The 1,068,489-nt window shown below is 35.9% G+C and overlaps 2 protein-coding genes and 11 long non-coding RNA genes across 22 annotated transcripts; 10 read left to right on the forward strand and 3 right to left on the reverse strand.

Moving 5' to 3' along the window:
* Positions 1 to 1,595: 1,595 nt before the first annotated feature.
* Positions 1,596 to 3,684, forward strand: LOC126816745 (uncharacterized). Its single transcript, XR_007678560.2, has 3 exons — positions 1,596 to 2,138; positions 2,622 to 2,772; positions 3,092 to 3,684. It is a non-coding gene; the product is annotated as an uncharacterized LOC126816745 (long non-coding RNA).
* Positions 3,685 to 64,028: 60,344 nt separating this feature from the next.
* LOC126816724 (uncharacterized) lies at positions 64,029 to 70,557 on the forward strand. Its single transcript, XM_050543476.2, has 5 exons — positions 64,029 to 64,345; positions 65,794 to 66,094; positions 66,431 to 66,620; positions 67,348 to 67,530; positions 68,025 to 70,557. The coding sequence occupies exons 2-5, from the start codon at positions 65,822 to 65,824 to the stop codon at positions 68,279 to 68,281; spliced, it is 903 nt and encodes a 300-aa protein (XP_050399433.1). The 5' UTR covers positions 64,029 to 64,345; positions 65,794 to 65,821; the 3' UTR covers positions 68,282 to 70,557.
* Positions 70,558 to 84,642: 14,085 nt separating this feature from the next.
* LOC126816708 (uncharacterized) lies at positions 84,643 to 424,453 on the forward strand. 3 transcript variants are annotated; one of them, XM_050543456.1, is made up of 15 exons: positions 84,643 to 84,795; positions 103,132 to 103,482; positions 169,928 to 170,010; positions 170,410 to 170,560; positions 183,649 to 183,699; positions 190,943 to 190,963; positions 194,793 to 194,975; positions 245,811 to 246,080; positions 247,871 to 247,963; positions 270,064 to 270,155; positions 316,364 to 316,400; positions 321,174 to 321,205; positions 346,590 to 346,682; positions 363,167 to 363,238; positions 423,167 to 424,453. In XM_050543456.1, the coding sequence occupies exons 2-15, from the start codon at positions 103,335 to 103,337 to the stop codon at positions 423,278 to 423,280; spliced, it is 1,440 nt and encodes a 479-aa protein (XP_050399413.1). In that variant the 5' UTR covers positions 84,643 to 84,795; positions 103,132 to 103,334; the 3' UTR covers positions 423,281 to 424,453. The 3 variants fall into 3 exon arrangements, with proteins under 3 accessions (XP_050399413.1, XP_050399411.1, XP_055955870.1); XM_050543454.2 differs by lacking the exon at positions 84,643 to 84,795 and adding an exon at positions 87,649 to 87,896; XM_056099895.1 differs by lacking the exon at positions 84,643 to 84,795 and adding an exon at positions 88,703 to 88,723.
* LOC130012300 (uncharacterized) lies at positions 401,137 to 406,357 on the forward strand. The gene is made up of 3 exons (XR_008787717.1): positions 401,137 to 402,891; positions 404,328 to 404,398; positions 405,852 to 406,357. It is a non-coding gene; the product is annotated as an uncharacterized LOC130012300 (long non-coding RNA).
* On the reverse strand, positions 406,911 to 573,234 carry LOC126816739 (uncharacterized). 4 transcript variants are annotated; one of them, XR_007678551.2, is made up of 6 exons: positions 501,553 to 501,771; positions 470,286 to 470,436; positions 446,967 to 447,042; positions 446,226 to 446,337; positions 445,728 to 445,866; positions 406,911 to 407,217 (listed from the first exon to the last, which is right to left on the reverse strand). It is a non-coding gene; the product is annotated as an uncharacterized LOC126816739 (long non-coding RNA). The 4 variants fall into 4 exon arrangements; XR_007678550.2 differs by lacking the exons at positions 406,911 to 407,217; positions 501,553 to 501,771 and adding exons at positions 425,840 to 427,794; positions 573,086 to 573,234; XR_008787715.1 differs by lacking the exons at positions 406,911 to 407,217; positions 501,553 to 501,771 and adding exons at positions 425,840 to 427,794; positions 519,976 to 520,049.
* On the forward strand, positions 502,801 to 505,786 carry LOC130012298 (uncharacterized). Of its 2 annotated transcripts, XR_008787714.1 has the most exons (3): positions 502,801 to 503,075; positions 505,220 to 505,259; positions 505,441 to 505,786. It is a non-coding gene; the product is annotated as an uncharacterized LOC130012298 (long non-coding RNA). The 2 variants fall into 2 exon arrangements; XR_008787713.1 differs by lacking the exon at positions 502,801 to 503,075 and having other exon boundaries at positions 503,399 to 505,259.
* Positions 506,672 to 515,820, reverse strand: LOC126816732 (uncharacterized). Of its 3 annotated transcripts, none has more exons than XR_007678531.2 (5): positions 515,681 to 515,820; positions 512,536 to 512,723; positions 510,497 to 511,778; positions 509,573 to 509,702; positions 506,672 to 507,354 (listed from the first exon to the last, which is right to left on the reverse strand). It is a non-coding gene; the product is annotated as an uncharacterized LOC126816732 (long non-coding RNA). The 3 variants fall into 3 exon arrangements; XR_007678532.2 differs by lacking the exon at positions 515,681 to 515,820 and adding an exon at positions 513,612 to 513,626; XR_007678533.2 differs by lacking the exon at positions 515,681 to 515,820 and adding an exon at positions 513,210 to 513,591.
* On the forward strand, positions 513,944 to 521,928 carry LOC126811280 (uncharacterized). Of its 2 annotated transcripts, XR_008787712.1 has the most exons (7): positions 513,944 to 513,958; positions 515,048 to 516,680; positions 517,973 to 518,032; positions 518,593 to 518,702; positions 519,410 to 519,623; positions 520,182 to 520,288; positions 521,440 to 521,928. It is a non-coding gene; the product is annotated as an uncharacterized LOC126811280 (long non-coding RNA). The 2 variants fall into 2 exon arrangements; XR_008787711.1 differs by lacking the exons at positions 513,944 to 513,958; positions 517,973 to 518,032 and having other exon boundaries at positions 515,851 to 516,680.
* LOC126816731 (uncharacterized) lies at positions 522,227 to 531,630 on the reverse strand. Its single transcript, XR_007678529.2, has 5 exons — positions 531,472 to 531,630; positions 528,830 to 528,957; positions 528,155 to 528,316; positions 523,326 to 523,367; positions 522,227 to 523,166 (listed from the first exon to the last, which is right to left on the reverse strand). It is a non-coding gene; the product is annotated as an uncharacterized LOC126816731 (long non-coding RNA).
* LOC130012299 (uncharacterized) lies at positions 568,086 to 569,971 on the forward strand. Its single transcript, XR_008787716.1, has 2 exons — positions 568,086 to 568,688; positions 569,621 to 569,971. It is a non-coding gene; the product is annotated as an uncharacterized LOC130012299 (long non-coding RNA).
* A 22,163-nt stretch (positions 573,235 to 595,397) lies between the features above and the next one.
* Positions 595,398 to 614,786, forward strand: LOC130012179 (uncharacterized). Its single transcript, XR_008787555.1, has 3 exons — positions 595,398 to 595,437; positions 612,863 to 612,959; positions 613,873 to 614,786. It is a non-coding gene; the product is annotated as an uncharacterized LOC130012179 (long non-coding RNA).
* Positions 614,787 to 842,034: 227,248 nt separating this feature from the next.
* Positions 842,035 to 894,400, forward strand: LOC126816754 (uncharacterized). Its single transcript, XR_007678571.2, has 3 exons — positions 842,035 to 842,479; positions 893,929 to 894,016; positions 894,277 to 894,400. It is a non-coding gene; the product is annotated as an uncharacterized LOC126816754 (long non-coding RNA).
* Positions 894,401 to 957,509: 63,109 nt separating this feature from the next.
* Positions 957,510 to 959,582, forward strand: LOC126816735 (uncharacterized). The gene is made up of 3 exons (XR_007678542.2): positions 957,510 to 958,012; positions 958,496 to 958,646; positions 958,966 to 959,582. It is a non-coding gene; the product is annotated as an uncharacterized LOC126816735 (long non-coding RNA).
* The last annotated feature ends 108,907 nt before the right edge of the window (positions 959,583 to 1,068,489 follow it).

Consider the following 1,068,489-nt stretch of genomic DNA (forward strand, 5'->3'; position numbering starts at 1 on the left):
TTATATAGAAGACATATGAATGAATAAACAAAAATATGGCAAAATGAACAACATGAGAATGATTGTAGAAGTATAAGAACAAAGCAATTGTTTAATATTAAAAATATTTGATTTTCTTCTATTTTAAAGTTACATCCTTTACATTTGTATTTATACATTGTATGCAAAACATAATTAGAGAGAAATGGGTTTAACGTCCACTCAACACAAACAAGGTCATTTCGGGACTAACATATGGTTTAATTTTATTTCAATAATTTGCTTGCGCGTAGGGGGGTTTAGCAGTGGGGGGAAACCAGAGTACCCGGAGAAAATCAGGAGTATGGACAGGTGACCCTACTCCTTGCCACGTACAACCAGGGATTCGAGACCACGCCAGTTGACTTAATGGCAGGCCGTATGATACAGCATGCACACACTAACCATTCGGCCATCCAACCCAATACAGCAAGGATGAACAAATATTAGCATGTTTTAATGTTCATTATTAAAATAGAATACAAACAATGTAAGAATAATTATAATATCATGTATCAAACCAAAACAAATAATTCAATTTCAATAACTATTGAGAGCTGGCTGAAAAATTCTAAACCCATCTGTGAAAGAACTGTATAGAATTGTATAAAGTCCATTGTTTCCATTTATTTTTCTATGTAGTCACTTTTGAAGTGTACACCCTCACTCTTTAGTTAATGATGTTGCATGGCCTTGATGTCTGCCAGGAAGAAATTATCTTCAGTTACCCTTAAAAAATTGATCACAGCTGACATGACGTAATCATAGAGGGAAAATGATATCACCCATTTATGAACAGAAGTATTGTCTGAATAGAACACCTTTATAATACTTCTATTGATAGTCTGGCTGTTTTTAAGGTAGTCAATCAGCAGAATAGTTTAGGAATCATAAACGAGTGAACCCATCACCTGTCCAGTCGAAAGAACTGACCTGGCTTGATTGGGGACTTGCGAGTCTGGATGCTTCCATTGTTTTTATTGAATTTTGCATTCTGGTTGAAACTGATGAATCCAGGTCTCCTCTATGTTTAAAAATCTGGCTAAAATTTTTTTAGGAAATATTGAAAACAGCAAAGATTGTCACTGGATGTCACTGGATCAAGTACCTCCTGCAACCATTTCTTTAGTGCAGAAAAGGAAGGGCCATTGTCTCCTATAGTGGAGACCGTATCCACATATTTCAATGTTTGGGTTAGGACTTTCAGTTGCAGATACTTGATGACTGCCATATCGATAGTTCTGTCCATTTTTGGTGATTTCAATGGGTAGGTTCACAAGATTGTCTGGTACAAATACAATAATAACACTTCAGCTGCAGGTCTTATGTCTATGATTCATTCAATGATTCTACTTGTGGTGGTAAAAGCCAATTAAATCTCTCCTCTTCAGATCTAGAACTTTTCAGCCAGCTGTTGTATTATAGTGTATCCACACAAAGAAAAATTAACACAGAGAAAAATCATTATTACATAATAAATATATAAAATGACAATAAATGATGTGGTATTCATATTTCAATCAGAAGACGGAGAAAAATGGGGTTTAAGTCCACTCGACAGAAACTATGTATTTTGGCATTAACACATGGTCCAATTTTATTTCAATAATTTGCTTGTGCGTATGGGTCATTAGCAATGGAAGGAAACTGGAGTTCGCAGAGAAAACCCTCGAAGGATGAACGTGCTACCCTACTCCTTGCCACGTACAACTGGGGATTTGAAACCACACCAGTTCACTAAATGGCAGACCTTATGATACAGCGCGCACATACTAACCATTCACCCCCCCCCCCTTATTTCAAACAACAAAATTAAATGTATTGATACAAATATATATCTATGGATACAAATATATCTGTACAAATGTATATAGATAGAATAATCGTATAGATAAAGAAAAATTAAAATCCCCGGCTACAATCCAACCAGGGAATAGCGGGAGTGTAGACGATCTGGGACCTAGCTCTCCAAACAAATTACGCTCCTGAAGCAAAAAGAAAGAGTAAATCGGTGCTGCCTGTTGTGTGTATTATATGTAAAAAACGTGACAGATTTGTCACTGTTGGAGAAAATAGGAAGAAGGGTGTATTAACACAGACTCAGACCCAAACAGGCTCAGGTAGGCCTAATGTTAATATTATGTTACTTACTAAATTTATAATTATTACTAATAAATATTAAATATATTCATCCTACAGTTTTTAATTATTGTGTTGTTGTTTTTGTTGTAAATGGAATCAGAAGTGCTACTGCAATCACTGTAAAATTGTTATGAAGCTAGCCAGTAAAGCCCTTTACCCCATTTGTTGATTTGGCACAGTCATTGGTTAAAGTGTTGCACATTTGCTTGCACAAGGGATGAAACATAGAGAAGTTAACTTGTTTTTTATTTTCTTGGCCCACTTGTAGGTGCCTTGCTAAGACGATCTGTCTCTAGACCATTTCCGCTCACACAAAGGATCTGAACTAAACCGCATGCCAGAGTTGACCAGCCAGGTACATGTACATGTAGGCCTCAAAGTGACATTCCCTCCCCCACCCTTGAGCACAAACAACATTCAACGCTATATGGTGTATAATTTGTTTGCAAATTTGTTTGTAGGCCAACTGTTGAAAGCTGCTGAATTGAAAGAGGATGAAGATATTTTAAGGCATATCAGAGGGCAAGATTGTGTGGCCATTGAGGTCAGATATCACCAAAAATGTTATAGGCAATATACATGTACTGAATTTCTTAGACAGTTATCAGAAAGGTAAATATTTGTGATGTTTTTTTTATTTGTATTCTCCGCCTTCTTGCCACTGGTATTATTCAAATAAAACTGAACCATGGGTGAGTCCTGAAATTACTATGTTTTTGTCCAGTGGACGTTAAACCGCAATTCTCCTCTCTATCTCTCCTTGTACTGCTAATGCCTTCCTGTCTTCATTAGCTGGTTTCTGCATGAAAATAAGATGTTAACCCCTGTGTAAGTGTCTTTTTCCTCTGTTGTACGAAATTAATGAGAGTAAACCAAGCTCCAGAATTTTGTTTTAATTGTGTACATGTATATGTTTATTTATATTTTTCAGCAAAGATGACTAGCCCTCCGTCGAATATTAAACCACATACAATATATTCTGTGAAGATGTCATAAGAGAAAGAATCATAAATGGCCAGCAAAGTTGTCTTGTACAGAGAGAGAGAGAAAGAGAAATGGGGTTTAACGTCCACTCAACACAAACTAGGTCATTTTGGGACTAACATACGGTTTCAATTTTATTTCAATAATTCGCTTGCGCGTATGGGTCTTTAGCAGTGAGAGGAAACCGGAGTGCCCGGAGGAAACCCACGAGGTTGAGAAAACGCCTCTATCTCCATGCCACATACGCTCACACCTGGGATCAAAGCCACAGCCACAAGCCAGAGGTGACCGACCAGCTAGAGGTCGAAGCGCGGCACTCTAGGCCATCCCAACCCCCCTTTCTTGTACAGACCTGTGCATGTGTAGTCAATGTGAAAATGAAAAAAAAACTGTTAAAGAGACCGAATTTGATGTTAATACATTTAGTGACAGTGATGATGATAATGAAGATTAACTTTGATGACATTTGATGTGCAGAGTAACTGTTTAATTTTGATTTTCAATGATTGTTTCACTTTAATAAATAATTTCACAACTGTTCATCCTGTTTTCTAACCTTTCCCTTCATTCCAGCCCAGATACACAATTATTTTTTTTAACTTATATCTACATGTATGTTTGTAATTTGACCATTAATCATATCCGAAATAGTAGTTCACAGCTACATGTACAGTTGTAAAAATACTGTAGTGGCTAATTGAAAGGGAACATGTATGTGGGTTTAGAATGTTTATCTTAGTGGAAAAAAATCATGTGGTTCAATGCTTATAAAGTGCTACTGATCTCCATTATTTCAAAAGCATATCACTCAACTACTGTCAAACATATCCCCTGGCTAGAATATGCTACAAATCGACTCTAGCATGTTCCATACAAGCGATAATTTCTGAGCAAACATCCAACAACCAACCCTAACAGGCCCTTGAGATCCAACAAACAAAATAATTATTGGGCTTGTTTGCCCACACCTGGTCTTATGATTCATACAAGACCTGATAGTCTATCAATTACAGGCATTTGACAGAAAGGGAGATAATTCTTTTTTACCGTTAATGGATTTCCACAATTCTTTATTCACCCATGACATTTGTGTTTTGAGCATTTTTATTTACATCAAAATCTGTCCAATAAACTGTTCATTGCCAAGGATGAAGGCATGAGGTGTTTTACCAACTATTTAATTTTATGTCAACTTCAGAATTGTTAGTACACAAATAGCATTTATTTGACAATTTTGACGAATTTCATCTGGCCCTAAATCAATAAATTGAAAACATTTTGCTTGGAACTCCCAGATTTTGTCTTCCTGGCATCATTAGCTTTCCAAAAATGTATAGTTTTTCTTTTATGGAAGACCGTGTAGCGGAGTTGTGTTTCTAAGCTAGCTAGAAATTTTGGCTGCAGGCCTACACCTCCCAAGCTAAATTTCCCTCATGTCATCCTGTATAGCAAAGGCATATGCCTGTCTTAATTAACCCAGTACTAAACACAATTTACTTGTTTAATTTTTCCAGCATTTTTCAGGATAGCTGATGGGATGCGGGTCAAGTTATGCCACTTGTCTATTTAATTATTTACAAGTGAAAAATCGAATTAACTTCACCAAATTTTTACTCATTATAATGATTTTTTTTTTTCTGTTCATATTATTTCTATGACATGTGACAGTGACTGTGAATATGAAAGCTTTAATATCTGCTTAGCAGATCTAGTTATTGTTATTTTTTTTGTGTGTTTTGTCCACAAATCGGATTTCTCAGAATCTAACCATAGGATCGTTCTGAAACTTTTACCTATCCCCCCAAAAATGGGTGGTGGCTGTTGATTAAATATATTTTCAAAACGTTTTACGAATCCGAAATCACCGAATTTTACGAAGGAATGCATTTGACCTACAATGCTGTAACTTTGTGACTATTTGACCTATTTTACTAATTCTTTTTTTGAGGGGTGCCTTGAAACATTTACTTAAAATCTGCAATTATAATGATTTTTTTTTTTCTGTTCATATTATTTCTATGACATGTGACAGTGACTGTGAATATGAAAGCTTTAATATCTGCTTAGCAGATCTAGTTATTGTTATTTTTTTTGTGTGTTTTGTCCACAAATCGGATTTCTCAGAATCTAACCATAGGATCGTTCTGAAACTTTTACCTATCCCCCCAAAAATGGGTGGTGGCTGTTGATTAAATATATTTTCAAAACGTTTTACGAATCCGAAATCACCGAATTTTACGAAGGAATGCATTTGACCTACAATGCTGTAACTTTGTGACTATTTGACCTATTTTACTAATTCTTTTTTCTTTGAGTATCTTGAAACATTTACTTCAAATCTGCAATTTCGGATTTTGGCATTTCGAAAATTCGTCGCTGTCATTTCGAACCGGAAGTTATTACCAATTTGACAACTTCTTTAATAGTTGTGCGATTTTCGTGAAATTTAGAATGTTAGTAGATCTTGCCAATGCGACTTCAATGATGTCCTTGGAAATTTTCTAAATTATCTCCCCTTGGTGAAATTAAGGATCAAAGTTTTCAAAAAAATCGTCGAAATATAGGTCAGAATGACCTAAAAAAAAAATTCGATACTAGACAAGTAATTACTGATTCGTACACAAAATATGGAGTTTGTCGATCGAACCGGAAGTGCCACCATCTTTAAACGTGAAAAATCAAAAAGGCTTTTTTGCTATTTTACTTACAGACTCGGGCGTCATATTTTCGGAATCCTGGAAGGAATGCCTAAAAATCTATCGGATCAGAATTTTGATTTCGGTCACGTGATGGTCACCATTTTGAATTGAAAATGAAAAATAGAAGCAATTTGAAGGGCCGGGACTTTGGAACACAAGAACTCTCCTTCTAATTAAGCTAGAATGTTCAAACTTGGTGTAGGCGTTCACTAGGTCAATGTCATGATTGAGTTCAAAGATGAGCATTTTTTGCCTAGGGTAAGCAGAGATAAGCAAGCTGATTTGTTGATTCTTTAGGGCACGATGACATTGGTTATAATGAATGGAGGGCGATGAAACTCTTGTCAATCGAGAGGCTAATAGCTGGCCTGTTGTGTGAAATCATTGTATCATTTTTTGAAAATGTCCAGGGTAGCCGAAAAAAGGAGATCGAAATCCAAAAAGTCGTATTTTTACGATTTGGGGCATTTTTAGAGGTCGTGTAAAGTAAAATAAAGCATGCATATACATATATTATTGATATTAAATATATCATATAAAAAACTAAACAATGAATCAGCTGTCATTGACAGATTTTATATTATAAGCATGGTCAGTGGAAGGTCAGCGTATTGTCTAACTTGAACTCACTGACTCCGTAACATTATTGTGGGTATGGTATAAGCTGAATTTGATGAGATGCACATATCTCGTATGACTATTTGGTACTTACAGTGTTAGACTTTGTCGTAACGTTACGGTCTCCATTCATCAAATCGTCGTTGGGGCTATAATACGATTTTGAATCAAGTTATTTATCACTGAGGGACTCAAAATTAGGTTTGATGTAGCTCTGCTCATTTTTCCTATTATTATTTTTTTTTTTGTGTCATTTCTACAAATCGGATTTCTCAGAATCTAACCATAGGATCAATCTGAAACTTTGACCTACCCCCCCAAAAATGGGGTGCGAATGTTGATTAAATATATTTCCAAATCGTTTTTCGAATCCGAAATTACCGAATTTTACGAACAAATTCATTTGACCTACATTACTGTAACTTTGTAACTATTTGACCTATTTTACTAATTCTTTTTTTGAGGGGTGCCTTGAAACATTTACTTAAAATCTGCAATTTCGAATATTCGAATTTCGAAAATTCGTCGCTGTGATTTTGAATTGGAATTTGAGATCAATTTGACAACTTCTTTAATAGTTGCACGATTTTCATGAAATTTAGAATGTAAGTAGATCTTATCAATGCGACTTCAAAAATATCATTAGAAATTTTCTAAATTATCTCCCCTTGATGAAATTAAGGATCAAAGTTTTCAAAAAAATGAGTTTGTAGCTCAAACCGGAAATGCCACCATCTTGAAATGTGAAAATTACATAAGGCTTTTTTGATATTTTACTTACAGACAAGGCAATTATATTTTCCGAATCCTTGAAGGAAACCCGAAAAACACTAGAGAACACAATTTTGATTTCCGGCAAATGATGGACGCCATTTTGAATTGAAAATGACAATTAGTGAAAAATCCACATTTATGGGCTTGAAAACATATACAATTGGTCGTGACCTAGAGAATATGTCTCCTATTACCGAAATTAATATATTTCAGGATAGCCTGGATCATGGTCGAACGTTTGATATTTGAATATTTCAAAAATTTGAATTTCTCCTTTGATGTTTTTCGTGCCGACAGGGTTGTTTTCGAGTTAATCTGGATTTGATTTCGCGCATGCGCTACGCTGGAACCAAAGGTACCATGAGTACTAAATTCCGGCGAGCAACTTTTCACGTTGGTACCTAGGTACCCTGAAAATTTCAAGGTGATACATGCATTCATTCAAGTCGTTTGTTCTTGTCACCTGCCTTTCGCCGTTAAATAAATATTGGTCACCGGGTGCAGCTGTACAACTTCAAGGACCCTGGCCTCAAGTCAATTTACGGCTTCCATGAGGGGAAAAAGTGGAATTTCGCCGTGACACCGGCACCGATTGTCCGAAAACCATGAAATTTGGACACAATACGCCCATTACCACCCCGGACTCTGTGCCTTACCCCCATTTTGATCCCATTAAAAAAAAGAGTTTTAGCAAAAAAACGATTTTCATAATTTAATATTGGTTTCAACCCTGTACCCAGACAAGATATACATATTATTATAATCCCTATGAAATATTTTAATTATTTACTGCTATAATATGAATTATCACTTATTCCCCGTTAAATAAATATCGGTCACCGGGTGCAGCTGTACAACTTCAAGGACCCTGGCTTCAAGTCAATTTACGGCTTCCATGAGGGGAAAAAAGTGGAATTTCGCCGTGACACCGACACCGATTGTCCGAAAACCATGAAATTTGGACATAATACGCCCATTACCACCCCGGACTTTGTGCCTTACTCCCATTTTGATCCGATTAAAAAAAAAGAGTTTTAGCAAAAAAACGATTTTCGGAATTTAATATTGGTTTTAATCAATTTTGAAATTGCAAATTCAAAGAGATTTTATCGCCTCTTCTGTATGTGATAGGTATTGGTACTATACACATTATCCTTAAAAGACAATTTTTTAAAATGACCGTAACGATGTATCGACACTAGAAACCGAAATCGCCTATTTTGACCTTTTTTGACTGCTGGGGCATCCTTCCGGTGGTCCAAATCTCTGGAATTTCTAGCGGTTGGCTGCGCCGCGATGATATTTATCACATAGTAAATTGAGAAAATCCTCAGATATCAAGAACAATAAAAATTCGATAAAATACGGCAATTTTTTAAGCAAAAAACCTTTGATTGTTGGGGGTGGGTTTTGAATTTATTTTGAACGTTCTCGGAATCCAACACTCTTCTATTTTTAATATGTGATAGCTAGAATCCCAAGGTACATTCTGTGCAAATTTGAAGGCAATCGGAGCACAGGAACGTTGCCTGGGCAGAGCAAATCAAAGGTTTCTTCGTCTTATGACCTTAAACACTGCGTATAAATTTAAAGTCAATCGGATATTAACAGCAAAAGGGGGGCGACGACAATATACGACCACATTTCAATGTGGGCCTATAAAAAGTAAATCATTGCCAATATAAAAGACCCACCTTTCCCCCAACAACAACCATGTAATGCAGTAGCTATAATGGGAATTTTTCTGGAACACAGCGAAATGGGTCTTTTAAAATGTTCACAAGTGTATCACAAGGAGGGTTTGCTTCTTCTCTATGGGACACCCGATACCACTTCTCAACGAGGAATTCAGTCACACAGCCAACACCATTTTGTATGTTTGTGTAATCTTTATTCAGTATAAATCAAGTAATACAAATAAAAAAATACTTGGATTGATGAAAACATAATTTTTGAGAGTTATTCATACATGTAGCATAATTGTTCTCATTTAAAAAATGTACATGATTACATGTTTGTCATTAACAACATTAAATAAACAATCATGTTTTCCTTTTTTTTTTATTTTTAGAAAGGCCACTTCCTTGGTTTAAAATATATCATAAATTGTAGTTATCTAACATATACTTCCATGTATGTTTATCTAACAGATTACCACGTCGTCTTATCTAACATACTCTGTATTTTTCCCCATCTTGTTCATAAGGTAAATGTTATTTTTCAGATACCTGATGACATTTATACTTATTGTTTCAATAGATTCTAATAACCCCCTTTGCAGTTAATATGAAAGCTTTCATATCTGCTATGCAGATCTAGTTCTTATTATTTTTTTTGGGGGGGAAGCTATATCTCAGGAACTATAAGAGATAGAGGTCTGAAGTTTGGTTTTCTTCAGTGAAAATGGGTGATGGTTAGTGCTTAAATGTGAAATGAAATTTGTGCGCATAGCGGAAATGCGTCAAATCTTTAACGTGCACGGAAATTGAAAATCGGCCCTTATTCTCTTAATTCTCAATGGATTCTTCAGATATTTACATTTTTGGGAATTTTGAAATTTCAGTTATATTTTTGGATAGCTGACATCAATCCGATTCCAATAATATAAGTTTTGTTCTGAAATGTTGATTTTGATTTTTCACTTTTTTTCGCATTTTGGTCAAATCGTAGAGTTCTTATTTTTTTAAAACGGCTCCAACAATTTTTCTAAAATTTATAGAATATGAAGTCGAAGGTTCAAACTAGTTCATGAACTATAAATAAAAATCCTCTAATCACCGGAAGTAGACAAGACATTTATCCAAACTTTGACAAAATTGTGAAAAATGGGTGCCTGTGCGGAAAATGCGATGTATCAATTGCGTTCATGTCGATTAGTTAAAGTTTTATATCGTTTAATAGCCAATTGAATTGTCTATCGGATGTTTCTATCAAACATTTAAAAAGTTATGTGACTTTGAAAAGTAACGTTTTTTACGATTTCGAGCAACTTTGGACGCATGTTTCTCGATCGAGAGGCTAATGGGTACTCTGTTTTGTGAAACCACTGTATCATTTTTTGAAATGTCAGGGGTAGCCGAAAAAAGAGATCGAAAATCGAAAACGTCGTATTTTTACGATTTGGAGCATTTTTAGAGGCCTATATCTCTACAGAGAAGCCTATCGGTAGTGTTATACATAAAACGATTGTACAGTAGTCCCAAATTTCAGGAGTAGCAGAACAAAGGGATCGAAAATTGAACACGGCACCTTTCATTGTTAAGCGAAACATAAGTGGGGGATACAATCTGTACGTTTTGTCAACGTATAGAGTCTATTCAAGAGTGCTTTTATCAGTGATGATATTTGAACTGAAATTATTACAACTATGAGTGTTTTCTTCTATCCAAAATATGGGTTTAGTGACCCTGTAACAGAAATAGTTGATTGCTGTTTGTAATAATTAGCCTTTGAATTAATATTGTTGCTTCCTTGTCAAAATTATCTTATACCGGTAATCATCTGGATAGAAATCGACGGCTCGCGCTGTTTATAAGAAAGTCCAATTTGTTAAGCGGTTGCTGTAGTATCGTACAGTAGTATCGAATATTGTACCTGTGATAAAAGGCATGACGCTGTTTGAGCATGGACTCTTATCTGTGATTAATATTAAAATTTTATTAGTGACGTCAAATCTTTAACGTGCACGAAACCAGAAAATTGGCGATATTTCATTGAATATTCAATCAATTTTTGAACCAGTTACATATTTGAGTAGCTGACATGAACGCGATTCCGAAGTCCCGTGTACACATTGGTGTGACCGTAAAAGATCCCTTGGCGGTTGGAATTATATATAAAAGAAGACTAGCGCCGCTGTACGAGCATGTTTAGAGTCATTTCAGGACTAACATACGGTTCATTATTTTTTATTTCAATAATTCGCTTGCACGTAAGGGTCATTAGCAGTGGGGGGAAACCGGAGGACAAGGAGAAAACCCACGAGGTTGGACAGGCGACCCTACTCCTTGTCACGTACAACCGGGAAATCGAAACCCCGCCAGTTGACTCAATGACAGACCGTATGATACAGCGCAGTCCCAAAGGCTAGCCTACCGTGCAAATTCCAGCCAGCATAATGAATCTATATAAGAAACATTTATTCCTACTGGCGATTTACAAACAGTCCCCAAGGCTAGCCTACCGTGTAATTTCCAGCCAGCATAATGTTTCTATATAAGAGACATTTATTCCTACTGGCGATTTACAAATATTGCATGAAGAAATTCAAATCATAAGAACAGAAACACGACTAATGCACAGTATCATATTGATTATAAAAGTACAATGTAGATATTGGTTACACTATATATGTCACAAAACAACAATCATTAGATAATAATAATTATTTACTAATTATATAAATCATTTTAAGAGGTAGGAGTTATCCGTTGTTTAATTTAACAGTTATATCATTACCCAAAGGTACGAACAATTCAGGTATTTAAACAAATGGTTACGAAAGAACATAACACTATAGACTTCTATGATAAGACATATAAACATGTTTAATATATATATATCAAATGATAAGACTTCTGTGATAAGACATATAATACATGTTTAATATATGTATAAATAAAAATGTCCTACGCTAACAAATAATGAAATATGATAGTATGAGTAAATATAAAAAAACAAAGTAGTTGCGAACATCCTGGCTCTTGACTGCTTCAGGTGTTTGATCCTGGACTCTATAATTAATAGTAAACTTTTACAAGTTAATGAGGTCAAATCTTTAACGTGCACGAAACCAGAAAATTGGCGATATTTAATTTTTGAACCAGTTACATATTTCAGTATCTGACATGAACGCGATTCCGAAGTCCCGCAAAAAAGTTCCCTTGGCAGTTGGAATTGTATATAAGAGTAGGCTAGCACCGCTGTACGTTCGAAACATTCCTCACGGTCCATTCCGAGCAGAATGTCGTTAAACCCCATTTCATTTTACGTTGATATTAATATCTATTGCGACATTGCTTTTCGTCCATTTCGCGAAACTGTTCTTTTTCCATTTCGCGTAGATCAACTTTATTTTTCGATTCTTTTCTAACGTAATGCGCATGCAAAGAACATGTCAATATCTGAGTTATGCAAATGTGCGTTTTTATTTGGGGGGTGGGGGAGTGTGTGTTTGTTTCGGGGGTGAGAGGTGGGGATAGTCTTATGTCATGCATCTGGCGATCCTGTAACGCCTTGGCACGGTGAAAGCCTTCAGTCTTGCAAGCAAGTCTAGTTCTTCTTCTTATTATTTTTTTTTTATTTCGGGGAAGCTAGATCTCAGCAACTATAAGAGATAGAGGTCTGAAGTTTGGTTTTCTCTAGGGAAAATGGGTGGTGGTTAGTGCGTAAATGTAAAAGGAAATTTGTGCACATAGCGGAAATGCCTCAAATCTTTAACGTGCACAAAAATTGTAAATCGGCCCTAATTCTGTTAATTCTCAATAGATTTTTCTGATATTTACATTTTTGGATAGCTGGAGACATTTCTGAGCAGATAGCAGTTCAAAATCGTCGAATTTATAAACTTTGTCGCTTTCATTTTTTGGGTGAAAACTGGTAAATTTTCAAAATTTTCTAAAAATTTTATTTCTTGGAATTTTTCAATTTTGATTACATTTTTGGATAGCTGATGTCTATCCGATTCCAACAATATAAGTTTTGTTTTGAAATTCTGATTTTGATTTTGATCCAACGATTTTTTTGAAACTTCAATACTATGAAGTCATAGGAGGAAACTAGTGCTTAAACTATATATGAAAATCCTCTAATCACCGGAAGTGGTCAAGAAAAGTACCCAAACTTTGACAAAATTCTGAAAAATGGGTGCCTGTGCGGAAAATGAGATGTCTCCATCGTGTTTTTGCCGATTAGTTAAAGTTTTGTATCTTTTAATAGCCCATGGAATTGTCTATCAGATGGTACTAAAGCGACAAGTTTCTATCAAAAATTGAAAAAGTTATAGGACTTTTTACGATTTCGATCAAATTTAGACGCCATTTTCTCGAAAAATAAGCCTATTTGGTTTTTTTAAACTTTGTCAATCGAGAGTCTAATTTGTAGTCTTTTGTGTGACACCATTATATCATTTTTTGAAATGTCAGGGGTAGCCGAAAAAAGAGATCGAAAATCGAAAACGTCGTATTTTTACGATTTGGAGCATTTTTAGGGGTCTATTTCTCGAAAAGTCAACATAATATTTTTTGGGAACTTCTTCTACAGAGAGGCCTATCAATAGTGTTATATATAAAACCATTGTACAACAGTTACAAGTTTCAGGAGCAGCAGAACAAAGGGATCGAAAATTGAACACGGCACCTTTCATTGTTAAGCGAAACATAAGAGGGGATACAATCTGTACGTTTTGTCAACGTATAGAGCCAATTCAAGAGTGCTTTTATCAGTGATGATATTTGAACTAAAATTATTTCAACTATGAGTGTCTTCTTCTATCCAAAATATGGGTTTAGTGACCCTGTAACAGATATAGTTGATAGCTGTGTGTAATAATTAGTCTTTGAATTAATATTGTTGCTTCTTTGTCAAAATTATCTTATACCGGTAATCAACTGGATAGAAATCGACGACTCGCGCTGTTTATAAGAAAGTCCAATTTATTAAGCGGTCGCAGTAGTATCGTACATAGTTTCGAATATTGTACCTGTGATAATAGGCGTGACGCTGTTTGAGCATGGACTCTATCTGTAATTAATATACTATTCAAAAAAAGTAGGGGATATTTGATTTTTAAGTGTTATTAAAGTCACCTAATGAAACTGACGAAGAAACAAATGACAAAATGAAATGAAGTTCACATTCATCGATTTATTCCAAATGATCGTTAGACTAAGTAAGGCACAGACTGACCATTATAAGGGTAAAATGATACCCGGGGTCAAACAGCAAAGTTACCACAGCATCACAACCAAGTCAGTAACGGGTAAATCCTCCTCTGTTTGCCAAACAAGCATTGATCCGACGTGGCATACTCCTAATGAGACGTCTAAGGTCATTTTGGTCCAGATTGTCCCATTCCTGTTGCAACGCAGCAGCAAGTTCTTGGACATTGGCAGGACGTTGTTGACGTTGACATGCTCGATGGGGGAGAGGTCGGGACTCAGTGCTGGCCAAGGTAATGTGGTGATGTTCTGTTGTTGGAGGTAACCTGTAACGATCCTGGCCCTGTGACATCTTGCGTTGTCATCCTGGAAGATGAAACGGCGGCCATGACGTCGTTCGAACAGCACAACATGGACTGCCAAGATGTTGTCCCGGTAGTACTGGCCTGTAACACGCCCTGCAACAACATGTAAAGCCGTTCTTCCAGCAACAGTGATGCCTCCCCACACCATAACAGAACCACCCCCAAATCGATCATGTCTGATGACGTTAACGTCTTGGAAGCGCTCGTTTCGACGACGCCACACCCTCCTACGTCTGTCCAAAAAATCAACAGTAAACCTTGACTCATCTGAAAACATCACATTGCTCCAGCGTCGATTATCCCAGTGTTGACGATCCCTACACCAACGACGTCTTGCCTGAATGTGATGATCTCTCAAACAAGGGATCACGCGAGGACGTCGGGCGCGAAGGTGACCCCTATGCAGTCGATTCCGAATCGTCTGGCCACTCACTCTCACACCAGTGTCTGTTTGAAGACGAGCGCTGATCTGATTTGCTGTGATGACACGATTTCTCAAGGCCAAGGTACGGATAAACGATCCTGGGCTTGAGTTGTCGCCCTTGGTCGACCTGAGCGTGGTCTGTCCTGTACAGATTGTGTATCACGGTATCTGGACCATAGCCTGCTTATGACAGACTGAGAAACATTCATCGTCCGCGCCACAACCGCCTGTGTTGTGCCGATTTGTAGCATGCCAAGGGCACGTAACCTTTCATTTTGGGTAAGCCGACGCATATCAAAATTTGTTTTCTGGTCACTAAAACAATTAAACTGATGTTTCCACCCTGGAATTCAATGCCACAATGTCTGTAACATTCAAAGTCAGAGTCGTGCAAATCTTGGGTTGGACCCCCATGATGATCCCAAGCATCACCTGCATTCCATGCGGTAGCTATTGGTGCGTTTGGGCGTCACATGTAACTGGAAATGTTTCTTCTGTTAGGGTCTATAGTGACTTTTTTCGTAGTCATTTGCATATTTTAGTATTATGCCCCCAAAATCAAATATCCCCTACTTTTTTTGAATAGTATATTAAAATTTTATTAGTGACGTCAAATCTTTAACGTGCACGAAACCAGAAAATTGGCGATATTTCATTGAATATTCAATCAATTTTTGAACCAGTTACATATTTGAGTAGCTGACATGAACGCGATTCCGAAGTCCCGTGTACACATTGGTGTGAGCGTAAAAGATCCCTTGGCGGTTGGAATTCTATATAAAAGAAGACTAGAGTCGCTGTACGAGCATGTTTAGAGAGATCATTTCGGGACTAACATATGGTTAATTTTTTTTTATTTCAATAATTCGATTGCGCGTAGGGGTCTTTAGCAGTGGAAGGAAACCGGGGAACCCGGAGAAAACCAAAGAGGTTGGACAGGCGACCCTACTCCTTGTCACGTACAACCAGGGAATCGAAACCCCGCCAGTTAACTCAATGACAGACCGTATGATACAGCGCAGTCCCAAAGGCTAGCCTACCGTGCAATGTAGATATTGGTTACACTATATATGTCACAAAACAACAATTATTAGATAATAATAATTATTTACTAATTATATAAATCATTTAAGAGGTAGGAGTTTAATTTAACAGTTATATAATTACCCTGGTTAGAGTAGGAGTCGCGGTGGCTATGTGGTTAAGACGCTTGCTCGCTAGCCTGGAGGTCGGGTGTTCGATCCCTGCATTCGATCCCTGCATTGGCCGAGAAAACTCATCTTGATTTTCCGACGTGGTTTCAGTGGTGCAGAACGGAGGGCCTGACAAGGACAGCTTTTTAGTCCTTCGGATGAGTCGAAAAACCGAGATCCCGTATACATTGGAATGCTGGTAAAAGATTCCTTGGCAGTTGGAATTCGATATAAGTGTAGGCGATAGTGCCGCTGCCCGGGCAAAATTTCCCTCGTAACACACTGTATGGCGTATGCCCGTCTTCATTAGCCCAGTATAGGAGCAGAACAGTAGGACGTAGAAAGGTACGAACAATTAAGGTATTTAAAGAGAGAGAGAGAGAGAAATGGGGTTTAACGTCCACTCGACACAAACTAGGTCATTTCGGGACTAACACATGGTTCAATTTTATTTACATAATTCGCTTGCGCGTAGGGGTCTTTAGCAGTGGGAGGAAACCGGAGGACCTGGAGAAAACCCACGAGGTTGGACAGGCGACCCTACTCCTTGTCACGTACAACCGGGGAATCGAAACCCCGCCAGTTGACTCAATGACAGACCGTATGATACAGCACGCACGTGCTAACAGCCATCCAACCCCCCTAAGGTATTTAAACAAATGATTACGAAAGAACATAACGCTATAGACTTCTATGATAAGACATATAATAAATGGTTAATCTATCTATCTATACTAATATTTGTGACTGTCGTTTGTCTGTCTGTCTGTCTGTCTGTTCGGGGTTGGTGGCTACACTAGGTCTGCCCCGAGTCTGAAATTTGGGGTATAGGGGTAGCTCGTACCGGTGAGTAAGGCCAGGTGGCGTTACTCTACCACTTCCGGTTTTGGAGTTATGACCCCCAAGCGAAGCCGATCTATTCGGAGTTGGCGGCTACACTAGGTCTGCCCCGAGTCTGAAATTTGGGGTATAGGGGTAACTCGGACCCGGGAGTAACATAGGTCAGGTGGCGTTAATCTACCACTTCCGGTTTGGGAGTTATGACCCCCCGAGCGAAGTCTGTCTGTTCGGGGTTGGCGGCTACATCTGTCCCGAGTCTGAAATTTCGGGTATAGGGGTAGCTCGGACCGGGGAGTAACATAGGCCAGGTGGCGTTAGTCTACCACTTCCGGTTTCGGAGTTATGACCCCCGAGCGAAGCCGGTCTGTTCGGGGTTGGCTGCTACACTAGGTCTGTCTCGAGCCTGAAATTTGGGGTATAGGGGTAGCTCGGACCAGGGAGTAACATACGTCAGGTGGCGTTAGTCTACCACTTCCGGTTTCGGATTTATGACCCCAGAGCGAAGTCTGTCTGTTCGGGGTTGGCGGCTACACTAGGTCTACCCCGAGTCTGAAATTTGGGGTATAGGGGTAGCTCAGACCGAGGAGTAACATAGGCCAGGCGGCATTAGTGTACTACTTCCGGTTTCGGAGTAATGACCCCCGAGCGAAGCCGGTCTGTTCGGGGTTGGCGGCTACACTAGGTCTGCCCCGAGTCTGAAATTTGGGGTATAGGGGTAGCTCGGACCGGGGAGTAACATAGGCCAGGTGGCGTTAGTCTACCACTTCCGGTTTCGGAGTTATGACCCCCAAGCGAAGCCGGGTATCCTGCTAGTATATATATAAATGACAATGTCCTACGCTAACAAATAATGAAATATAGTATCAGTAAATATAAAAAAAACAAAGTAGTCGCGAACATCCTGACTCTTGACTGCTTCAGTTGTTTGATCCTGGACTCTGTCTGTAATTAATAGTAAACTTTTACATGTTAGTAACGTCAAATCTTTAACGTGCACGATACCAGAAAATTGGCGATATATCATTGAATATTCAATCAATTTTTGAACCAGTTGCATTTTTGTGTAGCTGATATTGGTGTGACCGTAAAAGATCCGTTGGCGGTTGGAATTCTATATAAAAGAAGACTATAGCGCCGTTGTACGAGCATGTTTAGAGGTCATTTCGGGACTAACATATGGTTCATTATTTTTTATTTTAATAATTCGCTTCCGCGTAGGGGTCATGGGTCATTAGCAGTGGGAGGAAACTGGAGGACCCGGAGAAAACCCACGAGCTTGGACAGGCGACCCTACTCCTTGTCACGTACAACCGGGGAATCGAAACCCCGCCAGTTGACTCAATGACAGACCGTATGATACAGCGCAGTCCCAAAGGCTAGCCTACCGTGCAAAATCCAGCCAGCATAATGAATCTATATAAGAAACATTTATTCCTACTGACGATTTACAAACAGTCCCCAAGGCCAGCCTACCGTGTAATTTCCAGCAAGCATAATGTATCTATATACGAGACATTTATTCCTACTGGCGATTTACAAATATTGCATGAAGAAATTCAAATCATAAGAACAGAAACACGACTAATGCACAGTATCATATTGATTATAAAAGTACAGTGTATATTTTGGTTACACTATAAATGTCACAAAGCAACAATCATTAGATAATAATAATTATTTACTAATTATATAAATCATTTTAAGAGGTAGGAGTTATCCGTTGTTTAATTTAACAGTTATATAATTACTTTTCTCGGAAAAGCCGCCATTGATTTTTTTCAAACTTGCGCAATCGAGAGTCTACTGGGTAGTGTATTGCGTGAAACCCTTGTACAATTTTTCTAATTGTCATGGGTAGCCGAAAAAAGAGATCGAAAATTGAAAACAGCATATTTTTACGAGTTGGAGCATGTTTAGGGGTCAATATCTGAGTTCTGCTAGAGTGTGGGTTTTTTTGGGGGGTGGGGGAGTGGCGGGGATAGTCTTTTGTCATATATCTGGCGATCGTGTGACGCTTTTGCGACCGTGAAAGCCTTCAGCATTGCGCGCAATTCTAGTTAGGCTTTCACCTTCGGTGAAAGACTATTGTTATTACTAAGATTAATATTATTATTATATATTTTTTATTGGGGGAAGCTAGATCTCAGCAACTATAAGAGATAGAGGTCTGAAGTTTGGTTTTCTGTCGGGAAAATGGGTGTTGGTTAGTGCTTAAATGTAAAACGAAATTTGTGCACATAGCGGAAATGCCTCAAATCTTTAACGTGCACAAAAATTGTAAATCGGCCCTAATTCTGTTAATTCTCAACAGATTTTTCTGATATTTACATTTTTGGATACCTGGAGACATTTCTGAGCAGATAGCAGTTCAAAATCGTCGAATTTGAAAACTTTGTCGCTTTCATTTTTTGGGTGAAAACTGGTAAATTTTCAAAATTTTCTAAAATTTTTATTTCTTGCAATTTTTCAATTTTGATTACATTTTTGGATAGCTGGTGTCTATCCGATTCCAACAATATAAGTTTTGTTTTGAAATTCTAATTTTGATTTTGGTCGATTTTTTGCGATTTTTAGTCAAAATTTAATAACTCTAAAACGGCTCCAACGATTTTTTTTAAACTTCAATACTATGAAGTCATAGGAGGAAACTAGTGCTTAAACTATAAATGAAAATCCTCTAATCACCGGAAGTGGTCAAGAAAAGTACCCAAACTTTGACAAAATTCTGAAAAATGGGTGCCTGTGCGGAAAATGAGATGTATCCATTGTGTTTTTGCCGATTAGTTAATTTTATATCTTGTAATAGCCCATGGAATTGTCTATCAGATGGTACTAAAGCGACAAGTTTCTATCAAAAATTGAAAAAGTTATAGGACTTTGAAAAGTAAGATTTTTTACGATTTCGAGCAAATTTAGACGCCATTTCCTCGAAAAATAAGCCTATTTGGTTTTTTTAAACTTTGTCAATCGAGAGTCTAATTTGCAGTCTTTTGTGTGAAACCAATATATCATTTTTAGAAATGTCAGGGGTAGCCGAAAAAAGAGATCGAAAATCGAAAACGTCGTATTTTTACGATTTGGAGCATTTTTAGAGGCCTATTTCTCGAAAAGTCAACATAATTCTTTTTTGGAACTTCTTCTACAGAAAGGCCTATCGGTAGGGTTATACATAAAACGATTTTACAATAGTCCCAAATTTCAGGAATAGCAGAACAAAGGGATCGAAAATTGAACACGGCACCTTTCATGTTAAGCGAAACATAAGTGGGGGATACAATCTGTACGTTTTGTCAACGTATAGAGCCAATTCAAGAGTGCTTTTATCAGTGATGATATTTGAACTAAAATTATTTCAACTATGAGTGTTTTCTTCTATCCAAAATATGTGTTTAGTGACCCTGTAACAGAAATAGTTGATAGCTGTGTGTAATAATTAGTCTTTGAATTAATATTGTTGCTTCTTTGTCAAATTTATCTTATACCGGTAATCATCTGGACAGAAATCGACGGCTCGCGCTGTTTATAAGAAAGTCCAATTTGTTAAGCAGTTGCAGTAGTATCGTACAGTAGTATCGAATATTGCACCTATGATAAAAGGCATGACGTTGTTTGGGAATGGACTCTATCTGTATTAGTGACGTCAAATCTTTAACGTGCACGAAACCAGAAAATTTCGCGATATTTCATTGAATATTCAATCAATTTTTGAACCAGTTACATATTTGAGTAGCTGACATGAACGCGATTCCGAAGTTCTGTGTACACATTGGTGTGACCGTAAAAGATCCCTTGGCGGTTGGAATTCTGTATAAAAGAAGACTAGCGCCGCTGTACGAGCACGTTTAGAGGTCCTTTTTCTCAAAAAGGCAATCTAATATTTTGGGGGGAACTCCTTCTATAGAAAGCCTAATTGATATATACTATTCAAAAAAAGTAGGGGATATTTGATTTTGGGGGCATAATACTAAAATATGCAAATGACTACGAAAAAAGTCACTATAGAACCTAACAGAAGAAACATTTCCAGTTACATGTGACGCCCAAACGCACCAATAGCTACCGCATGGAATGCAGGTGATGCTTGGGATCATCATGGGGGTCCAACCCAAGATTTGCACGACTCTGACTTTGAATGTTACAGTCATTGTGGCATTGAATTCCAGGGTGGAAACATCAGTTTAATTGTTTTAGTGACCAGAAAACAAATTTTGATATGCGTCGGCTTACCCAAAATGAAAGGTTACGTGCCCTTGGCATGCTACAGATCGGCACAACACAGGCGGTTGTGGCGCGGACGATGAATGTTTCTCAGTCTGTCATAAGCAGGCTATGGTCCAGATACCGTGATACACAATCTGTACAGGACAGACCACGCTCAGGTCGACCAAGGGCGACAACTCAAGCCCAGGATCGATTTATCCGTACCTTGGCCTTGAGAAATCGTGTCATCACAGCAAATCAGATCAGCGCTCGTCTTCAAACAGACACTGGTGTGAGAGTGAGTGGCCAGACGATTCGGAATCGACTGCATAGGGGTCACCTTCGCGCCCGACGTCCTCGCGTGATCCCTTGTTTGAGAGATCATCACATTCAGGCAAGACGTCGTTGGTGTAGGGATCGTCAACACTGGGATAATCGACGCTGGAGCAATGTGATGTTTTCAGATGAGTCAAGGTTCACTGTTGATTTTTTGGACAGACGTAGGAGGGTGTGGCGTCGTCGAAACGAGCGCTTCCAAGACGTTAACGTCATCAGACATGATCGATTTGGGGGTGGTTCTGTTATGGTGTGGGGAGGCATCACTGTTGCTGGAAGAACGGCTTTACATGTTGTTGCAGGGCGTGTTACAGGCCAGTACTACCGGGACAACATCTTGGCAGTCCACGTTGTGCCGTTCGCACGACGTCATGGCCGCCGTTTCATCTTCCAGGATGACAACGCAAGATGTCACAGGGCCAGGATCGTTACAGGTTACCTCCAACAACAGAACATCACCACATTACCTTGGCCAGCACTGAGTCCCGACCTCTCCCCCATCGAGCATGTCTGGGACATGCTTGGACAGAGGTTACGTCAACGTCAACAACGTCCTGCCAATGTCCAAGAACTTGCTGCTGCGTTGCAACAGGAATGGGACAATCTGGACCAAAATGACCTTAGACGTCTCATTAGGAGTATGCCACGTCGGATCAATGCTTGTTTGGCAAACAGAGGAGGATTTACCCGTTGCTGACTTGGTTGTGATGCTGTGGTAACTTTGCTGTTTGACCCCGGGTATCATTTTACCCTTATAATGGTCAGTCTGTGCCTTACTTAGTCTAACGATCATTTGGAATAAATCGATGAATGTGAACTTCATTTCATTTTGTCATTTGTTTCTTCGTCAGTTTCATTAGGTGACTTTAATAACACTTAAAAATCAAATATCCCCTACTTTTTTTGAATAGTACTTTTATTTAAATCGTTTTGAAAGTTTGATATATTTGTGAACTTCAAGGAAAAGATTTGTATTCATCTCAATTTACAATTCTGAATTGCCACACAATAGGATATCTATATTTATCACAGAATAATTTGACAATGTATTTATTAGCTCGGCACGAATTGCATCATATAAGTGACATTGCAGAAAATAGTGTTCAGCATTTTCTTTAAATTTGCCACAAGAACATGTGGGATCATTTACAACGTTTATTTCATACAAATCATTTTGCAACGAACTACACCCATGCCGTATTCTAGTGTGAATAATATTTTCATGTCTATTACCTTTACAGTAGTAGATTGGCGCTTTATGTATTAAGGAACGTAATTTGTGTCTGTATAGATATTTGAAGGATTTAATGTTGGTCGATTGCTTTATGCGGTCCTCTAATAATTCCCAATCTCGAATTGTTGTGAGGAAGTACGAAGTTTGGTGTAATGTTGTTCTACTATAAGGATTACTATATTCGCTAATGTTTCTTAAATTGTATTTTTGTGGTGTTTGTTGATAATATTCTAGAATGTCATATAAATTTGCTGGGTTTCTCTGATTTTTAATTTGAAAAAATGTAGCTAGTCGGTTTTGTGTACGTCTGTCTGACAATTTATTCCACTCGGTTTCAAAATAAAGCGCTTCACGAGAACAAGTTTTAGTTAGTCCAGTGACAATCCTGGCAGCTTCTAGCTGTACCTTTTCAAGTTTTTCGGTATTGGAAACGTTACACCCATCCCACACTTCACAGGCGTATTCCAATTTTGGCCTTATGAATATCAAAAACACGTTATTTAGAGTTTGTCTATTAAAGGTGAATTTTAGTTTACGCAAAATATTTAATAATTTTGAGGTGGACGAAATAATAGTTTCTATATGGATGGTCATTTGAAAGGGTAATGCCCAAGTGTTTGTGACATTTAACCACTTCAAGTGCTTGATTATCGAAAATCAGATTCGGATAATTTTCTGTTTTTTTAGAACTAAATAAAATAGCCTTTGTTTTGTTTGTATTAAAGTTTGTAAGTCAATTATTCGCCCAAATGTTGAGATTTGTCAGATCGTAGTTTAGGGACTGTTCTATCTCTGCAACTGACTGTTTGTTACACCCAAGTGCCGTATCGTCTGCAAATAATCTAGCCACATTATGAAGTACATCTTGTACATCACTGATGTAAGTCAAAAACAAAAAGGGGCCCAAAACTGATCCCTGGGGAACTCCTGATTGAAGAGTAATTTCTGATGACACAGAGCCATTTACGAATACCCCATGAGTCCGGTCTTGGACATAACTAGACAACCACGTAATTAGCATGCCTGAAACTCCATATTGACTTAATTTGTGTATCAAACCAGGTAAAAATACGCGGTCAAACGCTTTAGATATATCGCAAAAAACATAGCAGGAATATAGTTGTTTATCTATTGCAAATGAGATATCATGATACACCTCTAAAAGTTGAAGAACGGTCGAGTAGTTCGGTCGAAACCCTGATTGATATTTGTACAAGAGATTGTTTTCATGAAAGTAGTTAAACAGGTGTTTGAAAACTACCTTTTCTAATAATTTACTCAAAGTACTTAATAGGCTTATAGGTCGGTAGTTTGAAACTAGAGAGCTGTCTCCTTTTTTATAGAAAGGTAGGACATTTGCTTTTTTCCAAATTGTTGGAAAAACGCCTGATTCTAGTGATTTATTAAAGATATATTTTAATGGTACACATATTGAGGTTTTGGTATATTTTAGTAACTTGTTACTAATATTATCAAATCCATTGGCTTTTTTCAATTTCAGTGTACTTATAAGATCTGCGATTTCCTTTTCTTCGACTAAAGGAATATCAAGTAGACAATTTGTTCGCTTATTAAATTTTGGTAATTCTCCTTGCGGAGTGTTATCTGAAATTGATCCAAAATAGTTGTTTAGTAATTCAGCTTTATCAAAATTTGAATGAGCAATTCTTCCGTTGGGGTCTAAAAGCGGAGGAATATCATTTGATACATTTTGGCCTAATACTTTCCTTAGATTATTCCAGTAATTCTGGCTATTTGTATCGTTAGAATTCAAAGAATTTGTGATTTCTTTGTATTTTGTTTTTAACGCTTTTTTAGAATTATTTACTTTATTTCTTTGAACTTTGTATTTTCTTAAATCGCACTTATGGTGCGTTTTCAAAGCTTTTTTGTGTAACCGGTTTCTGATTCTTATCACTCTACGTATTTCTTTATTGAACCATGGTTTGTCAGTTAGTCTTATAGTTATTGATTTCTTTGGTATGCACAATGTAATATAGCTATTTAGAATTTCATAAAATTTTGAACATATTAAGTTAATATCAGAATTTGCAAAGGTACTCTGCCATTCGTGTTCTTTGATAAGAGTATTTAACCTATTATAATTACCATCCTTATATACAAATATCTCCCGTTTAAAATTCCTGGGAGTTGACACTGGAAAATCTAATAATGCATAAACACCCTTATGATCAGATATGTCAGGAGTGACATTAATCGTTTCACTGGAACTAATCTGAATTTTATCATTTACTAAAATTACATCTAGTAAGGTTGATGACGTCAGAGTAACGCGTGTAGGTTCATCAATAACATTTCTGAGATTATTTAAAGATAAAACATCCCGTAGCTTGCAGCGTGGTGCTAGCAAGTCATCATTTAGATCATCTAAAATTACAACCTTAAGCGTGGTTTGATAGGCTAGTTCAATGGATCTTTCGAACAATGACCAGAATTCAATTTTGCTGTTTGGCGGGCGGTAAAATAAAGCAACAAGTAATACGGTGTTTGGAAATTTGCATTCCACCCAAATACTCTCTATACCTGTAACCTCAAGATCATCTCGCCGTTTGCAATAAATGGTTTTATATAATAATAATCCGCCACCATGCGACGTCCGGTATGGTCGAATGATAACCGTCCCATTATAGAGATGAATCTAACACATAGTATCCAGATGAGTCTCAGTGAAACTACAAATACGGTAATCATTGACATCGTCGTATATTGTTTCAAGTTTGTGTCTTATACTACGTGCATTTTAGTGATAGACTGATAGGTTTTCATTTGAATCGTGATTTGAAGGTCCAGGATTTTTATGAACGTCTCCTGATCTTAGAACTAATAAGGCTAAAACAGTACTTAACAGACATAAATTATCAAGTTCACATTGCGATTTCTCAGATGCCTCGGGCTTTACTTTGTAGTAAATGTCAACTATTACAATAGCGATGAAAATATAATGAGAGTTGCACTTGAGCCAGTATTGCACGAGGGGACTGAGAAATCATCAAACAGTTACATCTTAAATATTTAGTTGTTAGTTTGGGTGGATAAAGAGACATGAGAACATGATGTAAATAAATAGTAAACAAATAAAACATATATACAGACAAAAAAAAGAAAAGAAAAACGAATAACGCTGATCCCAAAAATACTAGGACTGAGATCAAGACACCAATACTACATTGTTTAGTTATATATCTTATTATAGTCAAAAAGTTTTATCATTATTATATTTAAGCTCCAATTCGTGTATGCCACTTTTAATATTTAAAAATCACCATTGATCCATACAATCCTATGATTTGTAACGTTCGTTTATAGGCCTATCGTTAAACTTAGTTCACGGTATAGTTATTACCATTCAGCAGTATGAACTGTGTTTAGTGAAGCAGGTGTAGTACGATGCACAATTGCTGGAGAGAGAGAGAGAGAGATGGGTTTTAACGTCCACTCGACACAAACTAGGTAATTTCGGGACTAACATATGGATTAATTTTATTTACATAATTCGCTTGCGTGTAGGGGTCTTTAGCAGTGGGAGGAAAACGGAGGCCCCGGAGAAAACCCACGAGGTTGGACCGGCGACCCTACTCCTTGCCATGTACAACCGGGGAATACAATTGCTGGAAATAGTGAACATAAACCATTAATTGATATAAATAATCTGCCGATTAAGAGGGAATATCCCAAATAACAATTGAAAAAAAAACAACCGTAGCCCCAATACACTCAACTGAAATCGTGTGATACGATTTCAAACAACAAAAACAGTCAGCTGTATCCTGCACTGGAAACTGTCTCTGTAAGAATAATTGTGTATGTTAACACCAGACTATATGTTACTGTATACTTATCCAAGATGTTTCACGTCATTTGCTAAAATATTTAACTGAATAAAAAGGCCATTAACCCATTCAAGTTCATTTGAAAGTTAATACAACATGGGCGTTAAAATTGCATATACCCAGATATGGTGTTAATTTTAGGCTCTCAATAATTATTTGGGACTACCCCTTCAAAAGCTTATTACAACTGAATCAGGAAACTAAAGTTATTATCACAATATTTTTAAAACATAATTTAAGGTTTCATTTTCTTATCTATGTCAGACACATCTTCAATTCTACATTTTATATTGTTAATTGTTTCTACAAACACTTTTCCATTTGTAAACCATGCACTTTTCACACTTTGATGTCGTTTGGCCTCTTCTAGCAGACGAATATTTGTTTTAGTCATATCATCTACAATGGCTATTCCAGAATTTTTTAATTTTTCCGTGCTAGGATGACTTTGCTGTTATCACTGCCAGAAAGTTGAAAATAATACAATTAAGCACATGCTAAAATGTGTGATAAGAGTTAATTCTAAAATTAACCCTTTAAACATTGTTATTGGTGATTATGTTTATTTAAATGTCTCTCCGAAAGGTCCTGGTCAGAAATTGCAAAATAAATATTAAGGCCCTTGTGTTATTTATAATATTTGTAGTGACCATTGGTTTATATCAGATCACCAAACCTTTCTTCTTATTTTCCTGTTATCACAAACATTAATCAGAATGTACCAGAGCAATCAGGCTCTGATTTACCTACTGTCTGAACCATCGTAAATTTTAAACGGATTTCTTCAATTATGAACAAACTACTTGACATTGGTTAATATAAACTTACCCGTGTGTTTGAAATTACCTCCCGTTAAATAAAATCCATTGTACAACTTAATATCCCAACGAATAAAAAAGTTCTCTCTTGTAAAATTGAACTCCTCACAAACTTTGACATCGAGAAATCAAAAATGGAAGCTAATTACGTCACTTATCGGGGCAGATCATTTCGTAAATCCGTAAATGCCGATGTATTTTACATTTGCCTCGGCAAAATTAATAGCCGAGGCCATCGAATCATTGAATAGTTATATAACGTTATTATTTCTTTTTTTTATATATAAATACTAAAAATTATTATCAACAACAAATCATAGCGCACATCGGTTTAATTATCGGCGGATATAGTTCCATGTCTTTCTATTTCTCTTCGAATATTATTTCCGTTGTGTAAAAACTGTTTAGAATATTGCGTCTCGATAATTTCCGAAAACCCAGGCTTCGTTTTGAAATTCACAGGGCAATGTATCCATACGATTGTACTCTCAGTTATTAACTCCATTTTGAAATCTACAGAGAATGGAATTTTCGGATGGCATTCCGTAGATCGCGATCATGCCTCAGCCAGTCAACGCTTTGAATTCTATTACCGTAAAAGGTACCATGCCATATGAGTTACTGTATACCACACAGATGCAGTGAAAATGGTTAAATTTAGCGCGAAATTTGCATGAGTTTTTCCCACGGTCTGCATAATTAACCCACAAGACCCAATAATACATGCAATCTGCGATACCTCTTTTGACAAGTGACTTTTTGTTTTAAATACATTTTTATAAAGACGATAAACGATGTTTAGAGATCCCGAACTGTTCTTATCAACAATGTTTCGATTTCAGTATTTGTCGAATAAAACAAAAAAAAGTAATTTAATCAGGAATATTATGGACGTGAACAGTCGGAACGTGAATTAAATATGGAAATTATTGAGAAGCGGTGGTCTTTTTTCATAGTTTTTGTGGTAATCATAAAACTTTGAAACTGGACTAATAACCACAGAGCATTGGGATTAGATTCCGCGTTATGAAATATTATCAATTAAAATTATGAAATAAAGTATGTTTATTTATCAATATTAGCCACAGAGTTGCATATAATCGACAGGGATGTGGGACCTAATATAATTTATTAAAATATATATAATACAAACTAACACAGGGTATTTACAATTATGAGGTGATGATGATGTGAAAAGCAATATTTACGTGTATTCGTGTAATCGGTTATATATTCATTGTGAATAAAAATTTAGTAGACTGACAATCAATTGTTTCCAAATTAATTTTATTGTCTTCAGTTGCCATTTTTGTTGCCCAAACTCAAACGATCGGAAAGGTCACGCGTTGTTGTGATCGAAGCACACGTGATTGTCAAAATTTTATTTCGTTGGGATATTCAATTGTGCAATGGATTTTATTCAACCGGAGGTGATTTCAAACACATAGGCAAGTTTTTAATAACAATTATTCAGCAGTTTGTTCACAATCGACGAAATCCGTTTATAATTTACCACGGTTCAGACAGTGTTGAGGGTATTTTACAACCCCACCAAACTTTCAGTCAGCCCTATACTACAGATGGGTTACCTGCACCTCGTAAAGGCTCTCATAATATATATTTAAAGGGACTCTTCAAGTATCACTTTTCGTAAATCACGAATCCCTGTTCCAAGAAAAGACATTCAACCCCCTTGGAAGTGGTGTTCGTCGAAGTGTGCGCTCCATACGTAAACCTATTAGATTTTATGATTTATCAGTGGACTGTAATAGTATTTCGCATGATAGTGACTCTGATATAGTTTTCATAAAATTTAACGTGTGTTCGGTCCATACCTTAAAGGGGCGAAACTAGAATATCTTGTTCATATACGTGGTGAACCATCAGATCAGGCTTTTTGGGTCTCAGGCTCTAATAGTAAGTGCAGGCGAACCGCACTACACGCAAAACAAAAATATACAAGATAAATCTGCGGACAAGACAGAAAATAGACATTGCAAAAAAGAAACAAATATCAAATCAAGTGAATGGATCCGGGGGCCAGCCGTAAGCGTCCACTGCGCTGTACAGTCCCGGGCCTGTTACCATCGTGCCAAATTATCTATTCAAATGAAAACAGCATCATTCATTTAGTGTGTATAATTATTCGTATTGTTTTACTTCTGTGTGTATATCATATGCACGACTAAAATATATATATATAGGTTGCCTGGCAACCTATTTTCCTTTAATTATTTTCCCTAGTTCCATATACATGTATATATAATGTGCATGTAAGACACTATTACTAATATACCAGTTGAATATGTTTGCAGATACTAATAGTCTCAACACAAATCTTTTATCCTCGGATTTTAAACAAAATTAATTTGGTATTTTTATTTTTTTGCCGACGGGGAGTTAATGTGTTCACATACATGTTATTATGTGTTGGCCTATTAAAGTGGCATGGCTTTATGAATACGAAATCGGGGTTGAGGAAAGATAACTCCCCGGTCTGAATTCTATTGTCGGGGTCGTTGAATCGCGCGAATAATATGTGATTGTTATTTGCTGTAAGTACACAATACCGATACGCAGCTATAATAAATACAAATCTGTCAATTATTATACGTCCACGTTATAATGTTGACGTATATTGCCGTCGCCCCTGTCTGTGTGTGTCTGTGTGTCGCCTACAGGCCACAATTCTTAAGTGATAATCTTGGAACTTTACATATTTATTCCTTATTTATACCCTAAGGATGACCCCTATTGGTTATGGTGCATGCCCTACCCCCAGGGATAGAGCAACGTCCATTTCTTGTATTTGTTTGTTTGTCGTCTACAGGCCGCATTTCTTAACGTATCATCTTGAAACTTTGCACACTAAGGAACATCCATATCGTTTGGGGTGTATGCCCAACCCCCAGGGGAAGTGCCACGCCCATTTTCTTTTTTATGTCTGTGTGTCGCCTACAGGCCACAATTCTTAATCGATCGTTTTGAAAAAATTTCATAGGAATTCCTTATATCCTAAGAATGATATCTATTGTTTTTGGTGCATACCCGACCCCCTGGGACAGAGCCACGCCCATTTCTTGTATTTATTTGTTTGTCATCTACAGATCGCATTTCTTAACGTATCCCCTTGAAACTTTGCATACTTATTCCTTCTATCCTAAGGAACATTTTCTTTTTGTGTGTCTGTGTGTCACTTACAGCCACACGTGGGACAGAGCCACGCTCAATGTTTGTGTGTCTTGTGTTTCGCCTGCAGAGCGAGAGAGAGAGGGAGGGAGAGGGGGGGGGAGAGAGAAATGGTGTTTAACGTCCACTCGACACAAACTAGGTCATTTCGGGACTATTACATGGTTCAATTTTATTTATATACTTCGCTTGCGCGTAGGGGTCTTTAGCATAAGGTGGACAACTGCATTTTCCGACCCCCTGGGGCAGAGCCACGCCCATTTTTTGTGTTTATCGTTTACAGGCGCAATTCTGAACCGATCAACATGGTACTTGGCATATGCATTCCTTATATCCTGAGGGCGTCAACTATTGATTTTGGTGAATGCCGGGGGATCACGTGGCTAAGTGGGTAAGACGCTGGCTCGCTGGCCTGGAGGTCGGGTGTTCGATCCCTGCATTGGCCGAGAAAGTTCATCCAGATTTTCCGGCGTGGTTTCCCCTTGTCAGGCCCTCCGTTCTGCATCATTGACAGCTGTCTAGCCGTTCGGATGGGACGAAAAACCGAGGTCCCGTGTACATATTGGCGTGTACGTAAAAAAATCCCTTGGCAGTTGGAATTCGATATAAGAGTAGGCCGTAGCGCCGCTGCCCGGGCAAAATTTCCCTCATAGCACACTGTATGGCGTATGCCCGTCTTCATTAGCCCAGTTTAGGAGCAGAACAGTAGGACATTAAACCCCATTTCATTTCATTTGGTGAATGCCCCGACCCCAGGGGCAGAGTCACGCCCAATTTTTGCCTTTAGCGCCCGAAGGCCACAGTTCTGAATGGATTATCTTGGAACTTGGTATACTTATTCCTTATACCCGAAGGACGGCAACTATTGATGTTTGTGTATTTATCGTCTACAGGCTGCAATTCTGAATGGATCATCTTGGAACTTTTCATATTTATTCCTTATACCGTAAAGACAGCAACTATTTATTTTGGTACATGCCCGACCCCTTGGGGCAGTGACACAACAACCTTTTTGTTAATATTTTGTCTGTAAATTTGGCAAAACAAACGCCTAGCCTTCTTTGCCTCTTGTATATTACAGCCATTTCATATTTCATTCTCTTCATTTTAAAAAGTACCATATCAATCAAAGCAGGAATGTGGGCGTATATTGCAGCGTTAGCGATGCTCTTGTGTAATATTTTCTATGATCTCAGTTTCACATTAATGTTTGCCCGTTTTAGATTTTGAGAATCAAAAGAACTTGGTTGAATTCAATTATTTTGGTACAACTGCTTGGGTTATGGCCTTCCATACACAAAGCGTAATAAAGTTTGCTTGATAAAGACGGGAGAACCCTCGTCGAAACGTCACTGAAATAAACTCTTCAAGTAACTTGTATTCCATATAATTGTGTCATGTGTTATTTCTAGTTATTTCGAAACAGCATTGGGGTTATGAGTCGACAAATCCTATCGATATTCAGCGTTCGTGACCTTCCGTTCTTGAGATACTAAACAATGAGAGGGCGAGCCCTATCGATTTTCCCTGTTCCCTGTCTCTTACAAAATTTGGACGTATCGTGTATGGCAACCGCTTGTTTGGTTATAAAAGTGTAAGCGTGGTGATAATTCGGGAGGTTTTTATTTCACTTCTGGTGAGCCTTTGTTTTGGTCACGACTAATTGGTCACGATTTCAGAAGTTTATTTTCTGGTATAGTAGAGCTGATAAAGGTGATGGAAGAAGGTAAACTGAGACTATCAAGTTCTGTGTGGGATTTTATAAGTCAACTTTTGGAAATTTTGTCGGAACCCAAGGGGGGAAGTACCCATCGAAAAACCTCCATCTCCGGAAACCGTGCTTCGTCAATAAAACCTTAAAATAGGCCCCGTGGTCGACTGTCTTCCTCTAATTTTTTTCAAGGGCTAAGTGAAGATGACGATCCTGTCTATTGTAATATTAAATGAAATGAAATGGGGGGTTAACGTCCTACTGTTCTTCTCCGACTGGGCTACTGAAGACGTTTTATATTAACAACACCGGTGTTATACATGTTTTACTTATCAGAAGTCGTACTTTAATCATAGACTTTAATTAACTCAATGATTTAAGGGCCAGTTGTAAATCTGGGCCCTGTTTCACAAAAACTTAAATCTCCTTAAAATCGTCTTAAACTAAAATTCCATCCTAACTTAAGATAGATGCGTTTCACAAAACGATTTTAAGCATTTTAGATAAAAATCCACTAAAACAATATTGTAAGTTAAAATTGTATCTTAACTTAAAATAGTGGCGTTTCACAAAACTATTTTAGGGACAATTTTAACTAAAATCAATTTTAATTTAGGACAGCCGTCACCCTCTCCTAACTTAAAATCACGACATTAACAACATTGATTAGAGCTACGTTGTGAGATCTATTGCGACATATAGATATATTTGGAATAATGATAATATTGCCAATGGCCCGGGTCATATAATTTAAACATACTTTCATTCACAAACATAATTTTCAGTGCATGGGAAATATAGCTGCGGCCCACCCGTTTATTTTATTGTAAGGCAATATAAGCAATAAGATGACGCCCCAAGAACAAAAAAAAAAAAAAAATCCTTCAAAACCCCAGTAAACAAAACTCTTTGTTACTATTTTATATATTACCATGATTCAAGTATAAATTATACTATTTTCAAATAATTAATAGACCAAAAAAAACATCTCTAAAAAAAAATCTAAACCCACTTCATATCTAATGTCTAAAAAAATATCTTTGTAGGCCTACATTAAAACCCCAAGAACAAAAAAAAAACCCTCAAAACCCCAGTAAACAAAACTCTTTGTTACTATTTTATATATTATACTATTCAAAAAAAGTAGGGGATATTTGATTTTGGGGGCATAATACTAAAATATGCAAATGACTACGAAAAAATTCACTATAGAACCTAACAGAAGAAACATTTCCAGTTACATGTGACGCCCAAACGCACCAATAGCTACCGCATGGAATGCAGGTGATGCTTGGGATCATCATGGGGGTCCAACCCAAGATTTGCACGACTCTGACTTTGAATGTTACAGTCATTGTGGCATTGAATTCCAGGGTGGAAACATCAGTTTAATTGTTTTAGTGACCAGAAAACAAATTTTGATATGCGTCGGCTTACCCAAAATGAAAGGTTACGTGCCCTTGGCATGCTACAGATCGGCACAACACAGGCGGTTGTGGCGCGGACGATGAATGTTTCTCAGTCTGTCATAAGCAGGCTATGGTCCAGATACCGTGATACACAATCTGTACAGGACAGACCACGCTCAGGTCGACCAAGGGCGACAACTCAAGCCCAGGATCGATTTATCCGTACCTTGGCCTTGAGAAATCGTGTCATCACAGCAAATCAGATCAGCGCTCGTCTTCAAACAGACACTGGTGTGAGAGTGAGTGGCCAGACGATTCGGAATCGACTGCATAGGGGTCACCTTCGCGCCCGACGTCCTCGCGTGATCCCTTGTTTGAGAGATCATCACATTCAGGCAAGACGTCGTTCGTGTAGGGATCGTCAACACTGGGATAATCGACGCTGGAGCAATGTGATGTTTTCAGATGAGTCAAGGTTCACTGTTGATTTTTTTGACAGACGTAGGAGGGTGTGGCGTCGTCGAAACGAGCGCTTCCAAGACGTTAACGTCATCAGACATGATCGATTTGGGGGTGGTTCTGTTATGGTGTGGGGAGGCATCACTGTTGCTGGAAGAACGGCTTTACATGTTGTTGCAGGGCGTGTTACAGGCCAGTACTACCGGGACAACATCTTGGCAGTCCATGTTGTGCCGTTCGCACGACGTCATGGCCGCCGTTTCATCTTCCAGGATGACAACGCAAGATGTCACAGGGCCAGGATCGTTACAGGTTACCTCTAACAACAGAACATCACCACATTACCTTGGCCAGCACTGAGTCCCGACCTCTCCCCCATCGAGCATGTCTGGGACATGCTTGGACAGAGGTTACGTCAACGTCAACAACGTCCTGCCAATGTCCAAGAACTTGCTGCTGCGTTGCAACAGGAATGGGACAATCTGGACCAAAATGACCTTAGACGTCTCATTAGGAGTATGCCACGTCGGATCAATGCTTGTTTGGCAAACAGAGGAGGATTTACCCGTTACTGACTTGGTTGTGATGCTGTGGTAACTTTGCTGTTTGACCCCGGGTATCATTTTACCCTTATAATGGTCAGTCTGTGCCTTACTTAGTCTAACGATCATTTGGAATAAATCGATGAATGTGAACTTCATTTCATTTTGTCATTTGTTTCTTCGTCAGTTTCATTAGGTGACTTTAATAACACTTAAAAATCAAATATCCCCTACTTTTTTTGAATAGTATACCATGATTCAAGTATAAATTATACTATTTTCAAATAATTAATAGACCAAAAAAAAAAAACATCCCTAAAAAGAAATCTAAACCCACTTCATATCTAATGTCTTTATAGGCCTATAGAGAGAGAGAGAGAGAGAGAGATGGGGTTTAACGTCAACTAGACACAAACTAGCTCATTTCGGCACTAAGACATGGTTCAAATCTAGGCATCGGAACATTGGTTATTTCGTGTATTAGTTTAAAAGTTATTAAAAATACTTTTAAAAATCGACAATACTTTAGTCTCGATTAGTCGTTTGAGTCAGAAATATCACATTGTTTGTTATCCAAAATACCATAAAACTACGAAATTCAAGCGATTTAGTTTATCGATACGCATTATTTCCATTGAAGTCTGCGATTAAATCAAATGCCAAGGTCACGAAAGCGACATGCAAGTTCAAGGTCAATCAACTGATACATTTCAAAACGAATAACGCGCAATAAACTTATTTATTTCATCTCTCTACGACTGTCTGACCATGTGCAGACATTGCTACAACGTATGAAACCCTCCTTATTGGTATTGTAACGGTTAGTTCAATCTGGCAACAGTTTTCAGTTCCGAAGCGTGTATGCTTACACCCTAAGTGCCCTCACCGGAATTGTGCACTGCGCGAGCGCAAGCAATTTTAACTAAAATCTATTAAAATTGCATTTTAAGTTACAATCGATCTTCGTGAAACGCATAAAATTTAAAATTTCAGTTTGATTTTAGTTAAAATCTATTTTAGTGATTTTAGTTTAAGTTTTTTGTGAAACAGGGCCCTGATCTTACGTTTTTTCTGCGACCAAACAGGGCTATAATTCGGTATTTTACAGTCAGAATAATACTTTAGAGCTGAGGTGAGAATTTGTAGAAAGTCATGTAAAACATATCTAACATATTACCGTAATATACATGTATGTATTCAACTACAGCCTGACCTGTGTTCAATAAGAACTGTAGTATTACGATAGTGTAGAAGTTGGCGTGTTTATAATAATATAGTCAGGTGTTGGAATTTAATATTCATCTTATTACTTACTATATTACAGCCTCATCAAATCTGCCATTGTTCTATATCTCATCCCATACCTACTAAATCAGCTATTGAAACGTGTAGGAATTTAAATGTGCATAGTTGGGCTTTTTAAAACTCTCTGAAAATTAAATATGGTCTTTCAAAGTGATATTTTTATAGCCGTTGGAACGTGTGATACGCGGTATCATAACAGTTTTTTTTAAATAATGATTTAGAGCTAAACCATACAGCAATTGTTTATTCTATCTGTATGATTGTATTTATTCTATTTACTTTGTGTGTTAACGTTTAATTGAAATTGATGGGGAAATACTGCATATTAGAAATATGCTGACAAGTTCACTGCCCACAAGATGTTTTATATGAACCTGCAGGTTTCTGATATGCAAGGCCAGCCTAATGCATTAGTTTATATTTGGTATCGTCCATTGTGCCCAGAGGGAGGGGGGTCGCAAAAGGGACAATATTTAAACAGGATCTAGGTATTGCAAGCTCATATTGCGTATTCGGACGCCCATTAAGGTCAATTCATTAATATTCTTTGTTAACATTATTTTATTTATTGCAAAATTCAGTCTTTCTTAGATTCAATGACGCTAACAGGTCTCCGAAGTGACCTTGTCGTTTATCCTTACAATTGAAAATTATAATTGACCTTGATCTTTACATGAAATTAATTTACAACGAGTAGGGAGGTGGGGGATCTTATGAATCTATTGATCTCATTATGAATACATGTAGAGGAATTGAAGCTCAGTATAGCGACAAGTTTTAACAATGGTTGACAACTTAACCCTTCATTCTTCACTATTGACTATTGAAGTTTGCACAAAAAATGTATAGCTTAAACTATCAAGTGCACCGATAGCACTAATTTTATTAAATGTAATCTTGTGTTAAATCAATATCAAAGTATAATGTAAATATCCATATAAAAAAATGAAATAAAAATACTGAAACAAAATTTATGAACTTAAACAAAATTTGTGAACGTAATAATAAATAGTGCAGGCCTTATGCAAAGCTAAATACAGAGACTAATTCCAATCCGTCGGCTTTTCGGGGAGAAATCATTATTTTGTAGCTAATATTTTAAGGGTGGTCATTTTGCAATAATATTCCAACTTATTTATAATGTTATCAACAAAACAACTGTGATTTGGCACTGTATTAATTTCGACAGGGGTCATGACTATATTTAAGATATTTCCAAGATTGCCGCCATATTTGGCGGGAAAATTGAACGATGTGCCGTAGTAGTGTTTGGTGTCAATATAGGCTTTCCGAGCGCATATTCCATTGATTCAGTGACACCCGAAGGGAAAATCTCGATTTTCGCAAGTGTACGTATTTTTTACTGATTTTTTTTTCTTCAAAATATCGAATATTTTTTCGACTACATCCGGTTGACAGATCATTGTTGGGATATATTTAACAAGTGGTATGGGAACCTAACCTCCTGTACCAGAAGTTTCATAAACATCCGTTGAGCAGTTTTAAAAAAAATAGAATAGTATTTCCAGCAATTTAACGATTTTTCGACTTTTTTAAAGATTGGGGTCCTTTTTGGAACCTTTATATCTTATTGAGGCTTTTAAATTCGGATTCACACCCTAGATGATTGTGAGTAACAGAAGTTTAAGAAATGAAATAAGAGTAGTTTTCGTGATAAAGGCCTCAGAATAGGCCCCAAAAAAGAAAATACTAGGTTTTCAGCGTCCCAAAATATATTGCCTAATCTGGCGTAGTAATTACTTTTTTCGCAAGATCACCATTTTTTTTTATTTTTTTTTTACTTTTTACGTTTTTTTTTCAAAATATCGCACATTTTTTCGACTACATCCGGTATTTGGATCATTGGTGAGGTAGTTTTACTTTTTACGTTTTTTTTTTCAAAATATCGGATATTTTTTCGACTACATCCTGTACTTGGATCATTGGTGAGGTAGTTTTAACAAGTTGTTGGGATACTTAACTTTCTGTAGCAGAAGTCTCAGAAACATCCATTGAGCTGTTTTCAAAAAAAAAAAAAAAAATAATATAGAAGAGCATTTTCAGTAATTTAACTATTTTTCCACTTGTTTCACAGAGTGAGGCCTTTTTTGGACCACTTATATTATTTCTATGCGTTTATTTTGGGATTCACACCTTAGGCCACCCATAGGACTATGAGTAAGTAAAGTATAAGAAAAATCATAGGTGTCGTTTTCGAGAAAGGCTGGTCTCAAAAGGCTCCAAAACGGAAAATACTAGATTTTGGGCTTACCATAATTTATTTCCTAAACATCAAAATCATATCATTTAGATGTCACATGATAGTCCATTAATGGGACTATTCAACGACGGTTTAGTTGTTTTGGCCCACTAATATCTGACGGAGAAATCAAGTTTTTGACAAGAGCATCAACTGTTTTACCCTTTTTCATTGTTTGGACTACTTCCGATATACGAATTATTGTCTGGATAGTTTTAACAACCAGTTTGGGCACTTGGATGGTAGCAGGGCTCTATAATGATATACTACATTATCTGATCAGATGAAATCACCCTGAGAAATCCCATGTTCAAAAGTGCCATAAATGCAAAAATGTCAAAATATCGAAAATTAAATTTCCATAGCTCAATACATATTATATATCGTTAGAATTGTCATTAGATTAGTTATCTTAATATATAAGTGTTTTTTGAAAATCTGTAAAAATAAAAATAAAAATAATTGCGCTTTTTCCAAAATTTAACGATTTTTCGACTTTTTTCGATTTTCAGTCCCTTTTTTTACCTATTCCAGTTATTTCAAACTCCTATTAGTAGTCTTCATCCACAAAATTTCCGAAAGGACTCTCGATAGAGAAAATTTAAGAGAAAACGCTCTAAATCAGAAAATACTTGATTTTCAGCCTGCCATATTTTGCTGCCTGATGATCGTATCTTCATGAATTCGGTATACGACAGTTGGTTCATCGAGTCACCAAACCATACCTTAATCCATCGATATCAGAAGGATAAATCACGTTTTTCCCAATACCATCGCTTTTTCCCTTTTTTTTTTTAAAAAAATATCGGACAATATTTCGACTACTTCTGGTTTACGGATCCTTGTCGGGATAGCTTTATCAGTTGGATTGGGCGTGTGGCTTCATGTTCCAGAAGTTTCAGAAACCACCATTTGGCCGTAAAAACAAACCGAATCTTTGAAAAAGGACAGAAAATTCGAAAAAAATCGAAAAATAAAGGGCGATAACTCTGAATGAAACTTATATTACTGTGATCGGATTGACTTCAGCTATCCAAAAAAGTGGGTCAAATTTGAAAATTTTGAAAAATAACAATACTCGAACGATAGAATTTAACAAAAAAGTTTCGAAATTGCAACATGTGAGATTGCTTTTGTTTGGGAAAATGTACTGGGATTCCGAAAATGCCTTTTGCTTCAAAATAGAGAAAGAATTGACAAAACTACAGCCAATTTTCAATTTCGAGGCACCGTACAAAATTCGACCACCTTCTGTCTGCGCAGAAGTTGCAAAAATATCTTATCATGTAGACACCACCCAGTTTCCCATTAGAAAATTGGGTCCCAGATCGGTATCTGTTCTCGATCATGGAGAAAAAGGCTCCCGCGGTAAATAATAATAATAACTAGACCTGCAAGCAGCACTGAACCGGCTTTTAGGAAGTAGACAGAAAGATTGTCATACAATAGCCCCATACATCGAGCTACCAAACGATACTTAAGTTGTTTTGATCCGGTGACACCCGACGGAGAAATCGCGATTTTCGCAGAGTAACTATTTTTTTTTTTTTTTCAAATATCGAATATTTTTTCAACTACATCCGGTTTACAGATCATTGTTGGAATAGATTTAACAGGTGGTATGGGAACTTAACTTTCTGTACCAGAAGTTTCAGAAACATCCATCGAGCTGGGTTTTTTTTTAAAAAAAGAAAAATAGAAGAGTATTTTCAGCATGATAACGATTTTTAAACTTTTTTCAAAGATTGATGCCCTTTTTGGACCACTTATATTATTTCAATGATTTTATTTTTCGATTCACACCTTAGACCACCGATAGGACTATGAGTAAGAGAAGTTTAAGAAAAATCGTAGGTGTCGTTTCACATTAATGTTTGCCCGTTTTAGATGTTGAGGCTCAAAAGAACTTGGTTGAATTCAATTATTTTGGTGCAACTGCTTGAGTTATAGCCTTACATACACAAAGCGTAACAATGTTTGTGAGCTTTCTAGTGTGATGAATTGGGAACATGGGAGCACGAATCCTATCGATAATTAGCATTATGCGACTCTGTTCCGGAGTTACGCCCCCCCCCCTCAAAAACTTAGTGGAAGAGATATATTAACCGTGGGTTTTTTTCTGATTTTTTTATGAAGACAGCATTGGGGTCATGGGGACGACAAATCCCATCGATATTCAGCGTCCGTGACCTTCCGTTCTTGAGATACTAAACTTTTGAAAACACCTTGTGAACGTTATATAGGCTACAAGTTCATATTCGATGCGAGGCATTGGGACAATGAGAGGGTGGGCCCTATCGATTTTCCCTGTTCCCTGTCTTTTACATAATCTCGGCGTACCGTGTATGGCAAACGCTTGTTTGGTTATAAAAGTGTAAGCGTGGTAAAATTCAGGAAGTTTTTATTTCACTTCTGGTGAGTCTTTGTTTTGGACACGACTAATTGGTCACGATTTCCGAAGGTTTATTCTGGCATAGTAGAGCTGATAAAGGTGATGGGAGAAGGTAAACTGAGACTATTAAGTTCTGTGTGAGTAATTGTGAGTCACGTTTAGGAAATTTTGTCGGAACCCAAGGGGGGAAATACCCATCGAAAAACCTCCATCCCCGGAAACCGTGCTTTGTAAATTAAACCTTGAAATAGGCCCCGTGGTCGACTGTCTTTCCTTATCCTTTTTCAAGGGCTAAGTGAAGATGACGATCCTGTCTATTGTAATATTAACGGAAATGAAATGGGGGTTTAACGTCCTGCTGTTCTTCTCTGGCTGGGTTACTGAAAACGTATAATATTAACAACTCCGGTGTTATACATGTTTTACTTATCAGAGGTCGTACTTTAATCCTAGACTTTAATTAACCCAATGATTTAAGGGCCAGTTGTAAATCTGATCTTACTTTTTTTATGCGACCAAACATGGCTATAATTCGGTATTTTTCAGTCAGAATAATACTTTAGAGCTGAGGTAAGAATTTGTAGAAAGTCATGTAAAACATATCTAACATATTACCGTTATATACATGTATGTATTCAACTACAGCCTGACCTGTGTTCAATAAGAACTGTAGTATTACGATAGTGTAGAAGTTGGCGTGTTTATAATAATATATTTCATTTGCCTGTCATTTAGAAGTGTTTAAAATGATCACGTAATGTTCACCTATTTAGCAGATTTCCAAGATGGCTGCTATGTCTAGCCGGAAAGTGGGACGATGTGGTGATTTTAATTTAGTAGTCATGTTTTGTGTCAATATTCACGTTTTCGGGGGCGCAGATTTGATTTCAGCCATTTACAACTGCATAAAATATTTATATGTTCACCTATTTAGCTAATTTCCAAGATGGCGGCCAATTGTGGCGGGACGTTTCCTAAGCACACTACTGAAAATGCGCTACTGTTATTTATTATTATTATTTATTATATACTATTCAAAAAAAGTAGGGGATATTTGATTTTGGGGGCATATTACTAAAATATGCAAATGACTACGAACAAAGTCACTATAGAACCTAACAGAAGAAACATTTCCAGTTACATGTGACGCCCAAACGCACCAATAGCTACCGCATGGAATGCAGGTGATGCTTGGGATCATCATGGGGGTCCAACCCAAGATTTGCACGACTCTGACTTTGAATGTTACAGTCATTGTGGCATTGAATTCCAGGGTGGAAACATCAGTTTAATTGTTTTAGTGACCAGAAAACAAATTTTGATATGCGTCGGCTTACCCAAAATAAAAGGTTACGTGCCCTTGGCATGCTACAGATCGGCACAACACAGGCGGTTGTGGCGCGGACGATGAATGTTTCTCAGTCTGTCATAAGCAGGCTATGGTCCAGATACCGTGATACACAATCTGTACAGGACAGACCACGCTCAGGTCGACCAAGGGCGACAACTCAAGCCCAGGATCGATTTATCCGTACCTTGGCCTTGAGAAATCGTGTCATCACAGCAAATCAGATCAGCGCTCGTCTTCAAACAGACACTGGTGTGAGAGTGAGTGGCCAGACGATTCGGAATCGACTGCATAGGGGTCACCATCGCGCCCGACGTCCTCGCGTGATCCCTTGTTTGAGAGATCATCACATTCAGGCAAGACGTCGTTGGTGTAGGGATCGTCAACACTGGGATAATCGACGCTGGAGCAATGTGATGTTTTCAGATGAGTCAAGGTTTACTGTTGATTTTTTGGACAGACGTAGGAGGGTGTGGCGTCGTCGAAACGAGCGCTTCCAAGACGTTAACCTCATCAGACATGATCCATTTGGGGGTGGTTCTGTTATGGTGTGGGGAGGCATCACTGTTGCTGGAAGAACGGCTTTACATGTTGTTGCAGGGCGTGTTACAGGCCAGTACTACCGGGACAACATCTTGGCAGTCCATGTTGTGCCGTTCGCACGACGTCATGGCCGCCGTTTCATCTTCCAGGATGACAACGCAAGATGTCACAGGGCCAGGATCGTTACAGGTTACCTCCAACAACAGAACATCACCACATTACCTTGGCCAGCACTGAGTCCCGACCTCTCCCCCATCGAGCATGTCTGGGACATGCTTGGACAGAGGTTACGTCAACGTCAACAACGTCCTGCCAATGTCCAAGAACTTGCTGCTGCGTTGCAACAGGAATGGGACAATCTGGACCAAAATGACCTTAGACGTCTCATTAGGGGTATGCCACGTCGGATCAATGCTTGTTTGGCAAACAGAGGAGGATTTACCCGTTGGTTGTGATGCTGTGGTAACTTTGCTGTTTGACCCCGGGTATCATTTTACCCTTATAATGGTCAGTCTGTGCCTTACTTAGTCTAACGATCATTTGGAATAAATCGATGAATGTGAACTTCATTTCATTTTGTCATTTGTTTCTTCGTCAGTTTCATTAGGTGACTGTAATAACACTTAAAAATCAAATATCCCCTACTTTTTTTGAATAGTATATATTGACTTTTTGTTGTTAGTTACAGGTGTCTGAATCCACGTCTGATATGTATTAGATTGATGTATGTTCTTGGAAGCCAATACCATGACGTACCAATTTGGTATAATATCCAATGACAAAAATTCCTCTACCAACATAGCCTATTCGCTCGGTTGATCGCATCTAATTGGTGGAATCCGGTCTGAGGCTTCCGCGATCATGTTACAAGCTAATCCTTGCAGAATTGGATTCATAAACATGTAAATAACATTAACAGATAAATGATAATAATTAAAAGTAATAATAACTAGACCTACAAGCAGCACTGAACCGGATTTCAGAAATAAGACAGGAAGAGTGTCATACAATAGCCCATTCATCGAGCTACCAAACGATACTTTAGTTATTTTGATTCAGTAACACCCGACGGAAAAATCTCGATTTTCGCTAGAGTACCTATTTTTTACTGGGGTTTTTTCTCCGAAATATCGAATATTTTTCGACTACTTCCGGTAGACAGATCATTGTCGGGATATATTTAACAAGTGGTATGTTAACCTAACTTCCTGTATCAGAAGTTGCATAAACATCCGTTGAGCAGTGAAAAAAAATTAGAATAACATTTCAAGATTGGGGTCCTTTTTGGAACCTTTATATCATATTGAGGCTTTTCAATTCGGATCAACACCCTAGACCACCGATGGGACTGTGAGTAACAGAAGTTTAAGAAATGAAATAAGAGTAGTTTTCGAGATAAAGGCCTCTGAATAGGCCCCCCAAAAGAAAACACTAGATTTTCAGCGTCCCATAATATATTGCCTAATCTGGCGTAGTAACCACTTTTTTCGCAAGATCACCATTTCTTTTTTACTTTTTACGGTTTTTTTTTCAAAATATCGGATATTTTTTCGACTACTTCCGGTATTTGGATGATTGTTGAGATAATTTTAACAAGTTGTTTGGATACTTAACTTTCTGTATCAGAAGTTTCAGAAACATCCATTCAGCTGTTTTTAAAAACAAAAAAATAAAAATAAAATAGCATTTTCAGTAATTTAACGATTTTTCAACTTGTTTCACAGATCGAGGCCCTTTTTGGACCACTTATATTATTTCTATGCTTTTATTTTGGGATTCACACCTTAGACCAATGATAGGACTATGAGTAAGAAAAGTTTAAGAAAAATCGTAGGTGTCGTTTTCGAGAAAAGGGCGTCTCAAAAGGCTCCAAAACGGAAAATACTAAATTTTCGGCTTACCATAATTTATTTCCTAAACATCACAATCATATCATTTAGATGTCACACGATAGACAATTAATGAGAGTATCCAACCAACGACACTTTAGTTGTTTTGGTCCACTAATATCTGACGGAGAAATCAAGTTTTTGTCAAGAGCATCAACGTTTTTTTACCTTTTTTTCATTGTTTGGACTACTTCCGGTATACGAATTATTATCTGGAAAGTTTCAACAACCAGTTTGGGCACTTGAATGGTAGAAGGGCTCTATAATAATATACTACATTATTTGATCAGAAGAAATCACCCTGAGAAATCCCATGTTCAAAAGTGCCATAAATGCAAAAATGTCAAAATATCGAAAATTAAATTTCATTAGTTCAATACATATTATATATCGTTAGAATTGTCATTAGATTAGTTATCTAAATATATGTCTTTTTTTGAAAATCTGTAAAAATAAAAATAAAAATAATCGAGCATTTTCCAAAATTTAACGATTTTTCGACTTTTTTCGATTTTCAGTCCCTTTTTTTACCTATTCCAGTTATTTCAAACTCCTATTAGTAGTCTTCATCCACAAAATTTCCGAAAGGACTCTCGATAGAGAAAATTTAAGAGAAATTGATGGTGTAGTTTTCGAGATAAAGGCATCCAAAAATGCTCTAAATCAGAAAATACTTGATTTTCAGCCTGCCATATTTTGCTGCCCGATGATCGTATAAGCATGAATTGGATATCAAACGACAGTTGGTTCATCGAGTCACAAAACCATAATTTGTTTAATCCATCGATAACAGAAGGAGAAATCACGTTTTTCCCAATATCATCGTTTTTTCCCTTTTTTTAAAAATAAATATCGGATAATATTTTGATTACTTCTGGTTTACGGATCCTTGTCGAGATAGCTTTATCAGTTGGATTGGGCGTATGGCTTCATGTTCCATAAGTTTCAGAGACCACCATTGGGCCGTAAAAACAAACCGAATCTTACAAAATGGACAGAAAATTCGAAAAAAAAACGAAAATAAAAGGCGATAACTCTGAATGAAACTTATATTACTGTGATGAATTGACTTCAGCTATCCAAAAATGTAGGTCAAATTTGAAAATTTTGAAAAATAACAAAAATGGTCTCGTAAACAAAGTTTTTTCAATATTCGAACGATAGAAGTCAAGACAAAGTTTCGAAATTGCAACATGTGAGATTTCTATTATTTGGGAAAATATTCTGGGATTCCGAAAATGTCTTTTACTTGAAAATAAAGAAACAATTGACAAAACTACAGCCATTTTTCAATTTCGAGGCACCGTACAAAATTCGACCACTTCCGGTATGCGCAGAAGTTTCCCAATAAAAATTCGGTCCCAGATCGGTATCTGGTCTCGATCATGGAGAAATAGGTTCCCGCGGTAAATAATAATAATAATAACTAGAAATGCAAGCAGCACTGAACCGTCTTTCAGGAAGCAGACAGGAAGAGTGTCATACAATAGCCCATACATCGACCGACCAAAAGATACTTTAGTTGTTTTGATCCGGTGATTTTCGCAAGAGTATCTAATTTTTACTGGGTTTTTTTAAATATCGAATATTTTTTCAACTACATCCGGTTTAGAGATCATTTTCGGTATAAATTTAACAAGTGGTGTCAATATAGGCTTTCCGAGCGCATATTCCATTGATTCAGTGACACCCGAAGGGAAAATCTCGATTTTCGCAAGTGTACGTATTTTTTACTGATTTTTTTTTCTTCAAAATATCGAATATTTTTTCGACTACATCCGGTTGACAGATCATTGTTGGGATATATTTAACAAGTGGTATGGGAACCTAACCTCCTGTACCAGAAGTTTCAAAAACATCCATTGAGCAGTTTAAGAGAAAGAGAAAATTAATAAAGGATTTCCAGTAATTTAACGATTTTTCGACTTTTTTTTCAAAGATTGAGGCCCTTTTTGAACCCTTTATATCTTAGCGAGGCTTTCAAATTACATAGATCCAGTCTGTAGAATTCAGTTTTTTTGTCTTTGAACAAATTCATGTGATGCACTTATAATTGTAAATTTACATGATACATGATGTACTATCATCCATTTATAACTGGTTCATTTTCATTGTGTTAAAGTTTTTAATATATTTTGTATTTCAGATTTTCAAAGGCAGACATGTATAACATGAGGCGAAGAATAATTTTACTAGAATACTCGCCTTGTGCATAGTAAATATTGATGTCTTAACAAACAAATGTGTAGGAATAGTGCTTGTTCCTTGTGAAGCAAACAATAATGATGATTTTAACGGTAATGCCTTTAGGTCTCAAAAGAGTACATTTTTCAAAAAGATATTTCTCCCATTAAACTAGTTAAACAATTATTTTCAATCTTTAATTTTACCACAAACACCGAATTTCATCATTTGAGTACATTTAGTTCACCTTGTATTGGAAAGGGGGCAGCACGGTATTTTTCAGCATGGCAGCTCCCAGAATGTTTGGAGTCAGGTAGGTTTTCTTCAATATTTCAATCCAGTGCTTCCAAAATATATCTGATTAGTGTATAAGCTATTGTTTTAATAAAAAAAAGAACACTCTAAACAATATTTTGATACAATTTGAGCTATACTTTCTTTTCTATGTGTGGTTATATCAAATGTGCTCTTATGAGAACACTAGGCATTGAGTTGAACTTGAGGCTGGAATACAACGAAAAAGTCATGCCCTTTGCAACCCTGTCTATATTTAATTTTTTCAAGTTGTACTTATGATAAACTCTTATCTCTATTTATAGCTCATTTTATAGACGGAAGAGACGTCACGTAGATGTTGTACCAGCACTGATTCCTGATGTTGAAGGCGAAGATGACTTGGCTACAACAGATGATGAAGAAAATGTATCTGGCTCGGACTATGATTCAGATTATCAAGTTGAAGATGAAGCTTCAGAATCTGAAGATCATGGAGATGAGTCTTCAGATGGTGATATCCCACTTGCTCAGTTGGTAAATCATGGTACAGCTAATGCAACTGGTCCGGAACCAATCAAATGGACTAATGCTGCATGGACGGTCCCCGGGGATTCTCGTATTCAAGAAGAGAAGTTGAAACTCGTTCGAACATTGAGTGATAAGCTTTCTGCAACTAGTAGTGCGTATCAGTTCTTTTCTGCTCCATTTACTGATGAAATTGTAGATGGAATTTTATTCCAATCGAACTTGTACAATAATTGGCGCTCTCTGCAGGAGGGTGGAAGACAAAAAATTCCAAAAATCTCAAAAGAAGAACTCTTGAAAGCATTCGGCATAGTGCTATACATGGGGGTTGTAAAACTTCCAACTAGACGGATGTACTGGGCTCATTCTACTGGAATAAAGGTGATATATGAAACTTTGCCACGAAACCAATTTGATAAAAATCATGTCGACGCTTCATTTCAATGACAATAACCTTGCAAAAAAAACAGAAGAGACTGGATACACGAAGTATTCAAAGTGTTGCCACTTGTTGATCAGTTGCATCAAAGATTTGGGAGTATTGTACAAACTGAAACTTGTCTTGCTGTTGACGAGTCAATGAATCCTTTCAAAGGTCGAAGCTCCCTAAAAAAAATTCATGCCGAAAAAGCCGACCAAATGGGGATACAAGCTGTGGTGTTTAGCCGGGGTTTCCGGATATATCTATGACTTTGAAATCGCCGACACTAGTAAAAGATTTCCTGAGAGTGTCAACTTTGATCGGGCACTTGGAGAATACAGTGCAGTAATTGTCAGGCTAACTAACCATCTGCCCCCCAACAAACACAAAGTATTCTTTGATAATTTGTTCTCGTGCCCAGAGTTGCTAGTTTATTTGCGTCAAAATACATATTTGCGCTATCTACTATTCAGGAAAATCGCACCAGAAGCAGTAATATTGCCCCAGAAAAGAAGCTAAAAGAAACGGGCCGAGGTTCTATCGATGAAAAAACATTCAAAGATCAGGTTGTTATTTGTGCTTGGCTTGATTCGAAGAGAGTACTGACTACGTCTAACTTTGTTGGCAAAGAACCTGTAAGTGATTGCAAGCGCTATGACAGGAAAGAGAAGAAGACCATGACTGTTCCTCGTCCAGCTGCAGTGGAACATTACAACCGCTTTATGCGCGGGGTGGATAAAGCAGATATGCTACTTGCGCTCTATCATACCAAATTCCGAAGCCGTAAATGGTATCTTCGTATATTTACGCACCTTCTCAGCCTATGTGTTGTGAGCAGCTGGTGTATATACCGTCAGTTGGGTGGAAAAGGCACCTTGCTTGATTTCATGGTAGATATTTCACGTTCCCTTATGGCAGGGGTTCAGTGCGATGACAATGAAGACGATCGGCCTATTGCAAAGAAGCCAAAACGTTCATTCAAGGCTACCGATGTCCCTGAAGATGTGAGAAACGATGGGTATTTTCACCGGCCCTATCAGATGAATAATCAGAATAGATGTAAAATGCCTGAGTGCACACGCAAGTCTCGTTTTATGTATTCAAAATGTCAAGTAGTGCTTTGTGTTGTTGGTTCAAAATGTTTCTTGGAGTTTCACAATGCCGTTTGACAATGTGCTTGTAAAGAACTACAAATTGCTCTCTTCTGTGTAATAAATCATTGTGAAACTCCAAGAAACATTGTGAACCAACAACACAAAGCACTACTTGACATAAGTCCCGAAATGACCTAGTTTGTGTCGAGTGGACGTTAAACTCCATTTCTAAAAAAAAAGAAAAAAAAGTGTAATAAATTATAAACTGTTTTGTTTTTGTGTTTAATTCTTAGTGAACTATCATTGACTGCACTATGTGTTAAATGCCCGTTGTTGTCAAATGAGGACAAAATTTATTAAACTTATTATGGGTATAATTTGTGTAATCTTTGCAGAAATATGCTAAATAAAGTCCAAAATTAAGATATATGAGAGTAAAACTTAGAAATCTTCAGTAATCTTACCATGGGCATTATAGGGAGAATTTTATTTCACCTGTTAACCAGCGGCTGCCAGGCAGGGTACACCCACATTTTCGAGAGATGGATAGAGAACAAGCTAAAAAGAAAGTGATTTTCCCTATACTCAAGGGCCATAATTCAGGAAATTACAATTCGATATGCGCAAATATCAACAGGAACCAAGATCTTTGGGTTATAAACTTACATTTCAAGTTTCAACAAAATCGGATAAAAATTGTGACCTCTATAGGGTCCACAACCTTGATATACCATATTTTTACGCTATTTGAGAACGAAGGGCGGCCATTTTGTCAGTCAGTTTTGGGCCGATTTTCACGAAATTCGAACTCAGTCGTCCTTAGGGTGTGACGGTGATACAATAATACGTTTTTTCAAATTGGATAAAAATTTTGACCTCTATAGGGTCCACAAGCTAAAATCACGATTTTTCGTACAATCAGGGGCCATAATTCAGGAAGTTACGTTCCGAAATGAGCGAATATCGACAGGAACCGAGATCTTTGGGTTATAAACTTACATTTCAAAATAGGATTAACAGTGTGACCTCTATAGGGTTCACAACCTTGATATACCATATTTTTACGCTATTTGAGAACGAAGGGCGGCCATTTTGTCTGTCAGTTTTGGGCCGATTTTCACGAAATTTGAACTCAGCCGTCCTTAGGGTGTAACGGTGATATAATAATAGGGTTTTGTTTTTTAATCGGATAAAAATTATGACCTCTATAGGGTCCACAAGCTAAAAACGCGATTTTTCGTACAATCAGGGGCCATAAATCAGGAAGTTACAGTCCGATAAGCGCGAATATCGAAAGGAACCACGCTCTTTGGGTTATAAACTTACATTTCAAGTTTCAACAAAATCGGACAACAATTGTGACCTCTATAGGGTCCACAACCTTGATATACCATATTTTTTTTACGCTAATTGAGAACGAGGGGTGGCCATTTTGTCTGTCAGTTTTGGGCCGATTTTTACGAAATTCGAACTCAGCCGTCCTTAGGGTGTAACGGTGATATAATAATACGGCTTTTTAAATCGGATATAAATTATGACCTCTATAGGGTCCACAAGCTAAAAGCGCGATTTTTCGTAAAATCAGGGGCCATAATTCAGAAAGTTACAGTCCAATATGCGCTAATATCGAAATGAACCGAGATCTTTGGGTTATAAACTTATGTTTCAAGTTTCAACAAAATCGGATAAAAATTGTGACCTCTATAGGGTCCACAACCTTGATATACCATAATTTTACGCTATTTGAGAACGAAGGGCGGCCATTTTGTCTGTTAGTTTTGTGCCGATTTTCACGAAATTCGAACTCAGTCGTTCTTAGCGTGTAACGGTGATACAATAATACGTTTTTTTCAAATTGGATAAAAATTTTGACCTCTATAGGGTCCACAAGCTAAAATCGCGATTTTTCGTACAATCAGGGGCCATAATTCAGGAAGTTACGTTCCGAAATGCGCTAATATCGAAAAGAACCGGGATCTTTGGGTTATAAACTTACATTTCAAGTTTCAACAAAATCGGATAAAAATTGTGACCTCTATAGGGTCCACAACCTTGATATACCATATTTTTACGCTATTTGAGAACGAAGGGCGGCCATTTTGTCAGTCAGTTTTGGGCTGATTTTCATGAAATTCGAACTCAGTCGTCCTTAGGGTGTGACGGTGATACAATAATACGTTTTTTCAAATTGCATACAAATTTTGACCTCTATAGGGTCCACAAGCTAAAATCGCGATTTTTCGTACAATCAGGGGCCATAATTCAGGAAGTTACGTTCCGAAATGAGCGAATATCGACAGGAACCGAGATCTTTGGGTTATAAACTTACATTTCAAAATAGGATTAACATTGTGACCTCTATAGGGTTCACAACCTTGATATACCATATTTTTACGCTATTTGAGAACGAAGGGCGGCCATTTTGTCTGTCAGTTTTGGGCCGATTTTCACGAAATTTGAACTGAGCCGTCCTTAGGGTGTAACGGTGATATAATAATAGGGTTTTGTTTTTTAATCGGATAAAAATTATGACCTCTATAGGGTCCACAAGCTAAAAACGCGATTTTTCGTACAATCAGGGGCCATAAATCAGGACGTTACAGTCCGATAAGCGCGAATATCGAAAGGAACCACGCTCTTTGGGTTATAAACTTACATTTCAAGTTTCAACAAAATCGGACAAAAAAAGTGACCTCTATAGGGTCCACAACCTTGATATACCATATTTTTTTTACGCTATTTGAGAACGAGGGGTGGCCATTTTGTCTGTCAGTTTTGGGCCGATTTTTACGAAATTCGAACTCAGCCGTCCTTAGGGTTTAACGGTGATATAATAATACGGCTTTTTAAATCGGATATAAATTATGACCTCTATAGGGTCCACAAGCTAAAAACGCAATTTTTCGTACAATCAGGGGCCATAATTCAGGAAGTTACGTTCCGATATGCGCGAATATCAAAAGGAACCGAGATCTTAGGGTGATAAACTATGTTTCAAGTTTCATTGAAATCGGATAAAAATTGTGACCTGTAGACTGTTCACAAACAATTGTGAACGGGCGGACGTCCGGACGGACGGACGGACAGGGGCCAGATCTTTGGGTTATAAGCATACATTTCTAGTTTAAACCAAATCGGATAAAAATTGTGACCTCTACAGTGTTCACAAGCTAAAAACGTGATTTTTCGTACAATCAGGGGCCATAATCCACGAAGTTACAGTCTGATACATACCAATATCGAAAGGAACCGATATCTTAGGGTGACCTGTAGACTGTTCACAAACAATTGTGGACGGGCGGACGGACGGTCATGGGCGACGAAAATATACGTCCACATGAAAATGTGGGCGTTTAAAAATTTACTCATTTGCATATTGCAAATTTTATATTTTATCACTATTCCTAATTAGTTACTCAACCAAAAATTTTCATAGACATTTACATTTATAATTATGTACAATATCTGTATATTATTTTTTAACTGGTGTTATATATCTATTTCATGTAAATATCATTTAGAATTTTATTTTTCACCTGTAATAGTTTTATATTTTAGTCCAATAAAAAAAAACACAAGTGAGTGTCAACCGTTTAATACCACCTGTTTCGAGATAATTAGAGCTTACCAGATACCACCTGTCGCCAAATCACTAGTTTATCCGACCAGAGAGAAAAGCGTCAAACGAACGGAGTGAGTGAATCAAAGTGAATGAATATTTTCGCCACGATATTTTGAGAAATAAGACTGTCGGAAATGCAGCCTGGCAGTATTTCAGACACTGGTCGTCAAGATCAATAGAACTGACCAGATAATATTCGTCGCCAAATCACCGGCTTATCCGAACAGAGAGGAGGCGTCAAACGAACGGAGTGAGTGTATCAAGTGAATGCATATTCTCGCCGCATTGAACCTATGCCCAAAAACTTTGAGGATCGTAAAAAGCACTTCTCAAGTAGTTCACGTGTTACTGTTTATAGTAGGTTTACAGCAGGATGGACTTGGTAAGAAATCACTCAGACTCTACAACATGCAAGTCTATGAATGACTGGGGATGTGGGATTTAATCACCATAGAAGGTATTGATTACCGAAACGTATCACAAATACTTTTTTTTTCTAAAATTATTGGGGGGGGGGGGGCGCCACTGCCTAACACAGGGTACTTTAGTTGTTTTGATCCGGTGACACCCGACGAAGAAATCGCGATTTTCGCAAGAGTACCCATATTTTATTGTTTTGGTTTTTTTAACTAAATATCGGATATTTAACTTCCTGTACAAGAAGTTTCAGAAACATCCATTGAGCAGTTAAAAAAAAGAAATTTAACGATTTCTCGAATTTTTTTCAAAGATTGAGGCCCTCTTTGGACCCTTTATATCATATTGAGGCTTTTAAATTTGGATTCACACACTAGACCACCGATAGGACTCTAAGTAACCGAAGTTTATGAAATGGAATAAAAGACTTTTTCCAGAGAAAATCGCCTGAATAGGCTCGAAAAAGGAAAATACTAGATTTTCATCGTCACATAATCTATTGCATACCCATCGAATTTGTATCCAATGAGCCTTTAGTTGTTTTGATTCGGTAAAATCTGCCGTAGTAAGTTGTTTATTTTTTTCAAAAAGTTGTTTAGATACGTAACTTTCTGTACTAGAAGTTTCAGAAACATCCATTCAGCTGTTTTCAAAAACAAAAAGAAAGTAGAAGAGCATTGTCAGTAATTTAACGATTTTTTTTAACTTTTTTCAAACATTGACGCCCTTTTTCGACCACTTATATTATTTCAATGCTTTTATTTTTGGATTCACACCCTAGAGCACCGATAGGACTCTAGTAAAAAAGGTTTAAGAAAAATCGTAGGTGTCGTTGCTATCCAACGACACTTTAGTTCTTTTGGTCCACTAATATCTGACGGAGAAATCAACTTATTTTTAACCTTTTTGTTTCATTTTTTGAATACTTCCGGTATGGAGATTATTGTCGGGATAGTTTCAGTAATCGATTTGGGCAATTGAATGGTCGCAGGACTCTATAATGATATACTATATTATCTGATCAGATGAAATCACCATGAGGAATCCCACGTTCAAATGTGGCATAAATGCAAAAATGTCAAAATATCGAAAATTAAATTTCAATAACTGAATACATATTATACATTATTAGAATCGTCATTAGAAGTCTATCTTAATATATAAACCTTTTTTGAAAATCTGTAAAGATAAAAAAAATAATAGAGCATTTCCAAAAATTTAACGATTTTTCGACTTATTTCGATTTTTAGTCCATTTTGTCTCCTATTCCAGTTATTTCAAATCCCTATTTAATGTCTTCATGCACAACATTAGCGAAGGGTCTCTCGATAGAGAAACTTTAAGAAAAATCGTTAGAGCAGTTTCCGAGATACAGGCGTCCAAAAACGCTTCAAATCAGAAAATACTTGATTTTCAGCCTGCCATATGTTGCTGTTTGATCACCGTATCTGTATGAATTGGGTACCATACGACAGTCCGTTCATTGGGCCACCAAACCATACCTTAATTTGTTTAATCCATCGATATCCGAAGGAGAAATCACGTTTTTCCTAATAACAAAATATCAGACAATATTTCGACTACTTCCGGTTTACGGTTCCTTGTCGGGATAGCTTTATCAGTTGGATTGCGCTCGAAATCAGAAAATACTTGATTTTCAGCCTGTCATATGTTGCTGCCCGATGATCGTATCTACATGAATTGGATATCACACGATAGTCCATTCATCGGGCCACTCAACGCTACCTTAATATATTTACTCCGGTGATATCGGACGGAGAAACCGCATTTTCCCCAAAAGTATAAATTTTTTGCGTTGTTTTCAACATATCGGACATTATTTCGACTACTTCCGGTCTATGGATCATTGTTGAAATTGCTTTATCCCATGCTTTGGTCATATGACTTTATGCTCCAGAGGTTTCAGAAACATCGATTTGGTCGTAAAAAGAAAAAAGTAGGATACAAAATGGGCAAAAAATTCGAAAAAAGTCGCAAAGAAGGGCGATAACTCTGAATGAAACTTATATTACTGGAATTGGATTAACCTCAGATATCCAAAAATGTAGGTCACATTTTAATATTTTGAAAATTAACTAAAATTGTCTCATGAACGACATGTTTGCAATTTTCGAACGATATAAGTTAACGACAAAATTTCGAAATATTCAACTGCTATCGTCTCGGAAAAGACTCAGGGTTTCCGTTAATGTCATTTGTTTGAAAATTCGGAAATAATTGACAAAATTACCGTTTTTGAAAATCTACAAAAATAAAAAAAATAATAGAGGATTTTCCAAAATTTAACGATTTTTCGCCTTTTTCCGATTTTTAGTCCCTTTTTTCTCCTATGCCAGTTATTTCAAAGTCTTATTGAATGTATTCGTGCAGAACATTACCCAAGGGACTATCGATAGAGAAAGTTTTAGAAAAATCGCTTGAGCAGATTTCGAGATACAGGCGTCCAAAAACGATCCGAATTAGAAAATTCTTGAATTTCAGCGTACCATATTTTGCTGCCTAGTCATAGTCATACGACAGTCCAGTCCTCGTGTCACCCAACCATTCCTTAATTCGTCTTATCCGTTGATATCGATCGGAGAAATCACGTTTTTCCCCAAATCATGAATTTTTTGCGTTTTTTTTTAAATATCGGACATTATTTCGACAACTTCCGTTAACTGATCGTTGTTGGAATTGCTTTATCCAACGGTTTGACCACATGGCTTTATGTTCCATGAGTTTTAGAAACATAGATTCAAGCTTTCCCAAAAAAATATAAGGGTTATAAAATGGGCAGAACATTCGAAAAAATTCGAAAAATAAAGGGCGATAACTCTGAATCAAACTTAAATTTGTGGAATCGGGCGGACATCAGGTATCCAAAAATATAGGTCAAATTTGAAAATATTGAAAAAAAAAACAAAATAGTCCTATAAACAACGTGATTTCAATTTTTGAACGATGGAATTCAACCACGAAGTTTCGAAATTGCAAAATTTGAGATTGCTATTATCTCGGAAAAGACTCAGGGATTTCGAAAATGTCATTTGTTTCAAAACAGGTAAAGAATTGACGAAACTATGGCCGATTTTCAATTTCGGGACAATGTACAAAGTTCGGCCACTTCCGATATGCGCAGAATTTTCAAAAATTGTTTGTCAAGTAGCCACCACATGCTTTCCAAATAGAAAATTTGGTATCAGATCGATATCTGATTTTGATCATATCGAAATAGGCTCCCGCTCTAAATAATAATTATAACTAGACCTGCATGACAGTCCTGAATCGGCTTTCAGGCGACAGACCCGAAGGAAGCATATGAATATCGGATTTTAGCAAATAATTGGTAGCCGGACTCTATCTTGCTTAGGGCTAGTTACCTCCATTATATCATTAGAACCATATTTAGAAATATAACGGTTTTTCGACTTCTTTCACAGATTGTGACCCATTTTGGACCATTTATATATACTATATTTAGGCTTTTAAATTTGGAAATGAAATGAAATGGGGTTTAACGTCCTACTGTTTTGCTCCGAACTGGGCTAATGAAGACGGGCATACGTCATACAGTGTGCTATGAGGGAAATTTTGCCCAGACAGCGGCACTACGGTCTACTGTAATATCGAATTCCAACTGTCACGGGATCTTTTACGTGCACGCCAATGTGTACACGAGACCTTGGTTTTTCGTCCCATCCGAACGACTAGTTTTAGAAACATAGATTCAGGCTTTCCCCAAAAAATATAAGGGTTATAAAATGGGCAGAACATTCGAAAAAATTCGAAAAAATAAAGAGCGATAACTCTGAATCAAACTTAAATTTGTCAGCCCCCCCCCCCCGTCCTGCATCACTGACAAGGGAGAAACACGCCGGAAAATCTGGATGAACTTTATACCCACTTAGCCACCGTGATCCCCCTTTTAAATTTGGATTCACACTCTAGACAACCGTTAGGACTCTAAGTAACAGAAGTTTAAGAAATGAAATAATAGTAGTTTTCGAGATAAAAGCGTCTGAATAGGCTCCAAAAAGGAAAATACTAGATTTTCGTCGTCCCATAATATATTGCCTAACCAGCAAATTTTCATCATTTGGATGTCATAAGATCGTCCATTGTTCGGGCTATCCAAAGACACTTTAGTTGTTTTGATTCGGTGAAATCTGGCGTAGTAATCCCTTTTTTTCGCAAGATCACCTTTTTTTTTACTTTTTACGTTTTTTCCCAAAATATCGGATATTTTTTCGACTAGTTCCGTTTTTTGATCATTGTCGGGATACAAGTTGTGTCGATACATAACTTTGTGTACCAGAAGTTTCAGAAACATCCATTGAGCTGCATTCAAAAAAAAAGAAAGAAAAATAGTAGAGCATTTTCAGTAATTTAACGATTTTTCAACTTTTTTCAACGATTGAGGCCATTTTTGGACCACTTATATTATTTCAATGCTTTTTTTTGGGGGGGGGGATTCACACCCTAGAGCACCGATAGGACTATGAGTAAGAAAAGTTTAAGACAAATCGTAGCTGTCGTTTTCGATAAAAAAAAAAAGGGCGTCTTGAAAGGCTCCCAAACGGAAAAAAATAGATTTTCGGCTTACCATAATTTATTTCCTAAACATCAAAATCATATCATTTAGATATCACATGATAGTCCATTAATGGGACTATCTAACGACACTTTACTTGTTTTGGTCCGCTAATATCTGACGGAGAAATCAAGGTTTCGGCAAGAGCATCAACTTTTTTACCTTTTTTTTTTCATTTCTTGGACTACTTCCGGTATACGAATTAATGTCGGGATAGTTTTAACAACCAGTTTGGGCACTTGGATGGTAGCAGGGCTCTGTAATGATATACTAAATTATCTGATCGGATAAAATCAGCCTGAGAAATTCTATGTTCAAAAGTGCCATAAATGCAAAAATATCAAAATATCGAAAATTAAATTTCAATTGTTCAAAACATATTATATATCGTTAGAATCGTCATTAAATCAGTTATCTATATATATAAATCTTTTTTGAAAATCAGCACAAATAAAAAAATCAATTGAGCATTTTCCAAAATTTAATAATTTTTCGACTTTTTTCGATTTTCAGTCCCTTTTTTGATCTATTCCAGTTATTTCAAACTCCTATTAGATGTCTTCGTGCACAAGACACCGAAGGGACTCTCGATAGAGAGTAGTTTTCGAGATAAAGGTGTCCAAAAACGTTCCAAATAGGAAAATACTTGATTTTCAGCCTGCCCTATTTTGCTTCCTGGTGATCGTATCTGCATGAATTGGGTATCATACGACAGTCCGTTCATCGAGCCACCAAACAAGACACCGAAGGGACTCTCGATAGAGAAGGTTTAAGAAAAATCGCTGGAGTAGTTTTCGAGATAAAGGTGTCCAAAAAAGTCTCCAAATAGGAAAATAATGGACTTGATTTTCAGCCTGCCATATTTTGCTTCCTGGTGATCGTATCTGCATGAATTAGGTATCATACGACAGTCCGTTCATCGAGCCACCAAACCATACCCTAATTTGTTTCATCCATCGATATCAAAAGGAGAAATCACGTTTTTCCCAATACCATGGATTTTTTGCATTTTCTTTTCTCAGCTTACAAAACTGAAGCTTACAAAATGGACAGAAAATTCGACCCCAGCCCCCACACACACACACACACACAAAAAAAACTCACGAAAAAATAAAGGGCGATGCATTTTCTTTTCTCAGCTTACAAAACTGAAGCTTACAAAATGGACAGAAAATTCGACCCCACCCCCACCCCCACACACACACACACAAAAAACTCACGAAAAAATAAAGGGCGATGCTTTTGAATTATGCTTATATTACTGTGATCGGATTGACTTCAGCTATCCAAAAATGTAAGTCAAATTTGAAAATTTTGAAAAGTAAGAAAAATTGTCTCGTAAACAACGTTTTTTTTCAATATTCGAACGATATAAGTCAACGACGAAGTTTCGAAATTGCAACATGTGAGATTGCTATTGTTTGGGAAAAAGGTTCAGGGATTCCGAAAATGTCTTTTACTGGAAAATAGATAATTTTCAAAAATATTTTATCAGATCGGTATCTGTTCTCTATCATGGAGAAATAGGTTCCCGCGGTAAATAATAATAATAATAAATAACTAGATCTGCATAGCAGATATAAAAGCTTTATATTTACGGTCACGTCTGTTACATGGGGTTGTATAAAGAATCCCAACAACAAAAAATAATCATAAAAATCGGTCAAAAACTCGTGAAGTTATAAGCCTAAATATACCGAGAAACATTTCACCCCGGCGAAAAAATAGTCTGTAAAATAAAGGGAAATAACTGAGAATTGAATTGCTGCAATCGATTTGACTTATCGTTCCAGAAGTTTTAGAAAAATGGATCAAGCCGGTTAAAAACGGAACGGGGCAGTAAATAAAATGAAAATGCCGGACAAGAACTCAGATGTGGCCGGAACATATGGAAAAAAATAAATTAGATAAATATGTAGGACAAATTTGGAAATTTTTAAAATTAAGGAAATAAATTGTCCCGTAAAGAACTTTGAGGACACGATAAAGGTCAATGGCAAAATTAGAAATTTTGAAATTTGCAACTACCAAATATTCGACCCTAGTCTCGACTATCCAGAAATGTTCTCCAAACTACAGTATGATATGTCTATTTTCACTCCTTTAACGTTGATTTTTCACTTTTTTTTCATATTGAATTCAAAATGGTGACCATCAGTTGACGAAATCCAAATTCTGCTCAGATAGATTTTTAGGCATTACTTCAAGGATTGTACACATCAGTACTTTCTAAGCTAGAAAAGAACGTTATTTTTGAAAAATTTGATCCTTAATTTTATCAAGGGGAGATAAGTTAGAAAATTTCTAATGGCATCTGCCAAGTCGCATCGGTACGATCTACTTAAGTACTAAATTTCATAAAAATCGTGCAACTATCAAAGAAGTTGTCAAGTTGATCTCAACTTCCGGGTCGAAATCAGAGCGACGAATTTTCGAAATTCGAAAATCCGAAATTTCAGATGTTAATGAATTTTTTCAGGGCACTCAAAGTAAAACTTAGTAAAATCGGTAAAAAAAAAAACACACAGTTATAGTTATGTAGGTCAATTTCTTCGTTCGTAAAGTTCGGTACGTAAAACGGTTTGAAAATATATTTATTCAAAAGCTACCACCCATTTTCAGGGGGGGGGGGGGTAGGTCAAAGTTTCCGAACGATCCCATACTTATATTCTGAGAAATCCGATTTGCAGGAAGACACAAAATAATAATAACAATAATAATAATCTTAAGAGAAACAATAAGCTTTCATAAGTAAAATGAAAGCTTAATAATAATTTTAGTAATAACAACAGTCTTTCAGACGGTTATTAATATGAAATGAAATGGGCTTTAACGTCCTGCTGTTCTGCTTCTGCTGTGTTAAATAAGACAGGCATACGATATGCAGAATGCTAGGGGGAAATTTTGCCCGGGCAGCGGCACTACTCTTATATCGAATTCCAACTGCCAAGGGATCTTTTACGTGGACACCAATTTATAGACGGGTCCTCAGTTGATCGACTCATCCGAACGATTAGACAGCTGTTCTTGTCAGGGCCTCCATTCTGTATCACTGACATGGGGAAACGACGTTGGAAAATGCTGATATTTATGCGTATATATAGTGAGTAACATTGCACCCGGGCAAAAAAAATTGGAAAAAAGGGAAGTAACTGAGACTTGTATTGTTGTAATCGAATTCACTCCCCGTTCCAGAAGTTTAAAACACGGATCATTTCATTTTTTTATTTTAAACTTGAAAGATATTTCTATAGTTCAAAGAGATAGAATAAAGTCACCCACTGGGACAGAAGGTGTTTCCATATATCAGACAAAATCAAACCCATGCTATGGACAACATTGTGGAAACATGAAACCCCCAAAAAGGTAGGAAACTGTTCGAATATAACATATTGAATAGGTTTTATGTCGGAGAATTTACTTTTTTCCCGCAAGATTATGACACTTACGGAGTTCAGTCTAATATTCCCAGACCACTTGAATTAGTTTAAAAGGCGAATTATCAATATAATTAACGGCGATGGCTTTATGATCTGGATATCTGTCTACGTTTTAAATTTTAGGTTGCTAAGCTTTAACGTAGCAACTTTTGAAACGGGCTGAAGACTGAAGTCGAGTCAATTAATAGACTGCTAAAAAATAACGAGAACTATTGCCCCTGGCCAAAAGGTAATCTAAAAATAAAAAGATATTGCTGAGACCGTATTGCTGGAATCGGAAGTTTCTGAAAAATCGATCAAGTCGTTTAAAACCCAGAAAGATCAGAAAATGAGCTGATAATGGCTGGAAAAATGCCGAGAAATTATCGAACAATAAATTGAGATAACTTATATTGAATCATATATTTTTGGAATCGGATTGGCCTCAGCTATTCGAATATTAAGACTAAGTTTGTAAATTTTAAAAATGAATCAATCTACTTTCATTCCAAATATTATGAAAATCGTGCTTTGATTCCTCATTTCTACAAGGGGAGATAAGTTAGAAAATTTCTAAAGACATCGTTTCAGTTAAATGAATGAATCAGGTCTACTTTTATTCCAAATTTCATGAAAAACGTGCTAATATTAAAGAAGTTGTCAAATTCGTTTTTACTTCCGAAATAATATGTCAATGACTTAATTTTTGAAATTTGAAAATAGCAGATTTAAAATACCCAGAGAAATATGAATATCTAAAATGTGTCAAATATTCACAAAGTTACAGCTATGTAGGTTGATTCTTTCGTCAGTAACATTTGGTGATTTCGGATATGTAAAACGTTTCGAAAATATGTATTCTAACGCCAACATCCATTCTGGGAGATAGGTTAAAGATTTAGAAAGATCCAAAGATTAGATTCTTTGATATAAGCTTGACAGAATCTTAAGAAAGAAATTGTCCTGTAAACAACTTTGTCGGCACGAAAAACGTCAATGTGGAAATTCGAAATTTTGAAACACCTAAAATTCGTGCCTTAGCCGGGCTTTTCAGAAATGTAATAATTTAGGTAATAGGAGACGGATTTTCTAAACCACGACCTATTATGTATGTTTTCAAGCCCATTAACGTGGATTTTTCACTATTTTTTTTATTTTCAATTCAAAATGGCGTCCATCATTTGCCAGGAATCAAAATTCTAAGCACTACATTTTATGGGCATTCCTTCAGGGATTCAGAAAATATAATTCCCTTGTCTGTAAATAAAATTTCAAAAAAGTCTTAGGGATATTTCACATTTCAAGATGGTGGCACTTCCGGATTGAGCTACAAACTCCATTGTTTGTGTACGAATCAGTAGTGACGTAGCTAGTACATAAAAAATAATTCCAGGTAATCTGACCTATATTTCGTCGATTATTTTGAAAAGTTTGATCCTTTATTTCTCCAAGGGGAGGTAAGTTAGAAAATTTCTAATGATATCTTTCACGTCGCATCAGTAAGATCCACTTACACTCCAAAATTCAACAAAATCGTGCAAATATTAAAGAAGTTGGCAATTTGGTCTCAACTTCGGGATCGAAATCAAAGCGACGAATTTTCGAAATTCGATAATGTGAAATTGCAGATGAAAATAATTTTTTTCAAGGTACTCAAAAAAAAAAAGAATTATTAAAATAGGCCAAAATCCACAAAGTTACGACTATGCATTATCAGATTTTCGTTCGTAAAATTCGGTGATTTCGGATTCGTAAAACGTTTTGAAAATAATATTCATTCCAAAGCCACCACCCATTCTTGGGGGCGGGGGGGGGGGTCAAAGTTACAGAAAGATCCTATGGTTAGATTCTGAGATATAAGATTTGCAGGAAAAACACACACCCACCCCCCCACCCCACCCCCCACCCCCACACACACACACACAAATGATAATATTAATCTTAACAAAAACAATAAGCTTTCATTTGAAATATGAAAGCTTAATAATTTTAATAAAAACAATAGTCTTTCAGACGAAAGCCTAATACATAAATTTGTTTTATATTTCAAATAATCCTAAATAGGTGAACATATGATCCTAAATAGGTGAACATATGATAAATTTGCACAGTAAGTTGTGCATGGCAGAAATGGAGTCTGCGCCAAAAACGAACTCCATCTTTGAAATATCTTCATGACGTGATGGAAAAAGAACTATAATATAGTCATGACCCCTGCCTATATTAATACAGTGCCAAATCACAGTTTATGTGTCGATAACATTATAAATAAGTGGCTTACCGTGCTACGAAGACTTACTCAGAAAAAAATATCAATATTGTTTTTTTTTATTATTAAACGTCGAAACCTTCAAAATAAAGCTTATTCCACGATTTCTACCCGTATTTACAATACTACGTGGTCTATGAAGCCATTTTCAAATTTAAAAATTTGAAAACCACTAAAACATATCTATGTATCAGATGTGGTCTGGCAGATTTCCTTCAAATTTTATTATAATGGTCAAATAGTAAAAAAAAAAACAACATTTTTTGAGCAATCGAACAAAACCCCCCAAACACAGTAAAGCATCTTTAATCAGTATTTCTTTAATTACAGCAACAAAAAATACTAATGGCAAATTATTTTCACATTTAAATGTACATTTATATATACACAAGTAATCTAAAGGGGTATATTTGCACACGCTACCTTAAAGGGTGTCGGTTTTTGTTGGGTTTATTTTTTGTTTCAAATTCAGTGTTTGTATTGATTTTTTTCTTTAAAATCTTTACATTGTTATTAAATAGTGACCTATTTTTAATATGTAGACGTTATATAAAAAAAAGTGTTGTTATTGTTGAATAAAGCTTTCTGTCATGTTTTGCGTACGAATCCAATAACGACTTTTAACATCTAACTTGAATAGTTAAGAAACGGTTTATATGCTTACATTTTGAATGACTATGAGGTCCTTTTGACCAGAGAGACAGTGATGAGCAAGCCCTGTCAGTATTAAAAACGACTGCTGTCTATTCATCAAACGTTATTGTGTGAAATATATAGTGTACCATTATCAAATACATATACAGTCGTATTATACGCAAACACACGCCTTCTGGGAAAGACTGTTAATTTGACCTGTAAGGGTTCACCACCACCCTAACGGAGTATATGCTTGATTAACTAACTGTAGCGAACATCTAACGGTAATTTGGGCCATGTTTAAAGGTTTAGATGGCATGTACGAGACGGTATGAGCTACAACCCTAATCTCACTAGACTTTCAACACAGATGATTTACTTATAACCACTCAATCTGTATCATGATTTTATTCAAACAGTTATAACAGTACTAACGAGCTGGAAATACTGCACGGTTATTAGTAAAGGTAAGAATGACTAAAGTTTAGTTATTTTATAATTGTAATCAATTTTAATTTCAGTAACTATTTATTACTACATTTCATGTTTTTGAAATCTACAATAGAACGTGCGTTTTAGGGTGTACGATCTATAGTTAAATTACATTCTTCTTGTATGCATGGTGAAATTAGCAATTGTTATGGTTAATACGTTATGTACAGTTTATTTGCTAATATTCGGTTTTGCATAAATTGTGACAAAGAGCTATATATAATGTTCAATATATAAAGGGCGTGTGTTTATATTTACTGTATCACTGTATATTAAATACATTTATATTTTATGCATGTAGATGATAACTAGCACGTATTAATGCCGGATGTAAACTTAACTGTGCGACCCGCCAGCAGATAAGCCTAATGTTGCCGGGTTATTTGTTGTTTTTTAGGTGTTTTTTTTTTGTTTTATTAAAGATAGACTATGGGAGATTAGATAAAGAACTGGTAGTTTTCGCTATAATAGTTAAAATCTAGATTGATCCACTCTGAACTGAGAATTTAGCGATTGAATTTTAGACCTAGCCTCGATCAACATTACAAAATTCGATACGATAAAAACATAGTCTCGATTATCCATTTTTTTATTTAATCATCAATGAACATTGAGCAGCAGATCGGATTCCAATCTAGTAAATATCGCAGGCTATCTATGACATCGGGAGTTGATTATGGCCTTGATAAGTTAATTAATGTCTAATTAATAATTTAGATAACATTTCAGGCCTAAAGAAAGACCCGTAATAGGCAGATTTAGCTCTTGCATATTTAATATGGTTTTACTGATATCTGTATACAATTTCTGTTAGCGTTAATAACACATGTCTTAAACTTAGACATAAACATGGGATATATATTTTCAATGTTAAGTATAAAACAAATAGTGAAAATCCATCAGATTTTTTTCCCCACATTTCGAGTTGCAAATCGTGTAATCTGTATTCAGAGACAGTCTGGGATCCAATTAACTTGATTGGTTTCTCGGTTTGACTAGATATCATACGCATTGTATTCGAGTGAAAGGGAATCATTTTAAAACCTATTTTATAACAGCCTAGAATACATTTATCATACTGTTACACTTTTTTACATTCTCTTCTACACAGCTGAGGTGTTTTCAGGATATACTTTCATATTTAGTTCTGCAATATTCTGTCTCTGTTATGTACTGGAGTGTCGTGGGCGATATTATGAATTTTACCATATACTATCAATTTCTGTGTTATTATATCATATTGATTTTGGAGAGCTTTTGCTTTTGACAAAAATGTACTAAATGTGAAAAATTACATTTTGCTAATGGATACACCGTAACTCCTAACTCACAACACCCGACTTCTTTCCTGTGATGCCCTATAAGATGTTTGGCACTCTTTGTAGGGTTAGCTATGCAATATTAATACGTGTGTTTATTACAGGTAACAATAGTTAACAAACCTTTTGAAGATGGACTTCACTGATGATAATTCGAGAATCATGTATCTACCTTTAGAAGACTTAAATTCAGGTTTATTGTCCAAATTGGGAAATGTTCGTCTGCTCATGGTACCAAAAGATGACAGAACTGCTTATTCAAGCCTGTTGGGCGAGGATTCTGATTGGATGATGACTGAGAAAAATGAACCAAGAAGCCCTCCACATATTCAATGGCACCACCCTGCCTTTGATTTCAAACAACGATCAAATGATGAAACAGCAAAATATCGTCAAGAATTTAAGGTACCCGAAAACAGTTGCTATTGAATATTGGATACCATTCCCACGTTGAAACGTTTTGCATTACTGAAGTTGCTGCGAACTTTTGAGATCACCTGATTGTGGGGTTTTTTTTGTTTTGTTTTTTTCACCAATCACAGCCAAACCAATTTTCATCCGTGGTCTCTATCAATGTTGTTGGGTCCAATCAGGGGGAATATTACATGTTAAAGTTTTCATGATAATTGGTATTAAACAATGTGACAATCAGAAATATTTTATTTCCTATTTTCTCTTTTAAACTATAGTGACGGAATGTTTCTATTTTTATCAAATATATATATTTTTTTATTTAATTAGTATTCCCAAAGGGGGTCAGAGATAACTGAAATCCAGATGCCTCAACAGAGTCCCTCCTTCAGAACACCCTCTGATAATATATATGATCATATCCATCATAACATAGAGTCACCAAACATATTACCCGATACAGTATCACATGGTGTAAAACACCAGGCAGATAAAATAAAACGCCAGTTATTCTCTAAAGGTAAGTACAAAATTAATGTATTGCCCACACCCCACGTAATCCTTTTGGTGTTGCCTTCCATGTGTCCCAGTCTACATTGTGGTACTAAGCCATCGTTTTGTTGATTTACCGACAGCAGTCTACTAGCCTTTCAAATAGCTCCCTTTGGTCTGTGTCAGAGGTGCAGAACGGAGGTACTGGTAAGGAACAGTGTCTAGTCGTTAAGATAGGACGAAAAACGAGGTCGCGGTCCGGTAAAAAGGCATGGGGTATGCCCATATTAATTATCCCGGGTGGTTTAGAAAAGTAGGACCATTTTCATTTCCATTTTGATCTCTCAATATTTCTGTTGAATCAAAACCAGTGACGTATTTTGTCGCTATTATCACCCATGGGTATACTGTTATATAAACATATTTATTGCTCTGGTTAACCCCGTTTAGATTTGCTACGCGATTTGTTGTTGAAAGACTTGTTAACCAATCGTAATCAATCTAGCAAGACTTGTTGACGCTTGGTAGAAAAAGCAACCGAAGAATAGTATCCGACACAATTAACTAAAAATTAGAATAGAAATGAAAGCCACTACGCCCATCCCTCAACCACCTACCACCGACAGTATTAGCTTGTGCATATCTAGACCTCGGGTATTATTTAAGCTTTTCGTATTTGCCTTTATAGAAGAATCTTTTGTGTTTTAATAGATAAGATGGCACGATATAATATAGAGTTTATGTATTGTTTGTAGGAGAATCCAGCAATTCAGATGACTTCGACACGATGGATAATCTCTTGACGTTTATTGAATCAAGAACCACTCCTCTCCGTTCTCCGTCCACTGTAACGCCTAATCATCTCGCTAATTCATTTAGTCATGCTCATCACTGTGCTTGTGATGGATCGCACAGTAATTTGAAAAGACGAAAACTTGGTATATATTTATTATGATATTCATTATTTTTACTCCGTAATGCTAGCGCCATGCGGCTTCTAATAACCGCTGGCGTTCTCATGACTATCTCTATTCTTTTCTCTTTTTGTGGGCAGTTTGTTTGTGACCAGAATCGTCCGTTGACGTTGCTCGTTGGAAGCCACGGTGCTGTCCCAGACGAAATCAAACTTGTTTACTAATTTGTAGCACGTCGCATTTGTTGTTTTTGTATTAGATTTATTGACATGGAGCAGCGTCGTCATTCAAATATGGAAATTTCCCGATTTCTGTTGATAAGTCTATAATATTGGTGGTCTGTATCTCAATGTGGGAAGGGGGTTGTATCCCTTTAGTAGTAGGCTACTCAGTACATCGTCATTGATAACGGTCACTAAAACAAATTATGTTTCGAAAAAATGTACCTATAATATACAGACTCTACCTACATTAATGTGAAAGTTAAATGTATAACGGATATATTGTTTCTTTTTTAGATGAAGTTTGTTTGACGCAACAACCACACTTTCACTCCCAGACAAATCCAAATTGTACTTGTTCTGTGATGGCGGAACATTATCTACAAATGGCAGAAGCAGCATACAAAAATATACGACGTAAAGATTCATCGCCAGCTAGTTTTGAGCAGTTTAAACGAGAATTATGTCAAACTAACGACATATTGAAAGAATCTGTCGATATTCTTACAGATATGAAAAAGATGTGCAAGCACATGGTTACTGATAATTTGTGATCAGATTTTATATTCAAATCCTAATTATGTAGCCATGTTACTAGTTTTTGTCGGCAATTATTTGCTACACCACACAATACCTCATCTGGTTAAACCTACTAACAGTACCTGTTCTCCTTGACATATGCGCATACACCCACTGTCAATTCTATTGACTTTATTTTTCCTGTTCATAGTTTTAAAATAAGTTTCGAGGGTGCAATAGCCGAAGGTAAAACATACACAATAACTATTTTTGTCAGTTATTTTAATATTTTTGTCTTCTTGTCTATTGTAAAAAATAATCCTTACCGCTTGAAAAAAAAACTTGCTTCATGTTTTCTATACTAATTTCATATTTTCGTTCTATGTTGTCCTGATATATATTTTTAACACTAGTTACTTGGTAATTATTCACTTCTGATTGAGTTGAACATACATAATGCAAGAGCTAAATCTGAATATTGCAGGTCTTTCTTTAGGCCTGAAATGTTATATAAACTATTAATTAGACATTAATTAACTTATCCAAACCAAAATCAACTCTCGATGTCATCTTATGTGTCGGATTTTCACTGGATTGGAACCCAATCTGCTGCTCAATGCTCATTGATGATTAAATCCAAAAATGAATAATCGAGACTATGTTTTTAGGTAGGCTTAAAATTCAAAAGTTAATATCTCGGTTCATAGTGGAGCAATATGATTGAAATTTTCAAAATCTTCTATCTACGTTATCTATGTTTACCTCTTGATATAATCGCCCATAATGTATCTTTGATATTTATTATTTGATAACATGTAGGACTACAGATTCCCCTGAGGTTGAATGTTGGATATTAATTTAGTACTGCCAACATTCAACCTGTGAACTTTTCCCCCTTTTTAAGTATTTAATATTATTTAATTAGTATTTATTATCTTTATTATTATTATACAAGTGATATTAACATTGCCTTGGAGCATAATTAATAATTGCACAGTAAAAGAATAACAAACTGACATGAACTCGTTGGTTGAAGTAAGATTTTATGTTTAAAAATGTATACTATTTTTGATGTCAATGTAATTTTATATTAAAGATTCCTACAACCAACCAATGTAAAGTAAAGTAAAAGTCGGGTGATAAAAAGTGATTTATCGAAAATCATATTTGCATGGTGGAGAATTGTTTTTATGTAACTGTCTTTGCGTTTCCATCATGGTGGGCGTTCCCTCTGTCTCCAATTTTCAGTAATTGACATAATAATGGAGCGAGTGAAAGGCCAAGATAACTGTTGGGACTCAAAGTTCTTTTTATGTGTATTTATTTTCAATTTGTTTTCAGAAATTTTGTTATATTATTATTGTATATTTATTAGCATTTAGTTATGAAATATTGTATTATTTATTTATTTATTTATTTATTTTAGGATTGCCGTCCAAAAATACAAATTCATACATGATTAATGCCATAATGTCCGTCATATGATATGAATAAAATAATTTATGCCATTAACAATATATACTGTGTCTATAAGTGCTAGTGTTAATTTATTTAAAATGTGTTCACATAAAGGGTCAACAAGAAATATAGTTTAAGAATACACATGCAAATATAAGTAAAAAAATTGTAGAAAAATTATCAGATTTCAAATTCAGTAGTTCTAACTTAAGACATGACTATGTTCAGGTTTACGAACTTTTCTAGTGATATCAAGCCACCATCTTGACTGCCGCTGTTTGAAATATAGATTTCTTTTTGTCTCCCTGTCTAACCTTTAGCCCCAGACTAGATAAATTATAAAATACACATCCTCAGACTAGATAAATTATAGAACACATATTTACCATCGACGTCAAGATAGCGTATTCTGTCCTACATTTTATATTTTCAATGTCATATTTGTGTTCAATTTAAACAATGAATACAGTTTCTAACGTATTGTTTCTTTAATATAATATTATATTTGTTTTCTGGTATTATATATAAACATATACCTGTGTTATTTTTATACGAATGTGTTTACTTGTTATATTATATATTTTTCTGTTATTATAAATGAGCACTGTTAACCTGTATGTGTATTATATTGATAACGGCGTGTTCACTTATTATATTTTTTTCTGATTTCTGTTAGAAGTAATAAATACATATCATAAGTAAACCTTTGATAAAACGCGTGTGTGATACATTAAAAATTTGGTAATTTATAATATTAAAAATTGTCAAAATAAATGGATTGTGAGATAACATAAATTGTGTGCGGTTTGTAAGAGTAATTGTAAATGTTGATCATTGTTAAAGAATAACAAAATAAAGCGCCTAATCAGTAGCCAAGTGTAGGCCCAATGTCGAATCCTAAGTGCGTGAAATAGTGAATATTAGAAAATTTTCAAGTTACATAAAATACAACAGGCTTAGTCCTGATCTAATAAGTCAAGTTATCTCCAACTAAATGCTGGCTGCTTTTTAGCTATCAGTAGAAGCATTGTTTCTGTCAAAGGGTGGCAAGAAAAGTCGTTTTAATATCTCGATATAAAAATACAGGTTAAATGAAACATGAGCCAGCAGGTAGTTGCAATCGTAGCACAAATTAGAAATTTCCTCAATTCTGATTGGTCGAAAATTGTGGTCGAATGGACAATAAACCCCCTCTGAATTATCAAGGCGAATTATCGCGTATCAATATTACAGTGTACTTTTTTTTTCATTTTTCTGCTCAATAATCTTCCTCAACTCAAATCTTTATTGACAAATATCTTCAAGAAATTCTGCACACATGACTATCACACCATTGACAGTAAAACTTATACTTCACCTGATAATTGAATTTGTTTTTCAGATCACATCGATTATGTACATTGCTGAGACAGCTATACTGGGTCCTATGATTGAGAGAGAGCGTGTTTGTCAAGATGTGATATAGTTAGTTAATTTATAGCGATTCTCCCCAACCCTCACCCACTTCCAAACTTAATTTGCATGGCAATATTGGTATATACTATGATCTAGAATCGAGAAAGAATGTTTGAAATTGCAGGTATTGGAGGATATGTATGATTTTGAGACAGAAGGATCAGGAAAATCGCCAACGAAAATGTAGTAACGGCATATAGATGCCATTAACCTGGGTCAGAAACAAAATCGAAATGAATAACCGTATTTCAATCAATATTTTTATCAGATGATTGGGACATGTTGGGCTGTTTGTGGTTATAAAGATTAAGGTCATTGGAATGTTATAGGCCAAGGGCATCGATTCAACATTCAAGTCAAAGGAGTGAGGATTACTAGTCTAAAACCTTTATTTTTAATGTTGGTTATCTCCCTTGCATGCGTTGACACAATAACAGACCATTGACGAAAGGTTGTCTTTAACGTTGGAATGTTATAGGCCAAGGGCATCGATTCAACATTCAAGTCAAAGGAGTGAGGATTACTAGTCTAAAACCTTTATTTTATTGTTGGTTATCTATGGTGGCCCATGGTCGCAATAGCGTTTTTTGGGTTATTTTTTGTGTATCATTTAAAATAATAAAAAATATAAGTAAAAAAAAAAGAAACAATTTTTTTACAAAAAATTTTTTTAAATTTAAAATAAAAATAAATCTATAAAAAAAAAAATAATAATAAAATATTTAAGATTAAAAAAAATCTATAAAAAAAATAACATTTTAAATAAAAAAATAATAAGTGAAATAGAAAAAATCAAAATAGAATTCTGCATGTGGCCCATCGTCGTAATAGTGTCTTGATTATCCAGACTCAGTATAAAGTCAGCCTACGACATAGAGTTATATCTATGGCCTACGACAGCTATCAATAGACTCGAGTGACCAGAAATACCGCCTGGCCCATTGTTGGACACAGATCACTAAAGATTTTCCCCATTGACTCCAATGTTAATTCTCGTATCTTAGACCGGCTCTAACTTTTTCCCAAATTTTCGTTGGGTAGAACGCTTTCTACCACAGATGGAGCAACATGTGGCAACCACTTGCCCAAAAGCACGTATGAGGTTCTTCATGAAAAACTTGAGATACACAAGCTGGAAGTAGAGACAAGTAAACATGCAATTTCAGGCCCTACATTTCAACCTAACCAACCTCTCAACTCTTGTATCCTTCCGCATCAAAATTATGAATATTCACCAAAACCTGGCAGAAAATGTATTTTCAAACCCTCTTCCTCGATTCTACACCAAAAAGTCAACAAAAATCGCCATGCAAAAGGGGGAAAAAGGAAAAGGGAGAGGAAGACTAAAAATAGCTTTGGCCCTTGTTTCAAGATTTGGTGATCTGTGTCCTGTTGCTATAGTGTCTCGAAACGAGTTTGTAGTTATCACCCCTTCCGGAAAGAAAAAAAAGTAAACAGACATCAACACGGCACAATACTGGATCATCAGGACACAGCTCACAAATTATTTTTAGTCTTTCTCTCCCTTTCCCTTTTTCCCCCTTTTGGCGCATGGCGATTTTTGTTGACATTTTGGTGTAGAATCGAAGAAAAGGGTTTGAATTAACATTCAAGTCAATGGGCAAATGTGTGACAGGCTGAGACTGATATGCCTTAGTTTTGAAAATATGAAGATTAAACTCTCAGAAAATATGAATAAAATATTTTGACTACTGAAAAACTAAAAAAAGTTAAATTTCAAAAAAAATATTAAAATTTGGAGAAAAATTGTGATTTTACTGCAAATTTCTCAATTTTCAGTTTTTATTTAATTTCTAATAGTAAGAAAAATATTTTAATGCCCAATTTTGGATTATTCAACCTCAGAAAGCACAGATACAGTGAACAGTATTGTAATTTCACCAAATTTTGTCTAAAAATCAGGAATATTCACAGAAAATCTTTGGATTCCCCCCATTTCAATGTAGAAATCAATCCTTTCTTGACTACTCAAATGAATCAAAATGTCTAAAATGCATCTGATTTTCATTGCTAATGTAACTTAGATGGGATTTACAAGTTTATCAGGTTTAGAAATAGCATCAGCTTTCCTACAGAAAATTGAAAATTGGTAAATGGGTTTGTACAAAATGTTCAAAACAGGGGTTGGCTCAATTTTGCTACTGTTTTACCCAGAACAAGCATTTTTATACGCCCACATTTTCATGTGGACGTATTATGCCGTCGCCCCTGTCCGTCCGGACGTCCGTCCATCCGTCCACAATTGTTTGTGGACTCTCTACAGGTCACAATTCTTATCCAATTTTGACGAAACTTGAAATATAGGTTTATCCCAAAAAGATCTCGGCTGCTTTCGATATTGGCATGTATCGGACCGAAACTTCATGGATTATGGCCCCTGATTGTACGAAAAATCACGTTTTTAGCTTGTGGACCCTATAGAGGTCACAATTTTTATCCGATTTTTTTGAAACTTGAAATGTAAGTTTATAACCCAAAGATCTTGGTTCCTTTCGATATTCGCGCATATCGGACTGTAACTTCCTGAATTATGGCCCCTGATTGTACGAAAAATCACGTTTTTAGCTTGTGGACCCTATAGAGGTCATAATTTTTATCCGATTTAAAAAAACGTATTATTCTATCACCGTTACACCCTATGGAAGGTTGAGTTCGAATTTCGTGAAAATCGGCCCAAAATTGACAGACAAAATGGCCGCCGTTCGTTCTCAAATAGCGTAAAAATATGGTATATCAAGGTTGTGGACCCTATAAAGGTCACAATTTTTATCCCATTTTTTTTTTAAACTTGAAATGTAAGTTTATAACCCAAAGATCTCGGTTCCTTTCGATATTTGCGCATATCGGACCATAACTTCTTAAATTATGGCCCCTGATTGTACGAAAAATCGTGTTTTTAGCTTGTGGACCCTATAGAGGTCATAATCTTTATACGATTTAAAAAAAACGTATTATTATATCACCGTTACACCCTAAGGACGACTGAGTTTGAATTTCGTGAAAATCGGCCCAAATTTGACAGACAAAATGGCCGCCGTTCGTTCTCAAATAACGTAAAAATATGGTATATCAAGGTTGTGGACCCTATAGAGGTCACAATTTTTATCCGATTTTTTTGAAACTTGAAATTTAAGTTTATAACCCAAAGATCTCGGTTCCTTTCGATCTTCGCGCATATCGGACTGTAGCGTCCTGAATTATGGTCCCCGATTGTACGAAAAATCGCGGTTTTAGCTTGTGGACCCTATAGAGGTCATAATTTTTATCCGATTTAAAAAAACGTATTATTATATCACCGTTACACCCTAAGGAAGGTTGGGTTCGAATTTCGTGAAAATCGGCCCAAAATTGACAGACAAAATGGCCGCCGTTCGTTCTCAAATAGCGTAAAAATATGGTATATCAAGGTTGTGGACCCTATAGAGGTCACAATTTTTATCCGATTTTGTTGAAACTTGAAATGTAAGTTTATAACACAAAGATCTCAGTTCCTTTCGATATTCGCGCATATTGAATTGTAATTTCCTGAATTATGGCCCTTGATAGTAGGAAAAATCACTTTCTTGTTAGCTTGTCCTCTATCCATCTCTCGAAAATGTGGGCGTATCCTGCCTGGCAGCCGCTGGTTTTCTTCTTTGTAACATTAAATTCTTGCATTTCCTTCACGTAGAAAGCAATATTCCAGTCTTTCTAGCCATTTTTAACTCCACCGTTTCCTTAGGAGAGGCTATAAATGCCCCACCCCACCCTTTTTTATTAATGTGTTTTGAGAGATTTAATTGCACCTGTGTTGACAATAAAATGATAGTAATTGGAATTTGTGGTTGAATTACAGCTAGGAATGTTGTTTTTCACTAATAAATAGCTATTTTGTACATTTCAAAAATGTCTAAGCCTTTTTGTTTAAAGTCAAACTTAGAACCCAGAGACATGTCAGGCCACACCCTAATATAAAACTGGTGTAGATGTGTAAATGTCAGCTTAATGTTCAATATTTTCTTATCAAAGTCTAGGATTTGTGGTGATTCTTGCATTTATGTTACTTATAGAACAGTTAAATGTTAATATTGTTGAAGGGGGTCAAATGCCGGGGCTAAAGGGTTCATTTCCTTGAAAATACTTTATTAACTATAAAAAAGAAAACCCTGCAAATATACAAGTAATATAATAAATACAATGCATAAAAACAGTATTAAAGCATGGTTTAAAAGTAATAATAACGATAATATAAAATCATATGTATAATATACATATTAACTCTTCTCTTAAGTGACTTAAACTATGAAATACAGATATACTCGTAAAAGTATGAAATATACTTATTATCGCAGCGTAAATAATAATAATACTAATTAATACTAATAATTAGATCTTAAGAATAAAACTAATATTGCTTACTCTTAAGAGGGGTTTTATAATTACTACCAATTGGTATAAAGGTGAAATACCTTTAAACGTTGGAACACTGTAAATGAAATATAAATGTGATGTAAATGACTAAGTGTATATTTAAAGTGAAATACTTTAAATAATGTTTTAACTATATAATGATGTAATCTTTCCCCATTTCAAACTATCAACTTATACTTTAAAGAAATTCAGCACGGCTGCCACTTTAAAACAAAGACTAATTCCATAAATATAATTATAAACATACCTGATAAATAAACTGCCAAACCACTATTGAAGAAGCTTATATATTTACATCTAGCAACACTTGTATACTAATAAATACGCAATACCAGTTAACAACCTTTATATAACTAAGGAGAGGAAAAGTGTCTTCCTTTGCATATAAAAACTATAGGATGAATGTCTCCAAGGAAACTTTCATACAACAACTCACTAGACAAATAGGAAAGGTTAAAGTTGAAGATATTGTGAGTGGAACTCACTACAGACCAGGTACAGAGTGGATAGTATAGAATAGGTTTAAAGGGATTGTACAACCATTATTAGTTTATATTAAGTGCAGATTAAAATGACTAAAAACCAACTATATATATTAAAAATATCACTCTGTCACATACTCCCCTGCTAACTAAAAATGTTGTCCTCAACATTAATCAAAATAAAACTTATAACTATTTCGGAAATATTTCTGGAAAAATTCTCTGGCACAGTGTTGGTAACATCTCCAAAACTATACGTAGTCTGTCTGGTGGCAAAGACATGAAGTCAGCTGGAAGTAACGATCTTGCCAGCTCCGCACATCTTTGAAAATCTGGAACAAGCTGCTGTTGATGCGCCAGCACATATTCAGCCTGCCAACTTGGTGGTTTTCGTTGTCTCGTAGACCTACGTGATTCAGGAACAGATAGTATAATTAACGGTGGCAGTGGTTCTTCAACTGATGGATCATCACCCGAAACTGGTGTCACTTGGCCCTCTTCTACACCATCTTGAAGGACTTCTTCAAGCTCCGGAACGATAACATCTTCCCTTCCTGTGTCATCAGCTGTGGAGCTAGCCTGAGGCAGGAAGTCTGTCTCAACCACAAGATACACAGGTTCTTCATCTTCTTCACTGTCACTGATCCCTTTATCGTCTTCGTTGCTGGATTTAATTGAAACATTACCTCTGGTCTTCCTTGGTTTAGCTACTGGATGTTTCAATGATGCTGTTGGAGATATGCATTCTGGTATGGCGCTAATTAGTAAAAGATAGTTCCTGTGGAGAGTAGGTACACGCTTTCCACCATCTTCACTTTTAACCTTGTAAACAAGAATATCCAGATTCGGTTGGCTCAGCACTTTGTAGGCGATGTCTTCCCATTTATCCGAAATCTTGTGTCTTCCCTCTTTGAACGCTAATCGCCGTACCAACACACGATCACCAGGTTCTATCTTGATGTTTCTGGCTCTGTGGTTAAACTGCCGCTGTTGAGTTTCCTGGCCTTTGTTAACTTCTGCAGAAGCTGTCTTGTATGCATATTCAAGCTTATCTTTCAAGTCATCCACATAGGTGTTATAGGATTTACCCTCATCGTCATTATTGACAAGTTCAAGTATGACATCAATCGCTAGGGTTGGTTTACGGCCAAACATCAGTTCAAAAGGAGAGTATCCGGTAGCTGAATGCCTAGTGGAGTTGTACGCATGTACAAGTGGTGCAACATAGGTCTTCCAATCTCTCTTTTGTTCTGGTTGCAGCGTTCCTAGCATATTGAGTAGTGTTCTGTTGAATCTTTCACACTGTCCATTGCCTTGGGGATGATAGGGTGTGGTTCTTGATTTATCCATACCTGTTAGTTGACACAATTCTTTGATGAACTTTCCTTCGAATTGTTGACCTTGATCACTGAATTCTTTGGGGAATGCCATAGTGAACAATAAAACCATCAAAAAACGCTTTCGCTGTTGTTTTTGCTGTGGTGTTACGTACAGGAAAGGCTTGAACATATCTGGTAAAATGATCTGTAACTACTAAGATGTTGTCGTATCCTCCTTTGGACTCTTCAACACACACACATAGTCCATGCACACTAACTCTAATGGTTGACTGGATGTGATGTTCACTAGAGGACATGTTGTTGCTGTTGCCTTTCTCCTAAGACATCTTGGACACTGTTGGATGTATTCTTCAATGTCGGTTGTCATTCTAGGCCAATAAAATCTGTCTTTCGCCAAACTAACAGTACGATCTCTTCCTTGATGTCCAAGATGATCGTGTACTCCTTGGAGTGCTTCACCTCTGTATGCTCTGGGAAGAACAAGCTGCAGTCTCTATTGATCTTTGTTTACCGTCCGTCGAAAAAGAGTTCCGGATCTAAGGACGAAGTGTCCATATTCCCTCTGCAGACCTGCTTCTTCAGGACATGTACTCTTACGGCTTGGTCTTATATTCTTCTCTATGTCATTTAAAACAAACTTCAGCAAAGGATCTTCAAGCTGCTTTTGTCTCCAAGTCTTGGTGTCAACTATTGACGAAGAATTCTTGATGGCATCCGGAAGCACTTGTTGGGACATACTGATGGAATGAATGTACCCACTGGCAGTTTCGATATCTTTCAATGCTCCTATAATCTCTTCGTTCACCTCAATAAATCTATCTTTTTCCGCGCTGTTGGTATCTCCTAATCTACTTAGGGCGTCGACATCTCCACTTTTCTTGCCAGGTCTGTATTTGATGGAAAAATTGTAGTTGGTAAGTGCTGCTAACCCGCGATGGCCTGTGGCATCTAACTTAGCTGTGGTAAGAATGTAAGTTAAGGGGTTGTTATCTGTAAACACAGTAAAGCTGTTGCTGTAAAGATACTGATGGAATTTTTCTGTGACAGGCCACTTCAAACCAAAAACTCTAGTTTATGCGCAGGATAGTTCTTCTCGGCTCTAGATAGCCCTCTACTGGCGTAACAGATGACTCGTTGCTTATCGTCCTGCTCCTGATAAAGCACAGCTCCTAATCCTTTACCACTAGCATCAGTGTGCACTGTAAATGGCTTGGTAGAATCTGCATACCCTAGTATGGGTGGATTTACTAGGCAACTCTTCAGTTTCACAAAGGCTTCTTCTTGTTGTTGCTTCCAGGTCCATTCTCTCACAGAGTTCTTGTTCTGCACCTTTCTTTCACAAAACGCCTGTAGTATCCTACAAACCCAAGAAATCTCCTCAGCTCCTCCACATTAGTTGGTTTAGGCCAAGACTCCACCTTCTCTGTCTTCTGAGGATCTGTACTTATCCCCTCAGCAGACACAATATGTCCTAAATACCTCACTTGCTCTTGAAAGAACTTGCACTTTTTAGGAGCGAGTTTAATACCAAATGTTGAAGGGGGTCAAATGCCGGAAATGAAATGAAATGAAATGAAATGGGGTTTAACGTCCTACTGTTCTGCTCCTGTGCTGGGCTAATGAAGACGGGCATATATGCCATACAGTGTGCTATGAGGGAAATTTTGCCCGGGCAGCGGCACTATCGCCTACTCTTATATCGAATTCCAACTGCCAAGGGATCTTTTACGTGCATTCCAATGTATACACGGGACCTCGGTTTTTCGACTCATCCGAAGGACTAGACAGCTGTCCTTGTCAGGCCCTCCGTCCTGCATCACTGACAAGGGGGAACCACACCGGAAAATCTGGATGAATTTTCTCGGCCAATGCAGGGATCGAACACCCGACCTCCAGGCTAGTCAAATGCCGGGGCTAAAATGACCACACAAGGGTTCATTTCCTTGAAAATACTTTATTAACTATAAAAAAGAAAACCCTGCAAATATACAAGTAATATAATAAATACAATGCATAAAAACAGTATTAAAGCATGGTTTAAAAGTAATAATAACGATAATATAAAATCATATGTATAATATACATATTAACTCTTCTCTTAAGTGACTTAAACTATGAAATACAGATATACTCGTAAAAGTATGAAATATACTTATTATCGCAGCGTAAATAATAATAATACTAATTAATACTAATAATTAGATCTAAAGAATAAAACTAATATTGCTTACCCTTAAGAGGGGTTTTATAATTACTACCAATTGGTATAAAGGTGAAATACCTTTAAACGTTGGAACACTGTAAATGAAATATAAATGTGATGTAAATGACTAAGTGTATATCTAAAGTGAAATACTTTAAATAATGTTTTAACTATATAATGATGTAATCTTTCCCCATTTCAAACTATCAACTTATACTTTAAAGAAATTCAGCATGGCTGCCACTTTAAAACAAAGACTAATTCCATAAATATAATTATAAACATACCTGATAAATAAACTGCCAAACCACTATTGAAGAAGCTTCAATATTTACATCTAGCAACACTTGTATATTAATAAATACGCAATACCAGTTAACAACCTTTATATAACTAAGGAGAGGAAAAGTGTCTTCTTTTGCATATAAAAACTATAGGATGAATGTCTCCAAGGAAACTTTCATACAACAACTCACTAGACAAATAGGAAAGGTTAAAGTTGAAGATATTGTGAGTGGAACTCACTACAGACCAGGTACAGAGTGGATAGTATAGAATAGGTTTAAAGGGATAGTACAACCCTTATAAGTTTATATTAATTGCAGATTAAAATGACTAAAAACCAACTATATATATTAAAAATATCACTCTGTCACAATATTGCTCCTTTTCAGACCTCCTTCATCTTGTCAACTCTGTCATAATTACTTTTTGGACTTCATTTTTTCAGGCAATTGATGTAAAGGTCCAGACATCTTGCTTCAGCACAAGAATTGCAATAAAGATTTGTATGGTGCCTCTGAGCCTTGAGATGTTGAAAACATTGAAATTTTCCCAAATTTGTGAAAATTGTGTATTCTGTGACCCTTTTGTTAGAGAGGGGTGGTCATAGACCAAATATGGCATTTTTTTCTTTCATCAAGGCCGATTTTTAACCATAATTCATATTTATTGCACATATTTTAGTTTATATGTACATATGTTAGCCAGGGATGGTAAAACATAGCTATTAGACAGATTGCTTTGATGATGTTACTTCTGCAACCAAAGATTAGATTCATTCAGTAAGTGACATATTTAGGGGGTGGGGGTACATGTTTAAGTATAGATCTCTAATATTACAATCAATGCAGCTGATTTGTGATTTTTCTGTTTGTATATTGGCCAGGGTTTCTAAAAATATATCCCTTTTCGGTCTGGCTATCTAAAATGTGGAAAATAATTGGGGGGTTTTAAAGATGCTACATGTAAATTTTGTACATTTTTCATGACATGGCAGTAAAAAATTATATTTTTGAAAAAAAATCCAGCTTATGAGTGTTTTCTGTGTAATTTCACAGAACTCAAATACTGCCTTTAATAAGAAAGATTTTTAGATTTTAGCACAAAAGGCCCATGGACCTGAGATGCACTACTGTACATAAAGCGGCATGTATACTTAAAGGGCCATCATTTTTGCAGTTATTCTTTGATTTTGATTTCCTTTCACCGGTATGTTACCAGAACATATGGGAAGCATATAAAAAAGACTTTTTGGTGATACCTGAAGTTTCACCCCTATATAGGACACAGCTCACCAAATATTTCTACGCCGTCGCCCACGAATGTAGGGCAAAAGTTATTTTTAGTCTTTCTCTCCCTTTCCCTTTTTCCCCCTTTTGCATGGCGATTTTTGTTGACTTTTTGGTGTAGAATCGAAGAAAAGGGTTTGAAAATACATTTTCTACCAGGTTTTGGTGAATATTCATGATTTTGAGGCGGAAGGATACAAGAGTTGAGAGGTTGGTTAGGTTGAAATGTAGGGTCCAAAATTGCATGTTTTCTTGTCTCTACTTCTAGCTTGTGTATCTCAAGTTTTCCATGGTGAACCTCAGTCATACGTGCTTTTGGGCAAGAGGTTGCCACATGTTGCTCCATCTGTGGTAGAAAGCGTTCTACCCAACGAACATTTGGGAAAAAGTTAGAGCCGGTCTAAGAGACGAGAATTAACATTAAAGTCAATGGGCAAATGCGTACGTAACTAACGTACGAAAATTAATTGGTGGCTAGCTTTTTTTTCGCATGTATACAGTGAATGGCCATTTTGCTAAGTAATCCCAGCCAGAATTTGGCTATTTTCTAAATTTGCATTAAAGTTTAAAATATTTGTTTTAGAAGTGAAATAAATTAACTATTAGTCAATCCCAACGCTAAAAACATCAACAGAATTGATTGTGTGTATCTGAAATAGACACGACCGACGCACAAAATAGTGCCAAGATGGCAGCTACCATTTGCAGACGCTGTCATTGAAGACGACGTCAATTCTATGAGTTGTAGTGTTATTTTTGTGAAAAATCATTAGACGAAGAGAGAACATGTTGGGGCTGGACGAATTATATAGTCTTTATGGGTGCAAAGGAAACAATGCTGAAGATAAACCTATTTAACGTGTTGTTGACCTCATGACCCATTGACGTCAATGTCATGACCTGTGATGTGTAGATCACGTGATATGGATATCATGGCTATTAACTGTGTCTGAGATACTTCTTCGCAGGTAGCGTGTCTCAGATGTTCAGAATGTGGGCAAATGTTTAGTGATCTGTGGCCATCAATCGTTCCCGTTCTATTTTCATACTAACGATTATCCAGTACTTACTTAATTATGCACTTTTTCAATCAGAGTTATCTTTCCGTGACCCGCAAATTGTATTTTTAACTGGTTTGCTTCACGTCAACTATCTTTTAGGCTAATACTTTTTCTAACGGCGCCAGCTTCTTTAAAGCTTTATTGAGCTATACAATCAGTTGTCTTTTATTTTCTGAGGAGATTTTCTGACCTGGGTAATGTATAAAGTTTGATACTTTAGTAGGCTAGTAGTAGATGCATTCATTGCATGTCAAGAAATGTGTTATTTATTTTTTTCCAAAACAGAGTTGTGGTTCAGTATGTGTAGGCCTACCATCCGTTATAGTGGGAATAACCATACTTTTACTTCGACAAGATATTTTTAACCTTGCTTGATGCTTTTTTTTAATAAAAAGATGAATGAGCAATTAATATTATATTTTTAGTAACACTACGTCAAAACATGGCTGCCCACTACCTGTCTCCTATGCAAGTCAGAAAAGGAGTGACGTAGGAGCGAGTCTGACGTATTAGAGCAGGTTATCCAGTCTACGATTGATGATTCAGTATTGTGTCCAATCTCGCGCCAAATGGTCCGGGAAAGATAACTCACAATACCGAGTGAGAAAGACGAGATAGTACAGTCCCTTGTTAAGTGATCGGCTGTTGTTATCTACTGGTATAAGATATTATGGTACCGTACGGTACGGACGGCCTGCCGTTGTTACCAGTAGTATAAGGATTTTGTTACTAACATTCCTTATAGTAGTGGGTAACATTGCTGGATCGGGTGCAGCAGCATGCCACGACTCATGACAGCTCAGATAAACCAGGCGCATGGAAGACTTGACGCTGGCCACACTGCCCAAGTCGTTGCCAATCACTTCCAGGTCAATGTTCTGACCATCTACAGGCTTCAGCAACGCTTTCGGGCCACCAACACCACGGATGATCGCCCCCGAACTGGTAGACCAAGGGTTACCACAAGGCGACAAGACCGCCATGTTGTGCGACAGCACGTGCAGAATCCCTTCACAGAGGCATCTCAGACAGTGCGCAGACAGTGGGAACATACGGAAGACCCATCAGTACTGATACACCAGAGAGAACATCCATTGCCGTAGACCAATTAATCACTAATTAATGTGTCAACATACTGTTCACAAAAAATTGCTTTGATCCATTTAGTAAGTCGTTTTCTAGAATGATTTGAATAAAGTGCCTCTCTGATTTTGAAATCGTACTGACAGGGTTTTTTGGGGTTTTTTTTTTGTTTTTTTGCTGTTTAGTATATTTCACATTTATTACAAAACAATTTAACTAGAAATATTGATAATATGTACATATAACCCCACACACTCCCTGTTCAGAAAAGTAGGATGTTAAATCCCAGTTCTTATTCCTTTTAACCCAATTGGCAATGGACGTTCCCTGCTAATATTAAAAGGTTCAAACACGAAACCAGTGACCGGTAATTGACCACAATAAAACCAGATGGTAAATGTAGTCTATGGAGTGTTTGCAAGAAATTGTGGACAGGGATCTAAAGCGATCAGTTGTACATAAAAATAATTTTACATTGAGCCTGTGGATACCTTTAAAATATTTCAAATAACTTTTAAACTAATAATGCTAATTTAGAAGGTCTTGTAGCATTTTACACACTAGGCCTAATCATTCATGTTGTTTTAATTACAAACCAGTGGATTGAACAGGCTAGCGCTGGCGACTTTTCAGCTGTTCGACCTAGATAACTACTGACAAACTCGGTTCGGTTCCCATTATTAAAACAGACATTACTATTTTGTATAATGTATTTCATATTTTCATCTGTAACACTAATAAATGTTACTTTACACGGAAAATGGTGATTATAACTTGAAAGCCCCAACTCACACAAAATCTCCACCATTATGATTTTCTATACAAGAAGTAAAATGTAGCCATTGCGCATGTAACTAACTTTCAACTTTCGAGGCGAGAGTCGCCGTTAAGCCAGAGCGACGAAAAGGTCGCGGATTTTTTTGGGCGACTTTTTCGTAGCGCTGGCTTAACGGCGACTCTCGTGTTGTGAAAGTTGAGGGTCGCCGTGCCTTTTTCGTCGTACTGGGGGAGGGGAGGTTGTTGTTGTTTTTTTTTTTTGGGGGGGGGGGGGGGTATATCATTGTTTAAACGGCAAAATGTAAGAAAGGTCATTGGCTTAATTTTCAGCCCTTTTGAAATAAAGTAATTGTTATTATTATTATTATAACATTTAGGATATTATTGCCCTGCGTTGTATAATCCATACATTACGAGTTATGTAGAACCTAGATAGGCCTATAGACTGTACAATACATACATAATAAGTATGATTAAACTTCGAACTGTCCGTCTACTGGAAAATAACTCCGCTAGTATGTCATTCATGAATTAAACGCTGGGTTCCCATATAAAATTAAAACAAAACAAAAATCGTTGTAATGATCGTGCGAACACGTGACATACCGGCAATCAATAACGACTACATGATGACGTGACATTTTCTACTGTCTACTTGAAAGCAGACTAGAATATTCTGTATAATAAGGTACGTAGCCTATTTTGTGCTTCATATGATCTTTTGGTTACAAATGTACACATATTCGGTTATTAGTTATTCGACTTCATGTTGACCAGTCTAAATGTAAATGATTTATTAGGGGCTTTTTTTTTTTAAATGAACCTTTTAATTTATATGACATTGTGTTGTGTATAATGTTATGACTGTTGGGGGTTTAATCCTACCGTTATAAATATTATGCAAATCAATAATTATTGTGATTATTAAATATAATAAGCCTAGGGTTTGACAGTTACTGCCACTGGTAATATATTAATATAAATCGAAGATAAATGCAATACACCCAAGGAACATTGGGGATTAAGTTACGGACAAACAGTTTATAAAATGTAATAAATATTACAAAATTTCCTTTTAAATATACAATGTTTTATCTGTGCATAGGGAAACTTACAATCGTTCTCACAGTTATATCCTTCTTGGCATGAATTATTGATCCCAGATACCCCCCTGTTCCACCTAAAGCTTTTTATTATATGGGATACGCTAACTAATTATATTAACGACGTCCAAGCATGCAATATGGTCCAAAATTAGTAATCGTTGTGGCACAAGTACCTATTGGAATCATTGAGAATTTACTCCGAGTTAAAATGGTTCTTAAAATGATCTGAACTTGCACGGTTGCATTTGGTAATTATAGTATTTATGGGATGGAGTCCAAAACACACCTGATAACTGATTTAATAAATCAGAATAGTATTATTTTGGGGGTAGTTATTTTTCCATGTCTGGAGAGAGGATGGGACAGTAGGTTGGGGTGAGTGGGTGTTGGGGGTGGGGGGCTCCATACCTCCTATCCGATTAATATCAGCTGAAGTCTTTTAAAAGTACCTTTACTATGTAATTTTTTGAAAATCTTGTATTCACCACTCTTAACTGCACCGTGCTTATTTTATGGGCATTTGTTAAAACAAGGATAGTGACATTTGGTTTACTGTGATATATATATCGAACCATCAAACTAAACTCGTCAGACTAAACCAATTGAAAGATTATCTACTTCAACAAAATTATCCAATTAAACTGATTCTGGAGGCAAACAAAAAGCCCTTTCCCTTGATCAGACCAAATTAAGGGAACCTTAAATTTACCAAAATGTTCCAACTAATAGGGAAATAGCGTTAGTTGCAAACTTCAACCCATCACAAGAGATAGGTAAATAAATATATGACAAACACCGCCATATTCTTCAAAATAGTGTAAAAATTAGCCAAATTATTAATCAGACCTCAATAATTATTAACAGTCTTAACCGCATATTTTACGAACAATGTTGACATCTTCCAAATTTGATTTCATATCTTCGACCCCCACAGTTTCTCAGTGTAATGATAATCGATGTTTAACATGTAATGATGTTATCGAAGGGTCGTCATTTCACTGTCACAAATCATCAAATATTTACAGTCAAACAAAATATGAATTGTAAATCAAATAATGTAGTTTATTTGATGATATGTGCAGGTTGTAATGGTAGATACATAGGGATAACATAATTGCAATTAAGTAGACGAATGAACCTCCATTGTTCTCAAATTAAAAACGCAGAAAAGAGAACTATTCCTTTAAGCGAACATCTAGATCACTGTAGCGGAGGTAAATACACCGTTTTCCCTATGTATAAATTAAATGTAGCAAACCAAGCGCTATTAGAAATAAAAGAAGCATGTTTATACGAAAATATAATCCCGAACTTAATATTAAAGTCTAACTGTTGTCAGAGGCGTAGCCGTGAAATATTGGGGGGTGGTCCGCAACCCTAACCCTAACCCATTTTTTAAAACCCCTAAAAAATATAAACAAACACCATGTGGCCATGCTGTCTACCAAGACACCGCGTGCAAAAGCATTATGGTTACGTTGCTGGCTGAGCGGGCGATAAATATTTGGTTTAGGCGGTAATGTTTTTGGGTACCTACCTGCGATTCACTCTGATAAGTGGCAGAAAAAAATTAACAAAATATTACTGACAGGCTAATTAGACACAATTTTATGGAACACAGGTACTTTTCACGTCACACATGTTTCCAGGATGATTATCTCTGTGTTTTATTTTAGCAGTATAAACCATATTGGGATATGTACAGGTTTTATACAGATAGAATCTTAACTAATCCTAATAATTATTGTAAATAAATAGGAGTTTGGGCCTACAATGTAAATTTTTTTTTTTTTTTTTGGGGGGGGGGGGGTGCCCAAGTATATTAAGCCCCCCCCCCCCCAGAAAAACATATTTATTGTATAAAATATATTTCATTGCATGTGTATATTTTATTGTATATTTAATGATTTAATTTATGTCAGAATGAAGTAAAGTGGTGAATTTTTTACCTGGACGTATTTTCTATTTATTTATTTATGTATTTATCTACCGTAAACATAGAAGTACTTATACTTTATTTACTTTAACATAGATATATATATATATATATATATATATATATATATATATATATATGCGTAAATTTGATTTCAAGGAAGGTTATTTAATCTCCCTTTTAAAAATAATTTCTAAAACATTTATTGCTTGCTTTTAAAAAAGTATGTGTACTAGTACTACTCTTTACAAAATCATTATATATATGTTTAGACGTATGACTAATATAGTGCTGGACGGGCAATTTGTTAGTGCTTCGGAATCGATATAGTAAGTAGTGTAAGACGGGGCGCTAGCATTAAAAATGAAAACATTCATGTCCTTCAGTGAGAATAAATTCATTTCCCTAAACAATATCAGTATTATAATATTTGTATACTCATGTTATTTCCCCTTCGTGTGGGTGTCAATGATTATAATAGTAAACATCCTTTTGATATTTTGTGACCTATTAGAGGCACGGGTCTGTTAAATAGCAGAAGTAGAGCTTGATACAACCTAGAAAGACTTCATGTAATTCAGAGCCTGATAAGTCATCTAATACAACCTGTGGATAATTCACTTCAGATGGCGGGGATGGAGTAGATTTGGTGGGGCATCTATATGTCTGCTAAAGACAGTATTTTTATATATAAACGACTGATAACTGGGTGAAATTTTCACTCAGTGGAATTCATAGCTGCTATGGGTAAGTCTTTATTATCAGTGAGAAGGTTATCCCAGAATAATTCTCGGCATTTGTAATAGGATGACCTAGATATAATTTACAACTACGTGTGTTTTGTATATTTGATCAAGGATTATTCGAGTTTTCTGGAATGTATACAACAATGTTTTATTCAGCCATTATTTACAGGAAATGTGTAATTATACACCCTGTAATACAAACGGAACGTGAAATATTTACTGGGTTAGTGTTATAGTCTATAATTGGAAACTATGTTGCCTGTTCGTATAATTTATGCATTCAATATGGCGATAGATTCAGCTGGACTGGAAATAAAGAATGTTTTTAAATTTGTTTTTTTTTTCTATTTAATACATATAGTTTTAGAAATCTGTTAAAGTTCATGGTGGATGCCATAAAAAAGAAATTCACGTTATTAGATTTTAGGCTTTGCTCTTGAGTTGACATTTATTGACAAATTACTTTGCGTAAAATTGGTCAAGGGGAAGTAAGCTATATATAGTGTAAAAAGGTGTGAAAACATTTAATAGGTGTAAAAATATATACACCCCTTCATATCTCTTGTGAAGTATACCGGCATGGTTGTAACCAAATCTGAATTGTCTTTAATAATTAAAAGTTAATTGTCATCCATACTACGAGAGAGAGATACGTTGGCTCTGTGATGAAGGCTCTGACTAACTATAACTAGGTCACTTGTTTCGATCCTGGCAACGACCAAGAAATTTCCCCAGGAATTTTCAGCGTGGATTCTGATTTTCAGTGGTGCAGGACAGAGAGCCTATATCCTGTATGTCCGTCTGCAATAGCTCGGTTGGGACAGAAAAGTAGGACGTTAAACCTAATTTCATTTTGTTTGACGGGATGAAAAAACAAAGTCCTGTGTAGTTGTCGGTTGGTGCACGTAAAGGAACTCTTGGCAGTTTGTAGGTAGAAATACCGCTATCTGGTCTTTAAAACCCATTTCATTTCATGAAACATTTATTCAAATGACATAGATGATGAATACATACATTGTCAAAAAGCAAGGATTCCAAAACAAGCCAAGGGTTTATATTAATTTGTCTCCTTATTTAATAAATATACTACAAATACAATTATGATATGTACACTTCATATACAAAATAAATTTAGCAGTACAATATTTTATACTTGCTATTAATCGTGCATATAAGTAAATTTGATAATTTGTGTCATTTCTAATGCATTGCCATTTCATAACATGCTTGCATTGTATGATGTTTTGAAGACGTCAGATGTATATAGTTACCAAGAAAGTAATTGATTCAAGTAATATTTTACTATGTTTATTGGAGTCTTCAGTTTTGAATCCAAGGATTTGTGGGGGAACTAGGATAGACAAGTAACTTGGAGACATTTTATTCACCATTTTGTAAAACAGAGTGGAGTTGGTTTATGGCGATATGGTCTAATTCAAGCGAAATGAACCCAGGTTCTTTATATAATAGATTATGAGAAATAAATCTCACTAATCCAGTGATCGTTCTCAGGGCATCAAGATTTAAGTTTTCAAGTACATTGTACAGTACTTTTGTTTTTAGTACAGTTATTCCACGGTGTCTGTGATTCTCCTAAAACTGTGAATGGCGAACACAAAAAATAGGAATAATGACTTGATGATCGAGATTCCTCTATTCCTTGCATATTTTTTATTCTGCTGTAAATATTAGAACTTATGGAAACTCCACAACGAAACGAAGAAATGCCATTTGCTGATAATACCAGAAGGCATATGTTTTAAATGCCATTTAAAGACATGTCTTATATTCACTTAATTCATTAAATATTCGCGTATATGTGTTAATAATTCTACACTGATGAAATAATAATTATTGTCCCCCGCCTTTCGAAGAAAGCAGGGGACTATTAAAATGGGTTCGTCCGTCTGTCTGTCTGTCTGTCCGTCTGTCTGTCTGTCCGTCACACTTTTTGGGACACAATAACTCTCTTCCTAATTGAGCTAGAATGTTCAAACTTGGTGTATGTGTTTATTAGGTCAATGCCTTGATGGAGTTCGAAGATGAGCATTTTCCGCTTAGGGTAAGCAGAGATAAGCAATTTGATTGGTTGATGCTTTGGGACACGATAACTCTCTTCCTAATTGGGCTAGAATGTTCAAACTTGGTGTATGTGTTGATTAGGTCAATGCCTTGATGGAGTTCGAAGATGAGCATTTTCCGCTTAGGGTAAGCAGAGATAAGCAATTTGATTGGTTGATGCTTTGGGACACGATAACTTTTAATTGAGCTAGAATGTTCAAACTTGGTGTATGTGTTTATTAGGTCAATGCCTTGATGGAGTTCGAAGATGAGCATTTTCCGCTTAGGGTAAGCAGAGATAAGCAATTTGATTGGTTGATACTTTGGGGCACGATAACTCTCTTCCTAATTGAGCTAGAATGTTCAAACTTGGTGTATGTGTTGATTAGGTCAATGCCTTGATGGAGTTCGAAGATGAGCATTTTCCGCTTAGGGTAAGCAGAGATAAGTAATTTGATTGGTTGATGCTTTGGGACACGATAACTTTAGTTCTAATTAAGTGAGATTGATGAAACTTGGTGTATAGTTTCATTACAGTAATACCTTGACTAAGTTTGATAATGAGCATTTTCTGCTCAGGGTAAGCAGAGCGATACGCAATTTGATTTTTATATGTGTCCTCTAATTATTTTCCTATTTCGGCGGGGGACATCAGCCTCACTGTTGGCTTGTTATTTACAGTTTTTCGACTAAAATTAGATTTCAAGATAATTTAATCTCTCAGTTCTCTCTTAACTTAAATATGAATGGGCAGATTTGTCTGAATTATTGCATACTTTGTAATGTAGACATGATGATACGTCAGTTTGTGGGCCCCACTTTGGAGATCCTGCTGCAGTTACGCCAACGATACGTCGATTCATCAGTCATTCACCTTGCTGCCATGCTTTTTCTGGCTTCTCGAAATCGGTAGAATTCCCATTACACTTGGATAAAATCCCACAACATATTGTATGCAAAACTTTAGTATTGTGAACCAATCTTCAGAATTACTTTATTTCTTCCTGTAGTATTCTATAGCATTCTATAGAATCCAACAAAATTCTATAGGAATCTACACTATTTGTACAGAACTTGACTAAGGATTATACTGACGATGAGGTCACATTAATCATCATATATCACTTTGTCAGCCAGAAAAATTGGTTAAATGAAGATGCAATGCAGATGTGATACCCATTTCTCATGACAGCAGACATTTTGTCATCCATTTCCATGGCAAATTTGAATTCTTCAACATCAGAAACTACCAGAACCATGAAAATTGCAAAAAAACGACAGATTTTTGTCTACTTCTTGTAACAATATGATTATAGATGGGACTATTGCCGAACAAAAGTCCATCTTTCCTAGTTTGATTCATTAAGCATATTTTTAACTGAAAACAGATTAATGTGAAGGAAGATAAGATTTTCTAAAAAGGGTGTGCACGAAATAATAAAATTTCCAAAGACAGATTAATTATGATGCTGTTGTTTAACATTTTCATGTTATGAACTCTATGGGTTGTCAAATCTCTGTACAACCCCGGTAAGTGAGCTACCGACCCTGGTAATAAATTCGGCAATTTGTAACCATAGAATAACCGCCAAGGTATCAGGAGTAAAGTAAAAGCCCACCACATGAGTCCCATCAGTCTGAAGAGTTCAGTACAAACGAAACTATTCACTGACACCCGGGATAACCAAATCTTCATAGCCATTTTACATTAAGTTATAAAGAAGTAGTAATACTGTGTATATGTGTTTAGATATTTGTGTCAATTTCTACATGTAGGTCCCAAATATTAGCGATTTAGCTCCTTTAAGCACAGACATTCCAAATATATTGATATTTGGGATTGTTTGTTATAGGTACTGTTGTACAGTCATTCAATTAAAACTATAGTCCTTTTAGGATATTTAACCCTTTAGCACATGGTACATGTACATATTACATGTAACTACCCCAGTTCATTGAAGAAAATTAGAGAAAAGTGATCGATTAATACAGGTACATCACTAGACATACCGAAACAGTCTAAAGTTGCTGTTCCTTAAACCACCTCAAACCATCCAAGATATGTGAAAATATTTTTCAAATTGACTAGTAAATGTTTCTCCTTGTGGGCCCCTATGAGTGTTTTGATGAAAATTTATCTGTATAGAATAATCAGTTCATAGTTCATATAATAAATTAATGGACCTTGACATTTAATATTTAATTCTCTAGAGGAACTGCACCCTGCCTGAGTATTTCCGATAATTACTGCCAGAGTTATGGCCCTTGATCACTTTGAAAAGTCTTGTGGATGCTCTAGAGGCTGTAAAATACATGGGTAGAAATTTGTTTGCAATAGTTTGATTCCATTGGCCTGTACTGTGGCCCTTGATCACTTTGGAATATCTTGTAATCGCACTAGAAGCTAAAGTTAATATCCGATTGACTTTAAATTTATACACAGTGTTTAAGGTCATGAGACGAAGAATCCCATTGATTTTTCAATGTTTTCCGATAAGTTAATTTCTGATTGACTTTAAACTTATACACAGTGTTTAAGGTCATGAGACACAGAATTCTATTCATTTTCAACGATATCTGATAATTACTGCCAGTATTAAAGCCCTTCTGTGAAATATCTTGTGGACGCTCTAGAGGCTAAATTGTTTAAGGTCATGAGCCAAACAATCAAAACAAATTTTAATGTTTTCTAATAATTATTTCATGGGTTATTACTCGTAATCAGGTTTTCATGTGTTGTAAATGTTCTCGACAACACTTGTTGACTGCTCGGACGACTTAGCTGCTGTGGGCTTATGTTTCATTGCCTGGCAACCTATTTTTATCCCTATCTTTATTATATGACATCAGTTGTCTTGTCAATTTCTAATATCGTAATTCAAGCATGAATCAGGGCTGGCCACGAATAAATTGATGACGAGCAGATGACTGCTCACGCAAATTTAGGTTTATCCCTAAAAGATCTCGGCTGCTTTCGATATTGGCACATATCGGATCGAAACTTCATGGATTATGGCCCCTGTTTGTACAAAAAATCACATTTTTAGCTTGTGGACCTTATAGAGGTCACAATTTTTATCCGATTTTGTTGAAACTTGACATGTAAGTTTATAACGCAAAGATCTCAGTTCCTTTCGATATTCGCGCATATCGGACCGTAATTTCCTGAATTATGGCCCTTGATTGTACGAAAAATCTTGTTTTAAGCTTGTGGACCCTATAGAGGTCATAATTTTATACCGATTTAAAAAAACGTATTATTATATCCCCGTTACACCCTAAGGAAGGTTGAGTTCGAATTTCGTGAAAATCGGACGAAAATTGCTGGACAAAATGGCCGCCGTTTGTACGCGAATAGTGTAAAAATATGGTACATGTAAATAAAGGTTGTGGACCCTGTATAGGTCACAATATTAATTCGATTTTGATGAAACTTGAGAGGTATGTTTATAACCTAAAGATCATGGTTCCTTTCGATATTTGCGCATATCGGATAGTAACTTCCTGAATTATGGCCCCTGATTGTATGCAAAATCGCCTTCTTTCGCTTATGGTTATTATATCACAATTACACCCTAAGTAAGGTTGAGTTCGAATTTCGTGAAAATCGGCCCAAAATTGGCGGACAAAATGTCGCCGTTTGTACGCAAATAGTGTAAAAATATGGTAAATCAAGGTGGACCCTGTATGGGTCACAATTTTAATTCGATTTTGATGAAACTTGAAATGCATGTTTATAACCTAAAGATCTTCTTTTGATATTGTCGCATATCGGATTTTAACTTCCTGAATTATGGCCCCTGATTATACGAAAAATCGTGTTTTTAGCTTGTGGACCCTATAGAGGTCATAATTTTTATCCGATTTAAAAAAACGTATTATTATATCCCCGTTACACCCTAAGGAAGGTTGAATTCGAATTTCATGAAAATCGGACCAAAATTGCTGGACAAAATGGCCGCCGTTTGTAAGCGAATAGTGTAAAAATATGGTACATGTAAATAAAGGTTGTGGACCCTGTATAGGTCACAATGTTAATTCGATTTTGATGAAACTTGAGAGGCATGTTTATAACCTAAAGATCATGGTTCCTTTCGATATTTGCGCACAACGGATAGTAACTTCCTGAATTATGGCCCCTGATTGTACGCAAAATCGCCTTTTTTAGCTTGTGGTCCTTCTGGAGGTCACAATTATTATCCAATTTAAAAAGAACGTTTGATTATATCACCGTAATGAAGGTTGAGTTCGAATTTCGAGAAAATCGGGCCAAAATTGCCAGACAAAATGGCTGCCGCTTGTACGCGAACAGTGTAAAAATATGGTATATCAAGGTTGTGGGCCCTATAGACGTCGCAATTTTAATTCGATTTTGATGAAACTTGAAATGCATGTTTATAACCAAAAGATCTTGGTTCCTTTCGATATTGTCGCATATCGAATCGTAACTTCCTGAATTATGGCTCTGATTATACGCAAAATCGCCTTTTTTTAGCTTGTGGTCCCTCTGACGGTCACAGTTATTATCTGATTTTAAAAAACGTTTGAATATATCACTGTGACACCATAATAAAGGTTGAGTTCAAATTTCCTGAAAATCAAACCAAAACTGCCGGACTAAATGGCCGCCGCTTGTACGCAAAAGGTGTAAAAATATGGTATATCAAGGTTGTGGACCCTGTAGAGGTAACAATTTTAATCCGATTTTGATGAAACTTGAAATGCATGTTTATAACCCAAAGATCTTGGTTCCTTTCGATATTTGTGCATATTGAATTGTAACTTCATGAATTATGGCCCTTGATTGTAGGAAAAATCACTTTCTTTTTAGCTTGTTCTCTATCCATCTCTCAAAAATGTGGGTGTATCCTGCCTGGCAGTCGCTGGTTAAATAAATAATGACAAAGCTGTTTATAGTTTGTAATATATGTTTTTTCAATTCTTTATTACAAAACAACAAAATAAACGATTGAGCAACAATTCAACAATAAATACAGGACGGTTATTCTATCATTAATTGAATTCTTTAGTTAAATACTAAGAGTTGGCACTATAACAAAACATAATCAAAAACATATATTATAAAGCAAAAAAAGAATTACTAGAATCATAGACTGAGCAAGACAAAATAGTAATATTTAATACAGGACGGATATTCTAATTCTATTAATAACATAATGTACAGGACGGAAAATATATCCCATGCTCCATATTTCAGCAGAATATAGTAATGCAATTTTTATTTTTAATATGATTTGTCTAAGTGTAAATAAATTTACAAGTTTTTTTCTGATTTTAGTTTGATTCTCCATCAGAATCAGAAACTTCAGAAGAACTACAACTTAAAGAGTCAGAGTCGACATCTAAATCTTTTATGTTGTAGTCTTTATCAAGAAAAAGCTGATTTTTGGGACTACTACATTCTTTTCCAACAGAAGACCTATTGTCTAAAACACATACTTGTCGTTTCCTTTTCGGACATATTCCACCGTGCTGGATCTATAAACCCCATAGCAACGAAGATATCACTATCAAAAGATTCAAACCTCTTAATATATGCTTCATTCAGTTTTGTAATAACAATATGCTTAATTTTATTATAAGCATTTAATGCCTTATCTACATTTTCGTAACAGGTTATCAAAAAGAACCACATTTTGATTAGCTTTTTGAAACCTTCCCTGCGATTGTATTGAAACCTGGTTCCATGAATTTTGCTCAATTTATAATAGGGAAGATCGCTTGCTATACATGCAGTTTGAGCTCTCCTTTTAATTTACCAGAGTTTTTTAAAAGTTTATAGTTAGCTAAATAAAACTCATCCACCTCCTTGAGTTCTGCACTTTTCAAAAAGGCATCTTTAGCAGCTAGTTCAGCATGATGGGCAACACAGTGTATTGTCAATAGCCATGGCCTGTCATTGGTGAATCGTGTAAAAACACCATTGTATTTTCCTGTAATGCTGATACACTTATCCTGATATGTCGAGCCATCTAATTTTTATACGCCCACATTGAAATGTGGTCGTATATTGTTGTCGCCCCCGTCCGTCCGGCGTCCACAATTGCTTGTGGACGCTCTATAGGCTAAAGTTAATATCCGATTGACTTTAAATTTATACACAGTGTTCAGGGTCATGAGACGAAGAAGCCTATTGATTTTCAGCAATTTTCGATAATTACTGTTGGAGCTATGGCCCTTGATCACATCAAAAAATCTTGTGGACACTCTAGAGGTCAAAGTTAATATTCGATTAACTTTAAATTTATACACAGTGTTTAAGGTCATGAGACAAAGAAGCCTATTGATTTTCAACGATTTTCGATAATTACTGCCAGAGTTATAGCCCTTGATCACTGCAAAAAATCTTGTGGACACTCTAGAGGTCAAAGTTAATATCCGATTAACTTTAAATTTATACACAGTGTATAAGGTCATGAGACGAAGAAGCCTATAGATTTTCAGCGATTTCCGATAAATACTGCCAGAGTGATGGCCCTTGATAACTTTGAAAAATCTTGTGGACTCTCTAGAGGCTAAAGTTAATATCCGATTGACTTTAAATGTATACACAGTGTTTAAGGTCATGAGACGAAGAAACCTATTGATTTTCAGTGATTTCCGATAATTACTGCCTTGATCACTTTGAAAAATCGTGTGGACGCTCTAGAGGCCAAAGTTAATATCTGATTGGCTTTAAATTGATACAGTGTTTAAGGTCATGAGACGAAGAAGCCTATTGATTTTCAGCGATTTCTGATAATTTTTGCCAGAGTTATGGACCTTGATCACTTTGAAAATTCTTGTGGACGGTCTAGAGGCTAAAGTTAATATCCGATTGACTTTAAATTTATATACAGTGTTGAAGACCATGAGACGAAGAAGCCTAGTGATTTTCAGCGATTTCCGATAATTTTTGTCAGAGTTATGGCCCTTGATCACTTTGAAAAATCTTGTGGACACTCTAGAGGCTAAAGTTAATATCTGATTGACTTTAAATTTATACACAGTGTTTAAGATCTTGAGACGAACAAGTATATTGATTTTCAAGAATCTTTATGACTTGAACAGTCATGATGTTAACATGATGTTAAAAGTTTTGTATACTAAACGTAAGCATGGGGCAGAACTTGATAAAAACCAAACAAATTCTAATGATTTTCTGATAATTACTTAATGAGTTGTTACTCTTAATCATATTTTAATGTCTTATAAATGTTTCATTACCGAAAAAAGTAAAAATATGTGACAACTCTTGTTGACTGCCTGGACGATATAGCTGCTGTGGGCATATGTTTCGTTGCCTGGCAACCTATCTTATTTTTTGAAGAAATGTGTCATCGATGGCGGTTTTAATAGATTCAGCATCTCCTCTGCCATGCGCTGCCAATTCCTCAAGACCAACACAGTAATAGCAAGGAAGGCCTTCACTCCCTAGTACTAGTTCCAAATCACCTCCTGTTTTTTTGGGCAGGCTACCATCATTTAAAATGCTGAATGCACATGCACTAAGCCTGACAATTTCAGACACTTTGTCTTGAATACTTTCAGCTATAATTTGTGTCATAACAGCACATAGTTTATTGTTTTGTTTACCCTTCAAAAGTTGAACACCATTTTTATACGCCCACATTTAAATGTGGTCGTATATTGTCGTCGGCCATGTCTGTCCGTCCGTCCGTCCGTTCGGCTGTCCGGCGTCCACAAGCAATTGTGGACGCTCTAGAGGCTAAAGTTAATATCCGATTGACTTTAAATTTATACACAGTGTTTAAGATCATGAGACGAAGAATCCTATTGATTTTCACCGATTTTCGATAATTACTGCCAGAGTTATGGCCCTTAATCACTTTGAAAAATCTTGTGGATGCTCTAGAGGCCAAAGTTAATATCCGATTGACCTTAAATTTATACACAGTGTTTAGGATTATGAGACGGAGAATCCTATTGATTTTCAACAATTTCCGATAATTACTGCCAAAGTTATGGCCCTTGATCACTTTGCAAAATCTTGTGACGCTCTAAAGGCTAAAGTTATCATCCGATTGACTTCAGATTGATACACAGAGTTTAAGATCTTGAGAGGAACAAGTATATTGATTTTCAATGAATTTTTATGACTTGGAACAGCTAAATCCATGATATTAAAAGTTTTGTATACAAAACGTTAGCATGGGGTAGAAGTTTATAAAAACCAAACAAATTCTAATGGTTTTCTCAGTTGTTGCTCTTAATCAGATTTTAGTGTATTATAAATGTTTCATTACCGAAAAAAGTAAAATATGCGACAACTCTTGTTGACTGCCCGGACGATTTAGCTGCTGTGGGCATATGTTTCGTTGCCTGGCAACCTATCTTCTTTTTGTATGTTGACAATGTATGGAAAGTCAACAAAAGGTTTTCCATGCACAACTATATTATATGCTGTATTAAAAAGTTTTGAATAGGCTTCCACAGAAGAAGATTTCATTGTTGCATCTATTCTGGGTTGGTCACTTGACGTTGGCTTGGCACTATCACTTGTTGAACTTGTTTGCATTTTATCATAATCAGCTGCTAGTTTGTGTGCTCTACCAGAAAGATGCCTATTTAAATTGAATTTTTTAATGTAACTGGTTCCTATTACATAGTTCATGATATCATTCGACACCTGTCCTTTTGTTGCCATTGTTTTAAGAAAATTGCTATTCCTGGCACAGAGTTTGCAGTAAACATGTGTGACCATCGCTTTCTGTTTTTGACAGTCATACTCTTCTTTAAAACCAATTTCCGTATGGATTTCTTCACCCCACGACATAAATGTGGATAGGGCAATCGGGTTTCCTTTGGCCATTATTAGCTCAGATTGAAAATTATACGACTGCACAATAGAGAGAGAGAGAGAGAGAGAGAAATGGGGTTTAACGTCCACTTGACACAAACTAGGTCATTTCGGGACTAACATGGTTTAATTTTATTTCAATAATACGCTTGCGCATAGGGGTCTTTAGCAGTGGGAGGAAACCGGAGGACCCGGAGAAAACCCACGAGGTTGGACAGGTGACCCTACTCCTTGTCACGTACAACCGGGGAATCGAAACCACGCCAGTCGACTCAATGACACACTTTATGATACAGCGCGCACGCTAACCATTCAGCCATCCAACCCCCCGCACAATGGAATAGAAACCGAAGTTCTGATAAAATAAGAAATACCGATAAATATTAGTTTGAAATGTGTTCATTTAGCGTGAATGCCAAATGCCGGATGTAAACATTCTTTACTTTAGACTCGATTATCACACGTTTTTTACTGGTGTTCGTAGGAAAACCAGTTATGACGTTCAGGTCTAAAGTGTATTTTTAGTAACACGACTTGACCTGAGTGGGGAGTAACTTCATTAGCCAATCAAATTTATGGAGGAAATGCCGCGTGCAGCTGGGTGAATCTCAGTTTGACAAACAAATTTATGACAATATTGACATTGTTGGGTTAGTTTCGGCAATAAACTTGTCAATATTTTGATTATTTTTACAGCTTTTTCTTAAAGTTTGCGCGAGCAACGAACAGCTCGCGTAAATGTAGATTTACGCAAGCACAGCGCGAGCAACTGCTCGCGTCTCGTGGCAAGCCCTGATGAATCCAGGGTTCTGTGTGTATCGGGAGCGAGGCAGTGGCATAGCGTGAAGGGGACCTCCAGGGTGGTTGCCCTGCACACAAATTTTTAGAGGGCACCAATCTTCAAATAAAATTTCACATTGATCACATAGACAACCCACACAATTTTTTCAAACACAAAAAAAAATGTGAATGTGGAAAATCAGGATTTATGGTGCAGACATGATGCATGAAATGTGGCATTTAAAAAGGTAGGGTCAGTACAGCTCTGGCACGATGACATGCTACTAGCTTTCTGTACTGGTGTTACTCTGAGGGACCCATTTTGGATTGTCATTGCTGACACTGTTTGTCTCCAGGCTGTATACTTGATGTTGGACAATTACTGACTTTTGATTTTTATATGTCCACATTGAAATGTGGTCGTATATTGCCGTCGCCCCAGTCCGTCCGTCCGTCCGTCCAGTGTCCACCATTGCTTGTGGGCGCTCTAGAGGCTAAAGTTAATATCAGATTGACTTTAAATTAATACACATTGTTTAAGGTCATGAGACAAAGACGCCTATTGATTTTCAGCGATTTCCGATAATTACTGCCAGAGTTATGGCCCTTGATCACTTTGAAAAATCTTGTGGACGCTCTAGAGCGTAAAGTCAATAGATCTCCAGGCACACCTGTGTGCCGCGGCACACTTGTTGAGAATCACTGCTCTAGAGGCTAAAGTTAATATCCGATTGACCTTAAATTTAAACACAGTGTTTAAGGTCATGAGATGCAGAAGCCCAGTGACTTTCAATGATTTCCGATAATTACTAGCAGAGTTATGACTCGTGATCACTTTGAAAAATCTTGTAGATGCTCTAGAGACCAAAGTTATCATGTGGTTGACTTTAGATTGATACACAGAGTTTAAGGTCTTGAGATGAACAAAAATATTGATTTTCAATGATTTTTGATAATTTTAACGTCTAAATCCATGATATTAAATGTTTTGTATACTAAACGTTTGCATAGGGCAGAACTAAAAGCCAAACAAATTCCAATGATTCTCTGATAATTACTTAATGAGTTGTTACTCTTAATCAGATTTTTATACCCCCACATTTTCATGTGGACGTATATTGTCGTCGCCCCTGATTGTACGAAAACAATGTAAGTTTATAACCCAAAGATCTCGGTTTTGATATTCGTGCATATCGGAACGTAACTTCCTGAATTATCGCCCCTGATTGTACGAAAAATCGCGTTTTTAGCTTGTGGACCCTATAGAGGTCATAATTTTTGTCTGATTTAAAAAACCGTATTATTATATCACCGTTACACCCTAAGGACGACTGTGTTCGAAATTCGTGAAAATCAGCCCAAAACTGACAGACAAAATGGCCGCTCTTCGTTCTCAAATAGCATAAAAATATGGTATAACAAGGTTGTGGACTCGATAGAGGTCACAATTTTTATCTGATTTTGATGAAACTTGAAATGTAAGTTTATAACCCAAAGATCTCGGTTCCTTTCAATATTCGTACGTATCGAATTGTAATTTCCTTAAATATGTCCCTTGATTGCAGGAAAAATCACTTTCTTTCCATCTGTCGAAAATGTGGGCGTATCGTGCCTGGCAGCCGCTGGTAGAAAAAATATGCGACAACTCTTGTTGACTGCTCGGACGACTAAGCTGCTGTGGGCGTATGTTTCGTTGCCTGGCAACCAACTTTACACCTTGTGCAACTATGTTTCACTGTAATAAGTAAAGTTGTTATGGTCAATGTGGGTTGTTGTTAATTTACTTGTCAGTAAATGTTCAGCTGCGTCAAATCAGTGGTTTGTTTTCATTGAGCTTCATTACATATACTATTCAAAAAAAGTAGGGGATATTTGATTTTTAAGTGTTATTAAAGTCACCTAATGAAACTGACGAAGAAACAAATGACAAAATGAAATGAAGTTCACATTCATCGATTTATTGCAAATGATCGTTAGACTAAGTAAGGCACAGACTGACCATTATAAGTGTAAAATGATACCCGGGGTCAAACAGCAAAGTTACCACAGCATCACAACCAAGTCAGTAACGGGTAAATCCTCCTCTGTTTGCCAAACAAGCATTGATCCGACGTGGCATACTCCTAATGAGACGTCTAAGGTCATTTTGGTCCAGATTGTCCCATTCCTGTTGCAACGCAGCAGCAAGTTCTTGGACATTGGCAGGACGTTGTTGACGTTGACGTAACCTCTGTCCAAGCATGTCCCAGACATGCTCGATGGGGGAGAGGTCGGGACTCAGTGCTGGCCAAGGTAATGTGGTGATGTTCTGTTGTTGGAGGTAACCTGTAACGATCCTGGCCCTGTGACATCTTGCGTTGTCATCCAGGAAGATGAAACGGCGGCCATGACATCGTGCGAACGGCACAACATGGACTGCCAAGATGTTGTCCCGGTAGTACTGGCCTGTTACACGCCCTGCAACAACATGTAAAGCCGTTCTTCCAGCAACAGTGATGCCTCCCCACACCATAACAGAACCACCCCCAAATCGATCATGTCTGATGACGTTAACGTCTTGGAAGTGCTCGTTTCGACGACGCCACACCCTCCTATGTCTGTCCAAAAAATCAACAGTGAACCTTGACTCATCTGAAAACATCCCAGTGTTGACGATCCCTACACCAACGACGTCTTGCCTGAATGTGATGATCTCTCAAACAAGGGATCACGCGAGGACGTCGGGCGCGAAGATGACCCCTATGCAGTCGATTCCGAATCGTCTGGCCACTCACTCTCACACCAGTGTCTGTTTGAAGACGAGCGCTGATCTGATTTGCTGTGATGACCTGATTTCTCAAGGCCAAGGTACGGATAAATCGATCCTGGGCTTGAGTTGTCGCCCTTGGTCGACCTGAGCGTGGTCTGTCCTGTACAGATTGTGTATCACGGTATCTGGACCATAGCCTGCTTATGACAGACTGAGAAACATTCATCGTCCGCGCCACAACCGCCTGTGTTGTGCCGATCTGTAGCATGCCAAGGGCACGTAACCTTTCATTTTGGGTAAGCCGACGCATATCAAAATTTGTTTTCTGGTCACTAAAACAATTAAACTGATGTTTCCACCCTGGAATTCAATGCCACAATGACTGTAACATTCAAAGTCAGAGTCGTGCAAATCTTGGGTTGGACCCCCATGATGATCCCAAGCATCACCTGCATTCCATGCGGTAGCTATTGGTGCGTTTGGGCGTCACATGTAACTGGAAATGTTTCTTCTGTTAGGTTCTATAGTGACTTTTTTCGTAGTCATTTGCATATTTTAGTATTATGCCCCCAAAATCAAATATCCCCTACTTTTTTTGAATAGTATATATTCAAATTTTAATGGTTTAAAACCACAAATTTAGAAGTAACATGCATTGAAATAAGCATTTTAGCATACACTTTACAAGGTTAAGAGTTTTGAATTCCGATCCATATTCTGCCCTTTCTTTGATCTGCCCTTGCCCTAATTGTAACATTTGGTCACCCAGTCTGTAAAGTTGAAAGGTTAGCTGCCCATGTGACCATTTTTTTTTTGTATTTATAGGGCAGAAGAATGGTAAATTAGATATAAGAAATGGTCAGGATGGAAGAGAAACAGTGGATGTAGATCCTACTTCTGGAGAACCATTACCCTCCTCCTCATCACACCCAACAGATACAGTATCAACTGTAGAAGCTACTCCTAAATCATCTAAAACAATTCCTGCAAAGCAATCCAAACAGAAGTCTGGACCAGAAGAGGTAATAATGGAAAAGAAGACCAAGTCCAAATTGTCGACTTCACCTAAAGTTTCGGAAGAGACATTTACTCCAATGGCTAAAAATCTGCCTCATGCCACATCCACACCAGTAGCAAATGGAGTCTGTGAAACAAATGCTCCAACAAATTTATCAGGTGAGAAATTTTCCTTACGATGGTACAGGTACATGTAGATCTACCGCAGTGAGCCATGGTGTCTCGATGCGTTAGGTGCTAGCTCATCAACAATAATTTATGGGTGTTTAATCCTAGTGTTGGCTTTTGCCTGTCTTTATTATACTGGTTGGTGCAGAACATTAGGAAATTAAACCCCAATTTCCTACAGAAGATGTTTCCTTTGTAATGCCAAAGTGAAAAAAATGGAAATAAAAAATTGAAAACTTATCTATAAAGAATAAAAATCATATATCACAGAGCCGTGAACCAATGTTGTAATGAAGGCGCTCTATGAATTAATTATTACATAAATAACCTTTTTACTTACTAATCATTGAATATACATATAAACCACATCTTGTAATATGCACCTTTGTGTATATATATAAACCACATCTTGTACTATACACCAGTAAATATACATATAACTAGATTTGCATGGCAGTGCTGAATCGGCTTTCAGGCAACAGACCCGAAGGAAGCATACGGAAGTCCATTCACTGGGCTATCGAACGATACTTTAGCTCTTTTGATCTGGTAATATCCAACGGTGAAATCGTGTTTTTGTCAAAAATCTTCATCTTTTTGCATTTTTTTCAAAATATCAGATTTTTTTTCGACTACTTCCGTTTTTATACGCCCACATTTAAATGTGGTCGTATATTGTCGTCACCCCCGTCTGTCCGTTGGTCCGTCCGTCTGTCGGTCCGTAGTCCACAATTGCTTGTGGACGCTCTAGAGGCTAAAGTTAATATCCGATTGACTTTAAATTTATACACAGTGTTTCAGGTCTTGAGACGAAGAAGCCTATTGATTTTCAGCGATTTCTGATAATTACTGCCAGAGTTATGGCCCTTGATCACTTCAAAAAATCTTGTGGACGCTCTAGAAGCCAAAGTTAATATCCGATTGATCTTAAATTTATACACAGTGTTTAAGGTCATGAGACGAAGAAGCCTATTGATTTTCAGCGATTTCCGATAATTACTGCCAGAGTTATGGCCCTTCATCACTTCAAAAAATCTTGTGGACGCTCTAAAGGCCAAAGTTAATATCCGATTGATTTTAAATTTATACACAGTGTTTAAGGTCATGAGACGAAGAAGTTTATTCATTTACAGCGATTTTCGATAATTACTGCCAGAGTTATGGCCCATGATCACTTCAAAAAATCTTGTAAATGCTCCAGAGGCTAAAGTTAATATCCGATTGACTTTAAATTGATACAGAGTATTTGAGGTCATGAGACGAAGAATCCTATTGATTTTCAACGATTTCCGATAATTACTGCCAAAGTTATGACCCTTGATCACTTTTAAAAACCTTGTGACCCTCTAGAAGCTAAAGTTATCATCCGATTGACTTCAGATTCATACACAGAGTGTAAGGTCTTGAGACAAACAAGTATATTGATTTTCAATGAATTTTTATGACTTGAACAGCTAAATCCATGATGTTAAAAGTTTCCTATACTAAATGTTAGCATGGGGCAAAACTTTATAAAAACCAAACAAATTCTAATGGTTTTCTGATAATTACTTAATGAGTTGTTACTCTTAATCAGATTTTAATGTTTCATTACCGAAAAAAGTAAAAATATGTGACAACTCTTGTTGACTGCCTGGACGAGTTAGCTGCTGTGGGCGTATGTTTCGTTGCCTGGCAACCTATCTTTCAATTTATAACTTTTTTTTTGAAAATCTGTTAAAATAAACAAATAATAGAGCATTTTCCAAAATTTCACAATTTTTCGACTTTTTTTTTCAATTTTCAGTCCCTTTTTTTATCCTATTCCAGACATTTCTAATTCTTATTGGATGGTTTGATGCAAAAGACTACTGAAAGTACTCTCGATAGAGAAAGTTTAAGAAAAATCCTTGGAGCAGTTTTCGGGATAAAGGCGTCCAAAAACGCTCCAAATCAGAAAATACTTGATTTTCGGCATGCCATAGTTTGCTGCCTGGTCATAATATCCGTATGAATTGGGTATCATACGACAGTCCAATCATCGTGCCACCCAACGATACATTAGTTTGTTTAATCCGTTGAAATTGGACGGAGAAATCCTATTTTTCCCAAAAGCACCCATTTTTTGCTTTTTTTTCAAAATATCGAGCATTATTTCGACTACTTCCGGTTTAGGGATCATTGTTGAAATTGCTTTATCCAACGGTCTGATCATATGGCTTTGTGCTGCAGGGGTTTCAGAAAGATTGATTGATGCTTTCAAAAAAATATAAGGGTTGGAAAATGGGTGGAAAATTCGAAAACATTTGAAAAATAAAGGGCAATAACTCTGAATGAAACTTATATTACTGGAATCGGATGGACATCAGATATCCCAAAATGTAGGTCAAATTTGAAAATTTTGAAAAATAACAAAAATTGTTTCGAAAACAACGTGTTTTCAATTTTCGACTGACAGAAGTCATAGACGAATGTTTGAAATTGAAACATGTGAGATAGCCATTATCTCGGAAAAGATTCGGAGTTTCCGAAAATGTCATTTGTTTGAAAATAGGTAAAGAATGGACGAAATCACGGCCGATTTTCAATTCCGGGAAAAAGTACAAAGTTCGGTCACTTCCGGTATGCGCAGAAGTTTCAAAAATAGTTTATCCAGTGTAGCCACCACATGGTTTCCCGATAGAAAACTTGGTTCCAGATCAATATCTGTTTCAGATCATGGCAAAATAGGCTCCCGCGGAAAAAAATAAAAAATAACTAGATCTGCAAGCAGCACTGAACCGGCTTTCAGGAATCAGACAGGAAGTTTGTCATACAATAGCCCATTCATCGAGCTACCAAACGATACTTTGGATGTTTTGATGCGGTCACACCCGACAGTGAAATCACGATTTTTGCAAGAGCATCGATTTTTACTGGGTTTTTTTTTAAATATCGAATATTTTTTCGACTACTTCCTGTTTACGGATCATTGTACCAGAAGTTTCAGAAAGATCCATTCGACAGTTTTTAAAAGAAAGGAAAATTAGAAGATATTTAACAATATTTAGCAAATAATTGGTAGTCTGATACCAATGTGTTATCTACCTTATACCATTAGAAGAATATATAAGAAGATTGTGGCCCTTTTTGGACCATTTATACTATATATAGGCTTTTAAATTTGGATTCACACCCTAGACCACCGTTAGGACTCTATGTAACAGAAGTTTAAGAAAGAAAAAAGAGAAGTTTTCGGGATGAAAGCCTCTGAATAGTCCCCAAAAATGAAAATACTAGATTTTCAGCGTCCCATTATATATTGCCTAACCAGCCAATTTTTACCATTTAGATGTCATACGATCGTCCATTGTTCGGGCTATTCAATGACACTTTAGTTGTTTTGAAATCTTACGTAGTAATCACTTTTTTCGCAAGATCACCATTTTTTTTTACTTTTTATGTTTTTTTTTCTCAAAATATAGGATATTTTTTCGACTACTTCCGGTTTTTGGACCATTGTCGTTACCCTAAACATATGTCACTTCCGGTACCAATGAAACCATTAAACAGGTTTCCACATAAGCATTGCACACATAAAAAAAAATGGACGCCGAATCAACCAAATCCATCAATATCAATTCATTTTATACATTTGTTACATGCAAGTGTACTTCCGGTGATAATGAAAAGGTTCAATTAGTTTTATGAAATCAATATTGGCATAAGGCATCACATCATGAAACTTTTATGTAAATCAAATAATAATTGCCACTTTTATAGACCAAAAACCTTGAAAGTGACTTGTATAAAACCGTCTATTTCTCTGCAACTGTACAATGTTAGAAACCATTTTCTGGTATCTGTATAATCGTAGGGGTTCAATCGATTTGTTGATTGGAATCAAATATCATAATTTTAAAAACATTACAAATCAGACTCATTTGAATAAACTATCCGTTTTGAAGGCTAAAAATACAGTTTTTGCCAAAATGACGTTAAATCCGGTGATAATGAAAATCTTAAATTACTTGTATGAAATTGCAAATGGCATTAGGTATCCCACAGTGAAAATTGTATGAAAATTGAATAATAATTGACACTTTTATGGACCAAAAACCTTGAAAAGTGACCTGTTGAAAATCGCCTATTTCTCCGCAACTGAACAAGTTAGAAACAATTTTGTGAAATCTATATGACCATATGAATTTTATTAATATGTGAATGTAAACCAAAAGTTAAAATTATTAATAGATATTAAATAATTCTTGGTTGAAAAAAATATTGATTTTAAAAGTTAAAAATGCATTTTTTGACAAAATGGCATCTCTTCTGGTATCAATTTTAAATTGTAATCGATTTGATACGACGCATACTTGCTTTTTGAATCAAATGGTGTCACTTTTGTGAAAATCCAATAATAATTGACTATTTTACAGACAAAATAACGAAAACAGTGACTTATGCAAAATTGCCCATTTCTAGGTAACTGCTTATATTACAAACTAATTTTAACATATATTTTCCTCATATGGATTATAACTACAAGTTTTAAAAAGTTACGTAGAAATATTTTAAAATCTGAAAAGCCTTAATGGGTTGTAAATAGGTCAATTTTAACCTTTTTTCACCTCTTAATCGAATTTGCTCGAAAATGAAATCGAAATTAAAATAACCGAGCCCAACATTTTGTGCGCCTTTAAAGGGCACACTCTTTTAGTTAAACCAGATTTGAAAAAATTAAATTTGCTTTCGAAAAGTGGTACCTAACTGTCAAAATAGTAGTTTTTGGTAAAATTACGCCACTTCCAGTGCAGACAGATAACTCTATCGGTAACAATAAAAATGGCAATTGAGACAACGGAGCATATGAACTTTGTTTTATACAAATCGAACAATAAATAATTAATCTAGGACTGAAAAACTGAATTAGCCAATGGCGGCCAAGGAAAATTACCGAGACAAAAAAAAAAAATCAGATTTTTGCTCTAGTCAGATGACTCGTTAATTTTGTGTAAAACACGACTAAAAAATATTTATAAATTAAAAAGTTTTTTGTAAAAAATTTAATTTTCAAATTTCGAACGACAAAAGCCATAGATGAATTTTCGAAATTGAAAAATGTGAGATAGCCATTGTCTCGGAAAAGATTCAGGGTTTCCAAAAATGCGAATTATTTTAACACTAGGGACCGGGTAGACTGGACAACCTGCTCTAAATGACGTCAGGCTGGTTCCTACGTCACTGCGCAAGTCAGAAAAGGAGTGACGTAGGAGCGAGTCTGACGTATTAGAGCAGGTTATCCAGTCTACGGACCGGGTATCGTCCAGACTTGACGAAAAAAGGAAAGAAACTAAGCTTATCGTCAAGAATTTAATTACACGTATCCAGCTAATAGATTGCCGTCAAGAATGTGTTAAATGCCGTCAAGATTCACCAAAAACCGCCCAGTTTGTGCTACCGTGTAGATTAAGAAACACCGTTTACTTTTGACAACGATCGTCTGCTTTACGACCGTCCAGTTTCTCTGGATGTTTTTTTAGAAATGGACACTACCATTTAGATTTGAAAGGGGTTTAGTTTTTAGACAAGGCGTTTATTTTCCCGGACGTTGGCAAGAAATGAACAGAGTATTTAATTATTTAAGGCGTTTAGATTTTATGTCAAATTACCACTTTACTGAGAGCCGTCTAGTAATTACGGGTGAGTAGTAATGCAATGCCGTTTACTTTTAATTAGTTTGCCCAGTGTCATCTAGAAAACTTAAGGCGTTTGTTTTTGTGTGAAATATTTAATTTCTGTCTCCCAATTTTAGAAACTATGTTCAGATTTAGAATCTGAGTATAGTGTCTAAAATTCTCGAATGAATTGCATATTTGTTAAATATCATCCATTCTTCGGTATTGCCGACGTCCGTTGGGAAAAGTCGATTTACAATGAATTGACAATTTTCCCGGCGTAGATAAAACTCACATTTTATTTATTAAAAAATAACAAAACAATGGACGTATATCTTGTTACTTATAATCTTGCTTTCTGGGTTATTTACCCGCTTCCGCAATTAATACCAAATGTATTTGTGAATTTACAAATTAATGTGTGCAGTTCTCGTTTTGGCCACAAATGAAACATCATTTGGGGGACTATTTTCGCCAACATTTATTTTTGTATCCCCACCCCTTGGGAATGTTGAAGAAATACCGAAGGAGGGGAATTGCTAACAATTGTAGGTACAGTTTCCCTACATTGAAACGGGCAAGGACCGCAAATCGTATCTAGTTTATAATTAGTCTTGTCACAATAAAATCGAGTATTTCTAATCAAAAAACAAAAGCAAAACAAGCAGGGTCATTATAATATCTAATATCCAAATACATGGAAAGTTCCTCTACAAACTATATGCACATATATTGCACATATAACACTTATCAGTTTACACACTAACATTCGGGATACCTCACATCCAAGTCTAAAACCTAATCCGCGTATAGTTTACAAACACAAAATATAAAAACATATTTACACAAAAGTTCAAAATTTAATCGGCGATATCAGATTATATTCTTGAATGATCGTTGTTGTTATTGTTGTTAGTTAGTTGTATTTTACGTCCGCTTCCACCGAGGTGATATCGCAGACAATAACATGTTATGTATACAAGGTGCAATAATTTACAATGTGATTAGTGAAAAAGAGGATAATTAGGTTTATATATATATATGTACAGAAGACAATAGATAACAGCAAGAGACATGAGATAGCAGGTGCAAAGAATAAAGAGGTGCCAGTGGACGTTTACAAAACAGACGAATTTGTAACAAAACAGACATGAATGTGGACGAACATTTGGACAGAGACAAACATTTAGACATAGTATGTACATATATATATATATATATTTAGGTCATTTTCGTCGGTCTGGTCGATTTGTCCGGTTGAATGGCAGGGCGGTGCAACTCTTCCTTGGGGTTTGTTGGTGAGTGTAAGGCCTGGACCATTATTCCTTCCATTTGGTTTTGTTGTCCGGTATGGTGGTTGATTTCGTCATTATTTCTGTTGTTCATTCCTTTGTTGTTGGTTCTCTGAAGGAAGAATCCAACGCCTGAAAAGAGAAAGCTAGAGAAAAAAGAGTAACTGGTTTTGTGATGGTTTTGTTTTTATTTCGTCTAGTAGGGCTTCGGGGGGCTGGGGTTGGAGGAAAAAAAAAAAAAAAAAAAAATGATATGCATTTATGGCAAGTTAGTATGATATACATTCAATCAAAATTTATTAGAAGTTAATAAATACAATAATATAATACATATATGGTGGCTTAATATGATCTACAATCAATACTTATTTAGTCAAATAAATAAATGTGTAAAGAATATTTCAGGGTGTGTAGCGTTTTCCTCTTATGGGGACATTTTTGCGCTATCACCCTGATTTATTAATTAATAGTTTTATTTGTGGTGTAGGACAGGTGGCGATTCCCTCTAGGGGATGTTTTTTCGCTTCATCCTACATTGTATAATTTGATTTATTAATTTTATCAGAGTTTTATTAGTAGTGTAGGGCGGTTTACGCTTCCTTCTAGAGGACATTTTTACGTTCCGCCCTACTGTTAATTGATTAATTTTATTATTTTATGTATTTGGTCATGCCTATATTTATTATTAGTGTAGGGCAGTTTACGCTTCCTTCTAGAGGACATTTTTACGTTCCGCCCTACTGTTTAATTGATTAATTTTATTATTTTATATATTTGGTCATCCCTATATTCTCAATAAAATCCCAGACAGTGTAGGGCGGTTTACGCTTCCTTCTAGAGGACATTTTTACGTTCCGCCCTACTGTTTGATTGATTAATTTTATTATTTTATATATTTGGTCATCCCTATATTCTCAATAAAATCCCAGACAAGTTGTGATGTCCAGTATCTATCGTCAGGTTGTGGAGAAAGGAGAGATTTGAGACAGAGAGTTTTTCCCCTCTCTGCTAGATTCTTAATTACGGATTGACCTTCTTTGTTTAATTGATTACAGTTGATTAGCAGGTGTGACGTGGTTGCAATTTGTCCACATGGGCATTTAATTGGTGTAAAGGTGAAGTCTTTTATTACGTTTATCGTTTTAAGCCTCGTGATGAGTTTGCATATTTTAATTGAGGGATGATTGATGTAAACCTTGTCTACAAGATTGCTATCAATTTGATAGCGATGAGTATTCTCTTGTTTTAGACAGGTTTTCCATGCATTTTTAATTTTATCTTTAGCTATGCTTGTGAATTCCTGACTGCTGTATTCTAAATTTTCTATATCATTTAGTGACAACCCTTCCTTGGCTAGCTTGTCAGCTTGTTCATTGCCGAAAATATTGATGTGGGAGGGGGTCCATGCAAGGACTACCTCTCTTCCGTTATTCTTGATTGTTTGATTGATATCCCTAATTTGGTGGATTATGCCCTGTCTGCTTTTGGAATAATCTGATTCGATGGATTTGATGCTACTTAGGGAGTCTGATAGGATAACGGCTTTTTGGTGTGTTTGCGTGGCTAGCCATTCTATTGCAGTTTTAATGGCCATCAGTTCTGCGGTGTACACAGAACAATGTTCTGGTATCCTTTTCCTGATGTTTAGCTTTGCTTTGGGTATGAAATTGCCGTACCCTGTTAATCCCTGTGTATTATTTTTCGATCCATCTGTATAGATTTTGAGATAGTCTGCCCATTTGGTGTCTATTAGTTCTAATGCTAATGCTCTAGCCTCTATGGGATAAGCGTGTTTGTTTGTAACGTTAATTAGGTGGAGTGACAGGTTAGTTTTTGTTTCTATGATTGTTCCTTTTAGACCGTGCTTATTTAAGACATCGTTTGACATTTGCCCGAATGTTATGGGATGCGTATTTTTTCTATAGCCTATGCGTTTGAATTGTTTGAGGCACTTATATGTCGGACAGTTTTCTTTTAGCATTTGCAGTTTACCCCAGTTCCTGAGATCGAGCGGGAGTTCTCCCATCTCTTGTAGAAGGGCAACTGTTTTGGTTCCTATTGCTGCTCTTGTTACTAGTCTTAATGCTTTACCTTGTATTATGTTCAATTTATTTAGTTGTGTATCACTTGCATTTGCGTAAGCCAGACATCCGTAGTCGATTACCGAGCGGATGAGTGCTCTGTATATTAACATAAGAGTGCTTCTATTTGCTCCCCATTGCGTTCCTCTGATGTATTTCATTAAGTTGAGTGTTTTCGATGTGTGACTTACTATGCTGTCTATGTGTGGTTTCCAAGAAAGTTTGGAGTCAAATATCATTCCTAAAAATTTGGTTTCTGTTTTGAATTCTATTTTTGAGCCGCTAAGATTTAAGTCTATTTTCCTGTTAGTGTCAGTCGGATGAAACATTATTGCTACAGTTTTCCCTTCTGAAATTTTGAAACCCCAGTCGTCTGCCCACTTTGAGATTTGTTTTAGGGTATATTGAAGCGATTGTTTGATTATACCTATGTTATTTGAAGCTTTCCAGAACGAGCTGTCGTCAGCAAATAGTGCGGATTCTGTGCCCTTCCCCCCGTAGCTTGGAAGATCATTTATCATTATATTGAATAGTATTGGGCTGATAACGGATCCTTGCGGCTTTCCGTTTTCCATTTTGAATTTGTCACTTAAGCAATTACCTACGCGTACTCTGATATGCCTATCGTTCAGAAAGTCTTCAATCCATTTGTACATTCGGTCTTTGATTTTCTCGTTGTGGAGTTTGTGTAAAAGACCATCCACCCATACAAGGTCGAAGGCCTTTGTTAAGTCAACAAAGATTGCGCAGAGGTATTGTTTAGCTGTGAAGGCTTTGGAGATGTCATGTTGTAATCTAATGATATGATTTGCTGTCATCCTGTCGGAACGATAGCCACTTTGCTGTTTTGTGAAGATGTTGTTGCTTTCACAGTGAAATTTTAGTCTGTTTGTAATTATTGTTTCTAGTGCTTTACATAAAGTAGATGTGAGACTGACTGGGCGATACGACGTTGTTTCGTTTTTGTCTTTATTGTGCTTATGTAGGGGAATGACTGAGGCAGTCTTTCGTTCTTGTGGTGTTTTTCCGTTGGACCATGAGAGATTAAAGATATCAAGGACTAACGCCAGTGCTTTCTCGGGTAGATTTTTCAGCATTGTGTATTTCACACAGTCTAGCCCTTCTGCACTGTCGGATTTAGTCCGTAATGCTTTTTTTTTTCAACTCATCTATATTAATGGATTGCACACTGTATGGCGTATGCCCGTCTTCATTAGCCCAGGTTAGGAGCAGAACAGTAGGACGTTAAACTCCATTTCATTTCATTTCATTTCTATATTAATGGGACTATTTAGATCTGATTCATTATCTGCATCTTTGTGTATTATTGGAGGTTGTTTTTTTAAGAATTTACTTTAAATGGCCTTGAATGTTTCATTGTGTTGGTTGTTACTAGAGCCATCTGCATAGGTCTGTCCTAACAAGTTTGCTTTGTGCGTATTATTTAAGGCTGTTTCGGTTTTATAGGTTAATAGAGGTATATTTTGTCTTACTTTTTTACCGGTGATTCCTGATATTTTGTTCCATACTGTTTTTATATTTGTTCGATCATTGAGGGAGTTACAGAAGTTTTGCCAGTTTTCTTCCTTGGCCTTTTTGATTTCTGTCTCTGCGGAAAGTTTAGCTTCAAGGTAGTCAGTTCTAGTTTCCTCATTCGGCCTACGTTTGTATTTTCGTAGCGCTGATTTTCGGATGTTGACTAGAGTTTATAGATTATCTGACCACCAAGGTTTGGGGGATTTCCTGTTAGTTTCTTTTGTTCGGGTGATAGATTGCTCTGCTGAGCTAATTATAGCCTTAGTTAGATTTTTTGAAAATGTGTCTATATTATCATGTCTTATTGACTCAAAATCCCACCCATTGCACAAGTTTTTTATATAGTTTCCAGTTTGCCTTATCCATTTTCCATTTAGCCTGACATTTGGTGTTTTCTGTTTTAGTATTGCAAGATACGGAGATATGGATTGCTACGTGGTCACTTCCTAAGGTTTCGTTACCTATTTCCCAGTTGCAATGGGGGTATAGTTTTGTTGATACTAATGCCAGATCTATGTGGGTTCCTTGTTTACTAGTATTCCCGACGAAAGTTGGTTCGCTATTATTGTCTTCTATATACTCGTACAGTTCTTTCCCGTCTTTGTCGCTTGTTGGTGAGCCCAATGCCGTGTTGTGGCAGTTGAAGTCCCCACATATAATTAGATTGTCTCCCAGAATTTGTTTAAAAATCCTATCGTAATCTGTACTTTTTAATTTATTGACAGGGGGGTTGTAAACGTTTGTTATGCTTAGAGATTGATTATTTCCTATAGCAATATTAATCGCCATTAACTCTAATTTATTTGTTTGGTTTACTGTTAATCTACTGAATGGGATATTATTTTTGACATAAATCGCCAGTCCGCCTCCGTTTGATTGGCCCGGTCGATCGCGCCTTACCATTGTGTAACAGTCTAGATTGATATCATTGTTTTTGGGAGTTAACCGTGTCTCTTGTAGGCATAGTATGTCTGGATTGTTTTGATAGACATATTGTTTGAGTTCGATCAAACGAGACCGCAGCCCATTCACATTGAGTTGAAAAATTGTGATTGGCTTCTCCATTGTAAATGATAATGATTTGTTTATTTATGTTATTAGTGTGTTTAGTGCATCTTCCTTACTGCTTAAGGTCCGTTCAAACTACATCCGTATCCGTATCTGTAAATACGTGTGTGAATACATACTGGTATACTTTAGTTACTTTTAGAGAAAGGGTTCAATAGAATCCGGCACGTATTGCGCACAAAAAAAACTGCGTCCGTTAAGCCGGATTGATTGCTCCCAGAGCGTATTTTTGTAAAGTGCGTCTGGCATTTCGGCTAGTGAGTCGAGCTTTAGCCAATCAGCGAGTACTTTCCCCTTATTACATCATCTCCCCAAATAGAAACTCAATCCATTCCAAGAAAAGCCTGGCCTTGCGTGCTGTGGATTTGGTGTTGTCTTGTGAAGAACACAACATGGCCAAGACAGAGCAAATATTGTCTGAATTTGTGCGGATGAAAATACAATTCTTGCACCAGGTTGTGGTATTCTCCATATTTCTTTCTTCTTTGTAACAGTTCATGGACCCCTACTCTCTTTTTTCCCTTTCGTCTTTGGGTCCACAAATACAAAAGAAAGACTTCCTCTGTGTCACTGTCAGACTCCATGATTGCAAATGACAAGCCAGACGTTTTCGCGTTTTCTATTTGAATGGCAAAACGCCGATACGGATGCGGATACGGATGCGGATACGTTTATGGATACGGATGTAGTATGAACCGAGCTTTACACTGCAAGTACGTTTGTTTTGATTAGGTATTTCGGTCCCAGTGATCATGGGATTATCCCCATGTCTGAGTGAATTGTCTTCATCTTCTGTAACAACTAAGTTTATGTTTCTTTTTGCCGACAGCCTTGAGTGGCTTCGGCTTCTACTGCGATCCTTAGGTTTAGTTTCGGAGGGTGGGGGCATGACAGTGTTTACTGGGGTTTTCTCTGCTTGAGAAGATTTTCCCTTATTTTTGGGGGTTTGGGTGATTGTGTTTACTGGAGTGTTTACTGGGGTCTTCTCTGCGTGAGAAGATTTTCCCTTATTTTTGGGGGTTTGGGTGATTGTTATTGTCTTGGGTGTATTTATTACATTATTTAGTATGACTTTTCCTATTTCAATGTTTCTTTCCTCCTCATTTCTTATTGAACCTAGTTTTGCCAACTCTCTGCAGAAGCTGACAAACTCTTTTATTCCTTTAAATTGGGGCGTGAACGATTTATTTGAGTCAGTATTATTTAGTTTTTGGGGTTCTTCCCTAATATTAGTTGCTGATGCTGTTGGTTTGTTAGGAATTGTTTTATTTGCAACATGTGTCGTTGCTTCTTTGTGGCTGATGCCATGCGTGTATTGCATGTTTAATACTGTTTTGGTGCTTAAATAATTTGGACATTTCGGTGAGTCGGCACCGTGGTTGCCCCTACATTTTAATTGTGAGGCCCTGCAGTCGTTGGTGTTGTGGGAGTTCCCACATTTCCCGCATATGGCCTCACTCCTACAAAATTTCTCTACATGCCCTATCCTCTGGCACTTTGTACACCGTTTAACTTTAGGGATGTATGGGTGTACAACATGAATATTATTCCATGCGGTGTTTCATTTTCGTTAAAGGTGATCTGGATAGTTCTTATATTTTTTCCCTGTCTTACGGGGTATTGGTAAAGGGCTAGGGGATTATAGCCTCCTAGTTTTAAATTTTCTTTTATTTCCTCGTCGAAATAGTCCTTCGGAATGTTGTATACAATTACCCTATCCGTCTGATTATGCTCCGACATGGAGATCTTGACGTTAAGGTTCCCTGAGATTTTGATATTGGTGGCCAATTGGGCATCTTCCATATTTTGGAAGGCAATCCTGACATTTCCATTAGCAAGGATCCGTATGTCTGGAAGAGCTGCTGCCCCCCATTTCATACGGATTTCATCTCCTATTTTGGACACCTTTGTGCCCTTAAAAGATTTCCCATTTTTGGGAGTACACAATACAATAAATTTATACTCCGGCACCGATCTTGATGCGAGAGCTGGTTGGGGTTTTCTTGGTGAGTTAACCAAGGCATTGGCGAAGTTCATTGCCATGATGATGCAAATAGGTATAAAAAATAAAGGATTAAGTAAAATGGAGAATAAAACGGAGTGAAGAAAAAAGAAAAGACAAGTCAATTGCAAAATAAAAGGTGGGAGATTTGGGGAAGGAGTCGAAAAGGGACGAAAGTCTGAAGCCTAACTTTGTTGAACAACTAAGATTAGCCCGCCCGCTAACTTGGGTTGTTCAGATGACGAGTTTAGTTAGATAGTTTAAAACAAATATCAAATAAAAGCGAAGAAGGGAACAAGTATAACTTACAGTATGAGAGTAATCCTAATAATCCAATAATCCACTAAGCACAGTTAGATGTTAACAGGGCGAACGCTAATTAACGATGTCATGAGCTATGATCTACTGCTATTGTTTTATAAATGACAAATTCCAGCCACGTCCTAGCTGTCTCTGTTCCATCCGAAACCATAGCCTATGCCGTCGCTTGGAATATACAGTCATAAATGCTCGTCATTACAATTTAGATTATATTCTTTGAATGACCGCCTGCTTATATCACAAATTCTAGCCACCTGTCTCGGTTCCGTCTGAAACCATATCACTCACAGACGTGTAATTACACCACCATCGCATGGAATATACAACAGTCATAAATGTCTGTCGTTAGATTCTTTGAATGGCCGCTACCTATTGTTTAATTAACCCCCTAATCCAGACACATGGTTTTGTAGTGAAGTATATTCGTGTTAAGACAAGAGTGCTACGGGCAAATAAGACAATCATCTAAGGGAGTTATATATAAACAAATCATTGATACATTTTCCCTGCAATATTACCTAACAAAACAAATAAATATTAAATATCGTAAAGAAATAACTAAAATAAGATTATCAAGCCATAATCTCAATATCGAAAAGGGAAGATATAATAAAATTAAAAGATGCGATAGAATTTGCAAAAACTGCAATTTAGATGATATTGAAGATGAATATCATTTTATCTTAATCTGCCCATTATATACGGATCTTAGGATTAAATATATAAAAAAATACTTTTATACCAACCCCAGTACATATAAGTTAATCCAACTATTAAATACTGATAAAGCTAATGAATTAATTAATCTAGGGAAATTTCTATACTTGGCAAACAAACAACGTGAATAGAAAAACGTTTGCTCTCCTATATTTCTAATTATATATTTAAATATCTAACCCTGTTTGATATGTGTTGTATATATGTGTTTGATATTGTTTTTGTACATATTGTATTTATTTATTTATTTGTTTGTACTGTATGTTATACCTGATGAGTCTTTGACTTAAAGGAATAAAGAACTTGAACTTGAACTTGTGTTGTTATTTAATTGCCGTTATGATTTTAGATTTTTAGAATACTTCACTGATGTTTTTGTAATAAAGTATACTCCTATTGTTTGTTAATTGGTGTTATGATTTTAATGTTTAGACAACATTTAATTGACTTGATATGAAATCTGAATATAAATTATTAGATGGATAAATGGTACTGATAACACCTAGTACACCAGAGCTCCAAAGCTATTGCTGAGTTTATCATAGATAAAGTAGCCTAGCCCAGACCCCAAAAGACTCCTCAAACCCAGGACTACTGGATTCTGCAAAGATCCTCCAGTCCATAAGTAATTTTAAGGTTGTCTTTATTTTTATACCTTCACAAGGTATAAGCTGTTCTCATTTTTATACACCCACATTGAAATGTGGTCGTATATTGTCCTCGTCCCCGTCCGTCGGTCCGTCCATCCGTCCGGCGTCCACAATTGCTTGTGGACGCTCTAGAGGCTAAAGTTAATATCCGATTGACTTTAAATTTATATACAGTGTTTAAGGCCATGAGACGAAGAAGCCTATTGATTTTCAGCGATTTCCGATAATTACTGCCAGAGTTATGGCCCTTGATCACTTCAAAAAATCTTGTGGACGCTCTAGAGGTCAAAGTTAATATCCGATTGACTTTAAATTTATACACAGTGTTTAAGGTCATGGGACGAAGAAGCCTACTGATTTTCAGCGATTTCTGATAATTACTGCCAGAGTTATGGCTCTTGATCACTTCAAAAAAATCTTGTGGATTCTCTAGAGGCCAAAGTTAATATCCGATTGACTTTAAATTTATACACAGTGTTTAAGGTCATGAGACGAAGAAGCCTATTGATTTTCAGCATTTTCCGATAATTACTGCCAATGTTATGGCCCTTGATCACTGCAAAAAATCTTGTGGACGCTCTAGAGGCCAAAGTTAATATCCGATTGACTTTAAATTTATACAGAGTGTTAATGGTCATAAGACGAAGAAGCCTACTGATTTTCAGCGATTTCTGATAATTACTGCCAGAGTTATGGCTCTTGATCACTTCAAAAAATCTTGTGGACTCTCTAGAGGCCAAAGTTATTATATCCTATTGACTTTAAATTTATACACAGTGCTTAAGATCATGAGACGAAGAATCCTATTGATTTTCAGCAATTTACGATAATCACTGCCAGAGTTATGGCCCTTGATCACTTTGAAAAATCTTGTGGACGCTCTAGAGTCTAAAGTTAATATCCGATTGACTTTAAATTTTATACACAGTGTTTAAGGTCATGAGACGAAGAAGTCTATTCATTTTCAGTGATTTTCGATAATTACTGCCAGAGTTATGGCCCTTGATCACTTCAAAAAACCTTGTGGATGCTCTAAAGGCTAAAGTTAATATCTGATTGACTTTAAATTTATACACAGTGTTTGAGGTCACGAGGCGAAGAATCCTATTGATTTTCAATGATTTCTGATAATTACTGCCAAAGTTATGGCCCTTGATCACTTTGAAAAATCTTGTGGACGCTCTAAAGGCCAAAGTTAATATCCGATTGACTTCAGATTGATACACAGAGTTTAAGATCTTGAGACGAACAAGCATATTGATTTTCAATGAATTTTTATGATTTGGAACAGCTAAATCCACGATACAGTATTAAAAGTTTTGTATACAAAACGTTAGCATGGGGCAGAACTTTATAAAAACCAAACAAATTCTAATGGTTTTCCGAGTTGTTGCTCTAAATCAGATTTTAGTGTATTATAAATGTTTCATTACCGAAAAAAGTAAAAATATGCGACAACTCTTCTTGACTGCCCGGACGATTTAGCTGCTGTGGGCGTATGTTTCGTTGCCTGGCAACCTATCTTTTTCTTTTTTATCTACCTTATTTTATTTTATTTTGTTCTTCCACTTTTTTTTGCTTCTTTTCTCTCTGATTTATTGTTAGGATACTATTTTTTCTTTTTATATCAGATATAAGCTTATTTCCTTAATTCCTCCTTCTATTTTATTTTCTACATTTTTAATCTACTTTATTTAGTTACCTTCCCCTCACCCTTTTTTTACTTTTTGTTATTTGTTTTTTTATTCTCCCTATATACCAACTTCTTAACTCCATTTATTTATTTATTTTTCTTTCTCATCCTTTCCTTATTTCCATTATTTTCCTTATCAGACTCTTCATTTGTTTAACTATTCTACTCTTCTTTCTATCATCTAATAACCAAGAAGGTTAGTGTACAAGCCAATCAACTGATTGAACTCGTCACAAACCTCTTAAAACAACACCAACAAGCTAAATCTCTTTTATAATTACCAAACCTGATAACTGTTCAGTAAACTCATACAAGCAATAGGAACCCATAGTTAATTAGTTTTAATAACACTGATTGACTGGCGGCTTTTTTGTGGAAAGGGTTTTCAAACATTTTGAAAAAAACTAAACCCCCAACAAATAGCTGCATATAAAATGTTTTGTTGTAGGAGAAAAAAAAAAAAAAATGGCTGACGCTTTTAAAAGCAGCCCTGCACCAAAGTTCTTTCTTGCGACAAAAAGGAGAGAAGAACAGACCCACGTCGTACTTGTGAGGCCATTGGAAGGTAAGTCCTTCCAAGGAGCCAAACTTACGGCCGTGGGGAAGGAATTGAAGCTTAAGTGGGGTATTATCAACATACCCGACATAAAGATCACAGTGCCGGGACATGTTAGACTTGCCCTAAAAAGTAGGTCTGACATGGACCTAGCGCTGGCCCAGAACCTACTTCTCGGGATGACCGTGACGGTGTCCGAACCGTCCACCTTGTCAGTTGACAAGGTGAATGTTCATGGGATACCGGCCGAATATACCGGGGACGAAATTCTGGAGGATCTAATAGAGAGGGGGTACCAAGCAACCGAGGTATATCGGTTTAAAGTGGCCGAGGGGAAGGACCAGGAAAGCGTCGCCCTAACCTTCAAGAAAGGTACAGCGCCTGAGGCACTTAAAACCGTCTACCTCTACCGACGTACTCACCCCTATGTACAGAGGGTAAGGCAGTGCGCCAACTGTCAGAAGCTGGGGCACACAGTCAAGTACTGCAAAGGAAAGACTGTGTGCGCCCAGCGTGGGGGGGAGTCATGCGGCGACCGACTGCAGGGCGGGCATTCCAAAAAAAATGTTCGAACTGCAAAGGCGGTCACGCAGCGAACTCTCCCGAATGCCCGAAAATCCAGAACACCAATGAAACTCTAAAGATCCAGGTAAAAGAGAAAGTAAGTTTCAATGAAGCCTCATTGATGCTGAAAAAGAAGGAAGGGAAGACAAAAGATGTCAGGAATAGGGCTCCGGTTGCAAAACCAACTCCGGAGCCGATTCCATCGACATCCCAAACAACGCCGAAAAAACCCACCACGGCACCCAACCAAAAAGAAAAACCAACACCAAAGAACAAGACCAAATCCAAGAAGGAAGAGGAACTGAAAACGAATGTTCATGAATCACACTTCATTCCTAAATTTAAAACGGAAAGTGGCTTCATGAACTTCATGATCGAGATCCTCAGGGTGGCCGTGTCCAATGAGGACCAAACTACCAAGATGACAAACCTACTCGGCAAAATAAGGACACACATGGTCAACCCCGATGTCCTGTGTGTCATGATTAATTCAATCAACACGGTAAAAAAAAGATCAAGAGAAGAAGACGAAGAAAACACAAAAGGCGATTAAACGGCAAACCTCGCACTCCGTAGAAGGATATCTCATGTTCGTCACTACAGCACTGGCGATATGCCCAGTTGCTTGCCGGTTTTAACACCAAAGACGAACACTAATGAGGTACCTCCTATGGAATGTGAAACGCCAATTGACCAATAAATAGACAAGACAGAGAGGCATCCATCCGGACAGTCATCATGGCGGGCCAGGTAAAAGTTCTACAACTAAACGTTAATGGACTGGCCCCCAGATGTGCTGAGCTGAGAAAATACATCACCCGCAACCCCAAAGATGTAATATGCCTCCAAGAAACCAAGCTTCTACCAACCAAGAACGACATCTACTTGCCCGGATACACTTGTCAGAGAAGGGACAGACCGGGCAGCACGACACGTGGCGGCGGTCTTGCCATCTACGCCAGTGATAACTTAAATTATATTTCTGTTTCGCTGGACGTAGAGGACCCTCTAGAAGCAATGGGCATAGCGATCACATTGAGCAATAATACAAAATTGACAATAGTGAATGTCTATGTACCCCCAGATGTCACGAGAAAACCAGTTGACTTCCAGTCACTTCTCGACCAGCTTCCGCAGGGCGAATTTGTGTTTTGCGGGGATTTCAACGCAAAACACGTCCTGTGGGGGCCACCGAGGAATGACTGTCGGGGGATTAGCCTATGCTCAATAATAGAAGAGAACGACCTATGCGTACTGAACGACGAGAGCCCTACTTTTGTTGGAGGAAATGCCCCACCTTCACACCTGGATCTCGCGCTCTGTACGCTTGGTATGAAACACTTGGCAGCGACCATCTACTGATAGAACTCTGCATCCAATGTGAAATAACCAGGGAAGTCTATAACGGGAAACCCAATTGGAAAATAAAAGATGCTGATTGGGCTAACTTCCGTGTAGGCTGCCTTGGGTGGAAAGAAGAAGACATCATCGATGCCAACATCGACGTGTACGCAGCCAACATCACGAGTGCTATTATAGGTGCCGCAGACGACTCCATTCCCAAGACTTCTGGAGGGCAATCAAGGATTAGAAAACCTTGGTGGTCACCAGAATGTCAGAAGGCGGTTAACGAAAGAAAGAAGGCACTACGCCTACGGAAACGCGACTACAATGAAGTCAATCACCAAAACTACCTGAAGTTGAAATACGCCGCAAGAGACACCATCCGGAAGGCACAAAGCGGACACTGGATGACATTCTGTAATGCGTTGAATCAAAACACGCAAACAGGTGCCGCCTGGAAGAAGCTGAACGCCATAAACAGGAATGCTGATCATTCAACATACCAAACCTAAAGAATGGAGATGAGTACGTTACCAACGGCAATGAAAAGGCAGATCTACTTGCAAAAGCTTTCGCTGACGCAAGCAGGGGCGAAAACCAATCACCAGAGTTTCTGAAGAGAAAGGAAATCTTTTACTCACAGCACCCTTCATTAGAAATTGAACCTAATGAAGGGGCTAAACCAATCAATCTACCCTTCTCTGAGGAGGAGTTAAATAAGGCTCTTTCCCTCAAGAAGGATAGTGCGGCTGGTGAGGACAAAGTAAAGTACTCGATGCTCAAACATCTGCCTAGAAATACCAAAAGGATACTACTAAACTTCTTCAACACTTCTTCCAAAACCAGGTAAAGAGAGAACAAAGGCAGAGTCCTATCGACCAGTAAGTTTGACATCCACACTGTGCAAAACCTTGGAAACAATGGTTAACATACGACTACAGTTCTATCTGGAGAGCAACCGACTGATCGACGAAAATCAAAGCGGGTTCAGGAAAGGGCGTTCAACAACGGACCACTTGGTGAGACTACAGCAAGTCATGTCGCAGGCACTCCTCTCTGGGAACCTGTTATGTGTCGTGTTCGTAGATTTAACTAAGGCTTTCGATTTAGTCTGGCTAGACGGGCTGCTCTTCAAGTTAGGACGTATTGGTATAACGGGCATAATGTTTCGGTGGATCAAAAGCTTTCTGAGCGATAGAAGGATACAGGTGAATGTTGGCAGATTCCTGAGTGCCGGGCAAACATTAGAAAATGGCACGCCTCAGGGGTCGGTTATCAGTCCCACTCTCTTCAATATCATGATCAACGACATACAGAAATCTTCCTTTCTCGACGCCAAAACTGAGTTAGCTAAATTTGCTGATGACAGTACCATATGGAGGAAAGGGAGGAACTTCTGTGAACTACAAAAGAAAATGCAGAAGGCCTTAGACAAATTCATGGCATGGGCAAACGATTGGGGATTCAAAGTCTCGAAGAAGAAAACAGTCGGCATGCTTGTAAGCAGGGATAGAGGGATAAGCAGAATGACTCTGTGTATGAACGGGAAAACGATCGAGTTTAAAGACCAAACCAAGTTCCTTGGCGTAATCTTTGACCGAAGGCTGACCCGGAAACCGCACATTGACGAGACTGTAGATAGATGCACCAAAATCCTAAACTTAAAGAGGAAAATAACGGGCAGCACTGGGGGGGGGGGGCAACAGAGTCACACTAATGATGATGTATCGTGCTCTAATACGATCTGTATTAGACTACGGCTCTATGGCCTTCATGAACTGCGCGCCATTACTCTTAAGGAAGCTTGACACCATCCAATACAAAGCTCTGTGTATTGCGACTGGCGTAGGGCAAGGGACTGGGAGAGAGGCACTACTGCAGGAAGTCGGGGAGTTGCCCCTATCCCTAAGAAGAAAAGAACTAGCGACAAGGTACTGGGCTAAGATCTCGCAACTGGGCGAAAGATCCCCAACCATTGTCAGTCTACAAAATACAAGATATGTGAGAGATCCTAGAAAGAAAAGCTTCGGCCAGGGTATCAGGGAAACAATCAAGGAACTGCGACTGGGGGAGCTCGTGATAAATGAACACGACCCCCCAGTGATCGCCCCCTTGGACGCTCCCTATACCGCCGGTTAATCTAGATCTACTACAGAAAACCGACAAGAAAAACAACCCCACTGCTGCACGTGCTTTCTCTCTAGAACACCTGGAAGACAACTGGCCGTCTGATGATGTGTACACGGATGGCTCACTCAATCCTGAAAGGGGCACCAGCTCGTTTGGAATATATATGCCAAACGGGGAACAGGGAATAAGCAGGAAACTGCCCAATAAATGTTCGGTGTACACTGCAGAGCTTGTGGCATTTGTGACGCTATATCATGGATTTCCCATCAAAAGACTAGTAAGTTCGTCATTCCATGCGACTCTCTGAGCAGTCTGATTTCAATCCAAAATGACAACTCGGACTCAAGACCAGAAGTCATTTTGGAAATCAGGCAGCTGTACCAGAGAGTTTCTCGAGAATGTAATAGTCTTTGTGTTCTGCGGATTAAAGTTCATTTTCTAACTTTTTGACCAGTTACTAAGTTTCTTTATATCTTCATTTAGAAGGGATTGGCATCCTAGTTGATCATCGATTACCATATATAGGGACGTTAGGTTAATTGAGGTGCCAGGTAGTCTGAACAACTGAAGATAACACGTGTCGAAAAAGTGACTACGTGCAGTTTATTCTTTGATCTGTTATATCACAGGGCAATTCTGTAATGGTGAAACCAACCTGTAGGAAAGTGACTATATTACAAGTTGAAAGTTTTGCATTGAGGATCGCTTGATTGTAGGCGATGTAATTTTAGTGAAATTGGTGCCGAGAATTGGCGTGTTCGGAAAATGTAAAGATGTAAAGGAAGACGTTGGACACTATTCATAATAAAATATTTATAAAATGGGAATTATATGAAGTGGTGAGTCGTTTAGTGGCTGTGTAGTGACGTTTTGTATTAATCGATTTGTTATTGAATAAAGTGATTTATTTTGTTTGTTATTTATAAATGCGACCGCCCTAGATTGGCGAGTCTGCTACTTGGCGTAAAGCTCATATTATAGTGACTATGAATATTTCTGTGTCCCTAACATTGCACAATGTCATGTGGACGACCTATTCTACATCCCGAAAGTTGCGTGGACGAGTCGACGAATGCAGCGTGGATGACTTAACCAGATTTTTCGTGTGGACGACTTGACTAGCATATATCTGATATTGAAAAAAAAACCCATTGACGGTCAATATGAGAAAAAGTCAGTGCATTACTATGTTTTTATTTAGTATAGAATGAATAAAAACAAGGGAATGTACGGACAATTGTCAATTCATTGTAAATCGACTTTTCCCAACAGACGTCGGCAATACCGAAGAATGGACGATATTCAACAAATATGCAATTCATTCGAGAATTTTAGACACTATACTCAGATTCTAAATTTGAACAAAACTTCTAAAATTGGGAGACAGAAATTAAATATTTCACACAAAAACAAACGCCTTAAGTTTTCTAGATGACACTGGGCAAACTAATAACAAGACATGAAAAGTAAACGGCATTGCATTACTACTCACCCGTAAGTTACTAGACGGCTCTCGGTAAAGTAGTAATTTGGCGTAAAATCTAAACGCCTTAAACAATTAAACACTCTGTTCATTTCTTGACAACGTCCGGGAAATTAAACGCCTTGTCTAAAAACTAAACCCTTTTCAAATATAAATGGTAGTGTTCATTTCTAAAAAAAACATCCCGAGAAACAGGACGGTCGTAAAGCAGACGATTGTTGTCAAAAGTAAACGGTGTTTCTTAATCTACACGGTAGCACAAACTGGACGTTTTTGGTGAATCTTGACAGCATTTAACACATTCTTGACGGCAATCTGTTAGTTGGATACGTGTATTAAATTCTTGACGATAAGCTTAGTTTCTTTCCTTTTTTCGTCAAGTCTGGACGATACCCGGTCCCTAGTGTAAAATAGGTAAAGAATTGACGAAACCATGGCCGATTTTTGATTTGTTGCTACTGTTCAAAATTCGGCCACTTACGGTCTGCACAGAAGTTTCAAAAATACTTTATCAAGTAACCACCACATGGTTTCCCAAGAAAAAAATTGAACCCCAGATCGATATCTGTTTGCGATCATGGAGAAATAGGCTCCCGCGGTAAATAATAATAATAATAATAACTAGACCTGTAAGCAGCACTGAACCGGCTTTCAGGAATCAGACAGGAAGTGTGTCATACAATAGCCCATTTATCGAGCTACCAAACAATACTTTAGATGTTTTGATCCGGTCACACCCGACGGTGAAATCCCGATTGTTGCAAGAGCACCGATTTTTTTACTGTCCTTTTTTTTTAAATATCGAATACTTCCTGTTTACGGATCATTATCGGGATAGATTTAACAAGTGGTGTGGGAACTTAACTTCCTCTACCAGAAGTTTCAGAAAGATCCATTGGACAGTTTTACCTCCCTTATACCATTAGAAGCAGATTTACAGATATAACGATTTTTCGACTTTGTTTCAAAGATTGTGGCCCTTTTGGACCACTTATACTATATTGAGGCTTTTAAATTTGGATTCACACCATAGACCACCGTTAGTACTCTAAGTAACAGAAGTTTATGAAAGGAAATAAGAGAAGTTTTCGAAATAAAAGCGTCTGAATAGGCTCCAAAAAGGAAAATAATAGATTTTCAGCATTCCATTATATATTGCCTAACCCGCGAATTTTTACCATTTAGATGTCATAATATCTTCCATTGTTCGAACTATCCAATGGCACTTTAGTTGTTTTGATTCCGTGAAATCTGGCGTAGTAATCACTTTTTTGGCAAGATCACCATTTTTTTTTCACTTTTTCATTTTTTTTCCTCAAAATATCGGAATTTTTTTCGACTACTTCATGTTTTTGGATCATTGTCGGGATAGCTTTAACAAGTTGTTTGGTTACCTTACCTTTTGTACAAGAAGTTTCAGAATAATCCATTCAGCTGTTTTCCAAAGAAAGAAAATAAGATCATTTTCAGTAATCTAAGGATTTTTCAACTTTTTTCCAAGATTGAGGCTCTTTTTCGACAACTTATGTTATTTTAATGCTTTTATTTTTTGACTCACGCCATAGTCCACCCATAAAAAAAAGTTTAAGAAGAAACGTAGTTGTTGTGTTTGAAAAAAAGGCCTCTCACAATGCTCCAAATCGGAAAATACTAGATTTTCGGCGTACCATAATTTATTTTCTAGCCATCTAAATCGTATCATTCAGATGTCATATGATAGTCCATTAATGGGGCTATCCAGCGACACTTTAGTTCTTTTGGTCCGCTAAGATCTGATGGAGAAATCAAGTTTTTCGCAAGAGCGCTAATTTCTTTTCACCTTTTTCTTCCTTTTTTGAATACGCCGGTATGGAGATTATTGTTGGGGTAGTTTTAATAACCAATTTGGGCAATTAGATAGCCACAGGGCTCTGTAATAATATATTACATTATCTGATCAGATAAAATGGCCCTGAGAAATCTCATGTTCAAAAGTGCCAAAAATTCAAAAATGTCAAAATATCGAAAATTAAATTTCAATAACTCAATACATATTATACATCGTTAGAATCGTAATTAGGTCAGCTATCTGAATGTGTAACCTTTTCGTAAAAATCTGATTAAATAATAAAATAATATAGCATTTTCCAAAATTTCACGAATTTTCGACTTTATTCGATTTTCAGTCCCTTTTTTAACCTATTCCAGACTTTTCAAAGTCTTATTGGATGGTTTCATGCACAAGACTATCGAATGGACTCTCGATAGAGAAAGTTAAAAAAAAAAATGTAAGTTAAGTTTTTGAGATAAAGGCGTCCAAAAACGCTCCAAATCAAAAAATACTTGATTTTCAGCTTGTCATAATTTGCTGCCTGGTCATAGTATCCGTATAAATTGGGCATCATACGACAGTACATTCCTCGGGCCACTCAACGAAAGCTTAATTTGTTTAATCCATTGCGTTTTTTTCGAAATATTGGACATTATTTCGACTACTTCCGGTTTCCGGACCGTTGTTGAAATTGCTTTATCCAGCGGTCTGACTATATAGCTTTATGTTCCAGGACTTTCAGAAATATCGATTTATCCTTTCCCAAAAATATAAGGGTTGGGTAATGGGCAGAAAATTTTTAAAAAATCGAAAAATAAAGGGAGATAACTTGGAATGAAACTTATATTTCTGGAATCGGATGGTCTTCAGGTATCCAAAAATGTAGGTCAAATTTGAAAATTTTGAAAAATAACAAAAATTGTCTCTTAAACAACATTTTTCATTTTTCGAACGCTAGAAGTCAGCGACGAAGTTTCGAAATTTCGAAATTTTCAACTGCTATCGTCCGAGAAAAGAATCAGGGTTTCTGAAAATGTCATTTGTATGAAAATGGGTACAGAATTGACGAAGCTACGGACGTTTTTTAATTTTTATGCACCGCACGAAATTCGGCCACTTCCGGTCTGCGCAGAAGTCTCAAAAATAGTTTATCAAGTAGCCACCACATGGTTTCCCGATAGGAAATTAGTTCCCATATCGGTATCTGTTACAGGCACTGAGAAATAGGCTATGGCGAAAAAAAAAAAAATAGTAATAAATAACTAGAACTGCGATGCAGTAATGACGGGTTTCACCGGTGCCACGTTACCCTAAACATATGTCACTTCCGGTACCAATGAAACCATTAAACAGGTTTCCACCTCATCATTGCACACATCAAATAAAATGGACGCCGAATCAACCAAATCCAGCAATATCAATTCATTTTATATATTTGTTACATGTAAGTGTACAGTACTTCCGGTGATAATGAAAATATTCAATTAGTTTTATGAAATCAGAAATGGCATAAGGCATCACATGGTGAAAATTTTATGTAAATCGAATAATAATTGCCACTTTTTTAGACCAAAAACCTTAAAAAGTGACTTGTAGAAAACCGTCAATTGCTCTGCAACCATACAAGTTAGAAACCATTTTCTGGAATCTGTATGATCGTATGGGTTTATTCTATTTGTTGATTGGAATCAAATATCATAATTTTAAAAACATAACAACTCAGACTCATTTGAATAAAATATCTGTTTTGAAAGCTAAAAATACAGTTTTTGCCAAAATGACGTTACTTCCGGTGATAATGAAAATCTTAAATTACTTGTATGAAATCGTAAATGGCATTAGGTATCACATAGTGAAAATTTCATGAAAATCGAATAATAATTGACACTTTTATGGACAAAAAACCTTGAAAAGTGACCTGTTGAAAATTACCTATTTCTCTACAACTGAACAAGTTAGAAACCATTTTGTGATACCTATATGATCGTACGAGTTCATTCAAATACGACTCATTTCAATAAATTATTTGTTTCTAAGGCTATAAATACAGTTTTTACCCAAATTTCGTCATTTCCGGTGACATGGAAAATGTTAAATTGAGTTGAACTAGTCAAAATTGACATTACGCATCAAATGGCGTCACTTTTATGAAAATCCAATAATAATTGACTCTTTTACAGACACAATAGCGTAAAGAGTGACTCATGCAAAATTGACCATTTCTCGGCAACTGCTCATATTACAAACTAATTTTGAGATAGATTCTCTTCGTATGGATTAATGCTACAAGTTTATGAAAGTTGCGAAGAAATATTTTAAAATATGAAAAGCCTGAATGGGTTGTAAATAGCTCATTTTTTCACCTTTTTTCACCTTTAAATCAAAATGACCCGAAAACGAAATCGAAATTAAAAAAACTGAGCCCAATGTTTTCTGCGCCTTTACAGGGCACACACTTTCAGTCATACCAGATTTGAAAAAAATAATATTTGCTTTCAAAAAGTGGTACCGAACTGTCAAAATTGTAGTTTTTGCTAAATTTACGTCACTTCCGTTGCCGAAAGGTAACTTTACCGGTAACAAAAAAAATGACATTTTGGATTACGGAGCATATGAACTTTGTTTTATACAAATCGAGCAATAAATAATTAATCCAGGACTGAAAAACTGAATTAGCCAATGGGGGTCATGGAAATTTACGATGACAAAAAATGGTGCCATTTTTGGTCAAATCAGATGACTCTTTAACCCTGGGTAAAATACCACATTAAAATATTCATGAATAAAAAAGTTTTTTGTAAAAATTTAAATTTTCAAAATTTGGCGCATAATATCTCCGACGATTCGTGGAAAATCAAAAATCTAAAGAACCGTGGCTATGTGCCTTGTCTCTGGCTATGTCAAAATGTATCCAATGTTAAAATCCGACGATTATTGTTAATATTACGGCAATATTTCAAAAATCGACAAATTCGACGATTTCGGACATTTCGCATTGTCGCAGAACGTTCGAAATAGCTTTAATCTCTAAGTCACACCCACTTTTCCAGTAAAACCGAAGACATCGAATCAATCCGACAAGTAGTTTCTGAGATACAATCAAATTGGAAAAAAAAAAAAAATAATAAGAAGAAGAATAATAATAAGAATAATTTTAACAAAAACAATAGTTCCTTGAATGACATTTAGAAGTAGAGGTATAATATTCATAATAACACAACTTTATGGATTTACTACTTCTTGGTTTATTACATGCAACGTTTCAATACTCTTACAGGTATCTTTATCAAGCAATGATCAATAATGAATAACAACTCTACATTTATAGTACATCCATGAGTAAGAACCATTTAACAATAAAAACATAACATTAATTAAGACTATAACAACAAACATTTCCCTTTGAGTATGGCTTTACCATTTTTCTTCAATCTAAGGTGTTAAAAGTGGGGATTGAAGCCACCGCCTAAGCTAAAATGCAATCAAAACCCATTAACCACACCATCAAATATTTAATGTGACTAATTTCAATACATTATGCATAATTAGTTAGGTTGAACCCACCCCCTCTTGCTCATACATTTACCATATTATTATATAGAAATTTTTTTTAATTATTGTTCCAATAGAACAAATAAATAAGTTATAGTAGCCCTTATAAATAATAGTTCCACTGATAAATAAAATTTTAATTTCCACTCCACTGATACGAATAATAACTTATAGATCCACTCCACTGATAAAAATTATTTTAATTTTACTTCACTGAAAATTGATACTTATGGTATCCTATTGTATAATACTTATAAATAGTTCCAATAATAGATAATAACTTGCTTAACAAAATAATTCATTCCATACATTAGAAATGGCTCTTCCATTGTCTTTATTCATTTTTGGTTTTTGTCTTCGGATTTCTAATGCTTCCCACAAAACTCTTTTCTTCCATACTTTAATATTTTTGGTAAGCACATTGGTGTTGTCCCATTCTATGTTATGGGTAGGATTGTTTATAATATGTTCGGCTACTGCAGATTTGTTTGGTTCCATACGTCTAGTTGCTGCTTTGTGTTCTTTGAGTCTCACTGATAATGGTCGGCATGTTTCGCCTATGTAAATGGATTTGCAATGGAAGAGCCATTTCTAATGTATGGAATGAATTATTTTGTTAAGCAAGTTATTATCTATTATTGGAACTATTTATAAGTATTATACAATAGGATACCATAAGTATCAATTATCAGTGAAGTAAAATATTAAAGTATGGAAGAAAAGAGTTTTGTGGGAAGCATTAGAAATCCGAAGACAAAAACCAAAAATGAATAAAGACAATGGAAGAGCCATTTCTAATGTATGGAATGAATTATTTTGTTAAGCAAGTTATTATCTATTATTGGAACTATTTATAAGTATTATACAATAGGATACCATAAGTATCAATTATCAGTGAAGTAAAATTAAAATAATTTTTATCAGTGGAGTGGATCTATAAGTTATTATTCGTATCAGTGGAGTGGAAATTAAAATTTTATTTATCAGTGGAACTATTATTTATAAGGGCTACTATAACTTATTTATTTGTTCTATTGGAACAATAATTAAAAAAATTTTCTATATAATAATATGGTAAATGTATGAGCAAGAGGGGGTGGGTTCAACCTAACTAATTATGCATAATGTATTGAAATTAGTCACATTAAATATTTGATGGTGTGGTTAATGGGTTTTGATTGCATTTTAGCTTAGGCGGTGGCTTCAATCCCCACTTTTAACACCTTAGATTGAAGAAAAATGGTAAAGCCATACTCAAAGGGAAATGTTTGTTGTTATAGTCTTAATTAATGTTATGTTTTTATTGTTAAATGGTTCTTACTCATGGATGTACTATAAATGTAGAGTTGTTATTCATTATTGATCATTGCTTGATAAAGATACCTGTAAGAGTATTGAAACGTTGCATGTAATAAACCAAGAAGTAGTAAATCCATAAAGTTGTGTTATTATGAATAAAAAACAATAGTGTTTCACACAAGCTACGCAGTGTGAAACCCTAACTAGATCTGCTACTGTCCCATGCAGATATGAAAGCTTTCATATTCATCGTCACGTGACATGGATTATATCAAGTATCTTAAAAGAAATAATTATCAAAATCGGTGAAAAAGTCGTGAAGTTACAAGTCTAAATATAGTGAGAAACATTGCACCCGGGCAACAAAATAATCTGAAAACTAAAGGGAAATAACTGAGAGTTGGATTGCTGTAATCGGTATGACTTTCCCTTCCAGAAGTTTCAGAAAAATGGATCAAGCCGTTTAAAAACAGGACGGATGAGAACATGAAACGAAAATGGCGGGAAAGAACTAAAAAGGGGCAGGAAAATATCAAAAAAATAAATGAAATAACTTTGAACGGAACTAACATTGTTTGAATTAGATTGACCTTAGCTGTTCGAATATTTAGGTTAAATTTGTAAATTTTGAAAATTAAAGGCATAAATTGTCCTGTTAACAACTTTGTCGGCACGTAAAAGGTCAAAGGCGAAATACGAAATTTTGAAAATTTTCAAACACCAAAAAATCGATCTTGATCTCGGGCTATCGTGAAATGCATTAATTTCAGAAATAAGAGACGTATTGAACATATTACAGCCTATTGTGGTTCATTTTCACGTCTGTTCAAGTGGATTTTTCACTGTTCTTCATATTCAATTCCAAATGGAGACCATCAGTTGACCGAAAATCTTTTCTTTTTTTTTTTTGCTAAAACTCCTTTTTCTTAATCGGATCAAAATGGGAGTAAGGCACAAAGTCCGGGGTGGCAATGGGCGTATTGTGTCCAATTTTCATGGTTTTCGGACAATCGGTGTCGTGGCGATATTCCACTTTTTTCGCACTTACTGAAGCCATAAATGGCGGAAAAAGCCGAACGACAGGAACCGTGTGAAGAACAAACGACCTGAACGAATGCAGGTATCGCCTTGAATTTCTGAGGGCACCTAGGTACCAGCGTGAAAAGTTCCTCGTCGGAATTTGGTAGTCATCGTACCTTTGGTTCCAGCATGGCGCATGCGCGAAGTCAAAAGAAATTACGGTGGATTTGGGGTATATTTCGGAGTGGTTTGGTATGTGACGGTGGATCGGGGACCCGGATTGATTTATTATAATAAGCGTTGAAGAATGAGCAAATTTTCGCTACCGGGGTTGATTTGCTCTGCCCAGGCAACGTTCCGTTGGTGCGATTGCCTTCAAATTTGCACGGGATGTACCTTGGGATTCAAGCTATCACATATTAAAAATAGAAGTGTCTGGAATTCCGAGAACGTTGACAATAAATTCGAAACCCACCGATCAAAGTTTTTTTGCTTAAAAAATTGCCGTATTTTATCAAATTTTTATTGTTCTTGATATCTGAGCATTTTCTGCTTTTAATATGTGATAAATATCATCGCGGCGCAGCCAACCGCTAAAAATTCCAGAGATTTGGATCACCAGAAGGATGCCTCAGCAGTCAAAAAAGGTCAAAATAGGCGATTTCGGTTTCTAGTGTCGATACATCGTTGCAGTCATTTTAAAAAATTGTCTTTTAAGGATAATGTGTATAGTACTAATACCTATCACATACGGGAGAGGTGATAAAATCTCTTTGCATTTGCAATTTCAAAATTAATTAAAACCAATATTAAATTCCGAAAATCGTTTTTTTGCTAAAACTCTTTTTTTTTTTATGGGATCAAAATGGGAGTAACGCACAGAGTCCGGGGTGGTAATGGGCGTATTGTGTCCAAATTTCATGGTTTTCGGACAATCGGTGCCGGTTTCGCGGCGAAATTTCACCATTTTGCCCTTATAGAAGCCGTAAATTGACTTAAAAAAAAACAAAAACGACCTGGAGCCGTGCCAAGAACAAACGACTTGAATGAATGCAGGTATCACCTTGAAATTTTCAGGGTACCTAGGTACCAGCGTGAAAAGTTCCTCGCCGGAATGTGGTACTCATGGTACCTTTGGTTCCAGCGTAGCGCATGCGCGAAGTCAAAACCAGCTAAACTCAAAGCAACCTTGTCGGCACGGAAAACATCAAAGGCGAAATTCGAATTTTTGAAATATTCAAATACCAAACATTCGACCATGAGCCAGGCTATCCTGAAATGTATTAATTTTGGTAATAGGAGACAGATTCTTTAAGCCACGACCAATTGTGGATGTTTTTAACTTTTATTTTAAGCCCATTAATGTGGATTTTTCACTATTTTTCATTTTCAATTCAAAATAGCGTCCATCATTTGCCAAAAATCAAAATTCTAATTCCTACAATTTATGGGCTTTTCTTCAAGGATTCGGAAAATATAATTCCCCTTGTCTGTTAGTAAAATATCAAAAAAGCCTTTTGACATTTCACATTTCAAGATGGTGGCACTTCCGGAATGGGCAACAAACTCCATTTTTTGTGTACGGATCAGTAGTGTCGTAGCTAGTAAAGAAAAAACAATTCAAGGCAATCTGACCTATATTTCGTCGATTTTTTTTAAAACTTTGATCCTTAATTTCATCAAGGGGAGATAATTTAGCAAAGTTCTAATCATATTTTTGAAGTCGCATCGGTAAGATCTACTTGCATGCTAAATTTCATGAAAATCTATTAAAGAAGTGGTCAAATTGGTCATAAATACGGGTTTGAAATCACTGCGACGAATTTTCGAAATTCGAAAATCTGAATCTGCAGATTCGAAGTAATTGTCTCAAGGTACTCAAAGAAAAAAGATTTAGTAAAATAGGTCAAATAGTCACAAAGTTGCAGCATTGTAGGTCAAATGCATCCGTTCGTAAAATTCGGTGATTTCAGATTCGTAAAACGTTTTGAAAATATATTTAATCAACAGCCACCACCCATTTTTGTGGGGATAGGTAAAAGTTTCAGAAAGATCCTATGGTTAGATTTTGAGAAATCCGATTTGTTGATAAAACACAAAAAAAAAATAACTAGACTTGCTTGCAAGACTGAAGGCTTTCACCGTGCCAAGGCGTCACACGATCTCCAGATGCATGACAAAAGACTTTCCTCACCACTCCCCCACCCCCCACCCCCCAAAAAAACAACCCAATACACTAACATAACTCAGATATTGACACGTTCTTTGTATTCGCATTGCGATAGAGAAGGTAATGGAAAAATAGAGTTGAACAATTCACATCATGATAATCCTAGATCGGTAGAATCGAACAGACGCCGCCAATCAAAATATGTAAGCGAAAACTCAAAATTCCAAGAAATAACAATTTTAGTAAATTTTCAAATTTTGAAGAAAAAATGAGAACGACATGGTATTTCAATTCGGCCGTTATCGCATCCGCAATATCCCACAACTTTCGCAATAGTTATAAGTAATAATTGTTAAAAACAAGGGAAAAATCAATATTCAGAACACTATCTGTTAGTTTCAGAGATCTACACGAATTGTAAATGGAATAAAAAAAACAACAAAAAACAGTTTTCCGAATGGTACAAAAACAGTCTTTTAGTCTCAGATAAAAAATAAAACCCAAAATCATAATTATCAACCTCAACTTTCCTTTATATTAAGAATGGGGCGACTTTCTTATAAATAGCTGCAGCAGGGAGCTTTATTTTAAATGGTATAAAGAGATGACATCATGTACACAAAAAAACTGGGATATTAATTTCAGGAGCAACTGTTTTTTACTGATATGAAATATTTTCACTCTAGAAGCACCAGTGCCAGATATTGGTTAACAGTAGAACACCCTTAGTTCAAATATTGTCACTTAGAAAAATAGCTCTCCATATTATACGTATGCAGAACGTTCCGATTATGACCCTATCGGACTTTTGTCGATATACAGTGCCATTTGTTTGGCCACTCTTGATACTTTTGACCGTTGTACGGTGGTTTCATACCGGGGGGGGGGGGGGGGTAACACGCGCGCGCTGTATCATGAAGTCTGTCATTGAGTCGACTGGCGTGGTTTCGAATCCCCGGTTGTACGTGACAAGGAGTAGGGTCGCCTGTCCAACCTCGTGGGTTTTCTCCGGGTCCTCCGGTTTCCTCCCACCAACAAAGACCCCTACGCGCAAGGGAATTATTGAAATAAAATTAAACCATATGTTAGTCCCGAAATGACCTAGTTTATGTCAAGTGGACGTTAAACCCCATTTCTCTCTCTGTCTCTCTAATTGTTCATACCTTTCTAACCAGGGTGGGGGGGTGGATGGCTGAGTGGTTAGCGTGAGCGCGTTGTATCATAAAGTCTGTCATTGAGTCGACTGGCGTGGTTTCGAATCCCCGGTTGTACGTGACAAGGAGTAGGGTCGCCTGTCCAACCTCGTGGGTTTTTCTCCGGGTCCTCCGGTTTCCTCCCACTGCTAAAGACCCCTACGCGGAAGCGAATTATTGAAATAAAATTAAACCATATGTTAGTCCCGAAATGACCTAGTTTGTGTCGAGTGGACGTTAAACCCCATTTCTCTCTCTCTCTCTCTAACCAGGGTAATTATATAACTGTTAAATTAAACAATGGATAACTCCTACCTCTTAAATGATTTATATAATTAGTAAATAATTATTATTATCTAATGATTGTTGTTTTGTGACATTTATAGTATAACCAATATATACATTATACTTTTATAATCAATATGATACTGTGCATTAGTCGTGTTTATGTTCTTATGATTTGAATTTCTTCATGCAATATTTGTAAATCGCCAGTAGGAATAAATGTCTCTTATATAGATACGTTATGCTGGCTGGAATTTGCACGGTAGGCTATAGCCTTTGGGACTGCGCTGTATCATAGGGTCTGTCATTGAGTCAACTGGCTGGGTTTCGATTCCCCGGTTGAACGTGACAAGGAGTATGTCGCCTGTCTAAACTCGTGTGTTTTCTCCGGGTCCTCCGGTTTCCTCCAACTGCTAAAGACCCCTACGTGCAAGCTAATTGTTGAAATAAAAAAAAAATAAAGCATATGTTAGTCCCGAAATGATCTCTAAACATGCTCGTACAGCGGCGCTAGTCTTCTTTTATATAGAATTCCAACCGCCAAGGGATCTTTTACGGTCACACCAATGTGTACACGGGACTTCGGAATCGCGTTCATGTCAGCTACTCAAATATGTAACTGGTTCAAAAATTGATTGAATATTCAATGAAATATCGCCAATTTTCTGGTTTCGTGCACGGTAAAGATTTGACGTCACTAATAAGAATCTAATATTAATTACAAATAGAGTCCATGCTCAAACAACGTCATGCCTTTTATCACAGGTGCAATATTCGATACCACTGTACGATACTACTGCAACCGATTTATAAATTGGACTTTCTTATAAACAGCGCGAGCCGTCGATTTCTGTCCAGATGATTACCGGTATAAGATAATTTTGACACAGAAGCAACAATATTAATTCAAAGGCTAATTATTACACACAGCAATCAACTATTTCTGTTACAGGGTCACTAAACCCATATTTTGGAAAGAAGAAAACACTCATAGTTGAAATAATTTCAGTTCAAATATCATCAATCTTGAATAGGCTCTATACGTTGACAAAACGTACAGATTGTATCCCCCACTTATGTTTCGCTTAACAATGAAAGGTGCCGTGTTCAATTTTCGATCCCTTTGTTCTGCTACTCATGAAATTTGGGACTATTGTAAAATTGTTTTATGTATAACCCTACCGATAGGCCTCTCTGTAGAAGAAGTTCCAAAAAAAGAATTATGTTGACTTTTCGAGAAATAGGCCTCTAAAAATGCTCCAAATCGTAAATATACGACGTTTTCGATTTTCGATCTCTTTTTTCGGCTACCCCTGACATTTCAAAAAATGATACAGTGGTTTCACAAAACAGAGTACCCATTAGCCTCTCGATTGAGAAAGTTTTTAAAAAATCGTTGGAAGACTTTCCGAGAAACATGCGTCCAAAGTTGCTCGAAATCGTAAAAAACGTTACTTTTCAAAATCACATAACTTTTTAACTTTTTGATAGAAACATGCCGCTTTAGTACCATCCGATAGACAATTCAATTGGCTATTAAACGATATAAAACTTTAACTAATCGACAAGAACACAATTGATACATCGCATTTTCCGCACAGGCACCCATTTTTCACAATTTTGTCAAAGTTTGGATACCTTTCTTGACTACTTCCGGTGACTAGGGGATTTTCATTTATAGTTCATGGACTGGTCTGGTCCTTCGACTTAATATTCCTGAAGTTTCAGAAAAATCGTTGGAGCCGTTTTAAAAAAATAAGAACTCTACGATTTGACCAAAATGCGAAAAAAAAGTCAAAAATCAAAGTCAACATTTCAGAACAAAACTTATATTGTTGGAATCGGACTGATGTCAGCTATCCAAAAATATAACTGAAATTTCAAAATTCGAAAAAATAAAAATTTTAGAAAATTTTGTAAATTTTCCATTTTTCACCAAAAAAATGAGAGCGACAAAGTTTCTAAATTCCACAGTTTTGAACTGCTATCTGCTTGGAAATGTCTCCAGCTATCCAAAAATGTACATATCTGAGGAATTGATTGAGAATTAAGAGAATAATGGCCGATTTTCAATTTTCGTGCACGTTAAAGATTTCACGCATTTCTGCTATGCGCACAAATTTCATTTTACCTCTATGCACTAACCACCTCCCATTTTCACAGGAGAAAACCAAACTTCAGACCTCTATCTCTTATAGTTGCTGAGATCTAGCTTCCCCCAATAAAAAAAATAATAACTAGAATTGCGCGCAATGCTGAAGGCTTTCACGGTCGCAAAGGCGTCACACGATCGCCAGATATATGACAAAAGACTATCCCCACCACTCCCCACCCCCCCCCCCCCCCAAAAAAAAAACCACACTCAAGCATAACTCAGATATTGACCCCTAAACATGCTCCAACTCGTAAAAATACGCTGTTTTCAATTTTCGATCTCTTTTTTGGGCTACCCATGACAATTAGAAAAATTGTACAAGGGTTTCACACAATACACTACCCAGTAGAATCTCGATTGAGCAAGTTTGAAAGAAATCATTGGCGGCTTTTCCGAGAAAAGTAATTATATAACTGTTAAATTAAACAACGGATAACTCCTACCTCTTAAAATGATTTAATAATTAGTAATAATTATTATTATCTAATGATTGTTGTTTTGTGACATATATAGTGTAACCAATATATACATTGTACTTTTATAATCAATATGATACTGTGCATTAGTCGTGTTTCTGTTCTTATGAATTTAATTTCTTCATGCAAAATTTGTAAATCGCCAGTAGGAATAAATGTCTCTTATATAGATACATTATGCTGGCTGGAAATTACACGGTAGGCTAGCCTTGGGGACTGTTTGTAAATCGCCAGTAGAAATAAATGTTTCTTATATAGATACATTATGCTGGCTGGAATTTGCACGGTAGGCTACAGCCTTTGGGACTGCGCTGTATCATACGGTCTCTCATTGAGTCAACTGTCTGGGTTTCGATTCCCCAGTTGAACGTGACAAGGAGTATGTCGCATGTCTAAACTCGTGTGTTTTCTCCGGTTTCCTTCAACTGCTAAAGACCCCCACGCGGAAACGAATTGTTGAAATAAAAAAAAAATAAATCAATGAAATATCGCCAATTTTCTGGTTTCCTGCACGTAAAAGATTTGACGTCACTAATACAGATAGAGTTTTTTTCCCAAACAACGTCATGCCTTTTATCATAGGTGCAATATTCGATACTACTGCAACCGCTTAACAAATTGGACTTTCTTATAAACAGCGCGAACCGTCGATTTCTGTCCAGATGATTACCGGTATAAGATAAATTTGACAAAGAAGCAACAATATTAATTCAAAGACTAATTATTACACACAGCTATCAACTATTTCTATTACAGGGTCACTATACCCATATTTTGGATAGAAGAAAACACTCATAGTTGAAATAATTTTAGTTCAAATATCATCACTGATAGAAGCACTCTTGAATTGGCTCTATACGTTGACAAAACGTACAGATTGTATCCCCTCTTTATGTTTCGCTTAACAATGAAAGGTGCCGTGTTCAATTTTCGATCCCTTTGTTCTGCTACTCCTGAAATTTGGAACTGTTGTACAATGGTTTTATATATAACACTACTGATAGGCCTCTCTGTAGAAGAAGTTCCAAAAAAGAATTATTTTGACTTTTCGAGAAATAGGCCTCTAAAAATGCTCCAAATCGTAAAAATACGACGTTTTCGATTTTTGATCTCTGTTTTCGGCTACCCATGACAATTAGAGAAATTGTACAATGTGTTCAGAAGATACACTACTCATTAGACTCTCGACTGATAAAGTTTTAAAAAAATTGTAGGTGGCGTTTCCGAGAAACATGCGTCTAAATTTGCTCGAAATCGCAAAATACCTTACTTTTGAAAGTCACATAACTTTTTTAGTTTTTGATAGAAACTTGTCGCTGAAGAAACATCTGATAGACAATTCAATTGGCTATTAAACGATATAAAACTTTAACTAAACGACAAGAACCCTGTTGATACATCGCATTTTCCGCGCAGACACCCATTTTTCACAATTTTGTCAAAGTTTGGATACCTTTCTTGACTACTTCCGGTGATTAGGGGATTTTCATTTATAGTTCATGGACTGGTCTGGTCCTTCGACTTCATATTCCTGAAGTTTCAGAAAAATCGTTGGAGCCGTTTTAAAAAAATAAGAACTCTACGATTTGACCAAAATGCGAAAAAAAGTGAAAAATCAAAGTCAATATTTCAGAAAAAAATTTATATTGTTGGAATCGGATTGATGTCAGCTATCCAAAAATATAACTGAAATTTCAAAATTCCCAAAAATAAAAAAATTAGAAAATTTTGAAAATTTTCCATTTTTCACCAAAAAAATTAGAGCAACAAAGTTTCTAATTTCCACAGTTTTGAACTGCTATCTGCTCAGAAATGTCTCCAGCTATCCAAAAATATAAATATCTGAAGAATCCATTGAGAATTAAGAGAATAATGGCCGATTTTCAATTTTCGTGCACGTTAAAGATTTGACGCATTTCCGCTATGCGCACAAATTTGGAAATAGCTTTAAGCAGTAGCTGCACACCACTTTTCCGACAAAAAATCAAATTTCAAACCTCTATCTCTTATAGTTGCTGAGATCTAGCTTCCCCCAATAAAAAAAAAAATAATAATAATAACTAGATCTGCATAGCAGATATCAAAGCTTTCATATAAACTTCAAAAGGGGTTATTAGAATCTATGAATCATCAACCACTCTGACGGATGTAGAAAGGAATATATTGTTACTAAATCTGTTGTACTGTTTCTTGTTATGGTAAAGAAAACATGAATACAACTATGAGATTTGTATAGAATTGGCATTAATCAATATATTTATTGTTTAATACTACATGTATATTATAGATACAAAGTGAATTAAATGAACCCAATTACATGTACTTTATATAAGCAATGTTTTTTTATTCATCGTTACTTTGAAATCACATTATTTTCATTGATGATAAAAAGGTTGTATTTGTACCGAATCCAAAAAGTATGTTGTATGACATTGCATTATCTGTACCAATTATTTATTTACAAACCAATATACAATGTTTATTTCTACTCCAATATATTTGTTTCAACCCATGATAGTTTATTCACTCTTCTCACTTAAATACAAGAATAACACACGATTAAATTACTGAAACAAGTAATGCTGGTAGATTATAATTTGATATTGTATACCATTTACTCTCTGTTAGATAAGGCGACGTGGTAATCTGTTAGATAAACATACATGGAAGTATATGTTAGATAACTACAATTTATGATATATTTTAAACCAAGGAAGTGGCCTTTCTAAAAATAAAAAAAAATAAAGGAAAATATATTTCATACAATTGTTATACTGTTACTGTTATCGTGAAGAAACATGATTGTTTATTTAATGTTGTTTATGACAAACATGTAATCATGTACATTTTTTAAACAAGAACAATTATGCTACATGTATGAATAACTCTCAAAAATTATGTTTTCATCAATCCAAGTATTTTTTTATTTGTATTACTTGATTTATACTGAATAAAGATTACACAAACATACAAAATGGTGTTGGCTGTGTGACTGAATTCCTCGTTGAGAAGTGGTATCGGGTGTCCCATAGAGAAGAAGCAAACCCTCCTTGTGATACACTTGTGAACATTTTAAAAGACCCATTTCGCTGTGTTCCAGAAAAGTCCCCATTATAGCTAGTGCATTACATGGTTGTTGTTGGGGGAAAGGTGGGTCTTTTCTATTGGCAATGATTTACTTTTTATAGGCCCACATTGAAATGTGGTCGTATATTGTCGTCGCCCCCCTTTTGCTGTTAATATCCGATTGACTTTAAATTTATACGCAGTGTTTAAGGTCATAAGACGAAGAAGCCTTTGATTTGCTCTGCCCAGGCAACGTTCCTGTGCTCCGATTGCCTTCAAATATGCACAGAATGTACCTTGGGATTCTAGCTATCACATATTAAAAATAGAAGAGTGTTGGATTCCGAGAACGTTCAAAATAAATTCAAAACCCGCCCCCAACAATCAAAGGTTTTTTGCTTAAAAAATTGCCGTATTTTATCGAATTTTTATTGTTCTTGATATCTGAGGATTTTTCTCAATTTAGTATGTGATAAATATCATCGTGGCGCAGCCAACCGCTAGAAATTCCAGAGATTTGGACCACCGGAATGATGCCTCAGCAGTCAAAAAAGGTCAAAATAGGCGATTTCGGTTTCTAGTGTCGATACATCGTTACGGTCATTTTAAAAAATTGTCTTTTAAGGATAATGTGTATAGTACCAGTACCTATCACATACGGAAGAGGCGATAAAATCTCTTTGCATTTGCAATTTCAAAATTAATTAAAACCAATATTAAATTCCGAAAATCGGTTTTTTGCTAAAACTCTTTTTTTTTAATCGGATCAAAATGGGGGTAAGGCACAGAGTCCGGGGTGGTAATGGACGTATTGTGTCCAAATTTCATGGTTTTCGGACAATCGGTGCCGGTGTCACGGCGAAATTCCACTTTTTTCCCCTCATGGAAGCCGTAAATTGACTTAGAAAAAAAACGACGAAAGGCAGGTGACAAGAACAAACGACTTGAACGAATGCAGGTATCACCTTGAAATTTTCAGGGTACCTAGGTACCAACGTGAAAAGTTGCGCGCCGGAATTTAGTACTCATGGTACCTTTGGTTCCAGCGTAGCGCATGCACGAAGTCAAATCCAGCTAAACTCGAAAACAACCTTGTCGGCACGGAAAACATCAAAGGAGAAATTCGAATAAAAAATGATACAATGATTTCACACAACAGGCCAGCTATTAGCCTCTCGATTGACAAGAGTTTCATCGCCCTCCATTCATTATAACCAATGTCATCGTGCCCTGAAGAATCAACAAGTCAGCTTGCTTATCTCTGCTTACCCTAGGCAAAAAATGCTCATCTTTGAACTCAATCATGACATTGACCTAGTGAACGCCTACACCAAGTTTGAACATTCTAGCTTAATTAGAAAGAGAGTTCTTGTGTTCCAAAGTCCCGGCCCTTCAAATTGCTTCTATTTTTCATTTTCAATTCAAAATGGTGACCATCACGTGACCGAAATCAAAATTCTGATCCGATAGATTTTTAGATATTCCTTCCAGGATTCCGAAGATATGACGCCCGAGTCTGTAAGTAAAATAGCAAAAAAGCCTTTTTGATTTTTCACGTTTAAAGATGTTGGCACTTCCGGTTCGATCGACAAACTCCATATTTTGTGTACGAATCAGTAATTACTTGTCTAGTATCGAATTTTTTTTTTAGGTCATTCTGACCTATATTTCGACGATTTTTTTGAAAACTTTGATCCTTAATTTCACCAAGGGGAGATAATTTAGAAAATTTCCAAGGACATCATTGAAGTCGCATTGGCAAGATCTACTAACATTCTAAATTTCACGAAAATCGCACAACTATTAAAGAAGTTGTCAAATTGGTAATAACTTCCGGTTCGAAATGACAGCGACGAATTTTCGAAATGCCAAAATCCGAAATTGCAGATTTGAAGTAAATGTTTCAAGATACTCAAAGAAAAAAGAATTAGTAAAATAGGTCAAATAGTCACAAAGTTACAGCATTGTAGGTCAAATGCATTCCTTCGTAAAATTCGGTGATTTCGGATTCGTAAAACGTTTTGAAAATATATTTAATCAACAGCCACCACCCATTTTTGGGGGGATAGGTAAAAGTTTCAGAACGATCCTATGGTTAGATTCTGAGAAATCCGATTTGTGGACAAAACACAAAAAAAAAATAACAATAATAATCTTAACAGAAACAATAAGCTTTCATATGTAATATGAAAGCTTAATAATATTAATCTTAGTAATAACAATAGTCTTTCACCGAAGGTGAAAGCCTAACTAGATCTGCATAGCAGATATCAAAGCTTTCATATAAACTTCAAAAGGGGTTATTAGAATCTATGAATCAACAACCACTCTGACGGAAGATATTCTCTGGGCTAAAAAATCTTTTTTCTCTCAGCTACGAGAGATACGTAGAATTAAACCGGCCCAGAGCCGACCGTTTTGATACGAAGCCGCTTATTTGACATTGACACATAACTGAAGGTGAATAGGCCTACCCGTCCAGTTAATACAATGGGCAATCTCACATCGGTCCACTAAAGAGAGGCACATGCTAGTCGCCCCCTACTTCCCCAAGACATTTAGTCCAAACCTTGACTCTCATACATATAAACCATTTGGTACTACATGTACATGTATTTCGTACTTATATCATATTAAACCCCTCGGCCGCCATGTTGAATCACACAGTATTTAACGTTCTATATCCTAACATCTTTATGAAATCAACGACAAATCTAAACTTGGGCACTCCAACCATTTTTATTTTTACATCATTCAGTTTTTTTTAAAACAGTAATTCTATCACAAATTATAGTGAAGACTGGACCACTAAACTAGTTACCCATCAGTTTTTCTTTGTGTTAATGCGTTCTACATTTTCAAAGCAATGATTCTTATAATATGCGAGCCGCCATGACACCGGCGGATATTATAACTTCGATAGGCGAGAAACTTCAGGTAGCAGTTGGGTTTCATCAAATCATATAATTATGCGGTACGGCTTCACCTTTATTTCAATGGGAATTGGTTTATTATATGTGCAGTGCAGTTTTAGGTCAGTTTATGTGTAAATTAAGGGAGCTATACATAGGCCAGTAACCTTTTTGTAGTCATTTGACTAAAAAAAACTTGCGGAAAGGAACTCCGTAGGACAAGCCACTACTGTGGCAGGAGTAAGGCGGAAGACATCAGTAGTGGAACCATTTCTAAGTTAATCCCGAAGTGCGTTGCTATTGTAAGAATATATAAAATCGGGTTTCCGATCCGCTTTTTTTTTGTTGTAGTTTGAGTAATGAGTTAGAGCGTATATTTTGTAGTCAAAAAATCATTGCAAATAGAAGACCTCATCCCCACCACCACCAACCTGTAATACACTAGCTAGCTTGTGTATTTCCATATTCCATTTCCGAGAGATAGATAGAGAACACGCGAAATATAAAGTGATTTTTCTTACAATCAGGGACCATAATTCATGAAGTTACGATTCGATATGCGCAAATATCGAAAGGAACCATATCTTTGGGTTATAAACATGCATGTCAAGTTTCATCAAAATCTTTCACTGTGAAAAACCGGGGCTAAGTCATCTGAAATCAAACAAATTTTACAATGTAGGTAGTGAAAACAAAATGTTATGTTAAGCGTTGTTCGAGGGTGGGGTGGGTGCATAAAATTCCAAATGCAAAGGGTTATTTTTCGTGCACGCCAATATGCACACAGGATTTCGATTTTTCGTCCTACCTAAAAAACTGCACGCAAAGTTAGTTGTCGGGCCTTCGGTCAAGAACCACAGACAAAGGGAGAGAACGGGGACCTCTGTTTTGCATACCATCCAAGCGACTAGGCACTAATCCTTGTACCATGGACGAGGGGACGGGCGTTTTTCGTCCCATCGAAACGACTAGACACAGATCCTTGCTAGGCCTTCCATACTTCACCACTGCCAACGGGGAACCACTTTGACCTCGGGTTTTCGGACCATCCAAACGACTAGACACTAATCCTTGCAAGGCCTTCCGTTCTGCAGCAAATGAGCCACGCTGGCCTCGTTTTGTCGTAACATACAAACGACTAGACAATGTTTCATAATTTAGTCATGTTCGCGTGGGTGGGTTGGCAGCAGAATTGATATGTACATGATAGTGACACGAGGAGGGGGGGGGAGCGGGGTGTACACAAATCACACAAATCAGAGCTTTGTAATACACGCATATACTTGATATACTAAATACACAAATGGCTGAATTTCGAGACATAATGAGAACACTGCATTAATTTCTATATATCAATAAAATATGCCTCAGACCCATTGTTTATTTTTAAATTTGAATTAGACTCGTAACAAAATATATTTTCTGGCAACAAATAGCATATAAATAAAACTAGATTTACTTTCTGATTATTTTTTTTAAATGAAATCATTCCAGGGCTTTTATTGACATTTCAGAAAATGTAGAGTTGGTCCCATGCACTTGAGGCCAAGGTCCTTGAAGTTGTACAGCTGCACCCGGTGACCGATATTTATTTAACGGGGAATAAGTGATAATTCATATTATAACAGTAAATAATTAAAATATCCCATAGGGATTATAATAATATGTATATCATGTAGGTGTGCATGTAGGTTAAAATTGTGACCTCTGTAAATAGGCCCGTTCCTTGCATTTAGTTTTAGAGTTAGGAGTGCTAAAATTGAGAGAGCGAAATGGGGTTGATCGACCACTCGACACAAACTAGGTCATTTCGGGACTAACGTATGGTTCAATTTTATTTCAATAATTCGCTTGCGCGTAGGGGTCTAGCAGTGGGGGGAAACCGGGTGATCCTGAAAAAATACACAGGTTGGACGGGCGACCTACTCCTTGTCACGTACGGAAAGATACCCCAGCAGTCAAAATAGGTCAAAATAGGCGATTTCGGTTTCTAGTGTCGATTCATCGTTACGGTCAGTTTAAAAAATTGTCTTTTAAGGATAATGTGTATAGTACCAATACCTATCACATACGGAAGAGGCGATAAAATCTCTTTGCATTTCCAATTTCAAAATTAATTAAAACCAATATTAAATTCCGAAAATCGTTTTTTTGCTAAAACTCTTTTCTTTTTAATGTGATCAAAATGGGGGTAAAGCACAGAGTCAGGGGTGGTAATGGGCGTATTGTGTCCTAATTTCATGGTTTTCGGACAATCGGTGCCGGTGTCACGGCGAAATTCCACTTTTTTCCCCTCATGGAAGCCGTAAATTGACGCAAGGGATAGGGTCGCCTGTCCAACCTTGTGGATTTTCTCCGGGTCCTCCGGTTTCCTCCCACTGCTAAAGACCCCTACGCGCAAGCGAATTATTGAAATAAAATTAAACCATATGTTGGTCCCGAAATGACCTAGTTTGTGTCGAGTGGACGTTAAACCCCATTTCTCCTTTAAGTTGTACAGCGGCACCAGGTGACCGATATTTATTTAACGGGGAATAAGTGATAATTCATATTATAGCAGTAAATAATTAAAATATTTCATAGGGATTATAATAATATATCATGTCTGGGTATTACAGGGTTAAAACCAATATTAAATTCCGAAAATCGTTTTTTTGCTAAAACTCTTTTTTTTTAATGGGATCAAAATGGGGGTAAAGCACAGAGTCCGGGGTGGTAATGGGCGTATTGTGTCCAAATTTCATGGTTTTCGGACAATCGGTGCCGGTGTCACGGCGAAATTCCACTTTTTTCCCCTCATGGAAGCCGTAAATTGACTTAGAAAAAAAAACGACGAAAGGCAGGTGACAAGAACAAACGACTTGAACGAATGCAGGTATCACCTTGAAATTTTCAGGGTGCCTAGGTACCAACGTGAAAAGTTGCTCGCCGGAATTTAGTACTCATGGTACCGTTGGTTCCTGTGTAGCGCATGCGCGAAATCAAAACCAGCTAAACTCGAAAACAACCTTGTCGGCACGGAAAACATCAAAGGAGAAATTCGAATTTTTGAAATATTCAAATACCAAACATTCGACCATGATCCAGGCTATCCTCAAATGTATTAATTTCGGTAATAGGAGACAGATTCTCTAAGCCACGACCAATTGTGTATGTTTTCAAGCCCATAAATGTGGATTTTTCACTAATTTTCATTTTCATTTCAAAATGGCGTCCATCAGTTGACCTAAATCAAAATTCTAAACCGATAGATTTTTAGGCTTTCCTGCAAGCATTCAGAAAATGTAACTCTTATGTCTTTAAGTAAAATATTGCAAAAGCTGTATGGACTTTTCACATTTTGAGATGGTGGCACTTCCGGTTTGCTCGACAAACTCCATATTTTGTGTACTCATCAGTACTGTCTTAGCTAGTACAGAAAAAAAATTTCAAGGCAATCTGACCTATATTTCGTCGATTTTTTTGAAAACTTTGATCCTTAATTTCACCATGGGGAGATAATTTAGAAAATTTCCAAGGACATCATTGAAGTCGCATTGGCAAGATCTACTAACATTCTAAATTTCACGAAAATCGCACAACTATTAAAGAAGTTGTCAATTTGGTAATAACTTCCGGTTCGAAATGACAGCGACGAATTTTCGAAATGCCCAAATCCGAAATTGCAGATTTGAAGTCAATGTTTCAAGATACTCAAAGAAAAAAGAATTAGTAAAATAGGTCAAATAGTCACAGAGTTACAGCATTGTAGGTCAAATGCATTCCTTCGTAAAATTCGGTGATTTCGGATTCGTAAAACGTTTTGAAAATATATTTAATCAACAGCCACCACCCATTTCTGGGGGGATAGGTAAAAGTTTCAGAACGATCCTATGGTTAGATTCTGAGAAATCCGATTTGTGGACAAAACACAAAAAAAAAATAACAATAATAATCTTAACAGAAACAATAAGCTTTCATATGTAATATGAAAGCTTAATAACTAGATCTGCATAGCAGATATCAAAGCTTTCATATAAACTTCAAAAGGGGTTATTAGAATCTATGAATCAACAACCACTCTGACGGAAGATATTCTCTGGGCTAAAAAATCTTTTTTCTCTCAGCTACGAGAGATACGTAGAATTAAACCGGCCCAGAGCCGACCGTGTTGATACGAAGCCGCTTATTTGACATTGACACATAACTGAAGGTGAATAGGCCTACCCGTCCAGTTAATACAATGGGCAATCTCACATCGGTCCACTAAAGAGAGGCACATGCTAGTCGCCCCCTACTTCCCCAAGACATTTAGTCCAAACCTTGACTCTCATACATATAAACCATTTGGTACTACATGTACATGTATTTCGTACTTATATCATATTAAACCCCTCGGCCGCCATGTTGAATCACACAGTATTTAACGTTCTATATCCTAACATCTTTATGAAATCAACGACAAATCTAAACTTGGGCACTCCAACCATTTTTATTTTTACATCATTCAGTTTTTTTTAAATAAGTAATTCTATCACAAATTATAGTGAAGACTGGACCACTAAACTAGTTACCCATCAGTTTTTCTTTGTGTTAATGCGTTCTACATTTTCAAAGCAATGATTCTTATAATGTGCGAGCCGCCATGACACCGGCGGATATTATAACTTCGATAGGCGAGAAACTTCAGGTAGCAGTTGGGTTTCATCAAATCATATAATTATGCGGTACGGCTTCACCTTTATTTCAATGGGAATTGGTTTTTTATATGTGCAGTGCAGTTTTAGGTCAGTTTATGTGTAAATTAAGGGAGCTATACATAGGCCAGTAACCTTTTTGTAGTCATTTGACTAAAAAAAACTTGCGGAAAGGAACTCCGTAGGACAAGCCACTACTGTGGCAGGAGTAAGGCGGAAGACATCAGTAGTGGAACCATTTCTAAGTTAATCCCGAAGTGCGTTGCTATTGTAAGAATATATAAAATCGGGTTTCCGTTCCGCTTTTTTTTTGCTGTAGTTTGAGTAATGAGTTAGAGCGTATATTTTGTAGTCAAAAAATCATTGCAAATAGAAGACCTCATCCCCACCACCACCAACCTGTAATACACTAGCTAGCTTGTGTATTTCCATATTCCATTTCCGAGAGATAGATAGAGAACACGCGAAATATAAAGTGATTTTTCTTACAATCAGGGACCATAATTCATGAAGTTACGATTCGATATGCGCAAATATCGAAAGGAACCATATCTTTGGGTTATAAACATGCATGTCAAGTTTCATCAAAATCTTTCACTGTGAAAAACCGGGGCTAAGTCATCTGAAATCAAACAAATTTTACAATGTAGGTAGTGAAAACAAAATGTTATGTTAAGCGTTGTTCGAGGGTGGGGTGGGTGCATAAAATTCCAAATGCAAAGGGTTATTTTTCGTGCACGCCAATATGCACACAGGATTTCGATTTTTCGTCCTACCTAAAAAACTGCACGCAAAGTTAGTTGTCGGGCCTTCGGTCAAGAACCACAGACAAAGGGAGAGAACGGGGACCTCTGTTTTGCATACCATCCAAGCGACTAGGCACTAATCCTTGTACCATGGACGAGGGGACGGGCGTTTTTCGTCCCATCGAAACGACTAGACACAGATCCTTGCTAGGCCTTCCATACTTCACCACTGCCAACGGGGAACCACTTTGACCTCGGGTTTTCGGACCATCCAAACGACTAGACACTAATCCTTGCAAGGCCTTCCGTTCTGCAGCAAATGAGCCACGCTGGCCTCGTTTTGTCGTAACATACAAACGACTAGACAATGTTTCATAATTTAGTCATGTTCGCGTGGGTGGGTTGGCAGCAGAATTGATATGTACATGATAGTGACACGAGGAGGGGGGGGGGGGAGCGGGGTGAACACAAATCACATAAATCAGAGCTTTGTAATACACGCATATACTTGATATACTAAATACACAAATGGCTGAATTTCGAGACATTTCTGGCACTCTTTTATCACATAATGAGAACACTGCATTAATTTCTATATATCAATAAAATATGCCTCAGACCCATTGTTTATTTTTAAATTTGAATTAGACTCGTAACAAAATATATTTTCTGGCAACAAATAGCATATAAATAAAACTAGATTTACTTTCTGATTATTTTTGTCCCCCGCCTTTCGAAGAAAGCAGGGGACTATTAAAATGGGTTCGTCCGTCTGTCCGTCCGTCCGTCTGTCTGTCCGTCTGTCCGTCCGTCTGTCTGTCCGTCACACTTTTTGGGACACAATAACTCTCTTCCTAATTGAGCTAGAATGTTCAAACTTGGTGTATGTGTTTATTAGGTCAATGCCTTGAAGGAGTTCGAAGATGAGCATTTTCCGCTTAGGGTAAGCAGAGATAAGCAATTTGATTGGTTGATGCTTTGGGACACGATAACTTTAGTTCTAATTAAGTGAGATTGATGAAACTTGGTGTATAGTTTCATTACAGTAATACCTTGACTAAGTTTGATAATGAGCATTTTCTGCTCAGGGTAAGCAGATCGATACGCAATTTGATTGGTCGAGACTTTGGAAAACAATAACTCTCCTACTTTGATTGTTAGACTATAAGTAAAGATATACTGTTTGATTGTTCAATAATTTGTAAAAGATAATTTGTGATAAATTTATATGTGTCCTCTAATTATTTTCCTATTTCGGCGGGGGACATCAGCCTCACTGTTGGCTTGTTTTTAAATGAAATCATTCCAGGGCTTTTATTGACATTTCAGAAAATGTAGAGTTGGTCCCATGCACTTGAGGCCAAGGTCCTTGAAGTTGTACAGCTGCACCCGGTGACCGATATTTATTTAACGGGGAATAAGTGATAATTCATATTATAACAGTAAATAATTAAAATATCCCATAGGGATTATAATAATATGTATATCATGTAGGTGTGCATGTAGGTTAAAATTGTGACCTCTGTAAATAGGCCCGTTCCTTGCATTTAGTTTTAGAGTTAGGAGTGCTAAAATTGAGAGAGCGAAATGGGGTTGATCGACCACTCGACACAAACTAGGTCATTTCGGGACTAACGTATGGTTCAATTTTATTTCAATAATTCGCTTGCGCGTAGGGGTCTAGCAGTGGGGGGGAAACCGGGTGATCCTGAAAAAATACACAGGTTGGACGGGCGACCTACTCCTTGTCACGTACGGAAAGATACCCCAGCAGTCAAAATAGGTCAAAATAGGCCATTTCGGTTTCTAGTGTCGATGCATCGTTACGGTCAGTTTAAAAAATTGTCTTTTAAGGATAATGTGTATAGTACCAATACCTATCACATACGGAAGAGGCGATAAAATCTCTTTGCATTTCCAATTTCAAAATTAATTAAAACCAATATTAAATTCCGAAAATCGTTTTTTTGCTAAAACTCTTTTCTTTTTAATGTGATCAAAATGGGGGTAAAGCACCGAGTCAGGGGTGGTAACGGGCGTATTGTGTCCTAATTTCATGGTTTTCGGAAAATCGGTGCCGGTGTCACGGCGAAATTCCACTTTTTTCCCCTCATGGAAGCCGTAAATTGACGCAAGGAGTAGGGTCGCCTGTCCAACCTTGTGGGTTTTCTCCGGGTCCTCCCACTGCTAAAGACCCCTACGCGCAAGCGAATTATTGAAATAAAATTAAACCATATGTTGGTCCCGAAATGACCTAGTTTGTGTCGAGTGGACGTTAAACCCCATTTCTCTCTCTCTCTCTCTCTCCGTAAATTGACTTGAGGCCAGTGTCCTTTAAGTTGTACAGCGGCACCAGGTGACCGATATTTATTTAACGGGGAATAAGTGATAATTCATATTATAGCAGTAAATAATTAAAATATTTCATAGGCACTATAATAATATATCATGTCTGGGTATTTCAAAATGGGGGTAAAGCACAGAGTCCGGGGTGGTAATGGGCGTATTGTGTCCAAATTTCATGGTTTTCGGACAATCGGTGCCGGTGTCACGGCGAAATTCCACTTTTTTCCCCTCATGGAAGCCGTAAAAAACGACGAAAGGCAGGTGACAAGAACAAACGACTTGAACGAATGCAGGTATCACCTTGAAATTTTCAGGGTGCCTAGGTACCAACGTGAAAAGTTGCTCGCCGGAATTTAGTACTCATGGTACCGTTGGTTCCTGTGTAGCGCATGCGCGAAATCAAAACCAGCTAAACTCGAAAACAACCTTGTCGGCACGGAAAACATCAAAGGAGAAATTCGAATTTTTGAAATATTCAAATACCAAACATTCGACCATGATCCAGGCTATCCTCAAATGTATTAATTTCGGTAATAGGAGACAGATTCTCTAAGCCACGACCAATTGTGTATGTTTTCAAGCCCATAAATGTGGATTTTTCACTAATTTTCATTTTCATTTCAAAATGGCGTCCATCAGTTGACCTAAATCAAAATTCTAAACCGATAGATTTTTAGGCTTTCCTTCAAGCATTCAGAAAATGTAACTCTTATGTCTTTAAGTAAAATATTGCAAAAGCCGTATGGACTTTTCACATTTTGAGATGGTGGCACTTCCGGTTTGCTCGACAAACTCCATATTTTGTGTACTCATCAGTACTGTCTTAGCTAGTACAGAAAAAAATTTTCAAGGCAATTTGACCTATATTTCGTTGATTTTTTTGAAAACTTTGATCCTTAATTTCACCAAGGGGAGATAATTTAGAAAATTTCCGAGGACATCATTGAAGTCGCATTGGCAAGATCTACTAACATTCTAAATTTCACGAAAATCGCACAACTATTAAAGAAGTTGTCAAATTGGTAATAACTTCCGGTTCGAAATGACAGCGACGAATTTTCGAAATGCCAAAATCCGAAATTGCAGATTTGAAGTAAATGTTTCAAGATACTCAAAGAAAAAAGAATTAGTAAAATAGGTCAAATAGTCACAGAGTTACAGCATTGTAGGTCAAATGCATTCCTTCGTAAAATTCGGTGATTTCGGATTCGTAAAACGTTTTGAAAATATATTTAATCAACAGCCACCACCCATTTCTGGGGGGATAGGTAAAAGTTTCAGAACGATCCTATGGTTAGATTCTGAGAAATCCAATTTGTGGACAAAACACAAAAAAAAAATAACAATAATAATCTTAACAGAAACAATAAGCTTTCATATGTAATATGAAAGCTTAACTAGACTTGCTTGCAAGACTGAAAGCTTTCACCGTGCCAAGGCGTCACACGATCGCCAGATGCATGACAAAACACTTTCCTCACCACTCCCCCTCTCCCCCCCCAAAAAAAACCCAATACACTAACATAACTCAGATATTGACACGTTCTTTGTATTCGCATTGCGATAGAGAAGGTAATTGAAAAATAGAGTTGAACAATTCACATCATGATAATCCTAGATCGGTAGAATCGAACAGACGCCGCCAATCCAAATATGTTAGCGAAAACTTAAAATTCCAAGAAATAACAATTTTAGTAAATTTTCAAATTTTGAAGAAAAAATGAGAACGACATGGTATTTCAATTCGGCCGTTATCGCATCCGCAATAGCCCAAGCTGTACAAAAATATAACTTTTTCGAAAATCGGTTGGAATTCACATAATTAGGGCCGCTTTTCAATTTTCGTGCACGTTAAAGATTTACACAACTTACGGTCTGTCCACAACTTTCGCAATAGTTATACGTAATAATTGTTAAAAACAAGTGAAAAATCAATATTCAGAACACTATCTGTTAGTTTCAGAGATCTACACGAATTGTAAATGGAATAAAAAAAACAACAAAAAACAGTTTTCCGAATGGGACAAAAACAGTCTTTTAGTCTCAGATAACAAATAAAAACCGAAATCATAATTATCAACCTCAACTTTCCTTTAAACTAAGGGGCGACTTTCTTATAAATAGCTGCAGCAGGGAGCTTTATTTTAAATGGTATAAAGAGATGACGTCATGTACACAAAAAAACTGGGATATTAATTTCAGGAGCAACTGTTTTTTACTGATATGAAATATTTTCACTCTAGAAGCACCAGTGCCAGATATTGGTTAACAGTAGAACAACCTTAGTTCAAATATTGCCACTTAGAAAAATAGCTCTCCATATTATACGTATGCAGAACGTTCCGATTATGACCCTATCGGACTTTTGTCGATATACAGTGCCATTTGTTTGGCCACTCTTGATACTTTTGACCGTTGTACGGTGGTTTCATACCGGGGGAGGGAGGGGTTAACACGCGAGCGCGCTGTATCATAAAGTCTGTCATTGAGTCGACTGGCGTGGTTTCGAATCCCCGGTTGTATGTGACAGGGAGTAGGGTCGCCTGTCCAACCTCGTGGGTTTTCTCCGGGTCCTCCGGTTTCCTCCCACCAACCAAGACCCTTAAGCGCAAGGGAATTATTGAAATAAAATTAAACCATATGTTAGTCTAGAAATGATCTAGTTTATGTCAAGTGGACGTTAAACCCCATTTCTCTCTCTCTCTCTCTCTCTCTCTCTCATACCTTTCTAACCAGGGTGGGGGGTTGGATGGCTGAGTGGTTAGCGTGAGCGCGTTGTATCATAAAGTCGTTAAACCCTCTCTCTCTCTCTCTCTCTCTCTCTCTCTCTCTCTCTCTCTGCGGGGGTGGGGGGTGGATGGCTGAATGGTTAGCGTGCGCGCACTGTATCATAAAGTCTGTCATTGAGTCGACTGGCGTGGTTTCGAATCCCCGGTTGTACGTGACAAGGAGTAGGGTCGCCTGTCCAACCTTGTGGGTTTTTCTCCGGGTCCTCCGGTTTCCTCCCACTGCTAAAGACCCCTACGCGGAGGCGAATTATAGAAATAAAATTAAACCATATGTTAGTCCCGAAATGACCTAGTTTGTGTCGACTGGAGGTTAAACCCCATTTCTCTCTCTCTCTCTCTCTCTCTAACCATGGTAATTATATAACTGTTAAATTAAACAATGGATAAGTCCTACGTCTTAAAATGATTTATATAATTAGTAAATGATTATTATTATCTAATGATTGTTGTTTTGTGACATATATAGTATAACCAATATATACATTATACTTTTATAATCAATATGATACTGTGCATTAGTCGTGTTTATGTTGTTATGATTTGAATTTCTTCATGCAATATTTGTAAATCGCCAGTAGGAATAAATGTCACTTATATAGATACGTTATGCTGGCTGGAATTTGCACGGTAGGCTATAACCTTTGGGTCTGCGCTGAATCATACGGTCTGTCATTGAGTCAACTGGCTGGGTTTCGATTCCCCAGTTGAACGTGACAAGGAGTATGTCGCCTGTCTAAACTCGTGTGTTTTCTCCGGCTCCTCCGGTTTCCTCCAACTGCTAAAGACCCCTACGCGAAAGCGAATTGTTGAAATAAAAAAAAAATAAATCATATGTTAGTCCCGAAATGACCTCTAAACATGCTCGTACAGCGGCGCTAGTCTTCTTTTATAAAGAATTCCAACCGCCAAGGGATCTTTTACGGTCACACCAATGTGTACACGGGACTTCGGAATCGCGTTCATGTCAGCTACTCAAATATGTAACTGGTTCAAAAATTGATTGAATATTCAATGAAATATCGCCAATTTTCTGGTTTCGTGCACGGTAAAGATTTGACGTCACTAATACAGATGGAGTCCATTCCCAAACAACGTCATGCCTTTTATCATAGGTGCAATATACGATACTACTGTACGATACTACTGCAACCGCTTAACAAATTGGACTTTCTTATAAACAGCGCGAGCCGTCTATTTCTGTCCAGATGATTACCGGTATAAGATAAATTTGACAAAGAAGCAACAATATTAATTCAAAGACTAATTATTACACACAGCTATCAACTATTTCTGTTACAGGGTCACTAAACACATATTTTGGATAGAAGAAAACACTCATAGTTGAAATAATTTTAGTTCAAATATCATCACTGATAAAAGCACTCTTGAATTGGCTCTATACGTTGTCAAAACGTACAGATTGTATCCCCTCTTATGTTTCGCTTAACAATGAAAGGTGCCGTGTTCAATTTTCGATCCCTTTGTTCCGCTACTCCTGAAATTTGGAACTGTTGTACAATGGTTTTATATGTAACACTATTGATAGGCCTCTCTGTAGAAGAATTTCCAAAAAAGAATTATGTTGACTTTTCGAGAAATAGGCCTCTAAAAATGCTCCAAATCGTAAAAATACGACGTTTTCGATAATCGATCTCATTTTTCGGCTACCCCTGACATTTCAAAAAATGACACAGTGGTTTCACAAAACAGAGTACCCATTAGCCTCTCGATTGAGAAAGTTTTTAAAAAATCGTTGGGAGACTTTCCGAGAAACATGCGTCCAAAGTTGCTCGAAATCGTAAAAAACGTTACTTTTCAAAGTCACATAACTTTTTAAATTTTTGATAGAAACATGCCGCTTTAGTACCATCCGATAGACAATTCAATTGGCTATTAAACGATATAAAACTTTTACTAATCGACAAGAACACAATTGATACATCGCATTTTCCGCACAGGCACCCATTTTTCACAATTTTGTCAAAGTTTGGATACCTTTCTTGACTACTTCCGGTGATTAGGGGATTTTCATTTATAGTTCATGGACTGGTCTGGTCCTTCGACTTCATATTCCTGAAGTTTCAGAAAAATCGTTGGAGCCGTTTTAAAAAAATAAGAACTCTACGATTTGACCAAAATGCGAAAAAAAGTGAAATATCAAAGTCAACATTTCAGAAAATATAACTGAAATTTAAAAATTCCCAAAAATAAAAAAATAAGAAAATTTTGAAAATTTTCCATTTTTCACCCAAAAAATTAGAGCGACAAAGTTTCTAATTTCCACAGTTTTGAACTGCTATCTGCTTAGAAATGTCTCCAGCTATGCGCACAAATTTCGAAATAGCTTTAAGCAGTAGCTGCACACCACTTTTCCTGCAGAAAATCAAATTTCAAACCTCTATCTCTTATAGTTGCTGAGATCTAGCTTCCCCCAATAAAAAAAAAATAATAATAACTAGATCTGCATAGCAGATATGAAAGCTTTCATATTAACTGCAAAGGGGGTTATTAGAATCTATTGAAACAATAAGTATAAATGTCATCAGGTATCTGAAAAATTACATTTACCTTATGAACAAAATGGGAAAAATACAAAACAAAAATTGTCGACTTGTGGCTACCATCCAAGGCATATTTAGAAAACCGTATATTATATTTATAGAGTACGCAGGACAGGAATTAGTTGTGCTTCAATGTAAACCGGCCCGTTTCTTGCCTTTAGTTTTAGAGTTAGGTGTGATTTTCAAAAGATTCAATCGGAAATTGCTGAAAATCAATTGGCTTCTTCATCTCATGACCTTAAACACTGTATAAATTTAAGGTCAATCGGATATTGAATTTAGCTTCTAGAGCGTCTACAAGATTTTTTAAAGTGATCAAGGGCAATAACTCTCACGGTAATTATCGGAAATGGCAGTAAATATCAGATATCGCTGAAAATCAATACTGTAGGCATCTTCGTGTCATGACCATAAATTTAGAGTCAATCGGATATTAACTTTGGCCTCTAGAGCGTCCACAAGATATTTTGAAGTGATCAGGGGCCACAACACTGCGCATAAATTTAAAGTCAATCGGATATTAACTTTGGCCTCTAGAGCGTCCACAAGATATTTTGAAGTGATCAGGGGCCACAACTCTGGCAGTAAATATCAGATATCGCTGAAAATCAATCGCCTACTTCGTCTCATGACCTTAACCACTGTGTATAAATTTAAAGTCAATCGGACATTAACTTTGGCCTCTAGAGCATCCACAAGAATTTTTTTAAGTGATGAAGGGCCATAACTCTGACAGTAATTATCGGAAATCGCTGAAATTCAATTTCAATGTGGGCGTATAAAAATTAACCCATGGCATATAATATTTAATGTATGATAAAGACAAAATAGTCGATTTCGGTTTTTGGTGTTGCGCTCATTTAAAAAAAAAATGTCTTTTACGGATAATGTGTATAGTACTAATAGCAATCACATACGGAAGAGGCGATAAGATCCCTTTGCATTTGGAATTTCAAAATTAATTAAAACCAAATTTAAATTCCGAAAATCGGTTGTTTATTTTTTGCTGAAACTCCTTTTTTTAATCTGATCAAAATGGGAGTAAGTCACAGAGTGGTAATTGGCATATTGTGTCCAAATTTCATGGTTTTGGGACAATCGGTGCCGGTTTCGTGGCGAAATTCCACTTTTTTCGCCCTTACAGAAGCCGTAAATGGCGGAAAAAAACGAACGGCAGGAACCGTGTCAAGAACAAACGATCTGAACGAATGCAGGTATCGCCTTGAAGTTTTCAGTGCACCTAGGTACCAACGTGAAAAGTTCCTCGCCGGAATTTGGTAGTCAACGTACCTTTGGTTCCAGCGTGGCACATGCGCGAAGCAAAAAGAAATTACGGTCGATTTTGGGATTTTGGCTATATTTCGGAGTGGTTTGGTAGATGACGGTGGATCAGGGACTCAGATTGATCTAAAATGGCGATCATAACACAACATGATAATCACTTTGAAGTATAGGTAAATTTTCGCGACCGGGTTGTTTTGCTCTACCCAGGCAACGTTCCTGTGCTCCGATTGCCTTCAAATTTGCACAGAATGTACCTTGGGATTCTAGCTATCACATATTAAAAATAGAAGAGTGTTGGATTCCGATGGGATTCTAGCTATCACATATTAAAAATAGAAGAGAGTTGGATTCCGAGAACGTTCAAAATAAATTGATATCTGAGGATTTTCTCAATTTAATATGTGATAAATATCATCGCGGCGCAGCCAACCGCTAGAAATTCCAGAGATTTGGACCACCGGAAGGATGCCTCAGCAGTCAAAAAAGGTCAAAATAGGCGATTTCGGTTTCTAGTGTTGATACATCGTTACGGTCATTTTAAAAAATTGTCTTTTAAGGATAATGTGTATAGTACCAATACCTATCACATAAGGAAGAGGCGATAAAATCTCTTTGCATTTGCAATTTCAAAATTAATTAAAACCAATATTAAATTCCGAAAATCGTTTTTTTGCTAAAACTCTTTTTTTTTAATCGGATCAAAATGGGAGTAAGGCACAGAGTCCGGGGTGGTAATGGGCGTATTGTGTCCAAATTTCATGGTTTTCGGACAATCGGTGCCGGTGTCACGGCGAAATTCCACTTTTTTCCCCTCATGGAAGCCGTAAATTGACTTGAAGCCAGGGTCCTTGAAGTTGTACAGCTGCACCCGGTGACCGATATTTATTTAACGGGGAATAAGTGATAATTCATATTATAGCAGTAAATAATTAAAATATTTCATAGGGATTATAATAATATGTATATCTTGTCTGGGTACAGGGTTAAAACCAATATTAAATTCCGAAAATCGTTTTTTTGCTAAAACTCTTTTTTTTTTAATGGGATCGAAATGGGGGTAAGGCACAGAGTCCGGGGTGGTAATGGGCGTATTGTGTCCAAATTTCATGGTTTTCGGACAATCGGTGCCGGTGTCACGGCGAAATTCCACTTTTTTCCCCTCATGGAAGCCGTAAATTGACTTAGAAAAAAAACGACGAAAGGCAGGTGACAAGAACAAACAACTTGAACGAATGCAGGTATCACCTTGAAATTTTCAGGGTACCTAGGTACCAACGTGAAAAGTTGCTCGCCGGAATTTAGTACTCATGGTACCTTTGGTTCTAGCGTAGCGCATGCGCGAAGTCAAATCCAGCTAAACTCGAAAACAACCTTGTCGGCACGGAAAACATCAAAGGAGAAATTCGAATTTTTGAAATATTCAAATACCAAACGTTCGACCATGATCCAGGCTATCCTGGAGACATAGGTCACGACCAATTGTATATGTTTTCAAGCCCATAAATGTGGATTTTTCACTAATTGTCATTTTCAATTCAAAATGGCGTCCATCATTTGCCGGAAATCAAAATTGTGTTATCTACGGTTTTTCGGCTTTCCTTCAAGGATTCGGAAAATATAATTGCCTTGTCTGTAAGTAAAATATCAAAAAAGCCTTATGTAATTTTCACATTTCAAGATGGTGGCATTTCCGGTTTGAGCTACAAACTCAATTTTTTGTGTACGAATCAGTAGTGTCGTAGCTAGTAAAGAAAAAAAAATCAAGGCAATCTGACCTATATTTCGTCGTTTTTTTTGAAAACTTTGATCCTTAATTTCATCAAGGGGAGATAATTTAGAAAATTTCTAATGATATTTTTGAAGTCGCATTGATAAGATCTACTTACATTCTAAATTTCATGAAAATCGTGCAACTATTAAAAAAGTTTTCAAATTGATCTCAACTTCCGGTTCAAAACCACAGCGACGAATTTTCAAAATTCGAAAATTCGAAATTGCAGATTTTAAGTAAATGTTTCAAGGCACCCCTCAAAAAAAGAATTAGTAAAATAGGTCAAATAGTTACAAAGTTACAGTAATGTAGGTCAAATGAATTTGTTCGTAAAATTCGGTGATTTCGGATTCGAAAAACGATTTGAAAATATATTTAATCAACATTCGCACCCCATTTTTGGGGGGGTAGGTCAAAGTTTCAGATTGATCCTATGGTTAGATTCTGAGAAATCCGATTTGTAGAAATGACACACAAAAAAAAAAATAATAATAGGAACAAGTGGTATCAGATGCCTCAGAGAGAATATTCAAATGCTCCTTGTGATACGTTTGTAACACAATTATAACCTAATGTATTACACGGGAGTGGAGTGGGTGGGTCGGGGGGCTTTTCGATTGGCAGGGGACTATTAAAATGGGTAAGCAGAGATAAGCAATTTGATGAAACTTTGTGTATAGTTTCATTACATTAGTACCTTGACCATATTACCTTGACCAAGTTCGACAATGAGCATTCTCTTAGTCAGGATAAGCAAAGCAACTTGATTGGCCGGGACTTTGAATTGGTTGATGCTTTGGGGTATGATAACTTTGGTTATAATGAAGTACTGGAACATAACAACCCAGCTTTTAATTGAGCTAGAATGTTTAAACTTGGTGTAGATGTTCATCAGGTCTTGACTGAACATTTTGAGCTACAGCTTGGCAATTTCATTGGTCGATGCTTTGGGACAAGATAACCTTGATTTCTATCTGACAGAGAGTGATGAAATTTACAGTATAGTTTGATTGCTCGATACTTTTGAAAAAAATATGAAAGTGCGATTAATTAATGTGTCATCTTTTACTTTGGGGTTTTGGCGGGAGACATCAGCCATACTGTTTGCTTGTTTAATATCCCCTATACAATATACGCTCGACCTCATTACCCGAACTGGGGTAGAAAAGTGGGATCTTTGACAATGAGGCAATGAACTTGTACATTCTTTTGCAGCTGCACAAGAGGGAACATCAACGCCGGATTAACCATGGTGGTGGGGAGGGGGGCTGATACCGACCGTGAAGCCCCGCAAGGGGGTCGGGTCAGGGGGTTCTCCCGCTAAGAAATTTTAATTGGAGGCCGAAAACGTGATTTCATGGCATTTCAGGCACTTGTGTCGGAGCCATTTAGAAATACCTCCCCCAGAAAAATAAAATTCTGCCACAAAATTAGCCACAATCCATGCGGGTGCTGTGAAATTTCTAGAGGAGGGAGCTGGAACCCATGAGCCCGTTAAATTCGCCACTGTAAATGAGCAGAGCTACATCAAACCTAATTTTGAGTCCCTCAGTGATAAATAACTTGATTCAAAATCGTATAATAGCCCCAACGACGATTTGATGAATGGAGACCGTAACGTTACGACAAAGTCTAACACTGTAAGTACCAAATAGTCATACGAGATATGTGCATCTCATCAAATTCAGCTTATACCATACCCACAATAATGTTACGGAGTCAGTGAGTTCAAGTTAGACAATACGCTGACCTTCCACTGACCATGCTTATAATATAAAATCTGTCAATGACAGCTGATTCATTGTTTAGTTTTTTATATGATATATTTAATATCAATAATATATGTATATGCATGCTTTATTTTACTTTACACGACCACTAAAAATGTCCCAAATCGTAAAAATACGACTTTTTGGATTTCGATCTCCTTTTTTCGGCTACCCCGGACATTTTCAAAAAATGATACAATGATTTCACACAACAGGCCAGCTATTAGCCTCTCGATTGACAAGAGTTTCATCGCCCTCCATTCATTATAACCAATGTCATCGTGCCCTAAAGAATCAACAAATCAGCTTGCTTATCTCTGCTTACCCTAGGCAAAAAATGCTCATCTTTGAACTCAATCATGACATTGACCTAGTGAACGCCGACACCAAGTTTGAACATTCTAGCTTAATTAGAAGGAGAGTTCTTGTGTTCCAAAGTCCCGGCCCTTCAAATTGCTTCTATTTTTCATTTTCAATTCAAAATGGTGACCATCACGTGACCGAAATCAAAATTCTGATCCGATAGATTTTAAGGCATTCCTTCCAGGATTCCGAAAATATGACGCCCGAGTCTGTAAGTAAAATAGCAAAAAAGCCTTTTTGATTTTTCACGTTTAAAGATGGTGGCACTTCCGGTTCGATCGACAAACTCCATATTTTGTGTACGAATCAGTAATTACTTGTCTAGTATCGAATTTTTTTTTAGGTCATTCTGACCTATATTTCGACGATTTTTTTGAAAACTTTGATCCTTAATTTCACCAAGGGGAGATAATTTAGAAAATTTCCAAGGACATCATTGAAGTCGCATTGGCAAGATCTACTAACATTCTAAATTTCACGAAAATCGCACAACTATTAAAGAAGTTGTCAAATTGGTAATAACTTCCGGTTCGAAATGACAGCGACGAATTTTCGAAATGCCAAAATCCGAAATTGCAGATTTGAAGTAAATGTTTCAAGATACTCAAAGAAAAAAGAATTAGTAAAATAGGTCAAATAGTCACAAAGTTACAGCATTGTAGGTCAAATGCATTCCTTCGTAAAATTCGGTGATTTCGGATTCGTAAAACGTTTTGAAAATATATTTAATCAACAGCCACCACCCATTTTTGGGGGGATAGGTAAAAGTTTCAGAACGATCCTATGGTTAGATTCTGAGAAATCCGATTTGTGGACAAAACACAAAAAAAAAAATAACAATAATAATCTTAACAGAAACAATAAGCTTTCATATGTAATATGAAAGCTTAATAATAATCTTAACAGAAACAATAAGCTTTCATATGAAATCTTAATAATAATGATCTTAACAGAAACAATAAGCTTTCATATGAAATATGAAAGCTTAATAATCTTAACAGAAACAATAAGCTTTCATATGAAATATGAAAGCTTAATAATAATTTTAGTAAAAACAATAGTCTTTCAGACAGTCTGAAAGCCTAACTAGACCTGCAAGCAGCACTGAACCGTCTTTCAGGAATCAGACAGGAAGTGTGTCATACAATAGCCCATTTATCGAGCTACCAAAAGATACTTTAGATGTTTTGATCCGGTCTTTTTTTTTATATATCGAATATATTTTTGACTACTTCCTGTTTACGGATCATTATCAGGATAGATTTTCCAAACAAAGAAAAATAGAAGAGCATTTTCAGTAATTTAAGGATTTTTCAACTTTTTTCCAAGATTGAGGCTCTTTTTCGACCACTTATATTATTTCAATGCTTTTATTTTTGGACTGACGCTAGAGTCCATCGATAGGACTCTGAGTAAAAAAAGGTTTAAGAAAAATCTTAGTTTTCGTTATCGAGAAAATGCCGTCTCAAAATGCTTCAAAACGGAAAATACTAGATTTTCGGCGTACCATAATTTATTTTCTCGCCATCTAAATCGTATCATTCAGATGTCATATGATAGTCCATTAATGGGGCTATCCAGCGATACTTTAGTTCGTTTGGTCCGCTAACATCTGACGAAGAAATCAAGTTTTTCGCAAGAGCGCTATTTTTTTTAACCTTTTTTCTTCATTTTTTGAATACTTCCGGTATGGAGATAGTTTTAATAACCGGATTGGCTTATCAAATATCCACAGGGCTATGTAATGAAATATTACATTGTCTGATCAGATAAAATGCCCCTGGGAAATCCTATGTTCAAAAGTGTCAAAAATATCAAAATGTCAAAATATCGAAAATTAAATTTCAATAACTCAATACATATTATACACCGTTAGAATCGTAATTAGGACAGCTATATGAATGTATAACTTTTTATTGAAAATCTGTTAAAATAAAGAAATAATAGAGCATTTTCTAAAATTTGACGATTTTTCACCTTTTTTTGATTTTCAGTCCGTTATTTTACCTATTCCAGACAATTCAAAGTCTTATTGGATGGATTCATGCACACGACTTCCGGGGGGACTCTCGATAGGGAAAGTTTAAGAAAAATCCTTTAAGCAGTTTTCGAGATATAGGCTTCCAAAAACGCTCCAAATCAGAAAATACTTGATTTTCAGCATGTCATATTTTGCTGCCCTCTCATAGGATTCGTGTGAAATTGGTATCATATGATATTCAAATCCCCGGGCTACCCACCGATACCTTAATTTCTTTAATCCGTTGATATCGGGTGGAGAAATAATGTTTTTCCCAAAAGCACCCATTTTTTGCGTTTTCTTCAAAATATCGGACAATTTTTCGACCACTTCCGGTTTAAGGATCCTTGTCGAAATAGCTTTATCAGTTGAATTTGGACTATAACTTCCTGTTCCAGAAGTTTCAGAAACGTCGAATCGGCCATAAAAAGAAACTCGGGCTCACAAAATGGGCAGAAAATTCGAAAAAATCGAAAAATAAAGGGTGATAACTCTGAATGAAAGTTATATTACTGGAATCGGATTGCCTTCAAGTACCCAAAAATGTAGGTCAAATTTGAAAATTTAAAATCTCCATTATCGGGATAGATTTAACAAGTGGTATGGGAACTTAACTTCCTGTACCAGAAGTTTCATAAAGATCCATTGGACAGTTTTACCTCCCTTATACCATTAGAAGCAGATTTTTCGACTTTTTTCAAAGATTGTGGCCCTTTTGGACCATTTATACTATATTGAGGCTTTTAAATTGGGATTCACACCATAGACCACCGTTAGGACTCTAAGTAACAGAAGTTTAAGAAAGGAAATAAGAGAAGTTTTTGAAATAAAAGCGTCTGAATAGGCTCCAAAAAGGAAAATAATAGATGTTTAGCGTTCCATTATATATTGCCTAACCCGCGAATTTTTTACCATTTAGATGTCATAAGATCGTCCATTGTTCGAACTATCCAATGACACTTTAGTTGTTTTGATTCGGTGAAATCTGGCATAGTAATCACTTTTTTCGCAAGATCACCATTTTTTTACTTTTTACGTTTTTTTTCTCAAAATATCGGATATTTTTTCGACTACTTCCGGTTTTTGGATCATTGTCGGGATAGCTTTAACAAGTTGTTTGGTGACCTTACCTTCTGTGTAAGAAGTTTCAGAATAATCCATTCAGCTGTTTTCCAAAGAAAGAAAATTAGAAGATCATTTTCAGTAATTTAAGGATTTTTCAACTTTTTTCTAAGATTGAGGCTCTTTTTGGACAACTTATGTTATTTCAATGCTTTTATTTTTGGACTCACGCCATAGTCCACCCATAGGACTCTTGAGTAAAAAAAGTTTAAGAAAAAACATAGTTGTTGTGTTTGAGAAAAAGGCCTCTCAATTAATAATAATTGATAATAATTAATTTGGGCAATTAGATAGCCACAGGGCTCTGTAATGATATATAACATTATCTGATGAGATAAATGGCCCTGAGAAATCCTATGTTCAAAAATGCCAAAAATTCAAAAATGTCAAAATATCGAAAATTAAATTTCAATAACTCAATACATATTATACATTGTTAGAATCATAATTAGGTCAGCTCTCTGAATGTGTAACCTTTTCGTAAAAATCTGATTAAATAATAAAATAATATAGCATTTTCCAAAATTTCACGATTTTCGACTTTTTTCGATTTTCAGTCCCTTTTTTTATCCTATTCCAGACATTTCAAAGTCTTATTGGAGGACTTCATGCAAAAGACTACTGAAGGGACTCTCGATAGGGAAAGTTGAAGGAAAATCGCTTCAGCCGTTTTCGAGATACAGGCATCCAAAAACGCTCCAAATCAGAAAATACTTGATTTTCAGCGTGCCATATTTTGCTTCCTGCTCATCGTATCTGTATGAATTGTGTATCATTCAGTGGTCCAATCACCGCCCGACCCAATGATACCTTAATTTGTTTAATCCGTTAATGTCGGACGGAGAAATCGTGTTTTTACCCAACACACCCATTTTTCCATTTTATTTCGACTACTTCCGGTTTACGGATTGTGGTTGAAATTGCTTTATCCGATGGTCTGAATATATGGCTTTATGTTCCAGGAATTTCAGAAACATCGAGTAATCCTTTCAAAAAAATATAAGGGTTATAAAATGGGCAGAGTTCGAAAAAACTCTGAGTGAAACTTATATTATTGGAACCGGATGGACCTCAGGTCAAATTTAAAAAATTTGAATAATAACAAAAATTGTCTCATAAACAACCTATTTTCAATTTTCGAACGATAGAAGTCATAGACGAATATTCGAAATTGAAAAATGTGAGATAGCCATTGTCTCGGAAAAGATTCAGGGTTTCCGAAAATATCATTTGTTTAAGAATAGGTAAAGAATTGACGAAACTATGGCCGATTTTCAATTCCGATTCAAAGTACAAAGTTCGGTCACTTCCAGTATGCGCAGAAGTTTCAAAAGTAGTTTTCCTGATAGAAAATTTGGTTTCAGATCGATATCTGTTTCCGATCATGGAGAAATAGGCTCCCGCGTAAAAAAATAATAATAATAATAATTTTAGTAAAAATAATAGTAAAGTCTGAAAGCCTAATAATAAGAATAATAATTTTAACAAAATTGATGAATCTTGATGGTATTTAATACTTTTTGCATGGCAATCTATTAACTGATTATGTGTATTAGATTATAGATGGTAAGCTCAGTTTCTTTCCTTTTTTCATTAAATCTGAATGATACCCGGTCCCTAGTGATTTAATCCACATCATGTAATATACACAGTAAATGTACGTATTATAATCCACATCTTGTTATAGAGAAAGAGAAATGTTCCAAAGTAAATGACAGTTATTTGATCACTTGGTTTATAAGATCTAGACTGTCAGTAACGGAGGTTAAATAAAGCTATTTCACATACAGTAATTTTCTGCAATATCAACCAAGGTGGTAGCGGACGTAAAGCCTGAAGAACGTACAAACAAATAATTTTCATTTGTGTTCCTACTAATATAACTATTGTTTACTATGTGTTTCTTTGATTTAAATAATATTTTATACAGATTATTTAAGTGCATTATTTAAGTGCATACGTTGTGTTTTATTTATAGGTATTGATTCTGGATCAGGATCTGAAGATGAAACCGATGATGAAGATTACAATACAGATCAGGATCAGGATCAGGATCAACATGTAATATACTGTTAAATCTACATCAATCACTTCTCTGTGCTATAATTAATCTTATTCACTATTATCTATATTCTCTTATCATCCCAGATATACAAATTGTCTCTGAACAGATGGACTGTTGATTTTCATGTAAAGATATTTTTCACAGATGGTCGCAATCCTAAATACATAATCATCGATTGGAAACAAATGCAAACTGTCTTGAAAATATACTTCAAAGAGAGTTGGCATTACCTAACGTATGAGTAATGTACAGGCTAAGATGTCAATGCAAGGTTCAGTGGTTGATACTCAGGAATGAATAACATATCATGCTATTTGAGTCAATAATTTGATGTTGATGTGATTATTAATGGACGATAGCCTACATAAGATTTAATACTGATTATATACTTTCAGGATAATAGATCATTAGAAAGAAAAACTGAAGTGAATTTTGGTAGATTTTATAATAAAAGTTATCTTAGTAACAGTGATAAGGGTTATTTAAAACGATCATCACAAAATCTACAAGAAAAGAAAAGTCTTACTCCATCTTTCATAAAACCAGGTATATAGCTAACAACATCCTCATCATTTTCAAACACAATGACATTTTAACTTAAGGTCAATATATGTGACCATGTATATCAAAGTGAGTCGGAATACGCAAAATCTAATTTTGGACTAGAGACAAAATAAGTGAAAATATTGATTTTGATTGAAATTGAGATTTTCACAAAAATGAGTATAAATATACTATCTATCGACACAAAAGATCAAAATAGCAATAAAAGATTTTAGAACACCTTTATTTGAACGTTTTGTAAGAGTACCGTATTCTTAAATATGTCCTATTTCTTAAAATTCTCGGCGAAATTAGTTATTTTTCTTCGCTCGCTGCGGGACAACCGGTGATTCCTCTTGCATAATAATTGGCATCGTTGTAAAGCGGAGAATCTCTAGTTTACAAATATGATCAAATTAATGTCGATAAATTGATTTTGAACGGATACAATCGAGTTTTAAAACCCCTAACAAATATAAACCTCCTCCGCTTGTTGCTATGCTGTCTACACAACTTGTTTGCTTTTTGGCCCAGACACCGAGTGAATAGCATTATGGTTACGTGGCTGACTTGAGCGGGCGATAAATTTTTGGTTTTGGCAATAATGTTTTTGGGTACCTACATGCGATTCACTCTGATAAGTGACAGAAAAAAATTAATTCTGATCGTATATATAGATTGCCGTTGAGTGTTAATCCAAACCAAGTGGCTGATTATCTAAATTAATTGACATGCGGGTGGGTGTCATTGAGTAATACTAATCAACTGTCACGGGTCAATGATAAAGCCGTCGACAACTCCTTGGGGTGTTCTCACTTTCCCAGCAGCTATTGTTTTCCAGGTAAAATCATTGGACCAGTACTAATTAGGGTAACAATGGTGTTAAAACTATAGTCTTTTTCATATCAATATTAACCACTTTACATAAAAGTTTTTTTTATTAACAAATTTAGCATGTACATATATATTTATTAACAAATTTAGTATTGTACATGTATATTTAAAATCCGACTAAATGTGATATCGAATTTACATATTCATATAAAGTCTTCTTGATAAACTGCTGGAATTGGCTTAGAATCTGCTTGAACCGATTCTTTCATTGCTGATAAAAACATGTCAACTTTTAATTTGGTTGGATCAGCTTGATGATTATGGATGTTTCTGTGGTATTCCAAGTAGCAGGGCATTCACGAACAGTACACCTACAGTTAATGGGGGCTCTTCTTCTTGTCTTAACACTAAACTTATAATTATCATAAACTAGGCTTCGAGTACCTCTCGAGTTTGGAATGAACCTAACATTTACCTGTGCATTAGCCATTTTGGAATATTTAATACACAGTATAAAATTAAACTGACATATGAACGAAAAATCAGACTGTGATTTAGAGTTCACACATTTCATAGGTAAAATTGAACTGTTCATGCAATAATTAAAACAGAGTATAACTCACTAATCTATAGCTTATCCCTAATCCGCTTAATTAGTGGGGTTAATCTGCTGGGAAAATGAGAACAAACCAACTCCTTATTTACCCCAAATAATTAATCCAAGTGGTGATTATTTGATATCTCATATTATCTTTAAAAAAATAATTTATAGGCCTTAAATGGAAATAATCAAATTGGCCAATAATTTTCTTTTCGAAGAGAATTTTATTGATAGATGAATTCTCTTTATAGTCCAGGCATTTTAACTCAATTTCGCACCATTCCGGGCAGTTGCTGCAATAGAAATGCCGACCACGTTTTATGGTCGGTCTAGACGTATATTATCACCAAAAAAAAGTCCCAGTCCGAAATCCGTGCCCAAATGGGTCAAATTGGCAAAAATCCAAAATGGCCACGGGTTTTGACTGTAAAATGCCAATTTTTATCCACTTACCATAATATGATCGAGTTTAGTATCAAAATATATCCTTTCGGGGTAGCTGGATCTATTTCCATACACATTTGGTGATTTGTTATACCGCGGAGTCAATATTGGGAAATAATTCCAGATGGCGGTTAGTTTTGGCGGGAAAATTCGAATTTTACAAAATTACCACATTTGGTGTCAAAATATATGTTTTGGAGGCAGCTGATCTCATTTTCGACACACTTTGTCATCTTGGTAATTTAACTGGTTCCCCTGGGTCAAAATATGTGGAAATCCCATTGGAGATTTGGGGATTATGGGTGGTCGAGTCCGCCTCAGATATAATACGATGGCATTCATCAACCATCAACTAAATTTCATTTAGACGCTCTGGTCGACCACTGCTTACTATGGAAGCAGCGTAGCAGGCATGACGAAATGGGTCGCTCTCAGCCCACTGTGGACGCAGTGTCGTGGGCGTGTCCGATTTCAATCACCAACCTCGAAAATTGAGCCAAGATGGCCAAACCAATTGAAGCATGTGGCGAATTTATTTCACAAAATGATTCAAATGTTGAGACACAGATGGATACAATATCGCCTGTTTGTCAGATAATGTATGTAGTGAACTGCCCATCATCATTCCCAAAATGACGGAAAGATAACGGTATTGGAGGCCAACAATAATGAGCCGATTAAGATCCCTGGCTTACGTTCAATAACGAGCGGAGATACCAATTTCAATGGCAGAGAATTTAGGACAGAATAAAACTTACGTAAAGTCATGACTAAGTCATGGTAGGCAGACCAAAGTTAGGGCACTTTAGGGGGGAGGGGGTAGGATCGGGATAATTTGAGTTCTGTGGCACATGGTAGAAGCGATTTGACGTATATATCATGACATACCATACATTGACACTTGGTTAAGGGATTATGATTAAGTCACAAAGATCCGAACATGAACATAGTTAGCTACAGAACTAAACGACCTGTGAATAAAGAAAAACAAGCACCAAAAGGGACTGGTATTCCTTACAAAGGGTACCTGCCAAGTTTCATTCGATTGTTCTCTAATGAGGATAGGGGTAGGGAGGTAGAATTGAAAGTAGACTGACAACCCCAAGAACGAGACGACGATCAAAATACACTTTAAGCCAGGCTAAGGAAGTTACTGGTTACAGATTAAATGTCATTAGAGTTCGTTGTGACAGTTAGCGTATTGGCCCTGAGTATGCGAACCGGCAAAAACGTTCCCGTCGCCCGTGTTGCAATTTTCCTAAATTCATTTAAATAAATAAATAAAACTAAGACAAATTAGTTGATTCTGAATATTATGGAACTATTAATCCGTCTGTGAAATCTATTCTGGAAGTCATCCGTGGAAATCATGGTCTGATTGAGCTTGTATGGGGCCCTTACATCATCAATCGAAAAAGGACATTGGAGTATCTCTGGAGTTAGTTGGAACAAGGGAAGGGCAGCAGAAAAAGGGGGCACAATATTTGATGGCACATTTTCGGAAGAGAGGGCACATAGCCACCCCGCTCCCTCCCATATACCTTGTTAGAAAATCTCATCGGATTCGAGTTTCTTTTGTTTTTGCATTTATGAGGGCAGGGTAGGCAGTTGACTTCCTGGCTAGCATGCCTCTGCAATTAGATTTTTTGCTTAGGTTACACAGAGTGAAGAACAATTTCACTGCTAGATGTTTTATAAACAAGTTAGATGTGCAAGTAATTAATAAGTGTCATCTATTTAGGGACACCAGCCTCAATGCTGATTTATTAAATACAACTAGATTAATGTCCAGTCGTCATTTGTCCTGTCTTGGCTTGTCCAAAAATAGGCATTGCTAGTTTTACTGTTTACTGTTGTAACAGCGGTCACCGCAGGTTGTAATGGACCGTCTACTAGTCTTTCCTACAGACCATGTAAAAGACAACGGTCCGCAAAAATGAATTTTGGCACCGCGGACCCTCTAGACCTTGATACAGACTCCTCCACTTCATTAACCTTAAAACATTGACCAATAACTATGGGTTATTCATTATTAAATGGTTCACTGCATATCTGACAAACAGGCGATACTGTATCCATCTGTGTCTCAACATCTGAATCATTTTGTGCCACGTGTTTCAAAAGGCACGACCAGCTTCTGCAGTGACCTGACAGTGGCCCCAGTCGACATACGTCTATGCCGCTACAGCAGTGAACTGGAAGACACTCCAAATGAAATTTAGTTGATACTGGATGAAAGTCATTGTATTAGATCTAAGGTAGGAGTATCATTAATCTCCAATCCCTAATCGGAAATCTAAATCCCAAATTGGAATTTCTCCTATATTGACACATGGAATCACTTAATCACTAAAATATGTACAAAAATAGATTCAGCTACCTCGAAAACATATATTTTGACACCAAACTTGATCCTTAAGTAAAATTTGAATTTTCCCGCCAAAACTGACCACCATCTTGAATAACCCCCATTATTGACTCAGCGGTAACACTTATCACAAAAATGTTTATGGAAATGGATTCAGTTACCCCGAAAACGCATATTTTGATACCAAACTCGATCATATTGTGATAATTGGGTGAAAATTGGAATTTACAAGCCAAAAGCGGTGGCCATTTTGGATTTTGGCCAATTTGACCCATTTGGGCACGGATTTCGGACTGGGACTTTTTTTGGGTCATAATATACGTCTAAACTGACCATAAACCGTGGTCGGCATTTCTATTGCAGCAACTGCCCACACTTTTGCTATCTTGCCTGGACTATTACTGTCGCTTCTTCATACGGCATGCAAAGTAAGGAATGCATCTTGGATATTATTGTTTAAAATCCTCTTATCAACATGGGTCGAAAAAATGAGAACAACCAACGAGCCGAATTGCGGAGATTCTCGAGTCTGCCATTGTTTAATTACATCAAAGCCAGAATGCACGAAAGTGAACATAAGTATTTCTTGACTATGAAATTGACATTTCTATAGGGACTCATATTTTGATACCGTTACGGTACCTGAAAATAATAATAGACCTATCATACACGCAAAATCTTATTTTAATTCACGTGTTAGATGAACACGCGTACAGCTGTGCCGGCATCTTTGATAATTATCCAATCAACAATCTTAATCTCCTGACCACTAGCTGGCACTAGGGTGCTAATTAATTGATGAGATTAACTGTTAATCTCACCAAAGTTATAATATACAAAACAGACTACTATTGTATAGATTATTCTTCAGTATAACACTATCATATGAATATGCCACATGTGTTATGGATTTTCGTCACAAAAGGAGTGCATTTACTATGATTTTCTTCGTCAGAACCCTTGAAATCCTAAATAGAAAGGGGGGTTGGATGGCTGAATGGTTAGCGTGCGCGCGCTGTATCATAAAGTCTGTCATTGAGATGACTGGCGTGGTTTCGAATCCCCGGTTGTACGTGGCAAGGAGTAGGGTCGCCTGTCCAACCTCGTGGGTTTTCTCCGGGTCCTCCGGTTTCCTCCCACTGCTAAAGACCCCTACGGGCAAGCGAATTATGTAAATAAAATTAAACCATATGTTAGTCCCGAAATGACCCAGTTTGTGTCGAGTGGACGTTAAACCCCATTTCTCTCTCTCTCTCCTAAATAGAAAAAATATTAAACGACAAAATAGCAAATAAATGGCGGAAATCGTCGGATCAAATTTTTACTTCGATTTTAGTCTTCGGCACCCCTGAAAACCCATGGAAAGATATATTCAACGACAAAACAAAAATAAATGGCCTGGCTGCTATGGGATTTTGTTTTGGAACATACCAAATCTTTGACTTGCTTTTTCTGAAAACTTACTTTTGTGAGTTGGGTAGCTTCGAATGGACAGAGCTCAGTCAATTTGGACGGAGTACGAGTACAGCGGCACTAGTCTACTTTTATATACAATTTCAACTCCCAAGGTATCTTTTACGGTCATGCCAATGTGTACACAGGACTTCGGAATCACATTCATGTCAGCTACTAAAATATGTAACTGGTTCAAAAATTGATTGAATATTCAATGAATTATCTCCAAATTTCTGGTTTCGTGCACGTTAAAGATTTGACGTCGCTACCATATAAATATTTGATAATAATTATAGAGAACCCACGCTTAAACATCATCAGGTTTTCTGTAACAAGTACAATATTCGATACTACTGCAAATATGTATCAAATTGGACTTCATTATAAACACCGTGAGCCGTCGATTCGGTCTAGATGATTGCGGTTATGAGATAATTTTGACAAAGAAGCAACCATATTAATTCAAAGACTAATTATTACACACAGAAATCAAATATTTCTGTTATAGGGTCATTAAATTCATATTTTGGGTAGAAGTTAATACTCATAGTTGAAATAATTTTAGTTCAAATATCGTCACTGTGAAAGAAAAAGCACTCTTTACTTTTATATACAATTTCAACTGCCAAGGTATCTTTTACGGTCACGCCACTGTGTACACGGGACTTCGGAATCGCATTAATGTCAGCTACTAAAATATGTAACTGGTTCAAAAATTGATTGAATATTCAATGAATTATCACCAATATCATGGTTTCGTGCACGTTAAAGATTTGACGTCACTAACATGTAAATACTTGATAATAATTACAGATAGCCCATGTTTAAACATCATCGAGGTATCTGTAACAAGTACTATATTCGATACTACTGCAAACAAATGTCAACTTGGACTTGCTTATAAACAGATTGAGCCGCCGATTCGGTCAAGATGATTACGGTTATTAGATAATTTTGACAAAGAACCAACCATATTAATTCAAGGTCTAATTATTACACACAAATCAACTATTTCTGTCATAGGGTCATTAAACCCATATTTTGGCGAGACGTAAACACTCATAGTTGAAATAATTTTAGTTTAAATATCGTCACTGTGAAAGAAAAAGCCATCTTGAATATGCTCTATACGTTGACAAAACGTACAGGTTGTATCCACCCTTACTGCACGTTTCGTTTAACAATGAAAGGTGCCGTTTTCAATTTTTGATCCCTTTGTTCTCCTACTCCTGATATTTGGGACTGTTGTACAATGGTTTCATACATAAGACTAACGATTAGGCTCTCTGTGGAAGACGTTCCAAAAAAATATTACATTGACTTTTCGAGAAAAAGACCCCTAAACGGGCTCCAAATCGTAAAAATACGCCGTTTTCAATTTTCGATCTCTTTTTTCGGCTACCCATGAAAATTAGAAAAATTGTACATTGGTTTCACACAATGCACTACCCATTAGACTCTCAATTGAGAAAGTTTGGAAAAAATCGTTGGCGGCGTTTCCGAGAAACATGCTTTTAAACTTGATCGAAATCATAAATAACCTTACTTTTCAAAGTCCCATAATTTTTTTTAGTTTTCAATAGAAACTTGTCGCTATAGTACCTTCTTGTAGATAATTCACGTGACTGTCAAACGACATAATACGTTTACTACTCGGTAAACAAGCAATTGATACATCGCATTTTGCGCACAGGCACCTATTTTTCAGAATTTTGTCAGAGTTTGGATACTTTTATTGACCACTTCCAGTGATTAGAGGATTTTCATCTATAGTCTACGGGCTGGAGTAGACCTTTGTCTTTATATTCCTGAAGTTTCAGAAAAATCATAGCCGCCGTTTTAAAAAAATAAGAACTCTACGATTTGACCAAAATGCAAAAAAAAAGTGAAAAATCAAAGTTAACATTTTAGAATGAAACTTATATTGTTGGAATTGGATTGATGTCAGCTATCCCAAAATATATGTCAAATTTCAAAATTAAAAAAAATAACCATTTTAGAAAATTTTAAAAATTTTCCAATTTTCACCAAAAAAAATGAGAGCAACAAAGTTTCTAAACTCGACATTTTTTAACTGCTCAGAAATGTCTCAGCTATCCAAAAATGTAAATATCAGAAAAATCGGTTAAGAATTAACAGAGTTATGGCCAGTAATAACTTAGTAATAACTATAGCCTTTCCAATTTTCACCAAAAAAATGTGAGCGACAAAATTTCTAAACTCAACGTTTTTGAACTGTTATCTGCTCAGAAATGTCTCCAGCTATACAAAAATGTAAATATCAGAAAAATCAGTTAAGAATTAACAGAGTTATGTCCAGTAATAACTTAGTAAAAACTATAGCCTTTCACCGAAGGTGAAAGCCTAACAAGAATAATCTTAGTAATAACAATAGTCTTTCACCGAAGGTGAAAGCATAACTAGACTTGCTTGCAAGACTGAAAGCTTTCACCGTAGCCAAGGCGTCACACGGTCGCCAGATGTATGACAAAGACTATCCCCACCACTCACCACCCAAAAAAACACACACTTGCATAACTCAGATATTGACATGTTCTTTCAATCTGCATTACGATAGAAGGGAATTGAAAAATAAAGTTGGACAATTCACATCATAATAATCCTAGATCGGTAGAATTGGGCAGACGCCGGTAATCCGAATATGTAATCGAAAACTCAAAATTCCAAGAAATAACAATTTTTGTAAATTTTCAAATTCTCAAGAAAAAATCAGAACGACATGATATCTCAATTCGGCCGTTATCGCATTTGCAATATCCCCAGCTGTACAAAAATATAACTTTTTGGAAAATCGGTTGGGAATTGACATAATATTTACGTCACTTCGGGTCTGTTCATAACTTTCGCGATAAAGAATTAACGCATTTCCGCTATACGCACAAATTTCGTTTTACATTTAAGCACTAACCACCACCCATTTTTCCGACAGAAAATCAAACTTCAGACCTCTATCTCTTATAGTTGCTGAGAAAAATCGGTTAAGAATTAACAGAGTTATGGCCAATTTTCGTGCATGTTAAAGAATTAACGCATTTCCGCTATGCGCACAAATTTCGTTTTACATTTAAGCACTAACCACCACCCATTTTTCCGACGGAAAATAAAACTTCAGACCTCTATCTCTTATAGTTGCTGAGAAATAGACCCCCCCCCCCCCCAAAAAAAAATAAAATGATAATATTAATCTTAGTAATAACAATAGTCTATTGCGCGCAATGATGAAGGCTTTCACTTTGCGTAAAACGTTACACCGCGAGCGGACGCAAGACAAAGACTTGCCCAACACACACACTCGACACATACATGCATTACCCAGATATTTACATGTTCTTTGTGTGGGCATTTCAAGAGAAGGGAACTGAAAAATAAAGTTGAACAATTCACAACATGATCTTATGTAATTGAAGGAAACTCAAAATGCCAGGAAATGGCCTGGATAATACAGCAAGAATTATGGCCATGACACACATAAATGGAAAGGCTCAAAACTTGATGGGAAATTTGAAGTCAAAGTCAAGGTCACGGCGATATTCACACGTAAAGGCCAATCCAAGTGGTTAATTGACAAATAGTCATTTGTACAAAATGTCCTAGGTCAAAAATCAAAATATACGAAAATTATTAATATTATGAACTGCAGTGTTAGGCAGGAAGCGCATTGTGTCGGAATCCATATTAGTGTCTAGTTATTCGAGTCTAAATAGTCAACAAACAAGATAAGAGGACCTGAGGTTAAATGTTAAACAGATTAATTACCACCCGAGTAACTCATATATTCTTTGTATGCGCATTTCAAAAGAAGGGAATTTAAACAATTTACAAAATAATATTACATCGCTCGAATCGGATAGACATCAGCAATCGAAACTATGTAATTGAAGGAAATGATTTCGAGCAAATTTAGATGCCATTTTCTCGGAAACGCCGTCAACAATTTTTTAAAAACTTTCTCAATTGAGAGTTTAATGGGTAGTCTGTTGTGTGAAACCATTGTATCATTTTTTGAATCGAAAATCGAGATCGTCGTATTTTTACGATTTGGAGCATTTTTAGAGGTCTTTTTCTCGAAATGTCAACATAATATTTTTTTTGGAACTTCTTCTACGGAGAGTCTTATCGGTAGTCTTATGTATGAAACCATTGTACAACAGTCCCAAATATCAGGAGTAGGAGAACAAAGGGATCAAAAATTGAAAACGGCACCTTTCATTGTTAAACGAAACGTGCAGTAAGGGTGGATACAACCTGTACGTTTTGTCAACGTATAGAGCATATTCAAGATGGCTTTTTCTTTCACAGTGATGATATTTAAACTAAAATTATTTCAACTATGAGTGTTTACGTCTCGCCAAAATATGGGTTTAATGACCCTATGACAGAAATAGTTGATTTGTGTGTAATAATTAGACCTTGAATTAATATGGTTGGTTCTTTGTCAAAATTATCTAATAACCGTAATCATCTTGACCGAATCGGCAGCTCAATCTGTTTATAAGCAAGTCCAAGTTGACATTTTATTGCAGTAGTATCGAATATAGTACTTGTTACAGATACCTCGATGATGTTTAAACATGGGCTATCTGTAATTATTATCAAGTATTTACATGTTAGTGACGTCAAATCTTTAACGTGCACGAAACCATGATATTGGTGATAATTCATTGAATATTCAATCAATTTTTGAACCAGTTACATATTTTAGTAGCTGACATGAAGTGATTCCGAGGTCCCATGTACACATTGGTGTGAACGTAAAAGATACCTTGGCAGTTGAAATTCTATATAAGAGTAGACTAGCGTCGCTGTACGGGCATGTTTAGAGGTATTTTTCTCAAAAAGGCAATCTAATATTTTTGGGTGAACTTCTTCTATAGAGAGTCTAATCAATATTTTTGTCTATGAGACTACCTATATAGAGCATATATAGAGACCTTTTTTTTTCAAACTGGCAACATTTGATCTAAGGGTGTTTTACTGTCAACCAAAATATGGAATTGATGCTTCTAGGGTGAAAATAAGTTATTTCAGAAAATAAAATTTTGTCATAGAATTTATGTGCGAGTTCATTTGTCTACATGACGCCAACACTTGATACCATTGAAAATAAAGCTCTCCGCCGCGGCTATTTAGAAGGAAATCGCCTTCTTCTCATCAAAAATGAAAAACTAATGCTGGTAAGTATGTTTCAGGTTTTAATAGTTATCTTAGACCTAAGATTCATTTTTTTTGCCATTCGGAAAACTGTTTTGTTTATTCCTTTTCTAATTCGTGAAGATCTTTGAAACTGTGACAGGTAAACTGGTATAGTTCTGAATATCGATTTTCACATGTTTTAAACAGTTAGTACTTATAACTATCGCGAAAGTTATGAACAGACCCGAAGTGACGTAAATATTATGTCAATTCCCAACCGATTTTCCAAAAAGTTATATTTTTGTACAGCTGGGGATATTGCAAATGCGATAACGGCCGAATTGAGATATCATGTCGTTCTGATTTTTTCTTGAGAATTTGAAAATTTACAAAAATTGTTATTTCTTGGAATTTTGAGTTTTCGATTACATATTCGGATTGCCGGCGTCTGCCCAATTCTACCGATCTAGGATTATTATGATGTGAATTGTCCAACTTTATTTTTCAATTCCCTTCTATCGTAATGCAGATTGAAAGAACATGTCAATATCTGAGTTATGCAAGTGTGTGTTTTTTTGGGTGGTGAGTGGTGGGGATAGTCTTTGTCATACATCTGGCGACCGTGTGACGCCTTGGCTACGGTGAAAGCTTTCAGTCTTGCAAGCAAGTCTAGTTATGCTTTCACCTTCGGTGAAAGACTATTGTTATTACTAAGATTATTCTTGTTAGGCTTTCACCTTCGGTGAAAGGCTATAGTTTTTACTAAGTTATTACTGGACATAACTCTGTTAATTCTTAACTGATTTTTCTGATATTTACATTTTTGTATAGCTGGAGACATTTCTGAGCAGATAACAGTTCAAAAACGTTGAGTTTAGAAATTTTGTCGCTCACATTTTTTTGGTGAAAATTGGAAAATTTTCAAAATTTTATAAAATTGTTATTTTTGGAAATTTTGAAATTTGACTTATATTTTTGGATAGCTGACATCAATCCGATTCCAACAATATATGTTTTGTTCTGAAATGTTAACTTTTATTTTTCACTTTTTTTCGCATTTTGGTCAAATCGTAGATTTCTTATTTTTTTAAAACGGCGCCTATGATTTTTCTGAAACTTCAAGAATATGAAGACAAAGGTCTACTCCAGCCCTTAGTTTATAGATGAAAATCCTCTAATCACCGGAAGTGGTCAATAAATTCTGAAAATTAGGTGCCTGTGCTCAAAATGCGATTGGTTGTTTACTGAGTAGTTAACGTATTATGGCGTTTGACAGCGACATGAATTATCTACAAGATGGTAATATAGCGACAAGTTTCTATTGAAAACTAAAAAAATTATGGGACTTTGAAAAGTAAGGTTATTTACGATTTCGATCAAGTTTAAACGCATGTTTCTCGGAAACCCCGCCAACGATTTTTTTCACACTTTCTCAATCAAGAGTCTAATGGGTAGTGCATTTTTCTAATTTTCATGGGTAGCCGATAAAAGAGATCGAAAATTGAAAACGGCGTATTTTTACGATTTGGAGCATGTTTAGGGGTCTTTTTCTCGAAAAGTCAACGTAATATTTTTTGGGGAACATCTTCTACAGAGAGTCTAATCGGTAGTCTTGTATATGAAACCATTGCGCAACAGTCCAACATATCAGGAGTAGGAAAACAAAGGGATCGAAAATTGAAAACTTCACCTTTCACTGTTAAGCGAAACATGCACTAAGGGTGGATACAATCTATACCTTTTGTTAACGTATAGAGCATATTCAAGAGTGCTTTTTCTTTCACAGTGACGATATTTGGACTAAAATTATTTCAACTATGAGTGTTTACTTCTACCCAAAATATGGGTTTAATGACCCTATAACAGAAATACCGTAGTTGATTTCTGTGTGTAATGATTAGTCTTTGAATTAATATGGTTGCTTCTTGGTCAAAATTATCTCATAACTGCAATCATCTAGACCGAATCGACGGCTCAGTGTTTATAAGCAAGTCCAATTTGACCCTTATTTTCAGGAGTGTCGAATATTGTACTTGTTACAGAAAACCTGATGATGTTAAAGCATGGGCTATCTGTAATTATTATCAAGTATATCTTTTGTATTACTTATGCTCTCTGTTTTTCTTGCATAATTTTATTCTTGTTCTGGGTGTCTCAACCAAACATATCTCTTTTATTTATTTAACATGTTCATCTACCATATGTCTAAATATTTGTACTCTATTTTTTTTGCAGAAAAATTTTCTTACAGCCATGAAAAACCTGAATTTCTAAAAGCTAAAAAAGGTTTGTTATTATTTGTTGCCTATTGTTGAAATGAAATGGGGTTTAACGCCCTACTGTTCTGCTCCTATACTGGGATAATGAAGTCGGGCATGCAGTGTGCTATGAGGGAAATTTTGCCCGGGCAGCCGCACTATGGCCTACTCTTATATAAAATTCCAACTGCCAAAGGATCTTTTACGTGCAACCCAATGTATACACCCAATGTTATTTGAACGACAAGACAGCTGTCCTTGTCAGGCCCTCCGTCTTGCACCACTAACAAGGGGAAACCACATCTGAAAATCCTGATGAACTTTCTCGGCCAATGCAGGGATCAAACACGTGATCTCCAGGCTAGCAAGTCAGCCTCTTACCCACTTAGCCACCGTATCTCCCCTGCTTATTGTTGACTATGGCTACTATTTTAATAAAATTTTATATTATTTACTGTTGAATTATTTAGGGTTTCACACTGCATAGCTTGTGTGAAACACTATTGGTTTCGGTAAGATTATTAAGCTTTCATAGTTCATATTAAAGCTTATTGCTTCTGTTAAGATTATTGAAAGAAGTCATTAGAAATTTTCTAAATTATCTCCCCTTGCGGAAATTAAGGATCTAAATTTTCAAAAAAATCAACGAAATATAGGTCAGATTGCCTTGAAATTTTTTTTCTGTACTAGCTAAGAAAGTTCTGATGGGTACACAAAATATACTGATGTCCAAAACAAAGTATACACACTAAAAGTATGACTAAGTTTTGTTTAGATTAAAAACATTTGATAAAGCATTACTGAGTTTGTCTCTTGCGTCCAAACTCAACATTTCCAAGCAAAATAAAAATGTGAAACAAATTGACATTCTACCCAAATACCGTATACTGGCGTATACCATGGAAAACCGACTTTGGTTGATGCAGCACAAAATGCACAGTGTATACTTTCTTTTGGACATTAGTATATGAAGTCTGTCCGTTGAACCGGAAGTGCCACCATCTTGAAACGTGAAAAATCCATATGGGTTTTGCAATATTTTATTTACAGACATGGGAGTTACATTTTTTGAATCCTTGAAGGAATGTCTAAAACTTTATCGGATCAGAATTTTGATTTTGGTCAACTGATGTTCACCATTTTGAACTGAATATAGGGGGGGGGGGGGGATGGTCGAATGGTTAGCACGTGCGTGCTGTATCATACGACCTGTCATTGAGTCAACTGGCATGGTTTCGAGATTCCCCGGTTGTACGTGACAAGGAGTAGGGTCGCCTGTCCAACCTTGTGGGTTTTCTCCGGGTCCTCCGTTTTCCTCCCACTGCTAAAGACCCCTATGCGCAAGCGAATTATTGAAATAAAATTAAACCATATGTTAGTCCTGAAATGACCTGGTTTGTGTCGAGTGGACATTAAACCCCATTTCTCTCTCTCTCTCTTGAACTGAATATGAGAAAAAGTGAAAAATCCACGATAACGGATATGAAAATGAAAACAATAGGCCGTAGTTTGGAGAATAAAGTTATTATTAAGCTTTCATATTTCATATGAACGCTTATTGTTTCTGTTCAAATTATTAAGATTGCTATGGTAACCATAGTCCACCATAGTTCTCCTTCAGCAATTAATTTTCTTTTCTTGATAACCAGAAAGAAATTTGATATACTTAAGAGTAATTTTGGAAATTGATATTGAAACTATAATTATCCTTCATCCTCTTCTGTAGACGACCAGTTAAATATGCAGTATCTAGCACATGCGCAGATAGGACCACTTATTTAAAAATCAAAGTGTAGCCCCCTAATCCCCTCATAGTTATCTTAGTGCTGCGCTAAGAAGGACCGTTTTTAGTTTAATCAAGTAGCTCAGCACGTGTCTGAGTTTCCAGCCTTTTTCCTGTGCTGTATTACAGAGAGTAGCTATATGGTTCAGTCAGTAACTCTCGTACTGCAATAAATACAGTGGCTGAGTGCAGACGTTAAAGGTCATCTTTATAAGCCGGTGACATTGTCACCTACGACGGCATTGCCGACTTCAGACAAGCTACCATTTGCCAACAGTAAAGCTGTCCTGATTCCGGATAATGAAGTTTTTTGTTATGTTTTGGATGACAAGTGTGATGCTGAACAACAAAATATGTCCTTTACTTTGACTGAAGACCAGCATTTCAAGGCCTATCGTAATAGAGAGGCGGGTAGTCTTGGACATCCAGAGCATCCAGTACCTCAAGGTTCGCCTATTCGATGGCTTAGTTCTAGCAAACCAACTAGTACCGTCACTTCCTCCTCCATGGAAACGAGGCCCAAGATGGCAGCCTCCAGTGTTTGGTCGGAAGAAACCATTTTTTCCCTTCATTCGGCATTGGGGATAGGACAAATTATTAATTCTGTTCAAGAAATCAAATCAGCTCTTGGTAAGCGGACTGGAAACGATAGTTTTATTGATGATTGGGCACCGAAGGGGAAGTCAAGAAAACTTAACTCCAAAAACAATGTCGATGATGTTTACGATGACAGCCACAACGTCAACGTGATTCTTGTGATTATGATGATGAACGCAATGGTGTTGATACCCGTGTCAAGGAGGATATCGATTCTCCAGATCAGGAAAATGACAGATTCTCTGAGGCTTTTCAAAAGACCAAAACCACTAAACCAGTTTATGACACACTGACCTCTATGCTTACTAGGGCTGACCCTGATTTCCTTAAATCTGTCAAAGATAATACTGCGTTTGTCACTGTCCCTACCATTAACAGTGGAGTTTATAAGAAAATGTGTTGAGGTCAGAAAGAAAGAGACCACACTTTCCAATATTCACAGGGCTCCTTATGTAGTGGAATTTATGCAGTAGCAGGTTTGGCAGATTGTTTAAATTCCCTGAAGTTAGAAAACCCTGCTATTGAGGAGTTGGCCATCCTGTGTAACATGGCAGAAGATGCAAGTTTTATAATTGGACATTCATCTTTTTTTTTTTTTATCGTTAGCCAGAAGAGAGAATCTCAAACATTTATTTTCTGGAGATTATAAAGATCTGTGTAAGAAATCGCAAGATATCACTGATGAACTATTTGGCAGTGATCTTACTAAAACATGTAAACCTCAAGTGCCACTCACAGGATCATGAAAAGTTTTCCATCTTTTCAAGGGTCACCCCTGTACCGAAGAACTTGATAAAATCAAATATTTTCCAATTAGAAGTAGAAGCCCTTTTGAAGAAAAGAGCAATCATACCTGTTCAGCCAATAACAGGGGAATATCTGTCAACCTTGTTCCTTGTTCCCAAGAAAACTGGCGGAGTAGCCCAATTATAAACCTAAAGCCACTGAATATGTAATTTCAGCACACTTCAAAATGGAAACTTTTCAGAATGTTTTTAGTTTAATTCAACAGGGAGATTACCTTTAGATCTAAGATCTAAAAGATGCTTACTTCAGTATTCCAATATCTGTGCCTTCCATTCCGACTAAAATCAGCTCCCAGAATTTTCACCAAGGTCACCAAGCCTCTAGTAGCGTATCTGCGAACACGAAACAGGGGTGTAATTTATCTGGACGATTCCCTGTGGATGGCAAGGACTTCTCAATCTTCCAACAGTCTAATTCAGGAGGCAACCACCATTTTTCAGAAAGCAGGCTTCGTTATAAACGTAGAGAAATCTTCCCTGTACCCAAAACAGGAAATCATGTTCCTAGTTTTTCACATCAACACAATATTTATGATTATATCCCTACCTCGCGACAAAGAAACAATGATTCTAAGGGAGATTCACAACCTACTCAGCTGTATAAGTCCAACAATAAAACAAGCTGCAAGAGTAATTGGTGTCAATTTTTCCAGCAATCTACCAAGGCCCCCTTCATTATCGTCATTTAGAAAGAGACAAATCCAGGACACTTCTTCAGAAAGTCTCTTATCAGGCCATCATGTCGTTATCAGTCCAAACAGTTTTGGAATTAAGTTGGTGGACTCAGAATCTCTCTCTAGTGAATGGCAAACCAATACATTTTCCAGAACAGTCATCTTGACAACAGATGCTTCAAAGAAGGGGTGGGGAGGAGTGATGAACCAAACACGAGTATCAGGTCGATGGACAATAGAAGAGGCCAAGACTCACATAAACCTACTAGAATTGAAAGCAGTTCACTTTGCCTTGCTAACCCTTGCGCCTTCGATGTTCAATCTTCACATACAAGTACAGATCGACAGCAAGTCGGTGGTTGTCTACATCAATCACATGGGCGGGACGCACTCTGTAGAACTAGATTTAATGGCCAGAGAAATATGGACTTCGGCTTTATACAGGAAAATTCATCTGTCAGCTGTTCACATACCAGGATTGGACAACATCCAGGCAGATTTTCTGAGCAGACATTTTTTGGATCAAACAGAGTGGCAGTTAAACCAGAATGTCTTTATTCAGATAACAAGAATGACATTTCAACCAAAGATAGACCTATTTGCCAGCAGACTAAACTTTCAGGTGCCAGTGTAAATCTCCAATGGCCTGGGGAACAGATGCATTCTCAATACCTTGGAAACTGATGGCAGCCTATGCCTTTCCCCCCTTCAATCTAATCCTAGGTGTATTAAACAAGGTGCGTCTGGAAAATTCAAAAGTGCTGTTGATAACTCTGTACTGGACAGCTTAACCATGGTACCTCCAAGCTCTAGAACTGTCGTGCTATCAACCAATTTTAATACCAAAACAAAAGAACCTGCTCTCACTTCCGCATGATCGATCTCAAATCCATCCATTTGAGGACACCCTGCAATTAATCGCAGACTGGTCTAGAGAATCAACTTTTAATAAATTCTATAACCGACAAACTGTAAATGTTAATTTTGGAAAGACAGTTTTGAATTTCACAAATAATTAATGTTTTATTGTTCAAATTATGCCGTATGTTATTATTCCAATTAAATAAATTCTGAAGATTTTTATTAATATACTGCAATTTTTTTTTAAATCTACATATTTAACTGGTTGTCTACAGAAAAGGATAAAGGATAATTCTTAATTAGACTAGGGTATACTTACCTAAAGGATAATTGGAATTATCCGAATCCTCTTCATAGACGAACAGTTAAATTCCCCCCTTATTTTCCCTTCCCATGTTTTATGCCTACTTAGCTTGCAATGTTATAACTATGAGAGGATTAGGGGGCTACACTTTGATTTTTAAATCAGTGGTCCTATCTGCGCATGTGCTAGGTACTGCATATTTAACTGTTCCTCTACGAAGAGGATTCAGATAATTCCAATTATCCTTCAGGTAAGTATACCCTAGTCTAATTAAGAATTATCTCAAGTTACATGCTTTTCTCACTCAGTAGAAAATTTCATAAAGCCAACATGTATTTTATTTTGATTATATGACATTTAATACTTGTATCTTATGTAAAATATATGTTAATAAGTAATTATAGCGAGTGTATATATATAGCGAGTGTGTATATATATATATATATATCCAAAATTATTAGCACAACCGCAAAGCTGCACTACTTTGTTTCACGGTAAATGATGAAAAGATAAAAAAAGGTATGCCGACACAAACTGATTTCAACACTGGTTTAATAACATTTTAACATTTTAAAGTACTTTTCGTCCGTCTTGGGACTATTCATAAATTATATATATATATTATATATATATATATATATATATATATATATATATATATATATATACTATTCAAAAAAAGTAGGGGATATTTGATTTTTAAATGTGTTTTAAAGTCACCTAATGAAACTGACGAAGAAACAAATGACAAAATGAAATGAAGTTCACATTCATCGATTTATTCCAAATGATCGTTAGACTAAGTAAGGCACAGACTGACCATTATAAGGGTAAAATGATACCCGGGGTCAAACAGCAAAGTTACCACAGCATCACAACCAAGTCAGTAACGGGTAAATCCTCCTCTGTTTGCCAAACAAGCATTGATCCGACGTGGCATACTCCTAATGAGACGTCTAAGGTCATTTTGGTCCAGATTGTCCCATTCCTGTTGCAACGCAGCAGCAAGTTCTTGGACATTGGCAGGACGTTGTTGACGTTGACGTAACCTCTGTCCAAGCATGTCCCAGACATGCTAGATGGGGGAGAGGTCGGGACTCAGTGCTGGCCAAGGTAATGTGGTGATGTTCTGTTGTTGGAGGTAACCTGTAACGATCCTGGCCCTGTGACATCTTGCGTTGTCATCCTGGAAGATGAAACGGCGGCCATGACGTCGTGCGAACGGCACAACATGGACTGCCAAGATGTTGTCCCGGTAGTACTGGCCTGTAACACGCCCTGCAACAACATGTAAAGCCGTTCTTTCAGCAACAGTGATGCCTCCCCACACCATAACAGAACCACCCCCAAATCGATCATGTCTGATGACGTTAACGTCTTGGAAGCGCTCGTTTCGACGACGCCACACCCTCCTACGTCTGTCCAAAAAATCAACAGTGAACCTTGACTCATCTGAAAACATCACATTGCTCCAGCGTCGATTATCCCAGTGTTGACGATCCCTACACCAACGACGTCTTGCCTGAATGTGATGATCTCTCAAACAAGGGATCACGCGAGGACGTCGGGCGCGAAGGTGACCCCTATGCAGTCGATTCCGAATCGTCTGGCCACTCACTCTCACACCAGTGTCTGTTTGAAGACGAGCGCCGATCTGATTTGCTGTGATGACACGATTTCTCAAGGCCAAGGTACGGATAAATCGATCCTGGGCTTGAGTTGTCGCCCTTGGTCGACCTGAGCGTGGTCTGTCCTGTACAGATTGTGTATCTGCTTATGACAGACTGAGAAACATTCATCGTCCGCGCCACAACCGCCTGTGTTGTGCCGATCTGTAGCATGCCAAGGGCACGTAACCTTTCATTTTGGGTAAGCCGACGCATATCAAAATTTGTTTTCTGGTCACTAAAACAATTAAACTGATGTTTCCACCCTGGAATTCAATGCCACAATGACTGTAACATTCAAAGTCAGAGTCGTGCAAATCTTGGGTTGGACCCCCATGATGATCCCAAGCATCACCTGCATTCCATGCGGTAGCTATTGGTGCGTTTGGGCGTCACATGTAACTGGAAATGTTTCTTCTGTTAGGTTCTATAGTGACTTTTTTCGTAGTCATTTGCATATTTTAGTATTATGCCCCCAAAATCAAATATCCCCTACTTTTTTTGAATAGTATATATATATATATATATATATATATATATATATAATGATTATATTAACATATTATATTTATTTTACAGGAAGTGGTATGATGGCATTAGGTAATATATTATTATTATATGTTACACTCTATTTCTAAATATGTGACCGGCCACGGCAAAATGAGTCGGAATGCGCACGATCCAATAATGAGGTAAAGACAAAATTAGTGAAAACATTGAGTTTGATCGAAATTGAGATTTTCACAAAAATGGGTCTATAAATATACTATCTATCGACCCAATAGATCAAAAAAGCAACAAAACATTTTAAAACACCTTTATTTGGAGTACCGTATTCTTACATCTGTCTTTGTTTTGAATATTCTCAGCGAAATTAGATATTTTTCTCTGCTCTCACCGGGACGACCGGTCAATCCTCTTACAAAATCTTACAAAATATTGCCGATGAATTCATTTTGAAGGAATACAAAAGGGTTTTAACATCCCTAAAAATGTAAACAAACTCAGCTTGTTGCTAATCTGCCAACACAACTTGTTTGCTGATTGGCCCAGACAACGCGTGCAAAGCATTGTGGTTCTGTGGCTGCATCGAGGCTCAACCGGACGATAAAAATTAGATTTTGGCAATGTTATGGGGTATCTACATGCTATTCACCCTGAGAAGTGGTAGAAAACAATTTAATTCGGATCGTATATAGATAGCCGTTGAGTGTTAATCAAAACATTATAATTTAATCAACAAGATGTTTGTGTCATTGATTAATACTAATCTGTAATCACTTCTCACAGATTAATTAGTTGATTGATAATTAACAATGATTAGGTCGCTGACAACTCATTTTTTACACTGAATAATTAATCAAAGCGGTGATCGCGTTTATAGGCCTTAAATGGAAATAAACAAAATAGCCTGTAATTTTTTTCCGAAGAGAATTTTATTGATAGCTGAATTCCGTCTACTGTTGCTTCATATTGGATATTATTGTTTAAAATTCTATTATCACAATGGGTCGGAAAAATGAGAACGAGCAACGAGTCGAAACACAACGATAATCACGTAGGTAAAATAATCTGCCATTCTTTAATTACACTGCCTCCAAAATGCACTTAAGTGAACGTAAGCATTTCATGCCAATGAAATTGTTACGGTACCTGAAAATAACAATAGGCCTATTGTACACGCAAAATCTTAATTCTGTCGTACAGCTGTGGTGGCTTCTTTGATGATTAAGATAGACTACTAGACTTGATTACCCAATCAACAACCTTAATCTTCTGACCACTTGCACCAAGGTGCTAATTAATTGATGAGATTAAACGATGTTAATTTCACCAAAGTTATAGTATGCAATCTTAAACAACTAATGTATAGATTGTTCTCAATTATAACACTATCTTATAATGCAATTTTTTTTATGTAGCACTCCTAAAAGCCCATACAATGATATTAATAAACACATAACTTGTGAAAACTCGAAAATTTGCTATTTTGGCGTCCATTTTGAAAATAAAGATGGCGGAAATTGTCAGATCAAATTTTTACTACAATTTTCGTCTTCAGCACACCTGAAAACCTGTAGGAAATAATATTCAACGACAAAACAGCAAAAAAATGGTTGCTATGGGATTTTGTTTTGAAACATACCAAATCTTTGACTTGATTTTTCTCAAAACTTACTTTGGTGCGTTGGGTGGCTTCAAGCGAACACAGCTCAGTTAATTTTGCCCGACTCAAACAAACTATACATGAAATTAAAGGTATTGAGTTGGGGAACGTGCAAATAACAATAACTCAATTTTCAAAATTTCCTCATTGCGACTCTTTATGCCAAGACGGGTCACATATGCCGCATGTTGACAATCATAACTGAAGATTCACTATTATTGAATATGCAGTCATTCATTACATTACATTACATCAAATGTCCAGATCATATTTGATATTTTGGCCATTGATTGAGTTGTGTGCCAGGTAGAGTACATATATAGTTTAATACTCCTTCTTTGAGTGGCATTTAGCAATTGACATACGTAATACAAAAAACATAATATGGAACACAATTACTATTTTATTTAAAGCGACGTTTCGTTGAGGGTTCTCTTAAATAGGCTATAGGTTTAACAGGTGATATTGCTAGGGCTTTCTCTTGAAACGCAGTCATGAAAATTTCAGTTAGTAGAGGTGATAACGGGCTCCCCATTGGCAGGCCATGAATTTGTTGGTAAAAATCATCCCCCCAGGTGAAGTAGGTTGCTTGAATAGCCTATTTTCGCAGAGTGGATGACACGTTTGTAATCTTAAACAGCATAGAAGAACATACAACCTTACTACAACATCTTAACCAACAGAACGACCGTATCAAATTTACATCAGAAACTGAAATTAATGACACCCTTCCATTCCTTGATGTAAAAGTAGAGAGAGAAAACGGCACCCTAAAAACCAGTGTATATAGGAAACCAATGCACACAGACCAGTACGTACATTTTAAATCCAACCAACCAATCAGTATCAAAAGAGTAACTTTATCATCCTTAGTAAAACGAGCAAAAAGAATTTCAACACCTGAGAAACTAGATGCAGAGATGACCCACCTCAGAGAAGTTTTTACCACCTTTAATGACTACCCACCCAAATTAGTAGAAGATGTAATACAGAAAGCACTATCTGACAACAACGAATCCAAAGCACAAGATAAGCCACCTATCAGAATCACTATCCCCTTTAACGGCAAAATATCATACCAAATAAGAAGATTGTTGCAACAAGCTGGTATCCAGGTAATCTTCTCAGGCACAAACACCATCAAAGACATCCTCCAAGCTAATGGTAAATGCAAGTCAATCAAACCAACGTCACCCAAAGGCTGCGTTTACCAAGTCTTCTGCTTATGTAAAAGCAGCTACAGTCGAGAAAGTAGGCAACCATTAGATGTTAGACTTAACCAACACCTACCAAAACCATATAACCAGACCTCAGCTGTAGCAGACCACATCCATCAAAATCCAAAACACAAGATACTATGGGAAAAGACAAAGAAATTAGCAATCCACCAAAACCACACAAAGAAAAGGAAGATTTTGGAAGCCATCAATATAAAACGCCACAAACCAACATTAAATAGAGACGAAGGCATCTATCTACCACGTGCCTATGATGCATTAATCGCAGGAAATTGAATTATACTTATTATAATAACTGCAGTATAAACTCTGAATCGCAATAGTACCTGAGTATACCCTCTGTGTTTATGTGGTTACATATTAATTTATAATAATGAAGTATAATACGTGAATATAATAAGTGTTTCCTATCTTTTGTTTTCTCATCTACAAAATAATTAATATGTGGTTCCCCTTATAATTGTGTGCTATTATATAATTACTTTCAATATGTTTTTATAAGTTTCCTTCTGATCCGTTACTAGACTAGTGTTAAGATAAAATCTCCCCTGACCATTTTAGGCTAACCAGATGTATTTATTTTGTATGTTATTATAAGTTTCCCTTTGACCTGTAACTTTACTATTATCAGTGGTTTCCCAATATGGTTTATTGGCGATAATTAGTTGTTATATATTTTGTGTATATGGTTTCATAAGCTCTTATTCCTATATAGAAGATTGACTTAATATATTAATGGTTTCCCCTAATGATTTAATATAATAAATGGTTTCCCTATAGATTTAATATAATAAATGGTTTCCCTATTGATTTAATATGTTAAATGGTTTCTCTATTGATTAGATTATTAGTTGTTACTTGTTTTTGTATATAAACCCTCTGTAGATTATTTTCAATATCATTTGCTTGAAAACGTTGAGAGAACCCTCAACGAAACGTCGCTTTAAATAAAATAGTAATTGTGTTCTATATTATGTTTTTTGTATTAGTGTAATACTGTATATGATGTATTATATTTTATTAGCATCTGGTAAAAGGGTAGTACGAGTTCATCATAAACCATCAGTTGCTGATTTAAAGAATGAAGAAGCTGTTAAATTAAGTATGTATCCAGCAGGTAAACCTAGAGAAGCTAATGAACCAGAAAAAATAGAACGAGATGATTGGCCAGGTCCTGCTTCTCCAGCAGCCCTATTACCAGAAATTTGTAAGTTTACTAATTATCTCAGTCGGTCACTTGTCAATTAAAAAAAAAGTATGAGAGAAATTAAAGGAGCTAAGTCTCTAACTCAATATTTTCCATAATATTTGAAATTAAAAACACTAATTAGAATTCAATATTTGTCAGTTTCAATCAATATTTATGACGTAATAATATAGGATCCTAATATCCAATATTTACAACACAATTAACATTTTATAATCAGTACACAAGTCGTGTATTCCATGGTTTCGGTATCATTGTGTAATGAACAAATAAAACATATCATACAAGACAATGTGGAAGTATTTAGTAATGGTTGATTCACAAATGACAAAATAACTAAAAAAACATGTAGAATGGACTCTGCAGGCATAAACGATTGCTGTTTAATTTGAACTATTCACATACTTCACCGAACATATAAATTGTTTAGAAATTACAATATTTAAAAAAAAAATTGAATATAAATCACTTTACGTACATTCATATGACATTAATATTATGTTTTTTTAGAATCATTTTGTCTATTTCAAGTTTAAAAATGCCAACAGTGAGGCTGATGTTTCCTGCCGAAATCCCAAAATAAATAGATGACACATATTAATTAAGTGCACATTTATTTTTTTCAAAAGTATCAAGCAATCAAACTGATTATCAACTATACACTAAGTTTCATCACTCTCTATCAGATAGAATCAAGTTATCTGGTCCCAAAGCATCGACTAAATATTTTGCGCATACTGAAATATAAAATTAATATAATTTCACTTAATAAAATTTATCTTGCTCTTATTCGCCTGATTTTAGAATATGCTGATATTGTATGGGATAACTGTTCAAAGAAGAATTCTGATCTATTGGAAAATGTTCAAACTGAAGCAGGTAGAATAACAACTGGCCTTAGAAGAAATTCATCTAAAAACAATTTATACAAAGAGCTTGGGTGGGAATCGTTGTCTAATCGTAGAATAAAACACAAATTAATTTACTTATATAAAAACAAGAACAACCTAGGCCCAACTTATCTGACTGAAATCTTTAAAAAATTTGAATCTTTAGTACCAACTTATAATCTTCGTAATGAAAATCAGAACCTCAATCCACCATTTTGTAAAACCAAATCATACTCTAATAGTTTCTTTCCCTGCACCATAAACTTTGGAACAACTTACCGGAAAACATTAAAACCTCACAAACGTTAAGCACATTTAAATCGGGCCTTTCACGTGTATACCCATTACTTAGACTACCATTATATTAGGGGGGTTGGATGGCTGAATGGTTAGCACGTGTGTGCTGTATCATAAAGTCTGTTATTGAGTCAACTGGCGTGGTTTTGATTCCTCGGTTGTACGTGACAAGGAGTAGGGTCGCCTGTCCAACCTCGTAGGTTTTCTCCAGGTCCCCCAGTTTCCTTCCCACTACTAACGACCCCTACGCACAAGCGAATTATGGAAATAAAATTGAACCATATGTTAGTCCCGAAATGACCTAGTTTGTGTCGAGTGGACGTCAAACCCCTTTTCTCTCTCTCTCTCTCACCATTATATTATAATACTGGAAATAGGAAAGAAAATATTATTGCCAATTAAGAAATAAAGCTAATAATTTAAATAACCACTTATTCTACCATTTTATTAGTAAAAAAAAGGTGTGCCCCTAGATGTAATTCTACAGATGAAGATAATTACCTTTTTTTTTTCATATGTCCAGCTTACTCTGCCCAAAGAACAATTCTCCAAAATAATTTACATACCTCAAACAAAATGTTACAATTAACCTAATCTTATATGACAACGCCGACCTTTCAGATGATACCAATTTTAACAATATTTAACATTATGCAAAAATACATTAAAGATAGCAAGAGATTTTAACACTTTAACATTTAATATTTTATTTACATTATGCAATGCTTTATATCTTATATAAATTTCATAATCTAAAATGAAAATGTAATACCCTACGATTAGACTCCAAGAAATGTATATATGTTTGTAACTCACTGTCTATACATATGTCCACCATTGTCTATTGTAAACATAAGATATAACTGTTTTATATGTTTGGAGAGAACTTATATAGGCCTTTGCCTGTTGTTCAATCCAGTTCAGTTTATTGAATAAAATATTGTTTATCTAAAGCATCGACCAATGAAATTTCTTAGCTCTGCTTAGCTTTAGCTCGAAATGTTAATCATTGAACTCAATCAAGACATTCACCTAATGAACATCTACATCAAGTTTAAACAATCTACATTAATTAAAAGCAGAGTTGTTATGTTCCAAAGTTATGTTATGTTATGTTATCGCTCCTTAACCTAAGCAGAAAATGCTCATCATCGAACTTAGTCAATGTAATGATATAATGAATCTATACTCGGAGTTTCATCACTCTCACTTAATTAAAACCAAAGTTATTGTGCCTCAAAGCATCAACCAATCAGATTGCTTACCATAAGCAGACAATGTTTATTATGGTACTTCATCAAGGCATTCCACCTAATGAACGGCTACACCAAGTTTGAACAATCTACCTCAATTAGAAGGAAAGTAATTGTGTTTCAAAGTATTGACAAATCAAATTGCTTATCGCTCTGCTTACCCTGAGCAGAAAACGCTCACTATCGAACTTAGTCAAGGTACTGACGTGATAAAACTATTCACCAAGTGTCCTCAATCTCACTTAATTAGTAGGGTGTCCCACCATAAATAAATATCTCCAAATATCTCGACAATTACACCAAGCCTTAAATCAGCTTCAAACATTTATAATCACTAAATAAACGGTCATGCTCTACTTAATAAGCTATGACCATTTAATCATCCATAAATAATACACTGAAAGATGGTTCCGAGTGTCGGCCATGACAACCAAGCACATGTGAATAAAAAATAGGTTACGTGCCCTTGTTTTGAAAGTAGTCTCGCTTAACCCTTCTACCGACCATTCTACGTTTGATTAACAGGCCGGGATTATCAAGACTACTTTTTTACGAAACATAACAACAGATAGCTGAAACAATAAATTGAATTTAGAAACACGCACGTTTGGCAACTCAACAATTGTTTTAAGAACCTTGTAAAAGTAAAATGGAACTACTGCTAGTATCATGTTCTTGCCCAACGCAAGTATTTCAGAGATATTATTTGTTAATCAGCTTAAATTGGCTGTTATTCAATAAAACACATGTACTCTGTCAGCCATATTTATTTCACACTACCAAGGTTTCCTTCAACCGACAATGAGATGCGTCACTATAAACATGTATTTCCCATTTTTCTGGGTTAAGTGCAAATGACCTAAATGATATTTGTGTCTTTATATCTTTTAGTCTATTTATAGCTTTATTTGCACGGTTCAAATCACCAACTGTTGCTTGTTGTAATTTGGTGCTCAAATCAATTTGTTCAAAGGCCATATCAGGTCGTGAAACTTGTACAACCCAATTTAATTGGCCTATTGTTTTTCTGTATATTGTTTGTTCGTCATTTGTCAATATATCATCTTTGTTTCTGGCTCTTTGCTATGAAGAGGTGTACATCTCTAATTTCTCGATGAAATCTGAATGATCTAATACTGTACCATTTTGATTTTGGAGAAACCTGAATCCAATGTAACAAAACTCTGTATGCTATTCTTTACCAGCTCTAAATCTCGCTGTTAATTTTACCATCATTTTATTAAACACCTCTGTACCACCATGTAAAAAATCATCAATGTGACAGCATATACCAACAGTTTCATTCTTGATGCAATAAGAAAATAAAGCCGGTCTAAATCAGATTGTTTACAACCAAACTTCATCAGCTCTTCTTTAACGCTTAAATAAAATTGTCGAACTCCAACTTTCAAACCATACAGGCAGTGATTCAGTTTCCAAATCTTCCCCTCTGAAGGTCCACAATTGTTTGTGAACAGTCTACATGTCACAATTTTTATCCGATTTCAATGAAACTTGAAATATAGGTTTATCACCCTAAGATCTCGGTTCCTTTCGATATTGGCATGTATCGGACTGTAACTTCATGGATTATAGCCCCTGATTGTACGAAAAATCACGTTTTTAGCTTGTGGACACTGTAGAGCCCACAATTTTTATCCGATTTGGTTCTAACTTGAAATGTATGCTTATAACCCAAAGATCTCGGTTCCTGTCTATATTCCTGCATATCTGAACGTAACTTCCTGAATTATGGCCCCTGATTGTACGAAAAATCACGTTTTTAGCTTGTGGACCCTATAGAGGTCATAATTTTTATCCGATTTAAAAAAATCGTATTATTATATCACCGTTACACCCTAAGGACGACTGAGTTCGAATTTCGTGAAAATCGGCCCAAAACTGACGGACAAAATGGCCGCCCTTTGTTCTCAAATAGCGTAAAAATATGGTATATCAAGGTTGTGGACCCTATAGAGGTCACAATTTTTATCCGATTTTGTTGAAACTTGAAATGTAAGTTTATAACCCAAAGATCTCGGTTCCTTTCGATATTCGCGCATATCGGAATGTAACTTCCTGAATTATGGCCCCTGATTGTACGAAAAATCGCGTTTTTAGCTTGTGGACCCTATAGAGGTCATAATTTTTATCCCATTTAAAAAAACATATTATTATATCACCGTTACACCCTAAGGACGGCTGAGTTCGAATTTCGTGAAAATCGGCTCAAAACTGATCGACAAAATGGCCGCCCCTCGTTCTCAAATAGCATAAAAATATGGTATATCAAGGTTGTGGACCCTATAGATGTCACAATTTTTATCCGATTTTGTTGAAACTTGAAATTGTCGAACTCCAACTTTCAAACCATACAGGCAGTGATTCAGTTTCCAAATCTTCCCCTCTGAAGGTCCACAATTGTTTGTGAACAGTCTACAGGTCACAATTTTTATCCGATTTCAATGAAACTTGAAATATAGGTTTATCACCCTAAGATCTCGGTTCCTTTCGATATTGGCATGTATCGGACTGTAACTTCATGGATTATGGCCCCTGATTGTACGAAAAATCACGTTTTTAGCTTGTGAACACTGTAGAGGCCACAATTTTTATCCGATTTGGTTCTAACTTGAAATGTATGCCCCAAACGGTTCCTTTCGATATTCTCGCATATCGGAACATAACTTCCTGAATTATGGCCCCTGATTGTACGAAAAATCGCGTTTTTAGCTTGTGGACCCTATAGAGGTCATAATTTTTATCCGATTTAAAAAAACGTATTATTATATCACCGTTACACCCTAAGGACGACTGAGTTCGAATTTCGTGAAAATCGGCCCAAAACTGACGGACAAAATGGCCGCCCTTTGTTCTCAAATAGCGTAAAAAATGGTATATCAAGGTTGTGGACCCTATACAGGTCATAATTTTTATCCCATTTAAAAAAACGTATTATTATATCACCGTTACACCCTAAGGACGGCTGAGTTCAATTTTCATGAAAATCGGCTCAAAACTGACAGACAAAATGGCCGCCCCTCGTTCTCAAATAGCGTAAAAATATGGTATATCAAGGTTGTGGACCCTATAGAGGTCACAATTTTTATCCAATTTTGTTGAAACTTGAAATGTAAGTTTATAACCCAAAGATCTTGGTTCCTGTCGATATTTTCGCATATCGAATTGTAATTTTCTGAATTATGGCCCTTGATTGTAGGAAAAATAACTTCCTGTTTAGCTTATTCTCTATCCATCTCTCGAAAATGTGGGTGTATCCTGCCTGGCAGCCGCTGGTTCTTTCTTTAAGCTATGTTAAATAAACCTCTCTCTCTAAACACTTCCCTTGTAGGAATGCAGATTTAATGTCTGTTGTTTTTATTGTCCATTTTTTACCGGCACATATACATAAAAATAGTCGAATAGCTCCTTTTCCAACTGTAGGACTATCTGTCTTAAAATCAGTTTCTTTTTCGAAGCCCCGTGCTACAAGCCTAGCTTTAACTTGACCATTTTTATTACTTATCACCCAACGCGTCAATACTGTTGTTTGTCCACAGTCATCTACTTCTTGATATGTGTTAAATTTGTTTAGTTCTGCAGTTTTTGCCTCTTCTAATTCAACACTATTGACTTCTTCTTCTATTTGAGTATCTTCTTGGTGCCTCCATTCAACTTGCTCTAAATCAATACTTTTCTTTCCTGGTTTTCCTTCCAATTGTGTATCTTAAATGTTATACCAGTATTTATTAACCCCTGTTGGTTTTCCTGCTCTTCCTAATACCTCAGCACGGATAAATACGCCACCATGGCGAATAAATATGACTTTCCCATCTTGGAATACTACCTTTCCCGGTCCTAACCACCGATTTTTACCGTCCCTTTTATAAAATACTCGGTCACCATTTAAGTAACTCTGCAAATACTTCACTAGTAGTTGTTCCATGAAATGCAGGTTTCATTCATTATGTTTGGCAAGTTTGGACTAATTCCAAATACTAGCTGATGACTGCTATAACCGTTCCACATATTTAGTGAATTTCTGGCCATATTGGCCCAGCATAGCAATATATGAAGATCTGTTTTAGGATAATCTGCCTCTAATTTATCTAACATGGCATCAGTTATTAAATGAACTCTCTCACAAAGCCCATTCTGAAAAGGACTTTCAGCAGCTGTCGTTATTAGCCTAATATTTAAAATAGATGCCATCTCACGAATATCTTTATTACTAAACTCGCCTCCATTGTCACTCATTATGCCACCCATAATACCAAATACAGCAACCCAATTTTTTAGCAGATGATTTATAATGTCTCTAGGTTTTTATACGCCCACATTGAAATGTGGTCGTATATTGTCGTCGCCTCCGTCTGGCGGTCCGGCGCCCACAATTGCTTGTGAGCGCTCTAGAGGCTAAAGTTAATATCTGATTGACTTTAAATTTATACACAGTGTTTAAGGTCTTGAAACAAAGAAGCCTATTGATTTTCAGCGATTTCCGATAATTACTGCCAGAGTTATGGCCCTTGATCACTTTGAAAAATCTTGTGGGCGCTCTAGAGGCCAAAGTTAATATCCAATTGACCTTAAATTTATACACAGTGTTTGAGGTCATGAGAATCCTATTGATTTTCAACGATTTCCGATAATTACTGCCAGAGTTATGGCCCGTGATCACTTCAAAAAATCTTGTGGATGTTCTAGAGGCTAAAGTTAACATCCGATTGACATTAAATTTATACACAGTGTTTAAGGTCATAAGATGATGAAGCCTATTGGTTTTCAGCGATTTCTGATAATTACTGCCAGAGTTATGGCCCTTGATCACTTCAAAAAATCTTGTGGATGCTCTAGAAGCGAAAGTTAATATTCGATTGACTTTAAATTTATACACAGTGTTTACAGTCATGAGATGAAGAAGCCTATTGATTTTCAGCGATTTCCAATATTTGCTGCCAGAGTTATGGCCCTTGATCACTTTGAAAAATCTTGTGGACGCTCTAGAGGCCAAAGTTAATATCCGATTGACTTTCAATTTATACACAGTGTTTAAGGTCATGAGACAAAGAAGCCTATTGATTTTCAGCGATTCCCGATAATTACTGCCAGAGTTATGGCCCTTGATCACTTCAAAAAATCTTGTGGATGCTCTAGAGGCTAAACACAAATGTTATTATAAACGTCTGTCTTTAGAACTCTTAAATATTTGTCGGGCCTTTCCAAAATTAAACGGACGAGCTTCAGAATTGTGTGCGTGCATGTTCAGGGTCATTAGGTTATTCATACGGCGCTGCGATAAACGATTACACAGAGACGTGTGTATTAAATTTTGCAGACTAAAACCCCTCTCCGCTGGTACACTACTGACAGGAACTACCAAGGCTATAACAGCAAATGTTCCAAAGTCTGGAAATAGATCGGAAAAATCCGAAAAAATAGTTTGACAGGTGTCTTCAAGCGATTTTGTCCCCAGACCGAATAACACTCGCTTGAAATGGATGAAATCACGGGTTGGGCGCGCACGATCAATTATTACATCACCGTCATGAATATCTTTACAGAAAAAGTCCAATAATATATGAAGGGAATCCCCGCCAAACACATAAAGGTCGTTGCGGGCGTTAGGGTATCTTGCGGGATTTAAAACAATGTCCAGAGAATTCAATACGTTTAGGGAATCTTCGGGAAAGCGGGTTTTTAGTGACTTCACCAAATCTAAGATAAAATTACTGCGGACTGTTTCAAATGCAGTTCGCGAACGTTCATCAGCGTATGTCAGTATAACACCGCGAAAACCCTCTGTATTTAGTGCCGTTTCATTGAAAATTATCTCCCTTTGGAATCTCAGGTAAATAGCGTTATTATCTAATCTATGTAGAATTATTCATAAATATCATTGAATTTGGCCTAATAGCATTCAATTTGTCCTTGTATACAACTTAAATCTGAACGTGCAGTTTTGATTACCAAGCGTTAATTGACTAGTGTTTAGTTTGTCAACACGTGTGTAATTATAAGCGTCCCGCTTAATTTTGACGAATGTTCAATAATTAGTTGGACCGTTCAATTTCCTGAGTTGTGATTAAAATTAGTCAAGGTGTCCAATTACGCCAGGTATTCAATTCTGTTGCCGAACATCCAATTTCACATGCGTTGTTCAGATTTTAACGAAATGTTTATATTGAAGGAGTTGTAATATAGTAATGCTGCCGTGAAAACGTGTACATGTATAATGTACAGGCCGGTTTAAATAACAACAAAATGAGTTCGGTAATCTCGGGAAAACATTTACCGGCGTTCTGTATCGGTTAGGATTTTTTTCTAACGCACTGTACATGCATATAACGTCGGCCAAAATGTATGCAACAATGAACAACTTACAATTTTTTTACAACGTATCATTACATCTTCGTCTATAACTTAGATGTAATCCATCAATTATTGGCTGCTATAAAATCCAAACTTTAAATTATATACGTCATACGATGAGCTTGCAGCTTCAGTTAATCTAAATCAATCATTCATAGAGCACTTGATCCACTCCACGGGGCGCTTAACGGTAAGTCACGCGGTCAGAAACGCGCCAATATTGGGACTATTTTTGTAGTCTGTCTGTGTTAATCGGCGACGAATCTCCGCTATGACAATATACATCTACTTTAAATGTCGCCCAATTCATTTCGGTGGAAGCGGATATTGAATAAAGCCTTTTCACACACGTGTACATTACATGCGCATGTCATATATTTATACAATGTCCACGAGTGTGTAGACCTACATGTAATTCCCGCCTTCACTCCGTTATAATTTTCTTTTTTTGAGTACAATTTCTGAATGATTCCATTCTTTTGTACGTCCAACTTCCCGAATTCCTACTGCATATACATGTACCCCGTGTAACAGCAATCTATAAGTTTGTACATACATGTAAATGTTTACGTTTAAAATCTAGATATCAGAAGCTCGAAAGTTATACTAGAGGGTGAACACGCAAGTTTCTTGATAATAGATAATAACGCTATTTACCCGAGATTCCACAGTACCAGTCGTATAGTGATAGTTGAATTTACCATGGGTCGTATCATGGAGAGATTGAGAGTTTCTCTTTGAAAAACTGTTACTAATTTTTCCATGCATGGAAGAACATCCGAAAGCATGTATGTCGTGGTTATAAAAGAATATGTTTTTAAGATTTTCTGTAAATCAACAGCCACAGCATTTTTGCGGTCAGCGGCCTCTTCTTCGATCTCCATAACCAGAGCGGGCCAATTTAATTTTGTCGATTTAACAGCTCGACCAAGGGACAGCCATCTCACTGTCGATGGTTGTTTTACAGTCGAAAATTCAGTATCTGACAATTCCTTTGACAAATCGCGTAACCGATTATACCATGTGGCAGAATATTCATAAAGTTTATACACCTCATTTAGTGTTTTCCGGTAGTCCGCAATCTTTTTTGATAAATTGGCTGCATCCTGTGACGCAAGAGCCACGCGGTGAGCAATACAGTGAACGTGTATCAAAAACGGAGTGTCAGTTAGCAGTTTAACTCCTACACCATTCCGAATTCCTGTCATCACACTAGCTCTGTCACTACCCAAACCAATTACTTTATTTAAAGGAATTTCACATTCTTTAAAAACTTTCTTTATTTTGTCAACGATACATTCGGCCGTGCCACTATGAACTGAATAATTTCCTAAAAATATTGTCTCGGCTTTCGCAGTGTTATTTAAAATTCGCAAAATATTATTAGTTTTTTCTCTGTGACTACATTAACGGCTTCATCAACAATAAGACCAACAAATTTACTACTAGCTATTTTATCTTTCAATTCGTCAACCGTTGTTTGAACCAAGGCCGTTTCCATATCTTCAAAACTATCGGAATGGGTGTAAATGACACCAGTTAATGCAGGGCATCCATTTTGTTTCTGCAATTGCATAAGTCCATTAAATTTACTAGTAGAAATGTTCTCTTTGGCCATAAACAAAACCGTTCTCATCATTGCCGTTAAATTGTCATCATTTTTTTCTCGTGCTTGTGCCATGTGAGTTTGCATGTTAGATTTTGGGCAACGGATGAATAAGGCCTCCCGGTGACCGGCGCTATTTTTATGATCTTTTAATGCCGATTTCTGAAAATTAGATCCACCCTTAGTAAAGCCATTTTGTTTTCCAGCTGTCTCGCAGTATACGCAAAACATCAATCCACGATCGCCCCCTTCAAAACGAAGCCATTTGAATTCTTCAAGCCACTGTTGTTAGAACCGCCTTGCTTTAAGTGCTTGCACAGGGGCAGTTTTACTAGCTTTCGATGTGCTGGGGCAGGGAGCATCATTATTATCAGCGACGACAGACTCATCGTTGCCGATATTTCTTTTGCGTTTGTTATCACCGTCTCCGTTGAAAAAAGACGAAAGATTCGTCTGCTTTGACGCCATATTGTGAAGGTCAGGGCGACATTGAGCAGCGATTATCCAGACAGAAAAAAACGCATACTCAAGTTACTATAAATAGCACCGCTGTTTGACAGCCATTGCCACGAAGCTTTTGACACGAGAGATGAATGGAGAGATAAAGTAGAGCAGTTAATTTGTTGACGTTTATGTTTACCGGTCCCACGGACTGATGGAAAGATTATTTACCGGTACATGTTAAAATTTACCGGTATAAAACCGGAAAATACCGGTTATCGGAAACTCTGATATATTTTCATAACTATCTGGACACTCTGCAAGTGTATGTCTGGAGGAGCCACATGATCTACATGTAAGCAGATTACCATTGGGTCCTATTGAATTTAACTTCTTCGTCAATTTTGGTACACCACTATAATTTCCTCTAAATATCCCTCCTCTCTGGAAATTACCTCTAGCACTATTATAACCTCTATAAGCTCTAAAATTATTGCCTCTGTAACCACCTCTTCCAGAAAAATTATCACGCCTTACATGGCCTGATGAGTATAAAGCCTCTGGTTCTAATTTTACTGCAGGAATAGTGGAACTGGGCAAATTCGAACAACATTCACCCCCTTTAAATTTCTTTAAAAAAGTTTTCGTCTGTTCATATAGACTTTATCGTTTGGAATAATCCATCCCTGTTAAGACTAATAGCTCCTCGTCTTCAGCCAATTTTGCCCTTTAACAATTGAAAGGCAAGTACTTCTGAGGGAAGTGACATTTTTTTCTTTTTCACTCTTCTATATAATATATCAATTTCAGCAATATAACATTCTATGGATATAACATTCTTTGAACAGTTCGATAATTTTACTAAACTATCAACAAGATCATCTTTACCCAAATGTATATCCACAAAAGCTATGAGAATTTCTAACTCATTTTCTTTTTTCAAATCATCAATTGGAATCTGATCAAAAACTTGTCCTCTAATTTTAAACACTTCTGTCTTATTTTATCTGCTACTTGGTTCTTTAATTCTGGCAAAAGCAGTGCCACTGCTACACCTTCCTTGTTGTTATTTAAAGTAGCTAAGTCTCTAACTCAATATCATCTTACGGGGAAAAGATGGGCTTCTGATATCCAGTAATTAAGACAAAATAAACATTTTACCGTTGGTACACGAATCGTGTACCATGGTGCATTTCAGCGCCATATTTAACAAAGGACTCGTAGAAAGAAGCTAGATATATTCCACAATTCATGTCAAACGGTGACGTCATATTCTTATCTGGAGAGCATGCGCAATAAATATACTATTCAAAAAAAGTAGGGGATATTTGATTTTTAAGTGTTATTAAAGTCACCTAATGAAACTGACGAAGAAACAAATGACAAAATGAAATTAAATTCACATTCATCGATTTATTCCAAATGATCGTTAGACTAAGTAAGGCACAGACTGACCATTATAAGGGTAAAATGATACCCGGGGTCAAACAGCAAAGTTACCACAGCATCACAACCAAGTCAGTAACGGGTAAATCCTCCTCTGTTTGCCAAACAAGCATTGATCCGACGTGGCATACTCCTAATGAGACGTCTAAGGTCATTTTGGTCCAGATTGTCCCATTCCTGTTGCAACGCAGCAGCAAGTTCTTGGACATTGGCAGGACGTTGTTGACGTTGACGTAACCTCTGTCCAAGCATGTCCCAGACATGCTCGATGGGGGAGAGGTCGGGACTCAGTGCTGGCCAAGGTAATGTGGTGATGTTCTGTTGTTGGAGGTAACCTGTAACGATCCTGGCCCTGTGACATCTTGCGTTGTCATCCTGGAAGATGAAACGGCGGCCATGACGTCGTGCGAACGGCACAACATGGACTGCCAAGATGTTGTCCCGGTAGTACTGGCCTGTAACACGCCCTGCAACAACATGTAAAGCCGTTCTTCCAGCAACAGTGATGCCTCCCCACACCATAACAGAACCACCCCCAAATCGATCATGTCTGATGACGTTAACGTCTTGGAAGCGCTCGTTTCGACGACGCCACACCCTCCTACGTCTGTCCAAAAAATCAACAGTGAACCTTGACTCATCTGAAAACATCACATTGCTCCAGCGTCGATTATCCCAGTGTTGACGATCCCTACACCAACGACGTCTTGCCTGAATGTGATGATCTCTCAAACAAGGGATCACGCGAGGACGTCGGGCGCGAAGGTGACCCCTATGCAGTCGATTCCGAATCGTCTGGCCACTCACTCTCACACCAGTGTCTGTTTGAAGACGAGCGCTGATCTGATTTGCTGTGATGACACGATTTCTCAAGGCCAAGGTACGGATAAATTGATCCTGGGCTTGAGTTGTCGCCCTTGGTCGACCTGAGCGTGGTCTGTCCTGTACAGATTGTGTATCACGGTATCTGGACCATAGCCTGCTTATGACAGACTGAGAAACATTCATCGTCCGCGCCACAACCGTCTGTGTTGTGCCGATCTGTAGCATGCCAAGGGCACGTAACCTTTCATTTTGGGTAAGCCGACGCATATCAAAATTTGTTTTCTGGTCACTAAAACAATTAAACTGATGTTTCCACCCTGGAATTCAATGCCACAATGACTGTAACATTCAAAGTCAGAGTCGTGCAAATCTTTGGTTGGACCCCCATAATGATCCCAAGCATCACCTGCATTCCATGCGGTAGCTATTGGTGCGTTTGGGCGTCACATGTAACTGGAAATGTTTCTTCTGTTAGGTTCTATAGTGACTTTTTTCGTAGTCATTTGCATATTTTAGTATTATGCCCCCAAAATCAAATATCCCCTACTTTTTTTGAATAGTATACTATCGGTATAGACTGGAATAACCAGACGCTAGAGATTGCCATTGGATTGAGACTTCTGGCGTATTTCGACGAACTGATTAGAAATTGCAGTAAAAAAACAGAAACAATTGAATGTAAATCAGTTTACATACGTTGCGGCCCATATGTGTCAATTTCTAGATCCAAAATATTAGCGTTTTAGCTCCTTTAACTTAGTTTCTTCTGACCATGCTAAAAGTTCCTGCTTGTAGCATTCATAGCTTTTACCCATTAGGTCTGGTGGGTTAATTTTTGTGGTCATTTTGATTGTTCACTTAATATTTCAATATTACACTATAGTTTATTGTCCACGCTCTGCTACCACTGTTAATCAGCTAAAATTGGCTCTTTTTCAATAAAACACATGTACTCTGTCAGCCATATTTATTTCACACTACCACGGTTTCCTTCAGTGAAGAGTTCCACTTTCGGTATAAACAAAGTGAAAGTAAAGTGATAAAGGTAAAATAAAAGTAGAATTATAAAAAAGTGAAATAAAGAACATTAACATTATTTGTACTAAACCAAAAGATGCCGCTCCTAATGGTACAGTTAAGGGCAAGGTAAAGTGACACCATTTTGTCACAACACCTGAAATGGGAGGTTCTTAAAAAGGGATTTACATCAGCTTTAATGCAAATATGTTGGTATCTACATGTGCCTGAGATGATACAGAACAATAAAAAATGGATGGAAATCCAAAATAATGACTTTGAAATAAAACATTTACCAAATAATGAAGCAAATTCCTAAGTCAGGACTGCGCAGCTACAAGCTTTATAAAAAAGAACACAGGAAAATTAAACTGGCTAAAAGTTGCTCAGATAATCAAACTCCAACCATCAAGACTTGAAATCTGAAAAAAAAATATCAAAACTTAGTTATAGGACCTCAAAATTTTCAAATATTTTGTAAACAAAAGGCTATTTTGATTCACGCACTACTTTCACTGCAGATGTATGGTGTAGCCAACCACTAGTGGCACAGTGGACAACAATATTGCCCCTATGATATGAGGTACACATTGTACAAATAGTCTTCATATTCCGGATATGACATTTAATTACAATAATAGCAGCCTTTTTGCAGGGATTTTTCATGACTTGAATACAGGGCTATATTACAATGTATGTATGTCTGCTAAGGCTTATTACATGTAGCCTATATAGTTATACCATAATGATGAATGTATTATTTGTGTGAAAGGGAGAGACACATAGAGAGATGTTTAATGTCTTCTGGACGCAAACTAGGTCATTTCTTGACTAACACATGGTTCATATTTATTTCAATAATACGCTAGTGTGTAGAGGTCTTTAGCAGTGGGAGGACCTGGAAAAAAACCCTGAGGCTTGACAGGCAACCCTACTGCCTGTCAAATACAAGTGGACTGTGAATCAAGCATCCCCAGGTCGTCATCACACGGTTCGAAGAGATCCGTAGGGTGACCAAACTTATAAGTTATTCAGGTTCAATCGGCATGCGCAACGAATGTTTCCAACAGGTGCTAGGAATATTTTTACGGCTGTGAATTTGGGGGAAAATTCGTGGATATTCTTGAGTATTTGTCACAACTGTCGTACAAGAGATTAAAATTAGCGAGTTTTAATCTCACAGATAATTGATTGGTGATTGCTTGTTAATCTTTTGTGGCTTCACACCCATCCAGTTTTAATCTCACGGATAATTGATCGGTAAGTGTTTGCTTCACACCCACCGATTGAAGGCCGGATTATACGGTGTCGATTCAATGGAAATCGTATGACGGGACGGCTGATTGATGTCGTAATCCGGAACGTACAGAGGTCGAATTACCCAGTGATTTTTTGGCTGAAGTAATAAGGAAATAAATCGGGACATGAAAATGGTGTCGGATGTAACAGAGTGCCGGATTGATCAGAGGTCAGATGTGACAGAGTGCACTGTATTCACATATTTTATTTGACTCGGAATATTTAATGTTTTTGAGGTTTTTTTCATATAAATTGACAATACATACCATTTTAAAGTTTTTTTTATCATAAATGCCACATAATTTTTAATGCTTCTTTAAATTCCATAAAAATCATAATTTTCCTTGTTTATCTGTCAAATTACACAAGTCTCTAACTCAATATCATCCAAAGTCTTCCACCTTGAAAATACAAATTATTTGTCAGTTTAAATCAACATTGATGTTGTGATCTTACCGGGAAAAGATGGGCTTCTGATATCCGATATTTAAGACAAAATAATCATTTTACCATTGGTACACGTATCGTGTACCATAATGCGTTTCAGGACCTTTTGTAATAAGGTACTAGAAGAACGAGGCTAGACATATTCCACAAGTCATGTTAAGCGGTGATGCCATATTCTTATCTGGAGAGTATGCACAATAAATACTATTATTGTAGACTGGAATAACCAGACGCCAGAGATTGGCATTCAATTGAGACTTCTGACATATTTCGCCGAACATAATTGAATTGAAATTTGAGTAAAAACGGAAACGATTGAATGTAAATCAGTTACATTATTATATGCGTTGCTACCCATTTGTGTCAATTTCTAGGTCTCAAATATTAGCGATTTACCTCCTTTAACTTTAAAGCAACACGGCCACCAAAATCTGCGTAGATTATCTTGTCCAATTCTGTAAAATAAGAATAAAAATTACAAGGTATATCAGTGAAAAGTTTATATGAAACAAATCCTAAATAAACGACACATAATTATAATAGTATAATTATTATATAATAATTTTAAAAATGAAAAACCCAACAAACCATGTCTTAAATAAAGTAAGACACAAAACATAATTTAATAATTTAATAGTAATCAAGTACTCGAAGAACGAAGCTAGATATAGATGTTAAGCGGTGATGCCATATTCTTATCTGGAGAGTATGCACAATAAATACTATGTTTGTAGACTGGAATAACCAGACGCTAGAGATTGGCATTCAATTGAGACTTCTGACATATTTCGCCGAACATAATTGAATTGAAATTTGAGTAAAAACGGAAACGAATGAATTTAAATCAGTTACATTATTATATGCGTTGCTACCCATTTGTGTCAATTTCTAGGTCTCAAATATTAGCGATTTATCTCCTTTAACTTTAAAGCAACACGGCCACCAAAATCTGCGTAGATTATCTAGTCCAATTCTGTAAAATAAGAATAAAAATTACAAGGTATATCAGTGAAAAGTTTATATGAAACAAATCCTAAATAAACGACACATAATTATAATAGTATAATTATTATATAATAATTTTAAAAATGAAAAACCCAACAAACCATGTCTTAAATAAAGTAAGACACAAAACATAATTTAATAATATAGGCCTAGGCTAAAACTTATATATAAACCCATAAAATTTATCACTGAAGAAATTGAAAATATCCAACAATTAATTTTCAAGTTGATAATAATGCATTTTGGCAAGGTTTTAATTTTAAAAAGCCCAAATGATTAGGCAAATAAATTGAAGACTGTCGTCTTTGGCATTGTGCTACCTGTGGCGTTCCGTAGTCCCAAACAAAATACAGGATAAGCAATTAAAAACTTTTTTTTTTTCCAAATTGATGCCCCCACAACATAAGTTGCAATGCAAGAATGCAGTGTGTACTTACCAACATGAAAATAAAATTTATTCAACGAATTTGAGATCAATTGACGATGAAACCACATGTACCAACTTTTTTGACAGTTCGTCCCATCTTTCTAAAAAAAAAAAACACATCTCCAGATATCAGCTACGGTATCCGATCACAAATGACATCGATGCTACATAATGCCACAGTACCTTTCAAATTTTCTCCTTACAAAACATTTCTCTCAAAATATTCACGAAATAAAGTTTTTGCCAAATTTCTTAATTGTTGACATTTGGAGGCCGAATGACATCTTCTAGAAGTACTGCAGCGAATTTCAATAGTCCGGCAAAGCCAATTGAAATTCCATAAGTTACACTTCACCAACAAATTGTAATACAAGCAACATATTCTTACTGATATGGATTGTATATAATGGGTGATCACAAAGAAGCTGCAACGGTTAGGGTTTTTAAAAATATATAGGTATGTAAATAATTGATTTCCCACGATTTGTATTCTGTCAGTAGGTTCGATCAACCTGGCGATTTTGCGTGCTTCAGTGATATGTCAACAGAGGGTCACTGGAGAAGAAGGGCGAGACGAAATAACAAAATGGCTAAAGCACATGCGAGTATGTACCTAACGTAATGAAATACGTATTACATTAATAGAGAGAGGTTAATTGAAAAAGCGAGTCTCGACGGTTGTTGTACACACCATGGGACAATAGTTGAATGTGATAAGTAACGTCAGAAAGTTCAAATAATTCTTGTAGGTGTAACCGCGTTTGTTGGACTTTTTTGCGATATTTTCAAAATAAATTTACGCCTCAGTGATCACAAGATCAGTTTAAAGGGTCAGTGGTAGTAAAAAAAATGGTATGTGAGTAATGTTTTTTATTTTAGACTTTTGTATCCAACGGCCACTGTTAATGATAAAGTAATTTATAAAATAAAACGAACGTAATTTCTAAAGCTGCTGTAATAACCAGTAAGCTAAATATTACTGCTATTCAGAATCGTCAACAATAGATTTTTTACGGCTGTAATAGTTGATAGATGTGTAGAGAATTGCACGTGCGATGGCTATTTATAGTATCATAGACTCTTCCGCGTAGTGTATGCTAGAAATCTCTTCAAGATAAGCCACTGAAGCGTGTAGGCCTACATTCGCCGTGTCGAGACCAACTTTCTGTATGCTCTATAATTAGAACTAATGTTATCGTGTCCCAAAGCATCAACCAATCAAATTGCTTATCTCTGCTTACCCTAAGCAGAAAATTCTCATCTTCGAACTCCATCAAGGCATTCACCTAATAAACACCTATGCTCAATTAGAATGAGAGTTATTGTGTTCCAAATTCTCGATCAATCAAATTGCTTATCGCTCCGCTTACCCTGAGCAGAAAATGCTCAGTATCGAATTTAGTCAGTAAGGTATTGATGTAATAAAACTACACCAAATTTCATCACTCTCACTTAATTACAGGGGGGTCACGGTGGCTAAGTGGGTAAGCTTGGAGGTGTCGAGTGTTCGATCCCTGCATTGGCCGAGAAAGTTCATCCAGATTTTCCAGCGTGGTTCCTCCTTGCCATTGATGCCGGACACAGGGCCTGACAAGGACAGCTGTCTAGTCGTTTGGATGGGACAAAAAACCGATGTCCTGTGTACACATTGGCGTGCATGTAAAAGATCCCTTAACAGTTAGAATTCGATATAAGAGTAGGCCATAATGTCATATTATAGTAATGCCACCTTTCATGGAAGAGTTCCCTCCTCTTTGTTCTTTATTGAAGCCTTCGGGAGTTATCTCCCATATGTGGAATCTTTGATACTTAGAGAGGTTGAATAAAACATATGTGGTTTTTAGATTTAATACACTTTATTAATCCATGCCATCCATGGTGAACCAGAGAACTAACCCTGCAGAGCATGGTGGAGATGCCAAGCCAGAGATCCATCCACAATATTAGCTGATATTTGTTTAGAATATGGAGAATTCACCAGAAATGCAGCTAGATCTACCACAGTGGAAACTGACAATGAGTGACATTTTTCTTAAATCTTCAGTGTGAATTTTGAACTGATGATCAGCATCTGAGACTAAACTACAAATATTAGGCCTAGCCTATTATACTGAAATTATCAATATCCGATTGATTTTAAATTTATACACAGTGTTTAAGGCCATGAGACGAAGAAGCCTATTGAATTTCAACGATTTTGGATAATTGAGGCCATGAAATGAAGAATCATACTGATTTTCAACGATTTTGGATAATTACTGCCAAAGTTATAGCCCTTGATCACTTTGAAAAATCTTGTGACGCTCTAGAGGCTAAAGTTATCATCCGATTGACTTCAGATTGATACACAGAGTTTAAGGTCTTGAGACGAACAAGTATATTGATTTTCAATGAATCTTTATGACTTGAACAGCTAAATCCATGATGTTAAAAGTTTCGTATACTAAACGTTAGCATGGGCCCAAACTTTATAAAAACCAAACAAATTCTAATTGTTTTCTGATAATTACTTAATGAGTTGTTACTGTTAATCAGATTTTAATGTATTATAAATGTTTCATTACCGAAAAAAGTAAAAATTTGCGACAACTCTTGTTGACTGCCCGGACGATGTAGCTGCTGTGGGCGTATGTTTCGATGCCTGGCAACCTATCTTTTTACATATAAACATGTCGTTCACTTTTATTAGTACGTGGGATTTGACTCTATAGAAAGAGTTAACCAACAATTTTTCAAAGACCCAATATTAACTTAAGGACCAAAGTCTTACAACTTGTCTTCTATTCCTTCGACAAAGTCTTATACTGCGTGGCATATAGTCACGCTACTTATAGATAAAGTTGCATTTAATAAAATAAAGATATTGACTTTAATCTATCGCACGATACAGGCGTATCTGTTTTATGGAATAATCTACCATTTAGTTTAAGATGTTGTACCTATCTATATTCTTTAAAAAAAAAACTATTTAAAACACAGTTATTTAAACAGGCTTTTAACCGACGTACATGTCCATAATCTTGATTTTTTTAAGATTAAATTGTCGCTTTGTAAAGTGTCCCTAAGTAAGTCACATGGAAGGGCGCACTATAATAATATATAGTAACAAAATTTCGATTTATAGTATTATATTACTTTGTCCCCTTTATTTGCAAAACATCTCTCCGATGATAATAATATATTTGAATTACTTCTCCGTACCAGTTGGAAACGTAATTGTCTAAGGTCTAAATGAAATGTGAAGTTTAATCAAATATAAAATTCCAATGCTGTTTGTTTCAAAGCTGCGTTCGTTGGGGGGCACGATGGCTAAGTGGGTAAGATGCTGGCTCGTAGCCTGGAGGTCGGGTGTTAGATCCCTGCATTGGCCAGGAAAGTTTTTCCAGATATTCCTGCGTGATTCCCCCTTGTCAGTGATGCAGGACGGAGGATCTGACAAGGACAGCTGTCAATTCTATTTATGTAAAGGCGTGCACAAGCTTAATTGCACGTATTCGAAAACTGTTCGGTTGCTTTATTTGAGAAGATATAAGATTTGTCAAAAAGTCAAAAAATATTTTTTGAAAATTCTGATAAATTGGTAGCTCTTCGGGAAGCGTTGATCATATCGCCTACCCTGTTTGTGTATTGTACGTTTTTTTAATAGTTAGCAAATAATTTATGATATTCAAAGCTGCGTTGGGCTGTTCATCTAATTAATGTGATTTATATTTGATATCTGTGATTGATATCCGACTATCATTTTAAAAAAATGGCCTATAAGAAACTAACATCTAATAACGAGCTATATGTTCTTTCAGAAAGTATTTAAATATCATAAATTATTTGCTAGCTATTATAAAAATGTACAATACACAAACAGGGTAAGCGATATGATCAACCTTCCCGAAGAGCTACCAATTTGTCAGAATTTTCAAAGAAAAAATTGACAAATTTTATAGTGTAATATCAGTATCTTCTCAAATAAAGCAACTGAACAGTTTTCCAATACACGTGAATAAGCTTGTGCACGCCTTTACATGTGATAGAATTGTTACCGTACTTTGATCAAGGAGCTGTTATTGCTCTGCACGGACTATGCGTGAAACGGTTAGACGTGAAGTCTGAAATGGTTGGGTTGACATTTGAATGGTACAAAATTGAAGACACAAATAATAACTTGTCGGAAGACGAGAATATTTATATTTACGAGAATAAGTTTTTACGAGAATCAGTATATTTACATACGGCAAATTTGGCTTATTCGCTATATACACGGGGATATTTAAATTGGGGCCTACCCTTTCGATATTTATAAATGACGACATTGCATTTCGTGCGATAGATTAAGGTCAATATTTTTATTTTATTAAATGCAACTTTATAAGTAGCGTGACTATATGGTACGCAGTACAAACGCCAAGTATAGTCGTAAGAATAGAAGACATGTCTCGAAAAATGATTACGTGTCATATCGGGCGTATGTGCTTCTTTGATATGTTAGATCACGGGACAATTCTGTAATTGCATAAAAGTGGCTATTATAAATTACAAGTTCTGGAATGAGGATCGTTGGATTGTATGCGATGTAAATTTAGTGAAAAGCTAAAGTAATTTTAGTTTAAATATATTATAAATTACAAGTTCTGGAATGAGAATCGTTGGGTTGTATGCGATGTAAATTTAGTGAAAAGCTAAAGTAATTTTAGTTTAAATATATCATTTGTGTGGAAATTACCACTGTTCGGTTGGCTGTGCCGTATTATTTATCAATATGGAGATTTCTGTTTTATGGATATTGCTATTGAAGGTAAGATGCACAATTTACCCAACGTGGCACGTTTTTATAAATTTAATAAATGTCAAACAGTGAGTGCGTGTCTTTTTAGTAATAAAGCAGAAAAATATTTCTGTTGTTTTTGCTGGATTTACTCTCTATATTCCCGTGAATATTCAAATTGGGCGCTGACTGCTGGGTATTTATAAATGACGACATTACATTCTCCTTTCCTTATACGATAGATTAAGGTCCGTATTTTTATTTCATTAAATTCAACTTTATATATATGATACGCATACAAAAGACACATAAGAGAAACGTAAATCATAGCGAACACGCCTGTCAAAAGACCTGTCTTTAAGTATACAAAGACCTGCGTAAAACACACGGTCGAATGATAAATCGCACGGTAAAACAGTTTTACTTCCCAAGTTTTGATTTAATACGTATGTGTCAGATAAAGCCTGTTGGTCCTTCATTATACTCCTTTTGATGCAGTTATCGCAACTAGCGAGAAAACATTCCAGTTTAACAATACACAACATTGACATTCATTTTTTACTGGTCGGTTAATTAACACACCTCTACTGCAACGCACTGTTGCACAGTTTTTCACCCCTAGCTTTAATTAACTCACCTCTCAGACAGTTTTTCACCCTTGTTAATTAACACATCTTATTTACAGTTTTAACACGGTAATACTGAGTAATAGTCAGAAAATTAATTTTCTTTCGATACAAGTACAAATAACAACCATGACTGAGAATTATATGGTGGCTGTGCACAGATTCACCCTTTAGCAGTTCTCAGTGATAGCTGTGACTTTTTGATCTATTTTACTAATTCTTTTTTCCTTCAGTATTCGAAATTCGAATATTACGTCACTGAGATCTTGCCCCGGAATATTAGTACGATTTTCATGATATTAGGAATGTAAGTAGATCTGGTTAATTCAACTTCAACAATGTCATTACAAATTTTCTAAGTTATCTCTCCTTGGAGAAATTAAGGATCAAAGTTTTCAAAAATATCGACAAAAAGTAGATCAGATTGCCTTCAAAATTTATTTTTGTACTAGCTAAGTAATTACAGATGCGTACATATAATATGGAGTTTGTCGATCGAACCAGGAGCGCAACCATTTTGAAACGTTAAAAATTACAAGGCTTTTACGATATCTTACTTACAGACATGGGAGTTACATTATCTGAATGCTTAAAAGAATGCCTAAAAAACGTTCAGAGCAGAATTTTTCTTTCGGTCAATTGCTGTTCACTATTTGGAATTGAATATGGAAGACAGTGAAACATCCACCTTAACACAATAGGCCGTAGTTGGGTGAAGTCGTTTCCTATTTTCCAAAAGTATCTATTTCAGGATAGAATCAGTGTCGAATTTTTGGTGCTTGAAAATTTCAACATTCCCAATTTCGCCTTTGACCTTATACGTTCCGATGAAGTTGTTTACTGGAGAATTTATGTCCTTAATTTTCAAAATTTACAAATTTAACCTTAATATTCCAACAGATGAGGTCAATCTGATTCTAAAAATATTAGTTCCATTCAAATTTATCTCATTTAATTTTTATACGCCCACATTGAAATGTGGACGTATTTTGCCGTCGCCCCCGTCCGTCCGTCTGTCGGTCCGTCGGTCCGTCCATCGTCCACAATTTCTTGTGAACGCTCTAACGCCAAAAGTTATCATCCGATCTTTCTAAAATTTACATGCATTATTTAAATTAGTGAAACGAAGAAGCCTATTGAATTTCAGCAATTTCCATTGATTACGTCTAGAGTTGTGGCCCTTGTTTCACTTTATTGAACCTGGTGAACGCTCTAACGCCAAAAGTTATCATTCGATCTTTGTGAAATTTATATGCATTATTAAGATTACTGAAACAAAGAAGCCTATTAAATTTCGGCAATTTCCATTTATTACGTCTAGAGTTATGTCCCTTGTTTTACTTTATTGAACCTTGTGAACGCTCTAACGTCAAAAGTTATCATCCGATCTTTCTGAAATTTATATGCATTATTTAGGTTACTGAAACGAAGAAGCCTATTGAATTTTCGTTTATTACGTCTAGAGTTATGGCCCTTGTTTCACTTTATTGATCCTTGTGATTGCTCTAACGCAAAATTAGTGAAACGAAAAAGCCTATTGAATTTCAGCAATTTACAATAATTACTTCTAGAGTTATTGCTCTTGTTTCACTTTGTTAAACCTTGTTAATGCTCGATTGATAATAGTTATCATCCGATATGTTTGAAATTAATATGCATCATTTAAATTTGTGAAACAGGTCTATTGAATTTCAGCAATTTCCATCAATAATTTCTAGTGTTATGGCGATTGTGAACGTTTGAATGACAAATGTGATCTTTATGAAATTTATATGCATTATTTAAATTAATAAAACGAAAAAGCCTGTCAAATTTCAACAATTTCTGTAGATTACTTCCAGAGTTAAGACTCTTGTTTCAGTTTGTAGAACCTTGTAAACCCTCAAACGACAAAATTTATAATCTGATCTGTATGGAACTGTCTTGTAAAGGCTCCCAATTACCTACAAAGAAATAAATATGCGACAACCCTTGACGACCGCTCGAACGATTTAGCTGCTGTGGGCGTATGTTTTGTTGCCTGGCAACCTATCTTTCGATATTATCCTGCCTTTTTTTTAGTTCTTTCCCGCCATTTGAGTTTTATTTTCTCATCCGTCATGTTTATAAACGGCTGGATTCATTTTTTCTGAAACGGGATGTCATTCCGATTACAGCAATACAAGTCTCAGTTATTTCAGATTATATTATCGCCGGCTGCAAAATGTTTCTCAGTATATTTAGACCTGTAACTTTGCGAGTTTTTGACCGATTTTGATAATTATTTTTTCTAGTTCTTTTTATACGCCCACATGGAAATGTGGTCGTATATTGCCGTCGCCCCCGTCCGTCCATCTGTCCGTCCGTCTGTCCGTCTATCGTCCACAATTTCTTGTGAACACTCTACAGACTACATTTATCATCTGATTCTTTTGAAATTGATATATGTTGTTTGCATTAGTGAGTTGAAGAAGCCTTTTTAATTTCAATAACTTCCGTTAATTTCGTCTGGAGTTATGGCCCTTGTTTCACTTTGTTGCACCTTGTGAACGCTCTAACGACAAAATTTATCAACCGATCTGTATGAAATTTATATGCATAATTTTAATTAGTAAAACAAAGAAGCCTATTGAATTTCAGCAATTTCCGTTAATTACATCTAGAGTTATGGCCCTTGTTTCACTTTGTTGAATCTTCTGAACGCTCTAATGACAACAGTTATCATCCGATCTGTTTGAAATTGATATACATTATTTAAATTAGTGAAACGAAGAAGCCTATTGAATTTGAGCAATTTCCGTTAATTACGCCGTGAGTTATGGCCCTTGTTTCACTTTGTTGTACCTTGTGAATGCTCTAACAACAAAAGTTATTATCCGATCTGTATGAAATTTATATGCATCATTTAGATTAGTTAAACAAAGAAGCTTATTGAATTTCAGCAATTTCCGTTAATTACATCTAGAGTAATGGCCCTTGTTTCACTTTGTTGAATCTTGTGAACGCTCTAATGACAACAGTTATCATCCGATCTGTTTGGAATTGATCTGCATCATTTAAATTAGAGAAACGAAGAAGCCTATTGAATTTAAGCAATTTCCGTTAATTACGCCGTGAGTTATGGCCCTTGTTTCACTTTGTTGAATCTTGTGAGGCTAAAGTTAATATCTGATTGACTTTAAATTTATACACAGTGTTTAAGTTCTTGAGACGAAGAAGCCAATTGATTTTCAGCAATTTCCAATAAGTACTGCCAGAGTTATGGCCCTTGATCACTTTGAAAAATCTTGTTGACGCTCTAGAGGCCAACGTTAATATCCGATTGACCTTAAATTTATACACTGTGTTTAAGGTCATGAGACGATGAAGCCTATTGATTTTCAGCGATTTTCGATAATTACTGCCAGAGTTATGGCCCTTGATCACTTCAAAAGAACTTGTGGACACTCTAGAGGCCAAATTTAATATCCGATTGACTTTAAATTTATACACAGTGTTTAAGGTCATGAGACGAAGAAGCCTATTGATTTTCAGCCATTTCCAATAATTAATGCCAGAGTTATGGCCCTTGATCACCTTGAAAAATCTTGTGGACGCTCTAAAGGCCAAAGTTAATATCCGATTGACTTTAAAAATTTAAACACAGTGTTTAAGGTCATGAGACGAAGAACCCTTTAGATTTCAACGATTTCCGATAATTACTGCCAGAGTTATGGCCCTTGATAAATTCAAAAAATCTTATGGATGCTCTAGAGGATAAAGTTAAGATTCAATTGACTTTAAATTTATACACAGTGTTTAAGGTCATGAGCCGAAGAAGCCTATTGATTTTCAGCGATATCCGATAATTACTGCCAGAGTTATGGCCCTTGATCACTTTGAAAAATCTTGTGGAGTTAATATCTGATTAACTTTAAATTTATACACAGTGTTTAAAGCGAGAATTTCATATTTTCTAAGAAAGTCAAAACATAATTATTTCTATGTCTTTTGATCAATAGGTTAATAACTCACTATTATACGACCATGGGCATTATTTCCCACCCTTAAAAATCATTGATACAGGAAATAATAACACAATTACCTCCCTTGTTTTCCTATTGCCTCCATGCATTAGCTACCGTCAAACGTTGGAATTTGAAGTTGAAAATGATATTTTTGCCAATTTCTCAGCTGGCAATAGTGAATTATAGGATTAATGGGATTATTCTTTAACAAGGTAGGACGGTTTATGGATACCATCTATTTTAAGGCTTTATTTTAATAAATTTTAAAAATATAACTTAAAAATATGAAATTGTAGCTTTAAGATCATGAGACAAAGAATTCTTTTCATTTTCAGCGATTTTCAATAATTACTGCCAGAGTTATGGTCCTTGATCACTTCAAAATATCTTGTAAATGCTCTAGAGGCTAAAGTTAATATCAGATTGACTTTAAATTTATATACAGTGTTTGAGGTCATGAGACAAAGAATCATATTAATTTTCAACGATTTCTGATAATTACTGTCGAAGTCATGGCCCTTGATCACTTTGAAAAAGTTTGAGACGCTGTAGAGGCTAAAGTTATCATCCAATTGAAGTCAGATTGATACACAGAGTTTAAGGTGTTGAGGCGAACAAGTATATTGATTTTCACTGAATTTTTATGACTTGAACAGCTAAATCCATGATGTTCAAAGTTTCGTATACTAAACGTTAGCATGGGGCAGAACTTTATAAAAACCAAACAAATTCTAATGGTTTTCTGATAATTACCTAATGAGTTGTTACTCTTAATCAGATTTTAATGTATTATAAATGTTTCATTACCGAAAAAGTAAAAATATGCGACAACTCTTGTTGACTGCCCGGACGATTTAGCTGCTGTGGGTGTATGTTTTGCTGCCTGGCAACCTATCTTTAACTATTATAGTGAGAACTGTCAACTCGTTATTGAATCTCCCATAATGTATCTTTAATATCCGATTGACTTTAAATTTATACACAGTGTTTGAGGTCATGAGACGAAAAATCCTATTGATTTCCGATAATTACTGCCAAAGTTATGGCCCTTGTGACGCTCTAGAGGCTAAAGTTATCATCCGATTGACTTGAGATTAATACACAGAGTTTAAGATCTTGAGCTGAACAAGTATATTGATTTTCAATAAATTTTTATGACTTGAACAGCTAAATCCATGATATTAAAAGTTTCACATACTAAAGGTTGGCATGGGGCAGAACTTTATAAAAACCAAACAAATTCTAATGGTTTTCGGATAATTACTTCAGGAGTTGTTACCTTAATCCGATTATAGTGTATTATAAATGTTTCATTACCGAAAAAAGTTAAAATATGCGAAAACACTTGTTGACTACCTGGATGATTTAGCTGCTGTGGGCGTATGTTTCGTTGCCTGGCAACCTATCTTTTTATTTTAAAATATGTCTTGACAACTTTCATGAACCTGTAGCATTAATCCATACGATGACAATGTATGTCAAAATTGGTTTGTAATATTGGCTGTTGCCAAGAAATAGACTATTTTGCATGAGTCACATTTCACGTTATTTTGCCTGTAAACGAGGTAACTATAATCCGATTTTCTATTTTTTTTCACCATGTGATGCCTAATGCCATTTTTGATTGGACAGATCTAATTTTACATTATCACCATCACCGGACATGGTGTCATATGTGCAAAAACTGTATTTTTAGCCTTCAAAACAAATATTCATTTAACTGCGTCGTATTTGTAATTTATTTATAATTAAGATATTTGCTTCAGGGAAGTAATCAGCTGTTTTTTGTCGGCTTCGATTGATCTTTAATTTAGCCAATTGGTAAAACAATGAACCGGCCACTAAGGTATCACAAATCAATCTACTTTTGGCCGATTTACAATGAATTAATTATCAGGCCGATTGGTAAAACAATGAACCGGCCACTATGGTATCATAAATCAATCTACTTTTGGCCGATTACAAAGAGTTAATTATTACTCGTCGATGAAGAAACCCATCAAAGAGTCAATCATTACAATGAATACCTTCGGCTTATTTCATAAATAAACAACTTAATTGAGGTAATCATGCTAAGTACTCATGCCAAGTACTCGAACACCTCGCAGAATGACACCAGGAAACGTAAACGAGATTTAACTGAAGATAATGATGGCGGCATTGACCTTGAACTTCAAGCATGCACGTTGTCAATGGAAATTCCAAATTAACCAAATTAACAGCAATAAAAAACCAGGTCTTGTTTATTCAGAGTTTAGCATGTGTGTGCTGTACCATAAAGTCTGTCATTGCGTCAACTGGTGTGGTTTTGATTCCCCAGTTGTACGTGACAAGGAGTAGGGTCGCCTGTCCAACCTTGTGGGTTTTCTCTGGGCCCTCCGGTTTCCTTCCACTGCTAAAGACCCCTACGTGCAAGCGAATTATGGAAATAAAATTGAACCATATGTTAGTCCCGAAATGACCTAGTTTGTGTCGAGTGGACGTTAAACCCCATTTCTCTCTCTCTCTCTTTACATCAAGCTTATCGGAATTTCACATATGATATGCAAATTTCTGCTCAGGAAAACCTAGTAAATTTGCAAAAGTTATCCAACCATTTGAGTTTTAGGGATCAGCAAATCAGACATAATTATATTTCTAACTGAGCGCCATGGAAAACGCATCACTTTTTTTCCCCAAATATTTTATTACTAGGTGGTTTTGTATGTATAATATTATGCAATACTATGAACTATTGTTTCACACAATGCTCCCAAACGCAAAAAATATCGTCCCGTGTGCAAAAGAAAAAATTGCACGAGATGCACATGAAAACCCCAATATTCACGTGCAGCATTTTGTGTGAGCCCTTTAAAAGCATGTTTTCAACTTAATGTGCAGTACATGAACTGTGAAACGTCAATCTGTCGTAATTTGTTGTTGGACGTGTGAAGGAATCGAGCTAGAGATGCCGAGACTTACTGAAAATCAACGGAATGAAGCCATGGGAATGTCCAGGGCTGGCATGTCTACATGTGCTATTGCCAGACACTTCAATTGTCATCAGTCCACTATTGTAAGGTTGGTGGAACGTGTTCGAGTTACTGGATCAACACGTGATCGTCAACGTCCTGGTCCACAACGCGTAACAACCCAGACTCAAGACTGCTACATCCGGGTCACTCATCTGCGTGACAGATTCCGCCGAGCGACTCAAACAGGTGCAGCAGTCGTCGGAAGACAAGGACCAGTAAGTGCCAACACCGTAAGACTTCGTCTAAGAGAAGTAGGACTCCGTGCACGACGACCTTATGTTGGAGCTATCCTCAGGGATCATCACCGTCAGCGGCTCAAGGACACCAGACATGGAGAAGAGTAGACTGGCAAAGTGTGCTCTTCAGTGATGAGAGTCGCTTTCATCTTTATCAAGCTGATGGCAGTCAACGTGTGTGGAGACATCTTGGGGAACGTCTTGCAGACTGCTGCGTCTTCAAAACGAATCGATGGGTTGGGGGAAGTGTAATGGTGTGGGGAGGCTTCACATTTCATCACCAGACTGCCCTACACATTTGCAGGGGTCGCGTTAATGCTGTAGCCTACCGTGATGATGTCTTGCAACCAATTGTTGTTCCGATGTTTCGAGCGCACCCACAACTTCAGCACTTCCAACAGGATAATGCACGTCCGCATACCGCCTGTTTTAGTATGGACAACATCAATGTCTTGGACTGGCCAGCCATGTCTCCGGACATGGCACCGATAGAACATGTCTGGGATGAGATTGGACGCCGTCTGTATCGGAGACCACAGATGCACACCATTGCTGCTTTAGAAGCTGCTCTTGTCCAAGAATGGAACAATTTGCCCCAGGCCTTCTTTCAACCATTGGTAAATTCCATGCGACATCGCTGCACAGCGTGCGTAAGAGCCTGTGGAGGACACATGCGCTACTGACATCTGTGTCGTACTTTTGGTTTTGACCCCTCTGACTTTGTACCGTTGATTACAGATTAAACATCCATAAGTGTACAAATGTGTTGTTATTGATGTGTTCCCATTTGAATATTGTTCACAATAAGAAGCAAAATAAAGATATGTTTACAGGATCATTTTGTTATACGAAAAACTAAGTGATGCGTTTTCCATGGCGCTCAGTATATATTGCCAGAACAATGTCATCAAGCCTTGGTGATATCTTTAAATGACAATGTTCCGATTGATAGTATACCTCAAAAGGTTCAGTTATTTCATCGTTAGTTATTCATTCATCGCCTTATCTTAATAATTTGCCTGTAAAATAAGTTAAACAAGGCCCTAAAGTTTCGTATGGGTAATAGAAATTATTAAATTTGTTCGTATTTTATTATACGCCCACATTTTTGTGTGGACGTATATTGTCGTCGACCCTGTCCGTCCGTCCGTCCACAACTTGTTTGTGGACACTACAGGTCACAATTTTTATCTGATTTTGACGAAACTTGAAATATAGGTCTATCTCCCAAATATCTCGGTTCCTTTAGATATTGGCATGTATCGGACCATAACTTCATGGATTATGGCCCCTGATTTGTACGAAAAATCATGTTTTTAGCTTGTTGATACACTAGAGGTCACAATTTTGATGAAACTTGAAATGCTTGTTTATAACCCAACAATCTTCGTTCCTTTCAATATTCACTCATATCGGATTGTAACTTCCTGAATTATGGCCCCTGATTGTATGAAAAATCGCAATTTTAGGTTGTGGTTTAGAGGTCACAATTTTTATCCGATTTAAACAGACGTTTTAGTATATCACCTTGGCACCCTAATGATGGTTGTGTTTGAATTTCGTGAAAATCGAACCAAAACTACTGGACAAAATGGCCGCCCACTGTACGCAAATAGTGTAAAATATGGTATATCAAGGTTGTGGATACTCTGGAGGTCACAATTTTCATCCGAAACTTGGAATGCATGTTTATATCCCAAAGATCTTGGTTCCTTTCGATAATTTCACATTTCAGATTGTAACTTGCTGAATTATGGCCCCTGAATTTACGAAAAATCACGCTTTTAGCTTGTGTTCCCTGTAGAGGTTTGTCACGATTGCCACCTAAATATTGCCACTCGTGCAAACTAATTTCCCAGTTGCGTTTTCAAAAGCATAAAGAAAACCAAAATGGCATTAATAGTATGATTTTAATACGAGAAATACAATATCAGTAAATCAGCAATTAATTTCAGAGTTCAATATGTCCATGTGGTTTGAAGAATCAAACCATCAATTCACACAAACTCATTATTCGTACAGATTAGGTCCAACGAGAACATAACTAAATATAGGACTGCAATACCTATTCTGATTTAATAAGTTATTCGTAAAATTTTAATCATTGTACAATTCTCATTAGCAAGGTTGAGATATGTATAGGTCTGTATATCCTATTATGGGATCATCTCAAGTGCTCTATTCCATTAGTAGACTCTCACAATGTAGGCTACGACTAAACTTGGCCCCAACGTTGCTCCATATCAAACATTGCCCAATAAATAATCCAAACACATAAAAGTTTCAAATCTGGGCATTATCAAACATGGCCCAGTTCCAATATATCGGCCCTCCAATTTCAAATAAACATGGTCTGATATTCACTACAAGAATTCAAGACAAAAGGCTAAATTATCACCCGCATGATCAATCCAATTGAGCCTGAACGAACAAAACTAAACGACTGACCATGAGGTACTATCCACCCCTGCTTTTATACCTATATTGTGCACAAGCTGCATGCCTCAGATTGCAGTTGACAATTCAGGTGAGTTTGGGGGATACTACAGAGACCATTAAAAATGAGTTTAGGGGATCCAAATGAGACATTAACAATGAGTTTGGGGGATCCCAATGAGACAAATAAATTGTGAACAAATAAAATACAAATCATATGATTGTGACAAGGTAACAATTTTTATCTGATTTAAAAAAAAGTTTTAGTATATCACTGTTGCACCCTAATGATGGTTGAGTTTAAATTTCGTGAAAATGGGACCAAAACTGTCAGACAAAATGGCCGTCCCTTGTACGCAAATAGTGTGAACATTTGGTATATCAAGGTTGTGAACCTCCTAAAAGTCACAATTTTGATCTGATTTTGATGAAACTTGAAATGCATGTTTATAACCCAAAGATCTTGATTCCTTTTGATATTCGTGCATATCAGATCGTAACTTCCAGAATTATGGCCCTTGATTGTACGAAAAATCGCGTTTTGAGCGCGTGATCCCAATAGAGGTCACAATTTTTATCCGATTTAAAAAAAAAAATGTGTAAATATATCACAGTTATACACTAATGATGTTTGAGCTCGAATTTCATGAACATAAGACAAAAACTGACGGACATAATGGCAGCCCCTTGGTATATCAAGGTTGTGGACTCTCTAGAGGCCCCAGTTTTTATCCGATTTGGATGAAACTTTAAATATATGTTTTTATCATAAAGATCTTGGTTCCTTTTGATAATCACACATATCTGAACGTAACTTCCTGGATTATGGCCCTTGATTGGTCGCAAAATCGTATTTTTATACGCCCACATAGAAATGTGGACATATTTAGCTGTTGCCCCCTTCCGTCCATCCGTCCATCCGTCCGTCCGTCTGTCCGTCGTCTGTCTGTCCGTTACACTCTTTGGGACACAACAACTCTCTTTCTAATTGAGCTAGAATGTTCAAACTTGGTGTAGGTGTTTTTAGTTCAATGCCTTGATGGAGTTCGAGGATGATCATTTTCTGCGTAGGGTAAGCAGAGATAAGCAATTTGATTACTTTAGTGCTAATTAAGTGAGAGTGATGAATCTTGGTGTATAGTTTCAGTATATCAATACCTTGACTAAGTTCGATAATGAGCATTTTCTGGTCAGGGTAAGCAGAGCGATAAGCAATTTGATTGGCCGAGACTTTTGCAACACAATAACTCTCCTTCTAATTGAGCTAGATGTTCAAACTTGGTGTAGGTGTTTATTAGGTGAATACCTTGATGGAGTTCGAAGATGATCATTTTTTGCTGAGGGTAAGCAGAGATAAGCAATTTGATTGGTTGATGCTTTGGGACACGATAACTTTAGTTCTAATTAAGTCAGTGGTGAAACTTGGTGTATGGTTTCATTACATCAATACCTTGACTAAGTTCGATAATGAGCATTTTCTGCTCATGGTAAGCAGAGCAATAAGCAATTTGATTGGTCAAGACTTTGGAACACAATAAATCTCCTTCTAATTGAGGTAGAATGTTCAAACTTGGTGTAGGCATTCATTAGGTCAATGCCTTGATGGAGTTTGAAGATGAGCCCTTTCTGCTTAGTGTAAGCAGAGATAAGCAATCTGATTGGTTGATTCTTTGCGGCACGATAACTTTAGTTTTAATTAATTGAGAGTGATGAAACTCTGAGTGTAGATTCATTATATCATTACCTTGACTACGTTCGAGGATGAGAATTTTCTGCTTAGGCTAAGGAGCAACAAGCAATTTGATTGGTCAAGACTTTGAAACATAACAACTCTGCTTTTAATTGAGGTAGAATGTTTAAACTGATTAGGTGAATGTCTGAGTTCAATGATTAACATTTCGAGCTAAAGCTAAGCAGAGCTAAGCAATTTCATTGGTCGATGGTTGAATCGGTAATTCATCCGAGAAAACAACATTTCGCCATTGTGTGTTGTGCAGATACAACTGATTTGCGGCCCATTGCTGTCTGCCAAGTCGATGGCGATGCAAAAGGATTTGACCTTGGTAAGATCAACGGCAGCGTAACCCAAGAGCAGCCAGATGCCTTCTGGCAGTAGCGGTAGCTGACTGGAACCTGTTGTGCAGATGCTGTAGTCGGATGTGGCGATCTTGAGCAACGGTTGTTACAGTTGGCGCTCCAAGTTGGGGTCGATCGGCAACTCTTCCAGTGGCATGGAAGCCTTGTCTGAGGCGAGCAATGGTCGATGGGTGGACATTAAAGTGTCTGGCGATGGCTACCTGTGAAGCCCCCTGATCCAGCTTGCCAATAGACCTTTTCCTGTTTTCTTGTGTAAGGCGTGACATTTTTCCGAAGTGATGAATGTTGAAATTTTGATCTGTATTTAAAGGGCCAGAGTGCACGGAATGGACGTGCAAAATGTGTGACATGGGAATGCTTAAAATCGTGTAAAAAGACAAGTGTTACGTTTGCACGAACAAAGTTCATTACCAAGAACTGATATTGGGTTCAAACCCAGAACTCCACAAAGAGAGACCCATCACAAGTTTCACCCTAACCCTAACCCTAGATTGGAAAACCCAAGAAAATGTTTACCAGAAGTATTTCACGAATTAGGCATTGCGTTTTTATTGGCTTTGAGTGTATTTTCTTTTTCAAAGCAAATGGTACAGATCTTGCTTTACCAAACATTGGAGTAGCATTGTCTACAATGTCTAAATGAATTTTATAATCATTCAAAAGTACTACTTTGTCTGAAAATAACTCATCAAATTCATCCAATAAACTTGTCAAACTAGGAGAAGACTGAATTGTTGACAGTGTAATGATTTCATCCCAGTTTAGTTTAAGCTCTTGTAGCTATGATCTGCCGAACAAAGGTGGACCATTTCCGTCAACTACAATCAGTGGTAGGACAGTTTTCAGTCCATTAGTTTCAGCATTTACTATTTTCTCACCAAGAACGTTTATTTTATTTCCGGTATACGAACTAAGTTTAGTGTACGACTGAGACAATCAGGAATTTCCATATAATTCTTCAAAAACATGTTTGTTCATAACCGTTACACATGCACCGGTATCTAACTGAAAATTAATTGATTTACCGTCAATAACAACCTTAATGTTTAAAGGGCCAATACCAGTTCGAGAATTTAAAGTAAATAACACATCGGTGTCAGAGTCTGCACTAATCACATTCGCTTTAAAATTGGGATGTTTTCCAGATTTACGCGACTGTCTTATACATCTGGATAAGCAAACCTTCGCAATATGTCCTATCTTATGACAGAAATTACACTCAGCCTCTTTAAAATAGCATCTGTCAGACGTATGATTACTTCCACCACAACGAAAACAGGGTTTACGATGTGTGTTCTTTTGTCTTTAGAGAACGATTTATGTCCACCAAACCTATGTACAGATGATCCTGCGTCATTTGAGGAACTTGTACCTTGTAAAACACTAGCATCGCATGTAGCATGTTCTTGGGTTACGGCAATGGTGTATACTGTATGCATTTTCAAAAGTTAGCTTCCCGTTTCTAACAAAAGCTTTCTTTGTATCCGGTCATCTGCCACTCCATATACAAGTCTATCGCTAATGGTATTGTTCAGATTGTTACCAAAGTTACAATTTTCAGCAAGTCGACGTAATTCTGAAACGTAGTTGGCTATTGATTCTCCCTGTAGTCTGTGATACATATGGAATTTAAAAAGTTGCACAGTCTCAGAGGGGGTCGGAGAAAAATAATTTTTTAATATAATATATCAATTATTTCATCAAATGTCTTACTTACCATTTTTTGGGGTGATATTTGGTTACGTAGAACTGAGTAAATAGACTGCCCAATAACACTTAACAGATTAGCATGCCTTTTTTGTGTGTTGACTGCAGGTTCATTTGTTTCATCCCTATTCAGTTCAATTTCAGCAAGATTATTTGCCACCAAATACTGTTCAAGACGTTCAATATACTAGTCCCATTCATAAAAATTATTGTATATTGGAGTGGGGCTAAATATAAGACCAATGTAGTGTCTTACTTGCCGGTTTATTTGGTGATATTTGGTTACTTAGAACAGAATAGCACACCTTTTCTGGGTGTTGACTGCAGGTTCGTTTGTTTCATCCCTATTCAGTTCGATTTCAGCAAGATTATTTGCCACCAAATACTGTTCAAGACGTTCAATATACTGGTCCCTTTCATAAAAATTATTGTATATTGGAGTGGGGCTTAATATAAGACCAATGTAGTTTCAAAACAATCAATACATAGCATCAGTTTTCATGACAATATCTTTCAGTGCAAATCACGAAAAATTTGTTTTCCAATTTGTCACAGTATTCATATAAAACCTAACCATATATAGTCGTTTTGTTACTGTGTATGGTAAAGTTCCAGCAGTATTTAGGAATAGAGAAGTGTTACTTTATGTAACAAAACCATTTCAGATGCCTGCCCTTCGTTAGTTTTAGTAAAATTGAAGCGTAACAAGGCTACAATACCAAGTGATAAAACTTTGCATATTAATGCATCAACACCGATTTCTTTTATGTCATTAGATGACATTTTTGTTTGTGAAAATCCAAGCAGTCCAAGAGTATTTCAAATGAAGCAGTTCGCGATATTTTGAAGGAGAACTTTGATTTGTCTTCAAGTATTCTTCCTAATAATGAGATGGGTTTTATGAACTTTTATGTGAGTATAAAAGTGCTTTCAGTTTACATGGAGAGATTGGTCATTGTCCAAATATGTCAGTTGACATTAAAGTAGCGATGCTAACGAGTTTTGAAATACACAAAATGTCTCTAAATTTTGAAAAAATATTGAAAATTAAAAAAAGTTATGACATTTTTAAGATCGCGAATTGGAGACACTAAATTACAGCATTTTTTAAAAACGTAAAAAAACTGACCAAAGCTAATATCTCAGAGATTTTAAAAGGTAGATCTATAAAATTTGCTGAAATCGAAGTTCAAGATCTACCTGATCAAATCAAATTATCCCGAGACAGTTCAGTTATATAGTTTTTGTGATACAGACTCTCAAAGTTACGACCAAGACCATTTTCATTCAAGGTCACATCAAAAAATTGACACAACAGTTATTAACCAACCACTTCGAAATCCCAGAACTTTGAAATCTTTACCCAATCTATTTCTTGGTGTAATGAATACACACAGAATGTTTTCATATTGTTATCTTGTTTATTTATTTGGTGACAGCTACATTAAATGTCAAGGTAAAACAGGGAGGTAACAGGTCACTGCTGAAAAGAGGTTATGAAATTTTCAGTCTTGTATAGATGGTGACACATTAATAATAAATAAAATACATGATTATATGTATATATACACTCAAAAGACACACATAGTGTTCATTTTGTAGGTGACAGCTAATCAGTTGCCAAAGAATAGTTGTTTCAGAAATGGAAAACAACAATTACTATATGCCCAATAAAAATATATTTATTTCAATTAACATAAGCAATAACACTTAAAAATCTACAAAAATTAATAAAATATCTCTGGTTATTAAATTATTTTTAAAAAAGATCTACAAAAATACAATGGTATAAAATTGCTTACAATGCTAAATGTATCAATCTTAATGGAAAAGTTAGGAATTCAAATTCCTTCTGAAAAAAAAAGACTCACATTAACCCTGTCCTGTTTACATTACAAATTTTAAGCGTACCAGGCACGGTACCAGGTACGGCACGTTTGGCTTTTTTGTAGTGTAAACGGGTCAAACGTAAGCATGCTGCGCCTGGTACGGTGCCAATTTGGCCCACTGAAGTGAGGTGGTCTCGGAATGGTACCAGGACCGGCTCGCTTTAAATTTTCGTAGTGTAAATGCTAACTGGTCTGAGCATGGATTACTGTGCATGCGCCAAATGAACCTTGACCTTTTCCCCCCGCAAACTTTGACAGCTCTGTCATCAGTTCTGTCAAAATGGCTGCTCAAACTAAATCAACCATCATAATTGTTTTCATCTGGGTAATTTGTATAGGGACGGAGTTAACTTTTCTGTGAAGAGTTACGCATTTAGCGTTGTTGGCATGGTTCTGAGACCGGTTATTTTAGAGTAATGTAAACGGGTCAATTTCTTGAAATTTATCGCAGCCTGGTACCGTGCCAAGAACGGCACGCTTATCGCGGCCAAGTGTAAACCGGGCTATAAACACAATAATTCAATTATTAAGTACAAATTCAACATTCGAAATACGGAACCTGGCAAAATTTCTCATTTCTGCAGATAAGAAAAGAACCACTCTATTAAATAATAATTAAACTTGCCACATTACCTGACCTAACTAGAATGCCCCCCACCCCTTTGATTTGACTGTTACCTGGTTACTATACTATTCAAAAAAAGTAGGGGATATTTGATTTTTAAGTGTTATTAAAGTCACCTAATGAAACTGACGAAGAAACAAATGACAAAATGAAATGAAGTTCACATTCATCGATTTATTCCAAATGATCGTTAGACTAAGTAAGGCACAGACTGACCATTATAAGGGTAAAATGATACCCGGGGTCAAACAGCAAAGTTAACACAGCATCACAATCAAGTCAGTAACGGGTAAATCCTCCTCTGTTTGCCAAACAAGCATTGATCCGACGTGGCATACTCCTAATGAGACGTCTAAGGTCATTTTGGTCCAGATTGTCCCATTCCTGTTGCAACGCAGCAGCAAGTTCTTGGACATTGGCAGGACGTTGTTGACGTTGACGTAACCTCTGTCCAAGCATGTCCCAGACATGCTCGATGGGGGAGAGGTCGGGACTCAGTGCTGGCCAAGGTAATGTGGTGATGTTCTGTTGTTGGAGGTAACCTGTAACGATCCTGGCCCTGTGACATCTTGCGTTGTCATCCTGGAAGATGAAACGGCAGCCATGACGTCGTGCGAACGGCACAACATGGACTGCCAAGATGTTGTCCCGGTAGTACTGGCCTGTAACACGCCCTGCAACAACATGTAAAGCCGTTCTTCCAGCAACAGTGATGCCTCCCCACACCATAACAGAACCACCCCCAAATCGATCATGTCTGATGACGTTAACGTCTTGGAAGCGCTCGTTTCGACGACGCCACACCCTCCTACGTCTGTCCAAAAAATCAACAGTGAACCTTGACTCATCTGAAAACATCACATTGCTCCAGCGTCGATTATCCCAGTGTTGACGATCCCTACACCAACGACGTCTTGTCTGAATGTGATGATCTCTCAAACAAGGGATCACGCGAGGACGTCGGGCGCGAAGGTGACCCCTATGCAGTCGATTCCGAATCGTCTGGCCACTCACTCTCACACCAGTGTCTGTTTGAAGACGAGCGCTGATCTGATTTGCTGTGATGACCTGATTTCTCAAGGCCAAGGTACGGATAAATCGATCCTGGGCTTGAGTTGTCGCCCTTGGTCGACCTGAGCGTGGTCTGTCCTGTACAGATTGTGTATCACGGTATCTGGAACATAGCCTGCTTATGACAGACTGAGAAACATTCATCGTCCGCGCCACAACCGCCTGTGTTGTGCCGATCTGTAGCATGCCAAGGGCACGTAACCTTTCATTTTGGGTAAGCCGACGCATATCAAAATTTGTTTTCTGGTCACTAAAACAATTAAACTGATGTTTCCACCCTGGAATTCAATGCCACAATGACTGTAACATTCAAAGTCAGAGTCGTGCAAATCTTGGGTTGGACCCCCATGATGATCCCAAGCATCACCTGCATTCCATGCGGTAGCTATTGGTGCGTTTGGACGTCACATGTAACTGGAAATGTTTCTTCTGTTAGGTTCTATAGTGACTTTTTTCGTAGTCATTTGCATATTTTAGTATTATGCCCCCAAAATCAAATATCCCCTACTTTTTTTGAATAGTATATTATGGTAATGATCTAGCTTATTTTCCCAGATTCAAAGCCATTTTAGAAGATCGGAAAGAAAAATAAATTAATGGATGATTTTATGAAGTTTATAATATTTACTGATTCTTTCCGTCATGTTTAAATTAAATTTTTGTAGGCTAGCAATTTAATACAATGTATTTACCCCCCAACCCTATACTTTTTGTCTGTTTATACTTAATTGCCATGTATATATTGTGTTGGTGTGTATGTAATTATACCATGTTTGTATTTAATTGTCACGTATATTGTATATTGTGTGTATGTAACTATAATGTTTGTGTATATATTTTATCTGATGAGTCAGTAGACTTAAAGAAATAAAAGAATTGAATTGAATTGAATTTTTTAAAACTAATATTATTCTAAGCAAATAAACAAAACGTTTTGGCATTCATGTCTTGAGGTCATCAGTCATATGCAAATACAAAAAAATATAGACATGTGTATGAATAATCAAATGTTATGATACATTATCAAAGAACCAAAAACTCCACCCTCCCCCGCTACTAATGGAAACAGAATTATCAAGAAAACAAATATCTACATACAACCAATGAGCAATTTTTTTTTTTTAAAAAAACTGTTTACCACGATAAAAACAAATATCTGTGCTGAAGGGCATACATTGTAAAATTAGGAACTCAATGCACATAATTTGTAGCCAGAAAAACACAGTATTTGACCATTATAATAATACTTTATATAAATGTACCCTTTCCGGAACTTGTAAACTTCAGTCATCAGTTGAAGAATCTGTATTTTTGGAACTGAACTGAAGCATGGAGTGAAGGGGGGCAAGAATATTGGTGCTTGTATCAATGCTTGAAAAAAAAATTGTTTGGTACAAAGCAATATATTCCCATTCCTCTTCAGATTATTGTTATTTCTAAATTCTTCAAACTTACGTCGCATAGGCCTAATAAGAATGAAAAGGTAGACAAAAAATCCATTGTGGTCTGATCCCAGATAAGGTCCTACAAAGAGTTGTCTTTCATTGACTCCTACCCAGTTCAACTTTCTGCCGTATTACAGATTCCTACGGGGAATATTGACTTAACAAATATACCAAAATCTTGAGCGTTGAGGGCCTTTTTCGAAAAATTCTATTAACTATAAAATTTAAATAAACGAAAAATATCAGAAAATCTTACCTGAGCGCACAAAATTCCGCTCGACACCAAGTTCGTCTATTTTTCTCTATAGAAAACATCACGTGGTCAATGTTTGACACTCTAAATATTCATGAGAAGGCGTAACACGTATACTTTTCACGGTCAGCTTTTTGTGATGTCTGAAAATAGTACACCCAGCGCCTCTAGCGGCATTTAGCATCACTAATTGAAGTTTCAAATGAAGACTCATTCTATATAAGACCCTATCCTGCTACTGAAGCTGAGAAGCAAATCATTGATGCAGAGTTTTATAGATTGGTTAAACTTGGCATATTGGCTGTATGCAGTGATGGGATTTCAAAATTTTTCTTGTCATGCATTTTACTGAAAATAAAGGGGCATAACTCTTATTGTTATTTAAGCAGACGGATTCATACCACGATTAAAAATCATGTGTCAACAATATATAAAAATCCTGTACGTAATAAAAATAGGTGAAACTCGCTATTTTTCATATTTAATTCCTATACGGTATTCAAATTTATGTCTGTAACAATCCTACAAAATAACCCATTTTTGAAATACATTGAATGAAAGCTTGCTTATCCTGCTTCAGCATCAAATTCACAATAGTAGGCCTAATATTCCTGCAAAATTACGTGTCTTCGTTTATACAGCAGCAAATGAATGCAGATCTTCCTGAATAAGAATCGTTTTCTTCTTTATAAAATGTCAACAAAATATTCAAATCCGCGCATAATAAAAATAGGAACACCTCCCTATTTTTCATATTTAGTTCCTGTACGGTATTCAAATTTATGCCAGTAATATTCCTATAAATGTTAGTTGTTTGGTAATACAATAAATGAAAGCTTGCCGATCCGTAACTACTTGTAAAAAGGCAAAGCTTCCTTCAGCGTATGGCGTACGTGACTCATAGCACATAGCTTCATCGTAAGCACTGCCTTGTAAGCGGAAAAGTGTCACTGTTCATGAGAATTTCTTTTTGGAATCATAAAAGAAGTAAAAGATATCGCAGACAAAATGACTGTCCATTGATTTGGGGTGTTATATACTCTTACGATATGTGACATCTAAGACTAGTTTATACATGCTGTCGGTTGGTACATGCTGTGATTAAGATTTTCGACAAGTCAATGTAGAAACCACGAGGTAGATTAAAATTATAATCACGCTTATTGGATTAATGAATAGTCCGACAAAGGGGAAGCACTGACTTCTGTTTAAGATTAGATTGATGAATTGTCCGATAAAAGATTAAGTCGGTCAATCATGGCAGATTAAGCAGTTAATCAAGGTAGGTGTAAAGACTGTATAACACGATAAATACATTGATCTCTTGATTACCTAATCAGTCGAGCCTATTAATAATCTAGTAGGTGTATAGACGGTATAAAACGATAAATATGTTGATAGGTTAATTACCTAATCAATCCAGCCTATTATTAACGATAATCGGGTTGAGTGATAGTTATACACTCAGTACACTATATTAATTAGGTAATTTTAAATATTATTCACCATATCTTGATGTCCGATTGGGCATATTCCTGGTCGCTTAATTACCTAATCAATCCAGCCAATTATTAACGATAATCAGGTTGAGTGGTAGTTATACATTCAGTACACTATATTAATTTGGGAATTTTAAATATTATTCACCATATCTTGATGTTCGATTGGGCATATTCCTGGTCGGACAATTTTGGATGTTTGGAAAATAGCGTGTTGGAAATGTCCGGAATATACAGGCGAAATCCCATCACTGGCTGTAGGTCACCAATTGGACACTTCGCCAGTTCTTGTAATTCCAAAGAAAGGCACAAGTGAAATGAGAGTTGTGGATTTCCGATCCCTTAACTCAAGGAATAAACGATTAAATCATCCATTTCCTCTACTTTCTGATATTTTAAAGCGTATTGGTAATTCTAAACCCAAGGTTCTTAGTTGCATTGATTTAAAATCTGCATTCTTTACTTTACCTTTCTCTCCCAAATCTCAGAAGTATAATACAGGTATATTGTCATACTATGGTGGAAAACATTATTATTTCAAAAGACTAAGTCAAAGTCTTAGTGTCTCACCTGCTGTTTTCCAATCTAAGTATGATGAAGTGTTATCCGAAGTTAAAGATAATTATCATCATTGTCTTTAGTAAAGTCAGAATTCTTATAAACAACACTTGCCCCAAGTATTTCAAGCCTTAATAAATAATGGTCTAAAAATATCGCCAAAGAAATGTTCTTTTTTCTTAGTAATGTCGTTTATATGGGTCATCAACTCACAATTTGCAAAACGGATTGGCAACAATTTAGCCATTATCTGATAGATGTCGTGCTATTCAAAATTTGGCTCCCCCAAAATGAACTAAGGATGTTCGTAAATTCATTGTTGCTGTGAATTATGTATCTAATTTTCTCCCTAAACTACAGCTTGTATTACAACCGTTGCATAAGATATCCAATAAAAGAGTTGAGTTTCATTGAACAGATGAACATAAATCTACATTTAACGAAGTAAAGAAACTTCTAATTCAGCCACCTGTTCTATACATACCATCTGGTGATGGTAGATTCAAGTTATACAGTGATACATAAAGAACAGCAACCGGTTCATATCTAACTCAAGTGATTAATGGACAAGAAAGGTTATTAGGTTATTATTCTAAGCGACTTCCTAAGGCTTGTGAAAGATAGAGTGTAACCGAGTTAGAATTATTCAGTTTATTAATCAACATAACCAACTTTCAATATCTACTAAAACGTGTTGAATTCGATGCATATGTCGACCATTCTGCAATAGTCCAGCTATTCCAGTCTAAACGTGAACCATGTACTAACCGTTTAAAGAAGCTATTGGTCAAATTATCTCATTATGCATTAAAAATAGGATATAAGAAAGGTACCGAATTGGTCTTGGCTGATTTTCTTTATCAAAGTCCTTTAGAGGACGATTCAGAAATAGATGTTGTTGTCCCAACTGCATTTTCTACTGAAGAAATTAATCCTGCAAGTGAGCGACCAGTTACAAGACGATGGGCTAAACAACAGAACTTCCAGTTCCTGATGAAAACTAAACAGCAAAAATAACATCAGTACGATTTCAAAATCATACAGGCACTTTAATCAAACCATTCTAGAAAACGACTTATTAAATGGATCAAAGCAATTTTCTGTGAACATTCTAGAAAACGACTTATTAAATGGATCAAAGCAATTTTTTGTGAACAGTATCAGTATCTGGTGTATCCACCGCGTGTGTCAATAACAGCAGCGCAGCGTCTGTACATGGAGTGGACCAGACGATTGAAGAACGTCATTGGCACCTGAAACAACACTCTCAGAAAAGCCTGGTGCAATCCATCGGCTGTGTTTGGTCTCGGTACAACGTTATTAAGTCTCCTTTGAATTTCATCCCAATGATGTTCAATCGAGTTTAAGTCCGGACTAAGGACTGGCCAGTGCATAATGTTGACACCGTTCTGCTGTAGAAAGTCCTGTGTGACTCTGGCGGTGTGGGCATGGGCATTGTCATGCTGGAAAATGTTTTGATGACGTGCAAAATGTGGTATGACGTGGGGTCTGAGAGCTTCATCAATGTAGCGCACTGCTGTGATGACACCTTCTCTCCCTGGACCAAGATTTTCTAAAACCACAGGACCCACTGTCTGGTTCAGGCCGATTCATCCCCAAACCATTATGCTTGGACCTCCCCATGAGTTTTGTTCCATGACACATTGGTCAGAATACAGCTGGCCACGTCGACGCCATATTCTGGTCCTGCCATTTGCAGATGATTCGCAATACGGACTCTCATCTGTGAACAGAACAGTTCTCCATTGCCTGTCTTGCCAGTTATGGTGTTGTTGGGTGTAGACGTTCACCTCGATGGCAAGGATCGGTCCACGGTAAGATCTACGGCAATGGATGTTCAGCGCACTGTATCGGTACTGATGGGTCTTCCCTGTGCTCCCACTGTCTGACATGCTGTCTCAGATGCCTGTGTGAAGGGATTCTGCACGTGCTGTCACACAAAATGGCGGTCTTGTCGCCTTGTGGTAACCCTTGGTCCACCAGTTCAGGGGGCTATCATCTGTGGTGTTGGTGGCCCGAAAGTGTTGCTGAACCCTGTAGATGGTCCGAACATTGACCTGGAAGTGATTGGCAACGGCATGGGCAGTGTGGCCAGTGTCAAGTTTTCCAAGTTCCTCCGAGTTGTCGTGGGTAATGGCATGCTATTGACTTTGTAGTGTGAATGATTCAACCAGGTATGGGGGTGCATTGTATCGAGCTGGTCCCGGTGAACATCACGTGCTGCATGAGTTACATGAAAATCATGGAGAACACATTTCCAACTCAAAAGTCAGGTTGCATTTTTTAGAACATTTCCTGGGTTCAATTCTATGTTTGGGAAGGAGCCTTATTGCTCAAGTAAAGTTGGAGATGTGGTCACAAATATACAATAAAAACATTTGGCAAGTTTTATGCAATGCGTCTATTCGGAGTAACATACCAACCTGACGTTTCTTTTGCTGCTTAGTATACATCCAGTTATAATGCCCACTATTTCTTCTGTTTGACTGCTTATGTTCCTCCTATAATTAACAATGGTAACGACATTCCAGTTCGTATATCTAGTTCCCAGACAACAATGAGGTAATCGAAGTTCCTATCGAATTGTGTATTCCTCCACGACCCATTATTCATAACTGTGAGAATATTATTCAAAAGAATTTTTCAAAACAACAAGATTTAAACAAACTCCCAAACGTCATCAAATATTAGATAGGATACATTATATTCTATCTACCCTTGAAGGAAAGGTTTTACATTTTACAAGAGGTCTTTTCCATAAACAGACTCAAACCTTGTTTTGTGCGATCTCATGAACCTAATAAACACATAACTCATATAGATGCCTTAAGAAAGAGTTTAGGTAAATCAGATGAAAATGCTCATATTGTTAATTGTGACAATTTCTTAAACTGTACGGATGTAGTAGGTAATGTTTTGTCTACATTCAACGATAGCAATGTTGTATGTAATAGACTTACAATATTATTGAGAATAGAAACATTGCATCCTTAAGTAAGTTAAATTTAGGACAATTAGAGCAACAGTTCCATCACATAGTTGATCTTATTAATGAAGATTATTTGGAAATTAAGAAAGCCAGATTTAAATTTGGTTCCTTAGAACTATTAATAGAGATTACATGTCAAAAGAATAATGTATTTACATGGATTAATGTTGATAATTATCCTTATTTGCATCCAGTTGTTGAAAACTTACAACGTGATCCAACTTTCCATATTACAGGTAGTTTAAGAAACTACAATAAATATTATTGTTAAAGCAAGTTTATCATAAAATCAGTGCTTTGATGGTGTGATTTAAACCTTATTAATGCAATATCATCTTCCTATTGAAAAACTCTTTGAAGTTGTATTCAAATCGGTATTAATCACGTATTTGATGTTGGGAAATGTATTTACATGCATATAATTTGTGATATTAAGCATTGAGGTTGGAGCAATACTTATAAAATCAATTGGTAATCAAACATCTCATGAGAATTTCATACTTGCAGTCTATATTGATATTGTGGCAAACTTTTAGCTTGTTTAAACATGCTGTAGCTGTATATATGTTTTTGAAGATCGTTACTAATTACTTCTATGTCAGACTATTTTTCATTTCACAAATTTCCAAGTTTGATATGTTAATTGCTATTTCATTGCATGTGTGTTTGATTGTATCTGTGAGTGATTCACAATGAGTTTTATTTTATTTTATTTTTTGTCCTTTTTGTTCTTTTTCTTTCATTATGATGATGTAAACTCTAATTTATCAAAGTGAGTTCATGTCTTTCAATATAGTAATCCCACCTTTCATGGAAAAGTTCCCTCCCATTTGTTCTTTATTGGAGTCTTTAGGAGTTATCTCCCATTTGTGGAATCTTTGATACTTAGAGAGGTTGAATAAAAAATGTGGTTTTTAGATTTAATTAATACACTTTAATCTATGGTGAATCAGAGAACTACCCCCGCTGAGCAGTAGTACCGCTGTCCGTGAAAAATTGTGACCGGTGATAGCAAAATGAGTCTTAAGTCGCAGAAGTAGATTTCTAATTATACGCTAATTTGTGTCCGAGTGAAAAAAATTTCAAAATTTGGTTTTGACAATTTTCCAATAATTTATCATGTTAAAATTCAGCCCGTCACACTTTACTAGCAGGAAAATGTCGATAAAGGGTAGAAATGGAGCATTTAATAAATAGTAGGTCAGCTTACTTGAAACAAAGCCATAATTGACCAATTTCGCTTGAAAATGTAGCCATTTTGCCAAAGGAAGCCCCGCACTTAAGCTATACCAAAACAACCGGCAAAATCCCCTCTTTCTATTTATAGTACTCATTATAATATTCAACACACTACTCAGCCAATATCGGCGTTCAAAATAGTAAACAAACCAGCCTTGTTGCTATGTGACGTCGTGGAGGTCGTAACCCGGTCATAGGCGTACAGGCTCGATTACAGTTAGGGGGGCAGGACCCGAAGGGCCCAAAAAAATTTCGGCTGTACAGACAGCGGCGCCGATCTGCCTCGAGAGGTGAAGAAGCAGAGCTCCCCTTGTATTGTACACCCCCCCCCCCCAAGAAAATTCGTGAATATTTGACGGCTGCAAACATAATTTCCTGCTATTTCAGCCTGTCAACAAAGCAACTTCAAAGTGGTCTAATATAGCCTAATTAAGATGGCTGACTCGAATTCCAATCAAAAGATCAATCGTTTACAGTCCATGGAGACGGGACCGTTAGGAGAAAATTTTGAAAATTTAACAGCCACATACGCGTTTTCCTGCTATTCCAGTCTGTGAATACAGCAACTTCAATTTGGTCCAATATAGCCTACTTGGCTGACCCGAATTCCAAACAACCAATCAATCGTCGCGGGGTATGGGGAGCCTCACCCTCGGGGCCTCACCCTCCCGGAGAAAATTTTGAAAATCTAACCACCGCATATGCGTTTTCGGCTATTCTAGCCCGTGTAAGCAACTCCAGTTAATGGTTTTGTAACCGAAATCCCATTCTAAATTCCAACCATCCAATCAGACTGTTGCAGCTGCATTCACAAATAATAATCGATGCTCGAAAAATGTCGCACAAAGTAGAGTGGCTCCAGACAAAATGTTTTAATCCATAGTCAACTCAGTACAAATTTGTGGTATTCAATTAAAAGAAAAGTAAAATTAGTCTTTTATTTGGGGCTCAATGACAATTAGGGAAGAAAAACTAGAAATGCCTGAAAAAATTTCAGGTTTACAGACAACGGCGCCGGTTTTCTTCAAGAGGTGAAGAAGCAGAACTGACCTTATATGGACCCCCGAAGAAAATTTTGGAATATTTGACGGCCGCAAACGCGTTTTACTGCTATTCCAGCCCGTAAAATTAGTGTTTTATTAGATTTCGGGCACTTTATTTTGCCAAGTAGATGAAATAAAAAAATTTTTTCACTTTAGTGACTTTACCCTTCTGCCCGAAAAGTCATCTTGCCCGAAAGTTAGGGGGGCAGCTGCCCCCCCTGCCCCCCTGGCTCGTACGCCTATGCCCGGTGATGTCAATCACTAGGGACCGGGTATCATTCAGATTTGATGAAAAAAGGAAAGAAACTGAGCTTACCATCTAGAATCTAATACTCGTATCCAGTTAATAGATTGCCATCCAGAAAGTGTTAAATGCCGTTGTCAAGATTCATCAAAAAACGTCCAGTTTGTGCTACGTGCAGTTTAAGAAACACTGTTTAGTTTTGACATCGGTCGTCTAGTTTATGAAACTAAATGGTCATAAACCAGACGACCAATATCAAAACTAAACTAAATGGTCATAAACTAGACAACCAATGACAAAACAAAAGAGTGTTTCTTAAACTACATGGTAGCAGAAACTAGGCGTTATTTTTTGATGAATCTTGATGGCATTTAATATTTTCTGGATGGCAATCTATTGGATACGTGTATTAGATTCTAGATGGTAATCACTGTTTCTTTCCTTTTTTCATCAAATCTGAATGATACCCGGTCCCTAGTGAATGACGTCGCGACATCTGATTGGTTAAACTCGACTTTTCGTCAATAGGCATAAAGTTATGAATAAAACTGTAGTCAATTTTCAAAATATTTGGGTAGTTTTAGTACATAAACTTCCCTTGTTTAAATGGCAATTTTTCAAAAGAGCAAACCGTGACGAAATGTATGAACGGTTTGACATCTTTTAATTTGTCTGTATCGGCCAGTGTTCAACAATGAAACAATCTCGTTTTGAATTATTTTGTGACAACGTTAAATAGGAACATTCCCGAAAGCATGATTTTATTAAATTACGTGTGTTATGTTGAAACCTAATGTTCTTAACAATTGTGTCAAGTTTAGTGGCAGTTTGGTATTTTTAACCGTGACCTTTGTCATCAATAACATAAATTTTTAATATAATCTTTAAACAAAGTTTTCTCGAAATAGGCCTTTCTGGACTCCCAGACTTTGAGCTTGAATATCTTGACGATGGAGTAAGATAGAGCAATGATTTTGGTATCACTAGACAGCTTATGGCATTCTCTTTAAGATAACGTATGTAACTCATTTTTGAATTTTTGGTCACCAGTCACAATTTTCCTGACAGCACACTGTATGGCATATGCCCGTCTTCATTAGCCCAGTTCGGAACATAACAGTAGGACATTTTCACTTAATTAGAACTAAAGTTATAGTGTCCCAAAGCATCAACCAATCAAATTGCTTATCTCTGCTTACCCTTAGCAGAAAATGCTCATCTTCGAGCTCCATCAAGGCATTGACCTAATAAACACCTACATCAAGTTTGAACATTCTAGCTCAATTTGAAAGAGAGTTATTGTGTCCCAAAAAGTGTGAGCTAATAAACACCCACACCAAGTATGAACACTCTAGCTCAATTAGAAGGAGAGTTATTGTGTCCCAAAAAGTGTGACGGACAGACAGACAGACGGACGAACCCATTTTAATAGTCCCCAGCTTACTTCGAAAGGCGTGGGACACAGGAAAAAAGTTGAATATTTCCCAAAAGTTGTATCATATCAAATATGTGCTACAAGAAATATAAATGTAGGCACATTGAAGGAAAAACCTTTATAAATAACCATTTTTTTGTAAGGTAGTAAAAAGCCAAGTAAAATTAAATGCCTTTATACGTAGTAGTCTAAAATATGGATCAAAACATTATAAGCCTGTGAAAAATTTTTTACATCCATAGATAAAGCTAGTGATGAGATATAAATAAACAATATTGTATGTTGCCGTGTCGACACTGTGAGCCAATTTGAAACTCGCTCTTATATTTATACTACAGTAAGAGAAAGACGAAGAAGTCGTGGTGAAGAAGATGGAGAAGAAGATGAAGAAAATCAGAAAGCATTAGACAATCCAAAAATAAAGAGAGAATTAGAAGAAATGACCAAACTAAAAGATAAATCTGGAATAGGTTCGGTTATTTATAAAGAGTTAGAAGAAAGAAAGGCACTACCTATACAAGCCTTAAATCCGTGGAAATCATCCCGTGTACCTAGTGCGAAGTATGAACCAAGATATTGTACCAGATATCAGTCCCCTATGTTTGCATGTAAGTTTTGTTATGTTATATTATATTATACATCATATAGAGCCTTCGCCCCTGTCTGTTGGTCCGATGTCCACAATTGCTTGTTATACAATAATTAATAGAATACAATATCATAAAACCATCGTTTTGGTTAAAACGATGGTTTTTATACACCCACATTGAAATGTGGTTGTATATTGTTGTCGCCCCCGTCAGTCGGTCCGGCTCTAGAGGCTAAAGTTAATATCTGATTGACTTTAAATTTATACACAGTGTTTAAGGTCATGAGACGAAGAAGCCGATTGATTTTCAGAAATTCTATAATTACTGCCAGAGTTATGGCCCTTGATCACTTCAAAACATCTTGTGGATGCTCTAGAGGCTAAAGATAATATCCGATTGACTTTAAATTTATACTCAGTGTTTAAGGTCATGAGATAAAGAAACCTATTGATTTTCAGCAATTTCAGATAATTACTGCTAGAGTTATGGCCCTTGATCACTTTGAAAAATCTTGTGGACGCTCTAGAGGCTAAAGTTAAATTTATGCACAGTGTTTAAGGTCACAAGGCGAAGAAGACTATTCATTTTCAGTGATTTTCGATAATTACTGCCAGAGTTATGGCCCTTGATCACTTCAAAAAATCTTGTAGATGCTCTAGAGGCTAAAACTAATATCTGATTGGCCCTTGATCACTTTGAAAAATCTTGTGACGCCCTAGAGGCAAAAGTTATCATCCGATTGACTTCAGATTGATATACAGAATTTATTATAAGCTCTTGAGACAAACAAGTATATTGATTTTCAGTGAGTTTTGAACAGCTAAATCCATGATACTAAATGTTTCGTATACTAAACGTTAACATGGGGCAGAACTGTATAAAAACTGAACAAATTCTAATGATTTTCTGATAATTACTTAATGAGTTGTTACTCTTGATCACAGATTTTAGTGTATCATAAATGTTTCATTACCCAAAAAAGTAAATATATCTGACAACTCTCGTTGACTGCCCGGACAATTTAGCTGCTGTGGACGTATGTTTCGTTGCCTGGCAACCTATCTTTTGATATTGTATTCTATTAATTAATGTATATCAACATATCTGAATATCAAATGCATCATTTCTACTTAGTCAAAATTGAACCCATCAAACCGTCTGTAATTGGTTTATGTTACCTGTTTCTATTGATTGGAAGTTTCACAATTGCTTGTGGACGCTCTAGAGGCTAAAGTTAATATCTAGGATATTAAATGTTTTGCACAGAACTAGAAGCCAAACAAACTAATGATTTCTGATAATTACTTAATGGGTTGTTACTCTTAATCAGATTTTAGTTTATTGTAAGTGTTCCATTACCAACAAACAAAAAAATATGCGACAACCTTTGTTGACTGCCCATACGACTTAAATGTTGTGGGCGTATGTTTCGTTGCCTGACAACCTATCTTTTAGACTTATGCTCAAAATTTATATTCTGTAAAAGCCATGCCAGTTTTCTACAAAATAAACATGATATATTCTATATTAAATATTTTAAAAGTTTTGTGCAAATGTACAACAATAAGATGACCAGTAATACCAGACATGCATGGAAAAAAAACCTAGAATTTAAAATAGTACATGTAGATTTAATGTACCAGTAATTATTTGTGTGCAATTCCCAAGCAGAAAAGTCCTGTTCATATGGAAGAAATTGAAATTAATTCAAAAGTTGAAGAGAATTGTTAGCCATCTTAGTTAACTTGTAGATAAATTAATTTTATAAATAAGTATATGGATTGAAATAAGATGTAAATTTTTTTCAGCACCATCTCGTTTCTTGGATTATAGTAGAAGATCATGGGATGATAGTGATATTCGAGGTTATAGATCTCTTACAACATTAGCTAATTTACCAAGTAAGTTATCATTTTATTACTTTACTTGCAAAATATATTTATACATCATATTATATTTTAGTATTGACTATATAGTGTTTTAAAATGATATGTGACTGGTTTTATAATAATATGTGACCCCCCATGGCATAATGAGTCACAATGAGGAAATTTTAAAAATTGAGTCATTGTTATTGTCACACTCTTCAACTCATTAGCTTCAATTTGATGTATAGTTTGTTTGAATCAGACAAAAATTGACTAAGCTGTGTCCATTTGAAGCTACCCAAACTCACAAAAGTAAGTTTTGAGAAAAAGCAAGTCAAAGATTTGGTATGTTCCAAAACAGAATCCCATAGTAGCCGGGCCATTATTTGCTGTTTTGTCGTTGAATTTATCTTTCCATGGTTTTCAGGGGTGCTGAAAACGAAAATCTTAGTAAAAATTTGATCCAGCGATTTCCACCATTTATTTGCTATTTTGTTGTTTAATATTTTTTTATGTAGGATTTCAAGGGTGCTGAAGACGAAAATGGTGGTAAATGCACTCGTTTCATAACGAAACATTCATAACACATGCGGCATATTCATATTTTAGTGTTATACTGAAGAACAATCTATTCATTAGTAGTCTATGTTTTGTATATTATACTCTTCAAAAAAAGTATGGGATATTCAGAAACAGTACAAAACTGCGGAAATGCACGGCTGTTTTTATTAGAGGTAACCAATGTATGTTAATAACAGGCCAATTGCCTACACATGAACATAAACAGTTCATATGGGCGGCTTATCTGACGGCCCAATTTCACTCGCAAAGAGATACACCGTCAAAAATGAAAATGGACGTTTTTGATTTTTGTGTTAATAATGAGTAATTGCTCAACCAATCCTCAGACATTCAGCAATTCGTCGTGGCATGCTCCTAATCGACTGTCTTATCACGATTTGGGGCAATCTGACCCACTCCTATTGCAGTGCCATGGCCAATTCTTGCAGTGTTGTCGGTTGACGTTGACGTCAACGAACACGTCTCCCAATCAAATTAAACGTAACACACTAAAGCAAAGATACGCTAAACAGTAAATCTTATGCAAGAACCGATAGGAAAGCAAACGTGGATAGATAAACCAGCATGCACCAGTTTTCATCAACCCTTCTTTGAAGTGTCAAATTTGAGAATGAACCCCTCCCACATGTACGGCGCTATTGTGTGTCGCATGTGCAGCTCAGCGGTTCTGTTGGGGCGATAAGTTCTTCATCTGTGAACATACTCTCAAAGCATGTCAAATGTCCATGACTATTTATCATATCGCAAACTGCATAGGTATTTGCATTTCAATATCCCCTACCTTTTTTTGAAACGTATATAATTTTGGCGAGATTAACTTCAGTTAACCTCTTCAATTAATTAGCACCTTAGTGCCAGCTAGTGGTCAGGAGATTAAGATTGTTGATTGGGTAATCATCAAAGAAGCCGCCACAGCTGTACGCGTGTTCCTTTAACACGTGAATTAAAATAATGTTTTGCGTGTACGATAGGTCTATTATTATCTTCAGGTACCGTAACAGTATCAAAATATGAGTCCCTCTAGACATGTCAGTTTCATTGGCAAGAAATACTTACATTGACTTTCGTGCATTTTGGCGACGGTGTAATTAAACAATGGCAGACTGTTTTCCCACTCAATATCCCCTAACTTTTTTTGAAACGTATATAATTTTGGCGAGATTAACTTCAGTTAACCTCTTCAATTAATTAGCACCTTAGTGCCAGCTAGTGGTCAGGAGATTAAGGTTGTTGATTGGGTAATCATCAAAGAAGCCGCCACAGCTGTACGCGTGTTCCTTTAACACGTGAATTAAAATAATGTTTTGCGTGTACGATAGGTCTATTATTATCTTCAGGTACCGTAGCAGTATCAAAATATGAGTCCCTATAGACATGTCAGTTTCATTGGCAAGAAATACTTACATTGACTTTCGTGCATTTTGGCGACGGTGTAATTAAACAATGGCAGACTGTTTTCCCACTCAAGAATCGTCGCATTTCGGCACGTTGGTCGTTATTTCGACCCATGGTGATAAGAGAATTTTAAACAGTAAAATTGATCGACTAGATACAAGAAAATTTTCAATGGCAAATATACATTGGGGTTGATATTAAGAAGAAATATCCTTCATGTACACATTTAATTTTAAAAGGCCTTGCAAGATCCATTTTGGGCTCTGCAAATGATCATATGATGAAGTTGAATTTTTGACCCTATGCCTTATTATTTATTTGAAGAACTAACCTGGTTCTTTTTGACAGTCCATTTCCTCATTATCGGCAGCATAACATTTCCAGCATGTACCTAGAATAGAAGAAACAAATTCCAAAATTAACAAGAATTTTTTAATGCTGCCAAAGGTATTCCAGCTATATCAGATGCAATGCAGCGAGTTGAGGACTTCTGAAGCCCATGGCTTTATCCTGTCAACTCGGGCTTCACTGCACAACTCTTTTCTGCTAATTTGATTGTGGTTGAGAACTCGAGTATACCGCACACCCCGATGGTGAGATCGCCGTAGGGTCCATGAAATGTCGGTGAGACGAGGTCAATTTCCTGTCATACTATGTCCCAAATGATGTAAAAAAACACGAAAATTAAAATCATCTATAGACGCCATTTTGAGTAATTAGCGATTTCCGTTTTTGAAACCAAAATTTTCATAAAGCGACCGAAATTGATAAGTCGGACGTATCATTTGTCAAATGAGCGTTTATTAGTCAATCAAGAATACGAAGTACAAGTAAACAAAGTATTAGGTAGTGTAGTAGTGAAGCAAAATATAGATTAACGGTGTCTGGACGAGTAAGCAACAACGCAGGCTAAAAGTTTCGTGCCGTATTCTGAATGCTCAATCTCTCGTTTGTATCTACGCCACATGAGGCTGAAATCAGCATGGACAGACTCTGAGGCCTGTTCAGAAAATTAGCCAAAGCCTTTTTCACATCCCTGCCTGTCTATAAAAGCCTCCACATGGTCAAAAATCGTGTGTGCTTTGCTTGTCACTGGTATGTTTAAATCTTTATAGGCACTTTCAAAAGCTCGGATCGATTGATCGTACTCAGGAAGCAACTTCATGGAGAAACATTTCTGACTAACGTCTTCAAACATCTTGAATGTTTGAACTATTTTGTTTATGCTTTCGCAAGTACCATCCGATTCGGTTAGTCTCTCTAAAATGTGAATGTTTTGAAGGAGTTTCTTGCATTGTTCTCCATTAAACTCACCCCCGTGTTGAGGAGGTCGTTTGATACACAACTTATCTGACCAATCGATGGCTCGTAGGTCGCATCCCTCAATGCCGCGGAAAGTTGCGTCAAGATGATCATATAATCTGTTTACAATTCCCAACACCAGGTGAAGTTCCATCACTGGAATAACGTCAAGAACAACCGTGTCATCGGGTAGATTCTTTAGAAGCGGAACGTTCTGACAACTCTTCAAGTCGGCTGCAGAGAGTTTCGTCTTCCTGTTGTGATTTACCAAGGCAGCTTGATACATCATTGCATTGTCCCGGATGGACCCCAAGGTCCGCATCTCGATGACTCGGTCGGGATCAGAGAAAGAGGATTTCGGAACTTCACACCATGGGCATGGAAATGTGGACGAATGTGTTCCAATGCCCAAGAAGGCATTAGCTAATTTTAAATCAAATGCACAGACGAAATCAATCCTATCTAGTCCTATGAGATTCAGTACACATTCTAAATTATGATACGTTTCCTTGACTTGTTCGACTATTCCGATTAACAATAGTTTCTTGACTCCTCCATCCACAAAGTTTTCTGTGAACGCACCTTCTGAATACTTCATACGCTTGGAATCAGAAACCACCGTATCCTCTTTTATGACGTTCATAGTGAATTTCAGAAAATTACCTCCACCATCTATGCCGATTTTTATCATATAGTCAGTGACTGATCCACTACGGTGCTCTATCACATTATCAATCAATCCCCTCAGGTCATGACGAAAAACTACAGACCTCGAAACTTTTTCTTCCCCTTTCACAGATGAATCAAGCGAAAGTTCTGTGACGGAATAATACGATTCCAATTGTTTGTCGGCATCTCGCAAAGCACCCATAATGCCAGATTGAACCGAATCACGGCCTTTCCATGACCGAAAGAAAACCAACGCCTTCTCAGTTTGTTTTAATGATAGCCCTAAAGTAGACTGGAACCGATTTACTTCATCTGAGGATACAGATCTGGTAGAAAATATAGCTTTAGAGACGGACTTCAGTGGTCTCTTGATCTTCAAATCTTTTCCTCGGGTACGAATCTTTATCGAAGAACCGTCTGAAGTTTCAAATTTTTGTCTCAATACGTCAGACGTCGCTATTTCTGCGGCTTGTGGGACTAGCTTCAAATTTGCAACCAGGTTTTGCTGCGCATCTTTGACAGTACATGGGTTCGGATGCGGTATCCCCCGCCCGATCAGCTGCCGGGGGATGGAAGAACATCTTCACTGGATGCGGATGTGGACGGTTTCGGTTCATTTGGCCTTCCCCGTTGAGGTTTTACGAGTGCAGAATACCCTTTCCCTACCCCAAGTGTGAAGGGGTTACTTCGCGCAACTGAGCACAACTCGCAAGCGCAAAGTCTCGATGGGTCAGCCCTAGTTCTTGCGACCACAGGGGCAACTTTTGAAAAATCATATGGCTGTGGCAGACTTTCCACTGTACTCTCACCTTTTTCTATTCGAAGAAGAAGTTTCTCGCACCTTGCACATATACCGGCCGGAAGACGAACGTCCACAGTAGGATCGTAATTTTCGAGGAAATACTCTTTAATTCGACGAAAATTCTTACCTGTTACTTTGACGACGCGGGAGCCTTTTGTAAAACATACTACACAGACTTTCAATCGATTCTCTTCATGTGTTTTTGCGTTGGCAGGTATGGCGTCAAATGAGGAATGAGCGAGTGCGGTTGGAAGCTGGAGAGCCGTTTTTCCAGGAAAAGGCAACGTGGACGTGTGGGAATATCTACTTTCCCACGTTGCTTTTTCCCGGAAAAACGTCTCTCCAGCTTCCAACAGCATTCGCACCGTGCACGGTGACGCCTCTATGCACGTGTGCATCGAAAATGAGGGCCATAATATCGGCATCGCAATTTCGGTCGCTTTACGAAATCTTTTGGTTTCAAAAAGGGATATCGCTAATTACTCAAAATGGCGTCTATAGATGATTTTAATTTTCGTGTTTTTTTACATCATTTGGGACGTAGTATGACATGAAATTGACCTCGTCTCACCAACATTTCATGGACCCTACGGCGATCTCACCACAGGGGTGCGCACAACTCTTTTCTGCTAAATTGATTGTGGTCGAGCACACATAAAAGGTTTTCATTGATATTTCAAAGACACAATTTCTTCCTTCTTTTTTTTCAATAGTATTTTATTTCACTTACCCGATCCAATAGGAATAAGCTGATTCTAGGTGACACAACATAGTCTTTGTATGGATTCCCCTTAGGTGTGGTACCATGCAGTGGATGTTTAAGTCCTTTTGGAATATTCCGTTTGAGATCCAGGCGGTAGCGATGAGCAGCACATTATCACCTTTCCATATAGAATCGACGAATCAAGATAAAAAAAAAATACACTTTGTCAAGAAATCAGCTCCCATTCGGTTATCACATCACTTATTGCTATGTAATGTGCTAAAGGGTGGACCTTAATGTTTTTAGTACACTCTTTCAATTGTATGAAGTGATTTTCTGGCTCATATCCGGAATATGTACCACATTCTATGGTCAAAAATGAAGGGAAAACACAATTTTCTGCGGTCTCGGGTGCGCCATCTTGGATTGGATACCAAGCCTCATCAAAGAGACTAGTTTTGCGCGAGCCTGTTTACTGCTGCTACCAGCGAGCATGGGTGAATGATTTGGTGAAGATACGGAGAAAGCTGGCTTACCCTGAATGAAAGTAGTTGGCCATTTCATAGAGAATCCGAGATTTATAATAGGGAAAATTCACCAACTTTGACTTATGATTTCGCATTGAATAAAAAGAGGTGACAGAGATTTTATTTCTTATATCGATACAGGGTGTTGAGCTGTGCATAAAACCATTTCGATATTTTGACCTTCCCCCGCATCATAGAAACTAGGGCTAATCTTAGAAGGTGTATATTTTCTATTTTATTCGCATATGTTACAATTTTGCTGACCATTACTCCCAGTGAATAGATGCAACTTTATGGTCTTCACATTGGGGCATAGGAATACCCCCACTAACATCACCAACCACCACCATTTTCATCCAAACCCTAGACTCGCCAGAATAGGTGGCTGAAAATTGATCAAAAATGACTTGAAAAAGGGCAAAATTTGGACAAAAATCAGCCTGAGGCTGTATCTCAATAATGGTTAAATTTTGAGATTGGCTCTTCTAGCTGTGAAGTAGTCTGGAGGAATCCATAAAATCCCCCCCCCCCCCCGAGATGAACTCGGTCTGCCCCCCCCCCCCATCTACCCGATTCGGCATGATTCTGCATGGTTTTCTCATAGAATGACTCTTAATTTTCCCAAATCTGTGTAATATCAAAGAGACAGATATTTTGAATAAGAATTTAGTCTGTGTTAAGTGATTGAGTGATCTAGAACAATAGACCATAAGCTGTAGGCTTAAAACTAATTAGATAGGAATTTGGGAGCATTAATGTCCACATTATAATGTGGAGGTATATTACCGTCGCCCCTCTGTGTGTGTGTGTGTGTTTCGCCTACAGGTCGCAATTCTTAATTGATTGTCTTGAAACTTTACATACTTAATCCTTATACCCTAAGTCTGATCCCTATTGTTTTTGGTGCATACCCGACCCCCAGGGGCAAAGCCACACCCATATTTGGTATTTGTTTGTTTGTTGTTTACAGGTCGCATTTCTTAATGAATCCACTTCAAACTTTGCATACTTATTCCTTATACCCTAAGGATCATCACTATTGTTTTTGGTTCATGCCCAACCCTCATGGGCAGAGCCACGTCCATTTTCTTTTTGTGTATCTGTGTGTGTTTGTTGTCTACAGGTCGCATTTCTTAACGGATCCACTTCAAACATTGCATACTTATTCCTTATACCCTAAGGCTCATCACTATTGTTTTTGTTGCATGCCCAACCCCCAGGGACAGAGCCATGCCCATTTTCTTTTTGTGTGTTGCCTACAGGCCGCAATTCTTAACTGATCGTCTTGAAATTTTACATACTTATTCCTTATACCCTAAGGATGATCCCTATTATTTTTGGTGCATTGCCGACACCCAGGGGCAGAGGCACACCCATTTTTTGTATCTGTTTGTTTGTCGTCCACAGGCCGCATTTTTTAACGGATCCACTTCAAACTTTGCATACTTATTCCTTATACCCTAAGAATCATCACTATTATTTTTGGTGCATGCCCACCCCCAAGGGACAGAGCCACACCTATTTTCTTTTTGTGTGTCTGTGTGTTGCCTACAGGCCACAATTCTTTTATACTTATTCCTTATACCCTAAGGATGATCCATATTGTTTTTGGTGCATGCCCGTCCCTTCCCCTCCCAGTGGCTGAATCTCGCCTATTTCTTGTATTTGTTTGTTTGTCATCTACATTTCTAACATTTCTTGTATTTGCTTGTTTGTCATCTACATTTATTAACTTATCATCTTGAAACTTTGCATACTTATTCCTGATACCCTAAGGAACATCCCTATTGTTTCCGGTGTATGCCCAACCTCCAGGGGCAGAGCCATGGCCATTTTCTTTTTGTGTGCCTGTGCGTCACTTACAGGCCGCAATTCTTAATCCTTGTACCCTAAGGAAGACCTCTATTGTTTTGGTACATACCCGACCACCTGGGACAGAGCCACGCCCAGTTTTTGTGTGTGTCTTATGTTTCGCCTACAGACTGCAATTCTTAACAGATCTTTTTGAAACTTGAATAACGTATTTCTTATACCCTAAGGATGACCCATATTGTTTTTTGGTGATTGCCCGACCCCCAGGGGCAAAGCCACACCCATTTTATACGCCCACATTGAAATGTGGTCGTATATTGTTGTCGCCCCCGTCCGTCCGTCTGTCGGTCCGGCGTCCACAATTGCTTATGGACGCTCTAGAGGCTAAAGTTAATATCCGATTGACTTTAAATTTATATACAGTGTTTAGGGCCATGAGACGAAGAAGGCTATTGATTTTCAGAGATTTCCGATATTTAATGCCAGAGTTATGGCCCTAGATCACTTCAGAAAATCTTGTGGACGCTCTAGAGGCTAAAGTTAATATCCGATTGACTTTAAATTTATACACAGTGTTTAAGGTCATGAGACGAAGAATTCTATTCATTTTCAGTGATTTTCAGTAATTACTGCTAGAGTTATGGCCCTTGATCACTTCAAAATATCTTGTGGATGCTCTAGAGGCTAAAGTGAATACCGTATTTTTCGGTGTATTAGGTACACTTTTTTTACCAAATATTTTATTTTCTAGAAGGGTACGTCTAATACATAAGGTTAAGCGAATCCAGGCTTTTCCCGTGTGGACACCGAAGTTGGGAGTTCAAGAAATAACTGCCCTAGAATCAACACATGTCGACCGAGTGACGCTACCTCAAAAGTTTATGATAAATTACCACACAAATTAAACACAATACTGTTTCCTTTCGTGTCCATTTATATTTGTCAGTAATATTTTAGATAGTTTAAAATTCGTCCATATTTTTTAATAACCTTTAGATACGGTTAAAATATGTCAATAATTATCGCCCGTATTTCTGTTATTTCGTGCATAAAAATTAAAAAAGATGTCGACATTTTAGACTATCCCGTGTACAGTATAGTGTTTGTCATAACCGGCAATGCAAACACCATTGGTTGATAGCCGTTCAACGTTAACGATGTTTTAAAAAATAGCATACGTATCGTTAATATTTCTTGCTAATTCTACATCATATATTTCTGCTATTCCGTATACTTTTGGCCATTATCGGCAGTCCTCGCTCAAGGTCAGTGGTGCTGTCAGTCAAGTTGACGAATAGGGCGGGATATGCATTCATACAAGCATTTTCATTGGCTCAATATAAGTCATTGGTAGTAAGGGTGGGATTACAGTTAAAATGACATATATTGAAGGTGTTCTCTTGTCTACGATATCACCTCTGGTGGAAGTGGGCGGTAAACTTCAGAAACGACGATGACGAAGTTGTTCTGTCTAACCTGTTCTCGAAACGGCAAATCTTCACGGCGTCTATGATTGACAGTCAACCCATTCTTTCACAATTTGTGGATAACATGCGACGCTCCATCTATTCACTTTATCTATTACCGCACTCTTTAGTGGTTCATCTCGTAGTCATTCTGAATAAATAATTTTTCAAAAGTTTGATGGAAGGTTCGTTGGTATTTTCTATACATTACTGTAACTTATATATCTAGCCGTTTCAAGTTACCAATATGCAATTCAAAAAATGTATATAGAGTTTAATTTCCTGAAGAAATATATATATAAAGCTGGATACAGCTAAATATCGGTAATTATTATAATTGTAAACAGTAGAGTTTGGCCCAGTTACTGGAGATCGCAGGTGTATTTGAATCACGATGGTAACTATGGTATGGCACATGTTTCACAAGGGGCTGGAGAAGGGTGTGCCTAAACCATGCATTTTTATACGCCCACATTTTCATGTGGACGTATATTGTCGTCGCCCCTGTCCGTCCGTCCATCCACAATTGTTTGTGAACAGTCTACAGGTCACAATTTTTATCTGATTTCAATGAAACTTGTAATATAGGTTTATCACCCTAAGATCTCGGTTCCTTTCGATATTGGCATCTATAGGACCGTAACTTCCTGGATTATGGCCCCTGATTGTACGAAAAATCACGTTTTTGGCTTGTGAACACTGTAGAGGTCACAATTTTTATCCGATTTTGTTGAAACTTGAAATGTAATTTTATAACCCAAAGATCTCGGTTCCTTTCGTTATTTGCGCATATCGGACCGTAACTTCCTGAATTATGGCCCCTGATTGTACGTAAAAATGCGTGTTTTGGCTTGTGGACCCTATAGAGGTCATAATTTTTATCCAATTTATTATATCACCGTTAAACCCTAAGGACGGTTGAGTTTCGTGAAAATCGGCCCAAAACTGACAGACAAAATGGCCGCCGTTCGTTCTCAAATAGCGTAAAAATATGGTATATCAAGGTTGTTCACCCTATAGAGGTCACAATTTTTATCTGATTTTGTTGAAACTTGAAATGTAAGTTTATAACACAAAGATCTTGGTTCCTTTCGATATTCGCGCATATCGGACCGTAACTTCATGAATTATGGCACCTGATTGTACGCAAAAACGCGTTTTTTGGCTTGTGGACCCTATAGAGGTAATAATTTTTATCCGATTTAAAAAAACGTGTTAATATATCACTGTTACACCCTAAGGACGGCTGAGTTCGAATTTCGTGAAAATCGACCCAAAACTGACAGACAAAATGGCCGCCATTCATTCTCAAATAGCGTAAAAATATTTTATATCAAGGTTGTGGACCCTATAGAGGTCACAATTTTTATCCGATTTTGTTGAAACTTGAAATGTAAGTTTATAACCCAAAGATCTCGGTTCCTTTCGATATTCGCGCATATCGGACCGTAACTTCATGAATTATGGCCCCTGATTGTACGCAAAAACGCGTTTTTAGGCTTGTGGACCCTATAGAGGTCAAAATTTTTATCCGATTTAAAAAAACGTGTTAATATATCACCGTTACACTATAGGGACGGCTGAGTTCAAATAGCTTGAACCTTTAGAGGTCATAATTTTTATCCGATTTAAAAAAAACCTATTATTATATTACCGTTACACCCTAAGGACGGCTGAGTTCGAATTTCGTGAAAATCGACCCAAAACTGACAGACAAAATGGCCGCCGTTCGTTCTCAAATATGGTATATCAAGGTTGTGGACCCTATAGAGGTCATAATTTTTATCCGATTTTGTTGAAACTTGAAATGTAAGTTTATAACCCAAAGATCTCGGTTCCTTTCGATATTCGCGCATATCGGACCATAACTTCCTGAATTATTGCCCCTGATTGTACGAAAAATCACGTTTTTAGCTTGTGGACCCCATAGAGGTCATAATTATTATCCGATTTAAAAAATCATATTATTATATCACCGTTACACCCTAAGGACGACTGAGTTCGAATTTCGTGAAAATCGGCCAAAAACTGACTGATAAAATGGCCGCCCTTCGTTCTCAAATAGCGTAAAAAATATGGTATATCAGAGGTGACAATTTTTATCCGATTTTGTTGAAACTTGAAATGTAAGTTTATAACCCAAAGATATTGGTTCCTTTCGATATTCGCGCATATCGAACCGTAACTTACTGAATTATGGCCCCTGATTGTACGAAAAATCGCGTTTTTAGCTTGTGGACCCTATAGAGGTCATAATTTTTATCCGATTGAAAAAAGACGTATTATTATATCACCGTTACACCCAGGACGACTGAGTTCGAATTTCAAGAAAATCGGCCCAAAACTGACAGACAAAATGGCCGCCCCTCGTTCTCAAATTGCGTAAAAATATGGTATATCAAGGTTGTGGACCCTATAGAGGTCACAATTTTTATCCGATTTTGTTGAAACTTGAAATGTAAGATCTTGGTTCCTTTCGATATTTGCACATATAGAATTGTAATTTCCTGAATTATGGCCCTTGATTGTAGGAAAAATCACTTTCGTTTTAGCTTGTTTTCTATCCATCTCTCGAAAATGTGGGCGTATTCTGCCTGGCAGCCGCTGGTTATTTTTTCCTGAAACACCTCTGCCAAACTCGCCCTGCGCCTTATCTACGCATGCGCCTAATACACCGAAAAATACACAGTTTTTGAGGTCATAAGACGAAGTATCCTATTGATTTTCAACGGTTTCTGATAATTACTGTCAGAGTTGTGGCCCTTGATCACTTTGAAAAATCTTGTGGAAGCTCTAGAGGCTAAAGTTAATATCCGATTGACTTTAAATTTATACACAGTGTTTGAGGTCTTCATACAAAGTATACTATTGATTTTCAACGATTTCTGATAATTACTGCCAAAGTTATGGTCCTTGATCACTTTGAAAAACTTGTGGACGCTCTAGAGGCTAAAGTTAATATCTGATTGACTTTAGATTTATACACAGTGTTTAAGGTCATGAGACGAAGAAGGCTATTGATTTTCAGCTATTTCCGATAATTACTCTCAGAGTTATGGCAATTCTGAATGGATCAGCTTGAAACTTGGCATATGTATTCCTTCTAGCCTAAGGGCGGCAACTATTGAAATTGGAGCATGCCCCGACTCCCAGGGCCAGGGTCAGGCTTAATTTTTGCGTTTAGCACCCAAAGGCCACAATTCTGAATGGATCAGCTTGGAACTTGGTATACTTATTCCTTATACCCTAAGGATGGCAACTATTGATGTTGGTGCATGATCCCCACCCCCTCCGCCCTTTCGACGGTGCCACACTCACGTTTTGTTGATAATTTGTCTGTATATGATATACAGGTTGCAATTATTAACAGATTTGGATCCAATTTGGAATGATCCAGCATTGGGTTGTACCCATTTATTTTGATCCATGTCCAACCCCCAAGGACAGAGCGACGCCCAATTTTTATACGCCCATTTTAAAATGTGGTCGTATATTGTTTTCACCCGGTCCGTCCGTCCATCCGACGTCCACAATTGCTTGTGAAACTTCCAATCAATAGAAACAGGAAACACAAAACAAATACAGACGGTTTTATGGGATCAATTTTGACTAAGTCAAAATGATGCATTTGATATTCAGATAAGTTGATATAAAATAATTAATAGAATACAATATCAAAAAACCATCGTTTTATCCAACGTTTCCTCAGTAAAAATACTAACTTCTTCAGGGATGTATTTAGTTCTTGTTGAAGTAGAGGATCGTTTTGATCTATTAAAACGATCCTCTACTTCTACAAGTCTGTTGTAGTTTTCTGTTGAGCGGGGATTCTTTAATTTTATTTTCTACTTCACCCCGCCGGTATCATTTTTTGATCCAATCACCACACAGATGTATCAGCCTGTCCAGCTATAATTACTCTCTAAGGGAGTGTAATTGCCGTACCATTTCCCTGTTTCCATATCCTAAAGATCTCGGTTCCTTTCGATATTCGTGCATATCGGATCGTAACTTTCTGAATTATGGCCCCTGATAGTACAAAAAATCGCGCTTTTAGCTTGTGGTGCCTCTAGAGGTAACAATTTTTATCCGATTTAAAAAAACGTTTTAGTATATCATCGTTACACCCTAACTGTCGGACAAAATGGCTGCCCCTCGTACGCAAATTGTGTAAACATCTTTTATATCGGGATGTGAACCTCCTAGAGGTCACAATTTTGATCCGATTTTGATGAAACTTGAAATGCATGTTTGTAACCCAAAGATCTTAGTTCATTTTGATATTCGCGCATAACGGATCTTAACTTCCTGAATTAAGGCACCTGATTGTACGAAAAATCGCATTTTGAGCTTGTGGTCCCTATAAAGGTCGCAATTTTTATCCGTTTTAAAAAAACGTGTGAATATATCACAGTTATACACTAATGATGGTTGAGTTTGAATTTTGTGAAAATCAGAAAAAACTGATGAACATAATGGCCGCCTTTTGTACGGAAATAGTGTAAAAAATATGGTATATCAAGGTTTTTGGCCCTCTAGAGGCCACAGTTTTTATCTGATTTGGATGAAACTTTAAATATATGTTTTTATCATATAGATAACGTAACTTCCTGGATTCTCTAGAGGTCACAATTTTTTAAATAAATTAGATATATCACCATTCCACCATAATGAAGGTTGAATTGGAATTTCGGGAAAATCGAAATGAAACTGACCAACAAAATGGTCGTTCTTTGTACGCAAATTGTGTATAAGTATGTAATACAAAGGTTATGGACCCTGTAGAGGTCACAATTAAAACATATCTTTATATTTCAAAAATCTCCACTCTTTTGATATTTTTGCATTTCAGACCATAACTTTCTGGATTATGGCCCCTGATTGTTCAAAAAATCGTTTTTGTTTTTAACTTGTTCTCTATCCATCTCTTGCAAAATGTGGACGTATCCTGCCTGGTAGCCGCTGATTATATAAATTCCTGGTTATTAGACTTGGTAAGTAAACCCAGTAAGGGGGCAATGCCCAGGCCTATTAATTTTTGCACCTCCTGTATTGAATTATCCAGCGCTTGAGCAGGCCTGGGTAATACCTGCCAAATATCAGGTTCAACCAGAGGAGGTTGTAACCTCTTACAATTTTCAGGGATTGGATATTTTGTAACCAATTTGTTAACTTCTATTTTTTTTTTTTTGAAGTCCAACGGGCTTGCCATAAAAGTCATCACCCTGAAATATTTTAGGCACATCAAAGGAATCTGATTCAGACGGTTCCTCTTAGAATTCGTCATACATAGATTGCGGGTTAACAATATCTAATACTGGTTCTTTGGCATAATCATCATCATCATACGTCTCAGTTCCATTACAAGAAGTAGATGGACCTGTATCTGATTTATTGACAGAAACTCAGTGATGGGATTTCAAAACAATTCTTGTCGGACATTTTTTTCCGAAAATAAAGGGGCATAACTCTTATCGTAATTTAAGCAGACGTTTTCAAGACACAATTAAGAATCACGTGTCAACAAAATATATTCAAATTCATATGTAAAAAAAATAGGTGCACCTCGTTATATTTCATGTTTAAAACCCGTACGGTATTCAAATTTATGTCAATAATATTCCTACAAAATTACATGACATCGTAATACTATAGAATGGCAGCATGCCAACTGCTGCCGATCTTTTTCAAACTCCCCCAAAATTACCGTATTTTTCGGGTCATACGTCGGTACATCTTTCAGCAAATTCTGACATTCGTCTGATACTCCGTTTCGATTTATATACGGAAGGTAAAAAAATGACATCCCGAAATTTATTTGGCCGTAAACTATAGTTAACGACGCTCTAATGCAACGAGCTAAATAATTGCATTCGACTGTAGCACAAAACAAATAACTACTTACGTCATTCCAATCGAAATATTCGTCAACATTTCTTAGCGTGTTTATTTATTTATTTAAAGACGTAAACCCCCTTCAAAATATGATCATAAATCCGACAATATGCCATCAAAATAGAATCTTTTCCCGGACATCAGGCGTATTGGATTCGGCACTTATACATCTCTTAATTTCACGTGTCTCGCGAGATTTGTACTTTAATTTTAATTACTGAACTATAAAAGCGCCATATGCGATATCACCTCGGTGGAAGTGGACGTAAAATACAACTAACAAACAACAAGTGTGTGAAATATCTTTATTTAACTTCGGCTTCCACCGAAAATATATCACAGACAATTTATCGGATACAATGTATGTTGATTTGAGGTGTTATAAGCTATCAGGATATGTGATATATATGACTAATTTCTACATGTTATTGACCGACTCAAAATAGATTAAAACGTGAGACAATGGAGAAATCACGGGTTAATCAGATTAAGTTCATAATTACTCTTATTGGATTGATATATCGTCCGACAAAGGAGAAGCGATGACTTCTGTTCAGGATTGATTTGATGAATTGTCCGACAAAGGATTAAGTCAGCCAATCAAGGCAGTATAGTAGTTAATCAAGGTAGGTGTGTAGACGATGTGACACGATAAATAGTCGATCACTTAATTACCTAATCAATCCAGCCTATTATCAACGATAATCGGGTTGCACGGTAGTTATACACTCAGTGTATGCCACTATATTAATTTTGGAATTTGAATATTATTCACCATGTCTTGATGTCCGATTGGGCATATTCCCGGTCAGACAATTTTGGGTGTTTCGAAAAAAGATTCGGACAAGTCAGGAATATACGGGTAAAATCCCATCACTGCATAAACCTCTTGTTCCCCCATATTAAATTGTAAAAACTCATTTGCAGCTGCCAGACTCTGATTTAATTTATCAAATTCGGTCCTATCAATGACAACATTATTATTATTATTAGGTGCATCATAATTATAACCAAAACTATTATTAGAAATAGGTACAGGAATATCAATATGCTGATTAAGATTGCTTCTGACAGTAGCACTAGGTGCAGGCCTAAGACTATTCTTCTTAAAAGTAGAGCCCAAAATATTAGTATAACAACTACTAGTGTTAGATTGCTCATATTACGCTGAGCAACCTTAACAATATTTGCAGCTTTTTTAATAGTTATTCTGGGCACGATCTTCTCCCATGACTCGATCGATCACACTAACTAGATCACCCTCAATTTTGCAACTTTTGGGATTTTTGATCGTCTTTATAGATGTAATTTTACCTTCCTTTCGTTTTCTTGTATTAACCGGAATTTGTTTACATTCTTTCTTGGCAATTATACTACTTCCTGGGAAACCTATTGAAACATTGCTGATGACAGCCGTGTATTAATTGGACGATTGATGTTTAAGGTCATCACCAAAATCAAAATTATTAAGATGCAGAGGATCATAATCGATTATTAGACCGTTGTAATTAGATGGTATGTGACCATCTTCAAAATTCTCCATGTCTGCTGAATACAATGTAATTATCAACCCAACAGATTGATAGCGATAATAAAATAAAAAATAAGGGACAAATCAATGATTAGTCCACGATCGCTTACAACAATAATAAAGAGCTATGGATGATAAAAGGTAAACGAATCAGCGATTGTGAAATACAAACCAGCAAAACGTAGTCCAAAGGTCTAGGATCAACAAGAAAAAAGACATCGATGATGGCTATATTATTACTGTTTATATACCCTGATCTAGGGACACATGATTGTTATATACACACGCACGTGTGAGTTTTGTTTACTTTAAACGTTGAATTTAGTGCATATTTTAGTGACGTCACAAGAAAAAATGCAATCATAAATCGGAGAAGCCCAAAGGGCTATAGTGGAATATAATCAAGTGTAATCACTGACTGTCTTGTACAATTGGGAAATGAATCGTAATCATGGTATTCATAATTGTCCCCCGCCTTTCGAAGAAAGCAGGGGACTATTAAAATGGGTTCATCTGTCTGTCTATCAGTCCGTCTGTCTGTCTGTCCGTCTGTCTGTCTGTCCGTCACACTTTTTGGGACACAATAACTCTCTTTCTAATTGAGCTACAATGTTCAAACTTCGTGTAGGTGTTTATTAGGTCACTGCCTTGATGGAGTTCGAAGATAAGCATTTTGGGCTTAGAGTAAGCAGAGATAAGCAATTTGATTGGTTGATCGATGCTTTGGGACACGATAACATTAGTTCTAATTATAGAATGACCCGTGCACCGTACTGAAAGTTGGTCTCGACATGGTGAATGTACACGCTTCAGTGGCTTATCTTGAAGTGATTTCTCGCATACACTATGCACTATGATAACACTCAGCGGAAGAGTCTATGATACTATAAATAGCCATAGCACGTGCAATTCTCTATACATCTATCAACTATTACAGCTGTAAAAAATCTATTGTTGACGATTCTGAATAGCAGTAATATTTAGCTTACTGGTTATTACAGCAGCTTTAGAAATTACGTTCGTTTTATTTTATAAATTGCTTTATCATTAACTGTACCATTAGGAGCGGCATCTTTTGCTTTAGTACAAATAATGTTAATGTTCTTTATTTCACTTTTTATACGCCCACATAGAAATGTGGATGTATATTGCCGCGCGCCCGTCCATACGTCCGTCCATCGTCCACAATGTCATCCAATTGTTTTAAAATTGATATATGTTGTTTACATTAGTGAGATGAAGAAGCCTATTTAATTTCAATAATTTCCATTTATAACATCTAGAGTTATGGCCCTTATTTCACTTTGTTGAACCTTGTGAACGCTCTAATGCCAAAAGTTAACATCCGATCTTTGTGAAATTTATATGCAATATTAAAATTAGGGAAACGAAGAAGCCTATTGAATTTCAGCAATTTCCATTTATTACTTCTAGAGTTATGGCCCTTTTTTCACTTTGTTTAACCTTGTGAACGCTCTAACCCCAAAAGTTATCATCCTATATTTCTGAAATTTATATGCATTATTTTAATTAGTGAAATGAAGAAGCCTATTTAATTTCAATAATTTCCGTTTATAATAATAATAATAATATCTTTATTTTGAAAGGGTGAACAAACTAGGTCCGATATGTATGGACCTTTCTGACACGTTGTGCCCTTTATAACAAAAACAATAAAAATAACAATGGTTATCAATTGACATATTGAAATGAACATTAAACATAATGGCTTACATATCGATCTTGCACCAATTATGTACCGTGTGGTACATGTATTACCGGTAGTATTAGTAAGATGATGATTTAGGTTTGAAACATATTATTAGTAATAAGTCTTCGAAAAGAATGAACATTTCTGCAATTTGTTTTTATGGTTTCAGGTAAATCATTCCACAATTTTGCACCTTTATAACGCAAACTATTCTTAATAATAGCTAAATTCGGTCTGAAAAGGGTCAGTCGAGAGTTAATACTGCTATAAGGTGTCTTATAATTCAATAATAGATTAGATAAATAACTTGGACAAACATTGTTAAGTATTATATATATGAAAATAAGTTTGTTTAACTTATGTCTTGACTCTATATTCAGCAGCTTGCATTTCCTTAGAAAAGGGGGCAAGTCAGTAGAATGTTCTTGGCTTGTTTCACTTTGTTGTACCTTGTGAACGCTCTAATGCCAAAAGTTAACATGCGATCTTTGTGAAATTTATATGCAATATTTAAATTGGGGAAACAAAGAAGCCTATTGAATTTGAACAATTTCCGTTTATTACTTTTAGAGTTATGGCCCTTGTTTCACTTTGTTTAACCTTGTGAACGCTCCAACCCCAAAAATTATCATCCTATCTTTCTGAAATTTATATGCATTATTTAAAGATACATTATGGGAGATTTTAATAGAGAGTTGGCCATTCTTGCTATAACAGTTCAAAAATAAATGATGAAAGAAGAATTTATTGAAAATTTCAGTCAAATTACTTTATTCTGAACAAAGTTATCACTATTGTAATTTTTGACTAGAAATGGGAGTCAATTCTCTCTTCACCGTCTCCGAGAATAGACGATCGTTTGATTGACAGGCGTTAACTCCACCTACATAATCTCGATTATCAAGTAATATTTTCAATGGCTGTGGTTTGAGACGGGGTTGCAATTCAATTCGTATCACATTTATTTTTACTACAAATTAAAAATAAGACTTTTAATATATAGATAAGAAGCGAAAGTTTGAAAGGAATGGACCAAATCAATGAGCATATTGTTAGCCTGCGTGTACTCTTGTACTGTAACTGGTAGGCCTGCGTAACTCCCGAAGAACAGTGATCCAATGGAGCTGCAATTCAACTGGGGTGATGTTAATTAGCTGCGATGTTTATCAATTTCTATAATTTTTCTGTAAACGCAAGTGACAAAAGAGCGTAGCTTATAATACTGACACCCAAACTCTCATTTTAACCACAACTAAACATAATATCAAGGCCGTATACATATATATCGAACTTTCAATCAAATTGACTGACATGCGGCCTCGCTCAACAGTGGTCTCGCTTCGTACAATCTATCATTTAGCCTCGATCTAAAATTATTTCCGGGAGTATGACTTCAACGTAACGGTTAATCTCCGCTTACGACGCCATTTAAAAATTTAATCAATCAACGAAATCCTGTTTAAATCCAAGCCATCCATGGGTCTACAGAGTTGATTTTGTGCTTGTTGTGTAAAAAAAGATCTAATTTATAATTTCTATGACATCTGAAGCCTAAATAAAGACTTGCAATAATCAGATTTATCTCTTGCATAATGTATGTTTAAATTAGTGAAACGAAGAAGCCTATTGAATTTCAGCAATTTCTGTGTATTACGTCTAGAGTTATGGCCCTTGTTTCACTTTATTGAACCTTGTGAACGCTCTAACACCAAACGTTATCATCCGATCTTTCTGAAATTTATATGCATTATTTAAATAAGTGAAATGAAGAAGCTTATTGAATTTCAGCAATTTCTGTGTAATACATCTAGAGTTATGGCCCTTGTTTCACTTTATTGAACTTTGTGAATGCTCTAACATCAAAAGTCATCTGCCGATCTGTATGAAATTTACATGCGTCATTTAAATTAGTAAAGAGAAGAATCCTATTGAATTTCAGAAATTTCCGTTTATTACTTCTAGAGTTATTGCCCTTTTTTAACTTTGTTCAACCTTGTTAATGCTCGATTGATGAAAGTTATCATTCGATATGTATGAAATTTATATGCATCATTTAATTTTGAGAAACAAAAAAGCCTGTCAAATTTCAACAATTTCTGTAGATTACTTCCAGAGTTGAGACCCCTTGTTTCAATTTGTAGAACCTTGGGAATCCTCAAACGGCAAAAAATATAATCTGATCTGTATGGAACTGTCTTCTAAAGGCCCCCAATTACCTACAAACGGCAAAAAATATAATCTGATCTGTATGGAACTGTCTTCTAAAGGCCCCCAATTACCTACAAAGGAATAAATATGCGACAACCCTTGTCGACCGCTCGGACGATTTAGCTGCTGTGGCCGTATGTTTCGTTGCCTGGCAACCTATCTTTCATAATTCTACTTTCATTTTACCTTTATCATTTTACTTTCACTTTGTTTATTCTCGGCCAATGCAGGGATCGAACACCTGAAACCTCCAAGCTAGCGAGCAAGCGTCTTACCCACTTAGCCACCGTGACCCCCCTGTAATTAAGTGAGAGTGTTGAAATTTGGTGTATAGTTTTATTACATCAGTACCTTGACTAAGTTTGATAATGAGCATTTTCTGCTCAGGGTAAGCGGAGCGATAAGCAATTTCATTTATCGATAATTTGGAACACAATAACTCTCATTCTAATTGAGCTATAATGTTCACACTTGGCGTAGGTGCCTATTAGGTGAATGCCTTGATGGAGTTCGAAGATGAGAATTTTCGGCTTGAGGTAAGCAGAGGTAAGCAATTTGATTGGTTGATATACATGAGACACAATAACTTTTGTTATAATTAAGTGAGAGTGAGGACACTTGGTGTATAGCTTTATTACATCAATACCTTGACTAAGTTTGATTATGAATATTTACTGCTGAGGGTAAGCAGAGCGATAAGCAATTTGATTGGTCGAGACTTTGGAACACAATAACTGTCCTTCTAATTGAGGTAGAATGTTTAAACTTGGTGTAGGCGTTGATTAGGTGAATGCTTTGATGGAGTTCTATGATGAACATTGTCTGCTTACTGTAAGCAGAAATAAGTAATCTGATTGGTTGATGCTTTAAGGCACGATAACTTTGGTTATAATGAAGTGAGAGCGATGGAACTCCGAATATAGATTCATTATATCATTACCTTGACTAATTTCGATGGTGAGAATTTTCTGCTTAGGCTAATGAGCGATAAGCAATTTGATTGGTCAAGACTTTGCAACATAACAACTCTGCTTTTAATTGAGGTAGAATGTTTAGACTTGATGTAGATGTTCATTAGGTGAATGTCTTGACTGAGTTCATTGATTAACATTTCGAGCTGAAGCTAAGCAATGCTTTGGGAAAAGATAATCTTGATTCTATCTGATAGAGAGTGATGAAAATTAAATGTGCGATTAATAAATGTGTGTCATCTATTTATTTTGGGATTTCGGTGGAAGACATCAGGCTCACTGTTGGCTTGTTCGATCAGTAATAGATACATGGTAGGTGTATGGTTGATTATAATAATCATTGGAGCCAGCTCAAATTGTGCCACTGTGATGTGACACACAATTCAACTCAGATATGATGGTAATCAAGAAATTGAAAAATGTTTTAGTGTGTGTGACACATAAACGGTAATAATATATATAAAAAGTGTATATAGAGACTGGCTTCAATTACATACCTCTATGTTACTTCATTTTATGTTTAGGGGTTTGCTATGTATTTTGTAATTTATATTTTCAGTTCCAAAGCCAGGTTATGGACCGAGTTATGGGCTATCACCAAGAGCAACCACGCTTCCTCTTTCTGGTGTTTATGGTGCTAGAGTAGACTATGTATGTTAATTTCAATTTGTTTATTTCAATTGACTCATTATTAAAGACTTTATATCACATAGCATTTGATCTTACAACATCCTAGAGATCTTTAGACCATTAAATTCTAATTCTAACCTTGCAAGGGTTTAGTGTACAAAAAAATCATCCAATACGATAAAGGGGAATTAAAATAGTGTATATTGCATATATTAAGAAATACACTTCTGTACCGTTATAGATGTTCATGTGGACATATATTATTGTCGCCCCAGTCCGCCCGTCCACAATTTGTTGCGGACATTCTACAGGTCACAATTCTTATCCAATTGTGGCAAAACTTGAAATATAGGTTTATCTCTAAAAGATCTTGGTTTCTTTTGCTATTGGCATGTATCAGATCAAAACTTCATGGATTATGGCCCTTGATTGTACGAAAAATCACGTATTTAGCTTGTGGACACTCCAGAGGTCATAATTTTCATCTGAATTTGATGAAACTTAAAATACATGTTTATAATCCAAAGATCTTGGTTTCTTTTGGTGTTTGCGCATATCTGATCGTAACTTCCTGAACTATTACCCCTGATTGTACGAAAAATCGCATTTTTAGCTTGTTCTCCCTCTAGAGGTCACAATTATTATCAGATTTAAAAAAAAAACGTTTGAATATATCACTGTTATGCCATAATGATGGTTGAACTCGAATTTCGTGAAAATCAAATGTAAACTGCCGTACAAAATGGCCGCCCCTCGTACGCAAATAGTGTAAAAATATGGTACATCAAGGTTATGGACCCTCTACAGGTCATAATTTTGATTCAATTTTGATGAAACTTGAAATACATGTTTATAACCCAAGACTCTTGGTTCCTTTCGATATTAATGCATATCAGATTGTAACTTTTTGATGTATGGCCCTTGATTGTACGGAAAATTGCATTTCTAGCTCGTGGTCCCTCTAGAGGTCACAATTTTTATCCGATTTAAAAAAAACATTTGAATACATCACCGATACACCCTAATGATGGTCGAGTTCGAATTTCATGAAAATTGGACCAAAACTGCAAGACAAAATGGCCGCCCCTCGTACGCAAATACATGTAGTGTAAATATATGGTATATCAAGGTTGTGGACCCTCTAGAAGACAATTTTGATGGTACTTTAAATACATCTTTATAACCCAATGATCTTGGTTCCTTTCGATATTCGGATCTTACTTCCTGAATTATGGCCCTTAATTGTACAAAAAATCACGTTTTTAGCTTGTGGTACCTCTAGGCCTCTATAGGTAACAATTTTTATCCGATTTAAAAAAAATCATTTGAATATATCATCGATACACCCTAATGACGGATGACTTCGAATTTTGTGAAAATGGGACCAAAACTGCCGGACAAAATGTCCACCCCTCGTATGCAAATAGCGTAAATATATGGTATATCAAGGTTGTGGACCTTTTAGAAGGCACAATTTTGATCTGATATCGGATCATAACTTCCTGAATTATGGCCTTTGATTGTACGAAAAATCATGTTTTCAGCTTGTGGTCCCTCTAGATATCACAATTTTTATCCGACTGAAAAAAACGTTTGAATATATCACCGTTACACCCTAATGACGATTGACATCGAATTGTGTGAAAATGGGACCAAAACTGCTAGACAAAATTGCTGAAACTTTTACGCAAATAGTGTAAATGTATGATATATCAAGGTTGTGGATCCTTTAGAGGCCACAATTTTGATCCGATTTTGATGAAACTTGAAATACATGTTTATAATCCAAAGGGGGTTCCTTTTGATATTTACGCATATCAGATCGTAACTTATTGATTTATGGTCCTTAGCTTGTTCTCTATCCATCTCTTGCAAAATGTAGGTGTATCTTGTCTTGCAACCACTGGTGTTATCAGTGCTCCCTCTGGGTTTCATTTTTTTTCTGCTAAATTTTCATTTTAATTTATTAGCCATATATTTTCTCCGCCAAAATAAAGAACAAATATATCTATTAGTTTTTTTCAGTACTTTCTTTCTACATAAGTACATACAATATACATATGATATTACAATTTACAATATTCTACTTTGCTTTGCAGAAGCCCATTTTTTGAAAGATTTTTTTAACATCTTGGTTAACCACTTTTCTATTACTTAGTAACATTAAATTACACAGTGTATTTTTTTTTAATGAATATCTGTATATCTGAAAATTTCCATTCATCCTTAAAAGATCTACCTTTTCAGTATGCGCTTAAACAAAAATGGATAATCGAGACTATGTTTTTTTTATTGTAGTCTACCGACTTTAGTAATGATGATCGAGGCTAGGCCTAAAATCGCGGTTATTCTATTCACGTTATCTAGTTTTAACTATTATAGTGAGAACGGCCGGTTCTTTATCTAATCTCCCATAATGCCCCTTTAAGATTTTTCTTTTTCGAAATTTTTTTCTGTCGCGAACTTTTGAGGTAGCCTAATGCAGACCTATTGTAGAAGTTGATATAGCTTCAACATTCAAGGATGTAATAATATTAGATGGACGAGAGCTGATGATGTCAGTATCATCTGTAGACTTGGAGCATTTTGGTGGTGATATACTAAAATAATCTGACATTCTTCTATCGGACGTTGACAAAGGCTGTTCAATTTTTCGCTTACGACCCATGGCATGTGATTTGGTGATAACTGACTTTCGACAACCCAAAGAATATATACGCAAAGATAAACTGTAACAACAAACCTGGCTTCATTTATTAACAATACGGGCAACAGAAGTAAGAAAAAGATAAAACAGACGTCATAATTCAATAATACCAAACAAATCGAACGAGTATTATTCAAAATAGTCACCGATTCGTATTTGAAGACAAATAATTAAATCTTTTGTCTCTTAATTAGTTTATTTCTACTCTAATGAAATACTAATCAACACTAATCCGAGATTGATCAAGAGACAAAAGATATCTATATTATTGACACCTAATTGATTGATAACTGACTCAGTTAAGCACATAATAGACTGTAACGTGTATATATGCACGGCGTGGAAATCAAAGCTTTGTGGCAAGAAAAATTTATCGCCACAGTTAAAAAAGAATCGCCATACAGGAAAAAGTTATTTTGCCAAAAATTTCGCCAGATTGAATATTTTATCGCCAAAATTATATTTTTATTGCAATAGGTGGCGATGGCGATCGACAGCGTGAGCGCTGGGTGTTATAATGTTATAGGAACAATAATGTTGTGATTGACCAAATCATCGGCTTTTAAGTTCTCATATTTTCTCAAATTGTAGTGGGATCTTGGTATTTTTGGGGTTTGGGGGATTTAAGTAAGACTCCCCATGTGTTAATCATTTCAAAGATTAATAATAATATGTTATTATTTTTATACGCCCACATTGAAATGTGGTCGTATATTGTCGTCGCCCCCGTCGGTCCGACGTCCACAATTGCTTGTGGACGCTCTAGAGGCCAAAGTTAATATCCGATTGACCTTAAATTTATACACAGTGTTTAAGGTCTTGAGACGAAGAAGTCTATTGATTTTCAGCGATTTCCGATAATTACTGCCAAAGTTATGGCCCTTAATCACTTCAAAAAATCTTGTGGACGCTCTAGAGGCCAAAGTTAATATCCAATTGACCTTAAATTTATACACAGTGTTTAAGGTCATGAGACAAAGAAGCCTATTGATTTTCAGCGATTTCCAATAATTACTGCCAGAGTTATGGCCCTTGATCACTTTGAAAAATCTTGTGGATGCTCTAGAGGCCAAAGTTAATATCCGATTGACCTTAAATTTATACACAGTGTTTAAGGTCATGAGATGAAGAAGCCTATTGATTTTCAGTGATTTCCAATAATTACTGCCAGAGTTATGGCCCTTGATCACTTTAAAAAATCTAGTGGATGCTCTAGAGGCTAAAGTTAATATCCAATTTACTTTAAATTTATACACAGTGTTTGAGGTTATGAGATACTGCCAGAGTTATGGCCCTTGATCACTTCAAAAAATCTTGTGGACGCTCTATAGGCCAAAGTTAATATTTGATTGACTTTAAATTTATCACAGTGTTTAAGGTCATGAGACCAAGAAGCCTATTGGTTTTCAGCGATTTCCAATAATTACTGCCAGAGTTATGGCCCTTGATTTTCAACGATTTAAGCTCTAAAGGCTAAAGTTATCATCCGATTGACTTCAGATTGATACACAGAGTTTAAGATCTTGAGACGAACAAGTATATTGATTTTCAATGAATTTTTATGACTTGAACAAATCCATGATATTAAAAGTTTTGTATACAAAACGTTAGCATGGGGCAGAACTTTATAAAAACCAAACAAATTCTAATGGTTTTCTGATAATTACTTCATGAGTCGTTGCTCTTAATCAGATTTTAGTGTATTATAAATGTTTCATTACCGAAAAAAGTAAGAATATGCGACAACTCTTGTTGACTGCCCGGACGATTTAGCTGCTGTGGGCGTATGTTTCGTTGCCTGGCAACCTATCTTTTTGATCATTTAGAAATATAAACATAAAATGTATTAATATCAAGTTTAAAAGATGTTTAATAGTGTTTTATATACTAACTTTGCTCAACCTGTTAAAATATGCAATTAAATGTGGTTGTATATTGCTGTCGTCCCCGTCCATCCGCCGTCCACAATTACTTGTGATCACTCTACAGGCAAAAGTTATTATCAGATCTCTATGAAATTTAAATGCATCCTTCAATTTAGTGAAATTTACATTTATTACGTCTAAAGTTATCACCCTTGTTTCACTTTGTTGCACCCTGTGAACGTTCTTACGAAAAAGTTATCATCCGATCTGTATGAAATTTATATGAATCATTTAAATTAGTGAAACGAAGATGCCTATTAGATTTCAGCAATTTCCGTTCTATTACTTTTAGAGTTTCACTTTGTTGAACCATGTGAACACTCTAATGACAAAAGTTATAATCCGATCTGTAAGAAATTTATGTGCATCATTTGAATTCGTGAAATGAAGATGCCTATTAAATTTCAGCAATTTCTGTTAATTATGTCTAGAGTTATGACCAGGGCTTCCACTTCAAAATTTTCACTGCCGCACGAAAACTTTTCAAAGTAAATTCATATTTCATGGGGTTTTTTCATGGTAGGGTATTGTGAATTCACGTGTCTATACGACTTTGTCACCAAGGGGTGCACAAAAAAATATATTTTACTTAAAAATGAAATATTAGTAAGGCTCATGATAATTATTTAATAATTAAATATTCCGTTTTGGCTACTTAAATAACGAAATAGTTGAATTGGCCGGAGAAAAACCATTTCAGTAGCTCACATGTAATTAACACGTGCTCTATAGAAAACACACTGACCTGGATAATTTTGAGTTGTAATACAATAACTTTGAAATGAAGATAAATATATAATTATCCATGGCATATATCTCACATTAGACCATCTCTTACAGAATTACGGGCTGCAGAATTGTGACGTAAATCCTAATAATGTATAACTAAATGACTAACGGATAACTAACTTCACGGCTAGCGACACTAGCGCCCCCTAGAATATGGTCGTGTATAAGAGTAACCGTATATACACAACATTTCTTCTACACGTGGAATTATCAATATTGCTGCACAATTATAGAACTGGAATACGTATTTTTCTTAATTGTTCGGTAAGCAAGTTAACTAATCTCTAGATTTTATTTCAACAATTTCCACAAGGCCGTAATACCGCTATAAACATTTTTAAATGCATTTCTTACGTAATTTCTATGCTTTTTTTATTTTATATGACAGTTCATATCAATTGCCCTTTTTCGAAGATCATAATAACCTTGTTTACATTGTGCCTGACCGTAATAGCGGTAAACGGCTTTGTTGTTGAAAATTCTTATGACACGTGGGCAATACGTGAATGATTAACAATGGGCCGCTTCACGCCGTTGATTAGATTCCCACTTATCAAATTAACATTTATTGTTCTACTACCAGACACTCATTAATTATCAACACAACACTCAGTATAATCTGTTGACGACTATATATACAACTCTATATATAACACCAATCACGAGATTGGCTTCTAGACGACGTGCATTCTTGTATAGTTACACAGTGAAGGTCGATCGTAGCCATGTTTGAAATTTTTTTTTTTTTTTTTAAAAAAAAGACCCTCTTTCCGGCGTGCAAAATGACCGTTAGGTCAGATTTAGGAACGGTCATTTTCCATAGCCGTAGGTCTAGACCGGCATATACGGCCGATGTGGAACCCATGGTTATGACCCTTGTTTCACATTTTTGAACCCTGTGAACGCTCCAACTATGGCCTACTCTTATAATGAATTCCAACTGCCAAGGGATCTTTTACGTGCATGCCAATGTATACACGGTACCTCGGTTTTTGATCCCATCCGAATGACTAGACAGCTGTCATTGTCAGGCCATCCGTCCTGCACTACTGACATGGGGGAAACCACATCAGAAAATCCTGATGAACTTTCTCGGCCAATGCAAGGATCGAACACCCGACCTCCAGGCTAGCCAGTCAGGATCTTCCCCACTTAGCCACCGTGGCTCCACGATCGAACGACAAAAGTTATAATCTGATCTGTATGAAATTTATATGCATCATTTAAATTAGCGAAACAAAGAAGCCTATTGAATTTCAGCAATTTGCGTTTATTACGTCTAGAGTTATGGCCCTTGTTTCAGATTGTTGAACCTTGTGAGTGCTAGAACAACAAAATTTATTACTTGATCTGTATAAAATTTATGTGCGTTATTTAAATTAGTAAAACAAAAAAGTCTGTTGAATTTCAACAGTTTCTGTTAATTACTTCCAGAGTTAAGGCCCTTATTTCAGTTTGTAGAACCTTGTAAACACTCAAACGCTGAAAATTATAATCTGGGTCCGTATTCAAAGGTTTTCTTAAAGTTCAGTAAAAATACTTAATTTTCCCACTTAAGGCAGCAGTTAATTAATTGTCAGTTTTTCATGACCTGAGTTTGTGAAATATACATGCTACATGCGGTAATTATTAATTATTGAGATGAATTCAATTTTTTTTTATTTTAATGCTGTTTCTATTTCGGCAATAGCTAATGTCAGTTACTTGGTCGTTGAAAACCCAGCGGTAACCAGTGTCTACGATTTATTCACATTTATTAAATATTTATAGATTAAAATATCTGTTGCACAATATAGCTGGTCATCGGAAGACTTTATCATAATAAATAAGTTTAAATTATTAGTGATATGCTTCTTTAATTCATTCATTCTTGGCATTTCATTTCTTTTAATCCTTCTCTACTTTGACAGGTTACGAAATGACCTGTTTCAAACTGGTTGATAATTTGTTCTGACATAAATATTTAAAAGCATACCCTTGTATTTTTAAATACAAAATAAGTTAGATTATTTAACAGGTCAGACACAGAATTTACTACACACATGGTCGTTTCTCTAGCCGTGAGGGAAGATAATACCAATGCCATGGCAATAGCCCGTATGTTAATTGTCGTCAACTTTGAACCCATCATCGGCACATGGCATCATGATAATATAAGTACTTTTATTTTTTTGTCTATCTTAATCAAACTGTTTACATTTATTTGTATCTCAGTGTCGTTTTGAGACTGTTTATATAGTGTCGTTAATAAAATACTGTGAAAGGCGTGAAGCAGCGTCAACCAGTCGGTATCGCATGATCGAGGCTATCTCATGGTGGCAGTTCTGGGACTGTTGCTAGTTAGTAAATAAAATAATTTAGCAGGAATTGAAAGATAATTATATCTTTCTGTGAATTTTATTACAAATGAGAAGTGCCTTATAGAGTATATATGTGGTCTTTGGTGAATGTTGTAGCTACCATTCCTTGGTATGGATGACAGATATGATACGGCTTTATCACTTCCGGTTTTACGGATGGACTCTGTGTATTTTTTCACATTCTAGCCTACTTGACTTATCACCTACGGTGTCATGTTCATCGATAAATAGTGGATTTTCATGCATCAATTCATTGTTCATATTTAAAGGCAAACAAATATAGTTTTAAAGGACAAATTTTGGACCTCACTAAATTTGACCAGATAATTATGGAAGTGCGTAATTATTACAGATGGACATGCGGGCAGGTCATGACAAACAAACAATTAATTAACTGCGGCCTAACCAAGTGTCTTACCTTAAATCGGTATTCAAAAGCTCTATTTTACATATACTTGGCTATGTGAAAAACTTAACTGCACACTTAAAATATGGAATACCAACATTAGCCAAAAAGCATGAATTTTTATACGCCCACATTGAAATGTGGACATATATTGCCGTCACCCCTGTCCGTCCATCGTCCACAATTTCTTTTGAATGCTCTAATGGCATATGCCCAATCGGACATCAAGACATGGTGAATAATATTCAAAATTCCAAAATTAATATAGTGTACCGAGTCTATAACTACCACTCGACCTGATTATCATTGATAATAGGATGGATTGAGTAGATAATTAAGTGATCAACGTATTTATAGTGTTATACTGTCTATACACCTACCTTGATTAACTACTTAATCTGCCATGATTGACTGACTTAATCCTTTGACGGACAATTCATCAATCTAATCTTAAACAGAAACTATTGCTTCCCCTTTGTTGTACTATTCATCAATCCAATAAGAGTGATTATAATTTTATTCCACGTGTTTACCTCGTGGTTTCTCCATTGTCGAACATTTTAATCGCATTGATGTGAGCCGACAGCATCTATAAACTAGTCATAGATGTCACATATCATAAGAGTATATAACACCCTATCCGCTCTGATGACACCAAACATTAGTCAGCTGGACCTCCTTTATTATGACAAAGGGAGAAGATGACCCGCCCTCTCTTCTCACGACAGCGAAATTATAAGTGTATTTAGGAACTTTTAATATCCGAGGACTTTTTTATTTTGTGTTTTTAACAATTTTCAAGTGTAAATAATTTAATTAAATCAACCTTTTTTTGACAACAATTTTCAAGTGTAAATAATTTAATTAAATCAACATGTCCATTATATCATATTCATTGTATTGGACGTTAAATCTGTAATAAACAACAACAACATGGACAATCACTTGTCTACTATACCACCCTAGGTGGAAGTGGACGTAAAACTCTAGAAACGTACGTAATGGACAGGGATTTTGTCTGCGATATCTTTTACGTCTTTTAAGAAATTCTCATCCACAGTGGCACTTTCCCGTGATCTTGACTGCCGTACGAAAATTGCTTAGCATATAAGGCAGCACTGCGCTTACTATGAAGCTACGTACACCATATGCTGAAGTTAGCTATGCCTTTTCACAAGTGATTTAACTATCAATGTAATTTTAACTATCAATGTGTTTTGTCATCGCTACAAGTATTATTATTTCGAACGCCTTGCTTTCATTTGCTGCCGTATAAACCAAGACTTGGGAGGAATATTACTGGCCGCGGTTGAAGCAGGTACGGATCGGCAAACTTTCATTCTATCATATTACGAAAACACGTAATTTTGTAGGAATATTACTGACATACATTTGAATACCATAACCATACAGGAATAAAATATGAAAAATAGTGAGGTGTTTCTATTTCTATTACGCACGGATTTGAATATTTTATTGACTTTTAATAAAGAAAAAAACGATGTTCTGACATCACAAACTATTCTTATTTCGGAAGTTCTGCATTCATTTGCTGCCGTATAAACGGAGATGCCGAAGCAGGATCGGAAAGCTTTCATTCAATGTATTACGAAAATGCGTAATTTTGTAGGAATGTTACTGACATAAATTTGAATGCCATACAGGAATTAAATATGAAAATTAGCACGGTTCACCTGTTTTTATTACGTACGGGATTTGAATATTTTGTTGACATGTGATTTTTAATTGTGGTATGAATTAATATCCGATTGACTTTAAATTTATACACAGTGTTTAAGGTCATGAGACGAAGAAGCCTATTGATTTTCATCGATTTTCAATAATTACTACCAGAGTTATGGCCCTTGATCACTTCAAAAAATCTTGTGGATGCTTTAGAGGTCAAAGTTAATATCCAATTGACTTTAAATTTATACACAGTGTTTAAGGTCATGAGACGAAGAAGCTTTTTGATTTTCAGCGATTTCCGATAATTACTGTCAGAGTTATGGCCCTTGATCACTTTGAAAAATCTTGTGGATGCTCTAGGGGCTAAAGTTAATATCCGATTGGCTTTAAATTTATACACAGTGTTTAAGATCATGAGACGAAGAAGCCTATTGATTCTCAGCGATTTCCGATAATTACTGCCCTAGTTATGGCCCTTGATCACTTTGAAAAATCTTGTGGATGCTCTAGAGGCTAAAGTTAATATCCGATTGACTTTAAATTGATACACAGTGTTTAAGGTCATGAGACGAAGAATCCTATTGATTTTCAGCGATTTCTTATAATTTTTGCCAGAGTTATGGCCCTTGATCACTTCAAAAAATCTTGTGGACGCTCTAGAGGCTAAAGTTAATATCTGATTGACTTTAAATTTATACACAATGTTTATGGTCATGAACCGAAGAAGTCTATTGATTTTCAGCAATTTCCGATAATTACTGCCAGAGTTATGACCCTTGATCACTTTGAAAAATCTTCTGGACGCTCAAGAGGCTAGAGTTAATATCGATTGACTTTAAATTGATACACAGTGTTGAAGGTCATGAGACGAAGAAGCCTATAGATTTTCAGCGATTTCCGATAATTACTGCCAGAGTTATGGCCCTTGATCACTTTAAAAAATCTTGTGGACGCTCTAGAGGCTAAAGTTATCATCCGATTGACTTCAGATTGATACACAGAGTTTAAGGTCTTGAGACGAACAAGTATATTGATTATCAATGAAAATTTATGACTTGAACAGCTAAATCCATGATATTAAAAGTTTTGTATACTTAGCGTTAGCATGGGGCAGAACTTTATTAAAACCAAACAAATTCTAATGGTTTTCTGATATTTACTTAATGAGTTGTTACTCTTAATCAGATTTTAATGTATTATAAATGTTTCATTACCGAAAAAAGTAAAAATATGTGACAACTCTTGTTGACTGTCCGGAGGATATAGCTGCTGTAGGCATATGTTTCGTTGCCTGGCAAGCTATCTTTAATTGTGGTATGAATTCTTCTGTTTAAATAACGATAAGAGTTATGCTCCTTTATTTTTAAATCCCATCACTGGTTATGATAATTCATGAAAGGGGAATTTGTAATTCGACCAGAAGGGATTTATCAAAACAGCAGGCACGCTAATCTGCAGCAACATTGTTTGAAAACAAAATCCAGAAAAGTATTACCTCGACTAGAAACAATAAAGTTTTTGAGTGCATTGACAAATTTTGCATCAATTTTTCGGAAGAATACACAATCACTTTTAACTGTTTAAACGATCCTTTGGCATCAACCTATTTATCCGATTTGATTAAACAATATGTGCCTTCTCCTTCCTTACGTTCATCTCATAAAAACCAACTTGTATGTCCAGTACAGAGGTCAAAGTTTTGTGAGAGATCTTTTGCGTACGCAGCACCAAACGAATGGAACAAATTGCCTCTGGAAGTCCAAAATAGTCCAAACTTGGCTATATTTAAACGACGTCTAAAAACCTGTCTTTTACCCAAACTTTTGAACTATAAGTTTAAATGCTTCACTTTCCATTTGTATATTGAACTTGACTATTCCTTCATATTCTTTTGTTTATTTGTATATACATGTATATTTTTTATAATCATAGCTACGTTGTAAAGCGCCACAGAGCAGTCAGACTGACTGAATGTTCAGCGCTATAGAAAACGATTATTAAGGTAGGATCTTTCTGAAACTTTGACCTACCTCCCCCCCCCAAAAATGGGGTGCGAACGTTGATTAAATATATTTTCAACTCGTTTTTCGAATCCGAAATCACCAAATTTTACGAACAAATGCATTTGACGTACATTGCTGTAACTTTGTGACCATTTGAGCTATTTTACTAATTCTTTTTTTTTTTGAGGGGGGGGGGGGGGTACCTTGAAACATTTACTTCAAATGTGCAATTTCGGATTTTCGATTTTCGAAAATTCGTCGCTGTGATTTTGAACCGGAAGTTGAGATCAACTTGATAGCTTCTTTAATAGTTGCACGATTTTCATGAAATTTAGTATGTAAGTAGATCTTACTGATGCGACTTGAAAAATGTCATTAGAAATTTTCTAAATTATCTCCCCTTTATGAAATTAAGGATCAAAGTTTTCAAAAAAATCGACGAAATATAGGTCAGATTGTCTTGAATTTTTTTTTCTGTACTAGCTACGACACTACTGATTCGTACACAAAAAATGGAGTTTGTAGCCCAATCCGGAAGTGCCACAATCTTGAAATGTGAAATATTGGAAAGGCTTTTTGGATATTTTACTTACAGACAAAGGAATTATATTTTCCGAATCCTTGAAGGAAAGCCGATAAAATGTAGGAAGTAGAATTTTGATTTCTGGCAAATGATGGACGCCATTTTGAATTGAAAATATAGAGATGGAACTAGGATTTTAATTTTGAGACCATTTTTGGATGCACTGAGGTCGGAAATGGGGGGGGGGGGTGTAGCTGATGTTTCGAAGAGATAGGACCATTTTTTTTTATAAAAATCCACCATAACAACGTATTTAACTGGTTTTGACTTCGCGCATGCGCTACACTGGAACAAAAGTAGCATGAGTACCAAATTCCAGCGAGGAACTTTTCACATCGGTACCCAGGTGCCCTGAAAATTTCAAGGTGATACCTGCATTTGTTCAAGTTGTTTGTTCTTGTCACGGCTCCTGTCAATTTACGGCTTCTCCAAAGGGAAAAAAGTGGAATTTCACCACGACAGGGTTAATCCCGAGCTGCACTGTTATTGTTAGAATAAATAAAATGGATTTTAAGGTCTCACTTTTCTGCTCCAGTTTGGCTAAAGAGAGAGAAATTGGGTTTAACATCCACTCGACACGAACTAGGTCATTTCGGGACTAACATATGGTTTAATTTTATTTCAATAATTCGCTTGCGCGTAGGGGTCTATAGTAGTGTGAGGAAACCGGAGGACAGGGAAAAACCCACGAGGTTGGGCAGGCGACCCTACTCCTTGTTGCCTACAACATGGGAATCTAAACCACGCCAGTTGACTCAATGTCAGGGTTTATGATACAGCACACACATGCTAACCATTCGGCCATCCAACCCCTCTTTGGCTAATGAGTTTAAGTGTATATTTTGTAATCAAGGCATAATAAACAAAAATCATTGCCCCACCACCACCAGCCCATGTAATACATTAGCTTTTAATTTTGCCACAAGTAGTATGTGCATATTCTCTCTGGGGAATCTAATACCACTTCTCATTGAGATCTTAACTCAGCTAACACATTTTTGTATGTCTGTGTAATCTTTATTCAGTGGATTGAGGAAATTATTTTTTTTAAGAGTTGTTCTTAAAGATATAATTGCCCTTGGTTTCAAATATACTATTCAAAAAAAGTAGGGGATATTTGATTTTTAAGTGTTATTAAAGTCACCTAATGAAACTGACGAAGAAACAAATGACAAAATGAAATGAAGTTCACATTCATCGATTGATTCCAAATGATCGTTAGACTAAGTAAGGCACAGACTGACCATTATAAGGGTAAAATGATACCCGGGGTCAAACAGCAAAGTTACCACAGCATCACAACCAAGTCAGTAACGGGTAAATCCTCCTCTGTTTGCCAAACAAGCATTGATCCGACGTGGCATACTCCTAATGAGACGTCTAAGGTCATTTTGGTCCAGATTGTCCCATTCCTGTTGCAACGCAGCAGCAAGTTCTTGGACATTGGCAGGACGTTGTTGACGTTGACGTAACCTCTGTCCAAGCATGTCCCAGACATGCTCGATGGGGGAGAGGTCGGGACGCAGTGCTGGCCAAGGTAATGTGGTGATGTTCTGTGGTGATGTAAAGCCGTTCTTCCAGCAACAGTGATGCCTCCCCACACCATAACAGAACCACCCCCAAATCGATCATGTCTGATGATGTTAACGTCTTGGAAGCGCTCGTTTCGACGACGCCACACCCTCCTACGTCTGTCCAAAAAATCAACAGTGAACCTTGACTCATCTGAAAACATCACATTGCTCCAGCGTCGATTATCCCAGTGTTGACACCAACGACGTCTTGCCTGAATGTGATGATCTCTCAAACAAGGGATCACGCGAGGACATCGGGCGCGAAGGTGACCCCTATGCAGTCGATTCCGAATCGTCTGGCCACTCACTCTCACACCAGTGTCTGTTTGAAGACGAGCGCTGATCTGATTTGCTGTGATGACACGATTTCTCAAGGCCAAGGTACGGATAAATCGATCCTGGGCTTGAGTTGTCGCCCTTGGTCGACCTGAGCGTGGTCTGTCCAGTACAGATTGTGTATCACGGTATCTGGACCATAGCCTGCTTATGACAGACTGAGAAACATTCATCGTCCGCGCCACAACCGCCTGTGTTGTGCCGATCTGTAGCATGCCAAGGGCACGTAACCTTTCATTTTGGGTAAGCCAACGCATATCAAAATTTGTTTTCTGGTCACTAAAACAATTAAACTGATGTTTCCACCCTGGAATTCAATGCCACAATGACTGTAACATTCAAAGTCAGAGTCGTGCAAATCTTGGGTTGGACCCCCATGATGATCCCAAGCATCACCTGCATTCCATGCGGTAGCTATTGGTGCGTTTGGGCGTCACATGTAACTGGAAATGTTTCTTCTGTTAGGTTCTATAGTGACTTTTTTCGTAGTCATTTGCATATTTTAGTATTATGCCCCCAAAATCAAATATCCCCTACTTTTTTTGAATAGTATATGTACATGATTATGTGTATTTTAATTATCAAATAAAACAACCACTATTTCTTTACAATAAGATTAACAGTACATGAATTGTATTTATGATATTTAGGGTTTCACACTGCGTAGCTTGTGTGAAACACTATTGTTTTTGTTAAAATTATTATTAGGGTTTCACACTGCGTAGCTTGTGTGAAACACTATTGTTTTTGTTAAGATTATTATTCTTATTATTATTATTCAAATTCCATTTTGATTAGATCTCAGCAACTGCTTGTCGCATCGTTTCAATTTCTTCGGTTCTACTGGGAAAGTGGATGTGACTTAGAGGATAAAACTATTTTGAACGTTCTGCAACAATGCGAAATGTCCGAAATCACCGAAGCTATCATTTTTTAAAATATTGCAGTAATTTTAACAATAATTGTTGGATTTTAACTTTCGATACATTTTGGCATAGCCGGAGACAGGGCACATAGCTACGCTACTTTTGATTTTTGATTTTCGGCAAATCTTCGCAGATATTAGGCGCCAAATTTAGAAAATTTAAATTTTTTACAAAAAACTTTTTTATTTATTAATATTTTTTAGTCATGTTTTACACAGAATTAGAGAGTCATATGACTTGGTGAAAAATTTTTGTCTCCGTAATTTTCCTTTGCTGCCATTGGCTAATTCAATTTTTCAGTCCTAGATTAATTATTTATTGTTTGATTTGTATAAAACAAAGTTCATATGCTCCGTTGTCTCAATTGTCATTTTTTTTGTTACCGATAGAGTTATCTGTCGGCAGTGGAAGTGGCGTAATTTTACCAAAAACTACAATTTTTACAGTTAGGTACCATTTTTCGAAAGAAAATATTATTTTTTAAAAAACTGATATACGGTAACTAAAAGAGTGTGCCCTTTAAAGGCGCAAAAAAGTGTGGGCTCAGTTTTTTTAATTTCGATTTCATTTTTGAGCAAATTCGATAAAGAGGTGAATAAAGGTGTAAAATTGACCTATTTACAACCCATTCAGGCTTTTCAGATTTTAAAATATTTCTACGTAACTTTTATAAACTTGTAGCTATAATCCATACGAAGAAAATGTATGTTAAAATTAGTTTCTAATATAAGCAGTTGCCTAGAAATGGGCAATTTTGCATAAGTCACTGTTTTCGTTATTTTGCCTGTAGAATAGTGAATAATTATTGGATTTTCATAAAAGTGACACCATTTGATTCAAAAAGCAAGTATGCGTCATATCAAATTGATTACAATTTAAAATTGACACCGGAAGTGACGCCATTTTGTCAAAAACTGCATTTTTAACTTTTAAAATCAATATTTTTTTCAACCAAGAATTATTTAATATGTATTAATATTTTTAACTTTTGATTTAAATTAACATATTAATAAAATTCATACGGTCATATAGATATCATAAAATTGTTTCTAACTTGTTCGGTTGCGGAGAAATAGACGGTTTTCTACAAGTCACTTTTGGCGGTTTTTGGTCCATAAAAGTGTCAATTATTATTCGATTTTCATCAAATTTTCACCAGGTGATGCCCAATGTCATAGACGATGTTATAAAACTAATTTAACATTTTTAGTATCACCGGAAGTAATGTCATTTTGTCAAAAACTGTATTTTTAGACTTCAAAACAGAAATTTTATTCAAATGAGTCTGATTTGTAATGTTTTTAAAATTATGATATTTGATTCCAATCAACAAATAGAATGAACCCATATGAAACAGATACCACAAAATGGTGTCTAACTTGTACGGTTGCAGACAAATAGACGATTTTCTACAAGTCACTTTTCAAGGTTTTTGGTCTATAAAGGTGGCAATTATTATTCGATTTACATAAAATTTTCACCATGTGATGATGCTATTTCTGATTTCATAAACCAATTTAACATTTTCATTATCACCGGAAGTAATGTAATTTTGTCAGGATCACTGACATGTAACAAATGTATAAAATGAATTGATTGCTGGATTTGGTTGATTCTGCATCCATTTTTATACGCCCATTTTATACGCTTGTGGACGCTTTAGAGGCTAAAGTTAATATCCGATTGACTTAAAATTTATACACAGTGTTTAAGATTATAAGACGAAGAAACCAATTGATTTTCAGCGATTTCCGATAATTACTGTCATATGGCCCTTGATCACTTCAAAAAATCTTGTGGACACTCTAGAGGCCAAAGTTAATATCCGATTGATCTTAAATTTATACACAGTGTTTAAGGTCATGAGACGAAGAAGCCTATTGATTTTCAGCGATATCCGATAATTACTACAAGAGTTCTATCCCTTGACCACTTCAAAAAATCTTGTGGACGCTCTAGAGGCCAAAGTTAATATCCGATTGACTTTAAATTAATACACAGTGTTTAAGGTCATGAGACGAAGAAGCCTATTGATTTTTAGCAATTTCCGATAATTACTGCCAGAGTTATGGCCCTTGATAACTTCAAAAAAGCTTGTGGACGCTCTAGAGGCCAAAGTTAATATCCAATTGACTTTAAATTTATACACAGTGTTTCAGGTCATGAGACGAAGAAGCCTTTTGATTTTCAGCGATTTCTGATAATTACTGCCAGAGTTATGGCCCTTAATCATTTTGAAAAATCTTGTGGACGCTCTAGAGGCCAAAGTTAATATCCGATTGATCTTAAATTTATACACAGTGTTTAAGGTCATGAGACGAAAAAGCCTATTGATTTTCAGCGATTTCTGATAATTACTACCAAAATAATGGCCCTTGATCGCTTAAAAAAATCTTGGGGACGCTCTAGAGGCCAAAGTTAATATCCGATTGACTTTAAATTCATACACAGTGTTTAAGGTCATGAGACGAATAAGCCTATTGACTTTTAGCAATTTCCGATAATTACTGCCAGAGTTATGGCCCTTGATCACTTTGAAAAATCTTGTGGACGCTCTAGAGGCCAAAGTTAATATCCGATTGACTTTAAATTTATACACAGTGTTTAAGGTTATGAGATGAAGAAGCCTATTGATTTTCAGCGATTTACGATAATTAATGCCATGGTTATGGCCCTTGATCACTTTGAAAAATCTTGTGGACGCTCGAAAGGCCAAAATTAATATCCGATTGACTTTAAATTTATACACAGTGTTTAATGTCATGAGAAGAAGAATCCTATTGATTTTCACCAATTTTCGAAAATTACTGCCAGAGTTATGGCCCTTAATCACTTTGAAAAATCTTGTGGATGCTCTAGAGGCCAAAGTTAATATCCGATTGACCTTAAATTTATACACAGTGTTTAGGATCATGAGACGAAGAATCATATTGATTTTCAACGATTTCCGATAATTACTTCCAAAGTTATGGCCCTTGATCACTTTGCAAAATCTTGTGACGCTCTTAAGGCTAAAGTTATCATCTGATTGACTTCAGATTGATACACAGAGTTTAAGATCTTGAGAGGAACAAGTATATTGATTTTCAATGAATTTTTATGACTTGGAACAGCTAAATCCATGATATTAAAAGTTTTGTATACAAAACGTTAGCATGGGGTAGAAGTTTATAAAAAACAAACAAATTCTAATGGTTTTCTCAGTTGTTGCTCTTAATCAGATTTTAGTGTATTATAAATGTTTCATTACCGAAAAAAGTAAAAATATGCGACAACTCTTGTTGACTGCCCGGACGATTTAGCTGCTGTGGACGTATGTTTCATTGCCTGGCAACCTATCTTATTTCATGTGTGCAATGCTTATGTGGAAACCTGTTTAACTGTTTCATTGGTACCGGAAGTGACATAAGTTCAAGGGTAATGTGGCACCGGTGAAACCCGTCATTACTGCTTCGCAGTTCTAGTTAGGGTTTCACACTGCGTAGCTTGTGTGAAACAATATTGTTTTTGTTAAGATTATTATTAAGCTTTCATATGTATTACATATGAAAGCTTATTGTTTCTGTTAAGATTATTAAGCTTTCATATGTATTACATATGAAAGCTTATTGTTTCTGTTAAGATTATTATTATTATTATTATTATTATTATTTTTTTTTGGTGTTTTTCCTGCAAATCTTATATCTCAGAATCTAACCGTGGGATCTTTCTGAAACTTTGACCTACCCCCCCCAAGAATGGGTGGTGGCTTTGGAATAGGTATGTTTTCAAAATGTTTTACACATCAGAAATCACCGAATTTTACGAACGAATGAATTTGACCTACATTGCTGTAACTTTGTGACTTTTTGACCTATTTTACTAAAAAAAAAATTCTTTGAGTACCTTGAATCATTTACTTCAAATCTGCTATTTCGGATTTTCGAATTTCAAAAATTCGTTGGTGTGATTTCGAACCGGAAGTTAAAATCAACTTGACAACTTCTTTAATAGTTGCACAATTTTCATGAAATTCAGTATATAAGTAGATCTTACCGATACAACTTGAAAAAAGTCATTAGAAATTTTCTGTATTATCTCCCCTTGATGAAATTAAGGATCAAAGTTTTAAAAAAAATCAACGAAATATAGGTCCGATTGCCTTGAAATTGTATTTCTTTACTACTGATTCGTACACAAAAAATGGAGTTTGTAGCCCAAACCGGAAGTGCCACCATCTTGAAATGTGAAATATCGCTAAGGCTTTTTTGATATTTTACTTACAGACAAGGGGATGATTTAGGTCAACTGATGGACGCCATTTTGAATTGTAAATGAAAAGTAGTGAAAAATCCACATTAATGGGCTTGAAAACATACACAATTGGTCGTGACTTAGAGAATGTGTCTCCTATTACTGAAATTATTACATTTCAGGATAGCCTGGATCATGGTCGAGTGTTTGGTATTTGAATATTTCAAAAATTCGAATTTCTCCTTTGATGTTTTCCGTGCCGACAAGGTTGTTTTCGAGTTTAACTGGTTTTGAATTCGCGCATGCGCTACACAGGAACCAACGGTACCATGAGTACTAAATTCCGGCGAGCAACTTTTCACGTTGGTACCTAGGTACCCTGAAAATTTCAAGGTGATACCTGCATTCGTTCAAGTCGTTTGTTCTTGTCACCTGCCTTTCGTCGTTTCAATTTACGGCTTCCATGAGGGGAAAAAAGTGGAATTTCGCCGTGACACCAGCACCGATTGTCCGAAAACCATGAAATTTGGACACAATACGCCCATTACCACCCTGGACTCTTTGCTTTACCCCCATTTTGATCCCATTAAAAAAAAAAGAGTTTTAGCAAAAAAACAATTTTCGGAATTTAATATTGGTTTTAACCCTGTCATACCCAGACATGATATACATATTATTATAATCCCTATGAAATATTTTAATTATTTACTGCTATAATATGAATTATCACTTATTCCCCGTTAAATAAATATCGGTCACCGGGCGCAGCTGTACAACTTCAAGGACCCTGGCCTCAAGTGCATGGGACCAACTCTACATTTTCTGAAATGTCAATAAAAGCCCTGGAATGATTTCATTTTGAAAAAAATAATCAGAAAGTAAATCTATTTTTATTTATATGCTATTTGTTGCCAGAAAATATATTTTGTTACTAGTCTAATTCAAATTTAAAAATAAACAATATTTTTTCTGAAAATCAATGTCGAAATTTAGTGTATCATATATGATACAATGGGTCTGAGGCATATTTTATTGATATATAGAAATTAATGCAGTGTTCTCATTATGTGTTAAAAGAGTGCCAGAAATGTCTCAAAATTCGGCCATTTGTGTATTTAGTATATCAAGTATATGCGTGTATTACAAAGCCCTGATTTGTGTGATTTGTGTACACCCCGCTCCCCCCCCCCCTCCTACTCGTGTCACTATCATGTACATATCAATTCTGCTGCCAACCCACCCACGCGAACATGACTAAATTATGAAACGTCTAGTCGTTTGTATGTTACAACAAAACGAGGCCAGCGTGGCTCATTTGTGCAGAACAGAAGGCTCTGCAAGGATTAGTGTCTAGTCGTTCGGATGGTACGAAAACCCGAGGTCAAAGTGGTTCCCCGTTGGCAGTGGTGAAGTATGGAAGGCCTAGCAAGGATCTGTGTCTAGTCGTTTCGATGGGACGAAAAACGCCCGTCCCCTCGTCCATGGATTAGTGCCTAGTCGCTTGGATGGTATGCAAAACAGAGGTCCCCGTTCTCTCCCTTTGTCCGTGGTTCTTGACCGGAGTTTTTTGGGTAGGACGAAAAATTGAAATCCTGTGTGCATATTGGCGTGCACGAAAAATAACCCTTTGGATTTGGAATTTTATGCATCCACCCCACCCTCGAACAACGCTTAACATAACATTTTGTTTTCACTACCTACATTGTAAAATTTGTTTGATTTCAGATGACTTAGCCCCGGTTTTTCACAGTGAAAGATTTTGATGAAACTTGACATGCATGTTTATAACCCAAAGAAATGGTTCCTTTCGATATTTGCTCATATCGAATCGTAACTTCATGAATTATGGTCCCTGATTGTAAGAAAAATCACTTTATATTTCGCGTGTTCTCTATCTATCTCTCGGAAATGGAATATGGAAATACACAAGCTAGCTAGTGTATTACAGGGTGGTGGTGGTGGGGATGAGGTCTTCTATTAGCAATGATTTTTTGACTACAAAATATATGCTCTAACTCATTACTCAAACTACAGCAAAAAAGCGGTACCGTAAACCCGATTTTATATATTCTTACAATAGCAACGCACTTCGGGATTAACTTAGAAATGGTTCCACTACTGATGTCTTCCGCCTTACTCCTGCCACAGTAGTGGCTTGTCCTACGGAGTTCCTTTCCGCAAGTTTTTTTTCAGTCAAATGACTACAAAAAGGTTACTGGCCTATGTATAGCTCCCTTAATTTACACATAAACTGACCTAAAACTGCACTGCACATATAATAAACCAATTCCCTACCGCATAATTATATGATTTGATGAAACCCAACTGCTACCTGAAGTTTCATAAACATGTTAGGATATAGAACGTTAAATACTGTGTGATTCAACATGGCGGCCGAGGGGTTTAATATGATATAATTACGAAATACATGTACATGTAGTACCAAATGGTTTATATGTATGAGAGTCAAGGTTTGGACTAAATGTCTTGGGGAAGTAGGAGGCGACTAGTATGTGCCTCTCTTTAGTGGACTGATGTGAGATTGCCCATTGTATTAACTGGATGGGTAGGCCTATTCACCTTCGGTTATGTGTCAATGTCAAATAAGCGGCTTCTTATCAACACGATCGGCTCTGGGCCGGTTTAATTCTACGTATCTCTCGTAGCTGAGAGAAGAAAGAATTTTTAGCAGAGAGAATATCTTCCGTCAAAGTGATTGTTGATTCATAGATTCTAATAACCCCTTTTGCAGTTTATATGAAAGCTTTGATATCTGCTATGCAGATCTAGTTATTATTATTATTATTTTTTTGTGTTTTTCTTGCAAATCTTATATACTATTCAAAAAAAGTAGGGGATATTTGATTTTGGGGGCATAATACTAAAATATGCAAATGACTACGAAAAAAGTCACTATAGAACCTAACAGAAGAAACATTTCCAGTTACATGTGACGCCCAAACGCACCAATAGCTACCGCATGGAATGCAGGTGATGCTTGGGATCATCATGGGGGTCCAACCCAAGATTTGCACGAATCTGACTTTGAATGTTACAGTCATTGTGGCATTGAATTCCAGGGTGGAAACATCAGTTTAATTGTTTTAGTGACCAGAAAACAAATTTTGATATGCGTCGGCTTACCCAAAATGAAAGGTTACGTGCCCTTGGCATGCTACAGATCGGCACAACACAGGCGGTTGTGGCGCAGACGATGAATGTTTCTCAGTCTGTCATAAGCAGGCTATGGTCCAGATACCGTGATACACAATCTGTACAGAACAGACCACGCTCAGGTCGACCAAGGGCGACAACTCAAGCCCAGGATCGATTTATCCGTACCTTGGCCTTGAGAAATCGTGTCATCACAGCAAATCAGATCAGCGCTCGTCTTCAAACAGACACTGGTGTGAGAGTGAGTGGCCAGACGATTCGGAATCGACTGCATAGGGGTCACCTTCGCGCCCGATGTCCTCGCGTGATCCCTTGTTTGAGAGATCATCACATTCAGGCAAGACGTCGTTGGTGTAGGGATCGTCAGCACTGGGATAATCGACGCTGGAGCAATGTGATGTTTTCAGATGAGTCAAGGTTCACTGTTGATTTTTTGGACAGACGTAGGAGGGTGTGGCGTCGTCGAAACGAGCGCTTCCAAGACGTTAACGTCATCAGACATGATCGATTTGGGGGTGGTTCTGTTATGGTGTGGGGAGGCATCACTGTTGCTGGAAGAACGGCTTTACATGTTGTTGCAGGGCGTGTTACAGGCCAGTACTACCGGGACAACATCTTGGCAGTCCATGTTGTGCCGTTCGCACGACGTCATGGCCGCCGTTTCATCTTCCAGGACGACAACGCAAGATGTCACAGGGCCAGGATCGTTACAGGTTACCTCCAACAACAGAACATCACCACATTACCTTGGCCAGCACTGAGTCCCGACCTCTCCCCCATCGAGCATGTCTGGGACATGCTTGGACAGAGGTTACGTCAACGTCAACAACGTCCTGCCAATGTCCAAGAACTTGCTGCTGCGTTGCAACAGGAATGGGACAATCTGGACCAAAATGACCTTAGACGTCTCATTAGGAGTATGCCACGTCGGATCAATGCTTGTTTGGCAAACAGAGGAGGATTTACCCGTTACTGACTTGGTTGTGATGCTGTGGTAACTTTGCTGTTTGACCCCGGGTATCATTTTACCCTTATAATGGTCATTCTGTGCCTTACTTAGTCTAACGATCATTTGGAATAAATCGATGAATGTGAACTTCATTTCATTTTGTCATTTGTTTCTTCGTCAGTTTCATTAGGTGACTTTAATAACACTTAAAAATCAAATATCCCCTACTTTTTTTGAATAGTATATCTCAGAATTTAACCGTGGGATCTTTCTGAAACTTTGACCTACCCCCCCAAGAATGGGTGGTGGCTTTGGAATAGGTATGTTTTCAAAACGTTTTACACATCCGAAATCACCGAATTTTACGAACGAATGCATTTGACCTACATTGCTGTAACTTTGTGACTTTTTGACCTATTTTACTAAAAAAAAATTCTTTGAGTACCTTGAATCATTTAGTTATCAAGCACCTGTTTTATGGAATAATCTACCATTTAGTTTAAGATGCTGTACATCTCTGTATTCTTTTAAAAAACAACTTAAAACACATTTATTTAATCAGGCTTTTAACTGACTCTGTATACAATCGTTAACATGCCCATAATCTTGTTGTTTATGTGTGATTTACATTGTCACTTTGTAAAGTGCCCCTGAACATGTTATATGAAAGGGTGCACTATAAATATGCTGTAATAATAATAATAATAATAATAATTTCGGATTTTCGAATTTCCAAAATTCATCGCTGTGATTTCGAACAGGAAGTTAAAATCAACTTGACAACTTCTTTAATAGTTGCACGATTTTCATGAAATTCAGTATGTAAGTAGATCTTACCGATACAACTTGAAAAATGTCATTAGAAATTTTCTGTATTATCTCCCCTTGATGAAATTAAGGATCAAAGTTTTAAAAAAAATCAACGAAATATAGGTCCGATTGCCTTGAAATTGTATTTCTTTACTAGTTACGACACTATTGATTCGTACACAAAAAATGGAGTTTGTAGCCCAAACCGGAAGTGCCACCATCTTGAAATGTTAAATATCGCTAAGGCTTTTTTGATATTTTACTTACAGACAAGGGGATTATATTTTCTAAATCCTTGAAGGGGCAGTAAAATTTTGATTTAGGTCAACTGATGGACGCCATTTTGAATTGAAAATGAAAAATAGTGAAAAATCCACATTAATGGGCTTGAAAACATACACAATTGGTTGTGACTTACAGAATGTGTCTCCTATTACCGAAATTATTGCATTGCAGGATAGCCTGGATCATGGTCGAATGTTTGGTATTTGAATATTTCAAAAATTCGAATTTCTCCTTTGATGTTTTCCGTGCCGACAAGGTTGTTTTCGAGTTTAGCTGGTTTTGATTTCGCGCATGCGCTACACAGGAACCAACAGTACCATGAGTACTAAATTCCGGCGAGCAACTTTTCACGTTGGTACCTAGGTACCCTGAAAATTTCAAGGGGATACCTGCATTCGTTCAAGTCGTTTGTTCTTGTCACCTGCCTTTTGTCGTTTTTTTTCTAAGTCAATTTACGGCTTCCATGAGGGGAAAAAAGTGGAATTTCGCCGTGACACCGACACCAATTGTCCGAAAACCATGAAATTTGGACACAATACGCCCATTAGCAAAAAAATGATTTTCGGAATTTAATATTGGTTTTAACCCTGTAATACCCAGACATGATATACATATTATTATAATCCCTATGAAATATTTTAATTATTTACTGCTATAATATGAATTATCACTTATTCCCCGTTAAATAAATATCGGTCACCGGGTGCAGCTGTACAACTTCAAGGACCCTGGCCTCAAGTCAATTTACGGCTTCCATGAGGGGAAAAAAGTGGAATTTCGCCGTGACACCGGCACCGATTGTCCGAAAACCATGAAATTTGGACACAATACGCCCATTACCACTCTGTGACTTACTCCCATTTTGATCAGATTAAAAAAAGGAGTTTCAGCAAAAAAATGATTTTCGGAATTTAATATTGGTTTTAATTAATTTTGAAATTGCAAATGCAAAGAGATTTTATCGCCTCTTCCGTAAGTGATAGGTATTGGTACTATACACATTATCCTTAAAAGACAATTTTTTAAAATGACCGTAACGATGTATCGACACTAGAAACCGAAATCGCCTATTTTGACCTATTTTGACTGCTGGGGCATCTTTCCGTACGTGACAAGGAGTAGGTCGCCCGTCCAACCTGTGTGTTTTTTCAGGATCACCCGGTTTCCTCCCACTGCTAGACCCATACGCGCAAGCGAATTATTGAAATAAAATTGAACCATACGTTAGTCCCGAAATGACCTAGTTTGTGTCAAGTGGTCGATCAACCCCATTTCGCTCTCTCAATTTTAGCACTCCTAACTCTAAAACTAAATGCAAGGAACGGGCCTATTTACAGAGGTCACAATTTTAACCCTGTAATACCCAGCATATCAGATATGCACACCTACATGATATACATATTATTATAATCCCTATGGGATATTTTAATTATTTACTGTTATAATATGAATTATCACTTATTCCCCGTTAAATAAATATCGGTCAACGGGTGCAGCTGTACAACTTCAAGGACCTTGGCCTCAAGTGCACGGGACCAACTCTACATTTTCTGAAATGTCAATAAAAGCCCTGGAATGATTTCATTTAAAAAAAATAATCAGAAAGTAAATCTATTTTTATTTATATGCTATTTGTTGCCAGAAAATATATTTTTTTACTAGTCTAATTCAAATTTAAAAATAAACAATGGGTCTGAGGCATATTTTATTGATATATAGAAATTAATGCAGTGTTCTCATTATATGTTAAAAGAGGGCCAGAAATGTCTCGAAATTCAACCATTTGTGTATTTAGTATATCAAGTATATGCGTGTATTACAAAGCTCTGATTTGTGTGATTTGTGTACACCCCGCTCCCCCCCCTCCTCCTCGTGTCACTATCATGTACATATCAATTCTGCTGCCAACCCACCCACGCGAACATGACTAAATTATGAAACATTGTCTAGACGTTTGTATGTTACGACAAAACGAGGCCAGCGTGGCTCATTTGTGCAGAACGGAAGGCCTTGCAAGGATTAGTGTCTAGTCGTTCGGATGGTACAAAAACCCGAGGTCAAAGTGGTTCCCCGTTGGCAGTGGTGAAGTATGGAAGGCCTAGCAAGGATCTGTGTCTAGTCGTTTCGATGGGACGAAAAACGCCTGTCCCCTCGTCCATGGTACAAGGATTAGTGCCTAGTCGCTTGGATGGTATGCAAAACAGAGGTCCCTGTTCTCTCCCTTTGTCCGTGGTTCTTGACCGAAGGCCCGACAACTAACTTTGCTTGCAGTTTTTTGGGTAGGACGAAAAATCGAAATCCTGTGTGCATATTAGCGTGCACAAAAAATAACCCTTTGCATTTGGAATTTTATGCACCCACCCCACCCTCGAACAACGCTTAACATAACATTTTGTTTTCACTACCTACATTGTAAAATTTGTTTGATTTCAGATGACTTAGCCCCGGTTTTTCACAGTGAAAGATTTTGATGAAACTTGACATGCATGTTTATAACCCAAAGATATGGTTCCTTTCGATATTTGCGCATATCGAATCGTAACTTCATGAATTATGGTCCCTGATTGTAAGAAAAATCACTTTATATTTCGCGTGTTCTCTATCTATCTCTCGGAAATGGAATATGGAAATACACAAGCTAGCTAGTGTATTACAGGGTGGTGGTAGTGGTGATGAGGTCTTCTATTTGCAATGATTTTTTGACTACAAAATATACGCTCTAACTCATTACTCAAACTACAGCAAAAAAGCGGTACCGTAAACCCGATTTTATATATTCTTACAATAGCAACGCACTTCGGGATTAACTTAGAAATGGTTCCACTACTGATGTCTTCCGCCTTACTCCTGCCACAGTAGTGGCTTGTCTTACGGAGTTCCTTTCCGCAAGTTTTTTTTAGTCAAATGACTACAAAAAGGTTACTGGCCTATGAATATCTCCCTTAATTTACACATAAACTGACCTAAAACTGCACTGCACATATAATAAACCAATTCCCATTGAAATAAAGGTGAAGCCGTACCGCATAATTATATGATTTGATGAAACCCAACTGCTACCTGAAGTTTCTCGCCTATCGAAGTTATAATATCCGCTGGTGTCATGGCGGCTCGCACATTATAAGAATCATTGCTTTGAAAATGTAGAACGCATTAACACAAAGAAAAACTGATCGGTAACTAGTTCAGTGGTCCAGTCTTCACTATAATTTGTGATAGAATTACTTATTTAAAAAAAACTGAATGATGTAAAAAGAAAAATGGTTGGATGTTAAATACTGTGTGATTCAACATGGCGGCCGAGAGGTTTAATATGATATAAGTACGAAATACATGTACATGTAGTACCAAATGGTTTATATGTATGAGAGTCAAGGTTTGGACTAAATGTCTTGGGGGAGTAGGAGGTGACTAGTATGTGCCTCTCTTTAGTGGACCGATGTGAGATTGCCCATTGTATTAACTGGACAGGTAGGCCTATTCACCTTCGGTTATGTGTCAATGTCAAATAAGCGGCTTCTTATCAACACGGTCAACTCTGGACCGGTTTAATTCTACGTATCTCTCGTAGCTGAGAGAAAAAAGATTTTTTAGCCGAGAGAATATCTTCCGTCAAAGTGGTTGTTGATTCATAGATTCTAATAACCCCTTTTGCAGTTTATATGAAAGCTTTGATATCTGCTATGCAGATCTAGTTATTATTATTATTTTTTTTTTTGTGTTTTTCCTGCAAACTTATATCTCAGAATCTAACCGTGGGATCTTTCTGAAACTTTGACCTACCCCCCCCCCCAAGAATGGGTGGTGGCTTTGGAATAGGTATGTTTACAAAACGTTTTACACATCCGAAATCACCGAATTTTACGAACGAATGCATTTGACCTACATTGCTGTAACTTTGTGACTTTTTGACCTATTTTACTAAAAAAAAATTCTTTGAGTACCTTGAATCATTTACTTCAAATCTGCAATTTCGGATTTTCAAATTTCCAAAATTCGTCGCTGTGATTTCGAACCGGAAGTTAAAATCAACTTGACAACTTCTTTAACCCTTTCACTGCGTATACCCGGTAGTACCGGGTATTATAAAATGTCGGTAAAATGCGCGTACCCGGTATTACCGTGTACTCAATAAAGCCCTCGCTAAATCTAACGTCGTAACTGCAAGTGCCATCTATCGTTTTTTCTATACACTAGAACATATTTCCACGTGTTTCAAAGCGTCAAACCGTAAAATGGCGGGGTGCAGAGTCCCACGTAGACGATTCACGCTCGACGAAATCGTGGATGACATCTTCGCTGACCAAGACAGTGAAGACAATTTCGAGGTGGATGATACACGTAATTCATTTCCAGTTGATAATGATAGTAGTCAGGACAGTGATTGGGAGTATGACGTCGGTGATTTGTTACTCGACGTTCCGCCTATGTCTCCCGTGCATGATGAACAAGGCCAAGATGACCATGATAGCCCTATGTCTGCAGTAGATTCTGACGATAATACGGATGTTGATAATGATGCTGGGCTGCTAGATCGTAAAAGACGTAGGCAATCCCCGAGTCCCGAACGTGTACATAAATTGACTGACTATAGTGATAATGATATGGGAACGGGCGATAAAAGTGATGGTGAAAACGAAGTAGTGCAAGCCGCACGTGTTCTTGTCAGAAGCAGGCGTGGTCCGCGTGTTCGTGGTGGCATTGCTCATGGTCCGGTTCCTGGTAGGCCTTTATTGAATGACAATAGTGGTCTTGGTAGTGGTAGACGTGGCCCCACGTGTTCGTGGTGGCTCGGCTCGTGGACACCGTGTCCGTGTTCGTGGTGGCCATGGTGGTGACAGAGGTGGCCCTGTTAGGGATCAGCGGGGCCGACCGCGCGCTAGAGGACAGGGGCGGAGGCCTGCCAGAGCTCAGAACCCCAGGATAGTTTGGGACATTGATCAGAATGACAGTTATATGCCAAAACAAATTCCATTCGTCGGTGGCGAGAGACTCAAAGTTAGAATTGGTGACAATGCTACTATTGATGAATTCTTTGCCCAGTACTTCACTGACGATATCTTCAGCTATATTGCAGATGAAACAAATCGATATGCTCACCAGTTCATTCAGGAGAACCAGAACAACTTCAAAGAGTTTTCCAGGGTTCATTCTTGGAAAGACACTACTGTACCAGAAATGAAGACATTCTTTGGTTTACTTGGACTGATGGGTATTAGTCATAAACCAAGGCTGGAGATGTATTGGTCAAAGCTAGATCTGGTAGAAACCCCTATATTTGGGCAAATAATGACAAGGGATAGGTTCTTCCTTCTTCTGAAATTCCTGCATTTTGCAAATAATCAAGACCCGGCATATGACCCAAAAGACCCCAATAGGGACAGGCTTTACAAGGTAAGGCCACTGATTAGAAAGGTGAGGGACCGCATGAGGCGGGTATATGCCCCCGATAAAGATCTCTGCGTTGATGAGTCTCTTTTATTATTTAAGGACAGACTTCTATTCAAACAATGTATCCGAACTAAGAGGTCTCGCTTTGGAATAAAGTTCTATGAACTTACTACATCCGAGGGTATTTGTCTTGATTTTATAGTCTACTCCGGTGAAAACACATTTAGAGATCATGATGATCCAGAGCCTCAAATGCTGGTAACTGAGCGAATCCCTCTGAATCTGATCCAACCATATCTTGGCCTGGGCCACACGTTGTATCTTGATAACTACTACACATCTCCTGCTTTGGCTACCTACCTCCTTGATCACGATACATACCTCTGTGGGACCATCAACCCAAAGCGCGCAAATTATCCTGGTGACCTTGGCACTAGACGACTTGAGAAGGGGTCATCATGTTTCATGAAATCACAAACAGGGCACATGCTAGCTGTCAAGTTCAGGGCAAAAAAGGACAAATCAAATGGCAAACCTAAAGAAGTATGTATGTTGACCACAGAGGGAAGTGCTGCTATGTTTCCTACTGGAAAAGATGACAAAGATGGAAATCCTATTTCTAAACCTGCCTGCATCATTGCTTATAACCACAAGATGGGTGGGGTTGATATGGTAGATCAGCAACTCCACAGTGTCACCGTGGTGCAGAAGACATACAAATGGTACAAAAAGGTAGCTTTGAGGTTGTTCATGGCATGCGTATTGTGTGCGCATAAACTTCATCGCAAGTTCACTCCGTCTACCAAAGATTTCCTAGCGGACCTCAAGGACCTCCTGGCTATACTCATAAGTTCCAGTCCTAAACTGAACAAAGAAGTTATAAGGACAGACACAGTACACCGGCTTACAGGGCGACACTTTCCTCAGAAAAGAGAGGCAAAGGCTGGCAACACAGGGTACAGAAAGGACAAAATGTGTCGTGTGTGCTGGGCGCGTGGACTTCGCAGATTAGGATTGTTTCAAGGCCTATCACACACAATTTGATTACTCTGTAAGTTCTAATGGAGACAATGGAGATTCTTCCGATGGAGACGAGTAAATGTTCAACTTTCATGGTTATTCACGATTCTGGTATCTTTCATACATTCCTGTCTTCTTGTGAAGAAATCAAACAATAAATAATCAAAACTTGATATTTTTGTTCATTTTATATATATTTATCAAAATCAAGTGAAAAAAACAATATCCCATAAGTATTTCATGGAGAAAAAATTGTTTTTGCCATAGATTTAGTGAAAAAAGAAAAATCCAAAATGGCCGCCATGACGTCACGTGACTATATGATTATGCATATTTCCAAAATTCTATTTTTTCCTCTTAGTCCAACCTTATACCCATCCCAACACACAAAAAGAATTCCCCAAAAAGCTTTTATAAGTATTGTTTGGCATCTAGTTCAAAATCCCTCTTTTTCGTCAAAAACGGGTCTAGCACAGGCAGTGGATTTACGTCTAGCATTGAAAGGGTTAATAGTTGCACGATTTTCATGAAATTCAGTATGTAAGTAGATCTTACCGATACAACTTGAAAAATGTCATTAGAAATTTTCTGTATCATCTCCCCTTGATGAAATTAAGGATCAAAGTTTTAAAAAAAATCGACGAAATATAGGTCCGATTACCTTGAAATTGTATTTCTTTACTAGTTACGACACTACTGATTCGTACACAAAAAATGGAGTTTGTAGCCCAAACCGGAAGTGCCACCATCTTGAAATGTGAAATATCGCTAAGGCTTTTTTGATATTTTACTTACAGACAAGGGGATTATATTTTCCAAATCCTTGAAGGAAAGCCCATAAAATGTAGGCAGTAGAATTTTGATTTAGGTCAACTGATGGACGCCATTTTGAATTGAAAATGAAAAATAGTGAAAAATCCACATTAATGGGCTTGAAAACATACACAATTGTCTCCTATTACCGAAATTATTACATTGCAGGATAGCCTGGATCATGGTCGAATGTTTGGTATTTGAATATTTCAAAAATTCGAATTTCTCCTTTGATGTTTTCCGTGCCCACAAGGTTGTTTTCGAGTTTAGCTGGTTTTGATTTCGCGCATGCGCTACACAGGAACCAACGGTACCATGTGTACTAAATTCCGGCGAGCAACTTTTCACGTTGGTACCTAGGTACCCTGAAAATTTCAAGGGGATACCTGCATTCGTTCAAGTCGTTTGTTCTTGTCACCTGCCTTTTGTGGGTTTTTTTCCAAGTCAATTTACGGCTTCTATGAGGGGAAAAAAGTGGAATTTCGCCGTGACACCGGCACCGATTGTCCGAAAACCATGAAATTTGGACACAATACGCCCATTACCACCCCAGACTCTGTGCTTTACCCCCATTTTGATCCCATTGAAAAAAAAAAGTGTTTTAGCAAAAAAAACGATTTTTGGAATTTAATATTGGTTTTAATTAATTTTGAAATTGCAAATGCAAAGAGATTTTATCGCCTCTTAATTATGTGATAGGTATTGGTACTACACATTATCTTTAAAAGACAATTTTTTAAAATGACCATAACGATGTATCGACACTAGAAACCGAAATCGCCTATTTTGACCTTTTTTGACTGCTGAGGCATCCTTCCGGTGGTCCAAATATCTGGAATTTCTAACGGTTGGCTGCGCCGCGATGATATTTATCACATATTAAATTGAGAAAATCCTCAGATATCAAGAACAATAAAAATTCGATAAAATACGGCAATTTTTTAAGCAAAAAACCTTTGATTGTTGGGGGTGGGTTTTGAATTTATTTTGAACGTTCTCGGAATCCAACACTCTTCTATTTTTAATATGTGATAGCTAGAATCCCAAGGTACATTCTGCGCAAATTTGAAGGCAATCGGAGCACAGGAACATTGCCTGGGCAGAGCTAATCAACCCGGTCGCGAAAATTTGCTCATTCTTTTAAGTGATTATCATATTGTGTTGTGATCGCCATGTGAGATCAATCGGAGTCCCTGATCCACCGTCACCTACCAAACCACTCCGAAATATACCCAGAATCCCAAAATCGACCGTAATTTCTTTTTATTTTGCGCATGCTCCAAGCTGGAACCAAAGGTATGTTGACTACCAAATTCCGGCGAGGAACTTTTCACGTTGGTACCTAGGTGCACTGAAAACTTCAAGGCGATACCTGCATTCGTTCAGGTCGTTTGTTCTTGACACGGTTCCTGTCGATCGTTTTTTTCCACCATTTACGGCTTCTGTAAGGGCGAAAAAAGTGGAATTTCGCCACGACACCGGCACCGATTGTCCCAAAACCATGAAATTTGGACACAATACGCCCATTACCACTCTGTGACTTACTCCCATTTTGATCATATTAAAAAAAAAAGGAGTTTCAGCAAAAAATAAACAACCGATTTTCGGAATTTAAATTTGGTTTTAATTAATTTTAAAATTCCAAATGCAAAGGGATATTATCGCCTCTTCCGTATGTGATTGCTATTAGTACTATACACATTATCCGTAAAAGACATTTTTTTTTTAAAATGAACGCAACACCAAAAACTGAAATCGACTATTTTGACTTTATCATACATTAAATATTATATGCCATCGGTTAATTTTTATACGCCCACATTAAAATGTGGTCGTATATTGTCGTCGCCGCTGTCCGGACATCCGGCCGACTAAAGTTAATATCCGATTACTTTAAATTTATACACAGTGTTTAAGGTCATGAGACGAAGAAGCCTATTGATTTTCAGCGATTTCCAATAATTACTGTCAGAATTATGGTCCTTGACCACTTCAAAAAATCTTGTGCTCCCTTAGAGGCTAAATTCAATATCCGATTGATTGTAAATTTATACACAGTGTTTAAGGTCATGAGATGAAGAAGCCAATTGATTTTCAGCGATTTCCGATAATTACTGTCAGAGTTATGGCCCTTCATCACTTAAAAAATATCTTGTGGATGCTCTAGAGGCCAAAGTTAATGTCCGATTGACTAGAAAATTTATACACAGTGGTTAAGGTCATGAGACGAAGCAGCGATTGATTTTCAGCGATATGTGATATTTACTGCCAGAGTTGTGGCCCCTGATCACTTCAAAATATCTTGTGGATGCTCTAGAGGCCAAAGTTAATATCCGATTGACTTTAAATTTATGCGCAGTGTTTAAGGTCATGACACGAAGATGCCTACAGTATTGATTTTCAGCGATATGTGATATTTACTGCCATTTCCGATAATTACCGTCAGAGTTATTGCCCTTGATCACTTTAAAAAATCTTGTCAATATCCGATTGACTTTAAATTTATAGTGTTTAAGGTCATGAGATGAAGAAGCCAATTGATTTTCAGCGATTTCCGATTGAATCCTTTGAAAATCACACCTAACTCTAAAACTAAAGGCAAGAAACGGGCCGGTTTACATTGAAGCACAACTAATTCCTGTCCTTCGTACTCTGTATATAATATACGGTTTTCTAAATATGCCTTGGATGGTAGCCACAAGTCGACAATTTTTGTTTTGTATTTTTCCAATTTTGTTCATAAGGTAAATGTAATTATTCAGATACCTGATGACATTTATACTTATTGTTTCAATAGATTCTAATAACCCCCTTTGCAGTTAATATGAAAGCTTTCATATCTGCTATGCAGATCTAGTTCTTATTATTATTATTCCAAATTATTTTTGATTAGATCTCAGCAACTTCATGTCGGATCGTTACGATTTCTTCGGTTTTACTGGAAAAGTGGGTGTGATTTAGAGGATAAAGCTATTTTGAACGTTTTGCGACAATGCGAAATGTCCGAAATCACCAAAGCTATCGTTTTTAGAAATATTTCAGTAATTTTAACAATAATCAATAAACAATAAGTTTCGATACATTTTGGCATAGCCGGAGACGGGGCACATATCTCTGCTACTTTTGATTTTTGATTTTCGGCAAATCTTCGCAGATATTAGCCGCCAAATTCCGAAAATTAAAATTTTTACAAAAAACTTTTTTATTTATGAATATTTTTTAGTCGTGTTTTACGCAAAATTAACGAGTCATCTGACTTGAGCAAAAATCTGAATTTTTTTTGTCTCAGTAATTTTCCTTGGCCGCCATTGACTAATTCAGTTTTTCAGTCCTAGATTAATTATTTTTTGTTCGATTTGTATAAAACAAAGTTCATATGCTCTGTTGTCTCAATTGCCATTTTTTTTGTTACCGATAGAGTTATCTGTCTGCACCGGAAGTGGCATAATTTTACCAAAAACTACAATTTTGACAGTTAGGTACCACTTTTCGAAAGCAAATATTATTTTTTTCAAATCTGGTATAACTGAAACGGTGCGCCCTTTAAAGGCGCACAAAATGTTGGGCCCAGTTTTTTTAATTTTGATTCCGTTTTCGGGCTATTTCGATTAAAAGGTGATAAAAGGTGTAAAATTAAGCTATTTACAACCCATCCAGCGTTTTCATATTTTAAAATATTACTTCGTAACTTTCATAAACTCGTAGCAATAATCTATACAGAGAGAATGTATGTGAAAATTAATTTGTAATATGCGCAGTTGCCGAGAAATGGTCAATTTTGCATGAGTCACTCTTTTTTCGCTATTGAAACCATTTGATGCATAATGTCAATTGTGACTAGTTCAACTCAATTTAACATTTTCAATGTCACCGGAAATGACGAAATTTGGACAAAAACTGTATTTATAGCCTTCGAAACAAATAATTTATTCAAATGAGTTGTATTTGTTGTTTGTTTAAGATTTTGATATTTGATTCTAATCAACTAAACGAATGAACCCATACCATTGTTTCTAACTTGTTCAGTTGCAGAAAAATAGGCAATTTTCAACAGGTCACTTTTCAAGGTTTTTTTGTCCATAAAAGTGTCAATTATTATTCGATTTTCATGAAGTTTTCACTGTGTGATACCTAATGCCATTTACAATTTCATACAAGTAATTTACGATTTTCATTATCACCGAAAGTAACGTCATTTTGGCAAAAACTGTATTTTTAGCCTTCAAAACAGATATTTTATTCAAATGAGTCTGATTTGTAATGTTTTTAAAATTATGATATTTGATTCCAATCAGCAAATAGATTAAACCCATACGATCATACAGATACCAGAAAATGGTTTCTAACTTGTACGGTTGCCGAGAAATAGACGATTTTCTACAAGTCACTTTTCAAGGTTTTTGGTCTATAAAAGTGGCAATTATTATTCGATTTACATAAAATTTTCACCATGTGATGCCTTATGCCATTTCTGATTTCATAAAACTAATTGAACATTTTCATTATCACCGGACGTACTGTACACTTACATGTAACAAATGTATAAAATGAATTGATATTGCTGGATTTGGTTGATTCGGCATCCATTTTATTTGATGTGTGCAATGCTTATGTGGAAACCTGTTTAATGGTTTCATTGGTACCGGAAGTGACATGTTTAGGGTAACGTGGCACCGGTGAAACCCGTCATTACTGCATCGCAGTTCTAGTTTCCTTGTTGTTGTACCCAGTTGATCGTGATGGCTTAAAAGTGGCTTATCATTATACCATGTAGTCTTATCTAACAGATAGTACCATGACATACAATATCAATTTGTAATCATTTCCATTATTTGTTTCAATAAATTGACACTGTTATTCATGTATTTATACACACCATATGACAAGAGTGAATAAAGTTATTAGATTGAAACAAATATATTGTAGAAATAGGTATTGTATATTGGGTTATAGAGAAATAATTGGTACACATAATGTAACTTCATGCAACATACTATTTGCATTTTAATACAATTAAAAGTTATCTTAGATTGAAACAAATATCTCGTAGAAACAGGTATTGTATTTTGGGTTATAGAGAAATAATTGGTACACATAATGTAACTTTATACAACATACTATTTGCATTTTAATACAATTAAAGGAGATAGAACATAGTTAATATAAAGTACATTTGATTGGGTGAAATGGATTCAGTTTCTATTTATAATATACATGTAGTATTACCCAGTTAATTACTTTTTATAGTTTACATTAGTGCATTTTGTTTACATCTCTCGATAATACCAGGGCATGTACCACGTAAATTTATACAATTGATTTTCTACATTTTAATACAATTAATTTACAAAGCAATGGTAAACACTAAATATCACTCACTTGTTATTAATAATATAGTATTAAATGGGTTAATTATTGTATACAACATTAATTTAATTTCATAGCAACATTTTATACTGTTTTAAAAACACTTATATGGATATACTACTTCTGAATTTATTAACATTAACTTATATCCATATAAGTGTTTTTAATTTGTGAAATCTACCTCTAAATGTCTTATAAGGATTATTTTATACTGTTGTTATTATAGGTTTTTTTTTTGTCTTTATTTGCCCAGTTAGTGGAAAACAGTATATTGTTAAATCCCATTTCATTTTATTTATAATAGTATTCATCTAGAATACAATATGACTATTTATATTGGAATGTTACTACAAAGATATAACAATAACATTAGCAAAAGTATGTATAATTCATAAAGTTCTCTAGAGTATCTTATCTTTCATAAATAGTAAACTATTTATTAACATTATCTCTTCACCTCTTAAGGCCTTTTTACACGATCCTACTTTTGTTCAAGAACATCATCCAACATTTGTAGGATGATGTTCGCAGGAAAATGTCCTATCGTGTGTATGGGAATTTGAACAAGCTTGGACAAGCTTGAACATGTTGGATGGTGTTCGAGCATGCACATTAATTTGAACATGGTAGGAGAGTGTTCAAGGCCTTGAACCAATGAGAATGCTTCTCTGGGTCACGTGGTGTATTGGGTCACATGACAATTACTTTCTCATTTGTAGCAATGTAATTAATTACCATTACCCATTACTTTTTGACAATATAAAGAAAAACTTTTTTTACAGACAACCTCATTTTTTTCTACCATGAAGCACCAAGAAAATAGGGTTCAAAATAATCTTCGATTCACCATAATAGATTTTTCTGTTTGAATTATGATTTCTATAAAATATCACAAGGCAAAAATAAAGTTTAAAGATTAAAGAGAGGGGCAGTGGTGACAAAAACTGTTGTTATAACTGTAACTACATTTTATTTCAAGTAGTAAAATGTCTTAATCAATCCACAATAATTGATTTTTCTGTATCAATCGTCATTTTTATAAAATATTACATCAAGGGCGGTGGTGATAAAAACTGTTGTTGTAACTGTAACTACATTTAATTTCAAGTAATTTGATAAAGTTTGTAATTAATATAAATAGTTTGTCAATAAACAATGTATGACTGGGAAATTATTCAGCATGCCTTTAAAACAAAATGGAACATTTTTTTCTATATTAAGTAACCAATACCATAAAATGATGAGATACTTAAAGGCCATTAGAATTTACTATTTGGTTTGACACTTGTCACCTTGAGATTAAGATTAACATTAGGGTTGGGCGAATCACCATCATGTATGTCAAACTAGTGTTTCTTATGGCCAAATATTGCGTAGAAAACGAATCCGTTAAAATTTTTCACCTAGGATGACATTTGACCCCGGTTCTAATTAAAAATTCAAAATGGCGACCACAATTTCGAATATTCATCAGAATCATGGCAAAATTAATGTATATATGGCTTGCATGGCATCATTTTATATGTTTATTGGGTCTAGGATTTCAAATTCCACAATTAAAACTCAATTGCAGCAATATTCACAGAGTTTCGCACAATGTCAATGACTTTTAGCAATATTCTGAGTGAAAAAATCAATGAAAAAATCAAATATTTAAAATATAAATCAAATTAAAACAATATTCATTGCTTATAACTCACGAGTAAAATCTAACAAACCACACAAGAACACTGGAATTATTTCCTACGTTAGCACTTCCCTAAGTAGAGAGTCAATATCTGCTACCAGAGTAGATTCTGGCTTCACTGCGTTTTTGATGGACTGTTTTAGCTCGTTACAAGAAAAATTTGCCATCTTGAATTTGCCATCTACTTTAATGCGGCGCTTTTGCCTAATGTTAGGTGCTATTGTCGAACGGAGATAGCATATTTCTGTGATCAACTGCGTTTCAGTGAGTTGATCTAGAATATTCAGGGAATTAGGAGTGATTGGACCTTGATGTTGTTTGCAAGTCTCAAGAAGTTTGATTGTTTTAGCTATTTTGTTCTTTTTCAGTTCCTCTTTTTTCAGAACAGATAGTCTATTAGACATTTTTACGGTCGCTAAATAGTTCGCTTCTATTTCTTTAACATCTTCAACATTGTCTGATGTTCTGCTCCATTTCCAACGTTCACGTTTTTCCGAATCTGTTAAGTTAGTAAATGAAGGATCCACCAATAATCGATTTGTCGTTACTACGTTTTTACGTGAGTGAGTTTGCACTGTTGTTGACCCACCACTTGCTGATATTCGATTGTCTAACTTAGCAAATTCACCTTCACACCCTAAGTTGGTTAGAGGAGCGAATTGCAACTTTTCTCCATCTATTTCACCGGTGTTACCAAAATATGACACTTGTTCTAGTTGTCTTTCTACAGTTTCAATAACTTCATCGAGCACAACCCCGTACAGTTTGGTTTGTAGTGATTCAGCAGACTTAGCATCATCTCGTATCTTCTTGAGCTCCGTTACTTTATTTGTGAAGAATGAACGTAATCCAGCCCAGTTTCTCTCTGCTACGTTTCCTGCTCTGGCATCAATTCCCAACAAATTCATAAGTGGGAAGATAAAATCTTCCCCAAGTTTAGAATATACTGACGCACAGCGGACGAACCAGTCATTCTGTATATAAGTCGATACCGCCAGTACTAACTTATTCGAATTGATGTCAACGACGGCATCAAAAAAGTCTATTATAGATTGACGTCTACTTAGGAACTCTCTGGCGATTTCAGCTATCCTGCCGAATCTGTTAGCTGTGAAGCCTTTGAAACCGTCATGATCTATACCTTGACTCTCCATCCATGATGTGTATTCATTAAAGAGAGAGATGGAGTGCGCTGCATGGCTCGGTGAGAGGAGCTTTGAAATTGCAATAAGACCTAGTGTATGTACACTAGATCCAGGAGAGGAGAACACCTTTTCTCCAGCTGTAACTTGGAGCAATTTTTGAACTCCTATTTTCTGCTCTAGGCTCCTAAAGACTTTATCAGCCGCGTTATCAGCCCCTAATATGATATGAGCGCTTCATTTGATGATTTTCTCTGAACCAACACCAAGATGTTCAATCAGCTTACCGCAGTCACCAGCCCGATCTGACATCCAAAAGTCTATTGCTGTTTTTATATCATTTACTTCACAATCTGCGAGCAAAGCCAAACATTTTAATTTAAGATTATAAGCTTCTGCGCCTGCGACACCTTCATGACTAGTATTTTCAATATATCCTGTGGTCATTGTTTTTCTGGTCATATCAGGTCCAGAGATGGTGATATGATCCGACTTGACATCATACAATCTGTGGCCCGCTGCCTTGGTAGTATCGTCGAGGCCGACTGTGACAACATTGTCACCCTTATTTATCAATGTTTCCGCGACCATTAGCAGGTTTAGGAACGATGCGTCTTCCAGGTATCTGTTTATGGTTCTACGACTCGGGAAAACATTGTGAAGATCTTTGGGACACTTTCGACGTTTTTTTGGTACAGCATCAGATGTAGATTCATGTTCAGATTCCTTCGCGTCATCTTCGTCATCGCTATCATAATCTACATTATTTTCATCATCTTTGCCATGTAGTTCCCATTTTTGCCCAAATATAACGTTCGCTGTTTGGACAATGATACCAGCTAGATCACTGACACTAACCTTATAATCTGCCAGGCATTGTATGGTACAGCGGATAATTCGTTCATCAATTTGTTTTCGACTGGTTCGTATATTCACTTGTGTGAATTCTTCTTCAACTTCCAGATCAGCAGGTGCAGAGGAAGCTTTGCTTCGTGTAGATACTGATGGTGAAGGTACTGTACTACTAGGGGTTCTTACCGGTATAGAGAAAGCTGTTTCAAATGTGGGATCTAGATCAGGATCATCTTCATCTGACATTGCTTCTTCAAATCGAAGTCTTTTACTGACATTCTGCCTCTCCTGATGTTCTATTTCTTCATTCTGCTTCTTTTCAATCGATTGCTTTCTTGCATGCTCGCGTTTCTTCTTCTTCAACCACGAACTCGAAACAGATGATTTACATGTAGCGACATAATCACCGTGACAGTTATCATGATAAAATAATTCGTCTTCTTCTGACATTTTAACACCGTATTCTTCTTCTAACTTCTTCTGATATTCTCGGTTCTTAGTCCTTATATCATATGCGTTTTTCGTCATTGACTCGTTGAATTTTCTTGCCCTATCTTCCCAGGCCTTACTTTTTGTGTACTTCTCGCATTTTGCTTGCTTACATAAATTTTTGAACTGTTCGTATTCATTCAGTATCTTCTTTGTGACACTCTGTTCATGTAATGGATATACATTCATGTTTATCCACAATTCACGGAGCTCTTTCGCTACTACCTTGCTTCCATCAGCTGAAGACGTTTGCAATTGTCCCTTCTTCACAGTCTTACATAAGTCCATAATACGGCATATTATTTGTCGACCACTCGGTAACGTAGAACCACATTTAATTTCACTTTCTTCTTTATATACAGTATCTAAAAGAGTCCTTGAAAATGTTTCACTTCTAGTGCTGTACTCTGAGCCTGTTGCCATAATGTTGGCGCTGCTAGTACTACTGTCGTCTGTCAATAAAACAACGAACTAACAACATAATTCTCCAGCAACAGGCTGAAAACAGAAGAAAGTGTTGCTGAGAAATGCTGAAATTAAATACTTTATCGTTGATATAGCATATATCTCCAAACCAGAACCCCAGGTGGTAGTATAAATGTCACCAATGAGTTCTGTGACCCCGAAAACATTACTAACGACATATTACATGCATGGGTGGTATGGAAATTGACTAAATATGGCCAAAATTTGGCGGCCATTTTGAATTTTTTAATTATACCGGGGTCAAACGTCACTCTAACCAAAAATTATTGACGGATTCGTGTTCTACGGAAAATTTGGCCATAGAAAACACTCGTTTTATATCGGTTGCAAGGAAAATGTCATCATTCGCCCAACCCTATTAACATATAATATATGATGGGGCAATCTAATTGTCTTTTAAATCTAACTGATTGGTTGATTGATTGCTAATTGCTCCAATGGAAACCAACCTTCTGTGGGAATCCATGATGGAACAGTGAAGTTTCCCTCCAAAATCCATCAACAATCTTGAACATGTTCTCTAAATGTTGTATGGTGTAAATTGACATGTTCGTGGACGCCTCATGACCTTGAACATCATCCTACAAATGTTGGATGATGTTCTTGAACAAAAGTAGGATCGTGTAAAATGGCCTTTACACAAATAATTTGGTGACAAAGCAAAGGAAAATTACACATTTCTACTTATTTTTTTTTTATCATAGGGTTGTATACTGCACATCATTATATAATACACATTTGATTGGATAAACAAAATATGACAATCGGAAGAACATGGAAACAATTGTAAAAGTTATCCCTTACAAATGTATTTATACTTTGTATGGAAAACTTCATTAATGGTTGAATGTGTAAAAATACTATACACAGTAATATACTAAATCAATAACGACATGGATGAATAAATCTTTAAAATCTTTGTATGTTTTATTATTTAATAATTATTAAAAACAATGATTTTTTTTTAAATAGTTTTAAAATAGAATACAAATAATACATGAATAATTATAACATCATGTATCAAACCAAACCTATTCAACTTAAATAAATACAAGGGCTCGCTGCAAATTTCTAAGCCTATATGTGAAAGACTTGTATAAAGTTGATTGTTTCCATTTATTTTTCTACAATCCCCTTCCAGATGTACACACTTTTGTAAACAATATTGCAAGGCCCGGATGCTGGTCACGAACAAATTATCTTTAGTATTAAACCCTAAAAATAAGGTCATTCACAGCTGACATGAGGTCCTTATTACCGGTAGTAGGAAAATCATGACCTGGTAATGCCAAAATGGGTAAGCAGGGTGGACAGTCCGATGAGTTTGAAGTCACAATCACGGATCACTGAAACGGTTATGACTGATTTATGAACAAGAGCATTGCCTTGAAGGAAAAGGATGCCTTTATAGTATTTTCCATTCAGAGTCTGGCTTTTTCAAAGTAGTCAATCAACAGAATTCCCTTGGAATCCTAAAGGAGAGAACCCATCACCTTTCCAGAAGAAGGAACCGACCTGGCTTCTTTGGGAACTTGCGACTCTGGATGTTCCCATTGTTTTGACTGAATTTAGGGTTCTGGTTGAAACTGATGAATCCAGGTCTCCTCCATGGTTAAAAATCTCGCTAATAAATTATCAGGATATGTTGAAAACAGCACAGATCATTGTCACTGGATGTCAAGAATCTGACAAATTTGTGATTCACAGACCAATGGGTTGGTACCCATCATGCAGAAATCTTTTTCATTCATAACTCATTGGGGATAATGTGCTTAACCATCTCATGACAAATGCCCATAACACAGTGTTTAAGGTCATGAGACGAAGACTCCTATTGATTTTCAGCGATTTCCGATAATTACTGCCAGAGTTATGGCCCTTGATCACTTAAAAAAATCTTATGGACGTTCTAGAGGCCGAAGTTAATATCCGATCGACGTTAAATTTATACACAGTGTTTAAGGTCATGAGACAAAGAAGCCTATTGATTTTCAGCAATTTCCGATAATTACTACCAGAGTTAAGGCCCTTGATCACTTCAAAATCTCTTGTGGATGCTCTAGATCTAGAGGTTAATATCCGATTGACTTCATATTGATACACAGAGTTTAAGATCTTGAGACGAACAAATATATTGATTTTCAATGAATTTTGTTAACTTGAAAAGCTAAATCCATGATATTAAATGTTTCGTATACTAAACATTATCATGGGACAGAACTTTATAAAAACCAATCAAATTCTAATGATTTTCTGATAATTACTTAATGAGTTGTTACTCTTAATCAGATTTTAGTGTATTATAAATGTTTCATTACCGAAAAAAGTAGAAATATGCGACAACTCTTGTTGACTGCCTGGACGATTTAGCTGCTGTGTTTGTATGTTTCGTTGCCTGGCAACCTATCTTTATTCGTGGCAAAAGGCTATAACAACTTAATGAAGAGGATTCAATACTGGTCACACATGCGTTGAAGTTCCGATAGGGTTAAAAAAAAGTTCCCAACTCAATTTCTTTTTTATCCGAGACTTGGCAATTGATCTACCACCAAAATAGAAGAAATAAAAATTTTCATCGAGCCCTTTCTATAAAAACAGTAAATATTCATTTTTTATCGAATCAATCCAATATTTCAGATACAACAATCCGTAGAGCAAGTTCTGTCAGTTCACAGTTTATGTATGCCTTGAACAATATGTTACAACAGATTTTAACAGTTTTTTTTAGCGTATTCCGGATGTCTCATGTCGCGCTTAAACCCCCCACTTTCCCACAATTTACTGAAATCGGAGTGAACAGACTCCGATGCCTGCTCACTCCAAAATCTGAGCCCGCGATTGAAGGATTGCCTCTCCATAGCTGGTAATCGACTCTGGTTCTGATCATACAACTCCTTCTGTGTTTCCAGAAACTGTTGGACATGGTCGAAAACCGCATGTCATTTCGACGTTATCGGAATTCCGATATTTTTGTACAACTGTTCGAATGCTGAAATCGATTCCTTATAGTCAGCATGCAGTACTTTTCCGAAGCATTTCTTTCGGACATCATTGAAGGATTGAAGTGCGAATATCACTCTATGCCCTTCTTCTCCCAGATTGTTCTCGGTCATAAGTTGTTCTAAGCAGAAAGTGTTCTCTAACAGTTGAACGTATTGCTGACCGTTGAACTCGCCGCCATGCATCTGCGGTCTGCGAAGGCTTAATTGATCCAACCAATCCTTTGCTATGCTAGTCCCTCGGGAACTCTCCAACTGGTCAACCTGGTTGTAGAGACAGTTGGTGATTCCTAACATAACGTGTAATTCCATCACAGGCAGCATGTCCACGACAAGCACACCATCGGGTAAGCTTTTGGTCAACGGCGTATGCTCACAGCTTTTGAAAGCAGCGGATGAGAGAGCTCTCTTGCCCTTGTGGGCAACAGCAGTGGCCTGATATTCCACAGCGTTTCTTCGAATTGCTCCTAAGGTTCTGAGGTTGATTATACGATCATGATTACCGAATTCTGATTTTGGTAATTCGCACCATGAGCACGGGCACGTGGACAAATGAGTCCCCCAAACCTAGAAAAGCATTCACCAGTTTGAGATTGAATGCTGCCACAAAATCCACTCTGTCCAGTAAGATTGTCGTAGGTTTCCTTCACGTGCTCTACAATTGCTATAATGATAAGCTTCTTTACACCACTATCAACGAAATTCTTGGCGAAAGCACCATCTTGGTATTTAGCCCTTTTACTCGGTAGAGATCCTTCACAAGATATGTTCTTTAAATGGCATTTAGTAACTGGATAGAGTAACAACAAAACACATACTTATGGAAAACAGCTACTAGTGTATTTAAGGCAACGTTTCGTAGAGTAATCTCTCAACATTATCAAGCTTCGTGAGGCATGACTTCAAAAATAAACTTCAAGTATTTCAAGTGAATATCCGCAAACAAACAAAAAAATACTTTCCCAGAACTTACTTTCCCGGAAAATCTCAGAATCCAATAAGATCACAGTTATTCACTGTACCTAGAAAAGGGCTTGATGAAAATTTTTAATTTTTCTGTTTTTGGCATACACCAAGGATACCAATTGCCATAAAAATGGATTCGGGTTGGGAACTACGCATATGTGGGTATAAGTCACTTTAAAATCTAGTCTACTTTATGATCCTCTCACTAAATAAATACAACCCCTGGTAGCTATTAATTCAAGTAAATTCAATGATATTTATTTTACAGCAAATTTTAGATTATGAACATGACCAAGAAAGACAAGGTATTTATATGTAATTTTATCATTACCTTATTTCTTTTCACTTAATACTTAGTTCTTAATTTATAGTCTTTGATTGTTATTTCTTAATTTGTTGTCGTATTTCGACATTTGTATACTAAAATTAAAATTTGTATCTTAAAATCAATATTTGTTTTACAAATCAAACATTCATCATATCAGATTTGTAAATTGTATCTCTGTTTAATTTAATTGAATCTTAATACAAAAATAAAATGTATTTTAGAAAATCAAAAAATTACATTTACATGTCGTCAGAAACATACAATGAAAAACAAATCTCGAACATTCAATTTCCAAATACAAATCTCCAAATACCAATCTTTCAAAACCATTAATGGGGATCATGTGGCTAAGTGGGTAAGACGCTTGCTCGCTAGCCTGGAGGTTGGGTGTTCGATCCCTGCATTGGCCGAGAAAGTCCATCCAGATTTTCCGGCGTGGTTCTCCCTTGTCAGTGATGCAGGACGGAAGGGGCTGACAAGGAAAGCTGTCTAGTCGTTCGGATGGGACGAAAAACCGAGATCCCGTGTACACATTGGCGTGCACGTAAAAGATCCCTTGACAGTTGGAATTCGATATAAGAGTAGGCGTAGTGCCGCTGTCCGGGCAAAATTTCCCTCATAGCACACTGTATGGCGTATGGCCGTCTTCATTAGCCCAGGTTAGGAGCAGAACAGTAGGACGTTAAACTCCATTTCATATCATTTCATTTCATTTCAAAACCATTAATGTCAAAATATAGACCATAATACGAAATTCCAGATATCACACTGAACACGGCTAACAAGAAGGTTCATTTACTTTTTCAAAAGGGTCAGTCCAAGTCAAGTGGACCAAATTACAGAAAGTTGGGAGCATGACCCCCTTCAAAAAAATTATAAAAAATGTATGTTATAGTAATAATATGGTCTTAAGCTAACAAATCTGAAAAACTTGCTGAGATATGGCCATTTGAAATTAGGGTGCTGAAACGGATCATAAATTCAGTAATTTTTATACGCCCACATTGAAATGTGGTCGTATATTGTTGTCGCCCCTGTCCGTCGGTTCGTCCGTCCGGCATCCACAATTGCTTGTTGACGCTCTATAGGCTAAAGTTAATATCCGATTGACTTTAAATTGATACACAGTGTTTAAGGTCATGAGACAAAGAAGCCTATTGATTTTCAGCGATTTTCGATAATTACTGCCAGAGTTATGGCCCTTGATCACTTCAAAAAATCTTGTGGACGCTCCAGAGGTCAAAGTTAATATCCGATTGACTTTAAATTTATACACAATGTTTAAGGTCATGAGACAAAGAAGCCTATTGATTTTAAAAATTATGTGGATGCTCTAGTGGCTAATGTTAATATCCGATTGACTTCAGATTGATACACAGAGTTTAAAGTCTTGAGACGAACAAGTATATTGATTTTCAATGAATCTTTATGACTTGAACAGCTAAAGTTTCGTATACTAAATGTTAGCATGGGGCAGAACAAATTCTAATGAGTTGTTACTCTTAATCAGATTTGAATGTATTATAAATATTTCATTACCGAAAAAAGTAAAAATATGCGACAACTCTTGTTGACTGCCCGGACGATATAGCTGCTGTGGGCGTATGTTTCGTTGCCTGGCAACCTATCTTTTTTCAGGTTTTCGGGTGCTTTAAACTATGCAAAAAGCCACTCTAAATAGACACGTTTGAGGGGTATAGGTCATTTAGAAGTTATTTTAAAGTCAACAATTTTGATAATAGCCATTAAAACTACATCACCGCACAGATTTCAAGTGCCAATTAAAAATAAAAGCCATCAAATACACAAGATGGACTTTAATATATGTTATAGCAGAGTAAATGAAGTTTAATTATCATCCTTTTTCAGAATCTTATCCCGTCCCACATGGCCAAAATTGAAAGAGAAAATGGGTAAATTTTGTATGTTTTCAGTGAAAAAGGAATTTTGAGACTGAATATTTTGAAAAGTATATATCCCATTGACTCAGAATCTTTTGTAAAATGATATAAGACCAACTGACATTAACCATACCAATTTTGGAGGTTCCGTATACAATAGTGACAAAGCCAGAGGCTGTGGAAATCTTGAAAAAAACTGAATATTTCATTTCATTTGGTCCACATTGTGCCAAATGTATGCATCGTACATTGAGTGTGATGCTAAATTCGTAATCTACACCAAAAGTTGTCTTAGATTAAAAAGTTAGAGAATTCCATACCAATTTGAAAAGTGAGTTTAAAGCCCCTGTAAACCTGGAAAAAAATTACTGAATTAAAGGACCATTTCAGCACCCTAATTTCAAATGGCCATATTTCAGCGACATTTTGTCCTACAGAGGTAAAATTTCGGAAAGTAGTTTTATTTCCTTTTTAAAAAAATGGGAATTATTTTCTGGCACATTCACGTACCTTGAAAACAGCTCAAATTTGCATTGTACTGAACTCTATTCAGTGAGGGGAACGGGGGAGTATTTAAATGTCAAAATACGGGTCTTAATACGAATTTCCAGTTATTGTGTAATGCATCACAGGTAATTATTTTCTATCACTCTTTAAATATATATTAGTTATTTCCTGGCAAATTCATGATTACATAATTTAGAAGAGATAAAATCCCTTTTATTTGAGCAAAGGAATATGTCACTCTCAGACAATAACCTAATTACTAAAAACAGACTACTTTCAATTTATTTCATTTATTGAAGGCCATACCACGCACATGATTTTACGTTCATCCAGCAAATTTTCTCATTGTATGCTCTGTCTCCATTAGCCCAGTTGGAGCAGAACAGTAGGACATTAAACCCCATTTCATTTATTGTATGCTCGCTTGATTCTCTATTATTTTCTGGTAAAGCGACTTATTGTATGGTGACTTATTGTATGCCAGGTTGATTTTGGCATTTGAAAGCCCACCACTAGCATCCTTTGTGAAACAAATATTGATTTTAAGATGCAAATGTCAAAATATGACAACAAATATGAAGAAATAAGAGTTAAGGACTATGAATTAAGAACTGAGAACACTTAATAAAGAGCTGTTTGGTCATCCATGAATTTCAATGAATTATCACTGTATGTATAAATACGTGGATTAACTTCAATCATATTAGAAAATTAAAATCACACCTACTTTTTGATTTTCTTATAAATGAACCTGTGAAGGTTGTTGATTACTATACGCAGCCAAATTAAAAACTTGATACTGATGAATTTCAACAATTTTTTTTTCTGGTAAGTCAAATAAATTTTAAAGTGTTTCTAACGATAATAAGTAGTAAGAAGCCTTTAATTTCATAAAATTGTAAAGTCACATGGATCACGTGACTTTTAAGTATATAAAGATGAAAAACCTGGAAAACACGTGCAAACACAAACTTGTGAGGTCAATCAATGCAAGTTTGCTTAAACTGAACACGCACACGTAACTTGAACTGGAAAAACAAATTAAAATTGTTATTTTCATCTTTGTTAGAAAATGCAGTGCCTAACGTCTACGTGCTATAGGTAGGCTCTATGCTGGTCAGTCTGTGGTCACTGTTGCAAGAGCCTTTAATTGTTCACGCCAGACAATAATTAATCTTAGAATGAGAGTGCTTCAAACTGGAACTATTGCCGACCGCCCAAGGGCGGGAGCGCCACGTGTGACGTCACTCCAGGAAGATCAAAGAATACCATTACGTCATCTTAGAAACAGATTTGTCACTGCAACCTCCACAAGTAGAGAGATGTTTGGTGGAAGGGTAACTGCACAAACTGTTCGAAATTGCTTTTAGGCTGCTGGTCTTCAGACTCGGAGGCCCTATAATGGACCAATATTGACACCTCTTCATTGCCATAACCGACTTGTGTGGGCCACAAGACACATAAGATTTACTCAAAGACAGTGGAATTCGGTTGTCTTGAGTGACGAATCTCGATTCACTTTGAGATTTTCCGATGGCAGAGCCCGAGTGTACCGCAGACGAGGTGAACGTTACGCTCAAGTATGCGTCAGAGAAGTTGACCGATTTGGTGGCGGCAGCGTCATGGTTTGGGGTTCTTTTTGTGCACATGGACGTTCTCCTCTTGTTGTTGTCCAAGGGAACTTAAATGCTGTCCAGTACAGGGATCAGATTTTGGAATCTGTTCTTCCGTTTATGCAGAGACATGGGCCTGGACTAACGTTTCAACAAGACAATGCTTGACCCCATACAGCAATTGCTACCCAGAATTTTTTAAGAAATGCTGGTGTCCAAGTCCTGAATTGGCCGTCGCTTAGCCCCGACCTTAATCCTATTGAACACATCTGAGACAAACTGGGTCAACGTGTTCGTCAGCAACTGAATCCACCACTGACGTTGCAGGACCTTCAACATGCTCTTGCTGAGCAGTGGCGACGTCTTCCTCGGTAGTGTTTACTAATGTTCTGAGATCCATGAGAAGACGTTGTGTGGCAGTACGAGACGCTAGAGGAGGCCACAACCGTTACTAAACACTTTATTCCGATTGTTCTCCAAGTCTGTGAATTTCATTTTGGGGGGTACTGTGACATCACGAACGTTATCAATGTCAAGGACTTTCGGCAAGATGTATTCTTGCTTTCTGTTGATGTCAAGGTCGTCTGTGCACAACATAACACTAAAATAGTTGCCTTAAACCAAATATTAAAAATCTAGTCCCAAAAATCCAGAGTGTCAAGTTTTTAATTTGACTGAGTATATATAAAAGTGAATATGATAGTTTGATAAGTGATGTATTTTTTACAGATCTTCAGAATTCTACAGATTCTGGAATACGGGTAAGATTTTTTTATACGCCCACATTTTCTTGTGGACGTATATTGTCTGCATTTGTGTGGCTATGTTTGTGTGGCAATTTTAAAAATGTTTTCTAACGAGAGCTACATTATGTGTTTTTATGTCTGTGCACTGTGTGTCTGAATCCGTATTTTTGAGGTTGTTCTGTTTGATCCCTTAGTTTGTGTGTTTTGTGTCGTAATATTCTGTGTTTCTTTCAACATAATTTGTGTGACTTTCATTCTTACAGATTAAGATTTACATTGTGGGTTTATTTCATCTGGATTTGTGTGTTTGTATTTCAGAACACAATTATTCCCCCTTTGACCACAAACGTGAATAATCATACTGTATGCCAGTCACTCCAATTGGCCCCCACCTATCGAAGAAAGCAGGGGACTATTAAAATGGGTTCGTCCGTCTGTCTGCCTGTCTGTCCGTCAGTCTGTCCGTCACACTTTTTGGGACACAATAACTCTCTTTCTAATTGAGCTACAATGTTTAAACTTGGTGTAGGTGTTTATTAGGTCAGTGCCTTGATGGAGTTCGTAGATGAGCATATTTTCGGCTTAGGGTAAGCAGAGATAAGCAATTTGATTGGTTGATGCTTTGGGACACGATAACTTTACTTCTAATTATGTGAGAGTGATGGAACTTGGTGTATAGTTTCATTACATCAATACCTTGACTAAGTTCGATAAGGAGCATTTTCTGCTCAGGGTAAGCAGAGCAATAAGTAATTTGATTGGTCGAGACCTTGGAACACAATAACTCTCCTTCTAATTGAGCTAGAATCTTTAAACTTGGTGTAGGGTTTATTAAGTCAATGCCTTGATGGAGTTCGAAGATGAGCATTTTCTGCTTAGGGTAAGCAGAGGTAAGCAATTTGATTGGTTGATGCTTTTGGACACGATAACTTTAGTTGTAATTAAGTGAGAGTGATGAAACTTGATGTATAGTTTCCTTACATCAATACCTTGACTAAGTTTGATAATGAGCATTTTCTGCTCAGGGTAAGCAGAGCGATAGGCAATTTGATTGGTCGAGACTTTGGAACACAATAACTCTCATTCTAATTGAGTTAGAATGTTCACACTTGGCATAGGTGTCTGTTAGGTGAATGCCTTGATATACATGAGACACAATAACTTTAGTTCTAATTAAAGTAGCTAAGTCTCTAACTCGATGTCTGCTTACGGTAAGCAGAAATAAGCAATCTGATTGGTTGATGCTTTGAGGCATGATAACTTTGGTTATAATGAAGTGAGAGCGATGGAACTCTGAATATAGATTCATTATATCATTACCATGACAAATTTCGAATTGTTGAATCTTGTGAACGCTCTAATGACAAAAGTTATCAACCGATCTGTATGAAATTGATATGCATCATTTAAATTAGTGAAATGAAGAAGCCTATTGAATTTCAGCAATTTCCGTTAATTACATCAAGAGTTATGGCCCTTGTTTCACTTTGTCGAATCTTGTGAACGCTCTAATGACAACAGATATCATCCGATCTGTTTGAAATTGATATGCATCATTTAAATTATTGAAATGAAGAAGCCTATTGAATTTCAGCAATTTCCGTTTATTTCTTCTGGAGTTATGGCCCTTGTTTCACTTTGTTGCACCTTGTGAACGCTCTAACGACAAAAGTTATCAACCGATCTGTATGAAATTTATATGCATCATTTAAATTATTAAAACAAAGAAGGCTATTGAATTTTAGCAATTTCCGTTAATTATGTCGTGAGTTATGGCCCATGTTACACTTTGTTGTACCTTGTAAATGCTCTAACGACAAAAGTTAATATCCGATCTGTATGAAATTTATATGTATCATTTAAATTAGTAAGTTATGGCCCTTGTTTCACTTTGTTGAATCTTGTGAAGGCTCTAATAACAACAGTTATCATCCGTTCTGTTTCAAATTGATATGCATCATTTAAATTAGTGAAATGAAGAAGCGTATTGAATTTCAGCAATTTCCGTTAAATTTCTTCTGGAGTTATGGCCCATGTTTCACGTTATCAACCGATCTGTATGAAATTTATATGCATCATTTAAATTATTAAAACAAAGAAGCCTATTGAATTTTAGCAATTTCCGTTAATTACGTCGTGAGTTATGGCCCTTGTTTCACTTTGTTGTACCTTGTAAATGCTCTAACGACAAAAGTTATTATCCGATCTGTATGAAATTTATATGTATCATTTAAATTAGTAAAACGAACAAGCCTATTGAGTTTCAGTTATCACCTGAATTAGTGAAATGAAGACAAACAAGCCTATTGAATGTCAGCAATTTCCGTCAATTACGTCTAGAGTTATGGCCCTTGATTTACTTTGTTGAACTTTGTGAACTTTCGAACAACAAAAGTTATCATCCGATCTGTATGAAATTTATATGCATTATTTGAATTAGTAAAACGAAAAAAGCTTGTCGAATTTGAACAATTTCTGTAGATTGCTTCCAGAGTTACGGCCCTTGTTTTAGTTTTTAGAACCTTGTGAACCTTCAAACAACGAAAATTATAATGTCATCTGTATGAAATTGTCTATTAAATTCCCCTAATTACCTACAAAAGAATAAATATGTGACAACCCTTGACGACTAGCCGGACGATTTAGCTGCTGTGGGCGTATGTTTTGTTGCCTGGCAACCTGTCTTTATCTGATTTCAATGAAACTTGAAATATAGGTTTATCACCCTAAGATCTCGGTTCCTTTCGATATTGGCATGTATTGGATTGTAACTTCATGGATTATGGCCCCTGATTGTATGAAAAATCACGTTTTTAGCTTGTGAACACTGTAGAGGTCACAATTTTTATCCGATTTGGTTTAAACTTGAAATGTATGTTTATAACCCACAGATCTTGGTTCTTTTCGATATTCGCGCATATCGGACCATAACTTCCTGAATTATGGCCCCTGATTGTACGAAAGCGTTTTTAGCTTGTGGACCCCATAGAGGTCACAATTTTTATCCGATTAAAAAAAAACGTGTGAATATATCACCATTACACTGTAAGAATTGTTGAGTTCGCAAATAGTGTCAAAATATTGCGTATCAGGGTTGTGGACCCTCAGGAGGTCACAATTTTCATCTGATTTTGATGAAATTTGAAATGCCTGTTTATAACCCAAATATCTTGGTTTCTTTCTATTTTCGTGCATATCGGATCGTAACTTCCTGAATTATGGCCCCTGATTGTACAAAAAAATCATGTTTTAAGCTTGTGGACCCCATAGAGATCACAATTTTTATCCGTTTTACAAAACAGTTTGAATATATCACCGTTACACCCGATTCAAAAAAACGTGTGAATATATCACCATTAAGGATGGTTGAGTTCGAATTTCGTAAAAATCGGACCAAAAATGACGGACAAAATGGCCGCCCTTCATTCGCAAATAGTGTCAAAATATTTTGTATCAGGGTTGTGGATCCTCTAGAGGTTACAATTTTCATCTGATTTTGATGAAATTTGAAATGCATGTTTATAACCCAACTATCTTGGTTTCCTTCTATTTTCGCTCATATCGAATCGTAAATTCCTGAATTATGTCCCCTGATTGTACGAAAAATCTTGTTTTTAGCTTGTGGTCCCTCTAGAGGTCAAAATTATTGTCCGATTTAAAAAAACGTTCCAATATATCACCGTTACACCGTAATTTTGTCTGAGGTTGAGTTTCATGAAAACCGGACCAAAATTGCCAGACAAAAAGGCCGCCCCTCGTACTCAAATAGTGTAAACATCTGGTATATCAAAGTTGTGGACCCTCTAGAGGCCACAATTTTGATCCGATTTTGATGAAACTTGAAATGCAAGTTTATAACCCAAAGATCTTAGTTCCTTTCAATATTCGCGCATATCGAATTGTAACTTCCTGAATTATGGCTTCTGGTTGTACGAAAAATCGCGTTTTAGCTTGTGGTCCCTCTAGAGGTCACAATTATTATTCGATTTAAAAAAACGTTTGAATATATCACCGTTACACCATAATGTTTGTTGAAGTCGAATTTCGTGAAAATCGGGCCAAAACTGCTGGACAAAATGGCGGCCTCTCGTATGCAAATAGTGAAAACATCTGGTAAATCAAGGTTGTGGACCCTCCAGAGGTCACAGTTTTGATCCGATATTCGTGCGTATCGGATTGTATCTTCTTGAATTATGGCCCTTGAATGTACAAACAAAAAAATCGCGTTTTTAGCTTGTGGTCCCTCTAGAGGTCACAAATATTCGATTTAAAAAAAACGTTCGAATATATAACTGTCACACCATAACTTCCTGGATTATGGCTCCTGATAGTTACAAAAATCGAATTTTTAGCATGCGGATTTTCCAGAGGTCACAATTGTTTTTTTCCGATTTTAAAAACCTTTTAAATATATCACCATTCCACCATAATGAAGATTGAATTCGAATTTCTGGAAAATCGAAATGAAACTGCCGGACAAAATGGCCTCACTTTGCACTCAAATTGTGTAAAAGTATGCTAGGAAGGCTGTGGAACCTCTAGAGGTCACAATTTTTATCCGATTTTGATGAAACTTAAAACATAGCTGTCTAGTCCTTCGGATGATACGAAAAAAAACGAGGTCCCGTGTAAACATTGGAATGCACGTAAAAGATCCCTTGGCAGTTGGAATTCGATATAAGAGTAGGCAATAGTGCCGCTGCCCGGGCAAAATTTCCCTCATAGCACACTGTATGACGTATGCCCGTCTTCATTAGCCCAGTATAGGAGCAGAACAGTAGGACGTTAAACCCCATTTCATTTCATTTCATATCTTTAAATCCCAAAGATATCAGTCCCTTTTGAAATTTGGGCATTTCAGACCATAACTTTCTGGATTATTGCCCCTGATTGTACAAAAAATCCTGTTTGTTTTTAGCTTGTTCTCTATCCATCTCTTGCAAAATGTGGGCGTATCCTGCCTGGCAGCCGCTGGTTGAAGAGTATATTTGGAATGATGATAATATTGCCACTGGCCCGGGTCATATAATTCAAACATACTATATCATTCACAAAAATAATTTTCATTCAATTTCTTTTCTTTGCATGGGAAATATTGCTGCGGCCCACCCGTTTTTTTTATTGTAAGGTAATATAAGCAATTAGATGACGCCCCAAGTTAAAACCCCAAGAACAAAAAATCTCTCAAAACCCCAGGAATTTTATATATTACCATATGATTCAAGTATAAATTATACTATTTTCAAATAATTAATAGACAAAAAAAACAAACCAAAAACCTAAAAAATAATCTAAACTTACTTCATATCTAATGTCTATAAAAAAATATCTTTAGAGAGAGAGAGACAGAGAGGTTTAACGTCCACTCGACACAAACTAGGTCATTTCGGGACTAACACATGGACAATTTTATTTCAATAATTCTCTTGTGCGTAAGGGTCTTTAGTAGTGGAAGGAAACCAGAGGACCCAGAAAAAACACACAAGGATGGACGGGCGACCCTACTCCCTGTCATGTACAACCGGGGAATCGAAACCCCGCCAGACCTATAATACTAGACACGCCATATGCAAAGTATTTATGGTTTTGGGGTTATGATGATTTTTATACACCCACATGGAAATGTGGTCGTATATTGCCGTCACCCCCGTCCGTCCGTCCGTCGTCCACAATTTTTTGTGAACACTCTACAGACTACATTTATCAAATTGATATATGTTGTTTGCATTAGTGAGATGAAGAAGCCTATTTAATTTCAATAACTTCTGTTAATTTTGTCTTGAGTTATGGCCCTTGTTTCACTTTGTTGCTTCTTGTGAACGCTCTAACAACGAAAGTTATCAACCGATCTGTATGAAATTTATATGCATCATTTGAATTAGTAAAACAAAGAAGCCTATTGAATTTCAGCAATTTGCGTTAATTACATCTAGAGTTATGGCTCTTGTTTCACTTTGTTGAATCTTGTGAACGCTCTAATGACAACAGTTATCACCCGATCTGTTTGAAATTGATATGCATCATTTAAATTAGTGAAACAAAGAATCCTATTAAATTTCAGCAATTTCCATTAATTACGCCTTGAGTTATGGCCCTTGTTTCACTTTGTTGTACCTTGTTAATGCTCTAATGACAAAAGTTATTATCCGATCTGTATGAAATATATATGCATCATTTAGATTAGTAAAACAAAGAAGCTTATTGAATTTCAGCAATTTCCGTTAATTACATCTAGAGTTATGGCCCTTGTTTCACTTTGTTGAATCTTTTGAACGCTCTAATGACAACAGTTATCATCCGATGTTTGAAATTGATATGCATCATTTCAGTTAGTGCAGCGAAGATGCCTATTGAATTTCAACAATTTCCGTTAATTACACCATGAGTTATGGCCCTTTTTTCACTTTGTTGTACCTTGTGAATGCTTTAACGGCAAAAGTTATTATCCGATCTGTATGAAATTTATAGGTATTGTTTAAATTAGTAAAACGAAAAAACCTTTTGAGTTTCAGCAAATTTCCGTTAATTACATCTAGAGTTATGGCCCTTGTTTCACATTATTGAATCTTGTAAATGCTTGAACGACAAAAGTTATCACCCAATCTGTATGAAATTCATATGCATCATTTAAATTAGTGAAATGAAGAAGCCTATTTAATGTCAGCAATTTCTGTCAATTACTTCTAGAGTTATGGCCCTTGTTTTTCTTTGTTGAACCTTGTGAACGTTCGAACAACAAAAGTTATCATCCGATCTGTATGAAATTGATATGTATTATTTGAATTAGTAAAACAAAAAAGTCTGTTGAATTTGATCTTTTAGAGGCATTTAGTAACTGGATAGAGCAATAAACTATAACACATACTTATGGACGAACAATTACTGATTTATTTGGGCGACGTTTCGAAGAGTATTCTCTCAACGTTTTCAAGCAATAACAAATGTGTAGTGCAATTATATATAGACAAGCAATAACAACAATTCAGAAACCATGCATGACAACAAGATCAAAGGAATAAAAACAACATGATCAAAGGCAATGTACATATGAAGGATTAGTGAGACCACTGATAGGTGTTTATAGGGGTAAATAATTTTAATTAGACAACCAATCAGGACAAATGAGAAACCATACATGATGTGATTGGCTAGGTGAGGGTACATCAAGGGAATAATAAAGGACTGATAATAGGGGAAAAAATCATTTTAATTTAGTAAGATAGATAGGCATTATTTGGCATTTTCAAAGTATTATTGCAAATCAAGGCATCGGAACATTGGCTATTTCGTGTATTAGTCTAAAAGTTGTTAAATACTTTTAAAATTCTACAATACTTTAGTCTAGATTAATCGTTTGAGCCAGAAATATCACATGTTTGTGACAATTCTCAATAGTTTCTGTTATCCAAAATACCATAAAACTATGAAATTCAAGCGATTTATTTTATCGATACGCATTATATCCATTGAAGCCTGTGAGTAAATCAAATGCCAACGTCACAAAAGCGACATGCAAGTTCAAAGCCAACCCACTGATACATTTCAAAACGAATAATACGCAATAAACTTATTCATTTCATCTCTCTACGACTGTCTGACCATGTGCAGACATTGCTACAACGTATGAAACTCTCCTCATCGGTATTGTAACGGTTAGTTCAACCTGGCAACAGTTTTCAGTTCCGAAGCGTTTATGCTTACACCATAAGTGCCCTCGGCGGAATTGTGCACTGCGCGGGCGCAAGCAATTTTAATTAAAATTTATTAAAATTGCATTTTAAGTTACAATCGATTGTGAAATTTTAAATTTTATGCATTTCACGATTTTTTCGTACAATCAAGGGCCATAATTCAGGAAGTTACGATTCAATATGCACGAATAACGAAAAGAACCAAGATCTTTGGGTTATAAACATGCTTTTGAAGTGTCATCAGAATCGGATCATAATTGTGACCTCTAGAAGGTCCACAACCATGACATACCATATTTTTACACCATTTGCATACAAGGGGTGTCCATTGTGTCCGGCAGTTTTGGTTCGATTTTCATGAAATTCGAACTCAATCATCATTAGGGTGTAGCAGTGATATACTAAAACATTTTTTCAAATTTGATAAAAATTGTGACCTCTAGAGGTACCACAAGCTAAAAACACGATTTTTCGTACAATCAGGGGCCAATATCGAAAGGAACCAAGATCTTGGGGTTATAAACATGCATTTCAAGTTTCATCAAAATCGGATCAAAATGTTACCTGTTACAAACATAATCCATGACGTTAAGTGGTGGATAATGGCCGAAGATTGTCCATTATGTAAATATAAAGAACAACTGAGGGGCGTTAGCCCCGAAGTTTTTCTATGTATTTACATAATGGACAGTCTGAGGCTATTATCAAACTTAAAACATAGCATCATAGAGATACAAATAATGGATAGTTTTCTAAAACAACAAGCCATAAAATAATGGATATATTCTTAAAACAACATGCACATGCTCATGAATGCATGTGACAAAACACTCCAGTCATACAAAGCAAGCATACACAGACAGTCCAAAATATTCTACATGGAGACGACATGTTTACAACACAGTCGAAAACAAATATTAATAATGAGAATATATTATGTGATAAGCATTTGGATACCGATTACATTGGTAATGTACTCGATATGAAAGATAATAGCCGTAAAAATTGTGATGTTATTGATATGGTGGATAATAGCCGCAAAAGTTGTGATGGAAAGGCTGCTCAGAGAATGATTTAGATATTGATAATTTTCTTAATACTGTAGTTAATATGGAGGGTACTAGCCGTCCATACTCTGATATAAGTGACAGGACACAGGATCAAAGGCACAAACCAATTCACGAAATTCAAACTCAACTGTCATTATGGTGTAATGGTGATATATTTGAACGTTTTTTATAATCGGATAAAAATTGTGACCTGCATAGGTTCCACAGGCTCAAAACACGTTTTTTTTTGTTCAATCCGGGGCCATAATCCAGGAAGTTACAGTCCAATGACCCAATATCGCAAGGAATTGATATCTTTGGATTATAAACACACGTTCAGTTTCACCTTAATGGGCTAATAATTGTGACCTCTAGTGTGTACAGTCAGGGGCCGTAATCCACGAAGTTACGGTCCCATACAAGCCAATATCGAAAGGAACCTAGATCTTTAGGATATATACATATATTTCAAGTTATGACCTATAGAGTGTCCACAAAAAAGATGTGAAAATGTGGGCGTATAAAAACGTATCATCGATCTAGTGCCGAACGTACTATTAAACGGATAAGTGACATATAACGGACGGATTTAAGTGGAATTCTTTATGTAGACAACACGTGAAATCAACATTCGGTCATGTGACATTTCGGTAACTATGAGGTTTTAAAGTAATTTCATGTTCTGTAATTTAATTTGTTCAGAGAATAAATTATCCCAAAATACATGTTCATTTTTCAGATACGTGTCTATTATTGGTATTTTCTTAAACAATCGTCTATTATTTATAAAAGTGTCCATTATTTATAAAAGTGTCCATTATTTATTGAAAATAATGGACAGTTTTATAAATAATAGACGATTGTTTAAGAAAAGCGTACATTCTCCTATATAATGGTTAAAAACATCAAAGGGTGACGTCATATCTATGTTTTAACATCTGATACATTCCAATACATTCCAATATGAGATCTTTGGGAGATTCGTCAAAATCTTATAAAAATTGTGACCTGTAGAATGTCCACAAACAAATGGTGGATGGACGGACGGACGCCCTTACGAGAGCAACACTATCGATATGTGGATATTTTTTTTATGTGTCTAGACACACAAATCTGTTGAGTCTGACCCACTTAACTGTCTGATTGCCTCTTCGAGAAATTTTCTGAAGTGGGCAAAGTTTAGTTCTGTGCACGTGGTTTCGGATGTCGCAGCAAATATACGTCACACAAGGTATTTTACAAACATGTATTGGTATATAAAGCCGAGTAAAAAATACACTCATTACGCACTTCAACTTTCGTGTTTATTTAATAGCGAACGTGAGCAAAAATTTTGATTGCACTCTTTGATTTAATTTTTGATTTTGTCGATTTGGGCGATTTCGGTACAGAGCTAGCTGTAATAGCTTTGTTTCATTTCTAACTTTCAAAACCATGAGATTGGCAAGATAAACTCTTTACAACATTTTGGGATTTACTTTTATTTAGTGGTTGCAACCTTCGTTTACGTGGCACTCTCTTTATTTTAGAAAATAAATATTTGCTAGCTCTAAATACGCAGAACTATTTGAGACCGGAAAATAACCGAATTAAAAATTTATTTGTAGTCTTTATTTTCTAGACACTTTTCGGTAACTTGGTGTAAATTATTTTCATAATCATAGTATCTTATTTAATTATTGTGTAGATTTAAGCCTTTATCGACGGACTTAGTTGTTTTTTTCTAAATCTGAGACTGAGCCCTGCAAGATAGCATCCACCGATGAATTGCTATCAAGCATTGGATTGGACAAATACTCCTATGATTTGAGGACTGTAACCAAACCACCCATGGGAAAAATCACAAATAGTGATGTGAGTGAGAGAAGATGCTGACCCTCTCCATGCGACGTGCCATTCGGGGTGGGCTGGCAAACTAAGTTGACAAGACAATGGTCAACACTTGAATCGCGGAACAACACTTGAAATAATAAGGCCTTGCAATGTTAATGAATATTTATGTAAATAAATATCATATACAGAAAACAAAAGTTACAGCACAAAACATTTATGTAAACAAGCTTACAGTTTTCCTTGTTGACACTAATTCAATAACACAGAGTTCATGATTCACAGAGTTCATGGTTCACAGAGTTCATGGTCACAGAGTTCATGGTTCACAGAGTTCACTGGTCACAAAGTTCATGGTTCAGAGTTCACGGTTCACGGAGATCCGCCATGTTTAAGGACAGGGGGTTTCACGATAAGAAAGTTCACCTTCCCGGAGGAATTGCAAAATCAGTCACGGTTGTCACCCAATGATACGAACATATATAGTTTCTATGTTCATTCACATCCAGTTCACCATTCTTTGGTCGTATATAACAATCGTCCTAAACATAGTTACCAAACTCCCACCGCGATGCGGTGAAAAACTGTATCAACACACGCCATCACTCACAACCTCATAACGAGGCCACAGGAAGTTAAACAGTCAAAATCACAAAGTCTCTTTCACACAAACTAATAACAATACTACAGACACGATCAACCAGTCACTCAACACTTAAAGGCAAATGACTTCACACACACAACATATAAACAATATTTTTGACATTACATTCCGGCCCCTATTGAATGATAAATTCGATACAACACATACTAAATGTTCAAAAATATTTAAAGAACTAAACTAGGAATCTCATAACTGGAGATAATGTACATTAAATGATTCACAATTCCTTCACTAAATGATTTACTACTAACATCATATTCTATGACTAAATGATTTACTACTAACATCACATTCTTTTACTGCAAATAAACTCCCTACTAAGTTATGAACAATAACTCAAACAAATTAAATCATACTCATATTACAGTTTACAAATACATGTAATATTTGGTCATAAAGAATTCAACATTCTACACAATACGAATTTATTCATCGTGCTCTAATAATAGAGTTTGTCTATTGGACGAACCAAAGTTGAGGTTTTGGTCTACAGTTTGACACTTCTCACTTGCCCTAGTTTTGTTTTGATAGTTTTCAATTTATCAAACCCATAAGACACGATCCACGAGGAGCATTAATGTCTACAATAAGCACCATATCACCGATTTGGAAGTTTCGCTGGGGTCTCAGCCACTTCTGTCTTGTTTGAAGCATTGGTAGGTACTCACGAGCCCATCCCTTCCAAAACAGTTCTGCTAAATATTGGACTTGACGCCATCTACGTTTAGAATATATATCCTTTTCACAAAACACACCTGGAGGAAAACTAGCAGTTGGTTTTAACAATAGCAAACTATTGGGAGTAATCACATCATAATCACTTGGGTCCTCTGATACTCGAGTCAAAGGTCGACTGTTGACAATTTATTCAAGTTCACAAAGAAGAGTTCTCAACTGATCATCACTTTTGCAAGTTTTAATAAACTGTTCGTTCAAAATAGCATTCAATATCTTTCGTATAGTGCGAATTTGTCTTTCCCAAACACCACCATGGTGTGAGGCAGCTTGGGGATTAAAATGCCACTTAAAGCTATACTTTACAAAAAATTTCTGCATTTCTTCTTGATTTAATTCCTGCAATGAAGTTTTAAATTCTCAATTGGCTCCTACCAAATTTGTTCCATTGTCTGAATATATTTATTTACACGATCCACGTCTCGCTATGAAACAACGAAGAGCACTAATACATGCACTTGTATCCATAGAGTCTGTCACTTCAATGTGAATAGCACGCGAGGAGAAACATGTAAACACAACTCCATATCTCTTTGGCGTCACTCGCCCTACTTTCACTTCATATGGGCCAAAATAGTCAATACCAACAGAAGTAAATGCTGGTTCATCAGCTTTTAATCTTGAATATGGTAAATCAGCCATTTTTTGTTCACCTACACGAGATTGTAGTTTTCTACATATGACACATTTTTTCACAGGACTTTTAATTAAAACACTTGCTCCTATGATCCAATAAATCTGTCTCAATTCCGATAAGGTATGATTTCTGCCCTGGTGACATACCCTTTGATGACAATATTTCACTATTAAGTTTGATACATGGTTCACTCTGGGAAGTGTTAACTGATGTTTCGCGTTATATTGTATATTGGCATGATGAAGTCTACTACCAACTCGCAGTAAACCATCTTCAAGCACAGGATCAAGATTTTAAATTACACTGTTAGAGTTTACAGACTTCATGAATTCAGGGTTTGAATCACTTCAAGTTTTTATCTCAGCAGAAAAGTTTCGTTGCTGGACAAACCTTATAATTTCACATTCTGCATTATCAACCTCTTCAAAGGAAAGTGGTTTATTATTAACTAGATTATCAAGTCTGTCTTTATCACAATTTTTAGATTTCAGTATTAATACTTTACGAAGTCTTAACCACCAGGCAATCGCATGTTTAAGACGAATTCCAGTCTGAATAATGTTCAAAGAGAGTCATCACTGACTTATCACCATCTGTTTCCACATTAATAACATTCACATTTGTAACATTAACAGAGTCTGATTCTGCTACTGGATAACTGGGCCACTCACTGCTGGGTTGGCGTAGTAATTCTGGACCAAACAACCACTCAGAGTTCATCAAGTCACTTGCAGACAAACCACGAGATGCATAATCTGCACAATTAAGTTTCAAAGGTACATAATGCCACTGACTAACATCAGAGCCATCATGAATAATAGCTAATCTGTTCAACACAAAAATCTGATGTCATTTCTAATATACTTAATGATTGTTTGGCTATCTGTCCAAAAATAAATGGAATTCTCTGGAATTGAAAGTTCTCTTAGTAACATAGTGTTTATTCTAACTAAACATGTAGCAGCTGAAAGTTTTAACTTTACTATAGTATGTGGTCTAATAGGAGCAACTCTTGACCTTCCAAGGACAAATGCCACATGAATGTCACCTTCACTGTTCACAAATCGTACAAACGTAACTGTTCCATACCCTGTTTGGCATGCGTTCCCAAAATGATGGAGATCGGTATTCACGACCTTACCAAAATTATTTGGCACCAAACAACGATTTACTTTGACCTTGGATAAATTAGGTAAATCTATTAACCATTTCTCCCACTCAAGTTTATGTGTCTCGGTAATAGTCTCATCCCACGACAATTTGGCACAACAGAGTTCTTGCAAAATCATTTTTGCTTTTAACACGTATGGAGCAACAAAACCATAAGGGTCATACACGGAACTCCTCGCAGAGAGTATATTGTCTTCTAATGACAAGTGCTGTTTTTCATTACTAAGTCTTTCTCCAAATTCTAAATTGAAATATCTACGAACTTGGTCTTCTAAATTATTATCTACTGCACAGAAATTAACACCTACTTTAGAAGGTTTATTTAATTTTCCAGGTAATCCATAACACAACCATCCTATAGGTGACTTAATTGCGTAAGGTTCACCAATTTTTCCTGTTATGATTTCAAGGGGCGTAGTAACGGCTGGAACATTAATTCCAATCATCATGGTTACCTTTGGAATACAATGGCCAGTTAATGTTGGGATTGTAATGTCCTTTAGATGATACCATTTATTTAAATCTTCTTGCTCTGGGGCATCACATAATGAGACTGGCATCGAGTCTTTTACATACACAGGAGGCAAGTCTAGAAAGTTTTCAATGTCAACATCACTAATTTGTATGATATCTGTAAGAAATTTAATGTCCCATAATTCGTCAGAATTCAAGGTTTTCAAATTAATTCGAGTTTCTCTATAGCGCAACTTTAAGGAATGCACTAAGTCTTCATCAACGAACACTGCTCCACTTCCATTGCCTACAAATGCATAAGTGGTAGTCACTGCATTTTGGTTTCACACGAACAGCCACGATTGCCATTAAAGGATTATTAGTACCAATAATGTCTGCACAGTCATTAAAGGTATATTTCACACAACCAGAAGTTACTTGCTGGCTACTTTCACATTTTGATTTTTCAGTCCTACCACGATAACTTTGTTGAGTGTCACGACGACTATCTCGATTATCAGTTTCACGATTCACATGGTCCCTACTAGAGTCATGCAAAACTGTAGGGTGTGCAATCCCTTTTCATATGACCTTGATTTAAACATGCAAAGCATAAACCAAGTCTTTTAACAGCATCTGATTTATGACAATTTATGACATAAATGTCCCTTTAAAGGATAAGACTATGACGAAATATGACAGTTGTATGCAATGTCCCTTTAAAGGATAAGACTATGACGAAATATGACAGTTGTATGCAATGTCCCTTTAAAGGATAAGACTATGACGAAATATTGCAGTTGTATGCAATGTCCCTTTAAAGGATAAGACTATGACAATTAATGTTCCTCTAAAGGCCTAGACTAGAACGCCATCCACTGACAAGTGGCTACATGACATGGCAAAAGCATGGATCTTATAATACATGACAAATGTAAACAAATAGCAAATGACACCTTTGGTAAATACACAGAAAAGTCATTATTTCAGAGGCATTGAATATTAATCCCTAAAAGTCATTTCTGTATTTTATAATAGTCTGAAATAACATCGAAATGTAAATAACCATTTCTAATAATGTCCTGGCAGACGGCAAACACGCGGGACGAATACGCTGTATGGTCACTCGTTGAAACTGACACATAATTCTAAGAACACTGAATAACACGCAATACAATTGATCTAGAATAGTACCTGGAGAGTGGATCTATCTCGCCCTTGCAATGACTAAAGCTAGTCAATTAATTTAATACAACATTTTGACAGTTAAAGACAGACTGAAAAGTTTGTGGACAACAATGGCGACATGACAGCTAGAAGCACGGAGAAAACCGGCTGGACGCTGATTGGTTGATAATAAGAGGCTCGAAATACAAATCGGGACTCGTCGGCACTTAACTAAAAATAAGACACAAAATGAATGTAAACGAAATAAGATTTCCGATCTATTCAGAACAACCCTCGGGGGGCACACATGACTTGTCGACTGATTCCAGTATTAAAACACATTTCTGAATAGAGCGCTTGTACTCTGAGTTTTTAGTTTTCACAAGAACATTACGAACAATTCCATCTTTTCCTGGATAGACTTCCAATACTCGCGCTAAGTTCCATTTTCCACGAGCACATGAATTATCAGTTAATAACACAATGTCATCCTTCTGTAATTGGCGACCTATAGACAACCACTTTGACCGTCGCATAAGCATGGGAATATATTCACTTATGAATCGCTTCCAAAAATTTGACACTAATGACTGGACAAAAAGAAATCGCTTTCTTAAGTTCTTCGTTTCTTCAAACGGACCGTACGGAACATCTGTAGTTGCACGACCTAATAAGAAATGATTTGGAGTTAGTGGCTGTGGATCATTTGGATCATCTGACAAATATCCTAGAGGACGACTATTGATGAGACTCTTGATTTCGGCAAATACTGTTGACATCTCATTCCATGACAAGATTTGCTGACCGATGATGACTTGTAGATTCTTTTTAACTTGCTTAATAAGACTTTCATAAAAGCCTCCCTGATGTGGACTAAGAGGGGTTATGAATTTCCAAATGATTTTATGAACTACGACGAATTCTTCAATATTTTGTCTTCCTTCTTGGAATAACTTAGATAATTCTTTCTCGGCTCCTGTAAAGTTTGACCCATTATCTGAGATAATGGTTTGGGGCCATCCATGTTGTGATGCAAAACGACGAAGAGCGAACAGGAACGAAGGTGTTGACAAGTCTTGGACGATTTCTAGATGTATGGCTCTAGTTGTTGAACAAGTGAAGATTGCTCCCCAGGCTTTGATTGATTTGTTACGACCGTACTTTAGCATAAATGGACCAAATAAATCGACTCCGGTTGTTGTGAATGGTGGTGATAAAGGTTTTAGTCTTTCTGGTGGAAAATCTGCCATGAGAGTTTCACAGGGTGACTGTCTGAGCTTTCTACAGATGACACAAGATTTGACGATAGATTTGACCACTTGACGACCATGAGCTATCCAAAATTTACGACAAACTTCAGCTAAGGTTCTTTCTACACCAGCGTGTTTCACTTTCTGATGAACTTCTAAGATGATCAATTTAGTGATGTGATGATCTCTTGGCAATAAGACTGGATGACGCTGATCGTAGGAAAGAGACGTATGACGTAAACGTCCCCCTACTCTGATGATTTGATTTTCAACATAGGGACATAAATCTCTAAAGTTGTATTCCCAGTTGACGAGAGAAGTTTGAACTATTTGCATCCAATAATCTTCAGATTTGTCTATTTCCTTAGGCTTTAAAGGACCGTTGAGGTAGTTGAAAAACTGACTTGATTCTGCGACTGAGTCTGACTGCTTAGACATTGACTGACAAGACTCTGGCGTAGTAGACTTTGATCGACGAGAATTGACCAATGCTTTTAAATTATTAATGAATCTGTAGACATATGACGTTATTCTAAGTAATTTAGAATAGCTGGAATATTTGACTGGATCAATTATAGGTTGTGTTGATGAAGACTTGACTACAGGGAATAAAGGTTTCACCCTTTTTAATTCGTTGTCATCTTCTATTGTTATTGACATATTTGACTGGACAGGCCATTCTGACTGTGGACATTTAAGAAACTCTGGACCTGACATCCTAGTAGAGAATGTTTGGCTAAAGGTTCGTACGGTAGTCCTTGGCGATATTCTGAATCCGCATGAAGGTGTGTATACTGTACTCCAAGGATGAGATCTACAGGGCCTTCTTCCTGACTGAAGTTTATGTCTGTTAAATAATTAAAAGACTTGAGCCATTGCTTATCAAGTGCAGGGACATCCATTATGGTGTAATCAATCTCGTGTGCTTGAATGTTGAATTCCTCAACCCCATTTAGTGCAGATACTTTAAAGTTTACCCGACGACTATACTTCTGAGAGAGTTGTCTCCCCCCAACGACAGAAATGTCAATAGATTCGATCTTCCCTTGGAGCCCCAAGGCTTTGGCGAAGGCTTTTCTTATGACGGTTGTACCGGCACCACTGTCTATTAATGCATTGCCATACAAAGTTCTTCCATTAGGCGCTTTAAACCGGATTCGGACGACTGGTAACATTGCACGTTTGTCTAACACACTGCTGACTGGAGTATCTGAGTGTAAGAGTTTGTGATGATATCGTTGACAACCATTTTCATTACATCGTTGTTTGCTTCGGCACTTAAAGATATTGTGTCCTCTAGAAAGACAAGAGAAACATAAGCGTTCTGACGTGACATGCGTGAATTTGGCTTTATTATCTAAATTTCTGAACCTTTCACACCGTGACAGATAATGTTCCTTTTGACAAAAAGAACAATTCTTGGATGACGATCTTTGAACATTTTGAGCATGACTGGGTGCTGCATTGACAGATCGCTTATAAGGTAAGTAGGCAGGCTTGTTGACGGCATTAGTTTTCTTGACATCACCAAAATCAGGATCTAATTCGGCTCTAACTTTGGATCTAAGAAATGTGTCTATGTGCGAGACTGACAGAGTTTCACCTGATGTTCTGATTAAAGCAACTTTAGTCTTCCACTGATCAATCATGTAGTTTGGCATTCGTTCAACAATTTTCCTGAGATTGTCACTGGCATTGATATCAGAAAAATAATTCAGCTGAGTTAGACTGGCGATAGCATTGATTACATCAATTGAAAGTTCTTTCAGGGCATTTTTCTCAGTTATTTTTGGACCATTGGTGAGCTTGGTTACGTATGCTCTGGCTATTCGACTAGGTGAACGATATTCAGCTTTCAAAGTCTTCAAAACAGTCGCGTACATACTTCCAGATGATCCCAAACCTAACAAAGTTTTGTTGACTCCAGCTGACAGATGACTCTTAAGCTGTCCCATCCTGACTTCATCTGTAAGATGTGGCTTATCATGTATGTGTGCTCTGAACCGTTGTATGAACTCTACATACTCAAGAGGATTACCATCAAAGATATTGATTTTGAGAGCTGGAATATCGCGATTCGATTCCAATCTAAGAAGAGCATCGGCTATTGAGATTTCTTCTTTTCTTTGACTATGGACAGATGCTTCAAACTCTTTCAACTCATCTATCCAACTATCAAATGATTTTTTCACCATAGGTTTCGACTGACAAGATAACGTCAGTGTATTCTGTTGACTAGACTCTAATGTTGACGTGTGTTCATCTGGCTGCAAGTGCAATATTGACATATGTTCGGCTGGCTGTATCATGTTGGTGCGCTGAACTGACTGTGATGTAGGCGTATGTCGGACGGACTGCAATGTATGCGCAGGTTGCTCTGCCTTTGACGTTTGCTCTGACTTTGACTTGGGTGTGGACGTTACACTCTGAATTGACTGATCACTTCTGGACAAAGTTTTTATGTGTTCTGAGAGCAGATCTTCAATAGCATAAAAGTCATTCGTGAGGTCTTCCTCCCACTGTTCTAATCTTCCTTTCTCGGATTCATCACAATATTCTATAATTTCACCATTAGCAAAGGAACATTTTTCATAGTCTTTCCTAATTTCTTTGAGCTCCCTCTTTAATTTTCTGGCATCTCCTTCACCTTTTCTGATGTAGGTTTGAATCCGTGTGATTGAACGCGTAAACTTTCCACGTAACTGTTTTCTGTGTTGACGAGCAGCATTGAGCTTTGACAAGCTTTCTTCCTGTGAATCAGAGTCTGAGTTTGGAAATGGAGTGTCATTTGGCAATGGAGTATCCATTCCTGTAGTATTGACGTTATTAATGACTGGCTCTGTCATATTAACCACCACGCAGGTAACACAAAGAGTTTGAACTTCGCCGAGACGTCGACTGTATTCTCCAGAAGCTGTTGTGACTACTCGCGTTGTAGCTATTCAAGGGCTCAATGATCTTCCGTTAATGACGACATATATTTAGACTTTAAGACATGTAGACGTTTATTCATATGACGACATATATTTAGGCTTCAGACATGTAGACGTTTATTCATATGATGACACATATTTAGACTTCAGAGACATTTCACACGTTTATTCATATAGTCAATCATATTCATATTGTATCATATACCATTTATCATTCATATATGTCATTCACATATATCGTTCGTTCATTATATATCGTTCATATCGATCATATATTCGTTCATTCTGAAAAGACAAAAGTTAAGGACAATAAGGACTAGAACTGATTATGACAATTTATGACATAAATGTCCCTTTAAAGGATAAGACTATGACGAAATATGACAGTTGTATGCAATGTCCCTTTAAAGGATAAGACTATGACGAAATATGACAGTTGTATGCAATGTCCCTTTAAAGGATAAGACTATGACGAAATATGACAGTTGTATGCAATGTCCCTTTAAAGAATAAGACTATGACAATTAATGTTCCTCTAAAGGCCTAGACTAGAACGCCATCCACTGACAAGTGGCTACATGACATGGCAAAAGCATGGATCTTATAATACATGACAAATGTAAACAAATAGCAAATGACACCTTTGGTAAATACACAGAAAAGTCATTATTTCAGAGGCATTGAATATTAATCCCTAAAAGTCATTTCTGTATTTTATAATAGTCTGAAATAACATCGAAATGTAAATAACCATTTCTAATAATGTCCTGGCAGACGGCAAACACGCGGGACGAATACGCTGTATGGTCACTCGTTGAAACTGACACATAATTCTAAGAACACTGAATAACACGTAATACAATTGATCTAGAATAGTACCTGGAGAGTGGATCTATCTCGCCCTTGCAATGACTAAAGCTAGTCAATTAATTTAATACAACATTTTGACAGTTAAAGACAGACTGAAAAGTTTGTGGACAACAATGGCGACATGACAGCTAGAAGCACGGAGAAAACCGGATGGACGCTGATTGGTTGATAATAAGAGGCTCGAAATACAAATCGGGACTCGTCGGCACTTAACTAAAAATAAGACACAAAATGAATGTAAACGAAATAAGATTTCCGATCTATTCAGAACAGTGATGTTTGAGGGCCACAGAATAAACATGGTAACTTCCTTGCTAAATCAGTTGTCACTTGAATACTGGAAGCATAAACCTTTTGTGCTGCAGGCTGTTTATTTTGACTATTATTTTGACTGTAAGAAGAAATTGATCTACTCTGATATCCAAGTCCACTCACACCTCGGTCGTTTTCACTTCTAGATATAAAGCCCACAAAGCTTTCAAAGTCAGATAGATTAGGTGACCGACTCTGGGTTTCACGTAATTTACCAACTTGTGAAATCCACTTCTGTTGAAGAGCTGTTGGTAATTTTGAACACAAAGATCTAATAAAGTCAAAACTGTCCATACAATTCATATCACTATTATTTTCTTTAGAGTTAACACAGTTTATAAGAAAAATAGAAAATTTTCTTAGTCCTGCTTTATCACCCGAACTAATTCGAGGCCACTGTTCAATTCGTTTCATAAATGCTGCTGCTATTATTGGGGGGTCACCGTAGTCGGGGATAAGCAAGGTCTTTGCACGTTTATAGGCCTTTTGTTGGGGATCGATTAAAGGACAATACTGAATTAAATCGTGCGCTTCCCCTCTCGTATATTTCAGCCGAAATTCAAGTCTTCTAGCTGGATCCTTCGTATTTCATTCCACAACTAACTCAAAGTTTCTTTTAAAGCAGAGGCGGATACGGCTCGCGCCCCTCCTAATTTTCGACAGTGCCCTTTTTTACTGCTGAAAGTGCCTTTTCTCAGACCCAAATATGTCCGTTCCCAACCCGTTGCAGGGATCCCAAATGACTTGAACCATCGAGTCAAACACGGTGCCCTAATCCTATAGAGTGACTATAGACAGACATAAATGATAGCATCTTGTTAAATAGTGAAGTGGCTAGGGAATAGATTCGTCTTTTTTCCCATCATAATGCCTCGCTCGCCTTGACAATTTTCGAGTCGCGTATTCAACTGGCTTTTTTGCTCGATTTTAAGGCTCTTTTTCAATGATTTGCGAACGTTTACTTAGACGAAAATATCAGCCAAATAGCTCTTGGAATGGCTACAGATGCAGGAAATGATGGATAATTTTCTTGGGCCCCCCCCCCCTCAGCGGCGTGCCGCGTCTCCGCGGTCAGTGCCCTCATTTTGCGGCGCCCCCCCTTTTCCTAATTCCTGTAAAGGTTTGAAATAATAAAATGTCAGACCCATCGAAATATTTAATTTCATGATTGGGTAACACTTGATCACATTGATTTTCTACAAGTCTATTGAAAACAGACATTACATCAGTATTGCTACACGTAAATGATTGTGTTTCTTTCACGTCAGGACCTGTCAATGTCACTGGAGGTGCGAATGCTTTAGATGAATTAGTTTCTTTCGCAACAGGACTTGCTGATGTCACTGGAGGTTTAAATGTTACTTCCGGGTCTGATTCTTCTTCTAAAACCCGATTCATTTCACGCTTTGCATGTAGTTTTGCACGTAATGACACTTCCTTCTGTTTTCTCTGCAATTCTTCAGCGCGCCTTTGTAGTTTAAGTTTTTCTTCTTCAATTTCATTGATTTCATGTAAGGCTTCTAGCTCAAGTTTTAATTCTATTTCTTTCTGCTTATTTTTAAGTCTTATACTTGAAGTCGTTGAACGGTTCGAAACATAAGACACACTATCCTCTGGGTTCACTGTCGGCTCATTGTTCACACTTTTCGGACGCCTCGGGTAAATTATCATTCTCCTCTAAATTCACTAATGGTTCATTATTCACATTGTTCACATTATCTGTATTCACATTGTCGTTGACATTGTTATTAACCACATCTCCGGCCCCGTATGGGTTGCCAATTTCAAGTTCTGACATATTTGTATCATGTATTGTATTTGCTAATAACGTTAAATGTACATCATGTGTTAGCTGGGTAATACATTTTGTCCACTGAGTAAAGCTTGTCAACAACAGGAACAAAACAAGAGTCAAAAGATGACTTACTATTTTCATAGCTTGAAATATTTTCACAGTGTCTATAAACTGTTCACATAGTTTCAGTGTCTCTAATTTTCAGTGTTCACTGTTCACTCATGATGCGTTTTTTACTAGAGAATGTCGTGAGTGAGAGAAGATGCTGACCCTCTCCACGCGACATGCCATTCGGGGTGGGCTGGCAAACTAAGTTGACAAGACAATGGTCAACACTTGAATCGCGGAACAACACTTGAAATGATAAGGCCTTGCAAATATTTATGTAAATAAATATCATATACAGAAAACAATAGTTACAGCACAAAACATTTATGTAAACAAGCTGACAGTTTTCCTTGTTGACACTAATTCACTAACACAGAGTTCATGGTCACAGAGTTCATGGTTCACAGAGTTCACTGGTCACAGAGTTCATGGTTCACAGAGTTTACGGTTCACAGAGATACGCCATGTTTAAGGACATGGGGTTTCACGATAAGAAAGTTCACCTTCCCGAAGGAATTGCAAAATCAGTCACGGTTGTCACCCCATGATACGAACATATATAGATTCTATGTTCATTCACACACAGTTCACCATTCTTTGGTCGTATATAACAATCGTCCTAAACCTAGTTACCAAACTCCAACCGCGATGCGACGAAAAACTGTATCAACACACGCCATCACTCACAACCTCATAACGAGGCCACAGGAAGTTAAATAGTCAAAATCACAAAGTCTCTTTCAGACAAACTAATAACAACACTACAGACACGATCAACCAGTCACTGAACACTAAAAGGCAAACGACTTCACACACACAACATATAAACAATATTGTGGACATTACAAATAGGCTTATACTAGGCATTATTAATAAATCCCCAACAACTACGGAGCATCGGTCTATCATAACTGCTTTACATGACGACTGTGTGATGTTTGGGGACAAACATATTCAAAATAGACTTGTCAGACTGAAGACAAAGACTAGCAAGCTGGGTAAATGTAAGGCTAAGTCCAAAAAATCTACAAAAGCACTCCATCGGCAGATACTAGTGAAATTAGTTTCATAAATAGAGAGACTCAGATACGGTGGCTGATTTAGGACACGCAAAAAAAAAAATATTTCGAGCGCTCCATCCCATGCTCATCACCAACACTAAATATTTCCCTTTATATTTACCCCTCCCTTTCCAAGTGGGGAGTATATCGCATATTATTATACAAATCAATAATTGTATATCGAGGTTACAGAGTTTTGCTAGGAGAGACTGACATTTCCTCTTATCAAGAAGCTCAGGTCTGATCCAAGGTTATTTATTTCATATGTAGGAACTGATCATTGCCTAATTTACACTTGCGCAAGTGGCTCGATCTTGCCGGACAATCCCTCGCACCCATGCCCTGCCAGTCCTTACACCTTGTTCTAGCTGGGGATTCAAAGTCCTCTTCCACCCATCGGGAAACCTTTATCTTGTTAAATTCAGAGTCCTTGCTGTGGGAGGAAACACAAGGACACAGAGTAAAACCACACAATTGGAAGGCATCTCATTAACTTGGAAGGGGGTAGATATAATGGGAACTATTTAGTGGTACTGATAAGAATGGGCTGGAGTGTGGGGTGTATCCCCTTCCAAGTTAAGGTGTGAGTAATCTGGGATGTGTGAGGGGTTGTCGCGCTTCAAGCTATAGCTTGCCAGCAACCTCGGGATTGTAGTTCTGGGTACTGTCACTGGTGTGAGTGTATGTGACTTGATGATACAGATGGTAACGTAGCAGCGGTTATATCCGCATGTTTGGCTGTCGCGGGACTACAATCTAATTACACTCCATGTGAGTAAATGCTACCATATCACACGAGAGAACGTTGTCCTAATTTTGAATTTGTTGTTAATATATTATTTAATTTCCACTGTAGCGGTTAATATTATGAAGGCGTACAAATGTCAAATTCAACCGTCTCATGGAGTGTATTCCGTTACTTTGCAAAAAGGAAATAAGCGATGATTTCCGACTTCGATAATGACTTATTCGTTTCAGGGTAGTGATTACGGTTTTTTATACGACCAAGGGACATAACTCATATTGTGACGAAGAGTTAACTTCCTTGATAATGGAAGCCAGGAAGATTTTGAAGCATTTATAACAAATTTCCAAATGGTTATATCCTCAAAAATCAAATGTGGTCAGACGTCTATTGCTGATGAATGAAGGTTTTTATGGCAATTCTTATCATGCGTACAGATGTCAAATTCAATCGTCTCATGGAGTGTATTCCGTCACTTTGCAACAAGGAAATAAGCGATGTTTTCCGACTGCGATAAAGACTTATTCGTTTCAGGGTCATGATTACGATTTTTTATATGACCAAGGGACATAACTCGTATTGTGACGAAGAGTTAACTGCCTTTATAATGGAAGCCAGGAAGATTTTGAAGCATTTATAACAAATTTCCAAATGGTTATATCCTCAAAAATCAAATGTGGTCAGACGTCTATTGCTGATGAATGAAGTTTTTATGGCAATTCTTATCATATAATGTTAAAATAATCCCGAAATAGTGTCTGTTTTTAGTAAAAAATTTTGAGCATGAACCACTCTATCTAATGCACAACATTGTGTGCTCTTTGTCTCTCTCTGTCTCTCATATATATGCATTGTTTACATTGAATATTTGTGAGATAAAGAAGCTATATTAAAGTTTAAATGATCAGTTATAAATTATTATATTGCAGAATGAAGGACGAGTACAAGGTTTCGTAGAAGGACCATCCATATCTGTTCTTAAATTACAGAAAAGTACTTGGCATACAGAAGCTGAACCCCGGGTATATGTTCATTTTATTTATATAGGGACAAGTTTTTGTTGCTAAAAGCAACCCATATGTTGTGCTTAAATAATTACTCTTTCTTCATTCTTCAACTTTGCAATTTTGTGAGACCCAAGTTTGGGGATTTGGGAGGATTTTTTATTGATAACACAAAATGCATTCCACATGCAAGATGTGTTATAGTGTATTCAGTGTATTATAGTGGTGGTTGGGTGGTGGCCAAGTGGTCTAATGTGTGCACTTTGATTATGAATAAAGAATTGCCATACATTACTCCTGAAATGACCTAGTCTGTGTTGTGAGGAGGAGGCCAACTTTTAATACAAAAAGGCTCTATGACCTAATCTACTTACCATCGATTTATTTGTCCAGACTATATGGTTTTACCTTGAGATCAATCTATCTATAGCTCTGGTCTTCAAGCTATTAGATTATTTCTGCTCCTTGTGACTAAAATATGACATGAACCTATGAATATTATACATCTTTAAATCTGGCTTTGTATAAGATTTTAGTTAAGTTTTCAAGAGGTCACAACATTTTATACATGTCAAGTTAGCTCCCCTGAATTTTCGCCCTGATTGAAACAAAGTTTTAACATCCTACTTTTCTACACAAACTCTGCTTTCACTGAGAACTACTAAGTGGTTGATCTGTACGCAGCCCATATATAAATCTTTGTTTGGCTTGTTATTTGTACGTCTATCGAAAGAAAATCAATTTCCTGACTATTACTCGGTATTGCTGCGTTAATTAACAAGGTTGAAAAACTGTCTGAGAGGTGAGTTCATTAACGCTAGGGGTGAAAAACTGTCTGAGAGGTGAGTTCATTAACGCTAGGGGTGAAAAACTGTGCGACGGTGCTTTTTCTGTAGAGGTGTGTTTATTACCCGACCGTTAAAAAATGAATGTCATTGGTGTGTATTTTTTAATTGGCGTGTTTTCTCGCTCGTTGCGATAACTGCACCAAAAGGAGTATAATCAAGGACCAATAGGCTTTATCTGACACGTACATGTTAAATCAAAATTTTGGAAGTAAAACTGTTTTACCGTACAATTTCATTTGACCGTGTGTTTAACGCAGGTCTTTGTATAGTTAAAGACAGGTCTTTAGATAGTCGTGTGTGCTCGCTATGATCTACATTTCTCTTACGTGTCTTTTGTATTGCGTACCATATATATAAAGTTGCATTTAATGAAATAAATTGATCTATTGTTTATATGTTAGACCACGCATTTTTCTAACAACATGTATGGTCTAGCGTTTAAAAAAATCAGCCCAAAATGTAACTGATAAATACTAGGGCTGTGTCAATATATCGATACATGGTAAGGTAAATTTAAATCTTCATTGAATATAATCCCCTGATAGAACACCGAATACACCGAAAAACAGTCATTTAATAATATATTTTCCTGGTAGAATTCCAATGACACGTGGTATATCGCTTGGAATTAGGTCAATAAACCAGTTCTAAAAAGCGCTTACCGTTATGATTTTTTTTTATTTTATACACATTCTGACATAGGCTTAATTTCAAAAATATTGTTTTTATTGAAGGCTATATCATAATCGTACTGAATTTTTATTTTAAAGCAATTTCAAGTATGGTTGTCACGTGACAATTGTGCGGTGTGTCTATCAATTGACGAATGAATAAAAACTTTTGCCAAGTTACGTAACTAGTTACCTGATCGACAAAGACTACAAATTGTGTTATGAAGAAATGCCATGGTGCCGTATCGGCTTATTTTGACTACGGCATTTTCTGATACTGGTAATAGTTGAAAAATGCTAATATTTTAGATCATCTACTTATGAAACGCGAATGTTTCATCGAATTAAATAAACGAAGACAGTAATTAATTTATTCTGGAATATTACGGACGTGAACTTTAAGATGGTACGTGAATTAAATATGGAAAATTTTCAAAAGGGTGTACCTGTCGTTATTAGTGTGGTAATCACATACATTAAAATACGACATTCTCCACAACAAATTACCAAGAATTATTTTTGTTGAAGTATAGTTATATTAAAGGGAATGGAGCTTATAATTAACCCATATCCTACGAGACCTCAATATTGACCCATTTCTGGCCAGTTCGTTTCAAAATGAATTAAGGACCCTGATACTTACCCATCTCAAACATCTTGTAACAGAATGTAGTCTGAGATTATTTTGGGCATAATTCGTGTTGTCATCATATCGCGTATCGGTTTGCGTATCGTCAATACGTATCGTATCGAAAATGAACTGTATCGACACAGCCCTTATAAATACACGTCAATGTTTCAAATATTTGGAGGTTTTTAGTTTTTAGTAGCGAAAATAAATTAATGATTAGTTTCTAAATTATTTATGGTGCCGAAAAACATCAACTACATGTATTTGCATATCAGTATTGAGGTCAACCGTGATAGATAGATTTTATTACATAAAACACCCTTTCGGGAAGCATGTAAATTATACATTACGGTCAGCATAATAAATACATTATAAAAGTGGATGAAAAATATATAAAAAGTGGTTGTAAATTACATAAAATGTTAATGAAATGTACATTTATGTACATTGAGGGAGTATGTATGATTATCGCGTAATTCAACATAAAATTTGGTAAATAAGAGTGATTTGAATTGCTAAAAAAAAAGATGAAATATGTACAATATAAATTATACTCTCTATACAAGACTACAAGATGACAATTGGTTATTGAAGGGGATCTCATTTTAGACATTGTTTCATTTGATTAAACGCGTAAGTTCAAAAATTGACCTTTGATTGATAGTATGCATTGAAGGCCGAGCCATTGGAGCCGAAATGAAAAATAAAAATCAGCATGGTATTGTATCAGTCCTGTGGATTCAGCGAAGATTTTAGAGGTCCATAAACTTATGATTACTGAACGATAGATCTGCTCCCGATAGAACTAGACGATATAAATACTTGGGATGTGATGTGAACATTTAAATAACACTGTCTATATTTCTAATCTTTTTTTTTAAAAATACAACATTAGAGCACTAACTTAATCGTGCAATATGAAAAATAAGGTAATTTATGTCAAACTTTTTATGGCATGTAAATAGAATGAATACATAGAAACGTGTATAGTAAAATTTACTGCAACCAGTAACAAACTTGATACAGGCGTACCTGTTTTATGGAATAACCAACCATTTAGTTTAAGATGTTGTACATATCTATATTCTTTAAAACAAACTATTTCAAACACTGTTATTTAAACAGGCTTTTAATAGACACTACACTGAGAAGTAGTAAGAGTGTTATTTGTACATTTAAATAAAAATAAAATAAATTTATTGAACTTGTTTTAGTTTAAACATATTTTATTGACAAATATCAAAAGGATTGGGCACAAGTTTCAAAAACTTAGAAAAGCCCTTTCCATACATACAAATGATAGACAAAATTTAATACAAACAAGATTGCGAAATAGAATATAGAATAATAAATAATTTACAAGTAATATAAGTAAAGTCAGATGAATTATATCGCGAAGCTCTATATAAAATAAGTGAAGAGGTGATAAAGAGAATATAAAATTATATTTAAAACATTGAAAAAAAAATAAATAAAGTTTAATAAATGGGATATAAACGAACTGATAGGGGGGTGGGGGTGCGGGGGGGGGGGGGGGGGGGGAAAAAATGTTATCCACCAAAAAAGCTATAGCTAATAATTTATTCTAAGATGTAACTACTAACAATAACTTTTATTTAAATCGTTTTGAAAGTTTGATATATTTGTGAACTTCAAGGAAAAGGTTTGTATTCATCTCAATTGACAATTCTGGATTGCCACACAATAGGATATCTATATTTATCACAGAATAATTTGACAATGTATTTAATAGTTCGGCACGAATTACATCATATAAGTGACATTGCAGTAAATAGTGTTCAGCATTTTCTATAAATTTGCCACAAGAACATGTGGGATCATTCACAACGTTTATTTTATACAAATCATTTTGCAACGAACTACACCCATGCCGTATTCTAGTGTGATTAATATTTTCATCTCTATTACCTTTACAGTAGTAGATTGGCGCTTTATGTATTAAGGAACGTAATTTTTGTTTGTATAGATATTTGAAGGATTGCTTTATGGGGTCCTCTAATAATTCCCAATCTCGAATTGTTGTGGGGAAGTACGAAGTTTGGTGTAATGTTGTTCTACAATAAGGATATCTATATTCGCTAATGTTTCTTAAATTGTATTGTTGTGGTGTTTGTTGATAATATTCTAGAATGTCATATAAGTATGCTGGGTTTCTCTGATTTTTAATTTGAAAAAACGTAGTTAGTCGCTTTTGTGTACGTCTGTCTGACAATTTATTCCATCCGGTTTCAAAATAAAGCGCTTCACGAGAACAAGTTTTAGTTAGTCCAGTGACAATCCTGGCAGCTTCTAGCTGTACCTTTTCAAGTTTTTCAGTATTGGAAGCGTTACACCCATCCCACACTTCACATGCGTATTCCAATTTTGGCCTTATGAATATCAAATATACGTTATTTAGAGTTTGTCTATTAAAGGTGAATTTTAGTTTACGCAAAATATTTAATAATTTTGATTTGGACGAGATAATAGTTTCTATATGGATGGTCCATTTGGCGTCATTTGAAAGGGTAATGCCCAAGTGTTTGTGACATTTAACCACTTCAAGTGCTTGATTATCGAATATCAGACTCAGATAATTTTCTGGGTTTTTTTTAGCTAAATAAAATAGCTTTTGTTTTGTTTGGATTAAAGTTTATAAGCCAATTATTCGCCCAAATGTTGAGATTTGTCAGATCGTAGTTTAGGGACTGTTCTATCTCTGAAACTGACTGTTTGCTACACCCAAGTGCTGTGTCGTCTGCAAATAATCTAGCCACATTATGGAGTACATCTTGTACATCATTGATGTAAGTCAAAAACAAAAAGGGGCCCAAAACTGATCCCTGGGGAACTCCTGATTGAAGAGTAATTTCTGATGACACAGAGCCATTTACGAATACCCGTTGAGTCCGGTCTTGGACATAACTAGACAACCACGTAATTAGCATGCCTGAAACCCCATATTGACTTAATTTGTGTATCAAACCAGGTAAATATACGCGGTCAAAAGCTTTAGATATATCGCAAAAAACATAGCAGGAATATAGTTGCTTATCTATTGCAGATGAGATATCATGATACACTTCTAAAAGTTGATGAACAGTAGAGTAGTTCGGTCGAAACCCTGATTGGTATTTGTACAAGAGATTGTTTTCATGAAAATAGTTAAACAGGTGTTTTAAAACTACCTTTTCTAATAATTTACTCCAAGTACTTAATAGGCTTATAGGTCGGTAGTTTGAAACTAGAGAGCTGTCTCCTTTTTTATAGAAAGGTAGGACATTTGCTTTTTTCCAAATTGTTGGAAAAACGCCTGATTCTAGTGATTTATTAAAGATATATTTTAATGGTACACATATTGAGGTTTTGGTATATTTTAGTAACTTGTTACTAATATTATCAAATCCATTGGCTTTTTTCAATTTCAGTGTACTTATAAGATCTGCGATTTCCTTTTCTTCGACTAGACAATTTGTTCGCTTATTGAATTTTGGTAATTCTCCTTGCTGAGTGTTATTTGAAATTGATCCGAAATAGTTGTTAAGTCATTCAGCTTTATCAAAATTTGAATGAGCAATTCTTCCATTGGGGGCTAAAAGTGGAGGAATATCATTTGATACAGTTTGGCCTAATACTTTCCTTAAATTATTCGGCCAGTAATTCTGGTTATTTGTATCGTTAGAATTCAAGAGATTTGTGATTTCTTCTTTGTATTTTGTTTTTAACGCTTTTTTAAAATTATTTACTTTATTTCTTTGAACTTTGTATTTTCTTAAATCGCATTCATGTTGTGTTTTCAAAGCTTTGCAAAGGTACTCTCCCAATCGTGTTCTTTGATAAGAGTATTTAACCTATTATAATTACCATCCTTATATACAAATATCTCCCGTTTAAAATTCCTGGGACTTGAAACTGGAAAATCTAATAATGCATAAACACCCTTATGATTGGATATGTCAGGAGTGACATTAATCGTTTCACTGGAACTAATCTGAATTTCATCATTTACTAAAATTACATCTAATAAGGTTGATGATGTCAGAGTAACGCGTGTAGGTTCATCAATAACATTTCTGAGATTATTTAAAGATAAAACATCCCGTAGCTTGCAGCGTGGTGCTAGCAAGTCATCATTTAGATCACCTAAAATTACAACCTTAAGCGTGGTTTGATAGGCTAGTTCAATGGATCTTTCGAACAATGACCAGAATTCAATTGTGCTGTTTGGAGCGCGGTAAAATAAGGCAACAAGTAATACGGTGTTTGGAAATTTGCATTCCACCCAAATACTCTCTGTACCTGTAACCTCAAGATCATCTCGCCGTTTGCAATAAATGGTTTTATTAACATATAATAATAATCCACCACCATGCGACGTCCGATTCTTCCGGTATGGAGAATGGTAACCGTCCCATTTTAGAGATGAATCTAACACATAGTTATCCAGATGAGTCTCAGTGAAACTACAAATATGGTAATTATTAACATCGTTGTATATTGTTTCAAGTTTGTGTCTTATACTACGTGCATTTAAGTGATAGACTGATAGCTTTTCATTTGAATCGGGATTTGAAGGTCCAGGATTTTTATGAACGTCTCCTGATCTTAGAACTAATAAGGCTAAAACAGTACTTAGCAGATATAAATTATTAAGTTCACATAAAACTATTAGAGATATTATTCGACATTGCCATTTCTCAGATGCCTCGTGCTTTACTGTGTAGTAAATGTCAACTATTACAGTAGCGATGAAAATATAATGAGTGTTGCACTTGCGCCAGTATTGCACGAGGGGACTGAGAAATCATCAAACAATTAGATCTTAAATATTTAGTGGTTAGTTTTGGTGGATATAGAGACATGAGAACATGATGTAAATAACTAGTAAACAAATAAAACATATATACAGACAAAAACAGTGAATTATTTACAGATAAAGAATGAAGTTCTACATCACCTGAAAGTATTATTAGTATATAAGTAAGGGCTCTGGCTAAAGTATATGGTATAATATGACATGTTAAGGGCAATAATACAAAATATTCAAAATAGGTTACGGGCTTTAATCCAAAATAATTATAATGAGGTCGCGGTTGTAGGGTACGTAATAAATCAAATACAATAACATATTTACAGTTACAAATGTCAATAATCAAATTATGCATAGAATGTACTTAAGTATTAAACAGATATAATGAACTTGTATAGCGCCAAAATCCAGCTTGTAAAGCTGCTCAGTGGCGCTTGTACAGAAAAAAAAAATGATTATGAGTACACAATGTAAAACAATAAAGATAGAAAGTCATATACAATAAAATAAAACTGTTCGGTAAAACAATATAATAGGATTTTAAAAAATAAAATATCAGGGTACAGATAAAATATAGATAGAAAATCATAACAAATTAAAATCAAACTATTTGGTAAAACAAATAAATAGCAGAGTACAGGTCAAATATAAAACATTAAAGTAATTGGTAAAACAAATAAATAGCAGTGTACAGATAAAATATAAAACATTTAAGTTTAAGTAATTAGTAAAATAGATAAATTATGTGAAGGCTTTTTGGAACAATTCTGTTTTCAGGTTCTTTTTAAAAACGTCAAAACTTGAACTGGTCCTTGTTTAAAAGGATATGTCGTTCCAAAGTTTCGGTGCTGCTACCGAAAAGGAGTGTTGGGTGAAGAGTGTTTTACTTTTTGGCATCTCTAGGAGGTGAAGATTAGAAGAACGAAGTTGGCGTAAGGGTTTATAATGGTTAAGAAGATCTTTGAGATATACAGGCGATTCAGGACAGTTGATTGACAGATATGTAAGACACAAAATTTTGTAATCGATGCGAAAAGAAACAGGGAGCCAGTGAAGTTGTTTAAGGACGGGTGATGGGTGAACGATAAGGTGTTAGTGAAACGATACGGGCAGCTTTATTCTGAATGAGTTAAAGAGGGTATAAACTTCTTGCGGGAAGTCCAACAAGCAGTGAGTTACAATGATCGAGTCTGGATGTAATAAAGGAGTTGACAAGTAGTTTACAGGTTTCAAAATTTATATAAGGACGGATTCTACCAATCTTGTACAGGTGAAAATTGCATGATTTACAAATAGATGGGATATGGGATTTCATGTCCAGCGCAGAGTCGAAATTTACACCAAGATTTCGTACAGAAGGAATATTGGCATCTCCAATTTTGACAGAATTATGTGTTAACTTAAGATTTGTATTACATTTAGGTTTAAAAAGTTGTATCACTTCAGTTTTATCATCGTTCAGTTTTAAAAGATTTAGTTTCATCCAGGATCGTACATCAGCAATGCAGGCCTCCAACTTTGTTATGTTTTCGGTTTCGTTATTCTTATTCAGCGCGATATACATTTGTGTATTGTCGGCGTAAAGTTGGTAGTCAATTTTGTGTTTTCTTCTAATGTCTCCTAAAGGAGAGGTGTATGCTGTGAACAAGAGTGGTCCCAGGACCGAACCTTGCGGCACACCATATTTCAGCTTTTGTGGAGGAGATTTACTGTTCTGGATATTCACTACTTGCTCCCAACAATCCAGATAACTGGCGAACCATGATAATGCACTGTCTTCGATCCCAAAACAACGTTTTAACCGGAATAACAATATCGAAGTGTCTATGGTGTCGAAAGCAGCACTAAGGTCAAGCATAACCAGGAAAACACAGTCCCTGTTGTCCATCCGACTGATGATGTCATTATGGACTCGTACAAGGGCAGTCTCAGTGCTGTGACACTTCTTGTAGGCAGACTGAATCGCTCATCTAAGTTGTTCTGTGCAATATGATCCTTAAATCTGGAAGCTACAACCTTTTCTATGATTTTAGATAAAAACGACAGATTTGAGACAGGGCGGTAGTTTTGAAGTAAGTCTGGGTCTAAATTTGCCTTTTTTAGTAATGGTGTTACAAGGGCACTTTTCAGTGATTGACACACCTTTCCAGATTTAAATGAACTATAAGCATGATTTTAATAACCATGTAGGGAGTGGGTCAAGTTCACAGGATTTATTTGCAGATCTTCCAATAATTTTGGAAATTTCAGTGTCTGATGTTGGCTCAAACTCAGTTAACACAGGTCCTGTGTGTACTTCACTGTCACGAGGAGTTGCTATGCCAGAATCCTCAAGCTGAAATCTAATACTAGCTACCTTTTCTCAAAAGAACGACGAGAATTGTTTTGCTAGAGCTGAAAAGTCATCATTTGAGGGTAGGAGACACTTTTCTTTTGATTTGGAAATACTGTCAATTATCTTAAAGATTTGCTTGGGATTTCCCTTGTTCGTTTTGATTTTATTTTTAACATAAGATATTTTAGCCTGTTTTATCAGTTTGTTTGTTTGAGTCCTTAGGCGGTTATATATCTCCCTGTGGATTTCCAAGTTGGTTTTCCTCCATTGTTTTTCAGCAGTTCGTTTTTCCTGTTTTGAAATTAATATCTCAGTGGTAAACCACTTCTTATTTGGTCGACTAGTCAGAGTTTTTGATTTTAAAGGTGCATGATCGTTGAAAAGTTTGCTCAGAGCAGAATCGTAAAGAGATACTTGTGTTTGAATATCATGTGAATCTACAATCTGACTTTGTAAATTTAATGACAGAATGTCTTGATTGAACCAATTTACGTCAATGTCTTTAGTTTTCTGGAAAATAATGGTTTCTTTAACAGCCCTGGGCTTTGCCAATGACAAGGATCCGAAAATACTATAATGATCGGAGATTGAATATCAAGGACTTTATGGCTGCGGAGAAGATCATCATTAAGTCTGGTGATAAGTATATCAAGTGTATGTCCCTTCTGGTGTGTCGGTTCCTTAATGTGTCGTTGAAGATTACATGAATTCAAAATATCGCAGAACTGGTTGGATTTTAAGTCATTGGACTTGTTTAAATGGAGGTTGAAATCCCCAACAATCAACAGTCGTCCTTTGGACGTCTGCAAGTCATGCAGAAAGTCTGAGATCTCAGTTAGGAGTGTCAGTGGTTACCTTGTTTTTGGTAGATAGCGGGGGACGGTATATACTGATCAGATTAACCACATTGCTACCATATTTTACATTTGTCTGAAGCACTTCAAAACTCATGAAGTTGACACCATTGACGGCTTTAACCTCGATGGACTTCTTGTGCAAAATGGCAATTCCGCCGCCTCGTCGATTCTCACGATTAGTAAGGACAGAGGAATAGTTTTCTGGAGTAAGTTCATTCAGATAAACCGAATCTGTGGATTTTATCCAGCTTTCAGTAATAATGAAAATGTCAAGGTCATGATCAACAGTTTTATTTCTTGCCGAACGGACATTTAATAAACAAAATTTTAGTGAGTCAGTGTGAGTTAGGGCATAGATATCTCCCGATTTGGTAAATTTCTATGAATATCGGTAAAATTCTAATTATCGCAACAAATCTAATACGAAGAGGCTAAAATCTGTAGGTACGGTTGATTAACAGGGGTGAGAAATTGACTGAGTGGTGATATAATTATCGCTTGGGGTGAAAATCTCGGCGACGGTGCGTTTTCTGTGTTAATTAACAAACGGGTTAAAAACGACTGACATGGTGTGTATTCTTTGTTTGGTGAGTTTTCTCGAAAGCGTGTTATATCTGCACCAAAGGTGTTTTATCACGGACCAACAGGCTTTATCTGACGCGTAGGTGTTAAATCCAATTTACCGTGCGATGTTTTGTTCGACCGAGTGTTTTACGCAGATCGGTCTTTATACAGTGTAGGTCTTTATACATGGATTTATACGTGCTGTAATTGCATATGTTCATTCTTATACGTATTTCATTTCTTGATGAATACTACGTGTTTTATACTTCATACCATAGTCGGGCTGCAATTATTTCATCACACTTTCTGTAACAAGCTTGTCTTTGCATACACAATTCCGACCTATGACGATCGCGACCTATGGAAATATGGGTTTTACGAGAACAGCTACATTTAATTTATCAGAACACAACAATAATTTTCTTGAATGAACCTTGGTTTATTAAAATTCAAAATATGACCCTGTAAATTAATATAGATGTGTTGTGTACCCTATTTCAAAACCGTAATTTGTCAAACGAACAATTAATTACATCAAAGGTGTATAAGAAATTATTGTTGTTCTGAAATAGTTTTCTTTATCAAATTTATTAATTAAGCTGTTAAAACGTCAAATTATGAAATTCTGGACATAATGTGTGCTATGCACGGTTCTAAAAGTTGAAGACTTTTATGACGTGGGACTCAATTTAGCATAATATATGGCCGGAAATATTGTAAATGAAGCTATTTAAGTTTAAAACTATGACTTTAGAATACATGTATAGTGAAAATGTTGAAATTGATCACTACAGCAATAAATTGTTGTTTCAGAATTAACAGATCTTTAACAAATAAAACATGCTATAACACTATTCTAAACCCGAACCCAAGAATAAATATTAAATATTTAGATTTCGAAATGTTCACAATTAAACAGAATTAACAATAAAAACAAAATCATAAATTACTACGGCATATTATGAAACTCTTTTCAAATAAAGCGACCGAAATAACAAAAGAGATTTTAAAGTCGTTTTAGACTGGAAGCTAACTGATTCCCAAAGGCGATTGCATGCTTTTATAAATAGACACATGGAGCCTGTGCTCTCGATCTGTCATCACGTTGAAAAATCACATAATAAAAATTGGATCCACTCGACCCGTAGTTTATTAGTACTGGGAGAAAAATAATAAAGCTATTTCATACAATCGTAAGCAATAGAAATATTAACAAGTGTTTAAATTTAGCTGTTCTTGTAAAGCCTCTATTTACATATTAAGTCAAAGGTCAATGGACAATATCACCGCAGGCGCATGTCCCTATTTGCATTAGTGTTATTTGATATGTGAATTATCATTTGTTATATACTATTCAAAAAAAGTAGGGGATATTTGGTTTTTAAGTGTTATTAAAGTCACCTAATGAAACTGACGAAGAAACAAATGACAAAATGAAATGAAGTTCACATTCATCGATTTATTCCAAATGATCGTTAGACTAAGTAAGGCACAGACTGACCATTATAAGGGTAAAATGATACCCGGGGTCAAACAGCAAAGTTACCACAGCATCACAACCAAGTCAATAACGGGTAAATCCTCCTCTGTTTGCCAAACAAGCATTGATCCGACGTGGCATACTCCTAATGAGACGTCTAAGGTCATTTTGGTCCAGATTGTCCCATTCCTGTTGCAATGCAGCAGCAAGTTCTTGGACATTGGCAGGACGTTGTTGACGTTGACGTAACCTCTGTCCAAGCATGTCCCAGACATGCGCAATGGGGGAGAGGTCGGGACTCAGTGCTGGCCAAGGTAATGTGGTGATGTTCTGTTGTTGGAGGTAACCTGTAACGATCCTGGCCCTGTGACATCTTGCGTTGTCATCCTGGAAGATGAAACGGCGGCCATGACGTCGTGCGAACGGCACAACATGGACTGCCAAGATGTTGTCCCGGTAGTACTGGCCTGTAACACGCCCTGCAACAACATGTAAAGCCGTTCTTCCAGCAACAGTGATGCCTCCCCACACCATAACAGAACCACCCCCAAATCGATCATGTCTGATGAGGTTAACGTCTTGGAAGCGCTCGTTTCGACGACGCCACACCCTCCTACGTCTGTCCAAAAAATCAACAGTGAACCTTGACTCATCTGAAAACATCACATTGCTCCAGCGTCGATTATCCCAGTGTTGACGATCCCTACACCAACGACGTCTTGCCTGAATGTGATGATCTCTCAAACAAGGGATCACGCGAGGACGTCGGGCGCAAAGGTGACCCCTATGCAGTCGATTCCGAATCGTCTGGCCACTCACTCTCACACCAGTGTCTGTTTGAAGACGAGCGCTGATCTGATTTGCTGTGATGACACGATTTCTCAAGGCCAAGGTACGGATAAATCGATCCTGGGCTTGAGTTGTCGACCTGAGCGTGGTCTGTCCTGTACAGATTGTGTATCACGGTATCTGGACCATAGCCTGCTTATGACAGACTGAGAAACATTCATCGTCCGCGCCACAACCGCCTGTGTTGTGCCGATCTGTAGCATGCCAAGGGCACGTAACCTTTCATTTTGGGTAAGCCGACGCATATCAAAATTTGTTTTCTGGTCACTAAAACAATTAAACTGATGTTTCCACCCTGGAATTCAATGCCACAATGTCTGTAACATTCAAAGTCAGAGTCGTGCAAATCTTGGGTTGGACCCCCATGATGATCCCAAGCATCACCTGCATTCCATGCGGTAGCTATTGGTGCGTTTGGGCGTCACATGTAACTGGAAATGTTTCTTCTGTTAGGTTCTATAGTGACTTTTTTCGTAGTCATTTGCATATTTTAGTATTATGCCCCCAAAATCAAATATCCCCTACTTTTTTTGAATAGTATATATGTGGAAATTAAATTTTTCTTGGATAGTCCTTTTTACAACCCAGGTAAGAAACAATACATTTATGCATTAAAACGCCCACGTGTAGTAAATATAGACATGACGACACCAATAGTTTTTCATCAATTGCTTGATTTTATATTTATAAACTTGCTTTTCGAAACAGATTCGTTAGTCTGATATCAATGGAGGCTGGTCCGGATATCGGTAAATAATGTGCATTTATACTTCAGTGGTACGCACGATAATATATAAACAAATTAAACCCACAAAAAAGACATATATAAAAAATTGCTGCCCGACTATGGTACGAAGTATAAAACACGTAGTATTCATCAAGAAATGAAATACGTATAAGAACGAACATATGTAACTACAGCACTTATAAATCCATGTATAAAGACCTACACTTAACAAAGACCGATCTGCGTAAAACTCACGGTCGAACAAGAAATCGCACGGTAAATTAGATTTATCACCTACGCGTCAGATAAAACACCTTTGGTGCAGTTATAACACGTTTTCGAGAAAACTCACCAAACAAAGAATACACACCGTATCAGTCGTTTTTAACCCGTTCGTTAATTAACACACCGGTACAGAAAACGCACTGTCGCCGAGATTTTCACCCCTAGCGATAATTATATCACCACTCAGTCAATTTCTCACCCTTGTTAATTAACACACCGTACCTACAGATTTCAGCCTCTTCGTATTAGATTTGTTGCGATAATTAGAATTTTACCGATATTCATAGAAATTTACCAAATCGGGAGATATCTATGCCCTAAACGTACAAATAACACTCTTACTACTTCTCAGTGCTACATGTCCATAATCTTGATTTTTTTTAATATGATTAAATTGTCACTTTGTAAAGTGTCCCTAAACGATTAAGTTACATGGAAGGGCGCACTATAATAATATATAGTGTATCAATATCGCCCATGCATCTGTTATCACTCGTCACACCAGTCAGTTATATAGAGGGATAAATCGTGTTTTCCTTTTGCGTTCGTCACTTCCGATTGTTGAAACATTGATTATACGCATCTATCGTAGCAATGATCTCTGTGATAAAATAATATTTGGAGCGTTTTTAACAAGTTCTATCACATATGTGATAATGACTGGCACCAACATTGTCCTTTTATATATGTATAACAGTAACAAAATTTCGATTTATAGTATTAATATTGCTTTTTCCCCTTTATTTGCAAAAACATCTCTCCGATAATGATAATAAATTTGAATTACTACTCTGTACCAGTTGGAAACGTAATTGTCTAAGGTATAAATGAAATGTGAAGTTTAATCAAATCAAGTTGGATTGGGGAACAGTGTAATGTATTTTTGCATAAATTTACAATGCTATTTGTTTCGAATCTTCGTTGGGCTGTTCATCTATTTAACGAGCTATATGTTCTTTCAGCTATTATAAAAAAAACATGCAATACACAAACAGTGTACGCGATATGATCAACACTTCCCGAAAAGCTACCGATTTATCAGAATTTTCAAAGAAAAAATTGACAAATTTTATAGTTTAATATCAGTATCTTTTGCTGGATTTACTCTCTATATTCCCGTGGATATTCAAATTGGGTGCCGACGTCAGTATCTTCACAAATAAAGCAACAGAACAGTTTTCCAATACGTGTGAATAAGCTTGTGCATGCCTTTACATGTATAAATAGAATTGTTACTTGATCAAGGAGACTGCCGACACCGTGCTATGCACGGACTATGGGTGAAACGGTGAGACACAAAGTCTGAAATGGCAATCCGGTTATATAGTACAAATTTGAAGACACAAATAATAACTTGTCGGAAGATGAGATTAAGTATATTTACGAGAAGTATATTTACTATTTACGAGAAGTATATTTACTATTTACGAGAATCAGTATATTTACGAGAATCAGTATATTTACATACGGCAAATTTGGCTTATTCGCTATATACCCGGGGATATTCAAATTGGGGCCTACCTGTTCGATATCTATAAATGACGACATTGCATTTCGTGCGATAGATTAAGGTCAATATTTTTATTTTTATTAAATGCAACTTCATCTATAACTAGCGTGACGATATGGTACGCAGTATAAACGCCAGGTATAGTCGTAACAATAGAATACAAGCCACGAAAAATGATTACGTGACAATTCGGGCGTATATGTTTCTTTGATATGTTATATCACGGTACAATTCTGTAATTGCATAAAAAACGGCTATTATAAGTTACATGTTCTGGAATGATTGTTGGATTGTATGCGATGTACATTTAGTGAAAAGCTAAAGTAATTTTAGTTTAAAAATATCATTTGTGTGGGAATTACTACTGTTCGGTTGGTTGTGTCGTAGTATTTATCAATATGGAGATTTCTGTTTTATAGATATAAACACACGGTCGAATGATAAATCGCACGGTAAAACAGTTTTACTTCCCAAATTTTGATTTAACACATACGTGTCAGATAAAGCCTATTGGTCCTTGATTATACTCCTTTTCGTGCAGTTATCGCAACTAGCGAGAAAACACGCCAATTTAACAATACACACCATTGACATTAATTTTTTACCGGTCGGTTGATTAAGACACCTCTACACAAAACGCACCATCGCACAGTTTTTCACCCCTAGTGTTAATTAACTCACCTCTCAGACAGTGATAGACGTACAAATAACAAGCCAAACAGAGATTTATATAAGGGCTGCGTACAGATCGACTTCTTAGTAGTTCTCAGTGTTTTGAAGACAGGCATAGGCAATCAGCTATTTGTGCTATTTATCAACATGTGTTCATGTATTTGTGATATCAAAAAGTATGAGATTCTCCCGTTGTCTACATTGACTCAGTTTTTGTGATAGTAATATTAGGAGCGTTAACAATAGGTATGTTTATATTGTAGATGTATGAATATGATAGATTGAAAGTTACTAACTTCATTTTACCTAAAGATGTTGATAGAAATATGCTAGAAGTAAGTGCAGATTCTCTTAGTTGTATAAAACTGTATTCTTCTTTTTTGATATGCATACACTGCCCAATTAGGGAAGATAGAACACGGAAGGCAGACACGGCCTATTCTAGGAAACCTCCCCAAATTCGTTCAATGTGGAATATGGCTGATATGACAAAATTAAGAGAACAAGCTGTAATTTGCATGTGCATTACATTTTAGTAACCACTTGTTCACAAAATGGCGTTTATTTTGTGCAATGTTGTCAAACGATTCGGACGACAAACTGATCCGAGCAAGTCAGTTTGTAGAAAATATGGTTAAAAAAGAAAACTACATTCTGACAAAGAATTATTTAAAGCTAGTCAAAGTGCAGAATTTATGCAGAAAATATTTAACAAGGATTTAATGTACTTGAATATTTTGGATTGGAAGGAAGAAACAAATGATTAACCCTTTTCAATTTTGAGAGACAAGATGTCAGTGAATGTGCCAACAATGCCGTGCCCATAAATACCTTACGTATAAATCGGTGGGCTGTGAACTTTTTTAACAGTTGGTAACAGATCTATATTTATGTCACCAAATATAAACAACATATTAAAATAAGTGATGTCTTTTTCATAGTAATTTCAATCCAAACTAGAACTGCGAAGCAGTAATGACAGGTTTCACTGGTGCCACGTTACCCTTGAACTTATGTCACTTTCGGTGCCACGTTACCCTCGAACTCACATCACTTCAAGTACCAATAGAACCGATAAACAGATTTCCATATAAACATTGTAGACGTGCTAAATATGGACGCAGGCAATATCAATTCCATTCATACATTTGTTACCATGTGTTACATATGTCAAAAAAGTGATCCGGACAAAATTTGTTAATAACTTGATTTTCAACGAATTCCGATAATTACTGCCAGAGTTATGGCCCTTGATCACTTTGCAAAATCTTGTGATGCTCTAAAGGTCATGAGACGAAGATTCCTATTGATTTTCAACGATTTCCGATAACTACTGCCAAAGTTATGGCCCTTGATCACTTTGCAAAATCTTGTGATGCTCTAAAGGCTAAAGTTATAATCTGATTGACTTCAGATTGATACACAGAGTTTAAGATCTTGAGACGAACAAGTATATTGATTTTCAATGAATTTTTATGACTTGAACAGTTAAATCCATGATATTAAAAGCTTTGCATACAAAACGTTAGCATGGGGCAGAACTTTATAAAAACCAAACAAATTCTAATAGTTTTCTGATAATTACTTCGTGAGTTGTTGCTCTTAATCAGATTTTAGTGTATTATAAATGTTTCATTACCGAAAAAAGTAAAAATCGAAATGGCGCAAATACAAAACCGAAATTAAAAAAAACGAGTGCAAGATTTTTTGCGCCTTTTGTAGGGGCATTTATCTTGATCTATCAGATTTGTAAAAATTAACATTTCCAAGTGAAAAGACGTTCCGACTCGTCAAAATTGGAGTTTTTACCAAATTGCGTCACATCCCGTGCCGATAGAAAACTTTACCAGTAATAAAAAGTTGAGAATTTGCACCATGGAGCATATGAATTTGTTTTATAAAAATCGGGCAATAAATAATTAACCTAGAACCGATAAACTGAATTAGCCAATAGCGGCCCAAAAAAATTATCCAGACAAAAAATGTTCACATTTTTGCTCAGATCAGACGACCCTTTAACCCTGGGTAAAATGCCATAATAAAATATTCATTAATAAAAATTTGGCGCCTAATATCTCCGAAGATTCATCGAAAATCAAAAATCTAAGCAATTGTAGCTATCTGCCTTTTCTCTGGCTTTGTCAAAATGTGTCAAATGTCAAAATCCAACGATTATTGTTAATATTACGGCAATATTTCAAAAAGTGACAACTTCGGCGATTTCGGACATTTCAAAATAGCTTTAATCTCTAATCACACCCACTTTCCCAGGAAAAACGAAGACATCGAATCGATCCGACAATTAGTTTCTCAGATATGCTCAAGTGGAAAAAAAAAAAAAATAATAAGAAGAAGAATAATCCGAACAAAAACAATAGTGTTTCACACAAGCTACGCAGTGTGAAACCCTAATAATAATAACCTGAACTGCGATGCAGTAATGACGGGTTTCACCGGTGCCACGTTACCCTTGAACTTATGCAGACATGAGATTTTTCCGCCAATCGACCTAAAGCAATTTTTTATTTTTTATAAATTCGACTACAAACCAAAAAAAAAGCCACGAGAGAAATTATTCAAACAAAAATTATCGCCGTATGGAAACTAATGAAAACAGACGTAACTCAAGCAAATAGCTTTTGCTTCAATGGGAATACCCTTCGGTATCCTACGCCAAGCTCATGACGTCTTTGGCGGAAAAATTCTTCGGTAATCCGATTGGCTTTCGCTTCACATGGCATGATTCGGTTCAGATCGACTGTTTCCATGATCAGCTATAACGGCATTCTGATTGGTAAAAAAATGTCGGTTATTCTCGTCACAAGGTCATCGCTTCGGAACTGTCGCCATTTTTATCTATTCATAGTACGATGTCAACAATCAACAGAACTGACGAATCACGTGCGCGAGAGATAGACAGTGGATCTAAAAATAAATGGAGATGGGACTGGCTTGAAAGGGAAGTCGATTTGACGAAGGATAGCGGGAAAAAGATTTGCTTGAGTGAGTTTATGCGTAAAATTGAACTGCCGGGAAAAGCACGCTGTCTTTGGTGTAATGAAGAAATTAACTACGGGGGGAGGGGATTCACAAGCTTCGTTCGTCATTGTCAAAGTTCAAAACACACGAAGGCTGCACAGTGCCGTTTGACTAACTATTCGCTATCGTCAGTGTTTGGTGGTGGATTCAAATCCCAAGATGACAATACTTATGGCCAGAAACCCGAAAAACAGCAGTTCCTCAACGCCGGTCAATGAGACGAAACCTGTTGTTCCTGTTGTTGATCGAATTGCAACCATGCAGGTAGAGTAATTATGAATAGGCCTAGAATTTAATTTAAAATTATGGAAATTATTTAGGCTAATCAAATTAATTATTTAATTCTGTTTTTTTGTTTTATTGTAATTAGATGTTTTATTGTCACATATATTATATATTAACTGAAGTTAGTTAAATACCGGTATTCAAGTTTTTGTTTTATTTTCAAAGTAGATATGATTATGATAGTCTAGTAAGATGACATTGATAAAATATTTATTTCCTTTTTTTTCTATATTTCAGAACATTGTTCTGGGCGTTGTTGCAGAGAATAATCTTGCCTTTCACATGGGACCAACTATCATCGATGTTTGCAAGGAATTTTCTAAGGATCCAAAGTCTTTGGCAGGTCTGACTATGGACAGAACATCAACATCCTACAAAACAACGTATGGCCTGGCAAAGAGTTTTGATGATGAGACAACACACAATATAAGGGACACTTTCTTTTCATTAAACATTGATGAAGCAACTAGTGATAACCATCTTAGAGTGCTGACAATGCTTGTTAGTTATTTCCACGAATCAAGGAAGGAGGTTGTTGTAGAACATTTAAGCTCAGTGAGTCTTGTAAAAGTGGACAGCGAAAGCATATTCAAGGCTATTGACAATATATTCACGAGCAAAAACATTCCCTGGGAAAATCTTGTGTCAGTTCCGATGGACTCGTGCTATGTTATGAGAGGCTGTAAAAATGGTGTAGAGGTACGGATAAGACAAGACAAGGCACCTCATGGAGATTCGTGTCACCACATACATAACGCTGCAAAAGCATTCTGGAAGCCCTTTGACAGATATCTTGAGGGACTGTTCACAGACATACAAAATGATTTCATGTGGAGTGCAGATTTGAAGGAAGCTTTGAGAGAAATCTGTTTGATTCTAGGGATAACATACACTGCTCCACAAAAGTTTGTCTCTCACAGATGGCTCTCCTCATATGATGCATCTGTTGGCAACATGCATTTGTTAGATGCATTTTTGGTCTTGTATTATGACTTTCTGCCCAAGAGCGACAAGACATTGTACCTGTCAACATTGGTAGCTGTGTATCAGAATAGGGAGGTAAATCCAATCTCTCGACAACGTCTAAGAGAAATTCAGTCCGGAATATCTACAAAATCAATGACTGAGGATGGAAAGAAGCGTAAGCAGAGAATAAATCAGAAGATTTTCATCCAGAAGACAAATACAACATTCCTTACTAATTTGTATGCAGCTGTGATGCCATTGCTGAAGCGGTATGTGTGTCTGTTTGAACTAAAAGCCCCTCTCATTCACAAACTTCATGATGAACAGCTTAGGCTGTTCAAGGAATTTCTTGTGTGCTTTATGAAGCCTGAACATACACACAAGTCACCAAAGGAACTGAAAGAAATGCTCTTCACAGATGAGGTTACTCTCTCAAATAAAGATCTTTTTCTGGGGAGAAAAGCGACAAATATGACAAGACAGTCCAGTTCGCCAGTTGACTTAGAACTTGTGAAGAGAGGGTACATTGAGTGTGCAAAGGTGATGCAAACAAAATTGCCATTAAACAGTCCCACTCTGAAATCATTTTCTGCCATTGATCCCACTGCATTTGGTCATCATGTGACTATGAAAAGAATGAGAAACCTGCCTCAAGTGGTACCAGAGTTAAATGAAGAAGAGCAGACCTACTTTGACTCAGAAATAAGAAACATTCAAGTTGATCAAAATCTGTTACCTGCACTGGACTCTGAAGAGAAATGTTTCAGAATTGACAAGTGGTGGTCTACTGTATTTGACAATCAGAAATACCCAGCCCTATCCAAAGTTGTGAAAGCTGTTCTCTCCTCTGTTTCCATGGACCACAAGTTGAAAGCAGCTTTAGCATGATGGGGGATGTCATTGACAATAAATCAGGGAGAATGGCAATTGAAACTTTCTCAGCTGTAGAGACAGTGAAGTATGCACTGAAAGCAAAAGGGCAAAATTCCCTTGAATTTTTCAAGAGAGATGATGTACTACATGATGATGTCAAAGTTGAGTTTTGCAAGAATGTCAGGGGTGCATATTCACTGTACAAGGCAAAACAGGAAGAAAAGAAGAAAGAGAAGGATGAAAAGCAGAAACAGCTTCAGAATAGAAAACAGAAAGTGTTATCAAAGAAAAGAAACAAAAAACTTGTTGCCATAGCCCAAGAAAAAGCAAGAGAAGCTCACATGAAAAAGTATTTAATTGCGAGGAAAAGGAAGATGGGGACAGTGATTGAATGTTAATGTGTTCAGAATTCAACATGTATTTGAATACATGAGTTATTCTATGGACTTGCAACTAAAACTGAGTTGGAATTAACATTGAACTTTGTAGGCGTTTCAGCATGTGAACATGTCATGGATATATATATATGTGTCATGTGTGTCTATGATTTTACTTACATATGAACTTCATATGTGTAAAATGCTTTTGAGTTGATCTGTGGCCTTTAATGAGAGGAAACATTGAACTTTTTAAGAAGATAGAGGCTTTCAATATTTCACAACAGTGATGTGTTATTTTAGTAAAGAACTTGATATATTATTTGAATTCTTTATTCAGAATTTTGTAAAATTACAAAATGCAGTCTGAATCAGCAACTTGATATCCCCTAGTCAGTACTTAAGGGGCATAAATGAATAATTAACTCTAGTCACTTTACATATTAAAATCTTACACCTTATTACCAGTGTATGTTTTATTTCTCAAACATTTCAATGATATTTAGCCCTCAAGACAGGGTAAATGTGTGGTATAATTGTCAAGTGAAAATGGGCCAAAAACACTTGAAATGGCTTAAAACAAAAAACAAATGACTTATTTTCAAAAATTTCCTGGGGGGGGGGGGGGGATACCCCCAAACCCACCTACTTTGGCAGCATGAATTCGTCATGCTGCATTGATGGTTTCTGACCAGTTAAAAATTTTCAGCCAATTTCACTTCCCACCACTCTCATGTCTGCTTATGTCACTTCCAGTGCCACGTTACCCTTGAACTTATGTCACTTCCGGTACCAATGAAACCATTTAACAGGTTTCCACATAAGCATTGCACACATCAAATAAAATGGACGCAGAATCAACCAAATCCAGCCATATCAATTCCATTTATATCTGTTACCATGTGTTACATATGTCAAAAAAGTGATCCTGACAAAATTTGTTACTGACTTTCTAATTAAAATGCGAAAAAAATCTTAAAAAGTGATCCTGACAAAATTGGTTATTTCTCGACAAGTTAAGATGCTAGAAGCAATTTTTGGACATCTATATGACCGTATTGATTCAATCTATATGTCCATTGGAGTCAAATATCACAATGTTAAATGAATAATAAATATAACTCACTTCAAAAAAATGTTTCTTTTGGAAGCTAAGAATACAGTTTTTGCCAAAATGACATTACTTCCGGGGATAATGAAAATGTTAAATTATTTCTATGAAATCCTAAATGGCATAAGGCATCACATGGTGAAAATTTTTATGAAAATCTAATAATAATTGCCACTTTTATAGACCAAAAACCTTGAAAAGTGACTTGTAGAAAATCGTCTTTTTCACTGCAACCGTACAAATTAGAAACCATTTTGTAGTATCTGTATGATCGTATGGGTTCAATCTATTTGTTGATTGCAATCAAATATCATAATTTTAAAAACATTACAAATCAGACTCATTTGAATAAAATACCTGTTTGGAAGGCTAAAAATACAGTTATTGTCCAAATTTCCGGTGACATTGTACATGTTAAAATGGTCCAAATTGGCATTGGGCATCAAATGGTAAAAAAAAAAATTGAATACCGAATGATAATTGACTGTTTCACAGGCTAAATAACATAAAAAGTGACGCATGCAAAATGCCTATTTCTCGGCATCTGGGCATATTACAAATTAAATTTCACATACATTTTCTTCCTATAGATTAATGCTACAGGTTCATGAAAGTTGCCAAGAAATATTTTAAGATATGAAAATCCTGAATGCATAGTTAATAGCTTATTTTTAAACGCTTTTTCAACTTTAAATCAAAATGGTGCAAATGCAAAACCGAAATAAAACTAGAACTGCGACGCAGTAATGACGGGTTTCACTGGTGCCACGTTAACCTTGTACTAATGTCACCAATAAAACCGTTAAACAGGTTTCCACATAAGCATTGCACACATGAAATAAAATGGACGCAGAATCAACCAAATCCAGCAATCAATTCATTTCATACATTTGTTACATGTAGGTGATTTTGACAAAATTACATTACTTCCGGTGATAATGAAAATGTTAAATTAGTTTTATAATATCAGAAATGACATCATCACATGTTGAAAATTTGATGTAAATCGAATAATAATTGCCACTTTTATAGACCAAGAACCTTGAAAAGTGACTTGTGGAAAATAAATTGTCTATTTCTCTGTAACCGTACAAGTTAGACACCATTTTGTGATATCTGTATGATCGTATACTATGGGTTCATTCTATTTTTTGATTGGAATCAAATTTCAATTTTAAAAACATTACAAATCAGACTCATTTGAATAAAATATTTGTTTTGAAGGCTAAAAATACAATTTTTGCCAAAATGACATTACTTCCGGTGATACTATACATGTTAAATTAGTTTTATAACGTCGACATTGGCATTAGGCATCACATGATGAAAATTTTATGAAAATCGAATAATAATTGACACTTTTATGGACCAACAACATTCAAAAGTGACTTGTAGAAAACCGTCTATTTCTCGGCAACCGAACAAGTTAGAAATTTTTTTATGATATCTACATGACCGTATGAATTTTATTAATATGTGAATTTAAACCAAAAATTCAAATTATTAATACATATTAAATAATTCTTAGTTGGAAAAAATATTGATTTTAAAAGTTAAAAATGTAGTTTTTGACGAAATGGTGTCACTTCCGGTGTCAATTTTAAATTGTAATCAATTTGATATGACGCATACTTGCTTTTTGAATGAAATGATGTCATTTTTGTGAAAATCCAATAATAGTTGACTATTTTACAGGCAAAATAATGAAAACAGTGACTTATACAAAATTGACCATTTCTAGGCAACTGCTTATATTACAAACTGGGTACCACGTGACTAAGTGGGTAAGACGCTGGTAGCTGACCTGGAGGTCGGGTGTGCGATCCTTGCATTGGCCGAGAAAGTTCATCCAGATTTTCCGGCATGGTTTCCCCTCGTCAGTGATGTAGGACGGAGGGCCTGACAAGGACAGCTGTCTAGTCATTCGGATGAGACGGAAAACCGAGGTCCTGTGTATACATTGGAATGCACGTAAAAGATCCCTTGGCAGTTGGAATTCGATATAAGAGTAGGCGATAGTGCTGCTGCCCGGGCAAAATTTCCCTCATAGCACACTGTATGGCATATGCCCGTCTTCATTAGCCCAGGTTAGGAGCAGAACAGTAGGACGTTAAACCCCATTTCATTTCATTTCATTTATATTACAAACTAATTTTAACATACATTTTCTTTGTATGGATTATAGCTACAAGTTTATACAAGTTACATAGACATATTTAAAAATCTGAAAAGCCTGAATGGATTGTAAATAGGTCAATTTTACACCTTTTTTAACCTCTTAATCGAATTTGCTTGAAAATGAAACCGAAATTAAAAAAAACTGAGCACACACTTTTTTGCGCCTTTAAAGGGCACACTCTTTTAGTTATATCGGTTTTTCAAAAAATAATATTTGCTTTTGAAAAATGGTAGTTTTTGGTAAAATTACGCCACTTCCGGTGCAGACAGATAACTCTACAGGTAACAAAAAAATGACAATTGAGATAACGGAGCATATGAACTTTGGTTTATACAAATCGAACAATAAATAATTAATCTAGGACTGAAAAACTGAATTAGCCAATGGCGGCCAAGGAAAATTACTGAGACAAAAAAATTTCACATTTTTTCCCAAGTCAGATGACTCGTTAATTTTGTGTAAAACACGACTAAAAAATATTAATAAATAAAAAAGTTTTTTGTAAAAATTTAAACTTTCAAATTTCGAACGACAAAAGCCATAGATGAATGTTCGAAATTGAAAAATGTGACATAGCCATTGTCTCGGAAAAGATTCAGGGTTTCCAAAATTGTGAATTGTTTTAAAATAGGTAAAGAATTTGCGAAACCACGGCCGCTTTTTGATTTATTGCTAACGTTCAAAATTCGGCCACTTCCGGTCTGCGCAGAAGTTTCAAAAATTACTATATCAAGTAACCACCACATTGTTTCCCGATAGAAAATTGAACCCCAGATCGATATCTGTTTTCGATCATGGAGAAAATGTCTCCCGTGGTAAATAATAATAATAATAATAACTAGACCTGCAAGCAGCACTGAACCGGCTTTCAGGAATCAGACAGGAAGTTTGTCATACAATAGCCCATTCATCGAGCTACCAAACGATACTTTAGATGTTTTGATGCGGTCACACCCGACGGTGAAATCACGATTTTTGCAAGAGCACCGATTTTTACTGGTTTTTTTTTTAAAATATTGAATATTTTTTCGACTACTGCCGGTTCACGAATCATTGTCGGGATAGATTTAACACGTTGTATGGGAACTTACCTTCCTGTACCAGAAGTTTCAGAAAAGTCCATTGGACAGTTTTTAAAAGAAAGGAAAATTAGAAAATATTTAACAATATTTAGCAAATAATTGGTAGTCTGATGCCAATGTCTTATCTCCCTTATACCATTAGACCATTAGAAAAAGACAACGATTTTTCAACTTTTTTCAAAGATTTGGACCATTTAAACTATATTGAGGCTTTTAAATTTGGATTCACACCCTAGACCACCGTTAGGACTCTAATAAACAGAAGTTTAAGAAAGGAAAAAAGAGAAGATTTCGGGATGAAAGCATCTGAATAGCCCCCAAAAATGAAAATTCTAGATTTTCAGCGTCCCATTATATATTGCCTAACCACCGAATTTTTACCATTTAGATGTCATACGATCGTCCATTGTTCGGGCTATCCAATGACACTTTAGTTGTTTTGAAATCTTACGTAGTAATCAATTTTTTCGCAAGATCAACATTTTTTTACTTTTTGGGGGTTTTTTTTCTCAAAATATCGGATATTTTTTCGACTACTTCCGGTTTTTGGATCATAGTCGGGATAATTTTAACAAGTTGTTTGGTTACCTAACCTTCTGTACAAGAAGTTTCAGAAAAATCCATATAGCTGTTTTCCAAAGAAAGAAAAATGGTAGAGTATTTTCAGTAATTTAAGGATTTTTCAACTTTTTTCCAAGATTGAGGCTCTTTTTTCCAAGATTGAGGCTCTTTTTGGACACCTTATATTATTTCAATGCTTTTATTTTTGGACTCACGCCATAATCCATCGATAGTACTCTGAGTAAAAAAAAGTTTAAGAAAAATGGTAGTGTTCGTTTTCGAGAAAATGGCGTCTCAAAATGTCATATGATAGTCCATTAATGGGGCTATCCATCGAAACTTAAGTTATTTTTGTCCGCTAACATCTGATGGAGAAATCAAGTTTTTCGCAAGAGTGCTATTTTTTTTAACCCTTTTTCTTCATTTTTTTAATACTTCCGGTATGGAGATTATTGTCGGGATAGTTTTAATAACCGGATTGGCTTATCAAATAGCCACAGGGCTATGTAATGATATATTACATTGTCTGGTCAGATAAAATGCCCCTGGAAAATTAGCCAATGGCGGCCAAGAAAATCACTGAGACAAAAAAATTTCACATTTTTGCTCAAGTCAGATGGCTCTTTAATTCTGTGTAAAACACGACTAAGAAATATTTATAAATAAAAAAGTTTTTTGTAAAAATTTAAATTTTCTAAATTTCGCGCCTAATATCTGTGAAGATTTGCCAAAAATCAAAAGTAGCGTAGCTATCTGCACTGTCTCCGGCTATGCCAAAATGTATCGAAAGTTAAAATCCAATGATTATTGTTAAAATTACTGCAATATTTCTAAAAACGATAGCTTTGGTGATTTCGGACATTTCGCATTGTCGCAGAACGTTCAAAATAGCTTTATCCTCTAAGTCACACCCACTTTACCAGTAAAAATGGAATTGGAATAATAATAATAAGAAGAATAATAATCTTAACAAAATCAATAGTGTTTCACACAAGCTATCCAGTGTGAAACCCTTATAATTATTCTGAAAGCCTAATAATAATAATAAGAACTAGAAATGCGAAGCAGTAATGACGGGTTTCACCGGTGCCATGTTACCCTTGAACTTATGTGACTTCCAGTGCCACGTTACACTTGAACTTATCACTTCCGGTACCAATGAAACCGATAAACAGATTTCCACATAAATATTGCAGGCGTATTATAAAATGGACGCAGAATCAACCAAATCCAGCAATATCAATTCTAGTTATACATTTGTTACCATGTGTTACATGTGTCAAAAAAATGATCCTGACAAAATTGTTATTTCTCGACAACCTATTTTTGGACATCTTTATGATTGTATTGATTCAATCTATATGACCATTGAAGTCAAATATCATATTGTTAAACAAATAATAAACATAACCCACTTCAAAAAAATATTTGTTTTGAAAGCTAAAAATACAGTTTTTGCCCAAATGACATTACTTCCGGTGATAATGAAAATGTTAAATTAGTTCTATGAAATCATTAATGGCATAAGGCATCACATGATGAAAATTTTATGAACATCGAATATTAATTTGCACTTTTATAGATCAAAAACCTTGAAAAGTGACTTGTAGAAAATCGTCTATTTCTCTGCAACCGTACAAGTTAGAAACATTTTTGTGGTATCTGTATGATCGCATGGGTTAATTCTATTTGTTGATTGGAATCAAATATCATAATGTTAAAAACATTACAGATAGACTCATTTGAATAAAATATCTGTTTTGAAGGCTAAAAATGCAGTTTTTCACAAAATGATGTCATTTCCGGTGATAGTAAAAATGTTAATTTGGCTTGCCCTAGTCCAAATTGGCATTAGGCATCAAATTGTAAAAACAAATTGAAAATCGAATGATAATTGACTCTTTTACAGGCAAAATAATGTTAAAAATGACGCATGCAAACTTGCCTATTTCTCGGCAACTGCACATATTACAAATTAATTTCCACATACATTCTCTTCATATGGATTATTGCTACGAGATTAAGAAGGTTACGAAAGAAATATTCTAAAAAATGAAGACGCTGAATGGGTTGTAAATAGCTTAATTTTACACCTTTTTTCACCTTTTAATCGAAATAGCCCGAAAACGAAATCGATGATTTGTGCGCCTTTGCATGGCATATACTTTTGGTAATATAAAATTTTGAAAAAATAATATTTGCTTTCAAAAAGTGGTACCGAAATGTCAAAATTGTAGTTTTTGGTAAAATTATGTCACTCCCGTTGCCGACAGAAAACTTTAACGGTAACAAAAAAAAAAAAATGAAATTTCGGAAAACAAAGCTGATGAACTTTCTATTATACATATCGAACAATAGATAATTAATCTAGGATCGAAAAACTGAATTAGCCAATGGTGACTAACCCGAATTGTTTACATTTTTGCCCAATTCAGATGACCATTTAATCCTGTTTAAAATACCATCAAAAGTATTCATTAATAAAAAAGTTTTTTGTAAAAATTTAAATTTTCAAAATTTAGCGCCTAATATAAGCGAAGATTCGTCGAAAATCAAAAATATGAAGTACCGTAGCTATTTGCCCTGTCTCCGGCTATGTCAAAATGTACCAAATGTTAAAATCCGTCGATTATTGTAAATATTACTGCGACATTTAAAAAAACGACAACTTCGGCGATTTCGGACATTTCGGACATTTCGCATTGTCACAAAATGTTCGAAATAGGTTTAATCTCTAAGTCATGCTGACTTTCCTGTAAAAGCAAAGATATCGTACAGATCCGCCAAGTTGTTTCTCAGATATGCTCAAGTGGAAAATAAAACGGTCAACGTGTTGGATGATTGTTTTTTTTTTGGTAAAAACAATCATCACTAGAACTGCGATGCAGTAATGACGGGTTTCAGAGATGCCACGTTACCCTTAAACATATGTCACTTCCGGTACCAATGAAACCATTAAACATGTTTCCACATAAGGATTGCACACATCAAATAAAATGGACGTAGAATCAACCAAAGCCAGCAATATCAATTCATTTTATACATTTGTTACATGTAAGTGTACAGTACTTCCGGTGATAATGAAAATGTTCAATTAGTTTTTTGAAATTAAAAATTGCATAAGACATCACATGGTGAAAATTTTATTTAAATCGAATAATAATTGCCACTTTTATAGACCAAAACCCTTGAAAAGTGACTTGTGGAAAATCGTCTATTTCTCTGTAACCGTACAAGTTAGACACCATTTTCTGGTATCTGTATGATCGTATGGGTTCATTCTATTTGTTGATTGGAATCAAATATCATAATTTTAAAAACGTTACAAATCAGACTCATTTGAATAAAATATAAAAATACAGTTTTTGCCAAAATGACATTACTTCCAGTGATACTAAAAATGTTAAATTAGTTTTATAACGTCGTCTTTGACATTAGGCATCACATGATGAAAATTTTATGAAAATCGAATTATAATTGACACTTTTATGGACCAAAAACCTTCAAAAGTGACTTGTAGAAAACCGTCTATTTCTCGGCAACCGAACAAGTTAGAAACAATTTTATGACATCTACATGACCATATGAATTTTATTAATATGTGGATTTAAACCAAAAGTTAAAATTATTAATTCATATTAAATGGTTCTTAGATGGAAAAAATATTGATTTTAAAAGTTAAAAATGCAGTTTTTGATGAAATTGACTATTTTACATGCAAAATAATGAAAATAGTGACTCATACAAAATTGCCCATTTCATTTCATTTCATTTATATTACAAACTAATTTTAACATACATTTTCTTCGTATTGATTATAGCTACAAGTTTATACAAGTTACGTAGACATATTTTGAAATCTGAAAAGCCTGAATGGGTTGTAAATAGGTCAGTTTTAGACATTTTTTCACCTCTTAATGGAATTTGCTCGAAAATGAAATCGAGATTAAAAAAACTGAGCCCACACATTTTTGCGCCTTTGTAGTTTTTGGTAAAATTACGCCACTTCCGGTGCCGACAGATAACCCTACAGGTAACAAAAAAATGACAGTTGAGACAACAGAGCATATGAACTTTGGTTTATACAAATCGAACAATAAATAATTAATCTAGGACTGAAAAACTGAATTATCCAATGGCGGCCAAGGAAAATCACTGAGACAAAAAATGTTCACATTTTTGCTTAAGTCAGATGGCTCTTAATTCTGTGTAAAACACGACTAAAAATTATTCATAAATAAAAAGAAATTTTGTAAAAATTTAAATTTTCTAAATTTGGCGCCTAATATCTGCGAAGATTTGCCAAAAATCAAAAATCAAAAGTAGCATAGCTATGTGCCCCGTCTCCGGCTATGCCAAAATGTATCGAAAGTTAAAATCAAATGATTATTGTTAAAATTACTGCAATATTTCTAAAAACGATAGCTTCGGTGATTTCGGACATTTGGCATTGAAGCAGAACGTTCAAAATAGCTTTATCCTCTAAGTCAAACCCACTATCCCACTAAAACCGAAGAAATCGTAACGATGCGCCAAGCAGTTGCTGAGATCTAATCAAAATGGAATTGGAATAATAATAATAATAACTAGACCTGCAAGCAGCACTGAACCGGCTTTCAGGAATCAGACGGGAAGTGTGTCATACAATAGCCCATTCATCGAGCTACCAAACGATACTTTAGGTGTTTTTATCCGGTCACACCCGACGGTGAAATCACGATTTTTGCAAGAGCACCTATTTTTACTGGGGTTTTTTTAATATCGAATATTTTTTCGACTACTTTCGGATTACAGATCATTGTCGGGATAGATTTAACACGTTGTATGGGAATTTAACTTCCTGTATCAGAAGATATTTAACGATATTTAGCAAATAGAACTGCGATGCAGTAATGACGGGTTTCACCGGTGCCACGTTACCCTAAACACATGTCACTTCCGGTACCAGTGAAACCATTAAACAGATTTCCACATAAGCATTGCACACATCAAATAAAATGGACGCCGAATCAACCAAATCCAGCAATATCAATTCATTTTATACATTTGTTACATGTAAGTGTACAGCACTTCCGGTGATAATGAAAATGTTCAATTAGTTTTATGAAATCAGAAATGGCATAAGGCATCACATGGTGAAAATTTTATGTAAATCGAATAATAATTGCAACTTTTATAGACCAAAAACCTTGAAAAGTGACTTGTAGAAAACCGTCTTTTTCTCTGCAACCGTAAAAGTTAGAAACCATTTTCTGGTATCTGTATGATCGTATGGCTTCCATCTATTTGTTGATTGGAATCAAATATCATAATTTTAAAAACATTACAAATCAGACTCATTTGAAAAAAATATCTGTTTTAAAGGCTAAAAATACAGTTTTTGCCAAAATGACGTTACTTCCGGTGATAATGAAAATCTTAAATTACTTGTATGACATTGTAAATGGCATTAGGTATCACACAGTGAAAAATTTATGAAAATCGAATAATAATTGACACTTTTATGGACCAAAAACATTGAAAAGTGACCTGTTGAAAATCGCCTATTTTCCCGCAACTGAACAAGTTAGAAACAATTTTGTGAAATCTATATGACCGTATGAATTTTAATAATATGTGAATGTAAACCAAAAGTTGAAATTATTAATACATATAAAATAATTCTTGGTTGAAAAAAATATTGATTTTAAAAGTTAAAAATGGCGTAACTGCCGGTGTCAATTTTAAATTGTAATCAATTTGATACGACGCATACTTGCTTTTTTAATCAAATGGTGTCACTTTTGTGAAAATCCAATAATAATTGACTATTTTACAGGCAAAATAACGAAAACAGTGACTTATGCAAAATTGCCCATTTCTAGGTAACTGCTTATATTAGAAACTAATTTTAACATACATTTTCTTTAACATACAGTTTAAAAAAGTTACGTAGAAATATTTTAAAATCTGAAAAGCCTGAATGGGTTGTAAATATGTCAATTTTACACCTTTTTTTCACCTCTTAATCGAATTAGCTCGAAAATGAAATCGAAATTAAAAAAACCGGGCCCAACATTTTGTGCGCCTTTAAAAGGCACACGCTTTAAGTTATATCAGTTTTTTAAAAAAAATCATATTTGCTTTCGAAAAATGGTACCTAACTGTCAAAATTGTAGTTTTCGGTAAAATTAAGCCACTTCCGGTGCCGACAGATAACTCTATCGGTAACAAAAAAATGACAATTGGGACAATGAAGTATATGAACTTTGTTTTATACAAATCGAGCAATAAATAATTAATCTATGACTGAAAAACTGAATTAGCCAATGGCGGCCAAGGAAAATTACTGAGACAAAAAAATTTCACATTTTTTCCCAAGTCAGATGACTCGTTAATTTTGTGTAAAACACGACTAAAAAATATTAATAAATAAAAAAGTTTTTTGTAAAAATTTAAACTTTCAAATTTCGAACGACAAAAGCCATAGATGAATGTTCGAAATTGAAAAATGTGACATAGCCATTGTCTCGGAAAAGATTCAGGGTTTCCAAAATTGTGAATTGTTTTAAAATAGGTAAAGAATTTGCGAAACCACGGCCGCTTTTTGATTTATTGCTAACGTTCAAAATTCGGCCACTTCCGGTCTGCGCAGAAGTTTCAAAAATTACATTGTTTCCCGATAGAAAATTGAACCCCAGATCGATATCTGTTTTCGATCATGGAGAAAATGTCTCCCGCGGTAAATAATAATAATAATAATAACTAGACCTGCAAGCAGCACTGAACCGGCTTTCAGGAATCAGACAGGAAGTTTGTCATACAATAGCCCATTCATCGAGCTACCAAACGATACTTTAGATGTTTTGATGCGGTCACACCCGACGGTGAAATCACGATTTTTGCAAGAGCACCGATTTTTACTGGGGTTTTTTTTAAAATATTGAATATTTTTTCGACTACTGCCGGTTCACGAATCATTGTCGGGATAGATTTAACACGTTGTATGGGAACTTACCTTCCTGTACCAGAAGTTTCAGAAAAGTCCATTGGACAGTTTTTAAAAGAAAGGAAAATTAGAAAATATTTAACAATATTTAGCAAATAATTGGTAGTCTGATGCCAATGTCTTATCTCCCTTATACCATTAGACCATTAGAAAAAGACAACGATTTTTCAACTTTTTTCAAAGATTTGGACCATTTAAACTATATTGAGGCTTTTAAATTTGGATTCACACCCTAGACCACCGTTAGGACTCTAATAAACAGAAGTTTAAGAAAGGAAAAAAGAGAAGATTTCGGGATGAAAGCATCTGAATAGCCCCCAAAAATGAAAATTTCCAAGATTGAGGCTCTTTTTGGACACCTTATATTATTTCAATGCTTTTATTTTTGGACTCACGCCATAATCCATCGATAGTACTCTGAGTAAAAAAAAGTTTAAGAAAAATGGTAGTGTTCGTTTTCGAGAAAATGGCGTCTCAAAATGCTCCAAAACGGAAAATACTAGATTTTATTTTCTAGCCATCTAAATCGTATCATTCAGATGTCATATGATAGTCCATTAATGGGGCTATCCATCGAAACTTAAGTTCTTTTTGTCCGCTAACATCTGATGGAGAAATCAAGTTTTTCGCAAGAGTGCTATTTTTTTTAACCCTTTTTCTTCATTTTTTTAATACTTCCGGTATGGAGATTATTGTCGGGATAGTTTTAATAACCGGATTGGCTTATCAAATAGCCACAGGGCTATGTAATGATATATTACATTGTCTGGTCAGATAAAATGCCCCTGGAAAATCCTATGTTCAATAGGGCCAAAAATGCAAAAATGTCAATATATCGAAAATTAAATTTAAATATTTCAATAAATATTATACATCGTTAGAATTGTAATTTTTTTTGTAAAAATTTGTTTAAATAATAAAGTCATAGAGCATTTTCCAAAATTTCACGATTTTTCAACTTTTTTCGATTTTCAGTACGTTATTTTACCTATTCCAGACATTTCAATGTCTTATTGGATGGATTCATGCACACGACTACCGGAGGGACTCTCGATAGGGAAAGTTTAAGCAAAATCCGTGGAGCAATTTTCGAGATACAGGCGTCCAAAAACGCTCCAAATCAGAAAATACCTGATTTACAGCATGTCATATTTTACTGCCCTCTCATAGGACCCGTGTGAAATGGGTATCATATGACAGTCGAATCCCCGGGCCACCCAACGATACCTTAATTTCTTTAATCCGTTGGTATCAGGCTGAGAAATCACGTTTTTCCCAAAAGCACCCATTTTTTGCGTTTTCTTCAAAATATCGGACAATTTTTCGACCACTTTCGGTTTGAGGATCCTTGTCGAAATAGCTTTATCAGTTGGACTTGGACTATAACTTCATGTTCCAGAAGTTCCAGAAACGTCGATTCGGCCGTAAAACGAAACTCGGGCTCAGAAAATGGGCAGAAAATTCGAAAAATAAAGGGTGATAACTCTGAATGAAAATTATATTACTGGAATCGGATTGCCTTGAGGTACCCAAAAATGTAGGTCAAATTTGAAAAATAACAAAAATTGTCTCTTAAACAACATTTTTCATTTTTCGAACGCTAGAAGTCAGCGATGAAGTTTCGAAATTTCGTAATTTTCAACTGCTATCGTCCGAGAAAAGACTCAGGGTTTCTGAAAATGTCATTTGTATGAAAATAGGTACAGAATTGACGAAGCTACGGCCGTTTTTTAATTTGTATGCACCGCATAGGCTCCCGCGGTAAATAATAATAATAATAACTAGACCTGCAAGCAGCACTGAAACGACTTTCAGGAATCAAACAGGAAGTGTGTCATACAATAGCCCATTTATCGAGTTACCAAACGCTATTTTAGATGTTTTGATCCTCTCACACCCGACGGTGAAATCCCAATTGTTGCAAGAGCACCGATTTTTTTACTGTGGCCTTTTTGGACCATTTATACTATATTGAGTCTTTTAAATTTGGATTCACACCATAGACCACCGTTAGGACTCTAAGTAAAAGAAGTATAAGAAAGGAAATAAGAGAAGTTTTCGAGATAAAAGCCTCTGAATGGGCTCCAAAAAGGAAAATAATAGATTTTCAGCGTTTCTTTATATATTGCCTAACCCGTGAATTTTTACCATTTAGATGTCATATCGGGTATTTTTTCGACTACTTCCGGTTTTTGGATCATTGTCGGGATAGTTTTAACAAGTTGTTTGGTTACCTAACCTTCTGTACAAGAAGTTTCGGAAAAATCCATTCAGCTGTTCTCCAAAGAAAGAAAAATAGAACAGCATTTTCAGTAATTTAAGGATTTTTCAACTTTTTTCCAAGATTGAGGCTCTTTGTGGACCACTTATATTATTTCAAACCTTTTATTTTTGGACTCTCGCCATAGTCCACCGATAGGACTCTAAGTAAAAGAAGTTTAAGAAAAATCGTAGTTTTCGTTTTCGAGAAAATGGCGTCTCAAAATGCTCCAAAACGGAAAACACTAGATTTTTGGTGTACCATAATTTATTTTCTAGCCATCTAAATCGTATCATTCAGATGTCATATGATAGTCCATTAATGGGGCTATCCAGCGATACTTTAGTTCTTTTGGTCTGCTAACATCTGATGGAGAAATCAAGTTTTTCGCAAGTGCGCTATTTTTTTTAAACCTTTTTTCTTCATTTTTTGCATACTTCCGGTATGGAGATTATTGTCGGGATAGTTTTAATAACCGGATTGGCTTATCAAATAGCCACAGGGCTATGTAATGATAAATTACATTGTCTGATCAGATAAAATGCCCCTGGAAAATCATATGTTAAATAGTGCCAAAAATGCAAAAATGTCAATATATCGAAAATTAAATTTAAATATTTTTATACATATTATACATCGTTAGAATCGTAATTACGTCAGCTATCTGAATATGTAACTTTTTTGTAAAAATTTGTTTAAATAATAAAGTAATAGAGCATTTTCCAACATTTCACGATTTTTCAACTTTTTTCGATTTTCAGTACGTTATGTTACCTATTCCAGTAATTTTAATGTCTTATTGGAAGGATTCATGCACAAGACTACCAGAGGGACCCTCGATAGGGAAAGTTTAAAAAAAATCCTTGTAGCAGTTTTCGAGATACATTCGTCCCAAAACGCTCCAAATCAGAAAATACCTGATTTTCAGAATGTCATATTTTGCTGCCCTCTCATAGGATCCGTGTGAAATGGGTATCATATGACAGTCGAATCCCCGGGCCACCCAACGATACCTTAATTTCTTTAATCCGTTGATATCGGGTGAAGAAATCATGTTTTTCCCAAAAGCACCCATTTTTTGCGTTTTCTTCAAAATATCGGACATTTTTTCGACCACTTCCGGTTTAAGGATACTTGTCGAAATAGTTTTATCAGTTGGTTTTGAACTATAACTTCATGTTCCATAAGTTTCAGAAACGTCAATTCTGCCGTAAAACGAAACTCGGGCACACAAAATGGGCAGAAAATTCGAAAAAATTCGAAAAATAAAGGGTGATAACTCTGAATGAAAGTTATATTCCTGGAATCGGATTGCCTTCAGGAATCCAAAAATGTAGGTCAAATTTGAAAATTTTGAAAAATTACAAAAATTGTCTCCTAAACAACGTATTTTCAAATTTCGAACGACAAAAGCCATAGATGAATGTTCGAAATTGAAAAATGTGAGATAGCCATTGTCTCGGAAAAGATTCAGGGTTTCAAAAAATGTGGATTGTTTTAAAATAGGTAAAGAATTGGCGAAACCACGGCCGCTTTTTGATTTATTGCTAACGTTCAAAATTCGGCCACTTCCGGTCTGCGCAGAAGTTTCAAAAATTACTATATCAAGTAACCACCACATTGTTTCCCGATAGAAAATTGAACCCCAGATCGATATCTGTTTTCGATCATGGAGAAAATGTCTCCCGCGGTAAATAAAAATAATAATAATAACTAGAACTGCGATGCAGTAATGACGGGTTTCACCGGTGCCACTTTACCCTAAACATGTTACTTCCGGTACCAATGAAACCATTAAACAGGTTTCCACATAAGCATGGCACACATCAAATAAAATGGACGCCGAATCAACAATATCCAGCAATATCAATTCATTTTATACATTTGTTACATGTAAGTGTACTGTACTTCCGTTGATAATGAAAATGTTCAATTAGTTTTATGAAATCAGAAATGACATAAGGCATCACATGGTGAAAATTTTATGTAAATCGAATAACAATTGCCACTTTTATAGACCAAAAACCTTGAAAAGTGACTTGTAGAAAATTGCCTATTTCTCTGCAACCGTACAAGTTAGAAACCATTTTCTGGTATCTGTATGATCGTATGGGTTCAATCTATTTTAAAAACAATACAAATAAGACTCATTTGAATAAAATATCTGTTTTGAAGGCTAAAAATACAGTTTTTGCCAAAATGACGTTACTTCCGGTGATAATGAAAATCTTGAATTACTTGTATGAAATCGTAAATGGCATTCGGTATCACACAGTGAAAATTTTTATGAAAATCGAATAATAATTGACACTTTTGTGGACAAAAAACCTTGAAAAGTGACCTGTTGAAAATTGCCTATTTCTCCGCAACTGAACAAGTTAGAAACCATTTTGTGATATTTATATGATCGTATGGGTTCATTCTTTTAGTTGATTAGAATCAAATATCAAAATCTTAAACAAACACTAAATACGACTCATTTGAATAAATTATTTGTTTCGAAGGCTATAAATACAGAGGGGGGTTGGATGGCTGAATGGTTAGCGTGCGCGCGCTGTATCATAAAGTCTGTCATTGAGTCGACTGGCGTGGTTTCGAATCCCCGGTTGTACGTGGCAAGGAGTAGGGTCGCCTGTCCAACCTCGTGGGTTTTCTCCGTGGCCTCCGGTTTCCTCCCACTGCTAAAGACCCCTACGCGCAAGCGAATTATGTAAATAAAAATTAAACCATATGTTAGTCCCGAAATGACCTAGTTTGTGTCGAGTGGACGTTAAACCCATTTCTCTCTCTCTCTCTCTCTCTCTCTATAAATACAGTTTTTGCCAAAATTTCGTCATTTCCGGTGACATTGAAAATGTAAAATTGAGTTGAACTAGTCACAATTGACATTATGCATCAAATGGTGTCACTGTTATGAAAATCCAATAATAATTGACTCTTTTACAGGCACAATAGCGTAAAGAGTGACTCATGCAAAATTGACCATTTCTCGGCAACTGCGCATATTACAAATTAATTTTCACATACATTCTCTCCATATAGATTATTGCAACGAGTTTATGAAAGTTACGAAGTAATATTTTAAAATATGAAAACGCTGGATAGGTTGTAAATAGCTTAATTTTACACCTTTTTTCACCTTTTAATCGAAATAGCCCGAAAATGGAATCGAAATTAAAAAAAACTGGGCACAACATTTTTTGTGCTTTTAAAGGGCGCACCCTTTCAGTTATACCAGATTTGAAAAAAATAATATTTGCTTTCGAAAAGTGGTACCTAACTGTCAAAATTTTAGTTTTTGGCAAAATTACGCCACTTCCGGTGCCGACAGATAACTCTATCGGGAACAAAAAAAATGGGAATTGAGACAACAGGGTATATGAACTTTGTTTTATAGAAATCGAACAATAAATAATTAATCTAGGACTGAAAAACTGAATTAGCCAATGGCGGCCAAGGAATATTACGGAGACAAATTTTTTTTAGATTTTTGCTCAAGTCAGATGACTCGTTAATTTTGTGTAAAGCACGACTAAAAAATATTCATAAATAAAAAAGTTTTTTGTAAAAATTTTAATTTTCGAAATTTGGCGCCTAATATCTGTGAAGATTTGCCGAAAATCAAAAATCAAAAGTAGCATAGCTATGTGCCTTGTGTCCGGCTATGCCAAAATGTATCGAAAGTTAAAATCCAATGATTGTTGTTAAAATTACTGCGATATTTCTAAAAACGATAGCTTCGGTGATTTCGGACATTTCGCATGGTCGCAGAACGATCAAAATAGCTTTATCCTGCAAGTCACACCCGTTTTTCCAGTAAAACCGAAGAAATCGTAACGATCCGACAAGGAGTTGCTGAGATCTAATCAAAAATAATTTGGAATAATAATAATAATAATAATAATAAGAAGAAGAACCTTAACAAAAACAATAGTGTTTCACACAAGCTACGCAGTGTGAAACCCTAATAATAATTTTAGTAATCTCAATAGGCTTTCAGACAAAGTCTGAAAGCCTAACTAGAACTGCGAAGCAATGAAACCGTTAAACAGGTTTCCACATAAGCATTGCACACATGAAATAAAATCGACGCAGAAACAACCAAATCCAGCAATGAATTCATTTGCTACATGTCAGTGATCCTGTCAAAATTACATTACTTCCGGTGATAATGAAAATCTTAAATTACTTGTATGAAATCGTAAATGGCATTATGTATCACACAGTGAAAATTTCATGAAAATCGAATAATAATTGACAGTTTTATTGACAAAAAACCTTAAAAAGTGACCTGTTGAAAATTGCCTATTTCTCCGCAACTGAACAAGTTAGAAACCATTTTGAGGTATCTGTATGATCGCATGAGTTCATTCTATTTGTTGATTGGAATCAAATATCATAATTTTAAAAACATTACAAATCTGATTCATTTGAATAAAATATCTGTTTTAAAGGCTAAAAATACAATTTTTGTCCAAATTACGTCATTTCCGGTGATATTGAAAATGTTAAATTGGTTTGACCTAGTTGAAATTGACATTACACATCAAATGGTGTCACTTTTATGAAAATCGAATAATAATTGACTCTTTAACAGGCAAACTAGCGTAAAAAGTGACTCGTGCAAAATTGCCCATTTCTCGGCAACTGCGCATATTACAAATTAATTTTCACATACATTCTCTCCGTATAGATTATTGCTACGAGTTTATGAAAGTTACGAAGTAATATTTTAAAATATGAAAACGCTGGATGGGTTGTAAATAGCTTAATTTTACACCTTTTTTCACCTTTTAATCGAAATAGCCCGAAAACGGAATCGAAATTTAAAAAACTGGTCCCAACATTTTGTGCGCCTTTCAAGGGCGCACAATTTCAGTTATACCAGATTTGAAAAAAAATAATATTTGCTTTCGAAAAATGGTACCTAACTGTTAAAGTTGTAGTTTTTTTGTAAATTTACGCCACTTCCGGTACCGACAGATAACACTATTGGTAACAAAGAAAATGACAACGGAGCATATGAACTTTGTTTTATACAAATCGAACAATAAATAATTAATCTAGGACTGAAAAACTGAATTAGCCAATGGGGGCCAAGGAAAATTACCGAGACAAAAAATTTTCACATTTTTGCCCAAGTCAGAGGACTCGTTATATTTGTGTAAAACACGACTAAAAAATATTCATAAATAAAAAAGTTTTTTTTAAAAACTAAAATTTTCTAAATTTGGCGCCTAATATCTGCGAAGAATTGCCGAAAATCAAAAATCAAAAGTAGCGTAGCTATGTGCCTCGTCTCCGGCTATGCTAAAATGTATCGAAAGTTAAAATCCAATGATTATTGTTAAAATTACTGCAATGTTTCTAAAAACGATAGCTTCGGTGATTTCGGATATTCCACATTGTCGCAGAACGTTCAAAATAGCTTTATCCTCTGAAGTCACACCCACTTTTCCGATAAAACCGAAGAAATCGTAACGATCCGACAATCAGTTGTTAAGATCTACTCAAAACAAAAGAAGAATAATAATAACTAGACCTGCAAGCAGCACTGAACCGGCTTTCAGGAATCAGACAGGAAGTGTTTCATACAATAGCCCATTTATCGAGCTACCAAACGATACTTTAGATGTTTTGATCCGGTCACACCCGACGGTGAAATCCCGATTGTTGCAAGAGCACCGATTTTTTTACTGTCTTTTTTTTTTTTAAAAATATCGAATATTTATTTGACTACTTCCTGTTTACGGATCATTATCGGGATAGATTTAACAAGTGGTATGGGAACTTAACTTCCTGTACCAGAAGTTTAAAGGACAATATTGGTGTCAGTCAATATAAAATATGTGATAGAGCTCGTTAAATACATCCCAAGTATAATGTTAACACAGAGATCATTGCTCCGATAGCTGAGAAACAAGCACGTGAAGAAACGGGAAGTGGCGTCAAACATGACAAACACGAGTTGTCTTTCTATATAACAGACTGAATTAACAAGCGGTAACAGACAAACGATCGAATTTCATTTCACTGATAATTCAGTTGAAGATGAAAAGTTGTTATATGAGACGATGAGAGGATATCTGACAATTCAAAAAAAGAATTGGCTGTCAGTAGATAAAAGATAACGAACAAATTAGAAAAAGTCGGTGCATTACCATGTTTTTATTAAGAACAGAATGAATAAAAACGGGGGAAATGCACGGAATTTTTCTATTTTTCTCGTGTCCCTTATCTAGTGACAGTCAATTCTATTTTTGATTGTGAGATACCCTCCCACCGTCCCATATAATAACTTTTCAACTTCAACGGAATTATCAGTGAAATGAAATTCGATCGTTTGTCTGTTACCGCTCGTTACTTCAGTCTGTTATATAGAAAGACAACTCGTGTTTGTCATGTTTGACGTCACTTCCCGTTTCTTCACGTGCTTGTTTCTCAGCTATCGGAGCAATGATCTCTGTGTTAAAATTATATTTGGGATGTATTTAACGAGCTCTATCACATATTTTAAAATGACTAACACCAATATTGTCCTTTAAGAAAGATCCATTGGACATTATACCATTAGAAGCAGATTTACAGATATAACGATTTTTCGACTTTTTTCAAAGATTGTGACCCTTTTGGACCATTTATTACTGTATTGAGGCTTTTAAATTTGGATTCACACCATAGACCAACGTTAGGACTCTAAGTAACATAAGTTTAAGAAAGGAAATAAGAGAAGTTTTCGAAATAAAAGCGTCCGAATAGGCTCAAAAAAGGAAAATAATAGATTTTCAGCGTTCCATTATTTATTGCCTAACTCGGGAATTTTTACCATTTAGACGCCATAAGATCGTCCATTGTTCGAACTATCCAATGACACTTTAGTTGTCTTGATTCGGTGGAATCTGGCGTAGTAATCACTTTTTTCGCAAGATCGCCATTTTTTTACTTTTTACGTGTTTTTTTTCTCAAAATATCGGAAATTTTAAACCACTTCTGGTTTTTGGATCACTGTCGGGATAGCTTTAACAAGTTGTTTGGTTACCCTATCTTCTGTACAAGAAGTTTCAGAATAATCCATTCAGCTGTTTTCCAAAGAAAGAAAATTAGAAGATCATTTTCAGTAATTTAAGGATTTTTCAACTTTTTTCGAAGATTGAGGTTCTTTTTGGACCACTTATATTATTTCAATGCTTTTATTCTTGGACTCACGCCATAGTCCACCGATAGGACTCTTGAGTAAAAAAAGTTTAAGAAAAAAATTAGTTTTAGGTTTCGAGAAAATGGCTTCTCAAAATGCTCCAAAACGGAAAATACCCACATAACAATATGATGTTAATTTTACGTTACATTTACGTAAAAATGGTCAGTCAGTTTACCATCATTTTACTCATCTTTTTAACGATAATTTTAACGTCATTTCCTGACGTTAAATTGTCGTTAAAAGGATGAGCAAAATGATGGATATCTAACCGACCATTATAACGTAAATCTAACATTAAATTAACATCATTTACGGATGCAATTCTAATGTCAAATTTTGATGAGCAAAGTTACGAAAATATAACCAACCATAAAAACCTTCAAAATTATTCATTATTTGCGGCAGTAAATGGGAAGTGCATTCAACCAATAATCAAATTATCCTGACCCGTGGGTGAGGCTAAAAGTTGAGTGGTCCAACGTGTGCGCTTTAGATCATAAGGTCTGTCATTGAGTGAAGTGGTTTGTTTCCACACCCAACTTGAACATGGGTTTTCTCTGGGTCCTCCTACTACTAAAGATTCCTGGTGCGGATGAATTATTCAACTTGAATTGAATCACTTAGTCCCAAAGGACAGTTTATGTCTATTGGATGTTTTACCCCATTGCTCTCTATCTACCCATAACCAGTCAGAATTCTAAATGTATTGCACAGAAAGTTAAAAATCTAGCAGAATTATATGACAAAATATACTACAAGTATGTATACATATACTTTATTTAAAAGACAAAAATATAATGTTATAAAATACAAAATACACATTTAAATATTAACAGTTTTTATCCACAGCTGTTTGAGAAATGAAGACGGGCATATGCCACACAGTGTGCAGAGCTATGGCGTACTCTTATATAAAATTCCAACAGCCAAGGGATCTTTCACACACACACACTTGAGTTTACACTGTACCTTGGTTTTTTGGTCCCTTCCGTATGACTAGTCAGTCATCCATGTCAGGTCCTCTGTCCGGCATCACTGACAAGGGAAAATGTTCAAGAAAAAGGTCTACATTAGCGCTATGAAAGTGTTGATATGCATATAAGAAAGAAAAAACTGGGATATTGACCAAATTGGGCCAAAACCTATAGCCTCTATCTTATTTGCTCAAGGTATTGATGGAATAGGAGTTAACTTTGGAATGAGTGAAATGAAATGGGGTTTAATGTCCTATTCCGACAGGGCTAATGACATGGAAATATGCTATACAGTGTCCTATTATGGAATTTTATCCAGACAGCAGCGCTAAAGCCTACTCTTATATCGAATTCAAACTGCCAAGGGATCTTTCACGTGCACACCAATGTGTGCACAGGACCTCGGTCATTCGTACCATCCAAATGACTAGACAGCTGTCCCTCCTTGTCAGGCCCTCTGTCCTGCACCTCTGACAAGGGGAGGAAACCAAGTCTGGAAATCACGAAGAACTTTCTCGGCCGACACTGGAATGGAATGATGTGGAATGCTGAATATTGATAGGTTTCGTCCTCTCATGATTCCAGTGTGTAACACAAATTTGAAAAAGATCAATTAAGAATAAACACAGCATCTATTGCATTTGAAAAAGGGAGAATTAACCAAGGAAGGCAAAGTCCTGAAAAGCTGTATATTGATAATGCTTGTCCTCTCACAATCGGAATGATTCACATTTCATATCGAACACCCGACCTCCAGACTAGATAACCATTGTCTTTCCGACTTAACCAACGTGATCCCCGTTGTGGCTACAATTCCTGGATTTGAAGGTCAGGTATGATATGAAACGAATATTTTGAACCGGTTCACCAATGCAACCAATCCGTGACGGGTTAACTGATAGAGGGTTACATCCTTGATATAAATATTGAAATGGCCTGGGCCATTCTTGTTGTTTATGTTTCACTCGTTCGCTTGTTGACGTTCGTGAGCCTTTATTCTAATTATAGTAACATAGGGATGTCTTTCGTTTCTTTATGATAACGTATGTTGTCGGTGATTATTTACAGTGATTGTAATGATAAATTTTATAGAAACTATGATTAGCATAAGTAATATTAATTGTTGAGTGATGTAAGCTATTAATCGTGTTTAATGCCATCATGTGTTGTCTAAATTTATAGTTAGTTTATACCTATAACGAGTGAAGATGGTCCTAGTATTTGGGTCCGCTGAACGACACGTCGTTTACTACATGGATTTTGATGCGTATCGTCGTTTCAATAACATTAAATGTGTCAATTAAATCTCAGTAATCTACCTTACCTTCATATTATGTTCACTATTATATCCATGAACTGCTATAATCCTGATTCATAGAGTAAATCCTTTTAACTTCCTCTCGATTTCTACGAGGGTCTGGGAAGCCGCCATTTTCGAAAACGGTTGTTAGAGCGAGGTCGATGACGGGGACACAAATACTTCTTATTTCTAGTTATTACCAATAATAAATAAATGTCTAAGAGATGATCGCTAATAAAGTGATACTTATAAAGGGTTGTTAGATTATCGTATCTAGGTTCAATTAAGTCTATTGTGCTTATATTAAACATTATGCTCGGTTCAAGCAAGGCCTTGCTTGACTTGTTTGTGTAGAACTAGGAAATTCATACGCCGTGATCAACTTGGCAACAGGGATTGTGCTAATATTTTCGGGGCTAATCATATAATTATCCGTTAATTTACCTTTTCATCTTCATCGAAATTGGATGGAGTATGTTATTCCTCGCATAATTTGTAACGGTTGTATATAGCGATATTGAGTTCTACCTTGTTAAAATTAGTCTTTTGTATTTGAGGCGTAATGTTCGGTCATGGTAACGTCGTGGGACGTAATCGAGACGTAATCAAGGACGCATTGTTATTACATTAATTTTATTATTATTCTGTACATCAATTAGTATTCTAAGAGTTGTTTATTAGTCAGATTAGCTATATATTTGTATTGCCAACTTATTGCCTCCTCAAAGAATAGTTGTTTATTGATAATAATTACATTTCAGGTACCAGTATTGTAAAGTAGATCCTTCCTAGGCAAAATACGTCCCCTTTTTACGTGATTTGATTGGTCGAGACAGTCACGTGACACCTAAAGCGAAGGTATATAAGGCCCGCAGGCTTTCCATTGTCACTCACTCATTGGCGCTTGCCTGGTAAGAGTCAATAGCACTAACTCCTCCCTCCCCAATTCTTAGAACCTCGTCTTAAAGGGCACAGTCCATGAATATTTTTCAAGTAAAGTAAATTTTCCCAAGTTACATGTAAAGTAAATCACAAATATATTTTCATAAATTACATAATTTCCCCGATTAAATAGCCATCATTTTTGTATACTATTCTGATCGCTAGTCCTAAATTCAAAGCCACCGGAAGGAAAGCCCAAGAAGGATCTACTAAGTTATATTTCTAAGTGTATGTTCGATAATTGATGACCAAGTGAGCCTGGAATAAAGTTTCATATTGTTTTGTTACCGAAAGTCGCATTTTCCTTCTTTAGGGGCGAGACCACCCTTGCCGGGGCTGCTACAATATACTTGTCGCGGTTTTTAAAAATAGAAATATATATATATATAAAGGTAGCTCAAAATTCATCTCTACATGTACATAGGCCAAGGGGGGATCAAGTGGCTAAGTGGGTAAGACGCTGGCTCGCTAGCCTGGAGATCGGGTGTTCGATCCCTGTATTGGCCGAGAAAGTTCATCCTGATTTTCCTGCGTGGTTTCCCTTGTCAGTGATGCAGGACAGAGGGACTGACAAGGACAGCTGTTTAGTCGTTATGGGACGAAAAACCGAGGTCTCGTGTAGACATTGGCGTGCACGTAAAAGATCCCTTGGCAGTTGGAATTCGATATAAGAGTAGGCCGTAGCCCCGCTGCCCAGGCAAAATTTCCCTCATAGCACACTGTATGGCATATGCTCGTCTTCATTAGCCCAGGTTAGGAGCAGAACAGTAGGACGTTAAACCCCATTTCATTTCATTTCATTTCTTTCACCAAAGACCACATAAATACTTCATTTAGCACTTGTCCTTTGAAACAGTTATAGCCTATGTCTTGTCTGGAAGAGGGGGTATCATCACATTACCATACAGGGTATAAGTTGATGTTGAGTATAAGTCAAATTGCCAAATTTTACATTTTTCCGACCTACATCCATAATTAAGTAGAGGCGGTATATAAGACTAATGTTTTTCAACTCCACGAGTTTCGGGACTGTTATCCTAGTCTAATACCGTGCCGGTGTACGCCGAAGAAAAGTTGGGCCATATAAATAACGAGGGTCTGGGACAGTTGTCAATAACACTTGCATTTATAAACAAACATGAATCGTGATGACGAATTAGGATTCAATAAAAAAACCAAAATAGATATGGCCCATGAAGAGAGAAATTTTACAATAAAAAAAATTAAGAGTGTTGGATATTGAATTGACAATGCAATCAAATGGATTTTCGGAAATGGCATTCTTATATAAATTTCATGGGCGTCAACATCTTGTTTTAGGACTAGTTACCTCCCTTAGACTTTGTTTATGATAATGTAAAATACCGGATAATCTAGCCTATGACCGATTATTCTCAAATGTTGACAACGCAACCACACTAATATTCGTAGAATATAGAATATTTTTTTCTAGATGATAGAGACTAATAATATGCCAACATTGAAATGTGTGCATAAATATGGTATATATGTTGACAACGCAACCACACTAATATTCGTAGAATATAGAATATTTTTTTCTAGATGATAGAGACTAATAATATGCCAACATTGAAATGTGTGCATAAATATGGTATATACTTAACTACACCAATATTATACCTATGTCATAGAATTTGTTACACACATTACAAATATAATCTTAATAGAGATCTTTGCTATGGTTGATCTATCAGTAAAAATTGGAAGATTTGTAAGGAACGCAAAAGGTTATTGTTTACGGGCTGCAGCAGGGAGCAATAACAGGAACACAGATGATTTTCAACTCACTGATACAACTCAGTTTAAACTTTAAGCCAAAGAGCTGTTATATAATACTGTGACAGGATATCTGCTCTAAACTAACTAGTCATCAAAGAATTGACTGTCAAAAGTTCAGACAGAAAGTATTTTAGGCCTACAATGCTTGTAAAGCTTTGGCCTACATTCTGATGATATTTGTGCTACCATAGATACATATATATTTATATCATTACATTATGTGACAAGTAGTAGTGTTTGGCAAGTAGTAGTGTTGTCTAACTTTCATTATAAAGCCCATATAAATCTTTTTAGAACTTCTTTGTCATTACTGCCACCAAGGGTGCTCAAATATACATGTAGGATCTGTAAAAAAACCCAAAATAAATAAAAACCAACTTTATACTCCCAAAAAAAAACGTAATTGGGTTAAACGGCCTACTGTTCAGCTCCAACTGGGCTGACAGCCAACCTACTGTGGATCTGTAATGAAATGGGGTTCAACATCATACTGTGCTGCTCAAACTGGGCTAAAAAAGTTGGACAAATGCTTGAAAGTGTGCTGTGATGGAAATTTTGACTGGACCGTGTGTACAAAAGAGCTTGTTTTTTTGTCCTATCCGAACAACTGTACATTAGCCCTTACCAGCCCCTCTGTCTTGCACCAGTTAAAAGAGGAACCATGCCAGAAAATCCTGATGAACTTTCTTGGCCACCACAAGAAAAAATAAGCAGGGGAGTAGGACTGAAACCTTTATGTACAAGTATGTACGGGCAAACTTGTTATTTAATGTTATATCATATAAATAGGCCTATGTATATAAGCTTAATGTCTCGATTATCCATTTTTCAATTAAATTAAATCATTAACATTAACCGCCAGTGTTTGAATCTGTGAACATCTCGAGCACCCGATGGCATTGAGACTTGATTATAGACTTAGCAAGTTAATACATTAAAATGTCTTATAAAAAATTTAAGATTTACAGTCTCAAGAAATACCTACTTAACCTACGTACAATATATAGATTTAGCTCTTGCATTATGCATTATTAAATTTGCAAAAATATCAGTACAATAACAACAAAAAAACCCAACCTGAAACACCCATAAAAATGTTTAGAAAATACTACATGTACTTATATTATAATTAGCACAGCCTGAATTTTAACAGTCTACATCATTAATAAATTCGTTATGTGTTTGATAATTTTTGGATCCAGATTTTTTAAAAACAATTTTGGAACCAGTATTACTTTCGATAACTTAAAGCAATGTTGATTTTGTTTATGAATAGTATGGTTTACGGACAATGTAACTGCATCGTGTTAAAAACAAATACTGACTGTCTGATATACAAAGTTGCGTGCAAACTTTTTCCACGGCCAGATTATTTTTTTTATCAACATTAGATCTATCGGTATACTGTCAATGGAAGTTCGCATAAAAAGTGCACTTACCTTCAACTTTACTTTGCTGAATCCAAAATCGTGTGTGTATGTGTGGAATAGCTTTATTAAACTTTAAATCACGGCATCATTTCTTCTTTGGGAAAAATAATAACCTATGCCGCCATTTTAAATCCCAGAATTCCGTACGTTCCGGTCAAACGAACAAACAAAAAATATTTAATAAATAATTGAAGCAATTTAGATAAATAACAACAATAACCGTAACCTATAAAAAAAATATTGTAATGTGAATAGAAATAATATGATATAAACCGATTTAAACACAATCATCAACCGTGAACAGATCGTGACCTTGACCTTGCCCGAGACGATAAAAATATATTTGTACATCTATGTAGGTCTAAAAATGGCGACTGTTCGTTTGAAAGGCCTGTAATATTTCTGATAATGAATCTATTCATATAATTTGTTTGTATACGCTCTACCATATTTTATATGAGGTTACATAATTACGTTATATTAAAAGAATAATCAAATCGGGGAATTTTAATTTTCAGAGATAGGTCCATTATCGAGAGACGATAAATATATGGACTCATATAGCTAGAGTAGATCTCTATGTTAATTGACTGGGTCAATATTATCTATTTTTCAGATTCATAACTTAAAAAAATGGAACTAGTCTTGGTCCAACCTTTATTTTTATATGGTTTTACAACTTTTGTAATTAAGTGTTGAACTTTTAAATTCGAAATAAAAAAACGGCAAGAATCGACTCATGACCTATTTTATATATTGTATATGTAGACAGCCGCCATTTTGAATGACATTAACAACACACATTGATTTAAGCAATATTTTATTTAGATAGTTTCATATTAAGAACTAAATTTTCAAAAATTTAAGGATTCATGAACAAGGCCAACGGTTATTATAATTGATCTCCATAGTGTTAATGGTAATACAATTCCAAGAATGTACACTTGTACAAACATACATGAAGGCCTTATATAAATAATGATCATGAATTTTATATTTACTGGTGCAAGGATCATTAATTTTATATTTACTGGTGCAAGGTTGATGAAGGCCTTATATAAATAATGATCATGAATATTATATTTACTGGTCCAAGGATCATTAAGTTTATATTTACTGGTGCAAGGTACTACATTTAATAACTTTAATTATAAAAACATTTAATGCATTGTCGGCCTATGAATTTTATATTTACTGGTGAAAGGATCATTAATTTTATATTTACTGGTGCAAGGTACTATATTTAATAAATTTAATTATAAAAACACTTCATGCATAGTCGGCCTAGGTGTGGACTACTCCGAATATTTGGACAGTGATAACCTTTTAGTAGAGAACAACTTTGCTTTATGAAACAGTTTCCGACAATCAATCATTATTTGTTTTGTCAAATTTTTGGGTATCAAAATTGAGAGAGAGAAATGGGGTTTAACGTTAACTTGACTCGATGATACAACAAAAAACACAATTCCTATTTTAATTAAAGCGACATTTCGTTGAGGGTTCTCTCAACGTTTTCAAGTAAATGATGCTCAATAGTCAACGGGTGCACTCGTCCGCTTGCCAGCCTATCTTTTATAGTCCCATTGGTGCAGAAAAGTAGGAAAATTAAATAAAATTAAATGAGATTAAACATCCTACTGTTTTGCTCTGAGTGAGCTAATGAAGACAGGCATACACTATATACAGTGTACTACGACGGAAACTTTGCACGGATAGCGGCACTATGGCCTACTCTGATATTGAATTACAACTGTCGGAGTGTCTTTGACGTGCATGCCAATATGTACACGAGGACTTGATTTTTCGTATGACCCGAACAACTATACCTTATCCCTTGCCAGATCCTCCGCCCTGCCACAGTCCATAGAAAATTTCCGTCATAGCACTCTGCATTGCGTATGACTATCTTCAATAGTCCGATTGGTGCAGAAAAGTATGAAAATGAATATTAAATGGGGTTTGAACATCCTACTATTTTGTTCCAAGTGGGCTAATGAAGAAGGGCATATGCTATAATGCTTAAAATGTTGTGATTTTGGGTTAAAATGCCGTGATGTTGGGTTATCGCCTTACGAAGGGTGATATCAGTCACCATATCTACTGGGTTTCTTTAATACTCATATTTATAGTATTTTATAGAGTCAGACTAGTGGACTAGTGAATGCACGGATTAGTGCACCCACGGACTAGTGAACCCGCAGACTAGTAATTGGTAATGATGGAAAAGTGTGTAAAGACCTGTTTTACAGTTTGGCGTGCACTTAGAACTATTGGTAATGACTATATGCGGAAATGCTGCTCTCCAGGCAAAATGTCTTTCCTAGCACATCTTCATTAGTAAGTGCGGTAATGCTGCTGTCCAGGCAAAATTTCTGTCATAGCACATCTTCATTACTAATTTTGATAAAGCCACGGTGGATAAGTGCGTAAGATGCTGGCTCGGTAATCCGGAGGGCACGTGTTCGATCCCTGCATTGGTGGAGAAAGTTCATCAGGATTTTCCGACATGGTTTCCCCTTGTCAGAAGTGCAGGAACAAGAACAGTAGTCTAGTCACTCAGATGGGACAAAAAACCGAGGTACCATGTATACATTGGCTTGCACGAAAAGATCCTTTGGCAGTTGGATTCGATATTAGTAGGCCATAGTGCCGCTGCTGGGGCAAAATTTCCCTCATAGTACATTACATTGTACGGTATGTACCTGTCTTCATTAGCCCAGTCGGAGCAGAACAGTAGGACAATAAACCGATTTCATCAGGACAAACCTGCATGAGGAAAAACCTACATTTCACAAACTTAGTAATTAGTAACGGGGGGGGGGGGGGGGGGTTGGATGGCTGAATGGTTAGCGTGCGGGCGCTGTATCATAAAGTCTGTCATTGAGTTGACTAGCGTGGTTTCGAATCCCCGGTTGTACGTGACAAGGAGTAGGGTCGCCTGTCCAGCCTCCGGTTTTCTCCCACTGCTAAAGACCCCTACGCGCAAGCGAATTATGTAAATAAAAATTAAACCATATGTTAGTCCCGAAATGACCTAGTTTGTGTCGAGTAGACGTTAAACCCCATTTCTCTCTCTCTCTCTCTCTCTCTCTCTCTCTCTCTAGTAATTAGTAACACACTGGCTAGCAAATGTGGGGTTCAATTTTCGTGTTGGTCGAGAAAAATGAAATGAAATCGTGTTTAACGTCCTACTGTTCTGCTCCTAAACTGAGCTAATGAAGACGAGCATACGCCATACAGTATGCTATGAAGGAAATTTTACCCAGGCAGCGGCGCTATGGCCTACTCTTATATCAAGTTCCAACTACCAAGCGATCTTGATGTGCACTCCTGTGTGTACACGTGACCTCCGTCCTGTATCACTGACAAGGGGAAAACACGCAGGAAAATCTGGATGAACTTTCTCAGCCAATGCAGGGATCGAACACCCAACCTCCAGGCTAGCGAGTCAGGGTCTTACCCATTTTAATGACTAGACAGCTGTCTTGTCAGGCCCTTAATTGTTAGTATCATGACATTAAACCGACATTTGTTTTACGTTTTACAACTAATATCAGGTTTATGTTAGAAAACTAAAGTTAGGTTTATGTTAGAAAACTAAAGTTAGATTTATGTTAGAAAATTAACATTAGATTTACTTTAAAAAACTAACGTTAAATTAACGGTTAAAATTAGGACATAAAACTAACATTACATTAACGTTAGAAAACTAACATTATATTAACGTTAGAAAACTAACGTTAGATTTACGTCAGAAAACTAACGTTAGATTTACGTCAGAAAACTAACGTTAGATTTACGTCAGAAAACTAACGTTAGATTTACGTCAGAAAACTAACCATAAACCTGATGTAAAATTTACGTTAGATTAACGTTAGAATTATAACCAATAATACATATATAATTATTATGTCTGAATTCCGACTATATATCAATTGTTAGAATGTGCACACACTTGTAATGTTATTTAATCAAGAAGTATTCAAAGGGAAAAAAATTGGTTAGTAATCCGTCATAAAGTTTACGTTACATTTACGTCATTTTCTGACGTAAAAGTAACCATAACCATTATGACGTAAAAGTAACGTAAATTTAACCAAAGAATTTTACCATTATTGGACGCTAACCAAAATCTAACCATAATGACGTAAACTTTACGTAAATCTAACCATCAATGTTAACTGGGTACTAGATTTTACGTGTTTTTTTTCAAAAATATCGCATATTTTTCGACTACCTCCGGTTTTTGGACCATTGTCGAGATAGTTTTAACAATTTGTTTAGATACTTAACTTTCTGTCACAGAAGTCTCAGAAACATCTATTCAGTATTTTTTTTGTAAAAAAGATAAATAAAAGAACATTTTCAATAATTTAACGATTTTTCAACTTTTTTCAAAGATTGAGGCAATTTTTGGACCCCTTATATTATTTCAAACCTTTCCTTTTGGATTCACGTCACAGACTACCGATAGGACTCTGCGTGAAAAAAAGTTTCAGAAAAATCGGAGTTGTCGTTTTCGAGAAAAAGATGTCTAAAAAGGCTCCAAAAACGGAAAATACTAGATTTTCGGCGTACCACAATTTATTTTTTAACCTTCGAAATCGTACCATTGAGATGCCATATAATAGTCCATTAATGGGGCTATCCAAAGACACTTTACTTCTTTTGATCCGGTAATATCTGACCGAAAAATCCAGCTTTTCGCAAGAGCGACAATTTTTTAACCTTTTTTTTTTTCATTTTTTGAATACTTCCTGTATGGAGATTATTGTTGGAATAGTTTTAATAACCAGTTTGGGCAATTAAATAGCGGCAGGGCTCTGTAATGATATATTACATTATCTGATCAGATAAAATGACCCTGAGAAATCCTATGTTAAAAGGTGCCAAAAATGCAAAAATGTCAAAATATCGAAAATTAAATTTCAATAACTCAATACATATTATACATCGTTAGAATCGTAATAAGGTCAGCTATCCGAATCTGTAATCTTTTTGTAAAAATTTGTTTAAATGATAAAGTAATTGAGCATTTGGCAAAATTTCACGATTTTTCGACTTTTTTCGATTTTCAGTCCCTTTTTTATCGTATTCCAGACATTTCAAAGTCTTATTGGATGGCATAATTCACAAGACTATCGAATGGACTCTCGATAGAGAAAGTTAAAAAAAAAAGTTGCGGTTAAGATTTCGAGATACAGGCGTCCAAAAACGCCCCAAATCAGAAAATACTTGATTTTCAGCTTGTCATATTTTGCTGCTTGGTCATAGTATCCGTATAAATTGGGCATCATACGACAGTCCATTCCTCGGGCCACTCAACCAAAGCTTAATTCGTTTAATCCATTGATATTGGACGGAGAAATCAAGTTTTTTCCCCATAACACCCATTTTTTGCTTTTTTTTCGAAATATCTATCATATATTTCGACCACTTCCGGTTTCCGGATCGTTGTTGAAATTGTTTTATGCAGCGGTCTGACTATATAGCTTTATGTTCCAGGACTTTCAGAAATATCGATTTATCCTTTCAAAAAAATATAAGGGTTGGGAAATGGGCAGAAAATTCGAAAGAAATCGAAAAATAAAGGTCGACAACTCGGAATGAAAATTATATTTCTGGAATCGGATTGTCTTCAGGTATCCAAAAATGTAGGTCAAATTTGAAAATTTTTAAAAATAACAAAAATTGTCTCGCAAACAATGTATTTTCAAAATTCGAACGAAAAAAGCCATAGATGCATGTTCGAAATTGAAAAATGTGAGATAGCCATTATCTCGGAAAAGATTCGGGTTTTCCGAAAATGTCATTCTGAAAATAGGTAAAGAATTGACGAAACTAGTACAAAATTCGGTTACTTCCGGTATGCGCAGAAGTTTCGAAATTGTTTTATCAAGTAGCCACCACATGGTTTCCCAATAGGGCCGATAAGTCTCGCGACGATTTCTTCGGTAATCTACTTCCGGTGACATGCACCGCGCATTGCGGATAATACGATGCTTCGCAAGGCATTATCAATGATGTGTTTGCGGCACCAATTACTTTTGTTTTACAAAAGAAAAATAACAGATATTTTAGTTTGTTTATCAAGGTATGTAAATCAATTATTTAAACATATATCTTAATAAAATATTTCATTTTAATAGTAGGCCCTACGGCCCAAGCCTTGGTTTTACAGTTTTAGCCTTTTTCGATAGGTAGCGGTCTGAGTTAGATTTGTTTTCAAACAAACCCCATTACCAGTACATTATTCCTCCGCCTGCACATTTAGTGCTTCGTGAAATTTAAATTTTAATTTCTTGATTGTAATATAAAGTTAAAAGAATTATTCCCATGGGTTATAATTAAAAGTACCGGTAATGCCAATTTGGAAAATATGTTATTAGTAGGCCTACTTGTGTTTTAAAATAAAAAATAAAAACTCAAGTACATACGCTCACGTATTACGATCTCCCTTGAATTTTTCGACAAGTTAAAACTTTACTTAATTAGATGTGTTTTATTTCAGCAGATTGGTGGATTATAATATGATGGTGAGGAAATGTTCAAGTTTTTAGGGCAGAGAGGATGGGCGAAAAACGGCCGTAGCACACGTGGACTGTGTTCTGATTCAAGAAGTAGGTAATTTGTCAAATAAAGAATATGGACGAATATTAAAATTAAAATATTTAATTTTACTTAGTCTAGATTCAGTATAATTTAGTACCTTTTTGCATTTGATGGTTTTACTTGACAGACCGATCTCACAGCATTTTCCGAAGATTTGTAAAAAAAAAAATAATACTAGGCCTCATGAAGATTTTTCATTTTGTGAAGATTTGTAAAGTTTAACAATTAAATATTACTAGGTCTCATGATCTATAGGGCCTGCCTTTTTTTAAAAAAATGATCAGTTCTCAAAAAAGCGGGCAGGGCTTGCCACGAGCAAATTGGAGGCGAGTAGATGACTACTCACGCAAATATAGACTTGCGCGAGTGAGGCGAGTACATGTATTTACTCACGCAGAATGATGTGCGTGAGTAGCCATTTACATTTCATGTGCCTAATGGCAATGCTCTTGTCACTTCGGTGGAAGCGGACGTTGAATAAAGCTATTTCACACACAATGACAATGCATACTCTTTTATTTCCTTGGCAGTAATATTATCTGTAAATCGTCTTCCTATGACAAGAACGTTGCAAGAGAAACTGGGCTTCCCTTTGCCATCGTTGGCGTGCTGAGGGGATTCGGGTAAAGCTTAGAAAGGTAAAAGAACAGGCAAAACAATTTCAATCCCATCAATTTGCAGAAAAGATGCGGGATCGAAAGAATTGCTATTAATAGAAACGACAACATCCGCTCAATGTTTGATTATCCAGACACGGCAAAGGACATCCGCTTAAAAACCGCCTGGCCGTACGCGTCTCAAAGTATTTTTAGTAACAACAGTTGGCACTGGAAAGACACGCCGCGTGCGCAATAGTGCATCGATATGAAGGCATACAAATTGTTTATGGCTTTTTATATTACGATATTCAATTATTTCTGATTAAATTATTTTTTATATTTGCGCGAGTACTTAATCACTCACGTAAATTTGGTTTTACGCGAGCGTAGCGTGCGCGCGAGTAATTACTCGCGTCTCGTGGCAAGCCCTGTATTATATCTCCCTGCATTTTGTGAGGATTTGTAAAGTTAAAATAATATAGGCCTACTAGGCCTCATGATATAGGCCTACATGTACCTATTTCTAAAAACCGTGATCAGCTGTCAAAAAACACTGTCACAATATACAGGCAGAATTCTCACAGCATTTTATGAAGATTTGTAAACTAAATTAAAAATAATACTAGGCCTTGGGACATAGGCCTATATATTTCTAAAAAAAAGGTGATCAGCTCTCAAAAAAAACCTGTCACAATATGCAGGCAGGATATCTCACAGCAGTTTATGAAAAAAAAAACAGTGATCAACTATCAAAAAAAGTAAATAAGGACACACGATATGCAAGATCTTTAATTATATGGCAACACATTTGTCTAATTAGTAATTTATTACATTTTTTTCCTCAGGTGAACGAAAAGGGAAAAACGTTTGTGACAGGTTATACCAGAATTAGAAAGAACTTGGTGTTCTGTTAAAGGTTGGCATATACAGTTCTAATTGTGACGGAATTCTAACACAAGTTATGAAATGAAATGGGGTTTAACGTCCTACTGTTTTTCTCCGAACTGGGCTAATGAAGACGGGCATACGCCATACAGTGTGCTATGAGGGAAATTTTGCCCGGGCAGCAGCACTACGGCCTACTCTTATATCGAAATCCAACTGCCAAGGGATCTTTTACGTGTACACCAATGTGTACACGAGACCTCGGCTTTTTGTCCCATCCGAACGACTAGACAGCTTTCCTTGTCAGCCCCTCCGTCCTGCATCACTGACAAGGGGGAACCACGCCAGAAAATCTTGATGAACTTTCTCGGCCAATGCAGGGATCGAGCACCCGACTTCCAGGCTAGCGAGCCAGCGCCTTACCCACTTAGCCACGTGATCCTCACACGAGTTAGGCATACATAGCAACATCCACCGACCTTAGCAGTAATTGCATGATGGCACTGTTACATTGGGAAAGGAATACCTTTAACATGATTCCTTTCCCTGTATAACAGTGCCATCATGTAATTATTTAACATGATTGGGGAACCACTGTGGCTAAGTGAGTAAGATGCTGGCTTGCTAGCCGGGAGGTAACAGGTTTGGATCTCGGTGTTGGCTGCGAAAGTTCGACATTTTCCGATGTGATTTCCCCTTGTCAGTTGTGCAGGATGGAGGGCCTAACAAGGACAGCTGTCTTAGTCGTTTGGATGGGACGAAAAACTCAGGTCCAGTCTACTCATTGGCATGTACGTAAATGATTCCTTTGGCAGTTAGAATTCGATATATGAGTAAGCCATAGCAAAATTTCCCTCATAGCACACTGTATGGTGTAAGTCTGTCTTCATTAGCCCAGTCAGAGTAGGATGTTAAACCAAATTTCATTTCTCTAACATGATTGCCTATGGTTGTTCATTTAATTCAGAAAACATTCATTTCCACTGCTGTGGTTCCCAATCAACAATTGATGCAAAATTTCATGTTTTACACTAATTTACATTTACAGTGAGTAAAATTTTGCCCACTAACAGGGGTCACGGTGGCTAAGTGGGCAAGACGCTGGCTCGCTAGCCTGGAGGTTGGGTGTTCGATCCCTGCATTGGCACACTGTATGGCGTATGCCCGTCTTCATTAGCCCAGTTTGGAGCAGAACAGTAGGACGTTAACCCTCATTTCATTTCGCTCACTAACAAGGAAATTTGGAGTTTGATTCCGGTATTATCGAGAAAATTTCCTGGCTTCACCTTTTGTCAGTGGTGCAGGACCACGCATCCGGCTAGGAACAGTGTCTAGTCATTCTGATGGGATGAAAAATCAAGGGTCTGTTGGCATGCACGTAAAAGAACCAATGTCATTTGGCATTTGAAATAAGCGTAGGCTGTGGAGCTGCTGTTCCATCAAATATTCCTAATTTAATTTCATTTGAATTTTCTACATTTCAGGTAGCATTGTAAATATTATAGAAGTTACAAGACAACTGATGTTTGAAAAGAAGACTATTTTAAAATAGAGAGTGAATTAGATATCAAGACTTAAGTTTGGATTGGCACCAAGTTCATTTCTCATAGACTACCAAGAACATTTGTCAATGTGCGAATCAGAACGGAATAATTAATTTTGTTTTTTAATGGAAATAATAAATTTGAAATGTGAATAGTTGTGGATTTACTTTTGCAATAAAATAGACCCACAAAATCCAAAGAAATGAAATGAAATGGGGTTTAACGTCCTACTATTCTGCTCCTATGCTGGGCTAATGAAGACTGGCATACGCCATATAATGTGCTATGAGGGAAATTTTGCCCGGGCAGCGGCACTATCGCTTACTCTTATATCGAATTCCAACTGCCAAGGGATCTTTTACATGCATTCTAATGTATACACGGGACCTCGGTTTTTCGTATCATCTGAAGGACTAGACAGCTGTCCTTGTCAGGCCCTCCGTCCTGCATCACTGACAAGGGGGAACCACACCAGAAAATCTCGATGAACTTTCTCGGCCAATGCAGGGATCGAACACCCGACCTCCAGGCTAGCGAGCCAGCGTCTTACCCACTTAGCCACGTGATCCAAAGACATCACTATCCTGATCTATCCTTATACTTATAGTTCAAACTGTGTAAAGCTAAACTTTTTGTGACCTCGAAAATTTGCTCATGTACTACATGCAAGTGTTACCTACATTTAAAGGCAATTTAAATTAAAGGAAAATTCTGAGATTTCACAGGATACCTGTATAAAAGTTACAATAAATGGTTTTATGCCATCATAAAGGGGGGTGGGGGGGAGTCAAATTCAATTCAAAATCGATAATATTTGCAGTTTACTGAATACAGGTTCATTTCATTGAGTGAGGAAAATTCATAATTTCATGAGTACCGTAGATAGTCTCTATACCTAGTACATTCCCCTAATATTCAGTTAGATAGAAATATTTCACAATAATCCAATGATTTCATTTAATATATTTATTGAAATTATTTCAAAACAAAGAAATGTGTAACTAAAAGTGGCTAATGTACAGTTGAGAGTTAAATGTATTCCAATCCTTTACAAGATTTCTTTACAAGAAATATGCATTTCAAAGTCATTCAGGCACTCACATAACAAGCCTGGTTATTGTTCAATGTAAACAACTTTTTTAAAATTAGGATTTATGGATGAATCAATCGCTCAGTGACGGTGGTTATTTAAGCATTATAGTTACATTGTCCTTCCATGTTAGAAATTTATCGGTTTAAAAATCCCTGTGGTCATCAAATGAAAGTTCTTCATAAAAGTAAATACAGAGGCTTCTATATTGGTGGGCTGGAAAAAAAAAATACATATTAATTATTAGTATGTTTGAACATAATATAATGTTTCTTCAGTCAGGCAATTTCAGTGTCCACAAATAATTTTTACACCTGTATTAATAAAAATTCAGTTTTTGTTATAAGTTATGCCTAAATTAAAGGCAGTTCTCAGATTTCATAGGCTACGACTTTACAGATTGGTTTATAATCAAATCAAACTCAATGCCAAGAAAGAACCACCGAGTTCAGGTAGTTCGAATTTGCACAAGACTTTGATAAAGGTTTTTAAAGAGTTCCTTTAGGCTTCAACCAGCATCTTTGTATTTTCCCAAAAAGGCCCTAATTTATGTACAAATCCACCCCTTTCATGACACCAATCTGATATTCATTATAATGTTATTGTTCTCACAAAGAAATAATATTCCAAATACCACTGATATTCTGCTTAGCTGCACATTATTCTCCAATTGGTTAAAATTATTTAAATTTAATTTAAAAACAAAATACTCAGCTAAATCTACATCTTATTATTTTGCCTTTTTATTAATTCCAAAACTTTGTAAAATAATAAGTACTAGCAGGATACCCGGCTTCGCTCGGGGTTCATAACTCCGAAACCGGAAGTGGTAGACTAACGCCACCTGGCCTATGTTACTCCCCGGTCCGAGCTACCCCTATACCCCAAATTTCAGACTCGGGGCAGATGTAGCCGCCAACCCCGAACAGACTTCGCTCGGGGGTCATAACTCCGAAACCGGAAGTGTTAGACTAACGCCACCTGGCCTATGTTACTCCCCGGTCGGAGCTACCCCTATACCCCAAATTTCAGACTCGGGGCAGACCTAGTGTAGCCGCCAACCCCGAACAGACAGACTTCGCTCGGGGGTCATAACTCCGAAACCGGAAGTGATAGACTAACGCCACCTGGCCTATGTTACTCCCCGGTCCGAGCTATTCCTATACCCCAAATTTCAGAGTCGGGGCAGACCTTGTGTAGCGGCCAACCCCGAACAGACCGGCTTCGCTCGGGGGTCATAACTCCGAAACCGGAAGTGGTAGACTAACGCCACCTGGCCTATGTTACTCCCCGGTCCGAGCTATTCCTATACCCCAAATTTCAGAGTCGGGGCAGACCTTGTGTAGCGGCCAACCCCGAACAGACCGGCTTCGCTCGGGGGTCATAACTCCGAAACCAGAAGTGGTAGACTAACGCCACCTGGCCTATGTTACTCCCCGGTCCGAGCTACCCCTATACCCCAAATTTCAGACTCGGGGCAGATGTAGCCGCCAACCCCGAACAGACAGACTTCGCTCGGCGGTCATAACTCCGAAACCGGAAGTGGTAGACTAACGCCACCTGGTCTATGTTACTCCCCGGTCGGAGCTACCCCTATACCCCAAATTTCAGACTCGGGGCAGACCTAGTGTAGCCGCCAACCCCGAACAGACCGGCTTCGCTCGGGGGTCATAACTCCGAAACCGGAAGTGGTAGACTAACGCCACCTGGCCCATGTTACTCCCCGGTCCGAGCTACCCCTATACCCCAAATTTCAGACTCGGGGCAGACCTAGTGTAACCGCCAACCCCGAACAGACAGACAGACAGACAGACAGACAGACAAACGACAGTCACAAATATATATATAGATATTACGTAGATATTTAATTGAAGGTCAATCATTTATATTTGACAGTGGAAAAGAATTTTTTGTCAATGAAAGTATGAACTGTAAAGGAAGATCACAGACTGTTCGTTATCAATTAAAACCTCCATTGCTGTCTCTCATGTTTATATTATACTAGCAGGATACCCGGCTTCGCTCGGTGGTCATAACTCTGAAACCGGAAGTGGTAGACTAACGCCACCTGGCCTATGTTACTACCTTGTCCGAGCTACCCCTATACCCCAAATTTCAGACTCGGGGCAGACCTAGTGTAGCCGCCAACCCCGAACAGACCGGCTTCGCTCGGGGGGTCATAACTCCGAAACCGGAAGTAGTAGACTAACGCCACCTAGCCTATGTTACTCCCCGGTCCGAGCTACCCCTATACCCAAACTTTCAGACTCGGGGCAGACCTAGTGTAGCCGCCAACCCCGAACAGACAGACTTCGCTCGGGGGTCATAACTCCGAAACCGGAAGTGGTAGACTAACGCCACCTGGCCTATGTTACTCCCCTGTCCGAGCTACTCCTATACCCCAAATTTCAGAGTCGGGGCAGACTTTGTGTAGCCCCCACCCCCGAACAGACCGGCTTCGCTCGGGGGTCATAACTCCGAAACCGGAAGTGGTAGACTAACGTCACCTGGCCTATGTTACTCCCCGGTCCGAGCTACCCCTATACCCCAAATTTCAGACTCGGGGCAGACCTAGTGTAGCCGCCAACCCCGAACAGACTTCGCTCGGGGGTCATAACTCCGAAACCGGAACTGGTAGACTAACGCCACCTGGCCTATGTTATTCCCCGGTCCGAGCTTCCCCTGTACCCCAAATTTCAGACTCGGGGCAGACCTAGTGTAGCCGCCAACCCCAAACAGACCGGCTTCGCTCGGGGGTCATACCGCCCGTTTTAGTATGGACTACCTGGCTGCTAACAACATCAATGTCTTGGACTGGCCAGTCATGTCTCCGGACATGACACCGATAGAACATGTCTGGGATGAGATTGGACGCCGTCTGTATCGGAGACCACAGATGCACACCATTGCTGCTTTAGAAGCTGCTCTTGTCCAAGAATGGAACAATTTGCCCCAGGCCTTCTTTCAAACATTGGTAAATTCCATGCGACGTCGCTGCACAGCGTGCGAAAGAGCCCTTGGACACACGCGCTACTGACATCTGTGTCGTACTTTTGGTTTTGACCCCTCTGACTTTGTACCGTTGATTACAGATTAAACATCCATAAGTGTACAAATTTGTTATTATTGATGTGTTCCCATTTGCATATTGTTCACAATAAGAAGCAAAAAAAATAAGATATGTTTACAGGATCATTTTGTTATTCGAAAAACTAAGTGATGCGTTTTCCATGGCGCTCAGTATATATTGAGGCTTTTAAATTTGGATTCACACCCTAGACCACCGTTAGGACTCTAAGTAACAGAAGTTTAAGAAAGGAAAAAAGAGAAGTTTTCGGGATGAAAGCATCTGAATAGCCCCCAAAAATGAAAATACTATATTTTCAGCTTCCCATTATATATTGCCTAACCAGCGCATTTTTACCATTTAGATGTCATACGATCGTCCATTGTTCGGGCTATCCAATGACACTTTAGTTGTTTTGAAATCTTACGTAGTAAACACTTTTTTCGCAAGATCACCATTTTTTTTTTACTGTTTATGTTTTTTTTCTCAAAATATCGGATATTTTTTCGACTACTTCCGGTTTTTGGATCATTGTCGGGATAATTTTAACAAGTTGTTCGGTTACCTAACCTTCTCTACAAGAAGTTTCAGAAAAATCCATTCAGCTGTTTTCCATAGAAAGAAAAATAAAAGATTGAGGTTCTTTTTGGACCACTTATATTATTTCAATGCTTTTATTTTTGGACTCACGCCATAGTCCACCGATAGGACTCTGAGTAAAAGAAGTTTAAGAAAAATCGTAGTTTTCGTTTTCGAGAAAATGGCGTCTTAAAATGCACCAAAACGGAAAATACTAGATTTTCGGCGTACCATCTAAATCGCATCATTCAGATGTCATATGATAGTCCATTAATGGGGCTATCCAACGATACTTTAGTTCTTTTGGTCCGATAACATCTGATGGAGAAATCAAGATTTTCGCAAGGCCGCTATTTTTTTAAACCTTTTTTCTTCATTTTTTGAATACGTCCGGTATGGAGATTATTGTCGGGATAGTTTTAATAACCGGATTGGCTTACCAAATAGCCACAGGGCTATGTAGTGATATATACTATTCAAAAAAAGTAGGGGATATTTGATTTTGGGGGCATAATACTAAAATATGCAAATGACTACGAAAAAAGTCACTATAGAACCTAACAGAAGAAACATTTCCAGTTACATGTGACGCCCAAACGCACCAATAGCTACCGCATGGAATGCAGGTGATGCTTGGGATCATCATGGGGGTCCAACCCAAGATTTGCACGACTCTGACTTTGAATGTTACAGTCATTGTGGCATTGAATTCCAGGGTGGAAACATCAGTTTAATTGTTTTAGTGACCAGAAAACAAATTTTGATATGCGTCGGCTTACCCAAAATGAAAGGTTACGTGCCCTTGGCATGCTACAGATCGGCACAACACAGGCGGTTGTGGCGCGGACGATGAATGTTTCTCAGTCTGTCATAAGCAGGCTATGGTCCAGATACCGTGATACACAATCTGTACAGGACAGACCACGCTCAGGTCGACCAAGGGCAACAACTCAAGCCCAGGATCGATTTATCCGTACCTTGGCCTTGAGAAATCGTGTCATCACAGCAAATCAGATCAGCGCTCGTCTTCAAACAGACACTGGTGTGAGAGTGAGTGGCCAGACGATTCGGAATCGACTGCATAGGGGTCACCTTCGCGCCCGACGTCCTCGCGTGATCCCTTGTTTGAGAGATCATCACATTCAGGCAAGACGTCGTTGGTGTAGGGATCGTCAACACTGGGATAATCGACGCTGGAGCAATGTGATGTTTTCAGATGAGTCAAGGTTCACTGTTGATTTTTTGGACAGACGTAGGAGGGTGTGGCGTCGTCGAAACGAGCGCTTCCAAGACGTTAACGTCATCAGACATGATCGATTTGGGGGTGGTTCTGTTATGGTGTGGGGAGGCATCACTGTTGCTGGAAGAACGGCTTTACATGTTGTTGCAGGGCGTGTTACAGGCCAGTACTACCGGGACAACATCTTGGCAGTCCATGTTGTGCCGTTCGCACGACGTCATGGCCGCCGTTTCATCTTCCAGGATGACAACGCAAGATGTCACAGGGCCAGGATCGTTACAGGTTACCTCCAACAACAGAACATCACCACATTACCTTGGCAAGCACTGAGTCCCGACCTCTCCCCCATCGAGCATGTCTGGGACATGCTTGGACAGAGGTTACGTCAACGTCAACAACGTCCTGCCAATGTCCAAGAACTTGCTGCTGCGTTGCAACAGGAATGGGACAATCTGGACCAAAATGACCTTAGACGTCTCATTAGGCGTATGCCACGTCGGATCAATGCTTGTTTGGCAAACAGAGGAGGATTTACCCGTTACTGACTTGGTTGTGATGCTGTGGTAACTTTGCTGTTTGACCCCGGGTATCATTTTACCCTTATAATGGTCAGTCTGTGCCTTACTTAGTCTAACGATCATTTGGAATAAATCGATGAATGTGAACTTCATTTCATTTTGTCATTTGTTTCTTCGTCAGTTTCATTAGGTGACTTTAATAACACTTAAAAATCAAATATCCCCTACTTTGTTTGAATAGTATATTACATTATCTGATCAGATAAAATGGCCCTGAGAAATCCTATGTTCAAAAGTGCCAAAAATTTAAAACTGTCAATATATAGAAAATTAAATTTAAATATTTCAATACATATTATACATCGTCAGAATCGTAATTAGGTCAGCTATCTGAATGTGTTACAGATATAACGATTTTTCGACTTTTTTCAAAGATTGTGGCCCTTTTGGACCATTTATACTATATTGAGGCTTTTAAATTTGGATTCAGGACCCAGATAACAGAAGTTTAAGAAAGGAAATAAGAGTAATTTTCGACTTTTTTCAAAAATTGTGGCCCTTTTGGACCATTTATACTATATTGAGGCTTTTAAATTTGGATTCACGACCCAGATAACAGAAGTTTAAGAAAGGAAATAAGAGTAATTTTCGAGATAAAAGCGTCTGAATAGGCTCCAAAGAGGAAAATACTAGATTTTCAGCATCTCATAATATATTACCTAATCAGCATTTTTTTTACCATTGAGATGTCATAAGATCGTCCATTGTTCGGGCTATCCAATGACACTTTAGTTGTTTTGATTTGTTGAAATATGGCGTTGTAATCACTTTTTTTGCAAGATCACAATTTTTTACTTTTTAAGTTTTTTTTTTTCAAAATATCGGATATTTTTTCGACTACTTCCGGTTTTGGGATCATTGTCGGGATAGTTTTAACATGTTGTTTGGATAGTTAACTTTCTGTACCAAAGTTTCAGAAACACCCATTGAGCTGTTTTCAAAACAAAGAATAATAGAAGAGCATTTTCAGTAATTTGAGGATTTTTCAACTTTTTTCCAAGATTGAGGCTCTTTTTGGGCAACTTATATTATTTCAATGCTTTTATTTTTGGACTCACGCCATAGTCCACCCATAGGACTCTGAGTAAAAAAGTTTAAGAAAAAACGTAGTTGTTGTGTTTGAGAAAAAGGCCTCTCAAAATGCTCCAAAGCGGAAAATACTAGATTTTCGGCGTAACATAATGTATTTTCTAGCCATCTAAATCGTATCATTCAGATGTCATATGATAGTTCTTTTGGTCCGCTAAGATCTGGTGGAGAAATAAAGTTTTTCGCACGAGCGCTAATGTTTTTTAACCTTTTTCTTCATTTTTTGAATACGTCCGGTATGAAGATTATTGTCGGGATAGTTTTAATAACTACTTTGGGCAATTAGATAGCCACAGGGCTCTGTAATGATATATTACATTATCTGATCAGATAAAATGGCCCTGGGAAATCCTATGTTCAAAAGTGCCAAAAATTCAAAAATGTCAAAATATCGAAAATTAAATTTCAATAACTCAATACATATTATACATCGTTAGAATCGTAATTAGGTCAGCTATCTGAATGTGTAACCTTTTCGTAAAAATCTGATTAAATAATAAAATAATATAGCATTTTCCAAAATTTCACGATTTTTCGACTTTTTTCGATTTTCAGTCCCTTTTTTATCCTATTCCAGACATTTCAAAGACTTATTGGATGTTTTCATGCACAAGACTACCGAAAGGACTCTCGATAGAGAAAGTTGAAAAAAAATTGTAGGTTAAGTTTTTGAGATAAAGGAGTCCAAAAACGCTCCAAATCAGAAAATACTTGATTTTCAGCTTGTCATATTTTGCTTCTTGGTCATAGTATCCGTATAAATTGGGCATCATACGACAGCCCATTCCTCGGGCCACTCAACGAAAGCTTAATTCGTTTAATCCATTGATATTGGACGGAGAAATCGAGTTTTTCCCCAAAACACCCATTTTTTTGCGTTTTTTTTTCGAAATATCTATCATTATTTCGACTACTTCCGGTTTCCAGATCGTTGTTGAAATTGCTTTACCAACCGGTCTGATTATATAGCTTTATGTTCCAGTAATTTCAGAAACATGAATTGAGGCTTTCAAAAAAATATAAGGGTTATAAAATGGGCAGAAAATTCGAAAAAAATCGGAAAATAAAGGTCAATAACTCTGAATGAAACTTATATTTTTGGAATCGGATAGACTTCAGGTATACAAAAATGTAGGTCAAATTTGAAATTTTTGCAGAATAACAAAAATTGTCTCGTAAACAACGTATTTTCAAAATTCGAACGACAAAAGCCATAGATGAGTGTTCGAAATTGAAAAATGTGAGATAGCCATTGTCTCGGAAAAGAATCAGGGTTTCTGAAAATGTCATTTGTTTGAAAATAGTTAAAGAATTGACGAAACCACGGCCAATTTTCAATATCGCGAAAAAGTCCAAATTGCGGTCACTTCCGGTATGCGCAGAGGTTTCAAAATTGTTTTAAGGAGTAGCCAACACCTGGTTTCCCAATAGAATATTTGGTTCCAGATCGATACCTGTTTTCGATCATGGAGAAATAGGCTCCCGGGATAAATAATAATAATAATAATAATTTTAGTAAAAACAATAGTCTTTCAGACAAAGTCTGAAAGCCTAATAATAAGAATAATAATCTTAACAAAAACAATAGTGTTTCACACAAGCTACGCAGTGTGAAACCCTAATAATAATCTTAACAAAAACAATAGTGTTTCACACAAGCTACTCAGTGTGAAACCCTAATAATAATTTTAGTAAAAACAATAGTCTTTCAGAGAAAAGTCTGAAAACCTAATAATAATTTTAGTAAAAACAATAGTCTTTCAGACAAAAGTCTGAAAGCCTAATAATTTTAGTAAAAACAATAGTCTTTCAGACAAAAGTCTGAAAGCCTAATAATAATTTTAGTAATCACAATAGCCTAATAATAATAATATTTTAGTAATCTCAATAGGCTTTCAGACAAAAGTCTGAAAGCCTAATAAGAAGAAGAAAAATAATCTTAACAAAAACAATAGTGTTTCACACAAGCTACGCAGTGTGAAACCCTAAAGAAGTACTAAGCAAGACATATTTTGCGGCTTTAGTAGGAGCATTCATCTTGAGGTATTAGATTTGTAAACATTAATATTTGCTTTTTAAAATACTTTTAAACACGTCAAAATTCAAGTTTTGGGCAAAATAACGTCACTTCCGGTGCGGACAGAATTTTTTATCAGGAGAAGAAAGTTAAGACTTGGCACCACGGAGTATATATATGGGCTTTTCTTTTACACAATTCAGGCAAATAAATAATTAACCCAGAACCCATAAACTGAAATTAAAATGGGAAAAATCCTGACAAAATTGGTTATTTCTCGGCAAAGGAAGATGTTAGAAACAATTTTGTGATATCAATATGATCGTATTGATTAATACTATTTGTCCATAATTTTATACGAATAATGAATATCGCGTTCTTCAAACAAGTAAAGACGCACAGAATCTTGAGCTCAGATTTTTAAATTTTGATTTCATTTTCGGGCAATTTCGATTAAAAGATGAAAAAAGGTGTAAAATTAAGCTAATTACAACCCATTCAGCGCCTTCATATTTTAAAATATTTCTTTGTAACTACTTTCATAAACTGGTAGCAATAATGCATACGAAGATAATGTAAGCGAAAATCAATTAGTAATATGGGCAGCTGTCGAGAAATAGGCAACTTTGCATGTGTCACTTTTCACTTATTTTTGCCTGTAAAAGAATCAATTATTATTCGATTTTCAATATTTTTTTACCATTGGATGCCTAATGCCAATCTGGACTAAGTCAAACTAATTTAACATTTTCACTATCAGCGGAAATGACGTTATTTCGGCAAAAACTGTATTTTTAGCCTTAAAAATACATATTTTATTCAAATGAGTATTATATGTAATATTTTTAATATTATGATATTTGGTTCCCGTCAACAAATAGAATGAACCCATACGATCATACAGATACCACAACTTGTACGGTTGCAGAGAAATAGACGATTTTCCACAAGTGACTTTTCACGGTTTTTGGTCTATAAAAGTGTCAGTTATTATTCGATTTTGATAAAATTTTCACCATATGATGTCTTCGGGCATTTATGATTTCATAGAACTAATTTAACATTTTCAGTATCTCCGGAAGTAATTTCATTTTGGCAAAAACTGTATTTTTAGCCATCAAAACAGATATTTTATTCAAATGAGTCTGATTTGTAATGTTTTTAAAATTATACTATTTGATTCCAATCTACAAATAGAATGAACCCATACGATCATACAGATATGGTTTCTGACGTGTACGGTTGCAGAGAAATAGAGGATTTTATGCAAGTCACTTTTCAAGGTTTTTGGTCTATAAAAGTGGCAATTATTATTCGATTTACATAAACGTTTCACCATGTGATGATTCCATTTCTGATTTCATAAGAATAATTTTCATTATCACCGGAAGAAATGTAATTTTGTCAGGATCACTTACACGTAGAAAATGAATTATTGCAGGATTTGGTTGATTCTGCGTCCATTTTATTTCATGTGTGCAGTGCTTATGTGGAAACCTGTTTAACGGTTTCATTGGTACCGGAAGTGACATAAGTTTAAGGGTAACTTGGCACCGGAAGTGACATGAGTTTAAGGGTAACGTGGCACCGGTGAAACCCGTCATTACTGCATCGCAGTTCTAGTTATTTATTATTATTTACTGCGGGAGACTATTTCTCCATGATCGAGACCAGATACTGATCTGGGACCTAATTTTCTATTGGGAAACTGTGTGGTGGCTACTTGATAAAATATTTTTGAAACTTCTGCGCATACCGGAAGTGGTCGAATTTTGTACGGTGCCTCGAAATTGAAAATCGGCTGTAGATTTGTCAATTCCTTACCTATTTTCAAGCAAAAGACATTTTCGGAATCCCTGAACCTTTTCCCAAACAATAGCAATCTTACATGTTGCAATTTCGAAACTTCATCGTTGACTTCTATCGTTAGAATGTTGTAAAAATGTTGTTTACAAGACAATTTTTGTTATTTTTCAAAATTTTCAAATTTGACCTACATTTTTGGATAATTGAAGTCAATATAAGTTTCATTCAGAGTTATCGCCCTTTATATTTAGATTTTTTTTGTCGAATTTTGTGTCCATTTTGTAAGCTTCAGTTTGTTTTTATGGCCAAATGGTGATTTCTGAAACTTCTGGAACATGAAGCTATACGCCCAACCCAACTGATAAAGCTATCCCGACAAGAAACAGTAAACCTGAAGTAGTCGAAATATTGTCTGATATTTTGAAAAAAAAGGAAAAAAATCGATCTTATTGGGAAAAACGTGATTTCTCCTTCTGATATCGATGGATTAAAAAAAAAATTAAGGTATGGTTTGGCGGCTCGATGAACGGACTGTCGTATGATACCCAATTCATGCAGATACGATCATCAGGCAGCAAAATATGACACCTGTGTGCCATGTTTATGTGGAAATCTGTTTATCGGTTCCATTGGTACTGGAAGTGATATGAGTTCAAGGGTAACGTGGCACCGAAAATGACACCAGTGAAACCCGTCATGGGTGGACACACTAGCCGAATGCTTCGCCCGATTCACCAGGCGAATGAATTCTACGTTCGGCCGAATGCTTCGGCGAAGCGGATACACCAGGCGAATATATCAAACCTGTTTGATTCGGGCGAATCATTCGGCCGAATGACAGTGGACACACTAGGCGAATTTCGACGCCGATATTTTGAACGTTCTGCGACAATGCGAAATGTCCGAAATCACCGAAAGTGTCGTATGTTGTCGTCGCCCCGTCCTCCCGTCCGGCGTCCACAAATGCTTGTGGACGCTCCAGAGGCTAAAGTTAATACCCGTTTGACTTTAAATTTATACACAGTGTTTAAGGTCATGAGATGAAGAATCTTATTGATTTTCAGCGACTTGAAATTTATACACAGTGTTTGAGGTCATGAGACGAAGAAACCTATTGATTTTCAAGGATTTCCGATAATTACTGCCAGTGGCTAAAGATAATATCCGATTGACTTTAAATTTAAACACACTTTGATATTGTGGATGCTCTAGAAGTGACTTTACTTGATTGACTTTAGATTGATACACAGAGTTTAAGGTCTTGAGATGAAAAAGTATATTGATTTTCAATGAGTTTTGATAACCTGAACAGTTAAATCCATGATATTAAATGCTTCGTATACTTAACGTTAGCATGGGGCAGAGCTAAAAGTCAAACAAATTCTAATGATTCTCTTATAATTACTTAATAAGTGGTTACTCTTAATCAGTTTTTAGTGTATTATAAATGTTTCATTACCGACAGTAGAAAAAATATGCGACAACTGTTGTTGACTCTCTGACGACTTAGCTGCTGTGGGCGTGTTTCGTTGCCTGGCAACCTATCTTTTAAAATATTGCAGTAATTTTAATAATAATCGTTGGATTTTAACTTTCGATACATTTTAGCATAGCCAGAGACAGGGCACATAGCTACGCTACTTTTCATTTTTGATTTTCGCCAAATCTTCACAGATATTAGGCGCCAAATTTAGAAAATTTAAATTTTTCAAAAAACTTTATTTATGGATATTTATTGGTGGTATTTTACACAGAATTAAAGAGTCATCTGACTTGAGCAAAAATGTGAAATTTTTTTGTCTCAGTAATTTTGCTTGGCCGCCATTGTCTAATTCAGTTTTTCAGTCCTAGATTAATTATTTTTTCTTCGATTTGTGTAAAACAAAGTTCATATGCTTCTTTGTCTAAATTGTCATTTTTTATTGTTATCGACAGACTTTCCTGTCGACACAGGAAGTAGCATAATTTTACCAAAAACTGCAATTTTGACAGTTCGGTACCACTTTTCGAAAGCAAATAATATTTTATTTTAAAACTGATTTAAGTAAAAGAGTGTGCCTTTTAAAGGCGAACAAAATAGTGAGCTCAGTTTTTTTAAATTTTGATTTCATTTTCGGGCAAATTCGATTAAATGTTGAAAAAAGGTGTAAAATTGAGCTATTTACAACCCATTCAGGCTGTTCAGATTTTCAAATATTTCTTTTATAAACTTGTAGCTATAATCCATACGAAGAAAATGTATGTTAAAATTAGTTTGTAATATAAGCAGTTGCCTAGAAATAGGCAATTTTGCATAAGTCACTGTTTTCGTTATTTTGCCTGTAAAATAGTCAATTATTATTGGATTTTCATAAAATGGAACACCATTTGATGCCTAATGTCACTTTTGATTTGGTCAAACCAATTTAACCTTTTCACTGTCACCGAAAGTGACGCCATTTTGTCAAAAACTGTATTTTTTAACCATTAAAATCAAGATTTTTTCCAACTAAGAATTATTTGATATGTATTAAACATTTCAACTTTTGGTTTAAATCAACATGTGAATAGAATTCCTACGGTCATATAGATATCACAAAATGGTTTCTAACTTGTTCAGTTGCGGGGAAATAGACGATTTTCTACAAGTCACTTTTCATGGTTTTTGGCCCATAAAAGTGTCAATTATTATCCGATTTTCATAAAATTGACACCATGTGATGCCTAATGTCATTTACGATTTTCTAAAAGTAATTTAAGATTTTCACTATCACCGAAAGTAATGTCATTTTGGCAAAAACTGTGTTTTAAGCCTCGAAAACAATATTTTTGTTGTAATGAGTTATATTTATTATTCTTTTAAAAGTATGATATTTGATTCCAATGGACAAATAGTATAGGTCAATACGATCATATCGATATCAAAAAATTGTTTTTAACATCTTCCCTTGCCGAGAAATAATCATTTTGTCAAGGTATCTTTTTACGAGTTTTTGCATTTTAATTCGAGTTTATGGGCTCTGGGTTAATTAATTATTGCCTGATTTGTGTAAAAGAAAAGCTCATATGCCCTCAACGTTTTTCTACCGATATAGTTTTCTGTCGGCACCGAAAGTGACATAATTTTGTCCAAAACTTCAATTTTGACGTGTCGAAATGTCTTTTCAAAAGAAAATATTAATGTTTACAAATCTAAAAGATCAAGATGAATGCTCCTACTAAAGACGCAAAATGTTTTGGGATTTTTATATTTTAAAATATTTCTTGACAACTTTTATAATCCTGTAGCAATTATCCAAACGAAGACATTGTATGTCAAAATTAGTTTGTAATATTAGCAGTTGTCGAGAAATAGGCAATTTTGCATGCATCACTTTTCACGTATTTTGCCCGAAAAAGAGTCAATTATCATTCGATTTTCATTTTTTTTTACCATTTGATGCCTATTTCCAAGTTTGACTAGGTCAAACAAATTTAACATTTTCACTGTCACGTCATTTCGAAATAAACCTGTATTTTTAGCCTTCAAAACAGATATTTTATTCAAATGAGTCTGATTTGTAATGTTTTTAAAATTATGATATTTGATTCCAATCAACAAATAGAATGAACCAATACGACCATACAGATACCACAAAATGGTTTCTAATTGTACGGTTGCAGAAAATAGACGATTTTCTACACGTCACTTTTCAAGGTTTTTGGTCTATAAAAGTGTCAATTATTATTGATTTTTCATAAAAATTTTCACCATATGATGCCTTATGGCATTTATGATTTCATATAACTATTTTAACATTTTCATTATCACTGGAAGAAATTTCATTTTGGCAAAAACTGTAGGCCTATTTATAGGCTTCAAAACAAATATTTTTTTAAGTGAGTTATATTTATTATTCGTTTACATTATATTTGATTCCAATGGACATATAGACTGGATCAATGAGATCATATAGATGCTTCTAGCATCTTCCCTTGTCGAGAAATAACCAATTTTGTCAGGATCACTTTTTAAAAAATTTTCGCATTTTAATTTCCCAGTAGATAGTCAGCTAACTTAGCGGTAAGTTAGTAACACATTTTGTCAGGATCACTTTTTTGACATATGTGAAATGAAATGAAATGAAATGGGGTTTAACGTCCTACTGTTTTGCTCCGAACTGGGCTAATGAAGACGGGCATACGCCATACAGTGTGCTATGAGGGAAATTGTGCCCGGACAGCGGCACTACGGCCTACTCTTATATCGAATTCCAACTGTCAAGGGATCTTTTACGTGCACGCCAATGTGTACACGGGACCTCGGTTTTTCGTCTCATCCGAATGACTAGACAGCTGTCCTTGCCAGGCCCTCCGTCCTGCATCACTGACAAGGGGGAACCACGCCGGAAAATCTGGATGAATTCTCGGCCAATGCAGGGATCGAACACCCGACCTCCAGGCTAGCGAGCCATCGCCTTACCCACTTAGCCATCGTGATCCCCTTTGACATATGTAACACATGGTAACAAATGTATAAATGGAATTGATATTGCTTGATTTTGTTGATTCTGCGTCCGTTTTATAACACGTGTACAATGCTTATGTGGAAATCTGTTTAACGATTTCATTGGTACCGGAAGTGACGTAAGTTCAAGGGTAACGTAGCACCCGTGAAACCCGTCATTACTGCCTCGCAGTTCTAGTTATTATTATTAGTAGTAGTAAGTAAAAGTTGGGGAGGTTTATTTGTATAGGCCGTGGCTGTCCTTCCATCTCAAATTTATTTCCAGAGCATATCTTATGAAACTTTGTACACACATCGGGCTATTCTCAGTTCAATCATTTTTGTGTTGGCAAATTAATATTTTACTTAGTTTCTGGTATGCAATTATTAGCCCACAGCAAATCACAGAAATCATTCAAGATATCTTATGAAACCTTATAAAATATTGTTTTAAACTCGCATCATTTATATATCTAGAATTTGTTTTCTTTCTTTTGATAATTTGACCGTGTGATCTAAAAAGAACAGTGGTGGTAGTTTGTAATTGAACTCTTATTTATGGTCACTATAGAGAGAGAGAAATGGGGTTTAACGTCCACTCAACACAAACTAGGCCATTTTGGGACTAACACATGGTTCAATTTTATTCCAATAATTCGCTTGCGCGTAGGGGTCTATAGTAGTGTGAGGAAACCGGAGGACAGGGAAAACCCACGAGGTTGGGCAGGCAACCCTACTCCTTGTCGCCTACAACATGGGAATCTAAACCACGCCAGTTGACTCAATGACAGCAGGGGCGGATCCAGAGGGGAGGGGGGCGGACAGGACGGGGACTGAAAGCACTAGATAATGATATAGACATTATGTGATATCACAAAATTGACGTCAAACGGCACGGGGGGGGGGGGGGAGATACAAAAATTCTTGGATCCGCCCCTGGACAGACCTTATGATACAGCGCGCACATGCTAACCATTCGGCCATACACCCTGCCCCCCCCCCCTGCCCCCTCCCCCGCCCCCCCATGTCCACTATAATCAGGTAGCATAATTGGGATGCCCAATACTGTTTGCTATACAAATGGCTTTATGAATATTACAAAAAAATATATTATTAATCTAATGACAGTCTGTGATGATTAAAATCTGATATAAAATTATTTTGCCAATATATCTTGGATGAAAGGATGTAAAAGGGACAAAAAAAAGAAGAAAATTTGATGTACATGTATATGAAGTCAAGCGTGATGTGGTGTCCTATATGATATGCAGGGATCATCAAATAATTAGCTGCAAGTCTTATCTTACTTTTATTTTTATTTCAGATTCATTTAAATGATGAAGATTTTGATAATTTATTTAAGATGCCGCGAGATAAATTCTACAAATTGGCTGAATGGAAGCGCAACGACATAAAGAAAAAGTTAGATTTATATTAAACTTTATCAGCTTGATCGACTGTCACTAACCATATTAATTATTAAAATATAATTTTTCTAATAACATGAATAAATTCACAAGTTATTATTTAATGAGAATATTGAGAATTGCTTTTACTATTACAATTACAAGACCAGCTTAAATACATTGTGTGCAATCCATCTTTTCTATTTTCTGAGCGAAATATAATACATGTATATAGTTGTATATATTTTAATATCCAAATCTGTTGTGTTGATGCTTGTGAAGAGAGGAGTAATGAACTTTTAATTACCATAAAAAGACGAAAGGACATATCCATCTGTTATGCATTATAATTTGTTGTGAGACAGATGCCTTCCATGTGTATTTTTATATGCCCACATTGAAATGTGGTCGTATATTGTCGTCGCCCCCGTCCGTCCGTCGGTCCACAATTGCTTGTGGACGCTCTAGAGGCTAAAGTTAATATCCGATTGACTTTAAATTTATGAACAATGTTTAAGGTCATGAGACGAAGAAGCATGTTGATTTTCAGCGATATCCGATAATTACTGCCAGAGTTATGGCCCTTGATCACTTCAAAAAATCTTGTGGACGCTCTACAGGCCAAAGTTAATATCCGATTGACTTTAAATTTATACACAGTGTTTAAAGTCATGAGACGAAGACGCCTATTGATTTTCAGCCTTTTCCGATCAGTACTGCCAGAGTGTTCAAAGTCATGAGACGAAGAAGCCTATTGATTTTCAATGAATTTTGATAACTTGAACAACTAAATCCATGATATTAAATATTTCGTATACTAAAAGTTAGCATGGGGCAGAACTTTATAAAAACCAAATAAATTCTAATGATTTTCTAATAATTACTTAATGAGTTGTTACTCTTAATCAGATTTTAGTGTATTATAAATGTTTCATTACCGAAAAAAGTAAAAATATGCGACAAGTCTTGTTGACTGCCCGGACGATTTAGCTGCTGTGGGTGTATATTTCGTTGCCTGGCAACCTATCTTTTCCATTATATGTTCATTAATGTTTGTACATTTTTTTGATTGTAATATGTGCTACTGCTTTGAGTTCTGACCTAGTCCATCTTTTAGCTTGTAAATCCATGCAAATTATATCTTTTAGCATTTTGGTTTATTTTTGATTATTTATCTAAAGGATTAAACAGGCAATTTTAATTAACTTTTTTTAAGTATTATTTTTATTGGGTCACAAGTATTTTATATTGTACATGGGTAGGTTAATACCGCTGGTAGATAGTTCTAAAAAGTTTACAGGCCATGAACATTCTGCGTTTTATGGCTCACAGATTATGGAGTTCTCTGTCCTGTCATATTGACTTTTATGGTCCTTGATCACTTCAAAAAATCTTGTGGACGCTCTGGAGGTCAAAGTTAATATCCGATTGACTTTAAATTTATACACAGTGTTTAAGGTCATGAGACGAAGAATCTTGTTTATTTTCAACGATTTTCGGTAATTACTGCCAGCGTTATGACCCTTGATTACTTCAAAAAATCTTGTGGATGCTTTAGAGGTCAAAGTTAATATCCGATTGACTTTAAATTTATACACAGTGTTTAAGGTCATGAGACGAAGAATCCTATTGATTTTCAGTGATTTCCGATAATTTTGCCAGAGTTATGGCCCTTGATCACTTTGAAAAATCTTGTGGACGCTCTAGAGGCTAAAGTTAATATCCGATTGACTTTAAATTGATAAACAGTGTTTAAGGTCATAAGACGAAGAACCCTATTGATTTTCAGCGATTCCGATAATTTTTGCCAGAGTTATGGCCCTTGATCACGTTGAAAAATCTTGTGGACGCTCTAGAGGCTAAAGTTAATATCCGAATTACTTCAGATTGATACACAGAGTTTAAGGTCTTGAGACGAACAAGCATATTGCTTTTCAATGAATCTTTATGACTTGAACAGCTAAAGTTTTGTATACTAAACGTTAGCATGGGGCAGAACAAATTCTAATGAGTTGTTACTCTTAATTAGATGTTAATGTATTATAAATGTTTCATTACCGAAAAAAGTAAAAATATGCGACAACTCTTGTTGACTGCGCGGATGATATAGCTCCTATTCGTATGTTTCGTTGCCTGGCAACCTATCTTTAACCTTGGTGGGATTATTCAGATCATTTTAATATGGCCAATACAAATTTCAACATTGGTTCAACCCCAAACTATATCATGTAAACGAGAAGTCCCAGGTTTCATAGGATACTATGAATAAAAGTGGGTTTAAGTATGTAACTCTAAACACCAAAATATGATGAAATAGTATGGTTTCGCTAAATTTGCTTCACAGGGTTATATAACCCATTTAAGGACCTACATTGTTCTATAGCATGTATGACTTGGCAATTGTGACGATCTCTAACCACTGTTAATTAATTAAGCAAGTATATATAGACTTGTGGACTTTATTTCCAATCCTACATGGAAATTGAAAGATTCGGATATGTACACAGAATAAAGATAAGCGTTCTGATGCATTTTTTGCACAAGATTAATGTGTTTTATTCAATAAAATATATTTGACACTGCTCCATTAAGAAAATGATCCCATCCTTATATCTGAAAAGGGTTAGCATTCCCTTACCTTACTCCTGAACTGGTCTAGCACATTACATGGGAGTTAATCATATCTCTCCCTGTGTTAAGGTAACAGATAATTTATTGTGCATCTGAAATTTAAACCTACTACATCCACAACAGACTTTAATAATTAGATGCTTGTTGATGATAAGGATTTTATTATGTAGCCAATACATGAATTTGAAACACAGAAAAATTAACAAATGATCAGATATATCAAAACATACCTGTTACTTAGCAGGTATTTTTTTCATGTGGCTGAATTGCCAGCATGATGAAAAAATGTCTGTAAAGCAGTGGACAAACTAGCCGAATGATTCGGCCGAATCAATCGGCGTCGAAATTCACCAAGTGCGGTGCCAATTGTAGAATTCATTCGCCAATCACTATTCATCATCCACTCATATCTAGAAGTTACGTAATTATTTGAAAACATGCTCGCCGCCATGGTTAATCATGTTACGTGAAAGATGATGCAATTGACTGGTGAATCGGGCGAAGGATTCGCCTAGTGTGTCCACCCATTAGCTTAATAAAATGTGGCGCCGATTTATTAGGCCGAATGATTCGGCTAATGTGTCCACCGCTTTCAATCATAATACAGGTCACACTACCCTAAATCCAAGCTTCTGGTGTTAGCTTTCATTATTGTGCCAAATAAAATCAGCGGCTGCCAGGCAGGATACGCCCACATTTTGCAAGAGATGGATAGAGAACACGCTAAAAACAAAAACCATTTATTGAACAATCAGGCCCATAATCCAGAAATACGCAAATATCAAAAGGGACTGAGATTTTTGGAATATAAAGATATGTTTTAAGTTTCATCAAAATCGGAAAAAAAAATGTGACCTCTAGAGGGTCCATAACCTTTGTATTACATACTTATAAACAATTTGCGTACAAAGAGCGGCCATTTTGTCGGGCAGTTTCATTTCGATTTTCCCGAAATTCCTATTCAACCTTCATTATGGTGGAATGGTGATATATCTAAACGGTTATTAAAATCGGAAAAAAATTGTGACCGCTAGAGAATCCACAAGCTAAAAATACGATTTTCGACCAATCAGGGGCCATAATCTAGGAAGTTACGTTCGGATATGTGTGATTATCAAAAGGAACCAAGATCTTTATGATAAAAACATATATTTAAAGTTTTATCAAAATCGGATAAATACTGTGGCTTCTAAAAGGTCCACAACCTTGATATATCATATTTTACACTATTTGCGTACAAGAGGTGGCCATTATCAGTTTTGTCCGATTTTCACGAAATTGGAACTCAATCATCATCAGGGTGTAACGGTGATATACTAAAACGGTGTTTTAAATTGGATAAAAATTGTGACCTCTAGAGGGACCACAATCTAAAAACGCGATTTTTCGTACAATCAGGGGTCATAATTCAGGAAGTTACAATCCGATATGCGCCAATATCGAAAGGAAACAAGATATTTGGGTTATAAACATGCATTTCAAGTTTCATCAAAATTGTGACCTCTAGAGTGTCCACAAGCCAAAATCGTAATTTTTCGTACAATCAGAGGCTATAATCCATGACAATATGGTCCGATACATGCCAATATCGAAAGGAACCTAGATCTTTGGGAGATAGACCTATATTTCAAGTTTCGTCAAAATTGGATAAAAATTGTGACATGTAGAGTGTCCACAAACAAATTGTGAACGGACCTCCGGACGGAAAGGGGCGACGACAATAACGTCCACATGAAAATGTGGGCGTATAATAGGAAACATTGACTGCTTTGTATAAGGATTAGTGAAAATTTCAAAAGATGAGCATATGTTATTAGTATTCATACTGAGATAAAGATGTACAAGTATCATCATCTTCATATACTCCCCAACATAATACATTATCATCATCTGGTTGATTCATATCTTCATTTACCTATAAGATAATACAAACACTCTCCAATATTGTTGTAAAGAAGGGTAAATTACCTTGAATTAATTAAATATGACCAGATGGCATTTACATCGGGACTGCCGAGTAGATATTATGGGAGTGGTTTGATGGTAACTCAACAACTAAACGGACCATCCAAAGTGCGATCACACGAGGAACGGGGCCGCGCCCGTCAAGCAATTCTAATGCATCTGAGACACGTAGTTAAGACGCTTTTAAAATGGAAAATAACATTACACTGAGGTAAAGTATTAGTCCTAAAGTCATCACGTTTATATTCAGAGGCAGCTCGTATTTCGGGTAGACTAATCACCGGAATTCATTTACAATCACCGGAATTCATTTACAATCACCGGAATTCACTTCTAAAATCCCCGATTCCTCCCACAAAACTCACTTACTTTAAATGTATAATACATTTTGATCTCTCCGCAGGCCAGAAAAAAAAGGCGCTGTAGGTGAATTTATTTGAAAGACTACCGGAATTCATTTCAAATATATGCATCATGATAATGATAACGTAGGGCGCGTCGTATTACCCAATAGGCCGAACTCCAAAATCACACATAATAACAATTTGCTTGGAATTACCCAATAACTCCAAAATAACAGTCAATAACCCCAAAAATGTTGACTGTGGAAACACAATATAACAATTTAGTTGAATGTAAGAAGCCTCGCTGATTTGTGCCCAAATCGGAGGTTCACGGGAGATAACTCGTGTATACTTTCGTTGCAATTCGTTGTAATGTATTGTAATAAAAGATTGATAATAGTTTATTAAAATAAACAATTTAATATTATAGCTATATTTATTTATTTATAATTGCATATTGCGCCGATTGTCACTTTCGGTCATCGACATCGTAACTTATTTAGAAATAAATAAATTCTCATTCTCATAGTTTATGTTTTTTTAGAAATAAATAAATTCTCATTCTCATGAATTCCGGTGTTTTAAAGTAATTTATTATTATTGTAAAATATTTGCGATCGAGTACGAAGGTCTGAAGTGCGAATTCCGATATTTGAAAGTTAATTCCGGTGTTTATATGTTTTCAATTTGAATTCCGGTGATTTTCGGTGTTTAAAAATAATTTATTATTAATGTAAAATATTAGTAAATACGAAGGTCTTAAGTGCGATTTTCGATATGTTGAAAGTGAATTCCGATGTTTATATGTTTTCAAAATGAATCCCGGTGATTTAAAGTAATTTATTATTAATGTAAAATATTAGTAAGTAAGTACGAAGGTCTTCAGTGCGAATTCAGATATGTTGAAAGTGAATTCCGGTGTTTATATGTTTTCAATGTGAATTCCGGTGTTTATGTGTTTTCAATGTGAATTCCGGTGGTTTTATGGGTTTTAAATTTAACATTAATATTAAAGGTCACCGGAAAGCATCATTTTTTTTTTAAATAATGCAAGTAACAATGTCAACATATCCTTTCCATAAGTATAACCCGAACCCTAATGTCTATATTACCTGCAAAGGGTAAATTTCAACATTAGTGATTTCCGCCGTTCTTCGAGGGTAGTCGTAACTTTCCGTCAATAAGCAATCCGTGACGTCATTTTAGTCCTTCTGCACATAGAAATATAGTCGACTAGAATATGAGCAGAAGGACTAAAATGACGTCACCGATACGGAAAGTTACGACTACCCACGAAGAATGGCGGAAATTACTAATGTTGAAATTTACCTGTTGCAGGTAATATTGAAATTCGGGTTCGTGTTATACTTATGGAAAGGATATGTTGACATAATTACTTGCTTTATTTAAAACAATTATGAATCTTTTCCGGTGACCTTTAATGGAAAATATAAGTAAATAGGAAGATTGTACAGGCGAATTCTGATATCTCCAAAGGGAATTCCGGTGTATGGATTTGGTCAAATAATATTGTAAGTTAAAATTAGGACTGAAATGCTGATAAAAGAGGCTTTTTGATGAATTACAATAATGTTCTACACATAATTGTTTTAAAACATCTCAAATTTGACGAGTTACGAGATTTTCTCCACACATGTTGACAAGCTAGCAGAGATCAACCACATCAATAGTACTATCCAGCAAGGGCTTGACGACAACAACACCAAACCATTCTGGCGGTATATCAAATCCAAACGACAAGACAGTATTGGTATAGCACCCCTCAAGAAAATGGGTAACTTAGTCAGTGGCAGCAAGGATAAAGAACAAATCTGTGTTCACCAATGTAACGGACACTCTGGCTTTAGCTAAATCACAGAAACCAGTCATAACATCGATCCCCTCCCTTAACATCACTACAAAAGGAGTCGAAAACCTATTGAAGAACATGAATGAGCGGAAGGCGACTGGACCAGACAAAATAGCCAACACTATTCTGAAGACCTGTAGTAGCCAACTTGCTACTGGCCTCCGTGAGATATTCCGACTATCAATCAACTCCCACCAGACTGGACTAATGCCAACATTGCACCAGTCTTTAAGAAAGGGGACGTCCACCTACCCGAAAACTATCGACCTGTTTCCCTGACTTGCGTGACTTGCAAGCTATTAGAACACATCATTTGCCGGCACATCCTTACACATCTTGAAAGGAACAAGATACTGACCTGTCTTCAGCACGGTTTCCGCTCGGGATACTCCTGTGAGACACATCCAGAAACACGACGCCAACAACCAAATCGACATGGTTATCCTAGATTTCTGGAAGGCCTTCGACACCGACCCTCACGAGAAACTTCTCCACAAAATTAGAAACTATGGAGTAGATGGCCCTCTAAACGACTGGTTAAGAAAGTTTCTGACCACTAGACACATGCAAGTTGGCATTGAAGGAGAATTCTCAGACCCGGTAACAGTTGACCCAGGAGTCCCCCAGGGAACGGTACTCGGCCCGCTGCTCTTTCTGTGCAACATAAATGACCTTCCGGAAACCGTTAAATCACAAGTCCGACTCTTTGCAGATGACTGTCTGCTTTACCGCACCATCAAATCTCGACGGGACCATCAAACCCTTCAAAATGACCTCTCAGCTCTTGAAGACTGGGCCAATGCCTGGGGAATGAGATTCAATGCAAAGAAATGCTATATCATGAGCATCAATAGTAAGTCTACTAACTTCTATACTCTAAACAATGTCATTCTTCAGCAAGTAAAAAAAAAACGTACCTTGGAGTTACACTCTCTGAAGACCTTAAGTGGGACACCCCCATTACCAGGCTAATAAAGAAGGCGAACTCCTCAGTGGGATTCCTTAAGCACAACCTCAAGTACTGCCCACAAACATGTAGAAGATCAGCCTACTTAGCGTTAGTTCGTTCCACTCTGGAGTACAGTTCAGTTGTCTGGGACCCCTACTTACAAAAGAATATAAACAGACTTGAGAGAGTCCAACGCCAAGCTGCAAGGTTTGTTTCCGGCGATTACAAATCTAAAGACGAAGGCTGCGTCACAAGGATGATAAAGGACTTAGAGCTCCCATCCCTTCAAGACAGACGGAAGATGATCCGCCTCACTTTCTTCTACAAGGTGGTTGAGGGGCTGGTCCCAGCTTTCAATTGTGATAACTATTTAACTCCCGCCAAACCCAAACGCCGAATTAAAGCAAAACAGAATTCTGACTTTATAGTTAAAAACATAGTTGAAAACCATTTAACAAACAATTCAAAATGTTTTAAAACAGTGGTATGCAAAACTGATCTTTACAAACACTCATTCTTCCCAAAGACAATTATTGATTGGAACCACCTGGATGATAGCATAGTGCGCGCTCCATCAAAAGAGAGCTTTAAATCAGCTCTATCAAGAACCTAACCCACTCACTCTCCCGTCGCGTACATGCTGTAACAACCCCTGCGACGTACAGATTCAGATGTCGAGTAATCTCCCTTTGATGGTCAAAATATCGGATTTACAAATCATATTAAATGTAAATATTGTCATTGTATAAAGTGACAAATCACATACAATCACAACATAATAAACTATCATAACATGAGAATACTCTGAACAAAGACAATTCGTTCGTTCGTTTCTGGGGTTTTACGTCCACTTCCACCTAAGGTGATATCGTAGACAATTAATTGTCAGCGGAACTTATTTAAATTGATTTCATTTATTTACTTCAAAACAAGTTACGATGTCGATGACAGAAAGTGACAATCGACACAATTTGCAAGTATAAATAAATAAATATAGTTATAATATTAAATTGTTTATTGCACTATATATACCATAATATGTTTCATGCATATAATTACTGTTTTAATAAACTATTAATCAATCTCTAATTACAATTCATTACAACGAAAGTATACATAAGTTTCTAGTCAACAAAAATCACATACACGAGTTATCTCCCGTGAACCTCCGATTTGGACAAAAACCAGGCACGCTTCTTAAACTCATACTAAATTGTTATTTTGTGTTTCCAGTCAATATTTTTGAAGTTATTGTCCCCCGCCTTTCGAAGAAAGCAGGGGACTATTAAAATGGGTTCGTCCGTCTGTCTGTCCGTCTGTCTGTCCGTCACACTTTTTGGGACACAATAACTCTCTTCCTAATTGAGCTAGAATGTTCAAACTTGGTGTATGTGTTTATTAGGTCAATGCCTTGATGGAGTTCGAAGATGAGCATTTTCCGCTTAGGGTAAGCAGAGATAAGCAATTTGATTGGTTGATGCTTTGGGACACGATAACTCTCTTCCTAATTGGGCTAGTATGTTCAAACTTGGTGTATGTGTTGATTAGGTCAATGCCTTGATGGAGTTCGAAGATGAGCATTTTCCGCTTAGGGTAAGCAGAGATAAGCAATTTGATTGGTTGATGCTTTGGGACACGATAACTTTTAATTGAGCTAGAATGTTCAAACTTGGTGTATGTGTTTATTAGGTCAATGCCTTGATGGAGTTCGAAGATGAGCATTTTCCGCTTAGGGTAAGCAGAGATAAGCAATTTGATTGGTTGATACTTTGGGGCACGATAACTCTCTTCCTAATTGAGCTAGAATGTTCAAACTTGGTGTATGTGTTGATTAGGTCAATGCCTTGATGGAGTTCGAAGATGAGCATTTTCCGCTTAGGGTAAGCAGAGATAAGCAATTTGATTGGTTGATGCTTTGGGACACGATAACTTTAGTTCTAATTAAGTGAGATTGATGAAACTTGGTGTATAGATTTATTATATGAATACCTTAACTAAGTTCGATAATGAACATTTTTTGCTGAGGGTAAGCAGAGTGATAAGCAATTTGATTGGTAGAAACTTTGGAACACAATAACTCTCCTTCTAATTGAGGTAGAATGTTCAAACTTGGCATAGGTGTCTATTAGGTGAATGTTTAAACTTGATGTATATGTAGATGTTCATTAGGTGAATGTCTTGACTGAGTTCAATAATTAACATTTCGAGCTGAAGCTAAGCAGAGCTAATCGATTTCAATTGTCGATGGTTTGGGACAAGATAATCTTGATTCTATCTGATAGAGAGTGATGAAACTTAGTGAAAAAAATAAATGTGCGATTAATTAATATGTGTCATTTATTTATTTTGCAATTTCGGCGGGGGACATCAGCCTCACTGTTGGCTTGTTGGTTGTTATTTTGGAGTTATTGGGTAACTCGACGCAAATTTTTTTTTAGTGTTATTTTGGAGTTCGGCCTTTTGGGTAACACGACGCGCCCTACGTTATCATAACCATGATGCATATATTTGAAATGAATTCCGGTAGTCTTTCAAATAAATACACACAGGGCCTTTATTTGGCCTGTGGAGATATCAAAATAGTAATTGGTTACATTATAATGTATTATACATTTAAAATAAATTAGTTTTGTGGGAGGAATCAGGGGTTTTCGAAGTGAATTCCGGTGATTATATGTGAATTCCGGTGATTGTAAATGAATTCCGGTGAATTCCGGTGATTAGTCGGGCCCCTCGTATTTTTGTGGTGAAAAGGGTCCTGTTAGAAATTATAATTATCCTACAGAACAGGCAAGCAGTTATAATAGACTTTCTCCGGTAATAATTGACAAATGTTTCAAATTCAAACTCATCCGATATTATGCAGCACAGCGGATGTCCTTCTAAAATATAGTGAAAAGGTCATATGTTTTAAATTCAAACTCATCCGATATTATGCAACACAACGGATTTCATTCGAAAATATAGTGGAAAGGTCATACTAACATTACCGAACATTTGACTATTTAATTCACAAACAGATTATAGTTGTACACAATTGACTAACTGCCGCTTGTATATCCAGATCAATATTACCTGTAGTCAAAGCGGAAAAATTTGGGTTGTGCTGACACGATCAAGACTAACTGGTCTCGGTAAAATTTTCACCCATCCATACGTGGCATACTAGTGTTGTCCATTGTCAATATACTAGTTCTTAGTGAGGCGGCAAATTAAGCCATCGCCTGCTTGGTCCATGCACAGATACACCCGCGCATGGACCAAGCAGGCGATGGCCAGTCAGGCGCTCCTAGACAAAGGTGTTGTCATAGTTATATTCCATGACATCGTTTAGTGTAGCTTTACCTACAATTTCCCAAATAGTATGCCATTTTCTAATACCAAACCTCAAAAGACTAGAACGGCAACATTCGAGATTTTTTGTTTTCATACAAACTAAGCATGACGTTATTCTTATAAACGATAATGATTACTTTATTCTCACAATCATTAATGATTTTATGTCAAAAACATACCACTTTACAAAGAAGGATTCAAAATGAGTTAATGTTCCAGTGCGGTCGATAAAAAGTCCTGCCATAATAGATAACGACATTGTCTGAGCATGTTGTTATATACGGTTCATACATCTGATGCATATCTGGCGTAATAGGGCGAATGGTATTCCTGTAATGCCACTGTCTTTCCATTTGACGCCGTGCATCTTTATTATCACTGTTGCCAGGAAAGTCGGTGATCAGGACGCATACCATACTGCCAACGGGGGCAAGAAGGGGTCTCGAGCGTCTACAGATCCATCGCCTCAATTAGTCGGTTTCAAATATTTATAGTGTGGCTGACATGTACTCAAAATTAAATAGTCGAATCCAGTTTCTGTATGTTGGGTAAGTTTAAGACAATTTGTTTACTTTGAAAGATCACTGCAAATTGCAGCATTTCATTGGCTGATAAGTCGGTCAGCAGTTATTTGCCATCGCTGAATCCGCAACAAAATAAAATCCTAAATTAAGAAAAACAAGCCAACAGTGAGGCTGACGTCTCCCGCAGAAATCCCAAAATAAATAGATGACACATATTAATTAATCGCGCATTTATTTTTTTCAAAAGTATCAAGCAATCAAACCGATTATCAACTACTGATATACACCAAGTTTCATCACTCTCTATCAGATAGAATCAAAGTCATCTGGTCCCAAAGCATCGACCAATAAAATTGCTTAGTTCTGTTCAGCTTTAGCTTGAAATGTTAATCATTGAACTCAGTCAAGACATTCACCTAATGAACATTTACATCAAGTTTAAACATTCTACCTCAATTAAAAACAGAGTTGTTATGTTCCAAAGTCTTGACCAATCAAATTGTTTCATCACTTAATTAAAACCAAAGTTATTGGGCCCAAAACATCAACCAATCAGATTGCTTATCTCTGCTTAACATAAACAGCCAATGTTTATCATCGAACTCCACCCAGGCATTTACCTACACCAAGTTTGAACATTCTGCCTCAACTAGAAGGAGAGTTATTGTGTTCCAAAGTCTCGACCAAACAAATTGCTTATCGCTCTGCTTACCCTAAGCAGAATATGCTTATTATGGAACTTAGTCAAGGTACTGATGTGATAAAACTATACACCAAGTGTCCTCACTCTCACTTAATTAGAACTAAAGTTATCGTGAACCAAAGCATCAACCAATCAAATTGCTTATATCTGCTTACCCTAAGCAGAAAATCCTCATCTTCGAACTCCATAAAGGCATTGACCTAATAAACACCTACACCAAGTTTGAACATTCTAGCTCAATTACATTGTAGATAGTTATTGGGTCCCAATAACAGGCAGACAGACGGAAGAACCCATTTTAATAGTCCCCTGCTTATGGCCTATAAGGTATCTAGAACAAACTTCGATGTTCACTTCAACAAATACCATCAAATTTTAATGTATCATGCATAGGGGTGGTTCCAGCAATGGGATTGATCGTGTAAAGCGCCGAATGATGTCATCAGTGCGCAGCGGAGTAACTCGAATTTTATTACGAAAATCGTGGACAGAAATTGTTGAACTGCCTAACACTCAAACTGACACAGAATTGCACTCGACCATAACTTTATTCTGCCATAACTAATAACTAAAAGTAATCTCTGTTGTAGGAAGTATAGGGGCAGACCACCATTAAATTTTACATTTATCAATCCATATTTTAATAAATGATTCGTACTTTTTACAAGTACCCGTGTTTATATGCATGTATATAAGCCAGGGATAGAAGAACGTGGCTGTTAGCCATATTCCATCAACAGCATTACTTATGTGGACACAAGTTGGAATTGTTACCACAGCGACATTTTCAGGGGTTGGGCCTACAAGTTTCATTATAGTTCCTTACAGTTACCTTCAATGCAGCCAATTTGCAGCTTGTCTTCTTGTATACTGGCCAAGGTGTCTAGAAATAAATGCCTTTCATCTCAGACTTTCCAGAAATAGGGACATATTGGCATTTTAAGACATACAAAGTGTAAAAAATGGACCATTTTGGAGAAAAGGGTAAAAGAAAGTCAATTTTTGAAAAATAATCCAATATTTTGAATATTTGTGATGTGACTTGTTTGAAACTCTTTAAATCTTTTTGCAAAACTCACATTTTGACAAAATTAAGAAAGAATCTTCAATTCTATAACAAAAGGTCCATGGACCTGAGCTGCAACCCGGTATACAAAACAGTACATAACTTTCAAAGGGTCACCATTTCTGCATTAATTAATTTTTTTGGATTCTGTATTATAATAATGTTGCAAAAATAAATGTGAAGCTATAAAGAAATTTTTTTTGATGATATATGAACTTATAAAAGCATATAGGAGGCAGACCATCATTAAATTTCACCATCTCGGTACCACAAATTGTAGTTCGTCTATTTATATAGTAATTCTCTCTGGTTCTCTTTTCTCCCCTTTTGCATGCCCATTTTTGTTGATTTTTTGGTCTAGAATGGACGAAGGGGGTTTGAATTAACATTTTCTGCCAGGTTTTGGTAAATATTCATGATTTTGAGGCGGAAGGATAACAGGGTTATCAGTTTGGCTACGGCGATATTTACGGCAACTAGTTACATGTTTTTAGTATGCTTCTTCAAGTTTGTGTATCTCAAAATTTTGTGGGTCAACCTCATACCAATTTTAGTGCAAAGACGTGAACATTTGTTCCTCTGTCTGTAGTGAAAAGCATTCAGCCCAACGAAAATTTGGGGAAAAGTTGGAGGTAGGCAAAGAGTTCAGAATTAACATTGAAGTCAATGGGAGAATATTAATGGTTGTCTGTCTCCTATATATGAAATGATAGTTATCTCCCTTGGATAAGGAATAAGCAAGTATTAATATTAAATTGAATCATTAACATTAATTATATTTTGTTTCTTTTTTTTCTTTTTGCTGTGTTTTGTTTCTTTTTAAGAATGAGTTCGCGAGAGAATCATGCAAAATTTAAAAAAAAACAAAAAAAACAAACGGCACAAGCGGTGTCGGGCGATTTTGACCAAACTTTGCAGATTTGGTCATTGGGTGCCCCGTAAACCCCACATGAAATGTGAGGGTCACCAACCTTGTAGTTACGGAGAACCAGCTATGGCCATTTTAGAGTAAAATAAAACGTCATTTTTAAAAAGAAAATCCCTAAATTCAAATATTTCCCATAAATTGCCTATTGATTTTTGATTTTTTTAAATTATTTTTTTATGAATGGTCTTGTCTACAACTTCAATATATATGACTATAAAATGTTCCGAAACCATTTGAGGCTATGAGGAATTTATTTTGAGATGTAGTTTTTATGTTAAAACATATAAATTTCATGATGCTATATCTCACCCACTGCGGGGCTGAGGACAATTCTATTAATAATGGAAGTTGGGGACTACTAATACTAATATTTGGTTTTGACAAAATGACTGGCACGGATTTCTTTCATATTAAATTTGATGGTCGAACTTGAAGAAAATGACTTCATTTTTGACATCATTTTTCCAATAAAATCATTCATTGCCTGGATTATTAGGCCAGATAATGCCCAAGCCACCGACTTCCAGCAACCCCGTGTAGGGCCGGTACAGATGATTCGGGAGTTCCACAAGGATCAGTCCTTTCTGTAATGTATACTAAGAATTTAGGGCAACTATGCAGATGATATACAGCTGAACGCAAATTACTCCCTTTCAAAAACTGTTCCATCCCCTAATTGTACACATGACATTTTATAAAAAGCATAGAACTAGAATACTAGTTCTAAGATTAAAGATAGGATGACAAGAAATATGTTGAAATTAAATTTAATTGAATTAGGTAAATCAGAATGTATTTTATGTGGTCCAAATACACATCAGAAAAATACAGTTCAAATGATGTGGTGGTACGAGATGCAATATTTGTACCATGAGACACTGTGAAGAAGTTAGGTGTCCTCTTAGGGTCCAATTTGAGCATGGACAGTCACATTAGTGAAATTTGTCGAAACTGTTATCTTCGGTCCAGGAACATTGGCCATATAAGACACTTTATTAGCCAGGAAGCAGCTGCTACACTTTTATGTTCTTTGGTATTCTCAAGGATTGACTACTGTAACAGCTTGTTAGTAGAAACATCTAGTGCCAATATTTAAAAAAAAAAAAAAATCAACTTGTATAAAATACCACAGCCCGAATTCTTACCATATCATCAAAATACTCTCATATTACTCCTGTTCTGAAATCACTCCAATGGCTGCAAATTCATGAAAGAATCATCTTCAAAAGTCTGCCTTTGACGTATCAGTGTGTGAATGGCTTAGTTCAAATATACTTATCTAACCTTATGCAAATACAAGTTCCCTCGCGCAACCTCCGGCCGAACACACCTTCACCAGTTGTGTTGCTCTAGGTGGAAATTAAAATCATTTGGATACGGATCGTGCTCAGTGAATGCGCCTTAACTGCGGAACAATCTTCCAGAGATAATTAAATTGTCTGAAATCCTTTCTTGTTTTACATCAAACCTTAAAACTCATCTTGTTATCAGGATTAATTAAATTAATTTAATTGTATGTGCAGTGGACATGCCTCTGTACATGGAGTACGTGAGCTATATAAATGTACATATTATTATTCTTCGCCAGACCGAATTTAGATTTGCACTCCAGCATCCAAGGGGGTAACATTAGGACCGACATTAACCGCAGGTTCATCATTTCTGCCTGTTTTTTGTCTACCTGTGGTTATTATCGGTCTAGATGATACCATGGAAGGACCGGGGCCCAAGGTCCATGGGTTCCGATGGAATTCTCTTCTCACAGGCGCAAAATGGTGCGCGAAAGCTAAGTCACGTGACACAAACTGACAAACATGACTTCTTTTAATACATTTTTTATTGCGTGGGGTATTTCCTCGCGAATACAAAGTTTTGAGAAGGATTTGAAGAAAGAAAAATTTAGTTTGATTATGCTTTTAGCCCAAATATATCATCAGATCACCCAGTTTGTACCGTGGAAGGTATCTTTAATGTGTCTTAAAATGTTATTTTCTAATATAAAGGTAACAATTACTATCGTGATAAATATAACACATGTAGATAGGTTTTTATTGACGCTAGGAATATGTTTGCTAACTTTATTTCGAATCCGGGTGCTGGAATACGGGTGAGGGATACCGCTCGGTTGTTAAGATCATATTTGTATACTAACTACCTACATGTACATCATTGTCTTGATAATGTAATCATTCATTTAGAACCATGTCAATTTGGCTTTGAAATATCCAACCAGCGGCTGTCAGGCAGGATATGCCCACATTTTGCAAGAGGTGGACAGAGAACAAGCTAAAAACAAACCGGATTTTTTTGTACAATTAGGGGCAATAATCCAGAAAGTTATGGTCTGAAATGCGCAAATATCAAAAGGGACTGAGATCTTTGGGATAAAAAGTTATGTTTTAAGTTTCATCAAAATCGGATAAAAATTGTGACCTCTAGAGGGTCCACAACCTTCGTATTGCATACTTTCACACAATTTGCGTACAAAGAGCGGCCTTTTTGTCGGGCAGTTTCATTTCGATTTTCTCGAAATTCGAATTCAACCTTCATTATGGTGGAATAGTGATATATTTAAACGTTTTTTAAAATCCGAACTCAATCAAAATTACGGTGTAACGGTGATATATTCGAACGTTTTTTTAAAACTGGATAATAATCACAAGCTAAACCAGCGGCTGCCAGGCAGGATACGCCCACATTTTCGAGAGATGGACAGAGAACAAGCTAACAAGAAAGTGATTTTTCCTACTATCAAGGGCCATAATTCAGGAAATTACAATTCAATATGCGCGAATATCAAAAGGAACTGAGATCTTTGTGTTATAAACTTACATAAAGCTAAAAAGAAAGTGATTTTTCCTACAATCAAGGGCCATAATTCAGGAAATTACAATTCGATATGCGCAAATATCGAAAGGAACCAAAATCTTTGGGTTATAAACTTACATTTCAAGTTTCAACAAAATCGGATAAAAATTGTGACCTCTATAGGGTCCACAACCTTGATATACCATATTTTTAAGCTATTTGAGAACGAGGGGCGGCCATTTTGTCTGTCAGTTTTGGGCCGATTTTCACGAAATTCAAACTTGGCCGTCCTAAGGGTGTGACGGTGATATAATAATACATTTTTTTTTAAATCGGATAAAAATTATGACCTCTATAGGGTCCACAAGCTAAAAACGCGATTTTTCGTACAATCAGGGGCCATAATTCAGGAAGTTACGGTCCGATATGCGCGAATATCGAAAGGAACCGAGATCTTTGGGTTATAAACTTACATTTCAAGTTTCAACAAAATCGGATAAAAATTGTGACCTATATAGGGTCCACAACCTTGAAATACCCAATTTTTACGCTATTTGAGAAAGTAGGGCAGCCATTTTGTCTGTCAATTTTGGGCCGATTTTCACGAAATTCAACCTCAGCCGTCCTTAGGGTGTAACGGTGATATAATAATACGTTTTTTTAAATCGAATAAAAATTATGACCTCTATAGGGTCCACAAGCTAAAAACGCGATTTTTCGTACAATAACGGGCCATAATTCAGGAAGTTACGGTCCGATATGCACAAATATCAAAAGGAACCGAGATCTTTGGGTTATAAACTTACATTTCAAGTTTCAACAAAATCGGATAAAAATTGTGACCTCTATAGGGTCCACAACCTTGATATACCATATTTTTACGCTATTTGAGAAAGAACGGCGGCCATTTTGTCTGTCAATTTTGGGCCGATTTTCACGAAATTCGAACTCAGTCGTCCTTATGGTGTAACGGTGATATAATTATACGGTTTTTTAAATCGGATAAAAATTATGACCTCTATAGGGTCCACAAGCTAAAAACTCGATTTTTCGTACAATCAGGGGCCATAATTCAGGAAGTAACAGTCCGATATGCGCGAATATCGAAAGGAATCGAGATCTTTGGGTTATAAACTTACATTGCAAGTTTCAACAAAATCGGATAAAAATTGTGACCTCTATATGGTCCACAACCTTGATATACCATATTTTTTACGCTATTTGAGAACGAAGGGCGGCCATTTTGTCTGTCAATTTTGGGCCTATTTTCACGAAAATCAAACTCAGTCGTCCTTATGGTGTAACGGTGATATAATTATACGGTTTTTTAAATCGGATAAAAATTATGACCTCTATAGGGTCCACAAGCTAAAAACGCGATTTTTCGTACAATCACGGGCCATAATTCAGGAAGTTACGGTCCGATATGCGCGAATATCGAAAGGAACCGAGATCTTTGGGTTATAAACTTACATTTCAAGTTTCAACAAAATCGGATAAAAATTGTGACCTCTATAGGGTCCACAACCTTGATATACCATATTTTTACGCTATTTGAGAACGAACGGCGGCCATTTTGTCTGTCAATTTTTGGCCGATTTTCACGAAATTCGAACTCAGTCGTCCTTATGGTGTAACGGTGATATAATTATACGTTTTTTTAAATCGGATAAAAATTATGACCTCTATAGCTTCCACAAGCTAAAAACACGATTTTTCGTACAATCAGGGGCCATAATTCAGGAAGTTACGGTCCGATATGCGCAAATATCGAAAGGAACCGAGATCTTTGGGTTATAAACTTACATTTCAATTTTCAACAAAATCGGATAAAAATTGTGACCTCTATAGGGTTCACAACCTTGATTTACCATATTTTTACGCTATTTGAGAACGAACGGCGGCCATTTTGTCTGTCAATTTTGGGCCGATTTTCACGAAATTTGAACTGAGTCGTCCTTATGGTGTAACGGTGATATAATAATAGTTTTTTTTAAATCGGATAAATATTTTGACTTCTATAGGGTCCACAAGCTAAAAACGCGATTTTTCGTACAATTAGGGCCCATAATTCAGGAAGTTACGGTCCTATATGCGCGAATATCGAAAGAACCGAGATCTTTGGGTTATAAGCTTACATTTCAAGTTTCAACAAAATCGGATAAAAATTGTGACCTCTATAGGGTCCACAACCTTGATATTACATATTCTACGCTATTTGAGAACGAACCGCGGCCATTTTGTCTGTCAATTTTAGGCCAATTTTCACGAAATTCGAACTCAGTCGTCCTTATGGTGTAACGGTGATATAATAATACGGTTTTTTAAATCGGATAAAAATTATGACCTCTATAGGGTCCACAAGCTAAAAACGCGATTTTTCGTACAATCAGGGGCCATAATTCAGGAAGTTACGGTCCGATATGCGCGATTATCGAAAGGAACCGAGATCTTTGGCTTATAAACTTACATTTCAAGATTCAACAAAATCGGATAAAAATTGTGACCTCTATAGGGTCCACAAGCCAAAAACGTGATTTTTCGTACAAACAGGGGCCATAATCCATGAAGTTTCGATCCGATACATGCCAATATCTTTTGGAGATACACCTATATTTCAAGTTTCGTTAAAATCGAATAAGAATTGTGACCTGTAGAGTGTCCACAAACAAATTGTGGACGGACGGACGGACGTCCGGACGGACAGGGGCGACGGCATAATACGTCCACATGAAAATGTGGGCGTATAAAAAGCAATTTTTCGTACAATCCGGGGCCATAATTCAGAAAGTTATGATCTGATACGCGTGAATATCCACAGGAACCAATATCTTTGGGTTATAAACATGCATTTCAAGTTTCATCAAAATCGGATCAAAATTGTGACCTCTAGGGGGTTAACAACATTGATATACCAGATGTTATACACTATTTGCGTAGGAGAGGCGGCCTTTTTGTCCGGCAGTTTTAGTCCGATTTTCACGAAATTCTAACTCAGCCAAAATTACGGTGTAACGGTGATATAATTGAACATTTTTTTTTTTAAATCAGATAATAATTGTGACCTCTAGAGGGACCTGTAGCTAAAAACGCGATTTTTCGTACAATCAGGGGCCATAATTCAGGAAGTTACGATCCGATATGCGCGAATATCAACAGGAAAAAAGATCTTTGGGTTATAAACGCACATTTTAAGTTTCATCAAAATCAGAAGAAAATTGTGACATCTAGAGGGTCCACAACATTGATATATACCATATTTTTACGTTATTTGAGTACGAGGGGCGGCCATTTTGTCGGTCAGTTTTGGTCCAATTTTTACGAAATTCGAACTCAACCACCCTTACGGTGTACAGGTGATATATTCAATCGGTTTTTTTTTAAATCGGATAAAAATGCTGGTTTCAGACATTTTGAAGGCTACTGACTGGAAATCTGGAGATATTTTTGTTAGGTTTTACCACCGGTATGTGCGAATTTTTTTATCTTGCGTGCTGGCTGCGGAATAAATAATAAATGAACTACTAATTTGTTTTAGTTGTTATTTCCTTTGTTGAAAACCCTTTAAACTATACAATATAAATCCGAGATGCCCGAACGCATCACTTAGTTTTTCGTATAACAAAATGATCCTGTAAACATATCTTATTTATTTTGCTTCTTATTGTGAACAATATTCAAATGGGAACACATCAATAACAACACATTTGTACACTTATGGATGTTTAATCTGTAATCAACGGTACAAAGTCAGAGGGGTCAAAACCAAAAGTACGACACAGATGTCAGTAGCGCGTGTGTCCTCCACGGGCTCTTACGCACGCTGTGCAGCGACGTCGCATGGAATTTACCAATGTTTGAAAGAAGGCTTGTGGCAAATTGTTCCATTCTTGCACAAGAGCAGCTTCTAAAGCAGCAATGGTGTGCATCTGTGGTCTCCGATACAGACGGCGTCCAATCTCATCCCAAACATGTTCTATCGGTGCCATGTCCGGAGACATGGCTGGCCAGTCCAAGACATTGATGTTGTTAGCAGCCAGGTAGTCCATACTAAAACGGGCGGTATGCGGACGTGCACTATCCTGTTGGAAGTGCTGAAGTTGTGGGTGCGCTCGAAACATCGGAACAACAATTGGTTGCAAGACATCATCACGGTAGGCTACAGCATTAACGCGACCCCTGCAAATGTGTAGGGCGGTCCGGTGATGAAATGTGAAGCCTCCCCACACGGAGTCCTACTTCTCTTAGACGACGTCTTACGGTGTTGGCACTTACTGGTCCTTGTCTTCCGACGACTGCTGCACCTGTTCGAGTCGCTGGGCGGAATCTGTCACGCAGATGAGTGACCCGGATGTAGCGGTCTTGAGCCTGGGTTGTAACGCGTTGTGGACCTGGACGTTGACGGTCACGTGTTGATCCAGTAACTCGAACACGTTCCACCAACCTTACAATAGTGGACTGATGACAATTGAAGTGTCTGGCAATAGCACGTGTAGACATGCCAGCCCTGGACATTCCCATGGCTTCATTCCGTTGATTTTCAGTAAGTCTCGGCATCTCTAGCTCGATTCCTTCACACGTCCAACAACAAATTACGACAGATTGACGTTTCACAGTTCATGTACTGCACATTAAGTTGAAAACATGCTTTTAAAGGGCTCACACACAATGCTGCACGTGATGCAGAAAAAATGATGCGTTTTCCATGGCGCTCAGTATGAATATACCCCCCTCCCACTCATCCAAGCGGCCGAGGGCGTGATGGATGAGAATGATTATAAATAATATATAGGCTCAAGGATAACCTGCTCTAATACGTCAGACTCGCTCCTACGTCACTCCTTTTCTGACTTGCATAATATATTGAAGCCAGAATAGTACAGTGACGTAGGAACAAGCCTGACGTCATTTAGAGCAGGTTGTCCAGTCTAGGGCTCGTAACTAATAACTAAAAGTAATATCTATTCTAGAGAGTATATAAAATAATAGTTATCTCCCTTGGATAAGGAATAAGCAAGTACTAATATTAAAATGAATCAGTAACAGAAATATGTATCCCATACCCGATTGATCCGCGTAATTCTATTTTTCTAGCCAAAGGTTGGACTCTTCTTTTATAATCAGTAACTTACTTTCCTCAATACACAGCGGTTTTGAAGGGGTGAAAAAATATTGTCATTTCCTACCCTATGGGCTGTGGCTGAAAAGTAGTGCCCGGAATTTGAAATGGGTCGCTGCACGACTATATATGGCTACTCGCCATGTGGGGCCAAGCGTCCAGTACCAAAGGATGAGCGCACTCAAATTTAACTATTTAACTTACGATTTCCACATTATTGCTAATATGTATATTACCTTTCTTAAGGTTTCTCTGTTGTCTTGAATTAAAACACTTCTGGGTACTATAGCTAGTTGTTCACATTTAACTGACATATTAACAATCTGATCCTCTATATCTGACAACAGGTGATATCTTCTTCTACCCTGAGACGATCTGAAGAAATTCACAATAGTCATCCGTTAAAATAGATTGGCTTGGCATCAATTTCGGAATGGGATATTGCCCAGGTAGATGTAGACTGTAGGTCATGAGAAAGGTTACTAGGAGTCTGCTGGCTCACCGCCCCGCTGGATTTTTTCTTTTTGTTTACAGTTTTAATACTAAAGGGGATCCATTGGAAATTACTAAGGGGTGGCGGGCCTCCATAGGTTTTATAATACTAGATTTTATAACTTTCGAATAAATTTATTTATCTATTATATACTTATGTGAGTAGATATACAAATTCGTGATCTAAAGTAATGCATCAACAAAACTTAAATTTTGTCAACTTGATATTAAAATAAACTTACTGTGAAAATATTGCTGCTTGTTTCTCTTCGAAATCAGCTTTAATATCTTGAAGAGATATTTGATGATATTTATCTCCTAATTGCCAAAGAACAGCTTTACCACATCTATGAGCTATTGATAAACCAAAAGTGATGACAATATACATCCACATTAAAGGGAGCAAGATCTCCGCGACTTTACGCCACTCAATTAAATCTCTGGGTTCCACGGTAGCTTAGTGAGTAAGACAATGACTAACTCACCAGGCGATCGCTGTTGGCTGAGCAAGTTTCAAAGGATTTTGGAGCCTGGTTTCCAGTGGTGCAGAGTGGAGGGCCTGGCAAAGAATAGCGTAATGTCGTTCGATGGAATGGAAAACCGGTGCCATGTACACATTTGCATGCACGTAAATGGACCCTTGGCAGTTAGAAATTGACAAATGGGGGAAATGATTGTACTGTCACTTTGTTACCGATAGATTATGGTAATAATACGTAAAATATGCATTAATGACGGAGTTATTATGCAGACAATTAGTGCATACTGTGACAGTTCTGTTGGTCTATGGAAATTTGGATATAGTATATTTTAACAATGGAGTTCATGTCTATGGTCTTTTCAAATTTTGGAGTTTTTGAATTACATCTTTTACAAAATTCAATATAAAACGCATTCCTAGAATCGGGTGGACGTTGTCAAACTGTGTAATTTGTCAGATAACAGTTATGCATTCAGGCGATATCTATAACTATTTAACTAACCCATTGAATCAAATAGTGCCGAAAGAGTATATTCCAAATAGTTTATGTGCTGTTCTGTTTCATCCAGTATTAGAGCCTGAAAAAAAGCAGATTTAGAAATTCCTCCTTTACATTTTCTAAAATCATGTTAAAGGGCGAATAGCTCTTTTCGCTGGAAACTTAAAATAAATGAAACAATACGATTTTAAATTAAATTTGGCATAAAGAGAGGTAAATTATCAAATACCTTTATATAACTCAGCCAAATTAAAAACTTGACACTGATGAATTTCAACAATTTTTTTTTTCTGGTAAGTCAAATAAATTTTAAAGTGTTTCTAATGATAGTAAGTAGTAAGAAGCCTTTAATTTCATAAAATTGTAAAGTCACGTGGATCACGTGACTTTTGAGCATATAAAGATGAAAAACCTGAAAAACACGTGCAAACACAAACTTGTGAAGTCAATCTATGAAAGTTTGCTTAAACTGAACACCCACACGTAACTTGAACTGGAAAAACAAATTAAAATTGTTATTTTCATCTTTGTTAGAAAATGCCGCGCCTTTCAAATGTAAAACGTCTACGTGCTATAGGTAGGCTCTATGCTGGTCAGTCTGTGGTCACTGTTGCAAGAGCCTTTAATTGTACACGCCAGACAATAATTAATCTTAGAATGAGAGTGCTTCAAACTGGAACTATTGCCGACCGCCCAAGGGCGGGAGCGCCACATGTGACGTCACTCCAGGAAGATCAAGCAAAACGATTACGTCATCTTAGAAACAGATTTGTCACTGCAACATCCACAAGTAGAGAGATGTTTGGTGGAAGGGTAACTGCACAAACTGTTCGAAATCGCTTGCAGGCTGCTGGTCTTCGAGATCGGAGGCCCTATAATAGACCAATATTGACACCTCTTCATCGCCGTAACCGACTTGTGTGTGCCACACGACACATAAGATTTACTCAAAGACAGTGGAATTCGGTTGTCTTTAGTGACGAATCTCGATTCACTTTGAGATTTGCCGATGGCAGGGCCCGAGTGTACCGCAGACGAGGTGAACGTTATGCTCAAGTATGCGTCAGAGAAGTTGACCGATTTGGTAGCGGCAGCGTCATGGTTTGGGGTTCTTTTTGTGCACATGGACGTTCTCCTCTTCTTATTGTTCAAGGGAACTTAAATGCTGTCCAGTACAGGGATCAGATTTTGCAACCTGTTCTTCTTCCGTTTATGCAGAGACATGGGCCTGGACTAACGTTTCAACAAGACAATGCTCGACCCCATACAGCAATTGCTACCCAGAATTTTTTAAGAAATGCCGGTGTCCAAGTCCTGGATTGGCCGTCGCTTAGCCCCGACCTTAATCCTATTGAACACATCTGGGACGAACTGGGTGACGTTGCAGGACCTTCAACATGCTCTTACTGAGCAGTGGCGACGTCTTCCTCGGGTAGTGTTTACTAATGTTCTGAGATCCATGAGAAGACGTTGTGTAGCAGTACGAGACGCTAGAGGAGGCCACAACCGTTACTTAACACTTTATTCCGATTGTTCTCCAAGTCTGTGAATTTCATTTTGGGGGGTACTGTGACATCACGAACGTTATCAATGTCAAGGACTTTCGGCGAGACGTATTCTTGCTTTCTGTTGATGTCAAGGTCGTCTGTGCACAACATAACACTAAAATAGTTGCCTTAAACCAAATATTAAAAATCTAGTCCCAAAAATCCCGAGTGTCAAGTTTTTAATTTGGCTGAGTATATATTATTGTGATACGAATGGATATAATGGTGGATTCTACAGAGTTTTTTTACTATGATACATGAACAGTTAAAATTGAACGGGACTAGTTTACGCCTGCTAAGGCCATTCTACACATTTTCTTTTATTATTATTTTGTCGTTTTTTAATTACTTCCGCATTGTTTTGTTGGGCATCTTTTTCTTTGCTCATTACAAATGGCACTCGAAACCATAGAGTGCATGACGTGGTGTACTGATTTCAAAATGTTTACTGTGTTTTAAATATTGGATATCAGGATCCCATATTTTCATTGTAAGATAACAACACCAATATTGATTAAAATGGAACAATTAATGCAGAAAGTCAATTCAGGTTTTAAATTTCGAATATTATGGATAATATTGAGTTGGTTTAGCTCCCCTTAAAAGATGGGTTCCCAGAAAAGTATTTATCGGGTGGTTATTTCCAATAAAAGTATAGCAATTTTGGTATATATGGAAAGTAGAGATATCCAATCTTACTAGAAAAATACTGGATTCCCCGAAAAACACTCATGGAGCGTATACAGGACAAAAATGTAAGGGTTCCCCTAATCAACAGCCCGACGATTAGGAACTTCTGCACGCGTGATGTCAAAGGTCACAAGCGAACATTGAGCGCTTGATGTACAAGTTGATAAGCTTTATGAAGAGTTAGACGTACAATACTTTCTGAGATGAAAATGAGGAAAAAGACGCGGGTAGTGGATAATCCGATAATTTAATTAGGATTCGATATTTGTAATAAATAGTAAGCGATTAAAGACAACATCGTCTATGTATGCAATGAATTCTCCTCTGACTCCCAAGACGTGATATAAACATGACCTGCTTTGATCGAATTTTTATAGCAGGGCATTCCTTCGCAATTACAATGTTTGAGAAGGATTTGAAGCATAATTATGACAAATTAATTAGTTTGAATATGTTTTTGGTCCATATATATCATTAAATCACCCAGTTTGTACGCGGGAGCCCATCTTTAACAATTATTATGTTCATAACACGGGAGCAGTTTTCGCGGTATGGTAGATAGATATGCCAACTATTAAACAACACACGGAGTGCTTGTTGAAGAGGATTCACGACGACAGTATAATACGTCGTGGAAATCAGGGAGGACGGGCACATATCAGAGGTAGATCAGATCATTTTGAAGAGTAAAGAAATGGGCGACGTAACGAAAACGAAACAAACATCTGATATTAAACACATTATTATGTTGCACTACATAAATCAGATATTTTCCATTTCTTTTGCTGGTAATAGAGTAGACATAGCATGGAGTACCGTATGGTGAAATATCTGTCAGCTTGTTGCAGTTGATACCTGTCCATTTTCTCCAATGCAGCCAGAGGGGTTCGGTAGCCGAGGTCTGCCATTGAGTCAGGCGGCGTGGTTTCGATTCCCAACTTGTACGTGACAGAAAGTTGGCCAGCCTATCCAACCTGATTGGGTTTCTCCGGGTCTTCTGGCTTCCTCCCACAGACCCCTACGTAAAAGCGACTTATTGTAATGACTTAGTTTGTGTGGACATTAAACCCCGTTTCCCTGTTTCTCTCCCTCCAAATCAGCTGGTCTTTTCTGTCTGGTGAAACACAGCAGTAAATTTAGCAAACTCTCCACAACCACAGCCAACACATTCATATATTTATTTCCGATCCGACGACCGCGCACAGAGGCAGTATTTAAAGGCGCAACGTATAATAGCAACCGCCGCTGTTTAAATTTATATAAACATTGGGTCATTCCCTGTCAAATGCCCCCAAAAACTTGGAAAGATAGCCATGCAAAGCTTGGAATACGCCCACACAGCAGCTTTGTCTCAACTACAGCTTATTGGAAAGGAAAACTTGGATGTTGAGCAAATTTGACCAGGTTCATCGATCCTTGAAGAAATATAATCTCTAAGGTTCATCCTCTTTTAACTTCGTTGCTTCCAACGCAATTTGAAACAAAAATCTGTTTAAAAAAAAACCTATAGCCTCTATCGCGTTCGCACAGTTTTCGACGTCGAGGGGCGGGGGTAGCACAGAAACGAGCATGATTTCACACCTCAGACAATGTGCATACCTAGATTTTCCCGTCTTTATCGAAAGATCGGAATACCTAGGCATCGTTGGGGCGGCTACAAAGAGTCAACGAAATGGGTGAAAATTCGCCGCGTATTAGATTTTGCATGTTAAAAGCTTTCAGGGATATTTGCTCTGAAATTGAAATTGAAAAGTCGCGGAACGTTGAATATTAATAGGGTTCGTCCTCTCATGCCCACAATGCTTCACACCAAATTGGAAAATAAAAATCCATCAAAAACTCTATCGCGTTCTCAAGTTTTTTTGAAAAAGAAGCACAACTCCGGAACGAAAAGTGGTGGAACGTTGAACATCGACAAGGTTCGTCCCCTCATGACCACGATGCTTCGCACCAAATTTTAAAAGAATCCGTTAAAAACTGACCTCTATCGCATTCACAAGCCAACTGTTGACGGACCAACGGGCCAATTCAGCCGGTCTTTGCTGACCGGTGAAACGCTGCAATAAATTTAAGCAACACCCCCGCAACCACAGTCAATACATTCATATATATTTATACAAGTATTTGTTTTAGATTCAACTAAGTAAGCGGGGCCACTATTTAAAGGCAATGTATCATCGCAACATCGCTTGAACCACATACACACGCCCCTAGCTTAAATTTATATAAACATTGGGTCATTCCTTGTCAGTTGGTTTGATGGCCGACTGATTCCCTGCTTTGTCCAACCTCGTGGGTTTTACTCCGGGTCCTCCGGTTTCCTGACAGTTCTACGCACAAGCGAATAAATGAAATACAATTAAACCATGTTAGTTCAGAAATGACCCAGTTTTTGTCGAGTGACGTTAAACGCGATCACTATCTATTTTTAAGTGTGATGATTTTATAATCTTTACTTTCACCTTGAACTTGAAATTAGCCCTACATATTTTCTACCCATAGAGTTATATATTATATAAACCAGCGGTTGCCAGGCAACCTGTATCGAAATGGACTGAGATATTTGGGATATAAAGATATATTTTAAGTTTCATCAAAATTGGATAAAAGTCGTAACTTCTAGAGAGCCCACAACCTCGGTATTACATACTATTACACTATTTGCATACAAGGAGCGGCCATTTTGTCCGGCAGTTTATGCCTGATTTTCCCGAAATTTAAACTCAACCGACATTACGGTGTAATGGTGATATATTCGAACGTTTTTTAAATACGATAATAATTGTGACCTCTAGAGGGACAGCAAGCTCAAAAACGCGATTTTTATACACCCACATTGAAATATGGTCGTATATTGTCGTCGCCCCCGTCATTCCGTCCGTCCGTCCGTCGTCCACAATGCCTTGTGGACGCTCTAGAGGCTAAAGTTAATATCCGATTGATTTTAAATTTATACACAGTGTTGAGGGTCATGAGACGAAGAGTTGTGGCCCTTGATCACTTCAAAATATCTTGTGGATACTCGAGAGGCTAAAGATAATATCCGATTGACTTTAAATTTATACACATTGTTTAAGGTCATGAGACGAAGAATCCTATTGATTTTCAGCGATTTCCGATAATTACTGCCAGAGTTATGGCCCTTGATCACTTTGAAAAATCTTGTGGACGTTCTAGAGGCCCAAGTTAATACCCGATGAGACGAAGAAGCCTAGTGATTTTCAACGATATCCGTTATACCCCTTGGTCACTTTGAAATATCTTGTGACGCTCTAGAGGCTTATGTTATCATCCGATTGACTTCAGATTAATACACATAGTTTAAGGTCCTGAGACGAACAAGTATATTGATTTTCAATGAATTTTGATAACTTGAACAGCTAAATCCATGATATTAAATGTTTTGTATGCTAAACGTTAGCATAGGACAGAACTTTATAAAAAACAAACAAATTTTAACGATTTTCTGATAATTACTGAATGAGTTGTTACTCTTAATCAGATTTTAGTGTATTATAAATGTTTCATTACTGAAAACATTAAAAATATGCCACAATTCTTGTTGACTTGCCGGACGATTTAGCTGCTGTGGGCGTATGTTTCGTTGCCTGACAACCTATCTTTTGTACAATCAGGGGCCATTTTTCAGGAAGTTACAATCCGATATTCGCTAATATCGAAAGGAACCAAGATTTTTAGGTTATAAACACGCTTTTCAAATTTCATCAAAATCGGATCAAAACTGTGACCTCTAGAGGGTCCACAACCTTGATATACCAGATGTTTACACAATTTGCGTACGAGGGACAACCATTTTCAGGGGCGTACATAACGATTTTGTTTGGGGGGGGGGGGTGTTTAGCCAAAATGCGACCGACTGATGCCCATACCCCTAGTACGAGTGAGGCAGTCAGGAGCCGAGCACCACAGGTGCGAGTTTTGTAGGGGACATGTGCAGTAGCGGATCTAGATAGCGGTGTGTGTGTGTGTGTGTGTGGGGGGGGGGTCCAAATCTAGGGCGCCACCCCTGCCACAATTCCACCCCACAATGAATGAAAACAAAATACTGGCTATAACATTAAGCGTCCCGGTAGAACATCGGTGGTATTGTATAATTATATAGTTGTTTGCCGATCGTTGTCTCGCTGGAAAGCAGTTTTATTTAAGTTGACATAAAGTTTATGTCATATATGATTGTGCGTATAACACTGAGCAACCTGAGAAAATTTTGAAATATTGAGTCAATATCTTGGCATTTGAGGTCATTGCTTGGAGAAATTCTTGTGGACGAGAGGACCAGAAATGTGAGTCAATTAGACAAAATCTCAAGATCTGCCCCTGTCAATTCCGCCTGTTTTGCAAGAATTGACAGAACTTTTGTATAGCCTGACGCCCCACGACCCACACACCAGTGCCAGTGGTACTACTAACATAACTAGGCAGATCAGTATAACCGTGAATATGATAGTGTTGAGACAGTATATGACAACAGAGGAGTGGAAGAATGATGTTATAATTGAAATCGAGCGCCGCAGGCGCGAAAAAAATTCAGATGTGTAACCGAGCTTTTAATTTTTGGGACTGGTTCTGACAATTTTATTCAATGTCATGGCAAATGGATCCAAATTCTCGTTAACGAGAGGATAAGAAATGGGACAGAATCTTGAGGCCTATCTGTCAATGTCGCTTGTTTTGTGAGAGTAGAACTAACAATTCTACAGTCTTTTGAACCAAGACTCACTCACTAGTGGTACTACTAACTGGGCGATTCACTGTAACTGTGAATATGATAGTGATGAGATAGTATAAGACAGAGAAGAAGTTGAAGAATGATGGCATAATGGAATTGAGCGCCGATATGTAACTGGGCTTTTAATTTTTGAGGACTGGGCCTGAGGGCACTTTACCTCAATGGGGCGCTTACTTGGTCTCTGAAATGCCCTGGACTTTGGGGAGAGATTTTGCAGAATTCTGATGGTCAGAAAACACCCCATTAATTCATTTAGTCTGAGACCGACTGCGGTGAGCACTTTTTTTTGAGACCGACTATTTTTTTGCCATGGGGTGATAAGTTGACAAGGTTATTTTATACTAAAGTTTTGCGTAGAGTGACGTGTGCAGTGAGCACTTATTTTGATACCGACTGCTCATATCTTACGACCGACTGCACTGATTTTGCGACCGACTAGTATTTGGGATCTATTCTGGCATTATTTGTTTACCTCATTAATTCATTAAGACGGCGATTCATGCTTTTGAGACCGACTGCAGTGACTGCACTTATTTTGAGACCGACTATTTTTCTACCTTGGGGGAATTTTGTTCTAGACCTACATACTCACAACAGAATAAGAGTGAAACACATCATTTTTTCAAACATGATAAGTTGACAAGGTTATTTTATACTAAAGTTTTGCGTGAGTAGCGTGTCGTGTGGAGTGAGCACTTATTTTGATACCGACTGCACTGATTTTGCGACCGACTGCACTGATTTTGCGACCGACTATTTTTTTTCCTGGGGGGGAGGGGGGGTGTACGCCCCTGACCATTTTGTCCGGTAATTTTGGTCCGATTTTCATGAAATTCGAACTCAACCAGTATTACGGTGTTACAGTGATATATTTAAATCAGATAGTAATTAGGACCTCTAGCGGGGTCACAAGCTAAAAACGCGATTTTTCGTACAATCAGGGGCCATAATTCAAAAAATTGTGATCCGATATGCGCAAATATCGAAAGGAACCAAGATCTTTGGGCTATAAATATGCATTTCAAGTTTCATCAAAATCGTACAATCAGGGACAATAATCTATGAAGTTACGGTCCGATACATGCTAATATCGAAAGGAACCGAGATCTTATGGAGATAAACCTATATTTCAAGTTTCGTTGAAATCGGATAAAAATTGTGACCTTTAGAGTGTCCACAAAAAATTGTGGACGGACGGACAGGGGCGACGGCATAATATGTCCTCATGCAAATGTTGGCCTATAAAAAGAAACAAGCTCGACACACTTTGCGTCTTTAGTAGGAACATTCATCTTGATTTATTAGATTTGTAACAAGAGCATCGCTAACGCTGCAATATACGTCCACATTCCAGCTTTGATTGATACGGTACTTTTTAAAATGAAGAGAATGAAATATGAAATGGCTGTAATATGATCAGAGGCCAAGAAGGCTAGGCGTCGGGTTTGTTTTGCCAAATTTACAGACAAAATACTAACAATAAAATGGGCGTTACACTGCCCCACGAGGTCGGGGCAAGCATCAAAATAAATGGTTGCTGTCTTTATGGTATAAGGAATAAATATGCAAAATTCCAAGATGATCCATTCAGAATTGCAGCCTGTAGACGATAAATACAAAAACTGGGCGTGGCTCTGCCCATGGGGGTTGAATATGGAAACAATATAAATAGGTACCATCCTGTTATTGAAATGACAACATCAATAGTTGCCGTCAATAGGGTATAAGGAATAAGTATACCAAGTTCCAAGATAATCCATTCAGAATTGTGGCCTTTGGGCGTTAAAGGCAAAAATTGGGCGTTGCTCTACCCCTGGGCGTCGGGGCATTCACCAAAATCAATAGTTGATGCCCTTAGGCTATAAGGAATACATATGCCAAATACCAAGTTGATCCATTCAGAATTCCGGCCTGTAGACGATAAACATAAAAATTGGGCGTGGCTCAGTCCCTGGGGGTCGTGACATGCAGTTGTCGTCCTTAGGCTATAAGGAAAACATATCCCAAGTTCAAAGACAATCCATTAAGAATCATAGCCTGTAGGCAACTCACAGAGACACAAAGAACAAAATGGGTGTGGCTCTGCCCCTGGGGGTTGGGCAATCACCAAAACAATAGAGGTCAGCCTTAGGGTATAACGTATAGGTATAAAAAAGTTTTTCGAGATGATCGATTAAGCATTGCAGGCTGTAAGTGACATACAAAAAGAAAAAGGGTGTGGCTCTGTCCCTGGGGGCTGGGCATTCACCACAAACAATAGGGGTGTTCCTTAGGATAAAAGGAGTAAGTATGCAAAGTTTCAAGGTGATACGTTAAGAAATGCGGTCTGTAGATGACAAACAATGAATACAAGAAATGGGCGTGGCTCTGCCACTGGGGGTCGGGCATGCACCAAAAACAATAGGGATCATCCTTAGGGTATAAGGAATTCATATGAAAATTTTTCAAGACGATCGATTAAGAATTTTGGCCTGAAGGCAACACACAGACACACAAAAAGAAAATGGGTGTGGCTCTACCCATGGGGGCTGGACATGCACCCCAAACGATTGGGATGTTCCTTAGGGTACAAAGAATAAGTATGCAAAGTTTCGAGATGATGCGTTAAGAAATGCGGCCTCTAGACGACAAACAAACAAATACAAGAAATGGGCGTGACTCTGTCCCTGGGGATCGGGCATGCACCAAAAACAATAGACACACACACACACATACACACCCCCACACACAGACAGGGGCGACGGCAATATACGTCCACATTATGAATGTGGACGTATAAAAATTAATATTCGCTTTTGAAAGACATTCCAACCCGTCAAAATTGATGTTTTGGGCATTATTATATAACTTCCGGTGCCGACAGAATACTTTATTGGTAGAAAAGAGTTGAGAATTAGCACCACAGAGCATATGAGCTGTTTATTTTATACCAACCAGACAATAAATAATGATGACTAAGTGTCCACAAAAAATTGTGGACGGACGGACGGACGGACAGGGGTGACGGCATAATATGTCCACATGCAAATGTTGGTCTATAAAAAGAAACAAGCTCGACACACTTTGCGTCTTTACTAGGAACAATATTCGCTTTTGAAAGACATTCCAACCCGTCAAAATTGATGTTTTGGGCATTATTATATAACTTCCGGTGCCGACAGAATACTTTATTGGTAGAACAGAGTTGAGAATTAGCACCACATAGCATATGAGCTATTTATTCAACGTATTCAAGATATACAAGAGAAGGCAATCCAATATAACTCTAAGCTTGCTAAAATTTTGGACTCACTTGTGCCTCTTCAAACGAAAACATTTACTATGCGTCCCAATACGCGGTGGTTTAATGATTCTATTTTAGAAGCCAAATGGGACCGTAATAAGGCTGAACATCTGTGGCGAAAAAAAAATTACATGTCCATAAACAGATTTAAAAAACCCAACGTGAAAAAATTAATTGAAGACGCTAAAATTAAATTTTACTCTGATAAAATAGACCAGCGGCAGCCAGGCAGGATACGCCCGCATTTTGCAAGAGATGGATAGAGAACAAGCTAAAACAAACGGGAATTTTCTACAATCAGGGGCAATAATCCAGAAAGTTATGGTCTGAAATGCGCAGATATCAAAAGGGACAGATATCTGGGATATAGAGATACGTTTTAAGTTTCATCAAAATCGGATAAAAATTGTGACCTCTAGAGGGTCCACAACCTTCGTATTGCCTACTTTTACACAATTGGCGTACAAAGATCGGACATTTTATCGGACAGTTTCATTTCGATTTTCGCAAAATTCAAATTCAACATCCATTATAGTTGAATGGTAATATATTTAAACGGTTTTTAAAATCTGAACTCAATCAAAATTACGGTGTATCGGTGATATAGAGGGATCACAAGCTAAAAAGGCGATTTTTCGTACAATCAGGGCCATAATTCAGGAAGTTATGATCCGATACGCGCGAATATCGAAAGGAACCAATATCTTTGGGTTATAAATATGTATTTCAAGTTTCATCAACATCGGATCAAAATCGTCTGCTCCTAAATCTTGTTCATTAGATCCTGTTCCGACTTCCGTTCTTAAGGACTGTCTAGACCAAGTTATCCCAGTTTTTACCAATATTATTAATTCTACTATTACCATCGTTTTCAAACAAGCTTATGTTACCCCTTTTATTAAAAAGTCTACACGGGATCCTAATGTTTTTAAAAAATTACAGACCTGTCTTTAACTAAAGTTTTATTTCTAAAATATTGGATAAATGTATTGCTTCTCAGACAAAGGCCCATCTAGATGATAACTGCTGGTATGAACCATTTCAAATGGAAATTGATAATAGAAAATGTACATTTTTAATTTTATTAGATTTATCTACTGCTTTCGACACGGTGGACCCTTCCATACTTCTACGTAGACTTCAATTTAAATAGGTATTTGTGGCTCTGCATTAAATTCTTTAGACAGCTATCTTGTGGGTAGAAAACAGTGTATTTTAGTTAATTGTAAATCTTGGACTGAATCCGTTTTGTCATCTGGGGTTCCCCAAGGTTCTGTTCTTCGTCCGATTTTATTTATCCTCTATACGTCACCATTAAGTGAGAAAATATGGTCTCAGCTTTCATTTGTATGCCGATGATACTCAATTATATATTTCATTTACACCTAATGGTCCATCTTCTTTCAATTGATCAAAATTGCAACTTGAGAACTGTATTAGTGAAATTAGAAAATGGATGTCAAAGAACTTTCTAAATTTGAATGATGATAAAACCGAATATTTGTTATTAGGCTCAAGGCATCAAGTACATGATAACCCCCTGTTGTAATTGGTAATTGTGATATATTATCATCTTATTCTGCTCGTAATATTGGCGCAATCTTTGATAGTTTATGCTTATGGGAGCTCAATAAATAATAATTGTAAATTGTGATATTTTAATATCAGAAATATAGGTAATATACGTAAATGTGTAACTGTAGAGGCCACTAAGTCACTTGTTAATTCTCTAGTCACTTCTCGATTAGATAACTTTAATTCACTTTTACAAAAAGTACAGAATACTGCAGCTAGACTTGTTATTTAACTAAGAAATGTGACCACATAACTCCTCTTTTTTATAATTTACACTGGTTACCTGTTAAATATCGAATTGATTTTATGATTTTATTACTTACTTTTAAATGTTTAAATAATTTAGCTCCTGTTTACCTCTCAGATCTTTTAAAACTTTATACACCTGGCCGAACATTACGTACATTAGATAAACTACTTTTAAAGCCCAAAACTGTTCAACTACTTTCTTATGGTCAGCGCTCTTTTAGTTATCAAGCACCTGTTTTATAGAATAATCTAAAATTTAGTTTAAGATGTTGTACATCTCTATATTCTTTTAAAAAAACCAACTTAAAACACATTTATTTAATCAGGCTTTTAACTGACTCTGTATACAATCGTTAACATGTCCATAATCTTGTTTATTTATGATTACATTGTCAATTTGTAAAGTGCCTCTGAACATGGTATATGAAAGGGCGCATTATAAATATGCTGTAATAATAATAATAATAATAATAAACTGAAACTAAAATGCGAAAAATCTTAAAAGGTGATCCTGGTTATTTCTCGGCAAGGGAAGGTGTAAGAAACAATTTTTTGACATCTATGTGATCGTATTGACCCACTCTATTATGTCCATTGGAATCAAATATCATAAATGTAAACGAATAATAAATATAACTCACTACAACAAAATATTTGTTTTGGAGGCTAAAAATACAGTTTTTGTCAAAGTGACATTACTTACGGTGATACTGAAAATGTTAAATTGGTTTTATGAAATCAAAAATTGTATAAGGCATCACATGACGAAACTTTTATGAAAAACGAATGATAATTAACACTTTTATGGACCAAAAACGTTAAAGGGTGATTTGTAGAAAATCGGCTATTTCTCCGCAACTGTACAAGTTTGAAACCATTAATTTTGTGATATCTGCATGACCGCATGGGTTCATTCTATTTGTTGACTCGAATCAAATATCTTAATTATAAACAAATAACAAAAACGACTCAGATGTATAAAATATTTGTTCTGAAAGTTAAAAATATAGGATTTGCCCAAATGACGCCATTTCCGGTTACAGTCAAAATGTTAAGTTAAATTGACCTAGTCAAAAGTAACATCAGACATCAAGTGGTGTCACTTTTATGACAATCCATTAATAATTGACTCTTTTACAAGCAAATAACATGAAAAGTGACCCATGCAAAATTGCCTATTGCTCGGCAACTGCTCATATTACAAACTTATGTTGACATACATTTTCTTTGTATGGATTAATACAAGTTGATGAAAGTTACGAAAAAATATTTTAAGATATGAAAAGCCTGAATGGGTTATAAATAGCTCAGTTTTACCCATTTTTTCACCCTTAAATCGAAATGGTGAAAATACAAATCCGAAATACAAAAACACTGGGCCAGATATAATTTGCGCCTTTAGCATGAGCAATCATCTTGATCTATCAAATTTGTAAAAAATAATATTTGCTTTCGAAAAGTGGTATCGAACTGTTAAAATTGCAGTTTTTCGTAAAATTACGCCATTCGGTGATTTGGGATTCGTAAAACGTTTTGAAATCTATTGATTGCAAAGCCACCACTTTGTCAAAAAGTTGAAAGTATTATTAACTTAAGTATAACGGTACTAAATTTCCCGTTTTTACATATTCACGGTCACTTCCTGTCACATATCATGGGTTATTTAAAGAATCTCAACAAGGAGAAATAATTATTAAAATCGGTCAAAAACTCGCGAAGATATCATCCTAAATATAGCGAGAAACATTTCACCCGCTCGAAAAAAAAATCAAGGGCCATAATTCAGGAAGTTAACATCCGATATGCGCGAATATCGACAGGAACCAAGATCTTTGGGTTATAAAGGTATATTTCAAGTTTCATCAAAATCGGATCAAAATTGCGTACAAGGGGTGGCCATTTTGTCCAGCAGTTTGGTTCCGATTTTCACGAATTTCAAACTCAACCATCATTAGGGTGTAACGGTGATATACTAAAACGTTTTTTTTAAATCGGACAATCAAGGGCCATAATTCAGGAAGTTACGATACGTTTGCGCAAATATCAAAAGGAACCAAGATCTGTGGGTTATAAACACGCATTTCAAGTTTCATCAAAACCAGATCAAAATTGTGACATCTAGAGGGTCCACAACCTTCATATACCAGATGTTTACACTATTTGTGTACGAGGGACAGTTTTGGTCGGATTTTCACGAAATTCAAACTCAACTAACATTACGGTGTAACGGTGATATATTCGAACGGTCTTGTAAATCAGATAATAATTGTGACCTCTAGAGGGACCCATGCTAAAAAGACAATTTTTGGTACAATTACGGGACATAATTCAGGAAGTTACGATCCGATACGCGCGAATATCAAAAGGAGCCAGGATCTTTTGGTTATAAACATATATTTCAAGTTTCATCAAAATCAGATCAAAATTTTGACATCTAGAGGGTCCACAACCTTGATATACCAGATGTTTACACTATTTGCGTACGGGGGTTGGGGTGGGGCATTTTGTCTGGCAGTTTTGGTCCGACTTTCATGAAATTCGAACTCAACCAACAATGCAGTGTAACGGTGATATATTCGAACGTTTTTTTTAAAAATAATAATTGTGACCTCAAGAGGGACCACACGCTAAAAACCTTGATATACCATATTTTTACACTATATTAGCGTACGAGGGGCGGACATTTTGTCCGTCAGTTTTGGTCCGATTTTTGCGAAATTCGAACTCAACCATCATTACGGTGTAACGGTGATATATATATATATACACACGTTTTTTTTTAAATCGGATAATAATTGTGACCTCTAGAGGGACCACAAGCTAAAAACACAATTTTTGGTACAATTAGGGGCCATAGTTCAGGAATTTACGATCCGATACGCGCGAATATCAAAAGGAACCGGGATCTTTTGGTTATAAACATATATTTCAAGTTTCATCAAAATGTGGGTGTATAAAAATTGTGATCTCTACAGGGTCCACAAGCTAAAAACGCGATTTTTCGTACAATCAGGGGCAATAATCCATGAAGTTACGGTCCATGCATGCCAATATCGAAAGGAACCGAAATCTTAGAGTGATAAACCTATATTTCAAGTTTCGTTGAAATCGGATAAAAATTGTGACCTGTAGAGTGTCCACAAAGAATTGTGGACGGACGGACGGACAGGGGCGACGACAATATACGTCCACATGAAAATGTGGGCGTATAAAATAAAGGGAAATAACTGAGACTTGTGTTGGTGATCGTTATACTTTAGTTAATAATACTTTCATCTTTTTGACAAACTGGTGGCTTCGGAATCACATGCAGAAATTTGAAATCAAATCAAATCAAATGTTGATCGCGAAGGATTAAGTTGCACATTAGGTGCTTATTTTAAAAGTTTTATCAAAATCGGTTGGTAACCAAATGTTCTATGCAACTTATAAAATGTTAAACGGAAAATTTGTCCCGGTTGAAATGTTTCGCATTATAACTCAGCGACTTTTTGGTCGATTTTAATCATTCCTTTTTCTTTTTAAGATTCTTATAAAAACATCGCGAACATCTGACGTGAAGGGATGCCTGGTTGATTTTAATCATTCCTTTTTCTTTTTAAGATTCTTATAAAAACATCGCGAACATCTGACGTGAAGGGATGCCTGGTTGAAATATATCGTTATAATCGAGTCAGTTGTTGGCCAATTTGTCTTTTTAAAGTGATGTCATTAAATTTAGTTTGTTTCTTTTTTTTTTAAAAAAAGCGCAGAGCTATCAAATCTGGCCAAATTTTGATTGCAAACAATTAATTCGGCCAGTGGGAGCTTATTTTTAAAGTTTTGCCAAAATCGGTTTTTACTTTTATGAAAATCCAATAATAACTGACTCTTTTACAGGCAAAATAACATGAAAAGTGACCCATGCAAAATGGTCTATTTCTCGGCAACTGCTCATATTACAAACTGATTTTCACATACATTCTCTTCGTATGGATTATTGCTACAAGTTTATGAAAGTTGCGAAGAAATATTTTAAAATATGAAAAGTCTGAATGGGTTGTGAATAGCTCATTTTTTCACCTTTAAATCGAAATGACCCGAAAACGAAATCGAAATTAAAAAAACTGAGCCCGATGTTTTCTGCGCCTTTAGAGGGCACACCCTTTCAGTCATACCAGATTTGAATAAAATAATATTTGCTTTCCAAAAGTGGTACCGAACTGTCAAAATTGTAGTTATTGCTAAATTTAAGTCACTTCCGCTGCCGAAAGGCAACTTTACCGGTAACAAAATAAATGACATTTTGGACAACGGGGCATATGAACTTGTTTTATATAAATCGAAATGAAATGAAATGGGGTTTAACGTCCTACTGTTCTGCTCCTATACTGGGCTAATGAAGACGGTATATAAATCGAACAATAAATAATTAATACAAGTCTGAGAAAGCTACGCAGTGTGAAACCCTAATAATCCGAACAAAAACAATAGTGTTTCACACAAGCTACGCAGTGTGAAACCCTAACTAGAACTGCGATGCAGTAATGACGGGTTTCACCGGTGCCATGTTACCCTAACCCAAGTCAGATGACTCGTTAATTTTGTGTAAAACACGACTAAAAAATATTCATAAATAAAAAAAAAATTTGTAAAAATTTAAATTTTCTAAATTTGGCGCCTAATATCTGCGAAGATTTGCCGAAAATCAAAAATCAAAAGTAGCGTAGCTATGAGCCCTGTCTCAGGCTATGCCAAAATGTATCGAGAGTTAAATTCCAACGATTACTTTTTAAAATTACGGCAATATTTTTAAAAATGATAGCTTCGGTGATTTCGGACATTTCGCATTGTTGCAGAACGTTCAAAATAGCTTTATCCTAAGTCACAGCCACTTTCCCGGTAAAACCGAAGAAATCGAAACGATGCGACAAGCAGTTGCTGAGATCTAATCAAAATGGAATTTGAATAATAATAATAACTAGACCTGCAAGCAGCACTGAACCGGCTTTCTGGAATCAGAAGGAAGTGTGTCATACAATAGCCTATTCATCGAGCTACCAAACGATATTTTAGTTGTTTTGATTCAGTGTCACCCGGCTGAGAAATCACGATTTTTGCAATAGCACCTATTTTTTACTGGTTTTTTTTTTAAAATATCGAATATGTTTTCGACTACTTCCGGTTTACGGATCATTGTCGGGATAGATTTAACAAGTGGTATGGGAAATTAACTTCATGTTCTAGACGTTTCAGAAAGATCCATTGGACAGTTTATAAAAGAAAGGAAAATTAGAAAATATTTTACGATATTTAGCAAATAATTGGTAGTCTTTTACCATTGTGTTTAGTAATAGTTACCTCCCTTATACTGTTAGAAACATCTCCAGAAATATAACAATTTTTCGACTTTTTTCAAATATTGTGGACCTTTTTGGACCATTTATACAATATTGAGGCTTTTAACTTTTGATTAATACCATAGACCACCGTAAGAACTCTAAGTAACAGAAGATAAAGAAATGAAATAAGATTAATTTTCGAGATAGAAGCGTCTGAATAGGCTCCAAAATGGAAAGTACTAGATTTTCAGCGCCGCATAATATATTGACTAATCAGCAAATTTTTACCATTTGGATGTCATAAGATCGTCCATTATTAATTGGGCTATCCAATGAGATATTAGTTTTGATTCGGTTAATTCTGGCGTAGTGATCACATTTTTCGCAAGATCACCATTTTTTTTAATTTTTTTTTTTACGGTTTTTTTTTTCAAATTATCGGATGATAATTTCGAATCCTTCCGGGTTTTGGATTATTGTCGGGATGGTTTTAACAAGTTGTGTGGATAGTTAACTTTATGTACCAGAAGTTTCTGAAACATCCTTTGAGCTGTTTTCAAAACCAAGAAATATAGAAGAACATTTTCAGTAATTTAACGATTGTTCAACTTTTTTCAAAGATTTGAGACTCTTTTTGGACCACTTATATTATTTCAATGCTTCTATTTTGTGATTGTCGCCATAGACCACCGATAGGATTCTGAGTAAAAAGTTTTAAGAAAAATTGTAGGTGTCGTTTTCGAGAAAAAGGCGTCTCAAAAGGCTCCAAAACGGAAAATACTAGTTTCTCGGCGTACCATAATTTGTTTTCTAACCATAAAAATCGTATCATTCAAATGTCATATGGTAGTCCATAAATGGGACTATCCAACGACACTTTTGTTCTTTTGGTCCGCTAACATCTAATGGAGAAATCAAGTTTTTCGCAAGAGCGCCAATTTTTTTTTTAACCCTTTTCTTCATTTTTTGAATACTTCCGGTATGGAGATTATTGTCGGAATAATTTTGATAACTGGTTTTGGTAATTAAATAGCCGCAGGGCTCGGTAATGATATTTTACATTATCTGATCAGATAAAATGCCCTTGAGAAATCCTAAGTTCAAAAGTGCCAAAAATGCAAAAATGTCAAAATTTCGAGAATTAAATTTCAATATTTCAATACACATTATACATAGTTATACTTCATTTTTAGTGTGCCATATTTTGCTGCCTGGTCATAGTATCCGTATGCATTGGGTATTACACGATGGCCCATTCATCGGGCCACTCAACGCCACCTTAATTGGTTTAATCCGGTGATATCGGACAAAGAAATCGCGTTTTTTTCCAAAAGTATCCATTTTTTGTGTTGTTTTCAACATATCGGACATTAATTCGACAACTTCCGGTATACAGATCATTGTTGAAATTGCTTTATTCCTTGCTATGGTCATATGACTTCATGCTTCAGAAGTTTCAGAAACATCGATTAGGTCGTAAAAAGAAAAAAGTAGGATACAAAATGGGCAAAAAATTCGAAAAAAAAATTCGAAAAAAAAGGGCGATAACTCTGAATGGAACTTATATTACTCATACTGGAATCGGATCGACATAAGGTATCCAAAAATGTAGGTCAAATTTGAATATTTTGAAAATTAACAAAAATTGTCTCGTAAGCGACATGTTTGCAATATTCGACAATATAAGTCAACGACAAAGTTTCGAAATTTCGAAATATTGAACTGCTATTGTTCCGGAAGACTCAGGGCCAGTATCTGAGTTTTGGGCACCGTAACAAATTCGACCACTTCCGGTCTGCGCAGAAGTTTCAAAAGTAGTTGATCAAGTAGCCACCACATGGTTTCCCAATAGAAAATTAGGTCCCAGATCGCTATCTGTTACAGACACTGAGAAATAGGCTCCCGGGCGGAAAAATAATAATAATAATAATTTTAACAAAAACAATAGTGTGAAACCCTAATAAAAATCTTAACAAAAACAATAGTGTGAAACCCTTATAAGAATTTTAACAAAAACAATAGTGTTTCACACAAGCTACGCAGTCTGAAACCCTAACTAGATCTGCCTGGCATATATGAAAGCTTTCATATTCACGGTCACTTCCTGTCACATGTCATGGGTTATATACAGAATCTCAACAAGAAAATATAATCATTAAAATGGGTCAAAAACTCGCGAAGTTAATGCGATTTTTCTTTCGTAAACAACTTTGTCGGCACTAAAAACGTCAAAGGCAAAACTAGAAATTGTGACATTTTCAAATACACCAAATTCGACGCTGCTCCCGGCTATCCAGAAATGTATTAATTTCAGAAATAGAAGACGAATTCAACAAACTACGGCCTATTGTGTTTATTTGCAAGTCCATTAATGTAGATTTTTCATTATTTTCATATTCAATTCAAAATGGTGATCACCAGTTGACTGATATGTGTACGCGTCAGTAATTTCTTAGATAGTACAGAAAATAAATTTCAAGGCAATCAGAGCTAAATTTTGTCAATTATTTTTTTAAAACTTTGATCCTTAAATTATCCAAGGGAAGATAATTTAGAAAGTTTCTAATGACATCTTTCAAGTCGCATCAGTGGGATCTACTTACATTCCAAATTTCATGAAAATCATGCAAATTTTAAAGAAGTTGTTAAGTTGGTCTCAACTTCCGGGAAAATCTGAAATTGCAGGTGAAAATGCCTTTCGTCAAGGTACTCAGAGAAAAAAAGAATTAGTAAAATAGGTAAAAAAAAAACCCCACAAAGTTACGACTATGCACTGTTATTGTTTTCGTTCGTAAAATTCGTTTTTTTCGGATTCGTAAAACGTTTTGAAAATATATTTAATCAAAACTCACCACCCATTTTTTTATGAGTGTGTGTGTGTGGGGGGGGGGGGTAAGTCAAAGTTTCAATTAGATCGTATGGTTGAATTCTGAGTAATCCGTTTTGCAGAAAACAAACACACATAAAAAAATAAGAATAATAATCTTAACAGAAACAATAAGCTTTCATATGAAATATGAAATATGAAAGCTTAATAACTTTAACAAAAACAATAAACTTTCATATGAAATATGAAAGCTTAGCTAAATCTACCTATTGCAAGTCTTTATTTAGGCTTCAGATGTTATAGAAATTATTAATTAGACCTTTATTTACACGACAAGCTCAAAATCAACTGTGTAGACCCACGGATGGCTTGGATACAGTTTGGATTTAAAAAGTCGTCCATTTAAAATTAAATCAATAAATGGCGACCAAGTCGCTGATGTTTTCCGGAAACTGGTGATAAAAGGCCTCATCCCAAACTTAGGCTGCCTATCTACAGCTAGCTCCGGCTGAGAATAGGCCCTAAGCTAATTAACCGACATTTTAATTCCTACATCGACGATTTTAGTCGAAAACACTGAGTATGCTTTTAGAAATTTTTAAAAGTATTTATTTCTCTTCTATTGTCTTATTGAATGAAATTAAATATGTTTATTTAGCCGCTGTGTGTATGAAAGATGTCAAACTAATAAAGCCGAATCACAAAATAGTCCTCTAATTATTCAATATGGCGGCGCCCATGAAACATAATTTCACAGAGGCGGTTTTGTTTGCGAAAACAAATTTAGGAGTATCTAACCTTGTTTTGAAAGATAAACAGATTGAAACTCTAAAGACAGTTTACAATGGTAAAGAATTTATTGCAATATTACCCATAGCACTTATTATATATCGCTTTTACGCGAGTGTCAGCGATATGGCGTGTTTACATAAAACACACGTGCGTGGGTTATTTTTACTCTGTTGTCTAAACAAATCGGTGTTTAGTCGATAAGTCCCGCCCCAAAATGATCACGTGGGCGTTTTAAATGGCGGCTAATCGGGGCAGTGTCACATTCTGGGAAGTATGACGTAGATGCGTCGCTGCGTGCAGTATGAAAAGGCCTGTCAAGCGAGGCTACCAAAGCTATTGAGCATGTTACTTGACAATTGAGAATATGTGGGTGGAGTTATCGTCCATCAATCAAACGATCGCCAATTCTCATAGACGGTACAGACTAGACACAATTGATGCATATTTCTAGACCAAACTTCCAACAGTGACAATTCCGTTCAGAACAAAGTAATTTGACTGAAATTTTCAACATTTTGTTTTTTTATCATCCATTTTTGAATTATTATAGCAAGAATGGCCAACTCTTTATAAAACTCTTAACTAATGTATCTTTAATAAGAATAATAATCCGAACAAAAACAATAGTTTTTCACACAAGCTATGCAGTGTGAAACCCTAATAATGTTTCGCACAAGCTACGCAATGCCTCCAGCAATACCCAAATGTATCTTGAGGTATGTACAGGAACCAAACGAATTTGGAAGTGCGATACATACAAATTTTAATTGTAATATAACTCCTTTGGAAGATGTAAATGCTAATTTTTACAAAATATATAATACCGATTTTCACAACGTAAATTCAAAAGATGTTTATGATAGCCGGATAAAAGCAAAGTTAAGCAGGCCAAAAGCCATTGAAGAATGGGAAGTCATTCTAGATACAGAGTTATGCGATCTAGACGTAGAAAATACATTTAAAATAATAAACACTGTATGTCTTAGTACAAAACTGAGGAGCTTTGAATACAAATATCTCCATAGGATTATATTCACAAATGATAAATTATTCAAAATTACAAAAGTAGATAACACACTCTGCACTTTCTGCGAATCTAATATAGAAAATGTAGAAGATTTCTTTGTTTTCTGCCCATTTTCACAAATAATATGGAATCATTTTCATACTATCTTAGATCGCAGCAATATAAAGATAAATATAAAAACACATATCAAACATCTTAGTTTAACTAACAAACCAGATTATATAAAAAAAACACTGAATGGATTTTCATTAATGATGTAATTATTTTAACTATGTCCTATATATAAACTACGAAACGAAAGACTCAATATTAAACATACATTATGCAAGAGCTAAATCTGTCTATTGCAGGCCTTTCTTTAGGCCTGAAATGTTATCTAAATTATTAATTAGACATTAATTAACCTATCCAGACCATAATCAACTCTAGATGGCATCGCTAGCCTTCGCGATTTAACGATTAAATTGATAATCGAGACTATGCTGTTTATTGTACTGACTTTAGTAATGATGATCGAGGCTAGGCGGAAATTACAAACGCTTAGTTCTCGACTCATAGTTGATCAATTTGAATGAAATGTTCAGCAAATTGCCTTTATATTATCTAGTTTTTAACTATTATAGTAAGAACTGCCAACTCGTTATCGAATCTCCCATAATGTATCTTTAATACGTATGAAAGCTTTTTAGTAGAACATGCTAAATTGGAGATTGAGATATCTCCGGAATTAAAAATAAATAAATGGAAATATCTTTTTTAAGACTTCTTCCATACCGATTCCCCATTGATGGATTTATGTACTTAGATCTAGGAACCCTTGTGATTAACCGTTTATACAGAACAATCTATTTCATTTTTATAATATAAATGTACGTAACATGTGCTTGTAAATATTGACATAAATAAAAGTGAATTTAAAAAAAAAGAAAAAAAAATATTATATACGATCTATGCTGCCGGGCTGCTCCAGTTGTGCGTCTGATATTGGCCGCCACGCGCATTTTAACCAAAATTGACAAATTTCAATAGGCCACATTATCTCGGGAATCGTTATTCCGACCAAGCTTTATAACGCACATAAACCAAATTTCAGCAAAATCAAAGGGGTTCGGTTTATCTCATTGGGTGTTTGACACGGAATAACCCCATTGTGTGTCATCGATCTTTATATTTTTGTGCTGTGCCACTGGTGTTTCTTGCATTTTCAAGACAGTATTTAGAATTTTCCATGCAGTCAAATATTACGTTCGATTTTGTTTACCTTGGAAATTTTTTTCTTGGATAATTTTGGAGCATAGGGCATAACGAATTTTAATGTATCGTAACATGTAGCTACACTGGCTCTCCACTTTGCATCACTCTGTCTTCTTCTTACTCTAACAGAAGTTGATCCTCGCTTTGACATTCTGAATCTAAAATATTACATCATAAATTATTTAATTTTCATAAATATCCAATCTAATTTAAATAAGAAGTTTGACTATTTTTGTTTCCTGGTTAGACCATGGTTTTGACTTTCTTAACTAAATAAGATCTGCGATACAATTTAGAGTGCTGCGTTCGTTCAAATGTGCCAAATCAACTGCATGAGCATTACTGTTGTCCAGCTGGGGGACCTCCAAGACGTTCCGGTACGTGAAAAATTTCAAGCTTTAATTCCAAATTATATATTTAAAACGTTGTTCAATTAATTTTATACTAGTGTAGGCTACACTACATACAAGGGTGGCCGGTGGGTAAAATGATTCTATTTAAAACTAAAAGGGGGTTCGGCCCCATGCTGGATTGTAGTAAACATAAGCCTACTCAGATAAGAAACCTCATCTCTCAACCCTGCGTGTTTCGAGATAAGTGATGGTACTACTACTACTATATTAGTCCGGTCGCCAAACCCAATTGTATACAAAGTTGTTTTTTTATGATTGATTTTAGTAGCCTATGGTGTTATCTTTCAGAATCTGTCGGGTGAACCTCGGTCACCCTTGAGCGTTTTGAGAAATTCAAGATGGCGCCCAAGACAGCCGCCATTTCTGTTTCGATTAAGCATATAATTCTACCAGGGCCCTTATTCACGAAAACTTAAACTAAGATACAATCGAAATTTTAAGAAATACTGCAATTCGATTGGCTGACCAGTAAAATCAATTTGCATATATCCAATGAAGTTGCAGTATTTCTTAAAATTTCGGTTGTAACATAGTTTAAGTTTTCGCGAACAAGGGCCCTGATCTTTATATCACCAACTCCTCGACAAATGCATAAGGTATGAACATGCAAATTTTTTATTAACTTTCTATGTTGGCGAATCGAGCTATATCATCGCAAAGTTCTTAGCACCCGGATTCGAGACGAGGATCATGGGTTCAATAAACAAAGGGTACGTCCACGCTACATCACAAAGCCCCCAAACCAGCTTTGGTGGCAAAATGTTTTATATTTCACAAAGTCAAGGGATGAATAAACTACTAGGCTGCAAAATTCCAGAAGCCTCCTAAGATGGCTTTCGACTAAAAGTATGGGGGAATCGGGATAGGGTAGGCTCACAATAATAATTTCTAAACTAGGTTTGGTGGCTCCAAGATCTTTATTTCACCAATGTCATTAAGAGCGTGTCCGCGAGAGCACCGTACAGAGGGTGATAACTCTTGGGTCGGGGATTTGACCAATTTTTTTTTCTGTGAGATGGGTTAGTACCCAGATACATCCCCACAAAATATTAGGTTGATTCAGTTGATACCAACCTAGCAGATTGAAAAAAATATATTTTTAATAGAAAAATAATCAAAAATGGGCTAATTTGGAACTAAATTTGAATGATCTGTTATTCGGACAATAATTGATTTAGACAGACGACATTGTGGGCATTAGTAGGACCACCCAGATTCCTCCTATACACAGAGTTTTAAGTTTCTACTGCCAATGATATCTGGGTACTGGCCAGATACTGAACTCACTCTGAAAATTGAATTTAATGAAAACCAAAGTGTGAGAGGCTATAGTTCGTTCTTGGCAGGGACTAGGGCCAAAGTTGAATGTTACCCACAACTAGCAACCTTCCTACTAACAAAATAAAAAATAAAAATGACCGGCACGGGCATAATAAAAAAAAGCAGAAATAAATTAAAAACACCAACAATTGGGATAAAATGTCCCGTTTATCAATACCTCAAATGAAGAATATGTATGGACATCTTTACAAATTTAATATATTCTATTTAATCATTAGCAAGGACGATTTATACTTTAAAGAGAGAAAAAAATGGGTTTAACGTCCGCTGGACACAAACTAGGTCATTTTTGGACGAACATATGGTGATGCATATGTCTGGTTATCTTTACAAAGTTTCTATATTCCATTCAGTCATCAAGGATGATTTTGACTTGAGAGAGATCCGTGTATAATTCGACAGAACTTCAAAGAGAATGTATTAGTGGTCAGTGCATCATACCTTGACCTGACAATGACTTCCAAAGAAATATGCAGTGTAATTACAAACACCGTAATTTGATAATAAACAATACCATATATGATTATCACTCCTGTCCATCTCCCCTAATTGTTAGACGCTATATAAGCAGGCATTTACTGACAGCAAGTCAGACTTGGAATAGAGCTCCTCCCGATTTATGTCTATTTCATGTTCTCAATAAAGGTCTTATCAATTATGTTGAGCTTCTGTTATCTGTAAGATAGTGTTACAGATATCAGTAATGGATGCCGTGACTGTGAATCTGGGAGTGAATCGCCATAACAGCGGGAAGCCCTTCACGATGATCATGGGCCAATGATTAAAGATAGCAGTGATGGTACCGCCGACGTCCGGATGCGATCCTGGAGGAAATCCTTGGACGAAGACGAAGTTTCCAATTGTTTTTAGGTAGGTACATATATTTCCTAATAAACTGACAATGGAAAGCCAAAATGACCAAGGGATAATTTTAACAAATTTTAAAGGTTAGGGATTTGATAAATATAAAGTTTTAAAAAAGAAGGTCAAACTAGTAAACTAATTAAGTTAAGGAAATAAGTGAAAAAAAGTGAAGTTTGAAAAAAATGGACGATCACAAGGCAATTATATGTCGCAATGAAGAGGGCATGCATTACACGTTGGATGTGGGGTTTGGAGGGATTTCCACATCTAGCCAGTGTCTCATAGAACTGCATAGTGCTACATAGTAGATGCGATACATTGTTAAGTAAATAAGAGTTAGGTTTAAAATATACTAATTGTCTATAAACGTAGGAATAAAAAAGAATCCTAAAATTGAAACAGTAAAGCTAGGTAAAAGAAAATAAATGAATGTAATGTACTTTTCTGTAATGTAAGTAATGTGTATATATATATGTCTAACCGGGGATGGTTACGGTATGGATCCGTGTTAAATCGCGAGTAGCGTTTAGGTTTAGGGTAAAGGAAAATGCCCAAGGAAAATTTAAAACTGAATGGCCCTTTGTAAATTCGCGAGATAGCGTGTGGGCCGGTATTAGGTTTTAAATAAATGGTTTAAAGTGAAACAGGGTGCATTGCAATATATAGCGAGTAGCTTATGCAATATAACTGTTTCTGGATTATTCGTGTCGTTTTGTTAAAAAAGGTAATAACGAGAATAAGTTCAAAGTATGTGTAAATGAAGAGGGCATGCATTACACGTTGGAGGTGGGGTTTGGAGGGCTATGATACGTATCAAAGATTTGCTTAAATAGCTTATGGGGAAAATTCGCTGAACGAACAGATACAAGTGTACACGCAGCCTCGTGCACGACCCAACCGTCTTCTATGATTATCTTTATGTTGGCACAAAGATTGTCAAAAATATCGAAATTCTCAATGAAGAAATGGTCTTGGTTCAGTATACAGAGGCCAAGATTTTGCCCTGTTGCCCCTCACGTAAATGTGCCTATAGGGGCTTTCACCGCCACCTACGGGCGTATGAAGCTGTACGAATATTTAGATAAATTGAACCATCGGGTTCTGTATTTTGATACCGATTCCATCATTTTCACGGAGACCGACAATGATACCCCTGTAAAAACCGGGGATTATTTAGGCGAGTTTACGAACGAAATACCACCCGACTGCCATATACTTGAATACGTTGCTACCGCCCCAAATCCTACGCTTTGAAATTAGAAAATAAAAAAACATGTGAAATCTCTTACACCATAAAATCTAAAGGTATTACGTTTAACCATGATGTCAGTCAACGTATCGAGTTTCAAACGTTTGTTGAATTAGTACATGATCACTGTCGTCAGATCAAAGTTACATACCAGAAAGCTTTCCACCGCAGTAAAGTGTTTGCGGTTTCTATGAAAGAGAAGTCAAAAACCTTATCATTCAATTACGATAAACGCGTAGAAATTAAGGATTATTACGATACAATGGCTTATGGATTTCGTCAAACAAAATGAATAATGTTTTGTATGACTTTATATATATATAATGATTGTATCTGTAATCACGTATATTGTAACACCATTTGTTGATAACCCTATGTATATGCGATATAAAAAAATATAAAAAGAAAAGCCATTTGTTTTGTTTTTTTCTAAAAAAACCCACACATTTTATTCAACTATCCTACATCTAGAGTTACATTTTATCTTGTAGGGGTGGTTATAGAGGTATGGACATTTACATTTTAAATCTAAGAGCAACAAAACGACGGACATATCTGTTGTTCTAACGGTTGTTTCGAGAAAATGTATTTACAATTCCTTTCATATTTTGGCCCCTGCAACGGTGATAGGCATAAAATACGCAATATTGTCCACAAACATCACTGAACAATCCTTTCAGGCGTCGTTTGTTATATAAGAGTGTCAGCCCCGTTTTCATAACCCAGTGCATAACAGTGGTAAGGCTTAAGTCCAAAAGAATCAAAATATTCCAACCCACGACGGTCCACAAAAAGAAGTAACCAATGTTCCCCTATTTCGTGTTGGATGTATGAGAATTGTAAATGTACACGCCCGGTTGTAGGGTCCTGGGTAACTTATCCCGAGCAAATACGCCTCGAAAATAAGAAGCTGTATGGGGGTCACTCTTCAAAATAGTCGTCAGCTGGTTCGTATTCATCTCAAAAGTCTGTTATAACATTTCGGGCACTGTCTAACTCGATCTTATTTTCAAACTCGCTGTATAGAATCACGTTCACAGTGACAGGCAAGGCCGTCCCGAATCGAACTTCGAGTTTAGCATTACCTGTTTTGGTTAGATGTACTGTGTTGTCGTCAGAGAGTTCTGGGGTATAATCAAAACAGAATATACAGAAACCTTTTCTGTAAGCATTCAGGGTAATTACAGGGCCCTTGTCTTGAAAAAGACTGGATGTCCCCGAAAATAATGTATTGAAGGATCTTGTATATCCAAACCCCAAAGCCTCGCTGAAATTGGGGCTCAGACGTTTGGCGAAAACATCTTCACCATTGACCTGGAGTGATATATGATTAATGTCAAAATTTTGTAACCTGAAGGGTTTTTTTTTATCCATACTACCATAAAATGACCCATTCGTAACGAATGCTACAAGAACTCGCCGAGGCGTTTGCCCCAAGAACAGATTGTCTTTATCCAAGCTTCGATTCCCTGCAGGTATGGTAAAACTTTTTACTTCTACACCGCGAATAGGGTAAACGGCATTTCGTTTCATTAGAGCCGCACCATGGGCAACGATAACCGAGGGGTTCAGTTTTAATCTCCGGATAAAAAGTGACGCTTTTTCGATGACCACTTTGAAGTCGTTGGTGTCTGCCATGAGACAAAGATAGGTTGCCAGGCAACAAAACATACGCCCACAGCAGCTAAATCGTCCGGGTAGTCGACAAGGGTTGTCACATATTTATTCTTTTGTAGATAATTAGGGCAATTTAATAGACAATTTCATACAGATGACAATATAATTTCCGTTGTTTGAAGGTTCACAAGGTTCTAAAATCTAAAACAAGGGCCGAAACTCTGGAAGCAATCTACAGATATTGTTCAAATTCGACAGGCTTTTTTTCGTTTTAATAATTCAAATAATGCATATGAATTTCATACAGATCGGATGATAACTTTTGTTGTTCGAAAGTTCACAAAGTTCAACAAAGTAAATCAAGGGCCATAACTCTAGACGTAATTGATGGAAATTGCTGAAATTCAATAGGCTTCTTTGTTTTACTAATTTAAATGATGCATATAAATTTCATACAAATCGTTTGATAACTTTTGTCATTAGAGCGTTCCCAAGGTGCAACAAAGTAAAACAAGGGCCATAACTCCAGAAGAAATTAACGGAAATTGCTGAAATTCATTTCACTAATTTAAATGATGCATATCAATTTCAAACAGATCGGATGATAACTGTTGTCATTAGAGCGTTTACAAGATTCAACAAAGTGAAACAAGGGCCATAACTCTAGATGTAATTAACGGAAATTGCTGAAATTCAATAGGCTTCTTTGTTTTACTAATCTAAATGATGCATATAAATTTCATACAGATCGGTTGATAACTTTTGTCGTCAGAGCCTTCACAAGGTGCAACAAAGTGAAACAAGGGCCATAACTCCAGAAGAAATTAACAGAAGTTATTGAAATTAAATAGGATTCTTCATCTCACTAATGCAAACAACATATATCAATTTCAAAACAATGTAGTCTGTAGAGTGTTCACAAGAAATTGTGGACGATGGACGGACGGACCGACGGCAATATTTCCATGTGGGCGTATAAAAAGTATCTTTAGCTCGAACCATTCTAACTTTAATATCAATGCCTTTCAGCAAGTATTTATTCTGACTAAACAAATCCAGGTGTAGTTTTCCCAACATGTCGACAGATTTACTCGCTGCAAAATATCTGGATCTGCCCTTAAACCCGGCATTACCCCTATCGTCTGATACATCATGACTATCGAATTGTCCAGGTGTCTAAACGCCACATGCACGATAATAGGTGACATTTTTGAGCATCCGTTCCATAACTCAAAAGATTCTCCAGATAACACCGGTAGGGATTGACTGATGCAGGCTGTGAGATTCTCTTCCCATTTAGGGTTACGTCGACTTGACTAAACAGGCTGTGTAAGCAATTATTCACAGGTTCTACATTAGCATCGTCTGCTATATTTGTACCGATGGCATTGGTTATTTTGGCTCGAACGGTAAAAAAAACTTTGTACCAAATCAATTTATTCATCACCTGACCCTAATAGGTAAAATTCAAGAGAGGCCCTACTGTCTAGATTAGATATAGGGTGATATTCGTGTCATTTTCCACTTTCTATATCTATACTCAGCCAAATTAAAAACTTGACACTGATGAATTTCCCCCAAAAAAATTTTCTGGTAAGTCAAATAAATTTTAAAGTGTTTCTAACGATAGTAAGTAATAAGAAGCCTTTAATTTCATAAAATTGTAAAGTCACGTGGATCACGTGACTTTTGAGCATATAAAGATGAAAAACCTGAAAAACGCGTGCAAACACAAACTCGTGAGGTCAATCGATGCAAGTTTGCTTAAACTGAACACGCACACGTAACTTGAACTGGAAAAACAAATTAAAATTATTATTTTCATCTTTGTTAGAAAATACCGCGCCTTTCAAATGTAGAACGTCTACGTGGCTCTATGCTGGTCAGTCTGTGGTCACTGTTTTGAAGAAAACGCAAAAAATGGGTGCTTTTGGGAAAAACGTGATTTCTCCACCCGATATCAACGGATTAAAGAAATTAAGGTATCGTTGGGTGTCCCGGGGATTCGACTGTCAGATGATACTATGAGAGGGCAGCAAAATATGACATGCTGAAAATCAGGTATTTTCTGATTTGGAGTGTTATTGGACGCCTGTATCTCGAAAACTGCTCAAAGGATTTTTTGTAAACTTTCCCTATCGAGAGTCCCTCTGGTAATCTTGTGCATGGATCCATCCAATAAGACATTGAAATTTCTGGAATAGGTAAAATAACGTACTGAAAATCGAAAAAAGTTGAAAAATCGTGAAATTTTGGAAAATGCTCTATTACTTTATTATTTAAACACATTTTTAGAAAAAAGTTACATATTCTGATAGCTGACGTAATTACGATTCTAACGATGTATAATATGTATTAAAATATTTAAATTTAATTTTCGATATATTGACATTTTTGCATTTTTGGCACTATTTAACATAGGATTTCCCAGGGGCATTTTATCTGATCAGACAATGTAATATATCATTACATAGCCCTGTGGCTATTTGATAAGCCAATCCGGTTATTAAAACTATCCCGACAATAATCTCCATACCGGAAGTATGCAAAAAATGAAGAAAAAAGGTTTAAAAAAAATAGCGCACTTGCGAAAAACTTGATTTCTCCATCAGATGTTAGCAGACCAAAAGAACTAAAGTATCGCTGGATAGCCCCAATAATGGACTATCATATGACATCTGAATGATACGATTTAGATGGCTAGAAAATAAATTATGGTACACCAAAAATCTAGTGTTTTCCGTTTTGGAGCATTTTGAGACGCCATTTTCTCGAAAACGAAAACTACGATTTTTCTTAAACTTCTTTTACTTAGAGTCCTATCGGTGGACTATGGCGAGAGTCCAAAAATAAAAGCATTGAAATAATATAAGTGGTCCAAAAAGAGCCTCAATCTTGGAAAAAAGTTGAAAAATCATTAAATTACTAAAAATGCTCTTCTATTTTTCTTTCTTTGGAGAACAGCTGAATGGATCTTTCTGAAACTTCTTGTACAGAAGGTTAGGTAACAAAACAACTTGTTAAAACTATCCCGACAATGATCCAAAAACCGGAAGTAGTCGAAAAAATATCCGATATTTTGAGAAGAAAAACACATAAAAAGTGAAAAAAATGGTGATCTTGCGAAAAATGTTATAACTACGTAAGATTTCACCGAATCAAAACAACTAAAGTGTCATTGGAGAGCCCGAACAATGGACAATCGTATGACAGCTAAATGGTAAAAATTCGCGGGTTAGGCAATATATAATGAAACGCTGAAAATCTATTATTTTCCTTTTTGGACCCTATTCAGGCGCTTTTATCTCGAAAACTTCTCTTATTTCCTTTCTTATACGTCTGTTACTTAGAGTCCTAACGATGGTCTATGGTGTGATTCCAAATATAAAAGCCTCAATATAGTATAAATGGTCCAAAAGGGCCACAGTCTTTGAAAAAGTCGAAAAATCGTTATATCTGTAAATCTGCTTCTAATGGTATAAGGGAGGTAAAACTGTCCAATGGATCTTTCTGGAACTTCTGGTACAGGAAGTTAAGTTCCCATACCACTTGTTAAATCTATCCCGATAATGATCCGTAAACAGGAAGTAGTCAAATAAATATTCGATATTTAAAAAAAAAAGACAGTAAAAAAAAATCGGTGCTCTTGCAACAATCGGGATTTCACCGTCGGGTGTGACCGGATCAAAACATCTAAAGTATCGTTTGGTAGCTCGATAAATGGGCTATTGTATCACACACTTCCTGTCTGATTCCTGAAAGCCGGTTCAGTGCTGCTTGCAGGTCTAGTTATTTATTATTATTTTTTTTTTTTTTTGGTAGAGCCTATTTCTTAGTGCCTGTAACAGATACCGATATGGGACATAATTTTCTATTGGGAAACCATGTGGTGGATACTTGATAAACTATTTTTGAAACTTCTGCGCAGAAAACCGAATTTCGTGCGGTGCATAAAAATTAAAAAACGGCCGTAGCTTCGTCAATTCTGTACCTATTTTCATACAAATGACATTTTCAGAAACCCTGAGTCTTTTCTCGGACGATAGCAGTTGAAAATATCGAAATTTCGAAACTTCGTCGCTGACTTCTAGCGTTCGAAAAATGAAAATTTTTGTTTAAAACACAATTTTTGTTATTTTTCAAAATTTTCAAATTGACCTACATTTTTGGATACCTGAAGACCATCCGATACCAGAAATATAAGTTTCATTCCGAGTTATCGCCCTTTATAGTTCTGAAATTCCTGGAACATAAAGCTATATAGTCAGACCGCTGCATAAAGCAATTTCAAAAACAATCCGGAAACCGGAAGTAGTCGAAATAATGATAGATATTTCGAAAAAAGTGCAAAAAATGGGTGTTTTGGAGAAAAACTTGATTTCTCCGTCAAGTATCAATGGATTAAACGAATTAAACTTTCGTTGAGTGGCCCGAGGAATGGACTGTCGAATGATGCCCAATTTATACGGATACTGTTACCAAGCAGCAAAATATGACAAGCAGAAAATCAAGTATTTTCTGATTTGGAGCGTTTTTGGACGCCTGTATCTCGAAATCTTAACCGCAACTTTTTTTTTAACTTTCTCTATCGAGAGTCCATTCGATAGTCTTGTGAATTATGCCATCCAATAAGACTTTGAACTGTCTGGAATACGATAAATAAAAAAAGGGACTGAAAATCGTGAAATTTTGCAAAATGCTCTATTACTTTATTATTTAAACAAATTTTTACAAAAATATATAATGGAACGCTGAAAATCTATTATTTTCCTTTTTGGAGCCTATTCAGACGCTTTTATTTCGAAAATTTCTCTTATTTTCTTTCTTAAACTTCTGTTACTTAGAGTCATAACGGTGGTCTATGGTGTGAATCCAAATTTAAAAGCCTCAATATAGTATAAATGGTCCAAAAGGGGCCACAATCTTTGAAAAGAAGTCGAAAAATCGTTATATCGGTAAATCTGCTTCTAATGGTATAAGGGAGGTAAAACTGTCCAATGGATCTTTCTGAAACTTCTGGTACAGGAAATTAAGTTCCCATACCACTTGTTAAATCTATCCCGATAATGATCCGTAAACAGGAAGTAGTCAAATAAATATTCGATATTCAAAAAAAAAAAAGACAGTAAAAAAAATCGGTGCTCTTGCAACAATCGGGATTTCACCGTCGGGTGTGACCGGATCAAAACATCTAAAGTATCTTTTGGTAGCTCGATAAATGGGCTATTGTATGAAACACTTCCTGTCTGATTCCTGAAAGCCGGTTCAGTGCTGCTTGCAGGTCTAGTTCTTATTATTATTATTTACCGCGGGAGCCTATTTCTCCATGATCGAAAACAGATATCGATCTGGGGTTCAATTTTCTCTCGATAAACTGGGTGGTGGCTACTTGATAAAGTATTTTCGAAACTTCTGCGCAGACCGGAAGTGGCTGAATTTCGTGCGGTGCATAAAAATTAAAAAACGGCCGTAACTTCGTCAATTCTGTACCTATTTTCATACAAATGACATTTACAGAAACCCTGGGTCTTTTCTCGAATGATAGCAGTTGAAAATTTCGAACCTTCGAAACTTCGTCGCTGACTTCTAGCGTTCGAAACATGAAAAATGTTGTTTAAGAGACAATTTTTGTTATTTTTCAAAATTTTCAAATTTGACCTACATTTTTGGGTACTTGAAGGCAATCCGATTCCAGTAATATAACTTTCATTCAGAGTTAGAACCCTTTATTTTTCGATTTTTTTCGAATTTTCTGCCCATTTTGTGAGCCCGAATTTTGTTTTACCGCCGAATCGACGATTCTGAAACTTCTAGAACATGAAGTTATTGTCCAAATCCAACTGATAAAGCTATTTTGACAAGGATCCTTAAACCGGAAGTGGTCGAAAAATTGTCCGATATTTTGAAGAAAACGCAAAAATGGGTGCTTTTGGGAAAAATGTGATTTCTCCACCCAATATCAACGGATTAAAGAAATTAAGGTATCGGTGGGTAGCCCAGGGATTTGACTATCATATGACACCAATTCCACACGAATCCCAAGAGAGGGCAGCAAAATATGACATGCTGGAAATCAAGTATTTTCTGATTTGGAGCGTTTTTGGACGCCTGTATCTCGAAAACTGCTCAAAGGATTTTTCTTAAACTTTACCTAACGAGAGTCCCTCCGGTAGTCTTGTGCATGAATCCATTCAATAAGACATTGAAATGTCTGGAATAGGTAAAATAACGTACTGAAAATCTAAAAAACTTGAAAAATCGTGAAATTTTGGAAAATGCTATATTATTTTATTATTTAATCAGATTTTTACGAAAAGGTTACACATTCAGATAGCAGACCTAATTACGATTCTAACGATGTATAATATGTATTGAGTTATTGAAATTTAATTTTCGATATTTTGATATTTTTGAATTTTTGGCACTTTTGAACATAGGATTTCTCAGGTCCATTTTATCTGATCAGATAATGTAATATATCATTACAGAGCCCTGTGGCTATCTAATTGCCCAAATTGTTTATTAAAACTATCCCGACAATAATTTCCATATCTGACGTATTCAAAAAATGAAGAAAAAGGTTTTAAAAAATTAGCGCTCTTGCGAAAAACTTGATTTCTCCATCAGATCTTAGCGGACCAAAAGAACTAAAGTATCGCTGGATAGCCCCATTAATGGATTATCATATGACATCTGAATGATACGATTTAGATGGCTAGAAAATAAATTATGGTACATCGAAAATCTAGTATTTTCCGTTTTAGAGCATTTTGAGACGCCATTTTCTCGAAAACGAAAACTATGATTTTTCGTAAACTGTTTTTACTCAGAGTCCTATCGGTGGACTATTGCGTGAGTCCAAAAATAAAAGCTGAAAATCTATTATTTTCTTTTTTGGAGCCTATTCAGACGCTTTTATTTCGAAAAGTTCTCTTATTTCCTTTCTTAAACCTATGTTACTTAGAGTCCTAACGGTGGTCTATGGCGTGAATCCAAATTTAAAAGCCTCAATATAGAATAAATGGTCCAAAAGGGCCACAATATTTGACAAAAGTCGAAAAATCGTTATATCTGTAAATCTGCTTCTAATGGTATAATGTCCAATGGATCTTTCTGAAACTTCTGGTACAGGAAGTTAAGTTCCCATACCACTTGTTAAATCTATCCCGATAATGGTCCGTAAACAGGGAGTAGTCAAATAAATATTCGATATTTAAAAAAAAAAAGACAGTAAAAAAAGTGGCTTAATTTTACCAAAAACTACAATTTTGACAGTTAGGTACCATTTTTCGAAAGCAAATATTATTTTTTAAAAAAAACTGATATAACTAAAAGAATGTGCCCTTTAAAGGCGCACAAAATGTTGGGAACAGTTTTTTCAATTTCGATTTCATTTTCGAGCAAATTCGATTAAGAGGTGAAAAAAGGTGTAAAATTGACCTATTTACAACCCATTCAGGCTTTTCAGATTTTAAAATATTTCTACGTAACTTTTATAAACTTGCAGCTATAATCCATACGAAGAAAATGTATGTTAAAATTAGTTTGTAATATAAGCAATTACCTAGAAATGGGCAGTTTTGCATAAGTCACTATTTTCGTTATTTTGCCTGTAAAATAGTCAATTATTATTGGATTTTCACAAAAGTAACACCATTTGATTCAAAAAGCAAGTATGCGTCGTATCAAATTGATTACAATTTAAAATTGACACCGGCAGTGACGACATTCTGTCAAAAAGTGCATTTTTAACTTTTAAAATCAATATTTATTTCAAACAAGAATTATTTAATATGTATTAATAATTTTAATTTTTTGTTTACATTCACATATTAATAAAATCCATAAGGTCATATAGATTTCACAAAATTGTTTCTAACTTTTTCAGTTGCGGAGAAATAGGCGATTTTCAACAGGTCACTTTTCAAGGTTTTTGGTCCATAAAAGTGTCAATTATTATTCGATTTTCATAAAATTTTCACTGTGTCATACAAGTAATTTAAGATTTTCATTATCACCGGAAGTAACATCATTTTGGCAAAAACTGTATTTTTAGCCTTCAAAACAGATATTTTATTCAAATGAGTCTAATTTGTAATGTTTTTAAAATTATGATATTTGATTCCAATCAACAAATAGATTAAACCCATATGATCATACAGATACCAGAAAATGGTTTCTAACTTGTACGGTTGCAGAGAAATAGACGGTTTTATACAAGTCACTTTTCAAGGTTTTTGGTCTATAAAAGTGGCAATTATTATTCGATTTACATAAAATTTTCACCATGTGATGCCTTATGTCATTTCTGATTTCATAAAACTAATTGAACATTTTAATTATCACTGGAAGTACTGTACACTTACATGTAACAAATGTATAAAATGAATTGATATTGCTGGATTTGGTTGATTCGGCGTCCATTTTATTTGATGTGTGCAATGCTTATGTGGAAACCTGTTTAATGGTTTCATTGGTACCGGAAGTGACATATGCTTAGCGTAACGTGGCACCGGTGAAACCGTAGTCATATAAATATATTTGATATTAAAAAAAAAAACAGTTAAAATCGGTGCTCTTGCAACAATCGGGATTTCACCGTCGGGTGTGACCGGATCAAAACATCTAAAGTGTCGTTTGGTAGCTCGATAAATGGGCTATTGTATGACACACTTCCTGTCTGATTCCTGAAAGCCGGTTCAGTACTGCTTGCAGGTCTAGTTAGGCTTTCAGACTTTCGTCTGAAAGCCTATTGAGATTACTAAAATTATTAAGCTTTCATATGTATTACATATGAAAGCTTATTGTTTCTGTTAAGATTATTATTATTATTTTTAGCGTTTCACACTGCGTAGCTTGTGTGAAACACTATTGTTTTTGTTAAATTTATTAGGGTTTCACACTGCGTAGCTTGTGTGAATCACTATTGTTTTTGTTAAAATTATTAGGGTTTCACACTGCGTAGCTTGTGTGAAACACTATTGTTTTTGTTAAAATTATTATTCTTATTATTATTATTATTCTTTTGTTTTGAGTAGATCTCAGCAACTGCTTGTCTGATCGTTACGATTTCTTCGGTTTTACTGGAAAAGTGGGTGTGACTTAGAGGATAAAGCTATTTTGAACGTTCTGCAACAATGCGAAATGTCCGAAATCACCGAAGCTATCGTTTTTAGAAATATTGCAGTAATTTTAACAATAATCATACTATTTTAACTTTCGATACATTTTGGCATAGCTGGAGACGGGGCACATAGCTACGCTACTTTTGATTTTTGATTTTCGGCAAATCTTCGCAGATATTAGGCGCCAAACTTTTTTATTTATAAATATTTTTTATTCGTGTTTTACGCAAAATTAACGAGTCATCTGACTTGAGCAAAAATCTGAATTTTTTTTGTCTCAGTAATTTTCCTTTGCCGCCATTGACTAATTCAGTTTTTCAGTCCTACATTAATCATTTATTGTTCGATTTGTTTAAAACAAAGTGCATATACTCCGTTGTCTCAATTGCCATTTTTTTTGTTACCGATAGAGTTATCTGTCGGCACGGGAAGTGGCGTAATTTTACCAAAAACTACAATTTTGACAGTTAGGTACCACTTTTCGAAAGCAAATATTATTTTTTTCAAATCTGGTATAACTGAAAGGGTGCGCCCTTTACAGGCGCACAAAATGTTGGGCCCAGTTTTTTTAATTTCGATTCCGTTTTCGGGCTATTTCGATTAAAAGGTGATAAAAGGTGTAAAATTGAGCTATTTACAACCCATCCAGCGTTTTCATATTTTAAAATATTACTTCGTAACTTTCATAAACTCGTAGCAATAACCTATACGGAGAGAATGTATGTGAAAATTAATTTGTAATATGCGCAGTTGCCGAGAAATGGTCAATTTTGCATGAGTCACTCTTTACGCTATTGTGCCTGTAAAAGAGTCAATTATTATTGGATTTTCATAAAAGTGAAACCATTTGATGCATAATGTCAATTGTGACTAGTTCAACTCAATTAAACATTTTCAATGTCACCGGAAATGACGAAATTTGGACAAAAACTGTATTTATAGCCTTCGAAACAAATAATTTATTCAAATGAGTTGTATTTGTTGTTTGTTTAAGATTTTGATATTTGATTCTAATCAACTAAAAGAATGAACCCATACGATCATATAGATATCACAAAATGGTTTCTATCTTGTTCAGTTGCGGATAAATAGGCAATTTTCAACAGGTCACTTTTCAAGGTTTTTTGTCCCTAAAAGTGTCAATTATTATTCGATTTTCATGAAATTTTCACTGTGTGATACCTAATGCCATTTACGATTTCATACAAGTAATTTTAGATTTTCATTATCACCGAAAGTAACGTCATTTTGGCAAAAACTGTATTTTTAGCCTTCAAAACATATTTTATTTAAATGAGTCTGATTTGTAATGTTTTTAAAATTATGATATTTGATTCCAATCAGCAAATAGATTGAACCCATACGATCATACAGATACCAGAAAATGGTTTCTAACTTGTACGGTTGCAGAGAAATAGACGATTTTCTACAAGTCACTTTTCAAGGTTTTTGGTCTATAAAAGTGGCAATTATTATTTGATTTACATAAAATTTTCACCATGTGATGCCTTATGCCATTTCTGATTTCATAAAACTAATTGAACATTTTCATTATCACCGGACGTACTGTACACTTACATGTAACAAATGTATAAAATGAATTGATATTGCTGGATTTGGTTGATTCGGCATCCATTTTATTTGATGTGTGCAATGCTTATGTGGAAACCTGTTTAATGGTTTCATTGGTACCGGAAGTGACATGTTTAGGGTAATGTGGCACTGGTGAAACCCGTCATTACTGCATCGCAGTTCTAGTTATTATTATTATTTTTTTACCGCTGCAGCCTATTTCTTCATGATCGGAAACAGATATCGATCTGGAACCAAATTTTCTATTGGGAAACCATGTGGTGGCTTCTTCTTAAAACAATTTTGAAACTTCTGCGCAGACCGGAAGTGGCCGAATTTCGTGCGGTGACTTCTAGCGTTCGAAAAATGAAAATTTTTGTTTAAAACACAATTTTTGTTATTTTTCAAAATTTTCAAATTTGACCTACATTTTTGGATACCTGAAGACCATCCGATACCAGAAATATAAGTTTCATTCCGTGTTATCGCCCTTTATTTTTCGATTTTTTTCGAATTTTCTGCCCATTTCCCAACCCTTATATTTTTGGGAAAGGATAAATCGATAGTTCTGAAAGTCCTGGAACATAAAGCTATATAGTCAGACCGCTGCATAAAGCAATTTCAAAAACGATCCGGAAACCGGAAGTAGTCGAAATAATGATAGATATTTCGAAAAAAATGCAAAAAATGGGTGTTTTGGGGATAAAACTTGATTTCTCCGTCCAGTATCAATGGATTAAACGAATTAAACTTTCGTTGAGTGGCCCGAGGAATGGACTGTCGAATGATGCCCAATTTATACGGATACTGTTACCAAGCAGCAAAATATGACAAGCAGAAATTCAAGTATTTTCTGATTTGGAACGTTTTTGGACGCCTGTATCTCGAAATCTTAACCGCAACTTTTTTTTTAACTTTCTCTATCGAGAGTCCATTCGATAGTCTTGTGAATTATGCCATCCAATAAGACTTTGAAATGTCTGGAATACGATAAAAAAAAGGGACTGAAAATCGAAAAAAGTGGAAAAATCGTGAAATTTTGCAAATTGCTCTTTTACTTTATTATTTAAACAAATTTTTACAAAAAGATTATAGATTCGGATAGCTGACCTAATTACGATTCTAACGATGTATAATATGTATTGAGTTATTGAAATTTTATTTTCGATATTTTGACATTTTTGCATTTTTGGCACCTTTGAACATAGGATTTCTCAGGGTCATTTTATCTGATCAGATAATGTAATATATCATTACAGAGCCCTGCCGCTATTTAATTGCCCAAACTGGTTATTAAAACTATTCCGACAATAATCTCCATACCGGAAGTATTCAAAAAATGTAAAAAAAAAGGTTAAAAAATTGTCGCTCTTGCGAAAAGCTGGGTTTCTCGGTCAGATATTACAGGACCAAAAGAAGTGTCTTTGGATAGCCCCATTAATGGACTATTATATGGCATCTCAATGGTACGATTTCGATGGTTAGAAAATAAATTGTGGTACGCCGAAAATCTAGTATTTTCCGTTTTTGGAGCCTTTTTAGACGTCTTTTTCTCGAAAACGACAACTCCGATTTTTCTGAAACTTTTTTAACGCAGAATCCTATGGGTGGACTATGGCGTGAGTCCAACAATAAAAGCATTGTAATAACATAAGTTGTCCAAAAAGAGCCTCAATCTTGGAAAAAAGTTGAAAAATCCTTACATTACTGAAAATGATCTTCTAATTTTCTTTCTTTGGAAAACAGCTGAATGAATTATTCTGAAACTTCTTGTACAGAAGGTAAGGTAACCAAACAACTTGTTAAAGCTATCCCGACAATGATCCATAAAACGGAAGTAGTCGAAAAAATTTCGGATATTTTGAGAAAAAAAAACCCTAAAAATAAAAAAAAAATGGAGATCTTGCGAAAAAAGTGGTTAATACGCCAGATTTCACCGAATCAAAATAACTAAAGTGTCATTGGATAGTTCGAACAATGGACAATCTTATGAGATCTAAATGGTAAAAATTCGCGGGTTAGGCAATATATAATGGAACGCTGAAAATCTATTATTTTCCTTTTTGGAGCCTATTCAGACGCTTTTATTCGAAAACTTCTCTTATTTCCTTTCTTAAACTTCTGTTACTTAGAGTCCTAACGGTGGTCTATGGTGTGAATCCAAATTTAAAAGCCTCAATATAGTATAAACGGTCCAAAAGGGCCACAATCTTTGAAAAGAAGTCGAAAAATCGTTATATCTGTAAATCTGCTTCTAATGGTATAAGGGAGGAGGTAAAAGTGTCCAATGGATCTTTCTGAAATTTCTGGTACAGGAAATTAAGTTCCCATACCACTTGTTAAATCTATCCCGATAATGATCCGTAAACAGGAAGTAGTCAAATAAATATTCGATATTTAAAAAAAAAAGACAGTAAAAAAAATCGGTGCTCTTGCAACAATCGGGATTTCACCGTCGGGTGTGACCGGATCAAAACATCTAAAGTATCGTTTGGTAGCTCGATAAATGGGCTATTGTATGACACACTTCCTGTCTGATTCCTGAAAGCCGGTTCAGTGCTGCTTGCAGGTCTAGTTATTATTATTATTATTTACCGCGGGAGCCTATTTCTCCATGATCGGAAACAGATATCGATCTGGAACCAAATTTTCTATCGGGAAACAATGTGGTGGTTACTTGATTAAGTATTTTTGAAATTTCTGCGCAGACCGGAAGTAGCCAAATTTTGAACGGTAGCAATAAATCAAAAAGCGGCCGTAGTTTCGCCAATTCTTTACCTATTTTAAAACAATTCACATTTTTGAAAACCCTGAATCTTTTCGGAGACAATGGCTATTTCACATTTTTCAATTTTGTCGTTCGAAATTTGAAAATTTAAATTTTTACAAAAAACTTTTTTATTTATGAATATTTTTTAGTAGTGTTTTACACAAAATTAACGAGTCATCTGACTTGGGCAAAAATGTGAAATTTTTTTTTCTCTAATTTTCCTTGGCCGCCATTGGCTAATTCAGTTTTTCAGTCCTAGATTAATTATTTATTGCTCGATTTGTATAAAACAAAGTTCATATACTCCGTTGTCTCAATTGTCATTTTTTTGTTACCGATAGAGATATCTGTCGGCACCGGAAGTGGCTTAATTTTACCAAAAACTACAATTTTGACAGCTAGGTACCATTTTTCGAAAGCAAATATTATTTTTAAAAAAAACTGATATAACTAAAAGAGTGTGCCCTTTAAAGGCGCACAAAATGTTGGGATCGGTTTTTTTAATTTCGATTTCATTTTCGAGCAAATTCGATTAAGAGGTGAAAAAAGGTGTAAAATTGACCTATTTACAACCCATTCAGGCTATTCAGATTTTAAAATATTTCTACGTAACTTTTATCAACTTGTAGCTATAATCCATACGAAGAAAATGTATGTTAAAATTAGTTTGTAATATAAGCAGTTACCTAGAAATGGGCAATTTTGCATAAGTCACTGTTTTCGTTATTTTGCCTGTAAAATAGTCAATTATTACTGGATTTTCACAAAAGTGACACCATTTGATTCAAAAAGCAAGTATGTGTCGTACCAAATTGATTACAATTTAAAATTGACACCGGAAGTGACGCCATTTTGTCAAAAAATGCATTTTTAACTTTTAAAATCAATATTTTTTTCAACCAAGAATTATTTAATATGTATTAATAATTTTAACTTTTGGTTTACATTCACATATTAATAAGATTCATAAGGTCATATAGATTTCACAAAATATAGATTTCACAACTTGTTCAGTTGCGGAGAAATAGGCGATTTTCAACAGGTCACTTTTCAAGGTTTTTGGTCCATAAAAGTGTCAATTATTATTCGATTTTCATAAAATTTTCACTGTGTGATACCTAAATGCCATTTACAATTTCATACAAGTAATTTAAGATTTTCATTATCACCGGAAGTAACGTCATTTTGGCAAAAACTATATTTTGAGCCTTCAAAACAGATATTTTATTCAAATGAGTCTGATTTGTAATATTTTTAAAATTATGATATTTGATTCCAATCACCAAATAGATTGAACCCATACGATCATACAGATACCAGTAAATGGTTTCTAACTTGTACGGTTGCAGAGAAATAGACGATTTTCTACAAGTCACTTTTCAAGGTTTTTGGTCTATAAAAGTGGCAATTATTATTCGATTTACATAAAATTTTCACCAGGTGATGCCTTATGCCATTTCTGATTTCATAAAACTAATTGAACATTTTCATTAACACCGGAAGTACTGTACACTTACATGTAACAAATGTATAAAATCAATTGATATTGCTGGATTTGGTTGATTCGGCGTCCATTTTATTTGATGTGTGCAATGCTTATGTGGAAATTTGTTTAATGGTTTCATTGGTACCGGAAGTGACATATGTTTAGGGTAACGTGGCACCGGTAAAACCGTAGTCATATAAATATATTTGATATTAAAAAGAAAACCAGTTAAAATCGGTGCTCTTTCAAAAATCGTGATTTCACGGTCGGGTGTGACCTGATTAAAACATCTAAAGTATCGTTTAGTAGCTCGATGAATGGGCTATTGTATGACACACTTCCTGTCTGATTCCTGAAAGCCGTTTCAGTGCTGCTTGCAGGTCTAGTTATTATTAGGCTTTCAGACTTTCGTCTGAAAGCCTATTGAGATTACTAAAATTATTATTAGGCTTTCAGGCGATTGAGATTACTAAAATTATTAGGCTTTCAGACTTTCGTCTGAAAGCCTATTGAGATTACTAAAATTATTATTATTAAGCTTTCATATTACATATGAAAGCTTATTGTTTCTGTTAAGATTATTATTGTTATTTTTTTTTTGTGTTTTGTCCACAAATCGGATTTCTCAGAATCTAACCATAGGATCGTTCTGAAACTTTTACCTATCCCCCCAAAAATGGGTGGTGGCTGTTGATTAAATATATTTTCAAAACGTTTTACGAATCCGAAATCACCGAATTTTACGAAGGAATGCATTTGACCTACAATGCTGTAACTTTGTGACTATTTGACCTATTTTACTAATTCTTTTTTCTTTGAGTATCTTGAAACATTTACTTCAAATCTGCAATTTCGGATTTTGGCATTTCGAAAATTCGTCGCTGTCATTTTGAACCGGAAGTTATTACCAATTTGACAACTTCTTTAATAGTTGTGCGATTTTCGTGAAATTTAGAATGTTAGTAGATCTTGCCAATGCGACTTCAATGATGTCCTTGGAAATTTTCTAAATTATCTCCCCTTGGTGAAATTAAGGATCAAAGTTTTCAAAAAAATCGTCGAAATATAGGTCAGAATGACCTAAAAAAAAAATTCGATACTAGACAAGTAATTACTGATTCGTACACAAAATATGGAGTTTGTCGATCGAACCGGAAGTGCCACCATCTTTTAACGTGAAAAATCAAAAAGGCTTTTTTGCTATTTTACTTACAGACTCGGGCGTCATATTTTCGGAATCCTGGAAGGAATGCCTAAAAATCTATCGGATCAGAATTTTGATTTCGGTCACGTGATGGTCACCATTTTGAATTGAAAATGAAAAATAGAAGCAATTTGAAGGGCCGGGACTTTGGAACACAAGAACTCTCCTTCTAATTAAGCTAGAATGTTCAAACTTGGTGTAGGCGTTCACTAGGTCAATGTCATGATTGAGTTCAAAGTTGAGCATTTTTTGCCTAGGGTAAGCAGAGATAAGCAAGCTGATTTGTTGATTCTTTAGGGCACGATGGCATTGGTTATAATGAATGGAGGGCGATGAAACTCTTGTCAATCGAGAGGCTAATAGCTGGCCTGTTGTGTGAAATCATTGTATCATTTTTTGAAAATGTCCGGGGTAGCCGAAAAAAGGAGATCGAAATCCAAAAAGTCGTATTTTTACGATTTGGGGCATTTTTAGAGGTCGTGTAAAGTAAAATAAAGCATGCATATACATATATTATTGATATTAAATATATCATATAAAAAACTAAACAATGAATCAGTTGTCATTGACAGATTTTATATTATAAGCATGGTCAGTGGAAGGTCAGCGTATTGTCTAACTTGAACTCACTGACTCCGTAACATTATTGTGGGTATGGTATAAGCTGAATTTGATGAGATGCACATATCTCGTATGACTATTTGGTACTTACAGTGTTAGACTTTGTCGTAACGTTACGGTCTCCATTCATCAAATCGTCGTTGGGGCTATAATACGATTTTGAATCAAGTTATTTATCACTGAGGGACTCAAAATTAGGTTTGATGTAGCTCTGCTCATTTACAGTGGCGAATTTAACGGGCTCATGGGTTCCAGCTCCCTCCTCTAGAAATTTCACAGCACCCGCATGGATTGTGGCTAATTTTGTGGCAGAATTTTATTTTTCTGGGGGAGGTATTTCTAAATGGCTCCGACACAAGTGCCTGAAATGCCATGAAATCACGTTTTCGGCCTCCAATTAAAATTTCTTAGCGGGAAAACCCCCTGACCCGACCCCCTTGCGGGGCTTCACGGTCGGTATCAGCCCCCCTCCCCACCACCATGGTTAATCCGGCGTTGATGTTCCCTCTTGTGCAGCTGCAAAAGAATGTACAAGTTCATTGCCTCATTGTCAAAGATCCCACTTTTCTACCCCAGTTCGGGTAATGAGGTCGAGCGTATATTGTATAGGGGATATTAAACAAGCAAACAGTATGGCTGATGTCTCCCGCCAAAACCCCAAAGTAAAAGATGACACATTAATTAATCGCACTTTCATATTTTTTTCAAAAGTATCGAGCAATCAAACTATACTGTAAATTTCATCACTCTCTGTCAGATAGAAATCAAGGTTATCTTGTCCCAAAGCATCGACCAATGAAATTGCCAAGCTGTAGCTCAAAATGTTCAGTCAAGACCTGATGAACATCTACACCAAGTTTAAACATTCTAGCTCAATTAAAAGCTGGGTTGTTATGTTCCAGTACTTCATTATAACCAAAGTTATCATACCCCAAAGCATCAACCAATTCAAAGTCCCGGCCAATCAAGTTGCTTTGCTTATCCTGACTAAGAGAATGCTCATTGTCGAACTTGGTCAAGGTAATAAGGTCAAGGTACTAATGTAATGAAACTATACACAACGTTTCATCAAATTGCTTATCTCTGCTTACCCATTTTAATAGTCCCCTGCCAATCGAAAAGCCCCCCCGACCCACCCACTCCACTCCCGTGTAATACATTAGGTTATAATTGTGTTACAAACGTATCACAAGGAGCATTTGAATATTCTCTCTGAGGCATCTGATACCACTTGTCATTGAGGTGTTCACACAGCCAACTCATTTTTGTTTGTTTGTGTTATCTTTATTCAGTATAAATCAACTAATACAAATGAAAAAAAGTACTTGGTTTAATGAGATTATCTTTTGAGAGTTGGTCATACAGGTATCACTAATCATAATTGCTCTTAACTTCAAATATATACACGATTATGTGTATTCTAAATATCAAATAAAACAATGATGATTTCTTTACAATAGCAGTACAACAAATTTATTCGCAATATTTTCCTTTGATCAGTTGATCAAAAACCTGATTATATTTACAATATATTCTAGGTCTTTGCTCTTAATTCCATTGGTTCAAAATATGATAAAAGAGGCTTATCAAAAAGTTTATATCATGTAGTCTTATATAACAAATAGAACAATGACATACAAGATGTTTCAAATCATAATCTATTTGCATTATTTATTTCAATAATTTGACCTGTGATATTCATGTATAAAGCAAAATAGTAAACATTGAATTTCATTCACTTTTATGTATAATATAGTATTAAACCGGTTAATTATTGTATACAACATTTATTTAATTTCATAGCAACATTTTATACTATTGTATTCATTGTAGTTTTTTGTCATTATTAGCCCAGTCCGTGCATAGCATTATGATGTGAAATCCCATTTCATTTCAATTATAATAGTCTTCATCTAGAAACAATATTACTATTTATATTGGTATGTTACTACCAAGATATAACAATAAAATTAGCAAAAGTATGTATAAATTAATAAAGTTCTCTTTAGTATCTTTCATGAATAGTCAATTGTTCAATACCATTATTTCTCTTCACCTCATGCAAATAAATTGAAATGGGATTTAATGTTCAACTGTTTTACTTCACAACTTACATAAATCATTTGGTGATAAAGAAACATACATTTCTAGTATTTTTTTAACATAGTGTACTATACTATGCATCATTATATAGAAGACATATGAATGAATAAACAAAAATATGGCAAAATGAACAACATGAGAATGATTGTAGAAGTATAAGAACAAAGCAATTGTTTAATATTAAAAATATTTGATTTTCTTCTATTTTAAAGTTACATCCTTTACATTTGTATTTATACATTGTATGCAAATCATAATTAGAGAGAAATGGGTTTAACGTCCACTCAACACAAACAAGGTCATTTCGGGACTAACATATGGTTTAATAGTTCACAGCTACATGTACAGTTGTAAAAATACTGTAGTGGCTAATTGAAAGGGAACATGTATGTGGGTTTAGAATGTTTATCTTAGTGGAAAAAAATCATGTGGTTCAATGCTTATAAAGTGCTACTGATCTCCATTATTTCAAAAGCATATCACTCAACTACTGTCAAACATATCCCCTGGCTAGAATATGCTACAAATCGACTCTAGCATGTTCCATACAAGCGATAATTTCTGAGCAAACATCCAACAACCAACCCTAACAGGCCCTTGAGATCCAACAAACAAAATAATTATTGGGCTTGTTTGCCCACACCTGGTCTTATGATTCATACAAGACCTGATAGTCTATCAATTACAGGCATTTGACAGAAAGGGAGATAATTCTTTTTTACCGTTAATGGATTTCCACAATTCTTTATTCACCCATGACATTTGTGTTTTGAGCATTTTTATTTACATCAAAATCTGTCCAATAAACTGTTCATTGCCAAGGATGAAGGCATGAGGTGTTTTACCAACTATTTAATTTTATGTCAACTTCAGAATTGTTAGTACACAAATAGCATTTATTTGACAATTTTGACGAATTTCATCTGGCCCTAAATCAATAAATTGCAAACATTTTGCTTGGAACTCCCAGATTTTGTCTTCCTGGCATCATAAGCTTTCCAAAAATGTATAGTTTTTCTTTTATGGAAGACCGTGTAGCGGAGTTGTGTTTCTAAGCTAGCTAGAAATTTTGGCTGCAGGCCTACACCTCCCAAGCTAAATTTCCCTCATGTCATCCTGTATAGCAAAGGCATATGCCTGTCTTAATTAACCCAGTACTAAACACAATTTACTTGTTTAATTTTTCCAGCATTTTTCAGGATAGCTGATGGGATGCGGGTCAAGTTATGCCACTTGTCTATTTAATTATTTACCAGTGAAAAATCGAATTAACTTCACCAAATTTTTACTCATTATAATGATTTTTTTTTTTCTGTTCATATTATTTCTATGACATGTGACAGTGACTGTGAATATGAAAGCTTTAATATCTGCTTAGCAGATCTAGTTATTATTATTATTATTATTTACCGCGGGAGCCTTTTTCTCCATGATCGAAAACCGATATCGACCTGGGGTTAAATTTTCTCTCGGGAAACCATGTAGTGGTTACTCGAAAAAGTATTTTTGGAACTTCTGCGCAGACCGGAAGTGGCCGAATTTTGAACGGTAGCAATAAATCAAAAATCACCCGTGGTTTCGCCCATTCTTTACCTATTTTAAAACAATTCACATTTTTGGAAACCCTGAATCTTTTCCAAGAGAATCTCTATCTCACATTTTTTTAATTTCGAACATTCATCTATGGCTTTTGTCGTTCGAAATTTGAAAATACGTTGTTTAGGAGACAATTTTTGTAATTTTTCAAAATATTCAAATTTGACCTACATTTTTGGATACCTGAAGGCAATCCGATTCCAGGAATATAACTTTCATTCAGAGTTATCACACTTTATTTTTCGAATTTTCTGCCCATTTTGTGTGCCCGAGTTTCTTTTTACGGCCGAATTGACGTTTCTGAAACTTATGGAACATGAAGTTATAGTCCAAAACCAACTGATAAAACTATTTCGACAAGAATCCTTAAACCGGAAATGGTCGAAAAAATGTCCGATATTTTGAAGAAGACGCAAAAAATGGGTGCTTTTGGGAAAAACGTGATTTCTCCACCCGGTATCAACGGATTAAAGAAATTAAGGTATCGGTGGGTAGCCCGGGGATTTGACTATCATATGATACCAATTTCACACGAATCCTATGAGAGGGTAACAAAATATGACATGCTGAAAATCAAGTATTTTCTGATTTGGAGCGTTTTTGGACGGCTGTATCTCGAAAACTACTCCAAAGATTTTTTTAACACTTTCCCTATCGAGAGTCCCTCCGGTAGTCTTGTGCATGAATCCATCCAATAAGACATTGAAATTTCTGGAATAGGTAAAATAACGTACTGAAAATCAAAAAAAGTTAAAAAATCGTCAAAATTTAGAAAATGCTCTATTATTTCTTTATTTTAACAGATTTTCAAAAAAAGTTATACATTCAGATAGCTGTCCTAATTCAGGAAGTTACGTTCCGATATGCGCGAATATCGAAAGAAACCGAGATCTTTGGATTATCAACTTACATTTCAAGTTTCAACAAAATCGGCATAACACGTCCACATGAAAATGTGGGCGTATAAAAACGTGATTTTTCGTACAAACAGGGGCCATAATCCATGACGTTTCGATCCGATACATGCTAATATCGAAAGCAACCGAGATCTTATGGAGATAAACCTATATTTCAAGTTTCGTCAAAATCGGATAAGAATTGTGACCTGTAGAGTGTCCACAAACAAATTGTGGACGGACGGACGTCCGGACGGACAGGGGCGACGACAATATACGTCCACATTAAAATGTGGGCGTATAAAAATTGTGACCTCTATAGTGTCCACAAGCTAAAAACGTGATTTTTCGTATAAACAGGGGCCATAATCCATGAAGTTTCGATCCAATACATGCCAATATCGAAAGAAACCGAGATCTTTTGGATATAAACCTATATTTCAAGTTTCGTCAAAATCGGATAAGAATTGTGACCTGTAGAGTGTCCACAAACAAATTGTGGACGGACGGACGTCCGGACGGACAGGGGCGACGACAATATACGTCCACATGAACATGTGGGCGTATAAAAATAGCTTCTAGCATCTTCTCTTGCAAAGAAATAACCAATTTCGTAAGGATCACTTTTTAAGACTTTTCGCATTTTTATTACAGTTTATGGGTTCTAAATTAATTATTTATTGCCTGATTTGTATAAAACAAAAGCTCATATCCTGCTTGGTGAAAATTCTCAACTTGTTTCTACCTATAAATTTTTCTGTCGGCACCGGAAGTGACGTAATTTTGCCTAAAATTTAAATTTTGATGGGTCGGGAGGTCTTTTCCTAAGGAAAAATCTTAATTTGTACAAATCTTATCAATGAAGATGAATGCTCCTACTACAGGCGCAAAATATGTCGGGCTTAGTTTTTTGGGGGGTTTTTTATATCGATTTTGTATTTGCGCCATTTTGATATAAGGGTGAAAAAAAAGGAGTAAAAATCAGCTATTTAAAACCCATTCATCGTCTTCATATTTTAAATTATTTCTACGCAACTTTCATAATATTGTAGCATTAATCCATACGAGGATAATGTCACTGAAATTGACGTCATTTGGGCAAAAACTGTATTTTTAGCCCCAAAAACAGATATTTTATTCAAATGAGTCCGATTTGTATTGTTTTTAAAATTATGATATTTGATTCTAATTAACAAATAGAATGAACCCATACGACCATACAGATATCACAAAATGGTTTCTAACTTGTACGGCTGCAGAGAAATAGACGATTTTCTACAATAGATTAAACCCATACGACCATACAGATTTCCACAAAATGGTTTCTAACTTGTACGGTTGCCGAGAAATAGACGATTTTCTACAAGTCACTTTTCAAGGTTTTTGGTCTATAAAAGTGGCCATTTTTATTCGATTTGCATACATTTTCACCATGTAATGCCTTATGTTACCGGAAATGACGTCATTTGGACAAGAACTGTATTTTTAGCCTTCAAAACATATTTTATTCAAATGAGTCTGATTTGTAATGTTTTTAAAATTATGATATTTGATTCCAATCAACAAATAGATTAAACCCATACGATCATACAGATACCACAAAATGGTTTCTAACTTGTACGGCTGCGCCATTTCGATTTAAAGGTGAAAAACGGTGTAAAATTGAGCAATTTACAACCCATTCAGGCGTTTCATATTTTAAAATATTTCTTTGTGACTTTCATAAACTTGTAGCATTAATTCATACGAAGAGAATCTATCTCAAAATTAGTCTGTAATATGAGCAGTTGCCGAGAAATGGTCAGTTTTGCAAGTGTCACTTTTTACGCTATTTTGCCTGTAAAAGAGTCAATTATTATCGGATTTTCATAAAAGTGATACCATTTGATGCGTAATGTCAATTGTGACTAGGTCAAACCAATTTAACATTTTCAATATCATCGGAAATGGCGTAATTTGGGTAAAAACTATATTTATAGCTTTCGAAACAAATAATTTATTCAGATGAGTCGTATTTGTTATTTGTTTAAAATTTGGATATTTGATTCCAATCAACTAATAGAATGAACCCATGGGATCATATAGATATCACAAAATGGTTTCTAACTTGTTCAGTTGCGGAGAAATAGGCGATTTTCAACAGGTCATTTTTCAAGGTTTTTGGTCCATAAAAGTGTCAATTATTATTCGATTTTCATAAAATTTTCACTGTGTGATACCTAATGCCATTTACGATTTTATACAAGTAATTTAAGATTTTCATTATCACCGGAAGTAACGTCATTTTGGCAAAAAACTGTATTTTTAGCCTTCAAAACAGATATTTTATTCAAATGAGTCTGATTTGTAATGTTTTTAAAATTATGATATTTGATACCAATCAACAAATAGATTGAGCCCATACGATCATAGAGATAGCAGAAAATGGTCTCTAACTTGTACGGTTGCAGAGAAATAGACGGTTTTCTACAAGTCACTTTTCACGGTTTTTGGTCTATAAAAGTGGCAATTATTATTCGATTTACATAAAATTTTCACCATGTGATGCCTTATGCCATTTCTGATTTCATAAAACTAATTGAACATTTTCATTATCACCGGAAGTACCGTACACTTACATGTAACAAATGTATAAAATGAATTGATATTGCTGGATTTGGTTGATTCGGCGTCCATTTTATTTGATGTGTGCAATGCTTATGTGGAAACCTGTTTAATGGTTTCATTGGTACCGGAAGTGACATATGTTTAGGGTAACGTGGCACCGGTGAAACCCGTCATTACTGCTTCGCAGTTCTAGTTCTTGTCTGTTACTGTTAGCTATTGGTTACTTCTAGCAGACAATCTGGTCTGCCAGAAACGTGTCTGTTAATTATTGGTTGGGGAATTTGGAGCCATCACAGCTAGTTTAGAAGTTATTTTGGGCGCAGTGAACCTAACCCTAACCCGATTCCCCAACATCTTAGTAAGTTTACGGTAATATATCTCGAAAAGCCAACAAGGGAGGCTTCTAGAATTTTGCAGTCTTGTATTTTATTCATCCCTTGATTATGTGAAATAAAAAACATTTTGCCACCAAAGCTGGTTTCGGTGCCCTTTCTTTTAATGGAAAATAGACGTGCTCCTTTTCTGCGTGCTCAGCGGAGCCACGGTGGCTAGGTGGTTAAGACGCTGGCTCGCTAGCCTGGAGGTCGGGTGTTCGATCCCTGCATTGGCCGAGAAAGTTCATCCTGATTTTCCGACGTGGTTTCCCCTTGTCAGTGGTGCAGGAAAGAGGGCCTGGCCAGGACAGCTGTCTAGTCCTCGGATGAGACGAAAAACCGAGGTTCCCTGAATACATTGGAATGCACGTAAAAGATCCCTTGGCAGTTGGAATTCGATATAAGAGTAGGCGATAGTGCCGCTGCCCGGGCAAAATGTCCCTCATAGCACACTGTATGGCGCATGCCCGTTAAACCCCATTTCAATTCAATTCTGCGTGCTCAGTTAGCCTAGTGTGCGATATTTTAGTATGTTTGGGGACTTTTTTTCGTCCAGTACATATATACTTTACATTAATATGTCTTAAAATGTTATTTTCTAATATATAGGTAACAATTATTTTCGTGATAATTATATATTAATAATTATAGGTTTTTATTGGTGCTAGAGTATGTTTGCTAACTTCATTTCGAATCCGGGTGCTGGAATACGGGTGAGAGATTCCGCTCGGTGTTTAACTTGTCCTAATAGTATAAAATTAGTGTAAAAGATGTTCCATATATGCAAAAGAAATTAAGTCTGCCAGATGAAACTAAAGGCATTCAATCGTAGCTAAAACAAACACATCAGATCAGTACTGACAGTAGCCTATCGATCAATATTTTTAGCTACGTTCTCGTAGCTAAGGCCTACTTTACTCACTACGTTAAAAAGAAACACTGTCGGCTAGATAACGCATAGGCCTACCAGTGGTATCGGTAGAATTCTAGAAAATGTAAACATGGGCCTGTCTACCCTACATTTAATATTTACCAAATTACCACCAGAAGAAGAGATCTGAGTCTAACGTACGGTAACGGGTCCACTGCGTGTTATAATTTAAGGCATGTTTCCATGCAAGTCATCCAGTTCGGTCCCATATCGGCCTGTGGCTGTACATGGGAAGAGTAGGATGTCGCTTATAATATCTTATCTTGTGGGTTGTGTTCCATGAAATGTCGACTAAAGGCCAGGGATGATAACTTTCTAATAAACAATACATTATGCATTCGCGTGCATAAATAACAGACGTGCACTTGCCGCGGATCGTTAGGCCTACTCATTTGTGAACGTTACGTGACGCCAACTATTGAACTAATGCTAATGGCAAATTCGTCTCCTCCCGTTACAATTCCGTATAGGGAAACTTGGATTTGGAAGGAACACGCCTACTTACTTTAAAATCCAGCTAAGCCTAGCTGCACAATTCTGGATCTTCAAATTCTGGCTAAATCATAGACAGTTATACACATACTTTGATACTAACGTAGGCCCTATATCCAGTACCACCCACATAGAGTAAAAATACACTCTGTGCCACCCAGATTATGGCACAATACTGGATCTTCAATTAATCGGTTTCTATTTTGATACTAACGATTATCCAGTACTTTCTTAATTATGCACTTTTTCAATCAGAGTTATCTTTCCGTGATATTTTTAACTGGTTTGCTTCACGTTATCTATTTATAGGATTTTGGCGCAAAATTCTGATCTTTAGGCTAACTCTTACTGTTTTCAACGCACAATACTGGATCTTCAATCATTCCCGTTCTATTTTCATACTAACGATCATTGACGTCATTTATAACGATTATCCAGTACTTACATGCAGAGTTATTTTCTCGAGACAATATAGGCACTCGGCAACCCGGTAACAGTGCTGAGGTTTTCCGAGTGACAATATCGTATGATTTCCGCGCATGTCTAAATTACCACGTTTTACCGATCGCCGCCATTTTTACACCACCGTCACTTGACGTACGGTTTGCACAATACTGGATCTTCAATGAGTTACTTTCTATTTTTCACTCGGCAACCGGCTGCAGATTTCACTCGGCCAACTTCGGTTACTCCTCTACACCACAATACTGGATCTTCAATGAGTTAAATACTGGATCTTCAATTAATCGGTTTCTATTTTGATACTAACGATTATCCAGTACTTTCTTAATTATGCACTTTTTCAATCAGAGTTATCTTTCCGTGATATTTTTAACTGGTTTGCTTCACGTTATCTATTTATAGGATTTTGGCGCAAAATTCTGATCTTTAGGCTAACTCTTACTGTTTTCAACGCACAATACTGGATCTTCAATCATTCCCGTTCTATTTTCATACTAACGATCATTGACGTCATTTATAACGATTATCCAGTACTTACATGCAGAGTTATTTTCTCGAGACAATATAGGCACTCGGCAACCCGGTAACAGTGCTGAGGTTTTCCGAGTGACAATATCGTATGATTTCCGCGCATGTCTAAATTACCACGTTTTACCGATCGCCGCCATTTTTACACCACCGTCACTTGACGTACGGTTTGCACAATACTGGATCTTCAATGAGTTACTTTCTATTTTTCACTCGGCAACCGGCTGCAGATTTCACTCGGCCAACTTCGGTTACTCCTCTACACCACAATACTGGATCTTCAATGAGTTACTTTCTATTTTTCACTCGGCAACCGGCTGCAGATTTCACTCGGCCAACTTCGGTTACTCCTCTACACCAAACCATGTTTCCAAACAGAATTATCTTTCCGTGACCCGCAAATTATATTTTTAACTGGTTTGCTTTTGGCGCAATATTCTGATGTTTAGGCTAACACTGTTTTTAACGGCGTCAGCTTCTTATATTTATTGGGCTACAAACACTAAACAGTTGTCTTTTATTTTCTGAGGAGATTTTCTGACCTGGGTAATGTAAATGAAGTTTGTTACTTTATAGTAGGCTAGTATTTGACTAAAACTGCATAAATCAAATCTTAATCATAGATGTACCGATTGTAAATAATTTTTTTTGCTGACGAAGTCTTTTCTAACTTTTGGGGTAAGACTACTAAGTAGCCTACATTGAAATTAGTGCTAGTACAGTAGAAGTGGTCTTGGCGTCGGGTAATCGATATGAAAACAAGTCTACATTATAATTAGGCCTAGATATCTACCTAGTCCGACTTCATTTCAAGCATTTTATTTATACCCCTTAAGTTGTAGTAGTGACAGTTTAACTACAAGTAAGTGCAACCAACAGGGGGTCACAGTATCGTGACTCGTGGACTTGTCAGGAGTATAACTTGAGCCTGCAGAGAATGATCAATGAGATACACACAAATGGATAAGTCTGATAATCAGTTAATAAATCAGATGTAACTTGTAAATAAAGGCACTGTATGACAGTGTATGTAGGCCTACATATGATATATATTCTAAATACTAATAAATAGGCCTAGTAGTATTGTTTTATTAATATTACCTATTTATTAATTAATAGGGTTTCAGGTCAAACTCAAAGTTTCAAATGATCAAAACGCTCTATATACCAGTCAATGCGTGGGATGGCACCAAAATAAGTGCTTTTCTGTCATATTTGAGTGACGTCATGAGTCATAAGCGGTATTTTCCCTTCAGAATCGCTATACTGGCTAGGCTCTATATAGTACCAATTTTAAAACTGAATGAAATCCGCACGTTATTGTCAGCTAAGATTTATTAAAATCATAATTATATATTATAGATCTAATTTCAAATATTATACTTAACTAATAGAATCAATTAAGCTTTTACTATCTAATATGGTCGAAGCTCAGGTCCTAAAAACGCCTTTAATTTATGGTTTCTGTTATTCTTAAATAGATATTGTTAGGGACCTCATGCTGGAGGTTCGGTCGCATGATCATTTAATGTTCGAATTCTATACAAAATTGTAAAGTCTGAAGTTAGTATCAACGTAATTTGCTTATCTGGTCAACAAAGGTCCATTTACATTGATTTTGATGGAAAATTAGATCTGAATTACATATTACATATTTAAAGTTTATATTTCTTGATTATAAAGGTAGAATTTGAAATTATTTTTTCAGTGTTTTAAATGGGTTGGTTTTTTTTTTTGATGGCTTTGACCATTAAATTGAAAAAAATCAATGAAATGGACCTTTGTTGTGGTGTGGATAGGCTTGGGTGTAGGGGTGCCGGGAGCCCAAGTAGTGTCGTTAAAAAAGTATTAACATTAGTGTTACTTTACTCTTATTTTATGAAAGTTTTTTTCGCAAGTTGATTTCCTTTATTTTTTTAATGTAGAATGGTAATGAACTGCTTTTTTCCTTTTCTTTGCTTTATTTGTTCCGTTTGAATTTGATTTATCTGTTTAGTTTTTGATTGTTTAATTATTGTTTTTGTTAATTAGGTTGATTCTTTTAAACTTTGTTTTTATTTTTATACGTCCGTCGTCCACAATTTCTTGTGAACGCTCTAGAGACTAAAGTTAATATCTGATATTTACTGCCAGAGTTATAGCCCTTGATCACTTTGATAAATCTTGTGAACGCTCTAGAGGCTAAAGTTAATATCCAATGGACTCCAAATTGTTACACAGTGTGTAAGGTCATGAGACGAAGAAGCCTAATGATTTTCAGCGATATCCGATAATTACTACCAGAGTTATGGCCCTTGATCACTTTGAAAAATCTTGTGAACACTCTAGAGGCTAAATTTAAAATCCAATTGACTTTAAATTTATACACAGTGTTTAAGGTCATGAGACAAGACGCCTATTGATTTTCAGCGAGATCTGATGATTACTGCAAGAGTTATGGCATTGATATGTGAGAGACATCAGTTTAAAGTCGATTCTGGTTATTATAATCTAATGTATGAACTTTGTGTTGATTTTACCAGCCTGTAATTGTGGTATCATAATTAATTGTGATTTTAACATTTTTTTTAGTTAACTATATTAAATGAATTCCAAATGTACGTGTTGGCGAGGGGGTACATTAATAATTATATGTTTTTGTAGTACATGTTCCTTGTTTTATAATAAAACTACGCCCTTTCATTTTTCAGAAGAAAAGTATAGAAAATATTTCCAATTATCTATCTTGAGGTAAATCAGTTTATTATTTTCATTAACAGTTCTTATTTTTGTAAATTTTTATGTAAATCAACTACTTGTCATTGGAGTGCATCTCAAAATTCACTTTCCTTATCTACATAAAGTTTATGTAATAAGTTATAGTGTGTAAATTTGAAGTAAGTTCATATGTTTTTTTATTAATTATTTACAGATCACAGAGATTGAATGCTGCAGGTCTTGTGTTTAGTGTATAGACTAATTGGTGGATGTTATTAACATTAACCTTTTAGCAAAGGTTAGCTTGATGATGTTACTGACTTTGCAGTGTAGTGGAAGATGTTAACCTAACTTTGGTAGACAACAAGCCTAACCCTGAAGTCAACGATGTACAATATGTCAGTGTCACTGTTCCACTACCAAACGTAACGCGAATATAAACAATACTTACGGGTACATGTATTTACTTTGATTGAAATGAGGTCAACTTAAAAATTTGTGTAGATGTGTTATTTGTTGTAACAGTTATATCCATAAAAGTTATATCCATAAAATGTAAATTGTATTTTCTCTATATTAGTATAACAGATTAAACGAAATAAGATTATTTCACTCATGACTCGTAGTCACCCACCATCGTAGAAGTGTCAACATATCGAGAACACGCATTCATGAACCATGATTAGTTGGGACAAATTAATAATGAGGAATACTGTTTTCAAAGGCCTTAAGACAGGAAAGTGGTTATTGGTCACAACATTCATGTGTCACTGCAGGGGAGGGGGTGGAGTCAAATGATAATGCATTCGTGTTGGATAATAAGGTCTGTCATTTAGTGAAGAGGCTTAGCTTCGTTTCCAAGAGTAGGGTCGACTGCATTCCCACTGTTAAGATTTCGAGAAACAGGGCCCAGATTCTCACATCAGATACTTGAACCACAGAAAAGGTTACCTTTCAGAAAATTGGCTCTGTAGCCTAAAACTGAATCACCTATATCTCGGTTCAGAGCAAAGCAATCTGACTGAAATTTCAGCATTTTCTGTTTCTATTATTTATTGTTGAACTATTATAGCGAGAACTGTCAGCTCTTATCTAATCTTACCCAATGGCGCCAATGCCCCTTTAAAATGCCCCTTATAAATCTAGTTTAAAATCCAAATATTTGTCTAAACTTTAGACAGACCTTATGATCTACTAGTATTCTCCAGTTGGTCAATTTCACTGCAAGTCAGTCAAAACGGCCAAACATGACTGGCGAAAATAAGACAAATAAGGTTGGAAGTACCTTCAAAACAAACCATGGCACTTGAATCAATGACAGACCTTATGATCTAAAGCATACATCAGACCACTCAACCATACAACTGGTAAAGACTTTAGACAAATATTTGGATTTTAAATTAGAAACAAAACCATACTGTTGAAGATGTAATTGAGACAAGACATTAGACTAGCACTTATATTTATTAGCAAAAAAAAGCCAACAATTTGATTGGTTTTAGTGCTTAGCCAATCAAAATTGAAATTTCTACTAAAATTTGGATTTGATCTTAGTTAAAATTTCCCTACTTTTAAGTTCTGGTAAAATGTCCTTATGTGTCGGAAGTTCTGATTTGTCGACTAAACGAAAGCGACCAGACTGTCCACCGTTGGCTTTGAGAAATGCGACAATTTTGATCGGTGACATACTTTGCGTTACAATGGTGTACATCTGATTTCTAGTGGAATGATTTATAAAGCGAACTGGAACGGGGAGGTTATACAGTAAGCCGTTAATCTGGCGTGTGATATGATGAGGGAAAGCAGGTCCAAACAGTAGATCTTTTAGCATTTTAACTTTAATGAATTCGTCTAGTCGTGCCTGGGCAGCTTTTAAAATAAATCTATCAGCATGACGGTAATGTGGTTTTCTAGGATATTTCTTCTTAGCCTGTGAATCTGTTACTTCTTCCTTCATTTCAACATCTGTGTCACTGGTCTCAGTTTCTGAATCAGTTCCCTCAGCTGTAGTAGCTGTAACGTTTTCTCCTGCATCCTCGGCAGCTTTCTTCAACACCTCCGCTTCTTTAAGCAACGTATCAAAACTGACAGATTCTATCGCTTGATCAGGTTTAGTGTAAGCAGAAACCTGGAATGAAAAACGATTTACTAAGACATGATATCTAGGTTAACTTTAAATAATGGCATTCATCAATTAAAGGTCAAATCTGTGCCTAGCCAGGAAGGCATTTTTATGTGCAATACAAGAGCAGAACGAAAACCAAGGTGGCTCAGTACATGAGGTGCCAGCTCTGTGGATAAGCCATCGGCTCAGGGGTTAAGCCACCAGCTCAGTTGGTAAGACAATGTCTCAGTGGGTAAAGACCCACCTCTGTGGGTAAACCGCTGGCTCGGTGGGTTCTGACTCGGTGTGTAGGACACTGGCTCATTGATAAGAATCTGTTTTTAATCTGGCCAATGAAGTTCCTCAGGTTTTTCCAGCCTTTTTTCGTCTTGTTGCAAGGGCAAGATGGACTGGACAAGAAAAAAGGTCCCTTGTATAGCCATTGGCAGCATGTTGACGGAACGGGAAAAAAATGCACGATACTGGACATGAGATTCTACTCCTTGTCACATACAAGCTTGGCTCAAATTGATTCAAGGACATATCTTATGATCTAAAGGGCATGCATTAGACCACTAGACCAGCCCACCCATATATCAATCTTCTGGTGTTGTCACAGGATAACCCTGCTCAAGGGACAGGAACGTTGCTTCAGTGAAAGGGTGTAGAAATGCAATGCTTGGCTAAATTGGTTTTTATACGCCCACACTGAAATGTGGACATATATTGCCGTCGCCCCCGTCCGTCCGTCTGTCGGTACGTCCGTCGGTCCGTCCGTCCATCGTCCACAATTTCTTGTGAACGCTCTAACGCCAAAAGTTATCATCCAATTGTTTTAAAATTGATATATGTTGTTTTCATTAGTGAGATGAAGAAGCCTATTTAATTTCAATAACTTCTGTTTATTACGTCTAGAGTTATGGCCCTTGTTTCACTTTGTTGAACCTTGTGAACGCTCTAATGCCAAAAGTTAACATACGATCTTTGTGAAATTTATATGCAATATTTATGTTAGTGAAACGAAGAAGCCTATTGAATTTCAACAATTTCTGTTTATTACGTCTAGAGTTATGGCCCTTGTTTCACTTTATTGAACCTTGTGAACGCTCTAACTCCAAAAGTTATCATCCGATCTTTCTGAAATTTACATGCATTATTTAAATTAGTGAAACGAAGAAGCCTATTGAATTTCAGCAATTTCCGTTTATTACGTCTAGAGTTATGGCCCTTGTTTCATGTTATTGAACCTTGTGAACGCTCAAACGAGAAAAGTTATCAACCGATCTGTATGAAATTTATATGCATCATTTAAATTAGTAAAACAAAGAAGCCTATTGAATTTCAGCAATTTCCGTTAATCATCTAGAGTTATGGCCCTTGTTTCACTTTGTTGAATCTTGTGAATGTTCTAATGACAACAGTTATCATCCGATCTGTTTGAAATTGATATGCATGATTTAAATTAGTGAAACGAAGAATCCTATTGAAGTTCAGCAATTTCCTTTAATTACGCCATGAGTTATGGCCCTTGTTTCACTTTGTTGTACCTTGTGGTTGCTTTAACGACAAAAGTTATTATACGATCTGTATGAAATTTAAAGGTATCGTTTAAATTAGTAAAACGAACAAGCCTATTGAGTTTCAGCAAATTTCCGTTAATTACATCTAGAGTTATGGCCCTTGTTTCACATTGTTGAATCTTGTGAACGCTTGAACGACAAAAGTTATCACCCAATCTGTATGAAATTCATATGCATCATTTAAATTAGTGAAATGAAGAAGCCTATTGAATGTCAGCAATTTCTGTCAATTACTTCTAGAGTTATGGCCCTTGTTCTACTTTGTTGAATCTTGTGAACGTTCGAACGACAAAAGTTATCATCCGAACTGTATGAAATTGATATGTATTATTTGAATTAGTAAAACGAAAAAGTCTGTCGAATTTCAATAATTTCTGTAGATTACTTCCTGAGTTACAGCCCTTATTTTAGTTTTTAGAACCTTGTGAACCCTCAAACGACGAAAATTATAATGTCATCTGTATGAAGTTGTCTATTAAATGCCCCCTAATTACCTACAAAAGAACAAATATACGACAACTCTTGTCGACCGCTCGGACGATTTAGCTGCTGTGGGCGTATGTTTAGTTGCCTGGCAACCTATCTTTATATAATGTAGGCCCTATTTAGCTCAGGAATCCATAGCCCTAAAGCTAATTCAAGTATTCAATAGAATAACTTACCTCTATGACTGGTTGTGTTTCGTAGAGCTTAAACAAGATATCAGCTGCTGCAAAATTTCTAGAGCCTATCTTACTAAGAGACACTGCAGGTTCGGTTCCAACATCTTCCTTCTGTATCTTCATCTGACATCTTAAAGTAAAAAAAGAGAGAAATGGGGATTAACACTCACACAAAACAAACCAACATTTTTGGACTGACACCCAGGAGGTTTGACTCAATGAAAGATCTTATGAGCTTGGACCACTCAACCACCCCTAAAAACAAAAGAAGAGTAACAAGCAAACTGAACATTTCAAAATTTTGATCAATGGGACAAGACTAGATCTTAAAGCTACAATTTCATATTTGTTAAGTTATATTTTTAAAATTTATTAAAATAAAGCCTTAAAATAGATGGTATCCATACACAGTCCTACCTTGTTAAAGAATAATCCTATTAATCCTATAATTCACTATTGCCAGCTGCGAAATTGGCAAAATTATCATTTTCGAATTCCAACATTTGAAGATAGCTAATGCATGGAGGCAATAGGAAAACAAGGGAGGTAATTGTGTTATTATTTCCTGTGTCAATGATTTTTAAGGGTGGGAAATAATGCCCATAGTCGTATAATAGTGAGTTGATAACCTATTGAGCAAAAGACATAGAAATAATTATGTTTTGACTTTCATAGAAAATATGAAATTCTGGCTTGAAGGCTAAGGCCAGGAAACACAGCCTAAGTCTTACAGTTAAGGCCGGAAGACGCAAGACTACAGTAGGTCTTAAGAGATTCAAGACTAGGTCTTAAGAGACACAAGACTAGGCCTTACAGTTGAGGCCAGAAGATACAAGACTAAGCCTTACAGTTGAGACCGGAAGACACAAGACTAGGCCTTAAGATTATGGCCGGGAGACCAGACTAGGCCTTAAGGCAACTTACCTGAATACACGATCATCATTGTCAAAAAACTCCCATTCCAACAACATATTGTTGACAAAACATGAATGTTGTAAAATATAGAAACCTTGAACTTTACGATCTACTATCCAACTGACGTCCTCAAAGACAACGATATCCTTGGCTGGTAGTGTTGATATAGGTTTTCGGGTCCATTGTAAGCGATGAAGATTCGAACAGTTATCTTCCAAAATGCAGTTGCCCTTGACACGAAAGTCGATAACATCTGTTGCTGCTTGGTCGTGTGGTTGAAGTTTACTGTGTTGGGGGAGGATGAACTCGGGGTCACAGTTCGTGAAACCTATCGGGCTTTAGAGTAAGCGTCTGCTTGGGCATCTGTTCGGTTCTCTGCTTCACCAATCATGATGAGATGACCAGCTAGATAGAGGTTACAGAAAATTTTCTCCTTTTCTATTTCTGTGTTCATGCTACGACGGTATAGACAAATGGGCGTCAATTTTACATCGTTGAAAATTCCATCCAAGACAGTAATGATGGATGCAGGATGCGTGGCACTGCTAAGTTCGTTCATTTTGACAAACTGTTCACGGAGATCAAATGCCCTAGGATTTGGTGCTGCCTTTACCAAAGTGCTCTGAACCTGTGCTTCTGCTTCTGTTATGACAGACTGTTCGACACCATCTAAGATGTTGCCATGTTCAACATTCATGGTGGTCAGTCGTTCAACCACCATATTATAACATAATGACTTAGCAGTTTTTTTGGAAACTGAAACACCTGCACCTTGTAGTATGTTGTCAATAAAGTACATTCCCTTATGATAAACTTTCCCTGATTCAGCTTTACAACTCTCTACATCATATCGACAACGGACTCGACATTTAGCCACAGAGGCCGCCAACTCCATTTTGCTGACTGAATTGGTTGAAGCATATTTAGGATTGGTTAGAATATCTTGGATCTGTTTCAAAATAGATGGTGGGGGTAACTCTGCAATTGTTTCTTTCTCCATCTTAGCAACGGTCGAGTTAAAATTCTCCAGTTTCTCCTTGATAACTTTTGGGGTCATATCATCCTGGTTCAAAATTTCAGTGACAGGAAGGGTACGATAAAGTTCCACCGCCTTCTTGAAACATGACAGTTTGATTTCTTTTTTGTTGATGCCGATAGCTCTGGCTAGGAACACACCACCCAGATTAAGTCGGCCAGTGAAAAAGGATCCGTTCTTTCCTTGTACCATGCCATCGATCAAAAAATCTGGTCAAATTCCAACTTTACAACTCATCAGAGAATTCTCAAACAACTAAAATGAAATAAAATAGGATTTAATGGGAAAGAGAGGAAAATGGGCTTTATTGTTCACTCGACACTAGGTCATTTCGGGACTAACATATAGTTCATTTTATTTCATTAGGGGTCTTTAGCAGTGGAAGGAAACCCTGAGGACATGGAGAAAACGCACGAGGTTGAACAGACGACCCTACTCCTTGTCACGTACAAGCGGGTAATGACGCATTAACGCTTCGACCACCCAAACTCGCCCAACTGGTCTTATGTAGATGGGCAAATAAAAGAATTTTATACGTAATACATGCTTGAATAAAAATAAAAATAAAAATAAAGCAGAATCTGTGTTTTTAATGAGATTATTGTGAAAAATATTAAACATGCATTATGCAAGAGCTAAACCTGTCAATTTCAGGTCTTTCTTTAGGCCTGAAATCTTATCTAAATTATTAATTAGACATTAATTAACTTATCCAGACCATAATAAACTCCCGATGTCAAGGCTAGCCTTCGATGTCGACTGGATTACAATTCTATATGCTGCTATCGCTCATTGATAATTAAATCACAACAATAGACAATCGAGACTATTAGTTTCGAGGCTAGGCGAAACTTTCATCCGCTTAGTTTTCGGTTCATAGTGGACCAATTTGACTGACATTTTCAGCAAATTCCCTTTACATTATGTAGTTTTTAACTATTATAGTGAGAACTGCTAACTCGTTATCTTATCTCCATCTCCCATAATGTATCTTTAATAAATAAAACCTCACCATAATTTCATTGATTACTTTTTTTTCACTTCGTAAAAACATTGAAAGTCGTCGAATTTTTTCTGCTAGCGGCAATTTTGTGGCATCGATTGGTTCTGGGTTGGGTGTTTTGTGTACAGCGGCAGCAGGCAGACCTTTGTTATCAATGGGGCGTGTCTGGCAGCCTGGTAATGTTTCCCATTTCTTCTCTGTAAATAAACCATTAAAAAATGTAGTTTGTTAAAGCTGCATTTAGTAACTGTATTGAATAAACCATGACTAATATACCGGTGTATTAAATACAAGTTTTTTCACAGTTCATTTCTGACGACGTCTTGAAAAGTGTTCTCTTGTATTTATCAAGCCACAAACAAAATAAACTTCTAAATAACTTGTATTCTGAATATTGTTTAGTGCCCAGGTTCACTTTGCTCATTTCTGTTGATCAGCGGCTGGGGAGGGGGGGGGGGGGGAATAGGTTTTACATTTAGATTCAGAACGAACATGATTCTTCTACAGCCATCCTTTTTACAGTGGTTACAACTTAAACATACAGGTTTCAAGTTTAACTGACTACCATGACTAGAGAATAGAATAACGTGATTTATCAACGAATTAACAGAATTTTAAAACAAAATTAAAAGCTTTTGAGCAGTAGTACAGGTAAAAATTATGTGTGTCAAAAAGATAAGCACCACCGTTTAAAATGAGGTCTGTTTGATATTTAACCATCAACAATAAATTCAGATGGTTTTTATTTGGAACCATGTAATATCCATCACAAAATACTTCCAGCATAAGTCTTGCCACTCCAAGAAGAATAGTATCAGGTTCCTTTGGTACCATGGTACTAATCAAACAAGAGGTGTTGAGGACGTGATCCAAGTGAGAGAGGGGGGGGGGGGTTGGATGGCTGAATGGTTAGCTGTATCATAAAGTCTGTCATTGAGTCAACTGGCGTGGTTTCGAATCCCCGGTTGTACGTGACAAGGAGTAGGGTCGCCTGTCCAACCTCGTGGGTTTCCTCCAGGTCCTCCGGTTTCCTCCCACAGCTAAAGATCCCTACGCGCAAGCGAATTATGGAAATAAAATTGAACCATATGTTAGTCGAGTGGACGTTAAACCCCATTTCTCTCTCTCTCTCCAAGTGAGAGAGGGATACACATGACGATGGTTATCACTACTCTTGTCTGTAATCCTCATCCTTTTCCTGACCAGATCATCTAATGGACTCCTATATTAGCGTGTGCCAACCGAAAAAGGGACGTAACTCTTTTTTCTTAATTGGCTGTCACAAATATGGCACTATTTTTTCGCGAAAAGCTAGCCTTGCATTACGGCCTCGTGTTGGTTACCTGCAATCGATACCGGTTCCATTCAACCGAAAACAGTTAGTTAAGAGGTCAAGGTTGCTCCGCATGCAAAATTTATCACTCGTAGCAAGGTAAGAATATTTTTTTTCTCCGATTGAAAAGTTTGAAATTTTGTAAATTTTTTCGTGGAAGATGCGGAGCGAAAAAAAACCTGCTCAAATATGGATTAAATATCCCTTTATAAGATCCATCTTCATTTATTTCCATAAGTGGACGTGAACATTGGTAAAATTCAATTTTTCTCCATGTGACCGAAATTCTGTCGGCCATATTGTAATGGCGGGGGCGTGTCAAATGTACCGTTAGACACCCGTTAGTTACACACGTGCTAATAATGAGTGATCATAGGAAGAATTTTAACTTTCTAAGACTGTGCAGTTGATTTTTTTACGAAAACAAACATAGCTCAGAATTGTATGGTATAATAAAGCCCAATAAAAAAAAGAAATAAGGAGTACTTTTCTATATTTTTATTTTTAGGTTTTTTTTTTTAATTATTGAGAAATGGATAGGTCTACTAGTAGTTCTGAAGAGACATTACCCCCAAGTTACATTTTTCATTGTTTTTAACTTATTATGTATTGTTTCAATGTTATTTTCTTACCTTTTTTTCCATAACTTTTAACTAATATTATTGACTTTTTTATGTAAAGTTATTTTTCCATTATTACTTTATACTAATATTATTAATATAGCTAACATATATTTATTACTGTCAACTTATTTATAACTGTTTTTCACCTGTTTCTGTTCTGAAGTTTTTACAGTGTTACTCTTTTCATTACCGGTAGTACTGTTAACTTGACTTTATGATTGACAACTTAAATACCTGTAGTTAACTTCTTTATACCTTGTTTTTCATCTTGTTTGTCTCAATATTTTTATTATTTAACATACAGTATATTAGATTATTAATATTAACTCATGTATTATTAACTCATGTATCATGTATTCCAGCCTGTTTTCCTTCATTTTATCAGTATTGTTTAATCATATTTACAAAACTTTTTCAGTATATGCAGAATATTTTGTAGATATTTAGCTGAATTGTTGTGTTTTTTTATATTTTTATACTGAAAACTTCAATTCTGGAGTTTTGTTAGTTATGATTCAGTGCATTTATTTTGATAATTTTATTTTTTGATATTTCATACTCATAGCTGTCCACGAGAACATGGATATTTCATAGCTGTCCACGAGAACATGGATATTTCATAGCTGTCCATGAGAACATGTTTCCAGTTTCCATTTAATCATCAAAAAACAATTTCCACTATTTTTAATGATTTTTTTTTATAGTTATTATTTTTATGTTTTTTCGGAACAAAATATGTCCGATTTGCTTTAAATTTTGTCAAAATAAAAGGTAAAAACAATATTTTTGTGGTTGATTTTAGTAAATGTGTGTCTCTAGAACATCTGTGTACAATTTGAGTCTGTTCCAAAGTCATTCAGTTAGTCAAAATATTATTTTTTCAATTTTGCCTGTTTTTGACGGATTTGGGGAAAACGCTGCTTACGTATGGGTATATAAAATTAGCTTCAAAAAACAAAGTTATGAACCGATTGTCATAATTGAAAAAGATTAATGATTCTCAGGTGTTTTTCTAACTGTGTGCAAAATTTCAGGTCTGTAGCTCAAAAATTGAATTTTGGTTGGCACATGCTACCTATATTTTTCGAAATCCTCAATTAAAAAATATCTATTACTTAAATGACCAAATATTCCTGTCTTGTTTTACTTTAAGGTGGTCCTTAACCTTTTGTCAGTTGTATTTATTTTTATAACTTACTTGCACCACCGGCACTGTTTGCGGGAGTTCCAACACCTCCTATAGAATTCAACTCATTGTTAAAAATATAATTTGCGGGTCACGGAAAGATAACTCTGTTTGGAAACATGGTTTGGTGTAGAGGAGTAACCGAAGTTGGCCGAGTGAAATCTGCAGCCGGTTGCCGAGTGAAAAATAGAAAGTAACTCATTGAAGATCCAGTATTGTGCGTAAGGTTTAGCTTCTACCTACTTTTACGAAATTTCTTGATTTCTTGATCATTTTAATTAAAAGCAAAGCGATTATGGCTGAACTTTGTCTCTTCGGCCATTCTTTCATTGATCGTGTACGATCGAGCGTAGGTTATAGACTACCACTTCAGTTGGGTGGGGGAGGACGGATCCATCATGTTTTCCGCAGTGGTGGGACGTCACGAAATTTAAGACAGGATGTAGGAAAGATTCCTGTTAGTGTTGCTGTGGTTTTCGTTCAGACTGGGGGTAATGACATAGGTCCACATCAACAGACTGTTCACATTGCTGACGACATAATTAACTTTAGTTAATTTGATTCGTCAGCAATGTCCATGGGCTGTTATTGATATTGTTGTGGGCAGTTTGTTTGTTCGCCGCAAACCTCGTCATCTGGATGAAAGCCAGTACAACACGGTTAGGGTTACTGTGAACAACCTGCTCCGCCACAGGTTGTCATTTTTATATCGAGTGCTTTTTGGGAATTCCAGTCGGAAGATGAGGTATAGGGCATTGCACTTCGATCATTGGGGAGTTCACCTTAATGCTGCAGGCAATCGTCTTTTTGCGAATTCGGTTCTTGCAGCATTTAAGATGGCTCTTTCCCTATTCAACGAGTGAACTGTTCACTTATTAATTCTATCGTTGTCCCTTTTCTTGGTGGGAGCATTATTGTTGAATAATGCACCACAATAACGGCTACCGGTAGCCTTTAATTTTGAAAGCTGAACCTTAAAAACGTGAATGTGGTGTTTGAGTTTTGACATAATGTAAGTTTACATTTTTTTAAGGGCCATGGCTATACTTGTGATGAGGTGTAAGAATTATTGATGGACTATTCTTACAACATGGTGGTGTAGCGCATATGCACAAGTTACAAATTATTTGACTTGTACTATATTATAATATTGCAATTTGCAGGAAGGGATGTCGTAAGAATAGGCAATACTATATCGAGATCGTCGTAGGAATAGAAGACAGGCTATTTTTACGACGACTACATTGTCCAACTTCCATGTTTAGCCTGACATCAAAAGGGGTAAACTCGGTACCGTAATTATAATATATATAGGCCCAATGTAGGCCTATTTGAAATTCTGTTTTAATATCTTAAATTGTTATTTTATATTTTAAAGAAAGCTCACATAGCATAGCCTAGCATTTTTCTTTCGGAAAAATAAATCATTTTAAAATTTAGAGTAAAATGGGTCTTGTCAAAGAATAAGGGGCGTACTGGCACTTTGATGGCCCATTTTAAAATTTTAGAGTAAAATGGGTCTTATAAAAGAATAAGGGGTGTACTGGCACTCTTTTGATGGCCCATTTTAAAGTTTATGGGAATTACTTTTCAAATCTAAGAATCAGAACAATGAGTGTAGGCCTATTTGGTGGATTTTATTAAAAGTTCAAAAGTTGTAAAAATCGACAATAATTTACAGCCTAGACAACTTAGTAAAACGTCGTAAGAATAGGAGAAAGGCTATTTTTACCATGATCTCGTCGTAAAAATAAATCATGGCCTATTCTTACGACATCCCCTCTTGCAAACTGCAAAATAATACAAGTCCAACATTGTGTAACTTGTGCATGCGCTGCCGGAACTTCCACTATGTGATAAGAATGGTCCATCAATAATTCTTACGCCTCGTCGTAAGAATAGCCACAGCGGTTTTTTTTATTGAATATATTACTTGACCTTGTAAACAAATAAAGATATCATCTGATCTTTTCTGTATTAAATTTATATGCATTATTTAAATTTGTAAAATAAAGAAGCCAATTGAATTCCAATAATTTCCATTAATTACTAGAACATCTAGTTCTACTACTAGGGCAGTAATAAACAGTACCGGTAACTGTAAAAGCACCATAGAGTCCATAGCCATAATGTTTCTAGATCTCAGTTTCAGTCTTTTGATACTTTGTGTACTTGTAAAAAAGCCCAGCAGGTAGCATAATAATAGTAATTATTTTGGTGTATAATTGAGTGTTTTTGTTCGCCAACATCATGTACTAGTGTTAATTTGTAATGTATGTACTGTAATTAAATTTATTATTTCAGATAATATGACTGATCTACAAAACACATTATTAGAAATATCAGGTCAAAAGAATATGCATGGTAATAAAATAAAAAAAATGATAAGATATATTACATGTTATAGTTATACTAATATTAATCTGAAAGCCAGTGTTAGAAATTTTAGACAAGGTCATGTGTCATTCCTTTGTCTCTATCGACTCCACTATTATATTTTTGACTCTTCAGAACTGTGTGTCAAATGTTATGAATATAGCTTATGAATATAGCTTAAGTGGTGGTTATTTCAGTTTGTTCAATAGAATATAATCAGCCACATAAGGTGTGGGACGTAACATCCGTTATTTTTTAAAGAAGCAAATTTGTAGGTTTCTTTTGGTAAGGTACCACTTGAACAACACTTTGTAGGAGGGTTTACTTTTAGGTACCTATGCACAGATTAAAGGTAATTATGCTTTCCAAATATGTTCACTTATCATAGGGGATCAATAAAAATTTGAAGATCAAATTATCTTGAATTCTTGCAAAATTTTCAATTTTTTTAGGCTTGGTTTTGAGGTCATTTAATTTCTTCTTGTGTTGGTAGATTTTAGTGTAAAGAGTCTATGATATGATATAATTTAGGAGGTAATATATTTCAGACAACCAAAAAGGATAATAAAGTAGAAGAAATAACAGGTGAAACATTTATGATTATAATAGCTACAGGTGAACGTCCCAGACCTAGTTCTAAAGAATATACAATAACCTGGTAAAATATAGTGTATTATTCTAAAACAAGGAATTGATGTGAGCCGCAAATTAAATTAATAAATGCAACACAGTAATTTTCCTGAAATGTTTCTGTGAAATGGCAGTATTCTCAAGCATGTATCCCCTAAAACAAATATCATCAACTTGACTGATAAAATGATTGTCTACTATCACAGAGTATGAATAACCAGAGCTACATTTTAAATCTAGGAATCGAAACAACAAGTATTTCGTCGATTAGTTTTAAAGTTGATAAAATCTTTTAAAAATCGACAATAGTTTACATCCTAGATCAATTCGTAAACCGTCACAATTATTGTCATCTTTCATCTCAGTCAGGTTTTTACCACGCCATGCTCTGTTTATGCAGGTTTTAAAAATATGAATCATGTTTTATAAATTCCCGAAACACACACACACACAACTAACATATGATTGTATGTGACAATTCTTGGTAGTTTGAAATTAAATAGATTTGGTTATTCTTTCTCTGTGATGTTTACTGACATTACAGACAAACCCCAAGATGCAATACGCGACCTACTTCTTATGCAAATGTAGGAGTTGCCACTCTGGTTATTTTAACTCTGTGCTATATTAACATAGTAATGCTGTAAATAATGGTCATGTTAACATGTGTCCAAAAACCTACTTGACTGACAGTGGTAGGAATGTAGAAATGATTTAATTATCGTTCTGTTTCAGTGATGATTTATTTTCTCTACCATACTGTCCCAGTGAAACACTATGTATTGGTGCTTCGTATGTATCATTAGAATGTGCTGGATTTTTAGCCGGATTAGGTTTAGATGTAACAGTTATGGTACAATCTGTATTATTACGTGGTTTTGATCAACAGATAGCAGAATATATGTCAGAACATAAAAGATTTTTCCACAGAGGTTATGTTCCTATGAAGGTAAATTTTTTCTATTAATTCCAGGCATGGAAATAACAGTTTCAGATGTACCTGACAAAATGTCAGGCACTGATGAAATAGTGTCTGACATTTTCAATTTAACGCTGGACATATAATGATAATATCAACAAAAAAGACAAATCAGTGCCGGACAAAATGATAGGCACCAGAGGTTTTGTGCCTGACATTGTCTGTGACAGGTGCCTTATTTCCAGGCGTGATTAATTCACTGCTTAAAGATGCATTATGTAAATGCTTAATCTGCCAATTGTAGGTCTTTTAATCAATCGGTGTTGACGTTTCTAGTGTTATTTGACTCATAGTTCTGTGCATTAAAAGGCCAATAAATTACCTTAACAGACTGTTTCATTCAGTAATCCCTCACTTCATCCAGAACACGTCAATGATAACAACTCTTCCAGATCCTAGTGTAGTAAAGACAAAACGAAATAGGATGTGTTTTAATCTGATTGTAAAGTGTCAACAACACATTAAGCTCCATTCCATTCCTTTTTATAGACAGATATTTATATTGTTGTTAATTTTAATTTATTTTAGTGTGATTATCAGACTTTAGCAACAACAGTATTATTCCAATTGAATATGGTTGTATTGGTTATTCAGAAGAAGCTGCACTTGAAAAATTTGGAGCAGATAATATAGAGGTAAATTTATCTCTGTTAAAGTTTCATGATATATATTGTCTTCTATGGTGATATATTCAGAGACAATGGAAAGAGTATAAATTAGTTGAAACATCCTGTTTTATGTATTTTGGTCTTAATTTAGATGTTCTTAGCTGCAAATTTGATTTTAGCCATTCATTTTAAGTTCTATTTTCTTTTTTATTAATTTTGGATTGGATCATTGGATAGGAATTGATGTTGGACAACTCAAGTTATAAGGTTTTGTCATTTGAAAGTTTGTTATTGAACTGAATACAGTAGATTATAACCGCAGAAGCTTTCACTGTGGCTGTTTGCTCATTCACATTTAAATCATGTGCTATATATCACATCCCTCTATCAGAAAACAATAATAATAATAAAACATGCTTCATCTATAAAGTTTACACAAAATATCTCAGATTTATGGGTAAATATTAAAATACAGAAATTTGATATTAATTTCAGATATACCATTCTAATTATTACCCTTTACAATGGACAGTACCACATAGAGAATTGTTTGTGGACTCTCTTCAGGTCACAATTCTTATCCGATTTTGATGGAACTTGAAATATAGGTTTATCCCCAAAAGATCTCGGCTGCTTTCAATATTGGCATGTATCGGATCAAAACTTCATTGATTATGGCCCCTGATTGTACGAGAAATCACGTTTTTAGCTTGTGGACCCTATAGAGGTCACCATTTTGAAAGGATTTTGATGAAACTTAACATGTATGGTTATAACCCAAAGATCTTGGTACCTTTCGATAATTGCGACCATCAGAACGTAACTTCCTGAATTATGGCCCCTGATTGTCCGAAAAATGCAGGTTTATAACCCAAAGATCTTCATTCCTTTCGATATTTGCGCATATCAAATTGTAACTTAATGAATTATAGCCTTTGATTGTAGGAAAAATTACTTTCTATTTTGCTTGTTCTCTATCCATCTCTCGAAAATGTGGGCGTATCCTGCCTTGCAGCCGCCGGCCTATTTTTGTTAACTTTACTTGTACTCAGGGATTTTATTACTATTTTGGAGGAACAGTCTATCTGAAAACAGGATAAAAGAAACCAGACCATTCCATGTTCTGATGTTCTAAAGTGTATTTACAATATGTCACAATTGTTGATTATTTATTTCAGATATTTACTTATAACAAAGAGAAGTGGAGGTGATACGGCTGTAGCAGGTTGCTGAGATTAATTAATTCCCTGTTGTTACTTAAGAAAAACAATTACCTCTCTTAAATAACATTTACCATCATACTTGAAGTGAGGAAATCATATCCAATTCTAGATATTAATTTAACTTATTACAAATTGAATTGAACTTATTAAAAATTGTCTCAATTTTCCGGTGAAATTCATTAAAGGTTTTGATATATGATAAATTTACTTTTAAGAGAATTCCTATTTAAGATGTGTGTATTTTGTTTTTCTTGACGACAACAGGGGTCAAATTGACCAGGTCATGTTGAGGACAGGTGCACAGATGTGTACACAGGCTGTATGATAGATTTTTTCTGAAACCTACCTGTAGGGTAAACAAAACTTGATGATACCTATCTCCAAAACATGGCGTTTATGAAAAGGACTTTATTGTATGAGAAATAAAGTCATATGCTCTTTTAACTGGGCTGCAATCAACTTTTTGGGGTATCCAGCAGACTCCCATCGTAGTCATTTTGGGTGATCCTCTACCCACAGGCTATAGTGACTCATTTTGTAGTTATTAACCATAGCAACTGTATAATTATGAGCAAGTGGTTCACATTTTCAAATTTAACAACAGATGAGAATCATGCTCAACCATGACAGATAATTCAAGCTGCATTTCATTCAGACCTAACCTTCCAATCTCCCAGGAGTCACTCTTTCAATTTGCCAGAGCTACTAGTCACATGGAAATGATTGAGACAATACAAGTATGCATGTTTCTGCTCCAATAATGGAATGGCTTTTAATCTCTGTTCATTAATACAACAGTGCAGATAAACATACAAAAGAAACCTATAAAAAGTGTCTGGCGTGGTGGGAGATAATTGTCTAACAAAATCCCCAGGGTCTTCCATAGTATTAGTAGTGCACTGCCAAGAGAGAAATGAAATGGCTATGAGGGAAATTTTACGTGGACAAATAACTACGCTATATCAAATTCCAACTGTCAAGGGATCTTTTATGTGCATGCCAATTTGTACACGGGACCGCGTTTTTTCGTCCCATCCAGCGTGGTGGGAGATAATTGTGTAACAAAGTCCCCAGGGTCTTCCATAGTAGCGCACTGCCAAGAGAAACACAAACTAGATCATTTCATGATTAACATGGTTAAATATTTAGGGATCTTCTGATTGCGACATTGAGTTTAATTTAACCAATCATATTATTAATTACACAAGTTCAGGGCTATGAACACGCGCTGTTAGGCATGATATACTGAGTCCTATATAAGATATCTACCGGGTATTAGAAATTGTCAAGCAGACTTCAATTAGATTCCAATGCGAGCTGATACACCTTCTTATATACTATAATAAATAGTTAAGCAGTAGTAAGAAGTTTTATTTTAATCCCTTCAAGTGCCTGTGTAATGAATAATGCATATACCCTAATTTTATGTAGGAATGGACATCATTTCAATCAAAGTAGGTAAGTATTGTTTATAGGTAGTGGAACTGTGACATTGACATAATATTGTACATCGTTGACCTCAGGGTTAGGCTTGTTGTCGTACCATAGTTAGGTTAACATCTTCCACCACACTGCAAAGTCAGTAACATCATCAAGCTAACCTTTGCCAAAAGGTTAATGTTAATAATATCCACCAATTTGTTTATACATTAAACACAAGACCAGCATTCAATCTCTGTGATCTGTAAATAATTAATAAAAAACATATGAACTTACTTCAAATTTACACATTATAACTTATTACATAAACTTTATGTAGATAACGGCAGTGAATTTTGAGATGAATTACATAAAAATTTACAAAAATAAGAACTGTTAATGAAAATAATAAACTGATTTACCTCACGATGGATAATATTGGAAATATTTTCTATACTTTTCTTCTGAAAAATGAAAGGGAATAGCTTTATTATAAAACAAGGAACATGTACTACAAATACATATAATTATTAATGTCCCCCCCCCCCCCCACAACACAGACACTTGGAATTTTGGAATTCATTTAATATAGTTAACTAAAAAAATGTTGAAATCACAATTAATTATGATACCATAAAATACAATTACAGGCTGGTAAAATCAACACAAAGTTCATACATGAGAATATAATAAACAGAACTGTGAGGTTCATATAAACAGCCACAATCCCAAAATAAATTGATGACACATTAATTGCTCATTCATCTTTTTTAAAAAAAAAAAAACGCATCAAGCAAGGTATCTGATATAATGAAACAATACACCGAGCTCCATTACTCTCACTTAATTATATCCAAAGTTATGGTATAATAACAAATCAACCTGCTAATCTATATTGAACTAAATCGAGGTTGAGTTCGAAAATAAAAACAAAGTTTAAAAGAATCAACTTAATTAACAAAGATAGGTTGCCAGGCAACGAAACATACGCCCACAGCAGCTAAATCGACGGACGGACCGACGACGATATACGACCACATTTCAATAAAAACAATAATTAAACAATCAAAAACTATGGTAAACAGATCAATCAAATTCAAACGAAACAAATAAAACAAAGAAAAGGAAAAAAGCAGTTCATTACCATTCTACATTAAAAAAATAAAGGAAATCAACTTGTGAAAAAACTTTCATAAAATAAGAGCAAAGTAACACTAATGTTAATACTTTTTTAACGACCCTACTTGGGCTCCCGGCACCCCTACACCCAAGCCTTTCCACACCACAACAAAGGTCCATTTCATTGATTTTTTTTCAATTTAATGGTCAAAGCCATCAAAAAACCCCAACACATTTAAAAAACTGAGAAAATAAATTATAAATTCTACCTTTATAATCAAGAAATATAATTTTTAAATATGTAATATGTAATTCAGATCTAATTTTTCATCAAAATCAATGTAAATGGACCTTTGTTGACCAGATAAGCAAGTTACATTGATACTAACTTCAGACTTTACAATTTTGTATAAAATTCTAACATTATTAAATGATCTGCATGTGTGTAAAATCCTAAAATCTTAACATGAAATGATCAAGCGACTGAAACGCCAGCATGAGGTCCCTATCACCTTACATTACCTATTTAAGAATAACAGAAACCATAAATTAATGGCGTTTTTAGGACCTGAGCTTCGAACGAGGGATAACGCCTTTAAAATACAATAATAAGCCATTCCAAAATAAATAACCCTATCACCCTAAATAATCATGCGACTGATCCGCCAGCATGAGGTTCCTAACAATATCTATTTAAGAATAACAGAAACCATAAATTAAAGGCGTTTTTAGGACTTGAGCTTCGACCGAGGGATAACGCCTTTAAAATACAATAATAAGCCATTCTAAAATAAATAACCCTATCGACATGTGTGTAAAATCCTAACACCTTAACATGAAATCACCATGCGACTGAAACGCCAGCATGAGGTCCCTAACAATATCTATTTAAGAATAACAGAAACCATAAATCATAGGCGTTTTTAGGACTTGAGCTTCGACCGAGGGATAACACCTATAAAATACAATATTATGCCATTCCAAAATAAATAACCCTATCACCCTATCTGCATGTGTGTAAAATCCTAACACCTTAACATGAAATGATCATGCGACTGAAACACCAGCATGAGGTCCCTAACAATATCTATTTAAGAATAACAGAAACCATAAATTAAAGGCGTTTTAGGACTTGAGCTTCGACCGAGTGAAAACACCTTTAAAATACAATAATAAGCCTTTCCAAAATAAATAACCCTATCACCCTAAATAATCATGCGACTGATCCGCCAGCATGAGGTTCCTAACAATATCTATTTAAGAATAACAGAAACCATAATTTAAAGGCGTTTTTAGGACTTGAGCTTCGACCGAGGGATAACGCCTTTAAAATACAATAATAAGCCATTCCAAAATAAATAACCCTATCACCCTAAATAATCATGCGACTGATCCGCCAGTATGAGGTTCCTAACAATATCTATTTAAGAATAACAGAAACCATAAATTAAAGGCATTTTAGGACTTGAGCTTCGACCGAGTGAAAACACCTTTAAAATACAATAATAAGCCATTCCAAAATAAATAACCCTATCACCCTATCTGCATGTGTGTAAAATCCTAACACCTTAACATGAAATCATCATGCGACAAACGCCAGCAAGAGATCCCTAACATTATCTATTTAAGAATAACAGAAACCATAAATTAAAGGCGTTGTAGGACTTGAGCTTCGACCGAGTGAAAACACCTTTAAAATACAATAATAAGCCATTCCAAAATAAATAACCCTATCACCCTATCTGCATGTGTGTAAAATCCTAACACCTTAACATGAAATCATCATGCGACAAACGCCAGCAAGAGATCCCTAACATTATCTATTTAAGAATAACAGAAACCATAAATTAAAGGCGTTTTTAGGACTTGAGCTTCGACCGAGGGATAACACCTTTAAAATACAATAATAAGCCATTCCAAAATAAATAACCCTATCGACATGTGTGTAAAATCCTAACACCTTAACATGAAATGTTAACAGAAACCATAAATTAAAGGCGTTTTTAGGAAAGGAGCTTCGACCGAGTGAAAACACCTTAAAAATACAATAATATGCTATTCCAAAATAAATAACCCTATCACCCTAAATAATCATGCGACTGATCCGCCAGCATGAGGTTCCTAACAATATCTATTTAAGAATAACAGAAACCATAAATTAAAGGCGTTTTTAGGACCTGAGCTTCGACCGAGTGAAAACACCTTTAAAATACAATAATATGCTATTCCAAAATAAATAACCCTATCACCCTAAATAATCATGCGACTGATCCGCCAGCATGAGGTTCCTAACAATATCTATTTAAGAATAACAGAAACCATAAATTAAAGGCGTTTTTAGGACTTGAGCTTCGACCGAGGGATTACGCCTTTAAAATACAATAATAAGCCATTCTAAAATAAATAACCCTATCGACATGTGTGTAAAATAAAGTCCTAACACCTTAACATGAAATCACCATAAGGTTAAATCTAAGGACTGTTTGTTTGTATCTGACTTTATCTTATTTTGTACCCATAATACTGCAGTTTCACTCAAAATAAATTCTTGTATTTGATTCATTGCAAAAGAATCATCTTTTCCCAAATGGGAACATTTAAAACCTTTAGATAAATATTTATTAGTAGATTTCAATTTATATTTCAAAATAAGACTGGATGATTTCTTTGAAAATACAATGGAAGGACCTCCTTCTACATAATCATCTATACTTGATTTGTTTAATTCATCGCTTTTTCTATTTTCTGTTGATTTAACTTTGTTTGAATTACATGTAGTAGTAAGTCTTTTTACCTTTTGCTTTAGGCATCACTGGTTTAGTAGGTAAAAAGTCATCATCAGAATCAATATTATGTTCTATTGCATTAGTATTATTACTGTTTACATTATGTTTGCTTGAATGTTCATAAGATTTTTGCAGTATATTGACCAGACATTAACCATGAAATGATTGCAAATGAATACTTTTTGAATGTAAAGAAAAGTCTAGCATAAAATGTTAAAATGCTTGTAATTCATTTGCAATATCCTTTTGATATGTAGTTGACAAGAGAGCGTTAAAAATATCTTGTCGAAGTAAAAGTATGGTTATTCCCACTATAATGGATGGTCCACATACTGAACCACAACTTTGTTTTGGATATAAATAACACATTTCTTGACATGCATTATGAGGATAGCCATTTAAGTTTGGACTATGTGCTATTTGTATTTCTGCCACGCTTAAATTGTTCATTAAACATGAATTATAGCCACTAATAAAGTTGTTTAAATTGAACATTAAACTATCTGGTAAAGCTAAACCTAATGTATCAATATAAATGACTTTATTAATTACATCATACACACAGAAAGAAAAATGATTCCCGTTGATGACTTGCTCTCCTGTCTCAATATTTATATCTTTCCCAGCCAAATATGTGATTATTTCACCAGTACTTGAACGTGTTAACGATTTCACACAGAGAACAAAAACAAATTTAGTGATATTAGGATGCTTAGCATACAGCCTTGAACCTAAATTTTTAAGATCATGGATGGAATTTAAATAACCAACTTAATCTGAGTCAGATATACAATCTTTTAACAGTTCAATAATTTTATCAATCACTGAATCACTTAGCCATCTATCACACAGCAGAGTTTTTAATTCAGACACTGACAACTGATAATTACCAGGAATATTAGGTTTGAAAGAATCTGTATTGTTCAGTAGAATATTTTTTAATTCAACAACCTGTTCAAAGTTAATATTTTCTATTGGTGTAAATAAAGGTTGCCAATTCAAAACATATTTGTTTTCATTTTCCAACGCTTGTCTTACTCCTTTTGCAATGTAAAAATCACGAAAACATTTAATTTCAGCAAAAGTAAAATTGCCATATGGCAAATCTACATAATAGTCTTTGTCATTTTTTATAGCCCCGATAATCTGATCCAAATCTTTTATTGGAGGCATGTATTTTGAGTCTTCACATTTAGAGAGTTTAACATTTGTAGTGTTTCGTTTAATAACATAGTTTCTACATATTACAAAAGGCAGAATTTTATTAGGCAATGAGAGATTAATTCTACTTCTAGTACTATTAGTATTTTGTAAAGCCATATTTGAGTACAATGTAACTTGCTCACCTGTTTTAATTTCCTAAGTTTATACTGAATACCGTGGCGTACTGGAAAGGTCTTTAAAACCAATTACGATGATCAATCTAACACAGCAGTCAGTACAGTAGTAGTACTAGTGTGGTATTGTATGGTACCACTTCCACCAAACCAAGTCAAAAATCAAAACCACTATTGATGAACCATATGAAATAGAAACATGCAACTAATTTTAATGAACATTAGATAGTAATAAGCTTAATTTATTCTATTGGTAAAGTATTAGAAATTAGATTTATTTAATACTGTTGTTGTTTACTTTTTAGAGCCTAATATGTAGGCCTATATAATACAGTGGCAGTGCCCTAATACAACTTATAATAATAATAATTGATCTGAACTGAATCAGACTGATCCATGTGGTGTGTAATTTGTGTATCTCATTCTCAGACTCCACTCCAGCCACACTCACATACTGTGAATGTGACCCCCTTGGCTGTAATTGTGACACTACAGTACAACTGTCTAAGGGGCATATAAAATAAAATGCTTGAAATAAATTTGGACTAGACTAGGTAGATATCTAAGCCTAATTTTAATCATAACGTAGGCTAGTCTTCTCAAAAAATTATTTACATTCATTTTTTATGAAGTTAGTTTTTTTAGTCAAGTACTAGCTAAAAAGTATCAAACTTTATACATTACCCAGGTCAGAAAATCTCCTCAGAAAATAAAAGACAAATTGTAGCTCAATAAAGATATTATAAGTAAGAAGCTGGCGCCGTTGAAAACAGTAAGAGTTAGCCTAAAGGTCAGAATTTTGCGCCAAAACCCTATAAATAGATAACGTGAAGCAAACCAGTTAAAAATATCACGGAAAGATAACTCTGATTGAAAAAGTGCATAATTAAGAAAGTACTGGATAATCGTTAGTATCAAAATAGAAACCGATTAATTGAAGATCCAGTATTGTGCCAGATGGGGACACAGATCACCAAATATTCCTACGCCGTCACCCACGAAACAAGGGTCAAAGCTATTTTTAGTCTTCCTCTCCCTTTTCCTTTTTCCCCCCTTTTGCATGGCGATTTTTGTTGACTTTTTGGTGTAGAATCGAGGAAAAGGGTTTGAAAATACATTTTCTGCCAGGTTTTGGTGAATATTCATAATTTTGATGCGGAAGGATACAAGAGTTGAGAGGTTGGTTAGGTTGAAATGGAGGGCCTGAAATTGCATGTTTACTTGTCTCTACTTCCAGCTTGTGTATCTCAAGTTTTTCATGAAGAACCTCATACGTGCTTTTGGGCAAGTGGTTGCCACATGTTGCTCCATCTGTGGTAGAAAGCGTTCTACCCAACGAAAATTTGGGAAAAAGTTAGAGCCGGTCTAAGATATGAGAATTAACATTGGAGTCAATGGGGAAATCTTTAGTGATCTGTGTCCAGATTATGCACTCTTCCGACGAGAGTTGTCTTCCCGAGACTGGTACGGGCACACTCGGCAAACCTCAGCAGATTCCAGTGCCCTACATCTAGCCTCGGCTAAATGACGATGTAAGTTATTGGAACTGCTTTCAAGTTCACAGATTACCAACGGCGTTGCCCATGACGATGCCTTTGAAGAATGTTTTACCATACAAATATTTTAAAGTCTGAAGCTGTTTTTCTTTCAAGTTTATCCGGTTTTCTTCAAACAAGGACAACTTTACACTAAAAATTCTGCGCACGCTTCGAACGACGCAATTTTGATAACTTTTTTTTAAAAGCGGCAAGTTTAACTAATAAGTAAACCATTGCCGCATCGCAATTGTATAGGCGTAGGTACATATCACTTGCCGTCATACAGCCGAGGTTAGATGTATACATAGAGGTGTATAATATATTGACTAGAGTGTATTGTGGTCACGTGATCCCCATTGACGTAACGTTAACGTCGTGGGCCGTCGCTGGAGACTGCCCGCCATGTTTCAACCGGGAAAGAATCACGAAAGTGCCCGGATGAACGCTATGTAAACAAAGGGAAATAGACTGACGGAGGGCGGACAAGCCCATTAAAAAAGCAGTTCTAATTCAACAATATCAACCAAAAAAATTATGATTGAAAGGTCTTACCTTACTGTCCTAAAACACAAAATCATTTTGGTCAACTGGCATATTTTTGGGGCTTTATTATTAAGAATAACTCTTATCATAATCATCATCATGATGAATACCGTGGCATGGTCACCATCCATGGTGTAAATTGTAGTATAAGTATAATGCAGAACTGACGAAATCGTGTTTATTTTATTAATTGAGCACAGTGAACGTCCTCGAATGTCCAGATCTATAAAGTGTTCAGCAAATTTTTGAACATTGCTCCTCGGTAGTTCACATAAAACTTTATTTTGGATAGATCTAAATAATTTGTTCAGTTGGACGATTTGAAATGAAAGGACTGCTTGATTGACAGATAACTAAACCATCTATATCATGTAAAGAGATAAAATCGATTTTAAAAATAATCCGACTTCTATCATTTACCAGTAGAATAATATCTGATGCTGATTGGAAATATTTTTTTTAAAAAAAAGGAAAATATAAACACGCCTAGCAAGGCCTTAGTAGGCCTATATGATTTTCAATTTCCATGATCTGGTGTCTGATTTTTCTTTTTTGAAAAATACGGCGGTATATTAAATTTTACAAAAAAATAAGACTAACCTGATTATACTTAATAAGATTTTCGTAGTAGCAGCGATTAAAAAAAGAATATCATTATCATCAGGCCTATTTTTTTTTTTTACAAAATTTGACTGGGAAGGAAGTTATCAAGATTACTTATTATTATTAACCATTTTTTTTTAACTAGTTCGGGGGTTTTATGCGGGTTTTCAGAAGAAGAAAAAAAAAGAAACATAAATGTTGCAAGAAACTTTCACTTTATTCTGTACATCTGTGTATACAATGAATGTCGGCATAATTAATAAAATCCGAGGGAGTAAAACTAACCGATAGTAAAGCAACTACTGGCCAGTGAGTGCATGTCTGTGACTAAACACTACACTCCAATAAGTAGACTTACTCCCCGCGATATTTTTCGTACAATGCAAAATGTGTGTATATAATATGCGCAATTTCCATAATAATTAAATATACATTAATTTGGAAGTTCGCTAAACGCACGGACCTTGTAATTATTACATAATAAAAGTATCAGTACTAATAATATAGACCCGCCCGGTTTCCGGACTCAAACTTCCAGTGTTCGAGGTCTTCTCGCCGTGTTTATTAAATTATTTTACGCAATTATCATGATTATACTATATCTATTAGATCACTATTTGACTTATAATATATCTTACGTACTTATGAAATGATAATCCACTCCCCTTTCGCCTGACATTGAATTAACCAAAACAACAACAACTCTCCGGCATGTTGATATATGCCAACGTAGACTAAATCTTCCCGGTTGTAAAATGGCTGCCAATCCCCATAGTCGGCACGCGATCACGTGACCACCATACACTCTAATAATATACACCTCCATGGATGTATATAACGGAATCCCCCGAGGTACTGACAATGACGTCTATACGTCATTGGGTACGGACCATAGAGCATAGATTGCATATAATAGATCGTATATAATATGGATTGCCAGTACTCGTACTGATAACACCTAATGTACCAGAGCTCCAGAGCTATCGTCTAAATTTATCTAAAGATAAAGTAGCCTAGCAAAACTCGAGAAAGACTCTCCAATCGACTTTAAGACTCTACAAAGATTCTTCAGTCCCAAGGTTGTCTTTCTATCTTTTTTTATTTATTTCGTTCTTTATTTCTTATATTTGTATAAGTATAAATTTTTTGTTTTTTTTCCTTCTCTTTTTTACTTTTGACAGTTATTTTCGGTTACCCTGTTTCATTTTTATTTTTTATTTTTCACATTTAGTTGGGTCTATTTCTTTCGGTATTCTTTGCTTTCTAGGATTTTTTCTTTTATTTTGGACAGTTCTTTTTCGGTTATTCTGTTTAAATTTTTATTTTTTTTATTTTTTACATTTAGTTGGACCTATCTCTTTTGGTACTTCTTTTCTTTCTAGGATCTTTTGGTACTTCTTTTCTTTCTAGGATCTTTTTCTTTTATTTTCATACTTTTCGCTTATTCTAGATTAGTTTTTACTTTCCTTGTTTCTTTTCCTTTAACTTTGGCTTCTAGTTTACTTTTCCTGTATCATTAGCCTCATATTTTTGTTTATTTTTATATTTTTGGTTGTTATTTCCCATATTTTTCTCTCATTTACTTTCTTAGAAACATTATCGTTACAAGGGCTTCAGTTCTATTTTCTTTGTTAGGCAATCAGTGTCCAAGCGATCGGAGATTAGCTCAAGCGATCGAACTACACTCAGATCTAAGATATTAAATCAAGGGCTTAGCCGCCTTTGTTGAACTAACGATCTGACAGCTGATCTGCTAATTGGCTTATACAAACACTAGGAACCTATAGTTAATTAGTGTAATCAAAACTGATTAACTAGCGGACCGGTGTGGAAAGGGTCAATAGCAGATCATCAGGTAATCAACCAATCAATTACTGTTTAATCCTAACCACTCTACTTTAGATTAACAGCCAGAACCATCTCTTGTTTATCCCTCTTTAAATTTAGACTTTCGAAGCAGGAAATGGTCAATGGAGTCCGTGACTAAGCTCAACATGTCGATGGTTGAAGGTTTCAACAGCAGTCCGGCACCATCGACCTTTCCGGCGGCTAAAAAGAGGGAGGTACAAGCCTTCGTCGTCCAGGTGAGGCCCGCTGAAGGCAAGTCCTTCAAAGGGACCAAGCTGACGGCGATAGGGAAGGAAATAAAGAAGACCTGGGGTATTATCGATACCCCAGACATCAGAGTAACTGTCCCTGGACACGTCCGACTGGCTTTTAAAACACAGGAGGACATGGACAGGGCGGTGAACCAGGTATCCCTTCTCGGTATAGAAGTGAGGGTATCCCAACCGTCAACCGAAAAGGTGGTGGTTCATGGGATTCCCTCCGAATATGACGCAGAAGAGATCCTGGAAGACTTGAAAGACAGAGGATATGCGGTCACGGAGGTGTACAGGTTCAAGATTGCTGAAGGTAATAGCCAGGGAAGCGTCGCCCTGACCTTTAACAACAAAGCACCTGAAATGTTAAAAGTAGTATACCTATCCCGAAGGACCCACGCCTACATCAACAGGGTACGGCAATGTTCCAACTGTCAAAAGCTGGGCCACACAGTCAAGTTCTGCAGGGGAAAGGCTGTGTGTGCCCAGTGCGGTGGGAGTCACGCGGTGGCCGAGTGTAGGGCGGGCATTCAAACAAAATGCTCGAACTGCAAAGGCGGTCACGCAGCGAACTCCCCCGAATGCCCCAAGATACAGAGCACCAAGGCTGCGTTAAAAATACAGGGGAAGGAGAAAGTGAGTTTCAGTGAGGCTGCACTCATTCTCAAGAATAAAGAGCGGGCGATAAAAGATGTCAGGAAGACGGCTCCGGTTAATAAACCAACTACGGAGCCAATTCCATCGACATCGACGCCGGAAGAACCACCAAAGGCAACCCGCTCAGAACCAGTACCAAATACAAAGACTCCAAAGACGAAAACCAACCCAAAGAAAAACGAGGAACCAAAAACGAAAGCTGATGAAACTCACTTTATTCCGAAATTCAAAACGGAGAGTGGTTTCATGAGCTTCATGATTGAATTCCTGAAGGTGGCAGACCAAACGACAAAAATGGCAAGCCTCCTAGGGAAACTTAGAGCGTATATGGTCAACGCAGACGCTCTAATCAACTCTATCAACACAGTCAAGAAAAGATTCAGAGATGAAGACGAGGAAGATGAAAAGAACGATCAAGAGGTAAATCTCGCTCTACGTAGGAGGATATCTCATGTTCGCCACTACAGCACTGAGGTACCTTCTATGGAAAGCGAGACACCAGTAGATCAATAGAACACAACCAATGAGAGGCATCAATCCGGACAGTCATCATGGCGGGCCAGGTAAAGGTTCTTCAACTTAACGTTAACGGACTGGCCCCCAGATGTGCTGAGCTGAGAAAATACATCACCCACAACCCCAAAGATGTAATATGCCTCCAGGAAACCAAGCTACTACCAACTAAGAAAGACATCTACCTACCCGGATACACTTGTCAGAGAAGGGACAGACCGGGCAGCACGACTCGTGGCGGCGGTCTTGCCATCTACGTCAGTGATAACTTAAATTATACTTCTGTTACGCTGGACGTAGCGGGCCCTCTAGAAGCAATGGGCATAGCCATCACATTGAGCAATAATAAAAAAATAGTGAATGTCTATGCACCCCCAATAGTCACGATAAAATCAGTAGACTTCCAGTCACTTCTCGACCAGCTTCCGCAGGGCGAATCTGTGTTTTGCGGGGATTTCAACGCAAAACACGCTCTGTGGGGGTCACCGAGGAATGACTGTCGGGGGACTAGCCTGTGCGCAATAATCGAAGGGAACGACCTATGCGTACTAAACGACGAGAGCCCTACTTTTGTTGGAGGAAATGCCCCACCTTCAAACCTGGATCTCACGCTCTGTACGCTTGGTATGGCAAACCGCTGCGACTGGCAAGTACACGAAGATGAAACACTTGGCAGCGACCATCTACTGATAGAACTCTACATCCAATGTGAAACAACCAGGGAAGTCTATAACGGGAAACCCAATTGGAAAATAAAAGAGGCTGATTGGGCTAACTTCCGTGTAGGCTGCCTTGGGTGGAAAGAAGAAGACATCATCGATGCCAACATCGACGTGTACGCAGCCAACATCACGAGTGCTATTATAGGTGCCATTATAGGTGCCGCAGACGACTCCATTCCCAAGACTTCTGGAGGGCAATCAAGGATTAGAAAACCTTGGTGGTCACCAGAATGTCAGAAGGCGGTTAACGAAAGAAAGAAGGCACTACGCCTACGGAAACGTCACTACAATGAAGTCAACCACCAAAACTACCTGGAGTTGAAATACGCTGCTAGAGACACCATCCGGAAGGCACAAAGTGGGCACTGGATGACATTCTGTAATGCGTTGAATCAAAACACGCAAACAGGTGCCGTCTGGAAGAAGCTAAACGCCATGAACGGGAAGCGCAGATCATTCAACATACCAAACCTAAAGAATGGAGATGAGTACGTTACCAACGGCAATGAAAAGGCAGATCTACTTGCAAAAGCTTTCGCTGACGCAAGCAGGGACGAAAACCAATCACCAGAGTTCCTGAAGAGAAAGGAAATCTTTTACTCACAGCACCCTTCATTAGAAATTGAACCTAATGAAGGGGCTAAGCCAATCAATCTACCCTTCTCTGAAGAGGAGTTAAATAAGGCTCTTTCCCTCAAGAAGGATAGTGCGACTGGTGAGGACAAAGTAAAGTACTCAATGCTCAAACATCTGCCTAGAAATGCCAAAAGGATACTACTAAACTTCTTCAACACATCCTGGCTGGCAGGAGAGGTACCTAAAGAATGGCGGAAAGCCAACGTCATCCCTCTTCCAAAACCAGGTAAAGAGAAAACAAAGGCAGAGTCCTATCGACCAGTAAGTTTGACATCCACACTGTGCAAAACCTTGGAAACAATGGTTAACATACGACTACAGTTCTATCTGGAGAGCAACCGACTGATCGACGAAAATCAAAGCGGGTTCAGGAAAGGGCGTTCAACAATAGACCACTTGGTAAGACTGCAGCAAGTCATGTCGCAGGCACTCCTCTCTGGGAACCTGTTATGTGTCGTGTTCGTAGATTTAACTAAGGCTTTCGATTTAGTCTGGCTAGACGGGCTGCTCTTCAAGTTAGGACGTATTGGTATAACGGGCATAATGTTTCGGTGGATCAAAAGCTTTCTGAGCGATAGAAGGATACAGGTGAATGTTGGCAGATTCCTGAGTGCCGAGCAAACATTAGAAAATGGCACGCCTCAGGGGTCGGTTATCAGTCCCACTCTCTTCAATATCATGATCAACGACATACAGAAATCTTCCTACCTCGACGCCAAAACTGAGTTAGCTAAATTTGCTGATGACAGTACCATATGGAGGAAAGGGAGGAACTTCTGTGAACTACAAAACAACATGCAGAAGGCCTTAGACAAATTCATGGCATGGGCAAACGATTGGGGATTCAAGGTCTCGGAGAAGAAAACAGTCGGCATGCTTGTAAGCAGGGATAGAGGGATAAGCAGAATGACTCTGTGTATGAACGGGAAACCCATCGAGTTTAAAGACCAAACCAAGTTCCTTGGCGTAATCTTTGACCGAAGGCTGACCTGGAAACCGCACATCGACGAGACTGTAGATAGATGCACCAAAATCCTAAACTTAATGAGAAAAATAACGGGCAGTACTTGGGGGTCCAACAGAGTAACACTAATGAGGGTGTATCGTGCTCTAATACCATCTGTATTAGACTACGGCTCTCTGGCCTTCATGAACTGCGCGCCATTACTCTTAAGGAAGCTTGACACCATGCAATACAAAGCTCTGTGTATTGCGACTGGCGTAGGGCAAGGGACTGGGAGAGAGGCACTACTGCAGGAAGTCGGGGAGTTGCCCTTATCCCTAAGAAGAAAAGAACTAGCGACAAGGTACTGGGCTAAGATCTCGCAACTGGGCGAAAGATCCCCAACCTTTGTCAGTCTACAAAAAACAAGATATGTGAGAGATCCTAGAAAGAAAAGCTTCGGCCAGGGTATCATGGAAACAATCAAGGAACTGCGACTGGGGGAGCTCGTGATAAATGAACACGACCCCCCCAGCGATCGCCCCTTGGACGCTCCCTATACCGCCGGTTAATCTAGATCTACTACAGAAAACCGACAAGAAAAACAACCCCACTGCAGCACGTGCTTTTTCTCTAGAACACCTGGAAGACAACTGGCCGTCTGATGACTGGGACCATGTGTACACGGATGGCTCACGCAATCCTGAAAGGGGCACCAGCTCGTTTGGAATATACCTGCCAAACGGGGAACAGGGAATAAGCAGGAAACTGCCCAATAACTGTTCGGTGTACACTGCAGAACTTGTGTCCATTCGTGACGCTATATCATGGATTTCCCATCAAAAGACTAGTAAGTTCGTCATTCCAAGCGACTCTCTGAGCAGTCTGATTTCAATCCAAAATGACAACTAGGACTCAAGACCAGAAGTCATTTTGGAAATCAGGCAGCTGTACCAGAGGGTTTTAGAGAAGGGAAGCAAATTAGAACTCGTGTGGATTCCATCACATGTCAACATTAGAGGAAACGAGGAGGCAGATCGACTAGCCAATGAAGGTCTCAAGGACACAGCACCACTCCGCACCATAGACTACAGCACCACGGAAATCTACAGTATGGTCAAAAGACAGGTCAATTCAATCTGGGAATTAAATCTCGTCAAACTTGACACATACAGATTCCGGCTGGATGACAAGATCTATACAAAGACAACACTCAACCACCCTAGAAGAGATATATGTAGACTTATATCGAAGCTAAGGGTGAAAGAGCGGCTGCGAGACTACAAACACCAAGTCATCATCTGTGAGTGCGGAGAAGAATGTACCACCAACCATGTCCTGGTAGACTGCGAGGTATACAAGGAGGAGAGAATGGAACTAGTGAGAACAATGGAGACTAACAACATACCATTCAACACTAAGAATCTACTCTTCCCGAGACCAGATTTGAAACTGCAAATCTTCGAACAAATCCACGCCCTAATGGACACAGTTGGACTAAGTAGAATAGTGAAGTAAGAGGGGGTCACGGCTAGACGGGCCCGGCATCTAAACACTAAACTACATAGGGGATTTATACCACACTGGCAGGATAGTGGAGTAAGGGGGAGTCACGACCAGACGGACTCGGCATCTAAACACTATTCCGCCAAAAACAGACACCAAACCTACAGAGTGGGATAGTGGAGTAAGGGGAGGTCACGATAAGACGGGCCTGGCACCTAAACACAAACCCCTCAAAGATGACATCTACCAAACTAGCAGGATAGTGGAGTAAGGGGGAGTTACGATCAGACGAACTCGGCACCTAAACACTATTCTGCAAATAAAACTGATACCAAGCCCAAAGAGTGGGATAGTGGAGTAAGGGGAGGCCACGACAAGACGGGCCTGGCACCTAAACACTAACCCCAAACGATGACATCTACCAATCCAGAAGCAGACGAAATCATCTACCAAACGATATGTTTTATATTAAATAAAGGGAAGAACTTCCCACTAAACCAATTCCATGGCCTAATGCCAAATGGAAAGATTGCAAAATCATATTCTAAAAAACAGGAATCAGCTTCGGCTCTCCTATGTCTTGTCTGCGATATCACTTATGTGGAAGCAGACGTTAAACACCAAGAACTACTACTACTACACATGGATAGCTGACCATGCAGCAGCTGTCATTGGACGATGAATTATGTTGTACATCGCATGCGCGAAATAGACCTACCCCAAGTGATTTCCGGTAGAAGCTATGGCTGTTGTTTACAAAGGAGAGTCGTACGATTTTATTGAGATTGATGAAGTCATTGATGTAAGTAACAACAATTTTATCACTGATAATTTTTTTAATTCATTTCCAAAATAATACGGAATATAATTCACCAGCTTTTTATTCAATAATATAAAATGTTTAAGTGCTGATCTTGATCTATAACAGGCCTTAACACAACACGGTTATAACAATCACTAGGCCTATTATACGCACGACGTGTTGTGTTATATTATGTTCAATCGCTAAATGCCATTCAAAAATTAGATTGATCTATAATACAATAATGGAATGTGATCAATAATAAAAATAATGACAATCTACTTCCAGTTCGTTTTTGCTGAAGAAGAGCCAGATAGTATTATTATTAAGTCAACAGCTAGTAGTACCACAAATGATAATGGATCAGCTGTAAGTGTGTGTGTTAGAATCTATGTGTAAAACAATTATATGTAAAATATGTTTTACTTAATTTCATTATTAATGTAATGCATGTAACATCTTGAAAATAAGTTAATTTTATAGGCTACTAGAACTTATTAAACATACGGCATATGCACCCCTCTCTGACTCTAGATCTATAAATAGTGAGACAACTTTGGTTTATCTGCAAATATTGTCATTAAATTAAATCAAATGTTGTTTTTATCAAAATTGATATAGACATTCATAATTACGGTTTATATCTCCCCAACTAACAGCTTGTTCCATATTTCCACAATATATATACATGTAATTAGATCGCATTATGAACACTGAAATAGCTGAAAAAAGATATCACCCGCCACTTATTGTAACTGAGCTACATTCATGTATTATTATCAATTCTGTGATGTTTGGACATTTTTTAAGATTAAATATTATTACATGATTGATAGATCTCAGTAGTTAAAAAACAATAGGAAGCATTATCCCTTTTTCTTATTTTGAAATTGAAAAACTCGCTACTTTTGGTAACTTTGGACCAGTTTGAGACTGTTGTTGCTGGAGCACAGATGTCTAACTCCTTTTTGCGGACGTACAGATGTGTAATGGTAATTTGTAATTTGTTGACACTGTGATAAAATTGTGTTTACTTATTTTTAATGTTATTGCATCCTTATAAACTCTTCTTCATTGTGTTGTAATATTCTTTGTTTTGTTGCTTTGTTGATGCGATTATGATAAATTTGTTAACTAAGAATGTAATTTGTTTTATTAACTTGTTATTTTTATTTTGTCCTAGTGTTTTCAATTTTGATGGGGATTTTTAGTTGTATTTATTACTCTTAATTTTAAAGATCCATTATACACAATTTAGGTAAGAGTTGGCTGTTCATGTTATTATAGTTCCGAAATAAATCATTCAAAATTAAATTAATATATTGAAAATTTCATTCAAATTACTTTATTCTAAGCGATGTTTGGATTTTTGACAAGATCTGGCGAATAGTGTTTATTACTGTAGCATTGTTAATCAAGACTAAGCCTTGCTTTTCCATTTTTATATTCATTCATTAAATGGTGATCACATTATTAAATTAAATCATTAAATGGAGATTGTATTTTAATGTTTACATCTGTGTCATCTGATGATCTAGAGAGTTGATTATATGTGAATAAATGTTTAAAGAATAATTTATACATCATTTGAAGCCAAAATAAAACCCTGTAATTAGTTCGATTTGGCTCTTACATAATGCATTTTTAATATTGTATAATGTTTAAATATTTGATTAGCTATGTACTAATATACAATATACCCATATTTCTGGCATGGTTTCCCCAGATCAGTGGTACAGGGTGGAGGGCCTGACGAGGACAGTTATCTAGTTATTCGGATGGGACGAAAAATCGAATTCAAGTGAACACATTGGTGTACATGTAAAAGATCCCTTGGCAGTTGGAATTTGACAAAAGAGTGGGCCGTAGCGTGACTGTCCACACAAAATTTCTCTCATAGCACACTGCATGGCGTATGCCCATCTTCATTAGCCCAGTTGGAGCAAAACAGTAGGATTATAAACACCATTTCATTTTCATATTACTATTGTAATTTTAGGAAAGATTATAATTTATTAGGACTTCATGTTTCAATTACTGTGTAATTTCTAAAGTGGTATTTTAAATACTTCATTTTTATGAATAAAGGAGTAACTGAATTTTACGTTGTTTTTCAGTAACCTCTCTATACCCAAGCCTTCAAAAGAGCTTTGATCATCTGGTATCTTGCACAAATGGTATTGCTAAACCAATCGATTCTTGGTCAGAATTTCACGCATAGCTGAAAATTTAAATGTTAATAGCCATTTAATTACCCTAGTCTCCATCAAATACTTTGAGATGCTTTTAAAATTAAACATATGCAAGTCACAAGCAGTGACAAATACAGAATGTCAGCCCGTCACTAATGGGGAGAAAGAAGTTATATGTTATATTGTTGGTTCTGTTATATCAAAGCTTTTAAAAAAATTTCTCAAGGTGCAGGGAAAAGAACAATTAGTAAATATGTTACAAAATATCAAGACACACCAATCTTCTGAGAGCGCATCATTTAATTTTGTTAAGATTCTAGATCGTGGAGGCTTAACATATGTTAACAAAGAGACAGCAGATTTTTTTTTAGGATTAGAAATGACTTTTCGGCAACTTTACCCAAAATCCCAGCTTACCAGGCACATAAGTATATCTGAGTTTTTGAAAACATGTGTTTCAAATAAGTTAATAACAAAAGATTTTATCCGTGCTGTGTCATCTCCGCCAGGTACACCACAATATGATGACAGTGATATTTACTTAAGGGAATGTATGAAATTATGCATTAATAAATATTTTATTATTAGGGCACATCACAAATGTAAAAGAATGTTGGAACAGTTCACTGCAAAATCAAAAGGCAAGGTCTCAAAATTCACAAAGGGTTTAAGAAAAGACTTAAAAAATTACTAGAGTCCTTCACAGTAATGATGTTTCACAAATCATAGTTGGCCTATTTCAAGTCAGTAAGTTATGGGTCGGAGCAGTTTAGAGCTCTGTAAAAATGTAAATTAAATCAATATGTAAATGTATCAGAATATCTCAATTCTATCAAGTTTGTTATCAACACTGGGTAAAAGTCAATCAGAGAATAACTTTAACCTCTACAGCGTCCAAAAGACTTTTCGTACTGATTCAGGACTATAACTCGGGCAGTAATTATCTGGTGTTAATTTTCTTTTCTTTTTTTTTTTAATGGGGTGTCATCAATAACTATACATTTCTCTTTTCTTTTCTTTGTTATATTGCCATTAGGTTTTAATAATAAAGTTAAACTCCTCTGCTGTCTTAGTTTATTTTCCTGATATCTGAAATTGATACAAATAAAAAGTACAGTGTATTCTATATCAGGATATGAAATGGGGCTTATTGTCCACTGGGTTGTATCATTATCCGAAATGGGGTTTAACGTCCACTCGATACAAAGTAGGTAATTTCGGGACTAACATATCCACACATTACCTGGTGGTGTTGTTAATAGACCGGAAGTATTGTAGGGTAGGTCTCTTTCGCGCATGCGATGTATAACATAAACGACCAGTCGGACTTCCTTTCAGTACAGTTCAGTACAGTTCTATGCATAGAGTTATATATATGGAAACTATATATAGCTCTATATGGTACGGACATATGGCCGTCACGTGACCTGCAACATGTAAACACAGAGTAAAAATATTACATTAATTCTGTTGACGTCGCGTGCGTTGAACTGAATGAATCTTCCTTCGTTTCACGTTACGCTTTAACTTTAATTTTAAAGAAAAAAGGGTTGTAAAACCAACCCATTGCCACATATACTCACAGGTTTTGTTCTGCCAATTTACTGAGATTTCGATGATCGACAAGCACACAAATAGGGCCTAATATGCTACATTGCTAGTCCGCCAAGCGAAAGATAGGCGTACAGGCCTGGACCACACAGGCATGGGCGCAGTTAAGACTACGAAAGAACGTTTTCAAACCAGGCCATCATTTATATTTTATAGGCTGGGGCTATTTGCCACATGTGGTAAGTCAATCCGGAGACTATTTGCCACATGTGGCAAGTCTCCGTACCGCAATTATCAACCGATTTCAATGAAACTTACAGATAACGATAACAATAATAATATCTCAGCGTAGGCAAAATTTCGACTACTTCCGGTGAGCGAGTTCCGAGATATCAGGTTACCACACATTTCATGTGGCACGCCTACAGACCACAATTATCAACCGATTTCCATGAAACTTACCGAATATGTTAACTTTAATAATATCTCAGAGTAGGCAAAATTTCGACCACTTCCGGTTAGCGGTTTCCCCGATACCAGGTTACCACACATTTCATGTGGCACGGTCGAAATTTTGGATACTCTGAGATATTATTAAAGTAATTGTAATCTGCAAGTTTGATTGAAATCGGTTGATAATATTATGGTCTGTAGCCGTGACACATGAAATGTGTGGTTACCTGATATCTCGAAAACCGCTAACCGGAAGTAGTCGAAATTTTGGCTACATTGAGATATTATTAATGTCATTATAATCTGCAAGTTTCATTGAAATCTGTTGGTAATTGCGTTCTGTAGCCGTGCCACATGAAATGTTTGGTAACCTGATATATCGGAAACCGCTAACCTGAAGTGGTCGAAATTTTGGCTACTCTGAGACATTATTAAAGTTTTTATAATCTGCAAGTTTCATAGAAATCGGTTGATAATTGTGTCTGTAGCCGTGCCACATGAAATGTGTGTTAACCTGATATCTCGGTAACCGCTTACCGGAAGTGGCCGAAATTTTGGCTACTCTGAGATATTATTAAAGTAATTATAATCTGCAAGTTTCATTGACATCGGTTGATAATTGTGGTCTGTAGTCATACCACATGAAATGTGTGGTAACCTGATATCCCGGAAACCGCTAACCGGAAGTGGTCGAAATTTTGGCTACTCTGAGATATTATTAAAGTAATTATAATCTGCAAGTTTCATTGAAATCGGTTGATAATTGTGGTCTGTAACCGTGCCACATGAAATGTGTGGTAACCTGATATCTCGGAAACCGCTAACCGGAAGTGGTCGAAATTTTGCCTATTCTGAGATATTGTTAATGTTATTATAATCTGTAAGTTTCATTGAAATCGGTTTGTAATTGCGGTCTGTAGTCGTGCCACATGAAATGTGTGGTAACCTGATATCTCCGAAACTTTTGGCTACTCTGAGATATTATTATTGTTATCATATTCTGTAAGTTTCATGGATATCGGTTCATATATGCGGTCTGTAGCCGTGCCACATGAAATATGTGGTAACCCCATATCTCGGAAACCGCCAACCGGAAGTGGCCGAAAGTTTTTCTACTAAGAGATGTTATCAATGTTATCATAATCTGTAAGTTTCATTAAAATCGGGTAACAATTGCGATCTGTGGTCGTAAGGCTATTTTGAAATTCTTGCTTACCACATGTGGCAAATAGCCACTGCCTATTTTATATACTATACATGTATTTTAATGGTACTGGTACGGTAAGTTATTTCCTTTTGTGGATTACAATATTTCACCAGTCCATTTGTTATAGGCCTACAGACGTCTGTTATTCTGGGACAGAGTAAGAAGACTAGGTCAACCTTTCCTCATTTCTTTTTCAATGATAATGTAAATTTTCGCATTTGCTAGCCTACCTTTACATGAAGCACTGCCCCAACCCCTCCAAACCCAACACTCAAGCATGCAGCTTGGGCTATTATTATATCATGTAATCATGTGGACAAAAAAAGGAATATATATTATAATATAGACTACCAGGTATATTAATCCATTTAAATCTGTCCTTCTCAGCTAAGTAAGAAGCAGTGATAATATAAACAACATCATACCTTTACCAGTTGGGATTGAAGAGGCTCCAGAGGCCTACCTCCCCCTTTCCTTTTTTTTTTTTTTTAAACAAAACAAATAAAAATGTACCGTATTTTGTGTTACAAGGGTCAGTGGCCTGAAGTTGACGAATCGCTTCCTTTTCTTGTTGTATTTCACGCCGTAAGTGTATTTTCTTACGTTCAAGACGAATCTGTACCAATTGCTGTTCAAGATTTAATAATTCTGTTGTGGCGACAGCGTCCTTATCATTTATTGGAGTGACATTCACAGGTGCAGGTACCCCGGCCTTCTGATTGTGAGACTGGTCAATCTCGGCATTGTTGACAACACAGTTTTCATCAGCCCCAACGATAAAATGAAGATTATCTGCAGAATTTTCGTCGCCGGTACAGTCGTCGGAGTCAGGGAGTTCTAACAAACCTGTAGTTTTTGTTGTTTTCCTCTTAGAAGCTTTGCTAGCCATTTTAAAGATAATTTTGCAGAATGCTGCCAACAATGGCTCTGCGTTGGATGCACGAGGCCAATACGGAGGGAGGCAACTCCTAATCCAAAATGATGCATTCGTTAGTACTCGTTAATTACCAAAATATATTTTAATATATTAAAATAACACTTTAATCCATGGTTAAAATAAACTCGGAAGTTTCTAATAAAACAAACAAGGAGGTCCCAAATAAAATGAACTCGGGAGTTCTAAATAAAATCTATAGGCAGATTCAGCTATCCAAATACCCTGACAATCCTGAGAGCTGCCAAAGCATGAAGCCTCAGAAATGAGACGTAGACATACTCGTATATTTTAAACGTCTAGATTAAACTCGCTCATTGTAGACATTAAAAATAACAAAATTACGCATAACACGATTTAAAATTGTCCATCTAAGATATTTTAAAATTCACACACTATACACATATCCAAAATATTTACACAAAATATAAAATTGTCCATCCAAGACCACTATCCAATCCAATCCATACTTCTGTCAGACTGGATAAGATGCTACCCGCGTGAGAAAACCTACACGAAGTCATCAAATTTGGATGATGTATGTACATTGATCCAGAACGCGTAGTGGGATTCTGGTGAAACATGGAAGTAGAGCGCCATCCAGAAGGTTCAAATCCAATCCGGAGGAAGAATTGATTAGGTGAATGTCAGCTGGTGCATCACACACTGAACCAACAATCACAGAATCCAAACGAAGAGTAGGTTCAACAGGAAACGAGAAAGATACGTGTGTAGCTGCAGTTGATCGATTGGTACCAGAAAGTTGACCATCTGCTATATATACACACACGGGTCATCGCATCTAACTAGAAGACGAACGTAACAATGTCTATTTCGTTTCAGCCACCAGGAAGTATCCGTGTCCACACGGTTATGACGAATATTTTCACCTCCGCGCCTGTCTCTAATCAAATACAATGGTGAGTGGGACCATGGAAAGTGATACCCTTGGCCTAGATCAGCAATATAATCAAGGTCTCCCACAGCGAAGTAATGATAATAGAGACCAATGCCATTTGGATGTTTCTGGCGAAGTGTGTTAGCCATAAGGTGCTGACAAACATGCCCATGAACCTCCGCCAGAGCAGAAGCTACGGAACGCATCAACTCGTCAGCATTATGACCAGGCAGTTTCTCAGTAGAAGTACCAAACAATATACAGATAGGCTGGAACATCATCATATAAGCGGTATAAAGCGATTGTGGAAGCTCTTGTAAAGTCTTTTCTCTACCGAAATGTCCGTCTGTTGTTGAGTACTGACAGAAGCGAAGAACCTCCGACCTCAAGCATTCAGGGACAAGACAGTATTCTCTACCTGACTCAGCTTTCCATCAATAATATAGCACGCCCCAGATTACCTTAAACTGCTCTCGGTTCTACCGGTTAGGAACATTGCTGTTATTTTCTTCCACCAACCCAACCTCGATATGACGAACGACTAATGGAACAACAACATCGACGTCATCGTTAAACCGTTCCAACTGAAAATGAAGTCGCAGGCAGAAATGACAATCTCCACAGGGAATATCCTCAATCTTGTTTCCAACATGGTAGCAGTCACATCGATCGATAATCTGCATTTTATATTTGGCGGCCATCTCCTCTAACCACCTTGCCATCTGACCTCCAATGCAAGACAACCAGACAAGACTGTTATGATCGACTCGAAGATGACAAATCTCTCTGCAGATCTTGGCAATAGCAGGTAATTCCTTCCTGGTCGTCACCCTTTCTCCATTTCGAAATTGAGACAACCCGTCATAGATTGTTTGAAGATAAGCTTCAGTGTCGAGGGTGAATATACACCCAGGAGGTGGGAAATCAACACAATGTACATTCGTTGCTATCATCTCCAACTTATTGAAGTGTTCCTCATGTATGCCTGTCCATCATTATGAACCCTTGCTGCGATACAACTCATATTGAGGAAAAGCAAGAGCTGAGAATGCCCGACCATGACCACAGTGGTAATTGATAGATCCAAGAAAGGGGATCAAATTATCCCTATTAAAAGGAACAGGCCATTTCGTGACAGCCTCGTGTTTACGTTTGGTGATATTTGATATTAATTCTAAACCTGGATCAACTTTGACAAAGTTATGTGTAAACATGGAGGGACCTAATTAAGGAGCATCTGGATTGTGAATCCCCTTATCTACTTCAAATGCCGGGGATTTGAGAAATTCGTACAGGTGATTGGGTGATGACGTGTATTCGGGGAATATCAGAGGGCGCTGGATTGCCGAGTTTAAACTCAGATCTCAAGGCATCGGTCTGCTTGTTTATTGCATCCATGACTTGCTCAAATTTAGTATTAATGATATGCTCTAATGCGTTCATTCGGGCAGCTATTATCTGCATTGCCTTTGGGTGATCAATGGTAGGCAATTTCATCAGTTCTTTCACAGTGGCAGTCTGCATGCATATAACCATCTTTATTACAATGTCCTTAAATTTATAAAGTAAGCCTGGAATATTGAGCGAGAAGAATAAGATTACTTTATTAAACTGGTAGTTACAAATAGAGACTAGATCAAAATGGTGAACACATTTAATGAAGCTGAAGCTGAATTAACCTAAGTGAACCAACAATAAAGTCAGATATTATGGTCAACTCAAAACAATAGGAATAGTTGTGAAGTCAAGAGTTGTGAAGATGAACAGAACTTACTGGTCACGTGACTTCTCAGACTAGAAATAACGAATATTTATGGATGTCTGATGATTTATTCTGTCATGGCTAATTAAATTAAATATAGATTCCAGTTGTAGATTTAACAAATAAAGAATCGAATTGCTTTTTACTGCTCAGTGAGTGATTATTCACAATTCACCCCCACCATAGATAATACCGTATGAATGCCAACTCGCGAATTCTCGACGTTACGTTGCGAAACGCGTGAAACGCGGAGACAGGGGGTTCATTACTTCCAGTCAAATAGAAATAGAAGTGATGTTCGAGGTAAGAATAAAATATCTTTTTTTTTTGGGGGGGGGGGGCATTTTGCTCTTGTATCTCGAGAAGTACTAGGTTGGTACTAGTCTAGTACTCTATTTACTAGTAGTAGGTAGTAGACAAATTTTGACAGCCGTGACCTACTTTTAGTACTTCTTAAAAACCGTCAATACAGAGTTTTCAATTCATTTATTTTTAAAATAATATTTTCTTTATCATTATCAATTGTATGTCCAACTTGCAGAATTCTTCACTCTGGAAGGAAGAAGATAGGCCTACTGGTGATATAAGTATGGTGATATAAGTATAAGTAAAATCAATGATGAGGATGATGTTGATATTGACCTTGTGTTTAAAGACATGGAGTTTCTGTTCAATGTAAGTAAATTAGCCTAATCATTAGAAATATAAACTACATTGTTGTTTCAATTAAATAATTTAATCTTAAAAATAATATAAGGCTATTGAATTTTTTGATGTAAATAATTTATTCTCATCTCATCATTTAATGAATTGTAGGAAGAATTTGAGGAGGAGTCAGCATTGGTGGAAGCTAATAATATTAATAATAAGGTGCCTTTTTAAAATAAATAGTCTAATTATTCATTAAACTAAGTAACATTAACATTTATCCCTTCATTTAAAATCAATTCATCGTAAATTTATTGTTACTGATCCTTTCACAAAATTAAAACACAAAAATAAAATAAACCCAGATTATTGGCACAGGATATATATCTTTTGTATTGCCCAATTATATTACAGGATACACAAGTAATCAACAATACTGACATTATTAATGCCTTGAATGAAATTTTAAAATTTAATATGATGGACGAGAAAACAATATAACATCTGAAATCTAAAGGTAACCAAGTTAAACACTTTATTTTCAATATATGTCTACAATCCACATGAAAATGTGGGCGTATAAAAATACTTACATGTATTTGAAAACCTAAAGTATGGCCCGTACTGTTCAAAATAGGCCGGCAGCCCAAAAATTTCTAGCGTGAAGTTCCGCTACAAGGTCCTCCCTAATAAACAAACTATACAGTTTTGGAAAGCTTATAACACCAGGAACACAAATCCAGAGAGTTCCACGCACAAAGTTTGCACTAACTCGATTTAGGGCCAGATGAAAGTTGTGATAATTGTCAAGTAAATGCTATATTTATTATAATATTATCTTTGTATTTTTCAGTTTCAAATATCAAGGATGAAGTTGCCTTTTTGAACTCCTACAAATCAGTTAATAAACAAGATTCCTGGAGGAAATATCATTTAGGCCTATCTATTTTAGAACATAAAACTATTTCATTCATATGATTCATACCTAAACTAATACTTCCTTTTTTTACTCTAATTTTTTTTTTCTTTTTTCTTAAATAGAATTATTATTTCCGCTGAAGCTAATTTGATTTCCCAACCAAACCTTGATCAAAAATACTATGAAATAATTGCGTATATTGGGGGGTGGATTATAAATAAACTTGTTTCCAGATATGTGCAAGCTGAAAAAAAAGAATGTGTTCATATGCTTGCATGCAATGTGGATGGGGGACAAGCTGCATTTATCAAATTAACTAAATTAAAGGACAGAGGGGGGTTAAAATATATAAATGGCCATTTTCTTAAATTATTAATTAGACTGGAAAATAATTTTGTAGGGATATTTACACCTTTATCGACCAAAGTATATAAAGATGAATTCATTAAAAAATGCACATTTGAATGTAAACAAGATTTTTTAAACTGTTTTGATAAACCGATTATTGATGATAAAATCCAACATCTAATTTTAATAGATATAGTAAAATTATTTTTTAATATAGGAATACATCACAATCTGGTTAAAACACAGATCCTATTTCGTTTCGTTTTTATCGTTCAAAATTTCGTTTTACTTGTTTTTACTACACTTGGATCTGGAAGAGTTGTTATTTAACTTGTGTTCTGAATGGTGTCAGAGATAAGCCAATGAAACGGTCTGTTACGGCGAGCTTTGGGCGTGTTTTGCACGGAACTGTGGAGAATCCACTAGTAACATCAATGCTGATTGGTTAATCAAATGTCTGATGTCATAGGTCATAAGTCGGTCTTTTGACCCCTGACGTGACCTATGGCTATAACTTGTCAGATCTTCATGTAGTGTAGGCAATCGAAAGTATAAAAAAACGAAACGAAATATAGATCTGTATTTTAATCAGATTGGAATACATCATAGATGTAAAATTATTATTGAAAAATTGCAACTGAAAAATTCTACTCATGTCATCATTTAACAATTCAGCATATTTATACATGTATTCTATGAAAAGTACCTTATTTATTTATTATATGACATAATTTTAACAGCAATCTTTATTTATTTATTATGAAATTGTCTGAACGTTATTATATAACCAAGCATTTCAATATAGTGCTTGTGGTGTGTATTTTTATGTAATATTTTATTCATAAATTTTAGTAATTGTTGACATTTTCTATTTAAATCTCCTCCGTGCAAATATCTGAGAAAAAAAAATGTAACAGATATATCCAATCTAACAAAATGTTTAGTAATTTAATTGAGTAAAATGCCAGAATTCACTGATTAAATCGTTTACATATTTCATAAATATATAGAATTGTAATATTGCAATTTTACCATGTGTAGATAATCCTTATTTATTTGCATAAAAAGTCAAACATCTCACCACAGTTTCCTTTTTTTCAGAGGTTGTGCATTTATTTTAATGGCACCACTTTCTTTCTCAATATTTCCCTTATTAGATTGAAAGAGAATAGATAGGTTTTTTTGAAGTCTAATCTTGTTTTCCTGGTATCTATCAAATTATAAAGAACGGACTAAATAACAATATTCTAACAATGTAAATGTAATCAATGAACAAACTTAATGGGGTTTAATGCCCTACTTTTCTGAATTTAAGTGAATAAAGATAGATTTATTCTTAATAATTCTCGAAAAAGGCAATAAAAATGAATATATAATGTTAACCCAAACGCATATAAAGTTGGGTTGTCGTTTCTCCTTTCCAAACCTCTGTGATTTCCAAAATGCGACTCCAAAGGGTCTTGACAAAAAGAATTGGTATACACCTCTTTGACACCACAAGACAAGAGATGCTTGGTGGCTTCTACTACAGAATTTACTAAAATAAAATTGTTGGTAATGTATCTGTACAAAACAGTTAATGTGTGGCTTCTACTTTGGAATTTACTAAGATTGCCATGCAAAGTGTGGTATACGGCCAGTCGCCCACCCGATTGAAACAAAAACCTCTAGATATCGCGTCGCATTCACACGTTTTTCGGCAAAAAGGGCGATAACTCAGGAAGAGAAGGCTGTGGATTATGAATATCGATAGGTATTGATGATGACCCTAATATTCCATGGGGTTTAACGTCCACTACTAGGTCATTTCGGGACTAACATATGGTTTAATTTTATTTCAATATTTCGCTTTGCGCGTAGGGGTCTTTAGCAGTGGGAGGAAACCGGGGGACCCAGAGAAAACCCAGAAGGTTGGACATGCGACTTCCTTGTCACGTACAACCGGGGAATCGAAACCACGACAGTTGACTCAATAACAGACCTTATGATACAGCGCGTACGTGCTAACCATTCGGCCATCCACACCACCCCCACCGGAAAGTAAATAACAGTAGGTGGAAAAGGTGATTTTGAGATTATGATTATACATTTGATTTTATTAGCTTTTCAAATAGACCTCATCATTCTTCTCACAAAACTTTTTACAGATTCAAAATCGGATGAATATTTTTTCTTTTATGGAGGAGCAAAGTTGCGATTTTTGACTTTTCGCAGAAGAAAGGTTTTTCAACACTTTGAAAAAGTCATTTTTGGTGTGTTTTGTGATGCCATATTTCATTTCATATCAAAGCTATCAAAAATGTAGATGTAAAAATTCATGAAATACAACTTTAAGGCTAATTATGTTTCAATTTTCACATTTGTGTAACAATTACTCCGATTTCCACAGTAACTCCAAAATACATACATTTTCTCAAAAATTCCATTTTGTTAAAGTGATTTTGGTCAATTTTTTCATCAAAAATGGTCTTGTCCATGTTATATCTGAAATATTGAACCTGGTTGTTATGCTTTTTAAAATCAGTAGCTATCAAGTAAGATTAACAGAAAAAAAAGAGTAAAAATATCTATATATGTTCATTTTTGAACAATTTTCCGCGGCACACAATTGCCTATTTTTGGGGCCTTTTTGGGACATTAATAAAATATGAAGGAATGGACATACACAAGTGAAATTATGGGAATATGTCAAAAAGTTTGTGAATTTTTAAAATTACATATTTCCAATCCACCATATATTATCAATTTTGGTTGTCATAGCAACCAAAATGGAAAAAAAGGCAATTTTTGACCATTTTCAACACTATTTACTATAACCCAAAAGTTCATCACCACACTTTAAAGTAAGCAGTTTAAAATATTTGAAACCCATGTAATATCAAATGACATGGATTGTGTAAGTTTCGGTTGTTACCATAGCAACCACAGTTATTTTTTTTCAAAAAGCATTATTTTCCAATAATTATGACACCAATACTACATATTGATAATTGTATTATTTCAAAATCAGAAGCTATTGGGCAAGATTTTAAAAATTAAATAAAATCAAAATATTTATACTATTCTCTTAAACCTGGAAAGGGGTTCGCTTTTGAAAAACATTCTGCAGTAGCAAATTGTCCATTTTGGCCGTTATTGAGACATAAGTAAAATATGAAGGAATTAAGATCTTCAAGAGATATTTTGTTTACAAGTAAATATGTTTGTGAATTATTAAAATTACTTATCTTTACTCTTGTATATTACATAATATTAAGTTGTTATACCAACCAAAACGAAAAACAAACTCCCAAAAAGGCAATGTTATACCATTTTCAATGGTGTTTACCATGACAAACCAAACGATCACCACATTTTAAGTACGGTATCAGTAAGCATTTTAGCCTATTTTTGCAACCCATGTAATAGGAAATATTATGGATTGTATAATTTTAGTGAAATATTAAGGACTTTGGGTGGTTGCCATAGCAACTTCATATGTCATAACTTTAAAAATAAGACAACTGTTGTTTCACTATCAATGTTCTCAGCATTGGTTGCTTACATTATTGTTAAAAAAAGAAGAATTCTGCTTTGACATGTTATTTTCTACTCAGAAAATAAAAACATTGACAAATAAAAAATTATTCTCTAAAGTGTAAAAGTAGGCTAGGCTTACTCAGTTACTGATAGGCTATGGTAGTCATGTTATAAAGGCCTGGAAGCTACATTTTGAAAAATAATTGTTTTGTTTTTACTTCACTTTTGAATATTTTTATTATTCCTTCAAATCGGTATGTAGCCTATTATTGAGCAACTTTCTTTTTTTTTTGTATATTTTCATCAATGCAAATATAAATCATGCATGGCAACTAGGCCTATAGTAAAAGTAGGCCTTACAATACATACAAAGTTGGTTCTTTCAATTTTAACCGACCAACAAATATATTAATACTCGAGGTGTTAAATATATTTCCCTAAAAAACAAAGAATTAAAATTATAAAGATAGGTTGCCAGGCAACAAAACATACGCCCACAGCAGCTAAATCGTCCGAGCGGTCGTCAAGCGTTGTCGCATATTTATTCCCTTGTAGGTAATTGGGAGCCTTTACAAGACAGTTCCATACAGATCAGATTATAAATTTTGTCGTTTGAGGGTTTACAAGGTTCTACAAACTGAAACAAGGGTCTTAACTCTGGAAGTAATCTACAGAAATTGTTGAAATTTGACAGGCTTTTTCGTTTTATTAATTTAAATAATGCATATAAATTTCATACATATCACATTTGTCATTCAAACGTTCACAATCGCCATAACTCTAGAAATTATTGATGGAAATTGCTGAAATTCAATAGACCTGTTTCACAAATTTAAATGATGCATATAAATTTCATACATATCGGATGATAACTATTATCAATCGAGCATTAACAAGGTTGAACAAAGTGAAACAAGAGCAATAACTCTAGAAGTAATTATTGTAAATTGCTGAAATTCAATAGGCTTTTTCGTTTCACTAATTTAAATCATGCATATAAATTTCACAAAGATCTGGTGATAACTTTTTGCGTTAGAGCGTTCACAAGGATCAATAAAGTGAAACAAGGGCCATAACTCTAGACGTAATAAACGGAAATTGCTGAAATTCAATAGGCTTCTTCGTTTCAGCAATCTAAATAATGCATATAAATTTCACAAAGATCGAATGATAACTTTTGGCGTTGGAGCGTTCACAAGAATCAATAAAGTTAAACAAGGGCCATAACTCTAGATGTAAAAAACGGAAATTGCTGAAATTCAATAGGTTTCTTCGTTTCAGTAACCTAAATAATGCATATAAATTTCAGAAAGATCGGATGATAACTTTTGACGTGAGAGCGTTCACAAGGATCAATAAAGTGAAACAAGGGCCATAACTCTAGACGTAATAAACGGGAATTGCTGAAATTCAATAGGCTTCTTCGTTTCAGCAATCTAAATAATGCATATAAATTTCAGAAAGATTGGATGATAACTTTTGACGTGAGAGCGTTCACAGGGATCAATAAAGTGAAACAAGGGCCATAACTCTACACGTAATAAACGGAAATTGCTGAAATTCAATAGGCTTCTTCGTTTCACTGATTTAAATAATGCATGTAAATTTCAGAAAGATCGGATGATAACTTTTAGCGTTAGAGCGTTCACAAGAAATTGTGGACGATGGACGAACGGACCGACAGACGGACGGACGGGGGCGACGGCAATATACGTCCACATTTCAATGTGGGCGTATATTAATTAGTATGACAACTGTTATATAATGCTAAATTATTTAATAAAACATTTTGCAAAAATTGGGTACGGTATCCGTATCGACATATTACTTGACATGACTGACCTAATTCTAAACTATAAATAAATTCAAACGAAATGTTGTAAATCGCCAACAGCAAATTCAGAAACTGAGCCATTTTTTAAAGTTATTTTAGCTAGCGTTAATTCGTTTGTTGGTCGAACTTTATTTGGGTATAATTCCTTTTTAAGTGGATAGAAATCGTAGCTATCGTCCCTCACATCTGCGGCCAGTAACGTAATGCCAAATGGCTCTCCGAGACCCGTGTGGATATTTTATGGTTTTATTTCCATTCGTGTGCACAGTAAATGCTTTAAAATTGGGCTTGAATTATTCAGCTAACAGTGAACTTATTATTTCAGAGCATTGAAATATTCGTCAATGTTACGGAACTCCAATTCTTGAAAAATGTTTGGTGTTATAAGTGGAGACGTGTGGTAGCTGGGAGGAAATTTCCCTTCGATTTTATATCCTGCCACGTGGTTACAAAAGCGCGCGAATATGAGTCACGTGATGTAAACACAGTCGGCCCTGCTAAAGGCATGAATAAAATGGAATTACTATACCATGGACCTTATAATACATATTATAAGGTCCATGACTATACTTATTTATTTTCAGGCAAGTCCTTTATTTATGTAACATAACGATTTCTTCATAAATAAACATTGAGTTCCATTTCGACCCAATTTACGGCGAATATGAGTAACAGGAACTTGGAATGATTTATCTTCTCGTGTAGAAATGATGTCATAACAAGGCAAAACTACGCGATTTACTTTTGACAAAATTGCCCATTGTATACAATCTTCAAAAGCTCGGCGGCGGTTCTTAAAATGCTCCGATTTTGTTGATTTTAATAGCATTGAAACGGCAATAAAACAAACTTTCGATCGGTCGGGGGTGGTGTATTGGCAAATCGCCTCAAAAAAGGATTACGTGAATTGAAGCGTTCAACTTACAAAAAGACATGGTATTTCGAAATGCCGAGAAAAGCAACCCCAACCGATTGAAAGATCGTTCAATTATCTTTCTAATGATATTAAAATGAAAAAATATTATTAAAAATAGGAACCGCCGCCGAGCACTTGAAGTGGGGTACCCTCGTTTCAAAATGTGACAAAAAATTTCAGCGTAACGTCAAAACACAGGAAATTGACGTTTTTCAACTTATGTTTATGAAATTAATAAAATGAACACATATATAAAAATTATATCGAACAAAAGAACAGGATATCTGCTTCTAAAATATGTAAAAATTATTACAAAAGATTAAATAGCCACTGTTTGACCTTAAGTTAAAAAAGGGTTAAAAATCGGGGAAAAACGACTTTCTTCCAAGTACATTGATATGCATATTATTACAATATTTTATGCTTACTTGTTACAAAAAGGCCTTTATATGTCTGCGTTGAAATAAACATTTTCGATTTTTCCGATGTGCTGAAGCCTTCTCTATTTTTAACAGAAAATTTCCAGTTTTTGAAATAGCCCAATGCATCATTTAACAGAAACTGTAAAAATAACAAGCAGAAATAAATAAGATTACGATGCCAAAGATGGTCATCACCCAAACACAGGACACTGCGAACTCAACCTTATTAAGAAATATGATCTGAACAAATAATACCTCTTCTTCTATTACTGTTTAATGTCTGCTTGGCACTTATGGTGATACATGCAGACAAGATGTGCAACACTCTAGACCAGTAGGCGATCTCCGCCCCCGACCACTACCAAAAAAAAAAAAAAAAAAATACTTGCCCCAAACCTTTTATCTTCAACATCTGTATATGGCATTAAATCAGTTTTTTTTAATTCTGTTACCTTCTGACTTTGATCTTACATTAAGGCAATCAAAAAGTCTGTCAACAATTTCTATAAACTTAGCTGTCTCCCAGGTACATGTATCTTCTGTCATGTATGCCTTTATAACACTACTGTACGTTTTGCTCATTACCTGAAAAATAAGTCATAAAAAATACCAGTACTTGGTACTGGTAGCGATCTACTATATATTTTACTAAAGTATTATTCCATTCAATAGTGAAATAAACACTTTAGTATCTCAATCTCTCTAAAAGTTCCCAATAGAAATTTATTTCTGCTTGCACAATACTTTTAATCACAAAGTTATAAAATATTCTTACCTGAGCAGCAAGATTAACTTTCATTATAGAATAAGAATTGAGATTTACATGAGCAGGGGTTAGTTTTGTTCTTCGTAATTCTGTTTTGCTATCTTCCATAAAAACTTGTCTTACATGAGACCATAAAAAAATGTTTGCCATCATTCTAAAAAAGATGTTTGCCATAATTATAAAAAATGTTTCTATTTTACAAATTATTTAAGATAATACATTTCAATAGCAAATATAATAACAATTCAAAAAGTACAAACCCAAAGGTAAACGTGTCTTCAGTCCAGATCCTGAGTTGGCCAGATTTCAACAAATGAGGCACATCTGAGACAAAATAAATCTGTCTTTCGGGAGCAAGAATGTTATTTGTAGAGTAAATAGCTTCCTTGTCTTTGATTTGGTGACGCCTTATCTGATATGGTAGCCAATACCTGTAATAATATTTTTGCAGGTTAAAAATGAAATGTATTTAATCAAAATGAAGCACAATAACTTATTTTCAAAACATCATCAGTATTAAAATGATAAAAACAACAAATTTAAAAAAATTGTCAATACCTGTACCATAAATGCTTTTTTATAAAATTTAAACATATCATTGAACCCTACTTGTTTTGTTGCTATTTTTATGAATATGGAAAAAGAATTGTCAATACAATAAATGCTGTTTACAAGACGAAAACATTATTTAGCTTACTTAACAGTTTGTTATATTTATATTAAATATATACAAAAAAAACAACATATTTATTAAGTTGTAAATTATAAAAACAACAAATTAAATAAATTGTCAAAGTCAAAACCATAAACTTTGAACAATAAAAGTATATCCTTGATACATAATAACATCTCAAAGCACATTTACAAAAGAAAAATAAACAAAGATTTAAAAAACAAATACAAAAATTGTAATTTAAAAATGTATTGAAATTTAAAGTTTCTGCAGTGATTTGATCGAAATAAAAATCTCTTGCAAACAACAATATTATCAAATTTATTTAGTTTTATTTTATTATTCTAATAGGAATATCAGTCCAAAAAAGTGCAATTACGTTCCGTGAGTTGTGCAGTGTTTAGTGAGAATAGGTCTAATCGAAACACTGCAAAGAGTTTGACGATGAACTGAAATTCTATTGATCTTTGTTGCTCCCGGATTACCTAGGTAAATGATACAATTTACTTTTCTTTTTTCTTTATCCAGTGACCGCCCTAGACATTCGCCAATTCGCCAATGGCGACAATTATTTTTATTGGCGAATAAAGTGATGATACTGGCGAAAAATTTGGCGAATGAATTTTAGAGAGTGTTATTTCGTAAATCTGCTAATATTAAACTTGAAATCGTCTCGTTAAACGCTTCTTTCGATCGACTCGATGGAGTGTCTATTTTTAGTACTTTAATTACTCTAGTCTCAATCTTACAAGTCGCAAATCAGTCAATGTTACAATATTACGCATTAAAACGACCGAAAGATCGAGTCTGGAGACTATAAAACACAGTTACGCCCCTTTTGTGTGGCACTGCGTTGTTTACATTCGCTTCACTACAAGTTTTCTTTACTTACGCAGCAAATAAATAAAACGCACATTAATGACAACTAATACTAGTAAACCCAAAATAAGGATAGATTCCTTTTTCCTTCCTACGACTACTGTTAGTCCAGAATCTACTTCCGTGAGTGAGCGTGTCATCTCGGACGCAAGTCCTTCGTTGGCTTCATCAACATGTGGACAAAAATTAGACCTTTAACCGAGACCGTCGAGCTAACCCTCAATGACCTCATGCTTATAAAAATGGATGGACCGGACATAAATTTCAAATCAGCGGTGTCTTAAAAAGAATCGTCGTGTCTTTTCTGTTATGACGATGAAGTAAATTAAATCATGTGACTGTGAAGTACGTCCTATAAACATTTTTTTGTTATCTGCATTCATTCTCTCAATAATGTGAACTTTTGCATGAACAAGGAGATAAAATAATATTCTTGTGTACTATATATAGAGGATATTTGTCGTTTTAGAGTGAATAACATATTTTATTTCATCGAGAAGCAAGAAAACTTATATTTTCACGAATGCGTAGCATGAGTGAAAACATAAACGTTTTCTTGCTTAGAGATGAAATAAAATATGTTATTCACGACAAAACGACAAATGTTCTATTTATTTTATGATTTTACAATCATTTTAGGTAAAAACAACTAGCCAGTGGAATAACACTTTTATTTCACTGATAAAACGCGATATTCCACTACTGATCATAAAATAAAAGTACATATTAAACATTTATTTTGTCCGCGATATCACCTCGGTGGAAGCGGACGTAAAATACAACAAACACACACACACATTTATTTTCATTTTTAATTAACAAACATATGAATAAAAATGATATAAAATATTTGGCTAAAACTTTCTGAATTGGCTAATAAAATTTTGAATTGGCTAAAAATTTGGCTAAAGGTTTTAAGAGTCTAGGGCGGTCACTGTTTATCTATAATTGATTTTTTGTTTTCTTAATTGAATGTTAAATAATCTGATTACATTCTATATATACTATTCAAAAAAAGTAGGGGATATTTTATTTTTTTAAGTGTTATTAAAGTCACCTAATGAAACTGACGAAGAAACAAATGACAAAATGAAATGAAGTTCACATTCATCGATTTATTCCAAATGATCGTTAGACTAAGTAATGCACAGACTGACCATTATAAGGGTAAAATGATACCCGGGGTCAAACAGCAAAGTTACCACAGCATCACAACCAAGTCAGTAACGGGTAAATCCTCCTCTGTTTGCCAAACAAGCATTGATCCGACGTGGCATACTCCTAATGAGACGTCTAAGGTCATTTTGGTCCAGATTGTCCCATTCCTGTTGCAACGCAGCAGCAAGTTCTTGGACATTGGCAGGACGTTGTTGACGTTGACGTAACCTCTGTCCAAGCATGTCCCAGACATGCTCGATGGGGGAGAGGTCGGGACTCAGTGCTGGCCAAGGTAATGTGGTGATGTTCTGTTGTTGGAGGTAACCTGTAACGATCATGGCCCTGTGACATCTTGCGTTGTCATCCTGGAAGATGAAACGGCGGCCATGACGTCGTGCGAACGGCACAACATGGACTGCCAAGATGTTGTCCCAGTAGTACTGGCCTGTAACACGCCCTGCAACAACATGTAAAGCCGTTCTTCCAGCAACAGTGATGCCTCCCCACACCATAACAGAACCACCCCCAAATCGATCATGTCTGATGACGTTAACGTCTTGGAAGCGCTCGTTTCGACGACGCCACACCCTCCTACGTCTGTCCAAAAAATCAACAGTGAACTTTGACTCATCTGAAAACATCACATTGCTCCAGCGTCGATTATCCCAGTGTTGACGATCCCTACACCAACGACGTCTTGCCTAAATGTGATGATCTCTCAAACAAGGGATCACGCGAGGACGTCGGGCGCGAAGGTGACCCCTATGCAGTCGATTCCGAATCGTCTGGCCACTCACTCTCACACCAGTGTCTGTTTGAAGACGAGCGCTGATCTGATTTGCTGTGATGACACGATTTCTCAAGGCCAAGGTACGGATAAATCGATCCTGGGCTTGAGTTGTCGCCCTTGGTCGACCTGAGCGTGGTCTGTCCTGTACAGATTGTGTATCACGGTATCTGGACCATAGCCTGCTTATGACAGACTGAGAAACATTCATCGTCCGCGCCACAACCGCCTGTGTTGTGCCGATCTGTAGCATGCCAAGGGCACGTAACCTTTCATTTTGGGTAAGCCGACGCATATCAAAATTTGTTTTCTGGTCACTAAAACAATTAAACTGATGTTTCCACCCTGGAATTCAATGCCACAATGACTGTAACATTCAAAGTCAAATCGTGCAAATCTTGGGTTGGACCCCCATGATGATCCCAAGCATCACCTGCATTCCATGCGGTAGCTATTGGTGCGTTTGGGCGTCACATGTAACTGGAAATGTTTCTTCTGTTAGGTTCTATAGTGACTTTTTTCGTAGTCATTTGCATATTTTAGTATTATGCCCCCAAAATCAAATATCCCCTACTTTTTTTGAATAGTATATAATACGCAAGGATTAAGTCATGAGAAATTTGATATTTTCTGAAAAATGTGAATCACACACAGTTACTTTAACAAACTATTAATTGCTCAAATTAATAAATCTATCTATTTATAAACCTTCAGTTTACAGGTAATTTCTAAATGACAAACTGCTTCCCAAAACAAAGGGTATATGTCTTCGGCGCTTGCTGAACATGTACCAAAATAACCAAGGCTGAATCTTATTGGCCATTCAAGAGGAGCTGTTAATCCTACAACCATGAAAACTAGAACATGACTAGCTACCTTACTTCCATCTGGTATGAAGCCACATAATTCTCCTGATCTTTTTGTTATATACCTGCATAATTATGTAGAAAATTGTCATAATACTGAAAATGTGAAATTAATAACTATTGTCAATTGTCATAAACATACATACTAAATCAGACTTGATAGTCATTTCATCATGAATCAAAACTACCCATCTTTCATTATCTTTTAGTCCTTTTACCATGTCTTTCAGATCATTAATCACCTAAAAAAATTAATTGGATTTTTATAAAAGCAGTATATAACATATCGTCTGTGGGGAGTCGAAAGGTTGTATCTGGGTTTTGCAAAATTGTCCAGTAGAGCCACAGAGATTAGAAACATCACGTCAAAATGTTGTATGTAAAATGATGTATTTCTAAAGATTTGTGTCAGATTTTTACGAATTTAACCTTTATTGATGTGTAACAGGGTCATAATCCAGGAAGTTACGTTCAGATATATGCGCGATTATCAAGAGGAACCAAGATGTTTGTTATATAAACATAAATTTAAAGTTTCATTAAAATTCGATCAAAATAGTGGCCACAACCTTGATACACCATATATTTAAATAAAATGAATGCTTTGGTAATTGGTAAGACACAAAGGGGATTTTTATACGCCCACATGGAAATGTGGTCGTATATTGCCGTCGCCCCCATCCGTCCGTCCGTCTGTCAGTCCGTCCGTCGTCAACAATTTCTTGTGAACACTCTACAGACTACATTTATCATCTGATTGTTTTGAAATTGATATATGTTGTTTGCATTAGTGAGATGAAGAAGCCTATTTAATTTCAATAACTTCCGTTAATTTCGTCTGGAGTTATGGCCCTTGTTTCACTTTGTTGCACCTTGTGAACGCTCTAACGACAAAAGTTATCAACCGATCTGTATGAAATTGATATGCATCATTTAGATTAGTAAAACAAAGAAGCCTATTGAATTTCAGCAATTTCCGTTAATTACATCTAGAGTTATGACCCTTGTTTCACTTTGTTGAATCTTCTGAACGCTCTAATGACAACAGTTATCATCCGATCTGTTTGAAATTGACATGCATCATTTAAATTAGTGAAACGAAGAAGCCTATTGAATTTGAGCAATTTCCGTTAATTATGCCGTGAGTTATGGCCCTTGTTTCACTTTGTTATACCTTGTGAATGCTCTAACGACAAAAGTTATTATCCGATCTGTATGAAATTTATATGCATCATTTAGATTAGTAAAACAAAGAAGTTTATTGAATTTCAGCAATTTCCGTTAATTACATCTTGAGTTATGGCCCTTGTTTCACTTTGTTGAATCTTTTAACCGCTCTAATGACAACAGTTATCAACCGATCTGTTTGAAATTGATATGCATCATTTAAATTAGTGCAACGAAGATTCCTATTGAATTTCAACAATTTCCGTTAATTACACCATGAGTAATGGCCCTTTTTTCACTTTGTTGTATCTTGTGAATGCTTTAACAATAAAAGTTATTATCCGATCTGTATGAAATTGATATGTATTATTTGAATTAGTAAAACGAAAAAGTCTGTCGAATTTCAACAATTTCTGTCGATTACTTCCAGAGTTACAGCCCTTGTTTTTGTTTTTAGAACCTTGTGAACCCTCAAACGACGAAAATTATAATGTCATCTGTATGAAATTGTCTATTAAATGCCCCCTAATTACCTACTAAAGAACAAATATACGACAACTCTTGTCGACTGCTGTGGGCATATGTTTAGTTGCCTGGCAACCTATCTTTTCAAATAAATAAAGTCCAGTTTGTTTTAAAGACCTGTAAGCTTGGGGGGATTGAATGTGTAAAAGAATAGCCAATCTAATTATCATTGGGTGCCATCTTTTCCCAGAAGACTTTCTGTTAAAAAAAAATTTTGTTCCTTCCAAAACAAGTCAAGAAAAAGGCTTGTAATTGTTTCTTTATCCATGATATCTAACAGGCTTTTATGCAATTGTTCAGAAACTTCTTCGCTTTCATTTCTTAATCTTTTTTTGATGGTCTTTAATTCTTTTTCTAATCTACTATTTTTTACTCTGATATCTTTTAATGCTTTTGATAATTTTTCTTTCGAAGTTTTTGCTAACGGTGTATTCTTGTTTAAATTAATTGTTCTTTTTCTAGCAATGTCTAATCTGTTTTTTTTTTTGTTTAAGAATATTCTTTGGGTTTTTTTACATTCTGTGCAGACTGGCCCAATAACAAGACATTTAACCATAGTCTGCATAGAATTTATATGTTGCTTGATCACGACCTCTGATACATCTATTATTAGATCTTTTTCAACTACACCCATGCACGGTTTTATCATAGTAATCTTCTCAATAATTCTTTTTATATCTTCAGATTTTGTGATAATAGATGGTTCATTAATATGAATAGTTTTAAGGTTCATACCTTCTATAAATAGCTGGTACTCCATTCCATTATCTATTTTCACACAATGTGATATTATCACAATGATATCTAAAAAAAACAACATTAAGTTAAATATATTACTGCTGTACATCTGTCAACTATTTTGTTAGATCTACTTTAGATGTACATTGATACTTTTGGTTCACAACAGGTTCAAACATAAAGCTTTAACGTCAAAGAAAAAAAAGGAAATATACCTTCATATCTGTATGCCTGTATTTAACAACATCTACTTCATTTTCATGTTGCGTAACAAACCAACCCCTTATGGTACGAAGTGTATCCAGAACAATCCATTTTGTGATAACTGTCTGAGTTGATTCTTTAAATTCTTCAGGTTCAGTTGTCAAACTTATCCCTTTAAGCTACAATTAAAGGAGCCACATCTTTAACTCAATATCATCCACAGGCTTTGACCTATTGGTCAATTTAAATCAACATTGATGTTGTTATCTTACCGTGAAAAGTTGGGCTTCTGATATCCAATATCTAAGACAAAATAAAAATTATAAAATTGGTAGACAAATTGCATGTGCATGTGCAGTTTTTAAGGATAGTCCAGTTTTTAAGGATAGTCCAGTTTAAAGTATGTGTTAACGTTGTTGAAAGAATATGCTTATCAAGTGAAATATCAATAATATCCCACTCGTTAATTATCAATAATATCCCACTGGCTTATGATGTCATAGTTATTAAGTATAACGTATCACACATCCTATGACTTCTTGTACCAGTAGTTATGAATTGTAATTTACATGTTGAATACCTTGAAATGAGTACAAAAAAACTATATATACGGTATCTTAACCCTTGTCAGTGCAACCGAACACAATTTGGCGACCTATTCGGCTAGCGACCTATTCGACCGATCCAGCTGGCAACCTGTTCGTTGGCAACCTATTCAGAATAAATTCAACAGTCGCCCAAACTCAACTATTTTTATCAACCAATCAAATCCAACGTTACGTCCATCAAATGAAAGTAGAATACATGTATATTATTATTTATCCATTCCTTTAGCTCAGAATAGAGATGTAATTTCGCATTATCTTACAAAATTCTGGACATCCAACTAAATATATTCCGAAAGGTAATTAAATAAGTTTTCCAAATATTATTATTAAAAGTCGGCACAGTCATATTAAAGGGGTGCACTCACATCCTAAACATGGCCAATTTTGAAAAAAAAATTAAAGGGAAAGACCGTTAATATCCCGTGTCAAAATTCGGACCATCCTACTAAATTCTGTGGATCAAACTAAATATATTATAAAAGGTAATTGAATAAGCTTTCCAAATATTATTAGTAAAAGTTGGCTATGTTCAGGTTGAGAACGCACCCCTTTAATATGATTGTGCCAACTTTTACTAATAATATTTGGAAAGCTTATTCAATTACCGTTCAGGATATATATAGCTGGATGCTCAGAATTTTGTACGATGGTCCGAATTTTGACTCGGAATATTACCGTTCTTTCACTTTAAAATATTGAAAAATTGTCGACGTTTAGGATGAGAGCGCACCCCTTTAATATGATTGTGCCATATTTTACTAAGTATATTTGGAAAGCTTATTTAATCACCTTTTAGAATATATATAGCTGGATGCTCAGAATTTTGTACGGTGGTCCGAATTTTGACTCGGAATATTACCGTTCTTTCACTTTAAAAATATTGAAAAATAGACGACGTTTAGGATGAGAGCGCACCCCTTTAATATGATTGTGCTAACTTGTACTAATAATATTTAGAAAGCTTATTCAATTATCTTTCAGAATATATATAGCTGGATGCTCAGAATTTTGTACGATGATCCGAATTTCGACTTCGAAAAAAATACCGGCCTACCTTTGCATTTAGAATATTGAAAAATTGATTATGTTCAGGATGAGAGCACTCCACTTTAATATGATTGTGCCAACTTATACTAATAATATTTGGAAAGCTTATTCAATTACCTTTCAGAATATAGGTGGATGCTCAGAATTTTGTACGATGGCCCGAATTTTGACTCGGAATATTACCGTTCTTTCACTTTAAAATATTGAAACATTGTCGACGTTTAGGATGGGAGCGCACCCCTTTAATATGATTGTGCCATATTTTACTAAGTATATTTGGAAAGCTTATTTAATCACCTTTTAGAATATATATAGCTGGATGCTCAGAATTTTGTACGATGGTCCGAATTTTGACTCGGAATATTACCGTTCTTTCACTTTCAAATATTGAATAATTGCCGACGTTTAGGATTAGAGCGCACCCCTTTAATATGATTGTGCCAAGTTTTAATAATATTATTTAGAAAGCTTATTCAATTATCTTTCAGAATATATATAGCTGGATGCTCAGAATTTTGTACGATGATCCGAATTTCGACTTCGAAAAAAATACCGGACTATCTTTGCATTTAGAATATTGAAAAATTGATTATGTTCAGGTTGAGAGCGCGCCCTTTTAATGTGATTGTGCCAACTTGCACTAATAATATTTGGAAAGCTTATTCAATTACCTTTCAGAATATATTTGGATGCTCAGAATTTTGTACGATGGTCCGAATTTTGACTCGGAATATTACCGTTCTTTCACTTTAAAATATTGAAAAATTGTCGACGTTTAGGATGAGAGCGCACCCCTTTAATATGATTGTGCCATATTTTACTAAGTATATTTGGAAAGCTTATTTAATCACCTTTTAGAATATATATAGCTGGATGCTCAGAACTTTGTACGATGGTCCGAATTTTAACTCGGAATATTACCGTTCTTTCACTTTAAAATATTGAAAAATTGGCGACGTTTAGGATGAGAGCGCACCCCTTTAATATGATTGTGCCATATTTTACTAAGTATATTTGGAAAGCTTATTTAATCACCTTTTAGAATATATATAGCTGGATGCTCAGAATTTTGTACGATGGTCCGAATTTTGACTCGGAATATTACCGTTCTTTCACTTTAAAATATTGAAAAATTGGCGACGTTTAGGATTAGCGCGCACCCCTTTAATATGGTTGTGCCAACTTTTACTAATAATATTTGGAAAGCTTATTCAATTACCTTTCAGAATATGTATAGCTGGATGCTCAGAATTGTGTACGATGGTTCTAATTTTGACTCGGAATATTACCGTTCTTTCACTTTAAAAATATTGAAAAATAGACGACGTTTAGGATGAGAGCGCACCCCTTTAATATGATTGTGCCAACTTTTACTAATAATATTTAGAAAGCCTATTCAATATCCTTTCAGAATATATATAGCACAATGCTCAGAATTTTGTACGATGGCCTGAATTTTGACCTCAAAAAAAATACCGGCCTATCTTTGCATTTAGAATATTGACAAATTGATTATGTTCAGATTGAGAGCGCGCCCCTTTAATATGATTGTGCCAACTTTTACTAATAATATTTGGAAAGCTTATTCAATTACCTTTTAGAATATATATAGCTAGATGCTCAGAATTGTGTACGATGGTCCGAATTTTGACTCGGAATATTACCGTTCTTTCACTTTAAAAATATTGAAAAATGGACGACGTTTAGGATGAGAGCGCACCCCTTTAATATGATTGTGCCAACTTTTACTAATAATATTTAGAAAGCTTATTCAATTACCTTTCAGAATATATATAGCCGGATGCTCAGAATTTTGTACGATGATCCGAATTTTGACTCGGAATATTACCGTTCTTTCACTTTAAAATATTGAAAAATGGGCTATGTTCAGGTTGAGAGCGCACCCCTTTAATATGATTGTGCCAACTTTTACTAATAAGATTTGGAAAGCCTATTCAATTACCTTTTAGGATATATTTAGTTGGATCATCAGAATTTTGTACGATGGTCCGAATTTAGACACGGGATATTAACATTAACAGTCTTTCCGTTTAAATTTTTTTTCAAAATTGGCCATGTTTAGGATGAGAGTGCATCCCTTTAATATGACTGTGCCAACTTTTACTAATAATATTTGGAAAGATTATTTATTTACCTTTCGGAATACATTTAGTTGGATGTCCAGAATTTTGTAAGATAATGCGAAAATACATCTCTATTCTGAGCTAAAGGAATGGGTAAATAATTAAATATTCTACTTTCATTTGATAGACGTAACGTTGGATTTGATTGGTTGATAAAAATAGATGAGTTTGGGCGACTGTTGAATTTATTCTGAATAGGTTGCCAACGAACAGGTTGCCAGCTGGATCGGTCGAATAGGTCGCTAGCCGAATAGGTCACCAAATTGTGTTCAGTGTCAGTGCACGTGGGGTCTCCGTGGACCCCATGCATATGTTTTATTGTGTTTTGAAATAACTACTGGTCACTGCTTTCTGAAATTTAGTGACTTTGTCTCCTATACATTTTTACACGTAGCGATCGAGTTCGGTATCCATCTGCTTCCCACATGCCGAGTTATGTTACATGCAAATCAGGCCCAACGCTTGAAGGGAACAACGGGTCCAATAGGGCCGATAAGTAAATCCCGCAAAATTGCGAGATTTCACGAGAAATTGAACTTCCGGTGACATGTGTCAAAATCACGCGATTTTTTTAGCCTGATAATGCAATGGTGAAAGCAAGCGAGTGAATCGGGTTATATATTTATTTATTTGTGCCTTACTCCAAACAATGTTGTGATCTTCGCTCACCAGTAATTATTTATACGAAAAACAATGTCATAAAATATGCAAAAGGGAGAGTTGTGGAGATTTATTAGCTGTAAAAATGACGAAGCGACGATCGACTGACTGCCGTCTGCCTGCACGATTAAACTCGTTGAGTCCTGCAAGCAGGTATGTTGAAAATCCTTTATCATTAGTATTAGTATTAGGCCTATAATTTGTACAATCTAGTCATCGTTCCATTTATTTGAGAAAATATAAATCAAGCGATTGAATAATAATAATGTAGTGACTGGTTAATATATAAAGTTCAATACCGGGGACAATTGTCAGCAAAACAGTACTGGCACTGGGCTTGGGCTGTCACATCGAGCGGCTTACGCTTACATACCAAGCACTATTGTTTACTGTATTCATTCACGCATAATATATTACGGATTGTCTTTTGACTTGGAATAGTCATACACACATTCATCCACTTCCCAAACCACTGAACTTCGAAAAGTGTTTCTAAGTAATATATTGAAGTGAGCACCCTTATAGTTATACTCTTATTATTTTACAAAGTTTTGGAATTAATAAAAAGGCAAAATAAGATGTAGATTTAGCTGAGTATTTTGTTTTTAAATTAAATTTAATTTAAATAATTTTAACCAATTGGAGAATAATGTGCAGCTAAGCAGAATATCAGTGGAATTTGGAATATTATTTCTTTGTGAGAAGAATAACATTATAATGAATATCAGATTGGTGTCATGAAAGGGGTGGATTTGTACATAAATTAGGGCCTTTTTGGGAAAATACAAAGATGCTGGTTGAAGCCTAAAGGAACTCTTTAAAAACCTTTATCAAAGTCTTGTGCAAATTCGAACTACCTGAACTGGTGGTACTTTCTTGGCATTGAGTTTGATTTGATTATAAACCCATCTGTAAAGTCATAGCCTATGAAATCTGAGAACTGCCTTTAATTTAGGCATAACTTATAACAAAAACTGAATTTTTATTAATTCAGGTGTAAAAATTATTTGTGGACACTGAAATTGCCTGAAGAAACATTATATTATGTTCAAACATACTAATAATTAATGTATTTTTTTTTCCAGCCAACCAATATAGAAGCCTCTGTATTTACTTTTATGAAGAACTTTCATTTGATGACCACAGGGATTTTTAAACCGATAAATTTCTAACATGGAAGGACAATGTAAATATTATGCTTAAATAACCACCGGCACTGAGCGATTGATTCATCCATAAATCCTAATTTAAAAAAAGTTGTTTACATTGAACAATAACCAGGCTTGTAATGTGAGCGCCTGAATGACTTTGAAATGCATATTTCTTGTAAAGAAATCTTGTAAAGGATTGGAATACATTTAAATCTCAACTGTACATTAGCCACTTTTAGTTACACATTTGTTTTGAAATAATTTCAATAAATATATTAAATGAAATCTTTGGATTATTGTAATATATTACTATCTAACTGAATATTCGGGGAATGTACTAGGTATATAGATTATCTACGGTACTAATGAAATTATGAATTTTCCTCACTCAATGAAATGAACCTGTATTCAGTAAACTGCAAATATTATCGATTTTGAATTGAATTTGACTCCCCCCACCCCCCTTTATGATGGCATAAAACCATTTATTGTAACTTTTATACAGGTATCCTGTGAAATCTCAGAATTTTCCTTTAATTTAAAGAACATTTCTTTTTGCCTTCAAATGTAGGTAAGACTTGCATGTAGTACATGAGCAAATTTTCAAGGTCACAAAAAGTTTAGCTTTACACAGTTTGAACTATAAGTATAAGGATAGATCAGGATAGTGATGTCTTTGGATCACGTGGCTAAGACGCTGGCTCGCTAGCCTGGAGGTCGGGTGTTCGATCCCTGCATTGGCCGAGAAAGTTCATCGTGATTTTCCGGCGTGGTTCCCCCTTATCAGTGATGCCGGACGGAGGGCCTGACAAGGACAGCTGTCTAGTCCTTCGAATGACACGTAAAACCGAGGTCCCGTGTATACATTAGAATGCATGTAAAAGATCCCTTGGCAGTTGGAATTCGATATAAGACTAAGAGTAGGCGATAGTGCCACTGCCCGGGCAAAATTTCCCTCATAGCACACTGTATGGCGTATGCCAGTCTTCATTAGCCCAGCATAGGAGAAGAATAGGATGTTAAACCCCATTTCATTCCATTCATTTGGATTTTGTGGGTCTATTATATTGTAAAAGTAAATCCACAACTATTCACATTTCAAATTTATTATTTCCATTAAAAAACAAAATTATTTCGTTCTGATTCGCACATTGACAAATGTTCTTGGTAGTCTATGACAAATGAACTTGATGCCAATCCAAACTTGATATCTAATTCACTCTCTATTTTAAAATAGTCTTCTTTTCAAACATCAGTTGTCTTGTAACTTCTATAATATACTATTCAAAAAAAGTAGGGGATATTTGATTTTGGGGGCATAATACTAAAATATGCAAATGACTACGAAAAAAGTCACTATAGAACCTAACAGAAGAAACATTTCCAGTTACATGTGACGCCCAAACGCACCAATAGCTACCGCATGGAATGCAGGTGATGCTTGGGATCATCATGGGGGTCCAACCCAAGATTTGCACGACTCTGACTTTGAATGTTACAGTCATTGTGGCATTGAATTCCAGGGTGGAAACATCAGTTTAATTGTTTTAGTGACCAGAAAACAAATTTTGATATGCGTCGGCTTACCCAGATCGGCACAACACAGGCGGTTGTGGCGCGGACGATGAATGTTTCTCAGTCTGTCATAAGCAGGCTATGGTCCAGATACCGTGATACACAATCTGTACAGGACAGACCACGCTCAGGTCGACCAAGGGCGACAACTCAAGCCCAGGATCGATTTATCCGTACCTTGGCCTTGAGAAATCGTGTCATCACAGCAAATCAGATCAGCGCTCGTCTTCAAACAGACACTGGTGTGAGAGTGAGTGGCCAGACGATTCGGAATCGACTGCATAGGGGTCACCTTCGCGCCCGACGTCCTCGCGTGATCCCTTGTTTGAGAGATCATCACATTCAGGCAAGACGTCGTTGGTGTAGGGATCGTCAACACTGGGATAATCGACGCTGGAGCAATGTGATGTTTTCAGATGAGTCAAGGTTCACGGTTGATTTTTTGGACAGACGTAGGAGGGTGTGGCGTCGTCGAAACGAGTGCTTCCAAGACGTTAACGTCATCAGACATGATCGATTTGGGGGTGGTTCTGTTATGGTGTGGGGAGGCATCACTGTTGCTGGAAGAACGGCTTTACATGTTGTTGCAGGGCGTGTTACAGGCCAGTGCTACCGGGACAACATCTTGGCAGTCCATGTTGTGCCGTTCGCACGACGTCATGGCCGCCGTTTCATCTTCCAGGATGACAACGCAAGATGTCACAGGGCCAGGATCGTTACAGGTTACCTCCAACAACAGAACATCACCTTGGCCAGCACTGAGTCCCGACCTCTCCCCCATCGAGCATGTCTGGGACATGCTTGGACAGAGGTTACGTCAACGTCAACAACGTCCTGCCAATGTACAAGAACTTGCTGCTGCGTTGCAACAGGAATGGGACAATCTGGACCAAAATGACCTTAGACGTCTCATTAGGAGTATGCCACGTCGGATCAATGCTTGTTTGGCAAACAGAGGAGGATTTACCCGTTACTGACTTGGTTGTGATGCTGTGGTAACTTTGCTGTTTGACCCCGGGTATCATTTTACCCTTATAATGGTCAGTCTGTGCCTTACTTAGTCTAACGATCATTTGGAATAAATCGATGAATGTGAACTTCATTTCATTTTGTCATTTGTTTCTTCGTCAGTTTCATTAGGTGACTTTAATAACACTTAAAAATCAAATATCCCCTACTTTTTTTGAATAGTATATATAAAATCACCCGGTCTGCTAAATAAGCGACCGTGATATCCATAAAATCCACTGGTAAGCCAGACAGGCGACCATTTCTAATCTGCATTAAAACACACCCCACTTCAGCTAATCAACCCTCTTATATAGGCCAACAGCACGTGCACTCCAAGATTATACAAGAGTTTGGGCGATCCATATAGGTAGTCGAGTTTAGGCAACCCATCAATGTGGTTGAGTTTGGGAGAGCCAAACCTACTCTGAACGTTGAAAACCTGTCAAGTTACGAAATCACTACAGTACTTCACATTGAGTTTTTTTTTATTTTAAAACACAAATAGGCCTACTAATAACATATTTTCCAAATTGGCATTACCGGTACTTTTAATTATAACCCATGTGAATAATTCTTTTAACTTTATATAACAATCAAGACATTAAAATTTAAATTTCACGAAGCACTAAATGTGCAGGCGGAGGAATAATGTACTGGTAATGGGGTTTGTTTGTAAACAAATCTTACTCAGACCGCTACCTTTCGAAAAAGGCTAAAACTGCAAAACCAAGGCTTGGTCCGTAGGGGCTACTATTTCGAGATTAAAATGAAATATTTTATTAAGATATATGTTTAAATAATTGATTTACATACCTTGATAAACAAACTAAAATATCTGTTATTTTTCTTTTGTAAAACAAAAGTAATTGGTGCCGCAAACACATCATTGATTCACATTATTCAATGCCTTGCGAAGCATCGTATTTTCCGCCATGCGCGGTGCATGTCACCGGAAGTAGATTACCGAAGAAATCGTCGCGAGACTTAGCGGACCTATCGGACCCCTAACTTACAACTCACAGTAGTGATTTTGCTAATGTGTTTTCTGCCCGATACCATATTGGGTATGCCAGAGTATTCTCTCTTTTAACATCTGCATGTTACAAATACCAAATTAAATGATGAATTCCAAATATTCAATGATTTGTGTATCAAGCGTGAATTGCCATTTAACCTCTTTATCACATAGTACACAAAGTAGCAATTTTGTTAGAATTAATAAATCTTTTCCAAATGTCACTAAAATGTTTTTGTGTAATAATTTAGTTGTTTTTCAGTTGTCAAATATGAATGCAAATAAAGACTAAACCACTGCCATTTAATTCAAATATCTGTACGTAAAAACTTTGAATTATAACTGGGGTCCATATGGACCCCTTGATACCTGCTATGTGATTCTCACAACGTGAACCCACGTATATAAATCGTATAAATAAAATATTCGGAAAATAAGCTAAGGCGTATGCAAAAGAAGGTGTTGGACACTATTCGTGAAAAAATGGAATTGACATGTTGTTATTTGTATTAATGTATAAATAAAATATTAAAAATTCATGTAATACCGGTTTTTAAATTTGTGGGATGAAATGACCCGATATAAGTGGGATGAAAGGACCCGTGTAAATTTGGGATGAAACAGCCCGAGATAAACTGGTAGTGGGATGAAACGACCTGCTCCCTATTTCGTAAACGCTGATAAACAATATTATATGTAACGAAGTGTATATTTTGCCGTCTGGCGGTTCTTTACTTTATTTACTATTTAGCCGTACTTTCGTTCGACATGCGCAGTTGTCGATTCCTGATATATTCCACCATTTTGGAACATTAAAAACAACTCGTCTTTCAAGTTCGGCGCAGAAGCACGATTTTACGGGAAAAACATAAACCACTGAGAGACTGACAGTCTATATATAAGTACTTAAATTCAAAACCAAAATCTGCAGAAATAGAATAATATTCTAAATGCTTTTCTACAATTTACATATTTATTATCTTATTTTCTTTTAAAAATAATTCTCCAGTTTCTACCATCAGAAATTCAAGTATGGCTATTAGCTTCCTTATAAGAAACAGAGAAAGAAGCAATGTTAGACAAAGGATGAATAGAACTGTCTGGTGGTTTTGGGTTAGGTTTGGTTATGGGTTAATGTCAGACGGTAAAATAGTCCACGAGTTGATAAAAGCCGGCATCGTTGCCAAAGCGAAAACTGCGAAGTCCAGGAATCAGACAACTGCGCATGTCAAACGGAGGTGACGGCTAAATACTAGTAAAGGACCGTCGGACGGCAAAATATACACTGCCTATTATATGTAATGTTGATCAGCAAAATATCACAGTAAATTATATATAAAACAATTTACCATGAATGACTTTATACAAAAAAAAACCTTGTACGGCCACGCCAAATGTAGTGAACGAGTGGACGTAAGTGTAAAACGTAAACCGGAAGTTGATAGTGTTGGTGTCACGTGGTTTACCACAGCTTTATTTACGCATGCGCTGTTATAAGATTGGGGAGCGCAAATACCACTCGGCAAACCTCGGCATATTCCGGTACCGCGTAGAATCTGTCGAGGTTTGCCGAATGCGCAAATACATGGTAAATGATAAAGCGTACTAAGCGAGACCGCTGTTGAGCGAGGCCGCATGTCAGTCAATTTGATTGACAGTTCGATATACGGCCTTTGATAGTATGTTTAGTTGTGGTTAAAATGAGAGTTTGGATCTTCCTGCACCCGTTTCTTATGTTTATATTTTGTATAAATTTTCTCAATTAATTTCCATACTTGAATGTTAATATAAATTATGAATATTATCTTATATCTATTAGGCAAACTCATCGTCATATACCACAAAGAATCTAAACAGGCTCGCTGTATAGTAGTTGCAAAAATGAGATGTTGGATCTTCCACTAAATCGTTATTCGCCCCTCTCTCTCTCTCTCTTTCTCTCTCTCTCTCTCTCTCTATCACATAGCATCCAATCGGCCTCGCTGTGCAGTAGGCTAAGTCTTTTTCTGGTATTTGAAGGATGTTAAAGTATTTCTTTGAATTAATTTTCATAGAAAAAATTGAGTTATTTTATTACTTAAACTATTATTTTATATATCTCAGAAATAGTAAATTTCATCGCACTGTACCACATAGAACCCCCAATCGGCCTCGCAATGCAGTCAGCCTTTTTCTTATTTTTGAAAGATTTTAATTTTCATAGAAAAAGAAAATAATATTTGAGTGATGTTATTATATAAAAGAAAAATATTATCCGATATATCGCAGAAATAGGGGAATTCATCACCCTATACGACCTGTAGAACCCAATCTGCCTCGCTGTGCAGTCTGCCTTTGTCTAATGTTTGAAAGATTTTTGATATTTAACAGATCGTTTTACGTTTATTAAGAATATTATCCTATATATCCCAGAAATAGAATACAATCCGTCTCACTGTGCAGTGGGGTATTTTTTCAATTAGTTTTCATAAAATATCTAATAATCCTATATATCCTAGAAATACGGAAATTCATCACTCACAATAACATATAGAACCCAATCGGCCTCGCCATACAGTCAGCGTTTTTCTTATTTTAAAAGATTTTAAAGTATTTCTTTGAATTAATTTTCATAGAAAAATAATATTTTAGTGATTGTGTTATATAAATTAAGAATAGTATCTTACATATTCCAGAAATAGCGAAATTCCTCGCACGATATCACATATAGACCGCAATCGGACTCGCTGTGTAAAATGTCTTTTTCTTTTATTTTGAAAGATATTCTGGTATTTTTTCAATTAATTTTCATTTAAAAGATGATATTTCAGTGAGTATCATCCTATATATCTCAGTGAAATTCATCACCCTATATCCCAAATAGAATATTCCTCGCTGTATATGCAGTTACCACAGTTTGAACCCAAAGCGGATTCTCTATGTAGGACTATTTCTTACGTTTAAAAAATTTGGGGTATATTTTGTTTTTAATTGATTTTCATAAAATAATCATATTTCTTTCGAACGTTTTACGTATATTAAGGACATTATACTATATATCCCAGAAACACGGAAATTCATCACCCAATATCGCGTATAGAGCCTAATCGGTCTCGCTATGCATGATATATACAATCGGCCTCGCTTAGCAGTGGGACCTTTTCTTAATTTTGAAAGATTATAAAGTATTTTTATGAATTAATTTTCATAGAAAAATAATATTTGAGTGATTGCATTATATAAATTAAGAATAGCATCTTATATATCACAGAGATAGCGGAATTCGTTGCACTATACCATATGAACTATACAATCGGCCTCGCTTAGCAGTGGGACTTTTTCTTATGTTTAAAAGTTTTGGGGGATATTTTTTCAATTGATTTTCATAAAATAATGACATTTCTTTCGAACGTTTTACGTATTTGTTTCCAAAACGGATATCTTGCTCCGTTCACAGACCAGTAAATCTCTTTTTCTTCAAAAATGCAAAACGGAATCCATGAAACGTACTTTTCATTATTCTGCATGTCTTTTATGGAACAATCTGCCTTTTGATATAAAGATGTGTAAAAATGTTGAAAATTTTAAGATTAAACTGAAAACTCATTTATTTTGCACACTGAAGGAACCATTATATTCAACTGATGACATACTTATTATTTTTAACTTGCAACTGCATTCTATTTTATTTTGTGTGTAATTATAGTGTTCTTTCTATATTCTACTTGTATAATGTATATGTTTTGTAGTTTGGTAGTGACTTATCAAACTTCCCACTTTAAAATGCTATTGCATTTCTAATGATTTTAAATTTATCCTGATATTACATGTATATATGTCTTTGTAGTTTAGGAGGGACCTATGGAAGATTAGTTTTTTTTGCAAACTAAATACGTTGCCTCATTAAATAAAGTTTTTATTATTATTATTATTATTATACTATATATCCCAGAAACACAGAAATTCATCACCCAATATCGCGTATAGAGCCTAATCGGCCTCGCTATGCATGAAATATACAATCGGCCTCGCTTAGCAGTGGGACATTTTCTTAATTTTGAAAGATTATAAAGTATTTTTATGAATTAATTTTCATAGAAAAATTATATTTTTAAGTGATTGTATTATATCAATTAAGAATAATATCATATATATCACAGAAATAGCGGAATTCGTTGCACTATACCACATGAAGTATACAACCGGCCTCTAGCAGTCAGCCTTTTCTTACGTTTAAAAGACTTGCGGATATTTTTTCAATTGATTTCCATAAAATAATGATATTTCTTTCTAATGTGTTACGTATATTAAGCACACTATCTTATATATCCCAGAAACACGGAAATGCACCATCCAATACCGCGTATAGAGCCTAATCGGCCTAGCTGGGACTTTTTCTTAATTTTGAAAGGTTATAAAATATTTCTATGTATTATATAAATTAAACATGCATTATGCAAGAGCTAAATTTGCCTATTCTATGTCTTTCTTTAGGCCTGAAATGTTATATATAAACTATTAATTAGACATTTGTTGGATTATTATCCGATTTGCTGCATAACTACTTCTCGATTTAACGATAAGTGGATAATCGAGACTAGAGTTTTGTCGAACCGACTTTAGTAATGATGACCGAGGCTATGCGGAACTTTCGATCGCTTACCGCTTATTTCTCGGTTCGTAGTGGATCAATTTGACTGAAATTTTCAGCAAATTGCCTTTACATTATCTAGTTTTAAATATCTTTAAGAATAGTACCATATGTATCACAGAAATAGCGGAATTCATCGCACTATATACCACATGAAGTATACAATCGGCCTCGCTTAGCAGTGAGACATTTTCTTAATTTTAAAAGATTATAAAGTATTTCTATGAATAAATTTCATCGAAATATAATATTTGGTTGATTGTATTATGTAAACTAAGAACAGTATCTGATATATCACAGAAATAGCGGAATCCATCGCACTATACCACTTGAAGTATACTTTAATCGGCCTCGCTTAGCAGTCAGCCCTTTTCTTATGTTTAAAAGATTTGGGGATATTTTTTCGATTGATTTTCATAAGATAACCATAATTCTTTCAAGCGTTTTACGTATATTAAGGACATTATACTATATATCCCAGAAACACGGAAATGCATCAACCAATACCGCGTATGTATAGAGTCTAAAGGGGGGTTGGATGGCTGAATGGTTAGCGTGCGCGCGCTGTATCATAAAGTCTGTCATTGAGTCAACTGGCGTGGTTTCGAATCCCCAGTTGTACGTGGCAAGGAGTAGGGTCGCCTGTCCAACCTCGTGGGTTTTCTCCGGGTTCTCCGGTTTCCTCCCACTGCTAAAGACTCCTACGCGCAAGCGAATTATTGAAATAAAATTAAACCATATGTTAGTCCCGAAATGACCTAGTTTGTGTTGAGTGGACGTTAAACCCTATTTCTCTCTCTCTCTCTCTCTCTCTCTCTCTCTATAGAGTCTAATCGGCCTAGCTATGCAGTATATATAATGCACACTTTGAACCCAATCGGCCTCGATTAGCAGTGGGACTTTTTCTTAAGTTTTGAAAGATTATAAAGTATTTCTATGAATTAATGTTCATAGAAAAATAATATTTGAGTGATTGCATTATATAAATTAAGAATAGCATCTTATATATCACAGTTTTGAAAGATTATAAAGTATTTCTATGAATTAATGTTCATAGAAAAATAATATTTGAGTGATTGTATTATATAAATAAAGAATAGCATCTTATATATCACAGAAATAGCGGAATTCATCGCACTATACCACATGAATATGTATACGGCCTACAGTCGGCCTCGCTTTAGTAGCGAGACTTTTTCTTAATTTTGAAAGATTATAAAGTATTTCTATGAATTAATTTACATTGAAAAATAATATTTTGTAAATTAAATGATATTTCAGTAAGTGATTCACATATATTTAGAATATTAGACTATATTCCAGAAATAGGGAAATTCATCGACTACTTATACCACTCCGAGTACACAGTAGAACCGGTCAGGGAGAGTACATTTTGTCTGTCGGTATTGAATTTTCGTACCGCTAGTACCTCCCGTGGTCGTAGAGACTTGAAATTTTCAGGTGTTAAGAGCGACTATTGATGATCACACACTAGGACCACGGAAACCACTAGGTGTACGTAAGTGTAGTAGCACTTGACATTTCTTTTATTATTAACAATAAATAGTCCTTTCCAATCTCGACCTTCAAATAAAATGGGAGGGACTTAAACAAGAAAGAGGCGGGGCTTACATCTGCCTCGCTCAGCATAATCGTAAAAATCGGTCTCGCTTAGTACGGTATAACACTTACCCAAATACATACTATCATGTGATAAGGAAACGGTTCAAGATGGTGGGTTGATTTATATTTTTTATTGTCTAGGCGTAGATCTATGCTTTATGATCTATCCAAATATTGTTTACGCTGTTTTCTCTAACTGAACTGAATAAATAGTCTACACCCGATTTTGTGGTAGCAACTATTGATTTGCACAAAATATATATACGAAAACTTTCGTATAGGATAGGCCTAGGTCTGTGCAGATAATTATTACTTTATTATTGGTCATTTTAAAATATCAGTCATTACTTTCAATTTCAAAACAAATTTGATTAGATCTAGTAACTGTCAATTCACATTTATTTATTGATATGTATTAAAATTTTAAATGCAGATATCAACTTGTCACTATGCAAAGCGGGGGGGGGGGGGATGTGTGTGGATGGCTGAATGGTTAGCACGTGCGCGCTTAATTCAGCTCTGAACGTAGGTCTCATTACACTCGGCCTCTACGTTCAGGAACTCTCCTATTGAATCCTTGTTGAAATTCCAATGGCTTCCCAGTCAATTTTACTGGGCAACTTTTTACTGCTAAACAGTTGCATGTCAGTCCCTGTGAACGCCTGAACAATATAAATGAACATCTTAGTGAGAAAATAAGACCTTGCTTACCTCGCTAGAGATACGTCTCCGTCTTCTAACCGACTTGGCGGACATCATTGAAAGGGTAATGCACAAAGTTACAAACTCGACCATATAAGATGAAACGAAATTTAGGTTAGCCTGGGAGAAAAAAAATGAAATCTTTGAAAAGTTGAGAATCTTCAGTGATTTATTGCTTTGCCTAGCTAAATTACAATAATTTACAATCAAATTCTTTCAAAAATCCCAATTTTTCCTCCCAGGCTTACCTAAATTTCGTTTCATCTTATATGGCCGAGTTCGTAACTTTGTGCGTTACCCTTTCAATGATATCCGCCAAGTCGGTTAGAAGACGGAGACGTAATTTTTAACAGCGTGTTGTATAGCTCATACTGACTCTAGCGAGGTAAGCAAGGTCTTATTTTCTCACTAAGATATTCATTTATATTGTTCAGGCGTTCACAGGGACTGACACGCGACCGTTTAGCAGTAAAAAGTTGCCCAGTAAAATTGACTGGGAAGCCATTGGAATTTCGACAAGGATTCAATAGGACTAGGAGAGTTCCTGAACGTAGAGGCCGAGTGTAATGAGACCTACGTTCAGAGCTGAACTAGTGCGCGCTGTTCCATGAATGAAGTCTGTCATTGAGTCAACTGGCATGGTTTCGATTCCCCGGTTGTACGTGACAAGGAGTAGGGTCGCCTGTCCAACCTCGTGGGTTTTCTCTGGGTCCTCCGGTTTCCTCCCACTGCTAAAGACCCCTACGCGCAAGCGAATTATGGAAATAAAATTGAACCATATGTTAGTCCCAAAATGACCTAGTTTGTGTCAAGTGGACGTTAAATCCCATTTCTCTCTCTCTCCCATACTGTATGCAAAGCATAATACATGTCTCTACACACAACTCAACATTGAATACTTACAATGTACATTGTAATATTACTTCTAATTAACCACTTTCTTTAAGTACCCTACTACCACTAGGTAGTTTTATCCCACTAGGCCTAATTATGTAGGCCTATTAGGTTATGTGCCCAAAATATGAAATGAAATGGGGTTCAATGTCCTGCTGTTCTGCTCTGACTTGGGTAATGAAGACGGGCATACAGTATGCTATGGAATTCCAACTGCCAAGGGTCTAGGGATCTTTTATGTGCACACCAATGTGTACGCGGGATCTCGATTTTTCGTCCTATCCGAAAGACTATACGTTGACCCTTGCCAGACTCTCTGTCCTGCACCACTGACAAAGGGGAACCACCCTGGAAAATTGAGATGAACTTTCTCAGCTAACAACAGAATCGAACAAGGGATCTCCAGGTTAGCGAGCCACTGTCTTCCGCCCTGAGCCACTGCGGCTCTGTGGCAAAATTATACCTTTACAAATTGAGCTAATGTGAAACTACAAATTATTCCAGCAGCCATTTTGCATGGGCTCTAGATTTTGAGTTTCAATTCTTTGACTTTCACAAGATGTATGTTTTTGACTTTGTGGACGTGTTCATAAGTGCTACATATCTGGGCCTTTCCATGGGGTATATAACAGTAAAACTGAACATAAAAAACCTTTGACATTGGCGCAGTGTTTAAAATTCGGCAAGAAAAGTAGTAAGCCAACAGGACCCGCTGGTAGACGCCATTCGTGAAAATTGTAGGTCCTAACATTAACTTGTGGGCCCAATAAATATTAACAAAACACACGTACACTACCCCACCCCAAATGCCTTTAATTTCTAAGTTCCGTAGGTGTCTTCTACAGCCATTTGGGACAGGTTTAAAAGTTTAAATATGTATTCAATACTGATTGACTGTTCACATTACAATTCTAACTTTTGAAGGATTTAATGTTTATACTTCTTATATAGAAAGAAAAAATCATTCCACCCCAGGCTTGATATTTATTTTTTATTTTGTCTGTAATAATAAATATTCACTTGTAATAATCTTAGTGATTATATGTAGGTCTACTTTATAGTACTGACAACGTATCTCGAAATTCCATTCACATAGAAATCTGAAGATTAAAATGGCCCTTCACAAAATTTACGAAAATTAATAGAAAATATTGTGCATATAAATGAAATGAAATGAAACTGGTGTTTAAGGTCTTACAAAACATAGATTAACATTACATTTCAATAAACTTATTAAATTTATTGTCCGGTAGCAACAATCTTTTGATTTGTTTCATTCATCATGACGTGTGGAACTGTGAAATGAAAGACTGTAACCTCTTTCAACATTAAAGTAAACTATCAGTGCTGTTTGGCAGATGACACATCATTTTTATACGCCCACATTGAAATGTGGTCGTATATTGTCGACGCCTCCGTCCGTCGGTCCGGCATCCACAATTGCTTGTGGACGCTCTAGGGGCTAAAGTTAATATCCAATTGACTTTCAATTTATATACAGTGTTTAAGGCCATGAGACGAAGAAGCCTATTGATTTTCAGCGATTTCCGATAATTACTGCCAGAGTTATGGCCCTTGATCATTTCAAAAAATCTTGTGGACGCTCTAGAGGCCAAAGTTAATATCCGATTGACTTTAAATTTATACACAGTGTTTAAGGTCATGAGACGAAGAAGTCTATTGATTTTCAGCAATTTCCGATAATTACTGCCAGAGTTATGGCCCTTGATCACTTCAAAAAATCTTGTGGACGCTCTAGAGGCCAAAGTTAATATCCAAAGTTAATATCCAATTGACTTTAAATTTATACACAGTGTTTAAGGTCATGAGACGAAGAGGCCTATTGATTTTCAGCGATTTCCGATAATTACTGCCAGAGTAATGGCCCTTGATCACTTCAAAAAATCTTGTGGACGCTCTAGAGGCCAAAGTTAATATCCGATTGACTTTAAATTTATACACAGTGTTTAAGGTCATGAGACGAAGAAGTCTATTGATTTTCAGCAATTTCCGATAATTACTGCCAGAGTTATGGCCCTTGATCACTTCAAAAAATCTTGTGGACGCTCTAGAGGCCAAAGTTAATATCCAAAGTTAATATCCAATTGACTTTAAATTTATACACAGTGTTTAAGGTCATGAGACGAAGAGGGCTATTGATTTTCAGCGATTTCCGATAATTACTGCCAGAGTAATGGCCCTTGATCACTTCAAAAAATCTTGTGGACGCTCTAGAGGCCAAAGTTAATATCCGATTGATTTTAAATTTATACACAGTGTTTAAGGTCATGAGACAAAGAAGCCTATTGATTTTCAGTGATTTCCGATAATTACTGCCAGAGTTATGGCCCTTGATCACTTGGAACAGCTAAATCCATGATACAGTATTAAAAGTTTTGTATACAAAACGTTAGCATGGGGCAGAACTTTTTAAAAACCAAACAAATTCTAATGGTTTTCTGTATTAGATTTTAGTGTATTATAAATGTTTCATTACCGAAAAAAGTAAAAATATGCGACAACTCTTGTTGACTGCCCGGACGATTTAACTGCTGTGGGCATATGTTTTGTTGCCTGGCAACCTATGTTTTATCATTATTAAACTGACCTGATGTCCACTTTGGGATAGCCTATATTTAAGGAACGATAAACTCTGTGTTATTCTTCCTACATGACATATTGCACGTGCCTGATTTTGAAGACTTGGGTCTCCAGTACGGTAGTAAACTCTACATTAAAGAAATAGACTTGATAATCAAGTCTGCTATTAAGTCACGAGCGTTAGAAAGAATGGTGGGAAAGGCTACTCGTTTTACCTCGCTGGAATTATATTGTTACCGGTAGTTACTGTTACATAATGACCTGTCGGTTATCGACACCCCTGGAGATCTTGGTAGCATTCCTTATGTCATCATGTAACCTTAACTTGTTGGCATGTTTTATTTAACTTTCTTTGTCTGATAAGCAAACTGTACTAAATGTTAAACCTGATATGATACATGATACATTATCCAGATGTCTGATCAGATTCTTTTGTCTGGAAGGGTTTATAAACCCAGATAACAAAAGAATCGACAGTGAGTTCCGGCCAGGACACGAGAGCGGAGGCCATGGGCGCCTTGGAATGAGACGCGACGAAACAAGGGAGAGCGTCTGGGAGTTGGCACATTTGTGCCAAGCTAGGACATGGCTTCCTCAATACAAGTCAGTTCTGGATGTCTTTAACATTACGATGTTTGTACATGATATGTAAGAAGCAGAGAATAAAAGTATTATAAGCTGAACCTGATATAAAGACCCAATACTGTCACATTACACGTAGGCTTACAGGGAATTTTCAGCCCTGGTTTTTCAATTTCATTTTTACAAGACAAAGGATTTAATATCACATAAATATTTATTCTTGGATTCATGACAGTACAGTAGATGGACTGACCTAGTTTAGTAGCATACATGTTTGGATCTCTCCATTGAAGGAATATAATATGCCAGATTATTCATGTGTATTCAATATCGGATAAAGACAAATAAGACAGTAAGTAAGGCATACTATCGTAACACACACACTCATCTATTCCGCACTTGATCAAAATGGTTAAATAATATTCTGCTGAACTCTGGGAGTGTGCTGATATTTGCAAGCACGACCTCATCCTACAACGATAATTTCTCTCTATGGACAATTTTATTTTCATTTCCAGTAATGAAATACTGTTAAATATCTGGATGAAATATATTTCAGATATGAATAGGGGCAGTATAAATACTTTCAAAGGAGAATTTGATTGAACTATGAACAAAATATCCATGACAAAAAAAGTTGGCTCACAGGGCCGACCCACCATCTTCAAAATAAAAAGATGTCAGCCCGTCCAGTTATTTATTGCTGACGGACCGATGTAAATTTTAAACACTGCATTGGCGGCGATTGATGGCTACCGCTTAATGATTTAAACTGTATCGAACGAACCAGAGCAGTCCTGTAAATTACTAACAAAAGGTGTTTATAAATGCGCACGAAAGCATTCTGGCACGCGATTCATGTACCGATTTCAAAATTATCATTATCTTGTCTTAAATATTGGATATCAGAAAGCCCATCTTTTCAAGGTAAGATAACATTTAAATTGACCAATAAGTTGTGTTTGCGACTTGCCTCCTTTAAAGAGCACATCAAGTGAGAAGACAATATTATATGTACATATAGCCAGTGGTTACTATATACATTACAACAAATTCACACCAATCAGAATATTATTAATTAAGCCAACTTCACTCAAAGTTGCAAATATAGAACTCCCGTAAAAAACGATTTTGCCTATTATCGAAACACTCTTACAATGTAATCCCCTCAGACGTCACAGTGACCGAATGCATTAATATTAGGAATGGTTATTTTTTGCCCAAATTACATCATTTCCGGTGATATTGAAAATGTTAAATTGGTTTGACCTAGTTAAAATTGACATTACACATCAAATGGTGTCACTTTTATGAAAATCGAATAATAATTGACTCTTTTAGCGTAAAAACTGACTCATGCAAAATTGCCCATTTGTCGGCAACTGCTCATATTACAAACTCATTTTCACATACATTCTCTTCGTATGGACTATTGCTACTAGTTTATGAAAGTTGCGAAGAAGTATTTTAAAATATGAAAAGCTTGAATGGGTTGTGAATAGCTCATTTTTTCACCTTTTTTCACCTTTAAATCGAAATGATCCGAAAACGAAATAAAAAATTTAAAAAATTGCCCATTTGTCGGCAACTGCTTATATTACAAACTCATTTTCACATATATTCTCTTCGTATGGACTATTGCTACTATTATGAAAGTTGCGAAGAAGTATTTTAAAATATGAAAAGCTTGAATGGGTTGTGAATAGCTCATTTTTTCACCTTTTTTCACCTTTAAATCGAAATGATCCGAAATTGAAATAAAAATTTAAAAAACTGAGCGCGATGATTTCTGCGCCTTAACAGGGCACACCCTTTCAGTCATAACAGATTTGAAAAAAATAATATTTGCTTTCAAAAAGTGGTACCGAACTGTCAAAATGCAGTTTTTGCTAAATTTATGTTACTTCCGTTGCCGAAAGGAAAATGTACCGGTAACAAAAAAAATGACATTTTGGACCACGGAGCATATGAACTTTGTTTTATACAAATGGAACAATAAATAATTAATCCAGGACTGAAAAAATGAATTAGCCAATGGGGGCCAAGGAAAAATACGGTGACAAAAAATGTTGCCATTTTTGGTCAAATCAGATGACTCTTTAACCCTCACGCCCTAGGTAAAATACCACATAAAAATATTCATTAATAAAAATGTTTTTCGTAAAAATTTAAATTTTCAAAATTTGGCGCCTAATATCTCTGAAGATTCGTCGAAAATAAAAAATCTAAAGAACCTTAGCTATGTGCCTTGTCTCCAGCTATGTCAAAATGTATCAAATATTACAATCCAAAAATTATTGATAACATTACGGCAAAATTTCGAAAAACGACAACTTCAGTGATTTCGGACATTTCGCATTGTCACAGAACGTTAGAAATAGCTTTAAAATTTAAGTCAAACCCACTTTCCCAGTAAAACCGAAGACATCAAATCGATCCGACAAGTAGTTTCTGAGATATGCTCAAATGGAAAAATAATAATAACTAGACCTGCAAGCAGCACTGAACCGGCTTTCAGGAATCAGACAGGAAGTGTGTCATGCAATAGCCCATTTATCGAGCTACCAAACGATACTTTAGATGTTGCGATCCGGTCACACCCGACGGTGAAATCTCGATTGTTGCAAGAGCACCGATTTTTTTACTGTCTTTTTTTTTAAATATCGAATATATTTTTGACTACTTCCTGTTTACAGATCATTATCAGGAAAGATTTAACAAGTGGTATGGGAATTTAACTTCCTGTACCAGAAGTTTCAGAAAGATCCATTGGACAGTTTTACCTCCCTTATACCATTATACTTTTTTCAAAGATTGTGGCCCTTTTGGACCTTTTATACTATATTGAGGCTTTTAAATTTGGATTCACACCATAGACCTCTAAGTAACAGAAGTTTTAGAAAGGAATGGGCTCCAAAAAGGAAAATAATAGATTTTCAGCGTTCCATTATATATTGCCTAACCCGCGAATTTTTACCATTTAGATGTCACAAGATCGTCCATTGTTCGAACTATCCACTGACACTTTAGTTGATTTGATTCGATGAAATCTTACGTAGTAATCACTTTTTTCGCAAGATCACCATTTTTTTACTTTTTATGATTTTTTTCTCAAAATATCGGATATTTTTTCGACTACTTCCGGATTTTGGATCATTGTCGGGATAGTTTTAACAAGTTGGTTGGTTACCTAACCTTCTGTCCAAGAAGTTTCAGCTGTTTTCCAAACAAAGAAAATTAGAAGAGCATTTTAAGTAATTTAAGGATTTTTCACCTTTTTTCCAAGATTGAGGCTCTTTTTCGACCACTTATATTATTTCAATGGTTTTATTTTTGGACTCACGCTATAGTCCACCGATAGGACTCTGAGTAAAAAAAGTTTAAGAAAAAAATTAGTTTTCATTTTCGAGAAAATGGCGTCTCAAAATGCTCCAAAACGGAAAATACTAGATTTTCGGCGTACCATAATTTATTTTCTAGCCATCTAAATCGTATCATTCAGATGTCATATGATAGTCCATTAATGGGGCTATCCAGGGATACTTTAGTTCTTTTGGTTCGCTAACATCTGATGGAGAAATCAAGTTTTTCGCAGGAGCACTATTTTTTTTTAACCTTTTTTCTTCATTTTTTGAATACTTCCGGTATGGAGATTATTGTCGGGATAGTTTTAATAACCGGATTGGCTTATCAAATAGCCACAGGGCTATGTAATGATATATTACATTGTCTGATCAGATGAAATGCCCCTGGGAAATCCTATGTTAAATATTGCCAAAAATGCAAAAATGTCAATATATCGAAAATTAAATTTAAATATTTTAATACATAATTATACATCGTTAGAATCGTAATTACGTCAGCTATCTGAATATGTAACTTTTTTGTAAAAATTTTTTTAAATATAAAAGTAATAGAGCATTTTCCAAAACTTTTTTCGATTTTCAGTACGTTATTTTACCTATTCCAGAAATTTCAATGTCTTATTGGATGGATTCATGCACAAGACTACTAGAGGGACTCTCGATAGGGAAAGTTTACAAAAAATCCTTTGAGCAGTTTTCGAGATACAGGCGTCCAAAAACGCTCCAAATCAGAAAATACCTGATTTTCAGCATGTCATATTTTGCTGCCCTCTCATAGGATCCGCGTGAAAATCCCCGGGTCACCCAACGATACCTTAATTTCTTTAATCCATTGATATCGGGTGAAGAAATCATGTTTTTCCCAAAAGCACCCATTTTTATACGCCCACATCAAAATGTGGTCGTATATTGTCGTCGCCCCCGTCCGTCCGTCTGTCCGTCCGTCGGTCCGGCGTCCATATAAATTTATATACAGTGTTTAAGGCCATGAAACGAAGAAGCCTATTGATTTTCAGCGATTTCCGATAATTACTGCCAGAGTTATGGCCCTTGATCACTTCAAAAAATCTTGTGGACGCTCTAGAGGCTAAAGTTAAAATCCGATTGACTTTAAATTTATACACAGTGTTTAAGGTCATGAGACGAAGACGCCTATTGATTTTCAGTGATTTCCGATAATTACTGCTAGAGTTATGGCCCTTGATCACTTCAAAAAATCTTGTTGACGCTCTAAAGGCCAAAGTTAATATCCAATTGATTTTAAATTTATACACACTGTTTAAGGTCATGAGACGAAGAAGCCTATTGATTTTCAGCGATTTCCGATAATTATTGCCAGAGTAATGGCCCTTGATCACTTCAAAAAATCTTGTGGACGCTCTAGAGGCTAAAGTTAATATCCGATTGACTGTAAATTTATACACAGTGTTTAAGGTCATGAGACAAAGACAACTATTCAATTTCAGCGATTTTCGATAATTACTGCCAGAGTTATGGCCCTTGATCACTTCAAAAAATCTTGTTGACGCTCTAAAGGCCAAAGTTAATATCCGATTGACTTTAAATTTATACACAGTGTTTAAAGTCATGAGACGATGAAGCCTATTGATTTTCATTGATTTCAGATAATTACTGCCAGAGTTATGGCCCTTGATCACTTTGAAAAATCTTGTGGACGCTCTAGAGGCTAAAGTTAATATCCGATTGACTGTAAATTTATACACAGTGTTTAAGGTCATGAGACAAAGACAACTATTCAATTTCAGCGATTTTCGATAATTACTGCCAGAGTTATGGCCCTTGATCACTTCAAAAAATCTTGTGGACGCTCTAAAGGCCAAAATTAATATCCGATTGACTTTAAATTTATACACAGTGTTTAAGGTCATGAGACGAAGAAGCCTATTGGTTTTCAGCGATTTCTGATAATTACTGCCAGAGTTGACTTCAGATTGATACACAGAGTTTAAGAGCTTGAGACGAACAAGAATATTGATTTTCAATGAATTTTTATGACTTGAACAGCTAAATCCAAGATATTAAAACTTTTGTATACTAAACGTTAGCATGGGGCAGAACTTTATAAAAACCAAACAAATTCTAATGATTTTCTGATAATTACTTCATGAGTTGTTACTCTTAATCAGATTTTAGTGTATTATAAATGTTTCATGACTGCCCGGACGATTTAGCTGCTGTGGGCGTATGTTTCGTTGCCTGGCAACCCATCTTTTGCGTTTTTCTTCAAAATATCGGACATTTTTTCGACCACTTCTGGTTTAAGGATTCTTGTCGAAATAGTTTTATCAGTTGGTTTTGGACTATAACTTCATGTTCCATAAGTTTCAGAAACGTCAATTCGGCCGTAAAACGAAACTCAGGCACACAAAATTGGCAGAAAATTCGAAAAAATTCGAAAAATAAAGGGTGATAACTCTGAATGAAAGTTATATTCCTTCAGGTATCCCAAAATGTAGGTCAAATTTGAAAATTTTGAAAAATTACAAAAATTGTCTCCTAAACAACGTATTTTCAAATTTCGAACGACAAAAGCCAAAGATGAATGTTCGAAATTGAAAAATGTGAGATAGCCATTGTCTCGGAAAAGATTCAGAGTTTCCAAAAATGTGAATTTTTTTAAAATAGGTAAAGAATTGGCGAAACCACAGCCGATTTTTGATTTATTGCTACTGTTCAAAATTCGGCCACTTCCGGTCTACGCAGAAGTTTCAAAAATACTTTTTCGAGTAACCACCACATAGTTTCCAGAGAGAAAATTTAACCCCAGATCGATATCTGTTTTCGATCATGGAGAAAAAGGCTCCCGCGGTAAATAATAATAATAATAATAATAACTAGACCTGTAAGCAGCACTGAACCGGCTTTCAGGAATCAGATAGGAAGTGTGTCATACAATAGCCCATTCATCGAGCTACCAAACGATACTTTAGGTGTTTTGATCCGGTCACACCCGACCGTGAAATCACGATTTTTGCAAGAGCACCGATTTTTACTGGGTTTTTTTAAATATCAAATATTTTTATGACCACGGTTTCGCCGGTATCACGTTACCGGCATCCATCTGGACAGTCATCATGGCGGGCCAGGTAAAAGTTCTACAACTGAACGTTAATGGCCTGGCCCCCAGATGTGCTGAGCTGAGAAAATACATCACCCGCAACCCCAAAGATGTAATATGTCTCCAAGAAACCAAGCTACTACCAACCAAGAACGACATCTACTTGCCCGGATACACTTGTCAGAGAAGGGACAGACCGGGCATCACGACACGTGGCGGCGGTCTTGCCATCTACGTCAGTGATAACTTAAATTATATTTGTGTTTCGCTGGACATAGAGGCCCCTCTAGAAGCAATGGGCATAGCCATCACATTGAGCAATAATACAAAATTGACAATAGTGAATGTCTATGTACCCCCAGATGTCACGAGAAAACCAGTTGACTTCCAGTCACTTCTCGACTAGCTCTCGGGGATTTCAACGCAAAACCCGTGCTGTGCGGGTCACCGAGGATTGACTGTCGGGGGATTAGCCTATGCTCAATAATAGAAGAGAACGACCTATGCGTATTGAACGACGAGAGCCCTACTTTTGTCGGAGGAAATGCCCCACCTTCGCACCTAGATCTCACGTTCTGTACGCTTGGTATGGCAGACCGCTGCGACTGGCAAGTACACGAAGATGAAACACTTGGCAGTGACCATCTACTAATAGAACTCTGCATTCGGGCTGAAGCAACCAGGGAAGTCTATAACGGGAGACCCAATTGGAAAATGAAAGAAGCCGATTGGGCCAACTTCCGTGTAGGCTGCCTTGGTTGGAAGGAAGAAGATATCATCGATGCCAACATCGACGTGTATGCTGCCAACATCACAAGTTCTATTATAGGTGCCGCAAACGACTCCATTCCCAAGACTTCTGGTGGAAAACCAAGGATTAGAAAACCTTGGTGGTCACCAGAATGTCAGAAGGCGGTTAACGAAAGAAAGAAGGCACTTCGCCTACGGAAACGCCACTACAATGAAGTCAACCACCAAAACTACCTAAAGTTGAAATACGCTGCAAGAGACACCATCCAGAAGGCACAAAGTGGGCACTGGATGACATTCTGTAATACGTCTGGAAGAAGCTGAAAGCCATGAACGGGAACCGCAGATCATTCAACATACCAAACCTTGAAGATGGAGACCAGTACGTTACCAACGGCAAGGAAAAGACATTTGCAGACGCAAGCAGAGATGAAAACCAATCACCAGAGTTTCTGAAGAGGTAGGAAACATTTTACTCGCAGCACCCTTCATTAGTAATTGAATCTAATGAAGAGGCTGACCCAATCAACCTACCCTTCTCTGGGGAAAAGTTAAATAAGGCTCTTTCCCTCAAGAAGGATAGTGCGGCTGGTGAGGACAAAGTAAAGTACTCAATGCTCAAACATCTGCCTAGAAACGCCAAATCGACACTACTAAACTTCTTCAACACATCCTGGCTGTCAGGAGCGGTACCTAAAGAATGGCGGAAAGCAAACATCATCCCTCTACTGAAACCGGGGAAAGAGAGGACAAAGGCAGAATCCTATCGATCAGTAAGCTTGACATCCACACTATGCAAAACCTTGGAGACAATGGTTAACATCCGATTACAGTTCTATCTGGAGAGTAACCGACTGATGGACGAAAATCAAAGTGGGTTCAGGAAAGGACGATCAACAATGGACCACTTGGTGAGACTACAGCAAGTTATGTCGCAGACACTCCTCTCGGCGTACCTGTTATGTGCCGTGTTCGTAGATCTGACCAAGGCTTTCGATTTGGTTTGGTTAGACGGGCTGCTCTTTAAGTTGGGACGTATCGGTATAACGAGCATAATGTTTCGGTGGATCAAAAGCTTTCTTAGCAATAGAAGGATACAGGTGAATGTTGGCAGATTCCTGAGTGCCGCGCAAACATTGGAAAATGGCACGCCTCAGGGGTCGGTCATCAGTCCCACCTTCTTCAATATCATGATGAATGACATACAGAAATCGTCCTACCTCGATGCCAGAACTGTCTTAGCTAAATTTGCTGATGACAGTACCATATGGAGGAAAGGGAGGAGCTTTTGTGAACTGCAAAAGAACATGCAAAAGGCCTTTGACAAATTCATGACATGGGCAAAGGACTGGGGATTTAAAGTCTCAGAGAAGAAAACGGTTGGTATGCTCGTGAGCAGGGATTGTGGGATAAGCACAATGACTCTGTGTATGAATGGGAAAACCATCGAGTTTAAAGACCAAACCAAGTTCCTTGGCGTAATCTTTGACCGAAGGCTGACCTGGAAATCGCACATCGACATGACTGTAGATAGATGCTCCAAAATCTTAAACTTAATGAGAAAAATAACGGGTAGTACATGGGGTGCCAATAGAGTTACATTAATGATGGTGTATCGTGTTCTAATACGCTCTGTATTAGACTATGGCTCTTTGGCCTTCTTGAACTGCGCGCCAAAACTCTTAAGTAAGCCTGATACCATCCAATACAAAGCTCTTTGATTGCGACTGGCGTAGGGCTTGGGACTAGGAGAGAGGCATTACTACTGGAAGCCGGGGAGTTGCCCCTATCCCTAAGAAGAAAAGAACTAGTGACAAGGTATTGGGCCAAGATCTCGCAACTGGGCGAAAGATCCCCTACTTTTGTCAGTCTACAAAAGACAAGATATGTAAGAGATCCTAAAAAGAAAAGCTTCGGCCAGGGTATCAGGGAAACAATCAAGGAACTGCAACTGGGGGAGCTCGTGATAAATGAACACGACCCCCCAGCGATCGCCCCTTGGACGCTCCCTATACCGCCGGTTAATCTAGATCTACTACAGAAAACTAACAAGAAAAACAACCCCACTGCTGCACGTGCTTTCTCTCTAGAACACCTGGAAGACAACTGGCCGTCTGATGACTGGGACCATGTGTACACGGATGGCTCACACAATCCTGAAAGGGGCACCAGGTCGTTCGGAATATACCTGCCAAACGGGAAACAGGGAATAAGCAGGAAACTGCCTAATAATTGTTAGGTGTACACTGCAGTGCTTGTGGCAATTCGTGACGCTATATCATGGATTTCTCATCAAAAGACTAGTAAGTTCGTCATTCCAAGCGACTCTCTGAGCAGTCTGATTTCAATCCAAAATGACAACTCGGACTCAAGACCAGAAGTCATTTTGGAAATCAGAAGGGAACTAGTGAGAACAATGGAGACCAACAACATACCATTCAACACTAAGAACCTACTCTTCCTGAGACCAGATCTGAAACTGCAAATCTTCGAACAAATCCACGCCCTAATGGACACAGTTGGACTAAGTAGAAAAGTGAAGTAAGAGGGGGTCACGGTTAGACGGGCCCGGCATCTAAACACTAAACTACATAGGGGATTTATACCAAACTGGCAGGATAGTGGAGTAAGGGGGAGTCACGATCAGACGGACTCGGCATCTAAACACTATTCCACCAAAAACAGACACCAAACCTACAGAGTGGGATAGTGGAGTAAGGGGAGGTCACGATAAGACGGGCCTGGCACCTAAACACAAACCCCACAAAGATGACATCTACCAAACTAGCAGGATAGTGGAGTAAGGGGGAGTTACGGTCAGACGAACTCGGCACCTAAACACTATTCCGCAAATAAAACTGATACCAAACCCAGAGAGTGGGATAGTGGAGTACGGGGGGAGGCCACGATAAGACGGGCCTGGCACTTAAACACTAAAACGATGACATCTACCAATCCAGAAGCAGACGAGATCATCTACCAAACGATATGTTTTATATTAAATAAAGGGAAGAACTTCCCACTAAACCAAATCCATGGCCTAAGGCCAAATGGAAAGATTGCAAAATCATATTCTAAAAAACAGGAATCAGCTTCGGCTCTCCTATGTCTTGTCTGCGATATCACTTATGTGGAAGCAGACGTTAAACACCAAGAACGAACGAACGACGAACGTACATATAATATTGTTTTCTCACTTGATGTGCTCTTTAAAGAAGGCAAGTCGCTAACTCGATATCATTCACAGTCTTCAACGTTTCAAACACGACTAATTGGTCAATTTAAATGTTGTTATTTTACTGTGAAAAGATTGGCTTCTGATATCCAATATTTAAGACAAGATGAAAATTTTAAAATTGGCACATGAATCGCGTGCCAGAATGCTTTCGAGCACCATTTGTAATGAAATGACTCGATGAACGAGGCTAAACATATCCAAAGGGGAGTATACTTCCGGTGTAGATTGGTATATCCAGACGCCAAAGACTGCCATTCAATTGGACTCTTTGCATATTTCGCAGAACATAACGGATTTGAAATTACACTAAAAACAGACACGATTGAATGTAAATATCAGTTTATATACATGTACATTCATATTACTTATAATGAGTTGAGACCCATTTGTGTCCATTTCTAGGTGCCAAAGAATACGGATTTAGCTCCTTTAATATAATGTTTTAATCATTAACACTATTTTATAATGATGTAATTATTGTTATCTCTTATATGATATTTTAATAATTAACACTATTTTATAATGGTGTAATTATTACTGTCTGTACTATCTTAATTTTTCTTATACTGTTTTAATTATTACAGCCGTCAACACCACAATTATCACCTCAGGAGGAGCAGGACAAACTACTGGAAGAAGCTCTAAATGTTGTGAAGAATCAGGCCTTTCAGATGAAAAGATGTCTGGTATTAGATTTTATTTTAAAACATATAAGCTTACCGATAAGTTATCGACGGGTAGCCATGGGGCTAAATCATTCTAGCTCATATCGGGATTTGGGCATTTCTGTTGCATTCATATATAATGCGTGCTGCCAGTTGCTTGACATGACAGACTGGCCCAATTTCATACTTCATAATGATAGCCCCAATATATAACAAAGTCAGGATCAGGATAATACTACTTGTATTATTATAGAAAGCAACTAAATACACAACACGATATGTAAGCATATAAACATAGCCTAATGACAGACGACCTACTCTCATGAGACTCAGAACTCTAACTGTATCTAACATCTAATATAGTCTCCTTCAACATTACGTCCATTCTGAACATCTGAGACACGCTACCTGCGGAGAAGTATCTCAGACACAGTCAATAGCCATGATATCCATATCACGTGATCTACACATCACAGGTCATGACATTGACGTCAATGGGTCATGAGGTCAACAACACGTTACGTTACATTGTAAACAATAGATTTATCTTCAGCATTGTTTCCTTTGCACCTATAAAGACTATATAATTAGTCCAGTCCCGACATGTTCTCTCTTCTTCCAATGATTTTTCACAAAAATAACATTAGTCTGAAGGCTCAGCGCGGGGGGGTGTCCATCAAATGGGCACAAAACCAGACTGAACTTTTCTAGAGTAAAATTTTGCGTAGAATACGATGCCGAGTGGTTGGGGCGTTTTCGAGATATTTGGGGTCAAAGGTCAAATGGGTTCATTTGCACTAAAAGTGAATGCGCGGTCATTCTTGCATCATGAAAATAAGCTGAAAATAATCGAAGGTAATCACACTTTCAATAAAAATGTAAACTCGATGTTTTTATACGTCCACATTTTCATGTGGACGTATTTTGTCGTCGCCCCTGTCCCTCCGTCCACAATTGTTTGTGAACAGTCTACAGGTCACAATTTTTATCCGATTTGAACAACGAAACTTGAAATATAGGTTTATCACCCTAAGATCTCGGTTCCTTTTGATATTGGCATGTATCGGACTTTAACTTCATGGATTATTGCCCCTGATTGTACGAAAAATCACATTTTTAGCTTGTGAACACTGTAGAGGTCACAATTTTTATCCAATTTGGTTTAAACTTGAAATGTATGCTTATAACCCAAAGATCTCGGTTCCTTTCGATATTTGTGCATATCTTACCGTAACTTCCTGAATTATGGCCCACAACTGACAAGACAAAATGGCCGTTGTTCGTTATCAAATTGCGTAAAAATATGATATATCAAGGTTGTGGACCCTATAGTAGAGGTCACAGTCGCTCCTGTCCGTCCACAATTGTTTGTGGACTCTCTACGGGTCACATTTCTTATCCGATTTTGACGAAACTTGAAATATAGGTTTATCCCCAAAAAATCTCGGCTGCTTTCGATATTGGCATGTATCGGATTGAAACTTCATGGATTATGGCCCCTGTTTGTACGAAAAATCACGTTTTTAGCTTGTGGACCCTATAGAGGTCACAATTTTTATCCGATTTTGTTGAAACTTGAAATGTAAGTTTATAACCCAAAGATCTCAGTTCCGTTCGATATTTGCGCATATCGGACAGTAACTTCCTGAATTATGGCCCCTGCTTGTGGACCCTATAGGAGTCATAATTTTTATCCGATTTAAAAAAACGTTCTATTATATCACCGTTACACCCTAAGGATGACTGAGTTAGAATTTCGTGAAAATCGGCCCAAAATTGACAGACAAAATGGCCGCCGTTCGTTCCCAAATAGCGTAAGAATATGGTATATCAAGGTTGTGGACCCTATAGGGGTCACAATTTTTATCTGATTTTGTTGAAACTTGAAATGTAAGTTTATAACCCAAAGATCTCGGTTCCTTTCGATATTCGCGCATATCGGACCGTAATTTCCTGAATTATGGCCCCTGATTGTACGAAAAATTGCGTTTTTAGCTTGTGGACCCTATAGAGGTCATAATTTTTATCCGATTTAAAAAAAACGTATTATTATATCACCGTTACACCCTAAGGACGACTGAGTTTGAATTTCATGAAATAGGCCCCAAATTGACAGACAAAATGGCCGCCGTTCATTCTCAAATAGCGTAAAAATATGGTATATCAAGGTTGTGGGCCCTATAGAGGTCACAATTTTTATCCGATTTTGTTGAAACTTGAAATATAAGTTTATAACCCAAAGATCTCGGTTCCTTTCAATATTTGCCCATATCGGACCGTAACTTCCTGAATTATGGCCCCTGATTGTACGAAAAATCATGTTTTTAGCTTGTGGACCCATTAGAGGTCATAATTTTTATCCGATTTAAAAAACCGTATTATTATATTACTGTTCCACCCTAAGGACAGTTGAGTTTGAATTTTGTGAAAATCACCCCAAAATTGACAGACAAAATGGCCGCCGTTCGTTCTCAAATAGCGTAAAAATATGGTATATCAAGGTTGTGGACCCTATAGAGGTCACAATTTTTATCCGATTTTGTTGAAACTTGAAATGTAAGTCTATAACCCAAAGATCTCGGTTCCTTTCGATATTCGCGCATATCGGACCGTAATTTCCTGAATTATGGCACCTGATTGTGCGAAAAATCACGTTTTTAGCTTGTGGACCCTATAGAGGTCATAATTTTTTTCCATTTTAAAAAAATGTATTATTATATCACCGTTACACCCTAAGGACAGTTGAGTTTGAATTTTGTGAAAATCGCCCCAAAATTGACAGACAAAATGGCCGCCGTTCGTTCTCAAATAGCGTAAAAATATGGTATATCAAGGTTGTGGACCCTATAGAGGTCATAATTTTTATCCGATTTTGTTGAAACTTGAAATGTAAGTTTATAACACAAAGATCTCAGTTCCTTTCGATATATGCTCACATCGAATTGTAATTTCCTGAATTATGGCCCTTGATTGTAGGAAAAATCACTTTCTTGTTAGCGTGTTCTCTATCCATCTCTCGAAAATGTGGGCGTATCCTGCCTGGCAGCCGCTGGTTATCTGATTTTGTTGAAACTTGAAATGTATGTTTATAACCCAAAGATCTCGGTTCCTTTCGATATTTGTGCATTTCGGACTGTAACTTCCTGAATTATGGCCCCTGATGGTACGAAAAATCGCGTTTTTAGCTTGTGGACCCTATAGAGGTCATAATTTTTATGGGGGGTTGGATGACTGAATGGTTAGCGTGCGCGCGCTGTATCATAAAGCCTGTCATTGAGTCTACTGGCGTGGTTTCGAATCTCTGGTTGTACGTGGCAAGGAGTAGGGTCGCCTGACCAACCTCATGGGTTTTCTCCGGGTCCTCCGGTTTCCTCCCACTGCTAAAGACCCCTACGCGCAAGCGAATTCTTGAAATAAAATTAAAACCATATGTTAGTCTCGAAATGACCTAGTTTGTGTCGAGTGGACGTTAAACCCCATTTCTCTCTCTCTATAATTTTTATCCGATTTAAAAAATCGTATTATTATATCGCCGTTAAACCCAAATCGCGTTTTTGGCTTGTGGACCCTATAGAGGTAATAATTTTTATCTGATTTAAAAAAGCGTATTATTATATGACCGCTTAACCCTAAGGACAGCTGAGTTCGAATTTCGTGAAAATTGGCCCAAAACTGACAGACACATTGGCCACTGTTCGTTCTCAAATAGCGTAAAAATATGGTATATCAAGGTTGTGGACCCTATAGAGGTCAAAATTTTTATCCAATTTTGTTGAAACTTGAAATGTAAGTTTATAACCCAAAGATCTTAGTTCCTTTTGATATTCGCGCATATCGGTCGGTAACTTCCTCAATTATGGCCCCTGATTGTACGAAAAATGGCGTTTTTAGCTTGTGGACCCTATAGAGGTCATAATTTTGATGGGGGGTTAGATGACTGAATGGTTAGCGTGTGCCACTGTATCATAAAGCCTGTCATTGAGTCAACTGGCGTGGTTTCGAATCTCTGGTTGTACGTGGCAAGGAGTAGGGTCGCCTGACAGACCTCATTGGTTTTCTCCGGGTCCTCCGGTTTCCTCCCACTGCTAAAGACCCCTACGCGCAAGCGAATTCTTGAAATAAAATTAAAACCATATGTTAGTCCTGAAATGACCTAGTTTGTGTCAAGTGGATGTTAAACCCCATTTCTCTCTCTCTCTCCATAATTTTTATCCGATTTTAAAAATCGTATTATTATATCGCCGTTAAACCCTAATCGCGTTTTTGGCTTGTGGACCCTATAGAGGTCATAATTTTTATCTGATTTAAAAAACCGTATTATTATATGACCGCTAAACCCTAAGGACGGCTGAGTTCGAATTTCGTGAAAATCGGCCCAAAACTGACAGACAAATTGGCCGCTGTACGTTCTCAAATATTCGCGCATATCGGACCATAACTTCCTGAATTATGGTCCTTGATTGTACGAAAAATCGCGTTTTTAGCTTGTGGACCCTATAGAGGTCATAATGTTTATCCGATTTAAAAAAACGTTTTATTATATCACCGTTACACCCTATGGACAGCTAAGTTCGAAATTTGTGAGAATCAGCCCAAAACTGACAGACAAAATTGTCGCGCCTTGTTCTCAAATAGCGTAAAAATATGGTATATCAAGGTTGTGGACCCTATATAGAGGTCACAATTTTTATCCGATTTTGTTGAAACTTGAAATGTAAGTTTATAACCCAAAGATCTTGAATCCTTTCGATATTTGCGCATATCGAATTGTAATTTCCTGAATTATGGCCCTTGATTGTAGGAAAAATCACTTTCTTTTTGGCTTGTTCTCCATCCATCTCTCGAAAATGTTGGCTTATCCTGCCTGGCAGCCGCTGGTTAGCATTGGGATTGACTAATAGTTAATTTATTTCAGTTCTAAAACAAATATTTTAAACTTTAACGCAAATTTAGAAAATAGCCAAATTCTGGCTGGGATTACTGAGCAAAATGGCCATTCACTGTATACGTGCAAAATAAAAGCTAGCCATCAATTAATTTTCGTACATTAGTTACGTATACATCATAACGTCAGAAATAACTTATCAAATTAGTGGTTATACTCATTCACTCAACATCTCCCCCTTTTATATAATTAACATTCAAAATTGAATTTCTTAAAACTGTAAGACACTAATTTGACATGTTTGAATACAATATAGGCCTACTATTGTAATAATGAACTAAATATTAATGCTATTTACTTAATAACCCAATAAACTTTGTTCCATTTACTGCTTTACTAATCTAAATTTTTAATATCTTTGAATCGTGTAGGTGGTACAATATTGCGACCTGAACGACGAGGTTGAATATCAGGCGGATCCGGTGGATTCACATGCTGACGATAATAATCGTTTTCAGTTTCAACATCATTAGTCTTATCAAAAGCATTAGCATAAAATTGTACTTTGTTAGCAATGTATAAGTGGCGACTTTTATGTCTATATAAACCAAACTTATTTTCAATTATGTATGATCTAGGTTGAGTACATTTCTTAATAACAACACTGGGACCTGGGTCTACCCGACTTTTCTCCATCGAGTTTGGAAATAACTTTATCACCCAGTTTTAGTTCGTCTAATTCGCATGTGTTGTGATGTCTATTAAAATTTCTACGTGTTTGAAACTTTCTATAGTTATCTCTTCTCCTCACATTTTTAAAATTAGGCCATTTGTCGTCTCATCAGTAATTGAGTAGGACTCACACCTGTAACTTGTAATGGGGTTGATCTGTAGACCATTAATGCTAATGTTGGATCAAGTTGATTTAATATCTTTTTCGCGGTTTGTACAGCTCTCTCTGCTTCACCATTTGTGGACGCAAAGTAAGGGCTTGTTGTGACATGATTAATTCCAAAGTCACAACAAAAATTAGAAAATTCCCTAGACGCAAACTGAGGTCCGTTGTCAGTAGTTAGTAACTCTGGTATTCCGAATCTCGCGAAACTATCTTTAAATTTATGAATAACATTTCAGCTTGTTGTAGTACTTAAATAAACAATTTCAATGCATCGCATCGCGAAAATAATCTACAATCACCATATATTCCTTGCCCTTGAAAGTCAATAAATCTGCACCTAAATGTTTCCAAGGACAATCTGGTAGTGGTGTTGGTAATAAAGGTTCTTTATGTTGATTCGGTCTTTGACTTTGACAAAATTCACACGATTGAACACGATGAGCAATATCTTTAACCATTCTAGGCCACCAAATGCTCATATTTACTCGTTCTCGACACTTGTTGATGCCTAGATGTCCTGCATGAATTCGTTCTATCATCTCCTCACACATAGACACAGGAATGCCAATTCTACTACAGTATACTAATAATCTGTTAACTTCTGTAAGTCTCTCGCGAACAGAATAATAATCATATAATCTCGGATTAACATCACGTTTATAATGTGGCCAACCATAGCGTACAAAACGTAAAACATCTTGTGACGTTTCATCGTTTAAAGTAGCTTGACGAATAGTATTTAACTGTTTATCAGAAGCTGGCCATGAACTCACAATTGGGCTCATGTACATATTTACGTCACTTTCAAGTTCATTTATGAAATTTTCCCGTTGTGGACTTCTTGACAATGTATCGCTGATAAGCATTGTTTTTCTTGGTGAGTATTCAGCAATTGGATTGTAACGCATAAGACGCATTATCATTCTTTGACAGCGAATAGGAATTTGGTTAATATCTTTCCTATTTATCAGAGGGATTAGAGGTTTATGATCCGTAACTAGTCGATAAGAATTTAATCCCCAAAGGTATTTGTCAAATTTTTCACATGCCCACACTAGCGATAAACACTCCTTTTCAATTTGGGCATAACGTTCAGCGTCATTCAAAGTTTGTGAACAAAATGGTACAGGTTTCCAAATACCATCATGCTCTTGCATGATACAGCCTCCTAATCCATAGGAACTTGCGTCCCCACTAACCATTGTTGGTTTATGAATGTCAAATACAGCTAGCACAGGTTTCAAAGTTAAAATATCCTTAATTTTATTGAAAGCTAAGTCTTGGGCTTTATCCCATCTCCAAGCAACATCTTTGTGTAATAAATCGTTTAACGGTTGCATAACATTCGAAAGGTTTGGTATATAACATCCTAAATAGTTGATCATTCCGATAATACGACGCAATTCTGGAATGTTTTTCGGCACTTCAATGTTAGTGATAGCAGATACTTTATTAGGATTGGGAATTACCCCATTCGGCGTAATTTTATGTCCCAGAAAATCAATCTCTGTTTTCCGAAATATACACTTTTCTCTATTGAGTTTTAAACCACTTTCTTTTAACCTTTTTAACACATTTTGAAGATTTCTATCATGTTCCTCGAGGTTTGATCCAAAAATATAAATATCATCGATGTAAGTGGCGGTTCCTTGTAAATTCACTAAAATTTGATGCATTATACGCATAAAAATCTCTGGAGCGCTTGAAATACCAAATGGTAGTCTCTTAAACCTATATCGTCCCGATGATGTTATAAACGTTGTCAATTTCCGACTCTCCTCGTCGAGAGGTACCTGGTTAAATCCACCTGAAGCGTCTAACCGACTTATGTAACGCGCATTTGCTAACTTATGTAAAATGTCTTCAAACGTTGGTAAAATGTAACTTTCACGTTTAACAGCTTTAACTGAATTTCGGCCGGACATTTCAAATTTTCAGCCTGACAAATACTTTATAAAGTATATTATACAAAAAAAACTGTTAAAATTTACTATCTATACTAATATTTGTGACTGTCGTTTGTCTGTCTGTTTGTCTGTCTGTCTGTTCGCTGTTGGCAGCTACACTAGGTCTGCCCCGAGTCTGAAATTTGGGGTATAGGGGTAGCTCTGACCGGTGAGTAACATAGGCCAGGTGGCGTTAGTCTACCCCTTCCGGTATTGGGGTTATGAACCCAGAGCGAAGCCGGGCATTCTGCTAGTGTTTATATATTATACATACATTTATTAATAAAATAAATTGATGACTCACAACCTGGAGTTTTAAGTTTATATTATATCTATATGCATTACAACTTTATAGTTCATATAATAATGTCATTAATCTCTTTGGTGGGGCTGGGGACTAAATCCTAAAAACTCTGATTCAGATTCAGAGTTAAATAATGAATAGACATCTTGAGTTGTCGTAAATGGTTCAGAATCTGCCAAGTCATTTTTATACGCCCACATTGAAAAATGGTTGTATATTGTCGTCGCCCCCGTCCGTCCGTCCGTCCACAAGTTAATATCCGATTGACTTTAAATTTATACACAGTGTTCAAGCTCATGAGACGAAAAAGCCTATTGGCAATTCCATGCAAATGTGGACATGGTTAGTAAAAAATGAAACAGCAATTAGAACCATTTTTTTAAGTTTGTCTGGTCTATATATTCTTTAGGGTTTGGAATTAAAAAGAAATTGTAAAAATTCTAGTGACCTTTTTATATAGCACCATTATCATTTACCTTGACATATATAGAAATATCATTAACTGATTTGTAGCTATATAATGTTTTTGATTTAAAAGTTCCTAATTACTAATTTAAATATAAATCTTCTCCTTATTCAAAATAATAACAACAAATGTTGATATTCAAATGAGTCAGTTTTATAGTATATAATACGAAGTACATGGCACTCGTAACAAGAGTAACACAAAAAATGGAAAAACAATGATGGTTCAATTTGTTTTATGGTTACGTCGGCCATATTTTCTATGGAATATCTACTATTGACCATGTACTTAAAATAAAATGATTCAATATAAAATGTCATTTATTCTCCATATAATGGCACCTACAAATTTGTAACATGAGTAACAGAATCATTTATGTAACGTGAGTAATGCAATATGTGATGTGATTAACACACATTACCTCTATATATTTCAGCTAGAATTATTTTTATACGCCCACGTTTTCATGTGGACGTATTATACCATGGTCCCTGGACACTCTACAGGTTACAGTTTTTATCCAATTTTAACGAAACTTGAAATATAGGTCATCTCCCAAAGATCTCGGTTCCTTTCGATATTGGCATGTATCGGACCATAACTTCATGTATTATGGCCTTTAATTGTACGAACAATCACGTTTTTAGCTTGTGGACACTCTACAGGTAACAATTTTCATCTGATTTGATGAAACTTGAACTGCATGTTTATAACCGAAAGATCTTAGTTCCTTTTCATATTCGTGCATATCGGATTGTAACTTCCTGAATTATGGCCCCTGATTGTACGAAAAATCACGTTTTTAGCTTGTGGACACTCTAGAGGTCACAATTTTCATCTGATTTTGATGAAACTTGAAATGCATGTTTATAACCCAAAGATCTTGGTTCTTTTTGATATTCGCCCATATCGGATTGTAACTTCCCAAATTATGACCACTGATTGTATGAAAAATCACGTTTTTAGCTTGTGGACACTCTAGAGGTCACAATTTTCATCTGATTTTGATGAAATTTCAAATGCATATTTATAACTCAAAGATCTTGGTTCCTTTCGATATTCGCACATATCGGTTTGTAACTTCCTGAATTATAGCCCTTGATTGTATGAAAAATCGAGTTCTTCTACAGTTAAGAATTTTTATCCTATATAAAAAACAGTTTGAATATATCACTGTTACACACTATATCCGATGGTAACTTCCCGAATTATGCCCCCTGATTGTATGAAAAGTCACGTGGTGGAAACTGTATTATTATTATTCTAAATGAACTTGAACATATACTTTAATAAATTGAAATTAAAATTTTTGTAAGCTTATTTTTCGAAAATTTTAGGTATCTTTGGAATGTTTAAGTAAACCTACCAACAATTGGTTGAATAAGTGACTTAAGTACTACTAATAATTAGTATTATCTGTGGTTGGATTTATTTGAACTTATCCTGAAACATGTCATCACTTATAAAGTTTTATTTATAAGTGTTCTTTAGTTTTGATTTTACAATATGAATGTGTAACGTGAGTAACATAACGTGAGTAACAACATTTTCAACACGCTTCATGAAAAAAATCAGATCCTTTCCATATATTTATACTTTATTGCAAAGAAATAACTTAATAACATCCATACCTATGCAATAAATACTTATTATAAATAAGAGATTAGACTTGAAGGTTCCATGTAACACCATGTTTTTCAGATGTCACCCAAAAAAAATTATTTCATTTTTGTTTACATTCTATCTTATTATTTCCTTCCATCATTGATGGATGCCCATACACAATATTTAACATATCAATGTAGATTGTTGTTTGTAGTCTTAATCTCAATATGGATGGGGTTCTTTAAATGTAACGTGAGTAACGCTGGAATTGCCCCTATTGATTTTCAGCGATTTCCAATAAATACTGCCAGAGTTATGGCCCTTGATCACTTTGAAAAATCTTGTGGACGCGCTAGAGGCTAAAGTTAATATCCGATTGGCTTTAAATTTATGCACAGTGTTTAAGGTCATGAGACAAAGAAGCCTCTTGATTTTCAGCGATTTCCGATAATTACTGCCAGAGTTATAGCCCTTGATCACTTTGAAAAATCTTGTGGACGCACTATAGGCTAAAGTTAAAATCCGATTGACTTTAGATTTATACACAGTGTTTAAGGTCATGAGACGAAGAAGTCTATTGATTTTCTGCCAGAGTTATGGGCCTTGATCACTTTGAAAAATCTTGTGGACGCTGTAGAGGCTAAAGTAAATATCCGATTGACTTTAAATTTATACACAGTGTTTGAGGTCATGAGATGAAGAATCATAATGATTTTCAACGATTTCGGATAATTACTGCCAGAGTTATGGCCCTTGATCACTTTGAAAAATCTTGTGACGCTCTAGAGGCTAAAGTTATCATCCGATTGACTTCAGATTGGTACACAGAGTTTAAGGTCTTGAGACGAACAAGTATATTGATTTTCAATGAATCTTTATGACTTGAACAGCTAAATCCATGATGTTAAAAGTTTTGTATACAAAACATTAGCATGGGGCAGAACTTTATAAAAACCAAACAAATTCTAATGGTTTTCTGATAATTACTTAATGAGTTGTTACTCTTAATCAGATTTTAATGTATTATAAATGTTTCTTTACCGAAAAAAGTAAAAATATGCGACAACTCTTGTTGACTGCCTGGACAATATAGCTGCTGTAGTCGTATGTTTTGTTGCCTGGCAACCTATCTTTGATCCACTTTTCTACGATTCTTGTTTGTAATTTTCGAACTGGTGACGGCGATGGCCCCCGTTTAGAAGTGTCTTTATGAGAGACATTAGACACAGTACCAGTCTTTGAATTTTCTGGAACGGTCCCACTAGCTGGGATATCCGTGTCTGAGGGTTGGGAAAAGTAAGAAGTTATTTTATTCGACATGTTTTCAAGGCTCTTCTATTTACATTCACATTGGAATTGTCCAACAAAGTGAGATATATTTTGTATAAAAAAGTCTGTCCCTAATTACATCCATAGTCAACTTGAACATTTTCTTGTAAACTAATTTAAAATATTATTACTTTTATTACTAATAATTTATATAATTACATGTCATGTTAGGTGTGATTTAGAGCTAATCATATACGAAAGTACAAAAGTAACACAAAGCTACATGTAGCTACGAGACTCGAATAACCAGTGTAAAAAAGCCGATTCTCAATATTATTTATTATTTTATCTTCATGCGGCCGAGAGAGATACATGTATATATAGTAATATTTTTACTATGACTCGGGTCGTTGATATAACCAGCGTAAAAGAGCCGATTCTAAAAATTATTGATTATTTTATCTGCACGTGGCCGAGATATAGATAGTAACATTTTCACTATGACTCGGGTCATTGATATTTTTGTTCCTGGATTTTCGAGTCTAATAATAATTAGCGATCAACTCGAATTCGCGAATTGAAATTAAAGGAGCTAAATCGCTAACATTTGGGACCTAGAAATTGACAGAAGTGGGTCGCAACGCATATAATACTGTAATATGAATGTATATAAACTGATTTACATTCAATGGTTTCCGTTTTTACTCTTAATTTCAAATCAGTTATGTTCCACGAAATAAGCCAGCAGTCTCAATCGAATTCAAATTTCTAGCGTCTGGTTATTCCAGTCTACATACGCCGTTTGATATGGTGCAATGTGTCTAGCCTCGTTCCCCGAGTCTCTTGCTAGAACTGGGGCTGAAACGCATTATGGTACACGATTCGTGTACCAATGGTAAAATGTTTATTTTGTCTTAAATATTGGATATCAGAAGCCCATCTTTTTCCGGTAAGATCACAGCATCAATGTTGATTTAAATTGACAAATAATTTGTGTTTTCAAAGTTGAAGAATTTGAATGATATTGAGTTAGAGACTTAGCTACTTTAATAATATTTTTTGCTTAATGTTTTACAAAAACACGGTTGGACAATTATGTCCGGACGAAAGGCAATTTGGCCTGTCAAAAGGGGTCAATTCACCCGGACATTGTCTGTGTCCGGCCGTTTATTTCAGCGCTTGATTATAACTATGACGTCTATTACACAATGAACAGTTGTTGTGTCTATACCAATTCCTTTTATGTTCATATTGTACACGATTACGGTTAAATTTATATAAACATTGTTTATTGTTGTATCCTTTATTAAAGAGATGTTTTGGCTTTGATGTCCTCTGCGGTGACAAGTATTTACGGGGTACCCATGGTGACGACATGTTCTGAGGGCTATAGCGTTTGAAACTGTCTCGACTTCTGTGACCTTGTCTACTCATCGAATTAATGTCTAGTCTAGAATCTTCCGTTTCAAATTTATTTTGCGTTTTCACCAGGTTCATATTTCGCGCGATTTCTATAGCTCTATCCAAAGTTAAAGTATTTGACTCAATTTGCAGTTTTAATGACACTGATTTATCCTTTAATCCAACGACTAGTCTATCCAAAATTCTCCTGTCAACGTCATCAAAATCACAATGTTCACTGGCTTCATATAATCTCCTGATAAATAACTCTATGCTTTCATCATCTTCTTGGGTCATTGTATTAAAAACACTTCTGTCAAATATGACGTTTCTCTTCAGCACAAAATAATTGTCAAATTTCTTTAACACTTTATCATAATTTTCCTTGTCTTCATTCTTGTCGAATGTGAACATATTAAAAATTTTCTCAGCAGTTTCACCCATACAGAAGATAAGAGCACTGACCTGAATATCTCTGTCTTCTTGGTGTAATTTGCATCCTTTGCGATAACGACAAAATGACTGTTTCCAAACTGGCCATTCATTGGGCTTGTCAAACTGGAACTTTTCTGGTTGTCTCAATTTCGCCATTGTATTTTGTCAGCTTTATGAACGAATTTAATGTCCAAACAATTTAGTAGGTAAGCCGTAATTAATTTATTAGTTGATGAACGAATTTAATGTCCAAACACAACTCTGCTACAATCCTCTCCTCAGTTGATGAACGAATTTAATGTCCTAACACAACTTTAAGGTAAACCTGTTTACTTCTGACAACATGTTGCATTCATTTATAATGCGTGCTGCCGGTTGCTTGACATGACAGACTGGCCCAATTTCATACTTCATAATGATAGTCCCAATAAATAACAAAGTCAGGATCAGGATAATACTACTTGTATTATTATAGAAAGCAACTAAATACACAACACGATATGTAAGCATATAAACGTAGCATAATGACAGACGACCTACTCTCATGAGACTCAGAACTCTAACTGTATCTAACTGACCACCACGTGTGCAGACTTGCTATAGTCTCCTTCAACATTATGTCATAACGTCAGATCTAACTTATCAAATTAGTGGTAATACTCATTCACTCAACAATTTCCTCCGGCAAAATTGCAAATCAGTTCTAAATATTGACCAAAATGGTTAGAACTACAGTTTACTTGTAAAAAGAATTAAAATTGTTTCAAGCAAAGCTGGTTTCGGAATCATCATTCTGTAGGAAGGGTTGTCATTCAGCCTTTTTTATGCGCCCACATTTTCGTGGGGACGTACATTGTCGTTGTTCCTGTCCGTTCACAATTTGTTTGTGGACACTCTACAGGTCACAATTCTTATCCAATTTTGACGAAACTTGAAATATAGCTTTATCTCCAAAAGATCTTGGTTCCTTTTAGGACAAGCTAAAAACATGATTTTTTGAATAATCAGGAGCCATAATCCATGAAGTTTCGATCCCATACATGCCAATATCAAAAGAACCGAGATCTTTTGGAGATAAACCTATATTTCAAGTTTCGTCAAAATCGGATAATTTTTATCCGATTTAGATGAGACTTAAAATATGGTATATCATAGTTGTGGACCCTGTAGAGGTCACAATTTTAATCCGATTTTGATCAAACTTGAAATGCATGTTTTATATCCCAAAGATCTTGGTTCCTTTCGATATTTGCACATATAGGACCATAACTTCCTGGATCATTGCCCCTGATTGTACAAAAAATCACGTTTAGCTTCTGGCTCTGAACCCTGTAGAGGTCACAAGTTTTATCAGATTTTGATGATACATAAAATATATCTTTATGTTCCAAAGGTCTCGGTTCCTTTAGTTATTCAAACATATCAGACCATAACTTTCTTGATTATGGCCCCTGGCCCCTGATTGTACAAAAAATCATGTGTTTAGCTTGTGGACCCTCTAGACGTCACAATTTTTATCTAATTTTAAAAATTATTTTAATATATCACTGTTACACCATAATGATGGTTGAGTTTGAATTTCGTAAAAATCAGATTGAAACTGCCAGGCAAAATGGCTGCTCCTTGTACGCAAATAGTGTAAAAGTATGTAATACAAGGTTGTGGACCCTCTAGAGGTCACAATTTTTATCTGATTTTGATGAAACTTAGAATATATGTTTATATCCTGAAGATCTCGATTCATGTAGATATTCATGCATATCGGATCGTATTTTCCAAGATTATGGCCCTGATTGTACGAAAAATCGCTTCTTTTTTTGAGCTTGTTCTCTGTCCATCTCTTGCAAAATGTTGGCATATCATGGCAACTGCTAGTTATGTTTAGGATTTGCTCTTATTGTATTGTTGCTAATTGAATAGATAGCTCGCTAATTGAGCAGTTTTAGTTACCTTTATTATACGCTCACATTGAAATGTGGTCGTATATTGTCGTCGCGTCCGTCCATCGGTCCAGTGTCCACAATGGCTTCTGGACACTCTAGAGGCCAAAGTTAATATCCGATTGACATTAAATTTAAGCACAGTGTTTAAAGTCATGAGACAAAGAAGCCTATTGATTTCATCAATTTCCGATAATTACTGCCAGAGTTATGGCCCTTGATCACTTTAAAAAATATTGTGGACGCTCTAGAGGCTAAAGTTTATATCTGATTGACTTTAAATTTATACACAGTGTTTAAGGTCATGAGACAAAGAAGCCTATTGATTTTCAGCGATTTCCGATAATTACTGCCAGAGTTATGGCCCTTGATCACTTCAAAAAATCTTGTGGACACTCTAGCGGCCAATGTTAATATCCGATTGACTTTAAATTTATACACAGTGTTTAAGGTCATGAGACGAAGAAACCTATTGATTTTCAGCGATTTCAGATAATTACTGCCAGAGTTATGTCCCTTGATTACTTTGAAAAATCTTGTGGATGCTCTAGAGGCCAAAATAAATATCCGATTGACTTTAAATTTATACACAGTGTTTAAGGTCATGAGACGAAGAAGTCTATTTATTTTCAGCGATTTTTGATAATTACTACCAGAGTTATGGCCCTTGATCACTTCAAAAAATCTTGCGGATGCTCTAGAGGCTAAAGTTAATATCTGATTGACTTTAAATTTATACACAGTGTTTGAGGTCATGAAACGAAGAATCCTATTGATTTTCAAAGATTTCCGATAATTACTGCCAAAGTTAAGGCCCTTGATCACTTTGAAAAATCTTGTGACACTCTAGAGGCTAAAGTTATCATCCGATTGACTTCAGATTGATACACAGAGTTTAAGATCTTAATACGAACAAGTAAATTTTTATGACTTGAACAGCTAAATCATGATATTAAAAGTGTTGTATACTAAACATTAGCATGGGGCAGAACTTTATAAAAACCAAACAAATTCTAATGGTTTTCTGATAATTACTTCATTAGTTGTTACTCTTAATCAGATTTTAGTGTATTATAAATGTTTCATTACTGAAAAAAGTAAAAATGTGCAACAACACTTGTTGACTGCCCGGAAGATTTAGCTGCTGTGGGCGTATGTTTCGTTGCCTGGCAACCTATCTTTTTACTATTGGTAGTATCATAATATGCTGCAGCCAAAATAAACTGATACGGCATCTTGGCATTTCTTCACAACACAATTTGTAGTTTTTTGTCTATCATGTAACTAGTCAAGTAACTTGCAAAAGTTCTTATTCAATTTTGATGATAGACAAAGGGCACAATTGTCACGTGACAACCATAATTGAAATTGCTTTAAAATAAAATTCAGTACAATTTAATATAGTAAAAACGACAATATTTTAAAAATTAAACCTTTGTCAGAATGTGTATATAATAAAAAAAATCATTACGGTAAATGCTATTTAAAACTGATTTATTGACCTAATTCCAAGCAATATGTCACGTGTCATTGGAATTCAGCATTGGACATTCTATCGGAAGAATGTATTATCAATGACTGTTTCGCGGTGTATGCAGTGTTCTATCAGGGTATTATGCTCAATGAAGATATAAATTTTACTAACAACTGGTCAGTGAATCCATCAATGTATGATCCTGCTCTAGAGGCTAAAACTCATATCCGATTGACTTTAAATTTATACACAGTGTTTAAGGTCATGAGACGAAGAATCCTATTGATTACTGCCAAAGTTATGGGCCTTGATCACTTTGAGTTTAAGGTCTTGAGATGAACAAGTATATTGATTTTCAGTGAATTTTGATAACTTGAACAGCTAAATCCATGATATTAAATGTTTTGTATACTAAACGTTAGCATGGGGCAGAACTTTATAAAAACCAAACAAATTCTAATGATTTTCTGATAATTACTTAATGAGTTATTACTCTTAATCAGATTTTAGTGTATTATAAATGTTTCATTACCGAAAGAATTAAAAACATGCGACAACTCTTTGTTTACTGCCCGGACAATTTAGCTGCTGTGGACGTATGTTTCGTTGCCTGGCAACCTATCATTTTGGTTGATTAGAGATCTTGTTTATCAAGAACATATTTAGTTTATAAAGTAGAATTGTCAGTGAAAAATAAGTCATTTGTCGCTTCATTGTCCAGTGTTTACAGCATTATTTAGTTTCAGTTTAGGAGGTAACATAGAGCAGGACTCATCAATATTTCAAATCCAGATATAATGTATACTATCTTTTTATTTTACAGGACAAAGGAAAATTAATGGATGGCTTGAAACATGCATCAACAATGTTAGGCGAATTACGTACTTCCTTGTTGTCTCCAAAAAGCTACTATGAGCTTTGTATCCTTTCTTTCATTACACACCCAAATGGAAAAGTTGTTAAAAACGAAGTCATGGGTATCACAAAACCATCTTTTTTATACGCCCACATTTTCATGTGGACGTATTATGCCGTCACCCCTGTTTGTCCGTCCGTCCGTCCGTCCACAATTTTTTTGTAGACACTCTACAGGTCATAATTTTTTATCCGATTTCAACAAAACTTGAACTATAGGTTTATCTCCCTAAGATCTCGATTCCATTCGATATTGGCATGTATCGGACCATAACTTCATGGATTATGGCCCCTGATTGTACGAAAAATCACGTTTTTAGCTTGTGGACACTCTAGTTGTCACAATTTTGATCCGATTTTGATGAAACTTGAAATGCATGTTTATAACTCAAAGATCTTGGTTCCTTTCGATATTCGCACATATCTTATTGTAACTTCCTGAATTATGGCCCTGATTGTACAAAAATTATGTTTTTGGCTTGTAGTCCCTCCAGAGGTCACAATTTTTATCCAATTTAAAAAAATTGTTTTAGTATATCACCGTTACACCGTAATGAAGGTTGAGTTCGAAATTAGTGAAAATCGAACCAAAACTGACAGAATGTACGCGAATAGTGTAAAAATATGGTATGTCAAGGTTGTGGACCCTGTAGAGGTCACAATTTTAATCCGATTTTGATCAAACTTGAAATGCATGTTTTATAACCCAAAGATCTTGGTTCCTTTCGATATTTGCGCCTATCAAATCATAACTTCCTGAATTATGACCCCTGATTGTACGAAAAATCCCCTTTTTATACGCCTACATTTTCATGTGGATGTATATTGTCGTCGCCCTTGTCCGTCCGTCCATAATTTGTATGTTGACACTCTACAGATCACAATTCTTATCCGATTTTGACTTAACTTGAAATATAGGTTTATCTCCAAAAGATCTCGGTTGGTTTCGATATTGGCATGTATCGGACCGAAACTTCATGGATTATGGCCCCTGATTGTACGAAAAATCAAGTTTTTATCACCCACAATTGTTTTTGGACTCTCTACAGGTCACAGGCGATTGGCTGGTCTTCCTGCTGCGTGCGTCGAAAAATAACTAATTTCGCTAGAATTTTAAGAAAAAAGAAAGATTTATGAATACGGTACTCTTGTAAAATGCTCAAATAAAAGTGTTTTAAAATGGTTTATTGCTATTTTGATCGATAGACTCATTTATAGATTCATTTTTGTGAAAATCTCAATTTCGACCAAAATCAATATTTTCTCTTGCTTCATCTGTACTGCAATATTAGATTTTGTTGCATTCCAACTCATGTTGCCACGCGGGTCACAAAATATGAAAAGATAGGTTGCCAGGCAACAAAACATACGCCCACAGCAGCTAAATTGTCCGGGCAGTCAACAAGAGTTGTCGCATATTTTTACTTTTTTCGGTAATGAGACATTTATAATACACTAAAATCTGATTAAGAGCAACAACTCAGAAAACCATTAGAATTTGTTTGGTTTTTATAAAGTTCTGCCCCATGCTAATGTTTTGTATACAAAACTTTTAATACTGTATCATGGATTTAGCTGTTCCAAGTCATAAAAATTCATTGAAAATCAATATACTTGTTCGCCTCAAGATCTTAAACTCTAGTGTAGCAATCTGAAGTCAATCAGATATTAACTTTGGCCTCTAGGGCGTCCACAAGATTTTTCAAGGTGATCAAGAGCCATAACTTTGGCAGTAATTATCAGATTTCTTTGAAAATCAATAGGATTCTTCGTCTCATGAGCTTAAACACTGTGTATAAATTTAAAGTCAATCGGATATTAACTTTGGCCTTTAGAGCGTCCACAAGATTTTTTGAAGTGATCAAGGGCCATAACTCTGGCAGTAATTATCGGAAATCGCTAAAAATCAATAGGCTTCTTCGTCTCATGACCTTAAACACTGTGTATAAATTTAAAGTCAATCGGATATTAACTTTGGCCTCTAGAGCGTCCACAAGATTTTTTGAAGTGATCAAGGGCCATAATTCTGGCAGTAATTATCGAAAATCGCTGAAAATCAATAGGCTTCTTTGTCTCATGACCTTAAACACTGTGTATAAATTTAAAGTCAATCGGATATTAACTTTGGCCTCTAGAGCGTCCACAAGATTTTTTGAAGTGATCAAGGATCATAACTCTGGCAGTTATTATTGGAAATCGCTGAAAATCAATAGGCTTCTTCGTCTCATGACCTTAAACACTGTGTATAAATTTAAAGTCAATCGGATATTAACTTTGGCCTCTAGAGCGTCCACAAGATTTTTTGAAGTGATCAAGGGTCATAACTCTGGCAGTAATTATCGGAAATCGCTGAAAATCAATAGGCTTCTTCGTCTCATGGCCTTAAACACTGTATATAAATTTAAAGTCAATCGGATATTAACTTTAGCCTCTAGAGCGTTCACAAGCAATTGTGGACGCCGGACGGACGGCCGGACGGACGGGGGCGACGACAATATATGACCACATTTCAATATGGGCGTATAAAAATATACATAAAGTCGCCTTAATGCGTATATTAGGGTGTAACGGTGATATAATAATATGTTTTTTTAAATCGGATAAAAATTATGACCTCTATAGGGTCCACAAGCTAGAAACGCTATTTTTCGCACAATCAGGGGCCATAATTCAGGAACGGCTGCCACTTTGTCTGTCACTTTTGGTCCGATTTTCACGAAATTCGAACTCAGCCATCCTTAGGGTGTAACGGTGATATAATAATACGGTTTTTTAAATCGGGTAAAAATTATGACCTCTATAGGGTCCACAAGCTAAAAATGCGATTTTTCGTACAATCAGGGGCCATAATTCAGAAAGTTACGGTCCGATATGCGCGAATATCGAAAGGAACCGAGATCTTTAGGTTATAAACTTACATTTCAAGTTTCAAATAAATCGGATAAAAATTGTGACCTTTATAGGGTCCACAAGCTAAAAATCAGGGGCCATAATCCATGAAGTTTCGATCCGATACATGCCAATATCGAAAGCAGCCGAGATCTTTTGGGGATAAACCTATATTTCAAGTTTCGTCAAAATCGGATAAGAATTGTGACCTGTAGAGAGTCCACAAACAATTGTGGACAGACGGACGTCCGTCCGGACGGACAGGGGCGACGGCATAATACGTCCACATGAAAATGTGGGCGTATAAAAATATACATAATAGTCGCCTTAATGCATATGTAACAGTTACAAAATATTAAGGCGACCAAAATTTTTCTATTTTTATCAATTTTTTTTTTCTATGAACCAAACTTCAGGAAATTGTAAAACAAAGGGTACAGTACCCAAAAAAGCATTTTCTGCTATAAAATATGGAAAACTGTAAATTGTTATGGTAGAATTGAAAAGTTTTTATTTTTATATAATACAATATTATTATTAAGACATATAGAAGTAGATTTCACAAATTAACCAGCGGCTGCCAGGCAGGATACGCCCACATTTTCGAGAGATGGATAGAGAACAAGCTAAAAAGAAAGTGATTTTTCCTACAATCAAGGGCCATAATTCAGGAAATTAAATTTCGATATGAACAAATATCGAAAGGAACCGAGATCTTTGTGTTATAAACTTACATTTCAAGTTTCAACAAAATCGGATTAAAATTGTGACCTCTATAGGGTCCACAGCCTTGATATACCATATTTTTATGCTATTTGAGAACGAAGGGCGGCCATTTTGTCTGTCAGTTTTGGGCTGATTTTCACGAAATTCGAACTCAGTCGTCCTTAGGGTGTAACGGTGATATAATGATACGTTATTTTAAATCAGATAAAAATTATGACCTCTATAAGGGTCCACAAGCTAAAAACGTGATTTTTCGTACAATCAGGGGCCATAATTCAGGAAGTTACAGTTCGATATGCTCAAATATCGAAAGAAACCGAGATCTTTAGGTTATAAACTTACATTTCAAGTTTCAACAAAATCGGATAAAAATTGTGACCTCTATAGGGTCCACAACCTTGATATACCATATTTTTACACTATTTGAAAACGAACGGCAGCCATTTTGTCTGTCAATTTTGGGCCGATTTTCACGAAATTCAAACTCAGCCTTCCTTAGAGTGTAACTGTGATATAATAATACGGTTTTTTAAATCGGATAAAAATTAAGACCTCTATAGGGTCCACAAGCTAAAAACAGGATTTTTCGTACAATCAGGGGCCATAATTCAGGAAGTTATGGTCCGATATGCGCGAATATCGAAAGGAACCGAGATCTTTGGGTTATAAACTTACATTTCAATTTTCAACAAAATCGGATAAAAATTGTGACCTCTATAGGGCAGTGATTGAAATAATTTTCAAACTTAACCTGCCAGTCGGGCAGGTGACCCATAAAAGTTGCCTGCCCATCTAGAATGTTGCCTGCCCACATTTTGTAACATATTTTACAAAAAACAAACTAGAATAATGCATCACTGTTTCAAACGTTATTTATTCAGCCAGGCTCTAACTAAGAAATTACGTTTGTATCGGTCATACGATGCAGGAATGTTTGCTTGGGATATGCCTAGTGGCCCATAACATGATCTGCATATCCGACAAAACAGAGATTCTTTTTGCCGGTAATCAGCCATGGAAATTCGATCTGCCACTTAATCTGATACTTCCTATTTCTTTTATTGTTTTCATATTCTTTATCCTTTTCCTCAATGTCTTTTTCAACTTGTGTCTTTCTTTTAACTTTGAGTTTGATAAAAAAAAAACTAAAAATCTTTAATTGTGACATTCTAATAACCTGAATACGTATTTACAACGCCATTTTGTTTGATAACCTAAACGTGATTGTAACACTAGCTTTGATTGGTCTTTATTGGTCCATGTTACTAAGTATGGCCAATCACAGATAAATCTCATTTTCTACGGGTCTACTTGTCCGATCATGTGGTATCAACAACCATAATAACCACAAAAATGTTATCTATCGTTTGTACGGTAAAATAGTGGAAGTAGATACTTTGCCGTATACGGCTAAATATCCACTTCGTTATTAGTAAGAAAATTTGTTGAAAATATTTGTAAAGTTACATTTTCTTGGCCACGCTATGAACAATCTATTTATTTTATTCATAAATATGTAACTAAATATGAAGTATATATTACTATACTGTTCTATTATACGCGTCTACGGTGTATAATTAACTCGGCAAAAATACGAAGCCTGTCCGTAAACAGAATGTTCTACTATGAAGCCAGCGCGATTACCCAGACACACTTTAGTCAGTGATTTTGACAAGACTGTCATCTTGGAAGAAATTTTAATACATGGTGTCGTATAATATCTACTTCCACTATTTTACCGTACATCGTTTCGGATTCAAAATGGCGGAAAGTACAGAAATATTCAACCATTTTGCCAATTTTGGCAACTCGTCTTTCAAGTTCGGCGCACGATTTTACGGGAAAAAAATAAACCACTGACAGTCTTAGTACTTAAATTAAAAACCAAAATCTGCAGAAATGCGCCCTCGACCAAAATAGAATAATATTCTAAATGCTTTTCTAAAACCAAAATCTGCAGAAATGCGCCCTCGACCAAAATAGAATAATATTCTAAATGCTTTTCTACAATTTACATTTATTATCTTATTTTCTTTTAAAAATAATTCTCCAGTTTGTACTAGGGGTTTCAGGTCACGTGACTTTAGCGTGAAATCAGACAGCCAGCGGCTGAAATATAGCCCACTTCAATCTACGATTCTGAATAACTATTTTATGTAAATGCATTACTAGCAATTGTATTGCAATAGTTTAATATCAATCTCAATATCTGCAAAGATTCAGGCTAAAAAATTATCGAAATGTAAGCGAAATTACCGTTTGTTTACATGAGACGCTCGCGGGAAAATACCGCTCTGACCTGAGATTTTCCATTGCTACGACTCACTTCATTGGTGAATCTGCACCTTAGTTACCTGGGGATTTTGATATAGATCCAATCAAACGATAGATAACATTTTTGTGGTTATTATGGTTGTTGATACCACGTGATCGGACAAGTAGACCCGTAGAAAATGAGATTTATCTGTTTTGATGACTGAAAATTGCCAAATTTCGACTAAATATAAAAAAAACTTTCTTGAGGTATCATCCAGATTATAAATATTTGACATATTAACATTCAAATTATTACGATTTTAATAAATTTTAGCTGACAATAACGTGCGGATTTCAATTTTAAAATTGGTACTAGCGATTATGAAGGGAAAATACCGCTTATGACGTCACTCAAATATGACTGAAAAGCACTTATTTTGGTGCCATGCCACGCATTGACTGGTATAGAGCATTTTGATTACATTATTGACGTCGATCTCGGATTTTAAAATTCCATAACTTTGGATCTAATTAGAATATTTTGATGAAATAAAAAAATTTGGTTAGCATTTTATGTATATTTTCACAAAATATTTTTTAAAAAAAATTTTCTGTCATTTGAAACTTTGACCTGAAACCCCTATTTCTACCATAGAAATTCAAGTATGGCTATTTCGTTACTTTATAAGAAACGGAAAAAGGAACGAAATAGTAGATAAAGAACGAATAGAACTGTTGAGTTAGGTTTAAGAATTTGGGGGAGAGGTTAAGTCTCCACATAAGCACTGACCTAGGATGATGAAAAATTAGTTCGTGATATTTCTTAGTTTTATTAAAATACATACAATACATTAGATTTATATACAAAGGCGATTTCACTGTTTATTGGTGTTGGTGGCGCTGATGGTCTTCCTTGGGTGGTGCTTCTGGTATTCTGGTATTATTGTTTCTGAAGAAAAACGAAAATAAATTTGAGGCTCTCGGGAGAGAGCCACATTAGTGTGTTTCCTACTACGGATTGGATTTTCTAAAAAAATTGTGTTTGTTCCACATCACCGGGTTACGGCTAGGGATTCTTATATCTAATTGATTTTAATTACTAACGGTTAGGCATAGGATTTGATATATGGTTTGTTTTGGGTCAGGGTGGAGACTGATCTTATTTAATCTAATTTACTGTGCACTAGGATGTCGTTCAGATTTTTATTTTTAGAATATGCAATTATAAGTTTCTGTGTGAATATTTTCGGGTGATTTTCTTGGAGATCAGTATAGTGTTTCCTGATGATTTTGGATGCACTTGCTGCTGTTGCGCTAAATGGAACTACAAAAGGAGCTATTGCGCTAGCCGTATGAATATTCAAACCTAGGGGGGCTGTTGTTTTCAATTTGTCAATCCAGAATTTTTCTCTTGTTAGCCTAAACGTTTTAATTTCTTCTGAAGTTTCAAAGTCGCTCTTGGTCTTTTCTATTGGTGTGACAATGAGATCAGAAATGTCATGATTGGGTTGGTTGAAATGAATTGAGACAGGTTTGTCTTTTTTGGTGACTATGTCAGACCGGTGACCGTTAATTCTTTCCCTAAGTGCATTTTGAGTCTCCCCTACGTATTGCTTGTCACATTTTCTGCATGAGATTAGATAAATTATGTTTGAACTACTGCATGAAAGTTGGTCTAATATTGGGAATTTTGTGCCAGATGTTTTGTTATGGAAATGGTCGGATATGTTTAAGATTTTGCATGTTTGACATCTTGGATGGCCACAAATTTTGGTTTTATGTGCTGATTGTATATTATTTGTTTCTTTGGCGGCAAGCTCAGCTAGAGTGTTGTTTTTTATACATCGTAGATAGCGTTTGGAGTATCCCCTTTCCCTTAGTTTGCTAAATACCAATGTACATGCTGACTCAAAGTCGGTCTTCTGAGTACATATCCTATGAAAACGGAGAATCTGAGATTTTATGATGCCAGAGAATGTATGTTTTGGGTGAAAGGAGCTTTTGAACAATAATTGATGTGTGTCGGTTTCTTTGAAAAATACTTTAGTTTCCAATTGGCCTGTGATTTTGGTGTTGTTACTTTTAAAAACGGTAGTATCAAGGAAATCTATGCTGTTATGGCTTACATTTGCGGTTAATTTGACAGATGGATGATGATTGTTCAGAATGTTGAAAAACGTCCAAAATTCGTCTAGTGTGTAGGTCCAGACTATGAAAACGTCATCTAAAAACCGCCCATAGAAATCTGGTTTTAATGGACAGAGTGGCAGAACTTCCCTTTCCCAATCCGCCATGAAGAGATTTGCATAACTCGGGGCAAATCATTTTCCTATCGCAGTTCCGGAAGACTGAAGGTATACTTGGTCGTTAAAAGCGAAGTCATTCCTTCTCAGACAAATGTCGAGTAGTTTGAGGATTTCTTCGTCCGGCCTGGATGCTTGCGGGTTCCTAAGAAATGCTTTCCTAACTGCTTCAATACCTGTGTTATTATCAATGTTCGTGTACATGCTTTGTACGTCGATGGATATTAAAACGGTATTTTCGGGGACTCTTAACTGTTTGATTTTCTGAATGAAATCGTTAGTGTCTTTAAGGTAGGATGGGTGTTGGCATGCTAGGGGTAATAAGAAATGGTCTATATATTGTGATACGTTGTATGATTCGCTACAACAGTCTGATATTATTGGGCATCCCTTGGGTATTTTATTAGGTATAAACCATTCTGTTTCTGGATTTTTATGTATTTTTGGGTGTTTAATGCCGTTTTAGTTGCTCGGTTGAGATTTGGTTTTTGTGACTGTGGTTGAATGGATGATATTTCTATATTCATTTCGTCGAAAGTTTTTAGGATGGCTGGTGATAATGACTTTTTAGGTGGTTTCCATGTGGATTTTGCTGTGAATAATTTTTTACCTCTGCCGGGTTTGTTCCTAAAAAAATAAGTCAACGAAAGTGTTCTTTGGAAGCGATCGGTTGCCTGTGTGATGGGGTCTATGGATGTTATTGTGGGGGTTGGGATGAATTTAAGGCCTTTATCAAGAATGTTCATTTCTAGGGGGTTGAGAAGTCTGTCGCTCAAATTGACAACTGTCTGTCCTAAAGACAGCTTCTCATTCCTTTTCCCTAATCCTAGTTTAAATTCCTCATCCAGCAGTTGATGATCTCTCTGGCCGTGTCTGGGCTCCAGTGGATTGCGTCGTTACCTTTCAGTTCTATTTTGCCCTTGAAGGTTGGTAATGTGGTGGCGTTTGGTGAAGGTACAGTGGAGATCAGTTGGTTGTAGCTGGTAATGTTTTGGTAGGCGATCAGATTTTCTTGTCGGAGTCGGGAAGAAGTGGGGATCTGTGTGGCAAAGAGCTTGGTTGTTGGGAAAGCTGCTCTGGTCACCTTGAGTAGATCTAGCATCTGCTCGTGTATCCTTGGTCCACTTTCCTCCCTGTTGTTGAGCCCGACGTGTATCACTAATTCTTCTGGTGCAGGACCCATGTAGTTCTGGGGCGAACTGGTTGATCTAGCTGCACGCTTCGAGGGAGTGTTAATGCAAGTGCCTTCTCCAGGGGATAATTTTCTCTTGTTGGGTGTGTATCGTTTTGGTGTGTCCCGGAGAAGGTTGTGCGTAATGTGCATGGGGGAGGGGGCGTGACAGTTTTAGAGACCGTGGACAGTAGGCGGTGGAACTCTGTCTTCACACTATCCTGAAGTCGCTTGCCGTAGGACTTCTTGGCCCATGCTAGGGCGTGGCTAGAGTACTCTTGTACAGCATCTTTGGTAAAGTGGCGTGACTTCAAGTACTCCAGTTTCTCCGCTAGCATGGCTCGGTAGTGTGTCGACAGGGATGAGGCGACGTCCTTGGCCCATTTCAAGTTCGATGTCTCAATGGTAGTGGCTATGGTAGGCGTCTTCATGGCCGGCTTCACGAACTTATTCAGGTCTTGGATCTTCCAAGTGAAACTTCTGGTTGGTGTTCCATTCTCCTGACTCTCCATAATGGTCAAGTGGTGGAGGCATTGGAGGACCTGAAAGAAGGCTTTCACGACACCTGCATTTTCTGGGGGTGGTTGGCGCTGGTTTGGTTGTCGTTTTGGTAGGCGCTGGTTTGGTTGTCAACTTGGTTGGTTTGGGGTTTGGGTTATGGAATGTCAAAAACTGGGTTTGGGTTATGGAATGTCAAAGTCCTGGGGCCTGTTTCACGAAATTTTAACTAAGATAAAATCCAAATTTTAGTAATTTGATTGGATAATATTAGATTGATTTTAGTGCTTAGCCAATCAAAATTGAAATATCTACTAAAATTAGGATTTTATCTTTAGTTAAGATTTCGAGAAACAGGGCCCAGGTATCAGAGAACTGCGCATGTTAAATGGAAGCGTACGGCAAAATAGTAAATAAAGTAAAGTGCCATATACCGTTAAATATCCACTGCCTACTAATAAATACTAAATTTGACTGAATTTATTAAAGAAGGTTGTGTAGTCAGTATCATCCCGATCAAAGGCTATATTTATCAACCAGAACCGATCCAAGACTATTTACCTACCAGAAAACTTACCTGAAATTGTGTAGTAGATGCTATGGCCCTGGGTAACTTACCTTGAATTATATATGTCAGGGATTTTATAGCCCTGGATTACTTACCTTGAATTATGTCTTGGATATTATGGCCCAGGGTTATTTGCCTTGAATTACGTCGCGAAAATTACAGCCCTATAGTATAGGTTACTTAACCTTGAGGAATTTTTGTATTTATCGTCTACAGACTGCAATTCTGAATGGATTATCTTGGAACTTTGCATATTTGTTCCTATACCGTAAAGAGAGCAACTATTTATTTTTGTGCATGCCCCGACGCCCTGGAGCAGGGTCACACCCACTTTTGTGTTAATATTTTGTCTGTAAATTTGGCAAAACAAACCCAACGCCTAGCCTTCTTTGCCTCTTGTCAGATTACAGCCATTTCATATTTCATTCTTTTCATTTTAAAATGTACCATATCAATCAAAGCAAGAATGTGGACGTATATTGCAGCGTTAGCGATGCTCTTGGTTTTTTTTAGCTTGTTCTCTATCCATCTCTTTAAAAATGTTGGCGTATCTTGCCTGGCAACTGCTGGTTTAATTGAATCATTAACTAGCAATCATGTTGAAAATCAAAAGCATCCGATAGTCTAGAGGTAAATGTCTAATTAATGATTTATATAACATTTGAGGCCAAAAGAAAGACCTGCATTAGGTAGATTTAGCTCTTACATAATGCATCTTTAAATATTAACAGTAACCTAACACCACCCAAACAATATTTGCCAGTTGTAGTCTTTGACCTGTCGAATTAGACAAGGTTCGCACATTCCTTGAAACACCTTGAAAATCCTGGAAAAATGAAAATGTGATTTCTAGTACTGGAAAAACAAAATTACTCCTTGAAACTCCTGGAAAATTAACATTTGTGGTTTCGTGTGTTAGCTAACCTGTTTTTTCCGTGAGACTCACAAATTCATCGGCTCTTCTCCCGCACGGGAGGAAATTTCTCATGAAAAATGGTCATATGCCAATGCTACTTTTACTTTCCAAAAGGGAGAAACTCCCTGACTTCCTTTTCAAAAATCAACCTCATGATTGGTTTAAATTGACCAAAAACTTTTAATTCCGGTAATATGCTTGACAGCCCAATGTGTGTTTGTGATTATTATTGTTTGGAATAAATAAATTATATTGTAATGGTAGCATGGTGCATGAGCGTACCTGATAAAATAGAGACCTGTACAAGGTTCTTTCCATTACAATCATTTTTCCCCATAGCTAGTAGTCCTAAATTTTGCGATTTTGACAATTCTCCCACGAAGAGAAAACGTTTCACGCCGCGTGAAATCGGAAGCCGTAGACTGACGTTCTGTTGACTTTCAATCTGCGATTTTGGATTACTTTGTCATCTCATTATATTACTAGCATCAGTATTATAATACTTTGATATCGATCTCAATACATGCAGATAATCTGACTCAAAAGTTATCGAAATATAAGCGCAATTATCGTTTATGTACAGGAAACACTAGCGGGAAAATACCGCTCTGAAATCACGTTTCCAGGGATTTCCATTCACGCGATTACAGCCATAGACTATAAATATTTTATATATTATCGTTCAAATTATTACGATTTTTATAAGTTTTAGCTGGCTAATATTCGAGGATTTCAATATTAAAATTGTTACAAGCGATCCTATACCCCTTATGACGTCACTTATATATGACTGAAAAGCACTTATTTGCAGTTTTTGGGTAGCATTTTATGTATATTTTCACAAAATCTTTCAAAAAATTATTTCTGTCATTAAAAATATTGATCCGAAACCGAAAAAGAATTTCTATCACCAAAAATTGAGTGCACAGATATAAAGTTCTTAAGAATGATGAATGAAAATGAAGTTATTTGATGAAAAAAAAAAAATCTCCCGTTCTGTTTTTTTTCATTGCTGGTCTGGGGGTTGACACGTCTGCTATGTATTTTAAGATATAAAACTGAATGTAGTCATGATTGTTTCTTCAAAAGTTCACGAATTCGTCGCCGTAAATGGACCCGTCTTCGGTATTTCGTCAATCTAATTTTGATGAGATCCTTTATTTCTTCGAGTCAGGAAAACAATGTTCTTCAAGCGTAAAAAAAAAAGATACATTATGATGTAGAATTCTATACAGGAACTCCTGGAATCTGATAAATAACTCCTGGAAAACTCCTGGAATTTTAAGTGTTCTGAGTTGTGCACACCCTGTTAGAGTCCCCACAAATTTTTCGCAATGATGATATAATTGATAGGAATTTGGATACACAATTACCTGTATGTATGTATATTTAGACAAATAGGGAGTTAGTAATATATGAGATTGAGTAAATATATATCTTAACAATGTATCAGACATGTCAATATCTGATGAACTACGTCATCTAGAGATGTATCTTGTTGATGAGTTTCAGAAAGGCCGTAAAGTAGCTGATTTGTATGAACTGGTTCAATATGCTGGAAATATTGTACCTAGGCTGTAAGTGTCACCCTATGAACCAGTAGTCTAGTTAATTTATATCTATACATACAGGTATTATAACACCAAAAATACTGTTAAAAGTTACAATCTTTCTGACTAACACATATTCAGCCGAAACCAAGTAGGACGTCATCACAGCCAAATTGATGTGCAATTTTCAAAGGAACAAGCATGCAAAGTCTGATGTTGATTTGTTTTTGAATTGGCAGAGCCTTAGGATCTTTTCAAAGAGTGTTACCCCCAAGAAGAAGAACAACAAAAACAAGATGGGTAAACTTGGGTATCAGTTCCTGGTCCAGTTACATACTTTGATCAATCATAGAGCAGGAGCCCAGGGGGTCAACCTAGCTGAAAATTGTACTAATGTTCACCTATATGGTATTAATGCATGCATAATTGGTATCATCAGAATGTAAGTCTGCCAGGTATCTGGTGGTGGGTGTGGCTGTGAGGGCTGCGATTCTGGGTATGAATTCTTGAGCTAGATTAGCTCAAATGTGTACCACATGAAAATGGTACATCAGTGTACCTTACATCTTCAAGTATTACAAAAACACTCTGACAGACATTTCTAGTGGTGGGGTATCCCTGACAGAGTTATGTAATTGCCAGACCACAGCTAGGTCAGATTAGCTGAAATCTGTACCACTTAAAACTGCCTGGAAGTTGTTCAGCACCCCCACAGGAACCAACAGTGATCACTGCCAGACAATTTGTGCGGTGGGTTACCCTGATAGACACGACGAAAATACCCCCCCCCCCCCCCCAACTAGGCTAGATTAGCTGAAGTCGGTACCACGTAAAAGTGCTTGAAAGTTGTTCAGCACCACCACAGGGATCATGAATTACCACTGCCAGACAGATATTGCGGTGGGGGACCCCCTGAAAGAAACGCCCAAAATGCCCCGTCCCGCAACTAGGCTAGATTAGCTGAAATATGTACCACTTATAACTGCTTTGGTGTTGTTCATCACCACCACAGGTATCATGAATGATCACTGCCAAACCGATTGTACGGTGGGTTACCCGTAACAGACAAGCCCAAAATGACACGCCTCGCAATTAGGCTAGTGTAGCTGAAGTGTGTACCACTTAAAACTGCTTGGAAATTGTTCAGCACCCCAGGGATCACACTGCCCATTGCTAGAGAGTTTGTTTTGTGGGGTTCTCCCATAAGACACGACAGCCAAGCACCCACTCCCAAAAATTTGGCTTTATCAGCTGGGTCAGACTTATTGAGAATTCTGGGTATTACATATTTTCATGAGTATGTAATATCTATTAAAGATTAAGTAATCGTATGAAGAATAATAAATAGTGGTTCAACTCAGTGACCACTGATATACGAACCATAAAGTCCAGTTGTCAAACCCAATTTTAAGCCTTGACATGGAAATATAGTCCACCTAATGTTTATTGGTGCATTATATATCTTCTATATGTGTTGGTTCAGAATTGGGGAAATTTTACATATTCAAGATGACCGACATGAGGCGGTTTCTGGTTATTTAGTGGGGTAAAATATGTTTCTAGAAGAATTCTACCCGCTGAATCCAATGAGCTAGGGTATTCCTCCTGAAAGTGATGGCTAATTTCAAAATGGCACCCTTCGGAAAATTTAAATATTCAAGATGGCCGACATGAGACATTTTCTGGTTATTTACTTTAATTTAGTGGGGTAAAAGTCGGGACAGATTCTCTCGGACCTCGGTATGAAGCTGGTTTCTATCGTAATTTGACCCGCTGAATCCAATGAATTTTGCTATTCCTCCTAAAAGTGATGGCTAATTCCGCTAGGGGGCCAAATTCAAAATGGAGGCTTATTTTGGAGGGAAACCCATATAGTCCCATAACAAAGGTGTGCAGTATATTAAGATAAAGGTTTTCGGTGTCAGTTACTTCAGATATAAACATAAAACATGTTCCGACCAAAGGGTATTCCAGGTTGAGGTCATATTCAAAATGGCGGCCAATTTTGGCGAGACATAACGATGTTAGTAATGTTTTAAACTATAGGCTTTCTGATTCGCCGAATTCATAGAGCGAATTGTCAAGCATACATTATGATCCACTATGACACCAGTCGCGGTCACCCTCTCTACCAAAAAACAGAGGGGAAGAAGGGATGGAAAATGTTTGCCAACCTCAGCTTTACCGGCACGTATGAATGACATAATAACTGTCAAGACAAGGTTCACCCCCGTTGCATGATACTGATGAAAGCAGAAGAATCGGACTGTTATACTGATTGCGAGTATTCAAGTGATTACACGCCGTTTTAGGGAACATTATGAGTTTCCTTCAAAAAAGTGTCCCCATTGTGAATTTGGCTTCCTAGTGGAATTAGCAGTCACTTTTAGGAGGAACACCCAAGCTCGTCGGATTCAATGGGTCAAATTCTTATAGAAACTACCTTCATACCAAGGTTCGAGAGAATCTTTCCAGAATTTTACCCCACTAAATTAAAGTAAATAACCAGAAAATGTCTCATGACGGCCATCCTTCAGCTTATGTAGCTTTGTTGCGGGGCGTGACATTTTGGGCTTTTTGTCATTGGTACTCCACCGAACAAACTGTCTTGTAGTGGTCATTTTTGGTTCCTGTGGTGGTGCTGAACAACTTCCAAGCAGTTTTAGGTAGTACGGGCTTCAGCTAGACTAGCCTAGTTGGGGGCGTGGCATTTTTGGAGTATCTGTTAGTATTAGGAGTAACCCACCGCACAAACTGCCTGGCAGTGATCATTCATGATTCCTGTGGTGCTGAACAACTTCCAAGCAGTTTTAGGTGGTACAGGCTTGAGCTAATCTAGCCTAGGTGGGGAGTGGGGTGGGGCCAGCATTTTGGGCATGTGCGTCAGGGGTAGCCCACCGCACAAAGTGTCTGGCCGTGATCATTCATGATTCCCGTGGTGCTGAACGACTTCCAAGCAGTTTTAGGCGGTACAGATTTAAGCTAATCTAGCTTAGCTGGCAGGCGTGGCATATTGGGTGTGTCTGTTCTGTTAGGGGTAACCCTCCGCATAAACACTAGCCTAATTGCGAGGCGTGTCATTTTGGGCTTGTCTGTTACGGGTAACCCACCGTACAATCGGTTTGGCAGTGATCATTCATGATACCTGTGGTGGTGCTGAACAACTCAAAAGCAGTTTTAAGTGGTTCAGATTTCAGCTAATCTAGCCTAGCTGTGGTCTGGCAATTACATAACTCTGTCGGGGGTACCCCACCACTAGAAATGTCTGTCAAAATGTTTTTGTAATACTTGAAGATGTAAGGTACACTGCTGTACCATTTTCATGTGGTACACTTTTGAACTAATCTAGCCCAAGAATTCATGCCCAGAATCCCAGCCCTCACAGCCACACCCACCACCAGATACTCGACAGACTTACATTCTGATGATACCAGATATGAATGCTTTGATACCATATATGTGAAAATTGGTACACTTTTCAGCTAGGCTAACCTCCTGGGCTCCCGGTCTATCAACAGTAAACAAACCATAAAATACCCAGCTGATAACTTTTATAGTGAGAACTGCAGTGTAAAAGTTTGGAAATAATTTGAAATTGTAATTAGGAATTTTAAGCTTGTTTAATTTATGGGTGGGACAATTTACCAAATACCACCCCAATATCACCACATACTACCTAATACTACAACATAATGATGCAAAATGGGCATATTGCTCGATTGTTTTCTGAAAGTACTTCAAATGCAATTTCCGATGTTTGGCTGTTCCATATACCTCCCTATATCATCCAAAAATAGCTAATAAATACTACCAAAAATAGCTAATAAATACTACCAAAGACTTGACAAATACTAGCCAATATTATAAAATACAAACTTAATATCGTCAATTAGCAGCACACCAGTATAATGATGCGAACAGATATTCGTTAATTTGCAGAAAATTGAAATATTTAAGCAGTTATCTCCCTTTACAACCGATAGATAGATTTTAGATTGCTACTCAGATTAATCATCTTGTTTGGTTTTGCAGTTGGTTTCAAAGACGATGAGGTTAAAATAAGGAAAACAAGTTATTATAGATGCACCTGCTATAGTTTATTTATACAATATTACATGTTAAAAGCTTATCAATATATAACATAACATAAAATTGGTTTTAATAAAAATTAACAAAGATTTAAAATGCATTAAAATAAAATAAGATTATAAAAAAACCCAGCAAAATATCCACATAAAAGAGTTTTTTAGAGCTTGATTTAAAAATGTTCATTTAACGCAGTGATTATCAACCCGTGTGCCACAGCACACAGGTGTGCGTCAGGATATTCATAAGAGTGCCGCGAAATTTTGAACAGGATACTAAGAAAATGTAAAAAAAACCACGTGATTATAATTGATAATTCACTGGTGTCTACTGATAAGTTCATAGCTGTGTTTTTTCTTTATTTAGTTTGAGTCATTCTATAGATGTGTCTATGACTAATCTCTGTCTACGGTTGTATTCCGTCTGACTTCCCATGTTTTTATTTTGCAAAATTCAAATATTTTTCATATATATTTAGCTAGGTATGCCACTATTTTTTTTCCTGTGTTCCAAGGTGTGCCGTTGGCAAAAGAGGCTGAGAACCACTGATTTAACGTCTCGTGGCCGACGCAAAAGTTTTCTTATTCTTGATCTTTATTTCTTCATCCTGGTGATTTTTGTATGAGAACACACTGTCTACAAGTGCACACGGTCCTGTAAAAAATCATTTGGGTATAATATGTCAGGAAAGCACACAAATTTATCTTTATATCTGTCTTTCAATAACTTATTTACGTGTTTCCTTTGTCTTTTAAATGATTCGCCTACAGTATCACCTACGAAATTCCATTTGGATGAAGGAGGGGACAAGTTATTAAGGCAATATACCATGTTAATGCAGCAAAATCTGCTAATTTGTGTATATGTATTGATAAAAATATGCTTTTAAAATGTAATATTGTATAATATTGTATAATAATTTCTTCTGAACGCTCTTACGTCAAAAGTTATCATCCAATTTTTTTTAAAACGGATATATGTTGTTAACATTAGTGAGATGAAGAAGCCTATTTAATTTCAATAATTTCCGTTTATTATATCTAGAGTTATGGCCCTTGTTTCACTTTGTTGAGCCTTGTGAACGCTCTAATGCCAAACGTTAACATCCGATCTTTGTGAAATTTATATGCAATATTTAAGTTAGTGTTCAAAATGAAGAAACCTATTGAATTTCAGCAATTTTCATTTGTTACGTCTAGAGTTATGGCCCTTGTTTCAATTTATTGAATCTTGTGAATGCTCGAAGGCCAAAAGTTATCACCCGATCTTTGTGAAATTTATATGCATGATTTAAATTAGTGAAACGAAGAAGTCTATTGAATTTCAGCAATTTCTGTCAATTACTTCTAGAGTTATTGGCCTTGTTTCACTTTGTTGCACCATGGAAACGCTCTAACTCTCTGCCGATTTGTATGAAATTTACATGTGTCATTTAAATTAGTCGAGAGAAGAATCCTATTGAATTTCAGCAATTTCCGTTTATTACTTCTAGAGTTAAGGCCCTTGTTTTACTTTGTTGCACTTTGTGAATGCACTAACTTCTAAAGTTAACTGCCAAAATTTATATGTGCCATTTAAATTAGTCAAGAGAAGAATCCTATTGAATTTCAGCAATTTCCGTCAATAATTTCTTCAGTTATGACCCTTGTTTCACTTTGTTGCACCATGGGAACGCTCTAACGCTCTGCCGATCTGTATGAAATTTACATATGTCACTTAAATTAGTCAAGAGAAGAATCCTATTGAATTTCAGCAATTTCTGTTTATTACTTCTAGAGTTATCATCCGATATGTATGAAATTTATATGCATCATTTAAATTTGTGAAACAGAGGTCTATTGAATTCAACGAGGATAAAACTAATGTGGAAGAAGTGTACGAAGAAGAATTTTTAACGGCAAAACGTATGTAAAACAATACAATTATGGCTGCACGAAATACGGCGAGGTCCTTCGAAGAATTTGATCTCAGTAATGGCGACATCACAAGTTATTTGGCACGATTGACACAGCACTTTATATCGGAAGACATTCCAATAAATAGGGATACGGCTGTCGAACGAAGTGCAGTTCTTCTTAGTAATATTGGGGACAAAACATACAGAGTTAACGGATTTATGTTTCTCTGATGCACCTTACAAGAAAACCTACGATGCCATTGTTGAACTTTTGAAGGAACACTATAAACCACCACGGAATTCTGTTACGGAATGATTTAAGTTTAATAATGCAGTACAGGAGAAAGGTCAGTCAATCACAGATTTTGCTAGGGAATTGAATCTTCTTGCAACCAGTGTTTAAAATTTACGTTGGTCCGTCGGCCCGGCGCCGATAAATAACTACCGGGCCGACATCTTTTTATTTTTAAGATGGCGAGTCGTCCCTGCGGCAATATGTTTTAGATTAGTTTAATTAATACACTAACGGTGCGAGTTAGTGTGTGACATAACCAAACTGCTCTCGTCGAGAGTAGTCGAACCATCTCTTCTGAGAGTTATTTCCCTTCTCTCCGAGGGCGCTTTTTCTGTTTATTCTTCGTGTTGGTTAGTCGTATTTTTCTGTACACAATACTCAGTCATAATATAAACTAATAGTTTATCTTAGCCTTTGTTTATTTACAAGACACTATTACTCCATCCTCAACTGGCGTGGTGGCAGAGATTAGAAACCCACGCATCATTCAATTAACTTGGAATAACGAACATTTTCAATTTTGTTTGAGAACGTGGTGTTACTACCAGTCTTGTTGTTCACGTACAAATGCGTGTAAACAGTCTTTCTATAGGAAGTCTTAGGCCAAGATCTATTCAAATTAACATTCTATTATTGTATTGTGTTGTGTTGTGTTAACAGATATGGCGAACACGCCACGAGCGCCAAAACAATGGTGTCTCACCAAAACAGAAACTGTCAATTCATTTGAGAATTGGAAGCAAAATGAATGCGTATGAATCTAAACGCTTCCACCAACTTCTCAATGAGTATGACATACTGTTCGATCCAAACTATCAAGGATATAACGGTGCCTCTGGTCCATTTAAGGCCACGGTGAATATGGGACCAGTACAAACGCCTCAACGAAAGGGTAGACTGCCTCAATACTCACTAGATAAACTTATAGAGTTGCAGAACAAGTTCAACGATCTGGAAGAGAAGGGTGTATTTGCTCGTCCAGAAGATATTGGTGTCACTGTTGAGTACTTAAACCCGTCTTTTCTTGTCAAGAAAAGCAGTGGTGGGTTTAGACTAGTCACAGCATTTGCAGACGTTGCTCGGTATAGCAAACCACAACCATCTTTAATGCCAGATGTTGATTCGATACTTCGCCAGATTGCTCAATGGAAGAACTTCATAACTACCGACTTAACTAGTGCTTTTTATCAGATACCGTTAGCTAAAGAATCGATGAAGTACTGTGGGGTGTCAACTCCATTCAGGGGAATTCGTGTTTATTGTCGCTCAGCCATGGGCATGCCTGGCTCTGAGACCGCATTGGAGGAACTCATGTGTAGAGTACTCGGAGATCTGTTGGAAGAAGGATGTGTCACCAAGCTTGCAGACGACCTTTATTGCGGCGTTTAATTAATACACTAACGGTGCGAGTTAGTGTGTGACATAACCATGGTTCTATCAAATTCTCCTTTGAAAATATTTACATTGCCTATTTATATCCGAAATATATTTCATCCAGATATTTAACAGTATTTCATTACCGGGAATGAAAATAAAATTGTCCACCAAAAGAAATTATCTTTGTACGAGTGAGGTCGTGCTTGCAAACATCAGCACGCTCCCAGAGTTCGGGAGGATATTATTTAACCATTTTGATCAAGTATTGAATAGATGAGTGTGTGTTCCGGTAGTATGCCTTGCTTACTGTCCTATTTGTCTTTATCCGTTATTTAATACACATGCATAATCCGGCATATTATATTCCTTCAATGGAGAGATCCAAACACATATGCTACTAAACTAGGTCAGTCCATCTACTGTACTGCCATGAATCCAAGAATAAATATTCAAGTGATATAAAACCTTTGTCTTGTAAAAATAAAAATGAAAAACCAGAGCTGAAAATTCCCTGAAAGCCTAACTACGGTTAACAATATAATTCCAGCGAGATTAAACGAGTGGCCTTTCCCACCATTATTTCCAACTCTCATGATTTAATAGCAGATTTGATTATCAAGTCCTTCTTTAATGAAGATTTCACAACCGTACTGCAAACCCAAGTCTTCGAAATCAGGCACAAGCAATATGTCATATAGGAAAAATAACAAAGAGTTTATCATTCCATAAATATAGGCTATCCCAATATGTGTCATCAGGTCAGTTTTAATAATGATGTGTCGGCAGCCAAACAGCACTTATGGTTTACTTTCTTGTTGAAAGAGGTCATAGTCTTTCATTTCACACGTGATGGTAACAAATCAAATGATTATTGCTATCGACAGCAAATTAAATAAGTTCATTTAAATGTAAGACATGTTAATCTGTGTTTTGTAAGACCTTAAATTTAAAAGCCATTTTCATTTCATTTATATGCACAATGTATTCTGTTAATTTTCGGAGAATGTGAAGGGCCATTTTAATCTTCAGATTTCTATGTGAATGGAATTTCGAGATACGTTGTCAGTACCATAAAGTAGACCTACGTATAATCACCAAGATTATTACCACAGAGTAAAAATACACAGAGTGGCGACTGCTTCATTTGCATACAAAGTAGGTCGCGCACTGCATCTTGGGTTTTGTCTGTAATGTCACTAAACATGTCGGCTAAAGAAGACGCCTCGCAGTTGAACAGATGAAAATACTATAATACTATAGATAATAATAACAGCAGTATATATCATCAAAAATTTTATTTTGTAAGAGTACATATTTGATTGATTAATTGGCATTATATTGCATATTATGATATATTCCAATGTAGAGTACTGAGTACTGTAGGCCTAGAAGTAGATCTATACGTCTTTAGGCTATCTAACTTATGATAATATGACCTCTCGCTCTAACTTGTCTAAGCTAAATCAAATCAAGGTAATTTCGGGACTAACATGGTTCAGTTTTATTTCGATAATTCAATTGATGGGTCTTTTTTTTAGCAGTGACTGAGTGAGAGGAGACTGGAGGACCCGGAGAAAACCCACGAGGCTGGACAGGCGACCCTACACCTGTCGCGTACAAGCGGGGAATCGAAACTACGCCACTTGAATCCATGGCATGTCATAGTCTTAGGTCTAATAAACGTATTAATATCCGGTAATTTAAATTGTAGATTTTTTTTTAGTAGTTGCGCTTTCGCGGGACAAGAAGTAGTTGCCCTTCGATGTAACCCAACTCATTCTTTGCATTCTTTATCGCATGCTATCTAGTATTTTCGTAATTTTAGAATTACATGTAGTTGTGATTTTTAAAGGATCAAATTTTAAATCGTAAGCTTTACCCATTAAGTCTGTAGTTGCACATGTTCTTTTTACATTCTATATTTTGTGTATCGAAAAATGTGATTCTATGTAGGTCTACAATTACTTGTGGTAAACAATTTAAGTGTTAAGTATATGTTATATACCTTTCCAAATTTCATAACAAAAATATTATTTTGCTCAATTTTCAGTTGCAATAAGCTTTTAATACAGTAAGCCTAATACTGTTATGCTATTCAAAATCACATTTCCCCTTTTACTGGTAGGCACTGTCACTAATTTTAAACCATTCAGTAATTCAAAATAATTTTAATTTACCGGGTATTACTATTTTTAAAGCAATATGTAGACATATCATTAGGCCTAGTATTAATTATTTTATTTTTAGAAATGCTGTGAGATATTCTGCCTATATATCCTGGTTTTGTTTTTGATTGACAGCTGATCATTTGTAGGCCTATCTCATGAGACCTCCTAGATTATTATATTTTTAAAAATCTGTATTAGCTCAACAGCTCAACGATTAAAATCAATTCGTCCATTTCTTAATTAACAAATCACGTACTACTACTTGCAGTAAAGTATTTCTCGAATCAAAACACGTGTGGTGCTATGGCCGTTTTTCACTTATCTTCACTGCGATAAAACCTCGAATATTGTCTCACCAGAAAATAACTTGCTTCCTCCATTACTCCATACAGGACTGGATTATACCGGAAGTCACCTTTGCAAACAGCGTTACGCGCAGGCGCTGCACAACATAATACAACGTCATAACGCTAAACTCGTCGGGTGGACATTCCCGTCAGTATATATTTCTATGGTTAGATGACACTTCTCAATCTGTCTGTTATTCCATTTAGATGGTTACCCTCAAAATTTATTTGTACTGTATATTGAGATATTTTTTCGCATTTCATTTTTACAGTCTATTTCAGAGTAATGAAGTCAAATCCGTCGTACGATGATAACGGATCGTCATTTACAAATCGCTTTTCAATCATGTTTGACTTTTATGATACAATTTGCATGACCACATCTTTTTAACACTGTACTTTTTTACTCTCGGAAATTAGAACCATAATACTCTTTTGACGAAAATGTATCTCTAATCAATTGGACTGCACACGATGTTAGAGGGTATTAAAATTCCTGTCATGAGAAACAAATTCTAAATTGAATCATAAATTAAAATGAATTACAAAACAAATTATTCCGTCAATTGTTTTATTTAATTAAGGAACTAGTCAGGCGTTAATGAGTACACACGCCGGTTATATATAGGTAATTAAGGAATAAACATTCCGAATATGCATTCGGTCACTGTGACGTCACTGGCGTCTGAGGGGATTAAGAGTGTTTTCGATAATTGGCAAAGTCGTTTTTAAGGGAGGTCTATTTTTACGACTTTGAGTGAAGATAACTGAATTAATTTCAATCAGATTGGTGTGAACTAAAGTTGATATAGTAACCATTGGCTACACATATCCAAAAGTTTCCAAGCCCATCTTATGTGCACTTTAATATTTATTGGGCCCACAAGTTAATGTTTGGACCTACAACTTTCCTGAATGGCGTCTACCAGCGGGTCCTGTTGGCTTACAACTTTTCTTGCCAAATTTTAAACACTGCTTGCAACGTATTGTGAATTTACTGCTGATAATTTACAACAAAGTTTGAGAGACAGATTCATTTGTGGATTAGTTAATCGAAGTATCCAGAAGAAATTGCTGGCTGACGACAAAACTTTTCGTGAGTGTGTTACATTTGCCCAGTCTGAAGAAGCGGCAGCACAGAACGTTAAAACAATGAATAATCAGCAAGGGGATTCTGCAGATACCAATAATGTAAACAAAGTTTATTCACGAAATTATAGGAAAGCTCCTACACAGCATACGACTCAACAGACTCCTTACAGCACACGTTCAAAGCACCAAGCATCTTATCAAAAATGTGATCGGTGTGGATTATCAAACCATTCAAGAGATGATTGTAATTACAAGAATTATGAATGCTACAATTGTAAACAATTTGCACATTTGCGATCAGAATGCCAACAACGGCGAAATGATCAACATTACAGATGAACAAAACAAAAACAAAATAGATCTAGAATAAGGTGTAAAGACTTACATAATGTAGGATCTAGTGATGAAACGGATAGTTCACAAGATATATTTACACATGCTATTTATACGATTAAATTAAAAGTTGTCAACCAATCAGAGTGGACTTAGCCTTATCTGGTGTTACAACTACGATGGAAGCAGACACGGGAGCTTCGGTTTCAGTTATGAGCTACGAAGATTATAGCAAGACTCTAGGAAATCATAAGTTAGAGCCGACAAAACAGAAACTGGTGTTACAACTACGATGGAAGCAGACACGGGAGCTTTGGTTTCAGTTATGTGCTACGAAGATTATACCAAGAATCTAGGAAATCATAAGTAAGAGCCGACAAAACAGAAACTTCGCACCTATACTGGATATAGAATTGAGGTTAAGGGCCAAATGATGGTAAACATTCAATACCAAAATGACAGACAGCTTCTACCATTAATTATCATAAAGGCAGATAAGTATGCACCGCCATTGATGGGACGTGATCGGATCAGTGCTCTCAAAATAGAGTGGTGGAATTTATTGTCTGAAGGTCAATACTTAATTCAAGGAATTTCTTTAGAAGAATTAAAGGAAAAGTATGCAGAAATATTTTCAGAACAGCTTATAGGAGTAAAAGGTGTGACAGCACATCTTCACATGAAAGAAAATACTCAAGCCGTATTTCATAAGGCACGACCTGTAGCATACGCATTACGACCAGCAGTTGAGAAAGAACTGTTCATTTACGAAATCATTGTACCGGTAGATTTTAGTGATTGGGGAACACCCTTAGTGTGCATAGCCAAATCTGATGGTACGGTTAGAATTTGTGGGGATTATAAAGTTTCAGTGAATCAGCGCATCAACATGGATCAATATCCTATACTCACACCAGAAGAAGTGTTTGAGAAGCTAGAAGGGGGACACAAATATTCAAAGATTGATCTTCGTTGTGCTTATCAACAATTGATACAAGACAAAGCTTCACAGGAAGTAGTTACGATAAATAGGCATAAAGGATTATTTTGGTACACAAGATTACCATTTGGTGTGTCATCAAGTCCTGCAATTTGGCAACGTTTTATAGACCATGTACTTACAGGACTGGACAAAACATGTGCTATCATGGAGGATGTATTGGTAACTGGAGAAGACGACAAGGAACATTTAGAAAATCTTGAGAGACTTTTTGAACATTTTCAAAAATACCAGCTGCGTGTTAAGTTGGAAAAATGTAGATTTCTTACAAAACAGTGTAATCTACATGGGACGAAAATTATCTTCAGATGGTATACAACCAACAGACTCCAAAGTTGATGCAATACGTAAAGCCCCAGTTCCAACTAATGTTACAGAACTACGATCCTGGTATGGGATGGTGAATTTTCAAGCTCAGTTTTTACCAAATTTATCAACGAAATTACATCCACTGAATGAATTGTTAGGAAATCATGAGTGGCAATGGACAAAAGATTGTCGGCATTCTTTTGACTTAGTGAAAAACTTCATTAGTTCAGATCAGTTATTAGTGCATTACAACGCCAAATTACCTATAGAATGGCCACAGATGCCTCACCTTACGGGGTAGTTGCAGTGATGTTTCACATAATTGATGGAGTGCAACCACCCATTGCTTACGCATCAAGAACATTGCATAAACATGAATGTAATTATTCCCAACTTGATAAAGAAGCATTATCAATTATGTTTGATATACGACGCTTCAGGAATTTTCTCTATGGACGACATTTTGTGATTCTAAATGATCATAAACCATTGGAACAAATTTTAGGTGCTAAAACAGCAGTATCAACATTAGCGGCGCAACGGCTACAGAGATGGGCGATAGAACTTTCAGCTCTAGATTACGATTTGAAGTACATATCTTCAAAGGAAAACTTTTTCGCTGATGCTCTGTCACATTTACCCTTACTCTGTGTAAGCATTTTGAACGTCAATGATCTGATGAACTTTACAATATCCAAGACAAAATATTAGACAGTTTTCCTATAACGAGTTAAACAGATTGAAACGGCTACAAGAGTAGATCCAGTTTTATCACGGATATTACAGTTTACGAAAACTGGATGGCCAGGCGAAGTGGACGATGAACGATTAAAACCATACTTCCAGCGTAGATTTGACTTAACAGTGGAGCAGAATGTTATTCTGTGGGGATTGCGAGTCGTGTTGCCTTCGAAATTTATTTCAGAAATTTTAGCAGAATTACATTCATCACATCCAGGAATTGTAAGAATGAAGGAAATTGAGCGAAGTGATTTTTGGTGGCCAAATATAGATCAAAATATTTCTGATATTGTTAATAAAAGTTGTACGTCATGTCAACAAACCAGAAGTTTAACAGCAGCAGCACCATTAATGCCATGGTTATGGCCAGGTTCTCCTTGGACACGGGTTCACATAGATTATGCGGAAAAAGATGGTAAAAACTATTTGATCATTGTGGACAGTTACTCAAAATGGCCAGAATGCATTTTGATGAGAAGTACGACATCTCAAGCAACAATCACTGTGTTGAAAGACTTGTTTAGTAAATACGGTATTCCTTGTCAATTGGTTAGTGACAATGGTCCGCAATTTGTCAGTGATGAATTTAAGACATTCTTAAAACGTAATGGTATCAAACAAATTTTAGTTGCACCATACCATGCTGCCAGCAACGGAGCAGAACAGATGGTTCAATCATTTAAGAAGTCATTAAGTGCTAGTTGTAATATGAGCATATCTTTACAACAACGTATAGACTCTTTTCTTCTTACGTACAGATCTACGAAACATCCAACAACCAGATGTACTCCAGCTAAACTATTTCTTGGACGAGAGGTCAGAACCCGATTGACTCTCTTACACCCGGAGGTAAAAACCACTGTAATCAATCATCAAATTGATCAAAAGTCTAATCATGATAATCTAACTGTTTTATGTGAATTTTTCCCAGGTGACTCAGTTGTGATCAAAGATTTTAGACATAAAGGTATCTGGTGGCCTGGAACAATTGCCAAACGAACTGCTCCAAAATCATGTGTAGTAGTTTTACGTGATGGATGTGTTTGGAAGAGACACATTGATCAAATCAGGAAAGGCGATAATAATCTTGAGGACAATGTTATTGTTGAAAATAGTGAGAGAAAGAGAGAATAATAATTTCATACCAGCTCATTTTTTTTCAGATAAAACGGCAAGTTATAAACATATAGGTCATGATTTGAATACGTCAATAATAGATATGCCAGTTGATACTTCAAGTACAAGAGATCTAAACAAAAGCAATAATCAAGAACATCTACACCCAAATCTAAAGAACCAGGCCCCGAGTTCACAAAGCATTATCAGACTTAAGTTAAGAATTTACTCAACTTTCAATCACTGTTTATGAGATATATCTTTGTTCCAGAAACACAAAACTTTGCACATAGTTTCTTATTGATGTAATGGATACATTATAACAACAAAAGTTTTATAATGGTCTATATTTTAGTTAAAATAAGGTGAACAATTTTGATTAAATTCTTAACTTAAGTCTGAGAATGCTTTGTGAACTCGAGGCCAGATGAAGGACAACGATATCCAAGTGAGATGAATAGTTCTACAGAGTTGAATGTTAGACGTTCTTCAAGAATCGCGAATAAAACTGAAAGACTGATTGAAAAGTGTTAATTTTATTTCTTAAGTAGTGATTACAAGTAAATGAACGATATGATAGTAAAATATTTGATGTGATTTATCAGGTTGATAAAAACAATATTTCAGTTCATAACGAAATGATTAACAATTGTTAAGATTCATAAGGTTGTCCCCTGGGACAGAGCCACACCCAATTTTTGTGTATGTCTTGTGTTTCGCCTACAGGAGGCAATTCTTAACCGATCCTTTTGAAACTTTTCATACCTATTCCTTATTGTTTTTTGGTGTGTTGCCTACAGGCCACGATTCTTAATGGATCGTATTTGAACTTGGGATATTTATTCCTTATAGCCTAAGAACAACAACTGCATGCCCCGACCCCCAGGGGCAGAGCCACACCAAATTTTGCCTTTAGCGCCAGAAGGCCACAATTCTGATTGGATTATCTTGGAACTTGGTATACTTATTCCTTATACCCAAAGGACGGCAACTATTGATGTTGGTGCACGATCCTCCCCAACCCCCAGGGGCAGAGCCACACCCAATTTTTGTGTTTTTTGTCTGCAGGCTGGAAATCTAAATGTATCATCTTGGAACTTGGCATATTTATTCTTTATACTATAAGGATAGCAACTATTTATTTTGGTGCATGTCCCGACCCCCAGGGGTGTGGTACCACACCCACTTTTTTGTTCATTTTTAACAGTAAATACTCTACAGGTTGCAGTAATTAACAGATTTTGTTCGAATTCAACATATAAGCATTGAAGAGACGACCAGTCAAGATTGGTCACATTGAAATGTGGTCGTATATTGTCGTCGCCCCCGTTCGTCCGTCCCGCGTCCACAATTGCTTGTGGACGTTCTAGAGACCAAAGTTAATATCTGATTGACTTTAAATTTATACACAGTGTTTAAGGTCTTGAGACGAAGAAGCATATTGTTTTTCAGCGATTTCCGATAATTATTGCCAGAATTATGGCCCATGATCACTTTGAAAAATCTTGTGGACGCTCTAGAGGCCAAAGTTAATATCCGATTGACCTAAAATTTATACACAGTGTTTAAGGTCATGAGACGAAGAATCCTATTGATTTTCAACGATTTCCGATAATTACTGCCAAAGTTATAGATTATTCAACTACTGTTCTAAAATGATGGGAAAACATAATCAATATGCAGGGATTACATCAATTAATTACTACCCCTACACGCTGTTTTAAAAATTCTTTTACTGTCATTGACCATCTATACACAAACACACCGGATAATATTGTTGAAATTAAAGTTCTCTATATGGTATTAGTGACCATTTTCCAATTATTTTTGTCATTGGAAACTGCAAGAGAAAAATCACAAAACACAACCACTTGGAAATTCTATACAGAAATTACAAAAACTTTGATGATTCTAATTTTATTAATGATCACGCTAAAGTTCCATTTGAACTAGTCACTGTAACCCAGGTTTCATTTAATCTTGTGTATGTAGCACTCATTTTTTTCACATATGTTTTATATCAAAGTTCTGTTTAAAAATTCGTAAAAAACGTTTAAAATCACCATTAATCATTAAATTTGTACTTGTGTCCAGTTTAAAGCTGACCATTCAGTTTTGATAATGAGTGTCCAATTTATAGGTGTTATAGACTGCCATGCTCCGCAAAAGTGAAAAAGAGTGAAAAGATACTATCAACCGAAGTGGTTTAATGTGGAAATAAGTAAAGCCAGAAAGTTCAGGGACTTCTTTAAAGCCTCCAAGAGGTGTGACGACTATAGAATATGGAGAAATAAAACCAAAAATCTCATTACTAATGCCAAAAGAAACTTTAACAAGGACTCTATCGAAAATGAAGAGCAATCTAAAAACATATGAAGACATTTTCGTGACATTCAGAATAAACCCAATAATTGCCCTTATCCCAATAGTATTAAACATGGTAAAACAACAGTTAATGATCTAAATGCTATTGCTAATGTGATGAATGATTACTTTACTAATTTAACTGATACATTAAGCCCCCCCATACACCGCTTTCTCAAGAGTGCAAACAAAAGATATCAGATTATGTTAATGATAAGATTCCCCCCAATAACAACTTTTCTACCAGAGTTATTAAAACATTTATTGAGTTTAAATAGTAACAAAGCCATTGGGTATGATGGTATTGGACCCAAAATTTTAAAATTGTCTGTGTATACAATTTGTAGCAGTTTGACATATATCATTAATCTTTGTATTTCTCAAAACATGTTCCCCAGTGTCCGTAAACTTGCTAAAATTATTCCTATACATAAGAAGGGAGCTAAAAATGATCCAAGCAATTATAGGCCCATCTCAATTCTCCCCACAATATCAAAAATATTCGAAAGACACTTGAGCACTCAAATTCAATCCTATTTAGAAAAATTCAATGTTCTTTATGCGTACCAATCTGGATTTAGATCAAATAATTCATGTGCTACTGCACTGATCCGAATGACAGATAATTAGCAAAGCATTTGATCTCATTGATCACAAGCTTATTATCGAAAAAACTATATCTTTATCGATTTGATAAAACTTCATAAATTTTGATTTAATCATATCTTGACTCACGGAAGCAAAAAGTCTGTTTAGGATCAATTAACTCCTCAACTACTATAGTCAAATGCGGGCTTCCACAAGGGTCGATCCTGGGTCCTCTCCTATTCCTTATTTTTATAAATGATCTCCCACTCAATATTGAATCAAGTCAGATAGATTTGTTTGCTGATGACAGTACCCTGCATTGTTCACACAAAGATATTTCATCCATCGCCAATAATCTTCAAAATGGGCAGCAAGAAGCAGTGGCGGCGCCAGCCGTCGGTAGTTGGAGGGGCAAAGCTAGGGCAAAGTCCAAGGTTAAGGGGGCAAAGGCACGAATATCAACTAGGGGTATGGAGCCTCCCCCAGAAAAGTTTGAAAAACAGGCTGCCGGAAATGCAGTCTGTCAGTATTTTAGGCACTGATCGTTGAGGTAAAGTGTCAAACGAACGGACTTGCGAACCTTAACGAAGCCCACTCACAAGCGCCAAAGTAGGGAGTCCTTCCGGAGGGTATGGGGGACCTCCCCCATAAAATTTTGATAAATAGACTGCTGGAAATGCTGTCCGACAATATTCAGTCAGGCACCGATGTCGAGATAAATAGATCTGACCAGATACCGCCCGTCGCCTGATCACTAGTTTATCCAACCACTGAACAAAATGTCAAACAAACAGACTTGCGAACCTCAACAAAGTCCCCGTGTGAGCGCCAAAGTAGCGAATCCTTGTGGGGGGTATTGGGGACCTCTCCAAGAACATTTTGAAAAATAGACTGTCAGAAATGCTCTACAACATGCAAGTCTATGACTGAGTGGGGATGTGGGATTTAAACACCGTAGAAGGTATTGATTACCGAAACGTATCGGAAATACTTTTTTTTATTATTTTAAAATTATTGAGGGGCAAACAGAGGCAGTCCAGATTTATGGGGGGGGCAAATGCCCCCCCTTGGCGCCGCCGCTGGCAAGAAGTATTCTTAATGCACCAATTGAAACTCCGTCCTCCTCTTTATTTACTAAACTCAGTTGGCTTCCTCTTACACAGAGGATTCTTTATAATAAAATTATTACATTTAATAGTTTAGGAGTGACTTCCCAAACTTCCCATTGCATTTCAAATGATTTTGAATTTATCTTGATATTACATGTATATATGTCTTTGTAGCTTAGGAGGGACTTATGGAAGATTAGGTTCTTTTGCAAACTAAATAAGTTGCCTCATTAAATAAAGTTTTTATTATTATTATTACAGAGTGGTACCTATTTATACTATTCCATATCCACCCCCCCGGGGCAGAGCCACGCCCAATTTTTGTATTTATCGTCTACGGGCTGCAATTCTGAATGGTTCATCTTGGAACTGTGCATATTTATTCCTTATACCGTAAAGACAGCAACTTTTTTGTTAATATTTTGTCTGTAAATTTGGCAACCCAACGCCTAGCCTTCTTTGCCTTTTGTCATACATCCATTTCAAATTTCATTTCATTCTCTACATTTTAAAAAGTACTATATCAATCAAAGCAGAAATGAGATGTATATTGCAATGTTAGGAAGCTCATGTTCTTATTTTAACTTCGTTCTTGGAAACCAACTGCAAAGCCAAACAAGTTGATTAATCTGAGTAGCAATCTAAAAATCTATTTATTGGATATAAAGGGAGATAACTGCATAAATATTTTAATTTTCTGCAAATTTTTTAATATTCATTGCAGTAATTTTACTGATGAGCTGCTATTTGACAATATTAGATTGTTATTTGATAATATTGGGTAGTATTTGATAAGTATTGGGTTATTATTTGCTTGTTTTGGGTGATATAGGTAAATGGAACAGCCAGACATTGGCAATCACATTTGAAGTACATTTCCTGTTATATATCTCACAATTTTTGAAAGAAATCAAGTAATATGCTCATTTTGCAGCACTATGTAGTAGTATTGGGTAGTATGTGGTGATATTTATTTATTGTAGGTATTTATTGATAACAGTTGGTGTAGTATATATTAAATCTAATGAGTTATCAAGAAGAGATATATTAAAAGATCTGGTTGAAATGTGTCGTGGTGTTCAACATCCATTAAGAGGATTATTTCTACGTAACTATCTCCTACAATGTACTAAAAATGTTCTACCAGATAATACCGAAGAAGCCAGGTATTTTACAAAAAATAATTTCTACTATTCCAATTCTTCACAACATATACAACTTGTGTGATTTATATATTTATCAAAACATAGAAATATTACAGTATAGTGAATACTCTACAATGTTCATGCAAATGATAAAAAAAAAAATCTAGTTGGTCAATTCAGTCATGTTACATAGTGAAACAAAGCAGAAGATATTCGCCATTCGAATGGCAAAGAGTTATTTGCCATTCATTTACATTATTCGCTATTCATTTATGTTATTTGCCATTTTTTTTTTAAATGATATTCTCTGTCCTATCACGATGTCTGGTCGAGGGGTAATGCTACCAAGCACTTAAACTAGTTTAACTTCGTCCTACAAAATGAACATACATCATTTTCGTTGCAGTAAAAATGCATAAATAACTACTACAACAAACATTGTTTGACGCAGTGCCATTGGAGGTCTATTTATAGCCTAGCAGTGACTACCCAAAAAAGTACCATACTTTATGACCTGTCTTTGAAAGGTTTAAATAAGACAAAATAGTTTTATTCAAATATATGGATTTGAAATAAATAGTGGTTGAAAATGAATGGTTTGGGTAGATAAAAAAAAAAAAAAAATGAAATAAAAACCTGCTGCTAAAAATTAAATCGAATGGCACAAAAAAGATGGGCGTAGAATAGATTATGTACAATAAGATAATAATAAAATACTTCAAAGTTTGACCTGTCTGTCTTTGGCAATGTACTGTATACCCTGATGGGGCACACATGGTGATGGAGAAAGAGAGAGAGAGAGTTGGTTCGCCATACCTCCATTCGAAACAAACTAGGTCATTCCTGGACTAACATATGGTTCAATTTTATTTTAATAATTCACTTGCGCATAGAGGTCTTTAGCAGTGGGAAGACCCGGAAAAAACCCACGAGATTGGACAGATGATCATACTCCTTGTCACATACAGGCGCAGAATCAAAACCACGCTACTTGACTATATAACACCTTCTGATCAAAGGCGCACACGTTAACCCCCCGCTGCCAACCCGCCTTAATACACTTTAGCGGCAGATAACGAAAAACGGATGGCGATTTACTTTCATTGTTCTAATTTTATGCCGAATTTTAATCCCTTGGTCAATTTTAAGAACTTACGATCTCATCCCTGGCTGGTACGCCTATGTGAGTAGTTGTAAATGAAGTATATGTTTGACAATAAAACACACGGTTGGGAAAGAAATATGTGAGGCCAATAAAACACCTGGTTTGAAATGGGGGGGGGGGACGAATGGTTAGCATGTGCGCGCTGTATCATAAGGTCTGTCATTGAGAAAACTTTCATGGTTTTGATTCCCAGGTTGTACGTGACAATGAGCATTGTTGCCTATCCAACCTCGTGGATTTTCTCCAGGTCCTCCGATTTGCAGCCACTGCTAAAGACCCCTACGCACAAGTGAATTATTGAAATGAAATTGAACCATGTGTTAGTCACATGTGCAGTTTGAAATGGAATGTATAAATAGAAATATACGGGGTGGCAAATATAACATGCAATTTGAAATGAAATGTATTGGTAGGAAATGAAGTATACGAATGGTAAATAAAATATATAAACTACGGGTCGCAGATAAAACATGCGGTTTGCAGTGAAATATATGGGTAGCCTACTCCGGGTGGTTAGCGGGCGGGCAGATCAGGTAGAACAATTTCAATAAGCCTCTGCTGCTTTCGCGCGACAGGAATGAAATTAGATTTAGTTTGTATTTTATCTACTTTGTAATAAACAAAAGTGCAAAGAAATGTGTTTTCAATGTTTCTGGATTAGTAAAGATACAAAATTTAACAGAATACGGGACATTTCACATGATGTCGGTTTCTCTGTCTTCACTTCACTTTGAACGAAGGTGTTCATATACACTGTGAAGCTTCAAATAACAAATGACATTTAAAAAGGGATTCTGGGTCTGTATTTTGAATAAAAGCACAAACAATATCTGCAAGAATGTTAGGTTTATTATATAAAACAAATGGCGAATAGCCATCCTTATGGTTCTAGGCTATTCACCATTCGAATGGCGAATATCCACTCTGGTGAAACAATACCATTTGATGCCACTAACTTATGTCATCATGTAGGGTTTTGTGTCATGCATTTTTTACTTGTTTATCACAGTAAGTACTAAATCGTAAATATGATGATTGTTTGGTAACTATTCGCTACACATCTTGATCAATTGAATCTCCCCAAACACTATTCATGACAGTACTAAATATAATAAGATCTAAATATACTTTTATGTTATCTCCTGGTGTTAAATGCATCCCAGTGCTATAGCAGATGGAATATCAAATGGTTTTTATACAATATTTTTATACAGTGTTTATATATACTCTTCAAAAAAAGTAGGGGATATTCAGAAACAATACAAAACTGGGGAAATGCACTTCTGTTTTAATTAGAGTAACCAGTGTATGTTAATAACAGGCCAATTGCCTACACATGAACATAAACAGTTAATATGGACGGCTTATCTGACGGCCCCATTTCACTCACAAAGAGATACACCGTCAAAAGTGAATGAAAATGGACGTTTTTGATTTTTGTCTTAATAATGAGTAATTGCTCCAACAATCCTCTGACATTCAGTAATTCGTTGTGGCATGCTCCTAATCAACCGTCCAATCACGATTTGAGGCAATCTGACCCACTCCTCTTGCAGTGCCACGGCCAATTCTTGCAGTGTTTTTGGTTGACGTTGACGAACACATCTCCCAATCAAATTAAACGTAACACACTAAAGCAAAGATACGCTAAACAGTAAATCTTTATGGATAGATAAACCAGCACGCGGCAGTTTTCATCAACCCTTCCTTGAAGTGTCAAATTTGACAATGAACCCCTCCCATGTGTATGACGCTATTGCGTGTCGCATGTGCAGTTCAGTGTTTCTGTTGGGGCGATAAGTTCTTCATCTGTGAACATACTCTCAAGGCATGCCAAATGTCCATGACTATTTATCATATCGCAACCTGCATAGGTATTTGCATTTCAATATCCCATATTTTTTTTGAAGAGTATACCATGTTTTCAGTGGTGGTGAAAATGAATCAGGAAATGTACAAGATTCAGTAGATTTTATACAGCTTAATTTTGCTGAAATGAACAAATTATGGGTGAGGATGCAACACCAAGGTCATTCTAGAGATAGAGAAAGACGAGAACAGGAGAGAAGGGAATTGAGAATTTTAGTTGGTACAAATCTTGTTCGTCTTAGTCAGTTAGAATGTATTGATATGGAAAGATTTAAAAAGGTATGTGTTTGATAATATTGTTAATATTCCCTAAACTGAACTATTTTTATACCCCCACATTGAAATTTGGTTGTATATTGTTGCCAACCCCGTCCATCCGTCCGTCGGTCCGGCGTCCACAATTGCTTGTGGACACTCTATAGGCTAAAGTTAATATTCGATTGACGTTATATTTATACACAGTGTTTAAGGTCATGAGACGAAGAAGCCTATTGATTTTCAGCGATTTTCGATAATTACTGCCAGAGTTATGGCCCTTGATCACTTTAAAAAATCTTGTGGATGCTCTAGAGGTCAAAGTTAATATCCAATTGACTTTAAATTTATACACAGTGTTTAAGCTCATGAGACGAAGAAGTCTATTCATTTTTCAACGATTTTCGATAGTTACTGCCAGACTTATGGCCCTTGATCACTTCAAAAAATCTTGTGGACGCTCTAGAGGTCAAAGTTAAAATCCGATTGACTTTAAATTTATACACAGTGTTTAAGGTCATGAGACGAAGCCTATTGATTTTCAGCGATTTCCGATAATTACTGTCAGAGTTATGGCCCTTGATCACTTTGAAAAATCTTTTGGACGCTCCAGAGGCTAAAGTTGATATCCTATCCGATTGACTTTAAATTTATACAGTGTTTAAGGTCATGAGACGAAGAAGCCTATTGATTTTCAGCGATTTCCGATAATTACTGCCAGAGTTATGGCCCTTGATCACTTTAAAAAATCTTGTGGACGCTCTAGAGGCTAAAGTTAATATCCGATTGACTTTAAATTGATACACAGTGTTTAAGGTCATGAGGACGCTCTAGAGGCTAAAGTTAATATCCGATTGACTTTAAATTGTTTAAGGTCTTGAGACGAACAAGTATATTGATTTTCAATGAATCTTTATGACTTGAACAGCTAAATCCATGATGTTAAAAGTTTTGTATACTCAACGTTAGCATGGGGCAGAATTTTATAAAAACTAAACAAATTCTAATGGTTTTCTGATAATTACTTAATGAGTTTTTACTCTTGATCAGATTTTAATGTATTATAAATGTTTCATTACCGAAAAAAGTAAAAATATGTGACAACTCTTGCTGACTGCCCCGACGATATAGCTGCTGTGGGCGTATGTGTTATTGCCTGGCAACCTATCTTTATTGGTTAATGTCAGAAAAAGACAATTAAGTCATTGTTAATATAATCATTTTTATAATTTTTTTAATGATATACACCGAGAGAGAGAGAAATGGGGTTTAACCATAGATTTATAATAAACACTAGATAGCGCTCAGCCTATACGAGTCTATTAATAGAATGGTCTCGCTCTGGAGAAACAAAATGGCGACTATAGAGGGGCAAACGTCAATGGTGGTGAATAGCAGTCAACGATGTTTTTGCGTTTTTTCCGAACTTTTGGTGATTAGCGAGTGCTAAATAGCTCAATATTGCACGCATTTTTAATACTAAACTACAATCAATACGAAATTTTGAATTCCCAAAATGTCTTATATTTAATTTGCTAGGCCCATTATTGGAATGGTGGGCAAAGTTGGATCTACTACTAGTACTAGTGTACAACTAGTCAAGGATATTTTTTTGCAAAACATGCGACATGAATGTACTAAATAAAAACATAGGACTTTGATATTTTGAAATGAAAAAATAAAGTATCCTTCTAAATATTTAATTTTGATGGAAACTATCCCTGAATTTAAATTGGCCTAACTAAATTTTTGATTATTTCTAAAGGTAAATAGACTATAATTAGGCCTACTGTATATTGAATTAATTATGCCTGATTGATCGGGAAAAATTGCCCCCAAAACAGCAAACAATTGTTTCACTCACCTTATTGATTAAATTGGTAATAGTTTCTCAACTGGAATTAATTACTTGTGTAAAAATAAAATAGTTTTTGTCAACTTGTGGCGTTTTGATGTTTGGTTATCTTTAACATATCTTTCATTAATAATATTTTTATGATGATGCACAATCATGGTTACAAAGATGCTACAGATTTGATTTATCATCTGTGATCCATGATCATCTTCATATGGGAAATTTAATGTTTCCATGAAGTGGTCATCATACTCCTTGAAAACATCACCTCTAAGCTGTGAACACACAGCCACCTGGACTTTTGGTAAAAAACTTTTGTTGATGGCATTAATTGGTCCTGCCTGTGCAACAAATTCCCTGAAATAAAATATATTCAATAAGGTATAAAGCCACCAAAATAGGGAGAGGGTAATGCGACATTAGGTCAGGTGTGCGTACGTGCGTGTGATATTTTTTGATATTTTGGCTTGTAGTCAGTAAACAATAAGCCTTAGACCTGGATGGTATCGTGATCAGGAATTATGGAGGGTGGGGGGTCAATGTGGGAGTAATATAGTAATTCTCACCTGCCTTTGTGGTGCAACTAATACCTGATTTAGATGACAAAAGTTTTGAGCTATTAGTATTACTCTGGTAAGCAAAGATCTCTCAAATAAATTTCTAAAAATATATTTGAAAGTTTTCTATGCCAAATATCTGGCTGTTAGTGTTATTGAAGTTCTCTACCATGTCAGTATGTGACGAAAATCATAAAAATCTCCCAATCTAATATGAATATGAAAAGTATTCCTGTAAAATTCTACGATGTCGTTTCCAAATCCACGATGTTTAACTGATTTTAGCAAGCTTATCAATTAACCTAGAATAGGATTACTTGTCACAAATTTAACAAGCACGTGCATGGGATCATTGAATAAATAAGATTTGTTATCAGTTAAAAATCATCAAGATCAAATTACATTTTATAACAAAAAAACAAAGGCAACAAGTTAATTAACTGTTTTAATAACAAAATAAACACAATTATTTGATACAGAAATAAAAATTAGTTTAATAATAATAACATAATAGTAGTAAACAATTAGTTTAACTTTAATAACAATAAAATGAATAACAATAATACACAGTAATAATAAACAGGATGGGGTGTGGTCACGAGTGGTTTGACACATACACTTTAGATCATAAGCCATAAGGTCTGTCAAGTGGCTTGGTTTCTATTCCCAAGTTGTACGATGTTGGTGACGAGGAGTAGGGCTGTCTGCCCAGCCTTGTGGGTTTTCGGCACAGTTTTCTCCCACAGCCTAAGATGCCTATAAGCAAGCGAATTATTGAAATAAAATTCTACCATATGTAGTCCCGAAATGACCTAGTTTGTGTCAAGTGTATGTTGAACACCATCTCTCTCTCTCTCTCTCTCTCTCTCATAATTTACAGTAATAAATAATTAGTTTAATTGCAATAATAAACAATTAATTTGATATAAATAATATGCAATTAGTTTAATAACAATAATAAACAATTCAAATCCAACAAGAAACTTAAATTATCAGATAATTCACATTATATACCTGACTACACTGTCTACACATTTGACAACTTTAAACATATCTTTTGATGGCGTGATAAGTCCACCCCGATCTTTTCTTCTCGTTAACTCTGAACTTTGACTTTGAGTTTTGTAGGAGTATGAGTGTTCATTGGAAATCTCTTTAAGAATTGAGGAGCACACTGAACACTTTGAAGACTTTTCCAGTTTTCTAGCAATGTAGCCAGCAATATAAAACAATACATGATTGTGCCAAATTGTGGGCTTTTTAATTATTTCAGTGAACATATCAAGTTTCTCCTGTAACTTTAAGTCCGATTTGGGAAAGGGTGTGTTACTGTTGCTTTCTGTCCTAGAAAACAGAGTATTAATGGGTTGGACACTATTAGCCCTGTCTGATGGTTGAATACCGTTTTTCATTAATATTGTCCGAAGAGCCCATTTAAATTGCATACAGTTCGGATTGTTATTCCAACCTCCTGTTCTCCCTATTCGACTAAACAACATTTCCAAATGATCCTGGCTGAATTTATATGTTAATATATACTTAAAAGGTACCTCTTCACTACTTTTTGGAAAAAGCAAAGCATTACACACTTCCTGTATTGATTTAGATGTACATATAAACCCTAAAAAGGCAGTTTTACGTTTAGATAAAATTACTTTATTTCCGGCTGCATCTGTTAAATTCAATATATATTCCGAAACACTGTCCAGGAAATCCACTACACTCTTGAAATTATTAGCAGGATTGTGAGAGTTACAAATGTCAAACAGTTTATCAAATAATCTGATAAATTGTGTGGTTGATTCACTTCCTTGAAACTGTACTAGCTTCATATCTTCACGTAGAAAGTCTATAGCATCTGCCACTGATGAACTTAACATTTGAATTGCAAGTTTAACATTTATTTTGTGTCTCTGAAAATTGACATGCTTAGCTTTAATTTTATTTACTAAATTTAAGTTGTCACCCATTTGAAGTTTATTTAATTCGACAATATAATTCCAATTGATTGGCATGGAATTATACTTTAAAACACCTAAATCAGCGAAACAGTTTCGGATACATTTCATTAGATGGCAAGCATCAAACATAAAGTAAACTGGTTTTTCTGGAAGGGATGGGTGTGGAAATGTATTTTTCATGTTCGCAGAAAGAACGCATCCTAAAGAGGTTGCAGTAGCTTGATTGGTATACGACCCATCACAAATAACAGAATGCACAGAAAAGCCACACTCAGGGCTGGCCACGAATAAATTGATGGCGAGCAGATGACTGCTCACGCAAATTTAGGTTTGGGCGAGCAAGGCGAGCAATAAAAATTGCTCACGCAAAATGTTGTTTGAGTGAGCACACATTTTGTAACATTGTTTCAATTTAAAATCATAAGAAAATTGCTATTCCTGGCACAAAGTTTGCAGTAAACATGTGTGACCATCGCTTTCTGTTTTTGACAGTCATACGTACTCTTCTTTATTAAAACCAATTTCCGTATGGATTTCTTCACCCCACGAAATAAATGTGGATAGGGCAATCAGGTTGACTTTGGCCATTATTACGCTTAGATTGAAAATTATACGACTGCACAATGGAATAAAAACCGAAGTTCTGATAAAATAGGAAATACCGATAAATATTAGTTTGAAACGTGTTCATTTAGCGTGAATGCCAAATGCCGTATGTAAACATTCTTTACTTTAGACTCGATTATCACGTGTTTGTTACTGGTGTTCGTAGGAAAACCAGTCATGACGTTCAGGTCTAAAGTGTATTTTTAGTAACACAAGTTGCGAGTAACTTTATTAGCCAATCAAATTTCAGGAGGAAATGCCGCGTGCAGCTGGGTGAATCTCAGTTTGACAGACGAATTTATGACGTTATTGACATTGTTGGGTTAGTTTCGGCAATAAACTTGTCAATATTTTGATTATTTTTACAGGGTTTTCTTAAAATTTTGCGCGAGCAACGAACCGCTCGCGTAAATGTAGAATTACGCGAGCACAGCGCGAGCGCGAGCAGTTGCTCGCGTCTCGTGGCAAGCCCTGACACTCATGGAGCAAAATTAAAGCATCCTTTATCAACTGAGCTTGTGTTTCACTAGTCATATGATTCGTTAGAAAATATCCGATTGGTTGTTTCCAATGGCCTTTTAATCCAACAACAAGTAGGACTAAAACTTCTGTTGCTAAAGTGTCTGAAGAATCAACTTGAATATGTCCGTAATTAACAGTTCCAGAATATTTCTTTAATTTTGTATCATATGTATACTCCCGTTTTATAGCCATGCCATCAAACATCAAAACAATGTCTTTCATTTTCTGGTCAGTGGATAATTTCTGTTTAAGGAATGTAAACACTTCTGATAAATAACCCGGTTCACAATTTATGCTAGACACCCACTTTCTGATTGTAGCTGGATGTGGTAAACATAAAAATTTACGTAGATAGTTGTATGCTTGTGCACTATAAAAATGCAAAGTCACAGCAAATGATTTGAGATTTTCAGAATATCGCAAACTATGAGGATGTTTTCCAAGTGAATTTAATTCATTTTCTAATATTGTAAGGGTGTTTTCGCCAAAGTTTAGATTCAAGAGATCAACATGACTTTGCTGAATCATATTGAGATCTTTCACCTTGTGTAACAAATTTGATATTTTCTCATTTTTTCTTTTCACTTGACGTTTTAAATTCTTGTTCTCATGTACCACAGATTTTAATTTCTCTTTTGTCTTCTGCAAATCAGAATGAACATCAGGGGCTGTCGCTGCATATACATGGTCATCTATTGAAGAAAGTTTTAACTGTGTCTCCGGTTTTGGTGGACAAGGGGGATTGGCTGCTACCCTCTTCAAAGGACGTCGAGTTGTTAGATGAGCAACTTGTTTATGAGGTGGATGGTGTTTGAACAGTGTAGGAATTGCTGAAGACAGAAGAATCTTTCTTCCAACACTTTCTCCAGAAAAATTAAAGTCTGGTTGCAGAAAATGGTCACTGCAAACAGTTGAATAATCAGATGGTTGCTACAATTTACCATCTTTTCCCAATCTACTTATATTCCTTGCCCATTTCTCTCTTAAAGCACTGTCCTTTGGAAACCTGAAATTAAAGATTTAATAAAATTGTTATTGAATGCATTGTTAATGTTATTAAAACAATGAAAATGACAATGTAGGTCACCCGGAACTTCGCCTATATGCCCTATTACTATAGCCTATAGGTCAAAATAATTGCTTTCCAGTCTGATATCTCAACCAAAGTCAACCATAATTTATTATTTATTAAACTGGCCTACAATAAATATATTGATAGATAGTAGTCAATGATGAAGCGTTAAATTTGAAAAGAAAAATATTTGAAAAGTCATTTGTAAAATAGAAGCAGTTTAGACAATTAAGTACGGTAGGCCTAGCCCAGTCTACTAGGCCCCTATTATTCATATTGATTGGGTCTGGGGGGATCACGTGGCTAAGTGGGTGAGGCGCTGGCTCGCTAGCCTGGAGGTCGGGTGTTTGATCCCTGCATTGGCCGAGAAAGTTCATCACGATTTTCCGGCGTGTTTTCCCCTTGTCAGTGATGCAGAACGGAGGGCCTGACAAGGACAGCTGCCTAGTCGTTCGGATGGGACGAAAAACCAAGGTCCCGTGTACACATTGGCGTGCACGTAAAAGATCCCTTGGCAGTTGGAATTCGATATAAGAGTAGGCCGTAGCGCCGCTGCCTGGGCAAAATTTCCCTCATAGCACACTGTATGGCGTATGCCCGTCTTCAATTAGCCCAGGTTAGGTGCAGAAGAGTAGGACGTTAAACCCCATTTTATTTCATTTCATTTGATTGGGTCCGCACATTCCGCAGGAATTTCACTAGGCCTAGGCCTACCCTCACGTGAATCATTCGGGTTACTGACAACATTTGTGTAGGCCTACATTAATTAGTGACAGTGACAGACGCTGGATATTTGGTACAGGACGAGGGGTATCCGGTGTGGAAAAATTGCGACCCCACCCCATCATCACCCCAACCAACAAAAAGCTAAAAGAGTAAAAGTTTAACGATTATTATTATTCAACACTCGACAACAGAATATAAAGTGAATTTTTTATACTGTTTTTGGGGGAAATCAGACGCTTGGACCCCCATCAGAAGCATCCACTGACAATTAATGCCTGTAATATTAATAAGTATTAAATACAAATAAAGCAAGAGTGCTGACAATAAATACCCGACGTTGATTGACGTGTTGTTAGAGAAACAGAAAATAGCCTAGATGTTTATTTTACTTTGGACGCTTTTTCTTCAGTTACTTGTAGTCTAACAAATATATATTATAAAATAAAATGTCTAACGAAACTTACGAATGGTAACTTATGGTCGAATCCTTAGAAAAACGGTTGTAACAACCGAAAACACAACACGTTTTCACCATTTTCAGCTGACGCCAAGTTGCCCACTTACAAAATGGCGGATCGCGCCCATAGGTTGACCAAGGGCCTACGTAATTGAACTTCCTCTAGTTCTATTTATAACTCTATGGGTTTAACGTTCACTCAACACAAACTAGGTAATTTTGGGACTAACATGATTTAATTTTATTTCAATAATTCGCTTGTGCATAGGGGTCTTTAGCAGTGGGGAGGAAACTTATCGCAAAGGGATAAAAAAAAGAGGCCATTTTTCTTTGTCACATGACTTGTATCATCCATAATGACATCATTGGTATTCTACAGCAGTCAACTTGACTAACAACTGAACCATTGTATCCATACCTTACCACTGAAAAATGAATCTGTATAAAGACCTTAGATCATAACCTATACCATGGATCAACTCATCCTATTGTAATAACAATTACCTGTATATTAAAGCTATGTCAGATATAAATAATGTAGCAGACTATATATTTAAGAATGAGTTAGCAAGAGAATCGCGCACAATTAAAAAAAAAAATGGCTCAAGCAGTGTCAGGCGATTTTTGACCAAACTTTGCAGATTTGGTCATTGGGTACCCCGTATACCCCACATGAAATATGAGGGTGACCAACCTTGTAGTTACAGAGAACCAGTATGGCCATTTTAGAGTTAAGAAAACGTCATTTTTTTTTTAAATTCCCTACATTCAAATGTTTCCAATAAATTGCCTATTGATTTTTTATTTTTTTTTAATATTTTTTCATGATTGATCTTGTCTACTACTTCAATATATATGTCTATTAAATTTTTCCGAAACCATTTGAGGCTATGGAGAATTTATTTTGAGACATAGTTTTTGCTATATGCTAAAACATATAAATTTCACGATGCTATATCTCACCCACTGCGGGGCTGAGGACAATTAAATTAATAAAGGAAGTTTAGGACTACTAATACTAATATTTAGTTTTGACAAAATGACTGGCACAGATTTCTTTCATATTAAATTTGATGGTCGAACTTAAAGAAAATGACTTCATTTTTGACATCATTTTTACAATAAAATCATTCATTGCCTGGATTATTAGGCCTGATAATGCCCCATGCAACCGCCTTCCATCAACCCTGTGTAGGGCCAGTACAGATGATTCAGGAGTTCCACAAGGATCAGTCTTTGGACCTGTCCCTTCTGTAATGTATACTAAGAATTTAGGACAACTAATCGATAATCATGGTTTCTAGGACGACATTCTTATGCACCCCCTAATTATTCTGACATCAAATTGTGTACACATGACATTAAAGATAGGATGACAAGAAATATGTTGAAATTAAATTTAATTGAATAAAGTAAATCTGAATGTATTTTATGTGGTCCAAATACACATCTGAAAAATACAAGTTTAAATGATGTGGTTGTACAAGATGCAATATTTTTACCATGAGACGCTGTGAAGAACTTAGGTGTCCTCTTTGGGTCCAATTTGAGCATGGACAGTCACATTAGTAAAATTTGTCGAAATTGTTATCTTCGGTCCAGGAACATTGGCCATATAAAACACTTTATTAGCCAGGATGCAGCTGCTACACTTGTATGTTCTTTGGTATTCTCAAGGATTGACTACTGTAACAGCTTGTCAATATTAAGAAAAAAAATCAACTTGTACAAAAGACTGCAGCTCGAATTCTTACCAGATCATCAAAATACTCTCATAATACTCCTGTTCTGAAATCACTCCTTTGGCTGCCAATAAATGAAAGAATCATCTTCAAAAGTCTGTCTTTGATGTATCAGTGTGTGAATGGCTTAGTTCAAATATACTTATCTCACCTTATGCAAATACAAGTTCCCTCGTGTAACCTCCGGCCGACCACACCCTTCATCAGTTGTGTTGCTCAAGGTGGAAATTAAAATCATTTGGATACGGATCATGCTCAGTGAATGCACCTAAACTGTGGAACAATCTTCCAGAGATCCTTAATTCATCTCAAACCCTTTCTTGTTTTACATCAAGACTTAAAACCCATCAGGATTAATTAAATTAATTTAATTGTATGTGCTGTGGACATGCCTCTGTACATGCGCTATATAAATGTACATATTATTATTATTATTATTATTTGTCAGGCCGAAGTTAGATTTGCACTCCAGCATCCAAATTGGTGGCTGAAATCTGTTGTTTTTTTTCCTGTCTTTTGCACAAATAAAATGCAGTTTAGTAGCCAATTATTCGAAGGAAACTACAATACAATAGCATGTTCCTGAAGCAATAGCCCAAGAAATACCGCTCTGGCCATTGCTGGATTGACTTTGACTGATACTTACATTTTTGAGGGAGTGTGTCTAGTCTTCCAGTTCAATCAATCGCTCCTAATGTACAGTCTTTCGTTTAATCTGGGGTCTTCCCTAAAACTTTGGACAGTGATTTAAGGTATTAAAAACGGTGAAAGTATTGTTCGTCTCCAAACAGTATTGTTTACATTGTAGCCGTTTTGATAACCTAGTTTGTCACACAATTAGTTTTTCTGCAATATTCTGCTATGTACTGGTTAATTCGGTGTAATAAATTTCGTGAATCATGACGTAAAGTTATGTAAACATATTTGGAACTCTGTTTAAACCCGAATGATATTGTTACGTAGTTAGGCATTGGTTGTTAATTGGACTATTGACCAGTGGCAATGTTGAGTGGGATTAGGTCTAATCAAACGTAACACTGCGGAGAGTAAGCTAGAATAGTGACCTTACGCTCATATGTGACCCGCCGCATTAAATGAGTCGGAATGCGGTAAAATTAATTTTGCACAAGAGACAAAATAAGCGAAAATAGTGATTTTGATCGAAATTGAGATTTTCACAAAAATTAGTCTATAAATATACTATCTATCAACTCAAAAGATCAAAATAGCAATAAAACATTTTAAAACGCCTTTATTTGGACGTTTTGTAAGAGTACCGTATTCTTAAATCTGTCTTTTTCTGAATATTCTAAGCGGAATTAGATATTTTTCTCTGCTCGCAGCGGGGCGACCTGTCAATCCTCTTGCAAAATGCTCGGCATCGTTGTAAAGCGGAGAATCTCTAGTTTATAAATATGACCAAAGTATTGCCGATGAAATCATTTTGAAGAAATACAAGAGAGTTTTAAAACCCCTAAAAATGTAAACATACTCCGCTTGTTGCTATGTTTCCAACACGACTCGTTTGCTGATTGGCCCTGACGACGCGTGCAAAGCATTGTGGTTCCGTGGCCGCATCGAGGCTCAAGCAGACGATAGAAATTAGATTTGGGCAATGTTATGGTGTATCTTCATGCGATTCACTCTGAGAAGTGGCAGAAAACAACTGTTGTTGTTGTTTATTAAAGATTTAACGTTCAATACAATGATTATGATATTATGGACAGGTTGATTTAATTAAATTATTTCCACTTGAAAACTGTTAAAAACACAAAATAAAAAGCTCCTCGGATACCAACAACTTAATTCTGATCGTATATAGATAGCCGTTGAGTGTTAATCAAAACATTGTAAATCAATCAACAAGCCGTTTGTGTCATTGAGTAATACTAATCTGTAATCACTTCTCACGGATTAATGATTAGTTGATTGATAATTAACAATGATAAGGCCACCGACCATTCATTATTTACTCTGAATAACTAATCAAAGCGGCGATGATTTAATGTCTCGTTTGGTCTGTTAGAAAATAATTTATAGTCCTTAAATGGAAATAAACAAAATAGCCAATAATTTTCTTTCCGAAGAGAATTTTATTGATAGGTGAATTCCGTTTACTGTCGCTTCATAAGTCATGCAAAGTTAAGAATGCATATTGGATATTATTATTGTTTAAAATTCTATTATCACCATGGGTCGGGAAAATGAGAACAACCAATGAGTCGAAACGCGACGATTATCGAGTGGGAAAAATAATAATCAGGCATTGTTTAATTACACTGCTTCCAAAATGAACGTAAGCATTTCATGCCAATGAAATTGAAATTTCTATTCTATTATGGACTCATATTTTGATACCGTTACGGTACCTCAGGCTTAAAATAACAATAGACTTATTGTACACTCAAAATCTTAATTCAGCCCCTCAGGCATGCTGCTGTGGCAGCTTCTTTGATGATTAAGCTACTAAACTTGATTACCCAATCAACAACTTTAATCTTCTGACCACTGACACCAAGGTGCTAAATAATTGATGAGATTAACTGAACTGAAGTTAATCTCACCAAAGTTATAATATACAAACTTAGACTACTAATGTATACACTGTTCTAAATTATAACGCTATCATAGGAAATGTGAATATGCCGCCTGTGTTGTGGATGTTTTACTATGAAAAGAGCGCATTTACTACGATTTTCGTTATCGGCACCCTTGAAAACCTAAAGAAGAAAATATTAATATTAAACAACAAAATAACGAAAGATTTAATGGCATGGTTGCTGTGTGATATTGTTTTAGAACATACCGACACCTTTAACTTGCTTTTTATACGCCCACATTGAAATGTGGTCGTATATTGTCGTCGCCCCCGTCCGGCCGGCGTCCACAATTGCTTGTGGACGCTCTAGAGGCTAAAGTTAATATCTGATTGACTTTAAATTTATACACAGTGTTTAAGGTCTTGAGACGAAGAAGCCTATTGATTTTCAGCAATTTCCGATAATTAATGCCAGAGTTATGGCCCTTGATCACTTCAAAAAATCTTGTGGATGCTCTAATGGCCAAAGTTAATATCCGATTGACTTTAAATTTATACACAATGTTTAAGGTCAGTGGACGAAGAAACCTATTGATTTTCAACGATTTCCGATAATTACTGCCAGAGTTATGGCCCTTGATCACTTCAAAAAATCTTGTGGATGCTCTAGAGGCTAAAGTTAACATCCGATTGACATTAAATTTATACACAGTGTTTAAGGTCATAAGATGATGAAGCCTATTGGTTTTCAGCGATTTCTGATAATTACTGCCAGAGTTATGGCCCTTGATCACTCTGAAAAATCTTTTGGGTGCTCTAGAAGCGAAAGTTAATATTTGATTGACTTTAAATTTATACACAGTGTTTAAGGTCATGAGACGAAGAAGCCTATTGATTTTCAGCGATTTCCAATATTTGCTGCCAGAGTTTTGGCCCTTGATCACTTTGAAAAATCTTGTGGATGCTCTAGAGGCCAAAGTTAATATCCGATTGACTTTCAATTTATACACAGTGTTTAAGGTCATGAGACGAAAAAGCCTATTGATTTTCAGCAATTTCCGATAATTACTGCCAGAGTTATGGCCCTTGATCACTTCAAAAAATCTTGTGGATGCTCTTGAGGCTCAAGTTAATATCCGATTGAGTTTAAATTTATACACAGTGTTTGAGGTCATGAGACGAAGATTCCTATTGATTTTCAACGATTTCCGATAATTACTGCCAAAGCTATGGCCCTTAAGTTATCATCCGATTGACCTCAGATTGATACACAGAGTTTAAGATCTTGAGACGAACAAGTATATTGATTTTCAATGAATTTTTATGACAAGAACAGTTAAATCTATGATATTAAAAGCTTTGCATACAAAACGTTAGCATGGGGCAGAATTTTATAAAAACCAAACAAATTCTAATAGTTTTCTGATAATTACTTTGTGAGTTGTTGCTCTTAATCAGATTTTAGTGTATTATAAATGTTTCCTTACCGAAAAAAGTAAAAATATTCGACAACCGTTGTTGACTGCCCGGACGATTTAATTGCTGTGGGCGTATGTTTCGTTGCCTGGCAACCTATCTTTCTAAAAACTGCAGATGTCAGTGCATTCAATTCATTTGCAACTGAGAGCTCGCCCTTTTCCATTCTCGAACGTTAAACAGTCACCCATGCCCGATGAATTAATAAATTAAATTCTCGTAATGCAATTATATCCACTGTAAATAGCTTTTGTTTACAGCTTTCTATACACTGACATCGTAACCGTGCCATACGAAAACTCCATAGTATATGTTCTCTTTTCTTATACTTGATAGCATAAGGTGTTGAATACCGTCGTTTCATTGGTATACCCTACCCTGCAAGGTGTGACCATAACTGATGGGTGACCATAAAATCATCGAATATGTAAAATGATAAATATTCGTTGCATGTTTTTCGTATTCAGCACCCCCGAAAACCTCTAAAATGATATATTACACGAGTACCAAGTATAAGAACTCCAATAATTGCCATTTTGAAAAACAACCCCTGATGCTACAACCTCTATGCCTAATAAAACATATAAAATGACACGGTTACAAATATACGGTGATAAAAAAACAACAGAATTGTCAATTTGGTCGCCATTTTGATAAAACAAAATGGTTGATATTGACGGATTAATTTTACTATTACGATTATCATTTTGGTCGCCATTATGAAAAACAAAATGGCGGGTATTGTCGGATTTACTCTTATACTGCAATTGTTTGATGTAGCACCCCAAAAAACCCATTCAATGACATTAATAAACACATAACTTATGAAAACTCGAAAATTTGTCATTTTGGCGTCCATTTTGAAAAAAAAGATGGCGGAAATTGTCGGATCAAATTGTTACTACAATTTTCGACTTCAGCACCCCTGAAAACCTCAAGAAAACAATATTAAGTCGATTTTTCTCAAAACTTACTTTGGTGAGTTTGGTGGCTTTAAGCAGTCACAACTCGGTCAATTTTCGCCCGATTCAAACAAACTATAATGTGAAAATAACAATGACTCAATTTTCAAAATTTCCTCATTGCGACTCGGTATGCCATGGGGGGTCACATATACTATTTGTTTTTGTCTTTTTGAAATAACACTTGATTCATATGTCAAGTATAGACAGATGTATATGACTACTACACTATTTAGTTTTTACGATTTGCTGTTCAAAAATTCATCATCCTTCTACTAGATCATGAGATTATATTGCCGAATTAATAAAATGTTGAAAAATAGTCTAAAGAGATTAATTGTATTTACCAAGAACAGCTCTTTTTTCATTTACAGTAAATTAAGCTTTTCAAACTTCATCGTTTGCAAATTTTAACGGTGTAATTGTTAGCTCAGTTTTCGTGATTAGATACTTATTAGATAGATAGATAGATGATTGGATATATAGTAGATAGTAAAGTATAGCTATATTTTTTAATTTGAAATATTTGGTATTAATTATTTGTAGTTTTGATAATTGAACATTTTTTAAACGTGAATTATTTGATAAAAGAATATCGTCGGCTCGGTGACAAACTCTCGTAACTACATTTGACCTACTTTTCAGGAGACACAAAAAACGTATCTGTCAAAACTATTTTAACACAAAGATGTTTCTGATACGACTTCGTGGTAAATAAAGAACACATAGCAGTTAATATTTATCGGGAAGTGTTGTTTACATATTGATTACCCGAATTACACTTACGACAATTTGATTCCCAAAAGTTAACATATGTGGGTACTTACGACATTTTAACCCGCAAAAGCTGCCAAACAACGTTATATTAAAAAAGAAAATGATGAAATGAAATGGGATTTAACGTACCACTGTTCTGGCCCGTCTGGGCTAATGAAGACGGGCATGCACCATGCAGTTTGCTATGAGGGAAATTTTGCTCGAACAGCGGCGCTACGGCCTACGCTTATGTCGAATGAATGATTTTGCGTTGTACGTTGTCAGGAACAATTTAAACCTAGACATAAACAAAGAATGAAACAAGACGTATTGTTTTATTTGGGAATATTAACACACGAAAACATTTCTGCAAGTACTGGTCAAGAAAGTACCGGTGATATAAAACAACAGTTTCAAAAAGAAAACATCTCGTATTATAATTGACAATAAAATAACGTTTGTTGTCACTTTTCACTAATTATAATGAAAGTCTTTCATGCGTGTGGAAGAGTGTCATAAAAGGAATGGTAGTCTGGCGGAATGACGGCTTTGATATCTTGAAGATGGGCAAATTTTGTAGTTTTTATAGGAATAATATGATCATGAAGTCTGTTGGGCTGAATGTCTTGTGACTCTATCTGCACGTTTTTTTGCCTTCCTGGGGAGATCGTGAAGGACATCGTCAAACACAAGCTGATAATTAATGTCACCGTTGGGGCTGTAATTCATAACGCGAATATCGGTAACGAACGGGTCCCCCACTTTGACACCAGGGCGGATGGAATAATAATATCTAAGGTCGGAATATCTTCTGAAAAAATCGTGCTGTATATAAAAAAACGTTAGAAGGTTGTCACGGTCTAGCACTTCGAAAAATGTCCACATAATTTTGTGGAATATAAATAGGCCTCTTTTTAAGTTTACCCTCTATGACACTGTGGACGCTATCTACCTCCATTTGCGTGTGCCCTTTTTCTAGGTATTTTTGGAATATTGTTACATTTTTGGTTATAGCTATCTTACACAAGGCATTGCTTAACACACTGTTTCTGTTTTGGTAGGTGCATCCATCGCTATAAATTACGATTGTTTTGATTCTGTCATCTACTAGCATGTTTTCTATATAGTTTGTTACACACGATGCGAAAGAATTTGCTGTCAAATCTCCTTCGGCCTCATGCCAAAAGTAACAGGCCACGTCTTTTGTCTTTAAATCGTAAATTGTAAAGTTATGACAGGCTAATTTTGTCTTATAGTATAGAGCGCTGGCTTGGAGCTTTGGACACAGTAAAACTGACTGTAAATCCAAAGTTACAACTCTATAAGAACTATCGTTCTCACATCTTTCTTTGTCTTTTACTTTTTCATGCCTGGCAGCTTCTTTTCTGGTAATATGTAGATCATAGTCTTCTTGTGAAATGTTTCCAGCTTGATATCCGCAGCACATGTCGCACTAAATTCAGTTCATTGAAAACTTCTTTTATTAGGGTGTATGACGCTGCTGGCACATCTGTTTCAACATTTGTAAGCTGTAACTAGGTCTGTAAAAGAGTTGAATACGGGCTCCAGGTATTGTTTCTTACTGGACGATCTACAGTAATGAGATTCCATTTTGGGCAAAGACTCAAGATATTGTTTGATGTTCTCTCGGAGATTTTTATCACAGGCTCTTCGGGCTGTTATCTTATTGGTTGTATCAACTTTATTGGGAATTCCATTAGGGGTATCTTTCAACCAGCCGTAAACCGTTTTCTCTCCGATTCCTAGGGTGGATAAAAACATGTTTTTGCAAACGCAAAGGCGTTCTCCATTTTTACGAAGAAAATACTTGTGGCTAACATTTCGCCTACTGTTTCCTTCTGTTGTCTTTCTTACTACAGCCCCAGATTGTATTAAAGAATTAACATAAACTTTCCTCTGATTCCAATCTAACCTATCCCAGAATCTTTAAAATATTTCCTGTCTCTCTTCTTCTGAAAATTTTGAGCACGACTTAATCTTTGAGCTATCACACTTTTTAGGACAACCCCTGGGCATTAAAAGTCGTTCTTTTTTATCAACACAGTAAACCCATTTACCATCATCTGCTTGCTTCTTTAAACCTTTATAACTTTTACCTTCCATTCTTCGTCTCTTTTGGATATTTTTCTGCCAATCGCCAATACTTATGCGTCTCTTTTTTCTTTGTGGTCCAGTATCTACTACTTCTTCGTGATCGATGGGTATCTCTTCTAATATAGGTGCAGGTGCATTATCTACATCTGAATTTTCACTAAGAATGTCACTAAATGTTTCTTTATTTACAGTGCCCTCTACGTACATATCCGATTCATACCTCATATCAGAATTACACTGTTCAACTTGTTCACTCAGTATCGACTCCATGGATGCTATGGAATTCCGTGATATTTCAGATGTTGAAGTAGTTTGCAGTTGATTTTCAGTTCTCCTTTCAGGTTGATTTGTAATTCTCGGTCATTAAAGATATCTGTCGTAGTTTTCAGTTCTGTTTCATTTGGGGACTTTTTGGGGTAGCGATCCTCTGTTTGTTTCTGTCGATCTCTGGCCATTTGTACCATCGCTTTTCCCCTTGAAAACATTTTGAAGACAACCTCCTGTAAAAAATAAATGGATATTACTACATGTCTACAAGATTATTAGGGGGAGCCACGGTGGCTAAGTGAGTAAGACGCTGGCTCGTTAGCCTGTAGGTCGCGGGTTTGGTCCGGGTATTGGCCGAGAAAGTTTATCGGGATTTATAGGCGTGGGTTCTCCTTGTCATTGGTGCAAGATGGGGAGCCTGACAGCTATCTACTTATCTAGTCGTTTAGAGAGACGAAAAATCAAGGTCCCATGTACACATTGGAGTGCACGTAAAAGATCCCTCGGCAGTTGCAATTAGATATAAGAGAGGGCTGTAGTGCAAAATGTCCCTTATAGCACACTGCAATGGCGTATGTCCATCTTCATTAGCCCACAGTAGGACGTTAAACGCCATTTCATTTCATTTCAGACCCCGCTATTCGATCATTAGTCTTATTAAATGACATTGGGGTTTTAAAAAAGTTTTCAATTGCAGAAACAAAACATCATAACTTCACTGTGTCTTTTTTCGACCTTTATTTCCAAAATGTCGTAACTACATTTGGCAAAAAATGACAAATTAAAACGTTTAGCACAGTTAAAACACGATCAATTTGGATGTTCATCAACGTATTATAAACTCGGGATACATTTTCACAACTTGGGAAAAATATTTTAATTTTTATAGAGTAAACTGTTGGTGATTTTTGCCGATCGAGCAGAACAAGTAGATTAAACTGCTATGACTTCAATGTGATTTTGATAATTATACTTGCAAAACATCTTTGCGTTGAATACAACATCTAAAATAAACAAAACTTACTGAAATTCTTGATTAAACTGGAACACAGCTTTACGTTCACACACTCTTGTCAGATACACTATTTTGGAAGAAATTTTTTTTTAGCCAATCACGGTACGAGCCTTTGGCACATGACCATATAACCATTTCTAATTGGCTTTAAGGTACGAGAGTTTGTCAGAAGATGGGCCTAGACATGGAAAGTTATTTTGCATAAAAATGTAGATACGAGAGTTTGTCACCGAGCCGACGATATAATGCATTTATATTTATTTTTTTATTTCTATTTCTATCATGGCTTGCTCTTAATGGAACTGGAACCCATGTTAATTTGGTTTCCAGTGCCATGTTACACTTTTCAATGTGTAAATAAAGCGGTTTATGTTTCTTAGTTTTTGTCGAAAATCGTTATTTTTGGACAAAAATGGAAATTATTTCCTACTAAACGGGTCGAGTGTCACCCAATTTTTTTCTTGATCTTAATACTATAAATCATTGCCTTTTCAGTCAGCATTCCAAAAAAATACTTTTAAACCCGCAGTGGGTGAGATATAGATAGAATAAAATGACATACTTAAATTGAGCTATTTTGAGAATAAAATGACATACTTAAATTGAGCTATTTTGGTACCTTGCAGCACTAAGTCCCTATTCCAAAACCCGCTCCATGAAAGTCCATCAAACTTTCAGAATGTATACTCACTAACCATATCTGCTACCCTATAAAGTTTCATTAATCTACTTGCCGTAGTTTAGTTGTACGCCATAATTAAAAAGTGGCCTGAAAATGATGATTTTTTGGCTTTTTTCGGTCTTAAAATTTCAATTTTTTTTCCACACTCTAAAAATGGTTTGATTGATCTAAAATTGTGGCAGTGGGGTTTGGAGGGGTTACCCATCATACATTAGAAAAATGGTGAAAATCTGTCACCCACCATGTGCCGGTCCCTGCATGGTTCTTTCGCAAACGCATTCTTAAGGCTAACAACATAATAGGCCGTATTCTCGGGGTGAAAATCTTGTCACCTTCGCTCCCGCTAAACCGGTCTACAAATCGGACTATCAATAATCGTGCAATCAATATGTCAACAAAGTTCTCCAATAAAATCTGCCAATTTAATAGTTCAAGCTCGAAATAGGCTATAAATCGATGACTTATTTCTTTATAGTGCGGAGCCATATTTGCGTAGATGTGAGTTGGATCCAGCGCATCTATTTAAAATTTGGCCAATCAGCGGTCTCGCTTGCAGGGTTGTGGTCAAAAATTCTGGGGTCAAGTGCCAGGTCATAGCATTTGTAAACAAAGCCATGCGAACGATTTACCTTGCAAATCGCTCGCGGTTGGGACGAACAGAGATCAAATGAACCCCTAAAACGTCCCATCCATGTAGAGAAGTGGTGTATGAGAGCCACAAAAGGTATTTTGATCACACTGACATAAAATGTGGCAGTCAGTCAGGTTTTTTCGACACTGATTAAGGATATGGGACCGGTCTATTTCACTAGAAAAATGCCTTAATATCAAGGGAGATTACAGAGAATGCAACAAGGTCACTGCTTCTATAAGTGTAATTCTAATAAAATCATTCATTTTACATAACAAAATACTTAAAACCTGTCTAGCCTGCTGTCTTGATAATGATCATGGATAGGCTAGTGTATAGCTAAGATTAAGAATGAAAAAACATATTTTGAAATAAAGGTTGAAAACTTAAAAAGTTGCAGAAATATTAAGAAGAAATGCTTAAATAATTTGAACTAGCACATAATTGTCAGGGAAAAGCCCATATGGACAAAATAAAATTTTGCATCTACAATGTATAAGCTTACAATAGATATATGAATTCAAAATGGGTTTTGTCTGCAATTGCGAATGAACCAGATGCCCCCCCCCATCAATATGGGGCTCACCTACGACATAGTTTACATGTAATCATCAATAAAAGTGCCAAACACACTTTCAAGGATATGGGACCGGTCTATTTCACTAGAAAAATGCCTTAATATCAAGGGAGATTACAGAGAATGCAACAAGGTCACTGCTTCTATAAGTGTAATTCTAATAAAATCATTCATTTTACATAACAAAATACTTAAAACCTGTCTAGCCTGCTGTCTTGATAATGATCATGGATAGGCTAGTGTATAGCTAAGATTAAGAATGAAAAAACATATTTTGAAATAAAGGTTGAAAACTTAAAAAGTTGCAGAAATATTAAGAAGAAATGCTTAAATAATTTGAACTAGCACATAATTGTCAGGGAAAAGCCCATATGGACAAAATAAAATTTTGCATCTACAATGTATAAGCTTACAATAGATATATGAATTCAAAATGGGTTTTGTCTGCAATTGCGAATGAACCAGATGCCCCCCCCCCATCAATATGGGGCTCACCTACGACATAGTTTACATGTAATCATCAATAAAAGTGCCAAACACACTTTCAATGTTGGAATCTTGCTTCTGATTAATAAATATTCTGATTTTTTTAAACAATTATAACAGATACTGTACATGTAGTCGATCAAATCCAAAACTAATTACCTTTGACTTGAAAAATATTTTTGATCACCTAAGATAAATAAAATACAATTTAATGGAGGATTTACACTAAGAGTAAGACACTAACTCATTTAGTAGTTAGAATAAGGCTACCGGTATTTGTTTCACTGTACTTATCAAAACAGCAAAAGTGTTATTGGTGCTTTAAATAAAATAATAAAAATGCTGTTTTTATTTCGCACTGGACTAAATTGTCCCTCTTATGTATGGCCCCCGCTCGAACATACTTGGATTTTTTCTTGCAAATTATACAGCTCTCTGATAAAACTGACTTCTTTAACTCTGATGAAGTAGTAACAAGTACTGCACCATGGTGTGATTCCTTTGGTGATATTAATGAAGGAGTAGGGGTGAATGAGACACACTTTTAGTTTTTAAATTTGTTGAAGTACTAGGCCTAGTAGTAGGGGTTATGGACATAAAGGCCCTAAACCAAAATGGCTCAAGTATTTGGTCATAACGGTCAAACATTTTGGTCAAAACTACATAACGGTCAAAACATTAGGGTCATAATGGCCAAAAAGAACATTTGAATTTTGATATATTATGTATCAAATGATATTTATTTATATAAATATTGCATAATATAAATACCAATATTTCTTAATAGATAATATTTTCATATACATTTCTTTAATACATAAATTTAAAAACACTGTAGACATTCAATACTTAATACACTGTATAACTATAACATACATAATTTACAAAGACATCTATTTAATATGGAGGGTGGGTGGCGAATGGTTTAACATGTACACATGAAATCATAAGGTCTGTCATTGCGTCAATGACTTAATTTCAATTCTCTGCTTGTACGTAGGGGTGATGATTTTCCGTGATCGCGGAAATCGCGGAATTGTCCACTCAAAACGGAATTTGAAATCTCACACGGAAAAAGACGGAAAAGCCGATATTTGCTGATACTAAACACAAACTCAAAACAATTTTGCAGATATCCAAGTATTTCATCTTTTTATTCATAAAAATCGGAAATATTGACTGATATCGTGTGGTTTTGTTACTGTCTATTTTAGTATTTGGCTACTTTCATTTCATCATTTAGGAATCATAATTTTACTTGAAACGAAAACCCGTTTTTCATGTATCCCTGTATACAATTACTCTGTAGTTGAACTTGAATTAAACATTGTAATGTATATATATGTTTTAAAAAAAAAATTCTGTCACTTCATAAAAGTAAAAATCGTTTCATTTACTTCTTATTTTACTGCCGGGCTCGTGACTCGTGTTTATCCGCATTAACCACGTGACATCACAAATATGCCGTAGCCTTGTGAATCCAGCCCTTATTCTCGAAGAAACGGTAGTAACTACGAAGATGTCTGGATAAATCGCGACTACAACTAGCAGCTGAGAAAAATGGCTTCGTCTGCTAAAAAGATGAAACGAGCTCACAAGATGTAATTTTCTGTTATGTAATTCGGGAAACAGGTTTAAAGAATAACTAGTCATTGAACGTTACAAGTCATTCACAATTCAACATTTGTTATCATTGGTTTAAAATGATCCATTTTGTAATAAAAGGCATTTTAAGATGTTTTATTCATTTATTCATATGACATAAAATAACATTTTATCTCGAAAAAACGGAATATGGTCAGCTCTGAAATGGAAAATAACGGAATTAAAAATACTTAAAACAAAATTTGCTATTTTTTGAAACGGAAAATCATCACCCCTATGTACGTGACAAGGACTAGGGTCACTTGTTCAACCTTGTGAGTTTTCTCCGAGTCCCCCAGTTTCCTTCCTCTGCTACAGACCCTTACATGCAAGCAAATTATTTAAATAAAAAAAAGGAACCGTGTCGACTGGACATTAATGTTCAGCTCATGTTACTTTATCAGTGGGGTGTGAAAGACTTAATTAGGGATTATCAAAAACTTTGATTAGTTGGTCTAATTCCCCTCTTTCCTTTGAATCACAGCATGCAATGTTCTGGGTTGACTTGGATGGTTATATTCAATTTTTTCATTCACAAATTTTTCTGGACTTATGGTCTGTAGCCTATATATGATGCACCTTTATTTATTACATTTATTTATTACTTCTACTAGTTGGAATAGAAGTGGTCATATCTTGTTGAAGGTTTGGTGAAACCGTGTTTAAAATATTATGTTATGAGTGAATTGCTATTTTTGTCGAATGATTAATATACTAATAGTAAGTTGTTAAATAATGTTTGGTAAAATATATTATGACCACATCACAGTAATACTAATACTAATAGTCTGTATGTATGTCGTGACAGTTTAGTTTCGGTTGGACTGAATGTAGACGCTGCCTTATCACTGAGTCACTCTCTTTCTTTCTCGCATCATTTAACTGTTTTGTTCTTAAAACATCTATAAAACTTTGGATGAAATCCAAAACCACTACCGACTGTATCTTCAATATAATATCCTTCGTAATAAAATATCCATTTGTATTGAAAAATGCTGCAATGGATTGGTCATTTCCATCCAATTGAAACCAGTCTATAGCAACCTCACGACATTTATCTCACCTTGTGTTTGTAAAGGGTTCTGCACTTCCCTTATTAACACTGTCTAAGTGAACAATACAAGTTAATTGAGCCTTTGTCGCCATTTAGTGTAGCTTCTACATGTATAACTGCAATGTGTTCCTCGTGAAGCACGCCATTTTGTGTTTACCAACAACACACGCGAATGTAGACAATAACGTGATTGGTCGATTGTGGAAAAAACGATCACGTGACACGGCGAACAACGCTGAATTCTGTCCAGTGACCTCGCGCACTATGAATTTTACTATCAATAAATAGTCCGGATTTCAACGAAGAATATCACCGAAGAACTATGGAATTTTTTGGGGAACATTACAACAAACGAATATCTCTATATGAACTATACACTGACAAAATTTCTTCTAGACCGGATTTGTAGGAACGAAAATATTTTTGCAACGACAATTTGTGCCCATGGAATGCGGCCTATAAGAACTAGTTATCTTTTGTAATATAATTCTGTTTTATAGTCCTTGTAAATAGTTGTTATGTTATATTATACTGCACTACTATGTACATGTGTACTATGGGCCAGAGGCCTTAAATACTGAATAAAGATTTGATTGATTGATTGAAAAATGAACCTATCATAATGTACAGACCTACATAAATGCCTTGATAATTATGATACAAGAATGCAATTATTTGTGTTAGGTGGTTAGTTCAAAACAACATTGCAAATCATACAACAGGCCTTTACCTAGAAATGAGGTCCTATTCTACTAACATTATTCTTAATATTGTGCCATTGAAATTTAAGTGAATTATAGCCATATTTCTATATATCAGAAATAAGTAGTTCATGGTACTAACTCTTTCAACTCTCAAATGACAATAATACTGGCTTATTTTGTAGAATGTTTTACCAGGTGTATTAGAACAGGTTGTTAACTGTAAAGATCCTATATCACAAGAATATCTAATGGAATGTATAATTCAGGTAAAATATATTATAAATGAAATGAAATGGGGTTTAATGTCCTACATTTGTAATTGTATAAGTCACCTGCTGTTGATATACTCTCCTTTACTAAGATAAAACAAAAAACTTCATTGATTGGCATTTAAATTCAACATATTATTAACACAAGGTACAATTTTATGGATACACAATTACTGAGTTTAATACTAAGCGATAAATTTGCTTGATAAAGACAAGAGTATCCTTGTCGGAAACATCGATTAGTATTAAACAAATAAGTACCCATATTTCTTACATTTTTCGGATAAAATATTATTTAATATTTGTATATTTTATGTAATATTTGTATCCTTTATGTAATATCTGTATACTTTATGTAATATCTGTATACTTTATGTAAAATTTGAATACTTTATGTATTATTTATATATAGTCTTCAAAAAAAGAAACGCACAGCCCATTTTTCATCATTTTTTTTATTTGAACAAGGTTGTTGTTTCCATAAATCTTACTTGTTTTTAATGTAATTATGTAAAGATAAAGGAAATCTATTAATGGTTTTAAATGTAGGGTCACTAATTGTGACTGGTCATCCTTTTTGCCGAAATTTGTTTTCGCTTGATTGCACCAAGACACATGAATTTAACAACTTTGCGAGCTTTTCGCATGGAACCTAAATCTAAGGCCTTTAAAATCCTGGGGTTCTCGGACGGCATAGAATTTCAGACCAGACAGTCCGTAAACGCCTACGTGAAACCGTATTACGAGCCAGACATCTCCGTTAGAGCTGCTGTATTGAAATACGCCGACACTGTGAAATCCAACTTCAGTGGATTCAGACACTGGGGGTATGGCCACAGCAAAACTGGGGAGCAGGCGATGGTAGAGTGAGGGTATACCGACGACGAAATGTAACATTGCGTTTCTTGTTTTGGAGAGTATATTTTGATAGTGATAGATGTAATAATTAGGTATTTTGGATAATTATGTAATATTTTAGTATTTTGGATCTGTAAAAATTCAATATTTTGTTTATACTATGGCAGGTATTCCCTGATGATTTTCATCTGCAGAGTTTAAACTCATTTCTAAGAGCTTGTGCTGATCTTCATCCTAATGTTAATGTAAAAAATATCATCATTGCTTTAATAGACAGGTGAGCTTTGATTTTATATACTGTACTTTATTATCTTATTATCATCATCTGTTATTGACTGTAAAGTAGATATTGATGCCCTTACAAGCAGAGAATGAATTTATTATTATTACTGGTATGTGATAGTTATTAGTACACTTTCCTCGGTGTATCGGTGAATATCAGGACAGTTTTGGTCGAGGTGCCCAGCCGAGGCGGCTCCCAACCAAAACTGTCCTGATATTCACCGATACACCGAGGAAAGGTGCTAATAAGTTACTTACATCACATTTCTATCGAGTATTGTGAAGCAAAATGTGAAAAATAGTATTTATTATCGAGTCGTTTCAACCGAAAAGTGACAAATACTTTCTGCTCTTTCATTTATCCCTTTCTGAGCCTCACGTTACATTTCATGGTAGAATGATTTCGCAGTGGAGAGACGACCTGAGTAGTATTTACACGTGCGTCTTGCCATGATACTCGGAGCGTAAAACAATCACGTGTTTGTTTAGACCACATCATCAAAACAACTTGTCTATGGCATAGAGGACTGCGATATTATTAAATGTAGTGTAAAGGAAATGCGAAACGTGGGTCATTCCTGGTGAAAGTATGCATCGGCAGATGGTTCTTCCATTGAAATTTATTTGTAATAAAGTTTATGACTTTCTAGGCGTTTTTTTTATCCTGCTTATTTTCAATGCCTGTGAAGTGTCCAGCAAGAGAACTGCGCCTTCTATCATCACAATTATTTAAAATAATTATTCAATATTCTAATTTATATATTTTGCATATTAATATAAATCAAACCAAATTATGAAATAGATGCCAATTGATATGTATAATAATTGATTTTTGTAATATGTTATGTTAATTTAATGACATTGTATATGTTTTTGAACTGCCATGTAGTTCCCCCCCGGTTTGTTATGTTACTATGATTTTGACTAGTTGTTTCATTACCCTGGAGCATTGGATAGAGCCATCGTTATCAATTGCGATCTGGGTCGGACTAAACGTCCACTACTTATTGCTTGATAGGTATCTAAAACAGTATAAAAGTATCTGTGTATCAGAAATGAACAGTACGCTTCTGTATATTTCTGATACACAGACACTTTTAAGCATGTATTGAAAATAAACAGGACAGTTTTATCAAAGGTTGCCAGTGGCAACGAGTAGAAGTGGGATGTAAGTACTGTAAGTCTCAACACTATCTACTCATTTTAACCTGATTTTGAATTATCATGAATTTTATTTAATTTGATATTTTATGCCTAGTGTAATGTTTATTTCAGACTGGCTAATTTCTCACAAAATGAAGAAGGTAGTGGAATACCGTCTGATATTCAACTCTTTGATATATTCTCTCAACAAATAGCTCAAGTTATACAGGTTTTTATTTATTGTTCACACTTTATAGCTAACATTTGGGTATTGTGTAAGATAGTTATAAGGTATTTGGGTATAGTGTAAGATAGCTAGCTGTATTAGGGTATGATAGTTATCACTGAGAAGTAGTAAGAGTGTTATTTGTACGTTTAGGGCATAGATATCTCCCAATTTGGTAAATTTCTATGAATATCGGTAAAATTCTAATTATCGCAACAAATCTAATATGAAGAGGCTAAAATCTGTAGGTACGGTGTGTTAATTAACAGGGGTGAGAAATTGACTGAGTGGTGATATAATTATCACTAGGGGTGAAAATCTCGGCGACGGTGTGTTTTCTGTAACTGTGTGTTAATTAACGAACGGGTTAAAAACGACTGACACGATGGAATTCTGTTTCCTTGGATAGCCCTATTTACAACCCAGGTAAGAAATACATTTATAAAATATAACGGTGACGAAATTTACAGGTTATCATTAATTGCGAGATTTTTTGTTTATAATTGTGCTTTCAAAACAGATTAGATCATCTGATATCAATAGAGATTAGAATATATCGAATAATCAAATGAAGGTTTAGCGGGATATCGGTAAAAACGATATTGCATGCGACTGATTTTAAGACACACGCATTTATACGAAGTATAAAACACGTAGTATTCATCAAGAAATGAAATGCGTATAAGAAAGAACATGTAACTACAGCACGTATAAATCCATGTATAAAGACCTACACTTAACAAAGACCGATCTGCGTAAAACACACGGTCGAACAAGAAATCGCACAGTAAATTGGATTTAACACCTACGCGTCAGATAAAGCCTGTTGGTCCTTGATAAAAACACCTTTGGTGCAGTTATAACACGCTTTCGAGAACACCCCCCCCCCCCCATACAAAGAATACACACCTTGTCAGTTGTTTTTAACCCATTCGTTAATTAACAGAAAACGCACCGTCGCCGAGATTTTCACCCCTAGCGTTAATTATATCACCACTCAGTCAATTTCTCACCCCTGTTAATTAACACACCGTACCTACAGATTTTAGCCTCTTCTTATTAGATTTGTGGTGATAATTAGAATTTTACCGATATTCATAGAAATTTACCAAATCGGGAGATATCTAAACGTACAAATAACACTCTTACTACTTCTCAGCGTATACAATCGACAATTATTGGCATTTATATTTTCAGAATAGACCAGAAATGTCACCAGAGGACATTGTATCACTACAAGTAGCTTTAATGAACCTAGCATTAAAATGTTATCCTGAGAAAGTTGATTATGTTGATAAAGTATTAGAAACTACAGAAGATATTTTTAACAGATTGAATTTGGATCAGTAAGTAATTTTATTGAACTTACATTTTGTTGTAGCACTCCTTTCACAAGATTGTAATACTGTATGTTTTTAACAATATTGAAAGATTGGCAGGCTATTGATCATTGACTCAAGATAAATTGTACAGTGCACTCTGTCACATCCGACATCGTTCGGGATCGTTACAATATGTCGGATTACGCAGAGTGTCAGAATACCCAGTTTTCTCAAAACCGGAAATATTGTAACTTCGAAAACCGGAAGTATTATTATAATGTAGCTTCAAACATAGAACTTCGAATCACCAGAATGTTGTTCCCTTTAAAAATGATAAACCTTTCTGTACATTCAAAATTTTATTACATTAATATTTATTTCATTTAACATGCGTAGGCATTTTGAATAGGTCAAGTCTGTCGTTAATTTATCTTCTTCGCCGTCTTCAGTTGATCGCAGTCTTGTCTTTGCTATCACGTGTTCATTGATAATGAGCGTACTCGATTGAACGTTCCGGAATTGAATTCTCTCAATCCCAAAATGGGTACTTCGAGCTACAACGCATGCGTCGACTGGATATATAAATATCTCATCCAACCATGCAGCCGAAACCTGTTCGTCGTGTTTAATTACGTCACAATTCTACTCACACAACGCCCGTCGTCGTGACTGACAGAACTGTGACAGGACTGAATTCCGCGTCACTTGATTGCAAATCTGTCAATTCGGGACATTCCGGACTGTGAATGGAGCATCCCCAGGTCGTCGTCACATGGTTCGAAGAGATCCGTAGGGTGACCAAACTTATAGGTTATTCAGGTTCAATCGGCATGCGCAACGAATGTTTCCAACAGGTGCTAGTAATATTTTTACGACTGTGAATTCGGGGGAAAATTCGTGGATATTCTTGAGTATTTGTCACAACTGTCGTACAATAGATTAAAATTATCAAAGTAATCAACAAAAACCCACGGTAGCGAGTTTTAATCTCACAGATAATTGATTGGTGATTGCTTGTTAATCTTTTGTGACTTCACACCCATCCAGTTTTAATCTCAGGGATAATTGATCGGTAACTGTTTGCTTCACACCCACCGATTGAAGGCCGGATTATACGGTGTCGATTCAATGGAAATTGTATGATGGGACGGCTGATTGATGTCGTAATCCGGAACGTACAGAGGTCGAATTACCCAGAGATTTTTTGGCTGAAGTAATAAGGAAATAAATCCGGACATGAAAATGGTGTCGGATGTAACAGAGTGCCGGAGTGATCAGAGGTCGGATGTGCCAGAGTGCACTGTATGTGATTTGTCAAGAAAGATCATTATTGTAAATATACAGTTGAATAGTCTTCAAAGGAGTGTTAAAATGTTCATGGGAGGTAACTCTTCCATGTACTAATATTGTCTCCCCTTAGACCACAAAAATGAAGTGATATGAGAGCTTAAATGATTTAGTAGATAATTCTCATGTTAGTTATCTTTCTTCAAATACATCTGAATTATATTGTTAGTTGCCTGAATATATGTGTTAATAAATATGCCCATATACAAAATTGCCATGTCTATATTTGAATCATGTAAAATAATGAAAAACTGTATGATATCTGTATTCTTAATGTTAAAAACACTTATATGGATATACTACTTCTGAATTTATTAACATGCTACGTTTCGATACACATACAGATATCGTTATCAAGCAAATAATGATATTTAACAAAAATGTAGTGCAATATATAGATAACAATTGGAAACCATATAACAGATTAATCATAAACTAGAACTGCGATGCAGTCATGACGGGTTTCACCGGTGCCCCGTTACCCTTGAACATATGTCACTTCCGGTACCGATGAAACCATTAAACAGGTTTCCATATAAGCATTGCACACATCAAATAAAATGTACGCAGAATCAACCAAATCCAGCAATATCAATTCATTGTATACATTTGTTACATGTAAGTGTACAGTACGTCCGGTGATAATGAAAATGTTCAATTAGTTTTATGAAATCAGAAATGGCATAAGGCATCACATGATGAAAATTTTATGTAAATCGAATAATAATTGCCACTTTTATAGACCAAAAACCTTGAAAAGTGACTTGTAGAAAATCGTACAAGTTAGAAACCATTTTCTGGTATCTGTATGATCGTATGGGTTCAATCTATTTGCTGATTGGAATCAAATATCATAATTTTAAAAACATTACAAATCAGACTCATTTGAATAAAATATCTGTTTTAAAGGCTAAAAATACAGTTTTTGCCAAAATGACGTTACTTCCGGTGATAATAAAAATATTAAATTACTTGAATGAAATCGTAAATGGCATTAGGTATCACACGGTGAAAATTTTATGAAAATCGAATAATAATTGACACTTTTATGGACCAAAAACCTTGGAAAGTTGCCTGTTGAAAATCGTCTATTTCTCCGCAACTGAACAAGGTAGAAACCATTTTGTGATATCTTTTACAGGCAAACTAGCGTAAATAGTGACTCGTGCAAAATTGCCCATTTCTCGGCAACTGCTCATATTACAAACTAATTTTCACATACATTATCTTCGTATGGATTATTGCTAGAAGTTTATGAAAGTTGCGAAGACATATTTTAAAACATGAAAAGCCTAAATTGGTAGTGAATAGCTTATTTTTTCACCTTTTTTCACATTTAAATCGAAATGACCCGAAAACGAAATCGAAATTAAAAAAACTGAGCCCGATGTTTTCTGCGCCTTTACAGGGTACACCCTTTTAGTCATACCAGATTTGAATATGAAAATTGTAGTTTTTGCTAAATTTACGTCGCTTCCGTTGCCGAAAAGGAGCCAAGGAAAAATATGGTGACAAAAAATGCAACATTTTTGGTCAAATCCGATGACTCTTGAACCCTGGGTAAAATACCACATAAAAATATTCATTAAACATGCATTATGCAAGAGCTAAATCTGCCTATCGCAGGTCTTTCTTTAAGCCTGAAATCTTATATCGACTGGATTAGAATCATATATGCTGGCTGCATGCAAACGCTCATTGATAATTAAATCAAAACAATGGATAATCGAGACTATGCTTTTTGGGGGGTTGGATGGCCGAATGGTTAGCACGTGCACGCTGTATCATAAAGCCTGTCATTGAGTCAACTGGCGTGGTTTCGAATCCCCGGTTGTACGTGACAAGGAGTAGGGTCGCCTGTTCAACCTCGTGGGTTTTCTCCAGGTCCTCCAGTTTCCTCCCACTGCTAAAGACCCATACGCGCAAGCGAATTATTGAAATAAAACTAAACCATATGTTAGTCCTGAAATGACCTAGTTTGTGTCGAGTGGACATTAAACCCCATTTCTCTCTGTGTCTCTCTATTCTTTTTAAGTACTAACTTTAGTAATGATGAACTAGGCTAGGCGGAAATTTACAAAGCTGATATCTCGGGTCATAGTGGACCTATTTGACTGAAATTTTCAACAAATTACCTTTACATTATCTACTTTTTAACTATTATAGCGAGAACTGTCAGCTCTTTATCTAATCTCCCATAATGTATCTTTAATAAAAAAAATTTTCGTAAAAATTTAAATTTTCAAAATTTGGCGTCTAATATCTCCGAAGATTCGTCGAAAATAAAAAATCTAAAGAACTGTAGCTATGTGCATTGTCTCTGGCTATGTCAAAAGGTATCCAATGTTAAAATCCTATGATTATTGTTAATATTACGGCAATCACTTTGAAATATCTTGTGGACGCTCTAGAGGCTAAAGTTAATATCCGATTGACTTTAAATTTATACACAGTGTTTAAGGTCGTGAGGCATAGAAGCCCAGTGATTTTCAACGATTTCCAATAATTACTACAAGTCATGGCCCTTGATAACTTTGAAAAATCTTGTGGACGCTCTAGAGACCAAAGTTATCATCCGATTGACTTTAGATCGATAAACAGTTTAAGGTCTTGAGACAAACAAGTATATGTGACTGGCCGCATCTAAATGAGTCGGGATGCGCGAGAATCAATAATGAGATAAAGACAAAATAAGTGAAAATATTGATTTTGAACGAAATTGAGATTTTCACAAAAATGAGTCTATAAATATACTATCTATCGACACAGAAGATCAAAATAGCAATAAAACATTTTAAAACACCTGTATTTGAACGTTTTGTAAGAATACCGTATTCTTAAATCTGTCCTATTTCTTAAAATTCTCGGCGAAATTAGTTATTTGTCTTCGCTTGCAGCGGGACGACCGGTCATTCCTCCTGCATAACAATTGGCATCGTTGTAAAGCGGAGCATCTCTAGTTTATAAATATGATCAAAATATTGTCGATGAATTGATTTTGAATGGATACAATCGAGTTTTAAAACCCTCCAAAAATATAAATTAAATCCGCCTGTTGCCATGCTGTCCACACAACTCCTTTGCTGATTGGCCCAGACACCATGTGCAAGACATTATCCATAAATATTTGGTTTTGGCGATAATGTTTTTGGGTACTTACATGCGATTCACTCTGATAAGTGGCAGAAAAAAAAATAATTCTGATCATAGAGATTGCCGTTGAGTGTTAATCGAAACCATGTGGCTGATAATGTAAATTAATCGACAAGCGTTTGTGTGTCATTGAGTAATACTATTACTAATCAACTGTCACAGGTCAATGATAAAGCCGTCGACAACTCATTATTTACTCCGAATAATTAATCCAAGTGGTGGTTATTTGATATCTCATATCATCTTTAAAAAAATAATCTATAGGCCTTAAATGGAAATAAACAAAATGGCCAATAATTTTCTTTTCGAAGAGAATTTTATTGATAGCTGAATTCCTTTACCGTCGCTTCTTCATACAGCATGCAAAGTAAGGAATGCATCGGGGATATTATTGTTTAAATTCTCTTATCACAATGGATCGAAAAAATGAGAACGACCAACGAACCGAAATTCGACGATTCTCGAGTCTGCTATTGAGTATCCTCTGAATAATGTTGATATTTACATCAAAGCCAAAATGCACGAAACTGAATGTAAGCATTTCTTGTCTATGAAATTGACATTTCTATAGGGACTCATATTTTGATAACGTCACGGTACCTGAAAATAATAATAGACCTATCGTACACGCAAAATCTTATTTTAATTCACGTGTTAAGGGCGTTGCCATGTCTAACCTATGGTAACTTTACAATTAATTAGGGTTTCACACTGCGTAGCTTGTGTGAAACACTATTGTTTTTGTTAAGATTATTATTCTTCTTATTATTAGGCTTTCACCTTCGGTGAAAGACTATTGTTATTACTAAGATTAATATTATTATTAATTATTTTTTTTATTGGGGGAAGCTAGATCTCAGCAACTAAAAGAGATAGAGGTCTGAAGTTTGGTTTTCTCTCGGGGAAAATGAGTGGTGGTTAGTGCTTAAATGTAAAACCAAATTTGTGCACGCAAATTGAAATTCGGCCACAATTCTGCTAATTCCCAACCGATTTTTCTCATATTTACATTTTTCGATAGCTGGAGACATTTCAGAGCAGATAGCAGTTCAAAAACGTCGAATTTAGAAACTTTGTCGCTTTGATTTTTTAGGTGAAAATTTTCTAAAAAAATTTATTTCTTGGAATTTTTAAATTCTGATTACAGTTTTGGATAGCTGGCGTCGATCCGATTCCAACGATATAAATATTTTTCTGCAAAGTTAACTTTGATTTCTCACTTTTTTTCGCATTTTAGTCAAAACGTAGAGATCGTACCCATTTTAAACGGCCCAAACAATTTTTCTGAAACTTCAGGAATATGAAGGCGAAGGACCAAACTAGTGTTTAAAGTAAAAATGAAAATTGTCTAATCACCGGAAGTAGTCACAAAAGGTATCCAAAGTTTGACAAAATTCAGAAAAATGGGTGCCTGTGCGGAAATTATTTATTGTTCGATTTGTATAAAACAAAGTTCATATGCTCTGTTGTCTCAATGGTCATTTTTTTTGTTACCGATAGTGTTATCTGTCGGCACCGGAAGTGGCATAATTTTACCAAAAACTACAATTTTGACAGTTAGGTACCATTTTTCAAAAGCAAATATTATTTTTTTTAAAACTCATATAACTAAAAGAGTGTGCCCTTTAAAGGCGCAAAAAACGCTGAGCTTAGTTTTTTTAATTTCGAATTCATTTTCGAGCAAATTCGATTTAGAGGTGAAAAAAGGTATAAAATTAACCTCTTTACAACCCATTCAGGCTTTTCAAATATCTACGTAACTTTTATAACCTTGTAGCTATAATCCATACGAAGAAAATGTATGTTAAAATTAGTTTGTAATATAAGCAGTTGCCTAGAAATGGGCAATTTTGTTTAAGTCCCCGTTTTCGTTATTTTGCCTGTAAATATTCAATTATTATTGGATTTTTATAAAAAAGACATAAAGGATTTTTCTGAAACTTCAGGAATATGAAGTCGAAAGATGAAACTAGTCATTAAAGTAAAAATGAAAATTTTCTATTCACCGGAAGTGGTAAAAAAAAAATGCCAAAACTTGGACAAAATTCAGAAAAATGGGTGCCTGTGCGGAAAATGCGATGTATCAATTGTGTTCTTGTTGTTTAGTTAAAGTTTTATATCGTTTAATAGCCAATCGAATTGTCTATCAGATGGTACTTCAGCGACAAGTTTCTATCAAAAAATAAAAAAGTTATGTGACTTTGAAAAGTAAGGTATTTTGCGATTTCGAGCAACTTTAGATGCATGTTTCTCGGAAACGCCCCCAATTTTTTTTTAAAAAAAACTTTCTCAATCGAGAGGCTAATGGGTACTCTGTTGTTCGAAACCCCTGTATCATTTTTTGAAATGTCAGGGGTAGCCGAAAAAAGAGATCGAAAATCGAAAACGTCATATTTTTTACGATTTGGAGCATTTTTAGAGGTCTATTTCTCTAAAAGTAATACATAACATTTTTTTGGAACTTCTTCTACAGAGAGGCCTATCAGTAGTGTTATATATAAAACCATTGTACAACAGTTCCAAATTTCAGGAGTAGCAGAACAAAGGGATCGAAAATTGAACACGGCGCCTTTCATTGTTAAGCGAAACATAAGGGGGGGATACAATCTGTACGTTTTGTCAATGTATAGAGCCTGTTCAAGAGTGCTTTTATCAGTGATGATATTTGAACTGAAATTATTTCAACTATGAGTGTTTTCTTCTATCCAAAATATGGGTTTAGTGACCCTGTAACAGAAAGTCTGAAAGCCTATTGAGATTACTAAAATTATTATTATTATTATTATTTACCGCGGGAGCCTATTTCTCCATGATCGAAAACAGATATCGATCTGGGGTTCAATTTTCTCCCGGGAAACCATGTGGTGGATACTCGATAAAGTATTTTTGAAACTTCTGCGCAGACCGGAAGTGGCCGAATTTTGAACGGTAGCAATATATCAAAAATCGGCCGTGGTTTCGCAAAGTCTTTACCTACTTTAAAACAATTCACATTTTTGGAAACCCTGAATCTTTTCCGAGACAATGGCTATCTCACATTTTTCAATTTCGAACATTCATCTATGGCTTTTGTCGTTCGAAATTTGAAACCTTAAATTTTTACATAAAACTTTTTTATTAATGAATATTTTTTAGTCGTGTTTTACACAAAATTAACGAGTCATCTGACTTGGGCAAAAATGTGATTTTTTTTGTCTCAGTAATTTTCCTTGGCCGCCATTGGCTAATTCAGTTTTTCAGTCCTAGATTAATTATTTATTGCTCGATTTGTATAAAACAAAGTTCATATACTCCATTGTCTCGATTGTCATTTTTTTTTGTTACCAATAGAGTTATCTGTCGGCACCGGAAGTGGCTTAATTTTACCAAAAACTACAATTTTTACAGTTAGGTACCATTTTTCGAAAGCAAATATTATTTTTTTAAAAAACTGATATAACTAAAAGAGTGTGCCCTTTAAAGGCGCACAAAATGTTGGGAACAGTTTTTTTAATTTCGATTTCATTTTCGAGCAAATTCGATTAAGAGGTGAAAAAAAGTGTAAAATTGACCTATTTACAACCCATTCAGGCTTTTCAGATTTTAAAATATTTCTACGTAACTTTTATAAACTTGTAGCTATAATCGATACGAAGAAAATGTATGTTAAAATTAGTTTGTAATATAAGCAGTTACCTAGAAATGGGCAATTTTGCCTAAGTCACTGTTTTCGTTATTTTGCCTGTAAAATAGTCAGTTATTTTTGGATTTTCACAAAAGTGACACCATTTGATTCAAAAAGCAAGTATGCGTCGTATCAAATTGATTACAATTTAAAATTGACACCGGCAGTGACGACATTTTGTCAAAAAGCGCATTTTTAACTTTTAAAATCAATATTTTTTTCAGATAAGAATTATTTAATATGTATTAATAATTTTAATTTTTTGTTTACATTCACATATTAATAAAATCCATAAGGTCATATAGATTTCACAAAATTGTTTCTAACTTGTTCAGTTGCGGAGAAATAGGCAATTTTCAACAGGTCACTTTTCAAGGTTTTTGGTCCATAAAAGTGTCAATTATTATTCGATTTTCATAAAATTTTCACTGTGGGATACCTAATGCCATTTACAATGTCATACAAGTAATTTAAGATTTTCATTATCACCGGAACTAACGTCATTTTGGCAAAAACTGTTTTTTTTAGCCTTCAAAACAGATATTTTATTCAAATGAGTCTAATTTGTAATGTTTTTAAAATTATAATATTTGATTCCAATCAACAAATAGATCAAACCCATACGATCATACAGATACCAGAAAATGGTTTCTAACTTGTACGGTTGAAGAGAAATAGACGGTTTTATACAAGTCACTTTTCAAGGTTTTTGGTCTATAAAAGTGGGAATTATTATTCGATTTACATAAAATTATCACCATGTGATGCCTTATGCCATTTCTGATTTCATAAAACTAATTGAACATTTTCATTATCACCGGAAGTACACTTACATGTAACAAATGTATAAAATGAATTGATATTGCTGGATTTGGTTGATTCGGCGTCCATTTTATTTGATGTGTGCAATGCTTATGTGGAAACCTGTTTAATGGTTTCATTGGTACCGGAAGTGACATATGTTTAGTTTAACGTGGCACCGGTGAAACCGTAGTCATATAAATATATTTGATATTTTAAAAAAAACCAGTTAAAATCGGTGCTCTTGCAAAAATCGTGATTTCACGGTCGGGTGTGACCGGATTAAAACACCTAAAGTATCGTTTAGTAGCTCGATGAATGGGCTATTGTATGACACACTTCCTGTCTGATTTCTGAAAGCCGGTTCAGTGCTGCTTGCAGGTCTAGTTATTATTATTATTATTATGATTATTTACCGTGGGAGCCTATTTCTCCATGATCGAAAACAGATATCGATCTAGGGTTCAATTTTCTCTCGGGAAACCATGTGGTGGTTACTCGATAAAGTACTTTTGAAACTTCTGCGCAGACCGGAAGTGGCCGAATTTTGAACGGTAGCAATAAATCAAAAATCGTCCGTGGTTTCGCAAATTCTTTACCTACTTTAAAACAATTCACATGTTTGGAAACCCTGAATCTTTTCCGAGACAATGGCTATCTCACATTTTTCAATTTCGAACATTCATCTATGGCTTTTGTCGTTCGAAATTTGAAAATTTAAATTTTTACAAAAAACTTTTTTATTAATGAATATTTTTTAGTCGTGTTTTACACAAAATTAACGAGTCATCTGACTTGGGCAAAAATGTGATTTTTTTTGTCTCAGTAATTTTCCTTGGCCGCCATTGGCTAATTCAGTTTTTCAGTCCTAGATTAATTATTTATTGCTCGATTTGTATAAAACAAAGTTCACATACTCCATTGTCTCAATTGTCATTTTTTTTGTTACCAATAGAGTTATCTGTCCGCACCGGAAGTGGCTTAATTTTACCAAAAACTACAATTTTTACAGTTAGGTACCATTTTTCGAAAGCAAATATTATTTTTTTTAAAAAACTGATATAACTAAAAGAGTGTGCCCTTTAAAGGCGCACAAAATGTTGGGAACAGTTTTTTTAATTTCGATTTCATTTTCGAGCAAATTCGATTAAGAGGTGAAAAAAGGTGTAAAATTGACCTATTTACAACCCATTCAGGCTTTTCAGATTTTCAAATATTTCTACATAACTTTTATAAACTTGTAGCTATAATCTATACGAAGAAAATGTATGTTAAAATTAGTTTGTAATATAAGCAGTTACCTAGAAATGGGCAATTTTGCATAAGTCAAAATTTTCGTTATTTTGCCTGTAAAATAGTCAATTATTATTGGATTTTCACAAAAGTGACACCATTTGATTCAAAAAGCAAGTATGCGTCGTATCAAATTGATTACAATTTAAAATTGACACCGGAAGTGACGCCATTTTGTCAAAAAGTACATTTTTAACTTTTAAAATCAATATTTTTTTCAAACAAGAATTATTTAATATGTATTAATAATTTTAATTTTTTGTTTACATTCACACATTAATATAATCCATAAGGTCATATAGATTTCACAAAATTGTTTCTAACTTGTTCAGTTGCGGAGAAATAGGCGATTTTCAACAGGTCACTTTTCAAGGTTTTTGGTCCATAAAAGTGTCAATTATTATTCGATTTTCATAAAATTTTCACTGTGTGATACCTAATGCCATTTACAATGTCATACAAGTAATTTAAGATTTTCATTATCACCGGAAGTAACGTCATTTTGGCAAAAACTGTTTTTTTAGCCTTCAAAACAGATATTTTATTCAAATGAGTCTAATTTGTAATGTTTTTAAAATTATGATATTTGATTCCAATCAACAAATAGATTAAACCCATACGATCATACAGATACCAGAAAATGGTTTCTAACTTGTACGGTTGCAGAGAAATAGACGGTTTTATACAAGTCACTTTTCAAGGATTTTTGGTCTATCAAAGTGGCAATTATTATTCGATTTACATACAATTTTCACCATCTGATGCCTTATGCCATTTCTGATTTCATAAAACTAATTGGACATTTTCATTATCACCGGAAATACTGTACACTTACATGTAAACAAATGTATCAAATGAATTGATATTGCTGGATTTGGTTGATTCTGCGTCCACTTTATTTGATGTGTGCAATGCTTATGTGGAAACCTGTTTAATGGTTTCATTGGTACCGGAAGTGACATGTTTAGGGTAACGTGGCACCGGTGAAACCGTAGTCATATAAATATATTTGATATTAAAAAAAAAACCAGTTAAAATCGGTGCTCTTGCAAAAATCGTGATTTCACGGTCGGGTGTGACCGGATTAAAACACCTAAAGTATCGTTTAGTAGCTCGATGAATGGGCTATTGTATGACACACTTCCTGTCTGATTTCTGAAAGCCGGTTCAGTGCTGCTTCCAGGTCTAGTTATTATTATTATTATTATTATTTACCGCGGGAGCCTTTTTCTCCATGATCGAAAACAGATATCGATCTGGGGTTAAATTTTCTCTCGGGAAACCATGTGGTGGTTACTCGAAAAAGTATTTTTGGAACTTCTGCGCAGACCGGAAGTGGCCGAATTTCGAACGGTAGCAATAAATCAAAAATCGTCCGTGGTTTCGCCAATTCTTTACCTATTTTAAAACAATTCACATTTTTGGAAACCCTGAATCTTTTCCGAGACAATGGCTATCTCACATTTTTCAATTTCGAACATTCATCTATGGCTTTTGTCGTTCGAAATTTGAAAATATGTTGTTTAGGAGACAAATTTTGTAATTTTTCAAAATTTTCAAATTTAACCTACATTTTTGGATACCTGAAGGCAATCCGATTCCAGGAATATTACTTTCATTCTGATTTATCATCCTTTATTTTTCGAATTTTCTGCCCATTTTGTGTGCCCGAGTTTCGTTTTACGGCCGAATTGACGTTTCTGAAACTTATGGAACATGAAGTTATAGTCCAAAACCAACTGATAAAACTATTTCGACAAGAATCCTTAAACCGGAAGTGGTCAAAAAAATGTCCGATATTTTGAAGAAAACGCAAAAAATAGGTGCTTTTGGGAAAAACATGATTTCTTCACCCGATATCAACGGATTATAAAAATTAAGGTATCGTTAGGTGGCCCGGGGATTCGACTAAGAGGGCAGCAAAATATGACATGCTGAAAATCAGGTATTTTCTGATTTGGAGTGTTTTTGGACGCCTGTATCTCAAAAACTGCTCCAAGGATTTTTTTAAACTTTCCCTATCGAGAGTCCCTCTGGTAGTCTTGTGCATGAATCCTTCCAATAAGACATTAAAATTTCTGGAATAGGTAACATAACGTACTGAAAATCGAAAAAAGTTGAAAAATCGTGAAATTTTGGAAAATGCTCTATTACTTTATTATTTAAAATTTTTACAAAAAAGTTACATATTCAGATAGCTGACGTAATTACGATTCTAACGATGTATAATATGTATTAAAATATTTAAATTTAATTTTCGATATATTGACATTTTTGCATTTTTGGCACTATTTAACATAGGATTTCCCAGGGGCATTTTATCTGATCAGACAATGTAATATATCATTACATAGCCCTGTGGCTATTTGATAAGCCAATCCGGTTATTAAAACTATCCCGACAATAATCTCCATACCGGAAGTATGCAAAAAATGAAGAAAAAAGGTTTAAAAAAATAGCGCACTTGCGAAAAACTTGATTTCTCCATCAGATGTTAGCAGACCAAAAGAACTAAAGTATCGCTGGATAGCCCCATTAATGGACTATCATATGACATCTGAATGATACGATTTAGATGGCTAGAAAATAAATTATGGTACACCAAAAATCTAGTGTTTTCCGTTTTGGAGCATTTTGAGACGCCATTTTCTCGAAAACGAAAACTACGATTTTTCTTAAACTTCTTTTACTTAGAGTCCTATCGGTGGACTATGGCGAGAATCCAAAAATAAAAGCATTGAAATAATATAAGTGGTCCAAAAAGAGCATCAATCTTGGAAAAAAGTTGAAAAATCCTTAAATTACTGAAAATGCTCTTCTATTTTTCTTTCTTTGGAGAACATCTGAATGGAACTTTCTGAAACTTCTTGTACAGAAGGTTAGGTAACCAAACAACTTGTTAAAACTATCCCGACAATGATCCAAAAACCGGAAGTAGTCGAAAAAATATCCGATATTTTGAGGAAAAAAACCCATAAAAAGTGAAAAAAATGGTGATCTTGCGAAAAAAGTTATTACTACGTAAGATTTCACCGAATCAAAACAACTAAAGTGTCATTGGAGAGCCCGAACAATGGACAATCGTATGACATCTAAATGGTAAAAATTCGCGGGTTAGGCATATGTTTAGGGTAACGTGGCACAGGTGAAACCCGTCATTCCTGCTTCGCAGTTCTAGTTTTATATTATTTTTCAAACTCTGTTCCACATTAATTTAGTATGATCGTTAAATAGACATCTGAAGCTGTGATTTAAGTCATAGTTTGGGCACATATCTTTTCTGGATTTAGAGATATTAAATTTTGAAATCGGCTTAAAAATACCCAATTTTCGTCATAAATCTAAAAAGTTCTCAGTCTTGCCTGATCCGAATTAAATAATTTTTGGCATGCAAATAGCTAAGCTAGTGTTTAATAAAATTACGGGAGTGTTTTTTCATGGTGCCAATAATAATGGCAAAATTCCAGAAAATCAAAAAATTTCATAGGTCATTATGTAAACTGGTCTGAAATAAAATCTATTTAATATAATCTCAATTGGTCCCATAGAACTGTTCCTCCGAATGTAAGCTTCAATTTGATGCCAAGTTTATTCAAATCGGTTGAGTAGAACTTGTATTTTTGTCATCCTTTCGAATCGTGACGTATTCGTGTAATAAATAATACTATTTTTAAACAATTTGACAAAATATCATGAATTAGCAATGAGTAGACTTTGCCGCTCCTGTCTGTGTAGTTTATGAAAAATAATATGAGATCTTTGTCCCACAAAACAAAGAAAAAGACTGGTTATTCGAGATCGAATGAATTCCCCCTAGTCTAGTTTCTGTGTATCAGAAATGACCAAAACTAGGCTACAGAAGCATATTTCTATGCAGAAACAAAGAAAGACGAGCTACTATACTTATCGAAACGTTCAGAACAAATTTAGATACTATTTTTAGATCAACCAAGGTCAGGGATTCTCTCCCTTTGACCAACAATCCTGACCCATCCGGCAAAGTGAACATTTCTTTCTGTTGACGATTTGTGTTTTTAGGGGAAAAGAAGACAGGTACTAAAGTATCACTAAGAAATAGTTTGAAAAGTTAGTGCGAATCTTAGACATGGCAACTATTTTGATTTGGGGAACAGAATAAAGAAAGTACTACTTCATTGAATGTTGACTGAAAGCATAGCACTCCAACCACATGACTTTATTATGCATGAACAAGTATTACTGTAAACCATCTAATATTCAATACATCACATATTTCCCCACTTGAAAAAACAAAACTTAATACCATACGATTGACTTCTTGTCAATTAAATGTCAATTAAATTAATGTACAGTTTATAGTAATATTATGTATTGTTTTATGGTCGAGAGCGAGACATTAAGTAATGTAGTAGTTATTAGCACACTTTCCTCGGTGTATCTGTGAATATCAGGACAGTTTTGGTCGAGGGGCCCAGCCGAGGCGGCTCCCGACCAAAACTGTCCTGATATTCACCGATACACCAAGGAAAGGTGCTAATAAGTTACTTACAAATGTACATCACATTTCTATCGAGTATTGTGAAGCAAAATGTGAAAAATAGTATTTATTATCGAGTCGTTTCAACCGAAAAGTGACAAATACTTTCTGCTCTTTCATTATTTATCCCTTTCTGAGCCTCATGTAATATGTTACATTTCATGGTAGAATGATTTCGCAGTGGAGAGACGACCAGAGTAGTATTTACACATGCGTCTTGCTATGATAGTCTGAGCGTAAAACAATCACGTGTTTGTTTAGACCACATCGTCAAAACAACTTGTCTATGGCGTAGAGAGAGAGAAATGGGGTTTAACGTCCACTCGACACAAACTAGGTCATTTCGGGACTAACATATGGTTTTTAATTTACATACTTCGCTTGCGCGTAGGGGTCTTTAGCAGTGGGAGGAAACCGGAGGACCCGGAGAAAACCCACGAGGTTGGACAGGCGACCGTACTCCTTTTCACGTACAACCGGGGATTCGAAACCACGCCAGTCGACTCAATGACAGACTTTATGATACTGCGCACGCACGCTAACCAGAAATGAACACTACTCTTTCTGTACATTTCTGATACACGGTTACTTTTATGCATGTATTGCAAATAAACAGGAAAGTTTTATCAAAGGTTGCCAGTGGCAACGAGTAGAAGTGGGATGTAAATATTGTAACAACATGAGGGCCGTGAGGCCCGAATGTTTTTACAATATATTACGCAATGTCTTAAGCTCGAGACCATTAAACAACTTAAAATACAGACACTTACACGTGCTTTGCAATGAAATAGGTCACTCGAGTTCAATATTTTACCAAGTTACGCTTGGAACATTGCCCTTACGATTATTTGAAATAATGGTACCCCAACATCAAAGGATGACGTCATATCTGTATTTTAAGTGAACTTAATGTATGTAATAAACAATTCTAATGTACAACTTACAAAATACTCTGAATAGCAATTCCTCTGAATAGTTGAATAGTAATTCTTTAATGTAATTAAACACATTAATGGAAATATCTCACTTTTGAATGTTTTACATCTTTATCAAATAGTCATGTGCAATATTTTTTTAACTAGGGAAAGTTCATGCATCATAATCATTTAAATATTTTGGTAAAGTACGACTACGAATAGGTGTCACAGCTCCATTGCCCGCGTTGAAAGAAAGTCATTTTTTCCCGATTTGTAACCCTTTTTCAACTTAACGTCATACGGTGGCTATTTAATATTTTGTAATAATTTTAAAATGTTTTGGAAGCCGATATCCCGTTCATTTGTTTGATATAATTTTTATATATGTGTTCATTTTATTAATTTCATAAACGTAAGTTGAAAAACGTTAATTTTCTGTGTTTTGACGTTACGCTGAAAAATTTTGTCACGTTTTTAAACGAGGGTACCCCACTTTAAGTGCTCGACGGGCGCACTTATTATTAATATTATTTTTTAGAAAGATAAATGAACGATCTTCAATTGGTCGGGGGTGCTTTGTTGGCATTTCGAAATACCATGCATTTTTTGCAAGTTGAACGCTTTAATTCACGCAATCTTTTTTTTAGGCGATTTGTCAATATAGCACCCCCGACCGATTGAAAGTTCGTTTTATTGTCGTTTTGATGCTATTAAAATCAACAAAATCGGAGCATGGTAAGTGCGTCGCCAAGCAATTGAAAATGGTATACAATGAGCAATTTTGTCAAAAATAAATCGCGTAGTTTTGCCTTGTTATGACGTCATTTCAACACCAAAACTAAAATGTATTCCATGTTCCTTCGACTCATATTCGCGGTAAATTACCTCGAAAGGCAACTCCGATGTTTATTTATGAAGTAAGCGTTATGTTATATGAATAAAGGACTTGCCTGAAAATAAATAAGGACAGTTAATTCCATTTTTTTCACGCCTTTCACTGGGTTGACTGTGTTACATCACGTGACTCATATTCGCGCGCTTTTATAACCATGTGACAGGATATAAAAAAATCGAATGGAAATTTCCTCTCAGCTACCACACCAAACATTTTTCAAGAATTGAAAACTTCCGTAAAATTGACGAATGTTTCAATGCTCTGAAATCATAAATTCGCTGTTCACTGAATTATTCAAGCCCAATTTTAAAGCATTTCTGTGCACACGAATGGAAATGAAACCGGAAAACATCCACACGGGTCTTGGTACTGACCGCAGCCGTGAGGAAGATAGTATAGAATAGTACTACTGATAATTGTCCCCCGCCTTTCGAAGAAAGCAGGGGACTATTAAAATGGGTTCGTCCGTCTGTCTGTCTGTCTGTCCGTCTGTCTGTCCGTCCGTCTGTCCGTCCGTCGTACTTTTTGGGACACAATAACTCTCTTCCTAATTGAGCTAGAATGTTCAAACTTGGTGTATGTGTTTATTAGGTCAATGCCTTGATGGAGTTCGAAGATGAGCATTTTCCGCTTAGGGTAAGCAGAGATAAGCAATTTGATTGGTTGATGCTTTGGGACACGATAACTCTCTTCCTAATTGGGCTAGAATGTTCAAACTTGGTGTATGTGTTGATTAGGTCAATGCCTTGATGGAGTTCGAAGATGAGCATTTTCCGCTTAGGGTAAGCAGAGATAAGCAATTTGATTGGTTGATGCTTTGGGACACGATAACTTTTAATTGAGCTAGAATGTTCAAACTTGGTGTATGTGTTTATTAGGTCAATGCCTTGATGGAGTTCGAAGATGAGCATTTTCCGCTTAGGGTAAGCAGAGATAAGCAATTTGATTGGTTGATACTTTGGGGCACGATAACTCTCTTCCTAATTGAGCTAGAATGTTCAAACTTGGTGTATGTGTTGATTAGGTCAATGCCTTGATGGAGTTCGAAGATGAGCATTTTCCGCTTAGGGTAAGCAGAGATAAGCAATTTGATTGGTTGATGCTTTGGGACACGATAACTTTAGTTCTAATTAAGTGAGATTGATGAAACTTGGTGTATAGATTTATTATATGAATACCTTAACTAAGTTCGATAATGAACATTTTTTGCTGAGGGTAAGCAGAGTGATAAGCAATTTGATTGGTAGAAACTTTGGAACACAATAACTCTCCTTCTAATTGAGGTAGAATGTTCAAACTTGGCATAGGTGTCTATTAGGTGAATGTTTAAACTTGATGTATATGTAGATGTTCATTAGGTGAATGTCTTGACTGAGTTCAATAATTAACATTTCGAGCTGAAGCTAAGCAGAGCTAATCGATTTCATTTGTCGATGGTTTGGGACAAGATAATCTTGATTCTATCTGATAGAGAGTGATGAAACTTAGTGAAAAAAATAAATGTGCGATTAATTAATATGTGTCATCTATTTATTTTGCAATTTCGGCGGGGCACATCAGCCTCACTGTTGGCTTGTTAGTACATCGATTTCTGTCCACTTAAACGGGAATTATACCCAAATAAAGTTGGAGTAAAAAATCTGTAAATAGGCGAACAGCCTTCCCAGATTTCTCTCAGCTAATAGTTTCGTTCTTATTCAAACTCTTCAGGCTTAAATGAGGATGTGATGATGATGATGAGTTAGTTGTATTTTACGTCCGCTTCCACCGGTGGTACCCCTACGGCGAAAGCTAATACAAATTAGTGCATACACGCTTCAGTGCTTCAGTGCCCACCGACACTATATATAGAGGGCCACCGCACATCCTCATGAGATTTTTAACTTGGGCATTCCCTGCTAAGACACTATGTCTCAAATTAAACTGGACCAAAGCATAATCCATACGGCTTCCTCCAGTAAGTTTCTTAGGAAACATCCTTGTCTACGATATCACCTTAGGTGGAAGTGGACGTAAAACCCCAGAAACGAACGAACGAACATCCTCATTTAAGCCTGAAGAGTTTGAATAAGAACGAAACTAGTAGCTGAGAGAAATCTGGGAAGGCTGTTCGCCTATTTACAGATTTTTTTACTTCAACCCAACTGCGGAGCAACCTATTCCAAGCTATGAATTTTTTAAAATCAGTGATTTCAAACGAGATCCTGGATTCCGAGTCTAACATCACAATAGGGGAAGTTCACCCCGTACCAAAAAGACTCAGGGTAGACTTCAGCTCCGAAAACAAACCGGAGCAAAGTCCGCCAATCAGAAAGTGCTTGTTCTGCCCTTAGCAGTTATACCGAAGCGCAAAACACTCCAAAACTTGAGCAGCAAAATTAGCCGCCTGGGTATTCAAATAGACTACCACACCACCAGGCGTGCCTGAATAAACAAATGATACCGAGACAGTTTAGACTGAGAATTAACTCCAGCTTTACTACATACAACAGTATGTTGCTTAGAAATAGACTATGAAAGCCATAGCCAAAATCTTCTCAATTTTTATCATAAAAGAGGCTACCCACACAAAGTAGTGTCGGAAAATAAGAACAGGGCAAATTCTCAAGCCAGAAAAGACCTGTTAAGCCCGACTACGGCTACATTTTGAAAAAACGAAAGTTGCTCGTTTTTATCACGGATTATAATCCAACTGCTGTTCAAGTAAGCATGCTCGTAAAAGAGAAATGGCATTTATTAACCGGATCGGACATGCGCCATTCCATCTCAAATATCAAACCAATCACGGCATTTAGGAGGAATCCTAATTTGAAGGATACGCTGCGATGAAAACAAGATTCATCTATCCACCACGGGACCCGCAAACCAGCGGATTCACGGTTCAAAATCTATTCGAAAAATGTATTAAGAAGGACCGTGATATCTGCTACAAATTAGACCAAAATAACTACTTTATTAGTGGTAAAACTGGCAAGAAATATTCCTGCTGCACGGGCTATAATTGTTTAAGTAGAAATATAGTCTACCTATTAACATGCTCCTCCAAAAAACAAAAAACAATACGTACGTAGGAGAAAGCAAACGTGTCTTTTCAAAACGAATAAAGGAACACTATGCAGATATTAGACACAACAGGCCAAAGCCGGCTGCACTACACTTCAACTTAGATAGACATATGAGTAGAAATGTTATGATTAAAATTATAGAGCTTTTTAAGACTGACCCAGATAACGGCAAAAACGATGCCGTAAGGAAAGCCAATGAATTCAAATTACTTCACGCACCGGATGGCATTAACGATAAGATGTAGTCCCGAGGGGTCCCCCACTTTATTGTTTACTCAAATAAAGTTGGACCAACTAGCTGAAATAATTTGAGAAATGACTCAATTTCTGGATTTGCCGTTGGCAATTTACAACATTTCGTTTGAGATGATGGAACCGACATAGATTATGAATTAGGTCAGTCATGTCAATAATATACTAATTACTATACTATTCAAAAAAAGTAGGGGATATTTGATTTTGGGGGCATAATACTAAAATATGCAAATAACTACGAAAAAAGTCACTATAGAACCTAACAGAAGAAACATTTCCAGTTACATGTGACGCCCAAACGCACCAATAGCTACCACATGGAATGCAGGTGATGCTTGGGATCATCATGGGGGTCCAACCCAAGATTTGCACGACTCTGACTTTGAATGTTACAGTCATTGTGGCATTGAATTCCAGGGTGGAAACATCAGTTTAATTTTTTTAGTGACCAGAAAACAAATTTTGATATGCGTCGGCTTACCCAAAATGAAAGGTTACGTGCCCTTGGCATGCTACAGATCGGCACAACACAGGCGGTTGTGGCGCGGACGATGAATGTTTCTCAGTCTGTCATAAGCAGGCTATGGTCCAGATACCGTGATACACAATCTGTACAGGACAGACCACGCTCAGGTCGACCATGGGCGACAACTCAAGCCCAGGATCGATTTATCCGTACCTTGGCCTTGAGAAATCGTGTCATCACAGCAAATCAGATCAGCGCTCGTCTTCAAACAGACACTGGTGTGAGAGTGAGTGGCCAGACGATTCGGAATCGACTGCATAGGGGTCACCTTCGCGCCCGCCGTCCTCGCGTGATCCCTTGTTTGAGAGATCATCACATTCAGGAACGACGTCGTTGGTGTAGGGATCGTCAACACTGGGATAATCGACGCTGGAGCAATGTGATGTTTTCAGATGAGTCAAGGTTCACTGTTGATTTTTTGGACAGACGTAGGAGGGTGTGGCGTCGTCGAAACGAGCGCTTCCAAGACGTTAACGTCATCAGACATGATCGATTTGGGGGTGGTTCTGTTATGGTGTGGGGAGGCATCACTGTTGCTGGAAGAACGGCTTTACATGTTGTTGCAGGGCGTGTTACAGGCCAGTACTACCGGGACAACATCTTGGCAGTCCATGTTGTGCCGTTCGCACGACGTCATGGCCGCCGTTTCATCTTCCAGGATGACAACGCAAGATGTCACAGGGCCAGGATCGTTACAGGTTACCTCCAACAACAGAACATCACCACATTACCTTGGCCAGCACTGAGTCCCGACCTCTCCCCCATCGAGCATGTCTGGGACATGCTTGGACAGAGGTTACGTCAACGTCAACAACGTCCTGCCAATGTCCAAGAACTTGCTGCTGCGTTGCAACAGGAATGGGACAATCTGGACCAAAATGACCTTAGACGTCTCATTAGGAGTATGCCACGTCGAATCAATGCTTGTTTGGCAAACAGAGGAGGATTTCCCCGTTACTGACTTGGTTGTGATGCTGTGGTAACTTTGCTGTTTGACCCCGGGTATCATTTTACCCTTATAATGGTCAGTCTGTGCCTTACTTAGTCTAACGATCATTTGGAATAAATCGATGAATGTGAACTTCATTTCATTTTGTCATTTGTTTCTTCGTCAGTTTCATTAGGTGACTTTAATAACACTTAAAAATCAAATATCCCCTACTTTTTTTGAATAGTATATTATCACTCAGTATCGATACGGATACCCAATTTTCGCGAAACGTTTTACTAAATAATTTAGCATTATATAACAGTTGTCATACTAATTATTATAATTTTAATTCTTTCTTTTTTTTTAGGAAACTATATTTAACACCTGTATCACATATTTGTTGGCCAGTTAAACAAATTGAATGAACCGACAAACCTAAGGCCTTAATTAGGCCTTGATTCGATATTTATTTACATTGATTAAAATATACAAAAAAGGAAGCTGCTCAGTGGGCTAGATAAGGAATAATAGAAATATATTAAAAAGTGAAGTAAAAACATAACAATTCTTTGAGTTAAATTGTAGCTTTTAGGCCTAGGCCTTTATAAACATGACTAGGCCTACCATAGCCTATCGGTAACTGAGTAACCTACTTTTACTCTTTAGTGAATAATTTTTTTTATTGGTCAATGTTATCTTCTGAGTAGAAAATAATATGTAAAAGCAGAATTCTAACAATAATGTAAGCAAAGAATGGTGAGAACAATGATAATGAAACAAGAGTTGTCCGTTTTTTAAAATTATGTGGTTGCTATGACAACCATCCAAAATCCTTAATAATTCACTAAAATGATACAATTCTTAATATTTTATATTACATGGGTTATAAATATATGCTAAAATGCTTTCTGCTACTGTACTTAAAATGTGGCGATCAATTGGTTTGTCATGGTAAACATCATTGAAAATGGAATAACATTGCCTTTTTTGGGGTGTTTGTTTTCGTTTTGATTGCTTTAAAAACCAAATATTAAGTAATATACAAGAGTAAAGATAAGTAATTTTAAAAATTCACAAACATATTTACTTGTAAACAAAATTTCTCTTCAAGATCTTAATTCCTTTATATTTTATTTATGTCTTAATAATGGCCAAAATTGACAACTAGCTACTGCAGAATGTTCTTCAAAAGAGGAACCCCTTTCCAGCTCTTGGGAGAAAACATATAAATATTTTCATTTTATTTATTTTTTTAAAATCTTGTCCAATAGCTTCTGTTTTTATATGCCCACATTGAAATGTGGACGTATATTGCCGTCGCCCCCGTCCGTCCGTCCATCGTCCACAATTTCTTGTGAACGCTCTAACGCCAAAAGTTATCATCCAATTGTTTTAAAATTGATGTATGTTGTTTACATTAGTGAGATGAAGAAGCCTATTTATTTTCAATAATTTCCGTTTATTACGTCAAGAGTTATGGCCCTTGTTTCACTTTGTTGAACCTTGTGAACGCTCTAATGCCAAAAGTTAACATACGATCTTTGTGAAATTTATATGCAATATTTAAGTTAGTGAAACGAAGAAGCCTATTGAATTTCAATAATTTGTGTTTATTACGTCTATTTATATGCATCATTTAAATTAGTAAAAAAAGAAGCCTATTGAATTTCAGCAATTTCCGTTAATTACATCTAGAGTTATGGCCCTTGTTTCACTTTATTGAACCTTGTGAACGCTCTAACTCCAAAAGTTATCATCCGATCTTTCTGAAATTCATATGCATTATTTAAATTAGTAAAACGAAGAAGCCTATTGAATTTCAGCAATTTCTGTTTACTACATCTACAGTTATGGCCCTTGTTTCACTTTATTGAACCTTGTGAACGCTCTAACGTCAAAAGTTAACATCCGATCTTTCTGATATTTATATGCATTATTTAGATTATTGAAACGAAGAAGCCTATTGAATTTCCGCAATTTCCGTTTATTACGGCGATTGTGAACGTTTGAATGACAAAAGTGATCATGTGACCTGTATGAAATTTATATGCATTATTTAAATTAGTAAAACGAAAAAGCCTGTCAAATTTCAACAATTTCTGTAGATTACTTCCAGAGTTGAGACCCTTGTTTCAGTTTGTAGAACCTTGTAAACCCTCAAACGACAAAATTTATAATCTGATCTGTATGGAACTGTCTTGTAAAGGCCCCCAATTACCTACAAAGGAATAAATATGCGACAACCCTTGTCGACCTTTCGGACGATTTAGCTGCTGTGGGCGTATGTTTTGTTGCCTGGCAACCTATCTTTAAAATAATACAATTATCAATATTGATGTCATGATTATTGGAAAATAATGCTTTTCGGAAAAAAATAAATGTGGTTGCTAGGGTAACAGCCCAAACTCCTTCATATTTTTCTCAAACTTACACAATCCATATCATTTGATATTACATGGGTTTCAAATATTTTAAATTGCTTACTTTAAAATGTGGTGATGACCTTTTGGGTTATGGTAAATAGCGTTGAAAATGGTCAAAAATTGCATTTTTGTCCATTTTGGTTGCTATGACAACCAAAATTGATAATATATGGCGGATTGGAAATAAGTGATTTTAAAAATTCACAAACTTTTTGACATATTCCCATAATTTCACTTGTGTATCTCCATTCCTTCTTATTTTATTAATGTCCCAAAAATGCCCCAAAAATAGGCAATTGTGTGCTGCGGAAAATTGTTCAAAAATGAACATATATTCAGCTCTTGAGAGAAGGCATATATATATTTTTACTCTTTTTTTTTCGTTAATCATACTTGATAGCTACTGATTTTAAAATGCATAACAACCAGGTTCAATATTTCAGATATAACATGCACAAGACCATTTTTGATGAAAAAATCGACCAAAATCGCTCTGACAAAATGGAATTTTTGAGAAAACCTATGTATTTTGCAGTTACTGTGGAAATCGGTTTAATTATTACAAAAATGTGAAAATTGAAGCATAATTAGCCTTAAAGTTGTATTTCATGAATTTACATCTTCATTTTTGATAGGTTTGATATGAAATGAAATATGGCATCACAAAAAACACCAAAAATGGCTTTTTCAAAGTGTTGAAAAACCTTTCTTCCGCGAAAAGTCAAAAATCGCAATTTTGAGCCTCAATAAAAAAAAAAGTTTTCAACCGATTTTGAATCTGTAAAAAGTTTTGTGAGAAGAATGATGAGATCTACTTGAAAAGCTAATAAAATCAAATGTATAATCATAATCTCAAAATCAGCTTTTCCACCTACTACGAATAGGATTTCTTCGAATAGCACTTGGAAGATCAATATTAATATCACCATTATCATTTTGATTCAACTCTCTATTTCCATTTACACTGGCATATTCACTTTGACATCTAAAACTAACAATATCATTACAATGCCATTTTTTACCATTTGCTAAAGTAATTACACATCCATTAATATCAATAATACTGATAGGTTAGGAATAATGGGAACTTAAATTCTTATTTTTAACCCTTACAACATCACCTATTTTAAAACTATGGCTCACAATTTTATATTTCTTATCATATCTTTTTTTCATCTTATTTTGGTTCTTATTTACAATATCATAATAACCCTCATTAGAACATTTATTTGGAATAGAATCATTCACATTGGGGGGTTTGATAATACTTAGCATTGTCCTCATCTCTCTCTCTGTCATCAAATAATATGGTGTACACTTTGTAGTAGAATGTGTAGTTGAACGGATAGTACGTAAAACAATTCTTAGTGACTCTAACCATGACTTTTTCGAACGAATATTTGTTTGTAACAAATTTTTAATGGCTTTATTCAATCCTTCAATAGCACCATTAGCTTTGGGATGATAATTTGGTGTTCGAATGTGTTTAATACTTAAATTATTAAGATAGTCAACAAATTTTATACTGACAAATTGAGGTCCATTGTCACTTGTTAATGTTTCAGGTATACCCCATGTACTGAACAAAGTTTCTAGGAAATTAATTACAGAACTTGAAGTTAAGTTATCTGTTAAACACACATTTCAGGCCATTTACTGTAATAATCTATCACATTTATCAAATATTTTGAACCTTGTGGGGCGTTCTCAAAAGGTCCTTGTATATCTATCGCAATGTCACTCCATGGCTTTTGTGAAGGTTTTCTTGGAAATAACGACGAAGTTTACTTTTTTACAGACTTATCACTTTCCGCACAAAGATAACAGTTATTGACAAAATTTTCAACGTCATTGTCCATTCCAGGCCAATATGCAACAGAACGGAGTTTTTGTTTAGTTTTCACGATGCCACAATGTCCTTCATGAGCAAGATATAAAATATCCCTTTGAAGTGTTTTGGGAATAATAGTTCTCTGGCCACGTCCAATGCAATCTTGACCGAAAACAAAAAGTTCATCTTTGATACGCAAATAAGGTATTAACTCAGGAATTAAGTCTTTCTTATCAGGCCATGAATTAACCACAAAACTATGAACCTGACTTAGAATACTGTCTTGCTTGCTTTCATTAGAAATAACACTGTGAGTCAGTTTTAACGAATCGACAGTAAGTGATTCACATAAAATTATATCATCAATTGTCACTTCAGATGTAGACACAGGGTTATTTCTCTTAAGGCGTGAGAGACTATCAGCAATTTTATTGACAGCCCTTTTTTGTATTCCATTGTAAAGTTGCATTCTAGTAATATCGAAGCCCATCTAGCTATTCTTGCTGGTTTATGACCAGATGCATTTTCCGATGATTGTAGTAGTGTAATTAACGATTGATGATCCGTTATAAGCTTAAAATGTCTACCACGAAGATAACGGTCCCATCGTTTGACTGCGAATGTACATGCTAAAGCTTCCTTTTCTCCAATGCTGTATTTTCTTTCATATTCATTCAGTATTTTGGACGAAAATGCTACGGGATGAATCTCACCATTTTCTTGCTTTTGGCTTAAATATGCACCGAGAGCATAATTAGACGCATCGCAAGTCACAATTGTAGGTAAGTTAGGATGAAAAAATGCTAATGTAGGTGGAGTAGTTAATGCTAGCTTAAGTGTTTTGAATGCTTCCTCCTGAAAACTAGTCCACTGCCATTCTTGACCTTGGCGAACAAGTTTACGTATAGGTTCAGTTATGTTGGCGAATTGAGGAATAAAATGTGCGTAATGATTGAAGAAACCTGATATACTTTGGACTTCACTAACATTGCTTGGCGGCAATAAATCTCTAACTGCTTCCACATTCTCTGGTAACATATGAACCCCTTTTGATGAAATAGAAAAACCTAACCAGTTCACTTCACTGACTTTGAAAAAACATTTGTTAGGACTAAGTGTTAAATTATTTCTAGCTAAATGTGTTAAAACTTTGCGAATACACACATCATGTTCCTGTTCTGTTTCGGTTACTATAAGAATATCATCAAGTAAATTATAAACATTTGGAATACCACTTAGTATAATGTCCATCATTTTTTGAAATCCTGAAAGTAAATCTGCTAAACCAAAGGGTCCTGTTACATATCTAAACAAACCTAATGTAGTAGCGAATGTTGTAAGTTTCTTTGTATCTTCATGTAGCGGTAGTTGATGATAGGCTGCGTTCATATCAAACTTAGAAATATAGTTAGCTTTTTTAATCGATCCGAACATAGATTCTATATTTGGTAAAGGATATTTCATAGGTACAATGTTTTTATTTACAACAAGTAGATCCACACATAACCTTACTTTATTGTTTTTACGTCGAGATAACACTATTGGGCTAACCCATTCCGCGTGATCGCACTTTTCTATAATACCATCATTCAACAAAGATTCTATTTCCTACTTTAATTCTGTTTCATACGCGAACAGTACTGGACGAGCTTTCTGTGCAACTGGTAGAGCTTCTTCACGCAATATTGACTTGTGTTGAAATTTAGTAGCTTTACCGATTCCATTAAACACACTGGGAAATTCACTTTTTAGATTGTCGAAAGATGCAATACGATTAACAGTATAACTTTGCTCGGCACCGTTAACATTTTTGTATGAGTTACTTAATTCATTATCGGAAATCGGCTGAATACAAATATTCATTCTCAATAATGATATCATATCAAGTCCTAATAAACATTCGCCGGACTGTACTACATAAAACTTTGCGATAGCATTACGTGATTTAAAACAGATAGGTAAATGCACAACACCAATAATAGGTATATTCGACTGATTGTATGACTTTAAGACAGTGTCTGAATAATAAAGCTGATATGTCTGAAAATAATTATCAAACATCTTTTTGTTTATAATCGAAATTGGTGAACCAGTATCAATTAGCATATCGAATGTGTAATTGTCAATATAAACTTGAGCCGAAAGCTTTTGTATCGACTGGTTGCTAACAGTGAGAACTACTATGTCGGAGTCATTATTTTCGTTGTCATCACAATACCAATCAAAAGCAATCTGATTTACTGAACGAGAATTACACACATGTGCGAAATGACCATGTTTACTGCATGGACTTTATTTATAGCTGGACAGAATGGATAGCGAGCTTTATGTTGATAACTTCCACATCTATAACACATCTGACCTTGAACTTGTTGTCTAGGCCTGTTTTAATTCTCATACTATATCTTGAATTGTTCGAAGGAGAATTTGTGTCTGTATTTGCATTTTGAAATTTATTAGGAAAATTATGTCTATCATAATTCGTTGGATTTGGGAATCTTGGCGAAGAATATTTTGGTGAATAATTATTACTATGTATGTACTGTCTACTTTGATTACTGGTATTACTTTGATGAGAGGTTGTCCCTCTTCCTCTGCAATGATTTCTTGTGACACGCTGCACTGGGGATGGTGTCGGAACATTTGACAAAAAGGTAGAAGAAGCTTGTGTTTTGGTTAATGTTTGACATTCTTTTTTGGCAAGTTCTACTGATCGTGCAATAACTAATGCATTTTCAAGAGTCAAGTTATTACCGGCCATGAACAATTTTTCTTTAATTTGTCTATTGTATGTTTTTTCAATAATCATATCCCTGATTAACTCATCTAACAAACCTGCATTATAAACACTGTTTATACACAAATGTCTTAGTGCAGTCACATACTCATCTAAAGATTCACTAGAAGACTGTGATCTTGTCATAAATCGTACTCTTTCAGCACCGACATTAAATTTAGTACCATAATATAAGGCTTCTATGGCTGCATTGTAGCTATTATTGTTTACTTCAAAAGACTGGAACGTGATCTGGGCATGAGGTCCAAGGCAATGTAATAATACAGCTTTCCTTTGTGCATCACTGTATGTATTTCCCCCCGACGGCAATAATATAATTTTCGAACAAAGATTTCCACTGGTCCCAGGCAATTGGAGGTTTACCAGGAGTTGGTAGAAAGTAATTTGGTACAGGAATACTCATGTTTAAACATCTAAGACTAAAAAGATCTGGAAAGTTTGGAGTATAAGGGTCGAGAAAATTTAGGCGCCATTTTGACGACGTCGAATCAGGAAAAACTTTATCGGCTGAACCTGACAGAAAAACAGTGAAAATACCTAGGATGATACAAATCTTGACTTGAAAACTTGTTCTCCAACATTCTCGTCGCCATATTATGTAGGGGTGCTGTATTCGTGGGTTTTTCATTCAAGGCATTTTGATTTGGGGAACAGAATAAAGAAAGTACTACTTCATTGAATGTTGACTGAAAGCATGGCACTCCAAACACGTGACTAAAATTATATTATTATACACAACAGACTACTAATGTATAGATTGTTCTTCAGTATATCACTATCATGTGAATATTATGTGTTGTGGATGTTTTGTTACGAAAGGAGTGCATTTATTACGATTTTCGTCGTCGGCACCCCTGAAATCCTAAATAAAAAACATAGTAAACGACAAAATATAGCAAATAAATTGCGGAAATAGTCGGATCAAATTTTTACTACGGTTTTCGTCTTCAGCACCCCTGAAAACCCATTGAAAGATATATTCAACGACAAAACAGCAGATAAATGGCCTGGTTGCTATGGGATTTTGTTTTGGAACATACCAAATCTTTGACTTGCTTTTTCTCAAAACTTACTTTTGTGAGTTGGGTAGCTTCTATTGGACACAGCTCAGTCAATTTTTGCCCAATTCAAACAAACTATACATCAAATTGAAGGTAATGAGTTGGAGATTGTGAAAATAACAATAACTCAATTTTCAAAATTTCCTCATTGTGACTCAGTATGCTGTGGGGGGTCACATATTGATTTTCAATGACTTTTGATAACTTGAACAGCTAAATTCATGATATTAAATGTTTTGTATACTAAACTTTACCATGGGGCAGAACTAAAAGCCCCAAAAATTCTAATGATTTTCTGATAATTACTTAATAAGTTCAGTGCGTCACATTTAAAAAAAATAGAGGAGCTATGACCAATGTCTAGGTCATATGTTATTTTATTATTTTTCAATTCTGTTTTAAATTTCAAATCTATATTTTAATTTTCATTAATGCTTGGTTAGTCATAAGAGGCAGGCAGCAATTAACCTGTCAGTCAAATTATGACAGGCTGGCAACTAAAGTGGTTGATCTGTTAAGTCTCATCTAACTATTGTTTTAAATGCCTTAAGTCTTAATCCTTCAATAATTATATGTTTACGTCAACACTTTCTAAGTAACTGATTTGTATAAATAGACAAATGTATGTTAGATCAGGATATTAGTTGGAGAGACCAGCTTAGGGAACATACTAGTTGGAGGTCCGATATATATGAAATTATAAGTTGTTAAAGTTGCTGTTAATTATTTGCTCCTGAAATAAAGTGTTGAAGATCCATTCCAAGAATCTGTATTCATTTCTGATACTTAGAGAACACATGTCGACGAGCTACATTCCCTGAAAGACGAATGGTGTTAGAGCCATAAAAAGCTCTTCTAAAATTACAACAGCTGAAAATCGCTCCTTCAAAAATAGCACTTCTCAACTCTAATCCATTATTTAGAAGGACCATTCATGTATTTCATACTATACTTTGACCATAGATGAAGCCATTTATTGACCATTAATATTTAGAAAATGTTTCGATATTTATTAGAATAAATAAAAAGAAAAATGAAATTTCAGTATCAATCTTTCACTCCTATACTGACTTGATGAAAACCATAAAGAAAAGTCACAGAAAAAATCTTAAGTTTAATTTTGACGCCCTGATAATTTTGGCACAAAGTCTGCACCGTAACAATTCGATGTTTCCCGTTTTGTTTCCAATGAAAATATAAACATTGAAAAAATTCAGAACAATGTTCGCAAATAAAGTTTATGTATAATTACTATAGTTTACAGGACAATTTGAGAAAATTAAACAATTTGGTCAAAAGAGTATTTTATACATACATGTATATCATTTTTTGCGTAAATAAGTCGGAATGTGAGAAATGAATTCCAGGGGGCGCGATAAACTGTCCTCTGCATGTGATTAATAATAGTATAGTTTCATGTACAGGTGCAACGACGTGTTTGATATTCCATTTTATACCGATATTTTAGAATCCGATTTCTACACATTTCTCAACGGCAGTGACATAGACCTCTAAATTAAACTTAAAACATGATTTGAGACGCATGTTTTACTAAGCGGAATTCAAATCAAGACTTTCAGCTTGTGTGGCAATTCGCGCGAATTTTTAGTCCTGCCGATGTCGAAGAAATTAATTACGATATTCACATGGATCAAAATAAGAATCAAAACCATTTAATCGTGTTTGTGTGCATGGATAATGTGTGACTTGGAAAATTATAAATGACAGGTCAGTTACTAAACTAAAGCGACATTTCGAGGCCTGTCTGATTAAACGCTATATTTATTTCTATTTATGTAAATTATTTTCGTTTTTGAAAACCATTAAAAAAACACACACCCACACTTATTCCTATACATGTATAGGCTACTTATTAAAGAAAATCGCGTGAGAAGCTTGAATCGTCGATGTAACTACGTACGTGATCAATTGAACATTTGGAAAACTGTTCTGACTGTATCTATTTTCTTTCTTTTTTGTACGTATTTATTTTAAGGTTCAATAATTATTCTCTGATTCGACATAATCATTGTTTTGTTAGTCATATTCAACCAAGAGGAAATTTCAAAACAATGGCTGAAGGTTCGCTACACAACTATTTTTTTTCATTGGTTAGAGGGGTCGAACCACGGGAAAATTTACTGTTACTATTGGCTGACAGCATGCATGCACGAATCAAACAATCTTATTTGCATATTGCATGCTTTATAGTATAATGACTGGATCGGTAACCTCAACGACCAACATGTATTACCTTTTATTAGTGTGCTACTCAGTTTGCCATTATATACAATAAAAATATGGAATATTTTCAAGTTAACAAAAATATTTACTTGACGCATCGTATGTTTCCAGCACCCAGAATCAAATTAGCGATATTTTCCTGTGCGCCAGAACACAATTCCAATTGGACAGTTATTCGAGGATTGATTACATGGGCTTTATTTGCAGTTTGGGGTTCGTTTTTTGACAAATGTAAAATATGACGAGAGCGATTTTATCCTCGGAGGAGAGCGATAAAAAGCTCTTCTATTTTGACGTTTGCGCGAGTCGAGAAGACCGAGAGCGATCGCTCGCGTCAAACGTGAAGCACTGTAAGTTGTTACTCTAAATCAGATTTTAGTGTATTATAAATGTTTCATTACGGATAATAGAAAAAATATGCGACAACTCTTGTTGACTGCTCGGACGACTTAGCTGCTGTGGGCGTATGTTTCGTTGCCTGGCAATCTATCTTTCTAATTCTACAGTAAATTTCATTCGAGGGTGGACGCTATTGAGGTGTTCAAGAAGGTGTTGTGGATTCTGACCCGGTTCCAAAATGGCAAATACGTCATCAACTTTACTAATCCATATGATAGGTCGGATAGGCGTAGACTTTAGGACAGATTCTTCAAAATAGGTCATATACACCTCTGTTAGGAGAGGGCTTATGGGAGATCCCATGGGTAATCCATGGACCTGTTCATAAATATCGGATTGCCATGAGAAATATGAAACATTGATGCATTGCTCTATTAGTTGAATAATACTTTTGATTTTGAGGTTTGTGGTTAGTTCTTGGTAAATGGATTCAATTATTTGCCTTAACACTTGTACTGCTTCATCCCAAGGTATATTCGTAAACAAATCAACAACATCATAACTAACTAACTGACCATTCACATTATTTTGTTTAAGTCTATGACAGAATTCTGCTGAATCTTTGATATAGGAATTAGGACTATTTGCAATGGGTGATAACAGTTTAGAAATATACTGTGCTGTGCGGTAGTACACTGATCCACGAGGACATGTTAACAGTCTTATTTTTATAGGGTCTTTGTGAATTTTAACCTGTACTCTGGCATAACCAAGAGGTGACCCAAAGGGTGTTGTATACAAGATAAATTGTGAGTGTAATGGGGCGTATATTGGTGAAACATCCCAACCGATTTCAGTGAGAACAAAAGAGCATCACAACAGTTACAAAACAAGAACATAACAAGTCAGCAATAGCAGAACACATCTACCAAAACCCAAAGCATAAAATCAAATGGGAGAATACAGAAATACTACCCAGAAATTTATCAACATGGAAAAATAGAATTCTACGAGAAGCGCTAGAAATTCAAAAGCATATGCCAAAATTAAACAGGGACTCGGGACATTTTCTCCCAAATCTTTGAGTGGATTTATTGCCTGTGCGGTTAACCCCCCTTTTCATCTTGTAGTTATGGTTTCATCTTCTAATTAGTGTTTAATTATTATCTATATATTACTATCTCTCCTCTGTTAATCTCTTATAATTATTAGTTTGATCTGCTAATTGTTATCAATACATTATAGTCTTTCATCTTGTTAATCCTTTGTAATTGTTTATCCATATTATTACTTTTCTCATCTTGTTAATTCTTAATTAATGATTAATCTGTTATATGGTTTCCAATTGTTATCTATATATTGCATCACATTTCTGTTAAATATCATTATTTGCTGGATAACGATATCTGTATGTGTATCGAAACGTAGCATGTTAATAAATTCAAAAGTAGTATATCCATATAAGTGTTTTTATACGCCCACATATTATGCCGTCGCCCCTGTCCATTCACAATTGTTTGTGGACTCTCTACAGGTAACAATTCTTATCAGATTTTGATGAAACTTGAAATATATGATTATCCCCAAAAGATCTTGGCTGCTTTCGATATTGGCATGTATCGGATCTAAACTTCATGGATTATGGCCCCTGATTTATCCGATTTTGTTGAAACTTGAAATGTAAGTTTATAACCCAGAGATCTTGGTTCCTCTCGATATTCGCGCATATATCGGACCGTAACTTCCTGAATTATGGCCCCTAATTGTACGAAAAATCACGTTTTTAGCTTGTGGACCCTATAGAGGTCATAATTTTTAACCGATTTAAAAAAACGTATTATTATATCACTGTTACACCCGAAGGAAGGCTGAGTTCGAATTTTGTGAAAATCGGCCCAAAACCGACAGACAAAATGGTCGCCCCTCGTTGTCAAATAGCGTAAAAATATGGTATATCAAGGTTGTGGACCCTATGGAGGTCACAATTTTAATCCGATTTTGTTGAAACTTGAAATGTAAGTTTATAACACAAAGATCTCGGTTGCTTTCGATATTTGCGCATATCGAATTGTAATTTCATGAATTATGGCCCTTGATTGTAGGAAAAATCACTTTCTTCTTAGCTTGTTCTCTATCCATCTCCCGAAAATGTGGGCGTATCCTGCCTGGCAGCCGCTGGTTGCATAATATATGCATTAAGGCGACCTTATGTATATGTTTGCATAATATACGCATTAAAGGGTCATATGTATATTTTTTCATAATATACGCATTAAGGGGACATATGTATATTTTTGCATAATATACGCATTAAGGCGACTTTATGTATATTTTTGCATAATATACGCATTAAGACGACTTTATGTATATTTTTGCATAATATACGCATTAAGACGACTTTATATTTTGTGACCCGCGCAGCAACATGAGTCGGAATGCGCAAAATCTAATATTGCGGTACAGAAGAAGCAAGTTAAAATATTGATTTTGGTCGAAATTGAGATTTTCACAAAAATTAATCTATAAATGAGTCTATCGATCAAAATAGCAATAAACCAGTTTCCTGAAGTTTGGTTCATAGAAGAAAAAAAATTGAAAAAAATACAAAAATTTTGGTCGCCTTAATATTTTGTAACTGTTACATATGCATTAAGGCGACTTTTATGTATATTTTTGCATAATAAGGGGACATATGTATATTTTTGCATAATATACGCATTAAGGTGACCTTATGTATATTTTTGCATAATATACGCATTAAAGGGTCATATGTATATATTTGCATAATATACACATTAAGGGGACATATGTATATTTTTTCATAATATACGCATTAAGGCCACTTTATGTATATTTTTGCATAATATACGCATTAAAGGGTCATATGTATATTTTTGCATAATATACGCATTAAGAGGACATATGTATATTTTTGCATAATATACGCATTAAGGCGACTTTATGTATATTTTTATACGCCCATATTGAAATGTGGTCATATATTGTCGTCGCCCCCGTCCGGCCGGCCGGCCGGCTTCCACAATTGCTTGTGAACGCTCTAGAGGCTAAAGTTAATATCCGATTGACTTTAAATGTATGTACAGTGTTTAAGGCCATGAGACGAAGAAGCCTATTGATTTTCAGCGATTTCCGATAATTACTGCCAGAGTAATGGCCCTTGATCACTTCAAAAAATCTTGTGGACGCTCTAGAGGCCAAAGTTAATATCCGATTGACTTTAAATTTATACACAGTGTTTAAGGTCATGAGACGAAGAAGCCTATTGATTTTCAGCGATTTCCAATAATTACTGCCAGAGTTATGATCCTTGATCACTTCAAAAAATCTTGTGGACGCTCTAGAGGCCAAAGTTAATATCCGATTGACTTTAAATTTATACACAGTGTTTAAGGTCATGAGACAAAGAAGCCTATTGATTTTCAGCGATTTTCGATAATTACTGCCAGAATTATGGCCCTTGATCACTTCAAAAAATCTTGTGGACGCTCTAGAGGCCAAAGTTAATATCCGATTGACTTTAAATTTATACACAGTGTTTAAGGTCATGAGACAAAGAAGCCTATTGATTTTTAGCGATTTCCGATAATTACTGCCAGAGTTATGGCCCTTGATCACTTCAAAAAATCTTGTGGACGCTCTAAAGGCCAAAGTTAATATCCGATTGACTTTAAATTTATACACAGTGTTTAAGCTCATGAGACGAAGAATCCTATTGATTTTCAAAGAAATCTGATAATTACTGCCAAAGTTATGGCTCTTGATCACCTTGAAAAATCTTGTGGACGCCCTAGAGGCCAAAGTTAATATCTGATTGACTTCAGATTGCTACACTAGAGTTTAAGATCTTGAGGCGAACAAGTATATTGATTTTCAATGAATTTTTATGACTTGGAACAGCTAAATCCATGATACAGTATTAAAAGTTTTGTATACAAAACATTAGCATGGGGCAGAACTTTATAAAAACCAAACAAATTCTAATGGTTTTCTGAGTTGTTGCTCTTAATCAGATTTTAGTGTATTATAAATGTCTCATTACCGAAAAAAGTAAAAATATGCGACAACTCTTGTTGACTGCCCGGACAATTTAGCTGCTGTGGGCGTATGTTTTGTTGCCTGGCAACCTATCTTTTCATATTTTGTGACCCGCGTGGCAACATGAGTTGGAATGCAACAAAATCTAATATTGCAGTACAGATGAAGCAAGAGAAAATATTGATTTTGGTCGAAATTGAGATTTTCACAAAAATGAATCTATAAATGAGTCTATCGATCAAAATAGCAATAAACCATTTTAAAACACTTTTATTTGAGCATTTTACAAGAGTACCGTATTCATAAATCTTTCTTTTTTCTTAAAATTCTAGCGAAATTAGTTATTTTTCGACGCACGCAGCAGGAAGACCAGCCAATCGCCTTACGTAATACAGGGCATCGTGGTGAAGCGGTTAATCTCTAGTTGATAATATGGCCAAAGTATTACCGATAATCCCATGTTCAATGAATACAAACAAGTTTCAAAACCCATACAACTCGACTCCACCATAATGGAATTACATGGTACCCCTTATTGGAATATACTCGATTCCACCATGAGGGAATTACATCTCACCCCTTATTTTGCAGTCTTAAAAGTACAGTGGCTGTTTAATACAGTAATAGTATATTCCATTGGGGATTTTATAAGATAGGGGGATGTCAGAGGAATGATTAAAAATCCATATGGATTCTTTACATCAGATGCATTCAGGGCTGTCGGTAATTTTTCACAGTTGATTAGCAGCACTGCTAATCAAAAAGTCCAATTTTGCCAAATTTGATTAGCAAATTTAAAAATTGATTAGCAGTTTTTCAGTTTCAATGTAAATACCTAGATATTACTTTAATTCATAACAAATATGATTAGATTCCATTCTGACTATTCTTAGATTTTTTTAGCACTGCCACAAGTACTTGTGACAGTTTGTAAATGTGATGTAGACATTTAGTTAGGTCTTATGTCTGAAGCCAATTCTTGACAGTGACTTCCGAAGCCCCACTCATTTTAATTGTTATTTTTTTGTTACGTTAGAAATCTTCGTTAGAAAACAATCTTATTTTTTTGTTACGTTAGAAATCTTCGTTAGAAAACGATCTCGTCTGCTTTTTATCGTGTATTACTATTTTTGTTCAGTCGGGCGCACCTCGATTAACTAGACACACACGATATAAACAATATTTTACGTGAATTTTTACTTTGATTTATCATTTTACAATACGTTAACATGTATTTATTTTTTTATATTTTATTTACAATACGTGCGATACACTGGAGTTATTTATTTCAAAATGAATATGATATAATTACTTGATGTCTCGCAACGTGAGTGCGACTACTTGATTCCCTATTTCCGGTTTAATAGTCCCTATTCATAGAGTTATGTCCCTGTGTTATATAGTATTGTGTCTGGGTAGTTCGAGAAGAAAATGTCACACGGAGAATTCAGTTTTGTTTATAAAATGTGGATTATTCTTGTGACAATATCCAAAATGACAGGCACATTAATGATTCGCAGTAACTGCGAATCAAAAACGTCAGATTTTAATTTTTGGTTAGCAACGGACGAAATATGTATCGCAAATTGCGCTGCGATATTGGTTGTCGGCAGCCCTGGATGCATTTTATGAAATAAGGTCTATGACATTATATATGGCTTAAGTTATCGCTGGCTAAGAAAGCTCTCGATTCGATGGTTCACTCCCATTTCGACTACGTCCCATTTCGACTACATCCCATTTCGACTACAAATTTTATTACCCTCAAAATCCTGACCCCCTAACTAATCAGCAATGAACTGTTCCACCAATTAACAGATCTACTGTCTGTTCCAAGAAATACTCTGACTCTCAAATTCCTTGCCATTTCTTCAGTTTTTAATTCAAACGGCCAAAAATTGGTGACATACCTGAAATTGTCATCCCGTTGCTTGCTTCGTCAAGCCCTAACGCCTAAAAGTACGATAAGATCCACTCTCCTCTTGGAAATTTCATATATTTCGACATCTTTTCTTTCTCAAAACATCAACATTACGTAATGGGAGACTTGTATTTCGCGTATAGGGTAGACAGGTATCTCCTAATCGGGTACATTCGGTTAGAAATATGTTACAAAATGACATGTTATGCTCCCTGCCAGCTTGACATGTGAAAGTAATTTGAATATCAAATCCACCTGCCGACCCCTGTAGATCTTCTTATGTCATTATGTAACTTTAACTTGTTGATGGCATGTCTTATCTTACTTCTTTGTCTGATAAACTATACTGAACGTTAACTGATATGAAACATGATACATTATAGCCAGATGCCTATTGAGATTCCTTTGTGTGTAGAAAGGTTTAAAACCCCAGAATGAAACGGCATAGGCAGAGAGGTCCAGGCAGGACATGAGAGCAGTCGGAGGCTAGGCGACGTCTGGTAGTTAACTCCAGGCCACGCAGGTTTGGAGTTAAGGCCATGTAATGTAAGAGTTGGGAGTTGGCACACTCGTGCCTAGCCGAGCTAGGACATGGCTCTCTCAACACAAGCTAGTTATGGAGTCTTTAAGTTTTGTATATAATATGTTAGAAGAAGCAGAGAATAAAAGTATTTTAAGATGTTAAACTAGTCTTGTCATCCGAACCTGATTAAAGAACAAATACTGTCACATATAAATTGATGCTGTAGACCAGACCAACGTTTTGAAGTCATAACCACTAGGCGATCAAAGAATTATTTCTAAGGTAAGTCTTTTTCTAATCCTACCAAGGCCACGGTAATCCTGACATTGTGCTATGTAGGCCCTATTATAATTTAACTGGGAAATCAAAAGTTTATCATAACGCTTTATTAAATATCATGATGTAGTTACTAAATTTAATATATTGCATTTTAAGCTAGTAGTGGAACAGTCCTTAACTATTTGTAGGAAAATGGCTAAAACAAAATTGTATATATATTGTTTGTTTTACAATGGGTCATGTTGTTTTTAAGAGAGTAAAAATTATAATTGTTTGTTTTTGAACACATATTTTGGCATTTAAAATTAGTATTAACAGGTTAATATCGAAAAGTAAAATGTTTTGTGATTGTTTAACTAGAATTGGGTTAACAGTATCGTAATTTGAAATTTAACCCAATAACATTCACAAAGTATTAACGCGTTTATCTCAAGATTTTTATTTGTTTTGTCTATACGTGTATATTACCCCAAGTGTTAATGGGATGGCCCGATATTTACGGGAGAGATTTTATTCGTGTTTAACGTAGTACCCCAAATGTTAATGGGATGTCCCGCTATGTTACGGGAAAAGTTTTTATGTGAAACCCCAGTCAGGTGGGATTGGTTTGACCCCAGGAGAGGGTCGTGCTCAGAATTAAGAGCAAACGTATTGTCTTGTTTTGTGTTGTGTTCCAAAAATTATAGAGATAAACCGTTATTAATTTTGATAAGTTCTTTCAAAATATCTTATTGAAGATTGTAAAATGTGTTCAGAAAAAAACAAAACAATATGACATCCTAATTTCAATTCTATCCATGTAAATAATAATGTAAATATCGTTAGATAGCTAATTAAAGTCTGCTCCACTTGCTAATTTGATTAACTATTAATTAAGTTCACTCCATGATATGATAAACAGATGATAAAACTTTCGCATGGGTGGCAGTTATAATGCTCTTCATAGCACATGTCGCACCGTTCCGGCCAGGCGGTATGGAAAAGATAAGACAACCGGAAAACACTGACCCCTTGATATTACGGAATACAAGAAGAAGACGACAGAAGAAAAGAAAAAAAAAATGAATTTGTATCTCCCTACAGTTGACCACAACGACGATGTACAGAAGAAGAAAATGGATATAATTGCTCCATTGCGTGTGTGACCATTAAATAATTTATATTATATACCGGGTATTCGCGTGTGTTACCGATTAACAACCAATAGCTAACTGCGTAACAATTTCATTAGGCTTTAAACAGAGCTCCAAATTGGACCAAATATCTTTACATAACGTTACGTCATGACTTAAGAAATTTCAGTCAAACATTTTGTTATCTTATTAGATTTCTTTTATAACAAATAGTTTGTGTATTTTCGAAGTAGAAATATTAGTTTACTTATTTATTAACAATAACATTGTTTCATGTGTATATGGCGGGACTTTGTGAAGTCGAATTCGTAATTTCTCAGAGGGGTAAGCCGCAAGTCTTGCTGGATGGATATGTGTATAGAAAAAATATCGAGCGCGGTGAATGTATTCATTGGAAGTGTGTAAAGTCAACCTGCAGTGGAAAATGTACCACAATGGATATTTTCGTTTGAAACATTTCAAATCACAACCACCTCCCAGAAAATGAAGACCAAATCAAATTTAAAAGTAGCCTCAGAAAACGTTCACGAGAAGAAAAGAAACCTGTGCAATTAATTTACTCTGAAGAACTTGCTCAAATACCAGAAGAATTTGCGCCTAACTTACCTTCCTTTTCCTCCCTCTCTAGTGGAATGTATAGACACCAAAGAGCTACCATACCACAATTGCCCAAGTCACGATCGGAGGTAACATTACTAGGCAGTCCATGGCCAATGACGAATGACGAAAACCGATTTTTATTGTTTGAAGATGGTGAAGATGATAAGATGGTGGTATTTTCGACAGATGCTCAACTTACGCTGCTGCAGTCCGCCGAGTTTTTATATATGGATGGTACCTTTTCAGCATGTCCTTTGTTATGGAACCAACTGTATATCATTCATGCTAGAGATGGAAATGTGATGTATCCACTTGTGTTTGCGTTACTACCAGATCGGAGAAGACAAACCTACTGCCACCTGTTTGAAAAATTTAAATCTTGTGTAGAAGACTTTTCAGCATGTCCTTTGTTATGGAACCAACTGTATATCATTCATGCTAGAGATGGAAATGTGATGTATCCACTTGTGTTTGCATTACTACCAGATCGGAGAAGACAAACCTACTGCCGCCTGTTCGAAAAATTAAAATCTTGTGTAGAAGACTTGTTAAATCAACCTTTAATGCCAGCCACCATTCAAACAGATTTTGAACTACCTGCAATCCAAGCTGCTACTGTCGAATTTGATGTGGGTGTAAAAGGGTGGTTTTTTTCATTTTTCGCAGTGTATTTGGCGTAAAGTTCAAGCTTTAGGACTTGCAGTACAATACAAAGAAGATAAAGAAGTTCGGACTTGGATTAGGAGAGTGGCAGGCTTAGCATTACTACCAGCCCATTTGGTACAGGAAACCTGGATGTCAATAATAGACGAAACTCCAAACATCACCAACGCCGATGAATTTAATGATTATGTTACTAATACCTGGGTAGATTACGACGCCACATTTCCTATTTGTTTATGGAACCATTTTGAAACTGTTGGACCCAGGACTAATAACAACCTAGAAGGTTTCCACTCAAGATTGAATAAAACAATACCACACAGACATCCTAACCTCTACAGATTTATTGATGTAATTTGAAATATTGAGAAGTGCGAATGATCGAAATATGCTCACCAAAAAGGAGACGGATATATAAGGAAATAGACAATAGGCTGCAAAGACTAATGACCCAACTTACAAATGACGAAAAGACACCAATTCAATATTTGGATGCTATAGGACACTTGTTAAAGTTGGGATGAACTACTGTATTATTTCTGGGGTACTAGTGCTAGACACCAATTCAATATTTGGATGCTATAGGACACTAGACTGCAAAGACTAAAGACCCAACTTACAAATGACGAAAAGACACCAATTCAATATTTGGATGCTATAGGACACTTGTTTAAGTTGGGATGAACTACTGTATTATTTCTGGGGTACTAGTGCTTTGTAAATGGACATATTTTATAAAAAATATTTCTATATAAATTTTTCATTCTTTTTTCCTGTTTGTTTTGTTATAATCTGTTATACGCTGTAGTCTGAATGGGATATGGAAGAATCTATTCTATCCATAGAGAGGGTATATAAGTAGGGATAATAAAACCACCAGACCGTATAATCTGTTGTTATAAGCTGTAGTCGAAATGGGAGGATACCCATTAGATAGAGGATCATCACTCGACGTTGCTTCCAATTCGTGGATTGGATCTCGTCTAGCTATATATATGTGAAATTTTCTGCAATTTCTTCATTTTTATAAGCCCACATTTTCATGTGGACGTATATTGTCGTCGCTCCTGTCCATCCGTCCACAATTGTTTGTGAACACTCTACAAGTCACAATTTTTATCCGATTTCAATGAAACTTGAAATATAGGTTTATCACCCTAAGATCTCGGTTCCTTTCGATATTGGCATGTGTCAAAATATTGTGCATCAGGATTGTGGACCCTCTGGAGGTCACAATTTTCATCTGATTTTGATGAAACTTGAAATGCATGTTGATAATCAACAGATCTCGGTTCCTTTCGATATTCGCGCATATCGGACCATAAATTCCTGAATTATGGCCCCTGATTGTACGAAAATTCACATTTTTAGCTTGTGGACCCCATAGAGGTCACAATTTTTATCCGATTTAAAAAAACGTGTGAATATATCACAGTAACACCCTAAGAATGGTTGAGTTTTGATTTCGTAAAAATGGGACCGAAACTGATGGACAAAATGGCCGCCCCTCGTTCGCAAATAGTGTCCAAGTATTGTGTATCCGGGTTGTGGACCCTCTGGAGGTCACAATTTTCATCTGATTTTGATGAAACTTAAAATGCATGTTTATAACCCACAGATCTCAGTTCTTTTTGATATTCGCGCATATCAGACCATAACTTCCTGAATTATGGCCCCTGATTGTACGAAAATTTGCATTTTTAGCTTGTGGACCCCATAGAGGTCACAATTTTTATCCGATTTAAAATACCGTGTGAATATATCACCGTTACACCCTAAGGATGGTTGAGTTCGGATTTCGTAAAAATCGGACCGAAACTGACGGACAAAATGGCCATCCGTCGTTTGCAAATAGTGTCAAAATATTGCATATCAGGGTTGTGGACCCTCTGGAGGTCACAATTTTCATCTGATTTTGATGAAATGTATGTTTATAACCCACAGATCTCGGCTCCTTTCAATATTCACGGATAATGGACCATAACTTCCTGAATTATGGCCCCTGATTGTACGAAAAATCGCGTTTTTAGCTTGTGGAACCCATAGAGGTTACAATTTTTATCCGATTTAAAAAATTGTTAGAATATATCACCGTGACACCCTAAGGATGGTTGAGTTTAAATTCTAAGTCATTTCAAGGAGCTGTAAAAGTAAAATGAAGAGGAATAAATAAAACTAGATCTGCTTAGCAGATATGAAAGCTTTCATATTAACTGCAAAGGGGGTTATTAGAATCTATTGAAACAATAAGTATAAATGTCATCAGGTATCTGAAAAATTACATTTACCTTATGAACAAAATGGGAAAAATACAAAACAAAAATTGTCGACTTGTGGCTACCATCCAAGGCATATTTAGAAAACCGTATATTATATACAGATTACGCAGGACAGGAATTAGTTGTGCTTCAATGTAAACCGGCCCGTTTCTTGCCTTTAGTTTTAGAGTTAGGTGTGATTTTCAAAGGATTCAATCGGAAGTTGTTGAAAATCAATTGGCTTCTTCATCTCATGACCTTAAACACTGTATAAATTTAAAGTCAATCGGATATTGAATTTAGCCTCTAGAGCGTCCACAAGATTTTTTAAAGTGATCAAGGGCAATAACTCTGACGGTAATTATCGGAAATGGCAGTAAATATCAGATATCGCTGAAAATCAATACTGTAGGCATCTTCGTGTCATGACCTTAAACACTGCGCATAAATTTAAAGTCAATCGAATATATTAACTTTGGCCTCTAGAGCGTCCACAAGATATTTTGAAGTGATCAGGGGCCACAACTCTGGCAGTAAATATCAGATATTGCTGAAAATCAATCGCCTACTTCGCCTCATGACCTTAACCACTGTGTATAAATTTAAAGTCAATCGGACATTAACTTTGGCCTCTAGAGCATCCACAAGATTTTTTTTAAGTGATGAAGGGCCATAACTCTGACAGTAATTATCGGAAATCGCTGAAAATCAATTGGCTTCTTCATCTCATGACCTTAAACACTGTGTATAAATTTAAAGTCAATCGGATATTGAATTTAGCCTCTAGAGCGTGCACAAGATTTTTTGAAGTGGTCAAGGACCATAATTCTGACAGTAATTATTGGAAATCGCTGAAAATCAATAGGCTTCTTCGTCTCATGACCTTAAATACTGTGTATAAATTTAAAGTAATCGGATATTAACTTTAGCCGGCCGAACGGTGGCGACGACAATATACGACCACATTTCAATGTGGGCGTATAAAAATTAACCGATGGCATATAATATTTAATGTATGATAAAGTCAAAATAGTCGATTTCGGTTTTTGGTGTTGCATTCATTTAAAAAAAAAAATGTCTTTAACGAATAATGTGTATAGTACTAATAGCAATCACATACGGAAGAGGCGATAAGATCCCTTTGCATTTGGAATTTCAAAATTAATTAAAACCAGATTTAAATTCCGAAAATCGGTTGTTTATTTTTTGCTGAAACTCCTTTTTTTTAATCTGATCAAAATGGGAATAAATCACAAAGTGGTAATGGGCGTATTGTGTCCAAATTTCATGGTTTTGGGACAATCGGTGCCGGTGTCGTGGCGAAATTCCACTGTTTTTGCCTTTACAGAAGCCGTAAATGGTGGAAAAAAACGAACGGCAGGAACCGTGTCAAGAACAAACGACCTGAACGAATGCAGGTATCGCCTTGAAGTTTTCAGTGCACCTAGGTACCAACGTGAAACATTCCTCGCCGGAATTTGGTAGTCAACGTACCTTTGGTTCCAGCGTGGCGCATGCGCGAAGTAAAAAGAAATTACCGTCGATTTTGGGATTTTGGGTATATTTCGGAGTGGTTTGGTTGGTGACGGTTGATCAGGGACTCAGATTGATCTAACATGGCGATCATAACACAATATGATAATCACTTTGAAGAATGAGCAAATTTTCGCGACCGGGTTGATTTGCTCTGTCCAGGCAACGTTCCTGTGCTCCAATTACCTTCAGATTTGCACAGAATGTACCTTGGGATTCTAGCTATCACATATTAAAAATAGAAGAGTGTTGGATTCCCAGAACGTTCAAAATAAATTCAAAACCCATCCCCAATAATCAAAGGTTTTTTGCTTAAAAAATTGCCGTATTTTATCGAATTTTTATTGTTCTTGATATCTGAGGAATTTCTCAATTTAATATGTGATAAATATCATCGCGGCGCAGCCAACCGCTAGAAATTCAAGAGATTTGGACCACCGGAAGGATGCCTCAGCAGTCAAAAAAGGTCAAAATAGGCGATTTCGGTTTCTAGTGTCGATACATCGTTACGATCATTTTAAAAAATTGTCTTTTAAGGATAATGTGTATAGTACCAATACCTATCACATACGGAAGAGGCAATAAAATCTCTTTGCATTTGCAATTTCAAAATTAATTAAAACCAATATTAAATTCCGAAAATCGTCTGGGGTGGTAATGGGCGTATTGTGTCCAAATTTTATGGTTTTCAGACAATCGGTGCCACGGCGAAATTCCTCTTTTTTCCCCTCATGGAAGCCGTAAATTGACTTGAGGCCAGGGTCCTTGAAGTTGTACAGCTGCACCCGGTGACCGATATTTATTTAACGGGGAATAAGTGATAATTCATATTATAGCAGTAAATAATTTAAATATTTCATAGGGATTATAATAATATGTATATCATATCTGGGTATTACAGGGTTAAAACCAATATTCAATTCCGAAAATCGTTTTTTTGCTAAAACTCTTTTTTTTTTAATGGGATCAAAATGGGGGTAAAGCACAGAGCCCAGGGTGGTAATGGGCGTATTGTGTCCAAATTTCATGGTCTTCGGACAATCGGTGCCGATGTCACGGCGAAATTCCACTTTTTTCCCCTCATGGAAGCCGTAAATTGACTTGAGGCCAGGGTCCTTGAAGTTGTACAGCTGCACCCGGTGACCGATATTTATTTAACGGGGAATAAGTGATAATTCATATTATAGCAGTAAATAATTAAAATATTTCATAGGGATTATAATAATATGTATATCATATCTGGGTATTACAGGGTTAAAACCAATATTCAATTCCGAAAATCGTTTTTTTGCTAAAACTCTTTTTTTTTTAATGGGATCAAAATGGGGGTAAAGCACAGAGCCCAGGGTGGTAATGGGCGTATTGTGTCCAAATTTCATGGTTTTCGGACAATCGGTGCCGATGTCACGGCGAAATTCCACTTTTTTCCCCTCATGGAAGCCGTAAATTGACTTAGAAAAAAAACGACGAAAGGCAGGTGACAAGAACAAACGACTTGAACGAATACAGGTATCACCTTGAAATTTTCAGGGTACCTAGGTACCAACGTGAAAAGTTGCTCGCCGGAATTTAGTACTCATGGTACCGTTGGTTCCTGTGTAGCGCATGCACGAAATCAAAACCAGCTAAACTCGAAAACAACCTTGTCGGCACGGAAAACATCAAAGGAGAAATTCGAATTTTTGAAATATTCAAATACCAAACATTCGACCATGATCCAGGCTATCCTGAAATGTAATGATTTCGGTAATAGGAGACACATTCTCTAAGTCACGACCAATTGTGTATGTTTTCAAGCCCATTAATGTGGATTTTTCACTATTTTTCATTTTCAATTCAAAATGGCGTCCATCAGTTGACCTAAATCAAAATTCTGCGGCGAACATTGTTTAGGCATTCCTTCAAGGATTCGGAAAATATAATTGCCTTGTCTGTAAGTAAAATATCAAAAAAGCCTTAGGGATTTTTCACATTTCAAGATGGTGGCACTTCCGGTTTGGGCTACAAACTCCATTTTTTGTTTACGACTCAGTAGTGTCGTAGCTAGTAAAAAAAAAACAATTTCAAGGCAATCGGACCTATATTTCGTCGATTTTTTTGAAAACTTTGATCCTTAATTTCATCAAGGGGAGATAATACAGAAAATTTCTAATGACATTTTTCAAGTCGCATCTGTAAGATCTACTTACATACTTAATTTCACGAAAATCGTGCAACTATTAAAGAAGTTGTCAAGTTGATTTTATCTTCCGGTTCGAAATCACGGCGACGAATTTTTGAAATTCGAAAATCTGAAATTGCAGATTTGAAGTAAATGATTCAAGGTACTCAAAGAATTGTTTTTAGTAAAATAGGTCACAAAGTTACAGCAATGTAGGTCAAATGCATTCGTTCGTAAATTCGGTGATTTCGGATGTGTAAAACGTTTTGAAAATATACCTATTCCAAAGCCACCACCCATTCTTGGGGGGGTAGGTCAAGGTTTCAGAAAGATCCCACGGTTAGATTCTGAGATATAAGATTTGCAGGAAAAACACACAAAAAAAAATAATTATAATAATAATCTTAACAGAAACAATAAGCTTTCATATGTAATACATATGAAAGCTTAAAAATGAGCAAATTGTTAAAGAAAAGACATGAAACAATGTTGATGCCCTACTTTTCGGCACGCTACTCCAATGTCGTGCTTCATCAAACAAATCTTTAAAAATAACATAAAAAAATATAGTTAAGTCTAAGAGGTTAGGGTATCCTATAAAATAATCTGCAGTGGATCAAACCAGAAGTAACTTTCACTGCCATAGCAGTCAAGCATGGATTTTTTTCAGCCCTACTTAAATTTACATAAGTAAATGAAATAAATTGAAATGAAATAGAGTTAACGTCTTATCATTCTGCTTCGTATGAACTTGTGTATACTTATACAGGTGATACTTTTAAATGAAATCTTAATTGGAGGTCAATAAATCCACAATAAGTACTAGATATTAATTTAAATTTATATTTAAAGTGCTAAATATTTTTGAACTATGATCAGACTCAAATTCAGAAGCTGGTCAAAATTACATTAGCAGAGAAGTGAAAATTCACAAATAAATTGATAATATATCATCATAGGCCTATAGCTTATATATAAACAATGGAAATTTCATTTACCTTATTAAAATATACAATTAATCAGGACCATATATGTAGTTGAATTTCACGGATATTGTTGGGTTTTTTTTTAGTGTAGGCTTATAATGTACATGGATCCATGCACAATGGTTTGTTAAGCAAAGAAATACAAGCCAAAAAATTTATTTTGACACGCCAAGCTTGAAAAAATGGCTACCGAAAAAACTTATCTGTGCCCCGTAATAATCGACTACTTTCGTTTCTTCAATCGACTTGGCCATGACGATACGTTAATTAGCCTATAGATAATTAAACTACATTTTTATTAACAAATCTTAAACTTACCTTCACAAAAAAAAACAGAACGTTAGGACGATGCATTTTTCTGGTTCTTTGCTTATTTTCTTTGTACTAATTTCCAACACACTAGACTAAAAGTAGTCTTGAACATGATAGAGAGTATAGCAGTCTCGAACAATTTTTGTGGCGCATATATCGCAACAGCCAATCAGCTTCACCTGAATAGTTGACTTGAATGTCAATGAACATCCACATTCTGACAGATCGTCAGAAATGTGGTATGAGTATGTCTAAGGGGAAATATCGACATAAAACCGGAATATGCTCCAATTGTTAAAAACAACATATTTGGGCTGTAGATTCAAAATAAAATCAAGATAAAAACGAGGTTTTATATATGCCCCATAATTTTTGAATACCCCACAAGAAAGGTCTTAAGTGGAAATATGCCCCGTATATTACCAAATATAACTTTATATCAATGACATTATTTATGAATAGTCCCAAGACGGACGAAAAGTACTTTAAAATGTTAAAATGTTATTAAACCAGTGTTGAAATCAGTTTGTGTCTGCATACCTTTTTTTTTATCTTTTCATCATTTACCGTGAAACAAAGTAGTGCAGCTTTGCGGTTGTGCTATATATATTGTCATTGTCTGTATTTATTTCAGTTTAGAACATGGTACTGCAGTATCTAAAGAGTTAATGAGATTAATGAAAATACCAATAGATACGTATAATAGTATACTATCTGTCTTAGAATTACAACATTTTGGACCCATGTTTGAGTATTTTGATTTTAAAGGCAGGCGTATTATGAGTTGTTATATCATCAACAATATACTAGAAAATGAAACAAACATTCCTACACAAGAACACGTAAGTGTATATTATCTATTACATTATCTATTATATTAATGATTTAGATTATTGTAGTAGTTCTATACACAGATAAATTCTGTACAACTATCAATTAATGTAATGAAATGCTTATCATAACAAGTATTAGCATACTATAAACCAGTTCCTGGGCTAACAACAGGAATAGTTGTGAAGTTTACAGATTAACCAGATTTATTGTTTATTTGATACATTATGGGGATTCCTGACTTAGTGTTCAAGAATTGAATAATTTCAATTGCATAAATGAAATGCGTGAAATTTGGGCAACAACTGAATATAATGAATGAGATTTTTCTCAACCAGTTACTATAGCTGAAACATTTGATTATGTCATATATCTGTTTTCTGGACTGACAGAAGTGGCAGAATTCTATTCCTGTCTAGATTGCAATTCTGTCAAATATTACAGTCCTATTGCATGATGCGTGTGGAAAGTTCCATAAACCATAGAACTAAATACACTGGAACGCCAGGTCACGTCTAGTTCCGGTAGAATTCGTGCCTGCGCAACTTTCTTCGGGTAAGTGCATAGTCAACTTCCAGTATCTTGTTATTATCACATAATTTTGTTAGTCTGATAATGGTGAAAGCAAGCGAGTGAATTGGATTACATATATATTAATTGGTCCCTCATTTATTATTTATATAAACAAATTGTAATAAATAATGCAAGAGGAAAAGTTGTAAAATGACAAAGAAGCGACGACTGACAGTCAGCATTGAGTGACAGTAGCCAACATAAACTGCATTCAGCTTTTATAAACAGGTATGTTGAAAATTCATTAGGCCTATAATTCACACAATCAAGTCATCTCTTTGAGAAAACACAAATGAAGTGATTAACAAAATAACAATGTAATGACTGGTTTCAGCTGGGTCGGAATTACCAAACCCTTTTGGTTTACTGTATTCAAAATAATTCATGTGACGTAATACGTATAGGCCTACTTTGCAAACCAATGAACTTCAAAAAGTTGTTCACGTAATATATTTCAGTGAGAACACCTATACTTCTAATTTTACAATGTTTTACTTCTAAATAATTTGACCCAATTCAAAGAATAATGTGTAGCTAAGCAGAATATCACATTATCAGTGGAATTTTGCTTTTGAATATTATTTCTTTGTGAGAAGATTAACATGGTAATCATGAAGAAATTGATATCAGATTTGTGTCATTGAAGTAGTGGATTTGTATATAAATTAGGGCCTTGTTTGAGTAAAACTTTAAAAGTGAATAATGCTGGTTGAAGAAAGTCTTTAAAAACATTTTCCAAAGTCTACGTCAACTGCCTTTTAATTTGAGCATAACTTATATTATTATAGCTAAAACTGCATTTTTATTAATTCAACTGTAAAAATTATTTGTAGACACAGAAATCCCTGAAAAAACACTATTTTATGTTTAAACATACTAGAAGTAATAATTAATATGTAATTGTTTTGTTTTTTTCAGACCAACAATATGCAAGCCATTGTATTTAATTTTATGAAGAACTTTTATTTGATGTGCACAAGGAATTTCTAATGTGGAAGAAGGACAATACAATATAATGCTTAATTAAATAACCACCGGCACTAAGTTGATGCATCCCTAAATCCTAATTGTTCTAATTTTAAAGCAGTCGTTTGTATTGAAATCAGCAGGCTTGTTATGTGAGAATCTGAATGACTTCGAAACATATTTCTTGTGAAGAATTGGAATACACTTAGGAGTTCGCAACTGTACATTTAACACTTTCAATTACACATTTCTTTTTTTAAAAATAATGTCAATAAATATAATGAATGAAATCATTGAATTATTAGGGTTTTACACTGCGTAGCTTGTGTGAAACACTATTGTTTTTGTTTGAATTATTATTAGGGTTTCACACTGTGTAGCTTGTGTGAAACACTATTGTTTTTGTTCAGATTATTATTCTTATTATTATTATTATTTTTCCATTTGAGCATATCTCAGAAATTACTTGTCGGATCGATTTCATGTCTTCGGTTTTACTGGGAAAGTCGGTTTGACTTAAATTTTAAAGCTATTTCTAATGTTCTGCGACAATGCGAAATGTCCGAAATCACCAAAGTTGTCTTTTTTCAAAATTTTGCCGTAATGTTATCAATAATTGTCTGATTGTAATATTTGATACATTTTGACATAGCCGAAGACAAGGCACATAGCTACAGTTCTTTAGATGTTTTATTTTCGACCAATCCTTGGAGATATTAGATGCCAAATTTTGAAAATTTTAATTTTTACGAAAAACTTTTTTTATTAATGAATATTTTTATGTGGTATTTTACCCAGGGTTCAAGAGTCATCTGATTTGACCAAAAATGGCAACATTTTTTGTCACCATATTTTTCCTTGGCCCCCATTGGCTAATTTAGTTTTTCAGTCCTGGATTAATTATTTATTGTTCGATTTGTATAAAACAAAGTTCATATGCGCCGTGGTCCAAAATGTCATTTTTTTTGTTACAGGTAAAGTTGCCTTTCGGCTACGGAACTGATGTAAATTTAGCAAAAACTGCAATTTCGACAGTTCGGTACAACATTTTGAAAGCAAATATTATTTTTTTCAAATTTGGTATGACTGAAAGGGTGTGCCCTGTAAAGGCGCAGAAAACATCGGATTCAGTTTTTTTAATTTCGATTTCGTTTTCGGGTCATTTCGATTTAAAGGTGAAAAAAGGTGAAAAAATGAGCTTTTCACAACCCATTCAGGCTTTTCATATTTTAAGATATTTCTTCGCAACTTTCATAAACTTGTAGCAATAATCCATCTGAAGAGAATATATGTGAAAATTAGTTTGTGATATGAGCAGTTGCCGAGAAATGGGCAATTTTGCATGAGTCACTATTTACGCTAGTTTGCCTGTAAAAGAGTCAATTATTATTGGATTTTCATAAAAGTGACACCATTTGATGCGTAATGTCAATTTTAATTAGGCCAAACCAATTTAACATTTTCAATGTCACCGGAAATGACGTAATTTGGTCAAAATCTGTATTTATAGCCCTCGAAACAAATAATTTATTCCAATCAACAAACAGAATGAACCCATACGATCATATAGATATCACAAAATGGTTTCTAACTTGCTCAGTTGCGGAGAAATAGACAATTTTAAACAGGTAACTTTTCAAGGTTTTTGGTTCATAAAAGTGTCAATTATTATTCGATATTTATCAAATTTTAACCGTGTGATACCTAATGCCATTTACGATTTCATACAAGTAATTTAAGATTTTCATTATCACCGGAAGTAACGTCATTTTGGCAAAAACTGTAGTTTTAGCCTTAAAAACAGATATTTTATTCAAATGAGTCTGATTTGTAATGTTTTTAAAATTACGATATTTGATTCCAATCAACAAACAGAATGAACCCATACGATCATACAGATACCCAAAAATGGTTTCTAACTTGTACGGTTGCAGAGAAATAGACGATTTTCTACAAGTCACTGTTCAAGGTTTTTGGTCTATGAAAGTGGCAATTATTATTCGATTTACATAAAATTTTCACCACGTGATGCCTTATGCCATTTCTGATTTCATAAAACTAATTTAACATTTTCATTATAACCGGAAGTAATGTAATTTTGTCAGGATCACTTACATGTAACAAATGTATACAATGAATTGATATTGCTGGATTTGGTTGATCCTGCGTACATTTTATTTGATGTGTGCAATGCTTATATGGAAACCTGTTTAATGGTTTCATTGGTACCGGAAGTGACATATGTTCAAGGGTAACGGGGCACCGGTGAAACCCGTCATTACTGCGTCGCAGTTCTAGTTGGGAATTGTTTCTATAACTGAATATTGGGAAAATGTACTAAGGATAGAGACTATATATCTACTCATGAAATTATGAATTCTCCTCACTCAGTGAAATGAACCTGATATTTGTGTAAAGTCATTTATCTATTCAATTCATAAAATTTGCACAGATCACAATTTACAAAAGAATGAAAGAAAATATGTCTAACTTTGTTTAGGGCATAAATCTGGTAAGTGATCAAATGTATAAAACATTTTTTGTCATATAAATTTATACAAAATTAAGGTTCGATGTGAAAGCAACTATGGTATATTTTCTTGGGCAAATTTTCGAGATCACAAAAACTTCAGCTTCATACAGTTTCACTCTTAACTGACCTGAGGCGACTTTTGTCGACACCTATAACGTTACCCTTAAGTACCCACAGCAACTTTTGTCGAAAAAAACAATTAGCCGAATGCAACGAGAGTTATTTCCCTTATGAACAGACGACTTTATCTCATTTGTTTACTTCCTGTTTGATATTTTGACAGTTAAAAATCTTACTGTTTCTCTTTGAAAAATTATAATAAAACGGTGATATGTCTAGACCTATTCGGCAACGTTCTCCTAATGACGGATTACCATCCTTATTGAATGACAGTGATTCAGATTTTATCTGTAGTTTAGATTTTTACAGTTTTGCGTTAGGCCTAGAACGTGATAGAAGTAGGCTTAGTTAATCAACAAATTTCTATTACGGTACTTAAATAAGCTTAAATTAAAAGAGATTCATTATGAATAATTTTTAGTTCACAACAGCTGAACAAAAAAAAATAGAAATAACCATTTTTTACATGAATTTTGCATGAAATGTCTAAATTAATTTTTTGTATAAATTTATATTTATGAAAATGGCATTAAATTTAGATTATTTCATCCATTTACATTAAGGGTCTATCTACAGTTGTTTATTAATGATATGACTTTAAAATGCATATCTATATTTTAATACTATTGACCATTATGACGTTATGACATCAAACCTCTGGGTCATACAAAAAAACATAATATGGAACACAATTACTATTTTATTTAAAGCGACATTTCGTTGAGGGTTCTCTCAACGTTTTCAAGCAAACGTTGAGAGAACCCTCAACGAAATGTCGCAAGCAAACGTTGGGAGAACCCTCAACGAAACGTCGCTTTAAATAAAATAGTAATTGTGTTCCATATTATGTTTTTTTGTATTACGTATGTCAATTGCTAAATGCCACTCAAAGAAGAAAACCTCTGGGTCGTTTAAGAGTTAAGTAGTATAAGGATAAAAGGATAGATCAGCATATTAATGTCTTTGGATTTTGTGGGTCTCTATTATATTGCAGATACACATATAAATGTTCAAATCCACAACTTTTCATATTTCAAATTTATTATTTCCATTTAAAAATTTTTTTATTATTTCGTTCTGATTCACAGACCGACAAATGTCTTGGTAGTCTATGAAAAATGTACTTGGTGCCTATCCAAACTTAGTCTTGATATCTAATTATTTTAAAAGAGACGTCTTTTCAAACACCAGTTTGCGATATGTAAAAATATGAAATGAAATTCAGAATATTTGCCCAGACAGCAGCTCCACAGCTGATCACTGTTTTTAGAAATAGGTAGGCCTATATAAAAATGAGGCATGGTAGGCCTATAATATTTTAAATTTGCAAATCTTCACAAAATGCAGTGACATATACTGCATGCTAGGGCTAGTGGAAAATATCGATAATTGGCGGTAAGCGCTTTGAAAATCGATTATCAATACAGTTTTAAAATATTGATTATCACGCAATTATAGGTACTTCACTTGTAAGAAGAAGTCCATAAAAATAATCCTTATCACTGTTTTCTTTGCAACGTGTGCTTGGGCCTAGAACTGTATTTAAACAGAATAGTCATAATAAAACACACACGTTTTGGTTTTTCACGTGAGACGCCACCGGTGAGTAATGTTGGCCGCTTATGTCATGTGAGAGCCAATGGTTTCACGAAACGTTCAGTTGTGCCCCTTATTTTGACTCTCCATTTCTTTCGTCTTCTCTGTTTCTAAGTCAAACAAATACTTTCCCTTTATTAGTTTATCAAGGAATTTGTGAAGAAATGTCTGAAGAGGAAATAACTACATTTTACTCATTATTATTCAGGTCATAAGATGGCGAGCGGTGGTGGTTCTGTCTTCCAAACGAAGTTGATCGAGTTTCTTTCTACACCTTGGTTTTGCTATGGAATGCTATTATTTTATCGTCAAATAAATGAAAAAAATTCTACATGTATACAGAATGATATCACACCATAAACTTGCATTATTTGTTATTCATGTACAAACTATGATTTTTTTCCAACCAATTGTAAGTCAAAATAATTTGCCACTATTATCGATTATTGATCGGCGGATGGTTGGCGATAATTGATACTTGAAACAGGATCAATTGCCAGCCCTACTGCCTGCTTATCGTGACTTTTTATACGCCCACATTTTCATATGGACGTATATTGTCGTCGCCCCTGTCCGTCCGGAGGCTAAAGTTAATATCTGATTGACTTTAAATTTATACACAGTGTTTAAGGTCTTGAGACAAAGAAGCCTATTGATTTTCAGCAATAACTGCCAGAGTTATGGCCCTTGATCACTTCAAAAAATCTTGTGGACACTCTAGAGGCTAAAGTTAATGTCGGGTTGACTTTAAATTTATACTCAGTGTTTGAGGTCATGAGACGAAGGTTCCTATTGATTTTCAACGAAGAAGCCTATTTGTTTTCAGCGATTTCTGATAATTACTGCCAGAGTAATGGCCCTTGATCACTTCAAAAAAATCTTGTGGACGCTCTAGAGGCCAAAGTTAATATTCGATTGACTTTAAATTTATACACAGTGTTAAAGGTCATGAGACGAAGAAGCCTATTGATTTTGAGCGATTTCCGATATTTGCTGCCAGAGTTATGGCCCTTGATCACTTTGAAAAATCTTGTGGACGCTCTAGAGGTCAAAGTTAATATCCGATTGACTTTAAATTTATACACAGTGTTTAAGGTCATGAGACAAAGAAGCCTATTGATTTTCAGCGATTTCTGATAATTACTGCCTGAGTTATGGCCCTTGATCACTTCAAAAAATCTTGTGGATGCTCTAGAGGCTAAAGTTAATATCCGATTGACTTTAAATTTATACACAGCGTTGAGGTCATGAGACGAAGGTTCCTATTGATTTTCAACGATTTCCGATAATTACTGCCAAAGTCATGGCCCTTGATCACTTTGCAAAATCTTGTGACGCTCTAAAGGCTAAAGTTATCATCCGATTGACTTCAGATTGATACACAGAGTTTAAGATCTAAAGACGAACAATTATATTGATTTTCAATGAATTTTTATGACTTGAACAGTTAAATCCATGATATTAAAAGCTTTGTATACAAAACGTTAGCATGGGGCAGAACTTTATATAAACCAAACAAATTCTAATAGTTTTCTGATAATTACTTCGTGAGTTGTTGCTCTTAATCAGATTTTAGTGTATTATAAATGTTTCATTACCGAAAAAAGTAAAAATATGCGACAACTCTTGTTGACTGCCCGTCCGATTTTGTTGAAACTTGAAATGTAAGTTTATAACACAAAGATCTCGGTTCCTTTCGATATTTGCGCATATGGAATTGTAATTTCCTGAATTATGGCCCTTGATTGTAGGAAAAATCGCATTTTTAGCTTGTGGACCCTATAGAGGTCATAATTTTTATCTGATTTAAAAAAAACTTTTAATATATCACCATTACACCCTAAGGACGGCTGAGTTCGAATTTTGTGAAAATCTGCCCAAAATGGCTGCCTCTCGTTTTCAAATAGCGTAAAAATATGGTATATCAAGGTTGTGGACCCTATAGAGGTCACAATTTTTATCGGATTTCGTTGAAACCTGAAATGTAAGTTTATAACCCAAAGATCTCAGTTCCTTTCGATATTCGCGAATATCAGACCGTAACTTCCTGAATAATGGCCCCTGATTGTACGAAAAATCGCGTTTTAAGCTTGTGGTCCCTCTAGAGTTAACAATTTTTATCCAATTTAAAAAAACGTTTGAATATATCACCGTTACACCCGAATGATGGTTGAGATCAAATTCGTGAAAATCGGACCAAAACTGCCGGACAAAATGGTCGCCCCTCGTAAGCTTATATGGTATATCAAGGTTGTGGACCCTCTAGAGGTCACAATTTTCACCCGATTTTGATGAAACTTGAAATGCATGTTTATAACCCAAGGATCTCAGTTCCTTTCGATATTTGCGCATTTCGAATAGTAACTTCCTGAATTATGGCCATTGATTGAACAAAAAATCACGTTTTTAGCTTGTGGGAAAATCAAAATGAAACTGCCCAACAAAATAATGCCCAACAAAATAACCTATCTTTTCAAATCTCAAATCTGTTATTACCAAAAAGATGCGCCCCGTAAAGGCGCACATAATCTCAGACTCAGTTTTTTTTTTAATTTCAATTTTGTTTTCGGGCTATTTCGATTAAAAGGTGAAAAAAGGTGCAAAATTAAGTGATTTATAACCCTTCCAGCGTCTCCATATTTTCAAATATTTCTTTGTAACTTTCATAAACTCATAGCAATAATCCATACGATGAGAATGTATGAGAAATTTAATTTGTAATATGCGCAGTTGCCGAGAAATAGGCAATTTTGCATGTGTCACTTTTCACTTTATTTAGCCTGTGAAAGAGTCAAATATCATTCGATTTTCAATTTTTTTTTTACCATTTGATGCCTAATGCCAATTTGGACTAGGTCAAACCATTTTAACATTTACAATGTCACCGGAAATGACATCATTTGGACAAAAACTGTATTTCTAGCCTTCAAAACAGATATTTTATTCAAATGAATAATGTTTTTAAAATTATGATATTTGATTCCAATCAACAAATAGGTTAAACCCCTACAATCATACAGATACCACAAAATGGTTTCTAACTTGTACGGTTGCAGAGAAAAAGATGATTTTATACAAGTCACTTTTCAAGGATTTTAGTCTATAAAAGTAGCAATTAATATTCGATTTACATAAAATTTTCACCATGTGATGCCTTATGCCATTTCTGATTTCATAAAACTAATTAAACATTTTCATTATCACCGGAAAATTTTGTCAGGACTTTATATGTAAACAAATGTATACAATGAATTGATATTGCTGGATTTGGTTGATTCTGCTTCCATTTTATTTGATGTGTGTTAAGTTTATGTGGAAATCTGTTTATCGGTTCCATTGGTACTGGAACGGATGAAATTAAGAGTAACATGGCACCGAAAGTGACATAAGTTCAAGGGTAACGTGGCACCAGTGACACCCGTCATTACTGAGCCCGATGTTTTCTGCGCCTTTACAGGGCACACACTATCCGTCATACCAGATTTGAAAAAAATAATATTTGCTTTCAAAAAGTGGTACCGAACTGTCAAAATTGTAGTTTTTGCTAAATTTACGTCACTTTCGTTGCCGAAAGGTAACTTTACCGGTAACAAAAAAAATGACATTTTGGACCATGGAGCATATCGTGGGTCTCCGCTTGAAACCTCGTATAATGAAAAAATGCAGAAAATTAGTAAAGGAGTTAACCGATAAAATTTGTTTTACATAATACTGCCGCATTTTTTTTAATAACATCGGGTATCAATTTTGTGAAAATATGTGTACATTTTGATTCATGAACATTTTCAAGTGAAAATATTTATTTATTCTAAAATGTAATCGAAAAATGTTATATACGTGTTTTTGATTCTAGAAAGATGACCAATTCTTCGGATGCATGTTTTTTGATCAACAAAAGTTTAAATACAAGTTTAACAAAAACAATGTTAAAATAATTAGATTTGAGCTTTTGAAATTTTATAAAAAATGGAATAATATAATAATTTCATGTGTCATATGACAATTATTTAATTTTGTAATAACAAGAATTTTCAGATGGGTCGTGATTTTGGAAAATTGAAAAGTACAGTTTCCAATACAATGCCAAAGGGCTAATATGAGTAGGACACCGGGATCCACAGTGGCTAAGTGAGTAAGGCACTGGTTCGCAAACCATGGCGTCCTGGATTCGATCCCGGTGTTGACCTAAACAGTTCCTCAGGATTTTCCAGCTGTCAGTTGTGCAGGTCGGAGAGGGTCTGGCAAGGAACAGCGTCTAGTCGTTCGTATGGGACCCCACCCCCACCTAAAACATCAGATACCCGGGATCTGTAACGTCAACTGCGGCAGAGCAGGACCATTCTTCCCATCATCATACTGTGGCAGGGCAGGACCAGTCTTCCCATCATCATACCAATTGGATACATACTATTCTTCCATCGCCACACCAATACCAACCAGATTCATGCTATAGAGATACCAAATCATACCAATACCATACTACCCATGTTGCTAGTTACCATTATATACCTCGGGAGCTTCGAAGTCGCATCCGTGTCCAAGGCTCGGGTACTCATACTCATGATTTACAGGCATTGTGCTGGACGCCCTTTCCTGGAGGTGGTGTCAGCATGTTGTCTAGGAGTAGTGGCGGGATATTTCAACAATTTCTGTTTATTACTTCCAGAGTTGAGACCTTTGTTTCAATTTGTAGAACCTTGTGAACCCTCAAACGGCAAAAATTATAATCTGATCTGTATGGAACTGTCTTGTAAAGACCCCCAATTACCTACAAAAGAATAAATATGCGACCGCTCAGATGATTTAGCTGCTGTGGGTGTACGTTTTTTATTCATCATTCATATGTAAATAATCGTAATCAAAATGAACCAATGGAATAAACGGCTCATGGGAAATTAAAAGGTTCATCTAATAGTTCAACGCCGTAGATAAATTAACTGTGTGTTGATTTTTCAATGTATCTCGGGAAAGTAAACGGCTCGTCTAATAAGTAAACGCCGTAGATAAGTAAACCGTGTGTTGATTTTTCAACGTATATCTGGAAAGTAAACGCCGTAGATAAGTGAACAGGTCTCTCGGGAGAAATTAAACTAAGCCATAGTACTAACTTGTCGGACATTTTACCGAAAATAAAGGGGCATAACTCTTATCATTATTTAAGCAGACGGATTCATACCACAATTAAAAATCATGTGTCAACAAAATATTCCGTACGTAATAAAAATAGGTGAACCTTGCTATTTTTCATATTTAATTCCCCGTACGGCATTCAAATTTATGACAGTAACAATCCTACAAAATAACTCATTTTCGTAATACATTGAATGAAAGCTTGCCGATCCTGCTTCAGCATCAAATTCACAATAGTAGGCCTAATATTCCTGCAAAATTACGTGTCTTCATTTATACGGCATTAACTTTATAAAATGTCAACAATATATTTAAATCGGTGTGTAATAAAAATAGGAACACCTCAGTTTATACATGCTGTCGGTTGGTATATGCTGTGATAAAAATTTCCGACAAGTCAATGTAGAAACCATGAGGTAAACACGTAGTTTAAAATTATAATCATTCTTATTGGATTGATGAATAGTCCAACAAAGGAGAATCAATGACTTCTGTTAAAGATTCGATTGATGAATTATCTGATAAAAGATTAAGTCAGTCAATCATGGCAGATTAAGCAGTTAATCAAGGTAGGTGTATAGACGGTATAACACGATAAATATGTTTATCTTTTAATTACTGAATCAATCCAGCCTATTATTAACGATAATCTGGTAGGTGTATAGACGGTATAACACGATAAATACGTTGTTCGCCTAATTACCTAATCAATCCAGCCTATTATTAACGATAATCGGGTTGAGTGGTAGTTATACTTTCCAGCGCCAAAAAACCTGTTCTAAACGATACCATATCTCCAGTGTGAGTAGAACAGATTTCGTCTCTACAATGGGTACAGCATTATGTCCACTTGTCATAAAGTAGAGACTAATGTCGTTTCCTAATATTGTTGCTTTATATGCAGCAAAGTCTATCTTTGTATCTGTTTGTTTCATAAAGTCTTTGCTTAGTAGCAATGGCAATTCACAATCTACTACTTCAGTTTTTATTATCAAACGTTTACCACCTATATAAACTGGAAGAGATACACATCGATTTGATTTATGAACAGGACCCGAGCCAAATTGGAATGAAACATTACTACTATCTTCAAAAACGCTTGAATGATCAAAGTTATTTAGAGTCATCAGAAAAACGTCCAGCCACACTTTTCCGCAAACATTTTGGGTACAACCACTGTCCAAAATTCCATGGTTTAATGATTCGTCAAGGAACTTTTGGAGGTAACATTCCTGAATTTCTTCCGAGAAAAGCGTTACTTTCTCTGATTCTCTATCTCTTCTGGCCTCGTTTCTATCAGGACATGCATTAGCCCAATGGAATATTAACTTACATATCGCGCATGTAGATGTATTTCCAAATCTACCAGGAAGATTAGTCTTTCTTCCACCACAAGATGGCTGTGACATTCTCCGAGGCTGAGCAAAACCTCTTTGGTTGTATCTTGGTTTTCTCCATCGCTGCCTTCCAAAATTACTGCTGTTAAAAGGACTTCTTCCTCTTCTACTTTTATTTCATCTTGATACTCTTTCTTAATTCCGTCAACACCAATATCTGTACAGTAATCAAAGATTGATTTCAACTGCTTTTTATACGGCCACATAGAAATATGGACATATATTGCCGTCGCCTCCGTCCATCGTCCACAAGGAACGCTCCAACGCCAAAAGTTATCATCCAAAATTGTTTTAAAATTGATATATGTTGTTTATATTAGTGAGATGAAGAAGCCTATTTAATTTCAATAATTTCTGTTTATAATGTCGAGAGTTATGGCCCTTGTTTCACTTTGTTGAACCTTGTGAATGCTCTAATGCCAAAAGTTAACATCCGATCTTTATATGCAATATTTAAATTAGGGAAACGAAGAAGCCTATTGAATTTCAGCAATTTCCGTTTATTACTTCTAGGGTTATGTCCCTTGTTTCACTTTGTTTAACCTTGTGAATGCTCTAACCCCAAAAGTTATCATCCGATCTTTCTGAAATTTATATGCATTTTTTAAATTAGTGAAACGAAGAAGCCTATTGAATTTCAGCAATTTCTGTGTATTACGTCTAGAGTTATGGCCCTTGTTTCCATTTATTGAACCTTGTGAACGCTCTAATGCCAAAAGTTATTGTCCGATCTTTCTGAAATTTATATGCATTATTTAAATTAGTGAAACGAAGAAGCTTATTGAATTTCAACAATTTCTGTTTATTACGTTTAGAGTTATGGCCCTTGTTTCACTGTATTGAACTTTGTGAATGCACTAACATCAAAAGTTATCTGCCTATCTGTATGGAATTTACATGCGTCATTTGAATTAGTAAAGAGAAGAATCCTATTGAATTTCAGCAATTTCCGTTTATTACTTCTAGAGTTATTGCCCTTGTTTCACTTTGTTCAACCTTGTTAAAGGACCTTAGTCCGTAACTCAAAATCCTCCAAAATCTTCGACATCGAAAACACGAATTATTGGTCAATTTAAATCAACATTGATGATGTAAACTTACCGGGAAAAGATGAGCTTCTGATATCCGATATTTAAGATAAAATAATTTTTTTAACATTGGTACACGAATCGTGTTCCATAATGCGCTTCAGCCCCAGTTGTATTGAGAGACTCAAGGAACGAGGCTAGACACATTGCACCAAATCAAATGGAGATATGTAGACTAGAATAACTAGACGCTAGAAATTTTCACTCGATTGAGATTGCTGACTTATTTCGCCGAACATAACTGATTTGAAATTGGAGTAAAAACGGAAACCATTAAATGTAAATCAGTTTATATACATTCATATTACAGTATTATATGCGTTGCGACCCACTTTTGTGAATTTCTAGTTCCCAAATGTTAGCGATTTAGCTCCTTTAATGCTCGATGGATGAAAGTGATCATCCGATATGTATGAAATTTATATGCATCATTTAAATTTGTGAAACGAAAACCCTGTCAAATTTCAACAATTTCTGTAGATTATTTCCAGAGTTGAGACCCTTGTTTCAATTTGAAGATCCTTGTGAACCCTCAAACGGCAAAAATTATAATCTGATCTGTATGGAACTGTCGTGTAAAGGCCCCCAATTATCTACAAAGGAATAAATATGCGACAACCCTTGTTGACCCGCTCGGACAATTTAGTTGCTGTGGGTGTATGTTTCGTTGCCTGGCAACCTATCTTTCATATTTTCGTATGTCAGTTCGCCAATTGTTGCTCTTGCAAGTTGTTCTTTCTCTACACTGATATTTGAGCGCTTCAGAAGTCTATATGCCAATACGGGGATCACATGGCTAAGTGGGTAAGACGCTGGCTTGCTAGCCTGGAGGTCGGGTGTTCTATCCCTTCATTGGCCGAGAAAGTTCATCCAGACTTTCCGGCGTGGTTCCCTCTTTTCAGTGATGCAGGACGGAGGGCCTGACAAGGACAGCTGTCTAGTCCTTTGGATGAGACGAAAAACTGAGGTCCCGTGTATACATTGGAATGCACGTAAAGATCCCTTGGCAGTTGGAATTCGATATAAGAGTAGGCGATAGTGCCGCTGCCCGGGCAAAATTTCCCTCATAGCACACTGTATGACGTATGCCTGTCTTCATTAGCCCAGCATAGGAGCAGAACAATTGGACGTTAAACCCCATTTCATTTCATTTCATTTCATTTTCTATATGCCAATACTCCATCAGTTAGTTCCATCTTACAAAACTTTATCTTAAAATAGTGTCTTTCAAATTCATTGATGTAATCATTCACACTCATTGTCTTAGGTCGATTAAGCTTTTCAAAGTATTCATAATTCAGAAATGCCATTTGATTGACATCTTTCAAATACAAAGATTTTAATTTCTTCAACAGAATATCTACTCCATCATTCCCACTAAGATCTTTTACATCAATCTCCAAGCAAGAGTTCCTCATTTTCTGATCTAACGACAAGTATATAGCAGGACCCTGTCTTTTTTTGTCCAAGTCGGGTGGAGCGAAGACTTCTCGTCCCGAGTCTGAGGACGCCATTTTATTTTGGTTTTTCCCCCAACACCACAATCGCTGTTGATGAACAGCAGACAAACACAGAATACTGTTAATACTTTACAGAATTTCTTCAGCTTCATAAATGTTCTCAAGAATACAGTCTACACTTAATAACTATCGCTAAACCATATGGAGTTTCAAACAATTGTTCTGAATCTTTCGTCGAAGACCACCACATGTGTTACTACAGGAAGTTCGCCATTTTGTCGGCCGCTTGCACCAGTACGAAATTAAAGTCATTAACTGCCAATTTCGCTTCTCTCACAAATGTTAAGCTTCACCATATTTTATTATCCAGGTTTTATTAACGCAACATGTGAATTCCATCACCAAATAACGCCGGAATGTCAGTACGTCAACTTATCTGCTGCTAATTACGCTATCTTCACACATTACTTCATCTAAATCACGGCTGAATAACTTATTTTGTCGTTATTACGCTCTCCTACCATATTAAGTAAAGGTTAACTATAATTGTATATTCTTTATTAGCTATCAGACGTACGTCTGCCTTTCATGGTTACATACATAAAAGTAATGATCTACAGACACACAAGGACCAAGGAGTCCTCTCACTGCATGTGTGCTATACAAATCTAATTAGTAATATTCATGAGTCTGACAATCAAGGCCATATTGTTATAGGATGCTGTCTTGTCGCAGCGAAATACAATATGAAAAATCAAATTCCATGTATATTATCACATACCATTTAAACGAACACTTTATTATTTTTCAGAAAATATAATCATTTTCCTGGCACATTAATATCTTATTGGCAAATAGTAAGATATAAGAGGGGTGGGGGCTGGCAGTGTTTGCAGACATTGAGGCTACATTAATATAGGATGCTGTCATTTGCGGCACCTAAAGGCTATGTGAAAAATCAAATTCCAAATATAATTTCATATACCATTTAAAAGAGAAATTTATTATCGTTCAGAAAATATAAACATTTTCCTGGCACATTAATATCTACAGGGTAAATTGTAAGGTATAAGAGGGGTGGAGTAGCAGACCTTGAGACAGAATTTATACAGGATCCTGTCATTTGCGGCAACGAATTGTTATATGAAAAATAAAATTCCAAGTATATCATCACATACCATTTAAAAGAACAATTTATGATCGTTCAAAAAATATAAACGTTTTCCTGGCACATTAATATCTACAGGGTGAATTGTAAGGTATAAGGGGGGTGGGGTAGCAGACCGTGAGACGGTATTTATACAGGATGCTGTCAATTGCGGCAACCAAATGCTATATGAAAAATCAAATTCCAAGTATAATATCATTTACCATTTAAAAGAGAAATTTATTATCGTTCATAAAAAATAAACATTTACCTGGCACATTAATATCTACAGGGTGAATTGTAAGGTATAAGAGGGGTGCGGAAGCAGACATCGAGGCCATATTGATATAGGATGCTGTTTTGTTGCAGCGAAATGCCATATCATATACCATTTAAAAGAGAAATTTATTATCGTTCATAAAAAATAAACATTTACCTGGCACATTAATATCTACAGGGTGAATTGTAAGGTATAAGAGGGGTGCGGTAGCAGACATCGAGGCCATATTGATATAGGATGCTGTCTTGTTGCAGCGAAATGCCATATGAAATATCAAATTTCAAGTATATTATCACATACCATTTAAAAGAACAAGAGGGGTTAGATGGCTGAATGGTTAGCGTGCGTGCGCTGTATCATAAAGTCTGTCATTGAGTCGACTGGCGTGGTTTCGAATCCCCGGTTGTACGTGACAAGGAGTAGGGTTGCCTGTCCAACCTCGTGGGTTTTCTCCGGGTCCTCTGGTTTCCTCCCACTGCTAAAGACCCCTACGCGCAAGCGAATTATTGAAATAAAATTAAACTATATGTTAGTCCCGAAATGACCTAGTTTGTGTTGAGTGGACGTTAAACCCCATTTCTCTCTCTCTCTTTCTCTTTTTGTTATATTCTGTGATTTCTACTATAAATCAGTATCGACAGTGACCATTGGATAGACTTGGTCACGTGACTAGAGCAGATCAAGAGGTGAATATTTTGAACTAGATTTATTCTTGTCTGTTAGCTATTGGTTAAGTTCTGGCAGACAATCTTGTCTGGAAGAAATGTGTCTGTCAATTATTGGTTAGGCTCAATCAATGCCTTGCGAAGGATCGTATTTTCCGTCCATAGTTCAAGAATATTTGTTACCGGTGTAAATACACAGGAACTAACATGTAACTGGGTCAAAAATAATAATTATATTTTCAGAAATTTCATTCAACACTTGCGTCTAAAATGACATCAATAAATTTTTATTCTAAATACGTGGAAATCCATGTGTTATTTGGCCTACCGGAAGTAAACATTGCACTTAAAACTTCGCACATGTGAGGAAGAGCATAGTTCGCTCCAAATGGCACGTTGGTGTTCCAGTGTATTTAGTTCTATGCATAAACATAGAGTTGTATAATCACTGTTTATATCTATGTACCTGTTATTTACACAGACTGACTGACAGCTTAGTCTAATATTTATAGGTTCTAATTATATGATTTTAGGTGAACTATCTAGTGGTTGGTTTAATCATTTCTTTACCTATTATGGAAGTTTTATAATAAATCAGAATTATGACCGCAATTTATATTTTTGTTAAAGATATTATTTGTATCTCTAGGTAGATCTGGTGTTAAATATTGTTAACTGTTTAGTACAAGATCAGAATGATCAACCAGAAGAAGCAGATGATCCAGATGATTTTGCTGAAGAACAGGGTTTAATGGGAAGATTTATACATTTATTACATTCAGATGATCCTAATCAACAATTCTTGGTAAGAAATTTATAACAGAATATCTTGTTAATCTACTACTATGCAACTAAATTTGTCTAGAATATTTAGGGATTGTGCTGATATATTTTAATAACTGTTTATTTGCAGATATTAAATATTGCCAGAAAACATTTTGGTAGTGGTGGAGATCAGCGTATTAAATATACTTTACCACCCATTGTTTTTGCAGCATTTAGATTAGCTAATAGATATGTTGATCTTAAAGAACAGGTATGTTTTTTATAATAGTATAACATTTTCCTGACTGATAGTAGCTTGTGTTCACATTGACAAAATAAAGTTTGGCAAATCACGTCTGTGCATAATAGGTTGTATCAGGGAATATGATAAGCGGTATCGCATCGCAGTTTGCTAAACAAAAACGACATAAGTGCAAATCAAATCTTAATTTGATTAGCAGAAAGTTATAAAATTTAATGGAATCTGCAAATCAAGTTTCTTGTCCTAAATAATTGAGGCGTGAAAAAATGTTGAACAAACATTATTTACCGTTCCACTCCGTATGGACATTTTAATTCCCTTCATGTCGGTCGACGAGATTAAAAGTAGTCAAAGATCAGTCAATAAAAGTCAATAAACTAATTGTAAGTAAGCTAACATTTTAACAGTCATTCAGTTCACGATCTAACGAAGTAATAATTACAGACGTTATATTTGATAATCCCGTAAATATACAAGCTTGATAATTATTCACAAAACAATAATTTTTTACCTGTAATCATTTTCCTTCACAAGAATTGACCACGTGTTCCCATCTGGCAACCTATTTGCCATCACACAACATTTTAATCATTTTCCATTCTCTCAATAACAAAATATTCCATAGGCTATAATAATACGAAAAATGTATCCACCCGAATCGTGCACTGTTATTAGCTATACACATCAGTTTAATTTTGCGACTAAAATGGCCTTGGTTCATTTTGGCGGGAAAAAGGGTCACATGGACAAATAACAACAACGTGGCGACAATGCATGCATTGCATATGGGTGTTGATGCTACAGTGGAATTTTTAAATATCATTTATAATGAAGACAATCAATGTTTCGACAGATATTTTTCTTTCATTTTCTGCTGTGTAAATGAAGACACGTAATTTTGGAGGACTATTACTGGCGTAAATGTGAAGCAGTTAGCCTACGGTCGTACGGGTTGGTACACTTCCACTCTATCGTATTACGAAAACACCTAATTTTCTAGGAATATTACGGACGTAAATTTAAAAACTCTACGGGAATTGAATATGAAAAATTGTGAGGTGTGCCAATTGTAGGCCATACCGGTAGAAATTATGGCCTTCAGAAATTGTTCAATACAATACCGTGAAAATTTACTTATTTGCTAATCAATCAAGAGAAATTGCTAATCAATTTTCAGATTGATTTTTTTTGTAAACATCCAATAAGTGCTAATCAATTTATTTTTCTTATCATATACCCTGGGTTGTATTCACATCACCTAATGAAGATATTGTAAAAGCATTGCCAAATGAAATTCAGTAAATTGTCAATCTGAGTAAAACACAGATCCTATTTTGTGCGTTTTTATAGTTCAAAATTTTGTTTTTCTTGTCTTTACTACACTATTATCATTATTATTTTTTATTATTATTTTTATTACAGCATATTTATGGTGCGCCCTTTCATATAACATGTTCAGGGGCACTTTACAAAGTGACAATGTAATCATAAATGTCATAAATGAACAACAAGATTATGGACATGTTAACGATTGTATACAGAGTTAGTTAAAAGCCTGATTAAATAAATGTGTTTAAAGGGCGTTGCCATGTCTAAGATTCGCACTAACTTTTCAAACTATTTCTTGGTGATACTTTAGTACCTGTCTCCTTTTCCCCATAAAACATACATTGTCAACAGAAAGAAACTTTTACTTCACTGGATAGGTCAGGATTGTCAGTCAAAGGGAGGGAATTTGTTTTGAACGTTAAGATAAGTATAGTAGCTCGTCTTTCTTTGTTTCTGCATAGAAATAGGTTCTGTAACCTGATTTTGGTCATTTCTGATACACATCTCGAATAACCAGTCTTTTTGACAGCTGCCAATAACGAAAAAATGGCTCCATTCGTTTTCTTTGTTTTGTGGGACGAAGATATCATATTATTTTACATAAACTACACAGACAGGAGCGGCAAAGTCTACTCATTGCTAATTCATGATATTTTGTCCATTTTTTTTACAAATAGCATTAATTATTACACAAATACGTCACAATACGAAAGGACCTTTTTTGTAACCAAGGAAAACGACGAAAAAAATACAAGTTCTACTCAACCTATTTTAATGAACTTGGCATCAAATTGAAGCTTGCATTCGGGGGAACATGTCTATGGGACCAATTGTGATTATATGAAATAGATTTTATTTCAGACTAGTTTACATAATGACCAATGAAATTTTTTGATTTTCTGGAATTTTGGCATTATTATTGGCACCATGGGAAAAACCTCACGTAATTTTATTAAACACTAGCTTAGCTATTTGCATGCCAAAAATTATTTAATTCCGATCAGGCAAGACTGAGAACTGTTTATCATAAAGTCTGTCATTGAGTCGACTGGCGTGGTTTCGAATCCCTGGTTGTACGTGACAAGGAGTAGGGTCGCCTGTCCAACCTCGTGGGTTTTCTCCGGGTCCTCCGGTTTCCTCCCACTGCTAAAGACCCCTATGCGGAAGCGAATTATTGAAATAAAATTAAACCATATGTTAGTCCCGAAATGACCTAGTTTGTGTCGAGTGGACGTTAAACCCCATTTCTCTCTCTCTCTCTCACGACAGTTGTGACAAATACTCAAGAATATCCACAAATTTTCCCCCGAACTCACAGGCGTAAAAATATTCCTATTACCTGTTGGAAACATTCGTTGCGCATGCCGATTGAACCTGAATAACCTATAAGTTTGGTCACCCCAGTTCTGTCAGTCCCGAGGTGGTGTGAGTAGAATTGTGACGTAATTAAACACGACGAACAGGTTTCGGCTGCATGGTTGGATGAGATATTTATATATCCAGTCGACGCATGCCTTGTAGCCCGAAGTACCCATTTTAACTCGATTGTCACTAATTTTATAGGATAATGGATAATATATAATACTACGACCACGGTAAGGTGATCATCTATGGGTGTGCATTTTTTAATATTTACCTTTTTTATTCGTACTTCATATGTAAATAATCGTAATCAAAATGAACCGATCGGATAAATGGCTCGCGGCAAATTAAAAGGTTCATCTAATAGTTCAACGCCGTAGATAAATTAATCTTGTGTTGATTTTTCAACGTATATCGGGAAAGTAAATGGATCGTCTAATAAGTAAAGGCCGTAGATAAGTGAACAGGTCGGCCATTTATAAACGCCTCTCAGAGAAACTAAACCCGTTACCATTAAACTAAGCCATAGTACTAAATCAACCATTTTTGTAATTCTTAAACGATTTTTATTAATTATCGAACAATGTTTTGAAAGGAAACTATATGCATACTTTCCAGCGCTAAAAACCCCGTTATAAATGATTCCATTCTTCTAGTGTTAAACATTGTGTATAAATTTAAAGTCAATCTGATATTAACTTTAGCCTAGAGGCCGGACCGACGGCCAGACGGACGGGGGCAACAATACTATATGACCACATTTCAATGTGGGCGTATAAAAACGACAACTTCGGCGATTTCGGACATTTCGCATTGTCACAGAATGTTCGAAATAGGTTTAATCTCTAAGTCATGCTGACTTTCCTGTAAAACCAAAGATATCGTACAGATCGGCCGAGTAGTTTCTGAGATATGCTCAAGTGGAAAATAAAACGGTCAACGTGTTGGATGATTGTTTTTTTTGGTAAAAACAATCATCACTAGAACTGCGAAGCAGTAATGATGGGTTTCACCGGTGCCACATTACCCTTGAACTTATGTCACTTCTGGTGCCACGTTATCCTTGAACTTATGTCACTTCTGGTATCAATGAAACCGTTAAACAGATTTCCACATAAGCATTGCACAAATAGACGCAGAATCAACCAAATCTAGCAATATCAATTAGATCTATACCATGTGTTACGTATGTCAAAAAGGGATCCTGACAAAATCTGTATATGATCGTATTGATCTAATCTATATGTCCATTGGAATCAAATATCATAATGTTAAACGAATAATAAATATAACTCAGTTCAAAAAAAATATTTGTTTTGGAAGCTAAAAATACAGTTTTTGCCCTAATGACATTACTTCCGGTGATAATGAAAATGTTAAATTAGTTCTATGAAATAATAAATGGCATAAGGCATCACTGGTGAACATTTGTATGAAAATCGAATAATAATTTACGCATTTATAGACCAAAAACCTAGAAAAGTGACTTGAAAAAAATCGTCTATTTCTCTGCAACCGTACAAGTTAGAAACTATTTTGTGGTATCTGTATGATCGTATGGGTTCATTCTATTTGTTGATTGGAATCAAATATCATAATGTTAAAAACATTACAGATCAGACTCATTTGAATAAAATATCTGTTTTGAAGGCTAAAAATACAGTTTTTGACCAAATGACATCATTTCCGGTGATAGTAAAAATGTTAAATTGGCTTGACCTAGTTCAAATTGGCATAAGGCATCAAATGGTAAAAACAAATTGAAAATCGAATGATAATTGACTCTTTTACAGGCTAAATAACGTGAAAAGTGACGCATGTAACATTGCCTATTTCTCGGCAACTGTGCAATATTACAAATTAAATTTCACATACATTCTCTATGTATGGATGATTGCTACAAGTTTATGAAAGTTACGAAGAAATATTTGAAAATATGAAGACGCTGGATGGGTTGTAAATAGCTTAATTTTACACCCTTTTTCACCTTTTAATCGAAATAGCCTGAAAACGAAATCGAAATTAAAAAAACTGAGCCTGATGTTTTGTGCGCCTTCAAAGTGCGCACCCTTTCAGTTATACCAGATTTGAAAAAAATAATATTTGCTTTCAAAAACTGGTACTGAACTGCCGAAATTGTAGTTTTTGGTAAAATTATGTCCGTTGCCGACAGGAAAATGTACCGGTAACAAAAAAAATGACATTTTGGAAAACAGATCTTATGAACTGTCTATTATACAAATCGAACAATAAATAATTAATCTAGGACCGAAAAACTGAATTGGCCAATGGTGGCTAACGCGTATAACTGAGACAGAAATTGTTCACATTTTTGCTCAAGTCAGATGACCCTTTAATCCTGTGTAAAATACCATCAAAAAATATTCATTAATAAAAAAGTTTTATGTAAAAATTTAAATTTTCAAAAATTCAAACCTAATATACTATTCAAAAAAAGTAGGGGATATTTGATTTTTAAGTGTTATTAAAGTCACCTAATGAAACTGACGAAGAAACAAATGACAAAATGAAATGAAGTTCACATTCATCGATTTATTCCAAATGATCGTTAGACTAAGTAAGGCACAGACTGACCATTATAAGGGTAAAATGATACCCGGGGTCAAACAGCAAAGTTACCACAGCGTCACAACCAAGTCAGTAACGGGTAAATCCTCCTCTGTTTGCCAAACAAGCATTGATCCGACGTGGCATACTCCTAATGAGACATCTAAGGTCATTTTGGTCCAGGTTGTCCCATTCCTGTTGCAACGCAGCAGCAAGTTCTTGGACATTGGCAGGACGTTGTTGACGTTGACATAACCTCTGTCCAAGCATGTCCCAGACATGCTCGATGGGGGAGAGGTCGGGACTCAGTGCTGGCCAAGGTAATGTGGTGAAGTTCTGTTGTTGGAGGTAACCTGTAACGATCCTGGCCCTGTGACATCTTGCGTTGTCATCCTGGAAGATGAAACGGCGGCCATGACGTCGTGCGAACGGCACAACATGGACTGCCAAGATGTTGTCCCGGTAGTACTGGCCTGTAACACGCCCTGCAACAACATGTAAAGCCGTTCTTCCAGCAACAGTGATGCCTCCCCACACCATAACAGAACCACCCCCAAATCGATCATGTCTGATGACGTTAACGTCTTGGAAGCGCTCGTTTCGACGACGCCACACCCTCCTACGTCTGTCCAAAAAATCAACAGTGAACCTTGACTCATCTGAAAACATCACATTGCTCCAGCGTCGATTATCCCAGTGTTGACGATCCCTACACCAACGACGTCTTGCCTGAATGTGATGATCTCTCAAACAAGGGATCACGCGAGGACGTCGGGCGCGAAGGTGATCCCTATGCAGTCGATTCCGAATCGTCTGGCTACTCACTCTCACACCAGTGTCTGTTTGAAGACGAGCGCTGATCTGATTTGCTGTGATGACACGATTTCTCAAGGCCAAGGTACGGATAAATCGATCCTGGGCTTGAGTTGTCGCCCTTAGTCGACCTGAGCGTGGTCTGTCCTGTACATATTGTGTATCACGGTATCTGGACGATAGCCTGCTTATGACAGACTGAGAAACATTCATCGTCCGCGCCACAACCGCCTGTGTTGTGCCGATCTGTAGCATGCCAAGGGCACGTAACCTTTCATTTTGGGTAAGCCGACGCATATCAAAATTTGTTTTCTGGTCACTAAAACAATTAAACTGATGTTTCCACCCTGGAATTCAGTGCCACAATGACTGTAACATTCAAAGTCAGAGTCGTGCAAATCTTGGGTTGGACCCCCATGATGATCCCAAGCATCACCTGCATTCCATGCGGTAGCTATTGGTGCGTTTGGGCGTCACATGTAACTGGAAATGTTTCATCTGTTAGGTTCTATAGTGACTTTTTTCGTAGTCATTTGCATATTTTAGTATTATGCCCCAAAAATCAAATATCCCCTACTTTTTTTGAATAGTATATAAAGGAAAGATTCATCGAAAAATAAAAAATCTGAAGTACCACAGCTATTTGCCCTGTCTACGGCTATGTAAAAATCAATCTGGTTAAAACACAGATCCTATTTCATTTCGTTTTTATAGTTCAAAATTTCGTTTTATTGTCTTTACTACACTTGGATCTGGAAGAGTTGTTATTTAACTCGTGTTCTGAATGGTGTCAGGGATAAGCTAATGAAATGGTCTGTTGTGGCGAGCTTTAGGCGTGTTTTGCATGGAACTGTGGGTAATCCACTAGTAACACCAATGCTGATTGGTTAATCAAATGTTTGACATTTATTCCATAAAAACCCAGTAAAATTCAGATATATAATATCCTCCAGTATCTGCCAAACAAAACCATTAGCTAAGACTATCATCAAAAGGCTTAAATTATGCCAAACCCAACATGCCATTTGGTGCAGAACACTTCGTAGCTATACTGGAATTAATATTTTTATACGCCCACATTGAAATGTGGACGTATATTGTCGTCGCCCCCATCCGTCCGTCGGTCCGGCGTCCACAATTGCTTGTGGACGCTGTAGAGGCTAAAGTTAATATCCGATTGACTTTAAATTTATATACAGTATTTAAGGCCATGAAACGAAGATTTTCAGCGATTTCCGATAATTACTGCCAGAGTTATGGCCCTTGATCACTTCAAAAAATCTTGTGGACGCTCTAGAGGCTAAAGTTAATATCCGATTGACTTTAAATTTATACACAGTGTTTAAGGTCATGAAGCAAAGAAGCCTATTGATTTTCAGTGATTTCCGATAATTACTGCCAGAGTTATGGCCCTTGATCACTTCAAAAAATCTTGTGGACGCTCTACAGGCCAAAGTTAATATCCGATTGACTTCAAATTTATACACAGTGTTTAAGGTCATGAGATGAAGAAGCCTATTGATTTTCAGCGATTTACGATAATTACAGCCAGAGTTATGGCCCTTGATCACTTAAAAAAATCTTGTGGACGCTCTACAGGTCAAAGTTAATATCCGATTGACTTTAAATTTATACACAGTGTTTAAGGTCATGAGACAAAGAAGTCTATTCATTTTCAGTGATTTTAGATAATTACTGTCACAGTTATGGCCCTTGATCACTTTGGAAAATCTTGTGACGCTCTAGAGGCTAAAGTTATCATCCGATTGACTTCAGATTGATACACAGAGTTTAAGAGCTTGAGACGAACAAGTATATTGATTTTCAATGAATTTTTATGACTTGAACAGCTAAATCCATGATATTAAAAACCAAACAAATTCTAATGGTTTTCTGATAATTACTTCATGAGTGTATTATAAATGTTTCATTACCGAAAGAAGTAAAAATATTCGACAACACTTGTTGACTGCCCGGACGATTTAGCTGCTGTGGGCGTATGTTTCGTTGCCTGGCAACCTATCTTATGACTTGGAACAGCTAAATTCATGATACAGTATTAAAAGTTTTGTATACAAAACGTTAGCATGGGGCAGAACTTTATAAAAACCAAACAAATTCTAATGGTTTTCTGAGTGTTGCTTTTAATCAGATTTTAGTGTATTATAAATGTTTCATTACCGAAAAAAGTAAAAATATGCGACAACTCTTGTTGACTGCCCGGACGATTTAGCTGCTGTTGGCGTATGTTTCGTTGCCTGGCAATCTATCTTTTTATAATTGATAAAAATAAACCTATAGTAGACACTTTAGAAAAAATCAATAAAAAAATTAATGCAAACACAATAGAAACGTTTGATTTTTCTACTTTGTATACTATGCTTCAACATGCAGATATTAAAGATAATTTAGATTGGTTTGTAGATAAAGCCGTTAATGGAGCTTTCGGGAAAGGCAGAAACTTGATGGCCATTTATGCAGAAGATGTTGGATTATAAAACGTCGCAAAATATCATACATTTCCTCATTGACAATGCTATATTTGAGATTGGGGATCAGATAATGCAACAAACCATTGGTTTGCCAATGGGAACTGACCCCGCCCCATTTATGGCAAATGCACATTTATATAAATACCAATTCGACTTTCAAGACCATAAAAGAAAAACAGATTACAAAGTAGCCAAAAGTGTAAACTATACCTTCCGATACATTGATGACAAAACACCTATCAATGAAAACGGAAATTTCAACAAATATAAAAGGGACATATATCCTCCTGAAGTAATATTAAATAAAGAAAATTCTGGTACTATAAATGCATCTGTTCTTGACCTGAACATCAATATAATTAACAATAAATTTAATGTCGGCGGACAAATTTGGTTTTGAAGTATTAAAATACCCGTCAATCTATAGTAACATACCAGATACCACGCTATATAGTGTTTTCTATTCACAGGCATTGCGATTTTTGACAATATGTAACAATAAAGAACTATTTCTCTCCCGAATAAAATCTCTTTACTTTAAATGCACTGCCAAAGGCGCTACACAATTACGCATTTTAAAAGAATTTTAAAAACTTCCATTTCTTCAACATACCAAGTTTGACATTTCTTATAAGTATATAACCAACTACATACTGGATAATGATCCAATTTAAATTTTATTTTAGATTTTCTGTAATTACCTAACCCTCTCTGAATTTCCTCCCTTAATTTTATGCCTTTATAAATACACTTACATAGTACGATTTCTTCAACATACCTGTTTTGCATTTCTTGTGTGGGGTATTATGTTAATATATTATAAATTGTACAATTACATAACTTAATACTTCCGATTAGTAGCTAAAACTTATTTGTTTTAAGTTTTTAACGTTATTTTATCCGGATTATCGCCCTGATTTTTTATCACCTTCTAAGATATGACGTCATTCCCAAAATAAAGTCGCAACTCAGTCAGCAGACGGCTGTCCCTCGAGACTGTACAGCGCAGTGGACGCTTACGGCTAGCCCCCGGATCCATTCACTTTTTTGGAATTGTCTGTATGTTTGTGTTTTCCTGAGTATGATGTCCTGTCTGTGTATTTGTTTTTGTGTAAATTTTGTGTGGTTCAGTCCCCCTGCACTTACTAATAGGGTCATAAGTTGGTCTTTTGACCCCTGACGTGACCTATCGCTATAACTTGTCAGATCTTCATGTAGTATAGGCCATCGAAAGTATAAAAAAACGAAACGAAATATAGATCTGTATTTTAATCAGATAGTGTAAAAATGTACTAAATGTTAAAATCATTTGAGAAAACGACAACTTCGGTGATTTCGGACATTTCGCATTGTCGCAGAATGTTCGAAATAGATTCAATCTGTAAGTCATGCCGACTTTCCCGGAAAACCAAAGATATCAGATCGATCCGACAAGTAGTTTCTAAGATATGATCAAGTGGAAAATAAAACGGCCAACATGTTGGATGATTGTTTTTTTTTTGGTAAAAACAATCATAACTAGAACTGCGAAGCAGTAATGACGGGTTTCAACGGTGGCACGTTACCCTTAAACATATGTCACTTCCGGTACCAATGAAACCATTAAACAGGTTTCCACATAAGCATTGCACACATCAAATAAAATGGACGCAGAATCAACCAAATCCAGCAATATCAATTCATTTTATACATTTGTTACATGTAAGTGTACTTCCGGTGATAATGAAAATGTTCAATTTAGTTTTATGAAATCAGAAATGGCATAAGGCATCACTTGGTGAAAATTTCATGTAAATCGAATAATAATTGCCACTTTTATAGACCAAAAACCTTAAAAAGTGACTTGTAGAAAATTGTCTATTTTTCTGCAACCGTAAAGTTAGAAAACAGTTTTTGGTATCTGTATGATTGTATGGGTTCAATCTATTTGTTGATTGGAATCAAATATCATAATTTGAAAATCATTACAAATCAGACTAACAGTAGAACTTGTATTCAGAAAGCACCCAAGGGAAATTTAAAAAAACTTTAGCGTTTCAAAATGCTGTGAATGTGAGTATTTCCCACCCCAACTATTTTAGCGATTACGCGACCACTTAATAAAATCTCGGTGCTTTTTGTGCTGACATAAATTAATTACGCTTGGGTGCATTGGGAGCGAACATCAATACTTGCATTGATAAATTTGACCGTCGCTGAATCTTGCGCCGAACGAAAATTCTTTACTCAAATCTGAAACATAACTTCTGTAAACTTGTCATTTTGTACCAACCTTCGATACTACTGTCTACCATTGTGATGCATTCGATAATATTTATCAATTTTTGTGAAGATAATCGATGAATTAATTTTATTTTATCAAAAAAGCACATGAACAAAAAACCATCGCTGATTTTATCACCGATTTACAGGGGGGGTAACTCTGTATGTAATATTATAGGGGGCGCTAAAACGACTGTTTAACAACAAAGTGGCAATGGAAAAGAGATACTAGATGATCGTGACAAAACTCGGTACTTTCATTTTATTCAATCAATATCAAATAATATGTCGTTACGCGTGAAAACAATGATCAGGTTAGTCGTTTAATAAAACAAAAGATTAATAAACAGATAATTCCTGGTTGATTGTTATTTTTACATTTCTTTTTACCTAATCAGTGGGGGTCCAGTTAATTAACTACTACTCACAGGATTAGCTGGAGTGTTACAAAGAAAGAACGACAAGATGGTATCATTCAACAATGGCCATTGAATGGGCGATGTTTTGTTGAATTTATTAGTAAAATAGTGACCGCTGGCCGCGTTAGAGGAGTGACCGTTGAAACAGTAGAATTTTTACGGGGGGAATTAATCGTGATGCGCGTTGCACGCGTTGAAGAGGTGCGTGTTTAGTAGGGGTTAAATTACTTAAAAATTGCTCGGTGGGGATTTTTTGGTGCTCATTGAAGCAAGTGTTCGCTGATTAGGAGTGCACGCCCGAGCAAGGTCTACTGTATTTGAATAAAATATCTGTTTTGAAGGCTTAAAATACAGTTTTTGCCAAAATGACCTTACTTCCGGTGATAATGAAAATCTTGAATTACTTGTATGAAATCGTAAATGGCATTAGGTATCACACATTGAAAATTTTATGAAAATCGAATAATAATTGACACTTTTATGGACCAAAAACCTTCAAAAGTGACCTGTTGAAAATCGCCTATTTCTCCTCAACTGAACAAGTTAGAAACCATTTTGTGATATCTATATGATCGTATGGGTTCATTCTATTAGTTGACTGGAATCAAGTATCAAAATTTTAAACAAATAACAAATACGACTCATTTGAATCAATTATTTGTTTCGAAGGCTATAAATACAGTTTTTGCCCAAATTACTTCATTTCCGTTTTACATGCAAAACAAAGTGAAAAATGACGCATGCAAAACGGTCTGTTTCTCGGCAACTGCTCATTTTACAGACTAATTTTCACATACATTCTCTTTGTATGGATTATTGCTACGAGTTTATAAAAGTTGCAAAGAAATATTTGAAAATATGAAGACGCTGAATGTGTTGTGAATAGCCCATTTCTCATGTTTTTTCACCTTTAAATCGAGAGAGAGAAATGGGTTTAACGTCCACTCGACACAAACTAGATCATCTCGGGACTAACATATGTTATTAATTTTATTTCAATAATTCGCTTGCGCGCAGGGGTCTTTAGCAGTGGGAGGAAACCGGAGGACCCGGAGAAAACCCACGAGGTTGGACAGGCGACCCTACTCCTTGTCACGTACAACCAGGGATTCGAAACCACACCAGTTGACTCAATGACAGGCCTTATGATACAGTGCAAGCGTGCTAACCATTCGGCCCCCCCCTCCTTAAATCGAAATGATCCGAAATCGAAATCAAAATTTAAAAAACCGAGTCCGATGTTTTGTGCGCCTTTAAACTGTGCACCCTTTCAGTAAAACCAGATTTGAAAAAAATAATATTAGTTTTCAAAAAGTGGTACCGAACTGTCAAAATTGTAGTTTTCGGTAAAATTATGTCACTTCTGGTGCCGACACGAAACTTTATCGGTAACATGAAAAATGACATTTTGGAAAACGGACCTTATGTACTTTCTGTTATACAAATCGAACAATAAATAATTAATCTAGGACCAAAAAACTGAACAAAAATTGTTCAGATGGCCCTTAAATCCTGTGTAAAATCCCATCAAAAAATATTCATAAATAAAAAAGTTTTTTGTAAAAATTTCACGCCTAATATAAGCGAAGATTCGTCGAAAATCAAAAATCTGAGGTACCGTAGCCATTTGCCCTGTCTCCGGCTATGTCAAAATGTACCAAATGTTAAAATTCGTCGATTATTGTAAATATTACGGCAACATTTAAAAAAATTGACAACTTGGGTGATTTCGGAAATTTCTTATTGTCGCAGAATGTTCGAAGTATATTTAATCTCTAAGTTATACCGAATTTCCCATAAAACCAAACATATCGGATTGATCCGAAAAGTAGTTTCTGGGATATGCTCAAGTGGAAAATAAAACGGCCAATGTGTTGGATGATTGTTTGTTTGGTAATGACAGGTTTCACCAGTGCCACGTTGCCCTTGAACTTATGTCACTTTCGGTGCCACGTTTCCCTTGAACTCATCACTTCCAGTACCAATGGAAACAATAAACAGATTTCCACATAAACTTTGCACACATCAAATAAAATGGAAGCAGAATCAACCAAATCCAGCAATATCAATTCATTTTATACATTTGTTACTTGTAAGTGATCCTGTCAAAATTACATAACTTCCAGTGATAATGAAAATGTTTAATTACTTTTATGAAATCAGAAATGGCATAAAGCATTACATGGTGAAAATTTTATGTAAATTGAATATTAATTGCTACTTTTATAGACCAAAAACCTTGAGAAGTGACTTGTAGAAATCGTCTATTTCTCTGCAGCTGTACAAGTTAGAAACCATTTTGTGGTATCTGTATGATCGTATGGGTTTAATCTATTTGTTGATTGGAATCAAATATCATAATTTTAAAAACATTACAAATCCAACTCATTTGAATAAAATATCTGTTTTGAAGGCTAAAAATACATTTCTTCTCCAAATGACATAATTTCTGGTAACATAAGGCATCACATGGTGAAAATGTATGAAAATCGAATAATAATGGCCACTTTTATAGACCAAAAACCTTGAAAAGTGACTTGTAGAAACCATTTTGTGATATCTGTATGGTCGTATGGGTTCATTCTATTTGTTGATTGGAATCAAATATCATAATTTTAAAAAGATTACAAATCAAACTCATTTGAATAAAATATCTGTTTTTGGGGCTAAAATACAGTTTTTGCCCGAATGACGTCATTTTCAGTGACAGTGAAAATGTTAAATTGGATTGACTTAGTCAAAGGTGGCATGAGGCATCACATGGTAACAAAAATTGAAAATCGAACGATAATTGACTCTTTTACATGCAAAATATTACAATCTAATTTTGACATACATTGTCCTCATATGGATTAATACTACAAAATTATGAAAGTTGTGTAGAAATAATTTAAGATATGAATACGATGAATGGGTTGTAAATAGCTGATTTTTACTCCTTTTTTTTTTAACCCTTAAATCAAAATAGCGCAAATACAAAACCGATATAAAAAAAACCCACCAAAAACTAAGCCCGACATATTTTGCGCCTGTAGTATCAGTGATGATAAGATTTGTAGAAATTAAGATTTTTCCTTAGGAAAAGATCTCCTGATCCGTCAAAATTTAAATTTTAGGCAAAATTACATCACTTCCGGTGCCGACAGAAAACTTTGTAGGTAGAATCAAGTTGAGAATTTGCACCAAGCAGTATATGAGCTTTTTTTTTTATACAAATAATTAATTTAGAACCCATGAACTGTAATAAAAGTGATCCTTACGAAATTGGTTATTTCTTTACAAGAGAAGATGCTAGAAGCTATTTTTTGACATATTTATGATCGTATTGATCCAATCTATATTTCCATTGGAATGAAATATCATAATGTTAAATGAATACTAAATATAACCCACTTCAAAAAAATATTTGTTTTGAAGGCTAAAAATACAGTTTTTGCTAAAATGACATTACTTCCGGTGAAAATGAAAATGTTAAATTAGTTTTATGAAATCTGAAATGGCATAAGGCATCACATGGTAAAATATTTATGAAAATCGAATAATAATTGAAACTATTATAGACCAAAAACCTTGAAAAATGACTAGTAGAAAATCGTCTATTTCTCTGCAACCTTACAAGTTAGAACCCCTTTTGTGGTATCTGTATTTGTTGATTGAAATTAAATATCATACTTTTCAACAAATAACATACGACTCATTTGAAAAAAATATCGGTTTTGAAGGCTAAAATTCAGTTTTTGCCCAAATGACGTCACTTCTGGTGACAGTAAAGGTGTTAAAATGGTTTAATCTAGTCAAACGTGGTATTAGGCATCAAATGGTGAAAGAAAATTGAAATTTGAATAATTGATTCTTGTACAGCCAAAATAACACGAAATGTGGCTCATGCAAAACTGCCTATTTCTCGGCAACTGCTGATATTACAAACTAATTTTGACATACATTCTCTTTGTATGGGTTATTGCTACGAGGTTATGAAAGTTACGATGAAATATTTTGAAATATGAAGACGGTGGATGGGTTGTAAATAGCTTATTTTTACACCTTTTTTCGCCTTTTAATCTAAATGTCCCGAAAACAAAATCGAAATTAAAAAAAACTGAGCCCGATATTTTGTGCGCCTTTATAGGGTGCACCCTTTCAGTTAAATCAGATTTGAAAAAAATGATATTTCCTTTCAAAAAGTTGTACCGAACTGTCAAAATCTGTCAAAATTGTAGTTTTTGCTGATTTTACGTCACTTCCGGTGCCGACAGGAATCTTTACCGGTAGCAAAAAAAATGACATTTTGGACCACGCAGCATATGAACTTTCTTTTGTACAAATCGAATAATAAATAATAAATCTAGGACTGAAAAACTGAATTAGCCAATGGCGGCTAAGGAAAATTACAGACACAAAAAATGTTGACATTTTTAGTCAAATCGGATAACTCTTCAACCCTGGGTAAAATGCCATATAAAAATATTCATAAATAAAAAAGTTTTTTGTAAAATTTTAAATTTTCGAAATTTGGCGCTTAATATCTACGAAGATTCGTCGACAATCAAAAATCAAAAGTAGCACAGCTATGTGCCTGGTCTCCGATTACGTCAAAATGCATCATATGTTAAAATTCTATGATTATTGTTAATACTACGCCGTAATTTGTTTGTGGACTCTCTACAGGTCACAATTCTTGTCCGATTTTGACGAAACTTGAAATATAGGTTTATCCCCAAAACATCTCGGCTGCTTTCGATATTGGCATGTATCGGATCGAAACTTCATGGATTATGGCCCCTGTTTGTACAAAAGATCACGTTTTTAGCTTGTGGACCCTATAGAGGTCACAATTTTTATCCGATTTTGTTGAAACTTGAAATGTAAGTTTATAACCCAAAGAAATCAGTTCCTTTCGATATTCGCGCATATCGGATCGTAAATTCCTGAATTATGGCCCCTGATTGTACGAAAAATCGTATTTTTAGCTTGTGGACCCTATAGAGGTCATAATTTTTATCCGATTTAAAAAAACGTATTATTATATCACCGTTACACCCTAAGGACGACTGAGTTAGAATTTCGTGAAAATCGGCCCAAAATTGACAGACAAAATGGCCGCCGTTTGTTCTCAAATAGTGTAAAAATATGGTATATCAAGGTTGTGGACCCTATAGAGGTCACAATTTTTATCAGATTTTGTTGAAACTTGAAATGTAAGTTTATAACCCAAAGATCTCGGTTCCTTTCGATATAAAGAATCTCAACAAGATAAAAAAAATCATTAAAATCGGTCAAAAACTCGCGAAGTTAATGAGATTTTTCACACGAAAACAACTTTGTCATCACGAAAAACTTCAAAGGCAGAATTCGAAATTGTGACATTTTCATTTTAACGCGCTTTAATGTGGATTTTTCACTTTTCTCATATTCAGTTCAAAATGGTGACCATCACTTGACCGAAATCGAAATTCTGATCCGATAGATTTTTAGGCTTCAGAAAATTTAACTCTTATGTTTGTAAGTAAAACTTTGCAAAAGCCTTATGGATTTTTCACGTTTCAAGATGGTTGCACTTCCGGTTCAATAGGCAGAGTTCATATTTTGTGTACCCATCAGTACTGTCTTAGCTAGTACAGAAAAAAAATTTCAAGGCAATCTGACCTATATTTCGTCGATTTTTTTGAAAACTTTGATCCTTAATTTCATCAAGGGGAGATCATTTAGAAAATTTCTAATGACATCTTTCAAGTCGCATCAGTAAGATCTACTTACATACTAAATTTCATGAAAATCGTTCAACTATTAAAGAAGTTGTCAAGTTGGTTTCAACTTCCGGTTCGAAATCACAGCGACGAATTTTCGAAATTCGAAATAGCAGATTTGAAGTAAATGCTTCAATGTACTCAAAGAAAAAAAAATTAGGTCAAATAGTCACAAAGTTACAGCAATGTAGGTCAAATGCATTCGTTCGTAAAATTCGGTGATTTCGGATGAGTAAAACGTTTTGAAAATATATTCATTCCAAAGCCACCACCCATTCTTTGGGGGGGTAGGTCAAAGTTTCAGAAAGATCCTACAGTTCGATTCTGAGGTATAAGATTTGCAGGAAAAACACACAAAAAAAAAAAAATAATAATAACTAGAACTGCGATGCAGTAATGACGGGTTTCACCGGTGCCACATTATCCTAAACAGGTCACTTCCGGTACCAATGAAACCATTAAACAGGTTTCCACTTAAGCATTGCACACGTCAAATAAAATGGACGGCGAATCAACCAAATCCAGCAATATCAATTCATTTTATACATTTGTTACATGTAAGTGTACAGTACTTCCGGTGATAATGAAAATGTTCAATTAGTTTTATGAAATCAGAAATGGCATAAGGCATCACATGGTGAAAATTTTATGTAAATTGAATAATAATTGCTACTTTTATAGACTAAAAACCTTGAAAAGTGACTTGTAGAAAATCGTCTATTTCTCTGCAACCGTACAAGTTGGAAACCATTTTCTGGTATCTATATGATCGTATGGGTTCAATCTATTTGCTGATTGGAATCAAATATCATAATTTTAAAAACATTACAAATCAAACTCATTTGAATAAAATATCTGTTTTGAAGGCTAAAAATACAGTTTTTGCCAAAATGACGTTACTTTCGGTGATAATTAAAATCTTAAATTACTTGTATGAAATCGTAAATAGCATTAGGTATCAATTTCATGAAAATCGAATAATAATTGACACTTTTATGGACAAAAAACCTTGAAAAGTGACCTGTTGAAAATTGCCTATTTCTGCACAACTGAAAATTGCCTATTTCTGCGCAACTGAACAAGTTAGAAAACATTTTGTGATATCTATATGATCGTATGGGTTCATTCTTTTAGTTGATTATAATCAAATATCAAAATCTTAAACAAACAACAAATACAACTCATTTGAATAAATTATTTGTTTCAAAGGCATTTCCGGTGACATTGAAAATGTTAAATTGAGTTGAACTAGTCACAATTGACATTATGCATCAAATGGTTTCACTTTTATGAAAATCCAAAAATAATTGACTCTTTAACAGGTACAATAGCGTAAAGAGTGACTCATGCAAAATTGACCATTTCTCGGCGACTGCGCATATTACAAATTAATTTTCACATACATTCTCTCCGTATAGATTATTGCTACGAGTTTATGAAAGTTACGAAGTAATATTTTAAAATATGAAAACGCTGGATAGGTTGTAAATAGCTTAATTTTACACCTTTTTTCACCTTTTAATCAAAATAGCCCGAAAACGGAATCAAAATTAAAAAAACTGGGCACAATAGCGTAAAGAGTGACTCATGCAAAATTGACCATTTCTCGGCAACTGCGCATATTACAAATTAATTTTCACAAACATTCTCTCCGTATAGATTATTGCTACGAGTTTATGAAAGTTACGAAGTAATATTTTAAAATATGAAAACGCTGGATGGGTTGTAAAGTAGCTTAATTTTACACCTTTTTTTCACCTTTTAATCGAAATAGCCCGAAAACGGAATCGAAATTAAAAAAACTGGGCCCAACATTTTGTGCGCCTTTAAGGGGTGCACCCTTTCAGTTATACCAGATTTGAAAAAAATAATATTTGCTTTCGAAAAGTGGTACCTAACTGTCAAAATTGTAGTTTTTGGTAAAATTACGCCACTTCCGGTGCCGACAGATAACTCTATTGGTAACAAAAAAAATGGCAATTGAGACAACGGAGCATATGAACTTTGATTTATACAAATCGAACAATAAATAATTAATCTAGGACTGAAAAACTGAATTAGCCAATGGCAGCCAAGGAAAATTACTGAGACAAAAAAAAATCAGATTTTTGCTCAAGTCAGATGACTCAGTAATTTTGTGTAAAACACGACTAAAAAATATTCATAAATAAAAAAGTTTTTTCGTAAAAATTTTAATTTTCGAAATTTGGCGCCTAATATCTGCGAAGATTTGCCGAAAATCAAAAATCAAAAGTAGCATAGCTATGTACCCTGTCTCCGGCTATGCCAAAATGTATCGAAAGTTAAAATCCAATGATTATTGTTAAAATTACTGCAATATTTCTGAAAACGATAGCTTCGGTGATTTCGGACATTTCGCATTGTCACAGACCGTTCAAAATAGCTTTATCCTCTAAGTCACACCCACTTTTCCAGTAAAACCGCAGAAATTGTAACTATCCGACAAGCAGTTGCTGAGATCTAATCAAAAATAAATTGGAATAATAATAATAATAACTAAACCTGCAAGCAGCACTGAACCGGCTTTCAGGAATCAGACAGGAAGTTTGTCATACAATAGCCCATTCATCGAGCTACCAAACGATACTTTAAATGTTTTGATGCAGTCACACCCGACGGTGAAATCACGATTTTTCCAAGAGCACCGATTTTTACTGTTTTTTTTTTTAAATATCGAATATTTTTTCAACTACTTCCGGTTTACGGATCATTGTCGGGATAGATTTAACAACTTGTATGGGAACTTAACTTCCTGTACCAGAAGTTTCAGAAAGATCCATTGGACAGTTTTTAAAAGAAAGGAAAATTAGAAGATATTTAACAATATTTAGCAAATAATTGCCAATGTCTTATCTCCCTTACACCATTAGACCATTAGACAAAGATATAACGATTTTTCAACTTTTTTCAAAGATTGTGGCCCTCTTTGGACCATTTATACTATATTGAGGCTTTTAAATTTGGATTCACACCCTAGACCACCGTTAGGACTCTAAGTAACAGAAGTTTAAGAAAGGAAATAAGAGAAGTTTTCGGGATGAAAGCATCTGAATAGCCCCCAAAAATGAAAATACTAGATTTTCAGCGTCCCATTATATATTGCCTAAACAGCGAATTTTTACCATTTAGATGTCAAACGATCGTCCATTGTTCGGGCTATCCAATGACACTTTAGTTGTTTTGAAATCTTACGTAGTAATCACTTTTTTCGCAAGATCACCATTTTTTTACTTTTTGTTGTTTTTTTTCTCAAAATATCGGATATTTTTTCGACTACTTCCGGTTTTTGGATCATTGTCGGGATAATTTTAACAAGTTGTTTTGTTACCTAACCTTCTGTACAAGAAGTTTCAGAAAAATCCATACAGCTGTTTTCCAAAGAAAGAAAAATGGTAGAGTATTTTCAGTAATTTAAGGATTTTTCAACTTTTTTCCAAGATTGAGGCTCCTTTTGGACACCATATATTATTTCAATGCTTTTATTTTTGGACTCGCGCCATAATCCACCGATAGTACTCTGAGTAAAAAAAGTTTAAGAAAAATCGTAGTGTTCGTTTTCGACATAATGGCGTCTCAAAATGCTCCAAAACGGAAAATACTAGATTTTTGGCGTACCATTTTTATACGCCCACATTGAAATGTGGTCGTATATTGTCGTTGCCCCCGTCCGTCCGTTCGTCCGTCCGTCCACAAGCAATTGTGGACGCTCTAGAGGCTAAAGTTAATATCCGATTTACTTTAAATTTATATACAGTGTTTAAGCCATGAGACGAAGAAGCCTATTGATTTTCAGCGATTTCCGATAATTACTGCTAGAGTAATGGCCCTTGATCACTTCAAAAAATCTTGTGGACGCTCTAGAGGCCAAAGTTAATATCCGATTGACTTTAAATTTATACACAGTGTTTAAGGTCATGAGACAAAGAAGCCTATTGATTTTCAGCGATTTCCGATAATTAATGCCAGAGTTATGGCCCTTGACTACTTCAAAAAATCTTGTGGAAGCTCTAGAGGCCAAAGTTAATATCCGATTGACTTTAAATTTATGCACAGTGTTTAAGGTCATGAGACAAAGAAGCCTATTGATTTTTAGCGATTTCCGATAATTACTGCCAGAGTTATGGCCCTTGATCACTTTGAAAAATCTTGTGGACGCTGTAGAGGCTAAAATTATTATCCGATTGACTTTAAATTTATACACAGTGTTTGAGGTCATGAGATGAAGAATCATATTGATTTTCAACGATTTCAGATAATTACTGCCAGAGTTATGGCCCTTGATCACTTTGAAAAATCTTGTGACCCTTTAGAGGCTAAAGTTATCATCTGATTGACTTCAGATTGGTACACAGGGTTTAAGGTCTTGAGACGAACAAGTATATTGATTTTCAATGAATCTTTATGACTTGAACAGCTAAATCCATGATGTTAAAAGTTTTGTATACTAAACATTAGCATGGGACTGAACTTTATAAAAACCAAACAAATTCTAATGGTTTTCTGATAATTACTTAATGAGTTGTTACTCTTAATCAGATTTTAATGTATTATAAATGTTTCATTACCGAAAAAAAGTAAAAATATGCAACAACTCTTGTTGACTGCCCAGACGATATAGCTGCTGTGGGCGTATGTTTCGTTGCCTGGCAACCTATCTTTCTTCATGTTTTGAATACTTCAGGTATGGAGATTATTGTCGGGATAGTTTTAATAACCGGATTGGCTTATGAAATAGCCACAGGGCTATGTAATGATATATTACATTGTCTGGTCAGATAAAATGCCCCTGGAAAATCCTATGTTCAAAAGGGGCAAAAATGCAAAAATGTCAATATATCGAAAAATTAAATTTAAATATTTCAATAAATATTATACATCGTTAGAATTGTAATTAGGTCAGCTATCTGAATGTCTAACTTTTTTGTAAAAATTTGTTTAAATAATAAAGTAATTTTCCAAAATTTCACTATTTTTCAACTTTTTTCGATTTTCAGTACGTTATTTTACCTATTCCAGACATTTCAATGTCTGATTGGATGGATTCATGCACAAGACTACTGGAGGGACTCTAGATAGGGAAAGTTTAAGAAAAATTCTTAGAGCAGTTTTCGAGATACAGGCGTCCAAAAACGCACCAAATCAGAAAATACTTGATTTTCAGCATGCCATATTTTGCTGCCTGTTCATAGTATCTGTATAAATCGGGGATCATACGACAGTCCATTCCCCAAGCCACTCATCGATACCTTAATTTGTTATATCCGTTGATATCGGATGGAGAAATCGCGTTTTTCTGAAAAGCACTAATTTTTTACGTTTTTTTTCAAAATTCACGACATTATTTCGACTACTTCCGGTAAAGAATTGACGAAACCATGGCCAATTTTCAATATCGCGAAAAAGTACAAAGTTCGAACACTTCCGGTATGCGCAGAAGTTTCAAAATTGTTTTAAGGAGTAGCCACCACCTGGTTTCCCAATAGAATATTTGGTTCCAGATCGATATCTGTTTTCGATCATGGAGAAATAGGCTCCCGGGATACATAATAATAATAATAATAATAATAATTTTAGTAAATTTTAGTGAAACCCTAATAACTAGATCTGCAAAGCAGATATGAAAGCTTTCATATTTACAGTCACTTCTGTTGGTTATATGAAGAATCTCAGCAACATCTAACTAGTCTAATGAAACGGACATGTGTCATGCAGTGAACTATGTGGGAAATTTATTTTGGTCAGCAGCGCTCTGGCCTGCTTTTATATCGAATGTTGCAATGATTCTTTTATGTGGATGACAATAGGGTTCTTAATGTTGCAGGGTAATGTGTACAAGGTACAGCAACTTTTGTTCGATCTGAATGACTGAACATTGTTCCTTGCCATATGCTGTCCATTCTGTCCAACGTGAGATTAGAATATTTATTTGATTCCCAGGTTGTATGGACAAGGAGTAGGGTTGTCTGATCCAAGTTTTGGGTTTTTCCCCTGGTCCTCCGGTTTCCTCCCACTGCTGAAGAGACTACAGGATGCAAATTTTTGAAAGAAAATTGAACGATAAGTTAGTCCTGAAATGACCTAGTTTTGAGTAAACTTGATTTGTTTCTTTCTCTTCGTTTAAGATGGTGGCACTTCCGGTTCAGTCGGCAGACTTCATATTTTGTGTACACATCAGTACTTTCTTAGTACAGGAAAAAAAATTCAAGGCAATCTGACCTATATTTCGTTGATTTTTAAAAAAAATTTGATCCTTAATTTCATCAAGGGGAGATAATTTAGAACATTTCTAATGACATCTTTCAAGTCGCATCGATAAGCTCTACTTACATGCTCAATTTCATAAAAATCGTGCAACTATTAAATAAGTTGTCAAGTTGGTCTCAACTTTCCGGTTCGAAATCACAGCGATTTGAAGTAAATGTTTCAAGGTACTCAAAGAAAAAAGAATTAGTCAAATTTAACCTTTAGAGCGCCCACAAGATTTTTTGAAGTTATCAATAGGCTTCTTCGTCTCATGACCTTAAACACTGTGTATAAATTTAAAGTCGATCGGTTACTAAATTTAGCGTCGAAATGATTTTTTTGAAGTGATCAAGGGCCATAGCTCTGACAGTAATTATCGGAAATCGCTGAAAATCTATAGGCTTCTTCGTCTCATGACCTTATATACTGTGTATAAATTTAAAGTAATCGGATGTTAACTTTAGCCGGCCGTACAGGGGCGACGACAATATACGACCACATTTCAATGTGGGCGTATAAAAATTAACCGCATGCATATAATATTTAATGTATGATAAAGTCAAAATAGGCGATTTCGGTTTTTAGTGTCGCGGTCATTTTAAAAAAATGTCTTTTAAGGATAATGTGTATAGTATTAATAGCAATCACATACGGAAGAGGCGATAAGATCCCTTTGCATTTGCAATTTCAAAATTAATTAAAACCAATATTAAATTATGAAAATCGTTTTTTTGCTAAAACTCTTCTTTTTTTTAATGGGATCAAAATGGTAAAGCACAGAGTCCGGGGTGGTAATGGGCATATTGTGTCCAAATTCCATGGTTTTCGGACAATCGGTGCCGGTGTCGCGGCGAAATTTCACTTTTTTCAACTTATAGAAGCCGTAAATTGACTTAGAAAAAAAAAGACGAACGGCAGGTGACATGAAACCGTGCCAAGAACAAACAACTTGAACGAATGCAGGTATCACTTCGAAATTTCCAGGGTACCTAGGTACCAACGTGAAAAGTTCCTTGCCGGAATTTTGTACTCATGGTACCTTTGGTTCCAGCGTAGCGCATGCGCAAGGTTAAAACCAGCTAAACTCGAAAAAAACCTTGTCCGCACGGAAAACAACAAAGGCGAAATTCAAATTTTTGAAATATTCAACTACAAAACATTCGACCATGATCCAGGCTATCCTGGAATGTATTAATTTCGGTAATAGGAGACAGATTCTCTAAGCCACGACCAATTGTGTATGTTTTCAAGCCCATTAATGTGAATTTTTCACTAATTTTCATTTTCAATTCAAAATGGCGTCCATCAGTTGACCTAAATCAAAATTCTAATCCGGTAGATTTTTAGGCTTTCCTTCAAGGATTCAGAAAATTTAACTCTTATGTCTGTAAGTAAAATATTGCAAAAGCCTCATGTAGGGTGTCCCGTATGGCGGGGTATCGAGTTCAAAATGCAATCTAAAGTAAAAAGCTGAAAGTCAACAGTAAAAAGTAGAAAATCTAAAGTAAACGGGAAAATTCTTATCTAAAAGGGTATTTTTACGGTGAAAACCTATAAATTTATGTACTTAGTCTGCAGAAACATCAAGCTTTTCAACTTTTCAACTAATTGATTTTAGACGAGTCTCAGGCTCTCTTTGTGTCTATAAATAGCCACAGCACGTGAAATTCTCGATACATGTAATAACTATTACAGACGTAAAAAATCTCTTGTTGACGATTCTGAATAGCAGTAATATTTAGCTTTTTGGTTATTACAGCAGCTTTAGAAATTACGCTCGTTTTATTTTTTGAATTGCTTTATCATTAACTAGACCGTTAGGAGTGGCATCTTTTGGTTTAGTACAAATAATATCTCTGAATAACGGGGGTTGGACAGGAAAATGATACTAGCAGTAGTTTCATTTTACTTTTATAAGGTTCTTAAAACAATTGTTGTGTCGCCCACCGGGCGTTATTTCTAAATTCAATTTCTGTCATGTTTCGTAAAAAAGTAGTCTTGATTATCCCGGCCTGTCAATCAGACGTAGAATGGTCGGTAAACTGGTTGAGGGGAGACTAATTTCAAAACAAGGGCACGTAACCTATTTTTGGCTCAAAAGTGTCTGGATGTCATGGACGACACTCCGAACCATTTTTCAGTGTATTATTTATAGATGGTTAAATGGTCATATCTTATTAAGTACAACATGACCGTTTATTTAGTGACTATAATTGTGCGAAACTGATTTAAGGATTAGTGTATATATAAGTATTGTGGTGTAATTGTCAAGATAATTGGAGATATTTATTTATGGTGGGGCAGTCTACCTTATGGGTTTTTCACGTTTTGAGATGGTGGCACTTCCGGTTCACTCGACAAACTCCATATTTTGTGTACACATCAGTACTGCCTTAGCTAGTACAGAAAAAAAATTTCAAGGCAATCTGACCTATATTTCGTCAATTTTTTTGAAAACTTTGATCCTTAATTTCATTAAGGGGAGATAATTTAGAAAATTTCTAATGACATCTTTCACGTCGCATCGGTAAGATCTACTTACATACTAAATTTCATGAAAATCGTGCAACTATTAAAGAGTTGTCAAGTTGGTTTCAACTTCCGGTTCGAAATCACAGCGACGAATTTTCGAAATTCTAAAATCCGAAATTGCAGATTTGCAGTAAATGATTCAATGTACTCAAAGAAAAAAAATTAGTAAAATAGGTCAAATAGTCACAAAGTTACAGCAATGTAGGTCAAATGCATTTGTTCGTAAAATTCAGTGATTTCGGATGAGTAAAACGTTTTGAAAATATATTCATTCCAAAGCCACCACCCATTCTTGGGGGGGTAGGTCAAAGTTTCAGAAAGATCCTGCGGTTAGATTCTGAGATATAAGATTTGCAGGAAAAACACACACAAAAAAATAATAACAATAATAATAATCTTAACAGAAACAATAAGCTTTCATATGTAATACATATGAAAGCTTAATAATCTTAACAAAAACAATAGTGTTTCACACAAGCTACACAGTGTGAAACCCTAACTAGAACTGCGACGCAGTAATGACAGGTTTCACCGGTGCCCTGTTACCCTTGAACATATGTCACTTCCGGTACCGATGAAACCATTAAACAGGTTTCCATATAAGCATTGCACACATCAAGTAAAATGTACGCAGAATCAACCAAATCGAGCAATATCAATTCATTGTATACTTTTGTTACATGTATGTGATCCTGACAAAATTACATTACTTCCGGTGATAAATTAGTTTTATGAAATCAGAAATGGCATAAGGCATCACATGGTGAAAATTTTATGTAAATCGAATAATAATTTCCACTTTCATAGACCAAAAACCTTCAACAGTGACTTGTAGAAAATCGCCTATTTCTCTGCAACCGTACAAGTTAAAAACCATGTTTTTGTATATGTATGATCGTATGGGTTCATTCTATTTGTTGATTGGAATCAAATATCATAATTTTAAAAACATTGCACACATCAAGTAAAATGTACGCAGAATCAACCAAATCCAACAATATCAATTCATTGTATACTTTTGTTACATGTATGTGATCCTGACAAAATTACATTACTTCTGGTGATAATGAAAATGTTAAATTAGTTTTATGAAATCAGAAATGGCATAAGGCATCACATGGTGAAAATTTTATGTAAATCGAATAATAATTTCCACTTTCATAGACCAAAAACCTTCAACAGTGTCTTGTAGAAAATCGCCTATTTCTCTGCAACCGTACAAGTTAGAAACCATTTTTTGGTATCTGTGTGATCGTATGGGTTCATTCTATTTGTTGATTGGAATCAAATATCATAATTTTAAAAACATTACAAATCAGACTCATTTGAATAAAATATCTGTTTTAAAGGCTAAAAATACAGTTTTTGCCAAAATGACGCTACTTCCGGTGAAAATGAAAATCTTAAATTACTTGAATGAAATCGTAAATGGCATTAGGTATCACACAGTGAAAATTTTATGAAAATCGAATAATAATTGACACTTTTGTTTATGGACCAAAAACGTTGAAAAATTACCTGTTGAAAATCGTCTATTTCTCCGCAACTGAACAAGGTAAAAACCAATTTGTGATATCTATATGATCGTATGGGTTCATTCACTTTAGTTGATTTGAATCAAATATCAAAATTTTAAAGAAATAACAAATACGACTCATTTGAATAAATTATTTGTTTTGAAGGCTATAAATACAGTGGCGGCCAAGGAAAATTACGGTGACAAAAAATGGTGCCATTTTGGGTCAAATCAGATGACTCTTTAACCCTGGGTAAAATACCACATAAAAATATTCATAAATAAAAAAAGATTTTTGTAAAAATTTAAATTTTCGAATCAAAAATTTGATGATTATTGTTAATACTACGGCATTTTTTTGAAAAAACGACAACTTCAGTGATTTCGGACATTTCGCATTGTCACAGAATGCCCAAAATAGCTTTAATCTCTAAGTCACACCCACTTTCCCACCCTAATAACCTTAACAAAAACAATAGTGTTTCACACAAGCTGCGGAGTGTAAAACCCTAATAATCCGAACAAAAACAATAGTGTTTCACACAAGCTACGTACGCAGTGTGAAACCTTAATAATAATCTTAACAAAAATAATAGTGTTTCACACAAGCTATGCAGTGTGAAACCCTAATAACACTAGGGACCGGGTATCATTTAGATTTGATGAACAAAGGAAAAGAAACTGAGCTTACCATCTATAATCTAATACTCATATTCAGTTAATAGATTGCCATTCAGAAAGTGTTAAATACCATCAAGATTCATCAAAATGTTCCACATGCACAACAACAGAACTGAAATCTATCGCATAATTTATCAACAAATTATAGACAAATTATAACTTATCGAAAATTGTTTTACAATTATTTGAAAGTAAGGCTTGACCACGCCTGCGTATATATATTTGTATGCCGAAATCCACATTAATCCACAATAAATCACAGGCACAAAAAACACAGAGCACAACACGGCACAGTCAGCCACTAAGGCGCTTACAATAATAGTTGCAGCGGCCATTTTGAATTTTTGACAGTTGAAAGCTGATTGACACAATGTAAACATTCTCATGACAGATAAGTCAAAATACAAAAGCAATACATCTATTTCACATCAAAATGGTCCTGGTGATCACGCACAAACATTACATCAAAAATCAATCACATCCATTATTGATAAATATATAATTATTGAAAAAACACTCACAGTACCGTTTGAAGGTACCAGAGTTGTTATCATTGTCGGGTTCTGAATGGTGTGAGGGCTTAGCCAATGAAACGGTCTGTTACGGCGAGCTTTAGACATATTTTGAACGGAGCTTTGGGTAATCCACTAGTACCATCAATGCTGATTGGTTAATCAAATATCTGACATCATAGGGTCAAAAGCCGCTTGTATGACCTCTGACACGACCTATCGCTACAACTGGTCAGATCTTCATGTAGTGTAGGCCATCGAAAGTATAAAAAAACGAAACGAAATATAGATCTGTATTTTAATGAGATTGGCAAATTGTGAAACGATTTTACTCCCTTTACTTTTAATGTAATTGATGTTAAATATTTATTCAAATAACAAAGTAGTGTATTGACATTTTACTATATATCTTGACCTACAATTATAATTAATTGTGTTTATAGGATGAAAACTGGACGAAGAAATGTCAAAAGATATTCCAGTTCTGTCATCAAACTATTGGAGCTTTAATTAAAGCAGAACAAGCTGAAATACCATTACGTCTGTTTCTTCAAGGAGCAGTTACAGCTGGTTCTATAGAATTTGAAAATCATGAAACCGTGGCATATGAATTTATGTCGCAGGTGAGGAAGTCCGGGCTTATTGCTGCCCTATTGAAATTTGTTTTATAGATAATGTAATTGGCTAATGAATTTGTTACACCAGAATATCTTCTACTATATTAACTATTATAAATGGTATTATTAGTATTAATTGGTTATATCATCTAATATATAGTTATACAACCTCTCCTTTGTCACTATAAATTTGTTCATTTTATCTGTATATTATGCCCATTCTTTGAAAACTTTCATTCATATAAATTACTAACTATTTCAGGCGTTTTCTATTTATGAAGAGGAAATCAGTGACAGTAAAGCTCAGCTTGCAGCAATAACATTAATTATAGGAACATTAGAACAGATGAGATGTTTTGGAGAAGAGAATCATGAACCACTGAGAACTAAGTGTGCTCTAGCAGCTTCTAAATTATTAAAGAAACCAGATCAGTGTCGTGGTGTATCTATCTGTTCACATTTATTCTGGTCAGGAAAATCTTCGGATCAAGATGATGAGGTCAGGATATCCGACATTTTAGGCAAAATTTGTAGGATTGGGAGGGTTCAATTTCAACGTGTTTGAGTATCTTTATAAATTATATGACACATATCTATTGTGTATATGGAGAGCTAGAATGTTTGTCATTATTTTATCAGTATATAACACATTTTGGGCTTTGCAAAGTACTATTATTATAGAAACCATATATGATATACCAATATGTTACATGTATCATAATTTTAGATGAAAGATGGTAAAAGAGTATCAGATTGTTTAAAGAAAGGTTTAAAGATAGCTAATCAATGTATGGATAGTTCAGTACAAGTACAGTTATTCGTGGAACTGTTAAATAATTACATCTATTTCTATGAAAAAGGTTGTGATCAGGTAAGGTTCAACTATTTTCAATAGGCCTATCACATTTCTTACCCACAAGTAATATTCAATAACAATTGATTGAATCCGGGGTATAATGAATTGGTTGCATTATAGAGGTAACTCTTCAGTTTATCTATTATCTCCGCTTTGACCATGTAGCACATTTCACTCCAGACTTTTTAATTTTCGTTAGCGCTGAACACTGAGAAGTAGTAAGAGTGTTATTTGTACGTTTAGGGCATAGATATCTCAAGATTTGGTAAATTTCTATGAATATCGGTAAAATTCTAATTATCGCAACAAATCTAATACGAAGAGGCTAAAATCTGTAGGTACGGTGTGTTAATTAACAGGTGTGAGAAATTAACTGAGTGGTGATATAATTATCGCTAGGGGTGAAAATCTCGGCGACGGTGCGTTTTCTGTACCGGTGTGTTAATTAACGAACAGGTTAAAAACGACTGACACGGTGTGTATTCTTTGTTTGGCGAGTTTTCTCGAAAGCGTGTTATAACTGCACCAAAGGTGTTTTATCAAGGACCAACAGGCTTTATCTGACGCGTAGGTGTTAAATCTAATTTACCGTGCGATTTCTTGTTCGACCGTGTGTTTTACGCAGATCGGTTTTTGTTAAGTGTAGGTCTTTATACATGGATTTATACGTGCTGTAGTTACATATGTTCGGTCTTATACGTATTTCATTTCTTGATGAATACTACGTGTTTTATACTTAGTACCATATAGGCCGAATTCTCGGGGTGAAAATCTTGTCACCTTCGCTCCCGCTAAACCGGTCTACAAATCGGACTATCAATAATCGTGCAATCAATATGTCAACAAAGTTCTCCAATAAAATTTGCCAATTTTATAGTTTAAGCTCGAAATAGGCTAGGAATCGATGACTTATTTCTTTATAGTGCGGAGCCATATTTGCGTAGATGTGAGTTGGATCCTGCGCAGCTATTTAAAATTTGGCCAATCAGCGGTCGCGCTTGCGGGGTTGCGGTCAAAAATGATGGGGTCAAGTGCCAGGTCATAGCATTTGTAAACAAAGCCATGTGCACTATTTACCTTGCAAATTGCTCGCGATCGGGACGAACAGAGATGAAATTAACCCAAAAAACGTCCCATCCGTGTAGAGAAGTGGTGTATGAGAGCCACAAAAGGTATTTTGATCACCCACTGACATAAAATGTGGCAGTCAGTCAGGTTTTTTCGACACTGATTAAGGATATTGGACCTGTCGATTTCACTAGAAAAATGCCTTAATTTCAAGGGAGACTACAGAGAATACAACAAGGTCGCTTCTTCTATAAGTGTAATTCAAATAAAATCATTCATTTTACATAACAACATACTTAAAACCTGTCTAGCCTACTGTCTTAATAATGATCATGAATAGGCTAGTGTATAGCTAAGATTAAGAATGAAAAAACATATTTTGAAATAAAGGTTGGAACTTAAAAAGTTGCAGAAATATTAAGAATAAATGCTTAAATAATTTGAACTAGCTCAGAATTGTCAGGGAAAAGTCCATATGGACGAAATAAAATTATGCATCTACAATGTATAAGCTTACAAAAGATATATGAATTCAAATAACACTTGACTGTAATTAAAAGTTGTCATATTTCATTGTCATATAGAAAAATGTTTTTTGTCTGCAATTGCGTAGTGTACATGTAATCATCGATAAAAGTGCCAAACACATTTTCAATGTTCGAATCTTGCTTCTGATTAATAAATATTCTGATTTCTTTAAACAATTATAACAGATACTGTACATGTAGTTGATCAAATCCAAAACTAATTGCCTTTGATTTGAAAAATATTTTTGATTGCCTAAGATAAATAAAATACAATTTAATAGAGGATTTACACTAAGAGTAAGGCACTAACTCATTTAGTAGTTAGAATAAGGCTACCGGTATTTGTTTCACTGGACTTATCAAAGCAGCAAAAATGTTATTGGTGCTTTAAATAAAATAATAAAAATGTTGTTTTTATTTCGCACTGGACTAAATTGTCCCTCTTTTGTGTGGCCCTTGCTCGAACATACTTGGATTTTTTCTTGCAAATTATACAGATCTCTGATAAAACTGACTTCTTTAACTCTGATGAAGTAGTAACAAGTACTGCACCATCATGTGATTCCTTTGGTGAGATTAATTAAGGAGTAGGGGTGAATGAGACACACTTTTAATTTTTAAAGTTGTTAAGTACTAGCCCTAAACCAAAATGGCTCAAGTATTTGGTCATAACGGTCAAACATTTTGGTCATAACTACATAATGGCCAAAACATTAGGGTCATAATGGCCAAAACATTAGGGTCATAATGGCCAAAAAGAACATTTGAATTTTGATATATTATGTATCAAATGATATTTATTAATATAAATATTGCATAATATAAATACCAATATTTCTTAATAGATAATATTTTCATACTCATTATGTAATACATAAATTTAAATACACTGTAGACATTTATACTTATCTCACTGTATAACTATAACATACATAATTTACAAAGACATCTATTTAATATGGAGGGTGGGTGGCGAATGGTTTAACATTTACACATGAAATCATAAGGTCTGCCATTGCGTCAAGTGACATAGTTTCAATTCTCCGCTTGTATGTAACAAGGACTAGGGTCACTTGTTCAACCTTGTGGGTTTTCTCCGAGTCCCCCAGTTTCCTCCCTCTGATACAGACCCTTACACGCAAACGCGAATTATTTAAATAAAAAGGAACCATATGTTGGACCCCAAAATGACCTACTTTGTGTCAACTGGACATTAATGTTCAGCTCATGTTACTTTATCAGTGGGGTGTGAAGGACTTAATTAGGGATTATCAAAAACTTTGATTAGTTAGTATTCCCGTCTTTCCTTTGAATCACAGCATGCAATGTTCTGGGTTGACTTGGATGGTTATATTCAATTCTTTCATTCACAAATTTTTCTGGACTTATGGTCTGTAGCCTATGATGCACCTTTATTACATTTATTTATTACTTCTACTAGTTGGAATAGAAGTGGTAATATCTTGTTGAAGGTTCAGTGAAACCGTTTTTAAAATATTATGTTATGAGTGAATTGTTATTTTTGTTGAATGATTAACATACTAATAGTCAGTTGTTAAATAATGTTTGGTAAAATATATTATGACCACATGAATCACAGTAATAGTCTGTATGTGATGACAGTTTTAGTTGCGATTGGACTGACTGAATGTAGACGCTGCTTTCTCACTCTCTTTCTTTCTCGCATCATTGAATTGTTTTGTTCTTAAAACATCCATAAAACGTTGGGTGAAGTCCAAAATCACTGCCGACTGTATCTTCAATATAGTATCCTTCGTAATAAATCCATTTGTATCGAAAAATGCTGCAATGGATTGGTCATTTTCAAACGATTGATGAAACCAGTCTATAGCTACCTCACGATATTTGTCTCACCTTCTGTTTGTAAAGGGTTCTGCACCCCCTTTATTAACACTGTCTAAGTGAACAATACAAGTTACTTCAGCCTTTGTCGCCATTTCGTGTAGCTTCTACATGTATAACTGCAATGTGATCCTCGTGAAGCACGCCATTTTGTGTTTACCAACAACACACGCGAATGTAGACAATAACGTGATTGGCCGATTGTGGAAAAAAAGATCATGTGACGCGGCGAACAACGCTGAATTCTGTCCAGTGACCTCACGCACTATGAATTTTACTATCAATAAATAGTCCGGATTTCAAAGAAGAATATCACCGAAGAACTATGAAATTTTTTGAAGAAAATTACAACAAACGAATATCTCTATATGAACTATACGCTGACAAAATTTCTTCTAGACCGGATTTGTAGGAACGAAAATATTTTTGCAACGACAATTTGTGCCCATAGAATGCGGCCTAATAGTCGTGCTGCACTTATTTATATATTTGTCTTTTTTGTGGGTTTAATTTGTTTATATATTATCGTGCGTATCAGACTAACAAATCTGTTTCGAAAAGCAAGTTTATAAATATAAAATTGAGCAATTGATGAAAAACTATTGGTTTCGTCATGTCTATATTTTCTACATGTGGGCGTTTTAATGCATAAATGTATTGTTTCTTACCTGGGTTGTAAAAAGGACTATCCAAGAAAAATTTAATTTCCACATATAAAACAAATGATAATTCACATATCAAATAACACTAATGCAAATAGGGACATGTGCCGGCAGTGATATTATCCATTGACCTTTGACTTAATATTGTTTACGATTGTATGAAATAGCTTTATTATTTTTCTCCCGGTACTAATAAACTACGAGTAGAGTGGATCCAATTTTTATTATGTGATTTATCAACATGATGACAGATCGAGAGCACGTGCTCCATGTGTCTATTTGTAAAATCATGCAATCACCTTTGGGAATCAGTTAGCTTCCAGTCTAAAACGACTTTAAAATCTCTTTTGTTATTTCGGTCGCTTTATTTGAAAATATTTTCATAATATGCCGTAGTAATTTGTGATTTTGTTTTTATTTTTAATTCTGTTTAATTGTGAACATTTCGAAATCTAAATATTTAATATTTATTCTTGGGTATGGGTTTAGAATAGTGTTATAGCATGATTTATTTGTTAAAGATCTGTTAATTCTGAAACAACAATTTATTGCTGTAGTGATCAATTTCAACATTTTCACTATACATGTATTCTAAAGTCATAGTTTTAAACTTAAATAGCTTCATTTACAATATTTCCGGTCATATATTATGCTAAATTGAGTCCCACGTCATAAAAGTCTTCAACTTTTAGACCCGTGCATAGCACACATTATGTCCAGAATTTGATGTTTCAATAGCTTAATTAATAAATTTGATAAAGAAAACTATTTCAGAACAACAATAATTTCTTTCTTATACACCTTTGATGTAATTAATTGTTCGTTTGACAAATTATGGTTTTGAAATAGGATACACAACACATCTATATTAATTTACAGGGTCATATTTTGAATTTTAATAAACCAAGGTCCATTCAAGACAATTATTGTTGTGTTCTGATAAATTAAGTGTATCTGGGCCCTGTTTCTCGAAATCTTAACTAAGATAAAACACATTCACTAAAATTGTTGAGCTGGGGCAATGATTAATTTATTACCCCTAATAAAGTCTGGCAATTAACAGTTGTTATATAACATCTAGGTCAACGGTGATCCAAGTTGGTGTTCAGCGAAGCGTACTTCCTGCTCTGATGGCAGTTTGTGTTGTAATATGTGACTTGGAAATATGTTTAATAATTTAACAAATTCAAGAAGAACAACCAAAGGCATCAAATTTTCGCATACGTGTATTTCCAATACGACAATTTTTTTGTTTTGAAATATACTGTAGAAAAATAACTTAGTCCTCTAACTTCAGTACGACATGATAATAATGTAATAGTTAGTATTTCATTGTATTTAAATCTTATAATCCCTCTTGTTGTTTTCAAGTACCGTGAAGGTATCGGAATCGAAATCCCAGATAGGTTATAAATTTTGATATTATATCTAAGATATGCTTACAATTATACTCAGTTTTGATATTATTTGTAAGATATGCTTACAATTATACTCATACTCATCGATCACTTTAGAGAATTTTGGCGCTAGTAATATAATATGTAGCAAATGGTGGACCACCTTATTCTCACTCGATAATCGTCGCTATTTGATTCATTCTTGCATTTCCCATCAATGGTGATAGTACAATTTGAAATAATAATATCCAATTAGTCATGTTTGTATATTTTACATGCCGTATGAAGCCACAGTTTAACTATCAAAATAATTGATTCTCTTCGAAAAGAATTGACGGCCATTTTGAATATTTCCTTCTAGCTCACTCTTAAATTCCACTTGTTGACCATGTTTCTTTTGAATCGCCCTAATATTACACAAAATGTCATTATTGGAGCAGAGCTAATACGCATAGAAGCGAATGCTTCGGCCCATATCAACTGCCAATTAAAGAAAAAAGAAATAAAGCAGATAATTTATACATTACAATTTAATTAAAACGTTTAATATATGAAGGCATATGCATATCAATAATGTAATAATAAATAATGGTATTGCTTGTACTTTTGTCTTGTCTATTTTACTTGTGTGTTTGAACATTTCTCAGATTATAATATAATCGCTTGGGCTGTTTTTTTTTTTTTCATTTGAGATACTAACCGAAATTTTCTATTGTATACATGTTGATAAAATATCAAACTTTATTCAAATGAGATGATAGAGAAGTAAAACATACATTTATGTCATTGCAATAAGACCAACACTGAATAGACCACAGTATGTCATCCTTGAATTAAGTGTAACAGGTAAAAAGAGTCACACTCCATTATCCAACTATTTCAGCAAATCCATTAACAGTGTCGCCTTTTGGTCTGAGATCAAAGGGGGTCTGAGATCAAAGGGCAATATTTCGTGTGAAAAGCGTGCTTTCCGGATAGTATAAATTCTATAATAAGGATGAGACTGAATCCACTGTACCTGTGTTTTATCAAATCGTAAACGATGGTAATATTAAGTGATGTGTTTAAATTTAGCTGTTCTCGTAAAACCCATATTTCCATAGGTCGCGATCGTCATAGGTCGAAATTGTGTATGCAAAGACAAGCTTGTTACACAAAGTGTGATGGAATCAGAGCATACCAGAAGATGCCCTTTAAAATAGATAGTTATGGCTAGCATAGTATCAACCAAACGTGACAAAACCTCATAGGCCCGCTTTAAAATACCTCTAAGATTATACACGGCAGAACGTATGTTGTTTATACATTGCAGCTGAAAACGCAGCACGTGCACATAACGGTTCTGAGCTTTCCTGTCCTAGTCTTTATGTCAGGTCGATTATAGTCTAAAAAAGAAAACCTATTTACAAAGTATTTGATTGATAATAATTTGAACATTTATTAAAAAGTCGATAACTTTTTCAAGCTTGGCTAATTATAAGTAAATTCGTATCAGAATTGAACAGTTTCCTACTAAAATAAAAAACCCATAATTGAGAGCTGGATCCTTATTAGAAATACATGAAAGTTGCTAGTCATATGCTGGTGACTTCACAAGTAATATGAAACTTATCTTTTCTTCTTTCATAAACAGTGCATGTACACTACTATTATTTCACAGTGAGACATCCAACGATAAGATTGATTATTGCATAATTAAAAGAAGGGTATATATATATATAATGTGAAGTCATCAACTGTCATAAGTGATTATTTCATAATTAAATGCAGATTATACATTCTAGATCATGGATTCATCCATCTATATAATTGATTATCAGAAAGCTTAAATACTATAGTATATATAATGCAGCCACTGATATGGTTGACTATTTCAAAACTTAAAGAAAGTTTGTACATTCTTGTACCTGCATACGGAGTTCTCCATAGATATAATTGATCATTTCAAAATAAAAAGAAAGTTTATATATTCTAGTATATATAGCTATCAAAAGGTATGATTGGTTATCGTATAATTAAATGAAAGTTTATATATCCTAGTATATGCAGTCAGTCATAGACCTGATTGATCAGTTCAAATTAAAATATATTTAATGTATCTAGTATACGGAGCCATCCATTGATTTGATTGATCATTTATTTATTTTTTTTTTTTTTTTTTTTTAAAAGAAAAAAGAAAGAAAGTTTATGTATCATGTTACATTATCGGTTCATTGGCATGAATATTCACAATTAAAAGTTAGTTTACGTGGTTTGACATATTATACTCTAATCCATGAATGTTATACATTATCTACAGTTGATCACAAATTATACATTGATTACCACACTTATCAGATATTGGTTTGAAATACTTCTCTCTATTCTATGAATACTATTATATATGATCTACAGTTGATCACAAAATATTTTAAAATATTTACCATTGATGAACAAAAGTCTAAATTTCTATGTCAGATGAAAAGACAGATACACTTATATATTGGTTTGAAACATTTCACTCTATCCGATGAATGTTATACAGCATCTACAGTTGATTACAAAGTACAGATTAGTTATCTCACTTACTATATATTGGTTTGAAGTATTTCACTCTATCCTATGAATGTTATACATTGTCTATAGTTGGTCATACAGTATTAAAATGACCTCATTTATCATGTATTGATTTGAAATATTTCACTGACTAGATACTACTTACCTTATCATATATTTGACTTGAGATGTTTATTCTATGATATTACCATACATTATCTGTAGCTGATCAATAATTATAGATTAATTTACCTTATTATATACTTGGTTTGAGATGTTTTCACTCTATTCCGTGATATTACCACATACTATCCATAGCTGATCAATAATGGTTGATAATTTTAATTTATCTTATACACGCACTTGCTTTTGAGATATTTCATTCTATATTCTATGATATTACCACACATCATCTGTAGTTGATCAATAATTATTGATTAATTTACCTAATTATATATTTGGTTTGAGATCTTTGCATTATTTTCTTGATATTATCATATATCATCTTTTGCTGATCGATAATCATAGATAAATTCACCATATCAAATATATGGTTCGAGATATTTCATCCTATTCCTATGGTATAGCATATTATATAACTATCCTTCTCTGAATCATATGAAATAACAAAAAGGATTGTTTGATGACATCTGTCAAAAATAGGGATGTTAGATGAAATCTGTTATAGATTATCTCCCTTATCCTAAACATATATTGGTTTGAGATTAATTAACTCATTTATTGTCCCCTGCCTTTCGAAGAAAGCAGGGGACTATTAAAATGGGTTCGTCTGTCTGTCTGTCTGTCCGTCCGTCTGTCTGTCCGTCACACTTTTTGGGACACAATAACTCTCTTCCTAATTGAGCTAGAATGTTCAAACTTGGTGTATGTGTTTATTAGGTCAATGCCTTGATGGAGTTCGAAGATGAGCATTTTCCGCTTAGGGTAAGCAGAGATAAGCAATTTGATTGGTTGATGCTTTGGGACACGATAACTCTCTTCCTAATTGGGCTAGAATGTTCAAACTTGGTGTATGTGTTGATTAGGTCAATGCCTTGATGGAGTTCGAAGATGAGCATTTTCCGCTTAGGGTAAGCAGAGATAAGCAATTTGATTGGTTGATGCTTTGGGACACGATAACTTTTAATTGAGCTAGAATGTTCAAACTTGGTGTATGTGTTTATTAGGTCAATGCCTTGATGGAGTTCGAAGATGAGCATTTTCCGCTTAGGGTAAGCAGAGATAAGCAATTTGATTGGTTGATACTTTGGGGCACGATAACTCTCTTCCTAATTGAGCTAGAATGTTCAAACTTGGTGTATGTGTTGATTAGGTCAATGCCTTCATGGAGTTCGAAGATGAGCATTTTCCGCTTAGGGTAAGCAGAGATAAGCAATTTGATTGGTTGATGCTTTGGGACACGATAACTTTAGTTCTAATTAAGTGAGATTGATGAAACTTGGTGTATAGTTTCATTACAGTAATACCTTGACTAAGTTTGATAATGAGCATTTTCTGCTCAGGGTAAGCAGAGCGATACGCAATTTGATTGGTCGAGACTTTGGAAAACAATAACTCTCCTACTTTGATTGTCCCCCGCCTTTCGAAGAAAGCAGGGAACTATTAAAATGGGTTCGTCCGTCTGTCTGTTTGTCTGTCTGTCCGTTCCGCTTATGGTAAGCAGAGATAAACAATTTGATTGGTTGATCTTCGAATTGAGTAAATGTTCATGCTTATTGTCCCCCGCCTTTCGAAGAAAGCAGGGAACTATTAAAATGGGTTCGTCCGTCTGTCTGTTTGTCTACAAAACGTGATTTATCATCACCCAGTTGTGCAAACGAAACCTCTTTATACAAACTTTTCCTTTTTATAAGCTCGTTTATATAGTTTATGCTTTAGTTCTTGAAGAAGCTTTCCAATGTATTACCCCTGTAATTCCTCCTCTTTTATCTGTACAATATTTTCGAAAAAAATGAAACGAAATCCACTTATGTATACATTTAGGTTACATTATAGCCTACATGTCCCGACTCAACTTGCCACATTACATGTCATAATATTATAACCAGGTATTGATAAAAGCATCAATTGAGCAATTCCAACACAATCCAATACAATGAATATAGGCAAGGTAAATAAACAAATAAATGGAAAAAACAAATTGAAAAAGAAACTATTATAAATTAATTAAATATGTAGTATGTAATAATGAATTGACATTTAATGACAGAAAGAAAACAGTGAACTTTGCACAACTTGCAGCAAGATGGAAAATAGACCCGTTGATACAACCAAACTCTAGATCTGTAGGCATAGAGCATGTTTTCCCCTTAATATGCTATAATTATTCCATCAAAAACATTGTATGCTTAGACTATAAGTAAAGATATACTGTTTGATTGTTCAATACTTTGTAAAAGATAATTTGTGATAAATTTATATGTGTCCTCTAATTATTTTCCTATTTCGGCGGGGGACATCAGCCTCACTGTTGGCTTGTCATACATGTATATTATACACATGTGCATGTTATACACTGTCTGTAGTTGATCACAAAGTATAGATTAATTATCACACTTATTATATATTGGATTGAATTATTTCACCCGATTCTATAAATGTTATACATTGTTTATAGTTGATCACAAAGTATAGACTTATTACCTCACATCAAATATTTATTTGGAATTTTTCACTCTATTCTATGAATATTATTATACATGATCTACAGTTGATCACAAAGCACATAAAAATTACCCACTATCTTATATTGGTTTGAAATATTTCATTCCATTCCATCAATGTCATACATTATCTACAGTTGATCACAAAGTATAGATTAATTACCACACTTATTATATACGTTTATGCACTCTATCCGATTGTGTCATAAGTTAAAGATAGTTTATGTATCCTGTTGCATAACTGATTTATTGATATATGATTATTTCATAAATGAAAGAAAATTCATGTATTCCAGTACAAAGAGCCACCCAATGATATGATTAACTATTTCATAATGATAAGAAATTTTATTTATTACATCACACGGAGGCCCTTTCAAAATTTCAAAGCTTACACACCCTAGCATATGGAATCGCCCACTGGTTTTACTAGACTATTTCCAAATTCAAAAGAAAGTTTATATGATTGATTAATGCACGAATTAAAAAAGAAAACTCATATATTCTTATATATATAGTTATCCATAGATACTACTGATCTTCTCATTAATTATAAGACAGTGTGCACATCCTAGCATGAGGAGCCATCCAATGATATGATTCTTCTTGCATAAATGTAAGAAAGTCGATGTAATCTAGTACATGGAGTTATATGATTGATCCATTGATATCATTGTTTATTTCATAAAGTATAAGAAAGAAAATCTATATATTTTTAGAATATGGAATCACCCATAGATAAGATGAATTACTTCACAATCAAATGCATCTCTACATAATATTATTGTAGTACATGTATATGCCATTGATAAGATTGACTACCTCATAATTAAAGGAAGCCCACATATTCTAGGACAGCACCTAGTCGTGCGAAATGTACGTAAACTGTGGTCGCGTGCTCACGCTCGGTCAGGGTTTTTTTTTTTTTTTTCGCTCATTCGGATACTATGATTGATGATTCTAAAATCTGTAATCAATAGAAAGCTTTGAAGTATAAGTTTGGTCAGCCCCCCCCCCCCCATTCTAGATCTGAACTAGGTCAATTAATGCCCCACCCTTGCCATGCCCATGAATATATGCTCACAGTGCATTCCCTTACTACAATTTGTATATACTTCCCATCATTATATGTATATAGGCTCATTTCTATTAATATAATCTCTATTATTATTATTATTTTCAGCAGTATTTTCATTATCGTCATCGTCATTATCATTATTTTTGTATTGCCTTTCATCACCGTCGCCCCAGTTAGTCTTATTTACCATGAAATCACTAATAACTCATATATTTTATTGTTTACTAGTTATATATCATATACATTTAATCGTATAGTTTTCGCCTATTTTTTTTTATCTAAGTATACGACTGAAACCGTACGGTTTAACTATTTCTATTTGAAAAATTTTTTTTATACCTTATTACATTACAAGATAACTAAAATGCGTTCACTTATCCCAAGGTGTTGTGACGTGGAAAGCAATCCGGGTCCGCCATTCTCTATCATCCATCTTAATGTGCGTAGTCTCCCAAATAAACTAGACCTTATCCTACCTGAATTTTTAGGAACAGATATTCTAACTTTTTCAGAAACTTGGATTCCTAATTCGTACAATATCGAATTGCTGAAATTAAAAGGTTACCACCCACCCGTATTATGCAATCGTAACATAGGTACTGGCGGCGGAGTTGCTATTTATATTAAAGAATCTATTTATTTTAAACACCGTAAAGACCTTGAAGTCTTGGATCTTGAAGCCACGTGGGTAGAAATAACAAAAGACCAAAATTCATTTTTAATAGGCACATTTTATAGAAAACCAACGTCGACTACGTCATACTGGAAATTATTAGAAGAAAGTTTAGTTTTAGCTATTGACTCAAATAAACCATGTATTATTCTTGGTGATTTTAACATTGATTTCTTAACCAATAATACCAGTAAAATCCATGATATCATACATCGGTTCAATCTTACACAAACAGTTAAAAATGCCACACGTATTACTCCTAATTCGGCAACACTCTTAGATCTTGCTATTGTAACGTGTCCTGCCTTTATAAAACAAACTGAAGTTCTTGAATGCAACTTAAGTGACCATTGTCCAGTAAAACTAGATTTAGCTTTCAACATAAAATCATGTAAAAGTTTTAGGCGTACTATTTGGAATTATGAGCATACAAATTTTGCATGTTTGAACAAATTCTATCTTGAAACTGATTGGGATATTTTATTTAATAATGTCAGTTCTCCAAACTCAGTAGCAGAGTGTGTCTCAAATAAAATTATTGAAGGAGTTTATAAATTTGTACCTCATAAAGATGTTGTTATAAGACCACGTGACGTTCCTTGGATGAACGGTTACCTGAGACGTATAATACGCAAACGTAATAGAATTCATAACAGTGCCAAAGTCCATAATTGTCCTGATACATGGAAATTATTTCGTGAATACAGAAATTTTGTCATATCTGAAGTGAGAAAAAGTAAAAAGGAATACTACGATAACATTGATAATAAAATTAACTCTGATAGATTTGATAAACGGGCTTGGTGGACACTTATTAAAAGTCATGCTTTTCATACCGGCAAATCCTCCACGGAAATCCCTTCCCTGAAAGTCAATGATATACTATTTTATGGTGATTGTGAAAAAACTAATATTTTAAACGATTATTTTTCGAGTCAATCTCATCTTGAGAATGCTAACGATGAGCCACCGGAACTTTATGTTAATCCGATTGAAATTGAGCAGCCAGTTTACACAACGGCTAAGGTACGCGATCAGCTGATCTCATTATCGACAAATAAAGCCAGTGGACCTGACAGAATTAACAACATTATTTTGAAAAATTGTGCTACGTCATTAAGCCAGCCCCTTTCTGCATTGTTTAATTTCCTACACAATACAACTGTATTTCCGAATATATGGAAACAGGCTATCGTTGTTCCAATCTTTAAACAAGGGGATACTCACGATCCCGCGAATTATAGACCTATATCATTATTAAGTTTACTTGGAAAAGTCTTTGAAAGACTAATTTACAAAGATATACACAATTTTCTATTAACCAATCATTTATTAAGCCCTCTGCAATCGGGATTCAGAATAAATGACTGTACTATTTATCAGTTAATTGACATATATGATTATATTTCGTCGGCTCTCGATAACGGTAAAGAAGTAAAAGCCATATTTTGTGATATCAGTAAAGCGTTCGACCGTGTGTGGCATAAGGGTCTGATTCACAAACTGAGTTGCATCGGTATCCGAGGTAAACTTTTAACTCTTATATCAGATTATTTGACAAATAGAAAACAATCAGTAGTTATTAAAGGTGAAAGCTCTAATTTAAATAATATAACCGCAGGTGTTCCCCAAGGATCAGTATTGGGTCCACTTCTTTTCCTTATATATATCAATGACATTACTGAAAATATCAATTCTAATATACGTTTATTTGCAGACGATACGTCGTTGTATCTAACTATTGAAAACCCAGGCGAATGTGAAAATGTAATGAATTTAGATCTGAATTTGATTAACAGCTGGTCGACTAAATGGAAAGTAAGATTTAACCCCCTAAAAACAGTTTCCATGACATTCTCAAGAAAACAATTCCAAACCTCTTTTGAATTAAATTTTAACAATGTAAGAATTAAGGAATCGATATACCACAAACACCTTGGTCTTATTTTACAAAGTAATTGTCAGTGGGATAACCATATTGAATATGTAATATCTAAAGTCAAACGCTCTATTGACTGTCTCCGTGGGTTAAAATATCGTATTTCTCGTAAGTCTTTAGAGATTATTTACCATACATTTATTTTGCCCTTATTCGACTACGCTGACGTGGTTTGGGACAACTGTAACAAATTTGAGTCATTAAAATTAGAAAATCTCCATCTAGATGCATTGAGAACGATAACAGGTCTTGTTCGAGGCACTTCCCATAATGTACTTTACTATGAATCCGGATATAACCCACTATCAACAAGACGTATAAGGCACAAGCTTATCCTTATGTACAAAATGGTTAACAAATTGGTTCCCCCTTTCTTAAGTCTTCTAGTACCACCTAAAATCTCCGAAGTAAATCCTTACCCTGTTCGTAATAACAATAAATTAAAAAATATATCTTCTAACACTAATTACTATAAAAACTCATTTTTACCTTCAACAATTGACCTTTGGAACAGTCTTTCTTACGATACGCAAAACGCCTCCACTATTCAAAATTTTAAAATTAAGATAAGTGTGAACGATCATAAAATACCTAAATATTATTACTATGGAGATCGTAAATTTCAGATTATACATTCCAGACTTCGTAATTGTAAAAGTGCTCTAAACTTCCATAGATTTTTAATGCATATTTCACAAAATCCGACATGCAGATGTGGACATACTCAAGAAGACAGCGACCATTACTTTTTGCACTGCCCAAATTATTTGTCTCAGCGTATATCAACATTAAATACCCTTCCATTTAAATCCATACATACAAAAGCGTTCCTATATGGCGATCCCAACGAAAGTAACTCGTACAACGAAATGATTTTTAGTAAAGTTCACAAGTATTTAAGACTAACCAAGCGTTTTGAATAGAATGGCAGGCGACGGCGATTAATGTTAAATAATGGTGATGATGGTGATGATGACGATGATGACGATGATGATGACCTTGAAGATGATTTATTTATTTATATGTTTATTTATATTAATTTAATTATTTATATATTTTTTTTATTTTTTTTTTTATTTATAAAAATGTAAGATATAATACCTTTGAAATTTGTACATTTTAGTAATGTTATTGAATTTTACAATTTACATGGAGATGAATTTATATAAGCTATGGCTTGCTTTCAGATCCACAATATGAGTATTGTAAATAATCATGAAATAATAGAAATAAAATATTGTTTAAACCAAGATGTTCGACGATCAGCTCCACGTGTTGAAGGCGGACGTGAGTTCCTATTATTAGACATGATTAGTGTTATTTGGTATGTGATTTATCTATTGTTATATAGTGATGGAATTCTGTTTCCTTGGATAGCCCTATTTACGACCCAGGTAAGAAATACATTTATAAAATATAACGGTGACGAAACTTACAAGTTATCATTAATTGCAAGATTTTTTGTTTATAATTGTGCTTTCAAAACAGTTTAGAGCATCTGATATCAATAGAGATTAGAATATATCGGATAATCAAATGATCGAAGGTTTAGCGGGATATCGGTAATAACGATATTGCATGCGACTGATTTTAAGACACACGCATTTATACTTCAGTGGTACGCACGATAATATATAAACAAATTAAACCCACAAAAAAGACAAATATATAAATAATTGCAGCCCGACTATGGTACGAAGTATAAAACACGTAGTATTTATCAAGAAATGAAATACGTATAAGAACGAACATATCGTCGCTGCGCTTCCAAAATCTTGTATCTCGAATTTTGCTACTTTTCAGGAGACACAAAAAACTTTACAGATCTAATAATAACTGGCGGATTGAATGGTTCCTTCGATATAATACATGCTAAATAAGACTACCTTCAAGGGTGTATGAGTGCATAGCATGTACCTATAACACCAAATTAAAAAAACGAGATACGATATTTTAAAGAATTTTTTTCTCCAAAATGAATGAGATACGATATTCGTATCTCTACTATATTAAAAAAGAAATGAGATACGAGTTTCTGAAAGTTGTTGGACCAATAAAAGATTATTTTTAATAAAGCACAATCACGCATCTTGGAGAGTGGATGAGTTACTGAGTGGGTGGATTTGCGAACTGATGGGCGTGATACTGGATAAATTGATCAAATACTACGCGGTGAGTTAGTTACTGAGTAAGTGGGTGGATGGGTGGGTGAGTTACAAAGTGAGTTTCTGAGTGGGTGGGTGATTTACAAAGCGGGTTAGTGAGTTTCTGATTGGGTGGACGAGTTACACACACAGCGGCTTAGTGAGTTTCTGAGTGAGTGGGTGAGTTACAAAGCGGGTTAGTGAGTTTCTGCGTCGGTGGGTGAGTTACAAAGCAGGTTAGTGAGTTTATGAGTGGGTTTGTGAGTTACAAAGCGAATGGATGAGTTTCTGAGCTGATGGGTGAGTTCATGGGTGAGTTTATTGATATAGGTTGGTTATAAGTAAGTTGGGATGTCGGTGGGTCAGCGAATGAGTGTTTACATGAGTGCATATTTAGGGATACAAGGCTTTAGGTAAGTAGAGAGGTATCAAAGTGGGTATTAAGTCAAAATTTACGTTTCCATTAATAGAACACAAACCTTATTGTTTTTAATTCAGACAGAAAAAAACGGAGAGTATGTTGTTTAATATATTTATTATTATAATAATACATTAAAACCAACACAAACTAAACCTTGTAACACAATTCTGTAATTGTTAAACATGTAATTAAACCAAATCAGTTTTCATGTGGTAAATTATCATAAAATGTATGGTAGTCTTTGGGGATGACAACCTTAAGTTCCTGCAAGTGGCCATACTTTTTCTTCTTGATTGGTAGAGGATCTTCGTGAAGTTGAGGTACTTCATCAAGTGGTGAGGGTTCTCCTATCTTGGCTCTCCTTGGTAAGGGGGAAAACTCGTCACCATAATTTAATTTATACTCAATAACTCCATCTGGATTATATCTTATAACTCGTAAATCAGTGACTACTGGTTCTCCTGTCCTTGTTCCTGGCCTTATTGAGTTATAGTATTTTAGCTTGGAGTACTCCTTGAAAAACTCGTGAGTGAGAAATTCCACTTCATAGGGCTGTTTGGGTCTAGCTTCGCGGATTTTATCCACGTAGTTCTGAGGTGAATAGATTGGCTTTCGTTTTATTGCTCTTTCAATGACACTGTGAATGGAGTCACACTCCATTTGTGTGTGACCCCTTTCAAGAATCTTCTGAGTAATAACAATATTTTTTTTTCGAGAAAGCAGTAGAAGAGCCTGAGATACAATTAGATTTCTGTTTTGATATGTGCAGCCATCTGTGTATATAATAACTTCCGTGATTGAATCATCAATGGCCACTTCTAGATAATCAGACAAACAGGAAGCGAATGAGTTGGCAGTAAGGTCTCCCTCTGACTCAAACCAGAAGTAATATTTAACTTGACGAGTGGATACATTGAAAATAGTGTAATTATGGCACCCTAACTTAGTTTTTTTGTAGAGTGCACTAGCCTCTAACTTTGGACACATGAGAATAGCCTGTAAATCCAATGTTAACATTAATAACGATTTATCTTCTAAGGCTCTTTCTTTATCTCGACCCTTTTCATCTCTGGCAGCTTCTTTCTTCTCAATGTGCAAATTATACTCCTCTTCGCTTATGTTCTTGGTTTGATAAGCAATACACGTATCACACTGATCTTTCTTGGGTACATATAATGACAAATTCATTTCGTCAAAAACCTGAAAGAATAATTTACGGCCACAAACTGTTATGTTATTAGATTCACAATAGGTTCTATACACCTTATATATATCGGCTCTTGTTGAAAATGTGGGTTCCAAATAAAGTTTGGTGCTTGTTGATCTACAGTAATGGGACGGTAGTTTAGGGATGTCGTTGAGAAAATCTCTGGCAGTATCACCCTTTGGCTTTAGTGTAGAACGTGCTGGTTTTGAAATTGCGTTGTCTGGAAATTTGGCTGGTATTCCATACTCATTACAGTCCGCCTTCCACTGGTAAACAGTCTTTTCTCCAAGACAGAGTGTGCTCAAAAACATGGATTTGCACACTTGATATCGTTGATTATTATATTTCAAATAATATTTAAATGAACTTTGTCGTCTGCTCTCCCCCTAGGTCGTTCTTTCCTTTACCTCTCCCCTTTCAACCAATCCACATACATAGACCCTTTTCTCTTCCCAATTCATATTCCAAAAACCCTTGAAAAAACCCTCTCTTGATTCTTCACTTATTTCATTACATTTTCGTCCAAGTTTCTCGCACCTGTCTGTACACTCCCTTGGTCTCAGTTTTCTTTCTTCTCTGTCAATTTTAAATTTATACTGTCCATCTACTTCAGTTAATCCTTTATACTTCTTTCCTTCCATCCTTAAACGCTTGTTAACCTTTTTCTTCCAGTAAAAACTCTTATCATCTGAAGTACGTCTCTTCTCGCCAGTTCCTACATGTATATCATCACTGTTTCCATCTTCATCCTCTTCTGTGCCAGAGTCAGGTTGCCAATCCGGATCTTTCACGGAGTCATCAAGATCCATTCCTTCTATTAGTCCATCCCTGTTTACCATTGGTTGTTTAATAATTATATCCGGCTCAATATACACATCAGTAAGATCAGTTTCAGGATTTCTCTTGTGGCATTGTTTAATATTTTGTGTACTACATGTACTAGTACTCGGTTTGGAGACAACTTTATCATTTGCAGAATAATCTAACTCTATGGTTGCTGTTACGTTTTCGGGCGGTGCTTCAATTATGCTGGTTATAATTGAGTCTATACCAATATCTCCTATATCAGATATACTAATTTCACCAATATCCTCTTCGACCTCAATATCTTCTAAACTAACAATGGTTTGAGCATTATCATCGGATACCAGAGGTGATGTTTTGAAAGAATTTTCAATAATGTTTGATCCAGAATTTTCAATAATTTTCATCTAAATTTGAACTTAGTAAATGGGCTGGTTTGTTGTGTTTGTTGGTTATGTTCTGTTGTTTACCATTTCTGTTTATATTACCTTCATGTGATTTATTAGCTATTGGTGGTCTTTCTAAAGACGAACCTATGTTGTTGGAATTGGCATTAGCAAGTTTAAGAATCATTTTCCCCCGAGACAATGGTAGTAAAGGCCGTTGAGACATCTCTAAAATCTTCTTTTCATTCTGAAATGTAAATATTAAATTACGTCAAAATATTGTATGTCGTAAAATATTTTTCCAAATGTTTCATTCCAAAATGTTGTATCTCAAATTTGGAAGTGTTGGCGAATATATAATAGACACTGTAATAGTTTAATTAAAATATAAAAGGCCTTAATGTACTACGTTGTTATTTATTTGTCAATGTGGGAATAAAATGACTAATTTTCTAGGCAATATTAGCTGAGCTGACAAATTATCTACATTACATACCTAAAATTAACTCCAATTGCTACTAAATCACATCTAGGTAACTTAATTATATATAAAATATTAATATTACTTCTTGTTGTTGATTTATAGAGGTTAAATATTATAAAAACTTACTGTATCAAACAAATGCAGGCTTCTATTGATGTTGTTTCAACGTGGTCTTGAGATACGAGGTTTTGACGAAAATATTTTTTGTCCAATCGAAATACTATTGACGTCGTTTCAACGTGGTCTTGAGATACGAGGTTTTGACGAAAATATTTTTTGTCCAATCGAAATACGACAATTAGTCACAAGCTAAAAATAAGCATTTCTAATTGGTTTAGAGGTCCGAGGTTTTGAAAGGACATGTATCAATGAAATGTGAATGTAATAAGCCCCCAAAAAGTTTTTGGCTAAATCCGAGATACAAGGTTTTGGAAGCGCAGCGACGATATGTAACTACAGCACGTATAAATCCATGTATAAAGACCTACACTTAACAAAGACCGATCTGCGTAAAACACATGGTCGAACAAGAAATCGCACAGTAAATTAGATTTAACACCTACGCGTCAGATAAAGCCTGTTGGTCCTTGATAAAACACCTTTGGTGCAGTTATAACACGCTTTCGAGAAAACTCACCAAACAAAGAATACACACTGTGTCAGTCGTTTTTAACCCGTTCGTTAATTAACACACCGGTATAGAAAACGCACTGTCGCTGAGATTTTCACCCCTAGCGATAATTATATCACCACTCAGTCAATTTCTCACCCCTACGGATTTTAGCCTCTTCGTATTAGATTTGTTGCGATAATTAGAATTTTACCGATATTCATAGAAATTTACCAAATCGGGAGATATCTATGCCCTAAACGTACAAATAACACTCTTACTACTTCTCAGTGTAAGTAGAATTAAAATAGGTTAACATTTTCTTGTCACTGCTGTAAATTGAATATTCTATTAATAATCTGTTATTTTTATATGCCCACATTTTTATGTGGACATAATTGCTGTCGTCCCTGTCTGTGTGGACATCCGTCTGTCTGACGTTCACTTTTTGTTTGTGGGCACTCTTAGGTCACAATTTTTATCCGATTTTGACAAAAGATATTTGCATGTATCGTACCATAACTTCGTGGATTATTTTTTGTCCCCTGCCTTTCTGCAGGGGACTATTAAAATGGGTTTGTCTGTCTGTCCATCTGTCACACTTTTTGGGACATAATAACTCTCCTTTTAATTGAGCTAGAATATTTAAACTTGGTATAGGTGTTTATTAGGTCAATGCCTTGATGGAGTTCGAAGATGAGAATTTTATGCTTAGGGTAAGCAAAGATAAGCAATTTGATTGGTTGATGCTTTCGGACACAATAACTTTAGTTATAATTAAGTGCGATAAGCATCAAAAACTTGACCCAAGTTTCGATAATGTGCATTTTCTGCTCAGGGTAAGCAGAGTGATAAGCAATTTGATTGGTCGAGACTTTGGAACACAATAACTTGCCTTCTAATTGAGGTAGAATGTTCAAACTTGGTATAGGTGTTTTTTGGGTCAATGCCTTGATGGAGTTCGAAGATGAGAGTTTTCTGCTTAGGGTAAGCAGAGATAAGCAATTTGATTGGGTGATGCTTTGGGGCACGATAACTTTCGTTTTAATTAAGTAAGAGTGATGAAACTCCAAGTATAGATTCATAATATGATTACCTTGACTAAGTTCGATGATGATTGGTTGATGCTGTTGGGCACGGTAACTTTGATTATATTAAGTGATAGCAATGAAACTCCAAGTATAAATTCATTATATCATTACCTTGACTTAAAGAGCCAATCTCAATAATATTTTGGAGAATAAAGCTGCTTTATTTTGTGTTAAAACCCCTTAAAATCCCGTACCTAAGGGCCGAGCAACTAATTCAATATTTGTGATATGTTTTCAAACAACTTACACCCGTCAGTCTTCATTTGAAAATGGAGACCGGTGTTCCAAGCTGTATTATGCGGTGTCTGGATAAAACCAGACTTTTATTTTATAAAAACAATGTGTAGGTGAAATTTACCTTTCGTTATCCAGTACGGCACATGGGTCATTCACTGTATAGACCTCTAAAGTAACGGCGATAGATTATCAGGTCACCCAACGAAAAAATTGACCAGAAATCGTAAAAGGGTTACGTGTCCGGATAAGCATTTTTGACGTTCACGTCCAAACAACTCAATATTTTGAGCAGAAATTTTGAGACAAGGTAAATACACCATTCCTCTCTATTTTGGCGCTTAAATTTCACATTGGGATAGTCCCTTTAAGTTTGATGAGAAGTTTCAAATTAGGCTAAGGAGCGGTAAGCAATTTGATTGGTCAAGACTTTGGAACATGACAACTCTGCTTTTAATTGAGGTAGAATGTTTAAACTTGATGTCGGTGTTTATTAGGTGAATTACTTTGACTTTGATTCTATCTGATAGAGAGTGACAAAAATTAGTGTGTAGTTAATAATCAGTTTGATTGTTTCATACTTTTGAAAAAAATAAATGTGCTATTAGTTAATATGTGTCATCTATTTATTTTGGGATTTCGGCGGGGGACATCAGCCTCACCGTTGGCTTGTTTTTTTATAAACATAATTTATTGTCCACCGCCTGTCGAAGAAAGCAGGGGACTATTAAAATGTGTTCGCCCATCTGTCTGTCTATACAGGTCACAATTCTATAGTCAGCATTAACTAAGTAGATATGGATAGGGGTCATAGACATTTTGCCTGTTCCCCAATTTCCCATTCATTTATAGTGAATAAAATATGTTTATAAAAAAAATTAACTAAGTATTGTTGTGTACATGTATATATTGTCTTGTTATATTTTCATATTTTATCATTGCTTAAAAATGACAAGAAAACCCTAATGTCTGTTCCAGGCGACACTACGACTTGAAAATTGCTTGCTATTTCTTCAAATTTTATACACCCACATGGAAATGTGGTCGTATATTGCCGTCGCCCGCCCGTCCGTCGTCCACAATTTCTTGTGAACACTCTACAGACAACATTTATCAACCGATTGTTTTGAAATTGATATATGTTGTTTGCATTAGTGAGATGAAGAAGCCTATTTAATTTCAATAACTTCCGGTAATTTCTTCTGGAGTTATGGCCCTTGTTTCACTTTGTTGCACCTTGTGAACGCTCTAACGACAAAAGTTATCAACCGATCTGTATGAAATTTATATGCATCATTTAAATTAGTAAAACAAAGAAGCCTATTTAATTTCAGCAATTTCCGTTAATTACATCTAGAGTTATGGCCCTTGTTTCACTTCGTTGAATCTTGTGAACGCTTCAATGACAAAAGTTATCAACCGATCTCTATGAAATTGATATGCATCATATAAATTAGTAAAACAAAGAAGCCTATTGAATTTCAGCAATTTCCGTTTATATCTTCTGGAGTTATGGCCCTTGTTTCACTTTTTTGCACCTTGTTGTCGCCCCCGTCCGTCCGGCGTCCACAATTGCTAGGGGCCAAAGTTAATATCCGATTGACTTTAAATTTATATACAGTGTTAAAGGCCATGAGACAAAGAAGCCTATTGATTTTCAGCGATTTCCGATAATTACTGCCAGAGTTATGGTCCTTGATCACTTCAAAAAATCTTGTTGACGCTCTGGAGGCCAAAGTTAATATCCGATTGACTTTAAATTTATACACAGTGTTTAAGGTCATGAGACGAAGAAGCCTATTGATTTTCAGCGATTTCCGATAATTACTGCCAGAGTTATGGCCCTTGATCACTTCAAAAAATCTTGTGAACGCTCTAGAGGCCAAAGTTAATATCCGATTGACTTTAAATTTATACACAGTGTTTAAGGTCATGAGACGAAGAAGCCTATTGATTTTCAGCGATTTCCGATAATTACTGCCAGAGTAATGGCGCTTGATCACTTCAAAAAATCTTGTGGACGCTCTAGAGGCCAAAGTTAATATCCGATTGACTTTAAATTTATACACAGTGTTTAAGGTGAAAGCTCTAGAGGCTAAAGTTAAAATCTGATTAACTTTAAATTTATACACAGTGTTTAAGGTCATGAGACGAAGAAGCCTATTGATTTTCAGAGATTTCCGATAATTACTGCCAGAGTTATGGCCCTTGATCACTTCAAAAAATCTTGTGGATGCTCTAGCGGAGAAAGTTAATATCCGATTGACTTTAAATTTATACAGTGTTTAAGACCTTGAGACGAACAAGTATATTGATTTTCAATGAATTTTTATGACTTGGAACAGCTAAATCCATGATACAGTATTATAAGTTTTGTATACAAAACGTTAGCATGGGGCAGAACTTTATAAAAACCAAACAAATTCTAATGGTTTTCTGTATTAGATTTTAGTGTATTATAAATGTTTCATTACCGAAAAAAGTAAAAATATGCGACAACTCTTGTTGACTGCCCGGACGATTTAGCTGCTGTGGGCGTATGTTTCGTTGCCTGGCAACCTATCTTTTTAGCTTGTTGTCCCTCTTGATGTCACAATTTTTATTCAACTTGATGAAACTTTTATATATACTTTTATATCCCAAAGATCTTGGTTCCTTTTGATATTGTCGCATGTCGAACTGCAACATACTGGATGATGGCCCCTGATTGTACTAAAAATCACTGTTTATTCTGCTTGTTCTCTGTCCATCTCTTGCAAAATGTGGGCATATCTTGCATGGCAACCGCTTATTTATATTTAATTCCCGTATGGTATTCAAATTTATATCAGTAATATTCCTACAAAATATCGTAATATGATAGAATGAAATTTGCCGATCCGTGCCTGCTTCAATCAAATTCACGGCAGTAATATTCCCCCAAAACTACGAGTCTTTGTTTATAGTAGCAAATGAAAGAAAGACATCCGAAATTAGAATTACTCGTGGTGATGTCAAATCATTTTCGTAAAATGGTATTTTAAAATTACATTGATAATTAAATCGCTTCTAAAAGGCATACAGAACTTCAGCATATGGCGTCTGACACCGTTAACATATAACACATACAGTAGTTTCATAGTAAGCACTGCCTTATATGGTAAGCGATTTTTGTGCGATAATCGAGATCGCAGGAAAGTGGCACTGTAGATGGGAATTTATATATGGTGTCATAAAAGAAGTAGTTTCATTACGGAAAATAAGTTATAGGTTTAATAGGATGTTATATACCAGGACTAGTTTCTACATGCTGTCGGTTGATATCAATGAGATTAAATTGTCCGGCAATGGAGAAACCACCGAGGTAATCACATAGATAAGGTTGATACTCACTCTTATTGGATTGATAAATAGTCCTACAAAAGAGAAGCAATGACTTCTGTTCAAGATTAGATTGATGAAATAGCGTAGGACATGTCCGGAATGTACGGACGAAATCCCAACACTTAAAAAGCGGAAATTCGACGCAAAAAGTGACAAATTTCGCAACATTCGACACAAATTTTCATACTGTAGAAGCTTAGCTGACAACTATTTTATTTTTTATGTTGCTAGAACAGGTCAAGAGTCTTCTTGTGCTCAGAAGCTGCACTGAAGAGCTCTGCCAAAAATGTGATTTATCTGTGTATAGAGTGAATGCCTATGTATAAAAGGTTGCATGCACCTGTATAACTGTGGTGTTACACCAAATGAGTTATTTTGGGAGAATTGGATATAGGAATTAGCAGTAGTTGGACCATTTTGTTTTTTTACTTTATGTTTAAGTTCAACATATTGTGAACAGTGTTCCGGATTACAACCAAAGGGTCTATCAATTTCATTGTCAGTGAGCTATAGTAGTGAATACCTACTCAGATTAAACCATGTTGACAGCAGAATTTCATCTCACTTATTTAACATACTATTGGAGTTGGGATTGAGTGTTCCCCGTAGAACAAAAAGGGGAATAAGAAGTGGAGTAAAGTTCAGATCATTCATTAACTCAGAAAAAGCCATTGCAAATTTTGAACAACATTTAAAAAAGAATGAAAATAAATCACCCTGTCCTGATAGTATTTTATCCAATTTTGAACAACATTTAAAAAAGAATGAAAATAAATCACCCTGTCCTGAAAGTATTTTATCCAAGTCGACAAAAAATTTACCATATGTATCTTTAACAAAGATAATTCACCCCCTGCTAAAACTGTGTCTTTTGAATATCCAATCTGCATGTAATAAAGGACTTGACATTGAGGAGACTATTATACATCAAAACATTGATATGCTTGTCTGAAACCTGGCTCAAACCGCAAGTGATGAATCAAAAATTGCTACAATGACACCGAATGGTTACAAATTTGAACATAAACCCTGTGTGTCTAGAGGCGGTGGCATAGCCGTAATTTATCGAGAACATCTTTCACTAAAATTCTATTCTCCAAAACTCAAAGAAGTTAAATCATTTGAATATTTACTGACATGTGCACAAACTGCAACAAGAATAATTGTTGTATATCGGCCTCCAATATCAAAGAAAAATCAATTGAAGACGGCAATGTTTCATGATGAATTTTCCAATTTACTTGAATATGTTCTTTCTTCAAAAGCCAGACCAATTATACTTGGTGATTTCAATTTTCATTTTGATGTTCAAAATAATCCTGACACAAACAAGTTACAGACTCAGTTACTCACAAACAATCTTATTCAACATGTTAGTTCTCCAACCCACAAGAAAGGTCATATTCTGGATTGGGTGGTTTCAAATGTTGCTGACAGTACTGTGGAAGATGTCACTGTGTCAGATCTACAAATCTCGGACCACTTTCTGGTGTCATGCCTTCTTAATATCCAACCGCCCCCCAAACCGTTGACAGAAATCAAATTCAGAAATCTGAGACACATGAACAGTGAGGTTTTCCGTCATGATTTAATGACATCAAACCGTTTTCTTCATCCACCATCTACACTTGACGAATTTGCTCTCAACTATAATAGTACATTGAGGGTTCATCTGGATAAGCATGCTCCAACAATAACCAAGAAGATTCCGTTCAGACCTGATAGGCCATGGGTGTACACTGATGATGTGCGATTGCTTAAATGTGAAAGGCGTTGAGCTGAACGAAGATGGAGAAAATCCTCTCTGGAGGTTCATCGTCAAGCATATGCAGACGCTCGAACCCGTGTTGTCAAGGAAATCAGAACGACTAAACAGAGCTACATGAATACCAAGATAGGTGAATCATTGAAGGACTCCAATGCTCTCTATAAATGAATGTTTCGACTTATGGGTAAGACAGACAGAGACACAACTCTTCCTGATCTTGATGGATATCAAGCAATAGCAGAGGCTTTCTCAAATTACCTTACAGGGAAGATACATAGCATCCAAAGACTATTTGACGACATTGAGTTTGTATCATCAAGTACTCCCATCCTCCCCCCCTTATTTGAGTTTGAAACTCTTACTTAGGCTGATGTATTGCCTATTCTAAAAAGATCAAAACCAACAACCTGTAAGCTTGATCCTGTCCCAACAACACTGATTTTTGATCATCTCGACCTCTTTCTGCCCGTTATTACACAATTAATTAACCTGAGTATAACTGAAGCAAAAATGCCAACAATATACAAAACAGCTCTCGTTAAACCCTTGCTGAAGAAACCAGGTCTTAATTCTGAGGAATTAAAAAACCTCCGCCCAATATCAAACTTTCCATTTATTTCCAAAGTTATAGAACGTGCAGTTTGTCTTCGCCTTCCAGAACATCTGTCACTACATAATCTTTTCGAGCCTTATCAGTCTGCTTATCGGCCATTCCATTCAACAGAATCTGCTCTTCTTCGTGTGTCCAATGATATACGTACTGGTATTGACAGTGGCAATGTTGCTCTTTTGTTCTTACTTGATTTGAGTGCAGCATTTGATACCATCAACCACAATAATCTACTTTCGAGACTAGAAGATGACTATGGACTTGCTGGTAACGCATTGAATTGGTTCTGGGTATATTTAACAGACAGAAGTCAAAGTGTTGCAGTTCACGATTGTGTCTCTACTCCTGTTGATTTAACCTGTGGAGTTCCCCAAGGATCTGTATTCGGGCCGGTAATGTTCATCCTATACACCAAAGACTTGGGTCCACTTATTAGTGACCATGACCTTCTTAAACATTTTTACACTGACGACTCTCAAATTATTTCTATATTCAAGCCTACACCAATGTCAGCTGCTTCAACCAACTCCCAACTCTCAAAGTGTTATGAACAATATAAATTGTTGATGACAGCAAATAAATTAAAACTTAATGATGAGAAAACTGAAGCTTTACTTCTTGGTCCTGAATCTAGACATGATCTTTGCGGTATAACCAATGTCCATGTTGGCAACCTCTCTATTCCAATTTCAAATAGTATAAGAAATCTTGGAGTGATGTTTGATAGCAATTTCAATATGGAAAACTACACCAACCATATATCTAAAGTGTGCTATCTCATTCTACGGAACATTGGGTGTATCAGGAAATATCTTAATGCTGATTCTACTAAGATACTGGTGTCCTCGTTGATTCTTTCCAGAATAGATTACTGCAATAGTTTACTGGCTGGTGCTCCTACTTCTCTTGTTTTGCGACTTCAAAAGATCCAGAACACAGCAGCTAGAATAATATTTCTTGCTCCACATTACAGTCACATAACACCAATTCTCAAAGAACTTCATTTTCTTCCTGTTAGTTACAGAATCAAATTTAAAATTCTCTGTTATACATTTCGATGTTTAAATGGTACTGCCCCAAGATACCTGAGTGATCTCTTACAATCCTATACTCCTGTAAGGACCTTAAGATCAGTAGATAAGAAACTCTTTGTAGTGCCTAAGCCTAAAACAGCCCGTTTTGGTCAAAGGACTTTTTCCTACTCAGCCCCAACAAAGTGGAATGATCTGCCACTGGAAATAAAGAACTCTCCAGATATTGTTGTGTTTAGATCCAGACTTAAAACCTTTTTCTTTAAGAAAGCATTCACTTTATGACAGTTGTGATCATTTTTGGACTGCGCTTTGAGCATGCTCATGCATGTATATTGCGCAATATAAATAGACTATTATTATTATTATTATAGAGTTCATAATTTTTATCCGATTTAAAAAAACGTATTATTATATGACTGTTACACCCTAAGGATGACTGAGTTTGAATTTCATGAAAATCGGCTCAAAACTGACAGACAAAATGGCCGCCCCTCGTACTCAAGTAGCATAAAAATATGGTATATCAAGGTTGTGGACACTAAAGAGGTCACAATTTTTATCCGATTTTGTTGAAACTTGAAATGTAAGTTTATAACCCAAAGATCTCGGTTCCTTTCGATATTCGCGCATATCGGACCGTAACTTCCTGAATTATGGCCCCTGATGGTATGAAAAATCAGCTACAGATGCAAGATCTAAGGGTTTCTCAATGATGAGAACCCTTTGTGGTGTAGCCTTTGCTGTATCAAACAGGCTAGGATATGCTCAACCAGTGTCATATGCTAGCCTGGTTGATACAGCACAGGCTACACCACCCAAAGTTCTCATCATTTATGCTATGGCTGTACGTCAGAGTATGAATAAAACATCAAATATACAGAAACTCCCTGGCCTACAAGTGACATTCACCATGCAAATCGACTCAGAAGCTACAAAAAGTGGTACTGCGTGATATATTTCTCTAAACTGAAATCGATCCGAGTTTGACATTGGAAATTGGTATTTCCAACTGGAAGTCAATAAAAATTACTTCGATTCGCTTGAAGTGTATCATACGGCATGATGAAGAAAAACACCCAGAATGAACTTAAGATCATGAAAATCCAAAGATTATTGGCTGAAATCAATCCGAGTTTGACACCGGAAATTGGTATTTCCCACCGTAAGTCAACAGAAACAACTCCCATACGCTTTAAGTGTCATAGATGGGGTCGGCATGATGAAAAGAAAATAACAGAATAAACCTCAGATCATGAAAATCCAAAGATTATTGTCTGAAATCAATCCGAGTTTGGCACCGGAAATTGGTATTCCCCACCGGCGGAAGTCAATGAAAACTACTTCCAATCTCTTTAAGTGTATCATAGATGGGATCGGCATGATGAAAAAACATGATAATGGACTTCAGATCATGAAAATCCAACCATTATTGGCTGAGATGGCCATGTTCTCGTTCAGAGGGGTCCCGATTTAAAAAATGCCCCTCCAAGAGGGGTCAAGGGTTCTGAAAATTTGAACCCCAACATTTTTATACACCCACATTGAAATGTGGTCGTATATTGTTGTCCGTCCGTCGATTTTTGATAATTACTGTCAGAGTTATGGCCCTTGATCACTTCAAAAAATCTTGTGGACGCTCTAGAGGTCAAAGTTAATATCCGATTGACTTTCAATTTATACACAGTGTTTAAAGTCATGAGACGAAGAAGCCTATTGATTTTCAGCGATTTTTGATAATTACTGTCAGAGTTATGGCCCTTGATCACTTCAAAAAATCTTGTGGACGCTCTAGAGGTCAAAGTTAATATCCGATTGACTTTAAATTTATACACAGTGTTTAAGGTCATGAGACGAAGAAGCCTATTAATTTTCAGCGATTTCCGATAATTACTGTCAGAGTTATGGTCCTTGATCACTTTGAAAAATCTTGTGAAAGCTCTAGAGGCTAAAGTTAATATCCGATTAACTTTAAATTTATACACAGTGTTTAAGGTCATGAGACGAAGAAGCCTATTTATTTTCAGCGATTTCTGATAATTACTGCCAGAATTATGGCCCTTGATCTCTTCAAAAAATCTTGTGGATGCTCTAGAGGTAAAAGTTAATATCCGATTGATTTTAAATTTATACACAGTGTTTAAGGTTATGAGACGAAGAATCCTATTGATTTTCAGCGATATCCGATAATTACTGCCAGAGTTATGGCCCTTGATCACTTTGAAAAATGTTGTGGACGCTCTAGAGGCTAAAGTTAATATCCAATTGACTTTAAATTGATATACAGTGTTAAAGGTCTTGAGACGAACAAGTATATTGATTTTCAATGAATCTTTATGACTTGAACAGCTAAATCCATGATGTTAAAAGTTTCGTATACTAAAAGTTAGCATGGGGCAGAACTTTATAAAAACCAAAAAAATTTTAATGGTTTTCTGATAATTGCTTAATGAGTTGTTACTCTTAATCAGATTTCAATGTATTATAAATGTTTCATTACTGAAAAAAGTAAAAATATGTGACAACTCTTGTTGACTGCCCGGACGATATAGCTGCTGTGGGCGTATGTTTCGTTGCCTGGCAACCTATCTTTGGATAGCTTGGTTCTTAATCAACCCAAAACAACAAAAAAATCAATTTTACGGGAGCTGTTTTGATGGCATGTCATACCACACTATATTCTCTGTCCATCTCTTGCATACAGTGCTGGGGCCATTATGTATTGCCATTGTAATTAATTACATTACCATTACCATTAAAATGGCTTCGTCTGTCTGTCTGTCTGTCCGTCCGTCACACTTTTTGGGACACAATAACTCTCTTTCAATTGAACTAGAATGTTCAAACTTGGTGTAGGTGTTTATTAGGTCAATGCCTTCATGAAGTTCGAAGATGAGCATTTTCTGCTGAGGGTAAGCCGAGATAAGCAATTTGATTGGTTGATGCTTTGGGACACAATAACTTTAGTTCTAATTAAGTGAGAGTGATGAAACTTGGTGTATAGTTTCATTACATCAATACCTTGACTAAGTTCAATAATGAGTATTTTCTGCACAGGGTAAGCAGAACGATAAGCAATTTGATTGGCCGAGACTTTGGAACACAATAACTCTCATTCTAATTGAGCTAAAATGTTCAAACTTGGTGTAGGTGTTTATTAGGTCAATGCCTTGATGGAGTGTGAAGATGAGCATTTTCTGCTTAGGGTAAGAAGAGAGAAGCAATTTGATTGGTTGATTCTTTGGGACACGATAACTTTATTTCCAATTAAGTGAGAGTGATGAAACTTAGTGTATAGTTTCATTACATCAATATATTGAGCATTTTCTGCTCAGGGTAAGCAGAGTGATAAGCAATTTGATTGGCCGAGACTTTCGAACATAACAACTCTGCTTCTAATTAAGGTAGAATGTTTGAACTTGGTGTAGATGTTCGTCTTGACTGAGTTCAATGATTAACATATCGAGTTAAAGCTAAGCAGAGATAAGCAATTTCCTTGGTGGATGCTTTGGGACAAGATAACTTTGATTCTATCTTATAGAGAGTGATGAAACTTAGTGTATAGTTGATAATCAGTTTGATTGCTCGATACTTTTGAAATAAAAAAATAGATGTGCGATTAATTGATATGTGTCACCTATTTATTTGGAGATTTCGGTGGGGGACATCAGCCGCACTGTTGGCTTGTTAGTTATCGCCGTGGGGGTACCATGGCTAAATTAATTGAGAACTCGTCCCTGTTTTTCATATTCTGCCTTGAGTTAGGCTGAGAATTATGCTACTATTTCGCATACTTTGAAAAGTGGCTCTAGGAAAATCTTTCTTGAATTCAACAAGGAGCTCACGAAGTTGTTTTTGCGTTTCTCGATTGAAATGGTGTAAAAATACCCAGTCTTTTTTACTGATGTTTGATTCTGCCAAATCATCGCGAGACAAGGATCAACTTCTTCACAAAAAGCCTCCCAGTTACTCATGGTTGGGAATGGTATAGGACAAGGTGATCTGTCATATTTTACCTGTTGTTTCAGAGACATTGTCCGTAATAATAGCATCCTTGTTTTTGATGCTATTATTTAAACGACTTTCCTCACACTGAGGGGAAAGATGACCGATGCTTTGTTTCACAGCGGTGTCCAAGATATCAACTTGGTGTTTAGTTTTTTGGTGACGGGTAAGATCGTCCAACCTTTTGTAATTTCGGTTGCATGATTTGCACCAGAACTTAAGCTGGGTATGAAAGCTACGGTAGTGCTGTTTCAAGTTGTATGAACGCGTGAAAATCTCCCTGCAAATTCCACAGATGTGCTTCATTTACGAAAGCAGGAATAGTAGTGAACGTCCCTATTGTGACGTCACGGGATATCTCTAAGGCTTAATAATGACAATGTGCCAGGTGTTTTGAGCGGATTCGATTATACGAGTTCCAAAAATGGGGGTGCACACGAGAGAAATAGCTAACAGAATTTAAAGAGCGTATTTCAAAGTGTTCAGTCGGGAAAAAGAGTAAACAATAAAGTGGAGGACCCCTCGGGACTACATCTTATCATTAATGCCGTCCGGTGCGAATGTTCTCAAAGTGTGAATCCATTTGAATTCATTGGCTTTCCCTATGATAGGGTGACCCTTGCATTGAAAATTTGAATGTGCACGCTTCAGTGGCTTGTCTCGAAGTGATTTCTGGCTAACCACGCAGTATGATAATAGTCAGCACTAGAGTCTATGAGACTATAAATAGCGATCACATGTGCAATGTGTATGAATTGTTATTTCTATAAATTATAACATCAAGGCAAAAGCAAATTTTTAAGTGACGAGCAGTGCTGACAAAAACTGATGTTTTAACTGTATGACTTGAAAATGAATCGAAAGTATATTTTATTAACCACATTTTCAAAATAGTTTTTAAATATTGATTGTATAACTGGAAAAATTATTCATCATGACTCTAAAACAAAATATATATTTGTTTTATATTAAGTAACCATAAAATAATAACACACTTAAAGGCCATTATTTGGTTTGTCACCTTGTGATTAAGATTGAAGTATAAAAAGACTATTGTCTGTTATCTTTTAATCAACTGACTAAATGATACGTCTTTTCAGAAATACACTTTTTAAGTTACATGTTTAAAGGCTCAATACCACTCTTGTTGTAACTGAATAATATGTCCCAATCTTTATTCTGGTCAACAAATTGTACTATTTTACAATATTCCAATTAATTGATGATACAAATTTCATCTTAACACATCTAATTTAAAAAATTGGAAAAATTCAACTAAATGATTTTAAATGCCTGACGTAAAACTTTTCAAATGTGACTTGGATTTAAAAATATTTTTTAACCCTTTGGACAAGTAAAATAGGATTTAATGGATAATTTATACAACAGGTAGGACACTAACACATCTAGTACTTAGAATAAGGCTATTTTTTTATTTTCTGGAGCTCTCAAGCCAGCAAGAGTGTTATTGTCCCTTTAAAAAACTGATTTAAATTTTTTTTTAAACCAGCGAATGCCAGGCAGGATACGCCCACATTTTACAAGAGATGGATAGAGAACAATCAGGGGCCATAATCCAGAAAGTTACGGTCTGAAATGGGCAAATATCAAAAGGGACTGAGATTTTTGGAATATAAAGATATGTTTTTATACGCCCACATTTTCATGTGGACGTATATTGTCGTCGCCCCTGTCCGTCCGTCCGTCCGTCCCTCCGAATGTCCGTGAACAGTCTACAGGTCACAATTTTAATACGCCCACATTTTCATGTGGACGTATATTGTCGTCACACCTGTCCGTTCGTCCACAATTGTTTGTGAACAGTCTACAGATTACAATTTTTATCCGACTTCAACGAAACTTGAAATATAGGTTTATCACCCTAAGATCTCGGTTCCTTTCGATATTGGCATGTATCGGACTGTAACTTCATGGATTATGGCCCCTGATTGTAAGAAAAATCACGTTTTTAGCTTGTGAACACTGTAGAGGTCACAATTTTTATCCGATTAGGTTTAAACTTAAAATGTATGCTTATAACCCAAAGATCTCGGTTCTTTTCGATATTCGCGCATATCGGAACGTAACTTCCTGAATTAGGGCCCCTGATTGTACGAAAAATCGCGTTTTTAGCTTGGGGACCCTATAGAGGTCATAATATTGATCCGATTTAAAAAAACGTATTATTGTGCCACCGTTACACTCCAATGACGACTGAGTTCAAATTTCGTGAAAATCAGACCAAAACTGACAGACAAAATGGCCGCCCTTCGTTCTCAAATAGCGTAAAAACATGGTATATCAAGGTTGTGGACCTTATAGAGGTCACAATTTTATCTGATTTTGTTGAAACTTGAAATGTAAGTTTATAACCCAAAGATCTTGGTTCCTTTCGATATTCACGCATATCGTACCGTAACTTCCTGAATTATGGCCCCTGATTGTACGAAAAATCGCGTTTTTAGCTTGTGGACCCTATAGAAGTCATAATTTTTATCCGATTTAAAAAAATGTGTTATTATATCACCGTTACACACTAAGGATGACTGAGTTTGAATTTCGTGAAAATCGGCCCAAAAGTGACAGACAAAATGGCCGCCGTTCGTTCTCAAATAGCGTAAAAATATGGTATATCAAGGTTGCGGACCCTATAGAGGTCACAATTTTAATCTTATTTTGTTGAAACTTGAAATGTAAGTTTATAACCCAAAGATTTCGGTTCCTTTCGATATTCCCACATATCGGACAATAACTTCCTGAATTATGGCCCCTGATTGTACGAAAAATCGCGTTTTTAGCTTGTGGACCCTATAGAGGTCATAATTTTTATCCGATTTAAAAAATCGTATTATTATATCACCGTTACACCCTAAGGACGGCTGAGTTCAAATTTTGTGAAATTCAGCCCAAAATGGCCGCCCTTCGTTCTCAAATAGCGTAAAAACATGGTATATCAAGGTTGTAGACCCTAAAAAGGTCATAATTTTTATACGCCCACATTTTCATGTGAACGTATTATGCCGTCGCCCCTGTCCGTCCGTCCACAATTTGATTGTGGACACTCTAGAGGTCACAATTCTTATCCGATTTCGACGAAACTTGAAATATAGGTTTACCTCCAAAAGATCTCGGCTGCTTTCGATATTGGCATGTATCGGATCGAAACTTCATGGATTATGGCCCCTGTTTGTACGAAAAATCACGTTTTAGCTTGTGGACCCTATAGAGGTCACAATTTTTATCAGTTTTTGTTGAAACTTGAAATGTAAGTTTATAACCCAAAGATCTCGGTTCCTTTCGATATTCGCACATATCAGACCATAACTTCCTGAATTATGGCCCCTGATTGTACGAAAAATCGCGTTTTTAGCTTGTGGACCCTATAGAAGTCATAATTTTTATCCGATTTAAAAACCTGTATTATTATAACACCATTACACCTAAGGACGAGTGAGTTTGAATTTCGTGAAAATTGGCCCAAAATTGACAGACAAAATGGCCGCCGTTCGTTCTCAAATAGCGTAAGAATATGGTATATCAAGGTTAAGGACCCTATAGAGGTCACAATTTTTATCCGATTTTGTTGAAACTTGAAATGTAAGTTTATAACCCAAAGATTTCGGTTCCTTTCGATATTCATGCATATCGGACCATAACTTCCTGAATTATGGCCCCTGATTGTACGAAAAATCGTGTTTTTAGCTTGTGGACCCTATAGAAGTCATAATTTTTATCCAATTTAAAAAAACGTATTAATATATCACCGTTACACCCTAAGGATGACTGAGTTTGAATTTCGTGAAAATCGGCCCAAAACTGACAGACAAAATGGCCGCCGTTCGTTCTCAAATAGCGTAAAAATATGGTATATCAAGGTTGCGGACCCTATAGAGGTCACAATTTTTATCCGATTTTGTTGAAACTTGAAATGTAAGTTTATAACCCAAAGATCTTGGTTCCTTTCGATATTCGCGCATATCGTACCATAACTTTCTGCATTATGGCCCCTGATTGTACGAAAAATCGCATTTTTAGCTTGTGGACCCTATAGAGGTCATAATTTTTATCCGATTTAAAAAACTGTATTATTATATCACTGTTACACCCTAAGGACGACTGAATTCGAATTCGTGAAAATCAACCCCAAAATTGACAGACAAAATGGCCGCCGTTCGTTCTCAAATAGCGTAAAAATATGGTATATCAAGGTTGTGGACCCTATAGAGGTCACAATTTTTATCCGATTTTGTTGAAACTTGAAATATAAGTTTATAACCCAAAGATCTCGGTTCCTTTCGATATTCGTGCATATCGGAACGTAACTTCCTGAATTATGGCCCCTGATTGTACGAAAAATCGCGTTTTTAGCTTGTGGACCCTATAGAGGTCATAATTTTTATCCGATTTAAAAAAACATATTATTATATCACTGTTACACCCTAAGGACGACTGAGTTCGTATTTCGTGAAAATCGGCCAAAAACTGACAGACAAAATGGCCCCCCTTGTTCTCAAATAGCGTAAAAATATGGTATATCAAGGTTGTGGACCCTATAGAGGTCACAATTTTTATCCGATTTTGTTGAAACTTGAAATGTAAGTTTATAACCCAAGGATCTTGGTTCCTGTCGATATTCGCGCATATCGGACCATAACTTCCTGAATTATGGCCTTTGATTGTAGGAAAAATCACTTTCGTTTTAGCTTGTTCTCTATCCATCTCTCGAAAATTTGGGCGTATCCTGCCTGGCAGCCGCTGGTTAAGTTTCATCAATGTCGGATAAAAATTGTGACCTCTTAGAGGGTCCATAATTTTTGTATTACATACTTATACACAATTTGCGTACAAAGACCGGCCATTTTGTCGGGCACTTTCATTTCGATTTTCCCGAAATTCCAATTCAACCTTCATTATGGTGGAATGGTGATATATCTAAAATGTTTTTTAAAATCGGAAAAAAAATTGTGACCTCTAGAGCATCCACAAGCTAAGAATTCGATTTTTCGACCAATCGGGGGCCAATCCAGTAAGTTACGTTCAGATATGTGTGATTATCAAAAGATCTTTATGATAAAAACATATATTTAAAGTTTCAACACAATTGAATGAAAATTGTGACCTCTAGAGGGTCCACATTCCACAACCTTGATATACCATATTTTACACTATTTGCGTACAACTTACAACTGGCCGCCATTTTGTCCGTTTTTGTCCGATTTTCACGAAATTCGAACACAACCACTATTAGGGTGTAACGAAGATATAATAAAACGTTTTTTTTTTAAATCGGATAAAAGTTGTGACCTCTAGAGCGACCACAAGCTCAAAACACGATTTTTCGTACAATCAAGGCTCATAATTCAGGAAGTTATGAACCGATATGCGCGAATATCGAAAGGAACTAAGATCTTTGGGTTTTAAAAATGTATTTCAAGTTTCACCAAAATCGGATCAAAATTGTGACCTCTATAGAGTGTCCACAAGCTAAAAACTTGATTTTTCGTACAATCAGGGGCCATAATCCATGAAGTTATGGTCCAGTAAATGCCAGTATCGAAAGGAACCGAGATCTTTGGGAGATAGACCTTTATTACATGTTTCATCAAAATAAGATAAAAATTGTGACCTGTAGAGTGTCCACAAAAAAATTGTAGACGGCGTATAAAAATTCCAATGAATTGGATTTGTGCTAGATACACTTAATTTACTTCTTAGATGCTCTAAAATTTGAGGCTTGTCATATTGGAATGTGCCATAAAATGTAATTGACCTATACATGAATTTTGGAATGTAATTAATTACATTTACATTACTCATTAAGTTTGAAATCTTCCATTACTCATTACATGGTCATTACTTTTAAAATGTAATAATAATATTGTATTACCATTACCCCAGCCCTGCTTGAAAACCGCTTGGGGCTTTTATTATCAAAATACATAATAATGACTTGTGATTTTTCTGTTTTTCAGATACCAATTCAAGTTTTAAATCAAATTATATCTAAGATCCAGGAACATTTACCTAACTTGGAGGCTAACGAAGAAACAGATCAAATAAATAAACATTTCAAAAATACAGTGGAACATCTTCAGACAATGAAATTAGCTAAAGATTGCAAAGTTTCTTTCGAAGGATTAACAATAGAATAATTTTGTAAAAGAAAATGACTCGATTGAATTTTCCTGAATTAATTTCTCTACATCATTTGAAATGTATCAATCGGACAGGTACCAACTGCATATAATACAATCTTCTAGTTCTAACACTATAGATGAAATATTAGTGTTACATAGGTTCATACTATATTTTGGGGACTGGCAGAAACGTGACAACTCTTTCATTGGTTGCCATTCCGTCGATATTTAATATTGCAGACTGACAATCGAGCACCCCTACATTAGCAATCTGTTCAAATAGTGGTATGTTTACTTGATCTAACAGTGAGTAGTTTACTACGGTGGTTGATAAGGGACATGAAAAATAATATAATTTTTTTTTTTTTAATATTCACCCAAGTCAATTTTAATATAATTTGTTTTTTTATAATTTTCACCCAAGTCAATTTTAATTTTCCCCCAAATCAATTTTAATATAATTTGTTTTTTGTAGTTTTCACCCAAGTCAATTTTAATATAATTTGTTTTTTTATAATTTCCACCCAAGTCAATTTTAATATAATTTGTTTTTTATAATTTTCACCCAAGTCAAATTAAATATAATTTGTTTTTTATAATTTTCACCCAAGTCAATTTAAATATAATTTGTTTTTTATAATTTTCACCCAAGAATTTCCACCCAGCGCGTGACCTCATCTCAATAAGCCTCGTTTCCATTGTAATGTATTATTACTCTGTGGTATTATGTTTTATCTTATATCTTATTGAGATGACGTCATGCGCTGGGTGGAAATTCTTGGGTGAAAATTATAAAAATCAAATTATATTAAAATTGACTTGGGTGAAAATTATAAAAAACAAATTTTATAATTTTCACCCAAGAATTTCCACCCAGCGCGTGACGTCGTCTCAATAAGCCTCGTTTCCATTGTAATGTATTATTACTCTGTGGTATTATGTTTTATCTTATATCTTATTGAGATGACGTCATGCGCTGGGTGGAAATTCTTGGGTGAAAATTATAAAAATCAAATTATATTAAAATTGACTTGGGTGAAAATTATAAAAAACAAATTATATTAAAATTTAATTGGGTGAAAATTATAAAAAACAAATTATATTAAAATTGACTTGGGTGGAAATTAAAATTGACTTGGGTGAAAATTATAAAAAAACAAATTATATTAAAATTGACTTGGGTGAAAATTATAAAAAAACAAATTATATTAAAATTGACTTGGGTGAAAATTAAAATTTACTTGTGTGAAAATTATAAAAAACAAATTATATTATTTTTCATGTCCCTTATCAGCCACCGTAGTTTACAGCATTTGAGAACTAAATTATTAAAGAAATCAGATTATGAACACTGAACAATAAAAGAATTTGTTTAAATAGTGATATGATATATTAAGGTTCTAAAAAGTTATTTCATACTTCATAGGTTTTAAGAAATTAGTTGGGTTTTGGGGGGGGGGGGGATAACAATCGCTGTAAAATTTGGTACAATTTTTTTAACATTGTAAGTTAGCCATTTAAATGTAATAATATAGCCCATCCTTAGGTCTCAAGACATAGTTTTCTTGAGCTTGCTTAGATCATATTGTTAGCATGTTTATTAACTTGTCTATTTTACATGTAATTCATGTAATTCATTGTGTATAATTTTGTTGATATTTAAGTTCTTGTTAAAGGTCATGTACCATTAATAAACCCTTTGGAGCCCACAAGATATGTGTTTAATTGTTTGGGTGAAGTGTCAATCAAGATTGTCTAATAAAGAACTCCACTTCCTTAAATGGTGCCACATAATTTAAAGCTGTTTATCTTAAAAATGATATGCATATGTTTGCTATCATATAATAAACATCGCTACACATGCTTGCTGTCGTGTAATAAAACATCGCTACACATGCTTTCTATAATGTAATAAAACATTACTTTGAATTATTATTACTTAACCTTTATAGCCCTGTTTGGTAGCATAAAAATGTAAGATTAGGGCCCTGTTTAACAAAAACTTAAACTAAAATCACTAAAATAGATTTTAACTAAAATCAAACTAAAATTTTAAATTTTATACGTTTCACGAAGATCGATTGTAACTTAAAATGCAATTTTAATAGATTTTAGTTACAATTGCTTGCGCAGTGCACAATTACGGTAAGGGCGCTTAGAGTGTAAGCGTACACGCTTCGAAACTGAAAACTGTTGCCAGGTTGAACTAACCATTACAATACCAACTAGAACTGCGATGCAGTAATGACGGGTTTCACCGGTGCCACGTTACCCTAAACATGTCACTTCCGGTACCAATGAAACCATTAAACAGGTTTCCACATAAGCATTGCACACATCAAATAAAATAGATGCCGAATCAACCAAATCCAGCAATATCAATTCATTTTATACATTTGTTACATGTAAGTGTACAGTACGTCCGGTGATAATGAAAATGTTCAATTAGTTTTATGAAATCAGAAATGGCATAAGGCATCACATGGTGAAAATTTTATGTAAATCGAATAATAATTGCCACTTTTATAGACCAAAAACCTTGAAAAGTGACTTGTAGAAAATCGTCTATTTCTCTGCAACCGTACAAGTTAGAAACCATTTTCTGGTATGATCGTATGGGTTCAATCTATTTGCTGATTGGAATCAAATATCATAATTTTAAAAACATTACAAATCAGACTCATTTGAATAAAATATCTGTTTTGAAGGCTAAAAATACAGTTTTTGCCAAAATGACGTTACTTTCGGTGATAATGAAAATCTTAAATTACTTGTATGGAATCGTTACTGGCATTAGGTATCACACAGTGAAAATTTCATGAAAATCGAATAATAATTGACACTTTAATGGACAAAAAACCTTGAAAAGTGACCTGTTGAAAATTGCCTATTTCTCCGATACTGAACAAGTTAGAAACCATTTTGTGATATCTATATGATCGTATGGGTCCATTCTTTTAGTTGATTAGAATCAAATATCAAAATCGTAAACAAACAACAAATACAACTCATTTGAATAAATTATTTGTTTCGAAGGCTATAAATACAGTTTTTGTCCGAATTTCGTCATTTCCGGTGACATTGAAAATGTTAAATTGAGTTGAACTAGTCACAATTGACATTATGCATCAAATGGTTTCACTTTTATGAAAATCCAATAATAATTTACTCTTTTACAGGCACAATAGCGTAAAGAGTGACTCATGCAAAATTGACCATTTCTCGGCAACTGCGCATATTACAAATTAATTTTCACAAACATTCTCTCCGTATAGATTATTGCTACGAGTTTATGAAAGTTACGAAGTAATATTTTAAAATATGAAAACGCTGGATGAGTTGTACCCAGTTAACATTGATGGTTAGATTTATGTAAAGTTTACGTCATTATGGTTAGATTTTGGTTAGCGTCCAATAATGGTAAAATTCTTTGGTTAAATTTACGTTACTTTTACGTCATAATGGTTATGGTTACTTTTACGTCAGAAAATGACGTAAATGTAACGTAAACTTTATGACGGATTACTAACCAATTTTTTTCCCTTTGAATACTTCTTGATTAAATAACATTACAAGTGTGTGCACATTCTAACAATTGATATATAGTCGGAATTCAGACATAATAATTATATATGTATTATTGGTTATAATTCTAACGTTAATCTAACGTAAATTTTACATCAGGTTTCTAACCGTTAGTTTATGGTTAGTTTTCTGACGTAAATCTAACGTTAGTTTTCTGACGTAAATCTAACGTTAGTTTTCTGACGTAAATCTAACGTTAGTTTTCTGACGTAAATCTAACGTTAGTGTTAGTTTTATGTCATAATTTTAACCGTTAATTTAACGTTAGTTTTCTAACGTAAATCTAATGTTAATTTTATAACATAAATCTAACTTTAGTTTTCTAACATAAATCTAACGTTAGTTTTCTAACATAAACCTGATATTAGTTGTAAAACGTAAAACAAATGTCAGTTTAATGTCACGATACTAACAATTAAGGACCTGACAAGACAGCTGTCTAGTCATTAAAATGGGTAAGACCCTGGCTCGCTAGCCTGGAGGTCGGGTGTTCGATCCCTGCATTGGCCGAGAAAGTTCATCCAGATTTCCGGCGTGGTTTCCCCTTGTCAGTGATGCAGGACGGAGAGCCTGACAAGGACAGCTGTCTAGTTGTTCAGATGGGATAAAAAAAACTGAGGTCCCGTGTACACATTGGCATGCATGTAAAAGATCCCTTGACAGTTGGAATTCGATATAAGAGTAGGCCGTAGTGCCACTGTCAGGGCAAAATTATCTCATAACACACTGTATGGTGTATGGCCATCTTCATTAGCCCAGTTCGGAGCAGAACAGTTGGACGTTAAACCCCATTTCATTTCATTACATTTTGTATCCATTTCTAAGTGCCCAAGAGTAGAGATCTAGCTCCTTTAATAGTTGCGGTCTGTAGGTGACACACAAAGAGAAACTGAATGAATGAATGATCTACTCTCATTTCAAATTCCAAATGTCAAGGGTTCTTTTACGTGCACACCCACGTGATGGACTAGACACTGTTTTTTTTAGGTCCTCTGTCCTACACCACTACTAACAAAGGGAACTTTCTCGACCAACATGGGGATCACGTTGGCTAAGTGGGTAAGACGCTGACCCGCTAGCCTGGAGGTCGGGTGTTCGATCCCTGCATTGGCTGAGAAAGTTCATCCAGATTTTCCTGCGTGTTTTCCCCTTGTCAGTGATACAGGACGGTGGGCCTGACAAGAACAGCTGTCTAGTCAGGGATCAAAAACTGAGGTCACGTGTACACACAGGAGTGCACATGAAAGATCCCTTGGTAGTTGGAACTTGATATAAGAGTAGGCCATAGCGCCGCTGCCTGGGCAAAATTTCCTTCATAGCATACTGTATGGCGTATGCTCGTCTTCATTAGCTCAGTTTAGGAGCAGAACAGTAGGACGTTAAACCCGATTTCATTTCATTTTTCTCGACCAACACGGAAATTGAACCCCTCATTTGCTAGCCAGTGTGTTACTAATTACTAGAGAGAGAGAGAGAGAGAAATGGGGTTTAACGTCTACTCGACACAAACTAAGTCATTTCGGGACTAACATATGGTTTACTTTTTATTTACATAATTCGCTTGCGCGTAGGGGTCTTTAGCAGTGGGAGAAAACCGGAGGTTGGACAGGCGACCCTACTCCTTGTCACGTACAACCGGGGATTCGAAACCACGCCAGTCAACTCAATGACAGACTTTATGATACAGCGCCCGCACGCTAACCATTCAGCCATCCACCCCCCCCCCCCCCGTTACTAATTACTAAGTTTGTGAAATGTAGGTTTTTCCTCATGTAGGTTTGTCCTGATGAAATCGGTTTATTGTCCTACTGTTCTGCTCCGACTGGGCTAATGAAGACAGGTACATACCATACAATGTGCTATGAGGGAAATTTTGCCCCAGCAGCGGCACTATGGCCTACTAATATCGAATCCAACTGCCAAGGGATCTTTTCGTGCAAGCCAATGTATACATGGTACATCGGTTTTTTGTCCCATCTGAGTGACTAGACTACTGTCCTTGTTCCTGCAACTCTGACAAGGGGAAACCATGTCGGAAAATCCTGATGAACTTTCTCCACCAATGCAGGGATCGAACACGTGCCCTCCGGATTACCGAGCCAGCATCTTACGCACTTAGCCACCGTGGCTTTATCAAAATTAGTAATGAGATGTGCTAGGAAAGACATTTTGCCTGGAGAGCAGCATTTCCGCATATAGTCATTACCAATAGTTCTAAGTGCACGCCAACCTGTAAAACAGGTCTTTACACACTTTTCCATCATTACCAATTACTAGTCTGTGGGTTCACTAGTCCGTGGGTGCACTAATCCGTGCATTCACTAGTCCACTAGTCTGACTCTATAAAATACTATAAATATGAGTATTAAAGAAACCCAGTAGATATGGTGACTGATATCACCCTTCGTAAGGCGATAACCCAACATCACGGCATTTTAACCCGAAATCACAACATTTTCACCATTGTAGCATATGCCCTTCTTCATTAGCCCACTTGGAACAAAATAGTAGGATGTTCAAACCCCATTTAAAATTCATTTTCATACTTTTCTGCACCAATCAGACTATTGAAGATAGTCATACGCAATGCAGAGTGCTATAACGGAAATTTTCTATGGACTGTGGCAGGGCGGAGGATCTGGCAAGGGATAAGGTATAGTTGTTCGGGTCATACAAAAAATCAAGTCCTCATGTACATATTGGCATGCACGTAAAAGACACTCCGACAGTTGTAATTCAATATCAGAGTAGGCCATAGTGCCGCTATCCGTGCAAAGTTTCCGTCATAGTACACTGTATATAGTGTATGCCTGTCTTCATTAACTCACTCAGAGCAAAACAGTAGGATGTTTAATCTCATTTAATTTTATTTAATTTTCCTACTTTTCTGCACCAATGGGACTATAAAAGATAGGCTGGCAAGCGGACGTGTGCACCCGTTGACTATTGAGCATCATTTACTTGAAAACGTTGAGAGAACCCTCAACGAAATGTCGCTTTAATGAAAATAGTAATTGTGTTTTTTGTTGTATCATCGAGTCAAGTGAACGTTAAACCCCATTTCTCTCTCTCTCAATTTTGATACCCAAAAATTTGACAAAACAAATAATGATTGATTGTCGGAAACTGTTTCATAAAGCAAAGTTGTTCTCTACTAAAAGGTTATCACTGTCCAAATGTTCGGAGTAGTCCACACCTAGGCCGACTATGCATGAAGTGTTTTTATAATTAAATTTATTAAATATAGTACCTTGCACCAGTAAATATAAAATTAATGATCCTTTCACCAGTAAATATAAAATTCATAGGCCGACAATGCATTAAGTGTTTTTATAATTAAAGTTATTAAATGTAGTACCTTGCACCAGTAAATATAAACTTAATGATCCTTGGACCAGTAAATATAATATTCATGATCATTATTTATATAAGGCCTTCATCAACCTTGTACCAGTAAATATAAAATTAATGATCCTTGCCCCAGTAAATATAAAATTCATGATCATTATTTATATAAGGCCTTCATGTATGTTTGTACAAGTGTACATTCTTAGAATTGTATTACCATTAACAATATGGAGATCAATTATAATAACCTTTGGCCTTGTTCATGAATCCTTAAATTTTTGAAAATTTAGTTCTTAATATGAAACTATCTAAATAAAATATTGCTTAGATCAATGTGTGTTGTTAATGTCATTCAAAATGGCGGCTGTCTACATATACAATATATAAAATAGGTCATGAGTCGATTGTTGCCGTTTTTTTATTTCGAATTTAAAAGTTCAACACTTAATTATATAAGTTGTAAAACCATATAAAATAAAGGTTGGACCAAGACTAGTTCCATTTTTTTAAGTTATGAATCTGAAAAATAGATAATAATGACCCAGTCAATTAACATAGAGATCTACTCTAGCTATATGAGTCCATATATTTATCGTCTCTCGATAAAAGACCTATCTCTGAAAATTAAAATTCCCCGATTTGATTATTCTTTTAATATGACGTAATTATGTAACCTCATATAAAATATGGTAGAGCGTATACAAACAAATTATATGAATAGATTCATTATCAGAAATATTACAGGCCTTTCAAACGAACAGTCGCCATTTTTAGACCTACATAGATGTACAAATATATTTTTATCGTCTCGGGCAAGGTCAAGGTCACGATCTGTTCACGGTTGATGATTGTGTTTAAATCGGTTTATATCATATTATCTCTATTCACATTACAATATTTTTTTATAGGTTACGGTTATTGTTGTTATTTATCTAAATTGCTTTTATTATTTATTAAATATTTTTTGTTTGTTCGTTTGACCGGAACGTACGGAATTCTGGGATTTAAAATGGCGGCATAGGTTATTATTTTTCCCAAAGAAGAAATGATGCCGTGATTTAAAGTTAAATAAAGCTATTCCACACATACACACACGATTTTGGATTCAGCAAAGTAAAGTTGAAGGTAAGTGCACTTTTTATGCGAACTTCCGTTGACAGTATACCGATAGATCTAATGTTGATAAAAAAATAATCTGGCCGTGGAAAAAGTTTGCACGCAACTTTGTATATCAGACAGTCAGTATTTGTTTTTAACACGATGCAGTTACATTGTCCGTAAACCATACTATTCATAAACAAAATCAACATTGCTTTAAGTTATCGAAAGTAATACTGGTTCCAAAATTGTTTTTAAAAAATCTGGATCAAAAAATTATCAAACACATAACGAATTTATTAATGATGTAGACTGTTAAAATTCAGGCTGTGCTAATTATAATATAAGTACATGTAGTATTTTCTAAACATTTTTATGGGTTTTTCAGGTTGGTTTTTTTTGTTGTTATTGCAAATTTAATAATGCATAATGCAAGAGCTAAATCTATATATTGTACGTAGGTTAAGTAGGTATTTCTTGAGACTGTAAATGTTAAATTTTTTTATAAGACATTTTAATGTATTAACTTGCTAAGTCTATAATCAAGTCTCAATGCCATCGGGTGCTCGAGATGTTCACAGATTCAAACACTGGCGGTTATTGTTAATGATTTAATTAAATTGAAAAATGGATAATCAAGACTTTAAGCTTATATACATAGGCCTATTTAAATGATATAACATTAAATAACAAGTTTGCCCGTACATACTTGTACATAAAGGTTTCAGTCCTACTCCCCTGCTTATTTTTTCTTGTGGTGGCCAAGAAAGTTCATCAGGATTTTCTGGCATGGTTCCTCTTTTAACTGGTGCAAGACAGAGGGGCTGGTAAGGGCTAATGTACAGTTGTTCGGATAGGACAAAAAAAAAAGCTCTTTTGTACACACGGCCAGTCAAAATTTCCATCACAGCACACTTTCAAGCATTTGTCCAACTTCTTTAGCCCAGTTTGAGCAGCACAGTATGATGTTGAACCCCATTTCATTACAGATCCACAGTAGGTTGGCTGTCAGCCCAGTTGGAGCTGAACAGTAGGCCGTTTAACCCAATTACGTTTTTTTTTGGGGAGTATAAAGTTGCTTTTTATTTATTTTTTTTTACAGATCCTACATGTATATTTGAGCACCCTTGGTGGCAGTAATGACAAAGAAGTTCTAAAAAGATTTATATGGGCTTTATAATGAAAGTTAGACAACACTACTACTTGCCAAACACTACTACTTGTCACATAATGTAATGATATAAATATATATGTATCTATGGTAGCACAAATATCATCAGAATGTAGGCCAAAGCTTTACAAGCATTGTAGGCCTAAAATACTTCCTGTCTGAACTTTTGACAGTCAATTCTTTGATGACTAGTTAGTTTAGAGCAGATATCCTGTCACAGTATTATATAACAGCTCTTTAGCTTAAAGTTTAAACTGAGTTGTATCAGTGAGTTGAAAATCATCTGTGTTCCTGTTATTGCTCCCTGCTGCAGCCAGTAAACAATAACCTTTTGCGTTCCTTACAAATCTTCCAATTTTTACTGATAGATCAACCATAGCAAAGATCTCTATTAAGATTATATTTGTAATGTGTGTAACAAATTCTATGGCATATGTATAATATTGGTGTAGTTAAGTATATACCATATTTATGCACACATTTCAATGTTGGCATATCATTAGTCTCTATCATCTAGAAAAAAACATTCTATATTCTACGAATATTAGTGTGGTTGCGTTGTCAACATTTGAGAATAATCGGTCATAGGCTAGATTATCCGGTCTTTTACATTATCATAAACAAAGTCTAAGGGAGGTAACTAGTCCTAAAACAAGATGTTGACGCCCATGAAATTTATATAAGAATGCCATTTCCGAAAATCCATTTGATTGCATTGTCAGTTCAATATCCAACACTCTTAATTTTTTTTATTGTAAAAATGGTCTTTACACACTTTTCCATCATTACCAATTACTAGTCTGTGGGTTCACTAGTCCGTGGGTGCACTAATCCGTGCATTCACTAGTCCACTAGTCTGACTCTATAAAATACTATAAATATGAGTATTAAAGAAACCCAGTAGATATGGTGACTGATATCACCCTTCGTAAGGCGATAACCCAACATCACGGCATTTTAACCCGAAATCACAACATTTTCACCATTGTAGCATATGCCCTTCTTCATTAGCCCACTTGGAACAAAATAGTAGGATGTTCAAACCCCATTTAAAATTCATTTTCATACTTTTCTGCACCAATCAGACTATTGAAGATAGTCATACGCAATGCAGAGTGCTATAACGGAAATTTTCTATGGACTGTGGCAGGGCGGAGGATCTGGCAAGGGATAAGGTATAGTTGTTCGGGTCATACAAAAAATCAAGTCCTCATGTACATATTGGCATGCACGTAAAAGACACTCCGACAGTTGTAATTCAATATCAGAGTAGGCCATAGTGCCGCTATCCGTGCAAAGTTTCCGTCATAGTACACTGTATATAGTGTATGCCTGTCTTCATTAACTCACTCAGAGCAAAACAGTAGGATGTTTAATCTCATTTAATTTTATTTAATTTTCCTACTTTTCTGCACCAATGGGACTATAAAAGATAGGCTGGCAAGCGGACGTGTGCACCCGTTGACTATTGAGCATCATTTACTTGAAAACGTTGAGAGAACCCTCAACGAAATGTCGCTTTAATGAAAATAGTAATTGTGTTTTTTGTTGTATCATCGAGTCAAGTGAACGTTAAACCCCATTTCTCTCTCTCTCAATTTTGATACCCAAAAATTTGACAAAACAAATAATGATTGATTGTCGGAAACTGTTTCATAAAGCAAAGTTGTTCTCTACTAAAAGGTTATCACTGTCCAAATGTTCGGAGTAGTCCACACCTAGGCCGACTATGCATGAAGTGTTTTTATAATTAAATTTATTAAATATAGTACCTTGCACCAGTAAATATAAAATTAATGATCCTTTCACCAGTAAATATAAAATTCATAGGCCGACAATGCATTAAGTGTTTTTATAATTAAAGTTATTAAATGTAGTACCTTGCACCAGTAAATATAAACTTAATGATCCTTGGACCAGTAAATATAATATTCATGATCATTATTTATATAAGGCCTTCATCAACCTTGTACCAGTAAATATAAAATTAATGATCCTTGCCCCAGTAAATATAAAATTCATGATCATTATTTATATAAGGCCTTCATGTATGTTTGTACAAGTGTACATTCTTAGAATTGTATTACCATTAACAATATGGAGATCAATTATAATAACCTTTGGCCTTGTTCATGAATCCTTAAATTTTTGAAAATTTAGTTCTTAATATGAAACTATCTAAATAAAATATTGCTTAGATCAATGTGTGTTGTTAATGTCATTCAAAATGGCGGCTGTCTACATATACAATATATAAAATAGGTCATGAGTCGATTGTTGCCGTTTTTTTATTTCGAATTTAAAAGTTCAACACTTAATTATATAAGTTGTAAAACCATATAAAATAAAGGTTGGACCAAGACTAGTTCCATTTTTTTAAGTTATGAATCTGAAAAATAGATAATAATGACCCAGTCAATTAACATAGAGATCTACTCTAGCTATATGAGTCCATATATTTATCGTCTCTCGATAAAAGACCTATCTCTGAAAATTAAAATTCCCCGATTTGATTATTCTTTTAATATGACGTAATTATGTAACCTCATATAAAATATGGTAGAGCGTATACAAACAAATTATATGAATAGATTCATTATCAGAAATATTACAGGCCTTTCAAACGAACAGTCGCCATTTTTAGACCTACATAGATGTACAAATATATTTTTATCGTCTCGGGCAAGGTCAAGGTCACGATCTGTTCACGGTTGATGATTGTGTTTAAATCGGTTTATATCATATTATCTCTATTCACATTACAATATTTTTTTATAGGTTACGGTTATTGTTGTTATTTATCTAAATTGCTTTTATTATTTATTAAATATTTTTTGTTTGTTCGTTTGACCGGAACGTACGGAATTCTGGGATTTAAAATGGCGGCATAGGTTATTATTTTTCCCAAAGAAGAAATGATGCCGTGATTTAAAGTTAAATAAAGCTATTCCACACATACACACACGATTTTGGATTCAGCAAAGTAAAGTTGAAGGTAAGTGCACTTTTTATGCGAACTTCCGTTGACAGTATACCGATAGATCTAATGTTGATAAAAAAATAATCTGGCCGTGGAAAAAGTTTGCACGCAACTTTGTATATCAGACAGTCAGTATTTGTTTTTAACACGATGCAGTTACATTGTCCGTAAACCATACTATTCATAAACAAAATCAACATTGCTTTAAGTTATCGAAAGTAATACTGGTTCCAAAATTGTTTTTAAAAAATCTGGATCAAAAAATTATCAAACACATAACGAATTTATTAATGATGTAGACTGTTAAAATTCAGGCTGTGCTAATTATAATATAAGTACATGTAGTATTTTCTAAACATTTTTATGGGTTTTTCAGGTTGGTTTTTTTTGTTGTTATTGCAAATTTAATAATGCATAATGCAAGAGCTAAATCTATATATTGTACGTAGGTTAAGTAGGTATTTCTTGAGACTGTAAATGTTAAATTTTTTTATAAGACATTTTAATGTATTAACTTGCTAAGTCTATAATCAAGTCTCAATGCCATCGGGTGCTCGAGATGTTCACAGATTCAAACACTGGCGGTTATTGTTAATGATTTAATTAAATTGAAAAATGGATAATCAAGACTTTAAGCTTATATACATAGGCCTATTTAAATGATATAACATTAAATAACAAGTTTGCCCGTACATACTTGTACATAAAGGTTTCAGTCCTACTCCCCTGCTTATTTTTTCTTGTGGTGGCCAAGAAAGTTCATCAGGATTTTCTGGCATGGTTCCTCTTTTAACTGGTGCAAGACAGAGGGGCTGGTAAGGGCTAATGTACAGTTGTTCGGATAGGACAAAAAAAAAAGCTCTTTTGTACACACGGCCAGTCAAAATTTCCATCACAGCACACTTTCAAGCATTTGTCCAACTTCTTTAGCCCAGTTTGAGCAGCACAGTATGATGTTGAACCCCATTTCATTACAGATCCACAGTAGGTTGGCTGTCAGCCCAGTTGGAGCTGAACAGTAGGCCGTTTAACCCAATTACGTTTTTTTTGGGGAGTATAAAGTTGCTTTTTATTTATTTTTTTTTTACAGATCCTACATGTATATTTGAGCACCCTTGGTGGCAGTAATGACAAAGAAGTTCTAAAAAGATTTATATGGGCTTTATAATGAAAGTTAGACAACACTACTACTTGCCAAACACTACTACTTGTCACATAATGTAATGATATAAATATATATGTATCTATGGTAGCACAAATATCATCAGAATGTAGGCCAAAGCTTTACAAGCATTGTAGGCCTAAAATACTTCCTGTCTGAACTTTTGACAGTCAATTCTTTGATGACTAGTTAGTTTAGAGCAGATATCCTGTCACAGTATTATATAACAGCTCTTTAGCTTAAAGTTTAAACTGAGTTGTATCAGTGAGTTGAAAATCATCTGTGTTCCTGTTATTGCTCCCTGCTGCAGCCAGTAAACAATAACCTTTTGCGTTCCTTACAAATCTTCCAATTTTTACTGATAGATCAACCATAGCAAAGATCTCTATTAAGATTATATTTGTAATGTGTGAAACAAATTCTATGGCATATGTATAATATTGGTGTAGTTAAGTATATACCATATTTATGCACACATTTCAATGTTGGCATATCATTAGTCTCTATCATCTAGAAAAAAACATTCTATATTCTACGAATATTAGTGTGGTTGCGTTGTCAACATTTGAGAATAATCGGTCATAGGCTAGATTATCCGGTCTTTTACATTATCATAAACAAAGTCTAAGGGAGGTAACTAGTCCTAAAACAAGATGTTGACGCCCATGAAATTTATATAAGAATGCCATTTCCGAAAATCCATTTGATTGCATTGTCAGTTCAATATCCAACACTCTTAATTTTTTTTATTGTAAAAATGGTCTTTACACACTTTTCCATCATTACCAATTACTAGTCTGTGGGTTCACTAGTCCGTGGGTGCACTAATCCGTGCATTCACTAGTCCACTAGTCTGACTCTATAAAATACTATAAATATGAGTATTAAAGAAACCCAGTAGATATGGTGACTGATATCACCCTTCGTAAGGCGATAACCCAACATCACGGCATTTTAACCCGAAATCACAACATTTTCACCATTGTAGCATATGCCCTTCTTCATTAGCCCACTTGGAACAAAATAGTAGGATGTTCAAACCCCATTTAAAATTCATTTTCATACTTTTCTGCACCAATCAGACTATTGAAGATAGTCATACGCAATGCAGAGTGCTATAACGGAAATTTTCTATGGACTGTGGCAGGGCGGAGGATCTGGCAAGGGATAAGGTATAGTTGTTCGGGTCATACAAAAAATCAAGTCCTCATGTACATATTGGCATGCACGTAAAAGACACTCCGACAGTTGTAATTCAATATCAGAGTAGGCCATAGTGCCGCTATCCGTGCAAAGTTTCCGTCATAGTACACTGTATATAGTGTATGCCTGTCTTCATTAACTCACTCAGAGCAAAACAGTAGGATGTTTAATCTCATTTAATTTTATTTAATTTTCCTACTTTTCTGCACCAATGGGACTATAAAAGATAGGCTGGCAAGCGGACGTGTGCACCCGTTGACTATTGAGCATCATTTACTTGAAAACGTTGAGAGAACCCTCAACGAAATGTCGCTTTAATGAAAATAGTAATTGTGTTTTTTGTTGTATCATCGAGTCAAGTGAACGTTAAACCCCATTTCTCTCTCTCTCAATTTTGATACCCAAAAATTTGACAAAACAAATAATGATTGATTGTCGGAAACTGTTTCATAAAGCAAAGTTGTTCTCTACTAAAAGGTTATCACTGTCCAAATGTTCGGAGTAGTCCACACCTAGGCCGACTATGCATGAAGTGTTTTTATAATTAAATTTATTAAATATAGTACCTTGCACCAGTAAATATAAAATTAATGATCCTTTCACCAGTAAATATAAAATTCATAGGCCGACAATGCATTAAGTGTTTTTATAATTAAAGTTATTAAATGTAGTACCTTGCACCAGTAAATATAAACTTAATGATCCTTGGACCAGTAAATATAATATTCATGATCATTATTTATATAAGGCCTTCATCAACCTTGTACCAGTAAATATAAAATTAATGATCCTTGCCCCAGTAAATATAAAATTCATGATCATTATTTATATAAGGCCTTCATGTATGTTTGTACAAGTGTACATTCTTAGAATTGTATTACCATTAACAATATGGAGATCAATTATAATAACCTTTGGCCTTGTTCATGAATCCTTAAATTTTTGAAAATTTAGTTCTTAATATGAAACTATCTAAATAAAATATTGCTTAGATCAATGTGTGTTGTTAATGTCATTCAAAATGGCGGCTGTCTACATATACAATATATAAAATAGGTCATGAGTCGATTGTTGCCGTTTTTTTATTTCGAATTTAAAAGTTCAACACTTAATTATATAAGTTGTAAAACCATATAAAATAAAGGTTGGACCAAGACTAGTTCCATTTTTTTAAGTTATGAATCTGAAAAATAGATAATAATGACCCAGTCAATTAACATAGAGATCTACTCTAGCTATATGAGTCCATATATTTATCGTCTCTCGATAAAAGACCTATCTCTGAAAATTAAAATTCCCCGATTTGATTATTCTTTTAATATGACGTAATTATGTAACCTCATATAAAATATGGTAGAGCGTATACAAACAAATTATATGAATAGATTCATTATCAGAAATATTACAGGCCTTTCAAACGAACAGTCGCCATTTTTAGACCTACATAGATGTACAAATATATTTTTATCGTCTCGGGCAAGGTCAAGGTCACGATCTGTTCACGGTTGATGATTGTGTTTAAATCGGTTTATATCATATTATCTCTATTCACATTACAATATTTTTTTATAGGTTACGGTTATTGTTGTTATTTATCTAAATTGCTTTTATTATTTATTAAATATTTTTTGTTTGTTCGTTTGACCGGAACGTACGGAATTCTGGGATTTAAAATGGCGGCATAGGTTATTATTTTTCCCAAAGAAGAAATGATGCCGTGATTTAAAGTTAAATAAAGCTATTCCACACATACACACACGATTTTGGATTCAGCAAAGTAAAGTTGAAGGTAAGTGCACTTTTTATGCGAACTTCCGTTGACAGTATACCGATAGATCTAATGTTGATAAAAAAATAATCTGGCCGTGGAAAAAGTTTGCACGCAACTTTGTATATCAGACAGTCAGTATTTGTTTTTAACACGATGCAGTTACATTGTCCGTAAACCATACTATTCATAAACAAAATCAACATTGCTTTAAGTTATCGAAAGTAATACTGGTTCCAAAATTGTTTTTAAAAAATCTGGATCAAAAAATTATCAAACACATAACGAATTTATTAATGATGTAGACTGTTAAAATTCAGGCTGTGCTAATTATAATATAAGTACATGTAGTATTTTCTAAACATTTTTATGGGTTTTTCAGGTTGGTTTTTTTTGTTGTTATTGCAAATTTAATAATGCATAATGCAAGAGCTAAATCTATATATTGTACGTAGGTTAAGTAGGTATTTCTTGAGACTGTAAATGTTAAATTTTTTTATAAGACATTTTAATGTATTAACTTGCTAAGTCTATAATCAAGTCTCAATGCCATCGGGTGCTCGAGATGTTCACAGATTCAAACACTGGCGGTTATTGTTAATGATTTAATTAAATTGAAAAATGGATAATCAAGACTTTAAGCTTATATACATAGGCCTATTTAAATGATATAACATTAAATAACAAGTTTGCCCGTACATACTTGTACATAAAGGTTTCAGTCCTACTCCCCTGCTTATTTTTTCTTGTGGTGGCCAAGAAAGTTCATCAGGATTTTCTGGCATGGTTCCTCTTTTAACTGGTGCAAGACAGAGGGGCTGGTAAGGGCTAATGTACAGTTGTTCGGATAGGACAAAAAAAAAAGCTCTTTTGTACACACGGCCAGTCAAAATTTCCATCACAGCACACTTTCAAGCATTTGTCCAACTTCTTTAGCCCAGTTTGAGCAGCACAGTATGATGTTGAACCCCATTTCATTACAGATCCACAGTAGGTTGGCTGTCAGCCCAGTTGGAGCTGAACAGTAGGCCGTTTAACCCAATTACGTTTTTTTTGGGGGAGTATAAAGTTGCTTTTTATTTATTTTTTTTTTTTACAGATCCTACATGTATATTTGAGCACCCTTGGTGGCAGTAATGACAAAGAAGTTCTAAAAAGATTTATATGGGCTTTATAATGAAAGTTAGACAACACTACTACTTGCCAAACACTACTACTTGTCACATAATGTAATGATATAAATATATATGTATCTATGGTAGCACAAATATCATCAGAATGTAGGCCAAAGCTTTACAAGCATTGTAGGCCTAAAATACTTCCTGTCTGAACTTTTGACAGTCAATTCTTTGATGACTAGTTAGTTTAGAGCAGATATCCTGTCACAGTATTATATAACAGCTCTTTAGCTTAAAGTTTAAACTGAGTTGTATCAGTGAGTTGAAAATCATCTGTGTTCCTGTTATTGCTCCCTGCTGCAGCCAGTAAACAATAACCTTTTGCGTTCCTTACAAATCTTCCAATTTTTACTGATAGATCAACCATAGCAAAGATCTCTATTAAGATTATATTTGTAATGTGTGTAACAAATTCTATGGCATATGTATAATATTGGTGTAGTTAAGTATATACCATATTTATGCACACATTTCAATGTTGGCATATCATTAGTCTCTATCATCTAGAAAAAAACATTCTATATTCTACGAATATTAGTGTGGTTGCGTTGTCAACATTTGAGAATAATCGGTCATAGGCTAGATTATCCGGTCTTTTACATTATCATAAACAAAGTCTAAGGGAGGTAACTAGTCCTAAAACAAGATGTTGACGCCCATGAAATTTATATAAGAATGCCATTTCCGAAAATCCATTTGATTGCATTGTCAGTTCAATATCCAACACTCTTAATTTTTTTTATTGTAAAATTTCTCTCATCATGGGCCATATCTATGTTGTTTTTTTTATTGAATCCTAATTCGTCATCACGATTCATGTTTGTTTATAAATGCAAGTGTTATTGACAACTGTCCCAGACCCTCATTATTTATATGGCCCAACTTTTCTTCGGCGTACACCGGCACGGTATTAGACTAGGATAACAGTCCCGAAACTCATGGAGTTGAAAAACATTAGTCTTATATACCGCCTCTACTTAATTATGGAAGTAGGTCGGAAAAATGTAAAATTTGGCAATTTGACTTATACTCAACATCGACTTATACCCTGTATGGTAATGTGATGATGCCCCCTCTTCCAGACAAGACATAGGCTATAACTGTTTCAAATGACAAGTGCTAAATGAAGTATTTATGTGGTCTTTGGTGAAAGAAATGAAATGAAATGAAATGGGGTTTAATGTCCTACTGTTCTGCTCCTAACCTGGGCTAATGAAGACGAGAATATGCCATACAGTGTGCTATGAGGGAAATTTTGCCTGGGCAGCGGGGCTACGGCCTACTCTTATATCGAATTCCAACTGCCAAGGGATCTTTTACGTGCACGCCAATGTCTACACGGGACCTCGGTTTTTCGTCCCATAACGACTAGACAGCTGTCCCTCTGTCAGTCCCTCCGTCCTGCATCACTGACAAGGGAAACCACGCCGGAAAATCAGGATGAACTTTCTCGGCCAATACAGGGATCGAACACCCGACCTGCAGACTAGATAGCCAGTGTCTTACCGACTTAACCAACGTGATCCCCGTTGTGGCTACAATTCCTGGATTTGAAGGTCAGGTGTGATATGAAACGAATATTTTGAACCGGTTCACCAATGCAACCAATCCGTGACGGGTTAACTGATAGAGGGTTACATCCTTGATATAAATATACTTGTCGCGGGTTTTAAAAATAGAAATATATATATAAAGGTAGCTCAAAATTCATCTCTACATGTACAGAGGCCAAGGGGGGATCATGTGGCTAAGTGGGTAAGACGCTGACTCGCTAGCCTTGAGGTCGGGTGTTCGATCCCTGCATTGGCCGAGAAAGTTCATCCTGATTTTCCGGTGTGGTTTCCCATTGTCAGTGATGCAGGACGGAGGGCCTGACGAGGACAGCTGTCTAGTCGTTTGGATGGGACAAAAAAAAACAACAAGGTCCAGTGTACACATTGGCGTGCACATAAAAGATCCTCTGGCAGTTGGAATTCGATACAAGAGTAGGCCATAGCGCTGCTGCCCGGGCAAAATTTCCCTCATAGCACACTGTATGGCGCAACCTTTTGCGTCTCTTCAAAATATTTCAAATCTTTTGTCATGGATCAACCATTGCAAATATCCGTGTTACAATTATATTTGAAATGTGTTAAACCAATTCTGCAACACATGTAATATTGGTGTAGTATATATCTTTGTTTATACACCCACATATCAATTTTGGCCCTGTTTGTCCGTACACTGGGTGTGAAATGTGAATCATTCCGATTGTGAGAGGACAAGCATTATCAATATACAGCTTTTCAGGACTTTGCCTTCCTTGGTTAATTCTCCCTAGTCTAGTCGTTTGGATGGTACGAATGACCGAGGTCCTGTGCACACATTGGTGTGCACGTGAAAGATCCCTTGGCAGTTTGAATTCGATATAAGAGTAGGCTTTAGCGCCGCTGTCTGGATAAAATTCCATAATAGGACACTGTATAGCATATTTCCATGTCATTAGCCCTGTCGGAATAGGACATTAAACCCCATTTCATTTCACTCATTCCAAAGTTAACTCCTATTCCATCAATACCTTGAGCAAATAAGATAGAGGCTATAGGTTTTGGCCCAATTTGGTCAATATCCCAGTTTTTTCTTTCTTATATGCATATCAACACTTTCATAGCGCTAATGTAGACCTTTTTCTTGAACATTTTCCCGTGTCAGTGATGCCGGACAGAGGACCTGACATGGATGGCTGACTAGTCATACGGAAGGGACAAAAAAACCAAGGTACAGTGTAAACTCAAGTGTGTGTGTGTGTGAAAGATCCCTTGGCAGTTGGAATTTTATATAAGAGTACGCCATAGCTCTGCACACTGTGTGGCATATGCCCGTCTTCATTTCTCAAACAGCTGTGGATAAAAACTGTTAATATTTAAATGTGTATTTTGTATTTTATAACATTATATTTTTGTCTTTTAAATAAAGTATACTATTCAAAAAAAGTAGGGGATATTTGATTTTGGGGGCATAATACTAAAATATGCAAATGACTACGAAAAAAGTCACTATAGAACCTAACAGAAGAAACATTTCCAGTTACATGTGACGCCCAAACGCACCAATAGCTACCGCATGGAATGCAGGTGATGCTTGGGATCATCATGGGGGTCCAACCCAAGATTTGCACGACTCTGACTTTGAATGTTACAGTCATTGTGGCATTGAATTCCAGGGTGGAAACATCAGTTTAATTGTTTTAGTGACCAGAAAACAAATTTTGATATGCGTCGGCTTACCCAAAATGAAAGGTTACGTGCCCTTGGCATGCTACAGATCGGCACAACACAGGCGGTTGTGGCGCGGACGATGAATGTTTCTCAGTCTGTCATAAGCAGGCTATGGTCCAGATACCGTGATACACAATCTGTACAGGACAGACCACGCTCAGGTTGACCAAGGGCGACAACTCAAGCCCAGGATCGATTTATCCGTACCTTGGCCTTGAGAAATCGTGTCATCACAGCAAATCAGATCAGCGCTCGTCTTCAAACAGACACTGGTGTGAGAGTGAGTGGCCAGACGATTCGGAATCGACTGCATAGGGGTCACCTTCGCGCCCGACGTCCTCGCGTGATCCCTTGTTTGAGAGATCATCACATTCAGGCAAGACGTCGTTGGTGTAGGGATCGTGAACACTGGGATAATCGACGCTGGAGCAATGTGATGTTTTCAGATGAGTCATAGTTCACTGTTGATTTTTTGGACAGACGTAGGAGGGCGTGGCGTTGTCGAAACGAGCGCTTCCAAGACGTTAACGTCATCAGACATGATCGATTTGGGGGTGGTTCTGTTATGGTGTGGGGAGGCATCACTGTTGCTGGAAGAACGGCTTTACATGTTGTTGCAGGTCGTGTTACAGGCCAGTACTACCGTGACAACATCTTGGCAGTCAATGTTGTGCCGTTCGCACGACGTCATGGCCGCCGTTTCATCTTCCAGGATGACAACGCAAGATGTCACAGGGCCAGGATCGTTACAGGTTACCTCCAACAACAGAACATCACCACATTACCTTGGCCAGCACTGAGTCCCGACCTCTCCCCCATCGAGCATGTCTGGGACATGCTTGGACAGAGGTTACGTCAACGTCAACAACGTCCTGCCAATGTCCAAGAACTTGCTGCTGCGTTGCAACAGGAATGGGACAATCTGGACCAAAATGACCTTAGACGTCTCATTAGGAGTATGCCACGTCGGATCAATGCTTGTTTGGCAAACAGGGGAGGATTTACCCGTTACTGACTTGGTTGTGATGCTGTGGTAACTTTGCTGTTTGACCCCGGGTATCATTTTACCCTTATAATGGTCAGTCTGTGCCTTACTTAGTCTAACGATCATTTGAAATAAATCGATGAATGTGAACTTCATTTCATTTTGTCATTTGTTTCTTCGTCAGTTTCATTAGGTGACTTTAATAACACTTAAAAATCAAATATCCCCTACTTTTTTTGAATAGTATATATGTATACATACTTGTAGTATATTTTGTCATATAATTCTGCTAGATTTTTAACTTTTCTGTGCAATACATTTAGAATTCTGACTGGTTATGGGTAGATAGAGAGCAATGGGGTAAAACATCCAATAGACATAAACTGTCCTTTGGGACTAAGTGATTCAATTCAAGTTGAATAGTTCATCCGCACCAGGAATCTTTAGTAGTAGGAGGACCCAGAGAAAACCCATGTTCAAGTTGGGTGTGGAAACAAACCACTTGACTCAATGACAGACCTTATGATCTAAAGCGCACACGTTGGACCACTCAACTTTTAGCCTCACCCACGGGTCAGAAAAGTTTGATTATTGGTTGAATGTACTTCCCATTTACTGCCGCAAATAATGAATAATTTTGAAGGTTTTAATGCTCATCAAAATTTGACTTTAGAATTGCATCCGTAAATGATGTTAATTTAATGTTAGATTTACGTTATAATGATCGGTTAGATATCCATCATTTTGCTCATCCTTTTAACGACAATTTAACGTCAGGAAATGACGTTAATCTAGCGTAAAGTTTACGTCATTTTTACGTTATATTTACATCATTTTCTGACGTAAATCTAACGTAAAGTTTACGTAATTTTCTGACGTAAATCTAACGAAAATGACGTAAACTTTACGCAAATTTTACGTTAGATTTACGTCAGAAAATGACGTAAAGTTTACGTTAGATTTACGTCAGAAAATGACGTAAATATAACGTAAAAATGACGTAAAGTTTACGTTAGATTAACGTCATTTCCTGACGTAAAATTATCGTTAAAAAGATGAGCAAAATGATGGTAAACTGACTGACCATTTTTACGTAAATGTAACGTAAAATTAACATCATATTGTTATGTGGGGATCACGTGATATGGATATCATGGCTATTGATTGTATCTGAGATACTTCTCCGCAGGTAGCGTGTCTCAGATGTTCAGAATGAGTATAAATAGCATCGGTTGATGAGCTAATTCTAAGAAAACCTTTTTATAATGCAAACATTTATGCACACCAACTTGGTCAATCTTGTAAATAAAACTATGGATTTAAAAAAGCTAAAGACATTAGAACCGCTGAAATGTAAAACACAACAGTGCCATAAATAAAATGCTAGCTATATGCCCTTATGAAAAAGTCCTATAGAAAAAGTACACGTTTCTATAGAAGTTTGTGGGATTCTATAGAATGCTATAGAATGCTGCAGGAAAACGAAATCATTCTGTATTTTTTTTTATATGACTATAGATTCAAAAACATGTACTATAGTTTTGTGTAGGATTGGTAGATGAATATTTTCCAAGTGTAATTTCTTATAGAATTCTATAGAATACTGTAAGAAACTATTGGAAAAAAAATAAACCTACAGATTCATTGGTGCTGCAATAGTTTTCTGTAGAACTAACTTGTATCCTCGAGTCAGTTGAGTAATCCTTCAGTTTTCTATAGCCTTTGTGCTAAAAACTATAGTTTGCTATATAACTAACTTGTATTCTCATGTCAGCTGTGATTCCTATAGATTTGGTGGTAAAAACTATAGTTTTGTATAGAACTAACTTATTGTCTCAAGTCAGTAGTATATTCCTATAGTTGTCCATGACATTCTGTTGAAAACTAAGAATTTATATGTATACTGTACTTGAACCATTTTAACAAATAGCCTACTATAGTTTCCTACATAATATTGTAGAAACAATGTTCTATACTACAGATTTCATAAATTGGCGATGTCTTTTATTCATACTATAGTTTACAATAGAATTTAGTGATTCACTTGTGTGAATAATGTAAACTTTTTCAACATAATTTTCCTGGATGCAGTTTTCCTTAATTTATTGTGATACCAAATGACAAACTAAAATAAGCTTTTCACGAAAAATAAAATATAAAGTATAAAATAGTGTATTTAATATGAATGAAATAGTGATACACGTTGACACTCAAAGGAATTCCCCACCCCACCCTCCAAAAAATGCCAGTAAATGTAGATGTTCACAACAAAAATATCAGATAATAAATTATTCTTCAGAAGTCAATGAAATAAAGACACAGTTTATTTAGATTTTAATGACTATAGCAGATTCTGTACTCAGATTCTGTCAACCGCGAATACCTGTCGACAAACCATAATTAACAGCCAATGTACTCTCTTGAAATCTGTTTGGCCATTGGCTGAATTTAAAATTCAAAAATTCAGTGTATAACAACTTTAGTATTAACAAGAAACTGAAGAGAATGGTGGTGTGTTTTCACAGAGTCGATTAAAGATAGAAAGATAAGTATACTTTATTACTTTCTTAACAATAATATTAAATTACTTTAATTAGATAAGATTTATGTGATTTTGTTATTTAACTTTATTACCTATTCTTTTCCCTATATTTCAGTTTTACCAAGAAAAGAATCATCAATAGAATTCAGATTAATCCATGAGAGAAAAAATGAGCTTATCAATTTAGAAGAATTTATGAGAGAAAAATAAGCTTATCAATTTAGAAGAAATCATGGACCAACTATATTTATTCCCAAAATAAGATTAAATAAAAAAAAGTCTATAAAATTCTATAGTACCCATTCCTACAGAAAACTATAGTGGCCCAATTTCCAAACTACAGAACACTACAGTATTCATTCCTATACATAACTGCAGAATTTCCTACAGAAAGTGCAATAAAAAAAAACCTATAGAATACTACAGTATTTTCCTATAGAAATTTTGCCATAAATCTGTAGGAAAAACTATAGGATGTGCGCTACAGAAACTGTAGAATATTTGGGGCCGTTATTTCCTACAGGCCCCCAAAATTCTGTAGAATACTATAGAATTTTATCCTATAGAACATGGGACACGCCCCCCAAAAAACTCTATAGATTTTCTATAGAATTCTACACTGCTATTCTGTAGGACTTTTTGCTAAGGGTGAACTCCCCAAATGTGCAGTGATATAAGGTGTTCAGTAAGAAAGTAGAGTGTCTCTCGTGGTAAAAAGATCTAATAGGAAGTAAATCAAAAGGATTAAAACGATATATTACAGGTAAAATTTGATGACAATTTCAACGTTCTGGGAATCGAAAAGAACCATAATTAGCTACAAAACAATCTTGATAAAGAAACGTAACCTAAAATAAAATAGCTTACCGCGGCTTAAAATATAAAACTTGTGATTTTAAAATTCCACGTACTCACAAAATATGTCGTTATGTCACACAATGTATTTCTCGTAACTAAATACATGTACAACCCCGAAATCAACCCAGCCAATAAAAAGCAGGGCATGAGTTCAAACTGATCAGCAGTGAATATTCGCTAGGCCGCTTTCGTAGTCCTCTGTGAAACATACATTATATGTAAGAGCTAAATCTGCCTATAGGTCTGAAATGTTATCTAAATTATTAATTAGACATTAATTAGACCATAATCAACCCTCGATGTCATCGCTAGCCTGCGATATTTACTGGATTGGGATCATATTTGCTGCTCTACGCTCATTAATGATTAAATCAAGAAGTGGATAATCGAGACTATGTATTTTATTGTACCGACTTTAGTAATGATGATCGAGACTAGGCTCAAAATTCAGTCGCAGACCGCATGTTTATTTAATCGCTAAATTCTACTTGAAAAGTGTTGAATTTTTATAAATTTGTGTCAGATTCAGATATGTTGAGAAATGATATTTTTTGCGAAAAATAAAGACTCACCGTGAAAAACAGAAGGTAAGGGTTCCAAAATAGCCTGAGAACAGAGGTGGGGGGAGAGCGGTATTTTACCATATTTTCATATTGCTGCTAAGGAACTAGGGGGTTGGGTGGCCGAATAGTTAGCACGTGCGTGCTGTATCATAAGGCCTGTCATTGTGTCAACTGGCGAATCCCCGGTTGTACGTGACAAGAAGTAGCGTCGCCTGTCCAACCTCGTGGGTTTTCTCCGGTTTCCTCCCACTGCTAAAGACCTTTACGCGCAAGCGAATTATTGAAATAAAATTAAACCATATGTTAGTCCCGAAATGACCCAGTTTGTGTCGAGTGGGTGTTAAACCCCATTTCTCTCTCTCTCTCTCTCTCACTCTCTTCTATCCTTTGTGTAGTCGGCAATGCGAAAATGGTTTTGGAATGTTTTTTTATCTGTTCTTGATTAAGTGGGGGACAGACGAGCGTATTTTTTCACCCGATCGCAACGATTTTTAAAATCGCTCGAAAAATACGCCTGTGTGCCCCTTCAAGGCGACGACGATTCTGCTCGGCGAACTATTCGCCGGATCAGTCGCTCGTATCTAGCATGTTAGATATTTTCGGCCGAATATTTTTCGCCGGCGATTAAATTCACTTGTGTGCCCGTGCCCAGCGTATATTATCGGGCGATTCATTTTTATAAGCCAATCATCGACATCGTTTATATCACATGATCTCGAAATGGCTGCCATTTTGATCGACATAATTACTCACAGAGTGGCGTATGCTCTGGAGACGATCGCTACGTGTGCCCGTTTGTTATCGGACGTAAAAAAATCGCTGGCGAATTTCAATCGCCGAGATCGGGCGGAAAAATACGCTCATCTGTCCATAGCATGAAGAATATTTAACGTCCACTCGACACAAACTAGGTCATTTCGGGACTAACATATGGTTTAATTTTATTTACATAATTCGCTTGCGCGTAGGGGTCTTTAACAGTGGGAGGAAACCGGAGGACCCGGAGAAAGCCCACGAGGCTGGACAGGCGACCCTACTCCTTGTCACGTACAACCGGGGATTCGAAACCACGCCAGTCGACTCAATGATACAGCGCGCGAACGCTAACCATTCAGCCATCCAAAAAAGGTCGCAAAAAATATTTTATCCATAGGCAACCATATAAATAGCTTAATTTTACACCTCTTTTTCACCTTTTAATCGAAATAGCCCGGAAACGGAATCGAAATTAAAAAAACTGGGCCCAACATTTTGTGCGCCTTTAAAGGGTGCACCCTTTCAGTTATACCAGATTTGAAAAAAATAATATTTGCTTTCGAAAAGTGGTACCTAACTGTCAAAATTGTAGTTTTTGGTAAAATTACGCCACTTCCGGTGCCGACAGATAACTCTATCGGTAACAAAAAAAATGGCAATTGAGACAACGGAGCATATGCACTTTGTTTTATACAAATCGAACAATAAATAATTAATCTAGGACTGAAAAACTGAATTAGTCAATGGCGGCCAAGGAAAATTACCGAGACAAAAAAAATTCAGATTTTTGCTCAAGTCAGATGACTCGTTAATTTTGCGTAAAACACGACTAAAAAATATTCATGAATAAAAAAGTTTTTTGTAAAAATTTAAATTTTCGAAATTTGGCACCTAATATCTGCGAAGATTTGCCGAAAATAAAAAATCAAAAGTAGCGTAGCTATGTGCTCCGTCTCCGGCTATGCCAAAATGTATCGAAAGTTAAAATCCTATGATTATTGTTAAAAATACTGCAATATTTCTAAAAACGATAGCTTCGGTGATTTCGGACATTTCGCATTGTCGCAGAACGTTCAAAATAGCTTTATCCTCTAAGTCACACCCACTTTTCCATTAAAACTGAAGAAATCGTAACGATCCGACAAGCAGTTGCCGAGATCTACTCAAAACAAAAGAATAATAATAATAATAAGAACTAGACCTGCAAGCAGCACTGAACCGGCTTTCAGGAATCAGACAGGAAGTGTGTCATACAATAGCCCATTCATCGAGCTACTAAACGATACTTTAGATGTTTTGATCCGGTCACACCCGACGGTGAAATCCCGATTGTTGCAAGAGCACCGTTTTTTTTTACTGTCTTTTTTTTTTTTAAATATCGAATATTTTTTTTGACTACTTCCTGTTTACGGATCATTATCGGAATAGATTTAACAAGTGGTATGGGAACTTAACTTCCTGTATTAAAAGTTTCAGAAAGATCCATTGGACAGTTTTACCTCCCTTATACCACTAGAAGAAGATTTACAGATATAACGATTTTTCGACTTTTTTCAAAGATTGTGGCCCTTTTGGACCATTTATACTTTATTGAGGCTTTTAAATTTGGATTCACACCCCAGACCAGCGTTAGGACTCTAAGTAACAGAAGTTTAAGAAAGGAAATAATAGTAATTTTCGCGATAAAAGCGTCTGAATAGGCTCCAAAAAAGAAAATACTAGATTTTCAGAATCTCATAATATATTACCTAACCAGCAATTTTTTACCATTGAGATGTCATAAGATCGCCCATTGTTCGGGCTATCCAATGACACTTTAGTTGTTTTTATTCGTTGAAATATGGCGTTGTAATCACTTTTTTCGCAAGATCACCATTTTTTACTTTTTAAGGTTTTTTTTTTCAAAATATCGGATATTTTTTCGAGTACTTCCGGTTTTTGGATCATTGTTGTGATAGTTTTAACATGTGGTTTGGATAGTTAACTTTCTGTACCAGAAGTTTCAGAAACACCCACTGAGCTGTTTCCAAAACAAAGAATAATAGAAGAGCATTTTCAGTAATTTGAGGATTTTTCAACTTTTTTCCAAGATTGGGGCTCTTTTTGAACAACGTATGTTATTTCAATGCTTTTATTTTTGGACTCACGCCATAGTCCACCCATAGGACTCTGAGTAAAAAAAGTTTAAGAAAAAACGTAGTTGTTGTGTTTGAGAAAAAGGCCTCTCAAAATGCCCCAAAACGGAAAATACTAGAGGCGTTTTTGTGAACCGATTAGATTAGACCGATTAGCTATTATACGCATTTGTGAACCAAGTTGATTATGCTAATCGTTACATTTGTGAGACGATTTAACTCAACTGATTAGGCAAATCGACCTAATCGTCCCAGGAGGTGTTTAGGCGATTAGATTTGACTTTTTCAAAATGGCGGAATGTTCGACGTCGTAAGTAATTTTTAATGCTTATTGTTGTTTTTCTCCATAATAAAAGTTTTTTTAAAACGCATTTGACGTGTTTAATGTTAACTTTATAGTCCACAAGAATGTTAGATCACCTCTAAGCAATTTTATTCATTTACAGTTTTTTCAATATATTCCTCGATCCTAGGTTTTCTCAGTAAACTTTTTACATGTTTTGTCACTTCAGTTTTCAAAAAAATACTTGAACTTGTTGGACATAGGTGATTGTTTCTAACGGCAACCATTTTTCCTTTATTGCGTAGATAACCTTCATTTGTCTTTAACAAGTCATCAATAATTAGCAGAGACAATTTTTTTTTCTGATCGGTGTCCGTGATGGCAGCCATCTTACCAAATCGTAATTATCAAATTTTACATTTGTGGACCATATCTAATCAAATCGAAATCATACAAAATCGTACTAGCAAATCAAAACCTAATCTAATCGACTTACAAAAACGCCATAGATATTCGGCGTACCATAATTTATTTTCTAGCCATCTAAATATTATCATTCAGACGTCATATGATAGTCCATTAATAGGGCTATCCAGCGACACTTTAGTTCTTTTGGTCCGCTTAGATCTGATGGAGAAATCAAGTTTTTCGCACGAGCGCTAATTTTTTTAACCTTTTTCTTCATTTTTTGAATACGTCCGGTATGGAGATTATTGTCGGGGTAGTTTTAATAACCAATTTTAACAATTAGATAGCCACAGGGCTCTGTAATGATATATTACATTATCTGATCAGATAAAATGGCCCTAAGAAAACCTATGTTCAAAAGTGCCAAAAATTCAAAAATGTCAAAATATCGAAAATTAAATTTCAATAACTCAATACATATTATACATCGTTAGAATCGCAATTAGGTCAGCTATCTGAATGTGTAACCTTTTTGTAAAAATCTGATTAAATAATAAAATAATATAGCATTTTCCAAAATTTCACGATTTTTCGACTTTTTTCGATTTTCAGTCCCTTTTTTTATCCTATTCCAGACATTTCAAAGACTTATTGGATGTTTTCATGCACAAGACTACCGAAAGGACTCTCGATACAGAAAGTTAAAAACAAATTGTAGGTTAAGTTTTTGAGATAAAGGCGTCCAAAAACGCTCCAAATCAGAAAATACTTGATTTTCAGCTTGTCATATTTTGCTGCTTGGTCATAGTATCCGTATAAATTGGGCATCATTCGACAGTCCATTCCCAGGGCCACTCAACGAAAGCTTAATTCGTTTAATCCATTGATAATGAACGGAGAAATCTAGTTTTTCCCCAAAACACCCATTTTTTGCTTTTTTTTCGAAATATCTATCATTATTTCGACTACTTCCGGTTTCCGGATCGTTGTTGAAATTGCTTTATCCAGCTGTCTGACTATATAGCTTTATGTTCCAGGACTTTCAGAACTATCGATTTATCCTTTCCCAAAAATATAAGGGTTAGGCAATGGGCAGAAAATTCGAAAAAAATCGAAAAATAAAGGGCGATAACTCGGAATGAAAATTATATTTCTAGAATCGGATGATCTTCAGGTATCCAAAAATGTAGGTCAAATTTGAAAATTTTGAAAAATAACAAAAATTGTCTCTTAAACAAATTTTTTTATTTTTCGAACGCTAGAAGTCAGCGACGAAGTTTCGAAATTTCGAAATTTTCAACTGCTATCGTCCGAGAAAAGACTCAGGGTTTCTGAAAATGTCATTTGTATGAAAATAGGTACAGAATTGACGAAGCTACGGCCGTTTTTTAATTTTTATGCACCGCACGAAATACGACCACTTCCGGTCTGCGCAGAAGTTTCAAAATTGTTTTAAGGAGTAGCCACCACCTGGTTTCCCAATAGAATATTTGGTTCCAGATCGATATCTGTTTTCGATCATGGAGAAATAGGCTCCCGGGATAAATAATAATAATAATAACTAGACCTGCAAGCAGCACTGAACCGGCTTTCAGGAATCAGACAGGAAGTTTGTCATACAATAGCCCATTCATCGAGCTACCGAACGATACTTTAGATGTTTTGATGCGGTCACACCCGACGGTGAAATCACGATATTTGCAAGAGCACCGATGTTTAATGGGTTTTTTTTTTATTAAATATCGAATATTTTTTCGACTACTTCCGGTTTGCGGATCATTGTAAGGATAGATTGAACACGTTGTATGGGAACTTAACTTCCTGTACCAGAAGTTTCAGAAAGATCCATTGGAAAGTTTTTAAAAGAAATTAAAATTAGAAGATATTTAACAATATTTAGCAAATAATTGGTAGTCTGATACTAATGTGTTATCTCCCTTATACCATTAGACCATTTTTTTAAAACTTTTTTCAAAGATTGTGGCTCTTTTTGGACCATTTATACTATATTGAGGCTTTTAAATTTGGATTCACACCCTAGACCACCGCCAGGACTCTAAGTAACAGAAGTTTAAGAAAGGAAAAAAGAGAAGTTTTCGGGATGAAAGCATCTGAATAGCCCCCAAAAATGAAAATACTATATTTTCAGCGTCCCAATATATATTGCCTAACCAGCGCATTTTTACCATTTAGATGTCATACGATCGTCCATTGTTCGGGCTATCCAATGACACTTTAGTTGTTTTGAAATCTTACGTAGTAATCATTTTTTTCGCAAAATCACCTTTTTTTTACTTTTTATGTTTTTTTTCTCAAAATATCGGATATTTTTTCGACTACTTCCGGATTTTGGATCATTGTCGGGATAATTTTAACAAGTTGTTTGGTTACGTAACCTTCTGTACAAGAAGTTTCAGAAAAATCCATTCAGCTGTTTTCCATAGACAGAAAAATAGAAGAGCATTTTCAGTAATTTAAGGATTTTTCAACTTTTTTCCAAGGTTGAGGTTCTTTTTGGAACAATTATATTATTTCAATGCTTTTATTTTTGGACTCACGCCATAGTCCACCGATAGGACTCTGAGTAAAAAAAGTTTAAGAAAAATCGTAGTTTTCGTTTTCGAGAAAATGGCGTCTTAAAATGCTCCAAAACGGAAAATACTAGATTTTCGGCGTACCATAATTTATTTTCTAGCCATCTAAATCGTATCATTCAGATGTCATATGATAGTCCATTAATGGGGCTATCCATAATGGGGCTATCCAGCGAAACTTTAGTTCTTTTGGTCCGCTAACATCTGATTGAGAAATCAAGTTATTCGCAAGAGTGCTATTTTTTTTAACCCTTTTTCTTCATTTTTTGAATACTTCCGGTATGGAGATTATTGTCGGGATAGTTTTAATAACCGGATTGGCTTATCAAATAGCCACAGGGCTATGTAATGATATATTACATCGTCTGGTCAGATAAATGCCCCTGGAAAATCCTATGTTCAATAGGGGCAAAAATGCAAAAGTGTCAATATATCGAAAATTAAATTTAAATATTTCAATAAATACTATACATCATTAGAATTGTAATGAGGTCAGCTATCTGAATGTGTAACTTTTTTGTAAAAATTTGTTTAAATAATAAAGGAATAGAGCATTTTCCAAAATTTCACGATTTTTCAACTTTTTTCGATTTTCAGTACGTTATTTTACCTATTCCAGACATTTCAATGTCTTATTGGATGGATTCATGCACAAGACTACCGGAGAAACTCTCGATAGGAAAGTTTAAGAAAAATCCTTGGAGCAGTTTTCGAGATACGGGCGTCCAAAAACGCTCCAAATCAGAAAATACTTGATTTTCAGCATGCCATATTTTGCTGCCTGTTCATAGTATCCGTATAAATCGGGCATCATACGACAGTCCATTCCCCGAGCCACTCATCGATACCTTAATTTGTTATATCCGTTGGTATCGGACGGAGAAATCGCGTTTTTCTGAAAAGCACTCATTTTTTTACGTTTTTTTCAAAATTCCCGACATTATTTCGACTACTTCCGTTTTACGGATCGTTGTTGAAATTGCTTTACAAAACAGAATGACCATATGGCTTTATGTTTCAGGACTTTCAGAAACATCAATTAATCCTTTCAAAAAAATATAAGAGTTGGGGAATGGGCCCAAAATTCGAAAAATTAAAGGCGATAACTCGGAATGAAACTTATATTTCTGGAATTAGATGTCTTCAGGTATCCAAAAATGTAGGTCAAATTTGAAAATTTTGAAAAATAACAAAAATGTCTCGTAAACTACGTTTTTTCAATTTTCGAACGACAGAAGTCCAGGGCGAATTTTCGAAATTGAAAAATGTGAGATAGCCATTGTCTCGGAAAAGAATCAGGGTTTCTGAAAATGTCATTTGTTTGAAAATAGGTCAAGAATTGACGAAACCACGGCCAATTTTCAATATCGCGAAAAAGTACAAAGTTCGGTCACTTCCGGTATGCGCAGAAGTTTCAAAATTGTTTTAAGGAGTAGCCACCACCTGGTTTCCCAATAGAATATTTGGTTCCAGATCGATATCTGTTTTCGATCATGGAGAAATAGGCTCCCGGGATAAATAATAATAATAATAATAATAATTTTAGTAAAAACAATAGTCTTTCAGACAAAGTCTGAAAGCCTAATAATAATTTTAACAAAAACAATAGTGTTTCACACGGGTGTAAGCTACGCAGTGTGAAACCCTAATGAGGAGAGTTTCATATGTTGTAACAATGTCTGCATATGGTCAGACAGTCATAGAGAGATGAAATAAATATTATTTGTTTTGAAATGTATCATTTGGTTTGCCTTGAACTTGCATGTCGCTTTTGTGACCTTGGTATTTGATTTACTCGCAGGCTTCAATGGAAATAATGCGTATCGATAAACAAAATCGCTTGAATTTGGTAGTTTTATGGTATTTTAGATAACAGAAACTATTGGGAATTGTCACAAACATGTGATATTTCTGACTCAAGCGATTAATCTAGACTAAAGTATTGTCGAATTTTAAAAGTATTTAATAACTTTTAAACTAATACACGAAATAGCCAATGTTCCGATGCCTAGATTTGAAATGTCAGTCCCATGGACCCTTTCAATAATACTTTGAAAATCCCAAAGTGCTACACTCCTTATTGAATAATATTAAAATGTCATTTTCCCAATATAAAATACCCTTGGCTCTTATATAAATCTTCATAACCCCAAAACCATAAATACTTTGCATATGATGTATCTAGTATTATAGGACTGACTGGGTTTCGATTCCTAGGTTGTACGTGACAGGGAGTAGGGTCGCCCATCCAACCTCGTGGGGTTTTTCCGGGTCCTTCGTATTCCTCCCACTACTAAAGACCGCTACCACAAGCGAATTATTCAAATGAATTGAACCATATCCTGAAATAACCTAGTTTGTGTCTAGTTGTGGTTAAAAATCTCTCTCTCTCTCTTATTTTCTCTCTCTCTCTCCTCTCTCTCTTCTCTCTCTTCTCTCTCTCTCTCTCTTCTCTCTCTCTCTTCTCTCTCTCTCCTCTCTCCTTCTCATCTTCTCCTCCTCTTCTCTTCTCCTCTTCTCTCTCTCTCTGTCTCTCTCTCTCTTCTCTTCTCTTCTCTTCTCTTCCCTCTTCTCCCTCCTCTTCTCTTCTCTTCTCTCTTCTTCTCCCTCCTCTCCCCTCTTCTCCCTCCTCTCTCTCAACAATTGTAGGCCTACAAAGATATTTTTTATAGACATTAGATATGAAGTGGGTTTAGATTAACAAAAATTAAACAATCAAAAACTAAACAGATAAATCAAATTCAAACGAAACAAATAAAACAAAGAAAATGAAAAGAGATTACCATTCTACATTAACAAAATAAAGGAAATCAACTTGTGAAAAAATTTTCAAAAAAATAAGAGCAAAGTAACTCTAATGTTAATACTTTTTTAACGACCCTACTGAATGAATGTTGGGCTTAACAAAACGATCATGGTCCCAAGTAGAATTTCTTTGGATATTTTTGAAGTGCTAAGCACATAGTATCCATAGGTGTAAAAAAAAAAATGACCGGAATGCAACATACTTAAAATATACAGCTTATTGAAAAGTGCTAAAAATAAGCTTTCGTGATACATTTTTTTGCAAATTTAATTAGAGAAATAAAATTTTTGACTTTTATACGTTTTCATCATATCCATAGCTGTCATTTGTACCATGTTGTTCTGTATATAAGTGTGTACTTGTATTTATTGTATATTTGGTATCGTCGTATTGTCCCTTTAACATATTTGTTGTATTGTATCTTTAAGATTTCATTTCCAACAGGTTACCTAAAATGGCTACAAATGATTACTTACCATTTGTTTAGAAATGAAAAATTAGCAAACAAAATCTTGAATTCTCTGCTGCATGTGTCGCGAAAATATTTGGAAATATTAGTCTTGTGCTCAACATGGTCCAGTTGTTAAAATGTTGAGTACAAAATGTCCCCAAAACGTAACACAAAAATTCAGGGACACCACGAATTGCAACATAGAAAAATTGATGGTTAACAAGTTGTTCCAGACCGTCACTGGTATGTATCGAAAGATTTCCCTTTTGTCAAAAAAAAAGAAGAGGAAAATTAGCCTAATTACCATTAGGATTTATTTTATTTACCTACATGTATAATTTTCATGTGGACGTATATTGTCGTCGCCCCTGTCCGTCCATTCACAATTTGTTTGTGGACACTCTACAGGTCACAATTTTTTATCCGATTTTGAGGAAACTTGAAATATAGGTCTATCTCCAAAAGATCTTGGTTCCTTTCGATATTCGCATGTATCGGACCAGAACTTCATGGATTATAGCCCCTGATTGTAGGAAAAAACACGTTTTTAGCTTGTGGACACTCTAGAGATCACAATTTTGATCCTATTTGGATGAAACTTGAATTGCGTGTTTATACCCCAAATATCTTGTTTCCTTTCGATATTTGCGCATATCGGATCAGAACTTTCTGAATTATGGCCCCTGTGGTCCGTCTAGAGGTCACAATTTTTATCCGATTTAAAAACACATTTTAGTATATCACCGTTACACCCTAATAATGGTTGAGTTCGAATTTCGTGAAAATCGAACCAAAACTGTCGGACAACATGGCCGCCCCTTGTATGCAAATAGTGTAAAATATGGTATATCAAGGTTGTGGACCATCTAGAGGTCACAATTTTTTATCCCAACGATCTTGGTTCCTTTCTATATTCGCGCATTCCGGATCGTAACTTCCTGAATTATGGCCCCTGATTGTACGAAAAATAACGCTTTTAGCTTGTGGTTCCTCTAGAGGTCACAATTTTTAACTAATTTAAAAAAAACGTTTTAGTATATGACCGTTACACCCTAGTGATGGTTAAATTCGAATTTCGTGAAAATCGGACAAAATGGCCGCCCCTTATACGCAAATATTCTAAACATCTGGTATATTAAGGTTGTGGACTTTCTAGAGGTCACAATTTTAAACCGATTTTGACGCACCTTGAAATGCATGTTGCTAACCCAAAGATTTTGGTTCCTTTTGATATTCGCACATATCGGATCATAACTTCCTGAATGATGGCCCTTGATTGTACGAAAAATCGCGTTTTGAGCTTGTGGTCCCTATAGATGTCACAATTTGTATCCGATTTTAAAAAAAAACAAAACGTGTGAATGTTTACACAAAAACTGCCGGACATAATGGCCGCCCCTTGTTCACAAATAGTATAAAAATATGGTATATCAAGGTTGTGAACCCTCTAGAGACCACAGTTTTTATCCGATTTGGATGAAACTTTAAATAAGTGTTTATCATAAAGATCCGATTTGGATGAAACTTTAAATAAGTGTTTATCATAAAGATCTTGGTTCTTTTTGATAATCACATATACATGTATCCAAACGTAACTTCCTTGATTATGGCCCCAGATTGGTCGAAAAATCACATTTTTAGCTTGTGGACTCTCTAGAAGTCACATTTTTTTTTCCGATTAGAATTGGAATTTCGGGAAAATCCATTGCTGGATTGGCTTCTGATACTTGAGCTTTTGAGAGAGTGTGTCTATTCTTCCCGTTCAATCAAATAATAATAATAACAATAACTAGACCTTCAAGTAGCACTGAACCGGCTTTCAGGAATCAGACAGGAAGAGTGTCATACAATAGCCCATTCATCATGCTACCAAACGATACTTTAGCTGTTTTGATTCAGTGACATCCGACGGAGAAATCGCGATTTTCGCAAGATTATCTATTTTTTACTAGGGGTTTTCTCACAATATCGAATATTTTTTCGACTACCTCCGGTTTACAGATCATTGTCGGGATAGGTTTAACAATTGGTATGAGAACTTAACCAAAAGTTTCAGAAACATCCATTGGACAGTTTTTAAAAGAAAGGAAAATTAGAAGACCATTTTCAGATATTTAACGATTTTTCGACTTTTTTCAAAGATTGTTGCCCCTTTTGAACCATTTATACTATATTGAGGCTTTTAAATTTGGATTCACACCCTAGACCATCGTTAGGACTCTAATAGTAAGTGCAGGAGGACCGCACTACACGCAAAACATAAATCTACAAGATAAACCCGCGGACAAGACAGAAAATAGACATTGCACCAAATAAACAAATATCAAATCAAGTGAAAGGATCCGGGGGCCAACCGTAAGCATCGACTGCGCTGTACAATCCCTGGCCTGTGGTGATACAGACTTCACTCGAATCTGAAAACAATCAGAAATACAGAAAAGAAGCAACAGAAACAATGCGACCAATCTTGACGGTGGTCGTCTACGGAATGGCGATAGTCTGCCAGTTGACGTCATGAGTTAGAACGACAAACAATTTTAACAATTAGGGCGATAATCCGGGTAGAATCTCGAAAAACGCTAAAATAATTAGTGTAGTGAGCAAACAGGAGGATAACCCGACAACGAGAACGTTCTGCAGTACGAAGGGTTGAAACTCTACTCTAATAGTAAGTGCAGGAGGACCGCACTACACGAAAAACAAAAATCTACAAGATAAAACTGCGGACAAGACAGAAAATAGACATTTTATTATTATTATTATTATTATTACAGCATATTTATAGTGCACCCTTTCATATAACATGTTCAGGAGCACTTTACAAAGTGACAATGTAAATCATACATAAACAACAAGATTATGGACATGTTAACGATTGTATACAGAGTCAGTTAAAAGCCTGATTAAATAAATGTGTTTTAAGTTGTTTTTTTAAAAGAATATAGAGATGTACGACATCTTAAACTAAATGGTAAATTATTCCATAAAACAGGTGCTTGATAACTAAAAGAGCGCTGACCATAAGAGACTAGTTGAACAGTTTTGGGCTTTAAAAGTAGTTTATCTGATGTACGTAATGTTCGAACATTGCACCAAATAAACAAATATCAAATCAAGTGAAATGATCCGGGGGCCAGTCGTAAGCTGTACAATCCCGGGCCTGTAGTGACACAGACTTCACTCAAATTTGAAAACAATCAGGAATACAAATAAGACGTAACAGAAATAATGCGACCAATCTCGACAGTGGTCGTCTCCTCAATGGCGATAGTCTACCAGTTGACGTCATCAGTTAGAACGTCAAACAATTTTAACAATAAGGGCGATAATCCGGATAGAATCTCGGAAAACGCTAAAATAATAAGTGTAGTGAGCAAACAGGAGCAAAACAGAAGTTTAAGAAATGAAATAAGGTTAGTTTTCGGGATAAAAGTGTCTGAATAGGCTCTACAAAGGAAAATATTAACAATTTTAACAATAAGGGCGATAATCCGGATAGAATCTCGGAAAACGCTAAAATAATAAGTGTAGTGAGCAAACAGGAGCAAAACAGAAGTTTAAGAAATGAAATAAGGTTAGTTTTCGGGATAAAAGTGTCTGAATAGGCTCTACAAAGGAAAATATTAGATTTTCAGCGTCCCATAATATATTGCCTTACCAGCGAATTTATACCATTTGGATGCCATAAGATCGTCCATTATTCCGACTATCCAATGAGACTTTAGTGGTTTTGATTCGGTGAAATCTGGCGTAGTAATCACGTTTTTCGCAAGATCACCATTTTTTTTTTACTTTTTACGTTTTTTTTTCAAAATATCGGATATTTTTTCGACTAATTCCGGTGTTTTTGGATCATTGTCGGGATAGTTTTAACAAGTTGTTTGGATACTTGACTTTCTGTACCAGAAGTTTCAGAAACATCCCTTGAGCTGTTTTCAAAACAAAGATTGAGGCTCTTTTTGGACCACCTATATTATTTCAATGCTATTATTTTTGGATTTACACCCTAGACCACCGATATGACCCTGAGCAAGAAAATGTTAAGGCGTCTCAAAAGACTCCAAAACGGAAAATACTAGATTTTCGGCGTACCATAATTTATTTCCTAACCATTGATTTCGTACCATTTAGATGTCATAAGATAGTCGATTCATGGGACTATCCAAATACACTTTAATTGTTTCGATCCGCTAATATCTGACGAAGAATTCAAGTTTTTGGCAAGAGCGCCAAATTTTTTACCTTTTTTTTCGTTTTTGAACAACTTCCGGTATACGAATCATTGCCGAGATAGTTTAACAACCGGTTTGGGAACTTCAATGGTAGCAGAGCTCTATTATTATAGACCGGGAGCCCAGGGGGTCAACCTAGCTGAAAAGTGTACCAATTTTCTCCTATATGGTATCAATGTATGTATATCTGGTATCATCAGAATGTAAGTCTGCCGGGTTTCTGGTGGTGGGTGTGGTATTCCACGCCCTAAATGCCATGATCCCCAACTAGGCTAGATTAGCCCAAAAGTGTAACACACGAAAATCTTACTGTAGTGTACCGTACATCTTCAGGTATTACAAAAACACTCTGACAGACATTTCTAGTGGTGATGTACCCCTGACAGAGCTATTTAATTGCCAGACATTTGTAGTAGTGGAGTATCCCTGACAAGAGTTATCTAATTTCCAGACCAAAGCTAGGCTAGATTAGCTGAAATCTGTACCACCTAAAACAGCTTTGGAGTTGTTCATTACCACCACAGGAGTCATGAATGACCACTGCCAGACAGTTTGTGCGGTAGGTTACCCCTAACAGACACGCCCCAAAATGCAAACGCCCTGATTAGAGAAATTTTATGTTCAAAAGTGTCAAAAATATCAAAAATTAAATTTCAATAAACCAATAAATATTATGCATGGTTAGAATCGTATTAGACAGCTATCTGAGTGTAAAACTTTTTTTTTTTGAAAATCTATTAAAATAAACAAATAATAGAGCATTTTCTAAAATTTGACGATTTTTCAACTTTTTTCGATTTCATTACGTTATTTTACCTATTCCAATGTCTTATTGGACGGATTCATGCACACGACTGTCGGAGAACCTCTCGATAGGGAAAGTTTAAGAAAAATCCTTTTAGTATTTTTCGAGATACAGGCGTCCAAAAACGTTCCAAATCAGAAAATACTTGATTTTCAGCATGTCATATTTTGCTGCCCTCTCATAGGATGGGTATCAAATGACAGTCAAATCCCCGGGCCACCCAACGATATTTTAATTTATATAATCCGTTGATATCGGGTGGAGAAATCATGTTTTCCCCAAAAGCACCCATTTTTTGCGTTTTCTTCAAAATATCGGACATTTTTTCGACTACTTCCGGTTTAAGGATCCTTGTCAAAATAGCTTTATCAGTTGGTTTTGGACTATAACCTTGTGTTCCAGAAGTTTCAGAAACGTCGATTCGGCCGTAAAACGAAACTCGGGCTCACAAAATGGGCAGAAAATTCGAAAAAATTCGAAAACTAAAGGGTGATAACTCTGAATGAAAGTTATATTCCTGGAATCGGATTGCCTTCAGGTATCCAAAAATGTAGGTCAAATTTTGAAAAATTACAAAAATTGTCTCCTAAACAACGTGTTTTCAATTTTCGAAAAATAAAAGTCTACGACGAAGTTTCGAAATTGCAAACTCACATTGGCGTGCACGTAAAAGATCCCTTGACTGTTGGAATTCGATATAAGAGTAGGCAGTAGTGCCGCTGTCCGGGCAAAATTTCCCTCATAGCACACTGTATGGCATATGCCCGTCTTCATTAGCCCAGTTCGGAGCAAAACAGTAGGACGTTAAACCCCATTTCATTTCATGGATTGCTATTGTCTTGGAAAAGACTCACGGATTCCAAAAATGTGAATTGTTTTAAAATAGGTAACGAATTGGCGAAACCAATTTTTGATTTATTGCTACCGTTCAAAATTTGACCACTTCCGGTCTGCGCAGAAGTTTTAAAAATACTTTATCAAGTAACCGCCACATGGTTTCCCGATAGAAAATTGAACCCCAGATCGATATCTGTTTTCGATCATGGAGAAATAGGATCCCGCGGTAAATAATAATAATAATAGTAACTAGACCTGCAAGCAGCACTGAACCGGCTTTCAGGAATCAGACAGGAAGCGTGTCATACAATAGCCCATTCATCGAGCTACCAAACGATACTTTAGATGTTTTGATCCGGTCACACCCGACGGTGAAATCACGATTTTTAAAAGAGCACTGATTTTTACTGTTTTTTTTTAAATATCGAATATTTTTTCGACTACTTCCGGTTTACGGATCATTGTCGGGATAGATTTAAGAAGTGGTATGGAAACTTAACTTCCCGTACCAGAAGTTTTAGAAAGATCCATTGGACAGTTTTTAAAAGAAAGGAAAATTAGAAGATATTTAACGATATTTAGCAAATAATTGGTAGTCTGATGCCAATGTGTTACCTCCCTTATACCATAAGAAGCAGATTTACAAATACATGTACACGTATAACTATTTTTCGTATTTTTTTCAAACATTGTGGTCCTTACCACCGTTAGGACTCTAAGTAACAGAAGTTTAAGAAAGGAAATAAGAGTAGTTTTCGAGATAAAAGCGTCTGAATAGGCTCCAAAAAGGAAAATACTAGATTTTCAGCGTCCCATAATATATTGCCCAACAAGCGAATTTGTACCATTTGGATGTCAGGAGCCATAAATTAATTAAGAACGCTCTGTGTGTGAAATAGTTTTACTTGATGTACGCTTCCACCTTACTGATATCGCAAACAAGAAATTAGTGTTTATCTAATCTGGACTTATAGGACTCTTGAGTAACAGAAGTTTAAGAAAAGAAATCATAAAAGTAGTTTTTGGAGTTAAAAGCGTCTGAATAGGCTCTAAAAAGGAAAATACTACATTTTCGGCGTCCCATAATCAATTACCTAACCATTGCATTTGTATCATTTGGATGTCAAATAATAGCCCATCATTAAAGCTGCCCACCGATACCCTATTTGTTTTGATTCGATGATATCTGGCGTAGTAGTCCCTTTTTTCGCTAGAGTACCATTTTTTTTTACTTTTTACGATATTTTTTTCAAAATATCGGATATTTTTTCGACTACTTCCGGGTTTTTGGATCATTGTCGGGATAACTTTAATGTGTTAAGTGGATTCTTAACTTCCTGTTACAGAAGTGTCAGAAACATTCATTGAGTATTTTGGGAAAAAAGATAAATAAAAGAGTATTTTCAATAATTTGACGATTTTTCAACTTTTTTCAAAGATTGAGGCCATTTTTGGACCACCTATATTATTCCAATGTTTTTATTTTTGGATTCACACTCTAGACCACCGATAGGAATTTGAGTAAAAAAAAGTTAAGAAAAATCGTTTTCGAGAAAAAAGGGCGTCTAAGAATGCCCCAAAACGGAAAATACTAGATTTTAGGCGTACCATAATTTACAGTACTGGCCAAATTAATAGCATTTTTTTCTAAAACGTTGCAGAATTAACTCACTAAAATTGAAGTATGGATAAAATCATACACCGTGCATATATTAAACTGAATATTCTTACACATAACCATATTGACATCTACTTCACATTGCATGGTTGGTCAATGTAATTGATGACGTCATGACGTCGTAGCGCCTGATGACGTCATCGATGTCCGCCATGTTGTTTTTTTGCCGTTTTTGGAATACAGTCATTAGGGAATTCTCTAACACAAGAACATCAGTTACGTTTTGGGGAGAATACAGGACAAGCACACTCAAAAACAATGATTTCAATGGTCGTGCATGACGTCATTACGACTGTGTGACGTCACAATGACGTCATCTCGCTGAAACAGGTGTTTTACGCCAAAACGCTTCAACTTGATTGATTTCCATGTTTTTGGTGTTTATTTATATCTTTTCTTGGGCGCCGAATCGAACTACGGCTTTTAAAATGTTCAAAAATCGAGGTAAATTGATTTTTTCAACGATAGTTGGTATACAACGATGAGCACATGAGCGAGTAGACTGTGGGAAAGTTACGACAACTCATTTCCAGGCGCCATTTTGGTTCCCAATTATGACGCCATAAGAGCTATGACGTCATGGCTTCATACAGGTTTACATACCAAAATTTATTTTTTTCTTGTAGTATTAGGCGTTGAGGGATAACGTTTTACCCTAAAAAAATGCAAAAGAAACCAATGCAGTTTGGTTCAGTGATAAATATATCATACCCAAAATCGGGGAATTTTCTGAGAGCGATATCTTGTAATCAATGTGTTTTACTACTTACTCGTTTGATTATAAATGATTTCTTTTTAAATTCCTCAAACATACAATGGTTATGCAAGCGGAATGTGCCGAAAAATAGAATTTGACAAACATCAATTAAAAAAAAGAAGTATTTTTTATATTTCTTTCATAATGGCCGCCAAATTTGGTAATATTATTATTATTATAACATATTTATAGCGCGACCTTTCATAAAACATGTTCAGGGGCACTTTACAAAGTGACAATGTAGGCTAATCATAAATAAACAACAAGATTATGGACATGTTAACAATTGTATACAATGTGATTTACTGTCTGTTCCAGGCGACACTACAACTCGAAAATTGCTTGCTATTTCTTCAATTTTTAATTAAAATGGTTAAAATTTAACGACCTACCTGAAATTGTCACCCCTTTACTTTCTACCGCACGTTAACTAATTTCAGACCAAGCCATATAACCTTTCTGTCTTGAAAAATCGTTGTTTATTTATTTCGAGGTAATGAAGACAGCCATGCTTGACCTAGTTATTTGGAATAAACCAAATCGAACAGGGGTGTGGATTTGACTTGGGATTGTTTCGTCCTACTTGCATGTTTAAATAGTTGTTTCGGCTCAGTAGAATATAATTTGCTTTATGAGCTATTTACGGGAGGTAATATAAATTTGCTATTTGGTTTCAGACCACCGTTGTTTACTCCACTGCCATAGATATTTAATTGGCGGCCCCAGTCCCGTGGCTTTTGGAAATTGATATAAACTACATACAAAGTTTGACTCCATATTGTAGTGATACGTCATGGAAATTTGGAAGTAGGCTAAATGACAATTCAAACGAATTGTCTATCTGGCTTTAGAATAATAGATATATAACTGTCGATTTTATTTGGCTTTGTACGACTTTTAATACTATTTTCAGACCGCCAAATCGTGGTCTTGTAGCACTTTTAAGAAAGATATATACCTTGGTGGACCACCATAGTTGGCAATATATTGATAGAGTTTTCTTTTCTTTTTTAAAAGTTTTAATCCAATTGAAAGGGGGCGCTCCTCAGGTATTTTTATACCATGGAAAACGCATCACTTATTTTTTCGTATAACAAAATGATCCTGTAAACATATCTTATTTATTTTGCTTCTTATTGTGAACAATATTCAAATGGGAACACATCAATAACAACACATTTGTACACTTATGGATGTTTAATCTGTAATCAACGGTACAAAGTACGACACAGATGTGTGTCCTCCACGTGCTCTTACGCACTCTGTGCAGCAACGTCCCATGGAATTTACCAATGTTTGAAAGAAGGCCTTGGGCAAATTGCTCCATGCTTGGACAAGAGCAGCTTCTAAAGCAGCAATGGTGTGCATCTGTGGTCTCCGATACAGACGGCGCCCAATCTCATCCCAGACATGTTCTATCGGTGCCATGTCCGGAGACATGGCTGGCCAGTCCAAGACATTGATATTGTTAGCAGCCAGGTAGTCCATACTAAAACGGGCGGTATGCGGATGTGCATTATCCTGTTGGAAGTGCTGAAATTGTGGGTGCGCTCGAAACATCGGAACAACAATTGGTTGCAAGACATCATCACGGTAGGCTACAGCTTTAACGCGACCCCTGCAAATGTGTAGGGCGGTCCGGTGATGAAATGTGAAGCCTCCCCACACCATTACACTTCCCCCATCCCATCGATTCGTTTAGAAGACGCAGCAGTCTGCAAGACGTTCCCCAAGACGTCTCCACACACGTTGACGGCCATCAGCGTGATAAAGATGAAAGCGACTCTCATCACTGAAGAGCACACTTTGCCAGTCTACTTTTCTCTATGTCTGGTGTCCTTGAGCCCATATCAAACGCCGCTGACGGTGATGATCCCTGAGGATAACTCCATCATAAGGTCGTCGTGCACGGAGTCCTACTTCTCTTAGACGACGTCTTACGGTGTTGGCACTAACTGGTCCTTGTCTTCCGACGACTGCTGCACCTGTTCGAGTCGCTGGGCGGAATCTGTCACGCAGATGAGTGACCCGGATGTAGCGGTCTTGAGCCTGGGTTGTAACGCTTGTGGACCAGGACGTTGACGGTCACGTGTTGATCCAGAAACTCCAACACGTTCCACCAACCTTACAATGGTGGACTGATGACAATTGAAGTGTCTGGCAATAGCACGTGCAGACATGCCAGCCCTGGAAATTCCCATGGCTTCATTCCGTTGATTTTCAGTAAGTCTCGGCCTCTCTAGCTCGATTCCTTCACACGTCCAACAACAAATTACGACAGATTGACGTTTCACAGTTCATGTTCTGCACATTAAGTTGAAAACATGCTTTTAAAGGGCTTACACACAATGCTGCACGTGAATATTGGCTTTTTTATGTGCATCTCGTGCAATTGTTTGTGCACACGGGCCGATATTTTTTGCGTTTGGGAGCATTGTGTGAAACAATAGTTCATAGTATTGCATAATATTATACATACAAAACCACCTAGTAATAAAATATTTGGGAAAAAAAGTGATGCGTTTTTCATAGCGCTCAGTATATATAGCCTACTCTTTTTCTTGTTTGATTTTGTGAAATATCCCTAAGCAAGTGATAATATGACAGAAAACGGAACGGCGTGTCAACTCCTGATAGATCAAGGGCACGTAAATGCGTGTGTTCAGACCAAGGGTGTTTTTGTTTTGTTTTACATTTTATTTATTATTTTTGATTCATCTTGAACTCAATTCAATTTCTGCAAGTCTACCTTTTAAACAAGAAAACGGAAAATAAACTGTTTTATACAAATCATTTATTTACACAAATTCACAGAAAATTCCCCGACTATATACAATATATATTACAGAAGTTGTCTGGCCTACATTCACGCTATATCTATCAGATAATTTATGCACAATATCTACACACTTCACCACACTTGCGCTTACTTCAATCTCTTTCCCTGTACTTTCACATGCATCCACCTTTCACACAAATCACAGCACACCCAATCCACAATCGCATCCGATTCACTTCCCGTTGGGTTCTCATAATCTCATACACTACACACGTTTATATCATCATCACTCGAATCTTCATTCGCAACACCACGGCCATCAATATTCTCACCAACATTTTCACTATCACACTCTCCACTGAAATTGTCGCCCAAATCCTCACTCTCACACTCATACTCGCTGTCACTCCCGAACGAAATCACGACTGGTGGTACTTCCTCATTCGATCTTCTAGCTTCCCAAAACCGATCCTCCACCTTGTCTATGACGTGTTGACATTACTTAGCCCAGTCTAGTTGTCACACTAGCCTTGGCCTCCAGAAACAGACGCTTAACGTCTTTGATTTTAAAATTGGTGTTTCTTCGGGCGACAAAGGCCTTTTCTTGTGCTAAAATTAAAGTATCCACCTTCTTATATACACACAGCATCGTCAACTTCCAAATGCATGTGATGAAAGGATGATCCATTATTCAAGGAATTATATTTTCTACGATTCATTTTTTTTCTATCTGTTCTACGACAATATCTTAAACAAATCTTGTGTGCCTTTGGAACGCGAATATAAATAAAAATAGATACCGTTAATCAAAACTATTTTAAGTCCATAAAATTATAAGATATCGTACAAATTTACACTTTATTAGAAAGGTTACCATGCCATCTAATGCTGAAAATAAATATTCTGTGAGGGATATTTTAGGAGACATGCAATACTATGAATATCTTTAAGGAATATTAAAATACCGGTAACCAAATAAACCTAAACACACACACACTTACGCACACCAACACCCCTCGCATTGCCGCAAAACAAACGGGCGAATCCTCCCGCATAAATATTATTAACCGAATGCACCCGATTTGTGGAATACTTTATACCCCTACCTGATATACGAGTGACTTAACTTACGCAAGCGCAGTGATAATGTTTATGTTCTGAGAAATTGATTAGTGTCGAAAAATGTGAAATTTACAAGAGAATAAAGGATTTTATCGAATTTATAGGCGTTAAGGTTCGACGAAGAAAGTAATGGGGTGACAATTCAAGGTAGGTCGTGAAGTTTTAACCATTTTAATTAAAAATTGAAGAAATAGTAAGCAATTTTCGAGTCGTAGTGTCGCCTGGAACAGACAGTAAGTTGTTTTTTTAAAAGAATATAGAGATGTACAACATCTTAAACTAAATGGTAGATTATTCCATAAAACAGGTGCTTGATAACTTAAAGAGCGCTGACCATAAGAGACTAGTTGAACAGTTTTGGGCTTTAAAAGTAGTTTATCTGATGTACGTAATGTTCGGCCATTAAATCGTGGTTATGTACGCGAAATGTGCGGAAATCGAATTTGACATCAATTAAAGAAATGTATTTTCCATGTGGTGCCGGGCATTTCTTTTAAAATGGCTGCCGAATTTGGTAATATAAGGCAATTTAACAAACAACCCATTTGGTAACCTTGGTAAACTAAAAGGGCATCTCTTAAGATACGTAAGATATGACTTTTGCTATGTCCTTTATATGGTTTTCGATGTTTCTGAATTTGAAGATAAATTTTGAAAATACAAAATAGCAGCAACAAAAATTGGCGGATATGAAATTAATCGTCATTTTTCCTGTTGGATATTAGATAGTGTCTCTAAAGCATGATGTACACTGTAGTTCGATGTACCTTGTAGTTCAGATACAGTCTCCAAACCGTGTTTACACTGTAGTTTGGGTGTAGTTCGTCGAATGAAGATGAATTTTACGATATATCCATCCTGAAATAACAAAAAAATGAATATATTGTAAACGCGCTTTAAATATCTGGATGCGATAGACTTCGTGATAAAAAATTCAAGGTACATTATATCATTGGCAATAATAAGATCCAATTTTAGTTTTAGTTACACAATGTTAATCACCAATAGATGTTTTAATGACAATAAATCATAAAATGTATTCAGCTCGACATAAGACTTAAATACAGATATAGATACAGTTGGTTTAACTTGAATAGAGATTTTAATTATCAATGCATATATCACATTACAGTCGAATCACATTACATATCTTTTTATACTCAGCCAAATTAAAAACTTGACACTGATGTTTCAACAAAAAATTTTTTCTGGTAAGTCAAATTAATTTTAAAGTGTTTCTAACGATAGTAAGTAGTAAGAAACCTTTAATTTCATAAAATTGTAATGTCACGTGGATCACGTGACTTTTGAGCATATAAAGATGAAAAACCTGAAAAACACGTGCAAACACAAACTCGTGAGGTCAATCGATGCAAGTTTGCTTAAACTGAACACGCACACGTAACTTGAACTGGAAAAACAAATTAAAATTGTTATTTTCATCTTTGTTAGAAAATGCCGCGCCTTTCAAATGTAGAACGTCTACGTGCTATAGGTAGGCTCTATGCTGGTCAGTCTGTGGTCACTGTTGAAAGAGCCTTTAATTGTTCACGCACGACAATAATTAATCTTAGAATGGAACTATTGCCGACCGCCATCAAGCAATACGATTACGTCATCTTAGAAACAGATTTGTCACTGCAACCTCCACAAGTAGAGAGATGTTTGGTGGAAGGGTAACTGCACAAACTGTTCGAAATCGCTTGCAGACTGCTGGTCTTCGAGCTCGGAGGCCCTACAAAGGACCAATATTGACACCTCTTCATCGTCGTAACCGACTTGTGTGGGCCACAAGACACATAAGATTTACTCAAAGACAGTGGAATTCGGTTGTCTTTAGTGACGAATCTCGATTCACTTTGAGATTTGCCGATGGCAGGATCCGAGTGTACCGCAGACGAGGTGAACGTTACGCTCAAGTATGCGTCAGAGAAGTTGACCGATTTTATGGCGACAGCGTCATGGTTTGGGGTTCTTTTTGTGCACATGGACGTTCTCCTCTTGTTGTTGTCCAAGGGAGCTTAAATGCTGTCCAGTACAGGGATCCGATTTTGCAATCCGTTCTTCTTCCGTTTATGCAGAGACATGGGCCTGGACTAACGTTTCAACAAAACAATGCTCGACCCCATACAGCAATTGCTACCCAGACTTTTTTAAGAAATGCCGGTGTCCAAGTCCTGGATTGGCCGTCGCTTAGCCCCGACCTTAATCCTATTGAACACATCTGGGACGAACTGGGTCGACGTGTTCGTCAGCAAGTGAATCCACAACTGACGTTGCAGGGCCTTAAACATGCTCTTGCTGAGCAGTGGCGACGTCTTCCTCGGGCAGTGTTTACTAATGTTCTGAGATCCATGAGAAGACGTTGTGTGGCAGTACGAGATGCTAGAGGAGGCCACAACCGTTACTAAACACTTTATTCCGATTGTTTTCCAAGTCTGTGAATTTCTTTTTTGGGGGGGGGGGGGTACTGTGACATCACGAACGTTATCAATGTCAAGGACTTTCGGCGAGACGTATTCTTGCTTTCTGTTGATGTCAAGGTCGTCTGTGCACAACATGACACTAAAATAGTTGCCTTAAACCAAATATTAAAAATCTAGTTCCAAAAATCCCGAGTGTCAAGTTTTTCATTTGGCTGAGTATAGTTGATGTTCATATCGTCTTACGTATTTGTCAACATCAAGGTGAATTTGCTCTATTGTCCGATTAGCCTATTCAGACTTGTTACCATGAATATACTCACCCCACCCTTGCATAGTTATGAATTTATTGTTTCACTTGACTAAAGAAACATTTTGTAGGAATGTATGCTTTTATAGATTGAACACTTGTTTGCGATATCATTGTCGGTGGAAACTGGCACTATACCTAAAGGGGGATCACGTGGCTAAGTGGGTAAGGCGGTGGCTCGCTAGCCTGGAGGTCGGGTGTTCGATCCCTGCATTGGCCGAGAAAGTTCATCTCGATTTTCCGGCGTGATTTCCCCTTGTCAGTGATGCAGAACGGAGGGCCTGACAAGGACAGCTGCCTAGTCGTTCGGATGGGACGAAAAACCGAGGCCCCGGGCAAAATTTCACTCATAGCACACTGTATGGCGGCGTATGCCCGTCTTCAATTAGCCCAGGTTAGGTGCAGAAGAGTAGGACGTTAAACCCCATTTCATTTCATTTCATTTCATTTACTATACCTAAAGAATGATTGAACAAATAGCGGAGACGGGGTTTCAGCCGGCTGATTTAAATTATTTCTTTAAATACAGTAAAGCTTGAAATATGTCAGTTTTCACTCTTTAGAATATTTTTGTAAATAAGTGTTTATTGTAGTTTCCGTGGCGTATTCCCAATAAGCGTTAGAAACAAAGATATATATACACTTAATCCCGGTGCCGATAAATGTTGGGTTGTGTGGAACATGCTAACAAATCTCAGGTACGATATATGTTTGATTCTGGTTGAGAACAGCATGAGAGCAACATGATTGTTTTCATTGGAGATGAGACGCAAATATTCAAAGGGGTCAGACAAACTCTAAACCAACCGTGTTCCCTTCACTGAGTCCCTTCAAAGGAGGCCCTGTCTGTCTACCTGTGGAATAACATGCATTTGTATCTGTTAAATTTGTGTGGTAGACAGATTGATATTATTTATACATAGGCGGGGACTGATAACGTCTTACCCCAAACAAATTGCAAAAGAAACCATGAAGTTTCTGAGAGTGATATTTCGTAATTAGTGTGTTTTAATGGTGGGGGAATAAATAATTTCTTTTTTAAATTTTTCAAACACAAACTGGTCATAGAGGCGAAATGTGCCGAAAACCGAATTTGACAAAAATCAAAAAAAGTATTTTCACATGTATGGCGCCGGGCATTTCTTTCAAAATGACTGTCAAATTTAAAATAGCATTTTCCGACAAGACCAGCGATAATCTCGTAAGATATGACTTTTACTATGTCTTTTAAATGGTTTTCGACGTCTCTTCAAGGTCACCGTCTTGCGCCGACGGGGGATTTGTTGGGGCCTGTCTCCCCCAGAAAATTTCTAGAAATTTTAAGTCGGTCTTGCCATGCCGTGAATACGGCAACCTGAAAGTGGTCGATTTTAATGTAGACATCTGAACTCCAATCAACAAATCAATCAACCAGGTTGTTGTCGTTGCATTCACATGAAACCAGACGTGTCACCGATGAAACAAATATACCTGAAACAAATGTCGCTGTTAGTACGACCCATTTGTGACAATTTCTAGGTCCCAAATATTAGCGATTTAGCTCCTTTAAAAGCGAATGCAAGTTAAATATGTTTAATAGTACTTTTATCTAGTGTATCTTTTATTTTGATTTTTCTTATAGAATAAGGCTATATAACAATAATGTGCGCTTCTTGTTGTATAATACTAATAATAGTATGTTCAGCTATACTTTTCGTTTAAAAAATGTATGTTTTATGTCCTATAGACACTTATTGCTGAAATCTATGACATCCAACAATATAATAGGGCATATAAATAGATAATAAGTTTGCATGACGTCATATGAAATTCCTGGCTTCACAGTTGTCGCAACTTTATCTATACACGGCGTTGCGTCGACCAACCATGCAATGTGAAGTAGATGTCAATATGGTTATGTGTAAGAATATTCAGTTCAATATATTCACGGTGTATGATTTTTTCATACTTCAATTTTAGTGAGTTAATTCTGCAACGTTTTTAGAAAAAATTGCTATTAATTTGGCCAGTACTGTATTTCCTAACCATCGATTTCGTATAATTTAGATGTTATAAGATAGTCCATTCATGGGACTATCCAAAGCCACTTTAATTGTTTCAATCCGCTAATATCTGGCGAAGAATTCAAGTTTTTGGCAAGAGCGCCAAATTTTTTACCTTTTTATTTTCGTTTTTTGAACAACTTCCGGTATTCGAATCATTGTCGAGATAGTTTTAACAAACGGTTTTGGAACTTGAATGGTAGCAGAGCTCTATTGTTATATACTACAATATCTGATCAGATAAAATCCCCCCCTGAGAAATCCTATGTTCAAAAGTGCCTATCGATTTCGTATAATTTAGATGTCATAAGATAGTCCATTCACGGGACTATCCAAAGCCACTTTAATTGTTTCGATCCGCTAATATCTGACGAAGAATTCAAGTTTTTGGCAAGAGCGCCAAATTTTTTACCTTTTTATTTTCGTTTTTTGAACAACTTCCGGTATTCGAATCATTGTCGAGATAACAACCGGTTTTGGAACTTCAATGGTAGCAGAGCTCTATTATTATATACTACAATATCTGATCAGATACCCCCTGAGAAATCCTATGTTCAAAAGTGCCTATCGATTTCGTATAATTTAGATGTCATAAGATAGTCCATTCATGGGACTATCCAAAGCCACTTTAATTGTTTCGATCCGCTAATATCTGACGAAGAATTCAAGTTTTTGGCAAGAGCGCCAAATTTTTTACCTTTTACCTTTTTATTTTCGTTTTTTGAACAGCTTCCGGTATACCGGGGGGGGGGGGGCAGTGGTAAAAAAAACATCATACGTCAAGTCGAAAAATATGCACTGGACCTGGGTAGACCACCACCCATTAAAATCTTGCGTAAAAAAATATGCACCATCATTTTTAAGAAAGACCACACAAAAATCTTGCGCAATAAAATGTGTTCTTCACAGTTGCTTAATTGACCACCCAAAAATCATGCGCAAGAAAATGTGTTCCTCACAGTTGCTTATAGACCACCCTAAAATCTTGTGCAAGAAAATGTGTTTCTTGAAATATCTCATTTTAAACCACCCAAAAGTATGTGCAATACCTAACTACTAAACGACTGAGCAATAGAACAAATGACAAGACGATATGTTATAAATACAGTATTTATATTGAGTTGATGTTCGACAAAATTCTGAGTCTGAATTATTAGCAAAGATAGTCTAAGACAGGCTAAAATATGTGAACTTAGGCTTGTACCTATTCATTTATTGTGCTTTCCCATATCCACTCAAAAATACTGATCACAGGTTGACCAATTTTGACCAGAGTGTGAACAAGTAAAAGATTACCCAAATCTCATCTCGGCATGCTGCGGTGTTGTGAGTAAAAAAGATGTTGACCCTCTCCACACGACGTGTTATTCGGAGTGGGCTGGCAAACCAAATTGACAGGTCAACAGTCGATCAAATTACGGGATAACATTTGAATGAAATGATAAGGCATTGAAATATTTATGAATATTTATGTAAATAAACATATACAAGAAACAGGAGTTACAGTACAAACATAAACAAGTTGACAGTTTTCTTTGTGGACAGTTCTAATTCAATAATTAGAGTTCACGAGTCACGGAATTCACAGTTCACAGAGTTCACGATGTCTATGGAGATCCGCCATGTTAGAAAGCATGGGTTTTTACGAAATTAAAGTTCACTTTCCCGGAGGAATTATAAAGTTAATCACAGTTGTCACCTTACGACACAAAGTTCACCATTCACTTAAGTATCACAATTGTCCTAAAAACATAGTTACCAAACACCACCTCCGAGACAGGGAAAAAAAAGGTATCGACATGGCATTGTAACATGCTTAATGGTGAATCTTGCGTTTTGATTGGTGGATTAGACACTGTCGATTGACAATATATAACACCCCTCTGTTTTAGCAAGGCGAATAACTGCGTATATAAATATTACAGTGTACTTTTTTTTCATTTTGTGCTCCTCAGCCATCTTCCTCAACTCAAATCTTTATTGACAAATATCTTCAAGAAATTCTGCTCAAATGACCACCACACTATTTTCAAACTTCATTCAAACACATCTCTGAAATATATAAAACAGAAGAAAATCAGTCATAAACAGGCATCATAAATTATTCGTAACTAAGCAGTGTGGACAATTTTTTTTGCACTCTGCAGTGTTTACTTTAAAGTGGACAATTTAAATCAAAGTTTGCCCAAATTCTGAATAACATGATCCGCCTGATAATGAGTCATTAGTCTCAAGAAATTGTTTGAAAATAAAGTCACTAGGGGAGGTGAAATAGCAGCTGATTTGGGCCTAGGATAACGGGAAATTATGCTAAAATTGACAATGATTGACAACACGTCAGAACGATATACATAGCAACCCCTTGAAGCCTAGGCATCACATAGTTTTATAGGGTATTCTGAGGGGTGTATGCAAGAACTGCTCTTCTCTGAACAAGAACTAGCAATAAAATTGTGTTGACGGTCTGCAAATAAAAAAAAGGCTAAAAACTCACCCATGTTAAAGTTACAATTTCATATTTTCTAAGAAAGTCAAAACATAATTATTTCTATGTCTTTTGCTCAATAGGTTGTCATCTCACTATTATACGATCATAGTTATCTTTCACACACTCAAACAACTTCACACCGGAAATAATAACACAATTACCTCCTAATTATCTCCCTTGATTTCCTATTCCCCGCCATGGAATAGCTATCTTAAAACGTTTGAATTTGAAGTTGGAAAACTTCGAAAGTGTAGCCATCATTGTTGCCGGTTGTTGCCAAGAGTTATCCCTGTGTAGTCTCGGTTAACAGGTCGTAACTAATTCATTCACGACTGGCACTACCGGTCAAAAAGGCCACACTAAGGCTAATTTACTAATCTTTTTATTTTATTTGAAATATTCAAATAGCATTTTCTTTCATAATTTATTTACCAGCGACCCAAGACTCAAGCATTTTAAAATTGAATTTATCTTCGCTTGGATTCGACCACTAATTCGACACACCTCGGTAAAACGGCAGCACGTCACAACGTTTTCTTACGTCAAAATTGATTTGCAGTAGTGATCGTTTCTATCATGAGTGAGGAGGAGCAGCAACATGAGATTGAGAACCAAGATCAATCAGACCCCTTGCAAGAGTTTTTCACCATTGAGTGGCTCTGTAAGACCTGTGGAAGGATTCATGCACAAGACTACCAGAGGGACTCTCGATGGGGAAAGTTTAAAAAAAATCCTTTGAGCAGTTTTCGAGATACAGGCGTCCAAAAACGCTCCAAATCAGAAAATACCTGATTTTCAGAATGTCATATTTTGCTGCCCTCTCATAGGATCCGCGTGAAATGGGTATCATATGACAGTCGAATCCCCGGGCCACCCAACGATACCTTAATTTCTTTAATCCGTTGATATCGGGTGAAGAAATCATGTTTTTCCCAAAAGCACCCATTTTTTGCGTTTTCTTCAAAATATCGGACATTTTTTCGACCACTTCCGGTTTAAGGATTCTTGTCGAAATAGTTTTATCAGTTGGTTTTGGACTATAACTTCATGTTCCATAAGTTTCAGAAACGTCAATTCGGCCGTAAAACGAAACTCGGGCACACAAAATGGGCAGAAAATTCGAAAAAATTCGAAAAAAAAAGGGTGATAACTCTGAATGAAAGTTATATTCCTGGAATCGGATTGCCTTCAGGTATTCAAAAATGTAGGTCAAATTTGAAAATTTTGAAAAATTACAAAAATTGTCTCCTAAACAACGTATTTTCAAATTTCGAACGACAAAAGTCATAGATGAATGTTCGAATTTGAAAAATGTGAGATAGCCATTGTCTCGGAAAAGATTCAGGGTTTCCAAAAATGTGAATTGTTTTAAAATAGGTAAAGAATTGGCGAAACCACGGCCGATTTTTGATTTATTGCTACCGTTCAAAATTCGGTCACTTCCGGTCTGCGCAGAAGTTCCAAAAATACTTTTTCGAGTAACCACCACATGGTTTCCCAAGAGAAAATTTAACCCCAGATCGATATCTGGTTTCGATCATGGAGAAAAAGGCTCCATAATAATAATAACTAGATCTGCATAGCAGATATCAAAGCTTTCATATAAACTGCAAAAGGGATTATTAGAATCTATGAATCAACAATCACTTTGACGGAAGATATTCTCTCGGCTAAAAAATCTTTCTTCTCTCAGCTACGAGAGATACGTAGAATTAAACCGGCCCAGAGCCGATCGTGTTGATAAGAAGCCGCTTATTTGACATTGACACATAACCGAAGGTGAATAGGCCTACCCGTCCAGTTAATACAATGGGCAATCTCACATCGGTCCACTAAAGAGAGGCACATACTAGTCGCCTCCTACTTCGACCCCAAGACTCTCATACATATAAACCATTTGGTACTACATGTACATGTATTTCGTACTTATATCATATTAAACCCCTCGGCCGCCATGTTGAATCACACAGTATTTAACGTTCTATATCCTAACATCTTTATGAAATCAACGACAAATCTAAACTTGGGCACTCCAACCATTTTTATTTTTACATCATTCAGTTTTTTTTAAATAAGTAATTCTATCACAAATTATAGTGAAGACTGGACCACTAAACTAGTTACCGATCAGTTTTTCTTTGTGTTAATGCGTTCTACATTTTCAAAGCAATGATTCTTATAATGTGCGAGCCGCCATGACACCGGCGGATATTATAACTTCGATAGGCGACAAACTTCAGATAGCAGTTGGGTTTCATCAAATCATATAATTATGCGGTACGGCTTCACCTTTATTTCAATGGGAATTGGTTTATTATATGTGCAGTGCAGTTTTAGGTCAGTTTATGTGTAAATTAAGGGAGCTATACATAGGCCAGTAACCTTTTTGTAGTCATTTGACTAAAAAAAACTTGCGGAAAGGAACTCCGTAGGACAAGCCACTACTGTGGCAGGAGTAAGGCGAAAGACATCAGTAGTGGAACCATTTCTAAATTAATCCCGAAGTGCGTTGCTATGGTAAGAATATATAAAATGGGGTTTACGGTCCCGCTTTTTTGCTGTAGTTTGAGTAATGAGTTAGAGCGTATATTTTGTAGTCAAAAAATCATTGCTAATAGAAGACCTCATCCCCACCACCACCACCCTGTAATACACTAGCTAGCTTGTGTATTTCCATATTCCATTTCCGAGAGATAGATAGAGAACACGAGAAATATAAAGTGATTTTTCTTACAATCAGGGACCATAATTCATGAAGTTACGATTCGATATGCGCAAATATCGAAAGGAACCATATCTTTGGGTTATAAACATGCATGTCAAGTTTCATCAAAATCTTTCACTGTGAAAAACCGGGGCTAAGTCATCTGAAATCAAACAAATTTTACAATGTAGGTAGTGAAAACAAAATGTTATGTTAAGCGTTGTTCGAGGGTGGGGTGGGTGCATAAAATTCCAAATGCAAAGGGTTATTTTTCGTGCAGGCCAATATGCACACAGGATTTCGATTTTTCGTCCTACCCAAAAAACTGCACGGAAAGTTAGTTGTCGGGCCTTCGGTCAAGAACCACGGACAAAGGGAGAGAACGGGGACCTCTGTTTTGCATACCATCCAAGCGAGTAGGCATTAATCCTTGTACCATGGACGAGGGGACGGGCGTTTTTCGTCCCTTCGAAACGACTAGACACAGATCCTTGCTAGGCCTTCCATACTTCACCACTGCCAACGGGGAACCACTTTGACCTCGGGTTTTCGTACCATCTGAACGACTAGACACTAATCCTTGCAAGGCCTTCCGTTCTGCACAAATGAGCCACGCTGGCCTCGTTTTGTCGTAACATACAAACGACTAGATAATGTTTCATAGTTTAGTCATGTTCGCGCGGGTGGGTTGGCAGCAGAATTGATATGTACATGATAGTGACACGAGGAGGAGGGGGGGGGGCGGGGTGTACACAAATCACACAAATCAGAGCTTTGTAATACACGCATATACTTGATATACTAAATACACAAATGGCTGAATTTCGAGATATTTCTGGCACTCTTTTAACACATAATGAGAACACTGCATTAATTTCTATATATCAATAAAATATGCCTCAGACCCATTGTATCATATATGATACACTAAATTTCGACATTGATTTTCAGAAAAAATATTGTTTATTTTTAAATTTGAATTAGACTAGTAACAAAATATATTTTCTGGCAACAAACAGCATATAAATAAAAATAGATTTACTTTCTGATTATTTTTTTAAAATGAAATCATTCCAGGGCTTTTATTGACATTTCAGAAAATGTAGAGTTGGTCCCATGCACTTGAGGCCAGGGTCCCTGAAGTTGTACAGCTGCACCCGGTGACCGATATTTATTTAACGGGGAATAAGTGATAATTCATATTATAGCAGTGAATAATTAAAATATTTCATAGGGATTATAATAATATGATATCATGTCTGGGTATGACAGGGTTAAAACCAATATTCAATTCCGAAAATCATTTTTTTGCTGGGGTGGTAATGGGCGTATTGTGTCCAAATTTCATGGTTTTCGGACAATCGGTGCCGGTGTCACGGCCAAATTCCACCTTTATCCCCTCATGGAAGCCGTAAATTGACTTAGAAAAAAAACGACGAAAGGCAGGTGACAAGAACAAACGACTTGAACGAATGCAGGTATCACCTTGAAATTTTCAGGGTACCTAGGTACCAACGTGAAAAGTTGCTCGCCGGAATTTAGTACTCATGGTACCGTTGGTTCCTGTGTAGCGCATGCGCGAAGTCACGACCAATTGTGTATGTTTTCAAGCCGATTAATGTTTATTTTTCACTATTTTTCATTTTCAATTCAAAATGGCGTCCATCAGTTGACCTAAATCAAAATTCTACTGCCTACATTTTATGGGATTTCCTTCAAGGATTTGGAAAATATAATCCCCTTGTCTGTAAGTAAAATATCAAAAAAGCCTTAGCGATATTTCACATTTCAAGATGGTGGCACTTCCGGTTTGGGCTACAAATTCCATTTTCTGTGTACGAATCAGTAGTGTCGTAACTAGTAAAGAAACACAATTTCAAGGCAATCGGACCTATATTTCGTTAATTTTTTTTAAAACTTTGATCCTTAATTTCATCAAGGGGAGATAATACAGAAAATTTCTAATGACATTTTTCAAGTTGCATCGGTAAGATCTACTTATATACTGAATTTTATGAAAATCGTGCAACTATTAAAGAAGTTGTCAAGTTGATTTTAACTTCCGGTTCGAAATCACAGCGACGAATTTTTGAAATTCGAAAATCCGAAATAGCATATTTGAAGTAAATGATTCAAGGTAGTCAAAGAATTTTTTTTTAGTAAAATAGGTCAAAAAGTCACAAAGTTACAGCAATGTAGTTCAAATGCATTTGTTCGTAAAATTCGGTGATTTCGGATGTGTAAAACGTTTTGAAAACATACCTATTCCAAAGCCACCACCCATTCTTGGGGGGGGGGGGTTCAGAAAGATCCCACGGTTAGATTCTGAGATATAAGATTTGCAGGAAAAACACAAAAAAAATAAAAAAAATAATAATAATAACTAGATCTGCATAGCAGATATGAAAGCTTTCATATTAACTGCAAAGGGGGTTATTAGAATCTATTGAAACAATAAGTATAAATGTCATCAGGTATCTGAAAAATTACATTTACCTTATGAACACAATGGGAAAAATACAAAACAAAAATTGTCGACTTGTGGCTACCATCCAAGGCATATTTAGAAAACCGTATATTATATACCTAGTACGCAGGACAGGAGGAATTAGTTGTGCTTCAATGTAAACTGGCCAGTTTCTTCCCTTTAGTTTTAGAGTTAGGTGTGATTTTCAAAGGATTCAATCGGAAATCGCTGAAAATCAATTGGCTTCTTCATCTCATGACCTTAAACACTGTATAAATTTAAAGTCGATCGGATATTGAATTTAGCCTCTAGAGCGTCCACAAGGTTTTTTTAAAGTGATCAAGGGCAATAACTCTGACGGTAATTATCGGAAATGGTAGTAAATATCAGATATCGCTGAACATCAATACTGTAGGCATCTTCGTGTCACGACCTTAAACACTGCGCATAAATTTAAAGTCAATCGGATATTAACTTTGGCCTCTAGAGCGTCCACAAGATATTTTGAAGTGATCCGGGGCCACAACTCTGGCAGTAAATATCAGATATCGCCTACTTCGTCTCATGACCTTAACCTCTGTGTATAAATTTAAAGTCAATCGGACATTAACTTTGGCCTCTAGAGCATCCACAAGATTTTTTTTAAGTGATGAAGGGCCATAACTCTGACAGTAGTTATCGGAAATCGCTGAAAATCAATTGGCTTCTTCATCTCATGACCTTAAACACTGTGTATAAATTTAAAGTAATCGGATATTAACTTTAGCCGTCCGGACGGCGGCGACGATAATATACGACCACATTTCAATGTAGGCGTATAAAAATTAACCGATGGCATATAATATTTAATGTATGATAAAGTCAAAATAGTCGATTTCGGTTTTTGGTGTTGCGTTCATTTTAAAAAAAATGTCTTTTACGGATAATGTGTATAGTACTAATAGCAATCACATACGGAAGAGGCGATAAGATCCCTTTGCATTTGGAATTTCAAAATTAATTAAAACCAAATTTAAATTCCGAAAATCGGTTGTTTATTTTTTGCTGAAACTCCTTTTTTTTAATCTGATCAAAATGGGAGTAAGTCACAGATTGGTAATGGGCGCATTGTGTCCGAATTTCATGGTTTTGGGACAATCGGTGCCGGTGTCGTGGCGAAATTCCACTTTTTTCGCCCTTACAGAAGCCGTAAATGGCGGAAAAAAACGAACGGCAGTAACCGTGTCAAGAACAAACGACCTGAACGAATGCAGGTATCGCCTTGAAGTTTTCAGTGCACCTAGGTACCAACGTGAAAAGTTCCTCGCCGGAATTTGGTAGTCAACGTACCTTTGGTTCCAGCGTGGCGCATGCGCGAAGTAAAAAGAAATTACGGTCGACTTTGGGATTTCGGAGTGGTTTGGTAGGTGACGGTGGATCAGGGACTCAGATTGATCTAACATGGCGATCATAACAATATGATAATCACATTGAAGAATGAGCAAATTTTCGCGACCGGGTTGATTTGCTCTACCCAGGCAACGTTCCTGTGCTCCGATTGCCTTCAAATTTGCACAGAATGTACCTTGGGATTCTAGCTATCACATATTAAAAATAGAGTGTTGGATTCCGAGAATGTTCAAAATAAATTCAAAACCCACCCCCAACAATCAAAGGTTTTTTGCTTAAAAAATTGCCGTATTTTATCGAATTTTTATTGTTCTTGATATCTGAGGATTTTCTCAATTTAATATGTGATAAATATCATCGCGGCGCAGCCAATCGCTAGAAATTCCAGAGATTTGGACCATCGGAAGGATGCCTCAGCAGTCAAAAAAGGTCAAAATAGGCGATTTCGGTTTCTAGTGTCGATACATCGTTGCGGTCATTTTAAAAAATTGTCTTTTAAGGATAATGTGTATAGTACCAATACCTATAACATACGGAATAGGCGATAAAATCTCTTTGCATTTGCAATTTCAAAATTAATTAAAACCAATATTAAATTCCGAAAATCGGTTTTTTGCTAAAACTCTTTTTTTTAAATCGGATCAAAATGGGAGTAAGGCACAGAGTCCAGGGTCGTAATGGGCGTATTGTGTCCAAATTTCATGGTTTTCGGACAATCGGTGCCGGTGTCACGGCGTTATTCGACTTTTTCCCCCCATGGAAGCCGTAAATTGACTTGAGGCCAGGGTCCTTGACGTTGTACAGCTGCACCGGGTGACCGATATTTATTTAACGGGGAATAAGTGATAATTCATATTATAGCAGTAAATAATTAAAATATTTCATAGGGATTATAATAATATGTATATCATGTAGGTGTGCATATCTGATATGCTGCGTATTACAGGCTTAAAACCAATATTAAATTCCGAAAATCGTTTTTTAGCTAAAACTCTTTTTTTTTAATCGGATCAAAATAGGAGTAAGGCACGGAGTGGTAATGGGCGTATTGTGTCCAAATTTCATGGTTTTCGGACAATCGGTGCCGGTGTCACGGCGAAATTCCACTTTTTTCCCTCATGGAAGCCGTAAATTGACGAAAGGCAGGTGACAAGAACAAACGACTTGAACGAATGCAGGTATCACCTTGAAATTTTCAGGGTACCTAGGTACCAACGTGAAAAGTTGCTCGCCGGAATTTAGTACTCATGGTACCTTTGGTTCCAGCGTAGCGCATGCGCGAAGTCAAATCCAGCTAAACTCGAAAACAACCTTGTCGGCACGGAAAACTTCAAAGGAGAAATTCGAATTTTTGAAATATTCAAATACCAAACGTTCGACCATGATCCAGGCTATCCTGAAATATATTAATTTCGGTAATAGGAGACATATTCTCTAGGTCACGACCAATTGTATATGTTTTCAAGCCCATAAATGTTGATCTTCACTAATTGTCATTTTCAATTCAAAATGGCGTCCATCATTTGCCGGAAATCAAAATTGTGTTTTCTACCGTTTTTCGGCTTTCCTTCAAGGATTCGGAAAATATAATTGCCTTGTCTGTAAGTAAAATATCAAAAAAGCCTTATGTAATTTTCACATTTCAAGATGGTGGCATTTCCGGTTTGAGCTACAAACTCAATTGTTTTTGTACGAATCAGTAGTGTCGTAGCTAGTAAAGAAAAAAAAAATCAAGGCAATCTGACCTATATTTCGTCGATTTTTTTGAAAACTTTGATCCTTAATTTCATCAAGGGGAGATAATTTAGAAAATTTCTAATGATATTTTTGAAGTCGCATTGATAAGATCTACTTACATTCTAAATTTCATGAAAATCGTGCAACTATTAAAAAAGTTGTCAAATTATCTCAAATTCCGGTTCAAAATCACAGCGACGAATTTTCGAAATTCGAAAATTCGAAATTGCAGATTTTAAGTAAATGTTTCAAGGCACCCCTCAAAAAAAGAATTAGTAAAATAGGTCAAATAGTTACAAAGTTACAGTAATGTAGGTCAAATGAATTTATTCGTAAAATTCGGTGATTTCGGATTCGAAAAACGATTTGGAAATATATTTAATCAACATTCGCACACCATTTTTTTTAGGGGGGGGGGGTAGGTCAAAGTTTCAGATTGATCCTATGGTTAGATTCTGAGAAATCCGATTTGTAGAAATGACACAAAAAAAAAATAATAATAATAGGAATAATAATAATCTTAACAGAAACAATAAGCTTTCATATGTTATACATATGAAAGCTTAATAATAATAATAATAATAATAATCTTAACAGAAACAATAAGCTTTCATATGTAATACATATGAAAGCTTAACTAGATCTGCATAGCAGATATTAAAGCTTTCATATTAACTGCAAAGGGGTTTATTAGAATCTATTGAAACAATAAGTATAAATGTCATCAGGTATCTGAAAAATGACATTTACCTTATGAAAAAAATGGGAAAAATACAAAACAAAAATTGTCGACTTGTGGCTACCATCCAAGGCATATTTAGAAAACCGTATATTATATACAGAGTACGCAGGACAGGAATTAGTTGTGCTTCAATGTAAACCGGCCCGTTTCTTGCCTTTAGTTATAGAGTTAGGTGTGATTTCCAAAGGATTCAATCGGAAATCGATGAAATCAATTTGCTTCTTCTAAAGTCAATCGGATATTGAATTTAGCCTCTAGAGCGTCCACAAGATTTTTTAAAGTGATCAAGGGCAATAACTCTGACGGTAATTATCGGAAATGGCAGTAAATATCAGATATCACTGAAATTCAATACTGTAGGCTTCTTCGTGTCATGACCTTAAACACTGCGCATAAATTTAAAGTCAATCGGATATTAATTTTGACATCTATAGCGTCCACAAGATATTTTGAAGTGGTCAGGGGCCACAACTCTGGCAGTAAATATCAGATATCGCTGAAAATCAATCGCCTACTTCGTCTCATGACCTTAACCACTGTGTATAAATTTAAAGTCAATCGAACATTAACTTTGGCCTCTAGAGCATCCACAAGATTTTTTTTAAGTGATGAAGGGCCATAACTCTGACAGTAATTATCGGAAATCGCTGAAAATCAATAGGCTTCTTCGTCTCATGACCTTAAACACTGTGTATAAATTTAAAGTAATCGGATATTAACTTTAGCCGGCCACATTTCAATGTGGGCGTATACAAATTAACCGATGGCATATAATATTTAATGTATGATAAGTCAAAATAGTCGATTTCGGTTTTTGGTGTTGCGTTCATTTTAAAACAAATGTCTTTTACGGATAATGTGTATAGTATTAATAGCAATCACATACGGAAGAGGCGATAAGATCCCTTTGCATTTGGAATTTCAAAATTAATTAAAACCAAATTTAAATTCCGAAAATCGGTTGTTTATTTTTTGTTGAAACTCCTTTTTTCTAATCTGATCAAAATGGGAGTAAGTCACAGAGTGGTAATGGCCGTATTGTGTCCAGATTTCATGGTTTTTTTGGGACAATCGTTGCCGGTGTCGTGGCGAAATTCCACTTTTTTCGCCCTTACAGAAGCCGTAAATGGCGGAAAAATAGAACGGCAGGAACCGTGTCAAGAACAAACGACCTGAACGAATGCAGGTATCGCCTTGAAGTTTTCAGTGCACCTAGGTACCAACGTGAAAAGTTCCTCGCCGGAATTTGGTAGTCAACGTAACTTTGGTTCCAGCGTGGCGCATGCGCGAAGTTAAAAAAAATTACGGTCGATTTTGGGATTTTGGGTATATTTCGGAGTGGTTTGGTAGGTGACGATGGATCAGGGACTCCGATTGATCTCACATGGCGATCATAACACAATATGATAATCACTTTGAAGAATGAGCAAATTTTCGCGAACGGGTTGATTTGCTCTGCCCAGGCAACGTTCCTGTGCCCGATTGCCTTCAAATTTGCACAGAATGTACCTTGGGATTCTAGCTATCACATATTAAAAATAGAAGAGTGTTGGATTCCGAGAACGTTCAAAATAAATTCAAAACCCACCCCCAACAATCAAAGGTTTTTTGCTTAAAAAATTGCCGTATTTTATCGAATTTTTATTGTTCTTGATATCTGAGGATTTTCTCAATTTAATATGTGATAAATATCATCGCGGCGCAGCCAATCGCTAGAAATTCCAGTGATTTGGACCATCGGAAGGATGCCTCAGCAGTCAAAAAAGGTCAAAATAGGCGATTTCGGTTTCTAGTGTCGATACATCGTTGCGGTCATTTTAAAAAATTGTCTTTTAAGGATAATGTGTATAGTACCAATACCTATAACATACGGAAGAGGCGATAAAATCTCTTTGCATTTGCAATTTCAAAATTAATTAAAACCAATATTAAATTCCGAAAATCGGTTTTTTGCTAAAACTCTTTTTTTTTTAAATCGGATCAAAATGGGAGTAAGGCACAGAGTCCAGGGTCGTAATGGGCGTATTGTGTCCAAATTTCATGGTTTTCGGACAATCGGTGCCGGTGTCACGGCGTTATTCGACTTTTTCCCCCCATGGAAGCCGTAAATTGACTTGAGGCCAGGGTCCTTGAAGTTGTACAGCTGCACCGGGTGACCGATATTTATTTAACGGGGAATAAGTGATAATTCATATTATAGCAGTAAATAATTAAAATATTTCATAGGGATTATAATAATATGTATATCATGTAGGTGTGCATATCTGATATGCTGCGTATTACAGGCTTAAAACCAATATTAAATTCCGAAAATCGTTTTTTAGCTAAAACTCTTTTTTTTTAATCGGATCAAAATAGGAGTAAGGCACGGAGTCCGGGGTGGTAATGGGCGTATTGTGTCCAAATTTCATGGTTTTCGGACAATCGGTGCCGGTGTCACGGCGAAATTCCACTTTTTTCCCCTCATGGAAGCCGTAAATTGACGAAAGGCAGGTGACAAGAACAAACGACTTGAACGAATGCAGGTATCACCTTGAAATTTTCAGGGTACCTAGGTACCAACGTGAAAAGTTGCTCGCCGGAATTTAGTACTCATGGTACCTTTGGTTCCAGCGTAGCGCATGCGCGAAGTCAAATCCAGCTAAACTCGAAAACAACCTTGTCGGCACGGAAAACATCAAAGGAGAAATTCGAATTTTTGAAATATTTAAATACCAAACGTTCGACCATGTTCCAGGCTATCCTGAAATGTATTAATTTCGGTAATAGGAGACATATTCTCTAGGTCACGACCAATTGTATATGTTTTCAAGCCCATAAATGTTGATCTTCACTAATTGTCATTTTCAATTCAAAATGGCGTCCATCATTTGCCGGAAATCAAAATTGTGTTTTCTACCGTTTTTCGGCTTTCCTTCAAGGATTCGGAAAATATAATTGCCTTGTCTGTAAGTAAAATATCAAAAAAGCCTTATGTAATTTTCACATTTCAAGATGGTGGCATTTCCGGTTTGAGCTACAAACTCAATTGTTTTTGTACGAATCAGTAGTGTCGTAGCTAGTAAAGAAAAAAAAAATCAAGGCAATCTGACCTATATTTCGTCGATTTTTTTGAAAACTTTGATCCTTAATTTCATCAAGGGGAGATAATTTAGAAAATTTCTAATAATATTTTTGAAGTCGCATTGATAAGATCTACTTACATTCTAAATTTCATGAAAATCGTGCAACTATTAAAGAAGTTGTCAAATTGATCTCAACTTCCGGTTCAAAATCACAGAGACGAATTTTCGAAATTGCAGATTTTAAGTAAATGTTTCAAGGCACCCCTCAAAAAAGAATTAGTAAAATAGGTCAAATAGTTACAAAGTTACAGTAATGTAGGCCACTTTACCCTAAATATGTTACTTCCGGTACCAATGAAACCATTAAACAGGTTTCCACATAAGCATTGCACACATCAAATAAAATGAAAATGTTCAATTAGTTTTATGAAATCAGAAATGACATAAGGCATCACATGGTGAAAATTTTATGTAAATCGAATAACATTTGCCACTTTTATAGACCAAAAACCTTGAAAAGTGACTTGTAGAAAATCCCCTATTTCTCTGGAACCGTACAAGTTAGAAACCATTTTCTGGTATCTGTATGATCGTATGGGTTCAATCTATTTGCTGATTGGAATCAAATATCATAATTTTAAAAACAATACAAATAAGACTCATTTGAATAAAATATCTGTTTTGAAGGCTAAAAATACAGTTTTTGCCAAAATGACGTTACTTACGGTGATAATGAAAATCTTAAATTACTTGTATGAAATCGTAAATGGCATTAGGTATCACACAGTGAAAATTTTATGAAAATCAAATAATAATTGACACTTTTGTGGACAAAAAACCTTGAAAAGTGACCTGTTGAAAATTGCCTATTTCTCCGCAACTGAACAAGTTAGAAACCATTTTGTGATATCTATATGATCGTATGGATTCATTCTTTTAGTTGATTAGAATCAAATATCAAAATCTTAAACAAACACTAAATACGACTCATTTGAATAAATTATTTGTTTCGAAGGCTATAAATACAGGTTTTGCCCAAATTTCGTCATTTCCGGTGACATTGAAAATGTAAAATTGAGTTGAACTGGTCACAATTGAACTTATGCATCAAATGGTGTCACTTTTATGAAAATCCAATAATAATTGACTCTTTTACAGGCACAATAGCGTAAAGAGTGACTCATGCAAAATTGACCATTTCTCGGCAACTGCGCATATTACAAATTAATTTTCACATACATTCTCTCCATATAGATTATTGCAACGAGTTTATGAAAGTTACGAAGTAATATTTTAAAATATGAAAACGCTGGATGGGTTGTAAATAGCTTAATTTTACACCTTTTTTCACCTTTTAATCGAAATAGCCCGAAAACGGAATCGAAATTAAAAAAACTGGGCACAACATTTTTTGTGCCTTTAAAGGGCGCACCCTTTCAGTTATACCAGATTTGAAAAAAATAATATTTGCTTTCGAAAAGTGGTACCTAACTGTCAAAATTTGAGTTTTTGGCAAAATTACGCCACTTCCTGTGCCGACAGATAACTCTATCGGGAACAAAAAAATGGGAAATGAGACAACGGGGTATATGAACTTTGTTTTATACAAATCGAACAATAAATAATTAATCTAGGACTGAAAAACTGAATTAGCCAATGGCGGCCAAGGAATATTACGGAGACAAATTTTTTTTAGATTTGCTCAAGTCAGATGACTCGTTAATTTTGTGTAAAATACGACTAAAAAATATTCATAAATAAAAAAGTTTTTTGTAAAAATTTAAATTTTCGAAATTTGGCGCCTAATATCTGTGAAGATTTGCCGAAAATCAAAAATCAAAAGTAGCATAGCTATGTGCCCTGTGTCCGGCTATGCCAAAATGTATCAAAAGTTAAAATCCAATGATTATTGTTAAAATTACTGCGATATTTCTAAAAATGATAGCTTCGGTGATTTCGGACATTTCGCATTGTCGCAGAACGATCAAAATAGCTTTATCCTCTAAGTCACACCCACTTTTCCAGTAAAACCGAAGAAATCGTAACGATCCGACAAGGAGTTGCTGAGATCTAATCAAAAATAATTTGGAATAATAATAATAATAATAACTAGACCTGCAAGCAGCACTGAACCGGCTTTCAGGAATCAGACAGGAAGTGTGTCATACAATAGCCTATTTATCGAGCTACCAAACGATACTTTAGATGTTTTGATCCGGTCACACCCGACGGTGAAATCCTGATTGTTCCAAGAGCACCGATTTTTTTATTGTCTTTTTTTTTAAAATATCGAATATTTTTTTGACTACTTCCTGTTTACGGATCATTATCGGGATAGATTTAACAAGTGGTATGGGAACTTAACTTCCTGTACCAGAAGTTTCAGGAAGATCCATTGGACAATTTTACCTCCCTTATACCACTAGAAGCAGATTTACAGATATAACGATTTTTCGACTTTTTTAAAATATTGTATCCCTTTTGGACCATTTATACTATATTAAGGCTTTTAAATTTGGATTCACACCCCAGACCAGCGTTAGGACTCTAAGTAACAGAAGTTTAAGAAAGGAAATAAGAGTAATTTTCGAGATAAAAGCGTCTGAATAGGCTCCAAAAAGGAAAATACTAGATTTTCAGCATCTCATAATATATTACGTAACCAGCGATTTTTTACCATTGAGATGTCATAAGATCGCCCATTGTTCGGGCTATCCAATGAAACTTAAGTTGTTTTGATTCGTTGAAATATGGCGTTGTAATCACTTTTTTCGCAAGATCACCATTTTTTACTTTTTAAGTTGTTTTTTTCAAAATATCGGATATTTTTTCGACTACTTCCGGTTTTTGGATCATTGTCGGGATAGTTTTAACATGTTGTTTGAATAGGTAACTTTCTCATTTCTGCTCAAGTAGGATGATATTTTAACCCTGTGTAAAATACCATCAAAAAATATTCATAAATAAAAAAGGTTTTCGTAAAAAAAAATTAAAAAGATTTTCGTAAAAAAATTTTTTTTTTCAAAATATCGGACATTTTTTCGACTACTTCCGGTTTTACAAGGTTTGAGGCCATTTTTGGACCACCTATATTATTTCAATGCTTTTCATTTTGGATTCACTATATAGACAACCGATAGGACTTTGAGTAAGAAAAGTTTAAGAAAAATCGTAGGCGTCGTTTTCGAGAAAATGGCGTCTCAGAATGTTAAAAAATCGGAAAATACTAGATTTTTCTTCATACAATAATTTATTTCCTTACCATCAAAATCATATTATTTAGATACCATATGATGGTCCATTAATAGGGCTATCCAACGACACTTTAGTTCTTTTGGTCCGCTATTACCTAAGGGAGAAATCAATTTTTTCGCAAGTGCGACAATGTTTTTAACCTTTTTTTTTCATTTTTTGAATACTTCCGGTATGGTTATTATTGTCGGAATAGTTTTAATAGCCGGTTTGGGCACTAAAATAGCCACAGGGCTCTGTAATGATATATTACATTATCTGATCAGATAAAATGCCCCTGAGAAATCCTATGTTCAAAAGTGCCAACAATGCAAAAAAAAATAAAATATCGAAAATTAAATTTCAATAACTACATACATATTATACATCGTTAGAATCGTAATTAGGTCAGCTATAAGAATATACAACCTTTTTTTGAAAATCTCTTAAAATAAAAAAATAGTAGAGCATTTTCCAAAATTTCACGATTTTTCGACTTTTTTCGATTTTCAGTCCGTTATTTCACCTATTCCAGATATTTCAAAGTCATAATGGAATGCTTCGTACACAAGACTACCACAAGGTCTCTCGATAGAGAAAGTTTCATAAAAATCGCTGGCGTAGTTTTTGAGATACAGGCGTCCAAAAATGCTAAAAATCAGAAAATACTTGATTTTCAGCGTGCCATATTTTGCTGCCTGATCATAGTATCCGCAGGAATTGGGTATCATTCAGTGGTCCAATCACCGCCCGACCAAATGATACCTTAATTTGTTTAATCCGTTGATATTGGACGGAGAAATCGTGTTTTTACCCAAAACACCAATTTTTCACGTTTTTTTCAAAATATCGCATATTATTTCGACTACTTCCGGTTTAAGGATTCTTGTCGAAATTGGTTTAGAAGTTGGTATTGAATAAAACTTATATTACTGGAATCGGATGGACTTCAGGTATCCAAAAATGTAAGTAAAATTTGAAAATTTTGAAAAATAACAAAAATTGTCTCGTAAAGAACATGTTTTCAATTTTCGAACGATAAGAGTCATAGACGAATGTTCGAAATTGAAAAATGTGAGTTAGCCATTGTCTCAGAAAAGATCCAGGGATTCCAAAAAGTTCGGTCACTTCCGGTATGCGCAGAAATTTCAAAAATATTTTATCAAGTAGCCACCACATGGTTTCCCGATAGAAAATCTAATTCCAGATCGATATCTGTTTTCCATCATGGAGATCTAGGCTCCCGCAGTAAATAATAATAATAACTAGATCTGCATAGCAGATATCAAAGCTTTCATATAAACTTCAAAAGGGGTTATTAGAATCTATGAATCATCAACCACTCTGACGGATGTAGAAAGGAATATATTGTTACTAAATCTGTTGTACTGTTTCTTGTTATGGTAAAGAAAACATGAATACAACTATGAGATTTGTATAGAATTGGCATTAATCAATATATTTATTGTTTAATACTACATGTATATTATAGATACAAAGTGAATTAAATGAACCCAATTACATGTACTTTATATAAGCAATGTTTTTTTATTCATCGTTACTTTGAAATCACATTATTTTCATTGATGATAAAAAGGTTGTATTTGTACCGAATCCAAAAAGTATGTTGTATGACATTGCATTATCTGTACCAATTATTTATTTGCAAACCAATATACAATGTTTATTTCTACTCCAATATATTTGTTTCAACCCATGATAGTTTATTCACTCTTCTCACTTAAATACAAGAATAACACACGATTAAATTACTGAAACAAGTAATGCTGGTAGATTATAATTTGATATTGTATACCATTTACTCTCTGTTAGATAAGGCGACGTGGTAATCTGTTAGATAAACATACATGGAAGTATATGTTAGATAACTACAATTTATGATATATTTTAAACCAAGGAAGTGGCCTTTCTAAAAATAAAAAAAAATAAAGGAAAATATATTTCATACAATTGTTATACTGTTACTGTTATCGTGAAGAAACATGATTGTTTATTTAATGTTGTTTATGACAAACATGTAATCATGTACATTTTTTAAATAAGAACAATTATGCTACATGTATGAATAACTCTCAAAAATTATGTTTTCATCAATCCAAGTATTTTTTTATTTGTATTACTTGATTTATACTGAAGAAAGATTACACAAACATACAAAATGGTGTTGGCTGTGTGACTGAATTCCTCGTTGAGAAGTGGTATCGGGTGTCCCATAGAGAAGAAGCAAACCCTCCTTGTGATACACTTGTGAACATTTTAAAAGACCCATTTCGCTGTGTTCCAGAAAAATCCCCATTATAGCTAGTGCATTACATGGTTGTTGTTGGGGGAAAGGTGGGTCTTTTCTATTGGCAATGATTTACTTTTTATAGGCCCACATTGAAATGTGGTCGTATATTGTCGTCGCCCCCCTTTTGCTGTTAATATCCGATTGACTTTAAATTTATACGCAGTGTTTAAGGTCATAAGACGAAGAAGCCTTTGATTTGCTCTGCCCAGGCAACGTTCCTGTGCTCCGATTGCCTTCAAATATGCACAGAATGTACCTTGGGATTCTAGCTATCACATATTAAAAATAGAAGAGTGTTGGATTCCGAGAACGTTCAAAATAAATTCAAAACCCGCCCCCAACAATCAAAGGTTTTTTGCTTAAAAAATTGCCGTATTTTATCGAATTTTTATTGTTCTTGATATCTGAGGATTTTTCTCAATTTAGTATGTGATAAATATCATCGCGGCGCAGCCAACCGCTAGAAATTCCAGAGATTTGGATGCCTCAGCAGTCAAAAAAGGTCAAAATAGGCGATTTCGGTTTCTAGTGTCGATACATCGTTACGGTCATTTTAAAAAATTGTCTTTTAAGGATAATGTGTATAGTACCAGTACCTATCACATACGGAAGAGGCGATAAAATCTCTTTGCATTTGCAATTTCAAAATTAATTAAAACCAATATTAAATTCCGAAAATCGTTTTTTTGCTAAAACTTTTTTTTTTTTAATCGGATCAAAATGGGAGTAAGGCACAGAGTCCGGGGTGGTAATGGGCGTATTGTGTCCAAATTTCATGGTTTTCGGACAATCGGTGCCGGTGTCACGGCGAAATTCCACTTTTTTCCCCTCATGGAAGCCGTAAATTGACTTGAAGCCAGGGTCCTTGAAGTTGTACAGCTGCTCCCGGTGACCGATATTTATTTAACGGGGAATAAGTGATAATTCATATTATAGCAGTAAATAATTAAAATATTTCATAGGGATTATAATAATATCTATATCTTGTCTGGGTACAGGGTTAAAACCAATATTAAATTCCGAAAATCGTTTTTTTGCTAAAACTCTTTTTTTTTAATGGGATCAAAATGGGGGTAAGGCACAGAGTCCGGGGTGGTAATGGACGTATTGTGTCCAAATTTCATGGTTTTCGGACAATCGGTGCCGGTGTCACGGCGAAATTCCACTTTTTTCCCCTCATGGAAGCCGTAAATTGACTTAGAAAAAAAACGACGAAAGGCAGGTGACAAGAACAAACGACATGAACGAATGCAGGTATCACCTTGAAATTTTCAGGGTACCTAGGTACCAACGTGAAAAGTTGCTCGCCGGAATTTAGTACTCATGGTACCTTTGGTTCTAGCGTAGCGCATGCGCGAAGTCAAATCCAGCTAAACTCGAAAACAACCTTGTCGGCACGGAAAACATCAAAGGAGAAATTCGAATAAAAAATGATACAATGATTTCACACAACAGGCCAGCTATTAGCCTCTCGATTGACAAGAGTTTCATCGCCCTCCATTCATTATAACCAATGTCATCGTGCCCTAAAGAATCAACAAATCAGCTTGCTTATCTCTGCTTACCCTAGGCAAAAAATGCTCATCTTTGAACTCAATCATGACATTGACCTAGTGAACGCCTACACTAAGTTTGAACATTCTAGCTTAATTAGAAGGAGAGTTCTTGTGTTCCAAAGTCCCGGCCCTTCAAATTGCTTCTATTTTTCATTTTCAATTCAAAATGGTGACCATCACGTGACCGAAATCAAAATTCTGATCCGATAGATTTTTAGGTATTCCTTCCAGGATTCCGAAAATATGACGCCCGAGTCTGTAAGTAAAATAGCAAAAAAGCCTTTTTGATTTTTCACGTTTAAAGATGGTGGCACTTCCGGTTCGATCGACAAACTCCATATTTTGTGTACGAATCAGTAATTACTTGTCTAGTATCGAATTTTTTTTTTAGGTCATTCTGACCTATATTTAGACGATTTTTTTTAAAACTTTGATCCTTAATTTCACCAAGGGGAGATAATTTAGAAAATTTCCAAGGACATCATTGAAGTCGCATTGGCAAGATCTACTAACATTCTAAATTTCACGAAAATCGCACAACTATTAAAGAAGTTGTCAAATTGGTAATAACTTCCGGTTCGAAATGACAGCGACGAATTTTCGAAATGCCAAAATCCGAAATTGCAGATTTGAAGTAAAGGTTTCAAGATACTCAAAGAAAAAAGAATTAGTAAAATAGGTCAAATAGTCACAGAGTTACAGCATTGTAGGTCAAATGCATTCCTTCGTAAAATTCGGTGATTTCGGATTCGTAAAACGTTTTGAAAATATATTTAATCAACAGCCACCACCCATTTTTGGGGGGATAGGTAAAAGTTTCAGAACGATCCTATGGTTAGATTCTGAGAAATCCGATTTGTGGACAAAACACAAAAAAAAAATAACAATAACTAGATCTGCATAGCAGATATCAAAGCTTTCATATAAACTTCAAAAGGGGTTATTAGAATCTATGAATCATCAACCACTCTGACGGATGTAGAAAGGAATATATTGTTACTAAATCTGTTGTACTGTTTCTTGTTATGGTAAAGAAAACATGAATACAACTATGAGATTTGTATAGAATTGGCATTAATCAATATATTTATTGTTTAATACTACATGTATATTATAGATACAAAGTGAATTAAATGAACCCAATTACATGTACTTTATATAAGCAATGTTTTTTTATTCATCGTTACTTTGAAATCACATTATTTTCATTGATGATAAAAAGGTTGTATTTGTACCGAATCCAAAAAGTATGTTGTATGACATTGCATTATCTGTACCAATTATTTATTTGCAAACCAATATACAATGTTTATTTCTACTCCAATATATTTGTTTCAACCCATGATAGTTTATTCACTCTTCTCACTTAAATACAAGAATAACACACGATTAAATTACTGAAACAAGTAATGCTGGTAGATTATAATTTGATATTGTATACCATTTACTCTCTGTTAGATAAGGCGACGTGGTAATCTGTTAGCTAAACATACATGGAAGTATATGTTAGATAACTACAATTTATGATATATTTTAAACCAAGGAAGTGGCCTTTCTAAAAATAAAAAAAAAGCAAACCCTCCTTGTGATACACTTGTGAACATTTTAAAAGACCCATTTCGCTGTGTTCCAGAAAAATCCCCATTATAGCTAGTGCATTACATGGTTGTTGTTGGGGGAAAGGTGGGTCTTTTCTATTGGCAATGATTTACTTTTTATAGGCCCACATTGAAATGTGGTCGTATATTGTCGTCGCCCCCCTTTTGCTGTTAATATCCGATTGACTTTAAATTTATACGCAGTGTTTAAGGTCATAAGACGAAGAAGCCTTTGATTTGCTCTGCCCAGGCAACGTTCCTGTGCTCCGATTGCCTTCAAATATGCACAGAATGTACCTTGGGATTCTAGCTATCACATATTAAAAATAGAAGAGTGTTGGATTCCGAGAACGTTCAAAATAAATTCAAAACCCGCCCCCAACAATCAAAGGTTTTTTGCTTAAAAAATTGCCGTATTTTATCGAATTTTTATTGTTCTTGATATCTGAGGATTTTTCTCAATTTAGTATGTGATAAATATCATCGCGGCGCAGCCAACCGCTAGAAATTCCAGAGATTTGGACCACCGGAATGATGCCTCAGCAGTCAAAAAAGGTCAAAATAGGCGATTTCGGTTTCTAGTGTCGATACATCGTTACGGTCATTTTAAAAATTTGTCTTTTAAGGATAATGTGTATAGTACCAGTACCTATCACATACGGAAGAGGCGATAAAATCTCTTTGCATTTGCAATTTCAAAATTAATTAAAACCAATATTAAATTCCGAAAATCGTTTTTTTGCTAAAACTTTGCTTAATCGGATCAAAATGGGAGTAAGGCACAGAGTCCGGGGTGGTAATGGGCGTATTGTGTCCAAATTTCATGGTTTTCGGACAATCGGTGCCGGTGTCACGGCGAAATTCCACTTTTTTCCCCTCATGGAAGCCGTAAATTGACTTGAAGCCAGGGTCCTTGAAGTTGTACAGCTGCACCCGGTGACCGATATTTATTTAACGGGGAATAAGTGATAATTCATATTATAGCAGTAAATAATTAAAATATTTCATAGGGATTATAATAATATCTATATCTTGTCTGGGTACAGGGTTAAAACCAATATTAAATTCCGAAAATCGTTTTTTTGCTAAAACTCTTTTTTTTTAATGGGATCAAAATGGGGGTAAGGCACAGAGTCCGGGGTGGTAATGGACGTATTGTGTCCAAATTTCATGGTTTTCGGACAATCGGTGCCGGTGTCACGGCGAAATTCCACTTTTTTCCCCTCATGGAAGCCGTAAATTGACTTAGAAAAAAAACGACGAAAGGCAGGTGACAAGAACAAACGACTTGAACGAATGCAGGTATCACCTTGAAATTTTCAGGGTACCTAGGTACCAACGTGAAAAGTTGCTCGCCGGAATTTAGTACTCATGGTACCTTTGGTTCCAGCGTAGCGCATGCGCGAAGTCAAATCCAGCTAAACTCGAAAACAACCTTGTCGGCACGGAAAACATCAAAGGAGAAATTCGAATAAAAAATGATACAATGATTTCACACAACAGGCCAGCTATTAGCCTCTCGATTGACAAGAGTTTCATCGCCCTCCATTCATTATAACCAATGTCATCGTGCCCTAAAGAATCAACAAATCAGCTTGCTTATCTCTGCTTACCCTAGGCAAAAAATGCTCATCTTTGAACTCAATCATGACATTGACCTAGTGAACGCCTACACCAAGTTTGAACATTCTAGCTTAATTAGAAGGAGAGTTCTTGTGTTCCAAAGTCCCGGCCCTTCAAATTGCTTCTATTTTTCATTTTCAATTCAAAATGGTGACCATCACGTGACCGAAATCAAAATTCTGATCCGATAGATTTTTAGGTATTCCTTCCAGGATTCCGAAAATATGACGACCGAGTCTGTAAGTAAAATAGCAAAAAAGCCTTTTTGATTTTTCACGTTTAAAGATGGTGGCACTTCCGGTTCGATCGACAAACTCCATATTTTGTGTACGAATCAGTAATTACTTGTCTAGTATCGAATTTTTTTTTTAGGTCATTCTGACCTATATTTCGACGATTTTTTTGAAAACTTTGATCCTTAATTTCACCAAGGGGAGATAATTTAGAAAATTTCCAAGGACATCATTGAAGTCGCATTGGCAAGATCTACTAACATTCTAAATTTCACGAAAATCGCACAACTATTAAAGAAGTTGTCAAATTGGTAATAACTTCCGGTTCGAAATGACAGCGACGAATTTTCGAAATGCCAAAATCCGAAATTGCAGATTTGAAGTAAATGTTTCAAGATACTCAAAGAAAAATAAATTAGTAAAATAGGTCAAATAGTCACAGAGTTACAGCATTGTAGGTCAAATGCATTCCTTCGTAAAATTCGGTGATTTCGGATTCGTAAAACGTTTTGAAAATATATTTAATCAACAGCCACCACCCATTTTTGGGGGGATAGGTAAAAGTTTCAGAACGATCCTATGGTTAGATTCTGAGAAATCCGATTTGTGGACAAAACACAAAAAAAAAATAACAATAATAATCTTAACAGAAACAATAAGCTTTCATATGTAATATGAAAGCTTAATAATCTTAACAGAAACAATAAGCTTTCATATGTAATATGAAAGCTTAATAATAATAACTAGACCTGCAAGTAGCACTGAACCGGCTTTCAGGAATCAGACAGGAAGCGTGTCATACAATAGCCCATTTATCAAGCTACCAAACGATACTTTAGATGTTTTGATCCGGTCACACCCGATGGTGAAATCCCGATTATTGCAAGAGCACCGATTATTTTAAATATCGAATATTTATTTGACTACATTCTGTTTACGGATCATTATCGGGATAGATTTAACAAGTGGTATGGGAACTTAACTTCCTGTACCAGAAGTTTCAGACAGATCCATTGGACAGTTTTACCTCTCTTATACCATTAGAAGCAGATTTATAGATATAACGATTTTTCGACTTTTTTCAAAGATTGTGGCCCTTTTGTACCATTTATACTATATTGAGGCTTTTAAATTTTGATTCATACCATAGACCACCGTTAGGACTCTAAGTAAAAGAAGTTTAAGAAAGGAAATAAGAGAAGTTTTCGAAATAAAAGCGTCTGAATAGGCTCCAAAAAGGAAAATAATAGATTTTCAGCGTTTCATTATATATTGCCTAACCATTTAGATGTCATACGAATGTCCATTTAGTTGTTTTGATTCGGTGAAATCTTACGTAGTAATAACTTTTTTCGCAAGATCACCATTTTTTCTCAATATATCGGATATTTTTTCGACTACTTCCGGTTTTGGGATCATTGTCGGAATAGTTTTAACAAGTTGTTTGGTTACCTAGCCTTCTGTACAAGAAGTTTTAGAAAAATCCATTTAGCTGTTTTCCAAAGAAAGAAAAATAGAAGAGCATTTTCAGTAATTTAAGGATTTTTCAACTTTTTTCCAAGATTGAGGCTCTTTTTCGACCACTTATATTATTTCAATGCTTTTATTTTTGGACTCACGCCGTAGTCCACCAATAGGACTCTGGGTAAAAGAAGTTTGAGAAAAATCGTAGTTTTCGTTTTCGAGAAAATGGCGTCTCAAAATGCTCCAAAACGGAAAATACTAGATTTTCGGCGTACCATAATTTATTTTCTAGCCATCTAAATCGCATCATTCAGATGTCATATGATAGTCCATTAATGGGGCTATCCAGCGATAATTTAGTTCTTTTGATCCGCTTAGATCTGATGGAGAAATCAAGTTTTTCGCAAGAGCGCTAATTTTTTTTAACCTTTTTCTTCATTTTTTGAATACGTCCGGTATGGAGATTATTGTCGGGATAGTTTTGATAACCTGATTGGCTTATCAAATAGCCACAGGGCTATGTAATGAAATATTACATTGTCTGATCAGATAAAATGCCCCTGGGAAATCCTATGTTCAAAAGTGTCAAAAATATCAAAATGTCAAAATATCGAAAATTAAATTTAAATATTTTAATACATATTATAGATCGTTAGAATCGTAATTACGTCAGCTATCTGAATATGTAACTTTTTTGTAATTTTTTTTAAAAATAATAAAGTAATAGAGTATTTTCCAAAATTATTCCAATGCAAACTGTAATGATATGTGTTCTCAATTGTAACCTTAACACAGTTTAAGGTTGCAAGTATAGTAACTAGGTAGCCATGGTGTCTGAGATACTTGCTCATGAGCCTCAAGGTAGCATATTTGCTCTCTGCTCTGGCCTCACAAGGACACCTGTCTAGTCATGCCTTTGGGACACAAAGCCATGGAGCGTGGACCAATGTATTGTATATGTTGGCGTGCCCAGAAAAGATCCCATGGCAGTTAGTATTCAGTGTAAGAGTAGGCAATAGTGGCACTGCCAGCTAAGATTTCCTGCTCCCTGCTTTGGCCTCACAAGGACACCTGTCTAGTCGTGCCGATGGAACACAAGCCGTGGAGCGTGGACCCATGTATACGTTGGCGTGCCCAGAAAAGTTCCCTTGGCAGTTAGTATTCAATTTAAGAGTAGGCAATAGTGGCACTGCCAGCTAAGATTTCCCTCAATGCACACTGTATGGTGTATTGCCGTCTTCATTAGCCCAGTAGGTGTAGAAAACGTAAGCGTACAATTTCATTTCATTGGAAGCCACAATCTTTCAGCCAGAAAGAACAGAGCAGTGACTATTGCTTTGCATTGGAGTGAAAACCAAGGTCTCATGCACAAGTTGAGAGCATTAAAAAAAGAACAGTTAGAAAAACAAATAAGAGAACAGAAAATTTCCCTCATAGATTTATAGGAAAACCTTGAAATTGAGAATGCAAAATAGCAGTTGGCCATATTCCATGCCAAAAACTACTGCATGGTGCATTGCTGTTTTTATAAGCAGCAGTAGGACATTAAAACCTCATTGATATTCCATTTCATATATCATTTGATTTACAAAATTATAATTTTGTATTTTTTAATTTTTGTTAGCATTTATTATTGACTGTTATTGGAGCTCATGTACTTTTTCAAACTGGATTATTATTTTGTTTTTGGTGATGGGCAGATCAACACTATGGTAAGTCTCAGTGATATGTAAACTAAGTGCAGTAGCGTCCAAACCCTATAAAACTAAAGCAATAGTGCCTACTTGGTGTTGTCTGTGGAATTGATCTTTGGTGCATTCATATGTAAGTGCAAACATGTGTTGATGTTAAATTTAGGATTGTAAATAAAACTGTAACTCTCATACATGTACATGTACTGTCATCACTTATAAAAGGTGAATTTTCATAGCATCTCAGTGAGTTAAAGTTTTTATACTATTTTGTATTTCAGGTTTTCAAGGAAAGATGTCTTATTTCCAATTTTAAAGAATCTTGCTGAAATCTTAATGTTTTTCCTTCAACTTTATTCTGGTTCCTTATTGTATCTAAAATAAATTAAGAATGCAAAATCTGACTTGTAATCTGTGTTTGGAAAAATTAAAGTTGGCTGTCCTTATGATTCCTCTTCTGGTAGCTATCTAACCTACAGGTCCAATGTTCAAGGCTGGTGTTGCCAAGAAAGCTATTTTGGATTTTCCATAATGGTTCCTCCCTTGTCAGTGGGGCAGAATGGAAAGCCTGACAAGGAACAACATATAGGTGTTCACTGTTCAGACATGGATAAGCCACTAAGGTCCCTTGTAACTCGAACCAAATCCTCAATACTCAGTGGGTAAGACATTGCCTGTCTGAACTTGAGTTCCTGTGTTCAATTCTCTGTAAGCCGAGAAAGTTCATCAGAAATCACTGTAATCTGGGTATCATTTAATCCTGTGTATCTAGCACTAAATTCTTTAACAATCGTTTGATATCAAATGTTTGTTTAAAACCGCGTTTCGACCTCTAGCTGGCCGGTCACCTCTGGCTTGCGGCTGTGGTTTCGATCCCAGGTGTGAGCATATGTGGCATGGAGATCGGGCGCCTTCTCAACCTCGTGTGTTTCCTCTGGGCACTCCGTTTTCCTCCCACTGCTAAAGACCCCTACGCAAAAGCGAATTATTGAAATAAAGTTAAAAACATATGTTAGTCCGAAATGACCTAGTTTGTGTCGAGTGGACGCTAAACCCCATTTCGTTCTCTCCCATAATTGCCATGCATGATAAGATCCCTGTGAAGTTGGAATTTAAAATAACAGTAGACTGTAGAACCACTATCTGGGCAAGGTTTCTCTCATAGTACGTTGTACGTTTGGTTTGCAGGGTTGTTCCTTTTGATTGGGGCATCATATAATTACTTGATTTGTCATAGTAGGCAACTACAGACTCCTAACATTCAGAATTAGAATTAAATGTATGTCATAGTGAAGCCGTTGGACCAAATTCCCCCCATAAAATTGATCTATGCATACATCATTTGACCCTCGGTCATAATATATTCGGATGCACAGTCATATCATCCTGTGCACGGACAGATAACTCCACAACTGGAACCAAAAATAGAATCCATACAAATCGTTGTGGCTCGGTGAGTAAGGCGTTGACTGGCTGACCTAGCGGTCCTGTCATTGATCATGGTATTGGCTAAGAAAGTGCATTGTTATAATTAATAGGGTCTAGCACGGAACAGTCATTTACAGGCCCGACGGGGGGGGGGGGGGGGGGGTCACCGCCCAACAATAATTTTGCAGCAAGTACTCTTTTTCTCCAGGTTATTGCGGCCCCTGGACCCTCGCCTATAAGGACCTAGGATGGAAGCCTCTCCCAAATCGAGAAGAACTTCTACCGGCCCTGATTTGAATGGGAAATAAAACCAAGGTCCCACGCATACATTGGAGTGGTCCTGTGTTCGATTGCATGTAAACCAAGATATTTCAACAGTATTGTTTTAGCAGATCACCCTCCACAGTGGTGTGGAATGGAGGACTTGACAACATACAAAGAACACCATGGTCCAGGCACAATCCCCTAATCCCACACAGCAATCACATTACATACAGATCTATATATCGTTTCGTATAACGTCGGACGTTTATTAACCAGATAGCATTGATGTTTCTAGTGGAATACTCACTCGTTGCAACGAATCATTTCATTGGCTTATCCATGGAGCTATCCAACGACACTTTGGTCCGCTAATATCTGACGGAGAAATCAAGTTTTCGCAAAAGCGCCATATGTTTAAACCTTTTTAAACATTTTTTGAATACTTCCGGTGTGGAGATTACTGTCGTGGTAGTTTTAATAACCGGTTTGGGCACTTAAATAACCGTAGGGCCCTGTTATGGATTATTACATTATCTGATCAGACAAAAATGCACCTGAGAAATACCATGTTCAAAGGTGCCAAAAATGTCAAAATATCGAAAATCAAATTTCAATAACTCAATACATATTATACATCGTTAAAATCGTAATTACATCAGCTATCTGAATATGTAACTTTTTTTTGATAATCTCTTAAAATAAAAAAATAGAGCATTTTCCAAAATTACACGATTTTGCGACTTTTTTCGGTTTTCAGGTCGTTATTTGACCTATTCCAGATATATCAAAGTCTTAAAGGAATGTTTCGTACACAAGACTACCAAAGGGTATCTCGATAGAGAAAGTTTCAGAAAAATTTCAATAACTCAATACATAATCGTTATCTCATAAAATAAGAAAATAATAGAGCATTTTCCAAAATTTCACGATTTTTCGACTTTTTTCGATATTCAGCCCTTTATTTGACCTATTCAAGATATTTCAAAGTCTTTAAAATGGAATGTATCGTACACGAGACTACCGAGAGGACTCTCGCTAGAGAATGTTTCAGAAAAATCGCTTGAGTAGTTTTCAAGATATGGGCGTCCAAAAACGCTCAAAATCAGACAATACTTGACTTTCAGCGTACCATATTTTGCTGCTTTTTCGTAGTATCCATATGAATTTGGTATCATAAGATAGTCCAATAGATACTTAACTTCCTGTAACAGAGGTGTTAGAGTTAATATTACGTCACTTCCGTTGCCGACAGAAAAATTTCACCGTAACAAAAAAAATTACAATTGGGACCACGAAGCATATGAACTTTGCTTTATACAAATCGAACAATAAATAATTTTTCGGGGTACGAAAAACTAAATTAGCCGATGGCGGCTAACGCAAATTACCGAGATATTTTTTTTCTCATTTCTGCTCAAGTAGGATAATATTTTAACCCTGTGTAAAATACCATCAAAAAATATTCATAAATAAAAAAGGTTTTCGTAAAAAAAAATTAAAAAGGTTTTCGTAAAAATTGTTTTTTTTTTCAAAATATCGGACATTTTTTCGACTACTTCCGGTTTTACGATCATTGTCGTGATAGTTTTATGAAGTTCTTTGGATACTTAACTTTCTGTACCAGAGGTGTCAGAAACATCCAATGAGTAGTTTTGGAAAAAAAGATAAATCAAAGAGCGTTTCCAAAAATTTAACGATTTTTCAATTTTTTTCAAAGTTTGAGGCCATTTTTGGACCACCTATATTATTTCAATGCTTTTCATTTTGGATTCACTATATAGACAACCGATAGGACTTTGAGTAAGAAAAGTTTAAGAAAAATCGTAGGCGTCGTTTTCGAGAAAATGGCGTCTCAGAATGTTAAAAAATCGGAAAATACTAGATTTTTCTTCATACAATAATTTATTTCCTTACCATCAAAATCGTATTATTTAGATACCACATGATGGTCCATTAATAGGGCTATCCAACGACACTTTAGTTCTTTTGGTCCGCTATTACCTAAGGGAGAAATCAATTTTTTCGCAAGTGCGACAATGTTTTTAACCTTTTTTGAATACTTCCGGTATGGTTATTATTGTCGGAATAGTTTTAATAGCCGGTTTGGGCACTAAAATAGCCACAGGGCTCTGTAATGATATATTACATTATCTGATCAGATAAAATGCCCCTGAGAAATCCTATGTTCAAAAGTGCCAACAATGCAAAAAAATTAAAATATCGAAAATTAAATTTCAATAACTACATACATATTATACATCGTTAGAATCGTAATTAGGTCAGCTATAAGAATATACAACCTTTTTTTGAAAATCTCTTAAAATAAAAAAAAAGTAGAGCATTTTCCAAAATTTCACGATTTTTCGACTTTTTTCGATTTTCAGTCCGTTATTTCAACTATTCCAGATATTTCAAAGTCGTAATGGAATGCTTCGTACACAAGACTACCACAAGGTCTCTCGATAGAGAAAGTTTCATAAAAATCGCTGGCGTAGTTTTTGAGATACAGGCGTCCAAAAATGCTAAAAATCAGAAAATACTTGATTTTCAGCGTGCCATATTTTGCTGCCTGATCATAGTATCCGCAGGAATTGGGTATCATTCAGTGGTCCAATCACCGCCCGACCACATGATACCTTAATTTGTTTAATCCGTTGATATCGGACGGAGAAATCGTGTTTTTACCCAAAACACCAATTTTTCACGTTTCTTTCAAAATATCGCATATTATTTCGACTACTTCCGGTTTAAGGATTCTTGTTGGTTTATAAGTTGGTATTGGACTATAACTTCATGTTCCAGAAGTTTCAGAAACGTCAATTCTGCCATAAAACGAAACCCAAGCTCACAAAATGGGAAGAAAATTCGAAAAAAATCGAAAAATAAAGGGCGATAACTCTGAATAAAACTTATATTACTGGAATCGGATGGACTTTAGGTATCCAAAAATGTAAGTCAAATTTGAAAATTTTGAAAAATAACAAAAATTGTCTCTAGACCTGCAAGCAGCACTGAACCGGCTTTCAGGAATCAGACAGGAAGTGTGTCACACAATAGCCTATTTATCGACCTACCAAACGATACTTTAGATGTTTTGATCCGGTCACACCCGACGGTGAAATCCCGATTGTTGCAAGAGCACCGATTTTTTTTACTGTTTTTTTTTTTAAAAATATCGAATATTTTTTTGACTACTTCCTGTTTACGGATCATTATCGGTATAGATTTAACAAGTGGTATGGGAACTTAACTTCCTGTACCAGAAGTTTCAGAAAGATCCATTGGACATTATACCATTAGAAGCAGATTTACAGATTTAATGATTTTTTGACTTTTTTCAAAGATTGCGACCCTTTTGGACCATTTATGCTATATTTAGGCTTTTAAATTTGGATTCACACCATAGACCACCATTAGGACTCTAATTAACATCAGTTTAAGAAAGGAAATAAATAAGAGAGGTTTTTGAAATAAAAGCGTCTGAATAGGCTCAAAAAAGGAAAATAATAGATTTTCGGCGTTCTATTATTTATTGCCTATCTCGCGAATTTTTACCATTTAGATGTCATGAGATCGTCCATTGTTCGAACTATCCGATGACACTTTAGTTGTTTTGATTCGGTGAAATCTGGCGTAGTAATCACTTTTTTTCGCAAGATTGCCATTTTTTTACTTTTTACGGTTATTTTTTCTCAAAATATCGGAAATTTTTTCGATTACTTCCGGTTTTTGAATCACTGTCGGGATAGCTTTAACAAGTTGTTTGGTTACCTTATCTTCTGTACAAGAAGTTTCAGAATAATCCATTCAGCTGTTTTCCAAAGAAAGAAAATTAGAAGATCATTTTCAGTAATTTAAGGATTTTTCAACTTTTTTCCAAGTTTGAGGTTCTTTTTGGACCACTTATGTTACTTCAATGCTTTTATTTTTGGACTCACGCCATAGTTCACCGATAGGACTCTGAGTAAAAAATGTTTAAGAAAAAAATTAGTTTTCGTTTTCGAGAAAATGGCGTCTCAAAATGCTCCAAAACGGAAAATACTAGATTTTCGGCGTACCATAATTTATTTTCTAGCCATCTAAATCGTATTATTCAGATGTCATATGATAGTCCATTAATGGGGCTATCCAAAAACACTTTACAACTTTTGGTCCAGTAATATCTGACCGAGAAATCCAGCTTTTCGCAAGAGCGACAATTTTTTAACCTTTTTTTTACATTTTTTGAATACTTCCGGTATGGAGATTATTGTCGGAATAGTTTTAATAACCAGTTTGGGCAATTAAATAGCGGCAGGGCTCTGTAATGATATATTTATTACATTATCTGATCAGATAAAATGACCCTGAAAAATCCTATGTTCAAAGGTGCCAAAAATGCAAAAATGTCAAAATATCGAAAATTAAATTTCAATAACTCAATACATATTATACATCGTTAGAATCGTAATAAGGTCAGCTATCTGAATGTGTAAAATTGTTTAAAAAATAAAGTAATAGAGCATTTTCCAAAATTTCACGATTTTTCAACTTTTTTCGATTTTCAGTACGTTATTTTACCTATTCCAGACATTTCAATGTCTTATTGGATTGATTCATGCACAAGACTACCGGAGGGACTCTCGATAGGGAAAGTTTAAAAAAAATCCCTGGAGCCGTTTTCGAGATACAGGCGTCCAAAAACGCTAAAAATCAGAAAATACTTGATTTTCAATGTGTCATATTTTGCTGCTTGGTCATAGTATCCGTATAAATTGTGCATCATACGACAGTCCATTCCTCGGGCCACTCAACGAAAGCTTAATTTGTTTAATCCATTGATACTGGAAGGACAAATCGAGTTTTTCTCCAAAACACCCATTTTTTGCGTTTTTTTTCGAAATATCTGTCATTATTTCGACTCATTCCGGTTTCCGGATCGTTGTTGAAATTGCTTTATGCAGCGGTCTGACTATATAGCTTTATGTTCCAGGACTTTCAGAAATATCTATTTATCCTTTCCAAAAAATATAAGGGTTTGGAAATGGGCAGAAAATTCGAAAAGAATCGAAAAATAAAGGGCAACAACTCGGAATAGAACTTATATTTCTGGAATCGGATGGTCTTCAGGTATCCAAAAATGTAGGTCAAATTTGAAAATTTTCAAAAATAACAAAAATTGTCTCGTAAACAACGTATTTTCAAAATTCGAACGACAAAAGCCATAAAAGAATGTTCGAAATTGAAAAATGTGAGATAGCCATTATCTCGGAAAAGATTCGGGGTTTCCGAAAATGTCATTTGTTTGAAAATAGGTAAAGAATTGACGAAACTACGGCCGATTTTCAATTCCGGAAAAAAAGTACAAAATTCGATTACTTCCGGTATGCGCAGAAGTTTCGAAATTGTTTTATCAAGTAGCCACCACATGGTTTCCAAATAGAAAATTTGGTTCCAGATCGATATCTGTTTTCGATCATGGAGAAATACCTATTCCAGATATATCAAAGTCTTAAAGGAATGTTTCGTACACAAGACTACCAAAGGGTATCTCGATAGAGAAAGTTTCAGAAAAATTTCAATAACTCAATACATAATCGTTATCTCATAAATTAAGAAAATAATAGAGCATTTTCCAAAATTTCACGATTTTTCGACTTTTTTCGATATTCAGCCCGTTATTTGACCTATTCAAGATATTTCAAAGTCTTTAAAATGGAATGTATCGTACACGAGACTACCGAGAGGACTCTCGCTAGAGAATGTTTCAGAAAAATCGCTTGAGTAGTTTTCAAGATATGGGCGTCCAAAAACGCTAAAAAATCAGACAATACTTGACTTTCAGCGTACCATATTTTGCTGCTTTTTCGTAGTATCCATATGAATTTGGTATCATAAGATAGTCCAATAGATACTTAACTTCCTGTAACAGAGGTGTTAGAGTTAATATTACGTCACTTCCGTTGCCGACAGAAAAATTTCACCGTAACAAAAAAAATTACAATTGGGACCACGAAGCATATGAACTTTGCTTTATACAAATCGAACAATAAATAATTTTTCGGGGTACGAAAAACTAAATTAGCCGATGGCGGCTAACGCAAATTACCGAGATATTTTTTTTTCTCATTTCTGCTCAAGTAGGATGATATCTTAACCCTGTGTAAAATACCATCAAAAAATATTCATAAATAAAAAAGGTTTTCGTAAAAAAAAATTAAAAAGGTTTTCGTAAAAAATTTTTTTTTTTTCAAAATATCGGACATTTTTTCGACTACTTCCGGTTTTACGATCATTGTCGTGATAGCTTTATGAAGTTCTGTGGATACTTAACTTTCTGTACCAGAAGTGTCAGAAACATCCAATGAGTAGTTTTGGAAAAAAAGATAAATCAAAGAGCGTTTCCAAAAAATTTAACGATTTTTCAATTTTTTTCAAAGTTTGAGGCCATTTTTGGACCACCTATATTATTTCAATGCTTTTCATTTTGGATTCACTATATAGACAACCGATAGGACTTTGAGTAAGAAAAGTTTAAGAAAAATCGTAGGCGTCGTTTTCGAGAAAATGGCGTCTCAGAATGTTAAAAAATCGGAAAATACTAGATTTTTCTTCATACAATAATTTATTTCCTTACCATCAAAATCGTATTATTTAGATACCATATGATGGTCCATTAATAGGGCTATCCAACGACACTTTAGTTCTTTTGGTCCGCTATTACCTAAGGGAGAAATCAATTTTTTCGCAAGTGCGACAATGTTTTTAACCTTTTTTTTTCATTTCTTGAATACTTCCGGTATGGTTATTATTGTCGGAATAGTTTTAATAGCCGGTTTGGGCACTAAAATAGCCACAGGGCTCTGTAATGATATATTACATTATCTGATCAGATAAAATGCCCCTGAGAAATCCTATGTTCAAAAGTGCCAACAATGCAAAAAAATTAAAATATCGAAAATTAAATTTCAATAACTACATACATATTATACATCGTTAGAATCGTAATTAGGTCAGCTATAAGAATATACAACCTTTTTTTGAAAATCTCTTAAAATAAAAAAATAGTAGAGCATTTTCCAAAATTTCACGATTTTTCGACTTTTTTTCGATTTTCAGTCCGTTATTTCACCTATTCCAGATATTTCAAAGTCGTAATGGAATGCTTTGTACACAAGACTACCACAAGGTCTCTCGATAGAGAAAGTTTCATACAAATCGCTGGCGTAGTTTTGAGATACAGGCGTCCAAAAATGCTAAAAATCAGAAAATACTTGATTTTCAGCGTGCCATATTTTGCTGCCTGATCATAGTATCCGCAGGAATTGGGTATCATTCAGTGGTCCAATCACCGCCCGATCAAATGATACCTTAATTTGTTTAATCCGTTGATATCGGACGGAGAAATCGTGTTTTTACCCAAAACACCAATTTTTCACGTTTCTTTCAAAATATCGCATATTATTTCGACTACTTCCGGTTTAAGGATTCTTGTCGAAATTGCTTTATAAGTTGGTATTGGACTATAACTTCATGTTCCAGAAGTTTCAGAAACGTCAATTCTGCCATAAAACGAAACCCGAGCTCACAAAATGGGAAGAAAATTCGAAAAAAATTGAAAAATAAAGAGCGATAACTCTGAATAAAACTTATATTACTGGAATCGGATTGACTTTAGGTATCCAAAAATGTAAGTCAAATTTGAAAATTTTGAAAAATAACAAAAATTGTCTCTAGACCTGCAAGCAGCACTGAATCAGACAGGAAGTGTGTCACACAATAGCCTATTTATCGACCTACCAAACGATACTTTAGATGTTTTGATCCGGTCACACCCGACGGTGAAATCCCGATTGTTGCAAGAGCACCGATTTTTTTACTGTTTTTTTTTTTAAAAATATCGAATATTTTTTTGACTACTTCCTGTTTACGGATCATTATCGGTATAGATTTAACAAGTGGTATGGGAACTTAACTTCCTGTACCAGAAGTTTCAGAAAGATCCATTGGACATTATACCATTAGAAGCAGATTTACAGATTTAATGATTTTTTGACTTTTTTCAAAGATTGTGACCCTTTTGTACCATTTATGCTATATTGAGGCTTTTAAATTTGGATTCACACTATAGACCACCATTAGGACTCTAATTAACATCAGTTTAAGAAAGGAAATAAATAAGAGAAGTTTTTGAAATAAAAGCGTCTGAATAGGCTCAAAAAAGGAAAATAATAGATTTTCGGCGTTCTATTATTTATTGCCTATCTCGCGAATTTTTACCATTTAGATGTCATGAGATCGTCCATTGTTCGAACTATCCGATGACACTTTAGTTGTTTTGATTCGGTGAAATCTGGCGTAGTAATCACTGTTTTTCGCAAGATCGCCATTTTTTTACTTTTTACGTTTTTTTTTTCTCAAAATATCGGAAATTTTTTCGATTACTTCCGGTTTTTGAATCACTGTCGGGATAGCTTTAACAAGTTGTTTGGTTACCTTATCTTCTGTACAAGAAGTTTCAGAATAATCCATTCAGCTGTTTTCCAAAGAAAGAAAATTAGAAGATCATTTTCAGTAATTTAAGGATTTTTCAACTTTTTTCCAAGATTGAGGTTCTTTTTGGACCACTTATGTTATTTCAATGCTTTTATTTTTGGACTCACGCCATAGTCCACCGATAGGACTCTGAGTAAAAAATGTTTAAGAAAAAAATTAGTTTTCGTTTTCGAGAAAATGGCGTCTCAAAATGCTCCAAAAAGGAAAATACTAGATTTTTGGCGTACCATAATTTATTTTCTAGCCATCTAAATCGTATCATTCAGATGTCATATGATAGTCCATTAATGGGGCTATCCAAAGACACTTTACTTCTTTTGGTCCAGTAATATCTGACCGAGAAATCCAGCTTTTCGCAAGAGCGACAATGTTTTAACCTTTTTTTTACATTTTTTGAATACTTCCGGTATGGAGATTATTGTCGGCATAGTTTTAATAACCAGTTTGGGCAATTAAATAGCGGCAGGGCTCTGTAATGATATATTTATTACATTATCTGATCAGATAAAATGACCCTGAAAAATCCTATGTTCAAAGGTGCCAAAAATGCAAAAATGTCAAAATATCGAAAATTAAATTTCAATAACTCAATACATATTATACATCGTTAGAATCGTAATTAGGTCAGCTATCTGAATGTGTAAAATTGTTTAAAAAATAAAGTAATAGAGCATTTTCCAAAATTTCACGATTTTTCAACTTTTTTCGATTTTCAGTACGTTATTTTACCTATTCCAGACATTTCAATGTCTTATTGGATTGATTCATGCATAAGAATACCGGAGGGACTCTCGATAGGGAAAGTTTAAAAAAAATCCCTGGAGCCGTTTTCGAGATACAGGCGTCCAAAAACGCTAAAAATCAGAAAATACTTGATTTTCAGTGTGTCATATTTTGCTGCTTGGTCATAGTATCCGTATAAATTGTGCATCATACGACAGTCCATTCCTCGGGCCACTCAACGAAAGCTTAATTTGTTTAATCCATTGATACTGGAAGGACAAATCGAGTTTTTCTCCAAAACACCCATTTTTTGCGTTTTTTTTCGAAATATCTGTCACTATTTCGACTACTTCCGGTTTCCGGATCTTTGTTGAAATTGCTTTATGCAGCGGTCTGACTATATAGCTTTATGTTCCAGGACTTTCAGAAATATCGATTTATCCTTTCCAAAAAATATAAGGGTTTGGAAATGGGCAGAAAATTCGAAAAGAATCGAAAAATAAAGGGCAACAACTCGGAATAGAACTTATATTTCTGGAATCGGATGGTCTTCAGGTATCCAAAAATGTAGGTCAAATTTGAAAATTTTCAAAAATAACAAAAATTGTCTCGTAAACAACGTATTTTCAAAATTCGAACGACAAAAGCCATAGAAGAATGTTCGAAATTGAAAAATGTGAGATAGCCATTATCTCGGAAAAGATTCGGGGTTTCCGAAAATGTCATTTGTTTGAAAATAGGTAAAGAATTGACGAAACTACGGCCGATTTTCAATTCCGGAAAAAAAGTACAAAATTCGATTACTTCCGGTATGCGCAGAAGTTTCGAAATTGTTTTATCAAGTAGCCACCACATGGTTTCCAAATAGAAAATTTTGTTCCAGATCGATATCTGTTTTCGATCATGGAGAAATACCTATTCCAGATATATCAAAGTCTTTAAAGGAATGTTTCGTACACAAGACTACCAAAGGGTATCTCGATAGAGAAAGTTTCAGAAAAATTTCAATAACTCAATACATAATCGTTATCTCATAAATTAAGAAAATAATAGAGCATTTTCCAAAATTTCACGATTTTTCGACTTTTTTCGATATTCAGCCCGTTATTTGACCTATTCAAGATATTTCAAAGTCTTTAAAATGGAATGTATCGTACACGAGACTACCGAGAGGACTCTCGCTAGAGAATGTTTCAGAAAAATCGCTTGAGTAGTTTTCAAGATATGGGCGTCCAAAAACGCTCAAAAATCAGACAATACTTGACTTTCAGCGTACCATATTTTGCTGCTTTTTCGTAGTATCCATATGAATTTGGTATCATAAGATAGTCCAATAGATACTTAACTTCCTGTAACAGAGGTGTTAGAGTTAATATTACGTCACTTCCGTTGCCGACAGAAAAATTTCACCGTAACAAAAAAAATTACAATTGGGACCACGAAGCATATGAACTTTGCTTTATACAAATCGAACAATAAATAATTTTTCTGGGTACGAAAATCTAAATTAGCCGATGGCGGCTAACGCAAATTACCGAGATATTTTTTTTTCTCATTTCTGCTCAAGTAGGATGATATTTTAACCCTGTGTAAAATACCATCAAAAAATATTCATAAATAAAAAAGGTTTTCGTAAAAAAAAATTAAAAAGGTTTTCGTAAAAAAAATTCAAAATATCGGACATTTTTTCGACTACTTCCGGTTTTACGATCATTGTCGTGATAGCTTTATGAAGTTCTTAACTTAACTTTCTGTACCAGAAGTGTCAGAAACATCCAATGAGTAGTTTTGGAAAAAAAGATAAATCAAAGAGCGTTTCCAAAAAATTTAACGATTTTTCAATTTTTTTCAAAGTTTGAGGCCATTTTTGGACCACCTATATTATTTCAATGCTTTTCATTTTGGATTCACTATATAGACAACCGATAGGACTTTGAGTAAGAAAAGTTTAAGAAAAATCGTAGGCGTCGTTTTCGAGAAAATGGCGTCTCAGAATGTTAAAAAATCGGAAAATACTAGATTTTTCTTCATACAATAATTTATTTCCTTACCATCAAAATCGTATTATTTAGATACCATATGATGGTCCATTAATAGGGCTATCCAACGACACTTTAGTTCTTTTGGTCCGCTATTACCTAAAGGAGAAATCAATTTTTTCGCAAGTGCGACAATGTTTTTAACCTTTTTTTTTCATTTTTTGAATACTTCCGGTATGGTTATTATTGTCGGAATAGTTTTAATAGCCGGTTTGGGCACTAAAATAGCCACAGGGCTCTGTAATGATATATTACATTATCTGATCAGATAAAATGCCCCTGAGAAATCCTATGTTCAAAAGTGCCAACAATGCAAAAAAAATTAAAATATCGAAAATTAAATTTCAATAACTACATACATATTATACATCGTTAGAATCGTAATTAGGTCAGCTATAAGAATATACAACCTTTTTTTGAAAATCTCTTAAAATAAAAAAATAGTAGAGCATTTTCCAAAATTTCACGATTTTTCGACATTTTTCGATTTTCAGTCCGTTATTTCACCTATTCCAGATATTTCAAAGTCGTAATGGAATGCTTTGTACACAAGACTACCACAAGGTCTCTCGATAGAGAAAGTTTCATACAAATCGCTGGCGTAGTTTTTGAGATACAGGCGTCCAAAAATGCTAAAAATCAGAAAATACTTGATTTTCAGCGTGCCATATTTTGCTGCCTGATCATAGTATCCGCAGGAATTGGGTATCATTCAGTGGTCCAATCACCGCCCGACCAAATGATACCTTAATTTGTTTAATCCGTTGATATCGGACGGAGAAATCGTGTTTTTACCCAAAACACCAATTTTTCACGTTTCTTTCAAAATATCGCATATTATTTCGACTACTTCCGGTTTAAGGATTCTTGTCGAAATTGCTTTATAAGTTGGTATTGGACTATAACTTCATGTTCCAGAAGTTTCAGAAACGTCAATTCTGCCATAAATCGAAACCTGAGCTCACAAAAAGGGAAGAAAATTCGAAAAAAATTGAAAAATAAAGGGCGATAACTCTGAATAAAACTTATAATAAAAATAATAATAAGAATAATAATCTTAACAAAAGCAATAGTGTTTCACACAAGCTACGCAGTGTGAAACCCTAATAATAATAATAATCTTAACAGAAACAATAAGCTTTCATATGTTATACATATGAAAGCTTAATAATAATAATAATAATCTTAACAGAAACAATAAGCTTTCATATGTAATACATATGAAAGCTTAATAATAACTAGATCTGCATAGCAGATATCAAAGCTTTCATATAAACTGCAAAAGGGATTATTAGAATCTATGAATCAACAACCACTTTGACGGAAAATATTCTCTCGGCTAATAAATCTTTTTTCTCTCAGCTACGAGATATACGTAGAATTAAACCGGCCCAGACCCGACCGTGTTGATAAGAAGCCGCTTATTTGACATTGACACATAACTGAAGGTGAATAGGCCTACCCGTCCAGTTAATACAATGGGCAATCTCACATCGGTCTACTAAAGAGAGGCACATACTAGTCGCCTCCTACTTCCCCAAGACATTTAGTCCAAACCTTGACTCTCATACATATAAACCATTTGGTACTACATGTACATGTATTTCGTACTTATATCATATTAAACCCCTCGGCCGCCATGTTGAATCACACAGTATTTAACGTTCTATATCCTAACATCTTTATGAAATCAACGACAAATCTAAACTTGGGCACTACAACCATTTTTATTTTTACATCATTCATTTTTTTTTAAATAAGTAATTCTATCACAAATTATAGTGAAGATACCGATCAGTTTTTCTTTGTGTTAATGCGTTCTACATTTTCAAAGCAATGATTCTTATAATGTGCGAGCCGCCATGACACCGGCGGATATTATAACTTCGATAGGCGAGAAACTTCAGGTAGCAGTTGGGTTTCATCAAATCATATAATTATGCGGTACGGCTTCACCTTTATTTCAATGGGAATTGGTTTATTATATGTGCAGTCCAGTTTTAGGTCAGTTTATGTGTAAATTAAGGGAGCTATACATAGGCCAGTAACCTTTTTAATACTGAAATCAAACAAATTTTACAATGTAGGTAGTGAAAACAAAATGTTATGTTAAGAGTTGTTCGAGGGTGGGGTGGGTGCATAAAATTCCAAGGGTTATTTTTCGTGCACGCCAATATGCACACAGGATTTCGATTTTTCGTCCTACCCAAAAAACTGCACACAAAGTTAGTGGTCGGGCCTTCGGTCCTTGTACCATGGACGAGGGGACGGGCGTTTTTCGTCCCATCGAAACGACTAGACACAGATCCTTGCTAGGCCTTCCATACTTCACCACTGCCAACGGGGAACCACTTTGACCTCGGGTTTTCGTACCATCCGAACGACTAGACACTAATCCTTGCAAGGCCTTCCGTTCTGCACAAATGAGCCACGCTGGCCTCGTTTTGTCGTAACATACAAACGACTAGACAATGTTTCATAATTTAGTCATGTTCGAGTGGGTGGATTTGCCGCAGAATTGATATGTACATGATAGTGACACGAGTAGGAGGGGGGGGCGGGGTGTACACAAATCACACAAATCAGAGCTTTGTAATACACGCATATACTTGATATACTAAATACACAAATGGCTGAATTTCGAGACATTTCTGGCACTCTTTTAACACATAATGAGTACACTGCATTAATTTCTATATATCAATAAAATATGCCTCAGACTCATTGTATCATATATGATACACTAAATTTCGACATTGATTTTCAGAAAAAATATTGTTTATTTTTAAATTTGAATTAGACTAGTAACAAAATATATTTTCTGGCAACAAATAGCATATAAATAAAAATAGATTTACTTTCTGAGTATTTTTTTTAAATGAAATCATTCCAGGGCTTTTATTGACATTTCAGAAAATGTAGAGTTGGTGACCGATATTTATTTAACGGGGGATGAGTGATAATTCATATTATAACGTAAATAATTAAAATATCCCATAGGGATTATAATAATATGTATATCATGTAGGTGTGCATATCTGATATGCTGGGTATTACAGGGTTAAAATTGTGACCTCTGTAAATAGGCCCTCTCCTTGCATTTAGTTTTAGAGTTAGGAGTGCTAAAATTGAGAGAGCGAAATGGGGTTGATCGACCACTTGACACAAACTAGGTCATTTCGGGAATAACGTATGGTTAAATTTTATTTCAATAATTCGCTTGCGCGTAGGGGTCTAGCAGTGTCACGGCGAAATTCCACTTTTTTCCCCTCATGGAAGCCGTAAATTGACTTGAGACCAGGGTCCTTGAAGTTGTACAGCTGCACCCGGTGACCGATATTTATTTAACGGGGAATAAGTGATAATTCATATTATAGCAGTGAATAATTAAAATATTTCATAGGGATTATATACTATTCAAAAAAAGTAGGGGATATTTGATTTTGGGGGCATAATACTAAAATATGCAAATGACTACGAAAAAAGTCACTATAGAACCTAACAGAAGAAACATTTCCAGTTACATGTGACGCCCAAACGCACCAATAGCTACCGCATGGAATGCAGGTGATGCTTGGGATCATCATGGGGGTCCAACCCAAGATTTGCACGAATCTGACTTTGAATGTTACAGTCATTGTGGCATTGAATTCCAGGGTGGAAACATCAGTTTAATTGTTTTAGTGACCAGAAAACAAATTTTGATATGCCTCGGCTTACCCAAAATGAAAGGTTACGTGCCCTTGGCATGCTACAGATCGGCACAACACAGGCGGTTGTGGCGCGGACGATGAATGTTTCTCAGTCTGTCATAAGCAGGCTATGGTCCAGATACCGTGATACACAATCTGTACAGGACAGACCACGCTCAGGTCGACCAAGGGCGACAACTCAAGCCCAGGATCGATTTATCCGTACCTTGGCCTTGAGAAATCGTGTCATCACAGCAAATCAGATCAGCGCTCGTCTTCAAACAGACACTGGTGTGAGAGTGAGTGGCCAGACGATTCGGAATCGACTGCATAGGGGCCACCTTTGCGCCCGACGTCCTCGCGTGATACCTTGTTTGAGAGATCGTCACATTCAGGCAAGACGTCGTTGGTGTAGGGATCGTCAACACTGGGATATTCGACTCTGGAGCAATGTGATGTTTTCAGATGAGTCAAGGTTCACTGTTGACTTTTTGGACAGACGTAGGAGGGTGTGGCGTCGTCGAAACGAGCGCTTCCAAGGCGTTAACGTCATCAGACATGATCGATTTGGGGGTGGTTCTGTTATGGTGTGGGGAGGCATCACTGTTGCTGGAAGAACGGCTTTACATGTTGTTGCAGGGCGTGTTACAGGCCAGTACTACCGGGACAACATCTTGGCAGTCCATGTTGTGCCGTTCGCACGACGTCATGGCCGCCGTTTCATCTTCCAGGATGACAACGCAAGATGTCACAGGGCCAGGATCGTTACAGGTTACCTCCAACAACAGAACATCACCACATTACCTTGGCCAGCACTGAGTCCCGACCTCTCCCCCATCGAGTATGTCTGGGACATGCTTGGACAGAGGTTACGTCAACGTCAACAACGTCCTGCCAATGTCCAAGAACTTGCTGCTGCGTTGCAACAGGAATGGGCAATCTGGACCAAAATGACCTTAGACGTCTCATTAGGAGTATGCCACGTCGGATCAATGCTTGTTTGGCAAACAGAGGAGGATTTACCCGTTACTGACTTGGTTGTGATGCTGTGGTAACTTTGCTGTTTGACCCCGGGTATCATATTACCCTTATAATGGTCAGTCTGTGCCTTACTTAGTCTAACGATCATTTGGAATAAATCGATGAATGTGAACTTCATTTCATTTTGTCATTTGTTTCTTCGTCAGTTTCATTAGGTGACTTTAATAACACTTAAAAATCAAATATCCCCTACTTTTTTTGAATAGTATGTCTGGGTTCGACAGGGTTAAAACCAATATTCAATTCCGAAAATCGTTTTTTTGCTAAAACTCTTTTTTTTAATGGGATCAAAATGGGGGTAAAACACAGAGTCTGGGGTGGTAATGGGCGTATTGTGTCAAAATTTCATGGTTTTCGGACAATCGGTGCCGGTGTCACGGCGAAATTCCACTTTTTTCCCCTCACGGAAGCCGTAAATTGACTTGAGGCCAGGGTCCTTGAAGTTGTACAGCTGCACCCGGTGACCAATATTTATTTAACGGGGAATAAGTGATAATACTAATACCTATCACATACGGAAGAGGCGATAACATCTCTTTGCATTTGCAATTTCAAAATTAATTAAAACCAATATTAAATTCCGAAAATAGTTTTTTTGCTAAAACTCTTTTTTTTTTTAAATCGGATCAAAATGTGAGTAAAGCACAGAGTCCGGGTTGTTAATGGGCGTATTGTGTCCAAATTTCATGGTTTTCGGACAATCGGTGCCGGTGTCACGGCGAAATTCCACTTTTTTCCCCTCATGGAAGCCGTAAATTGACTTGAGGCCAGGATCCTTGAAGGTGACAAGAACAAACGACTTGAACGAATGCAGGTATCACCTTGAAATTTTCAGGGTACCTAGGTACCAACGTAAAAATTTGCTCGCCGGAATTTAGTACTCATGGTACCGTTGATTCCTGTGTAGCGCATGCGCGAAATCAAAACCAGCTAAACTCGAAAACAACCTTGTCGGCACGGAAAACATCAAAGGAGAAATTCGAATTTTTGAAATATTCAAATACCAAATATTCGACCATGATCCAGGCTATCCTAAAATGTAATAGTTTCGGTAATAGGAGACACATTCTCTAAGTCACGACCAATTGTGTATGTTTTCAAGCCCATTAATGTGGATTTTTCACTATTTTTCATTTTCAATTCAAAATGGCGTCCATCAGTTGACCTAAATCAAAATTCTACTGACTACATTTTATGGGCTTTTTTTTTAAGGATTTGGAAAATATAATCCCCTTGTCAATCGGACCTATATTTCGTCGATTTATTTTAAAACTTTGATCCTTAATTTCATCAAGGGAAGATAATACAGAAAATTTCTAATGAAATTTTTCATGTTGTATCGGTAAGATCTACTTATATACTGAATTTCATGAAAATCATGCAAATATTAAAGAAGTTGTCAAGTTGATTTTAACTTCCGGTTCGAAATCACAGCGACGAATTTTTGAAATTCGAAAATCCGAAATAGCAGATTTGAAGTAAATGATTCAAGGTACTCAAGGATTTTTTTTTTAGTAAAATAGGTCCAAAAGTCACAAAGTTACAGCAATGTAGGTCAAATGCATTCGTTCGTAAAATTCGGTGATTTCGGATATATAAAACGTTTTGAAAACATACCTATTCCAAAGCCACCACCCATTCTTGGGGGGGGGGGGTAGGTCAAAGTTTCAGAAAGATCCCACGGTTAGATTCTGAGATATAAGATTTGCAGGAAAAACACAAAAAAAAAAATAAAAAAAAAATAATAATAACTAGACCTTCAAGCAGCACTGAACCGGCTTTCAGAAATCAGACAGGAAGTGTGTCATACAATAGCCCATTCATCGAGCTACTAAACGATACTTTAGGTGTTTTAAACCGGTCACACCCGACCGTGAAATCACGATTTTTGCAAGAGCACCGATTTTAACTGTTTTTTTTTTAATATCAAATATATTTATATGACTACGGTTTCACCGGTGCCACGTTACCCTAAACATATGTCACTTCCGGTACCAATGAAACCATTAAACAGGTTTCCACATAAGCATTGCACACATCAAATAAAATGGACGCCGAATCAACCAAATCCAGCAATATCAATTCATTTTATACATTTGTTACATGTAAGTGTACAGTATTTCCGGTGATAATGAAAATGTCCAATTAGTTTTATGAAATCAGAAATGGCATAAGGCATCACATGGTGAAAATTTTATGTAAATCGAATAATAATTGCCACTTTTATAGACCAAAAACCTTGAAAAGTGACTTGTATAAAACCGTCTATTTCTCTGCAACCGTACAAGTATCTGTATGATCGTATGGGTTTAGTCTATTTGTTGATTGGAATCAAATATCATAATTTTAAAAACATTACAAATTAGACTCATTTGAATAAAATATCTGTTTTGAAGGCTAAAAATACAGTTTTTGCCAAAATGACGTTACTTCCGGTGATAATGAAAATCTTAAATTACTTGTGTGACATTGTAAATGGCATTAGGTATCACACAGTGAAAATTTTATGAAAATCGAAGAATAATTGACACTTTTATGGACCAAAAACCTTGAAAAGTGACCTGTTGAAAATCGCCTATTTCTCCGCAACTGAACAAGTTAGAAACAATTTTGTGAAATCTATATGACCTTATGGATTATATTAATATGTGAATGTAAACAAAAAATTAAAATTATTAATACATATTAAATAATTCTTATTTGAAAAAAATATTGATTTTAAAAGTTAAAAATGCACTTTTTGACAAAATGTCGTCACTGCCGGTGTCAATTTTAAATTGTAATCAATTTGATACGACGCATACTTGCTTTTTGAATCAAATGGTGTCACTTTTGTGAAAATCCAATAATAATTGACTATTTTACAGGCAAAATAACGAAAATTTTGACCATTTCTAGGTAACTGCTTATATTACAAACTAATTTTAACATACATTTTCTTCGTATAGATTATAGCTACAAGTTTATAAAAGTTACGTAGAAATATCTGAAAATCTGAAAAGCCTGAATGGGTTGTAAATAGGTCAATTTTACACCTTTTTTCACCTCTTAATCGAATTTGCTCGAAAATGAAATTGAAATTAAAAAAACTGTTCCCAACATTTTGTGCGCCTTTTAAGGGCACACTCTTTTAGTTATATCAGTTTTTTTAAAAAATAATATTTGCTTTCGAAAAATGGTACCTAACTGTCAAAATTGTAGTGTTTGGTAAAATTAAGCCACTTCCGGTGCGGACAGATAACTCTATTGGTAACAAAAAAAAATGACAATTGAGACAATGGAGTATGTGAATTTTGTTTTATACAAATCGAGCAATAAATAATTAATCTAGGACTGAAAAACTGAATTAGCCAATGGCGGCCAAGGAAAATTACTGAGACAAAAAAAATCACATTTTTGCTCAAGTCAGATGACTCGTTAATTTTGTGTAAAACACGACTAAAAAATATTCATTAATAAAAAAGTTTTTTGTAAAAATTTAAATTTTCAAATTTCGAACGACAAAAGCCATAGATGAATGTTCGAAATTGAAAAATGTGAGATAGCCATTGTCTCGGAAAAGATTCAGGGTTTCCAAAAATGTGAATTGTTTTAAAGTAGGTAAAGAATTTGCGAAACCACGGCCGATTTTTGATTTATTGCTACCGTTCAAAATTCGGCCACTTCCGGTCTGCGCAGAAGTTTCAAAAGTACTTTATCGAGTAACCACCACATGGTTTATCGAGAGAAAATTGAACCCTAGATCGATATCTGTTTTCGATCATGGAGAAATAGGCTCCCGCGGTAAATAATAATAATAATAATAACTAGACCTGCAAGCAGCACTGAACCGGCTTTCAGGAATCAGACAGGAAGTGTTTCATACAATAGCCCATTTATCGAGCTACCAAACGATACTTTAGATGTTTTGATCCAGTCACACCCGACGGTGAAATCCCGATTGTTGCAAGAGCACCAATTTTTTTTACTGTCTTTTTTTTTTTTAAATATCGAATATTTATTTGACTACTTCCTGTTTACGGATCATTATCGAGATAGATTTAACAAGTGGTATGGGAACTTAACTTCCTGTACCAGAAGTTTCAGAAAGATCCATTGGACATTATACGATTAGAAGCAGATTTACAGATATAACGATTTTTCGACTTTTGTCAAAGATTGTGGCCCTTTTGGGCCATTTATTCTATATTGAGGCTTTTAAATTTGGATTCACGCCATAGACCACCGTTAGGACTCTAAGTAACATAGGTTTAAGAAAGGAAATAAGAGAAGTTTTCGAAATAAAAGCGTCTGAATAGGCTCAAAAAAAGAAAATAATAGATTTTCAGCGTTCCATTATATATTACCTAACCCGCGAATTTTTACCATTTAGATGTCATAAGATCGTCCATTGTTCGAACTATCCAATGACACTTTAGTTGTTTTGATTCGGTGGAATCTGGCGTAGTAATCACTTTTTTTCGCAAGATCGCCATTTTTTTTACTTTTTACGTTTTTTTTTCTCAAAATATCGGAATTTTTTGACTACTTCCGGTTTTTGGATCATTGTCGGGATAGCTTTAACAAGTTGTTTGGTTACCTTACCTTCTGTACAAGAAGTTTCAGAATAATCCATTCAGCTGTTTTCCAAAGAAGGAAAATTAGAAGGTCATTTTCAGTAATTTAAGGATTTTTAAACTTTTTTCAAAGATTGAGGTTCTTTTTGGACCACTTATATTATTTCAATGCTTTTATTTTTGGACTCACGCCATAGTCCACCGATAGGACTCTGAGTAAAAAAAGTTTAAGAAAAATCATAGTTTTCGTTTTCGAGAAAATGGCGTCTCAAAATGCTCCAAAACGGAAAATACTAGATTTTCGATGTACCATAATTTATTTTCTAGCCATCTAAATCGTATCATTCAGATGTCATATGATAATCCATTAATAGGGCTATCCAGCGACACTTTAGTTCTTTTGGTCCGCTAAGATCTGATGGAGAAATCAAGTTTTTCGCACGAGCGCTAATTTTTTTTAACCCTTTTTCTTCATTTTTTGAATACGTCAGGTATTGAGATTATTGTCGGGATAGTTTTAATAACCAATTTGGGCAATTAGATAGCCACAGGGCTCTGTAATAATATATTACATTATCTGATCAGATAAAATGGCCCTGAGAAATCCTATGTTCAAAAATGTCAAAAATTCAAAAATGTCAAAATATCGAAAATTAAATTTCAATAACTCAATACATATTATACATCGTTAGAATCGTAATTAGGTCCGCTATCTGAATGTGTAACCTTTTCGTAAAAATCTGATTAAATAATAAAATAATATAGCATTTTCCAAAATTTCACGATTTTTCAACTTTTTTCGATTTTCAGTACGTTATTTTACCTATTCCAGACATTTCAATGTCTTATTGGATGGATTCATGCACAAGACTACCGAAGGGACTCTCGATAGGTAAAGTTTAAGAAAAATCCTTGGAGCAGTTTTCGAGATACAGGCGTCCAAAAACGCTGCAAATCAGAAAATACTTGATTTCCAGCATGTCATATTTTGCTGCCCTCTCATAGGATTCGTGTGGAATTGGTATCATATGATAGTCAAATCCCCGGGCTACCCACCGATACCTTAATTTCTTTAATCCGTTGATATCGGGTGGAGAAATCACGTTTTCCCAAAAGCACCCATTTTTCGCGTTTTCTTCAAAATATCGGACAATTTTTCGACCACTTCCGGTTTAAGGATCCTTGTCGAAATAGCTTTATCAGTTGGATTTGGACAATAACTTCATGTTCCAGAAGTTTCAGAATCGTCGATTCGGCCGTAAAACGAAACTCGGCCTCACAAAATGGGCAGAAAATTCGAAAAAAATCGAAAAATAAAAGGGTGATAACTCTGAATGAAAGTTATATTACTGGAATTTGAAAATGAAAGTTACAATACTGAAATTTGAAAATTTTGAAAAATAACAAAAATTGTCTCTTAAACAACATTTTTCATTTTTCGAACGCTAGAAGTCAGCAACGAAGTTTAGAAATTTCAAGATTTTCAACTGCTATCATCCGAGAAAAGACCCAGGGTTTCTGAAAATGTCATTTGTATGAAAATAGGTACAGAATTGACGACGTTACGGCCGTTTTTTAATTTTTATGCACCGCACGAAATTCGGCCACTTCCGGTCTGCGCAGAAGTTTCGAAAATACTTTATCAAGTAGCCACCACCCAGTTTCCCGAGAGAAAATTGAACCCCAGATCGATATCTGTTTTCGATCATGGAGAAATAGGCTCCTCAACCTCGTGTGTTTCCTCTGGGCACCCCGTTTTCCTCCCACTGCTAAAGACCCCTACGCACAAGCGAATTATTGAAATAAAGTTAAAAACATATGTTAGTCCCGAAATGACCTAGTTTGTGTCGAGTGGACGCTAAACCCCATTTCGTTCTCTCCCATAATTGCCATGCATGATAAGATCCCCGTGAAGTTGGAATTTAAAATAACAGTAGACTGTAGAACCACTATCTGGGCAAGGTTTCTGTCATAGTACGTTGTACTTTTGGTTTACAGGGTTGTTCCTTTTGATTGGGGCATCATATAATTACTTGATTTGTCATAGTAGGCAACTACAGACTCCTAACATTCAGAATTAGAATTAAATGTATGTCATAGTGAAGCCGTTGGACCAAATTCCCCCCATAAAATTGATCTATGCATACATCATTTGACCCTCGGTCATAATATATTCGGATGCACAGTCATATCATCCTGTGCATGGACAGATAACTCCACAACTGGAACAAAAAATAGAATCCTTACAAATCGTTGTGGCTCGGTGAGTAAGGCGTTGACTGGCTGACCTAGCGGTCCTGTCATTGATCATGGTATTGGCTAAGAAAGTGCATTGTTATAATTAATAGGGTCTAGCACGGAACAGTCATTTACAGGCCCGACGGGGGGGGGGGGGGGGGGGTCACCGCCTAACAATAATTTTGCAGCAAGTACTCGTTTTCTCCAGGTTATTGCGGCCCCTGGACCCTCGCCTATAAGGACCTAGGATGGAGGCCTCTCCCAAATCGAGAAGAACTTCTACCGGCCCTGATTTGAATGGGAAATAAAACCAAGGTCCCACGCATACATTGGAGTGGTCCTGTGTTCGATTGCATGTAAACCAAGATATTTCAACAGTATTGTTTTAGCAGATCACCCTCCACAGTGGTGTAGAATGGAGGACTTGACAACATACAAAGAACACCATGGTCCAGGCACAATCCCCTAATCCCACACAGCAATCACATTACATACAGATCTATATATCGTTTCGTATAACGTCGGACGTTTATTAACCAGATAGCGTTGATGTTTCTAGTGGAATACTCACTCGTTGCAACGAATCATTTCATTGGCTTATCCATGGAGCTATCCAACGACACTTTGGTCCGCTAATATCTGACGGAGAAATCAAGTTTTTGCAAAAGCGCCATATGTTTAAACCTTTTTAAACATTTTTTGAATACTTCCGGTGTGGAGATTACTGTCGTGGTAGTTTTAATAACCGGTTTGTTCACTTAAATAACCGTAGGGCCCTGTTATGGTTTATTACATTATCTGATCAGACAAAAATGCACCTGAGAAATACCATGTTCAAAGGTGCCAAAAATGTCAAAATATCGAAAATCAAATTTCAATAACTCAATACATATTATACATCGTTAAAATCGTAATTACATCAGCTATCTGAATATGTAACTTTTTTTTGATAATCTCTTAAAATAAAAAAAATAGAGCATTTTCCAAAATTACACGATTTTGCGACTTTTTTCGGTTTTCAGGTCGTTATTTGACCTATTCCAGATATATCAAAGTCTTAAAGGAATGTTTCGTACACAAGACTACCAAAGGGTATCTCGATAGAGAAAGTTTCAGAAAAATTTCAATAACTCAATACATAATCGTTATCTCATAAAATAAGAAAATAATAGAGCATTTTCCAAAATTTCACGATTTTTCGACTTTTTTCGATATTCAGCCCTTTATTTGACCTATTCAAGATATTTCAAAGTCTTTAAAATGGAATGTATCGTACACGAGACTACCGAGAGGACTCTCGCTAGAGAATGTTTCAGAAAAATCGCTTGAGTAGTTTTCAAGATATGGGCGTCCAAAAACGCTCAAAATCAGACAATACTTGACTTTCAGCGTACCATATTTTGCTGCTTTTTCGTAGTATCCATATGAATTTGGTATCATAAGATAGTCCAATAGATACTTAACTTCCTGTAACAGAGGTGTTAGAGTTAATATTACGTCACTTCCGTTGCCGACAGAAAAATTTCACCGTAACAAAAAAAATTACAATTGGGACCACGAAGCATATGAACTTTGCTTTATACAAATCGAACAATAAATAATTTTTCTGGGTACGAAAATCTAAATTAGCCGATGGCGGCTAACGCAAATTACCGAGATATTTTTTTTTCTCATTTCTGCTCAAGTAGGATGATATTTTAACCCTGTGTAAAATACCATCAAAAAATATTCATAAATAAAAAAGGTTTTCGTAAAAAAAAATTAAAAAGGTTTTCGTAAAAAAATTTTTTTTTTCAAAATATCGGACATTTTTTCGACTACTTCCGGTTTTACGATCATTGTCGTGATAGCTTTATGAAGTTCTTTGGATACTTAACTTTCTGTACCAGAAGTGTCAGAAACCTCCAATGAGTAGTTTTGGAAAAAAAGATAAATCAAAGAGCGTTTCCAAAAATTTAACGATTTTTCAATTTTTTTCAAAGTTTGAGGCCATTTTTGGACCACCTATATTATTTCAATGCTTTTCATTTTGGATTCACTATATAGACAACCGATAGGACTTTGAGTAAGAAAAGTTTAAGAAAAATCGTATGTGTCGTTTTCGAGAAAATGGCGTCTCAGAATGTTAAAAAATCGGAAAATACTAGATTTTTCTTCATACAATAATTTATTTCCTTACCATCAAAATCGTATTATTTAGATACCATATGATGGTCCATTAATAGGGCTATCCAACGACACTTTAGTTCTTTTGGTCCGCTATTACCTAAGGGAGAAATCAATTTTTTCGCAAGTGCGACAATGTTTTTAACCTTTTTTTTTCATTTTTTGAATACTTCCGGTATGGTTATTATTGTCGGAATAGTTTTAATAGCCGGTTTGGGCACTAAAATAGCCACAGGGCTCTGTAATGATATATTACATTATCTGATCAGATAAAATGCCCCTGAGAAATCCTATGTTCAAAAGTGCCAACAATGCAAAAAAATTAAAATATCGAAAATTAAATTTCAATAACTACATACATATTATACATCGTTAGAATCGTAATTAGGTCAGCTATAAGAATATACAACCTTTTTTTGAAAATCTCTTAAAATAAAAAAATAGTAGAGCATTTTCCAAAATTTCACGATTTTTCGACTTTTTTCGATTTTCAGTCCGTTATTTCACCTATTCCAGATATTTCAAAGTCGTAATGGAATGCTTCGTACACAAGACTACCACAAGGTCTCTCGATAGAGAAAGTTTCATAAAAATCGCTGGCGTAGTTTTTGAGATACAGGCGTCCAAAAATGCTAAAAATCAGAAAATACTTGATTTTCAGCGTGCCATATTTTGCTGCCTGATCATAGTATCCGCAGGAATTGGGTATCATTCAGTGGTCCAATCACCGCCCGACCAAATGATACCTTAATTTGTTTAATCCGTTGATATCGGACGGAGAAATCGTGTTTTTACCCAAAACACCAATTTTTTACGTTTCTTTCAAAATATCGCATATTATTTCGACTACTTCCGGTTTAAGGATTCTTGTCGAAATTGCTTTATAAGTTGGTATTGGACTATAAATTCATGTTCCAGAAGTTTCAGAAACGTCAATTCTGCCATAAAACGAAACCCGAGCTCACAAAATGGGAAGAAAATTCGAAAAAAATCGAAAAATAAAGGGCGATAACTCTGAATAAAACTTATATTACTGGAATTGAATGGACTTCAGGTATCCAAAAATGTAAGTCAAATTTGAAAATTTTGAAAAATAACAAAAATTGTCTCGTAAACAACATGTTTTCAATTTTCGAACGATAAAAGTCATAGACGAATGTTCGAAATTGAAAAATGTGAGATAGCCATTGTCTCAGAAAAGATTCAGGGATTCCAAAAATGTAATTTGCTTGAAAATGGATAAAAATTGACGAAACTATGGCCAATTTTCAATTTTTAGACAACGTACAAAGTTCGGTCACTTCCGGTATGCGCAGAAATTTCAAAAATATTTTATCAAGTAGCCACCACATGGTTTCCCGATAGAAAATCTAATTCCAGATCGAAAACCTTAAAAAGTGACTTGTAGAAAACCGTCAATTCCTCTGCAACCATACAAGTTAGAAACCATTTTCTGGAATCTGTATGATCGTATGGGTTTATTCTATTTGTTGATTGGAATCAAATATCATAATTTTAAAAACATAACAACTCAGACTCATTTGAATAAAATATCTGTTTTGAAAGCTAAAAATACAGTTTGTGCCAAAATGACGTTACTTCCGGTGATAATGAAAATCTTAAATTACTTGTATGAAATCGTAAATGGCATTAGGTATCACATTTCATGAAAATCGAATAATAATTGACACTTTTATGGACAAAAAACCTTGAAAAGTGACCTGTTGAAAATTACCTATTTCTCTACAACTGAACAAGTTAGAAACCATTTTGTGATACCTATATGATCGTATGGGTTCATTCTATTAGTTGATTAGAATCAAATATCAAAATATTAAACAAACAACAAATACGACTCATTTCAATAAATTATTTGTTTCTAAGGCTATAAATACAGTTTTTACCCAAATTTCGTCATTTCCGGTGACATGGAAAATGTTAAATTGAGTTGAACTAGTCACAATTGACATTATGCATCAAATGGTGTCACTTTTATGAAAATCCAATAATAATTGACTCTTTTACAGACACAATAGCGTAAAGAGTGACTCATGCAAAATTGACCATTTCTCGGCAACTGCTCATATTACAAACTAATTTTGAGATAGATTCTCTTCGTATGGATTAATGCTACAAGTTTATGAAAGTTGCGAAGAAATATTTTAAAATATGAAAAGCCTGAATGGGTTGTAAATAGCTCATTTTTTCACCTTTTTTCACCTTTAAATCAAAATGACCCGAAAACGAAATCGAAATTAAAAAAACTGAGCCCGGTGTTTTCTGCGCCTTTACAGGGCACACACTTTCAGTCATACCAGATTTGAAAAAAATAATATTTGCTTTCAAAAAGTGGTACCGAACTGTCAAAATTGTAGTTTTTGCTAAATTTACGTCACTTCCGTTGCCGAAAGGTAACTTTACCGGTAACAAAAAAAATGACATTTTGGATTACGGAGCATATGAACTTTGTTTTATACAAATCGAGCAATAAATAATTAATCCAGGACTGAAAAACTGAATTAGCCAATGGGGGTCAAGGAAATTTACGATGACAAAAAATGGTGCCATTTTTGGTCAAATCAGATGACTCTTTAACCCTGGGTAAAATACCACATTAAAATATTCATGAATAAAAAAGTTTTTTGTAAAAATTTAAATTTTCAAAACTTGGCGCCTAATATCTCCGACGATTCGTGGAAAATCAAAAATCTAAAGAACCGTGGCTATGTGCCTTGTCTCTGGCTATGTCAAAATGTATCCAATGTTAAAATCCGACGATTATTGTTAATATTACGGCAATATTTCAAAAATCGACAAATTCGACGATTTCGGACATTTCGCATTGTCGCAGAACGTTCGAAATAGCTTTAATCTCTAAGTCACACCCACTTTTCCAGTAAAACCGAAGACATCGAATCAATCCGACAAGTAGTTTCTGAGATACAATCAAATTGGAAAAAAAAAATAATAATAATAATAAGAATAATAATAAGAATAATTTTAACAAAAACAATAGTGTTTCACACAAGCTACGCAGTGTGAAACCCTAATTTTAGTAATCTCAATAATCTAATAATCTCAATAATCTAATAATCTTAACAGAAACAATAAGCTTTCATATGTAATACATATGAAAGCTTAACTAGATCTGCATAGCAGATATGAAAGCTTTCATATTAACTGCAAAGGGGGTTATTAGAATCTATTGAAACAATAAGTATAAATGTCATCAGGTATCTGAAAAATTACATTTACCTTATGAACAAAATGGGAAAAATACAAAACAAAAATTGTCGACTTGTGGCTACCATCCAAGGCATATTTAGAAAACCGTATATTATATACAGAGTACGCAGGACAGGAATTAGTTGTGCTTCAATGTAAACCGGCCCGTTTCTTGCCTTTAGTTTTAGAGTTAGGTGTGATTTTCAAAGGATTCAATCGGAAATCGCTGAAAATCAATTGGCTTCTTCATCTCATGACCTTAAACACTGCCACAACTCGGGCAGTAAATATCAGATATCGCTGAAAATCAATCGCCTACTTCGATTCATGACCTTAACCACTGTGTATAAATTTAAAGTCAATCGGACATTAACTTTGGCCTCTAGAGCATCCACAAGATTTTTTTTAAGTGATGAAGGCCCATAACTCTGACAGTAATTATGGGAAATCGCTGAAAATCAATTGGCTTCTTCATCTCATGACCTTAAACACTGTGTATAAATTTAAAGTCAATCGGATATTGAATTTAGCCTCTAGAGCGTGCACAAGATTTTTTGAAGTGGTCAAGGACCATAATTCTGACAGTAATTATCGGAAATCGCTGAAAATCAATAGGCTTCTTCGTCTCATGACCTTAAACACTGTCTATAAATTTAAAGTAATCGGATATTAACTTTAGCCGTCCGGACGGCGGCGACGACAATATACGACCACATTTCAATGTGGGCGTATAAAAATTAACCGATGGCATATAATATTTAATGTATGATAAAGTCAAAATAGTCGATTTCGGTTTTTGGTGTTGCGCTCATTTTAAAAAAACTGGGCTAATAATGACAAAAAACTACAATGAATACAATAGTATAAAATGTTGCTATGAAATTAAATAAATGTTGTATACAATAATTAACCGGTTTAATACTATATTATACATAAAAGTGAATGAAATTCAATGTTTACTATTTTGCTTTATACATGAATATCACAGGTCAAATTATTGAAATAAATAATGCAAATAGATTATGATTTGAAACATCTTGTATGTCATTGTTCTATTTGTTATATAAGACTACATGATATAAACTTTTTGATAAGCCTCTTTTATCATATTTTGAACCAATGGAATAAAGAGCAAAGACCTAGAATATATTGTAAATATAATCAGGTTTTTGATCAAAATATCTTGTGGACGCTCTAGAGGCCAAAGTTAATATCCGATTGACTTTAAATTTATGCGCAGTGTTTAAGGTCATGACACAAAGATGCCTACAGTATAGATTTTCAGCGATATCTGATATTTACTGCCATTTCCGATAATTACCGTCAGAGTTATTGCCCTTGATCACTTTAAAAAATCTTGTGGACGCTCTAGAGGCTAAATTTAATATCCGATTGTCTTTAAATTTATACAGTGTTTAAGGTCATGAGATGAAGAAGCCAATTGATTTTCAGCGATTTCCGATTGAATCCTTTGAAAATCACACCTAACTCTAAAACTAAAGGCAAGAAACGGGCCGGTTTACATTGAAGCACAACTAATTCCTGTCCTGCGTACTCTGTATATAATATACGGTTTTCTAAATATGCCTTGGATGTTAGCCACAAGTCGACAATTTTTGTTTTGTATTTTTCCCATTTTGTTCATAAGGTAAATGTAATTTTTCAGATACCTGATGACATTTATACTTATTGTTTCAATAGATTCTAATAAATCCTTTGCAGTTAATATGAAAGCTTTCATATCTGCTATGCAGATCTAGTTATTATTATTATTATTAAGCTTTCATATGTATAACATATGAAAGCTTATTGTTTCTGTTAAGATTATTATTAAGCTTTCATATGTATAACATATGAAAGCTTATTGTTTCTGTTAAGATTATTATTATTATTCCTATTATTATTATTTTTTTTTTTGTGTCATTTCTACAAATCGGATTTCTCAGAATCTAACCATAGGATCAATCTGAAACTTTGACCTACCCCCCCCCCCCCAAAAAAAATGGGGTGCGAATGTTGATTAAATATATTTTCAAATCGTTTTTCGAATCCGAAATCACCGAATTTTACGAACAAATTCATTTGACCTACATTACTGTAACTTTGTAACTATTTGACCTATTTTACTAATTCTTTTTTTGAGGGGTGCCTTGAAACATTTACTTAAAATCTGCAATTTCGAATTTTCGAATTTCGAAAATTCGTCGCTGTGGTTTTGAACCGGAAGTTGAGATGAATTTGAAAACTTTTTTAATAGTTGCACGATTTTCATGACATTTAGAATGTAAGTAGATCTTATCAATGCAACTTCAAAAATATCATTAGAAATTTTCTAAATTATCTCCCCTTGATGAAATTAAGGATCAAAGTTTTCAAAAAAATCGACGAAATATAGGTCAGATTGCCTTGATTTTTTTTTCTTTACTAGCTACGACAATACTGATTCGTACACAAAAAATTGAGTTTGTAGCTCAAATCGGAAATGCCAACATCTTGAAATGTGAAAATTACATAAGGCTTTTTTGATATTTTACTTACAGACAAGGCAATTATATTTTCCGAATCCTTGAAGGAAAGCCGAAAAACGGTAGAGAACACAATTTTGATTTCCGGCAAATGATGGACGCCATTTTGAATTGAAAATGACAATTAGTGAAAAATCCACATTTATGGGCTTGAATACATATACAATTGGTCGTGACCTAGAGAATATGTCTCCTATTACCGAAATTAATACATTTCAGGATAGCCTGGATCATGGTCGAACGTTTGGTATTTGAATATTTCAAAAATTCGAATTTCTCCTTTGATGTTTTCCGTGCCGACAAGGTTGTTTTCGAGTTAAGCTGGATTTGACTTCGCGCATGCGCTACGCTGGAACCAAAGGTACCATGAGTACTAAATTCCGGCGAGCAACTTTTCACGTTGGTACCTAGGTACCCTGAAAATTTCAAGGTGATACCTGCATTGGTTCAAGTCGTTTGTTCTTGTCACCTGCCTTTCGTCGTTTTTTTTCTGTCAATTTACGGCTTCCATGAGGGGAAAAAGGTGGAATTTCGCCGTGACACCGGCACCGATTGTCCGAAAACCATGAAATTTGGACACAATACGCCCATTACCACTCTGTGACTTACTCATATTTTGATCAGATTAAAAAAAGGAGTTTCAGCAAAAAATAAACAACCGATTTTCGGAATTTAAATTTGGTTTTAATTAATTTTGAAATTCCAAATGCAAAGGGATCTTATCGCCTCTTCCGTATGTGATTACTATTAGTACTATACACATTATCCGTAAAAGACATTTTTTTAAAATGAACGCAACACCAAAAACCGAAATCGACTATTTTGACTTTATCATACATTAAATATTACATGCCATCGGTTAATTTTTTTACGCCCACATTGAAATCCGGCCGTCCGGACGGCTGAAGTTAATATCCGATTACTTTAAATTCATACAGAGTGTTTAAGGTCATGAGACGAAGAAGCCTATTGATTTTCAGCGATTTCCGATAATTACTGTCAGAATTATGGTCCTTGACCACTTCAAAAAATCTTGTGCACGCTCTAGAGGCTAAATTCAATATCGGATTGACTTTAAATTTATACACAGTGTTTAAGGTCATGAGATGAAGAAGCCAATTGATTTTCAGCGATTTCCGATAATTACTGTCAGAGTTATGTCCCTTCATCACTTGTGGATGCTCTAGAGGCCAAAGTTAATGTCCGATTGACTTTAAATTTATACACAGTGGTTAAGGTCATGAGTCGAAGTAGGCGATTGATTTTCAGCGATATCTGATATTTACTGCCAGAGTTGTGGCCCCTGATCACTTCAAAATATCTTGTGGACGCTCTAGAGGGTAAAGTTAATATCCGATTGACTTTAAATTCATGCGCAGCGTTTAAGGTCATGACACGAAGATGCCTACAGTATTGATTTTCAGCGATATCTGAAATTTACTGCCATTTCCGATAATTACCGTCAGAGTTATTGCCCTTGATCACTTTAAAAAATCTCGTGGACGCTCTACAGGCTAAATTCAATATCCGATTGACTTTAAATTTATACAGTGTTTAAGATCATGAGATGAAGAAGCCAATTGATTTTCAGCGATTTCCGATTGAATCCTTTGAAAATCACACGTAACTCTGAAACTAAAGGCAAGAAACGGGCCGGTTTACATTGAAGCACAACTAATTCCTGTCCTGCGTACTCTGTATATAATATACGGTTTTCTAAATATGCCTTGGATGGTAGCCACAAGTCGACATTTTTTGTTTTGTATTTTTCCCATTTTGTTCCTAAGGTAAATGTAATTTTTCAGATACCTGACGACATTTATACTTATTGTTCCAATAGATTCTAATAACCCCATTTGCAGTTAATATGAAAGCTTTCATATCTGCTATGCAGATCTAGTTATTAAGCTTTCATATTACATATGAAAGCTTATTGTTTCTGTTAAGATTATTATTGTTATTTTTTTTTGGTGTTTTGTCCACAAATCGGATTTCTCAGAATCTAACCATAGGATCGTTCTGAAACTTTTACCTATCCCCCCAAAAATGGGTGGTGGCTGTTGATTAAATATATTTTCAAAACGTTTTACGAATCCGAAATCACCGAATTTTACGAAGGAATGCATTTGACCTACAATGCTGTAACTTTGTGACTATTTGACCTATTTTACTAATTCTTTTTTCTTTGAGTATCTTGAAACATTTACTTCAAATCTGCAATTTCGGATTTTGGCGTTTCGAAAATTCGTCGCTGTCATTTCGAACCGGAAGTTATTACCAATTTGACAACTTCTTTAATAGTTGTGCGATTTTCGTGAAATTTAGAATGTTAGTAGATCTTGCCAATGCGACTTCAATGATGTCCTTGGAAATTTTCTAAATTATCTCCCCTTGGTGAAATTAAGGATCAAAGTTTTCAAAAAAATCGTCGAAATATAGGTCAGAATGACCTAAAAAAAAAATTCGATACTAGACAAGTAATTACTGATTCGTACACAAAATATGGAGTTTGTCGATCGAACCGGAAGTGCCACCATCTTTAAACGTGAAAAATCAAAAAGGCTTTTTTGCTATTTTACTTACAGACTCGGGCGTCATATTTTCGGAATCCTGGAAGGAATGCCTAAAAATCTATCGGATCAGAATTTCGATTTCGGTCACGTGATGGTCACCATTTTGAATTGAAAATGAAAAATAGAAGCAATTTGAAGGGCCGGGACTTTGGAACACAAGAACTCTCCTTCTAATTAAGCTAGAATGTTCAAACTTGGTGTAGGCGTTCACTAGGTCAATGTCATGATTGAGTTCAAAGATGAGCATTTTTTGCCTAGGGTAAGCAGAGATAAGCAAGCTGATTTGTTGATTCTTTAGGGCACGATGACATTGGTTATAATGAATGGAGGGCGATGAAACTCTTGTCAATCGAGAGGCTAATAGCTGGCCTGTTGTGTGAAATCATTGTATCATTTTTTGAAAATGTCCGGGGTAGCCGAAAAAAGGAGATCGAAATCCAAAAAGTCGTATTTTTACGATTTGGGGCATTTTTAGAGGTCGTGTAAAGTAAAATAAAGCATGCATATACATATATTATTGATATTAAATATATCATATAAAAAACTAAACAATGAATCAGCTGTCATTGACAGATTTTATATTATAAGCATGGTCAGTGGAAGGTCAGCGTATTGTCTAACTTGAACTCACTGACTCCGTAACATTATTGTGGGTATGGTATAAGCTGAATTTGATGAGATGCACATATCTCGTATGACTATTTGGTACTTACAGTGTTAGACTTTGTCGTAACGTTACGGTCTCCATTCATCAAATCGTCGTTGGGGCTATAATACGATTTTGAATCAAGTTATTTATCACTGAGGGACTCAAAATTAGGTTTGATGTAGCTCTGCTCATTTACAGTGGCGAATTTAACGGGCTCATGGGTTCCAGCTCCCTCCTCTAGAAATTTCACAGCACCCGCATGGATTGTGGCTAATTTTGTGGCAGAATTTTATTTTTCTGGGGGAGGTACTTCTAAATGGCTCCGACACAAGTGCCTGAAATGCCATGAAATCACGTTTTCGGCCTCCAATTAAAATTTCTTAGCGGGAGAACCCCCTGACCCGACCCCCTTGCGGGGCTTCACGGTCGGTATCAGCCCCCCTCCCCACCACCATGGTTAATCCGGCGTTGATGTTCCCTCTTGTGCAGCTGCAAAAGAATGTACAAGTTCATTGCCTCATTGTCAAAGATCCCACTTTTCTACCCCAGTTCGGGTAATGAGGTCGAGCGTATATTGTATAGGGGATATTAAACAAGCAAACAGTATGGCTGATGTCTCCCGCCAAAAACCCAAAGTAAAAGATGACACATTAATTAATCGCACTTTCATATTTTTTTCAAAAGTATCGAGCAATCAAACTATACTGTAAATTTCATCACTCTCTGTCAGATAGAAATCAAGGTTATCTTGTCCCAAAGCATCGACCAATGAAATTGCCAAGCTGTAGCTCAAAATGTTCAGTCAAGACCTGATGAACATCTACACCAAGTTTAAACATTCTAGCTCAATTAAAAGCTGGGTTGTTATGTTCCAGTACTTCATTATAACCAAAGTTATCATACCCCAACGCATCAACCAATTCAAAGTCCCGGCCAATCCAGTTGCTTTGCTTATCCTGACTAAGAGAATGCTCATTGTCGAACTTGGTCAAGGTAATATGGTCAAGGTACTAATGTAATGAAACTATACACAAAGTTTCATCAAATTGCTTATCTCTGCTTACCCATTTTAATAGTCCCCTGCCAATCGAAAAGCCCCCCGACCCACCCACTCCACTCCCGTGTAATACATTAGGTTATAATTGTGTTACAAACGTATCACAAGGAGCATTTGAATATTCTCTCTGAGGCATCTGATACCACTTGTCATTGAGGTGTTCACAGAAAATTTCGCCCGGTTGAAATGTTTCTTGCTATAAGTCAGCAATTTTCCGAATTCAGGGAGGCTGAATGGCTGAATGGTTAGCATGTGCGCGCTGTATCGTAACGTCTGTCATTGAGTCAACGGGCGTCGTTTCGATCTTCAGGTTGCACGTGACATGGAATATGATGTCCAACCCCGTTTATTGCGAACGATTAAGCTGTTCAGGGGGAGCTTATTTTTAAAAGTTTTGTAATATTCGGTTGATAACTAAAGGTACCGTGCAAATTAAACTGTTAAAATAGAAAATTTGGCCCGGTTGAAATGTTTCTCGCTGTAGGTCAGCTAGAATGTTCAAACTTGGTGTAGACGTTCACTAGGTCATTGTCTTGATCGAGTTCACAGCAGAAATAACAGTGAAACGATCAACGAACTCATAGCAGAAATAACAGTGGAAAACTTAACGAATTCATAGCATAAATAGCAGAAATGAAATGGGGTTTTACGTCCTACTCTTCTGCACCTGACCTGGGCTAATGGAAGACGCGGCATACGCCATACAGTGTGCTATGAGGGAATTTTTGCCCGGGCAGCGGCGCTACGGCCTACTCTTATATCGAATTCCAACTGCCAAGGGATCTTTTACGTGCATTCCAATGTGTACACGGGACCTCGGTTTTTCGTCCCATCCGAACGACTAGGCAGCTGTCCTTATCAGGCCCTCCTTCTGCATCACTGACAAAAGAAACCACGCCGGAAAATCGAGATGAGCTTTCTCGGCCAATGCAAGGATCGAACACCCGACCTCCAGGCTAACGAGCCAGCGCCTTGCCCACTTAGCCACCGTGATTCCCATAAATAGCAATGAAACGATCAACGAATTTATAGCAGTAATAACACTTCAACAATTAACGAATTCGTAGCAGAAATAACGGTGAAACAATTAACGAATTCGTAGCAGAAATAACAATGAAACGTTCAACGAAATCATAGCCGAAATAAGAGTGGAACAATCAACGAATTAATAGTAGACAAGTTCATAGTAGAAAAAACAGTGAAACAATGAACGAATCATAGCAGAAACCACCAGAAGGCTATCCATACACTGTGAAATTTGAAACCTAAATGGCCCGGCTAGGAACAATATCTACATGCCCGTAAAAGACTACTTAACAGTTGGAATTCGAAAGAAAAGACCGTAACGACGCTGTCCGATCAAAATTTAGTTAATTCAGTCGGCGCAGACAGATAGGTCGTTAAAACCATTTCTGTTCAGTTCATTCCATTTCCTTAAATCTATGAAAGTTGTGTGAATTGGGAATCGGGTATTACTCAACAGTTTCAGGGGAGATAAGCCGTCTTTGAGATTGGAAATCAATTTTTGATATCGACTGTGTATGATTGCTACTAGATCGATTGTGATTCAGGTTCTAATCAGTTTGGATTGAAGAATCGGGGTGGTATATGTGTGGGGTGGGGGTGATGGCACAAGACGCTATATCCCATTCGCAACCACACACCTAACAAATGCAGGGTATAGGTTGCGATCAGTTCTTTCAAGATTTTCATATATTTAAGCCACTTTATTACACGCCTCATCTGAAAATGTCTGTGTTAGTGTAGATAAATGTTGACCAAATAACATCTTTCACCATTTTGACTTTCAGTTACAGAACTAGCATAGGGGCGTTTTAAGGTTTATCATGGCGGAGGCTGTACTATTTTGAGGGCCCTCTGTCGCGAGGGGAGGTTCTTGATTGATGATTGTCATGCCAATGCAATGGCTGCATTCTCATTCAGTAGTGGATTCGACAGTAACAGTGTATAGAAAACGATTGAGTTGGACTCGGGGGCCCTTTCCCTTGGCCCTAGGGACCCTTTTGTCATTCGTGGGACCCTTTTGTCTGTCTTTAGAGCCCTCCCTAACTAGGGTGCATTTTCATTTTTCGCATCGGTTGTAGCATTTTTCTCCCGTTTTATTTTTTCAACTGCTTTGATTTTTTTCGCGGAGAGGCTGGCGCCTCCAGCGCCTCAGCTATAAAACGCTTTTGAACTAGCAGTACTATTGACATAATACCGTTTTTTCCAGTAATGGTAACTCACTCGTTTCTGCACTGAATAACCATGACATGGAGAGAGAGAGAGAGAGAGAGAGAGAGAGAGAGGGTTTAACGTCCACTCGACGCAAACTAGGTCATTTTGGGACTAACATATGGTTTAATTTTATTTCAATAATCTGCTTGCGCATATAAACAGTGGGAGGAAACCGCAGGTCCCGGGGTAAACCCAGGAGATTGGACAGGCGAGATTGTAGGTTAGGGTTAGGGTAAGCGCTAAGGTTAGGTCTTGGGTTAGGATTAGGATTAGCGATATCTCTATTTACATCTCGTGACCTTTGACCAAACGTAATGAAGACAGGATGTGACGTATATATGCACATTGAGGTTATCAAGCTATAGACCGGACTAGTAGTAAGCTATAAACGGATAAATAACAAGAGTTTATATGTATATTATTTTATTAAATTTATATATACCTTAACTCCCTGATTTACATATATACATTATGCATGAACAATAGAAACTATATACTAGTATTTATAAGTATTAAATCTATGGTAATATTATGCTATCAAATAGCCGTATTGTCTTAATATTTGTTGTAACCGCAACCTTGATAGTTATTGTAAGAAGGATAACGGTTGTAGTTGTTGTATCCGTTACCGTATCCGTTGTTATTGTAGTTGTTATATCCCTTCCCATATTCGTTGTTATTGTGGCCATTGTTGTAACCGTTGTTGTAATTGTAGGGGCCGTTGTAACTATTGTATCCTTTATTATTGTATTGGTTGTACTTGTATAGTCCGTTGTTGTATCGGTTGTATGGCCCGTTGTTGTACCCGTTGTAGTTGTATGATTGTTTGTAAGCTCCAATCTTTCCATGTCCAACAAGTCCGTTTCCAATTATACCGTGTCCGATACCGTTACCAACGATACCATGACCAATTCCGTGTCCAACATTACCGTGTCCGATACCGTTACCAACGATGTCATGCCCAATGCCGTGACCAATCTTTCCATGTCCAATAAGTCCGTGTCCGATTCCGTTTCCAATGATACCATGTCCGATACCGTTACCAAAGATACCATGACCAATTCCGTTTCCAACAATACCGTGTCCGATACCGTTACCAACGATGCCATGCCCAATGCCGTTACCAATCTTTCCATGTCCAATAAGTCCGTGTCCGATTCCGTTTCCAATGATACCATGTCCGATACCGTTACCAACGATACCATGACCAATTCCGTTTCCAACAATACCGTGTCCGATACCGTTACCAACAATACCATGACCAATTCCGTTACCAATAACACCGACTTTGCCAACAGCTACTATTCCGTGTCTGAGTCGGTTTCCTTGGATACCATGTCTAATACCATGGTTGAGTCCGTTGCCAATAGCTCCTACACCAACAAGACCATGTCCAACACCGGCATGTCCTCTTCCAAATCCTTTACCATTTCCGTTTCCAAAGACACCAACACCATGTCCGAAACCGTGTCCGATTTTAGCATCGATGTATTGGGAAGCAGCTACTGTCAAACAGACAGCGAAAGCGACGAAAGCCTGAAAAAGAAAAAAAAAACATGTGTTTTACAGAAATAGCCGTAGATTTGATTCCATACTAAAAAAAAAATCGCGAGGGTTTATTTATTTATAACCAAAAACTTGACAATCAAGAAATTTTACTGTGCCGCCATTATTTAGTACATGATCGAGTTTTGGCGTTACCAGGCAAAATCACAAATAATGTTCAACTCTGGGTAATAATTTACACTTTTTATAATTTACCGTTCTGGCCCTATGAATATAAAACTGCCTTTAATACAATGTCAAGGGCGATAAGCAATAATACAACAGTGACGATGCAATACCATGTTCAACCCTCGATTTCTACCAGTTTTAAATTTAAAGATGGACCTATGGGTATGAATGCCAAGTGCGATAAGCAATCATATAAAAATTTAGTATGTAATGAAACTTATTAGTGCTATACCAAATTAGATATCAGGTTTCTTGTCCAGAAAGTTCAAGTATATCCCATTTGGGTCACGATCCTTGTCACTACATACCGCTAATGGGAAGTATTGAAGATTATTTAGTCAACAAGTTAAATTTACTCTCTGTAGATTGTTACAATGTTTTACTGTATTAGCCCAGTCTGTACAGAACAGAGGGGCGAAAAAGCAAGTCCCATTTAAGATTTCAGGGACCGGGTATACTTATCTTAAAACTTCAAAGATTTGAAATCTTATACGGAGTAGGGCAAAAGTCCTACTTTATACACCGACTGGACCATTGAAGACAAACAGATAGATTTTGCCCGGACATCTATATTACGATATACTCTATCAAGGAATATTTTACGTGCACGCCAATGTGTACACTGAACATTGCTTTTCGTCCCATCCTGACAATTAGACACTATTCCCTGTCAGACCGGGCAGACCTACTGTCCTGTACAGCTAACAAGGGCAGTCAAGCCTGTACAATTGACTTTCTGGTCAAACCCCGGGAGAGAGCCCAAGACCTACTGGTTAGTTAATCAGTGTCTCTTATCACTGAGCCACCATGATCCCCATACATTAAAAACATGGAGTTCGTAGATGAGCATTTTATGCTTAGGGTAAGCAGAGATAAGCAATTAGATTGGTTGATGATTTCGGACACTTTCACTTCAGTCAGAGTGATGAAACTTGGTGTATAGTTTCATTACATCAATACCTTGAATACGTTCGACAATGAGCATTGTCTGCCCTGGATAAGCAGAGCGATGAGCAATTTGATTGGTCGAGAATTTGAAACAAAATAACTCTCCTTCTTATTGGGGCAGAATGTTCAATCTTGGTGAAGGCGTTCATTAGGTCAGTGCCATGAAGGAGTGCGAAGATGAGCATTGTCTGCTTACAGTAAGCAGAGATAAGCAATCTGATTGATTGATTCTTTGGGGCACGATAACTTTGGTTATAATGAAGTGAGAATGACAAAATTCCAAATATAGATTCATTATGTCATTACCTTGACTAAGTTTGATGTTGAGAATTTCTGCGTAGATTTAGGAGCAATAAGCAATTTGACTGATCACATTGGAACATAACACCTCTGTTTTTAATTAAGGTAGAATTTGAACCGGTTGAATTGTTTCTCGTTATAATTCTTTTTCCTTTTTAAGATTCTTTATATAACTCATGAGATGCGACAGAAACTGACCGTGAATATGAAAGCTTTAATATCTGCTTAGCAGATCTAGTTAAGCTTTCATATTACATATGAAAGCTTATTGTTTCTGTTAAGATTATTATTAAGCTTTCATATTACATATGAAAGCTTATTGTTTCTGTTAAGATTATTATTGTTATTTTTTTTTTGTGTTTTGTCCACAAATCGGATTTCTCAGAATCTAACCATAGGATCGTTCTGAAACTTTTACCTATCCCCCCAAAAATGGGTGGTGGCTGTTGATTAAATATATTTTCAAAACGTTTTACGAATCCGAAATCACCGAATTTTACGAAGGAATGCATTTGACCTACAATGCTGTAACTTTGTGACTATTTGACCTATTTTACTAATTCTTTTTTCTTTGAGTATCTTGAAACATTTACTTCAAATCTGCAATTTCGGATTTTGGCATTTCGAAAATTCGTCGCTGTCATTTCGAACCGGAAGTTATTACCAATTTGACAACTTCTTTAATAGTTGTGCGATTTTCGTGAAATTTAGAATGTTAGTAGATCTTGCCAATGCGACTTCAATGATGTCCTTGGAAATTTTCTAAATTATCTCCCCTTGGTGAAATTAAGGATCAAAGTTTTCAAAAAAATCGTCGAAATATAGGTCAGAATGACCTAAAAAAAAAATTCGATACTAGACAAGTAATTACTGATTCGTACACAAAATATGGAGTTTGTCGATCGAACCGGAAGTGCCACCATCTTTAAACGTGAAAAATCAAAAAGGCTTTTTTGCTATTTTACTTACAGACTCGGGCGTCATATTTTCGGAATCCTGGAAGGAATGCCTAAAAATCTATCGGATCAGAATTTTGATTTCGGTCACGTGATGGTCACCATTTTGAATTGAAAATGAAAAATAGAAGCAATTTGAAGGGCCGGGACTTTGGAACACAAGAACTCTCCTTCTAATTAAGCTAGAATGTTCAAACTTGGTGTAGGCGTTCACTAGGTCAATGTCATGATTGAGTTCAAAGATGGGCATTTTTTGCCTAGGGTAAGCAGAGATAAGTAAGCTGATTTGTTGATTCTTTAGGGCACGATGACATTGGTTATAATGAATGGAGGGCGATGAAACTCTTGTCAATCGAGAGGCTAATAGCTGGCCTGTTGTGTGAAATCATTGTATCATTTTTTGAAAATGTCCGGGGTAGCCGAAAAAAGGAGATCGAAATCCAAAAAGTCGTATTTTTACGATTTGGGGCATTTTTAGAGGTCGTGTAAAGTAAAATAAAGCATGCATATACATATATTATTGATATTAAATATATCATATAAAAAACTAAACAATGAATCAGCTGTCATTGACAGATTTTATATTATAAGCATGGTCAGTGGAAGGTCAGCGTATTGTCTAACTTGAACTCATTGACTCCGTAACATTATTGTGGGTATGGTATAAGCTGAATTTGATGAGATGCACATATCTCGTATGACTATTTGGTACTTACAGTGTTAGACTTTGTCGTAACGTTACGGTCTCCATTCATCAAATCGTCGTTGGGGCTATAATACCATTTTGAATCAAGTTATTTATCACTGAGGGACTCAAAATTAGGTTTGATGTAGCTCTGCTCATTTACAGTGGCGAATTTAACGGGCTCATGTGTTCCAGCTCCCTCCTCTAGAAATTTCACAGCACCCGCATGGATTGTGGCTAATTTTGTTGCAGAATTTTATTTTTCTGGGGGAGGTATTTCTAAATGGCTCTGACACAAGTGCCTGAAATGCCATGAAATCACGTTTTCGGCCTCCAATTAAAATTTCTTAGCGGGAGAACCCCCTGACCCGACCCCCTTGCGGGGCTTCACGGTCGGTATCAGCCCCCCTCCCCACCACCATGGTTAATCCGGCGTTGATGTTCCCTCTTGTGCAGCTGCAAAAGAATGTACAAGTTCATTGCCTCATTGTCAAAGATCCCACTTTTCTACCCCAGTTCGGGTAATGAGGTCGAGCGTATATTGTATAGGGGATATTAAACAAGCAAACAGTATGGCTGATGTCTCCCGCCAAAACCCCAAAGTAAAAGATGACACATTAATTAATCGCACTTTCATATTTTTTTCAAAAGTATCGAGCAATCAAACTATACTGTAAATTTCATCACTCTCTGTCAGATAGAAATCAAGGTTATCTTGTCCCAAAGCATCGACCAATGAAATTGCCAAGCTGTAGCTCAAAATGTTCAGTCAAGACCTGATGAACATCTACACCAAGTTTAAACATTCTAGCTCAATTAAAAGCTGGGTTGTTATGTTCCAGTACTTCATTATAACCAAAGTTATCATACCCCAAAGCATCAACCAATTCAAAGTCCCGGCCAATCAAGTTGCTTTGCTTATCCTGACTAAGAGAATGCTCATTGTCGAACTTGGTCAAGGTAATATGGTCAAGGTACTAATGTAATGAAACTATACACAAAGTTTCATCAAATTGCTTATCTCTGCTTACCCATTTTAATAGTCCCCTGCCAATCGAAAAGCCCCCCGACCCACCCACTCCACTCCCGTGTAATACATTAGGTTATAATTGTGTTACAAACGTATCACAAGGAGCATTTGAATATTCTCTCTGAGGCATCTGATACCACTTGTTCCTATTATTATTTTTTTTTTTTGTGTCATTTCTACAAATCGGATTTCTCAGAATCTAACCATAGGATTAATCTGAAACTTTGACCTACCCCCCCCCCCCCAAAAAAAATGGGGTGCGAATGTTGATTAAATATATTTTCAAATCGTTTTTCGAATCCGAAATCACCGAATTTTACGAACAAATTCATTTGACCTACATTACTGTAACTTTGTAACTATTTGACCTATTTTACTAATTCTTTTTTTGAGGGGTGCCTTGAAACATTTACTTAAAATCTGCAATTTCGAATTTCGAAAATTCGTCGCTGTGATTTTGAACCGGAAGTTGAGATCAATTTGAAAACTTTTTTAATAGTTGCACGATTTTCATGAAATCTAGAATGTAAGTAGATCTTATCAATGCGACTTCAAAAATATCATTAGAAATTTTCTAAATTATCTCCCCTTGATGAAATTAAGGATCAAAGTTTTCAAAAAAATCGACGAAATATAGGTCAGATTGCCTTGATTTTTTTTTCTTTACTAGCTACGACACTACTGATTCGTACACAAAAAATTGAGTTTGTAGCTCAAACCGGAAATGCCACCATCTTGAAATGTGAAAATTACATAAGGCTTTTTTGATATTTTACTTACAGACAAGGCAATTATATTTTCCGAATCCTTGAAGGAAAGCCGAAAAACGGTAGAGAACACAATTTTGATTTCCGGCAAATGATGGACGCCATTTTGAATTGAAAATGACAATTAGTGAAAAATCCACATTTATGGGCTTGAAAACATATACAATTGGTCGTGACCTAGAGAATATGTCTCCAGGATAGCCTGGATCATGGTCGAACGTTTGGTATTTGAATATTTCAAAAATTCGAATTTCTCCTTTGATGTTTTCCGTGCCGACAAGGTTGTTTTCGAGTTTAGCTGGATTTGACAAGGTGATACCTGCATTCGTTCAAGTCGTTTGTTCTTGTCACCTGCCTTTCGTCGTTTTTTTTCTGTCAATTTACGGCTTCCATGAGGGGAAAAAAGTGGAATTTCGCCGTGACACCGGCACCGATTGTCCGAAAACCATGAAATTTGGACACAATACGCCCATTACCACCCCGGACTCTGTGCCTTACCCCCATTTCGATCCCATTAAAAAAAAAAGAGTTTTAGCAAAAAAACGATTTTCGGAATTTAATATTGGTTTTAACCCTGTACCCAGACAAGATATACATATTATTATAATCCCTATGAAATATTTTAATTATTTACTGCTATAATATGAATTATCACTTATTCCCCGTTAAATAAATATCGGTCACCGGGTGCAGCTGTACAACTTCAAGGACCCTGGCTTCAAGTCAATTTACGGCTTCCATGAGGGGAAAAAAGTGGAATTTCGCCGTGACACCGGCACCGATTGTCCGAAAACCATGAAATTTGGACACAATACGCCCATTACCACCCCGGACTCTGTGCCTTACTCCCATTTTGATCCGATTAAAAAAAAAGAGTTTTAGCAAAAAACCGATTTTCGGAATTTAATATTGGTTTTAATTAATTTTGAAATTGCAAATGCAAAGAGATTTTATCGCCTCTTCCTTATGTGATAGGTATTGGTACTATACACATTATCCTTAAAAGACAATTTTTTAAAATGACCGTAACGATGTATCAACACTAGAAACCGAAATCGCCTATTTTGACCTTTTTTGACTGCTGAGGCATCCTTCCGGTGGTCCAAATCTCTGGAATTTCTAGCGGTTGGCTGCGCCGCGATGATATTTATCACATATTAAATTGAGAAAATCATCAGATATCAAGAACAATAAAAATTCGATAAAATACGGCAATTTTTTAAGCAAAAAACCTTTGATTGTTGGGGGTGGGTTTTGAATTTATTTTGAACGTTCTCGGAATCCAACACTCTTCTATTTTTAATATGTGATAGCTAGAATCCCATCGGAATCCAACACTCTTCTATTTTTAATATGTGATAGCTAGAATCCCAAGGTACATTCTGTGCAAATTTGAAGGCAATCGGAGCACAGGAACGTTGCCTGGGTAGAGCAAAACAACCCGGTCGCGAAAATTTACCTATACTTCAAAGTGATTATCATGTTGTGTTATGATCGACATTTTAGATCAATCTGAGTCCCTGATCCACCGTCATCTACCAAACCACTCCGAAATATAGCCAAAATCCTAAAATCGACCGTAATTTCTTTTTGCTTCGCGCATGTGCCACGCTGGAACCAAAGGTACGTTGACTACCAAATTCCGGCGAGGAACTTTTCACGTTGGTACCTAGGTGCACTGAAAACTTCAAGGCGATACCTGCATTCTTTCAGATCGTTTGTTCTTGACACGGTTCCTGCCGTTCGTTTTTTTCCGCCATTTACGGCTTCTGTAAGGGCGAAAAAAGTGGAATTTCGCCACGAAACCGGCACCGATTGTCCCAAAACCATGAAATTTGGACACAATATGCCAATTACCACTCTGTGACTTACTCCCATTTTGATCAGATTAAAAAAAGGAGTTTCAGCAAAAAATAAACAACCGATTTTCGGAATTTAAATTTGGTTTTAATTAATTTTGAAATTCCAAATGCAAAGGGATCTTATCGCCTCTTCCGTATGTGATTGCTATTAGTACTATACACATTATCCGTAAAAGACATTTTTTTTTAAATGAGCGCAACACCAAAAACCGAAATCGACTATTTTGTCTTTATCATACATTAAATATTATATGCCATCGGTTAATTTTTATACGCCCACATTGAAATTGAATTTCAGCGATTTCCGATAATTACTGTCAGAATTATGGCCCTTCATCACTTAAAAAAATTCTTGTGGATGCTCTAGAGGCCAAAGTTAATGTCCGATTGACTTTAAATTTATACACAGTGCTTAAGGTCATGAGACGAAGTAGGCGATTGATTTTCAGCGATATCTGATATTTACTGCCAGAGTTGTGGCCCCTGATCACTTCAAAATATCTTGTGGACGCTCTAGAGGCCAAAGTTAATATCCGATTGACTTTAAATTTATGCGCAGTGTTGTGGCCCCTGATCACTTCAAAATATCTTGTGGACGCTCTAGAGGCCAAAGTTAATATCCGATTGACTCTAAATTTATGGTCATGACACGAAGATGCCTACAGTATTGATTTTCAGCGATATCTGATATTTACTGCCATTTCCGATAATTACCGTGAGAGTTATTGCCCTTGATCACTTTAAAAAATCTTGTGGACGCTCTAGAAGCTAAATTCAATATCCGATTGACCTTAAATTTATACAGTGTTTAAGGTCATGAGATGAAGAAGCCAATTGATTTTCAGCGATTTCCGATTGAATCTTTTGAAAATCACACCTAACTCTAAAACTAAAGGCAAGAAACGGGCCGGTTTACATTGAAGCACAACTAATTCCTGTCCTGCGTACTCTATAAATATAATATACGGTTTTCTAAATATGCCTTGGATGGTAGCCACAAGTCGACAATTTTTGTTTTGTATTTTTCCCATTTTGTTCATAAGGTAAATGTAATTTTTCAGATACCTGATGACATTTATACTTATTGTTTCAATAGATTCTAATAACCCCCTTTGCAGTTAATATGAAAGCTTTCATATCTGCTATGCAGATCTAGTTGTTATTTTTTTTGTGTGTTTTGTCCACAAATCGGATTTCTCAGAATCTAACCATAGGATCGTTCAGGAACTTTTACCTATCCCCCCAAAAATGGGTGGTGGCTGTTGATTAAATATATTTTCAAAACGTTTTACGAATCCGAAATCACCGAATTTTACGAAGGAATGCATTTGACCTACAATGCTGTAACTCTGTGACTATTTGACCTATTTTACTAATTCTTTTTTCTTTGAGTATCTTGAAACATTTACTTCAAATCTGCAATTTCGGATTTTGGCATTTCGAAAATTCGTCGCTGTCATTTCGAACCGGAAGTTATTACCAATTTGACAACTTCTTTAATAGTTGTGCGATTTTCGTGAAATTTAGAATGTTAGTAGATCTTGTCAATGCGACTTCAATGATGTCCTTGGAAATTTTCTAAATTATCTCCCCTTGGTGAAATTAAGGATCAAAGTTTTCAAAAAAATCGTCGAAATATAGGTCAGAATGACCTAAAAAAAAAATTCGATACTAGACAAGTAATTACTGATTCGTACACAAAATATGGAGTTTGTCGATCGAACCGGAAGTGCCACCATCTTTAAACGTGAAAAATCAAAAAGGCTTTTTTGCTATTTTACTTACAGACTCGGGCGTCATATTTTCGGAATCCTGGAAGGAATACCTAAAAATCTATCGGATCAGAACTTTGATTTCGGTCACGTGATGGTCACCATTTTGAATTGAAAATGAAAAATAGAAGCAATTTGAAGGGCCGGGACTTTGGAACACAAGAACTCTCCTTCTAATTAAGCTAGAATGTTCAAACTTGGTGTAGGCGTTCACTAGGTCAATGTCATGATTGAGTTCAAAGATGAGCATTTTTTGCCTAGGGTAAGCAGAGATAAGCAAGCTGATTTGTTGATTCTTTAGGGCACGATGACATTGGTTATAATGAATGGAGGGCGATGAAACTCTTGTCAATCGAGAGGCTAATAGCTGGCCTGTTGTGTGAAATCATTGTATCATTTTTTATTCGAATTTCTCCTTTGATGTTTTCCGTGCCGACAAGGTTGTTTTCGAGTTTAGCTGGATTTGACTTCGCGCATGCGCTACGCTGGAACCAAAGGTACCATGAGTACTAAATTCCGGCGAGCAACTTTTCACGTTGGTACCTAGGTACCCTGAAAATTTCAAGGTGATACCTGCATTCGTTCATGTCGTTTGTTCTTGTCACCTGCCTTTCGTCGTTTTTTTTTAAAGTCAATTTACGGCTTCCATGAGGGGAAAAAAGTGGAATTTCGCCGTGACACCGGCACCGATTGTCCGAAAACCATGAAATTTGGACACAATACGTCCATTACCACCCCGGACTCTGTGCCTTACCCCCATTTTGATCCCATTAAAAAAAAGAGTTTTAGCAAAAAAACGATTTTCGGAATTTAATATTGGTTTTAACCCTGTACCCAGACAAGATATAGATATTATTATAATCCCTATGAAATATTTTAATTATTTACTGCTATAATATGAATTATCACTTATTCCCCGTTAAATAAATATCGGTCACCGGGTGCAGCTGTACAACTTCAAGGACCCTGGCTTCAAGTCAATTTACGGCTTCCATGAGGGGAAAAAAGTGGAATTTCGCCGTGACACCGGCACCGATTGTCCGAAAACCATGAAATTTGGACACAATACGCCCATTACCACCCCGGACTCTGTGCCTTACTCCCATTTTGATCCGATTAAAAAAAAAAAAGTTTTAGCAAAAAAACGATTTTCGGAATTTAATATTGGTTTTAATTAATTTTGAAATTGCAAATGCAAAGAGATTTTATCGCCTCTTCCGTATGTGATAGGTACTGGTACTATACACATTATCCTTAAAAGACAATTTTTTAAAATGACCGTAACGATGTATCGACACTAGAAACCGAAATCGCCTATTTTGACCTTTTTTGACTGCTGAGGCATCCAAATCTCTGGAATTTCTAGCGGTTGGCTGCGCCGCGATGATATTTATCACATACTAAATTGAGAAAAATCCTCAGATATCAAGAACAATAAAAATTCGATAAAATACGGCAATTTTTTAAGCAAAAAACCTTTGATTGTTGGGGGCGGGTTTTGAATTTATTTTGAACGTTCTCGGAATCCAACACTCTTCTATTTTTAATATGTGATAGCGAGAATCCCAAGGTACATTCTGTGCATATTTGAAGGCAATCGGAGCACAGGAACGTTGCCTGGGCAGAGCAAATCAAAGGCTTCTTCGTCTTATGACCTTAAACACTGCGTATAAATTTAAAGTCAATCGGATATTAACAGCAAAAGGGGGGCGACGACAATATACGACCACATTTCAATGTGGGCCTATAAAAAGTAAATCATTGCCAATAGAAAAGACCCACCTTTCCCCCAACAACAACCATGTAATGCACTAGCTATAATGGGGATTTTTCTGGAACACAGCGAAATGGGTCTTTTAAAATGTTCACAAGTGTATCACAAGGAGGGTTTGCTTCTTCTCTATGGGACACCCGATACCACTTCTCAACGAGGAATTCAGTCACACAGCCAACACCATTTTGTATGTTTGTGTAATCTTTATTCAGTATAAATCAAGTAATACAAATAAAAAAATACTTGGATTGATGAAAACATAATTTTTGAGAGTTATTCATACATGTAGCATAATTGTTCTTATTTAAAAAATGTACATGATTACATGTTTGTCATAAACAACATTAAATAAACAATCATGTTTCTTCACGATTACAGTAACAGTATAACAATTGTATGAAATATATTTTCCTTTATTTTTTTTTATTTTTAGAAAGGCCACTTCCTTGGTTTAAAATATATCATAAATTGTAGTTATCTAACATATACTTCCATGTATGTTTATCTAACAGATTACCACGTCGCCTTATCTAACAGAGAGTAAATGGTATACAATATCAAATTATAATCTACCAGCATTACTTGTTTCAGTAATTTAATCATGTGTTATTCTTGTATTTAAGTGAGAAGAGTGAATAAACTATCATGGGTTGAAACAAATATATTGGAGTAGAAATAAACATTGTATATTGGTTTGCAAATAAATAATTGGTACAGATAATGCAATGTCATACAACATACTTTTTGGATTCGGTACAAATACAACCTTTTTATCATCAATGAAAATAATGTGATTTCAAAGTAACGATGAATAAAAAAACATTGCTTATATAAAGTACATGTAATTGGGTTCATTTAATTCACTTTGTATCTATAATATACATGTAGTATTAAACAATAAATATATTGATTAATGCCAATTCTATACAAATCTCATAGTTGTATTCATGTTTTCTTTACCATAACAAGAAACAGTACAACAGATTTAGTAACAATATATTCCTTTCTACATCCGTCAGAGTGGTTGATGATTCATAGATTCTAATAACCCCTTTTGAAGTTTATATGAAAGCTTTGATATCTGCTATGCAGATCTAGTTGTTATTTTTTTTTGTGTTTTGTCCACAAATCGGATTTCTCAGAATCTAACCATAGGATCGTTCTGAAACTTTTACCTATCCCCCCAAAAATGGGTGGTGGCTGTTGATTAAATATATTTTCAAAACGTTTTACGAATCCGAAATCAACGAATTTTACGAAGGAATGCATTTGACCTACAATGCTGTAACTTTGTGACTATTTGACCTATTTTACTAATTTTTTTTTCTTTGAGTATCTTGAAACATTTACTTCAAATTTGCAATTTCGGATTTTGGCATTTCGAAAATTCGTCGCTGTCATTTCGAACCGGAAGTTATTACCAATTTGACAACTTCTTTAATAGTTGTGCGATTTTCGTGAAATTTAGAATGTTAGTAGATCTTGCCAATGCGACTTCAATGATGTCCTTGGAAATTTTCTAAATTATCTCCCCTTGGTGAAATTAAGGATCAAAGTTTTCAAAAAAATCGTCGAAATATAGGTCAGAATGACCTAAAAAAAAAATTCGATACTAGACAAGTAATTACTGATTCGTACACAAAATATGGAGTTTGTCGATCGAACCGGAAGTGCCACCATCTTTAAACGTGAAAAATCAAAAAGGCTTTTTTGCTATTTTACTTACAGACTCGGGCGTCATATTTTCGGAATCCTGGAAGGAATGCCTAAAAATCTATCGGATCAGAATTTTGATTTCGGTCACGTGATGGTCACCATTTTGAATTGAAAATGAAAAATAGAAGCAATTTGAAGGGCCGGGACTTTGGAACACAAGAACTCTCCTTCTAATTAAGCTAGAATGTTCAAACTTGGTGTAGGCGTTCACTAGATCAATGTCATGATTGAGTTCAAAGATGAGCATTTTTTGCCTAGGGTAAGCAGAGATAAGCAAGCTGATTTGTTGATTCTTTAGGGCACGATGACATTGGTTATAATGAATGGAGGGCGATGAAACTCTTGTCAATCGAGAGGCTAATAGCTGGCCTGTTGTGTGAAATCATTGTATCATTTTTTGAAAATGTCCGGGGTAGCCGAAAAAAGGAGATCGAAATCCAAAAAGTCGTATTTTTACGATTTGGGGCATTTTTAGAGGTCGTGTAAAGTAAAATAAAGCATGCATATACATATATTATTGATATAAAATATATCATATAAAAAACTTAACAATGAATCAGCTGTCATTGACAGATTTTATATTATAAGCATGGTCAGTGGAAGGTCAGCGTATTGTCTAACTTGTTAAGCTTTCATATTACATATGAAAGCTTATTGTTTCTGTTAAGATTATTAAGCTTTCATATTACATATGAAAGCTTATTGTTTCTGTTAAGATTATTATTAAGCTTTCATATTACATATGAAAGCTTATTGTTTCTGTTAAGATTATTATTGTTATTAAGCTTTCATATTACATATGAAAGCTTATTGTTTCTGTTAAGATTATTATTAAGCTTTCATATTACATATGAAAGCTTATTGTTTCTGTTAAGATTATTATTGTTATTTTTTTTTTGTGTTTTGTCCACAAATCGGATTTCTCAGAATCTAACCATAGGATCGTTCTGAAACTTTTACCTATCCCCCCAAAAATGGGTGGTGGCTGTTGATTAAATATATTTTCAAAACGTTTTACGAATCCGAAATCACCGAATTTTACGAAGGAATGCATTTGACCTACAATGCTGTAACTTTGTGACTATTTGACCTATTTTACTAATTCTTTTTTCTTTGAGTATCTTGAAACATTTACTTCAAATCTGCAATTTCGGATTTTGGCATTTCGAAAATTCGTCGCTGTCATTTCGAACCGGAAGTTATTACCAATTTGACAACTTCTTTAATAGTTGTGCGATTTTCGTGAAATTTAGAATGTTAGTAGATCTTGCCAATGCGACTTCAATGATGTCCTTGGAAATTTTCTAAATTATCTCCCCTTGGTGAAATTAAGGATCAAAGTTTTCAAAAAAATCGTCGAAATAAAGGTCAGAATGACCTAAAAAAAAAATTCGATACTAGACAAGTAATTACTGATTCGTACACAAAATATGGAGTTTGTCGATCGAACCGGAAGTGCCACCATCTTTAAACGTGAAAAATCAAAAAGGCTTTTTTGCTATTTTACTTACAGACTCGGGCGTCATATTTTCGGAATCCTGGAAGGAATGCCTAAAAATCTATCGGATCAGAATTTTGATTTCGGTCACGTGATGGTCACCATTTTGAATTGAAAATGAAAAATAGAAGCAATTTGAAGGGCCGGGACTTTGGAACACAAGAACTCTCCTTCTAATTAAGCTAGAATGTTCAAACTTGGTGTAGGCGTTCACTAGGTCAATGTCATGATTGAGTTCAAAGATGAGCATTTTTTGCCTAGGGTAAGCAGAGATAAGCAAGCTGATTTGTTGATTCTTTAGGGCACGATGACATTGGTTATAATGAATGGAGGGCGATGAAACTCTTGTCAATCGAGAGGCTAATAGCTGGCCTGTTGTGTGAAATCATTGTATCATTTTTTGAAAATGTCCAGGGTAGCCGAAAAAAGGAGATCGAAATCCAAAAAGTCGTATTTTTACTTTTTGGTGCATTTTTAGAGGTCGTGTAAAGTAAAATAAAGCATGCATATACATATATTATTGATATTAAATATATCATATAAAAAACTAAACAATGAATCAGCTGTCATTGACAGATTTTATATTATAAGCATGGTCAGTGGAAGGTCAGCGTATTGTCTAACTTGAACTCACTGACTCCGTAACATTATTGTGGGTATGGTATAAGCTGAATTTGATGAGATGCACATATCTCGTATGACTATTTGGTACTTACAGTGTTAGACTTTGTCGTAACGTTACGGTCTCCATTCATCAAATCGTCGTTGGGGCTATAATACGATTTTGAATCAAGTTATTTATCACTGAGGGACTCAAAATTAGGTTTGATGTAGCTCTGCTCATTTACAGTGGCGAATTTAACGGGCTCATGGGTTCCAGAAACAGTATGGCTGATGTCTCCCGCCAAAACCCCAAAGTAAAAGATGACACATTAATTAATCGCACTTTCATATTTTTTTCAAAAGTATCGAGCAATCAAACTATACTGTAAATTTCATCCCTCTCTGTCAGATAGAAATCAAGGTTATCTTGTCCCAAAGCACCGACCAATGAAATTGCCAAGCTGTAGCTCAAAATGTTCAGTCAAGACCTGATGAACATCTACACCAAGTTTAAACATTCTAGCTCAATTAAAAGCTGGGTTGTTATGTTCCAGTACTTCATTATAACCAAAGTTATCATACCCCAAAGCATCAACCAATTCAAAGTCCCGGCCAATCAAGTTGCTTTGCTTATCCTGACTAAGAGAATGCTCATTGTCGAACTTGGTCAAGGTAATATGGTCAAGGTACTAATGTAATGAAACTATACACAAAGTTTCATCAAATTGCTTATCTCGGCTTACCCATTTTAATAGTCCCCTGCCAATCGAAAAGCCCCCCGACCCACCCACTCCACTCCCGTGTAATACATTAGGTTATAATTGTGTTACAAACGTATCACAAGGAGCATTTGAATATTCTCTCTGAGGCATCTGATACCACTTGTCATTGAGGTGTTCACAGAAAATTTCGTCCGGTTGAAATGTTTCTTGCTATAAGTCAGCAATTTTCCGAATTCAGGGAGGCTGAATGGCTGAATGGTTAGCATGTGCGCGCTGTATCGTAACGTCTGTCATTGAGTCAACGGGCGTCGTTTCGATCTTCAGGTTGCACGTGACATGGAATATGATGTCCAACCCCGTTTATTGCGAACGATTAAGCTGTTCAGGGGGAGCTTATTTTTAAAAGTTTTGTAATATTCGGTTGATAACTAAAGGTACCGTGCAAATTAAACTGTTAAAATAGAAAATTTGGCCCGGTTGAAATGTTTCTCGCTGTAGGTCAGCTAGAATGTTCAAACTTGGTGTAGACGTTCACTAGGTCATTGTCTTGATCGAGTTCACAGCAGAAATAACAGTGAAACGATCAACGAACTCATAGCAGAAATAACAGTGGAAAACTTAACGAATTCATAGCATAAATAGCAGAAATGAAATGGGGTTTTACGTCCTACTCTTCTGCACCTGACCTGGGCTAATGGAAGACGCGGCATACGCCATACAGTGTGCTATGAGGGAATTTTTGCCCGGGCAGCGGCGCTACGGCCTACTCTTATATCGAATTCCAACTGCCAAGGGATCTTTTACGTGCATTCCAATGTGTACACGGGACCTCGGTTTTTCGTCCCATCCGAACGACTAGGCAGCTGTCCTTATCAGGCCCCCCTTCTGCATCACTGACAAAAGAAACCACGCCGGAAAATCGAGATGAGCTTTCTCGGCCAATGCAAGGATCGAACACCCGACCTCCAGGCTAACGAGCCAGCGCCTTGCCCACTTAGCCACCGTGATTCCCATAAATAGCAATGAAACGATCAACGAATTTATAGCATGTAAACTGTTTCAATGGCATTTAGTAATTGAACTAGAGTATACAGGTCACAATTCTATGGAATACAATTACTGCTTTTTACTGAGCGACGTTTCGACTAGGCTTCTCTAGTCATTATCAAGCTATGATAAAAAATGAAAATATGACAGGACAATATATACATGTACACCACAATGCTAAGTTAATGATGACAAACCAGGGATGTAACTTAATTACGTGTACCTAATGGTAATCTATTTTAATTGTACGCTAATAAGTAATAATACCAATTAAACTAAAAAATTGACTAATTGATTAATGGATAAGTTGTTGTGGAGTATACACAATGATTAGTGGGTTTTAATAATACAAACGTTGCAAGAAAATGAAAATTGATGAAATGTTATCAACGACCCCTTTCACTGAAATAAATACAAATGGTAAAAGAATAGATTGTTGTGGAGTATTTACAACGATTTGATGAGGTTTTGATAATGACAACATCCCACGAAGATGAGATTTGATTTGTGTTATGACCAAAATAATTGATATGTGGGTGTTGATGCGAGTGATTACACTGATATACGAAAAACCCTTAGAACAATGACTGCACAAATGATCAATAGTCCCCTGAAGGCTGACAATTTAAAATATTGAGTGGTACTTCACTGGATGTTATGGTGATGTAGAAAAGCAGGGTTAGAAATATTGAGTGCATTAAATTACAATAACCGCAGGCCTGAAAAGCAGAAATGCCTGAAAAGCAAAAATAGTTGGGAATTATTAGTTGTCATTTTTGCATATTATGATGGTTATTACAAACTTAAAGTTATTACTGGAATATTGATAAGTATTAAATATGATAAAAAAGAAAAAAGTAGAATTATGCTTAGCCTTGATTATGTGATAAGAATATCATACGCCCTGGGAAGGAACAATCCTTGATCTCTGTTCATCGTTGGTTTGTGTCGTCGTATGTGAATGGCTTCATGTAATTGGCGCGCTCTCTTGTTGCTTATATTCTTGCATAGTGGTTTTACGTTGGACCATTGGACTCTGTGGCGAGGGTTGGAGTTCAAATGTTCAGCTACAGCTGAGTTGTTGGTTGCTGCTTTCGACTTGTGGTCATCTATCCTTTTATTTAATGGTCGCTTTGTCTCCCCGATGTATGCAATCCCACAATTGCATACTATTTGATAAACACATCCCTTTGGTTGTGGTGGTTGTGTAGGATTTTGTTTACCATTGGCTCTTAATATATCTTTAGTGCTGTAGCTTTTTGTGAAAGTTACATCTATTTCTGGTTGTTGCATTAGTAGCCGTTTGATTTGGTAGGAGACTTTGCCGTTGAAAGGAAGGAAGATTCTGACTGGGGCAGTCGGGGTTTTTGGTTTAGCTGCACTTCAACAATTAACGAATTCGTAGCAGAAATAACGGTGAAACAATTAACGAATTCGTAGCAGAAATAACAATGAAACGTTCAACGAAATCATAGCCGAAATAAGAGTGGAACAATCAACGAATTAATAGTAGACAAGTTCATAGTAGAAAAAACAGTGAAACAATGAACGAATCATAGCAGAAACCACCAGAAGGCTATCCATACACTGTGAAATTTGAAACCTAAATGGCCCGGCTAGGAACAATATCTACATGCCCGTAAAAGACTACTTAACAGTTGGAATTCGAAAGAAAAGACCGTAACGACGCTGTCCGATCAAAATTTAGTTAATTCAGTCGGCGCAGACAGATAGGTCGTTAAAACCATTTCTGTTCAGTTCATTCCATTTCCTTAAATCTATGAAAGTTGTGTGAATTGGGAATCGGGTATTACTCAACAGTTTCAGGGGAGATAAGCCGTCTTTGAGATTGGAAATCAATTTTTGATATCGACTGTGTATGATTGCTACTAGATCGATTGTGATTCAGGTTCTAATCAGTTTGGATTGAAGAATCGGGGTGGTATATGTGTGGGGTGGGGGTGGTGGCACAAGACGCTATATCCCATTCGCAACCACACACCTAACAAATGCAGGGTATAGGTTGCGATCAGTTCTTTCAAGATTTTCATATATTTAAGCCACTTTATTACACGCCTCATCTGAAAATGTCTGTGTTAGTGTAGATAAATGTTGACCAAATAACATCTTTCACCATTTTGACTTTCAGTTACAGAACTAGCATAGGGGCGTTTTAAGGTTTATCATGGCGGAGGCTGTACTATTTTGAGGGCCCTCTGTCGCGAGGGGAGGTTCTTGATTGATGATTGTCATGCCAATGCAATGGCTGCATTCTCATTCAGTAGTGGATTCGACAGTAACAGTGTATAGAAAACGATTGAGTTGGACTCGGGGGCCCTTTCCCCTGGCCCTAGGGACCCTTTTGTCATTCGTGGGACCCTTTTGTCTGTCTTTAGAGCCCTCCCTAACTAGGGTACATTTTCATTTTTCGCATCGGTTGTAGCATTTTTCTCCCGTTTTATTTTTTCAACTGCTTTGATTTTTTTCGCGGAGAGGCTGGCGCCTCCAGCGCCTCAGCTATAAAACGCTTTTGAACTAGCAGTACTATTGACATAATACCGTTTTTTCCAGTAATGGTAACTCACTCGTTTCTGCACTGAATAACCATGACACGGAGAGAGAGAGAGAGAGAGAGAGAGAGAGAGAGAGGGTTTAACGTCTACTCGACGCAAACTAGGTCATTTTGGGACTAACATATGGTTTAATTTTATTTCAATAATCTGCTTGCGCATATTAACAGTGGGAGGAAACCGCAGGTCCCGGGGTAAACCCAGGAGATTGGACAGGCGAGATTGTAGGTTAGGGTTAGGGTAAGCGCTAAGGTTAGGTCTTGGGTTAGGATTAGGATTAGCGATATCTCTATTTACATCTCGTGACCTTTGACCAAACGTAATGAAGACAGGATGTGACGTATATATGCACATTGAGGTTATCAAGCTATAGACCGGACTAGTAGTAAGCTATAAACGGATAAATAACAAGAGTTTATATGTATATTATTTTATTAAATTTATATATACCTTAACTCCCTGATTTACATATATACATTATGCATGAACAATAGAAACTATATACTAGTATTTATAAGTATTAAAGCTATGGTAATATTATGCTATCAAATAGCCGTATTGTCTTAATATTTGTTGTAACCGCAACCTTGATAGTTATTGTAAGAAGGATAACGGTTGTAGTTGTTGTATCCGTTACCGTATCCGTTGTTATTGTAGTTGTTATATCCCTTCCCATATTCGTTGTTATTGTGGCCATTGTTGTAACCGTTGTTGTAATTGTAGGGGCCGTTGTAACTATTGTATCCTTTATTATTGTATTGGTTGTACTTGTATAGTCCGTTGTTGTATCGGTTGTATGGCCCGTTGTTGTACCCGTTGTAGTTGTATGATTGTTTGTAAGCTCCAATCTTTCCATGTCCAACAAGTCCGTTTCCAATTATACCGTGTCCGATACCGTTACCAACGATACCATGACCAATTCCGTGTCCAACAATACCGTGTCCGATACCGTTACCAACGATGTCATGCCCAATGCCGTTACCAATCTTTCCATGTCCAATAAGTCCGTGTCCGATTCCGTTTCCAATGATACCATGTCCGATACCGTTACCAAAGATACCATGACCAATTCCGTTTCCAACAATACCGTGTCCGATACCGTTACCAACGATGCCATGCCCAATGCCGTTACCAATCTTTCCATGTCCAATAAGTCCGTGTCCGATTCCGTTTCCAATGATACCATGTCCGATACCGTTACCAACGATACCATGACCAATTCCGTTTCCAACAATACCGTGTCCGATACCGTTACCAACAATACCATGACCAATTCCGTTACCAATAACACCGACTTTGCCAACAGCTACTATTCCGTGTCTGAGTCGGTTTCCTTGGATACCATGTCTAATACCATGGTTGAGTCCGTTGCCAATAGCTCCTACACCAACAAGACCATGTCCAACACCGGCATGTCCTCTTCCAAATCCTTTACCATTTCCGTTTCCAAAGACACCAACACCATGTCCGAAACAGTGTCCGATTTTAGAATCGATGTATTGGGAAGCAGCTACTGTCAAACAGACAGCGAAAGCGACGAAAGCCTGAAAAAGAAAAAAAAAACATGTGTTTTACAGAAATAGCCGTAGATTTGATTCCATACTAAAAAAAAAATCGCGAGGGTTTATTTATTTATAACCAAAAACTTGACAATCAAGAAATTTTACTGTGCCGCCATTATTTAGTACATGATTGAGTTTTGGCGTTACCAGGCAAAATCACAAATAATGTTCAACTCTGGGTAATAATTTACACTTTTTATAATTTACCGTTCTGGCCCTATGAATATAAAACTGCCTTTAATACAATGTCAAGGGCGATAAGCAATAATACAACAGTGACGATGCAATACCATGTTCAACCCTCGATTTCTACCAGTTTTTAATTTAAAGATGGACCTATGGGTATGAATGCCAAGTGCGATAAGCAATCATATAAAAATTTAGTATGTAATGAAACTTATTAGTGCTATACCAAATTAGACATCAGGTTTCTTGTCCAGAAAGTTCAAGTATATCCCATCTGGGTCACGATCCTTGTCACTACATACCGCTAATGGGAAGTATTGAAGATTATTTAGTCAACAAGTTAAATTTACTCTCTGTAGATTGTTACAATGTTTTACTGTATTAGCCCAGTCTGTACAGAACAGAGGGGCGAAAAAGCAAGTCCCATTTAAGATTTCAGGGACCGGGTATGCTTATCTTAAAACTTCAAAGATTTGAAATCTTATACGGAGTAGGGCAAAAGTCCTACTTTATACACCGACTGGACCATTGAAGACAAACAGATAGATTTTGCCCGGACATCTATATTACGATATACTCTATCAAGGAATCTTTTATGTGCACGCCAATGTGTACACTGAACATTGCTTTTCGTCCCATCCTGACAATTAGACACTATTCCCTGTCAGACCGGGCAGACCTACTGTCCTGTACAGCTAACAAGGGCAGTTAAGCCTGTACAATTGACTTTCTGGTCAAACCCCGGGAGAGAGCCCAAGACCTACTGGTTAGTTAATCAGTGTCTCTTATCACTGAGCCACCATGATCCCCATACATTAAAAACATGGAGTTCGTAGATGAGCATTTTATGCTTAGGGTAAGCAGAGATAAGCAATTAGATTGGTTGATGATTTCGGACACTTTCACTTCAGTCAGAGTGATGAAAATTGGTGTATGGTTTCATTACATCAATACCTTGAATACGTTCGACAATGAGCATTGTCTGCCCTGGATAAGCAGAGCGATGAGCAATTTGATTGGTCGAGAATTTGAAACAAAATAACTCTCCTTCTTATTGGGGCAGAATGTTCAATCTTGGTGAAGGCGTTCATTAGGTCAGCGCCATGAAGGAGTGCGAAGATGAGCATTGTCTGCTTACAGTAAGCAGAGATAAGCAATCTGATTGATTGATTCTTTGGGGCACGATAACTTTGGTTATAATGAAGTGAGAATGACAAAATTCCAAATATAGATTCATTATGTCATTACCTTGACTAAGTTTGATGTTGAGAATTTCTGCGTAGATTTAGGAGCAATAAGCAATTTGACTGATCACATTGGAACATAACACCTCTGTTTTTAATTAAGGTAGAATTTGAACCGGTTGAATTGTTTCTCGTTATAATTCTTTTTCCTTTTTAAGATTCTTTATATAACTCATGAGATGCGACAGAAACTGACCGTGAATATGAAAGCTTTAATATCTGCTTAGCAGATCTAGTTGTTATTTTTTTTTTGTGTTTTGTCCACAAATCGGATTTCTCAGAATCTAACCATAGGATCGTTCTGAAACTTTTACCTATCCCCCCAAAAATGGGTGGTGGCTGTTGATTAAATATATTTTCAAAACGTTTTACGAATCCGAAATCACCGAATTTTACGAAGGAATGCATTTGACCTACAATGCTGTAACTTTGTGACTATTTGACCTATTTTACTAATTCTTTTTTCTTTGAGTATCTTGAAACATTTACTTCAAATTTGCAATTTCGGATTTTGGCATTTCGAAAATTCGTCGCTGTCATTTCGAACCGGAAGTTATTACCAATTTGACAACTTCTTTAATAGTTGTGCGATTTTCGTGAAATTTAGAATGTTAGTAGATCTTGCCAATGCGACTTCAATGATGTCCTTGGAAATTTTCTAAATTATCTCCCCTTGGTGAAATTAAGGATCAAAGTTTTCAAAAAAATCGTCGAAATATAGGTCAGAATGACCTAAAAAAAAAATTCGATACTAGACAAGTAATTACTGATTCGTACACAAAATATGGAGTTTGTCGATCGAACCGGAAGTGCCACCATCTTTAAACGTGAAAAATCAAAAAGGCTTTTTTGCTATTTTACTTACAGACTCGGGCGTCATATTTTCGGAATCCTGGAAGGAATGCCTAAAAATCTATCGGATCAGAATTTTGATTTCGGTCACGTGATGGTCACCATTTTGAATTGAAAATGAAAAATAGAAGCAATTTGAAGGGCCGGGACTTTGGAACACAAGAACTCTCCTTCTAATTAAGCTAGAATGTGCAAACTTGGTGTAGACGTTCACTAGGTCAATGTCATGATTGAGTTCAAAGATGAGCATTTTTTGCCTAGGGTAAGCAGAGATAAGCAAGCTGATTTGTTGATTCTTTAGGGCACGATGACATTGGTTATAATGAATGGAGGGCGATGAAACTCTTGTCAATCGAGAGGCTAATAGCTGGCCTGTTGTGTGAAATCATTGTATCATTTTTTGAAAATGTCCGGGGTAGCCGAAAAAAGGAGATCGAAATCCAAAAAGTCGTATTTTTACGATTTGGGGCATTTTTAGAGGTCGTGTAAAGTAAAATAAAGCATGCATATACATATATTATTGATATTAAATATATCATATAAAAAACTAAACAATGAATCAGCTGTCATTGACAGATTTTATATTATAAGCATGGTCAGTGGAAGGTCAGCGTATTGTCTAACTTGAACTCACTGACTCCGTAACATTATTGTGGGTATGGTATAAGCTGAATTTGATGAGATGCACATATCTCGTATGACTATTTGGTACTTACAGTGTTAGACTTTGTCGTAACGTAAATCAAATTTACGCTGTATTATTCATTACCAAGGATTTAGAAAGAAACGAGAACAATTATTTACAAAATCTCGCTGGGATAAATTCCGTGAATGTGCCCATGAATGGCTAAAACTTGATGGGCGAGCGAAATGGATAGCTGAACAGGCGACTTCGGGTGATATAATCAAACAAGGAATTTATCGACGCGCCAAAAGATACTGGATTTCACCCAACATGCTACAGGCCTTTTACAGACAAATTCCGAATTGGGTCTGCCCGTAATCGTATAGATAAAGAAAAATTAAAATCCCCGGCTACAATCCAACCAGGGAATAGCGGGAGTGTAGACGATCTGGGACCTAGCTCTCCAAACAAATTACGCTCCTGAAGCAAAAAGAAAGAGTAAATCGGTGCTGCCTGTTGTGTGTATTATATGTAAAAAACGTGACAGATTTGTCACTGTTGGAGAAAATAGGAAGAAGGATGTATTAACACAGACTCAGACCCAAACAGGCTCAGGTAGGCCTAATGTTAATATTATGTTACTTACTAAATTTATAATTATTACTAATAAATATTAAATATATTCATCCTACAGTTTTTAATTATTGTGTTGTTGTTTTTGTTGTAAATGGAATCAGAAGTGCTACTGCAATCACTGTAAAATTGTTATGAAGCTAGCCAGTAAAGCCCTTTACCCCATTTGTTGATTTGGCACAGTCATTGGTTAAAGTGTTGCACATTTGCTTGCACAAGGGATGAAACATAGAGAAGTTAACTTGTTTTTTATTTTCTTGGCCCACTTGTAGGTGCCTTGCTAAGACGATCTGTCTCTAGACCATTTCCGCTCACACAAAGGATCTGAACTAAACCGCATGCCAGAGTTGACCAGCCAGGTACATGTACATGTAGGCCTCAAAGTGACATTCCCTCCCCCACCCTTGAGCACAAACAACATTCAACGCTATATGGTGTATAATTTGTTTGCAAATTTGTTTGTAGGCCAACTGTTGAAAGCTGCTGAATTGAAAGAGGATGAAGATATTTTAAGGCATATCAGAGGGCAAGATTGTGTGGCCATTGAGGTCAGATATCACCAAAAATGTTATAGGCAATATACATGTACTGAATTTCTTAGACAGTTATCAGAAAGGTAAATATTTGTGATGTTTTTTTTATTTGTATTCTCCGCCTTCTTGCCACTGGTATTATTCAAATAAAACTGAACCATGGGTGAGTCCTGAAATTACTATGTTTTTGTCCAGTGGACGTTAAACCGCAATTCTCCTCTCTATCTCTCCTTGTACTGCTAATGCCTTCCTGTCTTCATTAGCTGGTTTCTGCATGAAAATAAGATGTTAACCCCTGTGTAAGTGTCTTTTTCCTCTGTTGTACGAAATTAATGAGAGTAAACCAAGCTCCAGAATTTTGTTTTAATTGTGTACATGTATATGTTTATTTATATTTTTCAGCAAAGATGACTAGCCTTTCGTCGAATATTAAACCACATACAATATATTCTGTGAAGATGTCATAAGAGAAAGAATCATAAATGGCCAGCAAAGTTGTCTTGTACAGAGAGAGAGAGAGAGAGAGAGAGAGAGAGAGAGAGAGAGAGAAATGGGGTTTAACGTCCACTCAACACAAACTAGGTCATTTTGGGACTAACATACGGTTTCAATTTTATTTCAATAATTCGCTTGCGCGTATGGGTCTTTAGCAGTGAGAGGAAACCGGAGTGCCCGGAGGAAACCCACGAGGTTGAGAAGACGCCTCTATCTCCATGCCACATACGCTCACACCTGGGATCAAAGCCACAGCCACAAGCCAGAGGTGACCGACCAGGTAGAGGTCGAAGCGCGGCACTCTAGGCCATCCCAACCCCCCTTTCTTGTACAGACCTGTGCATGTGTAGTCAATGTGAAAATGAAAAAAAAACTGTTAAAGAGACCGAATTTGATGTTAATACATTTAGTGACAGTGATGATGATAATGAAGATTAACTTTGATGACATTTGATGTGCAGAGTAACTGTTTAATTTTGATTTTCAATGATTGTTTCACTTTAATAAATAATTTCACAACTGTTCATCCTGTTTTCTAACCTTTCCCTTCATTCCAGCCCAGATACACAATTATTTTTTTTAACTTATATCTACATGTATGTTTGTAATTTGACCATTAATCATATCCGAAATAGTAGTTCACAGCTACATGTACAGTTGTAAAAATACTGTAGTGGCTAATTGAAAGGGAACATGTATGTGGGTTTAGAATGTTTATCTTAGTGGAAAAAAATCATGTGGTTCAATGCTTATAAAGTGCTACTGATCTCCATTATTTCAAAAGCATATCACTCAACTACTGTCAAACATATCCCCTGGCTAGAATATGCTACAAATCGACTCTAGCATGTTCCATACAAGCGATAATTTCTGAGCAAACATCCAACAACCAACCCTAACAGGCCCTTGAGATCCAACAAACAAAATAATTATTGGGCTTGTTTGCCCACACCTGGTCTTATGATTCATACAAGACCTGATAGTCTATCAATTACAGGCATTTGACAGAAAGGGAGATAATTCTTTTTTACCGTTAATGGATTTCCACAATTCTTTATTCACCCATGACATTTGTGTTTTGAGCATTTTTATTTACATCAAAATCTGTCCAATAAACTGTTCATTGCCAAGGATGAAGGCATGAGGTGTTTTACCAACTATTTAATTTTATGTCAACTTCAGAATTGTTAGTACACAAATAGCATTTATTTGACAATTTTGACGAATTTCATCTGGCCCTAAATCAATAAATTGCAAACATTTTGCTTGGAACTCCCAGATTTTGTCTTCCTGGCATCATAAGCTTTCCAAAAATGTATAGTTTTTCTTTTATGGAAGACCGTGTAGCGGAGTTGTGTTTCTAAGCTAGCTAGAAATTTTGGCTGCAGGCCTACACCTCCCAAGCTAAATTTCCCTCATGTCATCCTGTATAGCAAAGGCATATGCCTGTCTTAATTAACCCAGTACTAAACACAATTTACTTGTTTAATTTTTCCAGCATTTTTCAGGATAGCTGATGGGATGCGGGTCAAGTTATGCCACTTGTCTATTTAATTATTTACCAGTGAAAAATCGAATTAACTTCACCAAATTTTTACTCATTATAATGATTTTTTTTTTCTGTTCATATTATTTCTATGACATGTGACAGTGACTGTGAATATGAAAGCTTTAATATCTGCTTAGCAGATCTAGTTATTTTTAAGCTTTCATATTACATATGAAAGCTTATTGTTTCTGTTAAGATTATTATTGTTATTTTTTTTTTGTGTTTTGTCCACAAATCGGATTTCTCAGAATCTAACCATAGGATCGTTCTGAAACTTTTACCTATCCCCCCAAAAATGGGTGGTGGCTGTTGATTAAATATATTTTCAAAACGTTTTACGAATCCGAAATCACCGAATTTTACGAAGGAATGCATTTGACCTACAATGCTGTAACTTTGTGACTATTTGACCTATTTTACTAATTCTTTTTTCTTTGAGTATCTTGAAACATTTACTTCAAATCTGCAATTTCGGATTTTGGCATTTCGAAAATTCGTCGCTGTCATTTCGAACCGGAAGTTATTACCAATTTGACAACTTTTTTAATAGTTGTGCGATTTTCGTGAAATTTAGAATGTTAGTAGATCTTGCCAATGCGACTTCAATGATGTCCTTGGAAATTTTCTAAATTATCTCCCCTTGGTGAAATTAAGGATCAAAGTTTTCAAAAAAATCGTCGAAATATAGGTCAGAATGACCTAAAAAAAAAAATTCGATACTAGACAAGTAATTACTGATTCGTACACAAAATATGGAGTTTGTCGATCGAACCGGAAGTGCCACCATCTTTAAACGTGAAAAATCAAAAAGGCTTTTTTGCTATTTTACTTACAGACTCGGGCGTCATATTTTCGGAATCCTGGAAGGAATGCCTAAAAATCTATCGGATCAGAATTTTGATTTCGGTCACGTGATGGTCACCATTTTGAATTGAAAATGAAAAATAGAAGCAATTTGAAGGGCCGGGACTTTGGAACACAAGAACTCTCCTTCTAATTAAGCTAGAATGTTCAAACTTGGAGTAGGCGTTCACTAGGTCAATGTCATGATTGAGTTCAAAGATGAGCATTTTTTGCCTAGGGTAAGCAGAGATAAGCAAGCTGATTTGTTGATTCTTTAGGGCACGATGACATTGGTTATAATGAATGGAGGGCGATGAAACTCTTGTCAATCGAGAGGCTAATAGCTGGCCTGTTGTGTGAAATCATTGTATCATTTTTTGAAAATGTCCGGCGTAGCCGAAAAAAGGAGATCGAAATCCAAAAAGTCGTATTTTTACGATTTGGGGCATTTTTAGAGGTCGTGTAAAGTAAAATAAAGCATGCATATACATATATTATTGATATTAAATATATCATATAAAAAACTAAACAATGAATCAGCTGTCATTGACAGATTTTATATTATAAGCATGGTCAGTGGAAGGTCAGCGTATTGTCCAACTTGAACTCACTGACTCCGTAACATTATTGTGGGTATGGTATAAGCTGAATTTGATGAGATGCACATATCTCGTATGACTATTTGGTACTTACAGTGTTAGACTTTGTCGTAAAGTTACGGTCTCCATTCATCAAATCGTCGTTGGGGCTATAATACGATTTTGAATCAAGTTATTTATCACTGAGGGACTCAAAATTAGGTTTGATGTAGCTCTGCTCATTTACAGTGGCGAATTTAACGGGCTCATGGGTTCCAGCTCCCTCCTCTAGAAATTTCACAGCACCCGCATGGATTGTGGCTAATTTTGTGGCAGAATTTTATTTTTCTGGGGGAGGTATTTCTAAATGGCTCCGACACAAGTGCCTGAAATGCCATGAAATCACGTTTTCGGCCTCCAATTAAAATTTCTTAGCGGGAGAACCCCCTGACCCGACCCCCTTGCGGGGCTTCACGGTCGGTATCAGCCCCCCTCCCCACCACCATGGTTAATCCGGCGTTGATGTTCCCTCTTGTGCAGCTGCAAAAGAATGTACAAGTTCATTGCCTCATTGTCAAAGATCCCACTTTTCTACCCCAGTTCGGGTAATGAGGTCGAGCGTATATTGTATAGGGGATATTAAACAAGCAAACAGTATGGCTGATGTCTCCCGCCAAAACCCCAAAGTAAAAGATGACACATTAATTAATCGCACTTTCATATTTTTTTCAAAAGTATCGAGCAATCAAACTATACTGTAAATTTCATCACTCTCTGTCAGATAGAAATCAAGGTTATCTTGTCCCAAAGCATCGACCAATGAAATTGCCAAGCTGTAGCTCAAAATGTTCAGTCAAGACCTGATGAACATCTACACCAAGTTTAAACATTCTAGCTCAATTAAAAGCTGGGTTGTTATGTTCCAGTACTTCATTATAACCAAAGTTATCATACCCCAAAGCATCAACCAATTCAAAGTCCCGGCCAATCAAGTTGCTTTGCTTATCCTGACTAAGAGAATGCTCATTGTCGAACTTGGTCAAGGTAATATGGTCAAGGTACTAATGTAATGAAACTATACACAAAGTTTCATCAAATTGCTTATCTCTGCTTACCCATTTTAATAGTCCCCTGCCAATCGAAAAGCCCCCCGACCCACCCACTCCACTCCCGTGTAATACATTAGGTTATAATTGTGTGTTACAAACGTATCACAAGGAGCATTTGAATATTCTCTCTGAGGCATCTGATACCACTTGTCATTGAGGTGTTCACACAGCCAACTCATTTTTGTTTGTTTGTGTTATCTTTATTCAGTATAAATCAACTAATACAAATGAAAAAAAGTACTTGGTTTAATGAGATTATCTTTTGAGAGTTGGTCATACAGGTATCACTAATCATAATTGCTCTTAACTTCAAATATATACACGATTATGTGTATTCTAAATATCAAATAAAACAATGATGATTTCTTTACAATAGCAGTACAACAAATTTATTCGCAATATTTTCCTTTGATCAGTTGATCAAAAACCTGATTATATTTACAATATATTCTAGGTCTTTGCTCTTTATTCCATTGGTTCAAAATATGATAAAAGAGGCTTATCAAAAAGTTTATATCATGTAGTCTTATATAACAAATAGAACAATGACATACAAGATGTTTCAAATCATAATCTATTTGCATTATTTATTTCAATAATTTGACCTGTGATATTCATGTATAAAGCAAAATAGTAAACATTGAATTTCATTCACTTTTATGTATAATATAGTATTAAACCGGTTAATTATTGTATACAACATTTATTTAATTTCATAGCAACATTTTATACTATTGTATTCATTGTAGTTTTTTGTCATTATTAGCCCAGTCCGTGCATAGCATTATGATGTGAAATCCCATTTCATTTCAATTATAATAGTCTTCATCTAGAAACAATATTACTATTTATATTGGTATGTTACTACCAAGATATAACAATAAAATTAGCAAAAGTATGTATAAATTAATAAAGTTCTCTTTAGTATCTTTCATGAATAGTCAATTGTTCAAGTGACTGTGAATATGAAAGCTTTAATATCTGCTTAGCAGATCTAGTTATTATTATTATTTTTTACCGCGGGAGCCTAGATCTCCATGATCGAAAACAGATATCGATCTGGAATTAGATTTTCTATCTGGAAACCATGTGGTGGCTACTTGATAAAATATTTTTGAAATTTCTGCGCATACCGGAAAAGACCGAACTTTGTACGTTGTCTAAAAATTGAAAATTGGCCATAGTTTCGTCAATTCTTTATCCATTTTCAAGCAAATTACATTTTTGGAATCCCTGAATCTTTTCTGAGACAATGGCTATCTCACATTTTTCAATTTCGAACATTCGTCTATGACTTTTATCGTTCGAAAATTGAAAACTAGTTGTTTACGAGACAATTTTTGTTATTTTTCAAAATTTTCAAATTTGACTTACATTTTTGGATACCTGAAGTCCATTCGATTCCAGTAATATAAGTTTTATTCAGAGTTATCGCCCTTTATTTTTCGATTTTTTTCGAATTTTCTTCCCATTTTGTGAGCTCGGGTTTCGTTTTATGGCAGAATTGACGTTTCTGAAACTTCTGGAAAATGAAGTTATTGTCCAATACCAACTTATAAAGCAATTTCGACAAGAATCCTTAAACCGGAAGTAGTCGAAATAATATGCGATATTTTGAAAAAAACGTGAAAAATTGGTGTTTTGGGTAAAAACACGATTTCTCCGTCCGATATCAACGGATTAAACAAATTAAGGTATCATTTGGTCGGGCGGTGATTGGACCACTGAATGATACCCAATTCCTGCGGATACTATGATCAGGCAGCAAAATATGGCACGCTGAAAATCAAGTATTTTCTGATTTTTAGCATTTTTGGACGCCTGTATCTCAAAAACTACGCCAGCGATTTTTATGAAACTTTCTCTATCGAGAGACCTTGTGGTAGTCTTGTGTACGAAGCATTCCATTACGACTTTGAAATATCTGGAATAGGTGAAATAATGGACTGAAAATCGAAAAAAGTCGAAAAATCGTGAAATTTTGGAAAATGCTCTACTATTTTTTTATTTTAAGAGATTTTCAAAAAAGGTTGTATATTCTTATAGCTGAGCTAATTACGATTCTAACGATGTATAATATGTATGTAGTTATTGAAATTTAATTTTCGATATTTTAATTTTTTTGCATTGTTGGCACTTTTGAACATAGGATTTCTCAGGGGCATTTTATCTGATCAGATAATGTAATATATCATTACAGAGCCCTGTGGCTATTTTAGTGCCCAAACCGGCTATTAAAACTATTCCGACAATAATATCCATTCCGGAAGTATTCAAAAAATGAAAAAAAAAAGGTTAAAAACATTGTCGCACTTGCGAAAAAATTGATTTCTCCCTTAGGTAATAGCGGACCAAAAGAACTAAAGTGTCGTTGGATAGCCCTATTAATGGACCATCATATGGTATCTAAATAATACGATTTTGATGGTAAGGAAATAAATTATTGTATGAAGAAAAATCTAGTATTTTCCGATTTTTTAACATTCTGAGACGCCATTTTCTCGAAAACGACATCTACGATTTTTCTTAAACTTTTCTTACTCAAAGTCCTATCGGTTGTCTATATAGTGAATCCAAAATGAAAAGCATTGAAATAATATAGGTGGTCCAAAAATGGCCTCAAACTTTGAAAAAAATTGAAAAATCGTTAAATTTTTGGAAACGCTCTTTGATTTATCTTTTTTTCCAAAACTACTCATTGGATGTTTCTGACACTTCTGGTACAGAAAGTTCAGTATCCAAAGAACTTCATAAAGCTATCACGACAATGATCGTAAAGCCGGAAGTAGTCGAAAAAATGTCCGATATTTTGAAAAAAAATTTTTTTTTACGAAAACCTTTTTAATTTTTTTTTACGAAAATCTTTTTTATTTATGAATATTTTTTGATGGTATTTTACACAGGGTTAAAATATCATCCTACTTGAGCAGAAATGAGAAAGTTACCTATTCAAACAACATGTTAAAACTATCCCGACAATGATCCAAAAACCGGAAGTAGTCGAAAAAATATCCGATATTTTGAAAAAAACAACTTAAAAAGTAAAAAATGGTGATCTTCCGAAAAAAGTGATTACAACGACATATTTCAACGAATCAAAACAACTAAAGTGTCATTGGATAGCCCGAACAATGGGCGATCTTATGACATCTCAATGGTAAAAAATCGCTGGTTACGTTATATATTATGAGATGCTAAAAATCTAGTATTTTCCTTTTTGGAGCCTATTCAGACGCTTTTATCTCGAAAATTACTCTTATTTCCTTTCTTAAACTTCTGTTACTTAGAGTCCTAACTCTGGTCTGGCGTGTGAATCCAAATTTAAAAGCCTTAATATAGTATAAATGGTCCAAAAGGGATACAATATTTTAAAAAAGTCGAAAAATCGTTATATCTGTAAATCTGCTTCTAGTGGTATAAGGGAGGTAAAACTGTCCAATGGATCTTCCTGAAACTTCTGGTACAGGAAGTTAAGTTCCCATACCACTTGTTAAATCTATCCCGATAATGATCCGTAAAAAGGAAGTAGTCAAAAAAATATTCGATATTTTAAAAAAAAAAAAAAGTAAAAAAATCGGTGCTCTTGGAACAATCAGGATTTCACCGTCGGGTGTGACCGGATCAAAACATCTAAAGTATCGTTTGGTAGCTCGATAAATAGGCTATTGTATGACACACTTCCTGTCTGATTCCTGAAAGCTGGTTCAGTGCTGCTTGCAGTTCTAGTTATTATTATTATTATTTTTTTTTTTTGTGTTTTTCCTGCAAATCTTATATCTCAGAATCTAACCGTGGGATCTTTCTGAAACTTTGACCTACCCCCCCCCCCCGCCCCCAAGAATGGGTGGTGGCTTTGGAATAGGTATGTTTTCAAAACGTTTTACACATCCGAAATCACCGAATTTTACGAACGAATGCATTTGACCTACATTGCTGTAACTTTGTGACTTTGAGTACCTTGAATCATTTACTTCAAATCTGCTATTTCGGATTTTCGAATTTCAAAAATTCGTCGCTGTGATTTCGAACCGGAAATTAAAATCAACTTGACAACTTCTTTAATAGTTGAACGATTTTCATGAAATTCAGTATATAAGTAGATCTTACTGATACAACTTGAAAAATGTCATTAGAAATTTTCTGTATTATCTCCCCTTGATGAAATTAAGGATCAATTTTTTTTAAAAAATCAACGAAATATAGGTCCGATTGCCTTGAAATTGTATTTCTTTACTAGTTACGACACTACTGATTCGTACACAAAAAATTGAGTTTGTAGCCCAAACCGGAAGTGCCACCATCTTGAAATGAGAAATATCGCTAAGGCTTTTTTGATATTTTACTTACAGACAAGGGGATTATATTTTCCAAATCCTTGAAGGAAAGCCCATAAAATGTAGGCAGTAGAATTTTGATTTAGGTCAACTGATGGACGCCATTTTGAATTGAAAATGAAAAATAGTGAAAAATCCACATTAATGGGCTTGAAAACATACACAATTGGTCGTGACTTAAAGAATGTGTCTCCTATTACCGAAATTATTACATTTCAGGATAGCCTCGATCATGGTCGAGTGTTTGGTATTTGAATATTCCAAAAATTCGAATTTCTCCTTTGATGTTTTCCGTGCCGACAAGGTTGTTTTCGAGTTTAGCTGGTTTTGAATTCGCGCATGCGCTACACAGGAACCAATGGTACCATGAGTACTAAATTCCGACGAGCAACTTTTCACGTTGGCACCTAGGTACCCTGAAAATTTCAAGGTGATACCTGCATTCGTTCAAGTCGTTTGTTCTTGTCACCTGCCTTTCGTCGTTTTACGGCTTCCATGAGGGGAAAAAAGTGGAATTTCGGCGTGACACCGGCACCGATTGTCCGAAAACCATGAAATTTGGACACAATACGCCCATTACCACCCCGGACTCTGTGCTTTACCCCCATTTTGATACCATTAAAAAAAAGAGTTTTAGCAAAAAAAACGATTTTCGGAATTTAATATTGGTTTTAACCCTGTAATACCCAGACATGATATAAGCTTACATATTTTTATAATCCCTATGACATATTTTAATTATTTACTGCTATAATATGAATTATCACTTATTTCCCGTTAAATAAATATCGGTCACCGGGTGCAGCTGTATAACTTCAAGGACCCTGGCCTCAAGTGCATGGGACCAACTCTACATTTTCTGAAATGTCAATAAAAGCCCTGGAATGATTTCATTTAAAAAAAAATAATCAGAAAGTAAATCTATTTTTATTTATATGCTATTACTAGTCTAATTCAAATTTAAAAATAAACAATATTTTTTCTGAAAATCAATGTCGAAATTTAGTGTATCATATATGATACAATGAGTCTGAGGCATATTTTATTGATATATAGAAATTAATGCAGTGTTCTCATTATGTGTTAAAAGAGTGCCAGAAATGTCTCGAAATTCAGCCATTTGTGTATTTAGTATATCAAGTATATGCGTGTATTACAAAGCTCTGATTTGTGTGATTTGTGTACACCCCGCTCCCCCCCCCCCCCCTACTCGTGTCACTATCATGTACATATCAATTCTGCTGCCAACCCACCCACGCGAACATGACTAAATTATGAAACATTGTCTAGTCGTTTGTATGTTACGACAAAACGAGGCCAGCGTGGCTCATTTGTGCAGAACGGAAGGCCTTGCAAGGATTAGTGTCTAGTCGTTCGGATGGTACGAAAACCCGAGGTCAAAGTGGTTCCCCGTTGGCAGTGGTGAAGTATGGAAGGCCTAGCAAGGATCTGTGTCTAGTCGTTTCGATGGGACGAAAAACGCCCGTCCCCTCGTCCATGGTACAAGGATTAGTGCCTAGTCGATTGGATGGTATGAAAAACAGGGGTCCCCGTTCTCTCCCTTTGTCCGTGATTCTTGACCGAAGGCCCGACAACTGACTTTGCGTGCAGTTTTTTGGGTAGGACGAAAAATCGAAATCCTGTGTGCATATTGGCGTGCACGAAAAATAACCCTTGGAATTTTATGCACCCACCCCACCCTCGAAAAACGTTTAACATAACATTTTGTTTTCACTACCTACATTGTAAAATTTGTTTGATTTCAGTAGTCAAATGACTACAAAAAGGTTACTGGCCTATGTATAGCTCCCTTAATTTACACATAAACTGACCTAAAACTGCACTGCACATATAATAAACCGATTCCTATTGAAATAAAGGTGAAGCCGTACCGCATAATTATATGATTTGATGAAACCCAACTGCTACCTGAAGTTTCTCGCCTATCGAAGTTATAATATCCGCCGGTGTCATGGCGGCTCGCACATTATAAGAATCATTGCTTTGAAAATGTAGAACGCATTAACACAAAGAAAAACTGATCGTTATCTTCGCTATAATTTGTGATAGAATTACTTATTTAAAAAAACCTCAATGATGTAAAAATAAAAATGGTTGTAGTGCCCAAGTTTAGATTTGTCGTTGATTTCATAAAGATGTTAGGATATAGAACGTTAAATATTGTGTGATTCAACATGGCGGCCGAGGGGTTTAATATGAAAGCTTATTGTTTCTGTTAAGATTATTATTTATTTGAAGAAATTCAAATCATAAGAACATAAACACGACTAATACATAGTATCATATTGATTATAAAAGTACAATGTATATATTGGTTACACTATATATGTCACAAAACAACAATCATTAGATAATAATAATTATTTACTAATTATATAAATCATTTTAAGAGGTAGGAGTTATCCGTCGAAAATTGAAAACGGCGTAATTTTACGAGTTGGAGCATGTTTAGGGGTCAATATCTGAGTTATGCTAGAGTGTGGGTTTTTTGGGGGGTGGGGGAGTGGTGGGGATAGTCTTTTGTTATGCATCTGGCGATCGTGTGACGCCTTGGCGACAGTGAAAGCCTTCAGCATTGCGCGCAATTCTAGTATTATTATTATTATTCTTTTTTTTTATTGGGGGAAGCTAGATCTCAGCAACTATAAGAGATAGAGGTTTGAAGTTTGATTTTCTGTTTGGAAAGTGGTGTGCAGCTACTGCTTAAAGCTATTTCCAAATTTGTGCGCATAGCGGAAATGCGTGAAATCTTTAACGTGCACGAAAATTGAAAATCGGCCATTATTCTCTTAATTCTCAATGGATTCTTCAGATATTTACATTTTTGGATAGCTGGAGACATTTCTGAGCAGATAGCAGTTCAAAACTGTGGAAATTAGAAACTTTGTCGCTGTAATTAATATTAGATTCTTATTAGTGACGTCAAATCTTTAACGTGCACGAAACCAGAAAATTGGCGATATTTCATTGAATATTCAATCAATTTTTGAACCAGTTACATATTTGAGTAGCTGACATGAACGCGATTCCGAAGTCCCATGTACACATTGGTGTGACCGTAAAAGATCCCTTGGCGGTTGGAATTCTATATAAAAGAAGACTAGCGCCGCTGTACGAGCATGTTTAGAGATCATTTCGGGACTAACATATGGTTTATTTTTTCTTTATTTCAACAATTCCCTTGCGCGTAGGGGTCTTTAGCAGTTGGAGGAAACCGGAGGAAACACACGAGTTTAGACAGGCGACATACTCCTTGTCACATTCAACCGGGGAATCGAAACCCAGCCAGTTGACTCAATGACAGACCGTATGATACAGCGCAGTCCTAAAGGTTATAGCCTACCGTGCAAATTCCAGCCAGCATAACGTATCTATATAAGAGACATTTATTCCTACTGGCGATTTACAAATATTGCATGAAGAAATTCAAATCATAAGAACATAAACACGACTAATGCACAGTATCATATTGATTATAAAAGTATAATGTATATATTGGTTATACTATATATGTCACAAAACAACAATCATTAGATAATAATAATTATTTACTAATTATATAAATCATTTAAGAGGTAGGAGTTATCCATTGTTTAATTTAACAGTAATATAATTACCCTGGTTAAAGAGAGAGAGAAATGGGATTTAACGTCCACTCGACACAAACTAGGTCATTTCGGGACTAACATATGGTTTAATTTTATTTCTATAATTCGCTTCCGCGTAGGGGTCTTTAGCAGTGGGAGGAAACCGGAGGACCCGGAGAAAACCCACGAGGTTGGACAGGCGACCCTACTCCTTGTCACGTACAACCGGGGATTCGAAACCACGCCAGTCGACTCAATGACAGACTTTATGATACAGCGCGCTCACGCTAACCACTCAGCAATCCAACCCCCCACCCTGGTTAGAAAGGTATGAACAACTAGAGAAAGAGAAATGGGGTTTAACATCCACTTGACATAAACTAGGTCATTTCGGGACTAACATATGGTTTAATTTTATTTCAATAATTCCCTTGCGCGTAGGGGTCTTTAGCAGTGGGAGGAAACCGGAAAACCCGGAGAAAACCCACGAGGTTGGACAGGCGACCCTACTCCTTGTCACGTACAACCGGGGATTCTAAACCACGCCAGTCGACTCAATGACAGACTTTATGATAAAGCGCGCGCTCGTTCTACCCCCCCCCCCCGGTATGAAACCACCGTACAACGGTCAAAAGTATCAAGAGTGGCCAAACAAATGGCACTGTATATCGACAAAAGTCCGATAGGGTCATAATCGGAACGTTCTGCATACGTATAATATGGAGAGCTATTTTTCTAAGTGGCAATATTTGAACTAAGGGTGTTCTACTGTTAACCAATATCTGGCACTGGTGCTTCTAGAGTGAAAATATTTCATATCAGTAAAAAACAGTTGCTCGTGAAATTAATATTCCAGTTTTTTTGTGTACATGACGTCATCTCTTTATACCATTTAAAATAAAGCTCCCTGCTGCAGCTATTTATAAGAAAGTCGCCCCTTTCTTAGTATAAAGGAAAGTTGAGGTTGATAAATATGATTTCGGGTTTTATTTGTTATCTGTGACTAAAAAGCTGTTTTTGTCCCATTCGGAAAACTGTTTTTTGTTGGTTTTTTTATTCCATTTACAAATCGTGTAGATCTCTGAAACTAACAGATAGTGTTCTGAATGTTGATTTTTCCCTTGTTTTTAACAATTATTACTTATAACTATTGCGAAAGTTGTGGACAGACCGTAAGTTGTGTAAATCTTTAACGTGCACGAAAATTGAAAACCGGCCCTAATTATGTGAATTCCCAACCGATTTTCGAAAAAGTTATATTTTTGTACATCTTGGGATATTGCGGATGTGATAACCGCCGAATTGAAATACCATGTCGTTCTCATTTTTTCTTCAAAATTTGAAAATTTACTAAAATTGTTATTTCTTGGAATTTTTAGTTTTCGCTTACATATTTGGATTGGCGGCGTCTGATCGATTCTACCGATCTAGGATTATCATGATGTGAATTGTTCAACTCTATTTTTCAATTACCTTCTCTATCGCAATGCGAATACAAAGAACGTGACAATATCTGAGTTATGTTAGTGTATTGGGTTGTTTTTTTGGGGGGTGGGGTGTGGGGAAGTGGTGAGGAAAGTCTTTTGTCATGCATCTGGCGATCGTGTGACGCCTTGGCACGGTGAAAGCCTTCAGTCTTGCAAGCAAGTCTAGTTATTATTAAGCTTCCATATGTATAACATATGAAAGCTTATTGTTTCTGTTAAGATTATTATTTTAAGCTTTCATATGTATTACATATGAAAGCTTATTGTTTCTGTTAAGATTATTAAGCTTTCATATGTATTACATATGAAAGCTTATTGTTTCTGTTAAAATTATTAGGGTTTCACACTGCATAGCTTGTGTGAAACACTATTGTTTTTGTTAAAATTATTATTAGGGTTTCACACTGCGTAGCTTGTGTGAAACACTATTGTTTTTGTTAAAATTATTATTAGGGTTTCACACTGTTAAGATTATTATTTTAAGTTTTCATATGTATTACATATGAAAGCTTATTGTTTCTGTTAAGATTATTAAGCTTTCATATGTATTACATATGAAAGCTTATTGTTTTTGTTAAAATTATTAGGGTTTCACACTGCATACCTTGTATGAAACACTATTGTTTTTGTTAAAATTATTATTAGGGTTTCACACTGCGTAGCTTGTGTGAAACACTATTGTTTTTGTTAAAATTATTAGGGTTTCACACTGCGAAGCTTGTGTGAAACACTATTGTTTTTGTTAAAATTATTATTAGGGTTTCACACTGCGAAGCTTGTGTGAAACACTATTGTTTTTGTTAAAATTATTATTAGGGTTTCACACTGCGTAGCTTGTGTGAAACACTATTGTTTTTGTTAAAATTATTAGGGTTTCACACTGCGTAGCTTGTGTGAAACACTATTGTTTTTGTTAAAATTATTATTCTTATTATTATTATTCTTCTTTTGTTTTGAGTAGATCTCAGCAACTGATTGTCGGATCGTTACGATTTCTTCGGTTTTATCGGAAAAGTGGGTGTGACTTAGAGGATAAAGCTATTTTGAACGTTCTGCGACAATGCGAAATGTCCGAAATCACCGAAGCTATCGTTTTTAGAAATATTGCAGTAATTTTAACAATAATCATTGGATTTTAACTTTCGATGCATTTTGGCATAGCCGGAGACGGGGCACATAGCTACGCTACTTTTGATTTTTGATTTTCGGCAAATCTTCGCAGATATTAGGCGCTAAATTTACAAAAATTTAAATTTTTACAAAAAACTTTTTTATTTATGAATATTCTTTAATCGTGTTTTACACAAATATAACGAGTCATCTGACTTGGGCAAAAATGTGAAAAAATTTTGTTTCGGTAATTTTCCTTGGCCCCCATTGGCTAATTCAGTTTTTCAGTCCTAGATTAATTATTTATTGTTCGATTTGTATAAAACAAAGTTCATATGCTCCGCTGTCTCAATTGTCATTTTGTTTGTTACCAATAGTGTTATCTGTCGGCACCGGAAGTGGCGTAAATTGACAAAAAACTACAATTTTGACAGTTAGGTACCATTTTTCGAAAGCAAATATTATTTTTTTCAAATCTGGTATAACTGAAATTGTGCGCCCTTTAAAGGCGCACAAAATGTTGGGACCAGTTTTTTTAATTTCGATTCCGTTTTCGGGCTATTTCGATTAAAAGGTGAAAAAAGGTGTAAAATTAAGCTATTTACAACCCATCCAGCGTTTTCATATTTTAAAATATTACTTCGTAACTTTCATAAACTCGTAGCAATAATCTGTACGGAGAGAATGTATGTGAAAATTAATTTGTAATATGCGCAGTTGCCGAGAAATGGGCAATTTTGCATGAGTCACTTTTTACGCTAGTTTGCCTGTAAAAGAGTCAATTATTATTCGATTTTCATAAAAGTGACACCATTTGATGTGTAATGTCAATTTTAACTAGGTCAAACCAATTTAACATTTTCAATATCACCGGAAATGACGTAATTTGGGCAAAAATTGTATTTATAGCCTTCGAAACCAGTAATTTATTCAAATGAGTCATATTTGTTATTTGTTTAAAATTTTGATATTTGATTCAAATCAACTAATACAATGAACCCTTACGATCATATAGATATCACAAAATGGTTTCTAACTTGTTCAGTTGCGGAGAAATAGGCAATTTTCAACAGGTCACTTTTTAAGGTTTTTTGTCAATAAAAGTGTCAATTATTATTCGATTTTCATGAAATTTTCACTGTGTGATACATAATGCCATTTACGATTTCATACAAGTAATTTAAGATTTTCATTATCACCGGAAGTAACGTCATTTTGGCAAAAACTGTATTTTTAGCCTTCAAAACAGATATTTTATTCAAATGAATCAGATTTGTAATGTTTTTAAAATTATGATATTTGATTCCAATCAACAAATAGAATGAACTCATTCGATCATACAGATACCTCAAAATGGTTTCTAACTTGTACGGTTGCAGAGAAATAGGCGATTTTCTACAAGTCATTTTTCAAGGTTTTTGGTCTATAAAGGTGGCAATTATTATAGGATTTACATAAAATTTTCACCATGTGATGATGCTATTTCTGATTTCATAAACCAATTTAACATTTTCATTATCACCGGAAGTAATGTAATTTTGACAGGATTACTGACATGTAGCAAATGAATTGATTGCTGGATTTGGTTGTTTCTGCGTCCATTTTATTTCATGTGTGCAATGCTTATGTGGAAACCTGTTTAACGGTTTCATTTGTACCGGAAGTGACATAAGTTCTAGGGTAACGTGGCACCGGTGAAACCCGTCATTACTGCTTCGCAGTTCTAGTTATTAGGGTTTCACACTGCGTAGCTTGTGTGAAACACTATTGTTTTTGTTAAAATTATTATTCTTATTATTATTATTCTTCTTTTGTTTTGAGTAGATCTCAGCAACTGATTGTCGGATCGTTACGATTTCTTCGGTTTTATCGGAAAAGTGGGTGTGACTTAGAGGATAAAGCTATTTTGAACGTTCTGCGACAATGCGAAATGTCCGAAATCACCGAAGCTATCGTTTTTAGAAATATTGCAGTAATTTTAACAATAATCATTGGATTTTAACTTTCGATGCATTTTGGCATAGCCGGAGACGGGGCACATAGCTACGCTACTTTTGATTTTTGATTTTCGGCAAATCTTCGCAGATATTAGGCGCTAAATTTAGAAAATTTAAATTTTTACAAAAAACTTTTTTATTTATGAATATTTTTTAATCGTGTTTTACACAAATATAACGAGTCCTCTGACTTGGGCAAAAATGTGAAAATTTTTTGTCTCGGTAATTTTCCTTGGCCCCCATTGGCTAATTCAGTTTTTCAGTCCTAGATTAATTATTTATTGTTCGATTTGTATAAAACAAAATTCATATGCCCCGTTGTCTCAATTGTCATTTTTTTTGTTACCAATAGTGTTATCTGTCGGCACCGGAAGTGGCGTAAATTGACAAAAAACTACAATTTTGACAGTTAGGTACCATTTTTCGAAAGCAAATATTATTTTTTTCAAATCTGGTATAACTGAAATTGTGCGCCCTTTAAAGGCGCACAAAATGTTGGGACCATTTTTTTTAATTTCGATTCCGTTTTCGGGCTATTTCGATTAAAAGGTGAAAAAAGGTGTAAAATTAAGCTATTTACAACCCATTCAGCGTTTTCATATTTTAAAATATTACTTCGTAACTTTCATAAACTCGTAGCAATAATCTATACGGAGAGAATGTATGTGAAAATTAATTTGTAATATGCGCAGTTGCCGAGAAATGGGCAATTTTGCATGAGTCACTTTTTACGCTAGTTTGCCTGTAAAAGAGTCAATTATTATTCGATTTTCATAAAAGTGACACCATTTGATGTGTAATGTCAATTTTAACTAGGTCAAACCAATTTAACATTTTCAATATCACCGGAAATGACGTAATTTGGGCAAAAATTGTATTTATAGCCTTCGAAACCAGTAATTTATTCAAATGAGTCATATTTGTTATTTGTTTAAAATTTTGATATTTGATTCAAATCAACTAATACAATGAACCCTTACGATCATATAGATATCACAAAATGGTTTCTAACTTGTTCAGTTGCGGAGAAATAGGCAATTTTCAACAGGTCACTTTTTAAGGTTTTTTTGTCAAAAAAAGTGTCAATTATTATTCGATTTTCATGAAATTTTCACTGTGTGATACATAATGCCATTTACGATATCATACAAGTAATTTCAGATTTTCATTATCACCGGAAGTAACGTCATTTTGGCAAAAACTGTATTTTTAGCCTTCAAAACAGATATTTTATTCAAATGAATCAGATTTGTAATGTTTTTAAAATTATGATATTTGATTCCAATCAACAAATAGAATGAACTCATTCGATCATACAGATACCTCAAAATGGTTTCTAACTTGTACGGTTGCAGAGAAATAGGCGATTTTCTACAAGTCATTTTTCAAGGTTTTTGGTCTATAAAGGTGGCAATTATTATAGGATTTACATAAAATTTTCAACATGTGATGATGCTATTTCTGATTTCATAAACCAATTTAACATTTTCATTATCACCGGAAGTAATGTAATTTTGACAGGATCACTGACATGTAGCAAATGAATTGATTGCTGGATTTGGTTGTTTCTGCGTCCATTTTATTTCATGTGTGCAATGCTTATGTGGAAACCTGTTTAACGGTTTCATTGGTACCGGAAGTGACATAAGTTCAAGGGTAACGTGGCACCGGTGAAACCCGTCATTACTGCTTCGCAGTTCTAGTTCTTATTATTATTATTCTTCTTTTGTTTTGAGTAGATCTCAGCAACTGATTGTCGGATCGTTACGATTTCTTCGGTTTTATCGGAAAAGTGGGTGTGACTTAGAGGATAAAGCTATTTTGAACGTTCTGCGACAATGCGAAATGTCCGAAATCACCGAAGCTATCGTTTTTAGAAATATTGCAGTAATTTTAACAATAATCATTGGATTTTAACTTTCGATGCATTTTGGCATAGCCGGAGACGGGGCACATAGCTACGCTACTTTTGATTTTTGATTTTCGGCAAATCTTCGCAGATATTAGGCGCTAAATTTAGAAAATTTAAATTTTTACAAAAAACTTTTTTATTTATGAATATTTTTTAATCGTGTTTTACACAAATATAACGAGTCCTCTGACTTGGGCAAAAATGTGAAAATTTTTTGTCTCGGTAATTTTCCTTGGCCCCCATTGGCTAATTCAGTTTTTCAGTCCTAGATTAATTATTTATTGTTCGATTTGTATAAAACAAAGTTCATATGCCCCGTTGTCTCAATTGTCATTTTTTTTGTTACCAATAGTGTTATCTGTCGGCACCGGAAGTGGCGTAAATTGACAAAAAACTACAATTTTGACAGTTAGGTACCATTTTTCGAAAGCAAATATTATTTTTTTCAAATCTGGTATAACTGAAATTGTGCGCCCTTTAAAGGCGCACAAAATGTTGGGACCATTTTTTTTAATTTCGATTCCGTTTTCGGGCTATTTCGATTAAAAGGTGAAAAAAGGTGTGAAATTAAGCTATTTACAACCCATCCAGCGTTTTCATATTTTAAAATATTACTTCGTAACTTTCATAAACTCGTAGCAATAATCTATACGGAGAGAATGTATGTGAAAATTAATTTGTAATATGCGCAGTTGCCGAGAAATGGGCAATTTTGCATGAGTCACTTTTTACGCTAGTTTGCCTGTAAAAGAGTCAATTATTATTCGATTTTCATAAAAGTGACACCATTTGATGTGTAATGTCAATTTTAACTAGGTCAAACCAATTTAACATTTTCAATATCACCGGAAATGACGTAATTTGGGCAAAAATTGTATTTATAGCCTTCGAAACCAGTAATTTATTCAAATGAGTCATATTTGTTATTTGTTTAAAATTTTGATATTTGATTCAAATCAACTAATACAATGAACCCTTACGATCATATAGATATCACAAAATGGTTTCTAACTTGTTCAGTTGCGGAGAAATAGGCAATTTTCAACAGGTCACTTTTTAAGGTTTTTTTGTCAATAAAAGTGTCAATTATTATTCGATTTTCATGAAATTTTCACTGTGTGATACATAATGCCATTTACGATATCATACAAGTAATTTAAGATTTTCATTATCACCGGAAGTAACGTCATTTTGGCAAAAACTGTATTTTTAGCCTTCAAAACAGATATTTTATTCAAATGAATCAGATTTGTAATGTTTTTAAAATTATGATATTTGATTCCAATCAACAAATAGAATGAACTCATTCGATCATACAGATACCTCAAAATGGTTTCTAACTTGTACGGTTGCAGAGAAATAGGCGATTTTCTACAAGTCATTTTTCAAGGTTTTTGGTCTATAAAGGTGGCAATTATTATAGGATTTACATAAAATTTTCAACATGTGATGATGCTATTTCTGATTTCATAAACCAATTTAACATTTTCATTATCACCGGAAGTAATGTAATTTTGACAGGATCACTGACATGTAGCAAATGAATTGATTGCTGGATTTGGTTGTTTCTGCGTCCATTTTATTTCATGTGTGCAATGCTTATGTGGAAACCTGTTTAACGGTTTCATTGGTACCGGAAGTGACATAAGTTCAAGGGTAACGTGGCACCGGTGAAACCCGTCATTACTGCTTCGCAGTTCTAGTTCTTATTATTATTATTCTTCTTTTGTTTTGAGTAGATCTCAGCAACTGATTGTCGGATCGTTACGATTTCTTCGGTTTTATCGGAAAAGTGGGTGTGACTTAGAGGATAAAGCTATTTTGAACGTTCTGCGACAATGCGAAATGTCCGAAATCACCGAAGCTATCGTTTTTAGAAATATTGCAGTAATTTTAACAATAATCATTGGATTTTAACTTTCGATGCATTTTGGCATAGCCGGAGACGGGGCACATAGCTACGCTACTTTTGATTTTTGATTTTCGGCAAATCTTCGCAGATATTAGGCGCTAAATTTAGAAAATTTAAATTTTTACAAAAAACTTTTTTATTTATGAATATTTTTTAATCGTGTTTTACACAAATATAACGAGTCCTCTGACTTGGGCAAAAATGTGAAAATTTTTTGTCTCGGTAATTTTCCTTGGCCCCCATTGGCTAATTCAGTTTTTCAGTCCTAGATTAATTATTTATTGTTCGATTTGTATAAAACAAAGTTCATATGCCCCGTTGTCTCAATTGTCATTTTTTTTGTTACCAATAGTGTTATCTGTCGGCACCGGAAGTGGCGTAAATTGACAAAAAACTACAATTTTGACAGTTAGGTACCATTTTTCGAAAGCAAATATTATTTTTTTCAAATCTGGTATAACTGAAATTGTGCGCCCTTTAAAGGCGCACAAAATGTTGGGACCATTTTTTTTAATTTCGATTCCGTTTTCGGGCTATTTCGATTAAAAGGTGAAAAAAGGTGTGAAATTAAGCTATTTACAACCCATCCAGCGTTTTCATATTTTAAAATATTACTTCGTAACTTTCATAAACTCGTAGCAATAATCTATACGGAGAGAATGTATGTGAAAATTAATTTGTAATATGCGCAGTTGCCGAGAAATGGGCAATTTTGCATGAGTCACTTTTTACGCTAGTTTGCCTGTAAAAGAGTCAATTATTATTCGATTTTCATAAAAGTGACACCATTTGATGTGTAATGTCAATTTTAACTAGGTCAAACCAATTTAACATTTTCAATATCACCGGAAATGACGTAATTTGGGCAAAAATTGTATTTATAGCCTTCGAAACCAGTAATTTATTCAAATGAGTCATATTTGTTATTTGTTTAAAATTTTGATATTTGATTCAAATCAACTAATACAATGAACCCTTACGATCATATAGATATCACAAAATGGTTTCTAACTTGTTCAGTTGCGGAGAAATAGGCAATTTTCAACAGGTCACTTTTTAAGGTTTTTTTGTCAATAAAAGTGTCAATTATTATTCGATTTTCATGAAATTTTCACTGTGTGATACATAATGCCATTTACGATATCATACAAGTAATTTAAGATTTTCATTATCACCGGAAGTAACGTCATTTTGGCAAAAACTGTATTTTTAGCCTTCAAAACAGATATTTTATTCAAATGAATCAGATTTGTAATGTTTTTAAAATTATGATATTTGATTCCAATCAACAAATAGAATGAACTCATTCGATCATACAGATACCTCAAAATGGTTTCTAACTTGTACGGTTGCAGAGAAATAGGCGATTTTCTACAAGTCATTTTTCAAGGTTTTTGGTCTATAAAGGTGGCAATTATTATAGGATTTACATAAAATTTTCAACATGTGATGATGCTATTTCTGATTTCATAAACCAATTTAACATTTTCATTATCACCGGAAGTAATGTAATTTTGACAGGATCACTGACATGTAGAAAATGAATTGATTGCTGGATTTGGTTGTTTCTGCGTCCATTTTATTTCATGTGTGCAATGCTTATGTGGAAACCTGTTTAACGGTTTCATTGGTACCGGAAGTGACATAAGTTCAAGGGTAACGTGGCACCGGTGAAACCCGTCATTACTGCTTCGCAGTTCTAGTTATTATTATTATTCTTCTTTTGTTTTGAGTAGATCTCAGCAACTGATTGTCGGATCGTTACGATTTCTTCAGTTTTACTGAAAAAGTGGGTGTGACTTAGAGGATAAAGCTATTTTGAACGTTCTGCGACAATGCGAAATGTCCGAAATCACCGAAGCTATCGTTTTTAGAAATATTGCAGTAATTTTAACAATAATCATTGGATTTTAACTTTCGATGCATTTTGGCATAGCCGGAGACGGGGCACATAGCTACGCTACTTTTGATTTTTGATTTTCGGCAAATCTTCGCAGATATTAGGCGCTAAATTTAGAAAATTTAAATTTTTACAAAAAACTTTTTTATTTATGAATATTTTTTAGTCGTGTTTTACACAAATATAACGAGTCCTCTGACTTGGGCAAAAATGTGAAAAATTTTTGTCTCGGTAATTTTCCTTGGCCCCAATTGGCTAATTCAGTTTTTCAGTCCTAGATTAATTATTTATTGTTCGATTTGTATAAAACAAAGTTCATATGCTCCGTTGTCTCAATTGTCATTTTTTTTGTTACCAATAGTGTTATCTGTCGGCACCGGAAGTGGCGTAAATTGACAAAAAACTACAATTTTGACAGTTAGGTACCATTTTTCGAAAGCAAATATTATTTTTTTCAAATCTGGTATAACTGAAATTGTGCGCCCTTTAAAGGCGCACAAAATGTTGGAACCAGTTTTTTTAATTTCGATTCCGTTTTCGGGCTAATTCGATTAAAAGGTGAAAAAAGGTGTAAAATTAAGCTATTTACAACCCATCCAGCGTTTTCATATTTTAAAATATTACTTCGTAACTTTCATAAACTCGTAGCAATAATCTATACGGAGAGAATGTATGTGAAAATTCATTTGTAATATGCGCAGTTGCCGAGAAATGGGCAATTTTGCATGAGTCACTTTTTACGCTAGTTTGCCTGTAAAAGAGTCAATTATTATTCGATTTTCATAAAAGTGACACCATTTGATGTGTAATGTCAATTTTAACTAGGTCAAACCAATTTAACATTTTCAATATCACCGGAAATGACGTAATTTGGGCAAAAATTGTATTTATAGCCTTCGAAACCAGTAATTTATTCAAATGAGTCATATTTGTTATTTGTTTAAAATTTTGATATTTGATTCAAATGAACTAATACAATGAACCCTTACGATCATATAGATATCACAAAATGGTTTCTAACTTGTTCAGTTGCGGAGAAATAGGCAATTTTCAACAGGTCACTTTTTAAGGTTTTTTGTCAATAAAAGTGTCAATTATTATTCGATTTTCATGAAATTTTCATTGTGTGATACCTAATGCCATTTACGATTTCATACAAGTAATTTAAGATTTTCATTATCACCGGAAGTAACGTCATTTTGGCAAAAACTGTATTTTTAGCCTTCAAAACAGATATTTTATTCAAATGAATCAGATTTGTAATGTTTTTAAAATTATGATATTTGATTCCAATCAACAAATAGAATGAACTCATTCGATCATACAGATACCTCAAAATGGTTTCTAACTTGTACGGTTGCAGAGAAATAGGCGATTTTCTACAAGTCATTTTTCAAGGTTTTTGGTCTATAAAGGTGGCAACTATTATAGGATTTACATAAAATTTTCACCATGTGATGATGCTATTTCTGATTTCATAAACCAATTTAACATTTTCATTATCACCGGAAGTAATGTAATTTTGGTACCGGAAGTGACATAAGTTCAAGGGTAACGTGGCACCGGTGAAACCCGTCATTACTGCTTCGCAGTTCTAGTTCTTATTATTAGGGTTTCACACTGCGTAGCTTGTGTGAAACACTATTGTTTTTGTTAAAATTATTATTAGGGTTTCACACTGCGAAGCTTGTGTGAAACACTATTGTTTTTGTTAAAATTATTATTCTTATTATTATTATTATTCTTCTTTTGTTTTGAGTAGATCTCAGCAACTACTTGTCGCATCGTTACGATTTCTTCGGTTTTACTGGGAAAGTGGGTGTGACTTAGAGGATAAAGCTATTTTGAACGTTCTGCGACAATGCGAAATGTCCGAAATCACCGAAGTTATCGTTTTTACAAATATTGCGGTAATTTTAACAATAATCATGGGATTTTAACTTTCGATACATTTTGGCATAGCTGGAGACAGGGCACATAGCTGCGCTACTTTCGATTTTTGATTTTCAGCAAAAATTCGAAGATATTAGGCGCCAAATTTCGGAAATTTAAAATTTTACAAAAAACTTTTTTATTGATGAATATTTTTTACTCGTGTTGTGCACAGAATTAAAGAGTCATCTGACTTGCGCAAAAATGTTAAAATTTTTTGTCTCAGTAATTTTCCTTGGCCTCCATTGGCTAATTCAGTTTTTCAGTCCTAGCTTAATTTTTTATTGTTCGATTTGTATAAAACAAAGTTCATATGCTTCGTTGTCTCAATTGTCATTTTTTTTATTACCAAAAGTGTTATCTGTCGGCACCGGAAGTGGCATAATTTTACCAAAAACTACAATTTTGACAGTTAGGTACCATTTTTTGAAAACAAATATTATTTTTTTGAAAAATTATATGACTCAAAGAGTGTGTCCTTTAAAGGCGCAAAAAATGTCGGAAGCAGTTTTTTTAATTTCTTTTTCATTTTCTAGCAAATTGGATTAAGAGGTGAAAAAAGGCGTAAAATTGACCTATTTACAACTCATTCAGGCTTTTCAGATTTTAAAATATTTTTACGTAACTTTTATAAACTTGTAGCTATAATCCATACGAAGAGAATGTATGTGAAAATTAGTTTGTAATATAAGCAGTTGCCGAGAAATAGGCAATTTTGCATGAGTCACTTTTCACGTAATTTTGGCTGTAAAAGAATCAATTATTATTCGATTTTCAATTTTCTTTCGCCATTGGATGCCTAATGCCATAGTGGACTATGTCAAACCATTTTACCCCTTGCGCTGCCACCGGAAATGACGTCATTTGCTCAAAACTTAAATTTTAGCCTTCAAAAAACAATATTTTATTCAAATGATTCGTATTTGTTATTTTTTTCAAATTATGATATTTGATTCTATTGATCAAATAGATTGAACCCATACGATCATACAGATACCACAAAATGGTTTCTAACTTGTACGGTTGCAGAGAAATGGGCGATTTTCCTTAAGTCACTTTTCAAGGTTTTTGGTCTATAAAAGTGTCAGTTATTATTCGATTTTCATAAAATTTTCACCATATGATATCTTGTGTCATTTATGATTTCATAGAACTAATTTAACATTTTCATTATCACCGGAAGTAACGTCATTTTGGCAAAAACTGTATTTTTAGCCTTCAAAACAGATATTTTTTTCAAATGAGTCTTATTTGTATTGTTTTTAAAATTATGATATTTGATTCCAATCAGCAAATAGATTGAACCCATACGATCATACAGATACCAGAAAATGGTTTCTAACTTGTACGGTTGCAGAGAAATAGGCGATTTTCTACAAGTCACTTTTCAAGGTTTTTGGTCTATAAAAGTGGCAATTGTTATTCGATTTACATACAATTTTCACCATGTGATGCCCTATGTCATTTCTGATTTCATAAAAGTAATTGAACATTTTCATTATCACCGGAAGTACAGTACACTTACATGTAACAAATGTATAAAATGAATTGATATTGCTGGATTTTGTTGATTCGGCGTCCATTTTATTTGATGTGTGCAATGCTTATGTGGAAACCTGTTTAATGGTTTCATTGGTACGGGAAGTAACATGTTTAGGGTAAAGTGGCACCGGTGAAACCCGTCATTACTGCATCGCAGTTCTAGTTCTTATTATTATTATTCTTCTTTTGTTTTGAGTAGATCTCAGCAACTGATTGTCGGATCGTTACGATTTCTTCGGTTTTATCGGAAAAGTGGGTGTGACTTAGAGGATAAAGCTATTTTGAACGTTCTGCGACAATGCGAAATGTCCGAAATCACCGAAGCTATCGTTTTTAGAAATATTGCAGTAATTTTAACAATAATCATTGGATTTTAACTTTCGATGCATTTTGGCATAGCCGGAGACGGGGCACATAGCTACGCTACTTTTGATTTTTGATTTTCGGCAAATCTTCGCAGATATTAGGCGCTAAATTTAGAAAATTTAAATTTTTACAAAAAACTTTTTTATTTATGAATATTTTTTAATCGTGTTTTACACAAATATAACGAGTCCTCTGACTTGGGCAAAAATGTGAAAATTTTTTGTCTCGGTAATTTTCCTTGGCCCCCATTGGCTAATTCAGTTTTTCAGTCCTAGATTAATTATTTATTGTTCGATTTGTATAAAACAAAATTCATATGCTCCGTTGTCTCAATTGTCATTTTTTTTGTTACCAATAGTGTTATCTGTCGGCACCGGAAGTGGCGTAAATTGACAAAAAACTACAATTTTGACAGTTAGGTACCATTTTTCGAAAGCAAATATTATTTTTTTCAAATCTGGTATAACTGAAATTGTGCGCCCTTTAAAGGCGCACAAAATGTTGGAACCATTTTTTTTAATTTCGATTCCGTTTTCGGGCTATTTCGATTAAAAGGTGAAAAAAGGTGTAAAATTAAGCTATTTACAACCCATTCAGCGTTTTCATATTTTAAAATATTACTTCGTAACTTTCATAAACTCGTAGCAATAATCTATACGGAGAGAATGTATGTGAAAATTAATTTGTAATATGCGCAGTTGCCGAGAAATGGGCAATTTTGCATGAGTCACTTTTTACGCTAGTTTGCCTGTAAAAGAGTCAATTATTATTCGATTTTCATAAAAGTGACACCATTTGATGTGTAATGTCAATTTTAACTAGGTCAAACCAATTTAACATTTTCAATATCACCGGAAATGACGTAATTTGGGCAAAAATTGTATTTATAGCCTTCGAAACCAGTAATTTATTCAAATGAGTCATATTTGTTATTTGTTTAAAATTTTGATATTTGATTCAAATCAACTAATACAATGAACCCTTACGATCATATAGATATCACAAAATGGTTTCTAACTTGTTCAGTTGCGGAGAAATAGGCAATTTTCAACAGGTCACTTTTTAAGGTTTTTTTGTCAAAAAAAGTGTCAATTATTATTCGATTTTCATGAAATTTTCACTGTGTGATACATAATGCCATTTACGATATCATACAAGTAATTTAAGATTTTCATTATCACCGGAAGTAACGTCATTTTGGCAAAAACTGTATTTTTAGCCTTCAAAACAGATATTTTATTCAAATGAATCAGATTTGTAATGTTTTTAAAATTATGATATTTGATTCCAATCAACAAATAGAATGAACTCATTCGATCATACAGATACCTCAAAATGGTTTCTAACTTGTACGGTTGCAGAGAAATAGGCGATTTTCTACAAGTCATTTTTCAAGGTTTTTGGTCTATAAAGGTGGCAATTATTATAGGATTTACATAAAATTTTCAACATGTGATGATGCTATTTCTGATTTCATAAACCAATTTAACATTTTCATTATCACCGGAAGTAATGTAATTTTGACAGGATCACTGACATGTAGCAAATGAATTGATTGCTGGATTTGGTTGTTTCTGCGTCCATTTTATTTCATGTGTGCAATGCTTATGTGGAAACCTGTTTAACGGTTTCATTGGTACCGGAAGTGACATAAGTTCAAGGGTAACGTGGCACCGGTGAAACCCGTCATTACTGCTTCGCAGTTCTAGTTATTATTATTATTATTCTTCTTTTGTTTTGAGTAGATCTCAGCAACTACTTGTCGCATCGTTACGATTTCTTCGGTTTTACTGGGAAAGTGGGTGTGACTTAGAGGATAAAGCTATTTTGAACGTTCTGCGACAATGCGAAATGTCCGAAATCACCGAAGTTATCGTTTTTACAAATATTGCGGTAATTTTAACAATAATCATGGGATTTTAACTTTCGATACATTTTGGCATAGCTGGAGACAGGGCACATAGCTGCGCTACTTTCGATTTTTGATTTTCAGCAAAAATTCGAAGATATTAGGCGCCAAATTTCGGAAATTTAAAATTTTACAAAAAACTTTTTTATTGATGAATATTTTTTACTCGTGTTGTGCACAGAATTAAAGAGTCATCTGACTTGCGCAAAAATGTTAAAAATTTTTGTCTCAGTAATTTTCCTTGGCCTCCATTGGCTAATTCAGTTTTTCAGTCCTAGCTTAATTTTTTATTGTTCGATTTGTATAAAACAAAGTTCATATGCTTCGTTGTCTCAATTGTCATTTTTTTTATTACCAAAAGTGTTATCTGTCGGCACCGGAAGTGGCATAATTTTACCAAAAACTACAATTTTGACAGTTAGGTACCATTTTTTGAAAACAAATATTATTTTTTTGAAAAATTATATGACTCAAAGAGTGTGTCCTTTAAAGGCGCAAAAAATGTCGGAAGCAGTTTTTTTAATTTCTTTTTCATTTTCTAGCAAATTGGATTAAGAGGTGAAAAAAGGCGTAAAATTGACCTATTTACAACTCATTCAGGCTTTTCAGATTTTAAAATATTTTTACGTAACTTTTATAAACTTGTAGCTATAATCCATACGAAGAGAATGTATGTGAAAATTAGTTTGTAATATAAGCAGTTGCCGAGAAATAGGCAATTTTGCATGAGTCACTTTTCACGTAATTTTGGCTGTAAAAGAATCAATTATTATTCGATTTTCAATTTTCTTTCGCCATTGGATGCCTAATGCCATAGTGGACTATGTCAAACCATTTTACCCCTTGCGCTGCCACCGGAAATGACGTCATTTGCTCAAAACTTAAATTTTAGCCTTCAAAAAACAATATTTTATTCAAATGATTCGTATTTGTTATTTTTTTCAAATTATGATATTTGATTCTATTGATCAAATAGATTGAACCCATACGATCATACAGATACCACAAAATGGTTTCTAACTTGTACGGTTGCAGAGAAATGGGCGATTTTCCTTAAGTCACTTTTCAAGGTTTTTGGTCTATAAAAGTGTCAGTTATTATTCGATTTTCATAAAATTTTCACCATATGATATCTTGTGTCATTTATGATTTCATAGAACTAATTTAACATTTTCATTATCACCGGAAGTAACGTCATTTTGGCAAAAACTGTATTTTTAGCCTTCAAAACAGATATTTTTTTCAAATGAGTCTTATTTGTATTGTTTTTAAAATTATGATATTTGATTCCAATCAGCAAATAGATTGAACCCATACGATCATACAGATACCAGAAAATGGTTTCTAACTTGTACGGTTGCAGAGAAATAGGCGATTTTCTACAACTCACTTTTCAAGGTTTTTGGTCTATAAAAGTGGCAATTGTTATTCGATTTACATACAATTTTCACCATGTGATGCCCTATGTCATTTCTGATTTCATAAAAGTAATTGAACATTTTCATTATCACCGGAAGTACAGTACACTTACATGTAACAAATGTATAAAATGAATTGATATTGCTGGATTTTGTTGATTCGGCGTCCATTTTATTTGATGTGTGCAATGCTTATGTGGAAACCTGTTTAATGGTTTCATTGGTACGGGAAGTAACATGTTTAGGGTAAAGTGGCACCGGTGAAACCCGTCATTACTGCATCGCAGTTCTAGTTATTCTTCTTATTATTATTCTTCTTTTGTTTTGAGTAGATCTCAGCAACTGATTGTCGGATCGTTACGATTTCTTCGGTTTTATCGGAAAAGTGGGTGTGACTTAGAGGATAAAGCTATTTTGAACGTTCTGCGACAATGCGAAATGTCCGAAATCACCGAAGCTATCGTTTTTAGAAATATTGCAGTAATTTTAACAGTAATCATTGGATTTTAACTTTCGATGCATTTTGGCATAGCCGGAGACGGGGCACATAGCTACGCTACTTTTGATTTTTGATTTTCAGCAAATCTTCGCAGATATTAGGCGCTAAATTTAGAAAATTTAAATTTTTACAAAAAACTTTTTTATTTATGAATATTTTTTAGTCGTGTTTTACACAAATATAACGAGTCCTCTGACTTGGGCAAAAATGTGAATTTTTTTTGTCTCGGTAATTTTCCTTGGCCCCCATTGGCTAATTCAGTTTTTCAGTCCTATATTAATTATTTATTGTTCGATTTGTATAAAACAAAGTTCATATGCTCCGTTGTCTCAATTGTCATTTTTTTTGATACCAATAGTGTTATCTGTCGGCACCGGAAGTGGCGTAAATTGACAAAAAACTACAATTTTGACAGTTAGGTACCATTTTTCGAAAGCAAATATTATTTTTTTCAAATCTGGTATAACTGAAATTGTGCGCCCTTTAAAGGCGCACAAAATGTTGGGACCAGTTTTTTTAATTTCGATTCCGTTTTCGGGCTATTTCGATTAAAAGGTGAAAAAAGGTGTAAAATTAAGCCATTTACAACCCATCCAGCGTTTTCATATTTTAAAATATTACTTCGTAACTTTCATAAACTCGTAGCAATAATCTATACGGAGAGAATGTATTTGAAAATTAATTTGTAATATGCGCAGTTCCCGAGAAATGGGCAATTATGCATGAGTCACTTTTTACGCTAGTTTGCCTGTAAAAGAGTCAATTATTATTCGATTTTCATAAAAGTGACACCATTTGATGTGTAATGTCAATTTTAACTAGGTCAAACCAATTTAACATTTTCAATATCACCGGAAATGACGTAATTTGGGCAAAAATTGTATTTATAGCCTTCGAAACCAGTAATTTATTCAAATGAGTCATATTTGTTATTTGTTTAAAATTTTGATATTTGATTCAAATCAACTAATACAATGAACCCTTACGATCATATAGATATCACAAAATGGTTTCTAACTTGTTCAGTTGCGGAGAAATAGGCAATTTTCAACAGGTCACTTTTTAAGGTTTTTTGTCAATAAAAGTGTCAATTATTATTCGATTTTCATGAAATTTTCACTGTGTGATACATAATGCCATTTACGATTTCATACAAGTAATTTAAGATTTTCATTATCACCGGAAGTAACGTCATTTTGGCAAAAACTGTATTTTTAGCCATCAAAACAGATATTTTATTCAAATGAATCAGATTTGTAATGTTTTTAAAATTATGATATTTGATTCCAATCAACAAATAGAATGAACTCATTCGATCATACAGATACCTCAAAATGGTTTCTAACTTGTACGGTTGCAGAGAAATAGGCGATTTTCTACAAGTCATTTTTCAAGGTTTTTGGTCTATAAAGGTGGCAATTATTATAGGATTTACATAAAATTTTCACCATGTGATGATGCTATTTCTGATTTCATAAACCAATTTAACATTTTCATTATCACCGGAAGTAATGTAATTTTGACAGGATCACTGACATGTAGCAAATGAATTGATTGCTGGATTTGGTTGTTTCTGTGTCCATTTTATTTCATGTGTGCAATGCTTATGTGGAAACCTGTTTAACGGTTTCATTGGTACCGGAAGTGACATAAGTTCAAGGGTAACGTGGCATTTACGGCTTCTGTAAGGACGAAAAAAGTAGAATTTCGCCACGACACCGGCACCGATTGTCCCAAAACCATGAAATTTGGACACAATACGCCCATTACCACTCTGTGACTTACTCCCATTTTGATCAGATTAAAAAAAGGAGTTTCAGCAAAAAATAAACAACCGATTTTCGGAATTTAAATTTGGTTTTAATTAATTTTGAAATTCCAAATGCAAAGGGATCTTATCGCCTCTTCCGTATGTGATTGCTATTAGTACTATACACATTATCCGTAAAAGACATTTTTTTTAAAATGAGCGCAACACCAAAAACCGAAATCGACTATTTTGACTTTATCATACATTAAATATTATATGCCATCGGTTAATTTTTATAATCCCACATTGAAATGTGGTCGTATATTGTCGTCGCCGCCGTCCGGACGGCTAAAGTTAATATTCGATTACTTTAAATTTATACACAGTGTTTAAGGTCATGAGACGAAGACTCCTATTGATTTTCAGCGATTTCCGATAATTACTGTCAGAATTATGGTCCTTGAACACTTTAAAAAATCTTGTGCACGCTCTAGAGGTTAAATTCAAAATCCGATTGACTTTAAATTTATACACAGTGTTTAAGGTCATGAGATGAAGAAGCCAATTGATTTTCAGCGATTTCCGATAATTACTGTCAGAGTTATGGCCCTTCATCACTTAAAAAAAATCTTGTGGATGCTCTAGAGGCCAAAGTTAATGTCCGATTGACTTTAAATTTATACACAGTGGTTAAGGTCATGAGACGAAGTAGGCGATTGATTTTCAGCGATATCTGATATTTACTGCCAGAGATGTGGCCCCTGATCACTTCAAAATATCTTGTGGACGCTCTAGAGGCCAAAGTTAATATCCGATTGACTTTAAATTTATGCGCAGTGTTTAAGGTCATGACACGAAGATGCCTACAGTATTGATTTTCAGCGATATCTGATATTTACTGTCATTTCCGATAATTACCGTGAGAGTTATTGCCCTTGATCACTTTAAAAAATCTTGTGGACGCTCTAGAGGCTAAATTCAATATCCGATTGACTTTAAATTTATACAGTGTTTAAGGTAAGAAGCCAATTGATTTTCAGCGATTTCCGATTGAATCCTTTGAAAATCACACCTAACTCTAAAACTAAAGGCAAGAAACGGGCCGGTTTACATTGAAGCACAACTAATTCCTGTCCTGCGTACTCTGTATATAATATACGGTTTTCTAAATATGCCTTGGATGGTAGCCACAAGTCGACAATTTTTGTTTTGTATTTTTCCCATTTTGTTCATAAGGTAAATGTAATTTTTCAGATACCTGATGACATTTATACTTATTGTTTCAATAGATTCTAATAAACCCCTTTGCAGTTAATATGAAAGCTTTCATATCTGCTATGCAGATCTAGTTAAGCTTTCATATGTATTACATATGAAAGCTTATTGTTTCTGTTAAGATTATTATTATTATTATTATTATTATTAAGCTTTCATATGTATAAAATATGAAAGCTTATTGTTTCTGTTAAGATTATTATTATTCCTATTATTATTTTTTTTTTGGTGTCATTTCTACAAATCGGATTTCTCAGAATCTAACAATAGGATCAATCTGAAACTTTGACCTACCCCCCCAAAAATGGTGTGCGAATGTTGATTAAATATATTTCCAAATCGTTTTTCGAATCCGAAATCACTGAATTTTACGAACAAATTCATTTGACCTACATTACTGTAACTTTGTAACTATTTGACCTATTTTACTAATTCTTTTTTTTAGGGGTGCCTTGAAACATTTACTTAAAATCTGCAATTTCGAATTTTCGAATTTCGAAAATTCGTCGCTGGGATTTTGAACCGGAACTTGAGATAATTTGACAACATTTTTAATAGTTGCACGATTTTCATGAAATTTAGAATGTAAGTAGATCTTATCAATGCGACTTCAAAAATATCATTAGAAATTTTCTAAATTATCTCCCCTTGATGAAATTAAGGATCAAATTTTTCAAAAAAATCGACGAAATATAGGTCAGATTTCCTTGATTTTTTTTTCTTTACTAGCTACGACACTACCGATTCGTACACAAAAAATTGAGTTTGTAGCTCAAACCGGAAATGCCACCATCTTGAAATGTGAAAATTACCTAAGGCTTTTTTGATATTTTACTTACAGACAAGGCAATTATATTTTCCGAATCCTTGAAGGAAAGCCGAAAAACGGTCGAGAACACAATTTAGATTTCCGGCAAATGATGGACGCCATTTTGAATTGAAAATGACAATTAGTGAAAAATCCACATTTATGGGCTTGAAAACATATACAATTGGTCGTGACCTAGAGAATATGTCTCCTATTACCGAAATTAATATATTTCAGGATAGCCTGGATCATGGTCGAACGTTTGGTATTTGAATATTTCAAAAATTCGAATTTCTCCTTTGATGTTTTCGTGCCGACAAGGTTGTTTTCGAGTTTAGCTGGATTTGACTTCGCGCATGCGCTACACAGGAACCAAAGGTACCATGAGTACTAAATTCCGGCGAGCAACTTTTCACGTTGCTACCTAGGTACCCTGAAAATTTCAAGGTGATACCTGCATTCGTTCAAGTCGTTTGTTCTTGTCACCTGCCTTTCGTCAATTTACGGCTTCCATGAGGGGAAAAAAGTGGAATTTCGCCGTGACACCGGCACCGATTGTCCGAAATCCATGAAATTTGGACACAATACGCCCATTACCACCCCGGACTCCGTGCCTTACTCCTATTTTGATCCGATTAAAAAAAAGAGTTTTAGCTAAAAAAAGATTTTCGGAATTTAATATTGGTTTTAAGCCTGTAATACCCAGCATATCAGATATGCACACCTACATGATATACATATTATTATAATCCCTATGAAATATTTTAATTATTTACTGCTATAATATGAATTATCACTTATTCCCCGTTAAATAAATATCGGTCACCCGGTGCAGCTGTACAACTTCAAGGACCCTGGCCTCAAGTCAATTTACGGCTTCCATGGGGGGAAAAGTCGAATAACGCCGTGACACCGGCAGCGATTGTCCGAAAACCATGAAATTTGGACACAATACGCCCATTACGACCCCGGACTCTGTGCCTTACTCCCATTTTGATCCGATTAAAAAAAAAAGAGTTTTAGCAAAAAACCGATTTTCGGAATTTAATATTGGTTTTAATTAATTTTGAAATTGCAAATGCAAAGAGATTTAATCGCCTCTTCCGTATGTGATAGGTATTGGTACTATACACATTATCCTTAAAAGACAATTTTTTAAAATGACCGTAACGATGTATCGACACTAGAAACCGAAATCGCCTATTTTGACCTTTTTTGACTGCTGAGGCATCCTTCCGATGGTCCAAATCTCTGGAATTTCTAGCGGTTGGCTGCGCCGCGATATTTATCACATATTAAATTGAGAAAATCCTCAGATATCAAGAACAATAAAAATTGGATAAAATACGGCAATTTTTTAAGCAAAAAACCTTTGATTGTTGGGGGTGGGTTTTGAATTTATTTTGAACGTTCTCGGAATCCAACACTCTATTTTTAGTATGTGATAGCTAGAATCCCAAGGTACATTCTGTGCAAATTTGAAGGCAATCGGAGCACAGGAACGTTGCCTGGGCAGAGCAAATCAACCCGGTCGCGAAAATTTGCTCATTCTTCAAAGTGATTATCATATTGTGTTATGATCGCCATGTTAGATCAATCTGAGTTCCTGATCCACCGTCACCTACCAAACCACTCCGAAATCCCAAAGTCGACCGTAATTTCTTTTTACTTCGCGCATGCGCCACGCTGGAACCAAAGGTACGTTGACTACCAAATTCCGGCGAGGAACTTTTCACGTTGGTACCTAGGTGCACTGAAAACTTCAAGGCGATACCTGCATTCGTTCAGGTCGTTTGTTCTTGACACGGTTACTGCCGTTCGTTTTTTTCCGCCATTTACGGCTTCTGTAAGGGCGAAAAAAGTGGAATTTCGCCACGACACCGGCACCGATTGTCCCAAAACCATGAAATTCGGACACAATGCGCCCATTACCACTCTGTGACTTACTCCCATTTTGATCAGATTAAAAAAAAGGAGTTTCAGCAAAAAAATAAACAACCGATTTTCGGAATTTAAATTTGGTTTTAATTAATTTTGAAATTCCAAATGCAAAGGGATCTTATCGCCTCTTCCGTATGTGATTGCTATTAGTACTATACACATTATCCGTAAAAGACATTTTTTTTAAAATGAACGCAACACCAAAATCCGAAATCGACTATTTTGACTTTATCATACATTAAATATTATATGCCATCGGTTAATTTTTATACGCCCACATTGAAATGTGGACGCTCTAGAGGCTAAATTCAATATCCGATGGACTTTAAATTTATACAGTGTTTAAGGTCATGAGATGAAGAAGCCAATTGATTTTCAGCGATTTCCGATTGAATCCTTTGAAAATCACACCTAACTCTAAAACTAAAGGGAAGAAACTGGCCGGTTTACATTGAAGCACAACTAATTCCTGTCCTGCGTACTAGGTATATAATATACGGTTTTCTAAATATGCCTTGGATGGTAGCCACAAGTCGACAATTTTTGTTTTGTATTTTTCCCATTTTGTTCATAAGGTAAATGTAATTTTTCAGATACCTGATGACATTTATACTTGTTGTTTCAATAGATTCTAATAACCCCCTTTGCAGTTAATATGAAAGCTTTCATATCTGCTATGCAGATCTAGTTATTATTATTATTATTTTTTTTGTGTGTTTTTCCTGCAAATCTTATATCTCAGAATCTAACCGTGGGATCTTTCTGACCCCCCCCCCCCAAGAATGGGTGGTGGCTTTGGAATAGGTATGTTTTCAAAACGTTTTACACATCCGAAATCACCGAATTTTACGAACAAATGCATTTGACCTACATTGCTGTAACTTTGTGACTTTTTGACCTATTTTACTAAAAACGTTTTACACATCCGAAATCACCGAATTTTACGAACGAATGCATTTGACCTACATTGCTGTAACTTTGTGACTTTGAGTACCTTGAATCATTTACTTCAAATCTGCTATTTCGGATTTTCGAATTTCAAAAATTCGTCGCTGTGATTTCGAACCGGAAGTTAAAATCAACTTGACAACTTCTTTAATAGTTGCACGATTTTCATGAAATTCAGTATATAAGTAGATCTTACCGATACAACTTGAAAAATGTCATTAGAAATTTTCTGTATTATCTCCCCTTGATGAAATTAAGGATCAAAGTTTTAAAAAAAATCAACGAAATATAGGTCCGATTGCCTTGAAATTGTATTTCTTTACTAGTTACGACACTACTGAGTCGTACACAAAAAATGGAGTTTGTAGCCCAAACTGGAAGTGCCACCATCTTGAAATGTGAAATATCGCTAAGGCTTTTTTGATATTTTACTTACAGACAAGGGGATTATATTTTCCAAATCCTTGAAGGAAAGCCCATAAAATGTAGGCAGTAGAATTTTGATTTAGGTCAACTGATGGACGCCATTTTGAATTGAAAATGAAAAATAGTGAAAAATACACATTAATGGGCTTGAAAACATACACAATTGGTCGTGACTTCGCGCATGCGCTACACAGGAACCAACGGTACCATGAGTACTAAATTCCGGCGAGCAATTTTTCACGTTGGTACCTAGGTACCCTGAAAAAGTCAATTTACGGCTTCCATGAGGGGATAAAGGTGGAATTTGGCCGTGACACCGGCACCGATTGTCCGAAAACCATGAAATCTGGACACAAAAAGCCCATTACCACCCCAGACTCTGTGCTTTACCCCCATTTTGACCCCATTAAAAAAAAAGAGTTTTAGCAAAAAAACGATTTTCGGAATTGAATATTGGTTTTAACCCTGTCATACCCAGACATGATATCATATTATTATAATCCCTATGAAATATTTTAATTATTCACTGCTATAATATGAATTATCACTTATTCCCCGTTAAATAAATATCGGTCACCGGGTGCAGCTGTACAACTTCAAGGACCCTGGCCTCAAGTGCATGGGACCAACTCTACATTTTCTGAAATGTCAATAAAAGCCCTGGAATGATTTCATTTAAAAAAAATAATCAGAAAGTAAATCTATTTTTATTTATATGCTATTTGTTGCTAGAAAATATATTTTGTTACTAGTCTAATTCAAATTTAAAAATAAACAATATTTTTTCTGAAAATCAATGTCGAAATTTAGTGTATCATATATGATACAATGGGTCTGAGGCATATTTTATTGATATATAGAAATTAATGCAGTGTTCTCATTATGTGTTAAAAGAGTGCCAGAAATATCTCGAAATTCAGCCATTTGTGTATTTAGTATATCAAGTATATGCGTGTATTACAAAGCTCTGATTTGTGTACACCCCCCCCCCCCCTCCTCCTCGTGTCACTATCATGTACATATCAATTCTGCTGCCAACCCACCCGCGCGAACATGACTAAATTATGAAACATTGTCTAGTCGTTTGTATGTTACGACAAAACGAGGCCAGCGTGGCTCATTTGTGCAGAACGGAAAGCCTTGCAAGGATTAGTGTCTAGTCGTTCGGATGGTACGAAAACCCGAGGTCAAAGTGGTTCCCCGTTGGCAGTGTCGAAGTATGGAAGGCCTAGCAAGGATCTGTGTCTAGTCGTTTCGATGGGACGAAAAACGCCCGTCCCCTCGTCCATGGTACAAGGATTAGTGCCTACTCGCTTGGATGGTATGCAAAACAGAGGTCCCCGTTCTCTCCCTTTGTCCGTGGTTCTTGACCGAAGGCCCGACAACTAACTTTCCGTGCAGTTTTTGGGGTAGGACGAAAAATCGAAATCCTGGGTGCATATTGGCCTGCACGAAAAATAACCCTTTGCATTTGGAATTTTATGCACCCACCCCACCCTCGAACAACGCTTAACATAACATTTTGTTTTCACTACCTACATTGTAAAATTTGTTTGATTTCAGATGACTTAGCCCCGCTTTTTCACAGTGAAAGATTTTGATGAAACTTGACATGCATGTTTATAACCCAAAGATATGGTTCCTTTCGATATTTGCGCATATCGAATCGTAACTTCATGAATTATGGTCCCTGATTGTAAGAAAAATCACTTTATATTTCGCGTGTTCTCTATCTATCTCTCGGAAATGGAATATGGAAATACACAAGCTAGCTAGTGTATTACAGGGTGGTGGTGGTGGGGATGAGGTCTTCTATTAGCAATGATTTTTTGACTACAAAATATACGCTCTAACTCATTACTCAAACTACAGCAAAAAAGCGGGACCGTAAACCCCATTTTATATATTCTTACCATAGCAACGCACTTCGGGATTAACTTAGAAATGGTTCCACTACTGATGTCTTCCGCCTTACTCCTGCCACAGTAGTTGCTTGTCCTACGGAGTTCCTTTCCGCAAGTTTTTTTTAGTCAAATGACTACAAAAAGGTTACTGGCCTATGTATAGCTCCCTTAATTTACACATAAACTGACCTAAAACTGCACTGCACATATAATAAACCAGTTCCCATTGAAATAAAGGTGAAGCCGTACCGCATAATTATATGATTTGATGAAACCCAACTGCTACCTGAAGTTTCTCGCCTATCGAAGTTATAATATCCGCCGGTGTCATGGCGGCTCGCACATTATAAGAATCATTGCTTTGAAAATGTAGAACGCATTAACACAAAGAAAAACTGATGGGTAACTAGTTTAGTGGTCCAGTCTTCACTATAATTTGTGATAGAATTACTTATTTAAAAAAAACTGAATGATGTAAAAATAAAAATGGTTGGAGTGCCCAAGTTTAGATTTGTCGTTGATTTCATAAAGATGTTAGGATATAGAACGTTAAATACTGTGTGATTCAACATGGCGGCCGAAGGGTTTAATATGATATAAGTACGAAATACATGTACATGTAGTACCAAATGGTTTATATGTATGAGAATCTTGGGGTCGAAGTAGGAGGCGACTAGTATGTGCCTCTCTTTAGTGGACCGATGTGAGATTGCCCATTGTATTAACTGGACGGGTAGGCCTATTCACCTTCGGTTATGTGTCAATGTCAAATAAGCGGCTTCTTATCAACACGATCGGCTCTGGGCCGGTTTAATTCTACGTATCTCTCGTAGCTGAGAGAAGAAAGATTTTTTAGCCGAGAGAATATCTTCCGTCAAAGTGATTGTTGATTCATAGATTCTAATAATCCCTTTTGCAGTTTATATGAAAGCTTTGATATCTGCTATGCAGATCTAGTTATTATTATTATTATTTACCGCGGGAGCCTTTTTCTCCATGATCGAAACCAGATATCGATCTGGGGTTAAATTTTCTCTCGGGAAACCATGTGGTGGTTACTCGAAAAAGTATTTTTGGAACTTCTGCGCAGACCGAAAGTGGCCGAATTTTGAACGGTAGCAATAAATCAAAAATCGGCCGTGGTTTCGCCAATTCTTTACCTATTTTAAAACAATTCACATTTTTGAATCTTTTCCAAGACAATGGCTATCTCACATTTTTCAATTTTGAACATTCATCTATGGCTTTTGTCGTTCGAAATTTGAAAATACGTTGTTTAGGAGACAATTTTTGTAATTTTTCAAAATTTTCAAATTTGACCTACATTTTTGAATACCTGAAGGCAATCCGATTCCAGGAATATAACTTTCATTCAGAGTTATCACCCTTTTTTTTTCGAATTTTTTCGAATTTTCTGCCCATTTTGTGTGCCCGAGTTTCGTTTTACGGCCGAATTGACGTTTCTGAAACTTATGGAACATGAAGTTATAGTCCAAAACCAACTGATAAAACTATTTCGACAAGAATCCTTAAACCGGAAGTGGTCGAAAAAATGTCCGATATTTTGAAGAAAACGCAAAAAATGGGTGCTTTTGGTAGGGTGACCCACCATAAATAAATATCTCCATATATCTCGACAATTACGCCACAATATTTATATATATGCCAAGCCCCAAATCAGTTTCACACAATTATAGTCACTAAATAAACGATCATGTTGTACTTAATAAGCTATGACCATTAATCATGTAGAAATAATAGACTGAAAACTGGTTCCAAGAGTCGTCCATAACATCCAGACACTTTTGAGTAAAAGATAGGTTACGTGCCCTTGTTTTGAAATTAGTCTCGCTTAACCAGTCTATCGACCATTCTACGTCTGATTGACAGGTCGGGATAATCAAGACTACTTTTTTACGAAACATAACAGAAAGCTAGAACAAGAAATTGAATTTAGAAATAAGCACATTAGGTAGCTCAACAATCGTTTTAAGAAGCTTGTAAAAGTAAAATAAAACTACTGCTAGTATCATGTTCCTGTCTAACCCGAGTGATTCAGAGATATTATTTGTACTAAACCAAAAGATGCCGCTCTTAACGGTACAGTTAATATACAGCGATTTAAAAAATGAAACGAACGTAATTTCTAAATCTACTGTAATAACCAAGAAGCTTAATTTTACTGCTATTCAAAATCGTCAACAATAAATTTTTTACGGCTGTAATAGTTGATAGATTTGTAGAGAATTGCACGTGCAAGGGCTATTTATAGTATCATACTGTCAGAAAGTTGGTCTCGGCACGGCGAATGTGCACGCTTCAGTGGTAGTCTCGAACTATCAGCGGTGGACTGTATTTCTGTGAGTACATGGGTCATCCTACTATTGGGAAAAACATTATTTCTTCACCCGATATCAACGGATTAAAGAAATTAAGGTATCGTTGGGTGGCCCGGGGATTCGACTGTCATATTATACCAATTTCACGCGGATCCTATGAGAGGGCAGCAAAATATGACATTCTGAAAATCAGGTATTTTCTGATTTGGAGCGTTTTTGGACGCCTGTATCTCGAAAACTGCTCCAAGGATTTTTTTTAAACTTTCCCTATCGAGAGTCCCTCTGGTAGTCTTGTGCATGAATCCTTCCACAGGTCTTACAGAGCCACTCAATGGTGAAAAACTCTTGCAAGGGGTCTGATTGATCTTGGTTCTCAATCTCATGTTGCTGCTCCTCCTCACTCATGATAGAAACGATCACTACTGCAAATCAATTTTGACGTAAGAAAACGTTGTGACGTGCTGCCGTTTTACCGAGGTGTGTCGAATTAGTGGTCGAATCCAAGCGAAGATAAATTCAATTTTAAAATGCTTGAGTCTTGGGTCGCTGGTAAATAAATTATGAAAGAAAATGATATTTGAATATTTCAAATAAAATATTTTTAACGTTTGAAGATTTTTAAAAAGATTAGTAAATTAGCCTTAGTGTGGCCGTTTTGACCGGTAGTGCCAGTCGTGAATGAATTAGTTACGACCTGTTAACCGAGACTACACAGGGATAACTCTTGGCAACAACCGGCAACAATGATGGCTACACTTTCGAAGTTTTCCAACTTCAAATTCAAACGTTTTAAGATAGCTATTCCATGGCGGGGAATAGGAAATCAAGGGAGATAATTAGGAGGTAATTGTGTTATTTCCGGTGTGAAGTTTTTTGAGTGTGTGAAAGATAACTATGATCGTATAATAGTGAGATGACAACCTATTGAGCAAAAAGACATAGAAATAATTATGTTTTGACTTTCTTAGAAAATATGAAATTGTAACTTTAACATGGGTGAGTTTTTAGCCTTTTTTTTTATTTGCAGACCGTCAACACAATTTTATTGCTAGTTCTTGTTCAGAGAAGAGCAGTTTTTGCATACACCCCTCAGAATACCCTAAAACTATGTGATGCCTAGGCTTCAAGGGGTTGCTATGTATATCATTCTGACGTGTTGTCAATCATTGTCAATTTTAGCATAATTTCCAGTTATCCTAGGCCCAAATCAGTGACTTTATTTTCAAACAATTTCTTGAGACTAATGACTCATTATCAGGGGGATCATGTTATTCAGAATTTGGGCAAACTTTGATTTAAATTGTCCACTTTAAAGTAAACACTGCAGAGTGCAAAAAAAACCAAAACAGAATTGTCCACACTGCTTAGTTACGAATAATTTATGATGCCTGTTTATGACTGATTTTCTTCTGTTTTATATATTTCAGAGATGTGTTTGAATGAAGTTTGAAAATAGTGTGGTGGTCATTTGAGCAGAATTTCTTGAAGATATTTGTCAATAAAGATTTGAGTTGAGGAAGATGGCTGAGGAGCACAAAATGAAAAAAAAGTACACTGTAATATTTATATACGCAGTTATTCGCCTTGCTAAAACAGAGGGGTGTTATATATTGTCAATCGACAGTGTCTAATCCACCAATCAAAACGCAAGATTCACCCTTAAGCATGTTACAATGCCGTGTCGATACTGTTTTTTTCCCTGTCTCGGAGGTGGTGTTTGGTAACTATGTTTTTAGGACAATTGTGATACTTAAGTGAATGGTGAACTTTGTGTCGTAAGGTGACAACTGTGATTAACTTTATAATTCCTCCGGGAAAGTGAACTTTAATTTCGTGAAAACCCATGCTTTCTAACATGGCGGATCTCCATAGACATCGTGAACTCTGTGAACTGTGAATTCCGTGACTCGTGAACTCCAATTATTGAATTAGAACTGTCAACAAAGAAAACTGTCAACTTGTTTATGTTTGTACTGTAACTCCTGTTTCTTGTATATGTTTATTTACATAAATATTCATTAATATTTCAATGCCTTATCATTTCATTCAAGTGTTATCCCGTGATTTGATCGACTGTTGACCTGTCAATTTGGTTTGCCAGCCCACTCCGAATAACACGTCGTGTGGAGAGGGTCAACATCTTTTTTACTCACAACACCGCAGCATGCCGAGATGAGATTTGGGTAATCTTTTACTTGTTCACACTCTGGTCAAAATTGGTCAACCTGTGATCAGTAGATTTGAGTTGATATGGGAAAGCACAATAAATGAATAGGTACAAGCCTAAGTTCATATATTTTAGCCTGTCTCTGCACGTCGTGTGGAGAGGGTCAACATCTTTTTTACTCACAACACCGCAGCATGCCGAGATGAGATTTGGGTAATCTTTTACTTGTTCACACTCTGGTCAAAATTGGTCAACCTGTGATCAGTAGATTTGAGTGGATATGGGAAAGCACAATAAATGAATAGGTACAAGCCTAAGTTCATATATTTTAGCCTGTCTCTGCACGTCGTGTGGAGAGGGTCAACATCTTTTTTACTCACAACACCGCAGCATGCCGAGATGAGATTTGGGTAATCTTTTACTTGTTCACACTCTGGTCAAAATTGGTCAACCTGTGATCAGTAGATTTGAGTGGATATGGGAAAGCACAATAAATGAATAGGTACAAGCCCAAGTTCATATATTTTAGCCTGTCTTAGACTATCTTTGCTAATAATTCAGACTCAGAATTTTGTCGAACATCAACTCAATATAAATACTGTATTTATAACATATCGTCTTGTCATTTGTTCTATTGCTCAGTCGTTTAGTAGTTAGGTATTGCACATACTTTTGGGTGGTTTAAAATGAGATATTTCAAGAAACACATTTTCTTGCACAAGATTTTAGGGTGGTCTATAAGCAACTGTGAGGAACACATTTTCTTGCGCATGATTTTTGGGTGGTCAATTAAGCAACTGTGAAGAACACATTTTATTGCGCAAGATTTTAGTGTGGTCTTTCTTAAAAATGATGGTGCATATTTTTTTACGCAAGATTTTAATGGGTGGTGGTCTGCCCAGGTCCAGTGCATATTTTTGGACTTGACGTATGATGTTTTTTTTACCACTGCCCCCCCCCCCCGGTATACCGGAAGCTGTTCAAAAAACGAAAATAAAAAGGTAAAAGGTAAAAAATTTGGCGCTCTTGCCAAAAACTTGAATTCTTCGTCAGATATAAGCGGATCGAAACAATTAAAGTGGCTTTGGATAGTCCCATGAATGGACTATCTTATGACATCTAAATTATACGAAATCGATAGGCACTTTTGAACAAAGGATTTCTCAGGGGGTATCTGATCAGATATTGTAGTATATAATAATAGAGCTCTGCTACCACTGAAGTTCCAAAACCGGTTGTTATCTCGACAATGATTCGAATACCGGAAGTTTTTCAAAAAACGAAAATAAGGTAAAAAATTTGGCGCTCTTGCCAAAAACTTGAATTCTTCGTCAGATATTAGCGGATCGAAACAATTAAAGTGGCTTTGGATAGTCCCGTGAATGGACTATCTTATGACATCTAAATTATACGAAATCGATAGGCACTTTTGAACATAGGATTTCTCAGGGGGGGATTTTATCTGATCAGATATTGTAGTATATAACAATAGAGCTCTGCTACCATTCAAGTTCCAAAACCGTTTGTTAAAACTATCTCGACAATGATTCGAATACCGGAAGTTGTTCAAAAAACGAAAATAAAAAGGTAAAAAATTTGGCGCTCTTGCCAAAAACTTGAATTCTTCGCCAGATATTAGCGGATTGAAACAATTAAAGTGGCTTTGGATAGTCCCACGAATGGACTATCTTATAACATCTAAATTATACGAAATCGATGGTTAGGAAATACAGTACTGGCCAAATTAATAGCAATTTTTTCTAAAAACGTTGCAGAATTAACTCACTAAAATTGAAGTATGAAAAAATCATACACCGTGAATATATTGAACTGAATATTCTTACACATAACCATATTGACATCTACTTCACATTGCATGGTTGGTCGACGCAACGCCGTGTATAGATAAAGTTGCGACAACTGTGAAGCCAGGAATTTCATATGACGTCATGCAAACTTATTATCTATTTATATGCCCTATTATATTGTTGTATGTCATAGATTTCAGCAATAAGTGTCTATAGGACATAAAACATACATTTTTTAAACGAAAAGTATAGCTGAACATACTATTATTAGTATTATACAACAAGAAGCGCACATTATTGTTATATAGCCTTATTCTATAAGAAAAATCAAAATAAAAGATACACTAGATAAAAGTACTATTAAACATATTTAACTTGCATTCGCTTTTAAAGGAGCTAAATCGCTAATATTTGGGACCTAGAAATTGTCACAAATGGGTCGTACTAACAGCGACATTTGTTTCAGGTATATTTGTTTCATCGGTGACACGTCTGGTTTCATGTGAATGCAACGACAACAACCTGGTTGATTGATTTGTTGATTGGAGTTCAGATGTCTACATTAAAATCGACCACTTTCAGGTTGCCGTATTCACGGCATGGCAAGACCCCTTTGAATATTTGCGTCTCATCTCCAATGAAAACAATCATGTTGCTCTCATGCTGTTCTCAACCAGAATCAAACATATATCGTACCTGAGATTTGTTAGCATGTTCCACACAACCCAACATTTATCGGCACCGGGATGAAGGGTATATATATCTTTGTTTCTAACGCTTATTGGGAATACGCCACGGAAACTACAATAAACACTTATTTACAAAAACATTCTAAAGAGTGAAAACTGACATATTTCAAGCTTTACTGTATTTAAAGAAATAATTTAAATCAGCCGGCTGAAACCCCGTCTCCGCTATTTGTTCAATCATTCTTTAGGTATAGTAAATGAAATGAAATGAAATGAAATGGGGTTTAACGTCCTACTCTTCTGCACCTAACCTGGGCTAATTGAAGACGGGCATACGCCATACAGTGTGCTATGAGGGAAATTTTGCCCGGGCAGCGGCGCTACGGCCTACTCTTATATCGAATTCCAACTGCCAAAGGATCTTTTACGTGCACGCCAATGTGTACACGGGACCTCGGTTTTTCGTCCCATCCGAACGACTAGGCAGCTGTCCTTGTCAGGCCCTCCGTTCTGCATCACTGACAAGGGGAAATCACGCCGAAAATCGAGATGAACTTCCTCGGCCAATGCAGGGATCGAACACCCGACCTCCAGGCTAGCGAGCCACCGCCTTATTGAAGACGAGCATACGCCATACAGTGTCCTATGAGGGAAATTTTGCCCGGGAAGCGGCGCTACGGCCTACTCTTATATCGAATTCCAACTGCCAAGGGATCTTTTACGTGCACGCCAATGTGTACACGGGACCTCGGTTTTTCGTCCCATCCGAACGACTAGGCAGCTGTCCTTGTCAGGCCCTCCGTTCTGCATCACTGACAAGGGGAAATCACGCCGGAAAATCGAGATGAACTTTCTCGGCCAATGCAGGGATCGAACACCCGACCTCCAGGCTAGCGAGCCACCGCCTTACCCACTTAGCCACGTGATCCCCCTTTAGGTATAGTGCCAGTTTCCACCGACAATGATATCGCAAACAAGTGTTCAATCTATAAAAGCATACATTCCTACAAAATGTTTCTTTAGTCAAGTGAAACAATAAATTCATAACTATGCAAGGGTGGGGTGAGTAAATTCATGGTAACAAGTCTGAATAGGCTAATCGGACAAAAGAGCAAATTCACCTTGATGTTGACAAATACGTAAAACGATATGAACATCAACTATACTCAGCCAAATGAAAAACTTGACCCTCGGGATTTTTGGAACTAGATTTTTAATATTTGGTTTAAGGCAACTATTTTAGTGTCATGTTGTGCACAGACGACCTTGCCATCAACAGAAAGCAAGAATACGTCTCGCCGAAAGTCCTTGACATTGATAACGTTCGTGATGTCACAGTACCCCCCCCCCCCCCAAAATGAAATTCACAGACTTGGAGAACAATCGGAATAAAGTGTTTAGTAACGGTTGTGGCCTCCTCTAGCATCTCGTACTGCCACACAACGTCTTCTCATGGATCTCAGAACATTAGTAAACACTGCCCGAGGAAGACGTCGCCACTGCTCAGCAAGAGCATGTTTAAGGCTCTGCAACGTCAGTTGTGGATTCACTTGCTGACGAACACGTCGACCCAGTTCGTCCCAGATGTGTTTAATAGGATTAAGGTCGGGGCTAAGCGACGGCAAATCCAGGACTTGAACACCGGCATTTCTTAAAAAATTCTGGGTAGCAATTGCTGTATGGGGTCGAGCATTGTTTTGTTGAAACGTTAGTCCAGGCCCATGTCTCTGCATAAACGGAAGAAGAACGGATTGCAAAATCGGATCCCTGTACTGGACAGCATTTAAGCTCCCTTGGACAACAAGAAGAGGAGAACGTCCAGGTGCACAAAAAGAACCCCAAACCATGACGCTGTCGCCATAAAATCGGTCAACTTCTCTGACGCATACTTGAGCGTAACGTTCACCTCGTCTGCCGTACACTCGGATCCTGCCATCGGCAAATCTCAAAGTGAATCGAGATTCGTCACTAAAGACAACCGAATTCCACAGTCTTTGAGTAAATCTTATGTGTCTTGTGGCCCACACAAGTCGGTTACGGCGATGAAGAGGTGTCAATATTGGTCCTTTATAGGGCCTCCGAGCTCGAAGACCAGCAGTCTGCAAGCGATTTCGAACAGTTTGTGCAGTTACCCTTCCACCAAACATCTCTCTACTTGTGGAGGTTGCAGTGACAAATCTGTTTCTAAGATGACGTAATCGTATTGCTTGATGGCGGTCGGCAATAGTTCCAGTTCGAAGCACTCTCATTCTAAGATTAATTATTGTCGTGCGTGAACAATTAAAGGCTCTTGCAACAGTGACCACAGACTGACGAGCATAGAGCCTACCTATAGCACGTAGACGTTCTACATTTGAAAGGCGCGGCATTTTCTAACAAAGATGAAAATAACAATTTTAATTTGTTTTTCCAGTTCAAGTTACGTGTGCGTGTTCAGTTTAAGCAAACTTGCATCGATTGACCTCACGAGTTTGTGTTTGCACGTGTTTTTCAGGTTTTTCATCTTTATATGCTCAAAAGTCACGTGATCCACGTGACATTACAATTTTATGAAATTAAAGGCTTCTTACTACTTACTATCGTTAGAAACACTTTAAAATTTATTTGACTTACCAGAAAATTTTTTTTGTTGAAACATCAGTGTCAAGTTTTTAATTTGGCTGAGTATAAAAAGATATGTAATGTGATTCGACTGTAATGTGATATATGCATTGATAATTAAAATCTCTATTCAAGTTAAACCAACTGTATCTATATCTGTATTTAAGTCTTATGTCGAGCTGAATACATTTTATGGTTTATTGTCATTAAAACATCTATTGGTGGTTAACATTGTGTAACTAAAACTAAAATTGGATCTTATTATTGCCAATGATATAATGTACCTTGAATTTTTTATCACGAAGTCTATCGCATCCAGATATTTAAAGCGCGTTTACAATATATTCATTTTTTTGTTATTTCAGGATGGATATATCGTAAAATTCATCTTCATTTGACGAACTACACCCAAACTACAGTGTAAACACGGTTTGGAGACTGTATCTGAACTACAAGGTACATCGAACTACAGTGTACATCATGCTTTAGAGACACTATCTAATATCCAACAGGAAAAATGACGATTAATTTCATATCCGCCAATTTTTGTTGCTGCTATTTTGTATTTTCAAAATTTATCTTCAAATTCAGAAACATCGAAAACCATATAAAGGACATAGCAAAAGTCATATCTTACGTATCTTAAGAGATGCCCTTTTAGTTTACCAAGGTTACCAAATGGGTTGTTTGTTAAATTGCCTTATATTACCAAATTCGGCAGCCATTTTAAAAGAAATGCCCGGCACCACATGGAAAATACATTTCTTTAATTGATGTTTGTCAAATTCGATTTCCGCACATTTCGCGTACATAACCACGATTTAATGGCCGAACATTACGTACATCAGATAAACTACTTTTAAAGTCCAAAACTGTTCAACTAGTCTCTTATGGTCAGCGCTCTTTAAGTTATCAAGCACCTGTTTTATGGAATAATCTACCATTTAGTTTAAGATGTTGTACATCTCTATATTCTTTTAAAAAAACAACGTAAATCACATTTCTTTAATGGGGCTTTTAACTGACACTGTATACAATTGTTAACATGTCCATAATCTTGTTGTTTATTTATGATTAGCCTACATTGTCACTTTGTAAAGTGCCCCTGAACATGTTTTATGAAAGGTCGCGCTATAAATATGTTATAATAATAATAATATTACCAAATTTGGCGGCCATTATGAAAGAAACGCCCGGCACCATATAAAAAATACTTCTTTTTTTTAATTGATGTTTGTCAAATTCTATTTTTCGGCACATTCAGCTTGCATAACCACTCTGTGTTTGAGGAATTTAAAAAGAAATCATTTATAATCAAACGAGTAAGTAGTAAAACACTTGATTACAAGATATCGCTCTCAGAAAATTCCCCGATTTTGGGTATGATATGTTTATCACTGAACCAAACTGCATTGGTTTCTTTTGCATTTTTTTTAGGGTAAAACGTTATCCCTCAACGCCTAATACTGCAAGAAAAAAAACAAATTTTGGTATGTAAACCTGTATGAAGCCATGACGTCATAGCTCTTATGGCGTCATAATTGGGAACCAAAATGGCGCCTGGAAATGAGTTGTCGTAACTTTCCCTCAGTCTACTCGCTCATGTGCTCATCGTTGTATACCAACTATCGTTGAAAAAATCAATTTACCTCGATTTTTGAACATTTTAAAAGCCGTAGTTCGATTCGGCGCCCAAAAACATGGAAATCAATCAAGTTGAAGCGTTTTGGCGTAAAACACCTGTTTCAGCGAGATGACGTCATTGTGACGTCACACAGTCGTAAGAACGTCATGCACGACCATTGAAATCATTGTTTTTGAGTGTGCTTGTCCTGTATTCTCCCCAAAACGTAACTGATGTTCTTGTATTAGAGAATTCCCTAATGACTGTATTCCCAAAACGGCAACAAAAACAACATGACGGACATCGATGACGTCATCAGGCGCTACGACGTCATGACGTCATCAATTACGCCGACCAACCATGCAATGTGAAGTAGATGTCAATATGGTTATGTGTAAGAATATTCAGTTTAATATATGCACGGTGTATGATTTTATCCATACTTCAATTTTAGTGAGTTAATTCTGCAACGTTTTAGAAAAAAATGCTATTAATTTGGCCAGTACTGTAAATTATGGTACGCCGAAAATCTAGTACCGGTATTTTCCGTTTTGGGGCATTCTTAGACGCCCTTTTTTCTTAAACTTTTTTTTACTCAAATTCCTATCGGTGGTCTAGAGTGTGAATCCAAAAATAAAAACATTGGAATAATATAGGTGGTCCAAAAATGGCCTCAATCTTTGAAAAAAGTTGAAAAATCGTCAAATTATTGAAAATACTCTTTTATTTATCTTTTTTCCCAAAATACTCAATGAATGTTTCTGACACTTCTGTAACAGGAAGTTAAGTATCCACTTAACACATTAAAGTTATCCCGACAATGATCCAAAAACCCGGAAGTAGTCGAAAAAATATCGTAAAAAGTAAAAAAAAATGGTACTCTAGCGAAAAAAGGGACTACTACGCCAGATATCATCGAATCAAAACAAATAGGGTATCGGTGGGCAGCTTTAATGGTGGGCTATTATTTGACATCCAAATGATACAAATGCAATGGTTAGGTAATTGATTATGGGACGCCGAAAATGTAGTATTTTCCTTTTTAGAGCCTATTCAGACGCTTTTAACTCCAAAAACTACTTTTATGATTTCTTTTCTTAAACTTCTGTTACTCAAGAGTCCTATAAGTCCAGATTAGATAAACACTAATTTCTTGTTTGCGATATCAGTAAGGTGGAAGCGTACATCAAGTAAAACTATTTCACACACAGAGCGTTCTTAATTAATTTATGGCTCCTGACATCCAAATGGTACAAATTCGCTTGTTGGGCAATATATTATGGGACGCTGAAAATCTAGTATTTTCCTTTTTGGAGCCTATTCAGACGCTTTTATCTCGAAAACTACATTTATTTCCTTTCTTAAACTTCTGTTACTTAGAGTCCTAACGGTGGTCTAAGGTGTGAATCCAAATTTAAAAGCCTCAATATAGTATAAATGGTCCAAAAAGGACCACAATGTTTGAAAAAAATACGAAAAATAGTTATACGTGTACATGTATTTGTAAATCTGCTTCTTATGGTATAAGGGAGGTAACACATTGGCATCAGACTACCAATTATTTGCTAAATATCGTTAAATATCTTCTAATTTTCCTTTCTTTTAAAAACTGTCCAATGGATCTTTCTAAAACTTCTGGTACGGGAAGTTAAGTTTCCATACCACTTCTTAAATCTATCCCGACAATGATCCGTAAACCGGAAGTAGTCGAAAAAATATTCGATATTTAAAAAAACCCAGTAAAAATCAGTGCTCTTTTAAAAATCGTGATTTCACCGTCGGGTGTGACCGGATCAAAACATCTAAAGTATCGTTTGGTAGCTCGATGAATGGGCTATTGTATGACACGCTTCCTGTCTGATTCCTGAAAGCCGGTTCAGTGCTGCTTGCAGGTCTAGTTACTATTATTATTATTATTTACCGCGGGAGCCTATTTCTCCATGATCGAAAACAGATATCGATCTGGGGTTCAATTTTCTATCGGGAAACCATGTGGCGGTTACTTGATAAAGTATTTTTAAAACTTCTGCGCAGACCGGAAGTGGTCAAATTTTGAACGGTAGCAATAAATCAAAAATTGGTTTCGCCAATTCGTTACCTATTTTAAAACAATTCACATTTTTGGAATCCTTGAGTCTTTTCCAAGACAATAGCAATCCATGAAATGAAATGGGGTTTAACGTCCTACTGTTTTACTCCGAACTGGGCTAATGAAGACGGGCATATGCCATACAGTGTGCTATGAGGGAAATTTTGCCCGGACAGCGGCACTACGGCCTACTCTTATATCGAATTCCAACAGTCAAGGGATCTTTTACGTGCACGCCAATGTGAGTTTGCAATTTCGAAACTTCGTCGTTGACTTTTATTTTTCGAAAATTGAAAACACGTTGTTTAGGAGACAATTTTTGTAATTTTTCAAAATTTTCAAATTTGACCTACATTTTTGGATACCTGAAGGCAATCCGATTCCAGGAATATAACTTTCATTCAGAGTTATCACCCTTTAGTTTTCGAATTTTTTCGAATTTTCTGCCCATTTTGTAAGCCCGAGTTTCGTTTTACGGCCGAATCGACGTTTCTGAAACTTCTAGAACACAAAGTTATAGTCCAAAACCAACTGATAAAGCTATTTTGACAAGGATCCTTAAACCGGAAGTAGTCGAAAAAATGTCCGATATTTTGAAGAAAACGCAAAAATGGGTGCTTTTGGGGAAAACATGATTTCTCCACCCGATATCAACGAATTATATAAATTAAAATATCGTTGGGTGGCCCGGGGATTTGACTGTCATTTGATACCCATCCTATGAGAGGGCAGCAAAATATGACATGCTGAAAATCAAGTATTTTCTATTTTGGAACGTTTTTGGACGCCTATATCTCGAAAAATACTCCAAGGATTTTTCTTAAACTTTCCCTATCGAGAGGTTCTCCGACAGTCGTGTGCATGAATCCGTCTAATAAGACATTGGAATAGGTAAAATAACGTAATGAAATCGAAAAAAGTTGAAAAATCGTCAAATTTTAGAAAATGCTCTATTATTTGTTTAGTTTAATAGATTTTCAAATAGCTGTCCTAAATACGATTCTAACCATGCATAATATTTATTGGTTTATTGAAATTTATTTTTTGATATTTTTGACACTTTTGAACATAGGATTTCTCTAATCAGGGCGTGGCATTTTGGGGCGGGTCTGTTAGGGGTAACCTACCGCACAAACTGTCTGGCAGTGGTCATTCATGACTCCTGTGGTGGTAATGAACAACTCCAAAGCTGTTTTAGGTGGTACAGATTTCAGCTAATCTAGCCTAGCTTTGGTCTGGAAATTAGATAACTCTTGTCAGGGATACTCCACTACTACAAATGTCTGTCAGAGTGTTTTTGTAATACCTGAAGATGTACGGTACACTACAGTAAGATTTTCGTGTGTTACACTTTTGGGCTAATCTAGCCTAGTTGGGGATCATGGCATTTAGGGCGTGGAATACCACACCCACCACCAGAAACCCGGCAGACTTACATTCTGATGATACCAGATATACATACATTGATACCATATAGGAGAAAATTGGTACACTTTTCAGCTAGGTTGACCCCCTGGGCTCCCGGTCTATAATAATAGAGCTCTGCTACCATTGAAGTTCCAAAACCGGTTGTTAAACTATCTCGGCAATGATTCGTATACCGGAAGTTGTTCAAAAACGAAAAAAAAGGTAAAAAATTTGGCGCTCTTGCCAAAAACTTGAATTCTTCGTCAGATATTAGCGGATCGAAATAATTAAAGTGTCTTTGGATAGTCCCATGAATCGACTATCTTATGACATCTAAATGGTACGAAATCGATGGTTAGGAAATAAATTATGGTAAGCAGAAAATCTAGTATTTTCCGTTTTGGAGTCTTTTGAGACGCCTTTTTTTGGAAAAGGACACTTACGCTTTTTCTTTAACATTTTCTTGCTCAGGGTCATATCGGTGGTCTAGGGTGTAAATCCAAAAATAATAGCATTGAAATAATATAGGTGGTCCAAAAAGAGCCTCAATCTTTGTTTTGAAAACAGCTCAAGGGATGTTTCTGAAACTTCTGGTACAGAAAGTCAAGTATCCAAACAACTTGTTAAAACTATCCCGACAATGATCCAAAAACACCGGAATTAGTCGAAAAAATATCCGATATTTTGAAAAAAAAACGTAAAAAGTAAAAAAAAAATGGTGATCTTGCGAAAAACGTGATTTCACCGAATCAAAACCACTAAAGTCTCTTTGGATAGTCGGAATAATGGACGATCTTATGGCATCCAAATGGTATAAATTCGCTGGTAAGGCAATATATTATGGGACGCTGAAAATCTAATATTTTCCTTTGTAGAGCCTATTCAGACACTTTTATCCCGAAAACTAACCTTATTTCATTTCTTAAACTTCTGTTTTGCTCCTGTTTGCTCACTACACTTATTATTTTAGCGTTTTCCGAGATTCTATCCGGATTATCGCCCTTATTGTTAAAATTGTTTGACGTTCTAACTGATGACGTCAACTGGTAGACTATCGCCATTGAGGAGACGACCACTGTCGAGATTGGTCGCATTATTTCTGTTACGTCTTATTTGTATTCCTGATTGTTTTCAAATTTGAGTGAAGTCTGTGTCACTACAGGCCCGGGATTGTACAGCTTACGACTGGCCCCCGGATCATTTCACTTGATTTGATATTTGTTTATTTGGTGCAATGTTCGAACATTACGTACATCAGATAAACTACTTTTAAAGCCCAAAACTGTTCAACTAGTCACTGATGGTCAGCGCTCTTTTAGTTATCAAGCACCTGTTTTATGGAATAATCTACCATTTAGTTTAAGATGTTGTACATCTCTATATTCTTTAAAAAAACAACTTAAAACACATTTATTTAATCAGGCTTTTAACTGACTCTGTATACAATCGTTAACATATCCATAATCTTGTTGTTTATGTATGATTTACATTGTCACTTTGTAAAGTGCTCCTGAACATGTTATATGAAAGGGTGCACTATAAATATGCTGTAATAATAATAATAATAATAAAATGTCTATTTTCTGTCTTGTCCGCAGTTTTATCTTGTAGATTTTTGTTTTTCGTGTAGTGCGGTCCTCCTGCACTTACTATTAGAGTAGAGTTTCAACCCTTCGTACTGCAGAACGTTCTCGTTGTCGGGTTATCCTCCTGTTTGCTCACTACACTAATTATTTTAGCGTTTTTCGAGATTCTATCCGGATTATCGCCCTAATTGTTAAAATTGTTTGTCGTTCTAACTCATGACGTCAACTGGCAGACTATCGCCATTCCGTAGACGACCACTGTCAAGATTGGTCGCATTGTTTCTGTTGCTTCTTTTCTGTATTTCTGATTGTTTTCAGATTCGAGTGAAGTCTGTGTCACCACAGGCCAGGGATTGTACAGCGCAGTCGACGCTTACGGCTGGCCCCCGGATCCTTTCACTTGATTTCATATTTGTTTATTTGGTGCAATGTCTATTTTCTGTCTTGTCCGCGGGTTTATCTTGTAGATTTATGTTTTGCGTGTAGTGCGGTCCTCCTGCACTTACTATTAGAGTCCTAACGATGGTCTAGGGTGTGAATCCAAATTTAAAAGCCTCAATATAGTATAAATGGTTCAAAAGGGGCAAAAATCTTTGAAAAAAGTCGAAAAATCGTTAAATATCTGAAAATGGTCTTCTAATTTTCCTTTCTTTTAAAAACTGTCCAATGGATGTTTCTGAAACTTTTGGTAAAGTTCTCATACCAATTGTTAAACCTATCCCGACAATGATCTGTAAACCGGAGGTAGTCGAAAAAATATTCGATATTGTGAGAAAACCCCTAGTAAAAAATAGGTAATCTTGGGAAAATCGCGATTTCTCTGTCGGATGTCACTGAATCAAAACAGCTAAAGTATCGTTTGGTAGCATGATGAATGGGCTATTGTATGACACTCTTCCTGTCTGATTCCTGAAAGCCAGTTCCGTGCTGCTTGAAGGTCTAGTTATTGTTATTATTATTATTTGATTGAACGGGAAGAATTTACACACTCTCTCAAAAGCTCAAGTATCAGAAGCCAATCCAGCATTGGATTTTCCCGAAATTCAAATTCTAATCGGAAAGAAAATGTGACTTCTAGAGAGTCCACAAGCTAAAAATGTGATTTTTCGACCAATCTGGGGCCATAATCAAGGAAGTTACGTTTGGATACATGTATATGTGATTATCAAAAAGAACCAAGATCTTTATGATAAACACTTATTTAAAGTTTCATCCAAATCGGATCTTTATGATAAACACTTATTTAAAGTTTCATCCAAATCGGATAAAAACTGTGGTCTCTAGAGGGTTCACAACCTTGATATACCATATTTTTACACTATTTGTGAACAAGGGGCGGCCATTATGTCCGGCAGTTTTTGTGTAAACATTCACACGTTTTTTTTTTTTTAAAATCGGATACAAATTGTGACATCTATAGGGACCACAAGCTCAAAACGCGATTTTTCGTACAATCAAGGGCCATCATTCAGGAAGTTATGATCCGATATGTGCGAATATCAAAAGGAACCAAAATCTTTGGGTTAGCAACATGCATTTCAAGGTGCGTCAAAATCGGTTTAAAATTGTGACCTCTAGAAAGTCCACAACCTTAATATACCAGATGTTTAGAATATTTGCGTATAAGGGGCGGCCATTTTGTCCGATTTTCACGAAATTCGAATTTAACCATTACTAGGGTGTAACGGTCATATACTAAAACGTTCTTTTAAATTAGTTAAAAATTGTGACCTCTAGAGGAACCACAAGCTAAAAGCGTTATTTTTCGTACAATCAGGGGCCATAATTCAGGAAGTTACGATCCGGAATGCGCGAATATAGAAAGGAACCAAGATCGTTGGGATAAAAAATTGTGACCTCTAGATGGTCCACAACCTTGATATACCATATTTTACACTATTTGCATACAAGGGGCGGCCATGTTGTCCGACAGTTTTGGTTCGATTTTCACGAAATTCGAACTCAACCATTATTAGGGTGTAACGGTAATATACTAAAATGTGTTTTTAAATCGGATAAAAATTGTGACCTCTAGAGGGACCACAGGGGCCATAATTCAGGAAGTTCTGATCCGATATGCGCAAATATCGAAAGGAAACAAGATATTTGGGGTATAAACACGCAATTCAAGTTTCATCCAAATCGAATCAAAATTGTGACCTCTAGAGTGTCCACAAGCTAAAAACGTGTTTTTTCCTACAATCAGGGGCTATAATCCATGAAGTTCTGGTCCGATACATGCGAATATCGAAAGGAACCAAGATCTTTTGGAGATAGACCTATATTTCAAGTTTCCTCAAAATCGGATAAAAAATCGTGACCTGTAGAGTGTCCACAAACAAATTGTGAATGGACGGACAGGGGCGACGACAATATACGTCCACATGAAAATGTGGGCGTTTAAAAACAGTTGTATGGGGTAGAAAGACCTAAAACCTTCAGATCTGTTGATAAGTTGCAAGCCTTATTTGCAGGAAATTATTGCTCATTTAACCCTATGAAAGCAGCGACGAGAGCGTTCGTTTCAAAATAACACAAACAGTTATGGAAAACAGCGGCAGGATATGCCCACATGTTGCAAGAGATGGATAGAGAACAAGCTAAAAACGGGATTTTTTGTACGATCAGGGGCAATAATCCAGAAAGTTATGGTCTGAAATGTGCAAATATCAAAAGGGAATGAGATCTATTGAAACCTCTATAGGGTCCACAGACTAAAAACGCGATTTTCCGTACAATCAGGGGCCATAATTTAGGAAGTTACTGTCCAATATGCGCGAATATCGAAAGGAACCAAGATCATTGGGTTATAAACTTGCATTTCAAGTTTCAACAAAATCGGATAAAAATTGTGACCTCTATGGGGTCCACAAGCTAAAAACATGATTTTTCGTACAATCAGGAGCCATAATCCATGAAGTTATGGTCCGATACATGCCAATATCGGAAGGAACGGATATCTTAGGGAGATAACCCTATATTTCAAGTTTCGTTGAAATCGGATAAGAATTGTGACCTGTAGAGTGTACACCAACAATTGTGGACGGACAGGGGTGACGATAATGTAAGTCCACATGAAAATTATACATGTAGGTAAATAAAATAAATCCTAATGGTAATTAGGCTAATTTTCCTCTTCTTTTTTTTTAACAAAAGGGAAATCTTTCGATACATACCAGTGACGGTCTGGAACAACTTGTTAAACATCAATTTTTCTATGTTGCAATTCGTGGTGTCCCTGAATTTTTGTGTTACGTTTTGGGGACATTTTGTACTCAACATTTTAACAACTGGACCATGTTGAGCACAAGACTAATATTTCCAAATATTTTCGCGACACATGCAGCAGAGAATTCAAGATTTTGTTTGCTAATTTTTCATTTCTAAACAAATGGTAAGTAATCATTTGTAGCCATTTTAGGTAACCTGTTGGAAATGAAATCTTAAAGATACAATACAACAAATATGTTAAAGGGACAATACGACGATACCAAATATACAATAAATACAAGTACACACTTATATACAGAACAACATGGTACAAATGATAGCTATGGATATGATGAAAACGTAGCTTACACCAGTGTGAAACACTATTGTTTTTGTTAAAATTATTATTAGGCTTTCAGACTTTGTCTGAAAGACTATTGTTTTTACTAAAATTATTAGGCTTTCAGACTTTCGTCTGAAAGCCTATTGAGATTACTAAAATTATTATTATTATTATTAAGCTTTCATATTACATATGAAAGCTTATTGTTTCTGTTAAGATTATTATTAAGCTTTCATATTACATATGAAAGCTTATTGTTTCTGTTAAGATTATTAAGCTTTCATATTACATATGAAAGCTTATTGTTTCTGTTAAGATTATTATTGTTATTTTTTTTTTGTGTTTTGTCCACAAATCGGATTTCTCAGAATCTAACCATAGGATCGTTCTGAAACTTTTACCTATCCCCCCAAAAATGGGTGGTGGCTGTTGATTAAATATATTTTCAAAACGTTTTACGAATCCGAAATCACCGAATTTTACGAAGGAATGCATTTGACCTACAATGCTGTAACTTTGTGACTATTTGACCTATTTTACTAATTCTTTTTTCTTTGAGTATCTTGAAACATTTACTTCAAATCTGCAATTTCGGATTTTGGCATTTCGAAAATTTGCTTGGAACTCCCAGATTTTGTCTTCCTGGCATCATAAGCTTTCCAAAAATGTATAGTTTTTCTTTTATGGAAGACCGTGTAGCGGAGTTGTGTTTCTAAGCTAGCTAGAAATTTTGGCTGCAGGCCTACACCTCCCAAGCTAAATTTCCCTCATGTCATCCTGTATAGCAAAGGCATATGCCTGTCTTAATTAACCCAGTACTAAACACAATTTACTTGTTTAATTTTTCCAGCATTTTTCAGGATAGCTGATGGGATGCGGGTCAAGTTATGCCACTTGTCTATTTAATTATTTACCAGTGAAAAATCGAATTAACTTCACCAAATTTTTACTCATTATAATGATTTTTTTTTCTGTTCATATTATTTCTATGACATGTGACAGTGACTGTGAATATGAAAGCTTTAATATCTGCTTAGCAGATCTAGTTATTGTTATTTTTTTTTTTGTGTTTTGTCCACAAATCGGATTTCTCAGAATCTAACCATAGGATCGTTCTGAAACTTTTACCTATCCCCCAAAAATGGGTGGTGGCTGTTGATTAAATATATTTTCAAAACGTTTTACGAATCCGAAATCACCGAATTTTACGAAGGAATGCATTTGACCTACAATGCTGTAACTCTGTGACTATTTGACCTATTTTACTAATTCTTTTTTCTTTGAGTATCTTGAAACATTTACTTCAAATCTGCAATTTCGGATTTTGGCATTTCGAAAATTCGTCGCTGTCATTTCGAACCGGAAGTTATTACCAATTTGACAACTTCTTTAATAGTTGTGCGATTTTAGTGAAATTTAGAATGTTAGTAGATCTTGCCAATGCGACTTCAATGATGTCCTTGGAAATTTTCTAAATTATCTCCCCTTGGGGAAATTAAGGATCAAATTTTTCAAAAAAATCGTCGAAATATAGGTCAGAATGACCTAAAAAAAAAATTTGATACTAGACAAGTAATTACTGATTCGTACACAAAATATGGAGTTTGTCGATCGAACCGGAAGTGCCACCATCTTTAAACGTGAAAAATCAAAAAGGCTTTTTTGCTATTTTACTTACAGACTCGGGCGTCATATTTTCGGAATCCTGGAAGGAATACCTAAAAATCTATCGGATCAGAATTTTGATTTCGGTCACGTGATGGTCACCATTTTGAATTGAAAATGAAAAATAGAAGCAATTTGAAGGGCCGGGACTTTGGAACACAAGAACTCTCCTTCTAATTAAGCTAGAATGTTCAAACTTAGTGTAGGCGTTCACTAGGTCAATGTCATGATTGAGTTCAAAGATGAGCATTTTTTGCCTAGGGTAAGCAGAGATAAGCAAGCTGATTTGTTGATTCTTTAGGGCACGATGACATTGGTTATAATGAATGGAGGGCGATGAAACTCTTGTCAATCGAGAGGCTAATAGCTGGCCTGTTGTGTGAAATCATTGTATCATTTTTTATTCGAATTTCTCCTTTGATGTTTTCCGTGCCGACAAGGTTGTTTTCGAGTTTAGCTGGATTTGACTTCGCGCATGCGCTACGCTGGAACCAAAGGTACCATGAGTACTAAATTCCGGCGAGCAACTTTTCACGTTGGTACCTAGGTACCCTGAAAATTTCAAGGTGATACCTGCATTCGTTCAAGTCGTTTGTTCTTGTACAACTTCAAGGAAGGGCTTCAAGTCAATTTACGGCTTCCATGAGGGGAAAAAAGTGGAATTTCGCCGTGACACCGGCACCGATTGTCCGAAAACCATGAAATTTGGACACAATACGTCCATTACCACCCCGGACTCTGTGCCTTACCCCCATTTTGATCCCATTAAAAAAAAAGAGTTTTAGCAAAAAAACGATTTTCGGAATTTAATATTGGTTTTAACCCTGTACCCAGACAAGATATAGATATTATTATAATCCCTATGAAATATTTTAATTATTTACTGCTATAATATGAATTATCACTTATTCCCCGTTAAATAAATAGCGGTCACCGGGTGCAGCTGTACAACTTCAAGGACCCTGGCTTCAAGTCAATTTACGGCTTCCATGAGGGGAAAAAAGTGGAATTTCGCCGTGACACCGGCACCGATTGTCCGAAAACCATGAAATTTGGACACAATACGTCCATTACCACCCCGGACTCTGTGCCTTACCCCCATTTTGATCCCATTAAAAAAAAAGAGTTTTAGCAAAAAAACGATTTTCGGAATTTAATATTGGTTTTAACCCTGTACCCAGACAAGATATAGATATTATTATAATCCCTATGAAATATTTTAATTATTTACTGCTATAATATGAATTATCACTTATTCCCCGTTAAATAAATATCGGTCACCGGGTGCAGCTGTACAACTTCAAGGACCCTGGCTTCAAGTCAATTTACGGCTTCCATGAGGGGAAAAAAGTGGAATTTCGCCGTGACACCGGCACCGATTGTCCGAAAACCATGAAATTTGGACACAATACGCCCATTACCACCCCGGACTCTGTGCCTTACTCCCATTTTGATCCGATTAAAAAAAAAAAAGTTTTAGCAAAAAAACGATTTTCGGAATTTAATATTGGTTTTAATTAATTTTGAAATTGCAAATGCAAAGAGATTTTATCGCCTCTTCCGTATGTGATAGGTACTGGTACTATACACATTATCCTTAAAAGACAATTTTTTAAAATGACCGTAACGATGTATCGACACTAGAAACCGAAATCGCCTATTTTTACCTTTTTTGACTGCTGAGGCATCATTCCGGTGGTCCAAATCTCTGGAATTTCTAGCGGTTGGCTGCGCCGCGATGATATTTATCACATACTAAATTGAGAAAAATCCTCAGATATCAAGAACAATAAAAATTCGATAAAATACGGCAATTTTTTAAGCAAAAAACCTTTGATTGTTGGGGGCGGGTTTTGAATTTATTTTGAACGTTCTCGGAATCCAACACTCTTCTATTTTTAATATGTGATAGCTAGAATCCCAAGGTACATTCTGTGCATATTTGAAGGCAATCGGAGCACAGGAACGTTGCCTGGGCAGAGCAAATCAAAGGCTTCTTCGTCTTATGACCTTAAACACTGCGTATAAATTTAAAGTCAATCGGATATTAACAGCAAAAGGGGGGCGACGACAATATACGACCACATTTCAATGTGGGCCTATAAAAAGTAAATCATTGCCAATAGAAAAGACCCACCTTTCCCCCAACAACAACCATGTAATGCACTAGCTATAATGGGGATTTTTCTGGAACACAGCGAAATGGGTCTTTTAAAATGTTCACAAGTGTATCACAAGGAGGGTTTGCTTCTTCTCTATGGGACACCCGATACCACTTCTCAACGAGGAATTCAGTCACACAGCCAACACCATTTTGTATGTTTGTGTAATCTTTATTCAGTATAAATCAAGTAATACAAATAAAAAAATACTTGGATTGATGAAAACATAATTTTTGAGAGTTATTCATACATGTAGCATAATTGTTCTTATTTAAAAAATGTACATGATTACATGTTTGTCATAAACAACATTAAATAAACAATCATGTTTCTTCACGATAACAGTAACAGTATAACAATTGTATGAAATATATTTTCCTTTATTTTTTTTTATTTTTAGAAAGGCCACTTCCTTGGTTTAAAATATATCATAAATTGTAGTTATCTAACATATACTTCCATGTATGTTTATCTAACAGATTACCACGTCGCCTTATCTAACAGAGAGTAAATGGTATACAATATCAAATTATAATCTACCAGCATTACTTGTTTCAGTAATTTAATCGTGTGTTATTCTTGTATTTAAGTGAGAAGAGTGAATAAACTATCATGGGTTGAAACAAATATATTGGAGTAGAAATAAACATTGTATATTGGTTTGCAAATAAATAATTGGTACAGATAATGCAATGTCATACAACATACTTTTTGGATTCGGTACAAATACAACCTTTTTATCATCAATGAAAATAATGTGATTTCAAAGTAACGATGAATAAAAAAACATTGCTTATATAAAGTACATGTAATTGGGTTCATTTAATTCACTTTGTATCTATAATATACATGTAGTATTAAACAATAAATATATTGATTAATGCCAATTCTATACAAATCTTATAGTTGTATTCATGTTTTCTTTACCATAACAAGAAACAGTACAACAGATTTAGTAACAATATATTCCTTTCTACATCCGTCAGAGTGGTTGATGATTCATAGATTCTAATAACCCCTTTTGAAGTTTATATGAAAGCTTTGATATCTGCTATGCAGATCTAGTTGTTATTTTTTTTGTGTGTTTTGTCCACAAATCAGATTTCTCAGAATCTAACCATAGGATCGTTCTGAAACTTTTACGTATCCCCCCAAAAATGGGTGGTGGCTGTTGATTAAATATATTTTCAAAACGTTTTACGAATCCGAAATCACCGAATTTTACGAAGGAATGCATTTGACCTACAATGCTGTAACTTTGTGACTATTTGACCTATTTTACTAATTCTTTTTTCTTTGAGTATCTTGAAACATTTACTTCAAATCTGCAATTTCGGATTTTGGCATTTCGAAAATTCGTCGCTGTCATTTCGAACCGGAAGTTATTACCAATTTGACAACTTCTTTAATAGTTGTGCGATTTTCGTGAAATTTAGAATGTTAGTAGATCTTGCCAATGCGACTTCAATGATGTCCTTGGAAATTTTCTAAATTATCTCCCCTTGGTGAAATTAAGGATCAAAGTTTTCAAAAAAATCGTCGAAATATAGGTCAGAATGACCTAAAAAAAAAATTCGATACTAGACAAGTAATTACTGATTCGTACACAAAATATGGAGTTTGTCGATCGAACCGGAAGTGCCACCATCTTTAAACGTGAAAAATCAAAAAGGCTTTTTTGCTATTTTACTTATAGACTCGGGCGTCATATTTTCGGAATCCTGGAAGGAATGCCTAAAAATCTATCGGATCAGAATTTTGATTTCGGTCACGTGATGGTCACCATTTTGAATTGAAAATGAAAAATAGAAGCAATTTGAAGGGCCGGGACTTTGGAACACAAGAACTCTCCTTCTAATTAAGCTAGAATGTTCAAACTTAGTGTAGGCGTTCACTAGGCCAATGTCATGATTGAGTTCAAAGATGAGCATTTTTTGCCTAGGGTAAGCAGAGATAAGCAAGCTGATTTGTTGATTCTTTAGGGCACGATGACATTGGTTATAATGAATGGAGGGCGATGAAACTCTTGTCAATCGAGAGGCTAATAGCTGGCCTGTTGTGTGAAATCATTGTATCAGTTATTGTAAAGTTATTACCAATTTGACAACTTCTTTAATAGTTGTGCGATTTTCGTGAAATTTAGAATGTTAGTAGATCTTGCCAATGCGACTTCAATGATGTCCTTGGAAATTTTCTAAATTATCTCCCCTTGGTGAAATTAAGGATCAAAGTTTTCAAAAAAATCGTCGAAATATAGGTCAGAATGACCTAAAAAAACAATTCGATACTAGACAAGTAATTACTGATTCGTACACAAAATATGGAGTTTGTCGATCGAACCGGAAGTGCCACCATCTTTAAACGTGAAAAATCAAAAAGGCTTTTTTGCTATTTTACTTACAGACTCGGGCGTCATATTTTCGGAATCCTGGAAGGAATGCCTAAAAATCTATCGGATCAGAATTTTGATTTCGGTCACGTGATGGTCACCATTTTGAATTGAAAATGAAAAATAGAAGCAATTTGAAGGGCCGGGACTTTGGAACACAAGAACTCTCCTTCTAATTAAGCTAGAATGTTCAAACTTAGTGTAGGCGTTCACTAGGTCAATGTCATGATTGAGTTCAAAGATGAGCATTTTTTGCCTAGGGTAAGCAGAGATAAGCAAGCTGATTTGTTGATTCTTTAGGGCACGATGACATTGGTTATAATGAATGGAGGGCGATGAAACTCTTGTCAATCGAGAGGCTAATAGCTGGCCTGTTGTGTGAAATCATTGTATCAGTTATTGTAAAGTTATTACCAATTTGACAACTTCTTTAATAGTTGTGCGATTTTCGTGAAATTTAGAATGTTAGTAGATCTTGCCAATGCGACTTCAATGATGTCCTTGGAAATTTTCTAAATTATCTCCCCTTGGTGAAATTAAGGATCAAAGTTTTCAAAAAAATCGTCAAAATATAGGTCAGAATGACCTAAAAAAACAATTCGATACTAGACAAGTAATTACTGATTCGTACACAAAATATGGAGTTTGTCGATCGAACCGGAAGTGCCACCATCTTTAAACGTGAAAAATCAAAAAGGCTTTTTTGCTATTTTACTTACAGACTCGGGCGTCATATTTTCGGAATCCTGGAAGGAATGCCTAAAAATCTATCGGATCAGAATTTTGATTTCGGTCACGTGATGGTCACCATTTTGAATTGAAAATGAAAAATAGAAGCAATTTGAAGGGCCGGGACTTTGGAACACAAGAACTCTCCTTCTAATTAAGCTAGAATGTTCAAACTTAGTGTAGGCGTTCACTAGGTCAATGTCATGATTGAGTTCAAAGATGAGCATTTTTTGCCTAGGGTAAGCAGAGATAAGCAAGCTGATTTGTTGATTCTTTAGGGCACGATGACATTGGTTATAATGAATGGAGGGCGATGAAACTCTTGTCAATCGAGAGGCTAATAGCTGGCCTGTTGTGTGAAATCATTGTATCATTTTTTATTCGAATTTCTCCTTTGATGTTTTCCGTGCCGACAAGGTTGTTTTCGAGTTTAGCTGGATTTGACTTCGCGCATGCGCTACGCTGGAACCAAAGGTACCATGAGTACTAAATTCCGGCGAGCAACTTTTCACGTTGGTACCTAGGTACCCTGAAAATTTCAAGGTGATACCTGCATTCGTTCAAGTCGTTTGTTCTTGTACAACTTCAAGGACCCTGGCTTCAAGTCAATTTACGGCTTCCATGAGGGGAAAAAAGTGGAATTTCGCCGTGACACCGGCACCGATTGTCCGAAAACCATGAAATTTGGACACAATACGTCCATTACCACCCCGGACTCTGTGCCTTACCCCCATTTTGATCCCATTAAAAAAAAGAGTTTTAGCAAAAAAACGATTTTCGGAATTTAATATTGGTTTTAACCCTGTACCCAGACAAGATATAGATATTATTATAATCCCTATGAAATATTTTAATTATTTACTGCTATAATATGAATTATCACTTATTCCCCGTTAAATAAATATCGGTCACCGGGTGCAGCTGTACAACTTCAAGGACCCTGGCTTCAAGTCAATTTACGGCTTCCATGAGGGGAAAAAAGTGGAATTTCGCCGTGACACCGGCACCGATTGTCCGAAAACCATGAAATTTGGACACAATACGCCCATTACCACCCCGGACTCTGTGCCTCACTCCCATTTTGATCCGATTAAAAAAAAAAAAGTTTTAGCAAAAAAACGATTTTCGGAATTTAATATTGGTTTTAATTAATTTTGAAATTGCAAATGCAAAGAGATTTTATCGCCTCTTCCGTATGTGATAGGTACTGGTACTATACACATTATCCTTAAAAGACAATTTTTTTAAAATGACCGTAACGATGTATCGACACTAGAAACCGAAATCGCCTATTTTGACCTTTTTTGACTGCTGAGGCATCATTCCGGTGGTCCAAATCTCTGGAATTTCTAGCGGTTGGCTGCGCCGCGATGATATTTATCACATACTAAATTGAGAAAAATCCTCAGATATCAAGAACAATAAAAATTCGATAAAATACGGCAATTTTTTAAGCAAAAAACCTTTGATTGTTGGGGGCGGGTTTTGAATTTATTTTGAACGTTCTCGGAATCCAACACTCTTCTATTTTTAATATGTGATAGCTAGAATCCCAAGGTACATTCTGTGCATATTTGAAGGCAATCGGAGCACAGGAACGTTGCCTGGGCAGAGCAAATCAAAGGCTTCTTCGTCTTATGACCTTAAACACTGCGTATAAATTTAAAGTCAATCGGATATTAACAGCAAAAGGGGGGCGACGACAATATACGACCACATTTCAATGTGGGCCTATAAAAAGTAAATCATTGCCAATAGAAAAGACCCACCTTTCCCCCAACAACAACCATGTAATGCACTAGCTATAATGGGGATTTTTCTGGAACACAGCGAAATGGGTCTTTTAAAATGTTCACAAGTGTATCACAAGGAGGGTTTGCTTCTTCTCTATGGGACACCCGATACCACTTCTCAACGAGGAATTCAGTCACACAGCCAACACCATTTTGTATGTTTGTGTAATCTTTATTCAGTATAAATCAAGTAATACAAATAAAACTAGATCTGCATAGCAGATATCAAAGCTTTCATATAAACTTCAAAAGGGGTTATTAGAATCTATGAATCAACAACCACTCTGACGGAAGATATTCTCTGGGCTAAAAAATCTTTTTTCTCTCAGCTACGAGAGATACGTAGAATTAAACCGGCCCAGAGCCGACCGTGTTGATACGAAGCCGCTTATTTGACATTGACACATAACTGAAGGTGAATAGGCCTACCCGTCCAGTTAATACAATGGGCAATCTCACATCGGTCCACTAAAGAGAGGCACATGCTAGTCGCCCCCTACTTCCCCAAGACATTTAGTCCAAACCTTGACTCTCATACATATAAACCATTTGGTACTACATGTACATGTATTTCGTACTTATATCATATTAAACCCCTCGGCCGCCATGTTGAATCACACAGTATTTAACGTTCTATATCCTAACATCTTTATGAAATCAACGACAAATCTAAACTTGGGCACTCCAACCATTTTTATTTTTACATCATTCAGTTTTTTTTAAATAAGTAATTCTATCACAAATTATAGTGAAGACTGGACCACTAAACTAGTTACCCATCAGTTTTTCTTTGTGTTAATGCGTTCTACATTTTCAAAGCAATGATTCTTATAATGTGCGAGCCGCCATGACACCGGCGGATATTATAACTTCGATAGGCGAGAAACTTCAGGTAGCAGTTGGGTTTCATCAAATCATATAATCATGCGGTACGGCTTCACCTTTATTTCAATGGGAATTGGTTTATTATATGTGCAGTGCAGTTTTAGGTCAGTTTATGTGTAAATTAAGGGAGCTATACATAGGCCAGTAACCTTTTTGTAGTCATTTGACTAAAAAAAACTTGCGGAAAGGAACTCCGTAGGACAAGCCACTACTGTGGCAGGAGTAAGGCGGAAGACATCAGTAGTGGAACCATTTCTAAGTTAATCCCGAAGTGCGTTGCTATTGTAAGAATATATAAAATCGGGTTTCCGTTCCGCTTTTTTTTTGCTGTAGTTTGAGTAATGAGTTAGAGCGTATATTTTGTATTCAAAAAATCATTGCAAATAGAAGACCTCATCCCCACCACCACCAACCTGTAATACACTAGCTAGCTTGTGTATTTCCATATTCCATTTCCGAGAGATAGATAGAGAACACGCGAAATATAAAGTGATTTTTCTTACAATCAGGGACCATAATTCATGAAGTTACGATTCGATATGCGCAAATATCGAAAGGAACCATATCTTTGGGTTATAAACATGCATGTCAAGTTTCATCAAAATCTTTCACTGTGAAAAACCGGGGCTAAGTCATCTGAAATCAAACAAATTTTACAATGTAGGTAGTGAAAACAAAATGTTATGTTAAGCGTTGTTCGAGGGTGGGGTGGGTGCATAAAATTCCAAATGCAAAGGGTTATTTTTCGTGCACGCCAATATGCACACAGGATTTCGATTTTTCGTCCTACCTAAAAAACTGCACGCAAAGTTAGTTGTCGGGCCTTCGGTCAAGAACCACAGACAAAGGGAGAGAACGGGGACCTCTGTTTTGCATACCATCCAAGCGACTAGGCACTAATCCTTGTACCATGGACGAGGGGACGGGCGTTTTTCGTCCCATCGAAACGACTAGACACAGATCCTTGCTAGGCCTTCCATACTTCACCACTGCCAACGGAGAACCACTTTGACCTCGGGTTTTCGTAACATCCAAACGACTAGACACTAATCCTTGCAAATCCTTCCGTTCTGCAGCAAATGAGCCACGCTGGCCTCGTTTTGTCGTAACATACAAACGACTAGACAATGTTTCATAATTTAGTCATGTTCGCGTGGGTGGGTTGGCAGCAGAATTGATATGTACATGATAGTGACACGAGGAGGGGGGGGGGAGCGGGGTGTACACAAATCACACAAATCAGAGCTTTGTAATACACGCATATACTTGATATACTAAATACACAAATGGCTGAATTTCGAGACATTTCTGGCACTCTTTTATCACATAATGAGAACACTGCATTAATTTCTATATATCAATAAAATATGCCTCAGTCCCATTGTTTATTTTTAAATTTGAATTAGACTCGTAACAAAATATATTTTCTGGCAACAAATAGCATATAAATAAAACTAGATTTACTTTCTGATTATTTTTTTTAAATGAAATCATTCCAGGGCTTTTATTGACATTTCAGAAAATGTAGAGTTGGTCCCATGCACTTGAGGCCAAGGTCCTTGAAGTTGTACAGCTGCACCCGGTGACCGATATTTATTTAACGGGGAATAAGTGATAATTCATATTATAACAGTAAATAATTAAAATATCCCATAGGGATTATAATAATATGTATATCAAGTAGGTGTGCATGTAGGTTAAAATTGTGACCTCTGTAAATAGGCCCGTTCCTTGCATTTAGTTTTAGAGTTAGGAGTGCTAAAATTGAGAGAGCGAAATGGGGTTGATCGACCACTCGACACAAACTAGGTCATTTCGGGACTAACGTATGGTTCAATTTTATTTCAATAATTCGCTTGCGCGTAGGGTTCTAGCAGTGGGGGGGAAACCGGGTGATCCTGAAAAAATACACAGGTTGGACGGGCGACCTACTCCTTGTCACGTACGGAAAGATACCCCAGCAGTCAAAATAGGTCAAAATAGGCCATTTCGGTTTCTAGTGTCGATGCATCGTTACGGTCAGTTTAAAAAATTGTCTTTTAAGGATAATGTGTATAGTACCAATACCTAGCACATACGGAAGAGGCGATAAAATCTCTTTGCATTTCCAATTTCAAAATTAATTAAAACCAATATTAAATTCCGAAAATCGTTTTTTTGCTAAAACTCTTTTCTTTTTAATGTGATCAAAATGGGGGTAAAGCACAGAGTCAGGGGTGGTAATGGGCGTATTGTGTCCTAATTTCATGGTTTTCGGACAATCGGTGCCGGTGTCACGGCGAAATTCCACTTTTTTCCCCTCATGGAAGCCGTAAATTGACGCAAGGAGTAGGGTCGCCTGTCCAACCTTGTGGGTTTTCTCCGGGTCCTCCCACTGCTAAAGACCCCTACGCGCAAGCGAATTATTGAAATAAAATTAAACCATATGTCCCGAAATGACCTAGTTTGTGTCGAGTGGACGTTAAACCCCATTTCTCTCTCTCTCTCTCTCTCCGAAAATTGACTTGAGGCCAGTGTCCTTTAAGTTGTACAGCGGCACCAGGTGACCGATATTTATTTAACGGGGAATAAGTGATAATCATATTATAGCAGTAAATAATTAAAATATTTCATAGGGATTATAATAATATATCATGTCTGGGTATTACAGGGTTAAAACCAATATTAAATTCCGAAAATCGTTTTTTTGCTAAAACTCTTTTTTTTTAATGGGATCAAAATGGGGGTAAAGCACAGAGTCCGGGGTGGTAATGGGCGTATTGTGTCCAAATTTCATGGTTTTCGGACAATCGGTGCCGGTGTCACGGCGAAATTCCACTTTTTTCCCCTCATGGAAGCCGTAAAACGACGAAAGGCAGGTGACAAGAACAAACGACTTGAACGAATGCAGGTATCACCTTGAAATTTTCAGGGTGCCTAGGTACCAACGTGAAAAGTTGCTCGCCGGAATTTAGTACTCATGGTACCGTTGGTTCCTGTGTAGCGCATGCGCGAAATCAAAACCAGCTAAACTCGAAAACAACCTTGTCGGCACGGAAAACATCAAAGGAGAAATTCGAATTTTTGAAATATTCAAATACCAAACATTCGACCATGATCCAGGCTATCCTCAAATGTATTAATTTCGGTAATAGGAGACAGATTCTCTAAGCCACGACCAATTGTGTATGTTTTCAAGCCCATAAATGTGGATTTTTCACTAATTTTCATTTTCATTTCAAAATGACGTCCATCAGTTGACCTAAATCAAAATTCTAAACCGATAGATTTTTAGGCTTTCCTTCAAGCATTCAGAAAATGTAACTCTTATGTCTTTAAGTAAAATATTGCAAAAGCCGTATGGACTTTTCACATTTTGAGATGGTGGCACTTCCGGTTTGCTCGACAAACTCCATATTTTGTGTACTCATCAGTACTGTCTTAGCTAGTACAGAAAAAAATTTTCAAGGCAATTTGACCTATATTTCGTCGATTTTTTTGAAAACTTTGATCCTTAATTTCACCAAGGGGAGATAATTTAGAAAATTTCCGAGGACATCATTGAAGTCGCATTGGCAAGATCTACTAACATTCTAAATTTCACGAAAATCGCACAACTATTAAAGAAGTTGTCAAATTGGTAATAACTTCCGGTTCGAAATGACAGCGACGAATTTTCGAAATGCCAAAATCCGAAATTGCAGATTTGAAGTAAATGTTTCAAGATACTCAAAGAAAAAAGAATTAGTAAAATAGGTCAAATAGTCACAGAGTTACAGCATTGTAGGTCAAATGCATTCCTTCGTAAAATTCGGTGATTTCGGATTCGTAAAACGTTTTGAAAATATATTTAATCAACAGCCACCACCCATTTTTGGGGGGATAGGTAAAAGTTTCAGAACGATCCTATGGTTAGATTCTGAGAAATCCGATTTGTGGACAAAACACAAAAAAAAAATAACAACTAGATCTGCATAGCAGATATCAAAGCTTTCATATAAACTTCAAAAGGGGTTATTAGAATCTATGAATCAACAACCACTCTGACGGAAGATATTCTCTGGGCTAAAAAATCTTTTTTCTCTCAGCTACGAGAGATACGTAGAATTAAACCGGCCCAGAGCCGACCGTGTTGATACGAAGCCGCTTATTTGACATTGACACATAACTGAAGGTGAATAGGCCTACCCGTCCAGTTAATACAATGGGCAATCTCACATCGGTCCACTAAAGAGAGGCACATGCTAGTCGCCCCCTACTTCCCCAAGACATTTAGTCCATACTTTGACTCTCATACATATAAACCATTTGGTACTACATGTACATGTATTTCGTACTTATATCATATTAAACCCCTCGGCCGCCATGTTGAATCACACAGTATTTAACGTTCTATATCCTAACATCTTTATGAAATCAACGACAAATCTAAACTTGGGCACTCCAACCATTTTTATTTTTACATCATTCAGTTTTTTTTAAATAAGTAATTCTATCACAAATTATAGTGAAGACTGGACCACTAAACTAGTTACCCATCAGTTTTTCTTTGTGTTAATGCGTTCTACATTTTCAAAGCAATGATTCTTATAATGTGCGAGCCGCCATGACACCGGCGGATATTATAACTTCGATAGGCGAGAAACTTCAGGTAGCAGTTGGGTTTCATCAAATCATATAATTATGCGGTACGGCTTCACCTTTATTTCAATGGGAATTGGTTTATTATATGTGCAGTGCAGTTTTAGGTCAGTTTATGTGTAAATTAAGGGAGCTATACATAGGCCAGTAACCTTTTTGTAGTCATTTGACTAAAAAAAACTTGCGGAAAGGAACTCCGTAGGACAAGCCACTACTGTGGCAGGAGTAAGGCGGAAGACATCAGTAGTGGAACCATTTCTAAGTTAATCCCGAAGTGCGTTGCTATTGTAAGAATATATAAAATCGGGTTTCCGTTCCGCTTTTTTTTTTGCTGTAGTTTGAGTAATGAGTTAGAGCGTATATTTTGTAGTCAAAAAATCATTGCAAATAGAAGACCTCATCCCCACCACCACCAACCTGTAATACACTAGCTAGCTTGTGTATTTCCATATTCCATTTCCGAGAGATAGATAGAGAACACGCGAAATATAAAGTGATTTTTCTTACAATCAGGGACCATAATTCATGAAGTTACGATTCGATATGCGCAAATATCGAAAGGAACCATATCTTTGGGTTATAAACATGCATGTCAAGTTTCATCAAAATCTTTCACTGTGAAAAACCGGGGCTAAGTCATCTGAAATCAAACAAATTTTACAATGTAGGTAGTGAAAACAAAATGTTATGTTAAGCGTTGTTCGAGGGTGGGGTGGGTGCATAAAATTCCAAATGCAAAGGGTTATTTTTCGTGCACGCCAATATGCACACAGGATTTCGATTTTTCGTCCTACCTAAAACACTGCACGCAAAGTTAGTTGTCGGGCCTTCGGTCAAGAACCACAGACAAAGGGAGAGAACGGGGACCTCTGTTTTGCATACCATCCAAGCGACTAGGCACTAATCCTTGTACCATGGACGAGGGGACGGGCGTTTTTCGTCCCATCGAAACGACTAGACACAGATCCTTGCTAGGCCTTCCATACTTCACCACTGCCAACGGGGAACCACTTTGACCTCGGGTTTTCGTACCATCCAAACGACTAGACACTAATCCTTGCAAGGCCTTCCGTTCTGCAGCAAATGAGCCACGCTGGCCTCGTTTTGTCGTAACATACAAACGACTAGACAATGTTTCATAATTTAGTCATGTTCGCGTGGGTGGGTTGGCAGCAGAATTGATATGTACATGATAGTGACACGAGGAGGGGGGGGGGAGCGGGGTGTACACAAATCACACAAATCAGAGCTTTGTAATACACGCATATACTTGATATACTAAATACACAAATGGCTGAATTTCGAGACATTTCTGGCACTCTTTTATCACATAATGAGAACACTGCATTAATTTCTATATATCAGTAAAATATGCCTCAGACCCATTGTTTATTTTTAAATTTGAATTAGACTCGTAACAAAATATATTTTCTGGCAACAAATAGCATATAAATAAAACTAGATTTACTTTCTGATTATTTTTTTTAAATGAAATCATTCCAGGGCTTTTATTGACATTTCAGAAAATGTAGAGTTGGTCCCATGCACTTGAGGCCAAGGTCCTTGAAGTTGTACAGCTGCACCCGGTGACCGATATTTATTTAACGGGGAATAAGTGATAATTCATATTATAACAGTAAATAATTAAAATATCCCATAGGGATTATAATAATATGTATATCATGTAGGTGTGCATGTAGGTTAAAATTGTGACCTCTGTAAATAGACCCGTTCCTTGCATTTAGTTTTAGAGTTAGGAGTGCTAAAATTGAGAGAGCGAAATGGGGTTGATCGACCACTCGACACAAACTAGGTCATTTCGGGACTAACGTATGGTTCAATTTTATTTCAATAATTCGCTTGCGCGTAGGGGTCTAGCAGTGGGGGGGAAACCGGGTGATCCTGAAAAAATACACAGGTTGGACGGGCGACCTACTCCTTGTCACGTACGGAAAGATACCCCAGCAGTCAAAATAGGTCAAAATAGGCGATTTCGGTTTCTAGTGTCGATGCATCGTTACGGTCAGTTTAAAAAATTGTCTTTTAAGGATAATGTGTATAGTACCAATACCTATCACATACGGAAGATGGGATAAAATCTCTTTGCATTTCCAATTTCAAAATTAATTAAAACCAATATTAAATTCCGAAAATCGTTTTTTTGCTAAAACTCTTTTCTTTTTAATGTGATCAAAATGGGGGTAAAGCACAGAGTCAGGGGTGGTAATGGGCGTATTGTGTCCTAATTTCATGGTTTTCGGACAATCGGTGCCGGTGTCACGGCGAAATTCCACTTTTTTCCCCTCATGGAAGCCGTAAATTGACGCAAGGAGTAGGGTCGCCTGTCCAACCTTGTGGGTTTTCTCCGGGTCCTCCCACTGCTAAAGACCCCTACGCGCAAGCGAATTATTGAAATAAAATTAAACCATATGTTGGTCCCGAAATGACCTAGTTTGTGTCGAGTGGACGTTAAACCCCATTTCTCTCTCTCTCTCTCTCCGTAAATTGACTTGAGGCCAGTGTCCTTAAAGTTGTACAGCGGCACCAGGTGACCGATATTTATTTAACGGGGAATAAGTGATAATTCATATTATAGCAGTAAATAATTAAAATATTTCATAGGGATTATAATAATATATCATGTCTGGGTATTACAGGGTTAAAACCAATATTAAATTCCGAAAATCGTTTTTTTGCTAAAACTCTTTTTTTTTTAATGGGATCAAAATGGGGGTAAAGCACAGAGTCCGGGGTGGTAATGGGCGTATTGTGTCCAAATTTCATGGTTTTCGGACAATCGGTGCCGGTGTCACGGCGAAATTCCACTTTTTTCCCCTCATGGAAGCCGTAAATTGACTTCGAAAAAAAACACGACGAAAGGCAGGTTACAAGAACAAACGACTTGAACGAATGCAGGTATCACCTTGAAATTTTCAGGGTGCCTAGGTACCAACGTGAAAAGTTGCTCGCCGGGATTTAGTACTCATGGTATCGTTGGTTCCTGTGTAGCGCATGCGCGAAATCAAAACCAGCTAAACTCGAAAACAACCTTGTCGGCACGGAAAACATCAAAGGAGAAATTCGAATTTTTGAAATATTCAAATACCAAACATTCGACCATGATTCAGGCTATCCTCAAATGTATTAATTTCGGTAATAGGAGACAGATTCTCTAAGCCACGACCAATTGTGTATGTTTTCAAGCCCATAAATGTGGATTTTTCACTAATTTTCATTTTCATTTCAAAATGGCGTCCATCAGTTGACCTAAATCAAAATTCTAAACCGATAGATTTTTAGGCTTTCCTTCAAGCATTCAGAAAATGTAACTCTTATGTCTTTAAGTAAAATATTGCAAAAGCCGTATGGACTTTTCACATTTTGAGATGGTGGCACTTCCGGTTTGCTCGACAAACTCCATATTTTGTGTACTCATCAGTACTGTCTTAGCTAGTACAGAAAAAAAATTTCAAGGCAATTTGACCTATATTTCGTCGATTTTTTTGAAAACTTTGATCCTTAATTTCACCAAGGGGAGATAATTTAGAAAATTTCCAAGGACATCATTGAAGTCGCATTGGCAAGATCTACTAACATTCTAAATTTCACGAAAATCGCACAACTATTAAAGAAGTTGTCAAATTGGTAATAACTTCCGGTTCGAAATGACAGCGACGAATTTTCGAAATGCCAAAATCCGAAATTGCAGATTTGAAGTAAATGTTTCAAGATACTCAAAGAAAAAAGAATTAGTAAAATAGGTCAAATAGTCACAGAGTTACAGCATTGTAGGTCAAATGCATTCCTTCGTAAAATTCGGTGATTTCGGATTCGTAAAACGTTTTGAAAATATATTTAATCAACAGCCACCACCCATTTTTGGGGGGATAGGTAAAAGTTTCAGAACGATCCTATGGTTAGATTCTGAGAAATCCGATTTGTGGACAAAACACAAAAAAAAAATAACAATAACTAGATCTGCTAAGCAGATATTAAAGCTTTCATATTCACAGTCACTGTCACCTGTCATAGAAATAATATGAACAGAAAAAAAAATTATTATAATGAGTAAAAATTTGGTGAAGTTAATTCGATTTTTCACTGGTAAATAATTAAATAGACAAGTGGCATAACTTGACCCGCATCCCATCAGCTATCCTGAAAAATGCTGGAAAAATTAAACAAGTAAATTGTGTTTAGTACTGGGTTAATTAAGACAGGCATATGCCTTTGCTATACAGGATGACATGAGGGAAATTTAGCTTGGGAGGTGTAGGCCTGCAGCCAAAATTTCTAGCTAGCTTAGAAACACAACTCCGCTACACGGTCTTCCATAAAAGAAAAACTATACATTTTTGGAAAGCTTATGATGCCAGGAAGACAAAATCTGGGAGTTCCAAGCAAAATGTTTGCAATTTATTGATTTAGGGCCAGATGAAATTCGTCAAAATTGTCAAATAAATGCTATTTGTGTACTAACAATTCTGAAGTTGACATAAAATTAAATAGTTGGTAAAACACCTCATGCCTTCATCCTTGGCAATGAACAGTTTATTGGACAGGTTTTGATGTAAATAAAAATGCTCAAAACACAAATGTCATGGGTGAATAAAGAATTGTGGAAATCCATTAACGGTAAAAAAGAATTATCTCCCTTTCTGTCAAATGCCTGTAATTGATAGACCATCAGGTCTTGTATGAATCATAAGACCAGGTGTGGGCAAACAAGCCCAATAATTATTTTGTTTGTTGGATCTCAAGGGCCTGTTAGGGTTGGTTGTTGGATGTTTGCTCAGAAATTATCGCTTGCAGCTGCACAAGAGGGAACATTAACGCCGGATTAACCATGGTGGTGGGGAGGGGGGCTGATACCGACCGTGAAGCCCCGCAAGGGGGTCGGGTCAGGGGGTTCTCCCGCTAAGAAATTTTAATTGGAGGCCGAAAACGTGATTTTATGGCATTTCAGGCACTTGTGTCGGAGCCATTTAGAAATACCTCCCCCAGAAAAATAAAATTCTGCCACAAAATTAGCCACAATCCATGCGGGTGCTGTGAAATTTCTAGAGGAGGGAGCTGGAACCCATGAGCCCGTTAAATTCGCCACTGTAAATGAGCAGAGCTACATCAAACCTAATTTTGAGTCCCTCAGTGATAAATAACTTGATTCAAAATCGTATTATAGCCCCAACGACGATTTCATGAATGGAGACCGTAACGTTACGACAAAGTCTAACACTGTAAGTACCAAATAGTCATACGAGATATGTGCATCTCATCAAATTCAGCGTATACCATACCCACAATAATGTTACGGAGTCAGTGAGTTCAAGTTAGACAATACGCTGACCTTCCACTGACCATGCTTATAATATAAAATCTGTCAATGACAGCTGATTCATTGTTTAGTTTTTTATATGATATATTTAATATCAATAATATATGTATATGCATGCTTTATTTTACTTTACACGACCTCTAAAAATGCCCCAAATCGTAAAAATACGACTTTTTGGATTTCGATCTCCTTTTTTCGGCTACCCCGGACATTTTCAAAAAATGATACAATGATTTCACACAACAGGCCAGCTATTAGCCTCTCGATTGACAAGAGTTTCATCGCCCTCCATTCATTATAACCAATGTCATCGTACCCTAAAGAATCAACAAATCAGCTTGCTTATCTCTGCTTACCCTAGGCAAAAAATGCTCATCTTTGAACTCAATCATGACATTGACCTAGTGAACGCCTACACCAAGTTTGAACATTCTAGCTTAATTAGAAGGAGAGTTCTTGTGTTCCAAAGTCCCGGCCCTTCAAATTGCTTCTATTTTTCATTTTCAATTCAAAATGGTGACCATCACGTGACCGAAATCAAAATTCTGATCCGATAGATTTTTAGGCATTCCTTCCAGGATTCCGAAAATATGACGCCCGAGTCTGTAAGTAAAATAGCAAAAAAGCCTTTTTGATTTTTCACGTTTAAAGATGGTGGCACTTCCGGTTCGATCGACAAACTCCATATTTTGTGTACGAATCAGTAATTACTTGTCTAGTATCGAATTTTTTTTTAGGTCATTCTGACCTATATTTCGACGATTTTTTTGAAAACTTTGATCCTTAATTTCACCAAGGGGAGATAATTTAGAAAATTTCCAAAGACATCATTGAAGTCGCATTTGCAAGATCTACTAACATTCTAAATTTCACGAAAATCGCACAACTATTAAAGAAGTTGTCAAATTGGTAATAACTTCCGGTTCGAAATGACAGCGACGAATTTTCGAAATGCCAAAATCCGAAATTGCATATTTGAAGTAAATGTTTCAAGATACTCAAAGAAAAAAGAATTAGTAAAATAGGTCAAATAGTCACAAAGTTACAGCATTGTAGGTCAAATGCATTCCTTCGTAAAATTCGGTGATTTCGGATTCGTAAAACGTTTTGAAAATATATTTAATCAACAGCCACCACCCATTTTTGGGGGGATAGGTAAAAGTTTCAGAACGATCCTATGGTTAGATTCTGAGAAATCCGATTTGTGGACAAAACACAAAAAAAAAATAACAATAATAATCTTAACAGAAACAATAAGCTTTCATATGTAATATGAAAGCTTAATAATAATCTTAACAGAAACAATAAGCTTTCATATGTAATATGAAAGCTTAAAAATACTTGGATTGATGAAAACATAATTTTTGAGAGTTATTCATACATGTAGCATAATTGTTCTTATTTAAAAAATGTACATGATTGCATGTTTGTCATAAACAACATTAAATAAACAATCATGTTTCTTCACGATAACAGTAACAGTATAACAATTGTATGAAATATATTTTCCTTTATTAAGCTTTCATATTACATATGAAAGCTTATTGTTTCTGTTAAGATTATTATTGTTATTTTTTTTTTGTGTTTTGTCCACAAATCGGATTTGACCTACAATGCTGTAACTCTGTGACTATTTGACCTATTTTACTAATTCTTTTTTCTTTGAGTATCTTGAAACATTTACTTCAAATCTGCAATTTCGGATTTTGGCATTTCGAAAATTCGTCGCTGTCATTTCGAACCGGAAGTTATTACCAATTTGACAACTTCTTTAATAGTTGTGCGATTTTCGTGAAATTTAGAATGTTAGTAGATCTTGCCAATGCGACTTCAATGATGTCCTTGGAAATTTTCTAAATTATCTCCCCTTGGTGAAATTAAGGATCAAAGTTTTCAAAAAAATCGACGAAATATAGGTCAGATTGCCTTGAAATTTTTTTTCTGTACTAGCTAAGACAGTTCTGATGAGTACACAAAATATGGAGTTTGTCGAGCAATCCGGAAGTGCCACCATCTCAAAATGTGAAAAGTCCATACGGCTTTTGCAATATTTTACTTAAAGACATAAGAGTTACATTTTCTGAATGCTTGAAGGAAAGCCTAAAAATCTATCGGTTTAGAATTTTGATTTAGGTCAACTGATGGACGCCATTTTGAAATGAAAATGAAAATTAGTGAAAAATCCACATTTATGGGCTTGAAAACATACACAATTGGTCGTGGCTTAGAGAATCTGTCTCCTATTACCGAAATTAATACATTTGAGGATAGCCTGGATCATGGTCGAATGTTTGGTATTTGAATATTTCAAAAATTCGAATTTCTCCTTTGATGTTTTCCGTGCCGACAAGGTTGTTTTCGAGTTTAGCTGGTTTTGATTTCGCGCATGCGCTACACAGGAACCAACGGTACCATGAGTACTAAATTCCGGCGAGCAACTTTTCACGTTGGTACCTAGGCACCCTGAAAATTTCAAGGTGATACCTGCATTCGTTCTAGTCGTTTGTTCTTGTCACCTGCCTTTCGTCAATTTACGGCTTCCATGAGGGGAAAAAAGTGGAATTTCGCCGTGACACCGGCACCGATTGTCCGAAAACCATGAAATTTGGACACAATACGCCCATTACCACCCCGGACTCTGTGCTTTACCCCCATTTTGATCCCATTAAAAAAAAAGAGTTTTAGCAAAAAAACGATTTTCGGAATTTAATATTGGTTTTAACCCTGTAATACCCAGACATGATATATTATTATAATCCCTATGAAATATTTTAATTATTTACTGCTATAATATGAATTATCACTTATTCCCCGTTAAATAAATATCGGTCACCTGGTGCCGCTGTACAACTTAAAGGACACTGGCCTCGAGTCAATTTACGGAGAGAGAGAGAGAGAGAGAGAAATGGGGTTTAACGTCCACTCGACACAAACTAGGTCATTTCGGGACCAACATATGGTTTAATTTTATTTCAATAATTCGCTTGCGCGTAGGTGTCTTTAGCAGTGGGAGGAAACCGGAGGACCCGGAGAAAACCCACAAGGTTGGACAGGCGACCCTACTCCTTGCGTCAATTTACGGCTTCCATGAGGGGAAAAAAGTGGAATTTAATATTGGTTTTAATTAATTTTGAAATTGGAAATGCAAAGAGATTTTATCGCCTCTTCCGTATGTGATAGGTATTGGTACTATACACATTATCCTTAAAAGACAATTTTTTAAACTGACCGTAACGATGCATCGACACTAGAAACCGAAATCGCCTATTTTGACCTATTTTGACTGCTGGGGTATCTTTCCGTACGTGACAAGGAGTAGGTCGCCCGTCCAACCTGTGTATTTTTTCAGGATCACCCGGTTTCCCCCCCACTGCTAGACCCCTACGCGCAAGCGAATTATTGAAATAAAATTGAACCATACGTTAGTCCCGAAATGACCTAGTTTGTGTCGAGTGGTCGATCAACCCCATTTCGCTCTCTCAATTTTAGCACTCCTAACTCTAAACCTAAATGCAAGGAACGGGCCTATTTACAGAGGTCACAATTTTAACCTACATGCACACCTACATGATATACATATTATTATAATCCCTATGGGATATTTTAATTATTTACTGTTATAATATGAATTATCACTTATTCCCCGTTAGATAAATATCGGTCACCGGGTGCAGCTGTACAACTTCAAGGACCTTGGCCTCAAGTGCATGGGACCAACTCTACATTTTCTCAAATGTCAATAAAAGCCCTGGAATGATTTCATTTAAAAAAAATAATCAGAAAGTAAATCTAGTTTTATTTATATGCTATTTGTTGCCAGAAAATATATTTTGTTACGAGTCTAATTCAAATTTAAAAATAAACAATGGGTCTGAGGCATATTTTATTGATATATAGAAATTAATGCAGTGTTCTCATTATGTGATAAAAGAGTGCCAGAAATGTCTCGAAATTCAGCCATTTGTGTATTTAGTATATCAAGTATATGCGTGTATTACAAAGCTCTGATTTGTGTGATTTGTGTACACCCCGCTCCCCCCCCCCCCTCCTCGTGTCACTATCATGTACATATCAATTCTGCTGCTAACCCACCCACGCGAACATGACTAAATTATGAAACATTGTCTAGTCGTTTGTATGTTACGACAAAACGAGGCCAGCGTGGCTCATTTGCTGCAGAACTGAAGGCCTTGCAAGGATTAGTGTCTAGTCGTTTGGATGGTACGAAAACCCGAGGTCAAAGTGGTTCCCCGTTGGCAGTGGTGAAGTATGGAAGGCCTAGCAAGGATCTGTGTCTAGTCGTTTCGATGGGACGAAAAACGCCCGTCCCCTCGTCCATGGTACAAGGATTAGTGCCTAGTCGCTTGGATGGTATGCAAAACAGAGGTCCCCGTTCTCTCCCTTTGTCTGTGGTTCTTGACCGAAGGCCCGACAACTAACTTTGCGTGCAGTTTTTTAGGTAGGACGAAAAATCGAAATCCTGTGTGCATATTGGCGTGCACGAAAAATAACCCTTTGCATTTGGAATTTTATGCACCCACCCCACCCTCGAACAACGCTTAACATAACATTTTGTTTTCACTACCTACATTGTAAAATTTGTTTGATTTCAGATGACTTAGCCCCGGTTTTTCACAGTGAAAGATTTTGATGAAACTTGACATGCGCATATCGAATCGTAACTTCATGAATTATGGTCCCTGATTGTAAGAAAAATCACTTTATATTTCGCGTGTTCTCTATCTATCTCTCGGAAATGGAATATGGAAATACACAAGCTAGCTAGTGTATTACAGGTTGGTGGTGGTGGGGATGAGGTCTTCTATTTGCAATGATTTTTTGACTACAAAATATACGCTCTAACTCATTACTCAAACTACAGCAAAAAAAAAGCGGATCGGAAACCCGATTTTATATATTCTTACAATAGCAACGCACTTCGGGATTAACTTAGAAATGGTTCCACTACTGATGTCTTCCGCCTTACTCCTGCCACAGTAGTGGCTTGTCCTACGGAGTTCCTTTCCGCAAGTTTTTTTTAGTCAAATGACTACAAAAAGGTTACTGGCCTATGTATAGCTCCCTTAATTTACACATAAACTGACCTAAAACTGCACTGCACATATAATAAACCAATTCCCATTGAAATAAAGGTGAAGCCGTACCGCATAATTATATGATTTGATGAAACCCAACTGCTACCTGAAGTTTCTCGCCTATCGAAGTTATAATATCCGCCGGTGTCATGGCGGCTCGCACATTATAAGAATCATTGCTTTGAAAATGTAGAACGCATTAACACAAAGAAAAACTGATGGGTAACTAGTTTAGTGGTCCAGTCTTCACTATAATTTGTGATAGAATTACTGTTTTAAAAAAAACTGAATGATGTAAAAATAAAAATGGTTGGAGTGCCCAAGTTTAGATTTGTCGTTGATTTCATAAAGATGTTAGGATATAGAACGTTAAATACTGTGTGATTCAACATGGCGGCCGAGGGGTTTAATATGATATAAGTACGAAATACATGTACATGTAGTACCAAATGGTTTATATGTATGAGAGTCAAGGTTTGGACTAAATGTCTTGGGGAAGTAGGGGGCGACTAGCATGTGCCTCTCTTTAGTGGACCGATGTGAGATTGCCCATTGTATTAACTGGACGGGTAGGCCTATTCACCTTCAGTTATATGTCAATGTCAAATAAGCGGCTTCGTATCAACACGGTCGGCTCTGGGCCGGTTTAATTCTACGTATCTCTCGTAGCTGAGAGAAAAAAGATTTTTTAGCCCAGAGAATATCTTCCGTCAGAGTGGTTGTTGATTCATAGATTCTAATAACCCCTTTTGAAGTTTATATGAAAGCTTTGATATCTGCTATGCAGATCTAGTTTTTTTTTATTTTTAGAAAGGCCACTTCCTTGGTTTAAAATATATCATAAATTGTAGTTATCTAACATATACTTCCATGTATGTTTATCTAACAGATTACCACGTCGCCTTATCTAACAGAGAGTAAATGGTATACAATATCAAATTATAATCTACCAGCATTACTTGTTTCAGTAATTTAATCGTGTGTTATTCTTGTATTTAAGTGAGAAGAGTGAATAAACTATCATGGGTTGAAACAAATATATTGGAGTAGAAATAAACATTGTATATTGGTTTGCAAATAAATAATTGGTACAGATAATGCAATGTCATACAACATACTTTTTGGATTCGGTACAAATACAACCTTTTTATCATCAATGAAAATAATGTGATTTCAAAGTAACGATGAATAAAAAAACATTGCTTATATAAAGTACATGTAATTGGGTTCATTTAATTCACTTTGTATCTATAATATACATGTAGTATTAAACAATAAATATATTGATTAATGCCAATTCTATACAAATCTCATAGTTGTATTCATGTTTTCTTTACCATAACAAGAAACAGTACAACAGATTTAGTAACAATATATTCCTTTCTACATCCGTCAGAGTGGTTGATGATTCATAGATTCTAATAACCCCTTTTGAAGTTTATATGAAAGCTTTGATATCTGCTATGCAGATCTAGTTGTTATTTTTTTTGTGTGTTTTGTCCACAAATCGGATTTCTCAGAATCTAACCATAGGATCGTTCTGAAACTTTTACGTATCCCCCCAAAAATGGGTGGTGGCTGTTGATTAAATATATTTTCAAAACGTTTTACGAATCCGAAATCACCGAATTTTACGAAGGAATGCATTTGACCTACAATGCTGTAACTTTGTGACTATTTGACCTATTTTACTAATTCTTTTTTCTTTGAGTATCTTGAAACATTTACTTCAAATCTGCAATTTCGGATTTTGGCATTTCGAAAATTCGTCGCTGTCATTTCGAACCGGAAGTTATTACCAATTTGACAACTTCTTTAATAGTTGTGCGATTTTCGTGAAATTTAGAATGTTAGTAGATCTTGCCAATGCGACTTCAATGATGTCCTTGGAAATTTTCTAAATTATCTCCCCTTGGTGAAATTAAGGATCAAAGTTTTCAAAAAAATCGTCGAAATATAGGTCAGAATGACCTAAAAAAAAAATTCGATACTAGACAAGTAATTACTGATTCGTACACAAAATATGGAGTTTGTCGATCGAACCGGAAGTGCCACCATCTTTAAACGTGAAAAATCAAAAAGGCTTTTTTGCTATTTTACTTACAGACTCGGGCGTCATATTTTCGGAATCCTGGAAGGAATGCCTAAAAATCTATCGGATCAGAATTTTGATTTCGGTCACGTGATGGTCACCATTTTGAATTGAAAATGAAAAATAGAAGCAATTTGAAGGGCCGGGACTTTGGAACACAAGAACTCTCCTTCTAATTAAGCTAGAATGTTCAAACTTAGTGTAGGCGTTCACTAGGTCAATGTCATGATTGAGTTCAAAGATGAGCATTTTTTGCCTAGGGTAAGCAGAGATAAGCAAGCTGATTTGTTGATTCTTTAGGGCACGATGACATTGGTTATAATGAATGGAGGGCGATGAAACTCTTGTCAATCGAGAGGCTAATAGCTGGCCTGTTGTGTGAAATCATTGTATCAGTTATTGTAAAGTTATTACCAATTTGACAACTTCTTTAATAGTTGTGCGATTTTCGTAAAATTTAGAATGTTAGTAGATCTTGCCAATGCGACTTCAATGATGTCCTTGGAAATTTTCTAAATTATCTCCCCTTGGTGAAATTAAGGATCAAAGTTTTCAAAAAAATCGTCGAAATATAGGTCAGAATGACCTAAAAAAAAAATTCGATACTAGACAAGTAATTACTGATTCGTACACAAAATATGGAGTTTGTCGATCGAACCGGAAGTGCCACCATCTTTAAACGTGAAAAATCAAAAAGGCTTTTTTGCTATTTTACTTACAGACTCGGGCGTCATATTTTCGGAATCCTGGAAGGAATGCCTAAAAATCTATCGGATCAGAATTTTGATTTCGGTCACGTGATGGTCACCATTTTGAATTGAAAATGAAAAATAGAAGCAATTTGAAGGGCCGGGACTTTGGAACACAAGAACTCTCCTTCTAATTAAGCTAGAATGTTCAAACTTAGTGTAGGCGTTCACTAGGTCAATGTCATGATTGAGTTCAAAGATGAGCATTTTTTGCCTAGGGTAAGCAGAGATAAGCAAGCTGATTTGTTGATTCTTTAGGGCACGATGACATTGGTTATAATGAATGGAGGGCGATGAAACTCTTGTCAATCGAGACGCTAATAGCTGGCCTGTTGTGTGAAATCATTGTATCATTTTTTGAAAATGTCCGGGGTAGCCGAAAAAAGGAGATCGAAATCCAAAAAGTCGTATTTTTACGATTTGGGGCATTTTTAGAGGTCGTGTAAAGTAAAATAAAGCATGCATATACATATATTATTGATATTAAAAATATCATATAAAAAACTAAACAATGAATCAGCTGTCATTGACAGATTTTATATACTATTCAAAAAAAGTAGGGGATATTTGATTTTTAAGTGTTATTAAAGTCACCTAATGAAACTGACGAAGAAACAAATGACAAAATGAAATGAAGTTCACATTCATCGATTTATTCCAAATGATCGTTAGACTAAGTAAGGCACAGACTGACCATTATAAGGGTAAAATGATACCCGGGGTCAAACAGCAAAGTTACCACAGCATCACAACCAAGTCAGTAACGGGTAAATCCTCCTCTGTTTGCCAAACAAGCATTGATCCGACGTGGCATACTCCTAATGAGACGTCTAAGGTCATTTTGGTCCAGATTGTCCCATTCCTGTTGCAACGCAGCAGCAAGTTCTTGGACATTGGCAGGACGTTGTTGACGTTGACGTAACCTCTGTCCAAGCATGTCCCAGACATGCTCGATGGGGGAGAGGTCGGGACTCAGTGCTGACCAAGGTAATGTGGTGATGTTCTGTTGTTGGAGGTAAACTGTAACGATCCTGGCCCTGTGACATCTTGCGTTGTCATCCTGGAAGATGAAACGGCGGCCATGACGTCGTGCGAACGGCACAACATGGACTGCCAAGATGTTGTCCCGGTAGTACTGGCCTGTAACACGCCCTGCAACAACATGTAAAGCCGTTCTTCCAGCAACAGTGATGCCTCCCCACACCATAACAGAACCACCCCCAAATCGATCATGTCTGATGACGTTAACGTCTTGGAAGCGCTCGTTTCGACGACGCCACACCCTCCTACGTCTGTCCAAAAAATCAACAGTGAACCTTGACTCATCTGAAAACATCACATTGCTCCAGCGTCGATTATCCCAGTGTTGACGATCCCTACACCAACGACGTCTTTCCTGAATGTGATGATCTCTCAAACAAGGGATCACGCGAGGACGTCGGGCGCGAAGGTGACCCCTATGCAGTCGATTCCGAATCGTCTGGCCACTCACTCTCACACCAGTGTCTGTTTGAAGACGAGCGCTGATCTGATTTGCTGTGATGACACGATTTCTCAAGGCCAAGGTACGGATAAATCGATCCTGGGCTTGAGTTGTCGCCCTTGGTCGACCTGAGCGTGGTCTGTCCTGTACAGATTGTGTATCACGGTATCTGGACCATAGCCTGCTTATGACAGACTGAGAAACATTCATCGTCCGCGCCACAACCGCCTGTGTTGTGCCGATCTGTAGCATGCCAAGGGCACGTAACCTTTCATTTTGGGTAAGCCGACGCATATCAAAATTTGTTTTCTGGTCACTAAAACAATTAAACTGATGTTTCCACCGTGGAATTCAATGCCACAATGACTGTAACATTCAAAGTCAGAGTCGTGCAAATCTTGGGTTGGACCCCCATGATGATCCCAAGCATCACCTGCATTCCATGCGGTAGCTATTGGTGCGTTTGGGCGTCACATGTAACTGGAAATGTTTCTTCTGTTAGGTTCTATAGTGACTTTTTTCGTAGTCATTTGCATATTTTAGTATTATGCCCCCAAAATCAAATATCCCCTACTTTTTTTGAATAGTATATTATAAGCATGGTCAGTGGAAGGTCAGCGTATTGTCTAACTTGAACTCACTGACTCCGTAACATTATTGTGGGTATGGTATAAGCTGAATTTGATGAGATGCACATATCTCGTATGACTATTTGGTACTTACAGTGTTAGACTTTGTCGTAACGTTACGGTCTCCATTCATCAAATCGTCGTTGGGGCTATAATACGATTTTGAATCAAGTTATTTATCACTGAGGGACTCAAAATTAGGTTTGATGTAGCTCTGCTCATTTACAGTGGCGAATTTAACGGGCTCATGGGTTCCAGCTCCCTCCTCTAGAAATTTCACAGCACCCGCATGGATTGTGGCTAATTTTGTGGCAGAATTTTATTTTTCTGGGGGAGGTACTTCTAAATGGCTCCGACACAAGTGCCTGAAATGCCATGAAATCACGTTTTAAAATTTCTTAGCGGGAGAACCCCCTGACCCAACCCCCTTGCGGGGCTTCACGGTCGGTATCAGCCCCCCTCCCCACCACCATGGTTAATCCGGCGTTGATGTTCCCTCTTGTGCAGCTGCAAAAGAATGTACAAGTTCATTGCCTCATTGTCAAAGATCCCACTTTTCTACCCCAGTTCGGGTAATGAGGTCGAGCGTATATTGTATAGGGGATATTAAACAAGCAAACAGTATGGCTGATGTCTCCCGCCAAAACCCCAAAGTAAAAGATGACACATTAATTAATCGCACTTTCATATTTTTTTCAAAAGTATCGAGCAATCAAACTATACTGTAAATTTCATCACTCTCTGTCAGATAGAAATCAAGGTTATCTTGTCCCAAAGCATCGACCAATGAAATTGCCAAGCTGTAGCTCAAAATGTTCAGTCAAGACCTGATGAACATCTACACCAAGTTTAAACATTCTAGCTCAATTAAAAGCTGGGTTGTTATGTTCCAGTACTTCATTATAACCAAAGTTATCATACCCCAAAGCATCAACCAATTCAAAGTCCCGGCCAATCAAGTTGCTTTGCTTATCCTGACTAAGAGAATGCTCATTGTCGAACTTGGTCAAGGTAATATGGTCAAGGTACTAATGTAATGAAACTATACACAAAGTTTCATCAAATTGCTTATCTCTGCTTACCCATTTTAATAGTCCCCTGCCAATCGAAAAGCCCCCCGACCCACCCACTCCACTCCCGTGTAATACATTAGGTTATAATTGTGTTACAAACGTATCACAAGGAGCATTTGAATATTCTCTCTGAGGCATCTGATACCACTTGTCATTGAGGTGTTCACACAGCCAACTCATTTCTGTTTGTTTGTGTTATCTTTATTCAGTATAAATCAACTAAAAAAGTACTTGGTTTAATGAGATTATCTTTTGAGAGTTGGTCATACAGGTATCACTAATCATAATTGCTCTTAACTTCAAATATATACACGATTATGTGTATTCTAAATATCAAATAAAACAATGATGATTTCTTTACAATAGCAGTACAACAAATTTATTCGCAATATTTTCCTTTGATCAGTTGATCAAAAACCTGATTATATTTACAATATATTCTAGGTCTTTGCTCTTTATTCCATTGGTTCAAAATATGATAAAAGAGGCTTATCAAAAAGTTTATATCATGTAGTCTTATATAACAAATAGAACAATGACATACAAGATGTTTCAAATCATAATCTATTTGCATTATTTATTTCAATAATTTGACCTGTGATATTCATGTATAAAGCAAAATAGTAAACATTGAATTTCATTCACTTTTATGTATAATATAGTATTAAACCGGTTAATTATTGTATACAACATTTATTTAATTTCATAGCAACATTTTATACTATTGTATTCATTGTAGTTTTTTGTCATTATTAGCCCAGTCCGTGCATAGCATTATGATGTGAAATCCCATTTCATTTCAATTATAATAGTCTTCATCTAGAGAGAGAGAGAGAAATGGGGTTTAACGTCCACTCAACACAAACTAGGTCATTTTTGGACTAACATACGGTTTCAATTTTATTTCAATAATTCGCTTGCGCGTATGGGTCTTTAGCAGTGAGAGGAAACCGGAGTGCCCGGAGGAAACCCACGAGGTTGAGAAGACGCCTCTATCTCCATGCCACATACGCTCACACCTGGGATCAAAGCCACAGCCACAAGCCAGAGGTGACCGACCAGCTAGAGGTCGAAGCGCGGCACTCTAGGCCATCCCAACCCCCCTTTCTTGTACAGACCTGTGCATGTGTAGTCAATGTGAAAATGAAAAAAAAAACTGTTAAAGAGACCGAATTTGATGTTAATACATTTAGTGACAGTGATGATGATAATGAAGATTAACTTTGATGACATTTGATGTGCAGAGTAACTGTTTAATTTTGATTTTCAATGATTGTTTCACTTTAATAAATAATTTCACAACTGTTCATCCTGTTTTCTAACCTTTCCCTTCATTCCAGCCCAGATACACAATTATTTTTTTTAACTTATATCTACATGTATGTTTGTAATTTGACCATTAATCATATCCGAAATAGTAGTTCACAGCTACATGTACAGTTGTAAAAATACTGTAGTGGCTAATTGAAAGGGAACATGTATGTGGGTTTAGAATGTTTATCTTAGTGGAAAAAAATCATGTGGTTCAATGCTTATAAAGTGCTACTGATCTCCATTATTTCAAAAGCATATCACTCAACTACTGTCAAACATATCCCCTGGCTAGAATATGCTACAAATCGACTCTAGCATGTTCCATACAAGCCCTTGAGATCCAACAAACAAAATAATTATTGGGCTTGTTTGCCCACACCTGGTCTTATGATTCATACAAGACCTGATAGTCTATCAATTACAGGCATTTGACAGAAAGGGAGATAATTCTTTTTTACCGTTAATGGATTTCCACAATTCTTTATTCACCCATGACATTTGTGTTTTGAGCATTTTTATTTACATCAAAATCTGTCCAATAAACTGTTCATTGCCAAGGATGAAGGCATGAGGTGTTTTACCAACTATTTAATTTTATGTCAACTTCAGAATTGTTAGTACACAAATAGCATTTATTTGACAATTTTGACGAATTTCATCTGGCCCTAAATCAATAAATTGCAAACATTTTGCTTGGAACTCCCAGATTTTGTCTTCCTGGCATCATACATCAAATGGCCGCCAGTACCAGCCAGGAATAAAATAGCTCTGGAGAAATTGTGCTGTACTTCAAAAATAGTAACCAACAAAGTGCCATTCCTTCTTGTAATGTTAAGATAAGATTATTATACATGTTTATTTGGATTTTCGTGAAATTCTGTGGATTACCTTAATCTTAATTTTAGAATTTTGGATTCAAAAATATAGTGACAATTCTTAAATAGAGCCGTGAATACTTAATACTATATGGATAATAAAATACGGTAAGCTATTGCTTCGTTTATATGGATATTACAATCTGCTAATTTATGTGAATAATATACAAAATATACTTAAAATATACGAAGATGGAAGTAAATTCATTTGAAAACCAATCCTCTCAAGTAAGTTCAAATTGTGAACCAACACCAATTGATGTCAATAACAATGAGTATTTCACACTTAGTGACTACACAGATAAATGCTGCAGTGTTACAGTACAATTTATTCAACACTCATATTTTAACATAATGGAAAAACTGTTGCATTTACACTATTCGAAAGACAGTTTTCCAAAATCTCATCATGGTTTTGTTCTAACTACTGAAATGGGTGGCAAAAAACTCAAGATTTATCTATACCCAACAACGGATATGGTACATATTCAAGGAGGGGCCTGCATAGCATGGATTACATCTGTGTTTCCAAATCTTCTGGATAAATTCGCAGGAGATGTGAACAGTATTGAAAATACCTCAAAGGAAGATATAGTAGATTTATTTGATGTTAATTCTGAATACAGCCATAGTACATCTAGAAATGTAATCATACCACTCCCTGTGGAAAATAGTTCACTTGATTTCATTCCTCCAATTTATTCTACACCTTATCAATCACAAAATGTACATATAACGAACTCTGACCTAGACTGCCTGTTTGAGAAAATAAGAGATCTTGATAGCCAAGTGTTTCAACTTCAAGAGGCCCTCAACCATAAAATCAGTTACGTTGACAGTGCAACTCAAACAGACCCGGTAATGCTAACCAGTCAGGAAATCAACACAGACACTATCAAAATCATATCAAATGAGACACCAGCAGTAAATCAACAACAAAATACTAGTGAAGACAAACCGGTTAGTACAAGAGATAATACTTCAGACAACAATGTATCCATTATAAATCTCCATTCCCACGATGATAAGAATGTTACAACAGAAACTACCACCCACACGACCCCATCAACATCAAAGACACGTGCCAGTACAGATACGCCACTAACAACTAGAACCTTAACTGAAGAGAGACAGGATGGACTAAAGGTCATTGACACCAGTAAACCCAAAGAACCACCGATTGTAATTGGAGATAAATTGTCAAATGAAACCCAATCCCAGAAAAACATTCTTCTTATCGGCAGTTCCATTTTACAAAGAGTTAAATTAAATGGGCTAAAATCAAATGTTAAAGTGCTGTCAATTAATGGTGCCAAGATTTTCAACATTGTCAAAAATCTACAGCGCATGGATCTCAGCATGTATGACAAAATTATCATTCAGGCTGGAGGGAATGACGTATCAGAGCTACGGTCCTTATCTGATATTACATATGACCTGAAAAGAACAGTGGACACTATTAGAAAGAAAAGGCCAAATGCACATATTTTCATCTGTGAGGCTACACCAAGACATGACCAGGCAGGACAAAATATCGATCATAACATTCAATTTTATAACAATGTCCTTCGTGAGTTTTGTGTTCAAAAGGCAGTAAATCTAATTCGAGTGTTTGATTCAATAAAATCTGACTACAGACATATTTGGAAAGACAATATTCACTTGTCTGACAGAGGTACATCTGCACTACTACATATTTATGAAGAATATGTAGACATTATCAAGGAAAGACTAGACATTAACAATAGTTTCATTAAACCCTGTTTCTTCTGTGGTATTTCGGGTCATACAAAAGACACGTGTAAAATTGGTACCAAGGTTACATGTTACCGGTGTAATATTGAGGGTCATAAAGCGAATTATTGTAAAGCATTTCATAGGCAATATTGTACAGATAGGTACTAGGATAAAGGCAATGTTTTTGAAGCCGGAAAATCTACGTATGATTCTGATTTAATTGATTATAATAATTTTATGCAATATATGACCAACACCACTAATATTTTTGATTATTCTATTGAACCATTGATTGATAACTTTCACTGTTTCACTAATGTAACTCTTTCAAGTAATAGCACAACTAATGATACTGAAACTTCCTTCGATAATCCTGTTGGTACTGATAATAATAGTCTGATTTTTGAAGATCATAAAAGTAATGATCCAACGATGCATAAAGGCGACCTCAGCAGTCAGTTTATTGACTCTGATGTAACCCTCGATTCATTACAATCCATCAATTATCCCTCTGTTTCCACTTTATTTTCAACCAAACGTAAAGGTTTTAAAATAGGTCATTTAAATATAAATAGACTTTTCGGTAAAATTGATGAAGTAAGGGATTTAATTTTGCAAGATAATGAAAATTTTAATGTCATGGGCTTTTCTGAAACGTTTTTACATTCTGAAATTGACGATAAATTTATTAATATCTTTGGTTATGATCTGATCAGAAAAGATCAACTGAGCAAAAGTGGCGGAGGCCTTATCTTATATGTAAATTCAGATCTAAAATATTCAAGAAAACTTGATTATGAACATCAAAATATCGAATCCATTTGGATTGAACTCCATCCAGAATATGAAAAATCATTTTTATTATGTCTTGTATATAGACCACCTTCTTCGTGTACAGGTTGGTTTGATGATTTTGAAACTAGTTTAAATTCCATAAATACTGGTCAATCTATTTATGTAATAGGAGATTTTAATATAGATTATTCAACTACTGTTCCAAAACGATGGGAAAACATAATCAATATGCAGGGATTACATCAATTAATTACTGCCCCTACACGCTGTTTTAAAAATTCTTCTACTGTCATTGACCATCTATATACAAACACACCGGATAATATTGTTGAAATTAAAGTTCCTCAATATGGTATTAGTGACCATTTTCCGATTATTTTTATCATTGGAAACTGCAAGAGAAAAATCACAAAACACAACCACTTGGAAATTCTATACAGAAATTACAAAAACTTTGATGATTCTAATTTTATTAATGATCTTGCTAAAATTCCATTTGAACTAGTCGAGTCAATTGATGACCCAAATTCTGCCCTTGATACTTGGTATAACCTTTTTATAGGTGTTTTAGACTGCCATGCTCCGCAAAAGCGAAAAAGAGTAAAAAGATACTATCAACCGAAGTGGTTTAATGAGGAAATAAATAAAGCCCGAAAGTTCAGGGACTTCTTTAAAGCCTCCAAGAGGTGTGACGACTATAGAATATGGAGAAATAAAACCAAAAATCTCATTAATAAAGCCAAAAAAAACTTTACCAAGGACTCTATCGAAAATGAAGAGCAATCTAAAAACATATGGAGATATTTTAGTGACATACAGAATAAACCCAATAATTGCCCTTATCCCAATAGTATTAAATATGGAAAAACAACAGTTAATGATCTAAATGCTATTGCTAATGTGATGAATGATTACTTCACTAATTTAACTGATGACATTAAGCCCCCCTATACACCACTTTCTCAAGAGTGCAAACGAAAGATATCAGATTACGTAAATGATAAGATTCCCCCAAATAACAACTTTTCTATTAATTGTATTACTACCACAGAGGTATTAAAACATTTATTGAGTTTAAATAGTAACAAAGCCATTGGGTGTGATGGTATTGGACCCAAAATTTTAAAATTGTCTGCGTATACAATTTGTAGCAGTTTGACATATATCATTAATCTTTGTATTTCTCAAAACATGTTCCCCAGTGCCCTTAAACTGGCTAAAATTATTCCTATACATAAGAAGGGAGCTAAAGATGATCCGAACAATTATAGGCCAATCTCAATTCTCCCCACAATTTCAAAAATATTCGAAAGGCACTTGAGCACTCAAATTCAAACTTATTTGGAAACCTTCAATGTTCTTTATGCTTACCAATCTGGATTTAGATCAAATCATTCATGTGCTACTGCACTGATCCGAATGGCAGATAATTGGCTTGATGCTATCGATAATGGTGCGATGAGTGGTATAGTGTATCTTGATTTTAGCAAAGCATTTGATCTCATTGATCATAAGCTTATTATTGAAAAACTACATCTTTATCGATTTGATAATAATTCACAAATTTTGATTGAATCATATCTTGACTCACGGAAGCAAAAAGTATGTTTAGGATCAATTACCTCCTCAATTACTACAGTCAAATGCGGGGTTCCACAAGGTTCGATCCTGGGTCCTCTCCTATTCCTAATTTTTATAAATGATCTCCCACTCAATATTGAATCAAGTTAGATAGATTTGTTTGCTGATGACAGTACCCTGCATTGTTCACACAAAGATATTTTATCCATTGCCAAAAATCTCCAAAATGATCTCTATTTGGTTGCAGAATGGTGTGAAAACAATGGGATGGTAATCAATCCTTCGAAAACAAAATCAATGCTGATTTCAACAAAACACAAAAGAAATCAGAAAAACCTAACTTTATCACTCCATGGTGAGAAAATTGAGACGGTTACTACCGCAAAATTACTTGGAATTCAAATTGACCAAGACCTTAATTGGGAAGCACAGATAGCAGATATGTCTAAAAAACTTGCATCAAAAATATTTCTCCTAAATAAGATAAAAGATCATTTACCTTACGAGACAAGAATTTTGTTTTATAACAGTTACATACTACCAATATTTGATTATTGCTCTATTATTTGGGGAAATGCTACCAAAAGTAGATTAGACATTCTTTTAAAATTACAAAAGAGGGCAGCAAGAGCTATTCTTGATGCACCGATTGAAACTCCGTCCACCTCTTTATTTACTAAACTCGGTTGGCTTACCCTTACACAGAGGATTCTTTACAATAAAATTGTCTTATCATTCAAAATTATTACATTTAATACTCCACTTTATCTAAATTTCCATTTTATTGAAAAATCTCTTGTTTCCAAAACGGATATCTTGCTCCGTTCACAGACCAGTAAATCTCTTTTTCTTCAAAAATGCAAAACGGAATCCATGAAACGTACTTTTCATTATTCTGCATGTCTTTTATGGAACAATCTGCCTTTTGATATAAAGATGTGTAAAAATGTTGAAAATTTTAAGATTAAACTGAAAACTCATTTATTTTGCACACTGAAGGAACCATAATATTCAACTGATGACATACTTATTATTTTTAACTTGCAACTGCATTCTATTTTATTTTGTGTGTAATTATAGTGTTCTTCCTATATTCTACTTGTATAATGTATATGTTTTGTAGTTTGGGAGTGACTTATCAAACTTCCCACTTTAAAATGCTATTGTATTTCTAATGATTTTAAATTTATCCTGATATTACATGTATATATGTCTTTGTAGTTTAGGAGGGACCTATGGAAGATTAGTTTTTTTTTTTTTGCAAACTAAATACGTTGCCTCATTAAATAAAGTTTTTATTATTATTATTATAAGCTTTCCAAAAATGTATAGTTTTTCTTTTATTGAAGACCGTGTAGCGGAGTTGTGTTTTTAAGCTAGTTAGAAATTTTGGCTGCAGGCCTACACCTCCCAAGCTAAATTTCCCTCATGTCATCCTGTATAGCAAAGGCATATGCCTGTCTTAATTAACCCAGTACTAAACACAATTTACTTGTTTAATTTTTCCAGCATTTTTCAGGATAGCTGATGGGATGCGGGTCAAGTTATGCCACTTGTCTATTTAATTATTTACCAGTGAAAAATCGAATTAACTTCACCAAATTTTTACTCATTATAATGATTTTTTTTTTTCTGTTCATATTATTTCTATGACATGTGACAGTGACTGTGAATATGAAAGCTTTAATATCTGCTTAGCAGATCTAGTTAAGCTTTCATATTACATATGAAAGCTTATTGTTTCTGTTAAGATTATTAAGCTTTCATATTACATATGAAAGCTTATTGTTTCTGTTAAGATTATTATTGTTATTTTTTTTTTGTGTTTTGTCCACAAATCGGATTTCTCAGAATCTAACCATAGGATCGTTCTGAAACTTTTACCTATCCCCCCAAAAATGGGTGGTGGCTGTTGATTAAATATATTTTCAAAACGTTTTACGAATCCGAAATCACCGAATTTTACGAAGGAATGCATTTGACCTACAATGCTGTAACTTTGTGACTATTTGACCTATTTTACTAATTCTTTTTTCTTTGAGTATCTTGAAACATTTACTTCAAATCTGCAATTTCGGATTTTGGCATTTCGAAAATTCGTCGCTGTCATTTCGAACCGGAAGTTATTACCAATTTGACAACTTCTTTAATAGTTGTGCGATTTTCGTGAAATTTAGAATGTTAGTAGATCTTGCCAATGCGACTTCAATGATGTCCTTGGAAATTTTCTAAATTATCTCCCCTTGGTGAAATTAAGGATCAAAGTTTTCCAAAAAATCGTCGAAATATAGGTCAGAATGACCTAAAAAAAAAATTCGATACTAGACAAGTAATTACTGATTCGTACACAAAATATGTAGTTTGTCGATCGAACCGGAAGTGCCACCATCTTTAAACGTGAAAAATCAAAAAGGCTTTTTTGCTATTTTACTTACAGACTCGGGCGTCATATTTTCGGAATCCTGGAAGGAATGCCTAAAAATCTATCGGATCAGAATTTTGATTTCGGTCACGTGATGGTCACCATTTTGAATTGAAAATGAAAAATAGAAGCAATTTGAAGGGCCGGGACTTTGGAACACAAGAACTCTCCTTCTAATTAAGCTAGAATGTTCAAACTTGGTGTAGGCGTTCACTAGGTCAATGTCATGATTGAGTTTAAAGATGAGCATTTTTTGCCTAGGGTAAGCAGAGATAAGCAAGCTGATTTGTTGATTCTTTAGGGCATTGGTTATAATGAATGGAGGGCGATGAAACTCTTGTCAATCGAGAGGCTAATAGCTGGCCTGTTGTGTAAAATCATTGTATCATTTTTTGAAAATGTCCGGGGTAGCCGAAAAAAGGAGATCGAAATCCAAAAAGTCGTATTTTTACGATTTGGGGCATTTTTAGAGGTCGTGTAAAGTAAAATAAAGCATGCATATACATATATTATTGATATTAAATATATCATATAAAAAACTAAACAATGAATCAGCTGTCATTGACAGATTTTATATTATAAGCATGGTCAGTGGAAGGTCAGCGTATTGTCTAACTTGAACTCACTGACTCCGTAACATTATTGTGGGTATGGTACAAGCTGAATTTGATGAGATGCACATATCTCGTATGACTATTTGGTACTTACAGTGTTAGACTTTGTCGTAACGTTACGGTCTCCATTCATCAAATCGTCGTTGGGGCTATAATACGATTTTGAATCAAGTTATTTATCACTGAGGGACTCAAAATTAGGTTTGATGTAGCTCTGCTCATTTACAGTGGCGAATTTAACGGGCTCATGGGTTCCAGCTCCCTCCTCTAGAAATTTCACAGCACCCGCATGGATTGTGGCTAATTTTGTGGCAGAATTTTATTTTTCTGGGGGAGGTACTTCTAAATGGCTCCGACACAAGTGCCTGAAATGCCATGAAATCACGTTTTCGGCCTCCAATTAAAATTTCTTAGCGGGAGCGCGTATGGGTCTTTAGCAGTGAGAGGAAACCGGAGTGCCCGGAGGAAACCCACGAGGTTGAGAAGACGCCTCTATCTCCATGCCACATACGCTCACACCTGGGATCAAAGCCACAGCCACAAGCCAGAGGTGACCGACCAGCTAGAGGTCGAAGCGCGGCACTCTAGGCCATTCCAACCCCCCTTTCTTGTACAGACCTGTGCATGTGTAGTCGATGTGAAAATGAAAAAAAAACTGTTAAAGAGACCGAATTTGATGTTAATACATTTAGTGACAGTGATGATGATAATGAAGATTAACTTTGATGACATTTGATGTGCAGAGTAACTGTTTAATTTTGATTTTCAATGATTGTTTCACTTTAATAAATAATTTCACAACTGTTCATCCTGTTTTCTAACCTTTCCCTTCATTCCAGCCCTGATACACAATTATTTTTTTTAACTTATATCTACATGTATGTTTGTAATTTGACCATTAATCATATCCGAAATAGTAGTTCACAGCTACATGTACAGTTGTAAAAATACTGTAGTGGCTAATTGAAAGGGAACATGTATGTGGGTTTAGAATGTTTATCTTAGTGGAAAAAAATCACGTGGTTCAATGCTTATAAAGTGCTACTGATCTCCATTATTTCAAAAGCATATCACTCAACTACTGTCAAACATATCCCCTGGCTAGAATATGCTACAAATCGACTCTAGCATGTTCCATACAAGCGATAATTTCTGAGCAAACATCCAACAACCAACCCTAACAGGCCCTTGAGATCCAACAAACAAAATAATTATTGGGCTTGTTTGCCCACACCTGGTCTTATGATTCATACAAGACCTGATAGTCTATCAATTACAGGCATTTGACAGAAAGGGAGATAATTCTTTTTTACCGTTAATGGATTTCCACAATTCTTTATTCACCCATGACATTTGTGTTTTGAGCATTTTTATTTACATCAAAATCTGTCCAATAAACTGTTCATTGCCAAGGATGAAGGCATGAGGTGTTTTACCAACTATTTAATTTTATGTCAACTTCAGAATTGTTAGTACACAAATAGCATTTATTTGACAATTTTGACGAATTTCATCTGGCCCTAAATCAATAAATTGCAAACATTTTGCTTGGAACTCCCAGATTTTGTCTTCCTGGCATCATAAGCTTTCCAAAAATGTATAGTTTTTCTTTTATGGAAGACCGTGTAGCGGAGTTGTGTTTCTAAGCTAGCTAGAAATTTTGGCTGCAGGCCTACACCTCCCAAGCTAAATTTCCCTCATGTCATCCTGTATAGCAAAGGCATATGCCTGTCTTAATTAACCCAGTACTAAACACAATTTACTTGTTTAATTTTTCCAGCATTTTTCAGGATAGCTGATGGGATGCGGGTCAAGTTATGCCACTTGTCTATTTCATTATTTACCAGTGAAAAATCGAATTAACTTCACCAAATTTTTACTCATTATAATGATTTTTTTTTTCTGTTCATATTATTTCTATGACATGTGACAGTGACTGTGAATATGAAAGCTTTAATATCTGCTTAGCAGATCTAGTTAAGCTTTCATATTACATATGAAAGCTTATTGTTTCTGTTAAGATTATTATTAAGCTTTCATATTACATATGAAAGCTTATTGTTTCTGTTAAGATTATTATTGTTATTTTTTTTTTGTGTTTTGTCCACAAATCGGATTTCTCAGAATCTAACCATAGGATCGTTCTGAAACTTTTACCTATCCCCCCAAAAATGGGTGGTGGCTGTTGATTAAATATATTTTCAAAACGTTTTACGACTCCGAAATCACCGAATTTTACGAAGGAATGCATTTGACCTACAATGCTGTAACTCTGTGACTATTTGACCTATTTTACTAATTCTTTTTTCTTTGAGTATCTTGAAACATTTACTTCAAATCTGCAATTTCGGATTTTGGCATTTCGAAAATTCGTCGCTGTCATTTCGAACCGGAAGTTATTACCAATTTGACAACTTCTTTAATAGTTGTGCGATTTTCGTGAAATTTAGAATGTTAGTAGATCTTGCCAATGCGACTTCAATGATGTCCTCGGAAATTTTCTAAATTATCTCCCCTTGGTGAAATTAAGGATCAAAGTTTTCAAAAAAATCGACGAAATATAGGTCAAATTGCCTTGAAAATTTTTTTCTGTACTAGCTAAGACAGTACTGATTCGTACACAAAATATGGAGTTTGTCGAGCAAACCGGAAGTGCCACCATCTCAAAATGTGAAAAGTCCATACGGCTTTTGCAGTATTTTACTTAAAGACATAAGAGTTACATTTTCTGAATGCTTGAAGGAAAGCCTAAAAATCTATCGGTTTAGAATTTTGATTTAGGTCAACTGATGGACGCCATTTTGAAATGAAAATGAAAATTAGTGAAAAATCCACATTTATGGGCTTGAAAACATACACAATTGGTCGTGGCTTAGAGAATCTGTCTCCTATTACCAAAATTAATACATTTGAGGATAGCCTGGATCATGGTCGAATGTTTGGTATTTGAATATTTCAAAAATTCGAATTTCTCTTTTGATGTTTTCCGTGCCGACAAGGTTGTTTTCGAGTTTAGCTGGTTTTGATTTCGCGCATGCGCTACACAGGAACCAACGGTACCATGAGTACTAAATTCCGGCGAGCAACTTTTCACGTTGGTACCTAGGCACCCTGAAAATTTCAAGGTGATACCTGCATTCGTTCAAGTCGTTTGTTCTTGTAACCTGCCTTTCGTCGTTTTTTTTTTCTAAGTCAATTTACGGCTTCCATGAGGGGAAAAAAGTGGAATTTCGCCGTGACACCGGCACCGATTGTCCGAAAACCATGAAATTTGGACACAATACGCCCATTACCACCCCGGACTCTGTGCTTTACCCCCATTTTGATCCCATTAAAAAAAAAGAGTTTTAGCAAAAAAACGATTTTCGGAATTTAATATTGGTTTTAACCCTGTAATACCCAGACATGATATATTATTATAATCCCTATGAAATATTTTAATTATTTACTGCTATAATATGAATTATCACTTATTCCCCGTTAAATAAATATCGGTCACCTGGTGCCGCTGTACAACTTAAAGGACACTGGCCTCAAGTCAATTTACGGAGAGAGAGAGAGAAATGGGGTTTAACGTCCACTCGACACAAACTAGGTCATTTCGGGACCAACATATGGTTTAATTTTATTTCAATAATTCGCTTGCGCGTAGGGGTCTTTAGCAGTGGGAGGACCCGGAGAAAACCCACAAGGTTGGACAGGCGACCCTACTCCTTGCGTCAATTTACGGCTTCCATGAGGGGAAAAAAGTGGAATTTCGCCGTGACACCGGCACCGATTGTCCGAAAACCATGAAATTAGGACACAATACGCCCATTACCACCCCTGACTCTGTGCTTTACCCCAATTTTGATCACATTAAAAAGAAAAGAGTTTTAGCAAAAAAACGATTTTCGGAATTTAATATTGGTTTTAATTAATTTTGAAATTGGAAATGCAAAGAGATTTTATCGCCTCTTCCGTATGTGATAGGTATTGGTACTATACACATTATCCTTAAAAGACAATTTTTTAAACTGACCGTAACGATGCATCGACACTAGAAACCGAAATCGCCTATTTTGACCTATTTTGACTGCTGGGGTATCTTTCCGTACGTGACAAGGAGTAGGTCGCCCGTCCAACCTGTGTATTTTTTCAGGATCACCCGGTTTCCCCCCCACTGCTAGACCCCTACGCGCAAGCGAATTATTGAAATAAAATTGAACCATACGTTAGTCCCGAAATGACCTAGTTTGTGTCGAGTGGTCGATCAACCCCATTTCGCTCTCTCAATTTTAGCACTCCTAACTCTAAAACTAAATGCAAGGAACGGGCCTATTTACAGAGGTCACAATTTTAACCTACATGCACACCTACATGATATACATATTATTATAATCCCTATGGGATATTTTAATTATTTACTGTTATAATATGAATTATCACTTATTCCCCGTTAAATAAATATCGGTCACCGGGTGCAGCTGTACAACTTCAAGGACCTTGGCCTCAAGTGCATGGGATCAACTCTACATTTTCTGAAATGTCAATAAAAGCCCTGGAATGATTTCATTTAAAAAAAATAATCAGAAAGTAAATCTAGTTTTATTTATATGCTATTTGTTGCCAGAAAATATATTTTGTTACGAGTCTAATTCAAATTTAAAAATAAACAATGGGTCTGAGGCATATTTTATTGATATATAGAAATTAATGCAGTGTTCTCATTATGTGATAAAAGAGTGCCAGAAATGTCTCGAAATTCAGCCATTTGTGTATTTAGTATATCAAGTATATGCGTGTATTACAAAGCTCTGATTTGTGTGATTTGTGTACACCCCGCCCCCCCCCCCCCTCCTCGTGTCACTATCATGTACATATCAATTCTGCTGCCAACCCACCCACGCGAACATGACTAAATTATGAAACATTGTCTAGTCGTTTGTATGTTACGACAAAACGAGGCCAGCGTGGCTCATTTGCTGCAGAACGGAAGGCCTTGCAAGGATTAGTGTCTAGTCGTTTGGATGGTACGAAAACCCGAGGTCAAAGTGGTTCCCCGTTGGCAGTGGTGAAGTATGGAAGGCCTAGCAAGTATCTGTGTCTAGTCGTTTCGATGGGACGAAAAACGCCCGTCCCCTCGTCCATGGTACAAGGATTAGTGCAAAACAGAGGTCCCCGTTCTCTCCCTTTGTCTGTGGTTCTTGACCGAAGGCCCGACAACTAACTTTGCGTGCAGTTTTTTAGGTAGGGCGAAAAATCGAAATCCTGTGTGCATATTGGCGTGCACGAAAAATAACCCTTTGCATTTGGAATTTTATGCACCCACCCCACCCTCGAACAACGCTTAACATAACATTTTGTTTTCACTACCTACATTGTAAAATTTGTTTGATTTCAGATGACTTAGCCCCGGTTTTTCACAGTGAAAGATTTTGATGAAACTTGACATGCATGTTTATAACCCAAAGATATGGTTCCTTTCGATATTTGGGGCATATCGAATCGTAACTTCATGAATTATGGTCCCTGATTGTAAGAAAAATCACTTTATATTTCGCGTGTTCTCTATCTATCTCTCGGAAATGGAATATGGAAATACACAAGCTAGCTAGTGTATTACAGGTTGGTGGTGGTGGGGATGAGGTCTTCTATTTGCAATGATTTTTTGACTACAAAATATACGCTCTAACTCATTACTCAAACTACAGCAAAAAAAAAGCGGAACGGAAACCTGATTTTATATATTCTTACAATAGCAACGCACTTCGGGATTAACTTAGAAATGGTTCCACTACTGATGTCTTCGGCCTTACTCCTGCCACAGTAGTGGCTTGTCCTACGGAGTTCCTTTCCGCAAGTTTTTTTTAGTCAAATGACTACAAAAAGGTTACTGGCCTATGTATAGCTCCCTTAATTTACACATAAACTGACCTAAAACTGCACTGCACATATAATAAACCAATTCCCATTGAAATAAAGGTGAAGCCGTACCGCATAATTATATGATTTGATGAAACCCAACTGCTACCTGAAGTTTCTCGCCTATCGAAGTTATAATATCCGCCGGTGTCATGGCGGCTCGCACATTATAAGAATCATTGCTTTGAAAATGTAGAACGCATTAACACAAAGAAAAACTGATGGGTAACTAGTTTAGTGGTCCAGTCTTCACTATAATTTGTGATAGAATTACTTATTTAAAAAAAACTGAATGATGTAAAAATAAAAATGGTTGGAGTGCCCAAGTTTAGATTTGTCGTTGATTTCATAAAGATGTTAGGATATAGAACGTTAAATACTGTGTGATTCAACATGGCGGCCGAGGGGTTTAATATGATATAAGTACGAAATACATGTACATGTAGTACCAAATGGTTTATATGTATGAGAGTCAAGGTATGGACTAAATGTCTTGGGGAAGTAGGGGGCGACTAGCATGTGCCTCTCTTTAGTGGACCGATGTGAGATTGCCCATTGTATTAACTGGACGGGTAGGCTTATTCACCTTCAGTTATGTGTCAATGTCAAATAAGCGGCTTCGTATCAACACGGTCGGCTCTGGGCCGGTTTAATTCTACGTATCTCTCGTAGCTGAGAGAAAAAAGATTTTTTAGCCCAGAGAATATCTTCCGTCAGAGTGGTTGTTGATTCATAGATTCTAATAACCCCTTTTGAAGTTTATATGAAAGCTTTGATATCTGCTATGCAGATCTAGTTATTGTTATTTTTTTTTTGTGTTTTGTCCACAAATCGGATTTCTCAGAATCTAACCATAGGATCGTTCTGAAACTTTTACCTATCCCCCCAAAAATGGGTGGTGGCTGTTGATTAAATATATTTTCAAAACGTTTTACGAATCCGAAATCACCGAATTTTACGAAGGAATGCATTTGACCTACAATGCTGTAACTCTGTGACTATTTGACCTATTTTACTAATTCTTTTTTCTTTGAGTATCTTGAAACATTTACTTCAAATCTGCAATTTCGGATTTTGGCATTTCGAAAATTCGTCGCTGTCATTTTGAACCGGAAGTTATTACCAATTTGACAACTTCTTTAATAGTTGTGCGATTTTCGTGAAATTTAGAATCTTAGTAGATCTTGCCAATGCGACTTCAATGATGTCCTTGGAAATTTTCTAAATTATCTCCCCTTGGTGAAATTAAGGATCAAAGTTTTCAAAAAAATCGACGAAATATAGGTCAGATTGCCTTGAAATTTTTTTTCTGTACTAGCTAAGACAGTACTGATGAGTACACAAAATATGGAGTTTGTCGAGCAAACCGGAAGTGCCACCATCTCAAAATGTGAAAAGTCCATACGGCTTTTGCAATATTTTACTTAAAGACATAAGAGTTACATTTTCTGAATGCTTGAAGGAAAGCCTAAAAATCTATCGGTTTAGAATTTTGATTTAGGTCAACTGATGGACGCCATTTTGAAATGAAAATGAAAATTAGTGAAAAATCCACATTTATGGGCTTGAAAACATACACAATTGGTCGTGGCTTAGAGAATTTGTCTCCTATTACCGAAATTAATACATTTGAGGATAGCCTGGATCATGGTCGAATGTTTGGTATTTGAATATTTCAAAAATTCGAATTTCTCCTTTGATGTTTTCCGTGCCGACAAGGTTGTTTTCGAGTTTAGCTGGTTTTGATTTCGCGCATGCGCTACACAGGAACCAACGGTACCATGAGTACTAAATTCCGGCGAGCAACTTTTCACGTTGGTACCTAGGCACCCTGAAAATTTCAAGGTCATACCTGCATTCGTTCAAGTCGTTTGTTCTTGTCACCTGCCTTTCGTCGTTTTTTTTTCTAAGTCAATTTACGGCTTCCATGAGGGGAAAAAAGTGGAATTTCGCCGTGACACCGGCACCGATTGTCCGAAAACCATGAAATTTGGACACAATACGCCCATTACCACCCCGGACTCTGTGCTTTACCCCCATTTTGATCCCATTAAAAAAAAAAGAGTTTTAGCAAAAAAACAATTTTCGGAATTTAATATTGGTTTTAACCCTGTAATACCCAGACATGATATATTATTATAATCCCTATGAAATATTTTAATTATTTACTGCTATAATATGAATTATCACTTATTCCCCGTTAAATAAATATCGGTCACCTGGTGCCGCTGTACAACTTAAAGGACACTGGCCTCAAGTCAATTTACGGAGAGAGAGAGAGAGAGAGAGAGAGAGAGAGAGAGAGAGAGAAATGGGGTTTAACGTCCACTCGACACAAACTAGGTCATTTCGGGACCAACATATGGTTTAATTTTATTTCAATAATTCGCTTGCGCGTAGGGGTCTTTAGCAGTGGGAGGAAACCGGAGGACCCGGATAAAACCCACAAGGTTGGACAGGCGACCCTACCCCTTGCGTCAATTTACGGCTTCCATGAGGGGAAAAAAGTGGAATTTCGCCGTGACACCGGCACCGATTGTCCGAAAACCATGAAATTAGGACACAATACGCCCATTACCACCCCTGACTCTGTGCTTTACCCCCATTTTGATCACATTAAAAAGAAAAGAGTTTTAGCAAAAAAACGATTTTCGGAATTTAATATTGGTTTTAATTAATTTTGAAATTGGAAATGCAAAGAGATTTTATCGCCTCTTCCGTATGTGATAGGTATTGGTACTATACACATTATCCTTAAAAGACAATTTTTTAAACTGACCGTAACGATGCATCGACACTAGAAACCGAAATCGCCTATTTTGACCTATTTTGACTGCTGGGGTATCTTTCCGTACGTGACAAGGAGTAGGTCGCCCGTCCAACCTGTGTATTTTTTCAGGATCACCCGGTTTCCCCCCACTGCTAGACCCCTACGCGCAAGCGAATTATTGCAATAAAATTGAACCATACGTTAGTCCCGAAATGACCTAGTTTGTGTCGAGTGGTCGATCAACCCCATTTCGCTCTCTCAATTTTAGCACTCCTAACTCTAAAACTAAATGCAAGGAACGGGCCTATTTACAGAGGTCACAATTTTAACCTACATGCACACCTACATGATATACATATTATTATAATCCCTATGGGATATTTTAATTATTTACTGTTATAATATGAATTATCACTTATTCCCCGTTAAATAAATATCGGTCACCGGGTGCAGCTGTACAACTTCAAGGACCTTGGCCTCAAGTGCATGGGACCAACTCTACATTTTCTGAAATGTCAATAAAAGCCCTGGAATGATTTCATTTAAAAAAAATAATCAGAAAGTAAATCTAGTTTTATTTATATGCTATTTGTTGCCAGAAAATATATTTTGTTACGAGTCTAATTCAAATTTAAAAATAAACAATGGGTCTGAGGCATATTTTATTGATATATAGAAATTAATGCAGTGTTCTCATTATGTGATAAAAGAGTGCCAGAAATGTCTCGAAATTCAGCCATTTGTGTATTTAGTATATCAAGTATATGCGTGTATTACAAAGCTCTGATTTGTGTGATTTGTGTACACCCCGCTCCCCCCCCCCCTCCTCGTGTCACTATCATGTACATATCAATTCTGCTGCCAACCCACCCACGCGAACATGACTAAATTATGAAACATTGTCTAGTCGTTTGTATGTTACGACAAAACGAAGCCAGCGTGGCTCATTTGCTGCAGAACGGAAGGCCTTGCAAGGATTAGTGTCTAGTCGTTTGGATGTTACGAAAACCCGAGGTCAAAGTGGTTCCCCGTTGGCAGTGGTGAAGTATGGAAGGCCTAGCAAGGATCTGTGTCTAGTCGTTTCGATGGGACGAAAAACGCCCGTCCCCTCGTCCATGGTACAAGGATTAGTGCCTAGTCGCTTGGATGGTATGCAAAACAGAGGTCCCCGTTCTCTCCCTTTGTCTGTGGTTCTTGACCGAAGGCCCGACAACTAACTTTGCGTGCAGTTTTTTAGGTAGGACGAAAAATAGAAATCCTGTGTGCATATTGGCGTGCACGAAAAATAACCCTTTGCATTTGGAATTTTATGCACCCACCCCACCCTCGAACAACGCTTAACATAACATTTTGTTTTCACTACCTACATTGTAAAATTTGTTTGATTTCAGATGACTTAGCCCCGGTTTTTCACAGTGAAAGATTTTGATGAAACTTGACATGCATGTTTATAACCCAAAGATATGGTTCCTTTCGATATTTGCGCATATCGAATCGTAACTTCATGAATTATGGTCCCTGATTGTAAGAAAAATCACTTTATATTTCGCGTGTTCTCTATCTATCTCTCGGAAATGGAATATGGAAATACACAAGCTAGCTAGTGTATTACAGGTTGGTGGTGGTGGGGATGAGGTCTTCTATTTGCAATGATTTTTTGACTACAAAATATACGCTCTAACTCATTACTCAAACTACAGCAAAAAAAAAGCGGATCGGAAACCCGATTTTATATATTCTTACAATAGCAACGCACTTCGGGATTAACTTAGAAATGGTTCCACTACTGATGTCTTCCG

The sequence above is a fragment of the Patella vulgata genome, chromosome 3, assembly GCF_932274485.2.
Source record: "Patella vulgata chromosome 3, xgPatVulg1.2, whole genome shotgun sequence".
NCBI lineage: Eukaryota > Metazoa > Mollusca > Gastropoda > Patellidae > Patella > Patella vulgata.

Excerpts from the sequence above, each read along its gene's own strand:
- LOC126816724 (XM_050543476.2), top strand. The coding sequence starts at position 65,822 with ATGGACTTCACTGATGATAATTCGAGAATCATGTATCTACCTTTAGAA. Across the intron at positions 66,621-67,347 it reads ACGCCAGTTATTCTCTAAAG|GAGAATCCAGCAATTCAGAT; the intron begins GTAAGTACAAAA and ends TATTGTTTGTAG. Across the intron at positions 67,531-68,024 it reads TTTGAAAAGACGAAAACTTG|ATGAAGTTTGTTTGACGCAA; the intron begins GTATATATTTAT and ends TTTCTTTTTTAG.
- LOC126816708 (XM_050543454.2), top strand. Across the intron at positions 190,964-194,792 it reads AAGTGGTATGATGGCATTAG|CATCTGGTAAAAGGGTAGTA; the intron begins GTAATATATTAT and ends ATATTTTATTAG. Across the intron at positions 316,401-321,173 it reads ACATGACCAAGAAAGACAAG|ATCTTCAGAATTCTACAGAT; the intron begins GTATTTATATGT and ends TATTTTTTACAG.